This window comes from Pristiophorus japonicus, chromosome 2 (assembly GCF_044704955.1).
Source record: "Pristiophorus japonicus isolate sPriJap1 chromosome 2, sPriJap1.hap1, whole genome shotgun sequence".
Taxonomy (NCBI): Eukaryota; Metazoa; Chordata; class Chondrichthyes; family Pristiophoridae; genus Pristiophorus; species Pristiophorus japonicus.
The window spans coordinates 303,933,180-305,086,612 of NC_091978.1; the positions used below are offsets into that span (position 1 = coordinate 303,933,180).

Consider the following 1,153,433-nt stretch of genomic DNA (forward strand, 5'->3'; position numbering starts at 1 on the left):
ATCGCAATGATGAAAGCGATAGCCAGATCTCACGTGTGATGGTATTGATGTGGACTTCGAGTCCTGCGTTCACAGGATGTAATACATGCTCGCAGTTAAGCAATGTACCCAGGGAGGCGCCGCTAAGTTTATGGTCTTGGCCCTCCAAACCGTGGTCTCGGGTGCACGTCGACTATGCAGGCCCATTCTTCGGTAAAATGTTCCTCGTGGTTGTAGACGCGTACTCCAAGTGGACTGAATGTGAGATAATGTCGGCTAGCACGTCCGCTGCCACTACTGAAAGCCTGTGGGCCATGTTTGTCACACACGGCCTACCCAATGTCCTGGTGAGTGACAACGGACCATGTTTTACCAGTGCTGAGTTCAAAAAATTCATGACCCGTAACGGGATCAAACATGTCACATCTGCCCCGTTTAAACCAGCATCCAATGGTCAGGCAGAGAGAGCAGTGCAAACCATCAAGCAAGGCTTGAAGAGGGTAACTGACGGCTCGCTACAGGCTCGCCTATCCCAAGTCCTGCTTAGCTACCGCACGAGACCACACTCACTCACTGGGATCCCACCTGCTGAACTGCTCATGTAAAGAGCACTTAAGACAAGGCTCTTGTTAGTTCATCCTGATCTACGTGAACATGTAGAGAGCAGGCGGCTTCAACAAAGTGCATACCATGATAGCGCAAATGTGTCACGCGAGATTGAAATCAATGATCCTGTATTTGTATTAAATTATGGACAAGGTCCCAAGTGGTTTCCCAGCACTGTCGTGGCCAAAGAGGGGAGCAGGGTGTTTCGGGTCAAACTTTCAAATGGACTCATTCACCAGAAATACTTGGACCAAATCAAACTCAGATTCACAGACTATCCTGAGCAACCCACCTTGGACCCTACCTTTTTTGATCCCCCAACATACACACCAGTGGCAACCGGCACCACGGTTGACCACGAAGCAGAACCCATCATCCACAGCAGCCCAGCAGGGCCCAACACACCAGGCAGCCCAGCAAGGCCAGCTGCACAGCAGCCCAGCGAGGGCCCAACAAATGATTCAACAACACCAGCTTTCACACCGAGACGATCAACCAGGGCAAGAAGGGCCCCAGATCGACTCACATTGTAAATAGTTACACTATTGACTTGGCGGGGGGAATGTTGTTATATATGTAAACTTGTATTTACTCTGTACAGCCATTAGGGGCCTCATCTCCTGGAGTCCCAAGGGATCCCATAATTCCTTGGGAGCATAAATATTTAAGGAGGCCTCACAGATTGGAGAGACACTCTGGAGACCTGCAATAAAAGACTACGGTCACACTTTACTTTGAGCTCACAGTGTTCAGTCTGACTCTTTCTCCATACACTACAGTTTGGACATTTGCTGGAGGTGCCCCCTTGTTCCACAGCCCTTACACACATAGTGCGTGAATCAACATTGATGGGCTCTGTGACTGCCCCCGCAGCGCCATCATTGTGTTAATGGATTCACATTAGCACTCCCCAGCGGCATCTGAGTCACCCTAGGCCTGGCCTCTGCGGTCATGTGGGCCCTACTATGTACAGTTCTGTCTGCTGAGTGCATTAGTTTATGCACAGTACTTGCCGGTGAGCTTCGATTCTGTGAAGATATCTGCTTCGTGTTGTCGCTCGTGGATGTGAAGGCCTGGGCTATCGTGATGGCCTTGCTCAGATCTAAGGAATTGGCAGACAGTAGTTTGCGGAGGATGGCCTCGTGGACAATTCTGTGAATGACAAAGTCCCGCAGCATTTTCCCCCAAAGATCCTGCAAATTTGCACGGTCCCGCAAGGCGTCTTAGGTCGACGACAAAGCTCGCCACGTTCTGGCCCTCGGAGTGATGGTGCGTGTAAAAGTGATACCTGGCCAATAAGATGTTCTTCACCTTTGGATGGAGGTGTTCTCGAGCCAGCGTGTAAGTCTTGTCCGTTGGTTTGTCTGGGACCGTAGACCTTTGAGTAGGCCATATACTGACGACCCACATGTGGTGAGGAGAATCGTCCTGTGCTTGGTCTCCGTCTCAGCCGTGTCCAGCTCATTCGCCACGAAGTACTGATCGAGACGCTCAACGAAGGTTTCCCAATCATCACCCGCAACAAATCTCTCAAGAATACCAACGGCAGCCATTTCCGCATGAAGTTTCATGATCTGTAACTCGTCGCCAGTTGTTACGTTTAGAATAACTCCACGAGACTGTGTTGTAAGCTCAACTATTGTGATCTTGTTCTCTTTAACTTAACTCCAAAGTGAGACAGCAGCGTGGTGGACTGCCTTTTATACCTGCTTGCTCCAGGTTACACAGGTGACCCATAGTTCTCCCACAGGTGTGCCCCCTAGTGCCAAGTCTTACACACAGGTGAGGTTCATATACATAACACCTTTGAAAAGCGTTACTGTGGGGTCCTTCCTACTGCTGAACGCATGGTCAGCTTGTTATGATTAGGAGAGGGTGTTACATGGAGCGACGACATCGAAAATGTCAGATCGTGTGTCAAATTAGCATTGCACGCTCATTGACATCACAATCTGCCTCACCTAAATATCTAGAGTGAGCAACGGCAGTGATGCCGACCTCCCCAAAATGGCAGTCACCACGGGACCTGCCAGAAATGGACGGAAATGAAGCAGCCGCCAATTTTTCAGCAAAGCTGGCCTTAACGGCTGGAGCTAAACCTCTGAATTTCTTCCTTGTATAGTGTTTGTATGGTGACATCTTGCAGAAAACTTTCAGGGCCAAAGATTTATTTAAATTTAAAAATATATTGTGCTCAATCACCAGTATTTGCTGGCTGAATAACACCATTTTAATTTAACTGTTCATTATGATTAATTTACCAACTTATTCAACTGAGCTTATTGCAATTCTATTCTTACCTTGCATAATTATCACGCCTAACTGCTATGCACTTTTTAAATGTTGCAATAGCAACAGTGCTGATAACTTTCTCTTGTCCATTTTCAACATAGTTAAAGTAGCAATGACTTACCTTTTTGCAGTATTAAAGAATGATAGTAATCCACAGACACAATCACTTCCATAGAAACACAGGAGCAGGAGTAGGCCATTCAGCCCCTCGAGCCTGCTCCCATGTTCAATTAGATTATGGCTGATCTGTACCCTAATTGCATTGACCGGCCTTAGCTCCATATCCCTTGATATACTTACCTAACAAAAACCAGAAATCGATCTCTATCTTGCAGTGTTCCATTTGACATCAATGGGGGAGAGCATTCCAGATTTCTACTCTCCTTTGTGTGTGTAAAAGTGCTTCCTGATTTCCCTCCTAAATGGCCTAGCTCTAATTTTAAGATTTGTCTCCTCGTTCTTGATTCCACATTAAAGGGGAAAAAAATCTCTATCTACCTTATTGGATCCTTTTAAGATGTTTAAACATTTTAAACACCTCGATCAGAACATCCCTCAACCTTCCACACTCAAGGGAATACAAACCAAGTTTATGAAACACATCCACATAATTTAACCCTCTAACTTATTAGTCTGGTGAATCCGCACTGCGTCCCATCAAAGGCCAATATATCCCTCCTGAGGTGCAGTGCCCAGAATTGAACACAGTACTTCAGATGGAATCTGACCAAGGCTCTATGCAACTGAAGCATAACTTCCTCCCCATTATAATCCAGCCCCCTTGAGATAGCACATAATTGTTCTTGTACATTACCATGCCACATGCATTTGGGTAGATGAAAACAAATGCCCTGTATTTGAGTTTCTTGCATGACAATAAACAAAACATTAAGGAGGATCTTGTTGGATTCTGTTGATTTTTAAACAGTGAAGTTTTAAATCATTGATAACATGGACTAAAAAAAGTCTCAATTTTTTCTAATTTTGTACCAATAATAATTGCACAGGAATTGATTTTTATTTTATTTTATAAATATATTGCACAAACATAATATTTAAATAATGTCATTAGATTTCATTGATTCTCTATCTTAAATATGGAATTACTTCACAAAGACATAATACCCATTTTTTCTGAAGAATTGGACAAAATAAAAATTACACAAAGTTATGAAATATAGAAATGGGATGGGCAAAAGTTGTTCACAATGTTAGTATGTGCAATATCTGAATGAAGAAGTTTTTGTAATGAGTAAAATTGAGCTCCGATGAAAAACCAATCTTCTCACAAATTGTTCAAATACCAAAAAAGGTAAATATATTGAAAGATCTGGCTATCTTAATAGTTATGCACCATCTGTACAATGTTTAAAGCCGTCTGTGCTTAAGTACTATTATGGACAGATGACTCATGTGGCAAAGACTCCTTGAAATGCAGCCACATTATCCTGTTGTCTAAAATCAACAGCTAAAGGACTAATGCTTAGCATGTCCTATTGGAATGAGGAGCCCCTATCATTATGTCATAGTGGAGTGTGCACTATTTACTTAATATTGCAGTTAACAAGAGGTGAGCCCCACTCACAACCTAAAACTTGTGAGGCAGTGGGGGTGGGGGGGCATGGGGGAGAGAATCATTCCAATTCCCATGAACAAAATAGGGGAAAATGCATTATCAAAAATACAATTTTCACACATTCTATTATATCTTTTCTTCTATATTTTGGCTGAAAACACACAACTTTACAGTGGCTGAATTATCTTAAGGAGTCTAAAAATATGATGTGAGCTGTCAGTGTAAGAAAGGGAAAAGGTGATTCCCGGCAACGCTTGAAGTGTAACCAGTTTGACAAATTGAGTTGTGTAAACACTCAGGAATCTCATGTGACCTAAATCTAAGGCTAACCACAGGAGAAACTGTAGAGGGGGAAAAAAAGCTGCCTATGGAATGTTTTATCAATTACATATCAATGCAAAAGGCATAAGGATACCTACAAGTCTTCCAGGGTTGTATTTTTGTAATATTATTGGACCAGCTGTAAGAAGTACATTCATTAGATTATTGCACCTAAATATTTTCTCCCAACAGCACATCAAAGCTTAAGAAGAGTTGTTATGAAGTGTGAAACATTGATATGCAATTCTGCAAGAAGTGGCAGCCAACATTCTATTTTTCTGTTAAATACTAGTACCGATACAGTTTAATCCCGTGCTTTAAAAGCACTTATGCTAAAAGATGGAGAAACATTTGATTACACATTTTGTAATACTACAATTGATGCCCCTTCCAGCCCTGGACAGATCAGACAAATCAATGAAGCATAAACTTCCATTCTCCATAGGTGCTCAAACCCCGCATAATACACAAGCCAGGCAGAGGTAACTCTACCAGAGTCTTTGGTAACTTATGACCTGTAGGTAAATGTATCAGGAAGCATGGGGCTTGCTGACCATATAACATACTCTGTGGCACAAAGCAAAGGGCCCTTAGTCTGGAGCATTGCTTTAGGTGAAAGTACTAGTCTATAAGGGTACAATGTGACTGACGAGTGTAAATGACTAACACCACAATACACTTTGTTAAAAAGATCACTGTTAACAAGACCAGTGAATTATCAAAGTTTAGCCATTTTCTTTGTATATTCTGAATCCTCTGGTGAATTCCACAGATTAGTACTCATTTTAGAACTGTTTGGTGATGAAACCATACTGTGGTTATTTCCCAGTGGTACATTAGAGTACTTGCTTGGATGTAGCAGTCACCTTTCTTGGGCTCTTCCATTGCTAATATTGATGGATTAACATGGTCACAAGCTGACTCATAACATCAAAACATCATGCTGATTAAAATCTGCCTCCCCATAATAGATATAGCCATGTTCCATCTTGCATAAAACATGAAACCTTTGAGTCCACATGAGTTTCTAAGGGAACTATTATTGATGGACTATAATGCAGCCAACATTATTTAAATTAATTGTAGGATTTCCTAAAGGAGGATTCTCACAAATTTTTTAAGTATAGCCCCCAGATTCCACACTGAGCACGTTGTTAGACCCTCACCAGAATTTACTGTTTGAACAATTAAATGAACAAAAAAATGCTGAGACCTAACTGCAATAATAACTTGAAGGTGGGTGTTTGTTAAAGGATTCATCGCTGGCCATTTAGCACAATGCCGCCTTAAGCCAAGGTGAATATCGATGTGTTAGAAACCAACAAGAAATGTCAATCTTGGCATTTATCATCACCTCACAAACATACATTGTGCAACACATTTCATCAAAGAGAATTACTTTGCCTAGGTGTAATAAGCCTAGATGGTTAAACCACAAAAATTACACAGTTGAAAGACTGGTTTCCCAAGATTAACATTTCAAAATAGACCCTAACTATAGCAAAATATTTTATCGTAAAAGCTGTAAAATTAAAAAGTGCTCCTCCACTAATTCCTAATTATGACATTGCACACATTCTTTGAAATGCAGACTGCATCACTTATACCGTGTCCGATACCACTGACACACACCATATAATAGTTCATTTCCACAGACAGCAACATGTTGTTCTTCTGCTGATCATGTATGTTTTTTCCTTATGTTCTGTAGGGTTTCGAAACGGACTGCACAATTGTTAATCCTGCTAATTCGCAGTATACTTCTGAGAGGAACTGATTTCCGAGAATATGTGCATCAGAAGGACATATCACACAGGTGCAACTTCAGGGATACCAACCTGCACCTCTGGTGCCCTCTGTAAGGTTGTTTCTGTCTGTGACACTGGCACAGTTACACTGTCTCTGTTTCCAGAGCTTTGACTGTTCAAAGTGTTCTTGTCATCAATCTTCTTGTCAATGTCTGGGCAGTTCTGTACAAAGATGACCCTGTTGTATGCTTTTAGCCTTCGCCACAGTTGAAAGTAGACTTTACACTGCACATACATGAAAACGAGGCCTCCTGTAAATCCAATGGCTACCACCACCAATTTTGTCCAAAAAGGCCATTCTAGAACACCTATTAAAAAAAGCCACCATGTTTATCCATTATCACAAAAATCACATTTCTTTTTCTTGATCTTTTTTTCCTAAAGTTTTTTTTTTCAATTATCAAATGTAAATATTGCTAAGTTATTTTCTGAATGAACATCATAGGACTTTGTTCTTGATGGCTTTAGGTATATCTGTAACAGTCAGTGTAATTGCCCTGTGCCATGTAACCGTGGCCCTGAAACAGCGTTGGACTACTGCTGTAACTCCAGTGTGTAACGACCACAAATTCCGCCGGGACCTCAAAACGACGAGACCCAGGTAAAGTTGCTAGTCACCTAGTTTGGGGACGGAGCCTCGGCCCATCCTAAACAAGGCCACTGATGCAAAGTGGGCAGGATCATGGGCTAGCAGTTCTCACTTCTTTGACATCGCAAGGATCTGGCGTCTAGTTTGGAGGCTCGTCAACCAATGGGGTGAGGCATACCGCCGTCCTGAAGAGTGCCAGTGGGTCCCACTGGGAACAGGGGACCAGGCTAGGGAAGCAGGCAGACTCCTGGAGACAAGATAACATTCATTTTTTTTAAATTAGTGATATTATCAGTCCCCTTACAAACGGAGACCAAGGGACTACAAAATTGCATTTCTTGGGGTGGGTGGAAATTGAGCATCCTGAACAGCATGAATCAGCTTGTGACATTCCACTGACCGTGCCTCTTCAACCGTGGCAAATATTGCTAAAACTTTGAGATGCCTTTCGAGCCTTTCTAAAGACTTTATAATTTTCAACACTATTTCAACCCTATTGTGACCTACGTAGGTCCCTTGCAGTCAGATTCAGGTGAATTTATAATGGGGAACAAAGAAATGGCAGACCAATTGAACAAATACTTCGGTTCTGTCTTCACGAAGGAAGAAACAAATAACCTTCTGAATGTACCAGGGGACAGTGGGTCTAGTGAGAAGGAGGAACTGAAGGATATCCTTATTAAGCGGGAAATTGAGTTAGGGAAATTGATGGGATTGGAGGCCGATAAATCCCCAGGGCCTGATAGTCTGCATCTCAGAGTACTTAAGGAAGTGACCCTAGAAATAGTGGATCATTTTCCAACTGTCTATTGACTCTGGATCAGTTCCTATGGACTGGAGGGTAGCTAATGTAACACCACTTTTTAAAAAAGGAGGGAGAGAGAAAACGGGTAATTATAGACCAGTTAGCCTGACATCAGTAGTGGGGAAAATGTTGGAATCAATCATTAAGGATGAAGTAGCAGCGCATTTGGAAAGCAGTGACAGGATCGGTCCAAGTCAGCATGGATTTATGAAAGGGAAATCATGCTTGACAAATCTTCTGGAATTTTTTGAGGATGTAACTAGCAGAGTGGACAAGGGAGAACCAGTGGATGTGGTGTATTTGGACTTTCAAAAAGCTTTTGACAAGGCCCCGCACAAGAGATTGGTGTGCAAAATCAAAGCGCATGGTATTGGAGGTAATGTACTGACGTGGATAGAGAACTGATTGGCAGACAGGAAGCAGAGAGTCAGGATAAACGGGTCCTTTTCAGAATGACAGGCAGTGACTAGTGGAGTGCCACATGGCTCAGTGCTGGGACCCCAGCTCTTTACAATATACATTACCAATTTGAATGAAGGAATTGAGTGTAATATCTCCAAGTTTGCAGATGACACTAAACTGGGTGGCGGTGTGAGCTGTGAGGATGACGCTAAGAGGCTGCAGGGTGACTTGGACAGGTTAAGTGAGTGGGCAAATGCATGGCAGATGCAATATAATGTGGATAAATGTGAGGTTATCCATTTTGGGGACAGAAACACGAAGGCAGAATATTATCTGAATGGCGGCAGATTAGGAAAAGGGGAGGTGCAACGAGACCTGGGTGTCATGGTTCATCAGTCATTGAAGGTCGGCATGCAGGTACAGCAGGCGGTGAAGAAGGCAAATGGTATGTTGGCCTTCATAGCTAGGGGTTTTGAGTATAGACAGAAAAGAGATGAGTAAAAGTGGAGGGCAGAGAAACCAAAGGCAAGAAACAAAAAGGGCCACTGAATATAAAAGGGCTGCAGGAGGGGTAAAAACTAAAAATCATGGTTTAAAAACTAGGATGAAAACACTCTACCTAAATGCACGCAGCATTAGAAATAAAGTAAATGAGTTGACGGCACAAATCATTGCAAATGGGTATGATTTGGTGGCCATTACAGAGAAATGGTTGCAAGGTGGCCAGGACTGGGAATTAAACGTACAGGGGTATCTGACGATTCGGAAAGATAGGCAGGAAGGGAAGGGAGGTGGGGTAGCTCTGTTAATAAGGGATGATATCAGGGCAGTTGTGAGGGATGATATTGGCTCCAATGAACAAAATGTTGAATCATTGTGGGTGGAGATTAGAGATAGTAAGGGGAAAAAGTCACTGGTCGGCGTAGTTTATAGGCTCGCAAATAATAACTTCACGGTGGGGCGGGCAATAATCAAGGGAATAATGGAGACATGTGAAAAAGGAACGGCAGTAGTTATGGGGGATTTTAACCTACATATCGATTGGTCAAATCAAATCGCAGGGGGTAGCCTGGAGGAGGAATTCATAGAGTGCATATGGGATTGTTTCTTAGAACAGTATGTAACAGAGCCTATAAGGGAGCAAGCCATTTTGGATCTGGTCCTGTGTAATGAGACAGGAAAAATAAACGATCTCCTCGTAAAAGATCCTCTCGGAATGAGTGATCACAATATGGTTGAATTTGTAATACAGATTGAGGATGAGGAAGTTGTGTCAGAAACGAGCATACTATGCTTAAACAAAGGGGACTACAGTGGGATGAGGGCAGAGTTGGCTAAAGTAGACTGGAAACAAGGACTAAACGGTGGCACAATTGAGGAACAGTGGAGGACTTTTAAGGAGCTCTTTCATAATGCGCAACAAAAATATATTCCAGTGAAAAAGAAGGGCGGCAAGAGAAGAGATAACCAGCCGTGGATAACCAAGGAAATAAAGGAAAGTATCAAATCAAAGACCAATGCGTATAAGGTGGCCAAGGTTAGTGGGAAACTAGAGGATTGGGAAGATTTTAAGCAACAGCAAAGAATGACTAAAAAAGCAATAAAGAAAGGGAAGATAGATTACGAAGGTAAACTTGCGCAAAACATAAAAACAGATAGTAAAAGCTTTTACAGATATATAAAACGGAAAAGAGTGACTAGAGTAAATGTTGGTCCCTTAGAAGATGAAAAGGGGGATTTAATAATGGGAAATGTGGAAATGGCTGAGACCTTAAACAATTATTTTGCTTCCGTCTTCACAGTGGAAGACACAAAAACCATGCCAAAAATTGCTGGTCATAGGAATGTGGGAAGGGAGGACCTTGAGATGATCACTATCACTAGGGAGGTAGTGCTGGACAGACTAATGGGATTGAAGGTAGACAAGTCCCCTGGTCCTGATGAAATGCATCCCAGGGTATTAAAAGAGATGGCGGAAGTTATAGCAGATGCATTTGTTATAATCTACCAAAATTCTCTGGACTCTGGGGAGGTACCAGCGGATTGGAGAGCAGCTAATGTAACGCCTCTGTTTAAAAAAGGGAAATCATGTTTAACTGACTTACTGGAATTTTTTGAGGATATAACGAGCATGGTGGATAGAGGTGTACCGATGGATGTGGTGTATTTAGATTTCCAAAAGACATTCGATAAGGTGCCACACAAAAGGTTACTGCAGAAGATAAAGGTACGCGGAGTCAGAGGAAATGTAGTAGCATGGATAGAGAATTGGCTGGCGAACAGAAAGCAGAGAGTCGGGATAAATGGGTTCTTTTCCGGTTGGAAGTCAGTGGTTAGTGGTGTGCCACAGGGATCAGTGCTGGGACCACAACTGTTTACAATATACATAGATGACCGAGAGGAGGGGACAGAGTGTAGTGCAACAAAATTTGCAGATGACTCTAAGATTAGTGGGAAAGCGGGTTGTGTAGAGGACTCAGAGAGGCTACAAGGAGATTTGGATAGGTTAAGCGAATGGGCTAAGGTTTGGCAGATGGAATACAATTTCGGAAAGTGTGAGGTCATCCACCTTGGGAAAAAAAACAGTAAAAGGGAATATTATTTGAATGGGGAGAAATTACAACATGCTGTCGTGCAGAGGGACCTGGGAGTCCTTGTGCATGGATGCCAAAAGGTTAAGTTTGCAGGTGCAGCAGGTAATCAGGAAGGCAAATGGAATGTTGACCTTCATTGCGAAAGGGATGGAGTACAAAAGCAGGGAGGTGTTGCTGCAACTGTATAAGGTATTGGTAAGGCCGCACCTGGAGTACTGCGTGCAGTTTTGGTCACCTTACTTAAGGAAGGATATACTAGCTTTGGAACGGGTACAGAGACGATTCACTAGGCTGATTCGAGAAATGAAGGGGTTAACTTATGATGATAGATTGAGTAGACTGGGTCTTTACTCCTTGGAGTTCAGAAGGATGAGGGGTGATCTTATAGAAACATTTAAAATCATGAAAGGGATAGACAAGATAAAGGCAGAGAGGTTGTTTCCATTGGTGGGGGAGACTAGAACTAGGGGGCACAGCCTCAAAATACGGAGGAGCCAATTTAAAACCGAGTTGAGAAAAAATTTCTTCTCCCAGAGGGTTGTGAATCTGTGGAATTCTCTGCCCAAGGAAGCAGTTGAGGCTGGCTCATTGAATGTTTTCAAGTCAAAGATAGATAGATTTTTAACCAATAAGGGAATTAAGGGTTCCGGGGAGAGGGCGGGTAAGTGGAGCTGAGTCCACGACCAGATCAGCCATGATCTTATTGAATGGCGGAGCAGGCTCGAGGGGCTAGATGGCCTACTCCTGTTCCTAATTCTTATGTTCTTATGTTCTTATGTTCTTATAGGAGCAGGGAGGTCTTACTGCAGTTGTACAGGGCCTTAGTGAGGCCTCACCTGGAATATTGTGTTCAGTTTTGGTCTCTTAATCTGAGGAAGGACGTTCTTGCTATTGAGGGAGTGCAGCAAAGGTTCACCAGACTAATTCTAGGGATGGCTGGACTGACATATGAGGAGAGACTGGATCAACTGGGCCTTTATTCACTATGGTTTAGAAGGATGAGAGGGGATCTCATAGAAACATATACGAATCTGACGGGACTGGACAGGTTAAATGCGGGAAGAATGTTCCCGATGTCGGGGAAGTCCAGAACCAGGGGACATAGTCTTAGGATAAGGGGTAGGCCATTTAGGACTGAGATGTGGAGAAACTTCTTCACTCAGAGAGTTGTTAACCTGTGGAATTCCCTGCCGCAGAGAGTCGTTGATGCCAGTTCATTGGATATTCATGAGGGAATTAGATATGGACCTTATGGCTAAAAGGATCAATGGGTATGGAGAGAAAGCAGGAAAGGGGTACTGAGGGAATGATCAGCCATGATCTTAGTGAATGGCGGTGCAGGCTTGAAGGGCAGAATGGCCTACTCCTGCACCTATTTTCTATGTTTCTATGTTTCTATGTGACATTTTGCCATCCCTTTGAATGCCATTTACACACAATTTTCCTCTTTTGCCACTTGTGTGTTCCCTACATCTGCCCAAATCTGTACCTGGATCTAAGAATAATCGTGGAAATAGGCTGACACCATCACCCAAAGTCAAAATTACCTCCTTCCTTTCATGCAGACATTGCACCAGGTCTTAGCCATTTAAAACTGATTTACACCAGTACATGAAAACCAGCCACCATGAATTGAAAGCTGAGGCTGTGCACTTGTTACAGTGGAAAGGAGTAATTTTAGCTTTTGTTGTGGGTGGAAAATGGATGGTTGTGGATCGGACGCACATTAGTCACCCCCACCATCTTCTTTTCCATTGACTTCAACAAAAGGAAAAGCAGGCAGGGTAAAATCAATCTCAATTTGTAGCTGTCTGTGAACCTAGTACAGCCAGCCCATTTGGAGCTGTTCTAATTAATAAAGCATTACTGAAAAGTAAAAGTGAATGAATAAATCTATAATTTATGATTGAAAAACTAAAAGTGCATTTAATTTAATTTTAATCTTTCTCCACCCTTAGAAAGTGCATGCTGCAGCAGTCAGTGTCACTCCATCAGTGAATGATCAAAAACTGCTGATGCATTTTCTCAAAGACTTAAAACTGATTATTGTATGAATTTTTGGTTTTAGAAGGTACACACTAAACATAACTTACTTATTATTGTCTGCAAATGGAGGGCTCTCTGAGTGTGTAACAGGTATTATGGGTGCAAAACCTTCTGGTTTCTTTCCATTTACAGTAACAGTGCACAGTAGCTGTTTCAATTAATGACGCCAAAGGAGATCAGCACTGGGACTGCTTGAAATGCAGGGCTGGATTACCAATTGAGGTCTTGGGCACCAAAAACATTCAGGGACTTTCTTGACCTCTCATACAACCCCCTCTCCCCGATCCATTAAAATGCTGGAGCACCATCTTTGCATAGGGCCTTGTATTTGTTTGGTGACCTTGACCATACGGCCCCTCGAGCCTGCTCCGCCATTCAATAAGATCATGGCTGATCTGATCATGGATTCAGCCCCACCTCCCTGCCCACTCAACATAACCCCTTATCACTTTATTGTTTCTGTCATAAATTTATTCAATGTCCCAGCTTCCACAGCTCTCTGAAGCAGCGAATTCCACAGAGAGAAGAAATTTCTCCTCAGATCAGTTTTAAATCAGCGACCCCTTATTCTAAGATCATGCCCTCTAGTTCTAGTCTCGCCCATCAGTGGAAACATCCTCTCTGCATCCACCTTGTCAAGCCCCCTCATAATCTTATACATTTCAACAAGATCACCTCTGATTCTTCTGAATTCCAATGAGTAGAGGCCCAACCTACTCAACCTTTCCTCATATGCACCACTGGCAGGTGAGACTCCTCACCACCATTACAAACTTAGACAACTACCCCTAGGAAATAAACTTTTAGTAAATGATTGTAGAGAGGTTTCTGACCATTCATAGTCAGTTGGTAGAAAATCTAGTCTTTACTAGCAGTAAGTTGGATGAAATCTTTTTATTAATTAAATTAGTTATTAGAAAGGATCAAAATTCTCGAATGAATAGTGGCATTATTTTGCAATCTGCCACCATTTCTGCAGGGCCAGAAGAAATGTGCTGGGGTTATAGTTATACACTTTGAAGACATCAAAACCTGAGAGATTTGATTCTAAGAAAACAATCACATTAACTCAAGTCGTGAGAATTTTCCAGAAACAGTATCATGCAATTGTTGCTCATGTACAAACAAGTGGGATTATTCCTCAGTTTGGTGAAATTCTTCAGACTTACCACTAATGTCGAATCCATATGATTTTTTGTCTTTTTTACACAGTAGTGCAGGTTTCTATAGTAAGAGGGCACATTCATAAATTACTTATTCTTACCATTGTCATTACCCTGTTTGATCTCCTCTGCTGTTCGGTCTATCAGGACATACAAAGACCATACAACACATGTGATCGCAACAATGTGGAAGGTGACAGAGCAGATAATCTTCCTCCTCTCACTTGTTGACATCTGCAGCTTTTCCCACTGGAAGAAGCACAAGACAGAGAGCGAGAATTATTTTTGTGGTTAAGGGTAACTTTACAACCATGTAATGCAATGTGTCAGAAGTGACTGCTCGAGGGGTGATTATACTGGAGCACCTTGAAGTCAAAAGTTTAATTGAGGAAAGAGCAGAGAAGAAGCCACTGAATGACGAGATCATCCCAGCTTTTTGTGAGCATCATTATCATCATCATAGCCAGTCCCTCAGAATCAAGGAAGACTTTTTTTCCCTCTTAAAATGAGTCCTTAGGTGGCTGAACAGTCCAATACGAGAACCACAGTCCCTGTCACAGGTGGGACAGATAGTCCATATGATTTTTCGTCTCTTTTATACAGTAGTGCAGGTTTCTATAGTAAGAGGGCACATTCATAAATTACTTATTCTTACCATAGTCATTACCCTGTTTGATCTCCTCTGCTGTTCAGTCTATCAGGACGTTTCCTCTGCCCACCTTAGACTCGTTTGCCTTGAAGGAGTTCCAAGTAGAGCGCTTGCTTTGGGAGTCTCGTGTGAGCAATGATGATGTTAGTTAACACATCTAAAGCTGCTATTTGAAGACAGTCAGTCAGTCACTAGTTTATTTAAAAAACGCTAATGTATCTCCTAAAATAGCAGGCAAAGGGTGAATGTGTTAAGCATTTATTGACGAATATTGTCAATAGTAATTTCTACTCTTGTTTCTGGGCAGGAAATGGAAAACAAAATCGGACATGATTTCCACTTCTTGTCAATACCCAGCAATTTGTGTTGTAAAGTGTCCATCTGTGAACATCAGGCAGTTTAATTTCCTTTGCACTATTTTATAACACTGGTTAACACAATGGGCCATAATTTGCCCATAATTTGCTGTAGCAGAGCATCAAACGGTGTCTACTATTCGTTGGACTTTCCTTTGTATGTTTAGGTTTGTAAATTTTTTATGTGGCTGAAAGTCTGTCTGTATCAGGTCTGTAAAACTTAGCTGTGTAATTTGTGTAAGCATGTTATTATTTTCATTTTGAAGATATTTAACATATAGACCTATAATGTACAGGCAACATTTATAGGGTTATATAAATGAAATGGTTGTAAAAGTTGTTGAAAATGTGAGCTGATAACGTCGCAGTGAGGGAAACAGGGCATCAGGGACCTGAGTGAACATGGCAAGCAACAGTGTATCTCCAATGAGATTGAAGGATTGTGAAAATACCAGCAGATGGACTGAGAAGGAGGGTGAATTAGAGTGGGTGGTCAAATAAGGGACAGAAAGAGAAATAACAAAAGGGAAAGAAAAATTGAATTCAGAGGAAGAGAAAAAGAGACAGAAAGTAAAAATAAAAAAAGTAAACATTTTTAATTTTACCTTATTAAAATCTCCAACAATTAAAACCAGAAGGAATGAGACTCCACACTTGTAATAGTTCATTTTCAGTGCGAATGATGTTGCTTAGCAGTAATGACCAATTATCACCGTTAAAAGGGCACTTACACTTGAAATGACAAGACTTAACTTGCTGTGGCATGTTTAGTATATATCTACCATGCAAATACAGCAACTTTACATCATTCACTGCATTTCAATGATCAGGCAGCCAGCGAGATACCATTTGCATGAAGGTAATGGTAGAGAGGCGCAGCTTGGACAGCAACTTTTGGATTTTTGAGTTTAACGGCACATCTGCTCCTCACCTGAAACTGCTGTACCATTTGCACACAAATAATAGCAAGAGCCATTAGGTTCACATTATTTTGACAGCAAATTCTGGTCCATTAATGTTAAATTCCTGTCTGTGTTACTTTAAAACTAGCTCATTGCACCAGCATCCATTACTTTTAAATGATTCTCTAAATTTAAAAGACAATGCTGATACCATGTGTTATCACAGTTTTTACAAGTTTCATTAAGCATACAGAATCTAATTTGGTATGGCCCTGAAATTATTCTGGAGGATACTGCTATATGAATGCTTAATGTGCTTATCTAAAATTTCTCTCTGCTATTTTAGCAGCACTATTAGCCATTTATTTTAAAACAGGTTTCTACGAGCCCCTCAAGCCCGTTTGCCCGCTCAGAAAAACCGTTAACGTTCGGTAAGTAATGCTGGCGAGAATTTCCACTTTTATGTCAAAAGTAATTAAAACTAATTGCCCGGTGAGAAAATGGGCATTGCACCTTTATTCACAATGGTTTTCTCGGCAGTTAAGGGGAAACCAAGTAAAACAGGTGTTTTTTTAAAAATTTAGTCCGAGGCTGCGGTTGGGAGGGGGGGAAACTTAAAAAAAAAATTTCAATAAAAAAATAAATAAAAATGTAAAAAGCATTCCCAAGACACTTTTACACCTAATCACCATTTTAACATTAAAAAAAAAACTTTAACTTACCTTTCTTTACAGAGCACTCACCCACCGCCCTGTTTAAGCAGCTTTTACAGGGCGGTTCCCTCGGCGATCTGGACGGGCTTCCGTTGAGGCCAAACTTAGGCCCTGGCGATTTTCTTGACATTGCATGTCGGTGGTTTGGTCCCGGTGGGTGTGTTCAGATGTGGGCGATACCATTAAAAAACTAAGGGGGAAACCTTCGCCGGGCGGGAAAACAGCTGAACCGCCGGGAAAATCACCGAGAACCCGCCGAAAATGATAGGAAAATCTAGCCCATTGTCTCTACTAAAACAGTGGTGCAAAGAATTTCAGATTAGCGCGTTGGTGTTAATAGACATGTAGCACACAGCGCAATTTAAGGATCAATTGGTGATCATTGCCAATACACTCTAGTCTATTAACTCTTGGTTTCTCACGACTGCTACAGGTTAAGAGAGATTCTGTTTAATACTAATGGAAGAAGAATTTGCCATGCTTCTCACCAAGAATGAAACCAATTTACAATGTGGTGATTATAAAATGGTTTCACTCTTGCTCTGGAGTACAGGTAAACACCATCGTGATCAGCAGCAAACTGTCCTCTCACCTTGGAGAGATTGTTGGAAAAAAAGCTGAGTGAGGGAGTTAAACTAAATAACACAAAAGTAAAATGATAACTTATTCAGCAAAACAAATCTAAATTAAAAACAGGACACAAAGCAAATATTTCACATGCTAGGCAACAATATCCACCATTACACTTTTACTGAAACAACTGCTGTCAAACATTGGTTCTAATCTTTCCTTTGTTCATTCTATTCCGAGCAACATTTGACAGTCATTCTCTTCCATTTTGAAGTCTCTTCACAGGATGGACACATATCCTGCTCCCAGACCTCTGTTAACGCTGTGTGCAGCTATATATCTGATTGGGGCTGGGAGATTTGATGTTTCCTCTTCTTTCCTATGGGGTAGTTCCCCGCTTGCACTCTACACATGTCCCAGTGTCTTTGTCAAGGTTGGGACCTCACTGTGTGTGGAATTGGTGGCTCTAACTCAGTGACCATAACTCTGTTTTTGACATTTACTTTTGACTTAGTGTAGCAAGGTGATGATGTCAGATCAAAGGTTATTGTTTACTTTACAGTCAGTGGCATCAAGCATTCCCCTAGTAGCAGTAACATAATGTAGAGTTTGCCAACATTTCTATGACAGTATGTCCAAGCCTAAAACAGCCTAACTGCAAAGTGCAATTTCCTTGTTCCTCACACTTACACTTTCTGAAATATCTATTCTTTTACACCCTGTGTGTCAGTGCTGTATTAGTGTCAATCATGCTGAATTGAGGAGAAATGTCACGCTGTTAGCTTGTATCCTCTGGGAGTTTGGTTGACAGTTTCCAATACTCTCCACTTTAGAACAATTATCAGACACCACAGGTAAGATATGATTATCCTTCCTGGTGAGCTTGGGTTGTTCGGCTCTTCCAGCTGACAATGAAATCCAAAAGGGAAAAGGAGACAATAATAGGGAAATTGTCACCAAGATAAAGTAAAAATAAAGATATGAACATCCTGGAATAAATAATATCCAGATAAAAGAAAATCTTATTTAGTCCTTGAAAAGTAATCTTTTAATACTAACAGATTTCTCATGGCATTACTCACCACCACAGCTAAAAACAATAATGGTGCGTCTGCCAGGTTTCTCATTCTTTCTGTGATTCCATCTATCTCTCTGTCTCCTCTCTCTTTCGGTAGGTTTTTCACTGTGTGTGTGTGTGTGCCTTTCATGTATGTTCCTTCACTGATTTCTGAAATTGGTACCTTTTACACTTTAAAAGCCTTTGTCACACAGCAAGATAAAAACCAAAAGTAGGGGATCTGGGCCAGGAAAACAGAGAGGGACCCTGGAGATTTTAGCCCTGCCTGAGAGTGAAAAAAGAGGGAGTAGGGTCTGGTCTGGGAGAGGGTAGTATATTCAGAGCCGTTGATTTTTACATTGAGCTGGACTTTCTTCGACGACAATGGGGATCTGTATCCTGGCAAGATCAGAAACTGTTGCAATCATGAAGTTAGAAATTGTACCTGGAGGGCATGAGCCTGGTGATATCAGGGAAGGCTCTAGCATCCAAGGTCAGAGATTTAAAGGGAGGGAGGTGGAGCTTGAGGATCTGAAGCTGGAATGGACAAGCCAAGTGGGCCTGAATGGCAAAGGTTGAAAGAAAGTGGATCTTTTGTAAACTCTTGTGTTTGGAAACCTAGGCCGCAAAATTTGGCTCCGTAGTGCCCACACTACAAGTATTGCTTTGGTTCATAAATGTGGTGTGGGCTGCACCGGACGCCATCTTGGGTAGCATGTTAGCGAGGGCGCAGTGAACCTGTACCGGATGTATGCAGAGTCACCGTAGCCACGATGGCAGCAGTCTGAGCTGGCATGACAGAAGTCATCACTGCAACACTCAGACATTGGGTCACTTCCACTTGTGCTGCAATGGAAGCTGAGACATCAGCCATCAGTCACTGCATCATGGTCTGTAAGTGTGCTAATAGAGTTGGCCACCACTTGCATGCTAGAAAGGATGGGTTCCAAGCTCTTCGCAAAACCCTGTGTCAAATTGGTGCCAGACTCCTCCATGCTCATTGACATTACCAGCATGCTTTCTGCCAGGCCTCCCAATGCACCAAGCATTTCATTGTGCATACCCATCAGCCTTCTTCTGTAATCTGCCCCATCATAGTGCTCATCTGAGTCGTCTGCAGCAGAACTCGTGTGCGACCTCACCCTCCAGCACGCTGACACATGCACTATCCTTTCTCTCTCCCCTGGTTGAAGGCTACTCAAGTCCGATGTCTCATCACGTGCAGATTCCTCGTCTAAGCTATCCTCTAAATTACACGCAGTGTCGGTATCTGAGCTGGAGGCTGCGAGTGTAAAATTGAGTGACAGTGCTGTGTCTTCCTCAATCACTGCCTTCTTCCTGCTACCTCTGGTTATGAGCCATCTTGTCCTGTAATAGAGAGGGAATTGTGTTAGTGAGTGTGGTGCAATGTGTCTGCAATGGTTGAATAGCTGACAGTGTGTGCAAGCTATGAGATATGGTTGTGAGACTTGCAGCAGTGCTAAGTGTGTGAGGATGAGGTATGAGTCCTGTTTGATAGAGATTGTCGATAGGTGAGTGATGGGGGTCTGGTGCTGAGCAGTGTGTGAGGCTAGTGGTGCAGATGGTGGGATATGGCATTTGAAGATGCAGTCACTGACCTTGACCACTTGTGAGAGATAATTGAACATTTTGCGGCCTCCAGGTCCTCGGGACTTGATTCCAGGTCTTTGGGACTTGACTCCTGGCATTGACTGCCAGGTCTATCTGCTTCCAATGCCTTTGCAGAATTTATCTGGAGGACCTCCTGGCCCCCTGTGGATAGAGGACTTCTTTCCTCCTGTCCACCTCCTCCACCAAGGCCTCCAGTGCAACATCAGAGAAACTTGGAGCATGCTCCCTCCCCTGTTGCACCATTATTCAGTCTTTTTCCTGCCTAGAGTCTCCTTCACAAAGAGTTCCAGCACTTACCCCAGCCAGAATGCACTTCCTCTTTAAGAGGTGCAGGCTGGCTTTAATAGTGCAAGCTAGATTTAAATGCTGCTTGCATTGGAAGTAACGGGTGTGGGTTAATAGCTCATTGTGAGTCCTGCATCTATTTTCAGAGTCTAATTTAACCACCCAAGTTTCCAAGCATTACCATTGCTGTGTTGGAAGCACAACAGGCTTTTGCTATAGATCAGCAGAGTGAGTTTTAAGTTGGTCATCATCATCATCATAGGCAGTCCCTCGAAAAAGGGATGAGTTCACAGGTGTTGCTCCCTATAATGGCTGCGGCCTGCTGATGGCTCTGTCATCACTGGGACCAATAGGTCAGCCAGATGTCGCGGGTGTTGATTCCTCTGACCCTTCACTTTAGTTTTTAGAATCAGGTGGAGCAGCGTTTGGCGAATTAGTGGAAGTGGCAATGCTGAAGTTCAGCTAGGCTGCCTCCCCTAATATTCCATCTTGAAGAGTGGAAGATGCCTGTGCGTGGATTTTTTTAACGTGTGGTGGCCGTTGCACACCAGCCACCACACGGGCTTGACAGAGTTAGGTCTTGGTCCAGTGGCAAGGGTTACCTAAGACAACTGGAGACCAGCTCTGCTGCACGGACCTAGTGTGCACACATATCGCAGTGTGGGCTGGCCCGTGCTGCCCCAGGGCCCTCGCCTCTTCTGAGCCCCAAACTCACGCCTCTCCTGGGCCCTGATCACTTCCCTCTACAAACTCTTGCCGCTCCTTCCCCCCTCCTGCTGTACCTGCCCGCACTTCAATCAGCGACCTGACTTCGCAGCCGTCGCCCTCCTGCAGCAGCATGCACTGCACCCTGCGGTGGTATGCCGCCATATGCTGCTCCCTCCAATGGCCCTGGCTTGCTGATGGTGTTGCAGGCTGGGACCGCGGAGATTTCTGGGCCGGGCCTCCGCACGCTACTCCCTCCAATGACCCCGGCCTGCTGATGGTCTTGTAGGCCAGGACCGCGCCGATTTCCGGGCCGGGCCGCGCATGTTGCTCCCTCCAGTGGCCCTGGCTTGCTAATGGCCCACACCGATTTCCGGGCCGGGCCTCCGCACATTGCCCCCTCCAATGACCCTGGCCTGCTGATGGTCTTGCAGGCCAGGACAGCGGCAATTTCCGGGCCGGGCCGCGCATGCTGCTCCCTCTAATGGCCCTGGCCTGCTGATGACTCTGTCATCACTGGGACCAATAGGTCAGCCGATGTCCCAGGTGTTGATTCCTCTGACCCTTCACTTTAGTTTTTGGAATCAGGTGGAGCAGCGCTTGCCGAATCAGCGGAAGTGGCAATGCTGAAGTTCAGCTAGGCTGCCTCCCCTCAAGCATCTGTTCTGCAGCAGCAAACCGCTGGGCCTCCAACTTAGGAGCCAGGCTTTAAGGTTTGACAACAGGAATTGGAAGGGCACTAAATCACAGAGAAAGTCCGGGGCTAGAGTTGGTGCTGTCCACAGTGCTAGAGAGGTTGGGTCACTCTTAAAAACTACAGAGAGGGAGGGATGGAGCAGAGCTGGAGCATTCAGAGCAGGAATAAGTGGAGCTCGACCTGCCGCACTTTCTGTGGTCCTAGGATGGAGCCGAGGCCAGGGAACATGTATAAAATGAGGAATGCAGATTTAACAGAGTAGGGAATGGGTAAGTATTATGGCCTAAAACAAGTAGAAAAAATTCCCAACAATCTGTTTGCTTTATGGTATCACATGGTTAGCATGGACCAATCAGCGAAGGCTACAGGCTCATTACAATCATAAAATCTTACAAACGGAAGATTTCAATGTGGAATTAGAGGTGAAATTATCCCATACTTATCCCATGCTTACAATTAAAAAACAAGCCGTTTCTGAGATACCAGCAAAAAAGGGAACAATGCCATCTAGTGATCAAAAACTTTACTGCACTAAGAACACCCTAATCCTCTTTTCAGCTTTATTAAAACCCGGAACTTGTGATCTGTCAAGAACGCTCTTGACAGATCCAACACATCCCTGGGAAAAGGGCATCTGCGGATGGAGAGTTGGGCTATAAGGCCAGTGAATGCCCATGAAATTCGTATACCTGGTAAAAGCAGGGCTTTAAAAACAGAAAAATAAAACGTTATCAATAATTTATAATTTAAAAATCTGTGAAATAAGGTAAATTTATTTTTAGCCATTTTAAAACATATAAATTTATTTTTCAAAAAATGTGTTTTAAATATGTGTTTTAAATACCATTTTAGTTAATTTTAAATATGTGATGTTTTTTTTTTATTTATTTGATGCGTATTGGTATTTTCTGGTTATTCCCTGAGGTTTCCATACAAATTCCTTTCCCTGGCCACTGACTCCATCCCTCTCCCCGGCTTCTATCTGATGCTGAACCACACTGTTCACAACCTTGGTGTCATGTTTGACCCTGAAATGAGCTTACGATCACATATCCGCAGCATAACTTAAGGTGGCCTATTTCCAACTCCTTAACATTGCCCATCTCTGCTCCTGCCTCAGCTCACCCACAGCTGAAACCCTCATCCATGCCTTTGTTACTGCTAGACTTGACTATTCCAATGAACTCCTGGCTGGACTCCTCATTCTACCCTACGTAAACTAGAGGTGATCCAAAACTCGGCTGCCTATGTCTTAACTCGCACCAAGTTCTGTTCACCCATCATCCCTGTGCTCGTTGACCTACATCTCGATTTCAAACACCTCGATTTCAAAATTCTCATCCTTGTTTCAAATCCCTCCATGGCCTCGGCCCTCCCTATCTCTGTCATCTCCTTTAGCCCCACAATCCCCTGGGATGTCCGCACTCTTCTAATTCTGCCCGCTTGAGCATCCCTGATTAAAATCGCTCAACCATTGGTGGCCGTGCCTTCTGTTGCCTAGGCCCTAAACTCTGGAATTCCCCGCCTAAACCTCTCCTCTCTACCTCTTTTTCCTCCTTCAAGATGCTCCTTAAAACCTACCTCTTTGACCAAGCTTTTGGCTACCTACCCTAATTGCTGCTTATGTGGCTAGGTGTCAAATTTTTTGTCTCTTAATACTCCTGTGAAGCGCCTTGGTACATTTCACAAATACTAGTTGTTGTTGTAATATTCCAATTTGTCTTTCTCAGATCCAAGTGTATGAGCTGCCAGTTCCCCACAATAAACTTCATCTGTCTTAGATTTGGATCACGTGCTACTTCTTTTTGTAACTTCCTCCTACCATCCACAACTTACTCTGTCTTCTAACTTAGCATCAATTGCAAACTTGGATATATAACTTTCTATTCCTTCATCCAAATGATTGATATATATGGTGAAAAGCTGAGGGCCCAGCACTTATCACACTCTGTCAATCAGAGAACCAACCATTTATCACTACTGTGTAGCCTAGAAATTCGATAGCCCCCAAAAACGGGCACAGGGAATGTGATGCGATAGCAATCCGCGCCCATTTCAAGGACTGCAGACAGCATGTAAAATTCGGCTAACTGCTACTTTGTATTATTGTAGAATTAGTCAGATTCTGGACTACCATTAGCACTCTACTGTAAGGTCTCACTCCACCCTGTCTCTGTAACCTCCTCCAGTGCTACAACCCTCTGACATCTCTGTGCTCCTCCAAGTCTAGACTCTTGTGTATCCCTGATTTACATCGCTCCAACATTGGCGCCCATATCTTCAGCTGCCCTAATCTCAGGAATTCCCTCTCTAAACCTTTCCACCTCGCATGGCGGGGGTCGTAGAGTGGCCAGGAGCATGGCGGGGTCATGGAATGGCCAGAAGCATGGCGGGGGTCGTAGAGCGGCCAGGAGCATGGCGGGGTCATGGAGTGGTCAGAAGCATGGCGGGGGTCGTAGAGCGGCCAGGAGCATGGCGGGGGTCACGGAATGGCCAGAAGAGGCCAAGTTAAGTTTAAAATGTTAACAGTTCTGTGGAATTGCTTTGGGCCGGATGGGGCAGGTGTGCTCCTTGAGCCTCGCAAGGAATCCTTGGGCTTTCCCAGACTTAGCTTTGCCTTGCACTCCCAGCACTATTATCAGTTGCCAAACACCCTCCCCACTGCTAACTTTATGGCATGGACTGTTACGTTGGGTCCTGGTGTCGTTGGGTCCCCTCTAGCTGGCTTTGGGTGGGGGATTGTCCCGCTTTATTCAAAAGAAGCACGGGAGATAAAATAGCTGAGCTTCCCAGGAGATTATCCCTCCTGCCTTCCTCAAATGCACCCCCAATTAGAATCAGCCACAGCGAACTGACATTTGTTGGTGACATCATTACTAGTAAAGGCAATAAGCCAGACAGTATGAAAGTCGCAGCTGTTGAGCACATGTCGCATCCATAGTGCAGGAAAGATACGCAGAGGCTTAAGTATGTGGTTAAATTCACATCCGAAGATGTATCACCTCTGAGAAAACTGCTAGAAAAGGCTACTGATTAGAGTTGGAAGCACAAACAGGAAGAAATATGGGAAACAGACTGTTATGCTGGAGCCAGTTCTGAAGCTCTAAAAACCTTTAAGACTGATAAAGATTACAGCTGATGCTTCACAGAATCAGGGCCTGTGCTGCTGCAAAACTGTGATCACCCGTGGCAACACATCGAGCATGCCGACTAATGTGGCGACAAGATAGACACAAATGAAGAAAGAACTGTTAAGTAAGATGGGGGAAAAATTTGTAGGCGCCATGAGAGTTGCTGGTGTCACCGGCAACTCAGGTTAACGGCCGCTGAAAATAGACGAAGCTCTATGAGAAAAATTTACACTGGGGGCTAAAGATTTTGAACCCAGCGCTAACTTACTGTGTAACACCCTCTTGGTGGCATTAGTGCAGGCATGGGAGTCAAAGTTCCCATCCTGAAGCAGAATTCCAGCTTCTACTGTCCTTTGGGAGCGAGGCTATGGAATTCGCAAGGAACTGTGAGCAATTAACGGGCTATGAATTAAAGAGTTCAGAACTAACAAAAATTAAAATTATGTGAAAAAATAGTTTTCATCCCTTACTGTCTTTTAAAAATAATTAACATTAAACAGAAGTCCCAAATATGAGTCTTCAGCACTTAAAGCTGAATTCCCTTCCGAACCTCAAAAAGTGGAAAAGTGCTTCAGCACGAACACAAATGGCTCAGCAAGCCAGGGAAGGGACACCCAGGGTCTTGCACACAGCACTCCAGCTTTGTGCAGGAGGTCAACACTGCAAGAGAGGTTCTCTACCCACAGGGGATAGGAGGCACTTCAGAAAGAACGATATGGGATGACATCACCGAGGTCATTACTGGCAGCAGTGTCGCCCCCACCACCTAGCCACAGTGCCCAAAGAAGCTCCCTGACATCAGAGCAGTAGTCATGGTCAGAGAATGCATCTTCAAAAGCCATCTCCTACCAACTGCACCACGAGCCTAACACAATGCTCAATGTACAGCTCCCCCCGCCCCGATCACTCACCTACCAACAATCTGTACCAATCATGAGAAACGCCTCCCATTCCTAGCTTCACCTCAACCACTTGGCAGAGACGGTGCTGACCATTATGGCAAGGGCATTGCTGAGGCTCTGACCAGCAGTGGGGCTGAAAGGATACAAGGTGCTGGTATCCTCATATGTTATCCTCCTTCTCGCATGCACCTCTTACTTTCCCACCCTCCCCTCACCACACCTCCACCCTTGTGCCTTTCTCATTGCACACAGCCATGAAATGCAGCCTGCCCAGCCAGTGGTTGGCCAGGAAGAGGAAGGAGGAAAAGAAGAAAAAACACCGTCACTCGATTTCACATTCCTAGCCACCAGCTCCTCAAGGTTGACCAGTAAGACCATTTTCAGTGTCCCTCACTAAAAGTTAGCAACCTTCCAGCAGCCATGATGCACCCACTGGGGTAGCACTGTGTGACATCGGTAGGATAGGCATAAGCATATACAAGAAAGTTACTAAGAGAATGCATAAGGGCGATGAGTTGATCTTTTTATGTCATATTAGATGGATAGTTGTATAAAGTTAGATTCGAAAGTTTGTTTGCGGGTGCTTTTATTTCAGTATTGTAGCCATGAGGATGCTGTGCTGGTCAGTAACAGAGGGAAGGTATGGGACTAAGATTGAAAGGGGAATTAGGGTTATGGACCGCAGGCGGATGATTCCATCCCGAATATCCTGACCAGAAAGGGCTGTCTAGGTTGCATCCTTTCTTCTGCTTCTTCCTCTACTATGTCTTCCTCTTCCCTCTGCGAGCGGATGCTGTAAATCTAAAATGACAGCATAAAATGGTGGAAATACTCAGCAAGTCAGGCAGCATCTCGACCCGAAACGTGAACTCGGTTTCTCACTCCACGGATATTGCCTGACATGCTGAGTATTGCCAGCATTTTCTGTCTTCTCAGAGGTCTCCTTTACCAGCTGAGGCCTTGCAAGCATCCAGCAGCACTCCCTACACATTTAAAAAAACTTTTAACATCTATTGCAACAAGCCACTACTTGATTAAAATAAAAAAAACAATCCAAAAGCTTAAATGCAAACTTACCTGAAAGATGTGTGTTTCCCTTTAAGAGGTGCTGACAGCACCTCTGTCCGTCTTCTTGCAGCTGGGTTTACCTGGTGTGCTTTGGACCCAGCATTAAACTCAGTCGGAGTACACAGTGGATTTTCTTTGCAGGGCAATACTTCTTAATAGCTGAGTTGTCGGGTCTGGAAAAATGGAGGAGGCCGCGGGACCCACCATCAGCTGGCACAAGAGTGGCGGCCACACTCTTTGGCCATTTTTTGCCAAATTTTTATGATAACCCACTATTCCCTTCTCCCTCATATGTTTGTCTAGCCTCTCCTTAAATGCATCTATACTATTCGCTTCAACCACTCCCTGTGGTAGCGAGTTCCACATTCTCACCACTCTCTGGGTAAAGAAGTTACTTCTGAATTCCCTATTTCTTGGTGGCTATCTTATATTGATGGTCTCTAGTTATTCTCTTCCCCACAAGTGGATACCCTCTCTTTGTATACATTCTATCAAAACCTTTCATAATTTTAAAGACCTCTATTAGGTCACTCCTCAGCCTTTTTTCAAGAGAAAATAGACCCAGCCTGTTCATCCTTTCCTGATATGTATACCCTCGCATTTCTGGTATCATCCTTGTAAATCTTCTCTGTTGTCTGTTCCATGGATCTGAACTCTATAAACTGTTGGATGGGGCGAGGGATAATTCTGCACGTCCTACACCCTAGTGCTTGGTTTGCTTTTTTATGGCCTTGCTAACCTCTGTCGCTACTTTTAGCGATTTTGTGTATTTGTACTCAGATCCTTTTGCTCCTCTACCCCACCCAGACTTACGCCCTTCAAGTAATAAGTGATCTGCTTATCCTTCCTACCAAAATGTAATACCTCACATTTATCTGTGTTGAAATTCATTTGCCAATTATACGCCCATTCTGCAAGTTTATTAATGTCTTCCTATAATTTGTTGCAGTCCTCCTCAGTATTGATTACCCCCCAATTTGCTGTCATCCACAAATTTATAAATTATGTTTTTGATTGCAAAGTCTAAATCGTTAATATAAATTGTGAACAACAGTGGTACCAGCACTAATCCTTGTGGAACACCACCATCCACCTCCTGCCACTGTGAATAGCTACCCTTTACCCCTACTCGCTGCTTTCTGTTTTGAAGCCAGCTAGCGATCCATTCTGCTACTTGTCCCCTGACTCCGCATTCTCTGACCTTGTCCATTAGTTTATTTTGTGGTACCTTATTGAAGGCCTTTTGAAAATATAGATAAATTACATCTACAGTATTATCCTTGTCTCATACTTCAAAAAATGTAATGAGGTTGGTCAAACAAAGACTTTTCCTTTTGAAATCCGTGCTAACTATTCATTGTTATACTTTTGGCTTCTAGATGTTCTTCTATTTTCTCCTTTAGTAGGAATTAAATTATTTTTCCTACCACCGATGTTAAGCTGACCAATCTATGGTTCCCTGGACATGTTCTATCTCCCTTCTTAAATGTAAGTATTACGTTAGATATCTGCCAGTCCTCTGGCACTACACCTTTTTTCTAACAAATTATTGTGTAGTAATGCTATCTCTTCCCTAGATTCTTTTGTAATCTATCTGGACCAGGGGTCTTATGCTCTTTGAGTTTGATTAGTTTACTTAATATATCTACACTTTTTATTTTAATTTGAATTTAATTTTAATTTTTTATTTTTATTTTAAATCGCATCATCCAATGTCATCTCCATCTGTTCTATCTCCCTGGTGATTCCTGAAGGAAACTAATTGTTTAATACTAATGCCATCTCTCTATCGTTGCCTGTAGTATTATCCTCTCCATCCCTTAGTGGCCTTATTCCCATCCCGACTTTCCTTTTTTAATTTATATGCCTGCAAAATATTTTACTATTTTGTTTTATGTTCCATGATAATTAAATTTCATAGTTCCTGTTTGCCTTCTTAATTGTTTTTTTTAAACTTCTTTCCTAATCGCTTCAAGTCTCACTTGTCATGTTCTCCCCTGCTGTCCATGTGCTTAATTTATGCCTCTTTTCCTACCTTCAATTTTTCCCAATGGTTTGTTCTTTGTAGATACAAATAAGGATGATGAAGGCTACAAGAATAGGACCTGAGGGTGTCACACGCACCAGGCAAACCTATGCACATTGCTGGTGCACTATAAAGAAATATAAACTTGAAAGCGAAAGCAACAAAAATATTACGTTGACATGGCTATGCCAATATCTGACCCAAAGAACATCTGGAATTTCCACTGGGGTTTTCCTGATTCCCTGCTGTAATTTGAGCGAAAGATTGGCAGAGACTCCGAAGAAATGGTGGAAACAGTCGTGTAGGTCATTTCTCCATCAGCTGTGGCTCAGTGGGTAGCATACTCGCCTCTGAGTCAGAAGGTTATGGGTTCAAGTCCCACTCCAAAGACTTGAGCACAAAATCTAGGCTGACACTCCAGTGTAGTACTGAGGGAGTGCTGCACTGTTGGAGGTACCGTCTTTCATGTGAGACGTTAAACTGAGGTCCCGTCTGTCTTTGCTGGTGAATGTAAAAGATTTAAAAGAATGTAAAAGAATGACACTATTTTGAAGAAGAGCAGGAGAGTTCTCCATGGCATCCTGGCAAATACTTATCATTTAAGCAACATCTAAAAAATAGATTATCTGGTCATTAACGCACTGCTGTTTGTGGGAGCTTGCTGTGCACAAATTGGCTGCCGCATTTCCTAATGACTCGGACTAGTCACCAGTGACTAAACATCAGAAAAATGTACTCCTTTGGCTGTAAAGCATTTTGTGACATCCCGAGGGCATGAAAGGAGCTATATTATTGTAAGTCTTTCTTTCTTTTCATGGTTTCCGCCAATCTTTTGCGGAAGTTATGGCAGAGGATTGGGAGAAACCGCTGTGGAAATCATACCCCAAACCAAGACACAACAGTACGGGTTCTTTGAGACCCTCATAGAAGCAGCAATAGAAAGAAATGGAGCACAGTAGATGTACAAAGAGACTAAGAATTCCAAAAAGCTCACATGAAAGATTCATGAGGATCATCCAGGTAAAGAGAATTATAAAATAATTGAGCACAAGGTCATGTATTGGTTCAGATTAAGTCAGGACATTGCTCACTTAGAAAGTGCACTGAGGAGGTTTACCAGGATGCAATCAGGGATGAGGAACTTTAGCTATGAAGAGAGGCTGGAAAAGTTAGGACTGTTCTCCTTGGAACAGAGAAGGCGAAGAGGTGACCTAATAGAAGTTTTTAAGATGATTTCGATAGAGTAGATCGAGAAAAACGACTCATTCTAGCGAGTGCATCAATAATTACAGGTCATAGATTCAAAATCATTGGCAAAAGATCTAGAGGGGAGATGAGGAGAAACGTTTTCACTCAGAGAGTTTTTGGGATTTGGAATGCTCTACCTGAAAAGGTGATGGATACTGATTCCATAAGTAATCTTAAAAGGGAGTTGGAACTCGCTGCCACAAGAGTTACTTAAGGATGAGAAACTTACAGGGTTATGGACAAAAAGCGGGGGTGTGGGACTGAGCGCAACTGCTCTTTCAAAGAGCCAGCACAGGCACAATGCGCCGAATGGCTGCTGTAAGTTTCTCTGATTCTATGGGCTAGACATCTATATCGCCCAAAAATGGGCAATATTTCTGGCGTTAGTGGTTTTACTATTTTTTGGGATCGCCGGAATATCACCCATTTAAAAATCATTGGGCGTTAGCTGTCGCAATGTAAAAGGGGCAATAGCGATTTATTCCATCGTGCAAGGCCGGCGTCCATGGCAACGGCCATTCTGCGCATGCGTGGTTTTTATTTAGGTGATTAACTTTTCCCGTGATTCGGGAGGTCAGGAGTCATCTGCACATGTGCATAACAATTGAAAGAGAGAGAGAGAGAGAGAGAGAGAGTCATTTGAGGAAAGCTGATGGTGATTTTTGACAGAATAATTCTAAAAAAAGGAATGGAGTACGTCGAGCCCGGTTTAAGTGATGTTGGCAAGGTGGCGGAGGTGGGCGAAGGGAGTGATGTTGGTGGCATGGCAGAGAAGGGTGGCAGAAGGCGTGCCAAGAGATTTTCAGATGAGGCAAATGCTGCCCTGGTCCACGAGGTGGAAACTCGTTGGGCCCAATTAATCAGTGGTGGTCGTGGGAAACCCCCACCACAAGTCTGTCAGAGAATTTGGGCGGAGATCGCAGAAGTCGTGTCATCGGTGGCACATGAAGTCCGTGGGCAAAACTAATGCCACAAGGGCTGCAAGACCTTGTTGGTTCCGGAAGAGTAAGTATTACATTTATAATTATAATTGTAATGATGCAATGACTCATTAATTCAAATGTAGATCTGCTAGATTGTAATTTAGCTGGTAATCTTGGTGTCATGCGTTAGTTCCTAATCACGATCTTATTTAATTTATTCTCAGACCATAGATATAGCCATGCATTCAATTGCACACAAAGCAAATTAGCCATGTCCTCCTCCACCAAGGAAGCAGCAGGGCCAAACCCCTTGCCGCAAGGCTTCCGGAGTGGTTCAATGCCTGCGCTGACCCCGTGGAGATTGGTTCGGTGAGGTCGGATTGCTCCCAGACCGGCAGATGTCAACCTGGACATGATTCTGACGAGTGCCAACATTGGTCGAGAGCTCCTCCAGGCAATGGGTGGGTTAACTGGGCACGTTGCCGCTCTGACTTCATTAATCTCGGAGGAGATGCCGTGGATGGTTGCTGCAATGCAGAGAATGGCCGATTCCATGGATGCCAGACGGCAGGCTATGGTCTCGGGATACGGCACTGCACCCCAAGATACCATACTGCCCTTGTCGACAGATACGAGTCAGGTGGAAGCAGTTGCTTCTGACTCGGAGGATGTTTCTTTGGAAATGTTCTCTCCAGATTCTCCAGCCTCAACTGTGACTCTGCCACCGTCAGCCCTCATACAGCAGCAGCGCTCGAGGTGCCCTGCTTCAAGGTGGCTTGGTGTGGGTAGAAGAGGGTATGTAAGTGGGAGAGGGGGAGTTCAGACCAGGGGGTTAAAGGCAAGGCAAGGTGTGGCCGCAAATAGGGGGACGACAGTATTTTTTTGTATTTTGTATTGTTCAGTTCTTGTTATTAATAAATTTATTGATTGTTGGGTGGGTGGCCGTTATATTTATAATTGTTTTTGAAAAATTGTTATTGTTGTTATACTGTTATATATTACTGTTTTTACTGCTATTTAAAAAATGTCACTTTTGGTGTGGGGGTGGGGAGGGGGGTAGATGGGTATTTATATTCACATGTATGTTTGTTAACAATTTAAATAAAAATGTTGTAATCATTAAATATTTTTATTTAACTTAAAATTGTTGTGCAGTTTCTTTCAATAACAGAAAGGCTAAACACCAATACAAGGTTTGCAAACAATGGCCAGGCCAGGTAAGGATGAAACATAACGTAACACAACTGTAACTGTCACCAACGTAACTTCACGCAAAGCTTGCAGCTGCGTAACTACCACGGGGCTTTTCCTGCGGTCTAGGGTGGTATGGAGGCATGGCTTTAATGCCAGCCTGATTGTCCTCCCTGATGCCCTCGTCTACCTCCTCACCCTCCTCTTCCGCCTCCCCTCTCTCCTGAGGTGGACCGGCAGTCCCATCTGGCAATTCTTGTCCCTCCTGATAGCTAAGTTTTGCGACATGCAGCACACCACAGTGAAATATAGAAACATAGAAACATAGAAAATAGGTGCAGGAGTAGGCCATTCGGCCCTTCTAGCCTGCACCGCCATTCAATGAGTTCATGGCTGAACATTCAACTTCAGTACCCCATTCCTGCTTTCTCGCCATACCCCTTGATCCCCCTAGTAGTAAGGACCTCATCTAACTCCTTTTTGAATATATTTAGTGAATTGGCCTCAACAACTTTCTGTGGTAGAGAATTCCACAGGTTCACCACTCTCTGGGTGAAGAAGTTTCTCCTCATCTCTGTCCTAAATGGCTTACCCCTTATCCTTATACTGTGACCCCTGTTTCTGGACTTCCCCAACTCAGTGATCTGCTCAGGGTGGTATTGTAAGTCGCCTCCTGAGTGGTCCAGGCATCTGAAGCGCTGCTTAAGCACTCCAATTGTCCTTTCGACAATACTGCATGTGGCTATATGGCTTTTGTTGTACCGCTTCTCGGCTTCCATATGGGGCTTACGCATGGGGGTCATGAGCCAGCTGGCAAGGCCATATCCTTTATAAGAACATAAGAACATAAGAATTGGAGCAGGAGTAGGCCATTTGGCCCCTTGAGCCTGTTCCGCCATTCAATAAGGTCATGGCTGATCTGATCGTGGACTCAGCTCCACTTCCCTGCCCGCTCCACATAACCCTTTACTCCCTTATCGCTCAAAGATCTATCTATCTCCGCCTTAAATATATTCAATGACCAAGCCTCCACAGCTCTCTATGGCAGATTATTCCATGGATTTATAACCCTCCTAGAGAAGAAATTTCTCCTCATCTCAGTTTTAAATGGGCGGCCCCTAATAAGACAATGGACGAGAACCTCCACTTTTTTTGCATGCTTAACGACCACTTAACACCCATGTTACCGCTGAAATGACGTATAAAGGCCATATATTGCCCATTTTGCACAAAATAGAAACTGACGAGCTCTTTTAGGAGACTTATCACCGAGCGTTACTTTCCCCATGTGCTAAACGCCGGGAAAAAATATCATCGCCCGCCCACTTTTTTGAGGCTGAATCAGCAGAATGGGCGAAATCAACAGCCATAATATTGCCCAGTGTTACTTTCCACACGGAATTAATGCCGAGATTCAATATTAACGCCCACCCACTGTTTTTTGTCGTAAAGAACATATTTACCCAAACTAGCGGCCATGGAGATCGCCCATCGTCAATTTCAACACCTCACACACATATTGAACACAATATCGCTCGCTCAAAAAACCGCCCACAAAAAGTGGAACTAACTGGAACGAATGCCAGCGGTGTGGCTGGCATTTGTTAAATCCCACTGTTACGTGTGGAGCTGATATCGGACAGATTTGCCTGAAAGAGCGCTGATGTGAGTGACAACGCTGACACACTGCTGTGTGTGTGCAGCTCAGACATCAATGGTGCCCATCACCTTGGTGCCAGTTAAAGTTTACGTTGATTGATGTTAAGTTGTATTTAACCCTTTCATGGTAAGGAATAACCAGTGTGTAATGGTCCAGCTATCTAGATAATGCGCAAGAAGGCTAGTTCAATAACAAAAGTTAAATACCAACATTGGTATGAAATCATAAGTAACACAGCCAATCACACCCAAGCCCCGCCCACACCCCACTTTTTCCACCATGGACATAAATCACATGTTCAACATGTCCAGCAACACAGAATACAAAGGCAAAGCAGGAGCGTGGTCCCCAGCCCCCATACATTGCAACAAATTGCATACACCCAGATGGAGACATAACACAGCCATCACCTGCACACATGCACCTCACTTTCCTTCCATCATCTTCACCTCCCCACTTCGACCCCCTCCCCTCCTCACTCCACAGCGCCTGGCCGAAGAGCTCCTCAGGTGGTGCCTCATTGGGGGGGATGAAGGCAGATGCGGTCGTTGCACGGGTACAGGAGCGGGACGTGCCGAGAAGGCAACATTCTCTGATGCAGAAGCAGGATCATGGTCCTTGCTCTCATCTGTCATTCACAGTGGTGGTGCGGAACCTAGGGGTGGAGTGCCACGCTCAGGGACCACTGGGAGGCCTGTGGCAGCAGTGTTCCTGGCTATCGCATCCAGGGCCTCCGCCATCCGCGGAATGTACTCGGCCATGGTGGCCAGCTGTTGCGATAAGCCCCCCAATGCTTCAATGAGCTGGTCACCAATGTCTACAGTCCTCCTGGACAACTGTACCAGCTCTGTCGCACTCGTAGAACAGACCTGCCGTGTCCATGAGGCCTCCGCGGGGTCGGCACCGTCCTGGGGACAAATGGGGTGTCCTGTGGAGAGGTGCTTGGGGCCGGTACCTCCAGAGTGGAGGCGGGAATGACCGGAGAACCACTAGATGGCCTTGGGGTGGAATGGCTTCTGGAGTGTGGTGATGCAGGTTCTTCGAAGTCCGCGCTCTCATCCGCGGAGAACAGAACTAGTGGATTGACGGACGAGAATCGGAGCTCCTCAGCACCAGATGTAGTAGGATCATCCTCGACTCCTGCCCCACGCCCCCACCTTCTGGCCTCTGTGGTCTTGCCTGGGGCCGCGCTGCTGGCTGAGCTGCAAGACACAAATGAGATTATTAGAGGAGAAGGGGGTGCTCAGGTGACAAGGTGAGTCCAGCGCTATACACAGCATATAAGAAAATAAAAAGATAAGAAATAGGAACAGGAGTAGGCCATACGACCCCTCGAGCCAGCTCCGCCATTCAATAAAATCTGATCATGGACTCAGCTCCACTTCCCCGCCCGCTCCCCATAACCCCTTATCCCCTTATCAGTTAAGAAACTGTCTCTTTCTGTCTTAAATTTATTCAATGTCCCAGCTACCACAGCTCTCTGAGGCAGTGAATTCCACAGACTAACAACCCTCTGAGAGAAGAAATTTCTCCTCATCTCAATTTGAAATGGGCGGCCCCTTATTCTAAGATCATGCCCTCTAGTTCTAGTCTCCCCCATCAGTGGAACCATCCTCTCTGCATCCACCTTGTCAAGCCCCATCATAATCTTATATGTTTCGATAAGATCAGCTCTCATTCTTCTGAATTCCAATGAATAGAGGCCTAACCTACTCAATCTTTCCTCATGTCAACCCCCTCATCTCCGGAATTAAACTAGTGAACCTTCTCTGAACTGCCTCCAAAGCAAGTGTATCCTTTCGTAAATATGGAAACCAAAACTGCACGCAGTATTCCAGGTGTGGTCTCACCAATACCCTGTATAGCTGTATCAAGACTTCTCTACTTTTATACTCCACCCCCTTTGCAATAAAGGCCAAGATTCCATTCGCCTTCCTGAATACTTGCTGTACCTGCATACTATCCTTTTGTGTTTCATGCACAAGTACCCCCAGTACTGCAGCACTTTGCAATCTTTCTCCATTTAAATAATAACTTGCTCTTTGATTTTTTCTGCCAAAGTGCATGACCTCACACTTTCCAACATTATACTCCATCTGCCAAATTTTTGCCCACTCACTTAGCCTGTCTATGTCCTTTTGCATATTTTTTGTGTCCTCACACATTGCTTTTCCTCCTATCTTTGTATTGTCAGCAAACTTGACTACAGTCCCTTCTTCTAAGTTGTTAATAAAGATTGTAAATAGTTGGGGTCCTTGCACTGATCCCTGTGGCACCCCACTAGTGACTGGTTGCCAACCAGAGAATGAACCATTTATCCCGACTCTCTGTTTTCTGTTAGTTAGCCAATCCTCTATCCATGCTAATATATTACCCCCAACCCCATGAACTTTTATCTTGTGCAGTAACCTTTTATGTGGCACCTTGTCAAATGCCTTCTGGAAGTCCAAATACACCACATCCACTGGTTCCCCTTTATCCACCCTGTTCATTACATCCTCAAAGAATTCCAGTAAATTTGTCAAACATGACTTCCCCTTCATAAATCCATGCTGACTCTGCCTGACCGATTTTGCTTTTTCAAATGTCCTGCTACTGCTTCTTTAATAATGGTCTCCAACATTTTCCCAACCACAGATGTTAGGCTAACTGGTCTATATGCATGACAAAAGCACCACCGCTATCAAAATCATCACACACATCACATTTCACGACCATCAGCACATTGTGCATTGCAATGATTTTCATTAGGCCAGCATTATTTCTATGACACTTTTAGAAATCATTTATCATATATGATTGTTCGGATATGAGTGGGCGTGGCATCTATAGACTTTACATGATGCAATGGTGTAAGCTTTATTCATGTAGCATCATTTCAGGGTCTACAGATGCATCCACGGCTGTCCGGGGTTGCTTCCCCATGAGTGCAAGCAGTCGCTCCTCCATCTCTGTGATATCGCTGGGAACTGGTGGCCCCCCAGTTCGCCTCTGCACGGACCTCATTGTCAATAGCTTCTTCTGTAAAAGGTGACAGGACGACATGGCATTAGATGATTGCGTATTATCATTGCTAGGTACTGTCACAGACGCTGATACAACACATAACCGATAGATGTTATCATTCTTTACCTAAAGACGTACACCGTGACCGCAGGCTTTGGGTAAAACATTTCCGGTAAAAGTGCAAGACCTCACATCTGCTGATAGTCACTCATGACTGTTACAAATCAAATTATATAAATAAATAAGTACATGTAAATCAATGTAATACTTACTCTTGCGGATCCCACAAGGTCGTTCCATCGTTTGCGGCATTGGTTGCCCTCATGCACCTCTTTGGTCGCCGACGAGAGTACCTCTGCTATCTCGGTCCATATCTTCTGGTAGGCCTTTGGGGTGGGCTTCCCACGCCTTCCCTGTGTCAAATCACCCCAGAATAACTTGATCTCTTGCAGGAGGGAGGCATTTGCCTCGTCCGAGAACCTCCTGGCTCTTTTGTGGCCTCCTATGTGCTCCTCTCCCACCTCACTGCTCTCTCCAGCGAAAGTCTCCACAGCGTGCTGTGATGCCTCCTCCTCTCGCTCCATTATAGGGCAAATTCGGTCAAATATGTGGCTGGTATGAGCTAATTTTTGTTTGCCTACTTGCTGTGAAGTTTAAAGTCTCCCTCCTTCCTCCCAATGCAGCCACACCACACCCAGCCACGCCTTCAGTCCCTCTGAGCTCCCTCTCTCTCTGTCTCCTCTTCTGCGCATGTCATGGTGACCCTTGACCTCCAGAATCGCGGGAATCGAACGTTGCCATGCCGTTGCTAAGGACAGCCACACTTTACGGCAGAAGGTCAAAAAAATTTAATGTTACCGCCAATTTTATATCGCTTGTGGTAACGCCCATTTTCAAAAAGTGGAGACTAGGTGGTTTGAGAATGGGCGAGAAGCCGGCGATCTGAAACCCCTTTTTTACCGCCCACGCTGGAAATATCACCTATTTTTGGTGATAACCACAAAAGTGAAGGTTCTAGCCCTATGTCCCCTAGTTTTAGTTGCCCCTATGAGTGGAAATATGCTCTCTGCATCCAACCGTGACCTTGTGGCTGACTCTTAAATAGGTCAGAGATAGTGCTCTCACACAAGATATGCGCATCATCGATGCTCCCTGGAAATTTTGCATTTACTGCTATGATTATTTGCTTGTGGTCGACAACGAGTTGCATATTCAGGGAGTGGAATCCCTTTCGGTTCCGAAACACCTCTGCATCCTGAAAAGGTGCTCGCAGACTGTGCATACAGTCTTTTGCTCCCTGCACCTTGGGGAAGTTTGCTATTCTCGAGAAACTCAAAGCCCTCTCACTCTGTGCCTCCCTGGTCATAGGGAAGTTTATAAAGGGTTTCAGTCACCTGTCAAATGCAACAATGCGTGGCATGCTGAGAGATACCGCAAATATCGCCAACTGAGGCCTGAAAGGAGCCCGATGCATAGAAGGAAAGTGCCGCAGTAACCTTGACCTCAACGGGCAGTGCATTCCTGATGGTAGGCTGATAGGCGGCAGATCTCCCTTAATTAGTTGGCAATCTCACTGATGACCTCCTTTCAGCCTCCTAAGGCACGTGTTATCAGACAAGTCCAGGTTTGATCACTTATCCCTGTAAATACATTGGGTGTAAGGTTTCCTCCTCAGCAATCTGCCACCTTGATTGAGCACATAATGCTCTTCAATAAACCTTGTCCCATCTCTATTCTACAGCATGTGAGTTGTCATCAATACTGGCTGAGAAATTATAGGCCCCATTACCATAAATGCCCTATTATATCTTAAAAATTGTTAAAGTGTCCTCTAAAAATGCAATATAAACTCAAAATTCATCACAATGTGATTAGATGGTTATCAAGAGATTTTAAAATGACCTTAAAAGCTCTCACAAATTACTTCAATGCTCCCATGAACTTGAAGTAGCCTTTTATGAAAAGTCCTCCGAATTACAAAATGGCGTCCATACCTCTGGGTCATGGTCAGGTGAGTGCAGCTTTTCTTGAGCGTCTTTTTGGGTGAGCGATCATTTGGGCGCTATATGGGCGAGATGCTGAAAGTAGCACTCGGTGATAATCTGGGCGGTATTTGGGCTTAGTTTCCATTATCAACAGTCTTCTGGGCAGTGCACGAGTGATGACGTCAGATTTTATTAAAAAAATATGGGCGGGCGGTTCAACTAATTCCCAGTGTTAATTGTATGCCGAAAGTTACGCTGGCGATAAATGGGTGATAATTGGGCGTTAGTTTCTATTTATAATCAAACATGGGCGTCAAACTCAATCTTAGCAGTTAAATGGGCGATAAGTGGCGATTCCGATGACTGAATAGAAAATTGCTCACCCTGCTTAAGTCATAACAGCACTGAGTGCACTTCTTACAGTTAAATCTAATCATGAGAGTAAACATCCAGAAACACTTGTGTAAGGAGATGTTAAAAGGCTGGAGCTCCTAAACACAACTGGCCCCAAAATTACTTGATTTTACTGCCATTTCTAGGACCCTATTTCATTGCAACATCATTTTCTGTCAGTGAGGCAAGCGTTCTGACATGGATCTTTATAAAATGTTCACTTATAAAATGAACACAAGCTTATGTCCACTCAATTCTGGTACTGAGGTCTGAGGTCTGAGCTCGGGATAGTCTCAAGCCGCTCACTTGCAGCAGCGTCGTCCATTTCAGGCCCAAAAAGGAACCTAAGGGAATTTTCACCCCTCTAGAGATTTTATAACTTAATTTCCTTAACTTAGATTTGTTGCCATACATATATATACCACAAGAAGGCTGTACCAGGGGAACACACATATACCACAAGAGGGCAGTATTATACACACTTTTATCAACAGAAACGTGTCAGAGCAACTCTTGTTTTCAATTCAAACATCCCAGAAAGCTACTGTGCCCTGTATTGGGTGACAGAGTACAGAACAACAAAGTGGTATTTTAGAACATCAACATTTCTTGCCACAGAAGTAAGTAGTGAATGTCTGATCTCGTTACTTACAACTGCACTTCTGAACTCCCGAATGCCCAGCCTCTGACCCTCCATTCACCATGACATTTCTTCAGCTACCGATCTGCTCAATTACATCCTCACCACCACCTTTGATGTCCTAGTCCTTATTAAACCAATTACTTTCTCTTGGCCATTCCCCTCGTACAGCCCTGATCTTCCCCTAGCTCACTGAGCCAAACCTCCTCTAAGGATCCCCCTTGCCCTAGACCTGACCTCACATCTTTCTCCAGTTTCTCTCCGATCTCCCCTTGACCACTCTGAGCTCATCTTGCCCATCAGATCCACTTCCTGGTCCCTTGAACCTATTCCCATCAAATTGCTGACAACTCAACTTCCTTTTCTGGCTCCCATGTTAGCTGACATTTCTAACAGTTCTCTCTCCTCAGGTACTGTCCCCCTTTCCCTCAAATCTGCTGTCATCACCCCTCTCCCCAAAGAAACAACCCTCGACCCCTCTGTCCTTGAAAACTACCACCGCATCTCCAATCGCCCTTTCCTCTCCAAAGTTCTTGAATGTCGCCTCCCAAATCCGTGTCCATCTTTCCCGCAACTCCAAGTTTGAATCCCTTCAAACCAGTTTCCGCACCTGCCACAGTACCCAAACAACTCTCATCAAAGTCACAAATGACATCCTTCGTTACTGTGACAAAGGGAGATTATCCCGCCTCGTCTTCTTAACCTGTCTGCAGACTTTGACACGGCTGACAACTCCGTCCTTCTCCAATGCCTCTCCACCACCATCTAGCTGGGTGGGACTTCACTCACCTGGTTCCATCACCTGCAATGGTTTCTCTTCCTGCTCCCCCATCGTTACCTCTGGTGTCCCCCAAGGATCTATCCTTGACCTCTTCCTATTTCTCTTCTACATATTGCCCCTTGGCGATATCATCCGAAAACAGCTTCAGTTTCCACAAGTACACTGATAACACCTAGCTCTACCTCACTACAAATTCTCTTGACTCCTCCATGGTCTCCAAATTGTCAGATTGCTTGTCCGACATCCAGAAATTTTCTATTGGGAAGACAGAAGCCATTGTTTTCAGTCCCCGCCACAGAATCCGTTCCCTAGCCACTGACAGTATCCCTCTCCCCAATTTCTGTCTGAGGCTGAACCAGACTGTTCGGAACCTTGGTGTCATATTTGACCCCGAAATGAGCTTTCGACCACATATCCGCAGCATAACTAAGACCACCTATTTCCACCTCCGTAACATCACCTGTCTCCGACCTTGCCTCAGCTCATCTCCTGCTGAAGCCCTCATTCATGCCTTTGTTATCTCTAGACTTGACCATTCCAATGCACTCCTGGCTGGCCTCCCACATTCTACCCTATGTAAACTTGAGGTGATCCAAAACTCGGCTGCCCATGTCCTAACTCGCACCAAGTCCCGCTCACCTATTACCCCTGTGCTCGCTGACCTACATTGGCTCTCGTTTAAACAACAACTCGATTTCAAAAATCTCATTCTTGTTTTCAAATCCCTCCATAGCCTCGCCCCCTCCTTATTTCTGCAACCTCCTTCAACACCTGGGATATCTGCACTCCTCTAATTCTGCCCCCTTCAGCATTCCTGATTATAATTGCTCAACCATTGGCGGCCGTGCTTTATGTTGCCTAGGCCCCAAGCTCTGGAATTTCCTGCCTAAACCTTTCTGTCTCTCTACCTCTCTTTCTTCCTTTAATCCACTCCTTAAAACTTACCTCTTTGACCAAGCTTTTGGTCACCTGCCCTAATTTCTCCTTATATGGTTCGGTATCAAATTTTTTGTCTCATAATACTCCTGTGAAGCGCTTTGGGATGTTTCACCACTTTAAAGGTGCTATATAAATACAGGTTGTTGTTTTGTTGTTGTTATTGATCTGCAAAATGAAATTAAACAGCCTGTGTCAAAACTGCATGAGAGTGCTAAAGGGAGCATAGACTGAATTTTTTCATGCAGTAATTCTGAACACTGAAGCTATTAATAACAGTTGTGAGGAACTGTTTTTCGCACAGCTGCAACATGCAATTACAGGTCCCGAATTGTTCCATAAACTATTAACAGAACCAAGGACATCAAACCTACAAAACAAATACCAGTTAAAATCCAACCAAGCTTAACATTTTTCAAATTGCTGTTCATTCTCAACAAGCACTGACAGGCACGGAGGAGTAGGGGGGAGTGGGATGATGGTGAGAGCCGGGGGGGAGTGGGGTTGGGGGGTGGGGGGGTTAGAAAGTCCAGTGGCTCCTCTGTGGAGCCAAGCTGCAATTACAAGCACAAAAGGGAGAGGGGAGGACATCTCGGGGAGGGTGAGCATTGAATCATGCAGGCTCCTCCTGGCCTCACACAATTAATTTAGAAAATAAAAACATGTTGATTACATCAGCTAACAGATTGATGGAGATTCTGTTCTACTTGAAAAGCTGCTGGTAAATGTTAATTCAGAAATTTCTGAAGGGATGTAAGTGCTACCCTGGATGGTGAGAGAAATACATTTTTCACTGGCCATTCTCGGCTGTTACCTTCCAACTCAACAGTAATTGCAGTGAATTGATCAGCACTATAGAAAATGACAAATCCCATTTAAATGAATTTTTGTGTTGTTTCTGGTCAGATTTTTCTTACAGTATACTGTGATTGTCCAGTTATGCATTAAATCAAGTCATCAGCCATAACAATTTCATTCTCATCACTCACTCCACTGATTCAATTTGCTTTCAGTCCCTGAATATAACTAATTTAAATTTTCAGTCTGAGACTTTAGGGTGAATTTCTGCAGAGGTTCTCTCACTTGTCCATTGTTAACTTCAACGGAGGAGCTGCAGAAATCTCAGAAACACATTGTAAGCACCACTTACACTGTTTGTCAGGGATTTCACAGCTCTTCCGCTGATCTTGCATAAGATTGTAAATCCACCCCTTTACCAAGGTAAGGAAAATTCTGGCCATAGAGTACAAAAGCAAGGAAGTTATGATGAACCATTATGAAACACTGGTTCGGCCTCAACTGGAGTATTGTGTCCAATTCTGGGCACCACACTTTAGGAAGGATGTGAAGACCTTAGAGAAGGTGCAGAAAAGATTTACATGAATGGTTCCAAGGTTGAGAGACTTCAGCTACATGGATAGATTGGAGAAACTGGGGTTGTTCTCCTTAGAGCAGAGAAGGTTTAGAGGAGATTTGATAGAGGTATTCAAAATCATGAGAGGTCTAGACAGAGTAGATAGCGAGAAACTGTTTTCATTGGTGGAAGGGTCGAGACCTAGAGGATACAGATTTAAGGCGACATGAGAAAATACTTTTTTACGCAGTGAATGATTAAGGTCTGGAATGCACTGCCTGAGAGGATGGTGGAGCAGATTCAATTGTGGCTTTCAAAAGGGAATTGGATAAGTACCTGAAGGTAAAAAACTGCAGGGCTACGGGGTAAGGGTGGGGGAGTGAGACTAGCTGAAGTGCTCTTGCAGAGAGCCGACATAGCCTCAATGGGCCAAATGGCCTCTTTCTGTGCTGTAACCATTCTATGATTCATTCTATGGGCTAGACTTTCAGCACATCATCGTCCATTTATCGCCCATTTAGCGCCCATATAAGAGCTGAAATGAAGGCTATCACCCATATTTGCTGAAAAGTGGAAAATAGCGCCCGATTATAGCCCATTTATCGCCGGCCCAACTTTCGGCACTGCTGAATGAGCTGCATCGCCCGGCCTACTTTAAAAAAATATATATGATGTCATCCTCGTGCAAGGCCGAGAATAGTGCTCATAATGGAAACGCGCCCGATTTTGGCCCAGATTATCGGCGAGTACTACTTTCGGTATTTCGCCCACACTTTGCCCAAATGATCGCTGGCCCAAAAATAGGCTGCAATAACTCGGCAATACTCGGCACTACAGGGAGGTTCTGTAGTGAAAGGCTGTCAGGAGAATCAATTTGTGAGTTATTTTAAGGGCCTTTTTGAATCTTGCCAATCATCTAATCACTTTGTATTTGTTGAGGACAAATTAAGGGCGTTTATAGCAATTTATAGTGATGGGGCCTGTAATTTCTTAACCAGTATTGATCACTAATCACATGCTGCAGAATAGAGATGGGAGAATAAAATGAGAAAAGTTACATACAAGTACATTGCTGTAATGTCAGGGTTAATATTAATTATGGATTTTCCCCCCCTCTGGTCTACAGTACAAGTAGAAGCAGAAGTAGAAGCATGTCATCCCATGAGGAAGGAAATGGCGTTCACCTCAGTTGGCTGATAGATTTTATTTTATAAAGCAACAGGGGATAGAATAAAAGAAAGGTTCTATAATGTTTTAATGGGGACCAGGTCCCCTGTTCTCTCTGTCGTAGGAAAAGTTCTTTGCCTGAAAAAAAACCGTGCATGTGCAGAATGGTTGTTGCTATGGACGCCAGCCCTGCATGACTAAATATAGCACTAAGGCCCATTTCACATTGCTAAGGCTATCGCCCAAATTAAAAAGGCGAAGCTAGCAGTTTTTGAAATGAGCGCTATTCCAGCGATCCTGAAAAATAAAAAAAGCACTAAGGCTGGAAATATCGCCCATTTTTGGGCAATAGCGACTATACTGGATAGTCTAGCCCTATGATTCTACAATATGAGCGAGTTAGAGTCTGGTTGGGATCGGGATTGAGATTTTGAAATTTTTAACATCTGAACTAATCCCAATCCACCCAATTTTAGGGGTTAAAGTTCCCTCCACATCTACCCTGTCAAACCCATTAATAATTTTAAAGACCTCGATCAGGTCACCCGTAACCTGTTGAGTCTTTCCCGATAGCTGTTCAATTCTGGTGCCATCCTTGTAAATCTTCTTTGCACTTTCTCCAGTGCTTCTATGTCCTTTTTATAGTTTGGACACTAAGGAGACGCTAACAGAATGCAAACAACTGATCACCCGCGCCCGGTGCCATTACCGACTCCCGCGAGATTCCGTGGGAGTTTAATGGTGGCCATAACCGGTAACGCACTACTCCAACAAAATAGGGCAGGTTACTGCACAAGATAAGAGCTCACGGAGTTGGAACTAATATTTTCAGGTTGGCAAACTGTAACTAGTGGGGTGCCACAGGGATCAGTGCTGGGCCTCAACTATTTACAATCTATATTAATGACTTGGATGAAGGGACTGAGTGCAATGTAGCCAAGTTTGCTGATGATACAAAGATAGGTAGGAAAGCAAGTTGTGAAGAAGCCTCCCTATATAGATAGTGGTGGATAGAGGATTGGCTAACTAACAGAAAGCAGAGAGTCAGGATAAATGGGTCATTTTCAGATTGGCAAACTGTAACTAGTGGGGTGCCACAGGGATCAGTGCTGGGCCTCAACTATTTACAATCTCTATTAATGACTTGGAGAAGGGACCAAGTTTAATTTGTTGATGATACAAAGATAGATAGGAAAGCAAGTTGTGAAGCGGCCACAAAGAATCTGCAAAGGGATATAGATAGGTTAAGTCAGTAGGCAAAAATTTGGCAGATGGAGTATAATGTGGGAAAATGTGAGGTTATCCATTTTGGTAGGAAGAATAAAAAAGCAAAAAATTATTTAAATGGAGAGAGATTACAAAATGCTACAGTACAGAGGGATCTGGGGGTCCTTGTACATGAAACACAAAAAGTTAGCATGCAGGCACAGCAAGTAATTAGGAAGACAAATGGAATATTAGCCTTTATTGCAAGGGGAATGGAGTATACAAGTAGGGAAGTCTTGCTATACTGTACCATACCTGGAGTACAGCATATTTAAGGAGGGGTATGCTTGCATTGGATGCAGTTCAGAGAAGATTCACTAGGTTGATGCCTGAGATGAAGGGGTTGTCTTTTGAAGAAAGATTGAGCAGTTTATACTCAACTGTACTCATTGGAGTTTAGAAGAATGAGAGGTGATCTTATTGAAACATATAAGATTCAGAGGGAGCTTGACAGGGTCGATGCAGAGAGGATGTTTCCCCAAGTGGGGGAATCTAGAACTAGGGGGCATAGTTTCAGAATAAGGGGTCGCCTATTTAAAACGGAGATGAGGAGGAATTTCTTCTCTCAGAGGGTCGTGAATTTTTGGAATTCTCTATGTCAGAGAGCTGTGGAGGCTGGGTCATTGAATATATTTAAGGTTGAGATAGACAGTTATTTGAATGATAAAGGAGTTAAGGGTTATGGGGAGCGGACAGGAAAGTGGAGTTGGGGCCAAGATAAGATCAGCCAAAGGCTTAATGAATGGCGGAGCAGGCCCGAGGGGCCAAATGGCATACTCCTGCTCCTATTTCTTACGTTCTTATGCATTGTGCCATATCGTCAGTGCGTGGTGCCATAAATGAGCTGTGTGCTCTGATGCAGGTTTAAATTGATGCCACGTGACCACTGACTGCTACCACTGTGTCTTGGTCCCCATCAGTCCAACGGGGAGGTTACTGTGCTGAAGTATGCCAGTAATTTGTGCTCCAACAGATTGCTTCGGATGCTGAGGCTCTGCCCCAGGGGAGTGGCAGCCAGTCGGTCGAGATAGATCCTGATGTCTTCCCTCAGGAGGGCATCATCCTGGCTCCCACCACTGCCATGCCGCCTTTGCACCTGCACCTCAGCCATCCAGGATTGGCGCCATCCATTCTCAGGCGATGCTGTCAGCAGCCAGGCCTTCCAAGCCCAGAGCTGTTCCAGGGTGTCGTGCTAGGCCATCTGTCCAGTCTCCCTCAGACATACAGCAGCCCTCAAGCAGCCTTGCTGCAGGCACTGAAAGCCCATTGAGGAGGAGCAGTAGGTGAGGCAGATGGGTGGGAAATACCAGAGGAAGACCCACTGAGTAAATGTGTCCCCATGGGACCTAAATACATATGTTGGAAAGTTTCAGCATCTGTTGTGCTTTTTGAAGGGGTGGGTGCTCCATTTTGTTTTATTGGAGGGGGTGGGGTTTTTGGGGTTGTTTGAGGAATGTTTGCAAATAAATAGTTAGTTCAAACGTTTCCTTCAGTCTCTGGTGTCTGACTGTTAGTTGTGATGGGGATGTGGCATTATTAGTGGTCATTATTAGCTGCATCCCTCAGCTACCTCCATTTAAACGAAGCGCTCACTTATGAGCCGCTGTGGAATTGCCATGGCACAGCCAACATTGGCACGTTGCCTCCTCTGTGGCTGCTGCTGGTCCTTGTCATGTTGCTGGACATTTGGGGCGTTGCCAGGCTCCTGTTCCTGTTCCTCCTCCTCCTCCCTCTCCTCCTCCTGAGGTCGGCCTGCGAGCCCCACTGGCAATGCCTGGCTCCTCATGATGGTCAAGTTGTACAGCATGCAGCACACCACAATGAATAGTGAGACCTGTTGAGGGGAGTATTGAAGGCTGCCTCCAGAGTGGTCCAGGCATCAGAATCACTGCTTCAACATCCCTATTATCTGCTCGATGATGTTGCGGGTGGTGACATGGCTCTCATTGTAGCATTCCTCTGGCTCTGTGGAGGAGTTGCACAGGAGAGTCATTTGCCAGGTGTCCCGGCCGTATCCTTTGTCCCCGAGCAGCCAGTCTCGGTCTTGCTGTGGTGGCGGAAACAGTCAAGGCACAGTGCTCTCCCGCAGGATAAAGGCATCATGTGAGTGAGTAGCATCCTTTTCTCTTTCTGAAGACCTCTGCATTCGGAATGCTGCTCGCAAGGCCACGTGCATGCAGTCAATTGCTCCTTACACCCTAGAGAAGCCTGCTATGCTTGGTTACCCACATACGCGTTCCCTTGTCCTCTTGAAAATAATGAAGTCTATTCTACATATGTAGAGTGCCTATTTGACGTCACGGATGCAGCGATATGCTACGAATTGTCAGGCGCTGCATATGTCCCCTGATGCAGCCTGGAAGGAGCCGGATGCATAGAAGATGAGTGCCACCATGGCCTTCACTGCGACAGGCAGCGCAGTCCTGGTGAGGTTGAAGGTCTGCCTGCAGAAGATGGCATTTCTCTGTAACGACCTCCTTCAGAAGCGCAGCCTTCTGACAGATTGCTCCTCAGATAGGTTCAGGTATGAGCACTGCCGCCGGTGAAGCCATGAGGGTAAGGCCTCCTGCTCTGATGTCTGGGGGCTCTCCTCCTTCGGCCGCTGACACGGCCAACAGCCCTTCTCTCTTGACACTGCCTTGCTAGAGCTTGTAGAATGCGCCGCTGGTGGTACAGTAATGCACACATCAAAGTTTAGCATAACGCTGAACTGTTATGTGCTTCTGCCGGTGCAAACTCGGAGGCTCATGCACCGTGTTCTGTGTAAACATCGCACTGGCTGTTACCTCTGAGGGAAGCACCTTCTCATCCCCTTAAGTAGCCACCATTTAACATCTCTGGAAGGCTGTACCGACTGTTTTTTCAGACTTGATTATTGGCGGTCGCTATATGAGGCGACAGTCCATCAAGGGCAAAACAACTTCCGAAAGATTGTGGTGTAACAAGGCCTCAAGGCCAGTCTTAACTCCAGTTCGCACGAAACTAAGAATTTACACTAAAGAACTGATTTCTGTAATCGGCAGTGCTACTGTAAAGGTCTCCTATGCCGGAGCGGTGCACAAGCTACCACTCTGGGTGGTACTGGGCAATGGTCCCATGCTGCTTGGCAGGAGCTGGCTGGGAAAGATACGCTGGAACTGGGACGACGTCCGAGCGCTATCGCCCGCTGACGACACTTCGTGTGCCCAAGTCTTAAACAAATTTCCTTCGCTGTTCGAACCAAGCATCGGGAAATTCCAAGGAGCAAAAGTGCAGATCCACCTAATTCCGGGGAGCGCGACCCATCCATCACAAGGCGATAGCAGTACTGTACATGATGAGAGAACGGGTAGAGATCGAGCTAGACCGGCTGCAAAGAGAGGGCATCATTTCACCGATCGAGTTCAACGAGTGGGCCAGTCCTATTGTCCCAGTCCTCAAGGGAGACGGCACCATCAGAATCTGTGGCGATTACAAAGTAACTATCAATCATTTCTCCCTGCAGGACCAATACCAACTACCAAAGGCTGATGACCTCTTTGCAACGCTGGCGGGAGGAAAGACGTTCACGAAGCTGGATCTGATTTCAGCCTACATGATGCAGGAACTGGAGGAATCATCGAAGGCACTCACCTGTTTCAACAAGGGTCTTTTTGTTTATAACAGATGCCCGTTTGGAATCCGATCAGCGGCCGCGATATTCCAGAGAAACATGGAAAGTTTACTGAAGTCGGTACCGCACACTGTGGTCTTCCAGGACGACATCTTGGTCACAGGTCGGAACACAGTCGAGCACCTGCAGAACCTGGAGGAGGTTCTTAGTCGACTCAACCACGTGGGGCTCAGGTTAAAATGCTTGAAGTACGTATTCTTGGCGCCTGAAGTGGAGTTTTTTGGAAGGAGGATTGCGGCGGACGGCATCAGGCCCACCAACGTGAAGACGGAAGCAATCGAGAATGCATCAAGGCCACAGGACGTGATGGAGCTGCGGTCGTTTCTGGGACTCTTGAACTACTTTGGTAACTACTTACCGGGTCTCAGCACACTTCTAGAACCATTACATGTCTTACTACGAAAAGGGGGCGAATGGGTTTGGGGCAAAAGCCAAGAAAATGCCTTTGTAAAAGCGAGAAAATTGTTAGACTCAAACAACTTGCTTGTGTTGTATGATCCATGTAAGTGTTTGGTACTAGCTTGTGATGCATCGTCATATGGCGTCGGGTGTGTATTGCAACAAGCTAATGATTTAGGGAAACTGCAACTGGTTGCTTATACATCCAGGAGTCTGTCTGAGAGAGCCTACAGCATGATTTAAAAAGAAGCGTTAGCGTATGTCTATGGGGTAAAGAAAATGCATCAATACCTGTTTGGACTAAAATTCGAATTGGAAACTGACCATAAGCCACTTATATCCCTGTTTTCCGAAAGTAACAGAATAAATACCAACGCATCGGCCCGCATCCAGAGATGGGTGCTTACGTTGTCCGCATACAACTATGCCATCCGCCACAGGCCAGGCACAGAAAACTGCGCCGATGCTCTCAGTAGGCTGCCATTGCCCACCACGCGGGTGCAAAAAAGACGCATCCCGCAGATCTAGCCACGGTTATGGAAGCATTTGAGAGTGAGCAATCACCTGTCACTGCCCGGTAGAGCAAAACCTGGACAAGCCAGGACCCCTTATTATCTCTAGTCAAAAGCTGTGTGCTTCACGGGAGCTGGTCCAGTGACCCAGTGGAAATGCAGGAAGAGATAAAGCCGTTCCAGCGGCGCAAAGATGAAATGTCTATACAGGCAGACTGCCTTCTGTGGGGCAATCAAGTAGTGGTCCCCAAGAAGGGCAGAGACATTGCTTGACAGATTAGAACCTGGACGAGCCAGGAAAGCTTGCTGTCCTTAGTAAAAACTATGTGCTTCACGGGAGCTGGTCCAGTGTCCCGTTAGAGATGCAGGAAGAAATAAAGCCGTACCAGCGGAGCAAAGATGAAATGTCTATACAGGCAAACTGCCTCCTATGGGGTAATCGGGTAGTGGTGCCTAAAAAGGGCAGGGGCACTTTCATTAGAGACCTCCACAGTACCCACCCAGGCATCGTAATGAAGAAAGTGATAGCCAGATCCCATGTGTGGTGGCCCGGTATTGATGCGAACTTAGAGTCCTGCGTTCACAGATGTAATACATGTTCATAGTTAAGCAATGGACCCAGAGAGGCACCGCTAAGTTTATGGTCTTGGCTCTCCAAACCGTGATCTAGGGTACACGTCGACTATGCAGGCCCGTTCTTGGGTAAAATGTTCCTTATGGTTGTAGATGCGTATTCCAAGTGGATTGAATGTGAGATAATGTCGGCTAGCACTTCTGCTGCCACTCATGGTTTATCTGATGTCCTGGTGAGCGACAACGAGCCATGTTTCACCAGTGTTGAGTTCAAAGAATTCATGACTCGTAACGGGATCAAACATGTCACATCTGCCCCATTTAAACCAGCGTCCAATGGTCAGGCAGAGAGAGCAGTGCAAACCATCAAGCAAGGCTTGAACTAAAGGCTCACTGCAGGCTCACCTATCCCGAGTCCTGCTTAGCTACCGCATGAGACCTCACTCATTCACGGGATCCTACCTGCTGAACTGCTCATGAAAAGAGCACTAAAGACAAGGCTCTTGTTAGTTCACCCTGATCTACATGAACAGGTAGAGAGCAGGCGGCTTCAACAAAGTGCATATCATGATAGCGCAACTGCGTCACGCAAGATTGAAATCAATGATCCTGTATTTGTATTAAATTATGGACAAGGTCCCGAGTGACTTCCCAGCACTGTCATGGCCAAAGAGGGGGCAGGGTGTTTCGGGTCAAACTTTCAAATGGACTCATTCACCGGAAACACTTGGACCAAATCAAACTCAGATTCACGGACTATCCTGAGCAACCCACCTCGGACCTTAACTTTTTTGATCCCCCAACATACACACCAGTTGCAACCGGCACCACGGTTGACCACGAAGCAGAACCCATCATCCACAGCAGCCCAGCAGGACCCAACACACCAGACAGCCCAGCAAGGCCAGCTGTACAGCAGCCCAGCGAGGGCCCAACAAATGATTCAACACACCAGCTTTCACACCGAGACGATCAACCAGGGCAAGAAGGGCCCCAGATCGACTCACATGTAACTAGTTACACTACTGACTTGGCGGGGGGAGTGTTGTTATATATGTGGACTTGTATTTACTCTGTACAGCCACCAGGGAGCTCAACCCCTGGAGTCCCAAGGGATCCCATAATCTCTTGGGAGCATAAATATTTAAGGTTGGAGAGGCACTCTGGAGACCTGCAATAAAAGAATAAGGTCACACTTTACTTTGAGCTCAGTCTGACTCTTTGTGTTCAGTCTGACTCTTTCTCCATGCACTACACATTCTCTTGGTGATTGTCTTGCGTGTGCCTTTGCCTATCCTAGTGCTCCTACTCAGCGCAATCCCCATGACTGCAGCATGGCTTATGGAAAGCTTTCAGTCGGGAAGACTGCAGACAGCCTTGCAGGATGACCTCGAGGAGCTGGTGGCTGGGAGTGTGAAATCCAGTGATCGTGGTTCTTCTTTTTCTTCTTCACTCTCCTCTCTCTCTTTTTGTTCATTCACTGGTTGGGCAGGCTCGATTTCTTGGTATCTGAAATGAGGAAGGCTGAAAGGTAGGGTTGTGGTAAGGGGAGGGAGGAAAGCAGGAGGTGCATGCCTACAAAATGTGCAGCTTGTACATCAGAAATGATTGTGAGATAATGGGAAGCGGAATGTGAGAAAGAGGATAATGGAAAAGGATATCAGCATCTTGTACTCTTTCAGCCCTGCTGCTGGCCAAGGGCTGAGCCATACCCCCGCCAAGAATGGCCTGCACCATCTCCTCCAAGGGGTTGAGGTGAAGCTAGAAATGTGAGGTGTGTCTCGTGTTTAGTAGAGATTGTTGGTAGGTGAGTGATGGGGGGTCGTGCATTGAACAGTGTGTGTGAGGCTACTGGTGCACTGATGTGAGGATAAAGGTAGGAGATGGCTTTTGAAGATTAATTCACTGACCTTGACCACTGGTCTGAGTTCATGAATCTTCTTTGGGCACTGGAGCCATGTCCTGGGAGTAACACTGCTTGCAGTGATGCCTTGGCAAATTAGTCCCACATCATTCTTTCTTCCTGGCCCCCTGTGGGTAAAGGACCTCTCTTCCAGTGCTCACTCCCTACACAAAGGCCTTGAATGTTGTGTCCAAGACTCTGGGTGCCCTTTCCCTCACCTGTTAAGCCATTTGGATTAGTGTTGAAACACTTAGAACATTTTTCATCACCAGATGGCAGCTCACCTTTAAGAAGTGCAGATTGCCTTTAAGATGCACTGGGTAGCTTTAAGTAAACCTGGTCTCATGCAAATATTGGTTCTTTGTTTAGCGCACAGCCTGTCAGCTGTGCATTCAGTGCTGGGCTGTGCATTGCAATCATGTAAAGTAGCAGCAGCTACTTTGAACGGGTGTGGGCAGATTGTACATCACGGTCCTGGCGCCCGTTTTTGAGCTTTATCCAATTTTAGCCCCATTGTTAAAATTTAAACAGTCAAAATAGTTTGACATCAAACTTTTAAATAGTTACCCATTGTAAATTGGCTGCCATGTTTCCTGTAATACAACAGTGTCTACACTTCAAAAGTACTTCACTGGTTGTAAGGCGCTTTGCGACATCCTGAGATTGTGTAAGGTGCTACATAAATGCAAGTCTTTCTTTTTTCATTGTTCCAGTTAATTTCCAACATTCCAGAAACAGGATGACCTCCAAATGTCCATTTTAAATGGACACGACTAACACATTGTGAGAAGAATATGTTAATCTTGTTCTGGAATGTTGTCGCAATCAAACCGCCAATGACTGGAGCTACATATTAAAGACTTGGAATATACATTTTACATGAGAAAGCACACTGCACACTGAGACGTGCCATAGCAATTTCCAGCACTGTGTTTAATGGGCAGAGAAGCAGCAAGTTGAGGATAAGTTCCCTGCCCCAAACACATAAGCAAATATTTCAGAGGTTAGAATTTCCAGGCTTATATCAAGTTTAAACTGACACAAGTATTTTTCCAGGAGCTGATTATTTACTAGATTTTATGATATCTAAAATAAAATTACGAACTGTGCGGAAATGGTCACGAATGTCTCCAGAAACTATGGAAAATCTCTACCAATGCCCTGTTTCTCCACCTACACTTGCAGAGCTTATTACACATTATAAAATTGCTCTAGGGCCAATCTGATACTGGGCCATTTATAATGGCTGCTGCGATTTACCTGCTGCTTGCCTGTGGATTGGAATTTTAATCTTTTTTTAGCAGGCGAATGGGCAGCAATGAGACCATTGAGGGTGCACTGCAATTTTAACCTGAGGGCTGCACAGGGAGGCCAGCAAACAGGAGTGGTGCCAGAAGAGACTAGAAAGGTGAGCAAATCTATTTTTTTGTTTGTTTCCTTGTGGGAAATTCCTGTCCCAGGCTTCCCTCCCCGATCATGATCCACTCCCGATCTCCCTCTTAACTACTTACCTGACTGCTGGCGACTATTCCATTGGGTCTTCTTCTGCCTCCTTGCCATCAGAAATCCCAGCTCAAGCTTGATTCTGGGTGTGACTGGGAGAATGTCATAGGCCCTGCAGACGGGGCTTTGAAGTTAAACTGCCCCTCATCGCACGCTGCGGGGGCCCAGACATTTTCCCATCCTCCACAGCCCCCCACCTGCACGCACGACTCCCACCTGGAGTTCAAATCCAGACTATTGTCACTGCAGCTTCTCCAAAATTAAACACAAAAATAAATACTGTATTGAGTAAAATGTCACAAACACTGGGATAGACAATATAATTTAAGGCTGTACACTGGTAAAACAAATGACAGTTATGTTCCGTTCCCATTATGTTCACATCTAAGAAAGTTTGCAGCATTCGATGGATGGTGACAGCTTGCTTGGCCAGGTAGTGTCTACTTAAAAGCTGACTGGCAGATGCCGCATATAATTATACCAAGTGTGGCAGCTGGAGTAGGGAAGATGTATTTGGACTGTGACAAGTCATTCTGTGACAGGCTAAATTTTTAGTGCTCAGTGAAATTATAGCTGCCTCATCAAAAAAACAAGAGAAAAGCAAAAATATGTCAGTATTTTTCCCTATAACATTATGATCTTAAGTCCACCTTGTGCTTTTATCTAATTTAACTTCACCTCAGAAGCAAAGATCAGTAATGTTATCTTTCTACGAGTGAATCTTCCATGGCATTGCTCACAAATATATAAATATGTGTATTCGTCACCAAGGGCTGTGTCCCTTTATATAATAAATAGAAATAGAATAGCTGATATTTAAAACCCCACATTTCTTCCATCTCTCCTAGTGGTGCTTCTAGTCCCCATATCTTCACCAATATCCCAAAATCTACTTTTCTCTTCAATGCCTCTAGACTTCTTCAGTAGTCTATCCCCAGTAGACTTACTTCAGTACTTCTACACTCCTCTCCAACAGCCAGCTGTCCGTACCAGTCCAACATTTCACCACCTAACCTCAATCTTCTGCATTCACAGAATTCTAAAAGCCTGCAATCTCTCTCATGTCTGTCCACAGATACACACACTGTGCCAGTTACCCCACACCCCTATCGCCTAAGTCCATCTAGTCCCACCCCTCCTGAGTATTCTTAGGGACCAGGGCTTTGACCTAGGCTACACAAATGTTTCTAAAACTCACACCCCATGGTACAAATTCTTCCATGCAACAGCAGTCCTCATTTGTGTTGACAGAGCCCAGTCCCCACTAAAAGTATCCCAGGCATCAGACCATATCCCCACTGTTGCATTATCTCTCTAATAGACTTTCCTCAGCCCCAGCTTCAACACAATACGTGACCCACAAATCTTGGTGTAATCCTGAAAAAGGGTAAACAATAAATGCTGAGTGAAACCTATATGAGAGCCACGCAGAGACATTGGAGCAGTACAAAAGGAAAAGGGTACAGAAGAGGCTTACAAAAAGAGTGCTCCCATTCCATCCCAACCCCAGTAATTAGGAAGAACAGCAGAGAATAACAGAAAATTTATGTGGTGATGTCTACTGGCACCTAACCATCTGACCATCAATTTTCGCTGTCTACCCACACTAGGACCTCCACTGGCCTCTTCTTCCCCACCCAGGCAAATGGTAAATGTCAACGGGGGCAGGGGCGAGGGAAGGGGGGGGTCGTATGCAGGTCCCTGTGGATTTCCTTCCCATCTGCCTTTATTACTGCTGCTCCAGAGTCCCCATGGGGAAGATGTCATAAGGACTTGGGATGCACCAGTTAGGTACCCCTATGGAGGGTGTAATGTTTTTGTTTCATGGGTTCATTGCTTAAGAATTCATGGCAGTACATTGCTATTAAAAATTGGTTGGATTATTGGCAAAGATTTAACAATCACACCACACATTACCAGTTCATCCACCAGGCTCACAACCACCTGCTTCATTGTGCATCCCTTAAACCCAACTGGCTGGGGTTTTATTGAGTCTTGCGAACATCACGTGACTGGCTAAGCCACTCCCAACTCAACAGCTCCACAACTATTTTTAGCTGTATCAGTACTCAAGTGCCCCCCTGATTAAAGGGGGAGGGCACACTCCCAAAAAATTTTCAAGTGCCCCCTTGTTTTTTTTTTGTTTGTGTTTTTTTGAGGGCACTAGAAACACAAATGCTAAACGTGCTCCCTGGCTAAAAGTGGGGGGGGGGGGGGGGGGCACTGAAACAGACCACTTAAACAAATTAAACTTTAGACATTAAATTCAAATTAAAATTTGGTTGCCGGGGGTGATGATGCACTCCAGTCCCTCCGGCGCTCACCTCTCGCGGAAGGCCGCGAGCGTACCGGTGGACACCGCGTGCTCCATCTCCAGGGACACCCTGGACCGGATGTAACCGCGGAAGAGAGGCAGGCAGTCGGGCTAAACAACCCCCTTGACCGCCCGCTGCCTGGACTGGCTGGTGGCCCCCTTAGCCATGCCCGGGAGCAGTCCTATGAGGGGGCCTTCCAACGTGCCTGCTCACCTCAGCACAGGATGCCCAAAGATCAGGAGTGTGGGACTGAAGTGCAATCAGAATTTGAGGAGCAGCCCCTTCAAATAATGAAACAGGGGCTGCAACCTCGCACATTCCATAAAAACATAGAACACGGACTCCTCCAGACCGCAGAAATTGTAGGCGGCCTGAGAGCCTGTGAACCGGCTTAAAAACTTGTTGCAAGGGACTGCTCCGTGCACCACCCTCCATGCCAAGTCCCCAATAAATAGGGGGAAGACTCACGCGTAGAGTGCATTCCTCCGGACGGCAAGATGGTGCGCCATGGCGTGTCCGGACGGTAGATGAGGATGGCAACGTGGAGAGTCAACAGCTCTACAACTCATTTAGTTGAAGACAAAATAAAAAATTAAATCAAGTGCCCACTGATTAAAGGGGGCGGGGGACACTCCAAACACATTTCAAGCGCCCTTTATTTTTAGGACACTAAAAACACAAATTATATAAGTGCCCTCTGGCTTAAAGTGGGGGAGGCGGACACTAAACCCGGAATAATAAACGGAATAACCTTAAAACATAAAATCAAATTAAAATTTGGTTGCCGGGGGTGATGATGCACTCCAGTCCCTCTGGCGCCCACCTCTCGCGGAAGGCTGCGAGCGTACCGGTGGACACCGCGTGCTCCATCTCTAGGAATATCCTGGCTCAGATGTAACCGCGGAAGAGAGGCAGGCAGTCGGGCTGAACGACCCCCTCGACCGCCCGCTGCCTGGATCAGCAGATGGCACCCTTGGCCATGCCCAGGAGCAGTCCTACGAGGAGGCCTTCCGACCTACACGATCCCCTCCGCACAGAGTGCCCAAAGATCAGGAGTGTGGGACTGAAGTGCAACCAGAATTTGAGGAGCAGCCCCTTCAAATAATGCAATCGGGACTGCAACCTCGCACATTCCGTAAAAACATGGAACACGGACTCCTCCAGACCACAGAAATTACAGGTGGCCTGGGAGCCCATGAACAGACTTAAAAACTTGTTGCACGGGACTGCTCCATGCACCCACCTCCACCCCCCAATAAATAGTTGGAGGACTCCCGCGTAGAGTGCACTCCACTGGGGACCCCCGCCTCCTCTGGACGGCAAGATGGTGCACCATGGCGTGTCCAGAAGGCAGGCGAGGATGGCAACGTGGAGAGTCAACAGCTCTACAACTCTTTTAGTTGCAAAACAAAATAAACATTAAGTCAAATGCCCCCTGATTAAAAGGGGAGTACACTCCAAACCTTTTTTTTTTAGGGCAGTAAAAGCACACAAATTATACAAGTGCCCCCTGGCTAAAAGTCGATGGGGTGGGGGGACATTAAACCTGGCACAATAAACCAATTAAACTTTAAAACGTATAAAATATGGAGACATGTTCCGTTTGTGTTGGCATAACTACCCCAGATGTGAGTCTTGCTGATGAAAAACAGATGATGTCAGGGTGTCATGAAATGAGGACCTGATAGGGGCAGGCGGGATCATTAGGGATGCATCCCTGTAATTGGATGGACGGTGGGGAGGGGGGGCGGGTTGGTTTCAGGTGTAAGTCAAGTCAACGATTGTGTTAACTGGTCTCAATAGGCTTTGCTGAGAAGAAGAAGTGTAAGAAGGCGGTCTCTGAAACACTTATATTGTAGAGGAATTTGGCAAGAAGCCTTGGAACATCCACCAGACAAGCCAAGGAGGGTTTTGGGGTGGCAGACGACCCACATATGTCACACCGGGCGGACAAACAAGCTAGAGGCCAGGTTTGACAGTGGCTGACCCGGGAAAATCCGGGCTGACCCAGGGCCTAATGGGTAATACAAACCTTGATTGTACCTTGTTTAACTGCTGCTCAGACTCTGTGATGTATTTCACTGAATAAAATACAATCACTGTCACCAAGTCCAGTCGAATGTTTTGGACCTTAGGAGTGAAAGGGTTAATTGGTACAGACCCAGAAACTCAACAATGAGCAGAACTAAACTCAACCAGCTCCATGTAAGTGCTATTGTCCAACTTATCTAAGAAAAGCTATTTGTAGAACGCAGATAGTAAATATAGCTTATAAAGACTCAGAACATATTTTAAGCTAGGTTGCCTTGTTTGGCTTTGTGATTTGTGCATGATCTGCAATAAAATCAGAACAGATTTCCATTTTAGATACAAATCTTGTAGCAAACCCTACAGTCCTACAAAACAAATCTGGTTGATGATTCCTGGAGGACATACCTTACGCAACGGTTTGAGTTTCGTCTCCATTATGAAGTCGTATTTACAGAGTTCACAGCAGCGCGTGTCGGAACTCTTGATCCACTGATGTAGACAGGCTTGGTGTACGAAACGCAGTGTCCCTGTGCAACGGCAAGGCGTGATGAGTGGACCGTCATCATCTCCTTCACAGTGGCAGATCCTGAGAGGAGAAAGTTTAGTGAAACATCATCAAAAAAACACTAACCGTGTGAGAACCTTGTGGTCAGAAGCTGGTTACCACACTATACATGTTATTTTACTGAAATATATTTAATCCAGAACAATGGGCTAGAACCTCCACTTTTGTGCTTATTGCCTAAAAATGGGCATTATTTCCGGCATGGGCAGTAAAAAAGGGCTTTCAGATCGCCGGCTTCTCGCCCATTATCAAAATTGTTGTGTATGTAACTATGTAAAACTTGCCACCAGAGGGCGCGACTGTTGGAGTCCTAATGGTCACCTGCACACATGTGCAGGGCCAGTATAAAAGGTTGGCTGCAATGTTGTTTAGGCACTCTGGAGTTGTAATAAAGACTAAGGTCACACTAAGTCTAGCTCAAAGTACTCAGCCTCGTGGAGTTCTTCTATACACAACAATTGGCGAAGAGTAACAGAATACGAACCTTCATGCAACCATGGCTGCCATTGGAATATTAGAGAGAGTCGTAGAGGGTGATGATTGGGAAGCTTTCATCGAGCGTCTCGAACACTACGTCATGGCCAATGAGCTGGAAGGAGACACTAACATGGCCAAGTGCAGGGTGATTCTCCTCACCATCTGTGGGCCTGAAATATACAGCCTCATCAAGAATCTGCTCGCACCGACAAAACCAACGGAGAAGGAATATACAGAGTTGTGCACGCTGGTTCGGGACCACCTCAAGCCGAAGGAGAGTATCCTCATGGCCAGGTATCGTTTTTACACGCACCATCACTCCGGGGGCCAGGACATGGCGGATTACGTCGCCGACCTGAGATGCCTCGTGGGACCTTGCGATTTTGGAGCTGCATTGGGGCAAATGCTGTGGGACTTTTTCGTGCTGGGCATCAGCCACGAGGTCATTCTTTGAAAGCTGCTGGCTGCCGAAACCCTAGACCTGAGCTGGACCATCGCGATCGCCCAGGCATACATGGCCACGGACGATAAAACCAAACAGATATCTTCTCAACACCAACAAGTACTGTGCATAAAATGACGTCGCTAGCAGGCCAAACTGCATATGGCAAGGCCTATAAGTCTGCGGCTGCAAGACCTGTGACGATTCAGAGTCCGCCATAGGGAGTGAATGTGAATCCATTAGCACCGTGTTGGCGCTGCGGGGGTAATCGGGCCCATCAGTGTCGATTCAAGCACTACGTGTGCAAAGGCTGTGCAATGATGGGGCATCTCCAGCAAATGTGCAAACGTGCTGCGACACACCACGTGGCAGAGGATGATCGATCTGGCGTGGATCACGCAGCACAGGCAACTCAACCCGAGGAAGAAGTGTATGGGGTTCATACCTTCACCACCAAGAGCCCTCCTATAATGCTGAAAGTCAAATTAAATGGAGTTCCAGTATCCATGGAGTTGGACACGGGTGCGAGTCAGTCAATAATGAGCCAGAAGGTTTTCGAGAAACTGTGGGACAATAAAGCACAAAGGCCCAAACTGAGCCCGATTAATGCAAAGCTGCATACCTACACCAAAGAGCTCATACCAGTCATTGGAAGTGCAGCAGTGAAGGTATCGTATGATGGAGCTGTGCATGACCTATCATTGTGGATTGTACCAGCCAATGGCCCAACACTGCTCAGCTGAAGCTGGCTAGAAAAGATTAGATGGAATTGGAACGACATCATAGAAACATAGAAAATAGGTGCAGGAGTAGGCCATTCGGCCCTTCGAGCCTGCACCGCCATTCAATGAGTTCATGGCTGAACATGCAACTTCAGTACCCCATTCCTGCTTTCGAGCCATACCCCTTGACCCCCCGAGTAGTAAGGACTACATCTAACTCCTTTTTGAATATATTTAGTGAATTCGCCTCAACAACTTTCTGTGGTAGAGAATTCCACAGGTTCACCACTCTGGGTGAAGAAGTTTCTCCTCATCTCGGTCCTAAATGGCTTACCCCTTATCCTTAGACTGCGACCCCTGGTTCTGGACTTCCCCAACATTAATAAGAACATAAGAACATAAGAATTAGGAACAGGAGTAGGCCATCTAGCCCCTCGAGCCTGCTCCGCCATTCAACAAGATCATGGCTGATCTGGCCATGGACTCAGCTCCACTTACCCGCCCGCTCCCCATAACCCTTAATTCCCTTATTGTTTAAACATCTATCTATCTGTGATTTGAATACATTCAATGAGCTAGCCTCAACTGCTTCCTTGGGCAGAGAATTCCACAGATTCACAACCATCTGGGAGAAGAAATTCCTTCTCAACTCGGTTTTAAATTGGCTCCCCCATATTTTGAGGCTGTGCCCCCTAGTTCTAGTCTCCCTGAGCAGTGGAAACAACCTCTCTGCCTCTATCCTGTCTATCCCCTTCATTATTTTAAATGTTTCTATAAGATCACCCCTCATCCTCTGAACTCCAACGAGTAAAGACCCAGTCTACTCAATCTATCATCATAAGGTAACCCCCTCATCTCCGGAATCAGCCTAGTGAATCGTCTCTGTACCCCCTCCAAAGCAAGTATATCCTTCCTTAAGTAAGGTGACCAAAACTGCACGCAGTACTCCAGGTGCAGCCTCACCAATACCCTGTACAGTTGCAGCAGGACCTCCCTGCTTTTGTACTCCATCCCTCTCGCAATGAAGGTCAACATTCCATTCGCCTTCCTGATTACCTGCTGCACCTGCAAACTAACTTTTTGGGATTCATGCACAAGGACCCCCAGGTCCCTCTGCACCGCAGCATGTTGTAATTTCTCCCCATTCAAATAATATTCCCTTTTACTGTTTATTTCCCAAGGTGGATGACCTCACATTTTCCGACATTGTATTCCATCTGCCAAACCTTAGCCCATTCGCTTAACCTATCTAAATCTCTTTGCAGCCTCTCGGTGTCCTCTACACAACCCACTTTCCCACTGATCTTTGTGTCATCTGCAAATTTTGTTACACTACACTCTGTCCCCTCTTCCGGGTCATCTATGTATATTGTAAACAATTGTGATCCCAGCACCGATCCCTGTGGCACACCACTAGCCACCGATTTCCAACCCGAAAAGGACCCATTTATCCCGACTCTCTGCTTTCTGTTAGCCAGCCAATTCTCGATCCATGCTAATACATTTCCTCTGACTCCACGTACCTTTATCTTCTGCAGTAACTTTTTGTATGGCACCTTATCGAATGCCTTTTGGAAATCTAAATACACCACATCCACCATGCTCGTTATATCCTCAAAGAATTCCAGTAAATTAGTTAAACATGATTTCCCCTTCATGAATCCATGCTGCGTCTGCTTGATTGCACTATTCCTATCTAGATGTCCCGCTATTTCTTCCTTAATGATAGCTTCAAGCATTTTCCCCACTACAGATGTTAAACTAACCGGCCTATAGTTACCTGCCTTTTGTCTGCCCCCTTTTTAAACAGAGGCGTTACATTAGCTGCTTTCCAATCCGATGGCACCTCCCCAGAGTCCAGAGAATTTTGGTAGATTATAACGAATGCATCTGCTATAACTTCCGCCATCTCTTTTAATACCCTGGGATACATTTCATCAGGACCAGGGGACTTGTCTACCTTGAGTCCCATTAGCCTGTCCAGCACTACCTCCGTCGTGATAGTGATTGTCTCAAGGTCCTCCCTTCCCACATTCCCATGACCAGCAATTTTTGGCATGGTTTTTGTGTCTTCCACTGTGAAGACCGAAGCAAAATAATTGTTTAAGGTCTCAGCCATTTCCACATTTCCCATTATTAAATCCCCCTTCTCATCTTTAAGGGATCTGTTATGTAATGATGTGTGTATCGTCCCAGTACCGTAAATGTAATGTAAGCACTATGCCACACCACAGAGGGCGCTGTGGTGAGAAACCTGGTAGTACCTGCAACAGGCGCTATATAAGGCTGACCACCACACCTGAGAGGCACTCTGGAGCTGAACAATAAAGGATGAAGGTCACAGCAGTTAGATCAACACCAGACCGTGTGGAGACAGTGATTTGTGTGCTACATACACCAAATTGGTGACTAGGAAGCGGATGAACTCCATGGCTACTCTGGGCTCGCTAAAGGATTTTACCGTGGGCAATGATTGGAAGGCCTTTACGGAAAGGCTCGAGTACTACTTCACAGCAAATGACCTGACGGAGGACACATACGCAATGAGAGAGAAGCGTAAGGTGATATTGCTCTCCAGCTGTGGCGATGAGGTTTACTGTCTCGTCAGGGATTTGCTGGCACCTGGGAGCGCCAGGGACAAGTCATACGAGGAGCTGACTGAACTCATCCGTGACCAGTTGAAACCGAAGGAGAGCATCCTCACGGCCAGATACAAATTTTACCATCACTGCAGACCCGAGGGCCAGGATGTCACCAAATATGCTGCTGACCTCAGGAGACTCGCGGCGCCGTGTGATTTTGGTGCACACCTTGACGAGGCTTTGCGGGACGTTTTTGTTATGGGGTTTGGCCACGAGGGCCTCCTTCACAAGCTGCTGGCCATGGAACCCACAGTCACCCTGACAAAGGCCATCACAATCAGCCGGGCGCATATGACCTCGACATGCAGCACCAAGCACATAATCCACACAGTCTCGAACCCGGCAGACACTGTCCACAGGATAGCGGCCACCACGAACAAAACTGCAGAATGTGGCTCTGCCCGGGGCAGAGAGCACGGACCTCGGGGTCCTGGAACTTAGAATCCGCTAAGGGGGGGCCAATCAAACAGCACCATGCTGGCACTGTGGAGAAAGCCATGAGGCTCACTGGTGCAGGTTTGCGGAGTACACCTGCAATACCTGCCACGTTAAAGGCCACCTTCAGCGTTTGTGTAAAAGAAATCAGACTCACCATGTAGCTGAGGAGATGGGGGATGATCTACTGTTCAGCGAGGAGCAGGTAGAAGAAGATGAGGCGTTTGGACTGCCCACGTGTACCGACGATTCGCCCCAGTGATAAGGGAAGTAAAAATCAACGGAGTCCCGGTGTGTATGGAAGTGGACACGGGCTCGGGTCCATCGTTGGTGAGTCGGAGAACTTTTGATAAACTGTGGACTAACCCAGCTGCACAACCCAAGCTGGTCCTGGTCACGGTGAAGCTGCGTACCTACACCAGGGAACTAATACCTGTTCTTGGCAGAGCGATGGTGCAGGTATCCCACGGGGACGAGACGCACATTTTACCTTTGTGGGTCGTTGCAGGCAATGGGCCGACACTCCTCAGCCGGAGGTGGATGGGGACGGTCCGTGGGAGTTGGGAAGACTTCATCGTCCCACAGGCTGCTGCTCCCCGGGGTGCAGCCGTGCCCCGGATCCCCAGAGAGCAGCGCCGACCGAGCTGGAGCTGCAGCCTCAATCCACCCACAGGCAAGGCCCAGGCCCGGACCTCACACAGAGATCCTGCAGCCTCAGCCCCCACAGGCAAGCCGCCCTGCAAAGAGGGGCCTAGTGGGGGGGAGTGAGCCGGCGGGGTGCGAGGGATTGGAAGAGCCCCGCCGAGGAGCTGTTAGCATCGGGCGGCGGCAGCAGCTGGAGGTTGGGGGCTACGGAGGCCGCGGGGGACGCGGCAAGTGCGGCCGCTGCAGAGACCATGACGGCCGCAGGAGAGGTGACAAGTCAGGTGGCAGCGGAGGGGAGCGGAGGCTGCGACGGCGGAGGGCATCAGGAGCGGCGGAGAAGAAGATGGTGGCGGCATCGTGCTCAGAGCAGCAGAGCATCAAAGATGGCGCCTTAAAAAGGAAATGCACCCGGGAGTCTTAAAAGGGCCTTACCATGAGGTGGTCCCCACAAAGGGCTTCTGTAAGGCAGAGCGAGTCCAAAATGAGCTATGTTAATGTGAGATGGCGAATTTATAATAAGAATTAATTTTTTAATGCTGAATGGCCACTGTATTTGTGTAAAATAATGGATGAAGTACAATTAATGATAACAGCTAACAAGGAAATCAGGGATCCGTTACCAGTCAATAACTAGTTAATGTACCAGATAATATGTACCATACTAACGCACTGTCTAAGTCTACCTGCCTTCCGTTGGACAAGTGTGATGTTATGTAATGATGTGTGTATCGTTGTCCTGCGTCCTGGTGGGGGTGGGGAGGGAAGGTGATGTTATGTAATGATGTGTGTATCGTCCCAGTACCTTAAATGTAATGTAAGCACTATGCCACACCAGAGAGGGCGCTGTGGTGGGAAACCTGGTAGTACCTGTAACAGCAACAGGCTGACCACCACACCTGAGAGGCACTCTGGAGCTGAACAATAAAGGACGAAGGTCACAGCAGTTAGATCAACACCAGACCGTGTGGAGACAGTGATTTGTGTGCTACATACACCACAGGACCAACATTTACTTTAGTCACTCTTTACCGTTTTATATATCGGTTAAAGCTTTTAGTATCTGTTTTTATGTTTTGCGCAAGTTTACTTTCGTAATCTATCTTCCCCTTCTTTATTGCTTTCTTAGTCATACTTTGCTGTCGTTTAAAATTTTCCCAATCTTCTAGTTTCCCACTAACCTTGGCCACCTTATATGCATTGGTTTTTAATTTGATACTCTCCTTTATTTCCTTGGTTATCCTTGGCTGGTTATCCCTTCTCTTACTGCCCTTATTTTTCACTGGAATATATTTTGGTTGAGCACTATGAAAGAGCTCCTTAAAAGTCCTCCACTGTTCCTCAATTGTGCCACCGTTTAGTCTGTGTTCCCACTCTACTTTAGCCAATTCTGCCCTCATCCCACTGTAGTCCCCTTTGTTTAAGCATAGTATGCTCGTTTGAGACACAACTTCCTCACCCTCAATCTGTATTACAAATTCAACCATACTGTGATCACTCATTCCGAGAGGATCTCTTACTAGGAAATCATTTATTATTCCTGTCTCCTTACAGAGGACCACATCTAAGATAGCTTGCTCCCTTGTAGGTTCTGTAACATACTGTTCTAAGAAACAATCCCGTATGCATTCTATGAATTCCTCCTCCAGGCTACCCGTGCGATTTGATTTGACCAATCGATATGTCGGTTAAAATCCCCCATGATTACTGCCGTTCCTTTTTCACATGCCTCCATTACTCCCCTGATTATTGTCCGCCCCACCATGAAGTTATTATTTGGGGGCCTATAAACTACGCCCACCAGTGACTTTTTCCCCTTACTATCTCTAATTTCCACCCACAATTATTCAACATTTTGTTCATTAGAGCCAATATCGTCTCTCACAACTGCCCAGATATCATCCTTTATTTACAGAACTACCCCACCTCCTTTCCCTTCTTGTCTATCTTTCTGAATTGTCAGATACCCCTGTATGTTTAATTCCCAGTCTTGGCCCCCCTGCAACCACGTTTCTGTAATGGCCACCAAATCATACCCATTTGTAATGATTTGTGCCGTCGACTCATTTACTTTGTTTCGAATGCTGTGTGCTTTTAGGTAAAGTGTTTTAATACTAGTTTTTAAACCATGATTTTTAGTTTTGACCCCTCCTGCAGCCCCTTTATATTCATATATGTTGTCCCTTCCTATCATCTTGTGGTTTACACTTACCCCAGTGCTACTCTGCTCTGTTGCCTCCTGCCTTTTGCATTCTTTCTTGGGGATCTGTTCATCTGAGCTCTCACCCACTCTAACTAGCTCAGAGCCCTCTCCTGGGTTCCAATCCTCCTGCCAAGCTAGTTTAAAGCCCTCCCAACCGTACTATCAAAACCACCTGTGAGAACATTGGTCCCGTCTCTGTTGAGGTGTAACCTGTCCGACTTGTACAGGTTCCACCTTCCCCAGAAGCGGTCCCAATTGTTCAGGAAACTAAAGCCCTCCCTCCTACACCAACGGGAGAGTGGAGAGCACCAGTTCCCACTGTCACAGGACAGAGAGTGGAGAGCACCAGTTCCAACTGTCACAGGACGGGAGAGTGGAGAGCACCAGTTCCCACTGTCACAGGACAGAGAGTGGAGAGCACCAGTTCCCACTGTCACAGGACGGGAGAGTGGAGAGCACCAGTTCCCACTGTCACAGGACAGAGAGTGGAGAGCACCAGTTCCAACTGTCACAGGACAGAGAGTGGAGAGCACCAGTTCCAACTGTCACAGGACAGAGAGTGGAGAGCACCAGTTCCCACTGTCACAGGACAGAGAGTGGAGAGCACCAGTTCCCACTGTCACAGGACAGAGAGTGGAGAGCACCAGTTCCAACTGTCACAGGACAGGGAGTGGAGAGCACCAGTTCCCACTGTCACAGGACAGAGAGTGGAGAGCACCAGTTCCCACTGTCACAGGACGGGAGAGTGGAGAGCACCAGTTCCAACTGTCACAGGACAGAGAGTGGAGAGCACCAGTTCAAACTGTCACAGGACGAGAGAGTGGAGAGCACCAGTTCCCACTGTCACAGGACGAGAGAGTGGAGAGCACCAGTTCCCACTGTCACAGGACAGAGAGTGGAGAGCACCAGTTCAAACTGTCACAGGACGAGAGAGTGGAGAGCACCAGTTCCCACTGTCACAGGACGAGAGAGTGGAGAGCACCAGTTCCCACTGTCACAGGACAGAGTGGAGAGCACCAGTTCCCACTGTCACAGGACAGAGAGTGGAGAGCACCAGTTCCCACTGTCACAGGACAGAGAGTGGAGAGCACCAGTTCCCACTGTCACAGGACAGAGAGTGGAGAGCACCAGTTCCCACTGTCACAGGACAGAGAGTGGAGAGCACCAGTTCCCACTGTCACAGGACAGAGAGTGGAGAGCACCAGTTCCCACTGTCACAGGACAGAGAGTGGAGAGCACCAGTTCCCACTGTCACAGGACGAGAGAGTGGAGAGCACCAGTTCCCACTGTCACAGGACAGAGAGTGGAGAGCACCAGTTCCCACTGTCACAGGACGAGAGAGTGGAGAGCACCAGTTCCCACTGTCACAGGACAGAGAGTGGAGAGCACCAGTTCCCACTGTCACAGGACAGAGAGTGGAGAGCACCAGTTCCTACTGTCACAGGACAGAGAGTGGAGAGCACCAGTTCCCACTGTCACAGGACAGAGAGTGGAGAGCACCAAAGTACTATCTTCAGTGGATGACGCCTAGTGTCGTCAAGTGCTAAGCAAGTTTCCCTCATTATTCGAACCAGGCAACGGCAACTTCACAGGCGCCAAGGTACAGATCCATCTAGGCCCCAAAGCATGGCTCATCCTTCACAAGGCTCAGGCGGATCCATACATGATGAGGGAGAAAGTCGAGATCGAACTGGACATACTCCAACACGAAGGAATTATATTGCCAGTCGAGTTCAACGAGTGGGCCAGTCCAATTGTTCCGGTGTTGAAAAGCGGTGGCACAGTCAGAATCTGCGGAGACTACAAGGTAACGATTAACCGAGTCTCACTACAGGACCAGGACCCGCTGCCCAAGGCAAATGACCTGTTCGCAACGTTAGCGGGGCGGGGGGCGGGGGGAGGTCGTTCACCAAGTTGGACCTAACCTCTACCTACATGACACAGGAGCTGGCTGAATCTTCGAAAAGACTGACGTGCATCAACACACACAAAGGACTGTTTATATACCACAGGTGCCTTTTCGGGATTCACTCGGCTGCAGCCATTTTCCAGAGAAACATGGAGAGTTTGCTGAAATCTGTTCCGCGCACCGTTGTGTTTCAAGATGACATCCTGATCACTGGTTGTGACACCATCGAACATCTACACAACCTGGAAAAGGTTCTAAGTTGCCTAGACAGAGTGGGACTCAGGCTGAAACACTCCAAGTGTGTTTTCCTGGCACCAGAAGTCGAATTTTTGGAGAGAAAGATTGCAGCAGATGGCATCAGGCCCACGGACTCAAAGACAGAGACCATCAAGAATGCACCCAGAGCACAGAATGTGATGGAGCTGCATTCGTTCCTAGGACTCCTCAACTATTTCGGTAACTTTCTACCCGGGTTGAGCATGTTGTTAGAACCTTTGCACATGTTGCTACGTAAGGGTGACGACTGGGTTTGGGGCAAATCTCAAGACACAGCCTTTGAGGACAGGAACCTACTATGTTCAAATGTTACTTGTACACTATGATCCATGTAAACATTTCGTGCTAGCTTGTGACGCCTCATCGTACGGGGTCGGCTGTGTATTACAGCAAGCCAATGTACCGGGCAACTTCCAACCGGTTGCATACGCATCTAGAAGTCTGTCTAAGGCTGAGAAAGCCTACAGTGGTCGAGAAAGAGGCATTAGTATGTGTATATTGGGTTAAGAAAATGCACCAATACCTATTTGGACTTCGATTTGAGCTTGAAACTGACCACAAGCCGCTCATTTCGCTGTTTTCAGATACGTCGTCCCGCATCCAAAGATGGGCACTAACATTATCCGCTTCTGACTATGTTATCCGCCACAGACCAGGCACTTAAAACTGTGCCGATGCTCTCAGCCGGCTACCATTACCCACCACTGGGGTTGAAATGGGGTAGCCCGCAGACTTGCTACTGGTCATGGATGCTTTTGAGAGTGAGGGGTCATCCGTCACAGCTTGCCAGATCAGGACCTGGACCAGCCAGGATCCTGTGCTATCATTAGTAAAGAGTTGCGTCCTATCTGGGAACTGGTTGGCCATTCCCAGGGAAATGCAAGATGAAATTAAGCCTTTTCACCGACGCAAAGGTGAAATGTCCATCCAATCGGATTGTCTTTTATGGGGTAATCGCATGGTTTTGCCAAAAAAAGGCAGGGAAACGTTTATACATGACCTACACAGTACCCACCCAGGCATTGTCATGATGAAGGCAATTGCCAGGTCGCATGTTTGGTGGCCCGGCATTGACTTGGACTTGGAGTCATGCGTACATCAGTGCAACACTTGCTTGCAACTGAGCAATGCACCAAGGGAGGCTCCACTGAGTCTGTGGTCATGGCCCTCCAAACCGTGGTCCAGGATCCACATAGATTTTGCCGGCCCCTTTCGAGGAAAGATTTTTTTGGTAGTTGTGGATGCTTACTCCAAATGGATTGAATGCATAATCATGTCATCCAGCACGTCCACAGCCACCATTGAAAGCCTCCGGGCCATGTTCGCCACCCATGGCTTGCCCGACGTCCTTGTCAGCGCAATGGACCGTGTTTCACCAGCTCGAAATTCAACGAGTTTATGACCCACAATGGCATCAAACAAGACAGGAGCGGGAGTTCGGGTAGTCGAGCGACCTATGAAGGCCCGAGAGTTGGAGGAGGCAGCCACAGGAGCGGGAGTTTGGGCAGTCAAGTGGCCTATAAAGGCCCGAGAGTCGGAGGAGACGACCACAGGAGCGGGAGTCTGGGCAGTCGAGCGGCCTATAAAGGCCCGAGAGTCAGAGGAGGCAGCCACAGGAGCAGGAGTCCGAGCAGTCGAGTGACCTATAAAGGCGCGAGAGTCAGAGGAGACGGCCACAGGAGTGGGAGTCCGGGCAGTCGAGCGGCCTATAAAGGCTCGAGAGTCGGAGGAGGCCAGCTGGTGCAGGGGCAGGGGCAGAAGGTAAACAAAGAAGTAAGAAGAAATCGAAGTGGGATGTCACAGCCAAGCGGTTAAATGATTGGCTGGTTGGTGATTATTTGATCTTTTATTTTTCTTAGCAGTAAGAAACCTTTGGCATTGTTACAAATTAAGTTAAACTAAGGGTTAAGTCATAACAGGAGAGCCCAGACCTATGTCATGCTCCTCCTGTGCCATGTGGGAAATCAGGGACACTACCACTGTCCCTGACTACTATGTGTGCAGGAAGTGTGTCCAGCTGCAGCTCCTGACAGACCGCATTGCGGCACTGGAGCTGTGCATGGATTCACTCTGGAACATCCGCGATGCTGAGGATGTCGTGAATAGCACGTTTAGTGAGTTGGTCACACCGCAGGTAAAGGTTGCATAGCCAGATAGGGAATGGGTGACCATCAGGAAGAGCAAGGAAAGGCAGGTAGTGCAGGGGTCCCCTCCCTCCAGAACAGATACACCGTTTAGGGTACTGTTGAGGGAGGTGGCTCATCAGGGGAAGGCAGCAGCAGCCAAGTCAATGGCACCCAGGAGTGGCTCTGCTGCACAAGAGGGCAGGAAAAAGAGTGGGGGAGCTATAATGATAGGGGATTCTATTGTAAGCGGAATAGATAGGTGTTTCTGCAGTGCAAACAAGACTCCAGGATGGTATGTTGCCTCCCTGGTGCAAGGGTCAAGGATGTCTCGGAGTGGCTGCAGGACATTTTGGAGGGGGAGGGTGAACAGCCAGCTGTCGTGGTGCATATAGGCACCAACGATATAGGTAAAAAATGGGATGAGGTCCTACAAGCTGAATTTAGGGAACTAGGAGTTAAATTAAAAAGTAGGACCTCAAAGGCAGTATTCTCAGGATTGTTACCAGTGCCACATGCTAGTCAGAGCAGGAATCGCAGGATAGCTCAGATGAATATATGGCTTGAGGAATGGTGCAAGGGGGAGGGATTCAAATTCCTGGGATACTGTAACCGGTTCTGGGGGAGGTGGGACCAGTACAAACCGGACGGTCTGCACCTGGGCAGGACCGGAACTGATGTCCTAGGAGGAGTGTTTGCTAGTGCTGTTGGGGAGGGTTTAAACTAAAATGGCAGGGGGATGGGAACCTATGCAGGGAGGCAGAGGGAAGTAAAATGGGGGCAGAAGCAAAAGGTAGGAAGGAGAAAAACAAGAGTGGAGAGCAGAGAAATCAAGGGCAAACATCAAAAAGGGACACATTACAACAAAATTCTAAAAGGACAAAGAGTGTTAAAAAAACAAACCTGAAGGCTCTGAGTCTCAATGCGAGGAGCGTTCGTAATAAGGTGGATGAATTAACTGCGCAGATAGCTGTTAACGGATATGATGTAATTGGGATTACGGAGACATGGCTCCAGGATAACCAAGGCTGGGAACTCAACATCCAGGGGTATTCAATATTCAGGAAGGACAGACAGGAAGGAAAAGGAGATCGGGTGGCGTTACCGGTTAAAGAGGAGATTAATGCAATAGTAAGGAAGGACATTAGTGTGGATGATGTGGAATCTATATGTGTAGAGCTGTGAAACACCAAAGGGCAGAAAACACTAGTGGGAGTTGTGTACAGACCACCAAACAGTAGTAGGGAGGTTGGGGACGGCATCAAACAGGAAATTAGGGCTGCGTGCAATAAAGGTACAGCAGTTATCATGGGTGACTTTAATCTACATATAGATTGGGCGAACCAAACTGGTAGTAATACAGTAGAGGAGGAGTTCCTGGAGTGTATAAGAGATGGTTTTCTAGACCAATATGTCGAGGAACCAACGAGAGAGCTGGCTATCCTAGACTGGGTTGTGTAATGAAAGATGATTAATTACCAATCTGGTCGTACGAGGCCCCTTGGGAAAGAGTGACCATAATATGGTAGAATTCTTCATTAAGATGGAGAGCGATGCAGTTAATTCAGAGACTAGGTCCTGAACTTAAAGAAAGGAAACTCCGACGGTGAGACCTGAATTGGCTAGGATAGATTGGCAAATGATACTTAAAGGGTTGACGGTCGATAGGCAATGGCAGACATTTAAAGATCACATGGATGAACTACAACAATTGTACATCGCTGTGTGGCGTAAAAATAAAAAAGGGAAGGTGGTTCAACCGTGGTTAACAAGGGCAATTAGGGAAAGTGTTAAATCCAAGGAAGAGGTAAATAAATTGGCCAGAAAAAGCAGCAAACCTGAGGACTGGGAGAAATTTAGAATTCAGCAGAGGAGGACTAAGGGTTTAATTAGGAGGGGGAAAATAGAGTATGTGAGTAAGCTTGCAGGGAACATAAAAACTGACTGCAAAAGCTTCTATAGATATGTGAAGAGTAAAAGATTAGTGAAAACTGAATCAGGTGAATTCAGAATGGGGAACCAGGAAATGGCAGACCAATTGAACAAATACTTTGGTTCTGTCTTTACTAGGAAAACACGAATGACCTCCCGCAAATACTAGGGGACCGAGGGTCTAGCAAGAAGGGGGAACTGAGGGAAATCCTTATTAGTTAGGAAATGGTGTTCGGGAAATTGAAGGGACTGAAGGCCGATAAATCCCCAGGGCCTGATAGTCTGCATCCCAGAGTACTTAAGGAAGTGGCCCTAGAAATAGTAGATGCATTGGTGGTCATTTTCCAACATTCCATGGACTCTGGATCAGTTCCTATGGATTTGAGGGTAGCTAATGTAACCCCACTTTTTAAAAAAGGAGGGAGAGAAAATGGGTAATTATAGACCGGTTAGCCTGACATTGGTGGTGGGGAACATGCTGGAGTCAATTATTAAAGATGTAATAGCAGCGTATTTGGAAAGCAGTGACAGAATCGGTCCAAGTCAACATGAATTTATGAATGGGAAATCATGCTTGACAAATCTTCTCGAGTTTTTTGAGGATGTATTGAGTAGAGGGGATAAAGGAGAACCAGTAGATGTGGTGTATTCGGACTTTCAAAAGGCTTTTGACAAGGTCCCACACAAGAGATTAGTGTACAAAATTAAGACACATGGTATTGGGGTAATGTATTGATGTGGATAGAGAAATGGTTGGCAGACAGGAAGCAAAGAGTGGGAATAAACGGGTCCTTTTCAGAATGGCAGGCAGTGACTACTGGAGTGCTGCAGGGTTAAGTGCTGGGACCCCAGCTATTTATAATATACATTAATGATTTAGACGAAGGAATTGAATGTAATATCTCCAAGTTTGCAGATGACACTAAGCTGGGTGGCAGTGTGAGCTGTGAGGAGGATACTAAGAGGCTGCAGGGGGACTAGGACAGGTTAGGTGAATGGGTGAATGGGCAAATGCATGGCAGATGCAGTATAATGTGGATAAATGTGAGGTTATCCACTTTGGTGGCAAAAACAGGAAGGCAGATTATTATCTGAATGGTGATAGATTAGTAAAAGGAGAGGTGCAACGAGACCTGGGTGTCATGGTACATCAGTCATTGAAGGTACAGCAGGCAGTAAAGAAAGCAAATGGCATGCTGGCCTTCATAGTGAAGGGATTTGAGTATAGGAGCAGGGAGGTCTTGCTGCAGTTGTACAGGGCCTTGGTGAGACCACACCTTGAGTATCGTGTGCAGTTTTGGTCTCCTAATCTGAGGAAGGACATTCTTGCTATTGAGGGAGTGCAGCAAAGGTTCACCAGACTGATTCCTGGGATGGCAGGACTGACATATGAGGAATGATTGGATCGGTTAGGCTTACACTCACTGGAATTTAGAAGAATGAGAGAGGATCTCAAAGAAACATATAAAATTCTGACGGGACTGGATAGGTTAGATGCAGGAAGAATGTTCCTGATATTGGGGAAGTCCAGAACCAGGGGACACAGTCTAAGGATAAGGGGTAAGCCATATTGGACCGAGATGAGGAGAAACTTCTTCACCCAGAGAATTGTAAACCTGTGGAATTCTCTACCACAGAAAGTTGTTGAGTCCAGTTCGTTGGACATATTCAAAAGGGAGTTAGATGTGGCCCTTACGGCTAAAGGGATCAAGGGGTATGAGGTACTGAGGTTGAATGATCAGCCATGATCATATTAAATGGTGGTGCAGGCTCGAAGGGCCGAATAGCCTGCTCCTGTACCTATTTTCTATGTTTCTTGTTTCTATGTCAGGTCTGCTCCGTTTAAGCCCGCGTCTAACGGTCAAGCAAAGCGGGCAGTTCAAACAATCAAGCAGAGCATAAAACGCATGACGGACAGCTCCCTGCAGACCCACTTGTCTTGCATTCTGCTCAGTTACCGGATGTGACCCCACTCGCTCACCGGAGTTCCCCCGGCTGAATTGTTAATGAAGAGAGCCCTCAAAACCAGGCTCTCCCTAGTCCACCCAGATCTTAATGATCACGTGGAAACCCGGCGACACCGGCAGAACATGTACCACGATCGCGCGGCTGTTTCACGTGACATTGATATTAACGACCCTGTGTTTGTCCTGAATTACGGTCATGGTCCCAAGTGGGTTGCTGGCACTGTTTTGGCCAAGGAAGGGAATAGAGTGTTTAATAATCAACCTTTTAAATGGCCAAACGTGCAGAAAGCATTTAGATCAGACCAAATTGCGATTTACTGACAACCAGGTTCGACTTGAAGAGGACATTACCATCAACGATCCACCAACACACACCCAACCAGCAATCGACCTCGCTGTCAATCACGAGGATGAACCCACCATTCCTGACAGTCCTGTCAGACCAGCCGCGGTGCAGTGCAGCAATGGTCCGGTCAACTCACACATGCCAGGGTTTGAACTTAGATGATCAACCAGGGAGCAAAGGATCGCCTCAACTTGTAAATAACTTGTACTGAAGACTTTGGGGAGGAGTGATGTTATGTATGTAACTATGTAATACTTGCCACCAGAGGGCGCGACTGTTGGAGTCCTAATGGTCACCTGCACGCACGTGCAGGGCCAGTATACGCACTCTGGAGTTGTAATAAAGAAGGCTAAGATCACACTAAGTCTAGCTCACAGTACTCAGCCTCGTGGAGTTCTTCTGTACAAAACAAAAACACTTAGTTTACATTTTTGAAAATGGGCGTTACCGTGAGTGATATCAAATGGCGGTAGCATTACATTTTTTTGACCTTCTGCAGTAAAGTGTTGCCGTCCTTAGCAATGGCATAGCAACGCTCGATTCCTGTGATTCTGGAGGTCAAGGGTCACCATGACACGCGCATTCAAGGAGACAGAGAGAGTGGGAGCTCAGAGGGACTGAAGGCGTGGCTGGGTGTGGTGTGTCTGCTTTGGGAGGAAGAAGGGAGACTTTAGAGCTTCACAGCAAGCAGGCAAACAAAAAGTAGCTGCTACCAGCCACACATTTGACCGAATTTGGCCTATAATGGAGAGAGAGGAGGAGGCTTCACAGCACGCTGTGGAGACTGACGCTGGAGAGAGCAGTGAGGTGGGAGAGGAGCACATTGGAGGTTGCAAAAGAGCCAGGAGGTTCTCGGACAAGGCAAATGCCTCCTTCCTGCAGGAAGTCGAGTTACGCTGGGGTGATTTGACACGGAGGGCGTGGGAAGCCCATCCCAAAGGCCTACTAGAGGATCTGGACTGACATAGTAGAGGTGGTCTCGTCAGCGACTAACAAGGTGCGTGAGGGCAACCAATGCCGCAAACGATGGAACGACCTTGTGGGATCCGCAAGAGTAAGTATTACATTGATTTACATGTACTTATTTATTTATATCATTTGATTTGTAACACTCATGAGTGACTATCAGCAGGTGTGAGGTCTTGCATTTTTACCGGGAATGTTTTACTCAAAGCCTGCGGTCACAGTGTACGTCTTTAGGTAAGGAATGATAAGACTCATAATAATCATGATTACATCTGTTGGTTATGTGTTGTATCAGTGTCTGTGACAGTACCTAGCAACGATATCACGCAATGATCTCATACCATGTCATCCTGTCACCTTTTACAGAAGAAGCTATTGACGATGAGGTCCGTGCTGAGGTGAACGGGTGGGGGGCCACCAGTCTCCAGTGACATCACAGAGATGGAGGAGCGAGTGCTTGCACTCATGGGGAAGCACCCCCGGACAGCCACGGACACATCTGCAGACCCTGAAATGATGCCACGTGAGTAAAGCTTATACCATTGCGTGATGTAAAGTCAATAGATGCCACACCAACTCATATCCGAACAATCATATATGATAGATGATTTCTAAAAGTGTCATAGATATAATGCTGGTCTAATGAAAATCATTGCAATGCACAATGTGTTGATGGTCATGAAATGTGATGTCTGTGATGATTTTGAGAGCGGTGGTGCTTTTGTCGTGCATATGCTGTGTGTAGCTCTGAACTCACCTTGTGACCCTAGCACCCCCTTCTCCTCTAATAACCTCATTTGTGTCTTGCAGCTCAGCCAGCAGTGCGATCCCAGGCAAGACCACAGAGGCCGGAAGGTGGGGGCGCGGGGCAGGAGTCGGCGGATGACCCTACTACATCTGGTGCTGAGGAGCTCCGATTGTCGCCCGTCAATCCGCTGGGTCTGTTCTCCACGGATGATAGCGTGGACTTCGAATAACCTGCATCACCACGCTCCAGAAGCCATTCCACCCCAAGGCCATCTAGTGGTCCTCCAGTCATTCCCGCCTCCACTCTGGAGGTACCGGCCCCAAGCACCTCTCCACAGGGCACCCCATTTGTCCCCAGGATGGCGCCGACCCCGCGGAGGCCTTGTGGACATGGCAGGTCTGTTCCACGAGCGCGACATGACAGCGGAGAGGTGGTACAGTTGCCCAGGAGGATTGTAGACATTGGTGACCAGCTCATCGAAGCATTGGGAGGCATGTCCCGACACCTGGCCACCATGACCGAGTACATTCCGTGCATGGCGGTGTCCCTGGAAGCGATAGCCAGGAACACTGCTGCCGCAGGCCTCCCAGTGGTCCCCTAGCGCGGCACTCCACTCCTAGCTTCCGCACCACCACTGCGAACGAAAGGTGAGAGGAAGGACCAAGATCCTGCTTCTGCATCAGAGAAGATTGTTCCCTTGGCACCCCCCACTCCCGTACCCGTTCAACGACCGCATCTGCCTTCATCCCCCCCAATGAGGCACCGCCTGAGGAACTCTTCGGCCAGGCGCTATGGAGCGAGGAGGGGAAGGGGTAGAGGTGGGGAGAAGAAGGAGAGAGGGAGAGGAAAGTGAGGTGCATGTGCGCAGGTGATGGCTGTGTTATATCTCCATCTGGGTGTATACAATTTGTTGCAATGTATGGGGGCTGGGGACCACGCTCCTGCTTTGCCTTTGTATTCTGTGTTGCTGGACATGCTGAACATGTGATTTATGTCAATGGTGGAAAAAGTGGGGTGTGGGCAGGGATTGGGTGTTATTGGCCGTGATACTTATGATTTCACACCAATGTTGGTATTAAACTTTTGTTATTGAACATATCCTTATTGCGCATTGTCTCAGATAGCTGGACCGTTACACACTGCTGATTCCTTACCGTGAAAGGGTTAAATATAACTTAACATCAATCAACGTAAACTTTAACTGGCACCAAGGTGATGTCTGAGCTGCACACACACAGCAGTGTGTCAGCGTTGTCACTCACATCAGCGCTCTTTCAGGCAAACCTTTCAGATATCAGCTCCTCACGTAAGAGTAGGATTTAACAAATGCCAGCCACATCGCTGGTGTTCGTTCCGGTTAGTTCCACTTTTTGTGGACTTTTTTGAGTGAGCGATATTGTGGGTGATATGTGTGCGAGGTGGTGAAATTGACGATGTGCGATCTCCATGGCCGTTAGTATGGGTAAATATGCTCTTTACGACAAAAAACAGTGGACGGGCGTTCATATGGAATCTTGCCGTTAATTCCGTGCGGAATGTACCGCTGGACCATATTATGGGCGTTGATTTCACCCAGTCTGCTGATTCCGCCCCCAAAAAGTGGGCGGACGGTAATATTTTTTCCCGGCGTTATGCCCATTGGGAAAATAATGCTTGGCGATAAGTCTCTTAAAAAAGCCTGTCAGTTTCCATTTTGTGCCAAAATGGGCGATATATGGGTGTTATACGGCATTTCAGCGGTAAAATGGGCGTTAAGTGGGCGTTAAGCATGCAAAAAAAGTGGAAGTTCTAGCCCAATGAGTGGCTTACATTCAATATGAATAATATAGCTTAATCGCTTTCGGCTCAATGGTTACTTTTTATTCAGATGGACCCAAGTTTGAGTACTTCAGTTACTCCTTCAATTTGCCTATTATCCATTTCCTCAGTTCAGGATAACTCACTGTCACTATCTTACAGCAGTGAACCTTACGGGGACAGTATTAATGAACATGGTTCACACATTTCCTTCTGCATTGTCAGAAGCTATTTAAAGAGTGAGCCAATTGCCCCCCAACTACCGAACGAAAGATACTTGTCCTGATAGAAAACTGCTTGAGATACAAATAATAGTTAAAATGAATATCTGGAATTGTACAATGTTTGCCACAGCACGTGCACAATATTAAATGAATCAGTTGATCCATAGAATTATACAATATAAATTCATGAGCTTAAAGCCAAGTGGTCAATTTTTATCTTCATCTTTAAGTCAACAGAATGAAAATCTTACGGGCTGTACAATGGGTTGGCAATCTGCTCCGCCAGGTTATTGCCCAGAGGGTGCACAGGAAAACTCACCCCAAAGTGCCTTCAGAATGACATAATCCTGTGGTGGAGTTCTCTTGGAATAATATTCAACTTAGTAAGGTATGGCATCAAGGTGGATTATAAAAACAAATGAAGATGCTGAAGTCGAACTAAAATCCAAAATACGAGAGAATGATAGCAGAATTGACAAAAATACTGGAAAAGAGCTGCGAAGGAAGGAACTAAGAAATAAAAGAACAGGTCCGCAGATTTCTTCAGAGGTTCCATTGGCTTCCTGCTGTAACTCTGGCATGAATCTAGTGTAACCTACCAGAAAACAGCAGAGGCCCATTTTCACCAAGCTCCCGTTGACTCTGGGATTTCCCAATCAGCCTTTCAAGAGCAGAATCTCTACCTACCTTTGACAAGGCAAATGGCTCTGGTCACAGAGACTTCCAACACTGGCAGTTCCTGCTCTCTGGCTCAGTATGGACCAGTGAGTACGATGAGGTACAGCAGGCTGTAGAGGAGTGCAGGTGGATGCCAAAGAGAAGGTACTTTATTTTAATAAAGAGATTATTGCAACCCTCCCCGCCCACCATCTCTTATCACAACTAACATTTCAGGTCCATGACCCTTCGTCAAAACTCCAGAATTCTGACAAAGGGTCATCGACCTGAAACGTTAACTCTGTTTCTCTCTCCACAAATGCTGCCTAACCCGCTGAGATTTCCAGCATTTTCTGGTTTTATTTCAGTTTTCCAAACTGCTCAATGCTATGTCATGCCAATATCTCTGGCCTTCAAATGTCACAAACTATTGGCACTGAAATTTTGGACTCCCCGGGTTTTCCGATCTGTCAAGTTTCTGGCTTGACAGCTGGCCGTATCGCGGGGAGAAGGACATTCCCACGGCAGAGATTGGGTATTTGCTCATCTCTTGCCCTGCCAATGTCCTTAAAACTCTTGCACCTGGTAAAAGCAGGCGCATAGCCTACTTTTACCAGCGTAAGAGTTTAAAAACACATCAAAAACATATAAAAATAAAATTTAAAAATACATATTTGTGTTAAAAACCCTGCCCACTCAGGGAATTTTATTTTAAACTATAATTAAAACTTTTTTTAAAAATCGGCAAATATTTTTTTTTCAAAAACATTTCTATTAACTTTAATTTCTATAATGTATTTATGTAAGGTGTTTATTTTAATGTTTTATGTAGTGTTGGGTGTTTGGGGGTGTTTCTCATTCATAGTAATAGGAGTTTCGGACTAACGAAACTCCTATTACTATGAATGAGAAAATACTTTTCCGTGATTGGGTGTCCAGGCCCACGTGACTCTTACAGACGTCCCAACGTGAACGCCCTCCGTTGCACAAGAAGAGGAGGCCTCAGGACCGGGATCTCTGGTGAGCGTTCGACCAAAAGATAAGTATGCATCTTTTCTCCTATTTTCAGTTGAACGCCCGCGGGAAGAAGAAACCGGAATTTCTGCACCAATATTACATTTAAATGTAACAACTTGCATATCACAATGAAATCATGATCATCTTTCTAAATGAGTAGAATTTTGAAAGTAACCACTTCCAAAATGCTCAGTATTATTCCTTAAAAATAATTTGAATGCAATAGTCTTTCAGTGTAATGTCAGTCTCTATTGCATTCACTTGTTCCACTGGTAAAGAATTGTGAATGCTGACTTCATTTAAAATATAAATAAAAAACTGCAGGGGCCGAAATTGCCCCTTTCTATAAGGTCCGTGACTGCCTGAAAGCAGCGGTCACGGGTCGGTGCGGACTGGCCGCCGAGTTGCAACGGAGAGGCCGCCATTTTGAACATTGGTCTCCTTCAGCTTTGGAGTGGTGTCGGGGACTGCTCCGTCCATTTTCCCACCATGGCGTGTAAGCGCTGACCCCTTCCCGACCGGCGGCGACCCCTTCCCGAAATTGCCCTGTGAGAAATTACCTCTTTCCCAGAATTGCCCCGCGGGAGCAGCACCACTGCCGGTCGATGCCACTGATAACTTTTGCTGTCGGTATCCTTGCTTTGGCTTGGTGGCATGGCCGTACTTAAAGCAGAGGTGGTGCTGCCGGTGACTCTATGTTTTTTTTGTTGGCCGAATGCTAGATCGCCGGCCCGGCCAAAACCCTTCCTGGTAGCCCAGTGTTTGCCACTAAAGTGGCTGCAGAGTTCTCAGCGCTCCTCCACTTTAATTCATGGGGAGGGATGGAGTGACACGCCAGCACGATGACATCATCAGCCCGGCACTGATGACTTGCAGCGTTGGCCACTCCGTCCCACCCCCACTCCTGCCCCGCTAGTGCCGACCACTCCGTCCCACCCCAACTCATGCTCCGCTAGTGACTACCACTCCGTCCCACCCCCACTCCTGCCCCGCTAGTGCCGACCACTCCGTCCCACCCCCACTCCTGCCCCGCTAGTGACTACCACTCCGTCCCACCCCCACTCCTGCCCCGCTAGTGCCGACCACTCCGTCCCACCCCCACTCCTGCCCCGCTAGTGACTACCACTCCGTCCCACCCCCACTCCTGCCCCGCTAGTGCCGACCACTCCGTCCCAACCCCACTCATGCCCCGCTAGTGACTACCACTCCGTCCCACGCCCACTCCTGCCCCGCGAGTGCCGACCACTCTGTCCCACCCCCACTCCTGCCCCGCTAGTGACTACCACTCCGTCCCACCCCCACTCCTGCCCCGCTAGTGCCGACCACTCCGTCCCACCCCCACTCATGCCCCGCTAGTGACTACCACTCCGTCCCACGCCCACTCCTGCCCCGCTAGTGCCGACCACTCCGTCCCACCCCCACTCATGCCCCGCTAGTGACTACCACTCCGTCCCAACCCCACTCCTGCCCCGCTAGTGACTACCACTCCGTCCCAACCCCACTCCTGCCCCGCTAGTGCCGACCACTCCGTCCCACCCCCACTCCTGCCCCGCTAGTGCCGACCACTCCGTCCCACCTCCACTCATGCCCCGCTAGTGACTACCACTCCGTCCCAACCCCACTCCTGCCCCGCTAGTGACTACCACTCCGTCCCAACCCCACTCCTGCCCCGCTAGTGCCGACCACTCCGTCCCACCCCCACTCCTGCCCCGCTAGTGCCGACCACTCCGTCCCAACCCCACTCCTGCCCCGCTAGTGACTACCACTCCGTCCCAACCCCACTCCTGCCCCGCTAGTGCCGACCACTCCGTCCCACCTCCACTCCTGCCCCGCAAGTGCCGACCACTCCGTCCCACCCCTACTCATGCCCCGCTAGTGACTACCACTCCGTCCCACCCCCACTCCTGCCCCACTAGTGCCGACCACTCCGTCCCACCCCCACTCCTGCCCCGCTAGTGACTACCACTCCATCCCACCCCCATTCCTGCCTCGCTAGTGACTACCACTCCATCCCACCCCGACTCCTGCCCCGCTAGTGACTACCACTCCATCCCACCCCCACTCCTGCCCCGCTAGTGCCGACCACTATGGCCCACTCCCACTCCTGCCCCACTAGTGACTACCACTCCGTCCCACCCCCACTCCTGCCCCACGAGTGCCGACCACTCCGTCCCACCCCCACTCCTGCCCCGCTAGTGACTACCACTCCATCCCACCCCCATTCCTGCCTCGCTAGTGACTACCACTCCATCCCACCCCGACTCCTGCCCCGCTAGTGACTACCACTCCATCCCACCCCCACTCCTGCCCCGCTAGTGCCGACCACCCCACCCCCACTCCTGCCCCGCGAGTGACTACCACTCCATCCCACCCCCACTCATGCCCCGCTAGTGACTACCACTCTGTCCCACCCCCACTCCTGCCCCGCTAGTGCCGACCACTCCCTCCCACCCCCACTCCTGCCCCGCGAGTGACTACCACTCCATCCCACCCCCACTCCTGCCCCGCTAGTGACTACCACTTCATCCCACCCCCACTCCTGCCCCGCTTGTGACTACCACTCCGTCCCACCCCCACTCCTGCCCCGCTTGTGACTACCACTCCATCCCACCCCCACTCCTGCCCCACTAGTGACTACCACTCCGTCCCACCACCACTCCTGCCCCACCAGTGACTACTACTCCGTCCCACTAGTGCCGACCACACCGTCCCACCCCCACTCCTGCCCCACTAGTGACTACCACTCCGTCCCACCCCCACTCCTGCCCCGCTAGTGACTACCACTCCGTCCCACCCCCACTCCTGCCCCTCCAGTGACTACCACTCCGTCCCACCCCCAGTCCTGCCCCACGAGTGACTACCATTCTGTCCCACCCCCACTCCTGCCCCGCTAGTGACTACCACTCCGACCCACCCCCACTCCTGCCCCGCTAGTGACTACCACTCCGTCCCACCCCCACTCCTGCCCCACTAGCGACTACCACTCCGTCCCACCCCCACTCCTGCCCCACGAGTGACTACCACACCGTCCCACCTCCACTCCTGCCCGGCTAGTGACGACCACTCCATCCCACCCCCACTCCTGCCCCACTAGTGACTACCACTCCGTCCCACCCCAACTCATGCCCCGCTAGTGACTACCACTCCGTCCCACCCCCACTCCTGCCCCACGAGTGACTACCACTCCGTCCCACCCCCACTCCTGCCCCACTAGTGACTACCACTCCGTCCCACCCCGACTCCTGTCCCACGAGTGACTACCACTCATCCCACCCCCACTTCTGCCCCACGAGTGACTACCACTCCGTCCCATCCCCACTCCTGCCCCACGAGTGACTACCAATCCGTCTCACCCCCACTCCTGCCCCACGAGTGACTACCACTCCGTCCCACCCCCACTCCTGCCCCACGAGTGACTACCACTCCGTCCCACCCCCACTCCTGCCCCACGAGTGACTGCCACTCCATCCCACCCGCACTCCTGTCCCACGAGTGACTACCACTCCGTCCCACCCCCACTCCTGGCCCACTAGTGACGACCACTCTGTCCCACCACCACTCCTGCCCCGCTAGTGACTACCACTCCGTCCCACCCCCACTCCTGCCCCACTAGTGACAACCACTCCGTCCCACCCCCACTCCTGCCCCACGAGTGACTACCACTCCGTCCCACCACCACTCCTGCCCCACTAGTGACGACCACTCCGTCCCACACCCACTCCTGCCCCGCTAGTGCCGACCACCCCACCCACACTCCTGCCCCGCTAGTGACTACCACTCTGTCCCACCCCCACTCCTGCCCCACTAGTGACTACCACTCCGTCCCACCCCCACTCCTGCCCCGCTAGTGACTACCACTCCGTCCCACCACCACTCCTGCCCCACCAGTGACTACCACTCCGTCCCACCCCCACTCCTGCCCCACGAGTGACTACCACTCTGTCCCACCCCCACTCCTGCCCCGCTAGTGCCGACCACTATGGCCCACTCCCACTCCTGCCCCACTAGTGACTACCACTCCGTCCCACCCCCACTCCTGCCCCACGAGTGCCGACCACTCTGTCCCACCCCCACTCCTGCCCCGCGAGTGCCGACCACTCCGTCCCACCCCCACTCCTGCCCCACGAGTGACTACCATTCCGTCCCACCCCCACTCCTGCCCCACGAGTGACCACCACTCCGTCCCACCCCCACTCCTGCCCCGCTAGTGACTACCACTCCGTCCCACCCCCACTCCTGCCCCACTAGTGACTACCACTCCGTCCCACCCCGACTCCTGTCCCACGAGTGACTACCACTCCGTCCCACCCCCACTTCTGCCCCACGAGTGAGTACCACTCCGTCCCATCCCCACTCCTGCCCCACGAGTGACTACCACTCCGTCCCACCCCCACTCCTGCCCCACGAGTGACTACCACTCCATCCCACCCGCACTCCTGTCCCACGAGTGACTACCACTCCGTCCCATCCCCACTCCTGCCCCACGAGTGACTACCACTCCGTCCTACCCCCACTCCTGCCCCACGAGTGACTACCACTCCATCCCACCCGCACTCCTGTCCCACGAGTGACTACGACTCCGTCCCACCCCCACTGCTGCCACACTAGTGACGACCACTCTGTCCCACCCCCACTCCTGCCCCGCTAGTGACTACCACTCCGTCCCACCCCCACTCCTGCCCCGCTAGTGACTACCACTCCGTCCCACCCCCACTCCTGCCCCGCTAGTGCCGACCACTCCGTCCCACCCCCACTCCTGCCTCGCTCGTGACTACCACTCCATCCCACCCCCACTCCTGCCCCACTAGTGACTACCACTCCGTCCCACCCCCACTCCTGCCCCGCTAGTGACTACCACTCCGTGCCACCACCACTCCTGCCCCACCAGTGACGACCACTCCGTCCCACCCCCACTCCTGCCCCGCTAGTGACTACCACTCCGTGCCACCACCACTCCTGCCCCACCAGTGACTACCACTCTGTCCCACCCCCACTCCTGCCCCGCGAGTGACTACCACTCCATCCCACCCCCACTCCTGCCCCGCTAGTGACTACCACTTCATCCCACCCCCACTCCTGCCCCGCTTGTGACTACCACTCCGTCCCACCCCCACTCCTGCCCCGCTTGTGACTACCACTCCATCCCACCCCCACTCCTGCCCCGCTAGTGACTACCACTCCATCCCACCCCCACTCATGCCCCGCTAGTGACTACCACTCTGTCCCACCCCCACTCCTGCCCCACTAGTGACTACCACTCCGTCCCACCACCACTCCTGCCCCACCAGTGACTACTACTCCGTCCCACTAGTGCCGACCACACCGTCCCACCCCCACTCCTGCCCCACTAGTGACTACCACTCCGTCCCACCCCCACTCCTGCCCCGCTAGTGACTACCACTCCGTCCCACCCCCACTCCTGCCCCTCTAGTGACTACCACTCCGTCCCACCCCCAGTCCTGCCCCACGAGTGACTACCATTCTGTCCCACCCCCACTCCTGCCCCGCTAGTGACTACCACTCCGACCCACCCCCACTCCTGCCCCGCTAGTGACTACCACTCCGTCCCACCCCCACTCCTGCCCCACTAGCGACTACCACTCCGTCCCACCCCCACTCCTGCCCCACGAGTGACTACCACACCGTCCCACCTCCACTCCTGCCCGGCTAGTGACTACCACTCCATCCCACCCCCACTCCTGCCCCACTAGTGACTACCACTCCGTCCCACCCCAACTCATGCCCCGCTAGTGACTACCACTCCGTCCCACCCCCACTCCTGCCCCACGAGTGACTACCACTCCGTCCCACCCCCACTCCTGCCCCACTAGTGACTACCACTCCGTCCCACCCCGACTCCTGTCCCACGAGTGACTACCACTCATCCCACCCCCACTTCTGCCCCACGAGTGACTACCACTCCGTCCCATCCCCACTCCTGCCCCACGAGTGACTACCAATCCGTCCCACCCCCACTCCTGCCCCACGAGTGACTACCACTCCGTCCCACCCCCACTCCTGCCCCACGAGTGACTACCACTCCGTCCCACCCCCACTCCTGCCCCACGAGTGACTGCCACTCCATCCCACCCGCACTCCTGTCCCACGAGTGACTACCACTCCGTCCCACCCCCACTCCTGGCCCACTAGTGACGACCACTCTGTCCCACCACCACTCCTGCCCCGCTAGTGACTACCACTCCGTCCCACCCCCACTCCTGCCCCACTAGTGACAACCACTCCGTCCCACCCCCACTCCTGCCCCACGAGTGACTACCACTCCGTCCCACCACCACTCCTGCCCCACTAGTGACGACCACTCCGTCCCACACCCACTCCTGCCCCGCTAGTGCCGACCACCCCACCCACACTCCTGCCCCGCTAGTGACTACCACTCTGTCCCACCCCCACTCCTGCCCCACTAGTGACTACCACTCCGTCCCACCCCCACTCCTGCCCCGCTAGTGACTACCACTCCGTCCCACCACCACTCCTGCCCCACCAGTGACTACCACTCCGTCCCACCCCCACTCCTGCCCCACGAGTGACTACCACTCTGTCCCACCCCCACTCCTGCCCCGCTAGTGCCGACCACTACGGCCCACTCCCACTCCTGCCCCACTAGTGACTACCACTCCGTCCCACCCCCACTCCTGCCCCACGAGTGCCGACCACTCTGTCCCACCCCCACTCCTGCCCCGCGAGTGCCGACCACTCCGTCCCACCCCCACTCCTGCCCCACGAGTGACTACCATTCCGTCCCACCCCCACTCCTGCCCCACGAGTGACCACCACTCCGTCCCACCCCCACTCCTGCCCCGCTAGTGACTACCACTCCGTCCCACCCCCACTCCTGCCCCACTAGTGACTACCACTCCGTCCCACCCCGACTCCTGTCCCACGAGTGACTACCACTCCGTCCCACCCCCACTTCTGCCCCACGAGTGAGTACCACTCCGTCCCATCCCCACTCCTGCCCCACGAGTGACTACCACTCCGTCCCACCCCCACTCCTGCCCCACGAGTGACTACCACTCCATCCCACCCGCACTCCTGTCCCACGAGTGACTACCACTCCGTCCCACCCCCACTCCTGCCCCACGAGTGACTACCACTCCGTCCTACCCCCACTCCTGCCCCACGAGTGACTACCACTCCATCCCACCCGCACTCCTGTCCCACGAGTGACTACGACTCCGTCCCACCCCCACTGCTGCCACACTAGTGACGACCACTCTGTCCCACCCCCACTCCTGCCCCGCTAGTGACTACCACTCCGTCCCACCCCCACTCCTGCCCCGCTAGTGACTACCACTCCGTCCCACCCCCACTCCTGCCCCGCTAGTGCCGACTACTCCGTCCCACCCCCACTCCTGCCTCGCTCGTGACTACCACTCCATCCCACCCCCACTCCTGCCCCACTAGTGACTACCACTCCGTCCCACCCCCACTCCTGCCCCGCTAGTGACTACCACTCCGTGCCACCACCACTCCTGCCCCACCAGTGACGACCACTCCGTCCCACCCCCACTCCTGCCCCGCTAGTGACTACCACTCCGTGCCACCACCACTCCTGCCCCACCAGTGACTACCACTCTGTCCCACCCCCACTCCTGCCCCGCTAGTGCCGACCACTACGGCCCACTCCCACTCCTGCCCCGCTAGTGACTACCACTCCGTTCCACCCCCACTCCTGCCCCACGAGTGCCGACCACTCTGTCCCACCCCCATTCCTGCCCCGCTAGTGCCGACCACTCCGTCCCACCCCCACTCCTGCCCCACGAGTAACTAACATTCCGTCCCACCCCCACTCCTGCCCCACGAGTGCCGACCACCCCACCCACACTACTGCCCCGCTAGTGACTACCTCTCTGTCCCACCCCCACTCCTGCCCCACTAGTGACTACCACTCCGTCCCACACCCACTCCTGCCCCGCTAGTGACAACCACTCCGTCCCACCCCCACTCCTGCCCCGCAAGTGACTACCACTCCGTCCCACCCCCACTCCTGCCCCGCTAGTGACTACCACTCTGTCCCACCCCCACTCCTGCCCCGCTAGTGACTACCACTCCGTCCCACCCCCACTCCTGCCCCACTAGTGACTACCACTCCGTCCCAACCCCACTCCTGCCCCGCTAGTGACTACCACTCCGTCCCAACCCCACTCCTGCCCCGCTAGTGCCGACCACTCCGTCCCACCCCCACTCCTGCCCCGCTAGTGCCGACCACTCCGTCCCACCCCCACTCATGCCCCGCTAGTGACTACCACTCCGTCCCACCTCCACTCCTGCCCCGCAAGTGCCGACCACTCCGTCCCACCCCCACTCATGCCCCGCTAGTGACTACCACTCCGTCCCACCCCCACTCCTGCCCCACTAGTGCCGACCACTCCGTCCCACCCCCACTCCTGCCCCGCTAGTGACTACCACTCCATCCCACCCCCATTCCTGCCTCGCTAGTGACTACCACTCCATCCCACCCCGACTCCTGCCCCGCTAGTGACTACCACTCCATCCCACCCCCACTCCTGCCCCGCTAGTGCCGACCACCCCACCCCCACTCCTGCCCCGCGAGTGACTACCACTCCATCCCACCCCCACTCATGCCCCGCTAGTGACTACCACTCTGTCCCACCCCCACTCCTGCCCCGCTAGTGCCGACCACTCTGTCCCACTCCCACTCCTGCCCCGCGAGTGACTACCACTCCATCCCACCCCCACTCCTGCCCCGCTAGTGACTACCACTTCATCCCACCCCCACTCCTGCCCCGCTTGTGACTACCACTCCGTCCCACCCCCACTCCTGCCCCGCTAGTGACTACCACTCCATCCCACCCCCACTCCTGCCCCGCTAGTGACTACCACTCCATCCCACCCCCACTCATGCCCCGCTAGTGACTACCACTCTGTCCCACCCCCACTCCTGCCCCACTAGTGACTACCACTCCATCCCACCACCACTCCTGCCCCACCAGTGACTTCTACTCCGTCCCACTAGTGCCGACCACACCGTCCCACCCCCACTCCTGCCCCACTAGTGACTACCACTCCGTCCCACCCCCACTCCTGCCCCGCTAGTGACTACCACTCCGTCCCACCCCCACTCCTGCCCCTCTAGTGACTACCACTCCGTCCCACTCCCAGTCCTGCCCCACGAGTGACTACCATTCTGTCCCACCCCCACTCCTGCCCCGCTAGTGACTACCACTCCGTCCCACCCCCACTCCTGCCCCGCTAGTGACTACCACTCCGTCCCACCCCCACTCCTGCCCCACTAGCGACTACCACTCCGTCCCACCCCCACTCCTGCCCCACGAGTGACTACCACACCGTCCCACCTCCACTCCTGCCCGGCTAGTGACTACCACTCCATCCCACCCCCACTCCTGCCCCACTAGTGACTACCACTCCGTCCCACCCCCACTCCTGCCCCGCTAGTGACTACCACTCCGTCCCACCCCCACTCCTGCCCCACGAGTGACTACCACTCCGTCCCACTCCCACTCCTGCCCCGCTAGTGACTACCACTCCATCCCACCCCCACTCCTGCCCCACGAGTGACTACCACTCCGTCCCACCCCCACTCCTGCCCCGCTAGTGCCGACCACCCCACCCCCACTCCTGCCCCGCAAGTGACTACCACTCAGTCCCACCCCCACTCCTGCCCCACGAGTGACTACCACTCCGTCACACCCCCACTCCTGCCCCACGAGTGGCTACCACTCTGTCCCACACTAACTCCTGCCCCGCTGGTGACTACCACTCCGTCCCACCCCCACTCCTGCCTCGCTAGTGACTACCACTCCGTCCCACCCCCACTCCTGCCCCACTAGTGACTACCACTCCGTCCCACCCCGACTCCTGTCCCACGAGTGACTACCACTCCGTCCCACCCCCACTTCTGCCCCACGAGTGACTACCATTCCGTCCCACCCCCACTCCTGCCCCACGAGTGACTACCACTCCATCCCACCCCCACTCCTGCCCCACGAGTGGCTACCACTCTGTCCCACCCCAACTCCTGCCCCGCTAGTGACTACCACTCCGTCCCACCCCCACTCCTGCCCCGCTAGTGACTACCACTCCGTCCCACCCCCACTCCTGCCCCACTAGTGACTACCACTCCGTCCCACCCCGACTCCTGTCCCACGAGTGACTACCACTCCGTCCCACCCCCACTCCTGCCCCACGAGTGACTGCCACTCCGTCCCACCCCCACTCCTGCCCCACGAGTGACTGCCACTCCATCCCACCCGCACTCCTGTCCCACGAGTGACTACCACTCCGTCCCACCCCCACTCCTGCCCCACTAGTGACGACCACTCTGTCCCACCACCACTCCTGCCCCGCTAGTGACTACCACTCCGTCCCACCCCCACTCCTGCCCCACTAGTGACGACCACTCCGTCCCACCCCCACTCCTGCCCCGCTAGTGCCGACCACCCCACCCACACTCCTGCCCCGCTAGTGACTACCACTCTGTCCGACCCCCACTCCTGCCCCACTAGTGACTACCACTCCGTCCCACCTCCACTCCTGCCCCGCTAGTGACTACCACTCCGTCCCACTACCACTCCTGCCCCACCAGTGACTACCACTCCGTCCCACCCCCACTCCTGCCCCACGAGTGCCGACCACCCCACCCACACTCCTGCCCCGCTAGTGACTACCACTCTGTCCCACCCCCACTCCTGCCCCACTCGTGACTACCACTCCGTCCCACTCCCACTCCTGCCCCACTAGTGACAACCACTCCGTCCCACCCCCACTCCTGCCCCACGAGTGACTACCACTCCGTCCCACCTCCACTCCTGCCCCACGAGTGACTACCACTCTGTCCCACCCCCACTCCTGCCCCGCTCGTGCCGACCACTACGGCCCACTCCCACTCCTGCCCCACTAGTGACTACCACTCCGTCCCACCCCCACTCCTGCCCCACGAGTGCCGACCACTCTGTCCCACCCCCACTCCTGCCCCGCTAGTGCCGACCACTCCGTCCCACCCCCACTCCTGCCCCACGAGTGAGTACCACTCCGTCCCATCCCCACTCCTGCCCCACGAGTGACTACCACTCCGTCCCACTCCCACTCCTGCCCCACGAGTGACTACCACTCCATCCCACCCGCACTCCTGTCCCACGAGTGACTACCACTCCGTCCCACCCCCACTCCTGCCCCACGAGTGACGACCACTCCGTCCTACCCCCACTCCTGCCCCACGAGTGACTACCACTCCATCCCACCCGCACTCCTGTCCCACGAGTGACTACCACTCCGTCCCACCCCCACTCCTGCCCCACTAGTGACGACCACTCTGTCCCACCCCCACTCCTGCCCCGCTAGTGACTACCACTCCGTCCCACCCCCACTCCTGCCCCACGAGTGACAACCAATCCGTCCCACCCCCACTCCTACCCCGCTAGTGCCGACCACTCCGTCCCACCCCCACTCCTGCCCCGCTCGTGACGACCACTCCATCCCACCCCCACTCCTGCCCCACCAGTGACTACCACTCCGTCCCACCCCCACTCCTGCCCCACGAGTGACTACCACTCTGTCCCACCCCCACTCCTGCCCCGCTAGTGCCGACCACTACGGCCCACTCCCACTCCTGCCCCGCTAGTGACTACCACTCCGTTCCACCCCCACTCCTGCCCCACGCGTGCCGACCACTCTGTCCCACCCCTATTCATGCCCCGCTAGTGCCGACCACTCCGTCCCACCCCCACTCCTGCCCCACGAGTAACTAACATTCCGTCCCACCTCCACTCCTGCCCCACGAGTGCCGACCACCCCACCCACACTCCTGCCCCGCGAGTGACTACCTCTCTGTCCCACCCCCACTCCTGCCCCACTAGTGACTACCACTCCGTCCCACCCCCACTCCTGCCCCGCTAGTGACTACCACTCCGTCCCATCCCCACTCCTGCCCCACGAGTGACTACCACTCCGTCCCACCCCCACTCCTGCCCCGCTAGTGACTACCACTCCGTCCCACCCCCACTCCTGCCCCGCTAGTGACTACCACTCCGTCCCACCCCCACTCCTGCCCCACTAGCGACTACCACTCCGTCCCACCCCCACTCCTGCCCCACGAGTGACTACCACACCGTCCCACCTCCACTCCTGCCCGGCTAGTGACTACCACTCCATCCCACCCCCACTCCTGCCCCACTAGTGACTACCACTCCGTCCCACCCCCACTCCTGCCCCGCTAGTGACTACCACTCCGTCCCACCCCCACTCCTGCCCCACGAGTGACTACCACTCCGTCCCACTCCCACTCCTGCCCCGCTAGTGACTACCACTCCATCCCACCCCCACTCCTGCCCCACGAGTGACTACCACTCCGTCCCACCCCCACTCCTGCCCCGCAAGTGACTACCACTCAGTCCCACTCCCACTCCTGCCCCACGAGTGACTACCACTCCGTCACACCCCCACTCCTGCCCCACGAGTGGCTACCACTCTGTCCCACACTAACTCCTGCCCCGCTGGTGACTACCACTCCGTCCCACCCCCACTCCTGCCTCGCTAGTGACTACCACTCCGTCCCACCCCCACTCCTGCCCCACTAGTGACTACCACTCCGTCCCACCCCGACTCCTGTCCCACGAGTGACTACCACTCCGTCCCACCCCCACTTCTGCCCCACGAGTGACTACCATTCCGTCCCACCCCCACTCCTGCCCCACGAGTGACTACCACTCCATCCCATCCCCACTCCTGCCCCACGAGTGGCGACCACTCTGTCCCACCCCAACTCCTGCCCCGCTAGTGACTACCACTCCGTCCCACCCCCACTCCTGCCCCGCTAGTGACTACCACTCCGTCCCACCCCCACTCCTGCCCCACTAGTGACTACCACTCCGTCCCACCCCGACTCCTGTCCCACGAGTGACTACCACTCCGTCCCACCCCCACTTCTGCCCCACGAGTGACTACCACTCCGTCCCATCCCCACTCCTGCCCCACGAGTGACTACCACTCCGTCCCACCCCCACTCCTGCCCCACGAGTGACTACCACTCCGTCCCACCCCCACTCCTGCCCCACGAGTGACTGCCACTCCGTCCCACCCCCACTCCTGCCCCACGAGTGACTGCCACTCCATCCCACCCGCACTCCTGTCCCACGAGTGACTACCACTCCGTCCCACCCCCACTCCTGCCCCACTAGTGACGACCACTCTGTCCCACCACCACTCCTGCCCCGCTAGTGACTACCACTCCGTCCCACCCCCACTCCTGCCCCACTAGTGACAACCACTCCGTCCCACCCCCACTCCTGCCCCACGAGTGACTACCACTCCGTCCCACCCCCACTCCTGCCCCACTAGTGACGACCACTCCGTCCCACCCCCACTCCTGCCCCGCTAGTGCCGACCACCCCACCCACACTCCTGCCCCGCTAGTGACTACCACTCTGTCCCACCCCCACTCCTGCCCCACTAGTGACTACCACTCCGTCCCACCTCCACTCCTGCCCCGCTAGTGACTACCACTCCGTCCCACTACCACTCCTGCCCCACCAGTGACTACCACTCCGTCCCACCCCCACTCCTGCCCCACGAGTGACTACCACTCTGTCCCACCCCCACTCCTGCCCCGCTAGTGCCGACCACTACGGCCCACTCCCACTCCTGCCCCACTAGTGACTACCACTCCGTCCCACCCCCACTCCTGCCCCACGAGTGCCGACCACTCTGTCACACCCCCACTCCTGCCCCGCTAGTGCCGACCACTCCGTCCCACCCCCACTCCTGCCCCACGAGTGACTACCATTCCGTCCCACCCCCACTCCTGCCCCACGAGTGACCACCACTCCGTCCCACCCCCACTCCTGCCCCGCTAGTGACTACCACTCCGTCCCACCCCCACTCCTGCCCCACTAGTGACTACCACTCCGTCCCACCCCGACTCCTGTCCCACGAGTGACTACCACTCCGTCCCACCCCCACTTCTGCCCCACGAGTGAGTACCACTCCGTCCCATCCCCACTCCTGCCCCACGAGTGACTACCACTCCGTCCCACCCCCACTCCTGCCCCACGAGTGACTACCACTCCATCCCACCCGCACTCCTGTCCCACGAGTGACTACCACTCCGTCCCACCCCCACTCCTGCCCCACGAGTGACGACCACTCCGTCCTACCCCCACTCCTGCCCCACGAGTGACTACCACTCCATCCCACCCGCACTCCTGTCCCACGAGTGACTACCACTCCGTCCCACCCCCACTCCTGCCCCACTAGTGACGACCACTCTGTCCCACCCCCACTCCTGCCCCGCTAGTGACTACCACTCCGTCCCACCCCCACTCCTGCCCCACGAGTGACAACCACTCCGTCCCACCCCCACTCCTGCCCCGCTAGTGCCGACCACTCCGTCCCACCCCCACTCCTGCCCCGCTCGTGTCTACCACTCCATCCCACCCCCACTCCTGCCCCACTAGTGACTACCACTCCGTCCCACCCCCACTCCTGCCCCGCTAGTGACTACCACTCCGTGCCACCACCACTCCTGCCCCACCAGTGACTACCACTCCGTCCCACCCCCACTCCTGCCCCACGAGTGACTACCACTCTGTCCCACCCCCACTCCTGCCCCGCTAGTGCCGACCACTACGGCCCACTCCCACTCCTGCCCCGCTAGTGACTACCACTCCGTTCCACCCCCACTCCTGCCCCACGAGTGCCGACCACTCTGTCCCACCCCCATTCCTGCCCCGCTAGTGCCGACCACTCCGTCCCACCCCCACTCCTGCCCCACGAGTAACTAACATTCCGTCCCACCCCCACTCCTGCCCCACGAGTGCCGACCACCCCACCCACACTCCTGCCCCGCGAGTGACTACCTCTCTGTCCCACCCCCACTCCTGCCCCACTAGTGACTACCACTCCGTCCCACCCCCACTCCTGCCCCGCTAGTGACTACCACTCCGTCCCACCCCCACTCCTGCCCCGCAAGTGACTACCACTCCGTCCCACCCCCACTCCTGCCCCGCTAGTGACTACCACTCTGTCCCACCCCCACTCCTGCCCCACTAGTGACTACCACTCCGTCCCACCCCCAATCCTGCCCCACTAGTGACTACCACTCCGTCCCACCCCAACTCCTGCCCCGCTAGTGACTACCACTCCGACCCACCACCACTCCTGCCCCACCAGTGACTACCACTCCGTCCCACCCCCACTCCTGCCCCACTCATGCTGACCACTCCGTCCCAACCCCACTCCTGCTCAGCTAGTGCCGACCACTCCGTACCACCCCCACTCCTGCCCCACTAGTGACTACCACTCTGTCCCACCCCCACTCCTGCACCGCTAGTGACTACCACTCGGTCCCACCCCCACTCCTGCCCCTCTAGTGACTACCACTCCGTCCCACCCCCAATCCTGCCCCACGAGTGACTACCACTCCGTCCCAACCCCACTCCTGCCCCACGAGTGACTACCACTCCGTCCCACCCCCACTCCTGCCCCACGAGTGACTACCACTCAGTCCCACCCCCACTCCTGCCCCACGAGTGACTACCACTCCGTCACACCCCCACTCCTGCCCCACGAGTGGCTACCACTCTGTCCCACCCCCACTCCTGCCCCGCTAGTGACTACCACTCCGTCCCACCCCCACTCCTGCCACACTAGTGACTACCACTCCGTCCCACCCCGACTCCTGTCCCACGAGTGACTACCACTCCGTCCCACCCCCACTTCTGCCCCACGAGTGACTACCACTCCGTCCCATCCCCACTCCTGCCCCACGAGTGACTACCACTCCGTCCCACCCCCACTCCTGCCCCACGAGTGACTACCACTCCGTCCCACCCCCACTCCTGCCCCACAAGTGACTACCACTCCGTCCCACCCCAACTCCTGCCCCACGAGTGACGACCACTCCATCCCACCCGCACTTCTGTCCCACGAGTGATTACCACTCCGTCCCACCCCCACTCCTGCCCCGCTAGTGCCGACCACTCCGTCCCACCCCCACTCCTGCCCCACGAGTGACTACCATTCCGTCCCACCCCCACTCCTGCCCCACGAGTGACCACCACTCCGTCCCACCCCCACTCCTGCCCCGCTAGTGACTACCACTCCGTCCCACCACCACTCCTGCCCCACCAGTGACTACCACTCCGTCCCACCCCCACTCCTGCCCCACGAGTGACTACCACTCTGTCCCACCCCCACTCCTGCCCCGCTAGTGCCGACCACTGCGGCCCACTCCCACCCCACTAGTGACTACCACTCCGTCCCACCCCCACTCCTGCCCCACGAGTGCCGACCACTCTGTCCCACCCCCACCCCTGCCCCGCTACTGCCGACCACTCCGTCCCACCCCCACTCCTGCCCCACGAGTGACTACCATTCCGTCCCACCCGCACTCCTGCCCCACAAGTGACCACCACTCCGTCCCACCCCCACTCCTGCCCCGCTAGTGACTACCACTCCGTCCCACCCCCACTCCTGCCCCTCTAGTGACTACCACTCCGTCCCACCCCCAGTCCTGCCCCACGAGTGACTACCATTCTGTCCCACCCCCACTCCTGCCCCGCTAGTGACTACCACTCCGTCCCAACCCCACTCCTGCCCCGCTAGTGACTACCACTCCGTCCCACCCCCACTCCTGCCCCACAAGCGACTACCACTCCGTCCCACCCCCACTCCTGCCCCACGAGTGACTACCACACCGTCCCACCTCCACTCCTGCCCGGCTAGTGACTACCACTCCATCCCACCCCCACTCCTGCCCCACTAGTGACTACCACTCCGTCCCACCCCCACTCCTGCCCCGCTAGTGACTACCACTCCGTCCCACCCCCACTCCTGCCCCACGAGTGACTACCACTCCGTTGCACCTCCACTCCTGCCCGGCTAGTGACTACCACTCCATCCCACCCCCACTCCTGCCCCGCTAGTGACTACCACTCCATCCCACCCCCACTCCTGCCCCACGAGTGACTACCACTCCGTCCCACTCCTACTCCTGCCCCGCTAGTGACTACCACTCCATCCCACCCCCACTCCTGCCCCACGAGTGACTACCACTCCGTCCCACCCCCACTCCTGCCCCGCTAGTGCCGACCACCCCACCCCCACTCCTGCCCCGCAAGTGACTACCACTCCGTCCCACCCCCACTCCTGCCCCGCTAGTGACTACCACTCCGTCCCACCACCACTCCTGCCCCACCAGTGACTACCACTCCGTCCCACCCCCACTCCTGCCCCACTCATGCTGACCACACCGTCCCACCCCCACTCCTGCCCCGCTAGTGCCGACAATCCGTACCACCCCCACTCCTGCCCCACTAGTGACTACCACTCTGTCCCACCCCCACTCCTGCCCCGCTAGTGACTACCACTCGGTCCCACCCCCACTCCTGCCCCGCTAGTGACTACCACTCCGTCCCACCCCCACTCCTGCCCCACGAGTGACTCCCACTCTGTCCCACCCCCACTCCTGCCCCACGGGTGACTACCACTCCGTCCCAACCCCACTCCTGCCCCACGAGTGAATACCACTCCGTCCCACCCCCACTCCTGCCCCACGAGTGACTACCACTCCGTCCCACCCCCACTCCTGCCCCACGAGTGACTACCACTCAGTCCCACCCCCACTCCTGCCCCACGAGTGACTACCACTCCGTCACACCCCCACTCCTGCCCCACGAGTGGCTACCACTCTGTCCCACCCCAACTCCTGCCCCGCTAGTGACTACCACTCCGTCCCACCCCCACTCCTGCCCCGCTAGTGACTACCACTCCGTCCCACCCCCACTCCTGCCACACTAGTGACTACCACTCCGTCCCACCCCGACTCCTGTCCCACGAGTGACTACCACTCCGTCCCACCCCCACTTCTGCCCCACGAGTGACTACCACTCCGTCCCATCCCCACTCCTGCCCCACGAGTGACTACCACTCCGTCCCACCCCCACTCCTGCCCCACGAGTGACTACCACTCCGTCCCACCCCCCACTCCTGCCCCACGAGTGACTACCACTCCGTCCCACCCCCACTCCTGCCCCACGAGTGACGACCACTCCATCCCACCCGCACTCCTGTCCCACGAGTGATTACCACTCCGTCCCACCCCCACTCCTGCCCCACTAGTGACAACCACTCCGTCCCACCCCCACTCCTGCCCCACGAGTGACTACCACTCCGTCCCACCCCCACTCCTGCCCCACTAGTGACGACCACTCCGTCCCACTCCCACTCCTGCCCCGCTAGTGCCGACCACCCCACCCACACTCCTGCCCCGCTAGTGACTACCACTCTGTCCCACCCCCACTCCTGCCCCACGAGTGACTACCATTCCGTCCCACCCCCACTCCTGCCCCACGAGTGACCACCACTCCGTCCCACCCCCACTCCTGCCCCGCTAGTGACTACCACTCCGTCCCACCACCACTCCTGCCCCACCAGTGACTACCACTCCGTCCCACCCCCACTCCTGCCCCACGAGTGACTACCACTCTGTCCCACCCCCACTCCTGCCCCGCTAGTGCCGACCACTGCGGCCCACTCCCACCCCACTAGTGACTAACACTCCGTCCCACCCCCACTCCTGCCCCACGAGTGCCGACCACTCTGTCCCACCCCCACCCCTGCCCCGCTAGTGCCGACCACTCCGTCCCACCCCCACTCCTGCCCCACGAGTGACTACCATTCCGTCCCACCCGCACTCCTGCCCCACAAGTGACCACCACTCCGTCCCAACCCCACTCCTGCCCCGCTAGTGACTACCACTCCGTCCCACCCCCACACCTGCCCCTCTAGTGACTACCACTCCGTCCCACCCCCAGTCCTGCCCCGCTAGTGACTACCACTCCGTCCCACCCCCACTCCTGCCCCACAAGCGACTACCACTCCGTCCCACCCCCACTCCTGCCCCACGAGTGACTACCACACCGTCCCACCTCCACTCCTGCCCGGCTAGTGACTACCACTCCATCCCACCCCCACTCCTGCCCCACTAGTGACTACCACTCCGTCCCACCCCCACACCTGCCCCTCTAGTGACTACCACTCCGTCCCACCCCCAGTCCTGCCCCGCTAGTGACTACCACTCCGTCCCACCCCCACTCCTGCCCCACAAGCGACTACCACTCCGTCCCACCCCCACTCCTGCCCCACGAGTGACTACCACTCCGTCCCACCCCAACTCCTGCCCCGCTAGTGCCGACCACCCCACCCCCACTCCTGCCCCGCAAGTGCCGACCACTCCGTCCCACCCCCACTCCTGCCCCGCTAGTGACTACCACTCCGTCCCACCACCACTCCTGCCCCACCAGTGACTACCACTCCGTCCCACCCCCACTCCTGCCCCACTCATGCTGACCACACCGTCCCACCCCCACTCCTGCCCCGCGAGTGCCGACAATCCGTACCACCCCCACTCCTGCCCCACTAGTGACTACCACTCTGTCCCACCCCCACTCCTGCCCCGCTAGTGACTACCACTCGGTCCCACCCCCACTCCTGCCCCGCTAGTGACTACCACTCCGTCCCACCCCCACTCCTGCCCCACGAGTGACTCCCACTCTGTCCCACCCCCACTCCTGCCCCACGGGTGACTACCACTCCGTCCCAACCCCACTCCTGCCCCACGAGTGAATACCACTCCGTCCCACCCCCACTCCTGCCCCACGAGTGACTACCACTCCGTCCCACCCCCACTCCTGCCCCACGAGTGACTACCACTCAGTCCCATCCCCACTCCTGCCCCACGAGTGACTACCACTCCGTCACACCCCCACTCCTGCCCCACGAGTGGCTACCACTCTGTCCCACACTAACTCCTGCCCCGCTGGTGACTACCACTCCGTCCCACCCCCACTCCTGCCTCGCTAGTGACTACCACTCCGTCCCACCCCCACTCCTGCCCCACTAGTGACTGCCACTCTGTCCCACCCCCACTCCTGCCCCACTAGTGACTACCACTCTGTCCCACCCCCACTCCTGCCCCGCTAGTGACTACCACTCGGTCCCACCCCCACTCCTGCCCCGCTAGTGACTACCACTCCGTCCCACCCCCACTCCTGCCCCACGAGTGACTCCCACTCTGTCCCACCCCCACTCCTGCCCCACGGGTGACTACCACTCCGTCCCAACCCCAATCCTGCCCCACGAGTGAATACCACTCCGTCCCACCCCCACTCCTGCCCCACGAGTGACTACCACTCCGTCCCACCCCCACTCCTGCCCCACGAGTGACTACCACTCCGTCACACCCCCACTGCCGCCCCACGAGTGGCTACCACTCTGTCCCACCCCAACTCCTGCCCCGCTAGTGACGACCACTCCGTCCCACCCCCACTCCTGCCCCGCTAGTGACTACCACTCCGTCCCACCCCCACTCCTGCCACACTAGTGACTACCACTCCGTCCCACCCCGACTCCTGTCCCACGAGTGACTACCACTCCGTCCCACCCCCACTTCTGCCCCACGAGTGACTACCACTCCGTCCCATCCCCACTCCTGCCCCACGAGTGACTACCACTCCGTCCCACCCCCACTCCTGCCCCACGAGTGACTACCACTCCGTCCCACCCCCCACTCCTGCCCCACGAGTGACTACCACTCCGTCCCACCCCCACTCCTGCCCCACGAGTGACGACCACTCCATCCCACCCGCACTCCTGTCCCACGAGTGATTACCACTCCGTCCCACCCCCACTCCTGCCCCACTAGTGACAACCACTCCGTCCCACCCCCACTCCTGCCCCACGAGTGACTACCACTCCGTCCCACCCCCACTCCTGCCCCACTAGTGACGACCACTCCGTCCCACTCCCACTCCTGCCCCGCTAGTGCCGACCACCCCACCCACACTCCTGCCCCGCTAGTGACTACCACTCTGTCCCACCCCCACTCCTGCCCCACGAGTGACTACCATTCCGTCCCACCCCCACTCCTGCCCCACGAGTGACCACCACTCCGTCCCACCCCCACTCCTGCCCCGCTAGTGACTACCACTCCGTCCCACCACCACTCCTGCCCCACCAGTGACTACCACTCCGTCCCACCCCCACTCCTGCCCCACGAGTGACTACCACTCTGTCCCACCCCCACTCCTGCCCCGCTAGTGCCGACCACTGCGGCCCACTCCCACCCCACTAGTGACTACCACTCTGTCCCACCCCCACTCCTGCCCCACGAGTGACTACCATTCCGTCCCACCCCCACTCCTGCCCCACGAGTGACCACCACTCCGTCCCACCCCCACTCCTGCCCCGCTAGTGACTACCACTCCGTCCCACCACCACTCCTGCCCCACCAGTGACTACCACTCCGTCCCACCCCCACTCCTGCCCCACGAGTGACTACCACTCCGTCCCACCCCCACTCCTGCCCCACGAGTGACTACCACTCAGTCCCATCCCCACTCCTGCCCCACGAGTGACTACCACTCCGTCACACCCCCACTCCTGCCCCACGAGTGGCTACCACTCTGTCCCACACTAACTCCTGCCCCGCTGGTGACTACCACTCCGTCCCACCCCCACTCCTGCCTCGCTAGTGACTACCACTCCGTCCCACCCCCACTCCTGCCCCACTAGTGACTGCCACTCTGTCCCACCCCCACTCCTGCCCCACTAGTGACTACCACTCTGTCCCACCCCCACTCCTGCCCCGCTAGTGACTACCACTCGGTCCCACCCCCACTCCTGCCCCGCTAGTGACTACCACTCCGTCCCACCCCCACTCCTGCCCCACGAGTGACTCCCACTCTGTCCCACCCCCACTCCTGCCCCACGGGTGACTACCACTCTGTCCCACCCCCACTCCTGCCCCACGGGTGACTACCACTCCGTCCCAACCCCAATCCTGCCCCACGAGTGAATACCACTCCGTCCCACCCCCACTCCTGCCCCACGAGTGACTACCACTCCGTCCCACCCCCACTCCTGCCCCACGAGTGACTACCACTCCGTCACACCCCCACTGCCGCCCCACGAGTGGCTACCACTCTGTCCCACCCCAACTCCTGCCCCGCTAGTGACGACCACTCCGTCCCACCCCCACTCCTGCCCCGCTAGTGACTACCACTCCGTCCCACCCCCACTCCTGCCACACTAGTGACTACCACTCCGTCCCACCCCGACTCCTGTCCCACGAGTGACTACCACTCCGTCCCACCCCCACTTCTGCCCCACGAGTGACTACCACTCCGTCCCATCCCCACTCCTGCCCCACGAGTGACTACCACTCCGTCCCACCCCCACTCCTGCCCCACGAGTGACTACCACTCCGTCCCACCCCCCACTCCTGCCCCACGAGTGACTACCACTCCGTCCCACCCCCACTCCTGCCCCACGAGTGACGACCACTCCATCCCACCCGCACTCCTGTCCCACGAGTGATTACCACTCCGTCCCACCCCCACTCCTGCCCCACTAGTGACAACCACTCCGTCCCACCCCCACTCCTGCCCCACGAGTGACTACCACTCCGTCCCACCCCCACTCCTGCCCCACTAGTGACGACCACTCCGTCCCACTCCCACTCCTGCCCCGCTAGTGCCGACCACCCCACCCACACTCCTGCCCCGCTAGTGACTACCACTCTGTCCCACCCCCACTCCTGCCCCACGAGTGACTACCATTCCGTCCCACCCCCACTCCTGCCCCACGAGTGACCACCACTCCGTCCCACCCCCACTCCTGCCCCGCTAGTGACTACCACTCCGTCCCACCACCACTCCTGCCCCACCAGTGACTACCACTCCGTCCCACCCCCACTCCTGCCCCACGAGTGACTACCACTCTGTCCCACCCCCACTCCTGCCCCGCTAGTGCCGACCACTGCGGCCCACTCCCACCCCACTAGTGACTACCACTCCGTCCCACCCCCACTCCTGCCCCACGAGTGCCGACCACTCTGTCCCACCCCCACCCCTGCCCCGCTAGTGCCGACCACTCCGTCCCACCCCCACTCCTGCCCCACGAGTGACTACCATTCCGTCCCACCCGCACTCCTGCCCCACAAGTGACCACCACTCCGTCCCAACCCCACTCCTGCCCCGCTAGTGACTACCACTCCGTCCCACCCCCACACCTGCCCCTCTAGTGACTACCACTCCGTCCCACCCCCACTCCTGCCCCGCTAGTGACTACCACTCCGTCCCACCCCCACTCCTGCCCCACAAGCGACTACCACTCCGTCCCACCCCCACTCCTGCCCCACGAGTGACTACCACACCGTCCCACCTCCACTCCTGCCCGGCTAGTGACTACCACTCCATCCCACCCCCACTCCTGCCCCACTAGTGACTACCACTCCGTCCCACCCCCACTCCTGCCCCGCTAGTGACTACCACTCCGTCCCACCCCCACTCCTGCCCCACGAGTGACTACCACTCCGTTGCACCTCCACTCCTGCCCGGCTAGTGACTACCACTCCATCCCACCCCCACTCCTGCCCCGCTAGTGACTACCACTCCATCCCACCCCCACTCCTGCCCCGCTAGTGACTACCACTCCGTCCCACGCCCACTCCTGCCCCACGAGTGACTACCACTCCGTCCCACTCCTACTCCTGCCCCGCTAGTGACTACCACTCCATCCCACCCCCACTCCTGCCCCACGAGTGACGACCACTCCGTCCCACCCCAACTCCTGCCCCGCTAGTGCCGACCACCCCACCCCCACTCCTGCCCCGCAAGTGCCGACCACTCCGTCCCACCCCCACTCCTGCCCCGCTAGTGACTACCACTCCGTCCCACCACCACTCCTGCCCCACCAGTGACTACCACTCCGTCCCACCCCCACTCCTGCCCCACTCATGCTGACCACACCGTCCCACCCCCACTCCTGCCCCGCTAGTGCCGACAATCCGTACCACCCCCACTCCTGCCCCACTAGTGACTACCACTCTGTCCCACCCCCACTCCTGCCCCGCTAGTGACTACCACTCGGTCCCACCCCCACTCCTGCCCCGCTAGTGACTACCACTCCGTCCCACCCCCACTCCTGCCCCACGAGTGACTCCCACTCTGTCCCACCCCCACTCCTGCCCCACGGGTGACTACCACTCCGTCCCAACCCCACTCCTGCCCCACGAGTGAATACCACTCCGTCCCACCCCCACTCCTGCCCCACGAGTGACTACCACTCCGTCCCACCCCCACTCCTGCCCCACGAGTGACTACCACTCAGTCCCATCCCCACTCCTGCCCCACGAGTGACGACCACTCCGTCCCACTCCCACTCCTGCCCCGCTAGTGCCGACCACCCCACCCACACTCCTGCCCCGCTAGTGACTACCACTCTGTCCCACCCCCACTCCTGCCCCACTAGTGACTACCACTCCGTCCCACCCCCACTCCTGCCCCACGAGTGCCGACCACTCTGTCCCACCCCCACTCCTGCCCCGCTAGTGCCGACCACTCCGTCCCACCCCCACTCCTGCCCCACGAGTGACTACCATTCCGTCCCACCCCCACTCCTGCCCCACGAGTGACCACCACTCCGTCCCACCCCCACTCCTGCCCCGCTAGTGACTACCACTCCGTCCCACCACCACTCCTGCCCCACCAGTGACTACCACTCCGTCCCACCCCCACTCCTGCCCCACGAGTGACTACCACTCTGTCCCACCCCCACTCCTGCCCCGCTAGTGCCGACCACTGCGGCCCACTCCCACCCCACTAGTGACTACCACTCCGTCCCACCCCCACTCCTGCCCCACGAGTGCCGACCACTCTGTCCCACCCCCACCCCTGCCCCGCTACTGCCGACCACTCCGTCCCACCCCCACTCCTGCCCCACGAGTGACTACCATTCCGTCCCACCCGCACTCCTGCCCCACAAGTGACCACCACTCCGTCCCACCCCCACTCCTGCCCCGCTAGTGACTACCACTCCGTCCCACCCCCACTCCTGCCCCTCTAGTGACTACCACTCCGTCCCACCCCCAGTCCTGCCCCACGAGTGACTACCATTCTGTCCCACCCCCACTCCTGCCCCGCTAGTGACTACCACTCCGTCCCACCCCCACCCCTGCCCCGCTAGTGACTACCACTCCGTCCCACCCCCACTCCTGCCCCACAAGCGACTACCACTCCGTCCCACCCCCACTCCTGCCCCACGAGTGACTACCACACCGTCCCACCTCCACTCCTGCCCGGCTAGTGACTACCACTCCATCCCACCCCCACTCCTGCCCCACTAGTGACTACCACTCCGTCCCACCCCCACTCCTGCCCCGCTAGTGACTACCACTCCGTCCCACCCCCACTCCTGCCCCACGAGTGACTACCACTCCGTTGCACCTCCACTCCTGCCCGGCTCGTGACTACCACTCCATCCCACCCCCACTCCTGCCCCGCTAGTGACTACCACTCCGTCCCACCCCCACTCCTGCCCCACGAGTGACTACCACTCCGTCCCACTCCTACTCCTGCCCCGCTAGTGACTACCACTCCATCCCACCCCCACTCCTGCCCCACGAGTGACTACCACTCCGTCCCACCCCCACTCCTGCCCCGCTAGTGCCGACCACCCCACCCCCACTCCTGCCCCGCAAGTGACTACCACTCCGTCCCACCCCCACTCCTGCCCCGCTAGTGACTACCACTCCGTCCCACCACCACTCCTGCCCCACCAGTGACTACCACTCCGTCCCACCCCCACTCCTGCCCCACTCATGCTGACCACACCGTCCCACCCCCACTCCTGCCCCGCTAGTGCCGACAATCCGTACCACCCCCACTCCTGCCCCACTAGTGACTACCACTCTGTCCCACCCCCACACCTGCCCCGCTAGTGACTACCACTCGGTCCCACCCCCACTCCTGCCCCGCTAGTGACTACCACTCCGTCCCACCCCCACTCCTGCCCCACGAGTGACTCCCACTCTGTCCCACCCCCACTCCTGCCCCACGGGTGACTACCACTCCGTCCCAACCCCACTCCTGCCCCACGAGTGAATACCACTCCGTCCCACCCCCACTCCTGCCCCACGAGTGACTACCACTCCGTCCCACCCCCACTCCTGCCCCACGAGTGACTACCACTCAGTCCCACCCCCACTCCTGCCCCACGAGTGACTACCACTCCGTCACACCCCCACTCCTGCCCCACGAGTGGCTACCACTCTGTCCCACCCCAACTCCTGCCCCGCTAGTGACTACCACTCCGTCCCACCCCCACTCCTGCCCCGCTAGTGACTACCACTCCGTCCCACCCCCACTCCTGCCCCACTAGTGACTACCACTCCGTCCCACCCCGACTCCTGTCCCACGAGTGACTACCACTCCGTCCCACCCCCACTTCTGCCCCACGAGTGACTACCACTCCGTCCCATCCCCACTCCTGCCCCACGAGTGACTACCACTCCGTCCCACCCCCACTCCTGCCCCACGAGTGACTACCACTCCGTCCCACCCCCACTCCTGCCCCACGAGTGACTACCACTCCGTCCCACCCCCACTCCTGCCCCACGAGTGACGACCACTCCATCCCACCCGCACTCCTGTCCCACGAGTGATTACCACTCCGTCCCACCCCCACTCCTGCCCCACTAGTGACAACCACTCCGTCCCACCCCCACTCCTGCCCCACGAGTGACTACCACTCCGTCCCACCCCCACTCCTGCCCCACTAGTGACGACCACTCCGTCCCACTCCCACTCCTGCCCCGCTAGTGCCGACCACCCCACCCACACTCCTGCCCCGCTAGTGACTACCACTCTGTCCCACCCCTACTCCTGCCCCACTAGTGACTACCACTCCGTCCCACCCCCACTCCTGCCCCACGAGTGCCGACCACTCTGTCCCACCCCCACTCCTGCCCCGCTAGTGCCGACCACTCCGTCCCACCCCCACTCCTGCCCCACGAGTGACTACCATTCCGTCCCACCCCCACTCCTGCCCCACGAGTGACCACCACTCCGTCCCACCCCCACTCCTGCCCCGCTAGTGACTACCACTCCGTCCCACCACCACTCCTGCCCCACCAGTGACTACCACTCCATCCCACCCCCACTCCTGCCCCACGAGTGACTACCACTCTGTCCCACCCCCACTCCTGCCCCGCTAGTGCCGACCACTGCGGCCCACTCCCACCCCACTAGTGACTACCACTCCGTCCCACCCCCACTCCTGCCCCACGAGTGCCGACCACTCTGTCCCACCCCCACCCCTGCCCCGCTAGTGCCGACCACTCCGTCCCACCCCCACTCCTGCCCCACGAGTGACTACCATTCCGTCCCACCCGCACTCCTGCCCCACAAGTGACCACCACTCCGTCCCAACCCCACTCCTGCCCCGCTAGTGACTACCACTCCGTCCCACCCCCACACCTGCCCCTCTAGTGACTACCACTCCGTCCCACCCCCAGTCCTGCCCCACGAGTGACTACCATTCTGTCCCACCCCCACTCCTGCCCCGCTAGTGACTACCACTCCGTCCCACCCCCACTCCTGCCCCGCTAGTGACTACCACTCCGTCCCACCCCCACTCCTGCCCCACAAGCGACTACCACTCCGTCCCACCCCCACTCCTGCCCCACGAGTGACTACCACACCGTCCCACCTCCACTCCTGCCCGGCTAGTGACTACCACTCCATCCCACCCCCACTCCTGCCCCACTAGTGACTACCACTCCGTCCCACCCCCACTCCTGCCCCGCTAGTGACTACCACTCCGTCCCATCCCCACTCCTGCCCCACGAGTGACTACCACTCCGTTGCACCTCCACTCCTGCCCGGCTAGTGACTACCACTCCATCCCACCCCACTCCTGCCCCGCTAGTGACTACCACTCCATCCCACCCCCACTCCTGCCCCGCTAGTGACTACCACTCCGTCCCACGCCCACTCCTGCCCCGCTAGTGACTACCACTCCATCCCACCCCCACTCCTGCCCCACGAGTGACTACCACTCCGTCCCACCCCAACTCCTGCCCCGCTAGTGCCGACCACCCCACCCCCACTCCTGCCCCGCAAGTGCCTACCACTCCGTCCCACCCCCACTCCTGCCCCGCTAGTGACTACCACTCCGTCTCACCACCACTCCTGCCCCACCAGTGACTACCACTCCGTCCCACCCCCACTCCTGCCCCACTCATGCTGACCACACCGTCCCACCCCCACTCCTGCCCCGCTAGTGCCGACAATCCGTACCACCCCCACTCCTGCCCCACTAGTGACTACCACTCTGTCCCACTCCCACTCCTGCCCCGCTAGTGACTACCACTCGGTCCCACCCCCACTCCTGCCCCGCTAGTGACTACCACTCCGTCCCACCCCCACTCCTGCCCCACGAGTGACTCCCACTCTGTCCCACCCCCACTCCTGCCCCACGGGTGACTACCACTCCGTCCCAACCCCACTCCTGCCCCACGAGTGAATACCACTCCGTCCCACCCCCACTCCTGCCCCACGAGTGACTACCACTCCGTCCCACCCCCACTCCTGCCCCACGAGTGACTACCACTCAGTCCCATCCCCACTCCTGCCCCACGAGTGACTACCACTCCGTCACACCCCCACTCCTGCCCCACGAGTGGCTACCACTCTGTCCCACACTAACTCCTGCCCCGCTGGTGACTACCACTCCGTCCCACCCCCACTCCTGCCTCGCTAGTGACTACCACTCCGTCCCACCCCCACTCCTGCCCCACTAGTGACTACCACTCCGTCCCACCCCGACTCCTGTCCCACGAGTGACTACCACTCCGTCCCACCCCCACTTCTGCCCCACGAGTGACTACCACTCCGTCCCATCCCCACTCCTGCCCCACGAGTGACTACCACTCCATCCCACCCCCACTCCTGCCCCACGAGTGACTACCAATCCATCCCACCCGCACTCCTGGCCCACGAGTGACGATCACTCCGTCCCACCCCCACTCCTGCCTCGCTAGTGACTACCATTCCGTCCCACCCCCACTCCTGCCCCACGAGTGACTACCACTCCATCCCACCCCCACTCCTGCCCCACGAGTGGCTACCACTCTGTCCCACCCCAACTCCTGCCCCGCTAGTGACTACCACTCCGTCCCACCCCCACTCCTGCCCCGCTAGTGACTACCACTCCGTCCCACCCCCACTCCTGCCCCACTAGTGACTACCACTCCGTCCCACCCCGACTCCTGTCCCACGAGTGACTACCACTCCGTCCCACCCCCACTTCTGCCCCACGAGTGACTACCACTCCGTCCCATCCCCACTCCTGCCCCACGAGTGACTACCACTCCGTTCCACCCCCACTCCTGCCCCACGAGTGACTACCACTCCGTCCCACCCCCACTCCTGCCCCACGAGTGACTACCACTCCGTCCCACCCCCACTCCTGCCCCACGAGTGACTGCCACTCCGTCCCACCCGCACTCCTGTCCCACGAGTGACTACCACTCCGTCCCACCCCCACTCCTGCCCCACTAGTGACGACCACTCTGTCCCACCACCACTCCTGCCCCGCTAGTGACTACCACTCCGTCCCACCCCCACTCCTGCCCCACTAGTGACAACCACTCCGTCCCACCCCCAATCCTGCCCCACGAGTGACTACCACTCCGTCCCACCCCCACTCCTGCCCCACTAGTGACGACCACTCCGTCCCACCCCCACTCCTGCCCCGCTAGTGCCGACCACCCCACCCACACTCCTGCCCCGCTAGTGACTACCACTCTGTCCCACCCCCACTCCTGCCCCACTAGTGACTACCACTCCGTCCCACCCCCACTCCTGCCCCGCTAGTGCCGACCACCCCACCCACACTCCTGCCCCACTAGTGACTACCACTCTGTCTCACCCCCACTCCTGCCCCACTAGTGCCGACCACTCCGTCCCACCCCCACTCCTGCCCCACGAGTGACTACCATTCCGTCCCACCCCCACTCCTGCCCCGCTAGTGCCGACCACTCCGTCCCACCCCCACTCCTGCCCCACGAGTGACTACCATTCCGTCCCACCCCCACTCCTGCCCCACGAGTGACCACCACTCCGTCCCACCCCCACTCCTGCCCCGCTAGTGACTACCACTCCGTCCCACCCCCACTCCTGCCCCACTAGTGACTACCACTCCGTCCCACCCCGACTCCTGTTCCACGAGTGACTACCACTCCGTCCCACCCCCACTTCTGCCCCACGAGTGAGTACCACTCCGTCCCATCCCCACTCCTGCCCCACGAGTGACTACCACTCCGTCCCACCCCCACTCCTGCCCCACGAGTGACTACCACTCCATCCCACCCGCACTCCTGTCCCACGAGTGACTACCACTCCGTCCCACCCCCACTCCTACCCCACGAGTGACTACCACTCCGTCCTACCCCCACTCCTGCCCCACGAGTGACTACCACTCCATCCCACCCGCACTCCTGTCCCACGAGTGACTACCACTCCGTCCCACCCCCACTCCTGCCCCACTAGTGACGACCACTCTGTCCCACCCCCACTCCTGCCCCGCTAGTGACTACCACTCCGTCCCACCCCCACTCCTGCCCCACGAGTGACAACCACTCCGTCCCACCCCCACTCCTGCCCCGCTAGTGCCGACCACTCCGTCCCACCCCCACTCCTGCCCCGCTCGTGACTACCACTCCATCCCACCCCCACTCCTGCCCCACTAGTGACTACCACTCCGTCCCACCCCCACTCCTGCCCCACGAGTGACTACCACTCCGTCCCACCCCCACTCCTGCCCCACGAGTGACTACCACTCCGTCCCACCCCCACTCCTGCCCGACGAGTGACTACCACTCTGTCCCACCCCCACTCCTGCCCCACGAGTGACTACCACTCCGTCCCACCCCCACTCCTGCCCCACGAGTAACTACCACTCTGTCCCACCCCCACTCCTGCCCCACGAGTGACTACCACTCTGTCCCACCCCCACTCCTGCCCCACGAGTGACTACCACTCTGTCCCATCCCCACTTCCAACCTGCTGATGTAGCCACTTCCGTCCCGCTTCAAATTAAAACACGGAGTGCTGAATTTCTCCCAATTGGCTGCCCCATATATTGGGGCAGTGGAGCACATTGAAAATGGTAGGTGCAACTCGTTTCGGGCGGTGGACAATTTCGGCCCCGCAGTCTTTCTGCTATGCTTACTTCCTCTTTAACACATGTAAACAAGTTCACAGATGTGGGCAATGATTTGTTTTGATCATTGCTCAGGGCATCATTCCCAAACATGCAGTTAAAATTATATTCGTTTTTTCTTTGAAAGGGGACAGTAGGACTAACATATATTTGGGGTATCCTTGACATTGCTTTAGGTTTTCTAGACACTGTTTTAGTGTTCATTACTTCCTGTTGTAGAGGCCAGATACTCAACCCTTCCTACTAAATAACTAGGTCATCAATCATAAATTGGAGGGCGCAGAATATCAATTTCTTCCCTTGAGAGAGAGATGATGGTTTACTTTTGTCATGGTGACTGAGCTTATCTCTCGGATGTAAAAAAGTAAATGTGAATACAACATTTGCCAAGGCTATCAGTGTGATGTTTGTTCCTTTCAAGCATCACCTAATCTATGGAATCCATCACTTTAGAAATGCTCTAGTTTGGGTTTCAATTCAGTGCATACCTCAGGGATTAATTAACAAATTAAGCAGTAATTTATGTAAACTGATACCATTGTCATAAGGTTCCTTACTCTATCACTGGGCAGAATGAGCATATGCCAAATCCATCAGACCAGCTGTTAAATTTTGTGGGAACAATAGGCCAGAGAGTGAGTGAGACAGGGCTTAGAAAGAGCTGCGTGGTGGAAAAATGATTGTTGTCATCAACCCAATGCCCATGAAGTAGACTCTCTTCACAATCTTTTCAAAATCCTCCATCTAGCTGTAAATGAGGGTAGAAAAAGTGCATCTAGCAGAGAGACCATTCCAAAAGACAATCTAAAACTTGCATGCTACCAAGTTTGGTCAGAAATAGAAACAGGAACAGACCATTCAGCTCCTCGAACCTGTTCCTCCATTCATTTGATCATGGCCAATCTGTATCTCAACTCAATTTTCTCACCTTTGCTCCATGTCCCTTGATACCCTTATCCAACAAAAATCTATTGATCCCAGTTGTGAAAATTTAAGTTGACCCAGCATGCACAGACTTTTGGGGAGAGAGTTCCAGTTGACTCTTCCAGATTCACCAAGAACTTGAGCTGCATGAAGCTGGGGATATTATTCCATTTGGTTCTCCTGATGGCTCAACCAATTAAGGCAGTAAGCATCTGAGGCATAGGGATTTAATGTTCATGAGAGTTCTCCTGATCATTCAGAAAACCTGCCAAAACAGCATAAACACATTTAGAGCGTTTTTCAGGGTTTGCCAAAATTACAGCAGATGATTGGGAGAACCACCGTATATATTCACCCCCATACAGTACATGACCTTTCCAAGTTTGATCCCCAGTCAGTGTTGTGTTAGGTTTCAGCCGTGGCTCATAGGTAGCTGTCTCGCCTCTGAGTCAGAACGTGGTGGGTTCAAGTTCCCACTCCAGGAACTTGAGCACAAAATCTACACTCCAGCGCACTACTAAAGGAGTACTACACTGTCGGAAGTGCCGTCATTTGGATGAGACTATCATTGTATTCAACTATCATTGTAACCCATGTATAAGCTGACCTAAGTTGAACACCTTGAGAACATTGACCACAAGGGGGTGAACTTGTGGGAGACACTCCTAACCTGGACTTTCAGGTAAAAAAGGGGAAGCTCCACCCACCTTCATCACTTGAGGTCTTGGTAATAAAGGTAACTGGTCACAAAGTGACCTTCTCTCAAGTATGGGCCTCGAGTGCATTTATACTGTATAGTAAGGATATATCATTGGCGATGAGAAACTGGGATTTAAACCACACGAGCATGGCCACTAGCAGCACAGAAGAGAAATACTGTGTTGGTGATGATTGGGACGACTTTCTTGAGAGACGACAGCAAAGTTTTGTCACTAAGGAACGGTTGGGACAAGATTCGGCCGACAAACGCAGGGCTCATCTCCTGACGGTTTGTGGATCCAGAACGTACTCCCTGATGAAGGACTTTCTAGCACCAGAGAAGCCGGCCGACAAGACATTGGAAGAGCTCAGTAAGTTGATCGGGGAACACCTTAAACCTGCGAGCAGCATGCACATGGCGAGACACTGGTTTTACACGCACCAGCAGCAAGAAAGGCAAAGCGTTCCAGACTTCGTGGCAGATCTCTGGCGACTGGCGAGCTTATGTAAGTTCCCAGATGCATGCAGAGCGGAGATGCTGCGAGACTTTTTTATTGAGTGCATCGGGCACGCTGGAGTTTTCAGGAAACTGATTGAGACCAAAGACTTGACCTTGGAAGCGGCGGCTCTGATAGCCCAGAAATTTATCTCAGGGGAGGAAGAGACCAGAATGACGTATGTCAAAAATCTTGGCTCAAATGTGGCAAACGACCAGGGAGTCAACATTGTTAATGTGTCACACAGTTCTCTAGGCAGACAAGGGCAATCATACATGCCCCAGCATGTAGTCGAACCCAGAGGGGGAATTCAACAGAGACAATGGCGAGCTGAACGGCGATTCATGCCTTCGCAATGGACAATGCGGCCAGTAATGGGACCATCAACACCTGTTAATGGTGCACTTAAGGACAGTTACAGAGACAGTCGGAGACCATCGACTGGTAATGGGCCTTTTGTTTCCAACAATGGGGCCTCCAGCTCATGCTGGAGTTGTGGAGGCAAACACCCAGCCAGAGCTGGCAGTTATCAGCAATATACCTGCAGAAACTGCAACGTCAATGGTCACTTGGGGCGTATGTGCAGGAAGCCTGCAGCCAGGTTGATGTACGAGGAGGACGGGCCCGATGTAAGCCCTATGAGGCCAAATGCAGACTGGGGGAAATCGCTGGAAGCTGAAGTTCAGCGAGTTCATGTGGAGCACGTATACAGTTCATATACCAGGACGCTACCGATAATGATGAAAGTGCTCCTCAATGGCATTCCAGTATTAATGGAGCTAGACACGGGGGCCAGCCAGTCCCTGATGAGTATCAAACAGTTTGAAAGGTTGTGGGCGTCCAAGGCCAGGAGGCCAAAATTATTGCCGATTGACGCACAGCTACGGACATATACAAAGGAGATCATTCCGGTGCTAGGCAGCCACGGTAGTCATGACCCACAAAGATTCGGAGAACAGATTGCCACTCTGGATTGTCCCGGGGGACGGTCCCGCACTACTGGGAAGGAGTTGGCTTGCTGTCATGAACTGGAAATTGGGCGATGTCAATGCAATTTCTTCTGTGGAGCGAGTATCATGCTCACAGGTCCTGGACAAATTTGACTCATTATTTCAACCCGGCATCGGCACTTTCATGGGGGCCAAGGTAGTGATTCACATAAACCCTGACACCAGGCCAGTACACCACAAGACCAGAGCGGTGCCGTACGTGATGCGGGAAAAGATAGAATGCGAATTGGACCGCCTGCTGAGGGAAGGCATCATCTTGCCAGTCGAATTCAGTGACTGGGCGAGCCCGATCGTGCCGGTGCTCAAGGCAGATGGGTCGGTCAGGATATGTGGTGATTACAAGGCCACCATCAATCGGGTCACTCCAAGACCAGTACCCACTACCGAGAGTGGAGGACCTCTTTGCGACGCTATCTGGTGGCAACTTTTTTCTAAATTGGACCTGACCTCAGCTTACATGACCCAGGAGCTGGCGAGTGAGTCGAAGAAGCTGACCACCATCACGACACATAAGGGATTGTTTGAGTATAACAGATGTCCGTTCGGGATTCGTTCAGCCGCCGCGATCTTTCAGCAAAATATGGAAAGCATCCTCAAGACGATTCCAAGGACGGTGGTTTTTCAAGACAACATCCTCATCACGGGTCACGATACTGAAGAACACCTCCACAACCTGGAGGAGGTGCTACGCAGACTGGACCGAGTGGGGCTGCGACTGAAAAAGGCGAAGTGCGTCTTCTTAGTTCCAGAGATAGAATTCCTGGGGAGGAGGGTAGCAGCAGACGGGATCAGACCCACTGCGTCCAAAACGGAAGCAATCCAGAGAGCATCCAGACCCCGTAACACGACAGAGCTGCGTTCGTTTTTGGGGCTCCTGAACTATTTTGGTAACTTTCTTCCCAAATGGAGCACGCTGTTAGAGCCGCTACACGTGCTCCTACGCAAAGGTCGTGATTAGGTCTGGGGGGACAGCCAGCAAAGGGCTTTTTGTTAGAGCATGCAATTTGTTATGCTCTAACAAACTGTTAACGTTATATGACCCGTGTAAGAAACTTGTTTTAATGTGCGATGCGTCGTCCTATGGGGTCGGGTGTGTGTTGCAGCATGTGAATACCAATGGTCAGTTACAGCTGATAGCTTATGGCTCCAGAAGTCTGTCCCAGGCAGAAAGGGGCTACGGGATGGTAGAAAAGGAAGCGCTAGCATGTGTATATGCAGTAAAAAAAATGCACCTGTACCTGCTTGGCAGGAAATTTGAGCTGGAGACAGATCACAAACCCCTAATGTCCCTTTTGGCCCACAACAAGGCCATAAATGCGAATGCATCGGCCCGCATACAGAGGTGGGCACTTATGTTAGCCGCCTATGACTACACAATTCGGCACAGACCGGGCACCGAAAACTGCGCCGATGCACTCAGCAGGCTCCCATTAGCCACCACTGAGGGGGTAACTGAGCATGCTGCTGAGATGGTCATGGCTGTTGAAGCTTTCGAAAGCGAAGGCTCACCCGTGACAGCCTGTCAGATTAAAGTCTGGACAAATAAAGACCCGCTACTGTCTTTAGTTAAGAAATGTGTCCTGAATGGGGACTGAGCAGCCACGTATGGGGCATGCCCTGAGGAATTTAAACCGTTTCATAGGCGCAAGGATGAACTCTCGATTCAGGCTGATTGCCTACTACGGGGAAACCGAGTAGTCATGCCCCAGATGGGCAGAGAGGTGTTTATCAGAGAACTTCACAATGAGCACCCGGGCATTGTCATGATGAAGGCAATTGCCAGGTCACATGTTTGGTGGCCAGGGATAGATGCAGACCTGGAACTTTGTATCCGCAGGTGCAACACGTGTACCCAGCTGGGCAATGCGGCCAGGGAAGCCCACCCTTAGCCCCTGGCCCTGGCCCGCCAAGCCATGGTCACGCATCCATGTGGACTACGCGTGTCCTTTCATGGGAACAATGTTTTTGGTTGTAGTAGATGCCTACTCCAAATGGATCGAGTGTGACATTTTAAATTCAAGCATATCCTCTGCCACGGTAGAAAGTCTGCGGGCAATGTTCGCCGCCCACAGTCTACCGGACGTCTTGGTCAGCGACAATGGCCCTTGCTTCACAAGTACTGAATTCCAGGACTTCATGGCAGGCAATGGAATCAACCATGTCAGAACGGCACTGTTCAAGTCGGCCTCAAACGACCAGGCGGAACGAGCAATGCAGATAATCAAACTCATTATCTCAGGGGATGCTCAGAATCCAAGAGGGTTCTCTACAAAGCCGCTTATCATGCCTCCTGTTGGCCAATAGATCCCGACCACACTAACTCACAGGGGTTCCACCTGCAGAGCTGCTAATGAAAAGGACACTCAAAACCAGGTTATCCCTTATACACCTCACTATGAAAGAAATTGTTGAGAGCAGGCGTCAGTCACAATGTGAATACCATGACAGGAATGCGAGGGCGCGATCTATTGATGTCAATGACCCTGTTTTTGTCCTTAATTACGCTGCAGGGCCCAAATGGCTCGCAGGCACTGTGATTGCCAAAGAGGGGAATAGGGTTTTGGCAGTTAAACTTACCAATGGACAAATCTGCCGCAAACACGTGGATCAAACTAAAAGGAGGTTCAGCAACCCCATAGAAGAAGCAGAGGAAGAACACGACGTAGAGTTTACTCCACCACAGATGACTGAACACCGGAACCAAGTGGAGGAGAGCCCAGTCACTGTGGACAGTCCCGGACAGGCCTGAGGCACCGCAAACAGCAGACACTCAGGCCAGCGTCCAACAACCGGAGCCCCAACTCAGGCGCTCTACAAGGGAGCGTAAACCGCCAGAGAGATTTAAGCTGTGATCCCAATAAGATTTGGGGGGACGGTGATGTCATGTATTCAACTATCATTGTAACCCATGTATAAGCTGACCTAAGTTGTACCCCTTGAGAACATTGACCACAAGGGGGTGAACTTGTGGGAGACGCTCCTAACCTGGACTTTCAGGTATAAAAGGAGAAGCTCCACCCACCTTCATCACTTCAGTGCTGGCTACTAAAGGTTACTGGTCACAGAGTGACCTTCTCTCAAGTATGGGCCTCGTGTGCATTTATACTGTATAGTAAGGACATATCAGAGACATTAAACTGAGGCCCTGCCTGTTCTCTCAAGTGGATCCCATGCACTATTTCAAAAAAGAGCAGGAGAACTGTTCCTAGTGTCCTGGCCAATATTTCTCAACCAACATCACTAAAACAGATGATCTGGTCATTATCACATTGCTGTTTGTGGGAGCTTGCTGTGCGCAAATTGGCTACTGCTTTTCCTACATTACAACACTAACTACAAAAGTATTTCATAGGCTGTAAAGCGCTTTGGGACAACCTAAGGTCATGAAAGGTAGTATATAAATGCAAATCTTTCTTTCTTTAGTTGATCACAGTAAAGCCACAGCAACTGCACTCATGCTTCCAGATTTGGGAGGATAAAATCACCTAGGTTTCCATTCTCGATTGCTATTCAGTGACTCCGACTGGGAAGTACACTTATGTGGATATCAAGCGAGAACAGGATTTTTGAGGCTTTCTGCAATTAAATATTCTGCTTCCATGCACTGTCTAGACTTACATGTGCGTGGTGGCTCTGCAATATGGCACTCACAACTGGATGTGGCCAAGCCCCAATTTCTGGAAATGCACTTTTTGCATGTGCCTCTCCCTGCTGTGAGCACTGGATTACAAACTCACCCCAATGGAGAATGACTGCTTCACCAAGGTACCAGAAGGCTGTAGACATTGAGGAACATAGAAACAGGAGTAGGCAATTGAGCCCCTCAGGCCTGCTCTGCCATTCAATTAGATCATAGCTGATCTACATTTCAATTTCATTTTCCCACCTTTGCTCCATATTCCTTGATACTCTTACCTACCACAGATCAATTGATCTCAGTCTTGAAAGCTCCAATTGTCCCAGCATCCACAGCCTTTTGAGGAAGTGGGGAAGGTTATGTGAAACAATATCCCAGCAAGCATTCAATGAGGTGAATTATGTCGCTGATTCTAGTGTATTAGTGATGCATAAATGGTGCAGGAAATATCTTCCAGCGCCCCATTGGGACATTTGGTACCGGTATCGATGGGGTACAGAGCAATACCACCTGGGAGGCGAGCCGGTGTGCAATTCCCTGGTTGCGACACTGGCTTGATTTTTGGTTTCCGCCCGAGCCGTAGCACTCCGTAGCACGCCCTAGTGGGAACGCCTGTGAAAGCAAGCGCTACAAGCTGTAGCGGCCACGGTGAGGTAAATAATGCCAACCTCAGCGATTATTTATTTTAAATTCTTTGCGATTTGCATTGTGGTAGCATGAGCAATGTATTGGGAATCTTTTTGGTGGGTTTTTTTAAGGTTTTTTTCCACCCCCTCAGGCCTCTGTTATGGCACTCCGAGGCCGGCTGTTTAGCTCGGGATTTTCCCTTGCTCAGCTGGCCTAGCGCCCTAAAAGAGGCGTGCAACGCCTCCCTTAGCACCCCGCTCTAAACTCCAGGCCAAGCTAATGAATTTTGCGGCAGCAGACGCAAACCATTTGCTGGCACAAAATTTACCGCTCCGTCCAGGACACCACCCCAACTGAGACGCAACAGAATTTCCACCCCTTTGAATATAAAACCTTTTCTTAAACTAGGATCAATTAAGTGAACAAAAAACATTTAAAAGATAAATATTTTGTATCATTTAATTTGCTATGTGGACATAATTTTATCTAAATTTTCACAGTCCTAGACTAGTAATCCAGGGGTCTGGACTAATGATCCCACCACGGCTGCCGGGGAAGTGAAATTCAGTTAATTAAATATATCGAGAATAAAAAGCTAATATCGGTAATAGTGACCATGAAATTATTGTGTTGCAGTAAAAACCCATCTGGTTCACTAATGTCCTTTAGGGAAGGAAATTTTCTGTCCTTACCTGGTCTAGCCTATATGTGACTCCAGACCTACAGTAATGTGGTTGATTCTTAACTGACCTCTGAAATGGCTTGCAAGCCACTCAGTTGTACCAAACCGCTACAAAAACCAGACGGACCACCAGGCATTGGCCTAGGCACTGGACATGACAAAGGCACACCCAGCTCAGTCGACCCTGCAAAGTCCTCCTCACTAACATCTGAGGACTTGTGCCACAATTGGAAGTGCTGTCCCACAGACTAGTCAAGCAACAACCTGTTATAGTCATACTCACAGAATCATACCTTTCAGCCAACATCCCAGACTCCTCCATCACCATCCCTGGATATGTCCTGTACCACCAACAGGACACACCCACCATAGATGGCCACACAGTTGTATACAGTTGGGAGGGAGTGGCCCTTGGAGACCTCAACATTGATCATGAAGTCTCATGGCATCAAGTCAAACATGGGCAAAGAAATCTGTGGATTATGCCCTACCGCTCTCCCTCAGCTGATGAATCAGTACTCCTCCATGTTGAACACCACTTAGAAGAAGTACTGAGGGTAGCAAAGGCACAGAATATATTCTGGGTGGGGGACTTCACTGTTCATCAGCAAGAGTGGCTTGGTAGCATCAAGCTGATCGAGCTAGCCAACTCTTGAAAGACATAGATGACAGATTGGACCTGCGGCAGATGGTGAGAGAACCAACACTAGGGAAAACCTACTTGGCCTTGTCTTCACCAATCTACCTGTCGCAGATGCATCTGTCCTTGACAATATTGGTAGGAGTAACCACCGTACAGTCCTTGTGCAAACGAAGTCCCGTCTTCATAATGAAGACACCCTTCATTGTGTTGTGTAGTACTACCACTGTGCTAAATGGGATAGATTCAGTACAGATGTAGCAGCTCAAAGCTGGGCATCTGAACTGCATTACACCACAATCGATAACCTCATAGCTCAGCATATCCTTCACTTTATCATTACCATCAAGCCAGGGGACTAACCCTGGTTCAATGAAGAGTGCAAAAGAGCATGCCAGGAGCAGCACCAGGCATACCAAAAAATAAGGTGCCAAACTGGGGAAGCTGCAACACAGGACAACATGCATGTGAAACAACGGAAGCAGCTTGCTGTAGACAGAGCTAAGCGATCCCACAACCAACAGATCAATCAAAGCTCTGCAGTATTGCCACATCCAGTTGTGAATTATGGTGGACAATTGAACAACTAACGGGAGGAGGAGGCTCCATCAACATCCCCATCCTGAAGGATGGTGGAGCTCAGCACATAAGTGCAAAAGTCAAGGCTGAAACATTTGCAACCACCTTCAGCCAGAAGTGCTGAGTGGATGATCCTTATTGGCCTTCTTCTGAGATTCCCACCATCACAGAAGCTTGTCTTCAGCCAATTCGAATCACTTCACGTGATATTAAAGAACGGCTGGACACATTGGATACAGAAAAGACTATGGGCCCTGACAACATCCCAGCTGTTGTGCTGAAGACTTGTGCTCAGAACTAGCCGTGCCTTTACCCAAACTGTTCCAGTACAGCTACAACACTGCATCTACCCGACAATGTAGAAAATTGCCCAGGTCCTGTCCACATATAGCGGGACAAATCCAATCTGGTCAATTACCGTCCCATCAGTCTACTCTCAATCATCAGCAAAGTGATGGAAGATGTCGTGGATAGTGCTATCAAGCGGCACTTCCTCACCAATAACCTGTTCACTGATGCTTAGTACGGGTTGTGCCAGGGCCACTCGGCTCCAGAGCTGAATTCCAGAGATGAGGTGAGAATGACTGTCCTTGACATTAAGGCCGTATCTGACCGAGTATGGCATCACAGAGCCTGAGTAAAACTGAAGTCAATGGGAATCAGGTCAAAACTCTCCACTCCATAACTAGCACAAACAAATATGGTTGTAGGTGTTGGAGGTCCCAGGGCATCACTTCAGGAGTTCCTCAGGACAGTGTCCTAGGCCCAAACATCTTCAGCTGCTTCATCAATGACCTTCCCTCCATCATAAGGTCATAAGCTGGGTTGTTCGACAATGATTGCAAGATATTCAGTTCCATTGACTACTCCTCATATAATGAAGCAGTCTGTGTCCGCATGCAGCAAGACCTGGATGTCATTCAGGCTTGAATTGATAAGTGGCAAATAATATTCGTGCCACACAAGTGCCAGGCAATTACTATCTCCAACAAGAGAGAGTCTAACCACCACCCCATGACATTCAATGGCATTACCATTGCCAAATCCCCCACCTCCCAACATCCTCGGGGTCACCATTGACCAGAAATTTAACTGGCCCAGCCTCATTAAATCTCTGGCTACAAGAGAATGGCGGAGGCTGGATACTCTGTGGCAAGTGTCTCATCTTCTGATTCCACAAAGTCTTTCCACCACCTACAATGTACATCTGGAGTGTGATGGAATACGCTGTACTTGCCTGGATGAGTGCAGCTCAATTAACAGTCAAGAAGCTCGACACCATCCAGGACAAAGTAGCCCTCTTGATAAGCACCCCATCCACCACTTAAAACATTCAATCCCTCCACCACTGGAGCACCATGGCTGTAGTGTGTATCATCTACAAGATGCACTGCATCAATTCACCAAGGCTTCTTCGACAGCATCTCCCAAACCCACGACCTCTACCACCTAAAAGGACAAGCTCAGCAGGTGCATGGGAACACCAGCACCTCCAAGTCCCCTCCAAGTCACACACCATCCAGACTTGGAAATATCTTGCCATTCCTTCGTCACTGGGTCAAAATCATGGAACTCCTTTTCTAACAGCACTGTGGGAGTACCTTCACCACACAGACTGCAGCGGTTGAAGAGGGTGGCTCACCACCACCTTCTCAAGGGCAATTAGGGATGGGCAATAAATGCTGGCCTTGCCATCGAGGTCCTCATCTCATGTATTAATTAAAAAATTGTCAATAATATTCTGAAAATCTATCAGGATGTCTTTACAATAACAAATAGTGTGCAAACAGAACTATTAATATGAAACAAGGCGAACTGATTAACCTGTGGATGATCAAAAACATTTTGAGTATACTTTTGACATTGAATGACATGTAATGTGAATATGAATACCATTGGCTTTCATTAGTGGTTATAGACCAACCTGCAGACTTCCCCATCATCAGGCCAATCATCTACAGTCTGAGGTTGGGTAGGATTAGCATTCCCATCAAGCTCTGAATTGACAGCGGTTCCATTCTCGAGTAGAGGTAGTGCACAGATACTTTTCTCACTGGATGTTTTCATAATATCTTCATCTTCAACAGATGAGGAATTTTCAGAGCCTTTTTTTATAGATAGTTGTTTGTTTTGCACACATTTCCTTGAGAAATTCTTTGCATCAAAAGAAGATATTGAAGACGATGAAAACCATGTTACCTTGTTATGGGAGATCCTTTCTCTTTCCCGGATTATTGTTTGATCGCTACAGTTGGGAATTGGGACAATCCTTGTCTTACCCCATTCATTTTCAGAGTCTACTGACAGCAGAGCTGGAAGAGAAGGATCTGATGTTTCCTCCAATTCTTTGTGAGATTTGTTTTTCCTCCTGCGCTTTCTGTAAGCCCTCATCCTTTCTGAACTTCTTCTGATTTGAGCCCAGCGATTTTCATCTGATGATGAATCAGAATCATTCCTGCCGAATCCATTTATTTTTGCACAAAAAGACCTGGACTGCTTTTCGGGATGCTTGATGTGATCATGCAAATGCTCGCATCTTTCACAGAGTTCCCTTTGCTTTTTAATTCTTCTCTTTACATGTTTCTTACCAGAATCCCTGCTGGGATTGTTGAGCGCCATGACAGGAGTTGAATATGTGTCACCATCTTCACAACGGGCAGTAGATCTAAGCACAGCATGCAGAGATGGAAAGTGGAAAGTAGAGAAGAGAAGATGAAAGGACAGCATGACAGACATGGCAAAAGAAATGAAAACAAAATTAATTAGTAATTATATAAGCAGTTATCATATACTGATGAAGTAGAAAAAACAAACAAATGAAACATAATGAAGACAAGCTGAGACTGAGACTAGAGATAAACAGAAACAAGGAGGTAGATATAATTCAAAATGGTACCTAAGCAACAATATACATAAACACTGCTGCATTGCGTAGACTTGCATACCTGCAAATGTCCTGAGTAGAAGGGCTGACAGATGTACGTGACTGGCTCCTTGGAGCTGTTCCTGTTGTAGGACTACTTGCCTGTAAAAGATAAAGATATAATAAAGTCAGTATGAATTGCAACTACATCGCACTAGACCGAATCAAATAGAAATGTAAAATATATCAGGAAATGCATTTGAAGCGGATGGATAAATGTGTTCAAGAGAAAATCTGATGCATTCCTAGAGAGTGAAGGCATTGAGGGAATATTAAAACTTCCGTCTTGCAATATGGAAGTCGCAGAAAGGGACGGTATTTTTTACCCATCCTTAGTTGTCCTAAGAAGGTGGTGGTGCGCCTCCTTTTTGAACCACTGTATGTAGCAGTTTGAAACAACTGAGCAGCTTGTTAGACCACTTCAGAAGGCAGTTAAGATTGAACCATGTTGGTATGGGACTGGAATCACATGTAGGCCAGACCAGGTAAGGACAGCAGGTTTCCTTCCATAAAAGGACATTACTGACTCGGTTGGGATTATACAACAATCCAACAGCTTCATGGATACTTTCACTGGTACCAGCTTTTTGATTCCACATTTTTTAAACTGAATTAAAATTTTCAAAGTGCCATGGTGGGATTTGAATTTATAGTATTGGGATTACTAATCCTGTAACATAACCACTACACTACTGTACCTGTCAATTCGAAGGTTGATAGGTGGAGCTGAGTTGAGCCTTTTCCTACTTCGTAGAATTCTTATGAAAGTTCATGTTAAATGCATAGAACTTGTTTGAATATCAAAAACTTGTACAAAGAAAATACCTATGAATTAATTTAAAGAAGTTCCTTTTGGTATTGAGCCCTAATATTTGAATTGTTGATTCTTAGCTAGTGGTTCCTGAGTCTGAATTAAAAACTGCATTACAATCTGCAGTTTTACTCACTGAATTTGTCAATCACTTACATGATTAAAATATGCAATCTTTGAAATTAGATTTGTATTCTAATTTTTGTTTGAATTTGTTGATGTTTGTATTTATCCCTTTACTCTCGGAAAACAGGGATATAAGTGGCTAATGGTCAGTTTCCAATTCGAATTTTAGCCCAAACAGGTATTGATGCATTTTCTTTACCCAATAGACACACATTAATGCTTCTTTTTCAATCATGCTGTCGGCGCTCTCAGCGTTAGACGGACTCCTGGATGCATAAGCAACCGGTTGCAGTTTCCCGAGATCATTAGCTTGTTGCAATACACACACAACCCCATATGACGGCGCATCACATGCTAGTACCAAACGCTTACATGGATCATACAACACAAGCAATTTGTTTGAGCATAACAATTTTCTCGCTTTTACAAAGACATTTTCTTGGCTTTTGCCACAAACCCATTCGCCCCCTTTTCGTAGTAAGACATGTAGTGGTTCTAGCAGGATGTTGAGACCCGGTAAGAAGCATCAAAGTAGTTAAAGAATCCCAGGAATGACCGCAGCTCCGTCACGTCCTGTGACCTCGGTGCGTTCTCGATTGCTTTCGTCTTTGCGTTGGTGGGCCTGATGCCGTCCGCCGCAATCCTCCTTCCCAAGAACTCCACTTCAGGCACCAGGAAAACGCACTTCGAGTGTTTTAGTCTGAGCCCCACACGGTTGAGTCGACTAAGAACCTCCTCCAGGTTCTGAAGGTGCTCGACTGTGTTCCAACCTGTGACCAAGATGTCGTCCTGGAAGACCACGTGTGTGGCACCAACTTCAGTAAACTTTCCATGTTTCTCTGGAATATGGCCGCCGCTGATCGGATTCTGTTATAAACTAAAAGACCTTTGTGCTTGTTGATGCAGGTGAGGGCCTTCGATGATTCCTCCAGTTCCTGCGTCATGGAGGCTGAGGTCAGATCCAGCTTCGTGAACATCTTTCCTCCCATCAGCGTTGCAAAGAGGCCATCGGCTTTTGGAAGTGGGTATTGGTCCTGCAGGGTGAAACGATTGATAGTTACTTGTAATTGTGACAGATTCTGACGGTGCCATCTCCCTTGAGGACTGGGACAATAGAACTGGCCCACTTGCTGAACTTGATCGGTGAGATGATGCCCTCTCTTTGTAGCTGGTCGAGCTCGATTTCTACCCTTTCTCTCATCATGTACGGTACTGCTCTCGCCTTGTGATGGATGGGTCGTGCCCCCGGAATTAGGTGGATCTGCACTTTTGCTCCTTGGAATTTCCCGATGCCTGGTTCGAACAGCGAAGGAAATTTGTTTAAAACCTGGGCACACAAAGTGTCGTCAGCGGGCGATAGTGCTCCGATGTCGTCCCAGTTCCAGCTTATCTTTCCCAGCCAGCTCCTGCCAAGCAGCGTGGGACCATCGCCCGGTACCATCCAGAGTGGTAGCTTGTGCACCGCTCCATTTTGGGAGACCTTTACGGTAGCACTACCGATTACAGGAATCAGTTCTTTTGTGTAAGTTCTTAGTTTCGTGTGAATTGGAGTTAAGACTGGTCTTGAGGCCTTGCTGCACCACAAACTTTCGAAAGTCTTTTTGCCCTTGATGGACTGGCTCATGCCTGTGTCCAGCTCCATTGACACCGGGAGTCCATTTAGTTCAACATTCAGCATTATCGGGGGATAATTCGTGGTGAATGTGCGCACCCCATGTACCTCTGCCTCCTCTATCTGAGGCTCTGGTTCGTCGTGATCCTCCGTGGATCTGTCCTCCTCTGCAACGTGGTGGTTTGCAAGTTTAGCAGGTCTAGCAGCTCGCCTGCACACTCGTTGGGGGTGTCCCATTGTTCCACAGCCCTTGCAAATGTATCCTTTGAATCGGCATGAATGGAAACGATGATCACCCCCGCAGCGCCAACAAGGTGTTAATGGCTTTGCATTCATCACCACTGATGGTGGACTCTGAGACATCTGCAGACGTGTAGCTGCAGGTATGTGTGACCTGCCCTGCACGTTACGATTCGAAAACAACATCACTTTGTTCACAGTACTTGTAGCAGCACTCGTGTGCTAAGAGATTTGCTTAGTAGTGTCACTGGTGGCAATGAACGCCTGGGCTATCGCTATGGCCTTACTCAAGGTTGGAGTTTCTACAGTAACAAGTTTGCGAAGTATGGTTTCATGGCCAATGCCAAGTATGAAAAAGTCTCTGAGCATTTGCTCCAAATGTCCTTCAAATTCGCAATGTCCTGCAAAGCGCCTTAGCTCGGCGACATAACTCGCCACTTCCTGGCCTTCAGATCTTTTGTAGGTGTAGAACTGGTACCTCGCCATCAGAACGCTTTCCTTCGGGTTCAGATGCTCTCGGACCAGTGTGCACAAATCGTCGTACAATTTCTCCGTGGGTTTCGCTGGAGTGAGCAGATTCTTCATGAGGCCATATGTTGGTGGCCCACAGACGGTGAGGAGGATCGCTTTACGTTTGGCAGCATTCTCTTCCCCATCTAGCTCGTTGGCCACGAAGTATTGGTCGAGTCGCCCCACAAAAGTTTCCCAATCATCTCTCTCCGAGAATTTCTCCAGGATGCCCACTGTTCTCTGCATCTTTGAGTTTGCTATCTGTATCTCGTTGCCAGTTATAGTGTATGGAGAAAGAGTCAGACTGAACATGTGAGCTTAAAGTAAAGTATGACCTTAGTCTTTTATTGCAGGTCTCCAGAGTGCCTCTCCAACCTGTGACGCCTCCTTAAATACCTGTGCTCCCAAGGGATTATGAGATCCCTTGGGACTCTGGGGAATGAGCCCTCTGGTGGCTGTACAGAGTATATACAAGTTCAGATACATAACACACTGGTTCCTCCTTATCCACCCTGCTCGTTACATCCTCAAAGAACTCCAGCAAATTTGTCAAACATGATTCCCTTTTCATAAAACCATGCTGACTCTGTTTGATTGTATTATGCTTTTCCAAATGTCCCGCTACTGCTTCCTTAATAATGGACTCCAGCATTTTCCCAATGACAGACGTTAGGCTAACTAGTCTATAGTTTCCTGCTTTTTGTCTGCCTCCTTTTTTAAATAGGGGCGTTATATTTGAGGTTTTCCAATCTGCTAGGACTGCTCCAGAATCCAGAGAATTTTGATAGATTACAACCAATGCATCCACTATCCCTGTCGCCAGCTCTTTTAAGACCCTAGGATGTAAGCCATCAAGTCCAGGGGACTTATCCGCCTTTAGTCCCATTATTTTACCGAGTACTACTTCATTAGTGATCGTGATTGTATTAAGTTCCTTCCTCCCTATAACCCCTTGATTATCCACTATTGGGATGTTTTTAGTGTCTTCTACCGTGAAGACCGATACAAAATATTTGTTCAACATCTCTGCCATTTCCCTGTTCTCCATTATTAATTCCCCAGTCTCATCCTCTAGGGGACCAATATTTACTTCAGACATTCCTTTCCTTTTTATGTACCTGTCAAAACTCTTGCCATCTGTTTTTATATTTCGTGCTAATTTACTTTCATAATCTATCTTCTCTCTCTTTCTCATTTTTTTAGTCATTCTTTGCTGGCTTTTAAAAGTTTCCCAATCCTCTGGCCTCCCACTAGGGAAATATTGGTAATCAGAGGGACCTGGATGTTCTTGTACACTCATCACATGCAAGTATGACAAGCAATTAGGAAAGCAAATGTTATGTTAGCCTTTATTACAAAAGGATTGGAGTATAAGAATAAAGAAGATTGAAGAGTGAGACCACACCTGGATTATTGTGTAAAGTTTTAGGGCGGACAATCCGGGGAAATTCAGCTCTTTGTTTTTTTTTGGAGCGGGGCAGTTGTGGATTCGTCAGGGGGTCGGAAGTGCAGGCCGGTCGGAACGGCCATTGCTCCAAGTCATCAGCGCCACGCTGACAATGTCAATACATCGCTGATGATATTAGCATGACGCGGACGTGCCGCATCGCACCGACGTGTCACGATGTCCCTCCCCTTCAGTTAAAGGGAGGGCTGCTGCAAACTCTGCAAAGTTTTTAGTTAGGTCCACTGGGCCACCAGGGAGGGTTTTGGCTGGGCCAGTGGCCTGGCACCCAAGTGCGGGTGCCAGGCTGCTTGTTGGTAGCCCGACCGAACTTGGGGGCATAACTGTCGGCCCTGTAAGATTCGGCTAAAATATCGACAGCAAAAACTTAAAATTTTCTGTCACTGCAGAGAGCAGACAGCACTGACCTAGAGCAGGTCCAAACATGTTTAACTTGAATACACATCAGCTGGGTGGGAATGAGAACGGCTGAAAGCAGGAACATTGTGGTTGATGGGCCCCTTTTTGTCATGGAATGGGAACCCATCAGTGAGACATTAAGTAAAGTGGCCGCAGTTTTAGGCCATCGAAAGACAAAAGAAAGCTATTTGACCATAGACTTGTCGGAGCCACACATTGAGTTGACAAAGGAAAAGGCACAGACTTGAGTTTGCTTTTCACTTGGACAGCCTCAGGGGAACGACTGTTGGATTTTTGGTGCGAAGAAGACGCATTTTTGCAAGTATAAGAGAGGCAGTTTTGGCTCCCATCTCTCTCTCTCTCTCCCCTCTTCTAAGCCTGCTTGAAACACACAAGGACTGAGCACTTCACCTGGGATGGAGAGAAGAAACACCAGAGAGCCTTGCTACTACGACTGGGAAGCTGACCTTGAGACTGGACTTGAAGACCCAGAAGATACGCCTCATCGAGAGAAGCAGCGAGTAAGTCAGAGGAGTAATTGCTGAGCATTTATCCCAGTCCACGCATTTTTAAGACCACTGCAGTGTGAAAGGGTGTCGTGTGTCCCAACCAAGCCTTCGGGGTTTTAGTGGGGAGGTTCTTGCAAGGAGCATAAGTGTACACATATTCTGTTGGACAGATCCAGTGGTGCAATTTTGAATCTAGCAGGGGTGTTTTAAACGGAGGTACTTCGCGTTAGGGGCCTATTTAGACAGGCCAGACTGTGTGTTGTACTGTGTTTGTTTGTACTACACTACCAGGGTATGTTTCTACTGGGTGCAGATGTGTTTTAACTTGAATAAAAGCATTGTGACAGTGGAGACCAAAAAGATCTGTCTATGACTGTATATTACTGTTCACAACTATAATTCCGGTGTCTAGAAGTATCGTAAGAGGGGTGATTCGAAACCACCAGCGTCAAAACCACTTACAGCCCAACCTGGCAGTTGGCCAACAATAAAAATAATATGGAGTCGCCGGCCATGTGATCTCCCCTTTAAGGGCGGACGCGGCGCCCAGCCACACACAGCTTCCCACTGGGGAAAGCGATCAGTGGCACTGACCAGTGACGGCACTGCTCCAATGGGGTAATTCCGCACGGGGCAATTTATCGTGGGGCAATTTCCTGCGGGGGTCAGAAAGGGGATCGTCGCCGGTCAGTAAGGGGTTGGCGCGTGCCCGATGCGGCGAGAAAACGAGCGGTGCGGAAACCCTTTCCCGCTGCTTCCGGCTTGGGGGCAACATAAGAATGATTGGCCCATCCGTCTGCCCCCAGTCGGTAAGGCTTCGCCGCGCCATTCCCACCTCTTAGAGGTGGTAATTGACTTATAGAGGGGGGCATTTTCGGCCTCTTGGTCTCCTGACATAAGGAAAGATATTAGGCCTTAATTCATTCATAGGCAGTCCCTCGAAATGAGGATGACTTGCTTCCATGCTAAAAAAAGGATGAGTTCACAGGTGTTTCAATGAAAGATCTAATATTCCAGGTCCTGAACTACACAGTGTAGGGTGGATGATTCTTGTACGTGGATTTTTTTAACATGTGGTGGCCGTTGCACACCAGCCGCCACACGGGCTTGACAGAGCTAGGTCTTGGTCCAGTGGCAAAGATTAACCAAGACAACTGGAGACCTGCTCTGCTGCACGGGCCTAGTGCCAGACATATCACAGTATGGGCTGGCCTGTGTTGCCCCTGGGCCCACGCCTCTTCTGGCCCCAAACTCGCGCCTCTCCTGGGCCCTGATCACGTCCCTCTACAATCTCTCGCCGCTCCTTTGCCCTGACCTCGCTGCTCCTGCTGTACCTGCCCATGCTCCAATCACCGACCTGGACCTTGATGACGTCCCTCTTCGCTGCCGTCGCCCTCCTGCACCAGCTCGCACTGTACCTTGCAGTAGTATGCCCCCACGCTGCCCATGGCCACCGCTCACCGCTCCTTTTATGGCCCTGACCTGCCGCTGATGGTCTCTCGCAGGTCGGGGCCGCCATGCTGCCCATGGCCGCTGCTCAGCGCGCCTTTTATGGCTCCTTTTTACTGGGCCTTAAAGTGCAATGAAGGTTTACCAGACTGGGATAGGAGGATTGTCCTATGAGGAGAAATTGAGGAGACTAGTCCTATATTCCCGAGAGTTTAGAAGAATGAAAGGTGATCTCACTGAAACGTATAAAATTCTTAAGGGGCTGGAAGGATGTTTCCCCTGGCTGGGGAGTCTCGAACTAGGGGTCACAGACTCAGAATGATGGATCAGCCATTTAGGACTGAGATGAAGTTTCTTCACTCAAAAGGTTGTGAATTTTTGGAATTCTCTACCTCAGAGGACTAGAGATAGAAACATAGAAAATAGGTGCAGGAGCAGGCCATTCAGCCCTTCTAGCCTGCACCGCCATTCAATGAGTTCATGGCTGAACATGAAACTTTAGTACCCCCTTACTGCTTTCACGCCATACCCCTTGATCCCCCGAGTAGTAAGGACTTCATCTAACTCCCTTTTGAATATATTTAGTGAATTGGCCTCAACTACTTTCTGTGGTAGAGAATTCCACAGGTTCACCACTCTCTGGGTGAAGAAGTTTCTCCTTATCTCGGTCCTAAATGGCTTACCCCTTATCCTTAGACTGTGACCCCTGGTTCTGGACTTCCCCAACATTGGGAACATTCTTCCTGCATCCAACCTGTCCAAACCCGTCAGAATTTTAAACGTTTCTATGAGGTCCCCTCTCACTCTTCTGAACTCCAGTGAATACAAGCCCAGTTGATCCAGTCTTTCTTGATAGGTCAGTCCCACCATCCCGGGAATCAGTCTGGTGAATCTTCGCTGCACTCCCTCAATAGCAAGAATGTCCTTCCTCAAGTTAGGAGACCAAAACTGTACACAATACTCCAGGTGTGGCCTCACCAAGGCCCTGTACAACTGTAGCAACACCTCCCTGCCCCTGTACTCAAATCCCCTCGCTATGAAGGCCAACATGCCATTTGCTTTCTTAACCGCCTGCTGTACCTGCATGCCAACCTTCAATGACTGATGTACCATGACACCCAGGTCTCGTTGTACCTTACCTTTTCCTAATCTGTCACCATTCAGATAATAGTCTGTCTCTCTGTTTTTACCACCAAAGTGGATAACCTCACATTTATCCACATTATACTTCATCTGCCACGCATTTGCCCACTCACCTAACCTATCCAAGTCACTCTGCAGCCTCATAGCATCCTCCTCGCAGCTCACACTGCCACCCAACTTAGTGTCATCCGCAAATTTGGAGATACTACATTTAATCCCCTCGTCTAAATCATTAATGTACAATGTAAACAGCTGGGGCCCCAGCACAGAACCCTGCGGTACCCCACTAGTCACTGCCTGCCATTCCGAAAAGTACCCATTTACTCCTACTCTTTGCTTCCTGTCTGACAACCAGTTCTCAATCCACGTCAGCACACTACCCCCAATCCCATGTGCTTTAACTTTGCACGTTAATCTCCTGTGTGGGACCTTGTCGAAAGCCTTCTGAAAGTCCAAATATACCACATCAACTGGTTCTCCTTTGTCCACTTTATTGGAAACATCCTCAAAAAATTCCAGAAGATTTGTCAAGCATGATCTCCCTTTGACAAATCCATGCTGACTTGGACCTATCATGTCACCATTTTCCAAATGCGCTGCTATGACATCCTTAATAATTGATTCCATCATTTTACCCACTACTGAGGTCAGGCTGACCGGTCTATAATTCCCTGCTTTCTCTCTCCCTCCTTTTTTAAAAAGTGGGCTTACATTGGCTACCCTCCACTCGATAGGAACTGATCCAGAGTCAATGGAATGTTGGAAAATGACTGTCAATGCATCCGCTATTTCCAAGGCCACCTCCTTAAGTACTCTGGGATGCAGTCCATCAGGCCCTGGGGATTTATCGGCCTTCAATCCCATCAATTTCCCCAACACAATTTCTCGACTAATAAAGATTTCCATCAGTTCCTCCTCCTTACTAGACCCTCTGACCCCTTTTATATCCGGAAGGTTGTTTGTGTCCTCCTTAGTGAATACTGAACCAAAGTACTTGTTCAATTGGTCTGCCATTTATTTTTTCCCCGTTATGACTTCCCCTGATTCTGACTGCAGGGGACTTACGTTAGTCTTTACTAACCTTTTTCTCTTTACATACCTATAGAAACTTTTGCAATCCGCCTTACGTTAGTGGGAGTTGTGTACAGACCTCCAAACAGTAGTAGTGATGTTGGGGAGGGCATCAAACAGGAAATTAGGGGTGCATGCAATAAAGGTGCAGCAGTTATAATGGGTGACTTTAATATGCACATAGATTGGGCTAACCAAACTGGAAGCAATATGGTGGAGGAGGATTTCCTGGAGTGCATAAGGGATGGTTTTTTAGACCAATATGTCGAGGAACCAACTCGGGGGGAGGCCATCTTAGACTGGGTGTTATGTAATGAGAGAGGATTAATTAGCAATCTCGTTGTGCGAGGCCCCTTGGGGAAGAGTGACCATAATATGGTGGAATTCTGCATTAGGATGGAGAATGAAACAGTTAATTCAGAGACCATGGTCCAGAACTTAAAGAAGGCTAACTTTGAAGGTATGAGGCGTGAATTGGCTGGGATGGATTGGCGAATGATACTTAAGGGGTTGACTGTGGATGGGCAATGGCAGACATTTAGAGACCGCATGGATGAACTACAACAATTGTACATTCCTGTCTGGCATAAAAATAAAAAAGGGAAGGTGGCTCAACCGTGGCTATCAAGGGAAATCAGGGATAGTATTAAAGCCAAGGAAGTGGCATACAAATTGGCCAGAAATAGCAGCGAACCTGGGGACTGGGAGAAATTTAGAACTCAGCAGAGGAGGACAAAGGGTTTGATTAGGGCAATGGAGTATGAGAAGAAGCTTGCAGGGAACATTAAGACGGATTGCAAAACTTTCTATAGATATGTAAAGAGAAAAAGGTTAGTAAAGACAAACATGGGTCCCCTGCAGTCAGAATCAGGGGAAGTCATAACGGGGAACAAAGAAATGGCGGACCAATTGAACAAGTACTTTGGTTCGGTATTCACGAAGGAGGACACAAACAACCTTCCGGTTATAAAAGGGATCGGGGGGTCTAGTAAGGAGGAGGAACTGAGGGAAATCCTTATTAGCCGGGAAATTGTGTTGGGGAAATTGATGGGATTGAAGGCCGATAAATCCCCAGGGCCTGATGGACTGCATCCCAGAGTACTTAAGGAGGTGGCCTTGGAAATAGTGGATGCATTGACAGTCATTTTCCAACATTCCATTGACTCTGGATCAGTTCCTATAGAGTGGAGGGTAGCCAATGTAACCCCACTTTTTAAAAAAGGAGGGAGAGAGAAAACAGGGAATTATAGACCGGTCAGCCTGACATCGGTAGTGGGTAAAATGATGGAATCAATTATTAAGGATGTCATAGCAGTGCATTTGGAAAGAGGTGACATGATAGGTCCAAGTCAGCATGGATTTGTGAAAGGGAAATCATGCTTGACAAATCTTCTGGAATTTTTTGAGGATGTTTCCAGTAGAGTGGACAAGGGAGAACCAGTTGATGTGGTATATTTGGACTTTCAGAAGGCGTTCGACAAGGTCCCACACAAGAGATTGATGTGCAAAGTTAGAGCACATGGGATTGGGGGTAGTGTGCTGACATGGATTGAGAACTGGTTGTCAGACAGGAAGCAAAGAGTAGGAGTAAATGGGTACTTTTCAGAATGGCAGGCAGTGACTAGTGGGGTACCGCAAGGTTCTTTGCTGGGGTCCCAGCTGTTTACATTGTACATTAATGATTTCGATGAGGGGATTAAATGTAGTATCTCCAAATTTGCGGATGACACTAAGTTGGGTGGCAGTGTGAGCTGCGAGGAGGATGCTGTGAGGCTGCAGAGCGACTTGGATAGGTTAGGTGAGTGGGCAAATGCATGGCAGATGAAGTATAATGTGGATAAATGTGAGGTTATCCACTTTGGTGGTAAAAACAGAGAGACAGACTATTAGCTGAATGGTGACAGGTTAGGAAAAGGGGAGGTGCAAAGAGACCTGGGTGTCGTGGTACATCAGTCATTGAAGGTTGGCATGCAGGTACAGCAGGCGGTTAAGAAAGCAAATGGCATGTTGGCCTTCATAGCGAGGGGATTTGAGTACAGGGGCAGGGAGGTGTTGCTACAGTTGTACAGGGCATTGGTGAGGCCACACCTGGAGTATTGTGTACAGTTTTGGTCTCCTAACCTGAGGAAGGACATTCTTGCTATTGAGGGAGTGCAGCGAAGGTTCACCAGACTGATTCCCAGGATGGCGGGATTGACCTATCAAGAAAGACTGGATCAACTGGGCTTGTATTCACTGGAGTTCAGAAGAATGAGAGGGGACCTCATAGAAACATTTAAAATTCTGACGGGGTTAGACAGATTAGATGCAGGAAGAATGTTCCCAATGTTGGGGATGTCCAGAACCAGAGGTCACAGTCTAAGGATAAGGGATAAGCCATTTAGGACCGAGATGCGGAGGGACTTCTTCACCCAGAGAGTGGTGAACCTGTGGAATTCTCTACCACAGAAAGTTGTTGAGGCCAATTCACTAAATATATTCAAAAAGGAGTTAGATGAGGTCCTTACTACTCGGGGGATCAAGGGGTATGGCGAGAAAGCAGGAATGGGGTACTGAAGTTGAATGTTCATCCATGAACTCATTGAATGGCGGTGCAGGCTAGAAGGGCCGAATGGCCTACTCCTGCACCTATTTTCTATGTTTCTATGTTTCTATGTTAATGTTCCCTGCAAGCTTCTTCTCGTACTCCATTTTCCCTGCCCTAATCAAACCCTTTGTCCTCCTCTGCTGAGTTCTAAATTTCTCCCAGTCCCCAGGTTCGCTGCTATTTCTGGCCAATTTGTATGCCATTTCCTTGGCTTTAATACTATCCCTGATTTCCCTAGATAGCCACGGTTGAGCCACCTTCCCTTTTTTATTTTTACGCCAGACAGGAATGTACAATTGTTGTAATTCATCCATGCGGTCTCTAAATGTCTGCCATTGCCCATCCACAGTCAACCCCTTAAGTATCATTAGCCAATCTATCTTAGCCAATTCATGCCTCATACCTTCAAAGTTAGCCTTCTTTAAGTTCTGGACCATGGTCTCTGAATTAACTGTTTCATTCTCCATCCTAATGCAGAATTCCACCATATTATGGTCACTCTTCCCCAAGGGGCCTCGCACAATGAGATTGCTAATTAATCCTCTCTCATTACACAACACCCAGTCTAAGATGGCCTCCCACCTCGTTGGTTCCTCAACAGATTGGTCTAGAAAACCATCCCTTATGCACTCCAGGAAATCCTCATCCACCGTATTGCTTCCAGTTTGGCTAGCCCAATCTATGTGCATATTAAAGTCACCCATTATAACTGCTGCACCTTTATTGCATGCACTCCTAATTTCCTGTTTGATGCCCTCCCCAACATCACTACTACTGTTTGGAGGTCTGTACACAACTCCCACTAACGATTTTTGCCCTTTAGTGTTCTGCAGCTCTACCCATATAGATTCCACATCATCCAAGCTAATGTCTTTCCTAACTATTGCATTAATCTCCTCTTTAACCAGCAATGCTACCCCACCTCCTTTTCCTTTTATTCTATCCTTCCTGAATGTTGAATACCCCTGGATGTTGAGTTCCCAGCCCTGATCATCCTGGAGCCACGTCTCCGTAATCCCAATCACATCATATTTGTTAACATCTATTTGCACAGTTAATTCATCCACCTTATTGCGGATACTCCTTGCATTAAGACACAAAGCCTTCAGGCTTGCTTTTTTAAACACCCTTTGTCCTTTTAGAATTTTGCTGTACAGTGGCCCTTTTTGTTCTTTGCCTTGGGTTTCTCTGCCCTCCACTTTTCCTCATCTCCTTTCTGTCTTTTGCTTTTGCCTCATTTTTGTCTCCCTCTGTCTCCCTGCATAGGTTCCCATCCCCCTGCAATGTTCAGTCATTGAGAATATTCAAGACAAATTGATAGATTTTTGGATACTATGGGAACCAAGGGATATGGGGATTGTCTGGGAAGGTGAAGTTGATGGAGATGATCAGCCAGCTTGAAGGCCTGCATGGCCTACTCCTGCTCCTATTTCTTATGTTCTTATATTCCAGGCTCTGATGATAATGGTAGTAGTACTGGTAGCAGTATTAGTAGTAGTAGTAATAGCACTATTAGCTACAGTAGGTCCTGTGTTATGTTGAAGTCATTCAGGAGCAGGGAACAACAGTAATCTGAGATTTTCTTTCACGGTTGTTCTGAATGACATCTTGGTCAAAGGAAGAACCATGGGGGAGAAATTAGGCTGCTTAGCGCTTCCCATTAGCGCCTGGCGGGGGCGCTAACCAGGCGAATCGCGCCCCGCACGTCACATGCGCTGGTCCCATAGCACCGGTGATAACAATTAGTGCATCGGCACCTTTTGCCCCGCAGATTGTGACGTCAGTGAGTGTGCAACACTCACTGGGCACCCAATCTGCAAACTTCAGTAGCGCCCCCTGCCTTACTGCCTCACGTTGACAGCATCAGGGACTGGAGGAGTGAACAAGCCTTCTGGCGGGGTTCTACTTAAAGAGATGCATCCCAATACTTCTATTCTAAAGGTTAATTATGCATGCCAGAGAGCACATGATAGATCTGTAGCCAAATAAATGCTACTTAGTTGCGTTGTGGGCGGTCAAAGGCCTTTGCATTTCATCCCATAGCATAATGCTGTTCTGCACTCCCTGATTCATTAGGGGTTGGTCTGCAGACTCCAGTGACCGTCCCCCTTAATGGCTGGAAGACGCCTTCATCAATGCTTGTTCCCGATTACACAATACCATCTATTGACAAAAGAGCTGTCGGCCAGGAAGCGGGGGCAGGTAGGGGTCAGGGGACACTGACAAAGCCACTCTAATATACAAAAGCACTTCTCACCTCCATCTCAGAAGGAAAGCAGAACAATGAACCCACTAGCCTGACCAGCCAAAGAGGAGCCGGGTGTTTCCCAACACAAAGACTCAGAGAGATGCCCAGATTAAGGGCCATCAGCCCAATACATGGGTTGGATGGCCCATCACTGACTAAGTACCCGTGCTTAGAAACAAAGGGATTTTAAAGATTGGCAGGAAAGATAGGTGGAGAAAGACTCCCATAAAGACAGGGTCTTTTCCACTTTATTTTTAGCTTGGAGCTTGGAGTGAAGCCCTCTCTCCCTCTTGTTCTCGCTCCACCAAGATCGATGTACCAGAATAAGAGGCCGCAGTTCCGCAAAAGAAGCTGCCGAGATTGAAAACCAGGCAGTAACTTCCCACAGCTGAGCTGAGCGAGGAAACCACTGTGCGTGTGGTGGTGAGCATGATCGCGAGTGTCCCAAGCTGGGTGAGACTAAGGGCTCAGGGTTTTCTCAGCAGTGAAGCTTTTCAGGGCTATTCTGGGGAGGAAGCTTCGACTGGGCAATTCATTGGTAGGGGTGAAGTTAGAATCCACCAGGGAATTACTGCATGTTGCTCGGTCTCATTTCTGTACTGTTTGTATGTTGTTTGTAACCTGGATTTTATTCTCCACAGAGACAGTGATTTTGTTTAGTAGTGCATGTTTTAGCCCGTGTATGTTATCCCAAATAAAAATTTCACCGAAGCATTCCTGTCCGTGACTCATTTCATTTACACTCTGAATAATAATTCCCGGGTCTAGAACTTTCGTAAGACGGGGGCGATTCGAACCGTCCGTCTAGCAATTGGGTTAGGACCAAAACCGCTTACATGTCACCAGCTGCTCCTCAGTGAGTGATGTCACTGGCTGCTCCTTCGGGAGTGATGTCACCGGCTGCTCATCCATGAGTGATGTCATTGGAAGCTCTTCAGTGAGTGATGTTATCGGCTGCTGCTTAGTGAGTGATGTCATGACTGCTCCTTAGTGAGTGATGTCACCAACTGCTCCTCAGTGAGTGATGTCACCAACTGCTCCTCAGTGAGTGATGTCATCAACTGCTCCTCAGTGAGTGATGTCACTGGCTGCTTGGAGTGCTTGGAGCTGCACACATCCAGGCAAGTTGAAAGTATTCCATTACATTCCTGACTTGTGCCTTGTAAATGGTGGAAAGGCTTTGGGGAGTCAGGAGGTGAGACACCCGCTTCATAATACCCAGTGCCTGAAATTCAGGGTCTCAGTAAGACGCGTTACTGCCCGTTTGCGGTGGCCATGGGATGGAATCCCGTGGCCGTCGCTTTGCGGTCAACTAGCCGCCTGACCCAAATTCAGGTCAGGGATTTTTCGGCTTGTCCCCACTTCCACCCCGCTGCTGCTGACTGCCACAAACACGTCATAAAAGCGTGCACCACTCTCCCTCACCACCATTTTATTGCGACCGAAATTCAGCTAAAAATATCCACGAACCGCTGGGTGGTGCCCCCAACAGCTTTTTCTGTCGGTGCCCCTTGGCTCCTTTCTTTCTGCCCTGGCGTTGTGGCAGACATTAAAGCGGAGGGCCGAAGGCAGTGGCCGCCATATAATTATTTTTGCTGGCCGACTTCCAGGTCGGCCGGACAATTGTGCCCCCGGGTTCGGCCGTGCTGCCAACAGGCAGTCTGGCACCCTCTCTTGGGTACTAAGCTGCTGACCCAGCCGAAACCCTCCCTGGTAGCCCAGTGGCCAATGTTAAAAGATGCCCGATTCTCTCCCCTTTAATGGAGGGGAGAGAGCGTAGTGACACACATGCGCTGTAACGTCACCACTGCCCCGCCGCTGAGTGACAGCAGCGGAGACTCGATCCCGCCCCAACCTCCGCCCCTCAGCCTGACTTACCGCTGCACTTCCACTCCCACTATGACCGACTTCCGGTCCGACGACAAAAGAAGTACAAAGTATTGAAAATCAATGGAAAGGCCGTCTCAAAGCTCAAGGCGGAAAGAACTTAAAAAAAAAAAGGCAGATGCGCCAGCTTTCTGGCGGCCCTGAATTTCGGCCCCCCCAGCCTCTGACCTTCACTTCACACCTACTGATAGTGATAGTGGGAATCAGGGCGAGGACCCTCCACTGGCTGAAGTCATACCTAGCCCAAAGGAAGATGGTTGTGGTTGTTGAATGCCAATCGCCACAGTCACAGGACATTGCTGCAGGAGTTCCTCAGGGCAGGGTCCCGGCCCAACCATCTTCAGCTGCTTCATCAATGACCTTCCCTCCATCACAAGTTCAGAAATGAGAATGCTCGCTGATGATTGCACAGTGTTCAGTTCCATTTGCAACTCCTCAGATAGTGAAGCGGTCTATGTCAGCATGCAGCAAGAAAGTGCCAGGCAATGACTATCTATAACAAGAGAGAGTCTCATGACCACCCCTTGACCATCACCGAATCTCCCAATAACAACATTCTGGGGATCACCTTTGACCAGAAACTAACTGGACCAGCCACATAAATACTTTATCTACAAGAGAAGGTCAGAGACTGGGTATTCGTGTCTTACCTCCTAACTCATCAAAGCCTTTCCTACAAGGCACAGTCAGTCGTGTGATGAAATACTCTCCACTTGCCTGGATAAGTGCAGCTCCAATAACAGTCAAGAAGCTCAAAACCATCCAGGACAAAGCAGTCCACTTGTTGGCACCCCATCCACCACATTAAACATTCACTTCCTCCACCACCAGTGCACCATGGTTGCAGTGTGCACCATCTACGAGATGCACTGCAGCAACTCACCAAGATTTCTTCGACAGCACCTCCCAAACCGCAACCTCTATAACCTAGAAGGACAAGGGCAGCAGGCGCTTAGGAGCACCACCACCACAAGCTTCCCTCCAAGTTACACACCATCCTCACTTGGAAATCGCTCCTTCATCATCGCTGGGTCAAAATCCTTTTGTGCCTATATCGCATAGCATTTCACACTGTGTTTGGAGGTATTCCTAGAGGTTTGACCATGTGACATTCTGACCACTTGACGTTCTGACCAGGTGATGCCTGAACACGTGACGTCTGACCACGTGACGTCTGACCACGTGACGCCTGACCACATGGTGCCTGATCACATGACACCTGATTATGTGGCTTATACAAATGTTATTGCATAACCTTATAAACATTGGCCAACTGTAGTTGGGAATCTTTGCTCGTGGTTTCGCGCAGCAGCTTTTATGCAAGAAATTTGAAGAATCAAGAGGCCACCTTGAGCAGACGAAGAGGGGAAATCAAGTCCGGGGACGAGGGGAAACCGAGGGTGGGGACGAGGGGAAACCGAGGGTGGGGACGAGGGGAAATCAAGTCCGGGGACGAGGGGAAATCGAGGGTGGGGACGAGGGGAAATCGAGGGTGGGGACGAGGGGAAACCGAGGGTGGGGACGAGGGGAAACCGAGGGTGGGGACGAGGGGAAACCGAGGGGAAACCAAGGGTGGGGACGAGGGGAAATCGAGGGTGGGGACGAGGGGAAACCGAGGGGAAACCAAGGGTGGGGACGAGGGGAAATCGAGGGTGGGGACGAGGGGAAATCGAGGGTGGGGGAATGATTTACAGAAGGGAAATCAGAGGTGGGTGGAACTTTGATCCCACCAGTAACTAATGGTCACTGAAATTGCACTAACTAGTAGTAATACTCGCAACACTCAAGACTGTCCTCACAACCAACAGTGATATAACACACTCACTGATCTGTAGTAATATGTGTAACACTCTGATATACTACCTGTAATTAATAATCCTATAACTCTCTGATATTCACCTTGAAACCACAGCTAGAAACCCCAGTCGATGTCACTTTTAACAGGCTAATCTCTCGCCCTAGCTCCTCAAACTCTGGATTGGACTCTGGTTCCCTGTGAAGGTGACAACTCTGAACTGGGAACTTCAGTCAGAGCTGATCTGTACTTGGACTTCACTCATCAAAACCGAGCAGACCGATACAGACCGACCTGAAGCAAACCGAAAGATTGCACAATGGGTAGTGGGCAATTCTCACAGGACACATAGTCCTAAACTCAGCTCAGCACCAACATTTCTAAACCACTTCCTGAGCTCTGACTCAATAAAGGAGCGTTTTCATAGAAGTACATAAATAATAGGACAGGAGGCCAATTAACTCCTAGTGTTGGCACTCTCTCCTGTAACGTCAGTTCCCCTGCAGATCTTTTTATATTCCTCCTTTTCAAATATTTATCCCATTTCCTTTTAAATTGTTTTAAACTCTTACTCAATAGCCACATGTGGTGAAGTATCCCATGATCGAAGAGTCCTCAGCTGAAGGACCTTCCCTGTCCTTCCCCTTTGTTTCCTCCAGTGAGAATTCTTGGTTTCTGTTTCCTAGTTTCCCATTCATCCACCAATGGAAAGAACATTTCACTATTTACCCACAGTTTCACTTGACACTTTATTGGCGGTTTCTATCTTAGTGCTGCTCCCACTCACCACACTGCTGTTTCTGCCGGCTCTGTGGGCACTGGTGATCCCCAAACCATCCTTCAACTCCCCGCATACCTCCAACCCCTAGTTCCTTTCTCTCCATTCTCCATTTCCCTTCTGTCACCAACCTCCCATTCCCTGACCCTAATCAAGTCTCCTTCACTCCCCGAGCCCACACTCTACAGTCTCCCGATTACCCTCAAGTCCCCATTAACCTCTCCACTGAATCCCTATTCCATTTCTCCCCAAGCCCCTATTGCCTAGTCTTCCTCTCTCCCTCCTAACTCTCAAGCCACCTCACGATTTCAGACCCCGCCCACTGTCAAACACCTCCTGTTGACAGACTTTTCCCATTTCCATCACCCCCTCAGCTTTTAGAGCCCCTCCCACTTTCATACTCCTTCAGTTTAAGACAATCCCCCTCTCCCCAATGGTTTCAGACACCCCCGCTTTCAGCCCCCCCACTTCCACGATTTTCCGAGTGCCCCCATTCCCCATCCAATTACCAAGTCCCCCTCCGGTCACCTCCAGCTAGGTTCCAGCACTAAGCCGCAGCCGGTGACATCATTCACTGAGGAGCAGCCGGTGACATCACTCACTGAGGAGGAGCTGGTGACATCACTCACTGAGGAACAGCCGGTGACATCACTCACTGAGCAGTAGCCTGTGACGTGCTCCATGAACTGGGCTGGGTAATGGTTTTGTTTAAAATCAATGCAGTTTAACCTCGTTCTGCATCCCACACAAGGCTAACAGTTAGTAATTATTTACAGCAGCTCACATAAGTGTCTATTGTTCATGTAGGAGCGCTGTGGTGGGCAATTTATCTCCTGGGCTGCTAGAGGAAACGCTCGGGATAGGAACCCCTGATTCTATGAAACCCCCGATCATTCCGGAAGGGATGTGAACCCCAGTATCACCCTAGTGCACTTATGACAGCTACAGGAGAATCATAGAATCATAGAAATTTACAGCACGGAAGGAGGCCATTTTGGTCCATTGTGTCCGTGCCGGCCAACAAAGAGCTATCCTGCCTAATCCCACTTTCCAGCTCTTGGTCCATAGCCTTGTAGGTTACAGCACTTCAAGTGCACATCCAAATACTTTTTAAATGTGCTGAGGATTTCTGCCTCTACTATGCTTTCAGGCAGTGAGTTCCAGACTCCCACCACACTCTGGGTGAAGAAATTTCCCTTCAAATTTCCTCTAAACCTCCTACCAATTACTTTAAATCTATGTCACCTGGTTGTTGACCCCTCTGCCAAGGGAAACAGATCCTTCCTAGTCACTCTATCTCGACCCCTCATAATTTTATACACCTCAATAAGTTTTCGTCTCAGCTTTATCTGTTTCAAAGAAAACAAACCCAATCTATTCAAACTTTCCTCATAGCTAAAATTCTCCAGTCCGGGCAATATCCTCATAAATCTCCTCTGCACCCTCTCTAGTGCAATCACACCTTTCCTGCAATGTGGTGATCAGAACTGCATGCAGTACTCTAGCTGTAGCCTAAATAGTGTTTTATACAGTTCAAGCATAACCTCCCTGCTCTTGTAGGTAAGTCATCATCATAGGCAGTCACTCTAAAAGTGAGTTCTCAGGTGACTGTACAGTCCAATACGGGAATTACACTCTCTGTCACAGGTGGGACAGATAGTCATTCAAGGAAAGGGTGGATGGAACTGGTTTGCCGCAAGCTCCTTCTGCTGCCTGCGCTTAGTTTCTGCATGCTCTCGGCGATGAGACTCGAGGTGCTCAGCGCTCTCTCGGATGCTCTTCCTCCACTTAGGGCGGTCTTGGGCCAGGGATTCCCAGGTGCCGGTGGGGATGTTGCATTTTATCAAGGAGGCTTTGAGGGTGTCCTTGAAACGTTTCCTCTGCCCACCTGGGACTCACTTAATGTGCAAGAGTTCTGAATAGAGCACTTGCTCTGGGAGTCTCGTGTTGGGCATGCGGACGGTGTGGCCCGCCCAACAGAGCTGGTCGAGTGTGATCTGTGCTGTGGATGTTGGCCTGGTTGTGAACACTGACGTTGGTGCGTCTATCCTTCCAGTGGATTTGCAGGAACTTGCGGAGGCAGCATCGGTGGTAATTCTCCAGCGCTTTGAGGTGTCTACTGTTTATGGTCCACATCTCTGAGCCATATAGGAGGGCGGATATCACTACAGCCCTGTAGACCATAAGCTTGGTGCCAGATTTGAGATCCTGGTCTTTGAAAACTCTCTTCCTCAGCAACCGAAGGCTGTGCTGACGCACTGGAGGTGGTGTTGGACCTCGTCGTCGATGTCTGCCCTTACTGATAGTAGCTCCTGAAGTATGGAAAGTGGTCCATGTTGTCCAAGGCCGCGCCGTGGATTTTGATGATCGAGGGGTAATGTTGTGTGGTGGGGTCAGGTCAGGTTTGTCTTACGGATGTTTAGTGTAAGGCCTATGCTTTCGTATGCCTCAGTGAAAGTATTCCCTTTGCCTTAACCACCTTATCTATCTGAACTGCTACCTTCAGGGATCTGTGGACATGCACTCCAAGGTCCCTTTGTTTCTCTACACTTCTCAGTGTCCTACCAATTATTGTGTATTTCCCTGCCTTGTTAGACCTTCCCAAATGCATTAACTCACATTTCTCTGGATTAAATTCCATTTGCCACTGCTCTGCCCACCTGACCAGTAGATTGATATCCTCCTGCAATCCATGACTTTCCTCTTCATTGTCAATCACACAGCCAATTTTAGTGTCATCTGCAAAATTCTTAATCATACCCCCTATATTCAAATCTAGATCATTGATGTATACAACAAAAAGCAAGGGACCCAGTACTGAGCACTGCGGAACTCCACTGGAAACATACTTCCAGTCACAAAAACATCCATCAACCATTACCGTTTGCTTCTTACCTCTAAGCCAATTTTGGATCCAACTTGCAACTTTGCCCTGGATCCCATGGGCTTTTACTTTCGTGATCAGTCTGCCATGTGGGACCTTATCTAAAGCCTTGCTAAAATCTATATACACTTCATCAAACGCACCACCCTTATCAAACCTCCTTGATACTTCCTCAAAAAATTCAATTAATTTAATTTCAATGTGTTAAGCCAGTGAATTTCAAAATCTCATTTTTTAATTTTATTTGGGACTTGGATTGAATGATTTTCAAACCTCATCTTCAGCTTTTAATTCTATCTTTCTCCTGAGATTACAGTGCTAAACTTACTTCTACCACGGCATTCCGTAGAGATAAAATGCAGATTCACGACACAAATTATTTTAGAGCACAGGGACTTCATACCAAAAGGATCAAATATTGACATTCATCTGGAAAGTTATAACTAGCATTTGATGATAAAACTTTATATAACCCCATCATCAATGGATGTAAAGTGTGCATGTTCCATGGGCAGTTACCAGATAAAATGAAAGCTTGTTTCACTCACACTATACCCATCTCGTAGATTAAAAGAGATACTTGGCAGACCTTTTGCTTGCTACTGCTGTGGTTGACTTTTTTACAAAACAGACAGGGGTTATTTTTCTCTCACAATTGGCCCATTTTTCAGTGTTGTAACAGAGCAGTCCTGGGGCAAATTTTCTTTTAAAATCTCATCACTAGCCTTTTGCCCAATGCCCACCTTACGATTTTTGATCGGGCTTTAGTTAACATGGGAGGCTCATTAAAATATTTCAATCGGGGCGCTAAGATGTGTTTAGGAGTCTAATGTTATTTTGGTCTTCCACTGGGCAGATTGTGTACTGTGTGCACTCCACCCAGAGTGTCGAGAGCCTAAACCAGCTGTCCTTAAAGGTGCTTGTGATTTTTTTTTAAAGTGCAGGCTACTCGAAAAACATTTAAAACCAGCTTTTTCACTGATTTTTATATCAAAACTTAAAAAAATCACAAGCAGCTGTCCACTGCCAGACGCCCATTCCAGGATTGCTGTTCTCCCTTCTTTAATCGGAAGTTTCTGGCTCGGCTCCACAAAGAAGCCGCCAGATTTCCCATTCGCTCCCTGAACAGCAAGTTGCCTGTCAATGCTCACTCAAAGCTGCTAGCTCACCATATATAGTAAAATGAGGCCCGATCACAAAAATAGATCGGGTCTTGTGTCAGCACCATCAGGTGTGTAGGTGGAGCAGACTACCTCGTGCTCGTTTGCTACACTTGTCACTAAGTAAGACCTTAGCATCAAACCGCAGTAAATTACTGGGCTATAAATTGGAATAGTACTGAAAAATAGTGAGTGCGATGCGCTGCGCTACCAACCCGTGCCCGTTCAGAGGCATACACAAGCCACATTTGTAAGAAGGAGCAGAAGCAGGCGTTTGGCCCCTTATTTGAATATGTTAATGCCTAAGGCCTGCTCAGATGATAGTAAACAACGTCTCTTTTTTTGCTCTCACCCTTTATGGCATCCAGCGCAACCCGCACCGGAAATGGGCAGAAGTGAGGCAGGTGCCACGTTTTCCATTAAACCGGTCCAAGGTGCCGAAATTCATACCCAGTAAATCATAAGAGCACAAGCCAAAAGATATGGGCAAAAATGGGTTGCTGCTCATGGAGATGATGCTATTATCACCGGCGCAGCAGAGTGGGGCATTACTGGTAGGAGCGGGGTGCTACCGATTACCGCCACCGCTAAACTCCCGCAGAATTTCGCGTGAGTTGGCAGTGGTGCCGTGCTCGGGCAAAAAGTCAATTTTACCATTTGCACCTCCTCAGATAATGAAGCAGTCCATGCCCGCATGCAGCAAGGCCTGGACGACATTCAGGCTTGAGCTGATAAGTGGCAAGTAACATTCGTGCCACACAAGTGCCAGGCAATGACCATCTCCAACAAGCGAGAGTCTAACCACTACCCCTTGACATTCAACAGCATTATCATCGTCGAATCCCCCACCCTCAACATCCTGGGGAGTCACCATTGAGCAGACACTTAACTGGACCAGCCACATAAATACTGTGGCAACAAGAGCAGGTCAGAGGCTGAGTATTCTGTGGCGTGTGCCTCACCACCTGACTCTCCAAAGCCTTTCCACTAGCTATAAGACACAAGCAGGAGTCTGCACTTGCCTGGATGAGTGCAGCTCCAACAACACTCAAGAAGTTCAACACCATCCAGGTCAAAGCAGTGCGCTTGATTGACACCCCGTCCACTACCTTAAACATTCACTTCCTCCACCATTGGCGCACTGTGGCTGCAGTGTGTACCATCTACAAGATGCACTGCAGCAACTTGCCAAGGCTTCTTCGGCAGCACCTTCCAAACCCGCGACCTCTACCACCTAGAAAGACAAGGGCAGCAGACACATGGGAACACCACCAGCTCCATGCTCCCTTCCAAGTTAGACACCATCCTACTTGGAAGTAGATCACCGTTCTTTCATCTTCGCTGGGTCAAAATCCTGGAACTCCCTCCCTAATAGCACTGTGGGAGTACCTTCACCACACAGACTGCAGCGGTTCAAGAAGGTGGCTCAGCACCAGTTTCTGAAGGGCAATTAGGGATGGGCAATAAATTCTGGCCTTGCCAGTGACGCCCACATCCCATGAATGAATTACATCTACCACAGGGGCCATATTGAGGATGTCTCATTCAGCCATCCACAAATACATCAGGCAGGTCATAGTTGCTATATTTGCCAGAGCCAACCGGTATATCTCATTTCCCACTGGTGACAGCAGTCAGATCGAGAGAGTATTGGGTTTTGCAGCTCTGGCTGTTTTTCCACAAGTACAGGATGCACACATGTTGTCATCCAGTACCATCTGGCCAGCCAGGAACCTTTGTTAATTGCAAGGGTTTTCACTCCATCAATGTGCAACTTGTATGCAACCACAAGTAGTGGTTCATGCATGTATGTATGTGTCTGCCACCTGGGGAGTTGCTGAATTTTAAGGCAATCCAATTCCCCCACCCGCTCCCCGGCCCCGATGTTTTGATCTGGCACCAATGTTAGAGGATCACTGCTTGGGGACAAAGGATATCCCTTCTTGCCATGGTGGGTGACACCTATTCGAAATCCCATCACTTCACTACAGAATAGATCCCCTTGCAACAACCTTCACTCCATTGGTTGACAATCCTCCAATTTGTCATCTTCAAATTATTGAACCATCTTCCTCATTAATTATATAATGATCAGGCAGACATACAACTTGCCTTGAAAGCACAGGGCACAACAAAGTGAGAAAAGTGCATAAGAAAACAAATATTTCCAACATCCAAGTGTCAACAAACCTCAGTGCTCTTTTTAACAAATGGCTTCCTTGGTCTACCACTTCTATGAGTACAACTCTAGTGGCTTGAGCAGAATTAGTTATAGGCTGCTGTGCATCTTCCTCAGACACTTGAGATAATCTTAACTGATGACCTCCGAATGCTGGAGAAGGTTAGGGCCTTGCTATAGATTGCTGCTCCTGGACATTTGCGAGGGCAGTCTGGGAAGCTGAGGTTCAGGCACCATGTTGGGTATTGGTTGAGGGGGAGGCAAGAGAAGAGACATGCTGACATCTTGAGAAAGGACTGCACGTAATGCTCCCGTGCCACCATCTTCCTCCCTTGGAGCATCGGCACATCAGTCCTACTGGCTTGTTTACTTTACTGCGTGGAGGCCCCGACCCGCGATAAACCATCAGCAGCAGATCGAGGCTATAAAAGGAGCAGCGGTGACCATGGGCAGCGCGGGGGCCACTGCAAGGTACAGCGCGAGCTGGTGCAGGAGGGCAAGGGCAGCGAAGAGTGACATAAGCAAGGTTCACGTCAGTGATTGGAGCGTGAGCAAATGCAGCAGGAGCGGCGAGATCGGGCCGAAGAAGCTGTGAGAGACTGTAGAGGGACGTGATCGGGGCCCAGGGGAGGCGTGAGTTCTGAGCCCAGGGGCAGCACGGGCCAGCCCACACTGCGATATGTGCGCGCACTAGGTCCGTACAGCACAGCAGGTCTCCAGTTGACTTGGGTAATCCTTACCACCAGACCAAGACCTAGCTCGATCAAGCCCGTGTGGTGGCTGGTGTGCAACGGCCACATAAAAAAAAATCCACGCACAGGCATCTTCAACTCTTGAGGATGTAGTTCAGGTTCTTCATTCGAAATATCTGTGAACTCATCCTTTTTTTTTGGCGTGGAAGCAAGTCATCCTCGTTTCGAGGGACTGCCTATGATGATGATGAGAACAGACTGGAGAGATAAGTGATGCCTTGGAAGCCACGATCTACGATGTCCACTGTTATGTTCAGAATAAGTCCACAAGACTGTATACTGTAAGCTCAAACTGTTGTGACCTTGGTCTCTTTAATCTAACTCCAGAGTCAGGAGGCAGCATGGTAGACTGCCTTTTATACCTGCTTGCCTGGGGTTTGCAGGTGACCCTTGGGTCTCCAACAGGTGGCAAGTCTTATACACTAGTAAAGTTTACATACATAACATCACTTACCCCCAGTCTTAGATACAAGTTATTTACAAGTTGAGGCGATCCGGGCTCTACGTTCCCGGGTTGATTGCCTGAGTTGAAGTCCTGGCATGGGTGAGTTGGTTCGATCATTGCTGCACTGCAACGCGGCTGGTATGATCAGACTGTCAGGCATGGTGGGTTCATCCTCTTGGTTGACAGCGAGGTCGATTGCTGGTTGGGTGTGTGTTGGTGGATCAATTATGGTAATGTCCTCTTCAAACTGTTCTTCGTTGTCAGTGAACCACAGTTTGAACATAAGAACATAAGAATTAGGAACAGGAGTAGGCCATCTAGCCCCTCGAGCCTGCTCCGCCATTCAACAAGATCATGGTCTGATCCAAATGCTTTCTGCATGTTTGTCCATTCAAAAGTTTGACAACAAACATTCTATTCCCCTCCTTAGCTGAAACAGTGCCAGTAACCCATTTGGGACCATGACCGGAATTAAGAACAAACACCTCAATGTAATGCGATACAGCCGTGTGATCGTGGTACACGTTATGCCGGTGATGCTGGGTTTCTACATGATCATTGAGATCCGGGTGGACTAAGGAGAGCTTTGTTTTGAGTGCTCTCTTCATTAACAATTCTGCAGGGGAAACACGAGTAAGCGAGTGGGGTCGCGTCCGGTAGCGACCAGAACCCGAGATATCCGGGTCTGCAGGGAACCGTCCGTCATGCATTTCAAGCTCTGCGTGATAGTTTGGACTGCCCGTTCCGCTTGACCATTGGATGCGGGCTTAAATGGGGCAGACCTGACATGCTTGATGCCATTGTGGGTCATGAACTCATTGAATTCTGAGCTGATGAAACATGGTCCATTGTTACAAACAAGGACATCGGGCAAACCATGGGTGGTGAACATGGCCCGGAGGTTTTCAATGGTGGCAGTGGATGTACATGGTAAAATTATTATACTTTCAATCTGTTATGTATGGAGAAAGAGTCTGACTGAACACTGTGAGCTCAAAGTAAAGTGTGACCTTTGTCTTTTATTACAAGTCTGCAGAGTGCCACTCCAACCTGTGAGACCTCCTTAAATACCTGTGCTTCCAAGGGATCATGGGATCCCTTGGGACTCCAGGGGATGAGCCCTCTGGTGGCTGTACAGTGTAAATACAAGTTTACATATATAACAACACTCCCCCGCAAAGTCAAGGGTGTAACTATTTACAATGTGAGTCGATCTGCGGTCCTTCTTGCCCTGGTTGATCGTCTCGGTGTGAAAGCTGGTGTTGTTGAATCATTTGTTGGGCCCTCGCTGGGCTGCTGTGCAGCTGGCTTGCTGGGCTGCCTGGTGTATTGGATCCTGCTGGGCTGCTGTGAATGATGGGTTCTGCTTCGTGGTCAACCGTGATGCTGGTTGCCACTGGTGTGTATGTTGGGGAATCAAAAAAGGTAGTGTCCAAGGTGGATTGCTCAGGATAGTCCGTGAATCTGAGTTTGATTTGGTCCAACTGTTTCTGGTGAATGAATCCATTTGAAAGTTTGAGCCGAAACACCCTGCTCCCCTCTTTGGCCACGACAATGTCGGGAAGCCACTTGGGACATTGTCCATAATTCAGTATAAATGCAAGATCATTGATTTCAATCTCGCATGACACATTTGCGCTACCATGGTATGTACTTTGTTGAAGCGCCTGCTCTCTACCTGTTCATGTAGATCAGGGTGAACTAACGAGAGCCTTGTCTTAGGTGCTCTTTTCATGAGCAGTTCAGCAGGTGGGATCCCAGTGAGTGAATGTGGTCTCGTGCGGTAGCTAAGCAGGACTCGGGATAGGCGAGACTGCAGTGAGCCTTCAGTTACCCTCTTCAAGCCTTGCTTGATGGTTTGCACTGCTCTCTCTGCCTGACCATTGGATGCTGGTTTAAACGGGGCAGATGTGACATGTTTGATCCCGTTACGGGTCATGAATTCTTTGAACTCAACACTGGTAAAACGTGGCCCGTTGTCGCTCACCAGGACATCGGGTAGGCCGTGTGTGGCAAACATGGCCCGCAGGCTTTCAGTAGTGGTAGCGGACATGCTAGCCGACATTATCTCACATTCAATCCACTTGGAGTACGCATCTACAACTACAAGGAACATTTTACCCAAGAATGGGCCTGCATAGTTGACGTGTACCCTAGACCACGGTTTGGAGGGCCAAGACCATAAACTTAGCGGCGCCTCCCTGGGTACATTGCTTAACTGCGAGTATGTATTACATCTGTGCCCGCAGGACTTCAAGTCCGCATCGATACCGGGCCAGCACACGTGGGATCTGGCTATTACTTTCATCATTACGATGCCTGGGTGGGTACTGTGGAGGTCAGTGATGAAGATGTCTCTGCCCTTCTTGGGAACCACGACTAGATTACTCCACAGAAGGCAGTCTGCCTGTATAGACATTTCGTCTTTGCACCACTGGAACAGCTTTATTTCTTCCTGCATTTCCACTGAGACACTGGACCAGCTCCCGTGAAGCACACAGTTTTTGACTCGGGACAATAAGGTGTCCTGGCTCGTCCAGGTTTTCATCTGCCGGGCAGTGATGGGCTCACTCTCAAATGCTTCCATAACCATGGCTAAATCTGTGGGCTGCACCACTTCCACCCCCGTGGTGGGCAATGGAAGCCTACTGAGAGCATCGGCACAGTTTTCTGTGCCTGGCCTGTGGCGAATGACGTAGTTGTATGCGGACAATGTGAGCGCCCATCTCTGGATGCGGGCCGATGCATTGGTATTTATTCCTTTACTCTCGGAAAACAGGGATATGAGTGGCTTATGGTCAGTTTCCAATTCGAATTTTAGCCCAAACAGGTATTGATGCATTTTCTTTGCCCCATGGACACACGCTAACGCTTCTTTCTCAATCAAACTGTCGGCTCTCTCAGCTTTAGACAGACTCCTGGATACATAAGCAACCGGTTGCAGATTCCCGAAATCATTAGTTTGTTGCAATACACACCCGACACCATATGACGACACATCTCATGCTAGTACAAAATGCTTACATGGATCAAACAACACAAGCAATTTGTTTGAGCATAACAATTTTCTCGCTTTTACAAAGACGTCATCCACCGAAGACAGTGCTTTGATGTCATCCCAGTTCCATTGGATCTTTCCTAGGCAGTTTCAGCTGAACAGCATTGGGCCATCGCCTGGTACAATCCATAGTGATAAATCATGCACAGTTCCATCATACGATACCTTCACTACCACACTGCCAATGACTGGTATGAGCTCTTTGGTGTAAGTGTGCAGCTTTGTGTGAATTGGGCTTAGTTTTGACTTTTGTGCCTTGTTACCCCACAGTTTCTCAAAAGCCTTCTGGCTCATAATTGACTGACCCGCTCCCATGTCCAATTCCATGGAAACTGGAAGGCCATTTAATTTGACTTTTAACATTATCGGAGGGCTTTTGGTAGTGAAGGTGTGTACATCCTACACTTCCTCTTCAGCCTCGGGTTGAGTTGCCTCTCTTACTCATTCAGCGTGATCCCGCCGGATCGGACATCTTCTGCCGACTCTGCCACGTGGTGAGTCGCAGTGCGTTTGCACATTCGCTGGAGGTGCCCCATTGTTCCAGAGTCCTTGCACACATAGTGCTTGAATCGACATTGATGGGCTCTATGATTGCCCCTGCAGCGCCAACATGGTGTTAATGGATTTGCATTCATGTCCCATATTGCCTCTGAGTCTTCCTAGGCTTGGCCTCTGCAGGCGTGTAGGCCCTGCCATGTATAGTTCTGCCTGCTGAAGGCATTATTTTATGCACAGTACTTGCCGGTGAGCTTCGATGTTGCAAAGATATCTGTTTAGTATTATCGTTCATGGACATGAAAGCCTGGGCTATCGTGATGGCCTTGCTCAGACCTGGGGATTCGGCAGACAGCAGTTTGCGAAGAATGACCTCGTGGCTGATTCCCAGCACGAAAAAGTCCCTCAACATTTCCCCCAATAATCCAGCAAATAGGCACGGTCCTGCAAGGCATCTTAGGTCGGTGACATAGCTCGCCACGCTCTGACCCTCGGAGCGATGGCGTGTGCAAAAACGATACCTGGCCATTAAGATGTTCTCCTTCGGCTTGAGGTGTTCCTGAACCAGCGTGCATAGCTCTGCATATGTCTAGTCCATTGGTTTAGTCAGTGCTAGCAGATTTTTGACGAGGCCATATATCGTGGACCCACAAACGGTGAGGAGAATCGTCCTGCGCTTGACCGCGGTATCTTCCGTATCCAGCTCATTGGCCACGAAGTACTGGTCAAGACACTCAATGAAGGCTTCACAATCATCACCCTCAACAAATCTCTCAAGAATACCAACGGCAGCCATAACCACATGAAAGTTCGTGATCTGTTACTCGTCGCCAATTGTTATGTTCAGAATAAGTCCACAAGACTGTATACTGTAAGCTCAAACTGTTGTGACCTTGGCCTCTTTAATGTAACTTCAGAGTCAGGAAGCAGCATGGTAGACTGCCTTTTATACCTGCTTGCCCAGGGTGTGCAGGTTACTGTTGGGTCTCCAGCAAGTGTGCCCCAGGTGGCAAGTCTTACACACTAGTAAGTTTACTTACATAACATCCACAATCTTCTCTAAGGTGGAACAGACGTTATAGTCCAGAGTCTCTTTTGCTGCCATTTTAGGCTCTAGCAAAAGATGGTAGCACTGACTCCTGCTGTGAGGGCCTGGCTTCAGTGTTCCTGGAGGTGCCCACATGACCTATAATACATTGTAAAATTGAGAACCCACACCCACAGATGGTAGATGTAGACTCCTCCATCCTCCCTGCCATAGTGGACCGAGTGTCTGTCAGGACTGCCAACATCTCACACATTTTTTCTTGTACCTCCAATATTCTGCTTGAAACTGATGGCCCCCTGGAGTTCCACATCTCTGTTCTGCTGACTTTAGGCAGGATGGCACCCTCTGCCATGTATTCTCTTCAGCTGTCCCTGCCACCACTATCTGCTTCTACTAACTTGTGCTGTGAGATTTACCAAGTGCCAGCCCATCTATCTCACTAACATGGCCATCTGATGTGCCAGTATTTATGCTGATGCCTGCAACGCACATAGTATGTGACAGTGGGTCCTCAGGAGGGAGGAGGTCTTCCTAAAAGTCTTTTTCCTCTGTGAGCAGGAGCTTGACGATTTAGAAAAGGTACTGAAAAGATGTTAACGTGCACATGAAGCAAATAACCATACTGGTTGATGTGTTTGTTAAGTACCGAATAACTCCACAAGGATAGTTCAGGCATAACCTTACTCCAGTTTATTCACTCTCAAAGTGAGGATTCAACATGGCTGCCAACATTATATACACAGCTTGCATGTGTCTGCCAGTGACCATTAAGACTCCGACAGTCGCGCCCTCCGGCGGCAGGTAAAACCCAGTTAACATACATAATATCATTCCCCCCAAAGTCCTTGGTACAGGTTGTATTTACAAGTTGAGACGGTCCGGGGCTTTCCGCTCCCTGGTTGATTTTCTCAGTTCGAACCTAAGCTTGGGTGTGTTAGTAGGACCATTGCTGCATTGCGGAGCAGTCAGTCTGACAGGACTGCCGGGGATGGTAGGTTCCTCTTCGTGAATGACACAAGGGTCAACTGATGGTTGGATGTGTGTTGGTTGGTCGATGATGATGTCATCTTCAATTTGTTCTGGGTTGTCTGTGAATCACAGTTTGGTTTGGTCGATGTGCCTCTTGCACGTTTGGCCATTTAACAGTTTGACTACAAACACCCTGCTCCCCTCCTTGGCCAAAACTGTGCCAGCAACCCACTTTTGACCATGACAATAATTCAGGACAAACACAGGGTCATGAACAGCAATGTCACGTGATACGGCCACGCGATCGTGGTACCATTGCTGCCGTTGCCTTTTGGTTTCGACATGATCACTGAGATCCGGGTGTACAAGGGTTTTGAAGGCTCTCTTCATTAACAGCTCGGCAGGAGGGACCCCAGTGAGCGAGTGGGATCTTGTCCGGTAACTGAGCAGAATGCGGGACAAGCGGGTCTGTAGGGAACGGTGAGTCACGTGTTTTAGACTCTGCTTAATGGTTTGGACAGCCCGCTCCACTTGACCTTTAGATGTGGGTTTGAAAGGGGCAGACCTGACATGCTTGATGTCATTACAGGTCGTAAACTCGTGGAACTCCAAACTGGTGGAACACGGTCCGTTGTCACTGACAAGGACGTCGGGCAGGCCATGGGTGGCGAACATGACCCGGAGGCTTTCAACAGTGGCTGTGGACTTGCTGAATATGATTACGCATTCAATCCATTTGGAGTAAGCATCCACTACCACTAAAAACATTTTGCCGAGAAAGGGACCGGCAAAGTCGATGTGGATCCTTGACCACGGTTTGGATGGCCATGACCCCAGGCTCAGCGGAGCCTCCACAGGTGCGTTACTCAGTTGCATGCAAGTGTTGCACTGATGCACGCATGACTCCAAGTCCGAGTCAATGCCGGGCCACCAAACGTGAGACCTGGCAATGGCCTTTATCATGACAATGCCTGGGTGGGTACTGTGTAAATCTCACACAAAAGTTTCCCTGCCTTTTTTTGGCATAACAACATAATTACCCATAACAGACAATCAGACTGAATAGACAATTCATCTTTGCAGCAGCTATAAGGCTTAATTTCATCCTGCATTTTCCTGGGAATGGCAGACCAATTTCCATTTAGGACACACCTTTTTACGCTTGACAGTACAGGATCCTGGCTGGTCCAGGTTCTAATTTGGCCCCTCGCTCTCGAAGGCGTCCATGACCAGCAGCAAGTCTGTGGGCTGCGGCATTTCCACCCCAGTTGTGGCCAATGGTAGCTGGCTAAGGTCATCAGCACAGTTTTCGATGCCTGGTCTGTGGCGGATGACATAATCATAAGTGGATAATGTCAATGCCCATCTTTGGATGCGGGACAAGGCATTAGTGTTGATACCTTTGCTCTCAGAAAACAATGAAATGAATTGCTTGTGTCATGTATCTTACATTATTATATATAACTGTATCCCAACATGCTATACATGACTGTAATAAGATATGGCCTGTAACCACCAGGGGTGCACTTGCAAGAGACAGGTATATAAGCACAGGTCTCAGGCAAGTGCAGCATTTCAGAGCTGTGAAATAAAAGGTGCAGGTCCAGAGTGACCTTGACTTCACTACATGCCTCGTGTGAATCTGTACTGAGGGAACAGGACTTTACAGCTTGTGGTCTTTTTCATGCTCAAATCGAAGCCCAAACAGGTATTGGTGCATTTTCCTAACCGCATATATGCATGCTAAAGCCTCTTTCTCTACCATACTATTAGCTCTTTCAGCCTTAGACAGACCTCTGGACGCATATGCAACTGGTTGGAGTTTGCCTGATACATTGACTTGCTGGAGCACACAACCGACCCCATATGATGAGGCGTCGCAGGCCAACACTAACCGCTTACATGGGTCATAGTGTTCCAGTAATTTATTGGAACATAACAGGTTCCTGGCCTTCTCAAAGGCTCCATCTTGGGATTTTCCCCAAACACAGTTGTTACCCTTTCTCAGAAACATGTGCAAGAGCTTTAGCTATGTGCTGAAACTACGTAGAAAGTTACCGAAATAGTTGAGAAGACCCAGGAACATAAGAACATAAGAATTAGGAACAGGAGTAGGCCATCTAGCCCCTCGAGCCTGCTCCGCCATTTAAAAAGATCATGGCTGATCTGGCCGTGGACTCAGCTCCACTTACCCGCCCGCTCCCCATAACCCTTAATTCCCTTATTGGTTAAAAATCTATCTATCTGTGATTTGAATATATTCAATGAGCTAGCCTCAGCTGCTTCCCTGGGCAGAGAATTCCACAGATTCACAACCCTCTGGGAGAAGAAATTCCTTCTCAACTCGGTTTTAAATTGGCTCCCCCGTATTTTGAGGCTGTGCCCCCTAGTTCTAGTTTCCCCGACTAGTGGAAACAACCTCTCTGCCTCTATCTTGTCTATCCCTTTCATTATTTTAAATGTTTCTATAAGATCACCCCTCATCCTTCTGAACTCTAATGAGTAAAGACCCAGCCTACTCAATCTATCATCATAAGGTAACCCCTCATCTCCGGAATCAGCCTAATGAATCATCTCTGTACCCCCTCCAAGGCCAGTATATCCTTCCTTAAGTAAGGTGACCAAAACTGCACGCAGTAATCCAGGTGCAGCCTCACCAATAACCTGTACAGTTGCAGCAGGACCTCCCTGCTTTTGTACTACATCCCTCTCGCAATGAAGGCCAACATTCCATTCGTCTTCCTGATTACTTGCTGTACCTGCAAACTAACTTTTTGGGATTCATGCACAAGGACCCCCAGGTCCCTCTGCACCGCAGCATGTTGTAATTTCTCCCCATTCAAATAATATTCCATTTTACTATTTTTTTTTCCAAGGTGGATGACCTCACATTTTCTGACATTGTATTCCATCTGCCAAACCTGAGCCCATTCGCTTAACCTATCTAAATCTCTTTGCAGCCTCTCTGTGGCCTCTACACAACCCGCTTTCCCACTAATCTTTGTGTCATCTGCAAATTTTGTTACATGACACTCTGTCCCCTCTTCCAGGTCATCTATGTATATTGTAAACAGTTGTGGTCCCAGAACCGATCCCTGTGGCACACCACTAATTTCCAACCTGAAAAGGACCCATTTATCCCGACTCTCTGCTTTCTGTTAGCCAGCCAATTCTCTATCCATGCTAATGCATTTCCGCTGACTCCGCGTAACTTTATCTTCTGCAGTAACCTTTTGTGTGGCACCTTATCGAATGCCTTTTGAAAATCTAAATACACCACATCCATCGGTACACCTCTATCCACCATGCTCGTTGTATCCTCAAAGAATTCCAGTAAATTAGTTCAACACGATTTCCCCTTCATGAATCCATGTTGCGTCTGCTTGATTGCACTATTCCTATCTAGATGTCCCGCTATTTCTTCCTTAATGATAGCTTCAAGTATTTTCCCCACTACAGATGTTAAACTAACCGGCCTATAGTTACCTGCCTTTTGTCTGCCCCCTTTTTTAAACAGAGGCGTTACATTAGCTGCTTTCCAATCCACTGGTACCTCCCCAGAGTCCAGAGAATTTTGGTAGATTATAACGAATGCATCTGCTATAACTTCCGCCATCTCTTTTAATACCCTGGGATGCATTTCATCAGGACCAGGGGACTTGTCTACCTTGAGTCCCATTAGCCTGTCCAGCACTACCTCCCTAGTGATAGTGATTGTCTCAAGGTCCTCCCTTCCCACATTCCCGTGACCAGCAATTTTTGGCATGGTTTTTGTGTCTTCCACTGTGAAGACCGAAGCAAAATAATTGTTTAAGGTCTCAGCCATTTCCACATTTCCCATTACTAAATCCCCCTTCTCATCTTCTAAAGGACCAACATTTACTTTAGTCACTCTTTTCCTTTTTATATATCGGTAAAAGCTTTTACTATCTGTTTTTATGTTTTGCGCAAGTTTACTTTCGTAATCTATCTTTCCTTTCTTTATTGCTTTCTTAGTCATACTTTGCTGTCGTTTAAAATTTTCCCAATCTTCTAGTTTCCCACTAACCTTGGCCACTTTATACGCATTGGTTTTTAATTTGATACTCTCCTTTATTTCCTTGGTTATCCACGGCTGGTTATCCCTTCTCTTACCACCCTTCTTTTTCACTGGAATATATTTTTGTTGAGCACTATGAAAAAGCTCCTTAAAAGAACATAGCTCCATTACACTCTGGGGTCTGGGTGCATTCTTCAGCCTCTGTCTTCGAGTCCATAACCCTGATGCAGTCTGCTGCAATCTTTCTCCCCAGGAATTCGAATTCTAGTGCCATGAAAACGCACTTGGAGCGTTTTAGCCCGAGTACCACTCTGTCGAGACAACGTAGAACCTCTTCCAGGTTGTGCAGTTGTTCGGTGGCGTCGCGACCGGTGATCAGGATGTCATCTTGGAACACGATGGTTCTCGGGACGGACTTCAGCAAACTCTCCATGTTTCTGGCTGCTGCTGAGCGAATTCTGAAAGGGCATCTGTGGTATATAAATAGTCCTTTGTGCGTGTTGATGTACGTCAGTTTTTTCAAAGATTCGACTAGCTCCTGTGTCATGTAAGCAGAGGTCAGATCCAATTTGGTGAACGACTTCCTCCCCGCTAGCATTGCAAACAGGTCATCAGACTTGGGTAACAGGTACTGATCCTGTATCGATACTCGGTTGATCATTATCTTGCCGCAGATCCTGACCATGCTATCACTTTTCAACACTGGGACAATTGGACTGGCCCATTCGCTGAACTCAACTGGTGATATGATTCCTTCCCATTGAAGTCTGTCCAGTTTGATCTCGACCTTCTCCCTCATCATGTACGGAATCGCCCGAGCCTTTTGATGGACGGGTTTTGCATCCAGGCCAAGATGGATCTGCACCTTGGCTCCCGTGAAGTTGCCGATGCCTGGTTTGAACAATGAGGGAAACTTGCTCAGCACTTGAGCACACGATAAGGCTTTAATACGGTTCCAGTTCCATTTAATTCTTTCACCAACTCCTGCCGAACAGCGTTGGACCATTGCCTGGAATAATCCACAGCGATAAATCATGCACAGCTTCATCGTACAATACTTTTACTGCCACGTTGCCAATGACTGGTATGAGTTCTTTGGTGTCGGTACGCAGCTTCGCATTGATTGGGCTCAGTTTGGGTCTTTTTGCCTTGGTGTCTCACAGCTTTTCGAAAGTCCTCTGGCTCATTATTGACTGACTCGCACCCATGTCCAATTCCATGGATACTGGAACCTCATTTAATTTAACTTCCAGCTTTATCGGAGGACTTTTTGTCCTGTACCTCAGGTTGAGTTGCCTGTGCCGCTAGATCCATGCTGGATCGATCATCCTCAGCCATGTGGTGTGTCGCAGCACAGCACGCTTGCTCGGTTGCGGACACATTCGCTGAAGGTGCCCCATTGTTGCACAGCCTTTGCACACGTAATGCTTGAATCGGTATTGACGGGCCCGATGATAGCCCCCGCAATGCCAACTAGGCAAGATTTGATTCACCCCCGATGGCGGACTTTGAGCAGTTACAAGTCGTACGAACGCGGACGAGTAGGCCCATGTGCAGCTCTGCCTGCCAACGATATTATTTCATGCACAGTACTTGCCGGTGAGTTTCGATGCTGGGAAGATATCTGTTTCGAGTTTTCGTCTGTGGACGTGCATTCCTGGGCGATCTTGATGGCCCTGCTCAGGTCTAAAGGTTCAGCAGCCAGCTTTCGAAGGATGACCTCGTGGCCAATGCCAAGCACGAAAATGTCCCGCAGCATTTCCTCCAACGCAGCTCCGAAGTTGCACGGCCCAGCGAGACGTCTCAGGTCATCGACAAATTCTGCCACGCCCTGGCCCTCGGAGCGATTGTGCGTATAGAAACGATACCTCGCCATGATGATGCTTTCCTTCGGTTTAAAGTGGTTCCGAACCAGCATACATAATTCATCGTAAGTCTTTTCCATTGGTCGAGTCGGTGAGAATAGATTCTTGATAAGGCCATAAATTTTTGACCCACAAACGGTGAGGAGAATTGCCCTGCGCTTAATTGCGTTATCGGTTCCTTCCAATCCGTTGGCTACAAAGTACTGGTTGAGGCGATCAGTGAAATCCTCCCAGCCTTCCCCTTCCATGAATCTCTCCAAAATTCCAACATACATGGTTGCGTGACAGTTCGTATTTTTAACTCGTCGCCAGTTGTTAAGTATCAAATAACTCCACGAGGCTAAGTACAGTGAGCTAGTTCAGGCATTACCTTACTCCAGTTTATTCACTCTCAAAGTGAGGATTCAACATGGATGCCAACATTATATACACGGCTTGCACATGTCTGCCAGTGACCATTAGGACTCTGACAGTCGCGCCCTCTGGTGGCAGGTAAAACCCAGTTAACATACATAACAGTGTTGAAGGTGCAATTGGCTGTGGGTGAATTAGGTATTGTAAGGTTAAATTAATCACCCTGCTATGGGGATCCCCCAACCTCACTATCACCAATGGTCATGGTGTTAGAGGTCCCACATATTTCAAATGCCTCCTCCTCTGCCTCCTCCATCAGACCTGGCCTTCTCCCTGATATATTGCACTCCCTTCTCCTGCAAAAGGGGTAGGACAGTGGTTAGCAAGGATGTATCATCTTTTTGCATATGGTGAAAGTGAAGATCAGGCTGATGTAAAAGGATTGTAGATGTCATGCGGTTGCGCAGATTGGCTACAATGTGAATTGATGAGCTTTGCTGAGAGGCGGTGCAGATAGAACACCTCAGAGGAGATGAGATGAGATGGTGCTTTAGGCAGCAGTGAAAGGAGGAAGCAGCAGCTGAGCATGTGTAGGGAGTGAGGATTAGAGGTGATTAAAGTGTACTGTTGTGATTGCTGGTGAGGAAAGTGGTGCATGGGTGAGGAATGCTGTGAATGCTGTGGGGTGGTCAAGAGGGAATAGAAGGAGGTCCATTTTAGAAGATCAGTAAAAAAGGATGTGTCCTGACCTTTCCTGACCAGCTAGGTTATTGAAACATTTCCTTCACTGGATCCTGATCCTTGGTGTGATGCTCCTGCTGCTCACTTTGTCAGCCACCTAAATGCAGGCCTTCTACATTGCGGCAGCAAGTTTCTTCCTCCCATTTGTGGGGAACAACACACCCCGCTGGCCCTCACTACACCAATCAAGACTCCAGCAAAGCATTGGTGAACCTGGGGGTCACCTTCCCTCTCTTTCGAGCCATATTAAAGATCTTGAGCAATTCAGAGAAACATAGAAACATAGAAAATAGGTTCAGGAGTAGACCATTCGGCCCTTCGAGCCTGCACCGCCATTCAATAAGATCATGGCTGATCATTCCCTCAGAACCCCTTTCCTGCTTTCTCTCCATACCCCTTGATCCCCTTAGCCATAAGAGCCATATCTAACTCCCTCTTGAATATATCCAATGAACTGGCATCAACAACTCTCTGCGGTAGTGAATTCCACAGGTTAACAACTCTCTGAGTGAAGAAGTTTCTCCTCATCTCAGTCCTAAATGGCCTACCCCTTATCCTTAGACTATGTCCCTTGGTTCTAGACTTCCCCAACATTGGGAACATTCTTCCCGCATCTAACCTGTCGAGTCCCGTCAGAATCTTATACATTTCTATGAGATCCCCTCTCATCCTTCTAAACGCCAGTGAATAAAGGCCCAGTTGATCCAGTCTTTCTTCATATGACAGTCCAGCCATCCCTGGAATCAGTCTGGTGAACCTTTGTGCACTCGCTCCACAGCAAGAATGTCCTTCCTCAGATTAGGAGACCAAAACTGAACACAATATTCCAGGTGAGGCCTCACTAAGGCCCTGTACAACTGCAGTAAGACCTCTCTGCTCCTATACTCAAATCCCCTATCTATGAAGGCCAACATACCATTTGCCTTCTTCACCACCTGCTGTACCTTCATGCCCACTTTCAGTGGCTGATGAACCATGACACCCAGGTCTCGTTGCACCTCCCCTTTTCCTAATCTGTCGCCATTCAGATAATAGTCTGCCTTCGTGTTTTTGCCCCCAAAATGGATAGCCTCACATTTATCCACATTATACTGCATCTGCCATGCATTTGCCCACTCACCTAACCTTTCCAAGTCACCCTGCAGCCTTTCAGCGTCCTCCTCACAGCTCACACCGCCACCCAGTTTAGTGTCATCCGCAAACTTGGAGATATTACACTCGATTCCTTCATCTAAATCGTTAATGTATATTGTAAAGAACTGGGGTCCCAGGACTGAGCCCTGCGGCACTCCACTAGTCACTGCCTGCCATTCTGAAAAGGACCCGTTTGTCCCGACTCTCTGCTTCCTGTCTGCCAACCAGTTCTCTATCCACGTCAGTACATTACCCCAATACCATGCGCTTTGATTTTGCACACCAATCTCTTGTGCGGGACCTTGTCAAAAGCCTTTTGAAAGTCCAAATACACCACATCCACTGGTTCACCCTTGTCCACTCTGCTAGTTACATCCTCAAAAAATTGAAGAAGATTGGTCAAGCATGATTTACCTTTCATAAATCCATGCTGACTTGGTCCGATCCTGTCACTGCTTTCCAAATGCTCTGCTATTTCATCCTTAATGATTGATTCCAACATTTTCCCCACTACTGATGTCAGGCTAACCGGTCTATAATTACCCGTCTTCTCTCGCCCTCCTTTTAAAAAAAGTGGTGTTACACTAGCTACCCTCCAAGGGGGTAAGTGATTGGCTGGTGATTGGTGAGTAGCTTTTCTTTTCCTTTCCTATAGCAGTAAGTAACCTTTAACATTGTTGTTGCCAAATTAAGTTAATCTAGGGTTTAAGTTAAGTTAGGCAGGAGAGCTCGGACACATGTTATGCTCCTCCTGTACTATGTGGGAAGTCAGGGGCGCTTCTGGTGTCCCTGACGACTACGTGTGTGGGAAGTGTATCCGCCTCCAGCTCCTGACGGACCGCATTGCAGCACTGGAGCTGCGGGTGGATGAACTCTGGAGCATCCACGATGTTGAAAATGATGTGAATAGCATGTTTAGCGAGTTGGTCTTACCACAGGAGCAGGGTACACAGCCAGATACTAAATGGGTGACCAGCAGGAAGAACAGTGCAAGGAAGGTAGTGCAGGGGTCGCTTGCGGTCATCCCCCTGCAAAACAGATACACCGCTTTGGGTACTGTTGAGGGGGATGACTCATCAGGGGAGGGCAGCAGCAGCCAAGTTCATGGCACCGTGGGTGGCTCTGCTGCACAGGAGGGCAGGAAAAGGAGTGGGAGAGAGATAGTGATAGGGGATTCAATTGTAAGGGGAATAAATAGGTGTTTCTGCGGCTGCAACCGAGACTCCAGGATGGTATGTTGCCTCCCTGGTGCAAGGGGCAAGGATGTCTCGGAGCGGGTGCAGGACATTCTGAAAAGGGAGGGTGAACAGCCAGTTGTCGTGGTGCATATAGGTACCAACAATACAGGTAAAAAACAGGATGAGGTCCTACAAGCTGAATTTAGGGAGCTAGGAGCTAAATTAAAAAGTAGGACCTCAAAAGTAGTAATCTCAGGATTGCTACCAGTGCCACATGCTAGTCAGAGTAGAAATCGCAGGATAGCTCAGATGAATACGTGGCTTGAGGAGTGGTGCACAAGGGAGGGATTCAAATTCCTGGGACATTAGAACCGGTTCTGGGGGAGGTGGGACCAGTAGAAACCGGACGGTCTGCACCTGGACAGGACTGGAACCAGTGTCCTCGGGGGAGTGTATGCTAGTGCTGTAGGGGAGGGGCTAAACTAACATGGCAGGGGGATGGGAACCTATGCAGGGAGACAGAAGGAAGTAGAATGGGTGCAGAAGCAAAACATAGAAAGAAGAAAAGTAAAAGTGGAGGGCAGAGAAACCCAAGGCAAAAATCAAAAAGGACCACATTACAGCAAAATCCTAAAGAGGCAAAGTGTGTTAAAAATACAAGCCTGAAGGCTACAATGCGAGGAGTATTCGGAATAAGGTGGACAAATTAACTGCGCGGGTAGAAGTTAACGGATATGATGTAATTGGCATCACGGAGACATGGCTCCAGGGTGACCAAGGCTGGGAACTCAACATCCAGGGGTATTCAACATTTAGGAAGGATAGACAGAAAGGAAAAAGAGGTGGGGTGGCGTTGCGGTTAAAGAGGAATTTAATGCAATAGTAAGGAGGGACATTAGCTTGGATGATATGGAATCTGTATGGGTGGAGCTGCGGAATACCAAAGGGCACAAAAGGCTAGTGGGAGTTGTGTACAGACCACCAAACAGAAGTAGTGAGGATGGGGACAGCATCAAACAAGAAATTAGGGATGCATGCAATAAAGATACAGCAGTTATGATGGGCAACTTTAATCTACATATTGACTAGGCTAACCAAACTGGTAGCAATGCGGTGGAGGAGGATATCCTGGAGTGTATTAGGGATGGTTTTCTCGACCAATATGTCGAGGAACCAAATCGAGAGCAGGCCATCTTCGACTGGGTGATGTGTAATGAGAAAGGACTAATTAATAATCTTGTTGTGCGAGGCCCCTTGGGGAAGAGTGACCATAATATGGTAGAATTCTTTATTAAGATGGAGAGTGACACAGTTAATTCAGAGACTAGGGTACTGAACTTAAGGAAATGTAACTTCGATGGTATGAGACGTGACTTGGCTAGAATAGACTGGTGAGTGATACTTAAAGGGTTGACGGTGGATAGGCAATGGCAAACATTTAAAGATCACATGGATGAACTTCAACAATTTTACAACCCTGTCTGGAGTAAAAATAAAACGGGGAAGGTGGCTCAACCGTGGCTAACAAGGGAAATTAAGGATAGTGTTAAATCCAAGGAAGAGTCATATAAATTGGCCAGAAAAAGCAGCAAACCTGAGGACTGGAAGAATTTTGTAATACAGCAGAGGTTGTTAAAGGGTTTAATTATGAGGGGAGAATAGAGTCTGAGAGGAAGCTTGCTGTGAACATAAAAACTGACTGCAAAAGCTTCTATAGATATGTGAAGACAAAAAGATTAGTGAAAACAAACGTAGGTCCCTTGCAGTCAGATTCAGGTGAATTTATAATGGGGAACAAAGAAATGGCGGACCAGTTAAACAAATACTTTGGTACTATATTCATGAAGGAAAACACAAATAACCTTCCAGAAATACTAGGGGATCAAGGGTCTAGTGAGAAGGAGGAACTGAAGGAAATCCTTATTAGGCGGGAAATTGATGGGATTGAAGGCTGATAAATCCCCGGGGCCTAATAGTCTGCATCTCAGAGTACTTAAGGAAGTGGTCATAGAAATAGTGGATGCATTGGTGATCATTTTCCAACAGTCTGTCGACTGTGGTCAGTTCCTATGGACTGGAGGGTAGCTAATGTAACACAACTTTTTAAAAAAGGAGGGAGAGAGAAAACAGGTAATTATGGTTAGCCTGACATCAGTAGTGGGGAAAATGTTGGAATCAATTATTAAAGATGAAGTAGCAGCGCATTTGGAAAGCAGTGACAGGATCGGTCCAAGTCAGCATTGGTTTATGAATGGGAAATCATGCTTGACAAATCTTCTGGAATTTTTTGAGGATGCAACTAGTAGAGTGGATAAGGGAGAACCAGTGGATGTGATGTATTTGGACTTTCAAAAGGCTTTTGACAAGATCCCACACAAGAGATTGGTGTGCAAAATCAAAGCACATGGTATTGGGAGTAATATACTGACGTGGATAGAGAACTGGTTGGCAGACAGGAAGTAGAGAGTCGGGATAAACGGGTCCTTTTCAGAATGGCAGGCAGTGACTAGTGGAGTACCGCAGGGCTCAATGCTGGGACCCCAGCTCTTTTCAATATACATTAACGATTTAGATGAAGGAATTGAGTATAATATCTCCAAGTCTGCAGACGACACTAAACTGGGTGGTGGTGTGAGATGTGAGGAGGACACTAAAAGGCTGCAGGGTTACTTGGACAGGTTAGGTGAGTGGGCAAATGCATGGCAGATGCAGTATAATGTGGATAAATGTGAGGTTATCCACTTTGGGGGCAAAAACACGAAGGCAGAATATTATCTGAATGGCGGCAGATTAGGAAAGGGGGAGGTGCAATGAGACCTCGGTGTCATGGTTCATCAGTCATTGAAAGTTGGCATGCAGGTACAGCAAGTGTTGAAGAAGGAAAATGGTATGTTGGCCTTCATAGCTAGGGGATTTGAGTATAGGAGCAGGGAGGTATTACTGCAGTTGTACAGGTTCTTGGTGAGGCCTCACCTGGAATATTGTATTCAGTTTGGTCTCTTAATCTGAGGAAGGACGTTCTTGCTATTGAGGGAGTGCAGCGAAGGTTCACCAGACTGATTCCAGGGATGGCGTGACTGACATATGAGGAGAGACTGGATCAACTGGGTCTTTATACACTGGAGTTTATGAGAATGAGAGGGGATCTCATAGACTTACAAGATTCTGACGAGACTGGACAGGTTAGATGCGGGAAGAATGTTCCCGATGATGGGGAAGTCCAGAACCAGCGGACACAGTCTTAGGATAAGGGATCGGCCATTTAGGACTGAAATGAGGAGAAACTTCTTCACTCAAAAAGTTGTTAACCTATGGAATTCCCTAGCGCAGAGAGTTGCTGATGCAAGTTCATTGAATATATTCAAGAGGGAGTTAGATATGGCCCTTGTGGCTGAAGGGATCAAGGGGTATGGAGAGAAAGCAGAAAGGGGTACTGAGGGAATGATCAGCCATGATCTTGTTGAATGATGATGCAGACTCGAAGGTCCGCATGGCCTACTCCTGCACCTATTTTCTATGTTTCTATGTTTCTATGGTGGAGGACCTTTGTCTTACGGATGTTTAGTGTAAGGCCCATGCTTTCGTTTGCCTTGGTGAAGGTTTTGACGATGGCTTCTGGTTTGGCCCCTGAGTCTGCGTATTGTAGTTCGATAACAGGATGGGACGGTCTTTTATCTAGCCTGGAGGTGACGAAAGTTGAACAGGTTCCCATTGGTTCTATATTTTAGTTTCACTCCAGTGGGGAGCTTGTTGAGAATGAGATGAAACATTGCAGCAAGGAAGATCGAGAAGAGTGTTGGCGCGATGACGCAGCCCTGCTTGACCCCAGTCTGGACGTGGATTGGATCTGTGGTGTATCCATTGGTCAGGATCATGGCTTGCATGTCATCATGGAGCAGGCGAAGGATGGTGACAAACGTTTGGGGGTAGCTGAAATGGAGGAGGACGCTTTATAGTCCCTTATGGTTGACAGTGTCAAAGGCCTTTGTGAGGTCAAAGGCGGCCATGTACAAGGGTTGATGCTGTTCCCTGCATTTCTCTTGTAGCTGTCGCATGGTAACGATCATGTCCGTTGTACCCCTTAGTGGACGGAATCCACATTGCGACTCTGGGAGGTGCTCTTCAGCCACAGGGAGAAGATGATTGAGGAGGATTCTTGCAATGACTTTCCCAGTGGCCGACAGCAAGGAGATTCCTCTTTAGTTGCTGCAGTTGGACTTGTCCCCTTTTTTGAAGATGGTCACGATTACTGCATCTCTGAGGTCTCCTGGCATGCTCTCCTCCTTCCAGATAAGAGAGATGAGGTCATGCATTTGTGCCAATAGTGCTTCACCACCATACTTTAGTGCCTCGGTGGGGATTCCATCGGCTCCTGTTGCCTTGTTATTCTTGAGCTGATGGATGGCCTTTTCGACCTCGTGCAGGGCTGGGGTTTTGCTGCGATGATGGCGAGTAGCATGCTACAGGATGGAGTCGAGGACACTCGCATCGAAGACAGAGTCTCAGCTAAGAAGATCTTTGAAGTGCTCCTTCTAGGGGCACTGACTGCCTCGGTGTCCTTAATGGTGCCTCTCCGTTCTTGGTCAGCAGTGGGGTAGGGCTTTGGGTGCTTGGGGCGTAGGTGGTTTTGACTGTGCTGAAGAATCCTCACACATCATGGTTGTCGGCCAACTGCTGAATCTCCTGTGCTTTCTCCACCCACCATCAATTCTTTAGGTCGCGGGTTTTTTGATGGACCTCTGCCTTCAGCCACCTGTAGAGCTGCTTTGCTGCTCCCGAATTGGGTTGCTGCTTTAAGTTTAGAAATGCCTTGTGCTTGCGATTTATTCGCTCCTCGATATTGTCAAACCAGTCTAGGTGTTTCCTGGTTGAGTGACCGAGCGTCTCTTCATAGGCGCTGATTATGAAGGCTTTGAGGGCAGACCAGGTGCTGTGGGCACTCTGCGTCTCGGGTTCATTGAGGGTCACCAGGTTGGCAGTGAGACGCTGGCTGTATAGGGCTTTCTTAACTGGGTCTTTAAATGCGCCAGCATTGATTTTCTGGTGGCATCGTTTCTGTTGCCGTCACTGTTTTGAGGCTATGTTGATATTGATGATGGAGCGGATTAGGCGGTGGTCCGTCCAGCAGTCAGCGGCTCCTGTCATGGCGTGCACGGGTGTTGCCATGATGCATTGTACTTGTCCCTCTGATGGAACAAGGTATTGGTGATGAAAAAGTCATGTTCTAGGCATTTTGTCAGGAGTAGGGTACTGCTTGAGTTGGTTTTCCCTACCCCATCTCTGCTGTTCACGCCACCCCAGAGGTCTGTGTCCTTACCGACTCTGGCGTTGAAGACGTCAAGGAGGATCAGCTTGTCGTCCATGGGGACTCGGGACAGGGATTGTTCACGACTGGAGTAGAATTCCTCTTTTGTCTCATCTGTTGTGTCAAGTGTTGGGACGTACGCGCTGATGACTGCGGCGCACTGGTTCAGGGCTAGGGTGAGCCGGAGAGTCATGAGACGTTCACTTATCCCACAAGGGGAGTCTCTGAGACGGCCCACCAGCTCATTCTTGATGGTGAAGCTAACTCTATGGAGATGGCGTTCTTCTTCTGGTTTGCCTTTCCAGAAGAAGGTGCAACCTCTACCTTGTCCTTTGAGCTGGCCTTCCCCTGCCCGCCCAGTCTCACTTAGGGCGGCGATGTCAACGTTGAAGTATCTGAGTTCACGGGCAATGATAGCAGTACGACGTCCCGGTCTGTAGCTGTTGGGGTTGTCCATGAGGGTCCTGACTTTCCAGGTCCCGAACTTCATTTTGAAGGGTGGAAAATGGCTGCGCGTGAGTTCTTTTAACATGGGGTGGCCATTGCACACCGGTTACCACGTGGACTTAGCAGAGCAAGATCTTGGTCCAATGGCAAGGGGGTCCAAAATGACTGGAGACCAGGCTCTGCTGTATGAGCCCAGATGGTGGGAAATCTGAGGTGGAGGGTAGGGGTGAGGGACTTGAGGCAATACTTCACTCTCCCAGGGATTAGTCCCTGGCCAAGGACAAATACTGTGGCCCCGTTCAAGTTTTTTAGTTCCATCCGGCTCCATCTTTGTTTCTCGGTGGGTCGCAGGAGGAGAGAGGGTGGCCGCCACCATTACATGCACCACGAGTCCGCCGCGATTCCTCCACCCATGTGAAGCCCTCAAACCACCTTCCAACTCTTTTATTGCCAAACCGTGTATGTTCTGACTCTGTGCTGCACAAATGCATCTTACAACTGAAACCTAAGGCACACTGCCATCTTAAAAAGGCTTCTCACAGCAAATCAATGGACCACAACCTTTCATCATCATCATGGCGTCATACAGGGGAAGTCTCCATGACATTCACAGGCTTGTAGCATTAAAGTCTCTCCCTCCAAAGGAATCAAAAGACATACAACGAGCATCACAGAAAGACAACGCTAAGGATCACCATCACTGAAAACAGTGAGTTGCAAAAAGAGGAGAAATTAGATTTAATAAGCAATTGGACATGGAAGTCTGTAGGAGAGAGCGGGTTTGGAGGTGAATTGGCAAAAGAGATTGATAAAGGCTGAGCAAGGCTTATCAAATGTAGTTTCAGCTTCTTGAGCTTTCGCAAAGCATTGAAATGTCTTGCATTCACCTGCTAGGATTGATCACCTTACTTTAGTAAAGCTTTGGGAATTTCAGTAGGCTTCAAAAGGACTCACAGCAAGTCTTAACTGGCATGAGTTAGGAGATTGGCTGAGTGGCTGGAGAGAGAGAGTAAGGATAATGGCAGGTACTCAAACTGGCAGGATGTGACTAGTGGTGTTCCACAGGGATGTGTGCTGGGGCCTCAATTATTCACTGTAGTTATTAATGACTTAGATGACAGGATAGAAAGCCACATATCCAAGTTTGCTAATATCACAAAGATGGGCGGCATTGTAGGCAGTGTCGAAGGAAGCTTAAAATTACAAAGAGATATTAATAGATTAAGTGAATGGCAAATAGATTTCAATATAGACAAATGTGAGGTAATCTACTTTGGACCTAAAAAGAATAGATCGACGTACTTTCAAAATGGGGAAAAACTTGAAACGTTCTCCAAAGAGACTTGGGGTCCACATATATAGGTCATGAACAAATAAACAAAAAGGCTAATGGAATGCTGGACTTTATATCTGGAGAACTAGAATACAAGTGGATAGAGGTTATGCTGCAGCTATACAAAGCCATGATTAGACCACACCTGAGCACCGCACCTTAGGAAGGTTGTATTGGCCTTGCAGCATCGAATTACTAGTATGATACCTGGACTCCGAAGGTTAAATTACAAGGAGAAATTACACAAACTACGATTGTATTCCCTAGAATTTAGAAGATTAAGAGGTGATTTGATTGAATTTTCCAAGATATTAAGGGGAACTGATAGGGTAGATAGAGCCAAACAATTTCCTTTGGTTGGAGAAGTTAGGAAACGCTTCTACATACAAAGGATGGTTGAAGTTTGGAATTCCCTTCCGCAAACGGCAGTTGATGTTGGGTCAATTGTTAATTTTAAATCTGAGATTGATAGATTTCTGTTAACCAAAGATATTAAAGGATATGGGCCAAAGACGGGTATATGGAGTTAGATCGCAGATCCATGATCTCATTGAATGGCAGAACAGGCTCGAGGGGCTAAATGGCCTACTGTTGTTCCTATGTTCCTATGTTCCTATGCATGAGCTACACTATACCTTTTTTTTACAGCATAAAGGGAGGAATTATTTGGGCAAGCCTGAGAACTTGCCTGAAACTACTCCTTGATTTGGAGCTGGGAGCAAGCAGAAAAACCACCCTAACTGACATTTAAACTGGTCTGGTTTAAACAGAACAGATTGCTAATGGAGCTGGGATCCTGCCCATACACTGCACCCTCCAACCAAACCCCCCATCAACCAGACAAAATGCGACTGACATCCTTTCCAGCCCGAGGAATTTTTAGCTACATGCATTCACTTGAGTTGCAGCTGGTACCGGCTGCCTCAGGGAAAACAAATCTTGCAATGAGGGTGTCAAACAAGAACAAAAACAACAACAACTTGCATTGATATAGCACCTTTAATGTAGTGAAACGTCCCAGGGCGCTTCACAGGAGTATTATGCGATAGAAAATTTGACAGGTGAAAGGCCACATATTTGCATATACAAGGAGCCTAATCCCTGCTTCAGGTGTGGATGTCTATTTTTTTCATTTTCCAATGTGACGGATGGCTGTAAATATCTGCAAGCTTACTGGTCACCATATTGGGGCTTAGTAAGCCAATTAGTGCTGAAAAATGAGCTCTGCACAGTTGGATTTAGATATAATGTAACTCTAAAATAAATGCAATTTTGCAGCACTTTCTGCTCTTACACAATTCAGCTTATACGCTAGGCGGTATTAAAAATAAGCCACTCTCACATATAAAAAAATTATTTTGTGGCACAAAATCACACGGCATTTGCCTTAGGTGTTTACAGCTGCCAGTGTGAATCCTTGATTTGTAGCTGGCTTTTAATGAGATATGGTCGGTTCTCTTGTTGACTGAGATTTGAATAAACATCCCTGAACCATTACAGCTGTAAGTTATGGATTTCCATGGGGTCTGTTCTGCGACTATTGTAACATGCTGTGGAAGGTTGCTCAGCTTCATTTCCTTGAATTTGCATCAGGATTGCCATTTGCCAGGAATCCACATAGTATTGTGGTGAGTTCTAAGCATTGTACTCCCTGCTTACAGTCAGCATTTTATTGTGAATCAGCTGCAAAGTTTGCAACATATGCAGTCTTGCAGCCGTAAAAGTTAATGTTGCCTCAAAGAAATCTCATCAGACCCTAAAAAACTGCATATGGTTTGCAACAAATCATACAGAATTTTATTGGGTACAGATTAAATTACAATGAAATTGACAATGTGTTAGAGGGTGTAACAGATCATAAAAGACAGCTAGATTTTCCATTATTTTTGCATGCATAATGCCCAGTTAACGTCCATTTTAACGCTGAAATGAGGTGTAATGCCCAGGTACCGCCCATTTAGCCCCAAAATGGAAACTGACGCCCATTTTTCAGACACTTATCGCCGAGCGTTACTTTCGCCATGTACGAAATGCCAGGGAAAAATAATACCTCCCGCCCACTTTTTCTGGGCGGAATCATCAGAACGGGTGAAACCAACACCCATAATATCGCCCAGCGTTACTTTGGGCATGCAATTAATGTCGAGATTCAATAATACCGACCACCCACTTTTTTTGTCGTAAAAATCAAATTTGCCGAAACTAACGCCCAGTATATCGGCCAACGCCACTTTCACCACCTCGCACATATCTTGCCCACAATATCGCTCGCCCAAAACACCGCTCAGAAAAAGTGGAACTGTTCTGAACTAATCACAGCGGTGTGGGTGCCATTTTTCAAATCGCAGGTCACTTCATTAAAAAGGCTGCTTCAACTTCGGGGGAGTTTGGATTATCTCTGGAGTTCTTCTCAGATGAAGTGACCATCTCAACAGACATCTTTTCAGACTGTGGACAATTGGGTTTTACTGTAGGTGTCTTTTAGTGTGGAAATTATTGCTTCTGATTTATCGGTATTATACTTTCATTGGAATGGGGCCAGCCATTTCTCAGCCTGCATCGATTAATACGCAGATGCTGTAGAGTGCAAATGGCACAACGTCTAATGTACAGCATTATGTGCCCAATCTAAGACGTGCCAGAATGAGGATGAGGTCCAGACCATACACACACCACACTTACAGGGAGAAGAGGTCTTACTTCGACATGTCCGAGAACAACTACCTCCGGAGACTGTGCTTCCACAAAGAGGTGATCACTGAAATATGCAAGCTCATCAGGGCAGATATGCAGTCTGCCATCAGAATATCACTATCCGTCAAGGTCAAGGTTACCGCAGTACTGTCGTTCTACGCATCCGGTTCCTTTCGGGCCTCCGCGGTCGACATTTCCCCTTTGTCTCACAATGCCACACATCGCTGCATTAGACAGGTACACACGTAGGATGGATTTTATAAACTTCCCCATGACCACGGAGGCTCAGACTGACAGGGCTGGAGCATTCTACCACATTGCTAAGTTCCCCAAGGTGCAGGGAGCTACACAGTGCATGCACATTGCCATGCAGGCACCTTCTCAGGACCCAGAGGTTTCTCGCAACAGAAAAGGATTTCACTCCCTGAAGGTCCAACTAGTTGTCGACCACAACCAGATAATTATGGCAGTGAATGCCAAATGTCCGGGCAGCTTCGATGAGCCACAAGGACAATGCTGGATGCTTGGTGACAACCGATATGGCCTAGCCACTTGGCTGATGGCCCCACTGCGTGACACCCACACTGAGGCCGAGAACGAGAGCCAAAGGGACACATGCAATGTGGTCCAGAAAACAGTAACTTTGCTTAAGCAGCACTTTAGATGCCTGGAGCACTCAAGAGGGGAGCTACAATACAACCCTGAGCAAGTAGCTAAATTCGTGGTCATGTGCTCCATGCTGCACAACCTGGCTATCCGGAGGGGACAAGAATTGCCAGAAGGGACTGATGGTCCACCTCATGAGAGAGAGGAAGAGGAGGACAAGGGGCTGGACGCTGAGATAGGGCCAGACAATCAGGCTGACTATGCAACCATGCCCATGCCCCCCCTCCAGACCGCAGGAAAGGGCCCGTGGTGGCTACATAGTTGCAAGACTCTTACGTCAGGAGCTCATAAATGAACGATTTGCCTGAAAGAACGTTGCTGTAAATGACAAAGCTGACACACTGCTGTGTGTGTGCAGCTCAGACATCAATTGTGGGCATCACCTTGGTGTCAGTTAAAGTTTAAGTTGATTCATGTTAAGTGTTAGTTAACCCTTTCATGTTAAGGAATCACCAGTGTGTAATGGTCCAGCTATCTGAGACAATGCGCAACAAGGTTATGTTGAATAAAAAACATTTAATACGACCATTGGTCTGAAATCATAAGTATCACGGGCAAAAACACACCAACCCCCACCCCCACCCCACATTTTTTCGACCATTGACATTAATCAAATGGTCAACATGTCCAGCAACTCAGAACACAAATACAAAGCAGGAGGGTGGCCCTCTCCCCCCATACATTACAACAAATTGCATACACTCAGATGGAAATATAACACAGCCATCACCTGCAGACATGCACCTCACTTTCCTTCTCCCCTCCCCTTCTTCTCCCCACCTCTACCCCTTCCCCTCCTCGCTCCATGCCACTTGGCCGAAGAGCTCCTCAGGCGGTGCTCATTGTGGGGAGGGTGAAGGCAGAGGCAGTGGTTGCACAGGTATGGGAGCGGGAGGTGCCGAGGTGAGAACATTCTCTGATCCAGAAGCAGGATCTTGGTCCTGCCTCTCATGTGTCGTTGGCACTGGTGTTGCGGAACCTAGGGGTGGATTGCCACTCTCCGGGATCACTGGGAGACCTGTGCCAGCAGTGTTCCTGGCTATCGCCTCTATCCGTGGAACGTACTCAGTCATGGTGCCGGAGATGGTGGCCAGCTGTTGGGATATGCCCCCCTAATGCATTGAGGATCTGGTCACCAATGTCTACAGTTCTCCTGGACAACTTAACCATCTCTCCGCTCTTATCTGGCGCTCGTGGACCAGACTTGCTGCGTTCACGAAACCTCCGCTTATGAATGCATACTTACAACTTGAACTAGATGAGGAGTCCTAGTCATGCTTGACTATAAATACTCATCTAGGCTGATATCAATTCAATAGGCTACCATTTGGAGTGTCTTCCAGCCCCACCATATTCCAAGGGGTGATGAACCAGATATTGCAAGGTACTGAAGGGGTAGTATATTATTTAGATGACATACTAATTTCAGCACAAAACAGGCAAATTCATAATAACATGTTGAATTAAGTCCTCAAATGGCTAGAAAAGCACAGATTACAAGTGACTGCTCGCAAGTGTGAGTTATTTCAAAACTCAGTGGAGTACTTAGGGCACAGAGTTGACAAAGATGGTTTACATCCAACCAAGGGAAAGCTGGATGCAATCAGAAATGCACCCACTCCCAAGAAAGTCACTGAACTTCGATCATTTTTGGGTCTTTTGAACTATTATGGGAAGTTCCTACCAAATTTGGCTACAGTGTTACACCCACTGAATGAACTATTGAAAAAACAGGTCCATTGGAAGTGGTCAGAAGTATGCAACACAGCATTCAAGGAGTGTAAAAGCCAATTGGTAGAGAGCACCATGTTAGTTCACTATGATGTATCTAAGGAGATCAAGCTAGCATGTGATGCCTCTCCGTATGGAGTTGGGGCAGTGATCTATCATGTACTACATAATGGGGAGGAGAGACCAATTGCTTTTGCTTCACGCACTCTCAGTGCCAGTGAGCGGAATCATACGCAAATCGAAAGGGAAGCTTTGGCATTCATTTTTGGGGTCAAGAAGTTCCTCAAATACTTGTATGGTCATAAGTTTACCATCATTATGGACCATATGCCCCTGACAGCAATCCTCCATCCATAGTTCCCAGTTCCAACATTAGCTGCAGCCCGAATGCAGAGATGGGCTTTGATTTTGTCAGCATATATATATATGATATTGAATACATATGATCAGCTGATCATAGTAATGCTGATGCTATGTCTAGATTGCCTTCCCCATCACAAGTTACACCCGATAGGGAAAAGTTCTCCAATTTTTCATATATTGATGAACTGCCAGTCACAGCTGAAAAGATTGGTCGAGCAACCAAACGTGACCCAGTGATGTCAAAGGTGTGTGATTACATCGCAAATGGCTGGCCAAACCAGGTAACAGACAAAGATATTCATCCATTCTTCATTTGTAGGAATGAATTATCAGTCGATAAAGATTGTATCATGTGGGGTGCAAGAGTGGTTAATCTAAATAAATTCAGGTCCAAATTATTCGGAGGTCTTCATGACCAGCACCTGGGAATGTGCTTGACCAAGAGTTTTGCATGCAGTTGCTTATGGTGGCCAGGTCTAGATAAAGGTATAGAGTACAGCATCAGTCAGTGTACGTCAATTAATCGATAAGCAAGAAACCACTATCAGTATCAATCCGCCATGGAAATGGCCTCCCAGGGTGTGGCAAAAGTTACATATCGATTTTGCTGAGCTAGAAGGACAACAATTGTTCATTATGATTGATAGCCATTCAAAGCGGGTCGAGGTGTTTTCAATGCAGAAAATAAGAACAAGTAAAACAATTTGTGAAGATAATTTTCTTCATTTGGCCTCCCAGAAGAAATTGTTTCTGATAATGGACCACAATTTTGTTCAGAAGAATTTGCACAGTTCACGAGCAAAATTGGTGTGAAACATACCAAGGTTCCACCGTACCACCCTGCTTCAAATGGTGCAGCAGAGCGCACAATGCAAATTGTAAAACGTGCCCTCATCAAACAGATGTTGGATCCAAATCCAATGAAACGACAGTTGTCATTGGACCACAAATTGGCTAATTTTCTAATTACGTATCGCAATACTCCTCATACAACTACTGGTAGAACACCAGCAGAGTTGTTTCTCAAACGACAGCCACGAACCAGATTCTCATTGTTAAAAACAAACTTGGCACAGTTCATAGAAGAGAAACAATTAAGACAGAAAGGGAATCATGATAGAGGTAGAGTAAAAGAGAGAAGTGTGAAATTAAATCAGAAGGTGAGAGTGAAATATGAGGGCAGAGTTGGGAAAGTGGACAGGGAAAAAAGACTAAAATGTAGGATGGTTGATGAACAGTGGTGTACATTTAAGGAGATATTTCACAACTCTCAAGAAAAATATATTCCAGTGAGGAGGAAAGGGTGTAAGAGAAAAGATAGCCATCCATGGCTAACTAAAGAAATAAAGTACGGCATCCAATTAAAAACAAGGGCATACAACGTGATCAAAACTAGTGAGAGGGCAGAAGACTGGGAAGCTTTTAAAAGCCAACAAAGAACGATTAAAAAACTGATTAAGAAAGGGAAGATAGACGATGAAAGTAAACTAGCACAAAATATAAAAACAGATAGCAAGAGTTTCTATAGGTATATGAAAAGAAAAAGAGTGGCTAAAGTAAATGTTGGTCCCTTGGAGGACGAGACTGGGGAACGAGTAATGGGGAACATGGAAATGGCAGAAACTCTGAACAAATATTTTGTATCAGTCTTCATGGTAGAGGACACGAACAATATTCCAACAGTGGATAGTCAAGGAGCTATAGCGGGGGAGGAACTTAACACAATCACAATCATTAAGGAGGTGGTAATCAGTAAGATAATGGGACTAAAGGCAGATAAATCCCCTGGATCTGATGGCTTGAATCCTAGGGCCTTAAGAGAAGTAGCGGCAGGGATAGTGAATGCATTGGTTGTAATTTACCAAAATTCCCTGGATTCTGGGGAGGTCCCAGCAGATAGGAAAACTGCAAATGTAATGCCCCCATTTAAAAAAGGAGGCAGACAAAAAGCAGGAAACTATAGACCAGTTAGCCTTACATCTGTGGTTGGGAAAATGTTGGAATCCATTATTAAAGAAGCAGTAGCAGGACATTTGAATAAGCAAAATTCACTCAGGCAGAGCCAGCATGGATTTATGAAAGGGAAGTCATGTTTGACAAATTTGCTGGAGTTCTTTGAGGATATAATGAACAGAGTGGATAAAGGGGAACCAGTGGATGTGGTGTATTTGGACTTCCAGAAGGCATTTGACAAGGTGCCACATAAAAGGTTACTGCACAAGATAAAAGATCACGAGGTTGGGGGTAATATATTAGCATGGATAGAGGATTGGCTAACTAACAGAGAACAGAGAGTTGGGACAAATGGTTCATTCTCTGGTTGGCAACCAGTAACTAGTGGGGTGCCACAGGGATCAGTGCTGGGACCTCAACTATTTCCAATCTATATTAACGACTTGGAAGAAGGGGCTGAGTGTAACATAGCCAAGTTTGCTGACGATACAAAGATGGGAGGAAAAGCAATGTGTGAGGAGGACACAAAAAATCTACAAAAGGACATAGACAGGCTAAGTGAGTGGGCAAAAATTTGGCTGATGGAGTATAATGTTGGAAAGTGTGAGGTTATGCACTTTGGCAGAAAAAATCAAAGAGCAAGTTATTATTTAAATGGAGAAAGATTTCAAAGTGCTGCAGTACCGTGGGACCTGGGGGTACTTGTGCATGAAACAGAAAAGGATGGTATGCAGGTACAGCAAGTGATCAGAAAGGCCAATGTTATCTTGGCCTTTGTTGCAAAGAGGATGGAGTATAAAAGTAGGGAAGTCTTGCTACAGCTATACAAGGTATTGGTGAGGCCACACCTGGAATACTGCGTGCAGTTTTGGTTTCCATATTTACGAAAGGATATACTTGCTTTGGAGGCAGTTCAGAGAAGGTTCACTAGGTTGATTCCGGGGATAAGGGGGTTGACTTATGAGGAAAGCTTGAGTAGGTTAGACCTCTATTCATTAGAATTCAGAAGAATGAGAGGTGATCTTATCGAAACGTATAAGATTATGAGGGGGCTTGACAAGGTGGATGCAGAGAGAATGTTTCCACTGATGGGGGAGACTCGAACTAGAGGGCATGACCTTAGAATAAAGGGCCTCCCATTTAAAACAGATTTGAGGGGGCATTTCTTCTCTCAGAGGGTTGTAAATCTGTGGAATTCGCTTCCTCAGAGAGTTGTGGAAGCTGGGACATTGAATACATTTAAGACAGAAATAGACAGTTTCTTAAAAGATAGGAGGATAAGGGGTTATGGGGAGTGGGCGGGGAAGTGGAGCTGAGTCCATGATTAGATTAGCCATGATTGTATTGAATGGCGGAGCAGGCTCGAGGGGCCGTATGGCCTACTCCTGTTCCTATTTCTTATGTTCTTATCACCATAAATGGTTAAAATGGTAACCAGGAAGAGTGATGAAGATATGTGCTTCTTGCACATATTTGGTCAAGATGTTTGCTCATGAACAGGTTAGGTTTGTTCACATTGATCATGTTTTACCCACAGACATGGAAGGAGTTGAAGGTTGGAATGATTCGATTATTTCTGACTCATCAGATAGTTTTGATACAAGTAAAGTACCAGTAGCATATCCTACATCAAATATACTGGAAACAGTCAGAAGTTAAGTCTGAGTCCGAGTCAGGCAGACAAACAGTCTGAAGTTGTAGAGAGTTCAAGTGTAAATCAAGGGCATCCCTTGGAGGAAAACTTTCCTCAGGATCAGCCTAGAATTAGTCTAATTTCGACACCATGTTTGGAAGGTTCTGTTCAAGAGCGAAGGTATCCTCTTTGAAACAGAGGATACCTTCGAAACAGTGGTTAAGCTTGATTTGTAAATATGGCAGTAAAGTCCACAGGCTAGACTTTCCACTTTTGTGCAGATCGCCCAAAAATGGGCGTTATTTCCAGTGTGGGCGGTAAAAATGGGTTTTGAGATCACCGGATTATCACCCATTTTCAAAACCCTAACTTTCCATTGTTACTGCGAGCGATCTGAAATGGGCATTAGCGTTAAATATTTTTGATCTTCTGCCATAAAGTGTCGCCAACCATAGCAACAGAATGGCAATGCTCGTTTCCCGTGTTTCAGGAGGTCAGGGGTCATCATTACATGCGCATAAGAGGAGACAGAGAGGGAGCAGAGAGGGACTGAAAGCGTGTGTGGGTGTGGTGTGTGCTTGTTTGACTGTTGTGTGAGGCACGAGGGAGATTCACCAGCAGCAAAAAGCCTACTAAGCACAAAGAAGGTAGTTGGCATCGAGTTTTTGTGGAAAAAATAATATTTAACATGGAAGGGATGGAGGTGATGATCCAGCATGCTGTGAAGACTGAGGACGTTGGCGAAAGCAGTGAGCTGGGAGAGGAACAATTGGGAGGATGAAAAAGAGCGAGGAGGTTCTCGGACGAGGCAAATGCCTCACTCATGCAGGAGGTCGAGTCACGCTGTGGTCAATTGACCCAGGGAGGATGTGTGAAGCCCACCCCAAAGGCCTACCAGAAGCTATGGGCCGAGATAGCCGAGGTGGTCTCATCGGCGACCAACGAGGTGCGTGAGGGCAACCAATGCCGCAAGCGCTGGAACGACCTTGTCGGATCCGCCAGAGTAAGTATTACATTTATTTATATGTACTTATGTATTTATATAATTGGAATTGTAAGTGCACTGATTAAAATCAGATGTGATGTCTTGCACTTATACTGGGAAGATTGTACTCAAAGCCTGTGTTCACGGTGTACGTCTTTAAATAAAGAATGATCATTTTCATTATAATCATGATTACATCTGTCGGTTATGTGTTGTATCAGTCTCTGTGACAGTACCTAGCAATGATATCACGCAATGATCTCATGCCATGTCGTGCTGTTGTTACCTTTTACAGAAGAAGCTTTCCAAGAATAGAGCCGAGATGAGGCGAACGGATGGGGGTCCACCAGTCATCATCAACCTCACCGCCATCGAGGAACCATCCCCATCGGCCACGCAAGCAGCAGCAGAGCCTGATATGATGCTGTCACGTGAGTAAAGTATACACCATTGCGTAATGTAAAGTCATTAGATGCCATACCCAAGGTGCGGCACCCCCATTGCCAACGACACATGAGAGCCAGGAGGAAGATCTTGCTTCTGGCCCGGAGGACATTCCCACCTCGGGACCATCCTCTCCCGTATCCGTCCAAGCAGTGGTTCTGCCGTCATCTCTCCCCAATGAAACAGCACCTGAGGAGCTCCTCGGCCGGGCGGCTTAAGTTCAGGAGGGGAAGAAGAAGGGTAGAGGTGGGGAGGAGAAGTGGGGGGGTGGGGGAAGGAAAGTGAGGTGCATGGCTGCAGGTGTTGTCTTGGGCATATTTCTATGTTAGAAACATAGAAACATAGAAATTTACAGCACAGAAGGGGGACATTGCAGCCCATCGTGTCCATGCTGGCCGACAAAGAGCCACATGGCTCTTGGTCAGCAGTCCTAAAGTTTACATATAAACCTATGAACAATGAGTCCGCCTCACACAACTGCGACACCCGTTATACTGAAACATTCTACACTCCACCCCAACTGTGATCTCCTGGGAGAGACAAAACCAGATAAAAACCCAGGCCAATTTAGGAAGAAACAATATGGGAAAATTCCTCTCCGACCCATCCAGGCATCGAAACTAGTCCAGGAGATCACCCTGGCTGTATTCTATTCCCTGCAGTACTTACCATTATATCTGCGCCGTCCAACAAAAGGTCATCCAGTCTAATCCCAAATACCAGCTCTAGATCCGTAACCCTGCAAGTTACTGCACTTTAAGTGCCCATCCAACCAACTTTTACAAGTGTTGAGGGTTTCTGCATCCACCACTCTTCCAGGTAGTGAGTTCCAGATCCCCACAACTCTCTGCGTAAAGAAGCCCCACTTCAAATCCCCGCTAAACCTTCCACCAACCACCTTAAAACTATGTCCCCTTGTAATAGACCACATCCACCAATGGAAATAGACCCTTACTATCCACTATATCCAGGCCCCTCAATATTTTGTACACCTCAATGAGGTCTCCTCTCAACCTCCTCTGTTCCAATGAGAACAAACCCAGCCTATCCAATCTGTCCTCATAACTAAGATTCTCCATTCCAGGCAGCATCATAGTAAATCTTCTCTGCACCTCTTTAGTGCAATCACGTCCTTCCTATAATATGGTGACCAGAACTGCACTCAGTACTCCAGCTGTGGCCTAACCAAAGTACTATATAATTTAAGCATAATCTCCCTGCTCTTATATTTTATGCCTCGGCCAATAAAGGCAAGCATTCCGTATACCTTCTTAACCATCTTATCCACCTGTCCTGCTACTTTCAGGGATCTGTGGACAAGCACTCCAAGGTCCCTTTGTTCATCTACACTATTAAGTGGCCTACCGCTTCATGTGTATATCCTTTCCTTATTAGCCCTCCCAAACTGCATCAACTCACATTTCTCTGAATTAAATTCCATTTGCCACTGCTCTGCCCACCTGACCAGTAGATTGATATCCCCCTGCAGCCCATGACTTTCCTCTTCATTATCAACCACACAGCCAATTTTAGTGTCATCTGCAAACTTCTTAATCATACTCCCTATAGTCAAACCTAATTCGTTGATATATACCACAAAAAGCAAGGGACCCAGTACTGAGCCCTACGGAACCCCATTGGAAATATCCTTCCAGTCAACCATGTTGTTGGTGCTATTTTGGTGAGAAGGTCGTGGGAAGAGGCGAGGGAGTGACCTTGCTGGTTTGCATTTGTGTTCTGTGTTGCTAGAAATGGTGACCAATTGAATGATGTAAATGTGATAAATTTGTGGTGGAGTGGAGCGGGGGTAGGGTGGGGTGTTTTTCACAGTTATAATTATGATTTCACACAAATGGTCAGGTTAAATGTTTTTTATTTAACATAACCTTGTTGTGCATTGTCTCAGATAGCTGCACCGTTACACACTGGTGATTTCTTAACATGAAAAGGTATAATTACACTTAACTTCAATCAACTATAATTAAACTTTAACTGTCACCAAGGTGATGTACACCATTGATGTATGACCTGCACACCCAGCATGTTGCAATTTTGTAAATAACAACAATGTTCTTTCAAGCAAAGCGCTCATTTATGAGATGCTGACATAAGAGTCTTGCAGCTATGTAGCCCCCACGGACCCTTTCCTGCAGTCTAGAGAGGATGGGGGCATGGTTTCAGCATCAGCCTGATTGTCTGGCCTGAAGTTAGCATCCCTCTCCTCGTCCTCCTCTTCCTCTCTCTCCTGAGGTGGACCGTCAGTCCTTTCTAGCAATTTTTGTCCCCTCCTGATAGCCAAGTTGTGCAGCATGGAGCACACCACCACGAATTGAGCTACCTGCTCAGGGTGATATTGAAGTTCACCTCCTGAGTGGTCCAGGCATCTAAAGCAGTGCTTAAGAACTCCAATGGTTTTCTCAACGATATTGCGAGTGGCTCTGTGGCTCTCGTTGTATCGCTTCTCGGCTTCGGTGTGGATATCACGCATGGGGGTCATCAGCCAGGTGGCGAGGCCATATCCTTTGTCACCAAGCATCCAGCATTGACCTTGTGGCTGACCGGTAAACATGTCAGATACACTGTACTCATGTAGGATGTGAGCATCATGGATGCTGCCCGGAAATTTGGCATTCACTGCCATAATTATTTGCTGGTGGTCGACAACGATTGCACATTCAGAGAGTGAAATCCCTTGCGGTTCCAAAAAAGCTCTGCATCCTGAAAAGGTGCCCGCATTGCGATGTGCGTACAGACTATTGCTCCCTGCACCTTGGGGAAGTTAGCAATTCGGTAGAATCCTAAAGCCCTCTCAGCCTGAGCCTCCCTGGTCATGGGGAAGCTGATAAAGACCATCCTGCATGCGTAGAGGGCTTCAGTGACCTGTCTAATGCAGCAATGTGTGGCATGTTGAGATATACTGCAAATGTCGTCAGCGAGGCCTGAAAGGAACCCAACACATAGAACAAAAGTGCCGCGGTGACCTTGACCTCGACGGACAGAGCGGTCCTGATGGTGCTGGTAGGCTGCAGATCTTCCCTGATGAGCTGGCATATCTCACTGATAACCTCCTTGTGGAAGTGCAGTCTCCTAAGGCAGGTGTTATCGGACAAGTTGAGGTAAGACCGTTTCTCCTGTAAGTGCGGGGGATGTAAGGTCTGGTCCTCCTCATCAGTCTGGCATGTTTTAGATTGGGTACATAAAGAATATATCTTCTGTCATCTTTAGTTTGCATCATGTGCGTATTCATCAAGACAGGCTGAGAAATGACAGACCCCATTCCAATAACTATCAGTATTACACCAATTGTTCACAAACAATAAATGTCCCCACTAAGACACCTAAAGTAAATTCCAATCGTCCACAGATAAGATGTTTGCTCAGATGTTCATATCACTTTAAAAGAACTCCAGAGTACATCCAAAGTCCCCGAAATTGAAGCAGCCTTTTAAATGATGCAAACTTAGAAAATGGCGTCCATACACTGTGATTGGTTCAGGTGAGAGCAACTTTTTCACAGTGGTTTTTTCGGCGAGCGATATTGTTGGCGAGATTTGTGAGAGGTGCCGAAAGTAAAGCTGGGCGATTTTCTGGGTGTTAGTTTTGGCAAATGTGATCTTTACGACAAAAAAAGTATTATTAAATCTTGGCGTTAATTACGTGCTGAAAGTAACGCTGGCCAATATCATGGGCATTGGTTTCACCTATTCTGATCTTTCTGCCCAAAAAAGGTGGATGGGCGGTATTATGTTTTTTTGGCATTGAGTTCATGCCAAAAGTAACGCTCAGCGATAAGTGACTGAGAAATGGCCGGTAGTTTCCATTTTGTGGCTAAATGGGCGATATATGGGCATTATACCTCATTTCAGCATTAAAATGGACGTTAAGTGGGTGGTAGACATGCAAAAATAATGGATCATCTAGCCCCATATCTTTTGTTATATATAACCATGCAAGTTATGTATGATGATTGTTTGTTATAATTACTTCTTCATTAAGGAGGGAGAAGTGTAATATATATAGCTCCACCAGTGAACTACTGTGGCATTGCAACCATTGCAGTTTACAACAATAAAGAAGGAGTCACCTGACTGGGTTCGTGAAGTTATCAGCCATCTTAGAGTCTGAGGTCGTGAGGTTGTAACCAAAACATAACACTTAGCGCGTCCCATTATCGCCTCCGTGGGACGATTACGGGGTTCCATGCACTTACCAACTGAGCGCAGTGAGAAAATCAACTCCCGCTATATTCGGCAGGAGGTGTGGGGTGGCGGTATGGCGTTGCACTCCGATCTCCTTCGCCCAGAGATCACAACATCATTGTCGTGCTCATCGCCCCAGTAGCACTCTGGACCCGAACTTTGGTTCAGTTCCCTGCAGCATCGCTGGGCAAAAACATCGGCAGCTGCAGGAGATGTTCATCGGGAGGCAGGGTGCTTTGGGGGTAATGCTTAAAGGCGAGGTGGTCAAGGTAGGTGAAAAAAATTATGAAATGTTTTCTGTTAATTTTTTTTTGGCATTTCCCCCGCGATCGATCAGCCTGGCACTTGCTACAGTGCATCGGGCTAAACGGGCTGGATCGTGGTTGCCATCAGGGAGCAGGTAAGTTTTTCCTTTGCAGAGCCTGCAGCAATGGCCTTTCCCTTTAAGGGAGGTGTTGCGCATGCACTAACTCAATAGGCTTAGTACTGTGAACTCAATCAGGTGCGACCTGACTCTATTTTATTAGCTCTCAAAGAGAGGATTATACTTGGAGGCTTTCTTTATACACAAGGGCTGCACGTGTGTGTCTGTGGCCCAATGACCTCCGATGATCACTCCCCCTGGTGGCAAGCATACATATATTACAGGAGGGAAGGAACCTTGCAACGCGGCAGCGCTGCAATGCCCATTGTGCAGTGCTGCACACCTACCGCCCTGTCTGCTGCCTGCAGTGCTCCACTCCATTCCTGCAGTGCAAATTCCGAATATTTTAAAAGTTAAAAAAACATTAGCGTCTGGCGCTAATAAAAACATAGAAACATAGACATTTACAGCGCAGAAGAAGGCCTAATCTTTTCAACTTTTAAAAGCTTGTGAATTTCTCCCCCTAAAAGTTACAACCAAGTAGAACAAGTCATCCTCTGTTTAATTAACAGTTCAAATGGTCTGTTTCAATCATGTACATCGGCTTTACATAAAAGCATAATTCTACAAGCCAATGCCTCCAGCATAGAGTCTTATCTGCATATGGAAAATTTGGCTGACATTAGCAAAACATGGGCATTGCGTGTCTGCAATTCCGATGTGCACCATTGACAGGCAAAGCTCCCCAACAACAGGGTACATTCGTAAAATCACTCTTGCCGTGTATGGATATACAAAGAAGGCTCAAAAACATTGATCAAGTTAATTGTTTCAGTAAGGCATCAAAAACAAACATTCAGACTAAATAGCAGGACAAAAAGCAGGACATATACAATCCGGACAATTACCACCTCATCAGTCTACTCTCAATCATCAGCAAAGTGATGGAAGGTGTCGTTGATAGTGCCATCAAGCGACACCTACTCACCAATAACCTGCTCACTAATGCTCAGTTTGAGTTCTGGCAGGATCACTCTGCTCCAAACATGGACAAAATAACTGAATTCCAGAGGTGAGGTGAGAGCGACTAACATAGAAATATAGAAATTTACAGCGCAGAAGGAGGCCATTTCAGCCCATCGTGTCCGCGCTGGCCGACAAAGAGCCGCACGACCCTTGGTCAGCAGCCGTGAAAGTTACATATAAACCTATGAACAATGAACAATGGCGGAAAGGTAAAGAGCACCCAGCCCAACCAATCCATCCCACACAACTGCAACACCCCTTACACTAAAATATTCTACTCTCCACCCCAACCAGAGTCATGTGATCTCCTGGGAGAGGCAAAAACCAGATAAAAACCCAGGCCAATTTAAGGAAAGAAAATCTGGGAAAATTCCTCTCCGACCCATCCAGGCGATCAAAACTAGTCCAGGAGATCAACTTGGCCGTATTCGATTCCCTGCAGTAGTTACCATTATATCTGCGCTGGCCAGCAAGAGGTTATCCAGACTAACCTTGACATCAGGCAGCAGTTGACTGAGCATTAAGGAGCCCTAGTAAAATTGAAGTCAATGGAAATCAAAGAGAAAGCTCTCCACTGCCTGGAGTCATACTTGCACAAAGAACGATGGCTGTGATTGTTGGAGGCCAATCATCACAGCCTCAGGACATCCCTGTAGGAGTTTTTGAGGACAGTGTCCTAGGCCCAACCATCTTAAGCTGCTTCATCAATGACCCACCATCCATCATAAGGTCAGAAGTGGTGATGTTCGCTGATGATTGCACGGTGTTCAGTTCCATTCGCAACTCCTCAGATAATGGAGCAGTCGATGCCTGCATGCAGCAAGACCTGGATGATATTCAGGCTTGAGCTGATAAGTGGCAAGTAACATTCACGCCACACAAGTGCCAAGCAATGACTATCTCCAACAAGTGAGAGTCTAACCACCGCATTTGATTTTCAATGGCATGACCATCGCCGAATCCACCACCATCAACGTCTGGGTGTCACCATTGACCAGAAATCTAACTGGACCAGCGACATAAATACTGTGGCTACAAGAGCAGGTCTGTGGTGAGTATCTCACCTCCTGACTTTCCAAAGGTTTTCCACAATCTACAAGGCACAAGTCAGGTATGTGTTGGAATACACATCCCAGGAACGAATAAAGAAAAAAAAATGCAAGTTACATTTCCAGTGGGAAATAAACTTTTAAGTTGCCGGTTCTCATGTGACGGAATTTTTGAATTACTTATCGATTAGGGAACATATTAATTCCCCTGAGGAAAGCGAAGGCAGATACATACAGATGGACATTTAGTTTAATTCAAACAGTTATGTATCATAAACTGTAAGCCATTTTTATACTTCTGAAATATTAATAAAATTTGTGCTAGAATGAAACTGAAATCTTTCAACTGCACAGTTTGACCCACAGCGGCAGCATTTTATGTTGCTCTTCACATTGGAATAATGGAACGGTTTGGTAGCATGCAAACACAATTATTGTCTAGAGCTATTTCATACATTACTAGATGGAAATTCGGTCTGTTTCTGCCTTTGTTCGCCCCCCCCCGGAGGGGCGGTAATGGCGGCGGAATTAATTTCCAGGCGGGCGGCCAGCTTCCAGCGCCCTGCCTGGACATTCGGTGCAGGTTTTGCGGGGGCGCAGAGCAGTACCGCCCGGCAGAGACGAGCCAGTGTGCAATGCCCCCGGTTGCGACACTGTTCTTAAATTTGTTTTCTGGGGGACCCGTAGCGCCCTAGCGGTACCGCCTGGGAAAGCGGGCGGTCCGAGCTGTTCCGGTCACAGTGAGGAAAGGAATGAATACCTGAGATAAATGTGATTTATTTTTTACAATTTATTTTTATGTGGGGTGAGCAAGGTATTGGTAATGTTTTTTGGTGTTTTTTTTGCTGATTTCATTTTTCATGGGGTAGCTTCTCTTAGGCGCTCCAAGGCCGGCTCTTTAGCTCGGGATTTGCAGTTGCTCAGCCGGCCTAGCGCTCTAAGAGAGGTGTGGAACGCCTCCTTTAGCACTCCACTCCACACTCAGGGCCCAGTTGATGAATTTTGTGGCTGCAGGTGCAAACCATTTCTGAGCGCAAAATTTACCGCTCCACCGCCATTAGCACCCTAATTAGCTTCAAACCGAATTTTCACCCCAAAGTATCCAATTCAGTTGAATATCTGCATACGCAAATATGTCCCATCGGTAGCTTTTACTAACAATTTCAACAATATTATACACCTGCTGAGCCACTGCACATGACTACAATGTAGAAGGGTGCACCTACAGGTCCTGTATAAGTAACCTAGACAATGTTGTTCATGTGCAAATGTTCACCCTAAACTCTTTATTCCAGTTCAGCCAAGTTGGATGAAATTTTGGCCTTTCAAGATACCATTCATAAATTCCGCTTCAGGGGAGATTTTTCTGGGGCTGTGGCCAGACCCATTAGATCGAGGGGAACATCACACATGGATTGATTTGGCTAGACAGCCTCCTGCCTGCTAAATCCAGTTAAATGTGATTATTATCCTTGGTATGTAATTCGATCAAATTAACAGTGGTTCAGGTTTTTAAGCTGGAAGTTGAGCCTAGATCTGACACACTGATGTTGCAGAGACCAAGTAAGAACTACTCTAAGTTTGGTGACAACTGCAATTTATATGTGTAAAGTAGTATAATGTGTCAAGCTGACTCAGTTGGTAGCACTTTCACCCGAACTTCCGCAGGGGTTCTTCCGATTTCCTGCCGTAATTTCAGTGGGAGATCGGTGGAACCCCCAGAGAAATGGCATGAACTGCAGGACTTAAGCAAATAAACCAAGCTGGCACTTCAAAAGCACAGCACTCCCTCAGTACTATACTGGAGTTATCATCCTTTGAATTAGATGTCAAACCATAGTTCTCTTTGCTGATTAAGGTACATGTTAAAAATCCCGTGACACCAACCCACAGCATTCTTGGCAAACATTCTTTCCTCAACCAACACCACCAAAAAACAAAAAATAACAGATCTAATTACTGTAATGGGATATTTCTGTGTCAAAAATGGCTGTCACATTTCCCTACATTACAAGAGGGTCAGCATTCAAAGTGAGTAATTATCTGTTCAGTGCTTTGGAATATTTCTGAGGTGTGATAAGGCAGTATATAAATGTGACTTTGTTTTGATCAAGCCTGGACTAATCGTAAATAGAATGATTTGACATTTGGGCCTTCTAACACATACTTAGTCGTGGCCACATTTGGGGTATTTTAGCGACTTATTGAATCAGCCAATGATTTCATTTGCAAAAGAACTGTAAAATTGGCATTAGACATCCTACAATTGAAAGTAATGTTTTTTTCCTACAGCAGTGAAGATGGACCTTCTTAACATTGAGGAAAGATAATGTATGTTGTGTGCAGAATTTCAGATCAGTAATAAACAGCAATTCAATCAAAACAGAGCCAAACATGGATGAATCAAGTTATATTGGCATATGCTTTAGCATGTGCCTGAGGAAGAGGAGTGCAATGAAATCAAAACAGATTGAATCACTAGTAGGATTTACTAACACAAAAAAGCACAGAAATCTGTTGAGTGTTATAATCAATCGCTTGCTTTTGTGCTAATATCATGTACAGAATACCACGCAAAAGAAAAGTTGAAAATGACCTTTTACTTGTTATCACTGCATCTCTTGGGAGTAATGCAGTCACTTATTCACTGAATGATTCATAATTTACTGGTCCAACTTCTCCATTTAGCATTAATAACAACAACTTGCATTTATCTAGTGCCTCTAACACACAAAAATGCCCCAAGGTGCTTCATAGAAGCATAACCAGACTAAAATTGACACTGAGCTAAAGAAGGTCATTGACCTGAAAGTTAACTCTGTTTCTCTCTTCACAGATGCTGCCTGACCTGCTGAGTATTTATAGCATTTTCTGTTTTTATTTCAGATTTCCAGCATCTGCAGTATTTTGCTTTTGTAAAGAAGATATTAGAATGGGTGACTAAAAGCTTGGTCAAAGAAGGTGGTGTTAAATAGGGTCTTAAAGGAGCAGAGAGAGGCAGAGAGTCTTAGGGAGGGAATTCCAGAGCTTAGATGGCTGAAGGCATGGCCGCCAATGATGGGGGGGAAAGGAGTGCGGAATGTGCCCAAGAGGCCTGAGTTGGAGGAATACAGAATTCTCAGAGGGTTGTAGGAGTGGATTGGTTACAGATATAGGGAGGGATAAGGCCATGAAGGATTTGAAGATAAGGATGAAAATTTAAAAATAAAGTAACCAGGAATCAATGTAGATCAGCAAGTACAGGGGTGAAGGTGAACAGATCTTGGTGCAATTTAGGATACGGGCAGCAGAGTTTTGGATAAGCTCAACATTATGGAGGGTGGTGGATAGGAGACTGGCCAGGAAAGCATTGGAATAGTCAAGTCTGGAGGTGATAAAAACATGGGGCTAGACTTTCCACTATGATCGCTACCGTCCAAAAGTGTGCGATATTTCTGGCCTTAGTGCTTTTTTTATTTTTCATGATCGCTGATGAAGTGGCCCTCGTAAATGAAGTGGAAAATAGGTGTGGCAGTGGGAAGCCTCCCCACCCCGGACCTATCAAAAAATATGGGGCGATATCGCCGCTCTTGTTTCTTCTGTGGCCCACAATAGGTATGAGGCAGACCAGTGCCGCAAGAGGTGGAATAGCCTGGTTGCTTCGGCAAAGGTAAGTATTAAATTATTACATTTTAAATTGTAATGATGCACTGAATTAATTAGAATGTAAATCTGCCAGATTGTAATTAAGCTGGGTAACCTTGGGTAGCTTCCCTGCTAATATTTGGACTAAGGTTAGAACCTCCACTCTTTAAATCTAATTTTGCTCAGATGCCTTACATTTAATCAACAGTATTAATTATTATTATTTAAAGGAATTAATGGAAACATACAGACCACAAACATTTGGCATTGCTACCATGTTAGTTTAGAAGGAGAATTTTTGTGTGCGATGAGCAAGTCTTTAACTTGGGCACCGTCTCCTTTTTGATTATGTTGGTTGATGGGGCATGACTGAGCACTGAGGGGTCCAGTCACCTTTACCCAGACTGTGTGAGTCTCTCCAGTTGCTGTCAGTCACACAGTGAACCAGCCTATACTGGAGGAGCGCTGCCCTGTCTGCCCTGGGACACTCTGGGACATTATAGCTCTGGCCACACGGAGGTCTCCGAGCATAGCCCAGGGGCACGGTGCTCCCTCCCATCACAGTCCTGTCATTTCTGAGCTCACCCCACTGATTCCCCCCCATCGGGGGACCTCCATCGATTCAAATAAACCACCTATCTCCCCTCAGGCGCCAAATGGCACAGCCCATGGATGGGGCCTTTCCTGGAGATTGTATGCGAGATGTTTGGTATCAAGCATTAATTCCTAAACACGACCTTATTAAATATTTTCTCTAAACGTAGATGTTATAACCATGCATCAATTATGGATACAAACTGTATTAGCATATAACATTAAAGTTATGGATGAATAGAATGAGGGGTAACTAATTGTGGATTACAATATCTGTTGTGTTTCCGTAATAGTACCTAATCAATTAGCTTATGCCATGCTCTTGTCACGTTTGTAGAGGAAGTTATCTAAGAATCAGGCGGAACAGAGGCGGACCGGAGGACCTGCTGAGCTCTACCTGCTCACGGACTTGGAGGAACGTGCCACAGCATGAATGGGCACCCACAATCGTTCTGCGACCCGTGCTGGTGCAAGTCCCGTTGTTGCGCCACATGAGTAATGTGTAAAGCAGTGGTAAACCAGTGGTAATTTAAAGTAATTTTAATGCCATTTCATTGTAATATATGAATGATGTAATGTTATGCATGCAGCTTCTGTACTCTCAGATTAATCATATGTAACGTCTCTCATTCACATTTATTGCAGTAGTGTTGCTCCTCGTACATATGCCAACGCAGCGCAATCATTCTCATGTCTACCCTTCTCTTCTAATAACCTCAATTATGTTTTGCAGCTACCCAGACTCCCGAGGCGCAAAGGAAGGCCCCAGCACCAACCCCTTTACTGCTGCAGGTGGTCATCACCATGGGTGAGGAACAACAATCTGAGGAGGAGAAGATGACCCAGAGTTTTTATCTGTGGTACCTGCGGCCACGTCATCCTCAACAGATGAAGTAGTGGGGCCAAGCGGCTTGCAGCAGGCCACTCCAAGGCATCCAGTGCCCACGCCGATGCCGCAGAGGTGGAGTCAGCGTGGTAGGCACGTGCTGCGATGGGCAGATCCAAATGAGGACAAGATCTCACTGTCAAGGGCGAACGTCGACATAGGTCGAGAGCTCCTCCAGGTGCTTGGTGGCTTGACCAGCAACATTACTACACTGTCCGCACAAATAACGGAGCGCATGGATCGGATAGAAACATAGAAAATAGGTGCAGGAGTAGGCCATTTGACCCTTCGAGCCTGCACCACCATTCAATAAGATCATGGCTGATCATTCATCTAAGTACCCCTTTCCTGCTTTCTCTCCATACCCCTTGATCCCTTTAGCCGTAAGGGCCATATCTAACTCGCTCTTGAATATATCCAATGAACTGGCATCAACAACTCTCTGCGGTAGAGAATTCCACAGGTTAACAACTCTCTGCGTGAAGAAGTTTCTCCTCGTCTCAGCCCTAAATGGCTTACCCCTTATCCTTAGACTGTGTCCCCTGGTTCTGGATTTCCCCAACATCGGGAACATTATTCCTACATCTAACCTGTCCAGTCAGAATTTTATATGTTTCTATGAGATCCCCTCTCATCCTTCTAAACTCCAGTGAATACAGGCCCAGTCGATCCAGTCTCTCCTCATATGTCAGTCCTGCCATCCCGGGAATCAGTCTGGTGAACCTTCGCTGCATTCCCTCAATAGCAAGAACGTCCTTCCTCAGATTAGGAGACCAAAACTGAACACAATATTCCAGGTGAGGCCTCACCAAGGCCCTGTACAACTGCAGTAAGACCTCCCTGCTTCCATACTCAAATCCCCTCGCTATGAAGGCCAACATACCATTTGCCTTCTTCACCGCCTGCTGTACTTTCAATGACTGATGTACCATTACACCCAGATCTCGTTGCACCTCCCCTTTTCCTAATCTGCCGCCATTCAGATAATATTCTGCCTTCGTGTTTTTGCCACCAACGTGGATAACCTCACATTTATCCACATTATACTGCATCTGCCATGCATTTGCCCATTCATCTAACCTGTCCAAGTCACCCTGCAGCCTCTTAGCATCCTCCTCACAACTCACTCCAGCTTATTGGAGATATCACATTCAATTCCTTCATCTAAATCATTGATGTATATTGTAAATAGCTGGGGTCCCAGCACTGAGCCCTGCGGCACCCCACTAGTCATTGCCTGCCATTCTGAAAAGGACCTGTTTATCCCAACTCTCTGCTCCCTGTCTGCCAACCAGTTCTCTATCCACATCAATACATTACCCCCAATACCATGTGCTTTAATTTTGCACACCAATCTCTTGTGTGGGACCTTGTCAAAAGTCTTTTGAAAGTCCAAACACACCATATCCACTAGTTCTCCCTTGTCCACTCTGCTAGTTACATCCTCAAAAAATTCCAGAAGATTAGTCAAGCTTGATTTCCCTTTCATAAATCCATGCTGACTTGGACCGATTCTGTCACTGCTTTCCAAATGTGCTGCTCTTTCATCTTTAATAATTGATTTCAACATTTTCCCCTCTACTGATGTCAGGCTAACCAGTCTATAATTAACCGTTTTCTCTCTCTCTCATTTTTTAAAAAGTGGTGTTACATTAGCTACCCTCCAGTCCATAGGAACAGATCCACAGTCGATAGACTGTTGGAAAATGATCACCAATGCATCCACTCTTTCTAGGGCCACTTCCTTAAGTACTCTGGGATGCAGACTGTCAGACCCTGGGGATTTATCGGTCTTCAATCCCAAAAATTTCCCTAACACAATTTCCCGCCTAATAAGGATTTCCTTCAGTTCCTCCTTCTCACTAGACCCTCGGTCCTCGAGTATTTCCGGAAGGTTATTTGTGTCTTTCTTCATGAAGACAGAACCAAAGTATTTGTTCAACTGGTCTTCCATTTCATTGTTCCCCATTATAAATTAACGTAATTCTGACTGCAAGGGACCTACTTTTGTCTTCACTAATCTTTTTCGCTTCACATATCTATAGAAGCTTTTCAGTCAGTTTTTATGTTCCCAGCAAGCTTCCTCTCATACTATATTTTCCCCCCTCCTAATTATACCCTTTTTCCAGTCCTCAGGTTTGCTGCTTTTTCTGACCAGTTTATATGCCTCTTCCTTGGATTTAACACTAGCCTTAGTTTCCCTTGTTAGCCACGGTTTAGGCACCTTCCCCATTTTATTTTTACTCCAGACAGGGATGTACAATTGTTGAAGTTCATCCATGTGATCTTTAAATGTTTGCCATTGCCTATCCACCAACAACCCTTTAAGTATCATTTGCCAGTCTGTTCTAGCCAATTCACTTCTCATACCATCAAAGTTACCTTTCCTTAAGTTCAGGACCCTAGTCTCTGAATTAACTGTGTCACTCTCCATCTTAATAAAGAATTCTACCATATTATGGTCACTCTTCCCCAAGGGGCCTCGCACAACAAGATTGCTAATTAGTCCTTTCTGATTACACATCACCCAGTCTAGGAAGGCCAGCCCTCCAGTTGGTTCCTCGACATATTGGTCTAGAAAACCATCCCTAATACACTCCAGGAAATGCTCCTCCACTGTATTGCTACCAGTTTGGTTAGCCCAATCTATATGTAGATTAAAGTCTCCCATGATAACTGCTGTACCTTTAATGCATGCATCCCTAATTTCTTCTTTGATGTTGTCTCCAACCTCACCACTACTGTTTGGTGGTCTGTACACAACTCCCACTAGCTTTTCTGTCCTTTGGTATTCCGCAGCTCCACCCATACAGATTCCACATCATCCAAGGTAATGTCCTTCCTTACTATTGTGTTAATTTCCTATTTAACCAGCAATGTTACCCCACATCCTTTTCCTTTCTGTCTATCCTTCCTGAATGTTGAATACCCCTGGATGTTGAATTCCCAGCCTTGGTCACCCTGGAGCCATGTCTCCGTGATGCCAATTATATCATATTCGTTAATTGCTGCCTGCGCAGTTAATTCGTCCAGCTTATTACGAATACTCGATTTGAGGCACAGAGCCTTCAGGCTTGTCTTTTTAACACACTTTGCCCCTTTAGAATTTTGCTGTAATGTGGCTCTTTTTAATTTTTGCCTTGGGTTTCTCGACTTTTATTTTTCTTCTTTCTATCTTTTGCTTCTGCCCCCATTCTACTTCACTCTGTCTCCCTGCATAGCTTCCCATTCCCCTGCCATATTAGTTTAACCCCTCCCCAACAGTACTAACAAATGCTCTCCCGAGAAATTGGTTCTGGTCTTGCCTCGGTGCAGACCGTCCGGTTTGTACTGGTCCCACATCCCCCAGAACCGGTTCCAATGTCCCAGGAATTTGAATCCCTCCCTTCTGCACCACTCCTCAAGCCATGTATTCATCTGAGCAATCCTGCAATTCCTACTCTGACTAGCACGTGGCACTGGTAGCATTGCTGAGATTACTACCTTTGAGGTCCTACTTTTTAATTTTACTGCTAGCTCCCTAAATTCAGCTTGTAGGACCTCATCCTGTTTTTTACCTATATCGTTGGTAGCTATATGCACCATGACAACTGGCTGTTCACCCCCGCCCCCCTCTAAAATGCCCTGCAGCCGTTACGAGACATCCTTGACCTTTGCACCAGGGAGGCAACATACTATCCTGGAGTCTCGATTGCGGCCGCAGAAAGATCTATCTATTCTTCTTACAATAGAATCCCACACCATTATAGTTCTCCCACTCTTTTTTCTGCCCTCCTGTGCAGCAGAACCACCCATGGTGCCATGGACTTGGCTGCTGTTGCCCTCCCCTGATGAGTCATCCCCCCCAACAGTACCCAAAACGGTGTATCTGTTTTGGAGGGGGATGACTGCAGGGGACCTCTGCACTACCTTCCTTCCACTGCTCTTCCTGTGGTCACCCATTCCCTATCTGGCTGTGTATCCTTTACCTGCGGTGTAGCCAACTCACTAAACGTGCGATTCATGATATCCTCAGCATCGCGGATGCTCCAGAGTCAATCCACCTGCAGCTCCAGTGCCGCAATGCGATCTGTTGCGGTAATCGGCCAAATGGCTGCCTCTATCGATGTCTTGCGGCTTGCGATGGTTTTCGGAGATGGCACTGCACCCCAAGGTGCCGTACCACCAAGCACCACAACAGATGCGAGACAGGAGGAAGAGCTTCCTTCTGACTCTGAAAACGTTTCTTCGGAAATGTCTTCTCCTCCAGGCACTGAGGTAATTCTGCCGACGTCACCACCCGCCCACATCCCCCCACCCCCCCACCCCCCTCTACAGCAGCAAGCTTTGAGGTGCTCTGCTGCAAGATGTCTTGGTCCCATTACTCAGGGAGTTAGTGCGGAATGGGGGGTTAATACAAGGTGGGGGGGGAGGGGGGGCGGTTATGGTGCAGGAGGGAAGTGTGGTCACAGGTAGGGAGGGGGTGTGCTGTATATTGTTGTTGTTGTTAAAAAAAATGTTGAATGTTCACTGTTGGGGATGGTGGGAGGATATTGTTATATTGTTGTGTTACAAATTTTGTTGACTGTTGGGGGTTGGGGGGGGTGTTATATATGTTTGTTTAAAAAAAATTAAAATTCCGTCTTCAATTATTAAACATTTTTATTTAACTTTACAATTGTCGTGAAGTGTCTTCTAATAACGTAAGGTAAAACATCAATACAATGGTTGGAAATAATGGTCAGGCCAGGCCAGGCAAGGATGAAAAGTAACGCAATTATAACTGTCACCAATGTATATTCATGCAAAGCGTTCATTTATGAGCTTCTGATGCAAGAGTTTTGCAGCTGCGTAACTCCCATGGGGCTTTTCCAGTGTTGTGGGGGGCGTGGGGGAATGGGTTTATCGCCAGGCTGATTGTCCTCCCTGAGGTCCTCGTCGTCCTGCTCCTCATCCTCCTGTTCCTCCTCCCCTCTCTCTTGAGATGGAATGGCGGTCCCATCTGGCAATTGTTGTCTTCTCCTGATAGCTAGGTTATGCGACATGCAGCACACCACAATGAACTCAGCGACTTGCTCAGGGTGGTATTGCAGTTTGTATCCTGAGTGCTCCAGGCATCTGAAGCGCTGCTTAAGCACGCCAATTATCTTTTCAACGATATTGCGTGTAGCTATATGGCTTTCATCGTAGCGCTTCTTGGCTTCTGTCTGGGGCTTATGCAGGGGGGGTCATGAGCCAGCTGGCGAGGCCATATCCTTTATCCTGCAGCATCCAACCGTGACCTTGTGTCTTAATCTTAAACAGGTCAGAGACAGTGATCTCACGCAAGATGTGCGCATCATGGATGCTGCCTGGAAAATTTGCATTTACTGCCATGATTATGTGCTTGTGGTCGACAACGAACTGCACATTCAGGGAGTGGAATCCCTTTTGGTTCTGAAACACCTCTGCCTCCTGTAAACGTGCTCGCAGGGCGAAGTGCGTACATTCTATTGCTCCCTGCACCTTGGGAAAGTTTGCTATTTTCGAGAAACCCAAAGCCCTCTCAGTCTCTGCCTCCCTGGTCATAGGGAAGCTTATAAAGTCCATCCTGCATGCGTAAAGGGCTTCAGCCACCTGTTGAAAACAGCAATGTGTGGTGTACTGAGAGATACTGCAAATGTCGCCAGCTGAGGCCTGAAAGGAGCCTGATGCATAGAAGGAAAGTGCTGCAGTAACCTTAACCTCAACGGGCAGTGCGGTCCTGATGGTGCTGGTAGGCTGCAGATCTCTCTTAATTAGCTGGCATATCTCACTGATGACCTCCTTTTGGAAGCACAGCCTCCTAATGCATGTGTTAACAGACAAGTCCAGTTATCCCTGTAAATGCGTTGGGATCTAATGTCTCCTCCTCCGCAGCAGTCTGCCACCTCTTTGAATGGGCACATGATGCTTTTCAATATACCTTCTCCCATCTCTATTCTGCAGCATGTGATTAGTGATCAATACTGATTGAGAATTTACAGGTCCATCACTATAAACCGCTATAAATGTTTTTTATTTGTCCTCAACAAATACAAATGTGATTAGATGATTGGCAAAAGTCAAAAATGCCCTTAACATCACATAAATTGATTCTCCTCACAGGCACTTGAAGCAGGCTTTTATTACAGAACTTCCGAGTTACAAAATGGCATCCGTAGTGCCGAGTAATGGCGAGTTAAGGTCAGGTGATTGCAACTTTTCTTCAGCGACTTTTTGGGCCAGCGATCATTTGGACAAATTATGGGCGAAATGCCGAAAGTAGCGCTCAGCGATAATCTGGGCCATAATCCGTTGCTAGTTTTCATTACAAATACTATTCTTGGCATTTTTTTTTTTTTAAACAGGCCGGGCGATGCAGCTCATTCATGTGTGCCAAAAGTTGTGCCGGCGATAAATGGGCAATAATCGGGCACTGGTTTCCATTTTCAGCAATTATGGACGTTAGCCTGCACCTCAGAGTTTATATGGGCACTAAATGACTGATAAATGGACGATGATGTGCCTAAAGTCTTGTCCTTGGATGAGGGGTTCAGCCACAGATGAGATGAGGGAGGGGCAGAGAGAGAAACAGATGACACTCTGGAGGTGGAAACAGACAGTCTAAATGATGAAGAGGATATGGGGGCAGAAGCTTAGCTAAGGATCAAATAGGATACTGCATTACAAACAGTCTAGTTCAGTGTGCGGCAGTGGCCAGAGAGGGGGATGAAATTGGTGGCAAAGGAATTAAGTTTGTAGCAAGGGCCAAAGACAGTGGATTTGGCTCTTCCCAAGGTTTAACTGAAGGCTTACAACATAGAGGCAGTGTAGGTGGTGTCAGCTCACATGTGAACCCTGATGTCATGACTTCATTGCCAAAGGCAGCATATAGAGGAGAGTTAGCAGGGAGACAAGGATAGATCCTTGAGGTCTCCAGAAGCAACAGTGCAGGGTGGGAAGAGAAGCCATGTGTGATATCTTCACAGAGCACAAGCACACACAGCTCCTAACATGGCAGGCAGCTCTCTCGGAAGTCTCCGGAAATCTGCCTGGTTCTGTTTATTATTAACCCTGCACTTGCAGAACACAATATGTCCACATCCACAGTGTGGAGCTACAAACACTACAAGCTTACAGACATTACACTTCCCCGTCCTTAATGAAGAAGCCATCATAACAAACATCATACATAACTTTCATGTTTATACATAACATAGGATATAAACTTTTTTTTCCATATTTACAAATGTAACTTTACCACTTGTTTTCTGTTACGAAGAGGATACTTTCGCTCTCGAACAGAACCTTCCAAACATGGTGTCGATTTCACACTCATTCGAGGCTCATCCTGAGGAACGTTTTCCTCCATGGAGTTTCCTTGATTTTCATTTGAACTCATTCTAACTTCAGGCTCTTTGTTTTCCTGACTTGGACTCAGACTTTCATTCTGATTCTCTCATGGATTTGTTTCCAGTACATTGCATTTAGGATATACTACTGGTGTATCAAAACTATCTGATGAGTCAGAAATAATTGAATCATTCCCACCTTCAACTCCATCCATGTCTGTATGTAAAATATGATCAATATGAACAAACCTAACCTGCCCATTATCAAACATCTTTACCAAATATGTGCGAGGACCACATATCTTCACCACTCTTCCTGGTAACCACTTTAACCATTTATGGTGATGGTTCTTCACTCTCACCTTCTGGTTTCATTTAACACTTCTCTCTTTTACTCTACCTCTATCATGATTCTCTTTCTGTCTTAATTGTGTCTCTTCTACGGACTGTGAAAATTTGGCTTTAACAACGAAAATCTGGTTCATGGCTGTCGTTTGAGAAACAATTCTGCTGGTGTTCTACCAGTAGTTGTATGAGGAGTATTTCGATATGTAATCAAAAAATTAACCAATTTGTGATCCAATGACAACTGTCGTTTCCTTGGATTTGGATCTAACATTTGTTTTATGAGGGCACATTTTGCAATTTGTACAGTGCGCTCTGCTGCACCATTCGAAGCAGGGTGGTATGGTGGAAAGTTGGTATGTTTCACACCATTTTTGCTCGTCAATTGTGCAAATTCTTCTGAATGAAATTGTGGTCCATTATCCGAAACAACCTCTTCAGGGAGGCCAAATGATGAAAATAATTTTCGTAAAATGTCCAATGTTTTACTTGTTGTTATTTTCCACATTGGAAACAGCTCAACCCACTTCGAATGGCTATCAATCACAATGAACAATTGTTGTCCTTCTAACCCAGCAAAATCAATATGTAGCCTTTGCCACACCCTAGGAGGCCATTTCCATGGCTGTAATGGTACTGGTGGTGGTTGCTTGCTTACCGATTGACATGTCGTACACTGACTCATGAGGTACTCTATATGTTTATCAAGACCTGGCCACCATAAATAATTGCGTGCAAAACTCTTGGTCAAGCACATTCCCAGGTGCTGGTCATGGAGGTCTCTGAATAATTTGGACCTGAATTTATTTGGTATAACCACTCTTGCACCCCACATGATACAATCTTTATCGACTGATAATTCATTCCTACGAATGAAAAATGGATGTGTATCTTTGTCTGTTACCTGGTTTGGCCATCCATTTGCAATATACTCATACACCTTTGACATCACTGGGTCACATTTGGTTGTTCTACCAATCTCTTCAGCTGTGACTGGCAGTTCATCAATGTATGAAAAATAAAACACTTCTTCCCTATCGGGTGTAACTTGTGATGGGGAAGGCAGTCTAGACATTGCATCAGCTGATCGTCTGTATTCAATATCATATGTATATGCTGACAAAATCAAAGCCCATCTCTTCATTCGGGCTGCAGCTAATGTTGGAACTGGGGACTTTGGATGGAGGATTGCTGTTAGGGGCTTATGGTCCGTAACAATGGTAAACTTATGACCATACAAATATTTGTGAAACTTCTTGACCCCAAAAATTAATGCCAAAGCTTCCCTTTCAATTTGCGCATAATTATTCTCACTGGCACTGAGAGTGCGTGAAGCAAAACCAATTGGTCTCTCCTCCCCACTACGTGATACATGAGAGATCACTGCCCCAACTCCATACGGAGAGGCATCACATGCTAGCTTAATCTCCTTAGATATGTCATAGTGAACTAACATGGTGCTCTCTACCAATTTGCTTTTACACTCCTTGAATGCTGTATCGCATTCTTTTGACCACTTTCAATGGACCTGTTTTTTCAAATTTCATTCAGTGGATGTAATACTCTAGCCAAATTTGGTAGGAATTTCCCATAATAGTTCAAAAGATCCAAGAATGAACGAAGTTCAGTGACATTCCTGGGAGTGGGTGCATTTCTGATCGCATCCAATTTTTCCATGGTTGGATGTAAACCATCTTTGTCTACTCTGTACTCCACTGAGTTTTTAAATAACTCACACTTATGAGCAGACACTCATACTCTGTGCTTCCCTAGCCGTTTGAGGACTTCAATCAATATGTTATTATGAATTTGCCTATTTGGTGCTGAAATTAGTATGTCATCCAAATAACATACCTTGCAAAATCTGGTTCATCACCCCTTGGAATATGGCAGAGGAGGAAGACACTCCAAATGGTAGTCTATTAAATTGATATAGGCCTAGATGAGTATTTATAGTCAAACATGACTTGGACTCCTCATCTAGTTCAAGCTGTAAATAGGCATTCGTAAGATCCAGTTTTGAGAAGATCTGACCACCTGTCAGTGTTATGAACAAATCTATATTCGGCAATGTATTGGGGACATTACCCTCTAGAACTTGGTTTACAGTTACTTTATAATCACCACACAATCTTACTTTACCATCGGACTTAGGTACAACAACAATGGGTGTAGCCCAATTACATCGATCTATCTTACAAATAATGTTCTCAGTCTCTAGTCTTTGGAGTTCTTGCTCAACTTTCTCCTTGAGTGCATATGGTACAGAACGTGGCTTGTAGTAAACCGATCTAGCGTCCTTCTGTACCCTGGCACTCGCCTTGAAGCCTTGGATCAGACTGCCCTTTTCGCAGAACACCTTCGGATACTGCTTGATAACCTCATCTGTTGATGAAAATCTCACTTCCATACAGAAAATCTTACTCCAATCCAGCTTCAGTAAGGCAGACTTGTCTTCTTTCACTACTATTGGAGGCAAGTTCTGAAATTGATCTTTATATTTCACCGGTATGGTGATATGACCTACCACAGGAATTTTCTCTCCCGAGTAGCCTCGCAGCTCTATCTTGGATTTCTCCAGTTGAAAATCAGGCAATTTGTCGAGGTACAGTGACTCCGGTACTATACTCACGGATGCACCCATGTCAATTTCCATTGGTATCTTGAATCCCGCAACATCTATGTGGATTTTGATGCTTTCCGAATTGCTGTCCGTTAACCTCGTGCTCCTGATGACATGTAACTCTAACATCTCCTCGTCCTGTTGTTGTTCTTCCTTGCTATGTAGTCTCTACTCATAGCTTTGAACGCTGGACTCATAGCTTTGAAAACTGATTTACCCTTCAGTCGGCATGCCTTCGCAAGATGCCCAGTCTTTCTGCAGAAGAAATACTCTGCTCAAAGTTGTCCATACGTGAAGGCAATGTGTTGTCCCAGGCACCTATAGCACGACTTCGACGCTCTGTTAGAATTTCCAGTTTCTGAGACTTTGGGCCATGCCCATCTTTTACCTGGAACCTGCAGATGATTTACCTCGGTTGACTGACGACCGTAATTATTATTTAATTCTCGGGAATATTGTTCGGCCATGCTCATCGACCTCGCTGTGTGACAAGCAATCTCAAAAGTCAAGTCATCCGTCGTCAATAACTTCCTTCTGACCGCATCATTTTTCACCCCAAAAACAAAATGATCCCGTAATGCTCGGTTTTGAAAGTTTCCAAAATTACAGTGCATCGATAGCTTTTTTAATGCTACGATGTAGTCACTGATACATTCATCAGACTTTTGATTCCGAATCCCGAAACGATAGCTTTCAGCAATTTCTAACGGTTTGGGGTTATAGTGCTGCTCCAGCTTCATTAGAATCTCTTTAAGCGTTGTGTCCTTTGGCTCATCAGACACAAGCAGATTTACAAGAGTGTCATACAATGTCGGACCTGCCTCCGATAAGAAGATCGCTCTCTTATGTTCCAACACAGCCTGATTCTGGATTGCATTGTCTGGAACTTCGATTATGTTATTTGTAATAAAATACATTTCTAGCCGATCCACATACGTTTTAAAATGTTCCTGGTCATGTCTATGTTCCCCAAATGTCCCAATACACCTGCGGGTGCTGCCATTTTAATCTCTAGCTGTTCACACCATGTGCTGTATTTTACCTCGGATTTTTGTAGCTTTTTTCCAAAGTCAGAAACTTCCAAAGTCTCTCTGTCGGCTGGCTGGATCCTTCACCAAACAAAATTCAAGCTTTAAATCATCCAAAAAATCCTATCTCAGTCACTAAATGTGATATCTTCACAGAGCACAAGCACACACAGCTCCTAACATGGCAAGCAGCTCTCTCGGAAATCTCCGGAAATCTGCCTGGGCTGTTTATTATTAACCCTGCACTTGCAGTACACAATATGTCCACATCCACAGTGTGGAGCTACAAACATTACAAGCTTACAGACATTACACCATGGCAGGTAATTCCCTGGTTACAATTAGATTGCAAGCAAGGGCAGCTCCACTCAGCTGGATAATGAAGGATTATGTTGTTGTCAACCAGTTCAAAGGCTAGAAGGACGAGGAGGCACAGTGCACCATGGTCACAGTCATAGAAGATGCCAGTTGTTACTTTGATTTAGGCAGTTTCAGTGCTGTGGAAGCAGAAGAAAATTTTTCAAGGGCTTTGGCGAGGAAAGGTAGGTTGGAAAGGGGCGTTATTTTACGAGAATAGACAGGTTGAGGGTCGGTTTTTTCAGGAGGGGGTGATAATGGCAGATTTGAAAGGGTGGGGAATAGTTCCTGAGGAGAGGGATGGAAAGATATACAGAAAGAAAAGGAGGGGTGTTAGCCCTGATTTTTTCTGCACTAGATTTACTTTACTGCACTTTATTGTACTAGATTAACTAGATTTAGAACCAAAATTTCCATTGATAGCTCAGGAGATTTATCTAGTAGATAGCTGAGCCACACAGAACAGGAAAGTTCCAGGTGTGATTTCTGCTCTATACATGAGCTAGTTAAAATTGGCCATAGCATAGTTGGGTTGAAGGGGGAAAAAAATCGTCAGTGCCCCACTCCTGATTACTACCCATGAACCACTGTCTGAAGTGTGCACTTGTGGACGTCAGGTAAGGACAGAATTCCGCTTGACTGTGATATCTCTTGCATTTGTATACATTACTGATACCCAGTGTCAAGGCTCACAGATGAATAATGACCACTGGGAACACAAGGAGAATGGATGTGGAGAAAATTGGTGAGAAAAAGAGAGCAAACTTAAATGAAAACAGTTTAATAAAGGAACTTGGTAAAGAACGATGATGATATCCGCGAGAAACAGGATGAAAATTCTCAATTATACACTGCTGGTCCATGATATTGGAGCTATTAGTCAGTACTGACAGGTGCCCTTAGGTACGTTGCTTACAGGGAACTGGAAGTATGATGCAATATTGTGAACGAAACAACCAAAGACCATTGGAAACAGAAATAACTCATTCAGCTTGTGCCATTATCCAGCTCCTCTTTCAGGGTGTGATCTGATCATCTTTCATCATTTTTGCACTCACAGCCATAGCCTGCCACTCTTTACTGAATCACTAGTTTTTCAATCAAAGTAATTATTTCCTGCCTAAGCAAAAAAAGAGATGCTGGAAATCTGAAACAAACACAGAAATTACTGGAAAGACTGGAAGCAGGTCAGGCAGTATCTGTGGAGAGAACAGACAAATTGACATTTTAGGTGTGGTCCTTCATCAGAATGCGTGAGCCTTGCCAATGAGCACCATTTCTGATGTATCAACTTGTCTCTTCTCTCCATAGATGCTGCTAGGCCTACTAAGTGATTCCAGTATTTTCTCTTTTTGGTTCAGTATTTACTGTCTATTCCAGAAGATGATGACTGAGAAGAAGTCATCCAATATGGTAATTTTAACAAGTGACTATTTATTTAGAATCACGCCTTCTGTTTCTGGCTGGCTGGTTTTGCATAAAATATTTCTATAATCCACTTTGTTAATGCCTTTCCATATTTTAACATATGAATCATATGCCCTACACATTATTTTAAAAGTATATAGATTTTGCTTCCTTAGTTTCTCTTCACAGTACTTTGTAGTCTTTTAACACTTGGAATAATTTTCTCCACCCTAATTCCTTTTGACTGCCGCTATAGCTTTTTAAAAACTCATTGACTGCATCTGGATACAATATTCCAGTTCGTTTTACTGATGCTTTTCATAAAATATCTAACATATCCTTCATCATATACACCGGAACTTTCATCTTTAACGGGGACGTAAAATGAGTGATAGCGGATTGGCCGCACGTTATACACCCCACCCCCCGATATTCCCTTTCCTTTGAAGTCAATGGAAATGAAAATTAGACGGGATGTATAACAGACGGCCGATCCACTACTGTATGCTCCCCAAAATGGAAAGAAGGTTTTATGATTTGCATTAAGTTGCATGGTTCAATTGTTGCTGTATTGACCTCTCCTTTCTTTGAGTCGTGTGTTTCTGCATCTTGCTCTTGAGGCATCTTGGGGTATCAACTGTTCTCTGCAATGTGCCTGACTTTGAGGTGGATTGCTCATCCACATCAAACAAGACAACAAGTAAGTGTTAAGGTCACAGATTAGAAGTTAAGAACATAAGAACATAAGAACATAAGAAATAGGAGCAGAAGTAAGCCATACGGCCCTTCAAGCCTGCTCCACCATTCAATAAGATCATGGCTGATCATTCGCCTCAACTCCACATTCCTGCCCGATCTCCATATCCCTTGATTCACCTAAAATCCAAAAATCTATCTATCTCTGTTTTATATATTTTCAGAGACTCAAAATCCACAGCCCTCTGAGGCAGAGAATTACAAAGATTCACAACACTCTGAGTGAACTAATTCCACCTCATCTCTGTCTTAAATGGCCTACCCCTTTTCCTGAGACTGTGCCCATGAGTTCTAGTCTCTCCAGCCAGGGGAAACAAACTCTCAGCATCTACCCTGTCAATGGGTGTATGTTCATTTGATCCCTAATCTTCTATGTTTCAATGAGATCACCTTTCATTCTTCTAAACTCCAGAGTGTATAGGCTCATTCTACACAATCTCTCATCAAAAGACAGCCCTCTCATCCCAGGAATCAATCTAATGAACCTTCGTTGCACTGCCTCCAAGGCTAGAATATCTTTCCTTAGATAAGGAGACCAAAACTGTGCACTGTACTCCAGGTGTGGTCTCACCAAGGCCCTGTAGCAAGACTTCCTTAACTCTTATACTCCAACCTCCTAGCAATAAAGGACAACATGCCATTTGCCTTCCTTATTGCTTGCTGTACCTGCATGATAGCTTTGTGTGTTTCTAGCACAAGGAAACCCAAATCTCTCTGACATCAACATTTAAAAGTTTCTCACTATTTAAAAAATATTCTGTTTTTCTATTCTTCTGACCAAAGTGACTATCTCACATTTCCCTACATTATACTCCATCTGTCACATTACTGCCAACTCACTTAGTCTATTTATGGGCTCAATTTTCCCCAACCCCTTTTTTCGTCGCACTTACCTTAGATGTGCCAACTTTGTGCGCTGGAAACGGCGCGGAAAAAATGTGCCCCTATCCTGACCGCTCTGCTGAGTGTCCCGGGTCCTGGTGCGGCGTATATAGTGCAGTGGGGGGGGCCGAAAATAGTGCCGGCAGCTGCCCGCATGCATAGTGGTGTCGGGTTCGATGTGCGCTCATGTGCAGTAGCGCCGAAACTTGGCACTCGACCAATTTAAAAGGTGATCACAGCTGGTTTTGTTTTTGTGCCAGAAGGAGAGCTGTGAATCGAATTAACTGCTGAATACAAGCAGAAGTGTTGCCTATGTTGGTTCCTCAAATTAAGTGCTGTATGCCTGGAAAAGTGACAAAGGTGCTGTTTGTATGCAAAATAAGGACTGGGTTTGGGATCATTGCAAAAGTGCTGTTAGTGTCTCCGAGCAGCTGTAGCAATCATGCAGCAACGTACACCAAGAACAAAGAATTTCTTGCATGACTAAGTTGAGTCACTAGTTACTGTCATTGAGAACAGATGGCAGCACCTGGATACCAGCAGAGGTCACACAAAAGTGCCATCCAAAGAGATGAAGAAACGCTGGAACCAAGTTGCAGAAGAATTCTGCGCATTGGTGGCAGTGTAAAAAGAAATGGCAGGATTGGTCAACTAGTTAGTGTAATTAATATTTCCATTTATTCAATGCAATTTCAATTGTAAATGTGTCTCACCCAGCAGAAAGACACCTTCTCTAAAATGTTGCATTTTCATCTTTGCAAAAGAAACTGTCCCACAACAAAAGGGAAACAACTTGAACAGGAGGAGGACTGGCAAATCTGCACCCACTGACACCCTTGGAAGAGAGGGTCACTGTTTTGATGGGTCCTGCCTGGAGAAAAACCATCAGTACTGCAGAAGCTGGGCCCACACGCGAGGGAGTGAGTAAGTCATGAAAATTCATCGTGGCCGTTCAAATCAACCTGCTGCCTGGCATGCTATGTGTGAGCCTACTCATGCCACCCATCCGGCCCCCTCCTCTGCTGCTGACCATTTGACTATTCTGTTATATTTTGCAGAACTTGAGGACAATCCTGATGATCCAAATCAAGATTCAGACATGGATCAACCCTCCAGACCAACATAGGCGTGAGGGGCAGTTTGAGTGGATTAGGGGATGGGTTTGATGACAGGAGTGTTCTACTGAATCTTAAGGAGGTCAACATATCTGATTTGCCAGGCCTTTCCGTGATTAGTGGTTCGACATTCTATGGTTTCCCAGCGTCGGAGGGTGCGGGTTCCGGTGTTGGTGGTGTTGTGCTGCAGTGTTGCACACCCGTGGCCCCACTGTCCGAGGTTGCAGGTCCCAGAGGTGGTGGTAGTGATGGTGGTGTTGTGCTGCAGCATTGCACACTCGTGGCCCCACCGTCCGAGGTTGCAGGTCCCAGAGGTGGTAGTGGTGGTGATGGTGGTGGTGGTGGTGGAAATCAACAGGTAACACCCAGGGTCCCAACTTCTCAGCCTGCACCTCCCACTGGGATACCACGAGCCAGATCCAGGTGGAGGGGTAGGAGAAATCGACCACACTCTCCTGAGATGCAGGATGCAACAGACGTGGTTCAGATCATGGCATTGGATGGAGAGAGCATTGATCTTACCCGATCACTCCTGGACACCATAACTGGGGTGAGTGAGGAGGTAGCGGGACTGTCGGGAGAAGTAACAGTAATGGCACAGGAAATGGGAACCATGTCCGCTAACATCAGTGAGGGAGTAGTGTCCATCAGTGAGGGAATAGTGTTCATCAGTGAGGGAATAGTGACCATGAGGGATGGAATGTCAGAGGTAGTGGAAAGGACGAGAGTTGTAATAACCAAGGCCATGAGGGAGGGAATGTTTCAGACTACTGAGACACTGTCAGAGTGCATGAGGGAGGGCATGTGTGAGTTACCTGCTGCAATAAGGGAACACACCCAGACCCCGCGCCCATTGACAGAATCAACTGCCACTCCCACTCCAATCCCTGCACCAAGCTCTGAACAGCCCAAAGCCGCGCCCTCCAGCTTGCCGCCTGGGCTCTCCAACTTGCCATGTGACGCTGATGCCACCCACTCTCAAGAGGTGCCCAGTGGCCGAGATGTTCGAAAGAAGAATCTTGGCGTGCACCCCAGAAACACTGCACCACTGCCTGCGGGCAGGGGTCATGGAGAGCCCAAGACCAAGCGCAGCGGGCGGCCTTAGACTAAAGAGGATGAGAAATGGGTGCAGCCTTTCTTTGCTGCTGCTGTTGTCTTTGTTTTTGTTGTTTATGTCACTTCACTCACTGTTTTAACTGTTCTCACATTGGATTTTTTTTGTAAGTTATGTAAATTTACAAGTTTATAAGTGAACTTAAATTTTAAGTGATCTTAGAGTGTAAATGTTCTCACATTGGATTTTTGTTGTAAGTTATGTAACTTTACAAGTTTATAAGTGATCTTAACATTTAAGTGATCTTAAAGAGTAAAGTTTAAACAAAAATAATTTTATTACACTAAAGTACATTGCAAAGTTTTGAATAAAATATATTTTACATTAAAACTGAATCATGTTCCATTAACACACCACAAGATTAGGAACAGCTCCAAAAAATAAACATGTCCATGCGGAATAGTTGTCCCTGGGCCCTCCGGCATCAGCAAAGTGATCACGGATGAGCTGCTGGAGCAATCGTTAAGGGGGCACGATGGCCCGCCCTCCTCCGACGTCCTGCTCTGGCCTCAGGCACTTGCATGGTTTCCTCATCCTCGTCATCATCATCCTCATCATCATCATCCTCATCCTCATCATTATCCTCCTGCTGCTCGTCACCTGCATCTTCCACATCATTATCATGAGCCACTCTCACCTCACATGGGTCTTCTTCCATTACCAGGTGCTGCTGCCTCATGATAGCTAAGTTATGCAGCATGCAGCACACAACAGTGAACTGACCAATAATCTCAGGGGAGTATTGCAAGTAGCCTCCGGAATGGTCCAGGCATTGGAATAGCTGTTTCAAGATGCCAATTAGTCCTCTCTATGATGCTGCGCGTCGCAATATGCGACATATTGTATTCACGGTCAGCTTCCGTCCGGGTTACGCGTAGGGGTGTCATGAGCCAGGTGGTGAGACCGTACCCTTTGTCTCCCAGTAGCCAGCTCTGCCCTTCTGGCTGCTGCTCAAACATTTCAGATATAGCGCTGTCGTGTAGGATGACCACATCATGGGTGTTGCCAGGGTATCTTGCATCGACTGACATGATGCGATGCATGTCGTCACACACGAGCTGCACATTAATGGAGTGGAAGCCTTTTCTATTTCTATACATCTCGGCATCCTCCAAAGGTGCACGCTAGGCGATGTGGGTACAATCAATGCAGCCCTATACCTTTGGGAAGCCAGCAATCCTTGAGAACCCCACAGCCCGCTCATACATTGCTTGGCCGGTCATTGGGAACTTGATGAAGTCATTCCTCCGCGATACAGTGCAGCCTGGTGAATGGAGACATGTATTGCATGTTGAGAGATGGCACACACATCTCCAGTTGTAGATTGAAACGATCCGGAGGCATAGAAGAGAAGTGCAGCTGTAACCTTCACTTCAACTGACAAAGCAGTCCACCTGCTGCTTCTCGGCCTGTAGGTCTGGTCTCAGCAAGTCACAGATCTCACGGACAACTTATGTGCGGAAATACAGCCTTCTGACACACTCTGCATCACTCAGGTCCAGGTACAAACGCCTGATTTGAAATTGTAGATGTGGGTAAGGCCTCCTGTCCAGCAGCTCTGATGTTCCTGATGTGATGAGCTCGAATCAATTGTCTCCTATGTAGCACAATGATGCAGAACTCTCGCAAAAGGCATGGCTTTGTGAATATTGCCCCCATACTTAAAGTTAAACTTACAAAGAAGGTCAAAGCAGGCAGCACAGCACAGGTTTGCAGTTCTCTCTCTCTCTCCAGATGGACCACACCCAAAGGTCCTTTGTCCTCTCCTCTCTCCCTCCCCCCCTTGGGTCTTGTGACCTCCTTCCACGCTCCCCCCCGGGTCTTGTGACCTGCCTCCCTCCTCTCCCCCTCCCCCACCCCCCAGCCTCCCCTTGATTTAAAGGGCAGCATCTCTCTCTCTCTCTCCCCCCCCCCCCCCCGCCGCCCCACCGATGCTGCGCTCGGCTGCTCTGCATCCGCACCTCCTCCATTCATTTGCAGCTGCCCCTAGCCCTGGACGACTGGAGTCCCAGTGCACGTCTTGCCGCCCCTATCCCAGGCCGAATGGCCTCATGCACAGGCTGGCCCGCTGCCTTCCCGGGTCAACTTTAAAGATAGCGGTAGGATTTACTTGATTTCTAGTATTTTTATTGTTTGAGCTTTTCCTTGCAATGTTTGGTGCTTGGTTGTTTAGTTTCAGGTCATCTCCGGTTCCCTTCCCTCCCCTATCCCTGGCCTAATGTCCACCGATGTACTAATGTGCGCCGCTTTCTTAACTGCTCGCAAGGTTTTTCAGAGCTGGCCACATACGCTGACCTGTCAATTTGGAGTAAGTTTTAGCTGGCCAAAGTGGCATAAATGGCCAAAACTGGTGTAAGTGTCTGGGAATGACCCCTTTTGAAAAAAAAATTAATGAAAAGAAATCGTACCTAACTGATTTACTCTGGAGCAAGTTTATTGGGGAAAGTGGTGTTTTTTAACTTATGCTAGGAAAACCAACTTACTCCAAAAAATTGGAGCAAGTCATGGCCAAAATTGAGCCCTATATCCCTTTGCAGACGCTTTATATTCTCCTCACAGCTTACTGTTCCACCTAGCTTTGTATCATCAGAAAACTTGGATGCATTACAATCGATCCCTTCATCTAGGTCATTCATATAGATTGTAATAGCTGAGGCACCAGCACTGATCCTTGCAGCACCCCACCAGTTATAACCTGCCAACCTGAAAAAGACTACATTTTCTGTCCATTAACCAATCCTCTATCCATGCTAATATATTGCCTCCAATACCATGAACCCCTACAGTTGTGTAATAATCTTTTATGTGGCACTTTATCGAATGCCTTTTAGAAATCCAAATATACTACATCCACTGGTTCCCCTTTATCTACCCTGCTAGTTACATCCTCAAAAAACTCTAATAAATTTGTCAAACGTGACTTCCCTTTCATAGAAACATAGAAAACATAGAAAATAGGTGCAGGAGTAGGCCATTCGGCCCTTCTAGCCTGCACCGCCATTCAATGAGTTCATGGCTGAACATTCAACTTCAGTACCCCATTCCTGCTTTCTCACCATACCCCTTGATCCCCCTAGTAGTAAGGACTCCATCTAACTCCTTTTTGAATATATTTGGTGAATTGGCCTCAACAACTTTCTGTGGTAGAGAACTCCACAGGTTCACCACTCTCTGGGTGAAGAAGTTCCTCCGCATCTCGGTCCTAAATGGCTTACCCCTTATCCTTAGACTGTGACCTCTGGTTCTGGACTTCCCCAACATTGGGAACATTCTTCCTGCATCTAACCTGTCTAACCCCGTCAGAATTTTAAATGTTTCTATGAGGTCCCCTCTCATTCTTCTGAACTCCGGTGAATACAAGCCCAGTTGATCCAGTCTTTCTTGATAGGTCAGTCCCACCATCCCGGGAATCAGTCTGGTGAACCTTCGCTGCACTTCCTCAATAGCAAGAATGTCCTTCCTCAGGCAAAACTGTACACAATACTCCAGGTGTGGCCTCACCAATGCCCTGTACAACTGTAGCAACACCTCCCTGCCCCTGTACTCAAATCCCCTTGCTATGAAGGCCAACATGCCATTTGCTTTCTTAACCGCCTGCTGCACCTGCATGCCAACCTTCAATGACTGATGTACCACGACACCCAGGTCTCTTTGCACCTCCCCTTTTCCTAATCTGTCACCATTCAGATAATAGTCTGTCTCTCTGTTTTTACCACCAAAGTGGATAACCTCACATTTATCCACATTATACTTCATCTGCCATGCATTTGCCCACTCACCTAACCTATCCAAGTCGCTCTGCAGCCTCACAGCATCCTCCTCGCAGCTCACACTGCCACCCAACTTAGTGTCATCCGCAAATTTGGAGATACTACATTTAATCCCCTCATCTAAATCATTAATGTACAGTGTAAACAGCTGGGGCCCCAGCACAGAACCTTGCGGTACCCCACTAGTCACCGCCTGACATTCTGAAAAGTATCCATTTACTCCTACTCTTTGCTTCCTGTCTGACAACCAGTTCTCAATCCATGTCAGCACACTACCCCCAATCCCATGTGCTCTAACTTTGCACATCAATCTCTTGTGGTGGGACCTTGTCGAACGCCTTCTGAAAGTCCAAATATACCACATCAACTGGTTCTCCCTTGTCTACTCTACTGGAAACATCCTCAAAAAATTCCAGAAGATTTGTCAAGCATGATTTCCCTTTCACAAATCCATGCTGACTTGGACCTATCATGTCACCTCTTTCCAAATGCACTGTTATGACATCCTTAATAATTGATTCCATCATTTTACCTACCACCGATGTCAGGCTGACCGGTCTATAATTCCCTGTTTTCTCTCTCCCTCCTTTTTTAAAAAGTGGGGTTACATTGGCTACCCTCCACTCTATAGGAACTGATCCAGAGTCAATGGAATGTTGGAAAATGACTGTCAATGCATCCACTATTTCCAAGGCCACCTCCTTAAGTACTCTGGGATGCAGTCCATCAGGCCCTGGGGATTTATCAGCCTTCAATCCCATCAATTTCCCCAACACAATTTCCCGGCTAATAAGGATTTCCCTCAGTTCCTCCTCCTTACTAGACCCCCCGACCCCTTTTATAACCGGAAGGTTGTTTGTGTCCTCCTTTGTGAATACCGAACCAAAGTACTTGTTCAATTGGTCCGCCATTTCTTTGTTCCCCGTTATGACTGCCCCTGATTCTGACTGCAGGGGACCTACGTTTGTCTTTACTCACCTTTTTCTCTTTACATATCTATAGAAAGTTTTGCAATCCGTCTTAATGTTCCCTGCAAGCTTCTTCTCATACTCCATTTTCCCTGCCCTAATCAAACCCTTTGTCCTCCTCTGCTGAGTTCTAAATTTCTCCCATGTTGACTCTGCCTAATCATGTTATGATTTTCTAAGTGCCATGATACAACTTCCTTAACAATAGATTCCAGCATTTTCCCAATGACTGATGTCAGGCTAACTGGCCACGAGTTCCCTGTTTTCTCTCTCCCTCCTTTCTTGAATAGCGGTATTACATTTGCTACCTTCCAATCCGCTGGGACCATTCAGAATCTAGGGAATTTTGAAAGATCAAAACCAATGCATCCACTACCTCTGCAGCCACTTCTTTTACAACCCTAGGATGTAGGCCATCAGGTCCAGGGGATTTGTCGGCTTTTAGTCCCATTAGTTTCTCTGGTACTTTTTCTCTACTTATATTAATTACATTACGTTCTTCACCCTCATTAGACCCTTGGTTCCTCACCATTTTAGCTATGCTTTTTGCATCTTCCATTGTGAAGACAGATACAAAATATTTGTTTAATGTTTCTGCCATTTCCTTATTCCCCATAATAATTTCTCCTGCCTCAACTTCAAAGGGACCAATGTTTACTTTTGCTACTCTCTTCCTTTTTACATGTTTGTAGAAGCTCTTACAATCTGTTTGTATTTCTCTTGCTAGTCTTCTATCATAATCTAAGAGAAATTGTCTTAGATAGGCGAAGTCAATCGTTTTGAAACCAATCAAATTGTTTGCCAATTGCTTTGAACCTCGTATTGCTATGAGAAAGCCAAACTGTACTTGTATTTCATCCCTCATGCAAATTCTCTGGGAAATGTTATGCAACTGGGTACCATAGCTATACAGCAATACCTTCTTCGGAATTCTGCCTCATGAAAGCATACCAGCTATTCTGTTTATGGATGATTATTCTCTGGAAAGTACTACAGCTGAGTTCCCAATCACATGCTAACTACAATTATGTTCTCCTTCCCGAAACATATCGTGTGAAGAAGTTCCCAAACACAGACTCCCTCAGCACAAATACAAAGCTAGAAAAGTCAGAACTTCCCTTTTGAATATAGAGAATATTCCTACCTTTGATATGTTACTTGATTGACTTGCTGAGCGTCCTGGAGACTTGTCATTCTGCAAAATAAATAAAATATATTATGTTATTCATTATGTCAAATGTATCTATTTGGGCTTGTTGGCTTCCCTCAGTCAGGTTAAAATACAGGCACAACCTGACATTTTTTTATAGTGGTGTTATCACCATAACAAAACACCAATCACCCCGTCATCTCTGAAATCCTCTCCATTCCTCTGATTTCAACAGTGATTCCTCCCATGCTCTATCCAACTCCTCATGTTAAGCATCGGTTTCCCATTCCCTCTGGATCATCCTACAATGTGTCTGCTCTTGCAAACAAGGGTCTTTCTATTCATGAATTGATATCATGGGAGTGAGCAAAATTTGAGCTGCCAATGATAACTCTTTTCCTCTCACTATGGCTACTTTACCAAGCTACACATTCAACCCTGCCCAACTTACCATGTAGGTACTCATTGTGGTACTCATCTCCAGGTTTCACCTTGGACTAGCTCCTTATTCCTTTGGCAATTGATCCACATTTTGACACATCATTCACTAGCAGTTTTCAAAATCCTCATCATTTACTTCCTCATCCCAACCTCCAGTGCGCCTTAGCACCTTCTTTCCTGAAAGCTCCTGCCATCTGTATTAAATTAGCCACTGCACTAAGCATCTCAACCTTGGTGACTTTAACCTGCATCTGAAGTTACTCTGCCCTCACCTCCTTCAACCACATCCTCTACACATACTTCTCTACCTTATCTTAGGCCAGCTTCTTCATTTCTTTCTCTCACACATCCCCATGCTTGTGTCTAATCTCCATATTCCCTAGTGCCACTCAGGGGGGAAAAAACCCTTAATTCCCTCAAGTGTCCCATGGTAACACCTTGTCCTCTAGCTCACCACTTGCATTGTCATTGATGCCTTCATGAATCAGCTCCATGGCTGCTGTACCTTCACTTTTGCTATCCTTGTCCCCACCAGGTCCCACACACCAAGGATAATCTAATTTTCTACCATCTTTTTGGTACAGCAACTACCAACACGGACTTAGCTTCATGGACTCGAATCCTTTGGCCGCAGATTAAAATGAACATGGCACATGACCTGCCTGGCTGTCCATCTCCAAATCTGGCTTTACTACTTCAAGCAGTACTCTATCTTTCTTTCGATGGATAAATTATCCTTGAAGTTTCAGATTATCTTGGGCAGCAAGAATGATCCAACACTCCTCTTCTCCATCACAAACTGCCTCCTTTTTTCCCTACACCCACCATCTTCATCTCCATCAGGATATCATGAACCTCTTTGTTTCCAAAATCAAGGTCATCCACTATGACATCTGCCTTACTTCTCCCAACTCAGCCCCTCCCCTTTACACTGCAGATTTTCCATCTCACCCCCTAACATTCCCTGCTTTAAGCTCTCAATTTACCCTCTCAATAACCTCATTCCAGCCTCTGGAATCATTCCTCCTTTCAAATGTGCTATCACCATCTCAGTCCCTCCAATTTTTCAAACTGCCACTTAATTTCTAATCAGTCCTTTCTCCCCAAGGTCCTTGAACACACTGTTGCCACCCAATTGTGCACTACTCTTTCTCACATTCCCTGTTTGAATACCTCAATTTCCAGGAGCACCAGCACAGGAAAAAGTTACAAATGGCATGTTGTACAATTGCAAGTCCAGGACAATGGCAGTTTCTCAAGTTTATCCATTATAACCCCTCGATCTCTTTAATTCTTAGCAATACTGTAGCCTGCTTTATTTAACACATGTTCCCTCTTTTGGGTCCTTGGTGCCCATCTAAATGATTTTACACATCCGTCCATTTTGCTACATATTGGCCCATCTAAAAATTCTGAATCCTTATGCCTCAGGATGCATTGTTTCCATTAGTTGCCCTGCCTCCTGTTTTGAGTGCTATCTAGATACTTGGGAGATTTTGCAAATGTACCCTCATCCAGGTTATTAAGGCACATATGTGTGTCTGTGGGGTGAAATTCAACTTCAAAATAGAACATGCTGTACAGGATCAGGTGTCTGTTATATTTCCTGCCCAAAATCAATGGAAAGGAAAATCAGTTGGGGTGTATAATGGGCAGCTAATCCACTACCGCCTGTTTTCAACCTCATCAAAGATGAGTTTCATCCCCTTCATACCTGTAATTATCTTTGTTTGCTGCTTGAGTTTGAGCTTCCCTTTTTCTTTTCTTATTATTTAATAAATATTTAAATTCCCTCTCATTAATTATCCCATCTATATATATATCACCATCACACTAGATTATAATTTTCTCATTTGTCATCTACAATCAGATTTTAGAAAAATGCACAGACAACAGCTGGGACTGGAGTTGCCATCCCTCCCGAATTGTCCAGGACTCTCCCGGATTTGAAAAAAGCTCTTCTGGCACTCCTGCCAGCAATCTGGGAGAAAAATGGAACTGAGCACCTGTGCACCTCTGACTGAAAAGAGGAGAAAACATGGGACATATTGCCGCAAAGATGGTAAAATCCAGCTGATAACCAGGAGGGTCAGGATACTTCTCACTAACTTCAAAAGAAAGTCATCCCTAACTGCAACAGGGCTCCTATGCAGCACACAACCCTACCAAACTCCCACATGTAACCCAAAATATGCTGACAGTGTAGATCTCAGAATCTTATACCTCCACAAGCCTGGATATCTTGAATAATGACAAGCCTGATGTATGACACAAACCTTCAAATTGATTTATAAGAAAACCCCATTTATGTAGCTTGACAGTCGGTTTATAAGCATAAGACTAACCAAGGTAAAATTTAAACTTCAACCAGGTTACAGATTTATTTCTTTATGTGACTACAGTGGGTGAATAATAATACAAGAAATTCAGTAGAACAAATAACAAGTGTCTCAAGGCTACCCCGGGATGTCTTGCTTGCAAATTTCGAACCAGTTGGAAAAATTTCCATTATGATGCTCCTCAAATTCTGATTCTTAAGCCAATTTTTTTTTATCTTGCATCATACTTTAGTTCCTATGATATGAATCCCGACCATAGCCATTAATTGCTGATATGGAACATTATTAAAAGCTTCTTAATGCATATAGTATAATTTGTATATCTTCTGTGTGTCAAGTCCATAATAACTCCCCTCACTTTCTGAATCTATGCTGACACATTTAAAAAGTTATGCATTTACTAGTATACGCCAATAGACTTCACAAAGGATATTAAACTTACTCCAGGTATGTCTTGAACCTTTCTTATATAATGGAGGTTTTGTTAATCACTTTCCAATCCTCAAGATCCTCTCCTGAAGTAGCAAATTTACAAATATGTCAATTGGGACTTCATTAATTTCAATCTGAATTTCCTTTAAGACTTGTTGTCTGGAATTAAGTACTTTGTTTATTTGAAGAGGATCTAACCTTTCTGTATCTATCAATGTATCCTTTGATATTTACATACAGTCTAGCTCCTCCTTTGCAGTTTCCAACAACCTGATATCTGATAAAGGTAACCTTTCCTCTTCCTCTTGGGGTAAAGACAGATATAGGATGAATAGTTAATAACTGCTATTTCTCTGTGCCTTCTGTAAAAGTACAATTTGGGGAGGGAGAAGGATGAGTATATTATTGAACTTTCTGCTCATAAGTGATTGCTGGGATAATTATAGCAGCCGAAGTAATAAAACTGTAATTGTCAGGTTACAGCCTTGGCATTTAAATAATTTATGTGTACTGTTTGCTGAGGTGATACATCCTTCAAGTTGTCAAATTCAATCTTATTTTGAGACATTTTCATTTTTACGAATCAACTCAGTTGCGTTCTTAACTAATTTGGATTAACCTTACTGAAATGACCAGAAACATGAACCTAGAAGTTGGCCTCCTAAGCGCCTCCCGTTATCGCCTCTGGGGGGCGATAACAGGATGCTAAAAACTTACCGACCGGGCGTGACGAAATGAACAACTTCCGCTAAATTGGCCAAGAAGTTTGCGGCAGCAGTAACATATTGTGCCATGATCCCCTGTGCCCGGAGATTGTGACGTCGTTTTCGTGCGCATCGCCCCGGACCTGAACTTTGGTTCCGCCCCCTGCAGCATCGTCGGCAACAGCACCGACAGCTGCAGGAAGCGTTGTTGTGAGGCTGAGCACATTGGGGACACAAGTTAATGGGGATGTTGGCGCGGTAAGTACATTCAGAGGCTGAACTCCAGGATATAGTCAATGTATTCACTGAGGCTTATGAAAGCATGGGCCTTACGCTTAACATCCATAAAACAAAGGTCCTTCACCAGCCTGTCATCGCCACACAGCACTGCCCTCTAATCATCAAGATCCACGGCGCGGCCCTGGACAACGTGAACCATTTCCCATATCTCGGGAGCTTCTTATTAACAAAGGCAGACATTGATGCGGAGATTCAGCATCGCCTCTAGTGTGCCAGCACGGCCTTCGGCCGCCTGCGGAAAAGAGTGTTTGAAGACCAGGCCCTCAAGTTTACCACCAAACTCATGGTCTACAGGGCTGTATTAATACCCGCCCTCCTGTATGGGTCTGAGGCATGGACGACGGACAGAAGGCACCTCAAGTCACTGGAGATATATCACCAATGATGTCTCCGCAAGATCCTGCAAATCCCCTGGGAGGACAGGCGTACCAACATCAGTGTCCTCGACCAGACTAACATCCCCAGTATTGAAGCACTGACCACACTTGATCAGCTTCGCTGGGCAGGCCACACAGTACGCATGCCAGATACGAGACTCCCGAAGCAAATGCTTTATGCGGAGCTCCTTCACGGTAAACGAGCCAAAGGAGGATAGCGGAAACGTTATAAGGACACCCACAAAGCCTCCCTGGTAAAGTGCGACATCACCACTGACACCTGGGAGACCCTGGCCGCAGACCACCCGAGATGGAGAAAGTCGATCCGGGAGGGCGTTGAGCTCTTTGAGGCTCGACGCAAGGAGCATGAAGAGGCTCGGCGCAGGCAGCGGAAGGAGCGCGGGAAAGCCAGCCTTACCGACCCCTTCCCCCGACGAATGTCTATCCCACCTGTAACAGGGTCTGTTGCTCTCGTATCGGACTGTTCAGCCATCAAAGAACTCACATTGGGAGTGGAAGCAAGTCCTCCTCGATTCCGAGGGACTGCCTATGATGATGATGGTGATGGAAATGCAGGAAGAAATAAAGCCGTTCCAGCGGCGCAAAGATGAAATGTCTATACAGGCAGACTGCCTTCTGTGGGGCAATCGAGTAGTGGTCCCCAAGAAGGGCAGAGACACCTTCATCAATGACCTCCACAGTACCCACGCAGGCATCTTAATGATGAAAGCGATAGCCAGGTCCCACGTGTGGTGGCCCGGTATCTATGCGGACTTAAGAGTCCTGCGTTCACAGATGTAATACATGCTCGCAGTTAAGCAATGTACCCAGGGAGGCGCCGCTAAGTTTATGGTCTTGGCCCTCCAAACCGTGGTCTAGGGTAGACGTCGACTATGCAGGCCTGTTCCTGGGTAAAATGTTCCTTGAGGTTGTCGATGTCATGTATTCAACTGTCATTGTAACCCATGTATAAACTGACTTAAGTTGTACACCGTGAGAACACTGACCACTAGGTGGTGAACTTGTGGGAGACACTCCTAACCTGGATTTTCAGGTATAAAAAGGGAAGCTCCACCCACCTTTGGCACTTCAGTGCTGGCTAATAAAGGTTACTGGTCACAGAGTGCCCTTCTCTCAAGTATGGGCCTCGTGTGCATTTGTACTGTATAGTAAGGACATATTATTGGCGACGAGAAACTAGGATTTAAACCACGCGAGCATGGCCACTAGCAGCACAGATGAGAGGTACTGTGTTGGTGATGATTGGGACGATTTTATTGAGAGACTACAGCAAAGTTTCGTCATTAAGGAATGGCTGGGACAGGATTCGGCCGACAAACGCAGGGCTCATCTCCTGACGGTTTGTGGATCCAGGACGTACTCCCTGATGAAGGACCTTCTAGCGCCAGAGAAGCTGGCGGACAAGACTTTTGAAGAGCTCAGTAAGTTGATCGGGGAACACTTTAAACCAGCGAGCAGCATGCACATGGCGAGACACCAGTTTTACACGCACCAGTGGCGAGAAGGGCAAAGCGTTCCAGACTTCGTGGCAGACCTCCGGCGACTGGCGAGCCTATGTAAGTTCCCAGATGCAGGCAGAGCAGAGATGCTGCGAGACTTTTTTATTGAGGGCATCGGGCACGCTGGGGTTTTCAGGAAACTGATTGAGACCAAAGACTTGACCCTGGAAACGGCGGCTTTGATGGTCCAGACATTTATCTCAGGGGAGGAAGAGACCAGAATGATGTTTGACAAAAATCTTGGTTTAAATGCAGCAATTGGACAGGGAGTCAATATTGTTAATGCGGCACACAGTTCTTCAGGCAGACAGTGGCAATCGGACATGCCCGAGCATGTCGTCGAACCCAAAGGGGGAATTCAACAGCGACAATGGCTAGCTGAACGGCGATTCATGCCATCGCAAGGGACAATGCGGCCAGTAATGGGGCCTTCAACACCTGTCAATGGTGCACTTAAGGATAGTTACAGAGACAGTCAGAGACGATCGACTGGTAATGGACCTTTTGTTTCCAACAACGGCTTATGGTGGAGGTGTGGAGGCAAACACCCAGCCAGAGCTTGAAGGTATCAGCAATATACCTGCAGAAACTGCAACGTCAGAGGTTACTTGGCGCATATGTGCAGGAAGCCTGCAGCCAGGTTGATGTACGAGGAGGACGGGCCCGATGTAAGCCCTACGAGGTCAAATGGACACTGGGGGAAATCGCTGGAAGCTGAAGTTCAGCGAGTTCATGTGGAGCACATATACATTTCATACACCAGGACGCCACCGATAATGATGAAAGTGCTCCTCAATGGCATTCCAGTGTCAATGGAGCTAGACATGGGGGCCAGCCGGTCCCTGATGAGTATCAAACAGTTCGACAAGTTGTGGACGTCCAAGGCCAGGAGGCCAAAATTATTGCCGATTGACACACAGCTACAGACATATACAAAGGAGATCATGCCGATGCTAGGCAGCGCCACGGTCGTCGTGACCCACAAAGATTCAGAGAACAGGTTGCCACTCTGGATTGTCCCGGGGGACGGTCCCACACTGCTGGGAAGGAGTTGGCTTGCTGTCATGAACTGGAAATGAGGCGATGTCAATGCAATTTCTTCTGTGGAGTGAATATCATGCTCACAGGTTCTGGACAAATTTGACTCATTATTTCATCCCGGCATTGGTACTTTCATGGGGACCAAGGAAGTGATTCACATAAACCCGGACGCCAGGCCAGTACACCACAAGGCTAGAGCGGTGCCGTACATGATGCAGGAACAGATAGAAGTCGAATTGGACCGCCTGCTGAGGGAAGGCATCATCTCGCCAGTCGAATTCAGTGACTGGGTGAGCCCGATTGTGCCTGCTCAAGGCGGATGGATTGGTCAGGATATGTGGTGATCACAAGGCCATTATCAATCGGGTGTCACTCCAAGACCAGTACCCGCTACCGAGAGCGGAGGACCTCTTTGCGACACTATCCGGTGGCAAACATTTTTCAAAATTGGACCTGACCTCAGCTTACATGACCCAGGAGCTGGTGAGTGAGTTGAAGAAGCTGACCACCATCACGACACACAAGGGGTTGTTTGAGTACAACAGATGTCCGTTCGGGATTCGCTCGGCCGTTTGAGTACAACAGATGTCCGTTCGGGATTCGCTCGGCCGCTGCGATCTTTCAACGAAACATGGAAAGCCTCCTCAAGTCGATTCCAAGGACGATGGTTTTTCAAGACGACATCCTCATCACGGGTTGCGATACTGAAGAACACCTCCACAAACTAGAGGGGGTGCTATGTAGACTGGACCGGGTAGGTCTGTGACTGAAAAAGGCGAAGTGCGTCTTCCTAGCTCCAGAGGTAGAATTCCTGGGGATGAGGGTAGCAGCAGATGGGATCAGACCTACTGCTTCCAAAACGGAAGCGATCCAGAGAGCATCCAGACCCCATAACCCGACGTCCTGGTGAGCGACAACGAGCCATGTTTTACCAGTGCTGAGTTCAAAGAATTCATGACCCGTAACGGGATCAAACATGTCAATTCTGCCCTGTTTAAACCAGCGTCAAATGGACAGGCAGAGAGAGCAGTGCAAACCATCAAGCAAGGCTTGAAGAGGGTAACTGAAGGCTCGCTGCAGACTCGCCTATCCCGAGTCCTGCTTAGCTACCGCACGAGACCACACTCACTCACTGGGATCCCACCTGCTGAACTGCTCATGAAAAGGGCACTTAAGACAAGGCTCTTGTTAGTTCACACTGATCTACATGAACAGGTAGAGAGCAGGCAGCTTCAACAAAGTGCATACCATGATAGCGCAAATGTGTCACGTGAGATTGAAATCAATGATCCTGTATTTGTGTTAAATTATGGACAAGGTCCCAAGTGTCTTCCCAGCACTGTCGTGGCCAAAGAGGGGAGCAGGGTGTTTCCGGTCAAACTTTCAAATGGACTCATTCACCGGAAACACTTGGACCAAGTCAAACTCAGATTCACGAACTATCCTGAGCAACCCACCTTGGACCCTACCTTTTTTGATCCCCCAACATACACACCAGTGGCAACCGGCACCACGGTTGACCACGAAGCAGAACCCGTCATCCACAGCAGCCCAGCAGGACCCAACACACCAGACAGCCCAGCAAGGCCAGCTGCACAGCAGCCCAGCGAGGGCCCAACAAATGATTCAACACACCAGCTTTCACACCGAGACGATCAACCAGGGCAAGAAAGGCCCTAGATTGACTCACATTGTAAATAGTTACATCATTGACTTTGGGGCGGGGGGGAGTGTTGTTAGATATGTATACTTGTATTTACTCTGTACAGCCACCAGAGGGCTCATCCCCTGGAGTCCCAAATGATCCCATAAACCCTTGGGAGCACAGGTATTCAAGGAGGCTTCAAAGGTTGGAGAGGCACTCTGGAATCCTGCAATAAAAGACTAAGGTCACATTTTACTTTGAGCTCACAGTGTTCAGTCTGACTCTTTCTCCATACAACAATTATAGGGTTTGGTGCACATCACCAAACAGTGATTGGAAACTTGCAGCACACGGAATGCATGGCAACAATGCCGACATGAGTTTACAGCACTTAAGGTGTATTACTTTATTCCTTGGATATAGACACTGATTTCACTGTCCCATGAGGTGATAGCAAGGACATAATGAAAATTAGAAAAATAATTCTGTGCAACTGCATATTGACAATTCAAGTTTGCGGCTGCACACAGAATTCTGGGTTCCTTTCTAAAATATACCCCTGTTGCAGCTGTTTACAGGACAAGGCTAGGTAAAAGGAGATGGGGGTGGGGGCCATCATAGTTATGACCTTTGACCCCTTATAAGGAGCAGGCCATTGAGATTATGGGGATGAAAACAATTGAAGAGTGGGAGAGGGTGGAATTGGAGGCCTTCCCTAAGTATCCGTTGCTTTTCATTGATTATCTTTTTATTTATTCACTCCTTCTCACACACAATTATATTACAGTAGTTCAATGAGTTACCCTGCATACTCTTTCCACATCTAGCTATGTTCAAGGGATGTGTTACTGCAAGCATTGTAAAGGACTTTATTTTTCTGCTCCTGCAGGGACTGAGGCAACTGTATAACCGTGACCTAGTGCAAAGCACCAGCACTAGCACAGATTGGGGTTGGGGGAGAGAGTCAGTGAGCGAGTTGCAAGAGGGAGCACTTAGTGAAATATGAGCAAAGAGGTAAAGATTCAGGTGCAACTGTAGAAAATGCAGCCACCAGCTTAAGGCAATCTTCAGTTACCAGGAGTTCGAAACTCACACGGGCCATTTATTTAGCACTTATGGAGACATTGCGACTCTGTTATGCAATATGTAGACTACTATGGAGAAGATGGAACTACAGGGACCTCTGCAGCACAGCACCCCTTAGTTGATATTCTAAGCTTAGTCTTAGCTTCTCTTTCATTGACATCAATGGAATGGAAAAATTGAGTGTGGTGTATAATGGGCAGCCGATCTGATATCGCATGTTTTACACCTTCTGCAAAAGTCGAAATTGGGAACTTGGGCACATGGCAAATGACCAAGGCTGCTTCTTGCTACTGGCTGCTTTTCATAGGATATATGATAAAATCCAAGGGCTTGTCAAACAATGCATTCTTTGTCTGCTTGAGACAATTCCTGGACTGAAGTTTGGGAGATGTGGCAGAGATCTCCCATTCTTAGCCTGTGAATGACCAAGTCTTGCTCTGCTGGAACAGGGCTCCAAGACCAGCAATAATATGCAGTTTGATGATGGCTGCCCTTGGGAATCATAGAAAGTGCAGGTATGCTCAAATAAGAGACCCTGCACCTGTATGGGTTACGGGAAATTGCTGAGGCAGTTAGCTCTGCATTGTATCTGACTTTATGTTGTACCTTGGAAAATGTTTGATGCTGCTATTGCTTGCAAAGCAGTGGGAAACAAAGGGACCAATTTTCCCACACTGGCCATATTAACAAACAGATAAAAGTGATTGCTCAGTCAACAATAACCCACAGTTTTTATATTGCAAGATTTCAAAGCTGCATTATATTATTCTTTAGCTGTATTATCAAACTGTATACCATTATTTCTAACAACAACAACTTGACCTTGTACCACTCAAAATAACAAGCAACTTGTTGTTATTTATGTTCCTAAAATACAACAGAATCCCAGGGCACATTATCTTCTCTGAATGGTACATTATTATTGCAGTTAAAAAAAGGAATGCTTTTCAATTAGCAGAAGCAAGGGCTTCTCTCTGTCTCTCTCCGCCAACAATTGTGTGCATGATTTGACTTAGACAGCCAACATCTGCTTAGGGGATTCAGTCTCACTGCTAAGTCTGAAAGGTTAATCAATGAAATTTCATTCTATGTTTTTGTTTCATATGGATCATTTTTCCCGGAAGTGAAATTCAGAAGCAAACTTAGAAGTGTGACATATTTCAACAGTTGCTTTTTCTTTTTTTCAATCGTTGTTTGCTCATTCATAAAAGTATTATATCATATTTTATACAAGCACCTCCTTACTTAATTCGACACTCAGGTCAAAATTTTGCTGGCATTTAGAGGGTGGGTTCCGAGGCGGGTCCGCTGTCAAAATATAAATGATTGACAGCGGGTCGGCAGCCCGCTGTCAACCTGCCTCCACATCAGTATCCCAAGTGCCGGGTCTGTCTGCGCTTTACAGACTCAACGCCAAGCGGTGGAGAAGGCAATTGTCATCGTTAAGAGCTTGTTAAAAGTAACTTAAACAGCATTTTACCATATCTGTGCCATTTCTCCAGCTTTTTCACGGGGATCAGTAGGTTGGGTTTTCAATGACTCGCCATTCTTCTGAATAGGTGACAGCTGCAAAAGTGGTATAAAAACTACCATTTCACAGCTTTTCACTTTCCAATCTTAGAAGCTGGAGCCTTCAGGATTTGAAAGAGACTTTTGAGCTTTATGCAGTTTGGAAGAGTTTGGAGTAAACTCTCTATCCAGTGTCACCTCCTTGGAACAATCTCTCTCCCCACTGACAGATTGTTCTATCATCTCAACTACAGCTGCCATCTATTCCTTCAGCACGGTGCTCTTGAAAATATCTCATCTTGGTCCTCAGAATCCCACCACGATCAGTCTCAACACCAACACCACCAGGCACACCAGCAGCACTAAAAACAACACCTATCTTTTCCGCAATCACCTTATGCTGCACAGGGCATCAGCACCAGACCACATTGCTGCCCAGGATGCCAGAGATGGCCTCATCATGGCCAGATTTACTTCACTTGATGCTGTACACCCTGGCTGCCACATGATGTGCCAGGTTGGCATCACCCCACACCAGCACGATAAAGCATCCCTGCAGTTTCCAAGCTATTCCTTTCACGATCAACGATCGACCCCATTGCAGGGGGTGGAGGTGGGGGGGGAGGTTACCGTTATGTCTCACCATTCACTACCACTCACTGAGCCACTTCCAAAGGTGCACATAAAGCTATCCAAGAAGACAAAATGTTGAAAATAAAGATTTCAACGTTTAACAACACATTATTAGAAACTTTACATGAACATTTGCTAAAGACCCAAGTCCCTACCCTTGTGTGTTGTTAGTTGGTATGATTGGACACGGATGAGGGTGAGGGTGAGTATGAGGTGAGGTGAGTGAGATGGGGATGTGATAATGTAAATAGATAGAGAGGGATGGGTGGAGGTGCAAGATAAGTTGGTGTGAGTAAGGATATGCAGGAGTAGGATAGGGAAGGTAGAGTGATGGGGATGTGATGATTGGCACAGCAGGATGAGGTTGAGTGTGGCTTTGCAGTAACGTTTCATGATCTGCTAAGATCATTGAAAGGTTTGTGCCACTGCAGCCAGGTTCTCCTGACGCCAACCCTGCTTGTTTCTCCTGTACAATGTGCAACCAGACTGCATTGGTGTCCCTCACCCTAAGGATATGGAGGGAGTCATGAGAATGTCTGGGTGCAGCCATGCACCTCTGCGCAGTGTTTGTCAGTGTTTGCAGCACCTCAATACCGTAGAACACTGACAGCACAATTTCAAAATCAATTTGGCCATGGTCCCTTTAAGGAAACCAGCTGATGATGTGTCATCAAATGACATCATCAGACCCGCTTCCTTTAAATTGGCTGGGAATCTTGCTGGGCAGGCTTAACAAGCCCAATCAGGGGACAGTCGTGGGGGAAGCTGGCATGGAGGCAGGAGGGGGGTTGAAACCTGCCACGGATGTCATCTGCCTTGCTCCCTACCTGGTAGGCGAAATTGGTGCCTCAGTTCTAGAAACTCAAAGTGCAGTGGGGCCCGTTTCCATTGGATTCTTCCTCTCTCACGTTGACATTACCTTGAGTTTTTTTTTCATTTATAGGGACAATACACATCTAATTCCAAAGGGATGAATTTAGGGTAGTGTACACTGCATTGCATTAGATTCAATTGGGTAGATCTTGACTTTGTGTAAAATAGGTGACAGCGAATCGGCAACCCCTTTTCCATCTCTCCTGATTTTTATTTTCAATGATATCAATGCAAATAAAAAAAAAGGTGAGATCTAATTGCCTTTTTTTACAATATCGCATAAAAGCTAGATCCACCCAATCACATCTACCCAAGTATTTCAGAATCCAAATGGCTTATGACAATGAACCCTGGATATTTCACCATGGATCACAGTTCAGAGGCGATTTTCCTGGGTCTGCACTGCATGGCCTGCGTGCCATGACTATATGCATACGGGCAGGTCTGAGTGTAATCCTTTAAAGGAATCCACCCAATTTTCCTCCATTTAAATTAGTGGAGGAAAATTAGGTGAGCTGACCAGCCCATCCAATGGGCTCAATTTTCGTAGTGGTAGTGTGTGGAATTGGTGGCAGGTCGGGTTAGGAAAGTTGTTTTTTTGACAGCAGGTCGGGAACCCGATGTCAACTCACCCCCATGCACCTTTTGCCCAGGCGTGTCTGTCAGTGTGGACCAGCAGCGGCAGGCGACCCGATTGAAATCATTTTGAGGTACTTACAGGCACTTAAGAGCCTTTTCCCCTCTACTTTTAAAATTTCCCTGCATGGTCGTGGGATTCATGTAGTTCGGGAACCATGACTGTCAACTTGAGGAGTGAATTCCGTGGCCATTGCTCCAACTGATTACTTGACAGCATTGAAAACAAACCAAAATAAAAACATATTGGGGCAGAAATTCCGGCCTCCCGGGTCCGTATTGAATGTCTACCGACCCGGGAAGGCATCGCAAAAGCCAGTTTTCAGCGCACATTTCGCATGCGCTGAAAAACGTTTTTTCTGATCTGTCAGGCTGGAGCTTGACAGATCTTCTGTATCTCGCGAGCGAGGACATTTGCAAGGGCAAGATTGCGGTATCTACGCATATCTTGCCCAGAAAATGTTCTCAAAACTTTTGCGCCTGATAAAAGCAGGCGCACAGCCTACTTTTACAGGTGTAAGTTTTAAAATACGCAAAAACGTTGTAAAATAAAATTATAAAAACACATTTTATTGTTAAAAACCCTGCCCATTATAGTAAGTTTATTTTAAACCATAATTAAAAAAACGTTAAAAATTCAGAAAAATATTTATTTTTTAAATACATAAATAACTTTAATTTAAATTAATAGAAATATGTATTTTTTCTATTTTTTTTTATTATTGGTTTTGTGTGTTTTGGGGGCTGTTTCTCATTCATAATAATAGAAATTCCAACATACGGAGTTCCTATTATTATGAATGAGAACATAGTATACCTGATTGGCTGCCCAGAGCCATGTGACTCCAGCTCCAGGCCTGCACACATCTCGACGTGCACGCGCTGCGATGCACAGTCAGAGAAGGCCTCAGGACCGGGAACTCACGTGGATGCAGCAGGATAAGATAAGTGCGCATTTTTAAAAAAGTTTTTTACCCGATCGTCCGCAGGAAGCAGACGACCGGGATTTTTGGGCCATTGATTAAATCAGCTAACTGATTGATGGAGATTCTGTTCTATTTGAAAAGCTACTGGTAAATGTTAATTTTTCACTGGCTATTCTCGGCTGTTGCCTTCCAACTGAACAGTAATTGCAGTGAATTGATCTGTACTATAAAAAATTACATATGCCATTTAAATAAATGTTTGTGTTGTTTCTCATCAGGATTTTCTCACAGTATACTGTGATTATCCAGTTGCACATTAAATCAAGTCATCAATAGATAGATAGATGTTTGGAGTCTAGGGAAATCAAGGGATATGGAGATCGGGCGGGAAAGTGGAGTTGAGGTTGATGATCAGCCGTGATCTTATTGAATGGCGGAGTAGGCTCGGTGGGCCGTAGGGCAAAATAATTGCTGTGGGCAATTCCAAATACTGTCGAACACGGATGGTTAACTGCCTCTTCACAGTTTTGTTCTTGACTTTCACAGGCTTTGAATTAAACCTGGTATTTTATTAGTGAAGCCCTAAAGCTACATCAAATATTTATTCCCACGCAACTACTTTCCATTATTCTGATAAATATGCTTGAAACCATCAATATTTCATTTGCTGGATGGTGAGCGATGGCCATTTGAACAGACCTGCCAGAACACTGACATTGTGATCCTTAAATCTAATTTGAAATGCAAGCATGAAAGTCCCGAATAAACTAAAGCCCCAAACTTGGTGGACTCACCGCCCGCTGCCGACGAGTTTTCTGGGCGGTCTCCCCTCGGTGCCAGTTTCGTGGAGGCCTCCCACCGGCGGGGAGGGAAGACCGCTGGGAACCGCCCACTGACGTCCGCTAGCGCGCAACACGCGTAAGTGTCCTCCCGCCTGCCAAGCTGCCAGTTTGCTCCGGGCGGGAGTCGGCGGCAGCAGGGGGAAGGACCGTCATGTTAGTAAACTTATTTTATTTATTTTTACAGCGATTCAGGTGAATGGGGTCACCTGAAAGGTTTCCATGGGGTTTTTTTCGTGTAAATTTTTATTTTTATATTTCCCTCCCCCGCTCCCTGGACCCGACACAATCCTCGTTGGTACTTTGCCGATGATTCCATTTGCCGCCGATATTGGGAGCTCTCACCCGCAGCCACCCAGAATCATGGTTTAAGTCATTTTTTTGCCACTGGGCGGTCATTCCAGGACTTTTGAACGAAACTCCCGCCCAAAGTACCGTCAGGTATCTCAGCGGTCCTTTGGGTGGCACTTGGGCGGAACTTAGGTTCCACTAAGTTCGGGCCCAAAGTCATTTTTATTTGGGAAGATATTCCATGTGATCCTTGTTTGTCTATGGATTCGCCAAGTCTAACCTCCAGCCAACATAGAATTACATTGAATTTTACAACACAGAAACAGGCCATTCAACCCAATAAGTCTATGTCGGTGTTTATGTTCCACACCAGCCTCCTTAACTGCTACTTATGGTAAATGGCTGTGAGCCCAGCTCTACAGGGAAAAAGTTGGAAGCACGCTCACTTCTGAGTCAAGGTTGTGGGTTTAAATCCCACTCCAGAGACTTGAGCGCAAACATTTAGGCTGACACTCCAGTGCAGTCCAGTGCAGACATTAAGCCGAGGCTCCATCTACTCTCTCAGATGGATATAAAAGTTCCCATGGCACTATTTCGAAGAAGAGCAGCGGAGATAGCCCCAACGTCCTAGCCAATATTTATCCCTCAATCAACATCATTACAACAGGGTTATTAATACATTGCTGTTTGTGGGAGCTTGTGTGCACAAATTGGCTGCCGAGTTTCCTACATTACAACAATGACTACACTTCAAAAAGTACTTCATTGGCTGCGAAGCACTTTGGGACATCCTGAGGTCATGAAAGTTGCTATATAAATACAATTCTTTCTTTTTTCTATTAGAAGGCTCCAACTATGGCTGGTGAACAATGTTTTACTGACTGAATTGCTTATTAAGGAACTTTTTGATAAACAGCATGTTTTTTTGAGTAAAGTGGCTATTCCACTAATTAAGCCCGATGTCAGGCTAGCTGAATGTAGATTGCTGAAAGCATCAATCCAGCTCAGAGCCACATAGAAAGGACTGGAGTGCATTGTGGATAAAGGAAACACAATTATAGAATCATATAAACTTGCAGCATAGAATGAGGCAATTCGGTCCATCATGCCTGTGCTGGCTCTTTGAAAGAGTAGTTGTGCTTAGTCCCACATCCTTGCTTTTAGTCTGTAACCCCATAAGTTCCTCATCCTCTAGTACCTGTCCAACTCCCTGTTAAAATTATTTATGGAATCAGCTTCCACCACCTTTTCAGGTAGAACATTCCAAATTCCTCAGGTAGAGCATTTCAGATCCCGACAACTCCTCTGAGTGGAAACATTCCTCCTCATCTCCCCTCGAGATTTTTTGCCAATAATTTTGAATCTATGACCTCTGGTTATTGTCCCACCCACCTGAGGGAATAGTTTTATAATTTGATAAGTTTTTTAATTTCAGTTAGTTTTGTCATAATTTGAAACTTATGTCTGTGCTCCTCTCAACAGAGCTTACAGCGGCCACAGATTTCTTCGGCAACGAACTTATGTAGCAACCTGCTGCTGTAGAATTGCATTGAAAAGTGAATATTTTGTCTGAGATCAGTTGCACATTTAACAAGCTTAATGTAATTGCATGATCCTTGTGGTTTTTTTCTTTCCTTTCTTTTTTTTCTCTTCCTTACTTCAACCTTTTCTTCAGTCTTTAGTCAAAAAGGCTGGGTGAACAGTCCAACAAAATGTTTACTGACACCCACATCTTCTTCCTCCAAAAGCTGCATCACTTCTTTCCTTCCCTCTTCCTCCTCCAATATGGAGAGCAAACAAATTCTGCTCTTATTGTCTCCCCCCTGCAAGAGAGGTCCTCTATCCACAGAGGCCAGGGGGCCCTCCAGAAAGAAGGGTGTGGGACCACATCACCAAAACCATCACCGCCAGCAGTGTCACCCCCACCACCTGGCTCCAGTGCCTAAAGAAGACTCACAAACTCAGACCAGTGGTCAAGGTCAGTGAATGCATCTTAAAAAGTCATCTCCTACCAACTGCACCACTAGCTTCACACACTTCTCAATTCATGACTCTGCCGCCGCCGCCCCTTCCGCTCCCCCTCCCCTCCCACAATCACTCACCTAGCAACAATCTACATCAATCATGGGGCACACCTTCCATTCTTATCTTCACTTCACCTCTGGAGCACATGGTGCTGGCCATTCTTGCCAGGGTCATTGCTGAGCCCTTGGCCAGCGGCGGGGCTGAAAGGATACAAGGTGCTGGTATCCTCATACGTTATCCTCCTTCTCGCATGCACCTCTTGCTTTACTGTCCTGCCCTCATCACAACACCCTTATGCTGTCCTCATTTCACACACCCAAGAAATACAGCCTGCCCAGCCAGTGCGAGGAGGGAGGAGGAGAAAGGAGGAGGAGGATGATTATAATGATCAAGAGGAGGATCAGAGGAGGAGGAGGATCAGGAGGAGGATCAGAGGAGGAGGATGATGATCAGGAGGAGGATCAGAGGAGGATGATCAGGAAGAGGATCAGAGGAGGAGGAGGATCAGGAGGAGGATCAGAGGAGGATCAGAGGAGGAGGAGGATGATCAGGAAGAGGATCAGAGGGGGAGGATCAGGAGGAGGATCAGAGGAGGAGGATGATCAGGAGGAGGATCAGAGGGGGAGGATCAGGAAGAGGATCAGAGGAGGAGGATGATCAGGAGGAGGATCAGGATCAGGAGGATCACTCAATTTCACACTCCCAGCCACCAGTTCTTCAAGGTCGACCAGCAAGGGCATTTGCAGTGTCCCCCACTGCAGGTCAGCAGCCTTCCAACAGCCATGCTACAGCCACTGGGGTAGCACTGCGTAACATCGTAGGATAAGCAAAGGCACAAATAAGACAGTCACTGTGGGAATGCAGAAGAGTGATCAGTTGATTTCTTGATGTCATATTGGATGGATAGATATATAAAGTTGGATTGGAAAGTTTGCTTTGTGCTGGCTATTATTTCAGCATTGTGGTCAAGAGGATGCAGTGATGGTCAGTAACAGAGGAAAGGTAAGGCAAATGTTGAAAGGGCAATTGGTGTTGTGGTTACTGATACCGGTCACTGGTACCACAAGCAGATGATTCCATCCCAGATGTCCCAGCCAGAAAGTAACTGTCTGGCTTATATCCTTCCTTCTGCTTCCTTCTCTTCTGCATCCTTCTCTTCAGAATCTTCCTCTTCCTTTTCCTTCTGCAAATGGATGCTGTAAATCTGAAATTAATCATAAAATGCTGGAAATACTCAACAGGTCAGGAGCATCTCTACCTGAGACATGAACTCTGTTTCTCTCTCCACTGATGTTGCCTGATCTGCTAAGTATTTCCAGCATTTTCTGTCTTCTCATAGGCCTGCCTTTACCATCCGAGGTCTTGCAAGCATCCAGCAGCACTCCCCACATACTTAAAAAACTGTAAACATGTATTGCACCAAGTGACTAGTTCAATAAAAATTTAAAAATCTAGTCCAAAAGCTTATGTGAAAACTTACCTGAAAGATGTCTGTGATGACAGGATCTCTGTCAGTCTGCTGAATTCTGGGTTTTCAATGGGAGCTTAGGACCCAAGATTGAATTTAGCGTGCTGAACACAGATTTATTAACATTTTCCCCCAAAAAGAGGTTGGTAGACTTATCACTGCATTAATGCTGACACTCTGCCCACTGCCACTATTACAGGGGCCGAAAACTGGGCAGCTGAAGCACACCGTCTGTTTTAGGTGGTGGGCACCTTTGATTGTGCCAATTGTGTTTCTCTCTCCCTCCCTTCCCAGTTTGTGTTTCACCCTCTCTTTCTCCTTAGTTTGTGTTTCTCTTTCCATCTCCAATTTGTAACTGTCTCGCTATCTCTCCCTCATTACTTTGTGTCTTTCTTGCTCTCTCCCTCCCCAGTTTATGTTTCCCTTGCTCTCTCCCTCCCCAGACTGTTTCTCTCTCTCCCCCAGTTTATGTCTCATCGTCCTCTCTCTCTCGCACCCCAGTTTATGTTTCTCTCTCTCTCTTCCCCAGTTTGTTTCTCTTTCTCTCTCTCTCTCCCCTCTCCCCCCAGTTAGTGTTTCTCTCCCTCCCACCCCTAGTTTGTGTTTCTCTCTCCCTTCTCCAGTTTGTACCTCTCCCTCCTTCCCCCAGTTTGTGTCGCTCCCTCTCATGGAATTTCCAGCTGAAGTTCGTTGGTTCAGATGCCGTCATCCTCACAGCCGGTAATGAAGCAGTGATTTGTGAATAAGAGCAGGGCTCAGACAACACGATTTGGTTACAAGCCATGACAGCCAGGGTGCTGCACATGCACAAACAGGGGCTGACTCTCCCGAGTCACCAGCAGCAGCGCTCAGGAGGCCAATCGCCCATTCTGGAAGACTCCCGCCCAAATGGGGAGAGTTGGGAACCATAGCTGCACCACCAGAAGAGCTAATGGTAAAAGAGGCAAGCTATTAGAAGGCTTTTGACAAGGTCCCACACAAGAGATTGGTGTGCAAAATTAAAGCACATGGTATTGGGGGTAATGTACTGATGTGGATAGAGAACTGGTTGACAGACAGGAAGCAGAGAGTCGGGATAAACGAGTCCCTTTCAGAATGGCAGGCAGTGACTAGTGGGGTGCCACAGGGCTCAGTGCTGGGACCCCAGCTCTTTACAATATACATTAATGATTTAGATGAAGGAATTGAGTGTAGTATCTCCAAGTTTGCAGATGACACTAAGCTGAGTGGCGGTGTGAGCTGTGAGGAGGACGCTAAAAGGCTGCAGGGTGAGTTGGACAGGTTAGGTGAGTGGGCAAATGCCAAACTGTTCCAGTACAGCTACAACACTGACATCTATCTGACAAAGTGGGAAATCACGCAGGTATGTCCTGTCCACAAAAAACAGGAAAAATCTAATCTGTTCAATTACTGCCCCATCAGGCTACTCTCAATCATCAGCAAAGTGACAGCAAGTGTCGTCGTCAATGCTATCAAGTGGCACTTACTCACTAATAACCTGCTCACCGATGCTCAGTGTGACCATTAGGACAACTCAGCTCCAGACCTCATTACAGCAATGGCCCAAACATAGACAAAAGAGCTGAATTCCACAGGTGAGTTGAGAGTGACTGCCCTTGACATCAAGGCAGCATTTGACTGAGTGTGACATCCAGGAGCCCTAGTAAAACTGACGTCAATGGGAATCAGGAGGAAAACTCTCAAATGGCTAGAGTCATATCTAGCACAAAGGAAGATGGTTGTGTTTGTTGGAGGTCGATCATCTCAACCCCAAGACATCACTGCAGGAGTTCCTCAGGGCAGTGTCCTAGGCCCAACCATCTTCAGAGGCTTCCCTCCTTCATAAAGTCAGAAGCGGGGATATTCGCTGATAACTGCACAGCTTGAGCTGATGTGTGGCGCGAATGTTACTTGCCACTTAAGTGCCAGGTAATGACCATCTCCAAAAGGTAAAGTCCCTTGATATGCAACGGCATTACCATCGTCGAATACCCCACCATCAACATTCTGGTGATCGCCATTGACCAGAAACTTAACTGGACCACCCACCTATATATTGCGCGACAAGAGCAGATCAGAGACTGTGGCAAGTGATTCACCTTCTGACTCCCCAAAGACTTACCATCATCTACAAGTCAGGAATGTGATTAAATACTCTCCACTTGCCTGGCTAAGTGCAGCTACAACAACACTCAAGAAGCTCGACACCATCCAGGACATTCACTCCCTCCACCACTGATGCACTGTGTCTACAGTGTGTACCATCTATGAGATGCACTGCAGCAACTCACCAAGAGTTCTTTGAAAGCACGTCCCAAACCCATGGCCTCTACCTCCTAGAGCACGGGAGCACCATCACCTCCAATCTCCCCTCCAAGTCATATACCATTCTGACTTGGAAATATATCATCGTTCCTTCATCATTGCTGGGTCAAAATTCTGGAACTCCGTCCCTAACAGTAGTGTGAGAGTACCTTCACCACACGGACTGTAGCGGTTCAAGAAGGTGGCTCACCACCACCTTCTTAAGGGCAATTAGGGATGGGCAATAAATGCTAGCATTTCCAATGACGCCCATAGTCTGTTAATGAATATAATACAAGTGGGCTTTCACCTCGCTGTCATCATTTACGTGTGGTGGGGCGGTGAAAGGACATTCAGGGATTTTTCTTGCTGGTGTGAGTAGAGTGGAGGAAAATCAAGAGAGCAGTAGGCCTCTGCCCAAATTCCCTTGATTTTCCACTATTATAGTATGCCATTTCTGATGTTATTTTAGAGTAAAATGCACTCCAAATACTTCTATGGCAGTTGTATGATAGACAACAGATTTAATTTTGAGTATAGGTGTCTCAGTTCAACAATCCATTTTTTAACAGGTTACCCCCAATTCGAAAAAGGTCCCCCAACTAGCCTGTGCTGGTGTTTATACTCCACACGAATCTCTTCTCTTTCTGTGCATCTCATCTCAGCATTTCAGCGTATCTTTCTGTTCCTTTTTCTCTCGTGTACTTGTCCAGTTTCATTTTGAAAGCATCTAAACTATGGTGGGAATGTAAGTTGCGAGGTGGATGCAAAGCGACTTCAAGGGGATATAGACAGCTAAATGAGTGGGCAAGAATATGGCAAATTAAATATAATATGAAGAAATGTGAAGTTATCCGCTTTGATCAGAAAAATAGAAAAACAGAGTATTTTTTAAACGGTGCGAGATTGGGAAGTGTTGGTGTTCAGAGGGACCTACGTGGCCTTGTACATGAATCACTGAAAGTTAACATGCTGGTACAGCAAGCAATTTAGAAAACAAATGGTATGTTGGCCTTTATTACAAGAGAGTTTGAGTATAAGACTCTTACTGCAATTATATAGGGTCCTAGTATTGTGTACAGTTTTGGTCTCCTTAGCTAAGGAAGGATTACTTGCCATAGAGGGAGTGCAACGAAGGTTCACCAGACTGATTCCTGGGATGGGGGGATTGTCCTATGAGGAGAGATTGAGTACACTAGGCCTATATTCTCTAGAGTTTAGAATAATGAGAGGTGATCTCATTGAAACATACACAATTCTTACAGGGCTTGACAGGGTAGATGCAGGAGCGATGTTTCCCCTGGCTGGGGAGTCTAGAACCAGGGGTCACAGTCTCAGAATAAGGGGTCAGCCATTTAGGACTGAGATGAGCAGAAATATCTTCCCTCAGAGAGTGGGAATCTTTGGAATTCTTTACCCCAGAGGGCTGTGGATGCTCAGTCGTTGATTATATTCAAGAGAACGATAGATTTTTGAATATTAAGGGAATCAAAGGATATGGGGACAGTACAGGAAAGTGGAGTTGAGGTAGAAGATCAGCCATGATCTTATTGCATGGCGTAGCAGGCTTGAGGGGCCGAATGGCCTACTGCTCCTAATTCTTATGTTCTTATTTGCCTCAACCACCTCCTGTGGTAGCGAGTTCTATCCACTCTCTGAGTAAATAAATTTCTCCCTATTTTCCTATTGGATTTATTAGTAACTATCTTGTATTTATGGCCCCTATCTTTGGATTCCCCCAAAAGCAGAAACATTCTCTTCGTATCTATCCTGTCCAACCCATTCATAGTTTTAAAGACCTCTATCAGGTCAATTCCAAGTCTTCTCTTTTCTGAAGAAAAAGCCCCAACTAGTTCAATCTTTCTCGATAGCTGTAATGTCTCAGTTTTGATACCATCCTTGTAAATCTTTTTTGCACATTCTCAATGTTTCTATGTCCTTTTAGCAGTATGTTGACCAGAACTGTGCAAAATACTTTAAGTGCAGCATGATCAGGATGCTATAGAAGTTTAACATAACTTCACTACTTTTGACATCAATACCCACATAAATAAATCCCAGTGTTTTGTTAGCATTTTAAATTGCTTTGCTGACCTGTGATGCTGCTTTTAATAATTTGTTCACCTGTATCCCTCTATCCCTTTGCTCCTCTACCACATTCAATTACTTAATTTCGAAGATGTCGGTGATGTTTCTATTTTTCCTCCTCACATTTATCTATATTAAAGTGCATTTACCACTTAACTGCCCAGTCTGCAAGTTTTCTAATGTCTTGTTGTATTATCTTGCATTCTTCCTCAGTGTTAGCTATACTCCCCAGTTTCATCTATAAATGTTGATATTGAATTAATTGTTCCTAAGTCCAAATCATTAATCTAAGTTATGAATAACAGTGGTCCCAACAATGATCCTTATGGACCACCACTTTCTACTGTCCTCCAATCTGAATAACTGTACTTTATCCCTACTCTCTGCTTTCTTATTTTTAGCCAATTTTCTATCCATTCAGCTATTTGTACCCTGACTCCACATACCCTAACCTTTATCATGAGCCTGCCATATGGTACCTTACCATAGGCGTTTTGAAATCCAAGTATATGACATCTACTGAATTATCCTTGTCTAGTCAGAGAACAAATATGTGAGCAAATTGCTGCGAAGTGCAAAAACTATAGAGCTGTAATAGTGGGGGATTTCAACTACCATAATATTAAACAGGAAAAAAAGTAGTGTGAATGGTACAGAGGGTGTGGAATTCCTAAAATGCATTCAGGGAAACGTCTTTAGCCAGTATGTAACAAGCCCAACAAGGGAGGGGGTGGTTTTGGGGAATGAAGAGGGGCAGGTGGAAAGGGAATCAGTGGGAGAACATTTTGGTGCTAGTGATCATAATTCAGCAAGATTTAGGGTAGTTATGGAAAAGGACAAAAAGTTTTCAATTGGGGTAAAGCCAATTTTGCTGAGCTGAGATGGGATTTGGCCAAAGTGCACTGGACCAGCTACTTGATGATAAATCAGTGTCAGAGCAGTGGGAGGCATTCAAGGAAGAGATCCTGAGGGTACGGAGCAAGTATGTTCCCTTAAAGAAAAAGGGAGTGTCTAACAAATCTAGAGCCCCCTGGATGTCAAGCGACATACAGGGTAAGATAAAGAAAAAAAGAGAAGCTTATGACAGTTACCGAGAACTTAATACTGCAGAAACTCTAGAGGAGTATAAAAAGTGCAGAGGTGCAACTAAAAAAGATATCAGGAAAGCAAAGAGAGAGCATGAAAGAATGTTGGCAAGTAAAATCAGGGAAAACCAAAAGATGTTTTATAAATACATTAAGAGCACAAGGATAACTAGAGAAAGAGTGGGGCCTATTAGAGACCATAAAGGAAATCTGTTCGTATAGGTAGAAGATGTGGGTATGATTCTTAATGAATAATTTGTATCTGTTTTCACAAAAGAGAGGGGCGATGCAGACATTGCAATGAGGGAGGAGCAGTGTGAAATATTAGACGAGATAAACATAGTGAGAGAGGAAGTATTAAGAGGCTTAGCAGTTTTGAAACTGGATAAATTCCCTGGGCCGGATGAAATCCCAGGCTGTTAAGAGAAGCATAAGAGGAAATAGCAGAAGCACTGACCATAATTTTCCAGTCCTCTCTGGTTACAGGTGTGGTGCCAGAGGATTGGAGGACTGCTAATGTTATATCTTTGTTTAAAAAGGGAGAAAGGGATAGACCGAGTAATTTCAGGCCTGTCAGCCTAACCTCAGTGGTGGGAAAATTATTGGAAAAATTCCTGAGGGACAGGATAATTTTTCATTTGGAAAGACATGGATTAATCAAGGACAGTCAGCATGGATTTGTTAAGGGAAGTTCGCGTCTGACTAACTTGATTGAATTTTTTGAGAAGGTAACCAGGAGGGTCAATGAGGACAGTGTGTATGATGTAGTGTATATGGAATTTAGCAAAGTTTTTCATAAGGTTGCACATGGCAGACTGGTCACGAAAGTAAAAGCTCATGGGATCGAGGGCAAAGTGGCAAGTTGGATCCAAAATTGGCTCAGAGACAGGAAGCAAAGGGTAATGGTTGATTCGTGTCTTTGTGACTGGAAGGCTGTATCCAGTGGGGTTCCGCAGGGCTCAGTGCTGGGTCCTTGCTTTTTGTGGTATATATCAATGACTTGGACCTGAATATTGGGGGTATGATTAAGAAGTTTGCAGATCACACTAAAATCAGCTGTGTGGTTGATAATGAAGAAGAAAGCTGCGGACTGCAGGAAGATATCAATATACTGGTCAGGTGGGCAGAACAGTGGCAAATGGAATTCAATCCGGATAAATGTGAGGTAATGCATTTGGGGAGGTCTAACAAGGCAAGAGAATACACATTAAATGGTATGACACTAAAAAGTGTAGTGGAACAAAGGGAGTGCATGTCCACAGATCCTTGAAAGTAGCAGGCCAGTTAGATAAGGTGGTTAAGAAGTCATAAGGAATACTTGCCTTTATTAGTCGAGGCATGGAATACAAGAGCAAGGACGTTATGCTTGAATTTTATAAAACACTGGTTTTGGCTGCAGCTGGAGTATTGCGTGCAGTTTTGGGCAATACATTATAGGAAAGATGTGATTGCACTGGAAAGGGTGCAGAGGAGATTTACAAGAATGTTGCCTGGACTGGAGAATTTTGGCTATGAGGAAAGATTGGAGATGCTGGGTCTGTTTTCTTTGGAACAGAGGAGGCTGAGGGAAGACCTGATTGAGGTGTATAAAATTATGAGGGGCCTGGATAGAGTGGAATGGAAGGACCTGTTTTCCTTGGCAGAGAGGTCAACAACCAGGCGGCATAGATTTAAAGTAATTGGGGGGAGGCTTAGAGGAGATATGAAGGGAAATTTCTTCACGCAGAGGGTGGTGGGGGTCTGGAATTCACTGCCTGAAAGCCTCACCACCTTTAAAAAATACTTAGGTGTGCACTTATAGTGCCATAACCTACAGGGCTACGGACCAAGAACTGGAACGTGGGATTAGGCTGGATAGATCTTGGTTGGCCGGTGCAAACACAATGGGCTGAAATGGCCTCCTTCCATGCTGTAAATTTCCATGATTCTATAATTCTATGATACTCTTTCCATTACCTCATTAAATAATTCTATTAGGTTAGTTAAGCATGACATAGCCTTTCAGAATCCATGCTGACTTTTAAAAATTATATTTTCTGTCTCTGCATGCTCTTCTCTTGGTATAGATTCTAGAATCTTTCCTAATCGAGTATAATGCGTAACATTTAACAAATATGTCAGGCGAGGATTTTTGCTTCTCTTCAGTAATTTATACAATGGCCTTAAATTACTTCAATTCTAGGAATAGAGACAGTGCTTCTCCAAGCAGTTAACATATTTTATGATGGCTCCAAGGCTGGCAGCTTCCTGAGAACTCCTTTGCAGTACAATACTATCCTAAGCCATCCATTGCCCTTTGACCCCAATCTTGTCAAAGTGCCTTGGGACGTTTTACTACATTAAAGGTGAAATATAATTGTAAGTTGTTGTTGTTGAATTATGTTCTACCCAAGGACAATAGAATAGAAAGTATAAAAGACATGCTTTGGTACTTCTCTGCTTCTAATACAAAATATTGACTTCAATGGAAATGAAAATTGGGAGAAATATAAAATGGGCTGTTGACTCGCTGTCACTTGTATTACAATTTCACTCAAAGTCAACATTACCCCGACGGTGAAAAGAAAGAAAAAGACTTTGGCATTTATATAGCGCCTTTCAAGACCACCGGAGGACCCAAAGCGCTTTTCAGCCAATGAAGTATTTTTTTTAAGTGTAATGTATTAGAAATTGCCTCTTTACAGCTATTTCAATCACCTTAAATAATTAGGTTCGTGTGCAAACCAATATGGTGAATAATTGTGTTTAATCTGAGTTTAAGACGGAATAGAACACATTAGTTATTTTGTAAAAGCATATGACCGTTAGAATAGTTGGAATCAATCCGTTCAGACAGACAGTTGACACACGTGAGCAATTCTGTTCTTCCTATCATCTAGGGCTTCCTTCACTCTCTCTCTCTCTTTCATCCTCCCTCCTTCTCTCTCTCTCTCTCTCTCTCTCTCTCTCTCTCTCTCTTCCATCTGTATGCCTACTTCTCTCTCCCTTTCTACCATCTGTGCCTACAAGCTTCCAGGAGGTCACTTTTATTCTATTTTTAGGGGTGGGCCTGAACCTGAATATTGACAAGACATTTTGACCTATAGAGGTTCCCCTAAAAACTTGATATCCAATAAGACTTCTAGGGGCCGAATTTGGTCGCCACCCATTTCTCGGCAGCCCCCGGGCAGCATCTACTTTTTTACCGCTCGCTGCTGCTGGGTCCCGTCAGGAGCCACATTCGGCTCCGTTGTGTGGGCAGCAGCATCAGCGGCAGGCAGCGGAAGTTGGCAGGCAGGAGCGGGACTGAGCAGCCGGCATCATCAGTGTGCGGCAGTTGGAGGCCTCTCCACTCGGGGATCTTCGGAGGGCCTCCAATGTTCACGCGCGAGACTTCACGTTTTTTTAGTTTTTCTCTTTAGACATGTCATCATTTCGGGGCCGTTTGAGGGTGATTGCTGTACTGCGCATGAGCATAAAGACACACCACTTTATTCCACCTGTGAGTGTGAGAGGGGCGAGGAGAGAGTTGGCATTTGAGAGAGAGGTGGAGGTTGGAGAGGACAGAGTTGGAAGTTGCAGAGGGGGGCAGTCTGAGTTGCAGAGGGGCAGTCGGAGACATTGAGACACACAAACTGTTGAGCACCCATTCGTTTCATCATTGACGATGAGTGGCCAGAAACCAGAAATGAAGACTGGCAAAACCAGGCCCAGAGCTCCATGGTTTAATGAACAGGAATTGGAGGAGCTAGTAACGGAGATGGAGCGCAGGTACAAAGACCTCACCCTGGATGGTCGTGGCAAGCCTCCAATACCAATGCATTTGGAGGGAGATCGTTGAGATCGTGTCCGCAATGGGCAAAATTGAACGGGATGGCTACCAATGCCGGAAACGTTGGAACAATTTGGTGGCAGCAGCTAGAGTGAGTAAAAATGTATTCGTCCCCTCCTGTCCAATACCAGATGTGTGTGGGAGTGTGTGTGTGGGGCATGAGCAAAGGGGTGAAAGGCTGCAACGTTTCTTTGTGCAGAAGAAAAATGCATCCAAGGCAGCAAGAGCTGCGTGCGACAGGAGGGGGTCCAACAGAGGTGGTCGAATTGAGCAGGTTGGAGGAGCATGCGTTGGCATCGGTGGGCACCGTGCAACCACAATGGTTGATGCAGATCCGGTGCTATAGCATGAAAAGGTTTTACTCATCTGCGGTCTGAGCCATGCTGATGGCATGAAAGGTCATGCAATGTTAAGGCAATCATGGTTTATCGCACAGTTTGTTGCCGAGTATTGCTGTGCCCATGTAGAGATTGAACTCCTTGCTGGCAGAATGTGAGATGGCACGGTTCACATCTCAGCTTGACCAGCACCACACCCCCTCCCCCCACCCCACCCCCCTCCACCGCCTGCCTACAGACTGAAATGTCATCCTCTACTTGCAGATGTTGACTCGGACAGCATAGATCAAGGCACACCATCGACTTCAGACCCCAACGTCTCCCACGCCTACGTTGCCCCCAGCCCAAGACAATGGATCCCTTCTCCACCTCCACAGCAACCCCCCCCCCCCCCCCCACCGCCACCCACGGTCACCCATTTCTACGGCTCCCACCTCTGCTACCCTGAGCCACGAATACGAGGAGAGAGTGGGGGGGAGAAGGGCCCGTCTTTGAGCCCCTTGAGCTCCAGGAGCAGGAACAGGATGACAGCAGCCTCCTGCCATGTGAGCCAGGTATCAGCAGAACCTCGGTGTCGGGCTCGGAGTTCCTGGGGTTTGGAACGGACTCCACACAGGCAAGCACAGAGGTCGTGGAACGAAGGCAAGGTGCCAGAACCCACCAGGAGCGAGCATCCACCTGAGGATTCACCATGGCTCTCTGCAATTCAGGAGATGGTCCTGATATCATGGACAAGTGTGCAGATAGGTCGCGATATGCTCCAGACCATGACTGGGACAGCTGCCAGCCAGCATGGCCACCTTCATCCAGCAGCATGATGATAAGATGGACTGGTTCATCGCTGTGTTGGAGCACACAACCAAAAGCGTTGAGGCAATGAGGCAAGTGATGGCTTCTGGACGTGAAGTGCAAGCCCCCAAGCCCACACCCTCAAGGCAAACCGGTCCGGAGGCGCCTTCGGTCAAGCCCCTGCCTTCTCACCAAGACGTACACGTCTGCAGACATCCCGCTGGCCTCCTGCACAAGTTTGTCAACTAGAGGCAGTGAGGGGCAGGGGAGCGGGACGTTGTGGTATAGGCGGGGCGAGGAAGAGGAACTTGGGCATGGCTTCAAGGGGGGGGAAGAGAGGTGGTGGTGCTGGGTAGAGGGGTGGGTGTTGGTGGTGTAAATGTTTGTAAATATAATGATGTTATGTAACCTTGGTTATTGTCCACTTGTAAATACACTCACATTGTTGACCCTCTATTGGTGAATGTCTGATTTTAATGTCATGTGTGGTGCCTTGTGGGAAACACATATCTGTCCCTCAGGCCATCTGCTTTATCAGGAATATCTTCCCATCCACATATGACTGCACTGTATAATGGGTACGGCCATTAGGCCATCGCAACACTATTTATAAACTGTGAGGGTTATTCGATGTGTCAGATTAATTACATCTCTGATGTCTTACTTATGTCCATCACCACAACAAGGCACACTGGGTACAGGTCTTTTGTGATGAATCAGAACAGATTTTATGAAGTAGTTTCCTTGCAGTACAAAGAAAGACACATTAACAAGGCGATAGTGATAGTCCAGTCATTGAAACCTCAACGGTAGGCCACTGAGTCACCGTGCGCTTGTTCTTACGGTGTTCTATTGACTGTAGTCCTTCCTCAGTTTGATCTATAATCGCGCTACCCCTAAAGTCGAATAGCTGTAACTTTATACGCTTTTCCTCCCATACAAATGTTGTCAGAGTCTGAAGCTGTCTCAGGCTTACAATAGATCATTCTAACCCTAACCCTCTCACCCTCTATGTGAAATGTAGTGCTTCCCTGAGAACTTCTTGAAGGACTGTGTGACAGAATTAATTAATCAGCTTGGATGGACAAAATGTGACTTTTCACATAATTATTTTGCCTTCGCCACTGGGCTTCTCAATGAAGGTCCGTCAGCAAAGATAAAGAAAAATGTTTCCATCAGCCTAGACACATTTCAGTCACTTTTATCACATCCAAAATAAACATGACCATCAGCAGTAAAGTAAAGCAACATGCACCTAACTTTTTCCCAGCAGTCCCACTCATGATGGTCCGGCATCTGTACCATAGCCACGATGTGAGGCGCTGCAGCACTCGGAGTCCTTCTCCCTGCCACCCGACTCACGGCCAGGTCAGACCTGCTTTTTGCGAGCGGTCCTTCTGGTGGGCGGCAGGTCGATCTGAGGCCAGCATCCCTGACCAAAATGGGCGATTTGCGGCATCCGGCATGGGTGGGCGGCATGATGTCACGCCGGCGGAATCCTCCGCAAACAATCAGGATGGTATGTTGCCTCTCTGGTGCAAGGGTCAAGGATGTCTCGGAGCGGGTGCAGGACATTCTGAAAAGGGAGGGTGAACAGCCAGTTGTCGTGGGGCACATTAATACCAACGATATCGGTAAAAAACAGGATGAGGTCCAACGAGACGAATTTAGAGAGCTTGGAGTTAAATTAAAATGTAGGATCTCAAAAGTAGTAATCTCAGGATTGCTACCAGTGCCACGTGCTAGTCAGAGTAGGAATTGCAGGATAGCTCAGATGAATACGTGGCTTGAGGAGTGGTGCAGAAGGAAGGGATTCAAATTCCTGGGGCATTGGAACCGGTTCTGGGGAAGGTGGGACCAGTACAAACCGGACGGTCTGCAGCTGGGCAGAACCGGAACCAATGTCCGAGGGGGAGTGTTTGCTAGTGCTGTTGGGGAGGAGTTAAACTAATATGGCAGGGGGATGGGAACCTATGCAGGGAGACAGAGGGAAATAAAAGGGAGACAGAGGCAAAAGATAGAAAGGAGAATAGTAAAAGTGAAGGGCAGAGAATCCCAAGGCAAAAAACAAAAAGGGCCATATTACAGCAAAATTCTAAAGGGGCAAGGTGTGTTAAAAAGACAAGCCTGAAGGCCCTGTGCCTCAATGCGAGGAGTATTCGGAATAAGGTGGACGAATTAACTGCGCAGATAGCAGTTAATGGATATGATGTAATTGGCATCACAGAGACATGGCTCCAGGGTAACCAAGGCTGGGAACTCAACATCCAGGGGTATTCAACATTTAGGAAGGATAGACAGAGAGGAAAAGGAGACGGGGTAGCGTTGCTGGTTAAAGAGGAAATTAATGCAATTGTAAGGAAGGACATTGGCTTGGATGATGTGGAATCAGTAAGGATGGAGCTGCGGAATACCAAAGGGCAGAAAACGCTGGTGGGAGTTGTGTACGGGCCAACAAATAGTTATAGTGAGATTGGGGACATCAAACAAGAAATAAGGGATGTGTGCAATAAAGGTACAGCAGTTATTATGGACGACTTTAATTTACATATAGATTGGGCTAACCAAACTGGTAGCAATGCGGTAGAGGAGGATTTCCTGGAGTGTATTAGGGATGGTTTTCTTGACCAATATGTTAAGGAACCAACTAGAGAGCTGGCCATCCTAGACTGGGTGATGTGTAATGAGAAGGGACTAATTAGCAATCTTGTTGCGCGAGACCCCTTGGGGAAGAGTGACCATAATATGGTAGAATTCTTTATTAAGATTGAGAGTGACTCAGTTAATTCAGAAACTAGGGTCCTAAATTTAAGGAAAGCTAACTTCGACGGCATGAGGCGTGAATTGGCTAGAATAGACTGGCAAACAATACTTAAAGGGTTAACGGTGGATAGGCAATGGCAAACATTTATAGATCACATGGATGAACTTCAACAGTTGTACATCCCTGACTGGAGTAAAAATAAAATAGGGAAGGTGGCTCAACCGTGGTTAACAAGGGAAATTAAGGATAGTGTTAGATCCAAGGAAGAGGCATATAAATTGGCCAGAAAAAGCAGCAAACCTGAGGACTGGGAGAAATTTAGAATTCAGCAGAGGAGGACAAAGGATTTAATTAGGAGGAGGAAAATAGAGTACGAGAGGAAGCTTGCCGGGAACATAAAAACTGACTGCAAAAGCTTCTATAGATATGTGAAGAGAAAAAGATTAGTGAAGACAAACATAGGTCCCTTGCAATCGGACTCAGGTGAATTAATAATGGGGGACAAAGAAATGGCAGACCAATTGAACAAGTACTTTGATTCTGTCTTCACGAAGGAAGACACAAATGACCTTCCAGATGTACTAGGGGACTGAGGGCTAGTGGGATGGAGGAACTGAAGGATATCCTTATTAGATGGGAAACTGTGTTGGGGAAATTAATGCGATTGAAGGCCGATAAATCCCCGGGCCTGATTGTCTGCATCCCAGAGTACTTAAGGAGGTGGCCCTTGAAATAATGGATGCATTGGTGAACATTTTCCAACAGTCTATCGACTCTGGATCAGTTCCTATGGACTGGAGGGTAGCTAATGTAACACCACTTTTTAAAAAAGGAGGGAGAGAGAAAATGTGTAATTATAGACCGGTTAGCCTGACATCAGTAGTGGGGAAAATGTTGGAATCAATTATTAAGGATGAAATAGCAGCGCATTTGGAAAGCGGTGACAGGATTGGTCCAAGTCAACATGGATTTATGAAAGGGCGGTCATGCTTGACCAATCTTCTGGAATTTTTTGAGGATGTGACTAGTAGAGTGGACAAGGGAGAACCAGTGGATGTGATGTATTTGGACTTTCAAAAGGCCTTTGACAAGGTCCCAAATAAGAGATTGATGTACAAGATCAAGGCACATGGTATTGGGGGTAATGTACTGGCGTGGATAGAGAATTGGTTGGCAGGCAGAAAGCAGAGAGTCGGGATAAACGTGTCCTTTTCGGAATGGGAGGCAGTGACTAGCGGAGTACCGCAGGGGTCAGTGCTGGGACCCCAGCTCTTTATAATATACATTAATGATTTGGATGAAGGAATTGAGTGTAATATCTCCAAGTTTGCAGATGACACTAAACTGGTTGGCGGTGTGAGCTGTAAGGAGGATGCTAACAGGCTGCAGGGTGATTTGGTCAGGTTAGGTGAGTGGGCAAATGCATGGCAGATGCAGTATAATGTGGATAAATGTGAGTTCATCCACTTTGGTGGCAAAAACACGAATGCAGAATATTATCTGAATGGTGGCAGATTAGGAAAAGGGGACCTGCAACGAGACCTGGGTGTCATGGTTCATCAGTCATTGAAAGTTGGCATGAAGGTACAGCAGGCGGTGAAGATGACAAATGGCATGTTGGCCTTCATAGCTAGGGGATTTGAGTATTGGAGCAGGGAGGTCTTACTGCAATTGTACAGGGCCTTGGTGAGGCCTCACCTGGAATATTGTGTCCAATTTTGGTCTCCTAATCTGAGGAAGGACGTTCTTTCTATTGAGGGAATGCAGCGAAGGTTCACCAGACTGATTCCAGCAATGGCTGGACTGACATATGAGGAGAGACTGGATCAACTGGGCCTTTATACACTGGAGTTTAGAAAAATGAGAGGGGATCTCATAGAAACGTATAAGATTCTGAAGGGACGGGACAGGTTAGATGCGGGAAGAATGTTCCCGATGTTGGGGAATTCCAGAACCAGGGGACACAGTCTTAAGATAAGGGGTAGGCCATTTAGATGAGATGAGGAGAAACTTCTTCACTCAGAGAGTTGTTAACCTGTGGAATTCTGCCGCAGAGAGTTGTTGATGCCAGTTCATTGGATATATTCAAGAGGGAGTTAGATAAGGCCCTTACTGCTAAAGGGATCAAGGAGTCTGGAGAGAAAGCGGGAAAGGGTTACTGAGGTGAATGATCAGCCATGATCATATTGAATGGTGGTGCAGGCTCCAAGGGCCGAATGGCCTACTCCTGTACCTATTTTCTATGTTTCTATGTTTCTATGTTTCTATCTCGCGCCGGGTGGAACCTGGACGGCAGATGTGCGTTTCCGGTCGAATCGCCCAGAAAACATACATTACTAGCGAATCCTCGGCGGCTGTGGGCGCAACCTGCACCAAATTCTGCCCCTTAGTTCTTTGTTTAATTTCTTGTTTCAACAACCCGCCTGAAAGATGTCGTAAAATTTTGGTCACGTATCATCATTTATGTTATGTCTATAATGTACTTATGAATGATTCCACGAGGCAATGTGATGTACTCAAACTGTAGTGACCTTGGTCCTTTATTCCAAACTCCAGAGTACTGTGCAAGCATGGTGTGCAGCCTTTTATACAGGGCCCTGCCACCAGGGCAGGAAACCCCCAGTATCCACCAGTTGCACCCTCTAGTGGTGCCAGCATGTATGTACACAGTGTAAACCTTATTGACAGTACATCAGGTAAACCAGTCTCCATCTTATGCAATCACACAGTGACTACACATAGAGTGCATCCATAGTCTGCATGTAGAACAGTTTATACTTTATCGAAGTTGCTTTTCTGTAGAATTCCTTTTATCTCTCTCTATTTATACTAATCCAGGATTTCTTCCTGTTGAAAACATTTCATCTATCTTGTCCCTATTCCCTAACCCTAGGGCTAGATTTTACACTTTTGTGTAGATTGCCCAAGAATGGGTGTTATTTCCAGCGTAGGCGATAAAAATGGATTTTCAGATCACAGGCTTGTCGCCCATTCTCAAAGCCTCTAGTCTCCATTTTTGAAACTTTATGTTACCGTGAGCGATATGAAATGGGCGGCAGCACTAAATCTCTCTGACCTTCTGCCGTAAAGTGTCGCCGTCCTTATCAATGGCATGGCAATGCTCGATTCCCGCTATTCAAGAGGTCAAGGGTCATCATGACATGCGCAGAAGAGGTGACAGAGAGAGAGGGAGCTGAGAGGGAGTGAAAGCGTGTGTGGGTGTGGTGTGGCTGTTTGGGAGGAAGGAGGGAGAGTTTAGAGCTTTAAGCAAATTGGGGAAACAAAATTAGCTGTTACCAGCCAGATATTTGCCCGAATTTGGTGCCTATAATGGAGGGAGAGGAGGAGGTGACACAGCACGCTGTGGAGATTGACGCTGGCGAGAGCAGTGAGCTAGGAGAGAAGCACATTGGAGGACGCAAAAGAACGAGGAGATTCTTGGATGAGGCAAATGCCTTCCTCCTGCAGGGGGTCGAGTCACACTGGGGTGATTTGACACGGTAGGGCGTGGGAAGCCCACCCCAAAGGCCTACCAGAAGATATGGGCTGAGATAGCAGAGGGGTCTGGTCGGTGATCAATGAGGAGCATGAGGGCAACCAATGCCGCAAGCAATGGAACGACCTTGTAGGATCCGCAAGAGTAAGTGTTACATTTATTTACATGTACTTATTTATTTAGATAATTTGATTTGTAAGAGTCATGAGTGACTATCATCAGATGTGAGGTCTTTCACTTTTACCGGGAATGTTGTACTCAAAGCCTGCGGTCACGGTGCACGTCTTTAGGTAAAGAATGATAATTATCATAATAATCAGGATTACATCTGTCGGTTATGTGCTGTATCAGTCTCTGTGACAGTACCTAGTAATGATATCATGCAATGATCTCATGCCATGTCATCCTGTTATCTTTTACACAAGAAGATATCGATGATGAGGTCCGTGCAGAGGCGAACGGGTGAGGGGCCACCAGTCCCCAGCGACATCATTGAGATGGAGGAGCAGGTGCTCGCATTTGTGGGAAAGCACCCCCGGATGGTTATGCAAGCATCTGCAGACCCTGAAGTGATGCGACGTGAGCAAAGTTTACACCATTGCGTGATGTAAAGTCAATAGATGCCACACCCACTCAGATCCGAACAATAATATATGATAGATGATTTCTGAAATTGTCCTATAAATAATGCTGGCCTAATGCAGAATGCCTAATGCAAATCATTGCAATGCAGAATGTGTTGATGGTCATGAAATGTGATGTCTGTGATGACTTTAATAGCAGTGGTGTTTTTGTCGTGCATATGCTGTGTGTATCGCTGGACTCACCTTGTGACCCAAGCAATCGCTTCTTCTCTAATAATCTCATTTGTGTTTTGCAGCTCAGCCAGCAGCACGACCCCAGGTAAGACCCCAGAGGCCAGAAGGTGGGGGCACGGGGCCAGACAATCCTACATCTGGTGCTGAGGAGCTCCGATTCTCGCCCGTCAATCTGCTGGGCCTCTTCTCTATGGATGAGAGCGCGGGCTTCGAGGAACCTGCATCGCCACGCTCCAGAAGCCATTCCACCCCAAGGCCATCTAGTGCTCCTCCGGCCATTCCCACCTCCAATCTGGAGGTACTGGGCCCAAGCACCTCGCCACAGGGCACCCCATTTGTCCCCAGGATGGCGCCGACCCTGCGGAGGTTTCGTGGACGCGGCAGGTCTGTTCCACGAGCGCCACATGAGAGCAGAGAGATGGTACCATTGTCCAGGAGGACTGTAGACATTGGTGACCAGATCCTCGATACATTGGGGGGCATATCTCGACAGCTGGCCACCATGACTGAGTACATTCCACGGATAGCGGAGGCCCTGGAGGCAATAGCTAGGAACACTGCTGGCACAGGCCTCCCAGTGGTCCCAGAGCGCAACACTCCACCCCTAGGTTCCACACTACCAGTGCCAACAACAAATGAGAGGCAGGACCAAGATCCTGCTTCTGGATCCGAGAATGTTCCCACCTTGGCACCCCCCCGCTCCTGTGCAACCACTGCCTCTGCCTTCACCCCCCCACCCCCCCCCTCCCCCCCAATGAAGCACCACCTGAGGAGCTCTTCAGCCAGGAGGCATGGAGCGAGGAGGGGAAGGGGTAGAGGTGGGGAGAAGAAAGGGAGGGGGGAAGGAAAGTGAGGTGCATGTCCGCAGGTGATGGCTGTGTTATATCTCCATCTGGGTGTATGCAATTTGTGGCAATGTGTGGGGGATGGGGGCCACCCTCCTGCTTTGCCTTTGTATTCTGTGTTGCTGAACATGTTGACCATTTGATTGATGTCAATGGTCAAAAAAGTGGGGTGGGGTTGGGGTGTTTTTGCCTGTGATACTTATGATTTCAGACTAATGGTCATATAAAATGTTTTTTATTCAACATAACCTTGTTGCGCATTATCTCAGATAGCTGGACCGTTACACACTGGTGATTCCTTAACATGAAAGGGTTAAATAAAGCTTAACTTGAATCAACTTAAACTTTAATTGGCGCCAAGGTGATGGCGACCACTGATGTCTGAGCTGCACACACACAGTAGTGTGTCAACGTTGTCAATCACAGCAACATTCTTTCAGGCAAATAGTTCAGTTATGAGCTCCTGACGTGAGAGTCTTGCAGCTATGTAGCCACCATGGGCCCTTTCCTGCGGTCTGGAGGGGGGCGTGTGTATGGTTGTATAGTCAGCCTGATTGTCTGGCCTTAGCTCAACGTCCAGCCCCTTGTCCTCCTCTTCCTCTCTCTCCTGAGGTGGAGCATCAGTCCCTTCTGGCAATTCTTGCCCCCTCCTGATAACCAGGTTGTGCAGCATGGAGCATATGACCACGAGTTTAGCTACTTGCTCAGGGTTGTATTGTAACTTCCCTCCTGAGTGCTCTAGGCATCTAAAGCGCTGCTTAAGCACAGTTATTGTTTTCTGGACCACTTTTCGTGTGTCTCTGTGGCTCTGGTTGTATCGCTTCTCGGCCGTGGTGTGGGTGTCACGCAGGGGGGTCATCAGCCAGGTGGCTAGGCTATATTGGTTATCACCAAGCATCCAGCATTGTCCTTGTGGCTGACTCTTAAACATGTCAGAGACAGCGTTCTCACGCAGGATGTGAGCCTCATCGAAGCAGCGTGTACATTTGGCATTCACTGCCGTTATTATCTGGTTGTGGTCGACAATTAGTTGGACCTTCAGGGAGTGAAATCCTTTTCTGTTGCGAAAAAGCTCTGGGTCCTAGGAAGGTGCCTGCATGGCGATGTGAGTGCATTATATTGCTCCCTGCACCCTGGGGAACTTAGCAATGCGGTAGAATGCTCCAGCCCTGTTAGCCTCCGTGGTCATAGGGAAGCTGATAAAGTCCATCCTACTTGGATACAGTGCCTCCATGACCTGTCTAACGCAGTGATGTGTGGCATGGTGAGACAGAGAGGAAATCTCGACCGCGGAGGCGCGAAAAGAACCGGACGCATAGAAAGACAGTGCCGCGGTGACCTTGACCTCGACCAACAGTGATGGCTTGATGGCAGGCTACATATCTGGCCTGATGAGCTCCCATATTTCATTGATCACCATCTTGTGGAAGCGCAATCTCCGAAGGCAGGTGTGCTCGGACATGTCGAGGTAAGACCTCTTTTCCCTGTAAGTGCGGGGTGTGTATGGTCTGGACCTCCTCCTCATTCTGACACATCTTAGATTGGGCACATAATGATGAGCATTAGACGTTGTGCCATTTGCACTCTGCAGCATCTGCGTATTAATCGATGCAGGTTGACAAATGGCTGGCCCCATTGCAATGAAAGTATAATAGCGATTGATCAGAAGCAATAATTTCCACACTAAGATGCACCTACAGTAAACCCCAATCGTCCAGTTCTGAAAAGATGTCTGTTGAGATGGTCACTTCACCTGAGAAGAACTCCAGAGTCAATCCAAACTCCCCCGAAGTTGAAGCAGCCTTTTGATTGAAGCGACTTGCGATTTGAAAAATGGCGCCCACATTGCTGTGATTTATTCAGAACAGTTCCACTTTTTCTGAGCGCTGTTTTGGGCGAGCGATATTGTGGGCGAGATATGTGCGAGGTGGTGAAAGTGATGCTGGGCGATCTCCTGGATGTTAGCTTCGGCAAATTTGATCTTTACGACAAAATAAAGTGGGCGGTCGGTATTATTGAATCTCGGCGTTAATTATGTGCAGAAAGTAATGCTGGGCGATATTATGGCCATTGGTTTCGCCCATTCTGATGATTCCATGAAAAAAGTGGGCGGGCGGTATTATTTTTTCCCGGTGTTACGTATATGGGGAAAGTAACGCTCGGCGATAAGTGTCTGAAAATTGGGCGTCAGTTTCCATTTTGTGGCTAAATCGACGATACCTGGGCATTATGCCTCATTTCCGCGGTAAAATGGACATTAAGTGGGCATTATGCATGCAAAAATAATGGAACATCTAGCCCCTGGTCCTTTCAATTATGAGGCCCAAGCCAGAGCTTTGTCACCTCAACCAATCTTTACAACATAGCAAAATGCCTGTGTTTACACTACTTGCGACAAACATCTTTCGATTAAGCCTTTGCGTTCAAATTGTCTTAAGATACATAAACAAACTAAAGTTTTTATTTGAAAACTACAGATAATTAGCATTTCTCTATCATTATAAGCAGACACTTCGTCTCCAGTTCAGAACGATTTAAAACATAGTGTTCGTATCTGTTGTATACATTAACATTTTTATACATTTTTAGGCATCCTTCGTTTCTAACAAATGTACAGTGTGTTTGAAGGACATTCATTCAGAAAGGCTGCTTGTCCATGACTTCACACCCACATTGTACAGGTTGAAGTCACGCATGTCCAATTCATCACCTCAGGCCTACTTGCGAGCAATTAATTACCCCACTATTGCCCATGATACATCCTCTAAATACTCAGTATCGTGCTTAGCATGGCATTATTTGATATGGTTTTGTATTCATTTTTAAAGAATTCTTCTAAAAACTTCATTTTTTTTCAAAAACAGATTTAGAATCACTCTTAGGGGCCGAAATTGGTGAAGGCCAAGGGCCGCCCAAGTGCCGCGCAAAGGACCGCCGATTGCCGCCAAGATACCTGACAGTACTTTGGACGGGAGATTTGGCAAAAAGGTCCTTGAAAGGGCGCCCGGAGGCAAAAATGGGCCAAACGCCGTCAATCTGGGCGGCAGCGGGTGGGAGCTCTCAATCTCGGCGGCAAAGGCTCTTGCCGCCCAAGTGCCGCCGAGGATGGAGTCGGGCTCATGGAGGGTCGAAGAGCTGAAAAGAGAAATCAATGCAAAAAAACAGAACACCTTCAGGGAACCCCATGCAGGTAAGTCGCAGTAAGAACATTAAAATAATGTTCATTAACCTTTTTTTGCAGGTCTTCAAACCTACTGTCGGGGATAGACCAGCCTCCACGCAGACTCCCGCCTGCACCAATCTGGCATCTTGGCGGGTGGGTGGTTACTTGCGCCACTTGGCCATCCGTTGACGTCAGCGGGCGGTTTCTGGCAGTTCTCTCCTCCCGCCCACTTCAGCCCAAGTGCAAACTGGCACAGGGCAGAACCCGAAGAGGGATCTCGGCGGATCTCGGTGGCAGTCAGCGGTAAGGCCACCAATTTTGGCCCCTTCGACTTTAGAAATGAACTGTATAGAAACTATATAAAGTATGATTTTATATGTCTATGATCACAATAGATCATCACTGTGGGAGTTCCTCAGGGCAGTGTCCTCGGCCCAACCATCTTCACCTGCTTTATCAATGACCTTCCCTGCACCATATGGTCAGAAGTGGGGATGTTCGCTGATGATTGCGCAGTGTTCAGTTCCATTCGCAACTCCTCAAATAATGAAGCAAACTATGCCCATATGCAGCAAGACCTGAACGACGTTCAGGCTTGGGCTCACAAGTGAAATTTGCACCTCACACGTGCCAGGCAATGACTATCTCCAACAAGAAAGCATCTAACCACCGCCCCTTGTCATTGAACGGCATTATCATCACTGAACCCCAAACATCAACGCCATGGGAGGGTTACCATTGACCAAAAACTTAACTGGACCAGCCACATAAATATTGCAGCTACAAGAGCAGGTCAGAGGCTGGGTATTCTGCGGCGAGTGACTCACCTCCTGAGGCCCCAAAACATTTCCACCATTTACAAGATACAAGTCAGGATTGAATCTTATCCACTTGTCTGGATGAGTGCAGCTCCAACAACACTCAAGAAGCTCGACACCATCCAGGACAAAGCAGCCCGCTTGATTGGCACCCCATCCACCACCTTAAACATTCACTCCCTCCACCACGGGCGCACCGTGGCTGCAGTGTTTACCATCTACAAGACGCACTGCAGCAACTCGCCAAGGCTTCTTCAACAGCACCTTCCAAATCCACAACCTCTACAACCTAGAAGGGCAAGGGCAGCAGGGGCATGGGCATATCACCACCTCCAAGTTCCCCTCCAAGTCACACACCATCCTGACTTGGAAATATATCGCCGTTCGTTCACCGTCGCTGGATCAAAATCCTGCAACTCCCTCCCTTCACCACTAGGACAGCAACTGTTCAAGAAGGCGGCTCACCACTACATTCTCAAGGGCAATTAGGGATTGGCAATAAATGTTGGCTTTACCAGTGATGCCTACATCCTAGGAATGAATAAAAAATAAAGATCTCTATAGGCATACTCTTAGAATTTAGCAAAAAATTATTTTCCTCCACCAGTATAAAATAGAAATATTTTCAGATTTATTTTAGCAGCTTTATCACTTTTAAAATGTGGTTTCCACAAGAGATATGGGTCTCTTACCTTATACTGCCTGAGCAGATCTACAATTATTTACAATCCCTGGCAGTTGCACATTCGCTTGAAGAGAAACAGCTCCTTCACAAGCCAGTGATAACTATACACTTGTCTACAACTGATATAAAAACCTCTTTACTCATAGTCTGGAAGGAATGCACTAAAGAATGTAATTGCACCGTATTGTTAACACTTGTGAGATTTCGACACACAAAATGAATGGAATTCAATCAAAATCATATTCTGACAACACTTATTGACAAATTTCTTCGTCAGCAGCTTAATTTAATCTGTTACCACAAATGGATGGGAAATATATCACCAGTTCTGCACAAATAAGTCTTAGCATTTAGCCAAATGGAATTTTTTACAAACTACATTTGAAGTGCCATCATCATACAAAATTCAGAGACACTAAAGGACCGAAATTCACTTGCGCAAGAAAGCTGGCCCACCTCCCGACTTTTTGGGGTCATCGCGCCGAAACCCGATTGATATTCAGCCAAAAAAGACAAAAAATGGATTCCTGCATCAACGAGCGCCTCCAAACTGCACTTTGCAGCGGTGAGGGTGAACACGGAGAAATTCAGCATGCTGGTAATGTGTATCTAACGAGACAGCTGCTCCCTGGCCTTCTTAAAGGTCAGGGTTTATAGCTAGGCCCTGAGGAACGAAGGAGTTTACTTTGAGGATGGCTGGTGTTAGAGGAGCAAGGAGGGCAAGCCGCTTCACTGATGCAGAGCTGGAGACCCTTCTGCAGGGTGCAGAGGGCAGGAGGAGACTGCTGTATCCCGACATGGGGAGATCAACTCGGGAGGTCATGGAGGAAAATAGCAGAGGAGGTCTCAGGCACTTCCATTCATCAGAGGACACCCATGCAGTGCAGGAAACGATTCCACGATATCATCCGTCTTACAAAAGTGAGTACCTCTTCCAGCAACTGCTACCCTTGCATCGGCGAGCCTGTCCTTCAACATTCTCTTATTTCCCATCCTCACTGTTTAGTCACTCAAGCAGCGTTTAATTGTTCGCGCCTCTAGACATATATGTGTGTGTTCTTGCAATGGAAGCTCCCTTTCTGTTAGTTTAGAATAACTCCACAAGACTATATATCTTAAGCTCAAACTGTTGTGACCTTGGTCTCTTTATTGTAACTCCAGAGTGAGGAGGCAACATGGTAGACTGCCTTTTATACCTGCTTACCCAGGGTGTGCAGGTGACCCTTGGGTCTCTCACAGGTGCGCACCCTGGTGGCAAGTCTTACACATTGGTAATGTTTACATACATAACATCATTCACCCCCCACCCCCAAAGTTCTCCCCCACAAATTCCCCCCCTACAAGTTATTTACAAGTTGAGGCGATCCGGGGCTCTGTGTTCCCGGGTTGATCGCCTGAGTTGAAGTCCTGGCATGGGTGAGTTGGTCGGATCATTGCTGCACTGCAGTGTGGCTGGTCTGATCGAACTGTCGGGCATGGTGGGTTCATCCTCGTGGTTGACTGCAAAGTTGATTGCTGGTTGGGTGTGTGTGGGTGGATCAATGATCAAACCGTTCTTGGATGTCAGCGAACCACAGTTTGGTCTGATCCAAGTGCTTTCCTCACATTTATCCGTTCAAAAGTTTGACAATAAACACTCTATTCCCCTCCTTGGCTAACACAGTGCCAGCAACCCATTTGGGACAATGACCAAAATTAAGAACAAACACAGGGTCATTAACTTCAATGTCGCATGATACAGCCACGCGATCGTGGTACACGTTATGCCAGTGACGCCGGGTTTCTACATGATCACTGAGCTCTGGGAGGACTAAGGAGAGCCTGATTTTGTGTGCTCTTTTCATTAGCAATTCTGCAGGGGGAACCCCGGGTAAGCGAGTGGGGTCGCGTGCGGTAACTGAGCAGAATCAGAGATAGCCGGGTCTGCAGGGAACCATCCGTCACGCATTTCAAGCTCTGCTTGATGATTTTGACTGCCCATTCCGCTTGACCATTGGATGCGGGCTTAAACGGCGCAGACCTGATATGCTTAATGCCATTGTGGGTCATGAACTCGTTGAATTCCGAGCTGGTGAAGCATGGTCCATTGTCATGAACAAGGACAACGGGCAAACTATGGGTGGCGAACATGGCCCGGAGGCTTTCAATGGTGGCAGTGGACGTACATGATGACATTATTGTACATTCACTCCATTTAGAATAAGCATCCACTGCTACTAGGAACATCTTTCCTGGAAAGGGGTCAGCAAAATCTACGTGCACCCTTGACCATGGTTTGGAGGGCCATGATCACAGACTCAGTGGGGGCTCCCTTGGTGCGTTGCTCAACTGTGAACAAGTGTTGCATTGGTGCACGCATGACTCGAATTCCGAGTCAATGCCAGGCCACCAAACGTGCGACCTGGCGATAGCCTTCATCATGACTATGCCTGGGTGAGTACTGTGAAAGTCACGTATGAACGATTCCTTGCTGTTTTTTGGCAAAATTACATGATTCCCCCAAAGGAGGCAGTCCGAATGAATGGACAGTTCGTCCTTGTGTCAGTGGAATGGCTGAATTTCGTCTTGCATTTCCCCTGGGACCGCCGACCAGCTCCCATTGAAGACACAACTTTTTACTAGTAATAGCACTGGGTGCTAGCTAGTCCAGGTCCTCATCTGGTGAGCCTGAAGGGTGATCCCTCGCTGTCAAAAGCATCCATTACAAGGAACAAGTCTGCGGGTTGCGACATTTCCACCCCGGTGGTGGGCAATGGTAACTGACTGAGGGCGTCCGCACTGTTCTCCATGCCTGGTTAGTGGCGGATTACATAATCATACGCAGATAATGTTAGTGCCCATCTTTGGATGCGGGATGAAGCACTGGTGTTACTACCTTTGCTTTTTGAGAACAACGAAATGAGCGGCTTGTGGTCGGTTTCGAACGCGAACCGGAGCCCAAATAGTTATTGGTGCATTTTCTTAACCCCGTATATGCATGCTAATGATTCTTTTTCAACCATACTGTAGACTCTTTCAGCTTTAGATAAGCTTCTGGATGCATATGCACCGGTTGCAGTTTTTCTGACACACACAACCGACCCCGTATGAAGATGCATCACCAGCTAGTACTAAACGTTTACACGGGTCATACAATACAAGTAACTTGTTGGAACATAGCAGGTTTATGGCCTTGTTAAAGGCTGTCTCTTGAGCTTTACCTCAAACCCAGTCGACACCCTTGCGTAGCAATAAATGCAATGGTTCCAGCAAAGTGATCAACCCCGGTAGAAAGTTACCAAAATAGTTGAGGAGTCGCAGGAACGAATGCAGCCCCGTCACATTCTGTGGGCTGGATGTATTCTTGATGGCCTCCGTCATGGAGTCCGTGGGCCTGATGCCATCCACCGCAATCTTTCTCCCCAGAAATTCGACCTCTGACACCAAGAAAGCACACTTAGAGCGTTTCAACCTGAGTCCCACTCTGTCCAGTCGCTTGAAAACCTCTTCCAGGTTGTGCAAGTGTTCCGTGATCAAGTCAGTGATCAAGATGTCATCTTGGAACACCACGGTGCGCGGAACCGATTTCAGCAGACTCGCCGAACGAATCCCAAAGGGGCATAAGTGGTATATGAACAGTCCTCTGTGCGTGTTGATGCACATCAATTTTTTTGAAGGTTCAGCCAGCTCCTGTGTCATGTAAGCAGAGGTTAGATCCAGCTTGGTGAACGACTTTCTCTCTGCTAGCGTTGCAAACATGTCATCCATTTTAGGTAGTGGGTACTGGCCCTGTAACAAGACTCGGTTGATCGTTACCTTGTAGTCCCCACAGATTCTGACCGTCCCATCCTCTTCAACACCGGAACAATTGGACTGGCCCACTCGTTGAACTCGACTGGCGACATGATCCCCTCTCGTTGAAGTCTGTCCAGCTCGATCTCGACTTTCTCTCGCATCATGTATGGAATCGCTCGGGCCTTGTGATGAACCGGTCGTGTATCAGGGACTAGATGGATCTGCACTTTGGCGCCTGTGAAGTTGCCGATGCCTGGCTCGAATAACGACAGGAATTTGTATAGCACTTGGGCACATGAGGCGTCATCCTCTGAAGACAGTGCTTTGATGTTGTTCCAGTTCCATCAGATCTTTCCTAGCCAGCTTCTGCTGAACAGCGTTGGGCCATCGCCTAGTACAATCCATAGTGGTAAGTCATGCACCATTCCGTCATACGATACTTTCACTGCCGCACTGCCAATGACTGGTATGAGCTCTTTGGTGTAAGTGCGTAGCTTGGTGTGGATCGGACTTAGTTTTGGCCTTTGTGCCTTGTTGCCCCACAGTTTCTCAAAAGCCTTCTGGCTCATAATTGACTGACTCGCCCCAGTACCAATGCCATGGAAACTGGAATGCCATTTAATTTGACTTTTAACATTATCAGAGGGCTTTTGGTGGTGAAGGTGTGTACCCCATACACTTCCACTTCAGCCTCGGGTTGAGTTGCCTCTTTTACTTGTTCTGCCGATTCTGCCACGTGGTGAGTCACAGCACGTCTGCACATTCGCTGGAGGTGCCCCATTGTTCCACAGCCCTTGCACACGTAGTGCTTGAATCAACATTGATGGGCTCGATAATTACCCCCGCAGCACTAACATGGTGCTAATGGATTTGCATTCGAGCCCCATGGTGGACTCTGAGTCATTCTAGGTCTGGCCTCTGCGAGCATGTAGGCCCTGCCATGTGCAGTTCTGCCTGCTGAAGGTGTTATTTTATACACAGCAATTGCCAGTGAATTCACGTGCTGCAATGATATCTGTTTAGTGTTATCGTTCATGAACATAAAAGCCTGGGCTATCATGATGGCCTTGCTCAGATCGAGGGATTCGGCAGACAGCAGTTTGCAAAGAATGACCTCGTGGCCGATTCCACGCACGAAAACGTCCCACAACATTTCCCCCAAAAATCCAGAAAATATGCACGGTTCCGCAAGGCGTCTTAGGTCGGCGACATAGCTCGCCATGTCCTGGCCCTCGGAGTGATGGTGCGTATAAAAGCGATACCTGGCCATCAACATGCTCTCCTTCAGCTTGAGGTGTTCCCGAACCAGCGTGCATAACTCTGCATATGTCTTCTCCGTTGGTTTCGTCGGTGCTCGCAGATTTTTGATGAGGCCATATATCGTGGACCCGCAAACGGGGAGGAGAATCGCCCTGCGCTTGGTCGCGGGTTCTGCCTTTTCTAGCTCGTTGGCCTAGAAGTTCGTGATCTGTTACTCGTCGCTAATTGTTACGTTTAGATTAACTCCACAAGACTGTATATCTGAAGCTCAAACTGTTGTGACCTTGGTCTCTTTATTGTAACTCCAGAGTGAGGAAGCAGCATGGTAGACTGCCTTTTATACCTGCTTGCCCAGGGTGTGCAGGTGACCCTTGTATCTCCCACTGGTGCACCCCCTGGTGGCAAGTCTTACACATTGGTAATGTTTACATACATAACACTTTCATCTCACACTTACAGCTGCATGTCAGGGATAAACACTTATGAAACTCATTTCTGATGCGTCATCACATCGGTACTCACCAACCATTCTTTCTTTTGCAGGCCAAACTGGTTCACAATGAAGCTGAGCAAAGGAGGACCAGTGGTGGCGAAGCAGACATGCAGGTCCTCGCACCTTTTGGAGTAGAAGGCTGAGGCGCTGGTCGGCGGACATGGTGCGTTCCGTGTGGGCGAGGGTAGTGCTGACGCCGATGTGGATAAGTGAAGGCTGTCCTTTAATATGATCTCTCCCTGAATGCGCCAGCGCCTATTGTTCCTTTCCTTCATGGAAGTCTGCTAGTTGCATCCTCCATGCCTTCATCCCCCACGGCAGCCCTTCTCCCCTCTATGCTTGCAGATGAGACACCCCCTGTGGGCTGCGGTACTGGCGACACCGATGTGGGCAGCAAGGGTAAGTGAGGCCATCCTTGAATGCGCTCTCTACCCGACTGTGCCTTTCCTTCTGGAAGTCTGCTATTTGTTGGCTCCATGCGTCAATCCCCCACCTCCCCCTCACGGCAGCCCTTCTCCCATTTATGCTTGCAGGTGACAGACCGAGTGGCAGCACACCCAAAACTGTCACCAGTCACGAGAGACGTTGCAGACAAGCTGGAGGTCTGCAATACACCCTTCTCCACATAAGGCCTGAAATTTCAAGTTGCAGCAGTGAGGACATTGAGGGTTCAATCCCTGCTGAGAGCATCCACAACACTCTATCATTTGGGGATGCCACTGAGGAGGAAGAGGAAGAGGAAAACACTGATGGCACCAATGTATCACTGCTTCCACCCACACGCACCAGCTCAGATACAGGGAGTGCACAGTGTGATATAGATGAGATAGTACAGGAGTCTGCACTGGGTATTGCACTGGGGCTTAGCGGGCTGCAGCATGGTGACGAGGCTAGGCAACCTCATGTGCCATCTCTCCGGGGGGCAAGTCCGCACTGGAGTTCTGCCGACGAGGACTCAGATGATACCATCGATGTTGGGGCATATGAAAGAAGGGTGGAGGCCATGCATTCCCAGATGTTGTGGGCACTGACAAGAGTGCCAGAGAGGATTTTGGAAGTGGTGGGGAGTGTGGCGGAATCCACCTCCCTCATAGTCGACAGCTCTGTGCACACCATGGAGCCCATCATCGCCAGTGTGCAGGCGATGGTGGACTCCCAGAGTGACCGTGCGGACTCAGCTGTGATGCCACAACCTGCAGGTGATGTGGGAGCTGCCATTTCAGCACAGGTGCGAGGGAATGAACGCATCGGTGCTGGATTGGAGAGGATGGATGCGGCCCTGGAAGCTCAGAATGCTCTTATACACTGAGCAACAGGCCACGGAGCATCTTACTGCTGCCATGGAGCGTCAAACTGCTGCCATCTCTGGTGGATTTGACACTCTGGCTGCTCTCATGCAGTCTCAGCTCGGTACCACCAGTCATCTCAGTGTTGCGTTCGCGGTTGGGTCCAACACAGGCCACGGGGGTTCTTCTGGTGTCGCGCCACACCAACGACCTGACCTCCCTCAGCTTGCTGGTGGTGACAATTTACTGCCCCCGTTGAGTGACTCAGGCTCCTCGGACCAGGATCCTGATGATGTGCTCTCTCTGGATCACAACATTCCTGGCCCCAGACCTACCACTCCGCCAGTGCCTCCACGCATGGCCTCACCCGAGCCAAGCCAGACTGAACCCTCTCAGGAGTGCCCTGCCTAGTCTGCACCCGGCCCTTCCAGGCCCAAAGGTGTTAGAGGGCTTCCAACAAAGATATCTGTAGGTCCCACACAACAACCACAGCAGCCTTCCCAGACCCATGATGCAGCCACAGGGGAGACACTTAGGCGTAGTGTTGGGATAGGCACGTGTAAGAGGTGTTATAAGGAGATGCACAGCGGTTAAAAAATGATGAATTATGTTAGTTTATGATAGTATTTTTGATTCTGTTGTGTTTTTGCACAGACTTGCAGCATTTGATACATCTTTATTTTTTTGCACATATATCTGGCCAGGTGTTTCATTTGGGAGTGGGTAATTCTGTGTGAAGGCACTCATTGAGATGGCCATGGAAAGTGGGAGCTGAAGGGTCATGTGTGGATGAGATTATGTGAATCGAGCAGCTATCTGACTTGCAGGGTTGCGATGGCAATGACGCCTGCTGACGGGGTGGCGACGGGCACCCTCCTCCTCCTCCTGTGCTTCCTCCTCCTGCTGCATCTCCTCATCAGTTGTACTGCTGGCTCGACCTCCAGCGGCTGGCCCCTCTTGAGGGCCAGGTTGTGCAGCATGCAGCAGACCATAACGAATATGGAGACCCGTTTAGGAAAGTACTGCAAGGCGCCACCAGACCGGTCCAGGCAACAGAACCTTTGCTTGCGGATCCCAATGCAGTGCTCGATGATGCACCTGGTGCCAGAATGAGCGTCGTTATAAGAACATAAGAACATAAGAATTAGGAACAGGAGTAGGCCATCTAGCTCCTCGAGCCTGCTCTGCCATTCAATAAGCTCATGGCTGATCTGGCCGTGGACTCAGCTCCACTTACCCACCCGCTCCCCGTAATCCTTAATTCCCTTATTGGTTAAAAATCTATCTATCTGTGACTTGAAAACATTCAATGAGCTAGTCTCAACTGCTTCCTTGGGCAGAGAATTCCACAGATTCACAACCCTCTGGGAGAAGAAATTCCTTCTCAACTCGGTTTTAAATTGGCTCCCCCGTATTTTGAGGCTGTGCCCCCTAGTTCTAGTCTCCCCGACCAGTGGAAACAACCTCTCTGCCTCTATCTTGTCTATCCCTTTCATTATTTTAAATGTTTCTATAAGATCACCCCTCATCCTTCTGAACTCCAGTCTACTCAATCTATCATCATAAGGTAACCCCCTCATCTCCGGAATCAGTCTGGTGAACCTTCGCTGCACTCCCTCAATAGCAAGAACGTCCTTCCTCAGATTAGGAGACCAAAACTGAACACAATATTCCAGATAGGGCCTCACCAAGGCCCTGTACAACTGCAGCAAAATCTCCCTGCTCCTATACTCAAATCCCCTCGCTATGAAGGCCAACATACCATTTGCCTTCTTCACCGCCTGCTGTACCTGCATGCCAGCTTTCAATGACTGATGTACCATGACACCCAGGTCTTGTTGCACCCCCCCCTTTCCTAATTGGCCGCCATTGAGATAATATTCTGCCTTCGTGTTTTTGCCACCAAAGTGGATAACCTCACATTTATCCACATTATACTGCATCTGCCATGCATTTGCCCACTCACCTAACCTGTCCAAATCACCCTGCAGCCTCTTAGCATCCTCCTCACAGCTCACACTGCCACCCAGCTTGTGTCATCTGCAAACTTGGAGGTATTACACTCAATTCCTTTATCTAAATCATTAATGTATATTGTAAAGAGCTGGGGTTCCAGCACTGAGACCTGCGGCACTCCACTAGACACTGCCTGCTATTCTGAAAAGGACCCGTTTATCCTGACTCTCTGCTTCCTGTCTGCGAACCAGTTCTCTATCCACGTCAGTACATTACCACTAATACCATGTGCTTTAATTTTGCACACCAATCTCTTGTGTGGGGCCTTGTCAAAAGCCTTTTGAAAGTCCAAATACACCACATCCACTGGTTCTCCCTTGTTCACTCTACTAGTTACATCCTCAAAAAATTCTTGAAGCGTTGTCAAGCATGATTTCCCTTTCATAAATCCATGCTGACTTGGACCGATCCTGTCACTGCTTTCCAAATGCGCTGCTATTTCGTCTTTAATAATTGATTCCAACATTTTCCCCACTACTGATGTCAGACTAACCGGTCTGCCCCCAAAAAAACCTTTCTTTTAATAGTTGAATATGGGTGGCGTGGCTGCGTAGCAGTGGTTCCCACCCTGATGATGTCACCATGGCTGCAAGCGCCTTACTGCAGCGGCCGGCGGCAGTAGTCCAGACCCCCATCACCCTCTGGGTGAAGACATTTCCCCTCATATCTCCTCTGAACCGCCCCCCAATTATTTTAAATCTATGCCTCTGGTAATTGAGCCCTCTGCCAAGGGAAACAGATCCTTCCTATCCACTCTATCCAGGCCCCTCATAATTTTATACACCTCAATCATGTCTCCCCTCAGTCTCCTCTGTTCCAAAGAAAACAGACCCATCATCTCCAATCTTTTCTTATAGCTAAAATTCTCCAGTCCATGCAACATTCTTGTAAATCTCCTCTGCACCCTTTCCAGTGAAATCACATCATTCCTGTAATGTGGTGACCAAAACTGCACACAATACTCCAGCTATAGCCTAACCAGTGTTTTATACAGTTGAAGCATAACCTCTGTTATGTATGCATGTTAATATATGCATACATAATTAGACCACTGAACGTACCATCACCCTGTATACACTGTACCTGTACACCAGAGGGTGCTGCTGCTGGAGACCTAAGGGTCACCTGTACACTGCAGGTAACCAAGTATAAAAGGGAGCTCACCTCTTGGTGTCCTCACGCTTGGAGCTGCAATAAAGGAGTAATGTCACTACAGTTCAAGTACTATAACCTTACCTCGTAGACTCATTTCTAGAGAGTGCTTGCATACACAATAACTGGCGACCAGCTTACGAATTTCCACACACAACATGTCTAACCTAAGCAACTTCCAACAATTCACTGAAGAGGAAGATTGGGATGCCTTTGTGGAAAGGCTAGAACACTTTTTCATCGTGAAGACCTGGCTGGGGACTCACCGATCTCGCTGGCGAACAAGCGCAGAGCCATCCTGCTCAGCAGTTGTGGACCACTATCCATGGCCTCGTCAGGGACCTGCTAGCCCCAGCGAAGATGACAATCAAGACCTATGCAGAGCTCGTAACTTAGATATAAGAACAACTTAAAGCTAAAGAGAACATCCTCACAGCCAGGCACCGGTTCTACACCCACCGGCGGTCCAAAGGCCAAGAAATTGCTAAATATGCTGCAGATCTGAGAAGATTGGCTGCACCGTGTGATTTTGGTGATCACCTCACCGAAGCACTAAGGGACATCTTCGTTATTGGAATCGGCCATGAGGGCCTCCTCCATAAACTGCTCTTTGTGGACACTACGGTCATCCTGCAGAAGCCAATCAAAGTGAGCCAGGCCTTCATGATTTCGGTCTGCGACTCCAAACGGATGATGACTCACACCCAGGATTCAAACCCGATGAGTACAGTGAACAGAATGGCGACTTTCAGAGGCAAGAATGCTGCCCCGAGTCCCGCAACCCTGAGTCCGCCACATGGGGCCAACCGGCTAGCCCCATGCTTGCGCTGTGGAGGAAACCACAGGGCCCATCAGTGCTGATACAAAGACTATACCTGCAAAGGTTGCAACACTAAAGGTCACCTTCAGCGAATGTGTAGAAAAAGTTTTATTCACCGAGTCGCTAAAGATTTGGCCGATCACCCGGGCTCTGACACTGACGAAGACGAAGCTGCTCAGCTTCTGGAAGAGGAGTACGGAATATATACCTGCTCCACCGAGAGTTCCCCATGGAAAATGGAAGTGGAAATCAACGGGGTTCCAGTCTCGATGGAGATCGACACAGGGGTGAGCCAGTCGTTGATGAATCAGACGGCCTTTGAGAAACTCTGGGACAATCTGGGGGAGGTGCAACGAGACCTGGGTGTCATGGTCCATCAGTCATTGAAGGTTGGCATGCAGGTACAGCAGGCGGTTAAGAAAGCAAATGGCATGTTGGCCTTCATAGCGAGGGGATTTGAGTACAGGGACAGGGAGGTGTTACTACAGTTGTACAGGGCCTTGGTGAGGCCACACCTGGAGTATTGTATACAGTTTTGGTCTCCTAACTTGAGGAAGGACATTCGTGCTATTGAGGGAGTGCAGCGAAGGACTGATTCCCGGGATGGCGGGACTGACATATCAAGAAAGACTGGATCAACTTGGCTTGTATTCACTGGAGTTCAGAACAATGAGAGGGGATCTCATAGAAACGTTTAAAATTCTGATGGGTTTAGACAGGTTAGATGCAGGAAGAATGTTCCCAATGTTGGGGAAGTCCAGAACCTGGGGTCACAGTCTAAGGATAAGGGGTAAGCCATTTAGGACCGAGATGAGGAGAAACTTCTTCACCCAGAGAGTGGTGAACCTGTGGAATTCTCTACCACAGAAAGTTGTTGAGGCCAATTCACTAAATATATTCAAAAAGGAGTTAGATGTAGTCCTTACTACTAGGGGGATCAAGGGGTATGGCGAGAAAGCAGGAATGGGGTACTGAAGTTGCATGTTCAGCCATGAACTCATTGAATGGTGGTGCAGGCTCGAAGGGCCGAATGGCCTGCTCCTGCACCTATTTTCGATGTTTCTATGTCTATGTTTCTATCCAGCCGAACGACCAAAAATGTCCCCAATCCAGGCAAAGCTGCTCACCTACACAAAAGGCTCCATCCCAATCGTTGGCAGTGTGGACATCCAGGTGTCCCATGGTGGCGCAATGTACAAGCTCCCCTTGTGGATTGTTGCCAGTGATGGTCCAACGCTGCTGGGTAAAAGATGGATGACGCAGTATATACGTTGATTATAACTTGGAGTTCAGCCTCTGTAAGTGTGCAGACGCAGGCGTCGTCCGCGTACTGTCTTAGACCTGGACTGGAGAGGGCGAAGGTTGAACAGCTTCCCACTGGTTCTGTCGTTTCGTTCCACTTTAGTGGGGAGCTTATCAACTGTGAAATGGAGCATGGCAGCGAGGAAGATTGAGAAGAGGGTTGAGGCGATGTCAGCCCTGCTTGACCCTGGTCCGGATGTGAATTGGGTCTGTAATGGATCCGTTGGTAAGGATCACAGAAATAATGTGACCCTGTTAGCATGTGCGCACATTTAGGGTTGCCAACTCTGGTTGGATGTATTCCAGAGAGGTTGCATCATGTGATTTCCAGCAACTAGTGGGAGTGAGAGTTTGGCAAAAAATTGCTGGGAAAAGCCACCTTCAGGAATCAGGCTATAGAAGACCAGATGCCACTGGGCAATAAACTGCAGGAGACATTTAGCTCCAAAGGGTAGATCTCATGCCTCAGTCGTGATCGTGGTGATGGACGGACAAAGCACGGTGCTCGAGATCTTGGTTCATGGGAATTTCCTTCCTTGTGGGCCAGGGATTGTGGGCCTGCTTGTTCTGCAGCTGGGAGATCCACGCTGCGGTCCTGGACATGGACCACTTTCTATACCTCAGGTGCCTATTATCAGCAAGGGCAGACATCGACGACGAGGTTCAATACCGCCTCCAGTGCACCAGCGTAGACTTCAGCCGGGAGGAAAAGAGTGTTAAAAGACCAGGCCCTCAAATCTGCCACCAAGCTCATGGTCTACAGGGCTGCAGTAATACTCGACCTCCTGTATTGCTCAGAAACATGGGCCATATACAGGTAGACACCTCAAATCGCTGGAGAAATATTACCAATGATGTCTCCGCAAGATCCCTCAAATCCCCTGGGAGGACAGATGCACCAACGTTAGCATCCTTGATCAGGCCAACATCCCCAGCATCGAAGCACGTTGGGCGGGCCACATTGTTCGCATGCCTGACACAAGACTCTCAAAGCAAGCACGACAGCTGCAGGAAAAATGCAAGAAGCAGCACCAGCCCCTATACATGGCCTTCTTCGACCTTACAAAAGCCTTTGACACTGTCAATCACGAGGGTCTATGGAGCATCCTCCTCCGTTTCGGATGTCCTCAAAAGTTCGTCACCACCTCCGCCTGCTCCACGATGACATGCAGGCCATGATCCTTCCCAACGGATCCAGTACAGATCCAATCCATGTCCGGACCGGGATCAAACAGGGCTGCGTCATCACCCCAACTGTCTTCTCAATCTTCCTCGCTACCATGCTCCACCTCACAGTCACCCCGCTGGAGTGGAATTAAACTACAGAACCAGTGGGAACCTGTTCAACCTGCGTCGTCTCCAGGCCAGGTCCAGGACCACCCCAACCTCTGTTGTCAATCTACAGTACGCGGACGATGCCTGCGTCTGCGCACATACAGAGGCTGAACTCCAAGTCATAATCAACGTATATACTGAGGCGTACAAAAGCATGGGCCTTATGCTAAACATCCATGAGACAAAGGTTCTCCACCGGCCTGTTCTCGCCACTCAGCACTGCCCACCCCCGTCATCAAGATCCACGGTGCGGCCCTGGACAACATAGACCATTTCCCATATCTCGGGAGCCTCTAATCAACAAGAGCTTGACGACGAGATTCAACACCGCCTCCAGTGCGCCAGTGCAGCCTTCGGCCACCTGAGGAAAAGAGTGTTTGAAGACCAGGTCTTCAAATCTGCCACCAAGCTCATGGTCTACGGGCTGTAGTAATACCCGCCCTCCTATATGGCTCAGAGACATGGACTATGTACAGTAGACACCTTAAATCGCTGGAGAAATACCACCAATGATGTCTCCGCAAGATCCTACAAATTCCCTGGGAGGACAGACGCACCAACGTTAGCATCATCGACCAGGCCAAATCCCCAGCATTAAAGCACTGACCACACTTGATCAGCTCCGGTGGGCAGGCCGCATTGTTCGCATGCCAAATATGAGACTCCCAAAGCAAGCGGTTTACTCAGAACTCCTTTACGGCAAACGAGCCAAAGGTGGGGAGAGGAAACGTTACAAGGACACCCTCAAAGCCTCCCTGAAAAGTGCAACATCCCCACTGACACCTGGGAGTCACTGGCCAAAGACCGCCCTAAATGGAGGAAGTGCATCTGGGAGGGCGTTGAGCACCGAGTCTCATCGCCGAGAGCATGCAGAAATCAAGCACAGGCAGCAGAAAGAGCGTGTGGCAAACCTGTCCCACCCATCCTTTCCCTCACCGATTATCTGCCCCACCTGTGGCAGGGACTGTGTTCCTCGTATTGGACTGTTCAGCCACCTAAGGACTCATATTTAGAGTCAAAGCAAGTCTTCCTCGATTCTGAGGAACTGCCTATGATGAACACTCACCCTCCTGTATGACTCAGAGACATGGGCAATATACAGTAGACACCTTAAATCACTGGAGAAATCCCACCAACGATGTCTCCGCCAGCTCCTGCAAATCCTCTGGGAGAACAGATGCAACATCGTTAGTGTCCTCGATCAGGCCAATATCCCCAGCATCGAAGCACTGACCACACTCGAACAGCTCTGTTGGGCGGGCCACGTTGTTCGCATGCCTGACACAAGACTCCCAAAGTAAGCGCTCTACTCGGAACTCCTACATGGCAAGCGAGACCAAGGTGGGCTGAGGAAACGTTTCAAGGACACCCTCAAAGCTTCCTTGATAAAATGCAATATCCTCACCGACACCTGGGAGTCCCTGACTAAAGACTGCCTTAGGTGGAGGAGGTGCATCCGGGAGGGCGGTGAGCACCTCGAGTCTCATTGCCGAGAGCACGCAGAAATCAAGCACAGGCAGCAGAAAGAGCATGCGGCAAACCTGTCCCACCCATCCTTTCCCTCAACGATTATCTGCCCCACCTGTGGCAGGCACTGTGTTCCTCGTATTGGACTGTTCAGCCACCTAAGGACTCATATTTAGAGTCAAAGCAAGTCTTCCTCGATTCTGAGGAACTGCCTATGATGAACACTCACCCTCCTGTATGACTCAGAGACATGGGCAATATACAGTAGACACCTTAAATCACTGGAGAAATCCCACCAACGATGTCTCTGCAAGCTCCTGCAAATCCTCTGGGAGAACAGATGCAACATCGTTAGCATCCTCGATCAGGCCAATATCCCCAGCATCGAAGCACTGACCACACTCGACCAGCTCTTTTGGGCGGGCCACGTTGTTCGCATGCGTGACACAAGACTCCCAAAGTAAGCGCTCTACTCGGAACTCCTACATGGCAAGCGAGACCAAGGTGGGCTGAGGAAACGTTTCAAGGACACCCTCAAAGCTTCCTTGATAAAATGCAACATCCCCACCGACACCTTGGAGTCCCTGACTAAAGACTGCCTTAGGTGGAGGAGGTGCATCCGGGAGGGCGGTGAACACCTCGAGTCTCATTGCTGAGAGCATGCAGAAAACAGGCGCAGGTAGTGGAAGGAGCGTGTGGCAAACCTGTCCCACCCACCCTTTCCTTCAATCACTGTCTGTTCCAGTTGTGACAGAGACTGTAATTCCCGTATTGGAATGTTCAATCACCTAAGAAGTCACTTTTAGAGTGGAAGCAAGTCTTCCTCGATTTCGAGGAACTGCCTATGATGAAAACAGAACATGCCAATTTCTAACACTGTAAAAGAAAGTGTGCACTTTTGGGGACCCAACGGGACCAGCAGTGTCTGGAGTTTAGTGGAATTACCAGAAGATCTCCTGCTTTGCACGCAACAGTGTCCTGGAGATGAATCTTTAATTCCTAGAGACTTCCGGACAATTATGGAGGGTCGGTAACCCTAGCGTGCACACATGCAAACATACACAAACACATTCCTGACAAGGGTTACTGGACAGCAATCAGAAGTGGGATATCTGCCTGATTTTTCTATCTCTTCTGCCACCCTAGTTGAGATCAACTACCTCAGATAGATTAGGGATTTGGTCCTTGCATCTTTCTGGTCGATGGGATTAAGTTACTCACTGGATAAACTTACTCAACCATGAGAGATATAGCATGAACATTACTGATTGCACAGTAAAAACTGTCTGTTATCACCAGAAATCCCAGTTTGTCTACCTTTGCTATTTCTTTTACACTTTGAATCTGCGAGTATGAACCTCTTAACTGATTTTCACTACAGCTATGGGAATACAATGGCTGTTGCATACATTTCACTCATTCATTATCTCAATATATCATGAGGCCAATCATCCATTTCCTCACGGAATTTCCATGTTTACGAGATGGCTCTTCCATTTTCAAATTTAACTCTCGGATGATTATGCTAATTGTATGGCTTTTGAGATTAAAAGCAGATCTAAAATATTCTGATTAAGAGAAAAAGCAGTAAATTCTACACTACGGTCGTTGCTGTTTCCTGTCAAAAGATGGTTTAGCAACTACTCCTCCTACAGAACTACATCACATTGCCCCTTTCATTTAATTTTCATAATTCTGCTTCAGAGCTTCTGATGTAAATCTAGGCTAAGTGCAGACACAAATGGGAAATAAAGTTCTTATTATTAAAAACACCTTGGCCTTGATTTTAACCTGCTCCCGATGGGCGGGTCTTGCGGAGGGCGGGGGGAGGGGGGAATGGAATTTAAAATATCAGCATCAGGCAACCTGAAACCATTCCTGCCTCCTTAAATTTTAAAGTGCAGAATCAAATCAAAGTCCCAACCCTCCCGATCACCATCCCCGCCCAACCCTCCCAATCCCCAGCATACACCCCACTCTCCCCATCTCCAGCCTCCCCCCAGCCCTCCCAACCTCCAGCCTCCCCACCCCGCCCTCCCTTATAATCAAATAGCAATAATGGACCTGGATGTGTTGTCTAGGATTGGCCCATAGTGTACTCATAGCAAAGATTCATGAATCTAAATGCATCATCTAAACCTGAAATAGTTAAAATTATACAATAAGGGCATTAATGGCTGCAATCCCTTTTTCCTTCTAACCTACAACAGGGCAACTGAATAATTTCAGAATGAACCAGTCAATAATCTATTTGTGCTTGTGCAGAAAGTCATTTGCACTTGATAGCCATAGTTTTCCCATCAAATTATATAGAAGATGCATTCTTTCTAATCTCTTGGATACTGAAAGCTGCGCTCCCACTCAATTACCTGAACCTGTAAATAATTCTACAGGTTATTTCTTCAAACCCTTTTATTACAAACCATTATCATTCTGTCTTTAATTATAACATTTTTCAAAAGAACATTCTGCCTTCAGTGGCATGTAATTTGTACATCATTTGGCACATTAGGAGAATTATTTGTAGCTATCAGTATTCGGAATATAGAATAAGTTATTGCGATATTGGGGGAAAAATTGGCTAACCCCCAAAAACGGACATGTGGATGGCGATATGCGATTAACATTAAATTTATGCTGCCTGCTATTTTAACATGATTGCTATGCATCAGCAAAAGACCTAATATCGTGAGTGGTTAGCGCTACTTAAAGGCAGTCTGTACCCCTTAAAGGGAAGGTGCAATGTGGCTGCAAGAAGTGGTGGCAGTCATTTGAACACTGAGGGGCTGAAATTGCCCCTTTCCTTAAGGCCTGTTACCACTGCAATTCGGCGGCCATGCTGCGGAGAGGAGTGGCCGCTGACTTTTCGTGGAATGGCCACTGCTAGCCCAATTGGCCTCCCCAGTTTTCCCGTCGGTGGCCTGATCCCCTCCCACCAATCCGCTGCTGCTGATCCGTGGTAAGTGCATCATCACCGTGCCCACCGCCGATCTACCCCACCCCCCTTCCAATGGCGATATTCCCCTCTGAAAATCTTCGGCCCGCCTACCGGTGCCAAAACCGTTTTTTTTCTGGTGGTCCAGTGAGGCTGTGGCCTTCTGCAATGGTGGTGTGGCTTCCCTTAAAGGGGAGAATGCACTGCCGTTGCCACCATTTATTTTTTTGTTGGCCGACAATTATGCCCCAGGTTTCGATCGGGCCACCAACAGGCAGCCTGGCACCCCCTCTTGGGTGCCATGCTGCTGGCCCGACCGAAATTCTCCCTGATGGCCCAGTGGACCGAAGTATAAAAATCGCGGAGGCTCTCCCCTCTAAATGAAGGGAAGAGCCGTGGTGGTGCAGCGCCGTGATGATGCCATTGCAACGGTCATTCTGCACCCACCCCTAACATCCGCCCCTCAAGTGCTGCCACCGCCCATATCCATCCCTCAAGTGTTGTCACCACCCCCATTAAGAGCGACTTCCGGATCCAAGGAAAAAAAAATAACAAAGAGCCGAATGTCGCTCAAGAGGTGACCTGAACCGCAACTGGGAGCACCCTGTTTCGGGTGGGGGCAATTTCTACCCCTGAATATTTACTCTGATACTTTGAGGAATGGCTGAACATGCAAGAGAGCATGCACCAAGGTTTTCAGACACTTCACTGGAGGTCTTGGTGAAAGAGGCGGAAAGAAAGAGAGATATCCTGGGGCTGAAATTGACGAGTTAGCACTGTTGGCCGGGGCTACCAGAGCGCTAATAAGTTAGCGCGCGGGTGTAGCGCCCACATCGACCCACGCAGATTTGCCCCCAGGACTCCAACGGCAAAAAGTGGTTTGCGCCACGCCCTGCGATTAGCGCATTGATGTGGCGCATGCACGGCGATGACGTCGGCGCTATGCACGCCGGCCCCTTATCGCCTCATGTCGCCATTTTGCGCCCCTTGGGGGAAATTACCCTGCGTGAGCGAGGTCTGTGCAGGGTGAATGCCACATACAGCTTCTCGGTGCGAGGAGCTGAGGTGACTGCAGCGCCCCGGCCGCCCGTAAAGGGGAAGTGCCGCTGCGGCAACCGCCATCTTTTTTGTGTCGGCCGATTTTAAGTCGTCCTGACAATGGCAGCTGCTGGTTTGGCTGGGCGGCCAACTGGCAGGCCGACACCCTCCCTGGTATCCCAGTGGGCGGCACTGAATGTGCTGTTCATATCGCAGTATCCCTCCCCTTTAAAAGGGGAGGGACATTGCAATGCAACGCCATGACGCAGCGTATCAGCATTGAGTTGATGCACTGAGCGCCATGCCCTGCGAGTGCCGTGCAAAGGCTGGTGGAACGCTGTGTTAGCGCAGTCAACATTTTTTTTGCACAAAGAGCCCAAATCCACGATGGGACTGGCACATCCCGCGGCAGTTCAAAAAAATCTCCATCAGCGAAATGACCGCCCCAAACCCACCACAGTGTATCCACAGTGGGGGCAGAAGGCCTCCAGACATACGCTCAGTGAGAAGAAGCAGCGGAGGAGGCCAATGCCAGGAATGTTGCTCGAAGAGCATGGATGCAGTACAGGAAAAAGTTTAACAATCTCACATGAGTTTTCAAGGACCGTGAGTTCATCTTCAAATAGCATATCCTAACTGCACCACTAGCCTCATCCAGTGCTCAATTTACTACAACCCCATCCCCCATCTAACAACAATCTCTGTCAATCAGTGCTCAACCCTAAAATGTATATGCTTTACCTCACCCTCACACGCTTAGCACTGTTGCAAGCCTTGCACCCACAACTCACAGCTGGCAGCTATTCAACTATTACAGCCACATCACTCAAATATATTGCAGGACACTCACTGACACACTTTCCTCTTTCTTGCAGGAGAAGGTGGACCACAACAGGAGTCAGCATGAAAGAACTGCAGGAGGAGAAGCCGGCTGGCATGTTTTATCCCCCATGGAGGAGACATTACTGGCCATGATGGGAAAAGGCATCGCTGAGGTCGTGATCACTGGCGGGGCCGAAGTGATCGATGATGAGGGTATCTACATACCTAATCCTCCTTCTCTCATCCCACTTCTCCCTCATCCCGCAATCTCCTCTCACCTAGAAGCTGCAGATGGTGTAAGCATGCACTTCTTACTTTCACCTCTCCTCTCACCAAAACCCAATCCTTATCCATTTTTCATTTCAGATACCCAAGAACTGGAGCCTTCCCAGTCATTGGAGGAAGGGAAAAAAACAATGAAGATGAAGAGACACCATCATTCATTCTTACCCTCACAGCCACCAGCTCAGAGACTGACACTGTGTGCATTTTATAGGCTAGAATTGATGGTGAATCTGCATGTGGTGAGACACCGGACACAAGTGCGCAGGAGCCAGGGAATGGGGAAAGAACAGTGCAGGTGCCAGCTCACTGCAGCGGAGTCAGATCAGGATTTGATGGGTGAGTCTACAGAAGAAGGCTGATGTGTGTAAACAACCAAATGCTTGGTACACTGGAAAGCCTGTGCTCAATGTCAAGGAGCATGGAGGAGTCAAGTACCAACTTGGCACAGGTCTTTGTGCAGAGCTTGGAATGCATTCATTCCAACATGGAATGGGTGATCACCTCTATTAGCACACCTGTGGAACCTACCATGATTGCTTCCATTGCAACACAAGCAGCTTCCATCAACGACCTGAGTGTTAAAGTGGAACCTCAGACTGCTGCCATTATGGCTCTGGATATCACTGTTCAAAAGGGCTTCCAGGGCATCATAGCATTCCATCAATCTCATCAGTCGGATTGCTGAGGCGCTGCCCCGGGAGAGTGGCAGTGGCTCCATGAAGTAAGAACCTGCTGTCCTCTGTACGAAGGATAGCATTTGTGCTCCCAGCCCTGCGCCAATGCCCTTGTTGTTGCCTGTCAGCCAGTCAGCCCAGACTGCTGCAGCCCAGGCTGAGATGGTACAGTCTGAAGCCAAGCCTTCCCAGCCCAGAGCTGCTCGAGGTCACCCTTAAGGTCATCTTTAGTCTCCTCAATTGGAGGTCAGCAGCCTTTCACAACCCATGCTGAAGCCACTGGGGTAGCACCTCATTGGAGCACTAGGAGAGGCATGGGCTAACAAAAGATAGCTACTAAGGGTGATAAGTTTATTTTTGTATGCATTATGTCATGATTTGATTTATAAATTTGGATTGCAATATACTTTGTGTAGAGGGTTTTATTTTTGATTCTACGATTCTTTGAAACCTCTCTCTTTTATTGTACTGCTCCTCCTGGCTTCACATAAAAATATTGCAGCCCATGTTCGCCACCTCCCCACCCCCCCCCCCCCCCGCCCTTGCTCCCCCACCCCCCCCACCCCACCTCCCCATTCTGTGATCATCTTCTCCCCCTTCAGGTTTGACCTGCTGGCTAGCACAGTATAGGAGACGACGATCTTCTGTTCTCTTACAACAAATAAGCTGCAGTGCAATGCTCTTTGTCACCCGCAGGATGCTGTCTGTATTGAAATGTGGCCTAAAACTGCAATTGGTTTCGGAGGATCTGTAAATGATGGAGTTTTCAATGTACACTGCATTTTACAGCAATGGAGGCATCAGAAGGGAAAAGTTTCCATAGGATTACATAGGATATATGGCACAGAAACAAGCCATTCGGCCCAAGTAGTCCTTGCCGGTGTTTATGCTCTACTTGAGCCTCCTCCCGTCTTTCCTCATCGAATGACGCTCTATTCCCTTCTCCCTCATATACTTGTCTAGCCTTCCCTTAAATGCATCGAAAGTATTGAACCACGTACAAATTGGCACAGGGTCAAGCAGATCAGAGAGTTAAATGCGTGGCGCAAAGAATGGTGTGGGAGGAAGGGGTTTCAGTTCATGGGGCACTAGCACCAGTACTGGGGAAAGAGAAAGCTGTTCCATTGGACAGGCTCCAGTTAAACTGGGCTGGGACCAGTGTCCTGGTGAATCGAATAACTAGGGCTGTAGATAGGGCTTCAAACTAAAAAATGGGAGTGAGGGGAAATTTAGATATCTAATGAGAAACGCTAATGCAATAGAGCAATGTAGTGATTTGGGTAAAAATAAGCAGAGTGTGACAGGAAGGGACAGAGAGTTTAATGGTAGCAGTGCAGCAGAGAATAAGGCCAAAGCAATGAATAATGGTTAAAAAAAAATTAAATGCTCTTTATCTGAATGCAAGGAACATTCGTAACAAGAACGACAAACTAATGGCACAACTAGAGATAAATGGGTTTGATCTAATAGCCATTACAGAGATGAGATTGCAAGCTGACCAATGTTGGGAACTAAATGTCTCAGGTTATTTGACCTATCAAAACGACAGGCAGAATGGTAAAGGAGGGGAGGTAGACCAATAATAAAGGATGACATAAGGAAAGTAGAGAGAAAGGATCTTGGCTCAGACGATCTGGAAGTAGAATCAGAATGAGTGGAAATAAGGAATAACAAAGGGCAGAAAACACTGTTGGGAATAGTATATTGTCCCCCTAATAGTAGCTATACCGTTGGACAGAATATTAATCAAGAAATAGTAGGAGCTTGTAACAAAGGTAATGCAATAATCGTGGGGGACATTAATCTTCATATAGACTGGACATATTAAATTGAAAAAGGTAGTCTGGAGGTCGAGTTCGTGAAATGTATTCGGGAGAGTTTCCTAGAATAATATGCATTGGAACCAACGAGGGAACAGGCTATTTTATATCTTATATTATGTAATGAGACAGGGTTAATTAGCAATCTCATAGTAAAGCATACTTTGGGGCAGAGTGATCATAATACAATAGAACTTCATATTACGTTTGTGAGTTACTTGCCTAAGTCCGAAACTAGAGTCTTAAACTTAAATAAATCCAATTACATAAGTATGAAGGGAGAGTTAGCTAAGGTACATTGGAAAAATAGATTAGAAGTTATGGCAGTAGATAAGTAGTGGCCAGCATTTAAAGAAATATTTAATAATTCTCAACAAAAATACATTCCATTGAGAAACAAAAATTACACAGGAAAAGTGATTCATCCATGGCTAACTAAAAGAGTTAAGGATAGCATTGGATTGAAAAAATAAGCTTATAATGTTATGAAGAATATTACTAAGCCTAAGGATTGGGACAGTTTCAGAAACTAGCAAAGGATGACCAAAAAATTGAAAAAAATTGAAAAAATAGAATATGAGAGAAAAGTATCAAGAAATATGAAAACAGATTGTAAGAGCTTCTACAAATATGTAAAAAGGAAGAGAGTAGCAAAAGTAAACATTGGTCCCTTAGAGGCTGATGCAGGAGAATTTTTTAATGGGGAATAAGGAAATGGCAGAAATGTTGAACAAATATTTTGAAACTATCTTCACAACAGAAGACATAAAAAGCATACTTAAAATGGGGAACCAAGGGTCTAATGTGGGTGAGGAACTTAATGTAATTAATATAAGTAGAGAAAAAGTACTAAACTAATGAGACTAAAAGCCGACAAATCCCCTGGACCTGACGGCCTACATCCGAGGTGGCTGCAGAGAGAGTGCATGCATTGATTTTGATCTTTCAAGATTACCTAGATTCTAGATCAATCGCAGCAGATTGGAAGGTAGCAAATGTAACACCGCTATTCAAGAAAGGAGGGAGAGAGAAAAACAGGGAACTACAGGCCAGTTAGCCTGGCATCAGTTGTCAGGAAAAGTGGTATCAGGGCACTTAGAAAATCATAACATGATTAGGCAGAGTCAACATGGTTTTATGAAAGGGAAATCATGTTTGACAAATGTATTATTTTTTTGAGGATGTAACTAGCAGGATAGATAAAGGGCAACCAGTGGATCTAGTTTATTAGGATTTCCACAAGGCATTCGGCAAGGTGCCACATAAAAGGTTATTACACTAGATAAGTGCTCATAGGATTGGAGGTAAGGTATTAGTAAAGACAGAGGCTTGGTTATTGGACAGAAAACAGAGAGTGGGGATTAACTGATCTTTTTCAGGTTGGCAGGCTGCAACTAGTGGGATGCTGCAAAGATCAGTGCTGGTGCCTTAGCTATTTACAATCTATATTAATAACCTAGATGAAGGGACCAAGTGTAATGTATCCAAGTTTGCTGAAAATTCAAAGCAAGGTGGGACAGTAAGCTGTGAGGAGAACACAAAGTGTCTGCAAAGGGATATAGATAGACTAAGTGAGTGGGTAGTAAAGTAGCAGATGGAGTATAATGTAGGGAAATGTGAGGTTATTCACTTTGGTAGGAAGAATAGAAATACAGAAAATGTTTTAAATGGTGAGAAACTATTAAATGTTGGTGTTCAGAGCGATTTGTGTGTCCTTGTGCAGGAAACACAGAAAGCTAGCATGCAAGTACAGCAAGCAATAACGAATGCAAATGGCATGTTGTCCTTTATTGCAAGTGGGTTGGAGTACAAGAGTAAGGAAGTCTTGCTACAATTGTACAGGGCCTTGGTGAGACCACACCTGGAGTACTGTGCACAGTTTTGATCTCTTTATCTAAGAAAATATATACTTACCTTGGAGAAGGTGCAATGGAGGTTCACTAGCTTGATTCCTGGGATGAGAGGGCTATCTTATGATGAGAGATTGTGTAGAATGGGCCTATACTCTCTGGAGTTTAGAAGACTGAGAGGTGATCTCGTTGAAATATGCAGGATTCTGAAGGGGATTGACATGGTAGATGCTGAGAGGGTTGTTTCCCCTGGCTGGAGAGTCTAGAACTAGAGGGCACAGTCTCAGGATAAGAGGTAGGCCATTAAAGACAGAGATGAGGAGAAATTTCTTCCCTCAAAGTGTTTGAATCTTTGGAATTCTCTGTCCAAGAGGGCTGTGGGTGCTGAGTCTCTGAATATATTCAATACTTAAATAGATAGATTTTTGGAGTCTAGGGGAATCAAAGGATATGGAGATCGGGCGGGAAAGTGGAGTTGAGGTCGAAGATCAGCGGATGGCGGAGCAGACTTGAGGGGCCGTATGGCCTACTCCTGCTTCTTACGGTCTTATGTTCTTATTCAATTCAACCACTCCCTGTGGTAGTGATTTTCACATATCTCACCACTCTCTGGGTAAAGAAGTTTCTTCTGAATTTCCTATTTTATTTCTTGCTATCTTATATTGATGGCCTCTAGTTATGCTCTTCCCCACAAGTGGAAACAGTCTCTCTATCTACTCTATAAAAACTTTTCATAATTCTAAAGACCTTTAATAGGTTACCCTCTTCTTTTTTCCAGAGAAAAGAGACCCAGCCTGTTCAACCTTACCTAATATGTATAACCTCGCATTTCTGGTATCATCCTTGTAAACCTTCTCTGCACTCTTCTCCGGAGTCTCTATATCCTTTTTATAATATGGCGACCAGAATTGTACGCAGTAATCAAAGTGTGGTCTAACCAAGGTTTGATACATGCTTAGCATAACTTCCCTACTGCTTAATTCTATACCTCTAGAAACAAACCCTAGTGTCTGGTTTGTTTTGTTTATGGCCCTGTCAACCTCTGGCTTTACTTTTAGTGATTTACATATTTGTACTCTGAAATCTGACTTTGCTCCTCTACTCCACCTGGACTTGCATCTCCAAATAATAAGTGACCTCCCTATTCTTCCTACCAAAATGTAATACCTCACATTTATCTGTGTTGAATTTCATTTGCCAATTGTATGCCCATTCTGCAGGTTTATTAATGTCTTCCTGTAATTTGTTGCAGTCCTCCTCAGTATTAACTATCCCTTCCGATTTGGTGTCATCTGCAAACTTAAAAATGTTGTTTTTGATTCCAAAATCTAAATCATTAATATAAATTGTGAACAACAGTGGTCCCAGCATTGATCCTTGTGGAACACCACTACCCACTTCCTGCCACTGTGAATAGCTACCCTTTATCCCTACTCGCTGCTTTCTGTATTGAAGCCAGCTAGCGATCCATTCCATTACTTGTCCCCTGACTCCACATTTGCTGACCTTATTCATTAGTCTATCATGTGGTACCTTATCGAAGGCCTTTTGAAAATCTAGATAAATTACATCTATTGCATTGTCCTTGTCTACTCTCTCAGTTACCTCTTCAAAAAATTTAATGAAGTTGGTCAAATAAAGACTTTTCCTTTTGAAATCCATGCTGACTATTCATTATTATATTTTTGGCTTCTAGATGTTCTTCTATTTTCTCCTTTAGTAGGGATTCCATTATTTTTCCTACCACCGATGTTAAGCTGACTAGTCTTTAGTTCCCTGGACATGTTCTATCCCCTTCTTAAGTATAGGTATTATGATAGCTATCCGCCAGTCCTCTGGCACTACACTATCACCAAGCTTATAATCTACAGTGCAATAGTGATACCCCAGCCTCCTATATGGCTCAGAGATGTAGACACCTCAAAGTGCTGGAGAAGTACCATCAACGCTGCCCCTGCAAGATCATGAAAATCCACTGGGAGGATAGACACACCAACGTCAGTGTTCTCGATCAAGCCAACATCCCCAACATCGAAGCATTGACCACACTCGACCAGCTCTGTTGGGTGGGCCACATCATCAGCATGTCCGACACGAGGCTCCCTAAGCAAGTGCTCTACTTGGAACTCCTACACAGCAAGCGAGCCCCAGGTGGACAGAGGAAACGTCTCAAGGACACCCTCAAAACCTCCTTGATTAAGTGCAACATTCCCACTGGCACCTGGGAATCACTGGCTCAAGGCCACCCAAAAGTGGAGAAAGAGCATCCGGGAGGGCATTGAACACCTCGAGTCAAGTGCAGACTGTGGAAGGACTGTGCGGCAAACCAGACTCCCCACCCACCCTTTCCTTCAACGACTGTTTGCCCCATCTGTTACAGAGACTGCAATTCCTGCATTGGACTGTACAGTCACCTGAGATCTCACTTTTAGAATGGAAGAAAGTCTTCCTCGATTTCAAAGGACTGCCTATGATGATTGATGATTTTCTAATTAATTATTAAATATATATAGTAATGCCTTTGCTATTTCTTCCCTAGATTATTTTAAATGCACAGATGCAATCCATCCGGACCAGTTTTTTTCCCCTTTGAGTTTGGTTAGATTATTTAATATATCTCTTTTTATTTTAAATGCAGTTATTTCATTACTAATCTCATGATCCAATGTCATAGAAACATAGAAAATAGGTGCAGGAGTAGGCCATTCGGCCCTTCTAGCCTGCACCGCCATTCAATGAGTTCATGGCTGAACATGCAACTTCAGTACCCCATTCCTGCTTTCTCACCATACCCCTTGATTCCCCAAGTAGTAAGGACTTCATCTAACTCCTTTTTGAATATATTTAGTGAATTGGCCTCAACAACTTTCTGTGGTAGAGAATTCCACAGGTTCACCACTCTCTGGGTGAAGAAATTCCTCCTCATCTCGGTCCTAAATGGCTTCCCCCTTATCCTTAGACTGTGTCCCCTGGTTCTGGACTTCTCCAACATTGGGAACATTCTTCCTGCATCTAACCTGTCTAACCCCGTCAGAATTTTAAACGTTTCTATGAGGTCCCCTCTCATTCTTCTGAACTCCAGTGAATACAAGCCCAGTTGATCCAGTCTTTCTTGATAGGTCAGTCCCGCCATCCCGGGAATCAGTCTGGTGAACCTTCGCTGCACTCCCTCAATAGCAAAAATGTCCTTCCTCAGGTTAGGAGACCAAAACTGTACACAATACTCCAGGTGTGGCCTCACCACGGCCCTGTACAACTGTAGCAACATCTCCCTGCCCCTGTACTCAAATCCCCTCACTATGAAGGCCAACATGCCATTTGCTTTCTTAACCGCCTGCTGTACCTGCATGCCAACCTTCAATGACTGATGTACCATGACACCCAGGTCTCGCTGCACCTCCCCTTTTCCTAATCTGTCACCATTCAGATAATAGTATGTCTCTCTGTTTTTACCACCAAAGTGGATAACCTCACATTTATCCACATTATACTTCATCTGCCATGCATTTGCCCACTCACCTAACCTATCCAAGTCGCTCTGCAGCCTCATAGCATCCTCCTCGCAGCTCACACTGCCACCCAACTTAGTGTCATCCGCAAATTTGGAGATACTACATTTAATCCCCTCGTCTAAATCATTAATGTACAGTGTAAACAGCTGGGGCCCCAGCACAGAACCTTGCGGTACCCCACTAGTCACTGCCTGCCATTCTGAAAAGTCCCCATTTACTCCTACTCTTTGCTTCCTGTCTGACAACCAGTTCTCTGTTCTATCTCCTTGGTAAATACTGAGGCACAGTAATTATTTCTGCCATCTCTCTATCACTGACTGTGGTATTATCCTGTCTATCGCGTAGTGGCCCTATTTCCCTCCCGACTTCCCCTTTTTTATTGATGTTCCTGTATAATATTTTACTATTTTGTTTTATGTTCCTCGATAATTTAGTTTGATAGTTCCTCTTTGCCTTCCTAAATGTTTCTTTTTACTTCTTTCCTAATCTCTGCATTTTCCCTAATCATGCATTCCCCTGCTCTCCATGTACTTAATGTATGCCTTACACAATTTTTCCCTTATGCCTTTATTTATCTGTGGTGTCTCATTAGTGTTTGGCTTGTTTTTGTTTTTTTAGCAGAATACATTTTTCTGGACTCTGTTGAAGATTGTTTTAAATGTTTACCATTGTTGTTCTACGTCATTGTTTGCCAATATCGGTGTCCATTTTATTTTCCCAAGTTCTATTCTCAACCTCTCAAAAACAGCTTTTCTACAATCTATTACCCTGGTCTTCATCATACTTATGTCCGTCTCAATTATTATTTTAAAGTGTATTGTATTATGTTCACTATTGCCTAGATATTCCCCTACTTTTACTTTTCTTATCTGCTCTGGTTCATTCTCCATTACTAGATCCAATAGCGAATCATCCCTTGTTGGGGTTTTTACATATTGGGTTTGAAAGAAGTCCTATATCCATTTTAGGAACTCCATTCCCTTATCCCCTTTATCTACCGTCTGTCCAATTAATACCGGGGTAGTTGAAATCCCCCTTGATTATTATTCTATGTTTATTACTCATTTCCTAATTTGTTTGCATATTTATTCCTCCACCTCCCTTCCACTATTAATAAAGTATCACATGAAGATGCAGAGGTAACAGTTATTAGACAGAAAATCAATTTGCTATCATTTTAAAAGTCATGAATTTAACAGATGCCGATGCCTGAAGTAATGGAGTAGTTAATAAGCACGATAATGCATTTCCGTGAATGGTCTGTGCCTAATCACATAGATTTAATGAGCTAAATATGGCACTGGATTTAAATCTCACTTGTGATTTCCACAGAAACTGGAATAGAGGTTTGAATGAAATGGTTTTACAGGTACATAGTAGGCCATTGAGTAGGTCAGTGGGGGCATTTGCCTTCATTAGACCATGCAAACACAATACTGGAAGGCTCTGATCATTGGTTTACAAAGAATTGCTGCTCTCAACTTTAATTATTTTGAATTAAATAGAAAAGGAAAGCAAAAATATATTTGTAATATGTGGTTAGTAAAACTGGAGATTGAGAGTTGTTTATTGAACATATGATATATTTTTTACATGAGCATTTGGCTTCCTATCTCCTCCCTATTGCCAAAAAAGATTAAAAAATAATTTTGTTGGATAGTTAACCCCCATGCACGTGTTAATATGATCATTATTGATAGCCCATAATGCAGAACATCTTTAAGTGCTGCTCATCTCCTGCAGCTTTTTTTTATTATATGAAACTTTTCAGATCAACTTCTACTAATTGTATGATATCCCATTGATAAGAATCCAACAGTATAATTTTATCATTCAGTTACGGACATAGGAACATTAGGAACATTAGGAACAGGAGTATGCTATTCAGCCCTTTGGACCTGCTCTATCATTCAATTAGACCATGGAAAATTTGAACCTCAATTCCATTTTCCCACCTTTGTTCCATTTTACTTGATACCTATACCGACCAAAAATCCATATATCTCAGTCTTGAAAGCTCCGGTTGTCCCAGCATCCACAGACATTTGGAGGAGAGAGTTCCAAATTTATACTAGCCTTTGTGTGAAAAAAGTGCTGCCTAATTTGGCTGCTGAATGGCCTAGCTCTAATTTTAGGATGATGTCCACTTGTTCTTGATTCTCGCACCAGAGGAAATAATTTTCCCGTACCTACCCCATAAAATCCTTTTAACATTTTAAGCACCTTAATCAGATCACCCCTAAGTTTCCTGTCCTCAAGGGAATACAAGTCAGGTTTACGTAACATAAGAACATAAGAAATAGGAGCAGGAGTAGGTCATTTGGCCCCTCGAGCCTGCTCCAACATTTAATAAGATCATGGCTGATCTGATCATGGACTCAGCTCCACTTCCCTGCCCACTCCCCATAAACCTTTATTCCCCTATCGCTCAAAAAACTGTCTATCTCCGCCTTAAATATATTCAATGACCCAGCCTCCACAGCTCTCTGGGGCAGAGAATTCCATAGATTTACAACCCTCTGAGAGAAGAAATTTCTCCTCAGTTTTAAATGGGCGGCCCCTTATTCTGAGACTATGTCCCCTAGTTTTAGTTTCCCCCATGAGTAGAAATATCCTCATTGCATCCACCTTGCCGAGCCCCATCATTATCATACATGTTTCGATAAGATCACCTCTCATTCTTCTGAACTCCAATGAGTATAGGCCCAACTTACTCAACCTATCTTCATTAGTCAAGCCCCCTCATCTCTGGAATCAACCTAGTGAATCTTTTCTGAACAGCCTCCAATGCAAGAATATCCTTCCTTAAACACGGAGACCAAAACTGTACACAGTACACCAGGTGGCCTCACCAATACCCTGTACAGTTTAGCAGAACTTCTCTGCTTTTATACTCTATCCCCCTTGCAATAAAGGCCAACATTCCATTTGCCTTCCTGATGTCTTGCTGTGCCTGCATACTAACTTTTTGTGTTTCATGCACAAGGACCCCCAGGTCCCTTTGAACTGCAGCACTTTGCAAATTTTTTCCATTTAAATTATAACTTTTATCTTGTGTAGTAACCTTTTATGTGCCACTTTATCAAATGCCTTCTGGAAATCCAAATATACCACATCCACTGGTTCCCCCTTATCCACCCTGCTTGTTACATCCTCAAAGAACTCCAGCAAATTTGTCAAACATGATTTCACTTTCATTAAACCATGCTGACTCTGCTTGATTGAATTATGCTTTTCCAAATGTCCCGCTACTGCTTCCTTAATAATGGACTCCAGCACTTTCCCAACGATGGATGTTTGGCTAATTGGTCTATAGTTTCCTGCTTTCTGACTGCCTCCTTTTTAAAATATGGGCATTACATTTGCAGTTTTCCAATTCACTGGGACCGCTCCAGAATCCAGGGAATTTTGGTAGATTACAACCAATGCATCCACTATCTCTGCAGCCACTTCCTTTAAGACGCTAGGATGTAAGCCATCAGGTCCAGGGGACTTGTCCCCTTTAGTCCAATTATTTTACCGAGTACTACTTCATTAGTGATCGTGATTGTTTGAAGTTCCTCCCTCCCTATAGCCCCTTGATTATCCACTATTTGGATGTTTTTCGTGTCTTCTACCATTTGTTCAAAGTCTCTGCCATTTCCCTGTTCCCCATTATTAATTCCCAGTCTCACCCTCGAGGAGGCAAATATTTACTTTAGCTACTCTTTTCCTTGCTATGTACCTGTTCTGTTGCCTTCTCCTTATTCTTTGACTTTTTAAATTTTCGCTCACCTGTATCCTCCCCCATCAATGGTGTCCACCAGCTTCCACATGTTGCAGCCGTGAAACATTGCCTGCCCTGTCATCTATAATGTATTTAATGAATTAGATTTCATTTTTAGTTATTAATCCCGGCCCCTAATTTAAGGCCCTTAATTTAAAGCAAGAAAAGAGAGAGAAAAACTCAACAACCAATCAATTCCCTGCCTTGCTGTGACATCAAATGTAGTCATCCTGTTCGCCTTTGTCGCCCTCTCTTACCTGCTCGCGCTGCTCCTTGCGGTGACTGGCTGCTGCTGTTGCTCCTCCTCTGTTCCCACCCAGGTTGGGTCGGAACTACTGCCTCATAATTTAACCCCTTAAGCCCTGCTGTCATTCTGGTGATTCTGCACACCTCAAAGGTCAATACATCCTTCCTGACGGGCGGTGACCAAAACTGAATGCAGTCCTCCAAATGGGGTTTGATTAAGGCTCTATACAACTGAAGCATAACTTTCTTCCCCTTGTATTCCAGTCCCCTTGAGATAAAGGCCTACCTTCCATTTGTCTTTTTGATTGCTTTTGTACCTGTCTACTGATTCGTGATTAAATTGAATTCAAATTGTCAAACTGTGATACTGGGATTTGAACTCACATTCTCTGAATTATTAGTCCAGGCCTCTGGATCACTAGTCCAGTAACACAACCACTACATTACCGTACCCTAAACTAATGCACTTGGTTTACCTCTACCAAATAGTTGTGTGTTAAATCTATAGAACCATTGTGCCAATTCATTTTGATTTTGTCGTTATATAGTTGGTGCTATCTTTCATGGCAATCATTTCTCCCTCAATCTGAGCTTTCTCTATTGTCCCATCTATTGCATACAACAAGTCCTCCTCATTCATGACAAAGACTTGTCAGTTGACTGTGTTGTGCGGCCGAGAATGGATGAGCCCCAGCCCCTGAACGACTAAGAAACCTCATTGTTTGGCACAAATCATTCAGACAAATTAAATCTAAATAATGAGAACAAATATAATAGCGTGTTGACTGCTTCTGCCAGTTCTTTTGTTCATTTGTTATGGCCGCAAAAAACAGAAAGTGCTTTATTTAATGATTCATGGCAAGCTGCAGCAGTCCTTTCTGGTAAAAGTGCTTAAATTAGACCGTGTACAGATACCATTTATTCCTAATAAAAGATATCAGGAAAATGTCTGTTGCTCCCATCCAGACAAGTCCTGATATGTAGATCCCATGTGGGAGTGCGACAGAAAGCAAGCTGTGTGTATGTCTGTATACTTACATATCCGTGCACACACACCAGAAAAAGATAAAACACATCACAACAAAGCCCTGGAAATCGCAGGCTCATGATACAATTTTTTTTAATGCACATAAACCCAATGAAAAATGAATCTTAATTGGACAGGTAACTTCCATTTATATAAACACTGCTGGCTTGTGAAACAGATATATACGTTTGTAAGTTATTTTTGATACATTACACAGATGGTGTGGGCTGATAAAACTGAGCAGCAGTAACTTAGATAAAACTTAGACAAAGAATTTTTGAATAGCATTTTAACATGGTGTTGTTGCAGAGTAGTGGGATTCCAAAATACTGAAATTACCAGGCGTTTTTACCCTAACATTGCTTTATCAGTGTCATTCTGAAAGCAACCTTTTAACATGAACCTAAAATCAGCTGGACTTTTTAGTTCCCAATATTTGTCCTTGATAAAGAAATATCCAAGTTAAAACTGAATTAAAGAAAAAAATAAATGAAAATAAACGGGAAAAAGCGGAACGGAATGATTTAGTGAGACCTACAAAAATAAATGAGAGGCACAAATAAAAGGGAAAACAGGAAACAAAAATAATTGAATACCTTGTTTTTAGAGACCCATGCATCCCAATTGTTAGGTGAGCAATTTCCTTTAACTGTGCATTTTTATCTCAACCTTTTTTTAAAGAACAGGACACACAGACTAAGCAAGGTTTGTTAGTTTGGAGGTAGTTAGAAGTATTGGGAGGAGGTGTCCATTGCGATTTGCTCACTGGAGCAATTAAGGGCTTGAGCAGAAAGGGAAATGGCCTTGGCGTTTGGTAGCCATGAAGAAGTCATTTGGCAGTGGGGCTCCTGGAATGTTAATGACTCAAGGAAGAAGCAGAACTGGGGGTTTGGCTCAGTAGGTGTGTTCCTCAGATACAGCATTAGGGCGGGATCCTGGGGTGTCTTCAGCAGAACTGGGGTTTGATTAAGGTGGGGGGGGGGGTGGGCTGGTATTTCACAGCACTGGGATGGGGTCCCAGAGTCTGGCAGTATTGGGTCTGCCAGTAGTAAGAACGGGTGCCGGGAAAAGAGTAGATATAATGGGGTAAGTGAGGCTGTGGTATGGGCAGATGCGGAGATGAAAAGGGCAGATAGTGGTGGGATAAACAAAAGGGGCAGCGCCCTAGTAGTGGTTAATTTTAAATTAACTTTCATTTTTTTTAATGAAATACAAAGAGACCTTTCTAACAGCTGTGAGGTAAACTCACAGCAACACCTAAGCTGGAGATGCAGCTAGAAGGTAACTAGGCAACAGTGTTACCTGACTTGGAGGCCAAGCATGGGGAACTCAATCAGAGAAAAATAAAAGCAACAGGAAAACAACATTGTCATAAGAAAGCATGATGGAAATAACACAAGGAAAAATGATGACAGAAATTAACTGTGACTCTTACAAGAAGGGCATCCATATGCAAGACTATTAAAAGATCGAAAGAAATATGAGGAAATTATTTACTGTCCCACATCAGGATTCACAATTCTAATGTTATGGATGGATTTGATTAAACATTGATGTGACAGATATTGATATCAATTGGTCAGCCTGAATTACTCAGAAAGCTTTAGCATGTCCCTTACTGGCTCGGATGCAAACCCAGGAATTTGTCCGTGGTGAAAATCATTCCATTGGGCTAATTATTTGCTGTATAACAAAACAGCATGGTTTTACAATATGACTGCATCTATTTGATTAGGAGAAGCACCACAATTGGGTATCCTGGGGAGCTACGTGACTGTTCAAACCCCACCAGATAGCAACAGTTTGGCTAAGACTTAAAAGAATCTTGGTCATAACAGAATGATTACTTTGTAACCATTCTCAACACTGACAAGAGAATTGTTAAAATTCTGCCAACTTTTAGCTCAAATTTAGCTATAAATTATAACCAACTGTGGAGGTAGCAAGACCACTCCTATAGCTTGAAAAGTGTTTCTGGATTGTGCACATCATGGAAAGAAATGTTTGCTCAGGGACAATACTTCTGATTTTAAATAAACTGTACCGGGAACATGTCTTGTTTCTCTTCTCTCCTTTGAGACATTGCCCTGCGCTGAGGCTCCATGTGTGCTGGCAATCCCTGGTACTTGGTCCAAAGGCCCATTTATCCTGTATGAACCTAGACAGTTAGTTGTGTTGGCAGGATACATGGTCATTGGACTTGTCAACACTCGTCATTTGACCTCAAAAGCCACACTTTCCAGCAGGGGCCAGTGGAAAGGAGCCAGAACCCTGGCTGATTTTGTCTCCCCACTAACTCAGGAGCACTAAGGTTGATTGCATCACCTGCTTCAGTGACCCTGCTAAGATCAGCTAAAAGCCCAAATTAAACCTGGGGCATGGATCATTTTTAACTGACTGAGTGAGTTCACTTGCTGTGCCATCAGGGGAGCATTTATAACTGTTGTGCATCTTTGTGAATGAAATTGGTCTTCAGTGATAGAGCAAATCAGGCAATAGCGAATCAGCAGCCCTCTTTTCACATGTCTGATTTTCCATTCCACTAAATTCAATGGAAAAGAAAATTCAACAAGGTGTAAAATGGACTGCCGATTCACGCTACCAATTTCATCCCCTTTGACTCTGTAAGCGAGAAAATCAGAATTAGAATTTTTAATAATCAATTGGTTAGAAATTCAGTTGTGCAATGTGGCGGGCAGAAGCGCACACTCATTACCAGCCAGAAATTACACCGCCCGCTACAGAATCGGTGTGCATTGCCGACACCTGAAATATGCATTAAACCCTTTGCATATGCAAGTATCCCTACCCACAAGGGAGGGGCAGATGAGGGAGGTGCACACCAGTGAGGTGTACAGGAGAAAGAGGTGCACAGGAGAGAGGTGCACAAGCAAGAGGTGCAGAACGACAGAGATGAGAACAGAGTGGAAAACAGCAGAGAGGAAAGCAACAGAGGAGCCGAGCTCGCAGGAAACACTACCCATGTGAGGGGGTCTACCGACAAAGGCGCAATTTCCTGGACCTAACCGAAGAGCAGTGCTTCAGCAGGCTCAGATCGACATGGCAGGTGGTTGCAGACATCTACAGTCTCCTTCAAGAAGAGCTGCTCTTTGCTGTACCAGGTGGCCATACATTGCCCGTCACTTTGTAAGTCACCACTGACCTCAACCTCTTTGCCTCTGGCTCCTTCCAGTCCGCCACCAGAGATGTCGTGAGGGTATCTCAGTTGGTTGCCATATGGATGGATTGTTTGCCAGGGCATCGACTTCCGTCAACTTCTCCTGTGACGACAATAGCCAGAATGAGCGGGAACTCAGATTCATCTTTCTGACTGGCTTCCCACAGGTACAAGATGCCATCGATTGCAAATAGGTCGCAATATGAGGACCACCCCATAAACCAGGAGTTTTTTTTATCAACCACAAGGGATTTTATTCCATCAATATACAGCTGGTGTGGAACCACAAGAAAAGGCTCATGCAGGTCTGCACCAGATTCCTTGGGAACTGTCATGATGCATTCATACTGCGACATTCCAACATTCCAGACCTATACTTTCCAGGAAGCAGACTTAAGGCTGGCTCATAGGAGACATAGAAACATAGAAACTTACAGCACAGAAGGAGGCCATTTCGGCCCATCGTGTCCACGCCAGCCGACAAAGAGCCGCATGGCCCTTAGTCAGCAGCTCTGAAGGTTACATATAAACCTAAGAACAATGACGGAAAGGCAAAGAGCTCCCAGCCCAACCAGTCTGCCTCACACAACTGCGACACCCCTTATACTGAAACATTCTACACTCCACCCCAACCGGAGCCATGTGATCTCCTGGAAGAGGCAAAAAACAGATAAAAACCCAGACCAATTTAGGGAGAAAGAAATCTGAAAAAATTCCTCTCCGACCCATCCAGGCAATCTAAACAAGTCCAGGAGATCATCCTGGCTGCATTCAGTTCCCTGCAATACTTACCATTAATACTGCGTCGGCCAACAAAAGGTCATCCAGTCTAATCCCAATTACCAGCTCTAGGTCCTGCAGGTTACGGCACTTCAAGTGCCCATCCAACTGTCTCTTAAAAGTGTTGAGGGTTTCTGCATCCACCACTCTTCCAGGCAGTGAGATCCAGATCCCCACAACCCTCTGTGTAAAGAAGCCCCCCCTCAAATCCCCTCTAAACCTTCCACCACCCACCTTAAAACTATGCCCCCTCATAATAGACCGTTCCACCAATGGAAATAGGCCCTTGCTATCCATTACATCCAGGCCCCTCAATATTTTGTATATCTCAATGAGGTCTCCTCTCAATCTCCTCTGTTTCAATGAGAACAAATCCAGCCTATCGAATCTGTCCTCATAACTAAGATTCTCCATTCCAGGCAGCATCCTAGTAAATCTCCTCTGCACCCTCTCTAGTGCAACCACGTTCTTCCTATAACACGGTGACCAGAACTTCACGCAGTACTCCAGCAGTGGCTTAACCAAAATATTATACAATTTAAGCATAACCTCCCTGCTCTTATATTCTATGCCTCGACCAATAAAGGCAAGCATTCCGTATGCCTTCTTAACCACCTTATCCACCTGTCCTGCTACTGTCAGGGATCTGTGGACAAGCACTCCAAGGTCCCTTTGTTCATCTACACTATTAAGTGGCCTACCGCTTAATTAGCCTTTCCTTATTAGCCTTCCCAAAGTGCATCACCTCACACTTCTCTGAATTAAATTCCATTTGCCACTGCTCTGCCCACCTGACCAGTAGATTGATATCCTCCTGCAGCCCATGACTTTCTTCTTCATTATCAACCACACAGCCAATTTTAGTGTCATCTGCAAACTTCTTAATCATACTCCCTATATTCAAATCTAAATCATTGATATATATTACAAAATGCAAGGGACCCAGCACTGAGCCCTGCGGAATCCCACTGGAAACATCCTTCCAGTCACAAAAACATCCATCAACCATTACCCTTTGCTTCCTACCTCCAAGCCAATTTTGGATCCAACTTGCCACTTTGCCTTGGATTCCATGGGTTTAACCTTCTTGACCAGTCTACCATGTGGGACCTTATCAAAAGCTTTGCTAAAGTCCATATACACTACATCATATGCATGACCTTCATTGACCCTCTTGGTTACCTCATCAAAAAATTAAATCAGCTGAGTCAAACACGATCTTCCCTTAATAAATCCGTGCTGACTGTCCCTAATTAATCCCTGCCTGTCCAAATGTAGATTTATCCTGTCTTTCAGGAATTTTTTCAATAATTTTCCGACCACTGAGGTTAGGCTGACAGGCCTGTAATTACTCGGCCTATCACTTTCACCCTTCTTAAACCAGAGTACTGCATTAGCAGTCCTCCAATCCTCCCAAATCCAAAGAAGACTGAAAAATGATTGTCAAGGCCTCTCCTATTTCCTCTTTTACTTCGCTCAACAGCCTGGGATGCATTTCATCCGGGCCTGGGACAAGGGCTAACCCCTTCAAACTTGGCCCATGACAACTGTGAGGAACCTCACTAATGATGTGCAAGAGTACTACAACCAAAGCCATATGACATTGAGCAAGCCATCGGCATATTGAAGATGCGCTTCAGGAGCCTAGACAGACCTGGAGTCGCCCTTCAGTACTCACCAGCGAGGGTGTCCAGAACCATAGTGGTGTGCTGTGTCCTGCACAACATTGCGCAGCAGTGAGGATTAGAGGTGGAGGACGACCTAGGCACTCATCAGGCATCTTCTAAGGAGAAGAAGATTGAAGAAAAGGAGAAGGAATATGAAGATGGGACACCCATTGAGAAACCAACCATGTACATTGCTTCTGGGATGCCAGGAATGCCCTCATAGCTCAAAGGTTCAGTTAGTTATTCCGACTGGAGCAAATAACAAATGAAAGCCATCACCACCAGCAACCGCCTGCTTCCCTGCCCCACTTTGCACAAAACAGTCCTTCAACCAGGCATCCACCCATTGCACATCTGCCAAATGGGTCCCATCATGTATTGACATTCATCATGAAGTGGCGAGTTGGCAATCGGACACAATCTCGTTAGGTGATTGGTTGGGCAACAGAAGTCAATGAGTAGATTTAATGGGTATGCACTCAAACTTCCATAACATTGCATGTCTCCGCCCCTGCCTCAGCTCATCTGCTGTTGAAACACTCATCCATGCTTTGTTACCTCTAGATGTGACTACTCCAACGCACACCTGGCTGACCTCCCACATTCTACCCTACAAAAATTTGAGGTCATCCAAAACTCGGCAGTCCATGTCCTAACTCGCATCAAGTCCAGCTCACCCATCACCCCCGTGCTTGCTGACTTATATTGGCTGCCGGTTAGGCAACGCCCCGATTTCAAAATTCTCATCCTTGTTTACAAATCGCTCCATGGCCTCGTCCCTCTCTATCTCTGCAATTTACTTCAGCCTCACAACCGAGATGTCTGCACTCCTCAAATTCTGCCCTCTTGAGCATCCCTGATTATAATTGCTCAACCATTGGTGACCGTGCCTTCGGCTGCCTGGGCCCCAAGCTCTTGAACTCCCGCTCTACCTCTCCTCCGCCTCTCTATCTCTCTTTCCTCCTTTAAGATGGTCCTTAAAACCTACCTCTCTTTGACCAAGCTTTTGGTCATTTGCCGTAATTTCTTCTTTTGCGGTTCAGTGTCAAATTTGTTTGTTTTATCTTATAACATTCCTGTGACATTTTACTACATTAAAGGTGCTATATAAATACAAGTGGTTGTTGTTGAACTGGAAGGAAGCGACTGGAAAGATATAAAGATATGTGCTGGGATCTCACTATTCACTATTTTTATTAATGATTTAAATAGCATAATAGAGAGCCATATATCCACGTTTGTTTATGACACAAAGATTGGTGGTATAGTAAGTAGTGTAGAGGGGAGCATAACATTACAAACTATATTGATAGATTAGGTGAATGGGCCCAACTGTGGCAGATTTCAACAAAAGTAAGTTTGAAGTCATCCATTTTGGACCAAAAAAGGATAGATCCAAGTATTACTTAAATAGTGAAAACCTAGTAACAGTGGAGGTCCAGAGGTTTGATTATGAGGAGAGATTTCATAAATTAGTCTTGCATTCCTTTGAATATCGAAGGTTAAAGGGTGATTTGATTGAGGTTTTTAGGATTTTGAAAGGAATTAATAGGGTCGTTAAAGATAATTTTTTTTCCACCGTTGTGTGAGTCTAGGACAAGGGAACATAACTTTAAAATCAGAACCAGGCTATTCAGGAGAGAAGTTAGGAAACACGTATTCACGTAAAAGGTGGTAGATGTGTAGAACTCTCTTGCCAGAAAAAGCAATAGATGCTAGCTCAATTACTAATTTTAAATCTGAGATCAATATATTTTTGCTAGACAAGGGTATAAAAGGATATGGAGCCAAGGCAGGTGAATGGTGTTGTGATTTAGATCAACCATGATCTAATTGAATGGTGAAACAGGCTTGAGGAGCTGAATGGCTTGATCCTATATTCCTGAGACGTGGAAATGGTGCCAATCAATAAATTTTATGTGACGTTATAAAAAAAGGAAACTTAACCACATAATATTTTTTGCAACACCCATGTTTACAGCCTTGGCAAATTACAATTGCTTTAACTTACCACTTCTATGTGTTGCAACCTCTGTGGCTTCTGCAGAGGTGGGCTACTCAGATCCCTGCCCTGGCAGCTGAGATGCTTTTGTCCTATGACCTCTGGGTTTTGTAATCCCTGGGGGTCCCACCAAAGACTACTCCACCTGCACCCTGTGAATTTGCATTTCTGGTTGACATAGCCATTTTGTAGGCAATCTGAACTCAGCGAATTGGAGCTGCTGTGACCCTTTCTAATGTCTCAGTGAGGTTCGGGTCTCCAAGAGGATTTAATGTGTTGTCCTGGTAACTCTCACCACACAAACTAGTGCATGGCTGAATGGCGTCCTGTAAAAAGAGCATTTAGTTCTCAGAGGATTAATACCAATGAACATATGACTGACTTGAATTTAACTGTTTAGGTCCTTGTGTTAATAAGTATTTGCATTGTGTACTATGCTGCAGAAGAATACTTGTGTAAGTGGTGGTAATTTTTCCACCTGTTATACACCTCTCCTGATGGAGAGATTTATAACAGGCAATTGAACCGATATTGCCCAATTTACACGATCACCCAAACTCAAAATTACCCTGTAAGAATTCGGCGAAAACATCAACAGCAAAAGCATAAACTTTTGGACTTATACTTTTGGACTTTAAGTTTTGGAACTTGGCTGTTACTTCAGAGGGCAGACAGCCTGATGTGGGACAGGACCAAACACACCAGGTGGGCAGGAATCAATGGCTGAAATGGCAGGAAGATGGTTGATGGGTTGGGGAGGGGGGGGGCTTTGTCATGTAATTAGTGAGAGATCAAGAAGATTGGTCAAGCTCAAGACACAACAAAGCTTTTTGACCACCCAGACTTGTTGGAGCCTTATCGAGGAAATGGCCCAGTAACAAAGGAACAGGCTAAAGACATGATTTTGCTCTTTCAGTTGCACTGCCTGAGGCGAAGGACTGATTTTTGGCGCAAAGATTAAGAAGCATTTTGCAGCTATAAGAGAGGCCGGTTTGACTGCCTCTTTCTCTCCTCTTCTACACTTACTCGCTTCGTTCAACGCACTCTGTCTGGGACGGAGAGAAGAAATACCATCTATGAGCAAAGAGAGCCTCGCTATTTCAACTGGGAAGCTGACCTTGAGACTGGACTTGAATACCACAGATTGGTACAGAACAAGAAGATACGCCTCATCGGGAGAAGCAGCGAGTAAGCCAGAGGGGTAATTGGTGAGTATTTATTCCAGCCCACACATCTTTAAGACCACCACATAGCGTGAAGAGGTGTCATGTGTCCCAACCAAGCCTTCGGGATTTAGTGGGGAGGTTTTAGCACGGATCGTAAGCGCACGCACAATTCTGTTGGACAGATTCGGTGGTGCACTTTTGAATCCGAGCAGGGGTATTTTAGTCATGGGTACTTCAAGTTAGGGGTCTGTTCAGATGGGCTAGGATTGTGTGTTGTACTGTGTTTGTTTGTTTTACACCACCAAGGTGTGTTTTACTGGGTGCAGGTGTGTGCTTTAACTTGAATGAAAGCATTGTGATGGTTGAGACCGAAAGATCTGGCTATAACTGTATTTCTGTTCACCACTATAATTCCGATGTCTCGAACTGTTGTAAGGGGGGGTGATTCGAAACCACCAAGGGAAAAACCACTTACAGAATCTGGTAACCGTAGCAGGACATCGGTATTTGAGTGAACAGATAATTATGGAAGATCTCAAGGTCAAGAGATCGGCAATGGGAGATAGGATTTCCTCGTACGTATTCGGTAAAGTTAATGTAACACAGCAGTGGGTGTTAGTTCTGTTGCGGGCTGAGAGTCCTGAGGACAAAGCTGCTGAGTGGACGGCGAGTAAGGAGCACAAAAAAGCAAGAGAAAAGGCCATTTGGCTCCTGTGTTTGCAGAAGCAAGTTCAGCTGCTCAAGGAGCAGGTTGGTAAGCTTAAGGCAGAACTTCAAGAGTCAGAGGAGCAGTCAGCCGCAAGGGCCACAGTGGGGAACCAATTAGTAGGTGAGTTACGCGAGGAGAGGCAGGAAAGGCGCACTCAGGAGGAAACATCCCGTAACACAGGGGAGTACCTGCAATGCCAGATCACCGAGACCAAGCTCAATGAGCAAGTGTATTGCACTTAATGGGTAAAGTTGACGAGCTGGAGGGGAAAATGAGAGATATTAAGGCCACTTACAGGGTAGCTAGCAGTAGGGAGTTTGAGAGTGGGAGTCACGGGACCTGCCAAGAAAAAATCCAAAGCTTGACGCAACCTCTAGCCAAAGCCAAAGGCATGGTTTGCTTGATGGCCTTGGGGGAAGCTCAGGTAGACTGGGAAGAGGAAGGAAAAGATAGCGAAGATTGGGGGCAGGGTAGGGATGTTCGACCACCGCTTGGAGCACCAAAGGGACCAATGTGGCATACGGCAGCAGAAGTTCGGCCTGCCCGTAGATGGCGCGGGTCAAGGCGTGCTGCAAAGCGAATTTGTGGTTCCATTCACCATCCCGTAGCTGCAGAATATGATCTTGGGGGTGCCCAAGTTAAAGAAAGAAGGGGACCCCTCAGTTCACTTCACCGAGGTGGACCAGATTGGGGGGATTAGCGAGTGTAGTGAGGCCGAGGCTCACAAGCTGTAGCTGTTTTCCCTGGACGGGAAACTGTATCAGGCCCTGTCCGTCGAGACCAAATGGGGACAGGGGACCACGGCCGGCTTAAAGGAGGAAATCCTGAGAGACATGGGTCACACCCAGGGTAGTCCGTTCTCTAGGGTAGAGAGGACACTGCAATTGGCAGGGGAAGCACCTCAGGCATTCGCAGACAGGCTCTGGCCCATCTACGAAATGGCCACAGGTGGGGTGCTCAATAGAGCACAGTTGCAGGGAGGGCTGAGAAACCATTAGCTCAGGACCCTCGTGGCAAACAGATTGCCACGAATAAGGGTAAAAGCGGAGACCTAGTTTGACTCTGAGGACCTCGTGAATACAGAGGCCGGAGTGCTCCGTCATCTGAGCCTGGCCTTTAAAACCGGCTCAGAGGAGGAGGTCAAACCAAGTAAGGGCAGGGTACATGAAATAAAGGCCGATGAGACTTGTAAAAAGGAATGGCGTCAGGAAGGGTTTAGCGCAGGGAAGGCTAGGACATGATTCGGGTGTGGGAAGACAGGACACTGGAGGAGAGACTACCTGGTCCTGACGAGGGAACAAGGCCTAAGACAAAACCTGTCGAGGTGAAGGGACCGAACGCGGAACAATTTGATGTTCTGGTGGCAGCCCGTCAGACAGTTTTTGTGCCAGAGCAGGGAAGGGTAGATGCTGTGGTGAGCAGGGAAATCCCAACCGCTCTGGTAATCCCACCACCCTGATTAGCACGCACGCAGCCTGAGTACCTGAGTTTGCTCACATACGATGAATGGAGTAGACCTTGAGTGAGGATGGAGGTGGAGAAGGTAGAGGGGAAGTGCTTGGTGGACACCGGAGCTTCAAGCATGGTGATCCATGCGAGTAACCCGACCAATTCACCTGGTCCAGCAAGGTTCCATTCAGTCTCGTGGGGTTCACTGAGAACGAGCAGGATGTCCAGGCTGATAGCCACAGATTTAGGATCCCTCCACATCAGATGGGAATGCGTCCTAATAAAGTGGAAACAACCAGGGTCAGGAGTCCTAGGGGCCGACTTTATGTTAGCCCACAGGATTATTGTGGATTTGAGGAATCACTGCCTTTGGGGAGCAGTGGGTTTCGATAAGGAGAAAGAAGTTGTAGTGATCCCAAGAAAAGAGGAAGGAAAAGGCAACATATGTACCATGAAGCCGAAGGAGAGTTACGACCAAGAGCAATTGGTCAATACTACCCCGGCCAAGTACCAGGCGTATGTGCGGGACAACCTCGCATCGTTTGCCACACACAAGCATGACTGTGGTAGGGTGACGGGTCCGAGTACAGGGGGTCCCCATGTCATGGCCACAGAAGCAGTACAGCTTCCCCAGAGAGGCAGAGGCCGACTTGGAGATGGCACTGGGATCCCTGGTAGCACAGGAAGTGTTGAGGCCCATAGCCACACACGTGAACTTGACACTTAGGCTGGTTAGGAAACCGGACCAGTCATGGAGAACCACCGTGGACTCTCCGGTGCTCAACAAAAACATCCCAGCCTGCGCACCCACATTCGCGGGCGTAGCTGATCTGATAGGGTGTATTCCAACAACCGTAACCACATTTACAGTGCTGGATATTTCAAACGGGTTTTGGTCAATTCCCCTGAAATGGGAAGACCAGTACAAGTTTGCTTTCACTTTTAAAGGACAGCAGTATACATGGACATGCCTTCCCCAGGGATTTCATAACAGCCCCTCCATATTCCACCAATGTATGGCAAACTCCTTAAAGGGTTTCAGCAGACCCCAGCAGTTGGTGCAGTATGTGGACGATTTGCTTTTGTTCTGCGATGAGGGGGAGGAGCATGGTCCGCTGCTGGCCGAGCTGCTGGAGCTGCTGAGAGAGACAGGGTTCAAGGTCAAGCCTCGGAAAGCTCAAATCGGTCAGAGGGAAGTAAAATTTCTCGGGCTGACCGTGAGGGCTGGAGAAAGGGCTATAAATGAGACTAAACGGAAGACGGTACAGGAGTTACCAGCCCCCACGACCATAACGGGGGTAAGATCCTTCCTGGGGCTCACGGGGTACTGCAGGGATTTTATTGGGAGTGGGATGGGGACTGCACGGCAACATTTAATCGCCTCAAGGGAGACCTCTAGATGGCACCCGCATTAGGGGCGATTAATGGTGGGGAGGAATTATTTTTGGAAGTAGCAGCCAGCGGAGACAGTTTGAGTGTGGTTCTGCTCCAGGAGCGGCACGTCAAACTGAGGCCCGTGGTGTTTGTCATCAAGTGTCATCACAGATGTAGAACAGGGATATTCCAATTGTGAGAGGCATCTCCTAGCCACGCATTGGGCCATAAAGCGCTCACAGCTCTTTACGGGATCGTCCCTGATCATTCTACTAACCCACCATGCCCCCATTCAGACATTATTAGATGGGAGGATAAAGGACAGCATGGTAAGCAGTACTCGCATTGCCCGCTAGACTTTATTACTCTCACAAATGCATCTGGGAGTGCAAGGGCCGAGTGAACCCAAGTTGGCCACCAACATGATCTATCCAGAGATGGCCCACAAGTGTACTGTGGAAGGGCTGGCTCATAGGAGACATCACCAAGGGCAAAACCACTTACAACCCCAGTGTGTTACTGAATCATCCTACTGGAGCTACTGAAGGTGGATACATCAGCTGCTAATTCCTTATAGACACTGTGTTTTGCTTTAGCAGTCTGGGGCATAAAATAATTGTTATAGACACAAAGAAAAAAATTAGGTCAGTAAATGTCATTCCTGTCCTTGAAGAAACAGAGGTATGATAATTGCAGCATAGTTAAATGTGCTACAATAAACACTGTGGGGTAAAATTGGGAGTCAGCGTTGACACAAAATGAGAGATAACAAATCAGATTCAATTGAAAAGAAAATCAGACGGGATGTAAAATGGGCTGCTGATTCATTGGCCCCAATTCTAAAAGAGGGTGAGAACAATGCGTGCGAACCCCAAGTAAGGCAGAGCACCCGGAGAGTCTGGGGATGTGGAAGCTCTGCCAATCTAAACGGCCAAGCTTCATTTACATAGTTGTTCCCAGAGACCCGTCCAAAATCGGTTAGATCCACTACCTGGCCGCGGGCGGGAGGCGGAATTTGGCAGCAGAAGGCCGTAGCAAGGGACCCGTGGGACCCAGTATTAATTTCTATGTCACCTCTTACAATGGAAATTGCCTTTGTAAGATGGTCATGCTGATCTTATCATTGGACCCTGATTAGCATATTTAAAGAAGGACCAACACCCCCCCCCCCCGCCCCCCCCCCCCACCGCCCCCGCAGTCTGTAGGTGGTTGCTTTGCCACTTGCTCAAAAGAGCAGGTTAAAATCAGACGTAGTGGGACCCAGGCAGTTTCCTGGCAGGTATATACCAGGCACTTTTTAAAAGCCCAATCCCCCCCGCCCCCTCCCCAACCTGGTTTCTGCTAGGAGGTTAGGGTTAAAATCCTCTCTCGGTCTTCACATCCTGTATGCAACACTGCAGGAGATTGACTAGTGTGCTCATATATTTATGCTGCAGAACAAATGAGGAATGCGAGTGAGTAGTTAGTGCCAGCACTAATTGGATATGTGAAAGAAAGTTCTTTGTGTTCAACAAACAACTGCCACTGATGAATGAGCTTTTGAAATTAAGGTATTGATGTAGCCACAGTTGATCCCACAGATCCTATGCATGAGAGTATGCAGACTGGCAGAGAAGGCTGGCACATTCTCTTTTCCTCCTTCCCCCTGCACTATGCTGACAAATCATTTTCCACACTAGACCCATTAGGGAGCTATAGATGTGTGTTCCACCACAAGACCGGTAGGTACTGCCCCCTTTTTACTTCCTACATTAGGCCACCGGGAATTGCACATTATGACAATTATTATAAAATGAGTTGTGTTTACATTTTGCACTGTACACCCTCATTTCTCACATTAAGAAAGCAACACATGTTTGTTCTTATGAATGTCAATTGGCGACACCTACATTCTGAGGGAAAGCTTGTCCCTCTTCACAAGCACATTGCTGTTTTACCCTGACAAGGAAGAAGAGGCTAGAGAATCTGAATACAGTATGGAAAATTGTCCACTATGTCCTAAAAAAAGGATAAATCTAAGCCAACCAATTCCCACCCAATCAACTGCCTAACAATCATCAATAAAGTAATGGAAAGAATCATCAGTATTACCATCAGTATCAGTTCGGGTTTTGGCAGAACCATTCGCATCCAGATATGGATGCAAGAGCTGAATGACAGAGGCGCCGACTGCGATCAGAGCTGCCCAATCTCGGGAAGTAGTCTTGAAACAGGTGTTAGGCCCCCTATTTGCACATGAAAAGAGCCTAACACCTGTTTCAGAACTGGGCTCGGTGGACGGCCGTGGAATGTGCTTATGCACGACACTTGCCATATTGGGCACTTAGGTGCTTGTTTTAGGCCTGGCGAAAGGGCATAGTATCAACAAATTTATATACAGGATGTAAAGACCTAGAGAGGATTGTAACTACCTGCTCGGTGGAAACCAGCCATGTGGGCAATTAAAATCACCCAGGTTACTTACCCGCACCAGAGACACTGAGTGCTGCAGTTTCCCAATTTTAACCTGCTCAAAGATAGAAAGAAGTTACCAAGAAGTTTCTAATAGCAGCCTGAGGTGAATTGCCCTTCAATATTCTTGCCACCCCTTCTCCCGTCTCCCCCAGGGTAACATCCGGGACTTGATTTTAACTGCTCCCCAATGGACGGAAGAGAGTCGGGTGGTGGGGGGAGTGGCGGGGTTTATAATATCAAGATTGGGCAACCCCACCCCTTGACTGCCCCTTTACATTTTAAAGTGCAGCAATCAGGCATGGATGAGGCTCCTGAAAAAGGCACGTGGGGCCTAAATAACATACCAAAGTTGCGGTCTAATGACATCATTGGCATCGCAACTTAAATTCAATATTACGTGAGGGGAAGGTCTGACCAGTGGGATTCCCGGCACCTGATCTGAGGCGGGAGCTGCCAACTCCCCCAGATAAGTGGCCCTTTTACTACTTCTTGTGGGCCACCCTGGCCCCTCAACGAAACCTTCGGCCTCCTCCAGCTCCGATCTCCAGTCTACCACTCCCGCCGCGCAGCCCCCAGTCCACCCGATCTGAAACCTCCCCCTAGCCTCTCCTCCCCCAGCTCTCCCTGCTGCAGCCTCCTGCCGCTAGCGACCCTTCCGACTGTAGAGATGTCTCCCGTCCACCGGCCAGGTTGTCCCATGGGCCGACAGTATGTTAATGAAGCCCTGCCGTTAGGATTGGCAGGGCTTCTATGTTCCCAGTCGTGCTCGGTTCTTCGGCCTTTTTCGATCTACCTGCAAATTTCACTGGCTGCTCGTTAATATCGGGTCCCTGGTATTTGTGTGGCACCTTCTTCCCATAACAAGCAGACTGAGATTGGGAGTACTTTACGTAGGTAATTGTGATGCAAGACTGCTCTGTCTGATACATTGGTACATCTTGCCTCAACCTAAGTGATTTTCAAAAATGCCTTTTCTAACTCCCAGAAACACAATGGATTCAATTCAGCCTCACACCAAATGTAAAATGTCAGTTGAATAAAAAGCTCCTAAAATATCCATCTGGTTCTGGACTCATCATCATTATAGGCAGTCCCTCAGAATCAAGGAAGACTTGCTTCCACTCTAAAAATGAGTCCTTAGGTGGCTGAACAGTCCAATATGAGAGCCACAGTCCCTGTCACAGGTGAGACAGATAGTCGTTGAGGGAAAGGGTGGGTGGGACTGGTATGCTGCATGCTCTTTCCACTGCCTGTGCTTGATTTCTGCATGTTCACGGCAATGAGACTCGAGGTGCTCAGTGCCCTCCCGGATGCACTTCCTCCACTTAGGGCGGTCTTTGGCCAGGGACTCCCAGGTGTCAGTGGGGATGTTGTACTTTATCAGGGAGGTTTTGAGAGTGTCCTTGTAATGTTTCCTCTGCCCACCTTTGGCTCATTTGCCATGAAAGAGTTCCGAATAGAGCGCTTGCTTTGGGAGTCTAGTGTATGGCTTGTGAGCATTGTGGCCTGCCCAGCGGAGCTGATTAAGTGTGGTCAGTGCTTCAATGCTGGGGATGTTGGCCTGGTCAAGGATGCTAACATTGGTGCGTCTGTCCTCCCAGGAGATTTTCAGGATCTTGCGGAGACAGCATTGATGGTATTTCTCCAGCGACTTGAGGTGTCTACCCTACGTGGTAACTCTCCAGTAGGAGGCAATTAGCAGCTAGTTAAAACCAGTTCTGTAAACAACTGGCCAGTAGTGAATTATCTGACCTAGATACAGTTTAAAAAGAGGCAGCTCGTGCAGAGCACGGAGTGCAGCAGCAAAGTTTGGTAAGTGGGTGAGTTTGGGCAAGTGGGGGTGGCAGGTGCTGTTTTGTCTTGTTTTTTCTACCAGTGCTGACACTCGAACAGCTGATAAGGAGTGCGAGAGTAGGAGACGGAGGCCCAGAGACCAGCCCAACCAGCTGCAGACAAAGATAGAGGGATGCGAAATCGAGAGGTGACATCACAGCCAAGCTGGTAAGTGGTTGGCTGTTCGACTGGTAAGTATAACTCTCTTTTAGACTGACTTTTAGATGGGTTTAATTGGCAGTGAACTACTAAGTAACTGTTTGGTGTTTAAGTCAATTTTAGTAAGTAAATTAATTTAAGGGTTAAGTCATGGCAGAAGAGCTCGGACCTGTGTCATGCTCCTCCTGTGCTATGTGGGAAGTCAGGGACACTTCCAGTGCCCCTGGCTACTATGTGTGCGGGAAGTGTGTCCGTCTGCAGCTCCTGACAGACCGCATGATGGCACTGAAGCTGCTGCGGATGGACTCACTCTGGAGCATGCACAATGCTGAGAATGTTGTGGATAGCACATTTAGTGAGTTGGTCACACCGCAGGTAAGGGTTAGGACAGATAGTGAATGGGTGACCAAGAGACAAGGCAAGAGCCGGAAGATAGTGCTGGAGTCCCCTGCGGTCATCTCCCTCCAAAACAGATATACCATTTTGGATACTGTTGGGGAAGATGACTTACCAGGGGAAGGCACCAGCAGCCAGGTTCATGGCACCATGGGTGGCTCTGCTGCACAGAAGGGCAGGAAAAAGAGTGGGAGAGCTATAGTGATAGGGGACTCTATTGTAAGGGGAATAGATAGGAGTTTCTGCAGCCGCAACCGAAACTCCAGGATGGTATGTTGCCTCCCTGGTTCAAGGGTCAAGGATGTCTCGGAACGGCTGCAGAGTATTCTGGAGAGGGAGGGTGAACAGCCAGTTGTCGTGGTACATGTAGGTACCAACGATATAGGGAAGAAGCGGGAAGAGGTCCTACAAGCTGAATTTAGGGAGCTAGGAGTTAAATTAAAAAGTAGGACATCAAAGGTAGTAATCTCTGTATTGCTACCAGTGCCACGTGCTAATCAGAGTAGAGGGAGCAGGATAGTTAGAATAAATACGTGGCTTGAGCAGTGGTGCAAGAGGGAGGGATTCAAATTCCTGGGACATTGGAACCAGTTCTGGGGGAAGTGGGACCTGCACAAAAGGGCAGGACTGGAACTGATGTCCTGGGGGTAACATTTGCTAATGCAGTTCAGGAGTGTTTAAACTAATATGGCAGGGGGATGGGAACCTATGCAGTGAGACAGGGCGAAGTAATTTGGAGTCAGAGACAGATGGTAGAAAGGTAAAAAGCAATAGTGGAAGGCCGAGTAAATAAAGGCAAGAAACAAAAAGGGCCACACTACATCATAATTCTAAAAGGACAAAGCGTGTTAAAAAAAAAAGCCTGAAGGCTTTGTGTCTTAGTACGAGGAGTGTCCTTAATAAGGTGGATGAATTAACTGTACAAATAGATGTTAACAGATATGATGTGATTGGGATGATCAGGGCTGGGAACTCAACATCCAAGGGTGTTCATCATTCAGGAAGGATAGAATAAAAGGAAAAGGAGGTGGGGTAGCATTGCTGGTTAAAGAGGAGATTAATGCATTAGTTAGGAAGGACATTAGCTTGGATGATGTGGAATCTATATGGGTAGAGCTGCAGAACACCAAAGGGCAAAAAACATTCGTGGGAGTTGTGTACAGACCTCCAAACAGTAGTAGTGATGTTGGGGAGGGCATAAAACAGGAAATTAGGGGTGCATGCAATAAAGGTGCAGCAGTTATCATGGGTGACTTTAATATGCATATAGATTGGGCTAACCAAACTGGAAGCAATACGGTGGAGGAGGATTTCCTGGAGGGATGGTTTTCTAGACCAATATGTTGAGGAACCAACTAGGGGGGAGGACATCTTAGACTGGGTGTTGTGTAATGAAAGAGGATTAATTAGCAATCTCATTGTGCGAGGCCCCTTGGGGAAGAGTGACCACAATATGGTGGAATTCTACATTAGGATGGAGAATGAAACAGTTAATTCAGAGACCATGGTCCAGAACTTAAAGAAGGGTAACTTTGAAGGTATGAGGCATGAATTGGCTAGGCTAGATTGGCGAATGATACTTAAGAGGTTGACAGTGCATGGGCAACAGCAGACATTTAAAGACCATATGGATGAACTACAACAATTGTACATCCCTGTCTGGCATAAAAATAAAAAAGGGAAGGTGGCTCAACCGTGGCTATCAAGGGAAATCAGGGATAGTATTAAAGCCAAGGAAGTGGCATACAAATTGGCCAGAAATAGCAGCGAACCCGGGGACTGGGAGAAATTTAGAACTCAGCAGAGGAGGACAAAGGGTTTGATTAAGGCAGGGAAAATAGAGTACGAGAGGAAGCTTGCAGGGAACATTAAGACGGACTGCAAAAGCTTCTATAGCTATGTATAGAGAAAAAGGTTAGTAAAGAAAGGTAGGTCCCCTGCAGTCAGAATCAGGGGAAGTCATAACTGGGAACAAAGAAATGGCAGACCAATTGAACAAGTACTTAGGTTCGGTATTCACTAAGGAGGACACAAACAACCTTCCGGATATAAAAGGGGTCAGAGGGTCTCGTAAGAAGGAGGAACTGAGGGAAATCCTTATTAGTCGGGAAATTGTGTTGGGGAAATTGATGGGATTGAAGGCCGATAGATCCCCAGGGCCTGATGGTCTGCATCCCAGAATACTTAAGGAAATAGCGGATGCATTGACAGTCATTTTCCAACATTCCATAGACTCTGGATCAGTTCCTATGGAGTGGAGGGTAGCCAATGTAACCCCACTTTTTAAAAATGGAGGGAGAGAGAAAACAGGGAATTAAGCCTGACATCGGTAGTGGGTAAAATGATGGAATCAATTATTTAGGATGTCATAGCAGCGCATTTGGAAAGAGGTGACATGATAGGTCCAAGTCAGCATGGATTTGTGAAAGGGAAATCATGCTTGACAAATCTTCTGGAATTTTTTGAGGATGTTTCCAGTAGAGTGGACAAGGGAGAACCAGTTGATGTGGTGTATTTGGACTTTCAGAAGGCTTTTGACAAGGTCCCACACAAGAGATTAAAGTGCAAAGTTAAAGCACATGGGATTGGGGGTAGTGTGCTGACGTGGATTGAGAACTGGTTGGCAGACACGAATCAAAGAGTAGGAGTAAATGGGTACTTTTCAGAATGGCAGGCAGTGACGAGTGGGGTACCGCAAAGTTCTGTGCTGGGGCCCCAGCTGTTTACATTGTACATTAATGATTTAGACGAGGGGATTAAATGTAGTATCTCCAAATTTGCAGATGACACTAAGTTGGGTGGCAGTGTGAGCTGCGAGGAGAATGCTATGAGGCTGCAGAGTGACTTGGATAGGTTAGGTGAGTGGGCAAATGCATGGCAGATGAAGTATAATGTGGATAAATGTGAGGTTATCCACTTTGGTGGTAAAAACAGAGAGACAGACTATTATCTGAATGGTGACAGATTAGGAAAAGGGGAGGTGCAATGAGACCTGGGTGTAATGGTACATTAGTCATTGAAGGTTGGCATGCAGGTACAGCAGGTGGTTAAGAAAGCACTTTAACAGTTGGCCTTCATAGCGAGGGGATTTGAGGACAGGGGCAGGGAGGTGTTACTACAGTTGTACAGGGCCTTGGTGAGGCCACACCTGGAGTATTGTGTACAGTTTTGGTCTCCTAACTTGAGGAAGGACATTCTTGCTATTGAGGGAGTGCAGCGAAGGTTTACCAGACTGAATCCCCAGATGGCGGGACTGACCTATCAAGAAAGACTGGATCAACTGGGCTTGTATTCACTGGTGTTCAGAAGAATGAGAGGGGATCTCATAGAAACGTTTAAAATTCTGACGGGTTTAGACAGGTTAGATGCAGGAAGAATGTTCCCAATGTTGGGGAAGTCCAGAACCAGGGGTCACAGTCTAAGGATAAGGGGTAAGCCATTTAGGACCGAGATGAGGAGAAACTTCTTCACCCAGAGAGTGGTGAACCTGTGGAATTCTCTACCACAGAAAGTTGTTGAGGTCAATTCACTTAATATATTCAAAAAGGAGTTAGATGTAGTCCTTATTCCTGGGGGGATCAAGGGGTATGGCGAGAAAGCAGGAATGGGGTACTGAAGTTACATGTTCAGCCATTGAATGGCGGTGCAGGCTCGAAGGGTCGAACAGCCTACTCATGCACCTATTTTCTATGTTTCTATGTTCTGTACTACTTTGTTTTTGAGCAGGCTGACTGGAAATTTCTGTGAAACATGTTTTGCTTGTTTCTTTGTTTCATGAATTGGGGGCATTAGATAATAAGGTCATTGAGGTTTTTAAGTAGCTTTCATTAGTAGCTAACAAATATCTGAATTCATACCAGGAGCCCACCCATACCGTCCTTCTTCCCCCCACCACCACCATTCAATATCCTGTGCCTGGTTCAGCTTTAAATTTGGCAAAAGGTGACATCTCTTATAAATGCCATTAAATTAAAACTAGATTTCAAAGCAAGGCTAAAATTGAGATGGCTATAAAACTAATTGGAAAATCTGTAATATAGTATGACTGCCGGAAGCTGAAAAGTGAACCGGCTGTTTGCTGTACTGGACTGTGCTGTCGCACTTAATGTGCAAAACATGAACGCTACCTTCATCAACACTGACACTCGAGCAGAGAACCCGAGGCACTTCACAAGATCTTCACAAGAGCTTAATTATCTCTTGACCTTCCTTGACTTCTGTTTCTATTATAAAGGCTATTGTCCACTAATAGAAGGTAGCGGTTGTTTTTTGTTGAAAGTTAAAGATCAAACTCCATTCAATATTAATCCTTTGTCAACTGACCTACTTTTGTGCAACAAACTTTTAAAAGATTAACAGTAGACACATGACTAATTGATGGCATCAAGTGACTATTTGTGGTTTAATGTTAGCTCATTAGGTGCTCTTGTTTTCTGCAATTACACATCTCAGTACAGGTAATTAGGAATTCAGCAAAAGCTTTTCATTGGAGATCTCACATTATCAGTCCCTATTTTCCCAGCTCATATGAAAGCTGCATATTTTCCTCTTTCTGTTAAATTTCATCATCATAGGCAGTCCCTCAAAATCGAGGAAGACTTGCTTCCATTCCAAAAGTGAGTTCTCAGGTGACTGAACACAGGAATTACAATCTCTGTCACAGGTGGGACAGACAGTCGTCGGAGGAAAGGGTGGGTGGGGAGTTTGGTTTGCCACACGCTCCTTCCGCTGCCTAAGCTTGTTTTCTGCATGCTCTCAGCGACGAGACTCGAGGTGCTCAGCACCCTCCCAGATGCTCTTCCTCTAGTTAGGGCAGTCTTTGGCCAGGGACTCCCAAGTGTCGGTGGAAATGTTGCACTTTATCAAGGAGGCTTTAAGAGTGTCCTTCAAATGTTTCCTCTGCCCACCTGGAGCTCACTTGCCGTGTAGGAGTTCCAAGTAGAGCGCTTGCTTTGGGATTCTCGTGTCGGGCATGTGAACAATGTGGCCCGCTCAACAGAGCTGGTCGAGTGTGGTCAGTGCTTCGATGCTGGGGATGTTGGCCTGATCGAGAACAGTGACGTTGGTGCATCTGTCCTCCCAGAGGATTTGCAGAATCTTGCAGAAACATTGCTGGTAGTATCTCTCCAGCAGTTTGAGGTGTCTACTGTATATGGTCCATGTCTCTGAGCCATACAGGAGGGCGGGTATCACTACAGCTTGGTGCCAGATTTGAGGGCCTGGTCTTTGAACACTCTCTTCCTCAGGCGGCCAAAGGCTGCGGTGGGCACTGGAGGCAGTGTTGAATCACGTCGTCGATATCTGCCCTTGCTGATAATAGGCTTCCGAGGTATGGAAAATGGTCCACCTTGTCCAGGGCCACGCCGTGGATCTTGATGACTGGGGGGGCAGTGCTGTGTGGCGGGGTTAGGTTGGTGGAGGACCTTTGTCTTATGGATGTTTAGTGTAAGGCCCATGCTTTCGTACGCCTCGGTGAAGATGACTTGGAGTTCAGCCTCTGAATGCGCATAGTTCGATGACAGAGGATGGGACGGTCTTGGATCTGGCCTGGCGGCGATGAAGATTGAACAGATTCCCACTGGTTCTATAGTTCAGTTCCACTCCAGCAGGGAGCTTGTTGAGTGTGAGGTGGAGCATTGCAGCGAGGAAGATTGAGAAGAAGGTTGGCACAATGGTGCAGCCCTGTTTGACCCCGGTCCAGACGTTGATTGGGTCTGTAGTGGATCCTTTGGTCAGGATCACGGCTTGCATGTGATCATGGAGCAGGCGGTGGAAGGCGACAAACTTTTGGGGATAGCCGAAACGGAAGAGGATGCTCCATAATCCCTCACGGTTAACAGTGTCAAAGGCTTTAGCAACAAAGTAAATGTGAAACAAATATGGTGTAATATGTAGAAAATACAAATGGATTATTTGTCGGTGGTTAGCACTGATCCGAGGATTTCAACCAATCCAATCATGGATCCATGAACATTAGTGAAAAGTGAGCAAAAAGTCTGATTTTTGCTAGTTTAGAAGTTTTTCAGGTGTTTGATGATGAACTCCTGCAACATTCAACAGTGCCCCTGTCCTGAATTTAGTAAAGGGGAGGATTTCAAAGCATCACCAATGCAGTTTTTTTTAAAGTGAATAATGTGTACAGAGGAGATTGCTATCTGACAGTAATGGATCTGACAGCCATTGATAGAATTATCACAGTGGAGGAGGAAGAGACAGCAATCAGCACAGCTGTCACTGAGTATAAACCCAAGCAGCAAATATATTGCAACAGCTGAAATCTGGAATCCTCGGGACCGAATCCGTTCCGGTTTTTTGATTTTTCCAGATTTCAAACAAGAAAATCAATAGGCTAAAATCCGGAATCCTCGACCGAATCTATGCCGGGTTTTGAACGGCAAGAAATCTGGCGAAACCCGAAATCCAGCAGGGATTCAGTCGAGGATTCCGGATTTTAGACGATTTTCTTATCTGAAATCCGGAATTCTCGACCGAATCCATCCAAAAAAATGTCCGGTTTTCGTACCGTAATTCCGGATTCTGGCTGACTCCACCAGCTATGTGCAAAATGTCCGGTTTTCAAACAATTCCGGTTTTCGGAGTTCCGGATTCGGGATGTTGCACCTGTACTTAGATATGGCAGAGGTGCAATGCTGAGGGAGCTCAGGCTGATGAAGAAAGTTGCAACTGAGTGGTGCCATCTGGTTGGCAAAAACTTATAGTGACAATATACGATCCATCATGGACGATTAGTGGCAATGAAGGTCATTGCTGCAATCAACCCCAGTAAAATTGAAGTCAATGGGGATCAGGGGGAAAACTTTCCAGTGGCTGCAATCAAATCTGGCATAAAGGAAGATGGTTGATTTGCTTGAAGCCCAATCATCTCAGGCCCAATATATCGCTGCAGGAGTTCCTCAGGGCAGCATCTCAGGCCCAAATATCTTCAGCTGCTTCATCAATGACCTTCCCTCCATCATAATGCCAGAAGTGGGGCTGTGGTGAGACTCTCTCTTGTTGGAGCTGGCACTTGTATGGCTTTTCAATTATCAGCCCAAGCCTGAAGATTGTCCAGGTCTTTGCTGCATGCGAGCATAGATGCATTCATTATCTGAGGAGTTTCAAATGGAACTGAACGCTGTGCAATATCAGCAAACATCCCTACTCTGACATTATGATGGAGAGAAGGACATTAATGAAGCAGCTGAAGATAATGAAGCAGTCAATGTCCACATGTAATAAGACCTGGACAACATCCAGGCTTGGGCTGATAAGTGACAAAACCATCAACAAATAAAAGAGAGCCTAACCACCTCCCTTTGCCATTCAATTGGCATAATCATAGCAAAATCCCCCGCCATCGACATCCTGGGGTTACCATTGGCCAGAAACTTCCATGTTTCATACAGAGTTAGAGGTAAAAATGTAATAAGACTACAATTCCTCAGGATGCTATTTTGCCATTTATGGATCAGTGGGTGGCACCTCATTGTGGCACGCAGTTGGCACATCTCTGGTGGCCATCTGCTCCATGTGGCAGGAAAATCTGGTACCTGGCCACCATTTTGAGGAGCTGGGTTAACCAAGTCCCACTGACACTAACAAAGCCCCTTTGGACCACTGTGTAAGTGGGGCCAATCAAGATTTTTTTAAATTGCGTCCTTTCATTTGTGGTCCAGGCAGTATCCTGGCTGGGACCCCAATGGTGGGGCTCAATCTCATCCATGTGAAGGTCTGTATGACTCAACTTTCTTGGCATACTGGCCTCTTGATATATCCCAGGGACCTGACCATGCCAGGCTAGCGGGAACTCCCGTTGTAGGAAATTCTCGTGCTTGGCTCCAAAACCGCTATTTACCTTGTAAGGGATGGGCAGAAGGCCTGTTGGAAACTAGCTAAAATCATGGAGATACAATGCAACCGCTCTTTACCGGGCATTCCATTAGTCTCCTACCAGAGTTATGGAGAGAGATTAGGGCCTGATATTTACTGGGGCGGGATTTCCAAGCAGGGGGAAGGGAGGAATTCTGGTGGGGAAGCCCAGTAGTCCCTGGCTCCCTGTCAGCAGGCAATGCTCCAGAAGATGCCATAGCCCAGGAGCAGGTAGGTGAGGGAGGTATAGGTATGGCGTGGTTTGGAATGACGGTGGATGATCACAGAGGTCAGAGAGAAATCAGGGGTAGAGATGGGGGGGATGGTGATCACAACAGAGCTATGATCGCGGGGGTGCGGGGCAGTGATCACGGTGGGGGCGGTGATCGGGGGGTGGGCGGTATTCACACGGGAGGGGGGCAGTGATCGTGGCGGGATAGTTATCAGGGGTAGGTGATCGCAGAGGGGTAGGTGATCGTGAGATGGTCCAATTGCGGGGCGGTCCGATTGCAGCTGAAGTTGTTTGGTGATTGCGGGCGTGTCAGATCGCAGGGGTGGGGTCCGATTGCATAGAGTGGGATGCAGGTTTGCTTGCTGTGCCGGAGGGAGCACTCCTACTCCTGGCCCACAAGCACTTACCTGTAAAATATTTAAATGAGCATCCCACCTTCGGAGGAGTGGGTTGGTTGCCCGTCCCCGTCCAGACTCCATTTAAACCGGAAGTGGGCAGTTTCAAGGCAGGTTAGGTTTGGGGTTTGAAGTTTTTAAAATGTAAACTTCCCTCCAATGTCTCCTAGATGTTCCCTTTAGAATAAATCAATACTTGCTTGGTCACGTAGAGAATGAGATTTTTCCGGTCATATTGTTGACCACATATTTAACACTCCACAATCCTATTATGTACCAAATTTGAGTTTAAACAGGAAAATAGTGATGATTGAGAATGTTGATTTGGCCCTTGAAAATTCCTTACTTTCGTACATTCTCTTTTCGATCATGGCATCATTGAATCATTGGGCTGGATGCGTGCCCTGCAGGAGAGCTGTTTTGAAGTTGGGGAACATGAAAGTAGGGGTTTCCTGATCGGCCTGCAGTTTTTAACCGTAGGATATCATTCAAACTTTTTGGTAGTTTTCCTGCCTACAGTAAACCAGATTGACAGGTTGGAGGCGGATTGGTCACCCACCCCTCATCCCACCTCCGTTCAAAGCGAAACAAACCCTCCATTTTGGGGGGTTAAAATTCCTCCCATAGAATCATTCAGCACAGATCCTTTAGTTGATGGATCCTTGCTAACATTTGTCTGTGTCAGTATGTTTTTTCATCTATCTTTAACAACTACTTTCCTTCATGTTCAGTTATGTTCTGTCTTGCTGCTTTACAGTAATACAGTAACTTCTTCTGTACTTTCCACCAAGTCCTACGAGTCATTGACATCCCATTGACTTTTGCAGTGACCTATTCACACAGTTTTTAGCTGATTTGCATATTTCAGAGCCATCCACCAAAAATATTTTCACATTCCTCTGTGACAGAGCTTACCACTGCGTCCAGGGCCTGGTCACTAACATTTACCATGCAACCATTCTCCACAAGCACTACATATTCCATAGTTGGATTAATGAGCATTTTGCATTGGTTAACTGCTTGACAAGCATTAAAGGACCATTATCATAAATGCAATGTGATTTGCTGCTACATTTTCATCACTGTTAACAAAATGACTTTCTCAGGAATCACACATTTCAGGATCACGTGTTTTTGTCTTCTTCAGTGAGTTATACAGTATAATAAAAACAGGCATTTCTCTTGTTCCTTTTTGTTGAACAGAAGAAAACATGGACCAGAGTTATTAAAGTTAGGCCTGTTTTAATTCTCTAAGATGAAACCCTACTTGACCTTCTCTCAGAGTCAGTGATAATGATAACTGATTCTAAATAGCCATAACAATAACTTACTGAAGTATGGTTTGCGTTAATTGTTACAGAAGCTCAGAAACAACGTGGTTACAATAATAATAACCACAGCAGCAAAATACTACTTGGCACACGTACAAACAGCAATAATAAGAGTGCTTGATGGATTTATTATAATTGCAGCATGTAATTCTAAGTGGAATATTAGCACATCACCAACAAATAGCTCAGAAATGAACCAATCACATCTCAGTCTTTAACTGAATAAATTCACAGTCAACTTAAAATGCATTAAATGAAACACAGGTATATCGGAGTAAAGTAGCAGCATTTCACCAAGTGAACAAATACTACAGTCAAACCCTGTCAAATTATTAACTGTGTCCATTTTGCCAACTGCTGATATGGAAGGCCCTTCTGGTCAAAGTAACATTCCACGGCCTTATTTACATCAGATTGTAAACAATGCTATTTTTAGGCAGAGACGCTGAATCCGGAAATAAACTGAAAAAAGTAGATCTCACCTTTCCATATACTTGGGCCGGAATTTTTACCTTGGAGTCAGGTTGGTGCGTGCGGGCCGCGCAACGGGTTGGGAACGCAATGTTCTGCTAAGCGGGTTCTTCAGGGCGACATAAACTTAATGGCCCCACTTAAAGCAGTCATGTGTGTTTCCCAGCCCAATTCAATGGAGTGGGTCTGATAACAGAAGAATGTAAGAAATAGAAGCAGGAGGCCCATCGAGCCTGCTCCGCCATTCAATACGATAATGGCTGATCATCAACCTCAACTCCACTTTCCTGCCCGATCTTCATATCCCTTGATTCCCCTAGACCCCAAAAATCTATCTATCTCAGCCTTCAATATATTCAGAGATTCAGCATCCACAGCCCTTAGGGGCAGAGAATTCCATAGATTCACAAAATAAATTCCTCCTCATCTCTGTCTTAAATGGCCTGCCCTTTATCCTGAGACTGTGTCCCCTAGTTCCAGACACTCCTGCCAGGGGAAACCAAACTCTCAGCATCTACCCTGTCAATCCCCTTCAGAATCTTGTATGTTTCATTGAGATCACCTCTCATTCTTCTAAACTCCAGAGAGTATCGGCCCATTCTATACAATCTCTTATCATAAGACAGCCCTCTAATCCCAGGAATCAATCTAGTGAACCTTCGTTGCACCGTCTCCAAGGCAAATATATCCTTCCTTAGATAAGGAGACCAAAACTATGCACAGTACTCCAAATCTGGTCTCACCAAGGCCCTGTACAATTGTAGCTTACTCTTATACTCCAATCGCCTTGCAATAAAGGACAACATGCCATTTGCCTTCCTGACTGCTTGCTGTACCTGCATTCTAGCTTTCTGTGTTTCTTGCACAAGGACACCTAAATTTCTCTGTAAACCAATATTTAAAAGTTTCTCACAATTTAAAAAATATTATGTTTTTTTCTTCTTCCTACCAAGTGAATAACCACACATTTCCTTACATGTTACTCCATCTGCCACCTTACTGCCCACTCACTAGTCTATCTATATCCCTTTGCAGATGCTTTGTGTCCTCCTTAAAGCTTACTGTCCCACCTAGCTTTGTATAATCAGCAAACTTAGATACATTATACTCAGTCCCTTCATCGAGGTCATTAATATAGATTGTAAATAGCTGAGGTCCCAGCACTGATCCTTGCGACACCCCACTAGTTACAGCCTGTCAACCTGAAAAAGACCCATTTATCCCTACTCTCTGTTTATCCATGCAAATACAATACCTCCAATCCCATGAGTCCTTATCTTATGTAATTATCTTTTATGTGGCAACTTATCAAATGCCTTTTGGAAATCCAAATATACTACATCCACCGGTTCCCTTTTATCTACCCTGCTAGTTACATCCTCAAAAAACTTTAATAAATTTGTCAATAACGATTTCCCTTTCATAAAACCATGTTGACTCTGCCAATGTTTACCAATGTTTACTTTTGCTACTCTCTTCTTTTTTATATACTTGTAGAAGCTCTTCCAATCTATTTTCATATTTCTTGCTAGTTTTCTCTCATAGTCTATTTTTTTTCCCTTTTTTCAATTTTTTGGTCATCCTTTGCTAGTTTCTGAAACTGTCCCAAACCTCAGGCTTAGTACTATTTTTCATTATAAGCTTATTTTTTCAATCCAATGCTATCCTTAACTTCTTTAGTTTGCCACAGATAGATCACTTTTCCTGTGTAATTTTTGATTCTCAATGGAATGTATTTTTGTTGAGAATTATTAAATATTTCTTTAAATGCTGGCCACTGTTTATTTACTGCTATACCTTCTAATCTATTTTTCCAATGTGCCTTAGCCAACTCTCCCTATGTAATTTGCTTTATTTACATTTAAGGCTCTAGTTTCGGACTTAGGCAAGTCATTCTCAAATGTAACGTGAAATTCTATCATATTATGATCACTCTGCCCCAAAACATCCTTTACTATGAGATTGCTAATTAACCCTGTCTCATTACACAATACAAGATCTAAAATAGCTTGTTCTCTGGTTGGTTCATTGATCTATTGTTCTAAGATACTGTCCCGAATGCATTCCACGAACTCGTCCTCCAGACTACCTTTGCCAATTTGATTTGTCTAGTCTATATGAAGATTAATGTCCCCCATGATTATTGCATTACCTTTTTTACAAGCTCCAACTATTTCTTGATTAATATTCCATCCAATGGTATAGTTATTGTTAGGGGGCTTATATACTACTCCCACCAGTGTTTTCTGCCCCTTGTTATTCCTTATCTCCACCATACTGATGTCAGCAGCCAGTGAAATGTCTTCAAGTGCATAATGGTAATGTTACCCATTCTTATCATAACACTTCTAATTCATCCCTTTATTCTCCCACAGGTCCATCAAGTGCCACCCGTCCCCACTGTCCAGCTGGAGGAGGAAGACAACTCCTCAGAGGAACCAAGTGCAGCCAGCACCAGTGCAGATACACACACCTTGGTGGGTCTTGTGTGAGATAGAGTAGTGTTGTCACCTGGTGTCTCACACTTTACAAGTGAGCAAGAGCAGATGGTGTTGACAGGGACAGCAGTGGAGGCTCCTCACCGGAGGGCGCAGGAGTCTCCAAGCTCTGCTGAGCTGCATGCAAATGCTGAGACTCTGGGGCCATCGAGAAAGAGGGTGATGTTGGTAGGGTAGCAACAATTACATGAGGCTCTGACAAACTTTGCAGCTGCAATGTCTGCAAATGTGCAGAGAATGGAGGACTCCATCCCTAATATGAGCACCACTGTATTGCAGACGATGGCAAAGATGTACTGTTCCATGGAAAGAATAACTACTGCATGCAGCAGCAAATAGGCCAGTCACATAAGCACATGCTAGATGTGGACAACAGATGACAGATGCTAATAGACCTCCTGTCTAGGAGGGATATAAATGTAGATTTGAGTGTTCATCGCCCCAATGATATGCAGCAAGGTGCTCTCCAGCTCCTTGCTAGCAGGGAATTGTGGGTGGCCCATGAGAGGGATGACGTTGAGAGGGAACATGGAAGTAGGGGCTCTTCTCAAAGCACTTACGTTTCTCCCCCATTGGCTCCTCCTCAGTCAGAGCCCCAAATGCTTCCTCGGATCGCGATGCCCAAGTCTGCCCCTGTGCAGATGTAGGGGGAGCAGACTTTTCCGGGGCCTTCACAGGCTCCAAACCCCAGAGGATCTCCGCCTATAGTGTATAACCAGTTGTAACAGGGAAATGAGCAACCTGCCCCGACCTCTGCTGAAGCCACAGGGGTAGCACCTCATAGATGCACTTGGAAAAGAAAAAAAACTCAAAAGTAGATGCACAAGCGTATGCACATGGATGTATGAAAACATATTACTGTTAAGTTTCACTTATTTTGATGACACACGTAAATTTATTTCTTTGCACCACTTTCCAGTCTTGTCCATTTTTGCCTGCTAGCTTGGAAGTGGCTTTTGTCACTAGAAGTGAATGGTGAGACATTACTTAACCTCAAACAATGGGGGTTTGGATGAGAGAAATGTCATGTTCATTGTAGGGATGCTTTATGGTGTTGTTGGGGGGCGGTGGGGGATGACTTAGTACAACATGCGGCAGCCATATAGCTGCATTGGAGCAAGTTAAGTAAATCAGCCCATAATGTGTGCCACTACTAGTACCATCTCCACCACATGTTCCTCCTCCTCCTCTTCCTGGTCTTCCATCTGCTCCTCCTTCTCCTCCTCTGAAGAGGCTGTGCGCTCTGCAACTTGCTCCACTTGCGGCTCCAATCATTGCTGCTGCGCTATGTTCTGCAGAGTGTAGTAAACGACGATCATTCTGGATCACTCTGGACCCTGACTGGTTCATTATTGAAGTGCTGCTCCAGATCTTTCAAGGCATCTGAAACGAATCTTCAGCATGCCTATTGTTTGCTCCATGACATATTTGGTGAACCTGTGGCTCTCATTATAATGCTCCTCAGTCTCAGTACTTCCCGTCATGAGCCACGTCTTCGGTGGATAGCCCTCGTTTCCAAGAAGCCACCTGTTACATCTGTTTAGAGGAGCGAAGACCAGAGGGAGGGTGGACTGGCGCAGGATGAAAGAGTCATGATGGCTGCCTGGGACTCTGCCGCACACATGCATGATATTCTTTTTATAGGTGCAGACGAGCTGCACTTTGAGGAAATGGAAGCTCTTGCGGTTCACAAAGACTCCTGGATGATGTGGGGGGTGCCTTGATGGCCACATGGGCAACGTTGAAGACACCCTGCACCTGTGGGAAGTCCGCCAAAGCCGCAAAGCTGAGCTCCCATTCAGTAACACTGACCGCATCAATGGCAAAGTTGATATAATTGGTTCACTTGTGAAACATGGCATCCGTCATTTGATGATGCATCTGTGGCTGGCCGACTGCAAGATTCTGCAAGTGTTTTCTGCAGATCCCTGGAAGGAGTCTGAGGTGAAGATGTTGAGGGTGATGGTGTTTTTGACAGCCACTGGTAAGGCGTATCTATCACGACCTCTGGGCAGCAAGTTTTGCTCGAGCAAGCTACAAATGTCTGCGACAACCTGGTGCGATAGCCTGAGCGTTCTGAAGCACTGCTGTTCAGTCATGTTGAGGAAGTTCCTCCTCTGCTTGTATACACTGTGTTGGGGGTATTGCCTCCAACACACTGCAGCCCTGTGGTGGCCCCCACTCTCCTGTGGAGTATCAGGTTGTTGATGGGAAGGCTGCTGTTATGGTTGCTGTTACTGCTGTTGGTGTGGCTGCTGTTACTGGTGGTGGGGCTCATCTTGGGCTGATTCTGAGGACCAAGTTGAGACAGTCTAAGCTGATATAGTAGAGGGCAGATAAAGTGGAGATCAGAGGGCCAATCCCTCAATGTTCTGATACTGAATAGCACTGTGGTGAGAGTGGCTTCTGAGTTTGCAGAAATGCCCTGCAAACTGCTGACAGCTAAATCTGTGGACAAGATTGGGTGTGCAAGAGCCTTTCCATGAGGCAAGTAATGAGGTGCAATGATGGGGTTTTTATGTGCTTTTCCCAGCTCTCAATGAATGGACTTGCCAATGGCCACTGAGCTACCACCTCCCCTTCACAGGCGAGGTAGCCAAGCTACATGAATCCCATGCTTCTGCTGGTGTTAAAAACACTCTTAAGGGTCTCTCAACAAGCAGTTAATGACTTGAATGAGGTCGCACACCTCTGCCGATCGGGTCCTTGTCGCGCATTCAAAGCTGCCCGAGTTAAATGGGCGAGTTGGCGGGATGATGATGGGTTCCCACTGCGCTCACTATTTCCGGGATATTTACTGCCGACCCGCACACTCGGCAATGAGAAAATCCCAGCCTTGGTGTTTATCAACCTTTGCCTATAGAACAGCCACTGCATTTCAAAATGTTTCATTGTACGTGAGGCTCTTTGAGACATTTTTTGACAAATGTGTTAAGCAATACATAAATACAAGCTCTTATTGACAAATCCTGGAATAATGATTTTCTGAACCTCTCTCATACACATGGAGCTGAGAAATGTCTACCACAAACAAACTCTGCTGATTAGTCATCTATTCCCATGGTTTGAAAGTACAGGCAGCCACTTCACATCAATAGTTTTGAAGGACAAATTGATTGACAGTTTTCAGAAACTTTCTGACAAACTTACAGATCCCATTGACTGAATAACCAATAAATAGACCAGTTGAATATCAGTTAAAATGAATAGCATAATCAGTTGAAGTGATTCTTTAAAAAAAGAAAAGTTAACTTCATAATCCAAAGAATTAGGTATTAAAACAGTAGTCAACAGCACATGTTATTACACAATATCTTCATGTGTATAAAGCCAGTGACCTATTCTTTGACCTGTTCATATAGTAGTGACTTGCTTGTATTAGGCAAAACAGCAGCTCATTAAAAGCAGTTTTTCCCAACATTATAATAGAAAATAATTGGTATTTAAAAATTCAATCATATTAAATAATATGATTTACTACTGTAAAATATATGATAACTGCAGTATAAAATGAATAGCATAATCAGTTGAAGTGATTCTTTAAAAAAAGAAAAGTAGGATGAGGTAACACTACTTATTGCACTTTTAACTTTTAGGAAATACAAGATCTTTAACAGTTCATTTTTATAAATTTCACTCATAAAATGTTATTAAATCACTCTGCATGAGTTTTACTTACTAATGCTTTTAACACGTGATTAAAACGTTGGCATTTAATGTATGCTAATTTAGTTCTTGTAAATTTGAAAAACCGTGTTTCAAATCCCAAAGCTGACTTACTATAACTTACATGTGTTCTTTTATAATCTAATGCATAATGTCTCATGTGAAAGGGTCACCATTCTTCATTAAAAAAATATAAAGCATAAATCACATCAAAGCATAATTTGCATATGACATCATCGTGACGCCTATTCCGGCTCTTCTACAAAAAAATATTTTCCCATCACCTTTTTTTGCCTCTGAGATAATGTCCCTTTAACTACCTAATAGCTCTTTCAACAATGCAGGACAACTAGATGCAGAATATATAGAGAGCTTGACTTAATACTTAAAGTTTACAGTCTGTAGAATACAAATATTCTTCCTGTTTATCTCCCTAGACAAGCTCTAAGAAGAATCAAAACATAAAATAACAAACTAGGTTACCTGCACACATATCTCCAGCACTGCACTTCTACCTGACAGCACATTGCTGCATTCACTTTCAGCCTTCATCCAGCCGCCCCGTTTCACAGATGCATTTTTTTTTCACTTTTTAGCTTAATATCCTCCTGCAACCATAGCTTCGCCTTCACATCTGTTTTCCAGGGAAGTTAGTAAAAGAGAGGTCACTAAGAATAATGTTCGGTGGCGAGGGCAGGGCATGCAAAGGAGAGACTGGATTACTTTGGTCTGATCAGGCAGAGAGGTAGCAAATGTGCATAATTCATGAAACCGGATGAAAGTCCGCTTGCCCTCCCTGTAAGTGTACAAGTCACTTGGAGCATTAAAGCAGGCTGTCAAAGGCTGCTCGAGACCTCCCCCTTTTAAAAAGTCCTTGATCTGAAGGACCTGTCTGCTGCAGGGATAGAGACAAGAAACTGATATACAAAGGAGAGCGGAAGGTCTGTTCGTAGGACAAAATAATCCAACAGTTTTCAATTACTTCTGTCTGGGTGCCTATCTTTGAGATTCAGAGCAAGTGTTGCAAAATGAGCAGTAAAATGAGAACAGTTTAATTCATTCTTGAGCCAACAAAGCCATTCACAAAGTTAATTAAAATATGGACTCCCAGGATTTTAATGATGACATTTAAGTTTTTTTTCATTATGTGGTTATAAAGGAACAGCGAACGGCTGCTGTTACTTTTTCATTGTCATTGTTGTTGCTGCACAGATTATTGTTATTCCAAAATTATTTTAAAACATCTCATACCTTGGATTGCAACAGGGTCATCCAAATCAAAAATCGTTGAAGAAGACTAGATGTCATTAACTGAAATCAAGCTTTGTACTCAGGTTTAAAAAAATACAAAGGGATCATTTTTAATTCACACTGCTCAGTGGAAACGAAGCAGACAAGCATTAAAATGGAGCAGCTTCATTACCCACTCTCTTCCCGTCAATTTCTGATTTTAACATCGTTGATTTTGGCAGTAGATAAGGCATCTATCGGACTCAGGTGATAACTTCATCCATGAATGCTAATTGGGGTCTTATGATGTCAATAAGATGTTGATGGTATTTTAACCCTATCCTGAGCAGTTGCTCACCACAGCCACCTAGTCTGAAGGCAGTGGACCGCCTCCAAGGTAAGTAAAATACTTTCCTTAGTGGGGCCAGGTGGAGCAGGAGTGCTCCTCCGTGCCCTACAACAAATGTCTGGGACTTGGCAGCCCTGGCTCACCTCTCCCCCCCTCCCATCCCCCCACCCACTACACCGCAATATAGCCCTCCATGACTTACTTGCATGCCAATGAGCCTTCCCTTAGTGCTGGCGGGCAGCCCCAGGGTCACCTGAGGTTCATCTCTTGCCCGCCAGTGACAGCTGCCATTTACTGCCCATTTCAGGCGGGCAGCTGACCAGTGGCATATAAATGAGCCCTAGGAATCAAAATATCCCTGCCCTGAAATTTATGATTATAGGTGTGTCCCACACTCCCCCACATTCAGGGTTAACATCCATGCCTCGAAACAATCACAGGACCAAATTTGGACTTCAACACTGCAGTACTGATCTTCTCACCCCACAATTCCTTTAACCTTGGCTCCTTCCTGGGAAGAACATAGAAACATAGAAACATAGAAAATAGGTGCCATTTGGTCATTCGAGCCTGCACCGCCCTTCAATAAGATTATGGCTGATCATTCCCTCAGTACCCCTTTCCTGCTTTCTCTCCATACCCCTTGATCCCCTTAACCGTAAAGGCCATATCTAACTCCCTCTTGAATATATCCAATGAACTGGTATCAACAACACTCTGCGGCAGGGAATTCCATAGGTTAACAACTCTCTGGCTGAAGAAGTTTCTCCTCATCTCAGTCCTAAATGGCCGACCCCTTATCCTAAGACTATGTCCCCTGGTTCTGGACTTCCCCAACATCGGGAACATTCTACCTACATCCAACCTGTCCAGTCCCGTCAGAATCTTACACGTTTCTATGAGATCCCCTCTCATCCTTCTAAACTCCAGTGAATAAAGGCCCAGTTGATCCAGTCTCTCCTCATATGACAGTTCAGCCATCCCCGGAATCAGTCTGGTGAACCTTCCCTGCACCAATGAATTACCCTCTGATTGTGTCATTACACTTGTCTTGCTACTGATGAACCCCCATTCTTTCTATCTCCTTCTCTCTGCCTCAGTACTTATTTTCTCTTCCAGTCTTTTGGTTACTTCCTTTCTGTCTCTCTGTATGGTTGCCACACACTTGCTTTCATGGGCAGAACTCCCACATACTTCTGTTGGGGGGGGGGGAGGCGGGAGGCGTGATTTTTCTCTGTGCGTTTCAGTAGTGAAATTATAAGCATGGGCCCTGCATTTCTGAGGGGCTGGAGTAGACTTCAGGTGTAATCATGAGAGTGGGAAACAGGACAGGACACAGTGAAGTTGGGTTTCTGCCCCGAAGAAACCAAGAGAATTCCCTCCAGGGGCAATAGTTTAGTCCACACCCTTTGTAGCCTGATATGTTCAAAGGAGGTGAGGCTATGTGATGGTGTCACCTACCAACATTCCTACTTGTTCCACCTCCTGAGCCCCCAACTTAATGCACACCAGCAAGATGCAGTTGTACAGTACATTTGTACAGGAGGAGTGGGGCCCACAAGAGTACTCAGGTTGGATTCATGGCCTGGAATACTTTGACCAAAGTTTAAGCAACTGTGAAATTGTCCTCTTTAAAGGGAGTCAACTTTATCTTTGCAACTGTTTGCAGCTGGAGCTATCACCTGCGAGCAAGTATCACAATTTGTGGTCCTCTGTATGAAACATAGGTAGATATTCCCTTTTATATAAATCTATATGATCTTGCTGTGTTTCAGTCACGATGGGCTGAATGGCTCCTTCTGTGCTGTAAATTTCTGTGATTCTATAATTAACCATGGCAGTGGTTATGAGGGACACTGAGAATATTTTTCAGCAAATATGCATACAGCCAATGGTTGCGTGGTGGACCAGTTTCTACACATTCATTTAAATTAACAATCTCCACCGTGCAGTGCAAGGTCAGAAAATTATCCTCTATATATTTTAATATAAAATGATAAATGGCGAGCACAATAAGAATAATATATATAACATTAGCCTCTAGAGAATGGGTAGCATCCCCGATAGGTAATGAGGAATGGAGGAGACAGTGGTGATTCAGACATATATCTCACTCAAACTACCCTGTCTGACTGGTAGGGAAAATGTCCTGAATGAAATCAGGTAAAGTAATATTTGCTAATTGATTCGGATATTTTAAGCCTTCAAAAGTGAAACATTGCTGCCAGATGATACTCAGGTGTAGCTCCCCTGATGACTCAGTAGGTTAACAAATTGCCCATGTTCAATCGCTATTTTGTACTGAGACATATTTCCTGCTAACTTCCCTCTCCTGAAGTTGTTGACTCCTTCTTATAGTTTTACAGGGCCTCCACTATATGCCCAAGTAGCCAGTCTTTATGTGTGAAGAATAGCATCAGGCTATTTGATTACAGGAGAATCAGCGACAATTTCAATCCTGGTAAAGTGCGACATCACCACTGACACCTGGGAGACCCTGGCCAAAGACTGCCCTAAGTGGAGGAAGCACATCCGGGAGGGCGCTGAGCACCTCGAGTCTCATTGCCGAGAGCATGCAGAAATCAAGTGCAGGCAACGGAAAGAGCGTGCGGCAAACCAGTCCCACCCACCCCTTCCCTCAACAACTATCTGCCCCACCTGTGACAGAGATTGTGGTTCTCATATTGGACTGTACAGCCACCTAAGAACTCATGTTAAGAGTGGAAGCAAGTCTTCCTTGATTCCGAGGGATTGCCTATGATGATGATGACTTCATTCAGCAAGGCTTAACATTTTTTATAGTTTTTACAGCGAGAATAGAGCGTAAAAAGTTGAAGTTCATGTCAATTCACTGATTCAGTGTTGATTCAATCTGCGAAGACTGCAACAGTCTGTAGAGGATCAGGGATCACTGACAGCAACTTGTGAATTACCATGTTTAACTGTGCCTGTGTAGACTCCAGAAGTTGCTGTCAGTTTTACACAGTAATGACGATGAACGCTGACACTTTCACTGTCATTACAAATGCAAATTCCAGACCAATATTTTTCAAGTGTTAGAACATAAGAACGTAAGAACATAAGAATTAGGAACAGGAGGAGGCCATCTAGCCCCTCGAGCCTGCTCCGCCATTCAACATTAAGGGGCCAAAATTGCCCCTCTCCTGTTACCACCGCAAATCGGCGGCCACACTGCAGAGTGGAGTGGCCTACGACTTTTCATGGAATGGCCGCTGATAGCCCAATTGCCCTTCTGTTTCCCGGCGAGGTCCCGATCCACCCCCCCCACCACTCCACTGCTGTCGACCCATGGTAAGTGCGTCATCACCGTGTGCACCACCATTCTACCCCCAACAGCAACATTCCCCTTTGAAAATCTTCGACCTGCCCAGCGGTGCCATAACCTGGTTTTTCCCTGTGGTCCAAGTGAGGCTGTGGACTTCTGCAATGGTGGTGCGGCTTCCCTTAAAGGGGAGGATGCACTGCCACTGCCGCCATTTTTTTTGTCCGCCGGCTGCCATGTTGGCCCTACAATTATGATTACGGTTTTGGCCGGGCCACCAACAGGCAGCCTGGCACCCCCTCTTTGGTGCCAGGCCGCTGGCCCAGCTGAAACCCTCCCTGGTGGCCCAGTGGGCTGAAGTTTTAAAATCGCGAAGGCTCTCCCCTTTAAGTGAAGTGGAGAGCCATGGTGATGTAGCGCCGTGATGACGCTATCGTGGTGGTCACTCCGCAATGTCCCCAACCTCCACCTCTCAGGTGTTGCCACTGCTGCATATGGACCGCTGGAGTGTCACCGCTCTATTAAGAGAGACTTCCGGATCCGAATTTTAAAAAATAGAACAAAGAGTGGAATTTTGTTCAAGAGGCAACCTCAACCACAGGCTGCGGTAAAAACCATTGAAACGGGGTGCATGCGCTCCATTTAGGATGGGGGGCAATTTCGTCCCCTAAATGTTGGCAGGACATTTGAACATGTGGAAGAATTTAGCCTAATTCTATAAATTTATTCCTCTTTGGACCTTTAGTTATTATTTTGTGCTCATCCATATACAGAAACAAAATGGATCAATTCACATTTGGGGATGTGCCTAAAAACATTTTGCTAAGGACCATCACAACAACAAACAGAAGAAACTAGTGTCTCAAATCACTCCCCTAGGTGAGCCCTTGCTCCCTATGACCCATCTACCTTTTCATGCCAAATATCGTGGTATTGGCAGCGAATACAGAGATCAAATAGAGTACCTCAGCACCTCTCACCATATTTTAGTGTCTCAGCAGGGATTCCATCCGCTCCTGTAGCCTTGTTGTTTTTGAGGTGTCTTATGGCTTTTCCTACCTCGTGCAACTGAGGTGGTGTCGGGTTGCATGCTGCGGAATGGAGTTGAGAACACTCGAATCAAAGGCAGAGTCTCGATTGAGAAGATCTTCAAAGAGCTCCTTCCAGTGGGCCCTGATTGCCTCGGTGTTCTTGATGAGTGTTTCCCTGTTCTTGGCCGGGAGTGGGGTGGGGCCTTGGGAGTTTGGACCATAGGTGGCCTTGACTGCGATGAAGAATCCTCGCACATCATGGCTGTCGGCCAGTTGTTGTATCTCCTGCGGTTTCTCCATCCACCACCTGTTCTTTAGGTCCCGGGTTTTTTGTTGGGCCTCAGCCTTGAGCCGCCTGTAATGTTGCTTTGCAGCTCCCGAGTTGGATTGCTGCTTAAGGCTCAGAAATGCTCTGCTCTTGCAATCTATTAGCTCTTGGATCTCCTGATCATTCTCATCAAATCAGTCCTGGAAATAGGAGCAGGAGTAGGCCATTTGGCCTCTTGAGTCTGCTCGGCCATTTAATAAGATCGTGGCTGATGTAAGATCAACCAAATGCACACATGCATCTTTCTCTGATGTAAAAGATTACAATTATCAAGAGCTCCATGTCTTCAGTATATAACTGTTGGATTAGAAGCTAATTGATTAGCAGAGGATTCACTGGCCTCAGCCATTAACTCTCAGCAGAGCCACAACTTGAGAAGAAGAGATCTAGATGTATGAGCAATTCACATACCTCAGCCATTTCATTTGCACCTGATGATATTAGTATCAGTGTGCCATTGTGTCAATCCAATGCAGATCAGTTTCTCCAAAAACACCTTCTGTCTCAAACTGTTGGTGTCTGAACAGACACCAGCGCTTCCAGGAGAGAGAAAGAGAGAATGAGAGAATGAGAGAGAGAGAGAGAGATCAATAGAAAAAGAAAGATTAATATCATAGAAAAGAGATAAATACCATCAGATTTCCCCCCTCCCAAATGGTTTGTTTGTTCTATTTAAATGAAGCCCAAGCACCAAATTCAAGCAGGCCTCCCGCTGATGTCAGCGGCCAGGCAGAGCAAATGCCTCACCCACCATACACCCAATCTGTGCTCCACACCATAATCAACTCACCCCTTGCTCTTTTATAAGAAAGGTAACAGTCCACATCTGAATATACAAAACAACATTTAGAAGACATCAGTGTTGAACGTAAATAATTCTATTTTACTGAATGATCATGTAAAATTAGACTCCTGTAGAACATACTGAGTGACAGTGTATGGTTTTGCACAGATATTCCCCTTGGCTCTTAGCAACAGCTAATGTCAACGTTACTGCAATATTAATGCACATTTGCAATGCTGTCAGCTGTAATGCAGGATAAATGAAGTGGATGAAGGCAGCGAGTGGATGCATTTGCATGCTGGGTGTCCAAATCACCAGGCTATAATTAGATATGTATTGCCACACATCAAATTTACTGAGAATTAATTGATAATCAAGCATTTAGAAGCCAAGTAGCTGTGATGTGGAACTTTTAAAAATGTTGTGCAAAGATCAACTGCAAGTCTAATTCTGCCTCAGTTAGGAATTTTCCTGGAATATTTGAGTATATACTGTACAGGGGATTCACAAAACGTAAATGAAAACTGAAGATAATGGAAATCGGAAACAAAAATAGAAACTGCTGGAAACACTGAGCAGGTCAGCCAGTATCTAGGAAGAGAGAACAAGTTAATGTTTCAGGTATAGACCTTAAAAGCAATAAAATTCCCTCCTTCATTTCAATAAAACCCCATTTATTTGATCTGATATCATTACTTGTCAATTGCCACCTATCATTTCATTTTTAATATAAAACTATGCAGCTCAATTTCAGTTTATTATAATTGAAACTTGATAAACATCAACCTGCTCCCACTATTGAATTTCAATGGAACCCTGCCAGCCAGTGCTAATAAAACGGGGCTCCCGAGCTTGTCTCCTTATGTGTGATGTGGTGCTACTATCAAAATGCAGGCACATAAATAAAGATTCCTTTTTTTATTGATTATAGAAAAAATGAGAGAACAGACTTGGCTGTTTAGCTCACTCTCCTGCAGACACCTCCCGTCCACAATCATCACAGTCTGACTGCCTCTTAAATGGTCCTGGGACTTATAGACAATTTAGAGTCTGCGTACACCAGGCATTGAGTAACTGTACTGGGGATTTAGACAGTAAATGGAGAGATGAAAGATGATGCTTCCCTTTGTGATTTCCATGCAGCTAAATTTTTCATTGTCCCGCAGCACATTGCCCACCAGGCTACACGGCCACCGAACATAGTGGGCAAATCGCAAAGACAGCATGCAATCACTATAAGCAGAGGGGACTATATTTTGTTTTATCAATTGTGCCATTACCTCAGTCCGTTTATACTTGAATTTTGTGCTAAGGTGCTGGGAGTATGAAGAATATTTTTCAAATTTGATATATAAAGGATTACATAGGACTATATAGAACTGCATAGAATATACAGTACAGAAGCAAGCCATTTGGCCCAACCAGTCCATGCCGGCATTTATGCTCCACTCGAGCCTCCTCCCATCATTCCTCATCCAAATCTATCAGCATAACCCTCTATTCCCCCACTCCCCTCATAAGCTTGTACTTAAATGCATCTATACTATTCACTTCAAACACTCCCTGTGGTAGCAAATTCCACATTCTCACCATTCTTCCAGTAAAGAAGCTTCTTCTGAATTCCCTATTGGATTTCTTGGTGACTACCTTATATTGATGGCCTCTAATTATGCCCTTCCCCACAAGTGGAAACATTCCCTCTGTCAATCAAAACTTTTCATATTTTAAAGACCTCTATTAGGTGTGGAAAGATAGAAAAAGAGCAACCATAGATTGCAAGGCTTGCTGGGATATTATATTTGGTCAACCTAGGAATTAGAGCTTACTTCAGCAAACAAGCTGTCAGCAGTTGAAACCACGGGTTGCAATACCTCACAGCAGCTAAGGTCATCTGTCTTCTCTGTCTAATTATAATCACAATAAAGATGTGATAACCAAAAACCAGACAGAGTGAACAGGGGGCCAAGGAAAAGGTTAGCCCAAAGGGTAGCTAAGACAAGTTTCCATTGGGTAACACTGATGAGATAATTGTAAACTGCTAGACTCTGCACTATTACAAAAAAAAAGAGGAACCATCACATATGATAGAACTTGTTTACTTGGGTGTATAAATGTTCCACATTTCTGTAGATTGTCGGAGTTGGTACCCTAAGCCTTTGTCTAGGGCACTCTCCCCTTGTATGCAAGTAACAATAAACTAACAATCTGACGGTCTGCTTGTGTTAAGAGTCTTACCTTGAATCGGTGTCTTCGACAGTATTCCTTGGAGGTCCCACCGAGATCGCATACTACTTGCCGGTGAGTAAACGGACAAGAACACAGTGACTCTCTAGGGAAGGACTCTAACTGGCCAGTTATCGGTGACATTTTTTGTTACTAAAGGAGCCGTTCCTTGGACAGTGCGCGAGTGTAGTCTGTTTGTCTCGGCAGAAGTACTGCGATCGTAAGACTCATTTCAGGATTGAGTTAAATTTTTGTAATCACTTCCTCTTTCAGCTTGACAGTAAGAGGGGACAGATTCCGAAAAGCAAAAAAATTCAGCCTGGCAGATTGTAAAGGGGGGAAGGTAAGAAAAGACGTCATTAAAAGGTCCCTGTTTCTTGTGTGATAGAAACAAATACCCTTGTGTGATAGGATGAGGACCCTTGTTTGATGGGGTCATTTAGAATAAGTTAAGGACTCAGTCTGTAGGGGCATACAACGCAGACTGAGAATTGATTATTTCTTTAGTTAAAGCATAAGGATTATGATCTCTGCACCTCTTTGGGTTTTCGCATTTATTTTATTGTCTTCATAATATTGTTATGTGCGTCAATTGTCTATGAGCTCTCAGGAAGACGTAACGGGGAAATCAACAGGGGAGGTTGTGTTTCAGAAACGTATAAATTGGTTGAGACTGAACAGTGATCGGTTGATTAGCAGCGAGTGACTCGTGTCCAACAATATCTCAAACACCCAGACTGAGCCCGAATTAAGAACCCAAATGGGTCACGTGACGGCCAGGTGAATTGGGCGTAGGGAACTCGGTTGGACCCAGAGGACTGTGATACGGGGAACTGTGATATCTCAACCAATTAAATATAGGTGCCGGAGCAAGCAAAACACCACCAAAGGGCACACCAGCCTTTTTCATGCTCCAGAATTGTGGTCAGTCTTCAATTGATCACCAACAAAAAAAATGGGTAAAGTGGACTAAGGGTGAAAACAAGCCATTTCCACCTGATGGTTCTTTTAATTTAGAGAGAACAACATGTAGAGGAGTGTCTTATAAACAGAGACTCAGGGGAAAAAGAAAGTAATAAAAAAAAAGGCCCGGGTTCTGATTCTTCGAGCCCACGTAAAATTAACAGAGGAAGTAAATCAGTATGTAAGAAAAGGAAAAAAAAAGAAAACCTTATCGTGATGTATATGGATCCAAAATATAGAGCTGGCCAAACAATAAGCTTTGTTGAATGAAGAGAGACTTTTGTGAATGTTTGTTTTCGAATGAGAGTACTTGTGTGATTTTGACTGCGGAATGAATGAAAGCCTGTTTGAGAAACTGGGGAGTCTGTTTGTTTTAGCTCCACCCACTTTTTCAAACAGAGTGAAGTTTTTTTTAACCCTTCATAGTGTTGTCCTGTAAGTTTAAGAGTGTGAACCTTATTGAATTACATTTTAAGTTAGAAACGAAGGTGTGGATTTATTCGGATGATAAGTTATGGAGCTAGGAAATGAACAAAGGATAGGTTTGTGAGAAAAATATATTTTTTTAAAAAGCATGGTCCTGTTGGTTTAAAATAAATAAATAAATAAATTTCACCATGCTCACTTGTCAAAAAGAAAACACGCAATCATTGATTACATTGGGTTGAAAGACATAAATTTAGTTGAGGAATGAGATAAAGAACAGAGAAGACAAGTTGTAATGCATTTTTTTAAAAAGCCTTCGTGGGTCTCTCGAGGCTGCAGGCTGGGGGAGTACGCTCCCATTGCCATTTGTGTAAAAGCTTGACGCGAAAGCTTCTAGCTCAGTAAAGAGATTTTTAAATAAAAGATTGGCAGTACAATATCTGAATTGGGATTTTGAGATATTTCAGATGATTCTTCTTGATAAACATTTTGGTTGTATTAGAAAAATCTTGGGTTTGGAAGCCTTTTTAATAAAATTACACAACTACTGAGTCAGGAGTTGAAGCTTAAAAGGTTGTAATTTATGAGACACTGCATCATAAAATTGAAGTTACAGAGCAAAAGATTGGAGTTTTTGATGTTCAGCTTCTAAACCAGGAGTTGGGCACACAGTTATAAAACAAGTACTTTGCATTCTGTGATCTGTGAATCACTATAAGCATAAATGAGAAGTCCGATTTAAAAAAAACAGTATTACCATATTTGACATTTTGTAATCCAACAATAAATACAAATACTACAAAAGGGGAGTGGCAGATTATATTTTGGCAACTTGGTATGCACCAGATATTTCGGCAATTGCAAAACAAATCTGTGAAAATTGTGTTACCTGTCAGACAATGAATCCAAGTAAAACAGAAAAGGTAGAATCTACCTCCCACTCAAATCCAATGGGGCCTTTTGTAAATTTGCAAATGGATTTTATTGAATTACCCCCATGCATGGGATTTAAGTATGTATTAGTAAATATAGATGTGTTTTCTAAATGGGTTGAAGCTTTTCCATGTAAAAAGAATGACGCAACTACTGTCGCTAAGCATTTGTTAAAAGAAATTGTGCCACGATTTGGCAAACCTGTACAACTCTCAAGTGACAATGGGTCACATTTTACTGGGACAGTTGTGAAAGAAATGCGTCGAATGTTACAAATCGACCACCATTTCCACTGCAGTTATCACCCACAGTCAGCTGGATTGGTGGAGAGATACAACAGAATGTTGAAGAATAAACTAGCAAAGTTATGTGATGAGACTGGACTCAAATGGGTCGAACTGTTACCTTTGTCAGTAATGGTAATGCGATCAGCCACAAATAGAACGACAGGATTATCACCTCATGAAATCGTCATGGGACGTCCCCAATGTTTGCCTTTTTCTGCACCGTTTACTGCTAAACAAATGGATGTCCACAAAATGGAAGAAAATATGCTAAACTATTGCATTGTTTTAACAAAATGTATTTCTAGCTTTCATTCCCAGGTAAAGGAAGCCCAAATTGATCCTGCCGAAGGAAGATGCCATAGCTTGGAGCCTGGCGAGTTCGTGTACGTGAAGGTGTTCAAGAGGAAAAATAGTCTTCACCCAAGATTTGAAGGTCCATTCCAGATCCTGTTGACCACCAATACTACCGTGAAGATAAAGGAGAGACCTACGTGGATCCACGCCTCACACTGCAAAAGAGCTCCAGGACACAAGGAAAAGGAATCACCAACCCCATCAGTAAAGGGAAATGGACATTAGGACTATGTTTCCTTGTGCACTTATAATACCTGTAATGCCCGAATTGCATGTAAGCACCTTCTTGTATATGTCCCACAAATACGCTACGGAAAACAACAAGGAAGGAGGTTGTTGGATATGTACCCAAACCCCTCTCCACTCTAAGGGAGGGATTCCTCTTAGACCTATCCCACTTAACCTGTCAGAAGTAGTAGAATGATATGTCTACCAGAACGGCACATGCCAATCCCCTAGGATAATAAGCGTTGCGTCTGTGGCAGTGTACCCACCATCGGGCGACGGGAAGATGGTGGCATCCTCTAGTTTATCATTTTTCCCCATATCTGCAGAGCCCTGGGAAAAGGGGGATATCGCCTGAATACCTTTGAAGGGTGGTACCAACCGAGGTATGACCACTCCCAACAGCCTCCCTTCCTCACCCTTACCTGGGCCACAGGCATGGGAAGGCCACCGGGGACAATATGTTTCGTAAGGAACTTGACCGGGGGAATATTCGTAGGCATGAGTCGGTGCGAATATAATTTTACAGTGATGGGTACTCCTGACGAGTTTCCCCTTTATATGTCCTCTCAGTTTTATGGTTGTACACTGAATGTCCCATACGCCAACCAGATAGGTACTTTCAACTATTCCCTGGTATCCGCAGGTTTGATGTGGATAAAACCACCTCGTACAATGGAACATACTTTGTTTGTGGCCACAAGGCCTACCCCTGGTTGCCAAGGGGCTGGACAGGATCATGTTACCTGGTATATGTGGTACCATACATTCGTCACTTATCCTCTCCAGCAAATCACCTGCATTATCGATCCAGACGAGCCATTACAGAAACACAACGATTCTTTTCTATCCTTGGTCCCCCGCTAGGAGTAGCACTTGCCATAAGAGAAATAAGAAAAGTGGCTAGAATATTAGAAGAGGTAGCAAACGACACTGCAGAAGCTATAAGCGGATTAAACGATGAAATGGTGGCTATAAGAACAGTAGCTTTGCAAAATAGAATGGCTCTAGACTATCTGCTGGCAGAAAAGGGTGGAACATGTGCACTAATAGGGTCCAAGTGTTGCACGTACATTCCTGACAATTCTGAGGAAATAGGTAACTTAGTGGACCACATCCGGAAGGAAGTTGAAAAGTTAAAGAAACCAGGTTCCTGGGGCAAGTTTGATTGGGCAGGTGGATGGTTCGGGCCTGTGTGATAGGGAAATTGCCCTGGAGGTTTGGGGGCACTGTCCTGGCAGCGTCGCGCTCCGCAACTAATGTCATAACCATGCGCGCTGACCCCTCACCGTCCTGACCCCTTTGTGCCCTGCGAGGGACAGTTTCACCCCCGAAGTGTGGTCTAACCAAGGTTCGATACAGGTTTAACATAACTTCACTACTTTTCATTTCAATTCCTCTAGAAACAAACCCTTGTGCTTGGTTTTTTTTTATGGCCTTGTTAACCTGTGTCACTACTTTTAGTGATTTGTGCATTTGTACTCCTTAGATCCTCTACACCACCTAGACTCACACCCTTCAAGTAAAAAATAACCTCCCTATTCTTCCTACTAAAACGTAACCTCGCATTTATCTGTGTTGAACTTCATTTGGCATTTATATGCCCATCCTGCAAGTTTATTAATGTCCTCCTGTAATTTGTTGAGGTCCTCCTCAGTATTGACCATCGCCCCATATTTGGTGCCATCCACATTTGGCAGGCCTTTGCTACGCAATTTATTTTATAATTTTTCTTGCAGTTGTAATTAAACTTCTTCAAAGCTGTTATCTAATTGGTTTTAGTGCAACAAACCATGGGGCCAACATCTATTTTCTACAATGAAATACCATTCTGCCATGATTTCTGGATTGTGTTTTCTTCCAATAATAAAGATGTAAATTTAAAAGCACAGTGATCGGCTTCCATACTCACTGGCACAGTGAGCAGCCATTCCAGCCCTGAAAGTGATACTGAAAGTGGCAGTTTGCAGGATTATTAATTTCATTACAGTCTTTGATTACAGGATCCTGATGGACCAAACATGACTGAGAATACTCAGACCTAACTACAGCTCCCATTAATTTCTTCGGCATTATGTGCTAGCAATGGGGAATGGCATTTCCGAGATGGTTGGAGGAAGTCGGTTGGTACTTAGAATCATAGAATCATTGAAATTTACAGCACAGAAGGAGGCCATTTGACCCATCGTGTCCGTGCCAGCCGACAAAGAGCTATCCAGCCTAATCACAGCTCTAGGTTACGGCACTTCAAGTACTTTTTAAATGTGGTGGGAGTTTCTGCCTCTAACCCCCTTTCAGGCAGTGAGTTCCAGACCCCCACCACCCTCTGGGTGAAGAAATTTCCCCTCAAATCCCCTCTAAACCTCCTACCAATTACATTAAATCTATGCCCCCTGGTTGTTGACCCCTCTGCTAAGGGAAATAGATCCTTCCGATCCAGTCTATCTAGGCCCCTCATAATTTTATACACCTCAATTAGGTTTCCCCGCAGCCTCCTCTGTTCCAAAGAAAATAACCCCAGCCTATCCAAGTTTTCCTCATAGCTAAAATTCTCCAGTCCATGCAATATCCTTGTAAATCTCCTCTGTACCCTCTCCAGTGCAATCATATCTTTCCTGTCATGTGGTGCCCAGAACTGCATGCAGTATTCTAGCTGTGACCTAACTAGTGTTTTATACAGTTCAAACATAACCTCCCTGCTCTTATATTCTATGCCTCGGCTAATAAAGGCAGGTATCCTGTATGCTTTTGTAACCACATTTTCTACCTCTCCTGCTGTCTTCAGGCATCTGTGGACATGCACTCCAAGGTCCCTCTGTTCATCTACACTTCTCAGTTTCCTACCATTTATCTTTCCTACCTTGTTAGCCCTCCCCCAGTGCATTACTTCACACTTCTCTGGATTGAATTCCATTTGCCACTGTTCTGCTCACCTGACCAGTCTATTGATATCTTCCTGCAATCTACAGCTTTCTTCTTCATTATCAACCACACACCCAATTTTTGTTTCATCTGCAAACTTCTTAATCATACCCTCTACATTCAAGTCCAAATCATTGACATTTATATATAGCACAAAAGGCAAGGTGCCTAGAACTGAGCCCTGTGGAACCCCATTGGAAACAGCCTTCCAGTCACAAAAACACTCAGCGACCATTACCCTTTGCTTCCTGCCTCTGAGCCAATTTTGGATCCAACTTGCCACTTTGTCTTGGATCCCATGGGCTTTTACTTTTGTGACCAGTGAGCCATGTGGGGCCTTATCAAAAGCCTTGCTAAAATCCATATACCCGACATTAAATGCACCGTCATCAACCTTCCTTGTTACATCCTCAAAAAATTCAATCAAGTTAGCCAGACACGACCTTCCCTTAACAAAGCCATGCTGACTATCCTTGATTAATCCCTGTCTTTCTAAATGAAGATTTATCCCTCAGAATTTTTTCCAATAATATTCCCACCACCGAGGTTCAGCTGACTGGACTGTAATTACTCGGTCTATCCCTTTCTCCCTTTTCAAACAATGGTACAAACTGCAGTCTCCGAAACCACACTTGTAGCCACAGAGGATTGGAAAAAGCTCGTCAGAGCCTCTGCTATTTCCTCTCTTGCTTCTCTTAACAGCCTGGGATACATTTCAACTGGGCCTGGGGATTTATCCACTTTCAAAGATTCTAAATCCTTTAATACTTCCCCTCACACTGCATCACGCCTCTCTTTTGTGAAAACAGACGCAAAGTATTCATTAAGAACCATACCCACGTCTTCCGGCTCCCCACACAGATTAGTTTCATGGTCTCTAAAAGGCCCTACTCTTTCTTTAGTTATCCTCTTGCTCTTAATGTATTTAGAAAACATTTTAGGTTTTCCTTGATTTTACTTGCCAATATTTTTTATGCTCTCTCTTTGCTACCCCAATTTCATTTTTAATTTCACCCCTGCACTTTCTATACTCCTCTAGGATTTCTGCAGTATTGAGCTCTCAGTATCTGTCATAAGCCTCCCTTTTTTTCTTTATTCTACCCTGTATGTCCCTTGGGGTGGAGACCCCGATCAGGACAATACTGGCAGTGTGGTCTGCACCCTTGGTGTTGACCTATTCTTTTTTCCTGAGCCACTGACATTTACTCGGCCTTGCTGGTTTTTCATGCTTCCCTTTCTACCTATCCCCATTTCTACATTTCCTGAGTCTTGTATATGTCTTTCATTTTTCTCATTATGTTTCCTTTTGGGAACTCACTTTTGCCATTTAACCATTTCCTGTTCTCCATCCAAGCACTTCACAGGTCATTTTATTTATTTTCCTGTGTGTGGGTTTTTATCCCCCTTTCCTTTGTTCTATTTCTTTTAAAATGTTGTTCATCTTGCAGTGGATGATTGAGGGCCTCTATGTGAGCCACAGACTGATGAGTGCACTGAACCCCAAGTAAGGACATGGCCCTTTAAAAAACTTCACCTTTAAGAGGAAGGGAATGAGCCCCTTTAAGAACCTTGCCTTTAACAGGTAATTGCAACTGGTTTAAGGGGAGACTTTCCCCAGCCAGCTGAGCATAAAAGGATAGGAGGAAAAAGGCTGAAAAAGATCACGGGACTGAAACTGCCCCTTTTTTAAAGAGCTGTTACCGCTTCAAAGAGGCGGCAATGGTGTGGAGAGGCCAACATTTTGTAAATTGCCCTCCTTTATTTTTGGAGCGGTGTACAGGACCACCCCGGCCATTTTCCCGCCCTGTCGGGCTCGCGCCGACCTCTTACCGACCGGCAACAACCTCTTTTCCGCCCCACGTGGGAAATTTCTCTTAATTGCCCCGTGGGAGAAAATCGGCCGCCGCTTGGTGCTCCCGATAGCTTTCCCCGGCGGGAAGCTTTTTGTGGCTGGGCGCACTGCCGCGGCCGTCATTTTATTTTAATTTTTGGCCGATTCCAAAGTCGGGCCAACAATGGTGGCCACGGGTTCGGCCGGGCCGCCAACAGGCAGCCTGGCACCCCCTATTGGATGCCAGGCCACCGGCCTAGCCGAAACCCTCCCTGGTGGTCCAGTGGACCTAACTGAAATAAATGCAGAGGTCGCTGCGGCCCTCCCGTTTAACTGAAGGGGAGGGATGTTGTGACGTGTCAGCTGACCCGACACAACGGCACTTCCACTCCGCCGCCGCTCGGAATACCGCACCGACACCAAAAAAACCCCAAAGACTTCAATATCGCTCAATCCATGGGGCGGAGAAAAAAATAAAACATCAGTAAGTGCCCCCCGTTTGGGGCGTAGGACAATTTCGATCCCCAAGAGTTGGATCTAAGACTTTGGTTTCTCCACTGATGCTGCCTGGCCTGTTGAGTATTTCCAACTTTGTCTGTTTTGTTTCAGGTCAGGCCTGATTTGAGGATCAGAATATCAAGCAATCACTACTTTACTATTACATGGCCAGTGAGAGTTATTTGGTACTGTTGAAAAGCAGGGAGTAAGTTGTGAAAAGCAGAGGACCAGAAACACAGGGTAGTGGCTCAAATATTTACAATGGAACTAGCCTTGCTGCATTGCTCTGAAAAACATGACAAAGCAGTCCAAAATAGCATGACAGGCTTTCAAAATGCTATAGCTCAGATAATTCTAAAGACCCATTCACAATGGAGACATTACAATCTCTCACTGTGTTGCTGACCATTCCCAAGTAGCTGGTGCAGAATAACTGTACACCTCATCAGTGTATGTTTATTCCTGTTGACTTCGGAGTGGCAATGCTATAATACTGCTGCAGAAGCCTACAGGTCATCCCATAATTCTTCATGGGTGTGACTGTGATCGTAGTTGATGTCTGTGAGCCCATACATTGATGTTTGGAAATGACAATGTTTCAATGATGACCGACTATCTTACAAGACAAGGAATGTCATAGATGCTTTTCATTTTCCACAATTACTAGATTCAATAGATAGAAGAAGGGATCATCCTCAATAGGAGTTATACTGCATGTCGCACTTGAAACCCAGTTCAGGTGCTTTAAGAAATGTTTTCTTTTTTTATATTGTTATGTATTGTCCAGGTACATTAAATGTATACGTACAATGGTGCGCCACAGAAGGCGCTGTGGTGGGAGACCTGAAAGTACCTGCAAGACAGAGTATAAAAGACTGCCCACCACACCTGAGATGCACCCGAGAGTCTTAAAAGGGCCTTACACCGTTGGCGATCCCCACAAAGAGACTTTTGTAAGGCAAGAGCAAGTCTAAATGAGCTATGTGAATGTAGGATGATGGATTTATGATAAGAGTTAATATTTTAATGCTGAATGGTTACTGTGTTTAAAATAATGGATATGAATTCGGATTTATGATAAGAGTTAATATTTTAATGCTGAATGGTTACTGTGTTTAAAATAATGGATATGAATTACGAAAAGAGTTACTACCACAAGGTATAAGTAATGGATCCATGACTAATGCGATTTTTGATTTATGTGATTCATGCAATGGTTCAGCAGTTGCAGATGAGCCGCCAAGGCGATTACTTTCTGAGAACAGAAGCAACGCACTAGTTACCATACCCTGTCTCAGCGCAGCCCATTACCTCGGGCAAAAAGGGGCAGTATACCGCCACCATACCTCACCCAGAGGATCTGGGATTAAATAACTGTTCAGTGTACCTGCAGCCTTTTGACATAACACCTGTACCACATATTATATGTACCATACAAATGTACCGTCTATGTATACCTGCTTTCTGCTGGAGGTTATGCTCGTGTACTTCATCACCCATGTAAGGACTGCAAACACCACATGCTTGCACCGGATCACAAGCATAATCTCCACAGGGGGAGAAGAGGGAAGTGGATGGTCATGGACTCACACTCACAAATCAACCAGGATGAACAAGGCCGAGGTCACCGGCAATGGCTTTTGGAACTGGGACGGGGGGGAGTGAGATGTTATGTTATGTATTGTCCAGGTACATTAAATGTATAGTTACAATGGTGCGCCACAGAGCGCGCTATGGTGGGAGACCTGAAAGTACCTGCAAGACAGAGTGTAAAAGGCTGCCCACCACACCTGAGAAGCACCCTGGAGTTACACAATAAAGGACTAAGGTCACAGCAGTTACTACAACACCAGACTGTGTGGAGTCAGTGGTTTGAGTGCTACATACATCACATACATATAAGACCCAAAACTGCAATACCATAAAACCAATGGTCAGAAAACCAGAAATGCTGATAATCCGATGCACTGACCCCCGCAACTGATTCTCCAATCTACGTTCCTACTGAGTGAGCCTCCACATCAGGAACAAGTCAGGCAATTTTTGACCATAATGTTTAAATTCCCTATTTATCTGTTTCCAGCAACTGATCGACAATCTTCCTGTTTCAAAATGTTTGAATACAAGCGCAATTTTACTTGTATATGTAGATCTACTTATCAGTGAGCAGATTTGCAATCCATCCATTCACTGCGTTATCAGGTACAACAACCCAGTGAATGGAGTGAGTTACAGGCAGCTGGAAATCTTCCTGATAACCCAGTTCTGGTAACCTTGCCCCAGTAATGCTGTCCTTGACCACATTTCCTGATATCCCTATCATTAATAGTCTGGGCCCACAGCTATTTCCAAAGTACGCTGCCCTCCCCCCCACCCCCACACTCTCTCATACTCATCGTTGTCGTGTTTCCAGTTCAAGACCTCCGCATAAGCTCCTAAACTGGCCCAAAACATCAGCTAGTACTCAAGAATATGAGCTGTCTCCACAACAGCTCAGGAGGGGAATGGAGATCTGAGACAGTATGTCTCCAATGAGCCTGGATAGATACTGCAAAAAAAGTAATTCATAGAAAGGTATTAAAAATATTACAATATTAATTAAAGGGATGCAGATGTGAAGGGATAGTATTTTTATACAAAGCACTCTCTAGCCTTTTCTCATGCCTGAAAAGTAGCCAGAAGATATTTGATAAAATCTCTTTGTAGTTTTTAATTTGGCTGCTAAGATTAAAAATAAAAACAATAGTCTCAGTGTGCTTCACGAGACATTTGTCAGTGATGTGATCTGGACTGGCCCTTGTCTCACTGCACCTTGTCATGTTCCCGATGTTGAGGAAGTCCAGAACCGGGGACACAGTCTAAGGATAAGGGGTAAGCCATTTAGGACTGAGATGAGGAGAAACTTCTTCACTCAGAGAGTTGTTGGCCTGTGGAATTCTCTACCGCAGAGTTGTTGATGCCAGTTAATTGGATATATTCAAGAAGGAGTTAGATATGGCCCTTACGGCTAAAGTGATCGAGGGGTATGGAGAGAAAGCAGGAAAGGGGTACTGAGGTGAATGATCAGCCATGATCTTATTGAATGGTGGTGCAGGCCTACTCCTGCACCTATTTTCTATGTTTCTATGTTTCTATGTCATATAATAAATAAATCCCTGCCAAATGCCTCAAAGTGTTCAAAACAGAGGGGGAAAACTTGCCCATTTTTATAGCCCCATTAGCATCTCTGGGGGGCGCTAATGGGACGCAACGAGGTTATCGACCAGGGGAAGGGGTCTTTAGCACCTCTGGGGAAATTGCCCCCAGGAGGTTTGGGGGGTGTTGTGCCCCGGGCTGGCGCACGCACACGATGACATCGTCGGCGAGCACGCCAACCCTTAACTGCCCCACGGAACCCCTTTGTGCCCCACAGGGAAAATTGCCCCGCGGGCAGCGAGGATGGAGCCGGCCGATGCCACCACCAGCTTTGCGGGTTGCAAAGCTGGCAGACATCCGCTGCCGGGGGGCCCCTTAAAGGGCCGCTATATTTTTCTATCGGGCGACTCTTCAGTCGGCCCGACAATGGCAACCCTTGCCATGACCGGGCCCCCATGCTGCAGCCCAGCACTCTGTTATGGTTCCTGGGCTATTGGCCTGGTCGAGGAGGTCCCTCGTGTCCCAATGGCGGCCAGCAAAGGGACTACAGAGCGCACAACGGCCCTCCCCTTTAATTGAAGGGAAGGGGCATTCTGCCGCGTTAGCGTTAAGCAGAGTATCTGCGTAGCGCTGACGTTACCGGCGACGTGCTGGGTTTGGGAGTGCGGCGCTGGACACGGTGCCGCTCTACTGCCCAGGGAATGCTCCTCCACGGATGTGAAGAGCCTCCGATAGCCTGACTTGGACATATATTGCCATTACTTCATTGTTGCTGGGTCAAAATCCTAGAACTCCCTATCTAACAGCATTGTGGAAGTACCTTCACCACATTGCTACATTGGTTCAAGAAGAAGGCTCACCACCACCTTCTTAAAAGAAATTAGTGATGGGCAATACATGCTGCCTTGCTAGTGACACCCATATGCCATGAATGAATAATTTTTTTTAAATCCCAACAATAACAATTCTTACCCTAATAAGCTCAGAAAAAAAGATTATTTAAAATCAATTACTTCGATTTGCTAAATGGGTACTGTCCTTGTTTGGTAGATGGTAAAGGCTACTGTAGCTAAGTACACATAGTATTTCATACTATTTACAGACAGAAACAGGCCATTTGGCCGAATAGGTCCACGCCGGTGTTTATGCTCCACACGAGCCTCCTCCCACCCTCCTTCATCTAATCCCATCAACAATTCCCTTTATTCCTTTCTCCCTTGTGCGTTTATTTAGATTCCCCCTAAATGTATCTATGCTAGGCACGCCAACTACTCCTTGAGATGACCAGTTCCACATTCTCACCACTCTCTGGGTAAAGAAGTTTCTCCTGAATTCCCTATTGGATTTATTAGTGACTGTCTTATATTTATGGCCCCTAGCTCTGGTCTTCCCCACAAGCAGAAATATCTTCTCTATGCTTAGCCAATCGAATCTTTCATAATCTTAAAGATCAGGTCACCCCTCAGTCTTCACTTTTCTAGAGAAAAAAGACCCAGCCTGTTCAATCTTTCCTGATAGTTATAACCTCTCAGTTCTGGTATCATTCTAGAAAATCTTTACGCACCATCTCCAGTGTCTCTGTATCCTTTTTATAATTATGAAGACCAGAACTGTTCACAGTACTCCAAGTACGACCGAACCAAGGTTCTATACAAGTTTAACATAACATTTCTGCTTTTCCATTCCATTCCTCCAGAAAATCTGGTGCTTTGTTTACTTTTTTTATGGCCTTATTAACCTGCGTCACTACTTTTAGTGAGTTGTGCATCTGTCCCCCCAGATCCCTCTGCCTCTCTACCCCATTTAGATACTTGGCGGAGAAATTTGGTACTGCCCATTTTGAGTCAGTATGTCTACCTGGTCGGTATGTTTAGCTGTTTACAGCAAAATTCATTTGCATCGCCCCAAGAGGGAAATGGAGCGGTAGATCAAACGTTACACGCGACTCTTACGGCGCTAAAGGTGGCAAGCAGGGCACTAAGATCAGAGGGCTATTCAGCCTCTGGGGCTGCGCATCAGACATACTGGCGCCATCCGGTTGTTAATGGGGAGGTAATATAATGCAGCACAACCTCATTCTGATCATTGCAGCCTGTGGACTCTTATTGAGAGGCAGAATTCGGCAGACATGAGATGGGAGGGTTGTTTGTATGTATATTGTTGCACTTACTTGTGGGTTATTATGTTTCCAGGGGTGTTGGTTCATTGATAATTATTTGCTGATGACGGTTCTGTGTTGTACTGGTTGAGGACACACTCTTGTTGGAGTCAATAAATTAATTATTTGATCTTTGGATTATTGTAGTCTGATATATATACTTTGAGATTTGCAGGGTATTGCGCGATGAGTTCAGCACATAGCGATGTGACTGATGGGCACTCGCCATGTGTTGCATCATTCAGTGAAAGTGCTGCAAGATGAAGCACTGACGGGCAGCCCTTGCAGCAGCACCAGCCTCCTCCGTGGCTGCTGCTCCTCTTCCTGGACTGCATGGCCATGCTGCGCCTCCTGACCATCCTTATTGTCTTCCTCCTCCCGAGGTGGAGCTGCCATCCCCGGTGGCAATGCCTGGGCCCTCATGATGGCCAAGTTGTGCAGCATGCAGCAGACAATGGTAAAGATGGAGACTCAATCAGGGGAGTATTGAAGGGACCCTCCAGAGCGGTCAAGACAGTGGAACCGGCACCTCGATAGTCTGTTCTACGATGTTCCTGGTGGCGCCATGGCTTTCATTGTAGTGCTGCTCAGCAGGGGTGGTGGGGTTGCGGAGGGGTGTCATCAGCCAGGTGGCTAGAGCATAGCCTTTGTCTCCGAACAGTCGGCCGCAACCTGCATGTGGTAGCTGGAACAGTCGTGGCACACTACTCCCCCGCAGGATGACCGAATTGTGGCTGCTGCCAGGATAGCAGACATTCACAGCGAGGATGATCTGCCTGCGGTGCACACCAACTGGACATTTAACCAGAGGTAATTTTTCTGTGATTCTATGGTAGCCCTTGCGATTGCAAAATACCTCCACATTCTGGGGATGTGCCCGCAATGCCACGTGAGTAGAATCAATGGCGCCCTGAACCATAGGGAAGCCAGCTATCATGACAAAGTCACATGAACACTCCTCCTGTTTGTCCCCCAACATGCTAAAGTTGATGTAGTCCATTTGCCTGCTGTATAGAACGTCTGCGACCTGGCGAATGCAACAATGTACAGCAAACTGTGAGATATTGCAGATATCCCCCTCCTGGAGTCTGCAAAGAGCCAGTAGCATAGAAGTTCAGCACTACTGTGACCTTCACTGCCACTGACAGCGAAGTCCAGGTCCCAATGTGAGCCTCTAGGTCTGCGTGTAGGAGGTGGCAGAACTCCGTGACCACTTTCTTGCGGAACCACAGCTTTCTTAGGCATTGCTCTTCCAACATAATGATTTAGGAGAAATGCTCCCGATAAATCCTGTCCCAACCTCTGCGGCCTCTCCTCATGCATGACCCCACATTGTCCATATGGCATATCTGCAGCCAGCACCTACCAATTAGTCGTCACAGGCCAACGTGGTGTGCCAGCGCTACCCCCATCAAAATGCAGAGGTTAAAACAGCTGTTACTGGTAAGTGTAATCAATCACCAGTCGCAGCAAGCCAAGACCTATGTACACTGCTAGCAGAATAGGTAGCACTCACTGTGACCTCTGTGATCCGGTTGTTCATCCATTTAAATACCGGCCCGGCAGTGCCCCATGCAGGTATGAACGTCTGCTTTCTGTGGCGAGTTCAGCGGCGCTGGTAAGTGAGACGCAGAAACCAAAATCACATGTGGGGCGCTAGCGAGGCATTGCTTGTGTACTCACATCATGATCTGCCTGGGGTTAAAGGGCGAGGCGGTAATTGTTAGCGCCGCCGCTAAAAGTCAACTGAATTTCGCACCAGGCGTTAAAATCGCCACCTCACACTTATCGACACTAAAGTTCATTTGCCAATTGCATGTCCATTCTGAAAGTTTATTAATGTCTTCCTGTATTTTGTCATAGTCTTCTTCTGTATTAATTATACCCCCAATGTGATGTCGTCCGCAAATTTTGAATTTGTACTTCAGATTCCCAAGTCCAAATCGTTTATGTAAATAGTGAACAACAGTGGTTCCAGCATCGATCCTTGTGGAACACCACTTCCTACCACTGCCAGTCTGAGTAACTACCTTCAACCCTTAGTCTTAACTTTACCTTTAGCATTGGGTCAGGTTCGTACGGGCTGCATAGCGGGTTGGGAAACGCAATGTTCTCAGCAACGTGTTGCTCAAAGCACCTTTAACTTAATGGCCCTAATTGAACGACTCAAGCATGTTTCCCAGCCCTATTAAATGGTGCGAGTCTGATGATGTCATTGATGACTCATTTCCAGGGCTGATATTTAAATCAGCCTTGCAGTGAATTCATTTAAAGGATGCTGGCAGAGGGTGGAACCTGACAAAGAAGGCCACAGTGCTGTTATAAATTTGAAAGAATGTATAGCCTCAGGCAGTGCGCTACACCACGTTTCTCAGATACATCGCTGCATACTCTGGTGAGAGCACACACTCTTCCCTGCTGATAGGCGAAGGAGACTTCCACAAGAAACAAAAAGAGTCTGGCTGAATATAGCTGAAGAGGTCAGCAGCAGGCATGTGGTGAGGACGACCTGGATACAATGCAGGAAACGCTTCAATAACCTCATGAGGTCAGGAAAGGTGAGTGTAATGCCACACTCTCCTTCATCCTGATGTGCCTGTCAACGCATCCCATCACTCTGCCTTCTCAAGCCGACGCCATTCCTCACATCAACCTACCTTGCACGTCCACCCATTCCTCTCTATGTACATAGAAACATAGAAATATAGAAAATAGGTGCAGGAGTAGGCCATTCGGCCCTTCGAGCCTGCACCGCCATTCAATGAGTTCATGGCTGAACATGCAACTTCAGTACCCCATTCCTGCTTTCTCACCATACCCCTTGATCCCTCTAGTAGTAAGGACTACATCTAACTCCTTTTTGAATATATTTAGTGAATTGGCCTCAACAACTTTCTGTGGTAGAAAATTCTACAGGTTCACCACTCTCTGGGTGAAGAAATTTTTCCTCATCTCGGTCCTAAATGGCTTACCCCTTATCCTTAGACTGTGACCCCTGGTTCTAGACTTCCCCAACATTGGGAACATTCTTCCTGCATCTAACCTGTCTAAACCCGTCAGAATTTTAAATGTTTCTATGAGATCCCCTCTCATTCTTCTGAACTCCAGTGAATACAAGCCCAGTTGATTCAGTCTTTCTTGATAGGTCAGACCCGCCATCCTGCGAATCAGTCTGGTGAACCTTCACTGCACTCCCTCAATAGCAAGAATGTCCTTCCTCAAGTTCGGAGACCAAAACTATACACAATACTCCAGGTGTGGCCTCACCAAGGCCCTGTACAACTGTAGCAACACCTCCCTGCCCCTGTATTCAAATCCCCTCGCTCTGAAGGCAAACATGCCATTTGCTTTCTTAACCACCTGTTGTACCTGTATGCCAACCTTCAATGACTGATGTACCATGACACCCAGGTCTCGTTGCACCTCCCCTTTTCCTAATCTGTCACCATTCAGATAATAGTCTGTCTCTCTGTTTTTACCATCAAAGTGGATAACCTCACATTTATCCACATTATATTTCATCTGCCATGCATTTGCCCACTTACTTAACCTATCCAAGTCACTCTGCAGCCTCATAGCATATTCCCCGCAGCTCACACTGCCACCCAACTTAGTGTCATCTGCAAATTTGGAGATACTACATTTAATCCCCTCGTCTAAATCATTAATGTACAATGTAAACAGCTGGGGTCCCAGCACAGAACCTTGCGGTACCCCACTAGTCACTGCCTGCCATTCTGAAAAGTACCCATTTACTCCTACTCTTTGATTCCTGTCTGCCAACCAGTTCTCAATCCACGTCAGCACGCTACCCCCAATCCCATGTGCTTTAACTTTGCACATTAATCTCTTGTGTGGGACCTTGTCGAAAGCCTTCTGAAAGTCTAAATACACCACATCAACTGGTTCTCCCTTGTCCACTCTAATGGAAACATCCTCAAAAAATTCCTGAAGATTTGTCAAGCATGATTTCCCTTTCACAAATCCATGCTGACTTGGACCTATCATGTCACCTCTTTCCAAATGCGCTGCTATGACATCCTTAATAATTGATTCCATCATTTTACTCACTACCGATGTCAGGCTGACCGATCTATAATTCCCTGTTTTCTCTCTCCCTCCTTTTTTAAAAAGTAGGGTTACATTGGCTACCCTCCATTCCATAGGAACTAATCCAGAATCTATGAATGTTGGAAAATGACTGTCAATGCATCCGCTATTTCCAAGGCCACCTCCTTAAGTACTCTGGGATGCAAACCATCCGGCCCTGGGGATTTATCGGCCTTCAATCCCATCAATTTCGCCAACACAATTTCCCGACTAATAAGGATTTCCCTCAGTTCCTCCTTCTTACTAGACCCTCTGACCCCTTTTATATCCGGAAGGTTGTTTGTGTCCTCCTTAGTGAATACCGAACCAAAGTACTTGTTCAATTGGTCTGCCATTTCTTTGTTCCCCGTTATGACTTCCCCTGATTCTGATTGCAGGGGACTGTCTTTACTAACCTTTTTCTCTTTACATATCTATCGAAGCTTTTGCAGTCCGTTTTAATGTTCCCTGCAAGCTTCCTCTCGTACTCTATTTTCCCTGCCCTAATCAAACCCTTTGTCCTCCTCTGCTGAGTTCTAAATTTCTCCCAGTCCCCGGGTTCACTGCTATTTCTGGCCAATTTGTATGCTACTTCCTTGGCTTTAATACTATCCCTGATTTCCCTTGATAGCAACGGTTGAGCCACCTTCCCTTTTTTATTTTTACGCCAGACAGGGATGTACAATTGTTGTAGTTCATCCATGCGGTCTCTAAATGTCTGCCATTGCCCATCCACTGTCAACTCCTTAAGTATCATTCGCCAATTTATCCTAGCCAATTCACGCCTCATACCTTCAAAGTTACCCTTCTTTAAGTTCTGGACCATGGTCTCTGAATTAACTGTTTCATTCTCCATCCTAATGTAGAATTCCACAATATTATGGTCACTCTTCCCCAAGGGGCCTCGCCCAACGAGATTGCTAATTAATCCTCTCTCATTACACAACACCCAGTCTAAGATGGCCTCCCCCCTAGTTGGTTCCTCGACATATTGGTATAGAAAACCATCCCTTATGCACTCCAGGAAATCCTCCTCCACTGTATTGCTTCCAGTTTGGTTAGCCCAATCTATCTGCATATTAAAGTCACCCATTATAACTGCTGCACCTTTATTGCACATACTCACATCTCAATCTGACTAACCACCCTTGAAACTCACAGTCATCCTATTACAATTATAGCAAGCAGCACCACAGAAGGAGGCCATTTGGCATTGGTACTTCACTCCCTCATAGCCACCCTTTACAGATGTACCCATATATTCCTTACACTCATTCCATCACTCTCACTTAAACTTCACTTCTTTCTCTCCTTGCAGGAGAAAAGAGCCCACAACAACAGAGAGAGGGAGTGAATCCTTGGTGGTCCTCAAGTCTTCGCACATCTAACAGCAGCTGAGGAGGGTGCTCTGGAGATCTTGGGAGCGCGAGAGACGCTGGCGATGGGAGTTGGAGAGAAGGGGACATCCCAGCAACCTGGTGACAAATACATCTCGTAAAGCCACATGTCATACAACAGTCACTGATGTCAGCAGCCAGTGAAATGTCATCATGTACATCATGGTAACGTTACCCATTCTTATTACAACACTTCAAATTCATCTCTTTACACTCCCATGGGTCTATCAACTGCCCCTCCCCACTGTCCAGCCGGAGGAGGAAGACAACTCCTCAGAGGAACCTCCAGCCTCTGTGGGTGCAGTGTCAGCAGACCCAACCGTGCCCAGCACCAGCGCAGTTACGCACATCTCGGTAGGCTCCTTGCACCACAGAGTAGAGTTGTCACCTGGTGCCTCACAATTCACAAGTGAGCAAGAGCAAGCGATTTTTACAGGGACATCAGTGGTGTCCTCTACAGGATGCTCCAAGCTCTGCTGAGCTGCATGCAGATGCTGAACTTCCGGGCCATCGAGAAAGAGGGTAATCTTGGAGGGATGGCAACAATCGCATGAGGCTCTGGCATCTTTTGCAGCTGTGATGAGTGCGACTGTAAAGAGAATGGGGAAGCCCATCTCCAACATGAGCACCCCCATATCGCAGGCGATAATGACGATGTGCTTTTCCATGGAAAGGATGACCACCTGCATGGAGCATCAAATGCGCCACTCACATGAGCACATGCTAGCTATGGAGAACAGATGGCAGGCATCCTCTTAGACATCCTCTCAAGGAGGGATGTAAATATAGACTTGGGCCTTCATCGCCCTGCTTCTGTGCAGCCAGCTCCTTGCTAGCAGGGAAGTGCGGGTGGCTCATGAGAGGGATGATGATAAGAGGGGACATAGAAGTGGGGACTCTGCTCAAAGCGCCCCCACTTCTCCTCCATTGCCTCCCCCTCAGTTGGAGCCCCACATGCTGCCTCGGATCCCGATGGCCGAGTCTGCCCCCCCCGACAATCGCAGGAGGAGCAGACTTGGACAGGGCCATCACAGGCTCCAAAATGCAGAGGATATCCGTCAAAAGTGCCTGACGAGTCGCAACAGGGAAGTGAGCAGCTTGCAACTACTTCCGCTGAAGGTGTGCACCTCGTCGAAGCACTTGAAAAAGAAAAATTACACAAAAGAAGATTTTGTGGGTATGCACATGGGTGTATCAAAAAATGTTAGTGCAGCTTGAACCTCCCTTATCCGGCAACCTTGGGATCTGGCCTGTGCCGGATGAGAGATTTTGCTGGAAGAGGGAAGGTCACCGGGGGCGGGGGTGGGATGGGAGGGGGAGGGATAGGTCGCCCGAGGTCGGAGGGGAGGAGGTCGGCGGCCTGAGTGGCTCTGAAGAGTCGGCGGGCCCCGAAGAGTCGGTGGGAGCTGTGGGGAGGAGCAGCTGGCCCAAGGACTGTGGCTGCAGCAGTTGCAATAGGGCAACGAGGAGGAGGCAGCCGATCGAGGAGAAAGATTATGTTGGTGAGTAGGATATTTTGATGCACCGTGTTCTGCGTGTGTGCCAGCTGGCGGCAGGGAATGGCGCCGGACGAGGGGTGGTGCCGGATAAGGGAGTCCTGGATAAGAGAGGTTCAACCTGCAGTAAGTTTCACTTATTTTGATGACACGCATAAATGGATTTCTTTGCACCACTTTTGGGTCTTGTCCATTTTTGCTTCAAACCTTGGAAGTGGCTTTGTCACTAGGAGTGAATGGTGAGACATTACTTAACCTCAAGCACTGGGGCTTTGGTTGCGAGGAATGGATTGGTCATTGTAGGGACATTTTATGGAGTTGTTGGCGGGTGGGGGTGGGGCGGCCGGCATAAGTACAGCATGTGGCAGACATGTGGCTGCATTGGAGCAAGTAAAGTAAATCTGTCCATTTTGAGGCCATCCCAGACCTCCCAGGCAGAAATGTGCGCCGCAGCTGGTGCCATCTGCACCTCAGGTTGCTCCTCCTCCTTCTCCTCATCTTCCACCTGCTCTTCCTCCTCCTCTTCCTCCTCTGAAGAGGTTGCATGCTGCGCGCCTTGCTCCTACAGCTCCAATCCTCGCTGCTGAGCTATGTTGTGCAGCTCACAGCTTCAGCATGCCTATTGCTTGGTCTATGACACATCTGATGGAGATGTAGCTCTCATTATAACTATAACACTCCTCGGCCTCATTACTTGTCCACCTCGGGGGTATCATGAGCCATGTCTTCAGTGGATAGCCCTTGTCTCCATACAGCCAGCCGGTATGTGTGTTTGGAGGAGTGAAGAGCTGAGCGAGGGTGGACTGGCACAGCACGAAAAAGTCATGACAGCTGCCAGGAAATCTGGTGCACACATGCATAATCATCTTTCAATGGTAGCAGACAAGCTGCACATTGAGTGGGTGTAAGCCCTTGCGCTTCACAAATACTCCTGGATGATGTGGGGTTGCCTTGATGGCCACATCTGTACATTAATGACACCCTACATCTGTGGGAAGCCAGCCCAGTAACATTGGCTTCATCAGTGGCAAGGTTGATATAATTGGCTGACTTGTGAAACCTGGCATGGATCACCCTCCCTTGATGCTGGGGCCCCGATACTTCTCCACCCCCACGATGCTGGGCCCCCGATCCTTCCTTCCCCCCCGATGCTGGGGACCCTGATCCTTCCTTCCACCCCCAATCCTGGGGGCCCGATCTTTCCCACCTATGCCCGATGCTCAGATGTTGGGGCCCCGATCCTTCCCTCCACCCGCCGATGCTGGAGCCCTGATCCTTCCTCACCCTCCCCCGCCCCCACCAATGCTGAGCCCTCAATCCTTTTCAACCACCCCCCTGTTACATCTTGAATAAAGCAATGTAACTGAGTATTGTAGATGTGAGTAAGTGTGACCTTCGTCTCTTTATTCTAACTCCAGAGTGTTGGTACAACATGGGAGGCCTGCTCCCAAGAGATGCTGGGATCCCTTGGGACTCCAACAGCTTCGCCCTCTGGTGTCGGTAGAATGCTTTTACATAGTGCTGCATACATAACATCACTCCCTCCCAAAGTCGATAGTCTTATTTACAGGGTGAGATGATCTGGGGCTTTCTGCTCCCTAGTCTATCATCTCGGTACAAATGCAGGTGTTGGTAGTTGGGCCTTCGCTGGGCGCAGCTGGCCTTGCTGGGCTGCTGGGGATGATGAGTTCAGCTTCGTCGTCAACCGTGATGTCGGATGCCACTTGTGTGTGTGGGAGGGTCAAAGTTGGCGGTGTCCTCTTCAGGTTGCTCGTGGCAGTCTGTGATTACCCCACAAGAGACAGTCCACCTGTATGGACATTTCGTCTTTACGCCGCTGGAACGGCTTGATCTCTTCATGCATCTCTGCTGGGACGCTGGACCAGCTCCCATGGAGGACACAGTTTTCTACAAGGGACAGTAAAGGATCCTGGCTGGTCCAGGTCTTGATCTGGCGGGCTGTAACGGGTGACTTTTCGTTTTCAAATGCTTCGATCACTAAGAGCAAGTCTGCAGGCTGTGCCATTTCCACCCCGGTGGTGGGAAATGGTAGCCGACTGAGGGCATCAGCGCAGTTCTCTGTGCCTGGTCTGTGGCGAATTATATAGTTATATGCAGACAGCGTGAGCGCCCATCTTTGAATGCGAGCAGAGGCATTGGTATTGATACCTTTGCTTTCTGAGAATAGCGATATGAGCAGCTTATGGTCAGTTTCTAACTCGAACTTAAGCCCAAACTGATACTGATGCATTTTTTTTTAAGCGACCGATTGCAATGTTCCCAATTCGTTAGCTTGTTGTAACACATACCCGACCCCATATGAAGATGCATCGCAAGCTATCACTAAATTGCCTCGCATTAATGCTTGATGGCGGACTCTGAGTTAACTGAGGTCATGCAGCTGCAGGCGTGTACGTTCTACCATATCCATTCCTGCCTGAAAACGATGTTACTTTGTGTACAGTACTTGCCGAAACATCTTTATGCTGCAAAATTTGTTTGGTGTTATCTGGTGAATGTCTTTCCTCCTGCCAGCGTCGAAAATAGGTCGTCTGCCTAGGGTAGTGGGTACTGGTCCTGCAGCAAAAAACGGTAAATCATTACTTTATAGTCCCCACAAATTCTGACCGTGCCATCGCCCTTGAGAACTGGAACAATCGGACCGGCCCACTCATTGAACTCCACCAGCGCGATGATGCCCTCTCATTGCAGCCTGTCCAGTTCGATCTCCACTTTCTCTCGCATCGTATGTGGCACCATCCGTGCCTTGTGGTGGATGAATCATGTACCGGGAATCAAGTGGATCTGCACTTCGCCCCCGAGAAATTTCCGATGCCTGGCTCAAACAACGACGGAAACTTGCTCAGAGCCTGGGCACATGAGGCGTCGTCGACAGACGAAAGCACTCGGATGTCATCCCTGTTATTTATTGTCCATGTACATTAAATGTATAGTTACAATGGTGCGCCACAAGGGGCACTGTGGTGGGAGACCCGAAAGTACCTGCGAGACAGAGTATAAATGGCTGCCCACCACACCTGAGGGGCACTCTGGAGTTACACAATAAAGGACCAAGATCACAGCAGTTACTACAACACCAGACTGTGTGGAGTCAGTGATTTGAGTGCTACATACATCACAAATTGGCGACGAGGACACAGACGAGCTCTTCACGCAACCATGGCTACTTTGGGCATGCTAAAGGATTTCACAGAGGGTAATGACTGGGATGCCTTTACGGAAAGGCTCGAGTACTATTTTATAGCAAACGACCTGACAGGGAACACGAACGCACTGATAGAGAGGCGTAATGCGATATTGCTGTCCAGTTGTGGCGATGAGGTTTACCGTCTCGTCAGGGATTTGCTGGCACCCACGAGCGCCAAGGACAAGTCATATGAGCAGCTGATTGAACTCATTCGTAACCAACTGAAACCGAAGGAGAGCATCCTCATGGCCAGGCACAAATTCTACCACCACTGCAGACCTGAGGACCAGGATGTCACAAAATATGCTGCGGACATCAGGAGACTTGTGGCGCCGTGCGATTTTGGCACACACCTTGACGAGGCGTTGCGAGACGTCTTTGTTATGGGGATTGGCCATGAGGGTCTCCTTCACAAGCTGCTACCTACTGAATCTACAGTCAGCCTGCAGCAAGCCATCAACATCAGCTGGGCATTTGATGCACACGGTCTCGAACCCGGCAGGTACTATTCACAGGATAGCGCCCGTCACGGACAAAACTGCAGAACATGGCTCTGCCCAGGGCAGAGAGCACGGACCTCAGGATCCTGGAACTCAGAGTCAACCGAGGGGGGCTAATCGAGTAGCACCATGCTGGCGCTGCGGAGGAAGGCATGGGGCTCACCGGTGCAGGTTTGCGGAGTATACGTGCAATACCTGCCACACGAAAGGCCACCTTCAGCGTATGTGCAAAAGAAACACGACTCACCGTGTGGCTGAGGAGATGGTAGATGATATGATATCCAGCGAGGAGCATTGTGGTTTGGCTCGACAAGCATCCCAGCCCCAGGTAGAAGAAGATGATGTGTTTGGACTGTATACGTGTACCGACGATCCGGCCCCAGTGAGTATGGAAGTCAAGATTAACGGAGTCCCAGTGAGTATGGAAGTGGACACTGGATCGGATCAGTCGCTGATGAGTCAGGAAACTTTTGATAAACGGTGGATCAACCCAGCTGCACGACCCAAGCTGGTCCCGGTCACGGAGAAGCTGCACACCTACACCAAGGAACTGATACCTGTTCTTGGCACAGCGGATGTGCAGGTATCTCACGGTGGCGAGACGCACGGTTTACCTTTGTGGATCATTGCAGGCGATGGGCTGGCACTAATCAGCAGGAGATGGATGGGGAAGGTCCGTGGGAGCTGGGAAGACTTTATTCCTCCACAGACCGCTGTCCCCCGTGTTCACAGGCAGAGCAGGCCTCCACCTTCGGATCGGATGGCTGCGAAGGAAGCGTGTGTGGGGTTGGGCAGAGCAGTGGCAGCCGTCGACTCTCCCCCACAAAGTCTGAGAGTGAGAAAGAGGCGCTGGAACCAGCAGCAGCGCCGACCGAGCTGGAGAAGAGAGAAGGGCTTCGATGGGCTGCTCCAGAAGGCACCGTCGGCCTGCAGGCAGAGGCGGCCGTTCGCGGCACTTGCAGTGGGAGGAGTGGTGAATCGGCAGTTTCGGGAGCGGGACTCGCTCAGCGACGTCGTGAGGGCTGGTGCTCCGAGGAGCGGGGTTTGTCCAGGATCGGCTGCGGCAGTGAGGAGGTCGGCTCCGGGGGGTGTGTGTGTGGCGATTCCCGGGCAAAACGGTCAGCTGCCTGGAGTGCTCCGGAGGATGTGGTGGTGCGGGGGCCGGTGCGTTGCAGCTCCTGGGTGCGTTCAGAGTGTGGCGGGTCTCGAGAGAGAGAGAGGGAGAGCAGGCAGCAGCACAGCGAGTTCAAGATGGTGGCGAGCCTCGTGGCACAGAGTTCTGCAGAGAGAGGCAGGCAGGCACCAGCAGAGCACCTAAAATGGCGGCGCCCAGTAGAAACCTCGTGGGAAAAACAAAATGGCGTCTTAAAAGGGAAATGTACCCGGGAGTCTTAAAGGGGCCTTACACTGTTGGCAGTCCCAACAAAGAGACTTTGTAAGGGCAAGAGTGAGTGAAAATGATTACTGTGATTTGTATGATGACATGATTTATGACAAGAGTTAATATTTTGATGCTAAAATGATTACTGTGATTAAAATGATTGAGATGATTGGCGAAAAGAGTTAATATCACAATGCACAGTTAAAAGGGTTAATGGATCTGTGACTAATGGATTAATGCGATTTCTGATTTTATGTGATTTATGCAATTGTTCAGCGGCTGCAGACAAGCCACAAAGTCAACTATTTTCTGAGAACAGAGGCGACGCACTAGTTGCCATACCCTGTCTCAGAGCAGCCCATTACCTCGGGCACAAAGGGGCAGTATGCCTCCACCACACCTCACCCAGTGGAGCTGGGATTTAATAACTGTTCAGTGTACCTGCAACCTTTTGATATAACTCTTCAACGCATCTATATGTATCATACAAATGTACTGTCTATGTGTACCTGCTTTCTACTGGAGATTATGTTTGTGTAGTTGTATCACTCATGTAAGGACTGCAAATACCACATGCTGGCACCGGATCGCAAGCATCATCTCTACATGGGGGGGGGAGAGGGAAGTGGATGGTCATGGGCTCACACTCACAAATCAACCAGGACGAACAAGGCCGAGGTTACCGGCAATTTGCTTTTGGAACTGAGGGGGGGCGGCGGAGTGAGATGTTATGTATTGTCCACGTAGATTAAATATATAGTTACAATGGTGCGCCACAAGGGGCACTGTGGTGGGAGACCCAAAAGTACCTGCGAGACAGAGTATAAAAGGCTGCCCACCACACCTGAGAGGCACTCTGGAGTTATACAATAAAGGACCAAGGTCACAGCAGTTACTACAACACCAGACTGTGTGGAGTCAGTGATTTGAGTGCTACATACATCACAGTCCCAGTTCCAGCGGATTTTTCCCAGCTAGCTTCTGCCGAACAGTGTGGGGCCACCTCCTGGTATGATCCAAATGGTAATTCGTGCAGTGATCCATCATAGGAGACTTTTACTGCTGCGCTGCCAATTACAGGGATCAGCTGTTTAGTGTAAGTTCTCAGCTTGGTATGAATAGGGCTCAGCTTGGGCCTGTGTGCCTTGTTGCACCACAGCCTGTCAAAGGCCTTTTTGGTCATGATGGACTGACTCGCACCTGTGTCCAATTCCATGGATATTGGAATTCCATTCAGTTCGACTTTTAACATGATCGGTGGACATTTCGTGGTGAAGGTGTGTACCCCGTACACTTCTGCCTCCTCGGTTTGAGTCTCTAGTTCAGTTTGATCCACCATGGATCGGTCTTCCTCTGCAACGTGGTGGTTTGCAGGGTTTGCAGCTCGTCCGCACCTTCGCTGGAGGTGTCCCATTGTTCCACAGCCTTTGCACGCATAGTGTTTGAATTGGCATTGATGGGCTCGATGATCACCTCCGCATCACCAACAAGGTATCAGTTGCCTCGCATTAATGCTTGATGGCGGACTCTGAGTCATCTGAAGTCATGCAGTTGCAGGCGTGTACGTTCTGCCATATGCATTCCTGCCTGAAAATGACACTACTTTGTATACAGTACTTGCCGAAACATCTTTATGCTGCGAAATTTGTTTGGTGTTATCGCTGGTGGACATAAATGACTGGACTATCGTTATGGCTTTGTTCAGGTTTGGTGTTTCAACAGTCACAAGTTTGCAAAGGATAACCTCATGGCCAATGCCAAGCACAAAGAAGTCTCTGAGCATTTGCTGCAGGAATCCATCGAATTCGCAATGTCCTGCAAGATGCCTTAGTTCGGCGATGTAGCTCATCACTTCCTGGCCTTCAGACCGTTGACATACCTTGCCATCAGAATGCTCTCCTTCCGATTTAGGTGCTCCTGGACCAGCGTACACAGTTCTTCATACGATTTGGTTGTTGATTTCATCGGAGCAAGAAGATTCTTCATGAGGCCTTAGGTTGTTGCCCCGCAGACAGTGAGGAGGATCGCCCTTCGTTTGGCAGCGTTCACACTCCTTTCCAGCTCGTTGGCCATGAAGTATTGGTCGAGTTGCTCCACGAAGGCTTCCCAATCGTCCCCTTTTGAGAATTTTTCCAGGATGCCAACAGTTCTCTGCATTTTAGTGTGATGGTTCGTTAGTTCGTCAACAGTTGTTACGTCTCGAATAAAGCAATGTAACTGAGGAATGTAGATGTGAGTTAGTGTAACCTTAGTCTTTTTATTCTAACTCCAGAGTGTTGATACAGCATAGGAGGCCTGCTTATATACAGCGCTCCCAAGGGATGCTGGGATCTCTTGGGACTCCAACAGATACGCTATCTGGTGGCGGTAGAATGCTGGTTACATTGCATACATAACACCCCCAATACTGGGAACCCGAAACTTCCCCCCGCTGCCATCCCCTCTTCCGCCTCCGCCTAATGCTCAGACACTGTGGTCCCTGACTATTCCCAGTCCCCATTGCTGCACCAGTCCTTGACCAACCCCCGTCCCCCAACCGATCCCTCCCTCCCTCCTCGCTGCAGCCAGGTGCCACAGCCCTACCGCCCCACATCCAGTCCACCTCTCCATCTGGCTGGCTGCAGGTAAGAAACAGAGGTTTGAAATGCACGTTTCCCGACCGCTTTCTAGACCCCCTGTTTCCAACCCGCCTCATTACTAAAATTCTGGTTCACATGTTCTGGCCTTTGCAAATGCATCTATCTTATCGAAGGCTTTTTGGAAATCTAAAAATAGTGAGAGAAAAATTTGTTGTCACCCAGAAAGCTGTTGGTATCCTCGCCAATTGCCATTAATGGCCGCCCGAATTGGCCGGCGCGCTAAACGAGGTCAATTGGTGTGGGGGTCATGGAAGTAAATGGCGCAGCGCTAACCTTATGTGCAATGCCGTCCCGATGGCATTACACGAGGGATCCGGGACTAATTTGTTGTGCTGGTGCAGCGTTGCTGCTTTCCCGAGCATCAGTGTGCGAGGCTATGAAGCTCACAATGCATTGTGGGCAGTGAGAAGCTCTGAAATTTAAAGGGCCATGCACATTGAAGCAAGGAAAAATAAAATGCACTGATTTTCAATACATTTTTCAGCCCTTTCTGTCTTTTAGCAAATTATCAATATTTATAAAAAGTTCCAAATGTCAATATTCAGCACTTAAAGCTTAATTACCTTCCGAAACTCAACAAATGGGGAAACTGCCTCAGCACTACCACAAATGGCTCAGCAAGCCAGGGAGGGGGCACCCAGAGTCTTGCATGCAGACCTCCTGCTTTGTGCAGAGCGTCAACACTGCAAGGCTGGCCCTCTACCCACACGGGCCAGGAGACCCTCCAGAAAGAACAATGTGGGAGTACATGCCAGCAGTGTCGCCCTCACCAGCTGACTCCAGTGCCCAAAAAAGCTTCATGACCTCAGACCACTGGTCAAGGTCAGTGAATGCACCTTCAAAAGATGTCACCTACCAACTGAACCACGAGCCTCACACATTGCTCAATGCAGGAACCCCAATCACTCACCTACCAACAATCTGCACCAATGACAAGGCAGATCTCCCATTCTTTGGAGGAAACAGTGCAAGTCATTGGCAGGGGCATGGTTGAGCCCTTGGCCAGTGGGGGACTGAAAGGATACAAGATGCTAGTATCCTCATATGTTAACCTCCTATTGGAATGCACTTCTAGGCTTCCCAACCTCCCTTCAGCACAACTCCATCCTTGTGCCTTCTTCATTTCACACACCCAAGAAATGTATCCTGCCCAGCCAATGGGACTGCAGGCGGATGATTCCATCCCAGGTATCCCAGCCACAAAGGGGCTGTCTGGGATCCACCCTTCCGTCTGATTGCTTCTCTTCGGCTTCCTCCTCTTCCACATCTTCCTCTTCCCTCTACGAGTGGATGCTGTAAATGTGAAATGACGGAATAAAATGCTGCAAATTCTCAGTTGGTCTGACAGCATGTCGACCTGAGCTGTGACTTTCATGGAAATTGTGTGACCTGCTGAGTATTCGTAGCATGTTCTGCTTTCTCATCCAAACCCTTGCAAGTGTCCAGCAGCACTCCCTAAACACTTAAAAAACTTTTCACATATATTGCAGCAAGCCACCATTTCAATAAAATCCAAAAAACCAAGGCCAAACCCTCAAACCCTTCCATTCAAACTTACCTGATTGATATGTGTGTCCCTTTAACAGCCAGGTGAAGCTGGCGTGCTCAGATCCTAGCGTTGAATTGGGTGCTAGGGTTGAAGTTCATGTCGTTGATGTTCAGTTGGCGTTGCATGCTGACTAACGGCACCACCCCGCCATTTTTTTTCCAGGGCGCTGCCGCGGCCGCCACGGGGATCGCCTCCAGTTGGCGCAAGCTGGCCGCTATTTTTTCAACAAACGCTTGCGCTAACAGGGGACAGTAAGTATATGAATTTCTCACCCATTATGTCTACTATGTTACCCTTACCTACATTTTGTTACTTCTTTAAATAATTCAATACAGTTAGTCAAGCATGATCTTCCCTTTTGAAATCCATGCTGCCTATTCTTTAGATGTTTTCAGTTTCTAGATGTTTTTCTATTACATCTTTGAGTAAGGTTTCCATAAACTTTCCTACCACTGATGTGAGCTAATTGGTCTATTGTTCCTTGGACATGTTCTATCTCCCTTTTTAAATATAGGAATCACATTAGCTGTCTGCTAGTCTTCTGACATTATTCCCTTTTCTAATGATTTTATTATCTACTAGGCACATTTTAAACATTTATCATATCTAAAATATTTAATTTACTAAGAAAATGACTGGTGAACACCTATAAAACTATTAAATGGTTCAGTATAGTATTTTTTACGTCATTTTCAGTGATTAGGTCACTCACAGGTGGAGCACTGGGCATCCTTATTAAAAATGCTTAATTTTGGTGATGAACCCATTTTCAGTTGTTTTAGCAAAACCAAAAGAGCTGTGACTATAATCTGAAAATAGTTCTTAATTTTTTAGTTATATTGTATCGCCTTTCCTCTTTTGGTTAGCCTTAGTCATTTGTTGCGGGTAACAACAGTATGTAAACTGTCCTTCATTACAGACACTCAGAGAAAAGAACATGGAGGAGGACATCAGTTAGTAAGGTTGAGTGAGGTACTGGAGGGAAGCCAGTGCTGTACATTAATAGTCATTTCTAAGGAGTAACTATAAGAAAGAATTGTGGGTTTACTTCAGAATCCAGGACCAAACTAGCTGTTGCTATTTGATGCAAATGAACAGAGAAAGGTTCCTTTAGTATCAAATCAACTTTGATCTTCTTCCAAAGAAAATTAGTCCAGACAGGATATTCTGAGCAGTGCCAAAACACATACAATAAAACTATTATTATTTGTCATTTGTTCAACACAGATATTGTGCAGAATTATTACAGATCAAACTTGGTTGGACCACATGGAGCCAGTGTAGGTCTGTGAGGGCAGGGGTGCTGGATGAAAAGAACAGGATACAGGCAGCTGAGTTTTGAATAAGTGGAGTTTCTGGAGAGTGTAGGATAGGAGGCTAGCAGATGATGGAGCAATTGAGCACTGTGGTGAAGCTAAGGGTGCAGATAGCCAATTTTGTGGAGGTTGAAGTAAGAGGTGATAGATTGCTCTGGGCCAAACATAAAACCAAGATTCTGCACAATCTGCTACAAACTGGAGCATGGTTTATGGTATGGTCTGAAAGCGATGGTTTGAGTCTTGCTAATATTCAGTTGGAAGAAATTTTGACTGATTCATGATTTGATGGCAGGCAGGCTATCTAGCAGAACTGAGATTGTTGTGGAGTCGAAGGAAATGGTGGAGAGGTAGCTCTGTGTGCCATTGGCAAATGCATGGAATCTGATCTTTGTCTGTGGATGAAGTAACTGAGGCAATGAGGAGGAGGCCAAGGTTAGATTCTTGTAGAACTCTGGAAGTGACTGTGCAGGGATGGGATGAAGAGTCATTGCTGGAGATATACTGGTTGTATTGGGATGATGTAGGTGACGGTATCAAAATGCTGCAAAGAAATTGAGAAAGACAAGCTGGGATAATACACCATAGTCATTAGTCATATAGGAAGTAATTTACAATGTTGGCTAGTGCAGTCTCAGTGCTATGAGCAGGGTATAAACTGATCTGAAAGGATATGAACAGGGAGCTTTGGGAGGGATAAGCATGCAGCTCAGAAATGATGGCACATTTGAGGACCATAAAGGGAAATTAGGCAAGTACAGAGGGATCAAAGTGGGCTTTTTGAGGAGGGGTTGATCCAAGGTGTCATGGCGAGTGTCAGAGTACAGGAGGACACTAGACCTGTTTACTGCAAGCCATGCCCCGTACCGTACGCAATCAAAGAGAAAGTTGAGCAAGAACTTCAAAGACTGGAATCTGAGAACACTATCTCCAAGATAGATCGAAATAATTGGGCTACACCCATTGTTGTTGTACCTAAGTCAGATGGTATTGCTGATGCTATGCCCAGGTTGCCATCCCTATCACAAGTTACACCTAATAGAGAAGAAGTGTTCTATTTTTCCTACATTGATGAACTGCCCATCATAGCTGGAGATTGGTAGAGCAACCAAACGTGACCCAGTTATGTCAAAGGTGTATGATTATATAGCAAATTGCTGGCCAAACCAGGTAACAGAGAAATGGCCTCCTTCTGTGCTGTAAATTTCTATGATTTTATAATCACAGACCAGCTATATCCTAACAAGATGGAACCATTTTTGATTCATGAAGGCTGTGGGAATAGTGGTTTCCTTCCATCACAGTCAAATCCAACAATATTCTCCTGGACACTGGAAAAGTGCAATGCTTTCTCGTGCTGTTGCATAGTGACCTGTTTTGAAATAGGTAATCCTGGTAAAGAAGCATCTGTCACCTGCTTGATACATCAGTGCATTGCTGGTTGTAAAATGTTCCATTGTACTCCATTGTTATTTGAAAGGATTCAGTTGCATAGAGTTCATGGCTGTGGTCACCTTGGCAGCCACTGGCAAACTGTATGTCGAACAACTTAGCTGATTATCTAGCACAAGGAGATGCATATTCCCATGACTGCCTGTCTAGTGAAATATTTTAAATAGGTCTTGAATGGCTTTAGCACATGCTTGGTGTTTGAAACGTAAAATGGTGACAGCAGGCAATTTTAATTAATCACTATAATTTCAAAGGGCTAATCAGGGGATCGCATCAAAGTGCAATTGTCCTTTGACCCTAGATTGGCGTGTGGCTACAGTGTGTGTGAAAAGCAGTTCTAAGGTGTCCCCTGCAAAGCTGATTGGTGCTGACATTACTGCATTATTCGCCTCTAAATGTAATTTTGTAACATTAAGCTGCGATTATTATAGTTTAATTAGAAATGTCTTGAAACATGTTTTTAGGCAACGGATGTAAGTTAGAGAATAATTCTATATGTGAAACTGAAATGCTAACTGACACAATATCTTATAATCATTTCTAATAAAGTACCTGCCCTTTTTTTCAGTAAAGAAATGATTCTTTATTTATTATACTGTGCCTCTAAGTTTCCAGTAAAATTAGACTTGGAACCATCATTGAAAACATCAAAAAGCATAAGATTACCTTCCTTAGAATGTAGTTTCACTAGGATTATTATTTTTAGGTCTTGTGCTGAAATTATGTCAGACAAGCCATCACTCTCAGTGTAAGCACGAAGTAATCCCAATTTATGGGGAAAATGCAGGAATCCATTGTGAAGGAAGTGGTACCAGGGCACAGATAAAGGCAGAGTCAACATGGTTTTCTGAAAGGAAAATCGTGTTTGACAAATTTATTGAAGTTTTTTGAGGATGTAACTAGCAGGGTAGATAAAGGGGAACCAGTGGATGTAGTATATTTGGATTTCCAAAAGGCATTCGATAAGGTGCATCATAAAAGGTTATTATACAAGATAAGGGCTCATGGATTGGAGGTAATGCATTAGCATGGAAAGAGGATGGTTAACGAACAGAAAACAGAGAGTAGGGATAAACGGTTCTTTTTCAGGTTGCCAGGCTGTAACTAGTGGATTGCCAAAAGGATCAGTGCTGGGGCCTCAGCTATTTACAATCTGTATTAATGACCTAGATGAAGGGACTGAGTATCCATGTTTGCTGAAGATAAAAAGCTATGAGGAGAACACAAAGTGTCTGCAAAGGGATATAGATTGAATAATAGAGGGCAGTAAGGTGGCAGATGAAGTATAATGTAGGGAAATGTGAGGTTATTCACTTTGGTAGAAAGAATAGAAAAATAGAATATTTTTTAAATGGTGAGAAACTTTTAAATGTTGGTGTTCAGAGAGATTTGGGTGTCCTTGTGCAAGAAGCATAGGCCCCGAAATTCACAGTCCCGGGAACGACCGTTACTTCCTGTTTGCGGTAACCATTCGCCTCAACTGGCCGCCCTGACATAGATTCGGCCCTTGAGGTCTTGCAGTGGTGTGGGCCACCACTGACTCCCGTGGCAGTATGGGGCTTTCAGTGTGAAAAAGCCGCCCCTTTAGCTGATGGTGACCCCGCGAGCTTTTAGCATTGGTGCAGAGTTGGAGAGATCTTGGAGTCATGGGAGGGGAGAGAGATAAGAAGTTAAAATCCAAACCTGAGGATGTTCAGCACAGAATCCGCACTCAAGGGGAGAGAGAGAGAGAGAGAGGGAAAGAGAGAAGGAGAGAGGGAGGGAGGGAGAGAAGGAGGGCGGGAGGGAGAGGGAAACAGAGAGCATGAGAGAGAGGGAGAGAGGGAGAAAGAGGGAGAGAGGGAGGGAGGGAGAGGGAAAGAGAGTGAGAAAGAGAGAGAGGGAGAGAGAGAGGGAAGGGAGCAAAAGAGAAAGAAGAGATAGAAGTGAGGAAGGAATGAGAAACAGAATGAGAAAATTTGATTGGGAGAGAGAGAAGTAGAGAAATAGGCATAAAGAAAGAGAAAAGAGGGAAAAAAAACTTGAGAGAGAGAAAAATAGAGATCCCAAGATTCACAGAGAGAAATCTGAATTCTCAATCCAGGGGCTCACACTGGAAATGCCGCCCCAGCTCAGTATTCCGAGCAGTAACAATTGGGAATCTGTTTCACATCCAGCACCTCCAGGCTAGATCCAAGGTCGTACCATCATCTGTCATCAAGCTACAGTACACAGACGACGCTTGCGTCTGCACACACTCGGAGGCCAAACTCCAGGCCATCGTCAACACCAAAAGCATGGGCCTCACACTAAACATCCGTAAGACAAAGGTCCTCCACCAACCTGACCCTGCCACACAGCACTGCCCCCCAGTTATCAAAATCCATGGTGAGGCCTTGGACAATGTGGATCATTTTTCATCGTTTGAGAGCCTACTATCAGCAAGGGCAGACATCGATGATGACGTCCAACACCGCCTTCAGTGTGCCAGCACAGCCTTCGGTCACGTGAGGAAGAGAGTTTTTGAAGACCAGGACCTTAAATCTCGCACCAAGCTATAAGGTCCACAGGGCAGCAGTGATGCACACCCTCCTATATGGTTCAACGATGTAGACTATTTCCAGCAGACACCTCAAAGCACTGGAGAAGTAGCACTAACACATGAACATAAGAACATAAGAAATAGGAGCAGGAATAGGCCATTTGGCCCCGCGAGGCTGCTCCGCCATTTAATAAGATCGTGGCTTATCTTATCATGGACTCAGCTTCACTTCCCTGCCTGTTCCCCATAACCTTTTATTCCCTTATCGCTCAAAAATCTGTCTATCTCCGCCTTAAATATATTCAATGACCCAGCCTCCACAGCTCTCTGGGACAGAGAATTGCACAGATTTACAACCCTCAGAGAAAAGAAATTCCTCCTCATCTCAGTTTTAAATAGGCGGCCCCTTATTCCAAGACTATCCCCTAGTTTTAGATTCCCCTATGTGGAAATATCCTCTCTGCATCAACCTTGTCGAGGCCCCTCATTATCTTACATCTTTCGATAAGATCACCTCTCATTCTAATGAACTCCAATGAGTATAGGCCCAACCTACTCAACCTATCTTCATAAGTCAACCCACTCATCTCCAGAATCAACCTAGTGAACCTTCTCTGAATAGTCACCAATGCAAGTATATCCTTCCTTAAATACAGAGATCAAAACTGTGTGCAGTACTCAAGGTGTGGCCTCACCAATACCCTGTACAGTTGTACAGGATTTCTCTGCTTTTATACTCCAACCCCCTTGCAATAAAGGCCAACGTTCCATTTGCCTTCCTGATTACTTGCTGTACTTATATACTAACTTTTTGTGTTTCATGCACAAGGACCCCAAGGTCCCTCTGTACTGCAGCACTTTGCAATTAACCTCACATTTTCCCACATTATATTCCATCGGCCAAATGTTTGCTCACTCACTTAGCCTGTCTATATCCCTTTGCAGATTTCTTGTGTCCTCCTCATAATTTGCTCTCCCACCCATCTTTGTATCATCAGAAAACTTGGCTACATTACACTAGGTCCCTTCATCCATGTAAAGTCCTGTACCCTCAGTACAGATTCACACGAGGCATGTAGTGAAGTCAAGGTCACTCTGGACCTGCACCTTTTATTCCACAGCTCTGAAATGCTGCACTTGCCTGAGACCTGTTCTTATATACCTGTCTCTTGCAAGTGCACCCCTGGTGGTAAGGTATGCTGGTGGTTACAGGTCATATCTTATTACAGTCATGTATAGCATGTTAGGATACAGTTATATATAATAATGTAAGATACATGACATCACCCTCCCCCAAGGTCTTATTGTCTTTATAGGTTCAGTCTCTCAGGTGGTCTACGCTCTCGCATGGAGCGTCTGAGTTGTGGTTCAGTTGTTTGCCTTGGTGTCTGTTTTTCTTTGGGTGTGGTTGCTGGTATCTCGCCTAGGCTGTCTGTTTCGATTGGTGTGATTGTTGTTGACTCGCCTGTCTGTCTGTTGGGATTGTCCTTTCCTCAGGTTGTTCCCTCTGTCTGTCCACCAGGTGTAGTGCGAGTTCCACATTGTAGTCTGCCTCTGGTTCCGCAGTGTTGTTGGTAAATCTGCTTTTGATTTGGTCTACATGCCTCTGGCAGGTTTTGCCATTGTCCATTTGTACAACCAGTAGCGTGTTTCCTTCCTTGTCCGTTACTGTCCCTGCAAGCCATTTGGGACCTCTGCCATAGTTTAGTACAAACACTTTGTCCCCTATCTCATTCCATCTCCCCCTCGAATTTCTGTCATGGTAGTCAGTCAGCATACGGCGCTTTGCCTCAACGATTTTGTGCATATCTGGGAGGATTAATGAGAGCCTTGTTTTTAAAGTCCTTTTCATCAACAGTTGCGCGGGGGGATCCCAGTCAGTGAGTGCGGACGAGATCTGTATGCCAGCAGCAGTCGCGACAGGCGACCCTGCAGCGTGGGACCTTGGATTTTAAGCATGCCTTGTTTAATGATTTGCACTGCTCTCTCCGCCTGGCCGTTGGAGGCCGGCTTGACGTGATTTATGCCGTGGTCAATTATAAAGTCTTGGAATTCTGCGCCGGTGAAGCACGGACCATTGTCACTGACCAATATGTCAGGGATTCCGTGCGTTGCAAACATGGTTGTGAGGCTCTCCACAGTGGTGGAGGTTGTGCTCGGGCTTAAAGTGGTGCATTCAATCCACTTTGAAAATGCATCTACAGCTACGAGGAACATTTTGCCCATGAATGGGCCCGCATAGTCTACGTGCACCCGCAACCACGGTTTGGTAGGCCAGGGCCAGGGGCTCAGTGGAGCCTCCCTGGAGGAAATGCTGAGTTGGGCACAAATGGTGCACCTTCGGACGCAGAGCTCCAAGTCCGCGTCAATACCAGGCCACCAGACGTGGGATCTGGCTATGGCCTTCATGAGAACGATCCCCGGGTGCTCGCGGTGGAGCTCCCGGACAACTGCCTCTCTGCCTCGCAGAGGCATGACTACTCGGCTGCCCCACATCAGGCAGTCTGCTTGTAGTGATAGCTCATGCATGCGCCTGTGAAAGGGTTTTAATTCCTCGGGGCAGGCATCGTGAGCCTCTGCCCAGTTACTGGTTCGGACACATCTTTTTACTAAAGATAACGTGGGGTCGCTGGCCGTCCAGGCTCTGATTTGACGAGCCGTCATGGGCAAACCTGTGGACTCAAAGACATTAATTGCCATGACTATCTCACAGTCCTGTTCGTCAGACCCTTCCGTGGTCGCCAGGGGTAGCCTGCTGAGCGCGTCGGCACAGTTGTCTGTGCTTGGTCTGTGCCTTATGGTGTAGTCGTAGGACGCCAGCATGAGTGCCCACCGTTGAATTCGCGCCGAGGCGTTGGCATTTATTGCCTTGCTCTCGGATAGGAGGGACCTGAGGGGCTTGTGGTCGGTTTCTAACGTGAACTTGGCCCCGAAAAGGTATTGGTGCATCTTTTTGACACCGTACACTCACGCGAGCGCTTCCTTCTCTACCATTCCATACTATGACATGTTGCAAAACACACCCGACCCCGTACGCTGACGCATCGCATGTGAGAACTAGCTTTTTACCTGGATCAAAGAAAGTCAAAACTCTGTTGGAACACAGAAGGTTGCGTGCCTTATTGAAGGCGCGTTCTTGGGTGTCCCCCCAAAACCAATCGCACCCTTTCCTGAGTAGCACGTGGAGAGGTTCCAGCAGCGTGCTTAAGTTCTGCATAAAGTTCCCAAAGTAATTGAGTAGCCCGAGAAAGGCGCGCAGTTCTGAGACATTTCGGGGCTGGGTGCCAGGCAAATTGCTTCTGTTTTGGACTCTGTTGGGCGGATTCCATCAGCGGCAATCCTTCTACCCAAAAATTCAACCTCGGGTGCGAGAAATAGGCACTTGGATTTCTTGGCTCGTAGGCCTACCCGATCCAACTGCTTTAGTACTTCCTCCAAATTATGGAGATGGGAGTCGGTGTCCCTGCCCATGATAATTATGTCGTCTTGAAATACAACCGTCCCCGGGATGGACTTGAGCAGACTCTCCATGTTGCGCTGGAATATGGCAGCTGCCGACCTGATGCCGAATGGGCATCGATTGTACATGAAAAGGCCTCGATGTGTGTTGATGGTGGTGAGTAGCTTGGATTCCTCGGTCAATTCTTGCGTCATATACGCAGATGTGAGGTCTAATTTTGAGAAAAGTTTACCTCCAGCCAATGTGGCAAATAAGTCCTCCGCTCTGGGCAGCGGGTACTGGTCCTGCAGGGAGACTCTGTTTATGGTAGATTTGTAGTCCCCACAGATTCGTACGGATCCATCAGGCTTCATGACCGGGACGATGGGACTTGCCCAGTCGCTAAATTCCACAGGTGATAAAATGCCTTCCCACAGAAGCCTGTCTAGTTCGTGTTCAATCTTTTCCCTCATCACATAGGGTACAGCTCTGGCCTTGTGATGGACCAGTCTAGCATCCTGTGTGATGTAGATTTTGACTTTAGCCCCTTTGAAAGTGCCCACACCTGGCTGAAAGAGATGTTCAAATCACTTTATAACTGTTGAGCAGGAGGTCCGTTCCTCTAATGACATGGCATGGACATCATCCCATTTACAGTTTAGTTTTGCCAGCCAGCTTCTCCCCAGCAGTAGTGGCGGGTCTCCGGGGACAATCCACAGGGGAAGTCGGTTCACTGTCCCTTTGTGTGTGACAGAGAGCATGGCGCTGCCGAGGACTGGTACGATTTCTTTGGTATAGGTCTTTACTTTGGTGTTGACCCTTGTGAGTTTTGGTCTGTCTCTTTTATGCGGCCACAGTTGTTCAAATTGTTGAGCCCCCATGAGAGATTGACTCGCTCCCGTATCCAGCTCCATGTTGACAGATATCCCGTTGAGTAGGACCCTCATCATTATAGGAGGCGTCCTGTCGTAGGAGCAGCAGCCATTGATTGTGTTGACCCGCTGTACACCAGTGTCCCGGATACAGGCCCCACCATCTTCTCATCCGCTTTCCGACCCATCCGATTCATATACCAGCGGAGCTGCTGTTTTTTTGCACATGCGGGCCAAATGCCCTGTATATTCACAATTTCTGCAAACAGCCTGCTGAAATCGACATCGCCTTGACGAGTGCCCACCCCCACACCTCCAGCACAGACCTGTTTCATTGTTCAAAGAGTTCCCAAAGAATGAGCTGTGTCTGGCTGATCTCTCTTGAGCTTCTCTCAGTTTGTAGTTGATTAGAAACATAGACATAGAAAATAGGTGCAGGAGCAGGCCATTCAGCCCTTCTAGCCTGCACCGCCATTCAATGAGTTAATGGCTGAACATGAAACTTCAGTACCCCCTTCCTGCTTTCTGGCCATAACCCTTGATCCCCCGAGTAGTAAGGACTTCATCTAACTCCCTTTTGAATATATTTAGTGAATTGGCCTCAACTACTTTCTGTGGTAGAGAATTCCACAGGTTCACCACTCTCTGGGTGAAGAAGTTTCTCCTCATCTCGGTCCTAAATGGCTTACCCCTTATCCTCAGACTGTGACCCCTGGTTCTGGACCTCCCCAACATTGGGAACATTCTTTCTGCATCTAACCTGTCTAAACCCGTCAGAATTTTAAACGTTTCTATGAGGTCCCCTCTCATTCTTCTGAACTCCAGTGAATACAAGCCCAATTGATCCAATCTTTCTTGATAGGTCAGTCCCGCCATCCCGGGAATCAGTCTGGTGAACCTTCGCTGCACTCCCTCAATAGCAAGAATGTCCTTCCTCAAGTTAGGAGACCAAAACTGTACACAATACTCCAGGTGTGGCCTCACCAAGGCCCTGTACAACTGTAGCAACACCTCCCTGCCCCTGTATTCAAATCCCCTCGCTATGAAGGCCAACATGCCATTTGCTTTCTTAACCGCCTGCTGTACCTGCATGCCAACCTTCAATGACTGATGTACCATGACACCCAGGTCTCGTTGCACCTTCCCTTTTCCTAATCTGTCACCATTCAGATAATAGTCTGTCTCTCTGTTTTTACCACCAAAGTGGATAACCTCACATTTATCCACATTATACTTCATCTGCCATGCATTTGCCCACTCACCTAACCTATCCAAGTCACTCTGCAGCCTAATAGCATCCTCCTCGCAGCTCACACTGCCACCCAACTTAGTATCATCCGCAAATTTGGAGATACTGCATTTAATCCCCTCGTCTAAATCATTAATGTACAATGTAAACAGCTGGGGCCCCAGCACAGAACCTTGCGGCACTCCACTAGTCACTGCCTGCCATTCTGAAAAGTACCCGTTTACTCCTACTCTTTGCTTCCTGTCTGACAACCAGTTCTCAATCCACGTCAGCACACTACCCCCAATCCCATGTGCTTTAACTTTGCACATTAATCTCTTGTGTGGGACCTTGTCGAAAGCCTTCTGAAAGTCCAAATATACCACATCAACTGGTTCTCCTTTGTCCACTTTACTGGAAACATCCTCAAAAAATTCCAGAAGATTTGTCAAGCATGATTTCCCTTTCACAAATCCATGCTGACTTCGACCTATCATGTCACCATTTTCCAGATGCACTGCTATGACATCCTTAATAATTGATTCCATCATTTTACCCACTACTGAGGTCAGGCTGACCGGTCTATAATTCCCTGTTTTCTCTCTCCCTCCTTTTTTAAAAAGTGGGGTTACATTGGCTACCCTCCACTCCATAGGAACTGATCCAGAGTCAATGGAATGTTGGAAAATGACTGTCAATGCATCCGCTATTTCCAAGGCCACCTCCTTAAGTACTCTAGGATGCAGGCCATCAGGCCCTGGGGATTTATCGGCCTTCAATCCCATCAATTTCCCCAACACAATTTCCCGACTAATAAAGATTTCCCTCAGTTCCTCTTCCTTACTAGACCCTCTGACCCCTTTTATATCCGGAAGGTTGTTTGTATCCTCCTTAGTGAATACCGAACCAAAGTACTTGTTCAATTGATCCGCCATTTCTTTGTTCCCCGTTATGACTTCCCCTGATTCTGACTGCAGGGGACCTACGTTTGTCTTCACCAACCTTTTTCTCTTTACATACCTATAGAAACTTTTGCAATCCGCCTTAATGTTCCCTGCAAGCTTCTTCTCGTACTCCATTTTCCCTGTCCTAATCAAACCCTTTGTCCTCCTCTGCTGAGTTCTAAATTTCTCCCAGTCCCCAGGTTCGCTGCTATTTCTGGCCAATTTGTATGCCACTTCCTTGGCTTTAATACTATCCCTGATTTCCCTAGATAGCCACGGTTGAGCCACCTTCCCCTTTTTATTTTTACGCCAGACAGGAATGTACAATTGTTGTACTTCATCCATGCGGTCTCTAAATGTCTGCCATTGCCCATCCACAGTCAACCCCCTAAGTATCATTCGCCAATCTATCCTAGCCAATTCACGCCTCATACCTTCAAAGTTACCCTTCTTTAAGTTCTGGACCATGGTCTCTGAAATTACTGTTTCATTCTCCATCCTAATGCAGAATTCCACCATATTATGGTCACTCTTCCCCAAGGGGCCTCGCACAATGAGATTGCTAATTAATCCTCTCTCATTACACAACACCCAGTCTAAGATGGCCTCCCCCCTAGTTGGTTCCTCAACATATTGGTCTAGAAAACCATCCCTTATGCACTCCAGGAAATCCTCCTCCACCGTATTGCTTCCAGTTTGGCTAGCCCAATCTATGTGCATATTAAAGTCACCCATTATAACTGCTACACCTTTATTGCATGCACCCCTAATTTCCTGTTTGATGCCCTCCCCAACATCCCTACTACTGTTTGGAGGTCTGTACACAACTCCTACTAACGTTTTTTGCCCTTTGGTGTTCTGCAGCTCTACCCATATAGATTCCACATCATCCAAGCTAATGTCTTTCCTAACTATTGCATTAATCTCCTCTTTAACCAGCAATGCTACCCCACCTCCTTTTCCTTTTATTCTATCCTTCCTGAATGTTGAATACCCCTGAATGTTGAGTTCCCAGCCCTGATCATCCTGGAGCCACGTCTCCGTAATCCCAATCACATCATATTTGTTAACATCTATTTGCACAATTAATTCATCCACCTTATTGCGGATACTCCTTGCATTAAGACACAAAGCCTTCAGGCTTGTTTTATTAACACCCTTTGTCCTTTTAGAATTTTGCTGTACAGTGGCCCTTTTTGTTCTTTGCCTTGGGTTTCTCTGCCCTACACTTTTCCTCATCTCCTTTCTGTCTTTTGCTTTTGGCTCCTTTTTGTTTCCCTCTGTCTCCCTGCATTGGTTCCCATCCCCCTGCCATATTAGTTTAAATCCTCCCCAACAGCACTAGCAAACACTCCCCCTAGGACATTGGTTCCAGTCCTGCCCAGGTGCAGACCGTCCGGTTTGTACTGGTCCCACCTCCCCCAGAACCGGTCCCAATGCCCCAGGAATTTGAATCCCTCCCTGCTGCACCACTGCTCAAGCCACGTATTCATCTGCGCTATCCTGCGATTCCTACTCTGACTATCACGTGGCACTGGTAGCAATCCCGAGATTACTACTTTTGAGGTCCTACTTTTTAATTTAGCTCCTAGCTCCTTAAATTCGTTTCGTAGGACCTCATCCCTTTTTTTGCCTATGTCGTTGGTACCAATGTGCACCACGACAACTGGCTGTTCTCCCTCCCATTTCAGAATGTCCTGCACCCGCTCCGAGACATCCTTGACCCTTGCACCAGGGAGGCAACATACCATCCTGGAGTCTCGGTTGCGGCCGCAGAAACGCCTATCTATTCCCCTCACAATTGAATCCCCTATCACTATCGCTCTCCCACTCTTTTTCTTGCCCTCCTGTGCAGCAGAGCCAGCCACGGTGCCATGAACTTGGCTGCTGCTGCCCTCCCCTGATGAGTCATTCCCCTCAACAGTACCCAAAGCGGTGTATCTGTTTTGCAGGGGGATGACCGCAGGGGACCCCTGCACTACCTTCCTTGCTCTACTCTTCCTGTTGGTCTTCCATTCCCTATCTGGCTGTGGACCCTTTCCCTGCGGTAAGACCAACTCACTACACGTGATACTCACGTCATTCTCAGCATCGTGGATGCTCCAGAGTGAATCCACCCTCAGCTCCAATTCCGCAACGCGGACCGTCAGGAGCTGGAGGCGGATACACTTCTCACACACGTAGTCGTCAGGGACACCGGAAGCGTCCCTGAGTTCCCACATGGTACAGGAGGAGCATAACACCCGACCGAGCTCTCCTGCCATGACTTAACCCTTAGATACACTTAAACTGGTAATAACAATGTTAAAAGTTACTGACCAATATAAGAAGAAAAAGAAAAACTACTCACCAATCACCAGCCAATCACTTACCCCCTAGGCTGTGACGTCACCTTTGTTTTTTTGCCTTCTCCCTGTAGCTGCACCGGTACGCCTCTCGCCGACCCCGGACTCGCGCTGCTCCGAGCTCCCGCCTCCTCGACTGACTGCTCGACTCCCGCTGGCCTTTATAGGCCTCTCGCCGACCCCGGACTCGCGCTGCTCCGAGCTCCCGCCTCCTCGACTGACTGCTCGACTCCCGCTGGCCTTTATAGGCCTCTCGCCGACCCCGGACTCGCGCTGCTCCGAGCTCCCGCCTCCTCGACTGACTGCTCGACTCCCGCTGGCCTTTATAGGCCTCTCGCCGACCCTGGACTCGCGCTGCTCCGAGCTCCCGCCTCCTCGGGTTGATGAGGTGTGAACGGCCGTTCCTGTGGCCCTTGATGGCTTCTTCCTGCTGTCGAGAGCCTGTTCTCCCGGTTTTGTCTGTGTGTGGGGGTAGCAGCTTGTTTAATGCTGTGAACTTCTTGTTCCGATATTTTGTTAGTTGTCGTACCTGCATTGTAAATTAACTTAGTTTCTTCTTCCCCTACCAAGAATGTCTGTGCAACCAGTGCTGCTGCCTCTAAGGTCAGGTTCTTGGTCTCTATGAGCTTTCGGAATATGCTGCGTGGCCTATTCCTTCAATGAAAAAGTCTCTCAGCATTTCTCTCCTCAGTTCATCGGAGAACTCACATAAACTAGCCAACCTTCGAAGTTCTGCCACGAAGTCGTGTATGCTCTGGCCCACACAGCATCTGTAGTTGTAGAACCTGTGTCTGGCCATGTGTAGGCTGCTCGCTGGCTTCAGGTGGTCTCTTACCAGTGTGCTCAATTCTTCAAACGACTTGCTTGCTGGTTTCTCAGGTGCCAACAGATCCTTCATTAAAGCGTATGTTTTTGAGCCACAGCTGGTCAAGAGATGGGCTCTTCTCTTGTCTGCCTTATCATTGCAGAACCAGTCTTTGGTTACCAAGCTTTGCTGGAGCCTTTCTATAAAATCCTCCCAATTGTCTCCCGCATTGTACTTTTCATCTGATCCGTTGTTCGCCATTCTGTGGATTCTATAATCCCGTAACCCGTCGCCACTGTAAAGTCCTGTCCCCTCAGTACAGATTTACACAAGGCATGTAGTGAAGTCAAGGTCACTCTGGACCTGCACCTTTATTTCACAGCTCTGGAATGCTGCACTTGCCTGAGACCTGTCCTTATATACCTGTCTCTTGCAAGTGCACCCCTGGTGGTAAGGTATGCTGGTGGTTACAGGTCATATCTTATTACAGTCATGTATAGCATGTTAGGATACAGTTATATATAATAATGTAAGATACATGACAATCCAAGTCATTAATGTAGATTGTAAATAGTTGAGACCTCAGCATCGATCCCTGCGGCACCCCACTAGTTACTGTTTGCCAACCGGAAAATGACCCATTTATCCCGACTCTCTGTTTTCTGTTAGTTAGCCAATCCTCTATTCATGCCAATATATTACCCCCAACCCTGTGAACTTTTATCTTGTGCAGTAACCTTTTATGTGGCACCTTATCGAATGCCTTCTGGAAATCCAAATACACCATATCCACTGGTTGCCCCCCTAGCCACCCTGCACGTTACATCCTCAAAGAACTCCAGCAAATTTGTCAAACATGATTTCCCTTTCATAAAAGCATGCTGATTCTGCTTGGTTGAATCATGCTTTTCCAAAAGTCCTGCTACTGCTTGCTTTGTAATGGACACCATCATTTATCATTTTCCCAATGACAGATGTTCGACGAACTGGTCTTTCTGTCTGCATCCTTTTTTAAATAGGGGCGTTACATTTGCGGTTTTCCAATCCGCTGGGACCTCCCCAGAATCCAGGGAATTTTGGTAGATTACAACCAATGCAACCACTATCTTGCAGCCACTTCTTTTAAGACCCTAGGATGCAAGCCATCAGGGCCAGGGGACTTGTCCACCTTTAGTCCCATTGTTTTACCGAGTACTATTTCTGTCGTGATAGTGATTGTATTAAGTTCCACCCTCCCTATAGCCCCTTGATTATCCTCTATTGGGATGTTTTTAGTGTCTTCTACCTTGAAGACTGATACAAAATGTTTGTTCAAAGTCTCTGCCATTTCCCTGTTCCCCATTATTAATTCCCCAGTCTCATCCTCTAAAGGACCAACATTTACTTTAGCCACTCTTTTTCTCTGCAAGATCCTACAAATCCATTGGAAGGACGGACACACCAACATCAGTGTTCTTGCTCAGGCCAACATCCCCATCATCGAAGCACTGACCACACTCGATCAACTCCGTTGGGCGAGCCACTTCGGCCGCATGCCTGACACGAGACTCCCAAAGCAAGCGCTCTTCTCAGAGCCTCGATACGGCAAGCAAGCCCCCAGGTGGGCAGAAGAAATGCTTCAAGGACACCCTCAAAGCCTCCTTGATAAAGTACAACATCCCTGCTGCCACCTGGGAATCCCTGGCCCAAGGCCGGCCAAAGTGGAGGAAGGGCATCCGGGAGGGCATTGAGCAGCTCGAGTCTCGTCGCCAAGAACATTCAGAAACCAAGCACAGGAGCGTGTGGCAACCCAGGCTCCCCACACACCCTTTCCTTCAACCACTGTCTGCCCCATCTATGACAGAGACTGTAGGTCCCGCATTGGACTGTTCAGCCACCTGAGAACTGGGAGTAAGTCATCCTTGACTTCGAGCGACTGCCTATGATGATCTTACACGTGCCTAACCTGCGACTTCGCCTCAGTGTCTTCCCTGTTGCTGCCTCATGAGTCTGGGAAGGCTGCTGTGTTCCCTGTATGGAAGCTGCAGATGTCCTTCTAGGATGCCCTCAAGCAGCTTTGGGCCTGGAAGGGCCGGCTGGAGACTGGTCAACACTCTCCTGGGAGGGTTCAGTCTGACTTGGCTCGGGCGAGGCCATGCGTGGAGGCACTGATGGAGTGACAGGTCTGGGGCCAGGAATGCTGTGAGGTGGAGGGGGCAGTTCGGGAGGCCTGCTTCACGAGAGAGGAGCAGCGCGGGAGGATAAAGGGCGGCGGCAACAGCTTGGAGCAGCGGCAATTCGGGAGGCCAGCTGCAGCAGGGGCAGAAAGTAAACAAAGAAGTAAAAATAAATCGAAGTGTGACATCACAACCAAGTGAGTAAATGATTGGCTGGTGGATTGGTGAGTATTTTATCTTTTTCTTTTCTTTTGGTAGGAAACATTTGGCATTGATGTAAGTAATTAAGAACTGAAAGTAAATATATGTGATCCTTATTATCTAAGGAGAACCAGTTCGTTAAATAAGCTGTTTGCTAAGTAGTTTCTGGGTGTATTTTGCTAAGGTTTAGAGTTTAGTTCTACCTGATACTTGCGGGTATAACTAGAGGGATGGCAGTGCGGCTCAGTCACGTGTGTAAAGTCCTGTCCCTGCAATACAGACTTACACGAGGCACATGCTGAAGTCAAGGTCACTCTGGACCTGCACCTTTATTTCACAGCTCTCGAATGCCACACTTGCCTGAGACCTGCCTTTATATACCTGTGTGGAACAGGTATGCAGTGTCTCCTGCAAGTGCACCCCTGGTGGTAAAGTATGCTTGTGGTTACAGGTCATATCTAGTTACAGTCATGTATAGCATGATAAGATACAGTTATATACAGTAGTGTGTGATACATGACATCACCCTCCCCCAAGGTCGTATTGTCTTTATAGATTCAGTCTCTCAGGTGGTCTATGCTCTCGCGTGGAGCGTCTTAGTTGTGGTTCAGTTGTTTGCCTTGGTGCCTGTTTTTCTTTCGGTGTGATTGCTGGTACTTTGCCTGGGCTGTCTGTTTCATTCAATATGATTGCTGGTATCTCGCCTGGGCTGTCTGTTGAGACTGCCCTTTCCTCAGGTTGTTCCCTCTGTCTGTCCACCAGGTGTGGTGTGAGTTCCACATTGTAGTCTGCCTCTGGTTCTGCAGTGTTGTTGGTGAATCTACTTTTTACTTGGTCTACATGCCTCCGGCAGGTTTTGCCATTGTCCATTTGTACAACCAGTAGCCTGTTTACTTCCTTACCTGTTACTGTCCCTGCAAGCTATTTGGGACCCCTGCCATAGTTTAGCACAAACACTTTGTCCCCTATCTCATTCCACCTCCCCTTCAAATTTCGGTCATGGTACTCAGTTAGCTTCCGGCGCTTTGCCTCAATAATTTCATGCAGGTCTGGGAGGAATAACGAGAGCCTAGTCTTTAAGGTCCGTTTCATCAATAGTTGCGCGGAGGGAACGCCAGTCAATGAATGCGGACGAGATCTGTATGTCAGCAGCAGTCGTGACAGGCGGCTCTGCAGTGTGGGATCTTGGATTTTTGGCATGCCTTGTTTAATGTAGTCCTTACTACTAGGGGGATCAAGGAGTATGGCGAGAAAGCAGGAATGGGGTACTGAGGTTGCATGTTCAGCCATGAACTCACTGAAGGGCCGAATGGCCTACTCCTGCACCTATTTTCTATGTTTCTATTTTCTAATGATTTACACTGCTTGCTCCGCCTGGCCATTGGAGGCCGGCTTTAACGGTGCCGTCTTAACGTGATTTATGCCGTGGTCAACTATAAAGTCTTGAAATTCTGCGCTGGTGAAGCACGGGCCATTATCACTGACCAATATGTCAGGAATTCCGCGCGTTGCAAATATGGTTCGAAGGCTCTCCACAGTGGTGGAGGTGGTGCTCGAGTTTAAAATAGTGCACTTGATCCACTTTGAAAATGTATCGACGACTAAAGGAACGTTTTGCCCATGAATGGGCCCGCATAGTCTACATGCACCCGCGACCACGGTTTGGTGGGCCAGGGCCAGGGGCTTAGGGGGGCCTCCCTGGGGGCATTACTGAGTTGGGCACAAATGGTACACCGACTGATGCAGAGCTCCAAGTCCGCGTCACTGCCAGGCCGCCAGACGTGGGATCTGGCTATAGCCTTCATAAGGACGATCCCCGGGTGCTCGCGGTGGAGCTCCCAGACAAATGCCTCTCTGCCTCGCAAGGGCATAACTACTTGGCTGCCCCACATCAGGCAGTCTGCCTGTAGTGATAGTTCATGCATGCGCCTATGGAAAGGTTTGATCTCCTCGGGGCAGGCATCGCGAGCCTCTGCCCAGTCACCAGTTAAAACATATCTTTTGACTAAGGATAACGTGGGGTCATTGGTCGTCCAGGCTCTGATTTGGCGAGCCGTCATGGGCAAACCTGTGGATTCAAAGGCATTGGTTGCCATGACCATCTCACAGTCCTGTTCGTCGGACCCTTTCGTGGACGCCAGGGGTAGCCTGCTAAGCGTGTCGGCATAGTTGTCTGCGCCTGGTCTGTGCCTTATTGTGTAGTCGTAAGACACCAGCATGAGTGCCCACCGCTGAATGCGTGCCGTGGCGTTTATTGCCTTGCTCTCGGATAGCAGGGACGTGAGGGGCTTGTGGTCGGTTTCTAATGCGAACTTGGCCCTGAAAAGGTATTGGTGCATCCTTTTGACACCGTACACGCATGCGAGCACCTCCTTCTCAACCATACCGTACCCGCGCTCCGCCCACGAAAGTGACCTGGAGGCATAAGCAATGGATTGTAATTTACCCGCATCATTGACATGTTGTAAAACGCACCCGACCCCGTACGCTGGCGCATCACATGTAAGAACTAGCTTTTTACCTGGGTCAAAAAAGGCTAAAACACTCTTGGAACACAGAAGGTTGCGTGCCTTATTGAAGGCGCGTTTTTGGGCATCCCCCCAAAACCAATCGCACCCCTTCCTGAGTAGCACGTGGAGAGGCTCCAGCAGCGTGCTCAAGTTCTGCATAAAGTTCCCAAAGTAATTGATTAGCCCGAGAAAGGCGCACTGTTCCGAGACATTCCGGGGCCTGGGTGCCAGACGAATTGCTTCGGTTTTGGATTCTGTTGGGCGGATTCCATCAGCGGCAATCCTTCTGCCCAAAAATTCAACCTCGGGCGCGAGAAACAGACACGTAGATTTCTTAACTCTTAGGCCTGCCCGATCCAATCGACTTAGTACTTCCTCCAAATTGCGGAGATGGGAGTTGGTGTCCCTGCCCGTGATGAGTATGTCATCTTGAAACACAACTGTCCCCGGGATAGACTTGAGCAGACTCTCCATGTTGCGCTGGAATATAGCAGCTGCTGACCTGATGCCGAATGGGCATCGATTGTACATAAAAAGGCCTCGATGTATGTTGATGGTGATGAGTAGCTTAGACTCTTCGGTCAGTTCTTGCGTCATATATGCAGATGTGAGATCTAGTTTCGAGAAAAGTTTTCCTCCAGCCAATGTGGCAAATAGGTCCTCCGCTCTGGGCAGCGGGTATTGGTCCTGTAGGGAGACTCTGTTTATGGTAGACTTGTAATCCCCACAGATTCATACGGATCCATCAGGCTTCATGACGGGGACGATGGAACTTGCCCAGTCACTAAATTCCACGGGTGAGATGATGCCTTGCCGCAGAAGCCGGTCCAGTTCGTGTTCAATCTTTTCCCTCATCACATAAGGCATAGCTCTAGCCTTATGATGGACTGGTCTGGCATCCTGTGTGATGTAGATTTTAACTTTAGCCCCTTTGAAACTGCCCACACCTGGCTGAAAGAGATGTTCAAAACGACTTAGAACTGTTGAGCAGGAGATCCGTTCCTCTGACGACATGGCGTGAACATCATCCCATTTCCAATTTAGTTTTGCCAGCCAGCTTCTCCCCAACAGTGCTGGGAGATCTCCGGGGACAATCCACAGGGGAAGTCAGTTCACCGTCCCTTTGTGTGTGACTGAGAGCATGGCGCTGCCAAGGACTGGGATGATTTCTTTGGTATAGGTCCTTAGTTTGGTGTCGATCCTTGTGAGTTTTTGTCTGCTGCTTTTGTGCGGCCACAGCTGTTCAAATTGTTGGACGCTCATGAGAGATTGACTAACTCCCATGTCCAGTTCCATGTTGATGGGTATCCTGTTGAGTAGGACCCTCATCACTATTGGAGGCGTCTTGTTGTAAGAACAGTGGACATTGATCGTGTTGACCCGCTGTACCTCGGTGTCCTGGGCACTGTCCCCACCATCTTCTGGTCCGTTTTCCAAACCTTCCGATTCGTATACCAGCTGAGCTGCTGTTTTTCTGCACATACGAGCCAGATGCCCTGTATAGTTGCAGTTTCTGCAAACAGCATGCTGAAATCGACACCCCCTTGTTGAGTGCCTTCCCCCACATCTCCAGCACAGACCGCTTCCGTTGTTTCCGAAGGATGAGCTGCGTCTGGCTGATCTCTCTTGAGCATCTCTCAGTCTGTAGTTGATTGCTCGCATTGTGGGTTGATGAGGTGTGAACGGCCGCTCATGTGGCCCTTGATGGCTTCTGGTGCCACTGCCTGCTGTTGAAGGCATGCCCTCCTGCCTTTGTCTGTGTGTGGGGGTAGTGGCTTGTTTCACGCTGTGAATCCCTCGTTCCGCTGTTTCGTTAGTTGTCGTACCCGCAGTATAGATCAACCTCGTTTCTTCTTCTCCTGCCAAGAATGTCTGTGCAACCAGTGCTGCTGCTTCTAGAGTCAAGTTCTTGGTCTCTATAAGCTTTCGGAATATGCCTGCGTGGCCTATTCCTTCAATAAAAAAGTCTCCCAGTACTTCTCTTCTTAGTAGTTCATCGGAGAACTCACATAAACTAGTCAGCCTCCGAAGTTCCGCCACAAAGTCGGGTATGCTCTGGCCCACACAGCGTCTGTAGTTGTAGAACCTGTGTCTGGCCATGTGTAAGCTGCTCGCTGGTTTCAGGTGGTCTCTCACCAGTGTGCTCAACTCCTCAAGCGACTTGCTTGCTGGTTTCTCGGGTGCCAGCAGGTCTTTCATTAAGGTGTATGTTTTCGAGCCACAGCTGGTCAAGAGATGGGCTCTTCTCTTGTCTGCCTTATCGTCACCCAACCAGTCTTTGGTTACAAAGCTCTGCTGGAGCCTTTCTATAAAGTCCTCCTAATTGTCTCCAGCATTGTATTTCTCATCTGAGCCATTGGTTGCCATTCTGTGGATTCTGTGATCCCGCAACTCGTCGCCACTGTAAAGTCCTGACCCTGCAGTACAGACTTTCACAAGGCACATGCTGAAGTCAAGGTCACTCTGGACCTGCACCTTTATTTCACAGCTCTCGAGTGCCACACTTGTCCGAGACCTGCCTTTATATACCTGTGTGGAACAAGTATGCAGTGTCTCCTGCAAGTGCACCCCTGGTGGTAAAGTATGCTTGTGGTTACAGGTCATATCTAGTTACAGTCATGTATAGCATGGTAAGATACAGTTATGTACATTAGTGTGAGATACATGACAACGTGAATTGCACATCCTGTGGCATGTGGGAAATCCTGGATGCTTCACTCAGCCAGGACGACCATGTGTGCATGAGGTGTCTCCGGCTGCACCAACTCGAGCTCCGTGTTTTTGAGCTTGAGCAGCGGCTGGAGTCACCACGGTGCATCCCCCCGACTGAGAGCAACATGGATACCACGTTTCTAGAGGCGATAACCCCACAGCTTAAGAATGTGCAGGCAGATAGTGTTTGGGTGACACCTGGACAGAAGAGGAGGACTAGGCAGGTAGTGCAGCAGTCCCCTGAGTCCATCTTGCTCTCCAACCGGTACTCTGTTCTGAGTACCAGTGAGGGCGATGGTGGCTCTGGGGAGTGCCGCCAGAGCCAAGTCCATGGCACCACGGGTGGCTCAGCTGCACGAGGGGGAGGAAAAAGAATGGAAGAGCTATAGTGATGGGGGATTCTACAGACAGGGGAGCAGACAGACGTTTCTGCGGCCGCAGACGTGACTCCAGGATGGTATGTTGCCTCCCTGGTGCCAGGGTCAAGGATGTCACTGAGCAGCTGCAGGGCATTCTGGGGGGAGAGGGCGAACAGCCAGAGGTCATAGTCCACATCGGTACCAATGACATCGGTAGGAAGAGGGATGAGGTCCTGCAGGCAGAGTTTAGGGAGCTAGGAGAGAGATTAAAAAGCAGGACCTCAAAGGTAGTAATCTCCAGATTACTCCCAGTGCCACGAGCTAGTGAGTACAGAAATAGGAAGATAGAGCAGATGAATACGTGGCTGGAGAGATGGTGCAGGCGGGAGAGCTTTAGATTCCTGAGACATTGGGACTGCTTCTGGGGGAGTGTGACCTGTACAAGCCGCACGAGAAGCACCTCAATGGAGCAGGGACCAATATCCTCGTGGGGGGGGGGGTTTGCTACTGCAATTGGGGAAGGTTTAAACTAGCTTGGCAGGGGGATGGGAACCTGAGAGTTGATTCAGTAGGGAGGGGAGAAAAGCGGAAATTAGAAAGCGAAAATAAAGGAAGTGAGTTTGAAGGAGAGAGGAAAGAAGCAGGAAAAAAGGTTAAAATAACAAATTTAAAGGCACTTTGTTTAAATGCACGTAGCAGTTGCAACAAAATAGATTTGTTGACGGCACAAAAAGCATTACAGAGACATGGTTGAAAGGTGAACAGGACTGGGAATTAAATATTCAGGGGTAGTTGACAATCCGGAAGGACAGACAGAAAGGAAAAGGAGGTGGGGTAGCTCTATTGATAAAGGATGGAATCGCTGCAATAGGGAGAAACAATATATGCTCAAAGGATCAGGATGTTGAAACAGTTTGGGTGGAGATAAGGAATAATAAGGGGAAAAAGTCACTGGTGGGCGGAGTCGATAGGCCCCCTAACAGTAGCAACTCTGTTGGTCGGAGCATAAACCAGGAAATACTGGGGGCTTGAAAAAAGGGAACAACAATAATCATGGGTGATTTTAACCTCCATATTGATTGGACAAATCAAAATGGTCAGGGTAGCCTTGAGGAAGAGTTCATAGAGTGCATAAGGGATGGGTTCCTTAAGCAATATGTAACGGAACCTACCAGGGGGCAGGCTATCTTAGATCTGGTCCTGTGAAATGAGACAGGATTAATAAACAATCTCCTAGCAAAGGATTCATTAGGAATGAGTGATCATAGCATGATTGAGTTTCAAGTTCAGATGGAGGGTGAGAAAGTTGGATCTCTAACCAGTGTACTAAGCTTAAATAAAGGAGACTATGAAGGTATGAGGGCGGAGTTGGCTAAAGTGGACCGGGAAAACAGATTGAAGTGTGGGACGATTGATAAACAGTGGTGTACATTTAAAGAGATATTTCACAACTCTCAAGAAAAATATATTCCAGTAAGGAGGAAACGGTGCAAGAGAAAAGAAAGCCATCCGTGGCTAACTAAAAAAATAAAGGACGGTATCCGATTAAAAACAAGGGCATACAAAGTGGCCAAAACTAGTGGGAGGACAGAAGATTGGGAAGCTTTTAAAAGCCAGCAAAGAATGACTAAAAAAATGATTAAGAAAGGGAAGATAGACTATGAAAGTAAACTAGCACAAAATATAAAAACAGATAGTAAGAGTTTCTATAGGTATATAAAAAGAAAAAGAGTGGCTAAAGTAAATGTTGGTCCCTTAGAGGACGAGACCGTGAAATTAATAATGGGGAACATGGAGATGGCAGAAATCACGTATTTTATATCAGTTTTTACGGTAGAGGACATTAACAATATTTCAACAGTGGATAGTCAAGGGTCTATGGGGGGGAGGAACTTAGCACAATCACAATCACTAAGGAGGTGGTGCTCCATAAGATGATGGGACTAAAGGCAGATAAATCCCCTGGATCCTAGGGGTCCTAAGAGAAGTAGTGGCAGGGATTGTGGATGCATTGGTTGTAATTTATCAACATTCCCTGGATTCTGGGGAGGTCCCAGCAGATTCGAAAACTGCAACTGTAATGTCCCTATGTAAAAAAGGAGGCAGGCAAAAAGCAGGAAACTATGGACCAGTTAGCCTAACATCTGTGATTGGGAAAATGTTGGAGTCCAAAGAAGCAGTAACAGGACATTTGGAAAAGCAAAATTTGGTCAGGTAAAGTCAGCATGGATTTATGAAGGGGTAGTCACGTTTGACAAATTTGCTGGAATTTTTGAGGATGTAACGAACAGGGTGGATAAAGGGGAACCAGTGATTGTGGTGTATTTGGATTTCCAGAAGTCATTTGACAAAGTGCCATATAAAAGGGTACTGCATAAGTTAAAAGTTCACGGGGTTGAGGTAATATATTAGCATTGATAGAAAACTGGCTGACAAACAGAAAACAGAGAGTCAGGATAAATGGTTCATTCTCTGGTTGGTAACTAGTGGGGTGCCGCAGGGATCAGTGCTGGGACCCCAACTATTTACAATCTATATTAACGACTTGGAAGAGGGGATTGAGTTTAACGTTGCCAAGTTTGCTGGTGATACAAAGATGGGAAGAAAGGCAATGTGTGAGGAGGACATAAAGAGACTGCAGGAGAAAATAGACAGGCTAAGTGAGTGGGCAAGAATTTGGAAGATGGAGTATAATGTTGGAAAGTGTGAGGTCATGCACTTTGGCAGAAAAAAAATCGAAGAACAAGTTATTATTTAAATGGAGAAAGATTGCAAAGTGCTGCATTACAGCGGGACCTGGGGGTACTTGTGCATGAAACACAAAAGGATAGTATGCAGGTACAACAAGTGATCAGGAAGGCCAATGGAATGTTGGCCTTTATTGCAAAGGGGATAGAGTATAAAAACAGGGAAGTCTTGTTGCAGCTATACAAGGTTTTGGTGAGCCCACATCTGGAATACTGCATGCAGTTTTGGTTTCCATATTTACAACAGGATATGCTTGCTGTGGAGGTAGTTCAAAGAAGGTTCACTGGGTTGATCCCGGAGATGACTTAAGTGGGTTGACTTATGAAGAAAGGTTGAGTAGGTTGGGCCTCTACTCATTGGAATTCAGAAGAATGAGAGGTGATCTTAAAGAAACATATAAGATTATGAGAGGGTTTGACAAGGTGGATGCAGAGGACGTTTCCACTGATGGAGGAGACTAGAACTAGAGGACATGATCTTAGAATAAGGAGCCACCCATTTAGAACTGAGATGAGGAGAAATTTCTTCTCTCAGAGCGTTGTGAATCTGTGGAATTCGCTGCCTCAGAGAACTGTGCAAGCTGGGACATTAAATAAATTTAAGACAGAAATAGACAGTTTCTTAAACGATAAGGGGATAAGGGGTTATGGGGAACGGGCGGGGAAGTGGAGCTGAGTCCATGATCAGATCAGCCATGATCTTATTGAATGGCGGAGCAGGCTCGAGGGGCCTTATGGCCTACTCGTGCCCCTATTTCTCATGTTCTTCTGTTCCTATGTTCTTATTATCCGGATCCTGGCCTGAGGAGCCTGAATAACTCACCAGGGGCAGCACAATACCACCACCACCACCACCAATCTGAGGGAACTCAGTTCGGTGCGGTGACACCACACCGGCAGGTCCCCCGTGGCCCATGGTGGACCCAGCCACGAAAGCAACACTGAGGTCTCGGGGAGCATCCAACTGAGGCTGCATGCGAGCAGCCACAGTCTGAAAGCCACCAGATATGACAGCACTTAGACGCTCTGTCGACTCTTGCCGCGCCGATATGATTGTTCCCTTGCGCCTGTGCTGCAGTGGCAGCTGCCACATCATCCTAAGAGTGAATTTCCTGTGGGAATAATGCCCTAATTGAGATTTCAAACTTTCAGGTTTGAAGGGCTAATAAGACTGGAACACTTTTTTGTGGTCAAAAAGCTGAATTTGGATCCAATGGCCACCGCAAACTTTGCTGCGCTAATCGGGGAAAAAAGGCCTGAACACCACCAGCTTTCTGGCTGCATTGAATTTCAGCCCCACAGAAAGCTAGCATGCAGGCGCAGCAAGCAATAAGGAAGGCAAATGGCATGTTGCTCTTTAGTGCACGAGGGTTGGAGTATAAGAGTAATGAAGTCTTGCCACAGTTGTACAGGGCCTTGGTGAGACAACACCTGGAGTACTGTGCACTGTTTTGGTCTCCTTATCTAAGGAAGGATATACTTGCCTTGGAAGCGGTGCAATGGATGTTCACTAGATTGATTCCTGGGATGAGGGGGCTGTCTTATGATGAGTGATTGTGTAGAATGGGCCTATGCTCTCTGGTGTTTAGAAGAATGAGAGATGATCTCATTGAAACATACAAGATTCTGAAGGGGATTGACAGAGTTGATGCTGAGAGGTCATTTCCGCTGGCTGGAGTACCTAGAACTAGTGCTCATAGTCTCAGGATAAGGGAAAGGCCATTTAAGACAGAGATGAGGAGGAATTTCTTCACTCAGAGGGTTGTGAGTCTTTGAATTCTCTGCCTCAGAGAGCTGTGGATGTTGAGTCTCTGAATATATTCAAGGCTGAGATAGATAGATTTTTGGAGTCTAGGGGAATCAAGGGATATGGAGATTGGGCAGGAAAGTGGAGCTGAGGTCGATGATCACCCATGATCCTATTAAATGGCGGAGCAAGCTCAATGGGCCATACAGCCTACTCCTGCTCATATTTCTTATGTATTTATGTTCTTATTACCCCCCCAGCCACTTTCATGTTTATTGCACATTCAGCTGATAAAATATACTTCTCTGATACTCCTTTCACTGAAAGAACTGCTCAAATGGATTTAGTCACAAAGACACACCCAGTTCTGCAAGTTCCAAATTAGAATTCTTTAATTATTTTTGGAGAAGTTACAGAAATACAGTTGCACTGCAACTGAGTACATATACTTAATCAGTTTATCAAACTGTTGAGTGTGCCTCATTTATTTATTTTGCAGTACTTAGTGCTGTCTGTCTTGCTTCCATCACTCTCCAGGCCTTGCTTGTGAACTAGGGGTGCAATCGGGTCATATTCTGACCCTAATTCAGTGCTTCAGATGCAAAATGGTACAGCAGCAAGGCAGCAATGAAAGACTGGTCAAACACGAGTTAAAATTCAAGAAGTCAGGCTAGAAACAGAATAAAATATTTCTGTGGGTTAGCTTAGTTGGGGAATTTAAGTTTAACTTTTCTTGTATTATGAAAAATAACGTTCCAGAAATACAATGGGACCGAGGGTCTAGCGAGAAGGAGAAACTGAAGGAAATCATTATTAGTCAGGAAATTGTGTTCGGGATAAATCCCAGCGCCTGATAGTCTGCATCCCAGAGTACTTAAGGAAGTGACCCGAGAAATAGTGGATGCATTGGTGATCATTTTCCAACATTCCATCGACTCTAGATCAGTTCCTATGGACTGGAGGGTAGCGAATGTAACATCGCTTTTTAAAAAAGGAGGGAGAGAGAAAATGGGGAATTATAGACCAGTTAGCCTGACATCAGTAGTGGGGAAAATATTGGAATCAATTATTAAAGATGAAATAGCAGCACATTTGGAAAGCAATGACAGGATCAGTCCAAGTCAGCATGGATTTATGAATGGGAAATCATGCTTGACAAATCTTCTAGAATTTTTAGAGGATGTAACTAGTAGGGTGGACAAGGGAGAACCAGTGGATGTGGTGTATTTGGACTTTCAAAAGGCTTTTGACAAGGTTCCACACAAGAGATTGATGTGCAAAATTAAAGCACACGGTATTGAGGGTAATGTATTGACGGGATAGAGAACTGGTTGGCAGACAGGAAGCAGAGAGTTGGGATAAACGGGTACTTTCCAGAATGGCAGGCAGTGATTATTGGGATGCCGCAGGGCTAAGTGCTGGGACCCCAGCTATTTACAATATACATCAATGATTTAGATGAAGGAATTGAGAGTAATATCTCCAAATTTGCAGATGACGCTAAGCTGGGTGGTGGTGTGAGCTGTGAGGAGGATGCTAAGAGGCTGCAGGGTGACTTGGACAGGTTAGGTGAGTGGGCAAATGCATGGCAGATGCAGTGTAATGTGGATAAATGTGAGGTTATCCACTTTGGTGGCAAGAACACGAAGGCAGAATATTATCTGAATGGTGGCAGATTAGGAAAAGGGAGGTGCAACGAGACCTGGGTGTCATGGTACATCAGTCATTGAAGGTTGGCATGCAGGTGCAGCAGACGGTGAAGAAGGCAAATGGCATGTTGGCCTTCATAGCTAGGAGATTTGAGTATAGGAGCAGGGAGGTCTTGCTGCAGTTGTACAGGGCCTTGGTGAGGCCTCACCTGGAATATTGTGTTCAGTTTTGGTCTCCTAATCCGAGGAAGGACGTCCTTGGTATTGAGGGAATGCAGTGAAGGTTCACCAGACTGATTCCCGGGATGGCAGGACTGACATATGAGGAGAGACTGGATCGATTGGGCCTGTATTCACTGGAGTTTAGAAGAATGAGAGGGGATCTCATAGAAACATATAAAATTCTGACAGGACTGGACAGGTTAGATGCAGGAAGAATGTTCCGATGTTGGGGGAGTCTAGAACCAGGGGTCACAGTCTAAGGATAAGGGGTAAGCAATTTAGGACCGTGATGAGGAGAAACTTCTTCACTCAGAGAGTTGTTAACCTGTGGATTTCTCTTCCACAGAGAGTTGTTGATGTCAGTTCGTTAGATATATTCAAGAGGGAGTTAGATATGGCCCTTACGGCTAAAGGGATCAAGGGGTATGGAGAGAAAGCAGGAAAGGGGTACTGAGGTGAATGATCAGCCGTGATCTTATTGAATGGTGGTGCACGCTCGAAGGGCCAAATGGCCTACTCCTGCACCTATTTTCTATGTTTCTATGTTTCTATGTTCCTATGTTTCTATGTTTCTATGTAAAAGAGCTAGAGATTCTGGCCTTGATATTTGTGGGGAGGCGGGCAGGGTGTGGATGAGAACGAAAGCAGCCGAAGAACCCGGCAAGGCTGGGAACATGGAGGTCATGCCGAACTTACGGCAGGACCTCATTTACATTTGCTATCGCCCTTTCCCGTCTGGCAGGCGGCCAAATAGACAACTTAACAGGTGATTAGATGGGAAAATCAGCAGCAGGAAGCCGCAGCCAAGCACCCTCACGGACGGTGCCCGCTAATTGGGCAGTCGGGGGGAGTGGAGGGGGAAAGTGGTCAACAATTGGGAAGGTTCGGAGCAATCGGGAAGGCTGTGGGTAGGTCGGCAATCAGCTTAAGGCTAGTGATCGGGGCTGGGGCAGGCCAAAGGCTTCGTTGAGGGACCAGGGGAGCACTCCTGCTGCTACTGGCGCATAAGAGATGCTGAGAAAGGCTCATACCCTGTGGAACCTGCTGCTCCCACCTCCCTTTCACTACCAGGTTTGCTAACCCCTGGGAAACCCATCCAGCAACAGTCAATTTTAAATTAGGCTCCTAATTGCACTATGGGAGTCTGATTGAAATAGTCTAGGTAAGTGTCCTGCCTCTCCCCAGCGGAACACTTGGACACCCTGATATCTACGGTGTGTTCGGGTTGTGTTTCCCGTACTCAACTCTTTAACCCCTGCTTGACCTTCTTGCACCCAACATGGTGCAGGGGTGGTGGGGGTGGGGAGGGCGGCGGGGGCTATCAAGGACAATATTTTGCTCATAGCTGGGATGCTTGATCTCTGTCATGCATAACATAAAATACACCTTGTATCAGTAATACAGTAGCAACACAACAGGGTGGTACTTACCTTCGGCCCATTTTCGGAACTGAAAAGGGCACCGTGCACGATGAATATGCCCCATCCAGGAGGCCCGAGGCCGATCCTTAAATGGGCACTGGGCCTCACTAACATTTGTTGGATTAACTCCTACACTTGTCGCACATCCACAGGCAGCTCACCCATTTTAACAAGATTTATTTCGAGCCGCTTGCCTCGGCAGCAGTAGTCTGAATTAAAGTCCTTGGGGGGGCGGGTATGGACCGGCAATGGGAGAGCGGGCTCGTGAAGTCGAGGAAGCCTGCCTGCTCCTTCTGGCTCCACAGCAAGTTATTTTTAATTTTTAATAAAACTCACCTTTTGATGGCAGCCACTGCTGAGACCCCAGCAGCCGTTAACGTATCTGGAGCCGAACAGGCCTGGCTCCTGCTTCAATCTGCAATGTCCAATTTCCCAAACGAGCACTAAAACAGGCATTAGATTCCGTAATTTACATATGTAAGAAACTAATGCCTGCTTCAGGTGGCCACCAGGGACAGCTGGGCTAGGGTGACCGTACATCCCCGTTTTCCGGGAACAGTTCCCGGATTAGAGACTGTGTCCCTGCACAAACACTGTTCTGGGAAGATTCCCTGGTTCTAGAAATTAGAAGTTATGACAGGTGCAGCTGATGGTTCAACAACCTTGGTCGTTGACGTGTTGGAGACGCCACCCACCATGTTGTCAAAGCGGGGTGACTAATCATTGAAGGCAGAACTGAGCAATCAAAGCAGGGGGAAATTGTGCTGCATGTACATCATAAATAAATTAGATGAATAAAATATGGACAGAGGCGGGACTATCCAGTGAAAGGTGGAGGGCTAGTGGGTGCAGAAAGAAAGGAGCAAAGACAGCGTGCCAAATTTAATGGACTAGAAATTCATTATAGTCAAGGAATGGGTGGTGTCAGTAGAAAAGTTGGAGAACTTGTGCCAGGCACTAATGCTTTAGACTGCAAGCAAAATTTGTGATCACTGCTCTAAGAAATAATTGGAGTTCTACTTCAAGTCTGAAAGCCCAAGCTCATTGGCATTAAACTCAAAGGGTGAACCAATATCAGGTGCAGTCTAATCGTAAGTCATGATTGTCACAGGCTTTTTTCATTACTTAAAGGGGAGGTTCAGTGTGCAAATTAAAGATAGCAACATGACCAAACCAACTAGTGATGGTTGATTGAGGTTAACCTCTACACGTATTCCACTAGCAACAAAGTCGTCATGCTGGTTTTCTTTAAATGCAGAGGTAGGACAGCAATCATTAATACATCTGTGAAAAATAAATGACATGGGCAGTGATATGAAGAAAGATTTTCTAAATAGGTCGTATAGACAGTGGGTACGAAACACTGACATTCCTGAATAGTGTTATTGTATTATTTATAAATGATGTTTGAATGCGCTTCAATAGTGTGGCATCACATCCGTGGTAATAATATGCACATTTATTTTGCTGTTAAAATATAGGCTGCTGAAAATTTTTGCCTCACGACACTACACTACGCTGCACAACCTACAATTTCTGCCCTGGCTACTTTGCTGCGCTCCCACCTATGTGTCCCCAGATTCAGTTTAGAAAATATGGCTACCCTAACCTAGGCTTTCTGTGGATATGGGACGTTGGTTGCCAAAATTGGCCCTCATTGCTTCTGTTTTACATCTGTAAGATGGATGCAACAAGTTAAAATTGCTACTGCCTCACATAATCTCTGATTGCATATTACATAGTTTACAGATTTTGGGGAGGACCTTTGGATCAACTGCGCTCCATTTTTTGCCCCGGAGCGGCGGCAGTGAGGTTTTCTGGGCGGGCGGTCAGCCTCCAGCCTCCAGCAGGGATCCTCGGGTCTGGTTTTGCACCGTCCGGAAGAACTGTGCCAATGTGCAATGACCCTGGTTACGATACCGGTGTGAGTTTTGACTTCGGCCTGACCCGTAAGCCCCGAAGCACGCCCCGCAGTAAATGCCTGGAAAATCGGGTGATCCAATGTTACCGACAGCAGAGATGTCAGTAATGGACTCTAAGATAAGTGTGATTGTTTTTCTTTTCATTTATTTTGTGATTTATGTTGTGGTGGCATGGGCAATGTTTTGGGAATGTTTTTGTAGGGTTTCTTTTTCTCCCCAGGCATCTCTCCGAGCGCTCCCGGCCCGGCTCTTTAGCTTGGGATTTTCCCATGCTAGTGCCTTGGAGAGTTGTACAACACCTCCCTTAGCGCTGCACCCCCTGACTCAGGGCACAGCTGTCCAATTTTACTGACTGAAGTGCAAACTATTCTCGGGCGCAAACTTTATTGCTCAGCCGCCATTACTGTCCCAAAATCATTAAAGCCGAAAATCCAGTCCTATTTATATTTAAGACATTTACGTCACAACAATTAAAGTCACTATGTATGATAGTAATTGAATTATATGACATCACTAAGTACCAAGTACTCCAAATGGCAGAAGAAAGAGATACACATTCACTGGATGGAGCTTATAGGGGCAAAGGAGAGGTTATTTACTAGTCAAGGAAAAGGCCCAATACCAGTCAACTAGGGATGGGCACTAAATGTGGCCTTACCAGTGTCGCCCATACCCAAATAATAAAAAAAAGCACATGGTTATGTAGAAGAAGTTAAAAAAAAAACAATAATGCTGCTAAGGGAAAATTAGAAAAGGACGTAACAGTAAGTGCAAACCATAACACCAAAAATGTCTTCTAATATAAGAAGCTAAAAACCTAAAGGATGGAGTTGAACATGATAATGAACAAGAGATGGTTAAACAATATTCTTGACAATTTTTTCATCCCTGTGAAGCCCTTTGGGGCATTTTATTACATTAACGTGTAATGTAAGTACAAATGATTTATCTGCAGCAGTAAAAGGTTGCTGATGTAAAACAGGTTCTATTGCTGCAGTATTAGTTCTTCTCCAGAGCGTGTTAATGTACAAGAATGTATTTTTAAAATCATCATGAACTAAATGATACAATGATGTAAACATTCATTAAGCCACTGAATGTGTTCACAAACAAGGAGTATTATCTTGCGACAAGAGTGTCCCAGCTTTTCATTTCTGTGGGCCACTTAGTACCGATCATGAAGCTTTGGAGGACAATGGGCCACATATGGTCCATGGTCTGTAGTTTGGATATTCCCATTTTATAGGATGATACAGCCCATTTAAGATAATAGCCATTGGTGACTAAACAGTAAAATTCTTTGATTATGTTTTTTTCTCCAATTAACCTAATTTTTCTTGACTTGCAGGTTTCTCCCACTGCTCAGCACAGTGAAGGAGAGCTGCAAGGGTGGATTTGACTCATGGGTATTATTACTATTATGACTAGCAGGTGGACGATTCGAATAGGCATCTGGATGAAGTCAGTTTTCCCATTCAGTGGTCTGGGATAGCTGACATCCGTGTGAAGCTTCATCCAGCAATCCAGCCAAGAACTGCTGCAATCATGCAGCTGAATGAGTTTGACACACTATTGTCTCCAGATCTTTATCAATGTTATTTCCTGTGTTAGCAGTACAGTATTTACTTTGTGCTGTCCTATTGCTCTGAGTGATGGATCACAAAATAATTAAATCAGCCAGTGTATCAGTTTTAAATGTCTCTCATGATGTTTACCTCTAATTTGATATTACTAAGTTGTCAAATCTCAGTGACCTGCTAATTTTCTTGTATAATTTCTACCTGCATAAATTAATTAAGATGATTTGCACCAGAGCACTTGGCTATAAACAAGATTATAACACTGTTCTGGCATTAATTTCCATTGTTTTCTGAGAGACAGTACTTACATCAGCTAGTTTTCTAATTTTATGTGTCTATATTAGCTAATGTCCCAGTGAGAACATAAGAAATAGGAGCAGGAATAGGCCATTTGGCACCCACATAGCAGCAGTGGCCAGCTGTTTGTGTGGATGAAGAAAAAGAAGTAAACGACTTGCATTTATATGGCGCCAGACGTCTCAAAGCGCTATACAGCCAATGAAGTACTTTTTGAAGTGTAGTCACTGTTGTAATGTAGGAGAGATGATGAAAATGTTTTAATGATGAAAAGAATAATAAAGAGCAATTATCAAAATTACCATTTGATTTTTGTCTTTATTTGAAATAGGGATGACAGTCTACTGATCAAACTTTAACAAAGTCCTGTCTTCACCTGCCATCTACACTGTAAGGGGGTGTTCCCAGGGGTCAGGTTCACCTCTGACCTACTTGAGTGGTTCGAATCGCTCCCACTCCCTTGGGTTCTAGACTCTGGGTTTATTTGGGGGATGTGATAAAGTGCAAAGGACAATTGGTTAGGTGCAAAAGAATTTAGGCTTTATTACAGTCAAGAAAGTACAATGTCAAACTTATAATCACTCTAATAAAGAACAATACCTTACACATTCAAAGGGGGTTGCAGTAAAAATTACACCTCCCACCTCCCAATACCTAATCCAAGCTAGGTTAGACTCCAGGGCAGGCAGGGACTATGCTTACCAATCCTTTCTGGTCAGTTAGCGGTAGTTCGCGATTTCGGGGTTCGTTGAATTCTGTAGGTTCTGCTTGCCTTACCCCAAATGTCGGAGAAGACTTCTTACTGCGCAATCTTCAATTGGGTTCAGTCCGCTGATGCGGTAAGGCGCGTTTTGGACCTATGGGGTAAGCACCCGGTTTTCTTCGTTACAAATAGGTTCAAAGTCTCTTTAGGAAATGTTTTCACCGGTTGGTAGTCAGGCCTTAGATTGTAGAGTGGAAACATTCGATTCTTCGGTTTCTTCCTGTTGAAGTTTTGTTTCGAGTTTGGTCGATCGCGGTGGTTTTTCGTTGTTACCACGTTGGCAGTGGTCGGTTGCTGCCGCAATGGTGATGTTCTTCCTTCCTTCAGGACTTCAGGATTTCGAGGCTGGAGAAGGTAGATTACAACTACCGCGTTGGTTTCTCTCCTTTCTTGATGACATCAGCGTGGTCTCAGTTGTATGGCAAAGTGTGTCATACCCTCTGTTAAAACAGGGGGCCAGTTATACGGTTTGAGCTGTTCTAATCTTCGCGCCAAATCAATTCAGAATTCTTTGTTTAAATTTGGCGGGCTTGACTTTTCTTTGTAATATTTTGGTGGGCTTGTTAAAAGTTAATATGTCTTGGGTGGGTTGCATTTCTAAATCTATTCCCTGATGGAAATATTAGCTTGGTAATCGCAATGTTCTTTTGTGCTTAGTTTTTCGCATGCAGGCTGTAGTGGATCCTTTGTTCTTATTCATGCCGAAGATGGCTTTTCTCAGTTTGGTTTGATTGCTGGCCACCTCTAAGTTATTGTTGGCATGTAAATGTCTCTTGTGGAGAAGGGTTTTCGAGTATCCATTCCTCCAGACAAGTTAACTTAGTATCAACACCCAGACAGTTCCAATAATCAAGTGGGCTTCTTTAGTACTTTAGGCCCGCCCACAGACTTGAATTTATTTTTTAAAAATCCAAAATTTGATTAAAGTTTGTAGTTTCTTCCATAAGCACTTTAGGATTTCAAACTTTCCGGTAGATAGTCCCAAATTCAATTTCCTTTCGAATGAGTCCAAACACAGGGGGGTTCTCATGAATTTTGCACCCTCTTCAGTCCCCCCTGTTGACACTCCACACTCTTGAGTGTCAATCAAGGTAAGCAAAATTCCTGATCCCAAGAGTCAGCCTTCCCTGTATTTATACTAGCTAAACATTACCCTGCATCCCCCGTTGAAATGCAACGCAATTTACAGGCGAATACATTCATTATAATTCGGTTACAGCATAGAGGGGGTATGATGCCCCTCTTTTACTCAGTTTTCACAGTAAAATAACGGTGTACAGTCAAACACAGTTGAAGTAAAGGAAAATAAAAGCACATAGTCAAACACATTCTCTGGTTTACAGCAGGTAAAGTCAAACACAAATTAAACAGGGTAGTATGGTGTCACCCCTCCCTGCTCAATTCCCAAGTTCGGCCAAGGAGTGTGCAGCACTCTTTGGTGCCTAACCTGACGGCCTCTGCATTTCACTCGGCAAGTGAGACACCATAAGTAAAGAATAACCGCAAGTTGGCAGATAACTAAAATGTGGGAAGCGATTCGGATCCAGACTGGGACTTCTATATTTCTGAAAAGGTCCCACCAAGGCGGAATTGTGACCTCGAGAATCTTTTTCCCTATTTCAATTATTTTCTGTTCTAAAGTGTAGGTGTTTTTGTGAGATAATTACAGCTTTTAGCAGAGTGGTAAGATGGTCATGTAGAGCGGGAATTGCATAGCCAAAATGTACAACATAATCCTGCAGGTTTGTAATGTTTTCCTTCACAGTGAGATGGACAATGGATGGTTCAGGAATGGGGACAATCCATTCCTGGGCCACTTGAACTGATGCCTCAGGTTTGAAGCAAAAACTGCTGTCACTTACCAGACACCAGAAGTGTCTATGCTGGTAGTGGGGTGCACTGGTGGTGACACAATATGTCCCACCCCCTATGTATGTTACCTGTGGAGGGACATGGTCGTGTGCCGTTACCTCCATGGTACAGTTAATAGGCTGTGCACCAGCAGCTTTAAACACACACTGTGACTTTGACTGGGCACTCAAGTACTGGGGACACAGTATTACGTGTGCACCCCGGCTCCGGCACCCGGAGAGGTCAGTACCCGTTACAGCGTGCTCCCACTTTATGACATAGGGTGGGACCGCTGCGAAACTAATGTGTGCACCTCCCTGAATAACTCCAATGTTCTCCACCTAGAATACCGGTGCGGATCGGGCTGTCCCACCCATGACCGGCATCCTTAATACAATCCCCATAATGGTGTGATTAGATTTCCCACAGTCTACTGGGACAGGATAGGCTTCAGAGGCTAGGCGGAGCTGGCACGGGTTTAGTGAATTGCTGTAGGGGTGGAGGGCTGCGAGGTGCTTGATCCTGATCCAGGAGGGGACTAAACCTGTTTTAAATCCTCCAGGTTGTTGCAGCCCTCACCTAACAACCATGCCCCATACAGTACGCACAACTCGTTCTGTGCAGCCTGGTCCGAAGCGCTTCTACCCTCCCGAATGAGTGCTTTCACTGTTTGTGCATGTTTTTCCAGATCAGCCACTATTTCTTTTAAATGGACAGTCATAGCCTGGTCCTCGTGCAGTTCTGAACCTACTACTGTATTCTCTTGTTTCAGGACTTTTCTCAATTGGTTCTTTGAACCATTTATCTGTGTTTGTAGTGCTATGTCATCTAAGCTATTTATTACAGAGAATCCTGTATTGTAGGCAGTAAAAACATTGTTTATGGTTCCCCTTCTAGGTCTCCCTGAGCCCATGGTGTCCCTAGCGTTTAGGGTGTATAGGTCTGCTTTGTCTACATTTCCAAAGTCTAACTCATAACATTTCTTGAACATGTCTTTAAGTAGGGCCTGGTATAGCAGCTCTGTTTCCTTCAGACACCACGCATGTAGGTGTACCTCGGTAAGGTTTAAAATTACTGAAGCTACTGCATAATGTACCGACTGGTATAACACCTTTTCGGTCGGTACTAATACTAATCCATTCCCAGGTCCCTTGGTGGTGGTAGGACACCTTTCTATTGCTGTGCGTATTGGCGGGGTTGTGGGCAGGGGTTTCTTAATGTGTGCTCTTAGTTCGGTGGCGTTAATTGGGAGTGGGGAGTGTGGGACCACACACCCGTATAGGCTAGAATCCCACCCCATCCCTTCCCCTTCATCTTGCCATTGCCTGGCGAAGGCGATCGATGTGCCTGCGGGACAAATATAATCTGTTCCCCACATATAAAAGTAAATTCCTTGTTTGGGTTCCCACCATTTGTCCTAACACACTTTTACTTCTCTCCGTGTCCCCGTGATGGTGCGGTACGTATCATTACCGAGTCTTTCCCAGTCCAATTCATAGAAACATAGAAAATAGGTGCAGGAGGAGGCCATTCGGCCCTTCAAGCCTGCACCGCCATTCAATAAAATCATGGCTGATCATTCCTTCAGTACCCCTTTCCTGCTTTCTCTCCATATCCCTTGATCCCCTTAACCGTAAGGGCCATATCTAACTCCCTCTTGAGTATATCCAATGAACTGGCATCAATAACTCTCTGCGGCAGGGAATTCCACAGGTTAACAACTCTCTGAGTGAAGAAGTTTCTCCTCATCTTAGTCCTAAACAGCCTGCCCCTTATCCTAAGACTGTGTCTCCTGGTTCTGGACTTCCCCAACATCGGGAACATTCTTCCCGCATCTATCCTGTCTAGTCCAGTCAGAATCTTATATGTTTCTATGAGATCCCCTCTCATCCTTCTAAACTCCAGTGAATAAAGGCCTAGTTGATCCAGTCTCTCCTCATATGACAGCCCAGCCATCCCTGGAATCAGTCTGGTGAACCTTTGTGCACTCCCTCAATAGCCAGAACATCCTTCCTCAGATTAGGAGACCAAAACTGAACACAATATTCCAGGTGGGGCCTTACCAAGGCCCTGTACAACTGCAGCAAGACTTCCCTGCTCCTATACTCAAATCCCCTAGCTGCGAAGGCCAACATACCATTTGCCTTCTTCACCGCCTGCTGTACCTGCATGCCAACTTTCAATGACTCGTCAGTCACCATGACACCCAGGTCTCGTTGCACCTCCCCTTTTCCGAATCTTCCGCCATTCAGATAATATTCTGCCTTCGTGTTTTTGCCCCCAAAGTGGATAACCTCACATTTAGTCACATTATACATCTGCCATGTATTTGCCCACTTGCCTAACCTGTCCAAGTCACTCTGCAGCCTCTTAGTGTCCTCCTCACAGATCACACTGCCACCCAGTTTAGTGTCATCTGCAAACTTGGAGATATTACACTCAATTCCATCATCTAAATCGTTAATGTATATTGTAAAGAGCTGGGGTCCCAGCACTGAGCCCTGCGGCACTCCACTCGTCACTGCCTGCCATTCTGACAAGGTCCTGTTAATCACGACTTTCTGCTTCCTGTCTCCCAACCAGTTCTCTATCCACGTCAGTACATTACCCCCAATACCATCTGCTTTGATTTTGCACACCAATCTCTTGTGAGGGACCTTGTCAAAAGCCTTTTGAAAGTCCAAATACACCACATCCATTGGTTCTCCCTTGTCCACCCTACTAGTTATATCCTCAAAAAATTCCAGAAGATTTGTCAAGCATGATTTCCCTTTCATAAATCCATGCTGACTTGGACCAATCCTATCACTGCTCTCCAAATGCGCTGCTATTTCATCCTTAATGATCGATTCCAACATTTTCCCCACCACTGATGTCAGGCTAACAGGTCTGTAATTACCCGTTTTCTCTCTCCCTCCTTTTTTAAAAAGTGGTGTTACATTAGCAACCCTCCAGTCCATAGGAACTGATCCAGAGTCAATAAACTGTTGGAAAATTATCACCAATGCATCCACTATTTCTCGGGCCACTTCCTTAAGTACTCTGGGATGTAGACTATCAGGCCCTGAGGATTTATTGACCTTCAACCCCGTCAATTTCCCGAACACAATTTCCCACCTAATAAGGATATCCTTCAGTTCCTTCTTCTCACTAGTCCTTCGGACCCCTAGTACATCGGAAAGGTTATTTGTGTCTTCCTTTGTGAAGACAGAACCAAAGTACTTGTTCAATTGCTCTGCCATTTCTTTGTTCCCCATTATAAATTCACCCGAATCCAACTGCAAGGGACCAATGCTGGTCTTCACTAATCTTTTTCTCTTCTCATACCTATAGTAGCTTTTGCAGTCATTTTTTATGTTTCCGGCAAGCTTCCTCTCGTACTCTATTTTCCCCCTCTTAATTAAACCCTTTGTCCTCCTCTGCTGTATTCTAAATTTCTCCCAGTCCTCTGGTTTGTTGCTTTTTCTGGCAAATTTGTATGCCTCTTCCTTGGATTTAACACTATCCTTAATTTCCCTTGTTAGCCACGGTTGAGCCACCTTACCCATTTTATTTTTACTCCAGACAGGGATGTACAATTGTTGAAGTTCATCCATATGATCTTGAAAGGTTTGCCATTGCCTATCCACCGTCAACCCTTTAAGTATCATTAAGTCTAATCTAACCAATTCACGCCTCATACCGTCAAAGTTATCTTTCCTTAAGTTCAGGACCCTCGTTTCTGAATTAACTTTGTTACTCTCCATCTTAATCAAGAATTCTACCATATTATGGTCACTCATCCCCAAGGGGCCCCGCACAACAAGATTCTTAATTAGTCCCTTCTCATTACGCATCACCCAGTCTAGGATGGCCAGCTCTCTAGTTGCTTCCTCGACATATTGATCCAGAAATCCATCTCTAATACACTCCAGAAAATCCTCCTCCACCGCATTGCTACCAGTTAGGTTAGCTCAATCAATATGTAGATTAAAGTCACCCATGATTACTGCTGTACCTTTATTGCACACATCCCTTACTTGTTGTTTGATGCTGTCCCCAACCTCTGTGTGGTGGCCTGTACACAACTCCCACTAATGTTTTCTGCCCTTTGGTATTCCGTAGCTCCACCCATACCGATTCCACATCATCCAAGCTGATATCCTTCCTTACTATTGCATAATTTCCTCTTTAACCAGCAACGCCACCCCACCTCCTTTTCCTTTCTGTCTATCCTTCCTAAATGCTGAATACCCCTGGATGTTGAGTTCCCAGCCTTGGTCACCCTGGAGCCTTGTCTCCGTGATGCCAATCACATCATACGCGTTAACTGCTATCTGCGCAGTTAATTCGTCCACCTTATTCCGAATACTCCAAGCATTGAGGGACAGAACCTTCAGGCTTGTCTTTTTAACACACTTTGACCCTTTAGAATTCTGCTGTAAAGTGGCTCTTTTTGTTTTTTGCCTTGGGTTTCTCTGCCCTCCACTTTTACTATTCTCCTTTCTATCTTTTGCTTCTGTCTCCATTTTATTCCCCTCTGTCTCCCTGCATAGGTTCCCACCCCCCTGCTATATTAGTTTAACTCCTCCCCAACAGCACTAGCAAACACTCCCCCTCGGACATTAGTTCCAATCCTGCCAGTTGCAGACCATCCGGTTTGTACTGGTCCCACCTCCCCCAAAACCGGTTCCAATGTCCCAGGAATTTGAATCCCTCCCCTCTGCACCACTGCTCAAGCCACATATTCATCTGAGCTATCCTGTGATTCCTACTCTGACTAGCACGTGGCACTGGTAACAATCCTGAGATTACTACTTTTGAGGTCCTACTTTTTAATTTAACTCCTAGCTCCCTAAATTCACCTCGTAGGACCTCATCCCGTTTTTTACCTATATCGTTGGTACCTATATGCACCACGACAACTGGCTGTTCACCCTCCCTTTTGAGAATGTCCTGCACCTGCTCCGAGACATCCTTGACCCTTGCACCAGGGAGGCAACATACCATCCTGAAGTCTCGGTTGCGGCCGCAGAAACACCGATCTATTCCCCTTACAATTGAATTCCTTATCACTATAGCTCTCCCACTCTTTTTCCTGCCTTCCTGGTCCCATGCATCCTTGCTGAGTTTTCTGAGCCAACACCATCTTCCCAGGGGAATGTTTCCTTTGTAAGTCAAACATACACGTTTTCCCTCTGTAACACTGACTCGGGCAGCGATGATCCGTATCCAGGAGCATGGAACTGAGGCTTCCCCATAGGTAAAACCTTCCTGGCCGGAGTAGCGGATAGAATTAGATCCCAACCACCCTGGCCATCTTCCCTCGTGAGCGTAAACGGCGAGTTCTTCCATGCCTGGGGTACCACCCCCGGCGGTTACAATCGGTGCTCTTTCTCCTGAACACCCGTAGATTCTTCCACGTCTCCTTGGTCGCCACTGCTCATTCTTATCAGAGCAAGCAGGAACAGGATCTTTCTCATGCTGCTCTCTTTCCTGTAGGGGCACATAAAACAGATTGTCTAGCCCTGAGAGAGCTCTCTGGTTTGACAAATGTGACAGAGTTCCAAATTGGGCTCTCTTTCTTTCAGACATAGTATAGTCTTTAATTGACTGGCTGTCTTATTCAGTTCCTGGTGGACTGATGTCTGCTTCTAAATTTTATCTCACAGCCGTTTTACTCTTACCTTAATAGTTATACTGGTAGATTCTTCTTACTCCCAGGTATTACCTGGCCTGTGCCTCTTTTAATAGCTGCACAGGTAGATTCTTTCCCTTACCCCTGTTAACTAATACATATATTCCTATCATTACACAGATAATCTTAAACTACTCTAAATGACTCACTAGACATTCTTAAATTCACATTGTCCTATATGTACATACATCTGCCTCCTGTCTCTGGGTGGCCAGGTTAATTCTTGCCTTCTTTCTTTCTCCTTTTGCCTCCGGGTGTCCAGTGGGGCCGGTAGTAGGTCGGCTTGCACTGCCGGACCCGGAGTGTCCTGACCGGATGTGGGTTTGAGTCCCACACTATCGGGGGAACGTCCCCTCCGGTGCTACAGCACACCGCTCCTTTGGGGTGTTCTGCCTGGTTTGTTTCTTCCCATGGGAGTGGTTCTGCCTGGTCGAGGGCTACAGGCTGGGGGCTCTCACTTGATGGCTGGTCCACTGCTATCTCTTCTGAGGGTCCCTCGTTGCCCGAGGCTACCGGCTAGGTGTCCCTGCTCGCGGGCTGGTCTCTGACCTGAGGTACACTTTTGCGGCTGGTCCCTTTCCCGGGGCTGAACCATTCAAATTGGAGCACTGGTGACCATGGTGTCTTTGGCCGTGGTGTGCGGGGATTCCTTCTTAAGGCTCTGGCTGCTGGGGGTGCGTCCGAGTCCCAACTGATTGCGGGGACAGCTCCTCCAGTAACACATTCCACCGCCCCTCGAGGTGCAGCTGTGGGTCTGCCACGTCCCCTGTGGGAAGACCACAGTCGGGGGCCACTGGCTGGAGGTCCCTGTCTTTGGTACAGTTTACAGTTTTAGGCTGTCCCTTTCGTTTAGCTGCTGCACCTGGGTTGAAAAGTTTGCACTGATTTATGTGGAACCACTTTGTTCGGCGGGGAAATTTTATTGCATAGACAATGGGGCTTGCCTTGTTGACAATGTGGTACGGTCCCATGTACAGTGCCTCAAAGACCCCTACTCTAGCATAGTTCCTTACCATAACCTGGTCCCCTATCTGCCACTCATGGCGTTTGCGGGGCTCTAGCAGCAGTCAGTTGCTCCGATGTTGCTTTCCCATGTTGCTAGCAGCCTGCCAGTGAATCTGTTTAAGGTGTTCAAATAGATTTCTGACAAAGCTGTCCCAATTCGCTTCCCCAAGCTGACCTTCCGTGAGTACCGGGGCTAACACATGGGTGGAGGTTCGCATGGCTCTGCCGGTCATGAGCTCGTACGGGGAGTACCCCGTGCTCTTTGACTGGCTGGTCTGGATCCCCATGAGGACCAGTGATAGGACCTCTACCCACCCTTTGGGTGAGTCCCGTCTCTTTGCACAGCCTTTCTTTGATGGTATGGTTTAAACGCTCCACAGGCCCGGATGACTGCGGGTTGTGGGCGACATGCCATTTCCCTTTGATGCCGTGTACCTTAAGGGTCTCCTGCATCACCTGCCCGGTGAAGTGACTCCCTTGGTCGGACTCCACGTATTGTGGTAGTCCCCATCGGGAGAACACTTCTCTGACCAGGATCCTAGCTGTTCCCAGGGCAGTGGCTGTTCGGCATGGAAAGGCTTCCACCCATTTGGTGAATACATCCAGCAATACTAGGCAGTACTTGTAGCCTCCCTGGGCAGTGGGTAGGGGCCTGATGTAATCGATCTGGATCAACTGCCAGGGTCCCTCTACCCACCTGATATGTTACATAGACACCTTTGTTTCCTGGGGGTCAGGGTTGTTGGCCGCGCACACCAGATAGCTAGCACAGAACTCGCGGACGTCTTCCCTGAGTCCTGGCCACCACCCTGCCTGTTCCACTCATTGCCAAGTGGTCTCAGGTCCGGGATGTCCTGCTCCTGGACCCTCCAGCTGGAGCAATTCTCTCCGGTGTTGTTGCAGTATTACCCATTGCTCCCCCGTGAACAGCATGCCTTCTTTAATGGCAATTGCTGCGGTGCCATATGGGCCGTCTATCCTCTCCCCTTTTGCTAGCATGTTCAGGGCAGTTTTGAGGATGGGATCTTGGGTCTGGACCGTTTTTAGGTCCGGGGGCAAAGCTATCCTTGCCTTTCCTGCCGTCCCCTCTCTGCCCCTGACTACTGCGATGGGTCCTGGGTTGTACGGATCCCAGAGCTTGCCCGTGGGCACCTTGCTTGGCCAACATGTCAGCCTGCTGGTTTCCCTCGCTACGGGGTTCAGTGGTGGAATGTGCCTTCACCTTATGTATGTAGATATTCTCTTCCTCCCCTACGGCTTTCATGATCTTTTCCAGTAGGGGCTTAATTGGCAGGGATTTCCCATCTGCGGATGTGTATCCACGGCGGGACCAGATAGCCAGGTACTCCGTACACGAATTGTATGTGAACATACTGTCCGAGCAAATCGTGTATGGGATAGGGAATTCTTCGGGGTGTGTGACTATGTACACCACCGCAGACAGTTCAGCGTGCTGGTCACTCATAGTGCTGGGGAGTTTAATCGCCAGGGCAATGCCTCTCTTGGGGGTCATAAACTCCGCAGCCTATGAGTCATTCACCCGCAGATACCGTGATTAAACCGTCCACATCGATCTCTCGGCCTGTGGGGTGTAACTCAGCCTGAAAGCCGATGTTAATTTCCCATATCCTTTCTCTGGAACACGGTGGGATGTCCCTGGATAAATCATGTTGGCTGCGAGTCTTGGCTCGCAGAGACCCTTTACCCTTAGGTCTATTTGAGAGAGGAGCAGGATCCAGCAAGCAATGCGGGCACTGCTCACTGTCCCATCCTTGATTCTCCCATCCAGGAGCATTTGGGTGGGCGTATGGTGGGTAAGGAGTGTGATAGGGGACCCCCCTGTGAAGATCAGTGATCTTTTCACAGCCCAGTGAGTGGTTAGGAGGTGCCTCTCACAGTTGGAGAATCCCTTATCCACGTCAGTGAGTATCCTGGAGGAGTAGACCACTGGTCTCAACTGGCCGTGCCGCTCTTGGAGCAGTACTGCGCTCAGGCTGTCCCCACTGGCTGCTACCTCCAGGAAAAATTCTTTATCCCCATCTATGGCCCCTCGAGCTGTCGCGGTCTGCAGGTCTTTCTTGAGTTGGATAAATGCTGCCTCGCAACCTTTGTCCCAATCCCACTCCACTCCCTTGTGTAGGAGTCGGAGCAGAGGGGCTGCGGTGGCTGCATAATCTTCAATGAAATCTCTGCAGTACCCGGTTAGCCCTAGAAAAGATCTTACTCGTGTTACTGTGTTGGGGGCGGGTAACTTCTGCTCTGCTTCCCTTCTAGCTTTGTCAATGGCTCTTTCCCCTGCGCGCACAGTCAGTCCCAGGAATTTTACTTCCTTCAGGCCGATCTGTGCCTTCTTGGGGTTTACTTTAAATCTCTCTTCTTTCAGCAGCTCCAGCAGCTCAGCCAGCAGTGGGCCATGCTCCTCCTCCCCATCAGTGAATAGGAGCAGGTCGTCCACATACTGTACCAACTGCTGGGGTCTACTGAAACTCTTTAAACAGTTGGCCATACACTGATGGAAAATACTGGGGCTGTTGTGGAAGCCCTGAGGGAGACAGTTCCAAGTGTATTGCTGTCCTTTAAAGGTGAAAGCAAACTTGTACTGATCAGGAGGTCAAGGGTCATCATGACATACCGAGGAAGAGGAGTCAGAGAGAGGGGCGCTCAGAGGCACTGAAGGTGTGTGTGGCTGTGGTGTGTACTTGTCTGGCTGTTGTGGGAGGCACGACAGAGATTTACCAGGAGCAAAAAGCCTGCTAAGCACCAAGAACATGGTTGGCACTGAGTTTTTGTCCAACAAATAAGATATAAGATGGAAGGGATGGAGGAGGCCCTGGAGCTGGGTGCCAGGAACACTGGTGGCAGAGGGCTCCCAGTGGTCCCGGAGCATGGCACAGCACCCCAAGGTGCCGCGCCCCCATTGCCAACCACACGAAAGCCAGCAGCAACATCGTGCTTCTGGCTCGGAGCACGTTCCCATCTTGGGACTGTCCTCTCCCATATCCATCCAAGCAGCACTTCGGCTGTTAATCCCTCTGCCCCACCCCCCGACAACAACAATGAAGCATCGCCTCCTTGGCCAGGCGGCTTGGAGTCAGGAGGGGAAGGGGTAGAGCTGGGGAGGAGAAGTGAGGGAGGTGGGAAAGGGTTGATTTGTACAGAAATACTGACCTTTTCAGACTAATGTTCAGTTTAAATGTTTTTTATTTAACAAAACCTTGTAGCACATTGGCTTAGATAGCTGCACCATTACACGCTGGTGATTCCTTTACATCAAAGGGTATAATCACACTTAACTCCAATCAACTTAAACTTTAACTGTCACCAAGGTGATGCCCACCATTGATGTATGACCTGCACACCCAGCAGTTGTCAGCCTTATAAATAACACCAACGTTCTTTCAGGCAAAGCGATCATTGATGAGCTCCTGATGAAAGGCTCTTGCAGCTATCATGCCACCACGGGCCCTTTCATGCGGTCTACCGGGGTCGGGAGCATTGCTTCAGCATCAGCCTGATTGTCTGGGCCGATGTCAGCGTCCGCCTCCTCGTCCTCCTCTTCCTCTCTGTGGTGAGGTGGACTGTCAGGCTCATCAGGTAATTCTTGTCCCCTCCTGATAGCCAAGTTGTGCAGCATGGAGCACACCACCACAAATTTAGCTACCTGCACAGGGTGGTATTGGAGCTCACCTCCTGAGTGGTCCAGGTATCTAAATCGCTCTTTCAGCACTCCAATGGTTTTCTCCACGATATTGCGAGTTGCTCTCTGGCTCTTGTTGTATTGCCTCTCTGCTTCGGTGTGGGTGTCATGCAGGGGGGGTCATCAGCCAGGTGGCGAGGCCATATCCTTTGTCACTAAGCATCCAGCATTGACCTTGTGGTTCATTGTTAAACAAGTCAGATATAGTGCTCTCACGCAGGATGTGAGCATCATGGATGCTGCCCGGAAATTGAGCATTCACTGCCAATATAATTTGTTGGTGGTCGACAAGCTGTTGAACATTCAGGGAATGGAATCCCTTACAGTTCCTGAAAATCTCAGCATCCTGAAAAGTTGCCCACATCGCGATGTGCATACAGTCTATTGCTCCCTGCACCTTGGGGAAGTTTGCAATTCTGGAGAATCCTAGTGCCCTCTCACTCTGTGCCTCCCTGATCATAGGGAAGCTGATTAAGTCCCTCCTGTGTACGTACAGGACTTTAGTGACCTGTCTCATGCAGCGATGTTTGATATGCTGAGAAAGTCCGAAAATTTCTCCAGCTGTGTCCTGAAAAGAACCCAAGGCGTAGAATGATTGTGCCGCGGTGACTTTGACCTCAACCGACAATGCAGTATTGATGGTGTTGGCAGGCTGCAGATCTGTCATTATCAGCTGGCATACCTCACTGATAACCTCTTTGTGGAAGCGCAGTCTCTGAAGGCAGGTGGTGTCGGGCAAGTCGAGGTAAGACTGCTTCTCCTTGTACTTGCGGGGGAGTGTAATGTCTGGTCCTCCTCATCTGTCTGTCACGTCTTAAATTGGGCACATAATGCAGTGGAGCATTCCTTCGGCGATGTTGAGTCTGTTGCATGTAATTAGTCAGCAAGAGCGGGTGAGAAAGGACAGGCCCCATTGCAGTAGTTCTCTGTTTTCCACCAATTGGTCACAAACTCGGAATGACCCGACGAAGACACCTCTTCAATTCCAATCGATCACTGTATGGTCAAGATGTTTTTACAGATGTTCACATTAACTCCAATGACCTACAGAGCACATCCAAACTCCGCCGAGGTTGAAGCACAGCAGCTTTTTAAAGGACGCGACATGTGATCTAGAACATGATATCCATAACGCTGTGATTCGTTCCGGTTAATTCCACTTTTTCTGGGCGTTTTTTTGGGTGAGTGATATTGTGGGCGATATGTGTGCGAGGTGGTGAAATTGACGCAGGGCGATCTCATGGCCGCTAGTTTTGGTAAATATGCTCTTTACTCAAAAAAAGGTGGGCGGGCGTTAGTATTGAATCTCGGTGTTAAATCCGTGCAGAAAGTAATGCTGGCCGATATTATGGACGTTGAATTCGCCCATTCTGTTAATTCCGCCCCAAAAAAGTGGGCGGGTGGTAATATTTTTTCCCACCATTAAGCACATGGGGAAAGTAATGCTCGGTGATAAGTTTCCGAAAAATGCCCGCCAGTTTCCATTTTGTGCCAAAATGGGTGATATATGGGAGTTATACATCATTTCAGCGGTAAAATGGGCATTAAGTGGGCATTAAGTATGCAAAAAAAGTGAAGGTTCTAGCCCTAAGACTTTTTCATATACTGCATGTTTGGGTCTGGTATCACAAACACAATTCCTGTTGACTATTCATCAAGACAAATACTGATTTGTCAGTCTGAGTGATTCCATACATATAATAATGATATAGCAGCATGAAGTAAATTTTCCATAGTTTATGAATCTAAATGTATGTGTTTCTCTTATTAATGGAACAATTACATCCAAAATCTGAATTAGCGTTTGGATATTCAAAAATAAATCTGAATTGGTTTAATTTGGATAGATAGAATTTTTTGCGCATAATCACCATGAATCAACTTCTAATTTTAAATAGATGCAAGGTTTAATGTTTACAAATGATTCCATAAGAGCGTTTGGGGAAATCAGCCGGCACAGACCTGGGAGGGCAGGAGCTTTACCATCTGAAATTTAGTTGGTCCAGTTCCAAATCCAAAGTCTAAAGCCTGAATTCTTCAGAGCTTGTGTTGTGTAATAATATGAGCACAATGATTGGGTTTCAGTTGACCAACACTGAGGATCATTATGTTCTGTGTAGCTGCTGGAGTTCAGGAAGCCATCAGATTATTATTTAAGTACACAACTGTATTGAACCAGTGCTCAGGCACTGTTTTGTGAGGCAGAAATAAAGAAGCCACGAGGGTAGAAAATAATCTAATCAGTATGCAGGGAATAGGAGCTTTCTTTATACTTCCACGGTCATGGAATGACAATGGTTGTGGTAACTGCACTCAAATCACTTATTTTTAGAAATACATAGATATCTCAGGAAGACCAGAGTCGCTGGCCACTTTGCTCAGACCTACAGGAACCCGAATGCCATTGTTAGCTTTTTCACATTTAGGATCAGATATGCTTTGTGCCTTTGACAAATGCAATCTGGATGAATATGATCAATGAATAAATGATGCCACTTCATCCTCAATTTTATAATTGGATGCTCCAACCGAACAGCTGATGCTTATCAATGCACTGGTGGAAATGAATATGTAATTTTTATAATGGGGTGTTGAGACCGTATGGTCTATGTTTATAAATGGAGAGAGAAAAGTGAATGCCTGATGCTTGTAATGGGGTGATTTAACAGTATGCTCAATATTTAAAAATTGGATGAGGGTGTGATTTTGTGAAAACATTCCTATAGGATGACAAAATCATTTTAATCCTGTTCTATGGAACGATGTGATTAATATATTACTCTACTACTGGTCTCAAAAGAACTTTATTTTAGGATTAAAGGTGGCCCTAAATTGCAAGGAAAACTTGGTGAATATGTTAAATCATTAGACAGTAAGATTTCTGTTATTCATTATATGTCGCAAAATCTGAAAAGCATTCCTTAAACACCTGTATATTAAATACCACAAGGTAGTGTAACTGTTTAGGGTGTAAGGTTCGAAAATCCACGGCCGCATTTGAAACACCGTAAGGACAAGAAAACTAACATGGGATCGTTCCATACACTAAATGAACATTTTTGGCCAAGTAAAAGCAGGCTGGTAAAATGTATGGGCGGATAGAGACATTGGATACAGACATTGTGGAGTCTGGCTCACAAACGAGACAGAGGCACTGGCCAATGCGGGAAAAGTGCATTCTGGCAGGCCAATCAGGGGTCGAGTCAGGCCTGAAGTGAGGACATCTTCAACCAATAAGGACTCCCCGGCCCAGTTTGAAAATGACTACCCCCCCCCCCCCCCCCAAATCAAACTACGAATGTGGGCCATTATCTACCTGTTAATATGGACAATAGCTCTGAATCAAAACTATGAATCACTGCAGGAATGGCCCACTGACTCCCAGGACTATAACAAAGGACCCACAGACTTTCAGGCACCAATGTGCCCCGTAACAATACCCTGGTCCTCACACCTGCGTGAACCTGTGACATCTTCTGATCAAATATTCAAAGCTATCTCCCCGTCCAAACTTACACAATGAACCACCCACTGGGTTTGAGCGTGAAAAGACCAGAACTTAATTGAATACAAATATAGGACACAAAACCACTAGAAAGGGAGTTGTGGAGAAAAGCAGTTGTGGACCAAAAAGAAGTTGTGGGTAGAGTTCACAGGGGAGGAAAGGTGTGGAGAGGAAAAGACTTGCAGGAGTTGTGGAGAAAAACAGTTTGGGGTCAGTTCTTGAAAGGGCTGCTGGCTGCTGGAGGAAAGGAGCTGAGAGAGTTTTGCAAACTTTGATTTTGGTCGAGCCAACCTCCTGGTTGGTAAGTGGCAGCAGGTGCTGCTGTTAGCCCTGAACACACTGGACAGGGTGAGAATAGCCGAAGCATCAGGCTGGGGCACGCAGAGCTGTGCAGATCTGGACACCTGGTTCAATAACCTGGATTCACAGCTGTAGTCTGACGGTAACCGAGAGGCAGATGGAAGAAACCGACGCAACATCGAAGAGGAAAACCGAACAACAACATAAAACCCACCCCAGAGGGACCCCGAGCTGAAATAAGTGTGACAGAACCCCGGGGTTGATAGGATTGTGAGTATCGCTCAAACCCCCTCACAGACTCAATTTAGGATAGGAATTGGTAGGACGGGTGGGAGTGGGAGGTGGGGTTGTATGTGAGTGGAATGTTTTAACCTCTTATTTTCCCCTTCCCTGTTGCGAGATTTTTCGGGTTGTTGAATGAGATTGTGCCATTACTGCTATTTTATGACCTCTTCCTATGCCCTCTATCTTTGTGTTTGCTATTCTAAATAAACAACATTAGCCATTTTGTACTCTTACCCACTGTGTCTGGTGCCTCGTTACTCACCCACCCTCATAAATCGCACATACAGAGCCCCAGGGGAGTGTGGATTCGAACCCACACCCCAAGCTCCCCTTACAATGGCGACCACGAAGGGACATGCATTGAGTGAGGGTGAAGAGACAGTCAGCCTTGGTGGAGAGGAGTATAAAATGGAGGGTAGGATTGCTAGGTATGTAACAGCAAGGATAAACTGCTCAAGGAAGTGGGTGCAGGTGCTGCTGAGGGCTGAACGGCCTGAGGACGCAGCAGCCAGGTGGACCCAGAGTAAAGATCATAAAAGATCAGTGAAAAAGGCAGTGTGGCTGACTTGCTTTCAGAAGCAAATACAGGTTTTGGACAGGCAGGTAGATGTCTTGCAGACAGAGTTATCTGAGCAGAGAGAGGAGCTAGTAAAGACCAGCAAAGAAAGGGAAAAGCTGGATCAGGATTTAAAGTGGGAGAGGCAGGAAAGAGAGAGAGAAAGAGAAAGCGATTGCAACCACAGGGAGTACCTTCAGTCCCAGGTAACTGAGGGAAAAGGTCACATCAGGGGATTGCAGGAGGAACTTGCCCAGGCTCAGAACCAGGGAAAGTTGGGGGAGGTTAAGAGTCTCCAGCTACAGGCTGCACTTCAGGCGTGCCACAGCAGGGCAGAGGCGGATCATCGTTCCTTTCAGGAACAAGTTGATCGGCTCACCCTGGCTCTGGCTGTAGCCAAAGCAGCCCTTGTTCTAGCCGGAGCAAAAGCTTTGGAAGTGCCTGAGGCTCTAATCCCCACCTGGCCTGACACCAAAGCTCTGGCCCTAGCTGAGGCAAAAACCCTTGGCTGGGCTGAGACCAAGGCATCTAGTAAAGGAATGGCGTGCCTTATCAGCCGAGCCGAGGTACGGAAGGGGGAACATAGTGAAACAGGCTGTAGGGAGCAAGAATCCTACAGGCCCTCTCCCACAGCCCCATTGAGGATACCGGAGGAGAGGCAGGGTGAAATGCTGGAATCTAAACCTCCGGGACCAGCCCCAATGTGCCCCATCAGGCAGAGTAGATTCGGACCACCCACAGTAGGTCAGGCTGAGGGTCTCCTACAGAACCAATACGTGGTTCCCCACAGTGCTACCCAGCTGTGGCAGATGGTGGCCCATGTGAATAAACTTACTTGAAAAGGAGACCCCTCTGTCCACTTTATGGAAGTAGAGCAGGTAGGAGACATAAATGACTGCGATGATGCCGAACGGAGCAAACTGCTCCTGTTCTCACTGGACCCAGCCCTGTGTCAGGCTCTCTCTGCTGAGAGTAAGAGGGGTCAGCGAACAGTGGCCGCTCTCCAGGAGGATATCCTGGAGGCCATGGGGTTGAACGACGGCTGTCCGTTCGACCGGGTACAGGCCACTGTCCAGAGTCCCGGGGAGACCCCTCAAGCGTTCGCTGATCGACTGTGGCCAGTGTATGAGGAAGCCAGTGGGGGGAATTTGGACTGAACCCAGCTGGATGCACACAGACGTGGTCGCTGGCTGCGTGCACTGGTGGCAAACAGCCTACCGGAGTTGCGCGCCCAGGCCAACCTGTGGTTCGATTTCAGAGACCCCCAAACCACAGAGGAGACGGTGCTGAGGCAGCTGACCCTCTCTTTTCGCAATGGCAGAATTAGGGGGGAGAAACCCACCAAGGGGAAGGTGTGTGAGATCCGCCCCGGCTCTGATAAGAGAGAGTGGAGGCAAGAAGGGAATTGGCAGGCAGGCAGAGAGGTGGTTTGCTACGGGTGCGGGGAGACAGGGCACATGAGGAGGGAATGCCGGGATCCGAGGCAGGAAAAGAGAGGTCCACAAGCCCTAACCTGAGCCCCAGTCCCCGCGGCCGCAAGCCCTCCCAAACCAGCTGTGCCCAGTCCTGCCGACCGACTCTAGGGTCTCCTCGCGGCTCTGCAGGCACTCCTTACCCAGACTGGGAAGGTCGCAGCCGTGACCGGGGGAGAAGTCCCTCAGGCCCAGACCAACACCCACCAATGACTAGACCCCAAGGAACCCGTGTACCTCTGCCCGGTCACCTATGATGCGTGGAACAGACCACGTGTCATGATGGGGGTTGAGGGGGTCCGGGGGCAGTATCTGCTGGACACAGGGTCCTCATGCACCCTGGTTCATGTAGACGACCCGACCACCTCACCCCTATCCAGTGGGATCCCCTACTGCCTAACCAGCTTCACTGGAGAAGAATGCGAGGGCTTCTTCTCCAAACCACTGCAGATACACATAGGCACCCTCCACACCATGTGGAAGTGTGTCCTTCTGCCATGGGAGGGAGAGGGTAAAGGCATCCTAGGGGCAGATTTCCTTAGTGGCCAGAAAATTCTGGTTGACCTGAGGAAGCACTGTCTGTGGGGCACAGCTGACACCGGGGAGGGGGAAGATACAGCAGTCATCCAGGGGAAGCAGAGGAAGGGCTCCCTCTGCACTGTAAAGCCGAAGGAGGGATATGACCTCGGCGCTCTGGTAGACAGCACCCCAGTGATCTATCAGGCTTTTGTGCGGGCCAACCTAGCGGCATTTGCCAGGCATAAGCACGACTGTGGATGGGTAAATGGGGTCGAGGTCAGAGTAGATGGGGACCCCATGTCTAAGCCCCAGAAGCAGTATAATTTTCCCAGGGAGGCTGAGGCAGACCTAGAGGTCGCATTGGGATCTCCAATCAGACAGGGAGTGTTGAGACCAATAGCCACACATGTGAACTCTCCACTTTGGCCAGTTAGGAAACTGGACAATTCTTGGAGGGCCACAGTGGACTACCGAGTCCTCAATAAAAATATCCCTGCCTGAGCGCCCACAGTGGCAGCCGTCGCCGACCTAGTCACAGCCACCACCGCGTCCACAGCCGTCTTTACGGTGCTGGACATCTCGAATGGGTTCTGGTCTATCCCGCTGCGGCGAGAGGACCAGTACAAATTCACCTTTACATTCAAAGGACAGCAGTATACCTGGAACTGTCTTCCCCAGGGCTTCCACAACAGTCTGAGCATTTTTCATTAGTGTATGGTCAACTGCCTGAAAGAGTTGAGCAGACCCAGACAGCTAGTCCAGTATGTGGACGACCCGGTGCTATTGTCCGATTCGGAGGAAGAGCACGGTCCCCTGCTGGCAGAGCTGTTGGGACTGCTGCATGAGGAGGGTTTTAAAGTAAACCCGAAGAAGGCACAGATCGGCCAGCCAGAGGTAAAATTCCTGGGGCTGACTGTGCAGGCAGGGGAGAGAGCCATTGATGAGGCTAAGAGGAGGGCAGTTCAGGAGTTACTGGCTCCGACTACAGTTACAGGGGTGAGGTCGTTCCTGGGTCTGACCGGTTACTGCAGGGACTTCATTGCAGCCATTGCAGCCCCCCTACTCCGGCTCCTGCGCAAAGGCGTGGAGTGGGAGTGGGATGAGGACTGTGATGCAGCGTTTACCCGCCTCAAGGGAGACCTGCAGAAAGCTCCAGCCCTGGGAGCGGTAGATGGGGGCGAGGAATTTTTCCAGCGGGGATAGCTTAAGTGCTGTGCTGATGCAACAGCAGCACGGCCAGCTGAGGCCGGTGGTCTACTCCTCCAGGGTCCTCACTGAGGTTGAGAGGGGTTACTCAAACTGGCCACCCACTGGGCTGTGAAGCGGTCGCAGGTGTTCACAGGAGTGTCCCCAATCACCCTCCTCACTCATCACACCCCCACTCAGATGCTGCTGGATGGGAGAATTAAGGATGGGACAGTGAGCAGCACACATATTGCTCGCTGGACCCTCATGCTTTCACAGGTGGATTTGAGAGTAAAAGGGATGTGAGCCCGACTGGCAGCCAACATGCTGTACCCCGGGAAAGCCCACGGTTGCTCCATTGAGGGGGTCTGGGACATTGACATGGGGCTCCGGGCGGGGATCCATCCCCACGGCCGGGAGATCTATGTTGATGGGTCCAGCACGGTGGTGGCGGGGGAAAGGCTCACAGGGTGCGGGATTTATGAACCCCAGGCAGGCATTGCTAGGGCCATAAAGCTCCCAACCACCATGAGCGCCCAGCATGCTGAACTGTCGGTAGTCATGTATGTAGTCACCCACCCCGACGAATTTTCAGATAGTATGTTCACCTGTAATGCCTGCATGGAGTACCTAGCCATCTGGTCCCGTCGCGGGTATACATCTGCAGACGGTAAGCCCCTGGCCATAAAACCCCTACTGCAGCACATCATGCAGGCAGTAGGGACTGGGGCAGACATTTGCATTCCCAAAGTAAAGGCCCATAACAAACATGAGCCCAGGGCTGCAGGGAACCAAAAGACAGATCAACTGGTCAAAGAGGGAGCCCGAACGGGAACCAAGTGGAACCCGCTCGAGGCAGGCCCCATAGCAGCTATCCGGGGTGGACAGGGGACACAAGGGAGCACAGGGGTGGCTTTGGCCCCAGACCTCCAGCAGGTACAGGCACAAGATCCCGTCCTCAAGTCCGTCATGGACAAGCTGACTGCGGGAGAAAAGGTCGAAGGACCGTACGGAGGCACAGGCATCCATGTTAGAGAGAAGTTGTTGTTAAAGGAGAGCAGTGGATAGTGCCCCAGCAGCACCAGAGGGAGTTCCTTCAGCTGGCCCAAACAGGCCTTGGAGCTGGACACCCCGGACCGGAGGTCACCTGGCAACGGGTGGAACAGGTCGGGTGGTGGCCCCAGCTCCGGGAAGACACTCGTGAATTTTGCGCAAACTGTCTTGTCTGTGCAACCAATAATCCAGATCCCCAAAAAAGAAAGGTGTCTCTCGAACACGCAAGGAGGGTAGAGGGACCATGGCAATTGATACAAATCGATTACATAGGGCCCCTACCTGTGGCTAAGGGAGGGTACCGGTACTGCCTGGTTTTGGTGGCCACTTTCACAAAGTGGGTTGAAGCCTTCCCTTGCCGAACAGCCACAGCAGCGGGGACCGCCAGGATATTGGTTCGGGAGGTGTTCTCCAGGTGGGGACTTCCACAGTTCCTGGAGTCCGACCGGGGGAGCCACTTCACGGGACAGGTCATGCAGGCAACCCTTAAGATGCTGGGGATTGAGGGGAAGTGACACGTCGCCTACAACCCCCAGTCCTCGGGGCTAATGGAGCATATGAATAGGACCTTGAAAGAAAAACTCAGGAAGGAGACTGGGGATTCCCCGCAGAGGTGGGTGGAGAGGTTGCCCCGGTTTTGATGGGGATCCGGGCCAGCCAGTCGAAAAGCACGGGGTATTCCCCATACGAGCTCATAGAAACATAGAAACATAGAAAATAGGTGCAGGAGTAGGCCATTCGGCCCTTCTAGCCTGCACCGCCATTCAATGAGTTCATGGCTGAACATGCAACTTCAGTACCCCATTCCTGCTTTCTCGCCATACCCCTTGATCCCCCTAGTAGTAAGGACTTCATCTAACTCCTTTTTGAATATATTTAGTGAATTGGCCTCAACAACTTTCTGTGGCAGAGAATTCCACAGGTTCACCACTCTCTGGGTGAAGAAGTTTCTCCTCATCTCGGTCCTAAATGGCTTACCCCTTATCCTTAGACTGTGACCCCTGGTTGTGGACTTCCCCAACATTGGGAACATTCTTCCTGCATCTAACCTGTCTTAACCCGTCAGAATTTTAAACGTTTCTATTAGGTCCCCTCTCATTCTTCTAAACTCCAGTGAATACAAGCCCAGTTGATCCAGTCTTTCTTGATAGGTCAGTCCCGCCATCCCGGGAATCAGTCTGGTGAACCTTCGCTGCACTCCCTCAATAGCAAGAATGTCCTTCCTCAAGTTAGGAGATCAAAACTGTACACAATACTCCAGGTGTGGCCTCACCAAGGCCCTGTACAACTGTAGCAACACCTCCCTGCCCCGTACTCAAATCCCCTCGCTATGAAGGCCAACATGCCATTTGCTTTCTGAACCACCTGCTGAAGATGCATGCCAACCTTCAATGACTGATGTACCTTGACACCCAGGTCTCGTTGCACCTCCCCTTTTCCTAATCTGTCACCATTCAGATAATAGTCTGTCTCTCTGTTTTTACCACCAAAGTGGATAACCTCACATTTATCCACATTATACTTCATCTGCCATGCATTTGCCCACTCACCTAACCTATCCAAATCACTCTGCAGCCTCATAGCATTCTCCTCACAGCTCACACTGCCACCCAACTTAGTGTCATCTGCAAATTTGGAGATACTACATTTAATCCCCTCGTCTAAATCATTAATGTACAGTGTAAACAGCTGGGGCCCCAGCACAGAACCTTGCAGTACCCCACTAGTCACTGCCTGCCATTTTGAAAAGTGCCCATTTACTCCTACTCTTTGCTTCCTGTCTGACAACCAGTTCTCAATCCATGTCAGCACACTACCCCCAATCCCATGTGCTTTAACTTTGCACATTAATCTCTTCTGTGGGACCTTGTCAAAAGCCTTCTGAAAGTCCAAATATACGACATCAACTGGTTCTCCCTTGTCCACTCTACTGGAAACATCCTCAAAAAATTCCAGAAGATTTGTCAAGCATGATTTCCCTTTCACAAATCCATGCTGACTTGGACCTATCATGTCACCTCTTTCCAAATGCGCTGCTATGAGAGCCTTAATAATTGATTCCATCATTTTACCCACTACTGAGGTCAGGCTGACCGGTCTATAATTCCCTGTTTTCTCTCTCCCTCCTTTTTTAAAAAGTGGGGTTACATTGGCTACCCTCCACTCCATAGGAACTGATCCAGAGTCAATGGAATGTTGGAAAATGACTGTCAATGCATCTGCTATTTCCAAGGCCACCTCCTTAAGTACTCTGAGATGCAGTCCATCAGGCCCTGGGGATTTATCGGCCTTCAATCCCATCAATTTCCCCAACACAATTTCCCGACTAATAAGGATTTCCCTCAGTTCCTCCTCCTTACTAGACCCTCTGACTCCTTTTATATCCGGAAGGTTGTTTGTGTCCTCCTTAGTGAATACCGAACCAAAGTACTTGTTCAATTGGTCTGCCATTTCTTTGTTCCCCATTATGACTTCCCCTGATTCTGATTGCAGGGAACCTATGTTTGTCTTTACTAACCTTTTTCTCTTTACATATCTATAGAAACTTTTGCAATCCGTTTTAATGTTCTTTTCGTACTCCATTTTCTCTGCCCGAATCAAACCCTTTGTCCTCCTCTGCTGAGTTCTAAATTTCTCCCAGTCCCCGGGTTCGCTGCTATTTCTGGCCAATTTGTATGCCACTTCCTTGGCTTTAATACTATCCCTGATTTCCCTTGATAGCCACGGTTGAGCCACCTTCCCTTTTTTATTTTTACGCCAGACAGGAATGTACAATTGTTGTAGTTCATCCATGCGGTCTCTAAATGTCTGCCATTGCCCATCCACAGTCAACCCCCTAAGTATCATTCGCCAATCTATCCTAGCCAATTCACGCCTCATACCTTCAAAGTTACCCTTCTTTAAGTTCTGGAACATGGTCTCTGAATTAACTGTTTCATTCTCCATCCTAATGCAGAATTCCACCATATTATGGTCACTCTTCCCCAAGGGGCCTCGCACAATGAGATTGCAAATTAATCCTCTCTCATTACACAACACCAAGTCTAAGATGGCCTCCCCCCTAGTTGGTTCCTCGACATATTGGTATAGAAAACCATCCCTTATGCACTCCAGGAAATCCTCCTCCACCGTATTGCTTCCAGTTTGGTTAGCCCAATCTATGTGCATATTAAAGTCACCCATCATGACTGGAAGAGCCATGCGAACCCCCACCCATGTACTTGCTCAGGTAATCAAGGTGAATAGGGACCGCTTCACCAAGAGTCTGTTGGAGCACCTCAAGCAGATTCACTGGCAGGCGGCCACTAACATGGGGAAGCAGCATCAGACCAACCGATTGCTGCTGAAACCGAGCAAACACCACGAGTGGCAGGTGGGGAACCAGGTCATGGTTCGCAACTTTGCCAGGGTGGGAGCCTTTGAGCCACTATACATGGGGCCTTACAGCATTGTCGACAAGGCAAGCCCCATGGTATACGCGGTCAAGATGCCCCGCCGGGTTAAATGATTTCACATTAACCAATGTAAACTGTTGAACCCCAACAAGGCAAAACCTCGTGGGAAAGGGCAGCCCGGAGGGATAATCCCGACGGGAAGCCCAGGGCCCCAGCCTACCACTGCAGCCCCACCGATCCCACCACAAGGAGCAGAGAGTTGCTTCACAGGTACAAACTACCCACAGATTTGGGACCCACAGGAAGGGGGATTCCCACCTTAAATATGGGACGGGGACTCACCTCCACCCGTTAGGAGATCCGCTCGGACTCCGCAATCAAGGGTGCCACCGTCCTTAGCAGCCTGTTTTACTTTCCCGAGAGGTACTAGGGGAAAAGAACCGCGCAAGGCAGGCAGCCAGTCACTGGATGTGACCCCACAGCCAAGGTCCCCTGACGGGGAAGGGGTTGTACCGGAGGAAGGGGCCGCCGACAGTGAGGAGCCTGTCGGGGCTAGCCTAGCCTTCGGTGCAGACAGCCCAGAGCCTGCAGGAGAGAGGGTGGCGGCGGGTCCCAGTAGTGAGTGGTCCCAAGAAGAACAGAGGAAACGCTGTGAGAGTATCAGTTGCGAGTGGTTTTGGATGGAATCCTTGTACAACCCAAAGCCCCCAGAGGATACGGGAGTCCCCGGCAGTGAGGAGCCTGCCGGGGGAATTTTCGTTGCTCCCAAGGGTAAGCCATCCCTGGCGGGGGTAAGGGGCTGTACCAGCCCAGTAAGCACCACCTGAAGCTCGGGAGACACTTTGGCAGGGGAGACAGAGGGACCGCGGAGGTCGGTCCGGTCCAAGAGGCCAAAGGATAGGTGGTCTCCCCCCTACATTCCCCCGCATAAAAGGAAAACCAAGGAGCATGTCAGAGATTAGCACAGCCACCTAGGAAGGGTGGCAAGCAGGTTAAAAAGGAGAGCAGTAGGTGTGTACAGAATGATATAAAGTTTTCTCCAGTGTAGTGGGGCTCAGGTGGCCTCTGCAATATAGGGAGTATAACAGTGAGGCTTTTAAGCTAATAGGATGGGGGAGCCTGGAACCTCTTGACTTTTTTTCACTTCCTTTTTTGTGTAAGGTTGTTTGTTTTTTTCAAGGGTTTATTATGTGAAACCCCTTGACTTTTTTCTCACTTCCTCTTTTGTGTAAGGTTGTTTTTTAAGGGTTTGCGGTTAGACCAATTCGTTGAAATGCCTTGACTTCCACAGCAAAAATAAGCACACACAGTTTAAACCCGTACTGGGGTACTGTGAGGTGCAGAGGGGAAAATGGGGGAGGGATGAGCCAGGGGGCTCAGGGTCTTTAAACCAAATGAGATTTTGTCTTTCAGAAGAGGAACCGTAGATGAGGAAAATCCAGCTCCTGTGCACCTACATCAGAATGTGCATCGGCTACAAGGCATTCGATAAGGTGCCACACAAAAGGTTACTGCAGAAGATAAAGGTACGCGGAGTCAGAGGAAATGTATTAGCATGGATAGAGAATTGGCTGGCGAACAGAAAGCAGAGAGTCGGGATAAATGGGTCCTTTTCCGGTTGGAAATCAGTGGTTAGTGGTGTGCCACAGGGATCAGTGCTGGGACCACAACTGTTTACAATATACATAGATGACCTAGAAGAGTGGACAGAGTGTAGTGCAACAAAATTTGCAGATGACACTAAGATTAGTGGGAAAGCGGGTTGTGTAGAGGACTCAGAGAGGCTGCAAGGAGATTTGGATAGGTTAAGCGAATGGGCTAAGGTTTGGCAGATGGAATACAATGTCGGAAAGTGTGAGGTCATCCACCTTGGGGAAAAAAAACAGTAAAAGGGAATATTATTTGAATGGGGAGAAATTACAACATGCTGTGGTGCAGAGGGACCTGGGGGTCCTTGTGCATGAATCCCAAAAGGTTAGTTTGCAGGTGCAGCAGGTAATCAGGAAGGCAAATGGAATGTTGGCCTTCATTGCGAGAGGGATGGAGTACAAAAGCAGGGAGGTCTTGCTGCAACTGTATAAGGTATTGGTAAGGCCGCACCTGGAGTACTGCGTGCAGTTTTGGTCACCTTACTTAAGGAAGGATATACTAGCTTTGGAAGGGGTACAGAAACGATTCACTAGGCTGATAGATTGAGTAGACTGGGTCTTTACTTCTTGGAGTTCAGAAGGATGAGGGGTGATCTTATAGAAACATTTAAAATCATGAAAGGGATAGACAAGATAGAGGCAGAGAGGTTGTTTCCATTGGTGGGGGAGACTAGAACTAGGGGGCACAGCCTCAAAATACGGAGGAGCCAATTTAAAACCGAGTTGAGAAAGAATTTCTTCTCCCAGAGGGTTGTGAATCTGTGGAATTCTCTGCCCAAGGAAGCAGTTGAGGCTAGCTCATTGAATGTTTTCAAGTCAAAGATAGATAGATTTTTAAGCAATAAGGGAATTAAGGGTTACAGGGAGAGGGCGGGTAAGTGGAGCTGAGTCCACGACCAGATCAGTCATGATCTTATTGAATGGCGGAGCAGGCTCAAGGGGCTAGATGGCCTACTCCTGTTCCTAATTCTTATGTTCTTATGTTCTTATGTTCTACCGGGGAAGAGACTGAAGAAGCCATTATTTTTGGATGCTCAGGGGGGCAGGCACCAATCATTACCCATAGGGGAAAGTGGCCAGGGTGGGTGGGGTCCAATTCCACTAGATACTCCAGCCACCCCGGGGAAGCATCAGTCTCCTGCCCCAGCATTAAGGTGACCGTATCCTGGGTTAGGGTAGTGGTTGGGAAGAGAGTTCGCCTGACCTGTAAGGGGCACAGCCTGGTGGGAAGGTGGTGGTGGCTCAGGAAGCTGAGCAAGAACATGGGAAACCCGACAGCAGAGTGGGAGAGACTGGACAACAGCACCTACCGGACCATCACGGGCACCCAGAGGGCGGGGAGTGTGTGTGTGTGTTGGGATAAATGGTGGGAGGCGGAGTTAGGAGTGTATGTGTGCATGTGGGGATCAGAGAAGATATGCCCGGCAGGCATCTCCATAGCGTTCTCCCGACAGTGGCGGGATGAAGGGGAGGGGATGGGATGGGACCGGAGCATGGTCGCATGCATAGTAAGCCACCCCAGCTCCATCCATGCCACCGAGTTAAGCACACACCCCAGACAGCCCCTGCCCACAGCCCCGACCGAACCAACTGACACGGACAGATGCCCTACCACCACCCAGGGACCAGAGAACGGTTTGGTTTTGGTTCCCACGGACAAGCTGTTATACCAGGGGGTCCACTACGCTGTGGTCTCCATCATCCTAAACCTTACCGAGGTGCACCTACCTGAGTGGTGCCCAAAAGAGACAGAACGCGTCTACCAGGCTCTCCTTCGAGAAATGTTCAGGACATTCTACGGGCTCGATTTTGGCTATTTGAATAAGACTTTGCTGTACAGTCTACAACCCAGAGACAACATTAAACCGAAAAGATACAGAGGAGGGATCTGGAATGATGTTTTTACCAGTTTCAACACCGGGGCATCAATGATTAATAGCATGGCCAATTATGTAGCACATTTCGGATACCACATTCGATTTTTTTTTTACCAGAGCACCTGACAGATCTGTTCAAAGCAGTACAAAATCCCAGAAACATTACTTCACCCTACAACAACAAAAAAACAGTGTAATACTATGATGTTATGTGCTATTATGATTTTGGTGAAGGGTATTGGTTGAGATTTTACATTTTCAGTATTGTATTGATTCCAAATGTATGAATACCATTGGTGTATTTTCATGTTTATCGTGGGTTTAGGTAAGATTTAGGGAAGATTGGCTCTGAGAGGGAAAAGGTTTTGCTCCACATTCTGAAAACGCCCTGAGACAGAGTGTTTTAATGGGGGAGTGTAAGGTTCGAAAATCCACGGCCGCATTTGAAACACCATAAGGACAAGAAAACTAACATGTTCCATACACTAAATGAACATTTTTGGCCAAGTAAAAGCAGGCTGGGAAAATGTATGGGCAGATAGAGACATTGGATATAGACATTGTGGAGTCTGGCTCACAAACGAGACAAAGGCACTGGCCAATGCGGGAAAAGTGTATTCTGGCAGGCCAATCAGGGGTCGAGTCAGGCCTGAAGTGGGGAAATCTTCAACCAATAAGGACTCCCCGGCCCAGTTTGAAAATGACATCCCCCCCCGCAAATCAAACTACGAATGTGGGCCATTATCTACCTATTAATATGGACTCTGAATCAAAACTATGAATCACTGCAGGAATGGCCCACTGACTCCCAGGACTATAACAAAGGACCCACAGACTTTCAGGCACCGATGTGCCCCGTAACAATACCCTGGTCCTCACACCTGCGTGTACCTGTGACATCTTCTTATTAAATATTCAAAGCTATCTCCCCGCCCAAACTTACACAATGAACCACCCACTGGGTTTGAGCGTGAAAAGACCAGAACTGAATTGAATACAAATATAGGACATAGAACCACCAGAAAGGGAGTTGTGGTGAAAAGCAGTTGTGGACCAAAAAGGTGTGGACCAAAAAAGAGTTGCAGGCAGAGTTCACGGGGGAGGAAAGGTGTGGAGAGGAAAAGAATTGAAGGTGTTGTGGACCGAAAAGGAGTTGTGGGTAGAGTTCACAGGGCAGGAAAGTTGTGGAGAGGAAAAGACTTGCAGGAGTTGTGAAGAAAAACAGTTTGGGGTCAGTTCTTGAAAAAGGCTGCTGGCTGCTGGAGGGGGAAAGCAGCTGGAGCAGTAGGAAAAACAATTTGGGGTCGGTTCTTGAAAGGGCTGCTGGCTGTTGGGGGTAAAGGAGCTGAGAGAGTTTTGCAAACTTTGATTTTGGTCGAGACTAAAAACCCACGAGCCAACCTCCTGGTTGGTAACATAGAAACATAGAACATAGAAACATAGAAAAATAGGTGCAGGAGTAGGCCATTCGGCCCTTCTAGCCTGCACCGCCATTCAATGAGTTCATGGCTGAACATTCAACTTCAGTACCCCATTCCTGCTTTCTCGCCATACCCCTTGATCCCCCTAGCAGTAAGGACCTCATCTAACTCCTTTTTGAATATATTTAGTGAATTGGCCTCAACAACTTTCTGTGGTAGAGAATTCCACAGGTTCACCACTCTCTGGGTGAAGAAGTTCCTCCGCATCTCGGTCCTAAATGGCTTACCCCTTATCCTTAGACTGTGACTCCTGGTTCTGGACTTCCCCAACATTGGGAACATTCTTCCTGCATCTAACCTGTCTAACCCCGTCAGAATTTTATATGTTTCTATGAGGTCCCCTCTCATTCTTCTGAACTCCAGTGAATACAAGCCCAGTTGATCCAGTCTTTCTTGATAGGTCAGTCCCGCCATCCCGGGAATCAGTCTGGTGAACCTTCGCTGCACTCCCTCAATAGCAAGAATGTCCTTCCTCAGGTTAGGAGACCAAAACTGTACACAATACTCCAGGTGTGGCCTCACCAATGCCCTGTACAACTGTAGCAACACCTCCCTGCCCCTGTACTCAAATCCCCTTGCTATGAAGGCCAACATGCCATTTGCTTTCTTAACCGCCTGCTGCACCTGCATGCCAACCTTCAATGACTGATGTACCATGACACCCAGGTCTCTTTGCACCTCCCCTTTTCCTAATCTGTCACCATTCAGATAATAGTCTGTCTCTCTGTTTTTACCACCAAAGTGGATAACCTCACATTTATCCACATTATACTTCATCTGCCATGCATTTGCCCACTCACCTAACCTATCCAAGTCGCTCTGCAGCCTCACAGCATCCTCCTCGCAGCTCACACTGCCACCCAACTTAGTGTCATCCGCAAATTTGGAGATACTACATTTAATCCCCTCATCTAAATCATTAATGTACAGTGTAAACAGCTGGGGCCCCAGCACAGAACCTTGCGGTACCCCACTAGTCACTGCCTGCCATTCTGAAAAGTACCCATTTACTCCTACTCTTTGCTTCCTGTCTGACAACCAGTTCTCAATCCATGTCAGTACACTACCCCCAATCCCATGTGCTCTAACTTTGCACATCAATCTCTTGTGTGGGACCTTGTCGAACGCCTTCTGAAAGTCCAAATATACCACATCAACTGGTTCTCCCTTATCCACTCTACTGGAAACATCCTCAAAAAATTCCAGAAGATTTGTCAAGCATGATTTCCCTTTCACAAATCCATGCTGACTTGGACCTATCATGTCACCTCTTTCCAAATGCACTGCTATGACATCCTTAATAATTGATTCCATCATTTTACCCACTACCGATGTCAGGCTGACCGGTCTATAATTCCCTGTTTTCTCTCTCCCTCCTTTTTTAAAAAGTGGGGTTACATTGGCTACCCTCCACTCCATAGGAACTGATCCAGAGTCAATGGAATGTTGGAAAATGACTGTCAACGCATCCACTATTTCCAAGGCCACCTCCTTAAGTACTCTGGGATGCAGTCCATCAGGCCCTGGGGATTTATCGGCCTTCAATCCCATCAATTTCCCCAACACTATTTCCCGGCTAATAAGGATTTCCCTCAGTTCCTCCTCCTTACTAGACCCCCCGACCCCTTTTATAACCGGAAGGTTGTTCGTGTCCTCCTTCGTGAATACCGAACCAAAGTACTTGTTCAATTGGTCCGCCATTTCTTTGTTCCCCGTTATGACTTCCCCTGATTCTGACTGCAGGGGACCTACGTTTGTCTTTACTAACCTTTTTCTCTTTACATATCTATAGAAACTTTTGCAATCCGTCTTAATGTTCCCTGCAAGCTTCTTCTCATACTCCATTTTCCCTGCCCTAATCAAACCCTTTGTCCTCCTCTGCTGAGTTCTAAATTTCTCCCAGTCCCCAGGTTCGCTGCTATTTCTGGCCAATTTGTATGCCACTTCCTTGGCTTTAATACTATCCCTGATTTCCCTTGATAGCCACGGTTGAGCCACCTTCCCTTTATTATTTCTATGCCAGACAGGAATGTACAATTGTTGTAGTTCATCCATGCGGTCTCTAAATGTCTGCCATTGCCCATCCACAGTCAACCCCTTAAGTATCATTCGCCAATCCATCTCAGCCAATTCACGCCTCATACCTTCAAAGTTAGCCTAAGTGGCAGCAGGTGCTGCTGTTAGCCCTGAACACACTGGACAGGGTGGGAATAGCCGAAGCATCAGGCTGGGGCACGCAGAGCTGTGCAGACCTGGACACCTGGTTCAATAACCTGGATTCACAGCTGTAGTCTGACGGTAACCGAGAGGCAGATGGAAGAAACCGACGCAACATCGAAGAGGAAAACCGAACAACAACATAAAACCCACCCCAGAGGGACCCCGAGCTGAAATAAGTGCGACAGAACCCCGGGGTTGATAGGATTGTGAGTATCGCCCAAACCCCCTCACAGACTCAATTTAGGATAGGAATTGGTAGGAAGGGTGGGAGTGGGAGATGTGGTTGTGTGTGAGTGGAATGTTTTAACCTCTTGTTTTCCCCTTCCCTGTTGCGAGATTTTTCGAGTTGTTGAATGAGATTTTGCCATTACTGCTATTTTATGACCTCTTCCTATGCCCTCTATCTTTGTGTTTGCTATTCTAAATAAACAACATTAGCCATTTTGTACTCTTATCCACTGTGTCTGGTGCCTCGTTACTCACCCACCCTCATTAATCGCACGTACAGAACCCAAGGGGAGTGTGGATTCGAACGCACACCCCAAGGTCCCCTTACAAGGGGGCAGAATTTCTGCAGGGCTTTGCTCTCTCCCAGCATAGCATTGGCAGAATATTGCAAAGTGCAAGGCTTAGAAATTCAGTTCCATAGCACTCGTTCGTTTGGGTACTACGTGCCAATTCTTGACCAAAATGGATTTCGAGCAGCTTGGAAGGTCAAAAGTCACGGGAACACCCTCCCCACGCGCCCACGCACCCCCTCCAGTGTTTGGGCTCATTGGAAAGGAAATTCAAGTTGGAATTATCTACTGGAAAGTTTGAAATCCTAAAGTGCTTATGGAAGAAACTACGAACTTTAATCAAATTTTGGACTTTTACAAGACAAATTCAAGTCTGTGGGCGGGCCTAAGGAACTAAAGAAGCCCACTTGATTATTGGAACTGTCTGGGTGTTGGGACGAAGGTAAATTGTCTGGAGAAATGGATACTCGAAAACCGTTCTCCACAAGAGGCATTTACATTACAACAATAACTCAGAGATGGCCAGCCATCAAACTAAAGTGAGAAAAGCCATCTTCAACATGAATAAGAACAAACGAGCCCACTACAGCCTATAGGCAAAAAACAAGCACAAAAGGACATTGCGATTACCAAGCTAATATTTCCATCAGGAAACAGATTTAGAAGAGCAACCCACCCAAGACATATTAACTTTTAACGAGCCCGCCAAATATTACAAAGAAATGTCAAACCCGCCAATTTTAAACAAAGAATTCTGGACTGATTTGACGCGAAGATTAGGACAACTCAAACCGTATAACTGGCCCCCTGTTTTAACAGAGGGTATGCCATACTACGCCAGATGCCATCCTATGCCGAGTACCATACTACGCTGATGTCAGCAAGAAGGGAGAGAAACCAACGCGACAGTTGTAAACTAATTTCTCCAGCCTCGAAGCCCTGAATTCTGAAGGAAGGAAGAACATCACCATCAAGGTAGCAACTGACCACAGCCAACATGGTACCAATGAAAAACCACCGCGATCGACCAAACTCGAAACAAAACTCCAACAGAAAGAAACCGAAGAATCAAAAGTTTCCACTCTACAATCTAAGTCCTGACTACCAACAGACTTTGAACCTATTTCTAACAAAGGAAACCCCATAGATCCAAAACATGCCTTACCGCATTAGCGGACTCAACCCAACTGAAGATTGTGCAGTAAGAAGTCTTCTCCGACGTTCGGAGTGTGGCAAGCAGAACCTACAGAATTCAACAAACCCCGAAATCGCAAACTACCGCTAACTGAGCAGAAAGGATTGATAATCATAGTCCATGCCTGCCCTGGAGTCTAACCTAGCTAGGATTAGGTATTTGGAGGTGTGAGGTGTAATATTTAGTGTAACCCCTTTTGAATGTGTAATGTATTGTTCTTTATTAGAGTGATTATAAGTTTGACATTGTGTTTTACTTGTCTGTAATAAAATCAAAGTTCTTTGCATCAAACCAGTGTCCTTTGCACTTCATCACATCCCCCAAATAAACCCAGAGTCTAGAACCCAAGGGAGTGAGAGCAATTTGAATCGCTCAAGTAGGTCAGAGGTGAACCTGACCCCCGGGACCAACCCTTACAAAATGGCGACCGTAGCAGAACTCTGGTACAAGGGGTGTGATGTGGAGAGTGCTGGTTTGGGGCAAAGAGCCAAGATGGAAGAGAGGATTTCCTCCTATGTGTATAAGAATGTAAATGTCACTAAAGAATGGGAGCTTGGTCTATTGCGCGCTGAGCGTCCAGCTGATGCTGCAGCCCAGTGGACGGAAAGCAAGGATCACAAAGAAGCAGTAGAGAAGGCAATTTGGTTGGTCTGTCTATAGCGACAAGTCAACTCCGAGACAAAACCAATGAGACTTCTACAGGCAGAGTTATGGGAATGCACAATGAACTATCAGGAAAGGTCAAGGCAGAAGAAAGGTTATGGGGAGAACTCCGTAAGCTAAAACAGGAAAGGACCCAGCTAATGGAAAGGTTTAAAAACAGTGAGGACTATTTTCAATGTCAGGTTACCGAGGCCAAAGGTAATGAAAAGTCACTGAAGGAGGAAAGCACTCGCCTCACCCTACAAGCAAAAGAGCTCCCGGAAAAATTACAAGATGTGCAGGCAGCGTATAAAGTAGCTAGCACTAATGGTTTTGAATCAGGAGACCACGGTCCCTGCCAGTAACAAATCAAAAGTTTAAACCTTGCTCTGTCCAAGGCAAAAGGCATGGTATGCCTAATAAGCCCGGGTATACCCCAGGTAAACCTGGAAGAGAAGGAAGAAACTGTTCAGCCACCACCTGTGGCACTGTTGACTACACCGGTGCAGCAGCAGGAGGGGCGAACGAGCTGTGAGGCAGACAGAGATAGCGAACCACCACCCACTGTGGCACCGAGTTTCAGCTCGGTCTGGCAGCAGGGAGGAGGGGTAGGCGAGCCAGAACAGGGAGAGCCAGAACCAGGGCTAATGTGCCCAGTCCGGCAACTGAAGTTTGGCATGCCCACCACTGCCGGGGATCTAGAGCCCCTAGAAAGTCAGTTTATGGTTCCCCACACTCCCCAACAGCTTAGGGCTATGATAAGCCACCTGGGAAAGCTAACTTCAAAGGGAGACCCCTCGGTCCACTTTATGGAGGTGGAACAGGCAGGGGATATTAATGGGTGCGATGATGCAGAAATGGCAAAGATGCTCCTCCTATCCCTGGACAGCAAGCTGTACCAGTCCTTCTCTACTGAGAGCAAAAGGGGATGGAGAACACTTGCTGCCATCCAGAAAGACATTTTAGAAGCCTTGAGCTGCAATGACAGGAGTCCCTTCTCCAGACTAGAGAAAAGGGTGCAGCTCATAGGGGAAACTCCACAGGCGTTCGCAGACCGACTGAGAGTGCCTGTAGTGGGGACTTAAGCCTGGACGAGTCAGCCCACTGGCTCCAAAGCCGAGTAGCTAACAGTTTACTTCGAATAAGAGCCAAGGCTGAGGCCTGGTTCGACCCAAGAGATCCCCAAGCCACCGAACAGGGAGTGGTCAGGCAACTGACCCTAGCTTACCAGAATGGCAGAGGGATGGAAGAGTTTCTACAAAAGGAAAGGGTCCATGAAATTCAACCTAGCCAGGATAAGAGGGAATGGCGCCATGAGGGGGGGCAACCCTCCAATACAAAATGTACCTGCTTTGGGTGCGGAAAAAGTGGGCACTGGAGAAAGGATTGTAGAAATCCTTGGAAGAGTAGCGCAGGAAAGAGTTCTCCAGCCCCGGCCAAAATGGCCGAGACAGATAAGCCAGTCCCTCCCCACTCATTCGATACCTTTCTAACCACACTCCGAACCATGTTAGATGGCCCTGGGAAGGCAGCCACCGCCACCGATACCGAAATCCCATCTGCCCCATCCCAACCAAAACCGTGACGAGGATATGCGCAGCTTGTCCACCAGTGTGCCCTCAAGTATGATGTGTGGGGGAGACCAACCGTCCAGATGGAAGTGGAAAAGGTGAAAGGGACTTACCTGCTGGACACCGGTGCCTCAAGCACCCTTGTCTATGCAGCTAACCCCGCCGCCTCACCTCTGTCTAACGGGGTCCTCTACAGCTTGGTGGGTTTCACAGGCACTGAACAGACTGGCTCATTCTCCGTTCCGCTCTCCATTCATTTAGGTACACTCCACACTAAGTTGACTTGTGTCCTGATGAAGTGGGAGCAGGAAGGGAGAGGGATCCTGGGGGATGACTTCATCCTAGGCCACGGGATCCTAGTGGATTTAAAAAACTACTGTCTTTGGAGGTCAGTCTGTATGGGACAGGAGAGTGAGTCATGGTTATCCCAGGAAACCAGGGCAAAGGGACGGTGTGCACCATGAAGCCAAAGGAGGGCTACGACCTTAAATCACTGGTCAGTAACACTTCGATAGAGTACCAAGAATATGTGAGGAAAAACCTTGCAGCTTTTGCCATTCACAAACACGACTGTGGGAGAATAAACGGGGTCGAGGTTAACATAGATGGGGACCCCATGACCCGACCACAGAAACAGTACAACTTCCCCAGGGAGGCGGAGACAGACATGGAAACAGCCTTGGGTTCGCTGGTTAAACAGGAGGTATTGAGACCAATAGCTACCCATGTGAACTCTCCATTGTGGCCAATTAAGAAACCGGACAACTCCTGGAGAGCCACGGTGGACTATCGAGTACTCAACCGTAACATCCCCACCTGTGCACCCACCGTTGCTGCTGTCGCCGATCTCATTGGACGTATCCCAGCCTCTGCGACCACCTTCACGGTGCTGGATATTTCCAACGGGTTTTTGTCCATACCTTTAAGAAGGGAAGATCAGTACAAGTTTGCTTTTACCTTTAAAGGACAGCAATACACTTGGAACTGTCTCCCTCAGGGCTTCCACAACAGCCCCAGTATTTTCCATCAGTGTATGGCCAACTGTTTAAAGAGTTTCAGCAGACCCCAGCAGCTAGTACAGTATGTGGATGACCTGCTCCTGTTCACCGATGAGGGGAAGGAGCATGGCCCACTGCTGGCTGAACTGTTGAAGCTGCTGACAGAAGAAGGGTTTAAAATAAACCCCAAGAAGGCACAGATCGGACAGAAGCACGTAAAATTCCTGGGACTGGCTGTGCGCACTAGGAAAAGAGTCATTGACAAAGCTTGAAGGGAAGCAGTGCAGAAGTTACCCACCCCAACACAGTAACAGGAGTAAGATCTTTTCTAGGGCTAACCGGGTACTGTAGAGATTTCATTGAGGATTATGCAGCCACTGCAGCCCCTCTGCTCCGACTCCTACACAAGGGAGTGGAGTGGGATTGGGACAACGGTTGCGAGGCAGCATTTATCCAACTCAAGAAAGACCTGCAGACCGCGACAGCTCGAGGGGCCATAGATGGGGCTAAAGAGTTTTTCCTGGAGGGAGCAGCCAGCGGGGACAGCCTGAGCGCAGTACTGCTCCAGGAGCGGCACGGCCGGCTGAGACCAATGGTCTACTCCTCCAGGATACTCACTGACGTGGAAAAATGATACTCCAACTGTAAGCAGCACCTCCTAGCCACTCACTGGACTGTGAAAAGATCACTGATCTTCACAGGGGGGTCCCCTATCACACTCCTTACCCACCATACACCCACCCAAATGCTCCTGGACAGGAGAATCAAGGACGGGACAGTGAGCATTGTCCGCATTGCTCGCTGGACGCTGCTCCTCTCTCAAAAGGACCTAAGGGGAAAGGGTCTCTGTGAGCCGAGGCTCGCAGCTGTAATGTCCTTACACAATACCACAAATTCACACGAGGCACATTCTATGGACAAGGTCACACTATGACCTGAACCTTTATTCACAGGACCAAGAAGTGATGACCCTACGTGGGACCTCCCTTTATATACCTGGATGACCAGGTGAGGAGTGTCTCCCACAAGTTCACCCCCTGTGGTCAAGGTGTGCATTTCTTAGGCATATACAGTATTGCACTGTTGTTACATACAGGTTACATACCTGACATCAGCCAACATGATTTATCCAGGGACAGCCCACCGGTGTTCTGTAGAAGGGGTATGGGAAATTAACATAGGTTTTCGGGCTGGATTACACCCCACAGGCTGAGAGATCTATGTGGATGGCACAAGCACGGTATCGGCGGGTGAACGGCTCACTGGCTGCAGAGTTTATGACCCCAAGGCAGGCATCGCCCTGGCGATTAAACTCCCCAGTACTATGAGCGCCCAGCATGCTGAACTGTCTGCGGTGGTGTATGTAGTCACACGCCCCGAAGAATTCCCTACCTCATACACGATTTTCTCGGAGAGTATGTTCACATGCAATTCATGTACGGAGTACCTGGCTATTTGGTCCTGCCGTGGATACACATGAGACCCCTGGCAATTAAGCCCATACTGGAAAAGATCATGAAAGCCGTAGGGGAGGAAGAAAATATCTACATACATAAGGTGAAGGCACATTACACCACTGAATCCTGTAGCGAGGGAAACCAGCAGGCTGACATGTTGGCCAAGCAAGGTGCCTATGAACAAGCTCTGGGATCCATACAACCCAGGACCCATCGCAACAGTCAGGGACAGGATGGGGACGGCAGAGAAGGCAGGGATAGCTTTGCCCCCGGACCTAAAAACAGTTCAGACCTAAGACCCCGTCCTCAAAACTGTCCTGAACACGCTAGCTAAAGGGGAAAGGATAGACAGCCCAAACGGCACCGCAGCAACTGCTCAGGGGGGAGCAATGGGTAGTACCGCAACAACACCGGAGAGAATTCCTCCAGCTGACCCACGAAGGTCCAGGAGCAGGACACCCCGGACCTAAGACTACTTGGCAACGAGTGGAACAGGCAGGATGGTGGCTGGGACTCAGGGAAGATATCCGCGAGTTCTGTGCTAGCTGTCTGGTGTGCGCGGCCAACAACCCCAACCCCCCAGAAAAGAAAGGTATCGATGGGACATATCAGGAGGGTAGAAGGACCCTGGCAATCAATCCAAATTGATTACATCGGGCCCCTACCCACTGACCAGGGAGGCTACAAGTACTGTCTAATATTGCTGGATGTATTCACTAAATGGGTGGAAGCCTTCCCATGCCGTACAGCTACTGCATTGGGAACAGCTAGGATCCTGGTCAGAGAAATGTTCTCCCGATGGGGACTACCACAATACATGGAGTCTGACCAGGGGAGCCACTTCACCGGGCAGGTGATGCAGGAGACCCTTAAGATGCTCGGCATCAAAGGGAAATGGCATGTCACCCACAACCCGCAGTCATCCGGGCCTGTGGAGCGTTTAAACCGCACCATCAACAAAAGGCTGCGTAAAGAGACAGGGGACTCACCCAAAGGATGCTCCTCATGGGATCCAGGCCAGCCAGTGAAAGAGCACGTGGTACTCCCCGTACGAGCTCATGACCGGCAGAGCAATGCGAACCCCCACCCATGTGTTAGCCCCGGTACTCACGGAAGGTCAGCGAACTGGGACAGCTTTGTCAGGAATCTATTTGAACACCTCAAACAGATTCACTGGCAGGCTGCTAACAACATGGGAAAACAGCATCGGAGCAACCGACTGCTGCTAGAACCCCGCAAAGACCATGAATGGGAGATAGGGGACCAGGTTATGGTGAGGAACTACACTTGAGTAGGGGTCTTTGAGGCACTGTACATGGGACCATACCACATTGTCGACAAGGCAAGCCCCATGGTCTATGCCATAAACTTCTCCCGCCGTACAAAGTGGTTCCACATAAATCAGTGCAAACTTTTCAACCCAGGGGCAGCAGCTAAACGTAAGGGACAGCCAAAAACTGTAAACCGTGCTAAAGACAAGGACCTCCAGCCAGTGGCCCCCGACTGTGGAATTCCCACAGGAGACGTGGCAGACCTACAGCTGCACCTAGAGGGGCGGTGGACTGTGTTACTGGACGAGCTGTCCCCCCAATCATTTGGGACTCAGACGCACCCCCAGCAGCCAGAACCTTAAGAAGGACTCCCGCACACCACGGCCAAAGACACCGTGGTCACTAGCGCTCCAATTTGAATGGTTCAGCCCCGGGAATGGGACCAGCCGCAAAAGTGTACCTAAGGTCAGAGACCAGCCCACGAGCAGGGACACCCAGTCGGTAGCCTCGGGCAACGAGGGAACCCCAGAAGAGTCCCCAGCCCGTAGCCCTCGGCCAGGCAGTACCACCCCTTGGGGAAAAACGAACCAGGCTGCCACCCTCAAAGGAGAAGTGTGCTGTAGCCTGGAGGGGATGTTCCTCCAATTGTGTGGGACTCAGACCCACGTCCGGTCAGGACACTCCGGGTCCGTCGGTACAGGTCGACTTACTACCGGCCCCGCTGGACACCCAGAGGCAAAAGAAGAAAGAAAGAAGGCAGGAATTAACCTGGCCACCTGGAGACAGGTGGCAGATGTACATATATTGTACAATATGAATTTAAGTATGTCTAGTGAGTAATTTAGAGTAGTGTAAGATTCGTCTATGTAATAATAGTGATATATGTATTAGTTACTGGGGTAAGCAAAAGAATCTACTTGTGCAGCTGTTAAAAGAGGCACAGGCCAGGTAGTACCTGGGAGTAAGAAGAATCTACCCGTATAACTATTAAGGGAAGCAGCGGTGAGATAACAAGTAAAACGGCTGTGAGATAAAGGTTAGAATCAGACAATCAGTCCACAAGGAACTGAACAAGACAGCCAGTCAATTAAAGACTATGAGCCCAATTTGGAACTCGATCAACTTTGTCAAGCCAGAGAGCTTTCTCAGGGCTAGACAATCTGTTTTATGTGTCCCTACAGGAAAGAGGACAGCATGAGAAGGATCCTGTTCCTGATCGCCCTGATAAGGATGAGCAGCAGCGACCGAGTAGATGTGAAAGAATCCCTCATTGACGGGTGTTCAGGAGGAAGAGCACCGATCGTAACCGCCGGGGGTGGCCCCCGAGACGTGGAAGAACTCGCTGTTTATGCCCACGAGGGAAGATGGCCAGGGTGGCTGGGATCTAATTCTACCCGCTACTCCAGCCAGGAAGGTTTTACCTACGGGGAGGCCTCAGTTCCATGCCCCCGGATACGGATCATCGCTGCCCGAGTCAGTGTTACAGAGGGAAAGCGTGTGTGTTTGACTTGCAAAGGAAACATTCCCCTGGGAAGATGGTGGTGACTCAGAAAACTCAGCAAGGGTGCATGGAACCAGGAATCGGACTGAGAAAGACTCGGTAATGATTCGTACTGCACCATCACGGGGACACGGGGAGGAGTAAAAGTGTGTTAGGACAAATGGTGGGAATCCGAACAAGGAATTTACATTTGCATGTGGGGATCAGAGAGTATTTGTCCCGCAGGCATATCGATTGCCTTCGCCAGGCAATGGCAAGATGAAGGGGAAGGGATGGGGTGGGATTCTAGCCTACACGGGTGCGCGGTCCCACATTCCCCACTCCCAATTAATGCCACCGAACTAAGAGCACACATTAAGAAACCCCTGCCCACAACCCCGCCAATACGCACAGTAATAGAAAGGTGTCCTACCACCACCAAGGGACCTGGGAATGGATTACTTTTGGTACCGACTGAAAAGGTGTTATACAAGGGGGTACATTATGCAGTGGCTTCAGTAATTTTAAACCTTACCGAAGTACACCTACCTGCATGGTGCCCGAAAGAAATAGGCCCTACTTAGAGACATGTTCAAGAAATGTTATGAGTTAGACTTTGGAAATGTAGACAAAGCAGACCTATACATCCTAAATGCTAGGGACACCATGGGCTCAGGGAGACCAAGAAGGGGAATCATAAACGATGTTTTTACTGCCTACATTACAGGATCCTCTGTAATAAATAGCCTAGATGACATAGCACTACAAATACAGATAAATGGTTTAAAGAACCAATTGAGAAAAATCCTGAAACAAGAGAATACAGTAGTAGGCTCAGAACTACATGAGGACCAGGCTATGACTGTCCATTTAAAAGAAATAGTGTCTGAGCTGGAAAAACATGCACAGACAGTGAATGCATGTCGTGAATATGGGAGTGAATACGGGAGGATAGAAACGCTTCAGACCAGGCTGCACAGAACGAGGTGTGCGTACTATATGGGGCATGGTTGTTGGGCGAGGGCCGCAACAACCTGGAGGATTTAAAACAAGATTTAGTCCCCTCCTGGATCAGGATCAAGCACCTCGCAGCTCTCCACCCGTACAGCAATTCACTAAGCCCGTGCCAGCTCCGCCTAGCCTCTGAAGCCTACCCTGTCCCAGTAGACTGTGGGAAATCAAACCACACCATTATGGAAATCGTACTAAGGATGCCGGTCATGGATGGGACAGCCCGACCCGCACCAGTATACCGGGAGGTGAATATTAGAGTTATTCAGGGAGGTGCACACATTTATTTCGCAGCGGTCCCACCCTATGTCATAAAGTGGGAACACGCTGTAACGGGTACTGACCTCTCCGGGTGCCGGAGCCGGGGTGTACACATAATATTGTGTCCCCAGTACTTGAGTGCCCATTCAAATTCACAGTAAAGCTGCTGGCACACAGCCTATTAACTGCACCATGGAGGTAATGGCATAAGACCATGTCCCTCCACAGGTAGCATACATAGGGGGTGGGACATATTGTGTCACCACCAGTGCGCCCCACTACCAACATGGACACTTCTGGTGTCCGGTGAGTGACAGCAGTTTTTGCTTCAAACCTGAGGCATCAGTTCAAGTGGCCCAGGAATGGATTGTCCCCATTCCTGAACCATCCACTGTCCATGTCACTGTGAAAGAAAACATTACAAACCTGCAGGATTATGTTGTACATTTTGGCTATGCAATTTCCCCTCTACCTGAACATCTTACCGCTCTGCTAAAAGCTGTAATTATCTCACAAAAACACTTCTACACTCTAGAATAGAAAACAATTGAGATAGGGAAAAAGATTCTCGAGATCACAATTCCGTCTTGGTGGAACCTTTTCAGAAATATAGAAGTCCCAGTCTGGTTCCGAATCACTTCCTACACTTTAGTTATCTGTCAACTCGCAATTATTCTTTACTTATGGTGTCTCACTTCCCGAGTGAAATGCAGAGGCCGTCAGATCAGGCACCAAAGGGTGCTGCACACTCCTTGGCCAAAGTTGGGAATTGCGCAGGGAGGGGTGACACCATACTACCATGTTTAATTTGTGTTTGATTTTACCTGCTGTAAACCGCAATATATCGAGTGTTGTCAGAGTGTTTCTTAAAATGTGTTCTATGTACCTTTATTACTGAACTTAAAGTTGTGTTTGACTGTATACCATTATTTTTACTGTGAAAACCGAGTGAAGGAGGGGCATCGTACCCCCTCTATGCTGTAACCGAATTGTAGTGATTGTATTCGCCTGTGAATTGCATTGCATTTTAAAGGGGGATGCACGTTAATCTTTTGCTAGTATAATACGGGGAAGGTTGATGCTCCGGATCATGAATTTTGCTTAACTTGCTTGACACTCAAGAGTGTAGAGTGTCAACGGGGGGACTGAAAGATCAAAATTCATGGGAACCCCCGCGCCCCCCCCCCCCCCCCCAAGTGTTTAGGCTCATTCGAAAGGAAATTTAATTTGGGACTATCTACCGGAAAGTTTGAAATCCTAAAATGCTTATGGTAGAAACTATGAACTTTAATCGAATTTTGGACTTTTACAAGACAAATTCAAGTCTGGGGGAGGGCCTAAGGAGCTAAAGAAGCCCACTTGATTATTGGAACTGTCTGGGTGTTGAGACTAAGGTAAATTGTCTGAAGAAATGGATACTCGAAAACCCTTCTCCACAAGAGGCATTTACATTACAACAATAATATCATCAAATTAAACCGAGAAAAGCCATCATCAACATGAATAAGAACAAAAGGGCCCACTGCAGCCTGTATGCAAAAACCAAGCACAAAAGGACATTGCGATTACCAAGCTAATATTTCCATCAGGAAACAGATTTAGAAGAGCAACCCACCCAAGACATATTAACTTTTAACGAGCCCGCCAAAATATTACAAAGAAATGTCAAACCCGCCAAATTTAAACAAAGAATTCTGGACTGATTTGACGCGAAGATCAGGACAACTCAAACCGTATAACTGGCCCCCTGTTTTAACAGAGGGTATGCCATACTACGCTAGATGCCATCCAATGCCTAGTACCATACTACGTTGATGTCATCAAGGAGGGAGAGAAACCAACGCGACAGTCAGAAACTAACTTCTCTAGCCTCAAAGTCCTGAATTCCTGAAGGAAGGAAGAACATCACCATTGTGGTAGCAACTGATCACAGCCAACGTGGTACCAATGAAAAACCACTGCGATTGACCAAACTTGAAACAAAACTCCAACAGAAATAAACCGAAGAATCGAAAGTTTCCACTCTACAATCTAAGTCCTGGCTACCAATAGGTGAAAACATTACCTAAAGAGACTTTGAACCTATTTCTAATGAAGGAAACCGGGTACTTACCCCATAGATCTAAAACGTACCTTACCGCATCAGCGGACTCAACCCAACTGAAGATTGCGCAGTAAGAAGTCTTCTCCGACGTTCGGGGTACAGCAAGCAGAACCTACTGAATTCAACGAACCCTGAAATCGCGAACTACCGCTAACTGACCAGAAAGGATTGATAAGCATAGTCCCTGCCTGCCCTGGAGTCTAACCTAGCTAGGATTAGGTATTGGGAGGTGGGAGGTGTAATTTTTAGTGTAACCTCCTTTGAATGTGTAATGTATTGTTCTTTATTTGAGTGATTATAAGTTTGACATTGTATTTTTCTTGTCTGTAATAAAATCAAAGGTCTTTGCATCAAACCAGTGTCCTTTGCACTTTATCACATCCCCCAAATAAACCCAGAGTCTAGAACCCAAGGGAGTGGGAGCGATTCAAACTGCTCAATTAGTTCAGAGGTGAACCTGACCCCCGGGACCACCTCTTACAAGCCCATGCACCCTTCTGGTGCAGGCAGCGTCGCACATCATCTTGGTGAGGGAAGTCGGGCGGCCGTTAGGAGCATGCACTAGAAGTATGGTAAGTAGGCAGATCGTGACGTCAATCAGCATGCAATGCTGATTTGACATCAGCGCTGCCATTTTCGTCGTCATTGCTAGAGCTAACACCCTGTTTTAAACTAGCATGTCAGAAATATTTAAAGGGATCATCAACTTTCAAGTAACTTGATTCTTGATTGCTGCTGGCTCTGTGTAAGTTTGTGGAACTGTTTGGTGCTTTCTAGAGTTGTTTAAAGTTGGTGAGTGACAGGGAGTGGTGCTCCAAGTGTCAAAGGCCCTGCTTCTAAATTCAAGCACTTTGCTCAGGCATGATCTAGTTGTTATTCACCTTGGCCTGCAGCATGACAGGGAAATGGAGCAAAGGCAGCAAAGAAGACAAGCTGCTCGCAGAGGGAGGAGGAGGAGGAGAAGGGTTCTCAGCAGGAGGTTTTACCCTACAAAGGACTTCTGAGAGCACTTCTCTTAACTCAACCTGAGTTCGGAGCAATGTCTGAGGCATTTGCACTTTACAAACAAGGTGCTCACAGAACTCTCTGACCTCTTGCAACCAGACCTGCAGCCTCACTCCAGGACAAGGACAGCATTGCCAATGGCTGTGAAGGTGACCGCGGCCCTGAATTTCTTTCCGTGGGATCCTTCCAGGCTGGAGCAGGCGATATCTGTAACATCACCCGGTTCGCTGTCTGTTGATGCAGATGCCCTTTATGCCAGAAGGAAAGACTTCATAGTCTTCCCTCTGGCCAGATAGAAGCAGACGGAATGCGTACATGGGTTTGCCAGAATAGTGGACTTCCCCATGGTGCAGGGTGCCATTGGCTGCACGCATGTGACTTTGCGGACACCGTATATAACTGTGTACCGCAACAGAAAAGTTTACCACTTGCTGAATATGCAGTTCATATGCGACCATGATGGTGAATGCTCAGTTTCCTGGCAGCAGTCATGATAGTTTTATTCTGTGCCGTTTCGTCGCTCCCTCAGTCTTTGAGCCACCAAGACAAAGCAGAGGGTGGCTACTGGGCGACAAGGGCAATCCCTTGACCACCTGGCTCATGACTCCACTCTGCAACCCAACCACACGTGGGTCGCATGCAGACAACAAGAGCCCAAGAACCATACTACCACACAAAACAACACTTCCGCTGCCTGGACCACTCTGAAGGAGCCATACATTACTCACCGTAGCGTGTGGCCCAATTATTTGTTGTCTGCTCTATCCTCCACAACCTGGCCATGATTAGAGCACAGCCCTTGGCACCAGGGATAGACCACCAGTTCAGGGGCAGGGATGGGGAAGAGGAGGATGGGGAAGAGGAGAAGTAGGTAGAGGAGGAGGCAGAAGAGGAGAAGTGGGTAGAGGAGGTTGGGGAAGAGGAGGATGGGGAAAAGGAGGAGGGGGAAAAGGAGGAGGGGGAAGCGGAAGTAAGGAGGATACCCGGGCAACCCCTTTCTAGTAGGGATATACAGGACGAATCATCCGCCTATGGTATGATTGAACGCAACCCCATTTCCTCATTCAAACTTAGTCCCACACTTTACCTGCCCTCTGTTACTGACCATCAGCTTGGCCTAAATGCTGAAATAAAAGTCACCACAAGGCAGACTTTCCAATCCAACTTTATCCATATATGCAACAATATTAAAGAAAAGAAAGACTTGCATTAATATAGCACCATTTGCGACCACCGGATGTCTCAAAGCGCTTTAGAGCCAATGAAGTACTTTTGGAGTGTAGTCTCTGTTGTAATGTGGAAAATGTGGCAGCCAATTTATGCACAGCAAGTTCCCACAAACAGCAATGTGACAATGCCCAGATATTCTGATTTAGTTATGTTGACTGAGGGATAAATATTGGCCAGGACACCAGGGATAACTCCCATACTCTGCTTCGAAATAGTGCCATGGGATCTTTTACGTCCACCTGAGGGAGCAGACTGGGCCTTGGTTTAACGTCTCATCTGACAGCACTTCCGACCGTGCAGTGCTCCCTCAGCACTGCACCAGAGTGTCAGCCTAGATTTATGTGTTTAGTCCAGCCACTCAACAGTGCATTCAGTGCTCGGCTGAATACCACAATCATGTAAAGTAGCAGGCAGCACAAATTTTATGTGCTGTCTGCAGTTCTCCAAATGGGTGTGGGTTCCTATCCCATCGCGATCCCTGTGCCCGTTCTTGAGGGCTACCAAATTTCTAGGCCTAATAATTTAATGAAATAAATAACTTGCATTTATAGGGCGGTGGTAACTTTCACAGCCACTGGTAGTGGGTGGCTGTCCAGGCCAGCAGGATGCAGGACTTCTTGAAGGAGGCAGCAGATGTCTGTGACCTCTTGATGTGTCAATCTCGGCTCCGGAAGCACTGCTCCCCCGAGAGGTGAAGGAAGCTGAGCCTCTGCCTGAACATACTGTTAGGTGGGTAGGGTCTCCTGCGAGTAAGTCGCCTCTGTTGCACACTTCTCTGCTGGCCACCCGCAACTCCCTCCAGATCATGTCCTAGTTGATCCTCATTTTCCTCCTCTTTCTCAGTCCAATCGAGTCAACCATGGTGCCACCCATCATGAGCTTCTCTCTCTGAAGAACTCAAAACTCTCCAAATAACTCTCTCACACAAAATACTCTCACCAAACCATAGCTCACAAGAAGCTAAGGAAGGACCTGTGAGCACTGAGCCTTTATTCACCTCAGGCCTCCTGACCTTTAACCATCCTGATAAAGTGGCAAACAATCTCCCTTCCATTCATCCTGGTGACTTTGTCGTCCCTCAGGATGCACATGTCGCGGAAGGAATATCCAATTTGGGGTCCAATAAGCATTATAGGAGCCCAATTTAAATATGGTACCGTAAAAATGATGGCAGGCACGTTGGGGTCAGGTTTCACAAATCCTTTCCCGCCCGTTGTGGGCGGGGTTAATATTAAGGCCCATGTGTCCAGACAACTTCTGCTGAATGTGGCCCATGCCAAGTGCTGTAATCTCTTCTAACTTCAATGGAAATAAAAATCAGAAGAGATGTAAAATGGTCTGCCGATTTAAATCACCCGTTTTACACTATTGCACAAAATCATATTCTATCCCTATGACAGAGTCAGAAGAACACACTTGATATCCTTAATGGGCAAATATAATGCTAACTTGAGGTTTTCCAACCTTATTAGTCTGAGCTTAGAGCAGAATGTAACAGCAGCAGGAGGTAGAGGAGCCCAGGATAATGTCATATAGGCAACCTGCTGATCAGCAGACAGTATTAGAATATGTATCTGTAACCTGTTAGACCAAGTGTTGCATGCAAGGGAAATTAGCTGTCAAGTGCCATCTGCTTTGCATGAATAAGCTGCTTTTATTTTTACAATTGCCTCCCACTATCTCTAAAGCTGTAGAGATTATAAGGTGCTGAGTTCTTAAAAAGCAATGTAGTTAAAACCCAATGCTTAATAAATGTGCATCTGTCGATACATTTTTGTCTTGGCAAAGATGTGATGATAGTATTTTTATTGCAGAACCTGAAATAAAATTGCACATACATTTGAGCACAGTGGGGCCAGGTTTAAAGCATTCTCAAGGTCAATTTTTTATATTTATTTTAAAATCTGGCCTGGAGAGTTTGCTCTCAAATTCTATGTGGGGGAGGGGGTTCTTAGAAACATAGAGACATAGAAGCATAGAAAATAGGTGCAGGAGTAGGCCATTTGGCCCTTCGAGCCTGCACCGCCATTCAATAAGATCATGGCTGATCATTCACCTCAGTACCCCTTTCCTGCTTTCTCTCCATACTCCTTGATCCCTTTAGTCGTAAGGGCCTTATCTAACTCCCCCTTGAGTATATCCAATGAACTGGCATCAACAACTCTCTCCGGTAGGGAATTCCACAGGTTAACAACTCTCTGAGTGAAGAAGTTATCCTCATCTCAGTGCTAAATGGCTTAGCCCTTATCCTTAGACTCTGTCCCCTGGTTCTGGACTTCCCGACATCGAGAACATTCTTCCCGCATCTAACCTGTCCAGTCCCGTCAGAATTTTATATGTTTCTATGAGATCCCCTCTCATCCTTCTAAACTCCAGTGAATACAAGCCCAGTCGATCCAGTCTCTCCTCATATGTCAGTCCTGCCATCCCGGGAATCAGTCTGGTGAACCTTCGCTGCACTCCCTCAATAGCAAGAACATCCTTCCTCAGATTAGGAGACCAAAACTGAACACAATATTCCAGGTGAGGCCTCACTAAGGCCCTGTACAACTCCAGTATGGCCTCCCTGCTCCTATACTCAAATCCCCTAGCTATGAAGGCCAATATACCATTTGCCTTTTTCACCGCCTGCTGAACCTGCATGCCAACTTTCAATGACTGATGTACCATGACACCCAGGTTTTGCTGCACCTCCCCTTTTCCTAATCTGCCACCATTCAGATAATATTCTGCCTTCGTGTTTCTGCCACCAAAGTGAATAAGCTCACATTTATCCACATTATACTGCATCTGCCACGTGTTTGCCCACTCACCTAACCTGTCCAAGTCACCCTGCAGCCTTTTAGCGTCCTCCTCACAGCTCACACTGCCACCCAGCTTAGTGTCATTTGCAAACTTGGAAATATTATACTCAATTCCCTCATCCAAATCATTAATGTATATTGTAAATAGCTGGGGTCCCAGCACTGAACCCTGCAGTACCCCACTAGTCACTGCCTGCCATTCTGAAAAGGACCCGTTTATCCCGACTCTCTGCTTCCTGTCTGCCATCCAGTTCTCTATCCATCTCAGTACATTACCCACAATACCATGTGCTTTAATTTTGCACACCAATCTCTTGTGTGGGACCTTGTCAAAAGGCTTTTGAAAGTCCAAATGCACCACATCCACTGGTTCTCCCTTGTCCACTCTACTAGTTACATCCTCAAAAAATTCCAGAAGATTTGTCAAGCAGGATTTCCCTTTCATAAATCTATGCTGACTTGGGCCGATCCCGTCACTGCTTTCCAAATGTGCTGCTCTTTCATCTTTAATATTTGATTCCAACATTTTCCCACTACTGATGTCAGGCTAACCAGTCTATAATTATTCGTTTTCTCTCTCCCTCCTTTCTTAAAAAGTGGTGTTACATTAGCTACCCTCCAGTCCATAGGAACTGACCCAGAGTCGATAGACTGCTGGAAAATGATCACCAATGCATGCACTATTTCTCGGGCTACTTCCTTAAGTACTCTGGGATGCAGACTATCAGACCCCGGGGATTTATCGGCCTTCAATCCCATCAATTTCCCTAACACCATTTTCCACCTAATAAGGATTTCCTTCAGTTCCTCCTTCTCACTAGACCCTCGGTCCCCTAGTATTTCTGGAAGGTTATTTGTGTCTTCCTTCGTGAAGACAGAACCAAAGTACATGTTTAACTGGTCCGCCATTTCTTTGTTCCCCATTATAAATTCACCTGAATCTGACTGCAAGGGACCTACATTTGTTTTCACTAATCTTTTTCTTTTCACATATCTATAGAAGCTTTTGCAGTCAGTTTTTATGTTCCCAGCAAGCTTCCTCTCATACTCTATTTCCCCCTTCCAAATTAAACCCTTTGTCCTCCTCTGCTGTATTACAAAATTCTCCCAGTCCTCAGATTTGTTGCTTTTTCTGGCCAATTTATATGCCTCTTCCTTGGATTTAACACTATCCTTAATTTCTCTTGTTAGCCACGGTTGAGCCACCTTCCCCATTTTATTTTTACTCCAGACAGGGTTGTACAATTGTTGAAGTTCATCCATGTAATCTTTAAATGTTTGCCATTGCCTATCCACCGTTAACCTTTTAAGTATCACTCGCAAGTCTATTCTAGCCAATTCACATCTCATACCATCAAAGTTACCTTTCCTTAAGTTCAGAACCCTAGTCTCTGAATTAACTGTGTCACTCTCCATCTTAATAAAGAATTCTACCATATTATGGTCACTCTTCCCCAAGAGGCTTCGCACAACAAGATTGCTAATTAGTCCTTTCTCATTACACATCAGCCAGTCTAGGATGGCCAGCACTCTAGTTGGTTCCTCGACATATTGATCTAGAAAACCATCCCTAATACACTCCAGGAAATCCTCCTCCACCACATTGCTACCAGTTTGGTTAGCCCAAGCAATATGTAGATTAAAGTCGCCCATGATAACTGCTGTACCTTTATTGCACACGTCCCTAATTTCTTGTTTGATACTGTCCCCAACCTCACTACTACTGTTTGGTGGTCTGTACACAACAGCCACTAGCGTTTTCTGCCCTTTGGTATTCCGTAGCTCCACCCACACCGATTCCACATCATCCAAGCTAATGTCCTTCCTTACTATTGCATTAATTTCCTCTTTAACCAGCAATGCCACCCCACCTCCTTTTCCTTTCTGTCTATCCTTCCTAAATGTTGAATAGCCTTGGATGTTGAGTTCCCAGCATTGGTCACCCTGGAGCCATGTCTCCGTGATGCCAATTATATCATATCCGTTAACTGCTATCTGCGCAGTTAATTCGTCCACCTTATTCCGAATACTCCTCGCATTGAGGCACAGAGCCTTCAGGCTTGTCTTTTTAACACACTTTGCCCCTTTAGAATTTTGCTGTAATTTGGTCCTTTTTGCTACTATGCCCTCCACTTTTACTTTTCTTCTTTCTATCTTTTGCTTCTGTCCCCATTCTACTTCCCTCCGTCTCCCTGCATAGGTTCCCATTCCCCTGCCGTATTAGTTTAACTCCTCTCCACCATCTATCACCATCTCCCACCATAACGTTAGCAGGAGACCAACAAAATCTCAGCAGAACCCCTAGAGAAATGGCATAAATGGCTGAAAATGACCATTTGTGCCATATTTCTGGAGGTTCTGCCAGTCTCGCAAGAAAGTTATGTTAGGAGAGCAGGTGAAGCCCCAAGATCTATTATACTCAAGAGAGCTGTTGATTCATAATATTAGGTTTAACACTAAATCCATTAAACCTTTGTTTACACAGATTTCAATACTTGGAATTACAAAAGTGATTTTTGTAAGGAAATCTAAAAAACGCAAAGGCTGCCTGTGAAGTATTCTGTCAACTCAATCTGAAGTGTGACTGTGCTGAATCCAGGGAAGAAGTAAGTGTTATACCATTGCTGACGTCTGAGCTTAAAGCTTCTAAGCTGGGGTTTCATTAGGGTTGCTAACTCTGGTTGGACATATTCCTGGAGGTTTCATCACATGACCACCCCACCCCCACACTCTCGCCATTGGTCTCCCGGCATGCCCATCCTCCTGGCGCACCACCTATCTATGCCAATTAGAAAGACTAGACTCTTGGATGATTCTTGACTGTTAATCAAACAGTAAATTTCCCCCCATGTCTAATATTTAAAAGTAGAAAAGAAGGCGCCCGAATTTGATCAAAGCCAAGTTCTGCCCATTTACTGTCGAAAAGACCATTAAGATCCTGACGGTACTTTGGGTGGAAGTTTGGCGAAAAAAATCGGGGAAAAAAACGCACGGCGGAAAAAATGGGCATTACACGGCGATTCTAGGTGGTGGGTTGGATTCTGGGCGGCAAATGCAATCCTCGACAAAGTAACGGCGAGGCTGGAGTCGGATCCAGGGAGGGGGGAACGCAAAAAAAAATGTTCAACAAATAAAAATCAAAACATGATAAAAAAACCTTCAGAGGACTCTTTCAAACAAAATTGCTGCAAAAGAATTCAAGAAAAACATCTCACTAACCTTTTCTTGCAGGTCCGTTAAGACCTGCTCTCACGTGGCGGTCTAGTTCTCCTGCAGGAGCGGAGGACCGCTCAGATGAATCTCGGGTGGGAGAACTTTGTTCGCCGTTGCACGCTGGAGCATGCCAGCGGACGCTCCCCAGTGGTCCTTTCAAACCGCCGTGTGAGGGCCTCACCAATCTCGCACGGAGGGGTGAGCGCCAAAAAAACAGGGAGACTGCCGAAAAACTCAGTGGCAGCCGGTGGTAGGGTCATCAATTTCGGGCCCAACATTTTTTTAAAACACAGTTTTCTTCTGGGTTGCTTGCAACAATGTCCTGGAGATTAGTCTTTAATTCCTGGAGGCTCCAGGGCAATCCTGGAGGCTTGGCAACCCGAGCTTTCATGTCCATTTAATCTGTTGCAGATCTTCACCTTCACTGATACTATTGACAGACCCCATTTAAAAACAGAAACTGTGATGGTGATGTACGATGAAGTATCTACCATTATTATATCTACCTTCAATTTCCTTCTCTTTTAATAGCTGGAAATGGAACCAATGAGAACAATATTTATTTGAGCTGGAAATGCGTGACAGTGCAGAAAGAAAGCAGTACATCTGAAGAGATTGCCTGTGTGTGCTTTGAAAGCTCCAAATATTTTGAATGCTTCCAGCAATGTGTGAAAGCATAATTACTAAGTTTTTAACAAAAGATTGAAGGATGGTAGACAACTACTGCTAGAAAGTTGATTTTGCACGGCCATTGAAGCAGTTTGTGGCATTTTTTGAATACAATGCATGTAGAACATTTAATTTAATAGAGACACAAATTGTCAAGAGAGTATCCAGCTGTTACCAAAGAATATGATGAGACAATGTGTGTATAATTAACAAATTTACAGTGTGCTGCGTGCATAGAAGGTACACATAGGTCATGGCAATACTAGGTATAATAATCATTCAATGACTGGATTAAACTAACTAATGTACCTGCAGTGATTTCTGCACCACCATGATTCAGCTGCATTGAATTACGGTGACCATTGCTGTTATAATACTTTGAAGTTAGCTGTTATAAAGGTAAAATGTTTTCCATTACGTTCCAATAGTGAACCACCCATTCGATCGTATATTGAAGACTATTCTTATTATGGTACTACAAAGAGGAATGTATTTGATTCAGCAGTTTAAAATGGCTCTCAGGGCCCGGAAACTTACCAATTTAAATTAATTGTAGTTGCTTTCCCGACATACATAAATAAAATTGAGCCATCAAAAATCATACCTCACAGGCATTATCAGTTAAGTCTAGAACAGGAACGGGACTCATACTAATGTGTCAGATGACATAATCAGAAATTATGATTTAAGTAGAGGGCTACTATGGGCAGGGGATAACTTTCAATGCACAGTACTTTATTTTCGTACAAGAATTGATTATTTCATATGAGATGAATACAAGCACAACTAGTCGGTCCAGGGAGATAGATTTATGATCAAAATTGTTGTGTGATTTGAAATCCAAGCATATATCCTACGGCAGATTCCATATCTATGCTGACAACATCCAGCTCTACCTCACCACCCCTCTACCTCTCTTGACCCCTCCACTGTCTTTGATTTTTTCAGTCTGCTTGTCCGACATCCAATATTGGGAAGACTGAAGCTATTGTTTTTGATCCCCAACACAAACTCTGTTCCCCAGCTACTGACACCATCGCTTTCCCCGGCATCTGTCTGAGGCTGAACCAAACTGTCATATTTGACCCTGAGATGAGCTTCTGGCTATATATACACTCCATCACCAAGACCAACTATTCCACCTCCATAACATTGCCTAACTCTGTCCCTACTTAGCTTGTCTGCTACAGAAACCCTCATCCATGCCTTTGTTACTTCTAGACTTGACTATTCCAATGCTCTTCTGGCTGGCCCCCCATCTTCCACCCTACATAGACTTGAGGACATCAAAAACTCTGCTGCCAGTATCCTAACTCACACCAGGACATGTTCACTCATCAACCCTGTGCTCACTGACCTACATTGGCTCACGGTCCAGCAACACCTCAAATTTGAAATTCTCTTTCTTGTCTTCAAGTCCCTCCATGGCCTCACTCCTCCCTATATCTGTAACTTCCTCCAGCTCTACAACCCTTCAATATCTCTGTGCTCCTGCAATTCTGGCCTCCTGTGCATCCCCGATTTTAATCACTCCACCATTGGCGGTTGTACTTTCAGCTGCCTAGGCCCTGAGCTCTGGAATTCCCGCCTTAAATCTCTACATCTCTCAACCTCTCTCTCCTCCTTTAAGACGCTCTTTAAAACCCACCTCTTTGATCAAGCTTTTGGTCATCTGTCCTGGCTCGATGCCAATTTTTGCTTGACAATGAGCCTGCAACGCACTTAGGATGTTTCACTATATTAAAGGAGCTATATAGATGCATGTTGTTGTTCAATCTTTCGTTAGGTTAATTTTTTTTAATGCATCACTGGGTAACATTTTCTGTAAGTTGCAATTCAAGTCACTAGAACCTTAATAAAATTGATATATATTGAAAAAGGTTTCAATTGCATAGTTTGTAAGTTTTAAACTTAACGCAGTCGAAATTAAATTAGCCATATTACATTACAATAAATATCAGACCGTAATAATATTTGACTCATCTTTGGGAATAAAAAAGGACTGAAAGGCAACTGGATAGAGGTTTCTAAAATTATGTTGGGGGTTGATAGGGTAAGGGTAGATGTAGAGAAGATGTTTCTACTATGGGGGTGTCCAAAACGAGGGGCTATAAATATAACATAATCACTAATAAATCCAATACGGAATTCAGGAGAAACATATTTACTCAGAGAGTGGGAGAATATAAGAATTGCTACCACAGAGTGTGGTTGTGGTGAATAGCACAGATGCATTTAAAGGGAAGCTAGATAAGTAAATGAGGATGAGATAAAGTAACGTGGGAAGAGGCTTGTGTGGAGCATAAACACTGGCATAGACCAGTGGATTGAATAGCCTATTTTGGTGCTGCAAAATTCGATGTAGTTTAGGATGGTATTGTAGTGCAGGGTTCCTAGTACTCATGAAGCTGTAGCCTTGCATGAGTCACTGGGCCCGAAATTTTCCTCCGCCTGAAACGAGGCGCACGCACCCCGTTTCTATGGGTTCTACCGTCGCGGTGGTTGAGGTGGCCTTTTGAACGAAATTCTGCTCTTTGCTTTTTTCACTCGGATCTGGAAATTGCTCTTAATGGGGGCGGTGATACCACTAGAGGGGTGGAAGTTGGGAGCAGTGCGGAGTGGCCGCCAAAATGATGTTATCACGGCGCCACGCCACCACGGCTCTCCCCTTCACTTAAAGGGGAGAGCCTGCGCAATCTTTAAACTTCGGTCCACTGGGCCACCAGGGAGGGTTTCGGCTGGGCCAACGGCCTATCACCCATGAGGGCATAACCGAATCTTGGGGCATAATTGTCGGGCCGACATGACAGTCGGCCGAAAAAAGAAGACATTGGCGGCAGTGGCAGTAGGTCCTCCCCTTTAAGGGGAGCCGCGCCACCATTGCAGAAGGCCTCAGCCTCACTGGACCACCGCGAAAAACTTGTTTTGGCACTGCTGGGCGGGCCGAAGATTTTCCCGGTGGAATTCCGCCATTGAGGAGGTAGATCGGCGGTCGCACTGTGATGACGCACTTAGGACGGATCGGTAGCTGCAGAGCGATGCGGGGGTGGGCGAGGGGGGGGAGCGGGGCATAGCCGGGATAACACGGGAGCAGAATTTTGATAATGGGGCTATTACACAAAAAGTCGCCGGCCATTGCACTCTGCAGCTTGGCCACCGCTTTCCAGTGTTAAGAGGCCTTAAGGAAAGGGGTCATTTCTGCCTCACTGTCTTCACCAGAGAAAGGAAGAAATGTAAAAAAAATTGGAGGGGGAATCAATAAAACGCATAAATCTAAAGAAAAATAATGATGTATTACGACAATGCCCCAGATTAGTTTACAATGAAGTATGATGAAGTACTAGATTGGAGACTTATTACTATTCCTGTCCTGCCTTAGCTAGAGTTTCACCTGATTGGCTTGTACTGCAATTCCACTTCTGCTTTACTGACTAATTAACTGACCCTGAAGCCCTGACAGTTTAATGAATCCAACTGTCATCATATTCAGTTATCAGTCCCCTGTTAACCAGGACCTGGATTGCTAAGTCAAAAAAAATTAAAAATGAATATTTTGGAGTACTGGTAATTTAACTGAAAGAATAGCAGCACCAGGGATTGATTATGAACTGTAATGAGCTGAAGTTTCTGTAACCTGCCAACATCCTACTGTGTGGGGTATGGATCCCATGACATTTCGAAAGTTCATGCTGATTTTATGTACTAATTAGGTAGATGCTATATCTGATTATCATGATTAGCAAGACATAGCTCCAGATTCAACCACCTATTGCTTTATAACTACAAATGCAGATGTATGCTGGAAAATTGCAGGCAGAAAAATTTATTCCCAATATTTACCTTATTTTTTTATTTTTAGATAAAAGTTCGACCTGTGGACTTTCATTTTGTAAATTCAATAAGAACTTTTTGAGGGAAAGCTCTTCCGATGTGCAGTAAATCTAAGACACGTAGAGCAGGAAGGTCTCACAGCTGATCTTAGCCAGTACAGTGGGCGCAGTGCTACATTTAGCCATTCATCATGCACTATTCTTTAGATTGATTTCCAACAGTCTAGTTGAGTATGTATCATCACAAGGGCCATCACAGCCAAAACTGCAACTATCCTCACCTAAACTCCACACATTAAATATTCTGTTGAATTGTTAGAATGTCAGGTCCTGCATTATTTAATGGCATTCATATATGTCATTGTCAAAACTTCATCCAAACAGACAGCATTTTCAGAGCAACGTCCACATTTGTGGCTGAAAATCAGCATTGCTTCTTGCGACGCCTTCTGCCAGACACAGCCTTATCTGCTTTTCTGCTACAAACAATTGAAAGCTTTTTAAAAAAAAATTGAGAACAACCCATTTAAATGGAAACCTTCTGGTGAGCTCAAGAATTTGTATACATAGCATGCAATAGCATTTAGTATCCAGGGCAGCAGCTTCAGGAGGTAGGTGCTGGGAGCAGCACTGAGGAAGAGAAGGAAGTTCGAGCTGGAGCCAGGAGCAATGGTGTGAGTTGAGGTGCTGGGAGGAGAGTATCAACATGAACTGAGTGGGTGAAAAATAAATATCAGTGTGAACTTGGTGGGAGGCTGCTGAAGAATGCCATACAAGTTGTAAAATAATGGGTATAACTGGACTTTAATTTATTACAGCTGGTGCCTCACAACATTTTCAATGAAACGACTATCTGGAGTTTCCACAAGGGTTTTCCCGATCTCCCGGCATAACTTTGATAGAATCAACGGAAACCCTGACTACTTACACTATTTTGCCACGGTTTCCGCCAATCTTCCGCTATAGTTATGCCAGGAGATTTGCAGAATTCCCCTGGACATTCTACCCCTATATGTTATAGGCTTATGTTCAGGGCTGTTTTTGAGTTGTCAGCTTTTTTGGAACAGTTGGTCAGCTTTTGCTAGTTTTCCAGGTTGCGTGTCTGAATTCTTCAGGTTATTACTGTGGATTGTGCTTTTAAATTGGTATTGACAGGCAGCCAGGCAGAAAACACTTTGAGCAGAATATGCTCTTTATGAGATAATAAATGGGCAGAACTGGTTATGGCCAGCTCAAGAGTAACTTTGATGTTACTAAAGTGCAAAGCTGTACAAAATATCTGCTTCCTTGATGCTCCAACCAACAATTTGAAAATTAATGTAAGGGAGGATGGAGAAACACCAAAAAATGTCAGGCCTTAGAATGATTTGACAATTTAGTTAACTATTCTTTCTCTTTAACAGTGACCATTTAAAAAAATATTTCTTCTTGGAATGCAGGTGCTGTTGCCAGGATGACATTTATTGTTGTCGTAAGAAAAAGAACATAAGAAATAGGAACAGGAGTAGGCCATATGGCCCCTCGAGCCTGCTCCACCATTCAATATCATGGCTGATCTGACCATGGACTCAGCTCCACTTCCCTGCCTGCTCACCGTAACCTCTTGTCCCCTTATCGTTTAAGAAACTGTCAATTTCTGTCTTAAATTTATTCAATGTCCCAGCTTCCACAGCTGAGGCAGCGAATTCCACAGATTTACAACCCTCTGAGAGAAGAAATTTCTCCTCATCTTAGTTTTAAATGGGCGGCCTCTTATTCTAAGATCATGCCCTCTAGTTTTAGTCTCCCCGATCAGTGGAAACATCCTCTCTGCATCTTGTCAAGCCCCCTCATAATCTTATTCGTTGATTGTTAGTGTCAAAAGTTTGAGTTAGGAAGAAGGATTGTAGAAGCTTTGTTTTTTTTTTAAATCCTTGGAAGGAGGTGTCAGGAGGTAATTGTACAGCGGTATACAAGTTTACAATATGGAAAAGGTAAATCCAGGAAATTACTTTAAATGAAATTGAAAGAGTGGAAAAAGAGGTCACAGGTTCAAACTAGTAAAAGGCAAATTTAGAACTGATATCAGGTAGTGTTTCTTCACACAGAATCTGGACAGAACACCGTAATATCACTTCAGAAATTGATGAAAAAATTGCCAGAGAAAAATCATTTCTCTCACATTTCTAAGTCACTTGCTGGTGGTTCAGTCGGGAATGTTATTGTGAGCATCCATGAAAATATCCATAAACTTAATTGTCTTGTCCTCCAGATCAATTAAGTAAAATAGATGTAGGGGGAGGCAGCTATATTATGATATTTTTTTAAAGCACGCTTGTCAATCTTACAATGCATATTACAAAAAATATGAATATTATGTTATCTGAAATTAAAATATTTTAATATAAGCAAAAATGTAATATTTTATGATTTTTAGTTGTCTGTAGGACTGCATACATAAGCAAGTGGTACTGGGACTTCTCCTTGAACTGCTGCAGTCCTTGTGGTGTTGGTGCTCACACAATCATGTTAGGTAAACAATTTAAGGATATTGAATCAACAATGCTAAAGGAGCACCAATATGTGGTCAAGTCAGGATGGTTTATGATGGAGGGAACTTGGAGGCACTGGTGTTCCCATGACATTACTGCTCTTGTCTTTCTCGGTGGTAGAGGTCACAAGGAAGGGAGGTATTCTTGTAGAAACCTTGGTGAGTTGCTGCAGTGCATCTTGTAGATAATACATACTGCAGCCACAGTGTGTGGGTGATGGAGGGAATGACATAGAGTCCAATGGCATGGACATTGAATAAGGAAAGTGTTCTGTCCTGGCTATTGTTGAGCTTCTTTAGTGTTGTTTCAGCAGCATTCATCCAGGCAAGTGGTCACTATTACATCATATTCCAGACTTGAGCCTTGTGGAGAGGCTTTGAGGGTTGAGAAGATGAGCCACCCATCACAGAGTACCCAACCACTGCCCTGCTCTTATAGCAATGGTGTTGGTGCAGTTAAGTTTCTGGTCAATGCTGACACCCAAGTTGCGTATAGTAGGAAACTTGGCGATGGTAGGACCACTGAAGGTCAGGGGGAGATAATTGGACCTTCTCTTTTTTCAGATGGTCATTACCTGGTCTTTATGTATTTGAATGTTACATTCAAAATTCATTTCACAATTGTGCAAAGTGTAATAAAATTAGGCTTAAGTAGCTGGATTTTTAGCTCATTTGTGCCCCATTTAGCGCCTGAACGGGGTGCAAAAACGATTTTATTTCCGGTGTGAAACGAAGCACAGATTTTGCACCCGGGCGGAATTTTCGCCAATGGTTTTGCAGCGGCAGTAAAACTTAGTGCCTGCCTGCTGTTTTGACCATTTGTATGACATAAATAATCGTACATCACTGCGCTAGCACCCCAGGTGGAACTTTCGAGCCTATCGCCCGATTTAGCGTCCGCCCGGGAACTGATCAGCAAAAAGCAGTCGGGTCCAGGGTGCACCAGGCGCTAATGGCGCCATCACTTGTCGTTTAGGTGACTATGCAAGGTGGCAGGACTTGCATAGTTTTTCCATTGAATGGTTGTTCTATTGCCAGGTCAGTATCTGTAGAACACAAAGGGCAGAATAATGATGGGTTCACTAGTCTCCAGGGATGTACCGAACCATATTGTACAGAATCCAACATAAAACGCAGAGATCTTTGGGTGGAAATCTAAAATTAGAATTTAAGAGGATGATAAAGATTTTCCCAGATACTTAAAAAGGAATGGAATCTGGAATTTGAGTGCTTGGTTTCTGTGAGTGAGAAAAGTGTGAGTACATTTCATTTCCAGCCACTTGTCATCATATCGGTGCTTGAGGCTTCTGGCTGCTGTTTAAACAGCCCCAAAGATCGAATGAGTTCCTGAGGGGCAAAATCTATGATTACATTTTCAGACCTTCTCCACTTTGTTTTGAGTCCCTTTCAACAACAATGATTAGAGGGGAGCAGCCACATAACTAGCAGAGTGGACAAGGGACAACCAGTGGATGTGGTGTATTTGGACTTTCAAAAGGCTTTTGACAAGGTCCCGCACAAGAGATTGGTGTGCAAAATCAAAGCACATGGTATTGGGGGTAATGTACTCAGGTGGATAGAGAACTGGTTGGCAGACAGGAAGCAGAGAGTCGGGATAAACAGGTCCTTTTCAGAATGGCAGGCAGTGACTAGTGGAGTGCTGCAGGGCACAGTGCTGGGACCCCAGCTCTTTACAATATACATTAACAATTTAGATGAAGGAATTGAGTGTAATATCTCCAAGTTTGCGGATGACACTAAACTGGGAGGTGGTGTGAGCTGTGAGGGGGACGCTAAGAGGCTGCAGGGTGACTTGGACAGGTTAGGCGAGTGGGCAAATGCATGGCAGATGCAGTATAATGTGGATAAATGTGAGGTTATCCATTTTGGGGGCAAAAACAGGAAGGCAGAATATTATCTGGATGGCGGCAGATTAGGAAAAGGGGAGGTGCAACGAGACCTGGGTGTCATTGTTTATCAGTCACTGAAAGTGGGCATGGTGAGGGGAATAGATAGGCGTTTCTGCGGCTGCAACCGAGACTCCAGGATGGTATGTTGCCTCCCTGGTGCAAGGGTCAAGGATGTCTCGGAGCGGGTGCAGGACATTCTGAAATGGGAGGGAGAACAGCCAGTTGTTGTGGTGCACATTGGTACCAACGACATAGGTAAAAAAAGGCATGAGGTCCTACGAAACGAATTTAAGGAGCTAGGAGCTAAATTAAAAAGTAGGACCTCAAAAGTAGTAATCTCGGGATTGCTACCAGTGCCACGTGCTAGTCAGAGTAGGAATCGCAGGATAGCGCAGATGAATATGTGGCTTGAGCAGTGGTGCAGCAGGGAGGGATTCAAATTCCTGGGGCATTGGAAACGGTTCTGGGGGAGGTGGGACCAGTACAAAGCGGACGGTCTGCACCTGGGCAGGACCGGAACCAATGTCCTAGGGAGAGTGTTTGCTAGTGCTGTTGGGGAGGAGTTAAACTAATATGGCAGGGGGATGGAAACCAATGCAGGGAGACAGAGGGAGACAAAAAGGAGGCAAAAGCAAAAGACAGAAAGGAGATGAGGAAAAGTGGAGGGCAGAGAAACCCAAGGCAAAGAACAAAAAGGGCCACTGTACAGCAAAATTCTAAAAGGACAAAGGGTGTTAAAAAAACAAGCCTGAAGGCTTTGTGTCTTAATGCAAGGAGTATCCGCAATAAGGTGGATGAATTAACTGTGCAAATAGATGTTAACAAATATGATGTGATTGGGATTAGGGAGACGTGGCTCCAGGATGATCAGGGCTGGGAACTCAACATCCAGGGGTATTCAACATTCAGGAAGAATAGAATAAAAGGAAAAGGAGGTGGGGTAGCATTGCTGGTGAAAGAGGAGATTAATGCAATAGTTAGGAAAGACATTAGCTTGGATGATGTGGAATCTATATGGGTAGAGCTGCAGAACACCAAAGGGCAAAAAATGTTAGTGGGAGTTGTGTACAGACCTCCAAACAGTAGTAGTGATGTTGGGGAGGGCATCAAACAGGAAATTAGGGGTGCATGCAATAAAGGTGCAGCAGTTATAATGGGTGACTTTAATATGCACATAGATTGGCCTAGCCAAACTGGAAGCAATACGGTGGAGGAGGATTTCCTGGAGTGCATAAGGGATGGTTTTCTAGACCAATATGTCGAGGAACCAACTAGGGGGATGCCATCTTAGACTGGGTGTTGTGTAATGAGAGAGGATTAATGAGCAATCTCATTGTGCGAGGCCCCTTGGGGAAGAGTGACCATAATATGGTGGAATTCTGCATTAGGATGGAGAATGAAACAGTTAATTCAGAGACCATGGTCCAGAACTTAAAGAAGGGTAACTTTGAAGGTATGAGGCGTGAATTGGCTAGGATAGATACTTAAGGAGTTGACTGTGGATGGGCAATGGCAGACAGTTAGAGACCGCATGGATGAACTACAACAATTGTACATTCCTGTCTGGCGTAAAAATAAAAAAGGGAAGGTGGCTCAACCGTGGCTATCAAGGGAAATCAGGGATAGCATTAAAGCCAAGGAAGTGGCATACAAATTGGCCAGAAATAGCAGCGACCCCGGGGACTGGGAGAAATTTAGAACTCAGCAGAGGACAAAGGGTTTGATTAGGGCAGGGAAAATGGAGTACGAGAAGAAGCTTGCAGGGAACATTAAGGCGGATTGCAAAAGTTTCTATAGGTATGTAAAAAGAAAAAGGTTAGTAAAGACAAACGTAGGTCCCCTGCAGTCAGAATCAGGGGAAGTCATAACGGGGAACAAAGAAATGGCAGACCAATTGAACAAGTACTTTGGTTCGGTATTCACTAAGGAGGACACAAACAACTTTCCGGATATAAAAGGGGTCAGAGGGTCTCGTAAGGAGGAGGAACTGAGGGAAATCTTTATTAGTCGGGAAATTGTGTTGGGGAAACTGATGGGATTGAAGGCCGATAAACCCCCAGGGCCTGATGGACTGCATCCCAGAGTACTTAAGGAGGTGGCCTTGGAAATAGCGGATGCATTGACAGTCATTTTCCAACATTCCATTGACTCTGGATAAGTTCCTATCGAGTGGAGGGTAGCCAATGTAACCCCACTTTTTAAAAAAGGAGGGAGAGAGAAAACAGGGAATTATAGAGCGGTCAGCCTGACCTCAGTAGTGGGTAAAATGATGGAATCAATTATTAAGGATGTCATAGCAGCGCATTTGGAAAATGGTGACACGATAGGTCCAAGTCAGCATGGATTTGTGAAAGGGAAATCATGCTTGACAAATCTTCTGGAATTTTTTGAGGATGTTTCCAGTAAAGTGGACAAAGGAGAACCAGTTGATGTGGTATATTTGGACTTTCAGAAGGCTTTCGACAAGGTCCCACACAAGAGATTAATGTGCAAAGTTAAAGCACATGGGATTGGGGGTAGTGTGCTGACGTGAATTGAGAACTGTTTGTCAGACAGGACGCAAAGAGTAGGAGTAAATGGGGACTTTTCAGAATGGCAGGCAGTGACTAGTGGGGTACTGCAAGGTTCTGTGCTGGGGCCCCAGCTGTTTACATTGTACATTAATGATTTAATCTCCAGTATCTCCAAATTTGCAGATGACACTAAGTTGGGTGGCAGTGTGAGCTGCGAGGAGGATGCTATGAGGCTGCAGAGTGACTTGGATAGGTTAGGTGAGTGGGCAAATGCATGGCAGATGAAGTATAATGTGGATAAATGTGAGGTTATCCACTTCGGTGGTAAAAACAGAGACACAGACTATTATCTGAATGGTGACAGATTAGGAAAAGGGAAGGTGCAACGAGACCTGGGTGTCATGGTACATCAGTCATTGAAGGTTGGCATGCAGGTACAGCAGGCGGTTAAGAAAGCAAATGGCATGTTGGCCTTCATAGCGAGGGGATTTGAGTACAGGGGCAGGGAGGTGTTGCTACAGTTGTACAGGGCCTTGGTGAGGCCACACCTGGAGTATTGTGTACAGTTTTGGTCTCCTAATTTGAGGAAGGACATTCTTGCTATTGAGGGAGTGCAGCGAAGATTCACCAGACTGATTCCCGGGATAGTGGGACTGACCTATCAAGAAAGACTGGATCAACTGGGCTTGTATTCACTGGAGTTCAGAAGAATGAGAGGGGACCTCATTGAAACGTTTAAAATTTTGACGGGTTTAGACAGGTTAGATGCAGGAAGAATGTTCCCAATGTTGGGGAAGTCCAGAACCAGGGGTCACAGTCTGAGGATAAGGGGTAAGCCATTTAGGACCGAGATGAGGAGAAACTTCTTCACCCAGTGAGTGGTGAACCTGTGGAATTCTCTACCACAGAAAGTAGTTGAGGCCAATTCACTAAATATAGTCAAAGGGGAGTTAGATGAAGTCCTTACTACTCGGGGGATCAAGGGGTATGGCGAGAAAGCAGGAAGGGGGTACTGAAGTTTCATGTTCAGCCATGAACTAATTGAATGGCGGTGCAGGCTAGAAGGGCTGAATGGCCTGCTCCTGCACCTATTTTCTATGTTTCTATGTTTCTATGCAGGTACAACAGGCGGTGTAGAAGGCAAATGGTATGTTGGCCTTCATAGCTAGGGGATTTGAGTATAGGAGCAGGGAGGTCTTACTGCAGTTGTACAGGGCCTAAGTGAGGCCTCACCTGGAATATTGTGTTCAGTTTTGGTCTCCTAATATGAGGAGGGACATTCTTGCTATTGAGGGAGTGCAGCAAAGGTTCACCAGACTGATTCCAGAGATGGCTGGACTGTCATATGAGGAGAGACTGGATCAACTGGGCCTTATTCACTGGAGTTTAGAAGGATGAGCGGGGATCTCATAGAAACGTATAAGATTCTGACGGGACTGGACAGGTTAGATGCGGGAAGAATGTTCCCAATGTTGGGGAAGTCCAGAACCAGGGGACACAGTCTAAGGATAAGGGGTAGGCCATTTAGGACTGAGATGAGGAGAAACTTCTTCACTCAGAGAGTTGTTAACCTGTGGAATTCCCTGCCGCAGAGAGTTGTTGATGCCAGTTCATTGGATATACTCAAGAGGGAGTTAGATATGGCCGTTACAGCTAAGGGGATCAAGGGGTATGGAAAGAAAGCAGGAAAGGGGTACTGAGGGAATGATCAGCCATGATCTTATTGAATGGCGGTGCAGGCTTGAAGGACCGAATGGCCTACTCCTGCACCTATTTTCTATGTTTCTATGTTACTGACTGCTTCCTCATGCACCCTATAGTTGCAGGGTATCTCTTTGTAACCTTTTTTGCATTTGAGATCAGACAGCAGACCAGAAGCACGGAAAGAAAGAAAAAACATTTGTGCTTGCACAGAACGGCCGATTTTTTTAGTGCCGGAACTTTCGGCTCCGGCACACAAATTGTGTGGTGCAACTTTGGAGTTAGCGCCATCGCTCCTCGTGAACTTTAATTTGGCGAAAGTTGCACACTCTGGCGCTAACATTAACCTGGCGCTAATTTTTTGATTTTGCTGCGATTTGCGCCCGGAAACGGGCAAAAATGCAAAAATCCGAAAATGCAGCCCATTTAAAAGGAATGTACCATTGTGGAAACTTTTACAGATTTTTGGAATGGCCAAGTGTAGCTTATGTTGTTTCCATAGTGATGATACTATAATGTTGGCTGTAACACTGGAGCAATAAACTCATAGCTTGTGGCCCCGTCAACAGACATAATGATGGCAGCACTCAGGAATCACACTGAGATGTTTGCAACTCTTGATTTCCTCTCTTATTACTACGGAAATCAGGATAAGAAGATACCTTAATATACCAAGAATTTACAAAAAACTCACTGCATGCACAGGTGCATTGTGCGCATGCCCAGTATCCTCTTCTGACATCAAACATCAATTCCATTTTCCTTTGTTTGTGTTCAGATGATAAAATCAAACTTTGATCCACAGAATATCAACTTCATTAAACAATCCGTTGATGACAGCAACTCTCATCATCATCATAGACAGTCCCTCGAAACGAGGATGACTTGCTTCCATGCCAAAAAAGAATGAGTTCACAGGTGTTTCAATGAAGGACCTAATATTCCAGGTCCTGAACTACATCCTGAAGGATGGAAGATGACTGTGAGTGGATTTTTTTAACATGTGATGGCTATTGCACACCAGCCACCACACGGGCTTGACAGAGCTAGGTCTTGGTCCAGTGGCAAGGGTTACCCAAGACAACTGGAGACCTGCTCTGCTGCACGGACCTAGTGCGCACACCTATCGCAGTGTGGGCTGGCCTGTGCTGCCCCTGACCCCGAACTGACGCCTCTCCTGGGCCCCGATCACATTCCTCCACAATCTCTCGTCGCTCCTGCTGTATCTGCCCACGCTCCAATCACCGACCTGGACCTTGATGACGTCACTCTTCGCTGACATCGCCCTCCTGCACCAGCTCGCGCTGCTCCCTGAAGTGGTATGCCTCCATGCTGCTCTCGGGCCGCCGCACCTCTGCTCCTTTTATGGCCCCGACCTGCTGCTGGTGTTCTCACGCAGGTCGGGGCCTCCACACTGTTCCCAAGGCCGCTCGCCGTGTTGAAGGCTGACTGTCATGAGTGACATTCACCTACTCTCATGAGTGCACACAAAGTACAGGTAGTGGATGATCAAGAAGCCTACCAGCTGCAGCTCTCTGAACAGCTTTCAGTCAACCATTGAGGATACTGAATCTGTACACGACCAGGAAAAATGTCCGGTCATACCAACCCAGAATAATAGTTTTTCTTTAATGTTGGCAACCTGCACAAGTGTATTAGATTCTGACACATCTTATTGCATTAGTAACTTCTGCAGATGTTTAAACTATATCATCATTTCAAAACAGCATTCACAATGGCAGACATTTTGCTTTTGTGGCATAAGTACAACACAGAACGCAACACATTGCAGCACTAGAGAGAACATAAACTACCCCCTCCACCACAATTTCACAACATTTAATGATATGCAAATGAGCTAACAGCACAGATGCAGAATTATAATTAGTTGTCTGTGTGGACAGAGGATTAGATCCTGCCTCAGAAAGGTAATGCTCCCGAATGATAATCTTTTTAAAAACAAATCATCTTTGGAGGAGGGGAAAATAGTATTTTTTGCTACTGGAATTATGTCATCAAGAGGATTAAACAATGTTTTTCTTTGATGGCTATAATCTCTCAGAAAATAGAAACATAGAAACATAGAAAATAGGTGCAGGAGTAGGCCATTCGGCTCTTCTAGCCTGCACCGCCATTCAATGAGTTCATGGCTGAACATGCAACTTCAGTACCCCATTCCTGCTTTCGCGCCTACCCCTTGATCCCCCTAGTAGTAAGGACTACATCTAACTCCTTTTTGAATATATTTAGTGAATTGGCCTCAACAACTTTCTGTGGTAGAGAATTCCACAGGTTCACCACTCTCTGGGTGAAGAAGTTTTTCCTCATCTCAGTCCTAAATGGCTTACTCTTTATCCTTAGACTGTGACCCCTGGTTCTGGACTTCCCCAACATTGGGAACATTCTTCCTGCATCTAACCTGTCTAAACCCATCAGAATTTTAAACGTTTCTATGAGATCCCCTCTCATTCGTCTGAACTCCAGTGAATACAAGCCCAGTTGATCCAGTCTTTCTTGGTATGTCAGTCCCGCCATCCCGGGAATCAGTCTGGTGAACCTTCGCTGAACTCCCTCCATATCAAGAATGTCCTTCCTCAGGTTAGGAGACCAAAACTGTACACAATAATCCAGGTGTGGCCTCGCCAAGGCCCTGTACAACTGTAGTAACACCTCCCTGCCCCTGTACTCAAATCCCCTCGCTATGAAGGCCAACACGCCATTTGCTTTCTGAACCGCCTGCTGTACCTGCATGCCAACCTTCAATGACTGATGTACCATGACACTCAGGTCTCGTTGCACCTCCCCTTTTCCTAATCTGTCACCATTCAGATAATAGTCTGTCTCTCTGTTTTTACCACCAAAGTGGATAACCTCACATTTATCCACATTATACTTCATCTGCCAGGCATTTGCCTACTCACCTAACCTATCCAAGTCACTCTGCAGCCTCATAGCATCCTCCTCGCAGCTCACACTGCCACCCAACTTAGTGTCATTCGCAAATTTGTAGATACTACATTTAATCCCCTCATCTAAATCATTAATGTACAATGTAAACAGCTGGGGCCCCAGCACAGAACTTTGCGGTACCCCACTAGTCACTGCCTGCCATTCTGAAAAGTACCCATTTACTCCTACTCTTTGCTTCTGTCTGCCAACCAGTTCTCAATCCACGTCAGTACATTACCCCCAATACCATGTGCTTTGATTTTGCACACTAATCTCTTGTGTTGGGACCTTGTCAAAAGCCTTTTGAAAGTCCAAATACACCACATCCTCTGGTTCTCCCTTGTCCACTCTACTGGAAACATGCTCAAAAAATTCCAGAAGATTTGTCAAGCATGATTTCCCTTTCATAAATCCATGCTAACTTGGACCAATCCTATCACTGCTCTCCAAATGCACTGCTATTTCATCCTTAATGATCGATTCCAACATTTTCCCCATCACCGATGTCAGGCTAACTGGTCTGTAATTACCCGTTTTCTCTCTCCCTCCTTTTTTAAAAAGTGGTGTTACATTAGCAACTCTCCAGTCCATAGGAACTGATCCAGAGTCGATAAACTGTTGGAAAATTATCACCAATGCATCCACTATTTCCAGGGCCACTTCCTTAAGTACTCTGGGATGTAGACGATCAGGCCCTGGGGATTTATCGGCCTTCAACCCTGTCAATTTCCCGAACACAATTTCCCGTCTAATAAGGATATCCTTCAGTTCCTCCTTCTCACTAGTCCTTCGGACCCCTAGTACATCGGGAAGGTTATTTGTGTCTTCCTTTGTGAAGACAGAACCAAAGTACTTGTTCAATTGGTCTGCCATTTCTTTGTTCCCCAAGTATTTTTTAAACTTGGTCAGATTTTCTGTCTCTACGTCCCTTTCAGTCAGTGAGTTCCAGACCTCCACCACCGTCTGAGTGAAGACATTTCCCCTCATATCTCCTCTAAACCTCCCCCCAATTACTTTAAATCTATGCCCTCCAGGTTGTTGACCCCTCTGCCAAAGGAAACAGGTCCTCTCTATCCAGTCTATTCAGGCCCCTCATAATTTTGTACACCTCAATCAGGTCTCCCCTCAGCCTCCTCTGTTCCAAAGAAAAAAGACCCAACATCTCCAATCGTTCCTCATAGACAAAATTCTCCAGTCCAGGCAACATTCTTGCAAATCTCCTCTGCACCCTTTCCAATGCAATCACATCCTTCCTGTAAAGTGATGACCAGAGCTGCATACAGTACTCCAGCTGTTTTATACAGTTCAAGCATAATCCCTTTGCTCTTATATTCCATGCCTCGACTAATAAAGGCAAGTATTCCATATGCCTTCTTAACCACCTTATCTACCTGGCCTGCTACCTTCAGGGATCTGTGGACCTGCACTCCAATATCCCTTTAATTCTACAATTTCCAGTGTTATACCATTTAATATGTATTCCCTAGCCTTGGTAGACATTCTCAAATGCATTCCCTCACACTTATCCAGATTGAATTCCACCTGGCCAGTACATTGATATCTTCCTGCAGTCCACAGCTTTATTCTTCATTATCAACCACACAACCTATTTTAGTGTCATCTGCAAACTTCTTAATCATACCTCCAACATTCAAGTCCAAGTCATTGATGTATACCACAAAAAGCAAGGGAGCCCTGTGGAATCCCACTGGATACAGCCTCCCACTCACAAAAACAACCATCAACCATTACCCTTTGCTTCCTGCCTCTGAACCAATGTTGAATCCAACTTACCACTTTGCTCTGAATCCCATGGGCTTTTACTTTCATGACGAGTCTGTCATGTAGGACCTTATCAAAAGCTTTGCTAAAATCCATATACACTACAGCAAATGCACTGCCCTCATCGACCCTCCTTGTTACCTCCTCAAAAAATTCAATCAATCTAGCCAGACATGACCTTCCCTTAACAAATCTATGCGGACTGTCCTTGGTTAATCCATGTCTTTCCAAATGAAGATTTATCCTGTCCCACAGGATTCTTTCCAATAATTATCCCACCACTGAGGTTGGGCTGACTGGCCTGTAATTACTCGGTCTATCCCTTTCTCCCTTTTTAAACAAAGGTACCACATTAGCAATCCTCCAGTCCTCTGGCACCACGCCTGTAACCAGAGAGGACTGGAAAATGATGGTCGAAGCCTCTGCTATTTCCTCTTTTGCTTCTCTTAACAGCCTGGGATACATTTCATCCAGGCCTGGGGATTCATCCACTTTCAAAGCTGATAAGCCCCTTAATACTTCATCTCTCACTATGTTTATCTCGTCTAATATTTCACATTCCTCCTCCCTCATTGCAAAATCTGCATCGTGCCTCTCTTTTGTGAAAACAGATGCAAAGTATTCATTAAGAGTCATACCCACATCTTCTGCCTCCACACACAGATTTCCTTTATGGTCTCTAGTACGCCCCACTCTTGGCTTTATCCCAAGAATGAGAACTTTCATTCCTGGTCCACCTTTGTCCTTTTCCATAACTACCCTAAATCTTACTAAATTATGAGCTAGTGAGCACCAAAATGCTCTCCCACTGAAACCCCTTCCATCTGCCCCTCTTCATTCCCCAAATCAAGTCCAGAACTGCCCCCTCCCTTGTTGGACTTGTTACAAACTGGCTAAAGAAGTTCTGAATTGCTCACTAGCTCATTTTACGATATTATCTTGCTCTTAATGTATTTATAAAACATCGTTGGGTTTTCATTGACTTTACTTGCCAACATTCTTTCATGCTCTCTCTTTGCTTTCCTGATATATTTTTAATTACACTCCTGCACTTCTTATACTCCTCTCGAGTCTCTGCAGTATTGAGTTCTCAGTATCGGTCATGAGCTTCCCTTGTTTTACTTTATCTTTCCCTGTATGTTCCTTGACATCCAGGGGGCTCTAGATTTGTTAGCCCCATCTTTTTTTAAGGGAACATACTTGCTCTGTATCCTCAGGATCTCCTCCTTGAATGGCTGTCACTGCTCTGACACTGATTTACCATCAAGTAGTCGTTTCCAGTCCACTTTGGCCAAATCCCATCTCAGCTCAGCAAAATTGGCTTTGTCCCAATTGAGAACTTTTATTCTTGGTCCACCTTCGTCCGTTTCCATAACTACCCTAAATCTTACTGAATTATGATCACGAGCACCAAAATGCTCTCCCACTGAGACCGCTTCTACCTGTCCCTCTTCATTCCCCAAAACCAAGTCCAGAACTTCCCCGTCCCTTGTTGGGCTTGTTACATACTGGCTAAAGAAGTTCTCCTGATTGCATTTTAGGAATTCCGCACCCTCTGTACCATTCACACAGCTTTTTTTCCCAGTAAATATTAGGATAGTTGAAATCCTCCACTATTACAACTCTATAGTTTTTGCACACCGCAGCAATTTGCCCACAATTAATTTGCTCCAGTAAATATATGCAACCAGAATGAAACCCATTCGCCTGTAAACTTCTGTAAGGGTTCCCCAGCGAGAGAGTGGCCAAACCCACAATAAAATAGTGTAAACGGTTATAAATGATCATTTCTCCAGATGTTTTGCCGAACACCTATTGTAGTTATGATTATGAGGGGGCTTGACAAGGTGGATGCAGGGAGGATGTTTCCACTGGTAGGGGAGACTAGAACTAGGGCACATAATCTTAGAATAAGGGCCGCCCATTTAAAACTGAGATGAGGGGGAATTTCTGTCAGAGGGTTGTAAATCTGTGGAATTCGCTGCCTCAGAGAGCTGTGGAAGCTGGGTCATTGAATAAATTTAAGACAGAGATAGACAGTTTCTTAACCGATAAGGGAATAAGGGGTTATGGGGAGCAGGTAGGGAAGTGGACCTGAGTCTATGATCGGATCAGCCATGATCGTATTAAATGGTGGAGCAGGCTCGAGGGGCCACATGGCCTACTCCTGCTCCTATTTCTTATGTTCTTATGTTCTTAGTTGTGGCAGAACATCAGGAAATCCCTGTGGAGACTCAGGGCCATACAGTATTTGGCATCAGCATAATTCACACAATTCTCAGGTGGATTTTGACATGTAATTTTTAAAAACACAACTGTTTCTTAAAAAAACAATCATATAGGATTATTAATGCCCTTGATGCTATGCTGATCATATTTAACCACCCCTTTTATATTATTCTTGCTATATATACCATTTTTCAACAGAGGTTGGAGAAGGGTAACCTGCTCATCGTCCCCATCCTCCTTTACAAGTCTTTCTGCCTCCAGCCCCCTCCTCAGCCCTTGCTCCCAGTTCTCAGACTCCACTCTTCTGACTTTGGTCTATTGTTCATCCCCTATTGTTTCACTGCACCATCCATGGCAGAACCTTCAGCCATCAAGGCCCTGCATCCTGAATTGTCTATCAATCTTAATACCAACCACTTATTTGCTTCAACTGAGCTGTTATGCTCACAAACACATCTTGCTCAATCATTACCAGAAAATAAAAGCTAAGGTCAGCTTACAAAATACATTACCCCAGTGGGGTCAATTTTTGGACACAAGTGTTTAAGATCTTTGTGAACTATTTATTACAGTACCTCATGCAGCGAATGATTCTCAGAAGCTGTCTGACAATGCTACTCTGTGCCATTTAAAGTCATTTCCCCTTTCAGATTCTACAACAACCACAATGTCCATTCATATAGCGAGTGCAATATAGTGAAATGTCCCACACGAGTGTAATCAGACAAAAATTGACACTGAGCTAAAGAAGAAGATATTAGGAAAGGCGACTGAAAGCTTGGTCAAAGAGATAGGTTTTACGGAGCATCTTAAAGGAGGGGAGAGGTGTTGAGGCAGAGAAGATTAAGGATGGAATTCCAGAGCTTATGGCCTAAATGGCTGAAGCATGACTGCCAATGCTGGGACGAAGAGAGTGGAGGGTGCACAAGGCCAGAGTTGGAGGGCCATAGAGAGATATAAAAATAGGGAGGTGTGAGGCCATGGAAGGATTTGAACACGAGAATGAGAATTTTAAAATCAAGGCATTGGTGGATCGAAAGCCACTGTAGGTCAGTGAGCACAGGGGAGATAGATGAATAGGCCTTGGTGCAGGTTAGGACACGGGCAGCAGAGTTGTAGATGAGGTGAAGATTATGGAGAGTGGAGAATGGAAGGCCTGCTAGGAGTGCATTGGAATAGTCGAGTCGGGAGATAACAAAGGCATGGATGAGGGTTTCAGCAGCAGATGGGCTGAGGCAGTGGCAATGTTACAGAGGTGGAAGTAGGTAGCCTTTGTGATGGAGACAATATGAAACTCCGATTTTAACTCCAGGTGTATTTTGGGCAGGTGAGTCGCAAGGCCAGTTGGAAACTCAACCACTGCTCCAGAAATGAGGCTTGGACTATTTTAACTCCTGAATCTCTTTTAAATCCCGCCGGCTAACTTTGCACTTGTTCCAGTAGTCGGCAGGAAGTGACAGAGAATTGCGCGACCCACCCAAGGTAAGTGGCGGGATCGGCTTCCGGGACCATCTCGCGTTCGAGAAGTGGGGGGGAGCTCATGGCAGGGGAGGCCTAAGCTTTGCTTGCTAGGCCCGGAGGAGCACCTTGCCACAGTGGCTTCCCCACTGTAGTTGGGTCTCAGTTATGTCATTGTGGCCTGATATGCACATGTATAGAAGGGCCCCCTTTAGGCAGGTGTTCTTGTCACCTTCTCTGTAAAGCAGGTAACAATTTGGAACGGTGGGCTCCTGGTGACTGTTAATAACCTGGGAGATTGGAACTGCCTACACACCCAGTTTCCACCGAGTAGGTTTGGTCAAAATCGCCTCCTCTATTTTGTTGCCTCTGAAAACGGTCCCCACTCTAAATGTTAATCTGCATTTTCACTTTAGGGATTCTAACAGAGCTGCTGCATATTTCCTGCAGTTTCTGTTTTTATTTCAGATTTCAAGCATTTGTATTTTTTTTTCTTTTTATCACCACCAAGTGTATCAACAAAACCTTCACTGTAAATGTCAGAAAAAACAAGTATAAAGACACTGAATCATCAAGCAGAATGATGTATTCAGAGTGTAGCCGACAAAATTATACCTTAACATTCCTTGACATTTTAGTAAACTAAACATGTGAAAACTCATTAAGATAAGTTGTATTTACTTTGCAGAGATTCAAATGGCTCCATCTAGTGCTCCCCTAATCACAAGGCCTATATGATTACTGAAGCAGCAGCACTCTAATTAAAATTAAATAACCTTAGAGACGATGACTATTACTCTGATAAAATAGATATTCTAAACTGGATTCTCCTTCCATTGGTGGGTTCGTGGTGCAGAAGGAATATTACTAGCGAACATAAATCTGCTGTTGACCCACTGTAATTAGCTCCCAAGCCATTATTTGCTCTGTAAAGAAATAAAGACTTGTATTTATATAGCATCTTTCAGGACCTTGGGTCTTCCCAAAGCATTTTGCAGCCAATTAAGTACTTCTTAAAGTATAGTCCCTATTGTAATTTGGGAAACATGAGAGCCAAGATGCGCACAGCAAGTTCCCACAAACAGCAATGTGATAATGACCAGATAATTTATTATAATGATGTTGAGGGATACAGCTGAGAGGGTTTAGCATTGTATCCAGAAGACACCACCTCCGACAATGCAGCAGTCTCTCAGTATTGCAGTAGAGAGTCAGCCTAGATTTTGTGTTCCTCCCTGGAGTGGGACTTAAACCCACAACCTTCTGACTTAGAGGCAAGAGTGCTACCCACTGAGCCACGGCTGACACTGTTGTAAGGCAAATTTGGAGAGGTAACAATAGTCCTGATAGGTTTGCCACTGCTGGGAGGGAAAGAATTTCAGTTCTGGTGCAGAATTTAAATGGCTGCTTCCAGCTAAAGGTCAGCGCTACTTCCTGAGCAGTAGGAAGAAGAATAGCAGCAATTATGTGAAGCAGCAACGAAATCCTTTGGGGAGGGGTGGTCAGCAGCTGCAAGGGGCCCCATATTCTTAAATGCTTCTCTGGAGGTATTTCTGGCTTAAGTTGTCAGCTGTGGCTCAGTGGGTAGCATACTCGCCTCTGAATCAGAAGGTTATGGGTTCAAGTCCCACTCCATTGACTTGAGCACAGAAATCTAGGCTGACACTCCAGTGCTGCAGTGTCGGAGGTGCTGCCTTTTGAATGAGACGTTAAACTGAGGTCCCATTTGCTCTCTCAAGTGGACATTAAAGATCCCATGGCACTATTTTGAAGAAGAGCAGGGGAGTGATTCCCGGTGTCCTGGCCAATATTTATCCCTCAATCAACATAACAAAAACAGATTATCTGGTCATTATCACATCGCTGTTTGTAGGAGCTTGCTGTGTGCAAATTGGCTGCCGCGCTTCCCACATTGCAACAGTGACTACATTTCAAAAAGTACTTCATTGGCTTAAGTACTTTGAGACATCTGATGGTCATGAAAGGCGCTATATAAATGCAAGTCTTTCTTTTTTCCTTAAGTAAGGGTCAGAAGAGATAGACTGCTGGGCACTGAGGACAAGGTGCTGCAGGCTGTCAGGAGGGAGGTGGTGGAAGCAGTCAGTGCAACCTCCACCATGCCAAGAACTGCTGAAAACCCTGAGCCCTAGGAGACGGGAGAACCTATGAGAAGTCGGAGGCAACATAGCAACAAAAAGGTGGTAGAAGGATGGGAAATGCTCATCATAAGTAGTGTCAACTTCATGCGCATTCTCAAAGGATTGCAATGACTTCACACATTGCTGCCAAACAAGAACTGTTCTGTGTTTTGCATCTTATCGGGTTCCTTGCGGGAAGAGTCAGACCACAACAATTACCATCCAATGGGGAATTTGCTGCTGGATATACATCCTCAACTGCTGCCACTTCCTCACCAACTGCATCAGGGCATCTTGCTCACACAAAGACCACCACAGACATCCACTTGGGTGGAAGTAGTGAATCAGAAGGATTTTCACCGAGTGAGGCACTGAGCGCCAGTGAGCATGAAGACCTGGGGGTGGAAGAGAGGGACATGACATTTCTCCTTGGAAGGGGAGGGGGTTTGGAGAAAGGACTGCAATTGGCTGAGGAGTGCAGTGACTCAGATCTCAGGGACCCAGTCTTCAGAAGAATTATGATGAGGCAGCATCGATCTCACGTGGAAGCAATGGAGATGGTAATCACGCATATGATTGAAATTTTAGACAAAGGGGAGGAGTCTACTACCTTCAACTGCGGCACATTGCAGAAAGTTTTCCAAGACCTGCGCTACACCTGGGAGACTGTGAGAGCCCAGGAATACCTTCTGAGGACATTGATGGAAGCAACCACTGCTTCAGTTGATGCTTTGAGAGTCATCCTGAATGCCACATGTGCACAGGGCTTCCAAGACTTTATTGGGACTATTCATTATGTACTGACACTGATGAGTAGCACCTCTGAATCTGTGCTCCACAGCAGTGAAATCCAAGGGGTGGATACAGATGACACTGTTTCTCTGGAGAGCGGCTTTGAGTCTGCTGCCTTAAGGCTCCCTCCAATGTCTATTATATTTTATAATATAGCAGAGCTTTGGATGAGCTCAAGTATATTAGGTCCAACTCCATGCTTGAACACCTCCAATTAGGTTTCAGCTCCGCCACAGCACTGAAGCAGCCCTTATCAAAGTAAAAAATGACATCCTATGAATCTGTAACTGTGGTAAGCTATCCCTCCTCATCCTTCTCAACCTGTCTGCAGCCTTTGACATGGTTGACCACATCATCCTCCTCCAACACCTCTCCACCTTTCATAAAAAGAGAAAATGTTGGAAATCTCAGAGGGTCAAGCAGCATCTGTGGAGAGAAACAAAGTTAACATTTCAGGTCGATGACCCTTTGTCAGAACCTCTCATTCTTTGTCCAGTTGAGTGGGATTGCCTTTGCATGGTTTCATTCCTATCTATCGAGTTGTAGCTCGAGAATCAACTGCAAAGGATTCTTTTCCCACTTCCGCACTATTATCTCTGGAGTCCCTCAAGGATCTAGCGTTGGCCACTTCTTATTACTCATCTACTTGCTGCCCCTTGGCGACATCATACGAAAACATAACGTCAGATTCCATATGTACGCTGACAATGCTCAGCTCTACTACACCACCACTTCTCTCGACCCTACTGTTACCTTTGATGAGTGATGCTGCTTGTCCAACACCCAGTATTGGATGAGCAGAAATTTCCTCCAATTTTCCAATTAAATATTGGGGAAGATTGAAGCCATTGTCTTCAGTCCCCACCGCAAGATATTTGTGAGTATTGGATGAGCTGAAATTTCCTCGACAAATTCCATTCTCTAGCCACTGACTCCATTCCTCTCCCTGACCACTGTCTGAGGCTGAACTAGACTATTTGCAAGGTTGGCGTCCTATTTGACCCTGAGGTTAGTTTCCAACCACATATCCGCTCCATTACCAAGACTGCCGACTTCAACTTCCGTAACCGCTCATCTGCTGCTGAAACTCTCATCCATGCCTTTATTACCTCTAGACACAACTATTCCAATACACTCCTGGTTAGCATCCCACTGCACCCTCCATAAGCTTGAGCTCATCCAAAACTCTGCTGCCCATACCCTAACTCGTACCAAGTCCTGGTCACACATCACCCCTGTGCCCACTGACCTACCTACATTGGCTTGCTGTCTGGCAACACCTCAATTTTATAATTCTCATCCTTATTTTCAAATCTCCATGGCCTCACCCCCCCCTATATCTGTAACCGCCTCCAACCATACAACCCTCCAAGATCTCTGCAGTCCTTTAATTCTGGCCTCTTACGCATCTCGATTTTCTTTGTTCCATCATTGGTGATTGTGTCTTCAGCTGCCTAGGCCCAAAACTCTGGAATTCCCTCCCTAACTCTCCACTTCTCTACCTCTTTTAAGACACTCCTTAACCAAGCTTTTGGTCATCTGTCCTAATATCTCCTTATGTGGCTCAATGTCAAATTTTGTTTGATAATCGCTTCTGTGAAGCACCTTGGAATGTTTTACTACATTATAGGCACTATATAAATGTAATTGTTGTTGGTGTTGCATGAACAAGTTAGCTGGTATAATGGACAGCACAGTGTTAAGAACTAGTTGTAGATCGGATAATGGTTGATGGGTGTTTTTTGTGACTGGAAGGCTGTTACCAGTGAGGTTCCACAGGGTTCAATACTAGGTCCCTTGCTTTTTGTGGTGTACATCAATGATTTAGACTTGAATATAGGGGGTATGATTAAGAAGTTTATAGATGAGACTAAAATTGGCTGTGTGGTTGATAATGAAGAAGAAAGCTGTAGACTTCAGGAAGATATCAATGAACTGGTCACATGGGCAGAACAGTGGCAAATAGAATTCAATCCGGAGAAATTTGAGATAATGCATTTGGGGAGGGCTAACAAGGCAAGGGAAAAGATGTTAAATGGTAGGACACTGAGGAGTGTAGAGGAACAAAGGGACCTGGGAGTGCATGTCCACAGATCCCTGAAGGTAGCAGGCCAGGTAGATAAGGTGGTTAAAATGGCATACGGAATACTTGCCGAGGCACATTAACCAAGGCATAGAATACAAGAGCAGGGAGGTTATGCTTGAACTGTATAAAACACTAGTTAGGCCACAGCTAGAGTACTGCATGCATTTCTGGTCACCACATTACACGAAAGATATAATTGCACTAGAGAGGGTACAGAGGAGATTTACGAGGATGTTGCCTGGTCTGGAGAATTTTAGCTATGAGGAAAGATTGGATAGGCTGGGTTGTTTTCTTTGGAACAGAGGGGGCTGAGGGGAGACCTTATTGAGGCATATTAAATTATGAGGGGCCTAGATAGAGTGGATATGTCACTTAGCAGAGGGGTCAACAACCAGGAGGCATAGATTTAATGTAATTAGTAGAAGGTTCAGAGGAGTTGTGAGGGAAAATTCATTCACCCAGAGGATGGTGAGGGTCTGGAACTCACTGCCTGAAAGAGTGGTAGAGGCGGAAACCTTCACCACATTTAAAAAGTACTTGGATGTGCACTTGAAGTGAAGTAACCTATAGGGCTACAGACCAAGAGCTGGAAAGTGGGATGAGGCTGGATAGCTCTTGGTCAGCCGACGCAGACATGACCGGCCGAACTGGCCTCCTTCCGTGCTGTAAATTTGCAGTGGCACATGAATTCTGTTACTTGCTGCTTGCACCTATGGGAACCCTATAAGTCAAGAATGGAACAGCTATTTCTCTTTGTTTATCTGCTTCCAGTAGGAAGGATATGAACTGTGCAACCCTCCTGAATAGAGCATCAGTGACTTTGATGCATTGGTGAGCATGACTCATGAGAGAAAGATCACCAGATTCTGCTTGGAAGGATAAGGTCGCAATGAAATTCAAGGAAATGATGACCTTGACTGGTACAAACAGTGCTGTGACCCTGGTGGAAGTAGGTTGCAGGCTTTCAGCCAGAAATTGACATATTTTACCAATAACCTTCAGGGGAAAGTGTAATCTTTCTTACTGCCTGTTAAAGAAATCTCAGTAACACTTTCTTAGTCTATACACCCTGGTGAGTGGGTATGAGTGCATAGGGAAGAGATGCTTTCTGTGATACCTAGCGGTAAGGGCTTCCATTCTAGCCTCTTCCATATCGTCGTTCTTCTCTTCTTCATAGCATAAGAATAATAAGATTCCCATTTAGAAATCCATATCCCCAGTGCAAAGCAGTACTTTGAAAAAAGCTAAGTGAAATTAACATCAGAAACACTGTTCGAACCTTCAATGTGCTAAAGAGATAAATATGCTGGCAAAGTAAGACCAACCTATAACAGCAGCATACAAAATGGCCTCTGTGATGTAACATTTGCCTTGGGGATTATTTCCTGCAGTTGCTACCACCATTTATATAGTGGTGGTAAATATTTGGGGCAGATGTTGGGGGAAATAGGTCAGAAAAACTAGCCACATCACTTTGACCCCAGTATGCATCAGATAGATAGGGCTGTTGGTGGGCCTGTTTGGTTCCATCGACCATTGAGCTTTCAAGTACCTTCAGCAGGAGATCAGTGAAACCCCAAAAGGTCATTTTTGTCATTTGGCCGGGGTTCCCGCTAAAGTTAGGCCAGGAGATCAGGATATATCCTACAGAACTTCAGGTCCCTTCCTTCAAACTTAATCTTTAAAATTTGCAAAATATGGAATGAATAGTCTAATTAGTTGAATTGATAAGTAATATTGGGGTGGATTTTCAACTTGCTGCCCATTGTATTCAGTTACATTGAATTCAGTGAAAACTGGGCGCTTTCTGCATTGGACAGCTGATCTGCAATGCAAGTTGTATGCCCAGGGGATATGTTGAAAATCAAGCCCATTGTGTATATAATGTTTAGCCAGTGAATTTCAAGGCTTTATTTGATCATTCACTGATTCCTAGGGGCCGAAATTGCCCCCTGCTCCAAACAGGACTCACTTTCCGTTTTTTTAATGTTTTCTCCACCCCAACCCTTAGGGCGGAGATACCGGAGAAATTATTTTTTGGTCGGGGCGGAAGTTGTGGCGGCTATGGGGCGGAAGTGCCCTTGCAGCGGGTCGGCCAACCCAACCAGTCATCAGCGCTTAAAAGGGAGGGCTACTGCGAGCTCTGCAACAAGTTCAGTTAGGCCCACTAGGCCACCAGGGAGGGTTTCGGCTGGGCCAGCAGCCTGGCACCCAAGAGGGTGTGCTAGGCTACCAGTTGGCGGCCTGGGCGAACCTGGGGGCATAACTGTCGGGCCGACCTGGCAGTCAGCTGACAAAAATAAATATAATGGAGTCGTTAGCAGCACGACCTCCCCTTTAAGGGCAGACGCGCGCCCAGCCACGGACAGCTCACAGCTGGGGAAAGCTGTCAGTGGCACCGACCTGCCTCTTAGAGGTGGTAATGGAGCTTATGGAGGGGGAAATTTCGGCCCCATAAAATCTTATTTTCTGACAGTAAAAATGAACGGCTGTAAAAATGAATTGACAGCACCTCTACTAACTACCGACAATACTCATGATGGGGACTCTACAATGAACTCTGAGATGATAAAGCACTCAACCACACAGTGCTTTATTCAGAGGACAAACACAGTTCAAAATAAAAATGGACTGAAACACTCATTATAAATTGTAGTATGCAATGCCTGATCACAACAGAAAGACCACCTGTCCTGGGGTACAAGCTGTATCCATGCTTTTTTCTCCCTCCTTTCTCCTGGCCTCAGTCTCTTCACCATGAAGACCTTAACCCTTTGGGTGTCCCACCCTACCCCTGCTCCTACCTCAATACAAAAAGTATAATTTTTTAAAATTAATTCACGAGATATGGGCATTGCTGGCAAGGCCAGCATTTATTACCCATCTCTAATTGTCCTTGAGAAGGTGGTCGTAAGCCACCTTCTTGAACCACTGCAATCTGTGCTGTACTCCCACAGTGCTGTTGAGTAGGAAGTTACAGGATTTTGACCTAGCGACGATGAAGGAACGGTGATATATTTATAAGTCAGGATGCTGTGTGACTTAGAGGGGAACTTGGGGATAGTGGTGTTTCCATGCCCTGCTGCCCTTGTCCTTCTAGGTGATCGAGGTTGTGGGTATGGGAGGTGCCTTGGCGAGTACTACAGAGTACTTGTAGATGGTACATACTGGAGACCCAGTGCGCTGGTGGTGGAGGGAGTTAATGTTTAAGGTGGTGGATGAGGTGCCAATCAAGCGGGTTGCTTTGTCCTGGATGGTGTCGAGCTTCTTGAGTGATGTTGGAACTGCACTCATCCAGGCAAGTGGCAAGTATTCCATCACACTCCTGACTTTTGCTTTGTTGAAGACTTTAGAGAGTCAGGAGGTGAATTACTCACCACAAAATACCCACCCTTGTAGCCACAGTATTTATGAGGCTGGTCCAGTTAAGGTCAATGGTGACCCTCAGGATGTCATTGGTGGGGGCTCAAATAATAGTAATGCCATTGAATGTCAAGAGGCAGTGGTTAGACTTGAAGGTAGCAGTCCAAGTAGATAAGGTGGTTAAAAAGGGATACGGAATACTTGCCTTTATTAGACAAGGCATGGAATACAAGAGCAGTGAGGTTATGTTTGAACTGTATAAAATGCTAGTTAGGCCACAGCTAGAGTACTGTGTGCAGTTCTGGGCACCACATTACAGGAAAGATGTAATTGCACAAGAGAGGGTACAAAGGAGAATTACGAGGATGTTGCCTGGACTGGAGAATTTTAGCAATGAGGAAAGATTGGATCGGCTGGGTTGTTTTCTTTGAACAGAGGAGGCTGAGGGGAGACTTTATTAAGGTGTATAAAATTATGAGGGGGTAGATCTTAGCAGAGGGGTCAACAATCAGGGGGCATAGATTTAATGTAATTAGTAGGAGGTTTAGAAGGGATTTGAGGGGAAGTCTCTTCACCCAGAGGGTGGTGAGGGTCTGGAACTCACTGTCTGAAAGGATGGTAGAGGCAGAAACCCTCACTGCATTTAAAAAGTACTTGGATGTGCACTTGAAGTGCCGTAACCTACAGGGTTACGGACCAAGAGCTGGAAAGTGGAATTAGGCTGGATAGCTCTTTGTTGGCTGGCATGGACACAATGGGCCGAAATGGCCTCCTTCCGTGCTGTAAATTTCTATGATTCTATGATTCTACAGCAGGTGAAAACAGATGACAGAAGCAATTTGTCAAAGGTGAGAGAGGTTGCTCCAATGAGGTAAGGCTGGATGGAGAGTTTGCTGTAAAGACTTGCAGCCTGCAGAATCTGTGTTGGAAATGGACTCAGCAACAGCTTCTGTCTGAGGAAAGTGATCCTCTGTCAGGTGGGAGCTTTTACTGTACATTTGATGATGTCAAGTCATCAACTGGTGCAAAGGCCACGGAACTCCCGCCTCAGGTTGTCAGATGTGGTTCCTCAACCGTGTGTATCCTGCAGGGGAATTTAAAATATAGGGGGGAAAGACTCTTAAAATGCCTGTAAACTATCTGATAATGATTTCAATTGGGTCGGCCGCCATTGTGGGTCGGGTCAGTTCCATGCAAGCTGGAATTTTTTGAGGCTGTAACTAGTAGAGTGGACAAGGGAGAACCAGTGGATGTGTTGTATTTGGACTTTCAAAAGTTTTTTGACAAGGTCCCACACAAGAGATTGGTGTGCAAAATCAAAGCACATGGTATTCGGGGTAATATACTGACGTGGATAGAGAACTGGTTGACAGACAGGAAGCAGAGAGTCGGGATAAACGGGTCCTTTTCAGAATGGCAGGCAGTGACTAGTAGAGTGCCGCAGGGCTCAGTGCTGGGACCCCAGCTCTTTACAAACTACATCAATGATTTGGATGAAGGAATTGAGTGTAATATCTCCAAGTTTGCAGATGACACTAAACTGGGTGGTGGTGTGAGCTGTGAGGGGAACACTAAGAGGCTGCAGGGTGACTTGGACAGGTTAGGTCAGTGGGCAAATGCATGGCAGATGCAGTATAATGTGGATAAATGTGAGGTTATCCACTTTGGGGGCAAAAACGCGAAGACAGAATATTATCTGAATGGTGGCAGATTAGGAAAAGGGCAGGTGCAATGAGACCTGTGTGTCATGGTTCATCAGTCATTGAAAGTCGGCATACAGGTACAGCAGGCGGTGAAGAAAGCAAATGGTATGTTGGCCTTCATTGCTAGGGGATTTGAGTATAGGAGCAGGGAGGTCTTACTGCAGTTGTACAGGGCCTTAGTGAGGCCTCACCTGGAATATTGTGTTCAGTTTTGGTCTCCTAATCTGAGGAAGGACATTCTTACTATTGAGGGAGTGCAGTGAAGGTTCACCAGACTGATTCCAGGAATGGCTGGACTGACATATGAGGAGAGACTGGATCAACTGGGCCTTTATACATTGGACTTTAGAAGGATGAGAGGGGATCTCATAGAAGCATACAAGATTCTGACAGGATGGGACAGGTTAGATGCGGCTAGATTGTTCCCGATGTTGGGGAAGTCCAGAACCAGTCTTCGGATAAGGGGTAGGCCCTTTAGGACTGAGATGAGGAGAAACTTCTTCACTCAGAGAGTTGTTAACCTGTGGAATTCCCTACCGCAGAGAGTTGTTGATGCCAGTTCATTGGATATATTCAAGAGGGAGTTAGATATGGCCCTTACGGCTAAAGGGATCAAGGGGTATGGAGAGAAAGCAGGAAAGGGGTACTGAGGTGAATGATCAGCCATGATCTTATTGAATGGTGGTACAGGCTCGAAGGGCCGAATGGCCTACTCCTGCACCTATTTTCTATGTTTCTATGTTTCTGTGATGACATACGAGCCTGGGGGAAAGGTGCATGGGGGCAGAATGACAGCGAGTTTCTGACCCACTGTCAAAAATAACAACTTGGCCCACCAACGATTGCCTGCTACCACCCCGGCAATTTCCGACCCTAGTGCCTGGAATTTTTTTGAACCCTTACACTTAGCAATAAATACCCAGATCATGTCAAACAGCTGTTAATCACCGCATTCAATATAAATTATTTGGAGCAGTTAACCTTATTATCGTAAAATCAATAAACGAACACACTCTCAAATAATACAACAATAAATGTTTCAGAGTCCTCTGATTGAATTCTCTCTCGCGTTTGCGTTATGAATTATCTATTACATGTAATTTGTCAATTGATTTTCATCTTCTGCCAAGAGCCCAATAGAAATAACTTCACTGAGCTGATGTTTTTTCACATTCCTTTAACCTATGAAAAAATATCACATTGGAATGTGTTTGAGAAATAAATGTTTCATGGATTTTTTGGATTCAAATGTTTATTTTGCAACAAAAAATGGGGGAAATGCTTCTTTAACTATCTTCTGTCTAGTTGCATCACCACATAGCTGTTATGTTGAAAAAAGTCACCTAGATAATAAAATGTTGTTATATCACCACATCTCGAGATCGGCAATAAATATAATTCTGTTACATCCCAAGAAAAAAGAAAGAAAGAACTTACATTTATATACAGTAGTGCCTATCATTACCTCAGAATTTGATGGTCCTGAATCTGCCATTGGAGGCTTCCTGCGAGCGGATGCCTCTAACAGAAAATCTATGAACTTTTGCCTCAGAATCCATGGAGACTCACGCTTCTGGGCCTCTATTCACACATGGTTCGCAAGCACCCCTGAGATTATTGGGCTGACCCAACCAATCAAAGAAGGGGATCCCCATTCATGCTTATGAATATTCCGTACGGAAATCCCATAAGCATGAATGGGGATCATATAAAAAATACATTTAACAAAATATATAATTTTTTTTTTTAATTCCAGATTTAAAATTCATTAAAATACAATGGGGCTGAAATTGTCCCTTCTGACAAGGCCTCTGACCACCTGAAAGCGACGGCCACAGGACAGCATGGAATGGCCACCGACTCTTCATGGAGGGGCCGCCATTTTTGAAATTGCCCTTCCTGAGGAGCGGAGTGGTGTCCGGACCGCTCCGCCGGTTTTCCCGAAACTAATGGGAATAAAAGCTGACATATCCCCTGGAGATGGCCTACATCCTAGGGTTCTAAAAGAGGTGGCTGCAGAGATAGTCGTTGCATTGGTTTTGATCTTTCAAAATTCCCTTGATTCTAGAACGGTCCCAATGAATTGGAAGTTAGCAAATGTAACACTGCTATTCAAGAAACGAGAGAGAGAGAAAACAGGGAACTATAGACCAGTTAGCCTGACATCAGTCGTCAGAAAAATGCTGGTATCCATTGTTAAGGAAGTGATATCAGGGAACTTAGAAAATCATAACATGATTAGGCAGAGTCAACATGGTTATATAAAAGGGAAATTGTGTTTGACAAATTTATTGAAGTTTTTTGAGGATGTAACCAGCAATGTAGATAAGGGGGAACCAGTGGATGTAGTATATTTGGATTTCCAAAAGGCATTCGATAAGGTGCCACATAATGTGGGATTGGAGGTAATGGAATAGCATGGATAGAGAATTGGTTAATGGACAGAAAGAGAGTAGGGATAAATGGGTCTTATTCAGGTTGGCAGGTTGCAACTAGTGGGATGCTGCAAGGATCAGTGCTAGGGCCTCAGATATTTACAATCTATATCAATGACCTAGATGAAGGGACCGAGTGTAATATATCTAAGTTTGCTGACGATACAAAGCTAGGTGGAACAGTAAGCTGTGAGGAGAATACAAAGCATCTGCAAAGGGATATAGATAGACTAAGTAAGTGGGCAATAAGGTGGCAGATAGAGTAACATGTAGGGAAATGTGAGGTTGTTCACTTTGGTAGGAATAATAGAAAAACAGAATAATTTTTAAATTGGGAAAAACTTTTAAATGTTGGTGACCATAATATGGTGGAATTCTGCATTAGGATGGAGAATGAAACAGTTAATTCAGAGACCATGGTCCAGAACTTAAAGAAGGCTAACTTTGAAGGTATGAGGCGTGAATTGGCTGAGATGGATTGGCGAATGATACTTAAGGGGTTGACTGTGGATGGGCAATGGCAGACATTTAGAGACCGCATGGATGAACTACAACAATTGTACATTCCTGTCTGGCATAGAAATAAAAAAGGGAAGGTGGCTCAACCGTGGCTATCAAGGGAAATCAGGGATAGTATTAAAGCCAAGGAAGTGGCATACAAATTGGCCAGAAATAGCAGCGAACCTGGGGACTGGGAGAAATTTAGAACTCAGCAGAGGAGGACAAAGGGTTTGATTAGGGCAGGGAAAATGGAGTATGAGAAGAAGCTTGCAGGGAACATTAAGACGGATTGCAAAAGTTTCTATAGATATGTAAAGAGAAAAAGGTTAGTAAAGACAAATGTAGGTCCCCTGCAGTCAGAATCAGGGGAAGTCATAACGGGGAACAAAGAAATGGCGGACCAATTGAACAAGTACTTTGGTTCGGTATTCACGAAGGAGGACACGAACAACCTTCCGGTTATAAAAGGGGTCGGGGGGTCTAGTAAGGAGGAGGAACTGAGGGAAATCCTTATTAGCCGGGAAATAGTGTTGGGGAAATTGATGGGATTGAAGGCCGATAAATCCCCAGGGCCTGATGGACTGCATCCCAGAGTACTTAAGGAGGTGGCCTTGGAAATAGTGGATGCGTTGACAGTCATTTTCCAACATTCCATTGACTCTGGATCAGTTCCTATGGAGTGGAGGGTAGCCAATGTAACCCCACTTTTTAAAAAAGGAGGGAGAGAGAAAACAGGGAATTATAGACCGGTCAGCCTGACATCGGTAGTGGGTAAAATGATGGAATCAATTATTAAGGATGTCATAGCAGTGCATTTGGAAAGAGGTGACATGATAGGTCCAAGTCAGCATGGATTTGTGAAAGGGAAATCATGCTTGACAAATCTTCTGGAATTTTTTGAGGATGTTTCCAGTAGAGTGGATAAGGGAGAACCAGTTGATGTGGTATATTTGGACTTTCAGAAGGCGTTCGACAAGGTCCCACACAAGAGATTGATGTGCAAAGTTAGAGCACATGGGATTGGGGGTAGTGTACTGACATGGATTGAGAACTGGTTGTCAGACAGGAAGCAAAGAGTAGGAGTAAATGGGTACTTTTCAGAATGGCAGGCAGTGACTAGTGGGGTACCGCAAGGTTCTGTGCTGGGGCCCCAGCTGTTTACACTGTACATTAATGATTTAGATGAGGGGATTAAATGTAGTATCTCCAAATTTGCGGATGACACTAAGTTGGGTGGCAGTGTGAGCTGCGAGGAGGATGCTGTGAGGCTGCAGAGCGACTTGGATAGGTTAGGTGAGTGGGCAAATGCATGGCAGATGAAGTATAATGTGGATAAATGTGAGGTTATCCACTTTGGTGGTAAAAACAGAGAGACAGACTATTATCTGAATGGTGACAGATTAGGAAAAGGGGAGGTGCAAAGAGACCTGGGTGTCATGGTACATCAGTCATTGAAGGTTGGCATGCAGGTGCAGCAGGCGGTTAAGAAAGCAAATGGCATGTTGGCCTTCATAGCAAGGGGATTTGAGTACAGGGGCAGGGAGGTGTTGCTACAGTTGTACAGGGCATTGGTGAGGCCACACCTGGAGTATTGTGTACAGTTTTGGTCTCCTAACCTGAGGAAGGACATTCTTGCTATTGAGGGAGTGCAGCGAAGGTTCACCAGACTGATTCCCGGGATGGCGGGACTGACCTATCAAGAAAGACTGGATCAACTGGGCTTGTATTCACTGGAGTTCAGAAGAATGAGTGGGGACCTCATAGAAACATATAAAATTCTGACGGGGTTAGACAGGTTAGATGCAGGAAGAATGTTCCCAATGTTGGGGAAGTCCAGAACCAGGGGTCACAGTCTAAGGATAAGGGGTAAGCCATTTAGGACCGAGATGCGGAGGAACTTCTTCACCCAGAGAGTGGTGAACCTGTGGAATTCTCTACCACAGAAAGTTGTTGAGGCCAATTCACTAAATATATTCAAAAAGGAGTTAGATGAGGTCCTTACTGCTAGGGGGATCAAGGGGTATGGCGAGAAAGCAGGAATGGGGTACTGAAGTTGAATGTTCAGCCATGAACTCATTGAATGGCGGTGCAGGCTAGAAGGGCCGAATGGCCTACTCCTGCACCTATTTTCTGTGTTTCTATGTTTCTAAATGTGGGTGTCCTTGTGCAAGAAACACAGAAAGCTAGCATGCAGGTACAGCAAGCAAGGGAGGCAAATGGCATGTTGTCCTTTATTGCAAGGGGGTTGGAGTATAAGAGTAAGGAGGTCTTGCTGTAATTGTACAGGGCCTTGGCGAGACCACACCTGGTATACAGTGCATAGTTTTGGATAACTTATCTAAGGAAGGATATACTTGCCTTGGAGACAGTGCAACAAAGGTTCACTAGATTGATTCCTGGGATGAGAGGGCTGTCTTATGATGATGAGAGATTGTATAGAATAGGCCTATACCCACTGGAGTTCAGAAGAATGAGAGGTAATCTCATTGAAACATACAAGATTCTGAAGAGGATTAACAGGGTAGATGCTGAGAGGTTGTTTCCCCTGGCTGGATTATCTAGAACTAGAGGGCACAGTCTCAGGATAAGGGGTAGGTCATTTAAGACAAAGGTGAAGAGGAATTTCTTCACTCAGAAGGTTGTAAATTTTTTGAATTCTCTGCTCCAAAGGACTGTGGATGCTGAGTCTCTGAATATATTCAAGGCTGAGATAGATAGATTTTTGGAGTCCAGGGGAGTCAAGGGATATGGTAATCGGGCGGGAAAGTGGAGTTGAGGTCGATAATGAGCCATGATATTATTGAATGGTGGAGCAGGCTCGAGGGGCCATATGGCCTATTCCTGCTCCTATTTCTTATGTTCTTATCAGGTGTTTTGTCTACCTTAAGTGTGTGCAACTTATTTGGGACCATCTTTCTTTGAATAATAACCTCCAGTACCTGCTCTACACCCACCTCTGTAGGTTCTGCAATTTCTTAGTTAAAATTGTGGTCACTGCATCCCAATGTTTCCCTTACATTGACATCATCAACCCTGTTTCACCTGCTGGGCAGGCCACATTGTTCGCATGCCTGACACAAGACTCCCAAAGCAAGTGCTTCTCCTTCATGGCAAATGAGCCAAAGGTGGGCAGAGGAAACGTTTCAAGGACACCCTCAAAGCCTCCTTGATAAAATGCAACATCCCCACCGACACCTGGCAGTCCCTGGCCAAAGATCGCCTTAATGGTGGAAGTGCATCCGGGAGGGCGCTGAGCACCTTGAGTCTCATCGCCGAGAGCATGCAGAAACCAAGCGCAGGCAGCGGAAAGAGCGTGCGGCAAAGCAGTCCCACCCACCCTTTCCCTCAATGACTGTCTGTCCCACCTGTGACAGGGACTGTGATTCTCATATTGGACTATACAGTCACCTAAGGACTCATTTATAGAGTGGAAGCAAGTCTTCCTCGATCCCAAGGGACTGCCTATGATGATGATGATGGTTTCACATCATTACCCAGAACCAGGTCGTGAGTGTTTCCTTCCTTGTTGGAGTAGCAGCATGTTGACTGAGAAGACAATTTTGAACGAACTTTTTCTCTACTTCATATCATAATTATATATTATGACTTTGTTGAAACTTGCCTTTCTAATTTGTCTACAGATTTCATCCTTGATTGATTTCAATTGAAAGCACAATTGCATGGGGTATAAACTGTTAAGTTTCAATTAGTCAGGTTAGGTAAAAATGATCTCCTATTTCTCTAGCCACATATACACATATATAACTCCTAACTTGATCATTCCTGTACTGGACAGTGGCACCGGTAATGAGATTCCTACCTTTGAAGTCCTGCTTCTTAATCTACTTTCTAATTCCCAGAAATCATATTCTTCTCTGTGTCATTGGTTCCAACAGGAATAATGACTTCAAGCTGACCCCCTCCTTTTCCAAGAGTCTGTGTCACTTTGTCTCTTACTCTGGTACCTGGGAGACATCACGTTATCCGAGACTAAAGCTTGTGGTTACAGAAGCGACTGCTTACTCCTCTCATTAGCAAATCCCTCACTACCACTGTATTTCTGAACTTAGCTCTCCTCCTCGAGTAACAACTTGCTCCATGCTATTACAAAGGCAAAATATTGCGGATGCTGAAAATCTGAAATAGAAACAAAAAATGCTGGAAATACTCAGCATCTGTGAAGGGATGAACAGCTAACAGGCTGATTATTAACCCCCAAAAACAGGCAGGTTGGGGTCGGGTGAGATGTTAAAACTTTAAAAAGCTCAAACCCAATCACTTCTGAGTTTAACGGAGGGGGGGGCAAGGAGCGGGCACTCAACTAAATCCCAGGAGGTGGGTTGGCCAATTAAATATTTTAATCATAGAAATTAGAATCATAGGAACTTAAAGCACAGTATGAGGCTATTCGTGTCTGTGCCGGCAAATGGGGCTGGAAACCTCAGATTTAGCCTGCTTTGTAGTTTTAACCTTGGCCAGCCAGATTTCCCAGGCCTCAGGACTTAGATGAGGGGACCGTGTGTAATGTATCCAAGTTTGCTGACGGTACAAAGTTAGATGGGAAAGTAAGCTGTGAGGAGGATGCAAAGAGGCTGCAAAGAGACATAGACAAGTTAATTGAGTGGGCAAAAACATGGCAGATGGAATATAATCTGGAGAAATGTGAAGTTATCCACTGGCAGAAAAAATAGAACAGCAGAATTTTTTTTAAAAAGGTCAGGGACTGGGAAATCAGAGGGACATGAGTGCTCTTGTACATGAATTACAGAAAGTTAACATGCAGGTGCAGCAAGCAGTTAGGAAAGCAAATAGTATGTTAGCATTTATTACAAAGGGATTGGAGTATAAGAGTAAAGAAATCTTACTGCAATGATATCATCATCATAGGCAGCCCCTTGGAATTGAGGAATACTTGCTTCCACTCTTAGCATGAGTTCTTAGGTGGCTTTACAGTCCAATACGAGAACCACGGTCCCTGTCACAGGTGGGACAAACAGTTGGCGAAGGGAAGGGGTGGGTGGGACTGGATTGCCGCACGCTCTTTCCGATGGCTGCGCTTGATTTCTGCATGCTCTCGACGACAAGTCTCGAGGTGCTCAGTGCCCTCCCGGATGCACTTTCTCCACTTAGGGCGGTCTTTGGCCAGGGCCTCCCAGGTGTCAGTGGGGATGTTACACTTTATCAGGGAGGCTTTGAGGGTCTCCTTGTAATGTTTCCACTGCCCTCCTTTGGCTTGTTTGCTGTGAAGGTGTTCAGAGTAGAGCGCTTGCTTTGGGAGTCTCGTGTCTGACATACAGACTATGTGGCCTAACCAGCAGAGCTGATCAAGTGTGGTCAATGCTTCAAAGCTGGGATTGTTGGTCTGGACAAGGACACTAACGTTGGTGCGTTTGTCCTCTCAGGGGATTTGTAGGATCTTGCGAAGACATCGTTGGTGGTATTTCTCCAGCGACTTGAGGTGTCTACTGTACATGGTCCATGTTTCTGAGTCATACAGGAGGGTGGGTATTACTACAATCCTGTAGACCATGAACTTGGTGGCAGTTTTGAGGGCCTGGTCTTCAAACACTCTTTTCCTCAGGCGGCCGAAGGCTGCACTGGCGCACTGGAGGCGGTGTTGGATCTCGCCGTCAATGCCTGCTCTTGTTGATAGGAGGCTCCCGAGATAAGGGAAGTGGTCCACGTTGTCCAGGGCCACGTCATAGATCTTGATGACTGGGGGGCAGTGCTGTGCGGCGAGGACAGGTTGGTGGAGGACCTTTGTCTTACTGATGTTTAACATAAGGCCCATGCTTTCGTACATCTCAGTAAATACATCGACTATGTCCTGGAGTTCATAAGAACATAAGAACATAAGAATTAGGAACAGGAGTAGGCCATCTAGCCCCTCGAGCCTGCTCCGCCATTCAATAAGATCATGGCTGATCTGGTCGTGGACTCAGCTCCACTTACCCGCCCTCTCCCCGTAACCCTTAATTCCCTTATTGGTTAAAAATCTATCTATCTTTGACTTGAAAACATTCAATGAGCTAGCCTCAACTGTTTCCTTGGGCAGAGAATTCCACAGATTCACAACCCTCTGGGAGAAGAAATTCCTTCTCAACTCGGTTTTAAATTGGCTCCTCCATATTTTGAGGCTGTGCCCCCTAGTTCTAGTCTCCCCGACCAGTGGAAACAACCTCTCTGCCTCTATCTTGTCTATCCCTTTCATAATTTTAAATGTTTCTATAAGATCACCCCTCATTCTTCTGAACTCCAATGAGTAAAGACCCAGTCTACTCAATCTATCATCATAAGGTAACCCCCTCATTTCTGGAATCAGCCTAGTGAAACGTCTCTGTACCCCTTCCAAAGCTAGTATATCCTTCCTTAAGTAAGGTGACCAAAACTGCACGCAGTACTCCAGGTGCGGCCTTACCAATACCTTATACAGTTGCAGCAAGACCTCCCTGCTTTTGTGCTCCATCCCTCTCGCAATGAAGGCCAACATTCCATTTGCCTTCCTGATTACCTGCTGCACCTGCAAACTAACCTTTTGGGATTCATGTACAAGGACCTCGACCAAGAGAAGGCGTTCGACAGGGTGGATCACGACTATCTGCTCGGAACTCTGCGCGCTTTCGGGTTCGGGACGCATTTCGTCGCCCGGATCCGACTTTTGTACGTCGCCGCGGAGTGTCTGATTAAGGTTAACGGGTCCTTGACGGCGCCCCTTCGCTTTAGGAGAGGGGTGCGCCAGGGATGCCCCATGTCCGGCCAGTAATACGCCGTTTGCGTGGAGCCTTTCCTGCGCCTCTTGCGGACGAGGTTGACGGGACTGGCTCTGCAAGGGCAGGGCGTGGGGGTCGTCCTCTCGGCTTACGCCAATGACGTGCTCCTCGCGGTAGAGGATCCCGCTGACCTGCTGAGGATGCGTGAGTGCCAGGAGATTTACTCGGCCGCGTCCTCCGCCAGGATCAACTGGGAGAAATGTTCCGGACTCCTGGTGGGTCAGTGGCGGGTGGACTCCCTGCCGGAGGAGCTCAGGCCTTTTGCCTGGAGCACGACCCATCTCCTCTATCTGGGAGTCTACCTTAGCCCCGACGAGGGAGCCTGGCCGGCGAACTGGCAGGAGCTGGAGGCCAAGGTCGCCGCTCGCCTAGGGCGCTGGACAGGACTGCTCCGAGTGCTGTCCTACAGGGGTCGAGCGCTAGTCATAAACCAGCTGGTGGCCGCAATGTTGTGGTACCGGCTGGTCACTTTGACCCCTCCCCCTGCGTTTGTCGCCAAGATACAGAAGAAGCTGGTGGACTTCTTCTGGAACAACAGGAAGCACTGGGTCTCTGCTGCGGTCTTGAGTCCCCCGCTTGAGGAGGGCGGTCAGTCGTTGGTGTGCGTCAGCGCCCAGCTCGCGACTTTCCATCTTCAGACCCTGCAGAGATACCTTTACGTCGAGCCCCCTCCTAGGTGGTGTGCTCTGGCGACGTATTTCTTCCGCCAGCAGCGCGACCTCAATTATGACACGCAGCTCCTGTTTGTGAACTTGGGGGGTGTCAGGACCGCCCTCCGGGAGCTGCCTGTCTTTTACAAGGAACTCATCAGGGTCTGGAACAAAGTCTCCACCAAGCGCAGCTCTCCGCCGGCTGGAGTGGCGGCCGTCCTGCAGGAGCCGCTGCTCGGGAATCCGTACCTCCACGACCGAGGTTTTATGTGGCGGTCGGAAGAGAGGGCTGTGGCTGGTGAGGTGACCAGGGTCAGGGACCTGCTCGATGGCGGAGGAGCGGGCTGGATGGCGCCAGACACGCTGGCGCGGCGCCTAAATTCTGCCAACGTCCGCCACGCGGCCGATGCCATCGAGTCGCTAAAAACAGCTCTGGGCCCTGACTCCGTTAGGTGCATCGAGGAGGCTCAAGCACGTGGGGAGATCCCGTCCGAACTGACCCCCGTCCGGACGGAATTCCTCATCGGCGCCAAACCCCGGAACCTCCCTCGGGGGCCGGCGCCTCACAACTTGAGCCGCCTCGGGGAAATCCCCTCCGTGCCTTTCAGTTCCGCGCGGAGGGGTTTCCTGTACGGGCTGCTCCTGCACACTCTCAACTTTGCCATCCTCACCTGCCGTCCGGACACGCCATGGCGTACCATCCTGCCGTCCGGAGGAGGCGGGGGTCCCCGATGGAGGGCACTCTACACAGGGGTCCTCCCACTATTCATCGGGGACTTGGCCTGGAGGGTGGTGCACGGAGCAGTGCCGTGCAATAAATTTTTAAGCCGGTTCACGGACTCCCAGGCCGCCTGCAATTTCTGTGGTCTGGAGGAGTCCGTGTTCCATGTTTTTATTGAGTGCACAAGGTTGCAGCCCCTGTTCCATTATTTGAAGGGGCTGCTCCTGAAATTCTGGCTGCACTTCAGTCCCACTCTCCTGATCTTTGGGCACCCTGTGCGGAGGGGAGCGGGTAGGTCCGAAGGCCTCCTCGTAGGACTGCTCCTGGGCACGGCCAAGGGTGCCATCAGCCGGTCCAGGCAGCGGGCGGTCGAGGGGGTCGTTCAACCTGACTGCCTGCCTCTCTTCCGCTCTTACATCCGGTCCAGGGTGTCCTTGGAATGGAGCACGCGGTGTCCACCGGTACGCTCGCGGCCTTCCGCGAGAGGTGGGCACCGGAGGGACTGGAGTGCATCATCACGCCCGGCAACCAAATTTTAATTTGATTTTACGTTTTAAAGTTTAATTTGTTTTAATTGCCGGTGCTTTTAGTGTCCCCCTCCCCTTTTATAGGGGGCACTGGAAAAAATTTGATTTTAGCGCCCCAAAAAAAAAACCAAAAAAAGAAAAAAAAAAAGGGGCCTTGTAAATGTCTGCTGTGTCATCCAGGGCGGGTGGCACGGTTTAATGTCTTTTTATGTCCACAGATAAACTCAAAAAGAGTTTCATGTACAAGGACCCCCAGGTTCCTCTGCACCACAGCATGTTGTAATTTCTCCCCATTCAAATAATAATCCCTTTTACTGTTTTTTTTTCCCAAGGTGGATGACCTCACACTTTCCGACATTGTATTCCATCTGCCAAACCTTAGCCCATTCGCTTAACCTATCCAAATCTCCTTGCAGCCTCTCTGAGTCCTCTACACAACCTGCTTTCCCACTAATCTTAGTGTCATCTGCAAATTTTGTTGCACTACACTCTGTCCCCTCTTCTAGGTCATCTATGTATATTGTAAACAGTTGTGGTCCCAGCACTGATCCCTGTGGCACACCACTAACCACTGATTTCCAACCGGAAAAGGACCCATTTATCCCAACTCTCTGCTTTCTGTTCACCAGCCAATTCTCTATCCATGCTGATATATTTCCTCTGACTCCGCGTACCTTTATCTTCTGCAGTAACCTTTTGTGTGGCACCTTATCGAATGCCTTTTGGAAATCTAAATACACTACATCCATCGGTACATCTCTATCCACCATGCTCGTTATATCCTCAAAGAATTCCAGTAAGTTAGTTAAACACGATTTCCCTTTCATGAATCCATGCTGCGTCTGCTTGATTGCACTATTCCTATCTCAATGTCCTGCTATTTCTTCCTTAATGATAGTTTCAAGCATTTTCCCCACTACATATGTTAAACTAACCGGCCTATAGTTACCTGCCTTTTGCCTGCCCCCTTTTTTAAACAGAGGCGTTACATTAGCTGCTTTCCAATCTGCTGGTACCTCCCCAGAGTCCAGAGAATTTTGGTAGATTATAACGAATGCATCTGCTATAACTTCCGCCATCTCTTTTAATACCCTGGGATGCATTTCATCAGGACCAGTGGACTTGTCTACCTTCAGTCCCATTAGCCTGTCCAGCACTACCCACCTAGTGATTGTCTCAAGGTCCTCCCTTCCCACATTCCTGTGGCCTGCAAATTTTGGCATGGTTTTTGTGTCTTCCACTGTGAAGACGGAAGTAAAATAATTGTTTAAGGTCTCAGCCATTTCCACATTTCCCATTATTAAATCCCACTTTTCATCTTCTAAAGGACCAACATTTACTTTAGTCACTCTTTTCCGTTTTATATATCTGTAAAAGCTTTTACTATCTGTTTTTATGTTCAGCCTCAGTATGTGCGCAGATACAGGCGTCGTCCGCGTATTGGAGCTCGACAACAGAGGTTGGGGTGGTCTTGGACCTGGCCTGGAGATGGCGAAGTTTGAACAAGTTCCCACTGGTTCTGTACTCCAGCAGGGAGCTTGTCGACTGTGAGGTAGAGCATGGCAGCGAGGAAGATTGAGTCGAGGATTGGGGCGATGACGCAGCCCTGCTTGACCCCAGTCTGGACGTGGATTGGGTCTGTGATGGATCCATTATTAAGGATCATGGCCTGCATGTCTTCGTGGAACAGGCGGAGGATGGTGACGAACTTTTGCGGGCATCTGAAACGGAGAAGGACGCTCCATAGCCCTCATGGTTGACAGTGTCAAAGGCCTTTGTAAGGTCGAAGGCGGCCATGTATAAGGGCTGGTGCTGTTCCCTACATTTTTCCTGCAGCTGTTGCGCTGCAAAAATCATGTCCGTTGTGCCACGTAGGGGACAAAATCCGCACTGTGACTCTGGGAGGAGCTCCTCAGCCACAGGGAGAAGATGGTTGAGGAGGACCCTAGCAACGACTTTCCCAGTGGCTGATAACAGGGAGATTCCTCTGTAGTTGCCGCAGTCAGACTTGTCCCCTTTTTTAAAGATGGTCACAATCACTGCCTATCTCAAATCTCCCGGCATGCTCTCCTCCCTCCAGATGAGAGAAATGGGATCATGCATTCAAGCCCACAGTGCCCCTCCGCCATATTTCAGTGCCTCAGCAGGGATTCCATCTGCACCCGTAGCCTTGTTGTTTTTAAGCTGTCTTATAGCTTTTTCTTCCTCATGCAGTGTTGGGGTCTCACTGAGGTGGTAGAGGGTAGCAATGATATAAGGACTTGGTGAGCCACACCTGTAGCACCGTGTACAGTTTGGCTCTCCTTATTTAAGGAAGGAGATGCTTGCTTTAGAGGGAGTGCAATGAACGTTCACCAGACTGATTCCTGGGATGAGGGAATTGTCCTATGCAGAGAGATTGAGTAGACTAGAGCTGTATTTGTTAGAGTTTAGAAGAATGAGAGATGTCTCATGCAAACATATAGGGCCTGAAATTGGTTGATACGCAAGGTCCGCCCATGTCGCGGTGGTATGCCGGTGGTATTTAGTTTCACAATGCAGGCATATCGCCGAGACTAAAGAGGACAAAATTGGTCACAATTTTTTCGGCGGTGTGTCGGCGGTCTGCATCAGGCGGTATGTATCTTAGTAGTCGATCCAGATCGACTTTCTATTCGATGGGCGGTGCGGCACGGAACTGCACATGCGCAAATTTTTTTTTTCTGTTTTTTTTTACGCAAGCGTTTTACCTGCGATTTCAGGGGTCAGGGGTCTACATCCGCTTGAGTTGAAGAAGAGAGAGAGAGATTAAGAAAGAGCCGCAAGGTAGTTGACAGGAAGTGAGTTTAAAAATACATAGTATCGTGGAAATATATTGCTAACAATGAAGACAAGAAGAGATATTTAACAAACCAAAATTCATTCCAGTAAAAAGATTATGGCAATGTTAAAAAAGACATCAAAGCGCAGGAACATCAAGAAGGAGAGTAGGTTGAGGGCACCTGCCTTCGATGAGACGGAGTTACCTGCCTTTCTGGAGCACGCAACAGAGAGGGTTACTCCGAGCTAACCAAGGGTGGTCGTGGAAAGCCCCCCCGCCAAAGGAGTACAACTGAATATGGGACGAGATCGGGGAGGCTATGTCCTCTAAAAATATGATGGTATGCACCGGGAAAGGTGCCGCAAGAGGCGGAATGACCTGGTGAGGGTAGCAAGAGTAAATAATGATTTTATTTATGCACCCCCACCCCCTTCTCCATGTGCTATGTACCATGTAAATGTAGGTTCAGTGTCACACGGTAATATGAGCCCAGAAATTGCGGTCGGAGGCATCCCGCGGGCGGATGCCTCCGACCTGAAAAATTTCTACGAATGTACCTGGTGGTCCTGGAGGAGTGTGGAATTCCGTTGGGGAGGCCTTCTCTTCCCGCGTTGCGAAGCGCGCTCCCGCCCTCCAGGTTCCCACACAGAAGGTGCAGTCACATGTGACTGCCCAACCAATCAGGTACAGTATTCCACAGTTTTCTCATTAATAGCAATAAGAACTCCGTATCTACGAGTTCTTATTGCTATTAATGAGAAAAAAATAAACACACTAAACACCACAAATAAAACATAAAAAACACACCTCAGATAATTAAAAATAATTGAAATTAAAGTTAATAAATGCCTTAGAAAAAATATATATTTTTCCGATTTGTTTTTTAAAGTTTTGTAATTAGGGTTAAAAATAAACTTACCTTCGTGAGCAGGGTTTTTGAACAATAAAATATGTTTTTTAAATTTAATTTAATTATATTTTTGCATGTTTTAAAAATGTTACGCCTGTAAAAGTAGGCTATGCACCTGCTTTTATCAGACAAAAGAGTTTTGAGGACATTTGCTGAGCTAGATATGGGTAGATCCCACAATCTTGCCCTTGCAAATGGCCTCGCTCCCGATATGCATTGGATCTGTCAGGCTCCAGCTTGACAGATCGGAAAAGCTGGTTTTCAGCGCATGCGCATTATGCACTGAAAACCGGCTTTTGTGATGCCTTCCCGGGTTTGTAGACGCTCAGGCCCCAAGTTTCCACACGCTACAAAACGGGCGCCCCTCCGAGCTGGGCGGCCATTTTTCACGCCGAAAACGGCGCCTGAAAGAAAACGCGCTATTCTCGAGCGCTTTGCAGCTCCATGGCAGCTTGGCGCGGCGCCCAGGGGGCGGAGCCTACACTCGCGCCGATTTTGTAAGTGGGAGGGGGCGGGTACCATTTAAATTAGTTTTTTTCATGCCGTCAACCCTGCGCGTGCGCGTTGGAGTGTTTGCGCACGCGCAGTGTGAAGGAAACATTGGCACTCGGCCATTTTTGTAGTTCTTTGTAGCTGTTTAATTTTTTAACATTTTTTAATAAAACCACATTGCCCTTCCATGATCAGCACTGAGGCTTCTTGCAGCAGTGAGAAGGCTGCAGGAAGCCTCAGAAGTTGAGGCAGCCGTTTCCCGACGGCCTCCCCCCCCCCCTGCTGTCGGGAATGGCTGCCTCAACTTCTGAGGTTTCCTGCAGCCTTCTCACTGCCTCCTCCCCCACCCCTCCCATCGGGAACGGCTGCCTCCTCCCTACCTCCCCCCCCCCGCTGCAGTCGGTCGGGCCCTCACTCCCTCCCTCCCCCCGCCCGCCCGCCGTCAGGAACGGCTGCCTCCTCCCTGCCTCCCCCCTCGCTGCGGTCGGTCGGGCCCTCACTCCCGCCCACCCCCCCGCCCGCCGTCGGGAACGGCTGCCTCAACTTGTGAGGCTTCCTGCAGCATTCTCCCTGCCTGAAGAACTTTCACACAGGTAGGAATATGGTTTATTTAATCTTGTCTTTGCTTATAAATTTTTATTCAGGTTGGATTTATTTGTATAAGTATAAATAAGGATTTATTGTAGAATTTAATGACTTCCCTTCCCCCCCACCCCCCCTCCCCCCCCCCACCTCGTTCCGGACGCCTAATTTGTAACCTGCGCCTGATTTTTTAATGTGCAGACAAGGTTTTTTCAGGCCTACAAAAATCTTCACTTGCTCCATTCTAAGTTAGTTTGGAGTACGTTTTCACTGTGGAAACTTTGAAATCAGGCGTCAGTGGCCGGACACGCCCCCTTTTAAAGAAAAAATTCTGTTCCAAAGTGAAACTGTTCTAACTGACTAGAACTGCAGAAAATAAAATGTGGAGAATTGCGATTTCTAAGATAGTCCGTTCTCCACCAGTTGCTCCTAAAAATCAGGCGCAAATCATGTGGAAACTTGGGGCCTCAGTATGGACCCAGGGAGGCCGGGATTTCCAGGCCGTTATTTATCTTAAGGTTACGCCGATGCATTCGTACTTTTCAGGCAATGACAAGAGGATCAATGCAGTGCTTTTAATATGTGTGTGAATGTGTGTGTCTGTGCGATGTTAAATGGATTGAAGATTTTTACTTTGATTTACTTTACTTTCTGCAGAAGAAGTCATCTGCAATAGCAGCCGATCAGCGTCGCATGGGGGGAGGACCCACAACCCAGGAGCCTCTTACTGATATTGGGATCCGTGCCCTGTCCCTGGTTGGGGATAGCAACCGTGCCATCACCGGCATTGGAGATAACCCACACACACAAGTAAGTTGAATAAAATGTGTTGCGGTTCTCTCATGTCATGTAATGTAACTGTAACTGTAATGTTGGCCTGATGTAATGTAATGTAAGTTTATTGCACTATAATGTTGACCTCATGTGATGTTTTGGAATTTTGGGGGCATGTAACGCAATGCATTTATGTATTCTGTCTGCGATATGTAATATAGTACTGCAGCAGTGGTGGACCTTTAAGTAAGACTGCGATAAGTCACTGTACTATGGACTAATGTAACCCTGACCCCTCCCCTGGTGCCAAGCTTTTTTAAATGTTGTTTTGTATTTCCAGACTCGGATGATTCAGACCACAGAGACATGGATGGCAGACCCACTGCCTCCACCTCTGGCGTCACCCAGCCCTCTCCTGATGAGGAAGACAAAGAGGAACAGGAACAGGAACAGCCACTGATCCGGCAGCCAGTGGAGGTGGAGATGGAGGAGGATACACCAGCTCCATGTGGGACAGCTGGAACATCCTCCACCACGGAGTCCGTATTCAGGGGATTCCCCCATGGCTCCGCTGATTCTGCCGGACCAAGCCGTGCGCAGCAAGACACCCCCAGTGTTGCAGCATCTTTGCCGCAGCTACGGAGGTTGATGCAGCAAAGTTCGGTTGCTGTAGGCATGTACCAGGACACAGTGCGCCTGTCACAGGCCAGCGTCAGCATAAATCGAGAGCTGCTCAAGGCCATGACTACAATAGCCGCAAACATCGCGGCTCTATCAGAGCGGCAGTCGGAGGAAATGCCGCGTATGATCACAGTGATGGAATAGACCGCCGACACCGTCGAAGCCATGCGGCAATTGACAGGATCGGGATATGGTGCGGAACCCCACCATGCCATAGTAGTCAGGTCGATAGCACCTGAGGGTGGGGAGCTGACATAATCTCCCAGCCCTGAAGCCTCACCTTCCACATCGCGAGCTTTTCCTGAGGCCCCAGTTATTGCGCCTGCAATGTCTGACCCCCCCCACCCAATGACAGCAACGGCACTTGGGGTGTGGTGCCGCACGCCGGGTTGATATTAACACAGGGATGTCCAAGCCCACAGGCACTGGGAAAGGGAAGGGCGGGAGTAAGAAAGTGGGGAATAGTCCCAAGGGTGGCATAGCACGCGGGCGTGGAAGGGGCTGAGGGCGTGGGCAGGGAAAGTAAAGGGTCTTTTTTTTCTAATTGAAGTTTTATTTGTAAAAGTTTATTAAAGTTGCAAAAGTTTTGTTAAAGTTGTTATTAAAGTTGTTGCAGTTTTTTTATAGTTATAAGTTTTACAAAGTTTTAAAATTGTTGTATATTTTTTACATTTTTACATAAACGTTTGAATTGAATTTAAACACTCTTGGACAGTGTCAAACTTTTCCCTAAAGATCCTTTGCAGGCAAAGCCTTCTCTTCATCATTCTGCAATCTCTTCCAGTACCCTTCTAACTCTGCTCAATAAACTTCCTCACATCTGGTTCCTCCATTAGACAGGTTGTCAGCAATGCAGAATTTCTCCAGGATAATCTCTGCATGTTTGGGTTCGCTATCTGTATCTCGTCGGCAGTTGTTATTTATGGAGAAAGAGTCAGACTGAACACTGTAAGCTCAAAGTAACGTGTGACCTTAGTCTTTTATTGCACATCTCCAGAGTGCCTCTCCAACCTGTGAGGACTCCTTAAATACCTGTGCTCCCAAGCAATTATGGGATCTCTTGGGACTCCAGGGGATGAGCCCTCTGGTGGCTGCACAGAGTAAATACAAGGTTACATATATAACTCTTTGCTTTCTGAGAACAGCGAAATGAGTGGCTTGTGGTCAGTTTTGAGCTTGAACCGGAGTCCAAATAAGTTTTGATGTATTTTCCTAACCCCGTATATGCATGCTAATGCTTCTTTCTCAACCATACTGTAGGCTCTTTCAGCCTTAGATAAGCTTCTGGATGCATATGCAACTGGTTGCAGTTTGCCTGACCCAATGGCTTGCTGTAACACACAACCGACCCCGTACAAAGATGCATCACAAGCTAGTACTAAACGTTTACACGGGTCATACAATACAAGTAATTTGTTCGAACATAGCAGGTTTCTGGCCTTGTTAAAGGCTGTCTCTTGAGATTTACCCCAAACCCAGTCGTCACCCTTGCGTAGCAACATGTGCAATGTTCCAGCAAAGTGCTCAACCCCGGTAGAAAGTTACCAAAATAGTTGAGGAGTCCCAGGAACAAACGCAGCTCCATCACATTCTGTGGTCTGCGTGCATTCTTGATGGCCTCCATCTTGGAGTCCGTGGGTCTGATGCCATTCACCGCAATCTTTCTCCCCAGAAATTCAACCTCTGGCGCCAGGAAAACACACTTGGAGCATTTCAACCTGAGTCCCACTCTGTCCAGTCGCTTTAGAACCTTTTCCATGTTATGCAAGTGTTCGGTGGTGTTGCGGCCAGTGATCAAGATGTCATCTTGGAACACCACGGTGCGTGGAACCGATTTCTGCAGACTCACATTGTTCCTCTGGAAGATGGCTGCAGCCGAGCGAACCCAAAGGGGCATCTGTGGTATATGAACAGTCCTCTGTGCGTGTTGATGCACGTCAATTTTTTCGAAAATTCAGCCAGCTCCTGTGTCATGTAAGCAGAGGTTAGCTCCAGCTTGGTGAACGACTTGTCCCCTGCTAGCGTTGCGAACAGGTCATCCGCTTTGCGTAGTGGGTACTGGCCCTGTAACGAGAGTCGGTTGATTGTTACCTTGTAGTCCCCACAGATTCAGACCGTCCCATCACTTTTCAACACTCGAACAATTGGACTGGCCCACTCGTTGAACTCGACTGGTGATATGATCCCCTCTCGTTGAAGTCTGTCCAGCTCTATCTCGACTTTCTCTCGCAACATGTATGGAACCGCTCGGGCCTTGTGATGAATGGGTCGCGCATCAGGAACTAGATAGATCTGCACTTTGGCGCCTGTGAAGTTGCCGATGCCTGGCTCGAATAATGACGGGAATTTGTTTAGCACTTAGGCGCACGAAGCGTCATCCACCGAAGACAGTGCTTTGATGTCGTTCCAGTTCCATTGGATCTTTCCAAGCCAGCTTCTGCCGAACAGCGTTAGGCCATCACCTGGTGCAATCCATAGTGGTAAATCATGCACAGCTCCATTGAACGATACCTTCACTGCCACACTGCCAATAACTGGAATGAGCTCTTTGGTGTAAGTGCGTAGCTTGGTGTGGATCGGGCTTAGTTTTGGCCTTTGTGCCTTGTTGCCCCACAGTTTCTCAAAAGCCTTCTGGCTCATAATTGACTGACTCACCCCCGTGTCCAATTCCATGGAAACTGGAATGCCGTTTAATTTGACTTTTAACATTATCGGAGGGCTTTTGGTGGTGAAAGCGTGTACCCCATACAGTTCCTCGTCAGCCTCTCTTACTCGTTCAATGTGATCCACGCCGGATCGGTCATCTTCTGCCGACTCTGCCACCTGGTGAGTCACAGCACGTCTGCACATTCGCTGGAGGTGCCCCATTGTTCCACAGCCCTTGCACACGTAGTGCTTGAATCGACATTGATGGGCTCGATGATTACCCCCGCAGCGCTAACATGGTGTTAATGGATTTGCATTCACGCCCCACCGCGGACTCTGAGTCATCCTAGTTCTGGCCTGTACACGCACGTAGGCCCTGCCATGTACAGTTCTGCCTGCTGAGGGCGTTATTTTATACACAGTACTTGCCGGTGAGCTTCGATGCTGCAAAGATATCTGTTTAGTGTTATTGTTCGTGGACATGAAAGCCTGGGCTATCATGATGGCCTTGCTCAGATCTGGGGATACGGCAGACAGCAGTTTGCGAAGAATGACCTTGTAGTCGATTCCAAGCATGACAAAGTTCTGCAACACTTCCCCCAAAAATCCAGCAAATTCACACAGTCCCACAAAGCATTTTAGGTCGGCGACATAGCTCGCCACATCCTGGCCCTCGGAGTAATGGTGCGTATAAAAGCGATACCTGGCCATCAAGATGCTCTCCTTCGGCTTGAGGTATTCCCAAACCAGCGTGCACAACTCTTCATATGTCTTCTCCGTTGGTTTCGTCGGTGCTAGCAGATTTTTGATGAGGCCATATATCGTGTACCCGCAAACGGTGAGGAGAATCGCCCTGCACTTGACCGCAGTTTCTTCCGTATCCAGCTCGTTGGCCACGAAGTACTGGTCAAGACGCTCAACAAAGACTTCCCAATCATCACCCTCAACAAATCTCTCAAGAATACCAACAACAGCCATAACCGTGTGAAAGTTTGTGATCTGTTACTCGTTGCCAATTGTTATATTCAGAATAACTCCATAAGACTCTATATTGTAAGCTCAAACTGTAGTGACCTTGGTCTCTTTAGTGTAACTCCAGAGTCAGGAAGCAGCATGGTAGACTGCCTTTTACACCTGCTTGCCCAGGGTGTACAGGTGACCCTTGGGTCTCCCACAGATACGCCCCCTGGTGGCAAGTCTTACACATTGGTAACGTTTACTTACATAACAGACAGATGTTAATTTATCAGCAGCTCCCAAGAAGCTATGGATATCTTCTCTAGGTTTGGTTATCAACATCTCAAAATGTAACGTCCTTACACTTTACCAATTGAATCTGGACATTACTATAGGTATCAAAAGATGGTCGAATCAAGTCTTCCTTTTAAATTTGATTGAGGTACTGGTTCCCACCAACTGCTATTGGAGCCAGGGTTGAGTCTGACTCAACTGCAGTGATACATTATCCTGGGTCGGCGTCCATTTTTTCTGGATCACCTGGGTACAATAATATCAGAAAGTCAGCCAGGTTGGCATCTAAAAGGAACCCGCATGATTTGTATCCCATTAATTTAAATATAAGGAACATGGGGTGGGCTCCTTCAGAGCCATGCGCTCCGACTAGCCCAATCTTCTGATATTCATTGAGCCTTAGCTTAGTGCACATGGCCGCAGACCCTGGAAAATCTCCCCTTTCACTATGAATCTGTCACACTGCCTTTCATTTGCATGTCTTTGTCTCATAGTCACCTGATAATAATGATGCACTGATACATCACGGAGCACCAGTTTCCTAATCAATTGTAGCGGTCATATCCTTGGGTGCACAATACTCTATCTCCATGCAGAACAAAAGTGGACATTTTTGGTGAGGAAAATACCTTTTTTTGCTTGGCTCTACTGCATGAGGTGTTCTCAAAACATTTGATGGCATTTTACTGTAAAATTTATTTTAGAAACATTACACTGTGGATCCTCTAACCCAGAGGGAAAGGGGGAGCGTCTGGCCTGATCTTTTCCATTTGATACAATACATGAAGTTCTTTCCTCCCTGACACCCTAATGAAATTCTGGCACAGCACACTTCATGCAAATATGATTATGGAGATTTATTCTGCACCGTGAAATGACACTGCATAATACTGATCAACATAATGCGCAGGGGGCACTAAGTGTGGAAACACAATGCCTCTCTGAGGGCAGTAAAGTCTGAATAATCCTAAATAATTTTTCCAGTATGCTGATAAGAGGTTACATTTAGCAGTAAAGTTGTACTGAACTGAGTCTGAGAGAATTGTGAACATAAAAGACTTGATATGCAAAGAATACTGTTATTGCCATTTTACAATTTTAATGCCCTTTGAATATCAAATCTTCACTTACACAAAGGCTGTTTCATGTTTGTTAAGGTATTTCAAAAGGTCTTTCAAATAAAACAGCCAAATTATATTTAAATATTAAGTGATTTTGAATCTATCTCTCATACTTACACAGTTTCTCTTATATATGCTTAGGGCCCGAATTTGATCAGAGGCAAGTTACATAAGAACGTAAGAACATAAGAAACAGGAGCAGGAGTAGGTCATATGGCCTTTAGAGCCTGCTCCGCCATCCAATACGATCATCGTTGATCCGATCATGGACTCAGGTCCACCTCCCTGCTCACTCCCCATAACCCCTTATTCCCTTATTGTTTAAGAAACTGTCTACTTCTGTATTAAATTCATTCAATGACCCAGCTTCCACAGCTCTCTGAGGCACTGAGTTCCACAGATCCACAACCCTCAGAGAGTTCCGTCCATTTATCGTCGAAAAGACCGCTAAGATCCTGACGGTACTTTGTGCGGAAGTTTGGTGAAATAATAGAAAAAAAAACACCCGGCGGGAAAAATGTGCGTTGCATGTGGATTCCCGCTGGTCCTGGTCAAATTAAGTCCGAGGTTAGAGTTGGCCCAGGGAGGGGGGAAAACACAAAAAATATTTTTTCAAAAAATATCGGAAAACATTCAGAGGACTCTTTTCCACTGAATTGCTACAAAAGAATTAGAAAACAAACATTCACTTACCCTGTTTTGCAGAGTTTCATACCTACTGTCCATCGAAAGGCTGGTCCGACTGGGCGTTTTTTTTCAAAAAGTACGGAGCACCACTCCCACCAAACTCAGGCGGGAGCGGTTTTCCCAGCGTTGCACGCCGGCGGTCCGCTCTCCAGCAGTATTTCAAAACCGCTGGCGTAAGGCCCTGATGAAACTCTTAACGAATGGAAGACCGCCCATAACAAGGAAATATCGCCAAAAAACCCAGCGGTACCCTGCGGTAGGGTCATCAATTTTGGGCCCACAGTTTCTAACTCTTTTACTTACTCAGTTTTCTCTTGTATTTATTTCGTCCTCTTTTCTCTTATAATACACCCAGGTTCTATCACTTTTTATTTACTCAGTAACATTCTCTCACACAGTTAGCATCTACAAACTGTTTGAACAACCACAGTTGGCTCGAATTACTGATATATAAACATTTAAGAATAGCTTAGAAAGGTGGTTGAAGGAAAAGAGAATAAAGGGATATGGGAACTATTAGGCACATAGGGCTAGACTTTCCACTTGGTGGCTAAGGCCGAAAAAAATGGGCCTTGTTCCAGCGATGCAGGACCTATCGCCCGTGCTGATCGCCGGCTCAAGGCCCATTTTTTTTTTTTGCGATTTTCCACTTGGCTTTAGCCCAGCGATGTCAAATGGGCGATGTGATTTCTCGGTGATCTCACGATCGCCCAAAGAAAACGGAAGTGAATGAAAAAAAAAGCTTCCCTAGCAACGCATTACTGCGCATGTGCAGGTTGATTTTTTTTTCAGGTTGATGCTCCTTCCCGCGTTTTGAGAGGTCAAGGGTCTTCACACATGCTCAGAAGTTCTGTGTGGGTCTGGGAGAGAGAGAGAGAGAGAGAAAGAGGAGAAAGGAAGCAGGTTATCTTGAGCAACTGTAAAAACAGATAAATTTAAAGAATGCAGGGAGCTGCAGGAAAGCGAAGGGCCAAGCCCTTCAGCGAGGAGGCCAATGAGGCCCTAGTGAACATAGTCAGCGCGAGGTGGGAGGATCTGACACGGGGTGGGCATGGGAAACCTCCACCCCGTGCATATCGGAGGATTTGGGCAGAGATTGCCAATGTGGTCACGTCGGCATCAAATGAAGCCTGGACACCAGACCAGTGCCGGAAAAGATGGAACAGCCTACTGGCGGCTGCAAGAGTAAGTTGAAATTTAAATTTGAAATCATCCATATTTATTATTTAATGTTGTATGGAAAATCTAATTAGAATCTGCAATGTTATATCGTAATCTTTAAGCATAACTAAGAAACTAAATTAGGATTAAATGATTACATTTATGCAACGCAACAAAAATTTGAATGTTACAGTATGAAATATCTTCCTATGCAATGTATTGCAAACTTGAAATTAAACTTATAAATCTGTCAGTCCTAAATGTTTATTGCCAAATCCATCTGCTTATGCCGTGCAATGTTACCTTATCTATTACAGAAGAAGATATCCATCAGCCAGCGGGAGCAACGCAGGACGGGCGCGGGCTGTGCCATGCTGCAGTCGCTCACTGCCTACGAGGAGCTTGCAGTGGCCTTGGTGGGGCCAGAAAGCCATTCGGTCACAACCCGTGGTGTGGCCGAACCCACCCTAGAGTCACGTGAGGAATGAGAACTGTGCATTGTGCAATGTGTGAATCAATAGTAAATATTTGTTACGCAGGTAATCCTATGCAATGATACTTTAATTTGATATATAATTGAGTTATACTATTGAGATGTACTATTGATCTTCAAATGAGGTCATATTAGGCCTGGTGAGCGCTTGTGCATATGGGCTAATGGTAATGTTTTGAGTTCTTAATTGAGATGAATTGATTCGCATTGTTAAACATTGTTTATAACTTCCATTTATCTTTCAAAGGTCAACAGGTATTGATGGAGTCAACGGACACGTCCACTGAACAATCAGGAAAATCCCAGGAGGAAGAGCCAGAGAGGGAGCCGGTGCAGACTCCTGCTGCGGCTGTGCGAGAGCAGGAGGAGGAGCAGGAGGAGGAGGAAGAACAGGAGGTTTTTTTTGTGGGGGATGAACGACCTGCGGCCATCTCTTTTGAGATAGATGAGGCACCGGGACCAAGTGGTATGCAGATGGTGACGCCAAGGTGCGTGACATTGCAGACGCCGACCCCACGGCGGTCCGGTCAGCGTGATATGCACTCGCCTAGCATGGAGGACCAGACGGAGAGCTTACTATCCCTGTGCAGGGAGACGGTCGCAATCGGTCGCAACCCTATCCAGGGATTCGCGGGTTTCTCAGACAATTGGAACCAGTTCTCCACAACCTGGAGCGAGTTCTGCTCGCACTTCTCCAGCTGGTCTTCTGAGCAGTCACAGACTGCTCGGGAGATGTTGGAGGCGATCAGGGAGCAGACAGCCACAACAAATGCCCTACGGCATGTATTGCTGGCTGGACACGGCACTGCACCCCAAGGTGTCGTGTCCACTCGCAGCGAGACCCCAAGCACACAAGTATGGAGGGGACAGTTCCTCCTGTCTCAGAAGTAGAGCCTGGGGCTTCTGCTAACGCTCCGTTACCTCCACCACGGCAGGAAGTCTTGCCGTCCCACTCTGCATGACGTCTTGGTGTCGGTCTGCGGAGACCAAAACGGGCAGGTGGGGTGCGAACACGGGGTGGGACAGGATCTGGAGGGAAATGTAGCCGCAGGTAGAGAGGGAGGAGTGCTTCTCAATAGTTCACTTGTTTTAAAATGTTCGCTTGTTATTATCACTTTATTATTCTCTTGTTATTGTTAATAAATTGGCCACTTGTATTCAATAGTTAAATGTTCACTTGTTATCATTACTTAACTGTTCACTTTACATTCTTTCTGAAATGGTCACTTGTTAGCATGACTGAAATGGTCACTTGTTATCATCACTGAAATGGTCACTTGTTATCATGACTGAGATGGTCATTTGTTGTCATGAATGAAATGGTCACTTATTATCATTACTTAAATGGCCACTTTTTCTTTAAAATGTTCAATTTCTTCTTCTAACATTTTGAGGATTTTGAGGGAAGGGTGGGTTAGTGCGGGGGGTGGGGGATTAGTTCTTAAAAAAAATTTGTTCCTTAATAAAAAAAATGTTTTTCTACAACTTTTGTACCTTCTCTATTAGTTACATAAGATTTACAACGTACAGTTTTTCATGCATATTTGTTTGTTTATTCTGTTTCCCCACGGAAATGAAATTTTTGATTAACCGTAACTGTAATTGAACATTTGAATATCAATAATAATAGTTCATGCGAAGCGTTCATTAATGAGCTGCTGACGCAAAAGCTTAGCGGCCGTGTAACTGCCACTGGCTACCGGTCCTCGGGAGAGGTGTGGTGGTACCAGTGCTAGATCGCCAGGCTGATTAAGCTCCCCTATGTCCTCGCCCGCGTCCTCTCCCGCCTGTTCCTCCTCTTCATCTTCGCCGGCTGCCTCTTCTGTCTCATCTCCTTCTGGAGGTGGACCTGCAGCATGATCTGGCATTATTTGTCCTCTCTTTATAGCTAGATTATGCAGCATGCAACGCACCAGAATAAACTCTCGGTCTGTGCCTCCCTGGTCATTGGGAAGCTTATGAAGTCCATCCTGCGAGCGTAAAGGACTTCAGTCACCTGTCGAATGCAGCAGTGTGTAGCGTGCTGAGAGATATGGCAGATGTCGCCAGCTGAAGCCTGAAAAGATCCCGATGCGTAAAAAGCTAGGGCAGCAGTAACCTTCACCTCAACGGACAGCGTGGTTCTGATGGTGCTGGAAGGCTGCAGATCATCCTTGACGAGTTGACATATCTCATCGATGACCTCCTTCCAGAATCGCAGACTCCTAAGACAAGCATTTTCAGACAAGTTCAGGTAGGATTGCTTTTCCAATACCTTCATTGGCTGTACAGTCTCCTCCTCTATCATTGTCTCCGTCTACGCATTACTCTGCCACCTCTTCGATTGATCCTTTCAGCAACCAGTATGTGAGCAGTTGCAATTAAAGGTACGGAAAGCATAGGCCCCATAATCACTATCGATAATTACTTTCACTAATTTTAATAATCTCTCTACTCTATACTCTCTAATCACTGTAGTCTGCCCTCTCTGTACTCTCTAAGCTGTATACCAGTCAGTTTGATAGGCACCAACAATATAATTAAATAACTTCACTATGTAAAAGCTATTTACTAAATAATTCCAATATATGAGATCTATTTAGCATAAATAAGTTGATAATACCAATTTATATTTCCTGTCCCAAATTTCTGAGTACCATTTGCTTCAATTTTACTCTCTAAATGACTCAGAACGAATTCTCCACCCTTCCTCCGAAGTTAAAAATGGCGTCCGTAGTGCCCATTTCCATCTCTTAGGCCCTGAAAAAGCAACTATTTTTGAGCACTCTTTTGGGCCTTGCATTGGCCCAGCGAAGTGCAAGCTAGGTGCCGAAACTTGGGATGGGCCTTGTGTGGGCGATCATTTGGGCGATCATCTCGGAGATCAAAGTGGAAACTTGGGGGCCTATTTCTCCGGTGATGTTTTGGGCCTAGTTTCCACTTTTTGCTCAAAATGGGAGATAGAGGTCCGTTTTGGGCGATAGATGGGCCTTAGATGGGCGATGTGAAGTGGAAAGTCTAGCCCATAGAGTATGGCTTGTGCGGCAGATAAACACCAACATAATGACTAGTTGGGCCAAACAAGCTGTTTCCGGGTTGTAATTTCTATGTAATTCTACGATTTTCTGTTGACTGAGTATACTTGTTAAGTGAGATAAAACAGACTCTTTTTCCATCTCCACACAATGTAGACTCCTAATAGCTGAATAATTGGCCAGAAATTTCCGAAGAACTGTTCTCGCTCCGCCACTGTAACTTTACGGGAAACCCCATTTCCAGCGCACTTCCAATTAAATTACAGCAGCAGAGTGGCAGCAGATCTGAGGAAATTTCCAGCCACTGAATCTGTTACCTACTTTTTAAGTGAATACTTACTTTTTCAGATTTCACATTTTTTACCATGTTTGAACTAGGAAACATAGAAACACAGAAACATAGAAAGTAGGTGCAGGAGTAGGCCATTCGGGCTTTTGAGCCTGCACCGCCATTCAATAAGATCATGGCTGATCATTCTTTCAGTACCCCTTTCCTCCTTTCTCTCCATACCCCTTGATCCCTTTAGCCGTAGGGGCCATATCTAACTCCCTCTTGAATATATCCAATGAACTGGCATCAACAACTCTCTGCGGCAGGGAATTCCACAGGTTAACAACTCTCTGAGTGAAGAAGTTTCTCCTCATCTCAGTCCTAAATGGCCTACCCCTTATCCTAAGACTATGTCCCCTGGTTCATGACTTCCCCAACATCGGGAACATTCTTCCCCATCCAACCTGTCCAGTCCCATCAGAATCTTATATGTTTCTATGAGCTCCCCTCTCATCCTTCTAAACTCCAGAGAATAAAGGCCCAGTTGATCCAGCCTCTCCCCATATGACAGTCCAGCCATCCCTGGAATTAGTCTGGTGAACCTTCGCTGCACTCCCTCAATAGCAAGAACGTCCTTCCTCAGATTAGGAGACCAAAACTGAACACAATATTCCAGGTGAGGCCTCACTAAGGCCTTGTACAACTGCAGTAAGACCTCCCTGCTCCTATACTCAAATCCCCTAGCTATGAAGGCCAAAATACCATTTGCCTTCTTCACCGCCTGCTGTACCTGCATGCCAACCTTCAATGACTGATGAACCATGACACCCAGGTCTCATTGCACCTCCCCTTTTCCTAATCTGCCGCCATTCAGATAATATTCTGCCTTCGTGTTTTTGCCCCCAAAATGGATAACCTCACATTTATCCATATTATACGGCATCTGCCATGCATTTGCCCACTCACCTAACCTGTCCAAGTCACCCTGCAGCCTCTTGGTGTCCCCCTCACAACTCACACCACCACCCAATTTAGTGTCATCTGCAAATTTGGAGATATTACACTGAATTCCTTCATCCAAATCGTTAATGTATATTGTAAAGAGCTGGGGTCCCAGCACTGAGCCCTGCGGCACTCCACTAGTCACTGCCTGCCATTCTGAAAAGGACCCATTTATCCCGACTCTCTGCTTCCTGTCTGCCAACCAGTTCTCTATCCACATCATTACATTACCCCCAATACCATGCACACCAATCTCTTGTGCGGGACCTTGTCAAAAGCCTTTTGAAAGTCCAAATACATCACATCCACTGGTTCTCCCTTGTCCACTCTGCTAGTTGCATCCTCAAAAAATTCAAGAAGATTCGTCAAGCATGATTTCCCTTTCATAAATCCATGCTGACTTGGACCGATCTTGTCACTGCTTTCCAAATGCGCTGCTATTTCATCCTTAATGATTGATTACAACATTTACCCCACTACTGATGTCAGGCTTAGAGGTCTATAATTACCTGTTTTCTCTCTCCCTCCTTTTTTAAAAAGTGGTGTTACATTAGCTACCTTCCAGCCCATAGGAACTGATCCAGAGTCAATAGACTGTTGGAAAATGATTATCAATGCATCCACTATTTCTAGGGCCACTTCCTTAAGTATTCTGGGATGCAGACTATCAGGCCCTGGGGATTTATCAGCCTTCAATCCCATCAATTTCCCTCACACAATTTCACACCTAATAAGGATATCCTTCAGTTCCTCCTTCTCATTAGACCCACTGTCCTCTAATACATTTGGAAGGTTATTTGTGTCTACCTTCGTGAAGACAGAACCGAAGTATTGTTCAATTGGTCTGCCATTTCTTTGTTCTCCATTATAAATTCACCCGAATCCGACTGCAAGAGACCTACATTTGTCTTCACTAATCTTTTTCTCTTCACAAATTTATAGAAGCTTTTGCAGTCAGTTTTTATGTTCCCTGCAAACTTCCTCTCGTACTCTCTTTTCTCCCTCTTAGTTAAACCCTTAGTCCTCCTCTGTTGAATTCTAAATTTCTCTCAGTCCTCAGGTTTGTTACTTTTTCTAGCCAATTTATATGCCTCTTCCTTGGTTTTAACACTATCCTTAATTTCCCTTGTTAGCCACGGTTGAGCCACCTTCCCCATTTTATTTTTACTCCAGACAGGGATGTACAATTACTGAAGTTCATCCATATGATCTTTAAATGTTTGCCATTGCTTATCCACCGTCAACCCTTTAAGTATCCTTTGCCAGTCTATTCTAGCCAATTCACGCCTCATACCGTCGAAGTTACCTTTCCTTAAGTTCAGGACCCTAGTTTCCGAATTAACTGTGTCACACTCCATCTTAATAAAGAATTCTAGCATATTATGGTCACTCTTCCCCAAGGGGCCTCACACAACAAGATTGCTAATTAGTCCCTTCTCATTGCACATCACCCAGTCTAGGATGGCCAGCACTCTAGTTGGTTCCTCGACATATTGGTCTAGAAAACCATCCCTAATACACTCCAGGAAATCCTCCTCTGCCGCATTGCTACCAGTTTGGTTAGCCCAATCAAAATGTCGATTATAGTCGCCCATGATAACTGCTGTACCTTTATTGCACACATCCCTTATTTCTTGTTTGATGCTGTCCCCAACCTCACTACTACTGTTTGGTGGTCTGTATACAACTCTCACTAGCGTTTTCTGCCCTTTGGTATTCCGCAGCTCCACCCATACCGATTCCTCATCATCCAGGCTAATGTCCCTCCTTACTATTGCATTAATTTCCTCTTTAACCAGCAACGCCACCCCGCCTCCTTTTCCTCTCTGCCATCCTTCCTAAATGTTGAATACCCCTGGATGTTGAGTTGCCAGACTTGGTCGCCTTGGAGACCGTGATGCCAATTACATCATATCCGTTAACTGCTGTCTGTGCAGTTAATTCGTCAACCTTATTCCGAATACTCCTCACATTGAGGCACAGAGCCTTCAGGCTTGTCTTTCTAACACACTTTGCCCCTTTAGAATTTTGCTGTAATGTGGCCCTTTTTGTTTTTTGCCTTGGGTTTCTCTGCCCTCCACTTTGACTCTTCTCCTTTCTATCTTTTGCTTCTGCCTCCATTTTATTTCCCTCTATCTCCCTGCATAGGTTCCCATCCCCCTGCCATGTTAGTTTAACTGCTCCCCAACAACACTAGCAAACAACACTCCCCCTCGGCAATTGATTCTGGTCCTGCCCACGTGCAGACCATCCAGTTTGTACGAGTCACACCTCCCCAGAATTTGAATCCCTCCCCTCTGCACCACTCCTCAAGCCACGTATGCATCTGAGCTATCCTGCGATTCCTACTCTGACTAACATGTGGCACTGGTAGCAATCCTGAGATTACTACTTTTGAGGTCCTACTTTTTAATTTAGCTCCGAGCTCCCTAAATTCGTCTCGTAGGACCTCATCCCGTTTTTTACCTATATCATTGGTACCTATATGCACCACAACAACTGGCTGTTCACCCTCCCTTTTCAGAATGTCCTGCACCTGCTCTGAGACATCCTTGACCCTTGCACCAGGGAAGCAAGATACCATCCTGGAGTCTTGATTGCGGCCGCAGAAACGCCTATCTATTCCCCTTACAATTGAATCCCCTATCACTATATAGCTCTCCCACACTTTTTCCTGCCCTCCTGTGCAGCAGAGCCACCCATGGTGCTATGAACTTGGCTGCTGCTGCCCTCCCTTGATGAGTCTTCCCTCAACAGTAGGTGTATCTGTTTTGGAGGGAGATGACCGCCGCCGTACACTACTTCCTTGGGCTGTCACACGCTGCTTCCTCTAGAGCGAGGAATCTAATACTTCATAGATGAAAACGGTGAATTTCCAGATGGTTCTTTGATAGGAAGTTTCGTGACGGGGTTAACGATTCACCTACTAATCTTTAGGAAGGATGTGACAGCCTCAGAGAGGTTACAAAAAAGATTTACGAGAATGGTTCCAGGGATGAGGGACTTCAGTTACGTGGATAGACTGGAGAAGCTGGGATTGTTCTCCTTAGAGCAAAGAAGGTTGAGAAGAGATTTGATAGAGGTGTTCAAAATCTTGATGGATCTAGACAGATGCAAGTAGAGAGAAACTGTTCCCATTGGTGGAAAGGTTGCAAACCAGAGGACACAGCTTTAATGTGAATGGCAAAACAACCAACATGTGGAAAAACTGTTTTACGCAGCAAGTGCACTGGAATGCACAGCCTGACAGGGTGGTGGAGGCAAACTCAATTGTGGTTTTCAAAAGGGAATTAGATAATTATTTGAAAGGAAAAAAAATGTCAGGGCCAAGAGGAAAGGGCAGGGGAGTGAGACTAGCTGAAGTGCTCTTGCAGAGAGCCGGCATGTGCTCGACGGACAAAATGGCCCCATTCTGTGCTGTAACCATTCGATGATTCTATGATTCAATAAGAGAAGTAAGTTCTCTGGTGTCTTGGCCAACATTTATTCCTCAACCAACAACATCTAAGAATCAAACAGGCCCTTCATTTTATTTGCCTACTGTGGGCACTTGCCTACACAACAAGAGTGACTATAGTTCAAAATGTAATTATTTGCTTGTGCGGTGGTTTGCGAAATCCTGAAGATATGATATCACTACATGTTCTTTATTTTTTCTTAGAAACATAGAAACATGGAAATTTACAGCGCAGAGGAGGCCAATTCGGACCACCGTGTCCATACTGGCTGACAAAGAGCCGCACAGCCCTGGGTCAGCAGCCCTGAAGGTTACATAGAAAACTATGAACACTGAACAATGGCGGAAAGGGTACGAGCTCCCAGCCCAACCAATCCGCCTCACACAACTGCGACACCCCTTATACTGAAACATTCTACACTCCACCCATGTGATCTCCTGGGAAAGGCAAAAATCTATTAAAAAACCCAGGCTAATTTAGGGAAAAAAAATCTGGGAAAATTCCTCTCCAACCCATCCAGGTGATCGAAACTAGTCCAGGAGATCACCCTGACCGCATTTGATTCCCTGCAGTACTTACCATTATATCTGCGCTGGCCAACAAAAGGTTATCCGGTCTAATCCCAATTGCCAGCTCTCGGTCCGTAACCCTGTAGGTTACGGCACTTTAAGTGCCCATCCAACCATCTCTTAAAAGAGGTGAGGGTTTCTGCATGCACCAGGCAGCGAGTTCCAGATCGTACAACCCTCTGTGTAAAGGGTGATTGATTTATCAGGAGTACGAGTGAAATATTTCCAATTTCTTGCACGATGCATGCACGATGCTGCGAATGACGTGAATAGCATGTTTAGCGAGTTGGTCTCACCGCAGGTAAAGGGTACACAGTCAGATAGTAAATGGGTGACCAACAGGAAGAGCAGTGCAAGGAAGGCTGCTGCAGGAGGGTGACGGCTGATTGTAGTGCTGGCAGGTACAGCAGGAGCAGTGCTAGCTTGTGATGCGTCGTCATACGGGGTCAGGTGTGTGTTACAACAGGCTAACAAATCGGGGATTTTGCAACCAGTCGCTTATGCGAACAGGAGTCTGTCCAAGGCTGAAAGGGCCTACAGCATGATTGAAAAAGAGGCTCTGGCGTGCGTTTATGGATATAAAAAAATGCACCAGTACTTGTTTGGCCTCAAGTTTGAGCTTGAAACTGACCACAAGCCGCTCATATCGCTGTTCTCTGAGAGCAAAGCGATTGACACCAATGCCTCTGCCCGCATCCAAAGATGGGCGCTCACGCTGTCGGCACACAACTATGTAATCCGCCACAGACCGGGCACAGAGAACTGCGCTGAAGCTCTCAGTCGGCTACCATTGCCCATCACCGGCGTGGAAATGGCACAACCTGCGGACTTGCTCATGGTAATGCATGCAGTCGATCCTTTACTGTCCTTGGTAATAAACTGTGTCTTCCATGGGAGCTGATCCAGTGTCCCAGCGGAGATACAGGAGGTGATTAAGCCGTTCCACAGGCGTAAAGACGAAATGTCCTTGCAGGCAGACTGTCTGTTGTGGGGTAATCACGTGGTCTTGCCTAAGAAAGGCAGAGAAACGTTCATTTGTGAGCGACACAGCACCCACCCAGGCATTGTAATGATGAAAGCCATAGCCAGATCCCATGTATGGTGGCCCGGCATCGACTCAGATTTAGAGTCATGCGTGCGCCAGTGCAACACTTGCTCTCAGCTGAGCAATGCACCCAGAGAGACACTGCTAAGTTTGTGATCATGGCCCTCCAAACCGTGGTCGAGGATTCACGTGGACTATGTGGGCCCATTTCTGGGCAAAATGTTGTTGGTTGTCGTGGATGCTTATTCAAAATTGATTGAATGTGCAATAATGTCTGTTAACACATCCACGGCGACCATTGAAAGCCTACGAGCCATGTTTGCCATGCATGGCCTGCCTGATGTCCTAGTCAGCGACAATGGGCTGTGTTTCACCAGTGCTGAATTCAAGGAATTCATGACCCGTAATGGGATCAAGCACATCACATCTGCCCTGTTCAAATCCGCATCCAACGGCCAGGCAGAACGGGCAGTTCGGACCATCAAGCAAAGCTTAAAATGCGTGTCAGAAGGCACCCTGCAGACCCGCCTGTCCCGCGTACTGCTCAGCTACCACACCAGACCACACTCACTCACTGAGGTTCCCCCAGCCGAGCTGCTCATGAAAAGGGCGCTCAAAACAAGTCTCTCACTAGTCCACCCTGATCTTCATGATCACGTGGAGAGCAGGTGGCATCAACAACGTATGTACCATGACCACGCAAATTTTGTCACATGATATTGAGGTCAATGATCCTGTGTATGTACTCAATTATGCACATGGTCCCAAATGGCTCACTGGCACGGTCATAGCCAAAGAAGCGAGTAGGGTGTTTCAGGTCAAATTGGCTAATGGACTAACGTGCAGAAAACATTTTGACCAAATCAAATTGCGGTTCACCAACAGCTGCAAACAACCAGAAGAAGACATCACCAACTTTAACCCTCCAACACACACACAAGTGGCAACCGACAGCATGGTTGACCACGAAGCCGAACTCACCATCCCCAGCAGCCCGAAAAGGCCGACTGCCCAGCAGCCCAATGAAGAACTAACCAACTCACCCACACCCGCATTTGTACCAAGGCGATCGACAAGGGAGCAAAAGGCCCCAGATCATCTCACCCTATAAATAAGTGTACGATTAACTTTACGAGGGAGTGATGTTATGTATTTAACCCTTTGCAACCTGTATCACACCACCACCGAGTGCCTACCTGTTGGAGTCCCAAGAGATCCCAGCATCCCTTGGGAGCATTGTGTATAAGCAGGCCACCCAGGAGGTACCTTATTAAAGGAGCTAAGGTCACACTTACTCATTGTTCACAGTATTCAGTTTCATCCTTTATTTTGAACGTATCACTATCGCTGTTAAATAACCCATTAAAAGTTAAACCTTGTTGGAATAGGTAAAACTGGGTTTTAGCGGCGTATTGACTGCTAAACAAACATTATGGCCTTGAAAAAATAATTTACATTTTGTGGAGTGTCCAATTTATCCATTTTAATAAAAATTACAATTTTTAAGAAACTTTTACCTTTTCCCCTTGTGAGCGCCCTAATCTTTGTTTTGGTCTCTATAACAGTTTTAAAAGTCAGAATAAAAGTAACTTCTTCACTTCCTTATTCCCCATTTGTGAGATTCTGCATTGTGATTGGCTGCTTAGATAGCTTGTTGACATCTCAGCAGTTCACACAAGGAGAGTCCCACGACACCACACCAATCTCAATTGCTTGTCAAAAAAGGCAAATTTCTTGCCAGAGAGATCAACAGATCTTTGTGGGCAGCTTTTCTCAGGGCCAGCGGTGAACGCCTTTACTTTGCCACTGACTACAAATTTTGGGCCTTTGTTTAGCATGCAGTCTGAGTTCACTTTAAATTTAAACATCATAGACAGTAACACAGAACCAGCAACATTAACCACCATGAGTGAAGCATCCAATGCTATTAGATCAAGCCTTTGTCTTACCTCCATATCCTTGTTCTCTTTGTTCTTGCCCATTGAGCTTCTTCCATTACTGGAGGTTTCCCGTGCTGGGACGACTGAGATCTGCTGCAGTGGCATGTTACTGTTGAGGCTACTGTTAGATACCAGATTGGACAGATGCCTCCACTTCCCCTAGGTAAATCATCTGCATGATTATTCACATCTTATTTCTGTTAGGTTCCATTCTGTAAATAAATAAAATACACATGTATATAACATACTTCTATCCACACAATGAAGGCTGTACACTAAAGTCCCACATTCATTTCTCTTCCAAGGTTTAACATACCAAATATGTGGTTCAGCAAGACCTGATATCTTGAATTCTAACCAAATTGAGTCATAGCTTGACCATTCTACCACCAGAATCCCACAGTGCATTTTGTAAGCCAATTCAATTTGTATGGCTTCTACTAACTGCCATGGAAACAGAGGGAAACTAGGTCTCTCAGGTATAAAAATGCTTCGTTAATGGCCAAAAAACTCCCACGTTCTCCGTTGCTGCTACTGTTCAGCTGATTCCTCCTGAGTTTTCCAAGTGGCGAGAGACGCAGCAGTATACTGACTGGGTAAATACGCAGAAGGCAGAAAGGCTTAGCGTCCTATTTTAGAAAAATCTCATCCTTCTGGAGCAGCACATCAGCCTGCTGGGTAGTTCATGCATTTAATCTGCTTAGGTCATTGCGATGAGAATGGCCCTGACTATACTAAGCAGAAGCACCGAATGAATGTGAAGAAAAAAGGAATCAGAGATAAGCCCTTCAGTACTTATTACCTTTGTATGGCCTACTGAACAGAAGCTCACTTAATAAAAATTCAAGCAGCAATTCGTTACTGCAACACAGTGCCGACTGATAACTGACTGATATTTCAATTTTTTAAATATGTTGTGCCATCATTAGGTCCCTATTATTCTACAAAGCTATGCATAAGTTTGCCACTGTATAACTGGTTATGCTTCTACAGGACTGGCCCTGTCAGTTTTTCCAATCCCTTGAGAAGAAGCACCCTAGAATGGACAACTAAACACACAACACAGATAAATAAGTCTGAATGTCAGCTAAGACTAAGATCTGACCCGAGATGCTCTAGTGGGTAAACCAAATCTCTCCTCTATGGGCCATTAGTCTGCTCTGACTCATTCCAGCTTTCATCATTTCCCTTTGGAAAGTGGCTTACCTTCAATCAGCCTGTGAGACATTGAAATTCATTATAAATTGGAATCTTTATCCCTGATCTCGGTATCGCTAACTGCTTCCTCCCCAGCCTCTGCATTACTGTCAACCCAACTTCTTCAATATATATTTCCTACATTACAACAGTGACTACACTCCAAAAGTACTTCATTGGCTGTAAAACGCTTTGGTCATTGTGAAAGGTGGCCGTGAAAGACGCTATATAAATCCAAGTCTTTCTTCTATATCTTGAATGATGATAAAAAGATTAAGAAAATATTCAGTGAAATAAGATAAATGGTCTTTTTTCAAAGAATAGTTCACAGTAAGAATCTGCATTAACTTGATTATTGAGTATTCAACTGAGAACACAGCAGTATTATTTAACTCTTTAAAAACAATGGGGTTAGAAATCCACGGGGTTGGGGGTGGGGAGAAAGAGAGGCTGAGGTGTAAGTGCCGGGATTCGCCCTCCCGGGGCCGCTACCACTATCCCCACCAAGGTTTGCAGGGTTGGGGAAGATCAGGAATGACAGGTGCCCACAGCAGTAAGGGTGTGTCTGGGGTACCCACCTGCCAAGGAAGCTGCATACTGTGGTTTTGATTGCTGGGATCTGGGGAGGGGGCAGGACCCCTCTCGTAGGCAATTTACTAGCCCACTTGGATCCCTTCATAAGAGGCCAATAATAATTCAAAAATGTAATTATCACTCTTCAGGGGTCCAGAGCACAACTCATGTCTGGACCCCCAGTTGGGTCCCACTATTGACAATTGGCAGCCAGGTGAGACTAGGCGTTACACTAGGTGTACTGTCGCCGATGATACGTCAGGTGTCTGTGAGCCAGGAGAATGTTGGGAGCTTCCATCATGCCCTCTTATGACTCGTACAAGGCCCCATAGAATCACAAACATAAATCGTATCCAGGTCCCAGTCTAATTTTCTGCCCGATTGATGCAGTCCCATTGGAGTTAAGGCCAAAGTGTGGCGCAAAGGAGTGGATTATTGGCGCCAACATCATATATAATTTAAAAGAAAGTTGAACCCATGAGAAGCTCAGGGATGGAGGACTGAAAACTGAGGATAAAACCTAGTTCCAGAGAGCAGTTGCTGGGCCAATCTAGAACTGACATCATTTTACATGGGACAGATCCAGATCCAAAATAAAAAGGCAGAGAACTTACTTAAAGTTAAAAAAGTAATTCAAAATAAAATAGTAAAACTGGACATTCAAATAAATAATGCAAAATTAGATTGGAGTTAGCATATATACCATAGTGAGAGAGAATGAGGAAAAGCAAGAATAAATAGAACAGTGGAAAGTTGTTTATCTCCACAACACTCATAGCAATAGTGAATTAACAACGCCCACAGATAAAAGTCAATGTCATTTGCACTCGATTTTGTAATTATTTTTGTACTTATGAAGGGAGAGAAATGGGGACTAATTGATGACACGCAGAAAATCTAACTCTTCGAGTCCGCAAGCATTAAAGCTGCAGTGCCATACAGAGCAATAAAATGGAGGCTGTAAACACCTCTACACACCAACATGTTGCCAACATGTTATATTGGAGCATATTTATTTACAGTAAAGGTAATGGTGGATATAAGCCACCAGGGCTTATCTGCAGCCGTGTCTGATACTGCCATTTTTTGCTTCTAAAATACATGGCCAGTGACCATGGGCTTTTAAGAGTTAAAGCTTTAGTGAACATTGCAAATCCAAAATCTGATTGACTCACTAATCCACCCACAACAGTTACAATAAGGTTTATTGTATCTCAGGGATGCACTTCATGGCCTTGGTTTTAACTTGGGACGGGATCAGTGCAAGAGGAGTTCAGGGGAATGGAGCAGGGCGAGTGACAAGCTAATATAGTGACAAACTGATAAGGTGAAATTTTAGCTCCCAGGCCTCACTTACATTTCAAATTCGGCCAGAATCACTGACTGGCTGGCGGGCAGGATCAGAAATTCTGGCGACATGAGGCTGTAGTTGGGTACCAGTGGAAACGGTCCCTGGCACAGGTCCATCCATCAAAGAGCTCGAGGAGAAGAATCCCCATTATGTAAGGAGAGGAGGGGGGGCAGGGGGAGCCCGGTGCAGAGGTGACCCAAGTTTTCCTGGTGGAGCACAGAAGAGCGCTCCTGGTCCACAGTGAAACAAAGAAAAATTAAAACTTATCTCACTTGGCCTCTTCTGGCCCTGGCTGCTGTTCCTGCCACTGCTCTCCCACCCAGGCCTCAGGTTAAAATAGCACATCAGGCCCCAAAGACGTAATTGGAGCCCGGCCCACATATTTAATAAGATCTTGGGGTGGGTGTCTGTGCTGCCTGTGATTTAAAATTGCAGTCAGCCAGATCAGGGCAGGAAAGGAATGGGCAAGTCCCCCATTCCGCTTTAACTACTCTCTCCGCCCCTCCCACCTCGCCTGGTTTTTACCAGGCAAGGTAGATAAAATTGGGGTCCACATTCCTGGAATGGGTGGGAAGGCAAATTTGGTGAAAGGTAAAGCCCAGCTCATCTGCGACAGCTGAAATGTAAAAATACATACTGTGATATATTGTGAAAGCTTAAGTCTGGCACAGAATAGGAGGTGAAACACTTTCCTCTTTGGAAACGCCCAAAACACAAGCCAGGCATTGGAACAGAATATAAATCTATTGACATTCAATTCAGTTATCAATCGGGTACTATTTAAAAACCAGAAATCATGGGGAGTTTAAAATATGAGGTTACAGACTATCTTTACCGGTACTTCATGAGAACAATATTATCCACATTCCTCATGGTACATTGCAGGCAGTATTAACTTAAGCCATTCAATTATAAATTAGATGAAATTAAGCTAATTACCAACTTGATGGCCATTAAAGCCACTTCACAAGCAGCACACAGAAATAAAAGGGTAGAAATTTTCATGCTTGCGCCCATTTTTCAAATGTAAAATGGAACAATTCCTTTCAATTTAGCAGTGGGTGGCCTGTGCCCAGTTTGCGCAGACATTGATCCCACTGCAAAATATATGTGACCAATTTTTTAGACTTCCTGGACTTCTGGGTGAATGCCTAAAACAGATGTTACGAACTTTGACTATGCAAACTGGAGTCTAACACCTGCTAAAGGACAGCTTTTAAAAATTCAGCAGGGATGAGCGGGACAGATGTTGGACCTACCTGGTTCAGGATTCTCCAGCGCTCCTGGTGGCAGCCCACAAAAGGGAAGCAAAAAAAAACAGTTTGCAAAAAAAGCCCTTCCTGGAGAGCCAGGAGAAGCAGAAGCGCTCCTCCAAGCTCCACAGCAGTCCCGAAGACTGATGCCGGCCTTAGCTGAGACCACCTCCTGCTTGCTTACCCACCCACCCCCCAATTGCCTTCCTCCAATGATCACCTCCCCCCTCCTGATCAACCCCACCCTGATCGGCTGCCCCCCCTCCCAAGACCTACCTTACATCCACTGAATGCTGCCGGGCACTGAAAACATCGATGCTTTGAAGTTCACATTATAACAGCTGCAAAACAATGTTGCAGACGCTACACAACAGGCTGGCGAGAGTTAGCTAAGCAGATTGTTCAGTGCAGGAGCACTGGTAATTCGCAGCAGCTGCACATTGTCTGTCTGCTCTGCAGTGTGTTACAAGCTGAGCGGATTGGCTCAATAATTAAACAATCTGATGACTATAGTATTAAAACTTCCTTATGCATTTGAGGGATGTTACCTGTCAAAATATCACTCAAATCATGTGAGGTTACCTGATGGAATTGAGGGGATGGTCTTGTGTGCCATTGTGGCTGAAGTGCCACTTTACTTTGAGAACATTCATGCACCCTTTGCCCTGTATGCTGACACTTGGGTACCAAAGCATGTTATCAAGACAACTGCAACCTCACACTTTTTATACTCTATCGTCAGGACCAAACCATCCATAACAAAAGAGAAAGAGCAGGCGCAGGGGAAGTCCTAACCTTCATAAACTAATTCTATATGAGGAAGGAGGCTGTATAGGCTGTTGGAGAAAGGGAATTAAAAGGAATGCTACCAGTTCAGATTCATGATAACCTCTTTCTGCTCCTTCTTCTCATTCTATTCTCTCATTCACTTACTGGCAACAAAGCATATACTGAAACTCTTTATCATGTCACTCTTTCCACTAAAGCTATGTGCTGCTCAGTAGGACACCATTGTAACTCCTATAGAGCATAGAAGGAGGCCATTTGGCTCATCGTGCCTGTGCTGGTTCTTTGAAAAAGCTATCAAATTAGTCCCACTCTCTTGCTCTTACCCCATAACCCTGTAAATATTTTATTTGCAAATCCATTTTAAAAGTTACTATTGAATCTGCTTCCACCACCCTTTCAGGCAGTGCATCCAGATCATAACAACTCATTGCATAAAACAATTTCTCCTCATCTTCCGCAGGGGACACCACCTCACACCCACTATGACCAGCCAACACTTAGCATGGCCCAAGGCTTGCACAACAAACAGCCACTCAGCCAGGCAAAAAGCCCATACTCCAAGAATACCCACCCATCCCAAAGGGCCATAACCAGAGATAGAAGATAACCCCCGAAGTTGACCAGAACAATGCAGGATTTCCAAATACAACCCCATTCTGACCAAGGACGAGAAAGTCAAATCCAAACGCCAGACAGTGAGTTGGAATGGCACTTTGACTCCGCATAACAGCTGTGACTTTGTTTGAGAGATATTGAGGTCCAACGCCACCCAAACATGATAACTTAGATGAGGGGGGCGGGGGGGGGGGGGGGGGGCACTAATTATTAAATATTGAAAAGTAACACAAAGGGCCTCAAGCCATGACATGTGCAAAAATTGATGGATGGGGACCACCAACCTAATCAGTCAAGCATGCACATTGTGACCAGCATTCTCAAATGGATGAACATGCCACTGATATTTTCAAGACAATCTCAATCACGCTAATACACTAAAAAGGCAGAGACTTCAACTGCTCTTCAACTTATAGGCCCATAGACCTGCTCAAAACTGATTACAAATACTGACCTAGATCCTGGCCACTACGGTTAGTTCTTGTTGATCACACATGAGACACCAACACAACTGCCCTAATACTCTCTCTGGACACTAAGCATTTGATCAGATGGAGCAGCCATTTCTTCTCATTCCACTCGCATGAATGGCCTTTGGGAAAGTACTGTGAGGTGGATTAAAATCCTATACTCCAGCCACACATCCACCATGTGCACCAATGGCTTCAGTGTTACTGCATTCCTCCTCCATTGAGGGACAAAATAAGGATGGCACTTATTTCCCATTCCTCTTTCGGCATTGGTCATCATGCCCCTGGCAGCAACCATCAGTAGAAGCCAGAGGATCTGAGTAGGCTGGCAACATAGTTGATAAGAATCAAAGCTTTTCTCACTGGTGTTCATGTACTGGTTCTTGACTGGTTCTTGACACCTGGTATCATTTTGAGACACCTAACATCGAGAAAATTCATATAAAATGGCCTTACAGAGCACTTCACAGAAAGAAACAGGACACGCAAGAACAATCACAAATACATTTAGGATAGACTTTCATACCGAGTTAGTTGATGAGGGCTGTTTGCCTCCAGCTAGCTGCATCTATTGGGCACTTACTAACTAGCTTTGCTACTGAACAAAGAAAATCTCAACAGAAATTTAAGGGACACAGCTGGCTGATGCAGTTTCATTCTAATTTATACAAATTATATAAGATCTTCAAATAAAATACAGGCAAAAATTTACGCATTCATCACAGTAGGTAACTCGTTCCCATTTCACATATTTAAAAAGTATTGATACCTCACACCATAAATTTGACATATTTTCTCCTCTCCTCTTTCAAGATTCTGAATTTATTATAGATGTAAAAGGGCACCTCACGTCGTTCTAAGTTAATGGAGGCAAAATTGGCTGATGCCTGCAGCATGAAATGAGCTCTTAGCAAACCGGCAGCCCATTTTACACTGTGCCTCATTTTCCCTTACAATGAAAAAGAAAATAGAGCGCAGTGAAGAACAAGCTGCTGATTCGCTGTGCACCAGTTTCACACTACTGCTGTACTTCAATATTACTCCCAATTTGTTGCAAAATACTGCATTATATCAAAAGAAATGATGTTGATATTGTCGGTGCTCTTTAAATGCAGAGCAATCAAAATGCCTATTTTATTGTTAAAAAATACTTAAAATGCATAATGTATGGTTATAATGAAGAATAATGAGCCAAATGTTATATGATTCATAACATATTCATATTCATACCAAGAAAATAATTATATATCTCAGAGCGAGTGTTAGTGTAAGACAATACGGGCTATTAAACCCTACTTTCAATTTGATTTAACACTTTATCACTCAACAAAAGCAGTATTGAGGAAGTGCTGCACTGTCGGAGATGTTTTTCGATTGAAACATTAAATTGAGGCCCCCTCTTATCCTCTCAGGTGAACATAATATATCCTATGGGACAATTTGAAGAAGAGCAGGGGAGTCCTTGTTAGTATTCCCCTCCTTCAGCCGTGGCTCAGTTGGTATAACCCTTGCCTCTGAATCAGAAGGTTGCGTGTTTATCCCACTCCAGAGACTTGAGCACTCCAGTGCAGTACAGAGAGTGGCGCACTCTTGGAGGTGTCGTCTTTCAGATGAGATATTAATCCGAGGCACCGTCTACTCTTTCAAGTGGCCGTAAAAGATCCAATGGCACTATTTCAAAGAAGAGCAGGGAGTTATCCCCGGTGTCCTGGCCAATATTTATCCCTCAATCAAAATCACTAAAACAGATTATCTGGTCATTATCACATTGTTGTTTGTGGGAGTTTGCTGTGTGCAGATTGGCTGCCGTGTTTCCTACATTACAACAATGACTACACTTCAAAAAGTACTTCATTAGCTGTAAAGTGTTTTGGGATGTCCGGTGGTCGTGAAAGGTGCATGTCTTTCTTTCTTTCCTATTCCAAAAACACGAAGGTCAACTTTAATGGCTCAGATTTTATGGTGGTAATAACAGCAAATTATCATTACCCCTCTGAAACTGATCGTACTTTCAGGATTTAGCTAACGGGGGTAATATATTAGCATGGAGAGAGAATTGGCTAACTAACAGAAAAAACGAGTCAGGATAAATGGGTCATTTTCTGGTTGGCAAAAAGTGACTAGTGGGGTGCCGCAGAGATCGGTGCTGGGTCCTCAACTATTTACAATCTATATTAATGACTTGGATGAAGGGACCGAGTGTAATGTAGCCAAGTTTGCTGATGATACAAAGATGGGTGGGAAAACAAATTGTGAGGAGGACACAAAATATCTGCAAAGGGATATAGACAGACTAAGTGAATGGGCAAAATGTTGGCAGATGGAGTATAATGTGGGAAAATGTGAGGTTATCCACTTTGGCAGAAATAATAGAAAAGCAAATTATTATTTAAATGGAGAAAAATAGCAAAATGCTGCAGTACAGAGAGACCTGGGGGTCCTGGTGCATGAAACACAAAAAGTTAGTATGCAAGTACAGCAAGTAATCAGGAAGGCAAATGGAATTTTGGCTTTTATTGCAAGGATGATAGAGTATAAAAGCAGGGAAGTCCTGCTCCAACTGTACAGGGTACTGGTGAGGCCACACCTGGAGTACTGTGTACAGTTTTGGTCTCCGTATTAAGGAGGGATATACTTGCACTGGAGGCTGTTCAGAGAAAGTTCACTAGCTTTATTCTGGAGATGAGGGGTTGTCTTATGAGGGCCTATACACATTGGAGTTCAGAAGAATGAGAGATGATCTTATTGAAACTTATAAGATAATGAGGGGGTTCGACAAGGTGGATGCAGAGAGGATATTTCCACTCATGTCTCAGAATAAGGGGCTGCCCATTTAAAACTGAGAGGAGGAGAAATTCCTTCTCTCAGACGGTTGTAAATCTATGGAATTCTCTGCCCCAGAGAGCTGTGGAGGCTGGCTCATTGAATATATTTAAGGCGGAGATAGACAGATTTTTGAGCGATAAGGGAGTAAATGGTTATGGGGAGCTGAGTCCATGATCAGATCAGCCATAATCTTATTGAATGGCCGAGCAGCTCGAGGAGACAAATGACCTACTCCTGCTCCTATTTCTTATGTTCTTATGTTCTTATAAATGCAGAAATCCTGAAGTTGCATTCAATCATTCCCTGCTCTGCCAAATGTTGTGCTGTGGAACTTCCCAGAGCTGGTTAATGGCACAAATATAGGGAGAGAAATTTGGCATGTTAGGACCTCCAGCTAATGCCTGGTGGGGGCACTCACAGGGTGCTCAGGCAGTAGTAGGGAGAATCCTGCGCCACACGCAAATTAGCCAGCCCTATAGCACCAGTGATAATAGTCAACACCTTTCGCCATACAGATCATGACGTCAGCGAGCTCTGGGCATTCGATCTGCAAACTTAACTAGTGCCCCCGCCTTACCACCTCACGCCAGGGAGCGGAGGAGTGAACCAGCTGGCTGGTGGGGCACTACATAAAGGGATGCGCCACTGCTGTCAAGGAACTTCCATTCCAATGGTCAGTTATGAGTGGCAGTGAGTGCAGGATGTATCTGCAGCCACTTAGTCCCCGGACCATTGCAGGGCCATCACAGGACTTTGTATTTCATCCCAAAGCATCTCGCCGTTCTGCACTCCCTGAATCATTGGGGCTGGTGTGCAGACTCCAGTGACTCTCCACTTTAATGGCTGGAAGGCGCCTTCATCAATGCTCACTCCCGATTACACAACACCTCATATTCGTTAGCGAGTAGAGCCTAATGCCGCTCACCTATACTATGAGTGCCTCATTTAGCACTCACCTGCATTCTTTGAGCACAGAAACTGAATTTAACGGGCAGTGAAATTGAGATTCTCTGAAGTTAATGCCCCAACCGGGGCGATACCGAATTTCTAGCCCTTAAGCTTTTTTGCTGTAATAGCGCTGTTAAACACCCTCTAAAAAGTTAAAGCTTGTTGGAATACGTATAACTGAGTTCTTTAACAGTGTATTGACTGCTGAACAACCGTTCTGGCCCTGAAAAACAAAAACAAATTTTATATTTATGGAATGTCAAATTTCAACATTATGATAGAAAATTATTAGATAATAATAATTTTTTTTAAACATTTTAAATTTGTTTATCATATTTCAGCTTTTACCTTAATTTTTATTTTGCTGTCTGTAATTTTTTTACAAAATGAATTGAAGTAGTGCTTTTTATTTCCTGGTTTGCTATCTGTAAGAATTCTTCAATGTGATTGGCTGCTTAGACAGCTTGATGACATTACTGCTGCTCTCCACCGGGATCCCCTTTTGACAGCAGTACAATCAATTTAACATCAAGACAAATCCCATTTTCACCATGAGATCGCACAATCTTTGTGGGCAGTTTTCTTTGAGGTCAGCAGCATTCACCATCGTTTCGCCGCTGACCGCAAATTCCAGGCCAATACATGTACACCCACCCAGCTGAGACTGAATAACCCAATATGGATTAGGGACTCAACTTGAACCTTTCTGTTCTGTATGGTTCAATACCGCAGCAAGTGGCACATTTGCCCACTGAGCTAACTGGAGACTCTTCCCCGCTCTCTGTGTTTTGCACCTCTTCATTATCAATCATCTACTGTTACATTTATGTACCTGAATGCACGAGGTGAACTTCACAGCGATGTCTCTTAACTGTACAACATAAATCACTTGGAGGAGTCAGCTTTAAATAGCCCTGAAATTGACAGAAATAGAGCCTCTAAGATGCATGTGTCACGGGATAAGTTATGGCATTTGTCAAGCATTGAAGTATTAGTGTGTAATACTGATAATGCTGCAGGAATTTACATCATGTCAACAGGCACAATAAAATTGCAGCAAATGAACTGACACATTTAAAGTACTTGCGTGGATTCTAATGCAGGAAACTCTACATGTCTACATTTAGGTATATTATAATAGGTGGTCAAAAATCTACTACCCTTCTGTCACACTCCTAAGGTTAGTCTGAGGTAAAGGCTCGGAATTAGGTTGAGACCTGGATACATCGTGACCTAAATTTCTCTACTTGTGTTCATAGCACCTTGTTTTGGGGAACCTCTGTCCATCCCAAACAAGGACAATCATATCAGAGGGAGTGTGGCTGGGGGCTGCTGTGCTACCAAGCTATGAATTTTCTCAGCCCTGGCCTGAGTATTCATCAACAGGCCAGTATGCCACAAGGTGTGGAGGTCCCGGAAGTAGGGGCAGCCTGGGTGGTGGGCTTAGGCTGGGCCTTGTTTGGATGCCTGAAGAATTTTGCAGGAAATGGCCTCTTTGTAAAAGGGAGAATCAAAAAATGTTTCTTGGGCCAGTAGAGGCGGCCAGTCAGCAAGTTGCTGTTGAATATCAGTTTTCCAACCCCCCTCCCCCAAATTATTGGAGTCACCCAAAGTACACCCATAGTTTAAAATGAGAGAACATCCTCCTGACCCAACATACTCCAACTGGATCAGCAGTAGAGATTACCAACACTCTCACCTTTAAATTGTGAGTTCAAGTACCACTCCAGAGACTTAAGCAACAGATATCATAGGGAACAAGGGATCACCTACAGGAACGGGTTGAGACACTAAACCAGGGACAATATCTTGAGTAAACATGCACAACTATGTAAAGGACTACATGGAACAGATGTTAACACAAATTTTTTAACAACACCACATTAGCATGGTCTGCCAAGTTGGGATTCATTCGCAACTGGGGATGTGACTGGAACATTCCTGATTGTTACAAAAGACACAATACAAAAAACAAAATGCAAGAGTTTTTGATTCCAAAACAAGAAAATTGCATGGTATGAAATCTAATTACACACTGATTAAAGGTTATATCGATTTCCAGTCACCATTACTAAAGTAAATACATCAATGAAAACAATAGTCCTTGAGTGTCGTATATTGCGCTAAAATGGTGTATGCAGCGGTGCATTATCATCATTTTAATATGAAGTACGGTATAAATCTAAAAAGTAAGGTTTTGAATTGATTAATGTGACAATATTCTACAGAAAATGCTGGCAATCTCAACGGGTCAGACAGCATCTGCAGAGAGAAGCAGAGTTAACTTTTCAGGTTGATGACCCTTCGTCAGAACTGGTGAAAGTTTGAAATTAACACATTCTTAAGAGCACTGAAACGGGGAGGGGAGGTAAGAACAAAAGGGAAGGTCTGTGATAGGGTGGAAGACAGGAGATATATGAGAGACAGAAGGGATGATGGGCCAACTTGAGATGACAATGGCAGAAGTTAGAAAAAGATTTGTCTAGATAGGGTAGATTGGTAGAATAATTACCAGCTGGCATGGGAAACAGAGAGAGAAAAATAATACATAAAATCTGGGCCGAGGGGGGTGGGTTAAAAAAAATCTGGTTCATTCCGCAGTCAGCCTCAGCAACCCCTCCCCTTCCCACGGCACCTTCCCGTGCAAGTGCAGGAGATGCAACACCTATTCTTTTACCTCCTCCCTTCCCACAATCCAGGGCCCCAAATACTCCTACTCAATGAAACAGCAATTGATTTGTACATCTTTCAATTTAGTATACTGTATTCGCTGCTCAAGATGCAGACTCCTTTACATTGGGGAGACCAAACGCAGATTGGGTGACAGCTTTGTGAAACACCTCCGTCAGTCCTCAAGCTTGACCCCGAGCTTCACGTCGCCTGTCACTTTAATTCTTCGCTCCACTCCCACTCTGATCTCTCCGTCCTTGGCCTCCTGCACTGTTCCAATGAAACTCAATGCAAGCTTAAGGAACAGCACCTTATCTTTCGTTTAGGCACTTGATAGCCTTCTGGACTCAACATCGAGTTCAACAATTTCAGACCATAACCTCTGCCCATATTTTGCTCCATTTCCTCCTTTTCTTTTAAACTCCCTCCCCCTCGATCTTATGTATTTTTTTTCTCTTTCTCTGTTTCCCATGGCAGCTGGTAATTATTCTGCCATTCACACCCTACCAAGACAAATCTTTTTCTAACTTCTGTCATTACCATCTCAAGTTGGCCCATCATCCCTTTTGTCTCTCATATATCTCCTGCCTTCCACCCTATCACAGACCTTCCCTTTTGCTTTTTCCTCCCCTCCCCCTTTCAGTGCTCCTTAAGAATGTGTTAATTTCGAACTTTCGCCAGTTCTGACGAAGGGTCATCGACTTGAAAAGTTAACTCTGTTTTTCTCCACAGATGCTGCCTGCCCTGCTGAGATTTCCAGCATTTTCTGTATTTATTTCAGTTTCAGCATCCACAGTATTTTGCTTTTGTATGACAATATTCTATTTCGCTGAAATTATGCTTTCATCACACACTTACAGATATTGCGCATCACTGATGAAGAGCTTTGGGAGGAATTCTCAGTGGAAACACCCTCCGCAGGACTAACCTCAGGGCAGAGTGGCAATTAGCCTAAATGTCATGTATGAAGTAACAACATTTCCCTGAAGGTGACCTTTATCTGACTTCATGAAAGGCTGAATGGCATCATCCCAGAATAATACAGAGAAATTATGAAGTTTCACATTCATTGGATGTGGGTGCTGCTGGCAAGGCCAGCAATTATTGTCCATGCCTAATTACTCTTGAGATGATGGTGATGAGCTGCCTTCTTGAACCTCTGTGGTGAAGGAACTCCTACAGTGCTGTTAGGGAGGGAGTTCCAGGATTTTAACACAGCAAAGGTAAAGAAATGACGATATACTTCCAAGTCCGGATGGTGTGTAACTTGGAGGAGAACTTGGAGGTGGTGGTGTTCCCATGTAACTACTGTCTTTGTCCTTCAAGGTGGTAGTGATCGTGGGCTTTCGAGGTGCTGTCGAAGAAGCTTTGGCGAGTTGCTGCAGTTCACCTTGTGGATGGTATAAACTGCAGCCACAGTGCGCCAGTGGTGGAGAAAGTGCATGTTTACGGTGTTGGATGGGGCGCCGATCAAGTGGACTGTTTTGACCTGAATGCTGTTGAGCTTCTTGAGTGTTGTTAGAGCTGCACTTATCCAGGCAACTCGAGAGTATTCCATCACGCTCCTGACTTGTGCCTTGTTGGTGGTAGAAAGGCTTTGGGGAGTCAGGAGGTGAGACACTCACCACAGAATACACAACCTCTGACCTGTTCTTTTAGCCACAATATTTATGTGGCTGTTCCAGTTACGTTTCTGGTTAATGATGACCTCCAGGATGTTGTGCTGGGGGATTTGAAGATGGTACTGCCATTGAATGTCAAAGGGAGGTGGTTGGACTCTCTCTTGTTAAAGGTGGCATTGCCTAGCAGTTGTGTGGCATGAATGTTACTTGTCACTTATGGGCCCAAGCATGGATATTGTCCAGGTCTTATTGCCCAAGTGCACAGACTGCTTCACTATCTGAGGAATTGTGAATGGAACTGAACACTGTGCAATCATCAGTGCACATTCCCACATCTGACCTTATGATGGAGGGAAGGTCATTGATGAAGCAGTTGAAGATGGTTGATCCAAGAACACTGCCATGAGGAACTCTTGATGATTGGCCTCCAACAACCACAACCGTCTTCCTTTGTGCTAGGTATGACTCCAGCCACTGGAGGGTTTTCCCACTGATCCCATTGACTTCAATTTTACTAGGGCTCCTTGAAGCCATACTCAGTCAAATGCTGCCTTGATGTCAAGGGCAGTCACTCTCACTTCACCTCTGGAATTCTAGTTCTTATAGGAATTAATGGATATGGGGATAGGGCAAGAAAGTGGAGTTGAGGTCGAAGATCAGCCATCATCTTACTGAATGGCGGAGCAGGCCCGAAGGGCTGTATGGCCTTCTCCTGCTCCTAACTCTTATGTTCTTATTCAGTTCTTTTGGCCATGTTTGCATCGAGGCTGTAATGAGGTCTGGGGCTAAGTGGTTCTGGCACAACCCAAACTGAGCATTGGTAAGCAGATTATTGGTGAGTAAGTGTCGATTGATAGCACTTTTGATGACACCTTCCATCTCTTTGCTGAATATTATTGGCAGGCTGATGGGATGGCAATTGGCATTGTATTTGTACTGCTTTTTGTGGACAGGACATACCTGGGCAATTTTCCACATTGTCGGGTAGATGCCAGTTTTGTAGTTATATTAGAATAACTTGACTAGAAGAGTGGCTATTTCTGGAGTATAAGTCTTCAGCTCTACAGCCGGTATGTTGTTGGGGCCCATAGCCTTTGCTGTATCCATTGCACTCAGTCGTTTCTTGATATCACATGGAGTGAATCGAATTGGCTAATGACTGGCATCTGTGATTGGGGGGACCTCAGGTGGAAGCAGAGATGATCATCCACTTGGCACTTCTGGCTGAAGATGGTTGCAAACACTTCAGCTATGTGTTTTGCACTCACCTGCTGGGCTCCACCATCATTGAAGATGGAAATGTTGATGGAGCCTCCTTCTCCCATTAGTTGTTTAATTGTCCACCACCATTCACGACTGGATGTGGCAGGAATGCAGAACTTTGATCTGATCCATTTGTTGTGGGATCATCTAGCTCTGTCTGTAGAATGTTGCTTCCATTGTTTAGCATGCATGTAGTCCTGTCCTGTAGGTTGGCACCTTATTTTTAGGCATGCCTGGTGCTGCTCCTGGTATGCTCTTCTACACTCCTCACTGAACCAGGTTGGGTCTCTTGGCCTGATGGTAATGGTAGAATGAAGGATATGCCCAGGCCATGAGTTTACAGATTGTGATGGAATACAATTTCACAACATGGAGGAATACTGATTCATCAGCTGAGGGAGGGCGGTAGGTGGTAATCAGCAGGAGGTTTCCTTGTCCATGTTTGACCTGTTGCCATGAGACTGCATGGGATCTGAAGTCAATGTTGAGGACTCCTAGGCCCAGTCCCTCTTGACTGTAGACCACATGCCGCCACCTCTGGTGGGTCTCTCTTGCTCGTGGGACAGGACATACCCAGGGATGTTGAAGGAGAAGTCTGGGACATTGGCTGATAGGTATGATTATTACTATGTGAGTATGACTATATCAGGCTGTTGCTTGACCAGTTTGTGGGACAGCTCTCCCAATTTTGGCACGTCCCCAGATGTTATTGAGGAGGACTTTGCAGGGTCGACTGGACTGGGTGTGTTTTTGTCGTGTCCGAATCTGATGCCGAGATCAAAGTCTAGTGTTCCATCCATTTTATTCTTTCTTTTAGAAGTTTGATACAACTGAGTGGCTTTCTTGGCCATTTCAGAGAGCAGTTATGTGTCAACCATATTGCTTTTGGTCGGGAGTCATATATAGGCCACACCAGGTAAAGATGGTAGGCTTCCTTCCCTGAAGTACTTTAGTGAACCAGTTGGATTTTTAACGACAATCTGATAGCTGCATGGTTAACATTACTGATACTAGCTTTATATTCAAGATTTATTTAATTAACTAAATTCAAATTCACAAACTGCCATGGTGGGATTTCAACTTATGACTCCAGATTACTCATCATCATAGACGATCCCTTGAACGAGGATGACTTGCTTTCATACCAAAAGGGATGAGTTCACAGCTGTTTCAATGAAGGACCCGATATTCCAGTCCTAATCTAGTAACATAACCACTATGCTACCATGCTTGCGACTTTTGCTTGAGAAATTGTAAGCAAAAATTTTGTCTTGGACTTCGTGGTGCTTAAATACGTTCAATTTGAGAATCATTGTTGATACGGTCCTTACTACACAGTATAAATGCACACGAGGCCCATGCTTGAGAGAAGATCAGTCTGTGACCTGTCCTTTATTCCTTAGCACTCAAGTGATGAAGATGGGTGGAGCTTCCCCTTTTATACCTGAAGGTCCAGGTTAGGAGTGTCTCCCACCTAGTGGTCAGTGTTCTCACGGTGTACAACTTAGGTCAGTTTATACATGGGTTACAATGCTGGTTGAATTCATGACATCACCTCCCCCCCCAAAGTCTTATTGGGACCACAGGTTAAGTCTCTCTGGTGTTTTACGCTCCCTTGTAGAGCGCCTGAGTTGTTGGACGCTGGCCTGAGTGTCTGCTGTTTGCGGTGCCTCAGGCCTGTCCGGACTGCCTACAGTGACTGGGCTCTTCTCCCTTTGGTTCCGGTGTTCGGTCAACTGTGGTGGAGTGAACTCTATATCGTGTTCTTCCTCTGCTTCTTCTATGGGGTTGCTGAACCTCCTTTTTGTTTGATCCACATGTTTGCGGCAGATTTGTCCATTGGTAAGTTTAACTACCAGAATCCTATTTCCCTCTTTGGCAACCACAGTGCCTGCGAGCCATTTGGGCCCTGCAGCGTAGTTGAGGACAAAAACGGGATAATTTACATCAATACATCGCGCCCTCGCATTCCTGTCATGGTAGTCATATTGTGACTGGCGCCTGCTCTCGACAATTTCTTTCATGGTGGGGTGTATAAGGGATAACCGGGTTTTGAGCGTCCTTTTCATTAGGAGCTCTGTGGGTGGAACCCCTGTGAGCGAGTGTGGTCGGGATCTATAGGCCAACAGGAGGCGTGATAAGCGGGTTTGTAGGGAACCCCCTTGGATTCTGAGCATCCCCTGTTTGATTATCTGCACTGCTCTTTCTGCCTGGCCGTTTGAGGCCGGCTTGAACGGTGCCGTTCTCACATGGTTAATTCCATTGCCTGCCATGAAGTCCTGGAATTCAGTGCTTGTGAAGCACGGGCCATTGTCGCTGACCAAGATATCCGGTAGACCGTGGGCGGCGAAAATTGCCCGTAGAATATCTACCATGGCAGAGGATGTGCTTGAATTTAAAATGTCACACTCGATCCATTTGGAGTAGGCGTCTACTGCAACCAAAAACATTTTCCCCATGAACGGACCTGCGTAGTCCACATGGATGCGTGACCAAGGCTTGGCGGGCCATGGCCAGGGGCTAAGGGGGGCTTCCCTGGGCGCATTGCCCAGCTGGGCACACGTGTTGCACATGCGAACACAAAATTCCAGATCTGCGTCTATCCCTGGCCACCAAACGTGTGACCTGGCAATTGCCTTCATCGTGACAATGCCCGGGTGCCCATTGTGGAGTTCTCTGATGAACACCTCTCTGCCCATCTTGGGCATGATTACGTGGTTTCCCCACAGTAGGCAATCGCCTGAATCGAGAGTTCATCCTTGCGCCTGTGAAATGGTTTAAATTCCTCAGGGCATGCCCTGTACGTGGCTGCCCAGTCCCCATTATGGACACATTTCTTGATGAGAGACAATAGCGGGTCTCTATTTATCCAGACTTTAATCTGACGGGCTGTCACGGGTGAGCCTTCGCTTCCGAAAGTTTCAACAGCCATCACCATCTCAGCAGCATGCTCGGTAGCCCCCTCAGTGGTGGCTAGTGGGAGCCTGCTGAGTGCATCGGCGCAGTTTTAGGTGCCTGGTCTGTGCCGAATTGTGTAGTCATAGGCGGCTAACATGAGTGCCCACCTCTGTATGCAGGCCGATGCGTTTGCATTTATGGCCTTGTTGTCGGCCAAAAGGGACGTTAGGGGTTTGTGATCTGTCTCCAGCTCAAATTTCCTGCCAAACAGGTACTGGTGCATTTTCTTTACCGCATATACACATGCGAGCACCTCTTTTTCTACCATCCCATAGCCTCTTTCTGCCTGGGACAGACTTCTGGAGGCATAAGCTACCGGCTGTAACTGACCCTTGGCATTGACATGCTGCAACACACACCCGACACCATAGGACGACGCATCGCACGTTAACACAAGTTTCTTACATGGGTCATAGAGCGTTAACAGATTGTTGGAACAAAACAAATTGCGTGCTCTATTAAAAGCCCTTTCCTGGCTGTCCTTACCAGACCCATTCGCGACCTTTGCGTAGGAGCACGTGTAGCGTCTCTAGCAGCATGCTCAATTTGGCAAGAAAGTTACCAAAATAGTTCAGGAGCCCCAGGGACGAACGCAGCTCCGTCGTGTTACGGGGACTGGGTGCTCTCTGGATCGCTTCCGTCTTGGACGCAGTAGGGCTGATCCCGTCTGCTGCTACCCTCATCCCCAGGAATTCTACCTCTGGAGCTAGTAAAACGCTCTTCGCCTTTTTCAGTCGCAGACCTACCCGGTCCAGTCTGCGTAGCACCACCTCCAGGTTGTGTTCTTCAGTATCGTAACCCGTAATGAGGATGTCGTCCTGAAAAACCACCGTCCCTGGAATTGACTTGAGGAGGCTTTCCATATTTCGTTGGAAGATCGCGGCGGCCGAGCGAATCCCGAACAGACATCTGTTGTACTCAAACAACCCCTTGTGTGTCGTGATGGTGGTCAGGTTCTTCAACTCATTCGCCAGCTCCTGGGTCATGTAAGCTGAGGTCAGGTCCAATTTTGAAAAAAGTTTGCCACCGGATAGCGTCGCAAAGAGGTCCTCCGCTCTCGGTAGCGGGTACTGGTCTTGGAGTGACATCCGATTGATGGTGGCCTTGTAATCGCCACATATCCTGACCGACCCATCCGCCTTGAGCACTGGCACAATCGGGCTCGCCCAGTCACTGAATTCAACTGGCGAGATGATGCCTTCCCTCAGCAGGCGGTCCAATTCGCCTTCTATCTTTTCCCGCATCACGTACGGCACCGCTCTGGCCTTATGGTGTACTGGCCTGGCGTCCGGGTTTATGTGAATCACTACCTTGGCCCCCATGAAAGTGCCAATGCCGGGTTGAAATAATGAGTCAAATTTGTCCAGGATCTGTGAGCATGATACTCGATCCACAGAGGAAATTGCATTGACATCGCTCCATTTCCAGTTCATGACAGCAAGCCAACTCCTCCCAGTAGTGCGGGACCGTCCCCTGGGACAATCCAGAGTGGCAGTCTGTTCTCCGAATCTTTGTGGGTCACGACTACCGTGGCGCTGCCTAGCACCGGAATGATCTGCTTTTTGTAAATCCGTAGCTGTGCGTAAATCGGCGATAATTTTGGCCTCCTGGCCTTGGATGCCCACAACTTTTCGAACTGTTTGATACCCATCAGGGACTGGCTGGCACTCGTGTCTAACTCCATTGATACTGGGATGCCATTGAGGAGCACTTTCATCATTATCGGTGGCATCCTGGTGTATGAACTGTATACGTGCTCCACAGAACTCGCTGAACTTCAGCTTCCAGCGATTTCCCCCAGTGTCCATTTCTGCAATTTCTGCAGGTATTTTGCTCATCTCTGCAAACTCCAGCTGAGTGTGTACCTCCACGCCTCCAGCATGAGTTGCGGTTTGAAACAAAAGGTCCCTTGCCAATCGATCGTCCCTGACTGCCCCTGTTATTGTCCTTGAGTGCACCATTAATAGGTGTTGATGGCCCCATTATCCCTTGCAATGGCGTGAATCGCTGTTCAGCTTGCCATTGTCTCTGTCGAACTCCGTCTCTGGGTTCGACTAAATGTTGGGGCATGCCCGACTGCCCTTGTCTGTCTGGAGAACTGTGTGCTGCTTTAACAATGTTGAATCTCTGTCCCAACCATTCCTTAACACAGTACCTCTCGTCTGTTCTGCTAGTGGCCATGCTCGTGTGGTTTAAATCCCAGTTTCTTGTCGCCATTGATACGTCCTTACTATACAGTATAAATGCACACGAGGCCCATGCTTGAGAGAAGGTCAGTCTGTGACCTGTCCTTTATTCCTTGGCACTCAAGTGATGAAGGTGGGTGGAGCTTCCCCTTTTATACCTGAAGGTCCAGGTTAGGAGTGTCTCCCACCTAGTGGTCAGTGTTCTCACGGTATACAACTTAGGTCAGTTTATACATGGGTTACAATGCTGGTTGAATACATGACAATTGTAAATTTTCTTTATAGTGTTTGAGCTTATTACTGCATGTTTTAATATTGACCAAAGATATGATTGCCTGTGATATGGAGTTGAAAAGCATTCTGCAAAGTACTTATCTCCGTGTGCAATTTTCTGAAGCTAAGACCCAACTACTAATTCAGAGGCATGCTGGGAACGGGGAGAGGGGGGTTGTGTGGGCTGTCTGATATCATGCAGGAAACCTGGAGGTAAGTTCAGCATGTCTGTCAGTGGCATTTTAACGCAGCTAGATCAGTATCATTTTACTTCCGGATTTAGTGTTGATTGCACGACTAAGGTCGTGATGAGGATCTGCATGACGCAATTTCATCTCCAGTATTTAAAGGCCAATCTAAAGATGGAATTTGTAGGAGTTTTGAGTTGGAAACAAGAGAAAACAAAGAGCGACAATGGATTCAGAATGCTCAGTTTCTGCACCTCGCTTCAATTACGCTTCCCTTGATGTCCTACTGCGGACTGTGGGGAGCCAGAGAGAGATACTCTTCCCCAGCAATGGGAGGGAGAAACCTCTGCTGCCACAAAGAAGGAGTGGTTGGAGGTGGCCAAGGAGATCAGCAGCAGGAACATTGTGCCACACTCTTGGCTTCAGTGCGGAAGCACTTTAATGACACAACAGGTCAGGAAAGGTGAGCACATTCGCCTACATCCTGCAGTACGCATCATCCCACCCCTTCACTCTGCCTTGTCAAGCCTACTCCATCACATCACTTCTCACACCCACTTACTTGCAAGTGCACCCATCTTTCTTTTTCTATGCACTTCCTCACCTCCCCATCTATCCATCCACCACTCCCACTCATCCTGATCTTTATGCAAATTCATGCCTCTCCTTGATAGTCACTCTCACCAAATACATTGCATCCATCGGGTGAACACATGCCATTACAATCACTCATTGGTCTGTGCTTTCCCCCATTGCAGGAGAACCAAGCACAGAACATGAAGCAGAGGGTCCTCCACAGATTTCTCAGCTAACAACTGAAGAGGAGGAAGTGCTGGAGATCAGTGGCATTTTGGCGTCACTGGCCATTGGAGATGGGGAGATGAGGACCTCCCAGCTACCTGGTGACATAATTATATATCGTCGACCTACATATCATACAACATTCAGGGCTAGACTTTTCACTTTTGTGCAGCTCGCCCAAAAATGGGCATTATTTCCAGTGTGGGCGGTAAAAATAGGTTTTGAGATCGCCAGATTATCGCCCATTTTCAAAACCCTAACTTTTCATTTTTGAAAATGGCCGTTACCGCAAGTGATCTGAACTGAACGTGGTTATGTATAGAAAAAGAGTCAGTCTGAACACTGTGAGCTCAAAGTAAAGTGTGAACTGAGTCTTTTATTGTAGGTCTCCAGAGTGCCTCTCCAACCTGTGAAGCCTCCTTAAATACCGATGCTGCCAAGGGATTATGGGATCCCTTGGGACTCCAGGGGATGAGCCCTCTGGTGGCTGCATAGAGTAAATACAAGTTTACATATATAACAACACTCCCCCCCACCCCGCCAAAGTCAATAGTGTAATTAATTACATTGTGAGTCGATCTGGGGCCCTTCTTGCCCGAGTTGATCGTCTCGGTGTGAACGCTGGTGTTGTTGAATCATTTGTTCGGCCCTCGCTGGGTTGCTGTGCAGTTGGCCTTGCTGGGCTGCCTGGTGTGTTGGATCCTGCTGGGCTGCTGTTGTATGATGGGTTCTGCTTCGTGGTCAACCGTGGTGCCGGTTGCCACTAGTGTGTATGTTGGGGCATCAAAAATGGTAGGATCCAAGGTGGGTTGCTCAGGATAGTCCGTGAATCTGAGTTTGATTTGGTCCAAGTGTTTCCGGTGAATGAGTCCATTTGAAAGTTTGACCGGAAACACCCTGCTCCCCTCTTTGGCCACGACAGTGCCGGGAAGACACTTGGGACCTTGTCCATAATTCAATACAAATACAGGATCATTGATTTCAATCTCGCGGGACACATTTGCACTATCATGGTATGTACTTTGTTGGAGCCGCCTGCTCTCTACCTGTTCATGTAGATCAGGGTGAACTAAAGAGAGCCTTGTCTTAAGTGCTCTTTTCATGAGCAGTTCAGCAGGTGGGATCCCAGTGAGTGAGTGTGGTCTCGTGCGGTAGCTAAGCAGGACTTGGGATAGGCGAGTCTGCAGGGAGCCTTCAGTTACCCTCTTCAAGCCTTGCTTGATGGTTTGCACTGCTCTCTCTGCCTGACCATTGGACGCTGGTTTAAACGGGGCAGATGTGACATGTTTGATCCCGTTACAGGTCATGAATTCTTTGAACTCAGCACTGGTAAAACATGGCCCGTTGTCACTCACCAGGACATCGGGTAGGTCGTGTGTGGCAAACATGGCCCGCAGGCTTTCAGTAGTGGCAGCAGATGTGCTAGCCGACATTATTTCACATTCAATTGACTTGGAGTACGCATCTACAACCGCAAGGAACATTTTACCCAAGAACGGGCCTGCATAGTCGACGTGTATCCTCGACCACGGTTTGGAGGGCCAAGACCATAAACTTAGCGGCGCCTCCCTTGGTACATTGCTTAACTGTGAGCACGTATTACATCTGTGAACGCAGGACTCTAAGTCCGCATCGACACCGGGCCACCACACGTGGGGTCTGGCTATCGCTTTCATCATTCCAATGCCTGGTTCGAACAGCGAAGGTCACTTGTTGACGACCTGGGCACATGAAGTGTCATCAGTGGACGATAGCGCTCGGATGTTGTCCCAGTTCCAGCGTATCTTTCCCAGCCAGCTCCTGCCGAGCAGCGTGGGACCATCGCCCGGTACCACCCAGAGTGGTAGCTTGTGCACCACTCCATCATGAGAGACCTTTATGGTAGCACTGCCAATTACGGGAATCAGTTCTTTAGTGTAAGTGCTTAGTTTCGTACGAATTGGAGTTATGACTGGCCTTGAGGCCTTGTTGCACCACAGCCTTTCGAAAGGCTTTTTGCCCATGATGGACTAGCTCGTGCCCGTGTCCAGATCCATTGACTCCGGGAGTTCATTTAGTTCAATATTCAGCATTATCGGGGGACAATTCGAGGTGAATGTGTGCAACCCATGTACCTCTGCCTCCTCGGTCTGAGGCTCTGGGTTGTCGTGATCCTCCATGGATCTGTCCTTCTCTGCAACATGGTGGTTTACAGGTTTAACAGGATTAGCAGCTCGACTGCACATACATTGGAGGTGTCCCATTGTTCCACAGCCCTTACAAACATACCCTTTGAATCGGCATGAATGGAAACGATGGTCACCCCTGCAGCATCAACAAGGTGTTAATGGCCTTGCATTCATCACCCTTGATGGTGGACTCTGAGACGTCTGCGGACGTGCAGCTGCAGGCATGTGTGACCTGTCCTGTACGTTGCGATTCAAAAACAACATCACTTTGTTCACAATACTTGTAGCAGCACTTGCGTGCTGAGAGATTTGCTTAGTATTGTCACTGGTGGCAATGAATGCCTGGACTATCACTATGGCCTTACTCAAGGTTGGGGTCCCTACAGTCAAGAGTTTGCGAAGTGTGGTTTCGTAGCCAATGCCAAGTACGAATAAGTCTCTGAGCATGTGCTCCAAATGTTCTTCAAATTCACAATGTCCTGCAAGGCATCTAAGCTCGCCGACATAACTCGCCACTTCCTGGCCTTCAGACCTTTTGTAGGTGTAGAACCAATACGTCACCATCAGAATGCTTTCCTTCAGGTTCAAATGCTCTTGGACCAGTGTGCACAAATCATCGTACGATTTCTCCGTGGGTTTCGCTGGAGTGAGCGGATTCTTCATGAGGCCATACGTTGGTGCCCCACAGATAGTGAGGAGGATCGCCCTTCGTTTGGCAGCGTTCTATTCCCTATCTTGCTCATTGGCGATGAAGTATTGGTCGAGTCTCTCCACAAAAGTTTCCCAATCATCTCTCTCCGAGAATTTCTCCGGGATGCCCACTGTTCTCTGCATCTTTGGGTTCGGTTATCTGTATCTCATTGCCAGTTGTTGTGTATGAAGAAAGAGTCAGACTGAACACTGTGAGCTCAAAGTAAAGTGTGACCGTAGTCTTTTATTGCAGATCTCCACAGTGCCTCTCCAACCTGTGAGGCCTCCTTACATACCTGTGCTCCAAAGGTATTATGGGATCTCTTGGGACTCCAGGGGATGAGCCCTCTGGTGGCGTACACAGTAAATACAAGTTTACATATATAACAGACGTGAGCGGTAAATTTTTTTGATCTTCTGCCGTAAAGTGTCGCCGACCATAGCAACAGCATGGCAACGCTCGTTTCCCGCATTTCAGGAGGTCAGGGGTCATCATTACATGTGCAGAAGAAGAGACAGAGAGAGAGGGAGCAGAGACAGACTGAAAGCGTGTGTAGGTGTGGTGTGTGCTTGTTTGGCTATTGTGGGAGGCAGGAGGGAGATTCACCAGCAGCAAAAAGCCTACTAAGCACAAAGAAGGTAGTTGGCACTGAGTTTTTGTGGCAAAAATAATATTTAACATGGAAGGGATGGAGGAGGCAACCCAGCACGCTGTGGAGACTGACATTGGCGAAAGCAGTGAGCTGAGTGAGGAACAATTGAGAGGACGAAAAAGAGTGAGGAGGTTCTCAGACGAGGCAAATGTCTCCCTCATGCAGGAGGTCGAGTCACGCTGGGGTCAATTGACCCAGCGAGGGCATGGGAAGCCCATCCCAAAAGCCTACCAGCAGATATGGACTGAGACAGTGAGGTAGTCTCGTCGGCGACCAACGAGGTGCGTGAGGGCAACCAATGCCGCAAGCGATGGAACGACCTTGTCGGATCCGCCAGAGTAAGTATTACATTTATTTACATGTACGTATATATTTATATAATTGGAATTGTAAGTGTAATGAGTGATTAAAATCAGATGTGTGTCTTGCACTTATACCGGAAGGTTGTACTCAAAGCCTGTGTTCACGGTGTACGTCTTTAGGTAAAGAATGATCATTTTCATTATAATCATGATTACATCTGTTGGTTATGTGTTGTATCAGTCTCTGTGACAGTACCTAGCAATGATATCATGCAATGATCTCATGCCATGTTGTGCTGTTGTCACCTTTTACAGAAGAAGCTATCGACGATGAGGTCCGTGCAGAGGCGCACGGGTGGCGGGACACCAGTCCCCATCGACCTCACCGACATCGAGGAGCAAGTGTTGGCACTAGTGGGCAGCCACCCCCAGTCAGCCACGCAGGCAGCTGCAGAACCTGATGTGATGCCACGTGAATAAAGTATACACCATTGCGTGATGTAAATTCAATCGATGCCACACCCACTCATATTCAACTAATATTATATGATAGATGAATCATAAAATTCTTCTCTAAATAATGATATCCTCATGAGAATCATTGCAATGCAGAATTTGGTGATGGTCATGAAATGTGATGTCTGTGATGATCTTGATAGCGATGTTGCTTTTGTCGTGCGTAGCGCTGGAATCACCTTGTGACCCGAGCAAACCCTTCTCCTTGAATAGCCTCACTTATGTTTTGCAGCTCAGCCAGCAGCACGAACACCGAGTCCAGAAGGTGGGGGCACGGGGACAGACTCGACAGACTGTCCTCCATCTGATGCTGAGGAGCACTGATTCTTGCCCGTGCATCTGCTGGGTCCCTTCTCAACGGATGACAGTGCCGACTTCCAGGAGACTGCATCCCAAACCTCCATAATCCATTCGACATCAATGACATCTAGTGCTCCTGCAGCCACTCCCACATCAACCGTGGAGGTACCGGTCCCAAACACCTTGCCACAGGGCACCCCAGGTGTCTCCAGGATGGCGCCAACCAAGCAGAGGTTGGTCGATGCAGCAGGTCTGTTCCATGAGCAGCAGATCTGAGCGGTGACATGGTACACTTGTGCAGGTGGTGTGTTGACATAGGTCAGCAGATCCAACAGACAATGGAGAGCATATCCCTCAAGCTGGACAGCTTGTCTGCCACCATGACAGAGTATGTGCCGTGGATGGCGGAGGCTCTGGAGCTGATAGCCAGGAACACTGGTGGTAAGGTGCCACACCCCCATTGCCAATGACACATGAAAGCCAGGAGAAAGATCTTTCTTCCGGCCCGGAGGATGTTCACACCTCGGGATCATTCTTGTTATGTCTTTAGATACTCTAATAATGATTCCACAAGGCAATGTGTTGTACTTGAACTGTAGTGACCTTCGTCCTTTATTGATAACTCCAGAGTGAGGATCACACCTGGTGGCCTGCCTTTTATTCTAGGCCAGGCACACCTGTACAGGTAACCTACAAGTCTACCACTGCTGTGCCCTTTGGTGGCATACCTTGTGATAGTACAAACAGTAGCCATGTAGAATACATGACATCACTCTCCCCCAAGCCTTTCGTGAAAATCGCCTCTGCATTGACTATGCTCTGGGTTTAGCTCTATCTGGTTGACCTTTGGTGGGTCGTTTCATTCTTGGGTGAGTGGTTGGTGCAGTAGAGTGCTGGTGGTTGTTGTTTGTGTGTGTCCCTGACCACTCCATTCTCCCCCCACCAGCACCCCCCCCCCACCCCCCCTCCCCACACATAGATTATGCCGGAGACTTATTGCATTATTATACATTCAAGTTCAGAAAAACAAGTTTGCATTACATTGTGGTTCAGTTGTGAGACAAGTATGTTAGATACCTTATCGATGCGTACTGGGGATCGGTGACCGGTGCGTAAGGACAAGCTAGTTCCAGAATTGCTGGATGGTGTCCCTGCAGTCTGGTGGTGGCGCGGTGCCCAGTGCTGGCAGTGGGAACCCGGTTGGCTCAAGTTGCCTGCTCTTGGGGCTGTTGCCATTGTTCCTAGCATCGGGCAGTTTACAGATGCCTGTGACCTCCCTGTCCTTTCTTTACATCCGGGTCACTGCTGCTCCCTGAGGAGCTGTCGTCGCGCAGTGCACAGGGAACTGCTGACTCGCTAGCTTGGGCGTTGTTTGGTTTGGGATCCTGGCTGGTCCTGGTCCACTTTGGGGGGACTGTAGCGGGTGACCCTTCATTTCCGGGTTGGCGATGGGGTCTGGGGGCGGCGCCTTAGCACAGTTTGCTCTGTCAGGCTTGTGGCGGTTGATGCCATCGGGTGCCTGAGAGGTGGAGCTGATCAGGGGCAGGGTATCGATACCGGTGCCGTTGCTCTCCTGAGATCGCTTGTTCTGCAGCTCGTGTGTATTGGCTGCTTGTGGCCACTCTCCATGGTGCATAACTCTGGTCCCGGGGACGCAAGCTCCAGCATTGGGTAGCTTACTGGACCTGTGTGCTCCCAATAGGTGTTTGCCCACTGCATTGGCTGTGTGCAGTCAAAATCCTACATCGCACAGCTTTTCATCACTTATTGTGAATACCCTGTAGCTCCGATCACGATCGCATGACTTTTCCTTGCTTATTGCATGTACATAACTCTGATCATCACTTAAACATTTTACATGATTGCAATTGCGCGACTTTTCCTTGCTTATTGCATGTACACAACTCTGATTGTCAGTTACACATTTTATCTTTAACTCACAGTTGCTCTATTACATTGCTTGGGTGTGTGCAACTGTCCCTTTAAGTGCGGTGGGTTGTAGCTCTCCTTTACGAGAGCCTTGCTTTCTTTACCCCAATCCTCTTCTCCGTTTGGTGCCACGTGTTGCTCCATCAGCGCTGCACCTCGTGGTCTGGCCGCTGCCATCTTTTTCTTCAGCGCATCACCTCGTGGTCCAGGCACCATCTTTCCTCCATCCACGATGTCCACTGTGTGATCCTCTTCTCCCCGGGTTCTGCCTCCAAAGCTGGGAAGTCGCCTCTGGTTTCGAATTTCTTTCTCCGGAGTCCTGCCACTGGAGCCTGGAAGGTGCGCTCCGGTTGTCCCTGCTGGATCATCTCCACGCAGCCGTGCTGGGCGGTCTGTGCCTCGGGTACTGTGTTGGTCTGCTCTCTGGTGCCGGATCCAACCTCAGGTGAGGGCTTGCTTTGCCTCTGAGCACAGAGGACGTCGATCGCAGGAGGGGTGAAGTCTTCCCACTTCCAATGGATCTTCTCCATCCACCTTCTTCCGAGTAGCCTTGGTCCATCACCTGCAACAATCCACAGAGGTCACTTGTGCACCGCATCATCATGGAGTACCTTTACATTCACATTACTAATGACTGAGATAAGTTCATCGGTGTAAATGTGCAGCTTTACCTGAACCGGGACCAACTTTAGTCGTTCAGCTTGATTGTCCCATAGCCTCTCAAAGGCTTCTTGATTCATTACTGACTGGCTCGCCCCCATTTGCACTTCCATTAAGACTGGAACGCCATCTATCTCGACTTCCATTCTCAACGGGGAACACTCGGTGGTGCAGGTAAACATGCTATATACCTCATCGTGGGGCTGAGCTGCCTCTCTGCCTATCGTTTCGTAATCTGCGCTGGATTCTTGGCCATCTGCAGACTCTTCATCGACACAGTGAGTCATACTTCTCTTACACATTCACTGAAGGTGGGCCTTTGTGCTGCAGCCTTTGCATACAAAGTCTTTAAAACGACACTGGTGAGCCCTGTGATTCCCTCCACAACGCCAGCATGGAGCTACTCGATTAGCCCCCCTCGGCCGATGATGAGTTAAGGCACTCGGAGGCCTGTTCTCTCTTCCCTGAGAAGGTTGTCATCCATAGTCCAGCCTCTAAAAAGTGCCACACTATGCACAATTCAGGCTGGGTTTGAATCCTGAGGGTGAGTCATCTGCCTAGAGCCGCAGGTCGAGGTCATGAATGCCTGGCTCACGGAGATGCCCTTCTGCAGTGTGGCTGTGGTATCTGCCGACAGTAGCTTATGAAGAAGGCCCTCATGGCCGATTCCAATGACAAAAATGTCCCGCAGCGCTTCGGTGAGGTGGTCGCTGAATTCACACGGTGCCGCCAGCCTCCTGAGGTCTGCGGCGTATTTCGCAATTTCCTGGCCTTCGGGCCGTCAGGCGGTGTAGAACCGGTGTCTGGCTGTGAGCATAATCTCCTTGGGCTTGAGTTGCTCATGGATCAGTGTTACGAGCTCCTCATACGCCTTGGTCGTTGTCTTCGCTGGTGCCAGCAAGTCCCTGACGAGGCCATAGATGGTGGGCTCACAACTGGTTAGCAGGATAGCTCTGCGCTTGCCAGCCAGTGTGGCTGAGTTGTCTCCTGCCAGGTCGTTTGCTGTGAAGAAATGGTCGAGCCTCTCCACAAAGGCATCCCAATCATCACCATCGGCGAACTGCTGCAACGTACCAAGGGTAGCCATTTTCGCGTGAAAGTCCGTAATCTCATCGGCAATTGTTATGTCCTTAGATGCTCTGATAATGACTCCATGAGGAAATGTGTTGTACTTGAACTGTAGTAACCTTAGTCCTTTATTGATAACTCCAGAGTGAGGGTCACACCTGGTGGCCTGCCTTTTATATTAGGCCAGGCACACCTGTACAGGTAAGCTACAAGTCTCCCACTGCTGTGCCCTCTGGTGGCACACCTTGTGATAGTGCAAACAGTAGCCATGTAGGATACATGACATCACTCTCCCGCATCCATCTAAGCAGCAGTTCTGCCGTCATCCACCCCAATGAAGCAACGCCTGAGGAGCTCCTCGGCCAGGCGGATGGAATCAGGAGGGGAAGGGGAAGGGGCAGAGGTGGGAGGAGAAGCGGGACGGGGGGGGAAGGAAAGTGAGGTGCATGGCCGCAGTTGTTGTCTTGGGCATATTTTGGTGGGAAGGTCGAGGGGGCTACCTTGCTGGTTTGCATTTGTGTTCTGTGTTGCGGAAATGGTGACCATTCAAGTGATGTAAATGTGATAAATTTGTTGTGGGGTGGGGTGGGGTGTTTTTTATCATTGTAATTATGATTTCACACAAATGGTCAGCTTAAATGTTTTTTATTTTAACATACCCTTGTTGCGCATTGTCTCAGATAGCTGCACCGTTACACACTGGTGATTCCTTAACATGAAAGGGTACAATTACACTTAACTTGAATCAACTTAAACTTTAACTGTCACCAAGGTGATGCACACCATTGATGTATGACCTGCACACCCAGCAGTGTTACAACTTTGTAAATAACAACAACAATCTTTCAAGCAAACTGCTCATTTATGAGCTGCTGACATAAGAGTCTTGCAGCTATGTAGCCACCACGGGCCCTTTCCTGCGGTCGAGAGGGGGGCGGGGCATGGTTTCAGTGTCAGCCTGATTGTGTGGCCTGAGGTCAGCGTCCACCTCCTCATCCTTCTCTTCCTTTCTCTCCTGAGGTGGACCGTCAGACCCGTCTGGCAATTCTTGTCCCCTCCTGATAGCCAAGTTGTGCAGCATTGAGCATATGACCATGGATTGAGTTACCTGCTCAAGGTGGTATTGGAGTTTTCCTCCTGAGTGGTCCAGGCATCTAAAGCGCTGCTTAAGCACTCCAATGGTTTTCTCAACGATATTGCGAGTGGCTCTGTGGCTCTCGCATCGCTTCTTGGCCTCGGTGTGGGTGTCATGCAAGGAGGCTCCTCAGCCAGGTGGCGAGGCCATATCCTTTGTCACCAAGCAACCAGCATTGACTTTGTGGCTGACTGGTAAACATATCAGATACAGCGCTCTCATGCAGGATGTGAGCTTCATGGATACTGCCTGGAAATTGGGCATTCACTGCTATAATTATTTGCTGGTGGTCGACAACGAGTTGCACATTCAGGGAGTGGAATCCCTTGCGGTTCCTAAAAACCTCTGTATCCTGAAAAGATGCCCGCTCGCGATGTGTGTACAGTCTATTGCTCCCTGCACCTTGGGGAAGTTTGCAATTTGGTAGAATCCTAAAGCCCTCTCAGTCTGAGCCTCCCTGGTCATAGAGAAGCTGATAAAGTCCGTCCTGCGTGAGTAAAGGGCTTCAGTGACCTGTCTAATACAGCAATGTGTGACATGCTGAGGTATAGCGCAAATGTTGCCAGCTGAGGCTTGAAAGGAACCCGACGAGTAGAACGAAAGTGCCGTGGTGACCTTGACCTCGACGGACTGTGTGGTCCTGATGGTGCTGGTAGGCTGCAGATCCCTCCTGATGAGCTGGCATAATAACCTCCTCGTGGAAATACAGTCTCCTAAGACAGGTGTTATTGGACAGGTTGAGGTAAGACCGCTCCTCTCTGTAAGTGCGGGGAGTGTAAGGTCTGGTCCTCCTCATCAGTCTGGCACATCTTAGATTGGGCACATAATGCTGTTGAATATATCTTCTGCCATCTCTAGTCTGCAGCATGTGTGTACTCATCAAGACAGGCTGAGAAATGGCAGGCCCCATTCCAATAACTATCAGTATTCACAAACAATAAATGTCACCGTTAATTACGTACTGAAAGTAAATTCCAATCATCTACTTTATGATAAGATGTTTCTTCACATGTTCATATCACCTTAAAAGAACTCCAGAGTACATCCAAACTCCCCTGAAGTTGAAGCAGCCTTTTAAATGATGCGAACTGCGATTTAGAACATAGTGTCCATACACTGTGATTAGTTCAGGTGAGAGCAACTTTTTCACAGCGGTTTTTTGGCGAGCGATATTGTCAGCGAGATGTGTGCGAGGTGCGGAAAGTAAAGCTGGGCAATTTTCTGGGCGGTAGTTTCGGCAAATGTGATCTTTACGACAAAAAAAAGTGGACGGGCGGTATTATTAAATCTCAGCGTTAATTACGTACCGAAAGTATCGCTGGCCGATATTATGGGCTTTGGTTTCGCCCATTCTGATCTTTCCGCCCATAAAAGGTGGGCGGGCGGTATTATTTTTTATCGCCATTATGTTCATGCCAAAAGTAACACTCGCCGATAAGTGACTGAGAAATGGTCATTAGTTTCCATTTTGTGGCTAAATGGGCGCTATATTGGCGTTAAAATGGATGTTAAGTGGGCAGTATGCATGCAAAAATAATGGAAAGTCTAGCCCTCAGTCATGTTGACTTGACGATGATGTTCATAATGATAAGTTGCGAAATACTTACCTTACTAACTCATATCTTTTCTCTCTGCCAAGACTTTCATGCATAAAGCAGGAGTCAATGGACCTTGCAGACGATGACACCTCAGAGGAATTGTTTCCATCTGGGGTTGCACCTTCACAGAACTCATGCTTACTGTGTACCAGCTCAGATACTCACAGTTTGGAAACAGGTGAGAAGTAGAGTGGTGTCCCAACTTCCATGTCCTCTCATGGGCTAGCTGCACTTCACTACTACCACACTGTTATGAAGCTGGCGGACATCCACTCCTGTTTAATGGGGAGGCCTCCTGCATCCCTGGTAGCCCAGTGGGGGCCACCAAAGGGCCATGCAGAATGCACAGCGGCCCTCCCCTTTAATGGAAGGGGAGGGGCGTTGTAGCACTGGACTCAGCACCTTGCTAACGTCCCAGGAGTGCCCCTCAAAGAAAGTGGAGCGCCGGAAACAGGGCACTGCTTCCGTGGAGGGGCGTTAGGCCCAATTCCACATTGGGGACCAGACATCCGGGCCAGGAGATAAAAGCCCCACCTAATCGGAGCACGGGACAATTTCGCCCCCTTGGTCTCCTTACCTCAGGAAGGATATACTTGCCTTTGAAAGAGTGCAATGAAGGTTCACCAGACTGATTCCTGGGATGGGGTGATTGTCCTATGAGGAGAGATTAAGCAGACTAGGCCTATGTTCTCTAGAGTTTAGAAGACTGGAGGTGATCTCATTGAAATGTATAAAATTCTTCAGGGGCTTGATGGGGTCTAGAACTAGGGAGTCACAATCTTAGAATAAGAGGTCAGTCATTTAGGACTGAGATGAGGAGAAATTTCTTCACTTAAACGGCTGTACATCTTTGGAATTCTCTACTGCAGAGCACTGTGGATGCTGAGTCATTGAATATATTTAAGACTGAGATCAATAGATTTTTGGATAATAAGGGAACCAAAGGATATGGGGATAGTGAGGGATAGTTGAGTTGAGGTAGAAGATCAGCCATGATCTTATTGAATGGCAGAGCAGGCTCGAAGGGCTGAATGGCCTACTCCTGCTCCTATTTTTTATATTCTTCTGTTCTTATGAGAAAACAATAGATTGTGAAGTTTCCATTCTTCAGTAGAATCGCATAAATGTTATTAGTTTGCAATCATAGAATCATAGAATCATAGGCCCCGATATTATGAGCTGTAAGGCCCGCCCATTTTTCAGTGGTCCTTGGGCCCGCTGCCGCTGGGTCCAGCCGGGAGCCAGTTTTGCTCAGTATTGTGGATGGTAGTGGCAGCCAGCGGGCAGGCGTGGGCAGCAGCGGGTGGTGGTAACAGTGGACGGGAGGTACAGGCCTCTCAAATAGTAGAAATTCGGAGGCGCTGCAATGGCGTGTGCGAGAATTGGTTTTTTTGTAGTTCTATCAGCACACCGACGTAATTTCTACCGCGATTGAGGCTGCTGGGACATCTGCGCATGTGCCTAAATGGTGAACACTGTCTTGCACCTGCCAGTTGTATAGGGGAATGTGTAGGAGAGACAGAGCTGCAAACTTTTCAGAAGCCATTGCTTAAGTGATTTCACATGAATGGAAAAAAAGCCTCAAAGAAGACTGTCAAGACCAGGCCCAGAGCTCCCTGGTTTAATGATAAGGAACTGGAGGAGCTTGTATCAGAGGTGGAGCGCAGGTATAAAGACCTCACCCGGGAGGGTCATGGCAAACCTCCACCACCCCAATACAAATGCATTTGAAGGGAGATTGGTGAGATGGTGTCCTCAATGGGCAACATTGAGCGAGATGGAGACCAATGCAGGAAATGTTGGAACAATGTGGTGGCGTCAGCAAGAGTAACATAGAAACATAGAAATTTACAGCGCAGAAGGAGGCCATTCTGGCCCATCGTGTCCACGCCGGCCGACAAAGAGCCACACAGCCCTTGGTCAGCAGCCCTAAAGGTTACATATAAACCTATGAATAATGACGGAAAAGCAAAGAGCACCCAGCCCAACCAATCCGCCTCCCCACAACTGCGACACCCCTTACACTAAAACATTCTACACTCCACCCCAACCGGAGCCATGTGAGAAGCCCTTATGGCTAAAGGGATCAATGGTGGTGCAGGCTCAAAGGGCCAAATGGCCTACTCCTGCACCTATTTTCTATGTTTCTATGTTTCTATGTATTCTGGATACCCTGGCTGGTGCGTACTGAAGGGCATCGCCAGATCTGTCTAGCCACCTAAAGTGCATCTTCAATTTGGCGATGGATTGTTCGATCACACATCTGGTGGTCATATGGCATTCATTGTAGCTCTGTTGGGCTTCATTAGTTCGGTTTCTGATGGGTGTCATCAGCCAAGTTTGACGGGAGTATACCTTGTCTCCTAGCAGCCATCCCTAAAGTCTGCTTGCAGGTCCAAAGAGATCAGGGAGCTTGGAATGCTGCAGGATGAAAGCATCATGGAAGCTACCCGGGCATCTTGCGCACACCTGCATAAACATATTTTTATTGTTGCACACCAGCTGCACAAGATGCTCTTACAGTTGACAAATATTCCAGGTAGTTCTGGGGTTGCCTGGATTGCTACATGTGTGTGTGTGTGTGTAGTCGATGGCGCCATACACCTGTGGGAAGCCAGCCAGAGATGCAAACCCAGAGATGCAAACCCAGCACCTGCTCATTCTGATTGGTGTTATCGCAGGCGAAGTTCACATAATTGTTAGTCCTAGCAAAAAACTCATTAGTCACCTGTCTTCTGCATTTGTGGGCCGCTGACCGGGAGATCCAGGCTATGTCTCCGGCAGAGCCCCGGAAGGATCCAGAAACAAAAAAGTTGAGGACGGTGGTCACGTTAACATGCATGGTCATCAGGTCCAGCTGGAAGCAGGTCTTCTTCTAGGAGGCTGCAAATGTCTGCCACAACCTGACGTGACAACCTGAGCCTCTTGAGACACTGCTGTTCAGACGTGTCAGAGAAACTCAGCCTCTGCCTGTACACCTGTGTTGTGGGTAGAGCCTCTTGCCAGCTGCTCCCCCCTGCTGCTATCCTCTCTGCTGTCAGCTGCAGCAGGCTGGTGCTGGTCATATTGCTCCTTGTCCGAGTTCCAATCTAAGGCAGCCAGCGTGCCACCTATCCTGATGTTATTCAGCAAACCTCCACAGTGTAGAAAGTAAACTCTCACCAAAGGTACTTTGAACAAACCCTTTCCCACGAGTAGATAAGAATGCAGCAGTGAGCACTGAGTATTTATTGCAGTATTTTCATGAGTTCTAATCAGCCCCTTCAATTGCCGTTGTGTACTCGCCTTGCTATCGGGAAGCCCAAAAAACCCAGGGATATGATGTTAAGCACAAAACTGTGTTGAAATATTGCTCCAATTGTGCGGTTACCATAAGTTGAAAGGTGACCCTCCTTTCCTGAGGAACCAGTCTCGTAAGCTTGAGTTAAATGCAGAAGTTGGCAGGTTCGAGCTGGCTTCCTCTCCACTGACATTTTTGCTTGGTTTAACTGCCCCCCCACACCCTGCCCGACCTGTAACCAAACCCACATGCTCCTCCAGATTAAAATTCCTCCCTATGTTGCACAATGATCAAAAAGTGGATTACACACTAATGCACAAAGGCCAAATGTATAAAACTACGCTCCCAGTAGGGCATTTTGCCAGTCCGGATTACACTTCGACATCTTGAGAATGTGCTCCTCACAATTTTCCATTAGTTAAAATGAAAGGGCAGAAAATCATGGTTCTGAATTTATACAATGAACTCCCAGTGGATGAAGGTCCTCAATATCCCTCCTGCACAAAAAATATGACTCAGAAAATAAAGTCGGACTGGAGCACACAATCTAGCCTGACACTCAATCTAGTCATCATCATCATAGGCAATCCCTCGGAATCAAGGAAGACTTGCTTCCACTCTTAAAATGAGTCCTTAGGTGGCTGAACAGTCCAATACGAGAACCATAGTCACTGTCACAGGTGGGCAGATAGTCGTTGAGGGTAAGGGAGGGTGGAATGGATTTGCCGCACGCTCTTTCCGCTGCCTGCACTTGATTTCTGAATGCTCTCAACGTTGAGACTCGAGGTGCTCAGCACCCTCCCGGATGCACTTTCTCCACTTAGGGCGGTCTTTGGCCAGGCACTCCCAGGTGTCGGTGGGGATGTTGCACTTTATCAGGGAGGCTTTGAAGGTGTCCTTGTAACGTTTCCTCTGCCGACCTTTGGCTCGTTTGCCGTGAAGGAGTTCCGATTAGAGCGCTTGCTTTGGGAGTCTCGTGTCTGGAATGCATGACAATGTGGCCTGCCGAGCGGAGCTGATCAAGTGTAGTCAGTGCTTCAATGCTGGGGCTGTTGGCCTGGTCGAGGACACTAATGTTGGTGCATCCAAGAGGATTTTACAGAGACATCGTTGATGGTATTTCTCCAGCGACTTGAGGTGTCTACTGTACATGGTCCATGTCTCTGAACCATACAGGAGGGCAGGTATTACTATAGCCTTATAGACCATGAGCGTGGTGGCAGTTTTGAGGGCCTGGTCTTCGAACACTCTTTTCCTCAGGCGGCCAAAGGTTGCATTGGTGCACTGGAGGCAGTGTTGAATCTCATCATCAATGTCTGCTCTTGTTGATAAGAGTCTCCTGAACTTTGGGAAATGGTCCACGTTATCCAGGGCAGCGCCGTGGATCTTGATGATTGTGGGGCAGTGCTGTGCAATGAGGACAGCCTGGTGGAGGACATTTGTCTTACGGATATTTAGCGTAAGGCCCATGCTTTTGTACGCCTCAGTAAATACGTCGACTAGACTCAATCTAGTACGGCACTGTTGAAGATACATGGGTACATACCATGGAGATTCATAAAAAGTTGAAATCCATTTTCGCATTAATTTGCATACATCTCAAGTTTACTTAACAGAACTTGGTATTCTGATTACAGATTGATCCACCAATGTGGCAACCGTGACTCTGAAACGTCTCCGACCCGAATTCTTTTTGCGAAAGTATCTGGTGGTCCCAGACGTGCCTTCGATTCCGTTCAGAGGCTTTCTTTTCCTGCGCATCGCAGCGTGCCCATGTCTTCGAGATATGGAAGGTGAAGTTGGAGTCACGTGGGCCTGGACAGCCAATCACGGTACAGTATTCTCATTGATAGTAATGGGAACTCCGATTTTACGAGTTTCCATTACTATCAATGAGAATAACCCCCGAAAATACCCAAACACAACATAATAAAAAAAGCATCTCACATATTTAAAATTAATTTAAATTAAAGTTAATTAAATGTTTAAGAAAAAATGCATATTTTAGGGATTTTTTTTAATGTGTTTTAATAGGGTTTAAAATAAACTTACCTTAATGGACAGGGTTTTTACTATAAAAATGTGTATTTAAATTTAATTTTTATATGTTTTAAAACTCTTACGCTGGTAAAAGTAGTCTATGCGCAAATAGTCCAATCTCACCCGCTCAAATGTCCTTGCTGCGGGGATGCGGAAGATCTGTCAAGAGATATCTTGACAGATCGGAAAAGCCGGTTTTTGGCGCATGTACATTGCATGCCTAAAACTGACTTTTGCGAGGCCTAACCGGTTCGTACGCATTCCGTACGCACCTGGCGAGGCCGGGATTTCACGCCCAATATTAAGAACACACCTTTCCAAAACCTTCAGGCCCACAAAATTCAACCAGGTCAAATTAACAAGTTAAGCACTATACATCAAAATAGGCCTGAAGTACATGGGTTTTGAGGACTGGAATGGCTAGGTTCAGGAGATCACAGGTCACAATTCAGATTCCTGTGCTTCACATATTTTTGGAGCCTGAATAATGAGCAATTTTTATATTATGGCTTTAAAGAAACAAAGAAAGAGTTGCAGTTTTATAGCATCTTTTTACAATGATAGAATGTTCCAAAGCACTTTACACTGATACAGTGTCAGATGTGACTCTCGCCTCTGAGTCAGAAGGTTGTGGGTTCAAGTTCCTCGTTAGAGACTTGAGCATAAAAATATAGGCTGAAAAGGCACTATATAAATGCAAGACTTTCTTCTTTTCTTCTAAATGACCAAATAATCTGTTTCTTAGTGATGTCGGTTGTAGGATAAACATTTACTGGGACACCTAGAATATTGGGCAGTCCACATCTGAATTCCTGATATGCACTGCCAACAGGGAGTGTGAACTCAGAATATCATCTGCTTATCCCACCACCCCATCCCTCCAACCCCCTCCCCCGTGCACCACCTCCTCCATTGAGTCTCTATTATATTGACTTTAAAAAATGCTCAGCCTTATGATATGAAATAAGTGATCGATAATATCTCAAATGATTAAACGAGATAACAATTCACCAGTCAACTGCACACACAACACACACAGGATTATCAAAAAAGTAATCCACATTTGAATATGTAGTACTGTTCCTGGTAGTACTGGGATTATATTTATTGCATCTCTGTTAGTAAAATATTTCTAAATGCCAAACAAACACTAGTGTGACTCAACAACAGAATATAGCAAGCTAATTGCACAACTTATCACTGAGACATGTTAAGATAAAAACATTTTTCCCTAACTACTTTTGTTTCTGTATTTACACTTTTAGGAAGGAATTTTATATTCATTACTTACATCAGTATGAATACTTCTCAAAGAGATTTGTTGTGCTATGGTGTGAAAAAGATACACTTATTGAACAGTGTGATGTGGAATTCTGCACTGACAGATGAACACTGAGATTTAAATAAAACAGAACAAGAAGATGCTTACTGTATTGGCACCCACACCACTGTGTGCTTTGCAAAATATGATTGATCCCATAATTCTATAAATTGCTTTTGGTGAAACATGCGTGGGTTAAATGTGGGTGAAAATAAGTTTTTTGGCGTAGCAAAGTGCTAGTTCCCTTGTTTTCAGTCTGTGGTCATGCAACAGCTGTGGCTGAGAGTAGGAAGGCTACTTGTTCTTCGGCCTCTGCCAATGCCAGAGGCTGGTAATAGCTGCACAGAAGCAACATGATGCTGAGAACAATAAAGGGAGTTTATCCATGCAAATACATTTTTTATACTTGTTCTTCTCTGCTATTGCACATGGGGAGTGAAGACCAAGTGAAATCTTTAGGTTCAAGAGTGAAGGATAAATGGACCAGAGCATGCTGACAATATTCAATCCACATTTTAAAGTCATACATTCTATCCTTATTTTTATTTAAAACTTTCATCTTATATTATCAGTTACAGTTAAATGACAAAACCTAAAGGCAATTTGGGAAGCAGAAAAGTAATCTTCGTTGGAGCAAAGGGATTTCTCAACTGCATGTGGAGCAGCTTGGAGTCACAAAATTAAGGCACTACAGTGACATCACAGGCAAGAAGGGTGTAATTACAGTATGACAAATTTACTTAGGCAGCTAAACAAAAAATATTTCATGGGATGTGGGCATGTCAACATTTACTGCTCATCCCTTCTTTCCCTTGAGAAGGCGGTGGCACCTTCTTGAACTGCTGCAGTCCGTGTGGTGTAGGTAGTGCTGTTATGGAGGGAGTTAAAGGATTTTAACCCAGCAACGATGATGGAACAGCGATATATTTCCAAGTCAGGATGGTGTGTGACTTGGAAGGGAACATGGAGGTGATGGTGTTCCCATGCGCCTACTGCCCTTGTCTTTCCAGGCAGTAGAGTTTGTGGGTTTGGGAGGTGCTGTCAATATCAATATGGACATATGAATTTACAATGATGAAAGTTGACACAGAAGTGTGATAGATACATGACAACAGGAATTAAACTTTTGTAGACAGGAAATGTGCCCAGAGATAGATCTACACTAGATACTTGTTGATCTCCAGTGGCATTTCATACAGACAGTCAAGATCAAATGCTGTTTTCAGGTCAAGCACATTTAGAGGCCAAGGGGATAATTGGATTGTGGAAAAGGAAGGAAGGGGAGGAGAATAGTAAGGTATTCTCAGGGAGGGGTGATGCTGAAGTACCTCAGTGTGAAGGGGTATTGTTGGGGCGTGGAAGGGGGCACTGGATTTTCCAAACAATAGAGTTGCTGATTTTTGATGAATGAGACTGCGATTCTTCTAACCTTGAAGAATTTCAATTTTTTAAAGCAACACAGATCCCAATTTTATTACTTTTAATAAGACTTGACTTTAAAAAAAAATAAAACATAAAACCAAAATCAAAATCAAAAAGATATGTCAGTCTGCAATGCTAGAACGTCTTGGTTTTTGGATAGGCACCAATTTCTCCATATTTGTTTTTGCAAAGCTTAACACTTAAAACCTTGACACATTGCCAACTACATGCATAACAGGTATCCTAGATGAATATGGAAAATTTTATAATGGGATTTTCCATAAGAGCAGGAATTATCAATGCTTGTGAAATGGAATGCTGTGAGTCAATTACCATTTTAAACAAAATACGTATTGTATAAGCATGATTATATATATAAATAAATATAAATATGCATCAAAACAAATTAGTTCAAAACACAGAAGAATTATTTTATAATTTGAAAGGAGTGTACATAGCTGCAAGAGCTAAAAAGCTAGTCTTCAGCCTCAAATAAAAACAGCTGGAATTATTACTTTGCGTGATTGGATTGGTATGCTGTCCCTAATTCCTGGTACAAATCAAAGGCGCATTTATTTTGTTGACCAGCAACAGCTGGGGATTAAATCACCTACTTATTTGGTAAGCAGTCTTTAATGAGAACAGCATTATCGTCACTTGCAAAAATTCTAGGTAGTGTGAAGTATTTCTTGACTCGGCTTTGGAGGCAATCGGTGATCCGGGCGCAAATTTCACCTGTTTTGAGAAGTTTTTTTTCTCGAGTTTCCATCAAACACAAAATCTGCCACTAACCATCGCAGGCTGGCAATCTTTTAAAATGTTGCTTTCAAAAATATTCCTTGATATATTTAAGAGTGGTAACTTGATACAATTTGATTAATATTGCTGAAAATGGGCTTATCACAAAACTCACAGTGTCAATCCACCACCTGTGAGTAATCTGATTTTAAATGATTGAAAATGACTTAAAAAAAATATGCAGAACCATTTGCTAGTTATATTGGGGTGCAGTAGTCAGTTTCTAAGTAATTAAAAAAAAAATTCATTCAAAAAGCTTTTAAAACATGCCTATTCGTGTCCTTGTGCCCAAATGATCCAGCTTAAATTTTAGAGCCTCCTCGAAGGCCTGCAAAGGAGCGCAATTAGCGGAAACCCAATGGTGCTTAATTCACCCTGGGGGCATGGCTCGTTTTGTGGGAGGGTCCGGCTTCTAGCATTTTCTGTTTTTATTTCTGAACGATATCTTCAGCTATGGCGCAAACCTATGTAGCATGTACTTCTGAAGTTCTGCCAAAGAATAAACAGAATGTGAATTTTGGATATATAAACAGAAAATGCTGGAACTCAGCAGGCCAGGCAGCAGCTATGGAAGAGAAACAGAGTTAATGGCCTAGAATTTGTGGAAGGATGCCTCCGACCGCAAAAATTACTACGAAAGTACCTGGTGGTCCCGGAGGTTCAGAGACATGTGGTCCTGGGCCTTTACGCGAAGGTCTGTGTAGACTCACACGTATCCCAAGGACGTATGGGCTTCGTACGCATCCCTGAGATCATGTGGGCACGTCCAACATTCAGGGTACGGGTAGTCCCATTCATAATAATTCCTGATAAACAGAACCACCATAAGTATGAATGGAAATACCCCTAAAAACAAACAAACACTGAAAATAAATTGAAAAACATCACATATTTCAAATTAATCAAAGTGGAATTACTTAATTACTTAAAACAAAAATGTAATTTAAAAAAAAATAAAGTTACATATTTTAAAGAGCTGAAAAATAAACTTACCTTATTTAAGAGGATTTTAAATGTTTAAATTATTAAATATATATATATATATTCCTGTATGTTAAAAGTCTTACACTGATAAAAGCAGGTCTTACGCCTTATGCCTGCTTTTATCAGTCGGAAGAATTTCAAGGGCAATCACTGGGCAGGAGTTGGGCAAATAGCCTAACCCTCCGCCCACAGAGGCCCTTTACCTTTGCATGCTCTTTACCTACAGGCCCCTAGGGACCGCGAATTCAGGCCTAATGTTTCAGGTTAATGACCACTCATCATAACTGGAAAACGTTATCGATGTAACAAATTTTAAGCAAATGCAGGTGCAGGAAAAGTAGGAAGGGGAGGAAAGAAAAAAATGTAAGGTCTATCATAGGGTGAAAGGCAGGAGAGATTAAATGAACAGCAGAATCATTACCAGCACCTGCTGTCCAAAAAAATGGGAGCAGCGGTTATGATCTGAAATTGTTGAACTCGATGTTGAGTCCAGAAGGCTGGAAAGTGCCTCTATCTCTCTCTTAGGCAGTCCCTCGGAATCGAGGATGACTTGCTTCCACTCTAAAAATGAGTTATCATGTAACTAATCAGTCCGATACGAGATCTACAGTCTCTGTCACAGGTGGGGCAGACGGAGATAGAAGGAACGGGTGGGTGGGGTACTTGGGATGCCATGTACTCCTTCCACTGTTTATGTTTGGTTTCAGCTTGCTCTCGGCATAGAGACCCGAGGTGTTTGCCGCCTTCCCGAATGCTTTTTCTCCACTTTGTGCGGTCTAGGGTCAGGGATTCCCAGGTGTTGATGGGGATGTTGCACTTTTTCAAGGAGGCTTTGAGGGTGTTCTTGAAGCGTTACCTCGGCCCACCTGGGGCTCGCTTGCCATGTCAGAGCTCCGAGTAGAGTGATTGTTTTTGGAGTCTCGTATCAAGCATGCAGATGACGTGGCCTGCCCAACAGAGCTAATCGAGTGTGGTCAGTGCTTCGATACTGGGGATGTTGGCCTGAGCGAGAACGCTGACGGTGGTGCGTCTATAAGAACATAAGAACATAAGAAATAGGAACAGGAGTAGGCCATACTGCCCCTCGAGCCTGCTCCACCATTCAATAAGATCATGGCTGATCTGATCATGGACTCAGCTCCACTTTCCCGCCCGCTCCCCATAACCCCTTATCCCCTTATCGTTTAAGAAACTGCCTCTTTCTGTCTTAAATTTATTCAATGTCCCAGCTTCCACAACTCTCTGAGGCAGCAAATTCCACAGATTTACAACTCTCTGAGTGAAGAAATTTCTCCTCATCTCAGTTTTAAATGGGCGGCCCCTTATTCTAAGATCATGCCCTCTAGTTCTAGTCTCCCCCATCAGTGGAAACATCCTCTCTGCATCCACCTTGTCAAGCCCCCTCATAATCTTAAACATTTCCAATGAGTAGAGGTCCAACCTACTCAACCTTTCCTCATAAGTCAACCCCCTCATCCCCAGAATCAACCTAGTGAACCTTCTCTGAACTGCCTCCAAAGCAAGTATATCCTTTTGTAAATATGGAAACCAAAACTGCATGCAGTATTCGAGGTGTGGCCTCACCAATACCTTATATAGCTGTAGCTAGACTTCCCTGCTTTTATACTCCATCCCCTTTGCAATAAAGGTCAAGATACTTTCATGCACAAGTACCCCCTGTCCCGCTGTACTGCGGCACTTTGCAATCTTTCTCCATTTAATTAATAACTTGCTCTTTGAGTTTTTCTTGCCAAAGTGCATGACCTCACACTTTCCAACATTATATTCCATCTGTCAAATTTTTGCCCACTCACTTAGCCTGTCTATGTCCTTTTGCAGATTTTTTGTGTCCTCCTCACGCATTGCTTTTCCTCCCATCTTTGTATCATCAGCAAACTTGGCTACGTTACACTCAGTCCCTTTTTCCAAGTCGTTAATATAGATTGTAAATAGTTGAGGTCCCAGCACTGATCCCTGCGGCACCCCACTAGTTACTGTTTGCCAACCAGAGAATGAACCATTTATCTCAACTCTCTGTTTTCTTCCCAGTGGATTTGCAGGATCTTGTGGAGGCAGCGTTGGTGGTACTTCTCCAGTGCTTTGAAGTGCCTGCTGTACATTGTCCATATCTCTGAGGCATATAGGAGGGCAGAAATCACTACTGCTCTGTAGACCATGAGCTTGGTGCCGGGTTTGACATTTTGATCTTCAAACACTCTCTTCTTCAGGCAACCGAAGGCTGCACTGGCACACTGAAGGCGGTGTTGGACTTCATCATCGACGTCAGCCCAGTGGCTCCCAAGGTATGGAAAATGGTCCACGTTGTCCAAGGTCTCGTCATGGATTTTGATAATCAGGGAGCAGTGCTTTGTGGTGGGGGCAGGTTGGTAGAGCACCTTTGTCTTACGGATATTTAGTGCCCATGCTCTCGTACGCTTCGGTGAAGATGTTGACAATGGCTTGGATTTCGGCCCCAAGTGTACATAGATGCAGACATTGTCTGTGTACTGTAATTCAATGACAGAGGATGGGATGACCTTGGATCTGGCCTGGAGGTGGTGGAGATTGAACAGTTTCCCGTTTGTTCTGTAGGTAGCTCCACTCCAGCGGGGAGTTTACTGAGGGTGAGATGGAGCATTGCAGCAAGGAAGATCGAGAAGAGCGTTGGTGCAATGACACAGCCTTGCTTGACCCGGTCCAAATGTGAATTGGGTCTGTGATGGATCCGTTGGTCAGGATCACAGGTTGCATGTCGTCATGAAGCAGGCTTTTGGGGGCATCCAAATTTGAGGATGATGCTCCATAATCCCTCACGGTTAACAGTATCAAAGGGCTTTTTGAGATCAAAGAAGGCCATATACAAGGGTTGGTGCTGTTCGCTGCATTTCGCTTCTATTTGGCATATGGTGAAGATCATGTCTATTATGCCCCTTAGTGGGCAGAATCCGCATTGTGAATCTTGGAGGAGCTCTTCAGCCACTAGGAGAAGGCAATTGAGGAGAATTCTTGCAATGACTTTCCCTGTGGCAAACAGCAGGGAAACACCTCTGTAGTTACCACAATCGGACTTGTCACCTTTCTTTGAGATGTTCACGATTACCGCGTCTCTGAGATCCCCTGGCATGCTCTCCTCCTTCCAGATGAGAGAAATGAGATTGTGTATTCACGTCAAAAGTGTTTCTCTGCCATGTTTTAGTGCTTTGGCAGGGATTCCATCTGCTCCTGAGGCCTTGTTGTTCTTCAGTTGTCGGATGGCCTTTTCAACCTCATGCCGGGCTGGAGTTGTGCTGAGATGGTGGCGGGTAGCATGCTGCGGGATGGAGTCGAGGATAGTCACGTCAAAGGCAGAGTCTCGGTTGAGGAGGTCTTCGAAGTGCTCCTTCGAGAGAGCACTGACTGCCTCTCTGTCCTTGATGAGTACCTCTCTGTTCTTGGCCAGTAGTGGGAATAGGGCGTTGGGTGCTTGGGCCGTAGGTGTTCTTGACTGCGCTGAAGAATCCATGCCTGTCATGGTTGTCGGCTAGCTTTCTCTTTCTCCACCCATCATCTGTTCTTTAGGTCAGGAGTTTTTTTTGGACCTCGGCCTTCAGGCGTCTATAGAGCTGCTTTCTTGCTCTCGAGTTGTGTTGCTATTACCAATCCAAGAATGCCTTGAGCTTATGCCTTATTAGCTCCTGGATCTCCTCGTCATTCTCGTTGAACCAGTCTTAGTGTTTTCTGGTCGAGTGACCGAGCGTCTCTTCACAGGTGCTAATTATGGAGGCCTTGAGGGCAGACCAGGCGCTGTAGGCATTCTGCATCTCTAGGTCACTGGAAGTCACCAGATTGGCAGTGAGGCACTGGCTGAATAGTGCTTTCTTAGCCGGATCTTGGAGTGCTCCAGTGTTGATTTTCCTGCGGCATTGTTTTTGTTGCCGTCGCTGTTTAGGGGCTATGTTGATGGTGATGACAGAGTGGATTAGTTGGTTGTCCATCCAGCAATCGTCAGCTCCTGTCATGGCACAGGTGATGCGGATGCTTGGACGATGACATAGTCTAGCAGATACCAGTGCTTGGAGCGAGGGTGCTGCCATGAAGCCGTATTCTTGTCTTTCTAATGGAACAAGGTGTTGGTTATGATGAGTCCATGTTCTAAGCATTTCGTCAGGAAGAGGGTATCGTTGGAGTTGATGTTCCCTATCCCCCTCTGCCAATCACATCTCCCCAGAGATCTGTGTCCTTTCCAACTCGGGCGTTAAAGTGCCCCAGGAGGATCAGCTTGTTGTCCGTTGGGACTCGGGATAGGGAATGTTCGAGGCTGGAGTAAAGCTCCTCTTTGGATTCGTCTGTAGCTTCCAGTGTTGGGGCATACGTGCTGAGGACCGCAGTGCACTGGTTCCGGGCTAGGGTGATCCGAACAGTCATGAAGCGTTCATTTATCTCGCAAGGGGAGTCTCTGAGACGGCCAACTAGTTTGTTTTTTATGGTAAAGCTAACCCCGTGGAGGTGGCGATCTTCTTCTGGTTTACCTTTCCAGAAGAAGTTGGAACCACCACATTATTCCTTGAGCTGATCTTCCCCTGCCCGCTGGTCTCGCTTAGGGTGGCGATTTGAATGTCGAAATGTCTGAGCTCCCGGGCAACGATAGCAGTACGCTTTTGGAATTGTCCATGAGGATCCTGACATTTCAGGTCCCGAACTTCAGTTTGAAGGGTGGAAGATGCCTTTCTGTGAGTTATTTTAATGTGGGGTGGCCTTTGCACACCAGCTACCACACGGGCTCAATGGAGCAAGGTCCAATGGCAAGGGGATCCAAGATGACTGGAGACCAGGCTCTGCTGTATGGACCTAGTACATACAAACACACATACTCCTACTGTCCTCCATTCTCCTTCCCGCAGGACCTCTCTCCCTTGGATTCATAAGATGTAGTGCAGGCCTCACGACCTCACAAAAAGGGTAAAAAGTCACTGGTGGGCGTAGTTTATATGCCCCCAAATAATAACTTCACGGTGGGGCGCACAATAATCAAGGGAATAATGGAGGCATGTGAAAAAGGAACGGCAGTAATCATGGGGGATTTTAACCTACAAATCGATTGGTCAAATCAAATAGCCTGGAGGAGGAATTCATAGAATGCATACGGGATTGTTTCTTAGAACAGTATGTTACAGAACCTACAAGGGAGCAAGCTATCTTAGATTTGGTCCTGTGTAATGAGACAGGAATAATAAACGATCTCCTCGTAAAAGATCCTCTCGGAATGAGTGATCAGTGTGGTTGAATTTGTAATACAGATTGAGGATAAGGAAGTAGTGTCTCAAACGAGAGTACTATGCTTAAACAAAGGGGACTACAATGGGATGAGGGCAGAGTTGGCTAAAGTAGACTGGAAACAGAGACTAAATGGTGGCACAATTGAGGAACAGTGGAGGACTTTTAAGGAGCTCTTTCATAGTGCTCAACAAAAATATATTCCAGTGAAAAAGAAGGGCGGTAAGAGAAGGGATAACCAGCCGTGGATAACCAAGGAAATAAAGGAGAGTATCAAATTAAAAACCAATGCTTATAAGGTGACCAAGGTTAGTGGGAAACTAGAAGATTGGGAAAATTTTAAACGACAGCAAAGAATGACTAAGAAAGCAATAAAGAAAGGAAAGATAGTTTACGAGGGTAAACTTGCGCAAAACATAAAAACAGATAGTAAAAGCTTTTACAGATATATAAAACGGAAAAGTGTGACTAAAGTAAATGTTGGTCCCTTAGAAGATGAGAAGGGAGATTTAATAATGGGAAATGTGGAAATGGCTGAGACCTTAAATAATTATTTTGCTTCAGTCTTCACAATGGAAGACACAAAAACCATGCCAAAAATTGCTGGTCACAGGAATGTGGGAAGGGAGGACCTTGAGACAATCACTATCACTAGGGGGGTAGTGCTGGACAGGCTAATGGGACTCAAGGTAGACAAGTCCCCTGGTCCTGATGAAATGCATCCCAGGGTATTAAAAGAGGTGGCGGAAGTTAGACCAGATGCATTCGTTATAATCTACCAAAATTCTCTGGACTCTGGGGAGGTACCAGCGGATTGGAAAGCAGCTAATGTAACACCTCTGTTTAAAAAAGGGGTCAGACAAAAGGCAGGTAACTATATGCCAGTTAGTTTAACATCTGTAGTGGGGAAAATGCTTGAAACTATCATTAAGGAAGAAATAGCGGGACATCTAGATAGGAATAGTGCAATCAAGCAGACGCAACATGGATTCATGAAGGGGAAATCATGTTTAACTAATTTACTGGAATGGATGTGGTGTATTTAGATTTCCAAAAGGCATTCGATAAGGTGCCACACAAAAGGTTACTGCAGAAGATAAAGGTTCGCGGATTCAGAGGAAATGTATTGGCATGGATAGAGAATTGGCTGGCAAACAGAAAGCAGAGAGTCGGGATAAATGGGTCCTTTTCGGGTTGGAAATTGGTGGTTAGTGGTGTGCTACAGAGATCGGTGCTGGGACTACAACTGTTTACAATATACATAGATGACCTGGAAGAGGGGACAGAGTGTAGTGTAACAAAATTTGCAGATGACACAAAGATTAGTGGGAAAGCGGGTTGTATCGAGGACACAGAGAGGCTGCAAAGAGATTTAGATAGGTTAAGCGAATGGGCTAAGGTTTGGCAGATGAAATACAATGTCGGAAAGTGTGAGGTCATCCACCTTGGAAAAAAAAACAGTAAAAGGGAATATTATTTGAATGGGGAGAAATTACAACATGCTGCGGTACAGAGGGACTTGGGGGTCCTTGTGCATGAATCCCAAGGAGTTAGTTTGCAGGTGCAGCAGGTAATCAGGAAGGTGAATGGAATGTTGGCCTTCATTGCGAGAGGGATGGAGTACAAAAGCAGGGAGGTCCTGCTGCAATTGTATAGGGTATTGGTGAGGCCGCACCTGGAGTACTGCGTGCAGTTTTGGTCACCTTACTTAAGGAAGGATATACTAGCTTTGGAGGGGGTACAGAGACGATTCACTAGGCTGATTCCGGAGATGAGGGGGTTACCTTATGATGATAGATTGAGTAAACTGGGTTTTTACTCGTTGGAGTTCAGAAGGATGAGTGGTGATCTTATAGAAACATTTGAAATAATGAAAGGGATAGACAAGATAGAGGCAGAGAGGTTGTTTCCACTGGTCGGGGAGACTAGAACTAGGGGGCACAGCCTCAAAATACGGGGGAGCTAATTTAAAACCGAGTTGAGAAGGAATTTCTTCTCCCAGAGGGTTGTGAATCTGTGGAATTCTCTGCCCGAGGAAGCATTTGAGGCTAGCTCATTGAATGTATTCAAGTCACGGATAGCTAGATTTTTTAACCAATAAGGAAATTAAGGATTACGGGGAGCGGGCGGGTAAGTGGAGCTGAGTCCACGGCCAGATCAGCCATGATCTTGTTGAATGGCGGAGCAGGCTCGAGGGGCTAGATGGCCTACTCCTGTTCCTAATTCTTATGTTCTTATAATCTTGCTATTGGTCTATGCTGTGCCTTCCCTGGGCCTTGACCCCACTGTTGGTCTATGCTGCTCCACTCTTGGGCTGGCTGCTCTTCTTATCCTGCTGCCGGTGGTGGTGTTGCCTCCGAGGTCGGGGGGTCGGCGCTGTGACTGCCCAAAATTTGAATAATAAAGTACATTTTTTAAAGGATTGAAAAATAAACGTACCTTATTTAAGAGGATTTTAAATGCTTAAATTATTAAATATATATATTTTCCTGTACGTTAAAAGTCTTATGCTGATAAAAGCAGGCCTGACGTCTCCACCCGCAGAGGCCCTTTACCTCCGCATGCCCTTTACCTACGGGCCCCTAGAGACCGCGAATTCAGGCCTAATGTTTCACGCTAACGACCACTCTTCATAACTGGAAACCGTTACAGATGTAACAAGTTTTAAGCAAGTGTAGCGAAAGTATGAAGGGAAGGGAAGAACCAAAGGGAAAGTCTATGATAGGGTGGAAGGCAGGAGAGTTTAAATGAACAGCACCTGCTGTCCAAAAGAATGGGAGGAGTAGTTATGATCTGAAATTGTTGAACTCGATGTTGAGTCCAGAAGGCTGTAAAGTGCCTAATCAAAAGAAGAGGTGCTGTTCCACGAGCCTCCATTGAGCTTCATTGGAAAAGTGTAGGAGGCCGAGGACAGAGAGGTCAGAGTGTGAGTTGGGCGGAGAATTAAAATGGCAAACAACTGAAAACTCAGCTACACGCTTGCGGACTAAACGGAGGTGTTCTGCAAAATGGTCAGACAATCTGTTTTTGGCACCCTAGTGTTGAGGAGACCACATCATGAGCAGCAAATAAAAGATACTAAATTGAAAGAAGTAGAACTAAATCATTGTTTCACATGGAAGGAGTCTTTGGGGCCATGAACGGCGGGAAGGGAGGGCAGTTGTTGCATCTCCTGCGCTTGCATGGGAAGGTGCTTTGGGAAGTGGAGGTGGTGTTGGAGATGATTGAAGCGTGGACCAGGTTGTCATTTTGGAATGCTGAAAGAGAGTGGATGTGAAGATGTGTCTGTTAGTGGCATCATGTTCTTAGCAGGAAGAAACCTTTGGTATTGTTGCCAAATTAAGTAATTTAAGGGTTAAGTCATGGCAGGAGAGTAGAGACCCGTGTCATGCTCCTCCTGTGCTATGTGCGAAGTCAGGGACGCTTCCAGTGTCCCTGACGACTACATGTGCAGGAAATGTATCCAGCTGCAGCTCCTGACAGATCTCATTGCAGCACGAGCCATGGATTCACTCTGGAGCATCCGCGATGCTGAGGACGCCGTGAATAGCACGTTTAGTGAGTTGGTCGCACCGCAGGTAAAGGTTGCACAGGCAGATAGGGAATGGGTGACCATCAGGAAGGGCAGTGGAAGGAAGGTAGTGCAGAGGGCCTCTGCGGGCATCTCCCTCCAAAACAGATACACCACTTTGGGTACTGTTGGGGGAGATGACTCAACAGGGGAAGGCAGCAGCAGCCAAGTCCATGGCACCAGGGGTGACTCTGCTGCACAGGAGGGCAGGAAAAAGAATGGGAGAGCTATTGTGGTAGGGGATTCTATTGTAAGGGGAATAGATAGGCATTTCTGCGGCCGCAAACGAGACTCCAGGATGGTATGTTGCCTCCCTGGTGCACGGGTCAAGGATGTCTTAGAGCAGCTCCCAGTGGTGCTGCTGGTATAATGCAGCATTCTACAGTCAGTGCACTACCGTCCCAGCCTGCGCCTCCCTCTCGCATAGGTTCTGGTTCCACCTACTATGGTTTCGATTCTGACCCTTCGGGTCCCAGTGTTGCTGCTGATATCATGGAGCAGTTTACACCCATTCATCCAACATCCCAGCCCACGGCTCGCACTCGTCTGCAACACAGAGCATCCCACCATTCCAGCCTGAGCCTCTCCCTCCAGTTCAGCCGTCTGGAACACAGAGCGTCCCACAGTCCCAGCCTGCGCCTCCCTGTGCAGTGGTACCGCTTGCAACACAGAGCATCCCACCGTCTGTGCCCGCGCCTCCCAGTGTACTGGTGCCACGAGGCAGACCCAGGCAGAGGAGAAGGAGATTGGAGACACGCTCTCCTGAGATGCAGCGTGCAACAGATGCGGCTGAGGTTGTGGCATTGGGTATGGAGACCAATGAGCTTACCCGATCACTCATCGGTGGCGTCAATGCAGTAGGTGAAGAGTTGACGGCCCTGACGGGAGAAATAGCAGTAATGACACGGGAACTTAGGGAGGAAATGTCCGAGGGAGTGCAATCGACGGCTCAGGCCGTCAGGGAGGGCCTGGTTGAGGTAGCTGCTGCAATAAGGGCACACAGCCCAGCCAATCAAATGACACCCCCATGAGGAACTGAACATTCACTGAGATATGGATGAGAGATGGTTGCAGCCTTTCTTTGCTGCTTTTGTTCTTGTTCTTGATGAAGCTGTAGTAGCGTTTTTCAAATTGAAATTGTTTTGTAAGTTTTGTTATGTTACAACTTATAAAGGATCTTATGGTTTTTAAGTGATCTTATAGTGTAAATGCTCTCACATTTTTTTGTATCTTATTTAATTTTGCACCTAAAAAGTGATCCTGAAGTTTAAATGTTCTTCAGAGTGTAAGATTTTTCAAATTGAAATTGTTTTGTAAGTTTCGTAACTTTACAACTTATAAGTGATCTCAGGGTTTTCAAGTGATCTTATAGTGTAAATGTTCACATTCTGTAAATTATTTAATTTTGCATCTAAAAAGTGATCTTGAAGTGTAAGTGATCTTAGAGTGTAAAATTTTTCACATAGAAAGTGTTTTGTAACTTTTGTAACTTTACAAGTTTATAAGTGATCTTAAAGCTTTTAAGTGATTTTCAAGAGTCATATTAAAAAGTATAGTTTAATACAACAAATATTTTATTAGAGTGACGTTAACTTTTCAATAAAATATTTTTTCATTAAAACTGTTTCATGTTCCATTAACACAACACAACGTAGGAACAACTCCAAAGAATAAACATGTCCATATGCAAAAGTGGTCGCAGAGCCCTCAGGCATCAGTAGTTGAAGCATTCACGGATGAGCTGCTGGCGCAAGTCTCGAGCAATCGTTAAAGGGGCACGATGGACGGCCCTCCTCCAACCTCTTGCTCCGGCATCAGGCACTTGCATGCTTTTCTGATTGTCGTTATCATCCACATCCTGGACTTCCGTAATACTATCATCATGCATTGGACCCTCACGTCGGTCTTCGGGTTCCACTACCAGCTCCTGCTGCCTCATGATGGCTAAGTTATGAAGCATGCAGCACACAACAGTGAAGTGACCGACCATCTGAGGAGAGTATTGCAACTGTCCTCCGGAATGGTCCAGGCATCGGAATCACTGTTTCAATATGCCAATGGTCCTCTCAATGATGCTGCGCGTCGCAATGTGCGCCATGTTGTATTGATGGTCAGCTTCTGTCCGTGTCACGCGTAGGGGCGTCATGGGCCAGGTACTCAGGCCGTACCCTTTGTCTCCCAGTAGCCAGCTCTGCCCTTCTGGCTGCTGCTGAAACATGTCAGATAGAACGCTGTCGCGTAGGATGAACGCATCGTGGGTGCTGCCAGGGTATCTCGCATCGACTGACATGATGCGCTGCTTGTCGTCACACACGAGCTGCACGTTGATAGAGTGGAAACCTTTCCTATTTCGGTACTGCTCAGATTCCTCCACAGGTGCTCGCAAGGCTATGTGGGTACAATCAATGCAGTCCTGTACCTTTGGGAAGCCGGCAATCCTGAAGAAGCCCACAGCCCTCTCATGGATCGCTTGTGCGGTCATTGGGAAATTGATGAAGTCATCCCTTCGCGCATAAAGTGCAGCCGTGACCTGGTAAACGCAGGCATGTATTGCACGTTGAGAGATGGCACACTCATCTCCAGTTGTAGCCTGAAACGATCCCGAGGCATAGAAAGAAAGTGCAGCTGTTACCTTCACTTCAACAGACAAGGCAGTTATCCTTCTGCTTCTGGGCTGCAAATCTGCTCTCACCATATCACAGATCTCAGTGACAACTTCTCTGCGAAAACGCAGCCTTTTCACACAATCAGCCTCGCTCATGTCCAGGTACGAGCGCCTGGTTCAATATTGTCAACGTGGGTAAGGTCACCTGCCCATCAACCTACGGGCTACGACGTTCCTGGTGCGGTGAGCTCTAATCAAATCTCTCCTATGCAGTGAATTGATGGCGAACCATTGCATAATATGTGGTGTTGACAATGCAGCACCCATTCTGCAAATGTAAATATAAAATTGTCGATGTGGCTGCCTCTCCCTGTCCAAATGGCCTCAGTCCCCCTCACAGCTCGAAGGCTGCTGCTGTATCTTTGGCTGCCTGCCTGCCCCTCCCGTCGTCGGGACCGACGCCACACCGCTGACTGAAAGGCCTGCCTGAAGCACTTTCACACAGGTAGGAAGATGGTTTATCTTTTCTTTGCTTATAAATTTTTATTCAGGTTGGATTTATTTGTATAATATTTGTATAAGTATAACTAAGGATTTATTGTCGAATTTAATGACTTCCCTTCCCCCCACCTCGTTCCCGACGCCTAATTTGTAACCTACGCCTGATTTTTTAATGTGTAGACAAGGTTTTTTCAAGCCTACAAAAATCTTCACTTGCTCCATTCTAAGTTAGTTTGGAGTACGTTTTCACTGTGAAAACTTTCAAATCAGGCGTCAGTGGCCGGACACGCCCCCTTTTGAAAAAAAATTCAGTTCCAAAGTGAAACTGTTCTACCTGACTAGAACTGCAGAAAACTAAATGTGGAGAATTCCGATTTCTAAGATACTCCGTTCTACACCAGTTGCTCTTAAAAATCAGGAGCAAATCATGTGGAAACTTGGGGCCTATATGTGTAGAGCTGCGAAACACCAAAGGGCAGAAAATATTAGTGGGAATTGTGTACAGACCAGCAAACCATGGTAGGCAGGTTGGAGATGGCATCAAACAGGAAATTAGTGACGCGTGCAATAAGGGTACAGCAATTATCATGAGTGACCTTAATCTGCATATTGACAGGGCTAACCAAACTGGTAGCAATACTATGGAGGAGGATTTCCTGGCGTGTATAAAGGATGGTTTTCAAGACCAATATGTCAAGGAACCAACGAGAGAGCTGGCCATCCGAGACTGGGTCTTGTGTAACGAGAGAGGATTAATTAGCAATCTTGTTGTGGGAGGCCCCTTGGGGAAGAGTGGCCATAATATGGTAGAATTCTTCATTAAGATGGAGAGTGACACAGTTAATTCAGAGACCAGGGTCCTGAATTAAAGAAAGGAAACTTCGACAGTATGAGACGTGAATTGGTTAGGATAGGCTGGAGAATGATACTTAAATGGTTGACAGTGGATAGGCAATGGCATACATTTAAATATCACATGGATGAACGAGAACAATTGTACATCCCTGTGTGGCGCAAGAATAAAAAAGGGAAGGTGGCTCAACCGTGGCCAACAAGGGAAATCAGGGAAAGTGTTAAATCCAAGGAAGAGGCATATAAATTGGCCATAAAAAGCAGCAAACCTGAGGACTGGGAGAAATTTAGAATTCAGCAGAGGAGGACTAAGGGTTTAATTAGGAGGGGGAAAATAGAGTATGAGAGTTAGCTTGCAGGGAACATAAAAACTGACTGCAAAAGCTTCCATAGATATGTGAAGCGAAAAAGATTAGTGAAGACTAATGTAGATCCATTGCAATCAGAATCAGGGGAATTCATAATGGGGAACAAGGAAATGGCAGACCAATTGAACAAATACTTTGGTTCTGTCTTCACGAAGGAAGACACGAATAACCTCCCGAAAATACTAGGGGACCGAGGGTCAAGCGAGAAGGGGGAACTGAGGGAAATCCTTATTATTCAGGAAATTGTGTTAGGGAAACTGAAGGGACTGAAGGCCGATAAATCCCCAGGGCCTGATAGTCTGCATCCAAGAGTACTTAAGGAAGTGGCCCTAGAAATAGTGGATATATTGGTAATCATTTTCCAACATTCTGTAGACTCTGGTTTAGTTCCTATGGATTGGAGGGTAGCAAATGTAACCCCACTTTTTAAAAAAGGAGAGAGAGAGAAAACAGAAAATTGTAGACCAGTTAGCCTGACATCGGTGGTGGGGAAAATGTTGGAATCAATTATTAAAGATGTAATAGCAGCGCATTTGGAAAACAGTGACAGGATCGGTCCAAGTCAGCATGGATTTGTGAAAGGGAAGTCATGCTTGACAAATCTTCTAGAATTTTTTGAGGATGTAACTAGTAAAGTGGATAAGAGAGATCCAGTGGATGTGGTGTATTTGGACTTTGAAAAGGCCTTTGACAAGGTCCCACACAAGAGATTAGTGTGCAGAATTAAGGCACATGGTATTGGGTGTATTGTATTGGTGTGGATAGAGAATTGGTTGGCAGTCAAGAAGCGGGAATAAATGGGTCCTTTTCAGAATGGCAGGTGGTGACTAGTGGGGTACCGCAAAGTTCAGTGCTGGGACCCCAGCTATTTACGATACACATTAATGATTTAGACGAAGGAATTGAATGTAATATCTCCAAGTTTTCAGATGACACTAAGCTGGGTGGCAATGCGAGCTGCTAGAAGGATGTTAGGAGGCTGCAGGGTGACTTGGACAGGTTAGGTGAGTGGGCAAATGCATGGCAGATGCAGTATAATGTGGATAAATGTGAGGTTATCCACTTTGGTTGCAAAAACAGGAAGGCAGATTATTATCTGAATGGTGACAGATTAGTAAAAGGGGAGGTGCAATGAGACCTGGGTGTCATGGTGCATTAGTCATTGAAGGTTGGCATGCAGGTGCAGCACGCAGTAAAGAAGGCAAATGCCATGCTGGCCTTCATAGCTAGGTAATTTGAGTCTAGGCGCAGGGAGGTCTTACTGCAGTTGTACAGGGCCTTGGTGAGACACACCTTGAGTATTGTGTACAGTTTTGGTCTCCTAATCTGAGGAAGGACATTCTTGCTTTAGAGGGAATGCAGCGAAGGTTCACCAGACTGATTCCCGGGATGGCATGACTGACATATGAAGAAAGACTGGATCGACTAGGCTTATATTCACTGGAATTTAGAAGAATGACAGGGGATCTCATAGAAATTCTGACGGGATTGGACAGGTTAGATGCAGGAAGAATGTTCCCGAAGTTGGGGAAGTCCAGAACCAGGGGTACAGTCTAAGGATAAGGGTGAGCCATTTAGGACCGAGGTGAGGAGAAACTTCTTCACTCAGAGAATTGTGAACCTGTGGAATTCTCTACCACAGAAAGTTGTTGAGGCCAGTTCGTTAGATATATTCAAAAGGGAGTTAGATGTGGCCCTTACAGCTAAACGGGTCAAGGGGTATGGAGAGAAAGCAGGAATGGGGGACTGAAGTTACATGATCAGCCATGATCATATTGAATGGTGGTGCAGGCTTGAAGGGCCGAATGGCCTACTCCTGCACCTATTTTCTATGTTTCTATGTTTCTTTGCAGGAGGTGGCAGCTGTGGTGGAAGGTGAGGACAAAGGGAACTTTCATGTATCTCACATTACTGTATATAACTGTATCTTACCATGCTATACATGACTGTAACTGGATATGACCTGTAACAATAAGCATACCTTACCACCAGGGGTGCACTTGCAGGAGACACTCCATACCTGTCCCACTGTGGTATATAAAGGGAGGTCTCAGGCAAGTGCAGCACTGGAGAGCTGGAATTAAAGGTGCAGGTCCTGAGTGACCTTGACTTCAGCATGTGTCTCATGTAAGTCAGTACATTAGAGTCAGGACTTAACAGTGGCGATGAGTTACGGGATCACAGGATCCACAGAATGGCTACCAACAGCTCAGATGAGAAATACAATGCTGGAGACCATTGGGATAACTTTATAGAAAGGCTCCAGCAAAGCTTAGTGACCAAAGACTGGCTTGGCAACGATAAGGCAGACAAGAGAAGAGCCCATGTCTTGACCAGCTGTGGCTCGAAAACATACGCTTTAATGAAAGACCTGCTGGCACCCAAGAAACCAGCAAGCAAGTCGTTTGAGGAGTTGAGCACACTGGTGAGAGACCACCTGAAGCCAGCGAGCAGCTTACACATGGCCAGACACAGGTTCTACAACTACAGACGCTGTGTGGGCCAAAGCATACCCGACTTCGTGGCGGAACTTCAGAAGCTGGCTGGTTCATGTGAGTTCCCCGATGAACCAAGGAGAGAAGTACTGAGAGACTTTTTTTATTGAAGGAATAGGCCACGCACGCATATTTTGAAAGCTTATAGAGACTAAGAACTTGAATCTAGAGGCAGCAGCACTGGTCGTACAGACGTTCTTGGCAGGCGAAGAAGAAACGAGGCTGATCTATACTTTGGGTACGACAACCAATGAGGTATCGGAACAAGGGGTTCACATTGTGAAACAAACCGCTACCCCCACACACAGACAAAGGCAGGAGAGCAGGCCTTCAACAGCAGACAGTGGCGCCAGAATCCATCAAAATCAAGGGCCACCTGAACGGCCGATCACATTTCATCAACCCACAATGCGAGCAATCAACAACAGATTGAGAGAAGCTCAAGGGAGATCAGCCAGACACAGCACATCCTTCGGAAACAATGGAAACGGTCTGTATTGGAGATGTGGGGAAAGCACTCAACCAGGGTGTGTCGATTTCAGCATGCCGTTTGCAGAAACTGCAACTACACAGGGCATCTGGCCCGCATGTGCAGAAAAACAGCAGCTCGGCTGGTATACGAATCGGAAGGGTCGGAAAGCGGACCAAAAGACGGTTGAAACAGTGCACGGGACGCCGAGGTACAGCGGGTTAACACAATCAATGTCCACTGTTCTTACACCAAGACGCCTCCAATTATGATGAGGGTTCTACTCAACGGGATACCCGTCAACATGGAACTGGACACGGGGGCCAGTCAATCCCTCATGAGCGTTCAACACTTTGAACAGCTGTGGCCGCACAAAAGCAACAGACCAAAACTCACAAAGGTCGACACCAAACTAAGGACCTATACTAAAGAAATCATCCCAGTCCTTGGCAGCGCCATGCTCTCAGTCACACACAAAGGGATGGTGCACAGACTTTCCCTGTGGATTGTCCCCGGGGATCTCCCAGCCCTGTTGGGGAGAAGCTGGCTAGCAGAACTTAATTGGAAATGGGATGATGTTCACGCCATGTCGTCAGAGGAACATCCTGCTCAACAGTTCTAAGCCGTTTTGAACATCTCTTTCAGCCAGATGTGGGCACCTTCAAAGGGACTAAAGTTAGAATCTACATTACACAGAATGTCAGACCGGTCCATCACAAGGCTAGAGCTGTGCCTTATGTGATGAGGGAAAAGATTGAAAACGAACTGGACCGGCTTCTGCGGGAAGGCATAATTTCTCCCGTGGAATTCAGCGACTGGGCAAGCCCCATCGTCCCCGTCATGAAGCCTGATGGATCCGTGCGAATCTGTGGGGATTACCAGTCTACCATAAACAGAGTCTCCCTACAGGACCAATACCCGCTGCCCAGAGCGGAGGACCTATTTGTCATGCTGGCTGTAGGAAAACTTTTCTCGAAACTTGACCTCACATCTGCGTATATGACGCAAGAACTGACCGAAGAGTCTAAGCTACTCATCACCATTAACACACATCGAGGCCTTTTTGTGTACAATCGATGCCCATTCGGCATCAGGTCGGCAGCTGCTATATTCCAGCACAACATGGAGAGTCTGCTCAAGTCCATCCCGGGGACGGTTGTGTTTCAAGATGACTTACTCATCACGGGCAGGGACACCGATTCTCATCTCCGCAATCTTGAGGAAGTACTAAGTCGATTGGATCGGGTAGGCCTAAGAGTTAAGAAATCCAAGTGTCTGTTTCTCACGCATGAGGTTGAATTTTTGGGCAGAAGGATTGCCGCTGATGGAATCCGCCCAACAGAATCCAAAACTGAAGCGATTCGCCTGGCACCCAGGTCCCGGAATGTCTCGGAACTGTGCGCCTTTCTCGGGCTACTCAATTACTTTGGGAACTTTATGCAGAACTTGAGCATGCTGCTGGAGCCTCTCCACGTGCTACTCAGAAAGGGGTGCGATTGGTTTTGGGGGGACACCCAAGAACGCGCCTTCAATAAGGCACGCAACCTTCTATGTTCCAAGAGTGTTTTAGCCTTTTTTGATCCAGGTAAAAAGTTAGTCCTTATGTGTGATGCGTCAGCGTACGGGGTCGGGTGCGTTTTACGGCAAGTCAATGATGCCGGTAAATTGCAGCCCGTTGCTTATGCTTCCAGGTCACTTTCGCGGGCGGAGCACGGGTACGGTATGGTTGAGAAGGAAGCGCTCGCGTGCGTGTACAGTGTCAAAAAGATGCACCAATACCTTTTCAGTGCCAAGTTTGCGTTAGAAACCGACCACAAACCCCTCACGTCCCTACTATCTGAGTGCAAGGCAATCAACGGCAACGCCTCGGCGCGCATTCAGCGGTGGGCACTCATGCTGGTGGCTTACGACTACACGATAAAGCACAGACCAGGCATAGACAACTGTGCCGACGCGCTTAGCAGGCTACCCCTGGCGACCACAGAAGGGTCCGACGAACAGGACTGTGAGATGGTCATGGCAATCAATGCCTTTGAATCCACAGGTGCGCCCATGACGGCTCGCCAAATCAGTGCCTGGACGACCAGTGACCCTATGTTATCTCTAGTTAAAAGATGCGTTTTAACCGGTGACTGGGCGGAGGCTCGTCCCCCTGAGGAGGTCAAACCCTTCCATAGGCGCATGCATGAACTCTCACTACAGGCAGACTGCCTGATGTGGGGCAGTCGAGTAGTTATGCCCTTACGAGGCAGGGAGGCGTTTGTCCAGGAGCTCCACCGCGAGCACCCGGGGATCGTCCTTATGAAGGCCATAGCCAGATCTCATATCTGGTGGCCTGGCATTGATGCGGACTTGGAGCTCTGCTTCTGTCGGTGCACCATTTGTGCCCAACTCAGTAATGCCCCCGGGGAGGCCCCCCTAAGCCCCTTCCCCTGGCCCACCAAACCGTGGTCGCGGATGCATGTAGACTATGCGGGCCCATTCATGGGCAAAATGTTCCTCGTAGTCGTTGATGCATTTTCAAAATGGATCGAGTGCACCATTTTAAACTCGAGCACCACCTCCACCACTGTGGAGAGCCTTAGAACCATGTTTGCAACGCACGGCATTCCTGACATATTGGTCAGTGATAATGGTCCGTGCTTCACCAGCGCAGAATTTCACGATTTTATAGTTGACCATGGTATAAATCACATTAAGCCAGCCTCCAATGGCCAGGCGGGGCGAGCAGTGCAGATCATTAAACAAGGCATGCTCAGAATCCAAGGTCCCATGCTGCAGAGCCGCCTGTCGCGACTGCTGCTGGCATACAGATCTCGTCCACATTCATTGACTGGGGTTCCCCCCGTGCAACTATTGATGAAACAAACCTTAAAGACCAGGCTCCCATTAATCGTCCCAGACATGCATGAAATTGTTGAGGCTAAGCGTCAAAAGCTAACTGAGTACCATGACCGAAATTTGACGGGGAGGTGGAATGAGATAGGGGACAAAGTGTTTGTGCTAAACTATGGCCGGGGTCTCAAATGGCTTGCAGGGACAGTAACAGACAAAGAGGGAAACAGGCCATTGGTTGTACAAATGGACAATGGTCAAACCTGCTGGAGGCATGTAGACCAAGTAAAAAGTAGATTCACTGATAACACTGAAGAACCAGAGGCAGACTACAATGTGGAACGCACACCACACCTGGTGGATAGACAGGTGGAACAACCTGAGGAAAGGGCAGTCTCAACAGACAGCCCAGGCGAGATACCAGCAATCACACCGAACGAAACAGACAGCCCAGGCAAGATACCAGCAATCACACCGAACGAAAAACAGGCACCAAGGCAAACAACTGAACCACAACTAAGACGCTCCACACGAGAGCGCAGACCACCTGAGAGACTGAATCTATAAAGGCAATAAGACCTTGGGAGAGGGTGATGTCATGTATCTCACATTACTGTATATAACTGTATCTTACCATGCTATACATGACTGTAACTGGATATGACCTGTAACAATAAGCATACCTTACCACCAGGTGTGCACTTGCAGGAGATGCTCCATACCTGTCTCACTGTGGTATATAAAGGGAGGTCTCAGGCAAGTGCAGCACTGGAGAGCTGGAATTAAAGGGGCAGGTCCTGAGTGACCTTGACTTCAGCATGTGTCTCGTGTAAGTCAGTACATTAGAGTCAGGACTTAACAGGAACCTTATCATGATTCTGGGAGGAAAGAGAAAGGGTGAGAGGAAATGTGCAGAAAATGAGACGGACATGGTCGAGGGCCCTGTCAGATGTACAGATTTCTGAGTCATTTTGTAAGATGCGCTGTGCAATAGTTAGTTTCTGTGTCAGAATGAGGCTGACAGAGTGCCATAGATTCAAAACCATTTCAAATCAGAATTATTTGTGCTGTGCTCAGTGGAGGGTACTAACAATATCCCAACAGTGGATAGTCAAGGGGCTATAGAGTGGAGGAACTTAACACAATCACAATCACTAAGGAGATGGTACTCAGTAACATAATGGGACTAAAGGCAGATAAATCCCCTGGACCTGATCGCTTTCATCCTAGGTTCTTAAGAGAAGTAGCGGCAGGGATTGTGGATGCATTGGTTGTAATTTACCAAAATTCCCTGGATTCTGGGAAGGTCCGAGCAGATTGGAAAACTGCAAATGTAACACCCCTATTTAAAAAAGAACGCAGTCAAGAAACAGGAAACTATAGACCAGTTAGCCTAACATCTGTGGTTGGGAAAATGTTGGAGTCCATTATTAAAGAAGCAGTAGCAGGACATTTGTAAAAGCATAATTCAGTCAGGCAGAGTCAGTATGGATTTATGAAGGGGAAGTCATGTTTGACAAATTTGCTAGAATTCTTTGAGGATGTAACGAAGAGGGTGGATAAAGGGGAACCAGTGGATGTGGAGTATTTGGATTTCCAGCATTTGACAAGGTGCTACATAAAAGTTTACTGCGCAAGATAAAAGATAAAAGTTCACGGAGTTGGGGGTAATATATTAGCATGGATAGAGAATTGGCTAACGAACAGAAAACAGAGAGTCGGGTTAAATGGTTCATTCTCGGGTTGGTAATCAGTAACTAGTGGGGTGCCGCAGGGATCAGTGCTGGGACCCTAACTATTTACAATCTATATTAACGACTTGGAAGAAGGGACTGAGTGTAACGTAGCCAAGTTTGCTGACGATACAAAACTGGGAGGAAAAACAATGTCTGAGGAGGACACAAAAAATCTGCAAATGGACATAGTCAGGCTAAGTGAGTGGGCAAACATTTGGCAGATGGAATATAATGTTGGAAAGTGCCAGGTCATGCACTTTGGCAGAAAAAAATCAAAGAGCAAGTTATTATTTAAATGGAGATAGATTGCAAAGTGCTGCAATACAACGGGACCTCGGGGTACTTGTGCATGAAACACAAAAGGTTAGTATGCAGGTACAGCAAGTGATCAGGAAGGCCAATGGAATCTTGGCCTTTATTGCAAAGAGGATGGAGTACAAAAGCAGGGAAGCCTTGCTACAGTTATACAGAGTATTGGTGAGGCCACACCTGGAATACTGTGTACAGTTTTAGTTTCCATATTTACGAAAGGATATACTTGCTTTAGAGGCAGTTCAGAGAAGATTCGCTAGGATGATTCCGGTGATGAGAGGGTTGACTTATGAGGACAGGTTGAGTAGGTTGGGCCTATACTCATTGGAATTCAAAAGATTGAGAGGTGATCTTTTCGAAACGTATAAGATTATGAGGGGGCTTGACAAGGTGGCTGCTGAGAGAATGTTTCCACTGATGGGGGAGACTAGAACTAGGGGGCATAATCTTAGAATAAGTGGCGATCCATTTAAAACTGAGATGAGGAGAAATGTATTTTCTCAGAGGATTGTTAATCTGTGGAATTCACTGTCTCAGAGAGTTGTGGAAGCCGGGACATTGAATAAATTTAAGACAGAGATAGACAGTTTCTTAACCGATAAGGAAATAAGGGGTTATGGGGAGTGGGCAGGAAAGTGGACCTGAGTCCATGATCGGATCAGCCAAGATCTTATTGAATGGCGGAGCAGGCTCGTGGGGCCGTAGGGCCTACTCCTGTTCCTATTTCTTATGTTCTTATGTTCTTATGTTCACACTATATTGTAGGGGGTTTTTGCTCTGCCCAATTACGAGGATCTTTGGTGGCTGTTGGTGTATTGGGCCTCTCTGTCCTTTCTAGGCAACGGTCCAGCAGCTTATGGCTCGCTGACCACTAAACTGGCGGTTTCAAAGCGCCCTAGCACCCTATCTGGTTCTAACCTCAGAATTTTGGTGGATTATGAGCTTCCACAAGGGATAACAAAACACTCAGAGACAAGTGGTCCTTGGAACGAAAAAAAATGGGTAAGTCCAATTTATTAACCACGGTAAGTTTCTAACAAGGTCAAACTTCATCAAAACACATATCTGACACACACTTATAAACTGTGAAAATCTATGGGAAGAAACAGACACAACGAAAACCTTACACAATTTTATCTTTACAAGACATTTCCAACACCACCCCCACCCCCCTTTTTACCTGACTGACCGAGGCTGACAGTTGGGAAAAGAAACCCCAGGATAATACTTACGATCCCTTTTGACAGTTTGTTTTTAGCCTTAGGATGGTTGGTTTACGGGGTAGCTGGAGTGAATGTTGCCTCTCCCAGTTACTTCGGTCTCCAGTTCTTCAGCTAGTTGCCTCGGAGCGTTGTTTGGTGTGCGGCTCGGCTTCTTGAGACGATGTTGGGCCTCTCGGTAGTTGGGTTGTATATTCTGCACACAAGTCGAGTTCAGGTTGTCGATTGTAGGTTTCCCAGCCGGTAACAGTCCGTCTCCGTTCTCTCTCAGTTTCTGTCTGTCTGTGACTGCTACTGCTCCTCGACTCCTTCTCCTACTGCACCAGCTGCTTCTCCCCTCTCAGTGGTTCCGTAGGTCCTATATTTGTATCCAATTTAGTTCTGGCCTTTTCGCGCCCAAACTCAGTTGGTGGTCCATTGTGTAAGTTTGGGCGGGGAGATAGCTTTGAATATTTAATCAGAAGATGTCACAGGTACAGGTAGGTATGAGGACAGGGGTATTGTTTCAGTGCACACTGGTGCCTCAAAGTCTGCTGGTTCATTGTAACAGTCCTGGGAGTCAATCGGTTTGGGGTTCCCCTTTGATGGGCCTTAACCTCAATGATCTCAGGACTATTGTCCACTTAATTAGGTAGATGATGGTCCACATTCATAATTTGATTAGGAGTGAGTCATATTTTCGAACTGTGCCTGGTAGTCCTCATTGGTTGAGGATTTCCCCGCTTCAGGCCCGACTTGACCCCTGATTGGCCTGCCAGAATGCACTTTTCCCCCATTGGCCAGTGCCTCTGTCTCGTTTGTGAGCCAGACTCCACAATGTCTGTATCCGCCCACACGTTTCCCAGCCTGCCTGGTCTGAGGATTTTACTTGGCCAAAACTGTTCATTTAAAATGTATCGGACGATCCCATATTAGTTTTCTTGTCCTGAGGGTGTTCCAAAAGAAAATGCGGCCGTGGATTTTCGAACCTTACAATATTTGTTGGTTACAAGAATCCTAAATAAACAGGCATTAGGACCATGCGGGGGCTATTCACAGTTGCTGTAAACTTTCTGGTTCATGCTGGTTTTGGGACACCATTTTGGGTGTTGCTATAAAGGACACTGTTCAGTTACATTACTCCTGTTTCAATTAGTCTGTTTATTTACGTACACAACATAATTTAGCGATGAGGATGAATCAAATTAACCACCCTCCCGGCCCCCCCCCCCCCCCCACTCTCTCCCCCACCGTCTTTCCTTTCCACACCCAGGGGCCCTCCAATTCCATGGCTGAGAGGGATAAGAAGCTTTTCTACGTACATCACGGCGAGTGGATTAGATGGCAACAACATAAAACCAGCTCACCGCCGTGCAATACTTATCCACTGCCTTGGCACCGAAGGCCAACGCATTTTTGGCCAAATCAAAGACATGGAGTCCTACGACAAAGTGATAAGCACCCTAGAGAATAGTAGCTTTGCTGGTTAAAGAGGAGATTAACACAATAGTAAGAAAGGACATTAGCATGGATGAGGTGGAATCTGTATGGGTAGAGCTGCAGAACACCAAAGGGTAGAAAACGTTAGTGGGAGTTGTGTATAGACCAACAAACAGTCATAGTGAGGTTGGGGATGGCATCAAACAAGAAATTAGGGATGTGTGCAATAAAGGTACCTCAGTTATCATGGGTGACTTTAATCTACATACGATTGGGCTAAACAAACTGTAGTGTATAAGGGATGGTTTTCTCGACCAATATGTCGAGGAACCAACTGGAGGGCTGGCCTTCCTAGTCTGGGTGGTGTGTAATCAGAAAGGACTAATTAGCAATCTTGTTGTGCGAGGCCCCTTGGGAAAGAGTGACCATAATATGGTAGAATTCTTCATTAAGATGGAGAGTGATAAAGTTAATTCACAGACTAGAGTCCTGAACTTAAAGAAAGGTAACTTCGATGGTATGAGATGTGAATTGGCTAATTATACTTAAAGGGTTGACGGTGGATAGGCAATGGCAGACATTTAAAGATCACATGGATGAACTTCAACAATTGTACATCCTTGTCTGGCGTAAAAATAAAACGGGGAAGGTGGCTCAACCGTGGCTAACAAGGGAAATTAGGGATAGTGTTAAATCTCAGGAAGACGCATATAAATTGGCCAAAAAAAGCAGCAAATCTGAGGACCTGAGAGAAATTTAGAATTCAGCAGAAGAGGACAAAGGGTTTAATTAAGAGGAGGAAAATAGAATATGAGAGTAAGCTTGCGGGGAACATAAAAACTGACTGCAAAAGCTTCTACAGATACGTGAAGAGAAAAAGATTAGTAAAGACAAATGTGGGTCCCTTACAGTCAGAATCAGGTGAACAAAGAAATGGCAGACCAATTGAACAAATATTTTCGTTCTGTCTTCACTAAGGAAGACACAAATAACCTTCCGGAAATATTAGGGGACTGAGGGTTTCGCTAGAAGGAGGAACTAAAGGAAATCCTTATTAGTCAGCAAATTGTGTTAGGAAAATTGATGGGATTGAAGGCCGATAAATCCCCAGGGGCTGATAGTCTGCATCCCACAGTAATTAAGGAAGTGACCCTAGAAATAGTGGATGTATTGGTGGTCATTTTCCAACATTCTATAGATTCTGGATCAGTTCCTATGGACTGGAGGGTAGCTAATGTAACCCCACTTTTTAAAAAAGAAGGGAGAGAGAAAACAGGGAATTATAGACTGGTCAGTCTGACATCGGTGGTGGGGAAAATGTTGGAATCAATTATTAAAGATGTAATAGCAGCGCATTTGGAAAGCAGTGACAGGATCGGTCCAAGTCAGCATTGATTTATGAAAGGTAAATCATGCTTGACAAATCTTCTAGAATTTTTTGAGGATGTAACTAGTGGAGTGGACAAGGGAGAACCAGTGGATGTGGTGTATTTAGACTTTCAAAAGGCTTTTCGCAAGGTCCCACACAAGAGATTAGTGTGCAAAATTAAAACACATGGTATTGGGAGTAATGTACTGAAGTGGATAGAGAACTGGTTGGCAGACAGGACAGGAAGCAAAGAGTAGGAATAAACGGGTCCTTTTCAGAATGGCAGGCAGTGACTAGTGGGGTACTGCAAGGTTCAGTGCTGGGACCCCAGCTATTTATAATATACATTAATGATTTAGACGAAGGAATTGAATGTAATATCTCGAAGTTTGCAGATGACACTAAGCTGGGTGGCAGTGTGAGCTCTGAGGAGGATGCTAAGAGGCTGCAGGGTGACTTGGCCAGGTTAGGTGAGTGAACAAATGCATGGCAGATGTGGTATAATGTAGATAAATGTGAGGTTATCCACTTTGGTGGTAAAAACAGGAAGGCAGATTATTATCTGAATGGTGACAGATTAGTAAAAGGGGAGGTGCAATGAGACCTGGGTGTCATGGTACATCACTGTCATGGTACATCAGTCATTGAAAGTTGGCATATTGGTATAGCAGGCGGTGTTGAAGGCAAATAGCATGTTGGCCTTCATAGCGAGAGGATTTGAGTATAGGAGCAGGGAGGTCTTACTACAGTTGTACAGGGCCTTGGTGAGGCCACACCTTGAATATTGTGTACAGTTTTGGTCTCCTAATCTGAGGAAGGATATTCTTGCTATTGAGGGAGTGCAGCGAAGGTTCACCAGGCTGATTCCCGGGATGACAGGACTGACATATGAAGAAAGACTGGATCGACTAGGCTTATATTCAATGGAATTTAGAAGAATGAGAGGTGAACTTATAAAATTCTGACGGGATTGGACACGTTAGATGCAGGAAGAATGTTCCCGATGTTGGGGAAGTCCAGAACCAGGGGTCACAGTCTAAGGATATGGAGTAATCCATTTAGGATCGACATGAGGAGAAACTTGTTCACTCAGAGGGTTGTGAGCATGTGGAACTCTCTACCACAGAAAGTTGTTGAGGCCAGTTCATTAAATATATTCAAAAGGGAGTTAGATGTGGCCCTTACAGCTAAAGGGATCAAGGGGTATGGAGAGAAAGCAGGAATGGGGTACTGAAGTACATGATCAGCCATGATCATATTGAATGGTGGTGTAGGCTCGAAGGACCGAATGGCCTACTCCTGCACTTATTTTCTATGTTTCTATGTTTCTATATTTTACACCAAAGAAAAATATCATGATGGAGAGATAAAAATTTCGTCAAACGGGGCAAGGGAACAGTGAACCAATCAAACAGTATATCATTTCATTCACTGAACTGGCAGCTAAATGTAACTTTGCAGCACTCACAGAGGAAATGATCAGGGATCAAATTATTGAGAAAACAATGATCCCCCGTATTCGGGAATGCTTGCTAATGGAGGATGACAAATTGACATTGGACAAAGCAACTAATTTGGCCATCCAAATCGAATATGTGCTTTCTGATTCAAAAGCGATAAGATCCCCTGCTCCTCCAGTGTAGCAGACTTCAGCCCATGCATTTTCCAAAGCAGAAATCACAGCAGAGACCCAGGGTTAGTAATAGGCCACCCACTACAGATCCCGGGCTTAACGTCCACTGCTTTAACTGTGGGGACAAATCACATTCTGCAAAGAGTCCTAACTGCCCTGCACGTGGAAAGAAATGCTCTGCATGTGGTAAAATGAACCTTTTTGCTAGTGTCTGTCGCTCATTGCAGCATATTCGACAGGTGGACAACCCCGATAGTGATGAACCCAGTATGGTTAACACCGTTTCGCATATCGGTTCGGGCAAATTCCAGGATTGTAATGTAAACATTGACGGCACACCCATCTGCCTCTGCATTGACCTTGGAGCCAAAGTCTTCATATTGAGCGAGGCCGTGTACAAAATCCACTTCACGCACTGTCAACTGCAGTCCGCAACTTCCACTCTACATGCCTACTCAGACTCCAAAATTGAGGTACTTGGGGTCATATCTGACCCGATATACTACAAGGACATAACATTGGACAACTTTTCATTTCATTTATCGAAGGGGCGAAGCCTCATGGGTGTTGACCTTTTTGACAAGCTTGGGTTCAAAGTGTACGACCCAACCGGCACACCTGTGTACACAGTGGACTTTGACATTCAGTATCCCTCAATCTTTACAGGGTTTAGAGTAACAACAAAATTCAGCCATCGTCCCTGCGTTGACCCTTCCATCAAACCGGTGTCGCAGCGACTTCGCCATCTCCCATTTGTGGTTTGTGACCAAGTATCCATAGAACAAACGCGACTTAAATCTGAGGGAATCATGGAGAGCATTGACTCCTCACCCTGGATCTCGAACTTAGTCATTGCTTGCGTACAAATGGGGAGATCCGCCTATGCATCAACCTGAAAGAGGTCAACAAGGCCATCAATCATCTCTGACAAGTACCCGCTTCCTACCATCGACGAATTGTCTTCAGAATTCCACGGCTCAAATTTTTTATGAAACTCGACATGCACCGCAGATATCTGCAAATACCCGTAGCAGAGGACAGCAAACTGCTCACGGCATTCACGACACATGATGGTCTGTATCAGTATCGACACATGCACTATAGACTATCTTCTGCACCAAGTGCATTTCAGAAGATTTTCACTAATATGCTAGCAGGCTGTCTGTCCTGGGAGGACAGATGAACCAACATTAGTGTCCTCGACCAGGCCAACATCCCCAGCATTGAAGCACTGACCACACTTGATCAGCTCCGCTGGACAGGCCACATCGTTTGCATGCCAGACACGAGACTCCCAAAGCAAGCGCTCTACTCGGAACTCCTTCACAGCAAACGAGCCAAAAGTGGGCAGCGGAAACGTTACAGGGGCACCTTCAAAGCCTCCCTGATAAAGTGCAACATCCCCACTGACACCTTGGAATCCTTGGTCAAAGACTGCCCTAAGTGGAGGAAGTGCATCCGGGAGGGTGATGGGCACCTTGAGTCTCGTCGCCGAGAGCATGCAGAAATTAAGCGCAGGCAGCCGAAAGAACATGCGGCAAACCAGTCCCACCCACCCCTTCCCTCAACAACTATCTGTCCCACCTGTGTCAGAGACTGTGGTTCTCGTATTGGACTGTACAGCCACCTAAAATCTCTTGTTAAGAGTGGAAGAAAGTCTTCCTCGATTCCGAGGGACTGCCTATGATGATGATGATATGATGATGAGCAGGCAGAGAGGGAGCCCTCAATCTGCTTGATGATATCGTCATCCATGGACGGACAATGGAAGAACATGACCAGCGACTTCACGCAGTTATGGCTAGGCTTGCTACAACATAACATTCCACTTAATGCCGACCAGTTTACATTCGCTGCTGGAGAAAAAAACTTTCTGGGCTACAGAGTCACAGCACAAGGTGTCAAGCTGACGTTTGACAACATTGACGCAATCCAGCGAATGCAGGAGGCTGCCAACATCAAAGAATTTTCATAATTCCTTGGCAGTTGCAACTTCTATCTGAAGTTTGTCCCACACTACGCCCACATTGCGGAACCACTTCGCAAGTTGCTGCTCAAGGACGTCCCTTGAGAATGGACAGATTCCCAGGCTCAGGCATTCACCACGCTTAAGGTGAAAATCACATCCCCTCCTATCCTCGCGCACTTTGATCCAAATGCCATGACGTACGTCACCACGGATGCATCAGGCACTGATCGCCATGGGTGCTGCGCTCTCACAAAGGTTTGACGGCCTGGAACGTCCAGTAGCCTTCGCCTCTCGCATGCTCTCGTCTGCAGAATGTAAGTACTCTACAGGAGAATGCGAAGACTCGCTTGCATCTACGCATGTGAACACTGACACATCTACTTCTATTGCAGGTAATTTACCCTCCGTACGGATCACCAAGCGCTAACTACGCTACTCGCTACAACTGGATCTGGGCACAGACCACTACAAATCAACTGATTGTCAGATCGCCTTCATCAGTATAACTTTGATGTACAGTACATCGCTGGCAGTCGCAACCATGTAGCTGATATGCTCAGCCGCTCGATACCTGCTTTGGACTCTGGTGCTGACTTGTTCACAGATGACGTCGACCATCACTCAGTCCATCAGAAACCTTGTCTCCTGCGAGAAACTCAAAACCGAATCACAGAGTGATGCTACGCTTCAGTATGTGTGCCACTTCCTCCAGACTGAGTGGCCTAAGCAAATTCCAGAAGAGCTGAAAACCTTCCACAGACTTTGCGATGAATTTTCCATTTGGAACGATGATTGCCTAGCTCGTGGTGATAGAGCAGTAATTCTCAAGTCGCTTCAACAGTGCGTTCTCTCATTGGCACACGATTGACACCCTGGCATTGTCCGCATGAAGCAGAAATGTCGCGATTCAGTATGGTCGCCTGGGATTGACACTCGCATTGAGGAGTTTGTCTCACACTGCGAAGCATGCAGTCTGAGCGAAAAGGCCACAAACATCCGACCAGCGCCAATGAAGCCCATTCCATGGCCACAAAGACCATGGCAACAACTTCAGTTGGATGCTCTTCGGTCCAGTTGAAGCAACACCACAGCACCAGCGTTTCTTTGTTGTAGTACATGACCTGCATTCCAAATGGCCAGAAATTACTACAAGTTCAATGACCTCATCAGCGATCGTCACTATTCTGCAGCGTATGTTCACGAAGTGGGGCCTCCCAAAGGTCATAATCACTAACAATGCACCACAGTTTGTGTCCAACCAGTTTGCGGATTTCCTCACTCCTCATGCTATCAAGCATTGCCTTACTGCTCGGTACAATCCTCAAAGCAATGGAGGTGTTGAGCGATTTAACCGCGTCATCAAAGAGGGTTTGAAAGCCAACCTCGCAGCAGGCCAAACATTCGACGAAGCGGGTTCAAACCATTCTCCGCACATACCGTTTGACAAAGCACTTGCTAGCGGGGAAGATACCCGCTGAGCTCATGATTGGGCAGAATCTTCGCTTGCTACTGGACATTCTCTATCCCCCAGCCAAACCTCGTGTGAAAATAACTACACTCGCATCCCAGATTTCGGAATGCCAACGAAAAGCAAATTCGTACACTGACACAAAATGACGCACTCAAAAGCCCCAACTGAAGAACAGAGATTGGGTCAGAGTTAAGCGCCCAAACTGTAGTCATAAGCTCGCATTCTCATTTTCGCCTCCAAAACAGATCGGGCGAAAGTTCAGCCCTCACACCTACGAGCTCAATGAGGGAACGCGATGGAATGCTCGTAGACTGATCCCAACTCACAGGCCAACAGATCAGCAGAATGGAACAGAGGCACCATTCTGTTTCCCAAATGAACACCTCAATCAAACACCGCAAGCTCCACACTAGTCTCAGCGTATCAGAATATGGCCTGGCTATCTCAAGGATTTTGACTGTTCATCGACTGTGTTTTCAGAAGGTGGGAACTATGTTGTGTTCATACTCTATTTATTGGTTACAGGAACCTTCACTAGACAGGCATTAGGACCCTGTGGGAGCTAGTCACACACTGCTGTAAGCATGCTGGTTCATGCTGGTTTTGGGACACCATTTTGGGTGTTGCTATAAAGGATACTGTTGAGTTACATTACTCCTGTTTCAGTTAGTCTGTTTATTTACGTACACAACAATTTGCACATGTACTGTTGTGAGAGCAGGCAGAATTTACCAGTGGTGCAAGCACTTTGCATCCTGTTGACATCAGCACAGCATCAGATCATGGCGCATCAAGGAAAATGACAACCACTGTACATTAAATGGAGACCATCTTCACAAAGTGTTTGGCAAAACTTTAAAAAAATATATTTTGAAACTTACACTGTGGTGATATGAATTGCATCTAAACTCATCATTTAGCAATTGCCCATAGTATCACTATAATACTTTTCTCCTGATTTTTATACAAGAGAACAAAAATGACATTGGCTCGATACAGCTTCTCTTGCCCATTGATCATGAAGTGGCACGGCCAATTGTCATGTTAAAGTGTGTCTTCTGAATCAATTTGTCATTTGTCGAAAAAAAGTGTTTCAAAGCCTTTCAACATCAGCATGACCATCACTCTCAGGGCTCCTCAGGTGCAAAGAGCAGCAGAGCACAAATGATGACTGAACTATTTAACAGAATGTAACCTTGGAGGGAATCTTTTGTGGGATCAGCGGGTATGATCGGTGATGGGTCGGGTGGGAAAATGCTTGTTTTTAACAACATGTTGGGGCCCCGCTCTCAACCCGCCGCCACATGCTTTTCCCAAATGTCGGGTCTGTCAACACAGAACAGACCGGAAATACAGTGGCTGGGAGGCAACTCAGGTCATTGTGACCTTGTCAACAGACGATTAAGAGCTATTTTGAGCTCACCTTCAGAGATTACCAGGTCGCTCGGGGAGCACGTCAGGTAAGTAGGTCAGCAGTTGAATGGCCATGGAATCATCTCATGACATGACAGTTGCAAATGTGCTATAAAAGCTCCTATCTCATAGCTGTTCACTTTCCAAGCTCAGAAGCTGTTGCTTACTGCATTTGGAAGACAGATTGAGCTTTATGCAGATTGCAAATGTTAGGAGTAAAATTTCTATCCAGTGTCACCTCATTGAAACAACCTCTCTCACCATTGACAGATTGCTTCTGTCATTTCAAGTTCATCTGCCATCTATTACATCAGCATCAGTGCAATTGAAACTAGCTCATCTTGGTCCTCAGAATCCCACAAGGATCATGCACAACATCAGCAGCAACAGACACACCAGCAGCACCAACAACAATACCAACCTTCTCCGCAATCAACTGATGCTGCAAAGGACACAGGGCATTAGCACCCGATTACATTGCTCCCAGGATGCCAGGAATGGTCTCACCATGGCCAGATTGACTTCACTTGACGCTGCACACCCTGGTTGCCACATGATGCGCCAGTTTGGCACCACCCCACACCAACACCATAAAAGCATCCCAACAATGCCCAAGCCATTCCTTCACACTCATTATCATTGTGGGGGCACCGTTATGTCTCACCATTCACTTCAACTCACTAAGCCACTTCCAACGGTGCACACAGATTTGTCCAAGAACTCAAAGTGTTGAAAATAAAGGGCTGGATTTTCGGCTTTGATGTTTTTGGGGTGGTAATGGCAGCAGGGTGGTAAAGTTTGTGCCCGGGCATAGTAATAGTTTGCGCCTCAGTAAGTAATATTTGGCATCTGGGCCCTGAGTCAGGGGACGCAGCACTAAGAGAGGCATTGTACACCTCTCTTAGGGTATTCGCATGGGAAACTCCCAAGCTAAAGAGCCAGACCGGGAACGCACTGAGAGACGCCTGGGGGGGCCCAAAAAGCCACAAAACATTCCCAAAACATTGCCCATGCCACCACAACACAAATTGCAAAAAAAAAATTAAAAGAAAAGCAATCACACTTACCTTAGGAATCCATTACTTACCTCTCCACTGTCGGTATCGTTGGATTGCCTGATTTCCCAGTCGTTCACAGCGAGACGCGCTTCGGGGTGTACGGGTCAGGCAAGAGTCAAAACATGCAACCAGGGGTGTTGCACACTGGCGCAGCTCTTCCGGGCTGTGCTGCTCCACGCCGCCACTAAAGGATCGCTGCGAGGCGCTGGAGACTGAACGCCTGGCCAAAACACCTCACCGTCACCATTTCCACTGAGCTGGGGTGAAAAACGGAGCAGAGAGGAGCTGCAAATCTGCCCCAAAGATTTCAATGTTTGACAGCCATTAACAGAAACTTTACAGGAACATTGCATAAAACACCCAAGTCCTTACCCTTGTGTGTTGTTAGTTGGTATGATTATACTAGGATGAAGGTGAGTGTGACGGGTAACTAGTGAGATGGGGAAGTGATAATGTAGCTAAGAACATAAGAACATAAGCAATAGCAGCAGGCCCTCGATCATGGCTGATCCAATCATGGACTCAAGTCCACTTCCCTGCTCACTCTCCATAACCCCTTATTCCATTATCGGTTAAGAAACTGTCCAATTCTGTCTTAAATTTATTCAATGTCCCAGCTCTCTGAGGCAGCGAATTCCACTGATCCACATCCCTCTGTGAGAAGAAATTTCTCCTCATCTCAGTTTTAAATGGGCGGCCACTTATGATAAGATTATGCTCTCTAGTTCTAGTCTCCCCCATCAGTGGAAACATCCTCTCTGCATCCACCTTGTCAAGCCCCCTCATAATCTTATACGTTTCAATAAGATCACCTCTCATTCTTCTGAATTACAATAAGTCGAGGCCCAACCTATTCAACCTTTCCTCATAAGTCAACTCCCTCATCTCTGGAATCTACCTTGTGAACCTTCTCTGAATTGCCTCCAAAGCAAGTATATCCTTTCGTAAATATGGAAACCAAAACTGCACACAATATTCCAGGTGTGGCCTCACCAATACCCTGTATAGCTGTAGCAAGACTTCCCTGCTTTTATAGTCCATTTTCTTTGCAATAAAGGCCAAGATTCCATTGGCCTTCCTGATCACTTGCTGTACCTGCATACTATCCTTTTATGTTTCATGCACAAGTACCCATAGGTCCCGCTGTACTGCAGAACTTTGCAATCTTTCTCCATTTAAATAATAACTTGCTCTTTGATTTTTCTGCCAAAGTAAATAACCTCACACTTTCCAACATTATACTCCATCTGCCAAATTTTTTCCCACGCACTTCTCATGTCTATGTCCTTTTACAGATATTTTGTTTTCTCCTCACACATTGCTTTTCCTCCGATCTTTGCATCATCGGCAAACTTGGCTATGTTACACTCAGTCTCTTCCTCCAAGTCGTTAATATAGATTGTAAATAGTTAGGGTCCCAGCACTGATCCCTGCGGCACCCCACTGGTTACTGATTGCCAACCCAAGAATGAACCATTTATCCCTACTCTCTGTTTTCTGTTCGTTAGCCAATCCTCTATCCATGCTAATATATTACCCCCAACCCCATGAACTTTTATCTTGTGTAGTAACTTTTTATGTGGCACCTTGTCAAATGTCTTCTAAGTCCAAATACACCACATCCAATGGTTCCCCTTTATCCACCCTGTTTGTTACATCCTCAAAAAATTCTAGCAAATTTGTCAAACATGATTTCCCTTTCATAAGTCCATGCTGACCCTGCCTAACTGAATTTTGCTTTTCCAAATGACCTGCTATTGTTTCTTTAATAATAGACTCCAACATTTTCCCAACCACAGATGTTAGGCTAACTGGTCTATAGTTTCCTGCTTTTTGTCTGCATACGCTCAAGAGATGCAGCCCATAGCAGGTCGTTCACAGGACAAAACTGTTATGACAGGAGGGCTTCCTCGGTTCCATCAGCTTTTTGTACCAGAATAGCTGCCAAACAACTCCTGCAATACTGGCCCTCGGGTTGCATCTTGGAGAAATATAAGTATAGGAGAATGGGGAGCACATTCATATATCCTGGATAAGTATAGAGTGAAGCCTGTATAATTTCTAAGAATTTTGTATTTAAAGAAAAGGTACACTTATTTTTTTGTTATTCATGACGCTCATAGGGCTGGATTTTCAGCTCCCTTGCGTCTTTGTTAGTGGCCGGGAGGGGTGGTAAAGGGTGCTTCTAGGCAACCCGGCAACCATCCAGGTTTTACCACCCGGTCGGCAAATTCGGCTCATGGTTTGGAGCAGCGCAAAAACTTACAGCCCCACTCTGTAGTTTCACTGAGACTTGACGTCAATCGTCATACAACAACCTGCTAGCGCCCCGGATGCAAAGTTAAGCCCTTACGCCTCATTATACTACTGCCCATGAAACGCCTGAACAACCAGACGTTCACAGGGTGCAGCAGGCAGTATTGGCGGCGTATTTAAATGGATTGCAGAGGTTCCTACATCGTAGGTCACATTGACTGCAACGGTTGTACACAGTACGCTGCGTGAAGCTCTGACTTGAACGCGGCAGTTTTATCTGCCATTACAGTGTCATTACAACGTCAGTGAGAGAATTTAATGAAGGCATTACTAGTTCGTCAGCATATCATGCTCCATGCTGTTGCCAAGCACGGCTCTTGGCCATGTCGGCCCAGGGATGAGGAGAGAGCGAAGACATCTGGGGAGGAAGGCTTACCCCCCACGAGTTTCAGGCACCAACGCTCATATCTCCAGCTCTCAGGGGAGCAGTGTGTGAGAAGGCTGCACTTCCGAAAAGTGCTGACAGAGATATGCCATCTCCGACTGGCAGACCAATGCCTGGACCACTCTGGAGGCAACCTTCTATACTCGCATCAACAGGTCTTCGAATTCACTGTGATGTGCTGCATGCTGCACAGCTTGGCCATCATGAGAGGTCAGACATTGCCAGTGGGGATTGCAAGCCCATCTCAGGAGGAGGATGACAAAGAGGAGTCTGGTGAGGCCCCCATTGGATAGCCACACCATCCATGGGGGAGGCAGTGTGGAGATGCTGCCAGACCAAGAGTGGCACGTCGCCAGCTCATAATAGACCGGCTCTCCTAAATGGAGGAAAGCGAGGGATGGAGCTAATACTGGACACGCTTTGTATCATGTATGTAACCACAATGTAACACCACTGTATTACAGTATACACTCAACCTAGATGCACACCTTGACCACAAGGGGTGAACTTGTGGGAGACACTCCTTACCTGATCACACAGGTATAAAAAGGGAGGTCCCACACAGGGTCATCGTCTTTGGAGTCCGGTGAATAAAGAGTTAAGGTCACAGACTGACCTTGTCCCCAGAATGTGCCTCGTGTGGTTTCATACTGTAGAGTAAGGACTTTACATTGGCGATGAGAAACGGGAATTCACGACCCACGAGAATGGCCACCGGTAGCACAGAAGAACGGTTCTGTGTTGGGGAAGACTGGGACGATTTTGTCGAGAGGCTTCAGCAAAGCTTCGTTATGAAAGAATGGCTAGGGGATGCAGCGGCTGACAAGCGAAGGGCTCATCTTTTGACCAGCTGCAGACCAAAGACTTACACGCTCATGAAGGACTTACTAGCACCCGAAAAGCCAGCGGACAAAACCTTTGAGGAACTTAGCAAATTGATCGGGGAGCACCTCCATCCGGCGAGTCGCATACATATGGCCCGACACAGATTCTACACCCACCGACGTCGTGAAGGACAAAGCATGCCGTACTCGTAGCGGACCTCCGGCGTTTGGCCAGCCTCTGTAAGTTCACAGATGCCTGCAGGGGGGAGATGCTAAGGGATTTCTTTATCGAGGGCATCAGTCATGTGGGAATTTTCCGCAAATTAATTGAGACCAAGGATTTGACCTTGGAAGCGACGGCATTGATAGCTCAAACTTTCATGGCAGGGGAGGAAGAGATGAAAATAATATACGCGCACAATTCTGCCTCTAACGCGACGATGGATCAGGGAGTCAACATCATCAAAGTGACTCAGAGCCCTGCAGGCAGGCAGAGGAAGTCCGACACTCCCCAGGCAGCAATAGACCCCAGAGTAGGACTTCAACAGAGACAATGGCAAGCTGAACAGACATCCACGCCATCACAATGGACAATGCGGCCAAGGATGGGGCCATTGACACCCACTAATAGGGTACTTAAGAGCAGTCAAAGGGACACTCAGCATGGAATGCCTGGCCATAGTCCCTTTGTTCCCAACAATGGAAACTTTAACTCATGCTGGAGGTGTGGGGGAAAACACTCAGCTAGGTCTTGCAGATTTCAACAGTTTGTCTGCAGGAACTGCAATCTCAGTGGTCACTTAGCTCGAATGTGCAGGAAGTCTGCAACCACACTAATATATGAGGCGGATGGACCAGAAGAGGGTTCTTTGAGGCAGGATGACTTTTGGGGCAAATCGATGGACGCCGAGGTTCAGCGGGTCCATGTGGCGAATATTCACAGTTCATACACCAAAAACGCCACCAATGATGATGAGGATTTTATTAAATGGTATCCCAGTACGCATGGAGCTGGACACTGGGGCCAGCCAGTCACTCATGGGTGTTCAGCAATTTGAAAAGCTATGGCCACTTAAAGCCAGTAGACCCAAGTTAGCACGTATTGAGACACAATTATGGACTTACACTAAAGAGATCATTCTGGTGCTAGGTAGTGCAATGTTGGCTGTCACACACAATGGGTTAGTGAATCGGCTGCCACTCTGGATTGTCCCAGGCAATGGTCCCGCACTGTTGGGGAGGAGCTGGTTAGCCGAGATGAACTGGAAATGGGGGGATGTTCATGCAATGTCATCTGTAGAGCGAAGTTCATGCTCACAAGCCCTACAGCAAGTTGAGTCACTATTCCAACCTAGCATCGGGACTTTCAAAGGCACTAAAGTAGTGATACACATCACCCCGGACGCCAGACCAGTGCACCACAAAGCCAGAGCGGTGCTGTATGTGATGCAGGAAAAGACCGAGAGCGAATTGGACCGGCTGTTGAGAGAAGGCATCATCTCACCTGTTGAATTCAGCAACTGGGCGAGGCCCATCGTTCCCGTCCTAAAAGCGGATGGCTCTGTCAGGATCTGTGGCGACTACAAGGCCACCATCAATTGGGTGTCCCTACAAGATCAATACCCGCTGTCGAGGGCGCAGGACCTCTTCGCCACGCTGGCAGGCAGCAAGCTGTTCACCAAGTTGGACCTCACTTCAGCCTATATGACCCAGGAACTGGCCGATGAATCTAAACGACTGACCACCATCACTACGCACAAGGGACTGTTGGTTTATAACAGGTACCCGTTTGGCATTCGATCAGCGGCCGCGATTTTTCAACGAAACATGGAAAGCCTGCTTAAATCCACTCCTGGAACGATCGTATTCCAGGACGACATCCTCATCACGGGTCGATACACCGAGGAACACCTCCACAACCTGTGTGTTCTTCGCTCCTGAGGTTGAGTTTCTGGGCAGGAGGGTTGCTGCAGATGGGATTCGGCCCACCGAATCCAAAACAGAGGCGATTCGACGAGCACCCAGGCCCTGCAACACATCGGAGTTGCGTTCATTCCTGGGACTGTTGAACTATTTTGGGAACTTTCTGCCGAACTTGAGCACATTCTTGGAGCTGCTACACGTGCTCCTGTGTAAGGGTTGTGATTGGTTTTGGGGGGACTGTCAGGAACAGGCTTTTGATCGGGCGCAAAACATACTTTGTTCAAACAAGTTGTTGACCCTGTACGACCCCTGTAAAAAATTGGTTCTGACATGTGATGCATCATCCTATGGGGTTGGGTGTGTGTTGCAGCAGGGCAATGCTGAGGGTCAACTACAACCTGTGGCTTATGCCTCCAGGTCGCTCTCTCAACCAGAACGGGGATATGGGATGGTCGAGAAGGAAGCGCTTGCATGTGTCTATGGTGTAAAAAAAATGCATCAGTATCTCTTTGGTTGGAAGTTTGAATTAGGGACGGACCACAAGCCATTAACATCCCTGTTGTCAGACAGCAAGGCTTTCAATGCCAACGCATCAGCTCGGATACAGCAATGGGCTCTCACACTGGCTGCTTATGACTACTCCATCCGGAATCGGCCGGCACTGAAAATTGCGCTGACGCGCTCAGCAGGCTTCCACTGGTCACCACTGAGGGGGCAGCAGAGCAAAGCGCTGAGATGGTCATGGCTGTCGATACCTTTGACAGCACAGGCTCCCCCATCACAGACCACCAGATCAAAATCTGGACAAATAGAGATCCCCTCCTCTCCCTGATTAAGAAATGTGTCCTGACTGGGAATTGGGTGCCCACACAAAGAGATGCCCTGAGGAGGTCAGACTGTTCAACAGACGGATGGATGAGCTCTCCATCCAAGCCGACTGCCTACTATAGGGCAGCCAGGTAGTTATGCCCCAGAAGGGCAGGGAGGCATTCATCAGGGAACTCCACAGTGAGCACTCAGGCATTGTGCTGATGAAGGCCATTGCCTGGTCACACGTTTGGTGGCCTGGGATTGATTCAGACCTGGAACACTGTGTTTGCAGGTGCACGACGTGTGCCCAGCTGAGTAATGCCCCCAGGGAGACCCCGCTCAGCCTGTGGCCCTGGCCCACCAGGCCATGGTCACGCACTCATGTTGACTACATGGGCCCGTTCATGGGAAAGATGTTCTTTATTGTGGTAGATGCGTACTTGAAATGGATCGCGTGCATCATTCTGAATTCATGCACGTCATCCACCACCGTGGAACGCCTACGTGCGATCTTTGCAACCCATGGCTTGCCGGACATCCTGGTTAGTGATAATGGCCCATGTTTCACAAGCTACGAATTCCGAGAGTTTGTCAGGCAATGGCATCAACCACGTCAGGACTGCGCCGTTCAAGCCGGCCTCCAATGGCCAGGCGGAACGTGCAGTCCAAATCATTATGCAAGGTATGCTCAGGATTCAAGGACCCTCCCTACAATGCCGCCTAACGCGTCTCCTGCTGGCCTATAGATCCCGCCCGCACTTGCTCACGGGGGTCCCGCACTCAGAACTACTAATGAAACGGACACTCAAGACTCGGTTGTCCCTCATTCACCCAGTCCTGACCGACATAGTTGAGGGCAAGCGCAAGTCACAAAACGAGTACCATGAACGTAATACGAGGGGGAGATGTATAGAAATAAATGATCCTGTATTCGTCCTCAATCACGCCATGGGGCCCAAATGGCTTGAGGGCACTGTAATTGACAAAGAGGGGATTCGGGTCATTGTGGTAAAACTCAACAATGGTCAGATATGCCGTAAGCATCTGGACCAAGTAAAAAAAAAGGTTCAGCATCGACACGGAGGAACCTGAAGAAGACCATGAGATGGAGCTCACAACATCGCCAGTGAACGAGCAACAAGAGCAATCAGAAGAATGCACAGTCCCTGCGGTCAGCCCGGACAGGCCGGAATCACCACAGGTGACAGACACTCATGTCAGTGTCCAACAACCAGAGCCCCAACTGCGGCGCTCCACAAGGGAGCGTAGACCACCTGAAAGACTAAACCTATGATCCCAATAAGACTTTGGGGGGGAGGTGATGTCATGTATGTAACCACAATGTAACACCACTGTATTACTGTATACACTCAACCTAGATTCACACCTTGACCACAAGGGGTGAACTTGTGGGAGACACTACTTGCCTGATCACACACATATAAAAAGTGAGGTCCCACGCAGGGTCATCATCTTTGGAGTCCTGTGAATAAAGAGTTAAGGTCACAGAGTGACCTTGTCCCTCGTGTGGTTTCATACTGTAGAGTAAGGACTTTACACTTTGTACTCCCATAAAGGCACATCTCTGGTGAACGTTGGAATGATGCACAAAACAACAATGGCAAAGGATCAAACAGACATTTTACTGCAACAAAGTAACAAAAACTCACCCCACCAAAATAAAACCATACAATAGACAACGTTATGTTGCATTCAATCAAGCGTAATCAACAAAAATCAGGGCACCTGCACAACCTTTTCCTAACATTATGCTGAATTATTTAACGCCGCGATTTTCGGCTGAGGTGCAAAAACTTCCTTATGTATTGCTTGATTTTGCACTCCCGATCATGGATGCTAATTTTTTGCCGAATTTGACGCAAACATTTTCCAGGCAGTATCAGGTCCGCCCCACTGCCATTACTGCCCCAAATCTCAAAAGCTGAAAATCCTGCCCATAATGTCTTACAGAGTCTGGTAGGGGCAAATAAGTATAAAGTGTACTAAGGCTCGAAGCTATGTTATGTTTGAACTTGACTTCTACGCAGAGGAAATGGAGAATTGGCACTGCTGACGAGAGATATTTAAACAAATGAGAATCCTCCATTAATAATCTGCATATGGGTCCGCTTTGCAGCTGGCAATGAAGGATCCTTTGTGTGGCAGTCCTCATGAGGCTCCATTTCATGCTTCGGAGCTTCCAAAGCAGCTGCGGCCTCCTCTGCTGGGACTTCCTGCCTTGCAATTCCTCAGTCCCCAATGCAGCAGCATAAGTGCGGCGAGTCAAGAGGAGGGCCATCTCTATCCCAGGAGGTTCACAATATTTTTAGCAATATCTGCTAATGACCATACCATTTCTTTTATGCTGCAAATCAACAACAACCAGAACTTGCATTTATATAGCATCTTTAACTTATTAAAATGTCCCAAGGCATTTCACAGGAGCGTTATCAGACAAAATTTGATATTGAGCCACATAAAGAGATATTAGGTTAGTGAAAGGAGTAGGTTTTAAAGAATGACTTAAAGGGGGAGAGAGAGGTAGAGAAGCAGTGAGGTTTGGTAAGGGAATTCCAGAGCTTAGGGCCCAGGCAGCTGAAAACACGGTCACCAATGATGGAGCGATGAAAATCAGGGATGTGGAAGAAGTCAGAATTAGATGAGCTCAGAGATCTCTGAGGACTTTAGAGCTGGAGGAGGTTACAGAGATAGGGATGGTCGAAGCCATGTAGAGATATGAACACAAGGATGAGAATTTTAAATTTGATGCAATGTTGGACCAGGAGCCAATATAGGTCACCAAGCACAGTGTTGATTGGTGAATGGAGCTTGATGCGAGTTAGGATAAGGGCAGCAGGGTTTTGGATATGCTGCAGTTTACAGAGGGTGGAAGATGGGAGGTCGGCCAGGAGAGCATTGGAATAGTCAAGTCTGGAGATAACAAAAGCATGGATGATGGACTGAGGCAGGGACAGAGACAGGTGATATTATGGAGATGAAAGCAGTTGATCTTGGCAATGGCGAGGATATGGGGTCAAAAACTCAGCTCAGGATTAAATAGGATGCTAAGGTTATGAACAATCTGGTTCAGCCTCAGGCAGTGGCCAGGGAAGGGAATGAAGTTGGTGACTAGGGAACAGAATTTGTAGAGAAAATTGATGCTCATCCAATACTCACAAATATTGTTTAAAAATTAAAGGTTTAGAATAAAGAATTTCAGCAATAGTAAATCTTGACTGAATTAAGATTTATAGCACTTAACACTCGCTACATAAAAGGTTTATAGGGCTGGATTTTGGGCTGTTTGGATTTCGGGGCATTAATCGCAGCAGGGCTTTAAAGATAGTGCCTGCAAATAATTTGTTCCTCCGACTGCAAATTTCAGCGAAAATGTAAGTTGGAAGAGCGTTGGTGTTAAGTCAGGCGTTACACAACAGACTTTGTGTACCCAAGCCGAAACTTGTGGCGGTAAAGCAGTTTCATTGTTGTTTAGTGTATATTATATGGTTTTATTTTGGTGGGGGGTGCTTTTGTGACTTTGTTGTAGTAAAATTTATGACTCATCAATTGCCATTGGTGTCTTGTGCATCATTCTAACGTTCAATGGGGATGTGCCTTTATAGGGGCACATAGTGTGTCCAGTATTAGCTCCATCCCTCAGTTTCTTCTGTTTAGGAGAGTCGGTCCATTACAAGCTGGTGACGTGCGACTCTTGGTCTGGCAGCCCTGTGGATGGTGTGGTTATCCAATGGGGGCCTCGCCAGGCTCCTTTTTATCGTCCTCCTCCTCCTAAGGTGGGCCTCCAATCCCCACTGGCAATGCCTGGGCCCTCATGATGGCCAAATTGTGCAAGATGCAGCACACCACAATGATTTTGGATACCTGTTGAGAGGAGTATTGAAGGCTGCCTCCAGAGCGGTCCTGGCATCAGTCTGCCTTTAAGAGATGGCATATCTCTGTCAGCACTTACTTTCTGAAGCGCAGCCTTCTTACACACTGCTCCTCAGAGAGCTGAAGGTCTGAGCATTAGTGCCTGTAAACCCATGGGGGGCAAGCCATCCGCCTCGGACGTCTTCAGTCTCTCATCGTCCATGGGCCGACATGGCCAAGAATCCTTCCTCTAGCTTGAAACCGCCTTGCAATACACTGCCGAACTAGTAATGCCCCCATTAAATTCTCTTGCTGAAGTTGTAAGGGCATTGTAATGGCAGATAAATTGAAGTTTGCAAGTTGGAGCTTCACACAACTTTATGTGTGTAACCACTGTAGTTAATATGACCTGCAATGTAGGATCCTCATCCCTCCATTTAGAAGTGCTGCCAATATTGCCTGCCACACCCTGGGACTGCCTGTTTGTTTCAGGCGTTTCCTGGGGCGATGTTAACTGAGGCATTAGGGCTGAATGTTCCATCCCGGGTGCGAGCGCAGCATTGCACAACGATTGATGTCATCATCACCCTAAAAACGGAGGGTGGTAAGTTTTTGCGCCAGTGCAAATCAATAGCTGAATCTTCCGCATAACAACCAAAAACAGCATTTAACGCCCTGCCGGGGTGCTAACCGGGCGCAAGTGAGCCGAAAATCCAGCCTAAAATATCCTAAATTATTGTGATTGCCCTCTAATAATTGGTGTCTTTACTTCACTAATGCTAAGCAATTAAGTTGTTTTAAATCCATAATCAGTAAGACAGCGTATCAGTAAAGTGCCCTCATTGCCTGGTGTACTTTTCCATCCAGCAGTGAATGAGTGGCAAAATGACTAACAATATAAACATGGGACCACAATCCTCCTTCATTTTAGGGAGGATAGCAGCAACAAATGAAGAAAAATGTGGATGGTGAAGCATCTCATTGCCTGTATTTAACTCCATCCATCAGGAACACAACTGATCACAAGTTTCTTGCTCACCACATGTAAATGGCAATTGAGGAGGGAGGACAGGGAAGGGGGCTGAGGCAGGGGGGCAGGACCAGGCTCTCAGCCATTTTCATTCCATCCACATGTTATTACTGTTTCCTGAGGATTTCATGGAGAGGGTGGCAATAGGCCGCAGGAAGCAATGGCAATGGTAATGGCAATGAGATCCTCCTATGGAAGATTAGTGAGGTGCTACGACAGAGGATCAGTTAGGTGTTCCTATCGAAGATTAGTGAGCTACTCCTAAAGAGGATCAATGAGGTGATAGGAACCTGAGAATAAATTCTCAGAAGGGAGAGAAGCAAAGCTGAAATGCAAGAAGTATAGAGAATAAGGCAGATGAGCTGGGAGCACAGATTGACACTTGGGACTATGATATTATAGTTATTACTGAGATGTGGCTGAAAGAAGGCCAGGTATGGCAGCTCAACATTCCTGGTTACAGGATTTGCAGACGTGATAGCAAGAGAGGTAAAAAAGGAGAGGGGTCGCAGTATTCATTAAAGAAACAATTACAGATGTGAGGAGGGATGATAGTTAAAAGGATCATTAAATGAGGCCATATGGGTTGAATTGAAGAACAAAAAAGAGGCAATCACACTGCTGGGAGTGTACTACAGACCCCCAAATAGTCAGAGGGAGATAGAAGAGCAAATATGTCGGCAAATTTCGGAGAAGTGCAAAAACTATAGGGCAGTAATAGTAGAGGATTTCAACTAGCCTAATATTAACTGGGATAACATTAGTTTGAAAGGCATAGAAGGTGTGGAATTCCTAAAATGCATTCAGGAGAATTTTTTTAGCCAGTATGTAATAAGTCCAACAAGGGAGGGGACAGTTCTGGACTCAGTTTTAGGGAATGAAGCTGGGCAGATGGAAGGGGTATCAGTGAGAGAGCATTTTGGCACTCGTGACCATAATTCAGTTATATTTAAGGTAGTTATGGAAAAGAACGAGGATAGACCAGGAATAAAAGTTCTCAATTGGGGAAAAGCCAATTTTGCTAAGCTAAGATGGGATTTAGCCAAAGTGGACTGGAAACATCTACTTGAAGGTAAATCAGTGTCAGCGCAGTGGGAGGCTTTCAAGGAGGAGATCCTGAGGGCTCAGAGCAAGTTTGTTCTCTTAAAGTAAAAGGGTGGGTGTTATGTATGGAGAAAGAGTCAGACTGAACACTGTGAGCTCAAAGTAAAGTGTGATCTTAGACCCTAACCCTAACCCTAACCTGTGAGGCCTCCTTAAATACCTGTGCTCCCAAGGGATTATGGGATCCCTTGGGACTCCAGGGGATGAGCCCTCTGGTGGCTGTACAGAGTATATACAAGTTTACATTTATAACAACACTCCCCTGCAAAGTCAATAGTGTAACTATTAACAATGTGATTCGATCTGGGACCCTTCTTGCCCTGGTTGATCGTCTCGGTGTGAAAGCTGGTGTGAGTCAATTGTTGGGCCCTCGCTGGGCTGCTGTGCAGCTGGCTGGTGTGGTGGGTCCTGCTGGGCTGCTGTGGTTGATGGGTTCTGTTTCGTGGCCAACCGTGGTGCCGGTTGCCACTGGTGTGTATGTTGGGAGGTCAAAGGAGGTAGGATCAAAAGTAGGTTGCTCAGGACAGTCCGTAAATCTGAGTTTGATTTGGTCCAAGTGTTTCCGGTGAATGAGTCCATTTGAAAGTTTGACCGGAAACACCCTGCTCCCCTCTTTGGTCACGACAGTGCTGGGAAGTCACTTGGGACCTTGTCCATAATTCAACACAAATACAGGATCATTGATTTCAATCTCGAGTGACAGATTTGCGCGATCATGGTATGTACTTTGTTGAAGCCGCCTGCTCTCTACTGATCATGTAGATCAGGATGAACTAATGAGAGCCTTGTCTTAAGTGCTCTTTACATGATCAGTTCAGCAGTTGGGATCCCAGTGAACGAGTGGGGTCTCGTATGGCAGCTAAGCAGGACTCGGGATAGGTGAGTCTGCAGTGGACATTCCATTACCCGCTTCAAGCCTTGCTTGATGGTTTGCACTGCACTCTCTGCCTGACCATTGGACGCTGGTTTAAACGGGGCCGATGTGACATGTTTGATCCCGTTACGGGTCATGAATTCTTTGAACTGGTAAAACATGGCCTGTTGTCGCTCACCAGGACATCAGGTAGGCCGTGTGTGGCAAACGTAGCCCGCAGGCTTTCAGTAATGGCAGCGGACGGGCTAACCGACATTATCTCACATTCAATCCACTTGGAGTATGCATCTACAACCACAAGGAACATTTTACCCAAGAACGGGCCTTTATAGTCAACATGCACTCTCGACCACGGTTTGGAGGGCCAAGACCATAAACTTAGCGGCGCCTCCCTGGGTACACTGCTTAACTGCAAGCATGTATTACATCTGTGAATGCAGGACTCTAAGTCCGCATCGATACCGGGCCACCACACGTGGGATCTGGCTATCGCTTTCATCATTACGATGCCTGGGTGGGTACTGTGGAGATCACTGATGAAGGTATCTCTGCCCTTCTTGGGGACCACTACTCGATTGCCCCACAGAAAGCAGTCTGCCTGTATAGACATTTCATCTTTGTGGAACAGCTTTATCTCTTCCTGCATTTCCACTGAGACACTGGACCAGCTCCCGTGAAGCACACAGTTTTAGACTAGGGACAATAAGGGGTCCTGGCTGGTCCAGGTTTTGATCTGCCGGGCAGTGATGGGTGATTGCTCACTCTCAAATGCTTCCATAACCAAGGCTAGATCTGTGGGCTGTGCTATTTCCACCCCGTAGTGGGCAATGGCAGCCTACTGAGAGCATCGGCGCAGTTTTCTGTGCCTGGCCTGTGGCGGAAGGCATAGTTGTATGCGGACAACTCTGGATGCAGGCCGATGCATTGGTATTTATCCCTTTACTCTCGGAAAACAGGGATATGAGTGGCTTATGGTCAGTTTCCAATTCGAATTTTAGCCCAAACAGATATTGATGCATTTTCTTTACCCCATAGATACATGTTAACGCTTCTTTTTCAATCATGCTGTAGGCTCTCTCAGCTTTAGACTGACTCCTGGATGCGTAAGCATCCGGTTGCAATTTCCCAAAATCATTAGCTTGTTGCAATACACACCCGACGCCATATGACGACGCATCACATGCTAGTACCAAACGCTTACATGGATCATACAACACAAGCAATTTGTTTGAGCATAACAATTTTCTCGCTTTTACAAAGGCATTTTCTTGGCTTTTGCCCCATGCCCACGTGCAATGGTTCTAGCAGTGTGCTGAGAACCGGTAAGAAGTTACCAAAGTAGTTTAGGAGTCCTAGGAATGACCGCAGCTCCATCACGTTCTGTAGTCTCGGAGCGTTCTCGATTGCCTCCGTCTTCGCGTTGGTGGGCCTGATGCCGTCTGCCGCAATCCTCCTCCCCAAGAACTCCACTTCAGGTGCCAGGAAAACGCACTTCGAGTGTTTTAACCTGAGCCCTACACGGTTGAGTCAACTAAGAATCTCCTCCAGGTTCTCAGATGCTCGACTGTGTCCCATCATGTGACCAAGATGTCATCCTGGAACATCATGGTGCGCGGGACTGACTTCGGTAAGCTTTCCATGTTTCTCTGGAATATCGCCGCCGCTGATCGAATTCCAAACGGGCATCTGTTATAAATGAAAAGTCCTTCGTGCGTGTTGATGCAGGTGAGGCCCTTCGATGATTCCTCCAGTTCCTGCATCATGTAGACTGAAGTCAAATCCAGCTTCGTGAACGTCTTTCCTCCCGCCAGCATTGCAAAGACATCGTCGGCCTTTGGTAGTGGGTATTGGTCCTGCAGGGAGAAACGATTGATAGTTACTTTGTAATCGCCACAGATTCTGACGGTGCCATCTCCCTTGAGGACTGGGACAATAGGACTGGCCCACTCGTTGAACTCGATCGATGAAATGATGCCCTCTCATTGTAGCCGATCTAGTTCGATCTCTACCCTTTCTCTCATCATGCACGGTATTGCTCTCGCCTTGTGATGGATGGGTCGCGTCCCCAGAATTAGGTGGATCTGCACTTTTGCTCCTTGCAATTTCCCGATGCCTGGTTCGAACAACGAAGGGAACTTCTTTAAGACCTGGTCGCATGAAGTGTCGTCAGCAGGTAATAGCGCTCAGACGTCGTCCCAGCTCCAGCGTATCTTTCCCTGTCAGCTCCTGCCGAGCTGCATGGGACCATCGCCTGGTACCATCCAGAGTGGTAGCTTGTGCACCGCTCCATCATAGGAGTTCTTTATGGTAGCACTGCCGATTACGGGAATCAGTTCTTTTGTGTAAGTTCTTAGTTTTGTACGAACTGGAGTTAAGGCTGGCCTTGAGGCCTTACTGCACCACAATCTTTCGTAAGTCTTTTTGTCCATAGTGGACTGCCTTGCGCCCATGTCCAGCTCCATTGACACCAGGAGTCCATTTAGTTCAACATTATCGGGGAACACTTTATGGTGAATGTGTGCACCCCATGTACCTCTGCCTCCTCGGTCTGAGGCTCTGGTTCATCGTGATCCTCCGTGGATCTGTCTTCCTCTGCAACATGGTGGTTTGCAGGATTAACAGGATTTGCAGCTCGCCTGCACATACGTTGGAGGTGTCCCATTGTTCCACAGCCCTTGCAAATGTACCTTTTGAAACGATGATCACCCCTCACAGCACCAACAAGGTGTCAATGGCTGAGCATTCATCACCATTGATGGTGGACTCTGTGACTTCTGCGGACGTGCAGCTGCAGGCATGTGTGACCTGCCCTGTACAGTGCGATTTGATAACAACATCACTTTGTTCACAGTACTTATAGCAGCACCAGTGCGCTGAGAGATTTGCTTAGTATTGTCACTGGTGACAATGAATGCCTGGGCTATCACTATGGTCTTACTCAAAGTTGGGGTCTCTACAGTCAGAAGTTTGCGAAGTATGGTTTCGTAGTTTCAAGTAAAAGTCTCTGAGCATATGCTCCAAATGTCCTTCAAATTCATAATATCCTGCAAGGCCCAGTGACATAACTCGCCACTTCCTGGCCTTCAGACCGCTTGTAGGTGTAGAACTGGTACCTCGCCATCAGAACGCTTTCCTTCGGGTTCAAATGCTCCCGGACCAGTGTGCACAAATCATCATATGATTTCTCCGTGGGTTTCACTGGAGTAAGCAGATTTTTCATGAGGCCATACATTGGTGCCCCACAGATGGTGAGGAGGATTGCCCTTCGTTTGGCAGTGTTCTCTTCTCCATCCTGCTCGTTTGCTACGAAGTACTGGTTGAGTTGCTCCACAAAGATTTTCCAATCATCTCCCTCCGAGAATTTCTCCAGGATGCCCACTGTTCTCTGCATCTTTAGGTTCGCTATCTGTATCTCGTCGCCAGTTGTTATGTATAGAGAAAGAGTCAGACTGAACACTGTGAGCTCAAAGTAAAGTGTGACGTTAGTCTTTTATTTCAGGTCTCCAGAGTGCTTCTCCAACCTGTGAGGCCTCCTTAAATACCTGTGCTCCCAAGGGATTATGGGATCCCTTGCGACTCCAGGGGATGAGCCCTCTGGTGGCAGTACAGAGTATATACAAGTTTACATATATAACAAATCTAGAATCTCCTGGATGTCAAAGGACATACAGGGTAGGATAAAGAAAAAAAGGAATGCTTATGACAGATACTGAGGGCTCAATACTGCAGAGACTCTAGGGGAGTATAGAAAGTGCAGAGGAACAATTAAAAAGGGAATTAAGAAAGCAAAGAGAGAGCATGAAAAAACATTTGACAAGTAAAATCAAGGACAACCAAAAGATGTTTTATAAATACATTAGGAGCAGGAGGTTAACCAAATAAAGAGTAAGCCTATGAGAGACTATAAAGTTAATCTGTGTGTGGAGGTGGAAGATGTGGGTATGGTTCTTAATGAATATTTTGCATCTATTTTCCCAAAAGAGAGGGGCGATACAGACATTCTAATCAGGGAGGAGTGTGAAATATTAGATAAAATAAACATGGTGAGAGAGGAAGTATTAAGGGGCTTAGCTGCTTTGAAAGTGGATAGATCCCCAGGCCCTGATGAAATGTGTCTTAGGCCATTAAGGGAAGCAAAAGAGGAAATAGCAGAGGGTCTGACCATCATTTTCCAATCCTCTCTGGCTACAGGTGTGGTGCCGGAGGACAGGAGGACTACTAACGTTGTACCTGTGTTTAAAAAGGGAGAAAGGGTTAGACCACGTAATTACAGGCCAGTTAGCCTGACCTCGGTGGTGGAAAAATTATTGGAAAAAATTCTGAAGGGCAGGATAAACTTCATTTGGAAAGACACAAATTAATCAAGGAAAGTCAGCATGGATTTAGTAAGGGAAGGTCTTGTCTAACTAACTTGATTGAATTTTTTGAGGTGGTATCAAGGAGAGTCGATGAGCGTAGTGGGTTTGATGTAGTGTATATGGATTTTAGCATGGCTTTTGATAAGGTTACACATGGCAGACTGGTCAGGAAAGTAAAAGTCCATGGGACCCAGGACAAAGTGGCAAGTTTGATCCAAAATTGGCTCAGAGGAAGGAAGCAAAGGTTAATGGTTGATGGATGTTTTTGTCACTGGAAGGCTGTGTCCAGTGGGGTTCCGCAGGGGTCAGTCCTAGGTCCCTTGCTTTTTGTGGTATATATCAATGATTTAGACTTGAATGTAGGGGTATAATTAAGAAGTTTGCAGATGATACTAAAATCGACTATGTGGTTGATAATGAAAAAGAAAGCTGTAGACTGCAGGAAGATATCAGTGAACTGGTCAGGTGGGCAGAACAGAGGCAAATGGAATTCAATCTGGAGAATGTGGTAATGCATTTTACAGGGGGGGTGGAGGGGGGCTAACCAGGAAAGGGCATACACATTAAATGGTAGGACACTGAGAAATGTAGAGGAACAAAGGGACCTTGGACTGCATGTCCACAGATCCCTGAAGGTAGCAGGCCAGGTAGATAAGGTGGTTAAGAAGGCATACGGAATACTTACCTTTATTAGCCGAGGTGTAGAATACAAGAGCAGGGAGTTTATGCTTGAACTGTATAAAACATTAGTTAGGCTACAGCTAGAGTACTGCGTGCAGTTCTGGTCACCACATTACAGAAACAACGTGATTGCACTAGAGAGGGTACAGAGGAGATTTACAAGGCTGTTGCTTGGAGTTTTAGCCATGAGGAAAGATTGGATAGGCTAGGTTTGTTTTCTTTGGAACAAAGGAGGCTGAGTGGAGACCTTATCGAGATGAATAACATTATGAGGAGCGTAGACAGAGTGTATAGGAAGGACCTAGTTCCCTTATCAGAGGTGTGAACAATCAGAGGGCATAGATTTAAAGTAATTGGTAGGAGGTTCAAGAGGGGATTTGAGGGGAAATATCTTCAGCCAGAAGGTGGTGGGGGCCTGGAACTCACTGCCTGAAAGCGTGGTAGAGGCAGAAACACTCATCGCATTTAAAAAGTACTTGGATATGCACTTGAAGTCCCGTAACCTACAGGGGTACGGACCAAGAGCTGGAATGTGAGATTAGGCTGGGTCACTCTTTGTCGGCCATCGTGGACATGATGGGCCGAAATAGCCTTCTTTTGTGCTTTACGTTTCTATGATTCATTTCTATTCGGTGCTCCTACGGACGGTCAATGAGGTACTCCTATAGAGGATCAGTGAGGTGTTCCTATAGAGGATCAATGAGGTGGCTCTGATGGAGGATCAATGGTTCCTTCTTCCTCCATTCCTCCCTCACAATTTCTACTGAGGGCTTCAGTGAGACAGCAGCAGCAACAGCTTAAAATGGGATTGGAGGCAGTGAGCACCTGATACCAGGCAAAGAGAGAGGGAAAGAAATTCAATATATATCGTCATAGTGAACAGCGAATGAGGAGCGAGGAATCTGTGGCAAGTGGTTAATCTATCATTTATCTTAAGTATTTGGAGCATGATATCTTTTAGGTAAACAAATAGACCCCAGAAGCTAAATAGGATAAATAGATCTACAGGGGCAAAATAAACTAAGTGGAGGTAACCAACAGTAATCTGATCCAATTTGCATTAAATAAGTATCTGTTGTACAAAAATAATAAATAATCAGTGATTAATTACTAATTAATTTCAAATCAAACAAATCCAGCAGCTAATTAAAACTAGACCTCAAGTGATTCTATTAATTCTAGTTATAATTACTGCTAATTAACAAATAAATAAATAAAGATTGAAATGGCAGTGCAGGTTGTGTGTCACTACTGTAATAGTTTGTGGACAGTGAGGCTGTCGACCCCTGGAACATCGTGGGTTGCTCCGACCTCACACAGGTCGGAGCGGTCCACGATGTTCCAGGGGTCAACGCTCCAGCTCTATTTATAGCCTCGACATGCAGTGGTGTTCTCACAAAGGTCGGGGCGGCCCACGGTGTAGCCCATTAATGAGCACCCCGCCAGGTGCCAGCCAGCTGGTCAGCATGAAGCGGTGATGCGGGGGGCGCGACTGAAGATTTCAGATGTATCACGATCTGCATAGCAAAAGGTGCTGAGGCGCTAACTGTTATCGCCATACTTCAGGCCAGAAAATTTACCGTGCGGTGCTGGAGTCACCTCGCCGCAGCGCTACTGCCTGAGCGCCCTGTTAGCGTCCGCGCCAGGTGCTAACTGGGGGTGCTAACATGCTGAATTTCTCCCCCATGAAGTATAAAAAAACTGACATCAACTAAAATCAATTTGGAAGTATACTGAGGAACTTAGCGACCTTGTCAGGTGTATGTGAGTTCTGCCTCCTATTTCTGAACACCTATGACTGCTTGAGGCACATTATTTGTGGGGCACGAGAGGACACAACTTGAGCAGATCACCCGTGGGAAGAGACAGGTGCTTGGGCCTGTAATCAGAAGGCCAAATCCTGTCCCTGGAAAGCGGCAGCCTAAATTCTGATGTGGGGGGGTGGGGAGGGTGGTGAGTCTTCATCCACTTCCCTGAGATCTATCCGAGACTGTGGGGTGTGAAACTGTATGCTGCTTGTTTTTTTCACCTATCTTTGGTAAATAATAACCACTTATTGGTTCAAGTCTGTGTCTTAATTTGGCACGACTGTTCGGTAAGAGGCAAGATTTGATAAGTACCATATATAAAGGGAGACAAGAATTCACATTGTAGCATGTGATTGTAGCTCTGTGCCTCAATGCGAGGAGTATTCATAATAAGGTGGACGAATTAACTGCGCAGGCAGCTATTAACGAATATGATATAATTGGGATTACGGAGACATGGCTCCAGGGTGACCAAGGCTGAGAACTGAACATCCAGGGGTATTCAACATTCAGGAAGGATCGACAGAAAGGAAAAGGAGGTGGGGTAGCATTGCTGATTAAAGAGGAAATTAACGCAATGGTAAGGAAGGACATTAGCTTGGATGATGTGGAATCTGTATGGGTAGAGCTGTGGAATACCAAAGGGCAGAAAACGCTAGTGGGAATTGTGCACAGACCACCAAACAGTAGTCGTGAGGTTGGGGACAGCATCAAACAAGAAATTAGGGATGCGTGCAACAAAGATACAGCAGTTATCATGGGTGACTTAAATCTACATATAGATTGGGCTAACCAAACTGGTAGCAATACAGTGGAGGAGGATTTCCTGGAGTGTATTAGGGATAGTTTTCTAGACCAATATGTCGAGGAACCAACTAGAGAACTGGCCATTCTAAACTGGGTGATGTGTAATGAGAAAGGACTAATTAGCAATCTTGTTGTGCGAGGCCCCTTGGGGAAGAGTGACCATAATATGGCAGAATTCTTTATTAAGATGGAGAGTGACACAGTTAATTCAGAGACTAGGGTCCTGAACTGGGGAGGTACCATCGGATTGGAAAATAGCTAATGTAACGCCTCTGTTTAAAAAGGGGGCAGACAAAAGGCAGGTAACTATAGGCCGGTTAGTTTAACATCTGTAGTGTGAACAATGCTTGAAGCTATCATTAAGGAAGAAATAGCGGGACATCTAGATAGGAATAGTGCAATCAAGCAGATGCAACATGGATTCATGAAGGGGAAATCATGTTTAACTAACTTACTGGAATTCTTTGAGGATATAACGAGCATGGTGGATAGAGGTGTACCGATGGATGTGGTGTATTTAGATTTTCAAAAGGCATTCGACAAGGTGCCACACAAAAGGTTACTGCAGAAGATAAAAGTACGCGGAGTCAGAGGAAATGTATTAGCATGGATAGAGAATTGGCTGGTTAACAGAAAGCAGAGAGTCGGGATAAATGGATCCTTTTCGGGTTGGAAATCAGTGGTTAGTGGTGTGCCACAGGGATCGGTGCTGGGACCACAACTGTTTACAATATACATAGATGACCTGGAAGAGGGGACAGAGTGTAGTGTAACAAAATTTGCAGATGACACAAAGATTAATGGGAAAGCGGGTTGTGTAGAGGACACAGAGAGGCTGCAAAGAGATTTAGATAGGTTAAGCGAATGGGCTAAGGTTTGGCAGATGGAATACAATGTCGGAAAATGTGAGGTCATCCACCTTGGAAAAAAGAACAGTAAAAGGGAATATTATTTGAATGGGGTGAAATTATAACATGCTGCAGTGCAGAGGGACCTGGGGGTCCTTGTGCATGAATCCCAAAAAGTTAGTTTGCAGGTACAGCAGGTAATCAGGAAGGCGAATGGAATGTTGGCCTTCATTGCAAGAGGGCTGGAGTACAAAAGCAGGGAGGTCCTGCTGCAACTGTACAGGGTATTGGTGAGGCCGCACCTGGAGTACTGCGTGCAGTTTTGGTCACCTTACTTAAGGAAGGATATACTTGCTTTGGAGGGGGTACAGAGACGATTCACTAGGCTGATTCCGGAGATGAGGGGGTTACCTTATGATGATAGATTGAGTAGACTGGGTCTTTACTCGTTGGAGTTCAGAAGGATGAGGGGTGATCTTATAGAAACATTTAAAATAATAAAAGGGATAAACAAGATAGAGGCAGAGAGGTTGTTTCCACTGGTCGGGGAGACTAGAACTAGGGGGCACAGCCTCAAAATACGGGGGGGCCAATTTAAAACTGAGTTGAGAAGGAATTTCTTCTCCCAGAGGGTTGTGAATCTCTGGAATTCTCTGCCCAGGGAAGCAGTTGAGGCTAGCTCATTGAATGTATTCAAATCACAGATAGGTAGATTTTTAACTAATAACGGAATTAAGGGTTATGGGGAGCGGGTGGGTAAGTGGAACTGAGTCCACGGCCAGATCAGCCATGATCTTGTTGAGTGGTGGAGCAGGCTCGAGGGGCTAGATGGCCTACTCCTGATCCTAATTCTTATGTACTTAAGGACAGGTAACTTGGATGGTATGAGACATGAATTGGCTAGAACAGACTGGCAATTGATGCTTAAAGGGTTGAAGGTGGAAGGGCAATGGCAAACATTTAAAGATCACATGGATGAACCTCAACAATTGTATATCCCTGTCTAGAATAAAAATAAAACGGGGAAGGTGACTCAACCATGGCTAACAAGGGAAATTAGGGATAGTTTTAAATTCAAGGAAGAGGCATATAAATTGGCCAGAAAAAGCAGCAAACCTGAAAACTGGGAGAAATTTAGCAGTCAGCAGAGGAGGACAAAGGGTTTAATTAGGAGGGGGAAAATAGAGTATGAGAGGAAGCTTGCTGGAAACATAAAAACTGACTGCAAAAGCTTCTATAGATATGTGAAGAGAAAAAGATTAGTGAAGACAAACATCAGAATCAGGTGAATTTATAATGGGGAACAAAGAAATGGCAGACCAATTGAACAAATACTTTGGTTCTGTCTTCACGAAGGAAAACACAAATAATGTTCCAGAAATACTACGGGAACGAGGGTCTAGCGAGAAGGAGGAATTGAAGGAAATCTTTATTAGTCAGGATATTTTGTTAGGGAAACTGATGGGATTGAAGGCCGATAAATCCTCAGGGTCTGATAGTCTGCATCCCAGAGTATTTAAGGAAGTGACCTTGGAAATAGTGAATGCATTGCTGATCATTTTCCAACAGTCTATCGACACTAGATCAGTTCCTATGGACTGGAGGGTAGCTAATGTAACACCACTTTTTTAAAAAGGAGGGAATGAGAAAACTGGGAATTATAGACTGGTTAGTCTGACATCAGTAGTGGGGAAAACGTTGGAATCAATTGTTAAATTTGAAATAACAGCGCATTTGGAAAGCAGTGACAGGATCGGTCCAAGTCAGCATGGATTTATGAAAGGGAACATGCTTGACAAATCTTCTAGAATTTTTTGAGGATGTAACTAGTAGAGTGGACAAGGGAGAACCAATGGCTGTGGTGTATTTGGACTTTCAAAAGGCTTTTGACAAGGTTCCACACAAGAGATTGGTGTGCAAAATTAAAGTACATGGTATTGTGGGTAATGTATTGACGTGGACAGAGAACTGGTTGGCAGACAGGAAGCAGAGAGTCGGGATAAACGGGTCCTTTTCAGAATGGCAGGTAGTGACTAGTGGGGTGCCACAGGGCTCAGCGCTGGGACCCCAGCTATTTACAATATACATCAAGATTTAGATGAAGGAATTGAGTGTAATATCTCCAAGTTTGCAGATGACACTAAACTAGGTGGCGGTGTGAGCTGTGAGGAGGATGCTAAGAGGCTGCAGGGTGACTTGGACAGGTTAGGTGAGTGGGCAAATGCATGGCAGATAATGTGGATAAATATGAGGCTGTCCACTTTGGTGGCAAAAACATGAAGGCAGAATATTATCTGAATGGTGGCATATTAGGAAAAGGGGAGGTGCTACGTGACCTGGGTGTCATGGTTCATCAGTCATTGAAAGTTAGCATGCAGGTACAGCAGGTGGTGAAGGCGGCAAATGGCATGTTGGCCTTCATAGCTAGGGGATTTGAGTATAGGAGCAGGGAGGTCTTATTGCAGTTGTGCAGGACCTTGGTGAGGTCTCAGCTGGAATATTGTGTTCACATTTGGTCTCCTAATCTGAGGAAGGACGTTCTTGCTATTGAGGGAGTGCAGCGAAGGTTCACCAGACTGATTCCCGGGATGGCAGGACTGCCAATGAAGAGAGGTTGGATCGACTGGGCCTGTATTCACTGGCGTTTAGAAGAAGGAGAGGGGATCTCATCGAAACATATAAGATTCTGATGGGACTGGACAGGTTAGATGCAGGAAGAATGTTCCCGATGTTGGGGAAGTCCAAAACCAGGGGTCACAGTCTAAGGATAAGGGGTCAGCCATTTAGGACCGAGATGAGGAGACACTTCTTCACTCAGAGAGTGGTGAACCTGTGGAATTCTCTACCGCAGAAAGTTATTGATGCCAGTTCGTTAGATATATTCAAGAGGGAGTTCGATATACAGCTAAGGGGATCAAGGGGTATGGAGAGAAAGTAGGAAAGGGCTACTGAGGTGAATGATCAGCCATGATATTGAATGGTAGGGCAGGTTCGAAGGGCCGAATGGTCTGCTCCTGCACCTACTGTCTATTTTTCTATGTTTCTATATGTCATAGTAGCCAATGTGCTGAGTAAAGTTCTCTGTTATGATTCTTGGATCATGTGATTAATTACCCAGATTTTGGGCAGAAATGTTGCACTCCAGATCATCCCCGACAAAAGATCCACTTATGGGAGTGAATGGTTACACAAACCTCAGAAAATATCGAGCATAAAAAAACAAAAAATGTGAGAAAGACATATGAATGAAGCATTGATGACTCCTGATTGTTCTGCTTGATTTTTATTGCAGAGCTATTGGAGACTACTGTCAAATTAAATAATAATTCGCACCATCAAGTTTCACAATTTTGTGAATTAGGTATTAGTCCAGATAAATTAAGTAAGAAACTAATCAGTAGACGATTAGTCATTCACTGATTGCCATATAAAATGTGGGTTTTTGTCATACAGTACTTATATATGAGGCACTTCATTCACAGGAAAGCAGATACCTGAAGTTTGCAGTATATGTTTAAATATGTTGCGCTGTCTGCAAGCCTTTTATTATATGATTACTCTTTATCAAGGATAAAGTGAAAAATAGAGTAACACATGCCTGTCAACTTCAACACAGATATAATTTAGGAAGAAGCACCAGTGTAACCAAAGGCACCTTCACATTATTTTATTTAACTGCATCACCGCTTTACAGTATCTACCCATGGGAAATTAAAACAGCAAATCTATCTCAGTTTGATGCAGATATATTCAGAGTGTTAATTGAAATAAATTATAACCAAACTGCACCAGCAGAATATTAAAACATGTTTATGCAATGCGGACTTGAACTGGTCGATGGTCCAGAGGTTCCCTGCCTGTTGATCCTGAACAGCCTGGGGATATCAATCCAGAGCTGCCCGGCAGTCGGTTGTCCAATGTTACATGACTGTCGGTGGTCTGGGGCTATCTGATCAAGGCTTCTTGACAATTTGTGTTGCAGAGCTGAATGGCATTTGATGGTCAGGTGCAGACTTGACAGAAGAGTCCAGGGCCTGGTTTTAGTTGCAGGGTTTCTGATTCTGTGAAGGAGTGGAGTTACGATCTTCAATTTAGAGGAGGAGTACATTTCTCATTTCAAAGTGGGAGGGTGTGAGGAAGTAAGCAGCAGTAGCTGAAGGAACTCAGGGAGCTGGGTAGAGGTGCTCCAGAGGTTGACAGATGATCCTGCATAAACTGCTGCAGCTGGCTGGCTGCTTCAGGAATGTTGGGCAGGTTGTGTTTACAATAGTTTGCCTCCCAATATCATGCTGCCAGGTCCGAATATCATGGTTGGATGACTTAAAAGTTTTTGGAAACTCTGTATCCTGCTGAGCTTAGAGTGCTTGATTATTCTAACCCAATAGGAAGAAAGTGAGCCAAAAACCCAAATCATACTGAATCTGTGTCATGAAGCATTGACAGGATAGATTGAAGTAAGGATATGAAGGCCAGCTTCAATGATGGAATGGCAACCGATTAAAGATCTGATGCACATGCCTTGTGGGAAGCAACCTAGGCAGATGCAATCTTGACTCAACACGATTTTGAATCCAAGCCATGCTGTACCTGAGGTGGGAGTGCTTGATACTGATGACTGTTAAAAGTAGAAAACTTTTATTTTCCTCAACTGATATCTGTCTTAAGATAATTATGGATAATGAAAGCGATTCAGCTGTCTTAATTCCTCCATCAGAGAGATCCTAATGTTTCTTAAATGTTTCCAAGGTTCTTGGAAATGAGGGAACTGAGCGAAATCCTTATTAGTCAGGAAATGGTGTTAGGGAAATTGATGGGATTGAAGGCCAATGAATCCCCAGGGCCTGATAGTCTGCATTCCAGAGTACTTAAGGAAGTGGCCCTAGAAATAGTAGACGCATTGGTGGTCATTTTCCAACATTCCATGGACTCTGGATCAGTTCCTATGGATTGGGGGGGTAGCTAATGTAGCTCCACTTTTTAAAAAAGGAGGGAGAGAGAAAACAGGGAATTATAGACCGGTAGTGGGAAAAATGCTGGAATCAATTATTAAAGATGTAATAGCAGCGCATTTGGAAAGCAGTAACAGGATCTGTCCAAGTCAGCATGGATTTATGAAGGGGAAATCATGCTTGAAAAATCTTCTAGAATTTTTTGAGGATGTAACTAGTGGAGTGGACAAGGGAGAACCAGTGAATGTGGTGTATTTGGACTTTCAAAAGGCTTTTGACAAGATTCCACACAAGAGATTAGTGTGCAAGATTAAGGTACATGGGATTGGGGGTAATGTATTGACGTGGATAGAGAACTGGTTGGCAGACAAGAAGCAAAGAGTAGGAATAAACGGGTCCTTTTCAGAATAGCAGGCAGTGACTAGTGGGGTACCGCAAGGTTCAGTACTGGGACCCCAGCTAGTTACAATATATATTAATGATTTAGACGAAGGAATTGAATGTAATATCCCCAAGTTTGCAGGTGTAAAACTCGAAGTTTTCTCAAAATTCAAAGATTCCCCCTCTGTGTGAAGAAACCCTAAGGAAGGATCATTTTGGACACGCTTAAAATGAACTTTGGGATTTTAAAAGATGCATGGGTCTGCAAGGGAAAAGGGCTGCAAAACCAGGGGACTACTAACCTCTGAAAAAGCCAGTCTTTGGATATTGGAGTGGGCTGGGATATTAGAGCTAAACAAATTGTCTGGGGAACTGTGTAAACTCAAAAACTCTGCTCCCTAGGAGACATTAACATTTCAACAATTGACCCAGAGATAGCCAGCTATAGCTCTAAGCATGAAACCCATCCAACACATGCATAATTTTAATCACTTTTCCGGCCTGCATGGAAAATCCAGGCCTAGGCAGACAACATAAACACCAAAACTAATTTTTACAATCACAACTCGAATCCAACAGATCGACACATCCTAAACAAGTTATCGTTAACGAGCCCACCAAAATTTAACAAAGAATTATCAAGCCGCCAAAACTAAGACAAAGAATCGGGTTTGATTTAGCGCGCAGATTAGAAAGGCTCTCAAAGTTTTACAGGTTAATGAGCCTTCTGAGCAACTAAGAACCTCCACTGCACTATCGGGCTCTTGAGCGACCACCGCTCCATCAGCGTCTTCAGCCTCGACGGCACTCCTGGGTTACACTGCTTTGCTACAGAAAAAGAAGGAAGAACATCATCAAAACAGCAGAGAAAAGCAGTTTCCAGTGACTTCGGACATCACCAACTCATCGCGGCAACAACTGACCACAGCCAACATGGTAACATCGAACCATCCCGATCGACGAATCCTAAGAAAGAAACTGAAGCCGAAGAAGTCGACAAGAAACCGAAGATTCAAAAGTTTTCCACTCTAAAATCTATTCCTGGCTTACAACGGGTGAACCATTACCTAAAGTAACCCAAAGCCCTACCCCTACAAGAAGAAAGTGGGTATTCACTCCATAAATCCAAACCATGCCTTACTGCTTCAGCGGACTCAACCCAACTGAAGACTATGTAGCAAGAAGTCTTCCACAATGTTCGGGGTACAGCAAGCAGAATCTACAGAGTCCATTGAACCCCGAAACCGCAAACCACTGCTAATTATCAACAAGCGGATTGGTGAGCATTATCCCTGTTGCCCTAGAGTTTAACCTAGGCATTTAGGCATTGGGAGGCAAGAGGTGTATTATTTTCTGTAACCCCTTTTGTATGTGTAAGAAAGTGTTCCTTATTTTAGAGATTGTAAGTTTTGACATTGTACTTTTCTTTCTTGAATAAAATCAAAACTTCTTGCACTAAAACCAGTTGTCTGCTGCACTTTGTCACATTCCCAAATAAATCCAAAGTCTAGAACCCAGGGAGTGGGAGCGATTCGAACCGCTCAGAAGGTCAGAAATGAACCTGGCCCCCAGACCACCCCTCTACAGAATGGCGACCGTGGCTGGACTTTGGTACAAAGGACGTAATGCAGAGAATACTGTTTTGGAGGAAAAAACTAAGATGGAAGAGAGGATTTCCTCTTATGTGTATAAGATAGTAAATGTCACTAAGAAATGGGCACTTGGTCTATTGCGTGCTGATTGTCCAGGAGACACTGCAGCCCAGTGGACTGCAAGCAAAGACCATAAGGAATCAATAGAGAAAGCAATCTGGTTGATCTGCTCCTAGATAGAAGCATTGAGGCACTGCAGGCAGAACTGTGGGAATGTTCGGTGAAATCACATGCAAGGACTATGGCAGGAGAAACGTTATGGAGAGAACTTCACCAGCTGGAACAAGGAAAGATGCAGCTAATTGAGAGGTACAGGAACAGCTGGGATTACTTTCAGTGTCAGGTCACTGAGGCTAAGAATAATGAACTGGTACTGCAGAAAGAGAATGGTCGCCTTACCCTTCAAGTAAAAGAGCAGGAGGAGAGGTTAAGAGATGTACAGGCAGCATACAAAGTAGCCAGCACTAGTGGGTTTGAGTCGGAAGACCACTGTCCCTGGAGCAACAAATCAAAAGTTTAACCCTTGGTCTACCCAAGGCCAAAGGCATGGTATGCCTAATAAGCCCAGGTGTAGCCCGGGAGGACCTGGAAGAGAAGGGGGAAATTGTTCAACCACCACCTGTGGCACCGGGGTTGGAACTGGTTCGGCAGCAGGAGGGGCGAACAAGTTGTGAGGCGGACAGGGATAGCGGACCACCACCACCTGTGGTGCTGAGTTTCAGCTCAGTTTGGCAGCAGGGAGAGGTGGGCGAGTCAGAGACAGAAGAGCCAAAGCCAGGGCCGATGTGCCCGGTCCGGCAACAAAAGTTTGGCCCGCCCAGTGGTAGTGGGGGTCAGAAAGTCAATTTGTGGTTCCCCACACGACCCAACAACTTAGGGCTATGATAAGCCACCTGGATAAGCTCAGTCAGAAGGGAGACCCCTCGGTCCACTTTATGGAAGTGGAACTGGCAGGGGTTATTAACGGTGCGATGATGCCGAGATAGCAAAAATGCTCCTTCTCTCACTGGATGGCAAGCTGTATCAGTCCCTCTCTGCCGAGAACAAAAGGGGGCAGAGTACATATGCTGCCATCCGGGAGGACATTTTGGAAGCCATGGGTTATAATGACGGGAGTCCCTTCTCCAGAGTGGAGAAGACAGTGCAGCTCACAGGGGAAACCCCACAGGCTTTTACAGACAGACTGTGGCCTGTGTACCAGAGTGCCTGTGGTGGGGCTGTCGACCGGGATCACCTGACCAGGGACGAGAGAGCCCGCTGGCTCCGAAGCCTGGTGGCAAACAGCTCACCACGGATCAGAGCAAAGGCTGAGGCCTGGTTTGACCCGAGAGATCCCCGTGCCACCAAGGAGGTAGTGGTCAGGTAACTGACCCTAGCTTACCGGAATGGCAAAGGAATGGAAGAGCACCCACCCAAAGGAAAGGTCCACGAAATCAGACCTAGTCAGGATAAGAAGGAATGGCACCAGGAAGGGGACAACCCCTCCGATATGAAGCGCAACTGCTTCGGGTGCGGGAAGAGTGGGCACTGGAGAAAGCATTATAGGAATCCATGGAAGAGTAGCGCAGGGAAGAATTCTCCAGCCTCTGCCCAAAAGACCGAGACCAGGAAACCAGTCTCTCCACACCCATTCGACTCATTTATGACTGCGCTCCGAACAATGCTAGATGGCCCTGGGAGGGTAGCTGTCGCCACCGGTACCGTAATCCCATCTGCCCCATCCCATCCAGGACAGTGACTAGAACAGACGCAGTCTGTTCACCTGTGTTCCCTCGAGTACAATGCATGGGGGAGACCGACCGTTCAGATGGAGGTGGAGAAGGTGAAGGGGACTTATCTGCTGGATACCGGTGCATCAAGCACCCTCATCTATGCAGATAAACCTCACCTCTGTCTAACGGGGTCCCATACAGATTAGTGGGTCTCACAGGCACCGAGCAGGCTGGCTCATTCTCTGTTCCGCTCTCTATTCATTTGTGTCCTAATGAAGTGGGAACAGGAAGGGAAGGGGATCCTGGGGGCCGATTTTATTCTAGTGGATTTAAGGAACCACTGTCTTTGGGGGAGCAGTATGTACTGAACAGGAAAGTGAGGTGGTGGTTATCCCAGAAAAACGGGACAAGGGGACGGTGTGTACCATGAAGCCAAAAGAGGGTTACGACCTCGAATCGCTGGTCAGTAACATTCCGATGGAATACCAAGAGTATGTGAAAGCACACCTTGCAGCTTTTTCTACTCACAAACACGACTGTGGAAGGGTAAACGGGGTCGAGGTTAGCATAGGTGGGGCCCCCATGACGCGACCGCAAAAGCGGTACAATTTCCCCAGGGGGTGGAGGCAGACATGGAAACAGTTTTGGTTAAGCAGGGGGTATTGAGACCAATAGCCACCGATGTGAACTCTCCATTCTGGCCAGTTAAGAAACCGGACAACTCCTGGAGAATATCGGTGGACAATCGAGTACTCAACTGTAACATCCCCGCCTATGCACCCACAGTTGCTGCCGTCGCCAACCTCACTGGAAGTATCCCAGCCTCCGCGACCACCTTCATGGTGATAGATACTTCCAACGGGTTTTGGTCCATGTCATGTATGTAACCACAATGTAACACCACTGTATTACAATATACACTCAACCTAGATGCACACTGTGACCACACTGTGAACTTGTGGGTGACACTCCTTACCTGATCACACAGGTATAAAAAGGGAGGTCCCACGAAAGGTGATCGTCTTTGGAGTCCTGTGAATAAAGAGTTAAGATCACAGAGTGACCTTGTCCCCAGAATGTGCCTCGTTTGGTTTCATGCTATAGAGTAAGGACTTTACATTGACGACAAGAAACGGGAATTCACGGCCCACGAGAATGGCCACCGGTAGCACAGAGGAACGGTACTGTTTTGGGGAAGACTGGGACGATTTTGTCGAGAGGCTTCAGCAAAGCTTTGTTATGAAAGAATGGCTGGGGGATGCAGCGGCCGACAAGCGAAGGGCTCATCTTTTAACCAGCTGCGGACCAAAGACTTATGCGCTCATGAAGGACTTACTGGCACCCGAAAAGCTGACGGACAAAACCTTTGAAGAACTTAGCAAATTGATCGGGGAGCACCTCAAACCGGCAAGTCGCATACATATGGCCCGACACAGATGCTACACCCACCGACGTCGTGAAGGACAGAGCATACCGGACTTCGTAGCGGACCTCCGGCGTTTGGCCAGCCTCTGTAAGTTCACAGATGCCTGCAGGGGGGAGATGCTAAGGTACTTCTTTATCGAGGGTATCGGTCATGTGGGAATTTTCCGCAAATTAATTGAGACCAAGGATTTGACCTTGGAAGCGGCGGCGTTAATGGCTCAAACTTTCATAGCGGGGGAGGAAGAGTCGAAAATAATATACGCACACAATTCTGCCTCTAACGCAGCGATGGATCAGGGAGTCAACATCATCAATGCGACTCAGAGCCCTGCAGGCAGGCAGGGCAGTCCGACACTCCCCAGACAGCAATAAACCCCAGAGTAGGACTTCAACAGAGACAATGGCAGGCTGAACGGACATTCACGCCATCACAGTGGACAATGCGGCCCGGGATGGGGCCATTGACACCCACTAATAGGGTACTTAAGAGCAGTCAAAGGGACACTCAGCGCGGAATGCTTGGCCATAGTCCTTTTGTTCCCAACAATGGAAACTTTAACTCATGCTGGAGGTGTGGGGGAAAACACTCAGCTAGATCTTGCAGATTTCAACAGTTTGTCTGCAGGAACAATCTCAGTGGCCGCTAAGCTCGAATGTGCAGGAAGTCTGCAACCAGACTAATATATGAGGCGGATGGACAAGAGGGTTCTTTGAGGCAGGATGACTTTTGGGGCAAATCGATGGACGCTGAAGTTCAGCAGATCCATGTGGCGAATATTCACAGTTCATACACCAAAACGCAACCAATGATGATGAGGGTTTTATTAAACGGTATCCCAGTATGCATGGAGCTGGACACTGGGGCCAGCCAGTCACTCATGGGCGTTCAGCAATTTGAGAAGCTATGGCCATTTAAAGCCAGTAGACCCAAATTAGCACGTATTGAGACACAATTATGGACTTACACGAAAGAAATCATTCCGGTGCTAGGTAGTGCAATGTTGGCTGTCACACACAATGGGTTAGTGAATCGGCTGCCGCTCTGGATTGTCCCAGGCAATGGTCCCGCACTGTTGGAGAGGAGCTGGTTAGCCGAGATGAACTGGAAATGGGGGGATGTTCACGCAACGTCATCTGTGGAGCGAAGTTCGTGCTCACAAGTCCTACAACAATTCGATTCACTATTCCAACCTGGCGTCAGAGCTTTCAAAGGCACTAAAGTAGTGATATACATCACCCTGGATGCCAGGCCAGTGCACCACAAAGCTAGAGCGGTGCCGTATGTGATGCGGGAAAAGATCGAGAGTGAATTGGACTGGCTTTTGAGAGAGGGCATCATCTCGCCTGTTGAATTCAGCGACTGGGCGAGCCCCATCGTTCCTGTCCTAAAAGCGGATGGCTCAGTCAGGATCTGTGGCGATGACAAGGCCACCATCAATCGGGTGTCCCTACAAGATCAATACCCGTCCCGAGAGTGGAAGACCTCTTCGCCACGCTGGCAGGCAGCAAGCTATTCACCAAGTTGGACCTCACTTCAGCCTATATGACCCAGCAACTGGCCAACGAATCTAAACTATTGACCACCATCACCATGCACAAGGGACTGTTCATTTATAACAGGTGCTCGTTTGGCATTCAATCAGCGGCCACGATTTTTCAACGAAACATGGAAAGCCTGCTTAAATCCATTCCTGGAACGATCGCATTCCAGGACGACATCCTCATCATGGGTCGACACACCGAGGAACACCTCCACAACCTGGAGGAGGTGTTATACCGACTGGACCGGGTAGACCTGCGACGCAAGAAGTCTAAATGTGTGTTCTTAGCTCCTGAGGTTGAGTTTCTGGGCAGGAGGGTTGCTGCAGATGGGATTCAGCCCACCGAATCCAAAACAGAGGCGATTCGACGAGCACCCAGGTCCTGCAACACATTGGAGTTGCATTCATTCCTGGGACTGTTGAACTATTTCGGGAACTTTCTGCCGAACTTGGGCACGTTGTTGGAGCTGCTACACGTGCTCCTGCGTAAGGGTTGTGATTGGTTTTGGGGGGACTGTCAGGAACGGGCTTTTGATCGGGCGCGAAACCTACTTTGTTCAAACAAGTTGTTGACCCTGTATGACCCCTGTAAAAAATTGGTTCTGACATGTGATGCATCGTCCTATGGGGTTGGGTGCGTGTTGCAGCAGGGCAATGCTGAGGGTCAACTACAACCTGTGGCTTATGCCTCCAGGTCGCTCTCTCAAACAGAACGGGGATATGGGATGGTCGAGAAGGAAGTGCTTGCATGTGTCTATGGTGTAAAAAAAATGCATCAAAACCTCTTTGGTTGGAAGTTTGAATTAGAGGCGGACCATAAGCCATTAACATCCCTGTTGTCAGACAGCAAGGCTATCAATGCCAACGCATCAGCTCGCATACAGCGATGGGCTCTCACGCTGGCTGCTTATGACTACTCCATCCGGCACCGGCCCGGCACTGAAAATTGCGCTGACGTGCTCTGCAGGCTTCCACTGGCCACCACTGAGGGGGCAGTGGAGCAAAGCACCGAGATGGTCATGGCTGTCGATGCCTTTGACAGCGCAGGCTCTCCCATCACAGCCCGCCAGATCAAAATCTGGACAGAGATCCCCTCCTATCCCTGATTAAGAAATGTGTCCTGACTGGGGATTGGGCGCCCGCACACGGAGCATGCCCTGAAGAGGTCAGACCGTTCCACAGACGGATGGATGAGCTCTCCATCCAAGCCGACTGCCTACTATGGGGCAGCCGGGTAGTTATGTCCCAGAAGGGCATGGAGGCATTCATCAGGGAGCTCCACAGCGAGCACCCAGGCATTGTGCTGATGAAGGCCATTGCCCGGTCACATGTTTGGTAGCCTGGGATTGATTCAGACCTGGAACACTGTGTTCGCAGGTGCATGACGTGTGCCCAGCTGGGTAATGCCCCCGGGAGACCCCGCTCAGCCCGTGGCCCTGGCCCACCAGGATATGGTCACACATTCATGTTGACTACGCAGGCCCGTTCATGGGTAAGACGTTCCTTACTGTGGTAGATGCGTACTTGAAATGGATCGAGTGCATCATTCTGAATTCATGCACGTCATCTACCACCGTGGAAAGTCTACGTGCGATCTTTGCAACCCATGGCTTGCCGGACATCCTGGTTAGTGATAATGGCCCATGTTTCACAAGCTACGAATTCCGAGAGTTTGTCAGGCAATGGCATCAACCACGTCTGGACTGCGCCGTTCAAGCCGGTCTCCAATGGCCAAGCGGAACGTGCGGTCCAAATCATTATGCAAGGTATGCTCAGGATTCAAGGACCCTCCCTACAATGGCGCCTATCGCGTCTCCTGCTGGCCTATAGATCCCGACCGCAATCGCTCACGGGGGTCCCGCCCGCAGAGCTACTAATGAAACGGACACTCAAAACTCGGTTGTCCCTCATTCACCCAGTCCTGACCGACATAGTTGAGGGCAAGCGCAAGTTACCAAACAAGTACCATAACCGTAATTCGAGCGGGAGATGTGTAGAAATAAATGATCCTGTATTCGTCTTCAATCATGCCATGGGGCCAATGGCTTGAGGGCACTGTAATTGACAAAGAGGGGATTCGGGTCATTGTGGTAAAACTCAACAATGGTCAGATATGCCATAAGTATCTGGACCAAGTAAAAAAAAAGGTTCAGCATCGACACGGAGGAACCTGAAGAAGACCATGAGATGGAGCTCACAACACCACCAGTGAACGAGCAACAAGAGCAATCAGAAGAATGCACAGTCCCTGCGGTCAGCCTGGACAGGCCAGAATCACCACAGGTGACAGACACTCACGTCACTGTCCAACAACCAGAGCCCCAACTGCGGTGCTCCACGAGGGAGCGTAGACCACCTGAAAGACTAAACCTATGATCCCAATAAGACATTGCGGGGGGAGGTGATGTCATGTATGTAACCACAATGTAACACCACTGTATTACTGTATACACTCAACCTAGATGCACACTGTGACCACAAGGGGTGAACTTGTGGGAGACACTTCTTACCTGATCACACAGGTATAAAAAGGGAGGTCCCACGCAGGGTGATCGTCTTTGGAGTCCTGTGAATAAAGAGTTAAGGTCACAGAGTGACCTTGTCCCCAGAATATGCCTCGTGTGGTTTCATGCTGTAGAGTAAGGACTTTACAGTCCATCCCATTACAAAGAGAAGATCAGTACAAGTTTGCCTTTAACTTTAAAGGCCAGCAATACACTTGGAACTGAGTCCCTCAGGGCTTCCACAACAGCCCTGGCATTTTTCATCAATGTATGGCTAACTGTTTAAAGAGTTTCAGCAGACACTAGCAGCTGGTACAGTATTTAGACGACCTGCTCCTATTCACCGATGAGGGGGAGGAGCATGGCCCACTGCTGGCTGAGCTGCTGGAGCTGCTGAGGGACTAAGGGTTTAAAGTTAATCCCAAGAAGGCACAGATCGGCCAGAAGGAAGTAAAATTCCTGGTACTGACTGTGCGCGCTGGGGAAAGAGCCATTGACAAAGCCAGAAGGGAAGCAGTGCAGAAGCTACCAGCCCCCAACACAGTAACAGGAGTAAGATCTTTTCTAGGGCTAACCGGGTACTGCAGAGATTTCATTGAGGATTATGCAGACACAGCAGCCCCTCTGCTCCGACTCCTACACAAGGGAGTGGAGTGGGAATGGGACGGAGGTAGCATTTATCCAACTCAACAAAGATCTGCAGATCGCGCCGGCTTTAGGGGCTATTGATGGGGGGAAGGAGTTTTTCCTGGAGGTAGCAGCCAGCAGGGACAGTCTGAGCGCAGTACTGCTCCAGGAGCGGCACGGCCGGCTGAGACCAGTGTTTACTCCTCCAGGATACTCACTGACGTGGAGAAGGGATACTCCCAACTGTGAGTGGCATCTCCTAGCCACTCACTGGGCTATGAAAAGATCATTGATCTTCACAGGAGGGTCCCCTATTACACTCCTTACCCATCACACTCCCACCCAGATGCTCCTGGATGGGAGAATCAAGGACGGGACAGTGAGCAGTGCCCGCATTGCTCGCTGGACCAGACTCCTCTCCCAGATGGACCGAAGGTAAAAGGTCTCTGCGAGCCAAGGCTCGCAGCCAACATGATCTATCCAGGGACAGCCCACCGGTATTCCGTTGAAGGGGTATGAGAAGTATACATAGGCTTTCTGGCTGGGTTACACCCCACAGGCCGAGACATCTATGTAAATGGTTCAAGCACTGTATCTGCGGGTGAATGACTCACAGGCTGCGGAGTTTATGACCCAAGGCAGGTATTGCCCTGGCGATTAAACTCCCCAATACCACGATGCCCAGCACGCTGAACTGTCGGCGGTGGTGTACGTGGTCACACACCCCGAAGAATTCCCTATCCCGTACACGATTTGCTCGGATGTTTTGTTCACATGCAACTCGTGTACGGAATACCTGGCTATCTGGTCCCGTCGTGGATACACATCTGCAGACGGGAGACCCCTGGCAATTAAGCCTTTACTGGAAAAGATCATGGCAGCCGCAGGCTGATATGTTGGCCAAGCAGGGTGCCCACATGGTCAAGCTCTGGGATCAACCCAGGCTCCACTGCAGCGGTTAGGGGCGGGATTGAGACGACAGGGAGGGCAGGGGTAGCATTGCCCCCAGACCTGAAAATGGTTCAGATCCAAGACCCCATCCTCAAAACTGTCTTGAACACGCTAGCTAAAGGGGAAAAGGTAGACGGCCAGTACGGCACCACAGCTATTGCCATCAGCGGGGAGCAATGGGTAGTACCGCAACAACACCAGAGAGAATTCCTCCAGCTGGCCCATGAGGGTCAGAAGCAGGACACCCCGGACCTAAAACCACCTGGCAACGGGTAGAACAAGCAGGGTGGTGGCCGGGACTCAGGGAAGATGTCTGCGAGTTCTGCGCCGGCTGTATTGTGTGCGCTGCCAACAACCCTGACCCCCAGGAAAGGAAGGTGTCTATGGGACATATCAGGAGGGTAGAGGGACCCTGGCTGTCGATCCAGGTCGATTACATTGGGCCCCTACCCACTGCCCAGGGAGGCGACAAGTACTGCTTAGTGTTGGTTGATATGTTCACTAAGTGGGTTCCTGTACAGCTACTGCATTAGGAACAGCTAGGATCCTGGTCAGGGAAGTGTTCCCCCGATGGGGACTACCACAATATATGGAGTCCGACCAAGGGTGTCACTTCACTGGGCAGGTGATACAGGAGTCCCTTAAGGTGCTCGGCATCAAGAGGAAATGGCATGTCACCCACAACCCACAGTCAACCGGGCCTGGGGAGCATTTAAACCGCACTATTAAAGAAAGGTTACGAAAAGAGACGGGGGACTCACCCAAGAAGTGGGTGGAGATCTTGCTATTGGTCCTCATGGGGATCCAGACCAGCCAGTCAAAGAGCAAGGGGTACTCCCCGAACGAGCTCATGACCGGCAGAGCCATGCGAACCCCCACTCATGTACTAGCCCCGGTACTCACGGAAGGTCAGCTTAGGGAAGTGAGCTGGGACAGCTTTGTCAGGAATTTGTTTGAACACCTTAAACAGATTCACTGGCAGGCTGCTAGCAACATGGGAAAGCAACATCGGAGCAGCCGACTGCTGCTAGAGCCCCGCAAACACCATGAATGGGAGATAGGGGACCAGGTTATGGTACGGAACTACGCTCGAGTAGGGGCTTTTGAGGCACTGTACATGGGACCGTAACACATTGTTAGAAAAGGCAATCCCCATGGTCTATGCTGTAAAGATGCCCCGCCGTACAAAGTGGTTCCACATAAACCAGTGTAAACTGTTTAACCCCGGGATAGCTGCTAAGCGCAAGGGGCAGTCAGGAACAGTAAACTGTTCTAGCGACAGGGATCCTCAGCCAGCACCCTCTGACTGTGGAAAGCCCACAGGGGACGTTGCAGACTCACAGATTGTACCGATAGGGGCGGTGAACTGTATTACTGGAGGCGCTATCCCCCCAATCATTTGGGACTCGGACGCACCTCCAGTAGCCAGAGCCTTAAGAAGAATTCCCCACACACCACGGCCTAAGACACCGTGGTCACCAGCACCTCAGTTTCTGTGGGTCAGCCCCGGGAGGTTTGCAATCCATAAATGAATACCCAAGATCAGGGACCAGTCTACGGACAGGGACCCCCAGCCAGCAGCCTTCGGTGGTGAGGGACTCACGGGAGAGGTAGTGGTGGACCAGCCACCAACTGAGAATCATCAGCCTGCAGCTCCCGGCTGCACAGAACCCACAGTTAATTAAATGAACTCAGCAGCTACACCTAAAGGGGCAGTGTGCTGTAGCACCAGAGAGGCCATTCCCCCGATAATGTGGGACTCAGACACACTTCCGGTTAGAACACTCCGGGTCCTGCGGTACAGGCCGCCTTACCGCCAGCCATTCAGGCAGCCCAGAGGCCGCAAAAGGAAAAAGAACAGGGATTAACCTGGCCACCCGAAGACGGGAGACAGATGTATATAATGGTACGATATGAGTTTAAGAATGTTTCAGGTTTGTTTAACTTTAAAAGTTTTAGTTTAAGTTAAGATCTTAGGAATTTCAGGTCACCACGACCTCAAGAAGAAACCATGTGTAAAGAAGTAGTGAGACGAATAAAAATTAGTTATGAAGGAGTTTTGGCCGGCAGCTGATGTTCAACTAGTGACATATACCTGATAGTATTTGGAGGTATTAAAGAACCCATCTTTGCAGCTATTAGTGGAGGCACTACGAAGACGAAAAAATTGTTATGCCATACTCTATTAAAATCTGGACAAAGCTACAGTGCAGATTATGAAGCTAACTGACCAAGAGACAGAAGTTAAAGCAGACATCAGTTCCAATGCAGAAACTGGGATGAAGACAGCTCAGTTTATTAAAGAGTTTATTAAGTTTCCATGAGCCTTTTATGAAATAAGTTTCAGTTGGAACTCGATCACCTGTTGTCAAGCCGGAGAGCTTTTCTCAGGGCTGGGCTATCTGTTTTATGTGTTCCTACAGGAAGGAGATCGACATGAAAAAGCTCTTGCTCCTGCTCACCCTGATGGGGATGAGCATCGGTGACTGAGGAGACGAGGAAGAATCCCTCATTTATGGGTGCTCGGGAGAGAGAGCACCGATCGTAACTGCAGGGGGTGGCACACAGGGTGTGGAAGAGCTCGCCGTTTATTTCCACAAGGGAAGGTGGCCAGGGATCTAACTCCACTCGCTACTCCAGCCAGATGGGGTTTACCTACGGGGAGGCTTCCGTCCCATGCCCCAGAATACAGATCATTGCTGCGCGGGTCAGTGTTACGGAAGGAGAACGTGTGTGTTTGACTTGTAAAGGACAGATTCCCCTGAGTAGATGGTGGTGGCTCAGGAAGCTGAGCAAGGATACGGGGGACCAGGGAACTGACTGGGAACTACTCAGTAACGATACGTACCAGACCATCACGGGAACACAGGGAGGAGTGAGTGTGTGTTGGAACAAGTGGTGGGAGTCTGAACAGGGGATTTACGTCTGCATGTGGGAATCAGAGAGGGTCTGTCCCGCAGGTATATCGATCGCCTTCACCAGGCAATGGCAAGATGTCGGGAAGGGATGGGGTGGGATTCCAGCCTACACGGGTGTCCGGTCCCACATTCCCCGCTCCCAATCAATGCCACCGAACTTGTAGCATGCATTAAGAAACCCCTGCCCACGATCCCGACAGTACGGACAGTAATAGAGAGGTGTCCTACCACCACGAAGGCACCAGGGAATGGATTAGTATTGGTACCGGCCGAAAAGGTGTTATACCAGGGGGTACACTATGCAGTAGCTTCAGTTATTTTAAACCTTATCAAGGTGCACTTACCTGACTGATGCCCGAAGGAAACAGTGCAGCTGTACCAGGCCCTACTCAGAGAAATATTCAAAACATTTTACAAGTTAGATTTTGGCAACATAGATAAAGCAGATTTATACACCCTATATTTTAGGAACATTATGGGCTCAGTGAGACAAAGGAGGGGTACCTGGAATGACATTTTTACCGCATATAATACAAGGTCCCCCGTGGTAAATAGTATGGACGATAAAGAGCTGCAAACGCAAATAAATGGGCTAAAGAACCAACTGCGAAAGATCCTAAAAGAGGAAAACACAGTGGTAGGCTCAAAGCTACACGAGGATCAGGCCATGATGGTCCAGTTAAAAGAGATTATTGCTGAGCTGGAAAGGTACGCACAAACAGTGAATACACTCATACGGGAGGATAGGAATGCTTCAGACCAGGCTGCACAGAATGAGGTGTTTGTGCTGTACGGGGCATGGTTGTTGGGAGAGGGCTGCAACAATCTGGAGGATTGAAAACAAGGTTTAGTCCCCTCCTGGCTCAGCAACAAGCACCTCGCAGCTCTCCACCCATATAGTAATTCACTAAGCCCGTGTCAGCACCATCTAGCTTCTGAAGCTTACCCTGTCCCAGTGGATTGCGGGCGTTCTAATCACACCACCATGAGGATAGTACTATGGATGCCGGTCATGAGTGGGACAACCCGACCCGCGCCAGTATACAGGGTGGAGAACATTGGGGTCATTCAAGGAGGTGCACACATTCGTTTCACAACAGTCCCACCCTATGTCATAAAGTGGGAGCACGCTGTAACGGGTACTGACCTCTCCGGGTGCCGGAGCCGGGGTGTACACATAATACTGTGTACCCAGTACTTGAGTGCCCATTCAAAGTCACAGTGCGGGTTTAAAGCTGCTGGTGCACAGCCTATTAACTGTACCATGGAGGTAATGGCACACGACCATGTCCCTCCACAGGTAACATACATAGGGGGTGGGACATATTGTGTCACCACCAGTGCGCCTCACTACCAGCATGGACAACATTTTTGGTGTCTGGTGAGTGACAGCAGTTTCTGTTTTAAACCGAGGCAGAAATTCAAGTGGCCCAGGAACAGATTGTCCCCATTCCCGAACCCTCCACTGTTCACCTCACTGTAAGTGAAAACATCACAAACCTGCAGGATTATGTTGCACATTTTGGCTATGAAATCCCCCCTCTACCCAAACATCTTACTGCTCTACTGAAAGCTGTAGTAATCTCACAGAAACATTTCTACACTCTAGAACAGACAACAATTGAGATAGGGAGGAAAATTCTGGAGATCACAATTCCACCCTGTTGGGACATTTTCAGAAATATAGAAGTCCCAGCCGGGGTCAGAATAGCTTCCCATGTTTTAGTTGTCTGTCAACTCGTAATTATTCTTTACTTGTGATGCATCACTTGCCGAGTGAGAGGCAGAGGCCATCGATCCCAGCACGAAAGGCTGCTGAATGTTCCCTAGCTAAACTTGGGAATCGCATCTAGAAGGGAAACACCATATTGTAATGTCTGTTTTGTATTTTTTTGTGATTTTACCTGCTGTAAAAACGCAGAGGTTAAGTGTTGTAAGAGTTTTACTTGTGTGTTTTGACTGTGTACTTTATTTTCTGTAAAACCAGAGTAATGGAGGGGCGTTGGGCCCCCTCCATGTTGTAATGTAATTGGAATGACTGTATTTGCCTGTAAACTGCATTACATATCAAAAGGATGTACGTTTAAGTTTCAGCTAGGTAAATAGAGGGTAAGGTTGGCTCTCGGGAATGAAGAATTTTGCTCACTTAGCATAATACTCAAGCATGTAGAGTATCATAGGAGGGACTGTAAAATTCAAAGTTTTCTCAAAATTCAAAGATTCCCCCTCTGTGTGAAGAAATCCTAAGGAAGGATCATTTTGGACACGCTTAACATGAACGTTGGGATTTTAAAAGATGCATGGGTCTGCAAGGGAAAAGGGCTGAAAAACCAGGGGACTACTAACCTGTGAAAAAGCCAGCCTTTGGATATTGGAGCTGGCTGGGATATTAGAGCTAAACAAATTGTCTGGGGAACTGTGTAAACTCAAAAACTCTGCTCCCTAGGAGATATTAACATTTCAACAATTGACCCAGAGATAGCCAGCTATAGCTCCAAGCATGAAACCCATCCAACACATGCATAATTTTAATTATTTTTTCGGCCTGCATGGAAAACCCAGGCCTAGGCAGACAACGTAAACACCAAAACTGATTTTTACAATCACAATTCGAATCCAACAGATCGACACATCCTAAACAAGTTATCGTTATCAAGCCCGCCAAAACTAAGACAAAGAATCAAGTTTGATTTGGCGCGCAGATTAGAAAGGCTCTCAAAGTATAATTGAGGCCCTGTTTTATGGGTTAATGAGCCTTCTGAGCAACTAAGAACCTCCACTGCACTATCGGGCTCTTGAGCGACCACCGCTCCATCAGCGTCTTCAGCCTCGACGGCACTCCTGGGTTACACTGCTCTGCTACAGAAGAAGAAGGAAGAACATCATCAAAAAGGCAGAGCAAAGCAGTTTCCAGTGTCTTCGGACATCACCAACTCATCACGGCAACAACTGACCACAGCCAACGTCGTAACATCGAACCATCCCGATCGACGAATCCTAAGAAAGAAACTACTCGACAAGAAACCGAAGATTCAATAGTTTTCCACTCTAAAATCTATTCCTGGCTTACAACGGGTGAAACATTACCTAAAGTAACCCAAAGCCCTACCCCTACAACAAGAAAGTGGGTACTCACCCCATAAATCCAAACCATGCCTTACCGCATCAGCGGACTCAACCCAACTGAAGACTATGCAGCAAGTAGTCTTCCACGATGTTTGGGGCACGGCAAGCAGAACCTACAGAGCCCAGCGAACCGCGAAACCGCGAACCACCGCTAACTGTCAACAAGAGGATTGGTGAGCATTATCCCTGTTGCCCTAGCGTTTAACCTAGTCAGATTTAGGCATTGGGAGGTGGGAGGTGTATTATTTTCTGTAACCCCTTTTGTATGTGTAAGAGATTGTAGAGATTCTTTATTGTAGAGATTGTAAGTTTTGACATTGTACTTTTCTTTCCTGAATAAAATCAAAGTTTCTTGTACCAAAACCAGTTGTCTGCTGCACTTTGTCACATCCCCAAATAAATCCAAAGTCTAGAACCTGGGGAGTGGGAGCAATTTGAACTGCTCAAAAGGTCAGAAGTGAACCTAATCCCCAGACCACCCCCTGCAGATGACACTAAGCTGGGTGGCAGTGTGAGCTGTGAGGAAGATGCTAAGAGGCTGCAGGGTGACTTGGACAGGTTAGGTGAGTGGGCAAATGTATGGCAGATGCAGTATAATGTGGATAAGTGTGAGGTTACCCACTTTGGTGGCAAAAACAGGAAGGCAGATTATTTTCTGAATGGTGACAGATTAGTAAAAGGGGAGGTGCAACGAGACCTGGGTGTCATGGTACATCAGTCATTGAAAGTAGGCATGCAGGTACAGCAGGCAGTTAAGAAAGCAAATGGCATATTGACCTTCATAGCGAGAGGATTTGAGTATAGGAGCAAGGAGGTCTTGCTGCAGTTATACAGGGCCTTGGTGAGACACACCTTGAGTATTGTGTGCAGTTTTGGTCTCCTAATCTGAGGAAGGACATTCGTGCTATTGAGGGAGTGCAGCGAAGGTTCACCAGACTGATTACCGGGATGACAGGACTGACATATGAAGAAAGACTGGATTGACTAGGCTTATAGTCACTGGAATTTAGAAGAATCAGAGGGGATCTCATAGAAACATATAAAATTCTGATGGGATTGGACAGGTTAGATGCAGGAAGAATGTTCCTGATGTTGGGGAAGTCCAGAACCAGGGGTCACAGTCTAAGGATAAGGGGTAAGCCATTTAGGACTGAGATGAGGAGAAACTTCTTCACCGAGAGAGTGGTGAACTTGTGGAATTCTCTACCACAGAAAGACGTTGAGGCCAGTTCGTTGGATATATTCAAAAGGGAGTTAGATGTGGCCCTTACGGCTAAAGGGATCAGGGGGTATGGAGAGAAGGCAGGACTGGGGTACTGAAGTTGCATGATCAGCTATGATCATATTGAATGGCGGTGCAGGCTTGAAGCGACGAATGGCCTGCTCCTGCACCTATTGTCTATGTTTCTATGTTTCTGCCTCCACTACTCTGTTTATTCCACATATTGATCATTCACTGTGTGAAGAAGAATTTCCTGATATGGCTTTTAACTATTTAAACCTATGTCGCTTAGTTCTACTCCCGCAGTTCAATTCAAAGTACTATTCCAAGTTAACTTTTGCAACAAAATCATAGAATTGTAGAAATTTACAGCACGGAAGAAGGCCATTTCGGCCTATTGTGTCCACGCCGGCCATCAAAGAGCTATCCAGCCTAATTCCACTTTCCAGCTCTTAGTCTGTAGCCCTGTGGGTTACATCCAAGTGCACATCCAAGTACTTTTTAAATGTGGTGAGGGTTTCTGCCTCTACCACCCTTTCAGGCAATGAGTTCCAGACCTCCAGCACCCTCTGGGTGAAGAAATTTCCCCTCAAATCCCCTCTAAACCTACTACCAATTACTTTAAATCTATGCCCCTTGGTTGTTAACCCCTCTGCTAAGGGAAACAGGTCCTTCCTATCCCCTCTATCTGGGCCCCTCATAATTTTATACACCTCAATAAAATCTCCCCTCAGCCTCCTCTGTTCCAAAGAAAACAAACCCAGCCTATCCAAACTTTCCTCATAGCTAAAATTCTCCAGTCCACGCAAAATCCACATAAATCTCCTCTGTATCCTCTCCAGTGCAATCACATCTTTCCTCTAATGTGGTGACCAGAACTGCATGCAGTACTCTAGATGTGGCCTAACTAGTGTTTCATACAGTTCAAGCATAACCTCCCTGTTCTTATATTCCATGCCTCAGTGAATAAATGCAAGTATTCTATATGTCTTCTTAACCAGCTTATCTATCTGGTCTGCTACCTTCAGGGATATGTGAACATGCACTCCAAGGTCCCTTTGTTCCTCTACACTTCTCAGTGTCCTACCATTTAATGTGTATGCCCTTGCCTTGTTAACCCTCCCAAATGCATTACCTCACACTTCTTTGGATTGAATTCCATTTGCCACTGTTCTGCCAGAATTCGATGTCAGCAACGAAGCAAAGGCCACTGACTCCGAAATAAGCTTCGCACAAAGATCTTGCGATCTCTGTGTTGAGAAGTTCGAGTTTTCCAATGTGTAATTCAAATCAACGTAGCATATAGTTGGATCCTCATAGTGTGAGCTGCTGTGACGTCAACAAGCTGCCTAAGCAGCCAATCAAAATGCAGAATTCTCACACACAACGAACCAGGAAGTGAGCAAACTCTTGAAATTCTAGAGGTTCTGACAAAGGGTCATTGACTTGAAACATTAATTCTTATTTAAACAAATAGTAAATACAGGATGCATACTGAGCACCCACTACCTATGATATTTTCCCCCCAAAGGCTAGGTGTTGAAAAATGAGCTATAATGTTGACCCTGATTGATGGATAAATATTCTACCAACAGTGTAAGCAAGAAAATTTAAATTTGAGGTTAAAAACTTAAATTGAAGGCAGTCTTATGCAAGTGATAGGATCTGTATTGATGAAACACCACAGTATTAAAAATAATTCTTGATAGCTTTTCCTTAGTCTAAAAATAATGTTAAAAAATCATAAGGTTACTAATCTTCAGAAAAACACAGACCATGAACTAAAAATTGATTGATATAAGCTTTGGAATTAATCTGGACAATTAAGGACATCTTGTGGTCAGGAACCAAAACTGACTTCATGCATAACAACAATGGAGTTGTTACATGAGGCCCTGAACTTGATTGACCAGATGGGGAAAACTGCCACTGAAGACATTGAGTCTGTAACAAAGAACCCCCACGAAATGCAAATTTTTGGGCTAACAGCACTCAGCATATGGAAATATATTTTGCATTTTCAACTCCGCGTGCAGATTAGGAGCCATTCAACCACATCACCAACCAGTTAAACGGATCGATAATCAAATTTCATCACAGCGGGAAACTTATTCAAAGCCTGGATATAGGTATACGAACATAGGTTGAAGCAACAGCAAGCAGAGAACACAGGAAGAAACATAGAAGCAGGAGGAAGAGACAGAAGGACACGAAAGGAACAGGAGCTGCAGAGAACGGACAGAAGGAGAACCAACCGGTCACGGAAGCAATGACCACGAACCTGCAATAGCTACAGCCATGAATGGTGATTGTATGTCTAAAGTTAAATTTCTCTCAGCAGTCTAGTCCTGTAGTTTTTAGTTGGTTTTTGTTGCGTAATAAAATGAACACTGGGTTAAGCCTAAAATTTTGTGCCGCGTGTTGTCCTTTCCCACTAGAAGTTCCGAGGTCTAAGAATCAGAGTAAAGTGAAAAACAAACACCCTACAGCAATCATCAGTGGACATCCCCACTTCTGACCTTATGATGGAGGGAAGGTTATTGATGAAGCAGCTGAAGATGGTAGGGGCTAGGACACTGCCCTGAGGAACTCCTGCAACGATGTCCTGGGACTGAGCTGATTGACCTCCAAAAAACCACAACCATCTTCCCTTGTAATAAGTATGACTTCAGTCAATGGAGAGTGTTTCCCCTGATGCCCATTGACTTCAATTTTACTTGGGCTCCTAGATGCCACACTCAGTCAAATGCTGCCTTGATGTCAAGGGCAGTCATTCTCACCTCACCTCTGGAATTTAGCTGTTTTGTCCATGTTAGGACCAAGGCTGTAATGAGGTCTGGAGCCGAGTGATCCTAGTGGAACACAAACTGAGTATCAGTGAGCAGGTTATTAGTGAGTAAGTGTCGCTTGATAGCACTGTCGACAACACTTTCCATCACTTTGCTGATGATTGAGAGTAGACTAATGGGGCAGTAATCGGCCAGATTGGATTTGTCCTGTTTTTTGTGTACAGGCCATATGTAGGCAGTTTTACGCATTGCCGGAAATATGCCAATGTTGTAGCTGTACTGGAACAGCTTAGCTAGAGGTGCGGCTAGTTCTGGAGCACAAGTCGGGATAGTGTTGGGGCCTATAACCTTTGCTCTATGCGCTCAGTCATTGATTGATATCACATGAAGTAAATCGAATTGGCTGAAGACTGGCTTCTGTGATCATGGGGACCTCAGGAGGAGGCCGTGATGGATCACCCACTCGGCACTTTTGGCTGAAGATGGTTGCCAATGCTTCAGCCTTGTCTTTTGCACTAGCATTCTGGGCTCCGCCATCATTGAGGATGGGGATGTTCATGGAGCCTCCTCCTCATGTTATTTGTTTAATTGACCACCATCATTCACGACTGGATGTGGCAAGACTGTAGAGTTTTGATCTGATCCATTGATTGTGGGATCACTTAGCTCTATCAATAGCATGCTGCTTCCATTGTTTGGCATGCATGTAGTCCTGTGTTGCAGTTTCCCCAGGTTGGCACCTCATTTTTACGTACACCTGTTGCTGCTCCTGACATGCTCTTCTACACTCCTCATTGAACCAGGGTTGCTCACCTGGCTTGATGTTAATGGTAGAGTGAGGGATATGCCCAGGGCATGACATTACAGATTGTAGTGGAATACAATTCTGCTGCTGCTGATGGCCCACAGCGCCTTGTGGATGCCCAGTTTTGAGCTGCTAGATCTGTTCTGAACCTATCCCATTTAGCATGGTGGTAGTGTCACACAACACGATGGAGGGTGTCCTCAGTATGAAGATGGAGTTCATCGCCACAAGGACTGTATGGTGGTCAATGCTACAAATACTGACATGGACAGATGCTTCTGTGACAGGTAGCATGGTGAGGACGAGGTCAAGTAGATTTTTCCCTCATGTTGATTCTCTCACCAACTGCTGCAGGCCCAGTCTGTCAGCTATGTCCTTCAGGATGTGTCCAGCTCAGTCAGTAGTGGTGTTATCGAGTACTCTTGGTGGTGAACATTGAAGTCTCCCTCCCAGAGTACATTCTGTGCCGTTGTTACCCTCAGTGCTTCTTCCAAGTGATGTTTAACAGGGATTCATCAGCTGAGAGAGGGCATTAGGTGGTAATTAGCAGGAGGTTTCCTTGCCCTTGTTTGACCTGATGCCATGAGACTTCATTTAGTCCAGATTCAATGTTGAGGACTCATAGAGCCACTCCCTCCCGACTGTATACCAGTGTGCCACCACGTTTGGTGGATCTGTCCTGCCAGTGGGACAGGATATACCCAGGAATAGCGATGGGCTGAAAGTTATGATTCTGTGAGTATGACAATGTCAGGCTATTGCTTGACTAGTCTGTGGGACAGCTCTTCCAATTTTGGCACCAGTTCCCAGATGTTAGTGAGGAGGACTTTGTAGAGTTGATTTGGCTGGGTGTGCCTTTGTCATGTCCGAAGCCGGTGCCTAGGTAACTGTTGGGTGATCCGCCCAATTTTGTTCTTATTATTGTTTCTTGTAGCGGTTTTGGTACAACTGAGTGGCTTGCAAGGCCATTTCAGAGGGCAGTTAAGAGTTAACCACATTGCTGTGGAGTCTGGAGTCACATGTAGGCCAGACCAGGTAAGGACGGCAGATTTCCTTCCCTGAAGGACTTTGGTGAACCAGGTGGGTTTTTACTACATTTCATGTTCACCATTACTGATAGTCGCATTTTATTCCAGATCAGTACTGGTCCACGTCACATAACCACTAAGCTAATGGTTCCACCTTCAGCAAAACATTTTTTGGAGGGGAGCAGCCCGTCTATATGGTGATATGTTTTTCAAAATAATGTAGTCCTGCTCCAGATAAGATAAAATTATGAACATTCAATGTATTTTTCTAAATACAAATCATGTTTATGTTAACAATTCAAAGTTGCACAGCTGAGGAGTGTCGCTCCCAATTCACCGATGGTTTACTAACAAGGCATAAAGGATTATTTTAAACATTGATTTCCTAGTCTGTGCAACACTTTGCAATAGGTCTAAGATGTGAAATTAATCTTCAATTTAAAGACGACATGCCTTTTGTTTTGAAACCCTTAGCTCTTCTGCAGCATATATGTTACATATTACATGCTGGTCGATGTTACAGAGGAATTGTTCACTTTGTGCCCTTATCAATTCTCCCAGCAATCTGAAATTCAAATACTGTGGACATGCAAATAATCAATAAATCAAAGTGGAAACAACTAACCTGTGTCAGCTGATCTCCCTCGAAAGAACAATTGTCGCTCCGAACCACCCAAATATCTTCTCTCTCCCACAGGCTCATCTGATAGATAGTGAGGTAATTACTGCTCCTACTTGCCTTTTGTTGTTTTTGACCTTTTTTTCATCATCACAGTATATACGCAGTTCGGATAGCTCAACACAGTGGATGTTTGCATAATTGCACCAACACCCTTTGGAAAATTTGCTGAACAAAGCTTTGTTGTATAAGTGACTTGCTTCTCTCTTTTGCTGGTCAGTTCTTAATGCAGTTATGGCAGCCACAGATTTGAAGAGTAGTTCAGTCACACTCAGTGATTCCCTGTGTTGTTAGTTTTTTCCTGTGTCAGTGCTGGTCTTGTGATGTCGACAATTGGAACAGTCGAGATAGTAAAATAAATAAAGCATTATGCTAGCTTGGAAATGCCTCGAGTACTACAGTCTAGCTTGTGTTTTAAAACACATAATAAATCCTGTAATAGAAACAAGTATTTCAAAATTGTGCATTTTCCTCCCCCACTCCACCGAGGGGGAAGGTGAGGCAAACCACTCACCTTTGGCCTTCTGCACCTTTCATTTACAACTTTTCTTGCCTTTCTGTATTTTTAATCAATATTTATATGGTAATTGCTCCATTCAATGTTCCTCCTAACTTTCAAATATGCCACCTTACATGCTCTTCTTCCTCTGCGAGGAAGATTCACTGTAGCAAATAATGAACCTGTTTATGATCACCCAGATCACAATTTCACTACACCAAACACACAAAGGAAATCTTTCCTTTTTGCATCGTTACTTTGTTGAAACCAAAACTCATTGTGGTAGATGTACTGTCTATATACTGAGGCAAAAACAGGAAGGCAGAATATTATCTGAATGGAGACAGATTAGGAAAAGGGGAGGTACAACGAGACCTGGTTCATGAGTCATTGAAAGTTGGCATACAGGTACAGCAGGCGGTGAAGAAGGTAAATAGTATGTTGGCCTTCATAGCTAGGGGATTTGAGTATAGGAGCAGAGAGGTCTTACTGCAGTTGCACAGGGCCTTGGTAAGGCCTCACCTGGAATATTGTGTATAGTTTTGTTCTCCTAATCTGAGGAAGGACATTTTTGCGATTGAGGGAGTGCAACAAAGGTTCACCAGACTGATTCCCGGGATGGTAGGACTGACATATGAAGAAAGACTGGATCGACGAGGCTTATATTCACTGGAATTTAGAAGAATGAGAGGGGATCTCATAGAAACATATAAAATTCTGATGGGATTGGACAGGTTAGATGCAGGAAGAATGTTCCTGATGTTGGGATAGTCCAGAACTAGGGGGCACAGGGGTAAGGGGTAAACCATTCAGGACCGAGATGAGGAGAAGCTTCTTCACTCGGAGAATTGTGAATCTATGGAATTCTCTACCACAGAAAGTTGTTAAGGCCAGTTCGTTAGATATTCAAAAGGGAGTTAGATGTGGCCCTTACGGCTACAGGGATCAAGGGGTATGGAGAGAATGGAGTAGTAAAGTTGCAAAAATGATCAGCCATGATCATGTTGAATGGTGGTGCAGGCTTGAAGGGCCTGCTCCTGCACCTATTTTCTATGTTTCTATGTTAAATAGAATTACATAAAATGTAAAGGACTGAAACAAGCCATTAGGTACAACTGGTCCATGCCGGTGTTCATGCTCCACACGAGCCTCCTCCCACTTTACTTTATCTCACCCTATCAACATAACCTTCCATTCCTTTGTTTATCATGTACTTATCTAGCTTCCCTTTAAATGCATCTATGCTAATCACCACAACTACATCATGCAGTAGCAAGTTTCACATTCTAACCACTCTCTGGGTAAAGACGTTTCTCTTGAGTTCCTGATTGGATTTATTGGTGACTATTTACAGTATGACCCCTAGTTTTGGACTCCTCCTATAAAACCCCTTCATAATTTTAAAGGCTTCTATTAAGGGGGTCGCCCCTCAACCATCTCTTTTCTAGAGAGAAGAGCCCCAGCCTGGTCAGTTTTTCCTGATGGGTGTAATCTTTCAGTTCTGGTATCATCCTTGTAAATCTTTTTTGCACCTTCTCCACCCCTTGTACAGTAAGTCTTTTAATATTCCCCTTCTTAATAAATATACACATACATTTAGTTTGCTGCTTGTGTTGTTAGAAACAAAACATCAAAAGAATAAGCCAAACTACCTATAAATTGCTCCCTGTAAATCAGAAATAGCAGTCTTGAACATGTTGCATGCTATCTCACCATACTCCAGCCCTTTGATTAAAATTTTGAGTAATTGAAAAGGGGAAGGCCACGCAAGTTCAACTTTATGATTTGCTAATGTGGAATCAGAATCACGAAAAGGAAGAATGTTCAAAATAAGCTAGTCGCAACAGCAGTGAACTGCATTAAAAAAAAACATCCAAAGCTAGTGTTTTGCCACTAGCACACATCACTGAAATGAAACAACGCAGAGTAACCCTATTGAGTTCTGTGGGGGGTGGTGTGTGGGGTCAGGTTCACCTCTGACCTTCTGAACGGTTCGAATCGCTCCCACCCCTGGGTTCTGGACTTTGGATTTATTTTGGGGATGTGACAAAGTGCAAGAGGCAACTGTTTTGGTGCAAAGAACTTTGATTTTATTACAGACAAGAAAAGTACAATGTCAAGCTTGAAATAACTAGAATAAAAACACTTCACCACACATTCAAAAGGGGTTACAGTAAATAATACACCTCCCAACTCCCAATGCCTAACTCTGACTAGGTTAAACTCCAGGACAAACAGGGTTTATGCTCACCAATCCTTTATTATCCGTTGGCAGTGGTTCGCGATTTCAGGGTTCGTTGGACTCTGTAGGTTTTGCTTGCCATACCCCGAACATCATAGAGGACTTCTGACTGTGTAGTCTTTAGTTGGGTGGTGTCTGCTGATGTGGTGAGGCATGTATTGGACTTATGGGGTGAGTACCCACTTTTTTCCATTAGAAATAGGTTTTAAAGTCTTTTTAGGTAATGTTTCACCTGTTGGTAGCTAGGACTAGATTGTCGAGTGGAAACTTTAGAACCCTCGGTTTCTTTTTGAGGAGTTTTGGTTTTGGAATTGGTCGATCGCGGTGCTTTTCGATATTACCACATTGGCTGTAGTCAGTTGTTGCCGCAATGGTGATGTCCGAAGTTATTGGGGCTGCTTTCTGCCGTGATGATGTTCTTCCTTCTTCTTTTCGGTAGCAGGGCAGTGTGGCCCCAGAGTGTCATCGAGATTGGAAATGTTGGTGCTCAGATGAGCTGCATAAACTGTTGCGGTGGTCTTTCTCCGTCCTTCCCCTCTTCGAATAGATGAATGCCTGCTCGCTCTCTCACCTTCAATAATTTTTGTAAAAAACCAGGCCCCAGCTATACTTTTGGAGCCATTCTAATCTACGTGCCAAATCAACCCTGATTCTTTGTTTTAATTTTGGCGGGCTTGATATCTCTTTGTCATATTTTGGCGGGCCTATTAAGGGTAACCTGTCTTGGATGTGCTGATCGTTTTGAATTTGTTTCTCGATTGGGAAGAATTAGCTTTGGTATTTGCAATGTCTGCCTAGGCCTGGGTTTCCATGCGGGCTGGATGGGTCATTAACATTATGTATGTGCCGGATGGGTTTCCTGCTCAGAGTGATGGCTGGCTCTTTCTGGGTTGATTGTTGCTATGTTAATTTCTCCCGGGGAGAAGGGTTTTCGAATTTACATAATTCCCCAGACAATTTGTTTAGCTTCAATACCCCAGACAGCTTCAATACCCAAACTGGTATCTCCTTGAAGGATAGCTATCCTTTAGTTTTCAGCCCTTTCCACACGGACCCAATCTGCCTTGTAAAATCCCAAGTTCGATTAAAACTCATAGTTTCTTCCATGTGCACTCTAGGATCCCAAACTTTCTGGTTGACAGTTCCAAATTAAATTCCCTTTCCAATGAGTCCAAACACTGGGTGGGGGGGAGCAGGGTGGTGGGGGAGGGGGGTTCCCACGAATTTTGTAATCCTACAGTACTGAATGTCTTTTGGAACCTGCATCCTTTGTTAACTGCCAAAAAAGATTTTTCTTCTCTAGTGCTTCTATATCCTTTTTGTTAATTGTAGACCTTGGGGCCGAAATTCAGATGAGCTGGAAAGCTAGCCCACGTATGAGTTTTTAACTGGTATTCACTGCTGGAACTCTTGATGCAGTGAGTAGATCTATTTTCAGGACTTTTGAAAGTCCTACAGGAAATGGATCAAAATGGGGGTGGGCCTTATACTCAAAGCCAGGCTGACTGACTGAAAATGCGTCGGTTGGGCCCTTCACCACTGTCAATCAACATGGTGACATCACAGCGCGTGTGCATCACCATGCTCTCCCCCTCCGTTAAAGGGGAGAGATTCGATCATTTTTTAACTTTGGCCACAGGGAGGATTTTGGCCGGGCCAGCAGCCTGGCACTCGAGGGGCCCGATGGTGGCCCGGCCAAGCCCAGGGCCAGTATTTTGCCGGCCGATCGGCAAGTCGGCCAGCAAAAATTCTTCCACTGCAGCTGTGGCAGTGGGTCCTCCCCTTTAAGGCCGGCCATGCTGCCGGGTTGCACTCACTCTGCAGAGGGTACACTGGCAGAAAAACCTGCCGGGGGCACCGCACGGTGGGGGGTCAATAGATCCAGCTGAAAATGGATAGGTAAGTCTTTATTTTATTTTAAATTGGCAGTGCATCTACTTGGGCGGGGTGGGGTCTAGGCCGAAAAATCCCCGACGTGAATTTAGGTCGGGTCGGCCTGTTGACCCCAAAGCGACGGCCATTCGATTTTTAGGAATGGCCGCTGCAAACGAGCATTAATGGTCTCTTTGAGACCCTAAATTTCGGCCCCCAGAACTGTGCAAAGTACTCCAAATGTGGTTGAGCCAAGGTTCTATATAAGTTTAACATAACTTCTCTACTTATCAATTCTATCCCTCTCGAAATGAATCCCAGTGCTTTGTTTGCAATGTTTATGGCCTTGTTAACCTACATTGCTACTTTTAATGATTTGTGACTCTGTACTCACAGATCCTTTTGCACCTCTACCCCATTTAGACTCTGATTTTCCAAGATGTGCGTACCTCCTTATTCCTCTTAACAAAATGTACCACCTCACACTTATCTACATTTAAATTCATTTGCTATTTACACACCCATTCTGTAAGTTTATTAACATCTTCCTGTAGTTTGTTGCAGTCATCCTCAATATTAATGATATTCCCAAATTTGTGGTCATCCGCAAATTTTGAAATTGTATTTCCGATTCCCAAGTCCAAATCATTTAAATAAATGGTGAACAATGTGGTCCCTGCACAGATACCTGTGGAACACCATTTCCTACTTTTTGCCAATCTGAGTAACTACCTTTAACCCCTATTCTCTGTTTTTTGTTTTCTAGCCAGCTTGCTATCCATTCTGTTACTTGCCCCCTGAATCCACATGCTCTGACCTTAGACATGAGTCTATTATGCTATACCTTACCTAAGAGCTTTTGAAAATCCAAATATATTACGTATGCTACATGACCCTAATCTACGCTTTCTGTTACTTCGTTAAAGAATTCAGTAAGGATGTCAAACATTAGCTTCCCTTTTAAAATCTGTGCTGACTATTCTTTATTATATTTGTGGTTTCTAGATGTTTTGCTATTACATCTTTGAGTAAAGATTCCATTATCTTTCCCACTAACTGGTCTATAGTTCCCTGGATTTGTTCTATCCCCATTTTTAAATATAGGAATAACATTAGCTGTCTTCATGGTGCCAGAGGGCACCAGACCCAGCATGGGAAACACTGTGGGTGAAAAATGTATGCTATTGCACTGTTGGCAAAGGGTTACTCAAATAGGACTGCGATTGTATTAATTTAACTATATCCAGTAACTTTTCAATTGGAACTGATCTCACTAGCAGTTTGATTATCCCTTTGATACGGACAGACCCTGTTACAAGAACTTGAGAGGTTGTAGGCACGAGTGGGTAGGTAGATGGAATACCATCTTGTAAATTATTCGGGTTAGGAATTCGGTATCGCCTGCTTTAAGGTGGTGGCACTGCTAGGTTGCTACCTTTAGTGCCGGGCAATGTCTACCACCTCAAACTGGGATATTGAGGTGGTAGACATCGCACCAAGAGGAGAGTAGAGCGCTAAGAGAAGCATTCCACACTCCTCTTAGGGTGCCAACAGAGCGATAGCGCAGGAGGCCTACTCAATTTTTGGCACTAGGATGCTGGCATCCTAGCACCTAAAGATGAAACAAAAAATCCTGCTGAAAAATTCAATAAACTGCACTCACACTTCCCCACTACTGCAACAAATAATAAAAGTTGAAAAAGTAAAATTTCAGCACTTACCTTGCACTCTGGATGATATCGACCCAGGATCATCGCTGGACTGACTGCTTTCCCCTGCCAGTCTCAGCGCCAGGTGCGACAGCAGGCGAAAGACTCAATTTTGCAAACGCGGGGCTAAAGAGGTGTTGCACACTCTGGCGTTACCAAGTGGGTGGCGCCAGCGAGCACAGCGCAAACTGTCAGCACCGCCGCAAAACCTTCACTGAACTTCGCGACAGGCACCAACAGCGCGGCACTCGGGCGGGAGGTGTTTAGCGCCCTGTGGAGTGCTAATGGGTGGCGCTAACCAACCGAATTTCTCCCCCTTCATCTTTTAACTTCACAGAGACATTAGAGAGGTGTAAAAATTTAATGATGGTTCGTTGTTTGTAAAGTTGAGGGTCGTTGTATTGATACATAAAAAGGTTGCATGCAAAGGCCACCCTGGAAGGTGACATCTGTCGAAAGGAATGTGGTCTAGGTTGATGAAAACACAGCACAACATCCTTCTTGAACAAAATCAGAAAATGCTGTAAATACACAGCAGCACAATCGACATATATAGAGAAATGATGGGCTAACACTTTGGGTGCAACTCTTCATCAGAACTGAAAACTGAAAGATAAGCAAGCCCTTCAGTTGGGTTTAAAATAAAAGGTATGGGGCAGAGAAACAAGAAATAATCCAATACAAATGGGAAGGTAATGTAGGGTTGACCATATTTTCGCGACCGAATCTAGGGATATACAGAATGGGAGCACAGCAAAGGAGCTAGAATGGAGAAAAATGGAGGCTGTGCAACGTCGCGAGACAAGATTGTTCAGCAGTATATATTTTAACAGTTGCACATAAACACAACTAAAACAAATGTGCATATAATTACCATGGATGTGACGTCACACTATTGAAACGCATTCAGACACCATTTATAAATAATACAATAATGCTGTTCGGGAACGAACAGTTGAATCTTGCTTATGTTCTACGTCATACACTGTTCAGTCAATGTCGTAGCGATGGCAATTGCAATAGTACTGTACCACCTATATTAGTCCCCGAACACCAGGCGCTGGATGTTCGAGTGCTTTGCGACTGGGTTTTCGCCCCATTATGACCCTCCGCGGGGCGAAAACCCGGTCGCAAAGCCCGGTCGCGATCCTCGGCTCCTTGTTTGCAGCGGCGCTTGGAAGCACCACCGTGGAGAGCTGCGCTGGACGTGTAATGACACGGATTGTATTACCGTCCGAGTTTCGGCACCAATCAGACCCGTATGCCACGCCCAGAACACCGACAGAACACCAGCAGCAGTAAGTTGGAAAATCTGCAAAAAAGGTAAGTTAAAGTTTTTATTTTTTAATTTGTTTGCAGCGATTTGTTAGCTAAAGATCTTGGTAATGTTGTTTGAATGTTTTTTTTTAAATTTTTTCCCCTCCCAAGTCCTCTCTCGCAGTGCTCCCGGCCCCGCACTAAAGTTGGCAAGGATCACGTTTTGCGCCGCGATTGCCGAAAGTTAGGCCTTAAATCGGTAATGCAGCGAAAATGGTAATTTTCACATATCACTTAGATTTTTGCCCAAAAACGGTGAAACACGAAAATCCAACCCCTTAACTTTTAATTTCTCAATTTTAAATCTGTTCCAAACAGATTTAGATTTTCCATATAAGATGTGAAGCACCCTCTGTCTCAGAAGATTTCAGAAACCTCTTCCCGGTGGCAGAATTTAGAACATATGCATTAAAAAAAACATGATTTGAACCGATCTTTGCACCATACTGATCTCTGAAGTAAAGTAAAGCCACTAGCTCTCACTGCGCCTCAGGCTTCTCCTCCAATGTTCTTTGCCATTCATGTTGAAGGATCCGCCCTCCCACCAGTCACTATTGGCTGGAACAGCTGCCTCTTTATAGGATGAAACCTAACCGATGTGTCCCACTTAGCAGCAGCCAATCCCAGAAGAGCATTGCCCTGACAAATGCCGCACTCTGATTGGTCTAAAAGATCTGAGGCGTTACGAAGATTGACGGTTTAGCGGACCAATGAATATGGGGACATGTTTCCTAAACCAGGGACTCTTCTTGGGACATTGTTAAATACCTCATCCCGGGACTGTCCCTGGAAAACAGGGATGTATGGTCAGCCTAAGGTAATGGGTTAAATGCCTTGCAAACTGCTTACTAGAAACCTGTTAGATGATATAAAATATAATCTCAGCGAGGCAACGGAAAGACAATGGGCCGTAAATTGCGGCCTCTCTGGTGTGTACGATGTGCGCATGCACCAGAAGTGGCCCTGCAAGTTTCGGGTTTAGGTGCGTGAAGAGCATGCGCCTAAACACGACATTTACAATCTGCCAAAAAAACTTTGACAGATCATACGCATCTCCAGGAGAAGGGCCTTCACGGGCAGAGAGTTGAGCTATTTGCACAAATCCTGCCCAGCAAATGTCCTTAAAACTTTTATGCCTGGTAAAAGCAGATGTAAGGCTTGCTTTTACCAACATAAGAGTTTTAAAAGATAGAAAAAATAAATATTATGACTAATTTTTATATTAAAAACCCTGTCCATTAAGGTAAGTTTATTCTTAACACTATTAAAACATTCTAAAATTCTAAAGAGTAAACATTTTTCTAAAACATTTAATTTAATTCAATTTCTATAATTTTAAATAAGTGAGGTGTTTTTCAAATTTATATCTTGTGTTTTCTTTGTTTTGGGGGGTATTCCCATTCAAATGGAGCTCCCATTACTATAAATGAGGACATTCTTCATTTTGATTGGTGGTCCGGCCCAAGCGATCCCAGGATGCGTTTACACTCCTAGGATGCGTGGGCCTCTACACTGTGCTGCACAGCGCATCTAGGCCTCGGAGCAGAAGTGTTCGAGTCTCTGGGTCCACCAGATATTTTTGGAATTTTTTTTGTGGTCGAAGGCATCCGCCTGCGGGAAGCTCTGACCACAATTTCTGGGCCATTAAAATAACAAAGGAATGTGCAAATAACTAAAATGATGAGAAGGCCCAAACATGTAAAGAAACAAGAAGACAGGGGAGATTAGAGAAAAGGGAAAAAAAACCTTGCAGATGCAGGAGGCCTGAAATCAAACCAGAAAATTGAGGTATTTTTGGAGGTTTCAACACATGACCTCTGGCCTCCAACCTCCCCACCACCACCCTCCCACCATTGGTCACCCAACATGTCTATCCTCACGCCAATTCAATAGTGAATAGACTTGTGACTGTCAGTAAAACAGCCTGTTTTACCCATATACAACTGATGAATAAAAGTTTTCAAAGACATTTTTAAAACCACCATTTTTAATGCCCGTATGATTTTTCTCCTGGGTTGATGGCAGCAATGTTGCAGAGGTTAATCTCAGTTCCTGGAGACTCCAGGACAATCCTAGCCCCGCCAGAGCTGTGTCCTGATGAAGGAGCTGCTCTTGCAATGTCAATGTTTCCCCTCCAAAATGCTGATAGACTCACTCCACATCATCAGTTTCACCTGCCCTAAGGATAATAGGGATAATGCTTTGGTCTGAAGTTATTAAAATCGATGTTCAGACTAAAGGGTTGGAGATTACCCAGGAGAAAGATGAGACACTAGATGTAATTTTATGACTGTCACCAAGCCACTGCTGACACCTAATGAAGTGTCTCACCTGTTGGGAGCACATATTGTCCAGGAAATGTCTCAAGGCTGCTCTTGCTGCTTTACTTCACTGGAACTGCAGTGACAACCACATTTCCGGTGCACTTCTGGTGTAGTAATGCCAGCTCCAAGCAATTTCCAGAACTTGGCATCCTGTTCAATCCAGAGCAGATCTACAAACCCTACATCCTATCCATCCCCTTATTTCCACTTGTGCAACATTGCCCACCTCTGCCTTCATCTTAGCCCATCCACCACAAAAGCTCTTATCTATGCCACCTCTAGAATTAATGGGATAAAAATGGGAGTATGCCTGAAAAAAGGCAAGGAAAAGGCAAACCAATGAAGGGTTTTAAGCATGAGGATGAAAATTTTAAATTTACAATGATTGGTGGACGAGGAGTCAATGTAAATGAATAAGAACAGGGGCAACAGGTGAGCAGGACTTGGTGTGGAACAGGATACGGGCAGTAGAGATTTCGATGAGCAGACATTTACCAAGAGTAGAGGATGGGGGGCCGACCTCTTCAACCTCTAACGTGTCCCCTTCTACATACTGTGACTCTGAGCTTCTGCGTATCCCCCTCTCCTTTAACCCATGACAGGTAGCAGAGCTTTCATGTGCCTCTGCCCTAATCCCTGAAACTCCCTCCCAAACACCCTCCACTTTTCCACTTCTCTCTAAACCTTTATAGGCATTGTCAACTGCTATTTGTTCAAACAAAGTTGTAGTTGTTTTCTTAACCTCTCCTCATGTACCTTGGTCCATTTTTTACTCTCTGTGAAGCAACCTGGGATGTAAATGCAAAATTGTTATGGTTATTATTATTGTTGTTTCATTTTTGAGTACATTTAAAGAAATATTACAAAATTCTTAATGAATATTAATTCCATTGAGAAATAAAAACTCCATCAGTGGCTAACTCAAGAAGTTGAGGATAGTATTAAATTAACAGAAGAGATGTAAAATGTGAAGAATAGTGTTATATATGCATACTTTTATTTATTCTGTACAGCCACTAGAGGGCTCATCCCCTGGAGTCCCAAGGGATCCCATAATCCTTTGGGAGCACAGGTATTTAAGGAGGCTTCACAGGTTGGAGAGGCACTCTGGAGACCTGCAATAAAAGACTAAGGTCACGCTTTACTTTGAGCTCACAGTCTTCAGTCTGACTCTTTCTCCATACACAACCGGTGACGAGATACAGATAGCGAACCCAAAGATGCAGAAAACAGTGGGCATCCTGGAGAAATTCTCAGAGGGAGATGATTGGGAAACTTTTGTGGAGCAACTCGACCAATACTTCGTGGCCAACGAGCTAGATGGGGAAGAGAGCGCTGCCAAAGGAAGGGCGATCCTCATCACCGTCTGTGGGGCACCAACGTATGGCCTCATGAAGAATCTGCTCACTCCAGCGAAACCCACAGAGAAAGCGTACGACGATTTGTGCACACTGGTCCGAGAGCATTTGAACCCGAAGAAAAGCATTCTGATGGCGAGCTACCGGTTCTACACCTACAAAAGGTCTGAAGGCCAGGAAGTGGCGAGTTATGTTGCCGAGCTAAGATGCCTTGCAGGACATTATGAATTTGAAGGACATTTAGAGCACATGCTCAGAGACTTTTTCGTACTTGGCATTGGCCACGAAGCCATACTTTGCAAACTTTTGACTGTAGAGACCCCAATCTTGAGTAAGGCCACAGCGATAGCCCAGGCGTTCATTGCCACCAGTGACAATACGAAGCAAATCTCTCAGTACACATGTGCTGCTACAAGTACTGTGAACAAAGCGATATTGTTTTCGAATCGTAACGTACAGGGCAGGTCACACATACCTACAGCTACACGTCCGCAGATGTCTCAGAGTCCACCATCAAGGGTGATGAATGCAAGGCCATTAACACCTTGTTGGCGCTGCGGGGGTGATCATCGTTTCCATTCATGCCGATTCAAAGAGTACGTTTGCAAGGGCTGTGGAAGAATATGTCACCTCCAACGAGTGTGCAGGTGAGCTGCAAAGCCTGTTAAACTTGCAAACCACCATGTTGCAGAGGAGGACAGATCCATGGAGGATCACGATGAACCAGAACCTCAGATCGAGGAGGCAGAGGTACATGGGGTGCACACATTCACCACGAATTGCCCCCGATAATGCTGAATGTTGAACTAAATGGACTCCCAGTGTCAATGGAGCTGGATACGGGCACGAGCCAGTCCGTCATGGGCAAAAAGACTTTCGAAAGGTTGTGGTGCAACAAGGCCTCAAGGCCAGTCTTATCTCCAGTTCTCAGGAAACTAAGAACTTACACGAAAGAACTGATTCTTGTAATCGGCAGTACTACCGTAAAGGTCTCCTACGATGGAGCGGTGCACAAGCTACCACTCTGGGTGGTACCGGGCGATGGTCCCATGCTGCTCGGCAGGAGCTGGCTGGGAACGATACGCTGGAACTGGGACGACGTCCGAGCGCTTTCGCCCGCTGATGACACTTGGTGTGCCCAGGCATTAAATAAATTTCCTTCGATGTTCGAATCAGGCATCGGGAAATTCCAAGGAGTAAAAGTGCAGATCCACCTAATTCCGGGGGCGTGACCCATCCATCACAAGGCGAGAGCAGCACCATACATGATGAGAGAAAGGATAGAGATCGAGCTAGACCGGCTGCAAAAAGAGGGCATCATTTCCCTGATCGAGTTCAACGAGCGGGCCAGTCTTATCGTCCCAGTCCTCAAGGGAGACGGCACCGTCAGAATCTGTGGCGATTACAAAGTAACTATCAATCGTTTCTCTCTGCAGGACCAATACCCACTACCAAAGGCCAATGACCTCTTTGCAATGCTGGCGGGAGGAAAGACGTTCACGAAGCTGGATCTGACTTCAGCCTACATGACGTAGTAACTGGAGGAATCATCGAAGGCCCCCACCTGCATCAACATGCACAAAGGTCTTTTTGTTTATAACAGATGCCCGTTTGGAATGCGATCAGCGGCGGCGATATTCCAGAGAAACATGGAAAACTTACTGAAGTCAGTCCCGCACACCGTAGTCTTGCAGGACGACATCTTGGTCACAGGTCGGAACACAGTCGAGCATCTGCATAACCTGGAGGAGATTCTTAGTCAACTCAACCGCGTGGGGCTCCGGTTAAAACGCTCGAAGTGTGCGTTCCTGGCGCCTGAAGTGGAGTTCCTGGGAAGGAGGATTTGGGCGGACGGCATCAGGCCCACCAACGCAAAGGTGGAGGCAATCGAGAACGCACCGAGGCCACAGAACGTGATGGAGCTGTGGTTGTTTCTGGGACTCCTGAATTACTTTGGTAACTTCTTATCGGGTCTCAGCACACTGTTAGAACCACGATGAAAAGAAGATGAATGGGTTTGGGGCAAAAGCCAAGGAAATGCCTTTGTAATAGCGAGAAAATTGTTATGCTCAAACAAAGTGCTTGTGTTGTATGATCCATGTCAGCATTTGGTATTAGCATGTGATGCGCGTCATATGGCGTCGGGTGTGTATTCGGGAAATTGCAACAGGTTGCTTATGCATCCAGGAGTCTAAGGCTGAGAGAGCCGACAGCATGATTGAGAAAGAAGCGTTCGCGTGTGACTATGGGGTAAAGAAAATGCATCAATACCTGTTTGAGCTAAAATTCGAATTGGAAACTGACCATAAGCCACTCACATCCCTGTTTTCTGAGAGTAAAAGGATAAATACCAACGCATCGGCCTACAGCCAGAGATGCAATCTCACGTTGTCCGCATACAACTACGCCATCCGCCACAGGCCAGGCACAGAAAACTGCGCCGATGCTCTCAGTAGGCTGCCATTGACCACCATGGGGGTGGAAATGGCGCAGCCTGCAGATCTAGCCATGGTTATGGAAGCATTTGAGAGTGAGCAATCACCCGTCACTGCCCGGCAGATGAAAACCTGGACAAGCCAGGACCCCTTATTATCTCGAGTCAAAAGCTGTGTGCTTCATGGGAGCTGGTCCAATGTCCCAGTGGAAATGCAGGAAGAGATAAAGCTGTTCCAGCGGCGCAAAAATGAAATGTCTATCCAGGCAGACTGCCTTCTGTGGGGCAATCGAGTACTGGTCCCAAGAAGGGCAGAAGCACCTTCGTCAATGACCTCCGCAGTACGCACCCAGGCATCGTAATGATGAAAGCAATAGCCAGATCCCACGTGTAGTGGCCCGATATCGATGCGGACTAAGAGTCCTGCATTCACAGATGTAATACATGCGCGCAGTTATGCAATGTACCCAGGGAGGCGCCGCTAAGTTTGTGGTCTTGGCCCTCCAAACCATGGTCTAGGGTACACGTCGACTATGCAGGCCTGTTCTTGGGTAAAATGTTCCTTGTGGTTGTAGACACATACTCCAAGTGGATTGAATGTGAGATAATGTTGGCTAGCACATCCGCTGCTACTACTGAAAGCCTGTGGGCCATGTTTGCCACACACGGCCTACCCAATGTCTTGGTGAGCGACAACAGGCTATGTTTTACCAGTGCTGAATTCAAAGAATTCATGATCCGTAACGGGATCAAACATGTCACATCTGCTCTGTTTAAACCAGCGTCCTATGGTCAGGCAGCGAGAGCAGTGCAAACCATCAAACAAGGCTTGAAGAGGGTAACTGAAGGCTCACTGCAGACTCGCCTATCCCGAGTCCTGCTTAGCTACCACATGAGACCCCGCTCATTCACTGGGATCCCACCTGCTGAACTGCTCATGAAAAGAGCACTTAAGACAAGGCTCTCGTTAGTTCACCCTGATCTACATGAACAGGTAGCGAGGAGGAGGTTTCCACAAAGTACATACCATGATAACTCAAATGTGTCACGCGAGATTGAAATCAATGATCCTATATTTGTGTTAAATTATGGACAAGGTCCCAAGTGTCTTCCCGGCACTGTCGTGGCCAAAGAGGGGAGCAGGGTGTTTCAGGTCAAACTTTCAAATGGACTCATTCACCGGAAATACTTGGACCAAATCAAACTCAGAATCACGGATTATCCTGAGCAACCCACCTTGGACCCTACATTTTTTGATCCCCCAACATACACACCAGTGGCAACCGGCATCACAGTTGACCACGAAGCAGAACCCATCATCCACAGCAGCCCAGCAGGGTCCAACACACCAGGCAGCCCAGCAAGGCCAGCTGCACAGCAGCCCAGCGAGGGCCCAACAAATGATTCAACAACACCAGCTTTCACACCGAGACGATCAACCAGGGCAAGAAGGGCCCCAGATCGACTCACATTGTAAATAGTTACACTATTGAGTTTGAGGGTGTGTGTTGTTATATATGTATACTTGTATTTACTCTGTACAGCCACCAGAGGGCTCATCCCCTGGAGTCCCAAGGGTTCCCATAATCACTTGGGAGTACAGTTATTTAAGGAGGCTTCACAGGTTGGAGATGCACTCTGGAGATCTGCAATAAAAGACTAAGGTCACACTTTACTTTGAGCTCACAGTGTTCAATCTGACTCTTTCTCCATACACAACAAATAGTAGTAAGCCTGAGGTTTGAGCTGGATTTTTGGCTTTGATGTTTTGGGGGCGATAATGGCGGCAGTGTGCTAACATTTGCGCCCGGGAACAATTTGCACCTCAGTAAGTAAGTTTGGGCAGTTGGGCCCTGTGTCAGGGTTTACAGCGCTAAGGGAGGCATTGTACACCTGTCTTAGGGGGTTAGGATGGGAAACTCCCGAGCTGAAGAGCTGGTCTGGGAGTACTCTGAGAGACACCTTGGAGGGAAAAAAAACAACAAAAAAACCCGCCCCAAAACATTCCCAAAACATTGCCCACACAATTACAACACAAATCGCAAAAAAAATTAAAAGAAAAAACAATCACACTTATCTTAGGATGGTTTCTTTCTCTCAGCATGGTTTTATGAAAGGGAAATCATGTTTGAAAAATTTGCTGCATGTAACGAGTAGGGTGGATAAAGGGGAACCAGTGGATGTGTTGTATTTCGATTTACAGAAGGCTTCGATAAGGTGCCACATAAAAGGTTACTGCAGAAGATAAAAGTTCATGGGGTTGGGGGTAATATATTAGCATGGATGGAGGATTGGCTAACTAACAGAAAACAGAGAGTCGGGAAAAATGGTTCATTCTCGAGGTTGGCAATCAGTAACTAGTGAGATGCTGCAGGGATCGATGCTGGGTCCTCAACTATTTACAATCTATATTAATGACTTGGATGAAGGGACTGAGTGTAATGTAGCCAAGTTTGCTGATGATACAAAGATGGGTGGGAAAGCAAATTGTAAGAAGGACACACAAAATCTGCAAAGGAATATAGATAGGCTAAGCAAGAGGGCAAAAATGTGGCAGATGGAGTATAATGCAGTAAAATATGAGGTTATCCACTTTGGCAGAAAAAAAGAAAAGCAAATTATAATTTAAATGGAGAAAAATTGCAAAGTGATGCAGTACAGAGGGACCTGGGGGTCCTTGTGCATGAAACACAAATAGTTAGTATGCAGGTTCAGCAAGTAATCAGGAAGGCAAATGTAATGCTGGCCTTTATTACAAGGGAATAGAGTATAAAAGCAGAGAAGTCCTGCTATAATTGTACAGATTATTGGTGAGGCCACATTTGGAGTACTGCATGCAGATTTGGTCTCCATATTTAAAGAAGGATATACTTGCATTGGAGGCTGTTCAGAGAAGGTTCACGAGGTTGATTCCGGAGATGAGGGGGTTGACATGGAGATAGGTTGAGTAGGTTGGACCTATACTCATTGGAGTTCAGAAGAATGAGAGGTGATCTTATCAAAACATATAATAGGTGGCTCGACAAGGTGGATGCAGAGAGGATATTTCCACTCATAGGGGAAATTAAAACTAAGGGACATAGGGCTAGATTTTCCATTATTTTTGCATGCATAGCGCTGGTGTAACATCCGTATATCGCCTATTTAGCCACAAAATGGAAACTGACGCCCATTTCTCGGTCACTAATCGCCGAGTGTTACTTTTGGCATGTACATAATGCCGATAAAAAATAATACTGCCCACCCACTTTACTTGGGCGGTAACATCAGAATGGGCAAACCCAACACCCATAATATCACTCAGCATTACTTTCGGTACGTAATTTACACCGAGATTCAATAATACCGATTGCCCACTGTAGGGGGTGGTGTGTGGGGTCATTTTCACCTCTGACCTTCTGAGCAGTTCGAATCGCTCCCACTCCCTGCGTTCTAGACTTTGGATTTATTTGGGGGATGTGACAAAGTGCAAGAGACAACTGGTTTGGTGCAAAGAACTTCAATTTTATTAAGGACAAGAAAATACAATGTCAAACTTGTAATCATTCAAATAAAGAACACTATATCACACATTCAAAGGGGTTGCAGACAATAATACACCTCCCACCTCCCAATTCCTAACTCTGACTAGGTTAAACTCCAGATGGCAAACAGGGACTATGGTCACCAATCCTTTATTGTCAGTTGGCAATTTCGGGATTCGCTGGACTCTGTAGATTCTGCTTGCCATACCCCAAACGTTGTAGAGGACTTCTGACTGCGTAGTCTTCAGTTGGGTGGTGTCCATTGATGCAGTAGGGTGTGTATTGGACTTATGGGGTAAGTACCCACTTTCTTTCATTAGAAATAGGTTTCAAAAGTCTCTTTAGTTAATGTTTCACCTGTTGGTAGTCAGGATTAGATTGTAGAGTGGAAACTTTCGAATCTTCAGTTTCTTCTTTGAGGAGTTTTGTTTCGGAGTTGGTCGATCGCGGTGTTTTCGATGGTACCACATTGGCTGTGGTCAGTTGCTGCCACGATGGTGATGTCCGAGGTTCTGGGGCTGCTTTCTCTGCCGTGGCGATGTTTTTCCTTCCTTCTCGATAGCAGGGCAGTGTGGCCCCGGGAGTGTCGTCGAGGCTGGAGAGGCTTGTTCGAACTTCTGCGGTGGTCTCTCTCTCCTCCCTTCTTGATGCTCTATAATGCTATGCATAAACTTTGTTAAAACAGGGCCCCAGTTATACTTTGGGAGCTCCACTAATCTTCACACCAAATCAGCTCTGATTCTTTGTTTAATTTTTGGCGGGCTTGATATCTCTTTGTCATAGTTTGGCGGGCTCATTAATGTTAACCTGTCTCGGATGAGTCAATCTTTTAAATTTGTTTCTTTATGGGGAAAAATTAGCTCTGGTATTTGCAATGTCTGCCTAGGCCTGGGTTTTCCAAGCGGGCTGGATGTGCCATTGTTATATATATGCTGGATTGGTTTCTTGCTCAGGGTGATGGTTGGTTATCTCTGGGTTGATTAATGTCTCCTGGGGAGAAGGTTTTTTGAGTTTACTCAATTCCCCAGAAAATTTGTTTAGCTTCAATACCCCAGACAGTTTCAATACCAAAACTGGTTTCTTTTGAAGGATAGTTCTCCTTTAGTTCTTAGCCCTTCCCACACGGACCCAATCTGCCTTGTAAAATCCCAAATTCGATTAAAGCTCGTAGTTTCTTCCATGTACACTTTAGGATCTCAAACTTTCTGGTTGATAGTTACAAATTAAATTTCCTTCCAATGAGTCCAAACACTGGGGGGGTTTTCCCATGAATTTTGCAACTCTACACCACTTTTTTTTGTCGTAAGCATCACATTTGCCGAAACTAACGCCCAGTATATCGCCCAGCAAGACTTCCAGCACCTCACACAAATATTGCCCACAATCTCACTCGGCGAAAAAACCGCTGTGAAAAAGTTGAACTAATCATAGCGGTGTGGACGCCATTTTGTAAATCGCAGGTCGCTTCATTGAAAAGGCTGCTTCAACTTTGGGGGAGCTTGGATGTACTCTGGAGTTCTTTTAAGGTGATGTGACCATCTGAACAGACATCGTATCATATTGCAGACAATTGCATTTTACTTTAGGTGTCATAGTGAACAATCGGCATTATACTTATAGTTATTGGAATGGGGCCAGCCATTTCTCAGCCTGCATCGATTACAACGCAGATGTTGCAGAGTGCAAATGGCACAACGTCTAATCCACAGCATTATGTGCCCTTCTAAGACGTGCCAGACTGATGAGGAGAACCAGATCATACACCTCCTGCACTTACAGGGAGAAGCGGTCTTACCTCGACTTATCCAAAAACACCTGCTTTCGGAGACTGCGCTTCCACAAAGTGGTTATCAGTGAGATATGCCAGCTCATCAGGAGGGATCTGCAGCCTGCCAGCACCATCAGGACCGCATTGTCCGTCGAGGTCAAGGTGACTGCGGCACTTTCGTTCTACGCGTCGGGTTCCTTTCAGGCCTCCGCTGGCGACATTTGCGCTATATTTCAGCATGCCACACATTGCTGCATTAGACAGGTCACTGAAGCCTTGTACGCATGTAAGATGGACTTTATCAGCTTCTCTATGACCATGGAGACTCAGACTGAAAGGGCTCTAGGATTCGACCGAATTGCTAACTTCCCCAAGGTGCAGGGAGCAATATACTGTAAGCACATCGCCATGCGGGCACCTTCTCAGGACACAGAGGTTTTTCGCAACCGGAAAGGATTTCACTCCCTGAAAGTCCAACTCATTGTCGACCACAACCAGATAATTATGGCATCGATGAGGCTCACTTCTTGCTTGAGAGCACTGTATCTGACATGTTTACCAGTCAGCCACAAGGTCAATACTGGATGCTTGGTGACAAACAATATGGCCTCGCCACCTGGCTGATGACCAACCTACGTGACACCCACACTGAAGCCGAGAAGCGATACGAGAGCCATAGAGCCACACGCAATGTGGTCCAGAAAACAATTGGTGTGCTTAAGCAGTGCTTTAGATGCCTGGAGCACTGAGGAGGGGAGCTACAATACAACCCTGATCAGGTAGCTCAATTCATGGTCGTGTGCTCCATGCTGCACAACGTGGCTACCAGGAGGGGGCAAAAATTGTCAGAAGGGACTGATGATCCACCTCAGGAGAGAGAGGAAGAGGAGGACGAGAGGCTGGATGCTGACCTCGGGCCAGACAATCAGGCTGACTATGCAACCATGCCCACGCCCCCCTCTAGACCACAGGAAAGGGCCCATGGTGGCTACATAGCTGCAAGATTCTTACGTCAGCAGCTCATAAATGAGCTCTTTGCCTGAAAGACAGTTGCTGTTATTGACAAGGCTGATACATGGTGTGGAGCTCAGACATCAGTGGTGGGCATCACCTTGGTGCCAGTTAAAGTCAAAGTTGATTCAAGTTAAGGTAAATTATACCCTTTCATGTTAAGGAATCACCAGTGTGTAACGGTGCAGCTATCTGAGACAATGCGCAACAAGATTATGTTAAATAAAAAATAGTTAATCCGACCATTGGTCTGAAATCATAAGTATAACTGTCAAACACACTCCATCCACACCCCACCCCACAACACATTTTAGAACATTGACATCAATCAAATGGTCAACATTTCCAGAAACACAGAACACAAATGCAAACCAACAGAGTGGCCCCCGCCCCCCCATACATTACAACAAATTGCATACACAGAGATGGAGATATAACAAAGCCACCACCTGCAGACATGCACCTCACTTTCCTTTCCCCCGCCCTGTCTTCCCCCCGCACCACTACCCCTTCCCCTCCTGACTACATCCAGCCTGGCCAAGGAGCACCTCAGGTGGTGCCTCATTGGGGGAGATGAAGGCAGAGCCGGTGGTTGCATGGATACAGGAGCAGGAGCTCCCGAGCTGGGAACATTCTCCGATCCAGAAGCAAGATGTTGCTCCTGCCTCCCATGTGTCGTTGGCAATGGGGGTGCGGCACCTTGGGGTGCAGTGCCGCGCTCCGGGACCACTAGGAGGCCTCTGCCACCAGTGTTCCTGGCTATCACCTCCAGGGCCTCCGCCATCCGCGGCTCATACTGCATCATGGTGCCAGAAATGCTGGTCAGCTGTCGGGATATGCCGCCCAATGTCTGGAGGATCTGCTGACCTATGTCAACAGTCCTCCTGGACAAGTCTACCTCCTGGACAGGTCTGCCACTTGTGGAGCAGACCTGATGTGCCCACGAAACCTCCGCGGGGTCGGCGCCGTCCTGGGGACAATTGGTGTGCCCTGTGGCGAGGTGCTTGGGCCCGGTACCTCCAGAGTAGAGGTGTGAATGGCTGCAGGGACAGTAGATGGCGTTGGGGTTGAATGCGGTCTGGAGCCTGGTGATGCAGGCTCCTCAAAGTCTGTGCTGTGCTGTTATCCGTAGAGAACGGACCCAGCAGATTGACGGGCGAGAATCGATGCTCCTCAGCACCAGATGTAGAATTGTCCGGCGAGACGCAGCCCCCACCTTCTGGGCTCGGTGGTCTTGGCTGGGGCCGTGCTGCTGGCTGAGCTGCAAAACAAAATGAGGTTATTAGAGGAGAAGGGGGTGCTAGGGTCACAAGGTGATTCCAGCGCTACACACAGCATATGCACAACAAAAGCACCACCGCTATCAAAATCATCACAGACATCACATTTCATGATCATCTGCATTGCAATGATTCTCATGAGGCCAGCTTTATTTAGAGGACACTTTTAGCAATCATTTATCATACATGATTGTTCGGATATGAGTGGGTGTGGCATCTGTTGACTTTACATCACGCAATGGTGTATACTTTACTCACGTGGCATCACTTCAGGTTCTGCAGCTCTTGCATGGCCGACCGGGGTGGGTCCCCATGAGTGCGAGCACCTGCTCCTCTATATCGGTGAGGTCAATGATGACTGGTGACCTCCCACCCTTTCACCTCTGCTCGGCCCTATTCCTCAAAAGCTTCTTCTGTAAAAGGTAACAACAGGATGACATGGCATGAGATCATTGCATGATATCATTGCTAGATACTGTCACAGAGACTGATGCAACACATAACCGACAGATGTAATCATGATTATAATGAAAATTATCATTCTTTAACTAAAGAAGTACACTGTGATCACAGGCTTTGAGTACAACATTCCTGGTAAAAGTGAAAGACCTCACATTTGATTTTAATCACTCATGATACTTACAAATCAAATAATATAAATATATAAGTACATGTAAATAAATGTTGTACTTACTCTGGCAGATCCGACAAGGCCGTTCCATCGCTTTCGGCATTGGCTGCCCTCGTGCATGTCTTTGGTCATCGACGAGACCACTTCGGCTATCTTGGTCCATATCTTCTCGTAGGCCTTTAGGGTGGGCTTCCCAGGCCATCCCTGGGTCAATTGACCCCAAGCGTGGCTCAACCTCCTCCGAGAATCTCCTCGCTCTCTTTTGTCCTCCCAATTCTTCCTCTCCCAGCTCACTGCTCTCGCCAGCGTCAGTCTCCACAGCATGCTGTGTTGCCTCCTCTACTCCCTCCATTATAGGCACCAAATTAGAAAAAATATCTGGCTGGTAACAGCTAACTTTTTTCTCACAATTTTGTATTGTTGAAATTCTCCCTCCTACCTCCCAAAGCAGCCAAACAAGCACCCTGTAAGTGGTTTCCCTTCGGTGTTTTCACTAGTTCTAGACCTGGGAGTGATTACTGTACTGAACAGATGAATGAGTCACGGACAAATACCTCGGTCTCAACCGGCAATTCTTTATTAAAACTAAACACACACCTGCACCCAGTAAAACAAACAAATGCAGCACAATACACAGTGTAGCCTCAACAGGCCCTCAATGCGAAATACCCCAATGTCTAAAACACCTCCCCTGTAAACCCCTAAGAATTTGGTTGGGAGAACGCACAATATCCCCTCACAGTGTGATCTTCAAAGATGTGTGTGCAGAAATGCTCACCGATTTCATTGGCTTACTCGCTGCTTCTTCCGATGAAAAGGTGTCTCTTCTGGTTTCTTCTCTCCGTCTCAATACTGAGGGTTGGATTCTTGTAGGGTCAAAGCAGCGAGGCAAGAGAGAAAGCTGTGTCCACATGGCATGCTTTTATATCCCAAGTTCGTTTGCCTTTTCAGGCTGAATAAAGTTTATTTCGAGGCTTCCTGTGGGTGGGTCTTCTGCTTTTACCCAATAAAGTTACTTGTTTTCGAGGCTTCCTGTGATTGAGTCCAGTGATGGGTTTTCGCTTCCAGGTAGTCTGGGCTTAATGGTTCTCCATTATTCTCGTAATTCATCCAGGTAATCACTGATTAACGAGGTCACCTTGCCTAACAATGGACTCCATTAGCCCACCTCCTGCCTTATGTTGCCCATTGTCATTCCAGACTCCCTGCCCATCATTCTAAGTCCAACATGGAGACGCACCTGGGCCCCTCCCACAAACAGTTTCCAGCTTTCTTTCTGTGGTGAGAAAAATATTAAACGCAATGTCCAGACAATGTCCAATAAATCCTTGGGGGTTCGATGCTTCCAGTCCTTATAGTCCCCCCGATGATATTTCAAGAGTCTTCTAGAACATATCAACGTCCGCTGGTGAGCAAGCCTCGTGGTTCCCAACCAATCCTATCCCCTTTTACTTTTAAAACACCCCGAATATACGTCTCCGAAATACAACTGTGCATCGCACTGTTAACATGTAGATACAGAAAGTTACATTCAAGGTTCGTGAATTACAGCCTACCATTGACTCCGGAGCGCCTGACTTCTCTTTTTACAAGAAATACACAACAAGTATATCACAATCAAAAGCTGTACAATGACGAGAGCATGTGAGCATTTCCGGATCCACGGATGAACCTCCACACTTATACCAAGGTCCCACCAGAGAGTGGAATTTATCCCTTTAATTCTGTCCCCTGTGTCCCGATTTGTCTGTTGCAGTGTGAAATAATGTTTTTGGGACAGCTCGACGGCCTTTAATAACATTGTTAGGTGTTCCGGCAGCAAAGGAATCTGATACCGGAACTGGGTAATGTACTGTTGCAGGTTCGGGATCGTGTCATTTACCGTAATGTGTACTGTGGATGGTTCTGGGATTGGAATAATACGTTCCTGTGCCACTTGAACTTCGGCGTGGGGTTTGAAGCAGGAAGTGCTGTCGGTGACCATACACCAAGTGTCCCGGTGCACTCGATACTGGTCCACACTCGTGGTTACGCAGTATGTCCCGTTGCTCGCATATGCTGCCTGAGGCTCTGGGCCCTCACCTCTATGGTGCAGTTGATAGGCTCTCGACTCTCGGACTCAAGCCCGCACTCTGGCCAATTGAAAGCATTCAAATGCTGGGGACACAGTATGACATGTGCATCCCTGCTCTGGCACCCCTTTAGGTCAGTGCCAGTTATGGCGTGCTCCCACTTTATAACAAATGGTGGGACTGCATGATACCGCACGTGCATCCCTTCCCGTATGACCCCAATGTTCTCCACCCTGTATAACGGCGCTGATTGTGATGTCCCACCCATTACCGGCATACAACACTATCCCCATGATTGTGTGGTTGGACCGACCGCAATCCACTGGGACTGTGTAGGCCTCGGAGGACAGACGGAGCTGACAGGGGCTCATCGAATTATTATACGGGCTGAGCACTGCGAGGTACCGGTTGCTGATCCATGACGGAATGCGACCTTGCTGCAGGTCCTCTAAGTTACTGCGTGCAATGCGCACACTTCGTTTTGTACTGCCTGCGCCGAGGCATTCCTGTCCTCCCGTATTAATGCATTTACAGTATTTGCGTGTGACTCCAGCTCTATGATAACCTCCTTTAAATGGACAGTCATTGCCAGGTCCTCTTCTATCTCGGATCCAAGCACCGCGTTCCCTTCCCCCAGGATTTTCAGCAGCTGGTCCTTTAAACCACTGATCTGCATCTGCAGCTGCACGTTGTCCATACTGTTGACGAGAGATGTACCTGCGCTAAACGCCGTAGCGACATCATTGAGCTCCTCTCGCCTTTGCCTCCCCGGACCAACGTTATCGTACACTCCCATATCATACAATCTTTCCCGACTCCCATCCCTGTAACTGAATTCAAAGAACTGGAAGAACATTTCTTTAATGAGCGCCTCATACAGCTGCTCAGTTTCCTTTGGACACCACTCAGGCAGATGTACCCCGGTTAAGTTTAAAATGACTGGCGTGACCACGTAATGCACCCCCTGGAATAAAACCTTTCCAGTCGTGACTAAAACTACACCATTCCCTGGGCCTGGTGTGATGGCTGGACACCTAACTTCTGTTATCTGTACCGGTAAGGCTGTGGGCAGGGGCTTCCGCTTGTGTGCTACAAGTTCAGTGGCATTTATTGTGTTTGGAAGGTCTGGGATCACGCAGGAGCCCATACTCCAATCCCATCTGATCCCAGCCCCGGCCTCGAAAAGGCAATCGACACACCTGCTGGGCAGATCCACTCTGACCCCCACCTACACACAGAAATTCCTCCTTCCACCACTTGTCCCAGCACACTTCCACTCCCCCCTTTGACCCCGTGATCGTTCCTCAGTCGTTCCTAGTCTGCTGTCTGGTTCCCCGTGTCCTGACTCAATTTCCTGAGCCACCACCACCATCCCGGGGGAATGTGTCCCTTGCACTTCAAGCATACGCGCTTGTCCTCGGTCACCCCAACCCGTGTGGCTGTGACCTTCAGTCTGGGACACTGTATAGAAGCCTCCCCATATGTGAACCTGGCGTGGCTGGATTATTTCGTCGAATTCGACCCCAGCCACCCTGGCCACCTTCCCTCGTGGAAGTAGGCTGCCATCCCGTCCGTGTCCCCTGTGTCATGGTGGGTCCGTTCCCCCCAGTACATCTGTAGAGGAAGGACAACTCAGCGTCCCCCCTCCTGCTGTACCCTGTTCCAGCCAAGCTCCAAAGAATGATTACCAGTGTTGTCTCCATCTTTCTCTCGGCTTCCTGTGAAGATACAAAGAAACAACAACCTTTGTGTGAGAGGGTATACCTCCACAGGTCTGGCTTCATCAAAAGACACTCTGTAAAACACGAAACTGAGAAGGAAACTATATACACCGCCACCCGTCTCTGGGTGGCCCCGCTAGGTCTCCACGACCCTGGGCCTTTTACGGCTCCTCGGCAGTGTGTAAGGAGGCGACCACGGTGCTCTCGGCTGTGGGATCCTGCTACTCCTCCTAACCACCACCACCACGGGCTCCTCACTGCTACTAACTATGGGAGGAAGACCCACGTCCACCATGCTGTTTATAGTGCCTTGGTGCTTCTTTCTGTTTCTCACTCTTTCCCCCGGGCTAAACAACTTGCACTGGTTCACATGGAACCATTTGTGCGCTTTGGAAGCTTAACCGCGTACACCATGGGACTGGCCTTATCTACGATGCTGTTGGGTCCCATGTACCAACGTGCCCACCCGAGCGTAATTGCGGATGATGACCTCATCCCCTACCTTCCACTCATGGGTTCTCCAGGGCTGGAGCAGCAACCGATAGCTCCTGTGCTGGCAGCTTGCCAATGAATCTGTTTCAAGTGTTCGAACAGATTCTTAACACACTTGTCCCGGTTAACCTCTCTCACCTGCTCCGCTGTGAGAACCGGCGCCAGAACATGGGTGGGCGTGTGCATGACCCTACCAGTCATGAGCTCATTCGGGGAATACCCTGTGCTTCTGGAGAGTCTGGCTCGGAATCCCATCAGGATAAACGGCAGGACCTCAACCCACTTTTTTGGTGACTGTCCTGTTTCCTTCCGCAGCCTTTCTTTGATGGTCCGGTTAAGTCGCTCCACAATCCCCGATAACTGTGGGATGTGAGCCACATGCCATTTCCCTTCTATCCCTAGCACTTTCAAGATAGCCTGCATGATCTGACTGTGAAGTTTCTCCCCTGATCGGACTCCACGATCTGTGCCAGTCCCCACCTAGAGAACATTTCCCTCACCAAGATCCTTGCAGTCACCAGCGTTGTGGCTGATCGACAAGGGAAGGCTTCAACCCACTGAGAAAACGTCCACGAGGACCAAACAGTACTTGTAACCCCCCTTTGCGGTGGGCAATGGGACGATGTAATCGACTGCCATGGTCCCTCTACCTATCTTGTGTGTCCCATGGGAACCATTCTTTTCTGGGGATCGGGGTTGCTCGCTGCGCATAAATCACGGACATCCTCCCTCAGTTGCGGCCACCACCCTGCCTGTTCTACCCTCTACCAGGTAGTCTCCAGCCCTGAGTGTCCCGCTCCTGGGCCCCCGTGAGCTATCTGGAGGAATTCCCTCTGGTTTTGTTCTGGAACTACCCACTGATCCCCCCTGAAAAGCATTCCCTCCTTTAAAGTAATGCCCGCTACCCCGAACGGGCCTTCTACCTTTTCTCCCCTAGCCAGCTGCTCCAGGACAACTATTAGGGCGGAATCCTGTGCCTGGACTTTCCTCAAGTCTGGGGCCAATGCTACCGCTACACTCCCTTCTGTCCCCCCTTTGTCCTGGATCGCTGCTACTGGGCTGGATCCGTATGGGTCCCAAAACTCTCCTGTTTTGGCTCCCTCCTTGGCTAACTCATCAGCCTTTTGGTTGCCTTACCCTCTGGGCTCTGTCTTGAATGGGCCTTTACTGTATGAGTATAATGGCTTCCCTGGGTTCCCGTGGCATCTAAGATCCTTTGCAACAGTGGTTTGGTTGCTAAGGGCTTCCCGTTTGCGGATGTGAAACCGCGATGAGACCAGATGGGCAAGTATTCGGTGCACAAATTACATGTGAACATGGAATATGAACAGATGGTGTATGGGGTCGGGAACTCATCGGTGTGAGTAACGACATACACCACCGCCGACAGTTCGGCATGCTCGAACTGAATCCATCGACATATATTTCGCGGCCCGTGGGGTGTAACGCGGCCCGAAATCCTAAGCCTACGTCCCATACTCCCTTTACCGAACACTTATGGGCCGTCCATGCATCGGTCATGTTAGCTGCCAGCTTGGGCTCACTCAGCCCTTGCACTCTCAGATTCATCTGTGGGAGCAATGAAGTCCAGCGAGCAATGTGAGCACTGCTCACTGCGCCATCCTTTATCCTCCCATCTAATAACATCTGAATGGGGGTATGGCGAGTTCGTAGAATGGTCTGGGATGACCCCGTGAAGAGCTGGGTGCACTTCACGGCCCAAATCGTGACAAGGAGATGCCTCTCGCGATTGGAGTACCCCCGTTCTACATCTGTGAGGACTCTTGAGGAGTAAGCCACGGGTCTCAGCTTGCTGTGCCACTCCTGGAGCAGCACCGTACTCAAACTGTCCCCACTGGCTGCTATTTATAAAAAGAAGTCCTCCCTGCTATTAATCACCCCTAATGTGGGTGCCATCTGCAGATCTCCCTTGAGACGATTGAAATCGGCCGAGCAGTCCTCATCCCACTCCCATCCGACTCCCCCTTGCCGAGGAGCCAAAGTAGAGGGGCTGCGTGGCGGCGTAATCCTCAATAAATTCCTGCAGTACCCCATGATCCCCAGGAAGGATCTCACTCACAATCGTGGGGGCTGGTAACTCCTGCTACACCTTCTGTTTGGCCTCGTCTATAGCCCTTTCCCAGCCTTGACGGTCAGCCCGAGGAAGTTGACTTCCCTCTGACCGATCTGAGCTTTCTTGGGATTGACCTTGAACCCGATGTCCTTCAACAGCTCCAGCAGCTCAGCCAGCAGCGGACCATGCTCCTCCCCCTCGTCGGAGAACAGAAGCAAATCGTCCACATACTGCATCAACGGCTGAGGTCTGCTGAACTGTTGGCCATACACTGGTGAAAAATGGAGGGGCTGTTGTGGAAACCCTGGGGAAGGCATGTCCAGGTATACTGTTGCCCTTTAAATGTGAATGCGAACTTGTACTGGTCCTCTCTTTTGAGGAGAATTGACCAGAACCCGTTCAATATATCCAGCACCGTGAATGTGTTGGCGGATGCTAGAATGTCCCTATCAGGTCGGTTACAGCTGCGACAGTGGGCGCGCAAGGTGGGATGTTCTTGTTGAGCAACCAATAGTCCACGATGGTCCTCCACGACTGGTCTGGTTTCCGAACGGACCAAAGTGGAGAGTTCATGGTGTGTGGCTATGGGCCTCAACACCTCCTGGGCTATCAGGAATCCCAATGTCGTCTCTAAGTTGGCCTATGCCTCCCTGGGGAAATTATACTGTTTCTGCGGTCGGGACATGGGGTCTCCTTGTACCCTGAATTCTACCCGCGTCACCCTACCGCAGTCATGCTTGTGTGTGGCGAATGATGCAAGATTGTCCCGCACGTAAGCCTGGTACTCAGCCGGGGTATTATTGACCAATTGCTCTAGGTCGTATGAAGGGTGCAAAATACACAAGAACCCCCCCCCAGTGTTTGGGCTCATTCGAAAAGAAATTTAATTTGGAACTATCTACCAGAAAGTTTGAAATCCTAAAATGCTTATGGAAGAAACTACGAACTTTAATCGAATTTTGGATTTTAAAAGACAAATTCAAAGCTGTGGGCGGGCCTAAAGAACTAACAGGAGACAACCTGATGACTGAGTGTTGAGACTATGTTAACTTGTCTGGAGAAATGTGTATTTGAGAATCCTTCTCCACAAGAAACATTAACATGACAACAAATAATCCAGAGATAGCCAGCCATCAACCTAAATTTCAGCATATACATCACAAAAAGGCTCAATCCAGCACAGAAAAACTAAGTTCAAAAAGACATTGCGATTACCAAGCTAATATTTCCATTAGGAAATAGTTTTCGATCATCAACCCACTCAAAACATATTAACTTTTAATGAGCCTGACAAAATATTACAAAGAGAAGTCAAGCCCGCCAAATTCAAACAAAGAATTCTGAACTGATTTGAAACCAAGATTAGAACCACTCAAACCGTATAACTGGCCCCCTGTTTTCAACAGAGGGCATGACACACTTTGTCATACAACTGAGGCCAAGCTGATGTCATTAAGACAAGGAGAGAAACCAACACGACAGTTGTAAACTAACTTCTCCAGCCTCGAAGTCCTGAAGTCCTGAAGGAAGGAAGAACATCACCATCGTGGCAGCAACTGACCACAACCAACGTGGTATCAACGGAAAACCACCGTGATCGACAAAACTCAAAACAAAACTCCAACGGGAAAAAACAGAAGAATCGAAAAGTTTGCACTCTACAATCTAATCCTACAATCTACCAGCGGGTAAAACATTACCTAAAAGACTGTAGAAAAATATTTCTAACCAAAGAAAACGGGTACTTACCCCACAGATCCAAAACGCGCTTTACCGCATCAGCAGACTCAACCCAACTGAAGATTGCGCAGCAAGAAGTCTTCTCCGACGTAAGGGGTACAGCAAGCAGACCCGACCGCATCGAGCAAACCCCGAAACCACGATCTACCGCTAACTGTCAAAAAGGATTGGTAAACATAGTCCTGCCTGCCCTGGAGTCAAACCTAGCTAGAATTAGGGATTGGGAGGTGGGAGGTGTAATCCTACTGTAACCCCCTTTGAATGTAATGTGTTGTTCTCTATTAGAGTCATTATGAGCTATTGTAACCCCCTCTGAGTGTGTAAGGTATTGTTTTTTTAATACATTTGAATAAGTTCTGACATTGTACTTTCTTATTAAAGTAATTATAAGTTTGTAATTTCTTGACTGTAATAAAATCAAAGTTCTTTTGCATCAAGCCAGTGTCCTTTGCACTTTGTCACATCCCCCAGATAAATCCAGAGTACAGAACCCAAAGGAGTGGGAGCGATTCGAACGGCTGAAATTGGTCAGAAGGGAACCTGACCCCCTCAGAGACCAGCCCTTACACGTAACTATCCTTCGGCTTCATTGTACACACTGTGCCTTTACCCTCCCCCTTCCTTGGGATCACTACAAATTCTTCCTCCTCATTGGAACCCACTGCTCCCCAAAGGCAGTGATTCCTTAAATCCACTATGATTGTGTGGGCTAACATGAAGTCGGCCCCTAGGACCCCTGACCCCGGCTGCTCCCATTTCAGTAGGACGCACTTCCATTTTGCGTGGAGTGATCCTAAATCAATGGCTAGTGGCCTGGAGATCGACCCCACCTGCTCGTTCCCTGCGAACCTTACCAGATTGTGTGGAACCTTGCTAGACAAAGGTGAGATAGGCGGATCATTTGCGTGAATCACCGTGCTGGAAGCCCTGGTGCCCAACAAATACTTCCCCACTACCTTCTCCACCCCCATCTTCATGCATGGTCTACTCCACTCATAGTACATGAGCGAACACAGGTACTCAGACTGGGTGCGTGCTAGTCAGGGTGGTGGGATTACCGGAGCGGTCGAGGAGTCCCTGCTCACAGCAGTGTCTGCCCTTTCCTGCACTGGCACAAAAGTTGTCCGAAGGGCGGCCACCAGAACATCAAATTGTTCCGGGGTCAGTCCCTTCGCCTTGACAGGTTTTGGCTTAGGTACTGGAGGATCCCTTTTGCCTTGTCCCTTCCTTGGGGCCGGGCAGTCTCTCCTCCAGTGTCCCGTCTTCCCACACCCAAAACACGTCCTAGCCCTCTCTGAGCTACTTCCTTCCTGGCGCCATTCCCTTTTACTACCCTCACAGGCCTTTAACTCGTGAACCTTCCCTTTAAGTGGTTTGACCTCTTCCTCCACGCTGGCCTTAAATGCCAGACTCATGTGATGGAGCACATCAGCCTCTGTGTTCTGGAGATTCTCAGAGTCAAACCAGTTCTCGGACTTTACCCTAATCCGGGGCAAACTCTTTGACACTAGGGTCTGGAGTCAATGGTTCCTTGGCTCCCCCTGTAACTGCGCTCGGTCCAGCACTCCATGACAGGCTTTATTATATACTGGCCAGAGCCGGTCCGCAAAAGCCTGGGGTGCTTCCCCAGCCAGTTGCAGTGTCCTTTCTACCCGAGAGAATGGACTACCTTGGGCATGACCCATGGCTCTTAGGATTTCTTCCTTTAAGCCCTCTATGGTTCCCTGCCCCCTCTTGCTTTCAGCAGATAGGGCCTGATACATTTTCCTTACCAGGGAAAATAAGAGCAGCTTGTGAACCTCCACTTCGTTACATCCATTAATCCCTCCCACCTGGTCCACCTCCGTGAAGTTCACCGTGGGTCTCCTTCGTTGGTAAATTTGAGCACACCTGAAATCATATTTTGCAGCTGTGGGGTTGTGAATGGGACCACAAAATCGTTTTGCAGCACCCCATGACCTTGGCCATCTACGGGTATTTCTGCTGCCGTATGGGATGCATGGGACCCTTTGGCACTTCAAGCGATGGTCGGACGTCCCTACCCTGCCCCCAATCCTCGCTATCTTCTCCTTCCTCTTCCCAGACCAGCCGAGCTGCCCCCGAGGCCATCAAGCAAACCATGCCTTTGGCTTTGGCAAGACCTTGAGTCAAGCTTTGGATTTTTTCTTGGCAGGGCACGTGATTCCCCACTACTGCTAGCTACCCATAAGTTATCTTAATATCCTTCAGTTGCCCCTCCAGCCCGTTTACTTTGCTCACTAAACGAGTGGTCTCCTCCCGTGCGACCTGCTCATTGAGCTTGGCCTCTGTTACCTGACACTGCAGGTACGCCCTTTTGTTACGGGAGATTTCCTCCTCAGTGTGCCTCTCCTGCTTTTCTTCACTCAACTCATCTAGAAGCCTCTTTCCTATGATGCCCTTGCGGCTGACTGCTCCTCAGAATCTTTGAGCTCTGCCTTAAGCAGTTGGACTTGCTTCTGCAGACACAGGAGGCAGATGGCCTTTTCTTTTGCCTTTCTATGCCCCTTACTCCTCGTCCAGTCAGCGGCCTTGTCCTCCGGACTCTCCGCCAGCAAAAGATCAAGTACCCACTGTTGTGTTACGTTAAGTTTCCCAAAGATATATGAGGAAATCTTAGCCCCCATTGCCGATCTCTTGGCCTTAATATCTTCCATAACTCTTTTTCAGCACACCCAGCTCCTGCAGCGGTCACCAATTCTGTAAGTGGTGGCCCTGAGGTGTTTTCGACGCACCCCCACGTTACTAGTTCTAGACCTGGGAGTAATTACTGTACTGAATAGATGAATGAGTCATGGACAAATACCTCGGTCTCAACCGGCAATGCTTTATTAAAGGCAAACACACACCTGCACCCAGTAAAACCACACACATCCTGGTGTGTAAAACAAACAAATGCAGTACAATACACAGTGTGGCCTGTCTAACAGGTCCCTAAATCAAAGTACCCCAACGTCTAAAACATCTCCCGTGTAAACCCCGAAGAATTTGGTTGGGAGAATGCACGATACCCCCTCACACTGTGATCTTCAAAGATATGTGTGCAGAAATGCTCACCAATTTCATTGGCTTACTCGTTGATTCTTCTGATGAAAAGGTGTCTCTTCTGGTTTTTTCTCTCCGTCTCAAAATGGAGAGTTGGATTCTTGTCGGGGCAAAGCAGCGAGACAAGAGAAAGAGCTGTGTCCACATGGCATGCTTTTATATCCCAAGTTCGTTTGTCTTTTTAGACTGAATAAAGTTTGTTTCGAGGCTTCCTGTGGGTGGGTCTTCTTCTTTCACCCAATAAAGTTCCTGTTTTCAAGGCTTCCTGTGATTGAGTCCAGTGATGGGTTTTCGCTTCCAGGCAGTCTGGGCTTAATGGCTCTCCATTGTTCTGGTAACTCATCCAGGTAATCACTGATTGATGAGGTCACCTTGCCTAACAATGGACTCCATTAGCCCACCTCCTGCTTTATGTTGGCCATTGTCATTCCAGACTCCCTGCCCATCATTCTAAGTCCAACATGGAGCCGCACCTGGGCCCCACCCACACACAGCTTCCAGCTTTCTTTCTGTGGTAAGAAAAATATTAAACGCAATGTCCAATAAATGCATGAGGGTTCAATGCTTCCAGTCCTTACAACCCACACACGCCTTCACTCCCTCTCTGCTCCCTCTCTCTCTGTCTCCTCTTATGTGCATTTAATGATGACCCCTGACCTCCTGACTCACGGGAAACAAGCTTTGCCATACCACTTCCAAGGACGGCGACACTTTACGGCAGAAAGTCAGTGTTATTTATGTAAACCTGTAGCCACCAGAGGGCTCATCCTCTGGAGTCGCAAGGGATACCACAATCCCTTGGGAGCACAGGTACTTAAGGAGGTCTCACAGGCTGGAGAGGCACTCTGGAGACCTGCAATAAAAGACTAAGGTCACACTTTACTTTGAGCTCATAGTATCCAGTCAGACTCTTTTTTCATACATAACAACTGGCGACAAGATACAGATGACGAACCCAACGATGCAGAGAACAGTGGGTATCCTGGAGAAATTTTTGGAGGGAGATGATTGGGAAACCTTTGATGAGCAACTCGACCAATACTTTGTGGCTAACGAACTGGAAGGAGAAGTGAACGCTGCCAAATGAAGGACGATTCTCTCACCATCTGCGGGGCACCAACATATGGCCTCATGAAAAATCTCCTTGCTCTAGCTAAAACCAACAGAGAAATCACATGATGATTTGTGCACTCTGGTCCGGGAGCATCTGAACCCGAAGGAAGATGTTCTGATGGCGAGGTACCGGTTCTACACCTACAAAAGATCTGAAGGCTAGGAAGTGGCGAGATATGTCGCCGAGCTGAAACGCCTTGCAGGTCATTGCGAATGTGAAGGACATTTGGAGCACATGCTCAGAGACTTCTTCGTACTTGGCATTGGCCATGAAATGATACTTCACAAATTTTTGATCGTAGAGACCCCAACCTTGAGTAAAGCCATAGCGATAGCCCAGGCGTTCATTGCCACCAGTGACAATACTAAGCAAATCTCTCAGCACACGAGTGCTGCTACAAGTACTGTGAACAAAGTGATGTTGTTTTCAAATCGCAACTTACTGGCAGGCCCCACATGCCTGCAGCTGCAGATGTCTCAGAGTCCACCATCAAGAATGCAAGACCATGAACACCTTGTTGGCGCTGCAGGAGTGATCATCGTTTCCATTCATGCCGCTTCAAAGGGTACGTTTGCAAGGGCTGTGTAACAATGGGACACCTCCAACGTATGTGCAGTCGAGCTGCTAACCCTGCTAATCCTGCAAACTACCATGTTGCAGAGGAGGACAGATCCACGGTGGATCACGATGAACCAGAGCCTCAGACCGAGGAGGCAGAGGTATATGGGGTGCACACATTTACCACAAAGTGTCCCACGATAATGCTGAAGGTTGACTTAAACGGACTCCTGGTGTCAATGGAACGGGACACAGGCGCGAGCCAGTCCATTATGAGCAAAAAGACATATAATAAATTGTGTTGCAGCAAGGCCTCAAGGCCAATCTTACATAGAAACATAGAAACATAGAAAATAGGTGCAGGAGTAGGCCATTCGGCCCTTCGAACCTGCACCGCCAGTCAATAAGATCATGGCTGATCACTCCCTCAGTACCCCTTTCCTGCTTTCTCTCCATACCCCTTGATTCCCTTAGCCGTAAGGACCATATCTAATTCCCTCTTGAATATATCCAATGAACCGGCATCAACAATTCTCTGCGGCAGGGAATTCCACAGGTTAACAACTCTCTGAGTGAAGAAGTTTCTCCTCATCTCAGTCCTAAATGGCCTATCCCTTATCCTAAGACTATGTCCCCTGGTTCTTAACTTCCCCAACTTCGGGAACATTCTTCTCACTTCTAACCTGACCAGTCCCGTCAGAATCTTATACGTTTCTATGAGATCCCCTCTCATCTTTCTGAACTCCAGTGAATAAAGGCCCAGTTGATCCAGTCTCTCCTCATATGACAGTCCAGCCATCCCTGGAATCAGTCTGGTGAACCTCTGCTGCACTCCCTCAATAGCAAGAACGTCCTTCCTCAGATTAGGAGACCAAAACTGAACACAATATTCCAGGTGAGGCCTCACTAAGGCCCTGCACAACTGCAGTAAGACCTCCCTGCTCCTATACTCAAATCCCCTAGCCATGATGGCTAACATACCATTTGCCTTCTTCACGACCTGCTGTACCTGCATGCCAACTTTCAATCACTGAAGAACCATGACACCCAGGTCTCGTTGCACCTCCCCTTTTCCTAATCTGCCGCCATTCAGATAATATTCTGCCTTTGTGTTTTTGCCCCCAAAATGGATAACCTCACATTTAACCACATTATACTGCATCTGCCATGCATTTGCCCCTCACCTAACCTGTCCAAGTCACCCTGCAGCCTCGTAGCATCCCCTTCACAGCTCACACCGCCACCCAGTTTAGTGTCATCTGCAATCTTGGAGATATTATACTCAATTCCTTCATCTAAATCGTTAATGTATATTACAAAGAACTGGGGTCCCAGCACTGAGCCCTGCGGCACTCCACTGATCACTGCCTACCATTCTAAAAATGACCCGTTTATCCCGACTCTCTGCTTCCTGCTTGCCAACCAGTTCTCTATCCACATCAGTACATTACCCCCAATACCATGCGCTTTGAATTTGCACACCAATCTCTTCGCGGGACCTTGTCAAAAGCCTTTTGAAAGTCCAAATATACCACATCCACTGGTTCTCCCTTGGCCACTCTGCTGGTTACATCCTCAAAAAATTCCAGAAGATTCGTCAAGCATGATTTCCCTTTCATAAATCCATGTTGACTTGGACCAATCCTTTCACTGCTTTTCAAATATGCTGCTATTTCATCCTTAATTATTGATTCCAACATTTTCCCCACTACTGATGTCAGGCTAACCGGTCTATAATTACCCATTTTCTCTCTCCCTCCTTTCTTAAAAAGTGGTGATACATTAGCTACCCTTCAGTCCATAGGAACTGACCCAGAGTCGATAGACTGTTGGAAAATGATCACCAATGCATCCATTATTTCACGGCCATTTTCTTAAGTACTCTGGGAAGCAGACTATCAGGTCCCGGGGATTTATCGGCCTTCAATCCCATCAATTTCCCGAACACAATTTCCCGCCTAATAAGGATATCCTTCAGTTCCTCCTTCTCACTAGACCCACGAGTATATTCAGAAGGTTATTTGTGTCTTCCCTCGTGAAGATAGAACCGAAGTATTTGTTCAATTCGTCTGCCATTTCTTTGTTCCCCATTATAAATTCACCTGAATCCGTTTGCAAGGGACCTACATTTGTCTTCACTAATCTTTTTCTCTTCACATATTTATAAAAGCTTTTGCAGTCAGTTTTTATGTTCCCTGCAAGCTTCCTCTCGTACTCTATTTTCCCCCTCTTAATTCAACCCTTAGTCCTCCTCTGTTGAATTCTAAATTTCTCCCAGTCCTCAGGTTTGTTGCTTTTTCTCTCCAATTTATATGCCTCTTCCTTGGTTTTAACACTATCCTTAATTTCCCTTGTTAGCCACGGTTGAGCCACCTTCCCCGTTTTATTTTTACTCAAGACAGGGATGTACAATTGCTGAAGTTCATCCATATGATCTTTAAATGTTTGCCATAGCTTATCCACCGTCGACCCTTTAAGTATCCTTTGCCAGTCTATTCTAGCCAAGTCACGCCTCATACCATCGAAGTTACCTTTCCTTAAGTTCAGGACCCTAGTTTCCGAATTAACTGTGTCACTCTCCCATCTTAATAAAGAATTCTACCATATTATGGTCACTCTTCCCCAAGATTGCGAATTAGTCCTTTCTCATTACACATCACCCAGTCTAGGATGGCCAGCTCTCTAGTTGGTTCTTCGACATATTGGTCCAGAAAACCATCCCTAATACACTCCAGGAAATCCTCCTCCACCGCATTGCTACCAGTTTGGTTAGCCCAATCAATATGTAGATTAAAGTCGCAGATGATAACTGCTGTACCTTTATTGCATACATCCCTTATTTCTTGTTTGATGCTGTCCCCAACCTACTACTGTTTGATGGTCTGTACACAATTCCCACTAGCATTTTCTGCCCTTTGGTATTCCGCAGCTTCACCCATACCGATTCCACATCATCCAGGTTAATGTCCCTCCTTACTATTGCATTAATTTCCTCTTTAACCAGCAACGCCACCCTGCCTCCTTTTCCTTTCTGCCTATCCTTCCTAAATGTTGAATACCTCTGGATGTTGAGTTCCCAGCCTTGGTCACCCTGGAGCCATGTCTCCGTAATGCCAATTACATCATATCCATTAACTGCTGTCTGGGTAGTTAATTCGTCCACCTTATTCCGAATACTCCTCGCATTGAGGCACAGAGCCTTCAGGCTTGTCTTTTTAACACACTTTGCCCCTTTAGAATTTTGCTGTACATTGGCCCTTTTTGTTTTTTGCCTTGGGTTTCTCTGCCTTCCACGTTTACTATTCTCCTTTCTATCTTTTGCTTCTGCCTCCATTTTATTTCCCTCTGTCTCCCTGCATAGGTTCCCATCCCCCTGCCACATTTGTTTAACTCCTCCCCAACAACATTCCCCCTAGGACATAGGTTCCAGTCCTGTCCAGGTGAAGACCGTCCAGTTTGTACTGGTCCCACCTCCCCCAGAACCAGTTCCAATGTCCCAGGAATTTGAATCCCTCCCTTTTGCACCAATCTCCAAGCCACGTATTCATCTGAGCTATCCTGCGATTCCTACTCTGACTAGCACGTGGCACTGGTAGCAATCCTCAGATTACTACTTTTGAGGTCCTCCTTTTTAATTTAGCTCCTAGTTCCCTAAATTCATCTTGTAGGACCTCATCCTGTTTTTTACCTACATCGTTGGTACCTATATGCACCACGACAACTGGCTGTTCACCCTCCCTTTTCAGAATGTCCTGCACCCGCTCCGAGACATTCTTGACCCTTGCACCAGGGAGGCAACATACCATCCTGGAGTCTCGGTTGCGGCCGCAGAAACGCCTATCTATTTCCCTTACAATCGAATCTCCTATCACTATAGCTCTCCCACTCTTTTTCCTGCCCTCCTGTGGAGCAGAGCCACCCACGGTGCCATGAACTTGGCTGCTGCTGCTCCCCCCTGATAAGTCATCCCCCTCAACAATACCCAAAGTGGTGTATCTGTTTTGCAGGGTGATGACCGCAGGGGACCCCTGCACTACCTTCCTTGCACTGCTCTTTCTGTTGGTCACCCATTTACTATCTGGCTGTGTACCCTTTACCTGCGATAAGACCAGCTCGTGAAATGTGCTATTCATGTCATTCTCAGCATCGTGGATGCTGCAGAGTTCATCCATCCGCAGCTCCAGGGCCGCAATGCGGTTCGTCAGGAGCTGGAGGCGGATAAACTTCCCGCACACGTGGTCGTCAGGGACACCGGAAGCATCCCTGACTTCCCACATAGTACAGGAGGAGCATAACACATATCCGAGCTCTCCTGTCATGACTTAACCCCTAGATAAACTTAATTTGGCAACAACAATGCTTGACTTCCATTCGCACGAAACTGAGAACTTACACAAAGGAACTGATTCCCGTAATCGGCAGTGCTATTGTAAAGGTCTCCTACGATACTGGCTGATGGTCGCATGCTGCTCGGCAGGACCTGGCTGGGAAAGATACGCTGGAACTAGGAAGACGTCTGAGCGCTATCGCCCGCTGACGACACTTCGTGTGCTCAGGTCTCAAACAAATTTCCTTCGCTGTTCGAACCAGGCATCGGGAATTTCCAAAGAGCAAAAGTGCAGATCCACCTAATTCTGGGGGCGCGACCTATCCATCATAAGACGAGAGCAGTACCGTACATGATGAGAGAAAGAGTAGAGATCAAGCTGGACCGGCTGCAATGAGAGGGCATCATTTCGCTGAGCGAATTCAGCGAGTGGGCCAGTTCGATTGTTCCAGTCCTCAAGGGAGATGGCACTGTCAGAATCTGTGGCGATTACAAAGTAACTATCAATCGTTTCTCCCTGCAGGATCAATACCCACTACCAAAGGCTGACGACCTTTTTGCAATGCTGGCGGGAGGAAAGACGTTCACAAATCTAGACTTGACCTCGGCCTACATGACACAGGAGCTGGAGGAATCATCAAAGGGCCTCATCTGCATCAACACGCACAAAGGTCTCTTCATTTACAACAGATGCCCGTTTGGGATTCAATCAGCCACGGCGATATTCCAGAGGAACATAGAAAGCATACTGAAGTCAGTCCCATGCACGGTGGTCTTCCAGGACGACATCTTGGTTACAGGTCGGGACACAATCGAGCATTTGCAGAACCTGAAGGAGGTTCTTAGTCGACTCAACCGCGTGGGACTCAGGTTAAAATGCTAGAAGTGCGTTTTCCTGGTGCCTGAAGTGGAGTTCCTGGGGAGAAGAATTGCGGCGGACGGCATCAGGCCCACCGATTCGAAGACGGAGGCAATCGAGAATGCACCGAGGCCACAGAACGTGACGGAGCTGCAGTCATTTCTAGTACTCCTGAACTACTTTGGTAACTTCTTACCGGGTCTCAGCACACTGTTAGAACCACTGCATGTCTTACTATGTAAAGGAGATGAATGGGTATGGGGCAAAAGCCAAGAAAATGCCTTTGTAAAAGCTAGAAAATTGTTATGCTCAAACAAATTGCTTGTGTTGTCTGATCCATGTAAGCGTTTGGTACTAGCATGTGATGAGTCGTCGTACGGGGTCGGGTGTGTATTGCAACAAGCTAATGAATCTGGGAAGTTGCAACCGGTTGCTTATGCATCCAGAAGTCTGTCTAAGGCTGAGAGAGCCTACAGCATGATTGAAAAACAAGCGCCGGCGTGTGTTTATGGGGTATATAAAATGCGTGAATATCTGTTTGGGCTCAAATTCAAATTGAAAACTGACCATAAGCCACTAATATCCCTTTTTTCCGAAAGTAAGGAGATAAATACAAATGCATCAGCCCGCATCCAGAGTTGGGCGCTCATGTTGTCCACATACAACTACGTCATCCGCCACAGGCCCATGCACAGAAAGCTGTGCCAATGCTCTCAGTAGGCTGCCATTGCCCACCACGGGGGTGGAAATGGCACAGCCTGCAGATTTAGTCATGTTTATGGAAGCCTTCAAGAGTGAGCAATCACCCATCACAGCCCGACACATTAGCACCTGGACAAGCCAGGACCCCTTAACTGTCCCTAGTAAAAAATTGTGTGCTTCACGCGAGCTGGTTCAGTGTCACAGTGGAAATGCAGGAAGAGATAAAGCCGTACCAGCAGTGCAAAGATGAAATGTCTATACAGGCAGACTGCCTTCTGTGGGGTAACCAGGTAGTGGTCTCCAAGAAGGGCAGAGACACCTTCATCAATGATCTCCACAGTACTCGCTCAGGCATTGTAATGATGAAAGCGACAGCCAGATCCAATGTGTGGTGACCCGGCATCGATGCGGACTTAGAGTCCTGCGTGCTCAAATGTAACACATGCTCGCAGTTAAGCAATGCACCCAGGGAGGCGCCACTAAGTTTATGGTCTTGGCCCTCCAAACCGTGGTCCAGGGTCCATGTCGACTATACAGGCCCGTTTTTGGGTCAAATGTTCCTTGTGGTTGTAGATGCGTACTCCAAATGGATTGAATGTGAGATAATGTCGGCAAGCACATTCGCTGCCACCACTGAAAGCCTGCGGGCCATGTTTGCCACGCACGGACTGCCTGATGTCCTTGTGAGCGACAACGGGCCATATTTTACCAGTGCTGAGTTCAAAGAGTTCATGACCCATAATGGGATCAAACATGTCACATCTGCCCCGTTCAAACCAGCATCCAATGGTCAGGCAGAGAGAGCAGTGCAAACTATCAAGCAGGGCTTGAAGAGGGTAACTGAAGGCTTACTGCAGACTCGCCTATCCCGAGTCCTGCTTAGCTACCGCACGAGACCCCACTCACTCACTGGGATTCCACCTGCTGAACTGCTCATGAAAAGGGCACTTAAGACAAGGCTCTCGTTAGTTCACCCTGATCTACATGAACAGGTAGAGAGCAGGCTGCTTCAACAAAGTACATATCATAATAATGCAAATGCGTCATGCGAAATTTAAATCAATGACCTGTGTTTGTATTAAATTATGGACAAGGTTCCAAGTGGCTTCCCGGCACTATTGTGGCCAAAGAGGGGAGCAAAGTGTTTCGGGTCAAACTTTCAAATGGACTTATTCACTGGAAACACTTGGACCAAATCAAACTCAGATTCACGGACTATCCAGAGCAATCCACTACCTGCTTTGACCCCCCCCAACATACATACCAGTGGCAACTGACACCATGGTTGGCCACGAAGCAGAACCCATCACCCGCAGCAGCGCAGCAGGACTCACCACGCCAGGCAGCCCAGCAAGGCCAGCTGCACAGCAGCCCAGCGAGAGCCCAACAAACAATTCACCAAAATCAGCAGTTGCACCGAGATGATCAACCAGGGAAAGAAAGGCCCCAGATCGACTCACCTTGTAAATAGTTACACTGTTGACTTGCGGGGGGCGGAGGGGGAGTGTTGTTATGTATGTAAACCTGTATATACCTTGTGTAGCCAACAGAGGGCTCATCCCCTGGACCTCAAGGGATCCCACAATCCCTTGGTAGCACAGGTACTTAAGGAGGCCTCACAGGCTGGAGAGGCACTCTGGAGACCTGCAATAAAAGACTAAGGTCACACTTTACTTTGAGCTCACAGTATCCAGTCAGATTCTTTATTCATACATAACAGTTGGAGAGATTTAAAGCTAACGCCCATTTCAGATCGTTCACGGTAATGCCCATTTCATAAAATGGAAACTAGGGGGTTTGAAAATGGGCGATAGCCCGATGATCTGAAAACCCATATTTACCCCCCATGCTGGAAATAACGCCCATTTTTGGGTGATCTGCACAAAAGTGGGAAGTCTAGCCCATAGTCTCATCATAAGGGGGCGTCCATTTAAAACTAAGATGAGGAGGACTTTCTTCTCTCAGAGGGTTGTAAATCTCTGGTATTCTCTGCCCGAGAGCTGTGGAGGCTGGGTCATTGAATATATTTAAGGCGGAGATAGAAAGATTTTTGAGCGATAAGGGAATAAAGAGTGGGCAGGGAAGTGGAGCTGAGTCCATGATCAGATGAGCCATGATCTTATTAAATGGCAGGGCAGGCTCGAGAGGCCAGGTGGCCTACTCCTGCTCTTATTTTTTATGTTCTTATGTTCTCTCTGCTATTGGCATCATTGGACCGCCCTGATTTCCCAGGCAGTCAGGGCGAGGCACGCTTTGGGACATACGGGTTGGGCAATTGTCTAAACTCGTGCCGGTGTCACAACCAGGGGTGTTGCACACCAGCGCAGCTCTTCTGGGCGGTTCTGCACAGCGCCGCCACTAAACCAGACCAGTGCATCGCTGTGGGGTGCTGGAGGTATTGCCGATACTCCGGGGCGAAAAACGGAGCAGAGTGGAGCCGAAATCTGACCCTTAGAAAACAGCAAATGATGACCAAAAGCATTGATAAAAAGGGGTAAAATAGAATATGAGAGTAAAGTAGGAAGAAATATAAAAACAGTTTGTAAGAGTTTCTACAAATTTGTAAAAAGGAAGAAAGTAGCAAAAGCTAGCATTGGTCCCTTGGAGATTGAGACAGGTGAAATTATAATGGGGAATAAGGAAATGGCAGAGACTTTAAACAATTATTTTGTATCTGTCTTCACAGTAGAAGACACAAAAAGCATACCAAAAATAATGGGAAACCAAGGGGCCAATAAGAGTGAGGAACTTAAAGTAATTAATATCAGTAGAGAAAAAGTACACGAGAAGCTAATGGGACTAAAAGTTGACAAATCCCCTGGACCTGATGGGCTGCATCCTAGGGTTCTAAAAGAAGTGGCTGTAGTGATAGTGATTGGTTGTCCAGTCACCTTGGTTAATCCTTGCCACTGGACCAAGACCCAGCTCTGTCAAACCTGTGTGGTGGCTGGTGTGCAGCGGCCACCACACGTTAAAAAAATCCATGCACAGGCATCTTCCAGCCTTCAGGATGTAGTTCGGAATCTGCATATTTGGTCCTTCATTGAAACACCTGTAAACTCATTCCTTTTTGGCGTGGAGGAAAGTCTTCCTCGATACAAGGGATCGCCTATGATGATGATGATTGGTTGTGATCTTCCAAAGTTCCCTAGATTCTAGCATGGTCCCAGTGGATTGGAAGGTAGCAAATGTAACCCAGCTATTCAAGAAAGGAGGGAGAGAGAAATTAGGAAACTACAGGCCAGTTAGCCTGATATCAGTCATTGAGAAAACGCTGGAATCCATTATTAAGGAAGTGGTAACAGGGCACTTAGAAAATCATAATCATCATAGGCAGTCCCTCAAAATTGTGGAAGACTTACTTCCACTCTAAAAGTGAGTTCTTAGGTGACTGAACAGTCCAATACAGGAATTACAGTCTCTGTCACAGGTGGGACAGATGGTCATTGAAGGAAAGGGTGAGTGGAGAGTCTGGTGTGCCGCACGCTCCTTCCGCTGCCTGCGCTTGCTTTCTGCATGCTCTCGCCAACAAGACTCGAGGTGCTCAACGCCCTCCCGGATGCTCTTCCTCCACTTAGGGCAGTCTTTGGCCAGGGACTCCCAGGTGTCGATGGGGATGTTGCATTTTATAAAGGAGGCTTTGAGGGTGTCCTTGAAATGTTTCCTCTGCCCACCTGGGGCTCATTTGCCATGTAGGAGTTCTTGCTTTGGGAGTCTTGTGTTAGGCATGCGAACAATGTGGCCCATCCAATGGAGCTGGTCGAGTGTGGACAGTGCTTCGATGCTGGGGATTTTGGCCTGGTCAAGGACACTAACACTGGTGCATCTGTCCTCCCAGGCGATTTGCAGGATCTTGCAGAGACATCATTGGTGGTAATTCGTCCTCATTCCAATTAGGAAGGCAAATGGCATGTTGGCCTTTATTTCAAGAGGGTTGGAGTACAAGAGTAAGATAGTCTTATGACAATTGTACAGGACTTTGGTGAGACCATACCTGTACACAGTTTTGGTCTCCTTTTCTGACAAATGGCTTACATGCCTTAGAGATGCTGCATCAATGGTTCACTAGATTGATTCCCAGGATGAGAGGGTTGTCCTATGAAGAGAGATTGAGTAGATTGGGCCTATACTCTTTGGAGTTTGAGAAGAATGAGAGGTGATCTCATTGAAACAAATAAGATTCTGAGGGGGATTGATAGCGTAGATTTTAAGAGGTTGTTTCCCCTGGCTGGAGAGACCAGAACTAGGGGGCATAGTCTCAGGATAAGGAGTCAACCATTTTCGACTGAAATGAGGAGAAATGACTTCACTCAGAGGGTTGTGAATCTTTGGAATTCTCTGCCCCAGACAGCTGAGGATGATGAGTCATTGAATATGTTCAAGGCTGAGATAGATAGATTTTTGGACTCTAAGGGAATCAAGGGATATAGGGATTGGGCAGGAAAATGGAGTTGAGCTCGAAGATCAGCCATGATCTTATTGAATGGCGGAGCAGGCTTGAAGGGTCATATGGCCTACTCATGCTCCTAATTCTTATGTTCTTATAAATTAGCATATGCTCCTATCACATAAGCTCCTTGTACTAGCACCAAGCCTAATGGGGGTTGTATGAAATCTGGTAAGCAGTTCAAATTTAAAAGGATGTGTGCATTAAAGATACATTTGGGGTCAAATACTGTTTTAGTCTTTAGAAAGCTTCAAAATGAATTACAAATATTTGTCAGTTTTTGCCCAGCCCGTGTTTTTGCTTCATGGTCATTTCAGGCTACCATTGGGAAAATCATAACAAAAGTCAACCTGTTATCTATTAAACAGTTCACCAATAATTTGTTTACTTGAGCAAGTAATGTCATTTTCTGTCCATAGAAAACTGGAGCAGCATGAGAAAACTGCAACTTTACAGAGTGCAGGATTCCCAAAGATCAAGGGTTCTAGAATTCACCTACATGGCCCGACATGCTCTCTAACATAAAGCCACTATTTTAATCAATCAAAAAGGATTCCATTCCCTCCCTGCTGAAAATGTTTGTGACCATCAAATTATGCAAATCACTGCTTGCTTTCCGAGAAATAGTCATGACGCCTTCATTTTACAGAAATTTATCGTGTTGCAATATTTGAGCCAGAAAGGAGAGTGGGTGGGTGACTTCTGGTGCAGTCAAGGTGACTCTCTGGATCCTTGGGTCATGAGACCTCTGTGGTATCCAAAGACACCACCTGAAAACAGCTACAGTGAGATTCATGCTGCCACTAAAATAATTAGAAAGTACACCATTAGCATGCTGAGTCAAGCCCAGAGGTGTTTTGAAATAAAGCTCAGCTAAGTAGGGTACTGTTATAGTCTGCTGCATGCTCCATAACCTTGACCCATAAAAAGGCATTATCATGAAGACCTCGGAGGAAGAAGGCCCCCAGCCACACCAAAGAGACCACCATGAGGGGCCTAAACATGCTGCAGTTGATAACTCATTACTGGTTGTGAGTCAGGCTGCAAGCTCTGATAGAGGGGACCGATTGTTGACTTTAAAATGTTGCCACTGCATTAATAATTCTGTCCACGCTTTCCCCGTGCACTTCACAAATATACCTTCACCTACAGTGCATTAAATCTCATACTCAACTCTGAAATATTCCATTCCTGACATCTGCTGAATCATGATACCAAACCTTAGCAAGAACATTCTCTGAACACACAACTACTGTGCAACCAATATTTTATTGACTCTACATGTGATGTGTGTATGTGCATTCTGTTTGCTTGTAAGCTGCTCCCTCTTGGTGACAGTGTGTCTTCTTAAATCTTTTCTTGCCATTAATCTCGGTGCGACCTTATTGGCAGGAGTGCGGGAAGTGTCTGGTCAATGTGCGCCTATAACAGCCCCCTGATCATAAGCAACTGGGTGCTAAATTGGCCCAATTGCAGGCACTTCCACAACCGTGGGGGCAGCCTGGCCCTGTACACATTTTAGCACATCAGAGGGGGCTGACAGGAGGGCCTAGATTTACTGATGCATTAGGAGGTAACATCAGTACCCATGCCCATCCCAGTATTGGCCCAACTATTCCCATTGATCAGTGTGATAGCAGACCTAATGCCATCAATGAGATTAGAGGAATACTCATATTTCAGTCTAGCTGATCCTCATAGCTTGTCCAAGCTAGAAGAGAGAAAGTGTTCCACTTGGAAGTCAAGGTGTAATCAAGATGCCTGCCCCTTAAAACAGCTGCCAGCCCCTACATCCTGTAGCACTAAACTTCCTGTCCACAGATGGGCAAGTTTCCAATTAGAGGCTATTTTCATGTCAGGTGCTTACCTCCATTATGTTAATTAGATGGACCCCAGAAACACTTCCAGGGTCAGCATACTAAAGGTTGGTAGGCAATCTTTCTGCACTACCCAACAGAAAAATCGTATCGCTGTTAATATGTGCTGCACCTCTCCATTAATAAATAACTACTTTTTTAAAGAGCTCTGACAGTGACACTCACTCACTAGGATATTCAACAACAGCAACTTGTATTTATATAGCACCTGTAACATAGTAAAATATCCCAAGGCGCTTCACAGAAGAGTTATAAAACAAAATTTGACACCGAGCCACATACGGAGAAATTAGGGCAGATGAGCAAAAGCTTGGTCAAAGAGGTAGGTTTTAAGGAGCATCTTAAAGGAGGAAGGAAAGGTAGCGAGGCAGAGAGGTTTAGGCAGGGAATCCCAGAGCTTAGGGCCTTGGCAACAGAAGGCACAGTGACCAATGGTGGAGTGATTAAAATCAGGGATGCTCTAGAAGTCAGAGTTAGAAGAGCGCAGATATCTCGGGGGGTTGTGGGGCTAGAGGAGATTACGGAGATAGGGAGGGGTGAGGCCATGGAGGGATTTGAAAACAAGGATGAGAATTTTAAAATCAAGGAGTTGCTTAATCGGGAACCAACGTAGGTCAGCGAGCACATGGGAGATGAGTAAACGGGACTTGATGTGAGTTAGGAAACGGGCAGCCAAGTTCTGGATGACCTCAAGTTTACGTAGGGTAGAAAGTCGGAGGCCAGCCTGGAGTGTGTTGGAACAGTAAAGTCTAGAGGTAACAAAGGCATGGATGAGGGTTTCAGCAGCAGATGAGCTGAGGCAGGGGCGGAGACGGGCAGTGTTAAGGAGGTGGAAATAAGCGGTCCTAGTTATGGTGCAGATATGTTGTCAGAGCTCATTTCAGGATCAAATATGACACCTAGGTTGCAAACAATCTGGTTCAGCCTCAGACAGATGCTAGGGAGGGATGGGTTCGGTGGCTAGGGAATGTAGTTTGTGGCAGGGACCAAAGATAATGGCTTTGTTCTTCCCAATATTTAATGGGAGGAAATTTCTGTTCATCCAGTACTGGATGGCAGACAAGCAGTCCGACAATTTAGAGACAGTGGAGGGGTCGAGAGAAGTGGTGGTGAGGGAGAGCTGGGTGTTGTCAGTGTGCATATGGAAACTTGCACTGTGTTTTCGGATGATAAAGCCGGGGGGCAGCATGTAGAAGCGAAATAGGAGGAGGCCAAGTATAGATCCTTGGGGGACACCAGAGGTAATGATGCGGAAGTGGGAAGAGAAGCCATTGCAGGTGATTCACTGGCTACGATAAGAATGGAACCCAGTGAATGTAGTCCCATTCAACAGGACGACAGGTGAGAGGTGTTGGAGGAGGATGGAGAGGCCAACCGTGTCAAAGGCTGCAGACAGGTCGAGAAGGATGAAGAGGGATAGTTTACCTTTGTTACGGTCAGATAGGATGTCATTTGTGACTCGGTACTGTGGCAGGGGCAGAAACAGGGGTGGAAGGATTCAACAATGAAGTACCAGGAAAGATGGGCATGTTGATATGTTCAAGGACTTTGGAGAGGAATGGGCGGTAGTTTGCAAGGGCAGAGGGATTCGAATTTTGAGAGAGGGGTTGATGACAGCAGATTTGAAGGAGAGGGTGACAGTACCTGAGGAAAACCATAAACAATATCAGTTAACATTGGAGCCAGAAAAGAAAGTTGGGTGGTGAATAGTGGCAAAAATAATTATCTGGGTTTTATGAATGATAGAATGCTTGTATTTCCCTGCAAAGTCAGTTTCAGATCTCCGCAATAGCATCGGGGAGGAGTAAAATAGAGTCTTATTATCAGGCAAGGTCCTGATCAAGAGCAGTATTGGGAGAGCCCTGAGAGCAGATCATCTTATCAATCTCTTGCCAGCTAAAGAATATGTGGTGCAGGGACACTAGAGATGGAGGAAATAAAGTACCCTGTATCTCAAAAATAGGGAAAGATCATAATTATGGATTGACTTAGCTGCTCTGAATTACCTTTTATATAAATGGTAGATATACTCAGTACATCACTAGCATAGAATCATTCATTAATTTAACATTGCAATCAGTTAGTTTTTTCAATTCCTCCTGAGTTTTTCCAACCTAAGGTACAAGGCATCTCTGCTTCATATGATATTCGTAGCTGTAGGTGAAAAACAGTTATAAAGTGATTAGTGCTAAGCTTGTTTTCATTTAATCTTGCTAACTCAAATCGACTACAATTTTAGGAACCTCCTGTGGACATTAGGATAGAGGTATAAATGAACCTTACAGATTTACTAGATTCATTTTTATTCCAAGGATTATCTTGATGTTTCTCTAACATATTTAAACTTGTCATTATTCCTATAGAGATTTTGTTATTAATATGCAACCAGTGCCTCGTATTTTAGTATCATCAATAATCAATTTAATTACAATCAGAATTAAATCCTGTACGTCTCATATTTCAGAGGTAATATCACTGTTCTAGCAAACAACGAATATAATGGAATGTTCTTCTATCAGTACAATAGCAAGGCAATTCCCTGTCACCTGTTTTGGAGGGGATTCAAAATATAAAGATTTGATCTAGAAATATTCCAATATTTATTTTAACTAAGTAAGTCCATGCAGTAATTATTTTCTGACATCAGTATTTGTCTAAGCATGGAGTTGTAGAATATTTGTAGCCATTAATGTGGACAAAATGTTTGCCTTCACCTAAACTGGAACCGATTTGCCGTATCAGCACAGTAAATGCTCCTTGTTTATTACTGGGAGATCAGTTCTGACAGTTTTGGAGGGAGATCAGACTGCTGCCACCATGGCTCTGGGGTCTAGCATCTCCTCAGCCTTTCAAACAATGAAGAAGACCATGGATATGAGTGTTGAAAACATGGATAGGCGCTTCAAAGGCATCACTACACTATTTCACTCTGTTCTCACATAGAGCACTGGGAGCGTAGAGGCACAGCTGGGCGCACACAAGTGTGAGCACATCAAAAGCTGCCAGGCACTAATTTCCCAAAAGATTCCGAATACAAACGCAGGACCCCTATTTAAAGATTTTAATCAGGCTAATGTTCATTTCAGGCGGCTGTCAGGGATGCCTAAGGAGCTCCTTAACCGAGACGGAGTGCCGGGCTGCACAATGGTGGCCCGGACCCCACAAAAGAAATGGTGAACGGCCCGACCGGTAAGGGGGAGAAGAAACAAAGATGGCGGCGCTACGCACCTCCTCTTTAAGGTTTACTCTATGATGGGTCAACGGCCCGGCTCGTGACTTGCGAGGGCCTTACCCGCAGTGACCTCATGGGGAGTTAGCCAATTTCCATCGTGGGCCGGAAAGGAGCCGCCGCGGGACAAAAAAGGGTTGCCACGCACGCCGATGAAGCAATTGCTGGAGACGGAGCGGCCCGGGGCTCTACCGGTGGGGCATGTGCCTCTGCTAACACCCGTGCAATTTCGCAGGAGCCGGTAGCGCCCCACCCCACCGGGTAAAAACAGTTTCGCGCCCTGTTAGCCCCCAGAAGGCGCTAACAGGAGGCGCAGAACAGGTGTATTTCGGCCCCCTAGGGGGAGAAATTCAGTTACGCCCCACTTGGAGGTGGTAACCGAGGTGAGGAGGGACTTCTCGCCCTAGCCGTGAAATTCTGGTTACCACCCCTCACAAGAAGTGGAGCACAATGTCGCATGCTGCATTTCCCTATGGGGCAGGTTCGGGGCCGCTATTCGGATGGGTTTGGCATTTTCATGTAGCGCTGATGCATTTCAACACCCCTCCTCTTCTGTTAAGGGAATGGACACTGCGAAATCTGCAGGACATTCGAAGGCCTCTACTGGGCCAACAGGGCTAAGGGGTGCTGTGGCCGCAGCTCGGCACCGAGATGGAGTGCTGGGCTGCAGGATCACAGCACGGATCCCACAAAAGGAGCGGTGATTGGCCTAACCAGTAAGGAGGGGAAGAAACAAAGATGGCGGCGCAGCACACCTCCCCTTTACGGTTCGCCCCGCGATAGGTCAGTGACCCGGTTCTTGACCTGTGAGGTTGGCTGGGGCATTGCCTGCAGCATCCTCACGGAGCACTAGCCAATTTCCACCTTGAGGCGGAAAAGGGTTGCCGTGTATGACGATGACGGCATCGATGGAGGCGCAGCAGCCCGGGCTTTACCGGCGGGGGGCTACCGTGTTTGTGCCTCTGCTAACTTCCACCCCTCCCCCATCCCCGGGCAAAAACAGTTTCGGGTCCCATCAGCGTCCCCCGGAGGCGCTAAATGGAAGCGCAGAACGGGGGAATTTTGGTCCCCTCGAGTCTATAATATCAGATAAATGAAACACTTGGAAAAACAAGAGCTAATCGGGGCCAGCCAGCATGGATTTCTGAAGAGCAGGATATTTTCTCCAACCGTATAGAACTCTGAAGAAATAACAAAGGTGATCAATAAAGTAGATGCAGTGGTTGTGGTAGATATGGATTTTTAAAAAGCATAAGGGACTTATAAGAAAGTATTGGCACATGCTATTAAGGGGAATATGGCTACATGGATGGTTGGAGGGCAAAGCAAATATATGGGGTAAAGGGAAGTTACTTGCACTGAAAAGATGAGGTGAGTGGTGTTGCACAAAGGTGCATGTTAAGACCCCTCTTTTCACAATATACATAAATGACCTGGACTCAGATGTAGAAAGAATATTATTGCAATTTCCTGATGACACTAAATTGGGTGTCTGGAAAATTGTTAGAAGGAAAGCGAATGATGACAGGAGAACACAAATAGGCTAGGCTAGCAGGATGGGTATATAGTTGGTAAATACAGTTTAATGTGGAGAATTTGAAGTCGGGCATCTTTACCATTCCGTCAGTGAACTGCTTGTGAATTTGGAGCAGTTCACTAATCATAAGGGGTGGGAAGCCTTTTGGCTCCCCTGACCCCAGAAAAATCATGTACACTTTTGTTTACTTTTATGAAGCGGCCTGCAGCAGTCTCTCTAAGGGCTCAATGCCAAGTATCAATGGATGACCTTCTGTCCACCGAAACGTCAAAATTGCATTGGAGTTCTATTGACATCATAGGCTGTTTCTGTGCTGTGACATTCTATGAATTATAGACAGAAAATTGGCTAATAGTACAAATGATCTCTATGGTAGACTGCAAGGAGGTGGAGGCAGAAAAGGTCATGGAGGAAATTACCTTGATCAGCAGGGCCATCCTTATCATGTAGGTTGGCTGTATGGCTCCTTGCAACAGAGGGCATAGATCTGCCACTGCCTAGCTAAAGAAATAGGGGCGCTGCGCACGCCGATGATGATGTCATCATCGACATGCGCAGCCGAGCGGGGTGCTTTCGGCAGGAGCGAGGCGCTACCTTGTACTGCCTCTGCAAAACCCCTGCCCAATTCCACAGAGGGCGCTGTTCTCGCCGTGCCCGGGCGAAAAACATTTTGCGCCCCATTAGCGCCTCCCGGAGGTGCTAACAGCAGTCGCACAAGAGGCCAATTTCGGTCCCTTAGTATTTAGTAAATTCTTACACTCTCAATATAGCAACAAGAAATGGAATTGGAAAATCAGATAAAACAGGCTGCACAGTGTATGAATCAGGAGGAGAATTGGTGAGTTTCCAAAACACATGATTGTCCAGCTTCTGCCTGATTCTGCCAGTGAACGTAATTTAATTGTCTAGAATTTTGACCTTACTAGACAAAACCCAAAAGGAATTAGTATAATATTTTTAACTGAAAAAAATACTTCTTCTACCAAACTCTTTCTGATATCCCTTTGCAGTATATATATATATATATGGTGGTGCCGTATCTTGCTCACTCTTCATGTAAAAGAATTCACAGGGAAAACGTAAGCCAAATGCTTCAGTCTAAGCAATCGCCAGAAATCCAAGTACACACACATCCTATAATGCTACTTGTTTTACCACTTAACTGCTTTGAAATTAGGGCTGTCAATCAATCACAATCAAAGTATAATACTGTTCTGACATGAGGGCAATAGCATGGGTTCTCATACTCTTTCTTCAAGATCACAATAATATAAAGATCCCATGAAGTAGTAATGAGCAGCTAACTCAAATTTCTGGAACCTTAAGTCAGTTTAACAATTCAATGTCTGCATTTACAGTAAATTGGTTTGAAACATAAAGATTGGTTACTTTCACACAAACTTCTCAGCCATTATTAACATGAAACAATATAGACACATGTCTGAAATTTCACACTGACAAAATTTCATGCAAATAACTCCTAATTTCTCATTGAATGATAGGGACCTGTTTACTAACTAATATCCCTTTGATACATACAAAATACATGGCATGCAACGTGCACTCAGCACTTCAATATTATTAACTGGTCTAATTCATAAGAACAAAAGCAATTCTGAAGTAAGGGAAAAGCAAAAACAATTAAAAGACTAAAAAACAGTACAGTTTTTCTAATTTTTGACTTAAAAATATTGACTAAAATAAAATCTAACTCTAATATGTATATTGTACATAAAATAAATTACATTATCATAGACGGGACTGGATTTTTCCCGATTCACATTTATGACTATGTTTTAATTTAGGTTACACATAAATAGACTCCAATAAATCATTCTTCAAAGGGATACGAGTCAAATTTTACTTGTGCCCTTTAATCACAAGTTGACACCAGCAACTGGCCTGGTATTTTTTTATCAATATCTTACATAATGCTGTAATGCAGGGCAAAGTCAAACTTAAGCCTCTGATTTGATTTGAAATTGAATGCAATTCACAGTCAAACTTGTATGACTGATTTTTTTGATTATTAGTTATAGTGCTATGTAGGAACATAAGAACTGGAGAAGGCCTTTAGCCCCTCGAGCCTATTCCACCATTCAATGACCTAACTCCACATACCTATCTTTGCCCCATATCCCTTAATATTTTTGGTTAACAAAAATCTAGCAATCTCAGATTTAAAATTAACAATTGACCTAGCATCAATTATCGTTTGTGGAAGAGAGTTCCAAACTTCTACAAAGCTTTGTGTGTTTCCTAACTTTACTCCTGAAAGGCCTAGCTCTAATTTTTAAACTATGCCCCCTCATCCTAGACTCCCCAACCAGCGGAAATAGTTTCTCTCTATCTACTCTATCAGTTCCCTTTAATATCTTGAAAACTGCAATCAAATCACCCCATAACCTTCTAAATTCCAGGGAATACAATCCTAGTTTGTGTAATCTCTCCTCGTAATTTATCCCTTGGATACCAGATATCATTCTGGTAAATCTACACTGCACTCCCACCAAGGCCAATATATTCTTCCTAAGATACGGTGCCCCGAACTGCTCACAGTACTCCAGGTGTGGTCTAATCAGGGCTTTGTATAGCTGCAGCATAACTTCTATCTCCTTATATTCTAGTCTTCCAGATATAAAGGCCAGCATTCCATTAGCCTTTTTAATTATTTTCCGTGCCTGTCCACAACAGTTTAATGATCTATGTACATGGACTCCCAAGACTCTTTGGAACTCCACTGTTTCTAGCTTTTCACCATTTAGAAAGTATCCATTTTAGGTCCAAAGTGGATGACCTTACATCTGCCTACATTGAAATCCATTTTCCACGGTTGTGTCCATTCACTTAATCTATTAATATCCCTTTGTAATTTTATGTTTCCATCTACATTGCTTGCAATGCTGCCTATCTTTGTGTCATCAGCAAACTTGGATATGTGGCTCTCTATCCCATCATCTAAGTTGTTAACAAAAATACGGTGAATAGTTGAGGCCCCAACACACTACTAGCCACACCCTGCCAATTAGAGTACCTGCCCATTATCCCTACTCTCTCTTTTGCCGCTCAGCCAATTTTCTAACCTGGTCAATAATTTGCCTTCAATTCCATGAGCTTCACTTTAGCTAACTGTCTCTTATGAGGGATTTTATCAAGTGGCTTCTGGAAGTCCATACAAAAAACATTTGCAGACATTCCCCGGTCCACTACTTTAGTCACCTCTTCAAAAAATTTGATCAGTTATCAGTGAACGCAACCCAAATTCCCTATTTAACATTAGTCCCACACCTTACTTTTCCTCTGTTACTGACCATTACAGCATCCCCTTGGCCACAATGCTGAAATAAAAGTCACCACAAAGCAAACTTTACAATCCAACTTTATACATCTATCCATCCAATATTATATCAAAAAATCAATTAATTGTCCTTGTGCATTCCCTTAGTGACTATTTGCTACGTGCCTTTGCCTATCCTAGTGCTCCAACGCTGTGCTACCCCAGTAGCATGGCTGCTGCTGACTTTCAGTGGGGGAGACTGCTGATGGGTTTGCAGGATGACCTCGAAGACTCCTGGATCTAGTAGGCCTGGCTTTGGACTGCACCACCTCGGCATGGTCGGCAGCAGTCTGGGCTGGCTGGCTGACATGCAAAAGCAAGGCCACTAACAGAGTGGCAGTGGTAGGGGAACAAATGCTGTCATCCTGAGAGAGGACAGCAGGGTCGGTCTCCATGGACGCATTGCCATTTCCTCGGGGCAGCACCTCAGCAATCCTAATAACCTGGAGGACAAACTACTGTGATACCCTGCAAGCTCCTGCGAACAGTCTCTGTAACAGGCAGACAGTGGTTGAAGGAAAGGGTGGGTGGGGAGCCTGGGCTGCCGCACGTTCCTTCCGCTGTCTGCGCTTGGTTTCTCATGTTCTCGGCGACAAGACTCGAGGTGCTCAGCGCCCTCCCGGATGCTCTTGCTCCGCTTTGGGCAGTCTTAGGCCAGGGATTCCCAGGTGCTGTTTACACTTTATCAAGGAGGTTTTGAGGGTGTCCTTGAAATGTTTCCTCTGCCCACCTGGGGCTCGCTTGCCGTGCAGGAGTTCCGAGTAGAGCACTTGCTTAGGGAATCTCGTATCGGGCATGTGGACGATCTGACCCGCCCAACAGAACTGGTCGAGCGTGGTCAACGCTTCAATGCTGGGGATGTTGGCCTGGGCGAGGACACTGACATTGGTGTGTCTATCCTCCCAGTGGATTTGCAGGATCTTGCGGAGGCAGCGCTGGTGGTATTTCTCCAGCACTTTGAGGTGTCAGCTGTATATAGTCCACGTCTCTGAGCCATATAGGAGACAGGTATCACTACTGCCCTGTAGACCATAAGCTTGGTGCCAGATTTGAGGTCCTGGTCTTCAAACACTCTCTTCCTCAGGCGACCGAAGCTTGTACTGGCACACTGGAGACGGTATTGGACCTCGTCATCGATGTCTGCCCTTGCTGATAGTAGGCTTCTGTGGTATAGAAAATGGTCCATGTAATCCACTGCACTCTGGTCAGTTGCCTGGAGGGTCTCTTGGTGCCCTGTGGAAAGTGGACCTCTCTCCTTGAGTTGACCTCCTGGACCAATACCTTCAGTTCTACATCGGAGAACCTAGGTGAATGTTCTCTCCCAGGTTGTGCCATCATTATAACTTTGTTGTCCTCTGTCTTCCCAATCTTAGTTATGAGGAGATTGGATAGGTTGGGTTTGTTCTCATTGGAACAGAGCAGGTTAAGAGGGGACGTCATTGAGGGGCCTGAACATAGTGGATAGTAAGGGCCTATTTCCATTGCTGGAGGGGTCTATTACGAGGGGACACAGTTTTAAGGTGGTTGGTGGAAGGTTTAGAGGGATTTGAAGGGGGGGGCTTCTTTACACAGAGAGTTGTGGGGATCTGGAACTCACTGCCTGGAAGAGTGGTGGATGCAGAAACCCTCACCACTTTTAAGAGATGGTTGGATGGGCAGTTAAAGTGCCTTAACCTACAGGGTTATGGACCTAGAGCTCATAATTGGGATTAGACTGGATAACCTCTTGTTGGCCGGCGCAGATATAATGGTAAGCACTGCAGGGAATCGAATATGGGCAGGGTGATCTCCTGGACTAGTTTTGATCACCTGGATGGTTTGGAGAGGAATTTTCCCAGATTTTTTTCCCTAAATTGGCCTGGGTTTTTATCTGTTTTTTGCCTCTCCCAGGAGATCACATGGCTCCGGTTGGGGTGGAGTGTAGAATGTTGCAATATAAGGGGTGTCGCAGTTGTGTGGGGCAGACTGGTTGGGCTGAATGCTCTTTACCTTACCGCCATTGTTCATTATTCATAGGTTTACTTGCAACCTTCAGGGCTGCTGACCAAGGGCCGTGCGGCTCTTTGTCAGCCGGCGCGGACACGATGGGTCGAAATGGCCTCCTTCTGCGCTGTAAATTCCTATGTTTCTATGTTCTCTCACATTCTATTTTAGCCAAGCATGGCTCAGTATTCAACCAGATAGACTCAGTCTGGCTTATCTATATCTGTTTCTGGAGCATTTAATAGAAACAATACAAGATTATCCATTTGCTAATTTAAATACCCCCCATAGTAAATACTAGATCTAAATTGGGAAAGTAATTCAGGATCCTCAGATTATCGGCACCACAGAATTATAGCTAATTTCACATGGCTTTTTGTGATTCAATACATTTTATTATTTCCAGAATTGCCGGAGCCACTGTCTCAATTTCTCCCCAGTTCAATTGATTGGCTTCCATTTATGGTGTTTAAACTGGAGAATTGATGTTGTTCGAGACAATTAATACCTTCCAGGATGTGAGAAATTAATGAGAGCCTCTCACAGTGCATTGTGGAGGGACATAAATCTCCAGCATTAGCATAAGTAATTGAAATGGTTCTTATATAATTACATAGCTAAAGTAATCAATTTTAAACGTTATGTGAAATATTCATCATTTGCATTTACATTATCCTTTCAAGAATGCTTCAAAATTAAGCAAAACTCAAAAGCACAGCTCTCTCGAATTTTTAATTAATGTTTAATGAAATCTCGGCCACTAAAGGTCAGATATCACTGATGCTTTGACACAGTAATATTCAAGATATATGATTATAAAAGTCCTGGGCTGAAATTTACATTGAACTTACTGACAGACAATATGCCCTGAGAGAGTTGCACAACACTAGGTCACAGTATCCTCTGGAATACTAAATCTGCATTATTATTAGGTCGTAACTGAATTGAAATTGATATTAGACTCAAATCAATGGAAATTCACATTTTGCATATTTGATGTGACTCAGAGGGGGAGAAATTGGCCTGATTTGTGCCTCCCGTTAGCGCCTGCGGGGGCGGTAACGGGGCGCAAAGGGGTTACCGACTGGGCAAGGTGAAATCACCGATGCCCGCGGACTTACCTGGAGGTTTTGCGCTGGCGCTAACAGTTACCGCCTCGCTCTCTTGCACACTGTAGATCGTGACGTCATCCGGTGCGCAGTGTCCCGTTACCGCCCCAGATACAATATTCGCTCCTGCCCTCTGCAGCATCAACAACGGCAGCTGTAGGAGGCATTGTCCCCTCAGCTGACCACTTGGGGAGCGCTAATTAAAGGCAGTGGTGGTCAGGTAGTGCAAAATTTACTAATCTCCACCATGTAATGTATTTTGCTTTTTTTGGACCCCGCGATTGCTTAGCCCTGCACTCTCAGAATGCTTGGGGCTGCTATGGATGTAGTGCACATGCCAGCAGGCAGTAGGAAAACTCATTCACTCCAACATTCCCTTTAAGCGAGGGAAGAACCCTGTATCGATGGCAGCGCTACATTGAACATTGCTCAGCACTCTGCCGATACTGCCTCTCTCACTCCCTTTAGCACTCTAAGAGAAGTGATAGCGCTTGAATTAGCACTCCACTTCCCACTTGGAGCGCTAAAGCGAAAGTTCCTGTCAGCTGCAAATCTTTTCCGCCTGGCGGTACTTTTGCACTCCCGCAAATGTTATCATTCCAAAAGGGACACTCGGCAATATCTAGCAGAATTTTTTTAATAATGTGGCCGTCACTGGAATGGCCAGCATTTATTGCCCATTTCTAGTTGCCCTAGAGAAGTTGGTGATGGGCTTTCTTCTTGAACCGATGCAGTCCATGTGATGGAAAGGGAATTGGTAGGAGAAGGTGAGCAGGGATATTAGGTACATATCCAAAATTAGCAGATGTGACTAGTGGTGTTCCCCAGGGGTCTGTACTAGCGCCTCAGCATTTCACTATTGTCATGTATCTTACATTATTATATATAACTGTATCCTAACATGCTATACATGACTGTAATAAGATATGACCTGTAACCACCAGCATACCTTACCACCAGGGGTGCACTTGCAAGAGACAGGTATATAAGGAAAGGTCTCAGGCAAGTGCAGCTTTCCAGAGCTGTGAAATAAAGGTGCAGGTCCAGAGTGACCTTGACTTCACTACATGCCTCGTGTGAATCTGTACTGAGGGGACAGGACTTTACAGTGGCGACGAGTTACGGGATTACAGAATCTACAGATTCCACAGAATGGCGAACAACGGATCAGATGAAAAGTACAATGTGGGAGACAATTGGGAGGACTTTATAGAAGGGCTCCAGTAAAGCTTTGTAACCAAAGATTGGTTAGGCGACGATAAGGCAGACAAGAGGAGAACCCATCTCTTGACCAGCTGTGGCTCGAAAACATACGCTTTAATGAAAGATCTGTTGGCACCCGAGAAACCAGCAAGCAACTCGTTTGAAGAATTGAGCATACTGGTAAGAGACCACCTGAAGCCAGCGCGCAGCCTACACATGGCCAGACAGAGGTTCTACAACTACAGACGCTGTGTGGGCCAGAGCATACCCGACTTCGTGGCGGAACTTTGGAGGTTGGCTAGTTTATGTGAGTTCTCCGATGAACTGAGGAGAGAAATGCTGAGAGACTTTTTCATTGAAGGAATAGGCCACGCAGGCATATTCCGAAAGCTCATAGAGACCAAGAACCTGACCTTAGAGGCAGCAGCACTTGTTACACAGACATTCTTGGTAGGGGAAGAAGAAACGAGGTTGATTTACAATGCAGGTACGACAACTAATGAAATATCGGAACAAGAAGTTCACAGCACTAAACAAGCTGCCACCCCCACACACAGACAAAACCGGGAGAACAGGTTCTCGACAGCAGGCAGAAGCCATCAAGGGCCACAGCAACGGCCGTTCACACCTCATCAACCCACAATGCGAGCAATCAACTACAAACTGAGAGAAGCTCAAGAGAGATCAGCCAGATGCAGCTCATTCTTTGGGAACACTTTGAACAATGGAACAGGTCTGTGCTGGAGGTGTGGGGGTGGGCACTCGTCAAGGGGATGTCGATTTCAGCAGGCTGTTTGCAGAAATTGTGAAAATACAGGGCATTTGGCCCACATGTGCAAAAGAAATGCAGCTCGGCTGGTATACGAATCGGATGGGTCGGAAAGCGGACCAGAAGATGGTGGGGACAGTACCCGGGACACCGATGTACAGCGGGTCAACACGACAAATGGCCGCTGCTCCTACAACAGGACGCCTCCTATAATGATGAGGGTCCTACTCAATGGGATATCTGTCATCATGGAGCTGGATACGGGAGCGAGTCAATCTCTCATGGGCGCTCAACAATTTGAGCAACTGTGGCTGCATAAAAGAGACAGACCAAAACTCACAAGGGTCGACACCAAACTAAGGACCTATACCAAAGAAATCGTACCAGTCCTCGGCAGCGCCATGCTCTCTGTCACACATAAAGGGACAGTGAACCGACTTCCCCTGTGGATTGTCCCCGGAGACCACCCAGCACTGCTGGGGAGAAGCTGGCTGGCAAAACTAAACTAGAAATGGGATGATGTCCATGCCATATCATTCAAGGAACGGACCTCCTCGATTTGAACATCTCTTTCAGCCAGGTGTGGGCACTTTCAAAGGGGCCAAAGTCAAAATCTACATCACATAGGATGCTAGACCGGTCCATCACAAGGCCAGAGTTGTACCCTATGTGATGAGGGAAAAGATTGAACACGAACTAGACAGGCTTCTGCGGGAAGGCATTATATCACCTGTGGAATTTAGCGACTGGAGCCTCTCCACGTGCCACTCAGGAAGGGGTGCAATTGGTTTTGGGGGGATGTCCAGACCGCGCCTTCAATAAGGCACGCAACCTTCTGTGTTCCAACAGTGTTTTGACTTTCTTTGATCCAGGTAAAAAGCTTGTTCTCATATGCGATGCGTCAGCATATGGGGTCGGGTGTGCTTTGCAACATGTCAATAGTGCGGGCAAATTACAACCCATAGCTTATGCCTCCAGGTCACTTTCGCGGGCGGAGTGCGGGTACGGAATGGTAGAGAAAGAGGCACTCGCGTGCGTGTATGGTGTCAAAAAGATGCACCAATAACTTTTCAGGGTCAAGTTCACGTTAGAAACCGACCACAAGCCCCTCACATCCCTCCTATCCGAGAGCAAGGCAATAAACGCCAACGCCTCGGCGCGAATTCAACGGTGGGCACTCATGCTGGCGTCCAACGACTATACCATAAGGCACAGACAACTGTGCCGACGCGCTCAGCAGGCTACCCCTGGCGACCATGGAAGGGTCTGATGAACAGGACCGTGAGATTGTCATGGCAATCAATGCCTTTGAGTCCACAGGTTCGCCCATGACGGCTCGCCAAATCAGAGCCTGGACAGCCAGCGACCCCACGTTATCCTTTGTAAAAAGATGTGTCCTAACCAGTGACTGGGCAGAGGCTTGAGATGCTTGCCCCGAGGAATTAAAACCCTTTCACAGGCGCATGCATAAGCTATCACTACAAGCAGACTGCCTGATGTGTGGCAGCCGAGTAGTCATGCCTCTGCGAGGCAGAGAGGCATTTGTCCAGGAGCTCCACCGCGAGCACCCGGGGATCGTTCTCATGAAGGCCATAGCCAGATCCCACGTCTGGTGGCCTGGTATTGACGCGGACTTGGAGCTCTGCGTCCGAAGGTGCACCATTTGTGCCCAACTCAGCAATGCCCCCAGGGAGGCTCCACTGAGCCCCTGGCCCTGGCCTACCAAACCGTGGTCGTGGGTGCACGTACACTATGCGGGCCCATTCATGGGCAAAATGTTCCTCGTAGTTGTAGATGCATTTTCAAAGTGGATCGAATGCACCATTTTAAACTCGAGCACAACCTCCACCACTGTGGAGAGCCTCGCAACCATGTTTGCAACGCACGGAATCCCTGACATATTAGTCAGTGACAATGGTCCGTGCTTCACCAGCGCAGAATTCCAAGATTTTATAATTGACGACGGCATAAATCACGTCAAGACGGCACCATTTAAGCCGGACTCCAACGGCCAGGTGGAGAGAGCAGTGCAAATCATTAAACAAGGCATGCTTAAAATCCAAGGTCCCACGCTGCGGGGTCGCCTGTCGCGACTGCTGCTGGCATACAGATCTCGTCCGCACTCACTGACTGGGATCCCCCCCGCGCAACTGTTGATGAAAAGGATTTTAAAAACAAGGCTCTCATTAATCCACTCAGAAATGCACAAAATCGTTGAGGCAAAGTGCCGTAAGCTGACTGAGTACCATGACAGAAATTCGAGGGGGAGATGGAATGAGATAGGGGACAAAGTGTTTGTACTAAACTATGGCAGGGGTCCCAAATGGCTTGCAGGGACAGTAACGGGCAAGGAAGGAAACAGGCTACTGGTAGTACAAATGGACAATGGCAAAACCTGCCGGAGGCATGTAGACCAAGTCAAAAGCAGATTTATCAACAACACTGCGGAACCAGAGGCAGACTACAATGAACTCGCACCACACCTGGTGTACAGACAGAAGGAACAACCTGAGGAAAGGGCAATCCCAAAAGACAGCCCAGGCGAGTCAACAACAATCACACCAATCGAAACAGACAGCCCAGGCGAGATACCAGCAACCACACCCAAAGAAAAACAGACACCAAGGCAAACAACTGAACCACAACTCAGATGCTCCACATGAGAGCGTAGACCACATGAGAGACTGAACCTATAAAGACAATAAGACCTTGGGGGAGGGTGATGTTATGTATCTTACATTATTATATATAACTGTATTCTAACATGCTATACATGACTGTAATAAGGTATGACCTGTAACCACCAGCATACCGTACCACCACGGGTGCATTTGCAAGAGACAAGTATATAAGGACTGTGAAATAAAGGTGCAGGTCCAGATTGACCTTGACTTCACTACATGCCTCGTGTGAATCTGTACTGAGGGGACAGAACTTTACAGCTATATTTATAAATACTTGGATGAAGGAATGAAGGAATAGAGAGCCGTGTATCTAAGTTTGTGGACGACTCTTTTAGGTGGCACAGTAAATAGTGTAGATGTGAGTAGAAATTTGCAAACATTGATACATTAAGTGAGTTGACAAAACTGTGGCAGATGGAGTTCAATGTGGAAAACTGTGAGGTCATCCACTTCGGACCTAAGAAAGATCAGTGCCTAGAAATCTGGCAGGAGTTTAGCAGCGGCAGTAAGCCATTGTGTCCTGCTCTGCTGTGCTGGCGGTGCTGACGTCATCACCGTGCACAGCGCCCCGTTAGTGCAGCGGACTCTAAACTGGGTATCAAAGTCTCGCTCCTCACGGCTGTTACGTAATTTCTCCCCACAGAGTATTTTCGAAATGGCGAGAAGCTGGGAACGGTAGATGAGCAGAGACTTAGGGTCCAAGGCCATAACAAAAAAGCAACATTTTGGGGGATATTTCTACGATTTGCTATTATAGTGAAATTGTAAGTGGGCTCTTTATGCATATGTTTAAGCAATCTTCCCCCTTTGTTTGTGGATCTTGCAGATTTTAACAATAACAAATTATGAAGCAAATTTCATGCTTCCAGCAGGGAGTAACATTTACAGGGAGCACACAGCATGTGATTTTCCGTCCATTAATTTGAATCTTACCTCAAATCCCAATTCCCTCGTGTTTTTCCGTTGTCTTTCAATTTTTAATTTTAGCAACAAAAACGAGAAGAAAATCAGGAGAAAAATTCGAGCCCAAAAAATTGCCAAAGCAAATTTGGAGAAAAACAGTATAAATCAGTTTCTATTTTGAATATCACTAAACCTCACGAAACAAACAAGAGGGTAACAGGGCACTGATAAGCTCAATGACAACCAACAAATATTTACAGACACCACCAAATGGCTGTTCGAAAAGTAATGCAATTGCAATATAGGCTTTCATGATCAAGAAATACTGTCAAGCTATTTAGTAGTAAAATAGCATGTATGGTATTTGTGAATGCACTGTCGTTGAAAAAGGTTGACTGCTAAAATTAATTAAATAATTAAAAAAGCACAACATTTTTAATGTCTGACTGGAGTATGCAATAGTTGATTTTAACATTTTTTAGTCAATGCTGTGAATGGTTTTTGACAATCACTCTATACAGTGCCTCCATTTTATGAATAATAACACTGTAGTCATCACCAAGGCTCTTCAACATCCATCCTGACATCACGGAAGCAATGCACAAGTCTCCATACTTGGTTTTTGGTAATGGGCATAAACTGGGCAGGTGGACAATTATAATCTGCCTGAGTCACTTACTCACCCTGAAGCCACTGGGAACTGACCAATTGCAGTTTTAACCTGCTCAACTGAGCAGGCGGCAAGGACACCTTCCAAAAGCTGGTTGGATCCTTTTTACATATGCATGTCAGGTTCCGATGACATCTTGGGGAACTGAGTGCAATTTTTACTTGGCAGCATTAGTGTGAAGCGGCGGTGAGCTTCCTGCCAGATCAAACCAGCGAGGAAGTGGATCAGGCCCAGAAAAGCGAGTTTTAATTTTTTTTATTACTTTCCTTACAGGAACAGGAAGAGCAGAAGTGCAAGCTCATAATTTTGCACTGCTTCCTGCCCAGAATAGATTGAAAGTCGGTAGGTGGGATTTAAATGAGCCCCGGATGTTAAAATTTACTGGGTTTTATTCTGCCACGGTGGGGGTGGGGAGGGGGGGCGGGGGGGAAGAGGTATTAACCCTCCAGCATGGATTCCCGCCAGAAGTTAAAATCCAGGCCATTTCTAGATGTTTTCCTGAAATTTAGGAAGAGATCAGTTCTTACTAATTCACCATCCAAAACAAAATCCAGAAATTTATCAGTGAAAATTATTCAGAAATGATTTTTATAGCTCCCTAAAAATGATCTACACCCGATCAATATAGTAGCTGTTATAATATCCAATTGTAGCTAAAATTTTGTAGAAAGATAAATTTCACTGAAAAACAAAAATTCAGTTGAGCCAATCTACTTCTTTCTCTCAGTAACAGTGATCCTAGAGCAAAACTCGGCATTGCCTTCTGCTTGACTTCTGTTGCCAAACCGCTGCAACAATTTTAATTTGAGATGTAGCTGCAGAGAGTAAGCTTTGTAATTGAAAATATAATTCCAAAGTTCCTGCATAAATAAATTGCCTGTCCGGGAAGGTGGAAACCAAATCATGTTTTTGTAACTGCATGTAACTGCTATGTATTGGTATAATAAACAAGCTGTGGGTAGAATAATAACAAAATGAAAAATGTAATGCACGTATCATTACCAATAATAAGTGGTAAAAGATCAGGGTGAAGCACTGTGACAAGCATCAGTTTAAAACCCATCAAAAGGTGAACACCTGCCAACAGCAAGGTAGTAAAATGAGTTTCAAGATAATTATTTGCTGCATACCAGTTTAATTTACATTTTAAATTAGCTGCGGTCTATTACATCACTTTACAACAAATTAATTATGCTGCTGGCTGACTGATTGTTTCTTCATTGTAAATAGGAACAGGAACTGATCAATTTTTTAAAATTATTTTTTACTTGTAGCAGAAAATGAGGAGGAATGATCAAAGTGGGTAATGAATAAGGTATGCATTATGTTGGAAAAGCACAATATTAATAGAAGTAACATAATAAAAAGAGAAATGCCAGCTTTTCCCAAATATCTCCAGGAAACGAGCGAGGGCTGCACTGCATATTCCCCAAGGTGCTCATTACTGACTGAATAATAGATAGTGAAGATGTGACTGAACATGGTCAGTAATGATTACTGTGGCTGATAAGTGATGAGCTTCATACTGTCAATTTTCAGAGGCTGAGCACTAGTCAATTAAGGATTAATGACATTAAAATTCTAATGCTCACGGCCTTCTGAATCACTGTGCTTTTTACCACAGTACTGTTCAGATCCTTGTGCTGACACTATTTGTATAGAATCATAGAAACATAAAAACATAGAAAATATGAAGGTTTCATTCACAACTTTGAAACAGTTAACCAACACACCAATTGTTGAATGTTAACATTCACTAATACTGTGAATGAAAATTATTGGCAAATAGTTTCAGGAATCTTAGCGATGATTGTAGTTTCAATGGTTGTAATTTAAGAGGGGCTTTTAACTCCTCCTGCCTGGCTGAAACCAGGTGGAGTGGAGTTAAAAGGGAACAAGTCAATATCCTACTCCTTTCCCACCCCTTGGTGCCTTCAATAACCCTGTTATTTCACATGCCCAGGGTACCTATCTGTATCAGGCAGGAGCCTCATACATTAATGCCAGGATTGCCAACACAACTGAATCTTCAATGTCAATGCCTGCTAGCCTGGCAGCAGCCATGATGCCTTCATCCTGCACCAGATCAGTGTGCCATAACTCTTCCAACCACTACATCAAACTCGAGGGTGGCTGCTCACCAACAAGGGCTATCTGCTCTCCACCTGGCTCAAGACTCCCCTCTGCTATATAATGAGAGCCATGCTTCCACCAGGAATATCATCTAGCAGACCATCAGCCTACTGAAGCAATGCTTTTGCTGCCTTGATGACTCGGGAGGAGCCCTCCAGTACTCGGCTGAGCGGGTTTCCGATTTCGTGGTGGTCTGCTGCATGCCCCGCAACTTGGCCATCATTAGGGCAGAGGCAACGAGACAATTGGTCTTCCGGATGGGCTGTCCATGACCGACTCATCAGACTCCAATTTGTATGAATGAACTCCAGATCCCCGTAGCTCACCACATCCCCATCATATGATCCCTGTCTCATGCCATATCACAGCATCCTCCTAAGCGCAAAGGTGAAATGAGAGAGACCACAAAATATTCCAAACACACTTAATAAATATATCTATAACTATAATCACACATATGACATGAATTCTAGTAACTAATGACCTTCGTGCCTGCCATAGTTGAATAGCTATCAATGTCATACGCTCCACTTCCTGTTGGGACGGTCTCCAGGACAGTACGTGGACAGAATCGGCAGCGCTCCGCGGATTCAATGCCCCTCCCCTTCCATTAAAGGTGGCCTGGGCACTGTTAGCGGGGCGTGATGGTACCGTGTTCGAGCCTCCAATAACTCCCGGTAGCATCCCCCACCCTAGGCAAAAACAGTTCCTTGCTAACGGGAGGTGCAGAACAGGGCAATTTCAGCCCCCAATTGTTTTAGTGAGGAGTGAGGACGAATTTTGCATGCATCCTTGATGATTTTCAGGTGACGCTATTTAATCATTTTTAATCTAAACACTGCCCATTTCTTGGCAAGAACAAATTTCTAGCCCAATTTTAATTGTGGTTTTGCATTTTCTTTGAACATTTTCATTTATTAATTATAAAAGCATTGTTGATGGGAAAAAAAAAACAGTTTCACTGACAGTTAAGATTAATCTAAGTGGTTATCAAAGGCCCCAATAATAACTGCAAGGCGGGAAGGGAACGGGGCTAGGATCTGCAGCCGATTTTAATGGCAGGACCTGTTTTAAATTTTATCAACAAGTTTCTCAGCGGGAAGGGAGCCGGGGAGTGGAGCAGAGGTAAGTCCGACATTGGGGTGGGTGTTGTTGGACATCATGGGCATCCCATCGCAAGTGGGTTGGCCGCTCACAGGGGATCGGCCAGTCGCAGGGTCCCATTACATGGAGGTAAGCTTAGTGGGCTGGGCGGGGGGGTGGGTACACTCCTACTCCTACTCCTCCTGGTCCATAATTGGTGTTGAAAAGGCACATAACTGATGGATCTTGCCCTTCGCTGCTTCCTGCAGCTGCCAGGTTTCCTGAGCACCGGGAAACCCAGCCTACAGGCGTTAAAATTAAAAGTTACGTTAAATTGGAGACATGCAGCCTCCTTAAAATATTTTAGTCACCAACCTCTCTCTTGCTCCTGGGAGCCACTTCTCACCTGTGAGTCCATGGTGAACTGCCAGCCCCACCACCCTATGACTTACCTTAGTGCCGCCAGCCTGTCAAATCTTCAGTTGCAGGCAGCTGGCCAATTGCTCCTTTCTGCCTGTCCTTTTTGGGCTGCTGAGGTAAATGAAGCCTGGTCATTAAAATCAATCAGGCTGCCTGTTTGTTCAGCTGGCTTTCTGTCCGGGAGTTAATATTCTCCCTTTCACATTTGACAAATATACAACCTGCTCAAGATATGCTTGGAAACATCTTATAGAGCATATCCAGCCTGCAGTTGTTGTGGAATATTACCACAGCAACACACTGTTAAACAGGAGCCTGCTAGCTGATTCTCTAACAACTACACAACTGCTGCCATGATCTATAAATGTGGCCACTGAGGGAGTATAAAGTAAGAGATGATGAATAAATTCAAAGCTACAATTGCTCCAGATGTTGTTGAAAATTACCCATCACTGTAGATTAAATTAAGTACACTGCTCTCTGTTTTTGCATGCTCTATGCACCAGTGCCCATTAAACCAAAATTCTGTCACAATTGCAAAAGAATTGGACCTGATGGCTTGCATCCTAGGGTCTTAAGAGAAGTAGCAGCAGGGATTGTGGAGGCATTGGTTGTAATTTACCAACATTCCCTGGATTCTGGGGAGGTCCCAGCAGATTGGAAAACTGCAAATGTAACACCCCTATTTAAAAAAGAGGCAGACAAAAAGCAAGAAACTATAGGCCAGTTAGCCTAACATCTGCGGTTGGGAAAATGTTGGAGTCCATTATCAAAGAAGCAGTAGCAGGACATTTGGAAAAGCAAAATTCGGTCAGGCAGAGTCAGCATGGATTTATGAAGGGGAAGTCATATTTGACAAATTTGCTGGAATTCTTTGAGGATGTAACGAACAGGGTGGCTAAAGGGGAACCAGTGGATGTGGTGTATTTGGACTTCCAGAAGGCATTTGACAAGGTGCCACATAAAAGGTTACTACACAAGATGAAAGTTCACGGAGTTGGGGGTAATATATTAGCATGGATAGAGGATTGGCTAACTAACAGAAAACAGAGAGTCTGGATCAATGGTTCATTCTCTGGTTGGCAGCTAGTAACTAGTGGGGTGTCGCAGGGATCAGTGCTGGGACTCCAACTATTTACAATCTATATTAACGACTTGGAAGAAGGGACTGAGTATAACGTAACCAAGTTTGCTGACGATACAAAGATGGGAGGAAAAGCAATGTGTGAATAGGACACAAAAAATCTGCAAAAGGACATAGACAGGCTAAGTGAGTGGGCAAAAATTTGGCAGCTGGAGTATAATGTTGGAAAGTGTAAGGTCATGCACTTTGGCAAAAAAAAAATCAAAGAGCAAGTTATTATTTAAATGGAGACAGATTGCAAAGTGCTGCAGTACAGCGGGACCTGGGGGTACTTGTGCATGAAACAGTTCAAAGTTCAAAGGATAGTATGCAAGTACAGCAAGTGATCAGGAAGGCCAATGGAATCTTAGCCTTTATTGCAAAGGGGATGGAGTATAAAAGCAAGGAAGTCTTGCTACAGCTATACAGGGTATTGGTGAGGCCACACCTGGAATGATGCATGCAGTTTTGGTTTCCATATGAAAGGATATACTTGCTTTGGAGGCAGTTCAGAGAAGGTTCATTAGGTTGATTCCGGAGATAAGGGGGTTGACTTATGAGGAAAGGTTGAGTAGGTTGGGCCTCGACTCATTGGAATTCAGAAGAATGAGAGGTGATCTTATCGAAACGTACAAGATTATGAGGGGGCTTGACAAGGTGGATGCAGAGAGAATGTTTCCACTGATGGGGGAGACTAGAACTAGAGGGCATGATCTTAGAATAAGGGGCCACCCATTTAAAACTGAGATGAGGAGAAATTTCTTCTCTCAGAGGTAGTAATCTGTGGAATTCACTGTCTCAGAGAGCTGTGGAAGCTGGGACATTGAATAAATTTAAGAGAGAAATAGACAGTTTCTTAAACGATAAGGGGATAAGGGGTTATGGGGCGCGGGCGGGGAAGTGGAGCTGAGTCCATGATCAGATCAGCCATCATCTTATTGAATGGTGGAGCAGGCTCGAGGGGCCGTATGGCCTACTCCTGTTCCTATTTCTTATGTTCTTAAGTAATTACTATATTTGATGTAAAAAGAATGAAGGGACAACTTAGATCTATATAAGCCTCACTACATATTTCTTGAGGAAATCAAATATATTTATATGACATTTTGGATGATTTGCACTGGTACAATGTGGTTGAATTAATTGGTAATCATGTTTCTTTGCCTTTGTTGAAAATGTTCACTACGTAACAAAGGGGCATGCATGCCTCCATTACCAGCTGTGCTATACCAGAGATATCCTTACTACCAGTGAGGCCATTCATGCTGGGAAGCTCAATGGGTGAAGGCCATTAAATAGTGGTCTTGCTTGACCTGGTTACCGCCCCAGTTAAATTTAACTATCCTGCACTGGGGGCTCAAATTGGAGCTACGGAAATTGTGAACCTCTGGACTGAAGATACGACAGTATGCAGTGTTGCACCATAGGTGGAATCGACTCGGAGTTTCTCCATTAATGTTCATGGACTCCATTCAGAATTTTGCCAAGTGCCCTGTCTTCGTTTGCCTTTGGAACATGAGCTGCGGGATGATGGAAATGGCTCAGCAAAACCAGCTTCACTTAAGTTAGCCCTGTATAGGCATTGTCCTTGTTGGAGGGGATGAGAGCCAGAAGCTGATGGGCAAGTTGGGGAAGCAGCAGGCCTGATGTCACTGGCAGTCTTGGCTGATAACTTGCACATAGTTTCTCTACAATCCTGACTCTCAGGTCGGAATCGTAAGTGAGGGTTTGGAGGCGGGCCTACTGTCAAAATGTCCGTGATTGATATTGGGGCGGGATCCCGCTCTGAACCCGCCTCCTTGTCAGGTTCTAAAGTACCGGGTCTGGCTGCGGCTCACAGACCCGACACCAAGCCAGCCAAATAACATCACCAAGAGGTAGATTACAGATATTTAAAAATAATTTTACCAGGTACGTACAATTTTTCCAAGTTTTTCAGCAGCTTCCCATCGTTCAGGCTTCATGTTAGATAAGTTTGTCAGGTTCTCAATTAGTCTCTTTTGTTTGGACTAGTTGACAGCTACAGAAGTGGTATAAAAGCTACCATTTCACAGCTGTTCACTTTCCAATCTCAGAGGCTGAAGCCTTCAGGATTTGGAAGACACTTTTGAGCTGCATGCAGTTTGGAAGTGTCTGCAGTGAACTCTTTATCTACTGTCACCTCCTTGAAGCAACCTCTTTCACCACTGACAGATCACTTCTGTCATCTCAACTTCAGCAGCTATCTATTCCAGCAGCATCAGTGCCCTTGAGAAAATCTCACCTAGGCCCTCAGAATCCCACCACAATCAGCCCCAACACCAACATCACTAAGCACATCAGCATCACCAACAACAACGCCAAACTTCGCCGTAATCATCTGGTACTATACAGGACACAGGGCATCAACACCCGACCACATTGCTGCCTGGGATGCCAGGGATGGCTTCACCATGGCCACATTTACTTCACCTGACGCTGTACACCCTGGATGCCACATGAAGCGCCAGGTTTGTACCACCCCACACCAGCACCATAAGGGATCCTTGCAATGACCAAGCCATTCCCTTCACACTCCACCATCGCGGGGGAGTACCTTTATGTATCACCATTCACTAAGCCACTTCCAAAGGTTCACACAAATCTGTCCAAGAATGCAAAGTGGTACAAAATAAAGATTTCAATGCTTGACAACACATTAGCAGAAACTCTGCATGAATATTGGCTAAAAGACCCAAGTGCCTGCCCTTGTGTGTTGTTAGTTGGTATGATTGGACAAGGATGACAGTGAGTGTGAGTTGTGGTTTGTGAGATGGGGATGCGATAATGTAGATAGAGCGGGATGAGTGGAGGTGCAGGATAAGTTGGTGTGAGTAAGGATGTGCAGGAGTAGTGTATGGAAGGCAGAGTAATGGGGATGTGATGAATGGCACAGCAGAATGAGGTTGAGTGTGGCTTTGCAGTAACATTTAGTAATCTACTGAGATCATTGAAAGGTTTGCGCCACTGCAGCCAGCTCCTCCTGACGACATCCCTGCTTGCACCCTCCTGTGCAATGTACAACCAGGCTGCGTTGGTGTCCTGGGGAGGTCTCTTCCGCCCATTGAAAGGGAAGCGAATCTCCCTACGTGCTGTGACTCCCTCCATAAGCATCTAGAGGGAGTCATGGGAGAGTCTGGGTGCAGCCATGCACCTCTGTGTGGAGCTTTTCACTGTTTGCAGCACCTCAATGCTGCAGAACAACTATCAAAATCAATGTGGTCATGCTCTTTTAAGGGAATAGGCTGATCATGTGTCATCAAATGATGTAATTGGACCTGTTTCCTTCAATTCGCCCGGGAAACTTGCAGGATGGGCTTAACAACCCCATCAACGACAGATTCTTCAAACAGTGCAGGCTGAAGCCACGAGCAGTTTCACGACCCGCCACCGACCCCGGCTGACCTAGTCTCACCACAGTTGGTGAGATCGCAGCCTCAGTGTTGGATATCTGGGGCAGCAGCACTGGTCAGCAGCATGCAAGGTGACCTAATAGGTCTACTTAGGGCTCGCACTACTTACCTGACATGGGGATGGGTCTAGAAAAAGTGCCTTGAAAAAATAATATAGAGGTACATCAAGTAATCAGGAAGGTAAATGGAATGTTGACGTTTATTGCAAGGGGGATCGAATATAAAAGCAGGGAAGTCCTGCTACAACTGTACAGGGTATTGTTCAGGCCACACCTGGAGTACTGCATCATCATCATCATCACAGGCAGTCCCTCGGAATCGAGGAAGACTCGCTTCCACTCTTAACATGAGTTCTTAGGTAGTTGTACAGTCCAATATAAGAACCACAGTCTCTGTCACAGGTGGGGCAGATAGTCATTGAGGGAAGGGATGGGTAGGACTGGTTTGTCATACGCTCTTTCCGCTGCCTGCGCTTGATTTTTGCACACTCTCGACGACGAGACTCGAAGTGCTCAGCGCCCTCCCAGATGCGCTTCCTCCACTTAGGGCGGTCTTTGGCCAGGGACTCCCAAGTGTCAGTGGGGATGTTGCACTTTATCAAGGCGACTTTGAGGTTGTCCTTGTAATATTTCCACTGCCCACTTTTGGCTCGTTTGCCGTGAAGGAGTGCTGAGTAGAGTGTTTGCTTTGGGAGTCTCGTGTCTGGCATGCGAACTATGTGGCCTGCCCAGCGGAGCTGATCAAGTGTGGTCAGTGCTTCGATGCTGGGGATGTTGGCCTGGTCGAGGATGCTAATATTGGTGCGTCTGTCCTCCCAGGGGATTTGTAGGGTCTTGCGGAGACATCGTTGGTGGCATTTCTCCAGCAACTTGAGGTGTCTACTGGAGATGGTCCATGTTTCTTTGCCATACAGGAGGGCTGGTATTACTACAGTGCATACAGTTTTGGTCTCCGTATTTAAAGAAGGATATATTTGCATTGGAGGCTGTTCAGAGAATATTCACTAGGTTGATTCCGGAGATGAGGGTGTTGACTTAAGATAGGTTGGGCCTATACTCATAGGAGTTCAGAAGAATGAGAGGTGATCTTATCGAAACATATAAGATAATGAGGTGGCTAGTCAAGGTGGATGCAGAGAGGATATTTCCACTCATAGGGGAAACAAAAACTAGGGAATAAGGGGCCACCCATTTAAAACTGAGATGTGGAGGTTTTTCTTCTCTCAGAGGGTTGTAAATCTGTGGAATTCTCTACCCCAGAGATTTGTGGAGGCTGGGTCATTTAATGTATTTAAGGCGGAGGTAGACTGATTTTTGAGCGATAAAGGAATAAAGGGTTATGCGGAGCGGGCAGGGAAGTGGAGATGAGTCCATGATCAGTTTAGTCATGATCTTATTTAAATGGCGGAGCATGCTCAAGGGGCCAAATGGCCTACTCCTATTCCTATGTTCTTATGTTCTTATTATGTGAGGAGGAGAGAGAGCAAGTTTGGGGGGGGCGGAGAGAGAGTGAGGCTGGCTGGGAGGGGCGGGGGGGGGGAAGAGAGAGCAAGGTGCTTGGGTAGGCTGGGGGAGGGATGCACTTGCGCTGGGGGGGGCAAGGGGCTTTGGCTGGGGGGAGGAACACACTTGCGCAGGGGTAAGGGACTTTGGCTGGCACTTGGTGACTTCTGGGTGATCTATCTTCTGTGGCTTCTGGAAGTCAAAGTGGATCGAGTTACAATTTGCAAAATCAGTGAGAACTTGGGCTGGTCGATTCCAGTTACACATTGCAGAGACATTTCAGGGTGTGGCTTATCCTCCAAGGAGACCAATCAGAGACAAGGGGCGGCCATTTTTGCAGTACAAATAAAAACATCCAAAAGTAAACAGGTCTACAGAAGCACGAAGTGTCTTAACTGCAGTGTTTTATTTGGGAATTTGAAAAGTGTGAGAATTTGGAGAAGAGGGGGAATTACCAAATTGGATGATGTATCAGTACCAGTGGAATCTTTGACGATTTCCCCCCAAAAAAGGACAGCAGGTTGGTTGGTGAGTATTAAGGTTTTGTTTTCTCTTTTTTCTCACTAACCTAGACTATGGTTTAAACTAGGTGTGAGAACCTATAAAAGTACTTTATTAAACTTACAGCTTAACTAGTTAAAATAATCACAACTATAATAATCATTGAATAAAGACTTTAATTAATTAAATTAAATTAAATAAGGCTAGACTAAGATATGCAGAGCAGGTTGTGTGCCTGGACTGCAGTATGTGGGAGTTTGTGGACATCGAGACTGTCCCGAGCAAACACGTCTGCAGGAGATGTCTCCATCTCGAATCTCTCTGGCTCAGGATCATTTAGCTGGAGTGCGAGTTCGATTTACTCTGACGCATAAGGGAAGGGGAGGAATTTCTGGAAAGTTTTATCCAGAATACAGCCACACCCCAGATGAAGACAATGGTTCAGAAAAGGGAGGGTATGACTATTAGGGAGCCAGGTAGCGGGGACTTAGGAGAGGTTGAAAAAGAAGTCCCGCAGACACTGGTCCTGTCCAACGGGTACGATGTACTCGCTACCTGCGAGGACAAGGAGAAAGACTGTGGGGAGGACAGCCACAATGCAGACCAAGGCATCGTGGTTCAGAAAGCTGTCCGGGTGGGGGGGGGGGGGGGGAGTGCAGAATAGAAATGTGGTAGTTATAGGGGATTCTATAATTAGGTGGATAGATAGCATCCTCTGCTTCCAAGAATGAGAATCCCGAAAGGTGTGTTGCCTATCTGGTGCCAGGGCAAGGGATATCTCACAGCGGCTGGAGAGTAACAGGAGCTAGGCTCTAAAGTAAAAAGCTAGATTATCAGGGTAATACTCTTTGGATTATTGCCTGAGCCATGTGCAAATTGGCATAGATCAGGAGAATTAACACGTGGCTAAAGGGTTGATGTGGGAAAGTGGGTTTCCTTTTGATGGGACACTGGCATTAGTTCTGGGACAGGAAGGAGCTGTACTGATGGGATGGGCTTCAGCTGAACCAGGATGGGACCCGTGTCCTAGCGGAAAAGGTAACTAGGGAGATGGCAAAGGCTTTAATCATTATGATGATCACCATAGGCAGTCTCTCAGAATCGAGGAAGACTTGCTTCCACTCTTAAAATGAGTCCTTAGGTTGCTGAACATTCCAATATGAGAACCATAGTCCCTGTCGCAGGTGGGACAGATAGTCGTTGAAGGAAAGGGTGGGTGGGACAGGTTTGCAGCATGCTCTTTCCGCTGACTGCACTTGATTTCTGCATGCTCTCGGTGATGAGACTCGAGGTGCTCAGCGCCTTCCCGGATGCACTTCCTCCACTTAGGGCAGTCTTTGGCCAGGGACTCCCAAGTGTCAGTGGGGATGTTGCTTTTTTTCAGGGAGGCTTTGAGAGTGTCCCTGTAATGTTTCCTCTGCCCACCTTTGGCTTGTTTGCCTTGAAGGAGTTCAGAGTAGAGCGCTTGCTTTGGGAGTATCGTATCTGGCATGTGAACGATGTGGTCTGCCAGCAGAGCTGATCAAGTGTGGTCAGTGCTTCAATGTTGGGGATGGTGGCCTGGTCGAGGACACTAATGTTGGTGTGTCTGTTCTCCCAAGGGATTTGTAGGATCTTGCGGAGGCATCGTTGGTGGTATTTCTCCAGCGACTTGAGGTGTCTACTGTACATGGTCCATGTCTCTGAGCCATACAAGAGGACGGGTATTACTACAGGCCTGTAGACCATGAGCTTGGTGGCAGTTTTGAGAGCAGGGTATTCAAACTCTCTTTTCCTCAGGCGGCCGAAGGCTGCACTGGTGCACTGGAGGCGGTGTTAAATCTCGTCGTCAAAGTCTGCTCTTGTTGATAAGAGGCACCCGAAAAGTATGGGAAATGGTCCACGTGGTCTAAGGTTGCGCGTGGATCTTGATGACTGGGGGGGCAGTGCTGTGCGGCGAGGACAGGCTGGTGAAGGACCTTTGTCTCACGGATGTTTAGCGTACGGCCCATGCTTTCGTATGCCTCAGTATATACGTCGACTATGTCCTGGAGTTTAGTCTCTGTACGTGCGCAGATGCAGGTGTCGTCTGCGTACTGTAGTTCGACGACAGAGGTTGGGGTGGTCTTGGACCTGGCCTGGAGACGATGAAGGTTGAACAGGTTCCCACTTGTTCTATAGTTTAGTTCCACTCCAGCGGGGAGCTTGTTGACTGTGAGGTAGAGTATGGCAGCGAGGAAGATTGAGAAGAAGGTTGGGCTGATGACGCAGCCCTGCTTCACCTTGTCCAGACGTGGATTGGGTCTGTAATGGATCCGTTGGTCAGGATCACGGCCTGCATGTCATCGTGGAGGAGGCGGAGGATGGTGACGAAACTTTGGGGGCATCCAAAACGGAGGAGGACGCTCCATAGATCTTCGCGGTTGACAGTGTCAAAGGCCTTTGTAAGGTCGAAGTAGGCTATGTATAGGGGCTGGTGCTGTTTCCTGCATTTTTCCTGCAGCTGTCGCGCTGCAAAGACCATGTCCGTTGTGCCCCGAGGGGACGAAATCCGCACCGTGACTCCGGGAGGAGCTCCTCAGCCACAGGGAGAAGATGTTTGAGGAGAACTCTAGTGACGACTTTTCCAGTGGCTGATAACAGGGAGATTCCTCTGTAGTTTCCGCAGTCAGACATGTCCCCTTTTTTAAAGATGGTCACGATCACTGCATCTCAGATCTCCCGGCATGCTCTCCTCTCTCCAGATGAGAGAGATGAGGTCATGTATTCGCGCCAGCAGTGCCTCTCCGCCATACTTCAGTGCCTCAGCAGGGATTCCATCCGCTCCCGTAGCCTTGTTGTTCTTAAGCTGGCTTATTCTACCTCGTGCAGTGTTGGGATTTTACTGAGGTGGTGGCGGATAGCATGCTGCAGGATGGAGTCGAGAACACTCGAGTCAAAGGCAGAGTCTCAATTTAGGAGCTCTTTGAAGTGCTCCTTCCAGCAGGCCCTGACTGCCTCAGTGTCCTTGACGGGTGTTTCCTCGTTCTTGGCCAGCAGTGGGTTTGGGCGTTGGGTGTTTGGACCGTAGTAACTAGTAAGATGGGGGGAGGGAACTACAAGAAACATAACCAGCCTAAATATAAACAAAACAGGAAAAGAGAGCATAGGAAAGAATAAAGTACGTTTGGCAAGGGACCAAATAGTGTTATAGACAGGGATCTAAAAAGACGGTTAAATATAAAGCAAGAGGAAATCCTATTAAAATGAGTTAAACTGTCTGTACAGCAATGCACACAGCGTCCATAATAAAGCAGGGGAGCTGGAGGCAGAACCAGAAGTAGTAGGGATTACTGAGACATGGCAACAGAAAAATCAGGACTGGGAATTAAATATTGCAAGGGAATAACATATTTAGTAAAAATAGAGGGGAAAAAGGGGAGATTAAGTAGCTATACTTATAAGGGATAACATAATGACAGTAGAAAAAAGTGACTGTTCACAGTAAGACAAAAACAGAATCCATATGGATAGAGATAAAAGATAATAAAGGATCAATCAATCTAATCAGTGTAGTCTACAGAATACCAAATAGTGGAAGGGAGGTGGAGGAAGAAATGTGCAGAAAAATTAGGGAAATGAGTAAAAAATCATTGAATAATAATCATGGGGGATTTCACCTAATCCGATAATAATTGGACAGATGAGGTTGGTAAAGGGGATAAGGAGTTCCTACAAAGTTTACAGGACTCCTTTCTAACCCAATATGTAAAAAGCCCAGCAGGGGAGGATACGCTATTGGATCTAGTAATGGGGAATGAACCAGAGCAGATAAGAGAAGTAAAAGTAGGTGAACATCGAGGCAATCGTTATCATAATATAATATGCTTCAAGATGATTGTAATGGTTGGAGCTTTTTGTCTGAATGTGGCCACTGTAGTTGTCATATGTTTTCCCGCCACAAGGTGGCGTTTTCCGATTGGACAGAGAAAGACAAAGGAGAGGGAGAGAGAAACACAGCCAGCAAGCAGGGACTTGCCTCCATTTTAGCTAGAACTACCTATAACTTTTGTTAATTAGAAACAAATCTTCTGTAGCAACAAACGTTCCCAGAAGTACAGTTATGTAAGTAACATCTCTTGATCCAATCGTTCTGGAATTGTTGTATTTTAACTTTGATGTACAGTAAGAGATAAGTAACATAGAAAATAGGTGCAGGAGTAGGCCATTTGGCCCTTCGAGCCTGCACCGCCATTCAATAAGATCATGGCTGATCATTCACCTCAGTACCCCTTTCCTGCTTTCTCTCCATACCCCTTGATCCCTTTAGCCGTAAGGGTCATATCTAACTCCCTCTTGAATATATCCAATGAACTGGCATCAACAACTCTCTGCGGTAGGGAATTCCACAGGTCAACAACTCTCTGAGAGTGAAGAAGTTTCTCCTCATCTCTGTACTAAATGGCTTACCCCTCATCCTTAGACTGTGTTCCCTGGTTCTAGACTTCCCTAACATCGGGAACATTCTTCCTGCATCTAACCTGTCCAGTCCCGTCAGAATTTTATATGTTTCTGTGAGATCCCCTCTCATCCTTCTAAACTCCAGTGAATACAGGCCCAGTCGATCCAGTCTCTCTTCATTTGTCAGTCCTGCCATCCCGGGAATCAGTCTGGTGAACCTTCGCTGCACTCCCTCAATAGCAAGAACATCCTTCCTCAGATTAGGAGACCAAAACTGAATACAATATTCGAGGTGAGGCCTCACCAAGGCCCTGTACAACTGCAGTAAGACCTCCCTGTTCCTATACTCAAAACCCCTAGCTATGAAGGCCAATATACCATTTGCCTTCTTCACCGCCTGCTGTACCTACATGCCAACTTTCAATGACTGATGTACCATGACACCCATGTCTTGTTGCACTTTTCCTTTTCCGAACCTGCCGCCATTCAGATAATATTCTGCCTTCGTGTTTTTGCCCCCAAAGTGGATAACCTCACAGTTATCCACATTATTCTGCATCTGCCATTCATTTGCCCACTCACCTAACCTGTCCAAGTCACCCTGCAGCCTCTTAGTGTCCTCCTCACAGCTCACACCACCACCCAGTTTAGTGTCATCTGCAAACTTGGAGATATTACACTCAATTCCTTCATCCAAATCATTAATGTATATTGTAAATAGCTGGGGTCCCAGCACTGAGCCCTGCGGCACCCCACTGGTCACTGCCATTCTGAAAAGGACCCGTTTATCCCAACTCTCTGCTTCCTGTCTGCCAACCAGTTCTCTATCCACATCAGTGCATTAGCCCCAATACCATGTGCTTTAATTTTGCACACCAATCTCTTGTGTGGGAATTGTCAAAAGCCTTTTGAAAGTCCAAATACACATCCACTGGTTCTCCCTTGTCCACTCTACTAATTACATCCTCAAAAAATTCCAGAAGATTTGTCAAGCATGATTTCCCTTTCATAAATCCATGTTGACTTGGACTGATCCTGAACTGCTTACCAAATGTATTGTTATTTCATCTTTAATAATTGATTCCAACATTTTCCCCACTACTGATGTCAGGCTAACCAGTCTATAACTACCTGTTTTCTCTTTTCCTCTTTTCTTAAAAAGTGGTGTTACATTAGCTACCCTCCAGTCCATAGGAACTGATCCAGTCGATAGACTGTTGGAAAATGAACACCAACTTCTCTTTATTGCTGTTTTTTTTCGATTGTTACTGTTGTATTACAAGAATTCTAAATCTGACTTTTATTCTTTATCAGCAGTTTTACACTGCATTATTAAAGGATTTGGATTCTGAAGCTCTGATCTTTAGCCATATTTCTTGGTGTAGTGTTGAAGCTAGCTGGAGAATCAGAGTTATCGCTTGCCGTACGCTACATTCTGACAGAAATCAGTACAGTAAAAGTAACTATGAAACACGACCTAAGTATTATCCAAAGTAATCAACCAGGTCACTCGGCAAAAGATCATCATGTCAGGTGTTCCCGATAGCACGAATCTTCTCCACGAGGAAACTCAACTCTTAAAGCTCAAGGAGGTCACTCCCCGTGAGCCAAACCCTCCGAGTCGATCACAGAGAGTGAAGTACCCTACCCCAAAAGCCCTCAGCAATGATGTAGAAGCATGAAAAAAGAAATTACATTGTCACTGGCGGAGAACCCAACTAATTCTTGAAGAACTTCAAGATTCTCCAGACGATGAAAACATTCTTCAAATAGCCACGGCCAAGGTTCGCTTGGCACTCCTGACGTACGAGGAGCTATGGTCTGCGTCTGCGACCTCGATGCACAAGATAAAATGGGAGCATTCAAGGAAGATGCTCAACAAACTGAGTTAATCTTCCTAGACAACTGAGACCTTGCGAACAGCGCAATCGCCCACATGACAGAGCGGCTCCACCCCATGGCCCTAGAATCACGGTCGAGCATCGGGACACTCGACAAGGAGCTCAAGAACACCGTTCTCAAGTCGGACTACCTTGATCAATGCTCGAGCTGACACCGCCGCTGCCGCCAAGAATGCAGACATTGAGGAGGTCATAGTGAGACAAACGGCCGCGTCGAAAGTGGCAGAGGCGAAGGCCGAGGTGGACCTCCAGATATTTCAAGCCAGGAAAACCACCGCCGTACAGCAAGCAAGGCTAGAGGAGATGGAGCGAGTCGAGCAAGAGACATGGAGACCTTAGGCCCGAACCTCATCAGAACAGACCTCAAATGACCATGCCTTGCAATTTCGGAACCTCGCAGACACGTCAATTAAGTCTGCCCCTGTATTGTGACTTCGGACAGTGGCCCCAATCTTTCAGCCATTTGGGACGGAACAAAGAGCTGTCCCACCAGTCAATGGCGTAGCACCGAACTACGTTAGCCTCCGTCCTCTCGAGCTAGCAACCAACAGGAAAGAGCCATTCCTCAACCTGACCAAGGACGTTTCTGACACTCTCGCTCATCAGCGCCAGCCTGTAGACGAGTCTGATGTCTATGATGGGAACCCTATCATGTTTCAGCCATGGCATTACGCATTCAAAGCCATGGTGCACCAGGCAGCCACAACAGCCACGCAGAAGCTTACCTTTCTTGCCAAGTTCAAAAAGGGGAAGGTCAAGGAATTGGTAAACAGGTTCCGGCACCGATACATTGTAGACCCTGAAATGGCCGACCAGGAAGCATGGAAGGAACTAGAAGAAAGTTTTGGTGACAAGATGAGGATTACAACATCCGTCCATCAAAAGCTCAACAGCTTTCCGAAGTTCAGGGCAGACGAAGGCCACAAACTTTGTGAATTTGCCAAATTGTGCATGGACAGAGCAGCACAGATGGATGACTTGCCCGACTTGGGGCTGCTTAATTACCCCCACTATCTTCACCCGATGCTCGAAAAACTCCATACCTACATATGCAACGCATGGAGGAAGTGCGTATCAAAACATAAGACTGATGTAATTGGGATTATGGAGACCTGGCTTCAAGTTAACCAAGGCTGGGAACTCAACATCAAGGGGTATTCAATATTCAGGAAGGACAGACCAGAAGGAAAAGGAGGTGGGGTGGCGTTACTGGTTAAAGAGGAGATTAACGCAATAGTAAGGAAGGACATTAGCATGGATGATGTGGAATCTATATGGGTAGAGCTGTGAAATACCAAAGGGCATAAAACATTAGTGGGAGTTGTGTACAGACCACCAAACAGTAGTAGCGAGGTTGGGGATGGCATCGAACAGGAAATTAGGGACGCGTGCAATAAAGTTACAGCAGTTATCATGGGTGACTTTAATCTACATATTGATTGGGCTAACCAAACTGCCAGAAATATTATGGAGGAGGATTTCCTGGAGTGTATAAGGGATGGTTTTCTAGACCACTATGTTGAGGAACCAACTAGAGAGCAGGCCATCCTAGACTGGGTCTTGTGTAACGAGAGAGGATTAATTAGCAATCTGGTCGTGCGGGGCCCCTTGGGGAAGAGTGACCATAATATGGTAGAATTCTTCATTAAGATGGAGAGTGACACAGTTAATTCAGGGACTAGGGGCCTGAACTTAAAGAAAGGAAACTTTGACGGTATGAGACGTGAATTGGCTAGGATAGACTGGAGAATGATACTTAGTGAATTGGCAATTGCAGACATTTAAACATCACATGGATGAACTACAACAATTGTACATCCCTGTGTGGTGTAAGAATAAAAAAGGAAAGGTGGCTCAACCGTGGCTAACAAGGGAAATTAGGTAAAGTGTTAAATCCAAGGAAGAGGCATATAAATTGGCCAGAAAAAGCAGCAAACCTGAGGACTGGGAGAAATTTAGAATTCAGCAGAGGAGAAGTAAGGGTTTAATTAGGAGGGGGAAAATAGAGCATGAGAGTTAGGGAACATAAAAACTGACTACAAAACCCTCTATAGATATGTGAAGACTAATGTAGGTCCCTTGCAGTCAGGATCAGGGGAAATCATAATGGGGAAGAAGGAAATGGCAGACCAATTGAACAAATACTTTGGTTCTGTCTTCACTAAGGAAGACATGAATAACCTCCCGAAAATACTAGGGGACCGAGGGTCTAGCGAGAAGGGGGCACTGAGGGAAATCCTTATTAGTCAGGAAATGGTGTTAGGGCAATTGAAGGGACTGAAGGCCGATAAATCCCCAGGGTCTGATAGTCTGCATCCCAGAATAATTAAGGAAGTGGCCCTAGAAATAGTGGATGCATTGTTTGTCATTTTCCAACATTCTGTAGACTCTGGTTCAGTTCCGATGGATTGGAGGGTAGCTAATGTAAACACCACTTTTTAAAAAAGGAGGGAGAGAGAAAAGAGGGAATTATAGACCAGTTAGCCTGACATCATTGATGGGGAAAATGTTGGAATCAATTATTAAAGATGTAATAGCAGCGCATTTGGAAAGCAGTGACAGGATCGTTCTAAGTCAGCATAGATTTATGAAAGGGAAATCATGCTTGACAAATCTTCTAGAATTTTTTGAGGATGTAACTAGTAGAGTGATGTATTTGGAGTTTCAAAAGGCTTTTGACAAGAGATTAGTGTGCAAAATTAAGGAACATGGTATTGGGGGTAATGTATTGGCGTGGATAGAGAACTGGTTGGCAAACAGGAAGCAACGAATGGGAACAAACGGGTCCTTTTCAGAATGGCAGGCAGTGACTAGTGGGGTGCCGCAGAGTTCAGTGCTGGGACCCCAGCTATTTACAATATACGTTAATGATTTAGACGAAGGAATTTAACATAATATCGCCAAGTTTGCAGATGACACTAAGCTGGGTGGCAGTGCGAGTGACGAGGAGGATGCTAGGAGGCTGTAGGGAACTGTGGGCAGGTTAGGCGAATGTTCAAATGTATGGCAGATGCAGTATAATGTGGATACGTGTGAGGTTATCCACTTTGGTTGCAAAAACAGGAAGGCAGATTATTATCTGAATGGTGACAGATTAGTAAAAGGGGAGGTGCAACGAGACCTGGGTATCATGGTTGTTATGTATGGCGAAAGATTCAGACTGAACACTGTGAGCTCAAAGTAAAATGTGACCTTAGTCTTTTATTGCAGGTCTCCAGAGTGCCTGTCCAACCTGTGAGGCCTCCTTAAATACCTGTGCTCCCAAGGGATTATGGGGTCCCTTGGTCCTCCAGGGGATGAGCCCTCTGGTGGCTGTACAGAGTAAATACAAGTTCGCACATATAACAACACTCCCCCCCCCCCCCCCAAAGTCAATAGAGTAACTATTTACAATGTGAGTCGATCTGGGGCCCTTCTTGCCCTGGTTGATCGTCTCGGTGTGAAAGCTGGTATTGTTGAATCATTTGTTGGGCCCTCGCTGGGCTGCTGTGGATGATGGGTTCTGCTTCGTGGTCAACCGTGGTGCCGGTTGCCACTGGTGTGTATGTTGGGGGATCAAAAAAGGTAGGGTCCAAGGTGGGTTGCTCAGGATAGTCCGTAAATCTGAGTTTGATTTGGTCCAAGTGTTTATGGTGAATGAGTCCATTTGAAAGTTTGACCCGAAACACCCTGCTCCCCTCTTTGGCCACGACAGTGCCGGGAAGACACTAGCGACCTTGTGCATAATTCAATACAAATACAGGATCATTGATTTCAATCTCGCGTGACACATTTGCGCTATCATGGTATGTCCATTGTTAAAGCCGCCTGCTCTCTACCTGTTCATGTAGATCAAGGTGAACTAACGAGAGCCTTGTCTTAAGTGCTCGTTTCATGAGCAGATCAACAGGTGGGATCCCAGTGGGCGAGTGGGGTCTCGTGCGGTAGCTAAGCAGAACTCGGGATAGGCGAGTCTGCAGCGAGCCTTCAGTTATCCTCTTCAAGCCTTGCTTGATGGTTTGCACTGCTCTCTCTGCCTAACCATTAGACGCTGATTTAAGCGGGGCAGATGTGACATGTTTGATCCCGTTACGGGTCATGAATTCTTTGAACTCAGCACTGGTAAAACATGGCCCATTGTCACTCACCAGGACGTCGGGTAAGCCGTGAGTCGTAAACATGGCCCGCAGGCTTTCAGTAGTAGCAGCGGACGTGCTAGCCGACATTATCTCACATTCAATCCATTTGGAATACACGGATACAACCACAAGGAACATTTTACCCAAGAACGGGCTTGCATAGTCGACGTGTACCCTAGGCCACAGTTTGGAGGGCCAAGACCATAAACTTAGTGGCGCCTCCCTTGGTACATTGCTTAACTGCGAGCATGTCTTACGTCTGTGAACGCAGGACTCTAAGTCCGCATCGATCCCGGGCCACCACATGTGGGATCTGGCTATCGCTTTCATCATTACGATGCCTGGGTGGGTACTGTGGAGGTCATTAATGAAAGTATCTCTGCCCTTCTTGGGGACCACTATTCAATTGCCCGATAGAAGGCAGTCTGCTTGTATGCACATTTCATCTTTGCGCCACTGGAACGACTTAATCTCTTCCTGCATTTCCACTGGGACACTGGACCAGCTTCCGTGAAGCACACAGCTTTTGACTAGAGATATTAAGGGGTCCTGGCTTGTCCAGGTTTTGATCTGCCGGGCAGTGAAGGGCGATTGTTCACTCTCAAATGCTTTCATAACCATGGCTAGATCTGCGGGCTGCGCTATTTCCACCCCCACGGTGGGCAATGGCAGCCTACTGAGAGCATCGGCGCAGTTTTCTGTGCCTGACCTTTGATGGATGGCATAGTTGTATGCGGACAACGTGAGTGCCCATCTCTGGATGCGGGCCGTTGCGTTGGTATTTATCCCTTTACTCTTGGAAAACAGGGATATAAGTGGCTTATGGTCAGTTTCCAATTCGAGTATTAGCCCAAACAGGTATTGATGCATTTTCTTAACCCCATAGACACACACTAGCGCTTCTTTCTCAATCATGCTGTCGGCTCTCTCAGCCTTAGACACACTCCTGGATGTATAAGCAACCGGTTGCAGTTTCCCGAAATTATTAGCTTGTTGCAATACACACCCGACGCCATATGACGACGCATCACATGCTCGTGCCAAAAGCTGACATGGTTCATACAACACAAGCAATTTGTTTGAGCATAACAGTTTTCTCGCTTTTACAAAGGCATTTTCTTGGCTTTTGCCCCAAATCCATTTGTCCCCTTTTCATAGTAAAACATGCAGTGGTTCTAATAGTGTGCTAAGACCCGGTAAGAAGTGACCAAAGTAGTTCAGGAGTCCCAGAAACGACCACAGCTCCGTCACGTTCTGTGGCCTCAGTGCATTCTCGATTGCCTCCAACTTCACGTTGTTGGGCCTGATGCCGTCCTCCCCAATCCTCCTTCCAAAGAACGCCACTTCAGGTGCCAGGAAAACGCACTTCGAGCATTTTAACCTGAGCCCCACGCATTTGATTCGACTAAGAACCTCCTCCAGGTGCTGCAGATGCTCGACTGAATTACAACCTGTAACCAAGATGTCATCCTGGTGTGTGGGACCGACTTCAGTAAGCTTTCCATGTTTCTCTAGAATATTTCCACCGCCGATCGGATTCCAAATGGGCATCTGTTATAAACAAAAAGACCTTTGTGCGTGTTGATGCAGGTGAAGGCCTTCAATGATTCCTCCAGTTCCTGCATCATGTAGGCTGAGTCAGATCCAGCTTCGTGAACATCTTTCCTCCTGCCAGCGTTGCAAAGAGGTCGTCGGCCTTTGGTACTGGGTATTTGCCTGCAGGGAGAAACAATTGATAGTGACTTTGTAATCGCCACAGATTCTGACGATGCCGCCTCCTTGAGGACAGGAATGATCAGACTGGCCCACTCGTTGAATTTGATCGGTGAAATGATGGCCTCTCTTTGCAGCCGGTGGTGGGCAATGGCAGCCTACTGAGAGCATCGGCGCAGTTTTCTGTGCCTGGCCTTTGATGGATGGCATAGTTGTATGCGGACGTGAGTGCCCATCTCTGGATGCGGGCCGTTGCGTTGGTATTTATCCCTTTACTCAGCGTGGGACCATCACCTGGTCCATCGTTGGAGACCTTTACGGTAGCACTGCCGATTACACGAATCAGTTCTTTTGTGTAAGTTCTTAGTTTCGTGCGAACTGGAGTTAAGACTGGCCATGAGGCCTTGTTGCACCACAATCTTTCGAAAGTCTTTTACGCATGATGGACTGGCTCGCGCCTATGTCCAGCTCCATTGACACCGGGAGTCCATTTAGTTCAACATTCAGCATTATCGGGGGACAATTCGAGGTGAATGTGTGCACCCCTTGTACCTCTGCCTCCTCGGTCTGAAGCTCAGGTTCATCGTGATCCTCCATGGATCTGTCCTCCTCTACAACATGGTGGTTTGCAGATTTAACAGGATTTGCAGCTTGCCTGCATACTCGTTGGAGGTGTCCCATTGTTCCACAGCCCTTGCAAACGTACCCTTTGAAGCAGCATGAATGGAAACGATGATCACCTCCTCAGCGCCAACAAAGTGTTCATGGCCTTGCATTCATCACCTTTGATGGTGGACTCAGACATCTGCGGACGTGCAGCTGCAGGTATGTGTGACCTGCCCTGTACGTTACTATTCGAAAACAACATCACTTTGTTCACAGTACTTGTAGCAGCACTTGTGTGCTGAGAGATTTGCTTCGTATTGTCACTGGTGGCAATGAACGCCTGGGCTATCGCTATTGCCTTACTCAAGGTTGGGGTCTCTACAGTCAAAAGTTTGCGAAGTATCGTTTCGTGGCCAATGCCAAGTATGAAAAAGTCTGAGCATGTGCTCCAAATATCCTTCAAATTCACAATGTCCTGCAAGGCATCTTAACTCGGCGACATAACTCGCCACTTCCTGGCCTTCAGACCTTTTGTAGGTGTAGAACCGGTACCTCGCCATCAGAACACTTTCCTTCGGGTTCAAATGCTCTCGGACCAGTGTGCACAAATTGTCGTATGATTTCTCCGTGGGTTTTGCTGGAGTGAGCAGATTCTTCATGAGGCCATACGTTGGTGCCCCACAGACGGTGTGGAGGATCGCCCTTCATTTGGCAGCATTCTCTTCCCCACCTAGCTGGTTGGCTACAAATTATTGGTCGAGTCGCTCCACAAAAGTTTCCCAATCATCTCCTTCCGAGAATTTCTCCAGGATGCCCACTGTTCTCTGCATCTTTGGGTCCGCTATCTGTATCTTGTCGCCAGTTATTATGTTTGGAGAAAGATTCAGACTGAACACTGTGAGCTCAAAGTAAAATGTGACCGTAGTCTTTTATTGCAGATCTCCACAGTGCCTCTCCAACCTGTGAGGCCTCCTTAAATACCTGTGCTCCCAAGGGATTATGGGATCCCTTGGGATTCCAGGGGATGAGCCCTCTTGTGGTTGTACAGAGTAAATACAAGTTCACATATATAACAATGGTACATCAATCATTGAAGATAGGCATGCAGGTACAGCAGGCAGTAAAGAAGGCAAATGGCATGCTGGCCTTCATAGCGAGGGAATTTGAGTCTAGGAGCAGGAAGGTCTTACTGCAGTTGTACAGGGCTTTGGTGAGACCACACCTTGAGTATTGTGTGCAGTTTGGTCTCCTAATCTGAGAAAGGACATTCTTGCTATTGAGGGAGTGCAACGAAGGTTCACCAGACTGATTCCCGGGATGGCAGGATTGACATATGAAGAAACATGGATCGACTAGGCTTATATTCACTGGAATTTTGAAGAATGAGAAGGGATCTTCCAGAAACATATAAAATTCTGATGGGATTCGACAGGTTAGATGCAGGAAGAATGTTCCCGATGTTGACGAGATCCAGAATCAGGTGTAACAAACTAAGGATTAAGGGGTAAGCCATTTGGAACCGAAATGAGGAGAAACTTCTTCACTCAGAGAATTGTGAACTTATGGAATTCTCTACACAGAAAGTTGTGAGGCCAGTTTGTTAGATAGATTCAAAAGGGAGTTAGATGTGGCCCTTATGGCTAAAGGGATCAAGGGGTATGGAGAGAAAGCAGGAATGGGTTACTGAAGTTGCAAAAATGATCAGCCATGATCATATTGAATGGTGGTGCAGGCTCGAAGGGCCGAATGGCCTGCTCCTGCACCTATTTTCTATGTTCCTATATTTCTATAACAGCAGCATCCTCCTTTCACTGTGCTGGCTAAATTCCTGAAAAAAGAAGCAAGACAGCACAGCAATCTTTACGCATTAAGCCAGGCATCACACCCAACCTCAGGGGACAGGAAGAATCAGAAGCCCCAGATCTTCCCTTCATGTCTTGGCAACATGTACACCTATGAAGTCAGTGCCCACGCTACTACCTTCAGAGATGTGCCTCTACCATGACGGGCGATGGCATCATCGGTCAGATTGCACCGTTTTCAGCCAAAAGCCCATTCAAGAACGAAAGGAATTCTGCAGAGCCAACAGTTTCAGGTGTGGTGACCACCACAGAATGCAAGACTGCCAGACCAAGGTGCATTGCAAGGAATGCCAAGGCAGAGAGCATGCTCCTTCGTAATGCCGAGACAGAATGGAGGGAAGACCCACGGCGGGGAGACCCATGGTGGGGAGCCCCACCACGAAGGGCCAACAGATGAACCACAGGTCATACAGGCCAACGCAAAGTCCACCAGATACCTGGCTTGCCCTTCCGCACGATCTTGTTGTAAAATCGTTCTATTTTGAATCTACCACAGGGATCGTCCCTCGAAATGTATCCTTGGCTACGTGGTGCTGGATGACCAATCTAAAGCCTGTTTCGGGGACCCCGAAATCTTCAATGCTTTGGACCTCCCAGGTCTAGCCTTCCCGTATGAGCTTGCCACCTGCAGTGGAGACAAGATCACGGCCAAGGGGAGACGAGCAAGCGGTCTAATCGTAGAAGTGGCAGATGGAAAGATAGAACAGCTGCCTACCATCCTCGAGAATGCCCATATCCCCGGAGACAGAAGCGAGATCCCACTTCCTGATTTCTGCGAGAAGTTCCCCCACTTCAGGTCCGTGGCAGAAAAGATACCCGAGCCAAGAGAGGATGTCGCCATCATCCTTCTCATTGGAAGAAACTGCCCTGAGCCCCTCAAGTTCAGGGAGTCTGGCAACAGGCCAAGAGGAACACTGTGGGCACAACATATGGACCTAGGCTTGACAGTCTTCGGACAGGTTGGCCCAAGTGGGGCAAATGAGAAAATCCATACCTCCGTTAACTATACTATCCTTCAGCCACCAAAGGCTATGTCCATCTGACCCCAACACTCAGTTAGGATCATGCCAGAAGGTGCTTACCTTAACTCGGAGGAAACTCGGAGTTCCCTCCACTTCTCAACAACGAACCTCAGGCACTCACTCCCGCTATGCTCGTGGCTCCGAAAACTCAGCCCCTCCAGGCACCAGCTGGCAATTTGGCGCAACCAGATCTGTATGGATGACAACGGCGATGGGCTCAACGACCTGCAGATCAACTCCGGATTCGACGGTGGAAGAAACACCGGCAGAGCCAGCAGCCTCGACACAGATAACGATAGAGAAATGGTCGAAGTATTAAATAATTATTTTGCTTCAGTATTTACCAGGGAGATAGAGCAGGTGGAAAATATATTGGTTGATGCAATTAGTAATGAGATAAGTGAATTATTTTAAAAAGAGGTGATATATTAAATAAATTAATCATACTTAAAGAGGATAAAACCCCTGGTTTGGATGGATTGCATCCATGCATTTTTAAATAATCTAGGCTAGAGATAGCAGAGGCATTACTACACTTATTTAATAATTCATTAGAAAAAGGTGTAGTGCCAGAGGACTGGAGGATAGCTAATGTAATACCTATATTTAAGAAGGGGATAAAACATGTTGAGGGAATTATAGACCAGTCAGCTTAATATAGGTGGTAGGAAAAATAAAGGAATCCTTACTAAAGGGGAGAATAGAAGAACATCTAGGGTGGAGCTTCAAGTGTATGCTGAAAAGTCAGTGAGCATGCACAGGGAAAAAAAACTTTTTCCACGTGACCGGTGTGTCCACACATCCACGGTGAACTTCCTGGTCTGGACCAAGAGTTTGTGAGAACACATTGGGATCGGAGCTTGATCTGGACATTTAAATTTTAGATGCAAAAGATGGATCCAAGGGAAGGGGAATATAAGAACATAAGGAATAGGAGCAGGAGTAGACCATACGGCTCCTCGAGCCTGCTCCGCCATTTAATGCGATCATGGCTGATCCGATCATGGACCCAGGTCCAAGCTCCCCATAACCCCTTAAGCCCTGATTGGTTAAGAAACTGTCTATCTCTGTCTTAAATGTATTCAATGTCCCAGCTTCCCCAGCTCTCTGTGGCAGCGAATTCCACAGATTTACAATCCTCTGAGAGAAGAAATTTCTCCTCATCTCAGTTTTAAATGGGCGGCACCTTATTCTAAGATTGTACCCCCTAGTTCTAGTTCTAGTTTCCCCCATCAGTGGAAACATCCTCTCTGCATCCACCTTGTCAAGCCCCCTCATAATCTTAAAAGTTTCGATAAGATTACCTCTCATTCTTCTGAATTCCAATGAGTAGAGTGCCAAACTCCTCAACCTTTCCTTATAATTCAACCCCCTCATCTCCAGAATCAACCTAGTGAACCTTCTCTTAACTGCCTCAAAAGCAAGTATATCCTTTCGTAAATATGGAAACCAAAACTGTACGCAGTTTTCCAGTTGTGGCCTCACCAATATCCTGTATAATGGCAGCAAGACTTCCCTGCTTTAATATTCCAACCCCTTTGCAATAAAGGCCAAGTGCCTTCCTGATCATTTGCTGTACCTGCATACTAACCTTTTGTATTCCATGCACAAGTACTCCCAGCACTTTGCAATTTTTCTCCATTTAAATAATAACTTGCTCTTTAATTTTTATCTGCCAAAGTGCGCGACCTCACACTTTCCAATATTATACTCCATCTGCCAAATTTTTGCCCACTCACTTAGCCAGTCTATGTCCTTTTGCAGATGTTTTGTGTCCTCCTCACACATTGTTTTTCCTCCTATCTTTGTATCATCAGCACATTTGGCTACGTTACACTTGGTCCTTTCTTCCAAGTCGTTAATATAGATTGTAAATAGTTGGGGTCCCAGCACTGATCCCTGCGGCGCCCCACTAGTTACTGATTACCAACCCGAGAATGAACCATTTATCCCGACTCTCTGTTTTCTGTTAGTTAGCCAATCCTCTATCCATGCTAATATATTACCCCCAACCCTGTGAAGTTTTATCTTGTGCAGTAACCTTTTATGTGGCACCTTGTCAAGTGCCTTCTGGAAGTCCAAATACACCACATCCACTGGTTCCCAGTGGAAGGGGAAGGACAAGAAGAAGGAGACGGGGAAGAGGGAAGGCCCAAGAGATTTATAGCAGAAGAAATTGAGCCTCTGGTAGACATCATTGAGAGGAGATGGGATGTGCTTCAGAACAAAGGAAGCATGGGACAAAATAAAATAATCTACCAGCAAAACTTTGGGACCAACTTGCAGAAGAGTTTAATGCAGTGGCCATGACCTGAAGAAGCGGCACGCAGATCAAAAAGAAGTGGCAGAACCTTGGCCAAGCAGTTACTGTAAGTAATATTTTTATTTATGCACTGCAATTACATAAGTAAATGTGACTAATAAGTGTGTGTGTGTGTAGCCACCATAGCAGAAGGACCCTCTCTTAAAAAGCTCTATTTTCATCTTTGCAGAGGAAGGTGTCACAGATCAACCAAGAAAGGTCAAAAACTGGAGGAGGTGCGCCAAGTAGGCTGCAACTAACAGCTGTGGAACAGAGGATCGCTGATATGAGTAAATCTCGCAAGAGAAGATCAACCACCAATGTGGACACTGGGCCCAGGTTACCGAGAGAGTGTAAGCTCGGCAAATTGCACATTCTGGGTTGGAATCGTGGTCTTTGAAAAGAGCCTGCGCTGTGTGACCCGCGTACTGATGTCACCCTACCCCCTCCCCTGCTGCTAACCAAACATCTGCTCTGTTATGTTTTGCAGATGTTGTGCATCAAGAAGAGACAGAAGCTGAAGCAGAAGATCAGGAAGCCGTCAGTCCAGATATTCTTCATCAACTTCAGGACAGAAATGAGCTGGACAATGGAAGGGCAGCAGGAAGACCCCAATAATGAGATGATTACATTGCAATTGGAGCTGGTGAACTCTCCGAGGACACCAAACTCTTTGCTGAGCGATACAACCAATGCAACATTTCATGCGGTAGAGTCTGAGGCTGCGGGTCACAGTGGGTTGCAGCAAGCCACACCTGGGAGATGGCTGAGGAGGGCGGGAAGGAAAGCTAATCCTGAAATGAAGGATGCAGAGGACATAGGATAGGTCATGGGAATGAGTAGGGAGAGCATTGAGCTAACCAGATCGCTCCTCGACATCATAGGTGGGGTGAATGTAGAATTAGCAGGACAGTCAGTAGAAGTAGCAACACTATCTGGAGGAATGGGAGCATTGTCAGGACAGATGAGGGAGGGGATGTCGGAGATTAGGGAGGGGATGTCGGAGATTAGGGAGGGGATGTCGGAGATTAGGGAGGGAATGTTGGAGATAAGGAAGGAAATGTCAGAGGCAGCTGATGCAGTGTCGGGACAGATTAGAAAGGGAATGTCGGAGATAGAAACATAGAAACATAGAAAATAGGTACAGGAATAGGGCATTCGACCCTTCGAGTCTGCACCACCATCAATATGATAATGGCTGATCATTCAACTTCAGTCCCCCATTCCTGCTTTCTCTCCATACCACTTGATCCCTTTAGCTATAAGGGCCACATCAAACTCCCTTTTGAATATATCTAACAAACTGGCCTCAACAACTTTCTTTGGTAGAGAATTCTACAGGTTCACAATTCTCTGAGTGAAGAAGTTTCTCCTCATCTCGGTTCTAAATGGCTTACCCATTATCCTTAGACTGTGAGCCATGGTTCTGGACTTCCACAACATCGGGAACATTCTTCCTGCATCTAACCTGTCCAATCCCATCAGAATTTTATATGTTTCTATGAGATCCCCTCTCATTCTTCTAAATTCCAGTGAATATAAGCCTAGTCGATCCAGTCTTTCTTCATATGTCAGTCCTGCCATCCCAGGAATCAGTCTGGTGACCCTTCGCTGCACTCCCTCAATAGCAAGAATGTCCTTCCTCAGATTAGGAGAACAAAACTGTACACAATATTCAAGGTGTGGCCTCACCAAGGCCCTGTACAACTGCAGTAAGACCTCCCTGCTCCTATACTCAAATCCTCTCGCTATGAAGGCCAACATGCCATTTGCCTTCTTCGTGCCTGCTGTACCTGCATGCCAACCTTCAATGACTGATGTACCATGACACCCAGGTCTCGTTGCACCTCCCTTTTCCTAATCTGTCATCATTCAGATAATATTCTGCCTTCCTGTTTTTACCACCAAAGTGGTTAAGCTCACATTTATCTACATTATACTGCATCTGCCATGTATTTACCCACTCATCTAATCGCTCCAAGTCACCCTAAAGCCTCTTAGCATCCTCCTCGCAGCTCACACTGCCACCCAGCTTAGTGTCAACTGCAAACTTGGAGCTATTACATTCAATTCCTTCGTCTAAATCATTAATGTATTTTGTAAATAGCTGGGGTCCCAGCACTGAACATTGCGGTACCCCACTAGTCACTGCCTGCCATTCTGAAAAGGACCCGTTTATTCCTACTCTTTGCTTTCTGTCGGCCCACCGGTTCTCTATCCACGTCAATACATTGCCCCCAAACCCATAGAAACATAGAAAAATAGAAACATAGAAAATAGGTGCAGGAGTAGGCCATTCAGCCCTTCGAGCCTGCACTGCCATTCAATGAGTTCGTAGCTGAACATGCAACTTCAGTACCCCATTCCTGCTTTCTCGCCATACCCCTTGATCCCCCTAGTAGTAAGGACTACATCTAACTCCCTTTTTAAATATATTTAGTGAATTGGCCTCAACAACTTTCTGTGGTAGAGAATTCCACAGGTTCACCACTCTCTGGGTGAAGAAGTTTCTCCTCATCTCGGTCCTAAATGGCTTACCCCTTATCCTTAGGCTGTAACCCCTGGTTCTGGACTTTCCCAACATTGGGAACATTCTTCCTGCATCTAACCTGTCTAAACCCGTCAGAATTTTAAACGTTTCTATGAGATCCCCTCTCATTCTTCTGAACTCCAGTGAATACAAGCCCAGTTGATCCAGTCTATCTTGATATGTCAGTCCCGCTATCCCGGGAATCAGTCTGGTGAACCTTCGCTGCACTCCCTCAATAGCAAGAATGTCCTTCCTCAAGTTAGGAGACCAAAACTGTACACAATACTCCAGGTGTGGCCTCACCAAGGCCCTGTACAACTGTAGTAACACCTTCCTGTCCCTGTACTCAAATCCCCTCGCTATGAAGGCCAACATGCCATTTGCTTTCTTAACCGCTTGCTGTACCTGCATGCCAACCTTCAATGAATGATGTACCATGACACCCAGGTCTCGTTGCACCTCCCCTTTTCCTACTCTGTCACCATTCAGATAATAGTCTGTCTCTGTTTTTACCACCAAAATGGATAACCTCACATTTATCCACATTATACTTCATCTGCCATGCATTTGCCCACTCACCAACCTATCCAAGTCACTCTGCAGCCGCATAGCATCCTCCTCGCTTTATCACTAATCTCTTGTGTGGGACTTTGTCAAAAGCCTTTTGAAAGTCCAAATACACCACTTCCACTGGTTCTCCTTTGTCCACTGTATTCATTACATCCTCAAAAAATTCTAGAAGATTTGTCAAGCATGATTTCCCTTTCATAAATCCATGCTGAATTGGACCAATCCTGTCACTGCTTTCCAAATGTGCTGCTATTACATCTTTAATAATTGATCCCAACATTTTCCCCACTACCGATGTCAGGCAAACCAGTCTATAATTCCCTGTTTTCTCTCTCCCTCCTTTTTTAAAAAGTGGGGTTACATTAGCTACCCTCCAATCCATTTGAACTGATGCAGAGTCTGTCGAATGTTGGAAAATGACCACCAATGCATCCACTATTTCAAGGCCACTTCCTTAAGTACTCTGGGATGCAGACTATCAGGCCCTGGGGATTTATCGGCCTTCAATCCCATCAATTTCCCGAACACAATTTCCTGACAATAAGGATTTCCTTCAGTTCCTCCTTTTTGCTTGACCCTCGGTCCCCTAGTATTTCCGGAAGGTTATTTGTGTCTTCCTTAGTGAAGACAGAACCAAAGTATTTGTTCAATTGGTCTGCCATTTCTTTGTTCCCCATTATAAATTCACCTGAATCTAACTGCAAAGGACCTACATTTGTCTTCACTAATGTTTTACTCTTCACATATCTATAGAAGCTTTTGCAGTCAGTTTTTATGTTCCCTGTAAACTTACACTCATACTCTATTTTCCCCCTCCTAATTAAACCCTTACTTCTCCTCTGCTGAATTCTAAATTTCTCCCAGTCCTCAGGTTTGTTGCTTTTTCTGGCCAATTTATATGCCTCTTCCTTGGATTTAACACTATCCCTAATTTCCCTTGTTAGCCATGGTTGAGCCACCTTCCCCATTTTATTTTTACACCAGACAGGGATGTACAATTGTTGAAGTTCATCCATGTGATCTTTAAATGTCTGCCATTGCCTATCCACCGTCAACCCTTTAAGTATCATTTGCCAGTCTATCCTAGCCAATTCACGTCTCATACCATCGAAGTTACCTTTCTTTAAGTTCAGGAGCCTAGTCTCTGAATTAAATGTGTCACTCACCATCGTAATGAAGAATTCTACCATATTATGGTCACTCTTCTCCAAGGTGCCTCGCACAAAGCTGCTGCAATAAGTGGACACACGCTGGCTGTCATTGCCCAACAGCAATTGGCAGCATCAGCTGCTGATACTCAGTTTCCAATCCCCAGATCAACCTCAGGTAGTGTCCCTGTCCAACCCTACCAACAACAAATGTGCCTTCACGCAGAAAGCAGATAGCCTTGGGATCAGGTGAGGAAGCAGAAGTCTGAGACAACGGGCACGGGTAGGGGTCGAGGCAACAACAGGGACAAGAGGGACGCACAGCGCTAAGATCTTTGAATAGGGGGAGGAGAGATGGCTGCAGCTAGAATTTGTTTGTTTGTTGCTGCTACTTATTGTTTTCTTCATTGAAAAGTTTACAGTTTGATACAAAATGTTTTATTAAAGCTAAGTAAAACTGTACAAATGTTACTAAACATAATTAAAAAAAAAATTTAAGCAGAATCCTGTACATTATTTTTTCAATAAATGCAATATAAACCAACACATTACGTACATCATCATGTACATTATTTTTTGAATTAAAGCAATATAAACCAACACAACATTATGTACATTATTTTTTCACACTAACAGGTGCAAAGAGTTAACACCATTGGGCCGTTTAGCCTTCAGGCAGCAATGCGATCACGGATTAGCTGCTGACGCAAGTCTCTAGCTATGGCTATAGGTGCACGAGGCTGCCTCCTCTGCCGTCTTCTGCGGGTTGAGGTCGTGGCATGGGTTCGTCCTCCTCCTCCTGCTGCTGGTCCTCCTCGTCCTCCTGCTACTCCTCCTCTTCAAAGTCCAGTGCCTGGCCCCTCATGATTGCTACGTTGTGCAGCATGCAGCACATGACAGTGAACTGACCCATGTGGTAAGGGGCGTAGTTCAGGTAACCTCCAGAGTGGTCCAGGCATCGGAAACGTTGCTTCAATATGCCAATTGTCCTCTCTATGATACTCCATGTCGTTATGTGCGACATGTTGTACCAACGCTCTGGTTCAGTGCGGGGATTGCGTAGGGGGGTCATAAGCCAAGTGGCGAGCCCATACCCGTTGTCCCCGAGCAACCAGCTCTACCCTTCTGGCAGCTCCTGAAACATTATAGATATAATGCTCTCACATAGGATGAAAGCATCATGGATGCTATTTGGGTATCCACTGCCATGATCCGATGCAGATCATCGCAGATGAGCTACACATTTAGGGGGTGGAACCCTTTCCTGTTGTGATACACCTCAGAGTCGTCCAAAGGTGCTCTCAAGGTGATGTGGGTATAGTCGATCACACCCTGTACCTTTGGGAAGCCAGCAATTCTGGAGAACCCACAGCCTTGTCTTGCATTGCCTGTGTGGTCATAGGGAAATTGATGAACTGGTCCCTTTTGCCATACAAGGCAGCAGTCATCTGTCGAATGCAGCAATGTGTGACGTGCTGCGAGATGCAGCACATGTACCCAGTTGCTGCTTGAAATGAGCCAGAAACACAGAAGTCAAGTGCTGCAGTGACCTTCACTTCCACAGGTAGGGCACTGCCACTTCCTGGCTGTATGGCTGACCTGAATAGCTGGCAGATCTTAGTGATGACCTCTTTTTGTAAATCACAGCCTGCAAATGCAGTCTGCCTTACTCAGGTGTAGATATGAGTGTCTGTCCCTGTAGATTCGATTAGTGTATGGTCTCCTCCCCATTAATGCCCGGGCAATCTGGTTTCTGCAATGGTGACATCGTATTATCCGTCGCCTCTGCATGGTGTGCATGTAAACCAACCTTATTACATGAGGCATAGTAATATTTGCACCCATAGTTATCATTCTTAATTTTGTTATTCTTGTTATTGTGAGACAGTACTTACTGAAGCACAGCACACACACGTTTGCTAGGTGACGCCCTCGTAGATCGGACCACACCCTAGTTTGCACGCATGCACAACACTAAGCTCTGTCTCTATGGAGATGTGACGCATCAGAGATGGCACAACACAGCACGCTGCAGTGTTGTGCCATCTCTGATGCACAGTTCGGAGTGCATGCCGGCAGGATTGCTCCCTCGGCCAGACAGAAATACAGGAGCTCGGAGCTTGTATTCCTCCCGCCAACCCCCACCCACCCCCCCCCCCCCCGAGCCCGGGGAAGTGGGGGTTGGAATCCAAGTGCCGAGCTCCTGTACTTGTGTCTGGCTGAGGGAGCGATCTTGCTGCTGGCCGGCTGGCACTCCTCAGACCCATGCCTGGAGCCCCGTGAGCAGAGATTCTGTGGTGGAGTGGAGTCACAATTTGCCTTCTCACATAACATGGAAAAAATTACATTTCTAACATTCTGTGTAAAAAATTAACATTCAGAATTGTTTTCCGAGTTCCTTCTGCAAAAATCATCATGAATTTGTTTTTTAAATTGTCTTCTTCCTTTGCTCCAAAAACTCAGAAATACACTCAGTGCGATTTCCTTAAGTTAACACAGGGTTTTTCTGATTGGTACTTAAGGTGCCGTCCTGAAAAAAATCGGTGTTGGCGAAAATCAGTTAATTGGCCAAAAGTGGCATGGAAATCAGTTTTCAACCAGACCTGTGCCAAAAAAATCTGCCGTACAAAAAGTCCGGCACTGACAGTCGATGCTGGCGTACAAACTTTAAGGAACGTTGCAAAATCAAGATTGCTCAAAAAAAAATCAGTGGACACCAAAAAAACAGCACCCAATGGTGGTTAAAATAAAGCCCCAGAAACCAAAAATATAATAATGAATAGTCAGCATTTATTTCAAAAGGGAAAGTCTTGCTTGAACAATCTCATTGAATGTTTTGAAGAGGTTACCGAGAGAAGAATGGGCATATCATTGGCAAATTAAGTTAAACACAGATAATGTGAGGTATGACATTTTGGTAGGAAGAATAGGGAGGTCACTTATTACTTGGAGGGTGCGAGTCTAGGTGGGGTACAGGAACAAAGGAATCTCGGAATATAAATACACAAATCACTAAAAGTTGCAGCAAAGGATAGCAAAGCCATAAAAAAAGCAAACCAAGCATTAATTCTGGTCGCCATATTATAAAAAGGATATAGAGGCACTGGGGAGGGTGCAGAGAAGATTTACAAGGATGATACTAAAAATGCGACGAAAGGATGAACAGGTTGGGTCTCATTTTTCTAGAAAAAAGAAGTCTGAGGGGTGACCTAATACAGGTATTTAAAATTATGAAAGGTTTTGATAGACTGAATACAGAGAGAAAGTTTCCAATTATGGGGAAGAGCATAACTCGAGGCAATCAAATAAGATCATCACCAAGAAATCCAATAGGGAATTCAAAAGAAAATTCTTTACCCAAAGAGTGGTGAGAATGTGGAACTCGCTACCACAGAGAGTTATTGAAGTGAATAGTATAGATGCTTTTAAGGGGAGGCTAGATAAGCATATGAGGGAGAAGGGAATAGAAGATTATGCTGCAAAATTTAGATGAGGAAAGACGGAAAGAGGATCGAGTGGAGCATAAATGCCGGCATGGACTGGTTGGGCCGAATGACCTGTTTCTGTGCTGTATATCCTATGTAATCCTATGTAGTATGTAAGCATTGGCAGCATCTCTGTAGCACTGCGGCACGCACGCTCTTCCATGCATGGTTTGGAGAGCGCGGTATCAAGAGCTGCGATGTCGAAAATCCCGGATCGTGCGTCAATTCAGGTATTGCACATCGATTGATATCACAATCTGCATCATTTAAATATGGGCGTCGAGCGCTAGCAATGCCAATGCTGCCGAGCTGCCCAAAATGGTTGTCAATGTGTTCCGCACTGGAAGCGGGCAGAAGCATGGCGACCATCATTTTGTCAGCAAAACCGGCCTTAATGGCCGTGCTGAAGCTCCCAATTTTGCATCTAATGTATCTTACAGCACAAAGTCTATTTACTCAGCAAATAACAAAGCAAACAGTGTATTTACAGAGTTTATTTAAAAAGAATCTACAAACTGCAGCAAATAGATTCCCTGACCAAAACTGCTGCAACTTCTGCTGATAAAAGCAGGGTGATTTCTCCAGCAAAATTAAATCCCTGGAGGATAGTTATAAATTACAAACTGATTATTTCTCCAGGAAGACAGAGTGAGTAGAGAATAGTTATTTGCGTAAAATCAATCCCAGTCACTTACAGTAGTGATCCAGGCGTGATTAATGGGGAATTACACAACCATTTCCATTTTGGCCAGGAGTAGTGTCATTATATGCAGCAACAAATGTTAGCAAGATGGGTAGGAAAAGTTAAAACACGTTTAAGATATGTAACTCTTATCTCATCATTTGGCAAAATCTCACTGTCGATCTCACAAGCTGATGTGCAGGGATATTGGGTATAAGCACCATTGTATTGGTCTTCGAAGGAGGAATGGTAACAGCAGAATCCTAAATGGTAGCAAATGAACTATTTGTATCTCTCAAATTGGCCTTAATAGACATCAGCACAGGCTGGTTTTCTTTCTAACGAAGGTTGTCATCTTCAAGTATGAAGATTGCTACCTCCATTAAAATCTGAAATTAAGATTTTTTGTTCTATTTCACTGTTTCAATTAAACAGAAAGACTTTAAACAAGCATATTTGATGGCCATGACAACATTACAACAGTGACTACATTTCAAAAGTACTTAATTGGCTATAAAGCACTTTGAAACGTCCAGTGGACATGAAAGGCGCAATATAAATGTAAGTCTTTCCTTTCATTTTTTCTTTCTTTCATGAACCATTACTGAATTAAAAGAGTTTCATCAATTTATAGAGAAGGTTTGCAAATAGTAAGCTCAGTACATAGACCATCAGTAGAAATGCTTGCTCTGCAGCAGTCTTTGGCTGTTATGAAATAGGCCAGTTTGTTCCAGACTGAACATCTTCTCCAGAGGCTGTAACTGCATGAATTTCTCTTTCAAATTCATATATTAAACATCAACCTAATGAACATGTCTGGTTAGTTGTAATTGCTGCAGCAATGCCAACATTCTTCTCCAAAAACTTGCAAAGTGTTGTCGTTTTCAAACATCTTGAAAACAAACCAGCTGGTACCATTGTTAATTATGTCAATGCTATCAGTAAAATGAATCCAATCTATCCCTAATGGGACAGTGAGCCGGGAAGGGGCAGCCTCTGATTCTTGGCAATATATTTATTGACGTCCCTAGTGGTCGTATAATTGCATGTGTCTGCATTCTAGATAGCTTTGTGGCAGCATGAATTTGAGCCTTGCAAGGCTCCAAGTGAAAGCTGACTTTCAAATGTACCAACATTTTTATTCAGAATTCAGTTTAGGATTCGGAAGGTCCAGACTTTGAACCCTTTACATTCAAAATCTGTTTTTTTTTAAATGAATGATAATTTTAACTAATAAATAACAGCAACAGTTTAAGAAATTAATGCAGATATAGGCTCAAAGTTTTATCTATTTTTAAGAAATGTTTTCAGAGCCAATCTCAATTTCACAAAGCTTGCAGTAGGCTGGCAGCAAGTGCGAGCTGCTATAAACAGTGATTTATGTGCCAGGACAAGAACAAGCTTTAGGCAAGACAAGGCTAGACTATTGCAAGCATTCTGCTAAGATAATTGTGGAGACTGAACAGATCGGTATTCGTACTGGAGAATTCTAAATTAGCTGCAGCATCAATTTTAAGACTATTAACGAAAACTGAATTCCAATCACAAGTGAAAGGAATTATGTGTTTCATAATGTCAAAAGTGGAATAATAATGGCCCAGAAATCCAGGTCGGCTGCTTCCTATCGAGGGAAAAACTTTAAAAAGATTTGCGTCTACCTGTTACTGCTGCGCACACGCGAGTTCCCGGTCCTGAGGCCTCCACTGACTGTGCGTCGCAGCACGTGCACGTCAGGACATGCGCAGGGCTGGAGCTGCAGTCACATGGCTCAGGGCAGCCAATCCAGGTAAAGTATATACACATTCATAATAATGGAAATTCCGTAAGTTGGAGTTCCCATTATTATGAATAAGAAACCCCCCGAAACACACAAAAATCTAATAAAAAAATAGAAAAAATACACCACGTATTTTTATTAATTTAAATTCAAAATATTAATGTATTATGAAAAAACATATTTTTCCGATTTAAATTTTTTTTTTTAAATTATGGTTTAAAATAAACTTACCGCAGTGGGGAGGGTTTTTAACAATAAAATGTGTTTTTATAATTTTATTTTAAAAATGTTTGTGTAGTTTAAAATTCTTATGCCTGTAAAAGTAGGCTATGCGCTTGCTTTTATCAGGCCCAAGAGGTTTCAGGACATTTGCTGGGCAAGATATGGGTAAATACTGCAATCTTGCCCTTGCAAATGTCCTAGCTCCCGAGATGCGTGTGATCTGTCAAGCTAGAGCATTGTGTGCTGAAAACCAGCTTTTGCGATGCCTTCACGGGTCCATAGACACTTTGTACAGACCCAGGAGGCAGGAATTTCTGGCCCAATGAATATCTGACTGTAATTTAGCGGATTTATGCAAAACCTATCTGGGTTAGGTGCCCAATTAGGCTATAGTAGTCTACCTGAAAAGTTCAGGTTCTTGTTATGGTACTCTGCTTCGATAGAAGTAAAGGTGGACATTGGCTAACTGCCACTGAATTTGAAGGGTTTACAGTTGATTACTAGAGATTTAATCATGAGAGTTGCTAATAAATCTCCAAAACAATTAAAACTTTTAATGGATTTAATGTCACTATCTTCTGTGAACAGAAAGTAGCCATGAATGGGTATAGAATTATAGCATCATATAGTAAATAATGGAAGAATAAACAGAGAATACTGAATAATTAGAGAGACTAACAACCCATATGGAATACATTCACATTTACAAGTTCAAGTAGGATTCATCAGATAATAATTAGCAACATCCTGCTGAGACGAAGGCCAGATGTCCATATCACGATGCATAAATACTAACCTGATTGGTGGCAGGGGGATCTCCAATGATTACACAAACATAATTTAAAATTTTCGTTTTATCACACATTCTATTTGCTTTGCTTCATTCTATTTCTGAAATGCTGCAATTTATTCCTAAAATGTTCTTCCAGTGCTGGATTGTAAAATGCCTTCGGGGAAAAATTTGGTTGGGGGCGGTAACTATGCGCCAGGTGCAGGAGTCTCGTCTCTCATGAGAAATTGGGGTTACTGCCTCCGAAAGGAAGTGAACGCCTTTCTGGGGCAGTAGTGGGAAGGATGCCTCAGGAGCGGGGCGCAGTGCTACGTACTGGGCCGTGTACAGCTGCCACGCAGGAGAGGCTCTTCCCTGAATTAAAGGGAATGGCCCAAGCTGCAAACTCTACAGCAAAATAAGGGTCCTACCTGGATCATTTAGGAGCGGGGGCGCCGTGCCAACAGCTCAGCACTCAAGCATGGACCCTGTGGCAAAAGTGCCAATGGAGTGCACAAAAAAATCTGCAATTTTCTTTTAACATCTGCACACCTCCCCTTTAAATTAACCCCGTGAGCGGCCGACCGCACGGTACGTGTTCCCTGAAGCTATAGCTGTCATCGCCCTGTGCAGCTTCGGGGGCGGGGGGAGGGGGATACCCAATCTAGGGTCTGGGGCACTAACTGGGCACTGCGCATGGTGATGATGTCAGCATCGCAGGCACAACGGAGCAAGATGCTGCAGGTTACTACGGCTGCTAAATTTACGTCGAATTTAGTGGGAGTCGTTAGCGGCGCTGCGTCTGGTCGCAAAGTCATTTGCCCTCCGTTAATTACCCTAATTTCTCCCCCCTTGTGTTTGGAGAATTTCTTGGTAAATAGCAATGCATGTGTGCAGTCGTTGACGCCTTGCACCTGTGGGAAGCCAGCCAGAGATGCAAACCCAATCGCCCGCTCATTCTGACTGACATCATCACAGGCAAAGTTCACATAATTTGCAGCTTTGGCAAACAAGCCGTCGGTCACGTGTCTTATGCATTTGTGGGCCGCTGACTGGGAGATCCTGAATATGTCTGGGGCAGAGCCTTGGAAGGATCTGGAGAGAAAAATGTTGAGAGAGGTGGTCACTTCCACAGCCACTGGTAATGTCTGGCCACCAGGTCTTGCAGGGAGTAGGTCTCCTTCTAGAAGGCTGCAGATGCCTGCCACCACCTGACACAACAACGTGAACCTCCTGATACACTGCTGTTCCGACATGTCAAGGAAACTCAGCCACTGCCTGTGCACCCTGTGTGGTGGGGAATGCCTCCTACAAGCTGCACTCCTTGGTTGCATCCCTGTCTGCAGTTCCCCTCTCTGCTGTCCAGCTGCAGGACTCTCAACAGCAGGCTGCTGGTGCTGTTCCTTGTGCTACGAATATTGCCCCTTGTCCGAGGTCCAATCTAAAGCAGCCAAGGTCCCACCCACCCTGATGTGAAAATCTCCAAAGTATAGAAAGTAAACTCTCAGCAAAAGTACTGTGAACGAACTTTAAACAATCACTATCACTAGAGATACAGTACTTGGCAAAGTAATGAGACTAAAGGCAGACAAGTCCCCTGGACCTGATGGCTTGCATGCTAGGGTCTTAAAAGAAGTGGCTGCAGAGATAGTGGATGCATTGGTTGTAATCTTCCAAAATTCCCTGAATTCTGGTGAGGTCCCAGCAGACTGGAAAACCACAAATGTAACACCCCTATTTAAGAAAGGAGGGAGCCAGAAAGCAAGAAACTATAGACTAGTTAACCTAATATCTGTCATTGGGAAAATGCTGGAGTCCATCATTAAGGAAGTACTGGCAGGACATTTAGAAAATCATAATGCAGTCAAGCAGAGTCAGCATGAAAGGGAAATCATGTTTGCATCTTCAAAGAACTCCAACAAATTTGTCAATGAGTAGAGTGGATAAAGGAGAACCAGTTGATGGCGTATATTTGGATTTCCAGAAAGTATTTGATAAGGTACCACACGAAAGGTTACTGCACAAGATAAGAGTTCACAGGGTTGGGGGTAATATATTAGCCGGATAGAGGATTGGCTAACCAGCAGAAAACAGAGAGTTGGGATAAATGGGTCATTTTCAGGTTGGCAAACTGTAACTAGTGGGGTGCCACGGGGATCAGTGCTGGGACCTCAACTATTTACAATTTATATTAATGACTTGGATGAAGGGACCAAGTGTAATGTAGCCAAATTTGCTGATGATACAAAGATAGGTGGGAAAGCAATTTGTGAGGACGCAAATAATCTACAAAGGGATATAGACAGGCTCAGTGAGTGGGCAAAAATTTGGCAGATGGACTATAATGTGGGAAAATGTGAGGTTATCCACCTTGTTAGGAGAAATAAAAAAGAAAATTATTATTTTTTAAATGGGGAGCAATTACAAAATGCTGTAGTACAGTGGGATCTGGGGTTCTTGTACATGAAACACAAAAAGTTAGCATGCAGGTACAGCAAGTAATCAGGAAGGCAAATTGAATGCTGGCCCTTTTGCAAGGGGAATGGAGTATAAAAGTAGGGAAATCCTGCTCCAACTGTACAGGGCATTAGTAAGACCACACCTAGAGTACTGCATATAGTTTTGGTCTCCTTATTTAAGAAAGGATATACTTACATTGGAGGCAAAGGTTCGCGAGGTTGATTCCGAAGATGAAGGGGTCGTCATATGAAGAAAGGTTGAGCAGGTTGGGCCTATACTCATTGGAGTTTAGAAGAATGAGAGGTGATCTTATTGAAACATATGAGATTCTGAGGTTGCTTGACAGGGTAGATGCAGAGAGGATGTTTCCATTCATGAGGAAATCTAGATCTAGGGGTCATAGTTTCAGAATAAGGGATTGCCCATTTAAAACTGAGCTGAGGAGGAATTTCTTCTCAGAGGGTCGTGAATCTTTGGAGTTGTGGAGGCTGGGTCTTTGAATATATTTAAAGTCGAGATAGACAGATTTTTTATGAGAAGGGAGTCAAGGATTATGGGGAGTGGGCAGGGAAGTGGAAGTCAGATCAGCCATTATCTAATTGAATGGCAGAGCAGGCTCGAGGGGCAAAATGGCCTACTCCTGCTCCTATTTCTTATGTTCTTATGTTTATATGTAAACCCATTCCTACTAGTAGGTAAGAAAGCAGCTGTGAGTACTGAGTATTTATTGCAGTATTTCCATCAGTCCCTTTAATTGCTTTTGCTATCAGGAAGCCTGGGAAACCCATGGACAAGACATTAAAGTAAAGTGTGTTGAAATATCACTCCAATCGAGCAATTAGCATATGTTAATAGGCAATCCACCCCTCTCAAGGGGTTTGCGTTCAACTAGCCTAACGCGCTCGAGCTAAATGCAGAAATTGTCAGGTCGGAGCCGGCTTTCCAACGCGCTGACATTTTTGCCAGGTAAAATTCCCCGCATGTCTTTGCTTAGTGAATCCGACCAAAAAATATGTGCCTTCGCTTTATTTACTGTCATGCTCATTAAAGATGACAATGAGAAATATGACCAACTGTGTTCATTTGCACTTCATCCACTTTCTACACCTTGTGTGCTGCAAATACTGTTATAACCCATATCCTCAGTAATAGTTAACTGAATCCTCCAAAGCAGTTGAAATTTCTGTGTGCATCAAATTGTGGTTTTAGCAATTTTAAAACCATTTAAAATAAACTTTATTGAAATAGATTACACAAGAATGATAAAATGATTAACCAATGTGCTAAAATTAATGTTCAGAGGAATTTCAACCCCAAAATGAATAATTTATTGCCTTTTTTTAAGGATGCATGCTGGCAAATCCTCTGACATGTATGATATCTGCACCTTGTTAAATGAACATTAGATTATACCCTTTACATTTTTGCAGTTACACTTCACTTGCGTTCCTTTGTTATTCTTTGACAGGAATGATATAAATGGTCTGAAAATAAAAGCAGTTAGTTACTCCACTAATTTGAGGGGGTGAAAAGGGCGTGGGCAACATAAAGTCCTTACTCTACAGTATGAAACCACACGAGGCACATTCTGGGGCCAAGGTCACTCTGTGACCTTAACTCTTTATTCACAGGACTCCCAAGGCGATGACCCTGTGTGGGACCTCCCTTTTTATACCTGTGTGATCAGGTAAGAAGTGTCTCCCACAAGTTCACCCCTTGTTGTCAAGGTGTACATCTAGGTTGAGTGTATACAGTAATAGAGTGCTGTTACATTGTGGTTACATACATGACATCACCTCCCCCCACAAAGTCTTATTGGGATCATAGGTTTAGTCTTTCAGGTGGTCTACGCTCCCTCGTGGAGCGCCACAGTTGGGGCTCTGGTTGTTGGACACTGACGTGAGTGTCTGTCACCTGTGGTGATTCTAGCCTGTCCGGGCTGACCGCAGGGACTGTGCATTCTTCTGATTGCTCTTGTTGCTCGTTCACTGACGGTATTCCGAGCTCCATATCATGGTCTTCTTCAGGTTCCTCCATGTCGATGCTGAACCTTTTTTTTACTTGGTGCAGATGCTTACGGCATATCTGACCATTGTTGAGTTTTACCACGATGACCCTATTTGTAAATTACAGTGCCCTCAAGTCATTTGGGCCCCATGGCGTGATTGAGGACGAATACAGGATCATTTATTTCCATACATCTCCCGCTCGAATTACGGTCATGGTACTCGTTTTGTGACATGCGCTTGCCCTCAACTATGTCGGTCAGGACTGGGTGAATGAGGGACAACCGAGTTTTGAATGTCCGTTTCATTAGTAGCTCTGCGGGCGGGACCCCCGTGAGCGAGTGCGGTCGGGATCTATAGGCCAGCAGGAGACGCGATAGGCGGCATTGTAGGGAGGGTCCTTGAATCCCGCGCATACGTTGCTTAATTATTTGGATCACACGTTCCGGCTGGCCATTGGAGGCCGGCTTGAACGGCGCAGACCTGACGTGGTTGATGCCATTGCCCGACATAAACTCTCGGAATTCATAGCTTGTGAAACATGGGCCATTATCACTAACCAGGATGTCCGGCAAGCCATGGGTTGCAAAGATCGCACGTAGGCTTTCCACGATGATGGATGACGTGCATGAATTCAGAATGATGCAATCGATCCATTTCGAGTACGCATCTACCACAATAAGGAACATCTTTCCCATGAACGGGCCCGCGTAGTCAACATGAATGCATGACCATGGCCTGGTGGGCCAGGGCCACGGGCTGAGCGGGGCCTCCTGGGGGGCATTACCCAGCTGGGCACAAGTCGTGCACCTGCGAACACAGTGTTCTAGGTCTGAATCAATTCCAGGCCACCAAACGTGTGACCGGGCAATGGCCTTCATCAGCACAATGCCTGGGTGCTCGCTGTGGAGTTCCCTGATGCATGCCTCCCTGCCCTTCTGGGGCATAACTACCTGGCTGCCCCATAGTAGGCAGTCGGCTTGGATGGAGAGCTCATCCATCCGTCTGTGGAATGGTCTGACCGCCTCAGGGCATGCTCCGTGTGCAGGCGCCCAATCCCCAGTCTGGCGGGCTGTGATAGGGGAGCCTGCGCTGTCAAAGGCATCGACAGCCATGACCATCTCGGCACTTTGCTCCGCTGCCCCCTCAGTGGTGGCCAGTGGAAGCCTGCTTAGTGCGTCAGCTCAATTTTCAGTGCCGGGCCGGTGCCGAATGGAGTAGTCATATGCAGCCAGCGTGAGAGCCCATTGCTGTATGCGAGCTGATGAGTTGGCATTGATAGCCTTTCTGTCTGACAACAGGGTGTTAATAACTTGTGGTCCATCTCGAATTCAAACTTCCTAACAAAGAGGTACTGATGCATTTTTTTTACACCATAGACACATGCAAGCGCTTCCTTCTCGACCATCCCATATTCCCGTTCTGCTTGAGAAAGCGATCTGGAGGCATAAGCCACAGGTTGTAGTTGACCCTCAGCATTGCCCTGCTGCAACACGCACCCAACCCCATACGACGATGCATCACATGTCAGAACCAATTTTTTACAGGGGTCATACAGGGTCAACAACTTGTTTGAACAAAGTAGGTTTCGCGCCCGATCAAAAGCCCGTCCCCCCAAAACCAATCGCAACCCTTATGCAGGAGCATGTGTAGCGGCTCCAACAATGTGCTCAAGTTTGGCAGAAAGTTTGCAAAATAGTTCAACAGTCCCAGGAATGAACGCAACTCCAATATGTTGCCGGGCCTGGGTGCTCGTCGAATCGCCTCTGTTTTGGATTCGGTGGGCCGAATCCCATCTGCAGCAACCCTCCTGCCCAGAAACTCAACCTCAGGAGGCAAGAACACACATTTAGACTTCTTGAGTCGCAGGCCTACCCGGTCCAGTTGGCATGGCACTTCCTCCAGGTTGTGGAGGTGTTCCTCAGTGTCTCGACCCGTGATGAGGATGTCGTCCTGGAATACGATCGTTCCAGGAATGGATTTAATCAGGCTTTCCATGTTTCGTTGAAAAATTGTGGCCACTGATCGAATGCCAAATGGGCACCTGTTATAAACGAACAGTCCCTTGTGCATGGTGATGGTGGTCAGTAGTTTAGATTCGTCGGCCAGTTCCTGGATCATATAGGCTAAAGTGAGGTCCAACTTGGTGAACAGCTTGCCGCCTGCCAGTGTGGCGAAGAGGTCCTCCGCTCTCGGGAGCGGGTATTGATCTTGTAGGGACACCCGATTGATGGTGGCCTTGTAGTCGCCACAGATCCTGACAGAGCCATCCGCTTTTAGGATGGGAACGAAGGGGCTCGCCCAGTTGCTGAATTCAACAGGCGAGATGATGCCCTCTCTCAACAGCCGATCCAATTCGCTCTCGATCTTTTCCCACATCACATATGGCACCGTTCTGGCTTTGTGGTGCACTGGCCTGGTGTCCGGGGTGATGTGTATCACTACTTTAGTGCCTTTGAAAGTCCCGACGCCAGGTTGGAATATTGATTCGAATTGTTGTAGGACTTGTGAGCACGAACTTCGCTCCACAGATGATATTGTGCGAACAACCCCCCATTTCCAGTTCATCTCGGCTAACCAGCTCCTCTCCAAAAGTGCGGGACCATTGCCCGGGACAATCCAGAGCGGCAGCTGATTCACTAACCCATTGTGTGTGACAGCCAACATTGCACTGCCTAGCACCGGAATGATTTCTTCAGTGTAAGTCCGTAATTGTGTCTCAATACGTGCTAACTGGGGTCGACTGGCTTTAAGTGGCCATAGCTTCTCAAATTGCTGAATGCCCATGAGTGACTGGCTGACCCCAGTGTCCAGCTCCATGCGTACTGGGATATCGTTTAATAAAACCCTCATCATCATTAGTGGCGTTTTGGTGTATGAACTGTGAATATTCGCCACATGGACCCGCTGAACCTCGGCGTCCATTGCTTTGCCCCAAAAGTCATCCTGCTTCAAAGAACCCTCTTCTGGTCCATCCGCCTCATATATTAGTCTGGTTGCAGACTTCGTGCACATTCGAGCTAAGTGGCCAGTGAGATTGCAGTTCCTGCAGACAAACTGTTGAAATCTGCAAGATCTAGCTGAGTGTTTTCCCCCACACCTCCAGCATGAGTTATTGGCCCCAAGTTTCCACATGATTTGCTCCTGAATTTTAGGAGCAACTGGTGGAGAACGGAGTATCTTAGAAATCGCAATTCTCCACACTTAAGTTTTCTGCAGTTCTAGTCATGTAGAACAGTTTCACTTTTGAACAGAATTTTTTTTTCAAAAAGGGGGCGTGTCTGGCCACTGACGCCTGATTTGAAAGTTTCCACAGTGAAAACGTACTCCAAACTAACTTAGAATGGAGCAAGTGAAGATTTTTGTAGGCCTGAAAAAAACCTTGTCTACACATTAAAAAATCAGGCGCAGGTTACAAATTAGGCGTCCGGAACGAGGTGGGGCGGGGGAGGGGGGGGGGGCGTTGGCGGGTAGGGAAGTCATTACATTCTACAATAAATCCTTAGTTATACTTATACAAATATTATACAAATAATTCCAACCTGAATAAAAATTTATAAGCAAAGAAAAGATTAAATAAACCATGTTCCTACCTGTGTGAAAGTGCTTCAGGCAGGGAGAAGGCTGCAGGAAGCCTCACAAGTTGAGGCAGCCGTTCCTGACGGCGGGGGGGGGGGGGGGGCAGTAAGGGCCCGACCGACCGCAGCTGGGGGGAGGCAGTGAGAAGGCTGCAGGAAGCCTCAGAAGTTGAGGCAGCCATTCCCGACGGCAGGAGGGGGGGGGGGGGAGGCCTTCTCACTGCTGCAAGAAGCCTCAGTGCTGATCATGGAAGGGCAATGTGCTTTTATTAAAAAATTTTAAAAATTGAACAGCTACAAAGAACTACAAAAATGGCCGAGTGCCAATGTTTCCTTCACACTGCGCTTGCGCGAACGCTCCAACGCGCACGCGCAGGGTTGTCGGCACGAAAAAAACTCATTTAAATGGTACCCGCCCCCTCCTACTTACAAAATCGGCGCGAGTGGTAGGCTCCGTCTCCTGGGCGCCGCGCCAAGCTGACATCGAGCTGCAAAGCGCTCGAGAATAGCGTGTTTTTTTTCAGGCACCGTTTTCGGCGCGAAAAACGGGCGCCCAGCTCGGAGGGGCGCCTGTTTTGCGCGTGTGGAAACTTGGGGCCAAAGTTTCCATTGTTGGGAACAAAGGGACTATGGCCAGGCATTCCGCACTGACTGTTCCTTTGACTGCTCTTAAGTACCCTATTAATGGGTGTCAATGGCCCCATCCCGGGCCGCATTGTTTACTGTGATGGCGTGAATGTCCGTTTAGCCTGCCATTGTCTCTGTTGAAGTCCTACTCTGGGGTCTATTGCTGCCTGGGGAGTGTCGGACTGCCCCTGCCTGCCTGCAGGGCTCTGAGTCGCATTGATGATGTTGACTCCCTGATCCATCGCTGCGTTAGAGGCAGAATTGCGCGCGTATATTATTTTCGACTCTTCCTCCCCTGCCGTGAAAGTTTGAGCTATCAATGCCGCTGCTTCCACGGTCAATTCCTTGGTCTCAATTAATTTGTGGAAAATTCCCGCATGACTGATGCCCTCGATAAAGAAGTCCCTTAGCATCTCCCCCCTGCTGGCGTCTGTGAACTTACAGAGGCTGGCCAAACGCCGGAGGTTCACTACGAAGTCCAGTATGCACTGTCCTTCACGACGTCGGTGGGTGTAGAATCTGAGTAGGGCCATATGTATGCTACTCACCGGTTTGAGGTGCTCCCCGATCAATTTGCTAAGTTCTTCAAAGGTTTTGTCCGCCGGCTTTTCGGGTGCTAGTAAGTCCTTCATGAGCGCGTAAGCCTTTGGTCCGCAGCTGGTCAAAAGATGAGCCCTTCGCTTGTCGGCCGCTGCATCCCCCAGCCATTCTTTCATAACAAAGCTTTGCTGAAGCCTCTCGACAAAATCGGCCCAGTCTTCCCCAACACAGTACCATTCCTCTGTGCTACCGGTGGCCATTCTCGTGGGTCGTGAATTCCCATTTCTCGTCACCAATGTAAAGTCCTTACTCTACAGTATGAAACCACACGAGGTATATTCTGGGGACAAGGTCACTCTGTGACCTTAACTCTTTATTCACAGGACTCCCAAGGCGGTGACCCTGCGTGGGACCTCCCTTTTTATACCTGTGTGATCAGGTAAGGAGTGTCTCCCACAAGTTCACCCCTTGTGGTCAAGGTGTGCTTCTAGGTTGAGTGTATACAGTAATACAGTGGTGTTACATTGTGGTTACATACATGACGGGCACCATGATGCACGATCTGCCCATGCCCATTGAAAGGAGTTCATGTAGCACGTCAAATTGGTTCTGCCTGCTAATTAACATGATTGCAGCACACAGCCCAGCGCTGAATACGCTGCTGACAAGCAGGGGCCAGAAGGTTGCGATGTTCGTGCGAGGCCAGGTAGTTAGCCTATGTTTTTAAAGGCAGTCTGCACCTTTTAAAGGTGAGCTGCCTTTAGATGATCAAAAATGTTAAACATACTTCAGCACTAACCCAGCTAGCTGAACAGACCAGGAACGAACACCCAGGGTCTCGGATGCAGCACTCGAAGACTTTGCGTTGGGGATGAGCACTGGAGGAGAGGTCCAATAAGAACATAAGAAATAGGAACAGGAGTAGGCCATACAACCCCTCGAGCCTGCTCCCCCATTTAATATGATCATGGCTGATCCGATCATGGACTCAGGTCCACTTCCCTGCTCGCTCTCCATAACCCCTTATTCCCTTATCGGTAAAGAAACTGTATATCTCTGTCTTAAATTTATTCAATAATTCCATAGTTCCCTGAGGCAGTGAATTCCACAGATTTATAACCCTCTGTGAGAAGAAATTCCTCCCCATCTCAGTTTTAAATGGACAGCCCCTTATTCTAAGATTATGCCCCTTAGTTCTAGTTCTAGTCACCCCCATCAGTGAAAACATCCTCTCTGCATTCACCTTGTCAAGCCCCCTCATAATCGTATACGTTTCGATAAGATCACCTCTCATTCTTCTGAATTCCAATGAGTAGAGGACCAACCTACTCAACCTTTCCTCATAAGTCAACCCCCTCATCCTTGGAATCAGCCTAGTGAACCTTCCATGAATTGCCTCCAAAGCAAGTATATCCATTCTTAAATATGGAAACCAAAACTGCACGCAGTATTCTAGGTGTGGCCTCACCAATACCCTGTATAACTGTAGCAAGACTTCCCTGCTTTTATACTCCATCCCCTTTGCACTATTGGCCAAGATGCGTACATCCTTGCGATCCTTGGCTCGGACGATGTATGCATCACCCGCGCCATGACGGGAGCTGATGACTGCTGAACGGACCATCGCCTAATCCAATCCATCATCAATATTAACATAGCCGCAAAGCAGTGGGGACAGCAGAAGCAGTGCCGCAAAAAAAGTAATGCCGGGGCACTTAAAGACCCAGCTAAGAGAGCCCTATACTGCCAGCGCTTCACAGTCAATCTGGCATGCCTTGATGGCCCTGAGATGCTCAATGCCCACAGCACTTGGTCTGCCCTCCAGGCCTCCATAACCAGTGCCTGTGAAAAGACATTTGGTTACTCAACCAGAGAACACCAGGATTGGTTTGATGAAAATGATCAGGGGTTCCAAGAACTAATAGACCGTAAGCGCAGAGCATTTTTGAGCCTCAAGCAACAACCAAACTCGGGTGCTACAAAACAACATTACAGACGGCTCAAGTCTGAGTTCCAACAAAAAACCCGGGACCTAAAGAACAGGTGGTGGATGGAGAAAGATGCTACAACAACTAGCCGACAGCCACGACATACGAGGATTCTCCACTGCAGTCAAGGCCACCTACGGTCCAAACTCCCAAGGCCCCACCCCACTCCTGGCAAAGAACGGGGAAACACTTATCAAGGACACTGAGGCTGTCAGGTCCCGGTGGAAGGAGCACTTTGAAGATCTCTTCAATCGAGACTCTGCTTTTGACTCGAGTGTTCTCAACTCCATCCCACAGCATGCAACCCGCCACCACCTAGTGAAAGTCCAACATTGCAAGAAGTAGACAAAGCCATAAAACAGCTCAAGAACAACAAGGCTATGGGTGCGAATGGAATCCCAGCTGAGGCGTTAAAGTACAGCAGAGAGGCGCTGTTGGTGCGGATACATGACCTCATCTTTCTCATTTGGAGGGAGGAGAACATGCCGGGAGATCTCAGAAATGCAGTGATCGTGTCCATTTTTAAAAAGGGGAACAAATCCGACTGTGGCAACTACAGAGGAATCTCCCTGCTATCGACCACCAGGAAGGTTGTTGCTAGAGTCCTCCTCAACTGTCTTCTCCCTGTGGCTGAGGAGCTCCTCCCAGAGTCACAGTGCAGATTTTATCCCCTACGGGACACAACGGACATGATCTTTGCAGCACGACAACTGCAGGAAAAATGCAGGGAGCAGCGCCAGCCCTTATACATGGCCTTTTTCGACCTTACAAAGGTCTTTGACACTGTCGACTGTGAGGGCTTCTGGAGGATGCTCCTCCATTTTGGGTGCCCCCAAAAGTTTGTCAATGTCCTTCGCCTGCTCCACAACAACATGCAGGCTGTGATCCTTACCAGTGGATCCGTTACAGACCCATTCCACGTCCGAACCGGGTCAAACAAGGCTGCGTCATCACTCCAACCCTCTTTTCAATCTTTCTCGCTGCCATGTTCCACCTCACTGTCAACAAGCTCCCCGTCGGAGTGGAAGTAAACTACAGAGCCAGTGGAAAGCTGTTTAACCTACGCCGCCTCCAGGCCAGGTCCAGGATCACCCCAACCTCTGTCGTTGAACTGCAGTACGTGGACGACGCCTGCGTCTGCGCACATTCGGTGACTGAACTCCAGGATATAGTCAATGTATTCACCGAGGCATATGAAAGCATGAGCCTTACGCTTAATATCCGTAAGACAAAGGTCCTACACCAACCTGTCTTCGCCGCACAGCACTGCCCCCAACTCATCAAGATTCACGGCGTGGCTCTCGACAATGTGGACCACTTCCCATACCTCAGAAGCCTCTTGTCAACAAAGGCAGACATTGATTCAGAGATTCAACATCACCTCCAGTGCAGCCTTCGGCCGCCTGAGGAAAAGAGTGTTCGAAGACCAAGCCCTCAAACCTACCACCAAGCTCATAGTCTACAGGGCTGTAGTAATTCCCGCCCTCCCATATGGGTCAGAGACATGGACGACTTACAGAAGACATATCAAGTCGCTGGAGATATATCACCAACGATGTCTCCGCAAGATCCTGCAAATCCCCTGGGAGGACAGACGCACCAACATCAGTGTCCTCGCCCAGGCTAATATCCCCAGCATCGAAGCACTCACCATGCTAGATCAGCTTCTTTGGGCAGGCCACATGGTTTGCCAGATGCGAGACTCCCTAAACAACTGCTATATGCGGGGCTCCTTCATGGCAAACGAGCCAAAGGTGGGCAGCGGAAACGGTACAAGGACACCCTCAAAGCCTCCCTGGTGAAGTGCGACATCACCACTGACGCCTGGGAGATCCTGGCCGAAGACCGCCCTAGGTGGAGAAAGTGCATCCGGGAGGGCGTTGAGCTCTTCGAATCTCAACGCTGCGAGTGTGAAGAGATCAGGCGCAGTTAGCAGAAGGAGCGTGCAGCAAATCAGTCCCATCCCCCCCCTTCCCCCGACGAATGTCTGTCCCACCTGTGACAGAGTCTGTGGCTCTTGTGTTGGACTGTTCAGTCACCAAAGAACTCACTTTAGGAGTGGAAGCAAGTCTTTCTTGATTTCGAGGAACTGCCTATGATAATAGGTCAAGATTCCATTGGCCTTCCTGATCACTTGCTTTACCTGCATACTAACTTTTTGTGTTTCATGCAGCAGGACCCCCAGGTCCCACTGTACTGCAGCACTTTGCAATTTTTCTCCATTTAAATAATAACTTGCTCTTTGATTTTTTTCTGCCAAAGTGCATAACCTCATACTTTCCAACATTATACTCCATCTGCCAAATTTCTGCCCACTCACTTAGCCTTTTGCAGGTTTGTTGTGTCCTCCTCACACAGTGCTTTTCCTCCAATCTTTGTATTGTTTACACATTGCTTTTCCTCCCATCTTTGTATCGTCCTCTACCCAGAAGGCCCTCCAGAAAGAAATACGCAGGACCACATTGCCAAGGCAGTCACTGTCAGCAGTTTCGCCCGCAGGATATGGCTTTAGTGTGCAAAGAAGGTCCACGACCTCAGACGAGTGATCAAGGTCAGTGAATGCATCTTCAAAAGCCATCTCCTACCAACTGCACCACTAGCCTCACACACAGCTCAATGTACCACCGCCCGCACCACTCACCTTCCAACAATCTCTACCAAACACGAGGCACACATCACATTCCGAGCTTCACCTTACTCTCTTGGAGGAGGTGGTGCTGGCCATTCTTCGCAGGTACATGGCTGAGCCCTTGGTGGGGCTGAAAGAATAGAAGATGCTAGTATCCTCATATATTACCCTCCTTCTCACATCCCACTTCCCCCTCATCCCACAATATCTTCTGACTTACAAGTTACGTGGTTTAAGCATGCACGCCTTGCCCACCTACACTCACCACAACACTACCCTTGTGCCTTCCTCATTGCAGACATTCAATCAATCCAGCCTGCCCATCCAGTGGTTGAACAAGAAGAGGTAGAGGAGAGTGAAGAAGAAGAAAAAACACTGTCACTCTGTTTCACACTCCCAGCCACCTGCTCCTCCAGATTGACCAACAAGGCCATTTGCAATGTCCCCCACTGAAAGTTCGAACCCTTCCATTAGCCATGCTGCAGCCACTGGGGTAGCACTGCATAGGAGCATTAGGATAGGAAAAGGCACACACAGTCACTAAGGGAATGCGCAAGGGTGATTAGTTGATTTTTTATGTAATTATTGAAAGGACAGGCATAATAATACACTTATATTTTCGATCACAAAGACTTGCTTCAAAGCACACTACCTGCAAAAAATATTGCAGAGAAGAATATTTTCCCAATATTTATAGAAAGAAAGTTATACCATTGCTGAGTTACCCAATATATTTCTTGTGCAAGGATTTGGAGTGCCAAACCTTTGTCAAACAGAAATATAACACTGCAGCTGCTATTGAAGGTGACAACAATACTCACCTTGATGTCTTCTATGCCAATAGCACTTTTCAGGGCCTCTCAGAGATCCATCAGGATGTCTGAGTGCAGTTCCCAAATTACTGCAGCAGTTCCTTCCCCTGAGCCCCTCAGCATCATGAGGACATCAAATATAGAGTTTTCTTTCATAGCCCTTGAAGTCATCAATCATAAATCACTTGACCCTCATTGCTACAATAGAAAAGGACTCAAAAGGTACATGGTATGTTACTGCAGAAGCGTATGAGAATTTTACAGCCTTTGAATTCTGTCACACTATGGCTAGATTTTCCCCAATAAGTTTTGTCGGTGCACTGACCTCAAGCGCGTTGACTTTGCGCGCTGGAAACACGCTGGCAAAAACCGGCCCTATCCTGGCCGCTGCGTGCAGTCCCTGGAGTCCTGGCATGGCGTCGATGTTGAAGTGGGGGGCGGAGCCAAATAGCCCGCCGAAAACACATCCAGCACGTTCGCGCATGTGCAGTGATGCCGGCTCCGACGTGCGTGCATGCACAATAGACATTAAACGCAACTCCAGCAGCTTCTCGGCTGGCTCTCCCCCCCCCCCCCCCCCAGCGATTAAACGCACAGTGGCTCCAGCAGGCTGCATCTTCACTCCCCTATCCCAGGCCGAATGGCCTCACGCACAGGCCGGCCCGCTGCCTTTCCTGGGCAGACTTTAAAGATAAGGTAGGATTTACTTTTTTTAATTGTATTTTATTGGTTTGAGCTGTTCCTTAATATTTGCTGCTTGTATGTTGAGGTCCTCTCCAGTTCCCTTCCCTCCTCTATTCCTGCCCTAATCTCTGCTGAATGTGCGCTGCTTTTTCTTAACTGCCTGCAAGGTTTTTCAGAGCTGGCCACATACGCTGACCTAAGTGGATCTGGAGTACTATTTTGCTGGCCAAAGTGGCATAAATGGCCAAAACTGATGTAAGTGGCTGGGAACGCCCCCTTTTGAAAAAAAAACTACCTCAAAAAAATTGTACCTAACTGACAACTGGCAACAAATTTTTTGGGGAAAATAGCATTTTCTAATTTACGGCAGAAAAAACAACTTACTCCAAAAAAATTGATGCATGTCATGGCCAAAATTGGACCTTATGAAACCTGTTTGTTTGAAGAGTCAAGAAATCTCACTTGAATTCATCAGTTTTGATTTGATGGAATGAACATATCAATTAAGCTGTTCAGAACTACATTATCCTTTTGTAATACTTTGTTGGTATTCCTGTTGCAGTCTGGTCAGATTGTGCTGACTTGGAAACTTGAACAATATCCCCAACAGTCTGTTTTTATGGTTTATGATTGCCACTGAGAAAGTCTGCTGTAAACTGTGCCTTGTTCAGCAATCCTTCTTTGCAGTGTATTTAATACAACGCTTGGGCCGGATTTTCGGTTTTCTGCTTTTTTCGGCGAAAACAGTAGCGATATCTGAAACTTACCATTTTCGCTGCGCTACCATTTTTAGGCCACACTTTCGGGTTTTAGCATCGGTAAGGGAGGCGTTGCATGAGGATTTGCGGAGCAAAAATGCAAGTTTCGCCAAATTTAGTCCCGGGCCGGGAGCGCTGCGAGAGAGGCCTTGGGAGGGCGGTGGGGAGGGAATTGAAAAAACATTCCAAAAACATTCACAGAACCCTTAGCTGAAAAAGAATTAAAAAATAAAAACTTTAACTTACTTTTTTGCAGGTTTTCACACTTGCTGCTGCTGACAGATCTGCACCAATAGGTTTGACCTGTCGGTATTCTGGGCGTGGCGTACGGAGTGAATGACGAAAGTAGGACGCAAATGCAATCCACGGCGTAGCACGTCAGCGCACCTCTCCCCGGCGGTACGTCCCATCGCCGCCGCAAACAACGAGCCAAGGATCCCGCCCGGGCTTTGCGAACGGGTTTTCACCGCGGAGAGTCAAATTGCAGCGAAAACCCGGATGCAAACTTCACGAAAATCCGGACCTTGACTTTATGTTGCTATTTACTGGGTATTAGTAGATCAGCAGGTCGAACACAATTGACTGCTGCTGTAGTTCACTGCTGCTAATATCACCCGGTTACAATATAAAAGAACACTGGCACAGGTTCAATTCAAACAGACTTGAATCTTTGTTGCAACTACCAGCATCATTGCACAATAACTAGAGTCAGGAAGGTAAACATTGAAATTGCCTTCTGTTGACAGAAATATTCCAACAAAACCTAAAAATGTATTTTAATGTTTCATAATAGATAGCTCACAGGAATTCTGATGTATGTGGTTCATAATCACATACTACAATCCATCAAATGGATTTAAGAAAATTACTAATAATTTCTAAGGAATTATAATTAAACCCAAACCATGTTATACCTCCCCCATACTGTTACATTCACTTCAGAGATTTCAGAATGGAAGTTGTTCTCAGTGGCATTTCTTACTGTTGGCTAGTATGTTTCTACGAAGTGCCTCTATGAACTATTTTAACACGTTCATTAATGTGATTAATTTAAGTGGGTCAGCATATACAACAACAACAACTTGTATTTATATAGTGCCTTTAATGTAGGGGAACATCCCAAGGCACTTCACACAAGTATTACGCGATAAAACAATTTGACACCGAGCCGCATAAGTAGAGATTAGTGCAGGTGGCCAAAAGCTTGGTGAAAGAGGTAGGTTTTAAGGAGCATCTTGAAGGAGGAAAGAGAGGTAGAGGCAGAGAGGTTTAGACAGGGAATTCCAGAGCTTGGGGCCCAAGCAACAGAAGGCACGGCCACCGATGATTGAGCAATTATAATCAGGGATGCTCAAGTGGGGAGAATTAGAGGAGCGCAGACATCTCGGGGGGGGGGGGGGGGGTTGTGGGGTTGGAGGAGATTACAGAGATAGGGAGGGGCAGGGCCATGGAGGGATTTGAAAGTAAGGATGTGAATTTTGAAATCGAGGCGTTGCTTAACCGGAAGCCAATGTAGGTCAGCGAGCACAGGGGTGAATGGGATTTGGTGCATGTTAGGACATGGGCAGCCGAATTTTGGATCACCTCTTGTTTATGTAGGGTAGAATGTGGGAGGCCAGCAGGAGTGCATTGGAATAGACAAGTCTAGAGGTAACAAAGGCATGGATGAGGGTTTCAGCAGCAGATGAACTGAGGCGAGGGTGGAGCCAGGCGATGTTACGGAAGTGGAAATAGGCGGTCTTAGTTATGTTGTGGATATGTGGTCGAAAGCTCATTTCAGAGTCAAATGTGACACCAAGCTTGCGAACAGCCTGGTTCAGCCTCAGACAGAAGATGGGGAGAGGGATGGAGTCAGTGGCTAAGAAATCGAGCTTGTGGCGGGGACTGAAAACAATGGCTTTGGTCTTCCCAATATTCAATTGGAGAAAATGTCTATTCATCCAGAACTGGATGTCGGACAAGCAGTCTTGACAATTTAGAGACTGTGGAGGGGTCGAGAGAAGTGGTATTGAGGTAGAGCTGGGTATCATCAACGTACATGTGGAAACTGACGCTGTGTTTTCAGATGATGTCGCCAAGGAGCAACATGTAGATAAGAAATAGGAGGGGACCAAAGATAGATACTTGGCGGACACCAGAGGTAACAATGCGGGGGCAGGAAGAGAAGCCGTCACAGGTGATTCTCTGGCTACGGTTAGATAGGTAAGAATGGAATCAGGCAAGTGCAGTCCCACCCAGCTTGGCGATGGTGGAGAGGCATTGGAGAAGGCCGTGGACAAGTAAAGAAGATGAGGAGGGATGGTTTGCCTTTGTCACAGTCACAAAGGATGTCATTTTTTGTCTTTGATGAGAGCCGTTTCAGTACTGTGGCAAACGTGGAAACCGGATTGGAGTGATTCAAACATGGAATTGTGGGAAAGATGGGCACAGATTTTGGAGGCGACAACGTGTTCAAGGACTTTGAAGAGGAAAGGGAGGTTGGAAATGGGGCAGTAGTTTGCAAGGACGGAGGGATCGAGGGTTTTTTTTTGAGGAGAGGGGTGTTGATGGCAGATTTGAGGGAGAGGGGACAGTACCTGATGAGAGAGAACCATTAACAATGTCAGCTATCATGGGAGCCAGAAAATGAAGTTTGGTGGTCAGCAGTTTGGTGGGACTAGGGTCAAGAGAGCAGGAAGTGGGTGTCACCCTGTCAATCATGGACAGGATGAGCTCAGAAAGGTCATGAGGGGAGATGGAGAGAAGCTGTACCGGAGGAACAGCCAGGGTGAGAGAAAGTAATTGTTTTAACAGGGACTAGGGAGCAGATCGGAAGCTGCAGAAATGTCATGGTGAATGAAGGGCCAAAGGCTGGACAGCTGGGAGTTCGTAAGTGCAGTTGTAAGAGAGTGGGGAGAGAGTTTTTTCCAGGGGCGTTTGCAGAAGGAGGTAGGGTTGGTGGGGGTGGGGGGTGGGGGGGGGAGGCGGCGGTCAGGTTGAAGGGGAATGTGGGTGGAGAGCGATACGAGGAAGTGGTCAGAGATGGCCTTATCTGCGATTGACACAATGGGAGTCGCGAGGCCACGAGAGAAGACAAGGTCAAGGGGATGGCTGTAAATATGGGTTGGTGAGTTTACATGGAGGGAGAGATTAAGGGAGTATAGCAGGCTAGTGAACTCAGAGGAGAGAGATCATGATGAATTGAGATGGAGGTTGAAATCACCGAGGATGAGAAGTTGTTCGGTGCAGGGGCAGAGGGAGGAAAGCAGTGAAGAAATATCGGTAATAACATTTTTATGGTACTTGGGTGGACGGTAGCGAACGAGAATTTTAAATGAGAGGTGAGAAATAGCAAAAAAACTCATTTCCATCAATTCACGAATGCATGTTACAAATAACACCAAGATTAATGTCAGCCTGTTAACCTCTCCCCCAACCCACCAACCATTGATTCCAAATGTCATGGCCTTTTACAGAATTCTTTGAGGAACCATACAATACTCCCCCTAATTTTTTGGGGTGTGCGGACCATTCAAATTTCTGTGCCTGCATGATTTTTCCATTTAAATGCCGTTGACCTAGTTGCGCGGGACCTCCAAAATGAAGGAAGACACAAATAACCTTCCGATTGTACTAGGGGACAGTAGGTTTAGTGAGAAGTAGGAACTGAAGGATATCCTTATTAGGTGGGAAACTGTGTTAGGGAAACTGATGGGGTTGAAGGCCGATAAATTCCTGGGGCCTGATAGTCTGCATCCCAGAGTACTTAAGGAAGTGGCCCTAGAAATAGTGGATGCATTGGTGATCATTTTCCAATGGACTGGATCAGTTCCTATGGACTGGAGGGTAGCTAATGTAACACCACTTTTTAAAAAAGGAGGGAGAGAGAAAACGGGTAATTATAGACTGGTTAGCCTGACATCAGTAGTGGGGAAAATGTTGGAATCAATTATTAAGGATGAAATAGCAGCACATTTGGAAAGCAGGGACAGGATCAGACCAAGTCAGCATGGATTTATGAAATGGAAATCATGCTTGATGAATTTTCTGGAATTTTTTGAGGATGTAACTAGCAGAGTGGACAAGGGAGAACTAGTGGATGTGGTGTATTTAGCCTTTCAAAAGGCTTTTGACAAGGTCCCACACAAGAGATTGGTGTGCAAAATCAAAGCACATGGTATTGGGGGTAATGTACTGACATGGATAGAGAACTGGTTGGCAGACAGGAAGCAGAGAGTTGGGATAAACGGGTCCTTTTCAGAATGGCAGGCAGTGACTAGTGGAGTGCCGCAGGGCTCAGTGCTGGGACCCCAGCTCTTTACAATATACATTAATGATTTAGATGAAGGAATTGAGCGTAATATCTCCAAGTTTGCAGATGGCACTAAACTGGGTGGCGGTGTGAGCTGTGAGGAGGACGCTAAGAGGCTGCAGGGTGACTTGGACAGGTTAGGTGAATGGGCAAATGCATGGCAGATGCAATATAATGTGGATAAATGTGAGGTTATCCATTTTGGGGGCAAAAACACGAAGGCAGAATGTTATCTGGATGGCGGCAGATTAGGAAACATAGAAACATAGAAAATAGGTGCAGGAGCAGGCCATTCAGCCCTTCTAGCCTGCACCGCCATTCAATGAGTTCATGGCTGAACATGAAACTTCAGTACCCCCTTCCTGCTTTCTCGCCATAACCCTTGATCCCCCGAGTAGTAAGGACTTCATCTAACTCCCTTTTGAATATATTTAGTGAATTGGCCTCAACTACTTTCTGTGGTAGAGAATTCCACAGGTTCACCACTCTCTGGGTGAAGAAGTTTCTCCTCATCTCGGTCCTAAATGGCTTACCCCTTATCCTCAGACTGTGACCCCTGGTTATGGACTTCCCCAACATTGGGAACATTCTTTCTGCATCTAACCTGTCTAAACCCGTCAGAATTTTAAACGTTTCTATGAGGTCCCCTCTCATTCTTCTGAACTCCAGTGAATACAAGCCCAATTGATCCAATCTTTCTTGATAGGTCAGTCCCGCCATCCCGGGAATCAGTCTGGTGAACCTTCGCTGCACTCCCTCAATAGCAAGAATGTCCTTCCTCAAGTTAGGAGACCAAAACTGTACACAATACTCCAGGTGTGGCCTCACCAAGGCCCTGTACAACTGTAGCAACACCTCCCTGCCCCTGTATTCAAATCCCCTCGCTATGAAGGCCAACATGCCATTTGCTTTCTTAACCGCCTGCTGTACCTGCATGCCAACCTTCAATGACTGATGTACCATGACACCCAGGTCTCGTTGCACCTTCCCTTTTCCTAATCTGTCACCATTCAAAAGGGGGAGGTGCTACGAGACCTGGATGTCATAGTTCATCAGTCACTGAAAGTTGGCATGCAGGTACAGCAGGCGGTGAAGAAGGCAAATGGTATGTTGGCCTTCATAGCTAGGGGATTTGAATATAGGAGCAGGGAGGTCTTACTGCAGTTGTACAGGGCGTTAGTGAGGCCTCACCTGGAATATTGTGTTCAGTTTTGGTCTCCTAATCTTAGGAAGGATGTTCTTGCTATTGAGGGAGTGCAGACTGATTCCAGGGATGGCTGGACTGTCATATGAGGAGAGTGGATCAACTGGGCCTTTATTCACTGGAGTTCAGAAGGATGAGAGGGGACCTCATAGAAACGTCTAAGATTCTGACGGGACTGGACAGGTTAGATGCGGGAAGAATGTTCCTGATGTTGGGGAAGTCCAGAACCAGGGGACATAGTCTTAGGATAAGGGATAGGCCATTAAGGACTGAGATGAGGAGAAACTTCTTCACTCAGAGAGTTGTTAACCTATGGAATTCCCTGCCGCAGAGAGTTGTTGATGCCAGTTCATTGGATATATTCAAGAGGGAGTTAGATATGTCCCTTACAGCTAAAGGGATCAAGGGGTATGGAGAGAAAGCAGGAAAGGGGTACTGAGGGAATGATCAGCCATGATCATATTGAATGGTGGTGCAGGCTTGAAGGGCCGAATTGCCTATTTTCTATGTTTCTATGTTTCTAAATGCGCAGCTTAACGGGAACATTGATCCTGTGTGATTTTTTAACAGCCTTCTCAACTTGTCCTGCCACCTTCAAAGATTTGTGTCCATACACTCCCAAGTCTCTCTGCTCCTGCGCCCCCATTAAAATTGTACCATTTAGTTCATATGCCCTCCCCTCATTCTTCCAACCAAAATGCATTACCTCACACTTCTCCGCATTAAATTTCATTGGCCATGTGTCTGGTCAGTTCACCAATCTGTCTACGTCCTCCTGAAGTATGTTACTATCCTCCTCATGGTTTACTACATTTCCAAGTTTTGTATCATCTGCAAACTTTGAAATATATCCAAGTCCAGGTCATTAATATATATCAGCAGAATAGGTAGTTTATCTGCTAAAGAATGAATAGTCCAGAGAGTTGGACAGCATAAAAAGAAAATGTTGGAAATGCACAGCTGGACAGTTAGCACCTGTAGAAGGAAAAAACGGATTAACTTTTGATTAACTGGATGATTCTTCAAAACATCAAGCCTACATACAAAATGTTTGTCTGTCTTTTCGCCTTAGCAGACAAAATTTGATACGAGCCACATAAAGAGATCATAGAACAGGTGACCAAAAGCTTGTGCAAAGAGGTAGGTTTTAAGGAGTAACTTAAAGGTGGAAAGAGAGGCTGAGAGGTTTAGGCAGGAATTTCCAGAGCTTAGGGCCTAGGAATGTAGGCGGTGTGAAGAGAATTGGGGATGAGCAAGAGGCTAGAATTGGAGGAACGCGGAGATCGCGAAGGATGTAGGGCTGGAGGAGATTACAGAGTTAGGGAGGGGTGAAACCATGGATAGATTTGAATACAAGGATGAGAATTTTAAAATCGAAACCTTCCTAGACCGGGAGCCAATGTTGGTCAGTGAGCACAGGGGTGATCGGTGAACAGAACTTGATGCGAATTAGGATATGGGCAGCAGAGTTTTGGATGAGCTCAAGTTTACAGAGGGTGAAAGATGGGAGGCTGGCCAGTAGAACATTGGAATAGTCAAGTCTAGAGGAGTTCATGGAGGGGACCCAATACAATGATTATAATCATGGTAAGTATTATAACACTTCATGTTTAGCATGCATGTAATAAAGTGATTATTTTTAAGTTTAATGTTGGTCCCCAAATGGAAATAGTTGAAAATTCTGCAAAGACATTTGCAACATCCAGTGCATCTTGAAGATGCAGCAAATTCCACTAGGATATTGGTGTTATTTCCAAGGCTCCAGGCACATTTGATGTCTCTATACTTCACACCCAAATGCTTTTTCTCAACATTACTTTTCTCCAAATCCCACATATAGAGCGAGGAATGGATTTTCAAATGAAGTTGTGGGAAATGGAAATGAAGATTGGAATGTCAAAAATTCATTTGGGGGCAGAAATTCAAAGGAGAACTTCACATGGACAAATCAGTAAAGAATAGAAATAAAATGCGCACTTACCTGAAGCTGCTGTGCCTGCTTGATGTCTCGATCCACAGGCCTCCTCTCCATGTGTCGGGACGTCCGCAGGAGTCACGTGTGCCTGGACACCCAATCACACGTAAATATTTTCTCATTCATTGTAATAGGAGTTATGAAACTCCTATTACAATGAATGAGAAAAATCCCCAAATTCACAAAAAATACATAAAACATTTAAAAAACACAATAAACTAATAGAAATTAAAAATGTTACACATGTTTTTTAAAGAAAAAAAATTGCCAATTGTCAAAAAAAGTTAGGGTTAGGGTTTAAAATAATATTATCTGAGTGGGCAGGGTTTTAACATAAATGTGTTTTTTAAATTTTTATTTTAATGATGTTTTTTCTATGTTTTTAAACTCTTACGCCTGTAAAAGTAGGCTATGCACCTGCTTTTTCAGGTGCAAGAGTTTTGAGGACATCTACCGTGCAAGATATTGGTAAATAGCCCAAACTTCCACGTACAATTGTCCTCGCACCCGATCTGGCTACGATCTGGAATGCTCCAGCTCCAACTTGACAGATCGGAAGAGCCAGTTTGCAGTGCATGCGCATTGCGCGCTGAAAACCGGCTTTTCCGATGTCTTCCCGGTTCCATAGACACTACATACGGGGCCCGGGACGTTGGAAATTCTGCCCCAATATTTCTGCGTCATGATATCCCCTATCTATTGTGAAAGTCACTCAGTGATGCTATTATATTATAATTCCCCTTGTTTCTCTCATTTCTGTCATTTCTCGTTAACCTGGTGATTTCCTCCCTTTAATGCCTAGCACAGTTGTCTCTTGACATGTGGCGGTAGCAACATTGGCAGTATATGGTGTTAGAATAGCTGCCATCTCTGATGATTGTGTAGCCAGAGACATTGCTAATAATATTGAGTCACTTGAAGTGGTATGCAATAAAGTGACTAAAGGGCTGCAGCTGGCATGTATTCTTGGTACTAAGGAGACAGGTACATGTCTATAACAAAGCAATCCATACATTACACAGAAATACCCATTTTATAGCTGGATAGGATTTCTGTGAACATATTTTTATGTCATCAGTTCTCATTGTTGTTCATAATTACCCAACCAACCGTATTCTTGCAGCAGAAAAACTGGCACAGCCCGTCCCAATGGAAATCCATAAATTGCTTTCACTCACATATATTATTCAACAACAACAACTTGTATTTATATAGTCCCTTTAATGTAGTAAAACATCCCAAGGTGCTTCAGAGTATTACAAGACAAAAAATAAATTTGACACCGAGCCAGATAAGAAGAAATTACGGCAGAGGACCAAAAGCTTGGTGAAAGAGGTAGATTTTAAGGAGTGTCTTGAAGGAGGAAACAGAGATAGAGAGGTGGAGAGGTTTAGGGAGGAAATTCCAGAGCTTGGGGCCTAGGCAGCTGAAAGCACGGCCAGTAATGGTTGAGTGATTATAACCGGGAGCTCAAGAGGGCAGAATTTGAGGAGTGCACATATCTTCGGGGGGGGGGGAGGGGCGGGGGGGGGGCAGGAGAGGAGGGTTGTGAGGCTGAAGGAGATTAGAGATAGGGAGCGGCAAGAAGATTTGTAAACAAGGATGAGAATTTTTAAATCAAGGCCGGAAGCTAGTTTCAGGGTCAAATATGACACCTAGGATGCAAACAAACTGGTTCAGCCTCAGATTGATGCTAGAGAAAGGAATGGAGTTGGTGGCTAGGGACTGGAGTTTGTGGTGTGGACCAAAAACAATGCCTGCGGTCTTCCCAATATTTAATTGGAGAAAATTTCTGCTCACTCTAGTACTGTAAGATTAGTTTTTGCCATCAAGATCCACGGCGCGGCCCTGGACAACGTGGACCACTTTCCATACCTCGGGAGCCTATTATTAGCAAGGGCAGACATCGATGATGAGATTCAACACCGCCTCCAGTGCGCCAGCGCAACCTTCAGCCGCCTGAGGAAGAGAGTGTTCGAAGAACAGGCCCTCAAATCTGGCACCAAGCTTATGGTCTACAGGGCTGTAGTGATACCCGCCCTCCTGTATGGCTCAGAGACATGGACCATATACAGTAGGCACCTCAAATCACTGGAGAAATACCACCAACGATGCCTCCGCAAGATCCTGAAAATCCCCTGGGAGGACAGATGCACCAGCGTCTGTGTTCTATATCAGGCCAGCATCCCCAGGATCGAAGCACTGCCCAAACACGACCAGCTCCATTGGGCGGGCCACATTGTTGGCATGCTGGACACAAGACTCCCAAAGCAAGCGCTCTACTCAGACATCCTACACGGCAAGTGAGCCCCAGGTGGGTAGAGGAAATGTTTAAAGGACACCCTCAAAGCCTCCTTGATAAAGTGCAACATCCCCACGACATTTGGGAGTTCCTGGCCAAAGACTGCCCTAAGTGGAGGAAGCGCGTCCGGGAGGGCGCTGAGCACCTCGAGTCTCGTCGCCGAGAGCATGCAGAAAACAAGCGCAGGCAGCGGAAGGAGTGTGCGGCAAACCAGATTCCCTACCCACCCTTTCCTTCAACGACTGTCTATCCCGCCTGTGACAGAGACTATAATTCCTGTATTAGACTGTTCAGTCACCTGAGAACTCATTTTTAGAGTTGAAGCAAGCCTTCCACTTTGGTAAGAAAAACATAAGGACAAAGTATTATTTAAATGGTGATGGCTTGGGAAGTGTCGATGTACCAAGGAACCTGGATGTCCTTGTACACTTGTCATTGAAAGCAAACATGCAGGTGCAGCAAGCAGTTAGGAAGGCAAATGTTGGCCTTCATTGCAACAGGATTTGAGTACAGGAGCAAAGGTGTCTTGCTACAGTCATAGAGGGCCTTGGTGAAACCGCACCTGGAGTATTGTGTGCAGTTTTGGTCTCCTTACCTAAGAAAGGATATATTTGCCATAGAGGGAGTGCAGCGAAGGTTCACCAGACTGATTCCTGGGATGGCAGGACTGTTGTATGAGGAGAGATTGGTCGACTGGGCCTGTATTCACTTGAGTTTCGAAGAATGAGAGGGGATCTCATTGAAGCGTATAAAATTCTGACTGGGTTGGATAGACTGGATGGGGGGAGAATGTTTCCCCTGGTTGGGAAGTCTAGAACAAGGGGTCACAGTCTTAAGATACGGGGTAGGAAATTTCGGACCGAGATGAGGAGAAATTTTTTCATTGAGGGTGGTGAACCTGTGGAATTCTCTACCACAGAAGGCTGTGGAAGCCAAGTCACTGAATATATTTAAGAGGGAGATAGATAGATTTCTAGAAATAAAAGGCAACAAGGGGTATGGGGAAAGCGAGAATATGGTGTTGAGATAGAGGATCAGCCATGATCATATTGAATGGTGGTGCAGACTTGACGGGCCAAATGGCCTACTACTGCTCTTATTTTGTATGTTTCTATGTTCCTCGATTTTGAGGGACTGTCTATGATGATGATGATATGAACCACTGCGGTTTTTGTGTGAAGGCACTCCCACAGTGCTGTTAGGGAGGAAAAGGTCACTGGTTTGGGAGGTGCTACCAAAGAAGCCGTGGCGAGTTACTGCAGTGCATCTTATAGATGGTACACACTGCAGCCACAGTGTGCCAGTGGTAGTAGAAGTGAATGTTGAAGGTGGTAGATGGGGTGTCGAGCTTCTTGATTGTTGTTGGAGCTGCACTCATCCAGGCCAGTGGAGAGTATTCCATCACACTCCTGACGTGTGCCTTGTGGATGGTGGAAATGCTTTGGGGAGTCAGGAGGTGAGACACTCGCCACAGAATACCCAACCTCTGGCCTGCTGTTGTAGTCACAGTATTTATGTTTCTGGTCAATGGTGACCCCCAGGATATTGATGGTGGGAGATTTAGCGATGGTAATGCCATTGAATGTCAAGGGGTGGTGGTTACACTCTTGCTTGTTGAAGATGGTCATTGCCTGGCATTTGTGTGGCGCGAATGTTACTTGCCACTTATCAGCCCAAACCTAAATGTTGTCCACGTCTTGCTGCATGCGGACATGGACTGCTTGATAATCTGAGGAGTTATGAATGGAACTGAACATTTGTGCTATCAAGATATATTCGAGCACATTAATCTCATTTTTATGAATTCAACAAGTTAGTTAGTGAAAAGTCCTGTGTATCTAGATTGCACCAGTGGTACATCAGTGAGTGTAAATATGTCCTACAGTTTGTTTAACGAGCTCATCTTTTGTTATTTCTTTTGATATAAAAAGTCTTAAGTTAATATAAATTGAATGGCAATTGATGCTGTTGAATTTGAAGGATGAGTCTGGAAAGCCAAGGGCATTGATGAAAACAAAAGTAAAACTGAAGAGCAGCTGTGGGATTAATAAAACATGACATGGGGTTTAGCAGCATTGATCTTATATTCCCTTAATTGTGCTACGAAATGTTGTTTTTCCTTGGGTTTCAAGGAAAGTGCGTGCATTGTGCCTTTTCAAGTACACACAGAAACGTTAATGCTGAACTGATTGTACTTCAGTGAGATAAAAGGAATCAGAATAAGCTTGTTACTCAACAGCAACGTCTTTGTTGGCTGTCAGCCTTGGCTCAGTGCTAGTACTCTTGTCTCTGAATTAGAAAAGCAAAGGCTCAAGTCCCACTGCAGCACTTGAGCATATAATCCAGGCTAACACTCCAGTGCAGCACTGAGGGAGTGCTGCATTGTCAGAGGTGTTGTCTCTCAGATAATAACAAAAACAACTTGCATTTATATAATGTCTTTAATGTGCTTTACAGGAGCGTTATCAAACAAAATTTGACACGGAGCCACTTAAGGAGATAGTAGGGCAGGCAGCTTGGTCAAGGTGATAGGTTTTAAGGAGAGTCTGAAAGAAAAAAATAGAGGTGGAGAGGTGGAGAGGTTTAGGGTGTGAATTCCAGAGCCATGGCAGCTGAAGGCACGGCCACCATTGGTGGAGCAATTAAAATCGAGGATGAGCAAGAGGCCAGAATTTGAAGAGCGCAGATATCTCGGAGGGTTGTAGGGCTGGAGGAAGTTAGAGATAGGGGGGGACATAGTCATGAAGGGATTTGAAAACAAGGATGAGAACTTTAAAATCGAGGCATTGCTTAACCAGGAGCCAACCTAAATCAGTACAAGGCTGATAGGTGACCGGGACTTGGTGCAAGTTAGGACATAGGTAGCACCCCAAACAACAATGGGGCGAATGACCAGTTAATCTGCTTTTTCTGGTGTTAGGTTTGATACGTCCTTACTATACAGTATAAATGCACATGAGGCCCATGCTTGAGAGGTCAGTCTGTGACCTGTCCTTTATTCCTTCGCACTCCAATGATGAAGGTGGGTGGAGCTTCCCCTTTTATACCTGAAGGTCCAGGTAGGAGTGTCTCCCACCTAGTGGTCATTGTTCTCACAGTGTACAACTTAGGTCAGATTATACATGGGTCACAATGCTGGTTGAATACATGACATCACCTCCCCCCCAAAGTCTTATTGGGATCACAGGTTGAGTCTCTCTGGTGGGTTACGCTCTCTTGTGAAGCGCCTGAGTTGGGGCTCCGGTTGTTGGGCGCTGGCCTGAGTGTCTGCTGTTTGCGGTGCCTCAAGCCTATCCAGACTGCCCACAGTGACTGGGCTCTCCTCCCTTTGGTTCCGGTGTTCGGTCACCTGTGGTGGAGTGAACTCTACATCGTGTTCTTCCTCTGCTTCTTCTATGGGGTTGCTGAACCTCCTTTTTATTTGATCCATGTGTTTGCGGCAGATTTGTCCATTGGTAAGTTTAACTACCAGAATCCTATTTCCCTCTTTGGCAATCACTGTGCCTGCGAGCCATTTTGGCCCTGCAGCGTAGTTGAGGACAAAAACAGGATCATTTACATCAATACATTGCGCCCTCGCATTCCTGTCATGGTAGTCATATTGTGGCTGGCGCCTGCTCTCGACAATTTCTTTCACGGTGGGGTGTATAAGGAATAACCTGGTTTTGAGCATTCTTTTCATTAGCAGCTCTGCGGGTGGAACCCCTGTGAGCGAGTGTGGTCGGGATCTATAGGCCAACAGGAGACGTGATACGTGGGTTTGTAGGGAACCCCCTTGGATTCTGAGCATCCCCTGTTTGATTATCTGCACTGCTCGTTTTGCCTGGCCGTTTGAGGCCAGCTTGAACGGTGCCGTTCTGACATGGTTAATTCCATTGCCTGCCATGAAGTCCTGGAATTCAGTGCTTGTGAAGCACGGGCCATTGTCACTGACCAAGACGTCCGGTAGACGGTGGGCGGCGAACATTGACCGTAGACTTTCTACCGTGCCAGAGGCTGTGCTTGAATTTAAAATGACACACTCGATCCATTTGGAGTAGGCGTCTACTGCAACCAAAAACATTTTTCCCATGAAAGGACCTGCGTAGTCCACATGGATGCGTGACCAAGGCTTGGCGGGCCATGGCCAGGGGCTAAGGGGCGCTTCCCTGGGCGCATTGCCCAGCTTGGCACACGTGTTGCACCTGTGAACACAAAGTTCCAGATCTGAGTCGATCCCTGGCCACCAAACGTGTGACCTGGCAATTGCTTTCATCATGACAATGCCCGGGTGCTCATTGTGGAGTTCTCTGATGAATCACTACCTTGGCCCCCATGAAAGTGCCGATGCCGGGTTGAAATAATGAGTCAAATTTGTCCAGGATCTGTGAGCATGATACTCGCTCCACAGAGGAAATTGCATTGACATCGCCCCATTTCCAGTTCATGACAGCAAGCCAACTCCTCCTCAGTAGTGCGGGACCGTTCCCTGGGACAATCCAGAGTGGCAACCTGTTCTCCAAATCTTTGTGGGTCACGACTACCGTGGCGCTGCCTAGCACCGGAATGATCTGCTTTGTGTAAGTTCGTAGCTGTGCATCAATCGCCGATAATTTTGATCTCCTGTCCTTGGACGCCCACAACTTTTTGAACTGTTTGATAGACATCAGGGACTGGCTGGCCCCTGTGTCTAGCTCCATTGATACTGGGATGCCATTGAGGAGCACTTTCATCATTATCGGTGGCGCCTGGTGTATGAACTGTATACGTGCTCCACATGAACTTGCTGAACTTCAGCTTCCAGTGATTTCCCCCAGCGTTCACTTCTGCAATTTCTGCAGGTATTTTGCTCATCTCTGCAAACTCTGGCTGAGTGTGTGCCTCCACGCCTCCAACATGAGCTGTTGTTTGAAACAAAAGGTCCCTTGCCAGTCGATCGTCCCTGACTGCCCCTGTGACTCTCTTTGAATGCGCCATTAACAGATGTTGATAGCTTCATTACTGGCCGCATTGTCCCTTGCAATTGCGTGTATCGCCGTTTAGCTTGCCATTGTCTCTGTCGAACTCACCCTCTGGGTTCGACTACAGGTTGGGGCATGCCCGATTGCCCTTGTCTGTCTGCTTTAACAATGTTGAATCTCTGTCCCAACCATTCCTTAACACAGTACCTCTCATCTGTTCTGCTAGTGGCCATGCTCGCGTGGTTTAAATCCCAGTTTCTCGTCGTCATTGATACGTCCTTACTATACAGTATAAATGCACATGAGGCCCATGCTTGAGAGAAGGTCAGTCTGTGACCTGTCCTTTATTCCTTAGCACTCAAGTGATGAAGGTGGGTGGACTTCCCCTTTTATACCTGAAGGTCCAGGTTAGGAGTGTCTCCCACCTAGTGGTCATTGTTCTCACAGTGCACAACTTAGGTCAGATTATACATGGGTCACAATGCTGGTTGAATACATGACAAGGTTGTCGGATAAATATTTGCCAGAACACCAGTAGAGCTACCCTATGTCTCTTCAATAGTGCTACAATAACTTTTACATCCACTTGAGAGGGCAGACAGGGCATCAGTTTAATGTCTTATGTTCGCAACTTTGGTGTCGTATTTAAACAAATCAGGATGCTGTGTGACTTGGAGGGGATCTTGGAAGTGAAGTTGTTCCCACGATATTGCTGCTTTTGTCCTTCTTGGTGGTGGAGATCACAGAGGATGGAGGTAGTATTGAAGTCGCCTTGGTGAGTTGCTGCAGTGCATCCTGTAAATAGTGTACACTGCGGCCACAGTAGGCCAATAAAGGAGAGAGTGTATAGTGAGTTCAATGGCATATTAGGTAGAGTCAACATTTATTAGAGTTTTTTGAGGAAGTAACAAGCAGGGTAGATAAATGGGAACCAGTAGATGTAGTATATTTGGAATTCCTAAAGGCATTCGATAATGTGCCTTATAAAAGGTTATTCCACAATATAAGGGCTCATGGGATTGGGGTACTATACTAGCATGGATAGACAATTTTTTAATGGACAAAAAACAGAGAGTAGGAATAAACTGGTCTTTTTCAGGATGGCAGGCTGTAACAAGTGGGGTGTCACAAGGAACAATGCTAGGGGGCTCAGCTATTTACAATCTATATTAATGTTGTCCTTTATTACAAGAGGGTTGGAGTACAAGAGTAAGGAAGTCTTGCTACAATTGTACAGGGCCTTGGTGAGACGATAACTGGGGGCCGAAATTCAGGGCCGCCAGAAAGCTGGCGGACCTACCTTTTTCTTGAAGTTTTTTCCACCGGGTTTGTTGAGGCGGCCTTTCCCTCGATTGTCAGCAATTAGTATTTTTTTTTACGTTGGACCGCAAGTCGGTCATAGTGAGGGCGGAAGTGCGGCAGTAAATGAGGCTGAGGGGCGGAAGTTGGGGCAGTGGCAGAGCGGTGGCGATGTCACAGCACGTGTGCGTCACCACGCTCTCTCCCCTCCGTTAAAGGAGAGAGAATCAGGCATTTTTTATCTTCGGCCACTGGGCCACCAGGGAGGGTTTCGGCTGGGCCAGCCCAAGAGAGGGTGCCAGGCTGCCTGTTGGTAGCCCAGCTGAACCCATGGGCACTATTTTGCCGACCGATTGGGAAGTCGGATGGCAAAAATAAAGACATGGTGGCCGCGGCAGTGGGCTCTCCCCTTAAAAGGCTGCCACGCTGCTGGGCCGCACAGTGAGGAGAAGGTACACCGACAGAGAAAGCTGTCGGGGGCACCGCACGGTGGTGGAATTATTTTTTCCATTAAATTTGGGGCGCAGTATTCTGCAGGTGAGACAAAGCAGCAGTGTGCGTTTTGATGACCGCCGCAACGGAGCGGAATTGGGGGCAGGCCAAAAAATCCCCGACCTAAATTTGGGTCAGGCGGCCATTGGACTGCAACATGGCAGCCACTCGATTCCGCCAAATGGCCGCCGCTAAACGGCAGAAACAGGCCTTATACAGATCCTGAATTTCGTCCCTCTAGAGTACTGTGCACAGTTTTGATCTTCTTATCTAAAGAAGGATATACTTGCTTTGGAGGCGATACAATGAAGGTTCATTAAATTGATTCCTGGGATGAGAGAGCTGTCCTATGATGAGAGATTGTGTAGAATGGGCATATACTCTGTGGAGTTTAGAAGAATGAGAGGTGATCTCATTGAAACATACAAGATTCTGAAGGGGATTGACAGGGTAGATGCTGAGAGGTTTTTTCCCCCTGGCTGGAATGTCTAGAAATAGGGAGCACAGTCACAGGATAAGGGGTAGGCCATTTAAGACCTAAATGAAGAGGAATTTCTTTACTCAGATGGTTGTGATTCTTTGGAATGTTCTGCCCGAGAGGACTATGGATAATGAGTCTTTGAATATATTCAAGGCAGAGATAGATAGATTTTTGGATTCTAGGGGAATCAAGGGATATGGAGATCGGGTGGGAAAGTGGAGTTGAGGTCGATGATCAGCCATGATCTTATAAAAAGGTGGAGCATTCGCGAGGGGCTGTATTGCCTACTCCTGCTCCTATTTCTTATGTTCTTACCTGTAGTGAGTATTCCATCACGGTCCTGACTTCAGCCTTGTAGCTGGGGGAGAGGCTTTAAGGGATCAAGGGGTGAGCCTCTTGTTGCAGAGTACCCAGCCTTTGTAGCTACTGTGTTGATATAACTGATCCAGTTAAGCTGCTGGTAAATGGGGAGTTCCACAATGTTGATGGTAGGGGATATGGTGATACTGGTGCCATTAAACGTCAGGGAGAGATAGCTGGGCCTTCTCTTGTCATAATAACCATGACCTGGTAGTTATGGGTACAAATGTTTATGTCTACATGCACTGGGTCCATTTATCTCATGCCCTTTAACCTCACGCCACCTGAAGACTACAGTTGATTGCACTTTCGCATCTGCAATACCACAGGAGATTGATTAATATTGACAAAAATATTTCATCATTAGGCCTAAGTTTCTTGGGGATTCCACCAACCTCCTGCTGTCACCCCCTAGAAAATAGAGGTGGCCCTGTTACATGGGGTCTCCACTGTTTCCAATAGTATGAGTCCAACACTTACTTGGATTCCTGCATGATAGAGCATGGGGTCCTCCAGTTCTGGGAGTTTCCTCAGCCTACAGGGATCCCAATGCAATCAGAGGCCAGTATGCTGAGGGATACTTCTATCCGAGCACAAGTGAAACCTTGACTGCTGAAGGAAGGGGTTCTTTTGTTTTAGGTAGGATGGTCCACTTATAATGAGACCCATTGGGGATTCATAGATTCTGGTGTGGGGGCTGGGGAGGTGGGCCTGGCACCCCAAGCACTTAGGTGGCAGATGGAGTATAATATGGTGAAGTGTGAAATTATCCATTTTGGTAGGAAGAATAGAAAAAACAGAATATATTTTTTTAAACGGTGAAAAACTAGTAAATGTTATTCAGAGGGATTTGGGGTTCTTTGTAGAGAAATCATAGAAAGTTAATGTTATGTATGTAAACCTGTAAATACCATGTCTAATGATTAGAGGGCTTATCCCCTGGAGTCCCAAGGGATCCCACAATCCCTTGGGAGAACCTGTATATAAGGAGGCCTCACAGGCTGTAGAGGCACTTTGAGATCTGTAATAAAGGACTACGGTCACACCTTACTTTGAGCTTGCAGTATCTAGTCTGACTCTTTATTCAAGACATAACAACTGGCTACGAGATACAAATGACGAACCCCACCGAAACAATGCAGAAAACCGTGGGCATCCTGGAGAAATTTTCGGACGGAGATGATTGGGAAACCATCGTGGAGCGATTCGACCAATACTTCGTGGCTAACGAGCTGGAAGGAGAAACGAATGCTGCCAAATAAAGGGCGATCCTCCTCACCGTTTGCGGGGCACCAACGTATGGCCTCATGAAAAATCTGCTCGCTCCAGCGTAACCCACAGACAAGTCGTACGATGAGTTGTGCACACTGGTCCGGGAGCATCTAAACCCGAAGGAAAGCGTTCTGATGACGAGGTATCGGTTCTACACGTACAAGAGGTCTAAAGGCCAGGAAGTGGCGAACTACGTCACTGAGCTAAGGAGCCTTGCAGGACATTGCAAATTTGAAGCACAATTGGAGCACATGCTCAGGGACTTCTTTGTACTTGGCATTGGCCATGAAGTAATACTTTGCAAACTTTTGACTGTAGAGACCCCAACCTTGAGTAAAGCCATAGCGATAGCCCAGGCATTTATCGCCACCAGTGACAGTACCAAATAAATTTCTCAGCACACGAGTGCTGCTACAAGTACTGTCAACAAAGTAACGTTGTTTTTGAATCGAAATTTACATGGCAGGACCTACACGCCTGCAGCTGAACGTCCACAGATAACTCAGAGTCCACCATCAAGGGTGGTGAATACAAGGCAATTAACACATTGTTGGCGCTGCGGGGGTGATCATCATTTCCATTCATGCTACTTCAAAGGATACGTTTGCAAGGGCTGTGGAACAATGGGACACCTCCAACGCATGTACAGGCGAGCTGCAAACCCTGCTAATCCTGCAAACCACCATGTTGCAGAGAAGGACAGATCCACGGTGGATCACGACGAACCAGAAGTCTCAGACCGAGGAGGCAGAGGTATATGGGGTGTGTCATGTATCCCACATTACTGTATATAACTGTATCTTACCATGCTATACAAGACTGTAACTGGATATTACCTGTAACAATAAGCATACCTTACCACAAGGGGTGCACTTGCAGGAGACACTCCATACCTGTCCCACTGAGGTATATAAAGGGAGGTCTCAGGCAAGTGCAGCACTGGAGAGCTGTGAATTAAAGGTGCAGGTCCTGAGTGACCTTGACTTCAGCATTTGTCTCGTGTAAGTCAGTACATTAGAGTCAGGACTTAACAGTGGCGACGAGTTACGGGATCACAGAATCCACAGAATGGCTACCAACAGCTCAGATGAGAAATACAATGCTGGAGACAATTGGGATGACTTTATAGAAAGGCTCCAGCAAAGCTTTGTGACCAAAGACTGGCTGGGCGATGATAAGGCCGCATCCAAGACTCCAGGATGGTATGTTGCCTCCCTGGTGCAAGGGTCAAGGATGTCTCGGAGCAGGTGCAGGACATTCTGAAAAGGGAGGGAGAACAGCCAGTTGTCGTGGTGCACATTGGTACCAACGACATAGATAAAAAAAGAGATGAGGTCCAATGAGACGAATTTAAGGAGCTAGGAGCCAAATGAAAAAGTACCTCAAAAGTAGTAATCTCAGGATTGCTACCAGTGCCATGTGCTAGTCAGAGTAGGAATCGCAGGATAGCGCAGATGAATACGTGGCTTGAGCAGTGGTGCAGCAGGGATGGATTCAAATTCCTGGGGCATTGGAACCAGTTCTGGGGGAGGTGGGACCAGTACAAACCGGACGGTCTGCACCTGGGCAGGACCGGAACCAATGTCCTCGGAGGAGTGTTTGCTCTTGCTGTTGGGGAGGAGTTAAAGTAATATGGCAGGGGGATGGGAACCAATGCGGGGAGACAGAGGGGAACAAAATGGAGACAGAAGCAAAGGACAGAAAGGAGATGAGTAAAAGTGGAGGGCAGAGAAACCCAGGGCAAAAAACAAAAAGGGCCAATGTACAGCAAAATTCTAAAGGGTCAAAGTGTAATAAAAAGGCAAGCCTGAATGCTCGGTGCCTCAATGCGAGGAGTATTCGGAACCCAGGAGAGGGCTCTGAGCTAGTTAGAGTGGGTGAGAGCGCAGATGAACAGAACCCCAAGAAAGAATGCAAAAGGCAGGAGGCAACAGAGCAGAGTAGCACTGGGGTAAGTATAAACCACAAGATGATAGGAAGGGACAATATATATGAATATAAAGGGGCTGCAGGAGGGCAAAACTAAAAATCATGGTTTAAAAACTAGTATTAAAACACTTTACCTAAACGCACACAGCATTCAAAATAAAGTAAATAAGTTGACGGCACAAATCATTACAAATGGGTATGATTTGGTGGCCATTACAGAAACGTGGTTGCAGGGTGGCCAAGACTGGGAATTAAACATACAATTCGGAAGGATAGACAAGAAGGGAAAGGAGGTGGGGTAGCTCTGTTAGTAAAGAATGATATCAGGGCAGTTGTGAGAGAAGATATTGGCTCTAACGAACAAAATGTTGAATCATTGTGGTTGGAGATTCAAGATAGTAAGGGGAAAAAGTTACTGGTGGGCGTAGTTTAGAGGCCCCCAAATAATAACTTAATGGTGGGGCGGACAATAATCAAGGGAATAATAGAGGCATGTGAAAAAGGAACGGCAGTAATCATGGGGGATTTTAACCGACATATTGATTGGTCAAATCAAATCGCACGGGGTAGCCTGGAGGAGGAATTAATAGAATGCAGACGGGATTATTTCTTAGAACAGTATGTTACGGAACCTACAAGGGAGCAAGCTATCTTAGATCTGGTCCTGTATAATGAGACAGGAATAATAAACAATCTCCTAGTAAACGATCCTCTCGGAATGAGTGATCACAGTATGGTTGAATTTGCAATACAGATTGAGGGTGAGGAAGTAGTGTCTCAAACGAGCGTACTATGCTTAAACAAAGGGGACTACAGTGGGATGAGGGCAGAGTTAGCTAAAGTAGACTGGGAACACAGACTAAACGGTGGCACAATTGAGGAACAGTGCAGGACTTACAAGGAGACCTTTCATAGTGCTCAACAAAAATATATTCCAGTGAAAAAGAAGGGCGGTAAGAGAAGGGATAACCAGCCGTGGATAACCAAGGAAATAAAGGAGAGTATCAAATTAAAAACCAATGCGTATAAGGTGGCCAAGGTTAGTGGGAAACTAGAAGATTGGGAAAATTTTAAACGACAGCAAAGAATGACTAAGAAAGCAATAAAGAAAGAAAAGATAGATTACGAAAGTAAACTTGCGCAAAACATAAAAACAGATAGTAAAAGCTTTTACCGATATATAAAACGGAAGAGAGTGACTAAAGTAAATGTTGATCCCTTAGAAGATGAGAAGGGGATTTAATAATGGGAAATGTGGAAATGGCTGAGACCTTAAACAATTATTTTGCTTCGGTCTTCACAGTGGAAGACCCAAAAACCATGCCAAAAATTGCTGGTCACGGGAATGTGGGAAGGGAGGACCTTGAGACAATCACTATCACGAGGGAGGTAGTGCTGGACAGGCTAATGGGACTCAAGGTAGACAAGTCCCCTGGTCCTGATGAAATGCATCCCAGGGTATTAAAAGAGATGGCGGAAGTTATAGCAGATGCATTCGTTATAATCTACCAAAATTCTCTGGACTCTGGGGAGGTACCAGCGGAGTGGAAAGCAGCTAATGTAACGCCTCTGTTTAAAAAAGGGGGCAGACAAAAGGCAGGTAACTATAGGCCGGTTAGTTTAACATCTGTAGTGGGGAAAATGCTTGAAGCTATCATTAAGGAAGAAATAGCGGGACATCTAGATAGGAATAGTGCAATCAAGCAGACGCAACATGGATTCATGAAGGGGAAATCATGTTTAATGAATTTACTGGAATTCTTTGAGGATATAACGAGCATGGTGGATAGAGGTGTACCGATGAATGTGGTGTATTTAGAGTTCCAAACGGCATTCGATAAAGTGCCACACAAAAGGTTACTGCAGAAGATAAAGGTAGTGGAGTCAGAGGAAATTTATTAGCATGGATTGAGAATTGGCTGGCTAACAGAAAGCAGAGAGTCGGGATAAATGGGTCCTTTTCGGGTTGGAAATCGGTGGTTACTGTTGTGCCACAGGGATCGGTGCTGGGACCACAGCTGTTTACAATATACAGAGATTACCTGGAAGAGGGGACAGAGTATAGTGTAACAAAATTTTCAGGTGATACAAAGATTAGTGGGAAAGCGGGTTGTGTAGAGGACACAGGGAGGCTGCAAAGAGATTTAGATAGGTTAAGCGAATGGGCGATGGTTTGGCAGATGGAATACAATGTTGGAAAGTGTGAGGTCATCCACCTTGGGGGAAAAAAAACAGTAAAAGGGATTATTATTTGAATGGGGAGAAATTACAACATGCTGTGGTGCAGAGGGACCTGGGGGACCTTGTGCATGAATCCCAAAACATTAGTTTGCAGGTGCAGCAGGTAATCAGGAAGGCGAATGGAATGTTGGGCTTCATTGCGAGAGGGATGGAGTGCAAAAGCAGGGAGGTCCTGCTGCAACTGTACAGGGTATTGGTGAGGCCGCACCTGGAATAGTGCATGCAGTTTTGGTCACCTTACTTAAGGAAGGATATACTAGCCTTGGAGGGGGAACAGAGACGATTCACTCGGCTGATTCCGGAGATGAGGGGGTTACCTTATGATGATAGATTGAGTAGACTGGGTCTTTACTCGTTGGAGTTCGGAAGGATGAGGGGTGATCTTATAGAAACATTTAGAATCATGAAAGGGATAGACAAGATAGAGGCAGAGAGGTTGTTTCCACTGGTCTGGGAGACTAGAACTAGGGGGCACAGCCTCAAAATATGGGGGAGCCAATTTAAAACCGAGTTGAGAAGGAATTTCTTCTCCCAGAGGGTTGTGAATTTGTGGAATTCTCTGCCCAAGGAAGCAGTTGAGGCTAGCTCATTGAATGTATTCAAGTCACAGATAAATAGATTTTTAACCAACAAGGGAATTAAGGGTTACGGGGAGCGGGCGGGTAAGTGGAGCTGAGTCCACGGCCAGATCAGCCATGACCTTGTTGAATGGTGGAGCAGGCTCGAGGGGCTAGATGACCTACTCCTGTTCCTAATTCTTATGTTCTTATGTACAAGAGAAGAGCCCATCTCTTGACCAGCTGTGGCTCAAAAACATACGCTTTAATGAAAGACCTGCTGGCACCCGAGAAACCAGCAAGCAAGTCGTTTGAGGAGTTGAGCACACTGGTGAGAGACCACCTGAAGCCAGCGAGCAGCCTACACATGGCCAGACACAGGTTCTACAACTACAGACGCTGTGTGGACCAAAGCATACCCGACTTCGTGGCGGAACTTCGGAGGCTGGCTAGTTCATATGAGTTCCCCGATGAACTAAGGAGAGAAGTACCGAGATACTTTTTTTATTGAAGGAATAGGCCATGCAGGCATATTCCGAAAGCTTATAGAGACTAAGAACTTGACTCTAGAGGCAGAAGCGCTGGTCGCACAGACGTTCTTGGCAGGCGAAGAAGAAACGAGGCTGATCTATACTTCGGGTACGACAATCAACGAGGCATCGGAACAAGGGGTTCACATTGTGAAACAAACCACTACCCCCACACACAGACAAAGGCAGGAAAGCAGGCCTTCAACAGCAGACAATGGCACCAGAAGCCATCAAAATCAAGGGCCACATGAACGGCCGATCACATCTCATCAACCCACAATCCGAGCAATCAACAACAGATTGAGAGAAGCCCAAGGGCGATCAGCTAGACACAGCTCATCCTTCGGAAACAATAGAAACGGTCTGTGTTGGAGATGTGGGGAAAGGCACTCAACCAGGGTGTGTCGATTTCAGCATGCTGTTTGCAGAAACTGCAACTACACAGGGCATCTGGCTCACATATGCAGAAAAACAGCAGCTCGGCTGGTATATGAATCGGAAGGGTCGGAAAGCGGACCAGAAGACGGTTGGAACAGTGCACGGGACGCTGAGGTACAGCGGGTTAACACGATCAATGTCCACTGTTCTTACACCAAGACGCCTCCAATTATGATGAGGGTTCTACTCAACGGGATACCCGTCAACATGTTAACTGGACACAGGGGCCAGTCAATCCCTCATGAGCGTTCAACAATTTGAACAGCTGTGGCCGCACAAAAGCAACAGACCAAAACTCACAAAGATCGATCGACACCAAACTAAGGACCTATACTAATGAAATCATCCCAGTCCTTGGCAGCGCCATGCTCTCAGTCACACACAAAGGGATGGTCAACCGACTTTCCCTGTGGATTGTCCCTGGGGATCTCCCAGCCCTGTTGGGGAGAAGCTGGCTAGCAGAACTTAATTGGAAATGGGATGATGTTCACGCCATGTCATCAGAGGAACAGACCTCCTGCTCAACAGTTCTAAGCCGTTTTGAACATCTCTTTCAGCCAGGAGGGCACCTTCAAAGGGGCTAAAGTTAGAATCTACATCACACAGAATGCCAGACCGGTCCATCACAAGGCGAGAGCTGTGCCTTATGTGATGAGGGAAAAGATTGAAAATGAACTGGACCGGCTTCTGCGGGAAGGCATAATTTCTCCCGTGGAATTCAGCGACTGGGCAAGCCCCATCGTCCCCGTCATGAAGCCTGATGGATCCGTGCGAATCTGTGGGAATTACAAGTCTACTATAAACAGAGTCTCCCTACAGGACAAATACCCGCTGCCCAGAGCGGAGGACCTATTTGTCATGTTGGCTGGAGGAAAACTTTTCTCGAAACTTGACCTCACATCTGCGTATTTGACGCAAGAACTGACCGAAGAGTCTAAGCTACTCATCACCATCAACACACATCGAGGCCTTTTTGTGTACAATCGATGCCCATTCGACATCAGGTCGGCAGCTGCTATATTCCAGCGCAACATGGAGAGTCTGCTCAAGTCCATCCCGGGGACGGTTGTGTTTCAAGATGACATACTCATCACGAGCAGGGACACCGACTCTCATCTCGGCAATCTTGAGAAAGTACTAAGTCGATTGGATCGGGTAGGCCGATGAGTTAAGAAATCCAAGTGTCTGTTTCTCACGCCTGAGGTTGAATTTTTGGGCAGAAGGATTGCCGCTGATGGAATCCGTCAACCGAATCCAAAACCGAAGCGATTCGCCTGGCACCCAGGCCCCGGAATGTCTCGGATCTGCGCGCCTTTCTCGGGCTGCTTAATTACTTTGGAAACTTTATGCAGAACTTGAGCACGCTGCTGGAGCCTTTCCAAGTGCTACTCAAAGGGGTGTGATTGGTTTTGGGGGGACACCCAAGAACGCGCCTTCAATAAGGCACGCAACCTTCTATGTTCCAAAAGTGTTTTAGCCTTTTTTGACCCAGGTAAAAAGTTAGTCCTTACGTGTGATGCGTCAGCGTACGGGGTCGGGTGCGTTTTACAGCACGTCAATGATGTGAGTAAATTGCAGCCCGTTGCTTATGCCTCCAGGTCACTTTTGCGGGCCGAGCGCGGGTACGGTATGATTGAGAAGGAGGCACTCGCGTGCGTGTACGGTGTCAAAAAGATGCACCAATACCTTTTCGGGGCCAGGTTTGCGTTAGAAACCGACCACAAACCCCTCACGTCCCTACTAACCGAGTGCAAGGCAACGCCTCGGTGCGCATTCAGCGATGGCCACTCATGCTGGCGGCTTACGAGTACACGATAAGTCACAGACCAGGCAGAGACAACTGTGCCGACGCGCTTAGCAGGCTACCCCTGGTGACCACAGAAGGATCCGACGAACAGGACTGTGAGATGGTCATGGCAATCAATGCCTTTGAATCCACAGGTTCGCCCATGATGGCTCGCCAAATCAGAGCCTGGATGACCAGTGACCCCAAGTTATCTCTAGTTAAAAGATGCGTTTTAACCAGTGACTGGGCAGAGGCTCGCGGTGCCTGTCCCGAGGAGGTCAAACCCTTCCATAGGTGCATGCATGAACTCTCACTACTGCCTGATGTGGGGCAGCTGAGTAGTTATGCCCTTACGGAGGCGTTTGTCCGGGAGCTCCATCGCGAGCACCCGGGGATCATTCTCATGAAGGCCATAGCCAGATCTCATGTCTGGTGGCCTGGCATTGACGCGGACTTGGAAGTCTGCGTCCGACGATGCACCATTTGTGCCCAACTCAGTAATGCCCCCAGGGAGGCCCCCCCTAAGGCCCTGGCCCACCAAACTGTGGTCGAGGCTGCATGTAGACTATGCGGACCCATTCATGGGCAAAATGTTCCTCGTAGTCATTGATGCATTTTCAAAATGGATCGAGTGCACCATTTTAAACTCGAGCACCACCTCCACCACTGTGGAGAGCCTTCGAACCATGTTTGCAACGCACGGCATTCCTGACATATTGGTCAGTGATAATGGTCCGTGCTTCACCAGCGCAGAATTTCACGATTTTATAGTTGACCACGGCATAAATCATGTTAAGACGGCACCTTTCAAGCCGGCCTCCAATGGCCAGGCGGAGCGAGCAGTGCAGATCATTAAACAAGACATGCTCAGAATCCAAGGTCCCACGCTGCAGAGCCGCCTGTCGCGACTGCTGCTGGCATACAGATCTCGTCCGCATTCGTTGACTGGGGTTCCCCCCGCGCAATTATAGATGAAATGAACCTTAAAGACCAGGCTCTCGTTAATCTTCCCAGACATGCATGAAATCGTTGAGGCTAAGCGTCAAAAGCTAACTGAGTACCATGACCGAAATTCGACGGGGAGGTGGAATGAGATAGGGGACAAAGTGTTTGTGCTAAACTATGGCCGGGGTCCCAAATGGCTTGCAGGGACAGTAACAGACAAAGAGGGAAACAGGCTACTGGTTGTACAAATGGACAATGGCCGAATCTGCCGGAGGCATGTAGACCAAGTAAAAAGTAGATTCACTGATAACACTGAAGAACCAGAGGCAGACTACAATGTGGAACTCACACCACACCTGGCGGACAGACAGGTGGAACAACCTGAGGAAAGGGCAGTCTCAACAGACAGCCCAGGCGAGATACCAGCAATCACACCGAACGAAAAACAGGCACCAAGGCAAACAACTGAACCACAACTAAGACACTCCACGTGAGAGCGCAGACCACCTGAGAGACTGAATCTATAAAGGCAATAAGACCTTGGGGGAGGGTGATGTCATGTATCTCACATTACTGTATATAACTGTATCTTACCATGCTATACATGACTGTAACTGGATATGACCTGTAACAATAAGCATACCTTACCACCAGGGGTGCACTTGCAGGAGACACTCCATACCTGTCCCACTGTGGTATATAAAGGGAGGTCTCAGGTAAGTGCAGCACTGGAGAGCTGGAATTAAATGCAGGTCCTGAGTGACCTTGACTTCAGCATGTGTCTCGTGTAAGTCAGTACATTAGAGTTAGGACTTAACAGGTCTCCTTTAAGAGTACCTTGCAATCTTTACCCCAATCTGGTTCGCCGCTCGGTAACATATGTTCTGGTCGTGGCCATCTTGATTTCAGGTGCTTCGCCTCATGGTGCGGGCGCCATCTTCTTTCTCTCCACAAGGTAGGCTGCGGTGATCCTTTTCTCCCCAGGTTGTGCCACGGACGCCAGGAATCTACCTTCTGCGACGATCTTCTTCCCTCGGAGTCCTGCCATTGGAGCCCGGAAGATGAGGTCTGGTCGTTCAGGTTGGATCATCTCGCCGTTGAGTTGTGCAATCTGTGTTGTCACCACGCAGTCGAGTCGGACGGTAGGATTTTCAGGTGCTGCGATGGATCCAAGTTTGGGCCGTGTAGGATGTCGATCGCCAGGGCCTGAAGGCCTTCATCGCTCCAACAGATTTACATTTCATCCATCTTCTTCCCAGCAGCGTTGGACAATCACCGTCAAAGATCCACAAAGGAAGCTTGTGCATCGTGCCGCCATGGGACACCTGGACTTCCACACTGCCAACGACTGGGATGGTGCCTTTTGTGTAGGTGAGTAGCTTTGCCAGGATCGGGGACATTTTGGGTCATCCCAGAGTTTCTCAAAGGCCGTCTGATTCACCAGCGACTGGCTCATCCCTGTGTCGATCTCCGTCGAGACTGGAACACCGTTGATTTCTACTTCCATTTTCCATGGGGAACTCTCGGTGGAGCAGGTATATATTCCGTACTCCTCTTTCAGGAGCTGAGTGCTTCGTCTTCGTCAGCGCTGGTGCTCGGCTGATCGGCCAACGGTTTCCTCCACAGCGACAGCACGGGGCTAGCTGGTTGGCCCCATGTGGCGGACTTAGGGTTGCGGGACTCGGGGCAGCAGTCTTGCCTCTGAAAGTCACCATTCGGTTCACTGTACTCGTCGGGTTAGAGTCCTGGGTGTGAGTCATCATCCTTTTGGAATCGCAGACCAAAATTATGAAGGCCTGGCTCACTTTGATTGTCTTCTGCAGGGTGACCGTAGTGTCCGCAGAGAGAAGCTTATGGAGGAGATCCTCGTGGCCGATTCCAATAATGAAGATGTCTCTTAGTGCTTTGGTGAGGTGGTCACCAAAATCACATGGTGCAGCCAATCTTCTCAGATCTGCAGCATATTTAGCAATTTCTTGGCCTTTGGGCACCGGTGGGTGTAGAACCGGTGTCTGGCTGTGAGGATGCTCTCTTTAGGTTTGAGTTGTTCTTGTATTATAGTTACAAGCTCCGCATAAGTCTTGGTTGTCATCTTTGCTGGGGCTAGCAGGTCTCTGATGAGGCCGTGGACATTGGGTTCACAACTGCTGAGCAGGATGGCTCTGCTTGTCCGCTAGCGAGGTCGGTGAGTCCCGTGATGAAAGAGTGTTCTAGCCTTTCCAGAAAGCATTCCAATCTTACCCATCAGCAAATTGTTGGAAGTTGCTTAGGTTAGACATATTGTGCATGGAAATTCATAACCTCGTTGCCAGTTGTAGTATATGCAAGTACTCTAATAACGACTCCACGATGTAAGGGTATAGTACTTGAACTGTAGTGACCTTAGTCCTTTATTGCAACTCCTAGAGTGAGGACACCAAGAGGTGAGCTCCCTTTTATATTTGGTTACTTGCAGTGTACAGGTAACCCTTATGTCTCCAGCAGTAGCACCCTCTGGTGGTACAGATATGGTGTATACAGGGTGAAGCTACATTCAGTGGTCGAGGGTTACAGTACATACATTAACATACAAACATAACACTCCCAGAATCAAAACTCACTGGCAAATACTGTGCAGAAAATAACTGTTGATCAAAGAATTAGTCCGACTCAGAGTCCACCAAGGGGTGTAAATGTGAATGGTTTAACATGCTGGCATTGCAGGGGTAACCATCGGACCCATCGGTGTCGATTCAGACAGTGTGTGTGCAAAGGCTGCGGCCAAAAGGGCCACCCACAGCGAATGTGCAGAAGAACTGCGACTCAAACGTGGCAGAGGAGTCGGCAGGAGGTTTCCGATCCAGCAAGGATCATAAAGTATAAGCTAGAGAGGCGACTCAGCCCGAGGAAGCAGTGCACGGGGTGCACACCTTCACTACCAAAAGTCCCCCCATGATGATGAAATTCAAGATAAATGGCATTCCTGTTTCCATGGAGTTGGTCACGGGGGCGAGTCAGTCACTTATAAACCAGAAGGCATTTGAGAGGCTGCGGGGCAACAAAAAACAAAGAGCCAAGCTGAGCCCGATTCAGACAAAGCTGCACACTTACACCAAGGAACTGATCCCAGTTATCGGCAGTGCAAATGTAAAAGTATCCTATGATGGAGAGATACACGACTTGCCACTGTGGGTTGTACCAGGCGACAGGCCAACGCTGCTTGGCAGAAGCTGAATGGGGAAGATTCAGTGGAACTGGGAAGACTTCAAAGCACTATCTTCAGTGGACGATGCTTCCTGTGCTCAAGTGCTGAGCAAGTTCCCATCCTTATTTGAACCAGGCATCGGCAACTTCACAAGCGCCAAAGTGCAGATCCACTTGGTCCCCGAGGCACAGACTGTTTATCACAAGGCTCGAGCGGTCCCTTACATGATGAGGAGAAAGTGGAGATCGAATTGGACAGACTTCAATGTGAGGGAATCATATCAACAGTCGAATTCAATGAGTGGGCCAGCCCGATTGTTCCGGTATTAAAGGGCGATGGCACGGTCAGAATCTGCGGCGACAAGGTAACGATCAACCGAGTTTCATTACAGGACCAGTACCCGCTACCCAAAGCCGATGATCTCTTTGCGACATTAGCAGGGGGAAAGGCATTCACCTAACTGGATCTAACCTCCGCTTACATGACCCAGGAGCTGGCTGAGTCATCAAAAAAATTAACGTGCATTAACACACACAAGGGACTGTTTTTGTATCACAGGTGCCCGTTCGGGATCCGCTCGGCTGCAGCCATCTTCCAAAGGAACGTGGAGAGTCTGTTGAAATCGGTTCCATGCACCACTGTATTTCAGGATGACAACCTAATCACTGGTCGTGACACCACTGAACAGCTGCACAACCTGCAAGAGGTTTTAAGTCGACTAAACAGAGTCGGACTCTGGCTGAAACGATCCATGTGTGTCTTCCTGGCACCAGAGGTAGAATTCCTGGGGAGGAAGATTGCAGCAGACGGCATCAGGCCCACGGACTCGAAGACAGAGGCCATCAAGAATGCAACCAGACCACGAAATGTAACGGAGCTGTGCTCGTTCCTGGGACTCCTCAACTATTTTGGTAACTTTCTTCCAGGGTTGAACGCCTTGCTCGAACTGTTGCACAAGTTGCTACGCAAGGGAGATGACTGGGTTTGGGGTCAAAATCAAGAGGCGGCCTTCAAAGAAGCCAGAAACTTGCTGTGTTCAAACAAGTTGCTTGTATTACCCGATATTCCAGAGGAACATGGAAAGCTTGCTGACGTCGGTCTCGCACACCGTGGTCTTCCAGGACGACATCTTGATTACAGGTCGGGACACCGTCGAGCACCTGCAGAACCTGGAGGCGGTTCTTAGTTGGCTTAATCGTGTGGGGTTCAGGCTAAAACGCTCAGTGATTTTCCTGGTCCCTGAAGTGGAGTTCCTGGGGAGAAGAATCGCGGCGGACGGCATCAGGCCCACCGATTCAAAGACGGAGATAATCAAGAACGCACCGAGACCACAGAACGAGACGGAGCTGCGGCCGTTTCTAGGACTCCTGAACTATTTTGGTAACTTCTTACTAGGTCTTAGCACATTGTTAGAACCCCTGCTCTGTTCACTACATAAAGGAGATGAATGGGTATGGGGTAAAAGCCAAAAAAATGCCTTTGAGAAAGCTAGGAAGCTGTTATGTTCAAATAAATTGCTTGTGTTGTACGATCCATGTAAACGTTTGGTACTAGCATGTGATGTGTCGTCGTACGGGGTCGGGCGTGTATTGCAACAAGCGAATGAATTTGGGAATTTGCAACCGGTTGCTTCTGCATCCAGAAGTCTGTCTAAGGCCGAGAGGGCCTACAGTATGATCGAAAAAGAAGCGTTAGCATGTGTTTATGGGGTAAAGAAAATGCATCAATATCTGTTCGAGCTCAAATTTGAATTGGAAACCAACCATAAGCCGCTTATATCTGTCTTTTCTGAAAGCAAGGGGTAAATATGAATGCATCGGCCTGCACCAGAGATGGGCGCCCGCGTTGTCCGCACAAAACTACGCCATCCGCCACAGGCCAGGCAAAGAAAACTGTGCCGATACTCTCAGTAGGCTGCCATTGCCCACCACAGGGGTGGAGATGGCACAGCCCGCAGATTTAGTCATGGTAATGGAAGCATTCGAGAGTGAGCAATCGCCTGTAACCGCCCGACAGATTAGAACCTGGACGAGCCAGGACCCCTTACTGTCCTGAGTAAAAAAACTGTGTGCTCTATGGGAGTTGGTCTAGTGTCCCGTTAGAGATGAAGGAAGAAATAAAGCCATACCAGCGGCGCAAAGATGAAATGTTATGCAGGCAGACTGCCTCCTATGGGGCAATCGGGTACTGGTGCCAAAAAAGGGCAGGGACACTTTCATCAGTGATCTCCACAGCACCCACCCAGGCTTCGTAATAATGAAAGCGAGAGCCAGATCCCATGTGTGGTGGCCCGGTATCGATGCAGACTTAGAGTCCTGCGAGCAGAAATGTATTACATGTTCACAGTTAAGCAATGCACCCAGGGAGGTGCCACTAAGTTTTGTCCTGGCCCTCCAAACCATGGTCCAGCGTCCATGTCGATTATGCAGGCCCATTCTTGGGAAAAACGCTCTTAGTGCCTGTAGATGCGTACTCCAAATGGGTTGAATGTGTGATAATGTCAGCAAGCACGTCCGCTGCCACCATTGAAAGCCTACGGGCCATGTTTTCCACGCACGGCCTGCCTGATGTCCTTGTAAGTGACAATAGGCTGTGCTTTATCAGTGCCGAGTTCAAGGAGTTCACGACCCGCAATGGGATCAAACATGTCACATCTGCCCCGTTCAAACCAGTGTCCAACGGTCAGGCAAAATGAGCAGTTCAAACAATCAAGCAGTGTTTGAAAAGGGTAACTGAAGGCTCACTGCAGACTCGTTTATCCCGAGTCCTGCTTAGTTACCGCACAAGACCCCACTCGCTCACTGGGGATCTCCTGCTCAACTGCTCATGAAAAGGGCACTTAAGACAAGGCTCTCGTTAGTACACCCTGATTTACACGAACAGGTAGAGAGCAGGCGGCTTCAACAGAATACATATCATGATCGCGCAAATGTGTCATGTGAAATTGAAATAAACGATCTTGTATTTGTGTTGAACTATGGACAAGGTCCCAAGTGGCTTCCTGGCACTGTTTTGGCCAAAGAGGGGAGTAGGGTATTTGTGGTTAAACTCTCCAATGGACTCACCTGCAGGAAACACTTGGACCAAACCAAACCCAGATTTTTGGAATATCCAGAACAACCCACAATAGACTCCACCTTTTTCGACCCTCCAACCCACACACAAGTGGCAACCGACCCAGCGGTTGACCACAAAGCAGAACCCATCACCCGCAGCTGCCCAGCAGGACTCACCACCCCCAGCAAGGCCAGCTGCTCAGCAGCCCAGCGAGGGCCCAACAAACGACTCACCAAAACCAGTATTTGCACTGAGACAATCAACCAGGGAAAGGAAGGCCCCAGATCGACTCACATTGTAAATAGTTACACTATTGACTGTGGGGGCGGGGGGGGGGGAGGGGAGGGGAGTGTTGTTATATATATAAACCTGTAAATACTATGTCTAACCACCAGAGGGCTTATCCCCTGGAGTCCCAATCCCTTGGGAACACCTGTATATAAGGAGGCCTCACAGGCTGGAGAGGCACTCTGAGATTTGTAATAAAGGACACCTTACTTTGAGCTTGCAGTATCTCGTCTGACTCTTTATTCAAGACATAACAGTTAACATGCAGGCACACAAGCAACTAGGAAGACAAATGCTATGTTAGCCTTTAGTACGAGGGGATTGAACTTATACAACTGTACAGAGCTTTGATGAGACCACAACAGGACTAGTGTCTACAGTTTTTGTCTCCTTATGTAAGGAAGGATACACTTGCCTTAGATTGGGTGCAACAAGGGTACACTACATTGATTCCTGGGATTAGAGGGCTGTCCTATGAGAAGAGATTGAGTAGACTGGACCTATACTAGTTGGAGTCTAGAAGAATGAGAACTGATTTCATTGAAAAGCAGAACATTCTTAGATTCTTTGACAGGATAGATGCTGGGAGGCTGCTTCCCTGCCTAGAACTAGGGGGCACAGTCTCATAAGGGGTCAGTCATTTTGGACTGATGTGGCAGGACTGCAGAGTTCTGATCTGATCCATTAATTGTGGAATTGCTTCGCTCTGTCTATAGCATGCTGCTTCCATTGATTAACATGCATGTCGCCCTGAGCTGCAGCTTACCCAGGCTGCCACATCACTTTTAGGTACACCTGGTGCTGCGCTCCTCATTGAACCAGGGTTGGTCCCCTGGCTTGCTGGTAATGGTAGAATGAGGGATATGCTGGGCAATGAGGTTACAAATTGTGGTGATTACAATTCTGCTGTTGCTGATGGCCATCTTTGGGCTGAGGAGAAATTTCTTCACTCAGAGGGCTGTGAATCTTTGAAATTTTCTACCCCAGAGGGCTATGGATGCTCAGCCAATGAGTCAATGAGTATATTCAAGAATGAGATTGATAGATTTTTGGGTACTAAGGGAACCAAGGGATATGCGGATAGGGTGAGAAACTGGAGTTGATGTAGAAGATCAGACATGATTTTATTGAATGGAGGAGCAGGTTCGAAGGGCCATGTGGCCTACTCCTGCTCCTAATTCTTTTGTCTTATCTTCTTGTATCACACTATGCAGCCTCTTCTGATAATGTGCAGGGTGCCCCAGATGCACCCTCAATCAGCTAATGCTCACTTTCTATTATCCTGACTCAGTGAACTTTGGTGGGGTCAACCACGACGGTCGCATCCTGGCTCTTGTGCCAATCCATGCATTTTCAGGGGCCAAATGCTTAAATGTTGTGAAGTGTTCCTGCTCCTGAATGTGAGGTAAAAGTGATATAACACAGCTGGCAGTCATGTAAGCTCTTATTTATTCAATGGGCAGCATTTTCAGCATGCTGACTCTAGCTGTCAGCAGGACTCACTTAAAACTCTGATATTAAATTACTTTCCACTACCAGCTGCCTACGGATGCTGATTTAACATCTGTTGTACAAAAAGTCATTTTTATAAACTATTATTTAGAGCAACAAATTTAATGTTGTAACAGTTCTAAAACTCAACAACAACAACTTGTATTTATATAGCGTCTTTAACTTAGTGAAATGTCCCAAGATGCTTCACAGGAGTATTATGCTACAAAACTATTTGACACCAAGCTGCATAAGTAGAAGTTGGCACAGGTGACCAAAAGTTTGGTCAAAGAGGTATGTTTGTGGCGGGGACCGAAAACAATGGTTTTGATCTTCCCAATATTTAATTGGAGAAAATGTCTCCTCATCCAGAACTGGATATCGGACAAGCTGTCTGACAATTTAGAAACCGTGGAGGGATCGAGAGAAGTGGTAGTGAGGTAGAGCTGAGCTGGATGTCATCAGCGTACATGTGGAAACTGATGCTGTTTCAGGATGTTGTCGCCAAGGGGCAACATGTAGGTGAGAAATAGGAGGGAGCCAAGGATAGATCCTTGGGGACACCAGAGGTAACGATGCGGGAGCGGAAGAGAAGCTGTTGCAGGTGATTCTCTGGCTACGATTAGATAGAAAAGAATGGAACCAGGCGAGTACAGTCCTACCCAGCTGGACGACGGTGGAGAGGCTTTGGAGAAGGAGAGAGTGGTCTACCACGTCAAAGGCTGCAGACAAGTCAAGAAGGACGAGGAGGGATAGTTTGCCTTTGTCACAGACACAAAGGATGTCATTTGTGACTTTGATGAGAGCCGTTTCGGTACCGTGGCAGGCAGGTATAAATGCTCGTCTTTCTTTAATGGATGCTGGTTAGCAAACTGAGATTCATGAGGCGCAGCAGCAGCCAGGATCAGCTGATACAGATGGAAATGAGGAGTTTCTGAGACAGAAAAGTCTGAAGAATTTTAATGCTGGTTTCTGTAGGTAAGCAACAGATCTTTTTTTCCATTCTGACTAGATACTGGCCAGTTGCTTCCAACAGGATTAGACGACTGGCCGCTTTCTGGACTCCTCAGTTACTGTTGCAAGGGCCGTCAGTGTACATCTCAACACTTAAGTCGTCTCTTCTGTCCATCTTTGTCACCACAACTTTATCTCCTTCTCCCTTGCAAAATAAAGGGATATTCCCTCAATCCAATACCCATCTTACCATCATGACAACACATCAGTCCTCTTTACCCTTACATGTCCATACCAAAAATCATCACCTGAGTAAATAAGTCAACACCAAGGTTCCATGTAATTTTTTGTTGTTGTGTGCAGGCCCTTTAACTGGCTGCGCAGCCCATTCAAATCTTTGCACATGCGCAGTTATTCCCATTGTAAAGCCAATGAGCTGTCTGCGCAGGACCTACAGGCCACTACGTGGCCATATAGCCATGCAGCTTAACATGAACATTGGTCAGCACCCTTTCCTGTGGGACTCTAAAGTCCATGGCTTCAAGTCATTGATGAAGCAGCTGAAGATGATTGGGCCTAGGGCACTGCCCTGAGGAACTCCTGCAGCATTGTCTTGGGGTTGGGATGATTGACCTCCAACAACCACAACCATTTTCCTTTGTGCTAGGTATGACACCAGCCAATGGAGTTTTCCCCGATTCCCATTGACTTCAATTTTACTAGGGCTCCTTGATGCCACACTCGGTCAAATGTTGTCTGATGTTAAGGGCAATCATTCTCGCCTCATCTCTGTCCAAGGCTATAATAAGGTCTGGAGCTGAGTAGTCCTGGCGAAAACTGAGCATCAGTGAGCAGGTTATTGGTGAGTAAGTGCGGCTTGATAGCACTGTCAACAACACCTTTCATCACTTTACTGATGATTGAGAGTAGACTGATGGGTCGGTAATTGGCCGGATTTTATTTGTCCTGTTTTGTGTGCACAAGACATATCTGGGCAGTTTTCCATATTGTTGGTTAGATGCCAGTGTTGTAGCTGTACTGGAACAGCTTCGCTGGAGGCGCAGCTAGTTCTGGAGCACAAGTCTTCACCACGACAGCCAGGATGTTGTCAGGGCCCATAGCCTTTGCTGTATCCAGTGCGCTCAGCCATTTCTTGATATCACGTGGAGGATATCGAATTGGTTGAAGACTGGTTTTTACTTATTTTCTGTGTTTCTATGTTTCTGTGCAGGTACAGCAAGTGATCAGGAAGGCCAATGGTATCTTGGCCTTTATTGCAAAGGGGATAGAAACATAGAAACATAGAAAATAGGTGCAGGAGCAGGCCATTCAGCCCTTCTAGCCTGCACCGCCATTCAATGAGTTCATGGCTGAACATGAAACTTCAGTACCCCCTTCCTGCTTTCTCGCCATACCCCTTGATCCCCTATGGAATATAAAAGCAAGGAAGTCTTGCTACAGCTATACAGGGTGTTAGATCTCTTAATTTCCAATGAAATACGAACTCCGATGGTAATTTTAACTTTTTAATCTTGGCAGAGAGTAACAAGCTGCTGGCTGATTGCCAGTTTCTTTGTCTTACTGAGACACATGGTCAAAATGGCTGTATTTTATACCGGGTTCAATTTACAGAAAAGAACTCGCCTTCTTTGACCTTATTGGCTCACTACCCAAGGTCCGAAAATGTCAAGTTGATTGATGAGTTAATGCAACATGCCGAACTGCATGTAGCAGCCTTGACTTGGGGGTCTGTGAATTTTCATAGTCTGTCGAAATGAGCCTGTTTGAATACTCTATCACAGGGTATTGGTGAGGCCACACCTCGAATACTGCGTGCAGTTTTGGTTTCCATATTTACGAAAGGATATACTTGCTTTGGAGGCTGTTCAGAGAAGGTTCACTAGGTTGATTCTGGTGATGAGGGGGTTGACTTATGAAGAAAGGTTGAGTAGGTTAGGCCTCTACTTATTGGAATTCAGAAGAATGAGAGGTGATCTTATCGAAACATGTAAGATTATGAGGGGGCTTGATAAGGTGGATGCAGAGAGGATGTTTCCACTGATGGGGGAGACTAGAACTAGAGGGCATGATCTTAGAATAAGGGGTCGCCCATTTAAAACAGAGATGAGGAGAAATTTTTTCTCTGAGCTTTGCAAATCTGTGGAATACGTTGCCTCAGAGAGCTGTGGAAGCTGGGACATTGAATAAATTTAAGACAGAAAAAGGCAGTTTCTTAAACGATAAGGGGTTAAGGGATTATGGGGAGCGGGCAGGGAAGTGGACCTGAGTCCATGATCAGATCAGCCATGATCTTATTGAATGGCGGAGCAGGCTCAAGGGGCCGTATGGCCTACTCCTGTTCCTATTTCTTATGTTCTTATGTGCTGGTGGGGACCTCGAGGAGGCTGATATGCATCATCCACTTGGCACTTCTGGCTGAAGATGGTTTCAAAGGCTTCAGCCTTATCTTTTGCACTTGAGTGCTGGGCTCTGCCATCATTAAGGATGGGGATGTTCATGGAGCCTCCTCCTCCTGTTAATTATTTAATTGTCCACCACCATTCATGAGTGGATGTGGCAGGATTATAGAGCTTTGATCTGATCTGTTGATTGTGGGATCACTTAGCTCTGTTTATAGCATGCTGCTTCTGTTGTTGGTACCTGTGCTGCAGCTTCCCCAGGTTGGTACCTCATCTTTAGGTATGCCTGTTGCTGCTTCTGGCATGCTCTTCTGCACTCCTCATTGAACAAGGGTTGGTTCCCTGGCTTGATGGTAATGGTAGAGTGAGGGATATGCCAGGCTGTGAGATTACAGATTGTGGTGGAATACAATTCTGCTGCAGCTGATGGCCCACAGCACCACATAGCAGTTTTGAGCTGCTAGGTCTGTTCTGAATCTATCCCATTTAGCACCGTGCCACACAACATGATGGAGGGTGTCTTCAATGTGAAGACTGAATTCTTCTGCACAAGGACTATGCGGCGAACACTGCTACCAATGCTGTCATGGACGGATGCATCTGTGACATGTCGATTCGTGAGGATGAGGTCAAATAGGTTTTTCCCTCGTGTTGGTTCTCTCACCACCTGCTGCAGGCCCAGCCTGGCAGCTATGTCCTTCAGGACTCAGCCAGCTCGGTCAGTAGTGATGCTACCGAGCCACTCTTGGTGATGGACATTGAAGTCCCCCACCCAGAGAACATTCTGTAGTCTTGCTACCCTCAGTGCTTCTTCCAAGTTGTGTTCAACATGGAGAAGTACTGATTCATCAGCTGAGGGAAGGCGATAGGTGGTAATCAGCAGGAGGTTTTCTTGCCCATGCTTGACCTGAAGCTATGGGACTTAATGGGTTTCGGAGTCAAAGTTGAGGACTCCCAAAGCCACTCCCTCCCAACTGTATATCACTGTGCCGCCAGCTTGAGTGGGTCTGTCCTGCTGGTGGGACAGCAGATTTTCTACCTTAAAGGACATTAGTGAAGCATGGTTTTTATGACAATCAATAGTTTCATGGTCACCATTACTGACACTAGCTTTTCATTCCAGATTTATTTAATTAACTGAATTTAAATTCCCCAGCTGCCGTGGTGGGATCTCCGGATTATTAGTCCAGGCCTCTGCATTAATAGTCCCGTAAATTAACCACTATGCTAACGCTCCAAATTGCGCTGCCGCATGACATATGTGTACTAGACTCCTGCACAGATGCGTGCACATCAGTGGATCCTCTTAGACAGTTAGGTGGGATCTCACCTGGTGAATCGCATGGCGCAAGTAAGTGCAAGCATAGAGTGGTGGCAGAGAAAACACTGGATAGTCCACGTTGGAGGGTGCTGTCCTCTCCAAGCTCTGCTCAGTTGGATAGAGATGCTGAACCTGGAGTTCAATCAATTAAAAGGAGAATGTTAGAGGTCAGCAGAAAATGTGTGAAGTACTGGTAGTCCTGCCAGGCACACTTTGCACAATGTCCCAGTTAAAAAGGTATATAGAATACTTGCCTTTATTAGCCGGGGCATAGAATACGAGACCAGAGAGGTTATGCTTGAACTGTATAAAACACTAGTTAGGCCACAACTAGAGTACTGCGTGCAGTTCTGGTCACCACATTACAGGAAAGATGTGATTGTACTAGAGAGGGTACAGAGGAGATTTATGAGGATGTTGCCTGAACTGGAGAATTTAACTATGAGGAAAGACTGGATAGGCTGGGGTTGTTTTCTTTGGAACATAAGGGGCTGAGGGGAGACCTTATTGAGGTGTATAAAATTATGAGGGACATAGATAAAGAGGATAGGATGGACCAATTTCCCTTAGCAGATTGGTCAACAACCAGGGGTCATAGATTTAAAGTAATTGGTAGAAGGTTTAGAGGAGATTTGAGGGGAAATTTATTCACCCAGAGGGTGGTGGAGGTCTGGAACTCACTGTCTGAAAGCGTGGTAGAGGCAGAAACCCTCACCACATTTAAAAGGTACTTCGATGTGCACTTAAAGTGTTATAACCTACAGGGCTACAGACCAAGAGCTGGAAAGTGGGATTAGGCTGGATAGCTCTTTGTTGGCCGGTGCAGACATGATGGGCCGAAATGGCCTCCTTCCGTGCTGTAAGTTTCTATGAAACATTTGTAGAGTGATGTTGCAGGGCTTTTCAAGCATACAATCTTCCGTTGAGGGTCTGGCCTCCTCTATGGAAATTGTATCAGGGTACACAAATGAACCCCTGCAGACCCAAACAGCAGCATTGCAAGCTCGTTCCCCCTTTCTCTGCTGGCCACCTGCAGCTCCCTGCACAGCACGTCCTTGCTGCTGATGATGCTCATTCTCCTCCTCTTCCTAAGTTGAATCAAGAGATCCCATGGCAGCACCATTCATGACCTTCTCTGTCTGAACACTTCAAAACTCGACAAATAACTCTATCACAAGTACTCTCACCAAACTGTGTCCCAGAGGGAACCGAGAAAGCGGCTGTGAACATTGAACCTTTATTGCCATCGGGCCTCCTAACCTATAAGCAGCCTGATAAATTACCACTCATCTCACTTTCCCTGCGAATCTACCAACCTCAGGGAAACCTGTGCAGAACCAATTAATTTCACATCGCGCTCCCAATTCCAGTTGGAGCCTGATTTAAATAAGTTAATAAGCACTGCCTCTACACGCCACGATATTTGAACTTTGCTCCATCTCTTTGCTACATCTTTCGGATGTGACATTAAACCGAGGCCCCGTCTGTCCTCTCAGGTGGATGTAAAACATCCCACTATATCGAAGAAGAGCAGTGGAGTTATCCACAGTGTTCTGACCAATATTTATCCCTCAATCAACATCACAAAAACAGATATCTGGTCATTACCACGTTGCTGTTTGTGGGAGCTTGTTGTGTGCAAATTGGCTACTGCGTTTCCTACATTACAACAGGGAATCCACTTCAAAAAGTACTTCATTCGCTGTAGAGCTCTTTGGAAAGTTCTGAGGTCATGAAAGGCATTGAAAAATACAAGTTTTCCTTTCTTTTTAAGAGTGACATATGGGAATGATGCTTTAGAATGTCACAAAGTATAACTCTCATTACAACCATCTCCCACAGCACCATTTCCATGCCAATTGTCATCAAACAGGCATCAGGTTGCTAGGTCACTCTTCCTTAGGTAGTTTCCGCAGGGCTTGACTAGACATCATTAATGGGGTCAAAACTTTGACTCTAAAGAAAGAAGATGTACTGAAGGTCGTGAGATGTCAGGCCTTCAGGCATCATATTTTTCAGGAGTGAGAAGCACTTGAGGGATATGGTAAGAAGGTAGGGAGGGTGAATTGATCAAACAAAAGGAATGTACTTGTTAGGCCTAATTCCTTTTCCTGTTCCTAAAATATCTTGGGGTAAAATTCCCCTGATGGTTCTCCTGATCTCTTGCCATAACTTTGGCAGAAACTTTGGAGAATTCCTTGTGGAAATTCTATCCTCACATTACCAGAGGTACCACAACAAAAAAACTGCCACAGCAAGGAGTTTTGTTTTGTTTTGTATGTCTGTATGTTTTAGTCAGTCAACTAAAAATACAGGAAGTATATATGTCTCTGGAGAGCACAGTGCTTTTTGGCGATTGTTATACAAACCAATCTGGCAAGTTGAGAAATGTATTTAACAAGATCTTCAAAGGCTGAAATTAGAATGAAATTGAGATTCACTAACTAAGCTAGAGTCAAAATGATTAAGGCTCCCTTATGCTGGACACACCTCCAGCATTATTGCCAGATGCAGGATGGAAAATGGGGCACAACTTAATTCCGTCTGGATTTACCCCATGAAGGAACAGCTAGGAAATTCTAGTGGGAGGAAATGAAGGGCAGATCTGCTGCTACCCCCATATCAAGGGGTCATGGCTGTGGCAGTTTCAAGGCCTCACAAGAGGACGCTGGGAAATTCTACCCTGTGCGCCTCCCAATAGATCCAACGGAACATACAGAGAGCAGGCGTATGTTCTGATATGGGCCCAGTAAAGGCCCCAGAATGTTAGTGGAGCAGATACTCCCTCATGGAGGGGATTGATTGCCTTGAAGGGTTGGCCTGATAGTTCCATTGAGAGCTACAGAGGTGGGGCCACTGTGTTCCCGTGAGGCCATTTCTGGGTTGAATCTGCTATTTTGCAGCAGCATGATGTGAACCCAACATTCTGAGCCTTAACTGATGCATCTGCCCCGGCTATGCTAAATGACCCCATCCCTACAATTTGGAACAGGGACGACAACATTTGCTTTGGTTGCCATGGGTTCTGCTCCATCGCACTTGCACTGAAAAAGCAAGACCAACAGAATTTCAGTCTCAAAGTTATAAATAAGTCTCTGCAGTATAGCATTATGTTCTACATCAAAGTGAGGAAGCCAATTTAAAGGTAGCTTGTGACGCATTCACCTCAGTGCTAAATTCTAGGTTCTTGCTAAAATGACATTTCCACTTCATAAGGGCTTAGTAAGTGGGAACTCAATTATCTCTAGGTTTTTGTTATAAATAAATGATGCAAACCTGTTGATCTACTGTGATTTCTTGAACAATCAGAAACAAATACGATAACAAGAGACAAAAAGTGGAGGGATGTTTCCTGGCAATGGCCTCTAAAAAAAGATAGGCTTAGCCTGCGTAGCAATCCAGCGACACCTTATGCTAGTTTCCAGGAGCTTAAAGGGCCACGTCCTTCATCATTCGCTGACAAAAATACACAATGCAATGATCTACAGTTAACAACAGTCAGCATGGATTCAGAGGGGAAGATCCTGCCTGACCAACTTCTTTGAGGAAGTGATAACACATGTAAGCCTATTGATGTTATGTACCTCAACTTCCAAGAGATTTTTGATGTCCTGGCCAATATTTATCTCTTAACCAACATAACATATCTGATCATTATCACATTGCTGTTTGTGGAAGCTTGCTGTGTGCAAATTGTTTGCCCTGTTTCCTACATTACAACTGTGAATACACTGCAAAAAGTACCTCAGCCATCGGCTAAGTGGGTAGCACCCTCACCTCTGAGTCAGGAGATTGTGGGTTCAAGTCCCACTCCAGAGACTCGAGCACAAAAATCTAGTGCAGTACTGAGGGAGTACTGCACTGTCAGAGGTGCCGTTCTTCAGATGAGAAGTTAAACCGAGGCCCCGTCTGCTTTCTCAGGTGTGTGTAAAAGATCTTATGGCACTATTTTAAAGAAGAGCAGAGGAGTTATCCCCACTGGCCAATAAACAATAAACACTGTCCTCAACCAACAAACAAAAACAGATTATCTGGTCATCATCACATTGCTGTTTGTGGGAGCTTGCTATGTGCAAATTGTCTGCTGTGTTTTGGGACATCCAGTGGTCATGAAAGATGCTATATCAATGCAAGTCTTTCTTTTCTTTTTTGAAAAAGTTCCACATGAAAGACTATTAATTACAGTCAAAGTCATGAGGATTTAGGGTAAGCCCTGGACATGATAAGAAACTAGCTGAAGTGTAGGAAACAATAAGTACTCACTAAAAGATGCATAGAAGAGTGAATGGGGTACTTCAGGGCTCAGTGCTGGGACCAGTACGGTTTCTAATATGCATAGATGACCAGAATGAATGCAAAGTAGTCAAATTTTCCAGTGATATCAAACTAGAAGGGGCAGTGGAATCAGAGGAGGCAGCTCAGAAATTACAGAATAAGCTGGATAAAATATACAAGTTGCAGAACAGTGACAGATGAAATGTAATCCAGAGAATTGTGAAGTGCTGCACAAAGCAAAGGAAAAGAGACCACATGCCAACTCCACAAATGGTGTTGAAATCGTTAAGGATGAAGCTGAAGGAGACCTGGGAGTCCAGGTAGACGCAACACTAAACATGTCTAACCAATGGAGAGCAGAAATCAACAAAGCTAATAGGATGTTGAACTACAGAGCCAAAACAGTAGCATATTGTCATGTATGTACTTTTGGGATCATTAGCCACTAGATGGCGTCACTGTTGGAGGCCATTGGGCTGCACGCACATTTGTGCAGCCCAAGTATAAAAGGCCAGCCATTTTGTATATGAGTCATTTTGGGCCTTAATAAAGCAGAGCCGAGGTCATACCTCTTGGAGTTAAACAGTACTCAGTCTAACAGTTACTGCATACACAACATTTGGTGACGAGGCAACAAGAACCTTTGATTGCAAAAATGAGCACAATTGGATTGTTGGAACGATTTGTGGAAGGAGAAGATTGGGCAGACTTTGTGAGCCGTTTGAGCCACTTCTTCGTGGCCAACAAAATGGAGGAGGTCAGCGACGCAGATCGGCGCCCGGCGGTGTTCCTCACATTTTGTGGTCCCAAAATTAATGGTCTGATAAAAGATCTACTCCTGCCTGTGAGTACAACGGAGAAGACGTATGAAGAATTGTGTACACTGCTACAGGACCACCTTAAGCCAGACAAAGGCATCATCATCTCGGGATACAGATTTTACACACAAGTTCGCTCAGAGGGCCAGAATGTGGCGGAATTCGTTGCCAACCTGAGACGTCTACCGGGACCGTGTAAGCTCGGGGCTGTGTTGGCAGACATGCTGCGGGACTTCTTTGTAATCGGCATCAACAACGAGGTGATCCTGCATAAAATACTGGCGGTGGAGATGTTGGACTTGAACAGGGCCATCACGATCGCTCAGTCATGCATCACGATGGATCAAATTCTAAAGCAGATATCAGTGAAAAATTGAAACTCGGCATGTACTGTAAATGTGATCATAAGAACATAAGAATTAGGAACAGGAGTAGGCCATCTAGCCCCTCGAGCCTGCTCCGCCATTCAACAAGATCATGGCTGATCTGGCCGTGGACTCAGCTCCACTTACCCGCCCACTCCCCGTAACCCTTAATTCCCTTATTGGTTAAAAATCTATCTGTCTGTGACTTGAATACATTCAATGAGCTAGCCTCAACTGCTTCCTTGGGCAGAGATTTCCACAGATTCACAACCCTCTGGGAGAAGAAATTCCTTCTCAACTCGGTTTTAAATTGGCTCCCCCGTATTTTGAGGCTGTGCCCCCTAGTTTCTAGTCTCCCCGACCAGTGGAAACAACCTCTCTGCCTCTATCTTGTCTATCCCTTTCATTATTTTAAATGTTTCTATAAGATCACCCCTCATCCTTCTGAACTCCAATGAGTAAAGACCCAGTCTACTCAATCTATCATCATAAGGTAACCCCCTCATCTCTGGAATCAGCCTAGTGAATCGTCTCTGTACCCCCTCCAAAGCTAGTATATCCTTCCTTAAGTAAGATGACCAAAACTGCACGCAGAACTCCAGGTGCGGCCTCAACAATACCCTATACAGTTGCAGCAGGACCTCCCTGCTTTTGTGCTCCATCCCTCTCGCAATGAAGCCCAACATTCCATTCGCCTTCCTGATTACCTGCTGCACCTGCAAACTATCTTTTTGGGATTCATGCACAAGGAAACCAAATTTTAATTTGATTTTACGTTTTAAAGTTTAATTTGTTTTAATTGCCGGTGCTTTTAGTGTCCCCCTCCCCTTTTATAGGGGGCACTGGGAAAATTTGATTTTAGCGCCCCAAAAAAAACCCAAAAAAATAATTTAAAAAAAAAAAGGGGCCTTGAAAATGTCTGGAGTGTCACCCAGGTCGGGTGGCACCGTTTAATGTTTTATGTTTTCGCAGGTAAACTCAAAAGAGTTTCATGCACAAGGACCCCCAGGACCCTCTACACCGCAGCATGTTGTAATTTCTCCCCATTCAAATAATAATCCCTTTTACTGTTTTTTTTCCCCCAAGGTGGATGACCTCACACTTTCCGACATTGTATTCCATCTGCCAAACCTTAGCCCATTCGCTTAACCTATCCAAATCTCTTTGCAGCCTCTCTGTGTCCTCTACACAACCCGCTTTCCCACTAATCTTTGAGTCATCTGCAAATTTTGTTACACTACACTCTGTCCCCTCTTCCAGGTCATCTATGTATATTGTAAACAGTTGTGGTCCCAGCACCGATCCCTGTGGCACACCACTAACCACTGATTTCCAACCCGAAAAGGACCCATTTATCCCGACTCTCTGCTTTCTGTTCGCCAGCCAATTCTCTATCCATGCTAATACATTTCCTCTGACTCCGCGTGCCCTTATCTTCTGCAGTAACCTTTTGTGTGGCACCTTATCGAATACCTTTTGAAAATCTAAATACACCACATCCATTGGTACACCTCTATCCACCATGCTCGTTATATCCTCAAAGAATTCCAGTAAATTAGTTAAACATGATTTCCCCTTCATGAATACATTCTGCGTCTGCTTGATTGCACTATTCCTATCTAGATGTCCCGCTATTTCTTCCTTAATGATAGTTTCAAGCATTTTCCCCACTACAGATGTTAAACTAACCGGCCTATAGTTACCTGACTTTTGTCTGCCCCCTTTTTTAAACAGAGGCGTTACATTAGCTGCTTTCCAATCCGCTGGTACCTCCCCAGAGTCCAGAGAATTTTGGTAGATTATAACGAATGCATCTGCTATAACTTCCGCCATCTCTTTTAATGCCCTGGGATGCATTTCATCAGGACCAGGGGACTTGTCTACCTTGAGTCCCATTAGCCTGTCCAGCACTACCCCCCTAGTGATAGTGATTGTCTCAAGGTCCTCCCTTCCCACATTCCCGTGACCAGCAATTTTTGGCATGGTTCAGCGTTCGGCACAGCGGCACATGTCAGGGCCTACCATACTGCATACGTGAAAACTGTGGCTGTCCAAAGTCCGTCAGCGGGAATGCATCCGATTTCTCCATGTTGGCATTGTGGGGGAAATCACCAGCACCAGCAGTGCCGATTTAAGCAATATAGTCTGAGAGTGGACCATCTTCAGAGCAAGTGTCCGTAGATGAGCAAGCGTGCTGCGACACACCACGTGGAGGATGATGGTCAGACTACCGCGGATCCGGATACGCAATCCGAGATATCAGAGGAGGAAGTATATGGACTGTACTCATTCCTAACTAAGAGCAAACCGATAATGATTAACGTGAAATTTAATGGGGTGCCGGTATCAATGGGACACGGGGTCGAGTCAATCGATAATGAGCCACAGGGCATTCGACAAGCTGTGGGATACTAAGGCTGTGAGGCGCAGGCTGAATGCAGTCAATGCCAAGTTGCACACATACACCAAAGAACTCATAACGTGATTGGCAGTGGCACAATTAAAGTGTCGGATGATGGTGCGGTTCACGAGTTACTGTTATGGATTATCCCAAGCAATGACCCAACGCTGTTCGGCAGGAACTAGCTTGGAAAAATCAGATGCGGCTGGAATGACATCAAGGAGTTGTCGTCGGAGGAAGATACATGTGCTCAAGTACCGAGCAAGTTCCCCTCGCTGTTTTAACCAGGCATCGGCAACTTCACAGGAGCCAAGGTGCAGATCCACGTGGACTTGGATGCAAGTCCCATCCATCATAAAGCTCGGGCAGTTCTATATATGATGAGGGAGAAGGTCGAAATTGAACTGGACAGACTCCAGCGTGAAGGGATCATATCACCAGTTGAATTTAATGAATGGGCCAGCCCCATTTTTCCTGGGCTGAAAAATGATGGCACAGTCAGAATCTGTGGAGACTACAAGGCTACGATCAACAGGGTTTCGAAACAGGATCAGTACCCATTAACCGAAGACTAATGACTGTTTGCAACGCTAGCCGGGGGGAAGTCGTTCACCAAACTGGACTTGACGTCGGCCTACATGACACAGGAGCTGGTCAAGACATCGAAGAGACTTACGTGCATTAACATGCATAAAGGACTGTTTATTTATCACAGGTGCCCTTTTGGAATTCGCTTGGCTGCAGCAATATTTCAGAGGAACTTGGAGAGTCTACTGAAGTCCGTTCCCAGAACCGTTGTGTTCCAAGATGACATCCTGATCACAAGTCGTGACTCCGAGGAACATCTGAGCAACCTGGAAGAGGCTCTACATCGTCTGGACAAAGTGGGACTCAGACTGAAACGCTCAAAGTGCGTCCTCATGGCATCGGAGGTCGAATTCCTGGGGAGGAAAATTGCTGCTGATGGCATCAGGCCCACGGATGTGAAAACCAAGGCCATTAAGAATGCACCCAAGCCGCAGAATGTGACAGAGCTGCGTTTGTTCCTGGGTCTACTCAACTACTTCGGTAACTTCCTACCTAAATTGAGCACCTTATTAGAACCACTGCACATGCTGCTAAGAAAAGGCGACAACTGGGTGTGGGGTGCGTCGCAAGACAGAGCTTTTGAGAAAGCCACTAATCTGCTTTGCTCTAACAAGCTGCTGGTACATTATGACCCAAGTAAACGTTTAGTATTGGCCTGTGATGCTTCGTCATATGGAATTGGTTGCGTACTCCAACAAGCTAATGAGTCGGCTAAACTTCAACCAGTCGCGCATGCTTCAAAAAGTGTCCAAAGCGGAAAGAGCCTACAGCATGGTAGAGAAAGAAGCACTAGTCTGTGTGTATGGGGTTAAAAAGATGCATCAGTACCTGTTTGGTCTTCAGTTTGAACTGGAGACAGATCACAAGCCATTCATTTCACTGTTCTCTGAAAACAAAGGTATCAACACCAATGCTTCATCCTGCATCCAGAGGTGGGCGCTGACAATATCCGCTTATGATTATTTAATTCGCCATAGACCTGGCACCGAGAATTGTGCCGATGCTTTGAGCCGTCTGCCGTTGCCCACACCGGAGGTGGAAACGCCACAACCGGCGGACTTATTGTTAGTTATGGATGCTTTTGAGAGTGAAGTAACCCCTGTCACACCTCAACAAGTTAAGACCTGGATCAGCCAGGACCCGATTTTATCGGTGGTGAAGAGTTGCATCCTCAAAGGTGATTGGTCTGCCATATCCAAGCAAATGTGTGAGGAGACCAAACCTTACATTCGTCGCAAAGACAAACTGTCTATTCAGTCGGATTGTATACTGTGGGGAAATCGTGTTGTTATGCCCAAAAAAGGGAGAGGGACATTTTTACGTGAGCTACATAGCACACATCCCGGCATTGTAATGATGAAAGCCATCGCCAGGTCTCAGGAATGGTGACCAGGAATTTAATCTGAGCTAGAATCATGTGTGCATCAGTGCAACACTTGCATGCAGTTCAGCAAAGCACCAGCGGAATCGCCGCTGAGTCTATGGTCGTGACCGTCAAAACCATGGTCCAGGATCCACATAGACTTTGCAGGTCCCTTCCTAGGGAAGATGTTTTTAGTTGTGGTGGATGCATATTCGAAGTGGATAGAGTGTTTAATCATGTCGTCCAGCACATCGCAGCTACCATTGAGAATCTCAGTGTCATGTTCATGACACATGGTCTGCCTGACATCGTTGTTAGCGACAACGGATCGTGCTTCATCAGTCAGGAGTTTCAAGAGTTTATGAAACTCAATGGTATCAAACATGTAAGGTCAGCACCGTTCAAACCTGCATCCAATGGGCAAGCAGAACGTGCTGTCCAAATCATAAAGCAGAGTATGAAGCGAGTAACCCAAGGGTCACTGCAGACCCACCTGTCATGCATACTGCTTAGTTATAGGACAAGACCACACACACATACCAGGGTCTCGCCTGCTGATCTAAGATGAAGAGAGGGCTTAAGACCAAACTATCTCTTGTAAACCCTAACTTGAATAATCATGTTGAATACAGAAGACAAAGTCAGCAAGGTTACCACGATTGCGCAACTGTGTCACGCGATATTTCTGTAAATAATCCTGTATATGTTCTGAATTATGGTCAGGGTCCTAAGTGGATTGCTGGTACTATCATGGCCAAGGAGGGCAACAGAGTATTTATTGTCAAGCTCAAAAATGGGCAAACATGCAAGAAACATATGGATCAGACAAAGCTGCGGCACACAGACGAACCGGAACAGTCGGAGGAAGAGACAATCGACGACCAACCAACCTACCCCCAGTCATCAGAGGACTCAGTGGTCATCAGTGAATCAGGACTTTCAATCACTGACATGTTCAATGAAAATGGACTTTCAATTCCTAACATGGCCATTGTCACTCCCACCAGTTCAGCCACCCAGCCACCAGTCACACCAGACTCTGAACACTCACCCAAGGCTGGAGTTGAACTGAGACAGTCAACCCGGGAGTGTAAAACACCAAACCGTCTCAATTTGTAAAAGACTGTGTTAATATCTCAGAGGGGGGTATTATCATGTATATATTTTGGGATCACTAGCCACTAGATGGCGTCACTGTTGGAGGCCATTGGGCTGCACGCACGTGTGCAGCCAAAGTATAAAAGACCAGCCATTTTGTACATGAGTCACATTGGGCCTAAATCAAGCAGAGCCAAGATCATACATCTTGGAGTTAAACAGTATTCAGTCTAACAGTTATTGCATGCACAACACATATAAGTCACAAGAGATAATGATTAAACTGTATACTTCTCTTGTCAGACCACACCTTGAATATGGTGTCGAGTTCTGGTCTTTAAGAAACAAGAGACATATTTAAGCACTGGAGGCAGTGCACAGATGAGCCACAGAGCTGATCCCCAGTGTTAAGAGGTCTGTCATATGAGGAAACAATGGAAAGACTGGCGATTTTCTGCCATGGAAAGAGGCATCTGAAAGGTAATCCTACAGAGGTATTTAAGGTTGTTAAATGTATAGAAAAATTTAACTGGAATCTTATTTTAAGTTAGACTTTGAGAGTAGAACAAGGGACACAGATTCAAACTAGTAAACTGTAATTTTAGGATTGATCTCAGTAAATTCTTTTTTACAGAGAGTGGGGCTGAAATTGGCCCTTTCTAAAAGGCCTCTGGCTGCCTGAAAGTGGTGGCCACGGGTCGGTGTGGAATGGCCGCCGAGTTTCTTCAGGTTTGGAGCGATGTCTGGGACTGCTCCGCCCATTTTCTAGCCACGGTGTCCATGTGCCAACCACTTACCGACTAACGGCAACCCCTTCGCAAAATTGCCCCTCGGGGAATTGCCCTTTACCCAGAAATACCCTGTGGGATTGGCAGCACCACTGATCGGTACCCCCAACAGCTTTTGATGTTGGTACACTCTCTGTGGCATGGCGGCACAGCCGTCTTTAAAGGGGAGGTGTCACTGCCGGCAACGCCATCTTATTTTTTTTTGCCGGCCAACTGCCAGGTTGGGCCGACAATTATGGCCATGGGGTCGGCCAGTCCATCAGGCAGCCTGGCACCCCTCTACAGCAGTTCTCATGGGTGACTTTAATCTACATATAGATTGGGCTAACCAAACTGGTAGCAATACGGTGGAGGAGGATTTCCTGGAGTGGATAAGGGATGGATTTCGAGACCAATATGTTGAGGAACCAACTAGAGATCTGACCATCCCAGACTAGGTGTTATGTAATGAGAGAGGATGAATTAGCAATCCTGTTGTGCGAGGCATCTTGGGGAAGAGTGACCATTATATGGTAGAATTCTTCATTAAGACGGAGAGTGACACAGTTAATTCAGAGACTAGGGTCCTGAACTTAAAGAAAGGTAACTTCAGTGATATGAGATGTGCATTGGCTAGGATAGACTGGCGAATGATACTTAAAGGGTATAGTGATACTTAGACGGTGGATAGGCAATGGCAGACATTTAAAGATCACAGGGATGAACTTCAACAATTGTACATTCCTGTCTGGTGTAAAAATAAAATGGGGAAGGTAGCTCAACTGTGGCTAACAAAGAAAATATGGGATCGTGTTAAATCCAAGGAAGAGGCATATAAATTGGCCAGAAAAAGCAGCACACCTGAGGACTGGGAGAAATTTAGAATTCAGCAGAGGAGGACAAAGGATTTAATTAGGAAGGGGAAAATAGAGTATGAGAGGAAGCTTGCAGGGAACATAAAAACTGACTGCAAAAGCTTCTATAGATATGTGAAGATAAAAAGATTAGTGAAGACAAATGTAGGTCCCTTGTAATCAGAATCAGGTGAATTTATAATGGGGAACAAAGAAATGGCAGACCAATTGAACAAATACTTTGGTTCTGTCGTCACTAAGGAAGACACAAATAACCTCCAGGAAATACTAGGGGACCGAGGGTCGAGCGAGAAGGAGGAACTGAACAAAATCCTTATTAGTCAGGAAATTGTGTTAGGGCAATTGATGGGATTGAAGGCTGGTAAATCCCCAGGGCCTGATAGTGTGCATTCCAGTGTGCTTAAGGAAATGGCCCTAGAAATAGTGGATGCTATGGTGGTCATTTTCTAACATTCTATAGACTCTGGATCAGTTCCTATGGATTGGAGGGTAGCTAATGTAACCCCACTTTTTAAAAAACGAGAGAGAAAGAAAACAGGGAATTATAGACCGATTAGCCTCACATCGGTAGTGGGGAATATGTTGGAATCATTTATTAAAGATGTAATAGCAGCGCATTTGGAAAGCAGTGACAGGATTGGTTCAAGTCAGCATGGATTTATGAAAGGAAAATCATGCTTGACAAATCTTCTAGAATCTTTTGAGCATATAACTAGTAGAGTGGACAAGGGAGAACCAGTGGATGTGGTGTATTTGGACTTTCAAAACGCATTTGACAGGATCCGACACAAGAGATTAGTGTGCAAAATTAAAGCACGTGGTATTGGAAGTAATGTATTGATGTGGATAGCGAACTGGTTGGCAGACAGGAAGCAAAGAGTTGGAATAACCAGGTCCTTTTCAGAATGGCAGGCAGTGACTAGTGGGGTACCGCAAGGTTCAGTGCTGGAACCCCAGCTCTTTACAATATACAGTAATGATTTAGATGAAGGAATTGAGTGTAATATCTCCAAGTTTGCAGATGACACTCAGCTGGGTGGCAGTGTGAGCTGTGAGGAGGATGCTAAGAGGGTGAAGGGTGACATGGACATGTTAGGTGAGTGGGCAAATGCATGACAGATGCAGTATAATGTAGATAAATGTGAGGTTATCCACTTTGGTGGCAAAAACAGGAAGGTAGAATATTATCCGAGGTGACAGATTAGGAAAAGGGGAGGTGCAACGAGACCTGGGTGTCATGGTACATCAGTCATTGAAAGTTGGCATTCAGGTACAGCAGGCGGTGAAGAAGGCAAATGGCATGTTGGCCTTCATAGCGAGAGGATTTGAGTATAGGAGCAGGGAGGCCTTGGTAAGTGCACACCTTGAGTATTGTATGCAGTTTTGGTCTCCTAATCTGAGGAAGGACATTCTTGCTTTTGAGGAAGTGCAGCGAAGGGTCACCAGACTGATTCCCAGGATGGCAGGACTGACATATGAAGAAAGACTGGATCGACGAGGCTTGTATTCATTGGAATTTAGAAGAATGAAAGGGGATCTCACGGAAACTTATAAAATTCTGACGGGATTGGACAGGTTAGATGCAGGAAGAATGTTCCCGATGTTGGGGAAGTCCAGAACCGGGGTCACAGTCTAAGGATAAAGGGTAAGCCATTTAGGACCGAGATGAGGAGAAACTTCTTCACTCAGAGAATTGTGAACCTGTGGAATTCTCTACCACAGAAAGCTGTTGAGGCCAGTTCATTAGATATATTCAAAAGGGAGTTAGATGTGCCCCTTACGGCTAAAGGGATCAAGGGGTATGGAGAGAAAGCAGGAATGGGATACTAAAGTTGCATGATCAGCAATGATCATATTGAATGGTGGTGCAGGCTCGAAGGACTGAATGGCCTATTCCTGCACCTATCTTCTCTGTTTCTATGTTTTTTGGGTGCCAGGCCACTTTCCTGGCCAAAACCTTCCCCGGTGGCCCCGTGTGTGCCACTAAAGTGACTCCAGAGTTCGCAGCGGCCCTCTCCTTTAACTGAAGTGGACAGAAATTGTGACGTGCCTGCGTGATGACATCATCAGCACGGCGCTGCTGACAAACCGCGTCGGTTACTTAGCCTCGCTAGTGATGGCCACTCCACCTCGCCTCCACTTCAGCCCCATTGATGAGGCCACTTCCGGCCCACTTGAAAAAAATCCTCGAAGTGGTGAATTTTGACGGTTAGGCCGGTCCATGCATTGAGATCAGCAGAACACATCAAAAGATAGGTACGCCTCATTTCGGGCGGTGTGCAATTTCAGCCGCAGAGTATTTTGATCTGGATTAAATTTCCATCTAGAGTAACGGAGGAAGGAACGCTAGGATCATTTAAGCACAATTAGATGCTACAATGGGGAACTATAGGATGGGTGAATTAAGATGGGCCAAATGGCTTTTGTCCTCTGTAATTATCTTATGATTTTATGATTGTTGACTGAAGTGACAGATTTAAATTTTCTCTGTTATACTACCAGTGAGAAACTCCCAAATCACAGAAACTGTCCCTAAAGGACAACAGCCCTCCATACTCTACTTGATACTAGAAGGTGCACAAGGGGCGAAATTGGCCTGCTTGTGCACCTCCCATTTACGCCTCTGGGGACGCTAATGGGGCGCAAATCTGTTTTTACTTGGTGGGGCGGGAGGGGGAGGGGCGTGGGGAGGGGCCGGCGGAGCGTTACCGGCTACCACAAAATTGCGCGGGTGTTGGCGGAGGCGCACAACCGGTAGCGCCCCGGGCCGCTACACCTCCACCAGTGTTGTCGCAAATTGGGCATTGCTCCATGAGACTGCCACAGGCGAGGTCAACGCTAGCCTTGCTGGTCGTGAACCGGGCTGCATTTTGATTACGGGGAGAAACTTATGTGAGGTGCGTGACACCATTTTTAATGTTTCGGCCGACTTACTGGTCGGGCCTCCGTGAGTGTTTTCGAGGGGTCCATTCTGCAATGGTGCAACCTGCCATTCCACTTCGGTGCCGGACAGGGGCCATGGCAGCCTACATCCCCGGTGGCCTAGTGGAGGCCCCTCAAACCCATACAGAGCTCGCAGCGTGCCCTCCCCTTTAACCGAAGGCCATTTCAGCCCATCATGTCTGCATCAGCCGATTAAAAAGCTACCCAGCCTAATCTCATTTTCCAGCTCTTGGTCCGTAGCCCTGTAGGTTACAGCACTTCAAGTGCATATCCAAGTACTTTTTAAATGTGATCAGGGTTTCTGCCTCTACCACCCTTTCAGGCAGTGAGTTCCAGACTTCTATTGAAGAAGTTAGCCCCAGGATTACACCTAACTAGGCCACAGTGAAGCTATTAATGATGGCTCCTCTGTTACATAGAAACATAGAAAATAGGTGCAGGAGTAGGCCATTCGGCCCTTTGAGCCTGCACCACCATTCAATATGATCATGGCTGATCATTTTTGCAACTTCAGTACCAATTCCTGCTTTCTATCCATACCCCTTGATCCCTTTATCCGTAAGGGCCACATTTAACTGCCGTTTGAATTTATCTAACGAACTGGCCTCAACAACTTTCTGTGGTAGAGAATTCCACAGGTTCACAATTCTCTGAGTGAAGAAGTTTCTCCTCATCTCGGTTTTAAATGGCTTACCGCTTATCCTTAGTCTATGACCTCTGGTTCTGGACTTCCCCAACATCAGCATCTAACCTGTCCAATCCCGTCAGAATTTTATGTTTCTATGAGATCCCCTCTCATTCTTCTAAATTACAGTGAATATAAACCTAGTCGATCCAGTCTTTCTTCATATGTCAGTCCTGCCATCCCAGGAATCAGTCTGGTGACCCTTCGCTGCACTCAATAGCAAGAATGTCCTTCCTCAGAGTAGGAGACCAAAACTGTACACAATATTCAAGGTGTGGCCTCACCAAGGCCCTGTACAACTGCAGTAAGATATCCCTGCTCCTATACTCAAATCCTCTAGCTATGAAGGCCATCATGCCATTTGCCTTCTTCACCGTCTGCTCTACCTGCATGCCAACTTTCAATCACTGATGTACCATGACACCCAGGTCTCATTGCATCTCCCCATTTCATAATCTCTCACCATTCAGGTAATATTCTGCCTTCCTGTTTTTGCCACCAAAGTGGATAACCTCACATGTATTTACATTATACTGCATCTGCCATGCATTTGCCCACTCACCTAATCTGTCCAATTCACCCGCAGCCTCTTAGCATCCACCTCACAGCTCACACTGCCACCCAGCTTAGTGACATCTGCAAACTTGGAGATATTACATTCAATTCCTTCATCTAAATCATGAATGTATATTGTAAATAGCTGGGGTCCCAGATCTGAACCTTGCGGTACCCCACTAGTCACTGCCTGCCATTCTGAAAAGGACCCTTTTATTCCTACTCTTTGCTTCCTGAATGCCAACCAGTTCTCTATCCAAGTCAATACATTACCCCCATTACCAAGTGCTTTAATTTTGCACACTAATCTCTTGTGTGGGACCTTGTCAAAAGCCTTCTGAAAGTCCAAATACACCACATCCACTGGTTCTCCCTTATCCACTCTACTTGTTACATCCTCAAAACATTCTAGAAGATTTGTCAAGCATGATTTTCCTTTCATAAATCCATGCTGACTTGGACCGATCCCATCACTGCTTTCCAAATGCGCTGTTATTTCATCTTTAATAAATGATTCCAACATCTTCTCCACTACCGATATCAGGCTATAACCGACCTATAATTCCCTGTTTTCTCTCTTCCTCCTTTGTTAAAACGTGGTGCTACATTAGCTACCCTCCAATCCATAGGAACTGATCCAGAGTCTATAGAATGTTAGAAAATAACCACCAATGCATCCACTATTTCTAATGCCATTTCCTTAAGTACTCTTGGATGCAGACAATCAGGCTCTGGGGATTTATCGGCCTTCAATCCCATCAATTTCTCTAACACCATTTCCTGACTAATAAGGATTTGCTTCAGTTCCTCCTTCTCGCTCGACCCTCGGTTCCCTCGTATTTCCTGAAGGTTATTTGTGTCTTCTTTAGTGAAGACAGAACCAAAGTATTTGTTCAAATGGTCTGCCATTTCTTTGTTCCCCATTATAAATTCACCTGATTCTGACTGCAAGGGACCTACATTTGTCTTCACTAATCTTTTTCTCTTCACATATCTATAGAAGCTTTTTCAATCAGTTTTTATGTTCCCTGCAAGCTTCCTCTCATACTCTATTTTCCCCCTCCTAATTAAACCCTTTGTCCTCCTCTGCTGAATTCTAAATTTCTCCCAGTCCTCAGGTGTGCTGCTTTTTCTGGCCAATTTATATGCCTCTTCCTTGGATTTAACACTATCCTTAATTTCCCTTGTTAGCCACGTTTGAGCCACCTTTCCCGTTTTATTTTTACGGCAGGCAGGGATGTGCAATTGTTGAAGTTCTCCATGATAATGATCTGGATCACTCAAAGAAGGTAGGGTTCAATACAAATCGGATTGTGATGATACACAATTTGAAGCTGGAGACATTCAAATATGTGCAGTCTGCTTTGCCTCTTTATGACTGAGTTGCTTCACCTAAAAAATCATAGAATCAGAGAATCATAGAAGTTTATGGCACAGAAGGAGGACATTTTGGCCCATCGTGTCCATGCCGGCCAACAAGAGGCTATCCAGCCGAATCCCACTTTCCAGCTCTTGGTCTGTAACCCTGCAGGTTATGGCACTTCAAGTGCACATCCAAGTACTTTTTAAAAGTGGTGAAGGTTTCTGCCTCTATCACCCTTTCAGGCAGTGAATTCCAGACTCCCACAACCCTCTGCGTGAAGAAATTGCCCCTCAAATCCCCTCTAAACCTTCTACCAATTACTTAAAATTTATGCCCCCTGGTTATTGACCTCTCTGCTAAGGGAAATAAGCCCTTTCTATCCACCCTATCTAGGTCCCTCATAATGTTATACACCTCAATGAAGTCGCCCCTCAGCCTCCTCTGTTCCAAGGAAAACAAACCCAGTCTATCCAATGTGTCCTCATAGCTAAGATTCTCCACTCCTGCAACATCCTCATAAATCTCCTCTGTACCCTCTCCACTGCAATCACATCCTTCCTGTAATGCGGTGACCAGAACTGCACGCAGTACTCCAGCTGTGGCCTAACCAGTGTTTTATACAGTTCAAGCATAACCCACCTGCTCTTATATTCTATGCCTCGGCTAATAAAGGCAAGCATTCCGTACACCTTCTTAACCACCTTATCCACCTGGCCTGCTACCTTCAGGGATCTGTGGACACGCACTCCCACGTCCCTTTGTTCCTCTTAAAAGGACTGGAAGCATAAAACCCCCAAGGATTTATTGGATATTGTTTAATATTTTTCTCACCACAGAAAGAAAGCTGGAAGCTGTTTGTGGGAGGGGCCCAGGTGCGGCTCCATGTTGGACTTAGAATGTTGGCAGGAAGTCCAGAATGACAATAAGACAGGAGGTGGGCTAATGGGGTCCATTGTTAGGTAAGGTGACCTCGTCAATCAGTGACCAGTGATTACCTGGATGAGTTACTAGAACAATAGAGAGCCATTAAGCCCAGACTGCCTGGAAGCGAAAACCTAACACTGGACTCAAACATAGCAAGCCTCAAAAACAAAGAACTTTATTGTGTGAAAGCAGAAGATATACCCACAGGAAACCTTGAAACAAAGACCAAAGGAAGAGCACACCCATCTGAAGCCTCAACAGCAATGACCCAGGAAGGGCAAACAGACTTGGATATAAAAGGTGGCCGTGTGGCCATCTCGCACTCTCTCTCTTGCCTCACTGCTTCGCCCCTACAAGAATCCAACCCTTCGTATTGAGTTGGAGAGAAGAAACCAGAAGAGACACCTTTTCATTGGAAGAAGCAGCGAGTAAGCCAGTGAAATCGGTGAGCATTCCTGCACACACATCTTTTAAGATCACAGCCGCGGTGTGAGGGGGTAGAGTGTGTTCTCCCAACCAAATTCATAGGGGTTTACAGGGGGGATGTTTTATACTTAGGTCATTCGCATTAGGGGCCTGTTAGACAGGTGCGGCTCCATGTTGGACTTAGAATGTTGGCAGTAAGTCCAGAATGACAATAAGACAGGAGGTGGGCTAATGGAGTCCATTGTTAGGTAAGGTGACCTCGTCAATCAGTGACCAGTGATTACCTGGATGAGTTACTAGAACAATAGAGAGCCATTAAGCCCAGACTGCCCGGAAGCGAAAACCTAACACTGGACTCAAACATAGCAAGCCTCGAAAACAAAGAACTTTATTGTGTGAAAGCAGAAGATATACTGTGTATTGTTCTGCATTTGTTTGTTTTACACACCAGGGTGTGTATGGTTTTACTGGGTGCAGGTGTGTGTTTAACTTTAATAAAGCATTGCCGGTTGAGACCAAGATATTTGTCTGTGACTCATTCATCTGTTCAGTACAGTAATCTCTCCCAGGTCTAGAACTAGTGTAACGTAGGGGTGCATCGAAAACACCTAAGGGAAACCACTTACAGAATTGATGACCTGCAGCAGGACCTGGGTGTGCTGAACAGAGAGTTATAGAAGATATTAAGGACAAGAGATCATATATCTTTGGGAAAGTTAACGTAACACAACAGTGGGTACTTGATCTTTTGCGGGGGGAGAGTCCGGAGGACAAGGCCACTGAGTGGACGGGGAGTAAGGGGCAGAGAAAGGCAAAAGAAAAGGCCATCTGGCTCCTGTGTCTGCAGAAGCAAGTCCAACTGCTTAGGGAGCAGGTTGGTAGGCTTGAGGCAGAGCTCAAAGATTCCGAGGAGCAGTCAGCCACAAGGGCCGTGGTAGAAACGAGGCTTTTAGATGAGTTGAGCGAAGAAAAGCAGGAGTGGCATACTCAGGAGGAAATCTCCTGTAACAAAAGGGAATACCTGCAGTGTCAGGTAACAGAGGCCAAGCTCAATGAGCAGGTCGCACGGGAGGAGACCACTCGTTTAGTGAGCAAAGTAAACGGGCTGGAGGGGCAACTGAAGGATATTAAGACAGCGTATAGGGTAGCCACCAGTAAGGGTTTTGAGAGTGCGAATCACGGGCCCTGCCAAGAGAAAATCCAAAGCTTGACTCAAGCTCTTACCAAAGCGAAAGGCATGGTTTGCTTGATGATCCCAGGGGAAGCTCGGGTGGACTGGGAAGAGAAAGGAGAGGATAGCGTGGATTGGGGCAGGGTAGGGACGTCTGACCACCGCTTGAAGCGTAAAAGGGACCGATGTGGCCCATACGGCAGCAGAAGTGCAGTGCGCCCCTAGACAGCCAAGGTCAGGAGGCACTGCAAAGCGATTTTGTGGTCCCATTCACAACCCCACAGCTGCAAAATATGATTTCAGGGATGTCCAAGCTTACCAACGATGGACACCCATTGGTCCACTTCACGTAGGTGGAACAGGTGGGAGGGATTAATGGGTGTAACGAAGCAGAGGTTCACAAGCTGCTATTATTTTCCCTGGTAGGGAAAATGTATCAGGCCCTATCTGCCGAAAGCAAGAGGGGGCAGGGAACCATAGAGGGCTTAAAGGAGGAAATCCTAAGAGACATGGGTCATGCCCAAGGTAGTCCATTCTCCAGGGTGGAAAGGACGCTGCAACTGGCTGGGAAGCAACCCAGGCTTTTGCGGACCAGCTCTGGCTGGTCTAAAATAAAGCCTGCCATGGATTGCTGGACTGAGCGCAGGGGGAGCCAAGAAACCATTGGCTCAGGGCACTAGCGTCAAAGAGTTTGCCCTGGATTAGGGTAGAATCCGAGAACTGGTTTGGCCCTGAGAATCTCCAGAACATGGAGGCCGATGTGCTCCATCACATGTAAGGTTCTGCAAAACCAACCACAGAGACATGTGGCAGGGAGAATGGGAAGATGCCATGTTTAAAATGACCAACTGCAGCCAACAGCCTGTAAACCACGGAGGATGATGGGACTCTGGCCACCCTGTACAGGCAAAATCTCCCCAGTAATACACAAGGCAACACAAAGGGTATCAGTTTGAATAATTAAACAAAGGCCCACAGGTCTGATGCAATCAGTTTGGCCAGCCCAGACAGAGTGGCACCTCTGTCGAGATAGTGAACAATCATCTTCATTCCAGACACATCGAACTGCCATTCACACCCCATGAACGGACTATAAGAAAAGCTGCAAAAACACACAAGGAGGTTGGAGAGGTTTTGGAGAGGGGGGAGGTTTTGGAGAGAGGGGAGGATTTGGAAGTTGGGGAGCTTGGAGCTGGCAACTTGCAGCTTGTATCCAGAGAGAGCTCTCTCTCCCTCTCCCTCTCGCTCTCGCTCCACCAGAGGAAGAAGCAGCAGTTCCGCAGACGAAGCCACCGAGACTGAAAACCAGCAGGCAGTGGCAGTGACTTCCCTCAGCTGAGCTGAGCAAGGAAACCAACCAGAGGTTGGAGGTTGGAGTCAGCTTTTGGGAGTTGAGTCAGTTTTTCCACAGGGCCCTCGCTCTGGGAAAGGTGTGCTTAACTCCAGAAGCTTTTTGCTTAGGAGCCAACCGAAAGGCAAAGAGAAGAAACCGACGCAACATCGAGGAGGAAAACCGAACCGACCAACAACGTAAAACCCACCCCAGAGGGACCCCGAGCTGAAATAAGTGTCCCCAGAACCCTGGAGTTGATAGGATTGTGAGTATACCCCAAAGCCCCTCACAGACTGAATTCAGGATAGGAATTGGTAAGAAGGATGGAAGTGGAATGTGTGATTGTGTGTGAGTGGAATGTTTTAACCTCTTATTTTCCCCTTCCCTGTTGCAAGATTTTTCATGTTGTTGAGTGAGATTGTGCCATTACTGCTATTTATGACCTCTTCCTATGCTCTTCTATCTTGGTGTTTACTATTCTAAATAAACAACATTAGCCATTTTGTACTCTTATTCACTGTGTCTGGTGCCTAATTACTCACCCATCCTCATAAATCGCACGTACAGAGCCCCAGGGGAGTGTGGATTCGAACCGACACCCCAAGCTCCCCTTACAATGGCGACCACGAAGGGACGTGCGTTGAGTGAGGGTGAAGAGACAGTCAGCCTTGGTGGAGAGGAGTATAAAATGAGGGTAGGATTGCTAGGTACGTAACAGCAAGGATAAACTGCTCAAGGAAGTGGGTGCAGGCGCTGCTGGAGGGCTGAACGGCCTGAGGACGCAGCCAGGTGGACCCAGAGTAAAGACCATAAAAGATCAGTGGAAAAGGCAGTGTGGCTGATTTGCTTTCAGAAGCAAATACAGGTCTTGGACAGGCAGGTAGACGTCCTGTAGACAAAGTTAACTAAGCAGAGAGAGGAGCTAGTAAAGACCAGCAAAGAAAGGGGAAAGCTGGATCAGGATTTAAAGTGGGAGAGGTAGGAACGAGAGAGAGATGGAAAAAGCTATCGCAACAACAGGGAGTACCTTCAGTCCCAGGTAATTGAGGGAAAAGGTTACGTCAGGGGACTGCAGGAGGAACTTGCCCAGGATCAGAACCAGGGAAGGTTGGAGGAGGGTAAGACTCTCCAGCTACAGGCTGCGTTTCAGGCGTGCCACAGCAGGGCAGAGGCGGATCATCGTTCCTTTCAGGAACAAGTTGATCGGCTCACCCTGGCTCTGGCTGAAGCCAAAGCAGCCCTTGTTCTAGCCGGAGCAAAAGCTCTGGAAGTACCTGAGGCTCGAATCACCACCCGGCCCGACACCAAAGCTCTGGCCCTAGCTGAGGCAAAAGCCCTTGGCTGGGCTGAAAGCAAGGTACCCAGTAAAAGGAGTGGTGTGCCTTATCAGCCCAACCGAGGTACGGAAGGGGGAACATAGTGAAACAGGCTGTGGGGAGGAGGGTAGGGAAAAAGAATCCTTCAGGCCCTCTCCCACAGCCCCATTGAGGATACCGGAGGAGAGGCAGGGTGAAATGCTGGAATCTAAACCTCCGGGACCAGCCCCAATGTGCCCCATCAGGCAGAGTAGATTCGGACCACCCGCAGTGGGTCAGGCTGAGGGTCCCCTATGGAACCAATACGTGCTTCTCCACAGTGTGACCCAGCTGTGGCAGTTGGTGGCCCATGTAAATAAACTTACCCGAAAAGGAGACCCCTCTGTCCACTTTATGGAAGTAGAGCAGGTAGGAGACATAAATGATTGTGATGAGTCCGAACGGAGCAAACTGCTCCTGTTCTCACTGGACCCAGCCCTGTGTCAGGCTCTCTCTGCTGAGAGTAAGAGGGGTCAGCGAACAGTGGCCGCTCTCCAGGAGGATATCCTGGAGGCCATGGGGTTGAACGACGCCTGTCCGTTTGACCGGGTAGAGGCCACTGTCCAGAGACCCGGGGAGACCCCCCAGGCGTTCGCTGATCGACTGTGGCCAGTGTATGAGGAAGCCAGTGGGGGGAATTTGGACTGAACCCAGCTGGATGCACACAGACGTGGTCGCTGGCTGCGTGCACTGGTGGCAAACAGCCTACCTGAGTTGCGTGCCCAGGCCAACCTGTGGTTCGATTTCAGAGACCCCCAAACCACAGAGGAGACGGTGCTGAGGCAGCTGACCCTCTCTTTTCGCAATGGCAGAATCGGGGGGGGGGGGGGGGAGAAACCCACCAAGGGGAAGGTGTGTGAGATCCGTCCCGGCTCTGATAAGAGAGAGTGGAGGCAAGAAGGGAATTGGCAGGCAGGCAGAAAGGTGATTTGCTACGGGTGTGGGAAGACAGGGCACATGAGGAGGGAATGCCGGGATCCGAGGCAGGAAAAGAGAGGTCCACAGGCCCCAACCCTCGCGGCCGCAAGCCCTCCAGCCCTCCCAAACCAGCTGTGCCCAGTCCTGCCGACCGACTCTAGGGTCTCCTCGCGGCTCTTCAGGCACTCCTTACCCAGACTGGGAAGGTCGCAGCCGTGACCGGGGGAGAAGTCCCTCAGGCCCAGACCAACACCCCCCAATGACTAGACCCCGAGGAACCCGTGTACCTCTGCCCGGTCACCTATGATGCGTGGAACAGACCACGTGCCATGTTGGGGGTTGAGGGGGTCCAGGGGGAGTATCTGCTGGACACAGGGGCCTCGTGCACCCTGGTTCATGTAGACGACCCGACCACCTCACCCCTATCCAGTGGGATCCCCTACTGCCTAGCCAGCTTCACTGGAGAAGAATGCGAGGGTTTCTTCTCCAAACCACTGCAGATACACATAGGCACCCTCCACACCATGTGGAAGTGTGTCCTTCTGCCATGGGAGGGAGTGGGTAAAGGCATCCTAGGGGCAGATCTCTTCAGCGGCCAGAAAATTCTGGTCGACCTGAGGAATCACTGTCTGTGGGGCACAACTGACACCGGGGAGGGGGAAGGTACAGCAGTCATCCAGGGGAAGCAGGGAAGGGGTCCCACTGCACTGTAAAGCCGAAGGAGGGACATGATCTCGGCGCTCTGGTAGACGGCACCCCGGTGATCTATCAGGCTGTTGTGCGGGCCAACCTGGCGGCATTTGCCAGGCAAAAACACGACTGTGGACGGGTAAATGTAGTCGAGATCAGAGTAGATGGGGACCCCATATCTAAGCCCCAGAAGCAGTATAATTTCCCCAGGGAGGCTGAGGCAGACCTAGAGGTCGCATTGGGATGTCTAGTCAGATAGGGAGTGTTGAGACCAATAGCCACACATGTGAACTCTCCACTTTGGCCGGTTAGGAAACTGGACAATTCTTGGAGGGCCACAGTGGACTACCGAGTCCTCAATAAAAATATCCCTGCCTGAGCGCCCACAGTGGCAGCCGTAGCCAACCTAGTCACAGCCATCCCCGCGTCCACAGCCGTCTTTACGGTGCTGGACATCTCGAATGGGTTCTGGTCCATCCCGCTGTGGCGGGAGGACCAGTACAAATTCGCCTTTGCATACAAAGAACAGCAGTATACCTGGAACTGTCTTCCCCAGGGCTTCCACAACAGTCCGAGCATTTTTCATCAGTGTACAGCCAACTGCCTGAAAGAGTTCTGCAGACTCAGACAGCTAGTCGACTTGCTGCTATTGTCCGATTCGGAGGAAGAGCACGGTCCCCTGCTGGCAGAGCTGTTGGGACTGCTGCACAAGGAGGGTTTTAAAGTAAACCCTAAGAAGACACAGATCGGCCAGACAGAGGTAAAATTCCTGGGGCTGACTGTGTGGGCAGGGGAGAGAGCCATTGATGAGGCTAAGAGGAGGGCAGTTCAGGAGTTACTGGCTCTGACTACAGTTACAGGGGTGAGGTCGTTCCTGGATCTGACCGGTAACTGCAGGGACTTCATCGAGGATTACGCAGCCATTGCAGCCCCCCTACTCCGGCTCCTGCACAAAGGCGTGGAGTGGGAGTGGGATGAGGACTGTGATCCAGCGTTTACCCGCCTCAAGGGAGACCTGCAGAAAGCTCCGGCCCTGGGAGCGGTAGATGAGGGCGAGGAATTTTTCCAGCGGGGCTAGCTTAAGTGCTGTGCTGATGCAACAGCGGCACGGCCAGCTGAGGCCGGTGGTCAACTCCTCCAGGGTCCTCACTGAGGTTGAGAGGGGTTACTCAAACTGTGAAAGGCATCTGCTGGCCACCCACTGGGCTGTGAAGCGGTCGCAGGTTGTTTACAGGAGTGTCCCCAATCACCCTCCTCACTCATCACACCCCCACTCAGATGCTGCTGGATGGGAGAATTAAGGATGGGACAGTGAGCAGCACACATATTGCTCGCTGGACCCTCATGCTTTCACAGGTGGATTTGAGAGTAAAAGGGATGTGAGCCCGACTGGCAGCCAACATGCTGTATCCCGGGAAAGCCCACCGTTGCTCCGTTGAGGGGGTCTGGGACATTGACATGGGGCTCCGGGCGGGGATCCATCCCCACGGCTGGGAGATCTATGTTGACGGGTCCAGCACGGTGGTGGCTGGGGAAAGGCTCACAGGGTGTGGGATTTATGAACCCCAGGCAGGCATTGCTAGGGCCATAAAGCTCCCAACCACCATGAGCGCCCAGCATGCTGAACTGTCGGTAGTCATGTATGTAGTCACCCAACCCGACGAATTCCCACGGCCCTATACTATCTTTTCAGATAGTATGTTCACCTGCAATGCCTGCACGGAGTACCTAGCCATCTGGTCCCGTCACGGGTTCTACATCTGCAGACGGTAAGTCCCTGGCCATAAAACCCCTACTGCAGCACATCATGCAGGCAGTAGGAACCGGGGCAGACATCTGCATTCCCAAAGTAAAGGCCCATAACAAACATGAGCCCAGGGCTGCAGGGAGCCAAAAGACAGATCAACTGGCCAAAGAGGGAGCCCGAACAGGAACCAAGTGGAACCCGCTCGAGGCAGGCCCCATAGCAGCTATCCGGGGCGGACAGGGGACACAAGGGAGCACAGGGGTGGCTTTGGCCCCGGACCTCCAGCAGGTACAGGCGCGAGATCCCGTCCTCAAGTCCGTCATGGACAAGCTGACTGCGGGAGAAAAGGTCGAAGGACCGTACGGAGGCACAGGCATCCATGTTAGAGAGAAGTTGTTGTTAAAGGAGAGCAGTGGATCGTGCCCCAGCAGCACCAGAGGGAGTTCCTTCAGCTGGCCCAAACAGGCCTTGGAGCTGGACACCCCGGACCGGAGGTCACCTGGCAACGGGTGGAACAGGTTGGGTGGTGGCCCCAGCTCCGGGAAGACACTCGTGAATTTTGCGCGAACTGTCTTGTCTGTGCAACCAAAAATCCAGATCCCCAGAAAAGAAAGGTGTCTCTAGGACACGCAAGGAGGGTAGAGGGGACCATGGCAATTGATACAAATCGATTACATAGGGCCCCTACCTGTGGCTAAGGGAGGGTACCGGTACTGCCTGGTTTTGGTGGATACTTTCACAAAGTGGATTGAAGCCTTCCCTTGCCGAACAGCCACAGCAGCGGGGACCACCAGGATATTGGTTAGGGGGTGTTCTCCAGATGGGGACTTCCACAGTTTGTGGACTCCGACCGGGGGAGCCACTTCACGGGACAGGTCATGCAGGCAATCCTTAAGGTGCTGGGGATTGAGGGGAAGTGGCACGTCGCCTACAACCCCCAGTCCTCGGGGCTAGTGGAGCGTATGAATAGGACCTTGAAAGAAAAACTCAGGAAGGGGACTGGGGATTCCCCGCAGAGGTGGGTGGAGAGGTTGCCCCTGGTTTTGATGGAGATCCGGACCAGCCAGTCGAAAAGCACGGGGTATTCCCCATACGAGGTCATGACTGGAAGAGCCATGCGAACCCCCACCCATGTACTTGCCCCGGTCCTGTCGGAAGCTCAGATAATTGAGGTGAATAGGGACCGCTTCACCAAGAGTCTGTTGGAGCACCTCAAGCAGATTCACTGGCAGGCGGCCACTAACATGGGGAAGCAGCATCAGACCAACCGATTGCTGCTGGAACCGAGCAAACACCACGAGTGGCAGGTGGGGAACCAGCTCATGGTTCGCAACTTTGCCAGGGTGGGAGTCTTTGAGCCATTATACATGGGGCCTTACAGCATTGTCGACAAGGCAAGCCCCATGGTATACGCGGTCAAGATGCCCCGCCGGGTTAAATGGTTTCACATTAACCAATGTAAACTGTTTAACCCCAACAAGGCAAAACCTCGTGGGAAAGGGCAGCCCGGAGGGATAATCCCGACGGGAAGCCCAGGCCCCCGGCCCACCACTGCAGCCCCACCGATCCCACCACAAGGAGCAGTGAGTTGCTTCACAGGTACAAACTACCCACAGATTTGGGACCCACAGGAAGGGGGTCATATGGGACGAGGACTCACCTCCACCCGTTAGGAGATCCGCTCGGACTCCGCAGCCAAGGGTGCTACCGTCCCTCACAGCTTGTTTTACTTTCCCGAGAGATACTAGGGGGATAAGGGCCGCGCAGGGCAGGCAGCCAGTCACTGGACGTGACCCCGCAGCCAAGGTCTCCTGACGGGGAAGGGGTTGTACCGGAGGAAGGGGCCGCCGACAGTGAGGAGCCTGTCGGGGCTAGCCTAGCCTTCGGTGCAGACAGCCCAGAGCCTGCAGGAGAGAGGGTGGTGGCGGGTCCCAGTAGTGAGTGGCCCCGAGAAGAACAGAGGAAACGCTGTGAGAGTATCAGCTGCGAGTGGTTTTGGGTGCTCCTTGTACAACCCAAAGCCCCCAGAGGATAGGGGAGTCCCCGGCAGTGAGGAGCCTGCCGGGGGAATTTTCGTTGCTCCCGAGGGCAGTGAGCCATCCCTGGAAGGGGTGAGGGACTGTACCAGCCCAGTAAGCACCACCCAAAGCTCGGGGGACACTTTGGCATAGGAGACAGAGGGGCCGCAGAGGTCGGTCCAGCCCAAGAGGCCAAAGGAGAGATGGTCTCCCCCCTACATTCCCCCGCATAAAAGGAAAACCAAGGAGCGTCCCAGAGATTAGCACAGCCACTCGGGAAGGGTGGCAAGCAGGTTAAAAAGGAGAGCAGTAGGTGTGTATATATATATATATATATATATATATATAAAGATTTCTCTAGTGTCGTGGGGCTCAGGTGGCCTCTGCAATGTAGGGAGTATAACAGTGAGGCTTTTGACCCAATAGGATAGGGAGCCTGGACTTCTTTTTTTCTCTCACTTCCTCTTTTGTGTAAGGTTTGTTTGTTGTTTCAAGTGTTTATTAGTTGAAACCCTTTGACTTCCACAGTAAAATTGCGGTTTGCGGTCAGACCGATAGGCACACACAGTTTAAACCCGTGCAGGGGTACTGTGAGGTGTAGACGGAGTGGAAAATGGGGGAGGGATGAACCAGGGGGCTCAGGGTTTTTGAACCAAATGAGGTTTTGCCTTTCAGAAGAGGAACCAGAGATGAGGAAAATCCTGCTCCTGTGCACCTACATCAGAATGTGCATCGGCTACCGGGGAGAGATTGAAGAAGCCATTATTTTTGGATGCTCAGGGGGGCAGGCACTGACTGTCACCACAGGAGAAGGGACACCAGGGGTAGAGGGGACCGCAATATATACCCACAGGGGAAGGTGGCCAGGGTGGTTGGGGTCCAATACCACTAGGTACTCCAGCCACCCCGGGGTCACGTATGGGGAAGCATCAGTCTCCTGCCCCAGCATTGAGGTGACCACATCCCAGGTTCGGTTAGTGGTTGGGAAGAGGGTTCGCCTGACCGGTAAGGGGCACATCCCGGTGGAAAGGTGGTGGTGGCTCAGGAAGCTGAGCAAGAACATGGGAAACCCGACAGCAGATTGGGAGAGACTGGACAACAGCACCTACCGGACCATCACGGGCACCCAGGGGGGAGTGAGTGTGTGTTGGGATAAATGGTGGGAGGTGGAGTTAGGAGTGTGTGTGTGCATGTGGGGATCAGAGAAGATATGCTCGGCAGGCATCTCCATAGCGTTCTCCCGACAGTGGCGGAATGAAGGGGAGGGGATGGGATGGGACCGGAGCATGGTCGCATGCATAGTAAGCCACCCAGTTCCATCCACGCCACCGAGTTAAGCACACACCCCAGACAGCCCCTGCCCACGGCCCCGACCGAACCAACTGACATGGACAGATGCCCTACCACCACCCAGGGACCAGAGAACGGTTTGGTTTTGGTTCCCACGGACAAGCTGCTATACCAGGGGGTCCACTACGCTGTGGCCTCCGTCATCCTAAACCTTACCGAGGTGCACCTACCTGAGTGGTGCCCAAAAGAGACAGAACGCCTCTATCAGGCTCTCCTTCGAGAAATGTTCAGGACATTCTACGGGATCGATTTTTGGCTATTTGAATAAGACTTTGCTGTACAGTCTACACCCCAAAGGCAATGTCAAACCGAAAAGACACAGAAGAGGGACCTGGAATGATGTTTTTACCGGTTTCAACACCGGGGCATCAATGATAGCATGGACAATTTCGGATACCACAATCCATTTTTACCAGAGCACCTGACAGATCTGTTCAAAGCAGTACAAAAATCCCAGAAACATTACTTCACCCTACAACAAGAAAAACAGTAAAATTGGGAGCCCAGATAGCTCACTTAAATTCAAGGCCCTGGTGGGATTGGAGGTTGGACGTAGAGGTCCAGACCTGGGACCGCATCCTCTCTCACGCCCTGGTAGTTGCACAGCTGATCATCATAGCCGATTTGCTGGTGATCCGCTGCCAGCTTAGGAGAAAAGGCCATCGTTGAAAAATTGAGAAAGCTATGCGGGAGGCCAAGTCAAAGGGAGGGCTAGCAAATTCTATGCAGTACGACGGGACTGATTGTACGAGCTGAATGTATTGCACTGTAAAGAAAAGTCTGTCCCTTGTAAAAGGTCTGTGCCTCCCTATCTGTAATACTATGATGTGTGATACTATTCTAAATTATGATTTTGGTTGAGAAGCATTTTTACATTTTCAGTATTGTATTGATTCCAAATGTATGAATACCATTGGTGTATTTTAATGTTTTATTGTGGGCTTAGGTAAGATTTGGGGAAGATTGGCTCTGTGAGAGGAAAAAGGTTTTGCTTCACATTTTGAAAACACCCTGAGACAGAGTGCTTTAACGGGGGACTGTAAGGTTCTGCAAAACCAACCACGGAGACGTGGCAGGGAGAATGGGAAGATGCCATGTTTAAAATGACCAACTGCAGCCAACAGCCTATAAACCACAGAGGATGGTGGGACTCTGGCCACCATGTACAGACAAAATCTCCCCAGTAATATACAAGGCAACACAAAGGGTATCAGTTTGAATAATTAAATGAAGGCCCACAGGTCTGATGCAATCAGTTTGGCCAGCCCAGACAGAGTGGCACCTCTGTCGAGATAGTGAACAATCATCTTCATTCCAGACAGATGGATACACATCGAACTGCCATTCACACCCCATGAACGAACTATAAGAAAAGCTGCAAAAACACACAAGGAGGTTGGAGGTTTTGGAAGGTGGGGGAGGTTTTGGAGAGAGGGGAGGATTTGGAAGTTGGGGAGCTTGGAGCTGGCAACTTGCAGCTTGTATCCAGAGAGAGCTCTCTCTCCCTCTCCCTCTTGCTCTCGCTCCACCAGAGGAAGAAGCAGCAGTTCCGCAGACGAAGCCACCGAGACTGAAAACCAGCAGGCAGTGGCAGTGACTTCCCACAGCTGAGCTGAGCAAGGAAACCAACCAGAGGTTGGAGGTTGGAGTCAGCTTTTGGGAGTTGAGTCAGTTTTTCACAGGGCCCTCGCTCTAGGAAAGGTGTGCTTAACTCCAGCAGCTTTTTGCTTAGGAGCCAATCGAAAGGCAAAGAGAAGAAACCGACGCAACATCGAGGAGGAAAACCGAAACGACCAACAACGTATAACCCACCCCAGAGGGACCCCGAGCTGAAATAAGTGTCCCCAGAACCCCGGAGTTGATAGGATTGTGAGTATACCCCAAAGCCCCTCACAGACTCAATTTAGGATCGGAATTGGTAAGAAGGGTGGAAGTGGGAGGTGGGGTTGTGTGTGAGTGGAATGTTTTAACCTCTTATTTTCCCCTTCCCTGTTGCGAGATTTTTCGTGTTGTTGAGTGAGATTGTGCCATTACTGCTATTTATGACCTCTTCCTATGCCCTCTATCTTGGTGTTTACTATTCTAAATAAACAACATTAGCCATTTTGTACTCTTACCCACTGTGTCTGGTGCCTCGTTACTCACCCATCCTCATAAATCGCATGTGCAGAACCCCATGGGAGTGTGGATTCGAACCCACACCCCAAGCTCCCCTTACACACATGAGTCTGGCATTTAAGGCCAGCGAGGAGGAGGAGGTCAAAACAGTTAAAGGGAAGGTTGACGAGTTAAAGGCCAGTGAGGGTAGTAAAAGGGAATGGCGCCAGAAGGGAGGTAGCTCAGAAAGGTCTCGGACGGTGTTTCAGGTGTGGGAAGACGGAACATTGGAGGAGAGACTGCCCGGCCCCGAGGAGGGGACAATGCAAAGGGGATCCTCCAGTGCCCAAGACAAAACCTGTCAAGGCAAAGGGACCGAGTCTGGAACAATTTGATGTTCTGGTGGCCGTCCTTCGGACAGCTTTTGTGCCAGAGCAGGGAAGGGTAGATGCTGCCGTGAGCAGGGAAACCTCGACCACTCCGGTAACCCCACCACCCTGACTAGCGCGCACCCAGTCTGAGTACCTGTGTTCGCTCACGTACGATGAGCGGAGTAGACCATGCGTGAAGATGGGGGTGGAGAAGGTAGTGGGGAACTATTTGTTGGGCACCAGGGCTTCCAGCACGGTGATTCACGCAAATGATCCGACTACCTCACCTTTGTCTAGCAAGGTTCCACACAATCTGGTGAGGTTCACAGGGAACGAACAGGCGGGGTCGAACTCCAGGCCGCTAGCCATCGATTTAGGATCACTCCACGCAAAATGGAAGTGCGTCCTGCTGAAATGGGAGCAGCTGGGGTCAGGAGTCCTTGGGGCCGACTTCATGTTAGCCCACACAATCATAGTGGATTTAAGGAATCACTGCCTTTGGGGAGCAGTGGGTTCCGATAATGAGGAAGAAATTGTAGTGATCCCATGGAAGGGGGAGGGTAAATGCACAGTGTGTACAATGAAGCCGAAGGGTAGTTACGACGTAGAGCAATTGGTCAATAATATTGCAGCCGAATACCAGGCTTACGTGCGGGACAATATCGCATCGTTCATGTTGTGTATCTGTAAAGCATGCACTCCCATGTTCTGCCACCAGGGAGCGCATCCCCTGAAGTCCCAAGGGATCCCAGCATCCCTTGGGAGCACTGTATATAAGCCAGCTCCTAAGGCCTGTCCCTCACTCTGGAGTGTCTTATTAAAGACTGAGATCACTGTTACTTTTACCTCCCTGTGTGCAGCCTCATCTGTGTTAGGAACACAATAACTAGTGACGAGTATACGAATCCAACGCAAAGATGCAGCAAACTGTGGGCATCCTGGAGATGTTCTCGGAGGGTGAGGACTGGGAAGCCTATGTCGAACGGCTAGACCAGTACTTTGTAACCAACGAGCTGGACGGAGAAGGAAGCACTGCAAAAAGGAGAGCAGTCCTCCTCACGGTCTGCGGGGAGCGACTTACAGCCTCATGAAGAATCTCCTGGCTCTGGTGAAACCCACAGATAAGTCGTATGAGGAGCTGTGTACACTGGTTGGGAGCATCTTAACCGGAGGGACAGCGTGCTGATGTCGAGGTATCGATTCTACACGTGCCAGCGATCTGAAGTTCAGGAAGTGACGAGCTACGTCGCCGAGCTAAGGCAATTTGCAGGACAATGTGAGTTTGATGGCTACGTGGAGCAGATGCTCAGAGAGTTTTTTGCACTGGGCATTGGCCATGAGACCATCCTACGAAAACTTTTGACTGGAGAGACACCGACCCTCAGTAAAGGCCTTTGCGATAACACAAGCGTTTATGTCCACCAGTGATAACACCAAACAAATCTCTCAGCACACAAGTGCTAGCAATGTTCATAAATTAACTGGAACTGTGTTTGCAAGCAGCAAGGTACAGGGCAGAAACCACGAGTCTGCAACTGCGAGCAGGCCACAGGTGATCCAGATGACTCAGAGTCTGCAACAAAGGATGAATGCAAGGCAATTCACAACCTTTGGCATTGTGGAGGCTTCCATTCAGCCTATTCGTGTCACTTCAAAGGGTATGTTTGCAAGAGCTGTGGAACAATGCGGCACCTCCAACGAGTTCTGTAAAACCTGCTAACCACCACGTGGCAGAGGAAGATCGGTCCATGGTGGACCAAAACAATTTTGAGTCTCAGAGAGAGGAGGCAGATACTGAACCACACAGGGTGCACACATTTTCGATGCAATGTCCACCTTTAATGCTAAATGTAAAATTGAATGGCTTACCCGTAGCTATGGAACTGCACACTGGCGCCAGCCAATCCACCATGAGTAAAAAGATGTTTGAGAGACTGTGGTGCAACAAGGCACTCAGACCAGCCCTGAGCCCCATCCACACGAAACTGAGAACGTACACCAAAGAGATTATCACTGTCCTGGGCAACGCCATGGTCAAGGTCACCTACGAGGGCACGGTGCATGGTGCACTCTGGATTGTCCCAGGCAATGGCCCCACACTGCTTGGAAGGAGCTGGCTGGGCAAAATCCACTGGAACTGGGATGACATCCAAGCGCTATCACATATCGATGAGGCCTCATGTACCCAGGTTCTTAACAAATTTCCTTCCCTTTTTGAGCCAGGCATTGAAAACTTTTCCGGGACGAAGGTGCGGATCCACTTGGTCCCAGAGGCACGACCCATTCACCACAAGGCGCGAGCGCTACCTCACATGATGAGGGAGAGAGTGGAAATCGAGCTGGACAGGCTGCAGTGCGAGGGCATCATTTCCCCAGTGGAATTCAGCAAGTGGGCCAGCCCGATTGTTCCAGTACTCAAAAGTGATGGCACGGTCAGGATTTGCGGCGATTATAAAGTAACTATTAATCGTTTCTCGCTACAGGACCAATACCCGCCACCTAAGGCAGACAACCTATTTGCGACGCTGGCAGGAGGCAAGACGTTCACCAAGCTCGACCTGACTTCGGCCTACATGATGCAGGAGCTGGAGGAGTCTTCGAAGGGCCTCACCTGCATCAACACGCACAAGGGACTGTTCATCTACAACATATGCCCGTTTGGAATTCGGTCGGCTGCAGCGATCGTCCAGAGAAACATGGAGAGCCTACTCAAGTCGGTACCACACATGGTGGTTTTTCAGGATGACATATTGGTCATGGGTCGGGACACCGTCGAGCACCTACAAAACCTGGAGGAGGTCCTCCAGCGACTGGATCGCGTAGGGCTGCAGCTGAAGAGGTCGAAATGCATCTTCATGGCAACAGAAATGGAGTTTTTGGGGAGAAAGGTCACGGTGGACGGCATTCAGCCCACAGACGCCAAGACAGAGACTATTAGGAACACGCCTAGACCACAGAATGTCACGGAGCTGCGGTCCTTCCTGGGACTCCTCAACTATTTTGATATATTCCTACCGGGGTTAAGCACCCTCTTAGAGCCCCGACATGTGTTATTGCGTAAAGGTGAGAACTGGGTATGGGAAAAAAAACAAGTAATTTCTTTTGAGAAAGTCAGAAGCATTTTATGCTCCAACACGCTGCTTGTATTGTATAACCCGTGGAAAAGACTTGTGCTAGCATGTGATGTGTCGTCGTACGGAGTCGAGTGTGTATTACAACAAGCTAACGTTGCGGGGAAGTTGCAACCTGTCGCCTATGCCTCCAGGAGCTTGTCTAAGGCCGAGAGGAGCTACAGCATGATTGAGAAAGAGGCATTAGCATGTGTGTTCGGGGTAAAGAAAATGCATGAGTACCTGTTTGGCCTCAAATTTGAGCTGGAAACCGATCACAAGCCGCTCCTATCCCTGTTCGCTGAAAACAAGAGGATAAATACTAATGCTCAGCCCACATACAAAGGTGGGCACTCGTGCTATCAGCGTATAACTATACCATCCGCCACAGGCCAGGCACCGAGAACTGTGCGGATGCTCTCAATCGGCTACCATTGCCCACCACGGGGATGGAAATAGTGCAGCCTGCAAACTTGTTGATGGTGGCGCAGCCCGCAGACTTGTTGATGGTCATGGAAGCATTTGAAAATGATAAATCACCTGTTAAATGATAAATAATCTGGCCCAACAGATTAGGACTTGGACCAGCCAAGATCCTCTGCTCTCCCTAGTAAAAAAACTGTGTACTGCATGGGAGCTGGGCCAGCATCCCCGTTGAAATGCAAGAGCTAATCAAGCCGTTCCAGTGGCGAAAGGACGAGCTGTCCATTCAGGCAGACTGCCTGTTGTGGGGTAACCGCGTAGTGCTACCCAAAAAAGGGCAGGGAGACGTTCATCTCGGATCTCCACAGCACACACCTGGGTTTAGTAGAGATGAAAGCGATAGCCAGATCCCACGTGTGGTGGCCCGGTATCGACTCTGACTTAGAGTCCTGTGTATGGCAATGCAGCGTGTGTGCTCAGTTGAGCAACGCGCCCAGAGAGGCACAACTAAGTTTGTGGTCCTGGTCCTCCAGACCATGGTCGAGGATCCATGTCGACTATGCGGGCCCGTTTCTCGGTAAAATGTTCCTGGTGGTGGTGGATGCTTTTTCAAAAATGGATTGAATGTGAAATAATGTCGGGAAGCACCGCCACCACCACCATTGAAAGCCTGAGGGCCATGTTTGCCACCCACGACCTGCCTGACATACTGGTCAGTGACAACGGGCCATGTTTCACCAGTGCCGAATTTAAAGAATTCATGACCCGCAATGGGATCAAACATGTCACCTCGGCCCCGTTTAAACCAGCCTCCAATGGGCAGGCAGAGCGGGCAGTACAAACCATCAAACAGAGCCTTAAACGAGTCACAGAAGGCTCACTCCAAACCCACCTGTCCAGAGTACTGCTCAGCTACCACACGAGACCCCACTCGCTCACAGGGGTGCCCCCAGCTGAGCTACTTATGAAAAGGACACTTAAAACCAGACTCTCGCTGGTTCACCCCAACCTGCATGTTAAGGTAGGGAGCAGGCGGCAGCAACAAAATGTAAACGATGGTCGCGCCACTGTGTCATGGGAAATTGATCTGAATGACCCTATGTATGTGCTAAACTATGGACATGGTCCCAAGTGGATCACAGGCACGGTGATAGCTAAAGAAGGGAGTAGGGTGTTTGTAGTCAAACTAGACAATGGGCAAATTTGCAGAAAGCACCTGGACCAAACGAGGCTGCGATTCAGACTGCCCTGAACAACCCACAGCAGACACCACCTTTTTCGAGCCCACAACACACATCCAAAGGATCAACAACACCACTCCGGACCAGGAAATTGAACACATCACACCCAACATCCCAGCAAGGCCAGGCTCACCCAGCAGCCCTACAGGGCCAACAACATGCCAACCCAGCGAGGGCACAGCCAACACACCAGAACAGACATTTGTACCGAGGCGGTTCACACTGGAAAGAAAGGCTCCCGACCGCCTTACCTTGTAAATAGTTTTCACTTTGACTTTGGGGTGGGGGTGGGGGGAAGTGATCTTGTGTATCTGTAAAGCATGCACTCCCATGTTCCGCCACCAGGGAGCGCATCCCCCGAAGTCCCAAGGGATCCCAGCACCCCTTGGGAGCACTGTATATAAGCCGGCTCCTAAGGCTGTTCCTCACTCTGGAGTGTCTTAATAAAGACTGAGGTCACTTTTACTTTAACCTCCCTGTGTGCAGCCTCATCTGTGTTAGGAACACAATAGTTCGCCACACACAAACACGAATGCGGTAGGGTGACGGGGGTAGAAGGAGATCCCATGGCCTGACCGCAGAAACAGTTTAATTTCCCCAGGGAGGTAGAGGACAACTTAGAGATGGCACTGGTATCCCTGGTAGCCCAGGAGATGTTGAGGCTCATAGCCACACACATGAACTCTCCACTTTGGCCAGTTCAGAAACCGGACCAGTCGTGGAGGGCTATCGGGAGCATTCCAGCATCCGTCACCACATTCACGGTGCTGGATATATCGAATGGGTTCTGGTCAATTCCCCTCAAAAGAGAGGACCAGTTCAAATTCGCATTCACCTTTAAAGGGCAACAGGATACCTAGACATGCCTTCCCCAGGGTGTCCACAACAGTCCCTCCATATTCCACCAATGTATGGCAGATGCCTTAAAGGTTTCAGCAGGCCCCAGCAGTTGGTGAAGTATGTGGATGATTTGCTTCTGTTCTCCGACGAGGGCGAGGATCATGGTCCGCTGCTGGAGCTGTTGAAGGACACCGGATTCAAGGTCAATCCCAAGAAAACTCAGATCGGTCAGAGGGAAGTCAAATTCATCGGGCTGACTGTAAGGGCTGGGGAAAGGGCTATAGATGAGGCCAAACGGAAGGCGGTACAGGAGTTACCAACCCCTGCGACTGTGACCAGGGTGAGATCCTTCCTGGGGCTCACGGGGTACTGCGGGGACTTTATTGAGGATTATGCCGCCACGGCTACCATTCTACTTCGGCTTCTCAGCAGCCGCACTAGGGGTGATTAATGGTGGGGAGGACTTCTTTTAGAAATAGAAGCTAGCGGGGACAGCTTGAGCACAGTGGTGCTCCAGGAGCCGCACGGCAAGCTGCGACCCGTGGCTTACTCCTCAAGAGTGCTCACAGATGTAGAACAGGGGTACTCCAATTGCGAGAGGCATCTCCTTGCCATGCATTGGGCCGTGAAGCCCTCCCAGTTCTTCACGGGGTCATCCCAGATCATTCTACTAACCCACCATATACTTACTCAGATCATCCCAGATCATTCTACTAACCCACCATATCCCCACTCAGATGTTATTAGATGGAAGAATAAAGGACGGCACAGTGAGCAGTGTTCGCATTGCTCGCTGGGCTTTATTGCTCTCACAGATGAATCTGTGAGTGCAAAGCCTGTGTGAGCCCAAGCTGGCAGCTAACATGATCTATGCATGGGTGGCCCATAAGTGTTCGGTAAAGGGAGTTTGGGACGTAGGCATAGGATTTCAGGCCGGGTTACACCCCATGGAAATATATGTCGATGGATCCAGTTCGGTGGTAGCAGGGGACCGTTTCACCGCGTGTGGGATTTATGACCCGGCAGTAGGCATTGCAAGGGCCATTAAACTCCCGAGCACCCTGAGCGCTCAACATGCCGAACTGTCGGCAGTGGTGTACATCGTTACCCACGCCGACGAGTTCCTGAACCCATACACCATTCGCTCGGATTCCATGTTTAAATGTAATTTGTGCACCGAATACTTGGCCATCTGGTCTCGTCGCGGTTTCACATCCACAGACAGGAAGCCCTTAGCAACCAAACCACTGTTGCAAAGGATCGTGGAGGCCACGGGAACCCAGGGAAACCATTACACTCATACAGTAAAGGCCCATTCCAAGACAGAGCCCAGAGGGGAAGGCAACCAAAAGGCTGATGAGTTTGCCAAGGAGGGAGCCAAAACAAGAGAGTTTTGGGACCCATACGGGTCCAGCCCAGTAGCAGTGATCCAGGACAAAGGGGGGTCAGAAGGGAGTGTAGCAGTAGTATTGGCCCCGGACTTGAGGAAAGTCCAGGCACAGGATCCCGTCCTCAAGGTTGTCCTGGGGCAGCTGGCTAGGGGAGAAAAGGTAGAATGTCCATTCGGGGTAGCAGGCATTACTTTAAAAGAGGGAATGCTTTTGAGGGGGGGGGATCAGTGGGTAGTTCCAGAACAGCACCAGAGGGAATTCCTCCAGATAGCCCACGGGGGCCCAGCAGCGGGACACCTAGGGCTGGAGACTACCTGGTAGAGGGTAGAACAGGCAGGGTGGTGGCCGCAACTGAGGGAGGATGTCCACGATTTTTGTCCAGCGAACAACCCTGATCCCCAGAAAAGAATGGTTCCCATGGGACACACGAGAAGGGTAGAGGGACCATGGCAGTCGGTACAGGTCGATTACATCATCCCTTTGCCCACTGCAAAGGGGGGTTACAAGTAGTTTTTGGTCCTAGTGGACGTTTTCTCAGTGCGTTGAGGCCTTCCCTTGTCGATCAGCCACAATGTTGGCAACGGCAAGGATCTTGGCGAGGGGAAGTGTTCTCTAGGTGGTGACTGGCATAGATCGTGGCGTCCTATCAGGGGAGACACTTCACAGGGCAGGTCATGCAGGCTACCTTGAAACTGCTGGGGATAGAAGGGAAATGGCATGTGGCTCACATCCCACAGTTATCGGGGGTTGTGGAGTGACTTAATCGGACCATCAAAGAAAGGCTGCGGAAGGAAACAGGACAGTCCCCAAAAAAGTGGGTTGAGGTCCTGCCGTTTATCCTGATGGGATTCCGAGCCAGACTCTCCAGAAGCACAGGGTATTCCCCGCATGAGCTCATGACTGGTAGGGTCATGCGCACGCCCACCCATGTTCTGGCACCGGTTCTCACAGCGGGGCAGGTGAGAGAGGTAAACCGGGACAAGTGTGTTAAGAATCTGTTCGAACACTTGAAACAGATTCATTGGCAAGCTGCCAGCAACATGCGGAAGCAGCACTGGAGCTATTGGTTGCTGCTCGAGCCCCGGAGAACCCACGAGTGGAAGGTCATGGTCCGCAATTACGCTCGGGTGGGCACGTTGGTACATGGGACCCTACAGCATTGTAGATAAGGCCAGTCAGTCCCATGGTGTATGCGGTTAAGCTTCCAAAGCGGTTCCATGTGAACCAGTGCAAGTTGTCCGGGAGGAAAGGGCGAGAAACAGAAAGAAGCACCAAGGCGCTGTAAACAGCATGGTGGGTGTGGGTCTTCCTCCCATAGTTAGTGGCAGTGAGGAGCCCGAGGTAGTGGTGGTTAGGAGGAGTAGCAGGATCCCACAGCCGAGAGCACCATGATCGCCTCCTTACACACCGCCGAGGAGTCGTAAGAGGCCCAGGGTCGTGAAGACCGAGCGAGGTCACCCAGAGACGGGTGGCAGTGTATATAGTTTCCTTCTCAGTTTCGTGTTTTACAGAGTGTGTTTTTGATGAAGCCCGACGTGTGGAGGTATACCCTCTCACAGAAAGGTTATTGTTTCTTTGTATCTTCACAGGTAGCTGAGCGAAAGATGGAGAAACACTGGTAATCATTCTTTGGAGCCTGGCCGGAACAGGGTACAGCAGGAGGGGGGACCCCGAGATGTCCTTCCTCTAAAGAAATGTTCCGCCAGTTCTTTGAACTCAGTTACGGGGATGTGAGTCGGGACAGATTGTATGATATGGGAGTGAGGGATAGCTGTTGGTCCAGAGTGCTCAATGATGTTGCTGCGGAGTTTAGCACGGGCACATCTCTCGTCAACAATATGGACGATGTGCAGCTGCAGATGCAGATCAGTGGTTCAAAGGACCAGCTGTGGAAAATCCTGGGGGAAGGGAACACGGTGGTAGCGTCGGAGTTGGAAGAGGACCTGGCAATAACTGTCCATTTAAAGGAGGTTATCATAGAGCTGGAGACACACGCAAATACTGTAAATGCATTAATACGGGAGGACAGGAATGCCTCGGCGCAGGCAGTACAAAACGAAGTGTGCGCATTGAACGCAGTAATTTAGAGGATCTCTAGCAAGGTCGCGTTTCATCATGGATCAGCAACCGGTATCTCGCAGTGCTCAGCCCGTATAATAACTCGATGAGCCTGTGTCAGCTCCATCTAGCCTCCGAGGCCTACCCAGTCCCAGTGGATTGCAGTCGGTCCAACCACACAATCATGGGGATAGTGTTGTATGCCGGTAATGGGTGGGACATCACAATCAGCGCCGTTATACAGGTTGGAGAACATTGGGGTCATACGGGAAGGGGTGCACGTGCGGTATCATGCAGTCCCACCATTTGTTATAAAGTGGGAGCACGCCATGACTGGCACTGACCTCGAGGGGTGCCAGAGCAGGGGTGCACACGTCATATTGTGTCCCCAACATTTGAACGCGTTCGATCGGCCAGAGTGCGGGTTTGAGTCCGAGAGTCGAGAGCCTATCAACTGCACCATGGAAGTGAGGGGCCAGAGCCACGTTCCACCTCAGGTAACATAGGCGGGACATACTGCGTAACCACGAGTGTGGACCGGTATTGAGTGCACCGGGACACTTGGTGTATGGTCACCGACAGCACTTTCTGCTTCAAACCCCATGCCAAAGTTCAAGTGGCACAGGAACGTATTATTCCAATCCCAGAACCATCCACAGTACACATTACGGTAAATGACACGATCTCGAACCTGCAACAGTACATTAACCAGTTCGGGTATCAGATTCCTTTGCTGCCGGAACACCTAACAATGTTATTAAAGGCCGTCGAGCTATCCCAAAAACATTATTTCACACTGGAACAGACAAATCGGGACACAGGGGAAAGGATTAAAGGGATAAATTCCACTCCCTGGTGGGACCTTGGTATAAGTATGGAGGTTCCTCCGTGGATCCGGAAATGCTCACATGCTCTCGTCATTGTACAGCTTTTGATTGTGATATACTTGTTGTGTATTTCTTGTAAAAAGAGAAGTCAGGCGCTCCGGAGTCAATGGTAGGCCGTAGTTCACGAACCTTGAATGTAACTTTCTGTATCTACATGTTAACAGTGCAATGTACAGTTGTATTTCGGAGACGTATATTCGGGGTGTTTTAAAAGTAAAAGGGGATAGGATTGGTTGGGAACCACGAGGCTTGCTCACCAGCGGACGTTGATATGTTCTAGAAGACTCTTGAAATATCATCGGGGGGACTATAAGGACTGGAAGCATCGAACCCCCAAGGATTTATTGGACATTGTGTTTAATATTTTTCTCACCACAGAAAGAAAGCTGGAAGTTGTTTGTGGGAGGGGCCCAGGTGCGGCTCCATGTTGGACTTAGAATGATGGGCAGGGAGTCTGGAATGACAATGGCCAACATAAGGCAGGAGGTGGGCTAATGGAGTCCATTGTTAGGCAAGGTGACCTCGTCAATCAGTGACCAGTGATTACCTGGATGACTTACCAGAACAATAGAGAGCCATTAAGCCCAGACTGCCTGGAAACGAAAACCTATCACTGGACTCAAACACAGGAAGCCTTGAAAACAAGGAACGTTATTGGGTAAAAGCAGAAGACATACCCACAGGAAACCTTGAAACAAAGACCAAAGGAAGACACGCCCACATGAAGCCTCAGCAGCAATGACCCAGGAAGGGCAAACAGACTTGGATATAAAAGGTGGCCGTGTGGCCATCTCGCACTCTCTCTCTTGCCTCACTGCTTCGCCCCTACAAGAATCCAACCCTCCGTATTGAGATGGAGAGAAGAAACCAGAAGAGACACCTTTTCATCAGAAGAAGCAGCGAGTAAGCCAGTGAAATCGGTGAGCATTCCTGCACACACATCTTTTAAGATCACAGCCACGGTGTGAGGAGGTATCATGCGTTCTCCCAACCAAATTCTTAGGGGTTTACAGGGCAGGGGGGTGGGGTTTATATGTGAGTACTTTACTTTAGGGGCCTGTTAGACAGGCCACGCTGTGTATTGTACTGCATTTGTTTGTTTTACACACCAGGATGTGTGTGTTTTTACAGGGTGCAGGTGTGTGTTTAACTTTAATAAAGCGTTGCCAGTTGAGACCGAGATATTTGTCTGTGACTCATTCGTCTGTTCGGTACAGTAATCACTCCCAGGTCTAGAACTAGTGCAACATGAGGGTGCGTCAAAAATACCTAAGGGAAACCACTTGCACTCTACACTTCTCAATGTCCTACCATTTAATGTGAATTCCCTTTCCTTTTTAGCCTCCCCAAATGTATTACCTCACATTTCTCTGGATTAAATTCCATTTGCCACTGTTCTGTCCACCTGAGCAGTTGATTGATATCTTCCTACAGTCCACAGCTTTCTTCTTCCTTATCAACCACACAGCCTATTTTTGTATCATCTGCAAACTTCTTAATCATGCCCCCTATATTCAAGTCTAGATCATTGATGTATACCACAAAAAGCAAGGGATACAGCACTGAGCCCTGTGGAACCCCACTGGATAAATACTTCCAGTCATAAAAACACCCATCAATCATCACCCTTTGCTTCCTGCCTCTGAGCCAATTTTAGATCCAAATTGCCACTTTGCCCTGGATTCCATGGGCTTTTACTTTCGTGACCAGTCTGCCATGTGGGACCTTATCGAAAGCTTTGCTAAAATCGATATACACGACATCAAACACATTGCCCTCATCGACCCTCCTGGTACCTCCTCGAAAAATTCAATCAAGTTTAGTCAGACACAACCTTCCTTTAACAAATACATGCTGACTGTCCCTAATTAACCCGTGTTTTTCTAAATGTAGATTTATCCTGTCCTTCAGGACTTTTTCCAATAATTTTCCCACAACTGAGTTTAGGCTGACTGGCCTGTAATTACTCGGTCTATCCCTTCCTCCCTTCTTAAACAAAGGTACCACATTAGCAGTCCTCCAGTCCTCAAGTACCGCACCTGAAGTTATTAGATGTAACTTTTAAGCTGCAGTTATCCATGAGTAATTTTTATACTTCTGAAATAAAAATGGAGCATTGCACCTCTCTGGTTTGTGTAATTATCAACCAAACTGTGAAAAAATATTGATGGGAAACAAACTCAACGAGCACCATACCATAGCAAAGTCATTGTGGTGTTACCTTCACTTAACATAGTAGGTCTGTATGCACAAATGTATTAAAATATTTTATTTGGAAGGAGAGAGAATGGATTGAGAAATTAAGTTAGCATATTCTGGTTAAATATATGAATTGTGCACTCTCCGTATGGAACCTTTCCCACCAGAAGTGTATTTTGTGAAATTGTGGGTGTGCATCCCATCATTTTCTGTGGGGTTTCTGTCTGTAATTTTCAGGTATGTGCTCCAGCAGGCAAAGCTCCATGCTGGGAGTGCATATCCATAAAATTTACTATCTTGCCTTTTCATGTCTATAAATTGGTTCTAAAAATAGCCCCGCCTCAGAGATGACAGTCTTCTCTCCCTCTTTCAATCTATCTTTTAATTATACAAAACAAAATAATTGTAATCAATTTTTAAGACGCTCCTTAAAACCTACAGCTGGAATTTTCCAAGGGGTCAGTGGACAGGATCAGTGGCAGGTCAGGTGGGAAATTTTTTTGACAGTGGGTTCGGACTTCTGTGACCAGACCCGATAGGCAGTGGCAGGCGATACAATTAAACTTACCATTTAGTTGACAAATCATTAACAGGTTTTTTTAACTTACCTTTTCACTTTAACTTCAACCTGTCAACTTGAGGTGGGAGTTCAGTGACCATTGCTCCAACTGATTACTTGACAGCTTTAAATCTACAGTACAAGCTCCCACCTGACAGATCTTCACTTTTCTCAGCCACAAGCTATTTCTCAGTCCATTTAGCACAGATTCTGCAGCCTTTCTATTGTGTATCTGTAAAGCATGCACTCCCATGTTCCGCCACCAGGGAGCTCATCCCCTGAAGTCGCAAGGGATCCCATCATCCCTGGAGAGCACTGTATATAAGCCGGCCCCTAAGGCCTGTTCCTCACTCTGGAGTGTCTTATTAAAGACTGAGGTCACCGTTACTTTAACCTCCCTGTGTGTAGCCTCATCTGTGTTAGGAACATAATAACTGGCGACGAGAATACGAATCCAACACAAAGATGCAGCAAACTGTGGGCAGACTAGAGAAGTTCTCAGGAGGGTGAGGACTGGGAAGCCTATGTCGAATGGCTAGACCAGTACTTTGTAGCCAACGAGCTGGATGGAGAAGGAAGCGCTGCAAAAAGGAGAGCAGTCCTCCTCACAGTCTGCGGGGCACCGACCTACAACCTCATGAAGAATTTTCTGGCTCCAGTGAAACCCACAGATAAGTCGTATGAGGAGCTGTGTACACTGGTTCAGGAGCATCTTAACCCAAGGGACAGCATGCTGATGGCAAGGTATCGGTTCTACATGTGCCAGCGATCTGAAGGTCAGGAAGTGACAAGCTACGTCACCAAGTTAAGGCGACTTGCAGGACAATGAGTTTCATGGCCACCTGGAGCAAATGCTCAGAGACTTTTTTGTACTGGGCATTGGCCACGAGACCATTCTATGAAAACTTTTGATTGTAGAGACACCGACCCTCAGTAAGGCCATTGCGATAGCACAGGCATTTATGTCCACCAGTGATAACACCAAACAAATCTCTCAGCACACAAATGCTAGCAATGTTCACAAATTAACTGGAAGTGCGTTTGTGAGCAAAAATGTACAGGGCAGAACCCACGTGCCTGCAACTGCCAGCAGGCCTCAGGTGACCCAGATGACTCAGAGTCCCCAATACCAGATGAATGCAAGGCAATTTACACCTTGTTGGCGTTGTGGAGACTTCCATTCAGCCTATTCATGACGCTTCAAAGGATATGTTTGCAAGAGCTGTGGAACAATGGGGCACCTCCAACGAGCTTGCAAACGAGCTGTAAGCTCTGCAAAACCTGCTAACCACCACATGGCAGAGGAAGATCGGTCCATGGTGGATCAAAGCAATTTTGAGCCTCAGAGAGAGGAGGCAGATGCTAAAGTACAAGAGGTGCACACATTTTCAACTAAATGTCCACCTATAATGCTAAATAGAAAATTGAATGGCTTACCCATAGCCATGGAACTGGACACTGGCACTAGCCAATCCATCATGAGTAAAAAGATGTTTACGAGACTGTGGTGCAATAAGGTACTCAGACCAGCCGTGAGCCTCATCCACATGATGAGGGAGAGAGTGGAAATCGAGCTGGACAGGCTGCAACACGAGGGCATCATTTCCCCAGTGGAATTCAGCGAGTGGGCCAGCCCGATTGTTCCACTACTCAAATGTGATGGCACGGTCAGGATTTGCAGTGATTATAAAGTAACTATTAATCGTTTCTCGCTACAGGACCAATACCTGCCACCTAAGGCAGACGACCTATTTGCGACGCTGGCAGGAGGCAAGACGTTCACCAAGCTCGAACTGACTTCGGCCTACATGATGCAGGAGCTGGAGGAGTCTTCGAAGGGCCTCACCTGCATCAACACGCACAAGGGACTGTTCATTTACAACAGATACCCGTTTGGAATTCGGTCGGCTGCAGTGATCTTCCAGAGAAACATGGAGAGCCTACTCAAGTCGGTACCACACACGGTGGTTTTTCAGGATGACATATTGGTCACGGTTCGGGACACCGCTGAGCACCGACAAAACCTGGAGGAGGTCCTCCAGCGACTGGATTGCGTAGGGCTGCGGCTGAAGAGGTTGAGATGCGTCTTCATGGCAACAGAACTGGAGTTTTTGGGGAGAAAGATCACGGTGGACGGCATTTGGCCCACAGACGCCAAGACAGAGACTATCAGGAACACGCCCAGGTCACAGAACGTCACAGAGCTGCGGTCGTTCCTGGGACTCCTCAACTATTTTGGTAACCTTTTAGAGCCCCTACATGTGTTATTGCGCAAAGGTGAGAACTGGGTATGGGGGAGAAAAATAAGTAATTGCTTTTGAGAAAGCCAGAAACATTTTATGCTCCAACACGCTGCTTGTATTGTATAACCGTGTAAAAGACTTGTGCTAGCATGTGACGCGTCATCGTACGGAGTCGAGTGTGTATTACAACAAACTAACGTTGTGGGGAAGTTCCAACCTGTCGCCTATGCTTCCAGGAGCTTGTCTAAGGCTGAGATGGCCTATGGCATGATTGAGAAAGAGGCATTAGGGTGTGTGTTCGGGGTAAATAAAATGCATCAGTAGCTGTTTGGCCTCAAATTTGAGCTGGAAACCAATCACAAGCCCCTCACATCCCTGTTTGCTGAAAACAAGGGGATAAATATTAATGCCTCAGCCCGCATACAAAGGTGGGGACTCGCGCTATCAGCGTATAACTAGACCATCTGCCACAGGCCAGGCACCGAGAACTGTGCGGATGCTCTCAGTCATCTACCATTGCCCACCACGGGAGTGGAAATGGCGCAACCTGCAAACTTGTTGATGGTGGTGCAGCCCACAGACTTGTTGATGGTCATGGAAGCATTTGAAAATGATGAATCACCTGTCACGGCCCGTCAGATTAGGATTTGGACCAGCCAAAATCTTCTTCTGTCCCTAGTAAAAAAAACTGTGTACTGCATGGGAGCTGGGCCAGCATCCCTATTGAAATGTAAGAGCCAATCAAGCTGTTCCAGCCGCGAAAGGACAAGCTGTCCATTCAGGCAGACTGCCTGTTGTGGGGTAACCACGTAGTGCTACCCAAAAAAGGGCAGGGAGACGTTCATCTCGGATTTCCACAGCACACACCTGGGTATAGTAATGATGAAAGCGATAGCCAGATCCCACGTGTGATGGCCCGGTATCGACTCTGACTTAGAATCCTGTGTACGGCAATGCAGCATATGTGCTCAGTTGAGCAACGCGCCCAGAGAGGCACCACTAAGTTTGCGGTCCTGGTCCTCCAGACCATGGTCAAGGATCCATGTCGACTATGCGGGCCCGTTTCTCGGTAAAATGTTACTGGTGGTGGTGGATGCTTTTTCAAAATGGACTGAATGTGAAATAATGTTAGGAAGCACCGCCATTGAAAGCCTGAGGGCCATGTTTGCCACCCACGGCCTGCCTGACATACTGGTCAGTGACAACGGGCCATGTTTCACCAGTGCCGAATTTAAAGAATTCATGACCTGCAATGGGATCAAACATGTCACCTCGGCCCCATTTAAACCAGCCTCCAATGGGCAGGCAGAGCGGGCAGTACAAACCATCAAACAGAGCCTCAAATGAGTCACAGAAGGCTCACTCCAAACCCTCCTGTCCCGAGTACTGCTCAGCTACCGCACGAGACCCCACTCGCTCACAGAGGTGCCCCCGGCTAAGCTACTCATGAAAAGGACACTTAAAACCAGACTCTTGCTGGTTCACCCGAACATGCATGATCAGGTAGAGAGCAGGCGGCAGCAACAAAATGTAAACGATGGTCGCGCCACTATGTCACGGGAAATTGATCTGAATGACCCTGTGTATGTGCTAAACTATGGACATGGTCCCAAGTGGATCGCGGGCACGGTGATAGCTAAAGAAGGGAGTAGGGTGTTTGTAGTCAAACTAGACAATGGACAAATTTGCAGAAAGCACCTGGACCAAACGAGGCTGCGGTTCACAGACTGCCCTGAACAACCCACAGCAGGCACCACCTTTTTCGAGCCCACAACACACAACCAAAGGATCAACGACACTACGCCGGAGCAGGAAATCGAACCCATCACGTCCAACATCCCAGCAAGGCCAGGCTCACCTAGCAGCCCTGCAGGGCCAACAACACGCCAGCCCAGCAAGGGCACAGCCAACACACCAGAACAGACGTTTGTACCGAGGCAGTGCACCAGGGAAAGAAAGGCTCCCGACCGCCTCACCTTGTAAATAGTTTTCACTTTGACTTTGTGGGGGGTAGTGATGTTGTGTATCTGTAAAGCATGCACTTCCATGTTCTGCCACCAGGGTGCTCATGCCCTGAAGTCCCAAGGGATCCCAGCATTCCTTGGGAGCACTGTATATAAGCCGGCCCCCTAAGGCCTGTTCTTTACTCTGGAGTGTCTTATTAAAGACTGAGGTCACTGTTACTTTAACCTCCCTGTGTGTAGCCTCATCTGTGTTAGGAACACAATACTTTCCACTTTCCACTCTCCATTCATTCTTGCCTCATTGGAAGAACTCTCTCACCATTGAGAGAATACTTCTGTCATCTCTACTTCACATGCTATCTATTCCATCAACATGTATGCCCTTTTCTACTGTCTCACCTTGTTCCTCAGAATCCTACATGATCAGCCCGAACACCGGCAGCACCCGGCACACCAGCAGTGCCAACAACACCAATCTTCTCCGCAATCACTTGATGCTACACAGAACAGAGTGCATCAGCACCCAAGTACATTGCTGCCCGGGAGGCCAAGGATGGCCTCACCTTGACCAAATTGACCTCACTTAGTGCTGTACACCCTGGCTGCCACATGGTGCACCAGGTTGGCACCACCCCACACCAATACCAGATAGCATCCCTCCAATGTCCAAGCCATTCCTTTCATACTCACCACCATTGTGGAGGGTACCGTTATGTCTCACCATTCACTGCAACTCATTAAGCCATTTTCAAAAGTCAGAATGGAAAGTGTTGAAAATAAAGGATTCAATATTTGACAGCACATTAACAGAAACTTTACATGAATATTGGATATAACACCCAAGTGGCTACTCTTGTGTGTTGTGAGTTAGTATGATTGCACTAGGATGAGGGTGAGTGTGAGATGTGGCTAGTGAGATGGGGATGTGATAATGTAGATAGAGAGAGGGATGAATGGAGGTGCAAGATAAGTTGGTGTGAATAAGGATGTGCAGGTGTAGGTAGGGAAGGCAGAGTGATGGGAATGTCATGAGAGGCACAGCAGGATAAGGTTGAGTGAGGCTTTGCACTGAAGTTTCATGATCTAATGATAACATTGAATGGTTTGCGCAACTGCACCCAGGTCCTCCTGATGACATCCCTGCTTGTGTCCTCCTCTGCAATGTGCAACCAGGATGTGTTGATTCCCTGGGGAGGTCTTTTCTGCCCATTGGAAGGGAAGAGAACCTGTCTGCGTGCTGTGACTCCCTCCATGAGCATATGGAGGGAATCATGGGAGAACCTGAGTGCAACCCTGCACCTCTGTGTAGTGCTTGTCAGTGATTGCAGCACCTCAATGCTGTAGAACATGATCAGCACAAATGTTAAAAGAAAGTTGGCCTTTAAGGAAATCGGTTGATGACACGTAAAGAATGACGTCACCAGACCCGTTTCCTCTAATTGGACCTGAAACATGCTAGGTGGGCTTAACAAGCCCAGTCAACACAAAATCATTTTCCAGAGCGGGTTGGAGACAGCAGCGGGGTCAGGACCCGACATAACCTGCACCAAACCTGTTGAGGTAAGGAAAATTTCAGCCTATGTCTTTGACCAAGTTGTTGGTCACCTGTCCCAATATCTCCTAATGTGGCTCAGTGTCAAAATTTGTTTGATAACGCTCCTGTGAAGCGCCTTGGAAATAGCGGATGCATTGACAGTCATTTTCCAACATTCCATAGACTCTGGATCAGTTCCTATGGAGTGGAGGGTAGCCAATTTAACCCCACTTTTTAAAAAAGGAGGGAGAGAGAAAACGGAATTATAGACCGGTCAGCTGACATCGGTAGTGGGTAAAATGATGGAATCAATTATTAAGGATGTCATAGCAGCGCATTTGGAAAGAGGTGACATGATAGGTCCAAGTCAGCATGGATTTGTGAAAGGGAAATCATGCTTGACAAATCTTCTGGAATTTTTTGAGGATGTTTCCAGTAGAGTGGACAAGGGAGAACCAGTTGATATGGTGTATTTGGACTTTCAGAAGGCTTTCGACAAGGTCTCACACAAGAGATTAATGTGCAAAGTTAAAGCACATGGGATTGGGGGTAGTGTGCTGACATGGATTGAGAACTGGTTGGCAGACAGGAAGCAAAGAGTAGGAGTAAATGGGTACTTTTCAGAATGGCAGGCAGTGACTAGTGGGGTACCGCAAGGTTCTGTGCTGGGGTCCCAGCTGTTTACATTGTACATTAATGATTTAGACGAGGGGATTAAATGTAATATCTCCAAATTTGCAGATGACACTAAGTTGGGTGGCAGTGTGAGCTGCGAGGAGGATGCTATGAGGCTGCAGAGTGATTTGGATAGGTAGGTGAGTGGGCAAATGCATGGCAGATGAAGTATAATGTGGATAAATGTGAGGTTATCAACTTTGGTGGTAAAAACAGAGAGACAGACTATTATCTGAATGGTGACAGATTAGGAAAAGGGGAGGTGCAACGAGACCTGGGTGTCATGGTACATCAGTCATTGAAGGTTGGCATGCAGGTACAGCAGGCGGTTAAGAAAGCAAATGGCATGTTGGCCTTCAAAGTGAGGGGATTTGAGTACAGGGGCAGGGAGGTGTTGCTACAGTTGTACAGGGCCTTGGTGAGGCCACACCTGGAGTATTGTGTACAGTTTTGGTCTCCTAACTTGAGGAAGGACATTCTTGCTATTGAGGGAGTGCAGCAAAGGTTCACCAGGCTGATTCCCGGGATGGCGGAACTGACATATCAAGAAAGACTGGATCAACTGGGCTTGTATTCACTGGAGTTCAGAAGAATGAGAGGGGATCTCATAGAAACATTTAAAATTCTGATGGGTTTAGACAGGTTAGATGCAGGAAGAATGTTCCCAATGTTGGGGAAGTCCAGAACCAGGGGTCACAGTCTAAGGAAAAGGGGTAAGCCATTTAGGACCGAGATGAGGAGAAACTTCTTCACCCAGAGAGTGGTGAACCTGTGGAATTCTCTACCACAGAAAGTTCGAGGCCAATTCACTAAATATATTCAAGAAGGAGTTAGATGTAGTCCTTACTACTAGGGGGAACAAGGGGTATGGCGAGAAAGCAGGAATGGGTACTGAAGTTGCATGTTCAGCCATGAACTCATTGAATGGCGGTGCAGGCTTGAAGGGCCGAATGGCCTGCTCCTGCACCTATTTTCTATGTTTCTATGTTTCTATAAGTGTAAATTGTTGTAGTTGTTGTACAGTAAAACAAGTTCAAATTATATGAGTCTGGCAGTAAACAGGAACATGTTTACCTTGAACTATCTAAATATTTATGCAAGTCTTTTTCACTTAATGTTGTAAGCTCTGCTGAAGGTGTTTACAATAGGTTTGATAGTAGGGATTATAATTTATCTTAATGGAGATTCCAATTTTAATTCTGCTTTGAATTGTCTGGGTCTGGATGGGCTCTCCAACTTTAAAACATATATTTTAGGGCTACTTCAGAACTACCTTTACACAGAGCAGTCGGATTCAGTATTAAGTATCAACTGTGACAATCCTTGCCTGCGCTCCATAGCATAATTTCAGCAATGCAAAACCAGCTTCTGTGTTGGAACGGTCTGAAATCATATGACCCCTAACCCACTACACAATAAAAAATCAACAGTCATATACTCATCATCAACAGAAGAGAAAATGCTTCCTTTCTCTCTAGCCAACTAAATAATGTGGGCTCATGTAAGCATTACATTTAGCCAAGAGTCAAAACTTACCTAATTGACTCAATAAGAATTAGAGTTACTACCTCAAGAGATAACTAGGATAATAAGTGCTACAGCCAGGAGAGACAGAGATAACAAAATCGTTTTTTAGGACAACAGCAGTCAATAAAAGACATTTACTTGGAGACGCGTTGGGAGCGAGGTGGGCGGGAAGTCCGATATCACACGGGAAACTGGAAGTAAGTTCAGCAGGTCTGTCAGTGGCTTTTTAACTCAGCCAGTTCATTATAATTTTACTTCTGGATTTGCCATCCAATCGTGGCAGTGGGCATGATGAGGACCTGCATAACATCATCTCAACTCCAGTAATTAAAGGGCCTATCCGAAGATGAAATTTGGAATCGTTGGAGTTTGGAAAAAAGGAAGAGGAAGTGAAATGGTGGTTTTCAGATGGACAAAGGCTATGTCATGGTTCAAAAATGCCTTCCTAAATGTGCTTGTGGAGTAGGATCCGAAGAGATATACTCTTCCCTAGCAGTGGGAAGAAAAAACCTGCTGCTGGCTGGGGGTGGCCCAGGAGGTTGGCAGCAGGAACATAGTACTATGCTAATGGATTCAGTGCAGGAAGCACTTTAATGACCTAAGCAGATCAGGAAAGTTGAGTACAGTTGAACATTCACCTAAATCCTGCTGTGCGCATCACCCCAACCAGCCACTCTGCATTGTCAAACATACTCCAGCACATCACGCCTTAAACCCACGTATCTTGCACACTCACTCATCCTTCTATTTCCATGCACTTGTGTAAGCCATGACTCAATTTGTAGTACCCTCGCCTCTGAGTCAGAAGGTTGTCGATTCAAGTTCCACTCCAGAGACTTGGGCACAAAATTCTCGGCTGGCACTCAGTGCAGTGCTGAGGGAGTGCTGCACTATCAAAGGTGCCGTCTTTTGGATGAGACCTTAAACCACGGCCCCATCTGCCTTCTCAAGTGAACGTAAAAGATCCATCTGCAAGCTGATGCTGTAAATCTGAAATAGATACATAGAATGCTGGAAATACTCAACAGGTCAGGCAGCATCTTGACCTGAGGCATGAACTCTGTTCCTCTCTCGATGAATGTTGCCTGACCTGCTGAGACTGCAGCATAGTCTGTTTTCTCAGCGGCCTTCCTTTGCCATCTGAGGCCTTGCAAGCATCCAGCAGGATTCTCTGCACACTTAAAAAAAACTTTTAACATGTATGGCAGCAAGCCATTACTTCAGTAAAAACAAAAAAGCTTACCTGAAAGCACCTCTGTGAATCAGCCGAACACTAAGCTGAGGACCCAGCACTGAACTCAGCACTAAGGTCCAAGTTCGCCGAGGTGACATTAAGTCAGTGTCTGATGTCACCTCTCCCTAATTTAAATTTGCCGTGTTGTCGCTCTTACCGGCAGCGCTACCACACCTCGGTACATGGTGGATGACGCGGGACCTGCCACCATCTGGCGAAAAAGCACCAGCCGCAATCTTTTCGTTACTTTGCCTGTAACGGGTTTTATACTCATATCTTCTTATCTTCGACAGAAGTCAGTGCAGATCACCAACGACGATTCCTCAGAGGATCTGAGTCCTTCCACGTGTGCATAGTCACAGAACTCATGCATACCATGTACCAGCTCAGATACTCGCACTTCGGTGGGACCAGTAAGACAGAAAGTTGGGTTTTCACCTGGTGACTTGCACATCACAAGTGAGCAAGAGCAGATGGTGGGGGCAGGGACAGCAGTGGAGAGTCAGCGTCGGAGGGCACAGCTCTACCTGCATCTGTGCAGCGGCTGATTCGGCCATTAGAAGAAGAGGCAGCATGTGGGCTACAGATTGAGAGGGTAGGCAGCGGGTTAGAAATGGAAGCGCTTTGAATGGATTCCCCAATTCCAAACCCTCCTTCACCATCATCCCTCTCACGGCCCAGCCGCACTTCACTGCTACTACTGTGCCCGAGAGCATTTCGCGGCAGATCAGTGCGGCGCTGTAAGGCTAAGGCTCGGGTATCGGTCATCCTTTTTAAGTTGGCAGACAAGTTTTTATCCAGAGTCTGCATGGCCATGGGCTCATTTAATTCAAGTGTTTGATGTTCCATGGAGCCGGCCACTCTATCCATGCAAGAAGAAATGATCACAATGCCCTGTGACATCAATCCATTCATGTTTGAGGCAGATTCCTCCATTCTCTCTGCAATTGTGGTTAACGTAGAAAACATAAACATAGAAAACATAGAAAATAGGTGCAGGAGCAGGCCAATCTAAGTGAATTTTGCATTAATAAGGGCATCCCTGGCAGCAATGTGCTGCATTGCCCTCATCACCTTCCTTCTCCTCCTCCTTGGAATCATCCAAAGAGGATCTGAGCTCTTCATCTTGTTCTTCCTGCAAGTCCAACCCTTTCTTGCTGCTGTGCAATGTTGTGCTGAGTGCAGCACACCACAACCATTTGGGACACCCTGGATGGTGAGTACTGAAGGGCACCTCCAAATCTGCCTAGGCACCTGAAGCACATCTTCAGGTGCCAATGGCTTGTCTGATCACGCATCTGGTGGTCATATGATATTTGTTGTAGCGCAGTTGGGCTTCATTGCTCGGGTTTCTGACAGGTGTCATCAACCAAGTTTGAAAGGGGTATACCTTGTCTCCTAGCAGCCGCCCCTTAAGTCTGCTTGCAAGTCCAAAGAGGTCAGGGAATTTGGACTTCTGCATATGAAAGCATCATGGCAGCTCCCCGGGAATTTTGCGCACACCTTCAGAAACATGATCTAGGGGTGTGCGGATTGCCACGTGTGTGCAGTCTATGATGCCCTGTGCCTGTGGGAAACCACGAGAGCTGCAAACCCATGTGCTCACTCATTGTGACTGGCTTCATCGCATCATAATGTTGACATAATTGCCAGCAGCCCTGGCGAACGAGCCATCAGTCCCTGTCTTATGCATTGGTAGGCCGCCGACTGGGAGATCATGGATATGTTTCCGGCAAAATTAAAGCACATGGTATTGGGGGCAATATACTGATGTGGATAGAGAACTGGTTGGCAGACAGGAAGCAGAGTCGGGATAAACGGGTCCTTTTCAAAATGGCAGGCAGTGACTAGTGGGGTGCTGCAGGGCTCACTGCTGGGACCCCAGCTCTTTACAATATACATCAATGATTTGGATGAAGGAAATCGAGTGTAATATCTCCAAGTTTGCAGATGACACTAAACTGGGTGGCGGTGTGAGCTGTGAGGAGGACGCTAAGAGGCTGCAGGGTGACTTGGACAGGTTAGGTGAGTGGGAAAATGCATGGCAGATGCAGTATAATGTGGATAAATGTGAGGTTATCCATTTTGGGGGCAAAAACACGAAGGCAGAATATTATCTGGATGGCGGCAGATTAGGAAAAGGGAAGGTGCTACGAGACCTGGGTGTCATGGTTCATCAGTCACTGAAAGTTGGCATGCAGGTACAGCAGGCGGTGAAGAAGGCAAATGGTATGTTGGCCTTCATAGCTAGGGGATTTGAATATAGGAGCAGTGAGGTCTTACTGCAGTTGTACAGGGCGTTAGTGAGGCCTCACCTGGAATATTGTGTTCAGTTTTGGTCTCCTAATCTGAGGAAGGACATTCTTGCTATTGAGGGAGTGCAGCGAAGGTTCACCAGACTGATTCCCGGGATGGCAGGACTGACATATCAAGAAAGATTGGACCAACTGGGCTTGTATTCACTGGAGTTCAGAAGACTGAGAGGGGATATCATAGAAACATATAAGATTTTGATGGGACGGGACAGGTTAGATGCGGGTAGAATGTTCCTGATGTTAGGAAAGTCCAGAACCAGGGGACACAGTCTTAGGATAAGGGGTAGGCCATTTAGGACTGAGATGAGGGGAAACTTCTTCACTCAGAGAATTGTTAACCTGTGGAATTCCCTGCCGCAGAGAGTTGTTGATGCCAGTTCATTGGATATATTCAAGAGGGAGTTAGATATGGCCCTTAAGGCTAAGGGGATCAAGGGGTATGGAGAGAAAGCAGGAAAGGGGTACTGAGGGAATGATCAGCCATGATCTTATTGAATGGTGGTGCAGGCTCGAAGGGCCGAATGGCCTACTCCTGCACCTAGTTTCTATGAAACTCAGCATCTGCCAATACACTCTTTGTTGTGGCTAATACCTCCTATAAGCTACACTACTCTGCACCTCCCCTCTCTGCTGTCCAGCTACAGGTCTCTGAACAGGAGCTGCTACTGGTAGTCATATTGGTCCTAGTCCTCGACTGAGATCCAATTTAAGGTAGCCATAGCGCCATGCATCCTGATGTGATTGAAAAAACCTCCAAAGTCAGAAAGTAACCTTTCACCAAAAGTAATGTGAGCAAACCCTTTCCTAGTAGCAGGTAAGCAGCTGAATATTTATTGTAGTATTTCTGTGAGTTTGTTTCAGCCCCTCAATTGCTGTTGTGCTCTCATCTTGCCTCCACTGGCAACTTTCAGAAAGCCCGGGAAACCCATTAAATTTAAGTCGGTTGAAATATCGCTCCATGGGAATAGGGCGGGAAAGTGGAGGTGATGTAAAAGTTCAGCCATGATCTTATTGAATGGTGACATGTGGCTCAAGGGGTCGTAATGCCTACTCCTGCTCCTATTTCTTATGTTAATTGAGCAATTAGCATATGTTAAACAGGAACCCGCCTCTCCTGATAGGCTGCTTGCACGTAACCCATCGCATTTCAGTTAAACTCGGAAGTCAACGGGTTGGAGCCGGCTTCCTAATACGCTGAATTTTTGCTGGTTTTAATCCCCCATCCCCATGTGCTCTTCGAGGTTTAAACCCCCTCAATATGTCTGGACACCTTCCCCTACGCTACAGGTGATTGTGAAAGAGGAAGGAAAACTGCCAGAAAATGTAGGCGGTGAGTGAATGATAAAGATTGAGATCCATGTACCAGTGATTGCAATAATTAAAATAAGGCTGGTGTCGGGGAGGGCAGTCATTGCAGTAATTTAAATTCCAATTAAATTAGTTGGATCATTTTGAGCAATTATTTTCATTGCTATTTCAGAGAATTAAAAAACCATTGCAATCAAAAAGGTCTAAGCCTCCACAGAATGGGGAATCAATGGAAAAAAGCACTGCACAAATGCAATGACGTGGAGTCTGATTCTGAATCTGCACTGGCTGGAGTCATATCTACTACAAAGGAAAATAGTTGTGGTTGTTGGAGGTCAATCATCTCAACCCCAGGACATTGCTGCAGGAGTTCCTCAGAGTAGTGTCCTAGGCTCAAGCATCTTCAGCTGCTTCATCAATAACCTTCATCATAAGGTCAGAAGTGGGGATGTTTGCTAATGATTACACAGTATTCAGTTCCATTCGCAACTCCTCAGATAATGAAGCAGTCCGTGTCCGCATACAGGAAGACCTGGACAATATCCAGGCTTGGATTAATAAGTGGCAGATAACATTCATGTCACACAAGTGCCAGACAATGACCATCTCCAACAAGAGAGTGTCTAACCACCTTCCCATTGACATTCAACGGCATTACCATTATTCAATCCCCCACCATCAACATTCTGGGGGTCACAATTGACCTTCCTGGGGGGGTCACCATTGACCAACCTCATAAATATTGCAGCTACAAGAGCAGGTCAGAGGCTGGATTTCTGCAGCGAGTGCCGCACCTCCTGACTCCCCAAAGTCTTTCCACCATCTACAAGGCACAAGTCAGGAGTGTGATGGAATACTTTCCACTTGCCTGGATGAATGCAGCTCCAACAACACTCAACAAGCTTGACAACATCCAGGATAAAACAACCCAGTTGATCAGCACCCCATCCACCACCTTAAACATTCACTCTCTCCACCACCAGCATACTATGGCTGCAGTGTGTACCATCTACAAGACGCACTGCAGCAACTTGCCAAGACTGCTTTTACAGCACCTCCCAAACCTGCGACTACTACCACCTAGAAGGACAAGGGCAGCAGGGGCATGGGAACACCACCACCTCCAAGTTGCCCTCCAAGTCACACACCATCCTGACTTGGAAATATAGCACCGTTCCTTCATCGTTGCTGGGTGAAAATCCTCTCTCCCTAGCAGCACTCTGGTAATACCTTCACTACATGGTCTGCAGCGGTTCAAGGCGGCAGCTTAAAGCCACCTGCTCAAAGGAAATTAGGGATGGGCAATAAATGTCAGCCTTGACAGCAACGCCCACATCCCATGAATGAATAATTTAAAAAAAATTAAAAACAAGCTCCAGCTCCCTGCTTACTTGTGAGCAGAGCTCCAAGAGTTCCATTACAACAACATCATATCAGCTGATAAAATGAAAATGATTCACAAATGGGGTTTGTTCCACTGGCAGTGGGGCAGTGCAAGAATGACACCTGCCCAATTTCATGAGTGCTGGCCTCACAATAATTTATGGGGACTGGCTCATTTGAATAATTATGGCAACTCCAGGTGTTTGAAAAGTCTCCGATTAGGAGCTTCCTGCTTGGGGGTGGAGGTAAAATCACATGTTGTTGCAGAAATTATCCATCGCCTCCATTGTAAGTGTCAATTCAAAAAAGATAGACTTGAATTTATATAGTGTCTTTCACAATCTCAGGACATCCCAAATTGCATTACAGTCCATTAAGTACTTTTTGAAGCGTAGTCACTGATGTATTGTAGGAAATGCAGCAGATAATTTGCACACAGCAAGCTCTCACAAACAGCAATGAGATGATAGTCCATAAATTCCGGTTTCTCCTTCCCGCGGGCATTCGACTGGATTCTAGAAAAAAGAAGCGCACTTATCTGATGCTGCTGCGCTCACGCGAGATCCCAGTCCGGAGGCCTCTCCTGACTGCGCATCGCAACGCGTGCATGTCGGGATGTGCGCAGGCCTGGAGCTGGAGTCACATGGCTCTGGGCAGCCAATCAGGTATAATATATTCTCATTCATAATAATGGGAACTCCGTAAGTTGGAGATCCCATTATTATGAATGAGAAACAGCCCTTAAAACACGCATAACCAATAATAATAGAAAAAATGCACAACATATTTTTATTAATTTAAATTAAAGTTATTTATGTATTTAAAAAATATATATTTTTCCCATTTTTTAAAAAGTTTTTTAAATTATGGTTTAAAATAAGCTTACCGTAGTGGGGAGGGTTTGTAAACAATAACATGTGTTTTAAAAATGTTATTTTACAATGTTTTTGTGTGTTTTAAAACCCTTACGCCAGTAAAAGTAGGCTATGTGCCTGCTTTTATCAGGCGCAAGAGTTTTGAAGGCATTTGCTGGGCAAGATATGGGTAAATCCCACAATCTTGCCCTGGCAAATGCCCTCGCTCCCGAGATGCAGAGGATCTGTCAAGCTCCAGCTTGACAGATCGGAAAAGTCAGTTTTCAGCGCATGCGCATTGTGCACTGAAAACGGCTTTTCCGATGCCTGCCCGGGTTTGTAGACACTTAGTATGGACCCAGGGAGGCCGGGATTTCTGGGCCAATGATCAGATAATCTATTTTAGTGATGTTGATTGAGGGATAAATATCGACCAGGACACTGGGGATAATTCCCTTGCTCGAAATAGTGCCATGGGATCTTTTACATCCACCTGAGATGGTAAGACGGGGCCTCGGTTTAACATCTCATATGAAAGACAGCACCTCCAACAGTGCAGCACTCCCTCAGTACTGCACTAGAGTGTCAGCCTAGATATTTGTGCTCAAGTCTCTGGAGTGGGACTTGAACCCATAACCTTCTGACTCAGAGGTGAGAGCGCTACCCAATGATCCACATCTGATACTCACATTTTCACAAACCCTTGCATGGAATGTAATTGTTTAATATAGTCACTGTCATTATCACTCAGTCTAGCTGCACACTGATATTTGGGTTTTGCTGCAAGCTGTAGAAATAAAAGGTAATTCTTCCTTCTGGTATTCTTTTTGCAGGGAGAATGACAGCCCACAACTGGAAATAATCTTTTCCTATTCACCTTAATAATTTTATCCCTTTCAAGCACGAGCTGCTGAGCTCTTTAAATTAACTTCTGCCTTTCGCACAGCACTTAGAAATCCTGAGGCCCATCCACAACAGGATAAAGTGGAATTTGGGCTTGTTAGTTAGTGGGATTGCTACCCATCATCTTGTAGACTAATCAGCTCCCTTTATTGAGTAATCGATGTCATTCAGATATGGCAAGGTCTCAAGCACAGCATTAATGCAAACTGACGTGTACAAAACTAGGTTCATAATACTGGAAATACCCCAATCCATTCCTATCCCGAGGAAAATCATAGCCTTGGCCTCTCAGTTTCTCCAATAAATCATTCTCTATTATATTCTCTATTCTAGTATGAGATAAATTGATCATTTATAGATTTCTAGAAATAAATGCCCCGAATTAGGCTGCTGGAAGGATCAAAGTTCAGTGACATTTTTGGGAGTGGATGCATTCCTAATTGCATCCAGCTTTCCCTTGGTTGGATGTAAACCATCTTTGTCTACTCATGCCCCAAGTACTCCAATGAGTTTTGAAATAACTCACACTTGCGAGCAGTCACTCGTACTCTGTGCTTCTCTAGCTGTTTGAGCACTTCATTCAATATGTTATTATGAATTTGCCTATTTGGTGCTGAAATTAGTATGTCATCCAAATAACATACTACCCCTTCAATACCTTGTAAAATCTGGTTCATTACCCCTTAGAATATGGCATGGGCGGAAGACACTCCAAATGGTAACCTACTAAATTGATATAGGCCTAGATGAGTATTTATAGTCAAGCATGACTTGGATTCCTCATCTAGTTCAAGTTGTAAGTAGACAACTTTGAGAAAAGCTGACCACCTGTCAGTGTTGTGAACAAATCTTCTACATTTGGCAATGTATTGGGAAGATAATCCTCTATAACCTGGTTTACTTTATAATCACCACACAACCTTACCTTACCATCAGACTTAGGTACAACAACAATGAGTGTGGTCCAATTACATAGATCTATCTTCGAGATTATGGGCCCAAATTTGGCCCTCCATTTTTTTCCGCGCACCTCCGAGCCCCTAGCCGACTTTTTACATCAAAAGCTGCGCCTAAAAAACTCGCTGCGATCATGGTCAATTCTCAGGCCATCTGTGGAGCTAGCGTGGCATACAATGAACAGAGGGGAGGACGGAGCTAGGTCCATGCTGGCCGTGCAGAGCCGGCAGGGGGGCGGGGCCTGATCTGAGTGACTGTGTGACTGCCGGCAGCACACATGCGCGTTGCAGTGTTCGCGGATGCTCAGTGGGGCATTAACATTGGCAATCGGCTATTTTTAAAGGGAGAACCTCTCACTGATTATTGGATGCCTGCATGATGTTTTGAAAGCTATAGGAGTGCTGTTTGGAGTACTCTGCAAGAAATCAGCTGCTAAACCTCCACAAGGAGTACTGCATAGATGAGAATAATTCATTGCTAAAAGCAAAATAAGGACTTCGTGTTTTTAAAAATCACTGAGTGTCAATTCAATAGAGCAAAGCAACACCGTGCCCCAAGAACGAAGAATTTCACGCATCAAGAAGTGGAGGTACTAGTGAATATAAATCGAGGAAAGATGGCAGGAGCTGGATATGAGCAACAGAGGTCGCATAAAAGTGCCACCCAAAGAAATTAATAAACGCTGGAACCAAGTTGCAGAAGATTACTGCGCAGTGGTGAATACCACGAGAAATGGAAGACAGTGTAAAAAGAAATGGCAGGACCTTGGTCAAGCAGTTAGTGCAAGTAATATTTTCATTTGTCAATGGAATTGCATCTGTAAATGTGACCATCTGTATATGTCCCACCCAGCAGAAAGACACCCTCTCTAACAAGTTATGTTTTCATCTTTGCAGAAGAAATTGGCCCACAACAAAAGGGAAAGAACTCGAACAGGAGGAGGCGTGCCAAACCTGCATCCATTGGCACCCTTGGAACAGAGGGTCGCTGCTTTTATGGGTCCTGTCTGGAAAAAAGCAATCAGTACTGCACAAGCTGGGCACACACGCAAGGGAGAGGATAAGTATTGTGTTTGTAAGCACTCTAGTAATGACTCTACGAGGCAAGGTATTGTACTTGAACTGTGGTGACCTTAGTCCATTTATTACAGCTCCTGAGTGAGGGTACAACATAGTGAGCTCCCTTTTATACCTGGTTACCTGTCATGTACAGGTGACCCCCTAGGTCTCCACCAGTTGCACCCTCTGGTGGTACAAGCATAGTGTATACAGTGTGAAGGTACATCCAGTAGTCTTATGTAACTGTACATTGAGTATACAGGGTGTATACTTATATTATACATACACAACATCACTCTCCCCTAAGTCTTGTGCCACTGGCCTTTGCATTGTGTGCTCTGGCCCGAGACTTGAATGCCCAAAGCCCTTGCACCTTGTCTATGCTTTGGTTTGGCTCTCTCCCTGTTGACCCCCAAATCCTTATTGCCACAACATTGGGAAATGGTCAGCAGTGGACAGTTTGAGATTGCAGTGGGGATTGAGTGGGTTCTGGATATGATCAATGTGTGTCCATGGCTACATAAGTCCATTTCCCCCTCGCCCCCACCGCCATACATAGACCATTTGTGTGGCTCAACACCTGTATGTGCATACATGTACAGAAAGAAAGAACAAGAAAAAACATAGGATTAGTTACATCACTATTTGGGTTCTGCAGTAGTGGAACAAGTACATTTTACGGGTAAGGTACATACGTGGTATTACAGTCTTGCCCCTGGGGTGTAGGTGCAGGTGGGTGAGGACGCTAGTTCCAGAGTAACCGGACGGTGTCCAGGTTGTCTGATGACGGCATTGCGCCCCCTGCCAGCTGGGTGGGCTCGGATCGCTCACCTGGCTGAGTCTCAGGGCCTTTGCCGTTGCCTAGTGGTGGGCAGAGCCACAGGAGTGTGTGGCCTCCCTGTCCTACTTTGAGGGTTGCAGTGTCTCCCTGCTGCCCTTCAGCGGTAGTGGGAGCCAGGTCCCGTTGGGAAAGCTGGAGGGTGCTAGCCTCTTGCTCCCAGTACTGGTGGCCAGAGAGGTAGAGCCGATCTGGGGCATGGTACCGGTAGTGGTGCTTTTGCCGTCTGCTGATCGCTGGCCCTGCAGCTGGTATGCTCCCTCTGTTTGTGGCCACGCTCCCTGGGATATCACATTGGTCCACAATCGGGTAGCCCGCTGGACCTGGGTGTTTCAGACGGGAGGTTGCCCTTGGTTTTGTCGGCGTACATGTAGAACCTGGCATCGCACATCATTACTTCATTTACTGTCATAATACATTGGCACCGACCGTGATCGGCCGACTTAACATGGTTAGTTACATTTACATACTTGCATTTGTCAATTACATCGTTTACATGTGTATCACCGCCATCGCTGTATAAAGAGTGGAACTGTCCCTTTAATTGTGATAGGTTGTCGGTCTCCTTTAAAAGGGCCTTGCAATCTTTACCCCAAACCGGTTCGCTGCTCAGCATCACGTGTTGCTCCCTCAACGCTGCTCCTCGTGGTCTGGCCGCCACCATCTTTACTTCAAGTGCTTCACCTCATGGTGCGGGCGTCATCTTCTTTCTCTCCTTGAGGTAGGCTGCGGTGATCCTTTTTTCCCCAGGTTCTGCCACGGAAGCAGGGAAGTTGCCTTCTGCGCCGATTTTCTTCCTCTCGAGTCCTGCCACTGGAGCCTGGAAGGTGAGGTTGGGTCGTTTGGGCTGGATCATCTCGCTGTTGGGTTGAGTGGTCTGTGTCGTCTCCACGCAGTCGAGTTGAGCAGCTGGTTTTTCAGGTGCTGTGCTGGATCCAAATTTGGGGCCGCATAGGATGTCGATCGCCTGAGGCTGGAGGTTTTCCCAGCTCCAACAGATTTGTTTCATCCATCTTCTTCCTAGCAGCATTGGACCATCACCAGCAACGATCCACAAAGGTAACTTGTGCATCGTGCTGCCATGGGACACCTGGACATCCACGCTGTCAACGACTGGGATGGTGTCGTTTGTGTAGGTGAGCAGCTTCACTTGGATTGGGATCATTTTAGGTCGTTTGATTGGATTGTCCCAGAGTTTCTCAAAGGCTGCCTGATTCATCAGCAATTGGCTCTCCCTGTGTCCACCTCCATTGTGACTGGAACATCATTGATTTTGACTTCCATTTTCAATGGAGAACTTCGGTGGTGCAGGTAAACACTCCGTACACCTCATCGTGGGGCTGAGCTGCCTCATGGACTCTCTCTTCATCATCGCTGGAATCCGGATGATCGGCCAACTCTTCATCGACTCGGTGAGTACAATTTCTATTGCACATTCGCTGGAGGTCGCCCTTTGTGTTACAGCCTTTGCATGTATAGTCTTTGTAGCTGCACTGGTGGGCCCTGTGATTTCCTCCACAGCGCCAGCATGGGGCTGGCTGGTTGGGGTTGGACTCAGGGTTCTGTTCTCTCTAGCCTGAGAGAGACTGCGTTCAGCAGCCTTGCCGCTAAAAGGCACCAGTCGGTTCACAGTACTAGCTGGTTTAGAGTCCTGGGGGTGAGTCATCCGCTTGGAATCACAGGCCGAGACCATGAATGCCTAGCTCACATTAATCGCTTTCTGCAGGGTGACCGTGATGTCCGCAGAGAGCAGCCTGTGGAGAAGGCCTTCGTGGCCGATTCCAATAACGAAGATGTCCCGCAGCGCTTTGGTGAGGTAGTCGTCAAAATCACACGGTGCAGCCAATTGTCTGAGGTCTGCAGCATATTTTGCGATTTCTTGGCCTTCAGGCCACAGGTGGGTGTAGAACCAGTGTCTGGCTGTGAGGATGCTCTCTTTAGGTTTGAGCTATTCCTGTATCATTGTTACAAGCTCCTCATATGTTTTGGTTGTTGCCTTCGCTGGGGCTAGCAAGTCCCTGACATGGCCATAGACGGTGGGTCCACAACTGCTGAGCAGGATAGCTCTGCACTTATCAGCCAGCGAGGTCAGTGTGTCCCCCGTCAGGTCATTCGCAATGAAAACATGTTCAAGCCTTTCCACAAAGGCCTCCCAATCTTCCCTATCTGAGAATTGTTGAAATGTGCCATGGTTAGCTATTTTTTCACGTGGAAATTCGTAATCTCGTCGCAGTTATTGTGTCTGCAAGCACTCTAGTAATGACTCCACGAGGCAAGGTATTGTACTTGAACTGTTGTGACCTTAGTCCATTTATTACAGCTCCTGAGTGAGGGTACAGCATGGTGAGCTCCCTTTTATACCTGGTTACCTGTCATGTACAGGTGACCCCGAGGTCTCCACCAGTTGCACCCTCTGATGGTACAAGCATAGTGTATACAGTGTGAAGGTATTTCCAGTAGTCTTATGTAACTGTACATTGGGTGTACAGGGTGTATACTTATATTATACATAAACAGTAAGTACTGAAAATTACTTGTGGCCCTTCAAATCAACCTGCTGCCTGGCCTGCTACGTGTGAGCCTACTCATGCCACCCATCCTCTGCTGCTAACCATTTGACTGTTCTGTTATATTTTGCAGAACCTGATGCCAATCCTGAAGATACAGATGATTCCGATGTGGGCGAGCCAGACCAACTTTGTAGGGGGGAGGGATGGCCATGGGGAGGTATGAAGGGGAGAATCGTGAACTTGCGTTGCCAAGCACTTCCATGATTTCTGATTCGTCATTCCGTGGTTTGAGTGCGGCCCAGTCCCTGCATAGTGGTTTCGGGTCTGGTTCGCCATTCCGTGGTTTCAGCTCATCCCAGTCCCTACATAGTGGTTTAAGGTTTGGTCCGACATTGAATGCTTTCGAAAGTCCAGAGGTTGCGGGTTGCAGTGCTGCTGGAATGCAGTATGGAACACCCAGGGCCCCACTGTCCCAGCCTGCAACTCCCAGTGCTGGTGGAATGCAGCCTGTAACACCCATGGCCATACCTTCCCAGCCTGCGCCTCACACTGGGGGGATTCCACCATACAGACCCAGGGCGAGGCCAAGGAGAAATGTACCATGCTGCCCTGAGCTGGAGGGTGCAACAGATGTGGCTCAGGTGATTGCATTGGGTGTGGAGACCAATGGGCTTACCTGATCACTTGTGAACACCGTCAGTGGGGTGGGTGATGAGGTAACGACACTGATGGCAGAAATAGCAATACTGTCACGGGACATGAAGGAGGACATTTCAGAGGCAGCTGAAACGACGGCACAGGCCATCAGGGAGGTAGCTGCTGCAATAAGAGAACACAGCCAGGCCAATCCACTGCCACTCCCACGGCAATCTCCGCACTAGTCTCTGTAGAGACCCAAGCAGTAACCCACCCCCCCCGCTGGCCACCACCACCGTCCATGAAGCAGTGCATATTCACCGAGATGTGGATCTGAGATGGGTGCAGCCTTTCTTTGCTACTGTTGTTTTTGTCGTTATTGTTAATTTTACTCTTGTAACTGTTTTCAAATGTAAATTGTTTTGTAAGTGATGTAACTTTACAAGACTAAAGTGACCTTAAAGTTTTTAAGTGATCTTACTGTGTAAGTTTTTTAATGGAAATTATTTTGTAAGTTTTGTAACTTTATAACTTAGAAGTGATCTCAGGGTTTTTAAGGGATCTTAGAGAGTGTAAATGTTCTCACATTTTGTAAGTTATTTAATTTCGCACCTAAAAAGTGATCTTGAAGTTTAAGTGATTTTAGAGTACAAGATTTTTCACATTGAAATTGTTTTGTAACTTTACAAGTTTATGGGTGATCTTAAAGTTCTTAAGTGATCTTAAAGAGTCATATTAATGTACAGTTTGATAAAAAATTTACTTTATTACACTAAAGTGAAGTACATTCTAAAATTTTCAACAAAATAAAATTGTAACATTGAAACTGAATCAAGTTTCATTAACACAACATTTAGGAACAGCTGCAAAAAATCAACATGTCAAAGTGGAACAGTTGTCGCTGAGCCCTCAGGCATCAGTAAAGTGACCACAGATGAGCTGCTGGCGCAAGGCTCGAGTAATCGTTAAAGGAGCACAATGGTCCGCCCTCCTCCGACACCATGCTCCGGCACTTGCATGGTCTTCTAATCCTCGTCATCATCCTCCTCCAGCTCCTCCTCCTCCTACTCCTACTCGTCACCTGCATTTCCACGTCATCATCATCAGGCACTCTCACCGCAAGTGGGTCTTCTTCTTCCCCTATCAGCTACTGCTGCCGCCTCATAACGGCTAAGTTATACAGCATGCAGCACACAACAGTGAAGTAACCGACCATCTCAGGGGAGCCACCCCTCCGCCGTGGTTAACAGAGCCCTCGGCTGTGTCTGTTCTATTTCCCGCACCTCTGCACTCACCCCTGCACCTCCCTCTCAGAGCCACGGTTCCTTGTCCTCACCTTTCACCCCACCGGCTTCCATGTTCAATGGATCATCCTCCGCCATTTCTGCCAACTCCACGTGATCCCACCACCAATCACATCTTCCCCTCCCCTCTCTGCATTCCGAAGGGTCCGCTCCCTCCGCAACACCCTGGTCCATTTCGCAGTCACCCCCAGCACCCCCTCCCCTTCCCACGGCACCTTTCCATGCAAGTGCAGATGCAGCAACACCTGCCCTTTTACTTCCTCCCTTCCCACTATCCAGGGACCCAAATACTCCTTACAGGTGAAACAGCGATTTACTTGTACTTCTTTCAAGGAAGTATACTGCATTAGCTGCTCACAATGTGGTCTCCTCTACATTGTGACCCTGAACATCCAATCGCCTGTTACCTTACCTTAATTCTCCACTCTGTCCTCGGTCTCCTACACAGTTCCAATGAAGCTCAAGGAACAGCACCTCATCTTTCATTTAGGCACTTTACAGACTCAACATCGAGGTGAAAAATTTCAGAGCGTAACCGCTGCCAATCTTTGGCTCCCTTTCAACCCCATCGCCCCACCCCATCCCCACCTCCCTCAAACCTGTTTCTTTCTTTCTTTTTTTCTCCTTGTCTCTAATGGCAGTTGGTCATTATCCCACCATTCACACCCTATCTGGACTAATGTTTTTCTAACTCCTGGCATTACCATTTGAATTTGGGCCATCATCCCTTTTGTCTCTCTAATCTCTCCTGTCTTCCAACCCATCACAGACTTTCCCTTTTGTTTCTTCTTCCCCTCCCCTCCCCCTTTCAGTGCTCGTTAAGAATCTGTTCTTTCTGAACACTCCAGTTCTGACAAAATGTTAACTCTGCTTTCTCTCCACAGATGTTGTCTGACCTGCTGAGATTTCCAGCATTTTCTGTTTTTATGCCATTTGCCTTCCTTATTGCTTCCTGTACCTGTTTCTTGCACAAGGACATCCTAATCTCTTCGAACACTAACATTTAAAAGTTTCTCACCATTTAAAAAATATTCTGTTTTTCTATTCTTCCAACCAAAGTGAGTAGCCTCACATTACCCTACATTATATTCCATCTGCCACCTTACTGTCCACTCACTTAGTCTATCTATATCTTTTTGCAGATGCTTTGTGTTCTCCTCACAGCTTATTGTCCCATCTAGCTTTATATAAGGAATATGAACAGGAGTAGGCCATACGGCCCCTCACGCCTGCTCCACCATTCAATAAGATCATGGCAGACCTGATCATGGACTCAGCTCCACTTCCGCGCCCGCTCCCCATCACCCTTATCACCTTATCGTTTAAGAAACTGTCTATTTCTGTCTTAAATTTGTTCAATGTCCTAGCTTCCACAGCTCTCTGAGGCAGCAAATTCCACAGATTTACAACCTTCTGAGAAGAAATGTCTCCTCATCTCAGTTTTAAATGGGCAGCCCCTCATTCTAAGATCGTGGCCACTAGTTCTAGTCTCCCCCATAGAAACATAGAAAATAGGTGCAGGAGTAGGCCATTCGGCCCTTCGAGCCTGCACCACCATTCAATAAGATCATGGCTGATCATTCCCTCAGTACCCCTTTCCTGCTTTCTCTCCACACCCCTTGAGCCCTTCAGCCGTAAGGATCTAACTCCCTCTTGAATATATCCAATGAACCGGCATCAACAACTCTCTGCGACAGGGAATTCCATAGGTTAACAAATTTACGAGTGAAGAAGTTTTCCCTCATCTCAGTCCCAAATGGCCTACCCCCTATCCCAAGATCGTGTCCTAGTTCTGGACTTCCCCAACATCGGAAACATTCTTCCCGCATCGAACCTGTTCTGTCCAGTCAGAATCTTATATGTTTCTATGAGATCCCCGCTCATCCTTCTAAACTCCAATGTATAAGGGCCCAGTTGATCCAGTCTCTCCTTATATGTCAGTCCAGCCATCCCGGGAATCAGTCTGGTGAACCTTCGCTGCACTCCCTCAATAGCAAGAACATCCTTCCTCAGATTAGGAGACCAAAACTGAACACAATATTCCAGGTGAGGCCTCACCAAGGCCCTGTACAACTGCAGTAAGACCTCCCTGTTCCTAAACTCAAATCCCCTAGCTATGAAGGCCAACATACCATTTGACTTCTTCACCACCTGCTGTACCTGCATGCCATCTTTCAATGACTGATGAACCATGACACCCAGGTCTCGTTGCTCCTCCCCTTTTCCTAATCTGCCTCCATTTAGATAATATTCTGTCTTTGCCTTTTTGCCCCTAAAGTGGATAACCTCACATTTATCCACATTATACTGCATCTGCCATGCATTTGCCCACTCACCTAACCTGTCCAAGTCACCATACAGCCTCCTAGCTTCCCCCTAACAGCTCACAATGCCACCCAGTTTAGTGTCATCTGCAAACTTGGATATATTACATTCAGTTCCTTCATCTAAATCACTGATGTATACTCTAAAGAGCTGGGGTCCCAGCACTGAGCCCTGCGGCACTCCACTAGTCACTGCCCCATCAGTGGAAACATCCTCTCTGCATCCACCTTGTCAAGCCCCCTCATAATCTTATACGTTTCGATCAGATCACCTCTCATTCTTCTGAATTCCACGGAGTAGAGGCCCAACCTTCTCAATCTTTCCTCATAAGTCAACCCTCTCATCTCTGGAATCAACCTAGTGAACCTTCTCTGAACCGCCTCCAAAGCAAGTATATCCTTTCATAAATATAGAAACCAAAACTGCAAGCAGTATTCCAGGTGTGGCCTCACCAATACCCTGTATAGCTGTAGCAAGACTTCCCTGCTTTTATACTCCATCCCCTTTGCAATAAAAGCTAAGAATCCATTGGCCTTCCTGATCACTTGTTGTACCTGCATACTATCCTTTTGTGTTTCATGCACAAGTACCCCCAGGTCCCGCTGTACTGCAGCACTTTGCAATCTTTCTCCATTTAAATAATAACTTGCTCTTTGATTTTTTTCTGTCAAAGTGCATGACCTCGCACTTTCCAACATTATACGCCATCTGCCAAATTTTTGCCCACTCACTTAGCCTGTCTATGTCCTTTTGACTCATCAAAAAACTTGGATACATTACACTTGGTCCCTTCACCTAGGTCATTATTATAGATTGTAAATAGCTGAGGCCGCAATAGTGATCCTTGCGACACCCCACTAGTTACAGCCTGCCAACATGAAAAAGATCCGTTTATCCCTACTCTGTTTTCTGTCCGTTAATCAATCCACTATCCATGCTACTATATTACCTCCTATCCCATGAGCCCTTATCTTGTGTAATAACCTTTTATGTGGCACTTTATTGAATGCCTTTTGGAAATCCAAATATAGTACATCCACTGGTTTCCCTTTATGTTCCCTGCTAGTTACATTCTCAAAAAACTCTGATAAATTTGTCCACCACGATTTCCCTTTCATAAAACCATGCTGACTCTGCCTGATCATATTACGGTTTTCTAAGTGCCCTGATACCACTTCCTGAACAATGGATTTCAACATTTTACCAACTACTTATGTCAGGCTAACTGGCCTGTAGTTCTTTTTTCTCTCTCCCTCCTTTATTTAATAGCGGTGTTGCATTTGCTACCTTCCAACCTGCTAGGACCATTCTAGAATCTAGGGAATTTTGAAAGATCAAAACCAATGCATCCACTATCTCTGCAGCCACCACTTTTAGAACCCTAGGATGTAGGCAATCAGGTCCAGGGGATTTGTCGGTTTTTAGTCCCATTAGTTCTCTAGCATTTTTTCTCTACTTATATTAATTACATTAAAATCCTCATCCTCATTAAACCCTTGATTCACCAACATTTTAGATACGCTGTTTGCATCTTCTACTGTGAAGACAGACATAAAATATTTGTATAACGTTTCTGCTATTTCCTTATTCCCTATAATAATTTCTCTGGCTATGACTGGATAGATAAGATTGGAATCATATGAGGGTGACGGAGGAGAGGCGTTGGAGAAGGATAATGTGGTCAACTGTGTCAAAGGCTGCAGACAGTTCGAGAGAATGAGGAGGGATAGTTTACTATGGTCAGAATCACTTAGGAAGTTATGTCAGTAGTGTGGCAGGGGCAGAAACCTGATTAGAGGGATTGAAACAGAGAGCTGAATTTTCTGTGGTAGTAGCGGGCGTGATCAGTGGTGGTCCAGTTGGGAAAGTTGCTGTCAATTCGCTCCCACTTGCCTTTCGCCCAGGCACGTCTATCATCATGGAGCCGACCTAACCTGCAGTGGCGGGGTCCCAATTGAAATCATTATGAGCTATTTTACAGGCACTTAAGAGCCTTTTCCCCCACTTTTTAAATTTCCCTGCATAGCCACGGGATTCGCACAGTTCAGAGCCACGACTGTCAATCTGAGGCGGGAGTTCCGTGGCCATTGGTCCAGCTGATTAATTGACATCCCTTATACTAAAACATTCTACACACCACCCCAACTGGAGCCATATGATCTCCTGGGAAAGGGAAAAACCAGATTTAAAACCTAGGCCAATTTAGGGAGAAAAAAATCTGGGAAAATTCCTCTCTGACCCATCCGGTGATCGAAACTAGTCCAGGAGATCACTCTGGCTGTATTCTATTCCCTGCAGTACTTACCATTATATCTGCTCCGTCCAACAAACAACAAAAGGTCATCCAGTCTAATCCCAATTACCAGCTCTCGGTCCGTAACCCTGCAGGTTGCTGCACTTTAAGTGCCCATCCAACCATCTCTTAAAAGTGGTGAGGGTTTCTGCATCCACCACTCTTCCAGGTAGCGAGTTCCAGATCCCCAAAACCCTCTGCGTAAAGTAGCCCCCCCTCAAAATCTTCCACCAACCACCTTAAAACTATGCCCCCTCATAATAGAACCCTCCACCAATGGAAATAGACCCTTACTATCCACTATGTCCAGGCCCCTCAATATTTTGTGCACCTCAATAATGTCTCCTCTCAACCTCTTCTGTTCCAATGAGAACAAATCCAGCCTATCCAATCTGTCCTCATAACTAAGAGTCTCCATTCCAGGCAGCATCCAAGTAAATTTCCTCTGCATCCTCTCTAGTACAGTCAGGTCTTTCCTATATGGCGACCAGAACTGCGCGCAATACTCCAACTGTGGCCTAAACAAAGCATTATACAATTTAAGCATAACCTCCCTGCTCTTATATTCTATACCTCAGCCAATAAAGGCAAGCATTCCATATGCCTTCTTAACCACCTTATCCACCTGGCCTGCTACTTTCAGAGATCTGTGGACAAGCAATCCAAGGTCCCTTTGTTCATCTACACTATTAAGTGGCCTAGCGCTTAATGTGTATACCCTTTCCTTATGAGCCCTCCCAAAGTGCATCATCTCTCACTTCTCTGAATTAAATTCCATTTGCCACTGCTCTGCCCACCTGACCAGTAGATTGATATCCTCCTGCAGCCCATGACTTTCCTCTTCATTATTAACCACACAGCCAATTTTAGTGTCGTCTGCAAACTTCTTAATCATACTCCCTATAGTCAAATCGTTAACATATATACCACAAAAAGCAAAGGTCCCAATACTGAACCGTGCGGAACCCCACAGGAAACATCCTTCCAGTCACAAAAACATCCATCAATCATTACTCTTTGCTTCTTACCTCCAAGCCAATTTTGAATCCAACTTGACACTTTTCCCTGTATTCCATGGGCTTTAAGCTTCATGACTGATCTACCATGTGGGAACTTATCAAAAGCTTTGCTAAAGTCCATATATACTACATCATATGCACTACCCTCATTGACCCTCTTGGTTACCTCCTCAAAAATTTAAATCAGGTTAGTTAGATACGATTTTTTCTTCACTTTTTAAGAGAGGAGGGAGAGAGAAAATGGGTAATTAGCCTGACATCAGTAGTAGGGAAAATGTTGGAATCAATTATAAAAGATGAAATAGCAGTGCATTTGGAAAGCAATGACAGGATCGGTCCAAGTCAGCATAGATTTATGAAAGGGAAATCATGCTTGACAAATCTTCTAGAATTCCTTGAGGATGTAACTGGTAGAGTAGACAAGCGAGAACCAGTGGATGTAGTGTATTTGGACTTTTAAAAGGCTTTTGACAAGGTCCCACACAAGAGATTGGTGTGCAAAATTAAAGCACATGGTATTGGGAGTAATGTACTGACGTGAATAGAGAACTGGTTTGCAGACAGGAAGCAGAGAGTCGGGATAAATGGGTCCTTTTCAGAATGGCAGGCAGTGACTAGTGGGGTGCCGCAGGGCTCAGTGCTGGGACCCCAGCTATTTACAATATACATTAACGATTTAGTTGAAGGAATTGAGTGTAATATCTCTAAGTTTGCAGATGACACTAAGCTGGGTGGCGGTATGAGCTGCGAGGTCACTAAGAGGCTGCAGGGTGACTTGGACAGGTTATGTGAGTGGGCAAACGCATGGCAGATGCAGTATAATGTGGATAAATGTGAGGTTATCCACTTTGGTGGCAAAAACACGAAGGCAGAATATTATCTGAATGGCAGCAGATTAGGAAAATGGGAGCTGTAATGAGACCTGGGTGTCATGGTACATCAGTCATTGAAAGTTGGCATGCAGCTACAGCAGGCGGTGAAGAAGTCAAATGGTATGTTGGCCTTCATAGCTAGGGGTTTTGAGTATAGGAGCAGGGAGGTTTTACTACAGTTGTACAGGGCCTTAGTGAGGCCTCACCTGGAATATTGTGTTCAGTTTTGGTCTCCTAATCTGAGGAAGGATGTTCTTGCTATTGAGGGAGTGAAGCAAAGGTTCACCAGACTGATTCCTGGGATGGCAGGATTGACATATGAGGAGAGACTGGATCGACTGGGCCTGTATTCACTGGAGTTTAGAAGGATGAGAGGGGATCTCATAGAAACATATAAAATTCTGACGGGACTGGACAGATTAGATGCAGGAAGAATGTTCCTGATGTTAGGGAAGTGCAGAACCAGGGGACATATTCTAAGGATAAGAGGTAAGCCAGTTAGGACCGAGATGAGGAGAAACTTCTTCACTCAGAATTGTTAACCTGTGGAATTCTCTACCGCAGAGAGTTGTTGATGCCAGTTCATTGGATATAGTCAAGAGGGAGTTAGATATGGCCCTTACAGCTAAAGGGATCAAGGGGTATGGAGAGAAAGCAGGAAAGGGCTACTGAGGTGAATGATCAGCCATGATCTTATTGAGTGGGGGTGCAGGCTCGAAGGGCCGAATGGACTACTGCTGCACCTAGTTTCTATGTTTCTATGTTTCACAAATCCATGCTGACTGTTCCTAATTAATCCTTGCCTTTTCAAATGCAGATTTATCCTGTCTTTCAGGATTTTTTGCAATAATTTTCCCACCACTGAGGTTAAGCTGACAAGCCTGTACTTACTCGGCCTATCTCTTTCTCCCTTTTTAAAACAAGGGTACTGCATTAGCAGTCGTCCAATTGTCCGGCACCATGCCCAGATCCACAGAGGACTGGAAAATGATGGTCAAGGCCTCTGCTATTTCCTCTTTTACTTCGCTCAACAGCCTGGGATGCATTTCATCTGGGCCTGGGGACTTATCTACTTTCAAAGCTACTAAACCCCTTAATACTTCCTCTCTCATTATATTTATTTGATCCAAAATATCACATCATCCTTGATAGCAGTATCTGCAATGTCCCTTTCCTTTGTGAAAACAGATGCAAAGTATTTAAGAACCATTCCAACATCTTCTGCCTCCACACAAAGATTACCCTCATGGTCTCTAATAGGTCCTACCCTTTCTTTAGTTACCCTCTTACTCTTAATATATTTATTTAAAGAACATCTTAGGGTTTTCCTTAATTTTACTGGCCAAGAATTTCTCATGCGCTCTCTTAGAATTCCTAATATCCTTTTTAATTTTGCCTCTTAACTTTCTATATTCCTCTAAGGATTCTATAGTATTTAGCCGTGGATATATGACATAAGCGTCCCTTTTTTTCTTAATCCTTCCCTGCAAGTCCCTAGACATCTAAGGGGCTCTAGAATAATTTTTCACAGACTTTTTCTGTAAGGGCACAAGTTTGTCCTGAGCCTTCCCGATCTCCTCCTTAACTGCCTCCCACTGTTCCGACACTGATTTACCCACAAGTAGCTGTTTCCAGTCCACTATGGCCAAATCACTCCTTAACTTAGCAAAATTAGCTTTTCCCCAAATCAGAACTTTTATTCCAGGCCTATTCTTGTCCTTATACATAACCAACTTGAATCTGACTGAATTATGGTCACTGGCACCCAAGTGCTCTTCCACTAATACCCCTTCAACCTGCCCAGCTTCATTCCCCAAAACCCCCCCGCCTCGTGTTGGGCTTGTTACATACTGACTTAAAAAATTCTCTTGAATGCATTTCAAGTATTCCACACCCTCTATACCCTTCACACTAAATTTGTTCCAATCAATATTTGGATAGTTAAAATCCCTTACTATTACTACCCTATGGTTTTTGGACCACAGTAATTTTCCAAGATATTTGCTCCTCTATCTCCCTCCCACTGTTTGGGGGTCTATAATACACTCCTAGCAGTGTGATCGCCCTTTTATTAATTTTTCAATTCGACCCATATGGCCTCATTTGATGATCCCTCTAACTTATCATCCCTCCTCATCGCTGTAATATTTTCTTTAATCAGGACTGCAACACCCCCCCCCCCCCCATATCTTATCTAAAAATCCTGCAGCCAGGAATATTGATCTGCCAAACCTGCCCCTCTTTCAGCCATGTTTCTGTAATGCTATAATGTCATACTCCCAAGTGTCTACCTGTGCTCTTAGCTCATCCGCCTTATTCGCTATACTCCTTGCATTAAAGTATATACCATTCAGCACAGGAAGACCTCCTTGCTTACTACATACTAAACCCTGTTTCCTCTGTCTTACAGATGAGCTTTCTAAATTCTTGCTATCCAATTTCAGCTTTACTTCCTTCCCTTTTGAATTCATTCTCAGGTTCCCATCCTCCTGCCAAGCTCTCCCCAACAACACTAGCAAAACTCCCCGCGAGGATATTTTTCCCGGCGCTGTTGAGTGCAACCCGTTTGGTTTGTACAGGTCCCATCTCCCCCAGAAGCGGTCCCAATGCCTCAAGAATTTAAAGCCCTGCCTCCCACACCAACTTTCCAGCCACTTGTTCATCCTCTCTATCCTTCTATTCTTATACTCATAGCACATGGCACTGGTAGTAAACCGGAGATTACTACCTTTGAGATCCTATCCTTTAATTTTTTTCCTAGCTCCCCGAATTCTTCCTGTAGGAACTCATCCCATATTTTACCTACGTCGTTGGTCCCGATATGGACCATGACCTCTTGCTGTTTACCCTCCTCCTCCACCGCCGCCCCCCACAGGATGCCCTGCGGCCGTTCTGTGACATCCTTGACCCTGGCACCAGGGAGGCACAAATCCATTCGGGAGTCACGTCTACGGCCGCAGAAACGGTGTTCCCCTATCTATAGAATCCCCTATCACTTAGGGTTCTTTTGTTCTTAGTCCCTCCCCCCTATGCAGCTGAGCCAACCGTGGTGCCTTGGAATTGGCTCTGGCTGCACTCCCCAAAGGCACCATCATCTTTACCGATACTCAGATGTGAATATTGGTTTGAAAGCGAGATGGACTCAAGGGGGGACACCTGCGCTACCTGCCTAGCGCACTTACTACATCTGGTGGTCACCCACTTTCCCTCCAGCTGCACGCCTTTAAGCTGCAGGGTGACCACCTCCTGAAACGTGCTATCCACGTAGTTCTCAGACTCGCAGATGCACCTTATTGACTCCACCTACTGCTCCAGCTCCAAAACGCTGAACTCGAACAGTTGAAACTGGAGACACTTCCTACACACATGGTTGTCAAGGCTGCGCAAAGAATCCAGGACTTCCCACATGCCACAGGATGTGCATTCCACGGGACTGAGTTGCACTGCCATCCCGCTAGATTATACTGCTGACCAGTTAGAAACATAGAAACATAGAAAATAGGTGCAGGAGTAGACCATTCAGCCCTTCGAGCCTGCACCACCATTCAATGTTTTCATGGCTGAACATGCAACTTCAGTACCCCATTCCTGCTTTCTCGCCATACCCCTTAATCCCCCTAGTAGTAAGGCTTACCCCTTATCCTTAGACTGTGACCCCTGGTTCTGGACTTCCCCAACATTGGGAACATTCTTCCTGCATCTAACCTGTCTAAACCCATCAGAATTTTAAACGTTTCTATGAGATCCCCTCTCATTCTTCTGAACTCCAGTGAATACAAGCCCAGTTGATCCAGTCTTTCTTGATATGTCAGTCCCGCCATCCCGGGAATCAGTCTGGTGAACCTTCGCTGCACTCCCTCAATAGCAAGAATGTCCTTCCTCAAGTTAGGAGACCAAAACTGCACACAATACTCCAGGTGTGGCCTCACCAAGGCCCTGTACAACTGTAGTAACACCTCCCTGCCCCTGTACTCAAATCCCTTCGCTATGAAGGCCAACATGCCATTTGCTTTCTTAACCGCCTGCTGTAGCTGCATGCCAACCTTCAATGACTGATGTACCATGACACCCAGGTCTTGTTGCACCTCCCCTTTTCCTAATCTGTCATCATTCAGATAATAGTCTGTGTCTCTGTTTTTAGCACCAAAGTGGATAACCTCACATTTATCCACATTATACTTCATCTGCCATGCATTTGCCCACTCACCTAACCTATCCAAGTCACTCTACAGCCTCATAGCATCCTCCTCGCAGCTCACACTGCCACCCAACTTAGTGTCATCTGCAAATTTGAAGATACTATATTTAAGCCCTTCGTCTAAATCATTAATGTACAATGTAAACAGCTGGGGCCCCAGCACAGAACCTTGCGGTACCCCACTAGTCACTGCCTGCCATTCTGAAAAGTCCCCATTTACTCCTACTCTTTGCTTCCTGTCTGACAACCAGTTCTCAATCCACGTCAGCACACTGCCCCCAATCCCATGTGCTTTGACTTTGCACATTAATCTCTTGTGTGGGACCTTGTCAAAAGCCTTCTGAAAGTCCAAATACTCCACTCTACTCGAAACATCCTCAAAAAATTCCAGAAGATTTGTCAAGCATGATTTCCCTTTCACAAATCCATGCTGACTTGGACCCATCATGTCACCTCTTTCCAAATGCGCTGCTATGATATCCTTAATAATTGATTCCAACATTTTACCCCCGACCGATGTCAGGCTGACCAGTCTATAATTGCCTGTTTTCTCTCCCTCCTTTTTTTAAAAAAAAGTGGGGTTACATTGGCTACCTTCCACTCCATAGGAACTGATCGAGAGTCTATGGAATGTTGGAAAATGACTGTCAATGCATCCGCTAGTTCCAAGGCCACCTCCTTAAGTACTCAGGGATGCAGTCCATCAGGCCCTGGGGATTTATCGGCCTTCAATCCCATCAATTTCCCCAACACAATTTCCCGACTAATAAGGAATTCTCTCAGTTCCTCCTTCTTACTAGACCCTCTGATCCCTTTTATATCCGGAAGGTTGTTTGTGTCCTCCTTAGTGAATACCGAACCAAAGTACTTGTTCAATTGGTCTGCCATTTCTTTGTTCCCAGTTATAACTTCCCCTGATTCTGCTGCAGGGGACCTACGTTTGTCTTTACTAACCTCTCTCTTTACATATCTGTAGAAGCTTTTGCAGTCCGTCTTAATATTCCCTGCAAGCTTCCTTTTGTACTCTATTTTCCCTGCCCTAATCAAAGCCTTTGTCCTCCTCTGCAGAGTTATAAATTTCTCCCAGTCCCCGAGTTCGCTGCTATTTCTGGCCAATTTGTATGCCACTTCCTTGGCTTTAATACTATCCCCGATTTCCCTTGATAACCACGGTTGAGCCACCTTACCTTTTTTATTTTTACGCCAGACAGGAATGTACAATTGTTTTGGTTCATCCATGTGGTCTCTAAATGTCTGCCATTGCCCATCCACTGTCAACCCCTTAAGTAGCATTCGCCAATCTATCCTAGCCAATTCACGCCTCATACCTTCAAAGTTACCCTTCTTTAAGTTCTGGACCATGGTCTCTGAATTAACTGTTTCATTCTCCATCCTAATGCAGAATTCCACCATATTATGGTCACTCGTCCTCAAAGGGACTCACAACGAGATTGCTAATTAATCCTCTCTCATTACATAACACCCAGTCTAAGATGGCCTCCCCCCTAGTTGGTTCCTCGACATATTGGTCTCGAAAACCATCCCTTATGCACTCCAGGAAATCCTCCTCCACCGTATTGCTTCCAGTTTGGTTAGCCCAATCTATATGCATATTAAAGTCACCCATTATAACTGCTGCACCTTTATTGCATGCACTCCTAATTTCCTGTTTGATGCCCTCCCCAACATCACCACTATTGTTTGGAGGTCTGTACACAACTCCCAGTAACATTTTTTGCCCTTTGGTGTTCTGCAGCTCTACCCATATAGATTCCACATCATCCAAGCTAATGTCTTTCCTAACTATTGCATTAATCTCCTCTTTAACCAGCAATGCTACCCCACCTCCTTTTCCTTTTATTCTATCCTTCCTGAATGTTGAATACCCCTGGATGTTGAGTTCCCAGCCCTGATCATCCTGGAGCCACGTCTCTATAATCCGAATCAAATCATATCTGTTAACATCTATTTGCAGTGTTAATTCCTCCACCTTATTACGGATACATCTTGCACAACTGCTTTATCCTTGGAATATTTATTCTCCAGGAATAAAGCAGATATTTTTACACTTTATTGATAAACTTTTTAAACTACTGGTCAGTGCTGTTCAATAATGTTGTCCTTGCCAGTTGTACAGTGCTGCTATGGGACTAAATCAGTGAAAACGAAGACTGATCATTGTGTTGAAGGTAGAGGCTGAGAGGAGATGCAAGTGCTTAATTAAACAGCTGCTTCAATTGCCATGAGCAGCAGTACAAATGGGAAATCAGCTACAATGTTTCAATTATAATGACCATTTGGGTTACTGGCTAAATCGATCACTACACTGTAGTTACATTAATTACCTTAGGAAAAAACTTACGGTTTATGCTGATGTGAGGGTTTATTGAAAAAATAACTCAGTAACTTCACAGGTTTCTCAGCTTTTTGGTCATGGTCTGCAGCAGAGCCTCAAAATAACAAGTGTTGATGCACTTTGGTCTCAGACGGGAAAAATCCTGCACTGAACTCTGCAGAAAAAATGAGGCGAGAGGCTTGCTGTGTTTGACATGGACATCAGCTAAAATCAGGGGACACCAAGTCATTAACAGAAAAAATGGTCAACAAAGCCCAACCCAATAATGCAAGGTGTTCCAAATTGAGGTCAAACATAGGTCATAGAATCATGGAATGATACAGCATAGAAGGAGGCCAGTCAGCCCATCGTGCCTGTGCGGGTTCTTTGAAAGAGGTATCCAGTTAGTCCTAATTCCCTGCTCTTTTTCCACAGCCCTGCAAGTATTTATCTAATTCTCTTTTGAAAGTTATTATTGGATCTGCTTCCACCACCCTTTCAGGCAGTTCATTTCAGAGCATAGAGTAGTGATAATGGGAGACTTTAACTACCCCAATTTTGAATGGGACAGTGATTGTGTTAAGGGCAGAGAAGTGGAGGAATTTCTGAAGTGTGTTCAGGAGAATTTTCTTGATCAGTAGGTTTCATGCCCAATGAGGAAGGGGGCTTTGCTGCATCTAGTCCTGGGGAATGAAGTGGGTCAAGTAAAGAATGTGACAGTTGGAGAGCATCTCGGAAATACAGGGAGCAATCTAGAATACATTTTAACTGGATGAGGGCTAATTTCAGCAAATAGTGTTGGGATCTGGTCTGAGTAAATTGGAGTCAAAGACTCGCAGGAAAAACTGTAATCGAACAATAGGCAGCCTTTAAAGAGGAAATGGTTCGGGTACAGTCTCGGTGCAATCCTACAAGCGGGAAAAGGGTAACTAAGGCCAAAGCTCCCTGGATGATGAAGGATTAATAAATTATCTCCTTGTGAAGGATCCTCTTGGAAAGAGTGATCATTGCATGGTTGAATTTCAAATTCAGTTGGAGGGCGAGAAAGTTGGATCTCAAACCAGTGTCCTAAGCTTAAATAAAGGAGACTAAAAAGGTATGAAGACACGGTTGGCTAAAGTGGACTGGGAAAATAGATTAAAGAGCAAGATGGTTGATGAGCAGTGGCAAACATTTAAGGAGATATTTGATATCGCTCAACAAAAATATATTCCAATGAGTAGGAAAGACTTTGAGAAGGGATAACCATCCGTGGCTAACTAAGAGGAAATAAAAGATGGTATCAAATTGAAAACAATGGCTTACAAAGTGGCCAAGATTAGTGGGAGGCCAGAGGATTGGGAAACTTTTAAAAACCAGCAAAGAATGATTAAAAAAAAATATAGAGGGGGAAAATAGATTATGAGAGTAAACTAGCAAGAAATATAAAAACAGTTAGTAAGAGTTTCTACAGGTACATAAAAAGGAAGAGAGTGGCTAAAGTAAATGTTGGTCCCTAGAGGAGGAGACCGGGGAATTAATAATGGGGAACAGGGAAATGGCAGAGATTTTGAACAAATATTTTGTGTCGGTCTTCATGGTAGAAAATCTAAAACAATCCCAATAAGGAGGGAGGAACTTAAAGCAATCACTGTCGCTAAAGAAGAAGTACTCGCTAAAATAATGGGTCTAAAGGTGGACAAGTCCCCTGGACCTGATGGCTTGCATCCTAAGGTTTTAAAAGAAGTGGCAGCAGAGATAGTGGATGTATTGGTTGTAATCTAACAAAATTCCCTGGATTCTGGGGCGATCCCAGTGGATTGGAAAACCACAAATGTAACAACCCTATTTAAAAAAAGGAGGCAGACAGAAAACAGGAAACTATAGACCAATTAGCTTAACATCGGTCATTGGGAAAATGCTGGAGTCCATTATTAAGGAAGCAGTAGCAGGACATTTGGAAAAGCATAATTCAGTCAAGCAGAATCAACATGGTTTTATGAAAGGGAAATCATGTTTGACAAATTTTCTGGAGTTTGTTGAGGATGTAACGAGCAGGGGGAACAAGTGGATGTGATGGATTCGATAAGGTGCGACATAAAAGATTACTGCACAAGATAAAAGTTGGAGGTAATATATTAGCATGGATAGCAGACTGGCTAACCAACAGAAAAGAGAGTTGGGATAAATGGGTCATTTTCCAGTTAGCAAACAGTAACTAGTAGGGTGCCACAGGGATCAGTGCTAGGGCCTCAACTTTTTACAATCTATATTAATGATTTGTATGAAGGGTCCTAGTGTAATGTAGGCAAGTTTGCTGATGATACAAAGATGGGTGGGAAAGCAAGCTGTGACGAGGAGACAAAAAATCTGCAAAGGGATATAGACAGGCTAAGTAAGTGGGCAAAAATTTGGCTGATGGAGTATAATGGCAGAAAAAATTAAAAATCTAATTATTTAAAATGGAGAAAAATTACAAAATGCTGCAGGACAGAAGGACCTGGGGGTCCTTTTGCATGAAACACAAAAAAGTTAGTATGCAGGTACAGCAATTAATCAGGAAGGCAAATGGAATATTGGCCTTTATTGCAAGGGGGATGGAGTAAAAAAAGCAGAGAAGTCCTGCTACAATCGTACAGGGTATTGGTGTGGGCACACCTAGAGTACTGCGTACAGTTTTGGTTTCCTTATTTGAGGGATATAGTTGCATTATAGGCATTTCAGAGCAGGTTCATTAGGTTGATTCCTGAGATGAAGGGGTTGACTTATGAAGAAAGGTTGAACAGGTTGGGCCTCATTGGAGTTCAGAAGAATGAGAGGTGATCTTATTGAAACATATAAGATAATGAGGGGGCTCAACAAGATAGATACAGAGAGAATGTTTCCACTCATGGGGGAATCTTGAACTACGGGCCATAGTTTCAGAGGAAGGAGTCGCCCATTTAAAACTGAGATGAGGAGAAATTTCCTCTGAGGGTTGTAAATCTGTGGAACTCTCTGCCCCAGAGATCTATGGAGGCTGGGTTAAGGGAGTAAAGGCTTATGGGGAGCGGGCAGGGAAGTGGAGCCGAGCCCATGATCAGATCAGCCACGATCTTTTTGAATGGCGGAGCAGGCTCGAGGGGCCAAATGGCCTACTCCTGCTCCTATTTCTTTTGTTCTTATGAGTGTAGGATAAATTCAGAAAAAGGCAGAATATGACAGATGTCAGCTTGACAATACGAGAGAATCAGGCTGAATATAAAAAATTCAGAGAAGGGAAAAAAAATACGAGGGGCCAAGAAACAGTATGAGAGAAAAAAAAAAAAATCGGCGAACAAAGGGGAATCCAAAGGTCTTCTATAGGTATATTAACAATAAGAGGGTTGTCAGAGGAGTGGTGTGACCAATTAGGGACCAAAATGGAGAACTATTTGTGGAGATAGAAGGCGTGGCTGAGGCACTAAATGAGTGCATGGCATCGGTGTTTACAAAGGAAAAGGACTTTATCAAAGCCAAGATAAACACTCATCATAGGCAGTCCCTCAGAATTGAGGAAGACTTAAACATGAGTTCTTAGGTGGTTGTACATTCCAATACGAGAACCACAGTCTCGGTCACAGGTGGGACAGATAGTCGTTAAGGGAAGAGGTGGGTGGGACTGCTTTGCTGCACACTCTTTCTATAGCCTGCGCTTGATTTCTGCACGCTCTCGACGATGACACTCGAGGTGCTCAGCGCCCTCCCGGATGCACTTCCTCCACTTAGGGTGATCTTTGGCCAGGGACTCCCAGGTGTCAGTGGGGATGTTGCACTTTATCAGGGAGGTTTTGAGGGTGTCCTTGTAACGTTTCCGCTGCCCACCTTTGACTCGTTTGCCGTGAAGGAGATCAGAGTAGAGTGCTTGCTTTGGGAGTCTCGTGTCTGGCATGTGAACTATGTGGCCTGCCCAGCGGAGCTGATCGAATGTGGTCAGTGCTTCAATGCTAGGGATGTTGCCTGGTCGAGGATGCTAACGTTGGTGTGTCTGTCCTCCCAGGGGATTTGTAGGATCTTGCTGAGACATCATTGGATGTAACAAGGAGGTTACTGGGATACTGGATGAGAAAAATAGATGCAGAGGAGATACTAGACAGGCTGGCAGTAATTAAAGTCGACAAGCCACCCGGTCCAGATGGGATGCATCCTAGGTTACTGGGGGAAGTAAAGGTGGAAATTGCGGAGGTACTGGCCATAATTTTCCAAACCTCTTTAGATATAGGATGGTGCCAGAGGACTGAAGGATTGCAAATGGTTCAAAAAAAGGTGAGTAGGATAAACCTGGCAATTACAGGTCAGTCAGTTTAACCTCTGTTTTAGAAACAATAATCCTGGAGAAAATTTACATCCACTTGGATAAGCATGGACTAATAAAGGATAACCAGCACAGATCTGTTAAAGGCAAATCATATTTGACTAACTTAATTGGGATAGAAATTTACCCCCACTGGACACCTGGCGCACCTACCGTTTTCTAAGTGTTTTTACCATCGCATCAGACTGGGCAGACTCTTGATCTATTTTCAGCTCTTTGGCAATTTTTTTGGAGCGGAGTGGAAATTGGTTATAATGGGGGCGGAAGTGCGGTGGTAAGTACTCTCGAGGGGCGGAAATGGGGACAAGACTCATGGCGGAGTGGTGCTGACGTCAGTGCTTGTGTGTGTCACCATGTCTCTCCCCTCATTTAAAAAAAAGGGGAAAGAAGCAGCGATTATTTAGGCTCGGCCACTGGACCACCAGGAAGGGTTTCGGCTGGGCCAGCAGCCTGGCTGAACCCGGGGCCATAATTGTCCAGCCGATCAGGAAGTCGACCGGCAAAAAACAAAACGTGCCGACCGCGCGCCCTCCCCTTGAAGAGCCACCGTGCTGCCATGGCTCACACACTGAAAGGAAGGTGCACCGACAGAAAAAGATGTTGGGGGCACCGCATGGCGGATCTGTGATTTTTCCAGCTAAATTTCGTGGGGGGTGCCATGAAGGTGTACGAAAGCGGCAGTGCCTGTGTTGATGACGCACTTCGGATGGTCAGCAGCAGCGCGACAGAAGTGGGGACCACCAGAAAAATCTTCGAGGTGAATTGCGATCGTGGGGCCATTGGACCGGAAGTCGGCAGCTGCTCGACTCTGCCACCTGGCCACCGCTTTCTGGTGGTAAGTGGCATTTAGTGGAGGCTGAATTTCAGCCCCATTGAGTTTTTTGATGAGGTAACAGAGAGGGTGGATGAAGGAAATGCAGTTGATGCTGTGTTTCAAAAAGGCATTTGATAAAGTACCATATACTAGGCTTGTTAGCAAAATTGAAGCCCATGGGATAAAAGGGGCAGTAACAGCATGAATATAAAATTGGCTAAGGGATAGAAAACAGTTGTGGTAAATGGCTGTTTTTCAGACTGGAGGAAGGTATAAAGTGGCGTTTCCCAAGGTTCAGTGCTATTTTTAGACTTGGGAGTACAGGGCATAATTTCAAAATTTGCAGAAAACATGAAACTTGGAAGTGTATTAAACAGTGAGGAAGATAGTAATGGACTTCAAGAAGATATAGACAGGCTGGTGGAATGGGCAGACACATGGCAGATGAAATTCAATACAGTGAAGTATGAGATGATTAGTTTTTCCTACAAAAATGTGACACCGTATACACTAAATGGTGTAATTACATGAATAGATTAGAAAAGTTGGAGTTGTTCTCCTTGGAGCAGAGAAGGCTAAAATGAGGTTGATAGAGGTGTTTAAAATCATGAAGGATTTAGATGAAGTAAATAAAGAAAAAAAGGGGATGAAATTCCATTCCATTGTATGGGGGCGGTAAGATCTGGGAGGTGGGACATTGTGCGGCAGGTGCAGAGTCCCACCCCGCTAGCTAAATTCGGTTTACCCCGCCCCCGAAAGGAAGTGGAGTTCAAAATAGTGTCCTCGGGGGCGCTAACGGGAGGTGCAAATCACCCAAATTTCTAGGCCAAGCTGTTTTTAAATGGCTGAAGAGTTAGTTGATAAAGAAAAGGCTCAGATTAAAGTAGATTGGCAAAAGAACCAGAGGCAACATGAGGAAAAACCTTTTTATGCAACGAGTGGTTAGGATTTGGAATGCACTGCTTAATAAGGTGATGGATATAGATTCAATAGTAGCCTTCAAAATTGGATAAATACTTGGAGAAAAAATTGAAAGGGTTTGAAGAAAGAGCATGGGAGTGGGACTAACTGGATTGCTCTTTGAAAGAGCTGGCACAGGCACGATGGGCTGAATGGCCTCCCTTAGTCCTGTACTAGTCTACAATTCTATGATAACAACTTGCGTTAAAAAAAAAACTCACCTCACATCATCTGGTTCTTTTGCTAATTACCTTAAATCTGTGTCCTCTGGTTATTGACCCTCCTGCCACTGGAAACATGTCTTGTTGTGAACAATTTTTTCCAGGGGTTTACAATAGTCAAGTTTAAATAAAAACAAATTTTATGCAGAATTGGACATTATCTATGGGCTTCTTATGTTATAAATATTACTTCAATCTGCAAATTTTATCTGGGGAAAAATTCAAGTGTTCAACCAATATGAAAATAATGCTTGGGTCGATTTGATTGCTTCAGAGTCTTATGTTTTCATTATTTGCTGTTCCTAACTGCCCATTCTAATGCATGGTTTTTGAACTTCAGGATTGCTGTTTTCATTCCTGCTTGCAGTCAGCCGATTTCTTTCTAATTTATGAACAAAATATTTGAAACAATCATGCATAAATGTGACACAGAAATTTGTAATGAGCCTGATCTCCTGTGGTATTGCTGAAAGTAAATTGAATGATGCATGGTTTTCTAATCAAAGTATTTAATAACAAGCTAGCAGATTTGTGTTGTTCATGGCGAGTCAGAGGGTATTCAGTTTCATAACTAAAGGAGAGGTATCAACTAGGTGTGATCAGGAAAGTGTTACAAGATGCAACTATGACACAGAAAATGCATGCTACAGGCAAAGCTTTTAATATATTATCGATAATGGGAAGTGCATATTGCTGCTTCTGTTGTGTTTAAGCTGATCCATTCCTTAACAGCCAGAAACTCAAATTGCTCAATGGAGGCTCGAGGAACAGCACCTCATCTTTCGATTAGGCACATTACATCATAGAGTTCAACAATTTCAGATCATAACTATTGCTCCCATTTTTTCAAACAGCAGGTGCTGATAATAGTTCTGCTGTTGCCATTTACAGCTCCTCTAAACCCATCATCCCTTCTGTCATTTAATCACTCCTGTCTTCCACCCCATCACAGACTTTTCCCTTTTCTCCTTTATTCCCCTTCCCCCTGCCTCTCTACTTGCTTGTAAACTTAAATCTCTAACTTCTTCCAGTTCTGAAGAAGATTCATCGACCCGAAAGGGAATAAGGGGTTATGGGGAACGTAAAGGGAAGTGGACCCGAGTCCATGGTTGGATCAGCCATGATCATATTAAATGCCGGAGCAGGCTCGAGAGGCCGTATGGCCTATTCCGGCTCCTATTTCTTATGTTCTTATGAAACATTAACTCGGTGTCCCTCTCCACAGATGCTGCCTGACCTGCTGAGTGTTTCCAGCATTTTCTGTTTTTATGGGCCCAAGTTTCAACTGGAGTTGCTCAGTTTTTTTTGGAGCAACTAAACAAAAATCACAATTTTCCACTTTTAAGTTGCTCCAGTGTAATCGAGTTAGTTAAGTTTTTTTTAAGTTCAGGATTTTTTTTTCCCCAAAAGGGGGCTTTACCAACCACTTACTCCAGTTTTGGCCATTTTATGCAAGTTGCGACAGTTAAAACTTACACCAAACTAACTTAGGCCAGAGCAAGTGTCTACTTTTGTATGTTCTGAAAAACCCTGCGGGGAGTTAAGACTTCAGCACCTAGGTAGCCAGAGACAGGGGGTGGGAAGGATTAAACACATCACTGTAACCATTAAAAGAACCATATAAACCATAGCATTTAATAAATAATAGAAAATGTTAAATAAATCAAGTAATAATTAGTAAAGAGTCTTACCATCCCGACTGGAGCACGCACTGGCAATGCCCTTCGGCCAGGGCTAGGTGCTGGAGCCTCCAGCAGCAGTGTAGTAACTCAACTTCAGAATAGCATTCTTATTACCAACAACAGGCACTTACATTCTGAATATTATGATTGCACAGTTGAATTATCAAGACTTTCTGCCATCGACTTACATTAAATTGAACCTGTTTGAACACCTCCAAGAACATTAGATTTATACATAAATATAATCAGGTACTGCATAATCAACAATGTAGAAGTTTTCCATTAATTCAAAGCAGTTAACTTTTTGATATTGAAGTTCAGAAACAGAGGAGTTCTTTAGATAAATTCCTGCTAGTTTCCTTTGGACTACATTTTAAAGATGTGGGTGCAGAAATTGCAGTCGGAGGCTTCAGTCACTGTGAGCTATCCTCTTTATTTGTAAGCGTTTCGATGCTCCGACTACACCAAGATGCAACAGGACTTTATCAAAATGACCAAACATATCAACATTTGAACAAGGTGCCTGTAAGGCACTTCGAGTCCAGGAAGAGCACTGATTACTTTTAGAATAATTAATAAGCATGAATAAAGACCACGTCGCGGCGGGGAGCCCATTGGGCCAGGGCGTGCGAAAACACCGGCAGCTGCAGGAGTGTGGATTGGGCGGCTGGACACTACTAAGGCGATGCTTTACGACGAGGTGGCTGAGGTAAGTAAAAAAAAAAAATTACCTTTTTAGTTGCCGCTTTCTTCGCGGAATCCTGCATGCAAACGCTTCCAAGTAGGTGATTTTAAATTGCAGAGCCTGCAACATTGGGCTAGGGGCGGCGTGCTTCGGACCCCTCCCACACAGAACGCCAGGAGCTACTGCGCACACGTGCAGCTGCCGGCAGTCTTTTAGGCGCAGGGCTGTACCGAGGCCACAGGAGGCCTCATTTCAGTCGAGAATAGCAAGGTAGGAAACAGGCGCGCTTTTTATTTCAAGAAATCGGTGGATCTCTCAGAGCTGCGCTGTTATAATCCTCAACTGAAACTTGGGCCCCGATAACTCAGAGTTTAATTGTTGTTTGGCCAGTGAACTTTGTACATTGAAAATGTGCTCGGTAGTTTCAGGTTGAAGCTCAGAATCACCTAGCATGTTAAGATTGTTTTGAAACTGTAACAAAATGTGATGTCTGTGTGTGCTGGCATACCAATTTTCATATTTTACAGTTAGATCGATAGATAGATCGATAGATAAGTGGTTAGTTAGGGAATATGGGGCTGAAATTCCTTTAAAAGGCTATTTGGATATGGCATGAGGTGGAAGATGCACCCACCCACTATTTGCTTCCCTGACCCCATAATACTTTCCAAAGTCAGAGACATTTCTAGGCATCAGGCAGGCGCTCACATCATTAACAGCACAAATAGGCACCCACCTCAGGAAAGTTACCGCAGGGCCTGGCTGCCATGTAACGATACTGGCAAAGGGAAAAATTGCCCATTTTGTTTCCTAAGAGGCCAGTTTCCATACTGCAATTAGATGCCCTGCAATCAATTATAATCGGGAAGACCAAGCTTTTTAAAATGTAATTATCTCCACCACCCTACCAACATTGGCCATCTGTGCGGCTCAGGCGTCCCACTGCCAGGGCACAAATGCATGAATTACATTGTAAGACTTAACTCCCTGTATTGCATGCATTGCTTATTAATGGATGAATTAAATGCCAAGTCTTCAAGCGGCTGGTAATCTGGATGGCAGAAAAAGGAACAGGAACCCAGTGTAATTGGGTTCCATCTCAATTTCTGCTCCTGCCCACTTCAAATCCAGAATTATTGCACTGAAAAGGTGCAGGAGATTTGCCTTTGATATTTTCTAATATATTGGTGCAATTGCTGGATCTTGTTACTAGATAGCATGCACCCTGGTTTGGTTGAGATTACTTCAATGCATGCTGATAAAGAGAGAGAAGATCTCAAGCATTCTTCCAACCATGTTCAGACAATCTTAAGCTATGCCAAGTCAATATTTGAAGCTAATCTAGGCCTGGAGGAATAATTAGTGAATGTGTGTTTTAATTTTCCTGGTTATTTTTGAATTGGATTAAATGAGTGAAGTCAAGGGTGAAACCTTCCCCACGTGAACTTAGGTGTAAACCAAGTTTCCAGTTAGCAACAAGGTCTGAACATGTTGGGGCCGAACATTTGCAGACTTACTCCACGAGCAGAAATGCAGCAGAGTGGGGATCAGCAACCTCCGCTCCAAGGGGTGGGAGGGAGCAGGAAAAGTGGCACTGACGAGCCACTGGCTGACCATCCCAGCACCAACGGCAAAGACATTTTATTTCATGTCGTCAATCAGCCTCCTTTATAAGGGAGCAGATAACAATGGAAGTGGGATTTTAATGGAGGTCCAGGATAGAAACAGACCATGATCATCTAGGCATCCAGGTGGTAAGGAGGCCGGAGCAGAGGAAACTCCCAATGAGGGAACACCAACACCTCTCCATCCAATGCCAGAGGCCATGCAAGGGCTGTTGAAACTTCCGCCCGCCCCAGGTCCTTGTGCAAATTGGCTGCAGCTGGGATTCAGAGTTGAGCCTCCATCAGACCTCGTGCATCTGATTTCTGTTGCAGAGTCGGCGAGAGGTGCGAGGAGAGGCGTCGAGAGTCCGTTGGTGAGGCCTATAAAAGGCACAGCAGGGAGTCCGGGGCCCAGCGTCGGCGACAGGTGTGTGGAGAGGCCTATAAAAGGCGTGACTTGTGCAGCTACAAGGAGAAGGCAAAAAAGAAGTAGAAAGAAACAGAAAGGTGACGTCACAGCCAAGGGGGTAAGTGATTGGCTGGTGATTGGTGAGTAGTTTTTCTTTTTTCTCTTCTGTAACAGTGAGTAAATTTTAGCATTGTTGTTGCCTATCTAAGGGTTAAGTCATGGCAGGACAGCTTGGTCACGTGTTATGCTCCTCCTGTACAATGTGGGAACTCAGGGACGACTCCAGTGTCCCTGACGACTACGTGTGCGGGAAGTGTATCCGCCTCCAGCTCCTGACGGATCGCATTGCGGAGTTGGAGCTGAGGGTGGGTTCACTCTGGAGCATCCACGATGCTGAGAATGATGTGAGTAGCACATGTAGCGAGTTGGTCTTATCGCAAGTGAATGGTCCACAGCCAGATAGGGAATGGAAGAACAGCAGGAAAAGCAGTGCAAGGAAGGTAGTGCAGGGGTCCCCTGTGGTCATCCCCCTGCAAAACAGATACACTGCTTTGAGTACTGTTGAGGGGGATGACTCATCAGGGGAGGGCAGCAGCAGCCAAGTTCATGGCACCGTGGCTGGCTCTGTTGCACAGGAGGGCAGGAAAAAGAGTGGGAGAGCGATAGTGATAGGGGATTCAATTGTAAGGGGAATTGATAGGCGTTTCTGCGGCCGCAAACGAGACTCCAGGATGGTATGTTGCCTCCCTGGTGCAAGGGTCAAGGATGTCTCTGAGCGGGTGCAGGTCATTCTAAAAAGGGAGGGAGAACAGCCAGTTGTCATGGTGCACATTGGTACCAACGACATAGGTTTAAAAAAAAAGGGATGAGGTCCTACGAAACGAATTTAAGGAGCAAGGAGCTAAATTAAAAAGTAGGGCCTCAAAAGTAGTAATCTCGGGATTGCTACCAGTGCCACGTGCTAGTCAGAGTAGGAATCGCAGGGTAGCGCAGATGAATACATGACTTGAGCAGTGGTGCAGCAGGGAGGGATTCAAATTCCTGGCGCATTGGAACCGGTTCTGGGGGAGGTGGGACCAGTACAAACCGGACGGTCTGCACCTGGGCAGGACCGGAACCAATGTCCTAGGGGGAGTGTTTGCTAGTGCTGTTGGGGAGGAGTTAAACTAATATGGCAGGGGGATGGGAACCAATGCAGGGAGACAGAGGGAAACAAAAAGGAGACAAAAGCAAAGCAAAGGACAGAAAGGAGATGAGTAAAAGTGGAGGGCAGAGAAACCCAAGGCAAAGAACAAAAAGGGCCACTGTACAGCAAAATTCTAAAAGGACAAAGGGTGTTAAAAAAACAAGCCTGAAGGCTTTGTGTCTTAATGCAAGGAGTATCCGTAATAAGATGGATGAATTAACTCTGCAAATAGATCTTAACAAATATGATGTGATTCGGATTACGGAGATGTGGCTCCAGGATGATCAGGGCTGGAAACTCAACATCCAGGGGTATTCAACATTCAGGAAGGATAGAATAAAAGGAAAAGGAGGTGGGGTACCATTGCTGGTTAAAGAGGAGATTAATGCAATAGTTAGGAAGGACATTAGCTTGCATGATGTGGAATCTATATGGGTAGAGCTGCAGAACATCAAAGCGCAAAAAACGTTAGTGGGAGTTGTGTACAGACCTCCAAACAGTAGTAGTGATGTTGAGGAGGGCATCAAACAGGAAATTAGGGGTGCATGCAATAAAGGTGCAGCAGTTATAATGGGTGACTTTAATATGCACATAGATTGGGCTAACCAAACTGGAAGCAATACGGTGGAGGAGGATTTCCTGGAGTGCATAAGGGATGGTTTTCTAGACCAATATGTCGAGGAACCAACGAGGGGGGAGGCCATCTTATTCTGGGTGTTGTGTAATGAGAGAGGATTAATTAGCAATCTCGTTGTGCGAGGCCCCTTGGGGAAGAGTGACCATAATATGGTGGAATTCTGCATTAGGATGGAGAATGAAACAGTTAATTCAGAGACCATGGTCCAGAACTTAAAGAAGGGTAACTTTGAAGGTATGAGGCGTAAATTGGCTAGGATAGATTGGCAAATGATACTTAAGGGGTTGACTGTGGATGGGCAATGGCAGACATTTAGAGACCGCATGGATGAACGACAACAATTGTACATTCCTGTCTGGCGTAAAAATAAAAAAGGGAAGGTGGCTCAACCGTGGCTACCAAGGGAAATCAGGGATAGTATTAAAGCCAAGGAAGTGGCATACAAACTGGCCAGAAATAGCAGCGAACCTGGAGACTGAGAGAAATTTGGAACTCAGCAGAGGGGGACAAAGGGTTTGATTAGGGCAGGGAAAATGGAGTACGAGAAGAAGCTTGCAGGGAACATTAAGACGGATTGCAAAAGTTTCTCTAGATATGTAAAGAGAAAAAGGATAGTAAAGACAAACTTGGGTCCCCTGCAGTCAGAATCAGGGGAAGGCATAATGGGGAACAAAGAAATGGCGGACCAATTGAACAAGTACTTTGGTTCGGTATTCACTAAGGAGGACACTAACAACCTTCCGGATATAAAAGGGGTCAGAAGGTCTAGTAAGGGGGAGGAACTGAGGGAAATCTTTATTAGTCGGGAAATTGTGTTGGGGAAATTGATGGGATTGAAGGCCGATAAATCCCCAGGGTCTGATGGACTGCATCCCAGAGTACTTAAGGAGGTGGCCTTGGAAATAGCGGATGCATTGACAATCATTTTCCAACATTCCATTGACTCTGAATCAGTTCCTATCGAGTGGAGGGTAGCCAATGTAACCCCACTTTTTAAAAAAAGGAGGGAGAGAGAAAACAGGGAATTATACACTGGTCAGCCTGACATCGGTAGTGGGTAAAATGATGGAATCAATTATTAAGGATGTCATAGCAGCGCATTTGGAAAGAGGTGACATGATAGGTCCAAGTCAGCATGGATTTGTGAAAGGGAAATCATGCTTGACAAATCTTCTGGAATTTTTTGAGGATGTTTCCAGTAGAGTGGACCAGGGAGAACCAGTTGATGTGGTATATTTGGACTTTCAGAAGGCTTTCGACAAGGTCCCACACAAGAGATTAATGTGCAAAGTTAAAGCACATGGGATTGGGGGTAGTGTGCTGACATGGATTTAGAACTGGTTGTCAGACAGGAAGCAAAGAGTAGGAGTAAATGGGTACTTTTCAGAATGGCAGGCGGAGACTAGTGGGGTACCGCAAGTTTCTGTGCTGGGGCCCCAGCTGTTTACATTGTACATTAATGATTTGGACCAGGGGATTAAATGTAGTATCTCCAAATTTGCGGATGACACTAAGTTGGGTGGCAGTGTGAGCTGTGAGGAGGATGCTATGAGGCTGCAGAGCGACTTGGATAGGTTAGGTGAGTGGGCAAATGCATGACAGATGAAGTATAATGTGGATAAATGTGAGGTTATTCACTTTGGTGGTAAAAACAGAGAGACAGACTATTATCTGAATGGTGACAGATTAGGAAAAGGGGAGGTGCAACGAGACCTGGGTGTCATGGTACATCAGTCATTGAAGGTTGGCATACAGGTACAGCAAGCGGTTAAGAAAGCAAATGGCATGTTGGCCTTCATAGCGAAGGAATTTGAGTACAGGGGCAGGGAGGTGTTGCTGCAGTTGTACAGGGCCTTGGTGAGGCCACACCTGGAGTATTGTGTACAGTTTTGGTCTCCTAACCTGAGGAAGGACATTCTTGCTATTGAGGGAGTGCAGCGAAGGTTCACCAGACTGATTCCCGGGATGGCGGGACTGACCTATCAAGAAAGACTGGATCAACTGGGCTTGTATTCACTGGAGTTCAGAAGAATGAGAGGGAACCTCATAGAAACGTTTAAAATTCTGATGGGTTTAGACAGGTTCGATGCAGCAAGAATGTTCCCAATGTTGGGGAAGTCCAGAACCAGGGGTCACAGTCTAAGGATAATGGGTAAGCCATTTAGGACCAAGATGAGGAGAAACTTCTTCACCCAGAGAGTGGTGAACCTGTGGAATTCTCTACCACAGAAAGTTGTTGAGGCCAATTCACTAAATATATTCAAAAAGGAGTTAGTTGTCGTCCTTACTACTAGGGGGATCAAGGGGTATGGCGACAAAGCAGGAATGGGGTACTGAAGTTGCATGTTCAGCCATGAACTCATTGAATGGCGGTGCAGGCTAGAAGGGCCGAATGGCCTAATCCTGCACCTATTTTCTATGTTTCTATGTTTCTACTGCCATTGGAGCCGAGGATCTACAGCCCTGGAATGTGTAGTGTGATAGCAAGAACATGCTGATGTTTCCTTTCACTGTGTTACAGAAGGGCACCATCACCCTCTTCATTTCACGCATTTATATTTTAATACCAGGATGTTTCACCTTATGAGTCTCTGGGAAACATTATTTTGGTAAAGGCAGGTGCATGTGCCATCGATATATATTATTAAGAGTTAGTTAAATTCATGATCTTCTACTCCTGACTCCACAGGAATGTAACATAAATAGCTTTATGGTCATTTCTGGAGTGAGCTCCAGGAGTTCCCTTTAAGGATAGCTGGTTCGGTCTCTGAAGACCTGATGCAGTGAGGTGGAGCTTGCAGGTGCTCTACACCTAAATGTTACCCACTCACAATATGCCGGTCAGAGTACTTCCACGACGGGCAGGATCAGGCACAGGCGATCGCAATCCAAAATTAGTCTCTTCACTGTTTATTTTGTGTCCAAAAATATGGGTAAAATGATGTTAGCACCTTGTGGGGAAGAAAGAGGAATACATGGTTTAAATGAACAGTTTAGATTTATCTGCACTAGTCTGCGCAGTGTTTATAAATGCATGCATGTTTTTTTCCTGTACTCTTTAACTGCCATTACCTTGTCACAGATAGCATGATAACCTAACTAAACACATCTACACAAATACAGGATTAAAATGCTGCAAGCAAAGAGGTATCACCGTGTATAGAAAGATGATGAAAGCTAAGCAGTGGGATAGCTCCCTATTGACTACAAGGGCTGTATTGAATAAGAAAACCTAGCTCAATCAACTCAGCCACCTTTGTGGAGGATTAGTATAAAGTACAGAAAACAATCTGCTCTATTATAGGGAGTAACTAAATGGTTGAGGAATAGATGCAGCTTTGAGTGTGCTGAATTTTGACTGGTTTGAATTCCAAACCTGTATTTGCACTCAAGCTGATTCACACATATTCAGAGGGGGAAAAATTTGTGTACACCAGCAAAGTTGCAGTTAACGGCTGTTGGAAATGGCCACAATGCAAAGCGAGTGAAATTGGTCTGGTCGGGGTTGGGGGGGGGGGGTGGCATGGAGATAGGTGGTGCAGCACTCAGCTTTCATGCAACGCTGTCCTGGTGGCTTTACTAGAGGGACCTGAGATGAAGTTTGTGTACAGATCCGGCGTTGCAGCTTCCTATAGCCTCTGAGCGAAGCTGTGGAGCTCACTCGGAATTGTGAGCAATGAAATGGTCTGAGATACAAGGGGCCATGCACACTGAAGCAACACAAAATAAAATGCAGTGAACCAATACATTTTTCAACCCTTTTAAAAAAATATTCAACATTTAAAAGAAGTTCCAAATATGAATATTCAACTCTGAGTTAACTAACCCTCAACAAATAGGAAAACTGCCTCCGCACTAACACAATTGGCAGCAAGCCAAGGAAGGGGCACCGAGGCTCTTGCACGCAGTACTCCAGCTTTGTGCAGGGGGTCAACACTGCAAGAGCGACCCTCTACCCACAAGGGCCAGAAAGAAGGATGTGGGACCAGATCACCAAAGCCCCACCACCTGGCTCCAATGCCCAAAGAAGCTTAGTGACTTCAGACCACTGGTCAAGGTCAGTTATTGCATCAAGCCGTCTCCTACCAACTGCACCACTAGCCTCACCACAATGCTCAATGCCTGGCCCCAAATCACTCACCTACCAACAATCTTGACCAATGACAAGGCACATCTCCCATTTCTAGCCTCACCTTACCACCTTTGGAGGAGACAGTGTACGCCAAACTTGGCAGGGGCATGGCTCACTTAGCCAGCGGCGGGGCTGAAACAATACGAGATGTGCATATCCTCGTACGTTATCCTCCTTCTGGCATGCACCACTTGCTTTCCTGCCCTCCCATCGGCACAACTCCACCCTGTGCCTTCCTCATTTCACACAGCCAAGAAATGTAGCCTGCCCAGCCAATGGGTCAACAAGAAGAGGGAGAGGAGATTGAAGAAGAAAAAGAACAGAAGATGATTGATTTGATACTCCCAGCCACCAGCTCCTCAAGTTCAACCAGCAGTGTCCCCCAAAGTTAGTGGGAGTTGTGTACAGATCACCAAACAGTAGTAGTGAGGTTGGGGATGGCATCTAACAGGAAATTAGAGATGCATGCAACAAAGGTACAGCAGTTATCATGGGTGACTATAATTTGCATATAGATTGGGCTAACCAAACTGGTAGCAATACTGTGGAGGAGGATTTCCTGCAGTATATAAGGGATGGTTTTGTAGACCAATATGTCGAGCAACCAACCAGAGAGCTGGCCATCCTGGACAGGGTCTTGTGTAATGAGAGAGGATTAATTAGCAATCTTGTCGTGCGACGCCCCTTGGAGAAGAGCGAACATAATATGGTAGAATTCTTCATGAAGATGGGGAGTGACACAGTTAATTCAGAGACTAGAGTCCTGAACTTAAAGAAAGGTAACTTTAATGCTATGAGACGTGAATTCGCTAGGATAGACTGGCGAATGATACTTAAAGGGTTGACGGTGGATAGGCAATGGCAGAAATTTAAAGATCACATGGATGAACTACAACAATTGTACATCCCTTTCTGGCGTAAAAATAAAACGGGGAAGGTGGCTCAACCATGACTAACAAGGGAAATTAGGGATAGTGTTAAATCCCAGGAAGAGGCATATAAATTGGCCAGAAAAAGCAGCAAACATGAGGATTGGAAGAAATTTAGAATTCAGCAGAGGAGGACCAAGGGTTTTATTCGGATTGGGAAACTAGAGTATGAGTAAACTTGCAGGGAACATGTTATAGATATGTGAAGAGAAAACGATTAGTAAAGACAAATGTGGGTCCCTTGCAGTCAGAATCAGGTGAATAATAATGGGGAACAAAGAAATGACAGACCAATTGAACAAATACTTTGGTTCTGTCTTCACGAAGGAAGACACAAATAACCTCCCGAAAATACCGGGGGACCGAGGGTCTAGTGAGAAGGAGGAACTGAGGGAAATCCTTATTAGTCAGGAAATGGTGTTAGGGAAATTGATGGGATTGAAGGCCGTTAAATCACCAGGGCCTGATAGTCTGCATCCCACAGTACTTAAGGAAGACGCCCTAGAAATAATAGATGCATTGGTGGTCATTTTCCAACATTTCATGGACTCTGGATCAGTTCCTATGGATTGGAGGATAGCTAATGTAACCCCACGTTTTAAAAAAGGAGGGAGAGAGAAAACAGGGAATTATAGACTGGTTAGCCAGACATCGGTAGTGAGGAAAATGCTAGAATCAATTATTAAAGATGTAATAGCAGTGCATTTGGAAAGCAGTGACAGGATCGGTCCAAGTCAGCATGGGTTTATGAAAGGGAAATAATGCTTGACAAATCTTCTAGAACTTGTTGAGGATGTAACGAGTAGAGTGAATAAGGTACAACCTGTGGATGTGTATTTGGACTTTCAAAAGGCTTTTGACAAGGTCCCACACAAGAGATTAGTGTGCACAATTAAGGCACATGGGATTGGGGGTAATGTATTAACTTGGATAGAGAACTGGTTGGCAAACAGGAAGCAAAGAATGGGAATAAACGGGTCCTTTTCAGAATGGCAGGCAATGACTAGTGGGGTAGCGCAACGTTCAGTGCTGGGACCCCAGCTATTTACAATATACATTAATGATTTAGAAAAAGGAATTGAATGTAACATCTCCAAGTTTGCAGATGACATGAAGCTGGGTAGCAGTGTGAGCTGTGAGGAGGATGCTAAGAAGCTGCAGGGTGACTTGGACAGGTTAGGTGAGTGGGCAAATGCATGGCAGATGCATTATAATGTGGATAAGTGTGAGGTTATCCACTTTGGTGGCAAAACAGGAAGGCAGAATATTATCTGAATGGTGTCAGATTAGTAAAAGGGGAGGTGCAATGAGACCTGGGTGTCATGTTACATCAGTCATTGAAAGTAGGCATGCAGGTACTGCAGGCAGTGAAGAAAGCAAATGGATATTGGCCTTCATAGCGAGAGGATTTGAGTATAGGAGCAAGGAGGTCTTGCTGCAGTTGTACAGGGCCTTGGTGTGACCATACCTTGAGTATTGTGTGCAGTTTTGGTCTCCTTATCTGAGAAAGGACATTCTTGCTATTGAGGGAGTGCAGCGAAGGTTCACCAGACTGATTCCCGGGAAGGCAGGACTGATATATGCAGAAAGATTGGATTGACTAGGCTTATATTCACTGGAATTTAGAAGAATGAGAGGGGATCTCATAGAAGCATGTTAAATTCTGACGGAATTAGACAGGTTAGATGCAGGAAGAATGTTCCCAATGTTGGGGAAGGCCAGAACCCGGGGTCACAGTGTAAGGATAAAGGGTAAGCCATTTAGGACCGAAATGAGGAGAAACCTTTTTACTCAGAGAATTGTGAACCTATGGAATTCTCCACAGTTGTTGAGTCCCATTCGTTGGATATATTCAAAAGGGAGTTAGATGTGGCCCTTATGGCTAAAGGGATCAGGGGGTATGGGGAGAAACCAGGAATGGGGTACTGAAGTTGCATGATCAGCCATGATCATATTGAATGGCGGTGCAGGCTTGAAGGGCCGAATGGCCTACTCCTGCACCTATTTTCTATGTTTTTATGTTTTCACCAGCCAATGCTGCAGCCATTGTGGTAGCACTGTGTGACATCAGTAGGATAGGCAAAGGCACACACAAGACAGTCACTGGAAGAATTCCCTAGATTCTGGAGAGATCCCAGCAGATTGGAAAACTGCAAATGTAATGCCCCTATATAAAAAAGGAGACAGACAAAAAGCAGGAAACTATAGACCAGTGAGCCTAACATCTGTGGTTGGGAAAATGTTGGAGTCCATTATTAAAGAAGCAGTAGCAGGACATTTTCTGGAGTTCTTTGAGGATGTAACGAACAGTGTGGATAAAGGAGAACCAGTGGATGTGGTGTATTTGGACTTCCAGAAGGCATTTGACAAGATGCCACATAAAAGGTTACTGCACAAGATTAAAGTTCACAAGGTTGGGGATAATATATTAGCATGGTTAGAGAATTGGCTGACTAACAGAAAACAGAGAGTTAGCCAATCCTCTAACCATGTTAGAGTCAGGATAAATGGTTCATTCTCGGGTTGGCAATCAGTAACTAGTGGGGTGCCGCAGGGATCAGTGCTGGGACCGCAACTATTTACAATCTATATTAACGACTTGGAAGAAGTGACCGAGTTTAACGTAGCCAAGTTTTCTGATGATACAAAGGTGGGAGGAAAAGCAATGTGTGAGGAGGACACAAAAAACCTGCAAAAGGACATAGACCGGCTAAGGGAGTGGGCAAAAATTTGGCAGATGAGGTGTAATGATGGAAAGTGTGAGGTTATTTACTTTGGCAGAAAAAAAATCGAAGGGCAAATTATTTAAATGGAGAAAAATTGCAAAGTGCTGCAGTACAGCGGGATCTAGGGGTCCTGGTGCATGAAACACAAAAGGTTAGTATGCAGGTACAGCAAGTGATCAGGAAGGCCAATGGAATCTTGGCCTTTATTGCAAAGGGGATGGAGTATAAAAGCAAGTAAGTTTGCTACAGTTATACAGGGTATTGATGAGGCCACATCTGGAATAGTGCATACGGTTTTGGTTTCCATATTTAAGAAAGGATATACTTGCTTTGGAGGCACTTCAGAGAAGGTTCATTAGGTTGATTCTGGAGATGAGGGGGTTGAGTAGGTTGGGCCTCTTTGGAATTCAGAGGTGATCTTATCGAAATGTATAAGATTATGAGGGTGGATGCAGAGAGGATGTTTCCATTGATAGGGGAGACTAGAACTAGAACTAGGGGGCATAATCTTAGAATAAGGGGCCGCCCATTTAAAACTGAGATGAGGAGAAATTTCTTTTCTCAGAGGTAGTAATCTGTGGAATTCACTGTCTCAGAGAGCTGTGGAAGCTGGGACAGTGAATAAATTTAAGACAGAGAGAGACAGTTTCTTAACCAATAAGGGAATAAGGGGTTATGGGTAGCAGGCAGGGAAGTGAACTTGAGTCATGATCATATTAAATGGTGGAGCAAGCTCGAGGGGTCATATGGTCTCTCCTGCTCCTATTTCTTATGTAGTTCATATGGCTGATGAGTTGATTCCTTGATGTCACATTGGATTGATAGATGTATATAGGTGGATTGATAGATGTATATAGGTGGATAGGAAAGCTTGCTTTGTGGTGCCTTTTATTTCGGCATCATGACCAAGAGCACATTATGATGGTCAGTAGCAGATGGAAGGTAAGGTGTGGGACTAAAGTTGAAAGGGGAATTGAGGCTGTGTTCACAGGGACCACAGGTGGATGATTCCATCCCGGATATCTCGGTAGAAGGGGCTGTCTGGGATGCATCCTGCCATCTGATCCCTCCTCTTTTAATTCCTCTTCGGCTTCCTCCTATTCTATGTTTTCCTCTTTCTTCTGCAAGTGGATGCTGTAAATGTGAAATGACTGCATAAAATGCTGGAAATACTCAGTTGCTCAGGCAGCATGGTGACCTGTGACATGAACTCTGTTTTTCTCTCCAAAGGTGTTGCATGACTTGCTGAGTATTTGCAGCATGTTCTGTCTTCACAAATGCCTTCATTTGCCATCTGAGCCCTTGCAAGCATCCAGAAGCACTCCCTACACACTTAAAAAGCTGTTCACATCTATTACTTCAATAAAATAAAAACATCCCAGTACATACCCTTAAAGTGAAACTTAATTGAAACATGTGTGTTCCCCTTTAAAAGGTGCAGACATCGCCACTGTGAGAATTGCTTACACACCAGGTTAACCTGACGTGCTTGGGACCCAGTGCTGAATTCAGCGCTATGGTCAAAGTTTGCGCTTGTGAAATAAAGTTGGCGTTGCACGGCGATTTACATTACAAGGCCCCATTTTGTCCAGCATGGCGCTGCCAGTTGCCGGCAGCAGAAAGGTAAGGATGAAAATGCCCGCTGCTGAGGGGAACCACCAGCAGCTGGCGAAAGAGCAGCAGCTGCTATTTTATGGCGCTACAAAGTGGCACTAAGGCCACAAATTTCTTGCCCTTCATTTGGATGATGGCACATTTCAGTTCTTTTCATGCAGAACCAGGAAGCACCAAGGAGAAAATTAATCATTGCCGGACTTATAGGCTTCGGAAGTGGTTGTCTGGAGGTAGAGATAATTTACTCACCTCAATTGGAATCAATGAAATGAGAACTCTACAGACAGAAGTCCAACCGTAGACATATTTCTCGATTTTAATGACCCAACAATTGTAACTGCAAAGTCCCTATTCAGTTAACTAGTTATAAAGGAAGATTCTGAAAATATATAGCTATAGGTGGGATTGTTGGGCAATATGCATTGAAAACAAAAATAATTTATTTAACCATTCATTGGGGTCTCTGTAACAAAAGTTCATCAATAACAATGTGCTACTGCAGTTAGCAAAATAAAGAGGAGAAAATTGCAGTCGATGGCTTCCTCCAGACGAATGCCGATGATCGGAAAACTTCACTCGAAAATAACCGGTAGTCCCGGAGAAATCCATGATTGCAATCAGAGGCCTTCATTCGCTGTGCAGCGTACAGGGAGATGACGTACCTGTACATATGGAAATACTAGTCATGTGGGCCTGGACCACCAATCACAAGGTAGTATTCTCATTGGTTCACGTTGTCCAAGGCCGCGCCATGAATTTTGATGACCGGAGGGCAGTGCTGTGTGGCGGGGTCAGGTTGTCTTACAGATGTTTAGTGTAAGGCCTATGCTTTCATACGCCTCAGTGAAGGTGTTGTTGATGGCTTGGAGTTCGGTCTCTGAATGTGCACAGACGCATGCATCGTCCGCGTACTGTAGTTCGATGATAGAGGATAGGACGACCTTGCATCTAGCCTGGTTCTATAGTTTAATCACAGAATAGCTCAGATGAATACGTGGCTTGAGGAGTGGTGCAAAAGGGAGGGATTCAAATTACTGGGACATTGGAACCGGTTCTAGGGGAGGTGGGACCAGTCCAAACCTGACGGTCTGCACCTGGGCAGGACCGGAATCAATGTCCTAGGGGGGGAGTGTTTGCTTGTGCTATTGGGGAGGAGTTGGGGTGGGAACCTATGCAGGGAGACACAGGGAAATAAAATGGAGGCAGAAGCAAAAGACAGAAAGGAGAATAGTAAAAGTGGAGGGCAGAGAAACCCAAGGCAAAAAACAAAGGGCCACATTACAGCAAAATTCTAAAAAGACAAGCCTGAAGGCTCTGTGCCTCAATGCGAGGAGTATTCGGAATAAGGTGGACGAATTAACTGCGCAGACAGCAGTTAACGGGTATGATGTAATTGGCATCAGGGAGACATGGCTCCACGGTGACCAAGGCTGGGAACTCAACATCCAGGGGTATTCAACATTTCGGAAGGATAGGCAGAGAGGAAAAGGAGGTGGGGTGGCGTTGCTGGTTAAAGAGGAAATTAATGCAATAGTAAGGTGGGACATTAGCCTGGACGATGTAGAATCGGTATTGTCGAAGATACCGATTCAAGGTAAGACTCTTAACACAAGCAGACCGTCAGATTGTTAGTTTATTTTTACTTGTATACAAGGGGAGAGCGCACTAGTCAAAGGCTTAGGGTACCAACTCCGACAAGCTACAGAAATGGGGAATATTTATACACCCAAGTAAACAACTATCATATGTGATGGTTCCTCTTTTTTTTGGAATAGTGCAGAGTCTAGCAGTTAATTTAATTACCTCATCAGTGTTATCCAATGGCTACTTGTCTTAGCTATCCTTTCCTTATTTTGGGCTAACCTCTCCTTGCCCCCTGTACACACTGTCTGTTTTTTTTGGTTTACACATCCTTATTGTGATTATAATTAGACAGAGAAGACAAATGACCTTAGCTGCCATGAGGTAATGCAACCCGTGGTTTCAACTGCCGACAGCTTGTTTGGTATAGTTGCTGAAGTAAGATCTAATTCTTAGGTTGACCAAATATTATGTCCCAGCAAGCCTTGCAATCTATGGTTGCTCTTTTTCTATCTTTCCACATTCCTCCCTTTTGTCCCTATAGGGACAATAACTTTTAGTCCAACTGAATTTTACAGAGTCTCTCCATCTCCATGGTTTCTGCCTTCTCTGAGGCTTCTGGGGTTGTGGCTACGATCATGGTGGTTGCCCCCGCTGGTACGGCTGTAGCCCCTAGTCGCGCACAGCAGCATTTTATCAGGACAAATACCAAATATAGAGCAAAGATAATGACCAGGAATATGATCAGCCCTTGTACTATGGTTTGACCTATAGGCCCGAACCATCCGCCTGCCCAATCAAACATGCCCCAGGAACCTGGTTTCTTTAACTTTTCAACTTCCTTCCGGATGTGGTCCACTAAGTTACCTATTTCCTCAGAATTGTCAGGAATGTACGTGCAACACTCGGACCCCTTTAGTGGACATGTTCCACCCTTTTCTGCCAGCAGATAGTCTAGAGCCATTCTATTTTGCAAAGCTACTGTTCTTATAGCCACCGTCTCATCGTTTAATCCGCTTATAGCTTCTGCAGTGTCGTTTGCTACTTCTAATATTCTCGCCACTTTTCTTATTTCTCTTATGGCAAGTGCTACTCCTAGCGGGGGACCAAGGATAGAAAAGAATCGTTGTGTTTCTGTAATGGCTCGTCTGGATCGATAATGCGGGTGATTTGCTGGAGAGGATAAGTGACGAATGTATGGTACCACATATACCAGGTAACATGATCCTGTCCAGCCCCTTGGCAACCAGGGGTAGGCCTTGTGGCCACAAACAAAGTATGTTCCATTGTACGAGGTGATTTTATCCACATCAAACCTGCGGATACCAGGGAATAGTTGAAAGTACCTATGTGGTTGGCGTATGGGACATTCAATGTACAACTATAAAACTGAGGGGACGTATAAAGGGGAAACTCGTCAGGAGTACCCATCACTGTAAAATTATATTCGCACAGACTCGTGCCTACGAATATTCCCCCAGCCAAGTTCCATACTAAACATATTGTCCCTGGTGGCCTTCCCATACCTGTGGCTCTGGTAAGGGTGAGGAAGGGAGGCTGTTGGGAGTGGTCATACCTCGGTTGGTACCACCCTTCAAAGGTATTCAGACGATATCCCCCCTTTTCCCAGGGCTCTGAAGATATGGGGTAAAATAATAAACTAGAGGATTCCATCATCTTCCCGTCATCCGATGGTGGGTATACTACCACAGATGCAACTCTTATCATCCTAGGGAATTGGCATGTGCCGTTCTGGTAGATATACCATTCCACTACTTCTGACAGATTAAGTGGGATAGGTCTAAGAGGAATCCCTCCCTTAGAGTGGAGAGGGGTTTGGGTACATATCCAACAACCTCCTTCCTTGTTGTTTTCCGTAGCGTATTTGTGGGACATAAATAAGAAGGTGTTTACATGCAATTCGGGCATTACAGGTATTATAAGTGTCACAAGGAAACATAGTCCTAATGTCCATTTCCCTTTCCTGATGGGGTTGGTGATTCATTTTCCTCGTGTCCTGGAGCTCGTTTGCAGTGTGAGGCGTGGATCCATGTTGGTCTCTCCTTTATCTTCACGGCAGTATTGGTGGTCAACAGGATCTGGAATGGACCTTCAAATCTTGGGTGAAGACTATTTTTCCTCTTGAACACCTTCACGTACACGAACTCGCCAGGCTCCAAGTTATGGCATCTTCCTTCCACAGGATCAATTTGGGCTTCCTTTACCTGGGAATGAAAGCTAGAAATACATTTTGTTGAAGCAATGCAATAGTTTAGCATATTTTCTTCCATTTTGTGGACATCCATTTGTTTAGCAGTAAACGGTGCAGAAAAAGGCAAACGTTGGGGACGTCCCATGACGATTTCATGTGGTGATAATCCTGTCGTTCTATTTGTTGCTGATCGCATTATCATTACTGCCAAAGGTAACAGTGCGGCCCATTTGAGTCCAGTCTCATCACATAACTTTGCTAGTTTATTCTTCAACATTCCGTTGTATCTCTCCACCAATCCAGCTGATTGTGGGTGATAACTACAGTGGAAATGTTGGTCCATTTGTAACGCTCGACACATTTCTTTCACAACTGTCCCAGTAAAATGTGACCCATTGTCACTTGAGAGTTGTACAGGTTTGCCAAATCGTGGCACAATTTCTTTTAACAAATGCTTAGCGACAGTAGTTGCGTCATTCTTTTTACATGGAAAAGCTTCAACCCATTTAGAAAACACATCTATAATTACTAATACATACTTAAATCCCATGCATGGGGGTAATTCAATAAAATCCATTTGCAAATTTACAAAAGGCCCCATTGGATTTGAGTGGGAGGCAGCCTGTACCTTTTCTGTTTTTCCCGGATCCATGGTTTGGCAGATAACACATTTTTCACTAATTTGTTTTGCAATTGCCGAAATACCTGGCGCATACCATGTTTTTGAAATATAGTCTGCCATCCCCCCTTTGCTTGCATGTGTGAAAGTATGAACACAGCGGGCAATCCATGGGAGCAAAGGTCTGGGTGCCACCATGCAGCTGTCATGGTGAACCCATACTCCCTCAGGTGTTTTATTGCATTGATTCTGTGCCCAGGTTAACACCCCCTCAGCAGTGGCCTGTGACTGAAAGACCAATACATCATTAATTGTGGGCGGCGGATCAATGGGTTTTGTGCGTTGAAGCACGTAGGCTGACACCTGAAGTCCTGTGTCTGATATGGTGGCATTTCGAGCAGCCCTATCAGCTCTATCATTGCCCAGCGCAATGTCATCTCGGTGGCCCGTGTGTGCTTGACACTTAATTACTGCAATTCTTTGTGGACATTGTAAGGCACATAAGTTTTTTACTTGCTCGGCATTCTTAATCGTTGAGCCCGCAGAGGTTAAATAGCCCCCGAGTTTCCAAATCTGTCCATAATCATGAGCAATTCCGAATGCATATCGTGAGTCCGTATAGATATTAATGACCCGTTGTGTTGCCAGTATACATGCACGTGTGAGGGCAAACAACTCCGCCTGCTGTGCTGAAAACTTATTTGGTACGCATCTGCCGCTCCCACAGTGGAGTGGCATGAGGTAACGGCGTAACCAGCGCAGCACTGGCCATGTTCATTTCTTAGAGCTGATCCGTCGACAAAATAGACTAATTCTGGATTGTTGAAGGGTGTCTCGCTTAGGTCGATGCGTGGCTTGGTGACCAACTGAGTCACAGTCCCGCAGCAATGAGGGGTTCCATCCTCAGCAGTTGGAAGAAGCGTGCTTGGGTTAAGGGTCGTGCAACGTTTGATCGTTAAGCTGGCATTTGATAGTAGCTCTACCTCATATTTACTTGTGCGGGCTGATGTGAGATGTTGAAACATAGAAACATAGAAAATAGGTGCAGGAGTAGGCCATTCGGCCCTTCTAGCCTGCACCGCCATTCAATGAGTTCATGGCTGAACATTCAACTTCAGTACCCCATTCCTGCTTTCTCGCCATACCCCTTGATCCCCCTAGTAGTAAGGACCTCATCTAACTCCTTTTTGAATATATTTAGTGAATTGGCATCAACAACTTTCTGTGGTAGAGAATTCCACAGGTTCACCACTCTGGGTGAAGAAGTTCCTCCGCATCTCGGTCCTAAATGGCTTACCCCTTATCCTTAGACTGTGACCTCTGGTTCTGGACTTCCCCAACATTGGGAACATTCTTCCTGCATCTAACCTGTCTAGCCCCGTCAGAATTTTAAATGTTTCTATGAGGTCCCCTCTCATTCTTCTGAACTCCAGTGAATACAAGCCCAGTTGATCCAGTCTTTCTTGATAGGTCAGTCCCGCCATCCCGGGAATCAGTCTGGTGAACCTTCGCTGCACTCCCTCAATAGCAAGAATGTCCTTCCTCAGGTTAGGAGACCAAAACTGTACACAATACTCCAGGTGTGGCCTCACCAAGGCCCTGTACAACTGTAGCAACACCTCCCTGCCCCTGTACTCAAATCCCCTTGCTATGAAGGCCAACATGCCATTTGCTTTCTTAACCGCCTGCTGCACCTGCATGCCAACCTTCAATGACTGATGTACCATGACACCCAGGTCTCTTTGCACCTCCCCTTTTCCTAATCTGTCACCATTCAGATAATAGTCTGTCTCTCTGTTTTTACCACCAAAGTGGATAACCTCACATTTATCCACATTATACTTCATCTGCCATGCATTTGCCCACTCACCTAACCTATCCAAGTCGCTCTGCAGCCTCACAGCATCCTCCTCGCAGCTCACACTGCCACCCAACTTAGTGTCATCTGCAAATTTGGAGATATTACATTTAATCCCCTCATCTAAATCATTAATATACAGTGTAAACAGCTGGGGCCCCAGCACAGAACCTTGCGGTACCCCACTAGTCACTGCCTGCCATTCTGAAAAGTACCCATTTACTCCTACTCTTTGCTTCCTGTCTGACAACCAGTTCTCAATCCATGTCAGTACACTACCCCCAATCCCATGTGCTCTAACTTTGCACATCAATCTCTTGTGTGGGACCTTGTCGAACGCCTTCTGAAAGTCCAAATATACCACATCAACTGGTTCTCCCTTATCCACTCTACTGGAAACATCCTCAAAAAATTCCAGAAGATTTGTCAAGCATGATTTCCCTTTCACAAATCCATGCTGACTTGGACCTATCATGTCACCTCTTTCCAAATGCACTGCTATGACATCCTTAATAATTGATTCCATCATTTTACCCACTACCGATGTCAGGCTGACCGGTCTATAATTCCCTGTTTTCTCTCTCCCTCCTTTTTTAAAAAGTGGGGTTACATTGGCTACCCTCCACTCCATAGGAACTGATCCAGAGTCAATGGAATGTTGGAAAATGACTGTCGACGCATCCACTATTTCCAAGGCCACCTCCTTAAGTACTCTGGGATGCAGTCCATCAGGCCCTGGGGATTTATCGGCCTTCAATCCCATCAATTTCCCCAACACAATTTCCCGGCTAATAAGGATTTCCCTCAGTTCCTCCTCCTTACTAGACCCTCTGACCCCTTTTATATCCGGAAGGTTGTTTGTGTCCTCCTTAGTGAATACCAAACCAAAGTACTTGTTCAATTGGTCTGCCATTTCTTTGTTCCCCGTTATGACTGCCCCTGATTCTGACTGCAGGGGACCTACGTTTGTCTTTACTAACCTTTTTCTCTTTACATATCTATAGAAAGTTTTGCAATCCGTCTTAATGTTCCCTGCAAGCTTCTTCTCATACTCCATTTTCCCTGCCCTAATCAAACCCTTTGTCCTCCTCTGCTGAGTTCTAAATTTCTCCCAGTCCCCAGGTTCGCTGCTATTTCTGGCCAATTTGTATGCCACTTCCTTGGCTTTAATACTATCCTGATTTCCCTTGATAGCCACGGTTGAGCCACCTTCCCTTTTTTATTTTTATGCCAGACAGGAATGTACAATTGTTGTAGTTCATCCATGCGGTCTCTAAATGTCTGCCATTGCCCATCCACAGTCAACCCCTTAAGTATCATTCGCCAATCCATTCCAGCCAATTCACGCCTCATACCTTAAAAGTTAGCCTTCTTTAAGTTCTGGACCATGGTCTCTGAATTAACTGTTTCATTCTCCATCCCAATGCAGAATTCCACCATATTATGGTCACTCTTCCCCAAGGGGCCTCGCACAACGAGATTGCTAATTAATCCTCTCTCATTACATAACACCCAGTCTAAGATGGCCTCCCCCCTAGTTGATTCCTCGACATATTGGTCTAAAAAACCATCCCTTATGCACTCCAGAAAATCCTCCTCCACCGTATTGCTTCCAGTTTGGTTAGCCCAATCTATGTGCATATTAAAGTCACCCATTATAACTGCTGCACCTTTATTGCACGCACCCCTAATTTCATGTTTGATGCCCTCCCCAACATCACTACTACTGTTTGGAGGTCTGTACACAACTCCCACTAACGTTTTTTGCCCTTTGGTGTTCTGCAGCTCTACCCATATAGATTCCATATCATCCAAGCTAATGTCCTTCCTAACTATTGCCTTAATCTCCTCCTTAACCAGCAATGCTACCCCACCTCCTTTTCCTTTTATTCATTCCTTCCTGAATGTTGAATACCCCTGGATGTTGAGTTCCCAGCCCTGATCATCCTGGAGCCACGTCTCCGTAATCCCAATCACATCATATTTGTTAACATCTATTTGCACAGTTAATTCATCCACCTTATTGCGGATACTCCTTGCATTAAGACACAAAGCCTTTAGGCTTGTTTTTTTAACACCCTCTGTCCTTTTAGAATTTTGCTGTACAATGGCCCTTTTTGTTCTTTGCCTTGGGTTTCTCTGCCCTCCACTTTTCCTCATCTCCTTTCTGTCTTTTGTTTTTGCCTCCTTTTTGTTTCCCTCTATCTCCCTGCATTGGTTCCCATCCCCCTGGCATATTAGTTTAACTCCTCCCCAACAGCACTAGCAAACACTCCCCCGAGGACATTGGTTCCGCATTTAGTGAGTAGTATCTCAACGGAGTGTGGAACATGCAAGACGGTGTGGTGATTTAAAGTGATCGTTTGAGCCTGCTGAACAGCATAGTAAGCTGCAGCGAGTGCAGGAAGGCATCCCGGCAAACCTCGTGCTACTGGGTCCAATTGTGTACTAAAATACGCGATGGGCCGCTGTCTGTCCCCGTGTATCTGAGTAAGAACGGACTGAGCAAAGCCTGACTTATGGTGGACAAATTGATTAAAGGGCTTTGCATAATCTGGAAGTCCCAAAGCCGGCGTGGTAATAAGAGACTGTTTAAGGCATGTGAAAGTACCTTCTGCATTTTGATTCCAAACTAAGGTCTCAGGCTGAGAAGGCATAGAAATGTTCAGGAGAGGGCGCACCAACTCTGCATAGTCCATTGCCGGCAATATCCTGACATGCCCAAAAAATGCTTCATCTCCCTCTCTGTAACTGGTAATGGTGCTGAGCATATTGCCTTGACTCTATCTGGTGACAACTGGCGGGTGTCGTGAAACAATTCGTGACCCAAATAACGAACCTTTTCGGACACAAATTGCAATTTAGCTTTAGACATTTTATGGCCCTTGCGAGCCAGAGCTTGTAACAATATCAGTGAGTCAGTTTCTCAGGCTTGTTTATCAGGTGATGCAAGCAACAGGTCGTCCACATATTGCACAAGGGTTGAGCCGGCAGTCAATACTATGTCCTCTAAGTCCCTCTTTAGGCATTGGGAGAAAATTGTTGGACTTTCGGTATATCCCTGCGGGAGTCTTGTCCATGTATATCGAGTCCCTCGATACGTGAAAGCAAAAAGGAACTGTGAGTCCACATGTATCGGAATAGAGAAAAATGATGAACATAGGTCGATGATTGTGTAGTAAAGTGACCCCACGGGAATGCTTGTAAGAATGGTTGCCGGATTTGGTACGACTGGGTAGATGGGAAAGACAGATTCATTTACTGCCCGAAGATCCTGCACGAACCGCCATTTGTCACTATTGGGTTTTTGGACAAGGAGGATAGGCGTGTTGCAAGGACTTCTCGTTGGTATTATAACGTCCTGGTCTAGTAGTGACTTGATTACCGGTGCGATTCCCTGGTCCGCCGCTTGGGAGAGGGGATATTGTGCCTTCCTTGGGAGTGGCACTGCAGGCTTGAGGGTGACTTTATAGGGTTGTGCCGTTAACATCTTCCCAACCTCATTGGGGTGACTGGACCACAGTTGTGTGGGGACTTGACTCAGGAGTTCCTCCACTTCTTTTTGAAGTGGAAAGGCACCTGTCTCCATTACTTGTCTTTCCAACACTCCATTGAAGTGCACCACTGTTTGCAATATCACTCCGTATCCTTGCTCTTTCTCATATTGTACCAAGGTGCCCTTATGCATTTGCCACTCCCGCTCTATTCCCAAATCTTCCATTCTTTTAACCATTGGTCCTGAGTCTTGCGGTGTATACTTTTGTGAAACTGCTAGGGTACAGTGGAGTTTACTGTTTACCCCCTTGAACAACCCCTGTGCTTGCGTGGGTAAGAGGACAGTGGCTGCAATACCTTCAGGGCCAATGAGAATTTTTTGGATTTTCAATAAGTACTTGTTTTGCAAAAATGGCTTGTAATACGTTCGCTTTTCCCAGTCTGTGCCCGTCTTGTAATAAAAGGCCGTACAATGAATGTTCGTGTGCCAGTGACCTAAATGTAAGTCCTAATATTCTGAAACTGCCCTCAGGACAAATTGTTGGGAGCCGAAAATGTCCGCTAGTTTTCTGCTGACGTCATATTGATGATTCTGCCATGCATACAGAATTGTAGCTGGTTTAACTTGTAATGGGTACATGCCGTATCTGTCCGCTGGCACTTGAACTTCAATTCCCTTTTTGGAGCAGATAATAGTAGCATTCATTTTACACAATAAGTCTCTTCCGCATAAATTTAAGGGGACATCTTTAAACGACAAAAATGTATGGCTATCTTCGAACCCTTCGACTTGCACATTAAGGGGCTCTGAGAATGGCATTGTCTGTGAAGTTCCTGACAGACCCATTACCGAGACGTGGGCAGTTGAATGTGGAAGTCCGTCCACATAATTCTTTGTTAAAACTGAATAGGTGGCTCCTGTGTCTACCAAAAATAGGATCTCGGTTCCATCCATGTTCATTATTAATGTGGGCTCACTTATCATACTGGCTGATACAATGGGCAATTGTTTCGAGACTGCGCTTGGGCTGGGCTCAAGGTGTCATGAGGCATATGGAAAATTTAGTTGTGGGCCGCATTGTTCCTGGTTATGCGTTGGTTGTTCCCACGGGTGTTGGGTAGTAAAATTTGCTTGAGGCCTGGTGGGAACCTGAGTTTGTGTATTACTATTACCGCGACCTCCACTTTGTTGTGGGGACCAATTCTGCTGGGACTGTTGGGTTCCTTGCAACGGACAATTTCTTGCCCAATGTCCCGTTTGTCCGCAGTTATAGCAGTTCCCACTAAAATTCTGCCCTTGCCCTGGACGGTTCATAGTCCCCTATTTCTCCCACCAAATCCTCTCCTATTTCCGTGCCCTCTCCCTCTGTTTTGTTGAAAATATTGAGGATATTGTTGTGGGTTTAGGGGGTATTGAGTTGGTTGCTGGAAGGCTATTATGGACTCCGTGGGTTGTTCCATGAGTATACATGTTTTGCCTTTACTTTCCCTATTTCGTTCCTGTAAATCCTTAAAAGTGGATACTAACTGCGGGAGGGTCTTTTGGCGCCACCCGAGGCATACTAACTTCAGTGGGTCTCTAAGTTCTGGTCGTAGACCATTTACTACCGCACTGACCATTGGTGCTTGGTATTGTTCTTTAGTCATTCCTGAACATTGATCCATGATTTCCCCCATTCTTTCTACATAGTTCTCCACATCCTCATCCTTTTTCTGTGTGGTCTCCATTATTTTTGCCCAGTTTCTCTTTTTAGGGAAGGCGGTGATCAAACCCTGCCAACAGTCCCGTCAAAAGTTGTCTGGGGGTCTAGTTGCAGGGCCCGCGTTGGCACCTTGACAGTGTGTTGTAAAACCATCAAAGTGTCCTTCAAATGCTTTCCACCTTGCTTCCTCCAGCCAACCTTTTAGTAGAACCTCCATGTCCATAATACTTGGCTCATGGCACAGGACTATGGTACGTAATTCATCCAGCGCCATGTCCAACTGTATTCTGGGGTCTGGAAAACTGTCTATCATGATCCTTAATTCGGATGGAGTCCAGGGCTGGTGAACCGCCACTGGGTTTCCACCCCGAGGATCTGGGAAGTATCGGAGAGGATACATTCCATGTAGGTCAAGGTTAAGTGTCATGGCTTGTATTAGTGACGAGTCAGTTCCTGCAGCCCCTGCTCTCTCTCTCTGAACATACATAAGAACATAAGAATTAGGAACAGGAATAGGCCATCTAGCCCCTCGAGCCTACTCCGCCATTCAACAAGATCATGGCTGATCTGGCTGTGGACTCGGCTCCACTTACCCACCCGCTCCCCATAACCCTTAATTCTCTGGTTAAAAATCTATCTATCTGTGACTTGAATACATTCAATGAGCTAGCCTCAACTGCTTCCGTGGGCAGAGAATTCCACAGATTCACAACCCTCTGGAAGAAGAAATTCCTTCTCAACTCGGTTTTAAATTGGCTCCCCCGTATTTTGAGGCTGTGCCCCCTAGTTCTAGTCTCCCCGACCAGTGGAAACAACCTCTCTGCCTCTATCTTTTCGATCCCTTTCATTATTTTAAATGTTTCTATAAGATCACCCCTCATCCTTCTGAACTCCAACGAGTAAAGACCCAGTCTACTCAATCTATCATCATAAGGTAACCCCCTCAACTCCGGAATCAGCCTAGTGAATCGTCTCTGTACCCCCTCCAAAGCCAGTATATCCTTCCTTAAGTAAGGTGACCAAAACTGCACGCAGTACTCCAGGTGCAACCTCACCAATACCTTATCCAGTTGCAGAAGGACCTCCCTGCTTTTGTACTCCATCCCTCTCGCAATGAAGGCCAACATTCCATTCACCTTCCTGATTACCTGCTGTACCTGCAAACTAACTTTTTGGGATTCATGCACAAGGACCCCCAGGTCCCTCTGCACGGCAGCATGTTGTAATTTCTCCCCATTCAAATAGTATTCCCTTTTTTTGTTTGTTTTCCCCCAAGGTGGATGACCTCACACTTTCCGAAATTGTATTCCATCTGCCAAAACTTAGCCCATTCGCTTAACCTATCTAAATCTCTTTGCAGCCTCTCTGTGTCCTCTACACAACCTGCTTTCCCACTAATCTTTGTGTCATCTGCAAATTTTGTTACACTACACTCTGTCCCCTCTTCCAGGTCATCTATGTATATTGTAAACAGTTGTGGTCCCAGCACTGATCCCTGTGGCACACCACTAACCACTGATTTCCAACCCGAAAAGGACCCATTTATCCCGACTCTCTGCTTTCTGTTAGCCAGCCAATTCTCTATCCATGCTAATACATTTCCACTGACCCCGCGTACCTTTATCTTCTGCAGTAACCTTTTGTGTGGCACCTTATTGAATGCCTTTTGAAAATCTAAATATACCACATCCATCGGTACAGCTCTATCCACAATGCTTGTTATATCCTCAAAGAATTCCAGTAAATTAGTTAAACATGATTTCCCCTTCATGAATCCATGCTGCGTCTGCTTGATTGCACTATTCCTATCTAGATGTCCCGCTATTTCTTCCTTAATAGTTTCAAGCATTTTCCCCACTACAGATGTTAAACTAACCGGCCTATAGTTACCTGCCTTTTGTCTGCCCCCTTTTTTAAACAGAGGCGTTACATTAGCTGCTTTCCAATCCGCTGGTACCTCCCCAGAGTCCAGAGAATTTTGGTAGATTATAACGAATGCATCTGCTATAACTTCCGCCATCTCTTTTAATATCCTGGGATGCATTTCATCAGGACCAGGGGACTTGTCTACCTTGAGTCACATTAGCCTGTCCAGCACTACCCCGCTAGTGATAGTGATTATCTCCAGGTCCTCCCTTCCCACATTTCTGTGACCAACAATTTCTGGCATGGTTTCTGTGTCTTCCACTGTGAAGACCGAAGCAAAATAATTGTTTAAGGTCTCAGCCATTTCCACATTTCCCATTATTAAATCCCCCTTCTCATCTTCTAAGGGACCAACATTTACTTTAGTCACTCTTTTCCGTTTTATATATCTGTAAAAGCTTTTACTATCCATTTTTATGTTTTGCGCAAGTTTACCTTCGTAATCTATCTTTCCTTTCTTAATGGCTTTCTTAGTCATTCTTCGCTGTCGTTTAAAATTTTCCCAATCTTCTATTTTTCCCACTAACCTTGGCCACCTTATAAGCATTGGTTTTTAATTTGATACGCTCCTTAATTTCCCTGGTTATCCCTCTTACCGCCCTTCTTTTTCATTGGAATATATTTTTGTTGAGCACTATGAAAGAGCTCCTTAAAAGTCCTCCACTGTTCCCCAATTGTGCCACCGTTTAGTCTGTGTTTCCAGTCTACTTTAGCCAACTCTGCCCTCATCCCACTGTAGTCCCCTTTGTTTAAGCATAGTATGCTCGTTTGAGACACTACTTCCTCACCCTCAATCTGTATTACAAATTCAACCATTCCGAGAGGATCTTTTACAAGGAGATCGTTTATTATTCCTGTCTCCTTACAGAGGACCAGATCTAAGATAGCTTGCTCCCTTGTAGGTTCTGTAACATACTGTTCTAAGAAACAATCCCGTATGCATTCTATGAATGGGGTAAGTCATGACAGTAGAGCTCGGTCACGTGATATGCTCCTCCTGTACTTCCGGTGTCCCCAACGACTACGTGTGCGGGATGTGTATCCGCCTCCAGCTCCTGACGGACCACGTTGCGAAATTGGAGCTGAGGGTGGATTCACTCTGGAGCATCCACGATGCTGAGAACGACGTGAGTAGCACGTGTAGCGAGTTGGTCTTACCGCAGGAGAAGGGTCCACAGCCAGATAGGGAATGGAAGACCAGCAGGAAGAGTAGTGCAAGGAAGGTAGTGCAGGAGTTCCCTGGGGTCATCCCCCTGCAAAACAGATACACTGCTTTGAGTACTATTGAGGGGGATGACTCATCAGGGGAGGGCAGCAGCAGCCAAATTCATGGCACCGTGGCTGGCTCTGTTGCACAGGAGGGCAGGAAAAAGAGTGGGAGAGCGATAGTGATAGGGGATTCAATTGTGAGGGGAATAGATAGGCGTTTCTGAGGCCGCAACCGAGACTCCAGGATGGTATGTTGCCTTCCTGGTGCAAGGGTCAAGGATGTCTCTGAGCGGGTGCAGGACATTCTAAAAAGGGAGGGAGAACAGCCAGTTGTCGTGGTGCACATTGGTACCAACGACATAGGTAAAAAAAAGGGTTGAGGTCCTACAAAACGAATATAAGGAGCTAGGAGCTAAATTAAAAAGTAGGACCTCAATAGTAGTAATCTCGGGATTGTTACCAGTGCCATGTGCTAGTCAGAGTAGGAATCGCAGGATAGCGCAGATGAATACATGACTTGAGCAGTGGTGCAGCAGGGAGGGATTCAAATTCCTGGGGCATTGGAACCGGTTCTGGGGGAGGTGGGACCAGTACAAACCGGACGGTCTGCACCTGGGCAGGACCGGAACCAATGTCCTAGGGAGAGTGTTTGCTAGTGCTGTTGGGGAGGAGTTAAACTAATATGGCAGGGGGATGGGAACCAATGCAGGGAGACAGAGGGGAAACAAAAAGGAGACAAAAGCAAAAGACAGAAAGGAGATGAGGAAAAGTGAAGGGCAGAGAAACCCAAGGCAAAGAACAAAAAGGGCCACTGTACAGCAAAATTCCAGAAGGACAAAGGGTGTTAAAAAAACAAGCCTGAAGGCTTTGTGTCTTCATGCAAGGAGTATCCGTAATAAGGTGGATGAATTAACTGTGCAAATAGATGTTAACAAATATGATATGATCGGGATTACAGAGACGTGGCTCCAGGATGATCAGGGGTATTCAACATTCAGGAAGGATAGAATAAAAGGAAAAGGAGGTGAGGTAGCATTGCTGGTTAAAGAGGAGATTAATGCAATAGGAAGGACATTAGCCTGGATGATGTGGAATCTATATGGGTAGAGCTGCAGAACACCAAAGGGCAAAAAACATTGGTGGGAGTTGTGTACAGACCTCCAAACAGTAGTAGTGATGTTGGAGAGGGCATCAAACAGGAAATTAGGTGTGCATGCAATAAAGGTGCAGCAGTTATAATGGGTGACTTTAATATGCACATAGATTGGGCTAACCAAACTGGAAGCAATACGGTGGAGGAGGATTTCCTGGAGTGCATAAGGGATGGTTTTCTAGACCAATATGTCGAGGAACCAACGAGGGGGGAGGCCATCTTATACTGGGTGTTGTGTAATAAGAGAGGATTAATTAGCAATCTTGTTGTGCGAGGTCCCTTGGGGAAGAGTGACCATAATATGGTGGAATTCTGCATTAGGATGGAGAATGAAACAGTTAATTCAGAGACCATGGTCCAGAACTTAAAGAAGGGTAACTTTGAAGGTATGAGGCGTGAATTGGCTAGGATAAATTGGCGAATGATACTTAAAGGGTTGACTGTGGATGGGCAATGGCAGACATTTAGAGACCGCATGGATGTAATACAACAATTGTACATTCCTGTCTGGCGTAAAAATAAAAAAGGGAAGGTGGCTCAACCGTGGCTATCAAGGGAAATCAGGGATAGCATTAAAGCCAAGGAAGTGGCATACAAATTGGCCAGAAATAGCAGCGAACCCGGGGACTGGGAGAAATTTAGAACTCGGCAGAGGAGGACAAAGGGTTTGATTAGGGCAGGGAAAATGGAGTACGAGAAGAAGCTTGCAGGGAACATTAAGACGGATTGCAAAAGTTTCTACAGATATGTAAAGAGGAAAAGGTTAGTAAAGACAAACGTAGGTCCCCTGCAGTCAGAATCAGGGGCAGTCATAACGGGGAACAAAGAAATGGCAGACCAATTGAACAAGTACTTTGGTTTGGTATTCACTAAGGAGGACACAAACAACCTTCCGGATATAAAAGGGGTCAGAGGGTCTAGTAAGGAGGAGGAACTGAGGGAAATCCTTATTAGTCGGGAAATTGGGTTGGGGAAATTGATGGGATTGAAGGCTGAAAAATCCCCAGGGCCTGATGGACTGCATCCCAGAGTACTTAAGGAGGTGGCCTTGGAAATAGCGGATGCATTGACAGTCATTTTCCAACATTCCATTGACTCTGGATCAGTTCCTATGGAGTGGAGGGTAGCCAATGTAACCCCACTTTTTAAAAAAGGAGGGAGAGAGAAAACAGGGAATTATAGACCGGTCAGCCTGACCTCAGTAGTGGGTAAAATGATGGAATCAATTATTAAGGATGTCATAGCAGCGCATTTGGAAAGAGGTGACATGATGGGTCCAAGTCAGCATTGATTTGTGAAAGGTAAATCATGCTTGACAAATCTTCTGGAATTTTTTGAGGATGTTTCCAGTAGAGTGGACAAGGGAGAACCAGTTGATGTGGTATATTTGGACTTTCAGAAGGCTTTCGACAAGGTCCCACACAAGAGATTAATGTGCAAAGTTAAAGCACATGGGATTGGGGCTAGTATGATGACATGAATTGAGAACTGGTTGTCAGACAGGAAGCAAAGAGTAGGAGTAAATGGGTACTTTTCAGAATGGCAGGCAGTGACTAGTGGGGTACCGCAAGGTTCTGTGCTGGGGCCTCAGCTGTTTGCACTGTACATTAATGATTTAGACGAGGGGATTAAATGTAGTATCTCCAAATTTGCGGATGATACGAAGTTGGGTGGCAGTGTGAGCTGTGAGGAGGATGCTATGAGGCTGCAGAGTGACTTGGATAGGTTAGGTGAGTGGGCAAATGCATGGCAGATGAAGTATAATGTGGATAAATGTGAGGTTATCCACTTTGGTGGTAAAAACAGAGAGACAGACTATTATCTGAATGGTGACAGATTTGGAAAAGGAGAGGTGCAACGAGACCTGGGTGTCATGGTACATCAGTCATTGAAGGTTGGCATGCAGGTACAGCAGGCGGTTAAGAAAGCAAATGGCATGTTGGCCTTCATAGCGCGAGGGGATTTGAGTACAGGGGCAGGGAGGTGTTGCTACAGTTGTACAGGGCCTTGGTGAGGCCACACCTGGAGTATTGTGTACAGTTTTGGTCTCCTAACCTGAGGAAGGACATTCTTGCTATTGAGGGAGTGCAGCGAAGGTTCACCAGACTGATTCCTGGGATGGCGGGACTGACCTATCAAGAAAGACTGGATTGACTGGGCTTGTATTCACTGGAGTTCAGAAGAATGAGAGGGGACCTCATAGAAACGTTCAAAATTCTGACTGGTTTAGACAGGTTAGATACAGGAAGAATGTTCCCAATGTTGGGGAAGTCCAGAACCAGGGGTCACAGTCTAAGGATAAGGGGTAAGCCATTTAGGACCGAGATGAGGAGGAACTTCTTCACCCAGAGAGTGGTGAACCTATGGAATTCTCTACCACAGAAAGTTGTTGAGGCCAATTCACTAAATATATTCAAAAGGGAGTTAAATGAAGTCCTTACTACTCGGGGGATCAAGGGGTATGGCGAGAAAGCAGGAAGCGGGTACTGAAGTTGCATGTTCAGCCATGAACTCATTGAATGGCGATGCAGGCTAGAAGGGCCGAATGGCCTACTCCTGCACCTATTTTTCTTTGTTTCTATGTTTCCTACAGGCTACCCCGTGCGATTTGATTTGACCAATCGATATGTAGGTTAAAATCCCCCATGATTACTGCCATTCCTTTTTCACATGCCTCCATTATTCCCTTGATTATTGACCGCCCCACCGTGAAGTTATTATTTGGGGTCTATAAACTACGCCCACCACTGACTTTTTCCCCTTACTATCTCTAATCTCCACCTACAATGATTCAACATTTTGTTCATTAGAGCCAATATCGTCTCTCACAACTTCCCTGATATCATCCTTTATTAGCAGAGCTACCCCACCTCCTTTCCCTTCTTGTCTATCTTTCCGAATCGTCAGATACCCCTGTATGTTTAATTCCCAGTCTTGGCCACCCTGCAACCACGTTTCTGTAATGACCACCAAATCATAACCATTTGTAATGATTTGTGCCGTCAACTCATTTACTTTATTTCGAATGCTGCGTGTGTTTAGGTAGAGTGTTTTAATACTAGTTTTTAATCCATGATTTTTAGTTTTGACCCCTCCTGCAGCCCCTTTACATTCAGTGGCCCTTTTTGTTTTTTGCCTTGGGTTTCTCTGCCCTCCACTTTTACTCATCTCCTTTCTGTCTTTTGCTTTTGTTTCCCTCTGTCTCTCTGCATTGGACCATCTTGTTCTGCTTACGGTGCCTCTCTCACCACTTCCTGCTGTCTTGCTATATCCTGCAATTGAGCTTGTCTCTGTGCTGTTTGGTGACTAGTATTGTCAGCTGCCGATCCCCCTGAGGCTTCCTGGGGGGGGGCGCCACTGCCTCACCACCGCCTCCTCCTCCTGGTTGAGATTGTTGGTCTGTTGGCTGATTATTAACGGGGCCTTGAAGAGGCGGGGGTAGACCGTCTAGCTGGGGGTCGCCTACTTGGCCCTGATTATTATTAGCATTTGGGTTTGGTGGTGGGTTTTGTACTGGTTGATATCTAATTCTTGTTGCAGTCCTTCCTCGTCCTCCTGTGCCCACTGAGGGGCACTTAGTCTGTGTCCCTCAGTCTGCCTAACTACCATTTGTTTATGGCTTGCTACATCCCCTTTACCCTCTTCAACTTGCTGTTTCTTTTTCTTTTTACCTCCTTCATTACTAGCTTCTATGCTTCTTTCGCGTTTTCTTTCGACTTCTCGTTTCCAATCATTGAAAGCTGACCAATTTACTTTCTTTTTACCCCTTCTACCCAGGTCTCTATCCACAAGGCATTCCTCAAGACACGTTATTCTCTCTAAATTAAATGAACCATCAGGTGGCAATGGCCTGTTTCCATCCTTAGTCCATTTTACCCATTCTTTTAGGTGGTCAATTGAAGACTGACCACAATTCTGGAGCATGAAAAAGGCTGGTGTGCCCTTTGGTGGTGTTTTGCTTGCTCCGGCACCTATATTTAACTGGTTGAGATATCACAGTTCTCCGTATCACAGTCCTCTCGCTCCAACCGAGTTCCCTACGCCCAATTCACCTGGCCGTCACGTGACCCATTTGGGTTCTTAATTCGGACTCAGTCTGGGTGTTTGAGATATTGTTGGACACGAGTCACTCGCTGCTAATCAACCGATCACTGTTCAGTCTCAACCAATTTATACGTTTCTGAAAAACAACCTCCCCTGTTGATTTCCCCGTTATGTCTTCCTGAGAGCTCATAGACAATTGACGCACATAACAATATTATGAAAACAATAAAAACGCGAAAACCCAAAGGGGTACACAGATCATAATCCTTATGCTTTAACGAAACAAATAATCAATTCTTAGTCTGCGTTGTACGCCCCTACAGACTGAGTCCTTAACTTATTCTAAATTACCCCATCAAACAAGGATCCTCATCCTATCACACAAGGATGACTTATCCTATCACACAAGGATAATTTCTATGATCCTATCACACAAGGATCGCGTCCCATCTTATTTCTCCCCATCACACAAGGGTATTTGTTTCTATCACACAAGAAACAGGGACCTTTTAATGACGTATTTTCTTACCTTCCCCCCTTTACAATCTGCCGGGCTGAATTTTTTTGCTTTTCGGAATCTGTTCCATCTTACTGTCAAGCTGAAAGAGGAAGTGATTACAAAAATTTAACTCAATCCTGAAATGAGTCCTACAATCGCAGTACTTTTGCCGAGACAAACAGACTACACTTGCGCTCTCTCCAAGGAAGGGCTCCATTAGTAACAAAAATGTCACCGATGACTGGCCAGTTAGAGTCCTTCCCTGTAGAGTCACCGTGTTCTTGTCCGTTTACTCACCGGCAAATAGTAAGCGATCTCGGTGGAACCTCCAATAAATTCTGTCAAAGATACCGATTCAAGGTAAGACTCTTAACACAAGCAGACCGTCAGATTGTTAGTTTATTTTTACTTGTATACAAGGGGAAAGCGCCCTAGTCAAAGGCTTAGGGTACCAACTCCGACAAGCTACAGAAATGGGGAATATTTATACCCTTAAGTAAACAACTATCATATGTGATGGTTCCTCTTTTTTTTTGTAATAGTGCAGAGTCTAGCAGTTAATTTAATTACCTCATCAGTGTTATCCAATGGCTACTTGTCTTAGCTACCTTTTCCTTATTTTGGGCTAACCTCTCCTTGCCCCCTGTACACATTGTCTGTTTTTTTTGGTTTACACATCCTTATTGTGATTATAATTAGACAGAGAAGACAGATGACCTTAGCTGCCATGAGGTAATGCAACCCATGGTTTCAACTGCCGACAGCTTGTTTGGTATAGCTGCTGAAGTAAGCTCTAATTCTTAGGTTGACCAAATATAATGTCCCAGCAAGCCTTGCAATCTATGGTTGCTCTTTTTCTATCTTTCCCAGTATGGGTGGAGCTGCAGAATATCAAAGGGCAGAAAACGCTAGTCGGAGTTGTGTACAGACTACCAAATAGTAGTAGTGAGGTTGGGGACAGCATCAAACAAGAAATTAGGGATGTGTGCAATAAAGGTACAGCAGTTATCATGGGTAACTTTAATCTACATATAGATTGGGCTAACCAAACTGGTAGCAATGCGGTGGAGGAGGATTTCCTGGAGTGCATTAGGGATGATTTTCTAGACCAATATGTCGAGGAACCAACTAGAGAGCTGGCCATCCTAGACTGGGGGTGATGTGTAATGAGAAAGGACTAATTAGCAATCTTGTTGTGCGAGGCCCCTTGGGGAAGAGTGATTATAATATGGTAGAATTCTTTATTAAGATGGAGAGCGACACAGTTAATTCGGAAACTAGGGTCCTGAACTTAAGGAAAGGTAACTTCGATGGTATGAGGCGTGAATTGGCTAGAATAGACTGGCAAAGGATACTTAAAGGATTGACGGTGGATAGGCAATGGCAAACATTTAAAGATCACATTGATGAACTTCAGCAATTTTACATCCCTGTCTGGAGTAAAAATAAAACGGGAAAGGTGGCTCAACCGTGGCTAACAAGGAAAATTAAGGATAGTGTTGAAACCAAGGAAGAGGCATATAAATTGGAGAGAAAAAGCAACAAACCTGAGGACTGGGAGAAATTTAGAATTCAACAGAGGAGGACTAAGGATTTAATTAAGAGGGGGAAAATAGAGTACGAGAGGAAGCTTGCAGAGAACATAAAAACTGACTGCAAAATCTTCTATAAATATGTGGAGAGAAAAAGATTAGTGAAGACAAACGTAGGTCCCTTGCAGTCGGATTCAGGTGAATTTATAATGGGGAACAAAGAAATGTCAGACCAATTGAACAAATACTTCGGTTCTATCTTCACGAAGGAAGACACAAATAACCTTCCGAATGTACTGGTGGACAGTGGGTCTAGTGAGAAGGAGGAACAGAAGGATATCCTTATTTGGCGGGAAATTGTGTGAGGGAAATTGATGGGATTGAAGGCTGAAAAATCTCCGGGGCCTGATAGTCTGCATCCCAGAATACTTAAGGAAGTGGCCCTAGAAATAGTGGATGCATTGGTAATCATTTTCCAACAGTCTATCGACTCTGGATCAGTTCTTATGGACTGGAGGGTAGCTAATGTAACACCACTTTTTAAAAAGGGAGGGAGAGAGAAAACGGATAATTATAGACCGGTTAACCTGACATCAGTAGTGGGGAAAATGTTGGAATCAATCATTAAGGATGAACTAGCAGTGCATTTGGAAAGCAGTGACAGCATCGGTCCAAGTCAGCATGGATTTATGAAAGGGGAAATCATGCTTGACGAATCTTCTGGAACTTTTTGAGGATGTAACTAGCAGAGTGGACAAGGGAGAACCAGTGGATGTGGTGTATTTGGATTTTCAAAAGGCTTTTGACAAGGTCCCGCACAAGAGATTGGTGTGCAAAATCAAAGCGCATGGTATTGGGGGTAATGTTCTGACGTGGATAGAGAACTGGTTGGCAGACAGGAAGCAGAGAGTCGGGATAAACGGGTCCTTTTCGGAATGGCAGACAGTGACTAGTGGAGTGCTGCAGGGCTCAGTGCTGGGACCCCAGCTCTTTACAATATACATTAACGATTTCGATGAAGGAATTGAGTGTAATGTCTCCAAGTTTGCAGATGACACTAAACTGGGTAACGGTGTGAGCTGTGAGGAGGACGCTAAGAGGCTGCAGGGTGACTTGGACAGGTTAGGTGAGTGGGCAAATGCATGGCAGGTGCAGTATAATGTCTAAGTGTGAGGTTATCCATTTTGGGGGCAAAAACACGAAGGCAGAATATTATCTGAATGGCGGCGGATTAGGAAAAGGGGAGGTGCAACGAGACCTGGGTGTCATGGTTCATCAGTCATTGAAAGTTGGCATGCAGGTACAGCAGACGATGAAGAAGGCAAATGGTATGTTGGCCTTCATAGCTAGGGGATTTGAGTATAGGAGCAGGGAGGTCTTACTGCAGTTGTACAGGGCCTTAGTGAGGCCTCACCTGGAATATTGTGTTCAGTTTTGGTCTCCTAATCTGAGGAAGGACGTTCTTGCTATTGAGGGAGTGCAGCGAAGGTTCACCAGACTGATTCCAGGGATGGCTGGACTGACATATGAGGAGAGACTGGATCGACTGGGTCTTTAGTCACTGGAGTTTAGAAGAATGAGAGGGGATCTCATAGAAACGTATATGATTCTGACGGGACTGGACAGGTTGGATGCGGGAAGAATGTTCCCATTGTTGGGGAAGTCCAGAATCAGGGGTCACAATCTACGGTTAAGTGGTAAGCCATTTTGGACCGAGATGAGGAAAAGCTTCTTCACTCAGAGTTGTTAACCTGTGGAATTCTCTACCGCAGAGAGCTGTTGATGCCAGTTCGTTAGATATATTCAAGAGGGAGTTAGACATGGCCCTTATGGCTAAAGGGATCAAGGGTATGGAGAGAAAGCAGGAACGGGGTACTGAGGTGAATGATCAGCTATGATCTTACTGAATGGTGGTGGAGGCTCGAAGGGCCGAGTGGCCTGCTCCTGCACCTATTTTCTATGTTTCAAATGGTATGTTGGCCTTCAGAGCGAGAGGATTTGAGTATAGGAGCAGGGAGGCCTTACTACAGTTGTACAGGGCCTTGGTGAGACCACACCTTGAATATTGTGTACAGTTTTGGTCTCCTAATCTGAGGAAGGACATTCTTGCTATTAAGAGAGTGCAGCAAATGTTCACCAGACTGATTCCCGGGATGACAGGACTGACATCTGAAGAAAGACTGGATCGACTATGCTTATATTCAATGGAATTTAGATGAGTGAGAGGGGATCTCTTAGAAACATATAAAATTCTGCCGGGATTGGACAGGTTAGATGCAGGAAGAATGTTCCCGATATTGGGGAAGTTCAGTACCAAGTCACAGTCTAAGGATAAGGGGTAAGCCATTTAGGACCAAGATGAGGAGAAACTTCTTCACTCAGAGAGTTGTGAGCATGTGGAATTCTCTATCACAGAATGTTGTTGAGGCCAGTTCGTTAGATATATTCAAAAGGGAATTAGATGTGGCCCTTACAGCTAAAGGGATCAAGGGGTATGGAGAGAAAGCAGGAATGGTGTACTGAAGTTGCATGATCAGCCATGATCATATTGAATGGTGGTGCAGGCTCGAAGGGCAGAATGGCCTACTCCTGCACCTATTTTCTCTGTTTTCTATGATTCCCAAGGATAGGGGAAGGAAAAGGCAACATATGTACCATGAAGCCAAAGGGGAGTTACGACCTAGAGCAATTGGTCAATACAACCCTGGCCGAGTACCAGACGTACGTACGGGACAGCCTCGCATCTTTCGCCACACACAAGCACGACTGTGGTAGGGTGACGGGGATGGAAGTCGGAATACAGGGGGACCCCATATCATGGCCACAGAAGCAGTACAGTTTCCCCTGCTGGTCCATGTACAGCAGATATCTCAAGTCGCTGGAGAAATACCACCAACGATGCCTCTGCAAAATCCTACAAATCCTCTGGGAGGACAGACACACCAACATTATTGTCCTCGACGAGGCAAACATCCCCAGCATTGAAGCACTGACCACACTTGATCAGCTCCACAGGGCAGGCCACATTGTCCGCATGCCAGACACGAGACTCCCAAAGCAAGCGTTCTACTCGGAACTCCTTCATGGCAAACGAGCCAAAGGTGGATAGAGGAAACATTACAAGGACACCCTCAAAGCCTCCCTGATAAAGTGCAACATCCCCACCGACACCTGGGCGTCCCTGGCCCACGACCGCCCTAAGTGGAGGAAGTGCATCCGGGAGGGCGCTGAGCACCTCGAGTCTCATCGCTGAGTGCATGCAGAAAACAAGCTCAGTCAGCAGAAATAACGTGCGACAAACCTGTCCCACCTTCCCTTCCCCTCAACGACTGTTTGTCCCACCTGTGGCAGGGATTGTGGTTCTCGTTTGGACTGTTCAGCTACCTAAGGACTCATTCTAAGAGTGGAAGCAAGTCTTCCTCGATTCCAAGGGACTGCCTATTGACAGTTTCCCCAGCGAGGCAGAGGTCAACTTGGAGACGACACTGGGATCCCTAGTATCACAGGAAGTGTTGAGGCCCATAGCCACACACGTGAACTTGACACTTAGGCCGGTTAGCAAACCGGACCAGTCATGGAGAACCACCGTGGACTCTCTGGTGCTCAACAAAAACATCCCAGCCTGCGCACTCACAGTCGCGGGCGTAGCTGATCTGATAGGGTGTATTCCAACAACCGCAACCACATTTACAGTGCTGGATATTTCAAACGGGTATTGGTCAATTCCTCTGAAACGGGAAGACCAGTACAAGTTTGCCTTCACTTTTAAAGGACAGCAGTATACATAGAGTTGCCTTCCCCAAGGCTTTCATAACAGCCCCTCCATATTCCACCAATGTATGGCAGATGCCTTAAAGGGTTTCAGCAGACCCCAGCAGTTGGTGCAGTATGTGGACGATTTGCTTTTGTTCTTCGATGAGGGGGAGGAGCATGGTCCACTGCTGGCCGAGCTACTGGAGCTGCTGAAAGAGACAGGGTTCAAGGTCAAGCCTCGGAAAGCTCAAATCGGTCAGAGGGAAGTAAAATTCCTCGGGCTGACTGAGGGCTGGGGAAAAAGCAATAGACGAGGCCAAACAGAAGACGGTGCAGGAGTTACCAGCCCCCACGACCATGACGGGGGTAAGATCCTTCCTGGGGCTCACTGGGTACTGCAGGGATTTTATTGAGGATTATGCTGTCACGGCAGCCCCTCTGCTTCGATTCCTCCGCAAGGGAGCGGGATGGGGACTGCACGGCTACGTTTAATCGCCTCGAGGGAGACCTGCAGATGGTACCCGCATTAGGGGCGATTAATGGTGGGGAGGAATTATTTTTGGAAGTAGCAGCCAGTGGGGATAGTTTGAGCGCGGTGTTGCTCCAGGAGCGGCACGTCAAACTGAGGCCCATGGTGTTTGTCATCAAGAGTCCTCACAGATGTAGAATTCCAATTGCGAGAGGCATCTCCTAGCTCACAGCTTTATGGGATCATCCCTGATCATTCTACTAACCCACCATACCCCCACTCAGATGTTATTAGATGGGAGGATAAAGGACGGCACAGTGAGCAGTGCTTGCATTGCCTGTTGGACTTTATTACTGTCACAAATGCATCTGAGAGTGCAAGGCCTGAATGAGCCCAAGTTGGCCGCCAACATGATCGGCTCAGAGACGGCCCACAAGTGTACAATGGAAGGGGTATGGGACGTGGACGTAGGATTCCGGGCCAGGCTACATCCAACAATATCTACGTTGACAGGTCTAGTTTGGTAGTGAATGGGGAGCGTTTCACCAGGTGCAGGATTTATGACCCTAGGGCTGGGATAGCAAGGACCATTAAACTTTTGAGCACCCTGAGCACCCAGCTTGCCGAACTATTGGCAGTGGTGTACGTCGTTACCCAGGCCGATGAGTTCCCGGCCCGATATAGCATCTGCTCGGATTCCATGTACAACTCATGTACCGAATACTTGGCCATCAGGGCTCGTCGTGGTTTCACATCCGCAGATGGGAAGCCCTTAGCAACAGCACTGTTGCTGAGAAAGGTCTTAGAGGCCACGGGGACCCCGGGATGTCATTACATCCACAAAGTAAAGGCTCACTCAAAGACACAGCCCAGAGGGGAAAGCAACCAAACGGCAGACGAGTTAGCAAAGGAGGGAGCCAGGAAGGAGTTTTTTGGGATCCTTACGGGTCTGGCCCAGTAGCAGCGATCCAGAACAAAGGGGGGACACCAGGGAGTAGCATTGGCCCTGGACTTGAGGCAAGTCCAGGCACAGGATCCCGTCCTCAAGGTTGTCCTAGAGCAGCTAGCTAAGGGCGAGAAGGTAGAAGGTCCATTTGGTGTAGCGGGCATCATCGTAAAGGAGGGGATGCTCTTTAACGGGGATTGGCGGATAGTTCCCAATCCCCATTAAATCCCACAGGGGCCCAGGATCGGAACACCCAGCGCCGGAGACCACTTGGCAAAGAGTAGAACAGGCAGGGTGGTGGCCGCAACTGAGGGAGGATATCCGCGATTTTGTACAGACTGTTTGGTGTGCACGGCGAACAACCCGATCCACAACATAAGAAGGTTCCCTTGGGGCACACGAGAAGGGTAGAGGGACCATTGCAGTCGGTACAGGTCGATTATATCGGGCCATTGCCCACCACAAAGGGGGCTTACAAGTACTGTTTCGTCCTAGTAGACGTGTTCCCCAAGTGGGTGGAAGCCTTCCCTTGCCGATCAACCACGGCATTGGCGACGGCAAGGATTTTGGTAATGGAAGAATACTCCAGGTGGGGACTGCCACAGATCGTGGAGTCCGACCAAGGGAGCCACTTCACGGGGCAAGTCATGCAGGCCACCTTGAAGGTTCTGGGGATAGATGGTCCGATTTAAGTTGCTCACAACCCACAATCATTGGGGTTGTGGAGCAACATAATCGGACCATCAAAGAAAGGCTGCGGAAGGAAACAGGACAGTCCCCGAAAAGTTGGGATGATTGCCTGCTGTTAGTTTTGATGGGGGTCCAAGCCAGCCTCTCCAGGAGCACAGGGTACTCCCCACATGAGTTCATGACCGGAAATGTCATGCGCACGCCCACCCATGTTCCGGCACCAGTTCTCACTGAAGGTCAAGTGAGAAGTAAACCGGGATAAGTTTGTCAAGAATCTGTACGAGAGGTTGAAGCAAATTCATAAAAACATAAGAACATAAGAAATAGGAGCAGGAGTAGGCCATATGGCCCCTCGAGCCTGCTCCACCATTCAATAAGATCATGGCTGATCTGATCATGGACTCAGCTCCACTTTCCTGCCCGCTCACCATAACCCCTTATCCTTTTATCGTTCAAGAAACTTTCTATTTCTGTCTTAAATGTATTCAATGTCCCGGCTTCCACAGCTCTCTGAGGCAGCGAATTCCACAGATTCACAAACCTCAGAGAATAAATTTCTCCTCATCTCAGTTCTAAATGGGCGTCCTCTTATTCTAAGATCATACCCTCTAGTTCGAATCTCCCCCACCAGTAGAAACATCCTCTCTGCATCCACCTTGTCAAACCCCCTCATAATCTTACACGTTTCGATAAGATCACCTTTCATTCTTCTGAATTCCAATGAGTAGAGGCCAAATCTACTCAACCTTTCCTCAAAAGTCAACCCCCTCATCTCCAGAATTAACCTAGTGAACCTTCTCTGAACTGCCTCCCAAGCAAGTATATCCTTTCATAAATATGGAAACCAAAATTGCACACAGTATTCCAGGTGCAGTCTCACCAATACTCTGTATAGCTGTAACAAGACTTCCCTGCTTTTATACTCCATCTCCTTTGCAATAAATGGCAAGATTCCATTGGCCTTCCTGATCACTTGTTGTACCTGCATACTATCCTTTTGTGTTTCATGCACAAGTACCCCCAGGTCCTGCTGTACTACAGCACTTTGCAATCTTTCTCCATTTAAATAATAACTTGCTCATTGGCAGGCAGCCAGTAACATGGGGAAGCAGCACCGGAGTAATCGGTTACTGCTTGAACCCCAAAGAATGCACGAGTGGAAGGTAGGCGACCAGGTGATGGTCCGAAACTACGCTCGCGTAGGGATGTTTGAGCCACTGTATATGGGACCTTACATAAAGTGGATAAGGCAAGCCCCATGGTTTATGCGGTTAAACTTCCAAGGCACACAAAGTGGTTCCACGTGAGCCAGTGTAAGTTGTTTAACCTGGGGGAAAGGGTAAGGAAAGGAAAGAAACACCAAGGCGCTTTAAACAGCATGGTGGACGCGGGTCTTTCTCCCATAGTTACGGACAGTGAGGATTCCGTGTTGGGGGCTGTAAGACGGAACAGCAGGATTCCACGGTCAAGGGCACCGTGGACGCACCCTTTCATGCCGACCAGGAGCTATAAAAAGCCCAGGCAAGAGGTGCCTAGCAGGGCCACCCAGCGGCACAAGTGGTATTGTACATGGTTTCTTTTAATGTGTTTTGGTTAGTTGTAATGAAGCCAGACCTGTGGATGTAGACTCTCTCACAGCAAGATGCTTGTTAGTTTTGTTTTGCAGGAAGCTGAGGACGGAATGGAGACAGCCCTGAGACTGAGCCTCATTTGAATGCTGGCCGGAATGGGGCACAGCAGGAGAGGAGACACCAAGTCGTCCTTCCTCTACAGATGTACTGGGGGGAACAGACCCACCATGACACAGTGGGTTAGGACAGGGGACATGGACGGGATGGCAGCCTCCTTCCACGAGGGATGATGGCCGAGATACTCCAGCCACGCCGGGTTCACATACGGGGAGGCTTCCATACCGTGTCCCAGACTGAAGGTCACAGCCACACGGGTTGGGGTGACCAAGGGCAAGCGCGTATGCTTGAAATGCAAGGGACACATTCCCCTGGGACAGTGGTGTGGCTCAGGAAATTGAGTCAGGACACGGGGAACCAGACAGCGGACTGGGAGAGACTAGGGAACAATACGTACCGACAGATTATGGGGACACAAGGGGGAGTGGAAGTGTGCTGGGACAAGTGGTGGAAGGAGGAACAGGGAATTTGTGTGTGTATGTGGGGGTCAGAACGGATCTGCCCAGCAGGTGTATCGATTGCCTTTTCAAAGCAATGGCAGGACGTCGGGGCTGTGATCAGATGGGATCGGAGTATGGACTCCTGCGTGATCCCAGACCCTCCCAACACAAGAAATTCCACGGAGTTTGTCGCACACGAGAGGAAGTCCCTGCCCACAGCCCCACCAGTACAGGTGACAGAAGTGGGGTGTCCCGCCACCACACCAGGCCCAGGGAACAGTTTAGTTTTAGTCCCGACCGGGAAGGTTTTATTCCAGGGGTGCATTACGCGGTCGCGTCGGTCATTTTAAACTTAACCGGAGTACATATTCCCGAGTGGTGTCCAAAAGAAACTGAGCAGCTATATGGAGGCGCTCAGTAAAGAAATTTTCCGTCAGTTCTTTGAACTCAGTTACGGGGATGTGAGTCGGGAAAAGTTGTATGACATGGGCGTGTACGATAACGTTGGTCGGGGGAGGCAGAGGCGCAGGGTGTTCAATGATGTGGCTACAGCGTTTAGCGCAGGTACATCCCTCGTCAATTGTATGGACAACATGCAGCTGCAGATGCAGGTTAGTGATTTAAAGGACCAGCTGCGGAAGATCCTGGGTGTCGTGTATTCAACTATCATTGTAACCCATGTATGAGCTGAACTAAGTTGTACACCTTGAGAACATTGACCACAAGGGGGTGAACTTGTGGGAGACACTCCTAACCTGGACTTTCAGGGTTAAAAGGGGAAGCTCCAGCCACCTTCCTCACTTGAGATCTTGGTAATAAAGGTAACTGGTCACAGAGTGACCTTCTCTCAAGTATGGGCCTCGTGTGCATTTATATTGCATAGTAAGGACATATCATTGGTGATGTGAAACTGGGATTTAAACCACACGAGCATGGCCACTAGCAGCACAGAAGAGAGATACTGTATTGGTGATGATTGGGACGACTTTATTGAGAGACTACAGCAAAGTTTTGTCACTAAGGAATGGTTGGGACAGGATTCGGTCGACAAACACAGGGCTCATCTGACGGTTTGTGGATCCAGAACGTACTCCCTGTTGAAGGACCTTCTAGTGCAGAGAAGCCGGCGAACAAGACGTTCAAAGAGCTCAGTAAGTTGATCAGGGGAACACCTTAAACCGGCGAGCAGCATGCACATGGCGAGACACCGGTTTTACACGCACCAGCGGCGAAAAAGGCAAAGCGTTCCAGACTTCGTGGCAGATCTCCGGCGATTGGCGAGCCTATGTAAGTTCCTAGATGCGTGCAGAGCAGAGATGATGCGAGATTTTTTATTGAGGGCATCGGGCACGCTGGGGTTTTCAGGAAACTGATTGAGACCAAAGACTTGACCTTGGAAGCAACGGCTCTGATAGCCCAGACATTTATCAAAGGGGAGGAAGAGACCAGAATGATGTATGACAAAAATCCTGGCTCAAATGCGGCAAACGACCAGGGAGTCAACATTGTTAATGCGGCACACAGTTCTCGAAGCAGACAAGGGCAATCATACATGCCCCAGCATGTAGTCAAACCCAAAGGGGGAATTTAACAGAGACAATGGCTAGCTGAACGGCGAATCATGCCATCGCAATGGACAATGCGGCCAGTAATGGGGCCATCAACACCTGTTAATGGTGCACTTCAGGACAGTTACAGAGACAGTCAGAGATGATCGACTGGTAATGGACCTTTTGTTTCCAACAACGGGGCCTCCAGCTGGAGGTGTGGCGGCAAACACCCAGCCAGAGCTTGCAGGTATCAGCAATATACCTGCAGAAACAGCAACGTCAGCGGTCACTTGGCGCATATGTGCAGGAAGCCTGCAGCCAGGTTGATGTACAAGGAGGATGGGCCCGATGCAAGCCCTACGAGGCCAAATGAATACTGGGGGAAATCACTGGAAGCTGAAGTTCAGTGAGTTCATTTGGAGCACATACAGTTCCTATACCAGGACGCCACCGATAATGATGAAAGTGCTCCTCAATGGCATCCCAGTATCAATGGAGCTAGACAAGGGGGACAGCCAGTCCCTGATGGGTATCAAACAGTACGAAAGGTTGTGGGTGTCCAAGGCCAGGAGGCCAAAATTATGGCCGATTGACGCACAGCTATGAACTTACACAAAGGGGATCATTCCGGTGCTAGGCAGCGCCACGGTTAGTCGTGTCCCACAAAGATTCAGAGAACAGGATGCCACTCTGGATTGTCCCGGGCGACGGTCCCGCACTACTGGGGAGGAGTTGGCTTGCTGTCATGAACTGGAAATGGAGCAATGTCAATGCAATTTCTTCTGTGGAGCGAATATCATGCTCACAGGTCCTGGACAAATTTGACTCATTATTTCAACCCGGCATTGGCACTTTCATGGGGGCCAAGGTAGTGATTCACATAAACCCGGACGCCAGGCCAGAGTGGTGCCGTAAGTGATGCGGGAAAAGATAGAAGGCGAATTGGACCGCCTGCTGAGGGAAGGCATCATCTCGCCAGTCGAATTCAGTGACTGGGCGAGCCCGATCTTGCCGGTGCTCAAGGCGGATGGGTCGGTCAGGATATGTGGCGATTACAAGGCCACCGTCAATCGGGTGTCACTCCAAGACCAGTACCCGCTACCGAGAGCGGAGGATCTCTTTGCGAAGCTATCCGGTGGCAAACTTTTTTCAAAATTGGACCTGACATCAGTTTACATGACCCAGGAGCTGGCGAGTGAGTCGAAGAAGCTGACCACCATCACGACACACAAGGGGTTGTTTGAGTATAATGGATGTCCATTCGGGATTCGTTTGGCTGCCGCGATCTTTCAGCGAAATATGGAAAGCCTCCTCAAGTCGATTCCAAGGACGGTGGTTTTTCAAGACGACATCCTCATCACGGGTCGCAATACTGAAGAACACCTCCACAACCTGGAGGAGGTGCTACGCAGACTGGACCGGGTAGGGCTGCGACTGAAAAAGGCGAAGTGCATCTTCTTAGCTCCAGAGGTAGAATTCCTGGGGAGGAGGGTAGCAGCAGACGGGATCAGACCTACTGCGTCCAAAACGGAAGCGATCCAGAGAGCACCCAGACCCCATAACACGATGAAGCTGCATTCGTTCCTGGGACTCCTGAACTATTTTGGTAACTTTCTTCCTGAATTAAGCACGCTGTTAGAGCTGCTCCACGTGCTCCTACGCAAAGGTTGTGATTGGGTCTGGGGGGACAGCCAGGAAAGGGCTTTTGTTAGAGCACGCAATTTGTTATGCTCCAACAGACTGTTAACGTTATATGACCTGTGTAGGAAACTTGTTTTAACGTGCGATGTGTCATCCTATGGGGTCGGGTGTGTGTTGCGAGCATGTGAATGCCAATGGTCAGTTACAGCCGATAGCTTATGCCTCCAGAAGTCTGTCCCAGGCAGAAAGGAGCTATGGGATGGTAGAAAAGGAAGCACTAGCATGTGTATATGCAGTAAAAAAAAAATGCACCAGTACCTGTTTGGCAGGAAATTTGAGCTGGAGACAGATCATAAACCCCTAACGTCCCTTTTGGCTGACAACAAGGCCATAAATGCGAATGCATCGGCTCGCATAGAGATGGGCACTACCATTAGCCGTGTATGACTACACAATCAGCACAGACCGGGCACTGAAAACTGCGCCGATGCACTCAGCAGTCTCCCACTAGCCACCACTGAGGGGGAAACTGAGCATGATGCTGAAATGGTCATGGCTGTTGAAGCTTTCGAAAGCGAAGGCTCACCTGTGACAGATTAAAGTCTGGACAAATAAAGACCCACTACTCTTTTTCGTTAAGAAATGTGTTCGCGGGTGCAACACGTGTGCTCAGCTGGGCAACGCACCCAGGGAAGCCCCCCTTAGCCCCTGGGTCCTGGCCCGCCAAGCCATGGTCACGTATCCATGTGGACTACGCAGGTCCTTTCATGGGAAAAATGTTTTTGGTAGTAGACGCCTACTCCAAATGGATTGAGTATGCCATTTTAAATTCAAGCACATCCTCTGCCATGGTAGAAAGTCTACAGGCAATGTTCACCGCCCATGGTCTACCGGATGTCTTGGTCAGTGACAAAGCACTAAATTCCAGGACTTCATGGCAGGCAATGGATTCAACCATGTCAGAACGGCACCGTTCAAGCCGGCCTCAATAGGCCAGGCGGAACGAGCAGTGTAGATAATCAAACGGGATGCTCAGAATCCAAGGGGGTTCCCTACAAAGCCGCTTATCATGCCTCCTGTTGGCCAATAGATCCCGATCACACTCGCTTACAGGGCTTCCACCCGCAGAGCTGCTAATGAAAAGGACGCTCAAAAGCAGGTTATCCCTTATACACCCCACTATGAAAGAAATTGTTGAGAGCAGGCGTCAGTCACAATGTGACTACCATGACAGGAATGCGAGGTCGCGATGTATTGTCAATGACCCTGTGTTTGTACTTAATTCCGCTGCAGGGCCCAAATGGCTTGGAGGCATTGTGATTGCCAAAGAGGGGAATAGGGTTTTGGTAGTTAAACTTACCAATGGACAAACCTGCCGCAAACACGTGGATCAAACTAAAAGGAGATTCAGCATCCCCATAGAAGAAGCAGAGGAAGAACACGACGTAGAGTTTACTCCACCACAGGTGACCGAACACCGGAACCAAGTGGAGGAGAGCCCAGTCACTGTGGGCAGTCTGGACAGGCCAGAGGCACCGCAAAGAGCATAGACTCAGGCCAGCGCCCAACAACTGGAGCCCCAACTCAGGCGCTCTACAACGGAGTGTAAACCACCAGAGAGACTTAACCTGTGATCCCAATAAGACTTTGGGGGGGGGGGGGAAAGTGATGTCATGTATTCAACTATCATTGTAACCCATGTATAAGCTGACCTAAGTTGTAAATGTTGAGAACATTGACCACAAGGGCGTGAACTTGTGGGAGACGCTCCTAACCTGGACTTTCAGGTATAAAAGGGGAAGCTCCACCCACCTTCCTCACTTGAGGTCTTGGTAATAAAGTTAACTGGTGACAGAGTGACCTTCTCTCAAGTATGGGCCTCGTGTGCATTTATACTGTATAGTAAGGACATATCACTGGGGGAAGGGAACGAAGTGGTAGGGTCAGAGCTAAAAGAGGACCAGGCGACGACTATTCACTTAAAAGAGGTCATCGTGGAGCTGGAGACACATGCTAAAACAATTAATGAATTAATACGGGAGGATAGGAATGCCTCGGCACAGGCAGCCATGAATGAAGTGTGCATGGCGCCTGGCTGCTAGGTGAGGGACGCAGTAATTTGGAGGGCCTCCGGCAAGGTCGGGTCCCATCATGGGTCAGCAACCGGCACCTCACAATGCTCAGCCCGTATAATAATTTGATGAGTTTGTATCAGCTCCGTTGAGCTTTCGAAGCCTACCCAATCCCAGTTGGATTTTTAACGACAATCTGATAGCTTCATGGTTAACATTACTGATACTGGCTTTATATTCAAGATTTATTTAATTAACTAAATTCAAATTCACAAACTGCCATGGTGGGATTTCAACTTATGACTCCAGATTACTCATCATCATAGACGATCCCTTGAACGAGGATGATTTGCTTTCATACCAAAAGGGATGAGTTCACAGCTGTTTCAATGAAGGACCCGATATTCCAGTCCTAATCTAGTAACATAACCACTATGCTACCATGCTCGCGACTTTTGCTTGAGAAATTGTAAGCAAACATTTTGTCTTGGACTTCGTGGTGCTTAAATACGTTCAATTTGAGAATCATTGTTGATACGTCCTTACTATACAGTATAAATGCACACGAGGCCCATGCTTGAGAGGTCAGTCTGTGACCTGTCCTTTATTCCTTAGCACTCAAGTGATGAAGGTGGCTGGAGCTTTCCCTTTTATACCTGAAATTGAAAGGATAAATTCCCCGCCCTGATGGGACCTTGGTTTGAATGTGGAAGTTCCTCCGTGGGTCTGGATTTGCTCGCACACTCTTGCAATTGTACAGTTTCTCATTGTAATGTATTTGTTGCGGCTGTCTTGCAAAAGGTGAAGCAAGGCGCTTCGAAGTCAGTGGGAGGCCTTGGTTAAAGGTTGAACTTGAATCTTTTCATCGGTAAATATGTTGTACGAATGTGTTTCGTGTTGTATTTTAAGGGATGTATTCAGGGTGTTAAAAGTAAAGTATATAGGGTTGGTTGAACCACGATGTGTTTTCACAGCGGACGTTTGATATTCCAGAAGGATTCTTGAAATATTATAGGGGCAACTGCAAGATTCGGCAAAAACATCGACAGCAAAAACTTTTAAGTTTTGGACATTGCTTGGACACATTTTCTGTTACTGCAGAGAGCAGACAGCACTGACCTGGGGCAGGTCCAAACATGCCCCAAAGGAACACATCAGGTGGACAAGGAATCAATGGCAGGAATGGTTGATGGACAGGCCTTTTATCTTGCAATCAGTAAGACATTAAGTAAAATGGCGTGCGGCACTGGACTTTTCTCACCCTGGCAATACTGGTCTAGCGCCCCATTCACGTCAAGTGCTGGTATGAACGGGAGGCACTAAACGGATGAATTCTGCCCCTAGTGCTTTTATTAGCACAACTTTCCTTAGCATCAGTCGATATGACCTGATCTCTCGATTGGCAGGAAATTCTTTCATAGCGAAAGTTGAGATAGAAGAAGCCTTTGTTTGGATTACATAGGATATATGGAACAGAAACAGGCCTTTCGGCCAAACCAGTCCACACCAGATATTGGCTGTATGGTCTCTGGAGTGTTAACAGATTGTGTGTGAAACTGCAGTTCAGCATTTTAAAAGGCCAATTAAGGGGACCTCAGCTAAGTTTCTCAGCCTTGCAGTCCCATAGAATATGATTGGATAGCATTCCTTTAGAGCTGGAGATAGGAGCGGGAATAAGAAGATGCAGACGGTGAAATTAAATAAAAGAACCATGTGGCAGAGAATAGCATGGAAAGTGAGGACAATTGCAAATTATGCTTTTCCGTAACCACTCTGCATATTGCAAAAGTCATGTGGGTTCGTAAGCACATTACTATTAATGTCAAGCCTATCATTTGTGTATCCATGATACTGCATATAGAATCATAGAATTTCATGGCACAGAAGGAGGCCATTCGGTCCATCATGTCTGTGCCCACCAAAAGAGCTCTCCAATCTAATCATACTTTCCAGCTCCTGCTCGATAGCCTTATAGGTTACGGCACTTCAAGTGCGCAGCCAAGTCCAATATCTTCACATGAGAAGAGGTTCCGCGCATATTAAAAGTAGTTAGGGAAAAGGTAGCAGGGGCACTATTATATATATATATATATAACAATTAATTAGAAAAGGGAATAGTACCAGAGGACAGATGGACAATGAATGTGATTCATATATTTAGAAAAAGGGAGATATAACACATCCAGGGAACTATAGACCAATTAACTTAACCTCAGTGGTAGAAAAAAAATGTAATCTTTACTCAAAGGTGTAATAGAGAAACATCTAGAAACTGAAAATATAATAAAGAGTAGTCAGCATGGATTTCAAAAGAAGTCATGCTTGACCAACCTTATTGAATTATTTGAAAAAGTAACAGAAACAGTAATGTAGTAGAGATAATGGGGGAAAAATTGATTATAGCCCGTTTTGAAGTGCCAACATCGACTGGGCGGTAAGTTTAGCACTGGATGATAACTAGCACCGGTGATCGCAATATTAATTTTTAGCGCCCTAAGAAGTAAGTTTGGCACCAGCCGATAATTTGTGTCGGCGATTGCGATATTAATTTCTAGTGCCCCACGAGGTAAGTTTAGCATCAGGCGATAATTAGCACTACTGATAGCGATATTCATTTTTAGTGCCCAAAAAGGTAAGATTAGCGCTGGGCAATAATTACTGTCGGCGATCATGATATTAATTTTTAGTGCCCTAAGAGGGGAATGGAGCGCTGAAAACAGCAGTGTACACTTTTCTTCGGGCGATATCTGGGCGCTAACTTCAGAATGCTAGTCAAGTTTGGGTGAAGTTTTACAAATCCATAGAAATCATGCAGATGACATGGAATAGCCCCCCAGGAGAGGCTTCAGAGGTCAGAACGACCGCTTTCTGTGGCATGATTAGTGCCAGGCGGTAAGTCCAGCGAACTAATTGAATTTTGCTTCCAGGGCGCTAATGGGACGTTGCACATTCATTGACTTCACCATTTCAGTGGCGCCAAAGGGCCAGCCACTAAGTGTTAGCACTGCCACTAAAACCCAAATTGAAGTTCGCAGCCAGTGCTATAATCGCTGCATCCAATCGATAAGGGATTAGCGCGCCATTAGCACCCCACCCGGGCATGAACAGGTGGCGATAAACAATTGAATTTCTAGCCCATTTGGATTTTCAAAAGGCCTTCGATAAGGTCATCATCATCATAGGCAGTCCCTCGGAATCGAGGAAGACTTGCTTCCACTCTAAAAATGAGTCCTTAGGTGGCTGAACAGCCCAATACGAGAACCACAGTCCCCGTCACAGGTGGGACAGATAGTCATTGAGGGTAAGGGAGGGTGGGACAGGTTTGCCACACGCTCTTTCCGCTGCCTGTGCTTGATTTCTGCATGCTCTCGGCGATGAGACTCAGCGCCCTCCCGGATGCACTTCCTCTACTTAGGGCGGTCTTTGGCCAGGGACTCCCAGGTGTCAATGGGGATGTTGCAGTTTTTCAGGGATGCTTTAAGAGTGTCCTTGTAACGTTTCCTCTGCCCACATTTGGCTCGTTTGAAGGAGTTCCGAGTAGAGCACTTGCTTTGGGAGACTCATGTCTGGCATGCAAACAATGTGGCCTGCCCAGCGGAGCTGATCAAGTGTGGTCAGTGCTTCAATGCTGGGGATGTTGGCCTGATCGAGGATGCTAACGTTGGTGCATCTGTCCTCCCAGGGGATTTGTAGGATCTTGTGGAGGCATCGTTGGTGGTATTCTCCAGTGACTTGAGGTGTCCACTGTACATGGTCTCTGAGCCATACAGGAGGCTGGGTATTAATACATCCCTGTAGACCATGAGCTTGGTGGCAGATTTGAGGACCTGATCTTCAAACACTCTTTTCCTCAGGCGGCCAAAGGCTGCACTGGTGCACTGGAGGTGGTGTTGAATCTTGTCGTCAATGTCTGCTCTTGTTGATAAGCAGCTCCCGAGGTACCACGTACCCAAGGTCAGAACATTTGGAGTCAGGGGACAAGTAACAGAATGGACAGCAAGCTGCCTTGAAAACAGAGAGTAGGGATTAAAGGTAGTTACTCAAATTGGCAAAAAAGTGGGAAGTAATGTTTCACAAGAATAGGTGCTGGCACCACTGTTGTTCAACATTTACATAAAAAATTTGGACACAAATCAAAAGTTGGGGAGAGTTTAAACTAGCTTGGCAGGGGGATGGGAACCTGAGAACAAATTCAATAGGGAAGGAAGAAAAGCTGGAATTGAATAGCAAGAATGCAGAGAGTGAATCTGTACAATAGAGGAAACAAGGGTTAGTAAGTAGTAATCAAGGAGGTCTTCCTGTGCTAAATGGTATATACTTAAATACAAGGAGTATAGTGAATGAGCCAAGAGCACAGGTAGACAATTGGGAGTATGATATAGCCATTACAGAGACATGGCTGAAAGAGGGACAGGTTTGGCAGCTCAATATTCCTGGTTACAGAATTTTTAGACAAGACAGAGAGGTGGGTAAAAGAGGCGGGGGGGGGGGGGGGGCGGGTGTCGTGGTATTAATTAAATAAACTGTTACAGGTGTGAGGAGGGATGATATATTGGAGGGATCATCAAATGAGGCCAGATGGGTCGAATTAAAAAATAAAAAAGGGCCAATTACACTGCTGGATATGTATTATAGACCCCCAAACAGTGGGAGGGAGAGAGAAGAGCAAAAATGTAGGCAAATTTCTGTGAAGTCTAAGAACCATAGGGCAAAAATGTAGGGGATTTTAACTGGTTTAATACTGATTAGGACAAATATAGTGTGAAGGGTATCGAGGGTGCAGAATTCTTAAAATGCATTTGAGAGAAAATTTGTAGGCAGTATGTAACAAGCCTAACACGAGAGGGGGCAATTTTGGATTTGGTTTTAGAGAATGAAGCTGGGCAGGTATAATGGGTATTACTGGGAGAGCATTTGGGTGCCAGTGACCATAATTCAGTCAGATTTAAGGTAGTTGTCATATATGTATACTCTGTGTATATACTATGCTAGTACCACTAGAAGGTGCAACTGTGGGAGCCCCAGGCAGGAGCTGAATAAAAGGCTGGTCACCACGCAGTGAAGGCACTCTGCAGTTCCAATAAAGAAATGAAGGTCACAGCAGTTCAAGTACAGCACTAGGCCTCGTGGAGTTAATCTGCAGATAAGTAGAGACATTAACTGGCGACGAATACAGATCACGGACTTATACGCAGAGATGGCTGCCGTTGGTAGTTTAGAAAAGTTTACAGAGGGTGAAGCCTTTACTCGGGTTTTACTGGCCAGGTATCGCTTCTACACACACGGCCGCACCAAGGGCCAGGATTTAGCGGAATATGTCGCAGACCTACAAAGGCTCAGGGAACCGTGCGAATTCCTCAACAATGTGTTGCGGGACGTTTTTGTGACGGGACGGAATGTGAAGCAGACCATCACCTTAAGCCAGGCGTTCACAATCTCAACGTGGAAATTCTCCCAGAATCAAACCTCACTGGGAAGTACTGTGCAGAAAATAACTTGATCAAAGAATTAGTCCGACTCGGAGTCCGCCAAGGGGTGTAAATGTGAATCGTTTAACATGCTGGCATTGTGGGGATAACCATCGGGCCCATCTGTGTCGATTCAGACAGTGTGTGTGCAAAGGCTGCGGCTAAAAGGGCCACCCACAGTGAATGTGCAGAAGAACTGCGACTCAAAACATGGCAGAGGAGTCAGCAGGAGGTTTCCGATCCAGCAAGGATCCATAAAGTACAAGCTAGAGTAGAGAGATGACTCAACCCAAGGAAGCAGTGCACGGGGTGCACACCTTCACTACCAAAAGTCCCCCTTGATGATGAAAGTCAAGATAAATGGCATTCCTGTTTCCATGGAGTTGGACATGAGGCCAAGTCAGTCACTTATAAGCCAGAAGGCATTTGAGAGGTTGTGGGGCAACAAAGAACAAAGACCCAAGTTGAATCCGATTCAGACAAAGCTGCACACTTACACCAAGGAACTGATCCCAGTTATTGGCAGTGCGAACGTAAAAGTATCCTATGATGTAGAATAATTCCACGAGGCCTAGTGCTGTGCTTGAACTGCTGTGACCTTAGTATCTTTATTGTAACTGCAGAGTGCCTTCACCGCGTGGTGACCAGCCTTTTATACAGCTCCTGCCTGGGGCTCCCATAGATGCACCCTCTAGTGGTACCAGATCCCCTCTCATCCTTCTAAACTCCAGTGAATACAGGTCCAGTAGACCCAATCTCCCCTCATATGCCAGGTGCAATGAAACCTGGGTGTCATGGTACATCAGTCATTGAAAGTTGGCATGCAGGTATAGCAGGCAGTGAAGGAGGCAAATGGCATATTGGCCTTCTTAGCAAGAGGATTTGTGTATCGGATCAGGGAGGTCTTACTGCAGTTGTACAGGGCCTTGGTGAGGCCACACCTTGAATATTGTGTACAGTTTTGATCTCCTAACCTGAGGAAGGACATTCTTGCTATTGAGGGAGTGCAGCGAAGGTTCACCAGACTGATTCCTGGGATGGCAGGGCTGACATATAAAGAAAGACTGGATCGACTACGCTTATATTCACTGGAATTTAGAAGAATGAGAGGGGATCTCATAGAAACATATAAAATTCTGATGGGATTGGACAGGTTAGATGCAGGAACAATATTCCCGATGTTGGGGAAGTGCAGAACCAGAGGTCACAGTCCAAGGATAAGGGATAAGCCATTTAGGATCGAGATGAGGAGAAACTTCTTGACTCAGTGAGTTTTGAACCTGTGGAATTCTCTACCACAGAAAGTTTTTGAGGCAAGTTTGTTAGATATATTCAAAAGGAAGTTAGATGTGGCCCTTATGGCTAAAGGGATCAAGGGGTATGGAGAGAAAGCAGAAATGGGGTACTAAAGTTGCAAAAATGATCAGCCATGATCATAATGAATGGTGGTGCAGGCTCGTAGGGCCGAATGGCCTACTCCTGCACCTATTTTCTACGTCTCCCCATTGATGGAACATTATGTGTGGGTTACGGATTGTCAACAGGTTTATTGGGTATGAAGTAACTATTCCGGATTTCATCCAGTTCAATGATATCACTTGCCACACATGCACCGAACTTTCGGAGAAATCAACCAGGTCTAGGGGGAGGAATGGGAGAATGTGGTGCGGAAGTAAAGGGGGTGAGGTTGGAAGAACGTGATCTGTCTTACCAGCTGGATCACGTTCTACCCCATCTTCACTGTGCTCTCCATGTTCTTTATTCCCCCTCCTCGAGTCCCTGACCTTCTTTCCCCTCCCCTCCTCTCTCTCCTTTCAATTCTTTCTCCCCTCCTCTCTCTGTCATCTTCTCTCTCTCCCCTCCTCTCACTCTCTCTATCTCGCTCCTCTTTTTTCTCTTTCTCTCTCCTCTTCCCTCCCCCCACCCCCCGAATCCCCCTCTCTGTCCCACCTTCGATCTTCTCTATTCGCCACCCCAGCCACCAATGGATCCAGTGACCTCCTTATGGAGCTGAGGAAAGCGTGGCCCTCGGTGCAGACCGCAACTTTTGAGTGCTGCCCATGCACGACTTCGGTAAACAGGGCACATGCACTCCTATGGGATACCGCGCGCATATGCAGAAGGCTACAAAGATGTCCGTGCAGATAATCACAGCGAAGATTGGGGCTCTTTTCTCTAGCAAGGAAAAGACTGAGGGGTGACATGATAGAGATCTTTAACATTATGAAAGGGTTTGATTAGGTAAACGTAAAGAAGATGTTTCCACTTGCGGGGAGACCAGAACTAAGGACCATAAGTATAAGATCGTCACTAATAAATCCAATGGGGAATTTAGGAGAAGCTTCTTTACTCAGAGAGTGGTAGAATGTGGAACTTGCTTCCACATTTCTGCAGTTAAGGAGAAGCTAGATACACACATGAGGGAGAAAGGAATAGGACTCCATTAATGGAGTTAGATGCAGAAGGGTGGAAGGAGGCTCGTGCAGAACATAAACACCAACTTGGACCTGTTGGGCAGAATGGCCTGGTTGTGTGCTGTAAACACTATGCAAGAAATACTGCAAAATTCCACAAATATACGAACAAATTATCGTGGCTTTTTGTGTGCAGGACGGCTGAAATATACTGAACCAGATGGCATTTAAAATGCTGTTATCACGAAGACACTATTAGAATGTTCCACTCCCAAAAAACATTCAAATGCAGAACTCAAAAAAGATACATCAGCATCAAATGGCTACGTTTAAGAAATCGCATTCCTCGCGAAGAGTCTTGCCCACCAGGGTCAAAAATGCATGCCATAGGACCCTGATTAGCATATTACTAGTTAGGTTCCAACATGAACCAGGCAGGCTCCTTGGCCGACAGTGCAATGGCCCCATGTATCTTCTGTCTGATACTTTTAAAGGGTGGAAAATTGTGAGGAATGTGCTGTAATTTCCCAATATAATCTTCTGGCAGACTAGGCTAGGCTTGCTCTGGCAGTGCAATTTTATAAAATCTGCCTTTTGATATTTACAGGCTGTGATGTGTCAAGATGAGTCTTTCTGAAGTAAATACAGCAGTTAGCTGCTGCTTGCATAACTAGTATGGCACTGACATCTGTAACAGTAAACAGTTTTTCAGCAGTGCAGTACCAAACATGTACAGCCAATATTCTGCACGGAGGCATTTTTTTTACATTGACCTATGGAATCCTAAATAGTTTTGCAATTATACAGTTGTATTTTCTGATAAATCTGTGCACAGATTATGGGGCTGATCCTCACGGCCTCTGCTCGGTGAAAACAGAGGCTGAAATTGGCAGTGCATCACTTACCACCCCGTACCCTTTCATGGTATGGTTGCTACCACTTTTGTTGAAGCTTTCTTGGGGTCAGGCCGGGCACTTGCCTGCTTTAAGCAGGAACCTACTAGTAATATGCTAATCGGGGTCCTATGTTGTACGTAGGATCCTGACACCAATCTGATGTATCAATGGTGGAGTATGCACGAAGCATACTCTGCCCACTTGTACCAGGCACTAAGCGGCCTAACCAATGACCTTTAAAGAGACAGCTGCAGGCTGCTCAATAAACGGTCCAGGTCAGTCATTTAAAAAAAGAATTGTGGAGCTGCCAGCCTGCCCGTGCCCCTCTCCCTCCCTAGATTTGCTTTCCCCCCACTTTAAGATGCACTGCCAGCTCAACTCCACGCAGGAGCTGCTGGAATTTCTGCTCCCTCCCCCGACCGTCAAGCTGCCTGCCATCAGTAACCAAATAAGGCCCAGCCCTCAAAATGGTTTGAGTCTCAGGGTAAGGACTCTGAGTGCTCATCACACTGCCTGACCAAAATTCCACCTGAAGTGAAAGTCAACCTAATATGTTTTATGGGTTAAACCGAATATTCTTGATTACATAGCTAGCATGCTGATACGGAGGCACAAAGCCGTGAAAACCATAATTCACAATGTCATGTTGCAAGCTACACAACTTGTTTTATTACTGTTCTCCTTCATCTCTTTTTATATGGTGTTTCCACATTACTGCACAAGATCATGGAGGAAAAAAAGCAAAGCAAAATTGATTATTCGTTTTGTCATTCATGCTTGTATACTTCAAGTCATTCTTATTACTTACAGTGCAAAATAATTAACATTTTCAAGATAGCTTGAATATCACAAAAATCTTTTTTAAGATAGACTCAATCTGAGACACAATTGAATTACATTTTGTCTGTATTGCAGGGTAAAATCTTCCACTGTTAGTGCATCATACCTCTCGAATGTGCCTGTGAGGATTATGATTTGCTCCTCTCAACTTTATAAGCTGCCCAACCTGTTCCTGGAGTCAGTAACTATATTGGAGCCATCAATCAGATTGATCAAATGAACAGGTAGGAGGAATGCTGCCACAAACAATAATTTTAACACGGGCAGCAATGTTTGATTTGCAAAATGCTGAAGGGTCACCTCTAAGGGAACATGAGAATGAAGGACCTTCTGGATAGGGGCACCTTTGGGTGAGATGTGTAGCTAATACAATTCCACCTAATTTACACCATCGCCCAAAGATAAAAATTACATCCCATTCAGCCAAGCTGAAAAGTACCAGAAACAGACAGGTTGCAGAACAGCTTTGGTAAATTTTACAGATTTCAACTCATTAAGTACATCATTACCTCCTTAACAAGCAGCATTATTGTAAGGACAACATGATTGGCTATTCAGTTAAGCATCAATTACTACTACATTCAAACTTCCACAAGGCCAAAATAGTGCATCACATGAATTAAAATCAAGTCACCCTTATTTAAGGTACTTTTTGTGTGATTAATATTCATCATATAATAATGTTAAATAAAAACATAGAATTCATGTAATACATTCCCAAATCCACTTCTGAGAAAAGAAATCTTCGTTAACAGTAATTGTGACCAAAACACGAAGTAATTAGCACACCATCTGCAACACCACAGGGATTTATAAATATAGAAACATAGAAAATAGGTGCAGGAGTAGGCCATTCGGCCCTTCGAGCCTGCACCGCCATTCAATAAGATCATGGCTGATCATTCACCTCAAAACCCCTTTCCTGCTTTCTCTCCATACCCCTTGATCCCTTTAGCCATAAGGGCCATATCGAACTCCCTCTTGAATATATCCAATGAACTGGCATCAACAACTCTGCGGTAGAGAATTCCACAGGTTAACAACTCTCTGAGTGAAGAAATTTCTCCTCATCACGGTCCTAAATGGCTTACCCCTTATCCTAAAGACTGTGTCCTCTGGTCTGGACTTCCTCAACATCGGAAACATTCTTCCTGCATCTAACCTGTCCAGTCCCATCAGAATTTTATATGTTTCTATGAGATCTCCTCTCATCCTTCTAAATTCCAGTGAATACAGGCCCAGTCGATCCAGTCTCTCCTCATATGTCAGTCCTGCCATCCCGGGAATCAGTCTGGTGAACCTTCGCTGCACTCCCTCAATAGCAAGAACATCCTTCCTCAGAATAAGATACCAAAACTGAACACAATATTCCAGGTGAGGCCTCACCAAGGTCCTATACAACTGCAGTAAGACCGCCCTGCTCCTATACTCAAATCCCCTAGCTATGAAGAGCAACATACTATTTGCCGCCTTCACCGCCTGCTGTACCTGCATGCCAACTTTCAATGGATGTACCATGACACTCGGGTCTCGTTGCACCTCCCCTTTTCCTAATCTGCCGCCATTCAGATAATATTGTGCCTTTGTGTTTTTGCCACCAAAGTGAATAACCTCACATTTATCCACATTATACTGCATCTGCCATGCATTTGCCCACTCACCAAACCTGTCCAAGTCATCCTGCAGCCTCGTAGCATCCTCCTCAGAGCTCACACTGCGACCCAGCTTAGTGTCATCTGCAAACTTGGAGATATTACACTCAATTACTTCATCTAAATCATTGATGTATATTGTAAATAACTGGGGTCCCAGCACTGAGCCCTGCGGCACCCCGCTAGTCACTGCCTGCCATTCTGAAAAGGACCTATTTATCCCGACTCTCTGCTTCCTGTCTGCCAACCAGTTCTCTATCCACGTCAATACATATCCCCTCAATACCATGTGCTTTAATTTTGCACACCAATCTCTTGTGTGGGACCTTGTCAAAAGCCTTTTGAAAGTCCAAATACACCACATCCACTGGTTCTCCCTTGTCCACTCTACTCGTTACATCTTCAAAGAATTCTAGAAGATTTATCAAGCATGATTTCCCTTTCATAAATCAATGCCGATTTGGACTGATCTTGTCACTGCTTTCCAAATGCGCTGCTATTCCATCTTTAATAATTGATTCCAACATTTTCCCCACTACTGATGTCAGGTTAACCGGTCTATAATTACCCATTTTCTCTCTCCCTCCTTTCTTAAAAAGTGGTGTTACATTAGCTACCCTCCAGTCCATAGGAACTGATCCAGAGTTGATAGACTGTTGGAAAAAGATCACCAATGCATCCACTATTTCTAGGGCGACTTCCTTAAGTACTCTGGGCCCTGGGGATTTATCAGTCTTCAATCCCATCAATTTCCCTAACACCATTTCCTGACTAATAAGGATTTCCTTCAGTTCCTCCTTCTCACTAGACCCTCAATCCCCTAGTATTTCCGGAAGGTTATTTGTGTCTTCCTTCGTGAAGACAGACCAAAGTATTTGTTCAGTTGGTCTGCCACTTCTTTGTTCCCCATTATAAATTCACCTGATTCTGATTGCAAGGGACCTATGTTTGTCTTCACAAATCTTTTTCTCTTCACATAGCTATAGAAGCTTTTGCAGTCACTTTTTATGTTCCCTGCAAGCTTACTCTCATACTCTCTTTGCCCCCTCCTAATTAAATCCTTTGTCCTCCTCTGCTAAATTCTAAATTTCTCCCAGTCCTCAGGTTTGCTGCTTTTTCTGGCCAATTTATATGCCTCTTCCTTGCATTTAACACTATCCTTAATTTCCCTTGTTAGCCACGGTTGAGCCACCTTTCCCGTTTTATTTTTACTCCAGACTGGGATGTACAATTGTTGAAGTTCATCCATGTGGTATTTAAATGTTTGCCATTGCCTGTCCACCGGCAACCCTTTAAGTACCATTTGCCAGTCTATTCTAGCCTATTCACATCTCATACCATCGAAGTTACCTTTCCTTAAGTTCAGGACCCTAGTCTCTGAATTAACTGTGTCACTCTCCATCTTAATAAAGAATTCTACCATATTATGGTCACTCTTCCCAAAGGGGCCTCGCACAAGAAGGTCGCTAATTATTCCTTTTTCATTACACATCTAGGATCGGCAGCTCTCTAGTTGGTTTCTCGCCATATTTGTCTCGAAAACCATCCCTAATACCCTCCAGGAAATCCTCCTCGACCGTATTGCTACCAGTTTGGTTAGCCCAATCTATATGTAGATTAAAGTCGCCCATGATAACTCTTGTACCTTTATTGCACGCATCCCTAATTTCTTGTTTGATGCTGTCCCCAACCTCACTACTACTATTTGGTGGTCTGTACACACCTCCCACTTGCGTTTTCTTCACTTTGGTATTCCGCAGCTCTATCCATACAGATTCCACATCATCCAAGCTAATGTCCTTCCTTACTATTGCATTAATTTCCTCTTCAACCAGCAACGCTACCCCACCACCTTTTCCTTTCTGTCTATCCTTCCTGAATGTTGAATACCCCTGGATATTGAGTTCCCAGCTTTGGTCACCCTGGAGCCATGTCTCCGTAATGCCAATTATATCATATTCGTTAATAGCTGTCTGCGCAGTTAATTCGTCCACCTTATTATGAATACTCCTCGCATTGAGGCCTTCAGGCTTATCTTTTTAACACACTTTTCCCCTTTAGAATGTTGCTGTAATGTGGCCCTTTTTGATTTTGCCTTGGGTTTTTCTGCCCTCCACTTTTACTTTTCATCTTTCTATCTTTTGCTTCTGCCCCCATTCTACTTCCCTCTGTCTCCCTGCATAGGTTCCCATTCCCCTGCCATATTAGTTTAGCCCCTCCCCAACAGCACTAGCTCGGACATTGGTTCCGGTCCTGCCCAGGTGCAGACCTTCCGGTTTGTACTGGTCCCACCTCCCCCAGAACCGGTTCCAATGTCCCAGGAATTTGAATCCCTCCCTCGTGCACCACTGTTAAAGCCACATATTCATCTTGGCTATCCTGCAAAAAAAGCAATGTCTCCATATAGCCATGGAAATCAAGCTCATATCAGCTTCAGAACAGATTTTCTTAGACATACAAAGGCATTATATTTTTGAGCATGAGTTTTTCCTGCTATTTTCATGAAAATTATAGAATGGAAATCACAAGCCCAAATCTGCACCCATTTGAGAACAAATAGGAATCATTTGGCTTCGGGAGAAACAAGCTTCAGAATTCAGCTGCAGCAAGAAAGCAAACAACATATTCAGCATAAAGTCCCAAAAATGGTGATAATACCATTTGTAACTTCACACATGTTAACTACATTGTGGTTTGAGTTACTTACCTACGACTGAAGTGCTATTGATGCATTCCTGTTGTATTAGATTTGAAAGTCCTTATTCTCCACATAGTTGGGATTGGCTTGAAAAATCTGCTGAACCTCTTCAAATAAGCAACAGCTAGCTGTGCCTGGTAACTGTAAAATGATGCAGCACCTAACAATCCAACACACGTTCTCCAGAATCTAGTCATTTATGCTCCTGTCATATGATGTAACTGAGTGTTTTTCTACCATGCTCAGAGACAGGATTAATCAATAGCAGAGAAGATGATAGACAAGAAAAAAGGGAGCTGTGAGCCTTCGAGTAAATAAAAGATCAATCAAAGGCTAATAAAGGGTAATTACAGTCTTATTTCTCTTGAAATCTGATTAATAGAATTAAATAAAGCTCAAACAGGAATATTTTTTTGGTATTGTAAATTACTCCGATTCTAAATTACATAAAGCATATCTGCTTCAGTTGAAGGTAGCTACAAGTGATGCATGGGAGATTGTATATCAGAATCATAGAATAATACAGCAGAGAAGGCGGCCATTTGACCCATCGCAGCTGTGCCGGCTCTTTGGCAGAATTATCCAATCAGTCTCACTCCCCTTCTCTTTCCCCATAGCTCTTTCAATTGCTTTCCTTCATCTATATATTCAATTCTCTTTTGAAAGTTATTACTGAATCTGCTTCCACCACCCTTTCGGGCAGTGCATTCCAGATCACAACATCTCGCTGTGTAAAAAACTGTTTCCTCATGTCACCTCAGGTTCATTTGTCAACCACCTAAAAATCTATGCCCTCTGGTTACCAAACCTCCTGCAACATGAAACAGTTTCTCCTTAACTATTCTATCAAAACTGTTCATGATTTTGAACATTTCTATCAAATCTCCTCTTATCCATTTCTGCTCTAAGGAGAACAACCTCAACTTCTCCAGTCTCGTCACACTTCTCTGCATTAAATTCCATCTGCCATGTGTCTGCCCATTTCACCAGTCTGCCTATGTCCTCCTAAAGCCTGTTACTATCCTCCTCATTGTTTACTACATTTCTGAGTTACATATCATCTGCAAACTTCGAAATTCTGCCCTGTATATCCAAGTTCATGTCATTTATATGTATTAAAAAGTGCAGTGGTCCCTGGGGAACACGACTCTATATCTCCCCCCTATTTGAAAAACAACCTTTCACTCTCTGCATTTTATCATCTTAGCCAATGTTGTATTCATGCCACTGTCCCTTTAATCACATGGGCTTTAATTTTGTTAACAAGTCTATTATGTGGTAGGTTGTCAAATGCCTTTTGAAAACCCAGATACACAACATCAATATAAAAGTTATTGTATAAAATTTCTATACAAAAGTAAATAATTCCCTATAAAGGTAATTTATAAAGCTTTAACTGCGGATCTCATTATTATAATAAATGTATAGACAATTCATTAAGAAAATATAAAATCGTTTAGAAGGATAATAGCCTGGATTTTGTTGTAATAAAAATGATGAGGTTATTAGCACTTACCATTGTTATAGAGTAAACCAGATAGTAACTTACAGACACCACACAAGAGTAGTTAAACAGGAAGTTGCTTTCCGAGTTGCCTTATCCTCCAGATACTTCACTATACAGATACCTCGCAGAGAGACTCAGCATTCACACACATGGAACAATGTGAAGTTGCTGTATTTACCCACTAGATACCCACTAAACACGCCAAAAAAAGTTAGAGCTTGTCCTTTCATGTGTCAGTGAATCTTTAACGGAATGGTAAGTCTTAATTACTGCCAACCAACCTCTCTGGCACTGTAAATTACTTTTACAAGTGTGGAGTCTCATTCCTTCAGATGATTGATGGCAATTTTCTTTCTGTCTCTTTTATCTCTCTCTCTTTAGCCCATAATTCTTTGGCTCTCTTTATTTCACTTTCTGTAAATGATGTTACATTTAATTCATTATTCTAACTTACACTTCCCGGTTTAGACAGTGCAAACAGAATTTTAATATGGTGGAGGCGCGGGTGGGGGGATTAATGCAAACTGAATATGACAGCCTGTTGGAAAGCCGTATCCAAGCCACTAACTTCCACATTTCGCTCCTGTGTGTTAGGCTGTATGTGCGCAAACCCCTCGGGCGAGGCGGGTTTCCAATTAACATATGTAAATCACTCAATTAGAGTAATATTTATACACACTGTCAAGTTTAACGTCAAGTCCATGGGTTTCCTGGGATTCCAGAAAGTCGCCAGTGAAGGCTAGGCGAGAACATCGCAGCAATTGAGGGGCTGAATCCAACTCAAAGAAATACTGTAATAAATATTCAGTACTCACAGCTGCTTTCTTACCTGCTAGTGGGAAAGAATTTGCTCACAGTACTTTTACTGAAAGTTTACTTTCCAGACTTTGGAGGTTTTCTCAAATATATCAGGATGGGTGGCACTACCTTGGATTGGACCTTGGATGAAGACCAATATAACCTCCACCGCCACTAACCCAATCTCCAGCCTGCTGTTCAGAGACTTGTAGCTGGACAGTTGAGCATGATGCAGCAGAGAGGGGAACAGCAGAGAAGGGAACAGCAGAGAAGGGAACAACAGAGAAGGGAACAACAGAGAAGGGAACAACAGAGAAGGGAACAACAGAGAAGGGAACAACAGAGAAGGGAACAACAGAGAAGGGAACAACAGAGAAGGGAACAACAGAGAGGGGAGCTGCAGATGGAACAAGGCAAAGAGCTCAGAACCTCCTCGGACAATTCAGATGGGGAAGAGAAGGAAGGCGATGAAGGCAATGCTGCACAAGTTGCTCAAATTGCTTCCAGGGGTGCCCTTTTTAATGCAAGTTTAACTAAGGTTACACCAGAGAACCCATGTCAGAAGCGCATGCAACGGCCATTCTTCCCACCCCAATGCCACTGACACAAAGTAGTTCTGCAAATAACCAACCATCTTTTAAACATCTCCCATTGCTCCCCATCAATTCATGTCTTCACATTCATCATCGGACAAGTTAAAATGCGATTTGCCACCCAGCACACAAGACTGGACAAGCTAGGAAAGTGAAGCAAAATAATAATAATTATATGACCTAACTAAAGAACAGAAACTTAACAAGACAACATTTCCTCATACACCCATGTGCATACCCTTGTGCAGCTACAAATCTAGAAAGAGAGAGATCTTGGAGCTGCAGGAACAAGGCTCTTAACTGTCTGAAAATAAGGTTAAAATTATTTCAATTAGGTCACTCGCCTTTGTCGGTCAGATTGCTGCCACACCAACAAACACGCCCTAGGGAAAGTCATGTGGGGGTGGGATGACACAGGTTCCCAACCCGCTCCCATGATTTTCAAATTTCCCACCAGACCTGCCTCCATTCCCACCTGCACGAACCCCAGAAAATTCTGGCCAGAGTTTCTGAGGGCTAGACTTTCAGCACATCATCGCCCATTTAGCGTCTATTTAGCGCCTCTATAAGCGCTCAGATTCAGGCTATCGCCCATATTTGATGAAAAATGGAAACTAGTGCCCAGTTATTGCCGGCGCAACTTTCGGCATACAGGAATGAGCTGCATCACCCGGCCTATTTTTAAAAAATATGACATCATCCTCGTGCAAGGCTCATAATACTGTTTATAATGGAAACTAGCGCCCGATTATCAGCAAGCACTATTTTCAGCATTTTGCCCATAATTTGCCTAAATGATTGTTCACCCAAAAAGACGCTCAGGAAAAGCTGCACTCACCTGACCTTAACTCGGCGGTATGGACGCCATTTTGTAACTCAGAGGGTCTTTAATAAAAGGCTGCTTGAAGTTTTTTTGGAGGAGAAGTAATTCATGAGTGATTTTAAGGGTGTTTTTGAATCTTGCCAATTTAATCATTGCATTTGTTGAGGGGAATTTAAGAAGACAGATTAGGGTATTTATTGTGATTTATAGTGATGGGACCTGTAATTTCTTAACCAGTATTGATGACCACTCACATGCTGCAGAATAGAGATGGGAGATGGTTCATTGAAGAGCATTACGTGCCCAAGCAAAGAGGTGGCAGACTGCTGAGGAGGAGGAGATATTACATCCAATGCATTTACAGGGATCAGCGATCATATCTGGACTTGTCCGATAATACGTGCATTAGAAGGCTGCGATTCCGAAAGGCGGTCATCAATGAGATATGCCAGCTAATTAAGGGAGATCTTCAACCTACCAACATCATTAGGACAGCACTGCCCGTTGAGGTTAATGTTACGGTGGCACTTTCCTTCTATGCAACAGGCTCCTTTTAGGCCTCAGCTGGCAACATTTGCGGTATCGCTCAACACACCAAACATCGCTGCATTTGACAGGTGACTGAAGCCCTTTATGCATGCAGGATGGACTTTATAAAACTTCCCTATGACCAGGTAGGCACAGAGTGAGAGGGCTTTGGGGTTCTCGAGAATAGAAAACTTCCCCAGGGTGCAGGGAGCAATAGACTGTATGCACAATGCCCTGGGAGCACCTTTACAGGATGGAGAGGTGTTTCGGAACCAAAAAAGATTCCACTCCCTGAATGTACAGCTCATTGTCAACCACGAACAAATAATCATGGCAGTAAATGCAAATTTTCCAGGGAGCATCCATGATGCGCACATCTTGTGTGAGAGCTCTGTCTCTGACCTGCTTAAGAATCAGCCACAAGGTCACGGTTGGATGCTGGGGGATAAAAATATGGCCTTGCCAGCTGGCTCATGATCCCCCTGCATAAGCCCCAGACGGAAGCCGAGAAGCGCTACAACAAAACATAGAAACATAGAAAATAGGTGCAGGAGCAGGCCATTCAGCCCTTCTAGCCTGCACCGCCATTCAATGAGTTCATGGCTGAACATGAAACTTCAGTACCCACTTCCTGCTTTCTCGCCATAACCCTTGATCCCCCGAGTAGTAAGGACTTCATCTAACTCCCTTTTGAATATATTTAGTGAATTGGCCTCAACTACTTTCTGTGGTAGAGAATTCCACAGGTTCACCACTCTCTGGGTGAAGAAGTTTCTCCTCATCTCGGTCCTAAATGGCTTACCCCTTATCCTCAGACTGTGACCCCTGGTTCTGGACTTCCCCAACATTGGGAACATTCTTCCTGCATCTAACCTGTCCAAACCCGTCAGAATTTTAAACGTTTCCATGAGGTCCCCTCTCATTCTTCTGAACTCCAGTGAATACAAGCCCAGTTGATCCAGTCTTTCTTGATAGGTCAGTCCCGCCATCCCGGGAATCAGTCTGGTGAATCTTCGCTGCACTCCCTCAATAGCAAGAATGTCCTTCCTCAAGTTAGGAGACCAAAACTGTACACAATACTCCAGGTGTGGCCTCACCAAGGCCCTGTACAACTGTAGCAACACCTCCCTGCCCCTGTATTCAAATCCCCTCGCTATGAAGGCCAACATGCCATTTGCTTTCTTAACCGCCTGCTGTACCTGCATGCTAACCTTCAATGACTGATGTACCATGACACCCAGGTCTCGTTGCACCTTCCCTTTTCCTAATCTGTCACCATTCAGATAATAGTCTGTGTCTCTGTTTTTACCACCAAAGTGGATAACCTCACATTTATCCACATTATACTTCATCTGCCATGCATTTGCCCACTCACCTAACCTATCCAAGTCACTCTGCAGCCTAATAGCATCCTCCTCGCAGCTCACACTGCCACCCAACTTAGTGTCATCCGCAAATTTGGAGATACTGCATTTAATCCCCTCGTCTAAATCATTAATGTACAACGTAAACAGCTGGGGCCCCAGCACAGAACCTTGCGGTACCCCACTAGTCACTGCCTGCCATTCTGAAAAGTACCCATTTACTCTTACTCTTTGCTTCCTGTCTGACAACCAGTTCTCAATCCACGTCAGCACACTACCCCCAATCCCATGTGCTTTAACTTTGCACATTAATCTCTTGTGTGGGACCTTGTCGAAAGCCTTCTGAAAGTCCAAATATACCACATCAACTGGTTCTCCTTTGTCCACTTTACTGGAAACATCCTCAAAAAATTCCAGAAGATTTGTCAAGCATGATTTCCCTTTCACAAATCCATGCTGACTTGGACCTATCATGTCACCATTTTCCAGATGCACTGCTATGACATCCTTAATAATTGATTCCATCATTTTACCCACTACTGAGGTCAGGCTGACCGCTCTATAATTCCCTGTTTTCTCTCTCCCTCCTTTTTTAAAAAGTGGGGTTACATTGGCTACCCTCCACTCCATAGGAACTGATCCAGAGTCAATGGAATGTTGGAAAATGACTGTCAATGCATCCGCTATTTCCAAGGCCACCTCCTTAAGTACTCTGGGATGCAGTCCATCAGGCCCTGGGGATTTATCGGCCTTCAATCCCATCAATTTCCCCAACACAATTTCCCGACTAATAAAGATTTCCCTCAGTTCCCCCTCCTTACTAGACCCTCTGACCCCTTTTATATCCGGAAGGTTGTTTGTATCCTCCTTAGTGAATACCGAACCAAAGTACTTGTTCAATTGGTCTGCCATTTCTTTGTTCCCCGTTATGACTTCCCCTGATTCTGACTGCAGGGGACCTATGTTTGTCTTTACTAACCTTTTTCTCTTTACATACCTATAGAAACTTTTGCAATCCGCCTTAATGTTCCCTGCAAGCTGCTTCTCATACTCCATTTTCCCTGCCCTAATCAAACCCTTTGTCCTCCTCTGCTGAGTTCTAAATTTCTCTCAGTCCCCAGGTTCGCTGCTATTTCTGGCCAATTTGTATGCCACTTCCTTGGCTTTAATACTATCCCTGATTTCCCTAGATAGCCACGGTTGAGCCACCTTCTCTTTTTTATTTTTACGCCAGACAGGAATGTACAATTGTTGTAATTCATCCATGCGGTCTCTAAATGTCTGCCATTGCCCATCCACAGTCAACCCCCTAAGTATCATTCGCCAATCTATCCTAGCCAATTCACGCCTCATAACTTCAAAGTTACCTTTCTTTAAGTTCTGGACCATGGTCTCTGAATTTACTGTTTCATTCTCCATCCTAATGCAGAATTCCACCATATTATGGTCACTCTTCCCCAAGGGGCCTCGCACAATGAGATTGCTAATTAATCCTCTCTCATTACACAACACCCAGTCTAAGATGGCCTCCCCCCTAGTTGGTTCCTCAACATATTGGTCTAGAAAACCATCCCTTATGCACTCCAGGAAATCCTCCTCCACCGTATTGCTTCCAGTTTGGCTAGCCCAATCTATGTGCATATTAAAGTCACCCATTATAACTGCTACACCTTTATTGCATGCACCCCTAATTTCCTGTTTGATGCCCTCCCCAACATCCCTATTACTGTTTGGAGGTCTGTACACAACTCCTACTAACGTTTTTTGCCCTTTGGTGTTCTGCAGCTCTACCCATATAGATTCCACATCATCCAAGCTAATGTCTTTCCTAACTATTGCATTAATCTCCTCTTTAACCAGCATTGCTACCCCACCTCCTTTTCCTTTTATTCTATCCTTCCTGAATGTTGAATACCCCTGAATGTTGAGTTCCCAGCCCTGATCATTCTGGAGCCACGTCTCCGTAATCCCAATCACATCATATTTGTTAACATCTATTTGCACAGTTAATTCATCCACCTCATTGCGGATACTCCTTGCATTAAGACACAAAGCCTTCAGGCTTGTTTTTTTAACACCCTTTGTCCTTTTAGAATTTTGCTGTACAGTGGCCCTTTTTGTTCTTTGCCTTGGGTTTCTCTGCCCTCCACTTTACCTCATCTCCTTTCTGTCTTTTGCTTTTGCCTCCTTTTTGTTTCCCTCTGTCTCCCTGCATTGGTTCCCATCCCCCTGCCATATTAGTTTAAATCCTCCCCAACAGCACTAGCAAACACTCCCCCTAGGACATTGGTTCCGGTCCTGCCCAGGTGCTGATCGTCCGGTTTGTACTGGTCCCACCTCCCCCAGAATCGGTCCCAATGCCCCAGGAATTTGAATCCCTCCCTGCTGCACCACTGCTCAAGCCACGTATTCATCTGCGCTATCCTGCGATTCCTACTCTGACTATCACGTGGCACTGGTAGCAATCCCGAGATTACTACTTTTGAGGTCCTACTTTTTAATTTAGCTCCTAGCTCCTTAAATTCGTTTCGTAGGACCTCATCCCTTTTTTTACCTATGTCGTTGGTACCAATGTGCACCACGACAACTGGCTGTTCTCCCTCCCATTTCAGAATGTCCTGCACCCGCTCCGAGACATCCTTGACCCTTGCACCAGGGAGGCAACATACCATCCTGGAGTCTCGGTCGCGGCCGCAGAAACGCCTATCTATTCCCCTCACCATTGAATCCCCTATCACTATTGCTGTCCCACTCTTTTTCTTACCCTCCTGTGCAGCAGAGCCAGCCACGGTGCCATGAACTTGGCTGCTGCTGCCCTCCCCTGATGAGTCATTCCCCTCTTCAGTACTCAAAACGGTGTATCTGTTTTGCAGGGGGATGACCGCAGGGGACCCCTGCACTACCTTCCTTGCACTACTCTTCCTGCTGGTCTTCCATTCCCTATCTGGCTGTCATATAGCCATACGCAATATCATTGAAAAGACAATTGGAGTTCTGAAGTAGCACTTCAAATGTCTGGACCACTCAGGAGGCAACCAACAATACCACCCTGAGCAGGTCGCTGAGTTCATTGTGGTGTGCTGCATGTTGAATAACCTAGCTATCAGGAGAGGACAACAATTGCCAAATGGGACAGCCGGTCCACCTCAGGAGAGAGAGGAGGCAGAAGAGGAGGGCGAGGATCTCGGGATGACAATCAGCTTGGCGAGGAACCCATGCCCCCACGCACCCCCACACCACTGGAAAAGCCCCGTGGTAGTTACACAGCTCCAAAACAATTGCTTTAGCAGCTCATAAATGAACGCTTTGCATGAAGTTACGTTGGGTGACAGTTACAGATGTGTTACGTTTCATCCTTGCCTGGCCTGGCCATGGCCATTGTTTGCAACCCTGGTATTGATGTTTTACCTTACGTTATTAGAAGACACTTTACAACAAAATTGTAAACTTATTACATTTTTTTAGTAATTTAACAACTGATTTAAAATATTTTTTTTTATTAAACTGTAACACCCAACCCCCAACAGTTAACAAAATGTTTTCAACAACAATATAATGATAACACCCTCCCACCATCCCCAACAGTCAATCAACAATTTAAAAAAAATAATATAACAATAATATACGCCCCCCCCGCCACCTGTGGCCAAGCTTCCCTCCTCTAACTTGACTCCCCCCCTCGCCGTAACCCCCACTTTCCCAATTAATCCCGTAGTAACGGGACCAAGACGTCTTGCAGCAGAGCACCTCAAGGGCTGCTGCTGTGGGGTGGGGGTGGGTGGCTCCGAGTCAGAAGGAAGTTCTTCCTCCTGTCTCACATTTGTCCTGGTGCTTGGTGGTACGACACCTTGGGGTGCAGTGCCGTATCCCGAAATTATCGCGTGCCGCAAGGCATCGACAGAGTTGATCGGTCGCCCCATTGCCGCAACCATCTGCCCCATGCCCTCCAATATTCTGGCAGATAGTGTGGCAATGTTGCCGGTCAACTCAACAATCACCTGGAGGAGCTCTCGACCTATGTTGACCCGCGACAGTGACACCATGTCCTCTTTGACATCTGCCTACCTCGCTGACCCAACCTCCGCGGGGTCGGCATGGGCACTGGGTGACTCGGAGTGCCCTGCTGCAAGCCATTTAACCCTGCTACTTCACCCATTGAGGATGACGTGGCCACAGGTGCCACAGATCTGGCTCATCATCCTCAATATGTTCATAAGTTCTCAATCCGGTCATATGTTCTTCTTCTTCCCGTGGTAGGGGTGATCCACCAGGGGCCTCCCGTTGCAGCTGGGCAGCTGGAAAACATAATTGAGGTTAGTAGAAGAGAAGGGGAGACATGAGAATGCTTGTGCTGCACAAGCATATGTGCGAGGAGCAACACTCCTGCAATAAATGTGAATGAGAGATGTTACATATGATTAAAATGAGACTACAGAAGGGTACAGAAGCTGCATGCATAACATTACATCAGTCATATATTATAATCAAACGGCATTAAATTACTTTAAATTACCACTGGTTTACACATGACTCACGTGGTGCAACAACGGGATCTGCACCACCACGGGTGGCAGAACGATTATGCCTGCCCACTAAGACTGCGGCACACTCCTCTAGATCAGTCATAGGTTACAGGTCAACAGGCCCTCCTCCGGTCCGCCTCCGCTCCGCCTGATTCTTAGATATCTTCCTCTGCAAACGTGACAAGAACATGGCATAAGCTAATTGACTAGGTACTATTACGGAAACACAACAGATATTGTAATCCACAATTAGTCACCCCACATGCTATTCATCGCTAACGTTATATGCTAATATGGTTTGTATGCAATTGATGCATGGTTATAACATCTACGTTCAGAGAAAATATTTCATAAAATCGTGTTTAGGATCGAATGCTTGACACCAACCCTCGTGTACAATCTCCAGGAAAGGCCCCATCTATGGACCGTGTCATTTGGCACCTGAGGGGAGGGAGGCAGTTTATTGGAATCAATGGATGTCCCTGAAGGGCAGGGGGGGGAAATCAGAACTGCGTTGAGCTGATGAGCTCGGCAATGACAGGACCATAATAGGAGGGGGCACTGTGTCCCTGGGCTGTGCTCGGAGACCTCCGTGTGGCCGGAGCTAATGTCCTAAAGTGTCCCAGGGCATACAGTGAGCCAGGACAGCTCTCCCTCAGTCCAGGCTGGGTCACTGCATGACTGACAGCAGCCAGAGAGACTCACAGTTTGGGCATAGCTGAACGAACCCTTCAGTGCTCTGTCATGGCCCCATCCACCAACCTAACCAAAAAGGAGATGGTGCCCAAGTTAAGGAGTTGCTCACAGCACATAAGCAGCAATATAATTTAATAATTCTCCTTCTAAACTAAAGTTGTAGAAATGCCGAGTGTTTGCAGTCTGTCTGTTTCCTGTCACTCCTTTGGCCTCAATTTTCGATCAAAGCATTTAAATAATAATTAATATGTCGATTAAGTTTAAGGCATCTCAGCAACCTTAGAATAAAAGGACGTAGGTTCTGACCCCAGTCCAAATCTTAACAGGGAAGCTACCCAAGGTTACCCAGCTTAATTACAATCTGGCAGATTTGTATTCCAATTAATGAGTCAGTGCATCATTACAATTATAAGTTTAATAATTTAATAGTTTTGCCAATGAAACAAGACTGTTCCAGCGTTTGCAGCACTGGTCTGCCTCTCATCTATCGTGGGCCACAGATGACACAAGAGCAGCGATATCCGCCCATATTCTCTGGTATATCCAGGGGGGAGGTTTCCCACGCCCACCTTGTGTTAATTGGCCTCACCGAGTCTCCACTTCATTGACTAAGGCCTCGTTTGCCTCCTTCTCCCTGCAACCTCCTCAACACTCTCTCCCGACTCCTTGTGCTCCATCTCCAACTTATCTGCTTATCAATTCCTTCAAAAAAATGACCTCACAAACCATCCTTCTCTCTCTCCCTCCCTTTGCCTTCTGAGCACGCACAGATGACTCCTGACCTCCCGAATCACAGAAAAAGTTCTTTGCCTGAAAAAAAAACCGCATGCATGGAATGGCCGTCGCTATGGACGCCAGCCTTGCACGACTGAGTACATCGCTATCGCCCATTTCACATCACTAAGGCTATCGCCCAAATTAAAAAGGTGAACCTAGCGGTTTTTAAAATGGGCGATATTCCAGCGATCCTGAAAAATAAAATAAGCGCTAAGGCTGGAAATATCGCCAATTTTGGGGTGATAGCGACCACAGTGGAAAGTCTAGAGCTTAAGGGCTGGCTGACATCACTGCAGTGAATACAAGAATATGAGAGTTTTGTGGATAGCAGGTTTCAGGATGTGATCACCCTGCAGCCACAGAGCGTTCAGGACATGTACGAGTAGGTGACCATCAGGCAGACTAGGAGGAACAGGCAGAAAGTGCAGGAATCCCCTGGGATGTGTGGCATTCACAAACTGGTATTCAGTATTGAATAGCAGTGAGGGTGATGAAACCTTGTTGGAGTGCAGTCAGAAGCAAATCCACAGCACAGTTGGGTGACTCAGCTGCAGAGGTGGGGGGGGAGGTGCACAAGAAAGTGTATAAATGCAGTTGTTATAGGGGATTCGATAGTCAACATTCGATAGTCAACAATTCGATATTGATCAACAACAATATTATGGTTCTATAGAGGGACGATATAATAGTGTCAAAGACTGAATCGGTTTGGTTCGAGTTAAGGAACAGAAAAGAAGCTGTTATTGGGAGCAGGAGAGGAGCAAATCTGTAGGCACATTTCAGAGAAATGTAATAATAATAGAGCATTAATAGTAGGGACCTTCACTTACCCTAATATAGGGCTCAATTTTCACCAATGCCGTTTTTTGACACATACGCCCGTTGGTAGTGCCAGATACGCCCATTTTTCGTGGCCCCAACTACTCCAAAAAAATAAGTAGCAAGTTTCCCTGTTCTATTTTTTGAAATTGGTGCTGTGCAGCTGTCCTGTAGCTTTGGGGAGGTAGAACCTAATGCCTGCGCCGAAAAAATAATGCCCCCCCTTCTGCTCATGCGTGGGGAAAAAAAAGGACGTTTTTGACGTGATTGCTATGGGCGCGCATGCCCAGTACAGCTCCCAGTCTGCACTCGGCCATTTTTAAAGAGTCAGTTGTGTGTGAGAACTTTAATTCTCATTGGAAAAATCGGAGCTGCAATACAAGATACAACGCGGTTCAAGGACCAAGAATTTCTTACAGGATGAAGTGGAGGCACTAGTTACTGTGATTGAAGCCAGATGGCACAAGAGGTCACATAAAAGTTGCACCAAAAGAAATGAAGAAATGCTGGAACCGAATTGCAGAAGTTTACTCTGCGATGGTGACCACCCCGAGGTCTGGAGGCCAGGGCAAAAAGTGGCAGGACCTTGGTCAAGTAGTTAGTGTAAGTAATATTTTCATTTATTCAATGGTAAATGTGACAATCTGTATATGTCCCACCCAGCAGAAAGACACCTCTCTAAAAAGTTATATTTTCATCTTTGCAGAGGAAGGTGGCACACAACAAAAGGGAAAGAACTCGAACAGGAGGAGGCCCGGCAAATCTGCACCCACTGACTCCCTTGGAAGAGAGGGTCGCTGCTTTGATGGGTCCTGCCTGAAGGAAAGCAACCACCACTGCACAAGCTGGACCCACACTCGAGGGGGAGGGTAAATCCTGTAAATTCCACAGTCTGGCTTTGCTAAATGTTAATTACTGCGCGGGCTAGTCATGCTTCGGTTCATGGGGATTTCTCCATCAGCTACGCTTCGGTTGATTCATCTTGGTCCTTCAAATCAGCCTGCTACCTGCGCTGTGTGAGCCTACTCATGCCATCCACCTGGTCCCTTCCTCTGCTGCTGTTCTGTTACATTTTGTAGAACTTGACGCCAACCCTGATGATGCAGAAGAATGTTCAGACATGGACAAGCCTGAAGAGGAGAACATCTTCCAATTCTACCTTTCAGACCAGGAGCAAGGAGGTGAGGGAGAGGGGGAGGGGGAGGTGATGGATAAAGCCCCCACTCTTGTACTTACTTTGGAGGAGGTGAAGGTGCTGCCCATTGAAGTGCCAGCCCCTTTCCTGAATGGTACGAGAGTTGCTGGGACATTCCATGGTTTCCCACAGTCCGAGGCTGGGGATCCCAGTGGGGTGCAGTGAGGAACACCCAGAGCCCCACCGTCCAAGGCTGGAGATCCCAGTGGGATGCAATGAGCCACACCCAGGGCCCCACTGTCCGAGGCTGCGGGTACCAGTGGGATGCAGCGAGCCACACCCAGGAGGGGGAGAAGAGGTCGACAGCGCTCTCCTGAGGTGCAGGATCGAACAGATGTGGTTCAGATGATGGCAATGAATGCAGAGATCATTGGTCTTACATGATCACTCCTGGACATCGTCTGTGGGGTGGGTGATGAGGTATCGGGACTGTTGGGAGAAGTAACAACACACTCACGAGAAATAGGAACACTGGCCGGGAACATGAGGGAGGGAATGGCTCAGGCAGCGGATACAATGTCGGTGCATGAGGGATGGAATGTCGCAGGTAGCTGATGCGCTGTCAGTGAACATGAGGGAGGGAATGTTGTAGGCAATTGACACACTGTCAGGGCACAGGAGGGAGAGAATGTCGGAGTTAGCTGCTGCAAAAATGGAACACGCCCAAACCCCGCACGCATTGACAGAATCAACTGCTACTCCCACTCCAATCCCTGACCAGCCTATGAAGAGGCCCAAGCTTGACTCTCCACATTACTGCCTGCCCACCCCATCAAGAAGTATGCATTACACGAGATGTCTGAAAGAATAACCTTGGTACAACCCGAGAAATGCTGCTCCACTGCCTGCAGGCAGGAGTGGAGTCAACAAGACCAAGCACAGCATGCGGTCTTAGAATAAGGTGGAGGAGAGATGGTGCAGCCTTTCTTTGCTGCTGAGGTTGTTGTAATTATTATTGTTGTTACTGTTGTAACTGCTCTCAAATTAAAAGTTTTTTGTAAGTTATGAAAATTTACAAGTTTAAAAGTTTGTAAGTGATCTTAAAGTTTTTAAGTGATCTTAGAGTTTGTAAGTGATCTTAACTGAAAACGTTAAAGTTTGATACAAGAATATTTTTATTAAAGTTAAGTTAAGTACAATGTTTGTTAAACTTTTGAATAAAATATATTTTAAATTATAACTGAATCATTTACATTATTTCTTCCATTATTAACACAACTTTTTGAAGTAAACAAGGATCATTTCCATAAATGTTCCATTAACACACCACAACATTACGGAACAGGAGTAAACAGTAAACATGGTCCATTTGGAATAGTTGCCGCTGAGCCTTCAGGCAGCAAAGTGTTCAAGGATGAGCTGCTGGCGTAAGCTCGAACAATCGTTAAAGGGGCACGACGGCCCGCCCTCTTCAGCCGTCGTGCTCCAGGTTCAGGTAGTTGCATGGCTTCCTCGTCCTCGTCCCCCTCCTCGTCTTCTGTATCTTCCTCATTATCATCAGCCACTCTCACCTCACGTGGATCTTCTACTACCAGGTGCTGCTGCCTCATGATGGCTAAGTTATGCAGCATGCAGCACACAACAGTGAACTGACCGACAATCTCAGGGGAGTATTGCAAGCAGCCTCCGGAATGATCCAGGCATCGGAAATGCTGCTTCAAGATGCCAATGGTCCTCTCTATTATGCTGTGTGTCACAATGTGCAACATGTTGCATTCCCGCTCAGCTTCCGTCCGGGTCACACGTAGGGGCATCATGAGCCAGGTGACGAAGCCGTACCCTTCGTCTCCCAGCAGCCAGCTCTACCCTTCTGGCTGCTGCTGAAACATGGCAGATATAGTGCTCTCGCATAGGATGAACACATCATGGGTGCTCCCAGGGTATCTTGCAGCAACTGACATGATGTGATGCATGTCATCACACATGAGTTGCACATTAAGGAAATGGAAGCCTTTTCTATTCCTGTACATCTCGGAATCCTCCAAAGGTGCTCGCAAGGTGTACCTTTGGGAAGCCAGCAATCCTGGAGAAGCCCACAGCCCTTTCACGTATTGCCTGGGAGGTCTTGGGGAACTTTATGCAGTCATTCCTCCGGGCATATAGTGCAGCAGTCACCTGCCGAATGCAGATATGTGTTGCATGTTGAGAAATGGTGCACACATCCCCAATTGTGGCCTGGAATGATCCAGATGCATAGAATCAAAGTGCAGCTGTAACCCTCACTTCAACTGACAAAGCATTCCTCCTGACGCTTCTAGGTTGCAAGTCTGCTTTTACGAACTCACAGATCTCAGTTACAACTTATTTGCAAAACCTAGTCTTCTGACACAGTCTGCATCACTCAGATGCAGGTACGAATGCCTGTCTCGATATACCCGATGTGGGTAAGGCATCCTGCCCATCATCCTACGTGCTCTGAGGTTCCTCATGCGATGACGTCGAATCAATTGTCTCCTCCACAACACCATCATGCAGAAGGCTTGCACAAAGTATAGCATTGTCAGTGTTGCCCCTATGATTAAATTGTATCTTTGCAAGAAGCTCAAAATGGCAGGCAGGACAAGGATCTTTGTTCTCTTTCTCTCCAAGGTTGATACCCTAGTATGGACCACACCCAGGTCTGAGCATGCGCAATGATCGGGAAACTTCCTCCCCTCTCACCAGCCCCCCGCTCCCCCCCACCCCCCGGGCTTCATTTGATGCATAGTGGCATAGTGTAAGGCTTCTAATGCCTTTAGTTCTGCTTCTACATAGTCCCACCCACCTCCCCGGGCTTCTTTTTAAGCTGAGTCCCGAACCTCTGTGCCCGGGCGAGCGACCAATTCTGCCGGCCGACGCTCCAAACCTTGAGCCCAGTTTGGAGACGTTCGGTGGTGGCGTGGCACTTTAAAAACAATCAAAAACTTTTAAAATTCCATGAAACTTCCATTTGCTGTGATTTAAGTTGGAAAATTTAAGCATGATGATACATATTTGTGTATTCTTGACTTCCTCCAAAGCTTTGCCTAAAAATAATGGCATCTTTCCCAGAAGGTTTTTCGGGAGTGGTCACATACACCGTCCTCGGAGAAATGTAAGTTGGCCAAACTTGCATAATTGTGAAAAACTGGAGCAGACATCAGGTTATAAAAAAAAACTAACCTAAAAAAATTGTAACTAACTGAGTTACGCTGGTGCACAATCTTTGGGGAAACTTGGATTTTTAAAATTTAGGCCAAAAAAAGCGGCACGCGCCAAAAAAAATGGTGCAAATCACTGGGGAAAATTAAGCCCTATATAGAGTGGGGGGAAACAGATTAAAGTTCCCTTCACCCAAGGGGGATAGAGTATAAAAGCAGAGAAGTCCTGCTACTGGGTATTGGTGAGGCTGTGTACAGTTTTGGCCTCCGTATTTAAGGAAGGATATACTTGCATTGGAGGCTGTTCAGAGTAGGTTCACACTAGGTTGATTCTGGAGATGAGGTGGTTGACTTATGAGGATAGGCTGAGTAGGTTGGGCCTATACACATTGGAGTTCAGAAGAATGAGAGGTGATCTTATTGAAACTTATAAGATAATGAGGGGGCTTGAAGAGATCGCAAAGTTTCTGTTTCAAGAATGGACTCAGTCGAATATTTTGTGGATTTTATGGGGTCACTCTGCACAGATATGTGAAAAAGCTGGTTTTGTTAAAACTCCAGAGACCACATGGCAGTTAGCTGTGACAAAATTGTCAGTCATCCAGAACTGGTTTGCCCACTAGTCCCAGCTAAAAGAAGGGGGCCACGAATATTGACAAAAGAGCTGTCGGCCAGGAAGGGATGGGGATCATTGACAAAGCCACTCTAATATGCAAAAGCACTTCTTACCTCCATCTCAGAAGGAAAATCAGAACAATGAACCCACTAGCCTGGCCAGCCAAGGAGGAGCCAGGTGTTTCCCAACACAAAGACTGAGAAAGATGCCCAGAATAAGGGCTATCAGCTCAATACACATGGGTTGGATGGCCCATCACTGATTAAGTACCCGTGCTTAGAAACAAAGGGATTTTAAAGATTGGCGGGAAAGATAGGGATAGAAAAACTCCCAGAAAGACAGGGTCGTTTCCACTCTATTTTTAGCTTGGAGCTTGGAGCTTGGAGTGAAGCTTGGAGCTTGCAGCTTGCATCTTGTATCTCGAGAGAGCCCTCTCTCCCTCTCGCTCTCGCTCCACCAATATCGATGTACCAGAGGAAGGGGCCGCAGTACTGCAGAAGAAGCCACTGAGACTGAAGACCAGGCAGTGAGTGACTTCCCACAGCTGAGTTGAGAAAGGAAATTGGCTGCGTGTGGTGATGAGCTTGGTCGAGAGTGTCCCAAGCCAGTAACCAGATATCCCAGGCAAGCTGGGTAAGGGCTCAGGGTTTTCTCAGAAGTGAAGCTTTTCAGGCTATTCTGGGGAGGGTAATTTGTTGGTGTGGGTAGAGTTAGAATCCACCAGGGAATTACTGCATGTTACTAGGTCTCATTTCTGCACTGTATGTATGTTGTTTGTAACCTGGATTTTATTCTCCACAGAGACAGTGATTTTGTTTAGTAGTGCATGCTTTAGCCAGTTTATGTTGGACCAAATAAATATAAGTACGATTTTTCACCAAAGCATTCCTGTCTGTGACTCATTTCATTTACACTCTGAATAATAATTCCCAGGTCTAGAACTTTCGTAAGGCAGAGCCGATTCGAACCGTCCGTCTAGCAATTGGGCTAGGATTAAAACCGCTTACATCTTTGGTGACTGCGGCAGGACGCGGGATAAAGGAGTATAAATCAATCATGGACAGCGCTTCTGGCAAAAGATCCCAAATGGAGGAAGGGATATCTTCATATGTATTTAAGAAGGTTAACATCACTAAGAAATGGGTGCTAGGCTTGTTGCGTGCTGAGCGTCCAGTGGACACAGTGGCAGAATGGACGGAGGGCAAGGAGCATAGGCGCAGCATTGAAAAGGTGATATGGCTGATCTGTCTACAAAGTCAAGTCCAACTGCTAGATGAGCAGGTTGGTAAGTTTGAGGCATAGCTCAGGGAGTCCGAGGTACAGTCAGATGCAGGGGCGGTAGTAGGGAGCAGAGTGAATGAAGTTAAAGGAGAGGTTAGGCAAAAGAAAGAATGAAGACAAGAGGAAGGTAATGCGGGTCAATCCCAAGAGTGTTATAACTGTGGGAATTTGGGACACTGGAACAGGAATTGTAGGCTCCCGAAAGGAGGGAAGCCAGCTTACAAGGGTGCTGAGGCAAAACAGAGCCACAGGAAGGCAGCTGATGACCCAGTACAAATTTTATTGGCCGCATTACAGCGGGTTATGGGCACGGGTGGAGGAATACTGGACTAAAAACCTCGGATGTTACAGTGTGAATGGTAAAGTTAAAAAGCATGTGGATGGTTTGTAACTTGTCTTTAAGTGTGTGTGTCTGTATAGTTTTTTTCAACTGCCACTGGTTAGTTTGAAATTGGTTTGAATTAATTTGGAATTATTGAGGTTAATTAACCTGGGAAAACCAAACTTTCATCATGGCCATGGTGGAATTTTGGTTGGCTTAAATTGTGTGAAAAACCTTTAGTTCCGGACATGAGACAATCACATATATTTGGTATTTTAAAATAAAATTTTTCCGACTAATTCAAGAATGTGACCAGTGTAGAAAAGGCTGTGTGCTGCTATCATGCATGAAAGAGAGAACCATTGTAATGTGTGAGCTATTGGTATGCGTGGTACCATGCATTAGTATGCGTGTTTGTCGAACTTTTTAAAAAAAAGATAACACTCTGTACAAGCAGAAAGCAATATCTTGTCAAGAGCAATGTATTATTCCGAGCATTTGTAAAATTTTGAAGTTATATTTTAAGTTATATTTTGAGTGGATGTTTTCCCTCAGCAACTGTTGTGTATGCACGCCTGTTTACTGTGTGATGTCTGTAAAACGGTTATGCAACACTGAATGTACCCTTACACTGTACACACCTTACCTGTACACCAGAGGGTCCCACTGCTGGAGACCTAAGGGTTACCTGCACACTGCTTGTTGTCCTCACTCAGGAGCTGCAAATAAAGGACTTGAAAGAGGTGCAAAATTCACAAGAACCCCCGCCCCACCAGTGTTTGGGCTGATTCGAAAGGAAATTCAACTTGGGACTATCTACCAAAAAGTTTGGAACTCTAAAGTGCTTATGGAAGAAACTATGAACTTTAATAGAATTTTGGATTTTAAAAGACAACTTCAAGGCTGTGGGCGGGCCTAAAGAGCTAGCAGGAGACAACCTGTTTATGGGAGGCTACCTGGGTGTGAGAACTAACGTAACCTGTCTAGAGAAATGGGTATTCGAGAATCCTGATCCACAAGAGACATTAACATCACAAGATCACCCAGAGATAGCTACCCATCAACATGGGTCTGGAAAACCATTTCAGCATATACATCACAAAGAGGCCCAATCCAGCCTGTATGCGAAAAACTAAGCACAAAAGGACACTGCAATTACCAAACTAATATTTCCATCAGGAAACAGTTTTCGAACATCAACCCACCCAAGACATATCAACTTTTAACGAGCCCACCAAAATATTACAGAGAAGAACCAAGCTCGCTAAATTTAAACAAAGAATTCTGAACAGATTAGAATCGCTGAAATCATATAACTGGCCCTTGTTTTCAACAGAGGGCATGACACACTTCGATATAGAACCGAGACCAAGCTGTTGTCATCAAGACAAGGAGAGAAACCACCGCGACAGTTGTAAACTAACTTCTCCAGCCTCGAAGTCCTGAAGGAAGGAAGAACATCACCATCACGGCAGCAACCAACCACAGTCAACGTGGTATCAACGGAAAACCACTGCGATCGAACAAAACTCCAACGGGAAAAAACCAAAGAATCGAAAAGTTTCCACTCTACAATCTAATCCTGACCTACCAACGGGTAAAACATTACCCAACAGACTGTAGAAACCTATTTCTCGCCAAAGAAAACGGGTACTTACCCCACAGATCCAAAACGCACCTTACCGCATCAGCGGACTCAACCCAACTGAAGATTGCACAGCAAGAAATCTTCTCCGATGTTCGGGGTACGGCAAGCAGACCCTACCGCATCCAGTGAACCCTGAAACCGCGATCTACCATTAACTGTCAAAAGGATTGGTAAGCATAGTCCCTGCCTGCCCTGGAGTCCAACCTAGCTAGGGTTAGGTATTGGGACGTGGGAGGTGTAATTATACTGTGACCCCCTTTGAATGTGTAGTGTATGGTTCTTTAGTAGAGTTATTATAGGTTTGACCTTGTACCTTTGCCTTGTATTGTCCCTTATCAGAACGATGGTAAGTTTGTCCTTGTATTTTCTCACCAGAGTAATAAGCTTGTGTTTCCTTGACTGTAATAAAAACAAAGTTCTTTTGCATCAAACCAGTGTCCTTTGCACTTTTGTCACACCCCCCAAATAAATCCAGAGTCTCGAACCGAAGGGAGTGGGACCGATTCGAACCACCCAAGTTGGTCAGAAGGGAACCTGACCCTCTCATAGAGACCACCCCCTTACAGACTACAGGTCTACACAGCTCAAGTATCATACCCTGCCTCATGGAGTCATTACTAAAGGTGCTTACATACACTACAGTAACAGTAAGGGAAAATCCGCTTGATGAATTAACCCATTGGGCGGACAAAAAAGCCACAATGGATGTTCTTTTCTTTTTCTTTCAAGCAGGCAATTACCGGAGAGGTGTAATTAATTAAATGGAAATGACCTCAAGTTGTAGCTGAACTTGAACCTGTATGGGACAGTGCTGTGTGAACTCCATTAATTTAGATCAGAAAGGCTAGACATTTGTCTTAGCTAAATTGATTTAAAGATATGTGAATAACTGGAGAAGGACCTGTGAAGGGACGGCCCCATCAGAGCAAAAGATTTTTCTTCCATTTTTTGTTTTAATAGGAGCAAATTGAGCCAAAGATACGAGATTGCGTTGGGAAAAGTGGTGGAAGGAGAAACAAGGGATTCATATCATGTCATCTCTGTCTTGTCTGCATGGGTTTGAGGCCCAGTGTACATTGTTTGTCTTTGTGGGTCTGAGTCCCAATGTCTGTGTCATCCCAAATCCCCCAAACACCATCAACGCCACAGAGCTCATCTCATAGACCAGGAAGCCCGGACGATACAGACGACTGTAGATAGGTGTCCCAACACCACCAGGGGTCCGGGGAATGGGTTGGTGTTAATCCCTACTGACAAAGTTTTGTTTCAGAACCTGCACTACTCTGTGGCATCCGTGATCCTGAACCTGATTGAAGTCCACCTGCCTGTGTGGTGCCCGAAGAAGATGGAGAAGCTTTATGAAGCTCTGTTAAAAGTGATGTTTCAGGAATGTAATGAACTGGACTATGGAAATGTAGATAAAGAAAGCTTTATGATCTGAATGTTGGGAATAGTGTGGGGTCCGAGAGGCAGAGAAGAGGGACTTGGAACGATGTAGCCACAGCGTTCAGTACAGGAACGGGTATTGTTAATAGTACAGATGATGTACAACTCCAGGTGCAGATCACTGGTTTAAAGAACCAACTGCGTAAGTTTCTAGGGGAAGAGAATACAGTGGTGGGTTCATAGCTTCATGAAGACCAGGCAATGACCGTTCATTTAAAGGAGGTCGTTGTAGAGCTGGAGAGGCACGCTAAAACTGTTAATGATTTGATACGGGAGGACACGAACTTCTCGGATCAGGCTGCACGAAATGAGGTGTGTGTGTTGTATGGAGCATGGTTGCTGGACGAGGGCTGCAGTAACCTGGAGGACCTGAGGCAAGGTCGCGTCCCTTCATGGTTAAGTAACAAGCATCTCGCTGCGCTGCACCCATATAGCAATTCATTGATGCCATTCCAGTTTCGTTTAGCCTCTGAAGCCTACCTTGTCCTTATAGATTGCGGGGGTCCAACAATACAATGATGGGAATGATAGTAAGGATGCCGATAATTGGTCACCCCAGCCAGCACCAGTATACAGGGTTGAGAATATCGGGGTCATTCGAGGAGGAGTTTTGAAGCGGTCCCACCATATGTCATAAAGTGGGAGCATGCTATGACAGGAACTGACCTCTCCGGATGCCAGAGCCGGGGTGCACAGGTAATACTGTGTCCCCAGCATTTGACTGATTTTGCCTGATCAGAATGTGGGTTTGCTTCTGCAGGCGCGGAACCTATCAATTGCACCATGGAAGTGATGGCACCAGATCACGAACTTCCACAGGTAGCATACGTGGGGAGTGGGACAAACAGTGACACCACAAGGGCGCTCCGCTACCGGTACAGCCAAGACATGTAGTGTCCGGTGAGTGACAGCAGTTTTGTTTCAAACCCAAGGCTGAGGTTCAAGTGGCACAAGAGCGAATTACTCCCATCCCCAAACCCTCGACCATTTACCTCACTGTGAACAACACCTTCACGCATCTCTAGAACGATGTGGAGCATTTCAGGTACACGATCCCTTTTCTGCCGGAACACCTCATTGAGTTAATAAAGGTCGTCGAGCTCTCCCAGAAACATTTTTACACTTTAGAGCAAAAGACAGTAGAACTGGGGGAGGACAGCGTGGTGGGACATTGGCCTGAGTGTAGAGATTCCTCCCTGGATCCGCGTCTGTTCCCATGCATTAGTTATCATACAATTGTTGCTTGTAGGCTACTTGTTTTACACCAGCTGTGGGCGACGGAGCCAGATGTTCCGAGCACAGTGGCAAAGGGTGTTAGATCGACCTGGAGAGGTGTAATTGATTTATGTTGATGATGGTTTCTCCCGGCTAAAACTTGTAATGTACCAAAGTTCCGTAAGCAAGTGTATTGTATATTCTGGTTATAGTTTCACACTCTGTATTGCGCGATGCGCGCTGTTGTTATTTTGTAATGTGTTCTTCCTGCATCTAACCAGTCTAAACCCGTCAGAATTTTAAACGTTTCTATGAGATCCCCTCTCATTCTTCTGAACTCCAGTGAATGCAAGCACAGTTGATCCAGTCTTTCTTGATATGTCAGTCCCGCCATCCCGGGAATCAGTCTGGTGAACCTTGGCTGCACTCCCTCAATAGCAAGAATGTCCTTCCTCAAGTTAGGAGACCAAAACTGTACACAATACTCCAGGTGTGGCCTCACCAAGGCCCTGTACAACTGTAGTAACACCTCCCTGCCCCTGTACTCAAATCACCTCACTATGAAGGCCAACATGCCATTTGCTTTCTTAACCGCCTGCTGTACCTGCATGCCAACCTTCAATGACTGATGTATCATGACACCCAGGTCTTGTTGCACCTCCCCTTTTCCTAATCTGTCACCATTCAGATAATAGTCTGTCTCTCTGTTTTTACCACCAAAGTAGATAACCTCACATTTATCGAATTATACTTCATCTGCCATACATTTGCCCACTCACCTAACCTATCCAAATCACTCTGCAGCCTCATAGCATCCTCCTCGCAGTTCACACTGCCACCCAACTTAGTGTCATCCGCAAATTTGGAGATACTACATTTAATCCCCTCGTCTAAATCATTAATGTACAATGTAAACAGCTGGGGCCCCAGCACAGAACCTTGCGGTACCCCATTAGTCACTGCCTGCCATTCTGAAAAGTACCCATTTACTCCTACTCTTTGCTTCCTGTCTGACAACCAGTTCTCAATCCATGTCAGCACACTACCCCCAATCCCATGTGCTTTAAACGTTGCACATTAATCTCTTGTGTGGGATCTTGTCAAAAGTCTTCTGAAAGTCCAAATATACCACATCAACTGATTCTCCCTTTTCCACTCTACTGGAAACATCCTCAAAAAATTCCAGAAGATTTGTCAAGCATGATTTCCCTTTCACAAATCCATGCTGACTTGGACCTATCATGTCACCTCTTTCCAAATGCGCTGCTATGACATCCTTAATAATTGATTCCATCATCTTAACCACTACTGATGTCAGGCTGGCCGGTCTATAATTCCCTGTTTTCTCTCCCCCTCCTTTTTTAAAAAGTGGGGTTACATTGGCTACCCTCCACTCCATAGGAACTGATCCAGAGTCTATGGAATGTTGAAAAATGACTGTCAATGCATCCGCTATTTCCAAGGCCACCTCCTTAAGTACTCTGGGATGCAGACCATCAGGCGCTGGGGATTTATCGGCCCTCAATCCCATCAATTTCCCCAACACAATTTCCTGACTAATAAGGATTTTCCTCAGTTCCTCCTTCTTACTAGACTCTCTGATCCCTTTTATATCCGGAAGGTTGTTTGTGTCCTGCTTAGTGAATACTGAACCAAGGCACTTGTTCAATTGGTCTGCCATTTCTTTGTTCCCCGTTATGATTTCCCCTGATTCTGACTGCAGGGGACCTACGTTTGTCTTTACGAACCTTTTTCTCTTTACATATCTATAGAAGCTTTTGTAGTCCGTCTTAATGTTCCCTGCAAGCTTCTTCTCGTACTCCATTTTCCCTGCCCTAATCAAACCCTTTGTCCTCCTCTGCTGAGTTCTAAATTTCTCCCAGTCCCCGGGTTCGCTGCTATTTCTGGCCAATTTGTATGCCACTTCCTTGGCTTTAATACTATCCCGATTTCCCTTGATAGCCAAGGTTGAGCCACCTTCCCTTTTTTATTTTTACGCCAGATAGGGATGTACAATTGTTGTAGTTCATCCATGCGGTCTCTAAATGTCTGCCATTGCCCATCCACTATCAATCCCTTAAGTATCATTCGGCAATCTATCCTAGCCAATTCACGCCTCATACCTTCAAAAAATTACCCTTCTTTAAGTTCCGGACCATGGTCTCTGAATTAACTGTTTCATTCTCCATCCTCATGTAGAATTCCACCATATTATGGTCACTCTTCCCCAAGGGGCCTCGCACAACGAGATTGCTAATTAATCCTCTCTCATTACACAACACCCAGTCTAAGATGGCCTCCCCCCTAGTTGGTTCCTTGACATATTGGTCTAGAAAACCATCCCTTATGCACTCCAGGAAATCCTCCTCCACCGTATTGCTTCCAATCTATATGTAGATTAAAGTCACCCCTGATAACGGCTGCACCTTTATTGCATGCACCCCTAATTTCCTGTTTGATGCCCTCCCCAACATCACTACTACTGTTTGGAGGTCTGTACACAACTCCCACTAACGTTTTTTGCCCTTTGGTGTTCTGCAGCTCTACCCATATAGATTCCACATCATCCAAGCTTATGTCCTTCCTAACTATTGCATTAATCTCCTCTTTAGCCAGTAATGCTACCCCACCTCCTTTTCCTTTTATTCTATCCTTCCTGAATGTTGAATACCCCTGGATGTTGAGTTCCCAGCCCTGATCATCCTGGAGCCATGTCTCTGTAATCCCAATCACATCATATCTGTTAACATCCATTTGCACAGTTAATTCATCCACTTTATTATGGATACTCCTTGCATTAAGACACAAAGCCTTCAGGCTTGTTTTTTTAACACCCTTTGTCCTTTTAGAATTATGATGTAAAGCAGGCAAGTTCATTTCTTGTTTCCAAAACTTTTTTGATTTTATATTTTTAAATATAAAAACCCGTCCTATGCCCTGATGGAATAGTCAGTTTAATATTGTGGAAGGTCCAGTTTGTTCACTGTCTCTGGAATCTATCATAAATTCCATAAAATCTAGGCTGCCACCCTAGTGCAGTACTGAGTGTGTCAAAGGTGCCATCTCTCAGATGCGACATTAAACCCAGGCCCTGTCTGCTCTCTCAGGTGGATGTAAAAGATCCCATGGCACTATGGATAAAATTACGCACCTGGAGAAGCTCGGGTTAATAAGGGATAGCCAGTACCGATTTGTTAAAGGCAAATCGTGCCTAACTAACATGAATTCTTTGGTGAAGTAACAGAGAGAGTTGATAAAGATAGTGCAGTAGGTGTTGTATATATGGGGGTGGAAATTTGGTACTGTCCATTTTGAGGCGTTAATCCAGGCGGAGCGGTAAGTATGGCACCTTTAAAAGGTTTGTGCCTGAGGGCAAGAAATTTGCTTGAATCGGACCAAGGGGTGAAGGGGGCGCAAATTCAGCCATTACACATTGACCTGGTGGGAGGGCACTACCAAAAATCCTCATGCTAAGTTTTGGAAACCAATGCGCATGCTTCAAAGTCCAATTCACATCCTGGGAAAAATCGAGTCTTAAAAGCTAAGAATGGCTTGCACAGGCCCACCTCCTCAGCATCTTCAGAGTGGGAAAATGGAGGAACAAGGAGGATGGCAGTGAGTGCACTGCTTCTCAACCATGGCCCTTGAGGCCTTGCTTGAGGCAGTGGAGAGGTGCAGCAATGTGCTGCAGCCTGGAGGGGGACGAAGGCCACAGCCAAGGGTCTTCAGAAGGCTGTGGAGGGAGGTGACCCAGCATGTCTCTGCCTGCGACACGGTGGCCAGAACAGTGACACAAGGTCGCAAAAACTTCACCGACCTCATTGGGATCGTCAGGGTGAGTACCCTTTCCATTCATCTTGCAATGCATTCATGTGAGCCTCACTGTCTTACACAATATAAAGGATTTGCAGTGCCCACGTTTCTGGAGCTCTCTATCGCCTCACCAGATATTCCCCATCCATCCAAGCTTCTCTCACCTTCTAGCTCCCGACTCAGCCTGAAGACACCTACCAACACCTTTTAACTCTTTATATGCGGTCACAGGCCTTCAGCCTCATACTAACTCATAGTTCTTTGTCCCCAATCCCACCGTTAACACAGCCACTGTCCGCTGCCACACAGGCTGAGATGCAGAGATGCACACCTCGTGACATTAGTAGCAAGTCACTTACTGCAGATACATGGAACACACGATTAGCTACAGACCCACTAACAACTTCTTGTTTTGGTCATTGCATGCCGAACTCGCCCTCAATAGGAGAGAGCAGCAGCGGACGGGCGAAGGAGAGCCTGAACTCCAGGACCTCATGGAGGTGGAGGAGCGAGTATCCGCCCTCATGGACACACCAGTCGTGGCAGTAGCGACTGACGAGGCAGAGCTCAACAGTGATGGTTTGTGAATGAGATGTGTGTTTTCTGTGAGACCTCTTACCCTTGAGCCCACATGCCTTACAACATGTAGCTATAAAATAACAATGCCACCTCCTTTTGGCCTTCCTGCCCCCTCCCTAGTTGCTAGTCACACTTATGTTGCTTTGTGCTGAAAGGTGATGAGCCAGACCGGCAGCCTGTCCGCCAGCCATCTTCTTCACATAACGGGGAAGATGAGGAGAAAATTGAGACCAGTGTGATGACAGAGCAGGACCCGTCATCAGTGCCAGTGAGTGGGGAGACCAGCTCGATGCAAGAGACCACATTCCTGGGATTTCCAGCTCCAGACGCTCCTGGCCCCAGTGGCCTGCAGCCACGCCCAGCATGAGGGGAAGCTCGAGGGCCAGCTCTCCATAGGGTAAGCCGGCCCAGGAGTCCTGCTCAGAAACAGGCAGATGAAGACCTTGATTTGGAGGCTATGTCCAGGGAGACCATGCAGATGCACCGCAAGCTTATGGGTGCATTGGAGAGGGTCCTGCAGAACACGGATGCACTTGCTGAGAATGTGGTAGAGGCCGCCTCAAGCATTGTCCATGCCTCGCAGCAGTTCAATGAGCCCATCCTTGGCCAGCTAAACTCGGAAGTGGGCTCAACGAGCGATAGTGTGGTCCCAGATGTGATGGCGCGTGCCATGGTTGACGTGGCAGCAACCATGACATCACAGGCCGAAGCCACGCATGTTCTTCGTGATGTGATGCCGTCAGTGGTTGCTGGCATGCACTCTGTGACTGCTGCGTTTCAAGCTCAGTCTGCTCTGATGCAATCTCAGAATGATACCATGCAAGCAGTGACTGTTGGCATTCCCTCGGTCATCCCCACAGTCCAATGGGGAACAGGCAGTGCCGCAGCAGGCCAGCAATCTGTGCTCACACATATTGCTCCGGATGCTCTGGCTCTGCCCCGGAGGAGTGGCAGTGGGCAGCTGGAAATAGAAGGTGCTGTCCTTCCTCAGGATGACAGCATTCCAGCTCCCATCACTACCATTTTGCCTTTGCCCCTCCCTCAGACACAGAGCAGCCCTCAAGCAGCCTTGCTGCAGGCACTGAGGAAACATTGTGGAGGAGCAGTAGGCATGGGAGGCAGGTGAGGCAGAGTGGTGTCAAATGCCTGCGAAAGACTCAGTAAGCGCATGTGTACCCATGGGAATATGACATTGTTGACTACAAATGGTTGCCTAAATCTCTTTGGTGTTCTTGCATGTCTGCCACTGTTATAGGGGGCTGTGGCTAAGCTGGCACATGGATACTGTTGCAGAATGAGAACTGGCAGGGGCATTAGTACATATGTTGCTGATGGTCATTATGTATTCTGCTGTTTGAAGGTGCGGTAGCTGCAGCTTTTATTATTTGCGGGTGTGGGGTTGTTTGAGGGATGTAAATACAATGTTATTTTGACCATTTCCTTCAGCCTCACATATTCCCATGGGTACACATGTGATTACTGCATATTCCGAAGAAAGGAAAAAAAAAAGAAAAAGGAAAGTAAAAGGAAAAAAAAAAGAAAAAGGAAAGAAAGATTTCCCCACTACCGATGTCAGGCTAACCGGTCTATAATTACCAGTTTTCCTTCTCCCTCCTTTTTTTTTTTAAAAAGTGGTGTTACATTAGCTACCCTCCAATCCATAGGAACTGATCCAGAGTCGATAGACTTTTGGAAAAGGATCACCAATGTATCCACTATTTCTAGGGCCACTTCCTTAAGTACTCTGGGATGCAGACTATCAGGCCCTGGGGAGTTATCAGTCTTCAATCCCATCAATTTCCCTAACACAATTTCATGACTAATAAGGATTTCCTTCAGTTCCTAGACCCTCGAACAGTTAGTATTTCCAGAAGGTTATTTGTGTATTTCTTCATGAAGACAGATCCAAAGTATTGTTCAATTGGTCTGCCATTCCTTTGTTCCCCATTATAAATTCACCTGAATCTGACTGCAAGGAACCTACTTTTGTCTTCACTAATCTTTTTCTCTTCACATATCTATAGAAGCTTTTGCAGTCAGTTTTTGTGTTTCCGGCAAGCTTCCTCTCATACTTTATTTTTCCCCTCCTAATTAAACCCTTTGTCCTCCTCTGCTGAATTCTAAATTTCTCCCAGTCCTCAGGTTTGCTGCTTTTTCTGGCCAATTTATATGCCTCTTCCTTGGATTTAACACTATCCTTAATTTCCCTTGTTAGCCACGGTTGAGTTACCTTCCCTTTTTATTTTTACTGCAGACAAGGATGTACAATTGTTGAAGTTCATCCATGTAATCTATAAATGTCTGCCATTGTCTATCCACCATCAACCCTTTAAGTATCATTTGCCAATCTATCCTAGCCAATTCACATCTCATACCATCAAAGTTACCTTTCCTTAAGTTCAGGACCCTAGTCTCTGAATTAACACTGTCACTCTCCATCTTAGTAAAGAATTCCACCATATTATGGTCACTCTTCCCCAAGGGGCCTCGCACAACAAGATTGCTAATTAGTCCTCTCTCATTACACATCACCCAGTTTAGGATAGCCAGCTCTCTCGTTGGTTCCTCGACATATTGGTCTAGAAAGCCAACCCTAATACACTCCAGGAAATCTTCCTCCACCGCATTGTTACCAGCTTGGTTAGCCCAATCTATATGTAGATTAAAGTCACCCATGATAACTGCTGTACCTTGTGGAGTTATTCTAAAAGAACAATTGGCGACGAGTAACAGATCACAAACTTTCACACAGTTATGACTGCCGTTGATATTCGAGAGATTTGTTCAGGGTGATGATTGGGAAGCCTTCGTTGAGCGTCTTGACCAGTACTTTGTGGCCAACGAGCTGGAAAAGGCAGAACCCGCGACCAAGCGCAAGGCGATTCTCCTCACCGTTTGCAGGTCCACGATATATGGCCTCATCAAAAATCTGCTAGCACCGACGAAACCAACGGATAAGACATATGAAGAGTTGTGCACGCTGGTTCGGGAACACCTCAAGCCGAAGGAGAGCATCTTTATGGCCAGGTATCGCTTTCATACGCACCACCGCTCCGAGGGCCAGAACGTGGCGAGCTATGTCGTCGACCTAAGACGCCTTGCGGCACCGTGCGTATTTGCTGGATTTTTGGGGGAAGTGTTGCGGGACTTTTTCATGCTTGGAAACAGCCACAAGGTCATTCTTCGCAAACTGCTGTGTGCCGAATCCCGATATCTGAGCAAGGCCATCACGATAGCCCAGGCTTTCATGTCCATGAACGATAACACTAAACATATACCATTGCGGCATCGCAACTCACCGGCAAGTATTGTGTATAGAAAAGCGTCTTCAGCAGGCAGAACTGTACATGGCAGGGCCTACATGCCCGCAGAGGCCAGACCTAGAATGACTCAGAGTCCACCGTGGGCGTGAATGCAAATCCATTAGCACCATGTTAGCGCTGCGGGGGTAATCATCGAGCCCATCAATGTTGATTCAAGCACTACGTGTGCAAGGGCTGTGGAACAATGGGGCACCTCCAGCAAATGTGCAGACGTGCTGTGACTCACCAGGTGGCAGAGTCGGCAGAAGATGACCGATCCGGCGCGGATCACGCTGAACGAGTAAGAGAGGCTGACGAGGAAGTGTATGGGGTACACGCTTTCACCACCAAAAGCCCTCCGATAATGTTAAAAGTCAAATTAAACGGCATTCCAGTTTCCATGGAATTGGACACTGGGGCGAGTCAGTCAATTATGAGCCAGAAGACTTTTGAGAAACTGTGGGGCAACAAGGCACAAAGGCCAAAACTAAATCCGATCCACATCAAGCTACACACTTACACCAAAGAGCTCATACCAGCCATTGGCAGTGTGGCAGTGAAGGTATCGTACGATGGAGCTGTGAATGATATACCACTATGGATTATACCAGGCGATGGCCCAACGTTGTTCAGCAGAAGCTGGCTAGGAAAGATCTGATGGAACTGGGACGACATCAAAGCACTGTCTTCAGAGGATGAAGCCTCGTGTGCCCAATTGCTAAACAAATTCCCGTCATTATTCGAGCCAGGCATCGGCAACTTCACAGGCGCCAAAGTGCAGATCCATCTAGTCTCTGATGAATGACCCATTCATCACAAGACCCGAGCGATTCCATACATGATGCAAGAGAAAGTCGAGATTGAGCTGAACAGACTTCAACGAGAGGGGATCATATTGCCAGTCGAGTTCAACGAGTGGGCCAGTCCAATTGTTCTGGTGTTGAAGAGGATGGGACGGTCAGAATCTGTGGGGACGACAAGGTAATGATCAACCAAGTCTCGTTACAGGACCAGTACCCACTATCCAAAGGGGCTGAATGGGCCTCTTCCTGTTCCTGTGTAACAGGCTTGAGGAGTTAAATGGACCTCCTCCTGTTCCTGTGTTACAGGCTCGAGGGGCTGAATGGGCCTCCTCATGTTCCTGTGTAAGAGGCCCGAGGGGCCGAATGGGCCTCCTCCAGCTCCTGTGTAACAGGTTCGAGGGGCTGAATGGGCCTCCTCCTGTTCCTGTACAACAGGCTCGAGGGGCTGAGTTGCCCTCCTCCTGTTCCTGTGTTTCCAGGGGCAGAAGGACACAAATTTTATATAATTTGCAAAAGAACAAGCGCAGGATAGAGTATAAAAGCAGAGAAGTCCTGCTACAACTGTACATATACCACAGATGCCCCTTTGGGATTCGTTCGGCGGTGGCCATCTTCCAGAGGAACATGCAGAGTCTGCTGAAATCGGTTCTGTGCACCGTCGTAGAAACATAGAAACATAGAAAATAGGTGCAGGAGCAGGCCATTCGGCCCTTCTAGCCTGCACCGCCATTCAATGAGTTCATGGCTGAACATGCAACTTCAGTACCCCATTCCTGCTTTCTCACCATACCCGTTGATCGCCCTGGTAGTAAGGACTCCATCTAACTCTTTTTTGAATATATTTAGTGAATTGGCCTCAACAACTTTCTGTGGTAGAGAATTCCACAGGTTCACCACTCTCTGGGTGAAGAAGTTCCTCCTCATCTCGGTCCTAAATGGCTTACCCCTTATCCTTAGACTGTGACCCCTGGTTCTGGAATTCCCCAACATTGGGAACATTCTTCCTGCATCTAACCTGTCTAAACCCATCAGAATTTTAAACGTTTCTATGAGGTCCCCTCTCATTCTTCTGAACTCCAGTGAATACAAGCCCAGTTGATCCAGTCATTCTTGATAGGTCAGTCCCGCCATCACGGGAATCAGTCTGGTGAACCTTCGCTGCGCTCCCTCAATAGCAAGAATGTCCTTCCTCAGGTTAGGAGACCAAAACTGTACACAATACTCCAGGTGTGGCCTCACCAAGGCCCTGTACAACTGTAGCAACACCTCCCTGCCCCTGTACTCAAATCCCCTCACTATGAAGGCCAACATGCCATTTGCTTTCTTAACCGCCTGCTGTACCTGTATGACAACCTTCAATGACTGATGTACCATTACACCCAGGTCTCGTTGCACCTCCCCTTTTCCTAATCTGTCACCATTCAGATAATAGTCTGTCTCTCTGTTTTTACCACCAAAGTGGATAACCTCACATTTATCCACATTATACTTCATCTGCCATACATTTGCCCACTCACCTAACCTATCCAAGTTGCTCTGCAGCCTCATAGCATCCTCCTCGCAGCTCACACTGCCACCTAACTTAGTGTCATCTGCAAATTTGGAGATATTACATTTAATCCCCTCGTCTAAATCATTAATGTACAGTGTAAACAGCTGGGGCCCCAGCACAGAACCTTGCTGTACCCCACTAGTCACTGCCTGCCATTCTGAAAAGTACCCATTTACTCCTACTCTTTGCTTCCTGTCTGACAACCAGTTCTCAATCCATGTCAGCACACTACCCCCAATCCCATGTGCTTTAACTTTGCACATTAATCTTTTGTGTGGGACCTTGTCGAAAGCCTTCTGAAAGTCCAAATATACCACATCAACTGGTTCTCCCTTGTCCACTCGACTGGAAACATCCTCAAAAAATTCTAGAAGATTTGTCAAGCATGATTTCCCTTTCACAAATCCATGTTGACTTGGACCTATCATGTCACCATTTTCCAAATGCGCTGCTATGACATCCTTAATAATTGATTCTATCATCTTACCCACTACCGATGTCAGGCTTACCGGCCTATAATTCCCTGTTTTCTCTCTCCCTCCTTTTTTAAAAAGTGGGGTTACATTGGCTATCCTCCACTCGATAGGAACTGATCCAGAGTCAATGGAATGTTGGAAAATGACTGTCAATGCATCCCCTATTTCCAAGGCCACCTCCTTAAGTACTCTGGGATGCAGTCCATCAGGCCCTGGGGATTTATCGGCCTTCAATCCCATTAATTTCCCCAACACAATTTCCCGACTAATAAGGATTTCCCTCAGTTCCTCCTCCTTGCCATACCTTCTGACCCCTCTTATATCCGGAATGTTGTTAGCGTCCTCCTTAGTGAATACCGAACGAAGGTCCTTGTTCAATTGGTCCACCATTTCTTTGTTCCCCGTTATGACTTCCCCTGATTCTGACTGCAGGGGACCTACGTTTGTCTTTACTAACCTTTTTCTCTTTACATATCTATAGAAAATTTTGCAATCCGTCTTAATGTTCCCTGCAAGCTTCTTCTCGTACTCCATTTTCCCTGCCCTAATCAAATCCTTTGTCCTCCTCTGCTGAGTTCTAAATTTGTCCCAGTCTCCGGGTTCACTGCTATTTCTGGCCAATTTGTATGCCACTTCCTTGGCTTTAATACTATCCCTGATTTCCCTTGATAGCCACGGTTGATCCATCTTCCCTTTTTTATTTTTACGACAGACAGGAATGTACAATTGTTGTAATTCATCCATGCGGTCTCTAAATGTCTGCCATTGCCCATCCACAGTCAACCCCTTAAGTATCATTCGCCAATCAATCCTAGCTAATTCACGACTCATACCTTCAAAGTTACCCTTCTTTAAGTTCTGGACCATGGTCTCTGAATTAACTGTTTCATTCTCCATCCTAATGCAGAATTCCACCATATTATGGTCACTCTACCCCAAGGGGCCTCGCACAACGGTATTGCTAATTAATCCTGTCTCATTACACAACACCCAGTCTAAGATGGCCTCCCCTCTAGTTGGTTCCTCGACATATTGGTCTAGAAAACCATCCCTTATGCACTTCAGGAAATCCCCCTCCACCTTATTGCTTCCAGTTTGGTTAGCCCAATCTATGTGCATATTAAAGTCACCCATTATAACTGCTGCACCCTTATTGCATGCACCCCTAATTTCCTGTTTGATGCCCTCCCCAACATTACTACTACTGTTTGGAGGTCTGTACACAACTCCCACTAACGTTTTTTTCCCTTTGGTGTTCTGCAGTTCTACCCATATAGATTCCACATCATCCAAGTTAATGTCCATTCTAACTATTGCATTAATCTCTTCTTTAACCAGCAATGCTACCCCACCTCCTTTTCCTTTTATTCTATCCTTCCTGACTGTTGAATACCCCTGGATGTTGAGTTCCCAGCCCTGATCATCCTGGAGCCACGTCTCCGTAATCCCAATCACATCATATTTGTTAACATCTATTTGCACAGTTAATTCATCCACCTTATTATGGATACTCCTTGCATTAAGACACAAAGCCTTCAGGCTTGTTTTTTTAACACTCTTTCTCCTTTTAGGATTTTGCTGTACAGTGGCCCTTTTTGTTCTTTGCCTTGGGTTTCTCTGCCCTCCACTTTTCCTCATCTCCTTTCTGTCTTTTGCTTTTGTCTCCTTTTTGTTTCCCTCTGTCTCCCTGCATTAATTCCCATCCCCCTGCCATATTAGTTTAACTCCTCCCCAATAGCACTAGCAAACACTCCCCCTAGGACATTGGTTCCGGTCCTGCCCAGGTGCAGACCGTCCGCTTTGTACTGGTCCGACCTCCCCCAGAACCAGTTCCAATGCCCCAGGAATTTGAATCCCTCCCTGCTGCACCACTGCTCAAGCCATGTATTCATCTGCGCTATCCTGCGATTCCTACTCTGACTAGCACGTGACACTGGTAGCAATCCCGAGATCACTACTTTTGAGGTCCTACTTTTTAATTTAGCTCCTAGCTCCTTAAATTAGTTTCGTAGGACCTCATCCCTTTTTTTAACCGATGTCGTTGGTACCAACTGGCTGTTCTCCCTCCTTTTTTAGAATGTCCTGCACCCGCTCAGAGACATCCTTGACCCTTGCACCAGGGAGGCAACATACCATCCTGGAGTCTCGGTTGCGGCAGCAGAAACGCCTATCTATTCCCATTACAATCGAATCCCCTATCACTATTGCTCTCCCACTCTTTTTCCTCCGCTCCTGTTCAACAGAGCCAGCCACGGTGCCATGAACTTGGCTGCTGCTGCCCTCCCCTGATGAGTCATCCCCCTCAACAGTACTCAAAGCAGTGTATCTGTTTTGCAGGGGGATGACCACAGGGGACCCCTGCACTACCTTCCTTGCACTGTTCTTCCTGCTGGTCTTCCATTCCCTATCTGGCTGTGGACCCTTCACCTGCGGTAAGACCAACTCGCTACACGTGCTACTCACGTCATTCTCAGCATCGTGGATGCTCCAGAGTGAATCCACCCTCAGCTCCAACTCCGCAACCCGGTCCGTCAGGAGCTGGAGGCGGATACACTTCCCGCATGATGACATTTTGATCACTGGCCGCAACACCACCGAACACTTGCACAACTTGGAAGAGGTTTTCAAGCGACTGGACAGAGTGGGACTCCGGTTGAAACACTCCGTGTGTGTTTTCCTGGCGCCAGAGGTCAAATTTCTGGGGAGAAAGATTGCAGCGGATGGCATCAGACCACGGACTCCAAGACGGAGGCCATCAAGAATGCACCCAGACCACAGAATGTGACGGAGCTGCGATCATTCCTGGGACTCAACTATTTTGGTAACTTTCCACCGGGGTTGAGCACTTTGCTGGAACCATTGCATTTATTGCTACGCAAGGGTGATGACTGAGTTTGGGGTAAATCTCAAGAGACAGCCTTTAACAAGGCCAGAAACCTGCTATGTTCCAACAAGTTACTTGTATTGTATAACCCGTGTAAACGTTTAGTACTAGCTTGTGATGCATCTTCATACGGGGTCGGTTGCGTGTTACAGCAAGCTAATGTGTAAGGCAAACTGCAACCGGTTGCATGTGCATCCAAAAGCTTATCTAAGGCTGAAAGAGTATGGTTGAAAAAGAAGCATTAGCATGCCATTCCACCGACGCAAGGACGAAATGTCCATCCATTCAGACTGCCTCCTACGGGGTAAATTGTATAATTTTGCCAAAAAAAGGCAGGGAAACGTTAATACGTGACCTTCACAGTACCCACCCAGGCATAGTCATGATGAAGGCTATCGGCAGGTCGCACGTGTGGTGGCCCGGCATTGACTCGGAATTGGAGTCATGCGTACACCAATGCAACACTTGCTCACAATTGAGCAACGCACCAAAGGAGGCCCCATGGAGTCTGTGGTCATGGCCCTCCAAACCGTGGTCAAGGGTCCACATAGATTTCGTTGGCCCCTTTCTAGGAAAGATGTTCCTAGTAGCAGTGGACGCTTACTCTAAATGGATTGAATGTACAATAATGTCATCATGTACATCCACTGCCACCATTGAAAGTCTCTGGGCCATGTTTGTCACCCATGGTTTGCCTGACAATGGACCATGCTTCACCAGCTCTGAGTTCAATGAGTTCATGACCCGCAATGGCATCAAGCATGTCAGGTCTGCGCCGTTTCTTCCCACATCCAATGGTCAAGCGGAACGGGCAGTCCAAACCATCAAGCAGAGCTTGAAACGCGTGAGGGACGTTTCCCTACAGACCCGGCTATCTCGGATTCTGCTCAGTTACCGCACGTGACCCCATTCGCTTACCGGGGTTCCCCCTGCAGAATTGCTAATGAAAAGAGCACACAAAACCAGGCTCTCTTTAGACCACCCGGATCTCAATGATCATGTAGAAACCCGGCGTCACCGGCATAACATTTACCACGATTGCACCGCTGTATCACGTGACATTGAAGTTAATGACCCTTTTGTTTCTTCTTAATTATGGTCATGGTCCCAAATGGGTTTCTGGCACTGTGTTAGCCAAGGAAGGGAATAGAGTGTTTGTTGTCAAACTTTTGAACGGACAAATGTACAGAAAGCACTTGGATCAGACCAAACTGCGATTCACTGACAACCAAGACCAGTTTGAACAGGACATTACCATCATTGATCCACCCACACACATCCAACCAGCAATCAACTTTTCGGTCAACCACGAGGATGAACCCACCATGCCCGACAGTTCGATCAGACCAGCTACACTGCAGTGCAGCAATGATCCGACCAACTCACCCATGCCAGGACTTCAACTCAGGTGATCAACCCAGGAACACAGAGCCCCGGATCGCCTCAACTTGTAAATAACTTGTACATAAGACTTTGGGGGGGGGAATGATGTTATGTATGTAAACATTACCAATGTGTAAGACTTGCCACCAGGGGGCGCCCCTGAGAGAGACCCAAGGCTCACCTGCACACCCTGGGCAAGCAGGTATAAAAGGCAGTCTACCATGCTGCCCCCTCACTCTGGGTTATAATAAAGAGACCAAGGTCACAACAGTTTTAGCTTAAGATACATAGTCTTGTGGAGTTATTCTAAACATAACACGTGTGGGGTGGCATCTCTAGTGAATGAGTTTGTGCTGTACCATAATTCGGATGGTAGCAGCATCTCAAGCAGAAGTCTGAGCACCTCATAGTCTGTGTCAGAGGGAGATGATAAAAGGGAAACATCATGCTGTTAAGCGGTAAGTGGAGGACAAGAACTAACTCAAGGAGTTAGTGGGTGTTTCTGCTTGTTTGCCTCTAAATAAGCCATCTTGGAATGTGGAGAAGGAGGAAGGTGACACTCCACTAAGCATTGTCTCCATCAGTAAGTGTAAAACACTTACAGCATTCTACAACAAGTGCGGAAGCAGCAAAACCTTCCTTAGGGGGCGCTAATGGAGCGATAAGAGCTTTTTGCCCAAGGGCAGGCAGCAGAAGCGACCTGCCCGGAATTGCCCCCAGGATGCCGCGGGTTAAAACGACTTTGCGCTGTGTCCCATAATTTTCGCCCCAAGCGGCAGCGCACACAATGTTGACGCCATTGCCATGCATGCCAATCCCTTATCGCCCCTGAGGGGAGATTGCCCTGTGGGAGCAAGATTGGCGCGGGTCGATGCCACCCACAGCTTTTCAGGTCGCAAAGTTGTGGTGGCTGGCATGCCCGGCCGCTCATAAAGGCGAGGGCCTTTCGCTGTGGTTGGCATCTTTTATTTTTGTCGGCTGACTTTAAAGTCGGCACGAAAATGGTGGCTGCTGATTTGGCTGCACCGTCACAAGCAGCCTGGCACCCAAGAGACAGTGCCAGGCTGCCTGGCACTCTCTCTCTTGGGTGCCAAGCTGCTAGGCCAGCCGAAACCGTCCCTGGTGGCTTAGTGGGCACCACAGAAGTGGCTGCAGAGTTCGCAGCAGCCATTTCCTTTAAGAGAAGGGGGATGTTGTGATGCGGCAGCTGACTGACAGCGCCCTGCTTCCATCCCACGGAGGTGCAGAGCGTCTCCGACAGCGCTCAGACAACTTTGGCTCCGGGCGATAAATTTTCACTTTATTCGAATTATGCGCCCCAATTCTGGTACGGGGCAATTCCGCCCCCTTAGTATTTTCGCAAGCCATCGACTCCATTCCCCTCCCAGCCACTATCTGGGGCTGAACCAGACTGTTTTTAACATCGACATTCTATTTAACCCTGAGCTGAGCTTCCAACTCCACATCCTCTCCATCACCAAGACTGTCCACTTTAATTTCCATAGTGTAGCTTGTGGATGCCCTTACCTCAGTTCATCTGCTGCTGAAACCCTTGTCCATGTTTTTGTTACCTCCAGACTTGACTATTCCAATTCTTTCCTGGCCATCCTCCCATTTTTCACCCTTCATAAACCTGAGCTGATCCAAAATTCTACCACCCGTATACTTATTCACACCAAGTTCCATTCACTCATCACCGCGGTACTTGCTGACCTACATTGGCTCTCAGTCCAATAATGCTTCAAATTTAAAATTCTCATTCTTGTGTTCAAATCCCTCCATGTCCTTGCCCCTCCTTATCTCTGTGACCTGCTCTAGCCCTCCGACCATCCGAGAACTCTGCGTTATTCCAGCTCTGGTCCCTTGTGCATCACCGATTTCCTCCACCCTACAATTGCTGGCTGTGCCTTCAGCTGCCGAGGCCCAAATCTTTGGAATTCCCCCCTAAACCTCTCCACCTCTCTCTTCTCCTTTACATTCCTTAAAACCTATCTCTTTGACCAAATCTTTGTTCACGCGTCCTAATATCTATTTACATGGCTCAGTGTCAAATTTCTATCGGATCATGTTTCCATGAAACAACTTGAGACATTTTTCTATGTTAAAGGTGCTATACAAATACAAGTTAGTTGTCGTTTATTCAAAAACCACATATAAAGATCTTTTGTGATAATACCAGGCTGTCGCTTGAAGACAGATAGCATCTAAACAGAAAGTATGGACGTTGTAGTGCCAGTTTTATGGGGGCAGTCTGCTCCTATTCTATTCCCACAGTAGAAACCTTTTTTTTTAAAAGGATTTTTATCCTGTGACATCCTTATAGATGATCACCTTCTATGTGTATGACTAACTCTATCAAGTTATCTTTGGCTTATGAACTATATGAACTGTTGCCCAGCATGCTGAGTTAACTGGTTATTGGCCTGAAGATGTTTTCATAGCATTCGGTTACAAGCTTTTAAAGGATCAACAAACATAAAAGCAGTACACATATAACATGTGGGATGAAGTCCATGCATGCTCCATAACAGCATTAGCAATTTAAAGACCGATTATCTTGAAGCTACCTCTGTGTCTCTTTTTTCAATCTCAGGATGTGGGCATTACTGGTAAGGTCAGTATTTATTGTCCATCTTTAGTTGCCTTGAACCACTGAGTAGCTTTCTATGCAACTTAAGAGTCAACTGTATTGGTAAGGGACTAGAGTCACATGTAGGCCAGATCTGAGGTAAAGATGGCAGGTTTCCTTCCATAAAGAATATTAGTGAACTAATTTGTCTTTTACACCAATTGGACAGCTTCATATCATTTTTACATATATATATTTTTTTTTTTAAACTGAATTTAAATTCTCAAACTGCCATGGAAGGATTCCTGGCTTCATTAGGCCTGTGGATTACTAGTCCATTAACATAATTGTCACTCTACCGTGCCTCTCTCGTAGCAGTAAGGGCTGCTCCCTGCTACCTGCAGCCTCAGAAGTCTTTGGGCAATGATGTGACAACATCATACCACAGTAGTCAAAGGCAGCACCATGAAACAACATTTTCCCCCAGGTGATTTATCACCAAAGTACTCCTATTGCCCATCCAGAGGGAAATTTGTTCATTGCTCTTATTTTACAGACTACTGTCAAACTCCGAGCTAACTGTGAACCATTGTGAAAACAACATTAATGACTGCCCACTCTTGAATCAAAAAACCTGAAACTAGTTTCTGAGCAGCCTTGATCTGAATTGATGATGGTGTAGAGGTGAATGTCCATTGAGGTGGGGCGGAGGGCTCTCCTGCTCACCCGCTATAACTTTGGTGCTAAAGGCACACAAACCACAGGCGTATTGCCAGAGTTAAACCCATTTTCTGGCATATTGCCAGAGTTATGCACGTATTTCTAGGCCGGAAATAATTTGTCAAAGTCTCCCCGATCTATAATTCAAATTTGGCGGCATGCAGCGTGTCCACTCGCCTCGGGGGGTGGGGGGGGGGTGGTGGAGCCTACTGTCTGCGCCAAAAAATGATGCCGCACCTTCTGCGCATGCGCGGGGGGAAAAAGTTACGTTTCTGACGTTTCATGCACTTTGGCAGAAAAAAAATCAAAGAACAAGCTATTATTTAAATGAAGAAAGATTGCAAAGTGTCACAGTACAGCGGGACCTGGGGGTACCTGTGCATGAAATACAAAAGGATAGTATGCAGGTACAGCAGGAAGGCCAATGGAATCTTGGCCTTTATTGCTAAGAAAATGGAGTATAAAAGCAGGGAAGTCTTGCTACAGCTATATAAGGTATTGGTGAGGCCACACCTGGAATACTGCATGCAGTTTTGGTTTTCATATTTACAAAAGGATATACTTGCTTTGGAGGCAGTTCAGAGAAGGTTCAGTCAGTTGATTCTGGAGATGAGGGAGTTGACTTATGAGGAAAGGTTGAGTAGGTTGGGCCTCTACTCATTGGAATTCAGAAGAATGAGAGGTGATCTTATCGAAACATATAAGATTATGAGGGGGCTTGACAGGGTGGATGCAGAGAGGATGTTTCCACTGATGGGGGATTCTAGAACTAGAGGGTATGATATTAGAATAAGGGGCTGCCCATTTAAAACTGAGATGAGGAGAAATTTCTTCTCTGAGAGTTGTAAATCTGTGGAATTCTCTGCCTGTGGAAGCTGGGACATTGAATAAATTTAAGACAGAAATAGACAGTTTCTTAAACAATAAGGGGATAAGGGGTTATGGGGAGCGGGCAGGGAAGTGGAGTTGAGTCCATGATCAGATCAGCCATGATCTTATTGAATGGCGGAGCAGGCTCGAGGGGCCGTATGGCCTACTCCTGTTACTAATTCTTATGTTCTTATGTTCTTATCATCAGCCACTCTCATCACAGGTGGGTCTTCCACTACCAGGTGCTCATGATGACTAAGTTATGCAGTATGCAGCACACAACAGTGAACTGATCAACAATCTCAGGGGGAGTACAGCTAGTAGCCTCCGGAATGGTCCAGGCATTGGAAACACTGTTTCAACATGCCAATGGTCCTCTCTATCATGCTGTGCATTGCAATGTGCGACATGTTGTATTTACGGTCAGCCTCAGTCCGGGTTACGCATAGGGGCATCATGAGCCAGGTGTCGAGGCTGTACCCTTTGTCTCCCAGTAGCCAGCTCTGCCCTTCTGGCTGCTGCTGAAACATCGCATAGGAAGAATTCATCATGGGTGCTCCAAGAGTATCTTGCATCGACTGACATGATACGATGCATGTCATCACCCACGAGCTGTACATTGATGGAGTGGAAGCCTTTGCTGTTCCTGTACATCTCGGAATCCTCCAAAGGTGCTCAAAAGGCGATGTGGGTACAATCAATGCAGCCCTGTACCTTTGGGAAGCCAGCAATCCTGGAGAAGCCCAAAGCCCTGTCATGGATTGCTTGGGCAGTCATGGGGAACTTTATGAAGTCATTCCTCCGCACATACAGTGCAGCTGTCACCTGGCGAATGCAGACATGTGTTGCATGTTGAGAGATGGCGCACAAATCCCCAGTTGTAGCTTGAAACAAGCCGGAGGCATAGAATGAAAGTGCAGCTGTAACCTTCACTTCAACTGACAAAGCAGTCCTCCTGATGCTTCTAGGTTCCAGGTCTGCTTTCACCAACTCACAGATCTCAGTATCTCAGTTACAATATTTTTGCGGAAACGCAGCCTTAGAAACATAGAAATTTACAGCGCAGAAGGAGGCCATTCCGGCCCATCATGTCCACGCCGGCCGACAAAGAGCCACACATCCCTTGGTCAGCAGCCCTAAAGGTTAGATATAAACTTATGAACAATGACAGAAAGGCAAAGAGCATCCAGCCCAATCAATCCACCTCACCACAACTGCGACACCCCTTATACTAAAACATACCACACTCCACCCCAACCAGAGCCAGGTGAGGCAAAAACCAGATAAAAACCCAGGTCAATTTAGGGAGAAAAAATCTGGGAAAATTCCTCTCCGACCCATCCAGGCGATCGAAACTGGTCCAGGAGATCACCCTGGTCGTATTCTATTCCCTGCAGTACTTACCATTATATCTTCTCTGTCCAACAAAAGGTCATCCAGTTTAATCCCAATTACCAGCTCGAAGTCCATAACCCTGCAGGTTACAGCACTTTAAGTGCCCATCCAACCATCTCTTAAAAGTGGTGAGGGTTTCTGCATCCACCACTCTTCCAGGCAGCGAGTTCCAGATCCCTACAACCTTCTGCATAAAGAAGCCCCCCCCCTCAAATCCCTTCTAAACCTTCCACCAACCACCTTAAAACTATGCCCCCTCGTAATAGACTCCTCTACCAATGAAAATAGACCCTTACTATCCACTATGTCCCGGCCCCTCAATATTTTGTACACCTCAATGAGGTCTCCTCTCAACCTTCTCTGTTACAATGAAAACAAACCCAGCCTATCCAATCTACCCTCATAACTAAGATTCTCCATTCCAGGCAGCATCCTAGCAAATCTCCTCTGCACCTTCTCAACTGCAATCACATCCTTCCTGTAATACGGTGACCAGAACTGCACACAATACTCCAGCTGTGGCCAAACCAAAGTATTATACAATTTAAGCATAACCTCCCTGCTCTTATATTCTAAGCCTCGGTCAATAAAGGCAAGCATTCCTTATGCCTTCTTAACCACCTTATCCATCTGGCCTGCTACTTTCAGGGATCTGTGGACAAGCACTCCAAGGTCCCTTTGTTCATCTACACTATTAAGTGGCCTACCGCTTAATGTGTGTACCCTTTCCTTATGAGCCCTCCCAAAGTGCATCATCTCACATTTCTCTGAATTAAATTCCATTTGCCACTGCTCTGCCCACCTGACCAGTAGATTGATATCCTCCTGCAGCCCATGACTTTCCTCTTCATTATCAACCACACAGCCAATTTTAGTGTCGTCTGCAAACTTCTTAATCATACTCCCTATATTCAAATCTAAATCGTTGATATATACCACAAAAAGCAAGGATCCCAGTATTAAGCCCTGTGGAACCCCACAAGAAACATCCTTCCAGTCACAAAAACATCCATCAATCATTACCCTTTGCTTCCTCCCTCCAAGCCAATTTTGGATCCAACGTGACACATTGCCCTGTATCCCATGGGCTTTAACCTTTATGACCAGTCTACCAAATCTTATCAAAACCTTTGCTAAAATCCATATATACTACATCATACGCACTACCCTCATCGACCCTCTTGGTTACCTCCTCAAAAAATTCAATCAGGTTCGTCAAACACGATCATCCCTTAACAAATCCATGTTGATTGTCCCTAATTTATCTTTGCCTTTCCAAATGCAGACTTATCCTGTCATTCAGGAATTTTTCCAATAATTTTCCCACCACTGAGGTTAGGCTGACAGGCCTGTAATTACTCAGCCTATCCCTTTCTCCCTTCTTAAACAAGGGCACTACATTAGCAGTCCTCCAATCCTCCAGCACCATGCCCAGATCCAAAGAGGACTGGAAAATAATGGTCAAGACCTGTGTTATTTCCTCTTTTACTTTGCTCAACAGTCTGGGATACATTTCATCCAGGCCTGGAGACTTATCTACATTCAAAGCTGCTAAACCCCTTAATATTTCCTCTCTCATTATATTTATTTCATCCAGAGTATCACACTCCTCCTTGATAGCAGTATCTGCATTGCCCCTTTCCTTTGTGAAGACAGATGCAAAGTATTCGTTAAGAACCCTCCCAACATCTTACGCCTCCACACAAAGATTACCCTCATGGTCTCTAATAGGCCCTCCCCTTTCTTTAATTACCCTCTTACTCTTAATATATTTATAGAACATCTTAGGGTTTTCCTTAATTTTACTGGCCAAGAATTTTTTGTGTTCTCTCTTCGCATTCCTAATATCCTTTTTAATTTTGCCTCTTAACTTTTTATATTCCTCTAAAGTTTCTATAGTATTTAGCCTCTGGTATATGACATAAGCATCCCTTTTTTTCTTAATCCTCCCCTGTAAGTCCCTAGACACAGTCTGCCTCACTCAGGTGGAGATACGAACACCTGTCTCGATATACCAGAGGTGGGTAAGACCTCCTGCCCAGCACCCTATGGGCTCTGATGTTCCTGAAGCGATGACGTCGAATCAATTGTCTCCTACATAGTGTCATGATGCAGATGGCTCACACAAGGTATGGCATTATCAGCATTGCCCCCATACTTAAATTTAACCTTTGAAAGAAGCTCAAAATGGCAGAAAAGCAGGCAGGACAGGTTCACCGTTCTCTCTCTCTCCCCAAGGTCTTTATGGATGGACCACACCCAAGGTGGTGGTCGTGGTCGTGGTCGTGGTCGTGGTCGTCCTCCTCTTCCTCCTCTTCCTCCTCAGCCCTGCTTCAAGACGTTCAGCGGTGGTGTGTGAGTGAGTAAAAAAAAGAGAGAAAACTTCTGAAATCTAACAAACTTCCATTTACTATGTTGAGTAAAAAAAGTTGATCTTTATTATTCATTTTTTACAGTGTTCTTGACTCCCTCCAAAATCTTCGATTTAAAAACAATGGCGTCTTTCAGCGCTGATTTCTCAATGTGCGCTAGTTTTCTTAAGGGCCCAGAAGGTATTTTGGGAGTGGCCAGATACGCCGACCTAGGAGGAAAAAATGTTGGCTAGACTGCGAAATTATAAAAACCAGTGCAGACATGAGGGAATGCCCCCTATAATGTAAAAAAAAACTGGCTTAGAAAAATCATAACTAAGTCAGCTATGCCGGCGCAGATCGCAGGGGGAAACTTGGAAAAAAAATATGCCAAAAAAAACCGCGCGACAAAAAAACAGCGCAAATGACTGGGGAAAATTGAGCCCCATGTACTGTGAACAAGCAGCAGAACAACTGTAGAAATTCAGCCACACGTTCTCTACCCTCTTGTGGTGCAAACTGTGATGGTTTATAGAAATCGTCATACTCACTGTGATGCCTTTAATTACAGTTGGCTTTCTAGTGAATTAGCAAACAATATTTGGCCATTTTGGATTTGATATGAATATTTTTCAAAAGAAAATTTGTTCATTAAATGTACTACAAAAAATAGTAAATGTGTCCAGCATTAAAACTGTACCACAAGAGTGGAAAATAGAACAAAAACAGCCTTAGACTCTTTGCGGATGGAATTCAACCTTGGCAGAGGTGTAAAGAAGGTGGTCGCGGACTGGGCCCTTGTTATCCACCCCGCCAGCACTGAAGTTGAATTTTACCTCCTTTGAGTGCCAATGCTTGTGAACTTTTCTTAGGACCACTCCAGACAGGCAAAGGGGCCACCCCAGAGCAACCTCATCCGAACTGAATGGAAGAGCATACTATGCTCTATTTAAATGAAATGCAAGACTTAAATGAAGCATTGGTACTTTTTCAGGGATGTTACTTTATGCTGGTCTAAAGGTCCTGCCAAAAAACCACACCTGATGCAAAGGTGACACAGATCTGCCTATTAGGGTCTGAGGCAGATTTCTGGTTCTCAGTTGTCCATTGTGCCGTTTATCTTAGCAGCTAGAAATTATTCATTTCAATATGAAAAATAGCAGATTGAAGACGGAGTTGAATTGTTGTCTAACAAGTAGTAAGCTATCTTCAGTGCTGAGAAAGTCTAGTCTACTCTATAAGGGTCCCAGACTGCTGAGAGCAATGGATTGTCCACACAAAAATACAAAATTAGAAAGATATGACCAGACTGACAGTCCTCGAGCAGACTGCAACTGGAGCAACACCACAACAGAGGAAAAGAAGAAATGGGAGGAGGAATCTCAGAAATCTAAAAGCTGTTCTTCTAGTTAAACTTTAAAACATTGTTTCCTATAAAAGCTATCTCTTATATGTGTAAACACATGTTCAATGTAGGCTAGGATTCAGAAGTAAAAAAAAGAGATTTGTTAATTAATGTCTAATTCCTGCTGTCTTTGCTCTACAGCTATTTTAGTTTAACCTGTAAATCAAGTGCCCCCTTATTAAAAGGGGCACCAAAACCGACAAATAAACGAATTAAACTTTAGATATTAAGTAGTTCAAATTAAAATTTGGTTGCCGGGGGTGATGATGCACTCCAGTCCCTCCGACGGCCATCTCTCACGAAAGGCCGTGGGCGTACCAGTGGACACCGTGTGCTCCATCTCCAGGGACACCCTGGCTCGAATGTAACCATGGAAGAGAGGCAGGCAGTTGGGCTCAACAACCCTCTCGACCGCCTGCTGCCTGGACCGACTGATGGCCCCCTTGGCCATGCCCAGGAACAGTCCTGCGAGGAGGCCTTCCGAACTGCCTGCTCCCCTCCGCACAGGATGCCCAAAAAAACAGGAGCGTGGGACTGAAGTGCAACCAGAATTTGAGGAGCAGCCCCCTCAAATATTGAAAGAGGGGATGCAACCTCACACACTCCACATAAACGTGGAACATGGACTCTTCCAGACCGCAGAAATTGCAGACAGCCTGGGAGTCCGTGAACCGACTTAAAAACCGATTGCACGGGAATGCCCCGGGCAACACCCCCCAGGCCAATAAAAAAGGAATTTCCCACTGATTTCAAATGATTAAACCAACATTTTAAACATTGCTTTGGGCAGGAGCTTTCTCCGTTATTGGCATAATACTATTTTGTTCATGATAATTAGTATAGTTATTTTTCACAACCGTTATTACTCACAATGAGCTTAATTATTTTGCCAATTATTACATGCTTTCCTTTTGTAATTGTATAAAAAATTACTCTGCCTATTATGTATTTCTCTCGTGGTGTACACAAACAAACAGGGAATAATGCCTGTGAGTGGTTACCAAGAATTAATCAAATTAAAGACTTCAGCTGCTGTAACAGCGAAGGGAAATCCCCAGCAGTTTATACACCTGTCATGTGTTATTGTATCGTTGCTCCACAATATCTGATATTTTAACAGTTTTGTACAGTGGTTGTCATTGCCAACATGCACATCAAGACTGCTTTAGGTTGATAAGCTAACAATTGTGGAAATTATTTGCTGTACATATCAAGAAATAATGTGTAATTCATTCTGGGCTCAAGTTTTGGCCTGAGTTGCTCTTATTATTTTGGAGTAACTAGTTTGAATAGAGCATCTTAGAAATTGCAATTCTCGGCATTTAGTTTGCTCCAGTTCTAGTCAGTTAGAATAGTTCCATTTTGGAACAGATTTTTTTTTCCAAAAGGGGGCGTGCCCAGCCACTTACGCATGTTTTGCAAGTTTAGGCAGCGAAAACTTCCTCCAAACTAACATAGAATGGAGTAAGTGTAGATTTTTGTACGCTCAGAAAAACCTTGCCTACACTTATAAATCAGGTGTAGGGAACAAGAGATTCGGGGGGGGGGGGGGGAGGAAGTTTACAAACATTAAACACTTCACTTTTACAAATAAAGAGCCAACATCAATAATAAATTATAAATAGATCAATAAATCAATCAAAAAAAATGTAAAAATTTTTTTTAAAAATTAAAAAATCAATAAATAAAAAATTAAGTTTCTACTCACCAACTGCAGCACTGGGAGCTCTCCAACAGCATGCTGGGACGCCCCCCCCCAGTGTCTCTCTCTCTCTGTCAGTGTCTTTCTCTATCAGTGTCTCTCTGTGTTTCTGACAGCGAGGGGTGGGGAGGAGGGTGAAAGGGAGAGGTGGGGGGTTGGGAAGAGGAGGAGGGTTTGGGAAGAGGAGGAGGGGGGTTTGGGAAGAGGAGGAGGGGGGGTTGGGAAGAGGAGGGGGGTTTGGGAAGAGGAGGAGGGGGGGTTGGGAAGAGGAGGGGGGGTTGGGAAGAGGAGGGGGGGTTGGGAAGAGGAGGGGGGGTTGGGAAGAGGAGGGGGGGTTGGGAAGAGGAGGGGGGGTTGGGAAGAGGAGGGGGGGTTGGGAAGAGGAGGGGGGGTTGGGAAGAGGAGGGGGGGTTGGGAAGAGGAGGGGGGGTTGGGAAGAGGAGGGGGGGTTGGGAAGAGGAGGGGGGGTTGGGAAGAGGAGGGGGGGTTGGGAAGAGGAGGGGGGGTTGGGAAGAGGAGGGGGGGTTGGGAAGAGGAGGGGGGGTTGGGAAGAGGAGGGGGGGTTGGGAAGAGGAGGGGGGGTTGGGAAGAGGAGGGGGGGTTGGGAAGAGGAGGGGGGGTTGGGAAGAGGAGGGGGGGTTGGGAAGAGGAGGGGGGGTTGGGAAGAGGAGGGGGGGTTGGGAAGAGGAGGGGGGGTTGGGAAGAGGAGGGGGGGTTGGGAAGAGGAGGGGGGGTTGGGAAGAGGAGGGGGGGTTGGGAAGAGGAGGGGGGGTTGGGAAGAGGAGGGGGGGTTGGGAAGAGGAGGGGGGGTTGGGAAGAGGAGGGGGGGTTGGGAAGAGGAGGGGGGGTTGGGAAGAGGAGGGGGGGTTGGGAAGAGGAGGGGGGGTTGGGAAGAGGAGGGGGGGTTGGGAAGAGGAGGGGGGGTTGGGAAGAGGAGGGGGGGTTGGGAAGAGGAGGGGGGGTTGGGAAGAGGAGGGGGGGTTGGGAAGAGGAGGGGGGGTTGGGAAGAGGAGGGGGGGTTGGGAAGAGGAGGGGGGGTTGGGAAGAGGAGGGGGGGTTGGGAAGAGGAGGGGGGGTTGGGAAGAGGAGGGGGGGTTGGGAAGAGGAGGGGGGGTTGGGAAGAGGAGGGGGGGTTGGGAAGAGGAGGGGGGGTTGGGAAGAGGAGGGGGGGTTGGGAAGAGGAGGGGGGGTTGGGAAGAGGAGGGGGGGTTGGGAAGAGGAGGGGGGGTTGGGAAGAGGAGGGGGGGTTGGGAAGAGGAGGGGGGGTTGGGAAGAGGAGGGGGGGTTGGGAAGAGGAGGGGGGGTTGGGAAGAGGAGGGGGGGTTGGGAAGAGGAGGGGGGGTTGGGAAGAGGAGGGGGGGTTGGGAAGAGGAGGGGGGGTTGGGAAGAGGAGGGGGGGTTGGGAAGAGGAGGGGGGGTTGGGAAGAGGAGGGGGGGTTGGGAAGAGGAGGGGGGGTTGGGAAGAGGAGGGGGGGTTGGGAAGAGGAGGGGGGGTTGGGAAGAGGAGGGGGGGTTGGGAAGAGGAGGGGGGGTTGGGAAGAGGAGGGGGGGTTGGGAAGAGGAGGGGGGGTTGGGAAGAGGAGGGGGGGTTGGGAAGAGGAGGGGGGGTTGGGAAGAGGAGGGGGGGTTGGGAAGAGGAGGGGGGGTTGGGAAGAGGAGGGGGGGTTGGGAAGAGGAGGGGGGGTTGGGAAGAGGAGGGGGGGTTGGGAAGAGGAGGGGGGGTTGGGAAGAGGAGGGGGGGTTGGGAAGAGGAGGGGGGGTTGGGAAGAGGAGGGGGGGGTTGGGAAGAGGAGGGGGGGTTGGGAAGAGGAGAGGGGGGTTGGGAAGAGGAGGGGGGGTTGGGAAGAGGAGGGGGGGTTGGGAAGAGGAGGGGGGGTTGGGAAGAGGAGGGGGGGTTGGGAAGAGGAGGGGGGGTTGGGAAGAGGAGGGGGGGTTGGGAAGAGGAGGGGGGGTTGGGAAGAGGAGGGGGGGTTGGGAAGAGGAGGGGGGGTTGGGAAGAGGAGGGGGGGTGGGGGTTGGGAAAGAGGTGATGGGGGGAAAGTCACCAATGATATCCTTTGTCACTGTGGCCTTGGTACTTTACCCCTCCTCGTCCTCCATGAACTCCCCACAGAACATGTTCGACAATGGCATTCTCCTCCATTGTCTCTCAATTTAATCTCAGTTTAAATTCTTGTCCTTGTCTGTAAATCTTGCCATGGCCTTTGCCCACCTTATCTCCACAAACAACCCCTGGTCCTATCTCCCCCCTCCGACAAACTCATTGTTCCTTTGACTCTGCTCTTTTGTACATTTCACCGCACCAGAGCCTTCAGTCACCTCGGTCCAGTTCCTTGGAATTCCCTTCCTAAACACATTGCTTTAAGCAGTGTGAAACACTGAGATTACACTGCTACCTCTCGATTTGGGAAGCTCTGCCAGTACATCTCTTATCCTAATCTGATAATACTAGCCAGTGTATCCAGACTGTTTCGGGGTTTAGTTGAGGTCACTGTGAGCATTCTCCCTCAGCTGGAACTACCTGGTCAATGAATCTGCTATTCCCACTTCCTTCCTCTCTGAATTCAAGTTCTGTTCTTTTGAGGTTGCTTCCCTTTTTCCCTAATTTCACCACATTAATATTAGCAAAAAGTTGCTCTTGTGTTTCTCTCCTTAGGAAACAATTATGCGAGATTATGGGATTTTTACCTGTCTTTTGGGCATTGTGGTCTATGATTCCATCCATTTTTTCCCATAAAAATAAACCAGTAGCCTTGATGCTTATCCAACAGTGGTATTGTTTTACATAGGGATTCTCTCAATTTATGAAAACCTTTTTGTTAGCCACTGGCATTTTGTATTGTTTCTATTGCTCACCCATTGTTTCTAACACACGTTAGATTTTTGTTCCTGCTTCATCAGATATATTTTGGTATGTTCATTTATCAGACAGCCAAACAGTAAGAAATGGCAGATTCTCCTTTTATACTTGTTAGGTTCATTTCTCTTGTTGGCGAATTGACTAATTGTCTGTTGACATTCATATTGTGCTGCCTAGTTACAATCAAATGAATCCAAGGCTCAAAAGCAGTAAACTGAGATTTGTGTCTGAACTAACCTGTTTCTCTCCTAGCCATGGTATGCAGTTTCTAAATGTGTAATACGATGTAAATATATTCATATTTTATTCAAGTATTTTGTAACACTTTGCTGTGATATGGCACTGTATCTTCTGGAATATTAAACCCTAGCATCAATCATTTTTTTCAGCTGTAGTTTGTCTATGCATTGCTCGGATCAATGTCAACGTCTCACAGCCAATAGCATGATTTTAATTGCTAGACATTTATTTTAGTATTTAATTTGCCGGTGAGTGAGATTGATCCCCAACAGAGTTACAACAACAGTGGCTTTAACTTAGAAACAATATCCAAATCATTTCAGAGATGTAAGGCAAAGTGGATACTGAGACAAGGAAGGAAAGATGAGGAGGGGGTGACCAAAAGCTTGGTCAAAGAGTTTTAAAGAAGGTCTGAAAAGAGGAGAGAGAGGTAGAGAGGTGGAGGAGTTCAGGGAGGGAATTCCAGAGCATGACCATTAACGGTGGGGAAAAAGGTGTAGACTTTTCTCCTTTATTGGGCACGAAAAATCAAAAATCAACCAAGACTTAGAATAGTTTAAAGCATTCCAAATCATTTTATTGGCATTAAAACACAATAATAATGTCACACAATTTTAATTTGGGGAGCGTAATTCAGAATAGGGTCCCTGTTCTGGGAGAATTGAGGGGGATGTCTTACTCAAATGCTGCTTGTAGTCTCATGAAAAATCACTGTAAATCTGGATGTTTTATATCTTTTTAAGTCTGTTGCTGGGCAGAATAGTCTTGTTTTTTTCATTTCTCACTGTCTAGCAGAGCACCTACCTTATGTGTTATCTTGTTACTTTCTTCTTCTTTTTCACTGTCAGGAAAATGAGTTTGCAGCCTTGAACGCTACAGAAAGTTCCTGTCAATCCATTCTCAAGGCAGCTTTGAGTTGAGATTTTGGTCAAGCCAAAGGCCCAGAGGCCTTTGCTCAATTGGTGTTTCATTACAACCAATCTATTCCTCATTAAGCTATCGATCCCTAAATGGTCTGCTTGCAATTTTGTTTTAATTGTATTGGCTGCACATGACTTGTAACCCATTATGCTTCTTTACCAAATATTCACCTTGATAATCCAGGGTTTCAAGTCCATTTCTTTATCCAACTTGTGACTCCCAAGCAAGCATCACTCATTCACTATAAATTTGGTACAAGAACCATGTAAAACCAGAAAAATGAATTGTGCTATTTTTCAGAATTTCCATGTCTGTTCTGCCAAAGTTACAGCAGACAAGTGGGATAACCACAATGGAAATTCATCCTTGAAGATTGTAAGGGAGAGGGATGGAACAGGGTGAGGTGCTCAAAGGAGGAGAAGGTGTCAGAGGAATAAGGGGAGAAGCTAAGGTGTGATTTGCTGGTAAGGACCACACTACCACTGACAGGTTGGGCAGAGCATGTGCTGGAAAATATAGTCAAGCAGGAAGGCTTCGGTAAATTGTAAGGAAAATCAAGAAAATTTTAGTAGAAGCCAGGTCAATATGATCATCCATAATAAGATCACGGATGCAAAGAGCCACGTGCGTGAGTAAGACCGGTCATTCTGGGGCAAGATGGGCAGAGGTGGTGGTTGTTAATCTGCCAGCATGGTTCCAGGGAGTGGTGGGTGGGAAAATTTGAGAGATTAACTTCCAGTGCACATACTGGTGAGAGAGAAAGATGGGGCAGTTGGGTTACTGTTCTTAAGGAAGCACCAATGGGAGCTACAATGGGCCTGTTGGAGAATGCCAACAGAGGAACAAAATGTAGACTTGTTCAAGGTGGATTCTAGCTTGTGATAGTGGCAAGAGTGAAAGGACGCTGTGAACTAATGATGGGTTAGGTTAATGATGGGAAGGGAGGAGGTACCTTAGCGGAGAGAGATGAAAGGTTGGCACAGCCAAGTGAGAGGAAAGGATGGAAGGAGGACACAAAGGCCCAAGATGGATGTGAATCAAAAAGGGAGCTAGAAATAATAGACTTAGGTGCAGACCAGCAGCCAAACTGTTCACACAAATGAACATCAAGTAGGTGAATCATATCTGGTTGTAAACAGAGGAATGGGCGAGACAATACAAAACAGTCCAAAGTTCAAGTCTGAGGACCAGGAGGTTGTGGTGGGATGAAGTCCACTTGTAAACATCATGGCGCCAGCTTTGGTCAGTCATCGATCAATGTTCAGCATCTAAGTCAGTAATGGAGAGGCAGTGGATCAAGGAAGCATTAGAGCGGCAGATAATCAAATGAGGTACAGGTGGAGGTTGTCTGATGGTTCAGGGTGCTGGGGTAGGAGCAGAAAGTTGACGAGGAACAAGCAGAGTTTGATCCAGAGTTCAATAGAAGCGCCTTCTGACCTCAGATTTTGGCAGTGAAACAGCAGATTGAGGAGCAGTGGGAATGAAACCCTGGGACCATGAAGACTAGGGAGCCAGGGGAGGTAAAGTATAAATCTAAGGATGCAGCATGGATGAGGAAGATGATCCAGGAAACTGCAGAAGGGTGATGTGGAACAAATGAGATTGGAAGCGCGATAAGCTCATTCAAACCAGTCCAACGAAGGGTGATGAAATTCTGAAGACAGTGCAGCAGAACAAAGCCAGCAACTGCAGGAAGCAAGCAGATAGCAGCAGAGTAGAGATAGTTTGGCATCTTCCAGGACTGTTTATGAAATTAGTTTAACTCTTTGATCACTATAGTCAGTAAACATTTCATTACATTTGTTACACATTTCTTTTCTCTTTTGTTTCCCTCATCCCATTAAAGAATTCCTTCCCTCTGCACTCTACAGTTATCCTCGATGTCTCAATTAAGATGAAAAACTCATCATGTTATAAATGTGAGGGTAAACCTGTGATTCACCACGCAGTGGCACACTTAGCTGCCCTCCAATCAGTCCAATCCTTACATGTTTCTGACCAACAAGACAGTATTTCCACTTTAATAGAACATAATAGTTTAAATAGAATCTATGCAGTGGACTCACCAGGTATATGAATTATATTGGTACCAATACAATGCCCAAAAATTCTCACTGGAGCCAATACTCTTTAATGTTAGGCGATATGCTTCTCCTGTGATAGTCCTAATTCACCACCTCAGATGTTTCACAAGAACACAAGAAATAGGAGTAGGAGTAGGCCAATAGACCCTTCGAGCCTGTTCCACCATTTAATAAGATCATGGCTGATCCGATCATGGACTCAGTTCCACTTCCCTGCCTGCTCCCCATAACCCTTTATTCCCTTATTGCTCAAAAATCTGTCTATCTCCACCGTCATGTATTCAACCAGCATTGTAACCCATGTATAAACTGACAAGTTGTACACTGTGAGAACAATGACCACTAGGTGGTGAACTTTTGGGAGACACTCCTAACCTGGACCTTCAGGTATAAAAGGGGAAACTCCACCCACTTTCATCCCTTGAATGCTATGGAATAAAGGACAGGTCACAGACTGACCTTCTCTCAAGCATGGGCCTCATGTGCATTTATACTGTATCGTAAGGACGTATCATCTACCTTAAATATATTTAATGACCCAGCTTCCACAGCTCTGTGGGGAAGAGAATTCTACAGATTTACAACCCTCAGAGAAGAAATTCCTCCTCATCTCAGTTTTAAATGGGTGACCCCTTATTCTATGCCCCAGAGTTTTAGTTTCCCCTATGAGTGGAAATATCCTATCTGCATCCAACTTATCCAACCCTCTCATTATCTTATATGTTTCAATAAGATCACCTCTCATTCTTCTCCAATGAGTATAGACCCAACCTACCGTCATAAGTCAACCACCTCATCTCCGAAATCAACCTAGTGAACCTTCTCTGAACAGCCCCCAAAGCAAGTATATCCTTTCTTAAATATGGAGACCAAAATTGCATGCAGTACTCCAGGTGTGACCTCACCAATACGCTGTACAGTTGCAGCAGGACTTCTCTGCTTTCATACTCTATCCCCCTTGCAATAAAGGCCAACATTCCATTTGCCTTCCTGATTACTTGCTGTACCTGCATACTAACTTTTTGTGTTTATGCCCAGGGTCCCTCTGTACTGAAGCACTTTGCAATTTTTCTCCATTTAAATTATAACATGCTTTTCTATTTTTTCTGACAAAGTGGATAACCTCACATTTTCCTACATTATACTCCATCTGCCAAATTTTTGCCCACTCATTTAGCCTGTCTATATCCCTTTGCAGATTTCTTGGGGCCGAAATTGATGAACTACTGCCACCGACTGCTGCCCACTGCTGCCAACATTCCTCTGCTCGAGCCGCTCAGTGCCACTTTCAACGTGGCCTGGAGTGGGCAGGAGGGAAGAGCTGCCTGGAAGTGCCCGCCGGTGTCAGCGGACGGACAATGCACGTAAGTAGACTTCCGCCTGCCGAGATACCAGATTGGTGTAGGCGGGAGTCTACTTAGGCAGGACGGCAGGATGGTGGTGGACCGCTGCGTGGAGGCTGCTCTGTCCTGAATGTCAATATCCTGTCAAACAGGTAAGTGGAATGCTTTAAAATTATTTCTTTACAAGTACTTACCTGGATGGAGTCCCCTGAAGGTCGTCAGGTATTTTTTTTTTTGTTGGTTATGATTTTTATTTTTACCACTTCGACCCTCCATTGGCCAGACTCCATCCTCGGCGGCACTTGGGCGGGAAGCGCCACTGCCACCAAGAATGAGACCTCGTGCCTGCTGCTGCCCAGATTGGCAGGTAACGTCATTGATTTGCCACCCACCGATCTTCGAGGGACCTCGGCGATGAAAACCCCGCCGAAAATACTGTCTGGTACCTCGGCGGCACTTTAGGTGGCACTTGGGCGGGAGGAGGCCTTGACCAAGTTCGGCCCCTTTGTGACCTCCTCACAATTTGCTTTGCCACCCATCTTTGTATCATCGGCAAACTTGGCTACATTACGCTCGGTCCCTTCATCCAAGTCATTAACATAGCTCGTCTTACCAGGACTGCCATCAGTGCCAGAGCTATAGCCATCTGTACCTCAAACTCGGTGTTCTACAGTTTTCTTCACAAACAAAGATATTTGGAAGGAGACTGTTATGTCTTGGATAAGGAGTCAGACTAGATACTGCAAGCTCAAAATAAGTGTGACCATAGTCCTTTATTACAAATCTCAGAGTGCCTCTCCAGCCTGTGAGGCCTCCTTATATATAGGTGCTCCCAAGGGATTGTGGGATCCCTTGGGACTCCAGGGGATAAGCCCTCTGGTGGTTAGACATGGTAATTACAGGTTTACATACGTAACAACACTCGCCCCCAAAGTCAATAGTGTAACTATTTACAATGTGAGTCGATCTGGGGCCTTCGTTTCCCTGGTTGATCGTCTCGGTGCAAATGCTGGTGTTGGAGAGTTGTTTGTTGGGCCTTCCCTGGGCTGCTGTGGAGCTGGCCTTGCTGGACTGCAGGGGGTGGTGAGTCTTGCTGGGCTGCTGCGGGTGATGGGTTCTGCTTCGTGATCAACCACTGGGTCGATTGCCACTTGTGTGTGTGTTGGAGGGTCGAAAAGGTAGAGACTATTGTGGGTTGTTCTGGATAGTCCGTAAATCCGAGTTTGGTTTGGTCCAAGTGTTGTCTGCAGGTGAGTCCATTTGCGAGAGTGACCACAAACACCCTACTCCCATCTTTGGCCAAAACAGTGCCAGCAATCCACTTGGGATCTTGTCCAACGCAAATACAGGATCATTTATTTCAATTTTGCGTGACACATTTGCGCGATCATGATATGTATTCTCGACCTGTTCATGTAGATCATGGTGAAATAACGAGAGCTTTGTCTAAAGTGCCTTTTTCATGAGCAGTTCAGCGGGAGGGACCCCGATGAGCGAGTGGGGTCTTGTGCGGTTACTAAGCAGGACTTGGGATAAGCGAGTCTGCATTGAGCCTTCAGTTACCCTTTTGGAGCTCTGATTGATTGTTTGAACTGCTCGTTCTGCCTGACCGTTGCACGTTGGCTAAAACAGGGCAGACGTGACATGTTTGACCCCATTGCAGGTCATGAATTCCTTGAATTCGGCACTGGTAAAGCACGGCCCATTGTCACTTACAAGGACATCAGGCAGGCCGTGCTTGGCAAACATGGCCCGTAGGCTTTCAGTGGTGGCAGCGGACGTGCTTGCCGACATTATCACACATTCAATCCACTTGGAGTATGCATCTACACCACTAAAATCATTTTTTCCAAGAATGGGCCTGCATAGTCGACATGAACCCTAGACCACGGTTAGAGGACCAAGAACATAAACTTAGTGGCGCCTTCCTGGGTGCATTGTTTAACTGGGAACATGTTTTACATTTGTGCACACAGGACTCTAAATTTGCATCGATACCGGGTCACCACACGTGGGATCTGGCTATCGCTTTCATCATTACAATGCCTGGGTGGGTACTGTGGAGATCACTCATAAAAGTGTCTCTGCCATTTTTTGGCACAACTACCCGATTACCCCATAGGAGGCCTGTATCGACATTTCAACTTTGCGCCGCTGGTATGGCTTTATTTCTTACTGCATCTCTAACGAGATACACAGTTTTTTTACTCAGGACAGTAAGGGGTCCTGGCTCATCCAGGTTCTCATCTGTCGGGCGGTAACAGGTGATTACTCACTCTCGAATGCTTCCATTACCATAACTAAATCTGCAGACTGTGCCATCTCCACCCCGGTGGTGAGCATTGGCATAGTTTTCTGTGCCTGACCTGTGGTGGATGGCATAGTTGTATGTGGAAACGTGAGCGCCCATCTCTGGATGCAGGCCGATGCATTCATATTTATCCCCTTATTTTCAGAAAAGAGGGATATAAGCGGCTTATGGTCGGTTTCCAATTCAAATTTGAGCCCGAACAGATAATGATGCATTTTCTTTACCCCGTAAACACACGATAACGCTTTTTTTATCGATCATACTGTAGATCCTTTCGGCCTTAGACAGACTTTTGGATGCATAAGCAACCGGTTGCAATTTCCCAAATTTATTAGCTTGTTGCAATACACACCCGACCCCGTACGACGACATGCTAGTGCCAAACGTTTACATGGATCGTACAACACAAGCAATTTGTTTGAACATAACAGCTTCCTAGCTTTCTCAAAGGCATTTTCTTGGCATTTACCCCATACCCATTCATCTCCGTTACGCAGTAAAGAGTGCAGGGGTTCTTACAATGTGCTAAGAAGTTACCAAAATAGTTCAGGAGTCCTAGAAACGGCCGCAGCTCTGTCACGTTTTGTGGTCTTGGTGCATTTTTGATTGCCTCAGTCTTCGAATCGGTGGGCCTGATGCCATCCGCCGCGATTCTTCTCCCCAGGAACTCCACTTCAGGCAGCAGGAAAACGCACTTCAAGCGTTTTAGCCTGAGCCCCACACGATTAAGCCGACTAAGAACCTCCTCCAGGTTTTGCAGGCACTCGATGGTGACCCGACCTGTAACCAAGATGTTGTCCTGGAAGACCACGGTGCGCGGGACCGACTTCAGCAAGCTTTCCATATTCCCCTGGAATATCGCCGCGGCCAATCGAATCCCAAACGGGCATATGTTGTAAACGAAAAGACCTTTGTGCGTGTTGATGCAAGTGAAGCCTTTTGAAGATTCCTCCAGCTCCTGCGTAATGTAGGCCGTGGTCAAGTCCAGCTTTTTGAACATTTTCCCTCCCGCCACCATCGCGAATAGGTCATCTGCCTTTGGTAGCGGGTATTGATCCTGCAGTGAGAAACGATTGATAGTTACTTTGTAATCACCACAGATTCTGATGGTGCCATCTCCCTTGAGGACTGGAACAATCAGACTGGCCCACTCATTGAATTTGATCGGCGAAATGATGCCCACTCATTGTCCAGCTCATTCTCCACCCTCTCTCTCTCATCTGTTTCCCAATCATCTCCCTCCGAAAATTTCTCCAGGATGCCCACAGTGCTCTGCATTGTTGGGTTGGGGTTCATCATCTGTATCTCATCATAAGAACATAAGAACATAAGAATTAGGAACAGGAGTAGGCCATCTAGTCCCTCGAGCCTGATCTGCCAGTCAACAAGATCATGGCTGATCTGGCCGTGGACTCAGCTCCACTTACCCGCCCGCTCCCCGTAACCCTTAATTCCCTTATTGGTTAAAAATCTATCTATCTGTGATTTGAATACATTCAATGAGCTACCCTCAACTGCTTCCTTGGGCAGAGAATTCCACAGATTCACAACCCTCTGGGAGAAGAAATTCCTTCTCAACTCAGTTTTAAATTGGCTCCCCCGTATTTTGAGGCTGTGCCCCCTAGTTCTAGTCTCCCCAACCAGTGGAAACAACCTCTCTGCCTCTATCTTGTCTATCCCTTTCATTATTTTAAATGTTTTTATAAGATCCCCCCTCATCCTTCTGAACTCCAACGAGTAAAGACCCAGTCTACTCAATCTATCATCATAAGGTAACCCCCTCATCTCCGGAATCAGCCTAGTGAATCGTCTCTGTACCCCCTCCAAAGCTAGTATATCCTTCCTTAAGTAAGGTGACCAAAACTGCATGCAGTACTCCAGGTGCGGCCTCACCAATACCCTATACAGTTGCAGCAGGACCTCCCTGCTTTTATACTCCATCCATCGCAATGAAGGCCAACATTCCATTCACCTTCCTGATTACCTGCTGCACCTGCAAACTAACTTTTTGGGATTCATGCACAAGGACCCCCAGGTCCCTCTGCACCTCAGCATGTTGTAATTTCTCCCCATTCAAATAATATTCCCTTTTACTGTTTTTTTTTCCCAAAGGTGGATGACCTCACACTTTCCGACATTGTATTCCATCTGCCAAACCTTAGCCCATTCGCTTAACCTATCTAAATCTCTTTGCAGCCTCTCTGTGTCCTCTACACAACCCGCTTTCCCATTAATCTTTGTGTCATCTGCAAATTTTGTTACACTACACTCTGTCCACTCTTCCAGGTCATCTATTTATATTGTAAACAGTTGTGGTCCCAGCACCGATCCCTGTGACACACCACTAACCACCGATTTCCAACCCGAAAAGGACCCATTTATCCCGACTCTCTGCTTTCTGTTAGCCAGCCAATTCTCTATCCATGCTAATACATTTTTCTCTAACTCCGCGTATCTTTATCTTCTGCAGTAACCTTTTGTGTGGCACCTTATCGAATGCCTTTTGGAAATCTAAATACACGACATCCATCGGTACACCTCTATCCACCATGCTTGTTATATCCTCAAAGAATTCCAGTACATTACGTAAACATGATTTCCCCTTCATGAATCCATGTTGCGTCTGCTTGATTGCACTATTCCTATCTAGATGTCCCGCTATTTCTTCCTTAATGATAGTTGCAAGCATTTTCCCCACTACAGATGTTAAACTAACCGGCCTATAGTTACCTCCCTTTTGTATGCCCCCTTTTTTTAAACAGAGGCGTTACATTGGCTGCTTTCCAATCCGCTGGTACCTCCCCAGAGTCCAGAGAATTTTGGTAGATTATAACGAATGCATCTCTTTTAATACCCTGGGATGCATTTCATCAAGACCAGGGGACTTGTCTACCTTGAGTCCCATTAGCCTGTCCAGCACTACTCCCCCTAGTGATAGTGATTGTCTCAAGGTCCTCCCTTCCCACATTCCTGTGACCAGCAATTTTTGGCATGGTTTTTGTGTCTTCCACTGTGAAGACCGAAGCAAAATAATTATTTAAGGTCTCAGCCATTTCCACATTTCCCATTATTAAATCCCCCTTCTCATCTTCTAAGGGACCAACATTTACTTTAGTCACTCTTTTCCGTTTTATATATCTGTAAAAGCTTTTACTATCTGTTTTTATGTTTTGCGCAAGTTTACTTTCGTAATCTATCTTTCCTTTCTTTATTGCTTTCTTAGTCATTCTTTGCTGTCATTTAAAATTCTCCCAATCTTCTAGTTTCCCACTAACCTTGGCCACCTTATATGCATTGGTTTTAAATTTGATACTCTCCTTTATTTCCTTGGTTATCCACGGCTGGTTATCCCTTCTCTTACCGCCCTTCTTTTTCACTGGAATATATTTTTGTTGAGCACTATGAAAGAGCTCCTTAAAAGTCCTCCACTGTTCCTCAATTATTCCATCATTTAGTCTATGTTCCCAGTCTACTTTAGCCAACTCTGCCTTCATCCCACTGTAGCCCCCTTTGTTTAAGCATAGTACACTCGTTTGAGACACTACTTCCTCACCCTCAATCTGTATTACAAATTCAACCATACTGTGATCACTCATTCCAAGAGGATCTTTTACTAGGAGATCGTTTATTATTCCTGTCTCATTACACAGGACCAGATCTAAGATAGCTTGCTCCCTTGTAGGTTCTGTAACATACTGTTCTAAGAAACAATCCCGTATGCATTCTATGAATTCCTCCTCCAGGCTACCCGTGCGATTTGATTTGACCAATCGATATGTAGGTTAAAATCCCCTATGATTACTGCCGTTACTTTTTCACATGCCTCCACTATTCCCTTGATTATTGCCCGCCCCACCGTGAAGTTATTATTTGGGGGCCTATAAACTACGCCCACCAGTGACTTTTTCCCCTTACTATCTCTAATCTCCACCCACAATGATTCAACATTTTGTTCATTAGAGCCAATATCATCTCTCACAACTGCCCTGATATCATCCTTTATTAACAGAACTATCCCACCTCCTTTCCCTTCTTGTCTATCTTTCCAAATTATCAGATACCCCTGTATGTTTAATTCCCAGTCTTGGTCACCCTGCAACCACATTTCTGTAATGGCCACCAAATCATAACCATTTGTAATGATTTGTGCCGTCAACTCATTTACTTTATTTCGAATGCTGCGTGCGTTTAGGTAGAGTGTTTTCATACTAGTTTTTAAAACTATGATTTTTAGTTTTGACCCCTCCTGCTGCCCCTTTATATTCATGCATATTGTCCCTTCCTATCACCTTGTGGTTTACACTTACCCCAGTGCTACTCTGCTCTGTTGCCTCCTGCCTTTTGCATTCTTTCTTGGGATCCTGTTCATCTGAGCTCTCACCCATTCTAACTAGCTCAGAGCCCTCTCCTGTGTTTCGAATACTCCTTGCATTGAGGCACCGAGCTTTCATGCTTGCCTTTCTATTACACTTTGACCCCTTAGAATTTTGCTGTACAGTGGCCCTTTTTGTTTTTTGCCTTGGGTTTCTCTGCCCTCCACTTTTACTCATCTCCTTTCTGTCCTTTGCTTTTGTCTCCTCTTTGTTTCCCTCTGTCTCCCTGCATTGGTTCCCATCCCCCTGCCATATTAGTTTAACTCTTCCCCAACAGCACTAGCAAACACTCCCCCTCGGACATTGGTTCCGGTCCTGCCTAGGTGCAGACTGTCCGGTTTGTACTGGTCCCACCTCCCCCAGAACCAGTTCCAATGCCCCAGGAATTTGAATCCCTCCCTGCTGCACCACTGCTCAAGCCACGTATTCATCTGAGCTATCCTGCGATTCCTACTCTGACTAGCACGTGGTGTTAGTAGCAATCCAGAGATTACTACTTTTGAGGTCCTACGTTTTAATTTAGCTCCTAGCTCCTTAAATTCGTCTCGTAGGACCTCATCCCTTGTTGTTATGTCTTGGATAAGGAGTCAGACTAGATACTGCAAGCTCACAGTAAGTGTGACTGTAGTCGTTCATTACAGATCTCCGAGTGCCTCTCCAATCTTTGAGGCCTCCTTATATACAGGTGCTCCCAAGTGATTGTGGGATCCCTTGGGACTCCAGGCCCTCTGGTGGTTAGACATGTTAATTACAGGTTTCCATACATAACAGAGACAATCTATGATTATTCTGCTGATTATTTGCACAGTTCAAGTGGACATAGTGGGATAGTTGATATATAAGCATGCTTTCCATTACAGATTAACAAAATAATATTCACAATACTGATGGAGATACTTTGTATGTATGTTCAGATTCCAGAATGATAGGCTGTACATTAGGCTGTACATTCTTGAATGGACACCACATGGGTTTGTTAATGATAATACTGTAGGCATGCCAGCTTTGTTCTGGAGTCTGGAACAGTTTAGAAAAGTTTGCTTCACACTACATCTGATTGTACTGCACTTAATGAGAAACTGAAGCAGTGTGAGGACTTCTCCGAAGTGGACACACGCCACTTGTCAAATGTCAGTTCTGTAAATTCATCTACCAGTTACACTATTTTCGATTGCATTAACACAAGAATTGCAGTACAACCTCAGCTGCTGAACTCAATGTGCTTTTGCCGAAATTTCCTGTCAAGTCAAACTGTAGTATTTATATTACAATTTCAGCTTGCTGTGTTGTCAGAATAATCCCGCATTTCAAAAATATGACCACAAATATCATTTAATGTGACATCACAGAACGGAATTCCTCTTCCTTGTGTACAGTGTACTTAGTCAATTTCAAGAAAAATGTAACCTTTTACGATTCTATTAAGATTCTGTTTGACAATTCAGCTTGGTTCTGTAATCTCTTCCTCTCTTTTCTCCATCAATTTGGCCATATTCTTAAATCTATTGCTGAAATTAGCAATGGTAAAATACTGATTTGCAGATCCACATAACATGAATAATTAAATAGGCCACATGCGGTTTTCAAGAAACCGAGTGACAGTCTGCTGGTTTATAGTACATCTGTCCCATGACATAAGGTTTACTGTGTATTCTACGATGAAGAAATCTAATCTCGGCCACAGAAAAGATCCCAACATTCAACAAAGGTACTAATTTGGTCTGCAGAGGATGTTACTGTCAGAAACTGCAACCTTTCCTGCACTCATTCTTTAGGATTTTAAAATGTCTAAAAATATATTTCAAGTATTATAGAAAATAAACTTTTCTAAGTTTTGAAGTTCGTTAAGACAAGGTCAACAATGAACTCTCCCGATAGTATTGGGTTTCAGTTTGGGGTTTTTCATATGAGGTTTTCTGTATTAATGACATTAATGGTATAAAATTGAACAGATCTTTCTTGGTGTAGTAACTTTAACTGTCCATATCAATGCAGTGGCTGCTGCACTACTATAGGTAACTTCCAGTACTTAGATCAATCTTGTTTACATTTTGATGGCGTGTACTAAATTAGCACCAGTCTGTCATTCACTGCTGGATATTTGATCTGAAAGGAATTACAGCTAAAATGCTCTTGTTTGTCTCTGTCCTAAAATAACCTCCATACACTAAGTAAAACTTTGGTTTGAAACTTATCTTAATAAGGATGTTGCAAAGTAGTTAAGTAAATGCTTAAGGGTAGCTAAATAAAAAGAACAAATCGTATTGATGGAAAATTAAATAAATAAAATAGAATGAAAAAAGAAGGATTAGAAATAAAGTGTTATGGAAAGTAAAACAAAGGAAAAGAATGTTAAAATAATGAAAATGATAAGCTGATAAAGAAAAGCCAGACTGAAAGAGACAGAGTAATGATTTGTTTATAGTGTTTGCCACTAATAGAACCTTCAATCTCAAAATGGGTCAGAATTTACTGAAAAAATAATGGCGTGTTATTAATGTGCAAATCAGTCAGCAACTTGTGGCGAGGAAGAGCTACCGTGTGAATTATGAATCGGCAAAAGATGTTGGCCAATTTGCGCTACTCCACCATTAGCTTCGCGAAAATGGCATCTCGAGTTTAACCTCCCCGTGATTTTTATGAAGTTGCTGCATTTTCACATTAATTGCCTATTAAATGTGCCACAGAAAGTTAAGTCTAATAATCATCAGCATAAGCACCCTTTTAACTAAATGATAATTGTTAGTGTCTGCCATTCAACTTCTCTTGTCAAGAAAGTAAATAATTAGAAGTGTGGAGTCTCATTTCTTCAGGTTGTGAATTGCCTTAAGAGAGTCTAAATATGTAAAATAAAAACATTTCTTACTTTTCCTTTCTGGCTCTTTTTTTCTCTCTTTCTTAATCCAATCGTTGGCCTCGATATTTACTCGGAGACGCGTTGGGAAAAGGGGTCCGATATTGCACGGGAATCCTGAAAGTAAATTCAGCGTGTTTGTCAGTGTAATTTTAACTCATGCCATACAATCCTCAGTAGCAGGCATGATAAGGACCCACATGATGCGATCTTAACTCCAGTATTTAAAGGGCCAATGCGGAGATGCAATTTGGAAGTGTTGGAGTTTGAAAAAAAGGAAGAGGAAGTTCAATGATGGATTGTGCTGCGTTTCAATGATGCCTCCCTTGATCCTCTGGGGGCAGGGAGGAGCCTCAGAGAGACACTCTTCCCCATCAATTGGAGGAAGAAACCTGCTGGTGAAATCAATAAGGCGTGGCTGGAGCTTGTCCAGTTGAACAGCAGGACCATTGTGCCATGCTCATGGATTCAGTACAGGAAGCGCTTTAATAATCTAGCCAGGTGTGAAAAGGTGAGTACAGTTGTATCCTGCTGTGCGCATCACCCCACCCCCTCACTCTGCCTTCTCAAACCTCCTCCATCACATCACTCCTCACACCCACATTCACTGCATGCCCCACCCAGCCTTCTATTTCTGTGCAGTTCCTCACATCCATCCATCATATCCATCCATCACTGCCACTCATCCTTAGGCAATTTCACACCTCTCCTTCATCATCACCCCCACCAAATGCACTCCATCCATTGGGTGAACACATGCCATTACACTCACTCATAGTCTGTTATTTCCCTCGTTGCAGGAGAAGGGAGCACAGAACACTAGGGAGAGGGACAGAACTCGACGTGGCCCTCCACAGATTTCCTGCTAACAAGTGCAGAGTAGGAGGCACTGGAGATAAGTGGAGTTTCAGCATCCCTGGCCATCAGAGACAGGAGACAGGAAGCTCCCAGCTACCTGGTTACACAATTAAATAAAAGCGACCCACATGACATATGGCACTCAGTCATGTGGACTTGATTTCAACAGTGTGAAATATGATCATCTTTATATTGATAAATTGTAACATTCTTAAATTAATTCATGTATTTTATCTCTGAAAGGGCCCTCACACATGCAGCAGAGGTTGGTGGAGGTCACCGCTGACGATTCCTCGGAGGAGCTGAATCCTTCTGAGGGTGCACCATCACAGAAACTCACACTTCGGTGCTACCAGTAAGACAAATAGTTGGGTTTACACATGGTGAGTCACACTTCACAAGTGAGCAGGAGCACATGGTGGAGTCAGGGACAGCAGTGGAGAGTCCGTGTCAAGAGGACGCAGATCTCTCCAAGCACTGCTCAGCTGGACACAGATGCTGGACACCGGGGGCCCATCGATGAAAATGAGAGTCATTGAGCAGCAGCAGAGAATGTGCAATGCACTGACAGGCCTTCCAAGCACATGCACTACAATTGCAAAGAGAATGGAGGAGTCTGCCCCAAGCATGAATGGGTTGATGTATCAGGGTGATGATGTATTCTTGCATAGAGTGGCCAGCTCCTTGGAACATCAAATGCGGTAATGAAATAATTTCATGCACGTCTTGACCACGGCTGTGCAGACTCTGGATAACATCATGTCTCCCACCTTAAATAGGTTGACAGATACCTTAGCCTTGGCTTTACAGCATCGCACTGATCTGCACCAAAGTGCTCTCCAGCACAGTGGTAGCAGAGAAGTGTGGCTGGCCCATGAGAGGGATGATGGCGAAAGGGGTCATGGAAGTGGGGACTCCATTCATTGTGCTTCCACCTTACCCATGGCCCCCAGCTCCCTCAACCAAGAGTCCACACACTGCCGCATCTCCCAATGGCCGAGTCTGCCCCTGCACAGGTACAGGTAGAGCAGTCTTTGGCTGGGCCCTCACAGGCTCCAAAACCCAGAGGTCATCAGCCAAGAGCATCTCTGTAGTCAGAGCAGGGATCTGAGCAGCCTACAACTACCTCTGCTGAAGCTACAGGAGTTGCACCACGTTGGAGCAGAAGGAAAATGAAGAGGAAAGCTTTGCAGTTGCACAAGGGTATGCACATGGGTGTATGATAAAATGTAATGTTGTTAAGTTTCTTTTGATTAGTTGAAGCACATAAATATTTGTCTTAAGCAACACTTTCCTGTCTTGCCCATTTTTGGTTTCTGGGTGGCAAGTTGCCTTTTATGTTGCTTGATGATGAATGCAAAGGCATGAATTGACGGAGACCAATAGTGGATGTGCAAGGGATGGTTGTTTGCAGGATTGCTTTGTGTCAGTGGCATTGAGGGGTGGGGCGGGGGGGGAGAGAATGATCATTGCATATGCTTGTGACATGGGCCCACTGGTGCAACCTAAAGTAAACCTTGCATTCCCTGGTTATATTTGCAAGCCTTTGTTATATTTTCTCCTTTCTGCGCCTCATTTCTTCCATCAGAATTTCCATGGGCCCAACAGAGATATAAACGTTCTTGCACACATGGTCTCAAAAACAAAAGCCTCACACCTGACAAAAATAGGACATGCGCGGGTATGAAATCCTAGCATCGTGCTACTCATTTCATTCAGGTTGCCTTCACGCCTATCAACATTCAACAGGCATGATTTGGGCAGACAGTGAGGCACTCATCGCAGCAGAGGAGACCTCATTGCCATTCAAAAGTCGGGATCTGATGACGTAATTGAGACCCCAACACTATTTTAACAGTGAGCAGCTATGTGTGTGCCTGGTGTCAGTCTTATCAGGAGCACGATGGAGCAACAGCCCAGAAGAGGGCCTAAAAGATAATTTTATTTTATTTTTTAAAGATTTATTTGAGGGCCAGGAGAAGTAGAGTGCTCCACTGGGCTCCACAAGGAAACCGAGAAGCCTGGGCTTCATTCCCCGGACTGTGATCACCTACCCTGCCCTCCTACCCCCATACACCACCACTTACCAGACTGCTGTGATAGGAGGCTGCATGCACCAAATTCCCAGCTGCCAGCCCAATCTTTAGTGCTGCTTCCGCGAAGGAACTGGCCTAATGTATTTAAATAAAGCCCTGGAATTAACATTGGCCAAACCTCAGGTCAGTAAGTCAAGGCAAGCTTGATGTTCACTCCACCTCGGGGCTAATGGTGCTGCCTTGCGAGCCGCGATAACTGTCTCTTTTAAGCTGATGTAGGTCTTTAAATGCTGCAGCAGGATCTGAATTCACAAATCACAAATGTTTTTCATAGTAATGCCAGAAATATGGGGTCAGATTACTACAGGTTGGTTGGATACTTTTGTATCACTGTTTCACATCTCATTAGTCTTCAACCTGATCCAAAAATCTAAGCTAAGATATTATTGCCACAGCAATGGCGAATAAATAGGAAAGGTGTATTTTTTTCAGTTGTATCCCCTTCCTCCTTAAGATGGTAACTCATACCAGGATGCAATGCTAGAGGTGCAGTACCACTCTGGTGCCTCACCCAGATCACCATTCTCATATGAGCTTGGACAATGAATATTGATAAGCTATACAATGAGAAGGCCTTCACACCTCAGCCAGATTCTGCTCTAATATAAAAACAGAAATGTTGGAAATACTCAGCAGATCAGGCTGCATCGCGAGAGCGGAGCGGCGCAGGAGGATAAAGGGCGGCGGCTGCAACTGGAGCGGCGGCAGTCGAGGAGGCCCGCTGGTGCAAGAGCAGAAAGTAAACAAAGAAATAAAAAGAAATCAAAGTGTGAAGTCACAGCCAAGCGGGTAAGTGATTGGCTGGTGGATTGGTGAGTATTTAATCTTTATCTTTTTCTTTTTATTTCCTTATCCATAGGTAACCTTTGGCATTGTTACAAATTAAGTTAATTTAAGGGTTAAGTCATGGCAGGAGAGCCCAGACCTGTGCCATACTCCTCCTGTGCTATGTGGGAAGTCGGGGATGCTTCCAGTGTCCCTGACTATTCTGTGTGCATGAAGTGTGTCCAGCTGCAGCTCCTGACAGACCGTATTGTGGCACTGGAGCTGCGCATGAACTCACTCTGGAGCATCTGCGATGCTGAGGATGTCGTGAATAGCACGTTTAGTGAGTTGGTCACACTGCAGGTAAAGGTTACTCAGGCAGATAGGGAATGGGTGAACATCAGGCAGAGCAGTGGAAGGAAGGTAATGTAGGGGTCCCCTGTGGTCATCTCCCTCCAAAACAAATATACTGTTTTGGGTACTGTTGGGGTAGATGACTAATCAGGGGAAGGCGGCAGCAGCCAAGTTCATGGCACCATATGTGGCTCTGTTGCACAGGAGGGCAGGAAAAAGAATGGGAGAGCTACAGAGGTTGGGGATTCTATTGTAAGGGGAATAGATAGGCGTTTCTGCGGACACAATCGAGGCTCCAAGATGGTATGTTGCCTCCTTGGTGCAAGGGTCAAGGATGTCTTGGAGCGGCTGTAGGGCATTTTGGAGGGGGAGGGTGAATAGACAGTTTTCGTGGTGCATATAGGTACCAACAATATAGGTAAAAAATGGGATGAGGTCCTACAAGCTGAATTTAGGGAGCTAGGAGTTAAATTAAAAAGTAGGACCTCAAAGGTAATAATCTCAAGATTGTTACTAGTGCCACGTGCTAGTCAGAGTAGAAATAGCAGGATAGTTAAGATGAATACGTGGTTTGAGGAATGGTGCAAGAGGGAGGGATTCAAATTCCTGGGACATTGGAACCGGTTCTGGGGGAGGTGGGACCAGTACAAACTGGACAGTCTGCACCTGGGCAGGACCAGAACCAATGTCCTTGGGGAAGTGTTTGCTAGTGCTGTTGTGGAGGGTTTAAACTAATATGGCAAGGGGATGGGAACCTATGCAGGGAGACAGATGGAAGTAAAATGGGGGCAGAAGCAAAAGGTAGAAAGGAAATAAGGAAAAGTGGAGGGCAGAGAAATCAAAGGCAAAAATCAAAAAAGGGCCACATTACAACATAATTTTAAAAGGACAAAGAGTGTTAAAAAAATAAGCCTGAAGGCTCTGTGTCTCAATGTGAGGAGCATTCGTAATGAGGTAGATGAATTAACTGCGCAGATAGCTGTTAACGGATATGTTGTAATTGGGATTATGGAGACATGGCTCCAGGGTGACCAAGGCTGGAAACTCAACATCCAGGGGTATTCAATATCAGGAAGGATATACAGAAAGGAAAAGGAGGTGGGGTAGCGTTGTTGGTTAAAGAGGAGATTAACGCAATAGTAAGGAAGGACATTAACTTGGATGATGTGGAATATCAGAGGGCAGAAAATGCTTGAGAGAGTTGTGTACAGATCACCAAATAGTGGTAGTGAGGTTGGAGATGGCATCAAACAGGAAATTAGGGATGCGTGCAATAAAGTTACAGCAGTTATCATGGGTGACTTTAATCTACATATAGGTTGGGCTAAACAAACTGGTAGCAATATGGTGGCGGAGGATTTCCTGGAGTGTATAAGGGATGGCTTTCTAGATCAATATATCGAGGAACCAACTAGAGAGCAGGCAATCCTAGACTGGGTCTTGTGTAATGAGAGAAGATGAATTGGCAATCTTGTTGTGCGAGGCCCCTTGGGGAAGAGTGACCATAATATGGTAGAATTCTTTATTAAGATGGAGAGTGACACAGTTAATTCAGAGACTAGGGTCCTGAACTTAAAGAAAGGTAACTTCGATGGTATGAGACGTGAATTGGCTAGGATAGACTGGCGAATGATACTTAAAGGGTTGACAGTGGATAGGCAATGGCAGACATTTAAAGATCACATGGATGAACTTCAACCCTGTCTGGCATAAAAATAAAATGGGGAAGGTGGCTCAACCGTGGCTAACAAGGGAAATTAGGGATAGTGTTAAATCCAAGGAAGAGGCATATAAATTGGCCAGAAAAAGCAGCAAACCTGAGGACTGGGAGAAATTTAGAATTCAGCAGTAGAGGACAAAGATTTAATTAGGAGGGGGGAAAGAAAGTATGAGAGTAAGCTTGCAGGGAACATAAAAACTGACTGCAAAAGCTTCTATAGATATGTGAAGAGAAAAAGATTTGTAAAGACAAATGTAGGTCCCTTGCAGTCAGAATCAGGTGAATTTATAATGGGGAACAAAGAAATGACAGACAAATTGAATAAATAGTTTGGTTCTTTCTTCACTAAGGAAGGCACAAATAACCTTCCAGAAATACTGGGGGACCGAGGATCTAGTGAGAAGGAGGAACTGAAGGAAATCCTTATTAGTCAGGAAATTGTATTAGGGAAATTGATTGGATTGAAGGTCGATAAATCCTCAGGGCCTGATGGTCTGCATTCCAGAGTACTTATGGAAGTGGCCCGAGAAATAGTGGATGCATTGGTGGTCATTTGCCAACATTCGATGGACTCTGGATCAGTTCCAATGGATTAGAGGGTAACCCCACTTTTAAAAAAGGAGGGAGAGAGCAAACAGGGAATTATAGACCGGTTAGCCTGACATCGGTAGTGGGGAAAATGTTAGAATCAATTATTAAAGATGTAATAGCAGCTCATTTGGAAAGCAGTGACGGGATTGGTCCAAGTCAGCATGGATTTATGAATGGAAATCATGCTTGACAAATCTTCTAGAATTTTTTGAGGATGTAACTAGTAGAGTGGACAAGGGAGAACCAGTGGATGTGGTGTATTTGGTCTTTCAAAATGCTTTTGACAAGGTCCCACACAAGAGATTAGTGTGCAAAATTAAAGCACATGGTATTGGGGGTAACGTATTGACGTGGATAGAGAACTGGTTGGCAGACAGGAAGCAAAGAGTAGGAATAAACGGGTCATTTTCAGAATGGCAGGCAGTGACTAGTGGGGTCCTTCAAGTTCAGTGCTGGGCCCCCAGCTATTTACAATATACATTAATGATTTCGACGAAGGAATTGAATGTAATATCTCTAAGTTAGCAGATGACACTAAGCTGCGTGGCAGTGTGAGCTGTGAGGAGGATGCTAAGAGACTGCAGGGTGACTTGGACATGTTATGTGAGTGGGCAAATGCATGGCAGATGCAGTATAATGTGGATAAATGTGAGGTTATCCATCTTGGTGGCAAAAACAGGGAGGCACAATATTATCTGAATGGTGACAGATTAGGAAAAGGGGAGGTGCAACAAGACCTGGGTGTCATGGTACTTCAGTCATTGAAAGTTGGCATGCAGTACAGCAGGCGGTGAAGAAGGCAAATGGCATGTTGGTCTTCATAGCGAGAGGATTTGAGTATAGGAGCAAAGAGGTGTTAATGCAGTTGTACAGGGCCTTGGTGAGGCCACACCTTGAATACTGTGTACAGTTTTGGTCTCCTAATCTGAGGAAGGACATTCTTGCGATTGAGGGAGTGCAGCGAAGGTTCACCAGACTGATTCCCGGGATGGCAGGACTGACACATGAAGAAAGACTGGATCGACTGGGCTTATATTCACTGGAATTTAGAAGAATGAGAGGGGATCTCATAGAAACATATAAAATTCTGATGGGATTGGACAGGTTAGATGCAGGAAGAATGTTCCCGATGTTGGGGAAGTCCAGAATCAGGGGTTACAGTCTAAGGATAAGGGGTAAGCCATTTAGGATCGAGATGAGGAAAATCTTCTTCACTCAGAGAATTGTGAACCTGTGGAATTCTCTACCACAGAAAGTTGTTGAGGCCAGTTCGTTAGATATATTCAAAAGGGAGTTAGATGTGGCCCTTATGGCTAAAGGGATCAAGGGATATGGAGAGAAAGCAGGAATGGGGTACTGAATTTGCATGATCAGCCATGATCATATTGAATGGTGGTGCAGGCTCGAAGGGCCAAATGGCCTGCTCCTGCACCTATTTTCTATGTTTCTATGTTTCTGTGGAAGGAGAAACAGAGTTAATGTTTCAGGTCGATGATCTTTTGTCGGATTCTGCCCTCACTTGATGTCCACATATAAACACTTGAAAAGACTGGTGACTGAACAAAGAAGAGGTGGAGGGACACTGGTCAATTCTCAGCCCCCCAGCCCAAGACATTGAGACGAATTGTATGACTTCCACCCCTGGCGTGTCTGAAATAAGCACACACCAGGGATAAAACCTCGGATCTTCCTGGTGTATATGGCTCCGTCCCACACCGTAGAGTCATGGGGGAGTTTTGAAAAACATGTGCCAAAGAAAACTTCAGCTAAATGTAAATTGTGTTTCTACATAACTTTATATTGTTGCTAGTTTCACCAGCACTGGGATACTGATTCTGACATGTGAATAAGTGGATTTCCAAATCCAAGCCAGTTCCACCAGTCACTTCCAGTGGTATCTAAGGCATTGTACATGTGCCGCGGCAGGAACTTTCAAAGTACAAATGATCACTTTTCAACTCAGCCACTTACTTACGAGAGGATGGTAAAATCTTCAAACTTTATGAGCAACTCTGACACAGTTATACAGTGAGAGAGATGTGGAGGTGTTGATTATTTATGCTGTGACCAGTACAACATGAGAACAGACTGGTGGGAGTCAGCTATGCCCATTGGCAATTGTGGGTACACTGCTCCTGACTTTCCAACCATTAAAATGAATGGACAGTAAACTGTTGGCAGTGCTCTTGCAATATCCAGATATGCACAGGTCCTGGGTGAAGATCACTGTGGCAGGGCATACTCAGAATTGGTCCTATGCTACAATTTTGCTAGCTGTTTTACAAAGACAGTAGAGTGAGTCCAGAGCTGTGGGATAGACTGCCACCTAGTGTAATTAGCTCAGCAGAAGCCTTCAGAAAAAATAAGTGAGTAGATTCAGTGGGAGTGTCAGAGCGATACAAGCTTGGCATTCAGCCAAGAGGGTGATTGACATTACTTGTGGAAGCCCTGTGTATGGGCTTAACTGAGAGGAAGGGAAACAAAATGAAGGTAATGGTGCTTTCTTCTTCCTGAATATTCTTACCAGGTAAGTAAAATCACTTAAGTACACAGGTACATTTACATGTGTTGAATTAACCAACCCATTTGACAGTTGACCTCAGATTCTAATCAGTGGTGGGAGTCAAACTTTGGTAAAAAAACAAGCCACCTTTCTCCGTGAATACCTGACATTTGCTCAATTAAATTATTTCAGGTTAACATCTGGTCTGGCCCTGAGGATGGATTATAGGGGGTCATTTTACTGGTCTGTGCAGCTGGTGAGGAGCCCCATACAATTCTGTGCTCTGCATGTGTGCCATTACTTCAACAACAATAACTTTTATTTATATAGTGCCTTTAACGTAATAAATATCCCAAGGCACTTCAGTGTTATAAGACAAAACAAATAAATTTGACACCAAGACATATAAGAAGAAATTATGGCAGATGACCAAAAGCTTGGTCAAAGGGGTAGGTTTTAAGGAATGTCTTAAAGGAGGAAAGAGAGGTAGAGAGACGGAGAGGTTTAGGGAGGGAGTTTCAGAGCTTGGGGCCAAGGCAGCTGCAGGCACGGCCACCGATGGTTGAGCAGTTATAATCAGGGATACTCAAGAGGGCAGAATTTTAGGAGCACAGATATCGCGTGAGGTTGTGAGGCTGAAAGAGATTACAGAGATAGGGAGGGGTGAGGCCATGGAGGGATTTGTAAACAAGGATGAGAATTTTGAAATCAAGGCGATGCTTAACTGGGAGCCAATGTAAGTCAGCGAGCACAGGGGTGATGGGTGATCGGGACTTCGTGCGAGTTAGGACACGGGCTGCCGAGTTTTGGATAACCTCAAATTTACGTAGGATAGAATGTGGGAGGCCAGCCAGGAGTGCATTGGAGTAGTCAAGTCTAGAGGTAACAAAGGCATAGATGAGGGTTTCAGCAGCAGATGAGGTGAGGCTGGGGCGGAGACGGGCAATGTTACAGAGGTGGAAATAAGCGGTTTAATTATTACGTGGATTTGTGGCCAGAACCTTATTTCAGGGTCAAGTATGACGCCTAGGTTGCGAACAGTTTTGTTTATCCTCGGATAGATGCTAGGAAGAAGGATGGAGTCAGTGGCTAGAGAACACAGTTTGTGGCGGGGACCAAAGATAATGGCTTCGGTCTTCCCAATATTTTATTGGAGAAACTTTCTGCTCATCCAGTACTGAATGTCAGACAAGCAGTCTGACAATTTTGAGACCATGGAGGGGTTGAGAGAAGTGGTGGAGAGGGAGAGCTGAGTATCGTCAGCGTACATGTGGAAACTGACTCCGTATTTTCGGATGATATCGCTGAGGAGCAGCATATAGATGAAAAATAGGAGGGGGCCAAGCATAGATCCTTGGGGGACACCAGAGGTAACGATGCGGGAGTGGGAAGAGAAGCCATTGTAGGAGATTTTCTGGCTACAATTAGATAGATAAGAATGGAACCAGGCGCGTGCAGTCCCACCCAGCTGGACGATGGTGGAGAGGCGTTGGAGGAGGATGGAGTGGTCAACTGTGTCAAAGGCTGCAGACATGTCCAGGAGGATGTAATTTGTGACTTTGATGAAAGCCGTTTTGGTACTGTGGCGGGGCGGAAACCAGATTGAAGGGATTGAAACATGGAGTTCCAGGAAAGATGGACACGGATTTGGGAGGCGATTTCCTCATTATTCTGCTCTGCAATTCCCTACCATCACAGTGGGTGTCAAGCAAGTGACTGCTGACTATGGATAGAGTCACTATGCTGAAAGTGTCCGTTTTTAAAGTGTACCTTTTTGGGGGAATTTCACGTGGGGAGCAGACACCAACAGGGTAATTTTAACCTAAAACAACGGGTGGGTTGTGGACATGCCGATAGTTAAAGTCTTAAAAATCTGAATCTCAACCTCAACCCTTTACTCTTACCTCCTGGATTCAGTGCTCTTGCTTAAACTACCTGCTGTGAACATAGACCCCCACCAGGAGGCCCTTGATTCCACCCCCTTAGGCCTCCAATCCCCACCACGAGGAGTCCCCACCCTGCTCCTCCTGGCCCGCATTCACCCCCACCCCAATCCTCTGGCTAGTCCCCGGCCCCATATCCTGCAGCAACCCCCCCACCCCTGCTCTTCTGGCTGCTCCCCAGCCTCCATGTGATCCCTCACTCCTCCCTCTGGCCTAGTGCCACAGGCCTACCCGCCTGGAGCCAGACAGCCTCTCAATCAGGCTGGCTGCGAGTGAGACAAAGAGGTGTCCTATTATGTATGCAATAAAGGTACAAACTGAGTACTGTTTAACTGAACAAGGTACAATCTTGGCTCTGCTTTATTACAGCCCAAAGTGCCTGACTCTCAAAATGGCTGACCTTTTATACCAGAGCAGCACCATGTGTGTGCTGCTCAGTGGCCTCCAACAATGACACCATCTGGTGGCAACAAACAGCATGTACGTACATGACAATACCCTCCTCTGAGATCTTGTCAGTCTTTCACAGGTTGAGACGGTCTGGTGCTTTACGCTCCCGGGTTGACTGTCTCAGTTCGATTCCGGCCTTGGGTGAATGTGCGGAGTCTGTTGTGACTGGTGGTTGGATGGCTGACTTGTTGCGGGTGGCAGTGGCCATGTCAGGAATTGCAAGTCCATTTTTATTCAACAAGTCCCTGATGGAAATTCCCGGTTCACTGATGACCCTTGAGTCCACTGAAGGCTGCTGGTAGGTTGGTTGGTCGTCAACGGTTTCTTTGTCCGACTGCTCTGGCTCGTCTGTGTGCCTCAGCTTTGTTTGATCCATGTGTTTCCTGCAAGTTTGCCCATTCTTGAGCTTAATAATATGCCCCTCCTTGGCCATGACCATACCAGCGATCTATTTGGGACCCTGACTATAATTCAACACATATACAGGACATTAACAGAAATCTCAGTTGCGCGATCATGGTACCCTTGTTGACTCTGTCTTCTGTATTCAACATGATTACTTAAATCCGGGTGTACAAGAGATAACTTGGTCTTAAGACCTCTTTTCATGATGAGTTCAGCAGGCGAGAGAGACCCCTGAAAGTGTGTGGGGTCTTGTCCTGTAACTCAGCAGTATGCTAGACAAGCGAGTCTGCAGTGACCCTTGGGTTACTCTCCTCATGTTTTGCTTGATAATTTGTACTGCACGTTCTGCTTGCCCGTTGGACGCAGCTTGAACGGTGCTGACCTTATATGTTTTATGTAGTTAAGTTTTACAAACTCCCGAAACTCCTGACTGGTGAAGCATGACCAATTGTCACTCACCACTATGTCAGGCAGACCATGTGTCGCGAACATTACATTGAGATTCTCGATGGTTGCCGTGGACGTACTGGATGATATGATTATGCATTCTATCCACTTCGAATAAGCATCCACAACCACTAAAAACATCTTGCCCAGGAAGAGACCTGCAAAATCTACATGGATCCTGGACCAAGGTTTGGATGGCCATGACCACAAACTCAGCAGCAATTCCGCTGGTGCTTTGCTGAGCTGCATGCAGGTGTTGCACTGATGCACGCATGCTTCCAGCTCAGAATCAATTCCTGGCCACCATATGTGGGACCTGGCGATGTCCTTCATCATCACTATACCAGGATGTGTGCTGTGTAACTTACGCTCAAATTTCTCTCTCCCTTTCTTAGGCATTACAATTCGATTGCCCCACAATATGCAATCTGCTTGAATAGACAGTTTGTCCTTGCGACGAATGTACAGTTTGGCCTCCTCACACATTTGCTTAGGTATGGCAGACCAATCCCTTTTGAGGATGCAATCCTTTACCACTGATAATATCGGGTCCTGGCTGGTCCAGATCTTAACTTGTTGAGCCGTGACAGGGGTACCTTCACTCTCAAAAGCATCCATGATTAACATTAAATCTGCCCGTTGTGGCGTTTCCACCTCCGGTGTTGGCAACGGCAACCGGCTCAAAGCATCAGCACAATACTCTGTGCCAGGTCTGTGGCGAATGACATAATCATAGGCAGATAATGTCAGCGCCCACCTTTGGATGCGGGACGAAGCGTTGGTATTGATACCTTTGCTCTCGGAAAACAACAAAATGAGCGGCTTGTGATCGGTCTCTAATTCAAACCTCAGACTGAGCAGGTATTGATGCAGCTTTCTAACACCGTACACACACACTAACGCTTCTTTTTCTACCATACTGTCAGCTCTTTCTGCTTTAGACAAACTTTTGATGCATACGCGACAGGTTGAAGTTCCCTGACTCATTGGCTTGTTGTAACACGCAACCAATTCCATATGACGATGCATCACAGGCCAAAACTAAACGGGTCACAATGTACCAGCAGCTTGTTTGAGCAAAGCAGATTGGTGGCTTTCTCGAAAGCTCTGTCTTGCAATGCGCCCCACACCCAGTTGTTGCCTTTTCTCAATAGCATGTGCAGTGGTTCAAGTAAGGTGCTCAATTTAGGTAGGAAGTTACCAAAGTAGTTGAATAGACCCAGGAACGAACGCAGCTCCGTCACGTTCTGCGGCTTGGGTGCATTCTGAATGGATTTGCTTTTCATGTCAGTAGGTCTGATGCCATCGGCGAGATTTTCCTCCCGAGGAATTTGACCTCCGGTGCCATGAAGACGCACTTCGAGCGTTTAAGTCTGAGTCCCACTCTGTCCAAACGCAGTAGAACCTCTTCCAGGTTGTTCAGATGTTCCTTGGAGTCACGATCGGTAATCAGGATGTCATCTTTGAAAATGACAGTTCTGGGAACGGACTTCAGTAACTCTCCATGTTCCTCTGGAATATTGCTGCAGCCGAGCAAATTCCAAACGGGCAGCTGTGGTAAATAATCAGTCCTTTGTACGTGTTAATGCTCGTAAGTCTCTTCGACATCTTGACCAATTCTTGCATCATATAGGCCGACGTCAAGTCCAGTTTTGTGAACGACTTCCCTCTGGCTAGCATCGCAAACAAGTCATCAGCCTTCGGTAATGGGTACTGATCTTGTTTCAAAACCCTATTGATCGTAACCTTGTAGTCTCCACAGATTCTGACTGTGCCATCACTTTTCAGCACAGGAAAAATGGGGCTGGCCCATTCATTAAATTCGACCGGTGATATGATCCCTTCACGCTGGAGTCTGTCCAGTTCAATTTCGACCTTCTCCCTCATCATATACGGCACTGCCCGAGCTTTATGATGGAAGGGTCTTGCATCCGAGTCCACGTGGATCTGCACCTTGGCTCCCGTCAAGTTGCCGATAGCCGGTTTGAACAGCGAGGGGAACTTGCTCAATACTTGGGCACATGTATCTTCCTCCGATGACAATGCCTTTATGTTGTTCCAGTCGCAACTGATTTTCTTCAACCAGCTCCTGCCGAGCAGTGTAGGCCCATTGCCTGGAACAATCCACAGTGGTAACTCGTGAACCCCACCGTTATACAACACATTAATTTGTGCACTGCCCATCACCTTTATCAGTTGTTTGGTGTATGTGCGCAGCTTGGCGTTAACAGGGCTCAGCCTGGGCCTCACAGTCTTAGTATCCCACAGCTTATTAAATGCCCTCTCGTTCATGATCGATTGACTCGCTCCTGTGTCCAGTTCCATCGATACCGGTATCCCGTTAAACTTCACGTTAATCAAAATTGGTTTACTATTGGTTATGAAAGAGTACAGTCCATACACTTCCTCCTCTGGCATCTCAGATTGCGTATCTGGATCCGCGCTAGTCTGACTCTCATCCTCCACATGGTGTGTCGCAGCTCGTTTGCTCATCTGCGGACACTTGCACTGGAGATGCCCCACTCTCAGACAGCCTTTGCAACTATATTGCTTAAATCGGCACTGCTGGTGCTGATGATTTCTCCCACAACACCAACACGGAGAAGTCGGATACATTCCCGCTGGCGGACTTTGGGCAGCCACAGGTTTCACAAACGCAGCCGGATAGGCCCTGCCATGTGCTGCTCTGCCGAAGGCCGAATCAATCGTATTTACAGTACTTGCCGAGGTTCGGTTCTTCACCGATATTTGCTTAAAACTCCTGTCCGTCATCATACATGATTGAGCGATCTGGATGGCCCTTTTAAAATCCAACTCCTCCACCGCCAGAAGTTTGCACAGGATCACCTCGTGGTTGATAATGATAACAAAGAAGTCCCGCAGCATGTCTGCCACAAGACGTCTCAAGTCGGCAACGAATTCCGCCACGCTCTGGCCCTCCGATTGAACGTATGTATAAAACCTGTATCTCGAGATGATGATGCCGTCGTCTGGCTTGAGGTGCTCCCGTACCAATGTACAGAACTCCTCGTACGTTTTCTCTGTTGGATCACTAGGCATGAGTAGATTCTTTATCAGACCGTAGATCTTTGAACCGCACACAGTGAGGAACACGGTCCGGCGCCGGTCTGCATCATCGACCCTTCATTTTGTTGGCCACGAAGTACTGGTTCAAACGGCTCACAAAGTCTGCCCAAACTTCTCCCTCCACGAATCGCTCTAAAAATCCAATCGTGCTCATTTTGAAATCAAAGGTTCTTGTATTCTCATCGGCAAATGTTATTTATGCAATAAAGATACAAACTGAGTAATGTTTAATTGAACAAGTGTAAGCGGTTTTGATACGAGCCCAATTGCTAGACGGACGGTTCGAATCGCACCCGCCTTACGAAAGAATTATTATTCAGTGTGTAACTAAAATGAGTTACAGACAGGAATGCTTCGGTGAAAAATCAAACTTATATTTATTTGGTCCAACATATACTGGCTAAAACATGCACTACTAAACAAAATCACTGTCTCTGTGGAGAATAAAATCCAGATTACAAACAACATACATGCAGTACAGAAATGAGACCTAGTAACATGCAGTAATTCCCTGGTGGATTCTAACTTCACCCCTACCAATGAATTGCCCAGTCGAAGCTTCCTCCCCAGAATAGCCCTGAAAAGCTTCACTTCTGAGAGAACCCTGAGCCCCTAGTCTCACCCAGCTTGGGACACTCACGATCATGTTTATCACTACACACACAGTTGGTTTCCTCGCTCAGCTCAGCTGTGGAAAGTTACTGCCTGGTTTTCAGTCTCAGTGGCCTCATCTGCAGAACTGTGGCTTCTTCTTCCTGGTACATCGATTTTGGTGGAGCGAGAGCGAGAGGGAGAGAGAGCTCTCTCTAGTTCCAAGCTGCAAATTCCAAGCTTCACTCCAAGCTCCAAGCGGAGTCTTGCTACCCCTATCTTTCCTGCCAATCTTTTAAAATCCCTTTGTTTCTAAGCATGGGTACTTAGTCAGTGATGGGCCATCCAACCCATGTATTGGGCTTAATCTGGGCATCTCTCTCAGTCTTTGTGTTGGGAAAGACCCGGCTCCTCTTTGGCTGGCCAGGCTAGTGGGTTCATTGTTCTGCTTTCCTTCTGAGATGGAGGTGAGAAGTGCTTTTGTATATTAGAGTGGCTTTGTCAATGGCCCCCCTTCCTGGCCGACAGCTTGTTTGTCAATAGATGACTGACAGTTCTTTTGTCACAGCTAACTGCCATGTGGTCTCTGGAGTTTAAACAAAACCAGCTTTTTCACATATCTGCGCAAGGTGAACCCATAAAATCCACAAAATATTCTTTAAACAGAAACTTTGCGATCTCTTCAGTCCCCCGTTTGATGCTTTTTCTTTCCATAAAACATCACTCGACAAGAGAGCAAAGGCCAAAGTCTCCCACAAGTGAAGCTGTTCCCCTGATTTTACATTTTAAAAACCCCAGGACTGTACCCCTTACTGCGTGTCACAGTTCCCCTCTACAGAGTCAAGACATCAGTGCTTAACACATGGTTGGGTTCCACTCCACGAGACGTTACAAAAATAAAACACTGCGCACATCACACCGTACAGCATTGACAGGTGGTAACACATTACAAAATAACAGCAGCGCACATCGCGCAATACAGAGTGTGAAACTATAACCAGAATATACAATACACTTGCTTTCAGAACTTTGGTACATTACAAGTTTTAGCCGGAAGGAACCATCATCAACAACTGCACCTCGCCGGGTCGATCTAACATCCCTTGCCACTGCGCTCGGAGCATCTGTCTCCATCGCCTGCAGCTGGTGTAAAACAAACAGCTTACAAGCAACCATTGTATGATAACGAATGCATGGGAACAGACATGGATCCAGGGAGAAATCTCTACACTCAGACTGATGTCCTACCATGGTGGCGAGAAAATCCCCTTGATCTCCTCCCCCAGTTCTACTGTCTTTTGCTCTAAAATGTAAAAATGTTTATGGAAGAGCTCGATGGCCTTTATTAACTCAGTGAGGTGTTCCGGCAGAAAAGGGATCAGGTACCTGAAATGCTTCACATAGTCCTGGAGATGCGTGAAGGTGTCGTTTACAGTGAGGTGAATGGTCGAGGGTTCGGGGATGGGAGTAATTCGCTCTTGTGCCACTTGAACCTCAGCCTTGGGTTTGAAACAAAACTGCTGTCGCTCACTGGATACCACATGTCCTGGCTGTACCTGTAGTGGAGTGCACTTATGGTGATACAGTATGCCCCACTCCCCACGTATGCTAAGTGTGGAGGTAGGTGATCTGGTGCCATCACTTCCATGGTGCAATTGATGGGTTCCGTGCCTGCAGAAGCAAACCCACATTCAGATCGAGCAAAAGCATTCAAGTGCTGGGGACACAGTAATTACGGAGAGGTCAGTGCCTGTCATAGTATGCTCCCACTTTATGACATACGGCGGGACCGCTTTAAAACGAACCTGCACTCCTCCACGAATGACCCCAATATTCTCAACCCTGTATACCGGTGCTGGTTGGGGTGACCCGCCCATTACTGGCATCCTTACTACAATTCCCATCACTGTATGGTTGGACCACCCGCAATCTACAGGGACAGGGTAGGCTTCAGAGGCTAAACAAAGTTGGCACGTGCTCAACGAATTGTTATACGAGTGCAGCGCAGCGAGATGCTTGTTATTTATCCATGAAGGGACGCGACCTTGCCTCAGGTCCTCCAGGTTAATGTGGCCCTCGCCCAGCAACCATGCTCCATACAACACACAGCCTGCGTGCAGCCTGCTCTGAGGCATTCCTGTCCTCCTGTATCAAATCATTAACAGTTTTAGCGTGTCTCTCCAGCTCCGCAATGCCCTCCTTTAAATGAACGGTCATTGCCTGTCCTCATGAAGCTCTGAACCCATCACTGTATTCTCATTGGGCCTAAAACCCACACAGACTCTGGACTTCAAACCCATGCAGACAAGACATTGGGCCTTGAACCCACACGGACGCTGGGCCTCAAACCCATGCAGACAAGACATTGGGCCTTGAACCCACACAGACGCTTGGCCTCAAATCCATGCAGACAAGACATTGGGCCTCAAAGCCACACAAACGCTGGGCCTCGAACCCATGCAGACAAGACATGACATGAATCCCTTGTTTCTCCTTACACCACTTTTCCCAACACAATCTCGTCCTTTTGACTCGATTCGCTCCTATTAAGACAAAAAATTAAAGAAAAATCTTTTGCTCTGTTGGGGCCGCCCCCTCACAGGTCCTTCTCCAGTTATTCACATATTTTCATCTTTAAATCAATTTAGCTAAGTCAAATGTCCAGCCTTTGTGATCTAAATTACTGGAGTTCACACAGCACTGCCCCCTCCAGGTTCAAGTTCAGCTACACCTTGAGATCATTTATATGGATAAATTACACCTCTCCGGTAATTGCCTGCTTGAAAGAAAAAGAAAAGAACATCCATTGTGGCTTTTCTGTCAGCCCAATGGGTTAATTCATCAAGCTGATTTTCCCTTACTGTTACTGAGGGAAAACATCCACTCAAATATAACTTAAAATATAACTTCAAAATTTTACAAATGCTCGGAATACTCTTGACAAGGTGTTGCTTTCTGCTTGTACAGAATGTTACCGTTTTTTTAAAGTTAAACAAACACGCATACTAATGTATGGTACCACACATACCAATAGCTTACACATTACAATGGTTCTCTCTTTCATGTGTAATAGCAGCACATTCACTGGCATTGGCATATTCTTGAATTGGTTGGAAATTTTTATTTTAAAATACCAAATATATGTGATTGCCTCATGTCTGGAACTAGAGGTTTTTCCACACAATTTAAACCAACCAAAATTCCACCATGGCCATAATGAAAGTTTGGTTTTCCCAGGTTAATTAACCTCAATTCCAAATTAATTCAAACCAATTTCAAACTAACCAGTGCCAGTTGAAAAAAACTATACAGACACACACACATTTAAAGACAAATTACAAACCATTCACATGCTTTTAACTTTACCATTCACACTGTAACATTAGAGGTTCTTAGTCCAGCACTCCCCCATCCGTGCCCATGACCCGCTGTAACGCGGCCACTAAAATTTGTACTGGGTCATCAGCTGCCTTCCTGTGGCTCTGGTTTGCCTCAGCACCCTCGAAACCTGGCTTCCCTCCTTTCGGGAGCCTACAATTCCTGCCCAGTGTCCCAAATTCCCACAGTTATAACACTCTTGGGATTGACCCGCATTACCTTCCTCTTGTCTTCATTCTTTCTTTTGCCTAACCTCTCCTTTAACTTCATGCACTCTGCTCCCTCCTACCGCCCTTGTATCTGACTGTGCCTCGGACTCCCTGAGCTCTGCCTCAAACTTACCAATCTGCTCATCTAGCAGTTGGACTTGACTTTGTAGACAGATCAGCCATATCACCTTTTCAATGCTGCGCCTATGCTCCTTCACCTTCGTCCATTCTGCCACTGTGTCCACTGGACGCTCAGCACGCAACAAGCCTAACACCCATTTCTTAGTGATGTTAACCTTCTTAAATACATATGAAGAAATCCCTTCCTCCATTTTGGATCTTTCGCCAGAAGCGCTGTCCATGACTGATTTACACTCCTTTTACCTGGGTCCTGCCGCGGTCACCAAAGATGTAAGCGGTTTTAATACTAGCGGTTTTGATTGCTAGATGGACGGTTCGAATCGCCCCCACCTTACGAAAGATCTAGACCCGGGAATTATTATTCAGAGTGTAAATGAATAGAGTTACAGACAGGAATGCTTCGGTGAAAAATCAAACTTATATTTATTTGGTCTAACATACACTGGCTAAAACATGCACTACTAAACAAAATCACTGTCTCTGTGGAGAATAAAATCCAGGTTACAAACAACATATATACAGTGCCGAAGTGAGACCTAGCAACATGCAGTAATTCCCTGGTGGATTCTAACTTCACCCCTACCAATGAATTGCCCAGTCGAAGCTTCCTCCCCAGAATAGCCCTGAAAAGCTTCACTTCTGAGAAAACCCTGAGCCCTTAGTCTCACCCAGCTTGGGACACTCGAGATCATGCTTACCACTCCACACACAGTTGGTTTCCTCGCTCAGCTCAGCTATGGGAAGTTACTGCCTGCTGGATTTCAGTCTTGATGGCTTCGTCTGTGGAACTGCGGCTTCTTCCTCTGGTACATCAATCTTGATGGAGCAAGAGCGAGAGGGAGAGAGAGCTCTCTCTCGATACAAGCTGCAAGCTCCAAGCTTCACTCCAAGCTCCAAGCTAAAAAATAAAGTGGAAAGACTCTATCTTTATGGAAGTCTTGCTACCCCTATCTTCCCCGCCAATCTTTAAAATTTCTTTGTTTCAAGCACGGGTACTTAGTCAGTGATGGGCCATCCAACCTATGTGTATTGGGCTGATGGCCCTTAATCTGGGCATCTCTCTGAGTCTTTGTGTTGGGAAAAACCAGGCTCCTCTTTGGCTGACCAGGCTAGTGGGTTCATTGTTCTGCTTTTCCTTCTGAGATGGAGCTGAGAAGTGCTTTTGCATATTAGAGCGGCTTTGTCAATGGCCCCCCTTCCTGGCCGACAGCTCTTTTGTCAATGGATGACTGACAGTTCTTTTGTCACAGCTAACTGCCATGTGGTCTCTGGAGTTTTATCAAAACCAGCTTTTTCACATATCTGTGCAGGGTGAACCCATAAAATCCACAAAATATTCCTGACTGAGTCCATTCTTTAAACAGAAACTTTGCGATCTCTTCACAAGGTACAACCTTGTCTCTGCTTTATAACAAAATGGCTGGCCTTTTATACCAGAGCAACACCATTTGCGTGCTGCTCAGTTGCCTCCAACAATTACACCATCTGGTCACTACAAACAACATGTACATACATGACATGTCCCATGAAAATCAGGCCTTTGTCAGGGCCTGCAGGAAACCCGTGCTCCCGGGTTTCCCAACTGTGTCGGCGACTTTCCATCCCCAACCCAACTTCACCATTAAAATTCAACCTCAGGTGATTACTGCTGACTGCAAACTATTAGGTGAATTACTGCAGGTATTCTGCTCTGCAGCTATTAAAGAAAGAAGTTGCATTTATTTAGCTGCATGTCACATGTCACAAGACATCCCAAAGCACTTCACAATCACTGGGCTGGATTTTCCGGTCCTTTATGCTTCAGTCTCACCCCGGAGCAGCGTGAAATGGGACGGCAACATCTCCTGCGTCCGATCGGGAGCTTTAGGTCAGGTTTTGCAGCGGTGCTTAGCAGCACCGCCGGGAATAACTGCACCGGGTGTGCAATGCCTCTCATTGCGACACCGGCAGTAGTTTTGACTTGAACCCGACCGGTATGCCTGGAATTGCGCCTCACAATGGCCAGAGCAGTCCAGCCATGCCGTTGGCGGTGAGGAAGGTAAAGGGCCAGATTTTAGGCAGGTTTGCACCGGGTTTTCGCTGCGATTTGACAATCCACGGCAAAATAACAGTCGCAAAGCCCGGACGGGATCCTCAGGTACATGTTTGCGGTGGCGCTTTCATGAACCACTGGGGAGAGGTGCATGACGCGGATTGTGTTACCATCGTACTTTTGACTCTCTCCCGACCCGCACACCGCACCCAGAATACCGACAGGTCAAACCTGTCAGTGCAGCCCTGACACCAGCGGTAAGCACGAAAACTTGCAAAAAAGCTAAGTTAAAGTTTTTATTTTGCTTATTCTTTTTCAGCGATTTGCTAGCTAAGGGTTTTGTGAATGTTTCTGGAATGTTGTTTTGCAATTTCCCTGCCCCCTCCCTCCCCCCCCCCCCCGCCCCAAGCACCCTATCGCAGCATTCCTGGCCGCGGACTAAATTTGACAAAACTCGCGTTTTTGCATTGCGAATCCTCCTGGAACGCCCCCCCTTTACCGTAGACATAAAAAACAAAAGTTCGGCCTAAAAACGGTAGCGCAGCAAAAACAATAAGTTTCAAGTATCGCTACTGTTTTTGCCAAAAAAAAAACAAAAGCCGAAAATCCGGCCCCATGTGCTGCAAAGGTAAGTGCGAGTGTTTGTTTTTTTTAACTTATTTAACGATTTGTGTTGTGGTGGCATGGGCAATGTTTTTGTAATGTTTTTGTGGGGTTTTTTACAGTTTTCCCCCCCTCCCTGAAGGAATGCGAAATTCACAAGAAACCCACCCTGTGTTTGGGCTCATTCGAAAGGAAATTTAATTTGGGACTATCTACCGAAAAGTTTGGAACTCTAAAGTGCTTATGGAAGAAACTACGAACTTTAATAGAATTTTGGATTTTAAAAGACAAAATCAAGGCTGTGGGCGGACCTACGGAGCTAGCAAGAGACAATCTAATTAAGTAAGCTACCTGGGTGTGAGAACTGAGTTAAACTGTCTGGAAGAATGAGTATTTGACAATCCTTCTCCACAAGAGACATTAACATCACAAGATCACCCAGAGGTAGCTCCCCATCGACATGGGTCTGGACAACCATTTCAGCATATACATCACAAAGAGGCCCAATCCAGCCTGTATGCGAAATACAAAGCACAAAAGGACATTGCAATTACCAAACTAATATTTCCATCAGGAAACAGTTTTCGAACATCAACCCACCCAAGACATATCAACTTTTAATGAGCCCGACAAAATATTACAAAGAAGAACCAAGCCCGCCAAAATTATACAAAGGATTTTGAAGAGATTTGGCGCTAAGATTAGAACACTGAAATGGTATAAGTGGCCATTGTTTTCAACAGGGGTGAGAGAGGTGGTTGCTAGGACAAGGAGAGAAACCAACGCGACAGTTGTAAACTAACTTCTCCAGCCTTGAAGTCTTGAAGTCCTGTAGGAAGGAAGAACATCACCATCGCAGTAGCCGACTGACCACAGTCAACGTGGTATCAAGGGAAAGCACAACCGTGATCTACCATTAACTAGCAAAAGGATTGGTAAGCATAAGTCCCTGCCTGCCCTGGAGTCTAACCTAGCTGGAATTAGGTACTGGGAGGTGGGAGGTATAATTTTACTGCTACCCGCTTTGACTGTGTAATGTATGCTACTTTATTAGAGTGATTCTAAGTTTGATATTTACCATTCCTTGTACTGTCCTTTATTAGAGTGATTGTAAGTTTGGCCGCGTATTTTCATACTAGAATATAAGAACATAAGAATTAGGAACAGGAGTAGGCCATCTAGCCCCTCGAGCCTGCTCCGCCATTCAACAAGATCATGGCTGATCTGGCCGTGGACTCAACTCCACTTACCTGCCCGCTCCCCGTAACCCTTAATTCCCTTATTGGTTAAAAATCTATCTATCTGTGACTTGAATACATTCAATGAGCTACCCTCAACTGCTTCCTTGGGCAGAGAATTCCACAGATTCACAACCCTCTGGGAGAAGAAATTCCTTCTCAACTCGGTTTTAAATTGGCTCCCCCGTATTTTGAGGCTGTGCCCCCTAGTTCTAGTCTCCCCAACCAGTGGAAACAACCTCTCTGCCTCTATCTTGTCTATCCCTTTCATTACTTTAAATGTTTCTATAAGATCATCCCTCATCCTTCTGAACTCCAACGAGGAAAGACCCAGTCGACTCAATCTATCATCATAAGGTAACCCCCTCATCTCCGGAATCAGCCTAGTGAATTGTCTCTGTACCCTCTCCAAAGCTGGTATATCCTTCCTTAAGTAAGGTGACCAAAACTGCACGAAGTACTCCAGGTGCGGCCTCACCAATATCCTGTACAGTTGCAGCAGGACCTCCCTGCTTTTGTACTCCATCCCTCTTGCAATGAAGGCCAACATTCCATTCATCTTCCTGATTACCAGCTGCACCTGCAAACTAACTTTTTGGGATTCATGCACAAGGACCCCCAGGTCCCTCTGCACCACAGCATGTTGTAATTTCTCCCCATTCAAATAATATTCCCTTTTACTGTATTTTTTTCCAAGGTGGATGACCTCACATTTTACGGCATTGTATTCCATCTGCCAAACCTTAGCGCATTCACTTAACCTATCTAAATCTCTTTGCAGCCACTCTGTGTCCTCTACGCAACCCGCTTTCCCACTAATCTTTGTGTCATCTGCAAATGTTGTTACACTACACTCTGTCCACTCTTCCAGGTCATCGATGTATATTGTAAACAGTTGTGGTCCCAGCACTGATCCCTGTGGCGCACCACTAACCACTGATTGCCAACTTGAAAAGGACCCATTTATCCCGACTCTGTTAGTTAGCCAATTCTCTATCCATGCTAATACATTTCCTCTGACTCCGCGTACCTTTATCTTCTGCAGTAACCTTTTGTGTGGCACCTTGACTGTATTATCTTGACTGTAATAAAAACAAAGTTCTTTGCATCAAACCAGTGTCCTCTGCACTTTTGTCACACCCCCCAAATAAATCCAGAGTACAGAACCCAAGGGAGTGGGAGCAATTCAAACCACTCAAGTTGGTCAGAAGGGAACCTGACCCCCTCATAGAGACCAGACACAACCCCTTTATAAAATGGCGACCACGGCAGGACTCTGGTACAAGGGGTGTGATGTGGAGAGTGCTGGTTTGGGGAAAAGAACCAAAATGGAAGAGAGGATTTCCTCCTATGTGTATAAGAAAGTGAATGTAACTAAAGAATGGGTGCTTAGTCTATTGCCCGCTGAGCGTCCAGCTGATGCTGCAGCCCGGTGGGCAGCAAGCAAAGATCACAAAGATGCAGTAGAGAAGGCAATTCGGTTGGTCTGCCTACAGCGACAGGTCCAACTCCTAGACAGAATGAATGAAACATTACAGGCAGAGTTATGGGAATGCGCAGAGGACTACCAGGAAAGGGTTATGTCAGAAGAAAGATTATCGGGAGAATTCCATAAGCTAAGACAGGAAAGGACCCAAATAATGGAAAGGTTTAAAAACAGTCAGGACTATTTTCAATATCAAGTTACCGAGGCCAAAAGTAATGAAAAGTCACTGAGGGAGGAAAGCACTCATAGAAACATAGAAAATAGGTGCAGGAGCAGGCCATTCAGCCCTTCTAGCCTGCACCGCCATTCAATGAGTTCATGGCTGAACATGCAACTTCAGTACCCACTTCCTGCTTTCTCGCCATACCCCTTGATCCCCCGAGTAGTAAGGACTTCATCTAACTCCCTTTTGAATATATTTAGTGAATTGGCCTCAACTACTTTCTGTGGTAGAGAATTCCACAGGTTCACCACTCTCTGGGTGAAGAAGTTTCTCCTCATCTCGGTCCTAAATGGCTTACACCTTATCCTTAGACTGTGACCCCTGGTTCTGGACTTCCCCAACATTGGGAACATTCTTCCTGCATCTAACCTGTCTAAACCCGTCAGAATTTTAAACGTTTCTATGAGGTCCCCTCTCATTCTTCTGAACTCCAGTGAATACAAGCCCAGTTGATTCAGTCTTTCTTGATAGGTCAGTCCCACCATCCCGGGAATCAGTCTGGTGAATCTTCGCTGCACTCCCTCAATAGCAAGAATGTCCTTCCTCAAGTTAGGAGACCAAAACTGTACACAATACTCCAGGTGTGGCCTCACCAAGGCCCTGTACAACTGTAGCAACACCTCCCTGCCCCTGTACTCAAATCCCCTCGCTATGAAGGCCAACATGCCATTTGCTTTCTTAACCGCCTGCTGTACCTGCATGCCAACCTTCAATGACTGATGTACCATGACACCCAGGTCTCGTTGCACCTTCCCTTTTCCTAATCTGTCACCATTCAGATAATAGTCTGTCTCTCTGTTTTTACCACCAAAGTGGATAACCTCACATTTATCCACATTATACTTCATCTGCCATGCATTTGCCCACTCACCTAACCTATCCAAGTCACTCTGCAGCCTCATAGCATCCTCCTCGCAGCTCACACTGCCACCCAACTTAGTGTCATCCGCAAATTTGGAGATACTACATTTAATCCCCTCGTCTAAATCATTAATGTACAATGTAAACAGCTGGGGCCCCAGCACAGAACCTTGCAGTACCCCACTAGTCACTGCCTGCCATTCTGAAAAGTACCCATTTACTCCTACTCTTTGCTTCCTGTCTGACAACCAGTTCTCAATCCACGTCAGCACACTACTCCCAATCCCATGTGCTTTAACTTTGCACATTAATCTCTTGTGTGAGACCTTGTCGAAAGCCTTCTGAAAGTCCAAATATACCACATCAACTGGTTCTCCCTTGTCCACTTTACTGGAAACATCCTCAAAAAATTCCAGAAGGTTTGTCAAGCATGATTTCCCCTTCACAAATCCATGCTGACTTGGACCTATCATGTCACCATTTTCCAAATGCACTGCTATGACATCCTTAATAAATTGATTCCATCATTTTACCCACTACTGAGGTCAGGCTGACCGGTCTATAATTACCTGTTTTCTCTCTCCCTCCTTTTTTAAAAAGTGGGGTTACATTGGCTACCCTCCACTCGATAGGAACTGATCTAGATTCAATGGAATGTTGGAAAATGATTGTCAATGCATCCACTATTTCCAAGGCCACCTCCTTAAGTACTCTGGGATGCAGTCCATCAGGCCCTGGGGATTTATCGGCTTTCAATCCCATCAATTTCCCCAACACAATTTCCCGACTAATAAAGATTTCCCTCAGTTCCTCCTCCTTACTAGACCCTCTGACCCCTTTTATATCCGGAAGGTTGTTGGTGTCCTCCTTAGTGAATACCGAACCAAAGTACTTGTTCAATTGGTCTGCCATTTCTTTGTTCCCCGTTATGACTTCCCCTGATTCTGACTGCAGGGGACCTACGTTTGTCTTTACTAACCTTTTTCTCTTTACATACCTATAGAAACTTTTGCAATCCGCCTTAATGTTCCCTGCAAGCTTCTTCTCGTACTCCATTTTCCCTGCCCTAATCAAACCCTTTGTCCTCCTCTGCTGAGTTCTAAATTTCTCCCAGTCCCCGGGTTCACTGCTATTTCTGGCCAATTTGTATGCCACCTCCTTGGCTTTAATTCTATTCCTGATTTCCCTTGAGCCACCTTCCCTTTTTTATTTTTACGCCAGACAGGAATGTACAATTGTTGTAGTTCATCCATGCGGTCTCTAAATATCTGCCATTTCCCATCCACAGTCAACCCCTTAAGTATCATTCGCCAATCTATCCTAGCCAATTCACGCCTCATACCTTCAAAGTTACCCTTCTTTAAGTTCTGGACCATGGTCTCTGAATTAACTGTTTCATTCTCCATCCTAATGCAGAATTCCACCATATTATGGTCACTCTTCCCCAAGGGGCTTCGCACAATGAGATTGCTAATTAATCCTCTCTCATTACACAACACCCAGTCTAAGATGGCATCCCCGCTAGTTGGTTCCTCGACATATTGGTCTAGAAAACCATCCCTTATGCACTCCAGGAAATCCTCCTCCACCGTATTGCTTCCAGTTTGGCTCGCCCAATCTATGTGCATATTAAAGTCACCCATTATAACTGCTGCACCTTTATTGCATGCACCCCTAATTTCCTGTTTGATACCCTCCCCAACATCACTACTACTGTTTGGAGGTCTGTACACAACTCCCACTAACGTTTTTTGCCCTTTGGTGTTCTGCAGCTCTACCCATATAGATTCCACATCATCCAAGCTAATGTCCTTCCTAACTATTGCATTAATCTCCTCTTTAACCAGCAATGCTACCCCACCTCCATTTCCTTTTATTCTATCCTTCCTGAATGTTGAATACCCCTGGATGTTGAGTTCCCAGCCCTGATCATCCTGGAGCCACGTCTCCGTAATCCCAATCACATCATATTTGTTAACATCTATTTGCACAGTTAATTCATCCACCTTATTGCAGATACTCCTTGCATTAAGACACAAAGCCTTCAGGCTTGTTTTTTTAACACCCTTTGTCTTTTTAGAATTTTGCTGTAGAGTGCCCCTTTTTGTTCTTTGCCTTGGGTTTCTCTGCCCTCCACTTTTCCTCATCTCCTCGCCTCACCCTGCAAGTAAAAGAGCTCCAGAAAAGATTAAAATATGTGCAAGCAGCGTATAAAGTAGCTAGCACTAATGGGTTTGAATCGGGAGACCACGGTCCCTGCCAGCAACAAATTAAAAGTTTAAACCTTGCTCGGTCCAAGGCAAAAGGCATGGTATGCCTAATAAGCCTGGGAACGCCCCAGGTAAACCTGGAAGAGGAGGAAGAAACTACCCGGCCACTACCTGTGGCACCGGTGACTACACCGGTTCAGCAGCAGGAGGGACAAACCAGTTGTGGGGCAGACAGGAATAGTGAACCCCCATCACCTGTAGCACCGAGTTTCAGCTCGGCTTGGCTGCAGGGAGGAGAGGGAGGCGAGCCAGAACAGGGAGAGCCAGAACCAGGACCAATGTGCCCGGTCCAGCGACAGATGTTTGGCCCGCCCACCCTTAATGGGGGTTCAAGGCCCCTGGAAAGTCAGTTTGCGGTCCCCCACATTCCCAGCAGCTTAGGGCTACGATAAGCCACCTGGGAAAGCTAACTCCAAAGGGAGACCCCTCGGTTCACTTAGTGGAAGTGGAACAGGCAGGGGATATTAATGGGTGCGATGATGCAGAAATGGCAAAGATGCTCCTCCTATCTCTCGACAGCAAACTGTACCAGTCCCTCTCTACTGAGAGCAAAAGAGGACAGAAAATACTTGCTGCCGTCCAAAAGGATATTTTAGAAGCTATGGGCTGCAATGACGGGAGTCGAGAAAACGGTGCAGCTCACAGGAGAAACCCCACAGGCTTTCGCAGATCGACTGTGGCCTGTGTACCAAAGCGCCTATAGTGGGGACATAGACAGAGATCACTTAAACCCGGATGAGTTAGCACACTGGCTCTGAAGCCTGGTAGCTAACAGTTTACCCAGAATAAGAACTAAGGCTGAGGCCTGGTTTGACCCCAGAGACCCCCAAGCCACAGAACAGGGAGTGCTTAGGCAGCTGACCCTAGCTTACAGAAACGGCAGAGGGACAGAAGAGCACCCACAAAAGGGAAGGGTTCACAAAATCTGACCTAACCAAGATAAGAGGGAATGGCTAAGATAATGAGGGGGGTAACCCCTCCGATACAAAAAGTATCTGCTTTGGGTGCAGAAAGAGTGGGCACTGGAGAAGGGATTGTAAAAATCCTTGGAAGAATAGCGCAGGAAAGACTTCTCCAGCCCCTGCCCAAAAGACCGAGACAGATAAGCCAGTCCCTCCTCACTCGTTTGATACCTTTTTAATGGCGCTCCGAGCCATGTTAGATGACCCTGGAAAGATAGCCACCACCACCGGTACCGAGATCTCATCTGCCCCCTCCCAACCAAAACCGTGACTAGGACAGGCGCAGCCTGTCCACCTGTGTGCCCTCAAGTATGATATGTGGGGGAGACCAACCGTCCAGATGGAGGTGGAAAAAGTGAAAGGGACTTACCTGCTGGACACCAGTGCCTCAAGCACCTTTGTCTATGCAGCTAACCCCGCCGCCTCACCTCTGTCTAACGAGGTCCTCTACAGCTTGGTGGGTTTCACAGGCACTGAACAGACTGGCTCATTCTCCGTTCCGCTCTCCATTCATTTAGGTACACTCCACACTAAGTGAAATTGTGTCCTGATGAAGTGGGAGCAGAAAGGGAGAGGGATCCTGGGGGCTGACTTCATCCTAGGCCACGGGATCCTAGTGGGTTTAAGAAACCACTGTCTTTGGGGGTCAGTCTATACGGGACAGGAGAATGAGGTGATGGTTTTCCTGGGAAAACAGGGAAAAGGGATGGTGTGCACCATGAAACCGAAGGAGGGTTACGACCTTAAGTCACTGGTCAGTAACACTCCGATAGAATATCAAGCATATGTGAGGAAAAAGCTTTTGCCACTCACAAACACGAATGTGGGAGAATAGATGGGGTCGAGGTTAGTATAGATGGGGACCCCATGACCCGACCGCAGAAACAGTACAACTTCCCCAGGGCAGACATGGAAAAAGCCTTGGGTTCTCTGGTTAAACAGAGGGTATTGAGACCAATAGCTATCCATGTGAACTCTCCATTGTGGCTGGTTAAGAAACCGGACAACTCCTGGAGAGCCAGGGTGGACGATCGAGTACTCAACCGTAACATCCCCACCTGTGCACCCACTGTTGCTGCTGTCATCGCCGACCTCATTGGACGTATCCCAGCCTCTGCGACCACCTTCACGGTGCTGGATATTTCCAACGGGTTTTGGTCCATACCTTTAAGAAGGGAAGATCAGTACAAGTTTGCGTTTACCTTTAAAGGGCAGCAATATACTTGGAACTGTCTCCCTCAGGACTTCCACAACAGCCCCAGTATTTTCCATCAGTGTATGGCCAACTGTTTAAAGAGTTTCAGCAGGCCCCAGCAGTTGGTACAGTATGTGGATGACCTGCTCCTGTTCACCGATGAGGGGGAGGAGCATGGCCCACTGCTGGCTGAGCTACTGGAGCTGCTGAAGGAAGAGGGATTTAAAGTAATCCCTAAGAAGGCACAAATCGGCCTGAAGGAAGTAAAATTCCTGGGACTGGCTGTGCGCGCTGGGGAAAGAGCCATAGATAAAGCTTGAAGGGAAGCAGTGCAGAAGTTACCCGCCCCCAACACAGTAACAGGGGTAATATCTTTTTTAGGGCTAACCGGGTACTGCAGAGATTTCATTGAGGATTATGCAGCCACCGCAGCCCCTCTGCTCCGACTCCTACACAAGGGAGTGGAGTGGGAATGGGACAAAGGTTGCGAGGCAGCATTTATCCAACACAAGAAAGACCTGCAGACCGCGACAGCTCGAGGGGCCATAGATGGTGGGGACAGCCTGAGCGCAGTACTGCTCCAAGAGCAGCACGGCCGGCTGAGACCAGTGGTCTACTCCTCCAGGATACTCACGGACGTGGAGAAGGGATACTCCAACTGTGAGAGGCACCTGCGAGCCACTCACTGGCCTGTGAAAAGATCACTGATCTTCACAGGGGGGGTCCCCTATCACACTCCTTACCCACCATACGCCCATCCAAATGCTCCTGGACGGGAGAATCAAGGACGGGACAGTGAGCAGTGCCCGCATTGCTCGCTGGACCCTGCTCCTCTCTCAAATAGACCAACGGGTAAAGGGTCTCTGCGAGCCAAGACTCGCAGCCAACATGATTTATCCAGGGACAGCCCACCGGTGTTGCATAGAAGGGGTATGGGAAATTAACATAGGCTTTTGGGCTGGGTTACACCCCACGAGATCGAGAGATCGATGTGGACGGTTCAAGCACGGTATCTGCAGGTGAACGACTCACAGGCTGCGGAGTTTATGACCCCAAGGCAGGCATTGCCCTGGTGATTAAACTCCCCAGTACTCTGAGCGCCCAGCACGCTGAACTATCTGTGCTGGTGTATGTAGTCACACACCCCGAAGAATTCTCTACCCTAATATGTCCTTATTATACAGTATAAATGCACACGAGGCCCATACTTGAGAGAAGGTCACTCTGTGACCAGTTACCTTTATTACCAAGGCCTCAAGACAGAGATGGTGGGTGAAGCTTCCCCTTTTATACCGGAAAGTCCAGGTTAGGAGTGTCTCCCACAAGTTCGCCCCCTGTGGTCAGTGTTCTCAAGGTGTACAACAGTTGAATATATGACATCACCTCCCCGCAAAGTCTTATTGAGATCACATGTTAAGTCTCTCTGGTGGTCTACGCTCCCTTGTAGAGCACCTGAGTTGGGGCTCCGGTTGTTGGGCGCTGGCCTGAGTGTCTGCTGTTTGCGGTACCTCAGGCCTGTCCGGACTGCCCACAGTGACTGGGCTCTCCTCCACTTGGTTCCGGTGTTCGGTCACCTGTGGTGGAGTAAACTCTACATCGTGTTCTTCCTCTGCTTCTTCTATGGGGTTGCTGAACCTCCTTTTAGTTTGATCCACGTGTTTGTGGCAGATTTGTCCATTGGTAAGTTCAACTACCAAAACCCCATTCCCCACTTTGGCAATCACAGTGCCTGCAAGCCTTTTGGGCCCTGCAGTGTAATTAAGGACAAAAACAGGGTCATTGACAACAATACATCGCGCCCTCGCATTCCTGTCATGCTAGTCACATTGTGACTGACACCTGCTCTCAACAATTTCTTTCATAGTATGGTGTGTAAGGGATAACATGGTTTTGAGCGTCCTTTTCATTAGCAGCTCTGCGGGTGGAACCCCTGTGAGCGAGTGTGGTCGGGATCTATTGGCCAACAGGAGGCATGATAAGCGGCTTTGTAGGGAACCCCCTTGGATTCTGAGCATCCCCGTTTGATTATCTGCACTGCTCGTTCCACCTGGCCGTTTGAGGCCGGCTCGAACGGTGCTGTTCTGACATGGTTGATTCCATTGCCTGCCATGAAGTCCTGGAATTCAGTGCTTGTGAAGCACGGGCCATTGTCGCTGACCAAGATGTCCGGTAGACCATGATCGGTGAACATTGCCCGTAGACTTTCTACCGTGGCAGAGGACGTGCTTGAATTTAAAATGTCACACTCAATCCATTTGGAGTAGGCGTCTACTACAACCAAAAAAATTTTTCCCATGAAAGGACCTGCGTAGTCCACATGGATGCGTGACCCATGGCTTGGCGGGCCAGGACCAAGGGCTAAGGGGGGCTTTCCTGGGTGCGTTGCCCAGCTGAGCACACGTGTTGCACCTGCGAACACAAAGTTCCAGGTCTGCATCTATCCCTGGCCACCAAATGTGTGACCTGGCAACTGCCTTCATCATGACAATGCTCGGGTGCTCATTGTGAAGTTCTCTGATAAACACCCCTCTGCCCTTTTGGGGCATGACTACTTGGTTTCCCCACAGTAGGCAATCGGCCTGAATCGAGAGTTCATCCTTGTGCCTATGAAACGGTTTAAACTCCTCAGGGCATGCCCCATACGTGGCTGCCCAGTCCCCATTCAGGACACATATCTTAACTAAACACAGTAGCGGGTCTTTATTTGTCCAGACTTTAATCTGACGGGCTATCACAGGTGAGCCTTCGCTTTTGAAAGCTTCAACAGCCATGACCATCTCAGCATCATGCTCAGCTGACCCCCTCAGTGGTGGCTAGTGGGAGCCTGCTGAATGCATCGTCACAGTTTTCAGTGCCCGGTCAGTGCCGAATTGTGTAGTCATAGGCGGCTAACGTGAGTGCCTACCTCTGTATGTGGACCGATGCATTCGCATTTATAGCCTTGTTGTCGGCCAAAAGGGACGTTAGGGGTTTGTGATCTGTCTCCAGCTCAAATTTCCTGCCAAACAGGTACTGGTGCATTTTTTTTACTGCATATACACATGCTAGCGCTACCTTTTCTACCATTCCGTAGCCCCTTTCTGCCTGGGACAGACTTCTGGAGGCATAAGCTACCGACTGTAACTGATCATTGGCATTCACATGCTGTAACACACACCCGATCCCATAGGTCGACGCATCGCGCGTTAGAATTAGTTTCTTACACGGGTCATATCACGTTAACAGTTTGTTGAAGCAAAACAAATTGCGTGCTCTATCAAAAGCCCTTTCCTCGCTGTCTCCCCAGACCCAATCGCGACCTTTGCGTAGGAGCACATGTAGCGGCTCTAACAGCATGCTCAATTTGGGAAGAAAGTTACCAAAATAGTTCAGCAGCCCCAGGAACGAACGCAGCTCTGTCGTGTTATGGGGTCTGGGTGCTCTCTGGATCGCTTCCGTTTTAGACGCAGTAGGTCTGATCCCGTCTGCTGTTACCCTCCTCCCCAGGAATTCTACGTCTGGAGCTAAGAAGACGCACTTCACCTTTTTCAGTCACAGCCCTACCCGGTCCAGTCTGCATAGCACCTCCTCCAGATTGTGGAGGTATTCTTCAGTATCGTGACCCGTAATGAGGATGTCGTCTTGAAAAACCACTGTCCTTGGAATCGATTTGAGGAGGCTTTCCATATTTCGCTGAAAGATCGCGGCGGCCGAACGAATCCCAAACGGACATGTGTTATACTCAAACAACCCCTTGCGTGTCATGATGGTGGTCAGCTTCTTCGACTCACTCGCCAGCTTCTGGGTCATGTAAGCTGAGGTTAGGTCCAATTTTGAAAAAAGTTTGCCACCGGATAGCGCTGCAAAGAGGTCCTCCGCTCTCGGTAGTGGGTACTGGTCTTGGAGTGACACCCGATTGATGGTGGCCTTGTAATCACCACATATCCTGACCGACCCATCCGCCTTGAGCACTGGCACGATCGGGCTCACTCAGTCACTGAATTCGACTGGCGAGATGATGCCTTCCCTCAGCAGGCAGTCCAATTCGCATTCTATCTTTTCCCACATCACGTACGGCACCGCTCTGGCCTTGTGGTGTACTGGCCTGGCATCCGGATTTATGTGAATCACTACCTTGGTCCCCATGAAAGTGCTGATACCGGGTTGAAATAATGAGTCAAATTTGTCCAGGACCGATGAGCATGATACTCACTCCACAGAAGAAATTGCATTGACATCGCCCCATTTCCAGTTCATGACAGCAAGCCAACTCCTCCCCAGTAGTGCGGGACCGTCCCCCGGGACAATCCAGAGTGGCAACCTATTCTCCGAATCTTTGTGGGTCATGACTACCGTGGCACTGCCTAGCACCGGAATGATCTCCTTTGTATATGTCTGTAGCAGTGCGTCAATCGGCAATAATTTTGGCCTCCTGTCCTTGGACATCCACAACTTTTCGAACTGTTTGGTACTCATCAGGGACTGGCTGGTCCCCCTGTCTAGCTCCATTAATACTGGGATGCCATTGAGTCGCTCTTTCATCATTATCGGTGGCGTCCTGGTATATGAACTGTATATGTGCTCCACATGAACTCGCTGAATTTCAGCTTCCAGCGATTTCCCCCAGTATTCATTTGGCCTCGTAGGGCTTACATCTGGCCCATCCTCCTCGTACATCAACCTGGCTGCAGGCTTCCTGCACAAACGCGCCGTGACCGCTGACGTTGCAGTTTCTGCAGGTATATTGCTGATATCTGCAAGCTCTGGCTGTGTGTTTGCCTCCACACCTCCAGCATGAGCTGGAGGCCCCGTTGTTGGAAACACAAGGTCCATTACCAGTCGATCGTCGCTGACTGTCTCTGTAACTGTCCTTAAGCGTACCATTAACAGATGTTGATGGCCCCATTACTGGCCGCATTGTCCATTGCGATGGCATGAATCGCCGTTCAGCTAGCCATTGTCTCTGTTGAATTCCCCCTTTGGGTTTGACTACATGCTGGGGCATGCCCGATTGCCCTTGTCTGCCTAGAGAACTGTGTGCCGCGTTAACAATGTTGACTCCCTGATCGTTTGCTGCATTTGAGCCAAGATTTTTGGCATAAATCATTCTGGTCTCTTCCTCCCCTGAGATAATTGTCTGGGCTATCAGAGCCGCCACTTCCAAGGCCAAATCTTTGGTCTCAATCAGTTTCCTGAAAACCCCAGCGTGCCCGATGCACTCAATAAAAAAGTCTTGCAGCATCTCCACTCTGCATGCATCTGGGAACTTACATAGGCTCGCCAGTCGCCGGAGATCTGCCACGAAGTCTGGAACGCTTTGCCCTCCTCGCCGCCGGTGCGTGTAAAACCGGTGTTTCGCCATGTGCATGCTGCTCGCCTGTTTAAGGTGTTCCCCGATCAACTTACTAAGCTCTTCGAACGTCTTGTCTGCCGGCTTCTCTGGCACTAGAAGGTCCTTCATCAGGGAGTATGTCCTGGATCCACAAACCGTCAGGAGATGAGCCCTGCGTTTGTCGGCCGAATCCTGTTCCAACTATTCCTTAGAGACAAAACTTTGCTGTAGTCTCTCAATAAAGTCGTCCCAATCATCACCAACATAGTACCTCTCTTCTGTGCTGCTAGTGGCCATGCTTGCCAATAATATGTCCTTACTATACAGTATAAATGCATACGAGGCCCATACTTGAGAGAAGGTCACTCTGTGACCAGTTACCTTTATTACCAAGACCTCAAGAGAGAGACAGTGGGTGGAGCTTCCCCTTTTATACCGGAAAGTCCAGTTTAGGAGTGTCTCCCACAAGTTCGCCCCCTGTGGTCAGTGTTCTCAAGGTGTACAACTTACATCAGCTTATACATGGGTTACAATGACAGTTGAATACATGACATACCCCATACACGATTTGCTCGGACAGAATGTTCACATGCAATTCATGTACGGAGTACCTGGCTATTTGGTCGCGCTGCGGATACAAATCTGCAGACGGGAGACCACAGGCAATTAAGCCCCGACTGGAAAAGATCGTGAAAGCCGTAGGGGAGGAAGGGAATATCTACATACATAAGGTGAAGGCACATTCCACGACAGAACCCCGTAGTGAGGGAAACCAGCAGGCTGACATGTTGGCCAAGCAAGGTGCCCGCATGGGCAAGCTCTGGGATCCGTACAACCCAAGACCCATCGCAGCAGTCAGGGGCAGGATAGGGACAGCAGGGAAGGCAGGGATAGCTTTGCCCCTGGACCTAAAAATGGTCCAGACCCAAACCCCATCCTCGAAACTGTCCTGAACACGCTAGCAAAAGGGGAAAGGGTAGACGGCCCATACGGCAGCAATTGCCATTAAAGAAGGCATGCTGTTCATTGGGGAGCAATGGGTAGTACCGCAACAACACCAGAGAGAATTCCTCCAGCTGTCCCACGAGGGTTCAGGAGCAGGACATCCCGGACCTGAGACCACTTGGCAACAAATGGAACAGGCAGGGTGGTGGCCAGGACTCAGGGAAGACGTCCGCGAGTTCTATGCTAGCTGTCTGGTGTGCGTGGCCAACAACCCCGACACCCAGAAAAGAAAGGTGTCTATGGGACGTATCAGGAGGTAGAGGGACCCTGGCAGTCATTCCAAACCGATTACATAGGGCCCCTACCCACTGCCCAGGGAGGCTACAAGTACTGCCTAGTATTAGTGGATGTATTCACTAAATGGGTGGAAGCCTTTCCATGCCGAACAGCCACTGCCCTGGGAAAAGCTAGGATCCTGGTCAGAGATGTGTTCTCTTGATGGGGACTACCACAATATGTGGAGTCAGACCAAGGGAGTCATTTCACCGGGCAGGTGATGCAGGAGACCCTTAAGATGCTCGGCATCAAAGGAAAATGGCATGTCGCCCACAACTCGCAATCATCCAGGCCTATGGAACGTTTAAGCCTTACCATCAAAGAAAGACTGCGCAAAGAGACAGGGGACTCACCCAAAGGGTGGGTAGAGGTCTTACCACTGGGGATCCGGGCCAGCCAGTCAAAGAGCACGGGGTACTCCCCGTACGAGTTCATGACCGGCAGAGCCATGCGAACCTCCACCCATGTGTTAGCCCCGGTACTCACGGAAGGTCAGCTTGGGGAAGCGAACTGGGACAGCTTTGTCAGGAATCTGTTTGAACACCTTAAACACGACTGGCAGGCTGCTAACAACATGGGAAAACAGCATCGGAGCAACCGACTGCTGCTAGAACCCCGCAAGCACCACGAGTGGGAGATAGGGGACCAGGTTATGGTGAGAAACTATGCTAGAGTAGGGATCTTTGAGGCACTGTACATGGGACCGTACCACATTGTCGACAAGGCAAGCCCCATGGGCTATGCCACAAACTTCTCCCGCCGAACAAAGTGGTTCCACATAAATCAGTGCAAACATTTCAACCCAGGGGCAGCAGCCAAAAATGGTAAACCGTGCTAAAGACAGGGACCCCCAGCCAGCAACCCCCGATTGTGGAAATCCCACAGGAGACGTGGCAGACCGACAGACTACACCTAGAGGGGCGGTGGACTGTGTTACTGGAGGAGCTGTCCCACCAATCATTTGGGACTCGGACGCACCTCCAGCAGCCGGAGCCTTAAGAAGGACTCCCCGCACACCACGGCCAAAGACACCAATTTAAATGGTTCAGCCCCAGGAGAGGGACCAGCCACAAAAGGGCACCTAAGGTCAGAGACCAGCCCGCAAGCAGGGACACCCAGCCGGTAGCCTCGGGCAACAAGGGACCCCCAGAAGAGATAGCGGTGGAACAGCCACCAAGTGAGATTCCCCAGCCCGTAGCCGTCGACCAAGCAGAACCCCCAGGGGAAGAAAGGAACCAGGCAGCCACCCCCAAAGGAGCGGTGTGCTGCAGCACCGGAGGGGACGTTCCCCCGATAGTGTGGGACTCAAACCCACATCTGGTCAGGGTATTTAGGGTTAGGCGGTGTAGACTGACCTATTACCTACCTCGCTGGACACCTAGCGGAAGAAGAAGAAAGAAAGAAGGCAGGAATTAACCTGGCCACCCGGAGACGGGTGGCAGAGGTACATATATAGCGATGTGAATTTAAGGATGTTTAGCAATATGAATTTAAGTAGTTTAGTGAATAAGTTTAGAATAGTGTAAAATTTATTTGTGTAATGATAAGTACCGGTATATATGTATTAGTTAACTGGGGTAAGGAAAAGAATCTACTTGTGCAGCTGTTAAAAGAAGCACAGGCCGGATAACACCTGGGAGTAAGAAGAATCTACCGGTCTGGGCTATTAAGGGAAGCAGCGGTGAGATAACAAGCAAAACGGCTGTGAGATAAAAGTGAAAAGCAGACATAAGTCCACAAGGAACTGAACAAGACAGCCAGTCAATTAAAGACTATGAGCCCAATTGAGAACTCGGTCACCTTTGTCAAGCCAGAGAGCTTTCTCAGGGCTAGACAATCTGTTTATGTGCCCCTACAGGAAAGAGAGCAGCATGAGAAGGATCCTGTTCCTGATCGCCCTGATAAGGATGAGCAGCAGCGACCGAGGAGACGTGAAAGAATCCCTCATCGACGGGTGTTCAGGAGGAAGAGCACCGATCGTAACCGCCGGGGGTGGCCCCCGGGACGTGGAAGAACTCGCCATTTACGCCCACGAGGGAAGATGGCCAGGGTAGCTGGTATGTAATTCTAACCGCTACTCCAGCCAGGAAGGTTTTACCTACGGGGAGGCCTCAGTTCCATGCCCCCGGATACGGATCATCGCTGCCCGAGTCAGTGTTACAGGGGGAAAACGTGTGTGTTTGACTTGCAAAGGAAACATTCCCCTGGGAAGATGGTGGTGACTCAGAAAACTCAGCAAGGACGCATGGGACCAGGAATCGGACTGAGAAAGACTCGGTAATGATACGTACTGCACCATCACGGGGACACGGGGAGGAGTAAAAGTGTATTGGGACAAATGGTGAGAATCCGAACAAGGAATTTACATTTGCATGTGGGGATCAGAGAGTATTTGTCCCACAGACATATCAATCACCTTCACCAGACAATGGCAAGATGAAGGGGAAGGGATGGGGTGGGATTCTAGCCTACACGGGTGCGCGGTCCCACACTCCCCACTCCCAATTAACGCCACCGAACTAAGAGCACACATTAAGAAACCCCTGCCCACAACCCCGCCAATACGCACAGTAATAGAAAGGTGTCCTACCACCACCAAGGGACCTGGGAACGGATTAGTATTGGTACCGACTGAAAAGGTGTTACACCAGGGGGTACATTCTGCAGTAGCTTCAGTAATTTTAAACCTTACCGAGATAAACCTACCTGCATGGTGTCCGAAGGAAACAGAGCTGCTATACCAGGCCCTACTTAGAGACATGTTCAAGAAATTTTATGAGTTAGACTTTGGAAATGTAGACAAAGCAGACCTATACACCCTAAACGCTAGGGACACCATGGACTCAGGGAGACCTAGAAGGGGAATCATAAACGACATTTTCACTACCTACAATACAGCATCCTCTGTAATAAATAGCCTAGATGACATAGAACTGCAAACACAGATAAACAGTTTAAAGACCCAATTGAGAAAAATCCTGAAACAGGAGAACTACACGAGGACCAGGCTATGACTGTCCATTTAAAAGAAATAGTGGCTGAGCTGGAAAAACATGCACAGACAGTGAATGCAGGAGGGTAGAAACGCGTCGGACCAGGCTGCACAAAACGAGGTTTGCGTATTCTATAGGGCATTGTTGTTGGGTGAGGGCTGCAACAACCTGGAGGATTTAAAACAAGGTGTAGTCCCCTCTTGGATCAGGATCAAGCACCTCGCAGCCCTCTACCCGTACAGTAATTCACTAAACCCATGCCAGCTCCGCCTAGCCTCTGAAGCCTACCCTGTCCCAGTGGGAAATCTAATCACACTATTATGGGGATAGTATTAAGGATGCCGGTCATGGATGGGACAGCCCGACCCACACCGGTATACCGGGTGAAGAACATTGGAGTTATTCAGGGAGGTGCACACATTCGTTTCATAGCGGTCCCACCCTATGTCATAAAGTGGGAGCACGCTGTAACGGGTACTGACCTCTCCGGGTGCCGGAGCCGGGGTGTACACATAATATTGTGTCCCCAGTACTTGAGTGCTCATTCAAAGTCACAGTGTGGGTTTAAAGCTGCTGGTGCACAGCCTATTAACTGCACCATGGAGGTAATGGCATAAGACCATGTCCCTCCACAGGTAACATACATAGGGGGTGGGACATATTGTGTCACCACCAGTGCGCCCCACTACCAACATGGACACTTCTGATATCCAATAAGTGACAGCAGTTTTTGCTTCAAACCTGAGGCATCAGTTCAAGTGGCCCAGGAATGGATTGTCCCCATTCCTGAACCATCCATTGTCCATGTCACTGTGAAGGAAAACATTACAATCCTGCAGGATTATGCTGTACATTTTGGCTATGCAATACTCCCTCTACCCGAACATCTTACTGCTCTGCTAAAAGCTGTAATTATCTCACAAAAACACTTCATTGAGATAGGGAAAAAGATTCTTGAGATCAACATTCCGCCTTGGTGGGACATTGTCAGAAATATAGAGGTCCCAGTCTGGATCCGAATCGCTTCCCATACTTTAGTTATTTGTCAACTCGCGATTATACTTTACTTATGGTGTCTCACTTGCCGAGTGAAACGCGGAGGCCGTCAGGTCAGGCACCAAAGGGTGCTATACGCTCCTTGGTGGAACTTGGGAATCGCGCAGGGAGGGGTGACACCATACTACCATGTTTAATTTGTGTTTAATTTTACCTGCTGTAAACTGCAACATCGCGAGTGTTGTAAGAGTGTTACTTAAATGTTTTGACTATATACCTTTATTTTACTGAATTTAAAACGTGTTTGACTATGGACCTTTATGCTATTTGAGAATGTGTTACTATGTGTTTTTATTTTACTTTACTTAAAGTTGTGTATGACTGTATACTGACATTTCACTGTGAAAACCGAGTAAAAGAGGAACATCATACCCCCTCTATGCTATAACCGAATTGTATTGACCGTATTCACCTGTAAATTGCGTTGCATTTCAACGGGGGATGCAGGGTAATGTTTAGCTAGTATAAATGCAGGGAAGGTTGACTCTCGGGAGCAGGAATTTTGTTTACCTCAAGAGTGTGGAGTGTCAACAGGGGGGACTGAAGGAATGCAAAATTCACAAGAAACCCCCCTTGTGTTTGGGCTCATTCGAAAGGAAATTTAATTTGGGACTATCTACCGAAAAGTTTGGGACTCTAAAGTGCTTATGGAAGAAACTATGAACTTTAATAGAATTTTGGATTTTAAAAGACAAACTCAAGGCTGTGGGTAGACCTACGGAGCTAGCAAGAGACGGTTGAATTAATTAAAGCTACCTGGGTATGAGAACTGAGTTAACCTGTCTGGAAGAATGAGTATTTGAACATCCTTCTCCACAAGAGACATTAACATCACAAAATCACCCAGAGGTAGCTCCCCATCGACATGGGTCTGGACAACCATTTCAGCATATACATCACAAAGAGGCCCAATCCAGCCTGCATGCAAAATACTAAGCACAAAAGGACATTGCAATTACCAAACTAATATTTCCATCAGGAAACAGTTTTTGAACATCAACCCACCCAAGACATATCAACTTTTAACGAGCCAGACAAAATATTACAAAGAAGAACCAAGCCCTCCAAAATTATACAAAGGATTTTGAAGAGATTTGGCGCTAAGATTAGAACACTGAAATCGTATAACTGGCCATTGTTTTCAACAGAGGTGAGAGAGGTGGTTGCTAGGTAGCTACCAGACTGCTACTACCTCATCAAGACAAGGAGAGAAACCAACACGACAGTTGTAAGCTAACTTCTCCAGCCTCGAAGTCTTGAAGTCCTGAAGGTAGGAAGAACATCACCATTGCAGCAGCCGACCGACCACAGTCAACATGGTACCAAGGGAAAACACAACCGCGATCTACCATTAACTATCAAAAGGATTGGTAAGCATAAGTCCCTGCATGCCCTGGAGTCTACCCGAGCTAGAATTAGGTATTGGGAGGTGGGGGGTATAATTTTACTGCAACCTCCTTTGAATGTGTAGTGTATCTTACTTTATTAGAGTGGTTATAAGTTTGACCTTGTACCTTTCCTTGTACTGTCCTTTATTAGAGTGATTGTAAGTTTGGCCATGTATTTTCTTACTAGAATAATAAGCCTGTATTACCTTGACTGTAATAAAAACAAAGTTCTTTGCATCAAACTAGTGTCCTCTGCACTTTTGTCGCACCCCCCAAATAAATCCAGAGTACGGAACCCAAGGAAGTGGGAGCGATTCGAACCACTCAAGTTGGTCAGAAGGGAACCTGACCCCCTCATAGAGACCACACACAACCCCCTTACACCCCCCAAGGCCTCTCTCAGAGTGCACACAGCCCAGCACTTTAGTTCGCGAGGTTCATATTTTTGCATCTCAAAAGTTGTACAATGCCTCCCTTTGTGCTCCGCACCCTGACGCAGAGTCCAAATGGTGAAAATTCCTTACTACAGCACAACCCTATTTCCAGCCAGTAACTTTCCCTCCCCCTTCCATTTATGCCCCAAAAACACAAAAGCCTAAAATTCAGCACAATGGATTTTTTTGAAGTGTAATTATTGTTATGTTGGGAAATTCAGCAGTCAATATGCACACAGTAAAATACCACAAACATTAAATGAAATAAATGACCAGTTAATCTACCTTTATTGCTGGTTGAAGGAGGGATGCTTTCCAGATACCGGCAGAACTTCCGGATCTTCTTTGAACCATGCCATAGGAATTTAAACCCCCATCTAAAACGCCAAACTGGTCCTCAGTTTAACATCTCATCTGAAGGACATTAGCTCTGACAATGCAGCACTCCCTCAGTAATCCACCGAAGCGTCAACCTAGTTTATGATCCTGAACTACCAGTCTAATGCCATAGCTCTGACGGGAGATCGGCAGAACCCCCAGGGAAATGGCATGAATCATTGAAAATGGACATTTATACATTTTTCCTGGGCATTCCGCCGTATGCATTGGTTTTGATCTTCCAGAATTCCCTAGATTCTAAAATGCTCCCCATGGATTGGAAAATAGCAAATGTAACCCCGCTGATCAAGAAAAGAGGGAACGTGTAAACACGGAGCTATAGTCCAGTTAGCCCAACATCAGCAATAGAGAAAATGCTAGAATCTATTATTAAGAATATGGAACAGGACACTTGGAAAATCATAATATGATTAGGCAGACTCAACATTGTTTTATGAAAGAGAAATGATGTTTGACAAATTTATTAGAGTCTTTTGAGGGTGTAATTAGCGGAGTCGATAAGGGGGAACCAGTGGATGTAGTATATTTGGATTTTCAGATGGCATTCGATAAGATGCCATACAAAACGTTATTACACACGATTAGGGCTCATGGGATTGGGGGTAATATATTAGCATGAATTGAAGATTGGTTAATGACAAAAAACAGAGAGTAGGTATAAACAGGTCACTTTTAGGATGGCAGAGTGTAACTAATGGAGTACCACAAGGATCAGTGTAAATCAGCTATTTTAATATATATAACAATGACTTAGATGAGAGGACTGATCTAAGTTTGCTGATGATACAAAGCTAGGTGGGAAAGTAAGCTGTGAGGATGAAAAGAGGTTGCAAAGGGATGTAGACAGGTTATGTGAGTGGGCAAGAAGGTGGCAGATAATGTGGGGAAGTGTAAAATTATTCATTTTGGTTGGAAGAATGGAAAAGCAGAATATTCTTTAGAAGGTGAAAGTTTATTAAATGTTGTTATTCAGAGGGATTTAGAGGTCCTTGTACATGAATCACAGAAAGTTAACATGCAGGTAGAGCAAGCAATTAGGAAGGCAAAAGGTATGTTAGCCTTTATTGCAAGGGGTTTAGTGTATAAGAGTAAGAACGTATTACTGCAATTATATAGGGCTTTGGTGGGACCTGGAGTATTGTGTACACTTTTCATCTGCTTACCTAAAAAAGGATATACTTGCCTTAGATGGAGTACAACATTTCTGGGATGTGGGCATCATTGGCAAAGCCAGCATTTATTGCCCATCCCAAATTGCCCTTGAGAAGGTGGTGATAAGTTACCTTCTTGAACCGCTGCAGTCCGTGTCGTGGAGGAACTCCCACAGAGCTGTTAGGGAGTGAGTTCCAGAATTTTGACCTAGCGACAATGAAGGAGCAGCAATATACTTCCAAGCCAGGATGGTGTATGACTTAGAGGGGAACTTGGAGGTGGTGAAGTTCCCATGCACCGGCTGCCCTTATCTTTCTAGATGGATGAGGTCACCGGTTTTGGAGGTGCTGCCGAAGAAGCCTTGGTGAGTCGCTGCATCTTGTAGATGGTACACACTGCAGCCACGGTATGCTGGTGGTGAAGAGAGTGAATGTTTATGGTGGTGGATGGGGTGCCAATCAAATGGGCTGCTTTGTCCTGGATGGTGTCGAACTTCTTGAGTGTTGTTGGAGCTGCACTCATCCAGGCAAGTGGAGAGTATTCCATCACACACCTGAGTTGTGCCTTGTAAATGGTGGAAATGCTTTGGGGAGTCAGGAGATGAGGCACTCGCCACAGAATACCCAGCGTCTGACCTGCTCTTGTAGTCACAGTATTTATGTGGCTGGCCCAGTTAGGTTTCTCGTCGATGGTGACCCCCCCAGAATGTGGATGTTGGGAGCATTAGCGATGGTAATGCTGCTGAATGTCAAAGAGCAGTGGTTAGACTCTCACTTGTTGGAGATGATCATTGCCTGGCAATTGTGTGGTGCGAATGTTACTTGCCACTTATCAGCCCAAGCCTAAATGTCATCCAGGTCTTGCTGCATTTAGGCATGGACTGCTCCATTATTTGATGAGTTGCGAATGGAACTGAACACTGCTTCTGACCTTATGACGGAGGAAAGGTCATTGATGAAACAGCTGAAGATGATTGGGGTTAGGACACTGCTCTGAGGAATTCCTGCAATGAAGTCCTGGGACTGGGATAATTGTCCTGCAACAACCATAACCATTTTCCTTGTCTGACTCCTCATCTTTCTTTGGAGTACTTACACTCACCCCGCACCCCGCTCCTTTCTCTGCTCTCCCCCACAGACACCCAATTCTTTAGGGAGAGCTGAGCCATATTATGGCTTGACTCTGTCCTTGACCCATGTTGTCCTCTGCTGTCTTTGTCATTTTCCACCGTATTTGTTGTGTTTTTCACCATCTCCATCCTGTTTTCTGCTCTGCAATTTTCTGCCACTTTTGCGGTGTTTTCTCATTCTGTTCACTGGCTGTCTTCTGCCTGCTCCTGTAGGGTGTTTGTTTTTCACTTCACTCTGATTCTTAGACCTCGGAACTTCTAGTGGGAAAGGATAACACGTGGCACAAAATTTAGGCTTAACGCAGTGTCAGTTTTATTGCGCAACAAAAAACGGCTAAACTACAGGACTAGACTTCTGAGAGAAATTGACTTAAGACATTTAATTCACATTCCTGGCTGTAGCTATTGTAGGTTCGTGGTTATTGGTTCCATGACCGGTTGGTTCTTCTTCTGTCCGTTCTCTGCAGTGCTGTTCCTTTCGAGTCCTTCTGTCTCTCTGTTTGTCCTTCTTTGTTGTTCTTCCTCCTGCTTCTGTGTTCCATCTTCTGAGTTTCTGTGTTCGTATATTTATATCCATAGTTTCCCGCCAGGCCGGGGTCCGATTAATGCATCTGGATCGATGTGGTGATTTGTTTCACTGGCTGTGGTGATGAGTTTGAATGGCTACTAATTTGCACACGGAGTCAACAGTGCAAAAGATAACTCCTTATACTTAATGCCCTGTTATCCAAAAAATGTGCCTTTCGTAGGATCCTTTGTGGTCCTGGTTTCTTGCAGACTTGTAGTCTCTGGGGTGAACTGTTTTACCGTCTGCAGCCAATCAACTCCGGGGCTCTTCTGATCGATAGTCAATCTCTTTGTCTGTATGCATAGTCCTTGACCACAGAGGTTGCTTTTAATAGGTGATGAGTCACCACTTGCTTCAAGCTGGTGCCTGTTCCCCTTCCAGGCAGTCCAAAAGTTTTTACTTTAAAACAGTTTGTTCGTGGCCTCTTCATGTACCTTGTTTCCAAGAAAAATAACTGTGCCCTCACACTCCGCTCCTCTGGCCACTCCAGTCACACCTCCTGCTCCTTCTTCCACCTCCTCATCACTGAAGGGGTTTACTTCTGCCTCACACTCACAGCGGGTGGTGCCTTTGTGACACAGTTCTCTACCTTGCAGCTCCGAACAATGTGTCCAGACTTCCTACAGTTATAACAGTACAGGTCAGGACAGCTTCTTACAAGATGGTCGTGTTCAAGACAATAATAACAAATCTTCACCTGGTTATCGTGCAGTACCCGGAAGTAGTGCACTCCTTCCATTGGCTCGAATTTAATGCTGTAGAGCAATGATTTGACCCCCTCTGGGAACCATACCTTTATTTAACGGGTTCCAGCTGCTACCTGTGTTACTGGGGAGTAGCTCCTCTTTATTGCCGAGCAAATTTTAATGTGCCACAACTCCAAATTTTTTATCAGGACATTGTCCTCAATATAAACCAGCAGGTTTTTACGAAAGAATCCAGAATACAGCAAGATATATCCAATAACTTATCGCCAACCTTCAAACTCAGTAAAAGTCTTTCTGCCTCCTCTCGGCCACTGACCCTCACCTCGAACCCAACATTCGGCTTTGGTCAGCAGGCAAAGCAGCTTCCCTCACCATAGACTTCATGTACTACTTGGATAATATAACAAGCTCATATCTCCTTATCCTCGAACTGAACCATCACCACCGTGTTTTCTTTTGGCAGTTGGCGAGAGGTGGGAGCAGCGTCGGAGCGGCCTATAAAAGGCGTACCGGTGCAGCTACAGCGGGAGAGAAAGCAAAATAAAGTAGAAAGGAATCAAAAGGTGACGTCACAGCCAATGGGGTAAGTGATTGGCTGGTGATTGGTGAGTAGCTTTTCTTTTTATTTTTTATATCAGTAAGTGAACTGTAACAATGTTATTACCAATTTAAGGGTATCTAAGGGTGAAGGCATGGCAGGAGAGCTCGGTCACGTGATATGCTCCTCCTGTACCATGTGGGAACTCAGGAACACTTCCGGTGTCCCTGACGACTACGTGTGTGAGAAGGGTATCTGCCTCGAGCTCCTGACGGTCCGCGTTGCGGAATTGGAGCTGAGGGTGGATTCACTCTGGAGCATCCACGATGCTGAGAATGACGTGAGTATCACGTGTAGTGAGTTGGCCTTACCGCAGGAGAAGGGTCCACAGCCAGATAGGGAATGGAAGACCAGCAGGAAGAGCAGTGCAAGGAAGGTAGTGCAGGGGTCCCCTGTGGTCATCCCCCTGCAAAACAGATACACCGTTTTGAGTACTGTTGCGGGGGATGACTCATCAGGGGAGGGCAGCAGCAGCCAAGTTCATGGCACCGTGGCTGGCTCTGCTGCACAGGAGGGCAGGAAAAAGAGTGGGAGCGCGATAGTGATAGGGGATTCAATTGTTAGGGGAATAGATAGGCGTTTCTGCGGCCGCAACCGAGACACCAGGATGGTATGTTGCCTCCCTGGTGCAAGGGTCAAGGATGTCTCGGAGCGGGTGCAGGACATTCTGAAATGGGAGGGAGAACAGCCAGTTGTCGTGGTGCACATTGGTATCAACGACATAGGTAAAAAAAGGGATGAGGTCCTACGAAACGAATTTAAGGAGCTAGGAGCTAAATTAAAAAGTAGGACCTCAAAAGTAGTAATCTCGGGATTGCTACCAATGCCACGTGCTAGTCAGAGTAGGAATCACAGGATAGCGCAGATGAATACGTGGCTTGAGCAGTGGTGCAGCAGGGAGGGATTCAAATTCCTGGGGCATTGGAACCAGTTCTGGGGGAGGTGGGACCAGTACAAACCAGACGGTCTGCACCTGGGCAGGACCGGAACCAATATCCTAGGGGGAATGTTTGCTAGTGCTGTTGGGGAGGAGTTAAACTAATATGGCAGGGGGATGGGAACCAATGCAGGGAGACAGAGGGAGACAAAAAGGAGGCAAAAGCAAAAGACAGAAAGGAGATGAGGAAAAGTTGAGGGCAGAGAAACCCAAGGCAAAGAACAAAAAGGGCCACTGTACAGCAAAATTCTAAAAGGACAAAGGGTGTTAAAAAAACAAGCCTGAAGGCTTTGTGTCTTAATGCAAGGAGTATCCGCAATAAGGTGGATGAATTAACTGTGCAAATAGATGTTAACAAATATGATGTGATTGGGATTACGGAGACGTGGCTCCAGGATGATCAGGGCTGGGAACTCAACATCCAGGGGTATTCAACATTCAGGAAGGATAGAATAAAAGGATAAGGAGGTGGGGTAGCATTGCTGGTTAAAGAGGAGATTAATGCAATAGTTAGGAAAGACATTAGCTTGGATGATGTGGAATCTATACGGGTGGAGCTGCAGAACACCAAAGGGCAAAAAACGTTAGTGGGAGTTGTTTACAGACCTCCAAACAGTAGTAGTGATGTTGGGGAGGGCATCAAACAGGAAATTAGGGGTGCGTGCAATAAAGGTGCAGCAGTTATAATGGGTGACTTTAATATGCACATAGATTGGGCTAGCCAAACTGGAAGCAATACGGTGGAGGAGGATTTCCTGGAGTGCATAAGGGATGGTTTTTTAGACCAATGTGTCGAGGAACCAACTAGGGGGGAGGCCATCTTAGACTGGGTGTTGTGTAATGAGAGAGGACTAATTAGCAATCTCATTGTGCAAGGCCCCTTGGGGAAGAGTGACCATAATATGGTGGAATTCTGCATTAGGATGGAGAATGATACAGTTAATTCAGAGACCATGGTCCAGAACTTAAAGAAGGGTAACTTTGAAGGTATGAGGCGTGAATTGGCTAGGATAGATTGGCGAATGATACTTAAGGGGTTGACTGTGGATGGGCAATGGCAGACATTTAGAGACCGCATGGATGAATTACAACAATTGTACATTCCTCTCTGGCGTAAAAATAAAAAAGGGATGGTGGCTCAACCGTGGCTATCTAGGGAAATCAGGGATAGTATTAAAGCCAAGGAAGTGGCATACAAATTGGCCAGAAATAGCAGCGAACCTGGGGACTGGGAGAAATTTAGAACTCAGCAGAGGAGGACAAAGGGTTTGATTAGGGCAGGGAAAATGAAGTACGAGAAGAAGCTTGCAGGGAACATTAAGGCGGATTGCAAAAGTTTCTATAGGTATGTAAAGAGAAAAAGGTGAGTAAAGACAAACGTAGGTCCCCTGCAGTCAGAATCAGGGGAAGTCATAACGGGGAACAAAGAAATGGCAGACCAATTGAACAAGTACTTTGGTTCAGTATTCACTAAGGAGGACACAAACAACCTTCCGGATATAAAAGGGGTCAGAGGGTCTAGTAAGGAGGAGGAACTGAGGGAAATCCTTATTAGTCAGGAAATTGTGTTGGGGAAATTGATGGGATTGAAGGCCGATAAATCCCCATGGCCTGATGGACTGCATCCCAGAGTACTTAAGGAGGTGGCCTTGGAAATAGCGAATGCATTGACAGTCATTTTCCAACATTCCATTGACTCTGGATCAGTTCCTATCGAGTGGAGGGTGGCGAATGTAACCCCACTTTTTAAAAAAGGAGGGAGAGAGAAAACAGGGAATTATAGACCGGTCAGCCTGACCTCAGTAGTGGGTAAAATGATGGAATCAATTATTAAGGATGTCATAGCAGCGCATTTGGAAAATGGTGACATGATAGGTCCAAGTCAGCATGGATTTGTGAAGGGGAAATCATGCTTGACAAATCTTCTGGAATTTTTTGAGGATTTTTCCAGTAAAGTGGACAAAGGAGAACCAGTTGATGTGGTATATTTGGACTTTCAGAAGGCTTTTGACAAGGTCCCACACAAGAGATTAATGTGCAAAGTTAAAGCACATGGGATTGGGGGTAGTGTTCTGATGTGGATTGAGAACTGGTTGTCAGACAGGAAGCAAAGAGTAGGAGTAAATGGGTACTTTTCAGAATGGCAGGCAGTGACTAGTGGGGTACCGCAAGGTTCTATGCTGGGGCCCCAGCTGTTTACATTGTACATTCATGATTTAGACGAGGGGATTAAATGTAGTATCTCCAAATTTGCGGATGACACTAAGTTGGGTGGCAGTGTGAGCTGCGAGGAGAATGCTATGAGGCTGCAGAGTGACTTGGATAGGTTAGGTGAGTGGGCAAATGCATGGCAGATGAAGTATAATGTGGATAAATGTGAGGTTATCCACTTTGGTGGTAAAAACAGAGAGACAGACTATTATCTGAATGGTGACAGATTAGGAAAAGGGAAGGTGCAACGAGACCTGGGTGTCATGGTACATCAGTCATTGAAGGTTGGCATGCAGGTACAGCAGGCGGTTAAGAAAGCAAATGGCATGTTGGCCTTCATAGCGAGGGGATTTGAGTACAGGGGCAGGGAGGTGTTGCTACAGTTGTACAGGGCCTTGGTGAGGCCACACCTGGAGTATTGTGTACAGTTTTGGTCTCGTAACCTGAGGAAGGACATTCTTGCTGTTGAGGGAGTGCAGCGAAGATTCACCAGACTGATTCCCGGGATGGTGGGACTGACCTATCAAGAAAGACTGAATCAACTGGGCTTGTATTCACTGGAGTTCAGAAGAATGAGAGAGGACCTCATAGAAACGTTTAAAATTCTGACGGGTTTAGACAGTTTAGATGCAGGAAGAATGTTCCCAATGTTGGGGAAGTCCAGAACCAGGGGTCACAGTCTAAGGATAAGGGGTAAGCCATTTGGGACCGAGATGAGGAGAGACTTCTTCACCCAGAGAGTGGTGAACCTGTGGAATTCTCTGCCACAGAAAGTGGTTGGCGCCAATTCACTAAATATATTCAAAAGGGAGTTAGATGAAGTCCTTACTTCTCGGGGGATCAAGGGGTATGGCGAGAAAACAGGAATGGGGTACTGAAGTTTCATGTTCAGCCATGAACTCATTGAATGGCGGTGCAGGCTGGAAGGGCTGAATGGCCTACTCCTGCACCTATTTTCTATGTTTCTATGTTTCTATGTTTTCCAAACCTTCTGGGGTCTCGGCCAAAATCTTTGGGTCTTTGATTCTCCCTTCCCCCAACATTTTCTCTGATTAAATTCATCCTGGGAATATTGTCCTCTGAGGGGCCTGGCACTCTGGGCCCCTCAGCAGCCATTTGGCAATTTTTATGGACCAAAAAGGTCCTAGAATCTGAAAAAGACGCCACAAAAACCCACCATCAACTTTTTACATACTCACTCCAAATCCCTGCAGTAATCAAGCACCCAGCAGCACCTGCTCACTCTTAGCCCCTCCCACCTAGAGAGTTTTGCTACCCAATGAGTCACAGTTAACAGCAACTGGTGGGCATGGGATTAGATGTCGGACTGGAGGCTGCTCTGGAGGTCGGGAGGGTTGAGGCCATCGAGGAATTAGTCAACAAGGACCAGGGGATTAAGCTCAGAGAATTTTCTAAATAAACAAAGTATAAAGATTTGCTACTGCAGCAGTCCTCAAAGCATTTAACATCTGCCGAATGATCTAGTCTGCACCAAATAATTATTTCCTAACTCACAACTATAGTTTATTGCCTTTTGGCCACCCTAATGATTATGTAATTTGGGGTTTTCTCTCTCATTGCTGACCTGCGTCTGATTTTGATATTTGTTTTTTTTTTAAAAAATGAACTATTTGAACAATAATTGTGGAATAAATGTAATTATGTAGTGGTCTTCGTCTGTATTATTCACACACAAATCCCCGCACCTGTTTATACCAACGGTACAACATAGTCGTCGTACTTTGCATATAGATTACAAGGTTGCACTCATTGCTCTGTTCTTAAACACCTCCCCATACAGAAAACTGACATCAAACCAATGAAGGAAAACAATAGAATGAAAATATAAATTACACATTTGATACAAAAACAGATTAAATGCATCATTTACAAAATGATCACAAGTGAAGAGCAGAGAATGCTTGTAGGTTAAGGGTTCTTAGCTTCCATTCTTGAAAAAATAAAAGCTAAATTGGATTTTTGAAATGGTAAGTGCCAATTCAAATTCCTATGGGCGCACTACCACACAGTTTAAATTGTATTCTGTATACACCTCAATGTGAAAGTGGGACCTTGTATCTGATGTAAAAAATAGAGTCCACAGCAATAGTATAACATAACAAAGGAGAAACTCTAGGTTTCACAATTTTTTTAAGTTTTGGTCATTAAAATTAATAACCAAAAAATTTGAATTGGTTGATCTGAATTTTATGCCCAATTGACCTCCTGTAGGTTGAGAATCTGCTGGCAGGAATGAATTGTAATTGTCATGTTGGCTCTCTTGCCTGAGCCAGAAGGTCATGGACACAAGACCAGTTCCAGGACCTGAACACATTGGCCCTGAAATTCCATGGTGGTTCTCAAGATCTCCTGCTGGTCTTCCATTGCAGTTACAGAAGCACATAAGAGTATAACAAATAAGAGCAGGAGTACGCCATGTAGCCCATTGAGCCTACTCTGCCATTATATAAGAACATGGCTGAACTTCTACATCAACTCCATTTTCCCTCCCAATCCCCGTATCCCTTGATTCCCTTAGTGCCCAAACATCTTTCACTATCACAATTGAATATATTCATTAACTGAGCATCCACAACCATCTGGGGTAATCATCATCATTATCATCATAATAGGCAGTCCCTTGGAGTCGAGGAAGACTTGCTTACGCACTTAACATGAGTTCTTATGTGGTTGTACAGTCCAATACGGGAGCCAAAGTCTCTGTCACAGGTGGGGCAGATAGTCGTTGAGGGAAGGGGTGGGTGGGACTGGTTTACCGCACGTTCTTTCTGCTGCCTGCGCTTGATTTCTGCACATTCTCGGCGATGAGACTCGTGGTGCTCAGCGCCCTCCCGGATGCGCTTCCTCCACTTAGGGTGGTCTTTGGCCAAGGTCTCCCACGTATCAGTGGGGATGTTGCACTTTATCAGGGAGGCTTTGTGGGTGTCCTTGTAACGTTTTCGCTGACACCTTTGGCTCATTTGCCGTGAAGGAGTTCCGAGTAGAGCGTTTGCTTTGAGAGTCTCATGTATGGCATGCGGACTATGTGGCCTGCCCAGCGGAGCTGATCAAGTGTGGTCAGTGCTTCAATGCTGGGGATGTTGGCTTGGTCAGGGACGCTAATGTTGGTGCGTCTATCCTCCCAGGAGATTTGTAGGATCTTGTGGAGACATCGTTGGTGGTATTTCTCCAGCGACTTGAGGTGCCTACTGTACATGGTCCATGTTTCTGAGCCATACAGGAGGGTGGGTATTACTACAGCCCTGTAGACCATGAGCTTGGTGGCAGTTTTGAGGGCCTGGTCTTCAAACACTCTTTTCCTCAGGCGGCCGAAGGCTGCACTGGCGCACTGGAGGCAGTGTTGGATCTCGTCATCAATGCCTGCTCTTGTTGATAGGAGGCTCCCGAGATAGGGCCGCGCCGTGGATCTTGATGACTGGGGGACAGTGCTGTGCGGTAAGGACAGGCTGGTGGAGGACCTTTGTTTTGCTGATGTTTAATGTAAGGCCCATGCTTTCGTACGCCTCTGTAAATACGTCAACTATGTCCTGGAGTTCAGCCTCTGTGTGTGCGTAGACGCAGGCGCGTCCGTGTACTGTAGCTCGACGACAGAGGTTGGGGTGGTCTTGGACCTGGCCTGGAGACAGCGGAGATTGAACAGCTTCCCACTGGTTCTGTAGTTTAATTTCACTCCAGCAGGGAGCTTGTCGACTGTGAGATGGAGCATGGCAGCCTAAGCGAGACCCAGCGGGCAGGGGAAGGCCAACTCAAGGAACAAGGTGGAGGTTACATCTTCTTCTGGAAAGGGAAACCAGAGGAAGAACGGCGCCTCCACGGAGTCGGCTTCGCCATCAAAAATGACCGCCTCAAAGACTCCCCCTGCCGGGTTAACGAATGCCTCATGAATCTTCGACTCACCCTATCCCGGAGTCAATGTGCCACAGTCATCAGTGTGTACGCCCCAACACTCGATGCAATGGATGAGGCCAAAGAGGAGTTCTACTCCAACCTCAAAAAATCTCTGTCCCGCGTCCCCATGGACGACAAACTGATCCTCCTCAGTGACTTCAACGCCAGGGTCAGCAAGGACACAGCCCTCTGGGGAGGCATGATTGGCAGAGAGGGGGTAGGGAAAATCAACTCCAGCGGTTACCTAATCCTGACAAAATGTCAAGAACATGAACTTTTCATCACCAATACTTTGTTCCGCCAGACAAATACAAGGCATCGTGGCAACACCCTTGCTCCAAACACTGATACCTGCTCGACTATGTCATCATCCGAGCCAGGGATCGCAAGGATGTGTGCATCACCCATGCCATGACAGGAGCTGACGACTGCTGGACGGACCACCGCCTAATCTGATGAATCTGGGGTAAAGAATTCCAAAGAATCACAAGCCTCTAAGTGAAGAAGTTTCTCCTCATCTCAGTTTGAAACGGCCGACCCCTTATCATATGACTATGAGCCCTAGTTCAATAGGAACATATGAACATAGGAACAGGAGTAGGCCATTTAGCCACTCGAGACTGTTCTGCCATTCAATCAGATCATGGCTGATCTGTTATCAAGCTCCTAGTTCCAGAATCTCCAACCTGGGAAAACAGCCTCTCAGTATCTACCCTATCAAGCCCTCTAAGAATGTTATATGTTTCAATGAGATCACCTCCAGAGAGTATAGGCCTAGTCTACTCAATCTTTCCTCCTAGGACACCTCTCTCAACCAAGGAATCAACCCTGGTTCAATGAAGAGTGCAGAAGAGCATGCCAGGAGAGCACCATGTGTACCAAATGGCCAGGGTGATCTCCTGGACTAGTTTTGATTGCCTGGATGGGTTGGAGAGAAATTTTCCCAGATTTTTCTCCCTAAATTGGCCTGGGTTTTTATCTAGTTATTGCCTCTCCCAGGAGATCACATGGCTCCAGTTGGGGTGGAATGTAGAAAGTTTCGCAGTTGTGTGAGGCGGACTGGTTTGGGCTGGATGCTCTTTGCCTTTCCGTCATTGTTCATAGGTTTATATGTAACCTTTAGGGCTGCTGACCAAGGACTGTGCGGCTCTTTTTCAGCTGGCGTGGACACGATGGGCCGAAATGGTCTCCTTCTGCGCTGTAAATTTCTATGTTTCGATGTTGCTATGTTTCTATGAGGTGCCAAGCTGCAACACAGGACTATCTATGGGGTATTTGGAGAATGGTCATAAGGTTTGGAAGAGTATATACCCACAGCTAGACTTCAACAGGATTGGAAAGGACATGTGGGCAAATTTTAAGGGGCCGAAATTGCCCAACGCTGGATTTGGGGCTGTCATTTCGCGAAACATGTTTTTTTTTGCATTAGCGCAAATTTGTGCTGTTTGTTTAAAAAAAATGTTACCTGTGGTAACGGAACATTCCTACGGTGTTCGCGGAGCATGACGTTGATGAGCGCAGCGCTGATGTCATAAGAACATAAGAACATAAGAAATAGGAGCAGGAGTAGGCCATTTGGCCCCTTGAGCCTGGTCTGCCATTCAATATGATCATGGCTGATCTGATCATGGGCTCAGCTCCACTTCCCTGCCCGCTCCCCATAATCCTTGACTCCCTTATCGCTCAAAAATCTGTCTATCTCCGCCTTAAATATATTCAATGACCCAACCTCCACAGCACTCTGGGGCAGAGAATTCCACAGATTTACAATCCTCTGAGGGAAGAAATTCTTCCTTATCTCAGTTTTAAATGGACGACCCCTTATTCTAAACCTATGCCCCCCTAGTTCTAGATTCCCCCATGAGGGGAAACATCTCTCTGCACCTACCTTGTCGAGCCCCCTCATCTTTTATATCTCAATAAGATTACCTCTTATTTTTCTGAACTCCAATAAGTACAGGCCCAACCTGCTCAACCTTTCTTCATAAGTCAACCCCTTCATCTCAGGAATCAACCGAGTGAACCTTCCCTGAACTGCCTCCAATGAAAGTATATCCCCCCTTAAATAAGGAACCTTCCCTGAACTGCCTCCAATGCAAGTATATCCCTCCTTAAACAGTTGCAGCAAGACTTCTCTGCTTTTACACTCCATCCCCCTTACAATAAAGGCCAACATTCCATTTGCCTTCCCGATTATTTGCTGTACCTGCACACTAACTTTTTGCGTTTCATGCATAAGAACTCCTAGGTCCCTTTGTACTGCAGCATTTTGTAATTTTTTCTCCATTTAAATAATCATTTGCTTTTTTATTTTTTCTGCCAAAGTGGATAACCTCACACTTTCCCACATTATGTTCCATTTGCCAAATTTTTGCTCACTCATTTAGTCTGTCTATATCACTTTGCAGATTCTTTGTGTCCTCCTCACAACTTGCTTTCCCACCCATCTTTGTATCATCAGCAACCTTGGCTACATTACACTCGGTCCCTTCATTCAAGTCATTAAAATAGATTGTAAATAGTTGAGGGCCCAGCACCAATCGTTGCGGCACCCCACCAATCACTGTTTGCCAACCGGAAAATAATCCATTGATCCCGCCTCTCTGTTTTTTGTTAGATAGCCAATCCTCTATCCATGCTAATATAATACCCCCAACCCTATGAACTTTCATCTGCACCTTATGTGTCACCTTATCAAATGCCTTCTGGAAATCCAAATACACCACATCCACATGTTCCCCCTTATCCACCCTGCTTGTTATATCCTCAAAGAATTCCAGCAAATTTGTCAAACATGATTTCCCTTTCATAAAACCATGCTGACTCTACTTGACTAAATTATGCTTTTCCAACTGTCTTACTACTGCTTCGTTAATAATGGATTCCAGAACTTTCCCAATGACAGATGTTAGATTAACTGGTCTATAGTTTTCTGCTTTCTCACTACCTCCTTTCTTTAAATAGGGGCGTTACATTTGTGGTTTTTCAATCCGCTGGGACCTCACCAGAATCTAGGGAATGTTGGTAGATTACAATCAATGCATGCATTATTTCTGCAGCCACTTCTTTTAAGACCCTAGGCTGCAAGCCATCAGGTCCAGAGGACTTGTCTGCCTTTGGTCCCATTATTTTACCTAGTACTACTTCATTAGTGACAGTGATTGTATTAAGTTCGTCCCTCATTATAGCCCTTGATTATCCATTATTGCGATGTTTTTAGTGTCTTCTACCATGAAGACAGATACAAAATATTTGTTCAAAGTCTCTGCCATTTCCCGGTTGCCCATTATTAAAACCCCAGTCTCATCCTCTAAGGGACCAACATTTACTTTAGCCGCTCACTTCCTTTTTATATACCTGTAGAAACTCTTATTATCTGTTTTTATATTTCTTGCTAGTTTACTTTCATAATCCATTTTCCTTCTCTTTATTATCTTTTTCGTCATTCTTTGCTGGTTTTTAAAAATTTCCCGATCCTCTGGCCTCCCACTAATCTTGGCTACTTTGTTTACCATTGTTTTTAATTTGACACCATCCTTTAGTTCTAGAGTTAGCCACGGGTGGTTATCCCTTCTCTTAAATTCTTTTCTTCTCGTTGGACTATATTTTTGTTGAGAGTTATGAAATATCTCCTTAAATGTCAGCCACTGCTCATCAACAGTCTTACACTTTAATCTATTTTCCCAGTCCACTTTAGCCAACCCTGCCTTCATACCTTTGTAGCCTCCTTTATTTAAGTTTAGGACACTGGTTTGAGGTCCAACTTTCTCACCCTCCAACTGAATTTGAAATTCAATCACTCTTTCCTATAGGATCCTTTACTCGGAGTTAATTTATTAATTGGTTCCGCAACGTACTGTTCACATTGACACCTCACAACATCGCTCCCCTTCCTTTAAAGGGGTGGGCTTCTGCAAAGTCTGCAGCCTCTTCAGTGGCACCCACTCATCCACCGGGAAGGGTGTCGTCCCGGCCAGCAGCCTGGCACCCAAGAGGGGGTGCCACGCTGCATGTTGGTGGCCCGGCCACACAGTGGCCACTATTGTCAGGCCAACTGAAAAATCGTCCGACAGAAAAAGGATGGCGGCTTCCTTCCCTTTATGGGCGGCTGGGATGTCACAGCCACCACAGATATTCACCCCGAGAAGCAGTCGATGGCATTGGCCTTCGTTGATCTCCCATTCCGAGGGGCGCAAAGAGATCAGGCAGGATGATAAGGCGTCCTGGGGGCAATTTTCCCCTGGGGCTGGGCATTGGGAGCAACGCAGCTAGAATTGCCCCGGGTGCAAAACACACATCGACCCCTTAGCACCGTCCGGAGGTTCTAACAGGCACTTTTCGAAGGGGCAATTTTGCCCCTAAATGTCCAGAGTGGATTGACCTGGGTTTCAAATTGGCTCATAAATGTATTTTTATCATGATGGTTTGTTTTTTAACGTGAGGAAAATAAATCTAAAAGAGTATTTTAAATATAAGCCAAAAGATCATTATAAGTCCCGGTGTATCTTTTATTCAGAAAGGAATTTATAAATAATTTTCTTTGATAAATTTTAAAGTACAATAGATTAATATATGTTAGTGGATACAAATTAAACTTCAGGTTTTGATGTTAATGTCCCTGAAATCCCGGTTCTGGGCTTCACGCGGTACTCACCTGAAAATAAGAAAAAAGATCTGCACCTACCTTTTGCTCCTGCGCCCTCCAACGATTCCTTTCTGAGGTCTTCTCTTCCCGCGCTTCGCAGAGCGTCCACATCTTGGAGATATGGAGGGAGAAGCTGGAGTCACATGGCACTGGACAACCAAAGAAGGTATAGTATTCTCATTGATAATAATGGGAACTCCATAAGTACGAGCTCCCATTATTTTCAATGAAAACCACCCCCACCCCAACACCCAAACACAACATAAAAAATTAAAAAAACACCTCACTTATTTAACATTAATTGAAATTAAAGTTAATGAAATGTTTTAGAAATTTTTTTGGGGGGGGATTTCTGTTTAAAGGGTTTTAACAGGGTTTAAAATAAACTTACCTTAGTGGACAGGGTTTTTAAACATAAAAACGTGTTAAATTTTTATTTTTATGTTTTTTAAAACTCTTACACTGGTAAAAGTAGGCTATGTGCCTGCTTTTACCAGTTGCAAGAGTTTTAAGGACATTCGCTGGGCAAGAGTTGGGCAAATAACCCAATCTCGTCCACGCGAATGTCCTGGCTGCGGGGATGTGGAGGGTCTGTCAAGCCAAAACTTGACAGATCGGAAAAGTTGATGTTCGGTGCATGCAACAAGGCCGGAATTTTAGCCCCAATATGTGTTGCAGATACGGCTGTGCAGAGTGGCGGAATGGATTTGTAGATACAATGAAATGATCACGATGTGTTAATGTTTTTAATGTTCAATAAATATATATTTTTTAAATGTGTAGCACACTCGCCTCTGAGTCAGAAGGTTATGAGTTCAAGTCCAACTCCAGAGATTGAGCACATAAACCGAGGCTGACACTCCAGTGCTGAGGGAATGCTACACTGTCGGAGATGTCATCTTTTGGATGAGACGTTAAACCCTTTGGACATAAAAGATCCCATGGCACTATTTCGAAGAAGAGCATGGGAGTTATGCCCAGTGTCCTGGCCATTATTTATCTCTCAATAGCATCACTAAACCAGATTATCTGTCATTATCACATTGCTCTTTCTGGGCGCTTGCTGTGCGCAAATTGGCTGCTGTATTTCCTACATTACAACAGTGATTACACTCCAAAAGTAATTCATTGGCTGCAAAGCACTTTGAGATGTTCGGTGAAAGGCGCTATATGAATGCAAGTCTTCTTTTCTTTTCCTTAATTTTGTTTTTCTGTGCATTTACACTTTCTGCTACTCCTCTCTCAGTGGCAGGGGATCCAGCTTTCGCAGTCCTGCTCTCTGAAACTCCCTCCACAAACCCCTATACCTTGCTCATTCTCGCTATACCTTTAATAGTCTTCTGAATATCTACATATATGACTGTACATTTAGTCATACTTAATGATTATTCTACTCCTGCATGTTAGCTATGTGGACTGCCATTGGCTGTTTCATGAGGGGGTGAAATTGCCCATTTCTATAGTCCCGAGGGAGGGGGAGAGGGGCACTAATGCCTCCCGGAAAATTGCCTGGGAGTTTGCAGAGGCGCTGTCATGACAGCCCCATGCCCTGCGATTAGCGTCCTGGGCTATCGCGCAATGATGACATCGTCGCCATGCGCGGCGACCATTCACTGCCCCATGCTGACCCCTTAACTCCCCACGGGGGAAATTGCCCCACAGGCCATGAGGCTGGCGCGAGCGGATGCCAATGGTAGCTTCGCGGGTCGCGGAGCTGGCCGACATCCACTCTTGAGGAGGTACTTAAAGGGAAGGGCACCAGCCATCTATTATTGTCAGCCACCTCTTGGGTTGGCTCGGCGATGGAGGCCCTAGCAAGGTCCGGGCCGCCATCATACAGCCGGCACTCCCTCTTCGGTACCGGGCTGCTAGCCCTGTTGCATGCTGCCCTGGTGGCCCAGTGGAGGCCCTTTAAGCAAAGGGGAGGGACATTCAAGCCATCAGTGCTATATGGAGCATCTGCGTAGCACTCAACTCCCCACCACAGAAGCGCCCCGGTTACAGCCCCTCAAGGAAGTGGAGCAGGGGGAGATTGCACTCAACTTTCTTTGAGGAGCAATAAGCCTAATTCAGCGGCAGAGGTGGGACTTCCATGCCGGTCGCTAAAGATCCTAGCCCCGGAAGGTTACTGGCCTCAATCGGGGTGCGGGGCAATTTCGCCCCCATATCAATGCAACTTGTTGATGTTGCTATGCTTCACTGTGTGATGTGACATTGGGTTACACAGAATGGGAATGGTGGGAGTAGTCTATAGGCCCCTTAATAGTAGCTACACTGATGGATGGAGTATGTATCAAGAAATAATGGAGGCTTGTAATAAAGGAATGGCAATAATCATGGGTGATTTTAACCTTCATATTGATTGAACAAAGCAAATTGGCCAGGTAGCCTTGAGGAGGAGTTCAGAGAGTGTATCCGGGATAGTTTCCTTGAACAGTACATTGCAGACCCAATCAGGGAGCAGGCTATCTTAGATCCGGTACTGTTTAATGAGGCAGGATTAATAAATGATCTCGTAGTAAAGGATCCTCTAGGAATAAGTGACCATAATATGGTTGAATTTCAAATTCAGTTGGAAGGTGAGAAAGTTGGTTCTCAAACCAGGGTCCTAAATAAAGGAGATGACAAAGGTATGAGGGCAGAGTTGGCTAAAGTGGACTGGGAAAACAGACTAAAGAATGGGACAGTTGATCAACAGTGGCAGACATTTAAGGAGATATTTCATAACTCGCAACAACAATATATCCCAATGAGAAGGAAAGACTGTAAGAGAAGAGATAACTATCTGTGGCTAACTAAGGAAATAAGGGAGGGTATCAAATTGAAAACAAAGGCATATAATGTGGCCAAGACTAGTGGGAGGCCAGAGGATTGGGAACTTTTGTAAAGCCAGCAGAGAACCACTAAAAAATTATTAAAAGAGGGAAGATTTATTATGAAAGTAAACTAGCAAGAAATATAAAAACAGATAGTAAGAGTTTCTAGAGGTAAATAAAAATGAAAAGAGTAGCTAAAGTAAATGTTGGTCTCCTGGAAAATGAGACAGGGGAATTAATAATGGAGAACAGGGAAATGGTAGAGACGTTGAACAAATATTTTGCATTGATCTTCACGGTAGAAGACACTAAATACATCCCAATAGTGCATAATCAAGGGACTATAGTTAGGAAGGAACTGAATACAATCACTATCACTCATGAAGTAGTACTAGATAAAATAATGGGACTAAAGGTGGACAAGTCCCCTGGATCTGATGCCTTACATCCTAGGGACTTAAGAGAAGAGTCTGCAGAGATAGTGGATGCATTGGTTATAATCTATAAAATTCCCTGACTCTGGGGAGGTCTCAGCAGTCTGGAAAACTGCAACTGTAATGCCCCTATTTAAAAAAGGAGGCAGACAGAAAGCAGAAAACTATAGACCAGTTAACCTAACATCTGTCGTTGGGAAAATGCTGGAGTCCATTATTAAGGAAGCAGTAGCAGGACAGTTGGAAAAGCATAATTTAGTCAAGCAGATTCAACATGGTTTTATGAAAGGGAAATCATGTTTGACAAATTTGCTGGAATTCTTTGAGGATGTAACAAGCAGGGTGGATAAGGGGGAACCAGTGGATGTGGTGGATTTGGATTTCCAGAAGGCATTCGATAAGGTGCCACATAAAAAGTTACTGCACAAGATGAAAATTCATGTGGTTGGGGTAATATATTAGCATGGGTAGAGGATTGGCTATCTAATAGAACACAGAGTCGGGATAAATGGGTCATTTTCTAGTTGGCAAACAGTGATTGGTGGGATGCCACCGGGATCGGTGCTGGGTCCTCAACTATGTGCAATCTATATTAATGACTTGGATGAAGGGACTGAGTGTAATGTAGCCAAGTTTGCTGATGATACAAAATGAGTGGGAAAGAAAATTGTGAGGAGGGCACAAAGAATCTGCAAAGGGATTATAGACAGACGTAGTGAGTGGGTGGCAATTTGGTAGATGGGGGATAATTTGAGAAAATGTGAGGTTTTCCACTTGGGCAGAAATAATAGAAAAGCAAATTATAATTTAAATGGAGAAAAATTGCAAAATGCTGCTGTACAGAAGGACCTGGGGGTCCTTGAGCATGAAACACAAAAAGTTAGTATGCAGGTACAGCAAGTAATCAGGAAGGCAAATGGAATGTTGGCCTTTATTGCAAGGAGGATAGAGTATAAAAGCAGGGAAGTCCTGCTACAACTGGATAGGGTATTGGTGTGGCCACACCTGGAGTACTGAGTACAATTTTGCTATCCGTATTTAAGGAAGGATATACTTGCATTGGAGGCTGTTCAGAGAAGGTTCAGTAGGTTGATTCCGGAGATGAGGGGATTGATTTATGAGGATAGGTTGAGTAGGTTGGGTCTATACACATTGGAGTTCAGAAGAATGAGAGGTGATCTTGTTGAAACGTATTTGATAATGAGGGAGCTCGACAAGGTGGATGCAGAGAGGATATTTCCACTCATATAGGAAATTAAACTAGAGGACATAGTCTTAGGATCAGGGGCCACCAATTTAAAACTGAGATGAGAAGAAATTTCTTCTCTCAGAGGGTTGTAAATCTATGGAATTCTCTGCCCCAGAGAGCTGTGGAGGCTGGGTCATTGAATATATTTAAGGCGGAGAAAGACAGATTTTTGAGCAATAAGGGAGTAAGAGGTTATGGGGAGAGGGCAGGGAATTGGAGCTGAGTCCATGATAAGAACATAGGAACATAAGAAATAGGAGCAGGAGTAGGCCATATGGCCCCTCGAGCCTGCTCCGTCATTTAATACAATCATGGCTGATCCGATCATGGAATCAGGTCCACTTCCCTGCCCGCTCCCCATAACCTCTTATTCCCTTATCGTTTAAAAAAATGTCTATTTCTGTCTTAAATTTATTCAATGTCCCAGTTTCCAAAGCTCTCTGAGGCAGCTAATTCCACAGATCCACAACCCTCTGAGAGAAGAAATTTCTTCTCATCTCTGTTTTAAATGGGCGGCCCCTTAGGCCAAAGTTCATGACCTCACACTTTCCAACATTATACTCCATCTGCCAAATTTTTGCCCGCTCACTTAGCCTGTCTATGTCCTTTTGCAGATTTTTTGTGTCCTCCTCACACTTTGCTTTTCCTCCCATCTTTGTAGTGTCAGCAAACTTAGCTACGTTACACTCGGTCCCTTCTTCCAAGTCGTTAATATATATTGTAAAAAGTTGGGGTCCCAGCACTGATCCCTGCGGCACCCCCACTGGTTACTGATTGCCAACCCGAGAATGAACCATTTATCCCAACTCTCTGTTTTCTTTAATCAGATCAGCCATTAGAGGGAGCAGCGTGCGATGGCCCAGCCCAGATATCGGCGCGGTCCCAGCCTGCAAGACCATCAGCGGGCCAGGGCCATTAGAGGGAGCAGCGTGCGGTGGCATACCACTGCAGGGAGCAGCGTGTGCTGCTGCAGGAGGGCAACAGCTGACTGCAGTGGGGCAGGTACAGCAGGAGCGGCGAGGTCGGGGCGAAGGAGCGACAAGAGTTCGCAGAGGGATGTGATCGGGGCCCAGGTGAGGCGAGAGTTCGGGGCCCAGAAGAGGCGAGGGCCCAGGGGCAGCACGGGCCAGCCCACACTGCGATATGTGTGTGCACTAGGTCCGTGCTGGTTTCCAGTCATCTTGGTTAATCCTTGCCACTGAATCAAGACCTAGTTCTGTCAAGCCTGTGTGGTGGCTGGGATGCAACGGCCACCACACGTTAAAAAATCCATGCACAGGCATCTTCTACCCTTTACGATGTCGTTCGCGATCCGGAGTATTAGGTCCTTCATTGAAACACCTGTGAACTCATCCCTTTCCGGCGTGGAAGCCAACCATCCAAGATTGTCCTAGAGACTCCAGGAATTGCAGATTAATCTCCCAGCAAGCAACCTGGGAGAAAAATCAAACTGGTATTAAACAAAGTTTTTCATTTTTGTTGAAGACTTTTATTTGGTAATTATCAATAAATATTGGAGATGAGAAAAAAGGTTGTTTGATTGGGCGGGGCAGTTGGAGATGGCGGGTCATATGATGAAAGCTCGAGGAATATGTCCAACCAGAGATGACAATCTTACTTTAGGCCCTTGTACATACCTTTTCCAACTGTAGGTCAGGGAAGGAAGTTAGTGACATTTCTTCCTTATGCATGGTAGGACAGATTGTACATAAGGGAAATGCTCGGTGAGTCAAATATATTTTCAATAGATTTTTTATATAACACACCCACTGCTGCTCTAGCTAAATCAGCTAACTCACCACAGATTAGGGATCTAAATAAGAACATAAGAACATAAGAAATAAGAGCAGGAGTAGGCCATTTGGCCCCTCGAGCCTGCTCCACCATACAATAAGATCATGGCTGATCTGATCATGGACTCAGCTCCACTTCCCTACCTACTCCCCATAACCCTTTATTCTTTTATCGCTCAAACATTTGTCTATCTCCACCTTAAATATATTCAATGACCCAGCCTCCACAGCTCTCTGGGGCAGAGAATTCCATGGATTTGCAATCCTTTGAGAGAAGAAATTTCTCCTCATCTCAGTTTTAAATGCACGGCCCCTTATTCTAAAACTATGGGGCCGATTTTCAGCCCCTCACCGCCCGCTACCATCGAATGCCACCCACTCCCGCCGACATTCCTCCTGAAGATCTGTCCAGTGTAACTTTCAGAGTGGCCTGGAGCGGGCAGTAGGGGAGAGCCACAGGGAACTGCCCGCTGACATCAGCGGATGGCCGAGTGGCCCAACCGACCTCCGGTCCGCTGAGCTCCCAGATTCCTGTGAGTGGGAGTCGGAGGGACTCGGCGACAGAATGGGGGTGTACCATTGGTTGGAGGCTGGTCTGGCCCCGACGGTGAATATGAAATACCTGAAATAAAGGTAAGTGAACATTTTAATACTTTTTTTCAACAGCGAATTACATATGTGGGGTCCCCTGAAGGCCTTTGGATACTTTTAACATTTTTTGCTGTTGTTTCTATTTCAAGTCTTCGACCCGCCATGGGCCCAACTCCATCCTCGGCGGCATTTGGATGACAAGTGCCTCTGCCACCAAGACTGCGACCTCCTACCCGCTGCTGCCCAGATTGGCGGCATACGTCTTCCATTTGCCGCCCGCCAACTTTCGAGAGACCTTCTTTCTGAATATCCTACCCAAAATACCATCCGATACCTCGGCGGCTATCGGTGGCACTTTGGGTGGCACTTGGGTAGGCGGAGGTTGATGAACATCAGCCCCTACTTTTAGTTTCCCCTATGATTGGAAATATCCTCTCTGTAACCACCTTGTCGAGCCCCCTCATTCTCATAAGTTTCAATAAGATCACGTCTCATTCTTCTGAACTCCAATGAGTATTGGCCCAACCAACTTTATACTCCGTCCAATAGTGTAGGGACTGTTAGGGACCCTATAGACTATGCCCACCAATGACTTTTTCACTGTATTATTCCTTATCTCCACCCAAACTGATTCAACATCTTGATCCTCTGAGCCCCTAAAAGAAGAAACTGTAGCCCGGAAATGACTGAGTAATGTTATCATACAAATTCTCCCCATTATTTTAACGAAGATGTTAAACTCGTTATTTAAAATGACAGCAAGAGGTACTCAATATAAGCATGTTAAACATTTGTCTGATAACATCATTCAGACATGTCCAAGCTTAAAACAAGAATGTGCATAAAAGATCAAATCATAGCAATGAAATGTAAAATTGAGAAGAATGGATTGTGTTGCATGTGACACATAGTACAATAGTATTTCCATGTCTATACTTGCTGTATAGTGACAAATGCAGCAGCCGAGTCCCCGAGATTGCTTCTCAAATTATACCGTTTAACACGATTTATCTCCTGGCTCAAAAGTGTTCTGCGGTTGAGAGATGCAGTGACGCGATGTGTTCTTCCTCCTCCTCCTTCTCTTCTCCCGCCTCGCTCTCTACCATTCCCCCAGGGACAGGCTGCTCAGGTGGTTGCTGATTATCTGATAGCATAAAGGCACAAGAGTCGGGTTAGGCTGAGGGGAGAGGGGCAGGAATGGAGAAATGCATACAAACAGCATGATTAACTGGAAAGTGCAAAATGCTTGTGGGGTGAGGGGTAAGTGGGATGTGAGAAGAAGCAGTCGGGATGAACATACCGTTGTTGTCCCCAAGGGGGTCAATGTCACCGGTAGCCATGGCGCCCACCACCTGGTGCCCAATAAACTGCAGCACTCTATTCTCCAGCACTCTATGTCTCAGACAGCAGTTGGTTGTCTGCTTCTCCCCCACCTGTGCACTCCTGCTCCCTCCTGTTGTGAGCCACCTTGGCTTACAAGTGAAAGAAAAGTATGTGAGTGAGTGTGGAGCAATGTGTTTGGGTAATGTGTCTGCCATAGTTGAAAAGCTGTCATTGTGTACAAGGTGTGAGATGTGGGTATCAGTGTTGGTAGGTAGAGAGTGTTGGTGGGTGAGTGCTGAGGTTATGGTGCTTTAGGCAGTGTGTGAAGATTGAGGTATAGATAGTGGTATGTAGCATTTATTGAAGCATTCACTCACCCTAACCACCCGAGTGAGGTTGTTAAATTTCTTCCTGCACTGTGTGTGGGTTCTGGGGAACACCGTGCTGCCCGAGACATGTTGCACTATCTCCCTCCACATGGTGTGGAAGACTTGTGGTGAGGTCCTCCTGCCATTCGTCAGGTAGAGCACCACCCTCCATCTCTCCACAGCAAAAACCAACACCTCCAATGCTTCATCGGGGAATCTGTGGGCTCTCTCCCTGGGGTGTTGATCTGCCATGAGTAGAATTCTTGAATTGGAAACAGCATCATAAATGAGGATAAAGAAAACAGATCTACAGGCAACTGAAGGCCGAGGTCCAACAAAAATCACATGACTTAAAGAACAGATGGTGGGTGGAAAAATCGCAGGAGATCCAGCAACTAACCGACAATCATGACGTGCGCGGCTTTTTTAGCGCAGTCAAGACCACCTAACCACCCAAGCGCTCAAGGTCCTACCCTACTGAGGACTAAAAACAGAGAGGTACTCATCAGGGACAGAAAGGCAGTCAGTGCATTCCACAGCATGCTACCCGCCACCATCTCGGCATAACATCAACCTTGCATAAGGTTGAAAAGGTCATCCCACAGCTGAAAAGCAACAAGGTCTCAGGAGCAGATGAAATCCCTGCCGAAGTACTAAAGCATGCGAAGTACTCTTGAAGCGAATCCATAACCTCATCACTCTTATCTTGAAGGAGGAGAGCATGCCGGGGATCTCAGAGACACCGTAATCATGACCATTTTCAAGAAAGGTGTCAAGACCGATTGCGGAAATTACAGAGGAGTGTCCCTGCTGCCTGCCACAGTGAAAATTATCACAACAGTCCTCCTTAATCGTCTCCTCCCAGTGGCTGAAGAGCTCCTCCCAGAATCACAACACAGATTCTGCCCACTTAGAGGCACAACGGACATGATTTTCACCACGTGACAAATGTAAGAAAAATGTGGGGAGCAGCACCAGTAGATGGCTTTCTTTGAGGTCACAAAGGCCTTCAACTCTGTCAACCGTGAGGGATTATGGAGTGTCCTCCTCAAATTCGGCTGTCCTCAAAAGTTTGTCACCATCCTCCGCCTACTTCACGATGACATGCATGCCGTGATCCTGACCAACGGATCCACCACAGACCCAATACAAGTGCAGACCAGGATCAAGCAAGGCTGTGCCATTGCACCAATGCTTTTCTCAATGTTTCTCGCTGCAATACTTCATCTAACCTCCAACAAGCTCCCCGCTGGGCTGGAGCTAAGCTACAAGACGAACGGGAAATTGTTCAAACTCCGTTGCTTCCAGTCGAGTACCAAGGTTGTCCCAACCTCTGTCATTGTATTACAGTATGCAGACGACGCTTGCGTTTGCATACAGTCAGAGGCTGAACTCAAAACCATTGTTGATACCTTCACTGAAGTGTACAAGAGTCTGGGCCTTGCATTAAACATCAGTAAGACAAAGGTTCTCTACCTACCTGACCCCACCTTACAGTACTGCCACCCAATCATCAAGATCCATGACAAGACCTTGGATAGCGTGGGACACTTTCCATACCTTGGGAGCCTCCTGTCAGTGAGGGCAGACATCGATGACAAAATCCAACACCGCCTTCAGTGTGCCAGTGCAGTCTTCGGTCGCCTGAGGAAAAGAGCGTTTGAAGACCAAGACCTCAAACACAGCAATAAGCTCATGGTCTATAGAGCAGTAGTGATTCCCGCCCTCCTTTATGCTTCAGAGACATGGACAATGTAGGCACCTCAAAGCACTGGAGAAGTACCACTAACGCTGCCTCCACAAAAGTCTGCAAAACCATTGGCAGGATAGGTGTATCAACATCAGTCACCAGGTCACCATCCCCAGCATTGAAGCACTGACCACGGTCAATTAGTTCCGATGGGCAGGTCATGTAGATCACATGCCTGATACAAGACTCCCGAAACAGGCACTCTACTCCAAGCTCCGTCATGGCAAGCGAGCCCCAGGAGGGAAGAGAAAACACTTCAAGGACATCCTCAAAGCCTCCTTGAAAAAAAAGTAACATCCCCACCAAGTCTTGGGAATCTCTAGTCCATGACCGCTCAAAGTGGAGAAGAAGCATTAGGGAAGGCGCTGAACACTATGAGTCTCTTCATCGGAGCACGCGGAAGTCAAGTACAAACTGCGGAAGGAGTGTACGACAAACCACCCTACGCACCCATCCCTTCACTCACAACCACCATCTTCCAGTCACGAAAAAAAACCATCAACCATTATCCTTTGCTTCCTGCCTCTGAGCCAATTTTGGATCCAACTTGCCACTTTTCCCTGGATCCCATGAGCTTTTACTTCCATGACCAGTCTGCCATGTGGAACCTTATCAAAAGATTTGCTAAAATCCATATACACTACATCATACACACTGTCCTCATTGACCCTCCTGGTTACCTCCTCAAAAAATTTAATCCAGTTCAATCAGTTAATTCAGAGACCATGGTTCAGAACTTAAAGAAGGGTAACTTTGAAGGTATGAGGCGTGAATTGGCTAGGATAGATTGGCGAATGATACTTAAGGGGTTGACAGTGGATGGGCAATGGCAGACATTTAGAGACCGCATGGATGAAATACAACAATTGTACATCCCTGTCTGGCATAAAAATAAAAAAGGGAAGATGGCTCAACTGTGGCTATCAAGGGAAATCAGGGATAGTATTAAAGCCAAGGCAGTGGCATATAAATTGGCCAGAAATAGCAGTGAACCTGGGGACTGGGAGAAATTTAGAATTCAGCAGAGGAGGACAAAGGGTTTGATTAAGGCAGGGAAAATAGAGTACGAGAGGAAGCTTGCAGGGAACATTAAGACGAACTGCAAAAGTTTCGATAGATATGTAAAGAGAAAAAGGTTAGTAAAGACAAACATAGGTCCCCTGCAGTCAGAATCAGGGGAAGTCATAATGGGGAACAAAGAAATGGCAGACCAATTGAACAAGTACTTTGGTTCGGTATTCACAAAGGAGGACACTAACAACCTTCCGGATATAAAAGGGGTCAGAGGGTCGAGTAAGAAGGAGGAACTGAGGGAAATCCTTATTGGTCGGGAAATTGTGTTGGGGAAATTGATGGGATTGAAGGCCGATAAATCCCCAGAGCCTGATGGACTGCATCCCAGAGTACTTAAGGAGGTGGCCTTGGAAATAGCGGATGCATTGACAGTCATTTTCCAACATTCCATTGACTCTGGATCAGTTCCTATGGAGTGGAGGGTAGCCAATGTAACCCCACTTTTTAAAAAAGGAGGGAGAGAGAAAACAGGGAATTATAGACCGGTCAGCCTGACCTCAGTAGTGGGTAAGATGATGGAATCAATTATTAAGGATGTCATAGCAGCGCATTTGGAAAGAGGTGACATGATAGGTCCAAGTCAGCATGGATTTGTGAAAGGGAAATCATGCTTGACAAATCTTCTGGAATTTTTTGAGGATGTTTCCAGTAGAGTGGACAAAGGAGAACCAGTTGATGTGGTATATTTGGACTTTCAGAAGGCTTTCGACAAGGTCCCACACAAGAGATTAATGTGCAAAGTTAAAGCACATGAGATTGGGGGTAGTGTGCTGACATGGATTGAGAACTGGTTGGCAGACAGGAAGCAAAGAGTAGGAGTAAATGGGTACTTTTCAGAATGGCAGGCAGTGACTAGTGGGGTACCGCAAGGTTCTGTGCTGGGGCCCCAGCTGTTTACACTGTACATTAATGATTTAGACGAGGGGATTAAATGTAGTATCTCCAAATTTGCGGATGACACTAAGTTGGGTGGCAGTGTGGGCTGCGAAGAGGATGCTATGAGGCTGCAGAGTGACTTGGATAGGTTAGGTGAGTGGGCAAACGCATGGCAGATGAAGTATAATGTGGATAAATGTGAGGTTATCCACTTTGGTGGTAAAAACAGAGAGACAGACTATTATCTGAATGGTGACAGATTAGGAAAAGGGGAGGTGCAACGAGACCTGGGTGTCATGGTACATCAGTCATTGAAGGTTGGCATGCAGGTATAGCAGGCGGTTAAGAAAGCAAATGGCATGTTGCCCTTCATAGCGAGGGGATTTGAGTACAGGGGCAGGGAGGTATTGCTATAGTTGTACAGGGCCTTGGTGAGGCCACACCTGGAGTATTGTGTACAGTTTTGTCCAGAAGCTATTTGAAGGGTAGAGTATCGGAGGGCACACTGCTGGCAGTATTTCCGTTGGAATGAAGTGCCAGTTGGTGTACAGAATCAATCGCGGGCAGAAGAACAGTGGAGAACAATTAACAAACTTAAAACAGCATATGCTTATAGAAAAGACATTGATTAAAATGCTTAAAATAGTTTCAACATCAAAGAGAAGACTACAAAGGGTTAAACTGTTTAGAACACTGTTAAACGTGCGTAGGCCAGCAAACTTCCACACATTCACACATATTTTCACACAGGGCCACCTAGGGAATGTTAGAGAACCCCATGTCATTTCCTGACATTCTTTTTTTTTGCTACTCATATGGGTCTCATCACTGCTTGGGGAGTTTGGTGTATGACAGGAGGTGCTGGTTCTGGACACTGGTCCTACAACTCCCTGTTTTAATCGTGTCATACTTGCTAACAGCGTCCACTATCTTGTGGGTACATGAGGTTGACAGTTATGGCATGCATATCTTTCTTTTGCTTTAAACGTTCCTCCAGTTCCTTTATTTTCTTTAAACAGTGTGTATGATCTTCATTTTCTTCTATACTACGTTGGTCCTTTTATAGAAACATAGAAACATAGAAAATAGGTGCAGGAGCAGGCCATTCAGCCCTTCTAGCCTGCACCGCCATTCAATGAGTTCATGGCTGAACATGAAACTTCAGTACCCCCATCCTACTTTCTCGCCATACCCCTTGATCCCCCGAGTAGTAAGGACTTCATCTAACTCCCTTTTGAATATATTTAGTGAATTGGCCCCAACCACTTTCTGTGGCAGAGAATTCCACAGGTTCACCACTCTCTGGGTGAAGAAGTCTCTCTTCATCTCGGTCCGAAATGGCTTACCCCTTATCCTTAGACTGTGACCCCTGGTTCTGGACTTCCCCAACATTGGGAACATTCTTCCTGCATCTAAACGGTCTAAACCCGTCAGAATTTTAAACGTTTCTATGAGGTCCCCTCTCATTCTTCTGAACTCCAGTGAATACAAGCCCAGTTGATACAGTCTTTCTTGATAGGTCAGTCCCACCATCCCGGGAATCAGTCTGGTGAATCTTCGCTGCACTCCCTCAATAGCAAGAATTGACTCTGGATCAGTTCCTATGGAGTGGAGGGTAGCCAATGTAACCCCACTTTTTAAAAAAGGAGGGAGAGAGAAAACAGGGAATTATAGACCGGTCAGCCTGACATCGGTAGTGGGTAAAATGATGGAATCAATTATTAAGGATGTCATAGCAGTGCATTTGGAAAGAGGTGACATGATAGGTCCAAGTCAGCATGGATTTGTGAAAGGGAAATCATGCTTGACAAATCTTCTGGAATTTTTTGAGGATGTTTCCAGTAGAGTGGATAAGGGAGAACCAGTTGATGTGGTATATTTGGACTTTCAGAAGGCGTTCGACAAGGTCCCACACAAGAGATTGATGTGCAAAGTTAGAGCACATGGGATTGGGGGTAGTGTACTGACATGGATTGAGAACTGGTTGTCAGACAGGAAGCAAAGAGTAGGAGTAAATGGGTACTTTTCAGAATGGCAGGCAGTGACTAGTGGGGTACCGCAGGGTTCTGTGCTGGGGCCCCAGCTGTTTACACTGTACATTAATGATTTAGATGAGGGGATTGAGTGTAGTATCTCCAAGTTTGCGGATGACACTAAGTTGGGTGGCAGTGTGAGCTGCGAGGAGGATGCTGTGAGGCTGCAGAGCGACTTGGATAGGTTAGGTGAGTGGGCAAATGCATGGCAGATGAAGTATAATGTGGATAAATGTGAGGTTATCCACTTTGGTGGTAAAAACAGAGAGACAGACTATTATCTGAATGGTGACAGATTAGGAAAAGGGGAGGTGCAAAGAGACCTGGGTGTCATGGTACATCAGTCATTGAAGGTTGGCATGCAGGTGCAGCAGGCGGTTAAGAAAGCAAATGGCATGTTGGCCTTCATAGCAAGGGGATTTGAGTACAGGGGCAGGGAGGTGTTGCTACAGTTGTACAGGGCATTGGTGAGGCCACACCTGGAGTATTGTGTACAGTTTTGGTCTCCTAACCTGAGGAAGGACATTCTTGCTATTGAGGGAGTGCAGCGAAGGTTCACCAGACTGATTCCCGGGATGGCGGGACTGACCTATCAAGAAAGACTGGATCAACTGGGCTTGTATTCACTGGAGTTCAGAAGAATGAGAGGGGACCTCATAGAAACATATAAAATTCTGACGGGGTTAGACAGGTTAGATGCAGGAAGAATGTTCCCAATGTTGGGGAAGTCCAGAACCAGGGGTCACAGTCTAAGGATAAGGGGTAAGCCATTTAGGACCGAGATGCGGAGGAACTTCTTCACCCAGAGAGTGGTGAACCTGTGGAATTCTCTACCACAGAAAGTTGTTGAGGCCAATTCACTAAATATATTCAAAAAGGAGTTAGATGAGGTCCTTACTGCTAGGGGGATCAAGGGGTATGGCGAGAAAGCAGGAATGGGGTACTGAAGTTGAATGTTCAGCCATGAACTCATTGAATGGCGGTGCAGGCTAGAAGGGCCGAATGGCCTACTCCTGCACCTATTTTCTATGTTTCTATGTTTCTATGTTCTTCCTCAAGTTAGGAGACCAAAACTGTACACAATACTCCAGGTGTGGCCTCACCAAGGCCCTGTACAACTGTAGTAACACCTCCCTGCCCCTGTACTCAAATCCCCTCACTATGAAGGCCAACATGCCATTTGCTTTCTTAACCGCCTGCTGTACCTGCATGCCAACCTTCAATGACTGATGTACCATGACACCCAGGTCTCGTTGCACCTTCCCTTTTCCTAATCTGTCACCATTCAGATAATAGTCTGTCTCTCTGTTTTTACCACCAAAGTGGATAACCTCACATTTATCCACATTATACTTCATCTGCCATGCATTTGCCCACTCACCTAACCTATCCAAGTCACTCTGCAGCCTCATAGAATCCTCCTCGCAGCTCACACTGCCACCCAACTTAGTGTCATCCGCAAATTTGGAGATACTACATTTAATCCCCTCGTCTAAATCATTAATGTACAGTGTAAACAGCTGGGGCCCCAGCACAAAACCTTGCGGTACCCCACTAGTCACTGCCTGCCATTCTGAAAAGTACCCATTTACTCCTACTCTTTGCTTCCTGTCTGACAACTAGTTCTCAATCCATGTCAGCACACTACCCCCAATCCCATGTGCTTTAACTTTGCACATTAATCTCTTGTGTGGAACCTTGTCGAAAGCCTTCTGAAAGTCCAAATATACCACATCAACTGGTTCTCCTTTGTCCACTTTACTGGAAACATCCTCAAAAAATTCCATTTTGCTTTTGATTTAGGATTCTTTAGGGTAGTGCACTGCCCAATTCTTTCACTATTTGTTCCAATATCTTTTTTAAACCCTCCTGCTATTTTTGCTTGATTTTAAATGCTCCTAATTTTTTGGATTTCTTTGCACCTTCAGCTTGAAGATAATTTTCACACAATTGGGTTTTCGAACTTTTGATACAATCGCTTCTCCTTCTCGGTTTGGGTAATTTGGTCTAATTGTATTTCCAGGCTCTGGCTGCAATTGCTTTCTACTTCTAATTGTTTCTTTAGTTTTATAATTTGCTGTCCTTGCCAGAACACAATCACAGTTTTCCAATTTTCCTTTTTAAATACTTCTCTTTGCTTAGTGTTTTAACCAACGCCCCGAGCTGTTCTATGTTTTCTGTTTGCACAATTAAGAGGATGCACGCCATAATAATGTCTGGATTGAAAATATAAATTCATTCTTATTTCTATTACTTGTGGGGTTGGCTACCATCTATACATTGGTCACAACCAAATATCTCCTTCTAATTTACGTTTGCTTAAGGAGTTGGCTACCATTTGTAACTCGGTCACAACCAAATATTCCCCGAATTACTCAGTTTTGAACCAGTCAATCTCTTAATGCTTGTTAGTTTTGAATCTTTAACTCAGGCCCACCCAGAAGATTCCAATGTTAGCAGATTTCCCATGGTTATGGTCGTGACAATGAATTGTTCGACTTGTAACAATAACCTGGGAACCAACCAAGGTATTGGTGAGGCCACACCTGGAATATTGCGTGCAGTTTTGGTTTCCATATTTACGAACGGATATATTTGCTTTGGAGGCAGTTCAGAGAAGGTTCACAAGGTTGAGTCTGGGGATGAGGGGGTTGACTTATGAGGAAAGGTTGAATAGGTTGGGCCTCTACTCATTGGAATTCAGAAGAAAGAGAGGTGATCTTATCGAAACGTATAAGATTATGAGGGGGTTTGACAGGGTGGATGCAGAGAGGTTGTTTCCACTGATGGGGGAGATTAGAACTGGAGGGCATAGTCTTAGAATAAGGGGCCGCCCATTTAAAACTGAGATGGGGAGAAATTTCTTTTCTCAGAGGGTTGTGGATCTGTGGAATTCACTGTCTCAGAGAGCTGTGGAAGCTGGGACATTGAATAAATTTAAGACAGAAATAGACAGTTTCTTAACCGATAAGGGAATAAGGGGTTTTGGAGAGTGGGCAGGGAAGTGGACCTGAGTCCATGATCGGATCAGCCATGATCGTATTAAATAGCGGAGCAGGCTCAAGGGGCCATATGGCTGACTCCTGCTCCTATTTCTTATGTTCTTATGTTCTTATGTAACCTCTGTGTGATTCAGGCCAGAGTGATTTTAACAACAAGCTTTAATATACATTGAGCAATAACAGTTTTGTCCTTATATAACTGTTCGACAGTTTTACCTTACATGACAAGCAATTAATTAAACCTGTTTCCTCCATGAAGGCTAAGATGATCAGATTTGTACCTTCTTGGACTACCGTTAAGATGAAAGAACTTAGAACTGTTCATGAGAGATCTAACTTTTGGAAGGAATTGGCTCTACCTTTATACTATTTAGCTACCTTGGGCTACTTGTATTCAACAGTATTGTTCTATCATTACAACAGGGACTACACTTCAAAAAGTATTTCAGTGGCAGTGGCGTGGAAAGTGCTATATAAATGCAGGTATTTCTTTATTTTTCATCCCACCAAGCTGATGCCACACTGAGCCATTTAGGTAACATCCTAAGCTCCACTATTATTTCAGAGGACATTTTAACTTGTTGTACACAAGGCACGGTTTGATGGGAAGATGGTCACGTAATGTTCAATATCCTAACATTATCCATGATGTTTTTTTAAACACATAAGGATGGCTTTTCTGGGGGATCAGCGGGCGTGATCGGTGGCGGGTCAGTGGGAAAGTGATTTTTTTCTCCAGTGTTTCGGGACCCCGCTGTGAACTGCCCCCCCCCCCACACCATGCGTCTTTCCTCGATGTCGGGTTTCCCAGTGCTGAGCAGACCCAAAATGCATCAGCGGCGGACCCACTTCAGGTCATCATTACCCTGTTTAGAGATCATTAATAATATATTTGAGCTTTCCTTTTGATGTTACGTGCTTTCCCACGGGGTTCTTGTTGCTCGAGGATCATATTTGTCAAGCTGAGGTGTTCAGTGGCCATTGAATCAGCTGTTGAATTGACAGCTTCAAATATAAAGTAAAAGCTCCCACCTACAGAGATATCTTCCCTCAGCCAGTTAGTTGGTATGATTGCACTAGGATGAGGGTGAGTGTGAGGGTTAGCTAGTGAGGTGGGGATGTGATAATGTAGATAGAGAGATGGGTGGAAGTGCAAGGCAAGTTGGTGTGAGTAAGTATATACGAGAGTAGGCTAGCAAAGGCTGAGTGATGGGGATGTGATGAGAGGAACAGCAGGATGAGGTAGAATGTGGCTTTGAACTAACGCTTCAGGACCTACAGAAATCATTGAAACAATTGTGACACAGCACCCAGGTCCTCCTGACAATATCCCTGCTTGTGCCCTCCTGTGCAATGTGCAACCTGGCTGTGTTGACCTCCTAAGGAGGTCCCTTCCGCCCATTGGAAGGGAAGTGAACCTCCCTGCATACTGTGACTAAAAGATGCTTATGGAAGGAATCATGGGAGAACCTGGGTGCAGCCCTTCACCTCTGTGCAGTAGTTGTCAATGTTTGCAGCACCTCAATGCTATAGAACACTGACAGCAGAAATGTCAAATAAAGTTGGCCATGGTCCATTTAAGGAAATCGGTTGATGACGCGTCATCAAATGATGTCACCAGACCTGCTTCCTCTAATTGGCTGGCACTGGGTGGGCTTAACAAATCCAATCAAGGTAACTACATTTCAGAGGCCAGGATGGAGACAGCAGCGGGGTCAGGATCTCCACTGATATCGCCTACCACGGACCCATGGAGGTCAGCAAAATCACGGCTATAGAATCTTCAGCCCAAATCTCAATGACATCAGAAGAATTGGCAAACTTGGTGCATATTTCTTGGCATGCACTCCTGGTATCCTTTAAAGTTTCACAAAGAACAAAGGAAACCAAAAATGTATTGCTTAAAATAAAATAAAGCTTCTTCTTTTGGGGAACAGTGTGAAGTAGTGCAAGGATTCGCAGGCTGATTTACAGTCTGACTGGTCGTGCTAACGCTCCTTTCATGGCCGAAATAAAGCTGACAAACAAACAATACTTAAAGACAGAGAGGGCACAGTAGACAACATCAGAAAGACACTCAAAAGATTGAGTAGAACACATCAGAAAGACGGAGCGAGAGAAGGCAAACAATCAAGGTGGGGGAGAGAATGAACTACCGGTGGAGGCAGAGAGAAATAAAATGAGAGAGAAAAAGAGTGTTAGATGTTTAAATAGTCAAAGTATCCCAACAAGTTTTGCTTTAGCATTTTAACCAGTGACCAAATATGGGGAAAATGGGAAGCTTTTTGTTTCTGTGTGAAGCTGAGCTTATTTTGAGGCCACTTGACCTTCACATCTAATGTACAACAAACAAAGCTTATAGAACCGAGATGAAGGCTGAAAGATTAGAAGTGGATAAACATCTCAAAACGTGACCTCAGCAAACTTGCATCTATGCATACAGTTGTGCCTAGGTACAGGCCTCAAGGTAGTTGAATAGTACCGTGGTAGGATCTGTTCTCACCAAACGTTAGAGCTCTCTCAGGATAGTCGGAAGTCCATTTGCCTTAATGGTGACCCACTGAGGTTACAAGTCTGATTAACCTGAACAAGACTTTGTGAAGGTAAAACAGATTTTATCATTTGCTCGCCATTTAATGTGATACTGTAGAACAGTTGTTTAAAAACCAATACTGTTAGTCACTGTATATTAAAGCTCGTTTAAAACCACTTGGGCCTGAATCGTGCACACAAAGGCAATCTTCATCCCAGGTCTATCACAACCTTGACTTCTAGAATTATTTTCCAGGGATTGTACGAATGTCTGAATTTTGATTGTAAAACCTTTACAGTATAAAAGCCCCTGCACTTGCACAGACTTGGGAGAGACTCTAGATGGCATACAGTGCTAGTGCAATTCGCATGCTTTATAACTCTGCATATTCTAGTTCAGTTTGTATGATAGTTATTTTTTATTTCAAGTGCATAGTAACGTTTTATTACTCTTTAGTTGAAAAATATTTTGCTTTATTTGGATATTTTTAATTAAGAGCATTCTTCATAAATGGGTCTCACTATGCAGGTTGCTTTTATACCGTGACTTTGAGGCAAATTTCAATTATAAACTAGTACTATTATTGCTATACCAAAAGCGAAATACCGCGGATTCTGGAAATCCGAAGTAAAAACAGAAAATTCTGAAAATACTCAGCCGGTGTGGAGTCAGAAACCAAGTTAACATTTCAGGTCGATGACCTTTTCTCAGAACTGGAAGAAGTTAGAGATTTAACAGTTTTTCAGCGAGTACAGAATCAAGGAAAGAAGGGGAAGCAGGAGGTGAGGAAAGAGCAAACGGGAAGGTAGGAATGATTAACAGAGTGATTATTTACAACAACTTTTTTGTGTCCTTCTGTAAATGCACATCTTGGACTCCATAGTTTTTTGTGCATGTGCGCTCGATCCGATTGCCCATGTGCAGTGCAACATACATGGGGCTGAACCACGACCCGCATGGAGCTCATCACCATTGGAGCTGCTTCGAGGGCTTTTCGATTATCTCCAGGACTTTTGCCTAAAATGTGATTATCTACACAAACATTTTCATGGCCTTCTGTGGGAGAGAAAAAAATGGAGGTAGTGAGAGACTGGGAAGAGTGAGAGAGATCGACTGTGGAGAGGTATAAAGACTGGGGGGAGAGAGAGGGAGAGAGAGAGAGAGAGAGAGATTGGTCAGAGAGTGAGAGACTGGGGAAAGAGAGAGAGATAGATTGGGGAGAGGTATAAAGATTGGGGAGAGAGAGAGAGAGAGAGAGAGAGAGAGAGAGAGAGAGATTGGTCGGAGAGTGAGAGATGGGGAGAGAGAGACTGGGGCAAAAGAGAGAGACTGGAGGAGAGAGAAAAAGAGAGTTGGCAGAGAGTGAGACTGGGGAGAGAGAGAGAGAGACTGGGGGGGAGAGAGAGAAAGAGCGACTGCGGGAGAGAGTGAGAGACTCGGGGAGAGAGCGAGAGAGTGGGGAGGGAGAGAGAGAGATACTCTGGAGAGAGAGTGAGAGATAAGAGAGAGAGAGAGACTGAGGGAGAGAGAGAGATAATGAGAGACGGGAGAGAGAGAGACTGGGGCAGACTGGGGAGAAATAGAGAGAGAGAGAGAGAGAGAGAGAGAAACAGAGATTGGGGAGAGAGAGAGAGAGAGACTGGGCGGAGAGTGAGAGACTGGTGAGATAGAAGGTGGGGCAGAGAGAAAGACTGAGGGAGAGAGAGAGAGAGGGAACTCAGGGAAGACAGGTCACATTCTTCCAACTCCATCCCCTTACACCGGACCACATTCTCCCTCTCCTCCCTCTAAGCATGGTACATTTATCAGAAAGCTCAGTGCATGTATGACAAGCGACATCATTGGAGTGGATTAAAACCAGAAGTCCCGAAACTGTCACGATTCACTTCATACCCAATAATCCATGATGCACACACAATGCCCCATCTATGGCATGGCGGGGGTGAGGGGGCAATAAGGTCACGAACTTGTACTTGGATTGGGCAGGAACTTGGGCTGTGGGGGTCAGGAACGTGGGCTGGGGGGGGGTTCAGGAACTTGGGCTGGAATAGGGCAGGAACTTGGGCTGGGGGAGCCAGGAACCTGAGCTGGGGGTGGGGAGGGGGTGCACAGTTCAGCAACTTGGGCTGTGGGTCAGGAACTTGGGCTGGAATGGGTCAGGAGCTTGGGTTGGGCTGGGATGGGGCAGCAACTTGGGCTGGGATCGGGCAGCAACTTGGGCTGCGATGGGGCATGAACTTGTGCTGGAGGTTGGGTCAGGAACTTGGACTGAGTTGGGGCAGGAACTTGGGCTGGAATGGGTCAGGAGCTTGGGTTGGGCTGGGATGGGGCAGGAACTTGGACGATGGGGCAGGAACTTGAGCAGGGATGGGGCAGGAACTTGAGCAGGGATGGGGCAGGAACTTGAGCAGGCAGGGGTGGTGGAGGTCTTAACCTGTGAGAGTGAGCTCTCTCCTGCCTGGAATCAGAATGGTTCAACTTAAACTTTGCAAAGTCACTGATTAATTAAACAGGCTAGTTCTAATTACACATTCCAGCGAAACTGCTGGATGTGTCTTATGCTTCAAGGGGACCAATCAGCAATCAGTTCATGATATCAAGAGGACCCAATCAGAGTATTTTACTATTGCAAATAAATGCATTCAATGATTAAATGACAAAGGGTTCATGGTGCAAGGCAAAAATGGATGGTAATGGGAATAGCAAAAAAACAAAATATGGGTCTAGAGGAGCTGTAAATGGCAGCAACACAACCATTACCTGCACCTGCAGTCTGAAAAACTAGGAGCAGTGGTCATGATTTGAAGTTATTGAAATATTGTTGAGTCTGGAGTTGGAGCTGAAGGTGGATTCACTCTGGAGCATCCACGATGCTGAGAATGACGTGAGTATCACGTGTAGCGAGTTGGTCTTACTGCAGGAGAAGGGTCCACAGCCAGCGAGGGAATGGAAGACCAGCAGGAAGAGTAGTGCAAGGAAGGTAGTGCAGGGGTCCCCTGTGGTCATCCCACTGCAAAACAGATACACTGCTTTGAGTGCTGTTGAGGGGGATGACTCATCAGGAGTGGGCAGCAGCAGCCAAGTTCATGGCACCGTGGCTGGCTCTGTTGCACAGGAGGGCAGGAAAAAGAGTGGGCGAGCGATAGTGATAGGGGATTCAATTGTAAGGGGAATAGATAGGCGTTTCTGCGGCCGCAACCGAGACTCCAGGATGGTATGTTGCCTCCCTGGTGCAAGGGTCAAGGATGTCTCGGAGCGGGTGGAGGACATTCTAAAAAGGGAGGGAGAACAGCCAGTTGTCGTGGTGCACGTTGGTACCAATGACATAGGTAAAAAAAGGGATGAGTTCCGACGAAATGAATTTAAGGAGCTAGGAGCTAAATTAAAAAGTAGGACCTCAAAAGTAGTAATCTCGGGATTGCTACCAGTGCCACGTGCTAGTCAGAGTAGGAATCGCAGGATAGCTCAGATGAATACGTGGCTTGAGCAATGGTGCAGCAGGGAGGGATTCAAATTCCTGGGGCATTGGAACCGGTTCTGGGGGAGGTGGGACCAGTACAATCCGGACGGTCTGCACCTGGGCAGAATCGGAACCAATGTCCTCGGGGGAGTGTTTGCTAGTGCTGTTGGGGAGGAGTTAAACTAATATGGCAGGGGGATGGGAACCAATGCAGGGAGATAGAGGGAAACAAAAAGGAGGCAAAAACAAAAGACAGAAAGGAGATGAGGAAAAGTGGAGGGCAGAGAAACCCAAGGCAAAGAACAAAAAGGGCCATTGTACAGCAAAATTCTAAAAGGACAGAGGGTGTTAAAAAAACAAGCCTAAAGGCTTTGTGTCTTAATGCAAGGAGTATCCGCAATAAGGTGGATGAATTAACTGTGCAAATAGATGTTAACAAATATGATGTGATTGGGATTACGGAGACGTGGCTCCAGGATGAGCAGGGCTGGGAACTCAACATCCAGGGGTATTCAACATTCAGGAAGGATAGAATAAAAGGAAAAGGAGGTGGGGTAGCATTGCTGGTTAAGGAGGAGATTAAGGCAATAGTTAGGAAGGACATTAGCTTGGATGATGTGGAATCTATATGGGTAGAGCTGCAGAACACCAAAGGGCAAAAAACGTTAGTGGGAGTTGTGTACAGACCTCCAAACAGTAGTAGTGATGTTGGGGAGGGCATCAAACAGGAAATTAGGGGTGCGTGCAATAAAGGTGCAGCAGTTATAATGGGTGACTTTAATATGCACATAGATTGGGCTAACCAAACTGGAAGCAATACGGTGGAGGAGGATTTTCTGGAGTGCATAAGGGATGGTTTTTTAGACCAATATGTCGAGGAACCAACTAGGGGGGAGGCCATCTTAGACTGGGTGTTATGTAATGAGAAAGGATTAATTAGCAATCTCGTTGTGCGAGGCCCCTTGGAGAAGAGTGACCATAATATGGTGGAATTCTGCATTAGGATGGAGAATGAAACAGTTAATTCAGAGACCATGGTCCAGAACTTAAAGAAGGCTAACTTTGAAGGTATGAGGCGTGAATTGGCTGAGATGGATTGGCGAATGATACTTAAGGGGTTGACTGTGGATGGGCAATGGCAGACATTTAGAGACCGCATGGATGAACTACAACAATTGTACATTCCTGTCTGGCATAGAAATAAAAAAGGGAAGGTGGCTCAACCGTGGCTATCAAGGGAAATCAGGGATAGTATTAAAGCCAAGGAAGTGGCATACAAATTGGCCAGAAATAGCAGCGAACCTGGGGACTGGGAGAAATTTAGAACTCAGCAGAGGAGGACAAAGGGTTTGATTAGGGCAGGGAAAATGGAGTATGAGAAGAAGCTTGCAGGGAACATTAAGACGGATTGCAAAAGTTTCTATAGATATGTAAAGAGAAAAAGGTTAGTAAAGACAAATGTAGGTCCCCTGCAGTCAGAATCAGGGGAAGTCATAACGGGGAACAAAGAAATGGCGGACCAATTGAACAAGTACTTTGGTTCGGTATTCACGAAGGAGGACACGAACAACCTTCCGGTTATAAAAGGGGTCGGGGGGTCTAGTAAGGAGGAGGAACTGAGGGAAATCCTTATTAGCCGGGAAATTGTGTTGGGGAAATTGATGGGATTGAAGGCCGATAAATCCCCAGGGCCTGATGGACTGCATCCCAGAGTACTTAAGGAGGTGGCCTTGGGAATAGTGGATGCGTTGACAGTCATTTTCCAACATTCCATTGACTCTGGATCAGTTCCTATGGAGTGGAGGGTAGCCAATGTAACCCCACTTTTTAAAAAAGGAGGGAGAGAGAAAACAGGGAATTATAGACCGGTCAGCCTGACATCGGTAGTGGGTAAAATGATGGAATCAATTATTAAGGATGTCATAGCAGTGCATTTGGAAAGAGGTGACATGATAGGTCCAAGTCAGCATGGATTTGTGAAAGGGAAATCATGCTTGACAAATCTCTTCTGGAATTTTTTGAGGATGTTTCCAGTAAAGTGGATAAGGGAGAACCAGTTGATGTGGTATATTTGGACTTTCAGAAGGCGTTCGACAAGGTCCCACACAAGAGATTGATGTGCAAAGTTAGAGCACATGGGATTGGGGGTAGTGTACTGACATGGATTGAGAACTGGTTGTCAGACAGGAAGCAAAGAGTAGGAGTAAATGGGTACTTTTCAGAATGGCAGGCAGTGACTAGTGGGGTACCGCAAGGTTCTGTGCTGGGGCCCCAGCTGTTTACACTGTACATTAATGATTTAGATGAGGGGATTAAATGTAGTATCTCCAAATTTGCGGATGACACTAAGTTGGGTGGCAGTGTGAGCTGCGAGGAGGATGCTGTGAGGCTGCAGAGCGACTTGGATAGGTTAGGTGAGTGGGCAAATGCATGGCAGATGAAGTATAATGTGGATAAATGTGAGGTTATCCACTTTGGTGGTAAAAACAGAGAGACAGACTATTATCTGAATGGTGACAGATTAGGAAAAGGGGAGGTGCAAAGAGACCTGGGTGTCATGGTACATCAGTCATTGAAGGTTGGCATGCAGGTGCAGCAGGCGGTTAAGAAAGCAAATGGCATGTTGGCCTTCATAGCAAGGGGATTTGAGTACAGGGGCAGGGAGGTGTTGCTACAGTTGTACAGGGCATTGGTGAGGCCACACCTGGAGTATTGTGTACAGTTTTGGTCTCCTAACCTGAGGAAGGACATTCTTGCTATTGAGGGAGTGCAGCGAAGGTTCACCAGACTGATTCCCGGGATGGCGGGACTGACCTATCAAGAAAGACTGGATCAACTGGGCTTGTATTCACTGGAGTTCAGAAGAATGAGAGGGGACCTCATAGAAACATATAAAATTCTGACGGGGTTAGACAGGTTAGATGCAGGAAGAATGTTCCCAATGTTGGGGAAGTCCAGAACCAGGGGTCACAGTCTAAGGATAAGGGGTAAGCCATTTAGGACCGAGATGCGGAGGAACTTCTTCACCCAGAGAGTGGTGAACCTGTGGAATTCTCTACCACAGAAAGTTGTTGAGGCCAATTCACTAAATATATTCAAAAAGGAGTTAGATGAGGTCCTTACTGCTAGGGGGATCAAGGGGTATGGCGAGAAAGCAGGAATGGGGTACTGAAGTTGAATGTTCAGCCATGAACTCATTGAATGGCGGTGCAGGCTAGAAGGGCCGAATGGCCTACTCCTGCACCTATTTTCTATGTTTCTATGTTTCTATGTTGTAAAGTATCTAACTGAAAGATGAAATGCTGTTACTTGAGCTATTACAATAGTAGCTGCTGTAGGTATATTTGTAATAAATTGCAAATACAAATGCAAAATATGTCGCTAAGTCTTCCATTAAGAGTATATCTGAGTCATTAATGACAGATCATTTCAGCGTTAGAAGAATTTATAGTTTGCACTTCTAATATGAAGGGGAGAACTTTTATTTGCCAGAGCGAGTGTGTTCGGGAGCAGGTGGGGTTTAAAGCGCTGAAATTGTCAGCGTGTCATGATGCCGGCTCCATCCTGCCGACTTCTGCATTTAACTGCTTTGCCGTAGGCTGTGTGCGATCAACCTCTTGGCAGAGGCAGGTTGTTAATTTCAATATGTTAATTTCTCTTAAGAGTGATATTAACAAGAGCTTTAGGATTTAACTGTGGATGCACGGGTTTCCCAGGCTTCCTGGAACTTGTCAGTGAAAGTAAGGCGAAACTTGGAACTTTGGGCTCCATTCTTTCAGTTCCTCCTTTTGTTCTCTCACCTCCAGAATCCATCGACTGTCATCTTTGCACTGTCCCTTTAAATACTGGAGTTGAAATCGACTCATGCAGGTTGTTATCACGTCTGATCAACGTAATTCGTCGGGAAACCTGGAAGTTCGATGCAATTTCAATAGTGGGTTAAAAAGCAGTTAACAAACATGCTGCACTTACCTCCGGGTTTCCCCGCATGCTACAAGACCACGCCCCTGCTCCCAGCGAGTCGCCAAATTATAATTACCCCTTGTTAAGCTCATAATAAAGTGATGCAACTGCGTACTGTAGACAATGAGTAAGTGTGACCTTAGCTCCTTTATTCAAACTCCAGAGTGCCGGTACAGCATAGGAGGCCTGCTTACATAGAGTGCTGGGATCCCTTGGGTCTCCAACAGGTAAGCCCTCTGGTGGCGGTATGATACAGGTTGCCTAGGGTTGCATACATAACATCACTCCATCCCAAAATCAATAGTACACTTATTTACAGGGTGAGATGATCTGGGGCTTTTTGCTCCCTTGTCGATTGTCTCCGTACAAAAGTAGGTGTGGGTGAGTTGGTTGGTTCTTCGCTGGGCTGCTGAGCAGCTGGCCTGTGTGTTTGTTGGAGGATCGAAGTTGGTGGTGTCCTCTTTGGGTTGCTCATGGCTGTTAGGGAATTGCAGTTTGGTTTGGTCTAAATGCTTTCTTCAAGTTAGTCCATTGTCCCAGGCATACCCCTGCATTGCGGACCCCTCTTGTGGTTCATGCACTTCGTAAACCAGCCTCTCTGCGGGCTTCCTGCACATCCTGGCTAAATGTCCACTCAAGTTACAATTTCTGCAGATGAATTGCTGAAACCGGCAGGTCTTTGCAGCATGTTTCCCCCCGCTCCTCCAGCATGAGCTGAGATTGTTGTGAACAAAAGAGCTGTTACCAGGCATTCCTCTCTGATTGTCTCTTTGATTACTCTTGAGCACTCTGTTTGTGAGTGTCAATGGTCCATTCCTAGGACATATTGTCCCTTGTGATGGTGTAAATGTCCATTCAACCTGCCATTGTCTCTGTTGAGGACCCACCCTCGAGTCTGTTACTGCCTGGTTGGTGTCGGATTGCCCTTGCCTGCCTGCGGGGTTCTGAGTCGCGTTTACCATGTTAACTCCCTGCTCCATCGCCACGTTGGGAGCAGAGTTGCGCGCGTATATGATCTTGGTTCCCTCCTCCCCCGCCATGAAGGTTTGAACCATCAACGCCGCAGCTTCCAAGGTCAAGTCCATGGTCTCAATTAGCTTCCTAAAAATCCCGGCATGACCAATGCCCTCAATGAAGAAATCCCGTAACATCTCCCCCCTGCAGGTGTCTGTGAACTTACAGAGGCTGGCCAAGTGGCGAAGGTCCGCAATGAAGTCTGGTATGCTCTGCCCTTCCCGATGTCGGTGTGTATAGAATCGGTGTCGGGCCATGTGTATACTACTCGCCGGTTTGATGTGCTCACCAATTAGTTTGCTGAGCTCCTCGAGGGTCTTGTCCGCCGGCTTCTTGGGTGCGAGCAGGTCTTTCATCAGCATGTACGTCTTAGGTCCACAGCTGGTCAGTAGATGCGCCCTTCGCTTGTCAGCCGCTGCCGCTCCCAGCCAGTCCTTCATGACAAAGCTCTGTGGAGCCTTTCAATGAAATCGTCCCAGTCCTCACCAACACAGTACCATTCCTCCGTGCTACCTATGGCCATTCTCTTGAGTCATTGATTCCCGTTTCTCGTTGCCAACTGTTGTGTCCTTACACACTACAGCAAATCAACACGAGGCACATACTGGAGACAAGGTCACTCTGTGACCTGTACTTTTATTCACAGGACCAAGAAGTGATGACCCTGCGAGGGACCTCCCTTTATATACCTGGATGACCAGGTGAGGGATGTCTCCCACACGTTCACCCGCTGTGGTCAAGGTGTGCATTTCTCAGGTGTATACAGTGTACAGTGTTGTTGCATAAAGGTTACAGTTATGTGAGGTTAAAAACATGACAGGCAGAGGCATTGATGTTTATCCTTTTGCTCTCTGAGAATAGCGATATGAGCAGCTTATGGTCAGTTTCTAACTCAAACTTGAGACCAAACAGATACTGCTGCATTTTTTTCACCCCGTAAACGCATGCCAGAGCTTCTTTTTCAATCATGTTGTAGGCCCTTTCAGCCTTGGACAAACTCCTGGACGCATAGGCAACTGGTTCCTGATTCGTTAGCTTGTTGTAAAACACACTCGACCCCGTATGAAGACGCATCGCAAGCTAGCACTAAACGTTTACATGGGTCATACAGAACAAGCAGTTTGTTGAAACGTAACAGATTGCTGGCTTTCTCAAAAGCAGCCTCTTGTGATTTCCCCCATACCCAGTCATCCCCCTTGCGTAACAGCACATGTAGGGGTTCTATCAAGGTGCTTAACCTGGGTAGGAAATTATCGAAATAGTTGAGGAGTCCCAGGAATGACCGCAGCTCCATCACGTTTTGTGGTCTCGGTGCGTTCTTGATGGCCTTCGTCTTGGTGTCGGTGGGTCTGATCGCGGTGAATCTGCCGCGATTCTTCTCCCTAAGAACTCGACCTCTGGCGCCAGGAAAAAAAACTTCGAGCGTTTCAACCTGAGTCCCATGCAATCTAGCCAACTTAGAACCTCTTCCAAGTTCTTCAAGTGTTCGATGGTGTCCCGACCTATGACCAGTATGTCATCCTGGATAACTATGGTGCGCGGAACCGACTTTAGCATGTTCCTTTGGAAAATTGCCGCAGCCGATCGAATCCCAAATGGGCATCTATTGTAGATGAACAGTGCGTGTTGATGCAGGTGAGGCCTTTCAAAGATTCCGCCAGCTCCTGCGTCATGTAGGCGAGGCCAGGTCCAACTTGATGAACGTCTTTCCTCCAGCCAGGATCGGAAATAGGTCGTCTGCCTTGGGTAGTGTGTACTGGTCCTGTAGTGAAAAATGGTTAATCGTTACTTTATAGTCCCCACAAATTCTGACCGTGCCGTCGCCTTTGAGAATCGGAACAATCGGACTGGCCCACTAATTGAACTCCATCAGCGCAATGATGCCTTCTCGCTACAGCCTGTCCAGCTCAATTTCCACTTTCTCTTGCATCATGTATGGCATTTCCCGTGCCTTGTGGTGGATGGGTTGTGTACCAGGAATCAAGTGGATCTGCACCTTCGCTCCCGAGAAACTTCTGATGCCTGGCTCAAACAACGACAGAAACTTGCTCAGAACCTGGGCACATGAGGCATCGTCGACGGACGAAGGCGCTCGGATGTCTTCCCAGTTCCAGCGGATTTTTCCCAGCCAGCTTCTGCCGAACAGTGTGGGGCTATCTCCTGGTACAATCCATAGTGGGAGTTTGTGCACTGCTCCATCATAGGAGACTTTTACTGCTGCGCTGCCAGTTACAGGGATCAGCTCTTTAGTGTAAGTTCTTAGCTTGGTATGAATGGGGCTAAGCTTGGGCCTGTGTGCCTTGTTGCACCACAGCCTGTCGATGGCCTTTTTGCTCATGATAGACTGACTCGCACCCGTGTCCAGTTCCATGGATACTGTAATTCCGTCCAGTTCGACTTTTAGCATGATCGGTGGACATTTCGTGGTGAAGCTGTGTACCCTGTACACTTCTGCCTCTTGGTTTGAGTCTCTAGTTCAGCCTGATCCGCCATGGATTGATTCTCCTCTACAATGTGGTGGTTTGCAGGGTTTGCAACTCATCTGTACATTCACTGGAGGTGTCCCATTGTTCCACAGCCTTTGCACACATAGTGTTTGAAGCGGCATTGATGGGCTCGATGATCACCACTGCAGCGCTAACAAGGTGGTAACTGCCTCGCATTAACGTTTGATGGCAGATTCTGGGATATCTGAGGTCATGCAGCTGCCGTTGTACATTCTGCCATATGCATTCCTGCCTGTAAACGATGTTACTTTGTGTACACTACTAGCCGAAACCTCTTTATGCTGCGAAATGTGTTTGGTGTTATCGCTGGTGGACATAAATGCCTGGGCTATCGTTATGGCTTTGCTCAGATTCGGTGTTTCAACAGTCAATATTTTGCGAAGGATAAGCTCTTGGTCAATGCCCAATACAAAAAAGTCTCTGAGCATTTGCTCCAGGTAGCCATCAAACTCACATTGTCCTACAAGTCGCCTTAGCTCGGCGACGTAGCTTGCCACTTCCTGACCTTCAGATCGCTGGTACGTATAGAATCGATACCTCGCCATCGGCACGCTCTCCCTCGGGTTAAGATGCTCCCGAACCAGTGTACACAGCTCCTCATACGACTTATCTATGGGTTTCACCAGAGCCAGAAGATTCTTCATGAGGCTGTAGGTCGGTGCCCCGCAGAAGGTGAGGAGGACCGCTCTCCTTTTTGCAGCGCTTCCTTCTCCGTCCAGCTCATTGGCTACGAAGTACTGGTCTAACCATTCAACATAGGCTTCCCAGTCCTCATCCTCCGAGAACCTCTCCAGGATGCCCACAGTTTGCTGGATCTTTGCGTTGGATTCGTGTACCCGTCGCCAGTTGTTGTGTTCCTAACAGAGATGAGACTGCACACAGTGAGGTTAAAGTAACAGTGACCTCAGTCTTTATTAAGACACTCCAGAGTGAATAACAGGCCTTAGGGGCCGGCTTATATACAGGGCTCCCAAGGGATACTGGGATCCCTTGGGACTTCAGGGGGTGCGCTCCCTGGTGATGGAACATGGGAGTGCATGCTTTACAGATACACAACTGTGATGATAAGTATCTATAAAGAATTACTTAGTAAATCACGATAAAGAGACTATATTTACCAGTCCCCCATCCCACCCCTCTCAAAATGGAAAAACTTGTGTGCAGAGAAAATTTCATTTTTTTTTGTATAATATTTTCAATTCAGGATGAATTACAGGGCAGTTGCTGCCAGGGTGGCAATCCACTTTGAAGAAAATTACTTCAGTGATTTTGATGACTATGGTGAGAACATGCCACATACTATAAAATTGTAATAATTTAACTATGTCCAATGTTATCTTGTATCCAAATAGAAAAGTACATTGGAGGAGACATTCAGTTGCGTCTCTGTTGCGGTGTTAATCCAGGCAGCATGGCAATTTTAGCAGCTTGAAAAGGTTTGTGCCTCCCACCCAGAAATTTGTCAGAATCAGCCGAAAAGCTGACAGGGGCGATAAATCAGCCATTACACACCAGAGCTGGGGGGCGATAACGAAAGTTTGATCGGTACATTTTGCGGTCCCATTGCGTATGCGCAGACCTCCAAATCAGGTCCCAGGAAAAGCCGAATCTTAAAGGCATGGAATGGTAATGCACCCAATAAAGTTTTCAAAATCACTTGTTTTCAACCTGTACTGTTATGTCTGCCATTGCAAACGCGGAGGCCCACGCAACATGCTTTTTGTAAACATTGCACTGACTGTGACCTCCAAGGGAAGCACTTCCTCATCCCTAAAAGTAGCCACCAGTTAACAACTCTGCAAGCCTGTACCAACAGTTTTTCCAGACATTGTTATTGGCAGGCGCTCAATGAGGCGGATACACCGAATTCAGTGACCAGGGCGCAAGCATACACATTGCACCAGGAATACATCATGATCAGAGTGATCATCAGCAACCAGGCACTAGCCTCCGGTGAACCTCTCATTAATTTTCCATCAGGGCGCTAAATCTGTGCTCCCAGTCACTAAACTCGATCGTCGCATTAGTACCCCCTCTGGCCACTAACTGAGGCTATAGACAACTGAAAATCCAGCCAAAAAAGTTACCTTTGTAAATCTCTACTAACTCCTTCCTTAAGTTTAATCAAATCAGATTACACGTTATAACTGTTACAAAGGAAATGTCGTTTCGGGAAGAAAATTGGCTGTCGTTACCTGGTCTGGCCTATATGAGACGCCATACCCACAGAAATGTGGTTGACTCTTAACTGCCCTCTGGAATGGCCAAGCAAGCCACTCAGTTGTCACAAACCACTACAAGAAACAATAATAAGAATAAAACCGGACAGACTATCTGGCATCAACCTCGGCACTAGCTTCAGACACGACATAGGCACACTCTGCCCAGTTGACCTTACAAAGTCCTCCTCACAAACATCTGGGGACTTCTGCCAAAATCAGGAGAACTGTCCCATAGACTAGTCAAGCAACAGACTTACAAGTTCATACTCACAGAATCATACTTTTCAGCCAACGTCTCGACTCTGCCATCATCATCCCTGAGTATGTCCTGTCCCATCGGCAGCACAGACCCACCAGAGGTGGCGGACAGTGGTACATACTCAGCATTGACACTAGACCCTATAATGTCTCATGGGATCAGGCCAAATATTGGCAAGGAAATCTCAGCTGATTACCACCTACCACCCACCCTCAGCTGATGAATCAGTACTCCTCCATGTTGAACATCACTTGGTAGATGCACTGAGAGTAGCAAGGGCACAGAATGTAGCCTGGGTGGGAGCCTTCAATGTCCATCACCAAGAGTGGGTTGGTAGCACCACTACTGACCTAGCTGGCCAAGTCTTGTAGGACATAGCTGCCAGACTGGGCCTACGGCAGCTGGTGAGAGAACCAACACGAGGGGAAAAACCTACTTGAACACGTCCTCACCAATCTACTTATCGCAGATGCATCTGTTTGCAGGTGCAGCAGGTAATCAGGAAGGCGAATGGAATGTTGGCCTTCATTGCGAGAGGGATGGAGTACAAAAGCAGGGAGGTCCAGCGGAAACTGTATAGGGTATTGGTGAGGCCGTACCTGGAGTACTGCGTGCAGTTTTGGTCACCTTACTTAAGGAAGATAAACTAGCTTTGGAGGAGGTACAGAGACGATTCACTCGGCTGATTCTGGAGATGAGGGGGTTACCTTATGATGATAGATTGAGTAGACTGGACTTTACTCGTTGGAGTTCAGAAGGATGAGGGGTGATCTTATAGAAACATTTAAAATAATGAAAGGGATAGACAAGTTAGAGGCGGAGAGGTTGTTTCCACTGGTCGGGGAGACTAGAACTAGGGGGCACAGCCTCAAAATACGGGGGAGCCAATTTAAAACAGAGTTGAGAAGGAATTTCTTCTCCCAGAGGGTTGTGAATCTGTGGAATTCTCTGCCCAAGGAAGCAGTTGAGGCTAGCTCATTGAATATATTCAAATCACAGATAGATAGATTTTTAACCAATAAGGGAATTAAGGGTTACGGGGAGCGGGCGGGTAAGTGGAGCTGAGTCCACGGCAGATCAGCCATGATTTTGTTGAATGGCGGAGCAGGCTCGAGGGGCTAGATGGCCTACTCCTGTTCCTAATTCTTATGTTCTTATGTTCTTATGTCCATGACAGCATTGATAGCAGTAAGCATTGCACAGTCCTTGTGGAGACAAAGTCCTGTCTTCGCATTGGGGACACCCTCCATCGTGGCGCTATCACTGTGCTAAATGGGATGGAATCAGAACAGATATAGCAGTTCGTTACATAGTCCAGTCCCATCAGAATCTTATATGTTTCTATGAGATCCCCTCTCATCCTTCTAAACGCCAGTGAATAAAGGCCCAGTTGATCCAGTATCTCCTCATATGACAACCCAAGCCATCCCTGGAATCAGTCTGGTGAACACTCGCTGCACTCCCTCAATAACAAGAACGTCCTTCCTCAGACTAGGAGACCAAAACTTACCACCGATTTAGAGACAGTGACACCACCTGGTGGGTGTTTTTACTGTCAGGCAGTAATTACTGCCATCAACCACGAAACTGAGTTTTTCTGCCTGACGAGGGGATTAGAGCGGTAAATCAGGCATTATGCGCTACTCTCGAGGCAGTAAATGACAGTAATTGGGGCGGTGGCATCCAGGCGGTAATCAGCATTTGTAACTATGCCACAGACATACTGGCACCAGCTGAAATCAATTGAGGCAGTGATTAGGCGCGGCACGACCTCGTGCTTATATTCGCTTCCTACGCACTTGCTCAGAGGGAGGAAGATGGCAGATGCAGCAGCTCGTCAGCGTGCTCGCCGGTTCTCCGCCGTCGCCGTGGATGCACTCCTTGATGCTCTGAGAGGCGGTGGGAGTTGCTGCAGACCGAGACTGGCAGGAGGACACAGCCACAGACCTTTAATGACTTCAGAGGGAAGTCGCTCAAAGCGTGTCAGCAACAAACACGGTGCACAGGTCAGCCACCCAGTGTCAGAAGAAGTGGAACAACATGACTCAGTTGCTGAGGGTGAGTATATTTTACATTAACCTGAGCATGCCATGCTCTAAGCTCAATGTGCAGTGTCTGCTCAATCAGAATGTGTCAGACCCCATGCTCTTCATGGGTGAGCCCAGATGCAACGTGACCATTTACAGTCTCACCCACTCCAAGGGCCTACATAGGCATTAATGTTCCGACTCCGTTGTTGAGACGCACCACTCATCTTGTTACCTGCTCAGTCTTCATAAGCATGTGGAAGATGGTAGCCTTACCATGACTGTTAGGTGCTGGCCCCCTAATTCCAGCATTGCCACACCAAGTGGACACAGCTGTTCAAAATTTGAAACATAGAAACACAGAAAATAGGTGCAGGAGTAGGCCATTCGGTCCTTCTAGCCTGCACCGCCATTCAATGAGTTCATGGCTGAACATGCAACTTCAGTACCCCATTCCTGCTTTCTCGCCATACCCCTTGATCCCCCTAGTAGTAAGGACTTCATCTAACTCACTTTTGAATATATTTAGTGAATTGGCCTCAACAACTTTCTGTGGTAGAGAATTCCACAGGTTTACCACTCTCTGGGTGAAGAAGTTTCTCCTCATCACGGTCCTAAATGGCTTACCCCTTATCCTTAGACTGTGACCCCTGGTTCTGGACTTCCCCAACATTGGGAACATTCTTCCTGCATCTAACCTGTCTAAACCCGTCAGAATTTTAAACGTTTCTATGAGGTCTCCTCTCATTCTTCTGAACTCCAGTGAATACAAGCCCAGTTGATCCAGTCTTTCTTGATAGGTCAGTCCCACCATCCCGGGAATCAGTCTGGTGAACCTTCGCTGCACTCCCTCAATAACAAGAATGTCCTTCCTCAAGTTAGGAGACCAAAACTGTACACAATACTCCAGGTGTGGCCTCACCAAGGCCCTGTACAACTATAGCAATACCTCCCTGCCCCTGTACTCAAATCCCCTCGCTATGAAGGGCAACATGCCATTTGCTTTCTTAACCGCCTGCTGTACCTGCATGCCAACCTTCAATGACTGATGTACCATGACACCCAGGTCTCGTTGCACCTCCCCTTTTCCTAATCTGTCACCATTCAGATAATAGTCTGTCTCTCTGTTTTTACCACCAAAGTGGATAACCTCACATTTATCCACATTATACTTCATCTGCCATGCATTTGCCCACTCACCTAACCTATCCAAGTCACTCTGCAGCCTCATAGCATCCTCCTCACAGCTCACACTGCCACCCAACTTAGTGTCATCCGCAAATTTGGAGATACTACATTTAATCCCCTCGTCTAAATCATTAATGTACAGTGTAAACAGCTGGGGCCCCAGCACAGAACCTTGCGGTACCCCACTAGTCACTGCCTGCCATTCTGAAAGTACCCATTTACTCCTACTCTTTGCTTCCTGTCTGCCAACCAGTTCTCAATCCATGTCAGCTACCCCCAATCTCATGTGCTTTAACTTTGCACATTAATCTCTTGTGTGGGACCTTGTCGAAAGCCTTCTGAAAGTCCAAATATACCACATCAACTGGTTCTCCCTTGTCTACTCTACTGGAAACATCCTCAAAAAATTTTTTTTTACATCGACCTGTGAAGTGTCTCAAACAGTAACATGTACTCAACTACATAAGGCACTTCGGACAGACTGATAGACTGTGACGTTCTCTTTAATGTTGCAGGTGAAGCTGGCGCATAATCGAAGGGAGCAAATGAGGACCAAAGAAGGGGACTATGACCTGCAACCTCTGACTGCGTTGGAGAAATGCGTCTTGGCCTGTTGGCGCACAAGTGGGTGCGGTGCCGGTTGGTGAGACTGAGCCTCCTCAGGACAGTAACGGTATGTTGAGGACCTTTGCATCTTCTATCAGACTACTTAGCTCTGACACTACAATCCTACCGCACTTTCCATGTGATTGGCATTTCAGAACACCTTTCCGAGTCTTGGCCCCCTCCCCATGCAGGTAAACACTCTTCTCTGGCTTTGTGCTTTCATATGATGAACCAGACACCAAGGAGTCTGCACATCAGCCGTCAGTGCTGGCGATGGTGGAGAGGAGAAGGACACTTCTCTGGCAATTCGCGAGGAGACAGCGGCCTCAGTGAGCGAGAGCAGCACTTCAGTGGAGGAAGGCATGGTCAGGGAGTTAAAGGTGGATGATACTTCGGGACTCAGTGGCCTGCATAAACGCCATGGGAGAAGGGAAACTAGGGGGCCAGCTCACTGGAGATTGAGAGTGCACCTGCGATGTTCAGCAATCATTGCGGTTGCACAGCGATCTGTTGGATGCATTGGCAAAGGTGCCGGAGAGTCTCGATGCACTTGCTGTGAGGATGGAGGAGTCCACCTCAACTTTTGCTGTTGTGTCTCAGCAGCCCATCAAGCCCCTCTTTGGTAGATACCAGCAGATGTTGGAAGACCATGGGATCAAAGACATGATGGCACGAGCTATGGCTGACGTGACAGTAGCCATTGAACAGCAGGCCAACGCCATGCAAGGCCTACATTCTGTCATGTCATCAGTGTGTGGTTGCATCAATCAACTCTGTGGTGAGCTGCAGTCACAGTCTGTGCTAATGCAGAGTCAACTTGATGCCACGCATGCACTAACCGCTGCCATCATGTCTGTGGCCCCATCTGTCCAACGGGGACCTAACTGTGCCCAAACAGGGCAGCAATCTGTGCTCACTCAGTTTGCTCCAGATGCACAAGCTCTGCCCTGGGGGAGTAACAGCATGTTGGGCCTTATGGAACGTGATGTCCTGTCTCAGGACAACATCATTCTGTCTTTGCACCTGCCACTCTCTGCAACCATTCCAGCCCAGAGTGCTGCCGCCCATGCTGAGGTGCAGTCCGCAGTGTAAGGTGTTTGTTTTACACTCTACCTTGATTCATAGACCTCGGGAATTACAGGAAAGCACTACACGTGAAGGAAAGTTTAGGCTTAACCCAATAGTCAGTTTTATTGCACAAAAACTAACTAAAAACTACAGAACAAGACTTCTGAAAGAATTGGCCAAAGACATACAATCACCCGTCCAGTTAATAGCTGCAACCGTAGATTGTAAGTTCGTGGTCATTGGTTCCGTGACCGGTTGTTCCTCTTCGAAGTTTCCTCTTCTGGTCGTTCTCTGCTCTTCTGTTTCTTCCATGTTCGTTCTGTTCCTTTTCATTCGCCGAGCTGCTCCCAGCTCATGTATATACATATCCATTTTATGAATAAAACATCCGCTGAGTTGAAGTTTCCGTTAATGTGTCTGGATCGATTCGTTGTTTGTGGTGATCAATTTGACTGACTGCCATGATCGGCCTGGATATCCCCAATTTGCATACAGAGTCTAGAGGGCAAAAATGTATACCTTGTGGGGTCCTTTTGTTGTCTTGGTTTCTTGCAGACTTGGAATCTCTAGAGAGAATTATTTTTGCTCCTCCAGCCAATCAATCCAGGGGCTCTTCTTGGGTTTTTATGAAATGTATCAACCCTTTTATTTCTATGCATAAATAGGTCAGGCTCTTGACCGCAGAGATTGTTCTTAATTGGTGATGAGTCACCACCTGCCCCAGGTTGGCATCTTTTTCTCCCTTTGTCTAGTTAATTCAAAAAGCTTGTATTAATTCAATTTTAGTTCGTGGCCTCTGTGCCTTCTGTAAAAGTGTATAAACCTTACAGCAGCCAGGCCTTCCAGGGCCTGAGCTGGTTGGGGATGTTCTGCTAGGCCATCAGTTGTGGCAGCACCAACACCAGAGCAACTTCCAATCAGCCTTCCTGCAGGCCCTAATACCCCATTGAGGAGAACCAATAGGCATGGGAGGGGTCAGAAGGGAAGGGGTGGGAAATCACTGAGGAAGACCCACTGAACTATAATGCCATGGTGGCCAGAGATGCTGACCTTGTTGCCATTTGGAGACATGTAAATAGTTACACTTGGATTTGGGTGATGATGTTTGAAGGAGTGTTGTTTTATAAATAATTTGATGCTAATGATGGCTTTCTGTTGTGCATCTTAAGGGCACAGTATGCTTTTTGCACATAATAAATGTTATTTTGAATTGTCACATTCTTGTGCTGCGATTTACATACGTGGAGGTTTGGAGGGTGTGGCGCAATGTTTTTAGCTGATCGGCAGGTGAATACGCTGGCCATTCGCTCGTCTTGCGTAATTCACTGGAATCGATGTGCGGTGAGTCTCCGACTAGCAGCCCTTGCAACGGCAATAGTGTCAGACTGCCTCCTCCGTGGCTGAAGCTCCTCATCTTCCTCCTCATCAACATTGTCCTCCTGAGGTGCACCTGGCATCCCTGGTGGTAATGACTCGCTCCCCATGATGGCCAGGTCGTGCAGCATGCAGCACAGAATAGTGAACATGGACACTCTATCAGGTGACTACTGAAATGCCCCTCCCAAATGGTCAAGGCAGCGGAAACATTGCTTCAGAACCCCGATAGTTCGCTCTATAATGATCCTGGTTGCGGCATGGCTGTGGTTGTAGTGCTGCTCGGCAGGGCTGGTGGGATGGCGGAGGGGAGTCAGGTGGCGAGACTATAGCCTTTGTCGCTGATGAGCCAGCCATGCCCTTCATGTGGTGGCTGGAGCTGTCGAGGTAAACTGCTCTCACGCAGGATGAAGGCATTGTGGCAGCTACCGGGATAGTGGTCATTGTCAGCAAGGATCATCTACCTGTGGTCACACACCAGTTGAACGTTGAGTGAGTGGAACACCTTGTGATTCCGATACACCTCTCCATTGTGAGGCGGGGCTCGCAATGCCACATGTGTACAATCAATGGCCCCCTTAACCATGGGGAAGCCCGCTATCCTGGCAAAGCCACGAGAGCTCTCATCCTGGTTCTCCCTGGACATGCTGAACTTTATGTAGTCCATTCGTCTGCGGTAGAAAGCATCAGTGACCAAGCAAATGCAGCAATGTACTGCAAACTCCGAGATGTTGCACATATCACCTACAGGAGTTTGGAGGAACCCGATAGACGTTCAGCACTATTGTCACTTTCACTGGCACTGACAGTGAAGTCCTGCTGCCGATGTCAGATTCAAGGTATGTCTGCAAGAGTTGGCAGAGCTCCATGACCACCTCCTTGTTGAACTGCAGCCTTCTTATGCACTGCTCCTCGGACATATCAAGGTAAGAGTAATGTGCACAGTAAACCCTGCATGTGTAAGCCCGCCTGCCCCGAAGTCTGCTGCTTCTCCTCTGATGTGGACCCACATTGGCCATAACTCATCTGTGCAGCCGGCCTCTTTGAAGTCTTCACTGGAGGACAGCGTGGTGTGACATCACTGCCCCTGTTATATATGTAAACTTGTATTTACTCTGTACAGCCACCAGAGGCTCATCCCCTGGAGTCCCAAGGGATCCCATAATCCCTTGGGAGCACATGTATTTAAGGAGGCCTCACAGGTTGGAGAGGCACTCTGGAGACCTGCAATAAAAGACTAAGGTCACACCTTACTTTGAGCTCACAGTGTTCAGTCTGACTCTTTCTCCATACATAACAACTGACGACGAGCTACAGATAGCGAACACAAAGATGCAGAGAACAGTGGGCATCCTGGAGAAATTCTCGGAGGGAGATGATTGGGAAATTTTTGTGGAGCGACTCGATCAATACTTCGTAGCCAACGAGTTAGATGGGGAAGAGAACATTGCCAAACGAAGGGTGATCCTCCTCACCATCTGTAGGGCACCAACATATGGCCCCATGAAGAATCTGCTCAATCCAGCGAAACCTACGGAGAAATCATATGACGATTTGTGCAAACTGGTCCGAGAGCTTTTGAACCCGTAGGAAAGTGTTCTGATGGCGAGGTACCGGTTTTACACCTACAAAAGTCTGAAGGCCAGGAAGTGGTGAGTTATGTCGCCGAGCTAAGATGCCTTGCAAGGCATTGCGAATTTGAAGGACGTTTGGAGCACATGCTCAGAGACTTTTTCGTACTTGGCATTGGCCATGGAAACTTCGCAAACTTTTGACTGCAGAGACCCCAATCTTGAGTAAGGCCATAGCGATAGCCTCGGCGTTCATTGTCACTAGTGACAATACGAAGCAAATCTCTCAGCACACAAGTGCTGCTACAAGTACTGTGAACAAAGTGATGTTGTTTTCGAATCGTAACATACAGGGCAGCTCACACATACCTGCAGTTGCACATTCGCGGATGTCTTAGAGTCTACCATCAAGGGTGATGAATGCAAGGTCATTAACATCTTGTTGGCGCTGCGGGGGTGATCATCATTTCCATTCATGCCGATTCAAAGGGTATGTTTGCAAGGGCTGTGGAACAATGGGACACCTCCAACAAGTGTGCAGGCGAGCTGCAAATCCTGTTAAACCTGCAAACCACCATGATGCAGAGAAGGACAGATCCACAGTGGATCACGACGAACCAGAGCCTCAGACCAAGGAGGCAGAGGTACATGAGGTGCACACATTCACCACGAATTGTTCCCCGATAATGCTGAATGTTGAAGTAAATGGACTCCCGGTATCAATGGAGCTGGACACGGGCGCGAGCCAGTACATCATGGGCAAAAAGACTTTCGAAAGACTGTGATGCAACAAGGCCTCAAGGCCAGGCTTAACTCCAGTTCACATGAAAATAAGAACTTACACAAAAAAACTGATTCCTGTAATCAGCACTGCTACCATAAAGGTCTCCTATGATGGAGCGGTGCACAAGCTAACACTCTGGGTGGTACCGGGCGATGGTCACATGCAGGAGCTGGCTGGGAAGCATACGCTGGAACTGGGACGAAGTCCGAGAGCTATTGCCCACTGCTGACACTTTGTGTGCCCATATCTTAAAAAAATTTCCTTCGCTGTTTGAACCAGGCATCGGGAAATTCCAAGGAGAAAAAGTGCAAATCCATCTAATTCCGCGGGTGCGATGCATCCATCACAAGGCGAGAGCAGTATCGTACATGATGAGAGAAAGGGTAGACAACGAGCTAGACCGGCTGCAAAGAGAGGGCATCATATCACCGATCGAGTTCAACGAGTGGGCCAGTCCTATCGTCCCAGTCTTCAAGGGAGACAGCACCGTCAGAATCTGTGGCAATTACAAAGTAACTATCAATTGTTTCTCCCTGCAGGGCCAATACCCATTACCAAAGGCCGACGGCCTCTTTGCAAAGCTGGAGGGAGGAAAGACATTCATGAAGCTGGATCTGACCTCAGCCTACATGACGCAGGAACTGGAGGAGTCATCGAAAGCCCTCACCTGCATCAACACGCACAAGGGTCTTTTTGTTTATAACAGATGCCCGTTTGGAATCCGATCAGCGATATTCCAGAGAAACATGGAAAGCTTACTAAAGTTGGTCCCGCACACCGTGATCTTCCAGGACGAAATCTTGGTCACAGGTCAGGACACAGTCGAGCATCTGCAGCACCTGGAGGAGTTCTTAGTCAACTCAACGGCGTGGGGCTCAGATTAAAACGCTCGAAGCGTGTTTTCCTGGCGCCTGAAGTGGAGTTCTTGGGAAGGAGGATTGCGGCGGACAGCATCAGGCGCACCAACGTGAAGATGGAGGCAATCGAGAACGCACAGAGGCCACAGAACGTGACAGAGCTGCAGTCGTTTCTGGGATTCCTGAACTACTTTGGTAACTTCTTAGCGTGTCTTAGCACACTGTTACAATCACTGCATGTCTTACTACGGAAAGGGGACAAATGGGTTTGGGGCAAAAGCCAAGAAAATGCCTTTGTAAAAGCGAGAAAATTGTTATGCTCAAACAAATTGCTTGTGTTGTATGATCCATGTAAGCATTTGGTACTAGCATGTGATGCGTCGTCATATGGCGTCGGGTGTGTATTGCAAGCTAATGATTTGGGGAAACTGCAATCGGTTGCTTATGCATCCAGGAGTCTGTCTAAGGCTGAGAGAGCCTACAGCATGATTGAGAAAGAAGCATTAGCGTGTGTCTATGGGGTAAAGAAAATGCACCAATATCTGTTTGGGCTAAAATTCAAATTGGAAACCGACCAATTATATCCCTGTTTTCCAAGAGTAAAGGGATAAATACCAACGCATCGGCCTGCATCCAGAGATGGGCGCTCACGTTGTCGGCATACAACTACGCCATCCATCACAGGCCAGGCACAGAAAACTGCGCCGATGCTCTCAGTAGGCTGCTATTGCCCACCACGGGGATGGAAATGGCGCAGACTGCAGATCTAGCCATGGTTATGGAAGCATTTGAGAGTGAGCAATCACCCGTCACTGCCAGCAGATCAAAACCTGGATGAGCCAGGACCCCTTATTATCTCTAGACAAAAGCTGTGTGCTTCACGGAAGCTGGTCCAGTGTCCCAGTGGAACTGCAGGAAGAGATAAAGCTGTTCCAGCAAAGATGAAATGTCTATACAGGCAGACTGCCTTCTGTGGGGCAATCAAGTAGTGATCCCCAAGAAAGGCAGAGACACCTTCATCAATGACCTCCACAGTAGCCACCCAGGCATCGTGATGATGAAAGCGATAGTCAGATCCCACGTGTGGTGGCCCGGTATCGATGCGGACTTAGAGTCCTGCGTTCACAGATGTAATACATGCTCGTAGCTAAGCAATGTACCCAGGGAGGCGCCGCTAAGTTTATGGTCTTGGCCCTCCAAACCGTGGTCTAGGGTACACGTCGACTATGCAGGCCCATTCTTGGACAAAATGTTCCTTGTGGTTGTAGACGCATACTCCAAGTGGATTGACAGTGAGATAATGTCGGCTAGCACGTCCGCTGCCACTACTGAAAGCCTGCAGGACATGTTTGCCATTCACAGCTTACTTGATGTCCTGGTGAGCGACAACAGGCCATGTTTTACCAGTGCTGAGTTCAAAGAATTCATGACCCGCAACGGGATCAAACATATCACATCTGCCCCGTTTAAACCAGCGTCCAATGGTCAGGCAGAGAGAGCAGTGCAAACCATCAAGCAAGGCTTGAAGAGGGTAACTGAAGGCTCAGTGCAGACTCGCCTATTCCAAGCCCTGCTTAGCTACCGCACGAGACCCCACTCGCTCACTGGGATCCCACCTGCTGAACTGCTCATGAAAAGAGCACTTAAGACAAGGCTCTCGTTCATTCACCGTGATCTACTTGAACAGGTAGAGAGCAGGCGGCTTCAACAAAGTGCATACCGTATCAGTGCAAATGTGTTACGCGAGATTAAAATCAATGATCCTGTATTTGTATTGAATTATGGTCTAGGTCCCAAGTGGCTTCCCAGCACTGTCGTGGCCAAAGAGGGGAGCAGGGTGTTTCGGGTCAAACTTTCAAATGGACTCATTCACCGGAAACACTTGGACCAAATCAAACTCAGATTTACGGACTATCCTGAGCAATCCACCTTGGACCCTACCTTTTTTGATCCCCCAACATACACACCAGTGGCAACCGGCACCACGATTGACCACGAAGCAGAACCCATTATCCACAGCAGCCCAGCAGGACCCAACACACCAGGCAGCCCAGCAAGGCCAGCTGCACAGCAGCCCAGCGAGGACCCAACAAATGATTCAACAATACCAGCTTTCACACCGAGACGATCAACCAGGGCAAGAAGGGCCCCAGATCGACTCACATTGTAAATAGTTACACTATTGACTTTGCGGGAGAGAGGGGGTAGGGAGTGTTGTTATATATGTAAACTTATATTTACTCTGTACAGCCACCATAGGGCTGATCTCCAGGAGTCCCAAGGGATCCCATAATCCCTTGGGAGCACAGGTATTTAAGGAGGTCTCACAGGTTGGAGAGGCACTCTGGAGGCCTGCAATAAAAGACTACGGTCACACTTTACTTTGAGCTCACAGTGTTCAGTCTGACTCTTTCTCCATACATAACAGCCCCCATTAAGTTGCCAAAGGTAACAGCGAGATGCTACTTGCTAATGGATCTGACCTGAAGGTTGGTTGTTGTCAAGCTGAGTAGTCAGCAACCACAGCACACCAACACCTATGCACTCTGCTAGTACAATACATAGCACCCACCGCAACCTCTATGCCCCAGTTTCAACTCCCGTTATATACCACCCTGGCATCGTGACCGCGATTTGTGTATGCCTACTTTTTGTGATGTGTTCCATGCCAGCCGATAAGTGAAGTGGCAAAACGGAATTTGGCGTGACCCGTGCCAGTGAGGCGTTGCACGCATACTGACGTCATGATTTCCATGGCAGTAGTCGGCAAGGTGGTACATATTTCCGCCACTGGTAAAACTCAACTGAATTTTGCAGCAGGTGGCAACAAGGCCTAACACCAGTGCCAAGTCGTTACCACCCACGTACTGCCTTTCCTCAGCGGTAACAGCTGGCGGTAGCAACTGAATTTTGGCCCCTTGGGACTGGATTTTTGTTTGGATTGCACCTCTGATAGTGCCCCGGAGGTGCGGTAATGATTCTCAAAATGCATATCTCCCGGACGGCCAGCTTCCAGTGCCCTGCCGGGAAATTTGGTGCCGGTTTTGCGGTGGTGCTGAGCAGTACCACCTGGGAATGTGGCGCTGGTGTGCAACGCTCCCGGTTTAGTCCCGATCTCAAAATTTGTTTTGCGCTGACCCCATACACCCTCTAGACAACCCATCAGAGAAAGCTGGCAGTCAGATCTGTACCGGCGGCAGTGAGGGAAGGAATGACTGCATGAGGTCAGTGTGATTCTTTTTTTCTGTTTTCGTTTTGCAATTTATTTTTATTTGGGGTGAGTAATATATTGGGAATGGTTTTGGTGTTTTTTGTGCCGAGTTTATTTTTCCAGGTAGTTCTCTCTTTGGGCACTACGAATCTGGCTCTTTAGCAACAGATATTCAGTTGCTCACCCAGCTTAGTGGCCTAACATAAGTGTGGAACGCTTCCCTTAGCACTCCGCTCCACTGTCAGCACGCAGCTGCTGAATTTTGTTGCTGCTGACGCAAACCATTTCCTGCCGCTAAATTTATCCACCCAACAACATTACTGCCTCTAAAAGTGAGCCGCCTTTTTGTACTGCTGCAGTCCGTATGGTGAAGGTACTCCCACAGTGCTGTTAATGAGGGAATTCCAGGATTTTGAACCAGCGATGATGAAGGAACAGCGATATACTTCCAAGTCAGGATGGTGTGTAACTTGGAGGGGAACTTGCAGGTGATGGTATTCTCTTATGTCTGCTATTGTTGTCCTTCTAGATGGTAGATGTCGTGGGTTTGGGAGGTGTTGCCAAAGATGCCTTAGAGAGTTGCTGCAGTGCATCTTGTAGATGGTACACACTGCAGCCACAGAATGCCGGTGGTGGAGGGAGTGAATATTTTAAGTGGTGGATGGGGTGCCAATCAAGCGGGCTGCTTTGTCCTGGATGGTGTTGAGCTTCATGAGTGTTGTTGGAGCTGCACTGATCCAAGCAAGTGGAGAGTATTGCATCACACTCCGAACTTGTGCCTCTTGGATGGTGGAGAGGCATTGTGGAGTCAGGTGGTGAGACACTCGCTGCAGCATACCCAGTCTCTGACCTGCTCTTGTAGACACAGTATTTTTATGTGGCTGGTTCAATTGAGTTTCTGGTCAATGGTGACACCCAGGATGTTGATGGTGGTAGATTCAACCATGGTAATACCGTTGAATGACAAGGGGTAGTGGTTAGACTCGCATGTTGAAGATAGTCATAGCCTGGCACTTGTGTGGCACCAATATTACTTGCCACATAAGCCCAAGCCTGAATGTCGTCCAGGTCTTGCTGCATGTGGGCATGGACTGCTTCATTATCTGAGGAGTTGTGAATGGCACTGAACACGGTGCAGTCATCAGCGAACATCCCCACCTCTGACCTTATGATGGAGGGAAGGTCATTGATGAAGCAGATGATGATGGTTGTGCCTAGGATACTGCCATGAGGAACTCCTGCAGCGATGTCCCGGGGCTGTGATTGACCTCCAATCACCACAGCCATCTTACTTTGTGCTAGGTATGACTCCAGCCAGTGGAGAATTTTCCCCCTGATACCGTTGACTTCAAATTTACTCGGGCTCCTTGATGCTACACTCAGTCAAATGCTGCCTTGATGTCAAGGGTAGTCACTCTCAGCTCACCTCTGAAATTCAGCTCTTTTGTCCATGTTTGAAGCAAGGCTGTCATAAGATCTGGAGCTGAGTGGTCTTGGCGGAACCCAAACTGGGCATTGGTGAGCAGGTTATTGGTGAGCAAGTGCCGCTTGATAGCATGGATAGATGCCAGTGTTGTAGCTGTTCTGGAACAGCTTATCTCGAGGCACGGCTAGTTCTGGAGCACAAGTCATCAGCACAACGGGCGGGATGTTGTCGGGGCCCATAGCCTTTGTTGTATTCAGTGCGCTCAGCCATTTCTTGATATTACGTGGAGTGATTTGAATTGGCTGTGATGTAAGGGACCTCAGGAGGAGGACGGTATGAATCATCCACTCGGCACTTCTGGCTGAAGAAAATTACAAACGCTTCAGCTTTGTCTTTTGCGCTCACACGCTGGGCTCCACCATCATTGAGGATGGTCTGCCCTCCAGGCCTCCATAACCAGTGCCTGAGAAGAGACGGTCTGCAATTCAACCAGGAAACACCAGGACTGGTTTGATGAGAATGACCAGGAGATGCAAGAGCTAATGGTGCTTCCTCCTCCTGTTAGTTGTTTAATTGTCCACCACCATTTACGACTGGATGTGGCAGAACTGCTTTGTTCTGATCCATTGATTGCTCCAAACATTGGCACCTGCTCGACTATGTCATCGCCCGAATCAGGGATCGCAGGGATGTGCGCATCACCCGCGCCATGACAGAAGCTGACAACTGACAGCTGCTGGATGGACCACTGCCTAATCCGATCCATCATTGACATCAACATAGCCCCAAAGCGGAGGGGGCAGCAGAAGCAGTGCTGCAAAAAAGTCAATGCTGGAGCACTTAAAGACCAGCTAAGAGAGCCCTATACAGTCAGTGCCTCACAGCTAACCAGGCGTGCCTTGCTGACCCGGAAACGCAGAATGCCCACAGCACTTGGTCTGCCCTCCAGATCTCCATAAGCAGTGCCTGCGAAGAGATACTCGGTCACTCAACCAGGAAACACCAGGACTGGTTTGATGAGAATGACCAGGAGATCCAAGAGCTAATAGATCACAAATGCAGGGCATTTCTGAGCCTTAAACAACAACCCAACTCGGGAGCAGCAAGGCAGCATTACAGACAGCTTAAAGCTGAGGTCCAACAAAAAACCCAGGACCTAAAGAACAGGTGGTGGATGGAGAAAGCACAGGAAATACAACAACTGGCCGAAAGCCATGATGTGCGAGGATTCTTCATCGCAGTCAAGGCCACCTACGGTCCAAACACCCAAGGCCCCACCCCACTGCTGGCCAAGAACGGGGAAACACTCATCAAGGACACCGAGGCAGTCAGGGCCCACTGGAAGGAGCACTTCGAAGATCTCCTCAATCGAGACTCTGTCTTTGACTCGAGTGTTCTCGACTCCATCCTGCAGCATGCTACCCGCCACCACCTCAGTAAAGCCCCAACACTGCACAAGGTAGAAAAAGCCATCAGACAGCTTAAGAACAACAAGGCGTCAGGAGCAGATGGAATCCCTGCTGAGGCAGTGAAGTATGGCGGTGAGGCACTGTTGGCGCGAATACATGACCTCATCTCTCTCATCTGGAAGGAGGGAAGCATGCCGAGAGATCTCAGAGATGCAGTGATTGTGGCCATCTTTAAAAAGGGGGACAAGTCCGACTACGGCAACTACAGGGGAATCTCCCTGTTATCAGCCACTGGGAATGTCGTCGCTAGAGTCCTCCTCAACCATCTTCTCTCTGTGGCTGAGGAGCTCCTCCCGGAGTCAGAGTGCAGATTTTGTCCCCTATGGGGCACAACGGACATGATTTTTACAGCGCGACAGCTGCAGGAAAAATGCAGGGAACAGCACCAGCCCTTACACATGGCCTTTTTCGATCTTACAAAGGCCTTTGACACTGTCAACCACGAGGGTCTATGGAACGTTCTCCTCCGTTTCGGATGTCTCCAAAAGGTCGTCAACATCCTCTGCCTGGTCCACGACGACATGCAGGCCGTGATGCTTACCAACAGATCCATTACAGACCTAATCCACATCTGGACCGGGGTCAAACAGGGCTGCAGTCATCGCCCCAACCCTCTTCTCAATCTTCCTCGCTGCCATGCTCCACCTCACAGTCAAGAAGCTCCCCGCTGGAGTGGAACTAAACTACAGAACCAGTGGGAACCTGTTCAACTTTCATCGTCTCCAGGCCAGGCCCTACACCACCCCAACCTCTGTCATCGAGCTACATTACGTGGACGACGCCTGCTTCTGCGCACATACAGAGGCCGAACTCCAAGTCATAGTCAATGTATTTACTGAGGCGTACGAAAGCATGGGCCTTACACTAAACATCCATAGGACAAAGATCCTCCACCAGCCTATCCTCACTGCACAGCACTGCCCCCCAATCATCAAGATCCACGGCGCAGCCCTGGACAATGTGGACCATTTCCCATACCTCGGAAGATTCTTATCACCAAGAGCAGACATTGACGACAAGATTCAACACTGCCTCCAGTGCACCAGTGCAGCCTTCGGCCGCCTGAGGAAAAGAATGTTTGAAGAGCAGGCCCTCAAATCTGCCACCAAGCTCATGGTCTACAGGGCTGTAGTAATACGCACTCAAATGGCTCAGAAACATGGACTATATACAGTAGCCACCTCAAGTCGCAAGAGAAATACCACCAACGATGTCTCCGCAAGATCCTATAAATCCCCTGGAAGGACAGACGCACCAACATTAGCTTCCTTGACCAGGCCAACATCCCCAGCATTGAAGCACTGACCAAACTTGATCAGCTCCGCTGGGCAGGCCAAATTGTTTGCATGTCAGACACGAGACTCCCAAAGCAAGCGCTCTACTCGGGAACTCCTTCACGGCAAACGAGCCAAAGGTGGGCGGAGTAAACGTTACAAGGACATCCTCAAAGCCTCCCTGATAAAGTGGAACATCCCCACTGACACCTGGCAGTTCCTGGCCAATGATTGCTCTAAGTGGAGGAAGTGTTGACCACCTCCTCCACTTAGGGCAATCGCCGAGAGCATGCAGAAATCAAGCGCAGGCAGCGGAAAGAGCGTGTGGCAAACCAGTCCCACCCACCCTTTCCCTCAACGACTATCTGTCACCTGTGACAAGGACTGTGGTTCTCGTATTGGACTGTTCAGCCACCTAAGGACTCATTTTTAGAGCGGAAGCAAGTCTTCCTCGATTCCAAGGTATTGCCTATGATGATGATGATTGTGGGATTGCTTAACACTGTCTATAGCATGCTGCTTCTGCTGGTTAGCATGCATGTAGTCCTGTGATGTAGCTTCCCCAGGTTGGCACCTAATTTTTAGGTATGCCTGGTGCTGCTCGTGGCATGCATTTTCTACACTCTTCGTTGAACCAGAGTTGGTGCACTGGCTTGATGGGAATGGTAGAGTGAGGGATATGCTGAGCCCTGAGTTTACAGATTGTGGTGGAATACAATTCTGCTGTTGATGGCCCATAGCACTTCATGGATGCCCAGTATTGAGCTGTTACATCTGTTCTGAATCTATCCCATTTAACCATCATCATCATAGGCTATCCCTCGAAATCAAGGAAAACTTGCTTCCACTCCAAAAGCAAGTTCTCAGGTGACTGAACAGTCCAATATAGGAATAACAGTCTCTGTCACAGGTGGGTCAGACAGTCGTTGAAGGAAAGGGTGGGTGGGGAGTCTGATTTTCCGCATGCTCTTTCTGCTGCCCGCTCTTGTTTTCTGCATGCTCTCGACGACGAGACTCGAGGTGCTCAGCGCCCTCTTGGATGCTTCCTCCACTTAGGGCGCTCTTTAAGCGGGGACTCCCAGGTGTCGGTGGAGATGTTGCACTTTATCAAGGAGGCTTTGAGGGTGTCCTTGAAACGTTTACTCTGCCCACCTGGGGCTCGTTTGCCATATAGGAGTTCCGAGCGCTTGCTTTTATGAGTCTTGTGTCGGGCATGCGAACAATGTGGCTCGCCCAGTGGACTGATCGAGTGTGGTCACTGCTTCGTTGCTGGGGATGTTGGCTGAATCTAGAACACTAATGTTGGTGCATCTGTCCTGCCAGGCGATTTGCAGGATCTTGCAGTGCGTCACATTTATCAGTGCGTACGCCCCAACACTTGACGCAACAGATGAGGCCAAGGGTGGATTTTACTCCAGCCTCGAACCATCCGTGTCCCGCATTCCTATGGATGACAAACTGATCCTCCTCGGCGACTTCAATGCCAGGGTCAGTAAGGACACAGCCCTCTGGGGAGGCATGATCGGCAGAGAGGGGGTAGGGAAAACCAATTCTAGCGGTACCTTGCTCCTGACAAAATGCCTAGAACATGACCTTGTCATCACCAACACCTTGTTCCGCCTAAGGAACAAGTACAAGGCATCGTGGAGTTCAGCGAGAGGCGGGAGTTCCAGGGATCGGACAGGCCTACAAAAGGCCAGTGAGACCAATAGCAACACGAGTTTGGCGAGAGGCGGGAGTTCCGGGGATCAGAGAGGCCTACAAAAGACCAGTGAGATCAGGAGCAGCGCAAGTTCGGCGAGAGGCGGGAGTTCCGGGGATCGGAGAGGTCGATAAAGGCCAGTGAGACCGGGAGCAGCACGAGTTTGGTGAGAGGCGGATGTTCCGGGGATCGGAGAGGCCTACAAAAGGCCAGAGAGACCAGGAGCAGCGCAAGTTCGGCGAGAGGAGGGAGTGCCGGGGATCGGAGAGGCCTATAAAGGCCAGTGAGACCGGAAGCAGCGCGAGTTTGGCGAGCGGCGGGAGTTCCGGGGATCGGAGAGGCCTATAAAGGCCCAGCTTGTGCAGCGACAGGGAGAAGGCAAAAAAGAAGTAGAAAGAAACAGAAAGGTGATGTCACAGCCAAGGGGGTAAGTGATTGGCTGGTGATTGGTGAGTAGTTTTTCTTTTTTCTCTTCGATAACAGTGAGTAAACTTTAACAGTGTTGTTGCCAATTTAAGTGTATCTAAGGGTTAAGTCATGGCAGGAGAGCTCAGTCACGTGATATGCTCCTCCTGTACCATATGGGAACTCAGGGACACTTCCGGTGTCCCTGACGACTATGTATGCGGGAAGTGTATCCGCCTCCAGCTCCTGACGGTCCGCGTTGCGGAATTGGAGCTGAGGGTGGATTTACTCTGGAGCATCCACGATGCAGAGAATGACATGAGTAGCATGTGTAGCGAGTTGGTCTTACCGCAGGTGAAGGGTCCACAGCCAGATAGGGAATGGAAGACCAGCAGGAAGAGCAGTGCAAGGAAGGTAGTGCAGGGGTCCCCTGCGGTCATCCCCTTGCAAAACAGATACACCGCTTTGAGTAGTGTTGAGGGGGTGACTCATGGCACCGTGGCTGGCTCTGCTGCACAGGAAAGCAGAAAAAAGAGTGGGAGAGCGATAGTGATAGGGGATTCAATTGTAAGGGGAATAGATAAGCGTTTCTGCGGCCGCAACCGAGACTCCAGGATGGTATGTTGCCTCCCTGGTGCAAGGGTCAAGGATGTCTCGGAACGGGTGTAGGACATTCTGAAAAGGGAGGGTGAACAGCCAGTTGTCGTGGTGCACATTGGTACCAACGATATAGGTAAAAAAAGTGATGAGGTCCTACGAGACGAATTTAAGGAGCTAGGAGCTAAATTAAAACGTAGGACCTCAAAAGTAGTAATCTCGTGATTGCTACCAATGCCACGTGCTAGTCAGAGTAGGAATCGCAGGATAGCTCAGATGAATATGTGGCTTGAGCAGTGGTGCAGCAGGGAGGGATTCAAATTCCTGGGGCATTGGAACCGGTTCTGGGGGAGGTGGGACCAGTACAAATCGGACGGTCTGCACCTGGGAAGGACCGGAACCAATGTCCGAGGGGGAGTGTTTGCAAGTGCTGTTGGGGAGGAGTTAAACTAATATGGCAGGGGGATGGGAACCAATGCAGGGAGACAGAGGGAAACAAAATGGAGACAAAAGCAAAAGACAGAAAGGAGATGAGGAAAAGTGGAGGGCAGAGAAACCCAAGGCAAAAAACAAAAAGGGCCACTGTACAGCAAAATTCTAAAAGGACAAAGGGTGTTAAAAAAACAAGCCTGAAGGCATTGTGTCTTAATGCAAGGAGTATCCGCAATAAGGTGGATGAATTAACTGTGCAAATAAATGTTAACAAATATGATGTGATTGGGATTACGGAGATGTGGCTCCAGGATGATCAGGGCTGGGAACTCAACATCCAGGGGTATTCAACATTCAGGAAGGATAGAATAAAAGGAAAATGAGGTGGGGTAGCATTGCTGGTTAAAGAGGAGATTAATGCAATAGTTAGGAAAGACATTAGCTTGGATGATGTGGAATCTATATGGGTAGAGCTGCAGAACACCAAAGGACAAAAAACGTTAGTGGGAGTTGTGTACAGACCTCCAAACAGTCGTAGTGATGTTGGGGAGGGTATCAAACAGGAAATTAGGGGTGCATGCAATAAAGGTGCAGCAGTTATAATGGGTGACTTTAATGTGCACATAGATTGGGCGAGCCAAACTGCAAGCAATACGGTGGAGGAGGATTTCCTGGAGTGCATAAGGGATGGTTTTCTAGACCAATATGTCGAGGAACCAACGAGGGGGGAGGCCATCTTAGACTGGGTGTTGTGTAATGAGAGAGGATTAATTAGCAATCTCATTGTGCGAGGCCCCTTGGGGAAGAGTGACGACAATATGGTGGAATTCTGCATTAGGATGGAGAATGAAACAGTTAATTCAGAGACAATGGTCCAGAACTTAAAGACGGGTAACTTTGAAGGTATGAGGCGTGAATTGGCTCGGATAGATTGGCGAATGATACTTAAGGGGTTGACTGTGGATGGGCAATGGCAGACATTGAGAGACCGCATGGATGAACTACAACAATTGTACATTACTGTCCGGCGTAAAAATAAAAAAGGGAAGGTGGCTCAAACGTGGCTACCAAGGGAAATCAGGGATAGTATTAAAGCCAAGGAAGTGGCATACAAATTGGCCAGAAATAGCAGCGAACCCGGGGACTGGGAGAAATTTAGAACTCAGCAGAGGAGGACAAAGGATTTGATTAGGGCAGGGAAAATGGAGTACGAGAAGAAGCTTGCAGGGAACATTAAGGCGGATTGCAAAAGTTTCTATAGATATGTAAAGAGAAAAAGGTTCGTAAAGACAAACGTAGGTCCCTTGCAGTCAGAATCAGGGGAAGTCATAACGGGGAACAAAGAAATGGCAGACCAATTGAACAAGTACTTTGGTTCGGTATTCACTAAGGAGGACACAAACAACCTTCCGGATATAAAAGGGGTCAGAGGGTCGAGTAAGGAGGAGGAACTGAGGTAAATCTTTATTAGTTGGGAAATTGTGTTGGGGAAATTGATGGGATTGAAGGCCGATAAATCCCCAGGGCCTGATGGACTGCATCCCAGAGTACTTAAGGCGGTGGCCTTGGAAATAGCGGATGCATTGACAGTCATTTTCCAACATTCCATTTACTCTGGATCAGTTCCTATCGAGTGGAGGGTAGCCAATGTAACCCCACTTTTTAAAAAAGGAGTGGGAGAGAAAACAGGGAATTATAGACCGGTCAGCCTGACCTCAGTAGTGGGTAAAATGATGGTATCAATTATTAAGGATGTCACAGCAGCGCATTTGGAAAATGGTGACATGATAGGTCCAAGTCAGCATGGATTTGTGAAAGGGAAATCATGCTTGACAAACCTTCTGGAATTTTTTGAGGATGTTTCCAGTAAAGTGGACAAGGGAGAACCAGTTGATGTGGTATATTTGGACTTTCAGAAGGCTTTCGACAAGGTCCCACACAAGAGATTAATGTGCAAAGTTAAAGCACATGGGATTGGGGGTAGTGTGCTGACGTGGATTGAGAACTGGTTGTCAGACAGGAAGCAAATAGTAGGAGTAAATGGCTACTTTTCAGAATGGCAGGCAGTGACTAGCGGGGTACCGCAAGGTTCTGTGCTGGGGCCCCAGCTGTTTACATTGTACATTAATGATTTAGACGAGGGGATTAAATGTAGTATCTCCAAATTTGCAGATGACACTAAGTTGGGTGGCAGTGTGAGCTGCGAGGAGGATGCTATGAGGCTGCAGAGTGACTTGGATAGGTTAGGTGAGTGGGCAAATGCATGGCAGATGAAGTATAATGTGGATAAATGTGAGGTTATCCACTTTGGTGGTAAAAACAGAGAGACAGACTATTATCTGAATGGTGACAGATTAGGAAAAAGGGAGGTACAACGAGACCTGGGTGTCATGGTACATCAGTCATTGGCATGCAGGTACAGCATGCGGTTAAGAAAGCAAATGGCATGTTGGCCTTCATAGCGAGGGGATTTGAGTACAGGGGCAGGGAGGTGTTGCTACACTTGTACAGGGCCTTGGTGAGGCCACACCTGGAGTATTGTGTACAGTTTTGGTCTCCTAACTTGAGGAAGGACATTCTTGCTATTGAGGGAGTGCAGCGAAGATTCACCAGACTGATTCCCGGGATGGTGGGACTGACCTATCAAGAAAGGCTGGATCAACTGGGCTTGTATTCACTGGAGTTCAGAAGAATGAGAGGGGACCTCATAGAAACTTTTAAAATTCTGACGGGTTTAGACAGGTTAGATGCAGGAAGAATGTTCCCAATGTTGGGGAAGTCCAGAACCAGGGGTCACGGTCGAAGGATAAGTGGTAAGCAATTTAGGACCGAGATGAGGAGAAACTTCTTCACCCAGAGAGTGGTGAACCTGTGGAATTCTCTACCACAGAAGGTAGTTGAGGCCAATTCACTAAATATATTCAAAAGGGAGTTAGATGAAGTCCTTACTGCTCGGTTGATCAAGGGGTATGGCGAGAAAGCAGGAAGGGGGTACTGAAGTTGCATGTTCAGCCATGAACTCATTGAATGGTGGTGCAGGCTAGAAGGGCTGAATGGCCTACTCCTGCACCTATTTTCTATGTTTCTATGTTTCTATGTTAAGGAAGAAATAGCAGGACATCTAGATAGGAATAGTGCAATCAAACAGACGCAACATGGATTCATGAAGGGGAAATCATGGTTAACTAATGTACTGGAATTCTTTGAGGATATAATGAGCATGGTGGATCGAGGTGTACTGATGGATGTGGTGTATTTGGATTTCCAAAAGGCATTCGAAAAGGTAACTGCAGAAGATAAAGGTACGCAGAGTCAGAGGAAATGTATTAGCATGGCTAGAGAATTGGCTGGCGAACAGAAAGCAGAGAGTCGGGATAAATGGGTCCTTTTCGGGTTGAAAATCGGTGGTTAGTGGTGTGCCACAGGGATCGGTGCTGGGACCACAACTGTTTACAATATACATAGATGACCTGGAAGAGGGGACAGAGTGTAGTGTAACAAAATTTGCAGATGACTCAAAGATTAATGGGAAAGCGGGTTGTGTAGAGGACAGAGAGGCTGCAAAGAGATTTAGATAGGTTAAGCGAATGGGCTAAGGTTTGGTAGATGGAATACAATGTCGGAAAATGTGAGGTCATCCACCTTGGAAAAAAAACAGTAAAAGGGAATATTATTTGAATGGGGAGAAATTACAACATGCTGCGGTGCAGAGGGACCTGGGGGTCCTTGTGCATGAAACTCTTTTTGGAGTTCACCTGCAAAAACATAAAACATTAAACGGTGCCACCCGACCTGGGTGACACTCCAGACATTTACAAGGCCCTTTTGTTTCCCTTTTTTTTTGTGTTTTTCTTTTTTTGGTTTTTTTTTTTGGGCACGAAAATCACAATTTTCCCCATGCCCCCTAGAAAAGGGAAGGGGGACACTAAAAGCACCGGCAATTAAAACAAATTAAACTTAAAAACGTAAAATCAAATTAAAATTTGGTTGCCGGGCGTGATGATGCACTCCAGTCCCTCCGGTGCCCACCTCTCGCGGAAGGCCGCGAGCGTACCGGTGGACACCGCGTGCTCCATCTCCAAGGACACCCTGGACCGGATGTTAGAGCGGAAGAGAGGCAGGCAGTCAGGTTGAACGACCCCCTCGACCGCCCACTGCCTGGACCGGCTGATGGCACCCTTGGCCGTGCCCAGGAGCAGTCCTACGAGGAGGCCTTCGGACCTACCCGCTCCCCTCCGCACAGGGTGCCCAAAGATCAGGAGAGTGGGACTGAAGTGCAGCCAGAATTTCAGGAGCAGCCCCTTCAAATAATAAAACAGGGGCTGCAACCTTGTGCATTCCGTAAAAACATGGAACACGGACTCTTCCAGACCGCAGAAATTGCAGGCGGCCTGGGAGTCCGTGAACCGGCTTAAAAATTTGTTGCACGGCACTGCTCCGTGCACCACCCTCCAGGCCAAGTCCCCGATGAATAGTGGGAGGACCCCTGCGTAGAGTGCCCTCCATCGGGGACCCCCGCCTCCTCCGGACGGCAAGATGGTACGCCATGGCGTGTCCGGACGGCCGGCGAGGATGGCAAAGTTGAGGGTGTGCAGGAGCAGCCCGTACAGGAAACCCCTCCGCGCGGAACTGAAAGGCACGGAGAGGATTTCCCCGAGGCGGCTCAAGTTGTGAGGCGCCGGCCCCCGAGCGAGGTTCCGGGGTTTGGCGCCGATGAGGAATTCCGTCCGGAAGGGGGTCAGTTCGGACGGGATCTCCCCACGTGCTTGAGCCTCCTCGATGCACCTAACGGAGTCAGGGCCCAGAGCTGTTTTTAGCGACTCGATGGCATCGGCCGTGTGGCGGACGTTGGCAGAATTTAGGCGCCGCGCCAGCGTGTCTGGCGCCATCCAGCCCGCTCCTCCGCCATCGAGCAGGTCCCTGACCCTGGTCACCTCACCAGCCACAGCCCTCTCTTCCGACCGCCACATAAAACCTCGGCCGTGGAGGTACGGATTCCCGAGCAGCAGTTCCTGCAGGACGGCCGCCACTCCAGCCGGCGGAGAGCTGCGCTTGGTGGAGACTTTGTTCCAGACCCTGATGAGTTCCCTGTAAAAGACAGACAGCTCCCGGAGGGCGGTCCTGGCACCCCCCAAGTTCACAAACAGGAGCTGCGTGTCATAATTGAGGTCGCGCTGCTGGCGGAAGAAATACCTCGCCAGAGCACACCACCTAGGAGGGGGCTCGACGTAAAGGTATCTCTGCAGGGTCTGAAGACGGAAAGTCGCGAGCTGGGCGCTGACGCACACCAACGACTGACCGCCCTCCTCAAGCGGGAGACTCAAGACCGCGGCAGAGACCAAGTGCTTCCTGTTGTTCCAGAAGAAGTCCACCAGCTTCTTCTGTATCTTGGCGACAAACGCAGGGGGAGGGGTCAAAGTGACCAGCCGGTACCACAGCATTGCGGCCACCAGCTGGTTTATGACTAGCGCTCGACCCCTGTAGGACAGCACTCGGAGCAGTCCTGTCCAGCGCCCTAGGCGAGCGGCGACCTTGGCCTCCAGCTCCTGCCAGTTCGCCGGCCAGGCTCCCTCGTCGGGGCTAAGGTAGACTCCCAGATAGAGGAGATGGGTCGTGCTCCAGGCAAAAGGCCTGAGCTCCTCCGGCAGGGAGTCCACCCGCCACTGACCCACCAGGATTCCGGAACATTTCTCCCAGTTGATCCTGGCGGAGGACGCGGCCGAGTAAATCTCCTGGCACTCACGCATCCTCCGCAGGTCAGCGGGATCCTCTACCGCGAGGAGCACGTCATCGGCGTAAGCCGAGAGGACGACCTCCACGCCCGGCCCTTGCAGAGCCAGTCCCGTCAACCTCGTCCGCAAGAGGCGCAGGAAAGGCTCCACGCAAACGGCGTATAACTGGCCGGACATGGGGCATCCCTGGCGCACCCCTCTCCTAAAGCGAAGGGGCGCCGTCAAGGACCCGTTAACCTTAATCAGACACTCCGCGGCGGCGTACAAAAGTCGGATCCGGGCGACGAAATGCGTCCCGAACCCGAAAGCGCGCAGAGTTCCGAGCAGATAGTCGTGATCCACCCTGTCGAACGCCTTCTCTTGGTCGAGGGATAGGAAGGCGACCGACAGACCAGCCTCCTGGGAACAATGGATGAGGTCCCGGACCAGATGGATGTTATCGTGGATTGTCCGGCCCGGGACCGTGTAGGACTGGTCGGGGTGGATCATGTGGTCCAGCACGGCACCAAGGCGAGCAGACATCGCCCTGGCGAAGATTTTGTAGTCCGTGCTGAGGAGGGAGCCCGGGCACCAGTTCTTAAGGAGGCGGAGATCGCCCTTCTTAGGCAGCAGGACGATGACTGCCCTGCGCCAAGAGAGGGGCATCTCCCCGGTCGCCAGACTTTCCCCCAGGACCCGCGCGTAGTCGCTCCCCAGGACGTCCCAGAACGCCCTGTGGAACTCCACGGTCAGCCCGTCCAGCCCCGGGGATTTTCCCCTCGAGAGCCGGGCGAGGGCACCGGTCAGCTCCGCCAGGCTTAGCGGAGCTTCCAGATTTTCGGCGCCCTCCGGGCTGACCTTCGGCAGGTCCTCCCACAAAACTCTACGCGCTTCCTCGCTGGACGGATCCGGAGAGAACAGAGCCCCGTAATATTCACGGGCCCTGTTGTTGACGCCCTCCGGATCCGAGACGAGAGAGCCGTCATCGGCCAGCAGGGTCAAGAGCTGCTTACGGACACTCTGCCTTTTTTCCAGCGAGTAGAAGAAGGGGGAGCCGCGGTCCAGATCCCGCAGGAACCGGAACCGCGACCTCACGAACGCGCCTCGGGACCCGACGAGCTGCAGGTCCTTCAGCGCGGCCTTCTTCGCTTCGTACACCGTCCGCAGGGCCGGGTCCTGGACGACTTGACCGAGACGGGCTTCCAGGTCGAGCACCTCTTTTTCTAGGCGCCCGACTCTGGCCGCCCGCCTCTTGGTCGACCCCCTCGCGTACTCTTGACAGAAGACGCGGACGTGAGCCTTGCCCACGTCCCACCATAGCCTCAAGGAGGGGAAGCCCCCCTGCTTCCTTCTCCAGTCGGACCAGAATCGACGGAACGAGTCCTGGAATCGCACGTCCTCCAGCAGCCGGTTGTTAAAGTGCCAGTCCGCGGACCCCGTCCTCGCGCGGAGCGAAGCGAGCTCCGCCCACACCAGGTGGTGGTCCGAACACGGCACCGGCCGCATGGAGGCCGCCGGGACGCAGGAAACGTATGCCCGAGACACGTAAAGGCGGTCGACTCTAGACCATCCTACTCCAGGCCTCACCCAAGTAAAGGCGCTGGAGTCGGGGTAGAGATTTCGCCAGACGTCCGCCAAGTCGAAGGACCCGACCAGGTCCCTCAACTTCTCCATCGCCGTCATGCACTGCGGGGCACCGGAGCGGTCCCTCGCCTCGAGGGTGCAGTTAAAATCCCCCCCGAGGACAATGCAGTCGCCGACGTCGACGGAGCCAAGAAGAGCGGACACCTCTTCAAAGAAGCGCGTTTGCTGCGGGCCGGGCTGAGGGGCGTACACGCTCACGAGATGGAGCGGCACGTCCCCCAGGCGAACCGTTACGTGCAGCAAGCGGCCTGGCACAGGCTCCTCGACCCCCAAGATCTCCGGCTGAAAATGCGGGCCCAGCAAGATGGCCACCCCACTAGAAATGGCGGTGAGGTGGCTCATGCGGACCTCTCCTTGCCATTCCAGGAGCCACGTGGCTTCGTCTCCCGGAACGGTGTGGGTTTCTTGCAGGAAGCACACCGCATATTTCCCCTCCCGCAGGAGCGAAAAATTGTCAAATCTACGGCGTGCCCCTCTGCCGCCGTTGATGTTGAGGCTGGCTATGGTTATCTTCATGGCAAAAGCATAGTGCAACCTCTACCTTAACCTATTGTGGGGGAGGGAGTGGAGTCTTTTGTTGAACTCCGCTCCCTCCGCAGCCCAGCGAGGAGTCCCTCGAGCTCGCGCAGCTCAAGGTGTTGCGCCTTTGTCAAGGGCCCGCCCGCGGCCAAGGTTTTAACGGCGGCGCGGACGGACCCCTTGATCAGCTCTGGCTCGGACCATTTTTCCAGGGCCAGTCGGGCTTGGTTGCAGTGACCCCGGCTCTGGGCCAAAAAGTCCCGGAGTTCCTTTGCAGGAATGAGGATGGTCTCGGCGGCGGCCGCGAGCAGATCCACCGCCTCGCTGGCGGTGGTGTCTAGGTCTTCACCCGCGTCCCCCACCGAGTCCCCGTCCTCCTCCGGGAGGTGGCCGCCAGCAGCCGGCCCATCGACCGCACAAGGTACGGCAAATGAACCGGCCGCTCCAACCGGCCCTGGCTCTGCCCCGATCCCACCCCCAGGATCGTTGGCAGAGGAGTCCCCACTGGGCTCTTTTAAAAATGATGCTGGGTCGGGAAATGACAGCGGAAGGGGTTCCCCCTCCGCCCCAGGAACCGGGGAACAAGGAGAGACCCGGCCATAGGAAATCCCCAGGCTCTCCAAGTGCTCCAGCTCCACAGCAAGAGGCGAGGGTGGGTGTTCCTCCCCGTCCCCGCTGCCAACCCCCGGCCCAGCATCTACAGTGTCATTATAAACATTTGTTTCGGTTTCTGCCGGGTCGAGCGACTCCCGGGGGAAGTTGGGTATTGGCTGGGCGGGCTCAGGTTCGGCCTTTTCGGCCCCGCCCGCCTCAGTCCCCGGGACGCCCGGCCCGGCGGCAATGCATTCCTCCGCGGTCCCCACGCCCCCCACGACAGGCAGATCTTCCACGCCATCCCCGGGAGGCAGAGGCTGGGCAGCCTCGACTGTCTCACCCTCCCCGGGGACAGACTCCTCCCGCCTACGGCGCTGCTTGGGGGCGCTGGTGGGGGACGCGGGACACGCGGCGGGCACCGACTCCTCCGCGGAGGGATGTTGTTCCCCCTCTGCCTCAACGGAGCGGCGCCTCCTTTTGTTGCTGGAGGTGCGCTGAGGCAGGGAGACCTCCATGTCTGCCGAGGCCTCCCGCTCCGCCCCCCCCTTTTTCTTTTCTTGCCCGCGCCCGGGCCCCTCTGTGGTGTTGTTCAAGGGCTCGGGCACGGGCACAGGGCACCCCGCACTCGCCGGTGGCTGGGTTGGGCCGAGCGCGGTGGTCAATCTTTCTGGCGCACTGAGGGGACCCGCCTCTAGATGTTTCTCCTTGTTCCGAGCCTTCTTTCCGTTCGGACGCTCTCCCTCCCCCCCGCCGGAGGCCCCGAAAACAAAGGCCTCCGACGATGCCCGCGCACCTACGGCTCCCGGCACGCGGACGCAACTAGGGGGAGGGGTGGCGGCGGCGCCAGCCTTGGCCGCCTTCGGTGGTTTGGCGGCCTTGGAGGCGGGGCAGTTCTTGCGAACGTGCCCCACCTCCCTGCAGGCATAGCACCGCACGCCATCCGACGTCCAAAAGACGTGGTAGGCAGTCCCCTCGTGCACCACATTAAAGTTCCCCTCCGTCGTCTCCTCCCGCGCCAGCCGGACAAAGAGCTGGCGGCGGAAGGAGAACACGTGGCGCAGGCTGTTCTCCCTGAGGCCGAGTGGTATGGGGTTGATCCCCGACCTTACCTCCCCCAGTTGGTGTAGGTGAGGGAGGAGGAGCTCAGCGGGAACAAAGGGCGGGACGTTTGAAACGATGACCCTCTGCGCGGTGGCCTCGAGAGGGTCCACCGGCAGGAACGTCCCGCCCACCGTGAGCCCCTTTTCGAGGGCCAGGGACACCGCCCGCTCCGACCCCAGGAAGAAAACAGCCTTCCCAGACATCTTGGAGGCCGCGACAATGGCCGAGGGGCCGACTACCCCAGCCATCGCCCGCACGCACTCCTCAATGCTCATTGTGGGGTGAGTGTAGCTCTTGACCCCGTGTTTTCTGGTAATTAATCTGAAAGGTGGCAGGGCAGCGGGTGGCGCAGGAGGTGCCGTGGAAGCGGTTGCCACCTGCGCATATGTCTTCGCTGGCCCTGCCACCGGCGTGGATGGGGTCGCCATCACGGGGTCCCTTTAATGGCTACACCCACCCCAAAGTCACAGGCCTTAATGGTCTTGATTGGCCTCGTTTGATTTGACTGAGCAGAGGAGCTCTTAACGAGGCACCTCTCCCCTAGTTGGCAATTGGGGAGGGGCCTTGCTCCCTCTGCTCAGTTGTCTCAATTGTTTTTTTTTTAAATTAGGAGAAAGGGGCCTCAGAGAGAGAGGGGAGAAAACGAGTAACAGAGAAAGAGAAAGAGAGAGGGGGGTGGGAAGTGGGGGGGGGAACTGCGAGGGCAGGTCTCCTCTCGCAGCTGTGGGTGGGTGCACTCCCCAGATGGCAAAACACACAAGCACAGTCTTTGGGTTGGTCTTCAGGTGGGGGGAGAAGATGTCTTCACCTGGGGTAGCTAGAGCCACCAGGCACACACTCCTAACGATATTCAATTGGTGATTTAAAGAAACTTCAGCCTGGTAGCTCCAGCTATCCCAGGCTAGGCAAATGTGGGGGGGTGGGGGGGCCTAGTTGTAAGCAAGGCCCCCACGCACACTTCCACACACACACACACCCCCCGCGATGTTCCGGCCCTCAGTGGTCTTCTTTCCTCCCCCCACCGATATAACAAAGTATTTTTGGGAAATGCACCCACACCCACCTGTAGAAATGTAGAGTCTCCCTCCTTCCTCACTGGATGTTGTTGTTGTTGGTCCTTTCCCCCTCTCTCCAACTCTTTGCAGAATGGTAAAAGTTGTTTAAAGTTTTCTGCTTTTTCCTCCTCTCCCTCTGGGTGAAAGTTGGTGGTGAAGCCCCTTCCTTCCTTCTTTTCCTGGGCTGGTCTCAGGGCTCTCCAGGCAGGAGCAAAAGTTGATAGCTGCTCCTCTCACTGCTCACAGCTCCAACTGAGCAGGACACGCCTCCACTGCTCCACGATTGGTCCTTGTGCATGAAACTCTTTTTGGAGTTCACCTGCAAAAACATAAAACATTAAATGGTGCCACCCGACCTGGGTGACACTCCAGACATTTACAAGGCCCTTTTTTTTCCCCCCCTTTTTTTTGTTTTTTTTTGTGTTTTTCTTTTTTGGTTTTTTTTTTGGCACTAAAATCACAATTTTCCCCATGCCCCCTATAAAAGGGAAGGGGGACACTAAAAGCACCGGCAATTAAAACAAATTAAACTTAAAAACGTAAAATAAAATTAAAATTTGGTTGCCGGGCGTGATGATGCACTCCAGTCCCTCCGGTGCCCACCTCTCGCGGAAGGCCGCGAGCGTACCGGTGGACACCGCGTGCTCCATCTCCAAGGACACCCTGGACCGGATGTTAGAGCGGAAGAGAGGCAGGCAGTCAGGTTGAACGACCCCCTCGACCGCCCACTGCCTGGACCGGCTGATGGCACCCTTGGCCGTGCCCAGGAGCAGTCCTACGAGGAGGCCTTCGGACCTACCCGCTCCCCTCCGCACAGGGTGCCCAAAGATCAGGAGAGTGGGACTGAAGTGCAGCCAGAATTTCAGGAGCAGCCCCTTCAAATAATAAAACAGGGGCTGCAACCTTGTGCATTCCGTAAAAACATGGAACACGGACTCTTCCAGACCGCAGAAATTGCAGGCGGCCTGGGAGTCCGTGAACCGGCTTAAAAATTTGTTGCACGGCACTGCTCCGTGCACCACCCTCCAGGCCAAGTCCCCGATGAATAGTGGGAGGACCCCTGCGTAGAGTGCCCTCCATCGGGGACCCCCGCCTCCTCCGGACGGCAAGATGGTACGCCATGGCGTGTCCGGACGGCCGGCGAGGATGGCAAAGTTGAGGGTGTGCAGGAGCAGCCCGTACAGGAAACCCCTCCGCGCGGAACTGAAAGGCACGGAGGGGATTTCCCTGAGGCGGCTCAAGTTGTGAGGCGCCGGCCCCCGAGCGAGGTTCCGGGGTTTGGCGCCGATGAGGAATTCCGTCCGGACGGGGGTCAGTTCGGACGGGATCTCCCCACGTGCTTGAGCCTCCTTGATGCACCTAATGGAGTCAGGGCCCAGAGCTGTTTTTAGCGACTTGATGGCATCGGCCGCGTGGCGGACGTTGGCAGAATTTAGGCGCCGCGCCAGCGTGTCTGGCGCCATCCAGCCCGCTCCTCCGCCATCGAGCAGGTCCCTGACCCTGGTCACCTCACCAGCCACAGCCCTCTCTTCCGACCGCCACATAAAACCTCGGCCGTGGAGGTACGGATTCCCGAGCAGCGGTTCCTGCAGGACGGCCGCCACTCCAGCCGGCGGAGAGCTGCGCTTGGTGGAGACTTTGTTCCAGACCCTGATGAGTTCCCTGTAAAAGACAGGCAGCTCCCGGAGGGCGGTCCTGACACCCCCCAAGTTCACAAACAGGAGCTGCGTGTCATAATTAAGGTCGCGCTGCTGGCGGAAGAAATACCTCGCCAGAGCGCACCACCTAGGAGGGGGCTCGAAGTAAAGGTATCTCTGCAGGGTCTGAAGACGGAAAGTCGCGAGCTGGGCGCTGACGCACACCAACGACTGACCGCCCTCCTCAAGCGGGAGACTCAAGACCACGGCAGAGACCCAGTGCTTCCTGTTGTTCCAGAAGAAGTCCACCAGCTTCTTCTGTATCTTGGCGACAAACGCAGGGGGAGGGGTCAAAGTGACCAGCCGGTACCACAGCATTGCGGCCACCAGCTGGTTTATGACTAGCGCTCGACCCCTGTAGGACAGCACTCGGAGCAGTCCTGTCCAGCGCCCTAGGTGAGCGGCGACCTTGGCCTCCAGCTCCTGCCAGTTCGCCGGCCAGGCTCCCTCGTCGGGGCTAAGGTAGACTCCCAGATAGAGGAGATGGGTCGTGCTCCAGGCAAAAGGCCTGAGCTCCTCCGGCAGGGAGTCCACCCGCCACTGACCCACCAGGATTCCGGAACATTTCTCCCAGTTGATCCTGGCGGAGGACGCGGCCGAGTAAATCTCCTGGCACTCACGCATCCTCCGCAGGTCAGCGGGATCCTCTAACGCGAGGAGCACGTCATCGGCGTAAGCCGAGAGGACGACCTCCACGCCCGGCCCTTGCAGAGCCAGTCCCGTCAACCTCGTCCGCAAGAGGCGCAGGAAAGGCTCCACGCAAACGGCGTATAACTGGCCGGACATGGGGCATCCCTGGCGCACCCCTCTCCTAAAGCGAAGGGGCGCCGTCAAGGACCCGTTAACCTTAATCAGACACTCCGCGGCGGCGTACAAAAGTCGGATCCGGGCGACGAAATGCGTCCCGAACCCGAAAGCGCGCAGAGTTACGAGCAGATGGTCGTGATCCACCCTGACGAACGCCTTCTCTTGGTCGAGGGATAGGAAGGCGACCGACAGACCAGCCTCCTGGGAACAATGGATGAGGTCCCGGACCAGATGGATGTTATCATGGATTGTCCGGCCCGGGACCGTGTAGGACTGGTCAGGGTGGATCATGTGGTCCAGCACGGCACCAAGGCGAGCAGACATCGCCCTGGCGAAGATTTTGTAGTCCGTGCTGAGGAGGGAGCCCGGGCGCCAGTTCTTAAGGAGGCGGAGATCGCCCTTCTTAGGCAGCAGGACGATGACTGCCCTGCGCCAAGAGAGGGGCATCTCCCCGGTCGCCAGACTTTCCCCCAGGACCCGCGCGTAGTCGCTCCCCAGGACGTCCCAGAACGCCCTGTGGAACTCCACGGTCAGCCCGTCCAGCCCCGGGGATTTTCCCCTCGAGAGCCGGGCGAGGGCACCGGTCAGCTCCGCCAGGCTTAGCGGAGCTTCCAGATTTTCGGCGCCCTCCGGGCTGACCTTCGGCAGGTCCTCCCACAAAACTCTACGCGCTTCCTCGCTGGACGGATCCGGAGAGAACAGAGCCCCGTAATATTCACGGGCCCTGTTGTTGACGCCCTCCGGATCCGAGACGAGAGAGCCGTTGTCGGCCAGCAGCGTCAAGAGCTGCTTACGGACACTCTGCCTTTTTTCCAGCGAGTAGAAGAAGGGGGAGCCGCGGTCCAGATCCCGCAGGAACCGGATCCGCGACCTCACGAACGCGCCTCGGGACCCGACGAGCTGCAGGTCCTTCAGCGCGGCCTTCTTCGCTTCGTACACCGTCCGCAGGGCCGGGTCCTGGACGACTTGACCGAGACGGGCTTCCAGGTCGAGCACCTCTTTTTCTAGGCGCCCGACTCTGGCCGCCCGCCTCTTGGTCGACCCCCTCGCGTACTCTTGACAGAAGACGCGGACGTGAGCCTTGCCCACGTCCCACCATAGCCTCAAGGAGGGGAAGCCCCCCTGCTTCCTTCTCCAGTCGGACCAGAATTGACTGAACGTGTCCTGGAACCGCACGTCCTCCAGCAGCCGGTTGTTAAAGTGCCAGTACGCGGACCCCGTCCTCGCGTGGAGCGAAGCGAGCTCCGCCCACACCAGGTGGTGGTCCGAACACGGCACCGGCCGCATGGAGGCCGCCGGGACGCAGGAAACGTACGCCCGAGACATGTAAAGGCGGTCGACTCTAGACCATCCTACTCCAGGCCTCACCCAAGTAAAGGCGCTGGAGTCGGGGTGGAGATTTCGCCAGACGTCCACCAAGTCGAAGGACCCGACCAGGTCCCTCAACTTCTCCATCGCCGTCATGCACTGCGGGGCACCGGAGCGGTCCCTCGCCTCGAGGGTGCAGTTAAAATCCCCCCCGAGGACAATGCAGTCGCCGACGTCGACGGAGCCAAGAAGAGCGGACACCTCTTCAAAGAAGCGCGTTTGCTGCGGGCCGGGCTGAGGGGCGTACACGTTCACGAGATGGAGCGGCACGTCCCCCAGGCGAACCGTTACGTGCAGCAAGCGGCCTGGCACGGGCTCCTCGACCTCCAAGATCTCCGGCTGAAAATGCGGGCCCAGCAAGATGGCCACCCCACTAGAAATGGCGGTGAGGTGGCTCATGCGGACCTCTCCTTGCCATTCCAGGAGCCACGTGGCTTCGTCTCCCGGAACGGTGTGGGTTTCTTGCAGGAAGCACACCGCATATTTCCCCTCCCGCAGGAGCGAAAAATTGTCAAATCTACGGCGTGCCCCTCTGCCGCCGTTGATGTTGAGGCTGGCTATGGTTATCTTCATGGCAAAAGCATAGTGCAACCTCTACCTTAACCTATTGTGGGGGAGGGAGCGGAGTCTTTTGTTGAACTCCGCTCCCTCCGCAGCCCAGCGAGGAGTCCCTCGAGCTCGCGCAGCTCAAGGTGTTGCGCCTTTGTCAAGGGCCCGCCCGCGGCCAAGGTTTTAACGGCGGCGCGGACGGACCCCTTGATCAGCTCTGGCTCGGACCATTTTTCCAGGGCCAGTCGGGCTTGGTTGCAGTGACCCCGGCTCTGGGCCAAAAAGTCCCGGAGTTCCTTTGCAGGAATGAGAATGGTCTCGGCGGCGGCCGCGAGCAGATCCACCGCCTCGCTGGCGGTGGTCTCTAGGTCTTCACCCGCGTCCCCCACCGAGTCCCCGTCCTCCCAGATAGAGGAGATGGGTCGTGCTCCAGGCAAAAGGCCTGAGCTCCTCTGGCAGGGAGTCCACCCGCCACTGACCCACCAGGAGTCCGGAACATTTCTCCCAGTTATCTCCTGGCACTCACGCATCCTCCGCAGGTCAGCGGGATCCTCTACCGCGAGGAGCACGTCATCGGCGTAAGCTGAGAGGACGACCTCCACGCCCGGCCCTTGCAGAGCCAGTCCCGTCAACCTCGTCCGCAAGAGGCGCAGGAAAGGCTCCACGCAAACGGCGTATAACTGGCCGGACATGGTGCATCCCTGGCGCACCCCTCTCCTAAAGTGAAGGGGCGCCGTCAAGGACCCGTTAACCTTAATCAGACACTCCGCGGCGGCGTACAAAAGTTGGATCCGGGCGACGAAATGCGTCCCGAACCCGAAAGCGCGCAGAGTTCCGAGCAGATAGTCGTGATCCACCCTGTCGAACGCCTTCTCTTGGTCGAGGTCCTTGTACATGAATCCCAAAAGGTTAGTTTGCAGGTGCAGCAGGTAATCAGGAAGGCAAATGGAATGTTGGCCTTCATTGCGAGAGGGATGGAGTACAAAAGCAGGAAGGTCCTGCTGCAACTGTATAGGGTATTGGTGAGGTCGCACCTGGAGTACTGCATGCAGTTTTGGTAACCTTACTTAAGGAAGGATATACTAGCTTTGAAGGGGGTACAGAGACGATTCACTAGGCTGATTCCGGAGATGAGGGGGTTACCTTATGATGATAGATTGAGTAGACTGGTCTTTACTCGTTGGAGTTCAGAAGGATGAGGCGTGATCTTATAGAAACATTTAAAATAATGAAAGGGATAGACAAGATAGAGGCAGAGAGATTGTTTCCACTGGTCGGGGAGACTAGAACTAGGGGGCACAGCCTCAAAATACAGGGGAGCCAATTTAAAACCGAGTTGAGAAGGAATTTCTTCTCCCAGAGGGTTGTGAATCTGTGGAATTCTCTGCCCAAGGAAGCAGTTGAGGCTAGCTCATTGAATGTATTCAAATCACAGATAGATAGATTTTTAACCAATAAGGAAATTAAGGGTTACGCGGAGAGTGCGGGTCAGTGGAGCTGAGTCCACGGCCAGATCAGCCATGAGGGGCTAGATGGCCTACTCCTGTTCCTAATTCTTATGTTCTTATGTTCTTATGTTCTATTGTTCCTGTGTTGAAGAGTGATGGCACTGTCAGGATTTGTGGAGACTACAAGGTTAGAATGAACCGATTTTTGAAACAGGATTAGTACCCGTCACCGAAGGTTGATGACCTGTTCGCCATGCTAGCTGTTGGAAAGTCGTTCATTAAACTGGATCTGACGTAGGCCTATATGGCACAGGAGATTGTCGACACTTCGAAGAAACTCACCTGCATCAACACCCATAAAGGACTGTTTGTCAACAACAGGTGTCCTTTTGGAATTCATTCACCTGCAGCCATATTTCAGAGGAATATGGAGAGTCTACTGAAGTCCGTTCCAAGAACTGTCGTGTTTCAAGGTGATATTCTGGTCACAGGTCACGACACTGCTGAACATCTGAACAATCTTGAAGAAGTTCTACATCGTCTGGACAAAGTGGGACTCAGGCTGAAACATTTGAAGTGTGCCTTCATGGCACATGAAGTTGAATTCCTGGAGAGGAAGATTGCTGCTGATGGCATCAGGCCTACTGATTCGAAAACCAAGGCCATCAAAAATGCACCCAGGCCTCA

The 1,153,433-nt window shown here is 46.9% G+C and overlaps 1 protein-coding gene across 5 annotated transcripts; it reads right to left on the bottom strand.

The window, feature by feature from the left end:
• Window positions 1–4,059: 4,059 nt before the first annotated feature.
• LOC139247491 (E3 ubiquitin-protein ligase MARCHF1-like) lies at window positions 4,060–805,412 on the bottom strand. 5 transcript variants are annotated; one of them, XM_070871641.1, is made up of 9 exons: window positions 764,488–764,570; window positions 671,494–671,523; window positions 562,928–563,090; window positions 520,431–520,633; window positions 216,750–216,800; window positions 123,705–123,784; window positions 58,718–58,898; window positions 14,283–14,430; window positions 4,060–6,890 (listed from the first exon to the last, which is right to left on the bottom strand). In XM_070871641.1, the coding sequence occupies exons 4-9, from the start codon at window positions 520,524–520,526 to the stop codon at window positions 6,583–6,585; spliced, it is 864 nt and encodes a 287-aa protein (XP_070727742.1). In that variant the 5' UTR covers window positions 520,527–520,633; window positions 562,928–563,090; window positions 671,494–671,523; window positions 764,488–764,570; the 3' UTR covers window positions 4,060–6,582. The 5 variants fall into 5 exon arrangements, with proteins under 5 accessions (XP_070727742.1, XP_070727746.1, XP_070727749.1 ...); XM_070871645.1 differs by lacking the exon at window positions 562,928–563,090 and adding an exon at window positions 763,363–763,480; XM_070871648.1 differs by lacking the exons at window positions 562,928–563,090; window positions 764,488–764,570 and adding an exon at window positions 805,371–805,412.
• Window positions 805,413–1,153,433: the final 348,021 nt, after the last annotated feature.

Excerpts from the sequence above, each read along its gene's own strand:
- LOC139247491 (XM_070871648.1), bottom strand. The coding sequence starts at position 520,526 with ATGCCACTGCAGCAGATCTCAGTCGTCCCAGCACGGGAAACCTCCAGT. Across the intron at positions 216,801-520,430 it reads AAGAGAACAAGGATATGGAG|AATGACAAGTCTCCAGGACG; the intron begins GTAAGACAAAGG and ends TTTATTTTGCAG. Across the intron at positions 14,431-58,717 it reads AACTCAAACCGTTGCGTAAG|TGGGAAAAGCTGCAGATGTC; the intron begins GTATGTCCTCCA and ends TGCTTCTTCCAG.